Source organism: Somniosus microcephalus, chromosome 5, assembly GCF_052327205.1.
Source record: "Somniosus microcephalus isolate GS21.2 chromosome 5, FLI_Smic_1.0, whole genome shotgun sequence".
NCBI lineage: Eukaryota > Metazoa > Chordata > Chondrichthyes > Squaliformes > Somniosidae > Somniosus > Somniosus microcephalus.
Genome location: NC_140991.1, coordinates 24,410,103 through 25,563,535, shown reverse-complemented (window position 1 = coordinate 25,563,535; position 1,153,433 = coordinate 24,410,103). Strand labels below are relative to the sequence as shown.

The following is a 1,153,433-nucleotide window of genomic DNA, read 5'->3' as shown; positions in this document are numbered from 1 at the left end:
CCTGGGCAGGTAATGGGCGGAGTCGGAGGTGGTCAGCCCAGGTATAACAGTGCGACAAGAGGCGACCTCGTGTAGTGATGTGACAGTGAGAACAGTGAGAACAATATACAGTGATAACTATAACAGTGGTTTACCACAACCCCACCACATTGTTCTTTGATGTAATGTTTCCCTGACTGACCTGTTTGGACACCATTCACACCTTTGACTGCTGTGATTATCTCTGCCGAGGTGTGATAAATGGCAGTTGGAAAGGTTACCTGTAAACATCTGACATGATTCTCTGACTATATAAGCTGTGTCTTTATGCATTTCTCCACTTCACCTGAAGAAGGAGCAGCGCTCCGAAAGCTTGTGATTTCAAATAAAGCGGTTGGACTATAACCTGGTGTTGTGTGACTTCTTACATTTGTCCACCCCAGTCCAACTCCGGCATCTCCACACCATGAAAGGGTGGTGGAGGCAGATTCAATCGTGGCTTTCAAAAAGGGAATTGGATAAGTACCTGAAGGAAAACATTTTGCAGGGCTACGGGGAAAGGGCGGGGGGAGTGGGACTAGCTGAAGTGTTCTTGCAGAGAGCTGGCACGGGCTCGACGGGCTGAATGCCCTCCTTCTGTGCTGTAACCATTGTATGAGTATTCTATGATTCTAATTGCTGTTGCTGGGAGCAGCGCAACCAGCAGAATACACTGGCAGTCTGTGACAAGCATAGAGTCATAACGGCACAGAAGGAGGCCATTCGCCCATCGAGTCCGTGCCGGCTCTCTGTAGAGCAATCCAGTCAGTCCCATTCCCCCGCTCTATCCCCGTAACCCTGCAAGATTATTTCCCTCAAGTGCCTATCCAGTCTCCCCTTGAAATTATTGAATGTCTCCACTTCTGTTGGCAGCGAGTTCCAGGTCCTCACCACTCACTGTGTAAAAAAGTTTTTCCTCACGTCCCCCCTGTATCTCTTGTGCAAAACCTTAAATCTGTGCCCCCTAGTCCTTGTACCATCAACTAGTGGGAACAGCCTTTCCCCGTCTAGCCTATCCAAACCCGTCATAATCTTGTACACCTCTATCAAATCACCCCTCAACCTCCTTTGCTCTAATGAAAACAAGTCCAGCTTCTCCAACCTGTCCTTGTAGCTAAGATCCCCCAATCCCCGAAACCATTCTGGTAAATCTCCTCTGCACCCTCTCAAGGGCCTTCACGTCCTTCCTAAAGTGTGGTGACCAGAACTGGACGCAATACTCCAGTTGTGGTCTAACCAGCGCTTTGTAAAGGTTCAGCATAACCTCTCTACTTTTGTACTCAATACCTCTATTTATGAGTACAAAATTTGACATCAAGACACGAAGAAATATTAGGACAAGTGACCAAAAGCTTGGTCAAAGAGGTAGGTTTTAAGGAGCGACTTAAAGGAGGAAAGAGAGAGGTAGCGAGGCGGAGAGGTTTAGGGAGGGAATTCCAGAGCTTAGGGCCTCGGCAGCTGAAGGCACGGCCACCAATGGTGGAGCGAAGGAAATCAGGTTTTACACAAGAGACCAGAATTGGAGGAGTGCCAGGATCTGAGAGGGTTGCGGGGCTGGAGGAAGATACAGAGATAGGGAGGGAGCGAGGCCGTGGGCGGATCTGAACACAAGGATGAAAGTTTAAAAGTTGATGAGCCAATGTAAGACAGCGAGCACGGTGGTGATGGGTGAGCGGGACTTGGTGCGAGTTAGGATACGGCCATAGAAACATAGAAGATAGGAGCAGGAGTAGGAGGCCATTCGGCCCCTCGAGCCTGCTCCGCCATTCAATGCGATCATGGCCAGCAGAGTTTTGAATGATCTCAAGTTCACGGTGACTGCAAGGTGGGAGGCCGGCCAGGAAGAGCATTGGGATCGTCGAGTCCGGAGGTAGCAAAGGCATGGATGAGGGTTCCAGCAGCAGATGGGCTGAGGCAGAGGAGGAGACGGGCGATGTTACTAAGGTGTAAGTAGGTGGCCTTGGTGATGGAGAAGATATAGGCCTGGAAGCTCAGCTCAGGGTCAAATAAGCGTCGGTAGCAAAAAGATCCATAACGGCCACTTGGGCGAGATACTGGAGGAAGGGAGTCCACTGAAATCGCATCATATAGAAGGTAAGTGTCTGTATAGATAACACTTGGTCCATATGATCTCCTGGGGGCTAGGCCAGTATGTGTAGGCTGGCCTCTTGTAGTGTTAGCTTGGCTCAGTTAGTGGCATACTTTGTGAGCTAGAAAGCTGTGGGCCCAAGCCCCGGTACAGTTCCTGAGCAAACAAGCAAGCTAGACTGAAAGTTCAGTGCGGGACTGAGTGAGTGCTGCGCAGTTTGAGGCGTAATCTTCCAACTGAGATTTTAGCACAAGGTCCTGTCTGCCTGTTCTGGTAGTTCAAATAGATGTTTAGGGTCCTATGGTATTATTCAAGGATTTCTCCTGGTGTCCTCGTTCTTCCCTCATTCCTGTTTGAGGCCTTGCCAAACAGCAGCTGTGCTTGCCTCCATAACTCTCACTGTAATTCAGCTTAATTAATTGCAATTAAAGTGATTTGCTACACGTCTGAAAGCTGTGATGAGGTGCTACATAAAATGCAAGTTCTTTCTCAGAGGTGAACCGCTGAATATAGAACAGGTCCCCGTGGACCCCTTGTATGTTGATCCAGAAGCTCCCTAAGGCTGTGCAGTCCTGAAAGAAACCAAGGAAATAGCCCTAGCTTCCCAGATGACAATTGAGAACAGATGTGGATTAAACAGTATGGGCTCCAGACCATCAGACCTCTGCGGTTAAGAGAAAGGCTGAATGAGCCAACCCTCCATATGTCCTTCTGGCTATTATATTTCCAGGGTACAATCGTCATCAGAAGTCTATTCTCCTCAATGCATTCTTCAAACCCATTAATAATAGAATATATTCTGGAATTAGTATAACCTCTAGGTTGAATGAGCCAGCCTCCATATATCATCTATGCTGGGGCGGGGGGTAAACTCAATTGATGTGAGAAGACAGTTAATTTAATCCAAACGCAAATTCCCAAGGCTATAGATAGCATTCGGAAGTAATTTACATGGAGAATGCATCTGACAATCTTTTAGCATTTCTAAAGGAAGCTTGCACAGCAGGTGACATGAAAGTCAAGTCTTTTTCAATACCAGGTTTGGTAATGAGAGTCCAGAACACTGGGGCTATCAAGACTTGGGAGAAAGAAATGCATTTAGAAAGTGCATTAACATGTCTCTTAGAAACATGTCAAAGCACTTCACATGCAATTAATTACTTTAAAGTGCAGTAACTGTTGTAGGGAAGATTAGCCGGGATGGTACACTGCAGAATGGGCAATAGCACTGTGCTTTGGGGAATTTAGTAGTATCTTCGGCAGGTGTTTTGAACTCCTATTGTACTCAACTGGAATTTAGCATATTCAGTGGAGAGTCAGTAAGCCAGGTGTACTGAGCAGTATATCTGATCTTTCAGGACTAGCAGGGGGCAGACTGGATGCTCTGTGAGAGTATCGTGCAATATATTTGGGCAGCCCAGGGAATGCATTAAAATTTCAGGCACCGTTTATTAAGTCGTTCTTATCTGCAGGAGTGTGGAACCTCTTTAGCTGTGCTTTGAAGGCATCTTTTTAACAGAGTAAGTGTTGTTTTAAGATTCCTGAATTTCTTTGCTAAGACACTAAAAGCTGCACGGTGGGATTTTTTTTTGGAACAATCATCTTAATACAGTACCATCAAAGCAGAAAAGCTTCCATTCTGCTTCAACTAGTGATCATGCACCTTTATATCTTTAGATAGAATTTAAAATTGGCTTTAGCTACTTTGTAGCTGGGGGGAAAAAAAAGACTTTTTTGTCTGTGACCACGAGGAGATTCAAATCATATCACAGCTGCTGCAGGAGATTGAGATTAACTGTCTTCCAAATTTTCTGCTTCTTTGTCTGATTAACATTTCTTCACATCTTGCAGACACGTTTGTTTTTCTGTATATAAATTCCCTGTAAACTTGAGCTCATCCAAAACTCTGCTGCCCGTAACCTAACTCGCACCAAGTCCCGTTCACCCATCACCCACTGCGCTCGCTGACATATATTGGCTCCTGGTCCGGCAACGCTTCACTTTTCAAATCCCTCCACGGCCTCGACCCTCCCGATCTACGTAACCTCTTCCAGCCCCCACAACCCTCCGAGATCTCTGCGCTCCTCCAATTCTGGCCTCTTGCGCATCCCTGATTTTAATCGCTTCACCATTGGTGGCCGTGCCTTCAACTGCCTGGGCCCTAAGCTCTGGAATTCCCTCCCAAAACCTCTCCGCCCCTTTCTCTCCTCCTTTAAGATGCTCCTTAAAACCCATCTCTTTGACCAAGCCTTTGGTCACCTGCCCTAATATCTCACGTGGCTCGGTGTCAAATTTTGTTTGATAACACACACTCCTGTGAAGCACCTGGGGAAGTTTTCCTACATTAAAGGCGCTATCTAAATGCAAGTTGCTTTCATTGCAACAATAAAAAAGCTACACGAAACCACAGATATCAACACTTTACAATTTTTCTTTTGTTCAGAGTGTAAAGACTGTAAATGTGTTCGTCGAGGTGAAGGATGTCAGTGTTGGCGAATGAAGCACTTATCTCCCAGTTTAACCATCAAGCACTTGGGTAACCAGGAAAAGTCTGCTTGTACTCTGTACTGACATCGGAGGGAGCCTTCTTCTGTGCTACATGTAATAAAATCATAAACCTGTTATTTATAATGGAGTTTACAATTTTCTAATACAGTGTACCAAGGGGAAGATCAACCCAACTTTAGAGACATGTTCAATTCATCCTTTGTCCTTCCAATGCATTGTTACCCACCTGACTGAAAGAAAGTGTCAGCTCTCGTTTAAACGGCACCTAAATATCCAGAATTCTCTATTAACCGGCAAAATCCTCACTTCGAAAACAACACCTCAATAACCGGCAATGTTGCCGAGTCTGAGTCTCCCGCGGTGGCCGAGTTAGTCAGTGGGGGTAGTTCTCCAAACTGCCACTACTCGGCTTCTTGGCGCTGTCAGAAGTCGGAACACCTCAATACCCCTGTAACAGGAGTCTGACTCTCCCGCGCTGCCGGTAGTCTCTTCTGATCCGCCATTTTACAGGGGTAGTGTGTGTCTCCCACGCTGCTGGTAATCATTGCATTGCATTACCCTCAACTGGCAGTACTGTACTTAATCAAGCATCTTCCACCATCCATTTAACACAACATTCTGTAGGTGAGTACCCAATTACTGTATACTGCACATTTCTTGATTGTTTTATTTTTCTTTGTTAAAAATAGCCTCGGTAGATAACCCTCTCCATCATCCGGAATTTTTGATCAACCGGCACCATCCCGGTCCCATCGGTGCCGGATACCAAAGAGTTTCCTGTAGCTCAGTTGGCAGCACACTTGCTTCTGAGTCAGAAGATCGTAGGTTCAAGCCCCACTCTAGAGACTTGAGCCCATTATCCAGGCTGACGCCCTCAGTGCAGTGCTGAGGGAGTGCTGCACTGTCGGAGGTGCCGTCTTTCGGATGAGGCATTAAACCGAGGTGGGCGTAAAAGATCCCACGGCACTATTTCGAAGAAGAGCAGGGGAGTTCTCCCCGGTACCCTGGTCAATGTTTATCCCTCAACCACACTAAAACACATGATCTGGTTATTATCACATTGCTATTTGTGGGACATTGTTGTGCGCAATCTAGCTGCTGCATTTCCTACATTACAACAGTGACTACACTCAAAGTACTTCACTGGCTGTAAAGTGCTTCAGGAGGTCCTGAAAGGCATGTTTTCAAGTTTCATCTAATTGAAGGTACTTTTACATTATGGAGGTGCTGTAAGCTTCTGAGGCTTCGCCATCTCCATTAGCCCCAACAACCCACTTTTTATGGGGCTCCAGATGTGCCAGAATGACGCCCTCATCCTATAGCCCTTGCTGAACCAGTTCAGTGCCTCAATGCGCCTACATGGTGTGATAAATCCATGTAGTGAAACAAGGAACTCGAAGTGGCGAGATATTAGAATTAGTCTGTGTACTTTATTAAACAACTGCATAACAAACATACAGGCCTGCATCCTTCCATTCCACCTTCGCTGACCTTCCCTCCTTAACCAGTAGCAGCACTAGCTACAGCACCACCTGGTGGATAACCTTAAACATAACATCCCAGATTACTATACATGGTTAATGTAAATTGGCAGCAGGATCCAAGCAAGCTTGACATACGTTATCGGCTCAGTATCAGTTTCTTTGGTGGAAAATCTATATCCGAGCCGCCAAAGTGCATAAGATTCAATGAATGTAATTATATCATCATGTGCCTCCACTATCCCGTAGGTCTTCGGGAGTAAGCTGATTTGAAAAACGGAGCGCGGAGATACAGGATAGTATAAATGTGGAGGTTCATTTGACGTGCTGTCCCAAAACCTGGGATTTAACCTAAAAGTACCTGGACATTTGGATTTTAAAATCCATTAACTGCCTCTTTGTGAAAGTAGTTTGCGTATCTGAACTTTTGACCCCATTTGGGTCAGTTCCTATAAAGGTGCTCTCCTGTCTGACTGCCAGTTCGAATTTAAGCTCCCACCTGATGTGCTAGCCTATCTTTTTCTTTCACAGGTCAATTAACCTGTGTATTTCCTGCATTTTGTGTGTGTGAGATGTGTGCATGTGCTGGTGTGTGATTTTTCTCCCCCCTCCCCCTCCACAGCCCCTTTAGTCTTGATAAAGGGTTTTGACCCGAAACATTGACTCTAATTTCTCTCCACGGATGTTGCCTGGCCTGCTGAGCTTTTCCAGCATTTTCTGTTGTTATCTAGTTGTTCCTTCTTATTCCTGGAAAAGATGTCACTGGAGGTCCATCTCCTGTAGGGAGAGTAGTTGGGTGATATAAGAACCGTGATGGGCAATCCAGTATCCAAAATAGGGCAGTAGTAAATTTTGCTGGTCATCTTCCAAAATTCGATAGACTCTGGAACAGTACCCATGGATTGGAGGGTAGCTAATGTTACCCCACTATTCAAAAAAGGTGGTAGAGAGAAAACAGGGCATTATAGACCGGTAAGCCTGACATCGGTAGTGGGGAAAATGCTAGAGTCCATTCTAAAAGATGTAATAGCAAAGCACTTGGAAAACAGTGACAGGATCGGACAAAGCCAACATGGATTTACAAAAGGTAAATCGTGCTTGACTAATCTACTGGAATTTTTTGAGGATGTAACTGGTAAAATAGATAAGGGAGAACCAGTGTGTGGTGTATGTGCCTTTAAGAGCCCCAGGTGTGCTGTAATGCCGGTAATTGCCACTCGGGCTATATAAGCCTGTATATTGTGTATATCCGTTAGAACCCCCCCCCCAGACTTTGCTTAGTAAATACCTATGAACCAACTCCTGTCTTCAGTGTCTTTATCAACACATGGACACTACAGTGGCGACGAAGTGGAAACGGACTTACCTGCAATTCGGCAGCACCTCAAGGACATCGATTCCTCGGGCGTCCAGAAGACTCAAGGAAGTGAGAGAAGCTGTGGTTTCACCAGCTGGCCAAGCTGGTGGCAGGTACTGCGCTAATCCTTCCTGGGCGTCAGGCTGGGGCTCCAGCGGCTGGCTCTACAGCTGAGACAGGCAGCGAAATCGGAGGCAAGCAATAACGGACTGGGAGGGAGCACTCGGGAGACAGCCGGCGCGGCAAGCAGGTCAGCGTTCAGACGTCCGGCGCGAACGAGTCTCCAACAGTAAAAAAAAAGAGAATGGAAACCGCAGTAAACAGCGTTGTTATCGGCAGCAGAGGCGGGAAAGCGCGGGAAGCGCCATATCTTTGCTACAGAAAAGAAAAAAAAAAGCACGGGAAGCGCCATATATTTTCTGAAATGCCTAAGTCTGGCAATATTGATGCTTTTGATAGCGAAATAGAGGATTGGACCACATACGTGGAAAGAGTAGAGGTATATTGCACTGCAAATGGAATAGAAGATGAAAAAAAAGCTTCAGTACTTCTGAACTTAATGGGCGCAAAGACATACGGGCTGTTACGAAATTTAATCACTCTAGCCAAACCAAAGGACAAGAATTTTAAAGAAATTGTTGATACCCTGCAGGAGCACTTAAAACCAACACCGCTGCTGATAGCGGAACGATTCAAGTTCTTCAAGAGAAATCAACACAAGAATGAAAGTAACGCTGATTACCTAACCGAATTAAGAAAGCTATCAAAGTACTGCCAATTCGGGGCAGGACTATCAGATTATCTTCGAGACAAATTCGTTTGCGGTCTCTTAAGTGAAGGAACACAAAAAAGACTGCTTTCTGAAAAAGATTTAACATTGGACAAAGCTTTCAGTATGGCTGTATCATACGAAGCAGCAGCAAAAGGAGCTGCAGAGATACAACAAAAGACACAGGACTTCGGCATCCATGAAATGACACAGGGTTTCGAAAGATGTTATCGCTGCGGCAGATCCACCCATAACCAGAGGGACTGCTGGTTCAAGGACAAAGCATGCAGGCAATGCGGAAAGATTGGACACATTGCACGGGTATGCCGATCTGGACAAAATAAATCCACTGACAGAAAAAAAAAATCAATAAAGAAAAGTACAGGAAGGTACAAATGATGACAGACAGTAGCTCCGAAGGCCAGAAGTGCGATAGCGACTTCGAAAACAAGAGACTAAGCTGTCTCAAATTACATAATGTACTTGCCAAAGATGATTACCAAACCATTTGGGTTACCCTCACAATAGCAGGGTCCCCAGTTAAAATGGAGCTAGATACAGGATCAGCTCTAACCGTAATAAATCGACGGGATTACAAGGGGCTATTTCCGCATATACCTCTAAAAGACACATCCATTATCTTAAAAACATATACGGGGCAGAAAGTATACCCCAAAGGAAAAATAAGGGTGCCTGTTGTATACAACGGCAAAGAAATACAAAAGTTGTATTTATACATTCTACAAGATGGTGGTCCACCGTTGTTGGGACGTGAATGGATCAGGAAGATACGTTTAGACTGGCACTCCATTCAAGCACTGACGGTGACCAGTAAGGAAAAAAACAATGATGACATCATACTTGAACGATTAAAAGACATCGTGGCCAACGCCAAAGAAGTGTTTCAAGAGAAACTAGGAACCTTGAAAGGCATCACCGCCTCAATAAAAGTGGAAGATGCAGCAATTCCCAAATTTTTTAAGGCAAGACCGGTGCCATACGCAATACGTCCAGCAGTCGAGGCAGAGCTGGAGAATTTGGAAAAAGCAGGCGTATTATCCAAAATAGATTGGAGCGAATGGGCAACACCCAGTCATGAAAAAAGCATTGAATAAAGATAATTCTGAAGAACAGAGAAAAATTCGCATCTGTGGTGACTTCAAGGTGACTGTAAACCCGGTCCTTCACACAGTACAGTATCCTCTTCCGAGGATAGAAGGTATTTTCGCCTCACTATCCGGAGGGAAATGTTTCACCAAAATTGACTTGGCACAGGCATATCTACAGGTGGAGGTTGAGGAGGCCTCTAAAAAGTATCTCACGATAAACACACACAAAGGCCTGTACCAGTACAATCAATTGGTTTTTGGAGTAGCATCAGCTCCAGCTATCTGGCAAAGAGCTATGGAGCAAGTCCTGCAAGGGATTCCGGGGACTCAATGCTACCTAGATGACATCCTTGTAACAGGAGAAAATGACAACGAGCACCTTGTCAATTTGGAGCAGGTGCTCACTAGGCTGAAAGAACGGGGCCTACGAGCGAATCGCCCCAAGTGCGAATTTTTCCAAAATCAGATATCATATTGTGGCCACATAATTAATAATGAAGGGTTGCATAAGTCACCTGAAAAAATTGAAGCGGTTATAAAAGCCCCAGCACCTGAAAATGTATCACAATTAAGGTCGTTCCTGGGATTAATAAATTACTATCATAAATTTTTACCGAACTTATCAACTCTTCTACACCCTCTTAATGAACTGCTACAAACAGGAGTGATTTGGAAATGGAACGAAGACTGTAAACGTGCCTTCCATAAATGCAAAGACTTAATCACATCCGAAGAAGTTTTGGCTCATTACAACCCATCACTGCCAATCAGACTGGTGTGCGATGCATCCCCTCACGGCATAGGAGCAGTATTATCCCATAAATTCCCTGATGGCTCAGAACGGCCGATAGCTTTTGCGTCACGCTCATTAAACTCAGCTGAGCGTAACTATGCCCAAATCGACAGGGAAGCACTCAGCCTGGTATGGGGAGTGAAGAAATTCAACCATTACCTACACGGACAAAAATTTACCTTGTTGACTGACCATCAACCCCTCATCTCCATATTCAACCCTAAAAAAGGTGTTCCCATTATGACAGCGCAAAGGCTACAGAGGTGGTCCCTTTTTCTAGGGGCACACCAATACAACATCGAATACAAAGGGTCAAAACAGCATGGGAATGCTGATGGTTTATCGCGCCTACCGTTGCCAACGGTAGAAGAGGCACCTACAGTAGACCCAGTAGAAATGTTCCACTCTACCATAGTGGAATGTCTACCAGTGACAAATTCTGCCATTGAAAGGGAAACGAGAAATGACCCGACTCTCTCACGGGTCTACGATTTAACAGTGAAGGGATGGCCAGCACATGGCGAACCACTGTTGCCAGCATTCTCGCAAAGAAGAGAACAGCTGTCAGTGTGCCGAGGAACCTTGATGTGTGGATCCAGAATGGTGATTCCACCCAAACTCCAGGATAAAGTGCTAAAGGAGCTTCACGAGGGGCATCTGGGTGGAGTGAAAATGAAGAACCTAGCCAGGGCGTTTGTATGGTGGCCAGGTATCGATGGAGACATCGAAGAAATGACCAAGAGCTGCCTAGGATGCCAGAAGGTCCAAAACGCTCCACCACAAGCCCCTCTACATCCATGGGAGTGGCCCTCATCTCCCTGGCAAAGGGTGCACATCGACTTTGCTGGTCCATTTATGGACTCAATGTTCTTAATCGCGGTTGATGCACACTCCAAGTGGCCGGAGGTAATAAAGATGTCCTCCACCACCACGGAAAAAAACCATCACAGTATTAAGGACCATATTTGCCAGGAATGGGCTGCCGGAACAGATATGTTCTGATAATGGATCGCAATTTGTGTCCGAAGAATTCAGAAAGTTCTTAAAAAACCAATGGGATTAAGCACTACACGTCCGCCCCATACCATCCCGCCACCAATGGATTGGCTGAAAGGTTTGTCCAGACCTTCAAGAAGGCCATAAAGGCCATGGTAATGAAGACATAAAACTTCAGCACAAGGTGGATAACTTCTTATTCGCATACAGGAATGCAACACATATGGTTACCAACCAAACTCCCGCCATGATGTTCTTCAATAGAAGCCTAAGATGCCGGCTGGATTTGGTCAAGCCCAACATCAGAAGGGACGTGGAGAACCGGCAGTTTCAAGGCATGAATGAAAGGCCAACTAGAGCCTTCCAGATAGGTCAACAAGTTTTGGCCCGGGACTACCGTACCGAGAAATGGCAGCCTGGAACTATCTGCACACGACTAGGACCACTGATGTATACCGTGGACATTGGAGAAAGCATAATAAGGCGCTATGCTGACCAAATCATAAAGTCATCCGAAAAGGGACAACCTACACCACAACTCTATACATCTAACGATGAAGTAGAGATACCCATATCTACCTCCGATCCGGTGATACTGGAACCTGATGAACCCAACACTGGCATTCAAGCCGAATCAGCCTTGCCAGAAGAACCTACTACACCACCAGAAACTACTACACCCCCGAGGCGTTATCCAGACCGAGTCAGGAAGCCTCCTGAGAGACTAACTTATAATTAACTACAGCAATGTATATTATTTTGCTTATAACATGATGTACTGGTTAGCTAAAAGGGGAGGAATTGTGGTGTATGTGCCTTGAAGAGCCCCAGGTGTGCTGTAATGCCGGTAATTGCCACTCGGGCTATATAAGCCTGTATATTGTGTATATCCGTTAGAACACCCCCCCCAGACTTTGCTTAGTAAATACCTATGAACCAACTCCTGTCTTCAGTGTCTTTATCAACACACGGACACTACACAGTGGATGTGGTGTATTTGGACTTTCAGAAGGCTTTCGATAAGGTCCCTCATAAGAGATTAGCGTGTAACGTTAAGGCACATGGGAATGGGGGCAAGGTATTGACTTGGATAGAGAACTGGTTGGCAGACAGAAAGCAAAAAGAGTTGGAATAAACGGGTCTTTTTCCGAGTGGCAGGCAGTGACTAGTGGGGTACCGCAGGGATCGGTCCTAGGACCCCAGCTATTCACAATATATATTAATGATCTAGACGAGGGAACTAGATGTAATATCTCCAAGTTTGCAGACAACACAAAGCTGGGTGGGCGTGTGTGCTGTGAGGAGGATGCCGAGAAACTCCAGTATGATTTGGACAGGTTGGGTGATTGGGCAGAAGCATAGCAGATTCAATATAACGTGGATAAATGCGAGGTTATCCACTTTGGTGGCAAAAACAGGAGGGCAGATTATCTGAATGGCAATAGATTGGGAGAAGGGGAAGTGCAACAAGACCTGGGTGTCCTTGTGCACCAGTCACTGAAGGTAAGCATGCAGGTGCAGCAGGCGGTTAAAAAGGCAAATGGTATGTTGGCCTTCGTAGTGAAAGGGTTCGAGTACAGGAACAAGGATGTCTTGCTGCAGTTGTACAGGGCCTTGGTGAGACCACATCTTGAGTATTGTGTGCAGTTTTGGTCGCCTTTTCTGAAGAAGGATGTTCTTGCCATGGAGGGAGTGCAGCGAAGATTCACCAGGCTGATACCTGGGATGGCAGGAATGATGTATGAGGAGAGATTGGGTCAATTGGGCTTGTACTCGCTGGAGTTTAGAAGAATGAGAGGGGATCTCATTGAAACTTATAAAATTCTAACAGGACTAGACAGACTGGATGCAGGAAGGATGTTCCCGATGGCCGGGGAGTCCAGAACCAGGGGTCACAATCTAAGGATAAGGGGTAAGCCATTTAGGACTGAGATGAGGAGGAATTTCTTCACCCAGAGAGTGGTGAACCTGTGGAATTCTCTACCACAGAAGGCAGTTGAGGCCAATTCATTAAATATATTCAAGAAGGAGTTAGATATATTTCTTAAGGCTAAAGGGATCAAGGGATATGGGGAGAAAGCAGGGACAGGGTACTGAATTTGGATGATCAGCCATGATCTCATTGAATGGCGGGGCAGGCTCGAGGGGCCGAATGGCCTACTCCTGCTCCGATCTTCTATGTTTCTATGTCAGGAATCAATTTCACAAAATCCAAATCAAATTAGAGTTGCATTGACGGAACGTAACAGAAACCTAAAAATATGGTAGCGATCAGATAAACGGTTACAGAAATGTAACCATTGCTGCAAATTCAAAATTTCTCCCCATCTGAGATGGAAGGTGTAATGGGGAAAAACTTTTTTACGCAACAAGTGGTTAGGATCTGGAATGCACGACCTGATGGGCGGTGGATCCAGACTCACTAGTAGCCTTTGAAAGTAAATTGAATACTTGGGAGAAAAAATTGCAGGAATATGGGGAAAGAGCAGGGGAGTGGGACTAACTGGATTGCTCTTCAAAAGAGCCTTCATGGGCCGTATGGCCTCCTTCTATGCCGTACTGTTCTACGAGAATCTATTGCAGTGAATTACTCTATAGTCTGATTCAGATGGAGCAAAATATATTACACCAGTGGACTGCATTACGGACACTATTGCAGTGGTGCACAAGAGTGACAAAACACTGCTCGTGAGGTGTCGTCCATTCGCCATCCTGAAAAGATACTTGTCCTGCAACATCACCAGGGCACCATCCTTTACATTTCTTTGTGAATTTCTGTGCTTTAAAGGGAGGGAAATCAGTGCCGAGGAATGGAATACAATATAGTCATTTGCTGTCAGTATGAGGAGGTCAGATCGAGCAGTTAAAATGTTGAGCAAAGCTCCCGCTGTTCTGCTCCAAAGTATCTCGGCCCCCGAACTCAGAAGAGCTCCCGTCATTCATCAATTGGTCACCTCCACCATCCTGTAATCTGGGCAAGAGTGCCAGTTAGTTGAACATTATAACTTTTGTGGCAAATTAATTTCAAATTATTCTAGTTTGATTACTTACAAACAGTTGGCATTGAACTTCTACGGCTTTTTGCCCTCCTGCAGGTCCCGCTTTGCCTCAAACCACACTCCAGCTGAGTGTGGTGGGGGGGGGGGGGGGGGGGCAGAGATTTAACCTGCACCTTTATCTCTACTAATGCCACTCTGGAACTGGCAACCGTGAAGTCTGCAGCCCAGTCTCACACTTTGCATCTTTGCCTGTGCAGCCGTCCCCATCCAATGACCTGCCCAACTAATCATTAAGAATGTTAAAAGAACACTTAAAAGATTCTGTAAACTATGCTAAAGTATACATTTACAAGTTAGTCAAATATTGCGTAGCATAGTGATATCGTGATTGTTCCGAATGTCAGTTAGGTGTTACATGTGGATCAGATAGCTTTTATTTTAATTACATCCCTTTTTTACAAAACTCCCGAGGTCGTTTCATATTACTAACTAGAGTTTTATTTCTCGCCCAATGTTCTATCCAGATGGAACGACAGAAATTTACAGCAAAGGGGCCATTCGGCCCATCATGGGCCCATCATGTAGGTGCCCATTCTCCGCTAGAAAAAAACAAATCCCATTGCCTTGCATCTTCCTCTGCTTCAAATTTACTCCTCCCTTTAAAGAGGTAAAGGTCTCTGCCTCAACTACTCAAGAATCCATTCTTTCCGCATGAGCTTGGACACTGGCTCCCGCCAGACTATATATAGTCACACCAGTCATTATTGTAGAACTTGGCCCAGTGTTCATCTGTTGTCCACAAAGTTGGAATGGAGCCTGGGCTGTTTGAAAAGGTGGCTTTCCGTGTAGCCAAAGGCCACTCGACTCAATTAATAAATACCCTTTTACCTCCTCCCTTCCCACCGCCCAAGGCCCCAAACACCCCTTCCAGGTGGAACAGCGATTTACTTGTACTTCTTGCAATTTAGTATACCGTATTCGCTGCTCACTATGCGGTCTCCTCTACATTGGGCAGACCAAACCCAGATTGGGCGACCGTTTTGCGGAACACCTCCGTTCAGTCCGTAAGGGTGACCCTGAGCTTCCGGTCGCCTGTCACTTCAATTCTCCACTCCACTCTCGGCCTCTTGCACTGTTCAACGAAACTCAGCGTAAGCTCGAGGAACAGCACCTCATCTTTCGATTAGGCACTTTACAGCCTTCGGGACTCAATATTGAGTTCAACAATTTCAGATCATAACCTCGGCCCCTATCTTTTTTTCTCTCTCTCACATGGCAGCTGTCGATGACACTGCCATTGACACTTCATCTAGAGCCCCCCCCCCCCCCGCTTAAAAACCTGTTCCATCTCCAGCTTTTTCCGAGCTCTGACGAAGGGTCATCGACCTGAAACATTAACTCTGCTTCTCTCTCTCCACAGATGCTGCCTGACCGACTGAGTATTTCCAGCATTTTCTGTTTTTATTTCACTTAATAAAACTAGCAGCTGCCATTGCCGTTACAAAGTATGCATCGTGTGAAATGGAAGCAATGGATAACATTCAGAGTGAACACCAGTAACGGTGCAAAGCGAGTGTGCTAATTCAGCTGCTTGAACATATCAAGCCTTTATTCCTTCACTGAAAGACCAGTCCTCTGGAAACAACCTCTGCATCTCAGTGAACCAGAGTCTGAATTTGGACTAGAATGATTAATGCACCCAAATTAAAAATTTTAATGTTTTCAGAAAGAATATTACATACACCATTCATTGGCCCATCTTCCAACATACAACCATATATTATTTTTTGTCAAAAGAATATAATTCCCTTTGTCAATATTCACCTTTTCGAAGCTTCTCCCGTCCCCACATCAAAATTACATTTATGTACAGGTTATATATGAAAAGCACCGCCTAACTATATAAAAACACTTATTTTTTTTAAGACGCGGAAATTAGACTAGACCTCAATTCTACCATAATATAATAAATCTAGCGCTGCAGTTTTTGACACCATCAAAAAGGGCTCTGCACAGGTGGGTGGTAGTCAGTCAGCGAGGATGACAAATTCTTCTCAGCATTCAGCAGTAATGAGCAAATTTAAAGTCACAGGCGGGCCTAGGATGCCAGCATGGTTCGCCCGCTAACGCAATGTGACTACTAAAATTCAGGTTTCAAGAACCATTCAAATAATCAGGGAATAAGCATTTTAGGAAATGCGCATTTTATGCATGATTTAAAAAAAATAAAATAAACCTGTTATTTGATATAAAAGTCAATGCTGTTAATAACCTTCAAAATGTTAGAAATACAGGAATTGAGCATCTGGAAGAGGATGGTCGGTCAACACACTGAGTGTAACCGTGCTGATCGAGCACCTTCTGCATTTGCGAGTCTCCCTTTTAAACTTAAGTTGCATTAATTGTGCACTGTGTCACTGGCCTTTCACCCAGCCCATGAGGAAAGGCAGAAAGGACATTGAAGCGAGATAGCAAAATACTGCAGATGCTAGAATTCCAAAACAACAGAAAATGCTGGAAAAACTCAGCAGGCCAGGCAACATCCGTGGAGAGAAAACAGAGTCGACGTTTCGGGTGGAAACCCTTTGTCAAGACTGAAAGCACAGAAAATTAAACAGATTAAAAGGCCAGTTTGGGGGCAGGGAGAGAACGAGAGAAGTGAAGTGACATTAAGAGGTATTCAAAACCAGACAAGATGGTGATAGGACTAGTGGAGACAAAAGACAGCTCTAGATTAGGTGTGAAATGTTCTGGCAGAATGGGAGACAGCTGCCATGTGGGAGAGAAAAAAGGGGAGGAGGGTCAAAACAAAGGTGTGGATAAAAAAAAGTAAAAATGTAATGGGGGCCGAGGTTATGATCTGAAATTGGGCACTTTACAGCCTTCCGGACTCAATATCGAGTTCAACAATTTCAGATCATAACCTCGGCCCCTATTACATTTTTACTTATATTTTTTACCCACACCTTTGTTTTGGACCTTCTCCCCTTTTTCTCTCTCCCCCCACATGGCAGCTGTCTCTCAATCTGCCAGCGCATTTCACACCTAATCTAGAGCCGTCTTTTGTCTCCACTAGTCCTATCACCATCTCGTCTCGTTTTGAATACCTCTTAGTGTCTCTTCACTTCTCTTTTGTTCTCTCCCTGCCCCTAAACTGGCCTTTTAATCTGTTTAATTTCCTGTGCTTTTTCATTCTTGACAAAGGGTTTCGACCCGAAACGTTGACTATTTCTCTCTCCACGGATGTTGCCTGGCCTGAGTTTTTCCAGCATTTTCTGTTATTAAGGACATTTAAGTGGTGTTCTCAAAAAGGAGATACAACCAAACACAAGGCAACAGGGAGACCCATACAAGCCGGGGTTGCGAACGTGATGGGTGCTAAAGCTGGCACGGGGGTGGTCTTGATATGAAGGACAGACTAAAATACGAACTTCAGAAAACAATCACAAGTGTCTCAGCACCTTTGTAAGGTGCAAAGTGTAACTAACATCCTTCAAAGCTCTGTAGTGAGATTTCAGTTTGACCCATGTTGAGTGCACATCTGTTCTGACAGTAGGTGTGCAGCTTGGCCACGATGCACTTAAGTGCATCAACACTATTGCATGTTAAGTGCATCAACACTATTGCATGTTAACATGCAATAGTGTTTATTCAAAGAGTTATTCCCCCAGCAACATGTAAACATGATTAAAAAAAAAAAAATTCCCCCCCTCACCCTATTTAAATGCTATTGTTAAACCAGTGTCCATAACTTAGTGTCAAATGGACAAAGTAAGGTCCAGTTGACATGATACGTAGAGATTAGGAAGGGAAAAAAATCCCAGTTAAAAGTTAGTACATAGAAATCATACTAACAAAAAATACCAGCAACATAACCTGGTTAAAGCACTGGCCGCTACTGCATCCCAAAGCCACAACCAGCAAATACTACCCACATGTAGGATTAACCCTCTCTCCCCCCAATCATTACATTTTCAGTCAGTCAGTCAGTCATTACCTTGTGCGTCACTAGGAAAAGCATTTAAAAAAAAAAATCTCCAAACCCTTCATTAACTGGCACAAGTACCGGACAGCATCAGAAACCACCAAATTACAGTATAAGCTGATGTCTTTGTGCAATGCTATGCTTCTGGGAAGCAGTGTCTAACTCGGTGTTTCATCCAGTGAAACTGCTACAAGGTATGTTTTAGAGTGTTGGGTTATACAGAATTAACTCTGAAAACAAATTAGTGCCATCTACATATATGTTTACGCTAGTTAAACAATTGGTAGGTCGTTAATCTTACCCACCAAATCGGCACATTGGCTGATGTGAGCAGGCCAAAAAGAGGCAGTAGGCTTTAGTCTTTGGCTTAAATGGACCGGAACGCAGCAAAATGAGTGGCCTGGTGGGAATATGTGCAAGAAATTCCTGCTCGAGGATTCGGTGGCTCCTGTTGTTAACTACGTGCATGAGGACATCAGGTGAACACAGAATTGGACTTGACTATGGTTCCCGCCAAGGTCAGATATAGCCTGCTGACACTCGCATGAAGACTGGCCAGTCCCCTGTGGAACCGTACCCCAGTAAGAGAGGAGGGGAGGGGGGGGGGGGGGGGGATGGAGAAAAAAAAAAAAGTTTTACCAGGAATTAAGATCAATTATTGTTGCATAGAATTGAGCTTTTCTTAGCTGACAGTAGGGGGAAAGTCTGTACAAAAGCAATTGTTTGCCATTGTCTTTGCAGCCTTAAGGGTGGCGAGTAGCTAACGGTTTGATAACTTCAGAATCATAAATGAAAAATAAGAGACAGCATATCTGTATGCAAAGCTGAGTGACACAGGACTAGGATGCAAAACACAGAAGTGTAAGAGGTTATTGGTGTATAGGTTTCCTTTCCAGCAATTCCACAACAGAGGGCGAGGAGAGTGTGGGTGTGTTCCCCAGGAAGCTGTTTCAGCTTCACTAACATTTGGGAAGAGGAACTGTTGTCTAGCTTCATTAATCCAGGGTTGATGGATGTCAATTTTCTACACAGCACATCTGAGCTTTTCCTTTTCCCCCAATAGCTTAGGTTCAAGGTTCTAATTCCTCATTAATAACCCAGAGCTGCATTTTTATTTATGGGTAGGGGAAAATAGTTGCAAGCCCGAGATTTTGATTTCGTTAGTTATGAAGGAAAAATCACTGAAATCCCCCAACTGTGGCTGAAAGCTAGAAACTAATGCTACCCCCTACACTCGGCACGCTTCAAATGACTCTACTTGCATGCATGTACGGTTGCTTTTCCATCATCTCACGCTAGGATTCCAATCCAAGATTAGGCACGAGAAACACTTCCATCAAACAGTTACAAATATTTCGATATGGCCAACACAATATTTAACTGCCTGCACTCACACTTAGTTTAGTTGAGGGAGAATGAAAGCGAGTGCGACTTAATACAATCAAAGGGTTCGGATGAAGTCAGGCAATATGATTGTAAAGCTCCTGAAGTCCTCCAATCTTTGAGATTGTGTCCGTTGCCTCGAACTCCATTCTACCCAGGAATCTGACGGTACTAATCTTGAATTGGCACAGTCGAGAAAAATACACCCAAAAAGCGAGATATATTTTGATTGGAATCCTGATTATAATCTTGTGTCTTTCCCAAAACCAGCAATTTGAACCTTCCAGCCACCCTCTTTCCCATGAGGGTCAGGCTGTACTTGTATAGCGATTCTTAAAAGTAAAACAATGGAAGATAATTATATTTTTAGGAAAAGGTCGGCCCATCATCAGAATTGTGGTTTCACAACCAGCCGATATGAATGTGTAATCACTTTCACTGACATACCTCCTTATTGCTTCTCATACAGTGGAATAGTTAACACCAGACATCCTGTAGTGTGACAGAAGGTATAAAACAGTCAGCGTAATGTTGCCTTCAAACAAGGAGCAAAGAAAATAGCCTCAACATACAGCTGCTTGCATTTCATAAGATAGTTATCAATGTAGTCAGATAGATTAAAATAAAAGTAAACACATGTAAAACTCGGCCAAGAGACGAGTCTCATTCGCTGCTGCTCGGCCTCTTCAACCCAACGATCCTTTTGCTTCATCTTCAGTCGGCGAGGAATCGCGGGAGGTTGCGTTTTCGTCTTGCGGTGGGCGCTCTTCGCGACGCCCTGGCGGAGACTTCGCGCAGTCGGTATCCGCGTGCATATGCGGTGACATTTCAGCAGAGGCGGGAGGCGACGGGTCAGTCAAGTCCGAGATCGAGGAGAGATCCTGATCCAGTTCTTGCTCCATTGATGAAGCAGCATGCGGCGCAGCACCGACAGACGTTAGATCCTCAGGCACAGCTGCGCTAGCCTGGTCTATTTAAAAACAAAAGGGCACACACACACACAGACTCATTGTAAGTCAGTCAGATAAATTCACTACTGACGGATAGAATTAATGTTCTGCATTGAATTGCTCATCTTCCCTGCATTAGATTTGTTTAAAAGCAACTAATGAGCAGTTAATGCCTTTTCAAGCATAACCACTGGAAACATAATGCAATTTAAGAGACAGCTAGATTGAAGAGCTAGGGAGCAGTAAATTCGTGGCATTTGAATTATTCTGCTAGGCAACACGACTGGCATCTCACGTCTGCCAGATTTAAAACATAGTTTAGGAAACAAAAACAAAATAATCTATTTTATAAATATGTCACAGTCTGTCACTACAATTACTAAACAGTGAAACTCTTCATCCACAACTGGGAACTGAATTTTGATTACTTTTTACAAATTGAGAGGCAAGTTTAATGAACATACATCAGTGATAACAGAAAACGCTGGAAAAACTCAGCAGGCCAGGCAACATCCGTGGAGAGAGAAACAGAGTCGACGACCCTTCGTCAGAGCTCAGTGACTCCTGCTGAGAAATGGGGAGGCCAGGGTCGGGTTTGGCTGTGATGCCACTGTGGGTGACTAGGCTGCCAATGCTCGCTGCACGGACTCGCACGTGAAGAACAGCTACCTGTGGCAGCATGGTCCAGCAGGAGGGGGGGAAAGTCGAGGGGAGGCAGCAGAGAGTTGGCTGCCGGCTGCACTTACCAGGGTGGAGATCAAGTTCTTCGTTGGTGTTGAACCCGTCTGTTCCAGTATTGCTTTCTGTCGTTGCGTTAAAGGTGGACGAGGAGGATGAGGACAGTGACATATTCAATACCTTGGACAAGTCAGGAGCTTCAGCAATGTCTGTGGATCCAGGCGGAAAACCTGTTTTAGGAGTACAAAAAGACAAATTAAATCGTGACCCCCTTACCTGCACCTGCTGGGCACTCTATACAGTGCAACGTGACTGCAGCCACACACCCCTTTTAAAAATCTGTTCACAAGCCCCGCCGCAATTTTTCGAAACAAAACTTCTACCAAAAAAAAGCAGCGCGTAATCAGCCAGGTGTCGGACTTGTAGAATCTCAGCACCGTCTCCAAACCAAACTACCGAGAACTGCACAGCAGCAGAGATGCTGCTTGTCCAATATGCAGTGCTCACACTGTCGCCCAACAAGGAGACACACTTCTTGGCACCCAAGCCCTGAGAATTTAGACCGTTATACTACACGCTTTGTGAAACCACTTTGTAGTAACACACACTGTGCAGTATGACTGCAGCAAAGTCGGCAGGAGTTTGGGATGGGGCCTAACAATACAGGGCCACGTCTATGAGACAGTGTCATCCACACTTTGGATTCACACCACTCGTGGAAACGTATACATTTCTGACAGGGCTAGGCAGATTGGATGTTTCCCCTGGCTGGGGGGTCTAGAACGAGGGGTCACAGTCTCAGGATACAGGGTAGGACATTTAGGACTGAGATGGAGGAGAAATGTCTTCACTCAGAGGGTGGTGAACCTGTGGAATTCTCTACCCAGAAGGCTGTGGAGGCCCAGTCATTGAATATATTTAAGAAGGAGATATAGATTTCTAGGCGCAAAAGGCATCAAGGGGTATGGGGAGAGAGCAGGAATATGGTATTGAAATGGAGGATCAGCCATGATCATATTGAATGGTGGATCAGGCTTGAAGGGCCGAACGGCCTACTCTTACTCCTATTTTTCTAAAAGCAGTACATCTGTAACCTTAGTTAGGACACAAAAAAAAACCCATGGAATTCAAAGAGAAGTTTGCTTCATTTTCTTTGGAACAAGTATTCAAAATGGAGTCAGGGCATTATTGTGTACAGTTTGATTTTTTAAGTAATCCATAAAGAAGTATCTGCACAAACTTAATGGTGGTTCTTCATTTGAAAATTTCCGTCGGTCCCAAGGTCAGTCAGTCACCTAACGGCATGGATCACGCCACTTGGGAAATCATAGATGTGAATCTTATGTTCCTAACGTGCTGTGCTGGTTTTTTTTAAAAAAAAAAAAATTATTTTTTTATTTTTATATATAAAACCAACAATCCCAGACAATTTTTTTTTTCCTTTTTAAATTGCACACAGCAAATCAAGAACGCAGGATAGAGCAGGAGCAGCCGATCTGACTGGTCCCAAAAACTAATACCCTCACATTCTGAAGCTCCAATGTCTATTCCTCTGGAAATTACATTAAAATAATCTAAGACATGATACATTTATTATACCATCATGCCCGGACATCCATGAACATTTAGTAGAGAATAGCGCACAACCTCAAAACTGCCCAACAGTGATCCTTGTGGAAGTATTCAATTCCAACATGACCGGCTGTTTGTCAAGTACAAACTCATTTTGTTACACACCAAAGCATCACTGGAGAGAACTTTAATGGCTGTCCAGGCTGCTGTGCCTTCGGTTTCAAATGCCCAAGCGAAATAAACAAGAGAATTTCAAAATGTCCAAGTACCTGGGTCCATGACACGATGTATAGGAGGAGGGAGAAGCGAGCTTTCCATCGTCAGGTCGGCCAGTCCCTGCTCCAAGCCTGGACTCTCACCCGTTCTGTCAGTCGGCAAGCTGGGAGCTACTAAAGGTGCCTGGTGAATAAGCACAAACATACATTGTCTGGTGACCTCGACCTGTATTTAATAGCGAGCACTACCTTCGGCAGTCACACTGCAGACACTCCAAATGGATCATTTTACAAAGCTGCTGCAGTATCCGGATTTAAAAAAAAACAAATTGAAAAATATTGACACGTTGGAGTATAGCAAGAATGTATTCTACCCCGATCGGGTTCCTTGATTGATCTGGTAACGTAGTCAAATTGAGCAGTAAAGAAAACGTGTCCAATTTAAAGTAACCATAAATATTGAGCTTCCCAACTTGGTTTTGACAAAATGTCATCGAACTGAAACGTTAAAGTCTGTTCCTCTCGCCACAGATGCTGCCTCACCTGCTGAGTGTTTCCAGCATTTTTCTGTTTTTATTCCAAAGCTACAAAGATTAGAAGGTGATGATTGATCTGTGCTATGCTAGCTGTGGGACTTGAACCCACAAATTTCTGACTCAGAGGCGAGGTGCTACCAACTGAGCCACGACTGACACACACGGAGCGTACAGCATAGGGCGGTGGTAATGCCCAGCCTGCCAGACGATCAAATAGCCTGCCAACACTCACTGTCTGAGCTCACGTGAGGAGTGGTGACTTGGGCAAGGTACCAGAGGACAGGAGAGCCTGCATGGATTTGTTAACGGCAAATCGTGTTTGATTAACTTGATTGAATTTTGACAAGGTAACAGAGGATGGTTGAGGGCAGTGCAGTTGATGTTATATATATGGACTTTAAAAAGGTGTTTGATAAAGTACCACATAATAGGTTTGTTAGCAAAATTGAAGCCCATGGGATAAAGGGGCAGTAGCAGCACGGATACAAAATTGGCTAAATGATAGCAGAGTTGTGGTGAATGGCTGTTTTTCAGACTGGAGGGAGGTATACAGCGGCGTTCCCCAAGGTTTAGTACTAGGACCACTGCGGTTTTTGATATGCATTAATGACTTGGGGATACAGGGCACAATTTCAAAATTTGCAGATGACACGGAACTTGGAAGTGTAGTAAACAGTGAGGAATGGGTGGACAAACTTACTTTTTTTTTTACACGAGTGGTTAGGATTTGGAAGGCACTGCCTGATTGGGTGGAGGGAACAGATTCAATAATAGCTTTCAAAAAGGGAATTGAATAAATACTTGAAAACAGAAAAAAATTGCAGGGATATGGGGAAAGAGCGGGGGAGTGGGACTAACTGGATTGCTCTTGGAAAGAGCCGGCGCAGACTCGATGGGCCGAATGGCCTCCTTCTGTGCTATTCTATTCTATGATCCTATGAACTGGCTCCTGTGAAACCAAAACCCAGCAAGAAGTCAGCACCTTCAACAGAGGAGCTGAGGGAAGAGAATGGACAAAAAGTATAAATACAATACAGGAAACTTTGTGCTATCCGGCACCCATGGGACCGAGCTACTGCTGGTTTTTTAAAAGCTCCGGATAGACCAGCGTCAATGTTATCAGATAGGAGCTTTTCATCGCAGTATCTGACCACAAACACTGTTGCTCAGCAACCGCTTGTAAACACTCGGCCCGTGGCTTGGAAGCGTCTCTGAAGCTGTTGCTAAGCGACAAAGACGCTTTCCAGAGTCTGCCTGTGAAAAGAATGCTAGGAGAAAAAAAAACCTAACCAAAACAGCTGCTGATTTCTGCTGTTAGATCAAAGTTGCCAGACATTCAACTTCCAGATAGCACAAAGTTTCCTGTATAAAGCAATTCTCCTAAAGTTTACAAACTGCAGACAAAGTATGTGGTTTATAAATGTCTCCTTATTTAAGGAAGGATATACTTACATTGGAGGCAGTTCAGAGAAGGTTCACTAGGTTGATTCCGGAGATGAGGGGGTTATTTTATGAAGAAAGGTTGAGCAGGTTGGGCCTATACCCATTGGAGGTTAGAAGAATGAGAGGGGATCTTATTGAAACATGTAAGATTCTGAAGGGGCTCGACAGAGTAGATGCAGAGAGGATGTTTCCCCTCGTGGGAGAATCTAGAACGAGGGGGCACCCTTTAAAATCGGAAATGAGGAGGAATTTCTTCTCTGGAGGGTCGTGAATCTGTGGAATTCTCTTCCCCAGAGAGCTGTGGAGGCTGGGTCATTGAATATATTCAAGGTGGAGACACAGATTTTTGAAAGATAAGGGAGTCAAGAGTTATGGGGAACGGGCAGGGAAGTGGAGTTGAGGCCAAGATCAGACCAGCCATGATCTTATTGAATGGCGGAGCGGGCTCGAGGGGCCACATGACCTACTCCTACGTCTTATGTTCTTATGAATGTGTGTATCTGGTAAAATGATAAGCTTTATACCAATCTAGTACATTTATACGTTTGATAGAATGTGTATCTGATGAGTTCCTAAGCTTCATTAAGTGTGTGTCTGGTAAGTGTATGAGCTTTTAAAATTATGCATCTTAGAACGGTATTTCCACTGGGCTCACACAGTACTCACTGATTGTCAAGCTTCTGGCTCCCCCCGCTGTTTTAAACAGGTACTGCATGGAATTTAAAAGCCATTGGTGCTTTTCACATTTTTATACTGAACAGCAAGCTTCCTGTACCCTCAAAGTTAAGGGGGAAATGCATAGTCACAGATATTTTTTTTTATTTTTTTTAAAAAGATGAAACACGTCTCTAATTTGGAAATATCAACTCCATTTACGCCAGTAATTTCTTACATTATAAACACATTACAAATGCGGGAAGCAAAGTAGCAGTAAAGGGTGTGCAGTACAAATCATGGTTTCCCATCATCAAGGAGGAGCAGATGCTGACAAGTGCAAAATCAAATCACCCTGCAGCATGTCAAAGGTGTAAAGAAATACCGGAGATAGTGTGAAGAAATATTTTGATAGTAAACGACCGATAATTGGGTTTACAGGTAAAAATACGTTATATGTGCAGGGTTTAAAAAAAGTGTCAGTGTGCCTCGCGAACCAGTGGTTACCCACCTCCTTGTATCCGTTTTCTGGGTTCTGGGGTAAGGTGCTTGCTACAGATGGTGCTGGAATCTCGATCCTTTTCTCTGGCACTGCAGGATGGGAGGGGATTCTGTGCAAATAGCCATAGCCAATGCCGCAACCCAGGCTGAAAATGAGAAACGCGCAAGGTGAACATGGTGGAACCTCTCAAATTAGCACAACGCATATATTAAAAGAGGCCGCATATAGTGACACCATAAGTCTCGGCCAGAATGGAGACGATAGGGGAATTACCCTGTCAATCACGCCCGGAGACTGCAGTGCTGGAAGCGACTGCGATTGATTTCTGTGCGCACAGAATTCGTATTTTGTCACCATCCTCCATTCACTTTGCTGGAGAAATAATCCCGCTATTTGCTGTAGTTTCGGTCTTGGAGACTTCAAATTAAAACCGCACATCCCGCCCCGCCTCCAACTCAATGGCTGACAGTACTATGGTGAATATTCACTCCAATAGTGAAGAGGTGCTGCCTTCATGAAAAAAGGTGCTTGGCAAATCTGATCGGTTACAGGCACAACACTTGTTAACATACGTGGCGACGGAACAGCTAATCAGCTGCACGCAATGTGGGCGGTTTACATCAAAAAGAACCTGCTGGCTCACCTTCCCGTTTTTCTCTTGAGCTCTCCTTAAGGTACCAACTCCTGCCCAACGCATTACCGGCACCCGGCTACCGACCATAGAGCACATATACCAGAACCACTGTCTACGGAGGTCACAGTCCATCATCAAAGACCCTACCCACCCCAGCCAGAGTCTGTTCGCCCTCCTGCCATCTGGGAGACGCTACAGATGCAATCGCACCCGTACGACCAGATTTAGGAACAGCTTCTTTCCCAGGGCTGTCATCCTACTGAACTCCACAAATAAACTCTAAAGCCTGCACATCTGCCAATGCACTTTATTATGGTTATGTTTATGTTAATGTATTACAAGCCAAATGAATGTTGAATGTTTAAATGTCTTAATCTAAATGTACACTCTCGGGAGCCGCAAGCCTACATTTCGTTGTACTGCACTTGTGCACTAACAATGACAATAAAAGTTGATTTGATTTGATTACAAGGGTTCTGCCAGTGCAGTCCTCCAGTACCTCACACCCACAGGACCTCTGTCCACAAGAGGTTACTCAGGACAGCGGGCTCTCGGACCATGGGCCTCTAGCAGGCCAAGGCTCGACACTGTTCACCGGGCCTCCAGACTCGTGCATTTTCCAGCAGGGTTAAGGGTAACTGGACAGGGATCAGGAACAGCTCGATGGAGGCAGAGGGCCTAGTAGCAGCCTTCTTTCGCTCCACAATGGTCCCAAAAGACAGTCTTTTTAAGCCTCAGTCTCACCCAAGGTTAGCTGTGACTACTTGTTTCATTACAACTGACCGACTGACTGGTTGAAGAAAATGCATGATAGCATTATTTTTACAGCAAGATTTGGGCCAATATGTTAAGTACACGATGCACAGCGTTATTAATGCACAAAATCGGCCAGAAAAAGTTCAGGTGAAGAAGAGAAGCCGTGAGGTGAGAATCGCTGGAACCTACTGGTTGATTTAGGTCGCTCTGCTGTTTGCCTCACAGATGGCATCTCGGCCTCAACCTCCGTTATTTTTAAGAACTTGCTGAATTTGCACACTAAACTCAAATAATCCAGGCGGACACTCCAGTGCAGTACTGAAGGAGTGCTGCACTGTTGGAGGTGCCGCCTTTCGGATAAGACGTTAAACCGAGGCCCCGTCTGCTGCCTCAGGTGGATGTAAAATATCCCAGGGCACTTCAAAAATGAGCAGGGGAGTCCTGGCCAATATTTATCCCTCAACCAACACCAAGAAAAACCAGACAATCTGGTCATTTATTTCATTGCTGTGCGTGGGAGCTTGCTGTGCATTGGCTGCTGCATTTCCTGCAGTACTGTAACGTAGGAAACAAAAAGAGGACTTAATTGTAAAGTGCTTTGGCACATCCTGAAGTCGTGACAGGTGCTACATATATGTCTATCACCAATCTTCCTGCTCTGGCTGCAATCAGTAAGCTCAAACACAGCATGGGAACCAAACTCGTGACCTTCTGGACTGCATGGCTCATTATCAAACCATCAGGCATTTCCCACTGAGCCACTAGGGTACTGCCAAGCACTTCCTCCATGAAGATTATGCTCCTTTAAAATAGAGGAACCCACCATCAAGACATCTTTTAAAAATCAGTCACAAAGAAATCGGAGCATGAAAATCCTTTTAAACGGCCATCAAACTGAAACGTTAACCCTACCTTTCTCTCTCCGCAGATGCTGCCTGACCTGCGGAGTGCTTCCAGCATTTTCTGTTTTTAAAATGAACATTCATTTCTACTGTCCATTCTTAAAAAGCTTTTGTTACAGGAATTGGTGGGGGTCACAACTGTGATAGAAGCATGGTAGCATTTACACCGTCACTAACACGAGAGAAAAAAAATATATAAAAACAGAAAATGCTGAAAATATTCAGCAGGTCAGGCAGCATCTGTGGAGGGGGAAACAGTTAATGTTTCAGGTCGGTGACCTTTCGGCAAGAGAAAACATAAGATATTAAATATATTCAAGAAAGAGTTGGATATATTTCTTAAGGCTAAAGGGATATGGGGAGAAGGCAGGGACAGGGTACTGAATTTGGATGATCAGCCATGATCTCATTGAATGGCGGAGCAGGCTCGAAGGGCCGAATGGCCTACTCCTGCTCCGATCTTCTATGTTTCTATGAAGCAGGAGTAGGCCATTCGGCCCCTCGAGCCTGCTCCGCCATTCAATAAGATCACGGCTGATCCAATCTTGGCCTCAACTCCACTTTCCCGCTCTCTCCCCATACCCTTTGACTCCCCTGTAGTTCAAATGTCTGTCAATCTCCGCCTTGAATATATTCAGTGACTCCACCTCCACAGCTCTCTGGGGTAGAGAATTCCAAAGATTCACGACCCTGAGAGAAGAAATTCCTCCTCATCTCCGTCTTAAATGGGCGACCCCTTATTCTGAAACTATGCCCCCTAGTTCTAGATACCCCCACTAGGGGAAACATCCTCTCAGCATCTACCCTGTCGAGTCCCCTCAGAATCTTATATGTTTCAATAAGATCCCCTCTCATTCTTCTAAACTCCAATGGGTATAGGCCCAACCTTTCGTCATACGTCAACCCCTTCATCCCAGGAACCAACCTCGTGAACCTTCCCTGCACTGCCTCCAATGCTAGAATATCCTTCCTTAAATATGGAAACCACAACTGTACGCAGTACTCCAGGTGCGGTCTCACCAGCGCCCTGTAAAGTTGCATCAAGACTTCTCTACTTTTATACTCCATACCCCTTGCAAGAAAGGCCAAAGTGATGGTTGAAGCAGCAAAATTAACACGATTGCGGAGAGTCCACCGGCCTCTGATACGTGGTTGCAGGCAATGTTCCCGCTAAGCCGCGCAGTCACCTGCAAGTTCCTGCTCACCGGCTTTTCCATTGTAGCTACTGCACGTTGGGGAAGGCAGGCTGCGCAGGAGGCAGCGTGGCTTACGGGGGACCTTGGATGCCGGAGGGTTTTTCTTTTGTTTAAAAACCACATTGGAAGGGTTCAGACAATCGTTCTAACTTTGGCGCACAAACGTGCTGCAGGCTGGTTCTGCCTCTTTGGTCTACCAGTGCAGTAAGTGCGGGTAAGAGGCACAGAGCAGAGACTAGGAACTCCCCTACCACAAAACCTTACTTCGTGGAGCGGGAAAGGGAAAACAAAAAAGGGCAAATCATTCTGGTCATTTTAATAGCTTGCTCGAAAGCGGTCTGTTACAGTCGCAGTTCCTCTCCCTGCACGACAAACATGCTTAATACGTGGTATACACACACACAGGATTCCCAGACGTGTGCCTCAGTATAAAGCAACAGCTTATAAATGATAGTCAACAAGCACATACCTTCCTTCTCCTCCCCAGGCCCCATTGGGTGTAACCATGACGTCTCTGGTGGTATCTGTCTCACAGTTATAAACCAGCAGCTTCAGGGGCTTTCCTTCAAAGGCCTCAATCAGGTTGAAAAAATCTTCAGACTAGTTAAGGAAAAATATAGATTTTTTTTTTTTTATAAAAGAAAAAGTTTCCCACTTCTTTCTATCATTTTTTTTTTGCCTCACAAAACCCTCAATCACAGGCTGATTTAGGTGCGATTTAACCAACAATTTTTGCCGCCCCACACAGATCAATTTATAAAAAGACAAAAGGACACTTTTGGTAGCTCAGTTGGATAGATGGGAAGCTGTCGAGTGCTGAAGAACGGAATTTTTAATTTATTCATTCACGTGGGCGTCGCTGACGAGGACGGTATGTTGCTGCCCATCCCCTAACTGCCCTCAAGAAGGTGGTGGCGAGCCGCCTCCTTGAACCGCTGCAGTCCGTGCAGTGAAGGTAGGGAGTTCCAGGATTTTGACCCAGCGAATAATTCAACACTTCTGACACCATGCGTTAAAACGGGAGCTCTCTCCCTCCCTCCCTACTCATTCTTGTTTTCCTCCCCGAGGTAAAAGTCAGGCGGGACAACTAGATGCTAAGCGGAAACAACAACAGAAAGTGCTGGAAACACTCAGCAGGTCAAGGCAGCATCGAAGAGAGGAGAAACCAAGTCAATGTTTCAGGTCGAGGACCCTTCGGCAGAAGAAAAGGTCAGGGAGGAGAGATGTTTAAGCAGGGGCAGGGAGGAGGGGAGGAAAGTACAAAGGGAAGGTCTGTGATAGAATGGAGGGCAGGAGAGATTGTGTGATGGGATGGAAGGCAGGAGAGATTGTGTGATGGGATGGAAGGCAGGAGAGATTGCCTCCTGCCTTCCATCCTATCACAGACCTTCCCTTTGTTCTTTCCTCCCCTGCTTAAAAATCTCTCCTCCCTAATCTTTTCCAGTTCTGACGAAGGGTCATCGACCCGGAAACGTTGACTTGGTTTCTCCTCGCTTCGATGCTGCCTGGCCTGCTGAGTGTTTCCAGCGTTTTCTGTTGTTATTTCAGATTTCCAGCATCCGCAGTATTTTGCTATGGTATTAGATGCTAAGTGTTTAAGTCTGTAAACAACTAAACAATGTATTCTTAGCGGTTTACAGTAAACTGCCTTTTAAACAAGTCATCTAAACGAAAGACCTGCTACAGAATCTAGATTCCGAGTGTCTCAGAATCTGACTGGGTTTGTTGCAGGAAACCGCCTTGGAGGTGCTGCAGAATTCCAGGGTCCAGGTTCTAGTGTGGCTACGTGGATGAATGGCTCTCGCTACTCTGGCCCAACAGCAGCCTAGAAATTGCTGTTGACGACATTCACAGACAAACGCTTGATACTTTTTGCACTGAGAACCGGTTAACTAGAATAGTGGACAAAGGAATGTCATAGACTGTTTACAGACTTAACCGCTCATCAATATCAGCAAAGGCAATTCAAGGCAAACATGACTTAACCACAACTCAAGATCAGCACCAAACCCCCAATCCCGCAAAACTGTCTTCATCAGAGCGCTAATGTCACTCTTGGGCCAAATTATGGGCAATCCTGTGCCTTATACTAAGGCTCACTAGAATCTGGGTTCAGACCTCCCCAAGTAGATCCATTCTAATACATCATGTCGGTATCTTGGGCTGCAATTGGTGGCACTGGTGTGAAACTATTCAGAGTCAGGGCCCAGCTTGACCCGGAGGTGAAGTGGAGCATGATTCTCTGGTGGCAACAGCCTCATAAATCCAGTGCAGTGTCCAGCCTGGTTTAGAGTTCACACAAGGGGCCCCGTTGGAAACCCTCTACCAGCCCGGGGCCATTTATAATTTAGGCGTCAGCCGTGGCTCAGTGGGTAGCACTCTTGCCTCTGATCCAGAAGTTTGTGGGTTCATAGTCCCACTCCAGAGACTGGAGCACATAATCTAGGCTGACACTCCCAGTGCAGTACTGAGGGAGTGCTGCATTGTCGGAAGTGCTGTCTTTCGAATTGAGACATTAAACCGAGACGTAAAAGATCCCATGGTACCATTTCGAAAAAAAGCAGGGGACTTCTCCCAGTGTCCCATCCAATATTTATGCCTCAACCAGCATCACTAAAACCGATTGTCTGGTGATTTATCTAATTGCAGTTTGTGGGATCTTGCTGTGTGCAAATTGGCTGCCACATTTTCCTACATTATAACAGTGAGTGCACTTCAAAAGTAGTTCACTGGCTGTGTTGGGAGAGAGCTATGCGCACAGATGTATCCAGGCATACGTAGATCTGTCTCTCTAGGAAGATTGGTAAGAGTTCTAACTAGGCGGGAGCCAAGCAATGCAAATATGACTCTGCCTGGCTGGAACCTGAACCACAGCTACCAGCCTCAGACCGCGGCGTAAATGTACCCAGAGAATTCGTTACCTCTTGCATTACTTGATCTGCGCCTACAATGTAGTCGGTTTGCGGCCTGAGACCTGCCAGGGCTGCCGGCGAATTTGGTTCAATATCCTGTTGGACGGGAAAAGAGAAAAGTGAGGGTGGAGAGCGTTGTTGATCATGTGGTAACAGGTGCTACATCATTTAACTAAAAAGGTGAAACACAAAGTAGCACTGAACAAAGAGAGGAATTAATTATACTTTCACAGAACGAGGATATAAATACAATTAAAAAAAAAAAAAAAAAATCAGTAAACCGACAAAACATTAAACTGTGAACTTGGCCTTATAACCCACAAGCAACACCAGTGACGCTCAGTCCCACTCCAGAGATTGGAGCGCAAAAAGCTAGGCTGACACTCCAGGGCAGTACTGAGGGAGCGCTGCACTGTCGGAGGTGCCACCTTTCGGATGAGACGTTAAACCGAGGCCCCGTCTGCTCTCAGGTGAACGTAAAAGATCCCATGGCACTACGAAGAGGAGCAGGGGAGTTATCCCCGGTGTCCTGGCCAATATTTAATCCCTCAAATCAACATTTCAAAAACAGATTATCTGGTCATTATCACATTGCTGTTTGTGGGAGCTTGCTGTGTGCAAATTGGCTGTCGCGTTTCCCACATTACAAGTGACTACACTTCAAAAGTACTTCATTGGCTGTAAAGTGTTTTGGGACGTCGTGAAAGGTGCCGTATAAATGCAAGTCTTACTTTTCTTTCATATTTTGTATAAACTATTGCTCCTTTTTGTAAATCCTGTCTTTGTAACACACTGCTGATAATACAGCCAAAGATTCATCCTCTAATACTGTCACAAAGGTGAAAATGGGATCAATCCACTGCCAGTACTAGATTACGTATTGTCGACACCACTGGAAGATGTTACGCGTTAGCGGTTGGCCCATTTCACTGTTTGGCAACTAGGGAAAGGCAGCACATGGGCTTTAGAACATGCTGCCGAGTAAAACCAAAGCGACATTCGTTACCAGCTGCGTGAACGGGAGGGAATTCCAGAGATCAGGACCTAGGCAGCTGAAGGCACGGCCGCCAATGGTGAGGCAAAGGAAAATCGGGGATGCGCAAGAGGCCAGAACTGGAGCAATGCAGCGTTCTCGGGAGGGTTGAAAGGGCCGGAGGAGGTTACAGAGATAGGGAGGGAGGCGAAGCCATGGAGGGATCTGAAAACAAGGATGAGAATCTTAAATGTGAGGTGTTGCTGGACTGGAAACCAACGTAGGTCAGCGAGCCCAGGGGTTGATGGGTGAATGGGACGGTGTGAGTTAGGGCACGGGTAGAAGAGTTTTGGACGAGCTCAAGTTTAGGGAGGGTGGAAGATGGAGGCCGGCCAGGACAGCACTGGAATAGTCGATGCTCAAATAATCATTCCTCATTACAGGCCTGAAGTTTTAAAAATCTGTACGGTTTATACTCAACAGTTTAGTCATTCTTGTTGCTCTAAAAGCACTACCTGGCGAAGTTCCGTTTAGAGAGATAATCGGGGCAGTGTTCATTTTCATGTGTACTCACCAGCACATGCCAGATATGTTCATGCGCACCTTCAAAACTGCAGAAGCGAACACTAGCTCCAAGCAGACCCTGTCCGCCCCACATGTTACTGGGGACAACTTCCACCTCCCGAACCTTTGCGGCTTTCATGCTGTACACCTCCAGTTTCACTGGCTTCTCAGCATTGGCTTTCAGCAGGTCTTTAAAAGTGTCATTGTCCTTGTTCTGGAAAGTGAAATATTTTTTATTTAGCAACATTTCAGTTGAGCAATTGCAAAGTTGCACTCACATTCTTCAGCAACTTCGCTGAACTGGTAATGTAGATCAAAATGGCTAATGGAATGCTGGCCTTTATATCTAGAGGACTAGAATACAAGGGGGTAGAAGTTATGCTGCAGCTGTACAAAACCCTGGTTCGGCCACACCTGGAGTACTGTGAGCAGTTCTGGGCACCACACCTTGGGAAGGATATATTGACTTTGGAGGGAGTGCAGTGTAGGTTTACTAGAATGATAGCTGGATGCCAAAGGTTAAATTACGAGCAGAGATTACACAAACTAGGGTTGCATTCCCTGGAATTTAGAAGATTAAGGGGTGATTTGATCGAAGTTTTCAAGATATTATTGGGAACAGATAGGGTAGATAGAGAGGAACTATTTCTGCTGGTTAGGGAGTCTAGGACTAGGGGACATAGTCTAAAAATTAGAGCCAGACCTTTCAGGAGTGAAGTTAAGAAACACTTCTAAACGCAAAGGGTGGTAGAGGTTTAGAACTCTCTTCCGCAAACAGCAATTGATGCTGGATCAATAAATTTTAAATCCGAGATTGATAGATTTTGTTAAGGGGCAAAGGCAGGTATATGGATAGCAAAATACTGCAGATGTTGGAAATCCAAAACAACAGAAAATGCTGGAAAAACTCAGCAGGCCAGGCAACATCCGTGGAGAGAAAAGAGAGTCAACGTTTCGGGTCGAAACCCTTTGTCAAGACTTGACAAAGGGTTTGACCCGAAACGTTAACTCTGTTTCTCTCTCCACGGATGTTGCCTGGCCTGCTGAGTTTTTCCAGCATTTTCTGTTGTTATTTTAGCAGGTATATGGAGTTAGGTCGCAGATCAGCCATGAGCTCATTGAATGGCGGAACAGGCTCGAGGCGTTAAATGGCCACTCCTGTTCCTATGTTCCTCGGTAATAAACGTTTGCGTTCAGCTTCTCCGAGGCTTTTCCCAGTAACAGGAAATTGTACATTCACAGATTTTTTTCTTCTAAAACAAAAGTAAAAGAATGGCCTCAAATCATAACTGGTCTGAATCAGGATCATCTCCCTCTAAAAAGAAACTGCAAGTGGTGGAAATCTGAAATAAAATCCAAAAATACTGAAGCCACAAAGGAGATCTTTGTAGGAAGGATGTCAAGGCCTTGGAGAGGGTGCAGAGGAGATTTACTGGAATGGTGCCGGGGATGAGAGACTTAAGTTATGTGGAGAGACTGGAGAAGCTGGGATTGTTCTCCTTAGAGCAGAGAAGGTTAAGGGGAGATTTAATATAGAGGTGTTCAAATATTGAAGGGTTTTGATAGAGTAGATAGGGAGAAACTGTTTCCACTGGCAGGCGTGTCGGTAACCAGAGGACACAGATTTAAGGTAATTGGCAAAAGATTCAGAGTGGAGATCAGACATTTTTTTTCCACAGTGCGTTATGATCTCGAAATGGTGGCGGAATCAGATTCAATAGTAACTTTCAAAAGGGAATTGGATATATACTTAAAAAGGAAAAAAATTGCAGGGTTATTGGGCAAGAGTCAGACTAATTGGATTGGTCTTTCAAAGAGCCGGTATAGGCACGATGGGCCAAATGGCCTCCTTCTGTGCTGTATGAGTCTATCATCTAGAATTCTATTCTATCTGCCAACATCGGTGATGGGAACAAACAAGTCTTCAAGTTCCATGTTGCTCTTTACCTCAGCCATCACTTTAGCTAGAGAAAAACAGTTTTTCTTCTGCACAGTGCAGAAGGACCGAAAGTTTAGGAATCTCTTGGGATGCCAGCTGAGCCCTGATCCTCTTCAGCTTTTATGACCAACCCACCCCCCACCTCCCCTTCTAGCCTCACTTCCGATGGGCAACACGTGCTGCATGAATAATGCTGAGAGCCAGGGATGAAGTTGAAAAAGACCTACAAGACTTAGTAGGCCCGACACTCAAAATATCCAACCAACACAGTCCAACAATAAAGCCAACGGAATATTGAACTATATAACTAAAACAGCAGAACGCAAGCCAGAGGTAGTCCTGATCAAACAGGTCAGACCACGCCTCGAGTACTGCCACCATGTCTGGCAACCAAGACTATGGCCCGGAATTTGCGGTCCTGATGACGGCAAACTGGCAGCGTCCGCCGTCATTTCGCCTTTGAAACTGACCGCAACTTCAGGGTTTAGCGCACGCGCGGCCCAACGTGGAAATCCTGAAGGCCAGGCAGCATCCGTGGAGCGAGAAACAGAGTTAACGTTACAGGTCTGGGACCCTTCGTCAGACTGAAACGTTAACTCTGTTTCTCTCTCCACGGATGCTGCCCTGGCCTGCCGAGTGTTTCCAGCGTTTTCTGCTGTTATTTCAGATTTCCAGCATCCGCAGTATTTTGCTATTGTGGAAATCCTGACGTTGCAGTCTGTCATTCACTGCTCCTCTCCGCACCACCCCCCAAACACAGAGCCGACAATCAGTGTAATCTCTCAAATCACGGAAACTGACGAAAACTTTAGCTTTTCCGCAGTAATTACGTGGCTCAATACCCCATTAAAAGTTAGACCCAAAGGGATGTGGTGTAACTGGGGTTTTAACAGTGTATTCACTGCTAAACAACGGTTATGGACCTGAAAAACTAATTTTTATTTTGTGCGGTGTCAAATTTATCCATTTTAATAAAAAATTAAAATCAGAAAACTTAAAAAAAAAGTTGTTTTTTTTTAAACAGTTTGTTCATCTTTATTTCAAGTTTGCTTTTAATGTGAGAGCCCTAATCTTTGTTGTGCTTCCGCTACCATTTAAAAAAAAAAATTTTAATTTGAATTTTAAGAGCTTACCCACTTCCTGGTTCGCTGTCAGAGAGAATTCTGCGTATTGATTGGCTGCTTAGACAGCTTGTGGACGTCACAGCAGCTCGAATTATGAGTCGGAAAAAACAAACTGCTCGACGCAGGGATCGCAGAAGATCTTTGTGCGAAGCTTACTTGGAGCCAGTGGCAAACGCCTTTGCTTCACCTCTGGCTGCAAATTCAGGGCCTGTATTCAGTAGCAAAGAACGGCCCTTGTAGTGGGACTGAGCAATGTAGCTGTAAAAGCTACAGATGTGGGAGATGGGTCATTTTTATCAACAATCTTTCAGTTCCAATAATCGTGATCTAATTTATACAAGTAGGGAAAATTAGTTTGGACTAGTAGAATTTAACAGGGGAGGAGACGACTTTTTTTTAAATTTTTTTAAACGCAGCGAGTTGTTGTGACGACCTGGAATACACTGCTTGAAAGGGCGGTGGAAGCAGATTCAATAATAACTTTCAGAAGGGAATTGGATAAATACTTGAAAAAGGAAAAAATGTGCAAAGCTACGAGGAAAGAGCAGGGGAGCGGGACGAACTGCATAGCTCTTTCAAAGAGCTGGCACGGGCACGATGAGCCGAATGGCCTCCTTCTGTGCTGTATGATTCTCTATTCTATAAGACACAAGGGAGATATTCAAACATTGTCGGCTCGACAGAAAAGTGCCACAAAGGCTGATTCCTCATAACGGAGACCTCCAAGGCTGGGAAAGGCTGGAAAGATTTTAAGTTTTTCTGCCTCGGAGATAGGAGAAGTCAGAGAGACGATCTTCGAGGTATACACGATTATAAATGGTGTGGAAAAGATTAATCCAGAATATTTACTTAAAATTAATTTGAGAGCAGGACAAAGGATCACAGGTTTAAACTAGTAACAGGTAAATTTAGGACTAGGAAGTTCTTCTTCAAAAAAGAGAGATACATTTGTGGAGGAGAACACCCTGGAATCATTTGATAATCAATTAGAGGTTACGACAGGGTGTCTTTAGTATGGTCACTGGATGGATGGGCTGCATGACTCCCCTCATCTGTAACTGTCTCATGATCTTGCGCAGACGACCATAATTCAAAGCCTTTCTGCCTGGATGAAGGCTCTCTCTCTCTTTAAAAAAAAAAAAAAGCTTTATTTGTACGGTAGAGCACCCACACCTTACCACAACTGTAGAGCAATATCATAGCAGAGGTACATTACACTGAAGATAGTGCTACATTATCAAAGGAAACCTGCCACAGCAGCGTCACCTGTTGAAGTGTTGTCACTTGTAATCTTGGGTGTGTGCAATTTTCATACCATGTCCACTTGAACTATGAAAAACACCCACCAGTACAAATATAGATTTTGTCCCTCCAAATATGGGTTGGGTCTGGAGACACCATTTTGATGCACGTAATAGCAGGTGATCACTGATGATGGTAGTAATGCGCAATGATCCCTCTAATTATTATTTTTTTTAATTTATTTTATTTATTTATTTATTTATTTATTATTATTATTTTTTTTTGAGTGCGCAGCCCATCAAATTTCCACGCATGCGCGGTTTTTCCATTGTAAAGCCAGTAAGCAGCCTGCACGGGACCTCCAGACCGCTGCATGGCCATGCAGCTTAACGGAAGCATCGGTAGTAGGAACAATATAAAGCAATGCGTTAAAAAGTATCACACAAGAATCATACTGAGTAACATAGAAGGAGCATTAGCCACTAGTGACAGCATGGATACATTGTATTTTTGTGCATTGTGCATTTTGAGTGTATAAAAATTAATTAAAATGCGTCTGTGAATACCTTTTACACAAACAAGACTTACCAGCCTGGTATTTCCGATGGTGAGGATGAAATCAAAGAATGGCTCCAAGCCCGCATTTTGGGCTGGGGAGTTATCTTGTATCTACAACAGAAAAGGTAAAAACATAAAATTCCTCATCAAACTTGACTTGAGTATTTTATTCCTGTGACCAACTGTAACATAGATCAGATTGTTCGAGTTTGTGTTACTGGTTATAAATTTCAGGCCTCTTTTTAAAAATTCATTCTTGGGATGTGGGCGTCGCTGGCAAGGCCAGCATTTATTGCCCGCCCCTAATTGCCCTCGAGAAGGTGCTGGTGAGCCGCCTTCTTGAACCGCTGCAGTCCGTGTGGTGAAGGTGCTCCCACAGTGCTGTTAGGGAGGGAGTTCCCGGATTTTGACCCAGCGACGATGAAGGAACAGTGTGCACTAGATAACCTCACAGGTTCAAAACCAGCGGTCAACCCGTGAGCAGACATCACAACTCCCCTCCCGCCCCCCCCCCCCCCCCCCCCCCATCCCCGATAGAGCTCACCTTTACTGCCCGATATCTAATCAAACAGTGGTGTGATCCGGGAATCGTAACAATGAAACTTCTGGTTCAGAGCATTAAAAAAAATGCCCTCTACAGCTGTTAATGTATGAACAATGACAGGAAGTGTGTCTCTGATCCATCCAACCCATCCCACACAGATTCCTTGTGTATCACAACATATACATTCCTTGCCCTGCCCAAAACCATGGGCTCTCCTGGGAGAGGTGAAAAACCAGATTTTAAAACAACAAAATTAAAAAAAGGACTAAATTCACCAAAACTAGTCAGCCGTAACCTTTGTGTCAGTTTCCAAATCAAACCTTCTGCAGACTGAGCCCGTTTGATTGAGCTCAACAAGAAGCCAAAAACCTGACCTCTGACCCTGCCGCAGTTCTCCAAGTCAGGGATTGGCTAATTGAGTTTCCAGTTCAACTGGCCACCACCCCCGTGTGTGACCCCTGCTACCTCCTGCTGGGTTAACATGAATAAGGCCAACGTCCATCCTACATCCCACCATTTAGACAATACGCTGATCTATCTTTTAGGTCTATACACAAGTAAATTTCAAGCCTAGTCTATGCCTTCTACTTTGGAGGTCTGCATAGTTATCTTTCGGTGTAAGTTTTCTATCTGCACAGGATGTAGGATTCCTTATTTGCTCGTTGACTGGATCAATCCGATTGCAACACCGAAAAAAAAAAGGCAGCCCTGCACATCCGAGAGACAGCGCCTAACATCAGACCGAGAACAGCACTAGGTGAATTATGATAGCAAAATACTGCGGATGCTGGAAATCCGAAAGAACAGAAAACGCTGGAAAAACTCAGCAGGCCAGGCAGCATCCGTGGAGAAAGAAAGAGTCAACATTTCGGGTCGAAACCCTTCGTCAGAACGGAGAAAAAAAGGGCAGGAAATGAAACAGATTAAAAGGCAGTTTGGGGGCTGGGAAATGGGGGAGGGGGTGAAAGAAGAGACATTAAGAGATATTCAAGGGGAGACGAGATAGTAATAGGACAGGTAACGAAACAAACAATGGCTCTGGATGAAGTGTGAAATGCGCTGGCAGAGTGAGAGACAGCTGCCATGTGGGAGAGAGAGGAAAAAAAAAGGAAAAGACAAAAGGTGAATTATCTCAACCTGGCCTGGGACTGGAGCAGCAGCAGGGCAAGTGTTGAGCCCCAATCTCCCACTGGTACAGCAAGCATGAGAAACCACCAATTCTGACACACCACGAGTGCTTCACGTTCTGTCCTCGCCACTCTGGCCTCGAGCCAGCCAGTCAGTGCTTGCAGCCGAGCTGAAAGTTCCTGAAAGCACCTACTTCCTGTAGGGGGGTACAATTCCACAGGCACCAACGTCCACCCTACATCACAACAGTGCCTACACTTCAAAAAGTAGTTCAGTTGGCTGTAAAGCACTTTGGGACGTCCGGAAAAAGATGCTATATAAATGCCAGTCTTTCTTTCTTTTGCCCTAGGTAGCTGTTCTTCGAGAGCCTGGACAGCAAACATCAGCAGGCTCCGCCCCTGCCTCAGCTCATCTGCTGCTGAAACCCTCATCCATGCCAGTTAGCCTAACATCTGTCATTGGCAAAATGCTCAAATCCATTATTAAGGAAGTAGTAGCAGGGCATTTAGAAAATCATAATAAAACCACGTTGACTCTGTTTGATTGTATGAAAGGGAAATCATGTTTGACAAATCTATTAGAGTTCTTTGAGGAGGTAACGCACAGGGTGGATAAAGGGGAACCAGTAGATGTAGTGTATTTGGATTTCCTAAAGGCATTCGACAAGGTGCCACACAAAAGGCTGCTGCATAAGACAAGAGCTCATGGTGTTGGGGGTAATATATTAGATTGGCTAACTAACAAAAAAGAGTCAGGATAAATGGGTCATTTTCAGGATGGCAAACTGTAACTAGTGGGGTGCCACAGGGATCAGTGCTGGGGCCTCAATTATTTTCAATCTAAAATGACTTGGATGAAGGAAGCGAGTGTATTGTAGCCAAATTTGTGGACGATACAAAGATAGGCGGGAAAGCAAGTTGTGAGGAGGACATAAAGAGTCTGCAAAGGGATATAGAGAGAGGTTAAGTGAGTGGCAGATGGAATATAATGTGGGAAAATGTGAAGTTATGCACTTTGGTAGGAATAGAAAAATATTTAAATGGAGAAAGACTACAGAATGTGGCGGTAGAGGGATTTGGGTGTCCTCGTACATGAAACACAAAAAATTAACACAGGTGCAGCAAGTAATTAGGAAGGCAAATGGAATGTTGACCTTATTTCAATGGGGACGAGAGTATAAAAGTAGGGAAGTCTTGCTTCAATTGTACAGGGCGCTGGCGAGACCTCACCTAGAGTACTGCGTACAGTTTTGGTCCCCTTATTTAAGGAGGGATATTTTTGCATTGGAGGCAGTTCAGAGAAGGTTCACTGCATTGATTCCTGGGATGGAAGGGTTGTCTTATGAGGAAAGGTTGAGCCTATACTCGTTGGAGTTCAGAAGAATGAGAGGTGGTCTTATTGAAACGTAAGATTCTGAGGGGGTTGGACAGGGTAGATGCCGAGAGGATGTTTCCCCTGGAGGGAATCTAGAACTAGGGGGCATAGTCTCAGAATAAGGGATCACCCATTTAAGACGGAGATGAGGAGGAATTTCTTCTGAGGGTTGTGAATCTTTGGAATTCTTTACCCCAGAGAGCTGTGGAGGCGGAGTCGTTGAAGGTATTCAAGGCGGAGATAGACAGATTTTTGAGCAACAGGGGAGTCAAGGGTTATGGGGAGTGAGTGGAGTTGAAGCCAAAATCAGATCAGCCATGATCTCATTAAATGGCAGAGCAGGCTCAAGGGGCCAATGGCCTGCTCCTACTTCTATTGCTTCAGCCTTTGTTACCGCTAGACTGGACTTTTCCAACGCACTCCTGGCCGGCCTCCCATCTTTCACCCTCCGTAAACATAAGCTCATCCAAAAAACTCTGCTGCCCGGGTCCTAACTCGCACCAAGTCCCGTTCACCCATCACCCCTGTGCTCGCTGACCTACACTGGCTCCCAGTTAAGCAACGCCTCGATTTTAAAATTCTCATCCTGGCTTTCAAATCCCGCCCCCTCCTCATCTCCGTAACCTCCTCCAGCCCTACAACTCTCCAAGATCTCTGCGCACCTCCAATTCTGGCCTCTTGCGCATCCCCGATTTTAACCGCTCCACCACTGACGGCCGTGCCTTCAGCTGCCAAGGCCCCAAGATCTAGAATTCCCTCCCTAAACCTAGCCACTTCTCTTTCCTCCTTTAAGACGCTCCTTAAAACCTACCTCTTTGACCAAACTTTTGGTCGTCTGCCCCATTATCTCCTGATGTGGCTCGGTGACAAAATGTGTTTGATAACGCTCCTGTGAAGCGCCTTGGGACGCTTTACTATGTTAAAGGGGCTACACAAATACAAGTACAACTATGGAGAGCTACCTAACTGAGCCCAATCCTGTACCCCTGCACAGTCTGCACACACATGCCGATTCCAAGCGGAGTCAGGAGTGGGGAACCCCGACTTGTTTTCTCCTTCAGCCAAAATTCCAAAAACAATTGCGAAGACTAAATGTAGCACCTTTAACATTGGAGATCAACTAAATCAGAATGGACGGGAGATGAATCGGGAACTTTCTTGGTCTCCACACTGCTCACTCCATTTGGCAACCAAGCTGCCAGGATGGAGATTGGGATACATTTCTAAAAGTACACGACTGGGTCTGACTCGATTAGTCTGTAAGTTTATAACCTGTGTCACACACTTAGGTCTTCACCTCTGCCCACTCTTTCAAAAGTATTAACTTCTAAACAGGGGTACACCTGAAACATTAAGCGGTCTTTTTTTCTCTTTCAGATGTTGCTATACGTTGCCAACATTTTCTGTTTTTAAATTTGATTCAGAACCGTACAAGTTTACAGCACAGAAGAAGCCATTTGACCAGTTTCAACTCTTTGACCCCCCTTGGGATATACCACTTACAACCAATGTTCCTTCTAAGCTGCGCGGCCACGGAGGTCCCGCACAGGCTTTTCAATGGGAATAACCGTGCATGCGCGAAAATTTGAATGGGCCGCGCAGCCAGTTAAAGGGCCCATGCACCAAAATAAATTACAGGGAACATTGCTTACAATCCCTCTACACTCCCCGCAAAACCCATTTGCTAACTTGGTGCTCTGTCCGTCAACCAACTTTCTATCCATAATGCTTTATTTCCATTTATACCATACACCTGAATTTTTCTAACAAGCCTCTTGCGAGACACCTCCTACTGTGTATTCAAGTTGCCGTCTGATAAACATCTTTGCGCTTTTCTTTGTAAGGGTCTGTCACGAACGCTAAAAACAGCTGCGTTTGGTGAGCTTGCTGCCATTCGTAGAGTTACAATTGATTGCTCACCTCAGTTGTATAACTTTACTAGAGCTGTACCATTTCTTCTACCTATCCAAATCTCAATTATGTTTGTCAATCGCGACTTGCCTTCAAGAAATCCGTGCTGACTGTCCTTGATTAACCTATAAATTTCCAAAATGTTCACAAATTTAATCTTGAATTATGGATTCTAAAAGTTCACACACAACTTAAGTTAGACTAACTGGTCTATAGTTACCTGATTTAACCTTCTCTTCCTGCTTTAACTAAAGTGCCGCATCATCCTCCAGTCTCCAGCACTGGAATTTTTTTGTATATATTTCAACTTTAAAAAAAGTTATGAAATATTGTAGAATCTCCCAAATCCATCCAAAAATATGATTTAAAGTTTTTTTTTAATCTTAATTTATATCCTGAAAACTAAACAGCTACAAGATGCAGTGCAGCAACTGGTCAAGGCTTCTTCGACAGCACCTCCCAAACCCGCAACCTCTACCACCTAGAAAGGACAACAGGTGCGCATGGGAACACCACCACCACCACCACCACCACCAAGTTCCCCTCCAAGTCACACACCATCCTAACTTGGAAATATATCAGCTGTTCTTTCATCGTCGCTGGGTCAAAATCCAGGAACTCCCTCCCGAACAGCACTGTGGGAGTACCTTCACCAAAGGGACCACGGCGGTCACCACCTTCTACGGGACAATTAGGGATGGGCAATAAATGCTGGCCTTGCTAGCGACTCCCACAACCCCCCCACAACAAATTAAAAAAACAGCAACAGGAGTCTATAACCAGCAAAATATTAACAGTCTATAACAAGTATCTGCTAGATCCAAATGCATTACTTTTTCTTTTGGAAATGTACATTTTCTAACTAAACAAAAAAGTTTTTAAAAAAATCAATTTTTTAAAAAAGCGTTCTTTGAAATGATTTTTCATGGGAGGGGGGTGAATTTTTTTAAGAAGTTATTCATATGAAATTCATTAAAAAAGAAAAGTTGCCATTTTGGAGAGAAGTGGGGGGAAGAGTTTTCAGCAATTATTTATATGGACATTCATTAAAAAGGAAAGCTTCTTAAAAGTTAAAAAAAAACTTCTATATATATTAAAAACTCTTAAAAGTTAAAAATTAATAAAAATGATGGCAGCAGACTGCTTGTGTGCAGATGTCCTTGTAACTGGGGGCTGGAGCAGGAGCAGGAGCAGCTCTCAGCCTGTACCTGTCCTGCGGGGGCTCGGCCTCAGACTCAGACTGCCCGGCCCTCTGCAAGTTGCCACGCCGGCACTTTCCCTCCCGTGCCCGGGGAGGGAGGCTGCTGGTATCCCGGTGGGGGGGGAAGGGAGGTTTAGACCAGGCCCGGCTCGGCCTCTCGCTCTCTCTACACCCACCCCGTGTACGTGATAGCCCTCGTTGCCCCCGCTGGGGATGTTGGCGCTCTGGGAACCTCCCATCGCTCGGCTCGGCTGCTGCCGGAAGCTCCTCACTCCGCTTCGCTCCGATTCACTGCGCAGCAACCGAGCGACAACCGCCCGCCCGACTCCAGCGGCAGCGCCCCCTCCCGCCCGACTCCAGCGGCAGCGCCCCCTCCCGCCCGACTCCAGCGGCAGCGCCCCCTCCCGCCGCAGCGCCCCCTCCCGCCCGACTCCAGCGGCAGCGGCAGCGCCCCCTCCCGCCCGACTCCAGCGGCAGCGGCAGCGCCCCCTCCCGCCCGACTCCAGCGGCAGCGCCCCCTCCCGCCCGACTCCAGCGGCAGCGCCCCCTCCCGCCCGACTCCAGCGGCAGCGGCAGCGCCCCCTTCCTCCCGCTCGACTCCACCGACAGTGCTCCCGCCCGACTCCACCTACAGCGCCCCCTTCCTCCCGCCCGACTCCACCGACAGCGCCCCCTCCCGTAACTCACTCAAACACTTTAAATAAAATTTAAATTATTACTGAGAAGGGGATGGCAATTTTTATATATTTATTTATTTAAAAAAGGACATGTCTAAACGCCAACCCATAAATCCATAACTCAATCCTTCACTTTAATCCTAATCCCTAAAACTGGCCCTAAATCCTAACAACCCTTCACTCTAAAGCTAACCCTAACCTTAAATCTTCACCGTAAGGCTAACCCTATTCTTAACCCTTACCTTAAATGTAATCTTAACCCCTTAACCCAAGGCTAACCCTAACCTTAATCTTAACCACCCACCCAAAGGCCAAACCTAACCTTAACCCTTTATCCTAACTTTAACACTAATCTGAACCCTTCACCATAAAGCTAACCCTAACCCCCATGATAGTGCATCATCACCATCACCCCAGCAAACCAAATTTTAATTTAATTTGAAACAACAACAGAAAATGCTGGAAATACTCAGCAGGCCAGGCAGCATCCGTGGAGAGAGAAACAGAACTCTGAGTATTTCCAGCATTTTCTGTTGTTATTTCAGATTTCCAGCATCTGCAGTATTTTGCTATTATTTTAATTTAATTTGTTAAGTTTTAGTTAAACTTTTATTAAGTTACAGTTAATTTGGTTCAACAACAAAAAAAAAAGAAGAGGACCCCAATGCTAACCCTAATCCTAACCACTAACCTTAAACTGCACAATGTCAATAGCGGGTCAACCATGTTGTCAATAATCACTGCAATTTTATTTATAACCAGACTATTATCTTTAAAAGATTTTCTTCCCCATAACAAAATCAATTTTTAACTTCTACATTTTCTTCTCCTTCAATTTTCCACCCCCAATAAAAGAGTCTCCAATTAATTTTTTTCAAATGCTAGTTTTCTTCCTCTCTTGACAGTGTTGCTGGAGTATAGTTCCACTGGCATTCAGCACTTTAACTACTACAGTCAAGATATAACTATATAAACTGAGGCCCAGTCTGCCTGTTCAGGTGGATGCAAAAGAACCTGTGGCACTATTCAAACAATCCTAGCCAAATTTATTACGTAACCATCAATAGAGATTAACTGGCCATTTATCTCATTGCTGCTTCTCTGACCTTGCTGTGCACAACTTGAGCCCTTCTTTACCAACATGAGTGATTGCACAAAAATTAATTCATTGCCTGTGAGGTACTTCTGGATGTCTTGAGAACACGAAAGGCACTTTATAATTGCAAGTTATTTTTTATTTCTTTTACCTCATCCAAATGATCATTTGTGTGTGTGCACCCCTCACTTGCTTCCCTGTGCATAGACATCACCAATTACATATTAGTGACCCCTCCCGGCCTGAATAAAAACTGACTTTTGAAATACAAACTCAGGCCAGTACCCTCCCAAAACTATTATAATAAAGAAAGAGAGTGGATGAATGGTGGGATTTCCCCCCAATCATGAGGGATCTAGACAGAGTAGATAGCGAGAAACTGTTCCCATTGGCAGAAGGGTCAAGAACCAAAGGACACAGATTTAAGGTGATTGGCAGAAGATCCAAAGGTGACAGGAGACTCCCCAACCAGCGGGAATAGCTTCTCTCTCTCTCAAAATTGAGCAATCAGAACCTCGGGTTTCAATGATACATTAAGTGGTTCAAGTCTGATGAAAATAGCTCGTTGCGTTTGAATTTTAAATTGTGTCAACCCATTTCGAATTGCAGCATTAAATCGCTTTCGAATTCTAATTTTAAACGTTGTAAATTCCCGCCTGAATTCCAAGAGAAAGTAACAACAGAGGGAGAAAAATGTGGTGCGTAAAATGGGTCTAAAGTAAAAAAAAAGCCCCACTGGTCAGTTTGAAAAAAGTTTGTAAAGTTTCGAAAAAGTTTCTCACCTCTCCGGCGCCCCCTACTGTCGGTCAATGAGCGACGCCGGTCTGGTTGTCTGGCAACAAGCAGCTGATTAGCAACAAGGAGGAAGCAGGCGGTTGTCCAGCAGATTGCAGGCAAGCGGCACTCACTCGGAGGGCGTTACTTTATAACAACATGCTTTTTTCTACTTTACGTAAATACTGCAGCGTTTTCTTTTTGGCGCTGGTAATAGCCGTGGTCTGTATTTATTATTATTTCTTCTTCCTTTTGTTTTTCTAACGTCAGGGAAAAGGGAGTCCCACGGAGTCCATCACTTTGGTATGTTGAACCATGGCTGGCTGCTATGTTAACCACCATTTTCTTATTGCTGAATAATAAGTTTGATTCTCTTCTATCTGGTTATAACCAGGACCACTGGTTTACCAGTCAACTCGCCAAGGCTTCTTCAACAGCACCTCCCAAACCCGCGACCTCTTCCCACCTAGAAGGACAAGGGCAGCAGGCGCGCGGGAACACCACCACCTCCAAGTCACACACCATCCTGACTTGGAAGTATATCGCCGATCCTTCATCGTCGCTAGGTCAAAATCCTGGAACTCCCTCCCTAACAGCACTGTGGGAGTACCTTCACCACACGGACTGCAGTGGTTCAAGAAGGCAGCTCACCACCACCTTCGAGGGCAATTAGGGATGGGCAATAAATGCTGGGCTTGCCAGCAATGCCCAAATCCCATGAATTTTTTAAAATTAAAGTTCAACTTTTATTATCAGATTACAGGTATTTTTTTTTAATTAAAGTTTTTCCACCCATTTATAATCATTTCTGGTCACTGAAGCCACTCAAATATCATCCTTGATTACATGGGATTCATTAGGATTTTAGAGACTGTATTCCACAATGTCTGGTTTTTCCTGTGGAAACCTCAAACTAGTGTCCTTGGCTATAATTGTAGATTTAGAATCATAGAGAATATAAGCACAGCAAGAGGCCATTTGGCCCATTGTGCTTGTACCTGTGCCAGTGCTGGCTCTTCAACTGGAGCTAATCTAAATTTTTCTGCCCTTTCCCTGTATCCTGGAAAATCATGGGGCTAGAATTTCCGCTGGGGTTCTACCCCATAAAATTTACTTGTTTTAAAATCATAGAACCATACAGCACCGAAGGAGGCCATTCGGCCCGTCGTGCCTGTGCCGGCTCTTTGTTTAAATTTATTTGCTTAAAGAAAATGCTCCTGAATATTTATTCTGAACATTATTAACTGTTATAAATGCATACCTGTTCAGAGTTTCCTTCGTTGGGGAATGTTTCGGCCGCGATTTTGCCAATGGATGTGGCTTGGGAGCAGGTCAGCTGCATTCAGCCAACAGACATGATTTTATGTAGATTGGCCTTGTTAAGCCCGCCAATTAAGAGGAAGCCGGTTAGATGACGTCATTTGACGATGCGTCATCTGCCGGTTTTCTTAAAGGGACCACACACAATTTTTCTTTGACCGCTCATTTCTCCGTGTTTGACAGCATTGAGGTGCTGCAAACACTGACAATCACGGTACAAAGGCGAGATCTTGCACCCAGGCTCTCCAATGACTCCCTCCATAGTCTAGAACAGATGGCAGCTGCAGGTGAGGTTACAGAAGTGATCTGTCACTGGTGAGAGAGGTTCTCCCAATGAGGTGGGACTAGACAGCCAATTCAAAACCTGTTACCTACAGAAAAGTGTAAATGAATTAAAAATGATTTTCCCAACATTTTCTTACCTCTGAAACTCACCAGTGCACCATTGGATCCTTCACTCCACTTCTGCAGCTGTCATCAATGCAGAAACATTACAGCAGACTCACAACATGCCACACTTGCCTGGCGTGGTGTCTGGACATCGGGGAACCTGAGGCAGAAGCGGAAAAATTGAAAAAGAGCCTGTTAATAAGTATGAAGTACCTGTTAACGTCCGGGTAAGTGGCTATAATTCTCTTCCTCGGATCGGGTCCATGCGCAAATCAGGGACCCGACACTTGGGAAGATTGATTGGAGGCGGGTTGACAGCGGTTTTCCTACCCGCTGTCAATCTGTGATTTTTGACAGCGGTCCCGCCTCCAATCCCGCACTCTGGGGACCGGCAAAATTCCGGCCATAACGTTTCTCTCTTTTTTGATAAACCTGCAGTAGTGATGTCGCTAAACGAGTATAATTCACCTTTCTCTCTCTCCCTCACTCTCCTCACACTCACTCACTCACACTCACACTGTCTCTCTCTCTCTCTGCCTCTCTCTCTCTCTGTCTCTCTCTCACTGGCCTTTGATGCTGCCACAAGAGAACAGAACACTCTGGGAATTCAGAGAATCATACAGCATAGAAGGAGGCCATTGGGCCCATCGTGCCGACTCTTTGAAAAAGCTATTCAATTAGTCCCACTCTCCTGCTTCCTCCCCCCACCCCCAAAGCCCTGCAAATATTTCCTTTTCAAGTATTTATCCGATCCCCTTTTGTACTACTATTGTAGCTACTCCCATCACCCTTTCGGGCAGTGCATTCCAGATCATAAGAACTCGCTGCATAAAAAAAATTCTCTCCTCATCTCCCTGGTTCTTTTGACAATTATCTTAAAAACAATTGCAGAACTTTAACCAGTAACTTTGTGGAGGGGGGGGGGAATTAAATTGAAAATTCTGCCTGCAGTATATTGAATACACTAGAGCGAATGCCAAAACGGTAAACCAGATTGTGTCACCAATTATGGGAGCCAAGGTGAAGTGAGCCATTAACTTCAGTCCAAGCCAAGCAATAGGTTACTATCTTTAGCTCACTTTATTAACTATTATAAATTTGTACCTGTTCCAAGTTTCCATCTTTGGGGATATTAGAGTTTCTCTTTTTTTGATTAAACCTGCAGTGGTGATGTTGCAAAATGAATATAATTGCCCTTTCTCGATATTTTTAAGCAATATGCATAACTCACTACCACATGGAGTAGTTGAGGCAAATAGTATAGATGCATTTAAGGGGAAGCTGGATTAAACACATGAGAAAAAAAGGCTTGCATTTATATAGCGCCTTTCACGACCACCGGACGTCTCATAGTGCTTTACAGTCAATGAAGTACTTTTTGAAGTGTAGTCACTGTTGTAATGTGGGAAACGCGGCAGCCAATTTGCGCACAGCAAGCTCCCACAAACAGCAATGTGATAATGGCCAGATAATCTGTTTTTGTTATGTTGGTTGAGGGATAAATATTGGCCGGGACACTGGGGAGAACTCCCCTACTCTTCTTCGAAATTAGTGCCATGGGATCTTTTACGTCCACCCGAGAGAGCAGATGGGGCCTTGGTTTAACGTCTCATCCGAAAGGAGGCACCTCTGACAGTGCAGCACTCCCTCAGCACTGCACTGGGAGTGGTCAGCCTAGCTTTTATGTGCTCAAGTTCCTGGAGTGGGACTTGAACCCACAATCTTCTGACTCAGAGGCGAGTGTGCTACCCACTGAGCCACAGCTGAGGGGGAAAGGAAAAGAGGGCTATTCTGATAGGTTAGATGAAGTAGTGTGGAAGGAGGCTCATGTGGAGCATAAATACCATCATGGAAAAGTTGGGACCAATGGTTTCTGTGCTGTAAATTCCATGTAATTCTATGTAAAGTATATAGGGAGAACAATGGCCCAGATATCCCGATCCCTAATGGTGGGTACGGGCTGTGTACCCACCCGTAGGGACATCGGAAATGCCGGTTTCAGGCATGCGAAGCGCATGCGCTGAAAACCGGCATTTCCGATCTGTCAAGAATGGTCTTGACAGATCGGACGCCTGCCCTGGAGAAGGGCCTCTGCGGGGGGAGAGTTCTTCTTTTTGGAAACCCTCCGCCCACAGAAAACCCTTAGAAATCTTACACCTGGTAAAAGCAGGCGTAAGGCCTGCTTTTACCAGGATAAGAGTTGAAAAAAGTAATAAAAAAAAAAAAAATTTTTTTTCACTCATTTAAAAATACTTTACAAAAACATAAAGCCCCGTAAAAAAACTTAAATTTTTTTCAAAAAATATTAATTTTTGTTGTCATTTCAAGTCATTTTAAAAATGTGATTTAAAAAAAAATTATTTAATGTTTTACTATGTTTTTGGGGTGATCTCCATTCATATATTTGATAGGTCTTCCTGTCAAGTGTATGAAGGGAGATTCCCTTCTTTGATTGGCTCCCCATGGCCCACGTGATCCCAGGGACGCTGCGAACTACATGCGCCCCTGGGATAGGTGGGCCCTGCACACTTGGAGTTTGGAGAGGCCCAGAAGCGGAAGCGCGTGCATCCCGGGAGCCCTCGGGTAAGGGCGTAGATTTTTCAAGATCGCAGGCCTCCGCCCGCGGGACGCCTGCGATGGGAAAATACGGGCCAATGTTATTTCGCAGCAAGCCACTGAAAATTGTGTCCCATTCCGTGTAACATTCTGTGCGCTGTTGCACTCAGTATATTCCTAACTTTTGGTCATATAGAGTCATAGAGTCATAGAGTTTTACAGCACAGAAAGAGGCCCTTCGGCCCATCGTGTCCGCGCCGCCCATCCATCCCTGTCCTGTCTAATCCCATTTTCCAGCATTTGGTCCATAGCCTTGTATGCAATGGCATTTCAAGTGCTCATCCAAATGCTTCTTGAATGTTGTGAGGGTTCCTGCCTCTACCACCCTTTCAGGCAGTGAGTTCCAGATTCGAACCACCCTCTGGGTGAAAAAGTTCCTCCTCAAATCCCCTCTAAATCTCCTGCCCCTTACCCTGAATCTATGCCCCCTTGTTATTGACCCCCCTACTAAGGGGAAAAGTTCCTCTTTATCTACCCTATCTATGCCCCTCATCATTTTGTACACCTCAATCAGGTCCCCCCTCAGCCTTCTTTGCTCCAAGGAAAACAACCCCAGCCTGTTTAGTCTTTCTTCATAGCTGAGGCGCTCCATCCCAGGTAACATCCTGGTGAATCTTCTCTGCACCCTCTCCAAAGCAATCACATCCTTCCTATAGTGAGGCGACCAGAACTGCACACAGTACTCCAGCTGTGGCCTCACCAGCGTTTTGTACAGCTCCATCATAACCTCCCTGCTCTTATATTCTATGCCTCGGCTAATGAAGGCAAGTATCCCATATGCCTTTTTAACCACCTTATCTACCTGTTCCGCTGCCTTCAGAGATCTATGTACATGTACACCAAGGTCCCTCTGACCCTCTGTACTTCCTAGGGTCTTACCACTCATTGTGTATTCCCTTGCCTTATTTGTCCGTCCAAAATGCATCACCTCGCACTTTTCAGGGTTAAATTCCATTTGCCACTTTTCCGCCCATCTGACCAACCCGTTTATATCGTCCTGTAGCCTGAGGCTTTCCTCCTCGCAATTTACCACCCCACCAATTTTCGTGTCATCTGCGAACTTACTGATCATACCTTTTACATTCTCATCCAAATCATTTATGTAGATCACAAACAACAAGGGACCCAGCACCGATCCCTGAGGTACCCCACTGGACACAGGCTTCCAGTCACAAAAGCATCCTTCGACCATCACCCTCTGCCTCCTGCCACTCAGCCAGTTTAGGATCCAACGCGCCAAGGCACCCTGGATCCCATGGGCTCTTACCTTCTTGACCAGTCTCCTATGCGGGACTTTGTCAAAAGCTTTACTGAAGTCCATGTAAACCACATCCACAGCAGTTCCCTCATCCACCCCCCTAGTCACCCCCTCTCAAAATTCAATCAGATTTGTCAGACATGATTTACCCTTGACAAAGCCATGCTGACTATCCCCGATTAATCCTTGCCTCTCCAAGTGGAGACTAATTTTGTCCCTCAGAATTTTTTCCAATAATTTCCCTACCACAGATGTTAGGCTCACTGGCCTGTAATTCCCTGGTTTATCCCTGCTACCCTTCTTGTATAATGGTACTACATTAGCTGTTCTCCAGTCCTCTGGTACATCCCCTGTGGCCAGAGAGGTTCTGAAAATTTGTGTCAGAGCCCCTGCAATCTCCTCCTTTGCCTCCCACAGCAGCCTGGGATACATCTCGTCCGGGCCTGGGGATTTATCCACTTTTTGGCCTGCTAAAACCGCTAGCACCTCCTCCCTCTCGATGCTAATATGTTCAAGTATGTCACAGTCCCCTTGCCCGATTTCTATGTCTGCATCGTCTCTCTCCATAGTGAACACAGATGCAAAAAATTCATTTTAAACCCCGCCTACATCATCTGGCTCTACACACAGATTGCCACTTTGGTCCCTAATGGGCCCTACCCTTTCCCTGGTTATCCTCTTGCCCTTAATATACTTATAAAACATCTTAGGATTTTCCTTTATTTTGCTCGCCAGTGTTATTTCATGGCCCCTCCTCGCCCTCCTAATTTCTTTTTTAAGTATGCCCCTGCACTTTTTATACTCCTCTAGGGCTTCTTCCGTCTTTAGTCTTTTGTAACTGCCAAAAGCCCCCCTTTTATTTCTAATGCATTTTTGTATATCCCTTGTCATCCAAGGTTCCCTTTGCTTGTTGGTCCCACCCTTGACCTTTACAGGAACATGTTGGCGTTGTACTCTCTCTATTTCCCTTCTGAAAGTTTCCCACTGTCTTGATGTGGATTTTCCTATAAGTAGCTGCTCCCAGTCCACTTTGGCCAGATCCTGCCTTATCATATTAAAATCGGCCTTCCCCCAATTTAGAACCCTTATTTCCGGGCCGTCTTTGTCTTTTTCCATGACCACCTTAAATCTCACCGAATTATGGTCACTGTCGCCAAAATGCTCTCCTACTGACACTTCCACCACTTGCCCGGCTACATTCCCCAGAATTAGGTCCAGTATCGCCCCCTCTCTTGTAGAACTTTCTACACGTTGGCTCAAAAAGCTCTCCTGGATGCACTTTAAGAATTCTGCACCCTCTAAGCCTTTCACACTCTGACTATCCCAATTTATATTGGGGAAGTTGAAATCCCCCACTATTATTACCCTATTATTTTCGCACTTTGCTTTGCTTTGATTTCAGGCATCGGTAGCTTACTACTGTCAAGAAAAATATTTCAACCACGTGCTAAATGTTGCTAATGAAGGACTGATGACATGCTGCAACGAGCCTGTGCTGCTTTTCTTCAAAGCTTTCGCGAATTTAATGGAAGGTAAAAAAAAAAGAAGCTGCTTTCCAAAAGAAGGCCCGCTGGACTTTCAGACCTCGTGGGGCAGATCGTTCCTCTTTAGCGCTTGGGTGTAAAGCATCTCCCGGACAGAACGCCTGGAGGAAGGCTGTGCCAGGATGATCAAGCACCCTTAATGGAGCAGACCTAATTATTCTGTCCGTGGATTTAATTATGTGGAGAATCGGGATGATTCCCCATTGCAGGCATGTGATCATTCCGTGTCTGATTTTCCTCCATGCATTCCACCTAAGTGATGTTTTATGCCCAAATCAGCCATGGCTCATTACAACACTGACTACACTTCAAAAGCACTTCACCGGATATGAAACCCTGAGGTCGTGAAAGGCACTATATAAATGCAAGTCTTTTTTTTTCTTTTCAAAATTACCCCACTGGGGTGCACAATTGGAAAAGTGTTCCGTTCCCCAGCAACTAAGCATCTAAAAAGAAAATAAAGCACATTCCTCTCCAAGTTTGGTATGGGCTTCCACTAGGCATCTCCCTCCAGCGGCATAAGAACATGAGAAATAGGAGCTGCAGTGGGCCATTCGAGCCTGCTCCACCATTCAATAAAATCATGGCTGATCTTCTACCTCATCTCCACTTTCCTGCACTATCCCCATATCCCTTGATTCCCTTAATAGCCAAAAATCTATCGATCTCTGTCTTGAATATACTCAACAACTGAGCCTCCACAGCCCTCTGGGGTAGAGAATTCCAAAGATTCACCACCCTCTGTGTGAAGAAATTTCTCCTCATCTCAGTCCTAAATGACCGACCCCTTATTCTGAGACTGTGACCCCTGGTTCTAGACTCCCCAGCCAGGGGAAACATCCTCCCTGCATCTACCCTGCCGAGCCCTGTAAGAATTTTGTATGTTTCAATGAGATCACCTCTCATTCTTCTAAACTCTAGAGAATATAGGCCTAGTCTACTCAATCTCTCCTCATAGGACAATCCCCCCATCCCAGGAACCAGTCTGGTGAACCTTCGTTGCTCTCTCTCTATGGCAGGTATATCCTTCCTTAGGTAAGGAGACCAAAACTGTACACAGTACTCCAGGTGTGGTCTCACCAGGGCCCTATATAATTGCAGTAAGACTTCTTTACTCTTATACTCAAATCCTCTTGTAATAAAGGCCAACATACCATTTGCTTTTTGAATTGCTTGCTGTACCTGCATGTTAACTTTCAGTGATTCATGTACAAGGACACCCAGGTCCCTCTGAACACCAACATTTCCCAATCTCTCACCATTTAAAAATGCTTTTCTATTTTTCCTACCAAAGTGGATAACTTCACATTTCTCCACATTATTTGCCATGTTCTCGTCCACTTGCTTAACCTGTCCATATCCCCTTGCAGTCTCTTTGCATCCTCCTCACATCTTACATTCCCACCCAGCTTTGTATCATCAGCAAACTTGGATATATTACATTTGGTCCCCTCATCCAAATCATTGATGTAGATTGTGAATAGCTGAGGCCCAAGCACTGATCCTTGTGGTACCCCACTAGTTACAGCCTGCCAACCCGAAAATGACCCGTTTATTCCTACTCTCTGTTTTCTGTCTGTTAACCAATCCTCAATCCATGTTAGTATTTTCCCCCAATCCCATCAGCCCTAATTTTGTTTAATAACCTCTTGTGTGGCACCTTATCGAATGCCTTCTGAAAATCCAAATACACCACACCCACTGGTTCCCCCTTATCTATTCTGCTAGTTACAATTTCAAAATACTCTAACAGATTTGTCAAACATGATTTCCCTTTCATAAATCTGTGTTGACTCTGCCCAATCCTATTATTATTTTCTAAGTGCCCTGTTGCCACGTCCTTAATAATAGATTCGAGCATTTTCTCTACTACTGTACTGATGTCAGACTAACTGGTCTGTAGTTCCCCGTTTTATCTCTCCCTCCTTTCTTAAATAGTGGGGTTACATTTGCTATCTTCCAATCTGCAGGAACCGTTCTAGAATCTATGAAATTTTGGAAGATGACAACCAATGCATCCGCTATCTCTATAGCCACCTCTTTTAAAACCCTAGGTTGTAGGCCATCAGGTCATGGGGATTTATTGGCTTTCAGTCCCATTAATTACAGACGGCATGATGGAGTCCAGGGAGATGGACCGGAAATAAAGGTTCTAAATTGGGGGAAGGCCGATTTTAATATAATAAGGCAGGATCTGGCCAAAATGGACTGGGATCAGCTACTTGTAGGAAAATCCACATCACAGCAGTGGGAGTCTTTCAGAAAGGAAATAGAGAGAATACAACGCCAACATGTTCCTATAAAGGTCAAGGGTGGGACCAACAAGCCCAGGGAACCCTGGATGTCAAGGGATATACAAGAATGGATTAGGAAAAAAAGGGAGGCTTTTGGCAGATACAAAGGACTAAAAACAGTGGAAGCCCTAGAGGAGTATAGAAAGTGCAGGGGGGTACTTAAGAAAGAAATTAGGAGAGCAAAGAGGGGGCATGAAAAAACACTGGCAGGCAAAATATAGGACAATCCCAAGGTGTTTTATAAGTATATTAAGGGCAAAAGGATAACCAGGGAAAGAGTAGGGCCCATTAGGGACCAAAGTGGCAATCTGTGTGTAGAGCCGGAAGATGTAGGTGAGGTTTTAAATGAATATTTTGCCTCTGTGTTCACTATGGAGAAGGACGATGTAGGCATAGAAATCAGGTAGGGGGTGTGATGAAATATGTCATTCATCAGACTCTGTAGTTAACTACATATATTGTATTGCCTGCTCCGGTGTTTACCTTGTATTGTGTATAGTGCACCGCCCCCTTTGTGTGTCGGCTCCGCCCATACCTGGCCCTACTTAAGACAAGCCCAGGCTTGTCTTGCAGCAGAACAGCAGCATGCTAGGTGAAGCCACAGGCATCTTTCCTTTGCTAATAAAAGCCTTGTTTTATTCAGTTAACTTTGAGTCTTGAAGTCATTGAGGCGCATCAATTTTATTAGCAAACTTTTAACGATGGATCAACTTTTGAAACCGGAACGCTTGGATTTGGACCCGCATGCTTCGGATGCATCAGCACGGTTTGGACACTGGTTCCAGTGCTTGGAATTCTTTATGGCCAACTCCGAAGCCGTCACAGCCTCTAAAGCCACCGGAGATGTGAAACTCAGGATCCTGCAGAATCGGGTAAGCCACCGGGTTTTTCCACTCATCCAAGACGCCGCCACCTACCTGGATGCCTGCAACATTCTAAAGGCCCACTATCAGCGGCCTACCAACGAGGTGTACGCCAGGCACCTGCTTGCTACCTGCACACAGCGACCCGGAGAGTCGCTAGAGGACTTTCTAGTCACCCTAAAAGTGCTTGGCAAAGACTGCAAATGCAAAGACGTGAAAGCCATGGTATACACAGACGAGCTTATTTGGGATGCCTTTATCGCAGGCCTTAGCTCTAATTACATCCGGCAGAGACTGCTAGAGAAAACGGGCCTAGATCTGACACAGGCTGTGGACACAGCGCGATCGCTGGATGTGGCTCAGAAGAACTCTGACTCCTACTCGTCAGGCCGCGCGGCCCACGCCGCCTCTGCTTCCCCGCCCGGTAGCCCAACACCGTCGGGGCCCTGCTCTCCCCCCAGAAGCCCTACGACCGCCGCGACGCATCGGGCCCCAAATGCTACTTCTGCGGGCAGCCGAAGCACACCAGGAACCTGTGCCCGGCGAAAGGCACCACCTGCTGTAAGTGCAGTAAGAAGGGGCACTTTGGGAAGGTGTGCAGAGGGAACCCCGCAGGCAAAACCGCCACCGCCGCGTGCGCGCCGTGGGAGCGGCCACCTTGGACGCCATCTTGTCTGACCTCGTGGGGTCCGCCATCTCGCGAGCAGACATCGTGGACGCCATCTTACCCGGCCTCGTGTGGCCCACCATCTTGTCCCGATCAGGGCCCTACAGTGGCGTCGATCACAGTGGACCAGTCCAGACCGCACCCACTATCCAAATCGATGGTGGACATCGAGGTAAACGGGTGCAAGGTTAAATGTTCAATTTACAGCGGGAGCACGGAGAGCTTCATTCACCCTGATCTGGTACAACGACTCTCTCTAACTATAGTCCCTACTCAGGGCAGGATCTCTATGGCCGACAAAACCCAGATATCGACTATTGCGGGTTACTGCGCGGTACGATTGTCCGTTAAAGGCACTGTATATAATAATTTTAAACTGTTAATTATGAAGGATTTATGTGTGAGCGTGATCTTGGGCCTGGATTTTCAGTGCCACCACCAAAGCATCACGCTCAATTTCGGTGGGACCCAGCCGCCCCTCACAGTGTGCGGTCTGGCTACCCTGAAGGTAAAGCCGCCTTCGCTATTCGCGAACCTTACCCCTAACTGCCGGCCAATAGCGACCAAAAGCAGGAGGTACAGCTGGGAGGACAGGCGGTTTATCGCGACCGAGGTAGACAGGCTCCTGAGGGAGCGCATTATTGAACGCAGCAACAGCCCGTGGCGCGCCCAAGTGGTGGTGGTGAGGGGTAGCGAGAAGAAGCGGATGGTGATTGACTATAGTCAAACAGTCAACATCTATACCCAACTAGACGCCTACCCGCTACCCCGCATATCCGAGATGGTGAACCAAATCGCCCAATACCGGGTGTTCTCCACCATCGACCTCAAGTCAGCGTATCATCAGCTCCCTATCAGACCAGAGGACCGTTCGTACACCGCCTTCGAGGCAAACGGACGCCTCTACCAGTTCCTCAGAATACCACGCGCCTCTGCATCCTAGGCAGCGTGGTGGAGAATGGGGAAATCGGACCAGACCCCGACCGATTGCGCCCCCTACGGGAGCTGCCCCTGCCCAACACTCCCAAAGCCCTGAAAAGGTGCCTGGGGTTATTCTCGTATTATGCCCAATGGGTCCCCAACTACTCCGATAAAGCCCGCCCCCTCTTGAAAGCATCCTCTTTCCCGCTCTCTGCTGAGGCCCATGCTGCCTTCAAAAGCATTAAGCAGGATATTGAGCGGGCCACGCTACAGGCAGTGGACGAGAACACTCCCTTTCAAGTGGAAAGTGATGCGTCTGACTTTGCCTTGGCGGCCACCCTCAACCAGGCGGGGCGGCCCGTAGCTTTCTTCTCGAGGACCCTCCAGGGGCCCGAGATCAGACACTCCTCCGTGGAAAAGGAGGCCCAAGCCATCGTGGAGGCAGTGCGCCACTGGCGGCACTACCTAGCCGGCAAACGCTTTACCCTACTTACCGACCAGCGGTCGGTAGCGTTTATGTTCAATAATAAACAGAGGAGGAAGATTAAAAATGATAAGATTCTTAGGTGGCGGATCGAGCTCTCCACCTTCGAGTACGACATCATATACCGGCCGGGGGCCCTTAACGAATCCCCCGACGCCCTCTCACAAGGGATGTGTGCCAACGTCACCGGGGATCGGCTACAGACCCTCCACAACGACCTCTGCCACCCAGGGGTCACACGGCTGTTCCACTTCATAAAGTCCCGCAACTTACCCTACTCGATTGAGGAAGTTCGGTCCCTGACCAGGAACTGCCGCACTTGCGCTGAGTGCAAGCCTCGGTTCTACCGCCCTGATAGAGCCCACCTAATCAAAGCTACACGGCCCTTTGAGCGGCTTAGCTTAGATTTCAAGGGCCCCCTCCCGTCCGTCGACCGCAACGTTTACTTCCTGAACATTGTGGACGAATACTCCCGTTTCCCATTCGCCTTCCCCTGCCCAGACATGACCAGCGCCATGGTCATTAAATGCCTCAACAGCCTGTTCTGCCTGTTCGGTATGCCAAGCTATATCCACACGGATAGGGGGGCGTCCTTCATGAGTGAAGAGCTACGCCAGTACATGCTGTCCAAGGGGATTGCCACGAGCCGTACCACCAGCTACAACCCCCGGGGTAACGGTCAGGTGGAGCGAGAGAACGGGACAGTATGGAGGGCAGTCACCCTAACTCTAAGGACCAAGGGCCTCCCTATCTCCCGCTGGCAGGAAGTCCTCCCAGATGTGCTCCACTCAATACGGTCACTATTGTGTACCGCCACTAATGCCACGCCTCATGAGCTAATGTTTGTGTTTCCCCGGAAATCCACCTCGGGCGTATTCATACCGTCATGGCTCTCCACCTCGGGTCCGGTACTTTTGCGGAAGCATGTGAGGGGCCACAAGACGGACCCTCTCGTGGAGCCAGTGCACCTGCTCCACGCCAACCCACAATATGCGTATGTCCGGCACGCCGACGGACGGGAGGACACTGTGTCCATAAAAGACCTCGCCCCAGCCGGTAACAACAGCAACAACGACTACAACAACAACAACCACCACAACAACCACAACAACTATTACCCACCCACTCCACCCACTATTCTTTCATCACCCCCGGAAGAACACCAGCCAACGGTACCCCCACCACCTACTCCTTCAACAACCCCGGTGGCGCCCCCGGCAGAGACCCAGGAGACCACCCGGGACACCCAGCCGGCACCCGCGGCACCGCAACCGTTACGTCGGTCACAGAGGACTATCGCACCCCCGGACAGACTAAATCTGTAGAAGGGGTGAATGTGATGAAATATGTAATTCATCAGACTCTGTAGTTAACTACATATATTGTATTGCCTGCTCCGGTGTTTACCTTGTATTGTGTATAGTGCACCGCCCCCTTTGTGTGTCGGCTCCGCCCATACCTGGCCCTACTTAAGACAAGCCCAGGCTTGTCTTGCAGCAGAACAGCAGCATGCTAGGTGAAGCCACAGGCATCTTTCCTTTGCTAATAAAAGCCTTGTTTTATTCAGTTAACTTTGAGTCTTGAAGTCATTGAGGCGCATCAGGGGGATTGTGATATACTTGAACAAATTAGCATTGAGAGGGAGGAGGTACTAGCGGTTTTAGCGGGCTTAAAATTGGATAAATCCCCAGGCCCAGACGAGATATATCTATCCCAGGCTGCTGTATGAGGCAAGGGAGGAGATTGCAGGGGCTCTGACACAAATTTTCAGAACCTCTCTGGCCACAGGGGAGGTGCCAGAGGACTGGAGGGCAGCTAACGTAGTACCATTGTTCAAGAAGGGTAGTGAGCCTAACATCAGTAGTAGCGAAATTATTGGAAAAAATTCTGAGGGACAGAACTAGTCTCCACTTGGAGAGGCAAGGATTAATCAAGGATAGTCAGCATGGCTTTGTCAGGGGGAGAACATGTCTAACCAATTTGATTGAATTTTTCGAGGGGGTGACTAGGTGTGTGGATGAGGGTAGTGCAGTTGATGTAGTCTACATGGACTTCAGTAAGGCTTTTGACAAAGTCCCGCATGGGAGACTGGTCAAGAAGGTAAGAGCCCATGGGATCCAGGGCAATTTGGCACGTTGGATCCAAAATTGGCTTAGTGGCAGGAGGCAGAGGGTGATGGTCGAAGGTTGTTTTTGTGACTGGAAGCCTGTGTCCAGTGGTGTACCGCAGGGATCGGTTCTGGGTCCTTTGCTGTTTGTAGTGTACATTAATGATTTAGATATGAATGTAGGAGGTATGATCAGTAAGTTCACAGGTGACACGAAAATTGGTGGAGTGGTAAATAGCGAGGAGGGAAGCCTCAGGCTACAGGACGATATAGACGGGTTGGTCAGATGGGCAGAACAGTGGCAAATGGAATTTAACCCTGAAAACTGTGAGGTGATGCATTTTGGGAGTACTAACAAGGCAAGGGAATACACAATGAATGGTAGGATCCTAGGAAGGACGGAGGATCAGAGGGACCTTGGTGTGCAAGTACATAGATCCCTGAAGGCATCAGGACAGGTAGATAAGGTGGTTAAAAAAGCATATGGGATACTTGCCTTCATTAGCCGAGGCATAGAATATAAGAGCAGGGAGGTTATGATGGAGCTGTATAAAATGCTAGTTAGGCCACAGCTGGAATACTGCGTGCAGTTCTGGTCGCCACATTATAGGAAGGATGTGATTGCATTGGAGGGTGTGCAGAGGAGATTCACCGGGATACTACCTGGGCTGGAGCGCTTCAGCTATGAAGAGAGACTGGACAGGCTGGGGTTGTTTTCCTTAGAGCAGAGAAGGCTGAGGGGGGACCTGATTGAGGTGTACAAAATTATGAGGGGCATAGATAGGCTAGATAGAAAGGAACTTTTCCCCTTAGTAGAGGGGTCAATAACCAGGGGGCATAGATTCAAGGTAAGGGGCAGGAGGTTTAGAGGGGATTTGAGGAAAAACTTTTTCACCCAGAGGGTGGTTGGAATCTGGAACTCACTGCCTGACAGGGTGGTAGAGGCAGGAACCCTCACAACATTCAAGAAGCATTTAGATGAGCACTTGAAATGCCATAGCATACAAGGCTACGAACCAAGTGCTGGAAAATGGGATTAGAATAGATAGGGCTTGATGGCCGGCGCAGACATGATGGGCTGAAGGGCCTCTTTCTGTGCTGTATGACTCTGACTCTAACTCACTGCGATAGGTACTTGGGAACGAACTTGGTATTCTGTTCTATCATGTAACATATTTCTAAAGAAAGAAAGACTTGCATTTATACAGCAACTTTCATGACCAAAGGATGTCCCCAAAGTGCTTTTGAAGTGTAGTCACTGTTGTCATGTAGAAAATGCCTCATCCCTAATAGGAATGTACTTGTGGATGTCCAGTGAGGGTAAGATTGGCTCAGCTGTGATGCCCCCTACAGTCGAATAACCTGCTGATGCTCACTGTTAAGGCCGAGACATGAATAACTTGGGCAAAATAGCAAATGGCACCTGATACCCGTGGAACTTTACCGAGCAAGAAACCAGTGCTTTCAGGAGAGGAGGGAGGAGGGATTTCTTTTTTAGATGCATTTAAGGGCAAGCTAGATAGGTACATGAAGGAGAAAGGAATAGAAGGGTATGTTGATATGCTGAGATGAAGAGGGGGGGAGGAGGGGCTGGAGGAGGCTCTAGTGGAGCATAAATACTGGCATGGAATAGTCAGGCCGAAGAGCCTGTACAATTCTATGTATTCCAGCCCCGTCGAGATAAAGGCCAACATTTTGTTAGCTGTTTTTGATTCCTGTTTGTACCTGTGCATGAGCTTTTTCAGTGATTTTTGCGTAGCAGGACACCCGAATTTATTTGCTCCTCCGCAGTTCCTAGTCGTGTCTGTGAAAAGTACTCCACGTGCAATGAATTGTTTTTGCAGTGCAGTGACTGTCCTCCTGATGGCAACGAGATGAAAGACCTGTTAATACGTTCTATGGTGGTGATGGTTGAGGGAGGAACATTGACCCGAGCACCAAGGGGAACTCCCTGCTCTTACTCGGGTGGTGTCACGTGACCTTTAACATCCAATGCAGTCTGCAAACAGAGTGACTGCTGCCAACGAACCGGAAGCATTAACCAATGCGACTTTTAATTTTTATTTTCTTCAGTTTTTTTTTATTATCTTCTCCTGACGTGGTGCTCAGTTTGGCAGCAGCGATCAAACTTTTTTTTAAATTTTCTTTGGTTCGGCAGCCGCGATCTCTTTTTTTCCCCACTGCGCGCCCCCCCCCCCCCCTTTCTCTCTCTCTCACCAATCTGTGAGAATTCCGGGCGAGAACAACCAAAAAAAAACATTGGAACTCCACGTGCGCAACTACTTTATCTTGTTGGCAGCAGTCACGTCCATCAACAAATTAGACAGCTTGTGGTGTTGGTTTAACATCTTATCTAAAAGGACAGCCTCTCTGACAATGCAGCTCCTCCCAGAGTCGCAATGCGGATTCTGCCCACTAAGGGGCACAATGGACATGATCTTCACTGCACGCCAATTACAAGAGAAATGCAGGGAACAGCACCAACTGCTATACATGGCCGCCTTTGATCTCACAAAGGCCTTCGACACTGTCAACCGTGAGGGATTATGGAGTGTCCTCCTCAAATTCGGCTGCCCTCAAAAGTTTGTCACCATCCTCCGCCTGCTTCACGGCGACATGCAAGCCGTGATCCTGACTAACGGTTCCACCACAGACCCAATTCACGTACGGACCGGGGTCAAACAAGGCTGTGTCATCGCACCAATGCTCTTCTCGATCTTCCTTGCGGCAATGCTCCATCTCACCCTTCCCCCCTCAGTGCTGCATTGGAGTGCCAATCTACATGACGTACTGAAGTCCTGTACTGGGGCGTACTGTGGCTCAGAGGCAAGAGTCTACCAACTGCAACTGTGGACGTAGTGCTGGCACAGTTAATGTACGAGAGAGATAGGCATGCTTCAGTGGACTTGACCGCACTTTCCTCGTTCTCTGTTCTTAAAGGTGTGCCACTACTTTTTTGCAGGTCGTATCCAAGAAGCCATCAGAGACCTCGAGGCAATCAAGGGGAAGCAAAATGTTTCACTGTGCTCGATTATTGCCCTCATTTATGCCCACAGAAAGAGCTCAGTAATTGGTAGGCGCTCCAAGATTTATTATGCTTTCATTTGAATCCTGCCCACATGGAACTGTTAATAGAATTCGCAATAAATATGAACAGGCACAGAGAACGTGAAATAGTCAGTGGATTCACTGCTTGGATCACTTTCTGGAGCAACATGTCTATAGCTGCCTCTTGAGTCCCGTTTACTTCAATGGCTTTCTGGGTAACTTTTTGCTACAACTCCATTACCTTTTTGTAATATTGGTCGTAGCAATTCGTGGGCCTCCTGCTGCTCACGGTAAATTGCTCTGTACACTGTTTCGTAAGGACAGAGGCACTATACTGTGTTATACACAATGGGCCGGATTTTCCGATCGGAGGCTTCCTACGGGTGAATGCCTCCGATCGGAAAAAAATCGACGAACTTACCTGCTGGCTCCGTAGGTCCCGAGGCTTGCAATCTTGGGCCTCTGCTCTATGAAATGCACTAGAGGCCCAGGTATCCCGGGGCGCAGGCGGTTCGCAAGCATCCCTGGGATCACGTGGGCCACGGGGAACCAATCAAAGAAGGGAATCCCCCTTCACACTTTTGACAGGTCTCTCCGCACAGATCTGTCAAAAGTATGACTGAGGATCACTTAAAATACACAGTTAAACATTAAATCTATATTTTTAAAAACATCACTATTAAATCCGTGAATCTTAAGGTATGGTGTTCATCAATAAATAGACGGAGACTGCAGATCAACAATCAACAGGTGTTTACTGGATGAGGGTAGTCTAAAAACTAACAGTACAGAGCCCTCCTCAGGGTTTATATACAGGTGTGGTCACTGCCGGTACTACAGTATACAGGAGCTGTAAAAGTAGTTCTCTCTTAAAGGTACATACACTACAGTCACGTATTTAAAATTACATTAAATTAAATATTTTAAACAAAAATTTAATTTATTGAAAAAAGTAATTAAAGTTTTTTACGGGGCTAAAAATAAACTTGTGTGAAAAAGTGAAAAAAATGTTAATTTTTTTTACCAGGCATAAGATTTTTAAAGGCTTTCAGCGGGCAGAAGTCGCGCAGAAAGCGGAACTCTCTGCCCGCGGAGGCCTTTCTCCCGGGCAGGCGGATGATCTGTCGAGAAGATTACACTCACTTCTTGATTGGAGATTAATTTCCTTCGGGTCATATTTCGGCTAGGTCGATTGAAAATTTCAAAGCTGAGATTGATTTTTTTTTATTAGGCAAGGGCATTGAGGGATATGGAACCAAGGCGGGTAGATGGAATTAAGATACAGATCAGCCGCGATCTAATTGAATAGGCTCGAGGGGCTGAATGGCCTGGTCCTGGTCCTGGTCCAATGTTCCTAGGTACATTCTGAACTCAATTTGAAATCATTCTCTGGGAAAGTTTATTTGAAACCAGTGGGAAATGACTAGCTCTTCCTCTCTCTTTTTTGATACTATTTTTTAGGTGTGATACAAAATTTGCAGAGGTTTAAAAAAAAATTCATTCATGGGATGTGGGCATTGCTGGCAAGCCCAGCATTTATTGCCCATCCCTAGTTGCCCTTGAGAAGGTGGTGGTGAGCCGCCTTGAACCGCTGCAGTTCGTGTGGTGAAGGTACTCCCACAGTGCTGTTAGGGAGAGAGTTCCAGGATTTTGACCCAGTGACGATGAAGGATCGGTGATATACTTCTAAGTCAGGATGGTGTGTGACTTGGAGGTGGTGGTGTTCCCATGCGTCTGCTGCCCTTGTCCTTCTAGGTGGTAGAGGTCGCGGGTTTGGGAGGTGCTGCCGAAGAAGACTTGGCGAGTTGCTGCAGTGCATCTTGTAGATGGTACACACTGCAGCCACGGTACGCCGGTGGTGGAGGGAGTGAATGATTAAGGTGGTGGATGGGGAGCCAATCAAGTGGGCTGCTTTTGTCCTGGATGGTGTCGAGCTTCTTGAGTGTTGTTGGAGCTGCACTCATCCAGGCAAGTGGAGAGTATTCCATCACACTCCTGACTTGTGGTGACAAAATGTGACCCCTAAAGTAAAGGAAGAGGTGCAGTATCACAGTAGTGGAAGAGGACTAAATACCGGCACTGCAGAGGAACCTAAAACATAAGTAAAGGGGAGGAACTTAGTGGGTTTAACGTAAGATTTTTAAAAATGGTGATGGAGAAAAATAATGGGGCTTAAGATAGACAAACCTCCAGGACCTGACGGTTTCCACCCTAGGGTATTAAAAGACCAGGTGAGGAAATTGCAAATGTGTTAATCATAATTTTCACAAGTTCTCTAAATTCGGGAATTGTGCCTCCTGAATTGAAAAATTGCAAATGTAGCTCCCATTATTTAAGACAGGAGGGAGGGAGAAACCACATAACTACAGACCTGTCAGTTTTGGGAAGGTTACTAGAATCTGCCATCAGGGACAGAGTGATTGAACATTTGAACAAGTATGAGCTGATCACAAATCCACGCTGACTCTCTTTGAAGAGTGCGTCATATATGACTAATCTAGTTGAATTTTTCAGGAGGTGGATAGGATAGCGTCTATATGGACTTCCAGAAGGCATTTGATAAGGTTCTGCACGAGAGAGCATTAGCAAAAATGAGAGCACACGGGATTGGAGGCCGGGAATTGTGACACGGGTTGGTAATTGGTTGGGAGATGGGAAACAGAGAGTAGGGATAAAGGGAATGTCCTCTGATTGGTGGGTTGTGACAAGTAGTGTTCCCCAGGGATCTGTACTGGGGCCTCAGTTTTTTTACCATCTAGATCAATGACTTGGATGAAGGAATAGAGAGCTGTGTACCCAAGTTTGCAGATGATACTAAATCAGGAGGCACAGTAAGTTGTGTAGATGGGAGCAGGGAGTTAGAAAAGGACACAGACAGCTTAAGTGAGTGGGCAAAAACTGTGGCGGATTGAGTTCAATGTGAGGAAGTGTGAGGTCGTCCACTTTGGATCCAGAAAACATAAATCGGAATATTTTCTTAACGGTGAGAGACAAGGAACAGCGGAGGAGAAAAGGTAATTGGGTGTCCAACGACACAAATCACTAAAGGCTATTGCGCAGGTAGAAAAAGTATTCAAAAATTCCCTCCCTAAACCTTTCCACCTCTCTACCTCCCTCTCTCTCTCTCTCTCTCTCTCTCTTCCTTCCTTTTAAGACGCTCCTTAAAATCTACCTCTTGTCCGAATATCTCCTTGCGTGGCTCGCTGTCAGATTTTGTTTGATAGTCACGCCTGTGAAGCGCCTTGGGTCGATTTACCACGTTAAAGGTGCTATATAAATGCAAGTTGCTGTTGTTGTTGTATGTAGGCAGTTTTCATACAAATTTTAAAGTCACAAAATGTCGTTCCCTGGTGCTAAAATGATTAATGAGCATGTTGCCTTTCAGGAACTCGAGACAAGGCTCAAAGAAAGCCATAAAACGGCAGGAGAAAGAGCTCTGTATTATGCTAATATATTCTTGTGGTTTGCGGATCGTCATGAGGAAGCTAGAGAGTACACTGACAGGCTGATGAAAATTTCCAGTAGATCAAAGGAGGTATGTATTTTACGCTGTGCTAAAATAGAAACTTGTATCTATGTAGCAACTTGCCTGTCCTCGGGACTTCTCGCAGCACTTCACAGTTCAATGCGTTACTTGTGAGCTGCAGTCATTGTTGTTATGTTGGCAAATGCTGCAACCCATTTGTGCACAGCAAGGTCCCACAAACAGCAATGAGATGAACGATTAATTAAATTAATTTTTAGTGGTGTTGCTTGAGGGAAGTGTCGACCAGGGTGCCCTTCCCTACTCTTTGCTGAACGGTATACATTGGGATCTTTTTGGGCATCTGCCTAACCCACTAGGATAGCCAACTGGGACTTCAGTTTAATAGCTCATCTGAGAGAACCTGAAGCATCAATCTTGATTACGAAACATTGCAGCACAGAAACAGGCTGGTGGTCCTGGAGTGGGGCGTGAACCCATAATCTTCTTTCTCCGAGGCGAGAGTGCTGACTGAGCCAAGGTGACACGGCCATAATGAGTTCCCTCAATACAGTAGTTTCCGTAGAGCACTGCCTGTTGTGTATGTAATATGTGTGCTACTTTGAACCTATGGACAGGACTGCACTACTTGTTGGGCGTAGTGATACGCAGTACCACTCCTGGCCATAGGGGTATAAATAGTACTGTGGGTACTGATCTCCCCTCAGTTCCCGCCTGTGGGCATGAAGTAAAGACCTACGTATAGTCCCTACCTCCAACCAGTAAAGACCTGTTTTATTGTTACTGATTAAGTCTGAGTATTAATTACTTGAACAACTCACAGATTTAACACTGGCGACGAGTCTGATTCGGACCCTGCGGCAGTCACTCCACGGCAGCTTCGTCCACAGCCAGGACGTTGCAGAGAGGTTTCCACCCTCTCCACCCCACTGGAAGACATCCTGACCTCGGAGCCTCCATCGGCGACCGTCAGCTTCTTCTCCAGCTTGGTGGTGGGTAAGCCGTTGTCTGAGCCGGGCAGCGACGCGACAGGCAGTCGACCGCGTTGGCCGCACGAACGGGGCTGGGGGAGCTGGAGGAATAGGGCGCGAGAGCCGCTTCGAGCGGGAGGCGTTTCAACGGAGCGATCGCATCTCCTGATAAGAGCCGAGAGCCGCTTCGCGATCCAGCGATCGCATCCGCTGATAAGGGCCGCACTCGGGCGATCGCGGCGAAGATAAGGGCCGCACTCGGGGGCTGAAGGGAGACGGCGTTGGGGGACGGGTGAAGACCGCCAAGCGCGGGAAAACCGCCATTTTGTGGGCGGAGGACGACGGCAAGAGCGGGAAGCCGCCATCTTGGATAGCAGTAAAAAAAAAAAAATCTGAGAAATTGCAAATCTACAATGCCTAAACACAGGAATATTAGCACCTTTGATAGTGACCTCGAAGATTGGGCCATATATGTTGAAAGAGTAAAAAATTATTGTAAGGCCAATAAAATTCGTGACCAAGATAAAGCTCTAACATTATTAAATTTAATGGGTGCGAAGACATACGGGCAATTGAAACACCTGTTATCACCAGATGAACCGGCGGATAAGACGTTCGATGAGATTGTTACTGTCCTGAAAGATCATCTAAACCCCACGCCGCTGATGCTAGCGGAACGATTTAAATTTTACGACAGAAGGCAGCTACAGCATGAAAGCAATGCTGATTATTTGCTGGAATTGCGTAAATTAGCGAAATATTGCCAGTTTGGAACGGGACTGACAGAGGCACTTCGAGACAAATTTGTGTGTGGTTTATTTAAACAGGATACACAAAAGCGACTGCTCGAGGAGAATGAGCTGACGCTTGAGAAGGCGGTCACTATGGCAGCAGCACACGAAGCCGCAGCGAGAGGCACGGCAGTAATGCAGCTACGGTCACCGGAGCTCAGTGCACACAAATTGGGTGTGAGTTCTGGCAAATGTTATCGTTGTGGAAAGACAACGCATGATCAGAACCAGTGTTGGTTTAAAAACCAAGAATGTAGAACTTGTGGTAGGCTTGGACATATAGCTAGAGTATGCAGGTCAGCGAAGAAGACCAGCAACAAGAAGTCACCGCAAGGAAAATACGCAAAGGTACACAAGGTGACCGAACAGGAGTCCGATTCAGACGCTAGCAGTAATGAACTGGCTAGCTTAAGAGTACTCAACGCTGGTAAGGGTGCAGACCTCCAGACAATTTGGGTCACTCTTCAGATAGAAGGAGTCCAAGTAAAACTGGAATTGGACACTGGATCGGCATTGACGGTCATAAATAAGAAAGATTACGGAAAGTTATTCCAACATATTCCCCTACAGGATACGGGGATTATATTGGAAACATACACGGGGCAAAGAGTGTACCCCATCGGGAAAATAGAGGTTGCAGTGGTCCACAAGGGCGAAGACAGTCAAATAATGGACTTATATGTGATATCTGAAGGAGGTCCTCCACTACTAGGACGGGAGTGGATTAGGAAAATGAATATGGACTGGCATTTCCTACAAACAATAACGAGTGAGAACTCGGTGAAGATAGTCGGCCCAGACTCTGGAACGGATGATGGTATGCCCAACTCAGGTGCAAAAGACAAAGTTTCAGCACAGAATTCCACTGAGCAACAACAACATAGTTTAACTGTGGATTCTGAGTCTGGCAAGTCTACTGATGTGCCCATTTCTGAGGGACACCGGGCTCGAACTCAACTCCATTTCAAACTACAACAGCAATTAGAACAAATGCTTCGCCGTTGTGAGCAAGAGTTGAATGCAACGAAAGAGTTCTTTGATATAGAGTTGGAGAATCTGGAAAGACAACAGAAGCAGCTGATGGAGAAAATGGAGCAGGAGCACACAAAACGTCTGATGTCAGAGGAGTTAACGGTCAGCCAACTCCTGCATATGCTGAAGGACAGGACTCTGAAATGGGAAAAACTTGAACACGAACTTCAATATTCAAACGAAAGGGGTTCGGAGCTCTCAAAGGTTATTGGAAGAGCTGAGGTGGCAACACAGACTGAGATGACTGCAACAGAGCAGCCCTTGGATGCCAAAAGTACGCTGACTCACGTCAACGTAGAACAACAGACCGCTGAAACAGCTGCTCCGGTAGAGGGATTGAATAGTCCGATCAATCAATCTCCAAAAGAAGTTGAAGTAGTAAAATCTCAAATGAGGTCATTAGTAAACGACTTGCTGAAAGCCCAGAAAAAGCTGGATGAAGAGGTACGCATGAAGAAGTCTCTTCAGGAAAGATGTCTGGACTTGGAACAAAAGCTGGCTAACGCCCAGCTGGGTATGGAGGAAATAGAAGACCCTCTCGCTGGCCTAGATCAGGACGACACCGAATATTACTATGTCCTGTCCTGCCCAACTTGTAACTTCGACTCCCACCATACAGAAATCATGGAGGAGCACCGAAAGTCTACGGAACATCGGGAGAAGGTGGCTCTACTACGGAAAAAGGAGGGAGAGAAGGAGGAACTGCGCATGCAGCTGGCAGCTGACAGTGGAGCCCAGAGAGTCTCCAAGAAGCAGAAAAGGAAAAGTCGAAACAGAAGATGACCCATCTGAACCATTATTACCTCTACCAGATCACACACGTGGTCCCTCCGAACGGAGCCAATTCAGTTCGGAAGTTCAAACTGTTAAATCCATGGAAGGACTATTGAATGAGTCACTCCAGCAACGTGAACCGACTCCACCACAGAGATTGAATCTGTGAACTGTTTTCCGCAGAGACTGAATCTGTGATCTGTTTTGACATGAAGTTATCTATGTATCTATGTTATTCTGTTATGTAAACCTGAAGTTATATATGTATATATGTTATTACGTTATGTTAAATGGGGAGATGACTGTAAAGCTAGGAAGGGAGGAATGTTGTGTATGTAATATGTGTGCTACTTTGAACCTATGGACAGGACTGCACTACTTGTTGGGCGTAGTGATACGCAGTACCACTCCTGGCCATAGGGGTATAAATAGTACTGTGGGTACTGATCTCCCCTTAGTTCCCGCCTGTGGGCATGAAGTAAAGACCTACGTATAGTCCCTACCTCCAACCAGTAAAGACCTGTTTTATTGTTACTGATTAAGTCTGAGTATTAATTACTTGAACAACTCACAGATTTAACACTGCCCACTGCAGTACTGAGCTATACAGATTCAGAAGATCCGAGGTGTGGTCCCCAATCTGTGCTGAGTTAGTTATTTCACAGAAATTTACAGCACAGAAGGAGACCATTCGGCCCATCTTGTCCGTTCTGGCAAAGAGCTATCCACCCTAATCCCACTTTCCAGCACTTGGTCCGTAGCCTTGTACGTTATGGCACCTCAAGTGCCGATCCAAGTACTTTTTAAATGTGATGAGGGTCTCTGCCTCTACCACCCTTTCAGGCAGTGAGTTCCAAACCCCCACCACCCTCTGGGTGAAAACATTTCTCCTCAAATCACCTCCAAACCGCCGACCAATTACTTTAAATCTATGTCCCCTGGTTATTGATGTAATGATCAATAACATGTCATTCTAGAGTGGTACACTAGATGGAGCCGTAGAGCTGTATATTTAGTTGTATGTGTTTAAGACTACACTACCCACGATGCACTAGGCTACCCACAAGGCAGTAGTCAATCACTATTAGATATTCTTTACCATTTAAATGAAAGAGGTCCATACCAACCTTTTGCCATGGTGCTGTTGGTATGTCAGCTACTATCATTGGTTCCTTTGTTTGTTTGTTTTGGTGTTTCTGACATGTCTCACATTTGCCTATCATGTTCTCAATGTCCTTATTTATGCCAGGCCAATAAACAGTGTCTCTTGCTCTCCTTTTGCATTTTTCAATTCCGAGGTGTCCCTCATGAATCATTTTGAGCATGTCTTGACGTAGAGCCTGTGGAATGACTATTAGAGTCATAGAGTCATAGAGTCATAGAGTAATACAGCACGGATAGAGGCCCTTCGGCCCATCGTGTCCATGCCGGCCATCAAGCCCTGTCTAATCTAATCCCATATTCCAGCATTTGGCCCGTAGCCTTGTATGCTATGGCATTTCAAATGCTCATCCAAATGCTTCTTAAATGTTGTGAGGGTTTCTGCCTCCACAACCCTTTCAGGCAGTGAGTTCCAGACTCCAACCACCCTCTGGGTGAAAAAGTTCTTTCTCAAATCCCCTCTAAACCTCCCGCCCTTTACCTTGAATCTATGCCCCCTAGTTATTGACCCCTCTACTAAGGGGAAAAGCTCCTCAGCATCCATCCTATCTATGCCCCTCACAATTTTGTACACCTCAATCATGTCCCCCCTCAGCCTCCTCTGCTCCAAGGAAAACAAACCCAATCTGCCCAGTCTCTCTTCATAGCTGAAGCGCTCCAGCCCTGGTAACATCCTGGTGAACCTCCTCTGCACCCTCTCTAACGCGATCACATCTTTCCTGTAGTGTGGCGACCAGAACTGCACACAGTATTCCAGCTGTGGCCTAACCAGTGTTTTATACAGCTCCATCATAACCTCCTTGCTCTTATATTCAATGCCTCGGCTAATGAAGGCAAGTATCCCATATGCCTTTTTTACCACCTGTTCCGCCGCCTTCAGGGATCTGTGTACCTGCACACCCAGATCCCTCTGACCCTCCGTCTTGCCTAGGGTCTTTCCCTTCATTGTGTATTCCCTTGCCTTGTTAGACCCCCCAAAGTGCATCACCTCGCACTTTTCCGGGTTAAATTCCATTTGCCACTGTTCCGCCCATCTGACCAACCCATCTATATCGTTCTGCAGACTGAGGCTACCCTCCTCGCTATTTACCACCCTACCAATTTTAGTATCATCCGCGAATTTACTGATCATACCCTTTACATTCATATCCAAGTCATTAATGTAGACCACAAACAGCAAGGGACCCAGCACCGATCCCTGTGGTACCCCACTGGCCACAGGTTTCCAGTCACAAAAACAACCTTCGACCATCACCCTCTGCCTTCTGCCACTAAGCCAGTTTTGTATCCAATGTGCCAAGGCACCCTGGATTCCATGGGCTCTTACCTTCTTGACCAGTCTCCTGTGCGGGACTTTATCGAAGGCCTTACTGAAATCCATGTATACCACATCCACTGCGTTACCCTCATCCACACACCTAGTCACCCCCTCAAAAAATTCAATCAAATTAGTCAGACATGATCTTCCCTTGACAAAGCCATGTTGACTATCCCTGATTAATCCTTGCCTCTCCAAGTGGAGACAAATTTTGTCCCTCAGGATTTTTTCCAGTAATTTTCCTACCACTGATGTTAGGCTCACTGGCCTGTAGTTCCCCGGTTTTTCCCTACTACCCTTCTTGAATAATGGTACTACATTAGCGGTTCTCCAGTCCTCTGGCACATCCCCTGTGGCCAGAGAGGTCCTGAATATATGTGTTAGAGCCCCCGCAATCTCCTCCTTTGCCTCACACAGCAGCCTGGGGTACATTTCATCCGGGCCTGGGGATTTATCCATTTTTAGGCCAGCTATAACCGCCAATACCTCCTCCCTCTCGATGTTAATATGTTCGAGCATATCACAGTCCCCCCGCCCTATTTCTATGTCTACATCGTCCTTCTCCATAGTGAAAACAGATGCAAAAAATTCATTTAGAACCCCTCCTACATCTTCCGGCTCCACACACAGATTGCCACTTTTGTCCCTAATGGGCCCTATTTTTTCCCTAGTTATCCTTTTACCCTTAATATACTTATAAAACATCTTCGGATTTTCCTTTATTTTGCTCGCCAGTGTTATTTCATGGCCCCTCCTTGATCTCCTAATTTCTTTTTTAAGTATCCCCCTGCACTTTTTGTACTCCTCTAGGGCTTCCTCCGTCTTTAGCCTTTTGTATCTACCAAAAGCCCTCCTTTTTTTCCTAATCCATTCCCGTATATCCCCTGACATCCACGGTTCCCTGTGGTTTTTGGAACCACTCTTGACATTTATGGGAACATGTTGCCCTTGTATGATCTCAATCTCCCTTCTGAAAGCCTCCCATTGCTCCGATGCGGATTTTCCTACAAGTAGCTGATCCCAGTCCATTTTGGCCAGATCCTGCCTTATCCTATTAAAATCGGCCTTCCCCCAATTTAGAACCTTTATTTCCGGCCCATCCCTGTCCTTTTCCATGACCACCTTAAATCTTACCATATTATGGTCACTATCACCAAAGTGCTCACCTACTAGCACTTTTTCCACTTGGCCGGCCACATTCCCTAGAATTAGGTCCAGTATCGCCCCCTCTCTTGTAGGACTTTCTACATGCTGGCTCAAAAAGCTCTCCTGGATGCACTTTAAGAATTCTACACCCTCTGAGCCTTTCACACTTTGACTATCCCAGTTAATATTGGGGAAGTTGAAATCCCCCATTATTATTACCCTATTATTTGCACATTTCTCTGAGATTTGCCTACATATCTGTTCCTCTATTTCCCCCTGACTGTTTGGAGGCCTATAGTACACTCCCAGCAAAGTGCTTGCCCCCTTTTTGTTTTTAAGCTCCACCCATATGGCCTCATTAGAGGACCCTGCTAATATATCATCCCTCCTTACTGCAGTAATTGACTCCTTAATTAATATTGCGACACCCCCTCCTCTTATACCTCCCCCTCTGTCTCGCCTGAAGATTCTGTACCCCGGAATATTGAGCTGCCAGTCTTGCCCCTCCCTCAACCATGTCTCCGTGATAGCAACAATATCATACTCCCATGTGTTTATCAACACCTTCAGTTCATCCACCTTATTTGCAAGACTCCTTGCATTAAAATAGATGCCATCCAGCCTTGCCCTTATATATTTGCCCTGTCTACCAAGCTGACTTGTTTTTTCCTCCATAATTGGCAGCACATCCCCCCCTATTTCAGCTTCCCTCTGTATCCCATCCCCCTGCCAAGTTAGTTTAAACCCCCCCCGACAGTGCTAGCAAACCTCCCCGCAAGGATATTTGTCCCGCTCTGGTTCAGGTGCAACCCGTCCGACTTGTACAAGTCCCACCTTTCCCAGAAGCAGGCCCAGTGATCCAGGAAAGTAAAACCCTCCCCCCTACACCAACTCTTTAGCCACGCATTCTGTTCTGTTTTAGTAATAGTCCACTTGCGACACTCAATTCTGACCTTATGTGAAAGTATTTTGGACAGGAACCTTTTGGCCAATCATGATGAATGTTTTCTATTACTGTTTGTAACACTGTATCTTTTACTGTTTCTTCTGCTATTTGCTTTGATTTTGTGTCTGACACGGGCAGCGCAGCGGTGACCATACTCACATGAACATCCACGTCTTCTTCAGTAGAGCTCACATGACTCATTGTGGGTGCTCGGGATAGTGCATCTGCTAACACTATGTATTTGCCTGGTGTGTAGATCAGTTCAAAGTCATATCTTTGCAGCTTCATCATGAGTCGTTGAATCCTTGGAGACATCTCATTCAGGTTCTTTTTTATGATGGCAACCAGTGGGCTGTGGTCTGTCTCAACTGTGAAGGTGGGAAGTCCATATATGTAGCCATGAAACTTTTCTAGTCCAACTACCAAGCCTAGACATTCCTTTTCAATCTGGGCGTATCGACACTCAGAATCAGTCATAGACCTGGAGGCATAGGCAACAGGCTTCCAATCTTCACCCTCTACTTGTAGCAAGACCGCGCCTAGGCCATCCTTTGATGCATCCGTTGACACTTTGATTCTCTTTGTTGGGTCAAAGAAAGTGAGTACAGGTGTGGTTGTCAGCACTGTTTTGAGGTTCATCCACTCTTGTTCATGTCTTTCTGTCCATGCGAACTCATTTGTTTTATGTAGCAGGTCTCGCAGACAGGTTGTCTTGGCTGACAAGTTAGGAATGAACTTTCCAATGAAGTTTATCATCCCCATGATGGGTAGCACTCCTTTTTTTGTCAGTGGGTCGGGGCATTTTGAGTATGGTGTTTACTTTTTCCATATCTGGCTCTATTCCTTTACCAGATAGATTATCTCCTAGGAAAGTGACTTCCTGGATGCCATACTGACACTTGGCTTTGTTGAGCTTCAGTCCATTCCGGCGTATGCTCTGTAGCACTTTAGTCAGTCTCTCATTGTGTTCTTTCAATGTGGAACCCCAGATGATGATGTCATCAACATAGACCCGAACTCCTTCCAGACCTTCAATTATGTGTTCCATCGCTCTATGAAAGATTTCAGATGCAGATATTATCCCGAAAGGCATTCTGAGGAAACAATACCTGCCAAATGGTGTGTTGAAGGTACAGTATTTGGTGCTCTCTTCATCCAGTTTTAGTTGCCAAAATCCTTGTGAGGCATCGAGTTTTGTAAAGTATCTGGCACCTGACATTTCACTGGTGATTTCTTCTCGCTTGGGAATCTGGTAGTGTTCACATTTTATGTTTGCATTTAAGTCCTTTGGATCCATGCATATTCTTAGATCATTGTTCTTTTTCTTCACACATACCATAGAGTTAACCCAGTCTGTTGGCTCTTCGACTTTCCTGATGACTCCTAGTGTGGTCATTCTGTCCAGTTCTTTCTTGAGCCGGTCACGCAGGGGTGCTGGAACTCTTTGTGGAGCATGTACCACTGGCTGAGCATCCTCCTTTAGCTGGATCTTGTAAGTGAATGGTAGAACTCCAAATCCTTTGAACACATCCTGGAAATTACTCACTACAGAATCCACTGAGTCATCTGGTCTGCTTATGGCACAGTTTATACGGTATACTCTCTTGACCAGTTCTAAGTCCTCAAGCTTTGTCACCCAGTAGTGAATCAAGTCCTTCAGCCACAACAGAAAACATGAGATGATGCACTTTGTCTTTGACTGTCACTTTAAGTCTGCATACACCTAAGCTATCTATTTTCTGTCCATTATAGCTCTTCAGTAATAGTGACTTTTTCTGTATTTTGGGCTTTTCTTTCATGTTTTTAATGTCACTCATACTGATTAAGTTTGCTTTTGCCCCAGTGTCTAGTTTCAATGTAACTAATGCTCCATTTACCTGCAGTGGGATCATCCATTTGTCCTCTTTTACTGCATTAACTTTATGTTCAGCATTGTTTATTCCTGAGGGCTGCACATTTTCTGTATCCTTTTCTATATTGTCACATGACACCATTCCTACAAAAAATGTCTCACTTGTGTCCTCAATCACATTAACTCGTTGCCCTTTCTTTGTTTTTACTTTTGAAAAGCATTGTTTGGCAAAGTGATTCTTTCCATGACATTTTGTGCACATTTTTCCAAATGCTGGGCATTGTTTTAACTGGTGTTTGTAACCACAGCGTTTACAATTAAAAATGTCATCCTCCGATTGCTTTTCATTTCTGTTCTGCCCACATTTCTTCCCCTTGTAGGACACAGCACCGACAGCAGCATTACTACAATCATATCATTATTGATTTCACTGAACGTCTTCGCATGCTTTTGAGCTAGCTCACTGGCTTGGCATATTTTCACAGCATTTTCCAATGTTAGTTCGGTTTCTCTCAACAGACATTCCCTGACCTTTTTATCATGAATACCAAACACAATTTGGTCACGAATCATGGATGCTTTCAGCTCAAAGAAATTACATGTCTGTGCTTTCAGTTTCAGATCGGTCACAAAGCTATCAAAAGTCTCATTTTGCTGTTGTGTCCTTGAACGGAACATGTACCTCTCATAGGTTTCGTTCTTTTTGGGAGAACAATGTGTATCAAATTTCTTTAGCACATCGTCTAATTTTTCTCTGTTCTCCTCTGGAGTAAATACAAACGTATTAAATACCTCTATCGCCTGTGGGCCTGCAACCGTAAGCAGCAACGCTATCTTCCTTGCGTCTGGCTTCGTACCGTACCCAATGGCAGCAATGTAGAGTTCGAATTGTTGTTTGAAAGCCCGCCAATTGTAGTCGACATTTCCCGTGAGGTTCAAACCCTTCGGTGGTTTCAAAGTCTCCATGTCGCGTTTCACAATGTTTAGCAGATTTTCACAACTCCTGGTACCATGTTATGTTCATTAATAACTAGACATTCTTATTATGAACAGCTAGCTTCTAGCTAGTCATTTATTCAGTACACGTTCTCTAGGTACAGCATCTGTAGAGATCCAGCATGTGTACCTCTGTGTGCAGGCAGCCATCTTGACTACTGCCTTGTGGGTAGCCTAGTGCATCGTGGGTAGTGTAGTCTTAAACACATACAACTAAATATACAGCTCTACGGCTCCATCTAGTGTACCACTCTAGAATGACATGTTATTGATCATTACAATTGAACCTTCTGCTAAGGGAAATAGGTCCTTCCTATCCATTCTATCTAGGCCCCTCATAATTTTATGCATCTCAATTAGGTCTCCCCTCAGCCTCCTCTGTTCCAAAGAAAACAACCCCAGCCTATCCAATTTTTCCTCATAGCTAAAATTCCCCAGCCCAGGCAACATCCTCGTAATGTGCATGCCCCTTGGCAAACTCCCTTCTGCAAGTATAGTTATACAGTATATTGGACCATTTAAGCCTCACCTGGATCAATCCTCCGCTACCAATAAAAAAAAATACGTGATTTATACGACAACTAAAAGACCGTAACCATCAAAGCTTATTTCTCCCTTATAGACACACACAAACCAAAAAAAGTTTGAGAATTGGGACTTGTTACACGTTCAGTTACACGTTCAGCTAACTCAGTATGGTCTGAGCTTTGAAACCTGGACCACCAACTGCGGAAAATGCTTAATGTTGAAAGTTTAATGTAGCAGATTTTACAACAACAGTGCTTTCTGTGTTGGACTGATGCAGAGTCTAACTTACATTTTAAACTTTTAAACGTGCCCAGATGGTTTGTTGGACCAGCGAGTTGTTGCGATGTGGAACGCGCTGCCGGAAAGGATGGCGGAAACAGATTCAATAGTAACTTTCAAAAGGGAATTGGATAAATACTTGAATGGGAAAAACCTGCAGGGCTATGGGGAAAGAGCAGGAGAGTCTGACTAATTGAATAGCTCTTTCAAAGAGCCGGCACAGACAACGATGGGCTGAATGGCCTCCTTCTGTGCTGTATGATTCTATGAGCTTTAAGCTTGTAATGTTAGATCTGTCAACTTTTTGGTTGCCTCGTTCTTTAAATTATTTTCCATCTGCCGATTTTTCTCTTCTCCCCTCCTTTCCTTGCAGGGGTGCGCATGGGTTAAGTGGCCCGTTAGTCATGTGAAAGCCCTCAACAGGCTAATTGCTTGCAGGAGGTATTAAGGTTGAGCTGAATCCCGCCCTTACCCAAGATCAATGCATGCATTTCCAGCAAGGATACCGAAAAGCAATGGCAACCCTTTCTAATTGCTGCCCCCCACCAACCCAAGGATGCTGAGGGCAAAAGTAGCACCATTTTGATTGAGGTTGGCTAGCTCAGCATTGACCAAGGATCGGTCCTGGTCCTGGACCTGGTCCTTCATTTACATAGCACCTTTCACGACCTCGGGACGTCCCAAAGCGCTTTACAGCCAATGAAATATAGAAACATAGAAGATAGGAGCAGGAGTAGGCCATTCAGCCCCTCGAGCCTGCTCTGCCATTCAATGCGATCATGGCTGATCATCCAAATTCAGTACCCAGTCCCTGCTTTCTCCCCATACCCCTTGATCCCTTTAGCCTTAAGAAATATATCCAAATCCTTCTTGAACATATTTAATGAACTGGCCTCCACCACCTTCTGTGGTAGAGAGTTCCACAGGTTCACCACTCTCTGGGTGAAGAAATTCCTCCTCATTTCTGTCCTAAATGGCCTACCCTTTATCCTTAGACTGTGTCCCCTGGTTCTGGACTCCCCGACCATCGGGAACATCCTTCCTGCATCTAGTCTGTCCATTCCTGTCAGAATTTTATAAGTTTCAATGAGATCACCTCTCATTCTTCTAAACTCCAGCGAGTACAAGTCCAATTGACCCAATCTCTCCTCATACGTCATTCCTGCCATCCCAGGTATCAGCCTGGTGAATCTTCGCTGAACTCCTTCCATGGCAAGAACATCCTTCCTCAGATAAGGCGACCAAAACTACACACAATACTCAAGATGTGGTCTCACCAAGGCCCTGTACAACTGCAGCAAGACATCCTTGTTCCTGTACTCAAACCCTCTCGCAACGAAGGCCAACATACCATTTGCCTTCTGAACCGCCTGCTGCACCTGCATGCTTACCTTCAGCGACTGGTGCACAAGGACGCCCAGGTCTTGTTGCACTTCCCCTTCTCCCAATCTATTGCCATTTAGATAATAATCTGCCTTCCTGTTTTTGCCACCAAAGTGGATAACCTCACATTTATCCACGTTATATTGCATCTGCCATGTTTTTGCCCAATCACCCAACATGTCCAAATCATCCTGGAGTTTCTCGACATCCTTCTCACAGCACACACGCCCACCCAGCTTTGTGTCGTCTGCAAATTTGGAGATATTACATCTAGTTCCCTTGTCCAGATCATTTATATATATTGTGAATAGCTGGGGTCCAAGGACCGATCCCTGTGGTACCCCACTAGTCACTGCCTGCCATTCGGAAAAAGACCCGTTTATTCCAACTCTTTGCTTTCTGTCTGCCAACCAGTTCTCTATCCAAGTCAATACCTTGCCCCCAATCCCATGTGCCTTAACTTTACATGCTAATCTCTTATGCGGGACCTTATCGAAGGCCTTCTGAAAGTCCAGATACACCACATCCACTGGTTCTCCCTTATCTATTTTACCAGTTACATCCCCCAAAAATTCCAGTAGATTAGTCAAGCACGATTTACCTTTTGTGAATCCATGTTGACTTTGTCCGATCCTGTCACTGTTTTCCAAGTGCTCTGCTATTACATCTTTTATGATGGACTCTAGCATTTTCCCCACTACCGATGTCAGGCTTACCGGTCTGTAATTCCCCGTTTTCTCTCTACTGTACCATCTTTTTTGAATAGTGGGGTAACATTAGCTACCCTCCAATCCATCTGGAACCTTTTTTTGAAGTGTAGTCGCTGTTGTAACATGGGAAACGCAGCAGCCAATTTACACACAGCAAGATCCCACAAAAAGCAATATGATAATGACCAGATAATCTGTTTTTTTTTTAGTAATGTTGGTTGAGGGAGTGACACCAGGGGGAGAACTCCCTTGCTGTTCTTCGGAATAGTGGCCGTGGGATCTTTTGCGTCCACCTGAGAGAGCAGACGGGGCCTCGGTTTAACGTTTCATCCGACAGACGGCACCTCCGACAGTGCAGCACTCCCTCACGCATTAGGAGCTAATGGTACAGGCATGGCACTAAAGCAGTTTTAAGGGCAGTTTTAAGTGCGTATGCGCACCTGCCTAGAATCGAGCTGAGCTAGGGAGGAAACGTGACAGCGGTCCCATCAATAGAACTAATCCGAATCCATATTGTTTATACTGCCAGACATTAATACTTAAAGGATGGATTGTGTTGTATCCGTGTGTTAATGGAGACACGGAATGCAGGAGTTGGTTTAACAGGTGTTTACTGGACAAAGTCTGGAGGTGAACTAACAGATACAAGACACTATACAGGCTTATATAGCCCGAGTGGCCACTACCGGCATTACAGTACACAGGGGCTCTTAAAGGCACATACACCACAATTCCTCCCCTTTTAGACAACCAGTACATAACATTTTAAGTAATTGTTATTAACATGTGTACAAGAACAATAATCTACACATTTGCTGCAGTTAATCAATTATAAGTCAGTCTCTCTGGAGGCTTCCTGACTCGGTCCGGATAACGCCTCGGTGGTGTAGTAGTTTTCGGTGGTGTAGTAAGTTTTTTTGGCAAGGTCGATTCGGCTTGAATGCCAGTGTCGGGTTCATCTGGTTCCAGTATCACCGGATCGGAGGTAGATACTATGGGTATCTCTGCTTCATCATTAGGCGTATAGAGTGGTGGTGTAGGTTGTCCCTTTTCGGATGACTCTATGATCTGGTCAGCATGGCGCCTTATTATGCTTTCTCCAATGTCCACGGTATACATCAGCGGTCCTAGTCGTGTGCAAATAGTTCCAGGCTGCCATTTCTCGGTACGGTAGTCCCGGGCCAAAACTTATTCATCTATCTGGAAGGTTCTAGTTGGCCTTTCATTCATGCCTTGAAATTGCCGGTTCTCTACGTCCCTTCTGATGTTTGGCTTGATCAAATCCAGCCGGCATCTTAGTCTTCTATTGAAAAACATCATGGCGGGAGTTTGGTTTGTAACCACATGTGTTGCATTCCTGTAGGCAAACAAGAAGTTATCTACCTTATGCTGTAGATTAATGTCTTCATTACCCATAACCTTTATGGCCTTCTTGAAGGTCTGGACAAACCTTTCAGCCAATCCATTGGTGGCGGGATGGTATGGGGCGGACGTGTAGTGCTTAACCCCATTGTTTTTTAAGAACTTCCTGAATTCTTCGGACACAAATTGCGGTCCATTATCAGAACAGATCTGTTCAGGCAGCCCATTCCTGGCAAATATGGTCCTTAATACTGTGATGGTTTTTTCCGTGGTGGTGGAGGACATCTTTATTACCTCCGGCCACTTGGAGTGTGCATCAACCGCGATTAAGAATATTGAGTCCATAAATGGACCAGCAAAGTCGATGTGCACCCTTTGCCATGGAGATGAGGGCCACTCCCATGGATGTAGAGGGGCTTGTGGTGGGGCGTTTTGGACCTTCTGGCATCCTAGACAGCCCTTGGTCATTTCTTCGATGTCTCCATCGATACCTGGCCACCACACAAACGCTCTGGCTAGGTTCTTCATTTTCACTCCACCCAGATGCCCCTCGTGAAGCTCCTTTAGCACTTTATCCTGGAGTTTGGGTGGAATCACCACTCTGGATCCACACATCAAGGTTCCTTGGCACACTGACAGCTGTTCTTTTCTTTGCGAGAATGCTGGCAACAGTGGTTTGCCATGTGCTGGCCATCCCTTCACCGTTAAATCGTAGACTCGTGAGAGAGTCGGGTCATTTCTCGTTTCCTTTTCAATGGTAGAATTTGTTACTGGTAGACATTCCACTATGGTTGAGTGGAACATTTCCACTGGGTCCACTGTAGGTGCCTCTTCTACCGTTGGCAACGGTAGACGCGATAAACCATCAGCATTTCCATGCTGTTTTGATCCTTTGTATTCTGTGTCATATTGGTGTGCCCCTAGGAAAAGGGACCACCTCTGTAGCCTTTGCGCTGTGTCATAATGGGAACGCCCTTTTTAGGGTTGAATATGGAGACGAGGGGTTGCTGGTCAGTCAACAAGGTAAATTTTTGTCCGTGTAGGTAATGGTTGAATTTCTTCACTCCCCATACCAGGCTGAGTGCTTCCCTGTCGATCTGGGCATAGTTACGCTCAGCTGAGTTCAATGAGCGTGACGCAAAAGCTATTGGCCACTCCGAGCCATCAGGGAATCTATGTGATAATAACGCTCCTACGCCGTAAGGGGATGCATCGCACGCCAGTCTGATTGGCAGTGATGGGTTGTAATGAGCCAAAACTTCCTTGGACGTGATCAAGCCTTTACATTTATGGAGGGCACGTTTACAGTCTTCGCTCCATTTCCAAATTACTCCCGTTTGTAGCAGTTCGTTAAGAGGGTGCAGAACAGTTGACAAGTTCGGTAAAAATTTATGATAGTAATTTATCAATCCCAGGAATGACCTTAATTTTGAGACATTTTCAGGTGCTGGGGCTTTTATGACCGCTTCAATTTTTTCAGGTGACTTATGCAACCCTTCTTCGTTAATTATGTGGCCACAATATGATATTTGTTTCTTGAAAAATTTGCACTTGGGGCGATTTGCTTGTAGGCCCCGTTCTCTCAGCCTAGTGAGCACGTGCTCCAAATTGGCAAGGTGCTCGTTGTCGTTTTCTCCTGTTACAAGGATGTCGTCTAGGTAGCATTGAGTCCCCGGAATCCCTTGGAGGACTAGCTCCATAGCTCTTTGCCAGATAGCTGGAGCTGATGCTACTCCGAAAACCAGTCGATTATACTGGTACAGGCCTTTGTGTGTGTTTATCGTGAGATACTTTTTAGAGGCCTCCTCAACCTCCATCTGTAGATATGCCTGTGCCAAGTCAATTTTGGTGAAACGTTTCCCTCCGGATAGTGAGGCGAAAATATCTTCTATCCTCGGAAGAGGATACTGTACCGTGTGAAGGACCGGGTTTACAGTCACCTTGAAGTCCCCACAGATGCGAATTTTTCTTTGTTCTTCAGATTTATCATTATTCAACGTTTTCTTCATGACCGGGACGATGGGTGTTGCCCACTCGCTCCAATCTATCTTGGATAACACGCCTGTCTTTTCCAAATTCTCCAGCTCTGCCTCGACTGCTGGACGAATTGCGTATGGCACCGGCCTTGCCTTAAACTTGGGAATTGCCGCATCTTCCACTTTTATTGAGGCGGTGACGCCTTTCAAGGTTCCTAGTTCCTGTTGGAACACTTCTTTGGCGTTGGCCAAGATGTCTTTTAATCGTTCAGGTATGACGTCATCATCATTTTTTTTCTTACTGGTCACCGTCAGTGCCTGAATGGAGTGCCAGTCTAAACGTATCTTCCTGATCCATTCACGTCCCAACAGCGGTGGACCACCATCTTGCAGAACGTATAAATACAACTTCTGTATTTCCTTGCCGTTGTATACAACAGGCACCCTTATTTTCCCTCTGGGGTATACTTTCTGCCCCGTATATGTTTTCAAGATAATGGATGTGTCTTTCAAAGGTATATGCGGAAATAGCCGCTCGTAATCCCGTCGACTTATGACGGTCAGAGCTGATCCTGTATCTAGCTCCATTTTAACTGGGGACCCCGCTATCGTGAGGGTAACCCAAATGGTCTGGTAATCTTCTTTGGCAATTACATTATGTAATTTGAGACAGCTTAGTCTCTTGTTTCTGGAGTCGCTATCGCTCTTCTGGTCTTCGGAGCTACTGTCTGTCATCATTTGTACCTTTCTGTACTTTTCCTTATTGATTTTTTTTCTGTCAGTGGATTTTTTGTTTCCAGATCGGCATACACATGCAATGTGTCCCATCTTTCCGCATTGCATGCATGCTTTGTCCTTGAACCAGCAGTCCCTCTGGTCATGGGTGGATCTGCCGCAGCGATAACATCTCTCTCAACCCTGTGTCATTTCATGGGTGCCGAAGTCCTGTGGCTTTTGCTGTATCTCTGCAGCTCCTCTTGCTGCTGCTTCGTATGATACAGCCACACTGAAAGCCTTGTCCAGTGTTAAATCTTTCTCAGAAAGTAGTCTTTTCTGTGTTCCATCACTTAGGAGACCGCAGACGAATTTGTCTCGAAGAGAATCTGCCAGTCCTGCTCTGAATTGGCAGTGCTTTGACAGCTTCCTTAATTCGGTGAGGTAATCAGCGTTACTTTCATTCTTGTGCTGATTCCTCCTGAAGAATCTGAATCGTTCCGCTATCAGCAGCGGTGTTGGGTTTAAGTGCTCCTGTAGGGTATCAACAATCTCCTTAAAATTCTTGTCCATCGGTTTGGCTGGAGTGATTAAGTTTCGCAACAGCCCGTATGTCTTTGCGCCCATTAGATTTAGAAGTATCGATGCCTTTTTATCATCCTCTATTTCATTCGCTGTGCAATATACCTCCACTCTTTCCACATATGTGGTCCAATCCTCCACATCACTATCGAAAGCAGTAATATTGCCAGTCTTAGGCATCCTGAAAAAAAAATGGCGCCTCCCGCGCTTTCCTTTCTTTCCTGCCGAGGAAAAAAATGGCGCCTCCCGCGCTTTCCCGCCGCTGTCGTTGCTGACAACGCTGTTCTCCGCGGTTTTTATTTATACAGATATTTTTAATAGTCGGAGACTCGTTCCCGCCAGACTCTCTGGGACTTTCCCCTCCCTCTGCTTGGTCCGAACGCTGACCTGCTTTGCAGAGCTGGCCGTCTCCCGAGTGCTCCACCCTTCGTCTCTGTTTGCCTCCGCCTTCGCTGCTCGGCCCCGCTGCAGAGCCAGCCGATCGAGCCCCAGCCCGCCGCCCAGGAAGGATTATTGCAGTACCTGCCACCAGCCCGGCTAGCTGGTGAAACCACAGTTTTTTCTTTTTTTTTTCTTCGACTTTCGTCTGAGGAATCGATCTCCTTGAGGTGCTGCCGAATTGCAGGTAAGTCCGTTTCCAATTCGTCGCCACTGTTGTATCCGTGTGTTAATGGAGACACGGAATGCAGGAGTTGGTTTAACTGGTGTTTACTGGACAAAGTCTGGAGGTGAACTAACAGATACAAGACACTATACAGGCTTATATAGCCCAAGTGGCCACTACCGGCATTACAGTACACAGGGGCTCTTAAAGGCACATACACCACAGATTGAACTAACGGGTAACAAGAATGGTAATTTAAAGAAGGCCATCAGTTATCTGGAAGAAAGGCTGCAGGATTCGAAAGATGCGTTTGGTCTGATGGGAAAGGTGAGCTGTTACCTGCTGATTTTGTGACTTACAATTTGGTAAACATCTCCCATGACAAGAGTTGGGGGAAAAAAAAGGTTGCATTAGGCGTGCACATTAGCAAAGAATTTCTGTTTCTATAGCATCTTATCCGTTCGCTCAGGACATCCCAAAGGTGTAGTCGCTGTAGTTAGGTGAGCAAACACAGGATCCAATTTGCAGACAGCAAGGCTCCACAAACAGTGAGTTCCTTCTTCTTCTTAGGCAGTCCCTCGGAACTGAGGATGACTTGCTTCCACACTAAAAATCAGTTCTCGGGTGACTGATGAGCCCAATGCGGGACTTACAGTCTCTGTCACAGGTGGGGCAGACGGTGGTTGAAGGGGCGGGTGGGTGGGATGCTTGGGTTGACGTGCGCGCCTTCCGCTGTTTGCGCTTGGCTTCCGCTTGCTCCCGGCGAAGAGACTCGAGGTGTTCGGCGCCTTCCCGGAAGCTTCTCCTCCACTTTGTGCGGTCTTGGGCCAGGGATTCCCAGGTGTCAGTGGGGATGTTGCACTTTTTCAAGGAGGCTTTGAGGGTGTCCTTGAAGCGTTTCCTCCGCCCACCTGGGGCTCTCTTGCCGTGCCGGAGCTCCGAGTAGAGCACTTCTTTTGGGAGTCTCATATCGGGCATGCGGACAATGTGACCCGTCCATCGGAGCTGATCGAGCGTGGTCAAAGCTTCAATGCTGGGGATGTTGGCCTGAGCGAGAACACTGACGTTGGTGCGCCTATCCTGCCAATGGATTTGCAGGATCTTGTGGAGGCAGCGTTGGTGGTGCCTCTCCAGTGCTTTTGAGGTGCCTGCTGTACATGGTCCATGTCTGTGAGGCATACAGGAGGGCGGGTATCACTGCTGCCCTGTAGACCATGAGCTTGGTACCGGGTTTGAGGTCCTTGTCTTCACACACTCTCTTCCTCAGACGGCCAAAGGATGCACTGGCACACTGAAGGCGGTGTTAGAGGAATGGTCAGTTGACACTTTTGGGTTAAGGGAAGGATGTTAGCCAGGAGACCAGGAAAATTCCCCACTCTTCAGATACTTGTCCTGGAATATTTCACACCCACCTGAAATGCTGTCACAGGCCTGACAGAGCCTCGGTTTGATGTCTAATTTGGCGGGCAGCACCTCCCAAAAACGCAGCACACACTCCTTCAGTGCCGCACTGAAGCACCAGCTTAGATTTTAGGCTGGAGTTTCCACCTGGCCCCTGCTGATTTTTTTTTGATAGATCTGAGCGTGGGCATACACAATGAATGGTAAGACCGTAGGCAAGACGGAGGGTCAGAGGGATCTGGGTGTGCAAGTACACAGATCCCTGAAGGCGGCGGAACAGGTGGATAAGGTGGTAAAAAAGGCATATGGGATACTTGCCTTCATTAGCTGAGGCATAGAATATAAGAGCAAGGAGGTTATGATGGAGCTGTATAAAACACTGGTTAGGCCACAGCTGGAATACTGTGTGCAGTTCTGGTCGCCACACTACAGGAAGGATGTGATAGCTTTGGAGAGGGTGCAGAGGAGATTCACCAGGATGTTACCAGGGCTGGAGCACTTCAGCTATGAAGAGAGACTGGGCAGATGGGGTTTGTTTTCCTTGGAGCAGAGAAGGCTGAGGGGGGACATGATTGAGGTGTACAAAATTATGAGGGGCATAGATAGGATGGATACTAAGGAGCTTTTTCCCTTAGTAGAAGGGTCAATAACTAGGGGGCATAGATTCAAGGTAAAGGGCGGGAGGTTTAGAGGGGATTTGAGAAAGAACTTTTTCACCCAGAGGGTGGTTGGAGTCTGGAACTCACTGCCTGAAAGGGTTGTGGAGGCTGGAACCCTCACAACATTCAAGAAGCATTTGGATGAGCACTTGAAATGCCATTGCATACAAGGCTACGGACCAAATGCTGGAATATGGGATTAGATTAGACAGGGCTTGATGGCCGGCGCGGACACGATGGGCCGAAGGGCCTCTATCCGTGCTGTATAACTCTATGATGACTTACACTCAGAGTAGGACCATGCACAGGCCCAATCAGAATCGTAAAAAAACTTTTTTTTACCAAAATGTTTTTATTTGCAGGCAGCTTCCTCTTTCTGTGCTGTGGCAAGACTTTAAGCTGCAAGTTACTGCCCCCCCCTCCCCCACCACCACCACCCTCATCTAATTGAGGCATTTAAGATGATTTGAATGGGGTAGATAGATGGAAACTGCTTCCTCTGGTGGGAGAGTCCAGAACAAAGGGGCACGACCTTAAAATTAGAGGTAGGCCGTCCAGAGGGTGATGTCAGGAAGTACAGCTTCACGCAAAGGGTAGTGGAAATCTGGAACTCTCTCCCCGTAAATGCTGTTGAGGTTAGGGGGGGGTCAATCGAAAATTTCAAAACCGAGATTGATAGATCTTTGTTGGGAAAGGTTATCGAATGATATGGAACCAAGGTGGATAAATGCAATTACGATACAGATCGGTCCACGATCTGACTGAATGGCGGAGTGGGCGCGGGGGGAGGGGGGATGAATGGCCTACTCCTGTTCCAATGAGGAGGTCACTGCATCACTCGCACTTCAAGTTTCACGCATCCCTCCCTAACGGGAGCACCACCAGCCTCTGCTTAGAATCACCGAATCATAGAATGGTTACAGCTCAGAAGGAGGCCATTCGGCCCGTCGAGCCCGTGCTGGCTCGCTGTAAGAGCACTTCAGCTAGTCCTGCTCCCACCCGCCCCCCACCGCCCTTTCCCCGTAGCGCATCTCTTGATGGGCAGGCTGAGATTGAGAACTGACCAATTTCAGGATGTCAACTTCAGGATGTCAACCAATGTGCTCTGCACTGATCATATGGAAAAATTACTGCCCTTAAAAATAATGAAAGTTAATTTTACATGGTCCTGCACGACGGATGCTTACAGTGTTTTGTTGCAATAAACTTTGGCTTCCTCCCACCCCCCCCCCCCATTCTGATTTCTGAACTACAGGTCCGCTGCCTTCAGAAGGAACAGAATTTCCAGGCCGGCCTGGAAACAGTCGACCAGATTATTGCCGCCACCCCCACGTTCCTGCCAGCGCTCATTCTGAAGATGAAGCTGTTTTTAGCCCAAAGCAACTGGGATCAAACTTTAGAAACTGCACAAAGGTAAATGTCAAGGAGGACGCAATAGGGCTAATTCGATTATCGTTGTGTACCAGCACACGGGTAGTGCATGGCACAGATTACTGCACGACTTAAATCGGGCTTCGACAATGCTCGATTGGTTGTGCACTGATTTTTATTCTCTATGTCCCTGTTTGGAGGTTTCCCGGTGGCTCATTTGGTAAACTAGTTGCCCGAAACTCCCAACACTTGAGCTTCCTCTAGGAACCACCCGACCCCAGAATACTTCCTCACTTCTCCACAGCTCCCCCACCCCTGCGGGATCTACCACTTGTTCCCCCTGAACCTCTTCCAACCAGCTCCTCACCACTCAGTTATCTTTCCTCGGCCCAGTGCACCAGGCAATGTCAACCACTCCCTCCTCTGGCTTCTTCCCCCCTTTCTTACTCCCCACCCCAACCACCCCCTCACTTTCAAACCAGTCGTCATCGTCCCACACACCAAAAAGCCCACGATTGGCACCTCAGTCCGCTCCGATGACCACCATTTTCACCCACCCCCTTCATCGCTAAGGTTCTCGAATTCATTATCAACCCCCCGCTACCAACTTGCCCTCCTCCAAAACCTTTCAGTCCAGTTTCCACCTCATTCACAGCACTGAGGCCACCCTGATCCACGTCACCAGTAATATCCTAGGTTACTGTGATCACGGCGCCTCTTCGGCTCTTTGATCACTCTGCAGTCTTCAATATGGTCGACCACACCATGCTCCTCTGCCGCATCTCCTCTGTGGTCCACTTCCTGTCCTGGTTGCATTTCTAGCTGGCCCAGTGTAGGCAATACATTTCCTCCCATACCAGTGGTCGCCTCGTATTGCCCCAAGGTCTGATCCTCAGGCCCCTCCTAAAAAAAAAACTTGCATTTCTATAGCGCCTTTCACGACCACTGGACGTCTCAAAGCGCTTTACAGCCAATGTAGTACTTTTTGAAGTGGAATCACTGTTGTAATGTGGGAAATACGGCAGCCAATTTGTGCTCCGCAAGCTCCCACAAACAGCAAAGCGATAATGACCAGATAATGTTTTTTTTAATGTTGGTTGAAGGAGAAATATTAGCCAGGAGACCGGGGAGAACTCCCCTACTCTTCTTCGAAATTAGTGCCATGGGATCTTTTACGTCCCTCTGAGAGAACAGACGGGGTTTCGGTTTAACGTCTCATCCGAAAGATGGTATCTCCGACAGTGCAGCACTCCCTCAGCACTGCACTGGAGTATCAGCCTAGATTTATGTGCTCAAGTCCCTGGAGTGGGACTTGAGCCCACAACCCTCTGACTCAGGCGAGTGTGCTACCAACTGAGCCACAGCTGACACATAATCCTCACGTATATGCTGCTGCCCAGAGACATCATCTGAAAGCACATTGTCAGCTTCCTTATGTTTGATGATAACACTGGCTTTACATCTTCACCACAACCCTTAACCCCACAATCATTGAATGCATTGCAATGGACCGTTTGTCCAGTATCAAGTCATCGATAACCCAGAACTTACGCTCAGTAACTATTAGCAAGGCCGAAATCATCCTGTTTGGTTGATGGCAGAAACTTAGCCCTGTATCTTCTGAGTTCATCCCCCTTTTCTAGTTTCATGCTTAGGTTAAATCTAACCATGCAAACTCTCAGTGTCTGGTTTGACCCTGGACTGCGCTTCAAATCCGTCACCAAGACAGTCTGTTTCCACCTCCTGCGATATCTATCAGCTACTGCTGTCCTTACCTCACAGCCATTGCCAATAAAACCCCAGTTACCCCTTCATTACGACTGTGCTTGTTTTCTCGAATTCTCTCTGCCTGCCTCCCTCCCAGTTTCCACCTTACAAGAACTCCAACTCATCAAGTCTCCAATGCCTAGACGCTACCCACGCCAAATCTCACTCGCTTATGATCCCCTGTCCATCTTAATCTTCCCAACCCCCGCCACATTAACTTCAAAAAAATCCTTGTGCGTATTTAAAGAATTCTCCAAAGCCTCGCTCCATCCTACCTCCCAGCTCACGCCCTCCGTTCTGAATCTGGACTGCTGCACCACTAGTGGCCCAACCTTCAACTATCATGGTCACTGCACTCTCGGATTCTGTCCCTCATCTCTTTGGCCTTGTTTGATCTCGCCACTTTTTTAAAAAGCTGCCTCAAGAACTATCTATTCAATCTACCTTGACACTTGCCCCCCAATACCTGCTCAGTGTATAATTTTCAGCCTCTCCTGGGCCCTTGGGATGTTTTGCCACCCCTACGGTGCTATATAAATTATTGTTGTATTAATAATGGTAGAAGACCGCTTATAACACCAAGATGCGGTTATACTGCATCCGATGTGAAACCCAAAGCAGTGCGAGTACCTCCCGGAGGAGGCCTCACACCTCTTGCCTTTATTGTGGTCCACAGTTAGATTGCTACTGACTCCCAGTGTATATCACCGGATGGGTAAGAATGCAAAAGCGATAACGGGGGGAATTTTAACCTTAAAAACAACGGGTGGGTTTGGAACGTGGGGAGTAGTTCAATTGTTAAAAATCGGATTCCCGGCCTGAACTCGCCTCCAACCCACCCGCTCCCGGTTTTAGCGGAGGCGGGACAGGACGGGGGGGGGCAGTCAACCCGCTCCCAGGAGGCGGGACATCAATTTAAATATTATACTGAGGCTGGAAGCCTCTTTTTTTTTTTTTCCTAACCTCCGTTCTGTTTTTAACGGCACGTGGACGGGTTTTACCCGGCAGTTACAGCAAGGCGGGGACGGCTGCATCCAGGAGGTAAGTGCCTTTACACCTACCTCCTGGATCCAGGGACCCTGCCTAGCCCACACCCCCGCGATCAGAGACCACCCCTCCGCCCACAAGGCCTTCGATCCATGATGCTGAGGCCGGCCTCCCAATCTGGCTGGCTGCGGGCGGGAAACTAAGGCTACTGAATTTTCAGCCGATAGTGTCATATTTGACCTTGAAATGAGCTTCCGACCACATATCCGCAGCATAACTAAGACCGCCTATTTCCACCTCCGTAACATCGCCCGTCTCCGCCCTTGCCTCAGCTCATCCGCTGCTGAAACCCTCATCCATGCCTTTGTTACCTCTAGACTTGACTATTCCAAGGCACTCCTGGCTGGCCTCCCTCCCACATTCTACCCTACGTAAACTTGAGGTGATCCAAAACTTGGCTACCTGTGTCCTAATTCGCACCAAGTCCCCTTCGCCCATCACCCCTGTGCTCGCTGACCTACATTGGCTCCCGGTTAAGCAGCGCCTCGATTTCAAAATTCTCATCCTTGTTTTCAAATCCCTCCATGGCCTCGCCCCTTCCTATCTCTGTAATCTCCTCCAGCCCCACAACCCCCCCGAGATATCTGCGCTCCTCTAATTCTGCCCTCTTGAGCATTCCTGATTATAATCACTCAACCATCGGTAGCCGTGCCTTCTGTTGCCTCGGCCCTAAGCTCTGGAATTCCCTGCCTAAACCTCTCCGCCCCTCTTTCCTCCTTTGACGCTCCTTAAAACCTACCTCTTTGAGTAAGATTTTGGTCATCTGCCCTAATTTCTCCTTATGTGGCTCGGTGTCAAATATTTTGCCTTTTAATACTCCTGTGAAGCGCCTTGGGACGTTTTACTACATTAAAGGCACTATATAAATACAAGTTGTTGTTGATGTTTCGGCATACCCCTAATTTGTATGTTCTGGAGGGTGAGGGAACAAGTCGGCAGAGCTCTTGTCAAATATCTCAGCCTTCAGTGAACAATTGCATCAATCATTACAGGTGTGCAGCCGAATGGCTATGGTACTGGACCAGAAACCAGCAATCCCACCATGGCGAGCGGTAAAACTGGATCTGAAAACGGGTCGGATACCGGAAAACGATCTTTAAAGCTGCCGGACTGTTGTAAAAACCCAAGTGGTTCACTAATGTGCTTTAGGGAAGTGAACCTGCCACCTCTACCTGGTCTGGCCTACATATGCCTCCAGGTCTATGCCGTGTGGCCGGCTCTCTGGGCACCCAGGGATAGGCAATATACGCAGCTTTGCTGGTGTAGCCCATGTCCCCCGAGAACAAATAAGGAAAATGTTATGTTGCCAGTGCATTGTTTGGCAGGACCGGTGACCTCAGGTTTTTCCTGTGGAAAGCAGCCAGCAACAAGAAAGAACCCGATACTTCCACCATGTAGTCGCATTCCCATAAGTGCATCGGGTGTAATTGACTGCACTCCCCAAAGCCTTTCCACCATCTACAAGGCACAAGTAAGGAGTGTGATGGAATACTCTCCACTTGCCTGGATGAGTGCAGCTCCAACAACACTCAAGAAGCTCAACACCATCCAGGACAAAGCAGCCCGCTTGATTGGCACCTCATCCACCACCTTAAACATTCACTCCCTCCACCACTGGCGTACCGTGGCTGCTGTGTGTACCACCTACAAGATGCACTGCAGCAACTCGCCAAGGCTTCTTCGGCAGCACCTCCCAAACCCGCGACCTCTACCACCTAGAAGGACAAGGGCAGCAGGCGCTTGGGAACACCACCACCTCCAAGTTCCCCTCCAAGTCACACACCATTCTGACATTGAAGTATATCGCCGATCCTTCATCGTCGCTGGGTCAAAATCCTGGAACTCCCTCCCTAACAGCACTGTGGGAGTACCTTCACCACATGGACTGCAGCGGTTCAAGAAGGCGGCTCACCACCACCTTCTCAAGGGCAATTAGGGATGGGCAATGAATGCTGGCCTTGCCAGCGACGCCCACATCCCATGAATCAATTTTTAAACAAGTCATGGGGCCAGACATACCCCCCCTCCTGCCCCCCATTGTGACTCCATTCATGAACGGCTGATGGTGGACCAAGCACGTAAGCGAGTGAGCAATTAAGGGGTTAAAGAATGAGTGTTGAAGCTGACTGAGGCTGCGCGCTAAGCACCTAGAAACCGTCTTGAGCTTCCACCCGTGTCCATACTGCAGCAGAGCACACGTTCCTACCTTCGCTTAAAACTCTTGCTGCGAGACCATTTGGAAAGGCACCCTCCAAAAACTAATGTGCAGGATGCAGGGTGTCCACCTGATTCTCAATAACCTACGGGCTCTTCCAACTCCCATCATCTTGCTGCTTCTCTGTTTGCAGGATGTCTGCTCATAACGAGAGAGAGAGAGCTGGGCAAACCAGAAGAGGAAACTCTCTCTCAATTCAGACAGCTCGCATAGTATGAGCAAGCCAGGTTGGACTAGATTGCACCAGAGAATATAGATTGTGTAGGCCATGGGAAGGCTAGAGGGCTCCAAGAAGGTCAAGGCTGTACCATCTTTTCTTTTGATTTGTACAATCATACCTTTTGTCATTTAATCTCTCCTGCCCTTTTCACCCTATCGCAGACCTTCCCCTTTTTGTTCTTTCCTCCCCTCCCCCCCCCCCCTTTCCCTGCCTCTACACTTGCTTAAAACCTGTTACATCTCTAACTTTTTCCAGTTCTGACGAAAGGTCACCGACCTGAAACGTTGACCCTGTTTCCCTCTCCACAGATGCTGCCTGACCTGCTGAGTACTTCCAGCATTTTCAATTTTTATTTCAGATTTCCAGCGCCTGCAGTATTTTGCTTTTGTGCCATCTTTTCCTTGTTACTCACTCACTCAGTCACTGATCCAATTCGTTCACACACATGCATTTCAACAAAACACTCTACACATAATATTAGCTACGTAAGCTCTCATTCCTGTGCTGCTTCTCAGCCATATGTACTCTTCTGTTTCTGTAGATGTCCTCAAAGAAGTTGAAGATCTCAAGCCAGCCGTACTGAGCATCGCCCACTCCCATGCATAACGAGCAGCAGCATAGGTACATCCACTTTGCGGGATTTGGGTCAACAGCCTGAACTTGGCTCACTGGGTGATGGACAGAACATGACTGAGCAGGAGCAGATGGTGGTGGAGGAAGCGTAAGAGACTGCAAAGTACGGAGGGTCACGGCTCGGGTCCGTCCGTTGCAGAGCCCTTGGATGCCAACTTCATGCGGCCCGCATTTAAAGGCGAGATGCCATCTGAGCACCGATATTCGGTTTAGACAGAGAATGTGCTAACGCCCCCCTGCAAAGGTCCGACAAGTGCGGTGGAGGTCCGCTGGTTGCACCTGTAAAGCGGCACGTGGTCATCCGTCACTCTGCCAGTGACGGAAGCCCATCACGTGCTGGGCCAAACTTCCGTGACTGCTCATGCTGCTGTCATGGAGACCTTGGGCTCTAGCCTGCACAAGAATCATTTTATGGTTTTATCTGTCTACATGCACCCTTTCAAGGAATTATGTATTTGCACACCCAAGGTTTCTGCGTTCATCGACATGCCTTCTGTGTTATTCTATTGAGTTTGTATTTCCATTCCATGTTGTTCCTCCCAAATGTGCCACCTCAGACTTCTCTGCATTAAATTGCATTTGTCACAGTGTCATCCTGAGGTCTTTTATAGTCCAGCTTTGCTGTTTACCGAAGCGTGTATATATATGAATGTCCAATCTATGGCTGAGGGATTGGATGGACAGATCCATTACACAGGGCTTTACTGTCATCACCTCTGAATTGAACTTGCTGAGGGAATGCCCTATAACAAGACCATGGCTAGAGTAAAGAAAGAAAGACTTGCATTTATATAGCGCCTTTCACGACCTCCGGACGTCCCAAAGCACATTACAACCAGTGAAGTACTTTTGAAGTGTAGTCACTGTTGTAATGTGGGAAATGCAGCAGCCAATTTGCGCACAGCAAGCTCCCACACACAGCAATGTGATAATGACCAGATAATCTGTTTTTTTTTTTTTAGTGATGTTAATTGAGGGATAAATATTGGCCAGGACACTGGAGATAACTCCCCTGCTCCTCTTTGAAATAGTGCCGTGGGATTTTTTACGTCCACCTGAGAGAGCAGACGGGGCCTCGGTTTAAAGTCTCAGCTGAAAAACGGCACCTCCGACAGTGCAGCACTCCCTCAGTACTGCACTGGGAGTGTCGGCCTAGATTAGGTGAAGCTGCTGCCACTCGGGGTGATGTGACCTCGGGTCCTTCCAGTTAACCCCGCTCAAAGGGCCGTAGCTGTGTCGGAGACGTGGCGGAAGCAGCTACAGGTCAATTTCGTGACGAAGGACCAGGGAGCGAGATGGCCATCTCAATCCCCAGAAGCCCCCGCCCCCCAGCAGGGTCCTGGTGGGCAGCCTCCTCGCTTACTTCAGCCACTAGGCAAGCATCAAGAAGGCGCACTAATTTATGTTCTTGTTTACTGCACACAAATCGCACACGGTCACCAAGGGAAAGTGTCAGGGTAAAAAAAAACAAGCCATGAATACTTCTCCTGGGATGGCAGGAATGACGTACGAGGAGAGATTGGGTCGATTGGGCTTGTACTCGCTGGAGTTTAGAAGAATGAGAGGGGATCTCATTGAAACTTATAAAATTCTAACAGGACTAGACAGACTAGATGCAGGAAGGATGTTCCCGATGGCAGGGGAGTCCAGAACCAGGGGTCACAGTCTAAGGATAAGGTGTAAGCCATTTAGGACAGAGATGAGGAGGAATTTCTTCACCCAGAGAGTGGTGAACCTGTGGAATTCTCTACCAAAGAAGGCAGTAGAGGCCAATTCATTAAATATATTCAAGAAGGAGTTGGATATATTTCTTAAGGCTAAAGGGATCAAGGGATATGGGGAGAAAGCAGGGATAGGGTACTGAGTTTGGATGCTCAGCCATGATCTCATTGAATGGCGGAGCAGGCTTGAGGGGCCGAATGGCCTATTCCTGCTCCTATCTTCTATGTTTCTCACTTTTATGTAATTAAACTTGAATGAAATTAATTTCAACGGTGTCTTTTTGTTTTTCGATGGTGTAATATAAGGTTTCAGCAGACGAAAAGAATGGGTAATTCATAATTGAGTTAGTGCAGAGGCCAGTGTTGGAGAATATGGATTTGGTCACTATCATGCAGATGTGGAGAGGACTGATAATTCCATGGGTGTATGGGTACTTAAGGATGCTCTTTTCTATGAGAGCCTGGGTACTGTTTGCAAAAAGTGGTTCAGCGGGAATATTTCCTGACTCCCCTTCATGTTGCTTGGCTCCTGCTTCAAGGTAGCGGTCTTCCTCCTGCACTTCCCTCCTTCGCTGCCAAGGTTGTGCAGTATGCACCACACAAGTCTTTGCAAGAGCCATCAGCCAGAAGTACAGAGCGGACGACCCTGCTCAGCCTCCTCCCAAGGTCCCCACCATCATAGATACCAATGCCCAGCCAATTCGGTTCACTCCTGGTGACAGTGAGACGCATCTGAGCGCACTGGACCCAGCAAAGGCTATGGGACCTGACAACATCCCAGCTGCAGTGCTGAAGACCTGTGCAGTAGAGCTAACCGCTCCCCTACCCAAGCTATTCCAGTACAGCTAGGACACTGCTATCGACCCAACAATGTAAAAGGATGCCCAGGTATACCCTAGCCACAAAAAACGGGATAAATATAAAATTACCATGATATCAGCCCCATATTAATCATCAATAAGGCGATGAAAGGAGTTATCAATAGTATCATCTGTCATCACCTATTTACCAATAACCAGCTTACCAATGCTCAGTTCGGGTTCTACCAGAACCATTCAGCTCCGGACCTCATTACAGAACACAAGAGCAGAATGCCAGAGGAGAGGTGAGAGTTGTTGCCCTCAGTATCAAGGCAGCAGTTGACCAAGTATGGAACTATGCCCATCAAAACTGGTCAATGGGGAAGGGGAGGGGGGCAGGTGGAGGGACAAAAGCGAAAACCCCTGAAGCGGCTGGAGACAGGTCTGGCTCTTAGTACAATGCACCACCATTTATACAATCTATATATTAATATATAGGGTGAAAATCACGTGAAACAACTCATTTGTGCCTTGGAGAAAGGGGAACCTCGAAATCCAAAGCTTTATTTACGTGTAGCTGTTGTATTGAGCAGAATGGTAAGTAAAACAATTCTGACCATTTGGCCTCGCCATGGACTGTTCTATATAAAGCAATGGAGCAAAAAACCACGGTCCAGTGAGGGTAAATTCTAATTTTGATTTCTATGACGTGATCAAAGTCTTGCTTTGAATTTATTTTGTACCTCAAGCTGAAACATAAAGATTCTTTACAGAATCATAGAATCGTACAGCACAGAAGGAGGCCATTAGGCCCATCGTGCCTGTGCCGGCTCCTTGGGTAGAAAGAGCTGTCCAATTAGTCCCACTTGCCTGGATGAGTGCAGCTCCAACAACACACAAGAAGCTCGACACCATCCAGGACAAAGCAGCCCGCTTGATTGGCACCCCATCCACCACCTTAAACATTCACTCCCTCCACCACCGGCGTACCGTGGCTGCAGTGTGTACCATCTACAAGATGCACTGCAGCAACTCGCCAAGGCTTCTTCGGCAGCACCTCCCAAACCCGCGACCTCTACCACCTAGAAGGACAAGGGCAGCAGGCGCATGGGAACACCACCACCTCCAAGTTCCCCTCCAAGTCACACACCACCCTGACTTAGAAGTATATCGCCGATCCTTCATCGTCGCTGGGTCGAACTCCCTCCCTAACAGCACTGTGGGAGTACCTTCACCACACGGACTGCAGCGGTTCAAGGCGGCAGCTCACCACCACCACCTCAAGGGCAACTAGGGATGGGCAATAAATGCTGGCCTTGCCAGCGACGCCCACATCCCATAAACAAATTTTAAAAATCTCCCCCCCCCCCTTCTCCATAGCCCTGCAAAAAAAAATCCCCCTTCAGATAGATATCCAATTCCCTTTTGAACGTTTTTGTTTGCTGATGGAGATTTGACGTGTCGTGCATTTTTATGTCTTTGGCAGTGTGGCAGAAACCAGACCATTTTGGATCAGACTTACAATCTGGTGGAGCATGCATTCTACATGGCCCCCGCAGATGCGCCGATTGCCACCGAGCTCGGTTTTCAACTACTCCTGCAGGAGAAACTGCGGGAGGCGGTGAAGCAGTACACAGAGGCGATGAAACCAACATACCTGCGCTGACAGGTGTGCAAGTTGGAAGATTTATTTTGGGTTGCAAGCGGCATGAGTAATGAAAGTGGCAGAGAGGGATTTTCAATCCCACCAGTTCTAAGATAGATTTTAATGGGAATTATATGCAAAGATAGACAATTTTAGGCACAACAAAAAATTCCTCCACAAATCCCTCTTGACCCGTGGATGTTCAATATCACAGCTTTCCCACATCCTGCAGAATTAATCAGCGCAAATGTATAAATATTGGCCCGTATATTCTAATGCCTACGGGTGTGTACACGCTGTGTACCCACTCGTAGGGACATCGTAAATGCCGGTTTCAAGCATGCACTGAAAACCGGCATTTCCGATCTGTCAAGAATGCTCTTGACAGATCGGACGCCTGCCCTGGAGAAGGGCCTCTGCGGGCAGAGAGTTCCGCTTTCTGCAGAACCTCCGCCCGCAAAAAACCCTTAGACATCTTATGCCTGGTAAAAGCAGGCGTATGGCCTGCTTTTACCGGCATAAGAGTTGAAAAAAAGTTTTAAAAATAATTTTTTTTCACTCATTTATAATTTAAAAATACTTTTAAAAAAGGTAAGTTTATTTTTAGCCCTGTAAAAAACTTCAATTTGTTTTCAAAAAATTAAATTTTTGTTTAAAATATTTAATTTAATGTAATTTTAACTCATTTTTAAAACGTGATGTTTTAAAAAATATATATATTTAATGTTTTGATGTGTTTTTGGGGTGATCTTCATTCATATATTTGACAGGTCTATCTGTCAAAAGTATGAAGGGAGATTCCCTTCAATTGGCTTGCCTGGCCCACGTGATCCCAGAGACGCTTGCGAACCGCCTGCGCCCCCTGGATACGTGGGCCTTTGCGCATTTCGACTGTGGAGAGGCCCGGGATCGGAAGTGTCCGGACCTCGGGAGCCCTCAGGTAAGGGTGTAGATTTTTTTTCCGATAGGAGGCATCTGCACGCAGGAAGCCTCCCATCGGAAATGACGGGCCATTAAAGACAGAATAGATGAAGGAAGCGATTGGAAAGTTCCAACAGTCGTAATTTTTGGGGCCTGGAAATTTGGAAGACTTAAACCATGTCAAGGTAGACAAACATATAAGGTAGAAAATGCCGTTGTAGATGTTGGTGTGAAAACACTGAACGTGCTCGTAACCAAATTTCTCCAGCTGTTATTTTCACTGAAGTGTGAGCTTGTTTATTTTAAACAAGTTAACCTCTGCCAAGGTAGTGGAGAAAGCAATTTTCAGACCAGCGAGTTGGGCATCCCTCAATTAGCGTGACTGAAGTTTTTACCTTTTAAGTGGCTTTGTGGTATGTAGCTACCTAATTTCTAATGCTCCTTTAGCTGCTGTTGCCAAAGTGGTCTGTTGTGTATGTACCTTTAAGGGAATAACTGGTCTCAGACTGCAGTACCGGCAGTGACCACCCCTGTATAAAAGGCCCTAGCAGGCTTCTGTAGTTTCAGTTTCCAGGTTGTCTCCATTCAGTAAAGACTTGTTATAATCAACTCCTGCAGTCCGTGTCTCAATTATACACAGATATAATACTGGCGACGAGTAAGAAACAAACTTACCTGCAACTCGGCAGCACCTCAGACGACGTTATTGAAGGTCGAAGCCAGAAGAAAGAAAAAAAAAATCCAAAGAAACTCGAGAAACGGGCGTCGACCGTGGGCAACCACCCTCCAAATCATCGAATTGTAAAGTGCAGGAGAGACTGTCGAGAGCCAGGCTTGGTTCTCCAGTCTGTGGTTTCCCAGCTAATTGGGCTGGTGGCAGGTAGTGCACTGATCCTTCCTGGGCTGCGGCGGGCTAGAGCTCGATCGGGTGGCTCTGCAACGGGGCCGGGCAGCGAGTCGGGAAGCAAAGAGAGAGAGAGAGAGGGTGGAGCACACAGGGCGTGGCCGGTGCTTCGAAGCCAGGCAGCGTTCGGACCTAAGAAGAGGGAGGGAAGTGTCACAGAGGGTCCGCTCCACGACGGGAATGGTTCTTCAATTAACGGAGCAAATATTGAAGCGCGATAGAAAAATAAAAATACCGCGGAGAGCGGTGTTGGCAGCAGCGATCGGGGAGGCGCGAAGACCATAGGGCGTCGCCATTACAGGATAGTAAAATAAATATAATTGCCAGCAACAGCGTTGGCAGCAGCGGCAGCAGCGGGAAAGCGCGGGAGACGCCATCTTAACTCGGCGGGGAAGAAGGAAAAGCGCGGGAGGCGCCATTTTGATCCATCGGGGACGAAGGCAAAGCGCGGGAGACGCCATCTTAGATTTTCAAGATGCCAAAGACTGGCGATATCACTGCCTTCGATAATGCAATAGAAGACTGGACCACGTATGTGGAAAGAGTCGAGGTATATTGCAAGGCAAACGAAATAGCCGATGAGAAAAAGGCATCGGTATTGCTAAATTTAATGGGCGCAAGAACATACGGCCTATTGCGGGACCTGATTACTCCAGCCAAACCGAAGGCGAAGAGTTTTAACGAAATTGTTGCTATCCTACAGGAACACCTAAATCCTACACCGCTGCTGATAGCAGAAAGATTTAAATTCCACAGGAGAAATCAGCATAAAAATGAGAGCAATGCTGATTACCTTACGGAACTACGCAAGCTATCAAAGCACTGCCAGTTCGGAGCAGGACTGGCAGATACCTTACGGGACAAATTTGTCTGTGGACTCCTGAGTGAAGGAACCCAGAAGAGGTTACTCTCAGAGAAAGAGCTGACGCTAGATAAGGCTTTCAGCATGCCAGTATCGTACGAAGCAGCAGCAAGGGGAGCTGCGGATATACAACAAAAGCCACAGGAATACAGCACCCACGAAATGACACGGGGATTTGCAAAATGTTATCGCTGCGGCAGAACAAACCATGACCAGAAGGACTGCTGGTCCAAGGACAAAATATGCAGGCAATGCGGAAAGATGGGACACATTGCACGAGTTTGCAGGTCTGGGAAGAAGACCAACGACAACAAAAAGGCTACTAAGGAACCGTACAGGAAAGTACAAAAGATGATGGACAGTAGTTCCGAAGACCAGATGAGCAATAGTGAATTCGGGAACAAGAGACTAAGCTGTCTCAAACTTCACAACGTACTCGCAAAAGAGGATCACCGAACCATTTGGGTCACCCTCACGATAGCAGGGTCCCAAGTCAAAATGGAATTGGATACAGGATCAGCTCTAACCGTCATGAATCGACGAGACTACGAGCGGCTATTCTCACACATACCCTTGAGAGAGACATCCATTGTATTGAGGACGCATATGGGGCAAAAAGTATACCCCAGAGGAAAAATAAGGGTGCCTGTCGAATACAACGGCAAGAAAATACAGAAATTGTATCTCTACATTCTGCAAGATGGTGGACCACCGTTATTGGGACGTGAATGGATCAGAAAGATAAGTTTAGACTGGCACTCCATTCAGGCACTGACGGTGGCTGGTAAAAAGGATGACAACGTCACTCCTGGTCGATTGTCAACAATCTTAGCTGACGTCAAAGAGGTATTTCAACAAGAACTGGGCACTCTTAAAGGCGTAACCGCCTCGATAAAAATAGAGGAGAATGCAATTCCCAAGTTTTTCAAAGCAAGACCGGTACCATATGCAATTCGCCCAGCCGTCGAGGCAGAGCTGGAGAATCTGGAGAATGCAGGCGTGTTATCTAAGGTGGACTGGAGCGAGTGGGCAACACCCATCATTCCTGTCATGAAGAAAACGTTAAACAATAAGTCTGAGGAGCCAAGGAAGGTTCGCATCTGTGGGGACTTCAAGGTGACGGTGAACCCAGTCCTTCACACAGTACAATATCCTCTTCCAAGGATAGAAGATATCTTCGCCTCACTATCTGGAGGGAAGCGATTTACAAAAATTGACCTAGCACAAGCATATTTGCAGATGGAGGTTGAAGAGTCCTCTAGGAAGTATCTCACGATAAACACTCACAAAGGTCTTTACCAGTATAATCGACTGGTATTCGGAGTAGCATCAGCTCCGGCGATATGGCAAAGAGTGATGCAACAAGTCCTGCAAGGGATTCCGGGGACTCAGTGTTACTTGGACGACATCCTAGTGACAGGTGAAGATGACAGTGAACACCTTGCCAACCTAGAGCAGGTGCTCACTAGACTACGTGAACATGGGCTACGAGCCAATCGCCCTAAGTGTGAGTTTTTTAAGAAACAGATATTGTATTGTGGCCACGTGATTGATGAAGAGGGGTTGCATAAGTCCCCTGACAAAATTGAAGTGGTAGTTAAGGCTCCAGTGCCTGAAAATGTGTCGCAACTGAGGTCATTCCTCGGATTGGTGAATTACTACCATAAGTTTTTGCCGAATTTGTCCACAATTCTGCATCCACTGAACGCCCTACTACGAATGGGAGTAGCATGGAAATGGAGCGATGAATGTAAGCGGGCCTTTCAGAAGAGTAAGGACCTAATCACTTCAAGAGAAGTATTGGCTCACTACAACCCATCACTACCGATAAGACTGGCGTGTGATGCGTCTCCCTACGGCATTGGGGCGGTACTGTCACATAAATTCCTTGATGGTTCAGAGAGGCCGATAGCTTTTGCGTCACGCTCGTTAACTTCAGCCGAGCGTAACTACGCCCAGATTGACAGAGAGGCCCTCAGCCTGGTGTGGGGGGGTGAAGAAGTTCAATCACTACCTGCATGGTCAGAAATTTACTCTACTAACTGATCATCAACCTCTCGTCTCCATTTTCAACCCTCAGAAGGGCGTACCGATAATGACGGCACAACGGCTACAGAGGTGGTCCCTTTTCCTAGGGGCACACCAATATGACATCGAGTACAAAGGAACTAAACAGCATGGGAATGCTGATGGATTGTCGCGCCTACCGTTGCCGACGGTGGAAGAAGAACTGGCAGTGGATCCAGTGGAGTTATTCCACTCGACTATAGTCGAATGTCTCCCTGTGACGAATGCAAACATAGAAAAGGAAACACGAAATGACCCGACACTCTCCTGGGTCTATGATTTAACGGTGAAGGGATGGCCAGCACATGGCGAACCACTGCTGCCAGCATTCTCGCCGAGAAGAGAACAGCTGTCAGTGTGCAGAGGAACCTTGATGTGTGGATCCAGAGTAGTAATTCCACCCAAATTGAAGGATAGAGTGCTCAATGAGCTTCATGATGGTCATCTGGGAGGGGTAAAAATGAAGAACTTAGCCAGAGCGTTTGTGTGGTGGCCGGGAATCGATAGAGAAATCGAAGAGATGACCAAGAGCTGTACAGGATGCCAGAAGGTCCAAAACGCCCCACCACAAGCCCCTCTACATCCATGGGAGTGGCCCTCATCTCCATGGCAAAGGGTGCACATTGATTTTGCTGGTCCCTTTATGGACTCAATGTTTTTAATTGCGGTGGATGCACATTCAAAGTGGCCAGAGGTAATAAAAATGTCCTCAACCACCACAGAAAAAACTATCACAGTCTTACAAACCATATTCACCAGGAATGGGCTGCCTGAACAGATTTGCTCTGACAATGGACCACAGTTTGTGTCTGAAGAGTTCCGGAGGTTCTTAAAGAACAATGGTGTTAAGCATTACACATCCGCCCCATATCATCCAGCCACTAATGGATTGGCCGAGAGGTTTGTTCAAACATTCAAGAAGGCTATCAAGGCAGTGTGTAATGAAGATATACCCCTACAACACAAGGTGGATAACTTCTTGTTTGCCTACCGGAATGCGACACATGCAGTTACCAACCAAACTCCAGCCATGATGTTCTTCAATCGAAGACTACGATGCCGCTTGGATTTGGTTAAGCCAAACGTCAGAAGAGATGTGGAGAACAGGCAGTTTCAGAATATGAATGAAAGGCCGACCAGGAGTTTTAAGATAGGTCAACCAGTTTTGGCCCGGGACTACCGCACAGAGAAATGGCAGCCAGGAACGATCTGTACACGGCAAGGACCTCTAATGTATACCGTGGACGTTGGAGAGAGCATTGTAAGACGCCATGCTGACCAGATTCTAGAGTCACTGGAAAACGTCAACTCCACACCACGATCTGATACACCTGGCGATGAAACTGAAATACCAATTGCATCTACCGCAGAATCGGTGATATTGGAAGCAGACGAACCAAACAACGACATTGATCCCGACTCAACCTTGCCAGAAGAACCTGATATCCGAAAGAGGCGTTATCCAGACAGAATCAGGAAGCCTCCTCAAAGACTGAACTTATAATTGCTTAACTTCAACCAATGTATCTAGCAACCGTAATTGTAATTGTAATTAGTTATTATTTAGTTGTTAAATGAATGTTATGTACTGTTTATCTAAAAGGGGAGGAATTGTTGTGTATGTACCTTTAAGGGAATAACTGGTCTCAGACTGCAGTACTGGCCGTGACCACCCCTGTATAAAAGGCCCTAGCAGGCTTCTGTAGTTTCAGTTTCCAGGTTGTCTCCATTCAGTAAAGACTTGTTATAATCAACTCCTGCAGTCTGTGTCTCAATTATACACGGACACAATATGGTACATCAAGGAGATTGAGAAATGAACGTTTAGGAAAATGAGCTTTAGATTAAAGAACAAAAGGTAAGTCAAGAGGTAGTCATTTAGTGGCATCAAGCTTGGGGTTTAAAAGCCTGCAAGGACAAGGGCAGCAGGCGCATGGGAACACCACCACCTCCAAGTTCCCCTCAAAGTCACACACCATCCTGACTTGGATGTATATCGCCGATCCTTCATCGTCGCTGGGTCAAAATCCTGGAACTCCCTCCCTAACAGCACTGTGGGAGTACCTTCACCACACGGACTGCAGCAGTTCAAGAAGGCAGCTCACCAGCACCTTCTCAAGGGCAATTAGGGATGGGCAATAAATGCTGGCCTTGCCAGCGACGCCCACATCCCATAAGCGAATAAAAAAAAAACAAATACTGTGGGAGGAAAGGAAGATTGAGAAGGCGAAATAAAGTTCCATATAGAAACATAGAAACATAGAAGATAGGAGCAGGAGTCGGCCATTCGGCCCCTCGAGCCTGCTCCGCCATTCAATGAGATCATAGCTGATCATCCAAATTCAGTACCCGGTCCCTGCTTTCTCCCCATATCCCTTGATCCCTTTAGCCTTAAGAAATATATCCAACTCCTTCTTGAATATATTTAATGTATTGGCCTCAACTGCCTTCTGTGGTAGAGAATTCCACAGGTTCACCACTCTCTGGGTGAAGAAATTCCTCCTCATTTCTGTCCTAAATGGCTTACCCCTTATCCTTAGACTGTGACCCCTGGTTCTGGACTCCCCGACCATCGGGAACATCCTTCCTTCATCTAGTCTGTCCAGTCCTGTCAGAATTCTATAAGTTTCAATGAGATCCCCTCTCATTCTTCTAAACTCCAGCGAGTACAAGTCCAATCGACCCAATCTCTCCTCATACGTCATTCCTGCCATCCCAGGTATCAGCCTGGTGAATCTTCGCTGCACTCCCTCCATGGCAAGAACATCCTTCCTCAGATAAGGCGACCAAAACTGCACACAATACTCAAGATGTGGTCTCACCAAGGCCCTGTATAACTGCAACAAGACATCCTTGTTCCTGTACTCAAACCCTCTCGCTACGAAGGCCAACATGCCATTTGCCTTCTTAACCGCCTGCTGCACCTGCATGCTTACCTTCAGCGACCTTGTGTTGTAGAAAAGAAGTGTTAGCGTAGGAGACTGTGTAATAAGTCTGGACTGCAACACATTTCCATTTGACAAATACAGACATTAGGCAGAAAGCACGGTACAAGGTTTTGATGGGTCAGAGTTCAGTCGGATCAAAACCTGCTGTTGTTAAAAAAAAAACGGAATCAGTAGAATTTCATTTTTTTTTATTACAATGACGACACCGATGGGCAGAAGACTATTTCTTTACGCCTTCGGTACCCCACTGAAAAGTGGTGTATCTGGGTGATATGGAAACAGTCTGTTGTGTTTAGGAAGGATTCGAGCCGAGATCTTGCTCGGGCAGTTAGAAGATGCAGAAAAACAACTGGAGTTCCTCAAAGAAGTGCAAGTATTCATTGGAACACCTGGGGTAAGGAATAGTTTTTGCCCTATTATAGGAATACTCCATGATAAGGTCCTATGATAACTTAATCTTCAGGCATCCTTCTAAAAATGATAGCCCACGTAATCACATTTTTTTTCTTCTAAATTGTGAAATTTGACTTTATTGAAGGTGAGGGATGTCAGCAAAGGGGAATAGAATTCGTTGCCATTTCAGGCATCTGGCCTCAGCGTCACACACTCCCAAGTCAAGTAAAACACATCCATCGACCGAATAAAGCTCCACCTATTCATCGTCCACCTCTTCCTACTCTGCCTTAACAATGTGCTCTGGCTCAGCCTCAGGAGAGTGTTTTCTACAGCACCAGTGGGGACATTTTTATGTCTCACGCCGGCCATCTTTGCTGTCCTGCTCTGTTAACTCATGCCATTGTTGTCCTGTAGGTAGAAGCCAACTGGGAAATGGTGTTAAGACTCCATAACGGAGGGATTGGTAGTGCGGTAGCAACCCAGAGGTCGTAAGTTCACAATCTCATCATGGCAAAACTTGCACGCCACCACCATGAAAAGAAAAGAATAATGACAGCTGCTGGATTGTTGTTTACAAAAAAAACGTTTTCTCTAGTACCCTTTGGGGAAGGGGAATTGGCCACCCATCCCCTGGTGTTGGCTACATGCGACTCCAGTCCGACACTACTTGTATTGCACCTAAGGATGGGCAATAAATGCTGCCTTGCCAGCGTCACCGACGCCCCAAGAACACATTGGCCCAGAAATTCGGGTCGGGGGCTTCCCGTGGGTGCAAGCCCCCGACCTGCACTTACCTTGCGCGCCGGCCGTTGAGCTGTAGGGCCCGCGTGGAATTCCGATCCTGGGCCTGGTCCAGCTGCCGGCGCACAGTGCTTGCGTATCCCAGGGGCACAGTTAGTTCGATGCGTCCCCTGGGATCACGTGGGCCATGGGAGCCAATCGGAGCAGGGAATGCTTCATTCATAAGATTGACAGGAAGAGCTGTCAAGACTTATAAGTACTACCGCCCCAAAACAGCACTAAATCTTCAAATAAATTTTTAAAAAACATCACATTTTTTAATTAAACTATAAATTACATGAAATAACTATTTTAACCAATAATTTAAATTTTTGATAAAAATAATTTTATTTTCTAACGGGGCTAAAAATAAACTTACCTTGCTTTAAAGTATTTAAAAATAACAAACCTGTGGAAAAAATGTTTTAATTTTAATTAATTCACCACTTACCTTGTAAAAAGCAGGCCTTACGCCTGCTTTCTACATGTCTAACTTCTGGAAACTTACCCTCCCGGGAAAACCTGCAAAAAAAACCTAAGTTCGATGCGCACGCGCAGCCTCTCCCGCGCACGCGTTCGACCTCTGAACCCCTTCGTTCAGAGGATCGGAAGTGCCGATTTCCCGCGCATGCGCAGTGCATGCAGGAAACCGGCACTTCCATTGGGCCTACAGGTGAGTACCCCGTGCGTACTCACCCGTGGAGACCCGAATTTCTGGGCCATTAAAAATAAAACTAATTCCAAGTAGGACCCTTTACTGCCAGCGGAGAAGCATTCATCCAACCCACGTGAGTTGGATTCCAACCCAACTGGCAGAGGATGAAAAAAAATACTTGTACCAACGTGCTGTGCTAATCAGTGCTCCTACCATCTTGTAAAATTTTAAATCCTCTTTGAACTTTTTAATTCGCCAATTATACACCTTCCTTAGCTGTGCTTGATCTCCCAGTTGAAGCCATCTTATTTCTGATTGAACCGAAGCTGCAGCTGTGGGGTTGAAATGTTAATGTCTAACCTGAAGTTCCCGCGGTTACCCAGCCTCTGTTTGGGTCTGCGATGCTCTAAATTTCCCCCTGTATTTTTTTTTCTGCCTGAACCGCACACCTGTCGCACCCGGGAGAACAAGCAAGGGACCTGCTCTGCGGACTCCATCCAAACCGCTCTTAAACGATCCAATAAGAGCGCTCCTAATAACAACCCACTCTCCAATTTTTCTTGTCTGCCGGTTAAGAAGTATCTTGCTTCTGCTCGCTCAATCAGTGAGGCCAGACATTCGTCCTCCAATGGGGAACGCCACTGTACCATCTGCCCCTTGCTTGTCAGTGAATTAAGATGCTAAATCGAGTGGCAGGCTGCCCACTTGAAAGATGGAAAAGCGCTTTTTTTCCAGTCGAAAGAGTCTTTAGTGCACAAACGAGCGTTTGGGCCTACGACTTAATTCTTCCACAACTCCGCAGTTCAGACAGTAGGAGATTGCTACGAAGACCACAAAATCTATGTGCCTTTCCCCCCGCCAAGGTAACACATATTCCAGGTGATAATCTGAAGTGCCAAGCCACCACGTAGCTCACTTTGCAAGTTAAGGCTGAGGCTCAATGGAAGAGTTAGGGTGGGGGGGTGGCGCAGAGCTGAACTGAATTCAGAACTGAGCACAGTGTCTCAGCAGTATATCCTGCTTTGCCCCTTTAAGCAATATCTGTGCAGGGGCTAATCCAGCCTGAATCACCACCGGTTTGTATCTTCCTCATCACCAGGCACAGATAATAGGGAGCTACCACTGGTATTCAGGTAAGCGGCACACTAATCAGATGAGAGGTCAGATTGAAAGCGCGACTATCGCATCACCCAATTTACATAAGAACATAAGAAATAGGAGCAGGAGTCGACCATTTGGCCCCTCGAGCCTGCTCCGCCATTCAATAAGATCATGGCTGATCTTCTACCTCATCTCCACTTTCCTGCACTAGCCCCATATCCCTTGATTCCCTTAATATCCAAAAATCTATCAATCTCTATCTTGAATATACTCAACGACTGAGCCTCCACAGCCCTCTGGGGTAGAGAATTCCAAAGATTCACCGCCCTCTGAGTAAAGAAATTTCTCCTCATCTCAGTCCTAAATGGCCGACCCCTTATTCTGAGACTGTGGCCCCTGGTTCTAGACTCCCCAGCCAGGGGGAACATCCACCCTGCATCTACCCTGTCAAGCCCTGTAAGAATTTTGTATGTTTCATTGAGATCACCTCTCATTCTTCTAAACTCAATCTGTCCTCATAGGACAATCCCCCCATCCCAGGAACCAGTCTTGTGAACCTTTGTTGCGCTCCCTCTATGGCAAGTATATCCTTCCTTAGGTAAGGAGACCAAAACTGTCCACAATACTCCAGGTGTGGTCTCACCAGGGCCCTATATAATTGCAGTAAGACATCTTTATTCTTATACTCAAATCCTCTTTTAATAAAGGCCAACATACCATTTGCTTTCCTAATTGCTTGCTGTACCTGCATGTTAACTTTCAGTGATTCGTGTACAAGGACACCCAGGTCCCTCTGAATACCAACATTTCCCAATCTCTCACCATTTCAAAAAATACTCTGCTTTTCTATTTTTCCTACCAAAGTGGATAACTTCACATTTTTTGCCTAGTTTTGTTTGGGATTCTTGCTGACAGAATTGTCTTAAGGCCAATCCTCAACAAACGTCACAGGGTAAAAAAAAAAATCCTCTGCATGCTACATGTAATGGCATTGTAAAAGAACTCATTTAGGATTTTTCAAACGATACAGGTCAGAGGAAATCTCCACCAGCATGTTCTTTATGATAAGATAATTTTTGAATTCACATATGTCACAAAGAATTAATGAAAAAACAGAAAAGAGCCTAAATATATCAGTATATATATTTAGATAAAGAGTTTTTTACATGGATAACTCTGAAATGCCCAAATTGTTTTTTTATTTGAGATGTGAGCATTATATTGGGCCGGATTTTTGCGATAAGAATAATGGCGAGGTTAACAGCACTCACTATTATAACGAGGTAAATCGCACAGCAACTTCTGGTATCCGCACATGCGCAGTTAAAAATGCAAATCTGGAATTTACTGTCAGAGATACCCAGCTCCTTCATAGGGTGTGCTGTTGCAGTCCTCACTGATAGACTTGGCACTGAAATGAATGCAACAACTTGAACTTGGGGTATTTGCCCATTAGTTCTGCACTAAAGATGGCTGAAAAAGTTAGGGCTGGTGCATTCAGGAGTAAGTGAGTTTTTAACGGCGTGATAAGTGATAATACTGCTGAACAACCTCTCTGGCCCTGAAAATTTAATTTTACAAGTGTGGAGCCTCATTCCCTCAGAAGATTAGTGTTGGAGATTTTATTTAAATTAAATTTTGTCTGTCTCTTTTATCTCTCTCCCGTAATCCCATCTGTATTTCCAAATCATTATTTCATTTTCTGTACATCATTTAAATCTAATTTATATTTTCTCCTTTATATTTCCTGGTTTAGACTCTGCGGGGTAGATTTTGGTGAACCTGTGGGGAAAAAGGCGGGACTTTCCCTTTCGGGTTTTTGACCCGCCTACTTCGACGTCCGGCCAATACACTCGATTTTCCCTTGATTGATCTTGTTGAGCCCACCCAGCGGGCTCAGCAGGCCAATTAAGGGCCACCTGGCAACAGGTGACGTCACAGACTGCAATTTCATCTGTCAAGAGATCTTGGCAGATGAAATATCAGTGTTTTACAGCTGTTTGAAGCTGTCAAACACTTACACTCTGATTTCTAACATGAGTCATTCTGCACAGACTCAGTTAGAACTGTCACCGGTATTCAAAGCTGAAGGCTGTCACTTTTGACAGATCTCAGCCGTTCAGCTTTAAGTTCCGGCTGACTGATGGGCTCCCGACAGCTACAGGAAGAAAGGCTGTAAAGGTAAGTACAGGTAAGTTAAAGTTCTTTACACACTTTAGACACACCAAACACACTTACCTTTGCACTCATGCACCCATCACTCACCTGAGCGCTGACATCGCGACCCCTCCAACTCCTTCAACCCGTCGGCCCGCCGCTCCAACCTGGCGTGGTTTGGAACCGTCGGGAAACCCACACGACACCCCTCAAAATAGGGATTAGGCTAAAAACTGCCTGTTAACTACCTGTTAACAGGCAGTTAATTGGCACTAATCTCTTCCCGCCTGTGTTTCGGCGGATCCCAGTGCGGGGTGGGTACCCGCCGCCCCTGAAACTTACGTGGGGCGGGGTTTTGGGCGGGATGGTGTCAGGACCCCCGAATTCAGGACTTCCCCCCCCCCCCACACGCCTGAAACCCCACCTGACGGCTCCCCGAAATTCTAGCCCTGCGTGTCTCAGTGAGAATTCCTCAATCTGATTGGTTGAAGAGCCTCGCTGTTTCTCACAGAGGCCACAGAGGCAATGTAGAGGGTGCCGTGCTGGATCAGATGCCGGATTAGAGCAAGTCTGTGCTCTAAAGCTAGTGAAAATTTTGTGGGCAGCTGTCAGCGAGGTGAATGGCGGGCGTGGTTCCTTCACTGCTGACCGCAAAATCCGGGCCAATGATATTTAGGGTCCAAAAATCCACAGGCCTTCTTCCCCTCCCCCACTCCCCCATGCCAGTGCTGGGGTGGGCCCTCTGGGAGCATCTGCTCCTGCCCTCACCGAGGTCGGGGAAAGGTTCCTCAATTTGAATATGGCCGTGCACCCGCACCACTATGGATCCGGTGCCCCCCCCCCCCCCCGCAAAGCCAGGTGCAGAGTAACGCGGCCCTGGGAAACTGCTCACTCTTCAGTTGGCAGCTCCGGCCCAACACAATTTTTCCCAACGGGCCCAACTTTCCCCTCGGATGGCTGCTTTCCTCAGGGGTTGTCCAGGCGGCTGTGCCTCGTTCAGTCTGGCTTGCCAGCCGTCCGGCGTAACCCAGATTGATGCAAGCGGCCGTGTTTGTGGAGGACAGAGATTCTGCCTCCACCCCTCCACCCCAACCACCAAATAAGCCCCATCTGGCAACTCATCATCGAGGCTGGGACCCAGTGTATTTGGGCCCCTGCGTGGGGGGCGGGGTGGGAGCGGGTGGTGTGCCAGAATGGCCTGTGGATTTCAAGGGCCTCATTGTGTAGCTCATAAATAAAAGACTGTATTCTTTTAAAGGAGCTGGCTTACCTTCAAGCGGTGTTAGCCGCAGATAAGGGCAAACGGCCAAACGTGATCATCAAGTTCCTGAACCAGGCCGTAGACATTCACTTCACTTCATTAGAAGGCCTTCCTCTTAGTGTGGAATACTTTGAGAAGCTCGACCCTGAATTCCTGCTTAACATTGTGGAGAAACTTTTGTCCCTCTGTCCGGCTCAGGTGAGACAGTCACTAGAAATCGTTAATAATTCATGGTGAGCAGGCAGTGTTACCTTTTACTTTTCCGTAGCGTTAGTGCAACTCCGTATTTTGGGTAAGAGTCCAACAGGAAATGCCGTTACGGAAAAGGAAGAACGTGGAATGGAAAGATCATTTGGTTCTTCAACCTTGTTTCTCTCCCTAGACCGTGTACAATCCATTCTACAATAGACTCTATCCCACCCATTTGGTCTCTCAAATCATTTAACTAAATGATCTATGCATAGGCACAAAAGGGATAGGTATCAAAGTTTGCTGATGATACCAAATTAGCGAACTGTGCGTGGGAAGATTGCGGGGCAGGTTAGCCGAGCGAGCAGATAGTTGGCAGATGCAATTCAATCAGAGAAATGTGTGAGATAGCACGTTGTCACATTTTTTTAAAACGCTGCCAGGAAGATTGTTAATGGCGTGGCGGGGCAGAGAGACTGCGGGCCGCAGATAGATCTTTAAGTGAGGCAGCCAGTGTCTAGCGCGGGTGGCACTGGCTGCGCGCACGGATCATTGTAATTAGCAGGCAGCACGGATATTTCATTGGGAGTAACTGGCAGGGGGGTAGTCCGCGCCCCATGCCTCACGCCTCCTTTTTACGGGTACAATCCGATCTCGAGGTCCAAAAGCTCTTTTAAAGCGATTTCTAGGCCGTTTAAATGCTTGGTTTGCAGGGGGGTTTTTTGCCGGTGGATTCTGACTGGACCTTCAGTTTGGTTTTGGTTGTACTGTATCCATACTCGCAGAAAGCGCGCAGAATAAAATAAAGCTTTCTAGTGACTGCAAATTAAAAAAAAGAGAGAACTTTTGAACTCTCAGTTAGCGGAATCTCCGGGTGCTAAGAACAGTTTTACCCCTTGGGTGTCACTGGAGTATGGCCGGCGGTTCCTCTCGTACTGAGCGGGATTCCTATTGTAACAACACATCATCAGTCGGGTAAAAACTAACCCTGTCTCACGACGGTCTAAACCTAGCTCACGTTCCCTGTCGGGGGGTGAACAATCCGACGCTTGGTGAATTCTGCTTCACAATGAAGGGAAGAGCCAACATCGAAGGATCAAAAAAGCGACGTCACTATGAACGCAAGCCAGTTATCCCTGTGGTAACTTTTCTGGCACCTCCTGCTTACAACCCAAAAGGTCAGAAGGACCATGAGGCCCCTGCATTCACGGCCTCTAGTCATACTGAAAATCAAGATCAAGTTATTCTAACGTCTTGCAGGAAACTCTCTTTTAACCGGCCCCTAAATATCCGGAAATCTCTCTTAACTGGCAAAATTCAGGATTAGGTTCAGGTAAGTTTTACTATATATTAGTGGCCGTGTAACCGGGGTTCCTGGATCTGTGGCCATGTAACCGGGGTTCCTGCACCTGTCGCCGTGCAACAGGGACTCCTGGATCTGTGGCCGTGTAACCGGGGCTCCTGCACAAGTGCCGTGTAACCGGGGTTCCTGCACCTGTGGCCGTGTAACTGGGGCTCCTGCACAAGTGCCGTGTAACCGGGGCTCCTGCACCTGTGGCCATGTACGGGGCTCTCGTACCTTGGTAAGTATACCACTCTGTAATCCGGACTTTTTGATCAACCAGCACCACGCCGGTCCCGTCGGTGCCGGATAAAAAAGAGTTTCCTGTATATAGATCTTTGGTGAGGGCACTATGCAATTGGGGGAAATGTTTACCACCCCCCCCCCCGGCTGTCTGTCGGCAACAGCGGCAGAGATGGCATTACAAAACTGGCGTAAAGACAGGAATTAATCTTAAAACCATCATTTTTTTTGTTTCGTTTTCCTGTGTTACATCCTGTTTCCCATCCTGAAAGAAACCCTGTTTTTATTTTTGCTCGTAAACAATTTACCGTGCTGTGTTCACCTGTACTTTAATCAACTGATCAGGGCTCAGCTCAGGAAAACTTTCAAGTACCTGGCAAATCTCTTCTGTGCTGTTAAGTAAATTTTTTTTAAATGGTGAGCTTGGCGCCTTGTTTTTTAAAAGTGGGAAACATTCCCCATTATTGTGCATTCCTGGGTGTCCGAACTTCAAAAGGACTGTGGTGCATCGGACCTCCCACATGGCAGCTGCCTATCATTCTGCCAGCGCCTTTCACATTTCATCTTGAGCCATCCTTTGTTCCTTTACCTGTCCCATCACCACCTCCTCTGGCCTTCATTATCTCTTAATGTCTCTGACGTAAGAAAACTACTAGGCACTCGGTCTGAGTATTAAACAAGGCTTTAATCAACTGTTTTTCAACTTGGAGATCTAGTTGTGTCCTTTACTAGTTCCTGTTAAAGAATGTCCTGAGCAAGCTGGGCCCATGCCCGAGTATTTATACTCTCCCTGGACGGGGCCACCAGCAGGCCGCCCAGTATCATTTCATAAGTCATTTCCACATGAATGACAAGATTCATGTCAGTCTCTTAATCTCTCCTGCTTTCTATCCTATCACTGACCTTCCCTTTTGTTCTTTCATTCCCTCCCCCTTTTCCCAGCCCCCCACAAACTTGCTTTAAAATCTATTCCCTTACCTGCTTTTTTTCCAGTTCTGATGAAAGGTCATCGACCTGAAACGTTGACTCTGTTTCTCTCTCCACGGATGCTGCCCTGGCCTGCTGAGTTTTTCCAGCGTTTTCTGTTGTTATTTTGGATTTCCAGCATCCATAGTATTTTTGCTATCGTGTGGTGTATCGGAGGTTGTTTCAGGGTAAAGCAATATGGGGGGCTCTAAGTTAATGTAGAGAGAGTCATTGGAGAAATGAAAATTGACTGGGAAAGGGGTTAAAGGTTGTTAAAATGCTCAGAGGAATGGATGTGGGTCTAAAACAGGTCTTAAATGACACTGAGCACAGGAAACAAATGACATAGTGCCGTATCAGGCGCCAAAGCACTTTACAACCGCTTTTAAAGTACAGTCACCGTTGTGGTGTAGGTAAACACAGCAGTCAGCTTGCACACAGCAAGGGACCACAAACAGCAAATTAATGACCAGTTAATGTGATTTTTGGTGGCACTGGTTGAGGGAGGAAAGTTGACCCGAACACCAATAGAACTTCCAGCTCTTTTTCCAAATGATGCCAAGGGATCTTTTACGTCCACTTAAGCAGGTAGACAGAGTACAGCTCCAACAACGCTCAAGAAACTCAACACCATCCAGGACAAAGCAGCCCTTTTGATTGGCACCCCATCCACCACCTTAAACATTCACTCCCTCCACCACCGGCGTACCGTGCCTGCAGTGTGTACCATCAACAAGATGCACTGCAGCAACTCGCCAAGGCTTCTTTGGCAGCACCTCCCAAACCCGTGACCTCTTCCCACCTAGAAGGACAAGGGCAGCAGGTGCATGGGAACATCACCACCTCCAAGTTCCCCTCCAAGTCACACGCCATCCTGACTTGGAAGTATATCGGCCGATCCTTCATTGTCGCTGGGTCAAAATCCTGGAACTCCCTCCCTAACTGCACTGTGGGAGTACCTTCACCACACGGACTGCAGCGGCTGAAGAAGGTGGCTCAAGGGCAATTAGGGATGGGCAATAAATGCTGGCCTTGCCAGTGACGCCCACGAACGAATTAACAAAAAATGTCTTGGCTTAACATCTCATTCAAAGGACAGCACCTCCAACAATGCACCTCCTTCAGTACTGCACCGAAATGTCAGCCTTTTTTAAAATTCATTGATGGGATGTGGGCGTCGCTGGCTAGGCCTGCATTTAGTGCCCATCCCTAATTGCTCTTGAGAAGATGGTGGTGAGCCGTCTTCTTGAACCGCTGCAGTCCATATGGTGTAGGTACACCCACAATGCTGTTAGGAAGGGAGTTCCAGGATTTTGGCCCAGCGACAGTGAAGGAATGGCGATACAGGTCCAAGTCAGGATGGTGTGTGGCTTGGAGGGGAACTTGTAGGTGGTGATGTTCCCATGCGTCTGCTGCCCTTGTCCTTCTAAGTGGTAGAGGTCGCGGGTTTGGAAGGTGCTGCTGAAGGAGCTTTGGCGAGTTGCTGCAGTGCATCTTGTAGATGGTACACACTGCAGCCACAGTGCGCCGGTGGTGGAAGGAGTGAATGTTGAAGGTGGTGGATGGAGTGCCAATCAAGCGGGCTGCTTTATCCTGAATGGTGTCGAGCTTCTTGAGTCTTGTTGGAGCTGCACTCATCCAGGCAAGTGGAGAGTATTCCATCACACTCCTGACTTGTGCCTTGTAGATGGTGGAAAGGCTTTGGGGAGTCAGGAGGTGAGACACTCGCCGCAGAATTCCCAGCCTCTGGCCTGCTCTTGTAGCCACAGTGTTTATATGGCTGGTCCAGTTCAGTTTCTGATCAATGGTAACCCCCAGGATGTTGATAGTGGGGGATTCAGCGATGGTAATGCCATTGAATGTCAAGGGGAGATGGTTAGAGTCTCGCTTGTTGGAGATGGTCATTGCCTGGCACTTGTGTGGTGCGAATGTTACTTGCCACTTGTCAGCCCAAGTCTGAATGTTGTCCAGGTCTTGCTGCATATGGACACGGACTGCGTCAGTATCTGACGAGTCTCGAATGGTGCTGAACAGTGTGCAATCATCAGCGAACATCCCCACTTCTGACCTTATGATGGAGGGAAGGTCATTGATGAAACAGCTGAAGATGGTTGGGCCTAGGACACTGCCCTGAGGAACTCCTGCAGTGATGTCATGTGATTGAGATGAATGACCTCCAACAACCACAGCCAACTTCCTTTGTGCTAGGTATGATTCCAACCAATGGAGAGTTTTCCCCTTGATTCCCATTGACTTCAGTTTTGCTAGGGCTCCTTGATGCCACACTCGATCAAATGCTGCCTTGATGTCAAGGGCAGTCACTTTCACCTCACCTCTTGAGTTCAGCTCTTTTGTCCATGTTTGGACCAAGGCTGTAATGAGGTCAGGAGCTGAGTGGCCCTGGCGGAACCCAAACTGGGTGTCAGTTAGCAGGTTATTGCTGAGTAAGTGCCGCTTGATAGCACTGTCGATGACACCTTCCATCACTTTGCTGATGATTGAGAGTAGACTGATGGGACGGTAATTGGCCGGGTCGGATTTGTCCTGCTTTTTGTAGACAGGACATACTTGGGCAATTTTCCACATTGCCGGGTAGATGCCAGTGTTGTAGCTGTACTGGAACAGCTTGGCTAGGGGCGCAGCTAGTTCTGGAGCACAAGTCTTCAGTACTATTGCCAGAATGTTGTCAGGGCCCATAGCCTTTGCAGTATCCAGTGTCTTCAGCCATTTCTTGACATCACGTGGAGTGAATTGAATGGGCTGAAGACTGGCATCTGTGATGCTGGGGACCTCAGGAGGAGGCCGAGATGGATCATCCACTCGGCACTTCTGGCTGAAGATAGTTGCAAATGCTTCAGCCTTGTCTTTTGCACTGACGTGCTGGGCTCCACCATCATTGAGGATGGGGATATTTTTGGAGCCTTCTCCTCCTGTTAACTGTTTAATTGTCCACCACCACTCACGACTGGATGTGACAGGACTGCAGAGCTTTGATTTGATCCGATGGTTGTGAGATCGCTTAGCTCTGTCTATCGCATGTTGCTTCCGTTGTTTGGCATGCAAGTAGTCCTGTGTTGTAGCCTCACCAGGTTGACACCTCATTTTTCGGTATGCCTGGTGCTGTTCCCGGCATGCTCTCCTGCACTCTTCTTTAAACCAGGGTTGATCTCCCGGCTTGATGGTAATGGTAGAGTGAGGAATATGCCGGGCCTATCTAATGTACTCTCGTCCTGGAATGAGGCTTGAACTCACAACCATTTTGTTTTCTGTACAGGATCTGCAGATTAGAGTCACAGTAAAAGAATTGCATGAATATCAGTTTAGGAATTAAATTTCAGGTTTATAAATACAGATAAAATGATCAAATGCTCCGTGGGATGTGATGGTTGCTGACTGTCAGGACCATAGAAACATGCCAGGGAAGCCAACCAGTCAAGGATGAATAACCTAATAGTTACCGATACATAGATATTCTGGGGTTTCATCAATGGAGCTTTGAAGAGGGGGGATGAAGAAGCATTGCAGTCTTTCCTCCGTAAGTTTAAAAAAAATTCATTCTCGGGACGTGGGTGTCGTTGGCAAGACCAGCATTTTATTGCCCAGGCCTGGTTGCCCTTTAGAAGGTGGTGGTGGGCCGCCTGCTTGAAGTGCTGCACTCTGAAGGAACGGTGATAAACGTCCAAGTTGGAATGGTGTGTGATTTGGAGGGGAGCTTGGAGGTGGCGATGTTCCCATGCACCTGCTGCCCTTGTCCTTCTAGGTGGTGGAGGTTGTGAGCTTGGGAGGTGCTGCCGAAGAAGCCTTGGTGAGTTGCTGCAGTGCATCCTGTAGATAGTATGGACTGCAGCCACGGTACCGCTGGTGGGTGGATGTTTTAAGCTGGTAAATGAATAGAGTCCACTGTAGTGTATGTACCCGTCTACCTTTAAGAGAACTATTGTATGTAACCGTCCACCTTTAAGAGAACTACTTTAGGTGTTGCACTACTTTGTTGGCTTCTGTATACTGTAATACCGACGGTGACCACACCGGTATATAAGTGCTGTGTCAGGATTTATTGGGCAGATTCGCCCTGACCTTCGAATAGTAAAGTCCTGTTTTAAGTTACTCTGGTAGTCTGTGTATTAATTAACTAAACAACCCACAGACTTTACATCCACGATAGAGTAGGTTATACACGGTCTGTGAAAAGAATGGGCTTAATGATATAAATGTCCTTTGTTTCATGTTTTATTATGTGGTAATTTGCTGGTAGGATCTAGTGGTAGAAATCGAGGGGGTCAAGAACGCGATGTAGCACTGAAGCGCACAATGTGCCTGATGTGTCTAGTGCATTTCAATGGTGCCAGCCAGCCAGCCCTCCCACATAAGCTGGGAGCCTATACACTGGAAGTGCACTAGGCTCATTTCGGCCACAATACTTATCCTTACTACACTTGGAGCCCTATCATGGTCCCCCAAGTGTTGCAGTATCCAGTCGGCCTGTGTTTTTATCATTTAAGTCCTGTGTTTTGAACAATGGCAGAATCTGGACTGCAACTGTTTCAACCACTGCCTGTCCTTAACTCTAGTTATGAATTGTGTTCTGATTGCTCCCTTCAGTCTCATCTGCAAGGACAGCCTCTTTCTCCACTGCTGAGGAAATCTGCCATGATACTAGAGCCAGTGGTTAAGGCAGCCCCTGGGGTTAAGGAAGTTCAGTACATAATGCCAAAATTAGATACCTGTCAGGTAAGATGATTTTGGTAATGGCTACGGATAGATTGTTCATTTTTTAAATTAATTTGTACTCAGGCTGTGGGCTGCACTGGCAAAAACACATGTATTGCCCATTCCTACCGGCCCTGACGGCGTTGAGTAAACTGCGTAGTACAAACTAGACTAAACCTGCAGGCCAGACCGGGTAAGGGTTGTTGGTTCCCACAAGCTCCAGTGGGGTTAATGGCAGCGGCCTTGGGTGGACACATCCTGGCACTTGCAGCAGGGTGCATCCTTCCCGATGGAATTTCCAACAACATTAGGCCCGGATTTTCCCGGAAAGATAACGGCGAGCTCACGCCGCACGCCGTTATTGACGTGCAAATCGGCCAGCAAAGTTCAGGGGAAGAAGCGATACGGCGCAAGTTGCGAATCTCGCACTTACAGCAAGTTATTCGAGCTGAAGGGTGCAGGAAAAAGCCTAGCGAGCGGGGCACGCGCGAGATGCGCACACACCAGCAAGATATGGCCCACTGTGTTCAGCAAAGGATGTACACAGACCTTGAGTTACTCCGTGTGAATATTAAGCATGTCCATTCATGTGCAATTCCTTCATCCACTACTTTGGTAAACATAGATATATAGAAGATAGGAGCAGGAGTAGGCCATTCGGCCCCTCGAGCCTGCTCTGCCATTTAATGAGATCATGGCTGATCATCCAAATTCAGTACCCTGTCCCTGCCTTCTCCCCATATCCCTTGATCCCTTTAGCCTTAAGAAATATATCCAACTCCTTCTTGAATATATTTAATGAATTGGCCTCAACTGCCTTGTGTGGTAGAGAATTCCACAGGTTCACCACTCTCTGGGTGAAGAAATTCCTCCTCATTTCTGTCCTAAATGGCCTACCCCTTATCCTTAGACTGTGACCCCTGGTTCTGGACTCCCCCGCCATCGGGAACATCCTCCCTGCATCTAGTCTGTCTAGTCCTGTTAGAATTCTATAAGTTTCAATGAGATCCCCTCTCATTCTTCTAAACTCTAGCAAATATAAGCCTAATCGACCCAATCTCTCTTCAAATGCATTTTAAATGGGTCAATGCCTCCTTTATAATAGGGGACAAAGAAATGGATCACTAAGGTGTTATAGTGCTTGTGCGCTATTACTTGCACAAGGCAACAAAGATTTTGAACTGAGACCCGAGAAATGTGCACTGAGTGAAAATGACCTGCCGTACTAATGTCTCGTGCAAGGTGCATTCAGACAAGATAATGCCAAATACTCACCTTTGAAAGCTACATCTATTCTATGCAGTCACTTCCAGACCACCAAGAGGTCTTGAAAGCACACGCAGCATCATGATTGTCAAGGGCAGGATGAGGGCACTTTTCCCCAAGTGAGACCTCCTGTGACACCTCTGAGTGAGAATGCCAAATAGTATAGGAGATTCCCTTTGTCATGAATCTTATCATGACTCATGAAGTAACACTGGGCGGCCAGCTGGTGGCGCCGTCCAAGGAGTATAAATACTCGGGCGTGGGCCCAGCTTGCTCAGGATGTTTCTGTAACCAGGAACTAGTGATGTAACTAGAATCTCATGGTTGTGAAACAGTTGATTAAAGCCTTGTTTTATACTCAAACCAAGTACTCAGTAGTCTTTTTACATCACCCTTGACTATAGAAGATTGAGGGGTAATCAAAGTGTTTAAAATGTTCCAAGGATTTCATAGGGTAGAGACAGATAAACTGTTTCCTCTGGTGAGGGAATCCAGAAGAAAGGGGGCATAACCTTCAAATTAGAACCAGGCCATTTAGGAGGGAAATCGGGAAGCACTTTTTCCACACAAAGGGTAGTAGAAATCTGGAATTCTCTCCCTCCAAAAGGCTGTGGATGCTGGGGATCAATTGGAGCCTCCAAGACTGAGATCAATGGATTTTTGTTAGGTAAGTGTATCGAGGGATACAGAACTAGGGAGTTGAGGTACAAATCAGCCATGATCTAATTGAATGGCTGAGTAGGCTCGAGGAACTGAATGGTCTACTCCTGTTCCTATTGTTCCTAAATAGTGCCACATCGGGGTCAGTTTTTGTGCCGACTAAGAACTGGATTTAGAATAGGGCCATTAGAGGAGACTTCGCAATTGAAACCAAGATCCCATGGGTGAAAGGACAGCCTGTCGGCCTACTTCATCCCAATCCCTGTTTCGTCTTCCTTGTTTAGTTACGTCAACCATGAAAATTATCACTGGAGCTGTGCCCCGGCATTGGGCAAAACTTACAGTTTTGCGCTTTGGGAATGAGAGGGAAAAAAATGGATGTAGTGGGCGGATTTCACGTAACCTGTTCTTCATCCCGCACAGATAACTTGGGCACAGCTCAGGCCATGTTGCAGCAATATCTCCAGCTGGACCCCAGTTACGCTGATGGCCACCTGCTCATGGCTCAAATATACCTGTCCCAGTGCAAGTTCAAAGAATGTTCCCATTCTCTGGAAATGGGCCTCAGCTACAACTTCCAGGTGAGAACTATGTAGTCGGGTTACGACCACAATCCAGGAGTGATTGAATTTCAGTGTTTTCTACTGTCATTGACAAAAAGGGAAAAGAAGAACGTGCATTTTATATAATGGCTTTCACTACCTCAGAACGTCCTAAAACCACTTTACAGCCAATCAAATACTTCTGAAGTGTAGTCACTTGTTGCAATGTAGGAATCGCGGCTGCCAGTTTGCGCACAGCCAGATCCCACAAACAGCAATGAGATAATGGCCAAATAATCTGTTTTTAGTGATGATGGTTGAGGGATAAATATTGGCCGGGACACCAGGGAGCTCTCCCCTGCTCTTCTTCGAAATAGTGGCCATGGGATCTTTTACATCCATCTGACAGGGCCTCGGTTTAACATCTCATCTGGAAACTGGCACCTCCGACATTGCAGCACTCCCTCAGTACTGCACTGGAAGTGCATACAGTCTCTGGAGTGGGACTTGAACCCACAACCTTCTGACTCCGAGGCAATAGTGCTCCCCACTGAGCCACGGCTGACACCTCATCTGAGATAATATTTTGTCTAATACCACAGAGAGTTTCTTGTTTATGTGTTGAGGACAGAATAAACACATTAGGGTCGATTTTCTTGGGTTTAGCCCTACCCCCCAGGTGCGTCTGACTGAAAGGTGCAGTGCACTGGAAATATCGGGAGAGACCCGCAACACCAGGTCCCTGCTGCCGTTGCGCCAGCGCACAAAGTTCTTGACCTGATCTCTGACGGTCCCTTTAACACAGCGCCTGAGGCAGAGGTTGCCGCGCAAATGAATCGGTTCCGCCGCATTTGCGGTGCAGTCTGATTTTCCTGTTGCGGCACCGGTCGCAGATTGTGGGTGAAGCTCCTCCAATTAAAAAGCAGGCGCTGTGAATTTTCAAACAGCTCTTTGGGCACGGTGAGGCCCGAGTCATCAGGCATTGTGAGGTAGAGGAGCTTTATAGTTACTGAGACAAGGGCGTTGTGAGGTAGAGGAGCTTTATAGTTACTGAGACAAGGGCGTTGTGAGGTAGAGGAGCTTTATAGGTACTGAGACAAGGGCATTGTGAGGTAGAGGAGCTTTATAGGTACTGAGACAAGGGCGTTGTGAGGTAGAGGAGCTTTATAGGTACTGAGACAAGGGCGTTGTGAGGTAGAGGAGCTTTATAGTTACTGAGACAAGGGCATTGTGAGGTAGAGGAGCTTTATAGTTACTGAGACAAGGGCGTTGTGAGGTAGAGGAGCTTTATAGTTACTGAGACAAGGGCGTTGTGAGGTAGAGGAGCTTTATAGGTACTGAGACAAGGGCATTGTGAGGTAGAGGAGCTTTATAGGTACTGAGACAAGGGCGTTGTGAGGTAGAGGAGCTTTATAGGTACTGAGACAAGGGCGTTGTGAGGTAGAGGAGCTTTATAGTTACTGAGACAAGGGCGTTGTGAGGTAGAGGAGCTTTATAGTTACTGAGACAAGGGCGTTGTGAGGTAGAGGAGCTTTATAGGTACTGAGACAAGGGCGTTGCGCTGTTGAGAACAGAGCGGTTATAGGTATTGTTTATCCTGCAGGATTTGGTTGATGGGCAGACACCTCTACAAGCTGTATGCTGGGGGAGCCATTTGGAATTCCCTTTCATATGTATATTCTGGAGCAGCAGGAGAACTTTTGAGCCCTTTTAGCCTGACTAAGACTTCCATCTGAGTTAGATAAAAATAATTAATTTTGCCTAAGTTAACCTTTGTTTGGGGAGGGTGTGTTGTGAATAATTTGCGGCACTAATCACTCAGAAAGTTAACCATCTTACGCTCATCCTCTGTTTATGAATATTGTTAAGTCCGTGAATGATTGAGACACGGACTAGCAGGAGTGAAAACAAACAGATCTTTACTGGTGGAAGTCAATAACGAACCTAAACAACAGAGGCTCTCTAGCGCCTTTTATACAGGGGTGGTCACTGCCGATACTGCAGTCTGAGACCAGTTATTCTCTTAAAGGTACATACACAACAATTCCTCCCCTTTTAGATAAACAGTACATAACATTCATTTAACAACTAAATGATAACGAATTACAATCACAATTATTGTTACTAGATACAGTGGTTAAGTTTAAGCAATTATAAGTTCAGTCTTTGAGGAGGCTTCCTGATTCTGTCTGGATAACACCTCTTTGGGGTAACAGGTTCTTCTGGCAATGTTGAGTCGGAATCAATGTCGTTGTTTGGTTCATCTGCTTCCAATACAGGTAGACTATCCTTTATCCGAAAACCTCGGGACCAGCCGAGTTTCGGATAAAGGAGAATTTCGGATTTCGGAAGGTGGGTCGGCGGGGGTCCGCGGGGGGGGGTCGGCGGGGGTCCGCGGGGGGGTCGGCGGGGGGTCGTGCGCGCGACTTACGCTGACGCTCAGCGTAAGTCAGTCGGGGTCGGCGGGGGTCGGGGCCGGCGGGGTCCGCGGGGGGGTCGGCGGTTGTCGGGGCTGGCGGGGTCGGCGGTTGTCGGGGCTGGCAGGGTCGGCGGTTGTCGGGGCCGGCGGGGTCCGCGGGGGGGTCGGCGGGGGGAATCGGCGGTTGTCGGGGCCAGCAGGGTCCGCGGGGGGGTCGGCGGTTGTCGGGGCTGGCGGGGTCGGCAGTTGTCGGGGCCGGCGGGGTCCGCGGGGGGGTCGGCGGTTGTCGGGGCTCGCAGGGTCGGCGGTTGTCGGGGCCGGCGGGGTCCGCGGGGGGGTCGGCGGGGGGTCGTGCGCACGACTTACCCTTTATCCAAACTTCCGAAATCGGAACCCTCTAAAAACCGAAGGTTTTTTCGTTCGTACGCACGAGTTACGCTGAACGAAAAAACCTTCGGTTTTTAGAGGGTTTCGGTTTTCGGAAGTCCGGATAAAGGGTAGTCTACCTGTATTACCGGTTCTGCGGTAGCTGCAATTGTAACGTCGATTTCATTACCAGGTGTAACAGATCGACAAAAAAGAAAGGGAGGAGGGGTAGCATTGCTAGTAAAAGAGGGGATAAATGCAATTGAAAAGAAGGATATTAACTCAGTTAATACAGAATCTATATGGGTGGAGCTAAGAAATAGCGAGGGGCGAAAAACATTAATAGGAGTGGTATATAGGCCTCCAAATAGTAAAATAGAGGTTAGGGAGGGCATCACGAGGGAAATTAGAGAAGCGTGCAATAAGAGCACAGCTGTCATCATAGGTGACTTTAACTTACATATAGATTGGACTAGCCTAATCAGTAAAAATAATGAGGAGGAGGAATTCCTTGAGTGTTTAAGGGATGGTTATCTGGATCAATATGTCGAGGAACCAACTCGGGAACAGGCTATATTGGACTGGGTACTGTGCAATGAGAAGGGACTAATCAGTAATCTTGTTGTACGGGGACCCTTGGGTCAGAGCGATCATAACATGATCGATTTCTCACTCGAAATGGAGAGCGAAGAAATTGACTCAGAGACTAAGGTCCTGAATTTAAACAAGGGGAATTATGATGCCATGAGACGGGAACTGAGTAGGTCTGATTGGACAACGTTCCTGGGAGGACTGGAGGTAGATAAACAATGGCAAACATTTAAAGATAGAATGACAAAATTGCAAAAATTGTTTATACCAATCTGGCATAAAAGGAAATCTAAAAAGGTGACTCAACCGTGGATAACAGGGGAAATTAGAGACAGCATAAAATCCAAAGATAGGGCGTATAAAATAGCCAAAAAAAGCGCCAGAGCGGAAGATTGGGAACAGTTTAAGATAGAGCAAAGGAGGGCAAAGGGCATGATCAAGAGGGGCAAAATAGCTTACGAAAACAAGCTGGCGGAAAATATAAAAACTAACTCCAAAAGCTTTTATAAATATATCAAAAGGAAAAGACTGGTGAAAACCAAAGTTGGTCCATTGCAGTCAGATACGGGGGAATATATAATGGGAAATAAGGAAATGGCAGATCAACTAAATGCATACTTTGGGTCAGTCTTTACGAAGGAAGACACAAAAAACCTCCCTGGGATATCGGGAAAAATAGGGACATTGGCAAAGGAGGAACTGACGCAAATCAATATCTCTAAGGATATGGTGTTAAGGAAGCTAAAGGGATTGAAGGTGGACAAATCCCCAGGGCCTGATAACATGCATCCTAGGGTACTGAAGGAGGTGGCCCTAGAGATAGCGGATGCACTAAGGATGATTTTTCAGAATTCATTAGACTCGGGAACAGTGCCGATGGATTGGAGGGTAGCTAACGTTACCCCACTATTCAAAAAGGGGGGTAGGGAAAAAGCAGGTAATTACAGACCTGTAAGCCTTACATCAGTTGTGGGCAAAATGCTGGAGTCCATCATTAAGGATGAAATAGCGGAGCACTTAGCAAATGGGGACAGGATAGGACAGAGTCAACATGGATTTACAAAGGGTAAATCGTGCTTGACTAATCTATTGGAATTTTTTGAGGGAGTAACTGGTAGAATAGATGGGGGAGAGCCAGTAGATGTGGTGTACCTGGACTTCCAAAAGGCCTTCGATAAGGTCCCACATAAAAGATTAGCATGGAAAATTGAGGCTCATGGGATAAAGGGGAAAGTTTTGGCGTGGATAGGGAACTGGCTGTCAGATAGAAAACAGAGAGTTGGAATAAACGGCTCATTTTCTGAATGGCAGGCAGTAACAAGTGGGGTACCACAGGGATCTGTCCTGGGCCCCCAGCTGTTCACAATTTACATTAATGACCTGGATCAGGGAGTCGGATGCAGCATTTCCAAATTTGCAGACGACACTAAACTAGGAGGGGGGGTGGGCTCAGAGGAAGAGACCAGGAAGCTCCAGAGCGATTTGGACAGACTGGGCGATTGGGCGGATAAATGGCAGATGCACTATAATGTGGACAAGTGCGAAGTTATCCACCTTGGGTGCAGGAACGGGAGGGCAAATTATTATTTAAATGGCAATAGATTGGGAGAGGGGGAAGTACAGAGAGACCTGGGTGTTCTTGTACACCAGTCACTGAAGGCGAGCATGCAGGTGCAACAGGCGGTCAAGAAGGCAAACGGTATGCTGGCCTTCATAGCAAAAGGGTTAGAATACAGGAACAGGGATACCTTGCTGCAGCTGTACAGGGCACTGGTGAGACCACACCTCGAGTACTGTGTACAGTTTTGGTCGCCTCATCTGAGGAAGGATGTTCTTGCCATGGAGGGGGTGCAGCGGCGATTCACCAGGCTGATACCAGGAATGGCGGGAATGACCTATGAGGAGAGACTATGTAGTTTAGGGATGTACACACTGGAGTTTAGAAGATTGAGAGGGGACCTCATAGAAGTGTATAAAATTCTGACAGGTCTAGACAGACTGGATGCAGAAGGAATGTTTCCCTTGGCGGGTGAGAACAGAACTAGAGGACATAATTTAAGGATAAGGGCTAAACCATTTAGGACAGAGATGAGGGGGAATTTCTTCACTCAGAGAGTGGTGAACCTGTGGAACTCATTGCCACAGAGGGCAGTGTACGCCAGCTCATTAAATATATTTAAGAGGGAATTAGATATATTTCTACGGGCAAAAGGGGTTAAGGGTTACGGAGAGAAGGCGGGGACGGGATACTGAATTAAAGGATCAGCCATGATCTCATCGAATGGCGGAGCAGGCACGAAGGGCCGAATGGCCTACTCCTGCTCCTATCATCTATGTATCTATGTATCGTGGTGTGGAGTTGACGTTTTCCAGTGACTCTAGAATCTGGTCAGCATGGCGTCTTACAATGCTCTCCCCAACGTCCACGGTATACATGAGAGGTCCTTGTCGTGTACAAATCGTTCCTGGCTGCCATTTCTCAGTGCGGTAGTCCCGGGCCAAAACTGGTTGACCTATCTTAAAACTCCTGGTCGGCCTTTCATTCATATTCTGAAACTGCCTGTTCTCCACATCTCTTCGGACGTTTGGCTTAACCAAATCCAAGCGGCATCGTAGTCTTCGATTGAAGAACATCATGGCTGGAGTTTGGTTGGTAACTGCATGTGTCGCATTCCGGTAGGCAAACAAGAAGTTGTCCACCTTGTGTTGTAGGGGTATATCTTCATTACACATTGCCTTGATAGCCTTCTTGAATGTTTGGACAAACCTCTCGGCCAATCCATTAGTGGCTGGATGATATGGGGCAGATGTGTAATGCTTAACACCATTGTTCTTTAAGAACCTCCGGAACTCTTCAGACACAAACTGTGGTCCATTGTCAGAGCAAATCTGTTCAGGCAGCCCATTCCTGGCGAATATGGTTCGTAAAACTGTGATAGTTTTTTCCGTGGTGGTTGAGGACATTTTTATTACCACTGGCCACTTTGAATGTGCATCCACCGCAATTAAAAACATCGAGTCCATGAAGGGACCAGCAAAATCAATGTGCACCCTTTGCCATGGAGATGAGGGCCACTCCCATGGATGCAGAGGAGCTTGTGGTGGGGCGTTTTGGACCTTCTGGCATCCTGCACAGCTCTTGGTCATCTCTTCGATTTCTCTATCGATTCCCGGCCACCACACAAACGCTCTGGCTAAGCTCTTCATTTTTACCCCACCCAGATGACCCTCATGAAGCTCATTGAGCACTCTCTCCGTCAACTTAGGTGGAATTACTACTCTGGATCCACACATCAAGGTTCCTCTGCACACTGACAGCTGTTCTCTTCTCGGCGAGAATGCTGGCAGCAGTGGTTCGCCATGTGCTGGCCATCTCTTCACCGTTAAATCATAGACCCGTGATAGTGTCGGGTCATTCCGTGTTTCCTTTTCTATGTTTGCATTCGTCACAGGGAGACATTCGACTATGGTCGAGTGGAATAACTCCATTGGATCCACTGCAACGTCTTCTTCTTCCACTGTCGGCAACGGTAGACATGACAATCCATCAGCATTTCCATGCTGTTTAGTTCCTTTGTACTTGATGTCATATTGGTGTGCCCCTAGGAAAAGGGACCATCTCTGCAGCCGTTGTGCTGTCATTATCGGTACGCCCTTCTGAGGATTGAAAATGGAGACAAGAGGTTGATGATCGGTTAGTAGAGTAAATTTTTGACCGTGCAGATAGTGATTGAACTTCTTCACCACCCACACTAGACTGAGGGCCTCTCTGTCAATCTGGGCGTAGTTACGCTCGGCAGAAGTTAACGAGCGTGACGCAAAAGCTATCGGCCTCTCCAAACCATCAAGGAATTTATGTGACAGTACCGCCCCAATGCCGTAGGGAGACGCATCACACGCCAGCCTGATTGGCAGTGCTGGGTTGTAGTGAGCCAATACTTCCTTTGAAGTGATTAAATCCTTACTCTTCTGAAAAGCACGTTTACAATCATCGCTCCATTTCCATGCTACCCCCATTCGTAGCAGGGCGTTCAGTGGGTGCAGAATTGTCGACAAATTCGGCAAAAACTTATGATAGTAATTCACCAACCCGAGGAATGACCTCAGTTGCGACACATTTTCAGGCGCTGGGGCCCTAACAACCGCTTCAATTTTGTCAGGGGACTTATGTAACCCCTCTTCATCAATCACGTGGCCACAATACGATATCTGTTTCTTAAAAAATTCGCACTTGGGGCGGTTGGCTCGCAGCCCATGTTCCCGTAGTCTAGTGAGCACCTGTTCTAGGTTGTTAAGGTGTTCACTGTCATCTGCACCTGTTACAAGGATGTCGTCCAAGTAACACTGAGTCCCCGGAATCCCTTGCAGGACTTGTTCCATCGCTCTTTGCCATATCGCCGGAGCCGATGCTACTCCGAATACCAATCGATGATACTGGTAAAGACCTTTGTGAGTGTTTATCGTGAGATACTTCCTAGAGGACTCTTCAACCTCCATCTGCAAATATGCTTGTGCTAGGTCAATTTTTGTAAAACGCTTCCCTCCAGACAGTGAGGCGAAGATGTCTTCTATCCTTGGAAGAGGATATTGTACTGTGTGAAGGACAGGGTTCACCGTCACCTTGAAATCCCCACAGATGCGAATCTTCCTTGGCTCTCCGGACTTATTGCTTAACGTTTTCTTCATGACAGGAACGATGGGTGTCGCCCACTCGCTCCAGTCGACCTTAGACAACACGCCCGCCTTCTCCAGATTCTCCAGCTCTGCCTCGACGGCTGGGCGAATTGCATATGGTACCGGTCTCGCTTTGAAAAACTTGGGAACTGCATTCTCTTCTATTTTTAACGAGGCGGTTACGCATTTAAGCGTGCCCAGTTCTTGTTGAAATACCTCTTTGGCGTAAGCTAAGATTGTTGACAATCGTCCAGGAGTGACGTCTTCATCTTTTTTACCGTCCACCGTCATTTCATGAATGGAATGCCAATCTAAGTTTATCTCCCTGATCCATTCCCGTCCCAATAACGGTGGTCCACCATTTGGCAGTATGTAGAGATACAATTTCCGTATTTTCTTGCCATTGTATTCGACAGGCACCCTTATTTTTCCTCTGGGGTATACTTTTTGCCCCGTATACGTCGTCAAGATGATGGATGTCTCTCTCAAGGGTATGTGTGAAAATAGCCGCTCGTAGTCTCGTTGATTCATGACGGTTAGCGCTGATCCTGTATCCAATTCCATTTTAACTTGGGACCCTGCTATCGTGAGAGTGACCCAAATGGTTCGGTGATCCTCTTTTGCGATTACATTGTGAAGTTTGAGACAGCTTAGTCTCCTGTTTCCGGATTCACTATCGCTCATCTGGTCTTCGGAACTACTGTCCGTCATCTTTTGTACTTTCTTGTACGGTTTCTTAGTAGCCTTTTTGTTGTCGCTGGTCTTCTTCCCAGACCTACAAACTCGTGCAATGTGTCCAATCTTCCCGCATTGTCTGCATATTTTGTCTTTGGACCAGCAGTCCTTCTGGTCATGGTTAGTTCTGCCGCAGCGATAACATTTTGCAAATCCCTGTGTCATTTCGTGGGTGCCGTATTCCTGTGGTTTTTGTTGAATTTCTGCAGCTCCCCTGGCTGCTGCTTCATACGATACTGCCACGCTTAAAGCCTTATCTAGCGTCAGCTCTTTTTCTGAGAGTAACTTCTTCTGTGTTCCTTCACTCAGGAGTCCACAGACAAATTTGTCCCGTAGGGTATCTGCCAGTCCTGCTCCGAACTGGCAGTGCTTTGATAGCTTGCGTAGTTCCGTAAGATACTCAGCATTGCTCTCATCTTTGTGCTGAGTTCTCCTGTGGAATTTAAATCTTTCTGCTATCAACAGCGGTGCAGGGTTTAAGTGTTCCTGTAGGACAGCAACAATTTCGTTAAAACTCTTCCCCTTCGGTTTGGCTGGAGTAATCAGATCCCACAATAGGCCGTACATTCTAGCGCCCATTAAGTTTAGCAATATCGATGCCTTTTTCCCCTCCGCTATATCGTTTGCCTCGAAATATACCTCGACTCTTTCCACATACGTGGTCCAGTCCTCTAATGTATTATCAAAAGCAGTGATACAGCCAGTCTTCGGCATCTTGCAAATCTAAAATGGTGCCTCCCGCGCTTTGCCTTCTTCCCCGATTTAACAAAATGGCGCCTCCTGCGCTTTAACTTCTTCCCCGCTGTTGTTAGCGCTGCTTTCCACGGTTTCTTGCGCGTATTCTTTTTCTTTTATTATTTTCCCGTCGTGGAGCGGACCCTCTGGGACACTTCCCTCCCTCTTCTTAGGTCCGAACGCTGCCCGGCTTCGAAACACCGGCCGCGCCCTGTGTGCTCCACCCTCTCTCTCTTTGCTTCCCGACTCGCTGCCCGGCCCCGTTGAAAGGCCACCCGATCGAGCTTCAGCCCGCCGCAGCCCAGGAAAGATCAGAGCACTACCTGCCACCAGCCCGATTAGCTGGGAAACCACGGACCGAGGAACCCAGCCTGGCTCTGGAAAGTCGCTCCTGCAAGTTTTTAACCCGATGATTGACGGTCGACGCCCATTTCTCGAGTTTCAATGGACTCTATTTTTTTTTTCTTTCTTCTGGCTCCGACCTTCAACAACGTCGTCGGGCTGCTGCCGAGTTGCAGGTAAGTACGTTTCTTACTCGTCGCCAGTGTTAAGTCCGTGAATGATTGAGACACGGACTAGCAGGAGTGAAAACAAACAGATCTTTACTGGTGGAAGTCAATAACGAAACTAAACAACAGAGGCTCTCTAGCGCCTTTTATACAGGGGTGGTCACTGCCGGTACTGCAGTCTGAGACCAGTTATTCTCTTAAAGGTACATACACAACAAATATCTCTTTTGATATCTACAAGACTATTATCACTTGGTCCCTGCACTGTAGCTCAGCAAATGTCTGGGTTATATTCTTTCCGTGAAGCTGGTTTTTAACCCCACATGTACAAGGTAAGAACAAAATAAGCCAATAAGATTATTAATCACAGACAAAAATGCTTCATTTTTGTCACACCAAGGTCCTGTTCGATGGACAGCAAAGTCAAAATGGAAAAGTGGTAAGGGTAGTATTCTACAGGGCTAGTTCTAGTTCCATATTATTACAGTTCTAGTTCCATATTATTACAGTTCTGGTCTCCATATTATAGAAAGGATATAGAATGCTGGAAAAGGTGCAAAAAAGACTTACAAGGATGATACCAGAACTGAGAGGTTATACTTATCAGGAAAGGCTGAACAGGCTGGGGCTCTTTTATCTAGAAAAGAGAAGGTTGAGGAGTGACCTAATAGAGGTCTTTAACATTATATAGGGGTTTGATAGGGTAGACGTAGAGAAGATATTTCCACTTGTGGGGAAGACCAGAACTAAGGGGGCATCAATATCAGATAGTCGCTAATAAATCCAATAGGGAATTCAAAAGAAACTTCTTTACCCAAAGAGTGGTGAGAATGTGGAACTCGCTACCACAGGGAGCGGTTGAGGTGAACAGCGTAGATGTTGATTAAGGAAAAGCTAGGTAAGCATGAGGGAGAAAGGAATAGAAGGATCTGCTGATAGGGTTAGATGAAAAGGGGTGTGGAGCATAGACGGCAGCATAGACCAGTTGGACCGAATGGCCTGTTTCTGTGCTGTAAGTTCTATGTCATGTAATTCTGTGATGAAGCCAACAGGACCACCTTCATCCGAGCCTATCGATTGTTTTTTCGTGTTTCCAGTTGAAGTGTAATGTGATGCAGCCAGCGTTGAAGATGATAGAAGATGCAAGTTGCTTTTCTTTTTTTTTTGCTCGACCTTACATGTCAGAGATCGTCCGATCTACCACCTGATTAAAGCCAGAGCCCCATAGAAGATGGGCAGCGTCACAGAGGCCATAACAACTTTAAAAATAGCCATCAGCCTGCCGGGGGTGAGGAGAGGCTCCGCCAGAAAGGGCAAAGGGGGATCGGCCGACGTCAGTGTGAGCAATCGCGTCTCCGTGTACCTGGAGCTGGCGAGCGCTCAACATTCCAACAGCGAGCCGGTACTCTGAGCTCGGCACCGTTCCAATGCAATCACAACAACAACACCTCGCATTTATATAAGCGCCTTTAACGTAGCAAAAAAAACGTACCCAGGCGCTGCGCAGGAGCGTTACCCAATAAAATTTGACACCGAGCCACAAAAGGAGATATGAAGCGGGTTGTTAGGAGCGTCTTAAAGGAGGAGAGAGAGGCGCAGGGGTTTAAAGAAAGAAAGAAAGACTTGCATTTATACAGCGCCTTTCACAACCACTGGACGGTTGGGACCAAAGCGCTTCACAGCCAATGAAGTATTTTTGGAGTGTAATCACTGTTGTAATGTGGGAAACGCGGCAGCCAATTTGCGCACAGCAAGCTCCCACAAACAGCAATGTGATAATGACCAGATAATGTGTTTTTGTTAGGTTGATTGAGGGATAAATATTGGCCCAGGACACGGGGGCGAACACCCCTGCTCTTCTTCGAAATAGTGCCATGGGATCTTTTACGTCCACCTGAGAGAGCAGACGGGGCCTCGGTTTAACGTCTCATCCAAAAGACGGCACCTCCCGACAGGAATTCCAGAGCTTAGGGCCTCGGCAGCTGAAGGCACGGCCGCCAGTGGTGGAGCGATTAAAAACCAGGGATGCGCAAGAGGCCAGAATTGGAGGAGCGCAGAGATCTCGGAGGGCTGTAGGGTTGTTGGAGGAGGTTACAGCAATCGCTTTACATGGGCAGCCAGTAGTGCACTTTTCCCACAGGCGGGAGGAGGCTCGTGTGGAGCGTAAACCCCAGCGTGGATCAGTTGGGCCGAATAGAAACATAGAAGAAAGGAGCAGGCGTAGGCCATTCGGCCCCTCGAGCCTGCTTCGCCATTCAATGCGATCATGGCTGATCATCCAAATTCAGTACCCGGTCCCTGCTTTCTCCCCATACCCCTTGATCCCTTTAGCCTTAAGAAATATATCCAACTCCTTCTTGAATATATTTAATGAATTGGCCTCTACTGCCTTCTGTGGTAGAGAATTCCACAGGTTCACCACTCTCTGGCTGAAGAAATTCCTCCTCATTTCTGTCCTAGATGGCCTACCCCTTATCCTTAGACTGTGACCCCTGGTTCTGGACTCCCCGACCATCGGGAACATCCTTCCTGCATCTAGTCTGTCCAGTCCTGTCAGAATTTTGTAAGTTTCAATGAGGTCCCCTCTCATTCTTCTAAACTCCAGCGAGTACAAGCCCAATCGACCCAATCTCTCCTCATACGTCATTCCTGCCATCCCAGGTATCAGCCTGGTGAATCTTCACTGAACTCCTTCCATGGCAAGAACATCTTTCCTCAGATAAGGCGACCAAAACTGCACACAATACTCAAGATATGGTCTCACCAAGGCCCTGTACAACTGCAGCAAGACATCCTTGTTCCTGCACTCAAACCCTCTTGCTACGAAGGCCAACATACCATTTGCCTTCTTAACCGCCTGCTGCACCTGCATGCTTACCTTCAGCGACTGGTGCACAAGGACACCCAGGTCTCATTGCACTTCCTCTTCTCCCAATCTATTGCCATTCAGATAATAATCTGCCTTCCTGTTTTTGCCACCAAAGTGGATAACCTCACATTTATCCACATTATACTGCATCTGCCATGCTTCTGCCCAATCACCCAACCTGTCCAAATCATCCTGTAGTTTCTCGGCATCCTCCTCACAGCACACACGCCCACCCAGCTTTGTGTCATCTGCAAATTTGGAGATATTACATCTAGTTCCCTTGTCTAGATCATTAATATATATTGTGAATAGCTGGGGTCCAAGGACCGATCCTTGCGGTACCCCACTAGTCACTGCCTGCCACTCGGAAAAAGACCCGTTTATTCCAACTCTTTGCTTTCTGTCTGCCAACCAGTTCTCTATCCAAGTCAATACCTTGCCCCCAATCCCATGTGCCTTAACTTTACACGCTAATCTCTTATGCGGGACCTTATCGAAGGCCTTCTGAAAGTCCAGATACACCACATCCACTGGTTCTCCCTTATCTATTTTACCAGTTACATCCCCCAAAAATTCCAGTAGATTAGTCAAGCACGATTTACCTTTTGTGAATCCATGTTGACTTTGTCCGATCCTGTCACTGTTTTCCAAGTGCTCTGCTATTACATCTTTTATGATGGACTCTAGCATTTTCCCCACTACCGATGTCAGGCTTACCGGTCTGTAATTCCCCGTTTTCTCTCTACTGTACCATCTTTTTTGAATAGTGGGGTAACATTAGCTACCCTCCAATCCATCTGGAACCTTTTTTTGAAGTGTAGTCGCTGTTGTAACATGGGAAACGCAGCAGCCAATTTACACACAGCAAGATCCCACAAAAAGCAATATGATAATGACCAGATAATCTTTTTTTTTTAGTAATGTTGGTTGAGGGAGTGACACCAGGGGGAGAACTCCCTTGCTGTTCTGTAATTCCCCGTTTTCTCTCTACCACCTTTTTTGAATAGTAAATTTTTGAATTTTGAATGGCCTGTTTCTGTGCTGTACACTCGATGTCCTTCTATGCAGCTCGGTGGCTTTCAGTCGGTTCCAGCGCAGGGCTGAAGTTGCAACTCCCATTGCTTTCGATGGAGCCGCGCGAGGGGGCGCTCCGCCATCAGTGTCACCACAGGGTGGCCAAAAGGGGAGGAGGAAACCTGACCTGGTAGTTGCCTGTGGAGATCAACATGTGATTTTTTTTTTACGGGAACTTGCTGTGCGCGTATTGGCCACCACGTTTCCCTACATTACAACAGTGAGTACACTTCAAAAGTACTTCATTGGCTGTAAAGCACTTTGGGACTTCCTGAAGTCATGAAAGGCGCTATATAAATGCACATTCTTTCTTTCTTTTCTTAACATTGCAACACATCAAAATTGAACAAGTAGGCTATGTATCAAATCAGCAAGCAAGAAGCAGGAAGGAAAACTATTTTTTACAAACAACAATAACAACAACAACAACTTGCATTTATATAGCACCTTTAAAGTACTAAAAACGTCCCAAGCCACTTCACAGGAGCATTTTCAGAGAAAATTTGACAACCAGTTTTTACATTTCCCCCCCCCCCCAATACAGCTAAGTTCTGCAGTTTACATTTCTACAGCACTCATTGGGCTAATCAAGCCTGTCGGAGAATGGCAAAAGAGTCAGAGGCAAAGATGAGAATTTTTTTTTACATAGTGAGTTGTGATCTGGAACGCGCTGCCTGAAAGGGCGGTGGAAGCAGATTCAATAGTAACATTCAAAAGGGAATCGGATAAATGCTTGAAAGGGAAACATTTTGCAGGGTAAAGAGCAGGTGAGTGGAACAAATTGGATAGCCCCTTCAAAATAGCCGGCACAGGCACGATGGGCTGTAAAATGCCACGCTTCTGGTGAGGGAAAATTTAGATGGCAGTGCCTAGCTCTACTTCACTGCCCTATCTGCATTTCTCTGCCCCTGTCCCGTCACTGCCCGGCCCTTCCGTCCACTGCATGTTGGTGGCTCGAGGGGCTGAATGGCCTACTCCTGTTCCTATGGGTGTGACTTGGACGGAAACCTGCAGGCGATGGTGTCCCCACGACGTTGCTACTCCTCGCCCCTACTCAGTGGCAGAGGCCGCAGGGCTGAGAGGCGCTCCCAAGGTAAGCTTGGCGTGTTGTTGCAAATGCAACCGGTAAATTTTACCCACGCTTTTGGTTTGTGCCTTTTCCTTTTTCTCTCTCCCACATAGCAGCTGTCTTTCATTCCGCTAGCGCATTTCACACTTCATCCAGAGCCATTGTTTGTTTCTTAATCTGGCCTATTACCATCTCGTCTCGCCTTGAATATCTCTTAATGTCTCTTTACTTCTCACAGACCTTCCCTTTTGTTCTTTCATCCCCTCCCCCATTTCCCAGCCCCCAAACTTGCTTTTTAATCTGTTTCATTTCCTGCTTTTTTCTCAGTTCTGAAGAAGGGTTTCGACCCTTCTGTTTCTCTCTCCACGGATGTTGCCTGGCCTGCTGAGTTTCTCCAGCTTTTTCTGTTATTTCGGTAAATTGTACAAATTGACTGCTGATTTTTTTCTTTTCCAGCACGAAGCTGCCAAAGTGATGCAAGACGCTATCCATGAATTTGCCGGGACGCCGGAAGAACCTCGTATCACCATCGCCAATGTCGATTTGTCTCTCGGCCGGGACGACATGGAAACAGCGCTCGGCCTGCTCGGGCGCATCCTCCCCGAGCAGCCGTATTTATATCGAAGCCCAAGAGAAACTGGCACAGATCTATCTGCACAAGCAAAAGGACAAAAGGCTTTATATCAGATGCTACAGGTAGGCAAAAGACGGTTATAGAGATGGGAGGAAAAACACACAAATGCTGGAGATTTTGAGATGACACGATGTTGACCGGGGCAGGTTGTGGTAGCGGGGGAGAGGGAGTTTTGGTCGGGCACACGCTGTAGAGTTTTGACTGCACAGCGTGCGTCTTTCTTTTTAAAACAAGTTTGACAGGTGTTATAAATCTCATCATTCAAGAAACTACTCCTGAAATAACGCTGGACGGCCAGCTGGTGGCGCCGACCAAGGAGTATAAATACTCGGGCGTCGGCCCCAGCTTGCCAGGGACATTTTGTAAGACAAGGAACTAGTGAAGTACAACTAGACCTCCATGTTCTGAAACAAGTTGATTAAAGCCTTGCTTTATGCTCAAACCAAGTGCGTAGTGAGTTTTATTATGTCAACAGGCTTGGCTCCCTGTCGGGCAGGGAACACTCTGAATTAGGCCGGAAGGGCAGGAGCAGGTAGGGAGCCTGCTGCTGCGATAGTGGGAGCGTTGGGGGAGGGGTGGGGGGGCGGTGGGATTGGATTCGGGGGTGGGCGCGGTCCAATCCCCAATACTGGGGAGGGGGTCCGATCACTGATCCTAGGGAGGGGCCTAGATAGAGTTGATAGGAAGGACTTATTTCCCTTAGCAGAGGGGTCAATAACCGGGGGGGGGGCATAGATTTAAAGTAATTGGTCGGAGGTTTAGAGGGGATTTGAGGAGAACTTTTTTCACCCAGAGGGTGGTGGGGGTCTGGAACTCACTGCCTAAGAGGGTGGTAGAGGCAGAGACCCTCATCACATTTAAGAAGTACTTGGATATGCACTTGAAGTGCCGTAACCTACAAGGCTACGGGCCAAGTGCTGGAAAGTGGGATTAGGGTGGATAGCTCTTTGTCGGCCGGCATGGACAAGTTGGGCCGAATGGCCTCCTTCTGTGCTGTAAATATCTATGATTCTATGATCCTGGGGAGGGGGTCCAATCCCCGATCCTGGGGAGAGGGTCTGATCCCCGATCCTTGGGGCGTCCGATCCTGGGGGGTCTTTGGATGGGGGAGGTTCTGATGGCAGACGGCGGTGAGGGGGGCGGGTAGTCCGATGGAGGTGGGGAGGCTCCAATGGCAGGGAAGAAGGTAAGCGGGGGGTCGGTGAAGCACTCATGCTCCTCCTGGTCCACAAGTAGTGTTGTAAAGTCACTTTTTCCCCGAAACAGTCCTCACCTCCCTTTCATTGCCGGGTTTCCCGAGGCCTGGGAAACCCGGACGGCCATGGTTAAATCTGGAAGACAGGTTAAATCTGAGGCACGTAACCACATTATAATATTTAAATGGACAACCCACCTCCTGGGAGCAGGTTGGTCGCCCAGCCCCTGTCCCGCCTCCGTTAAACCCGGGAGTGGATGTGTTGGAGGCGGGTTGGGATGGGGTTTGAGATTTAAACAATTTTTTTGTTTACATCTCACCCGACTCCCAACCCACACGTTTTTAGGGATTAAAATTAGCCCCAGAAAGTGGTACGCACGCAGAGAAGGTCGGTAGGAACATGAAAGAGAAACGACAGGTGGGACCGGACCCTTCATCACAACCCAAAATTATACACCTTTCTTCATTTTTCTCACCCGGTCATTTTTCGGGGAGGGAGATCCACCTGAAACAGCCTCGGTTTTCTCCAGTAGTAATAGCGTGACGCACTGAACAAATCTCATTGTTGGGAGCTTCGGAACGTATGGAGCCAGGTTGAGGTCCATCCGGCCCATCCCAGTCCTGTCAAGCTGCTTTCCATCATCCAGTTTTTCTTTTTAACTTGCAACACAGATGGTAAAATAAATGGGAACATAGGAATTGCTGGACAAAAAAAACCGAGGTCCATCCAGTTCGCCTTCTACCATCACATGATAGGACGATAATGGAGTTGTTAACTAATCGCAGCAGTAAATCTCCATCAATTAGTCTGCGTGTGACAGACCCAGAAATGACGCGAAGAAAACCTCTGGTGGTGGAGAGCTTTGGGAACCACAGATCCAAAGTCGCCTGGTTCCTCCCAAGCATGTTACACTCACCACATGTCATAAATAAGCTGGGAATGTTAAAAGGACACCTCTGCCTTTGCAAGCTTCGACAGTGAATGTTTGCTCCTATCGAACTACAGGTATTTGTAACAGGGACCACTGACTCGCAATCAACAGCAGGGTGTCTGGCTGATTTCCTCAACTCCCTCACTAGTCCTCAGCCAGTAAGCCCAATTTTGACATTGCCCCCAAATTCTCACTGATCACTCGCACTTTAACGACCTCTGGGACTTTTAATGGGAAAAAATTGGTGTACCGAGGCAGAAAATCACGCTACACCCAGTATCATAGAATCATACAGCTCAGAAGAAGGCTATTCAGCCCGCGGTGGTGCCTATGCCAGCTCTTTGAAAGAGCTGTCTAATTAAACCAACATCACCCATTCCTTCCCCATTGCGTTGCGAATCTTTCCTTTTCAAGTGTATATATCCAATTCCCTTTTGAAAGTTACTATTGAATCTGCTTCCACCGCCCTTTCAGGCAGTGCATTCCAGATCACAACTTGCTTCGTAAAAAATGTTTTTCTGATTTGCCCTCTGGTTCTTTTGCCAATTATCTTAAATCTGTGTCCCTGGTTACCGACTCTCTTGTCAACGGAAACAGTTTCTCCTTATTAGCAGTTAATTTAGGAATTGGCAGCGTTTCCACATCAAATGTTGCAGATAGTGTTCAGAAAAAGCATACAAGAAACATTTAGGACAGTATTTAATACTGCGCAATAGCAAAATATTGCAGATGCTGGAAATCTGAAATAACAACAGAAAATGCTGGGAACACTCAGCAGGTCGGGCAGCATCTGTGGAGAGAGAAACAGAGTCAACGTTTCGAGTCGGGGACCCTTTGTCAGAACTGGCAAAGGTTAGAGAAGAGAGATTTTTAAGCAGGGGCAAGGAGGAGGGGAGGAAAGAACAAAAGGGAAGGTCTGTGATAGAATGGAAGGCAGGAGAGGTGGACTGACAAAAGGGATGATGGTGCAAGGCATACAAAAGATAAGGGAGAACCAGTGGATGTGGTGTATTTGGACTTTCAGAAGGCTTTCGATAAGGTCCCGCATAAGAGACTAGCGTGTAAAGTTAAAGCACATGGGATTGGGGGCAAGGTACTGACTTGGGTAGAGAACTGGTTGGCAGACAGGAAGCAAAGAGTTGGAATAAATGGGTCTTTTTCCGAGTGGAAGGTGTGGTGTATGTAACTTGTTCCACCTTAAGAGAACTTAAACCTGTTCCACCTTAAGAGATGTACTACTTTCTCTGGCTGCTGTATACGGTAATACCGGTGGCGACCACACCGGTATATAAGTGCTGTGTAGTAATTTGCTGGGTAGTACAGCCCTAACCTCCGAATAGTAAAGACCTATTGAAAAGTTATTCTTGTAGTCTGTGTCAGTAATTGACCTTAAATATAACTGGAACACACAGACTTAACAGTGGCGACGAGGATGGGATTACCCTGCGGCAGTTTACATCCACGGCAGCTTCGTCCTCAGAACGGGCGTCGAGAAGAGGCATCTACCCTCATCATCCTGCTGAACAGCACGTCGCACGGGAGGCATCGAGGACCCGGAGTGAAGAAGAGAAATTCTGAACTCGAAGCCCCCATCAGCGGCAGACAGCTATCTTCCTTCTACCACGGTGGTGGGTAAGCCAATCAGCGAAAGTCGGCCGCGTTGGCTGTAGCGAAGGGGAGGGAAGACGGAGGAAAGAAGGCGGTGAAATCGACCGCGGCCGGTGAAAAGGGCCGGGCCGCATTCGGGCCGAAAGGCGCAGCGACTGGGGCAGCTGAAGGCGTGAGAGCCGCGGTGAATTCGAACGCAGCGGGTGCACATAACCGGGCTGCAAGAAGGGCTGTGAGGCGCGATGGCAGGGAAGCGCGAATGCCCACGGGAACCGCGGTGGAGTAGAAGCAGCGTCGGGGGAGTTGTTAACCACTGGGGAGGCGAGACCGGCAGCAACACAGCAATCGCCATTGCAGCCAGCGGGTGAAGAAGACGAGCGCGGGAAAGACCGCCAAGCGCGGGAAGCCGCCATTTTGGAAAAAAAAAGTTGCAAAGATGCCTAAACATGGGAACATTAATACCTTTGATAGCGACAACGAAGATTGGACCACATATGTAGAACGCATAGAAGTTTATTGTAGAGCAAATAAGATACCAGATGGGGAGAAAGCACTAACCTTATTAAACTTAATGGGTGCGAAGACATACGGGCAATTGAAACACCTTCTATCACCAGAGAAACCGGCGGATAAGACTTTCGCGGATATTGTTACCGTCCTGAAAAATCATTTAAGCCCCACGCCGCTGATGCTAGCGGAACGATTTAAATTTTACAGCAGAAAGCAGCTGAAAGATGAAAGCAATGCTGAATTTTTAATTGAATTGCGAAAGCTAGCAAAGTACTGTCAGTTTGGAACAGGACTAACAGATGCGCTAAGAGATAAATTTGTGTGTGGATTGTTAAAAGAAGAGACACAACAGCGACTGCTTGAGGAGAATGAGCTGACGCTTGATAAAGCTGTCGCTATGGCAGCATCGCACGAAGCCGCAGCGAGAGGCACGGCGGTAATGCAGCTACGGTCACCGGAACTCAGCACAAATCAAATGGTCTTGGGTACAGTAAAATGTTATCGTTGTGGAAAGACAACACACGATCAGAACCAGTGCTGGTTCAAAAATAAGGAATGCAGAAAATGTGGCAGGCTTGGTCACATAGCTAAAGTATGCCGGTCAGGAGAGAAGACCAGCAACAAAAAGTCACCGCAGGGAAAGTACAGAAAGGTACACAAGGTGACAGAGAACAGTTCGAACGAACAGAAGTCAGATTCAGACGCCAGCAGTAATGAACTGGGTAGCTTAAGAGTACACAACGTTGGTAAGGAAGCAGACCTCCAGACAATTTGGGTCACACTTCAGATAGCAGGAGTCCAAGTGAAGATGGAATTGGACACTGGATCGGCATTGACGGTCATGAATAAGAAAGATTACAAAAGGTTATTCCAACATATTCCCCTACGGGATACGGAGATTGTATTGAAAACATGCACAGGGCAAAGAGTATACCCCATCGGAAAGATAGAGGTAAAGGTGGTCCACAAGGGCAAAGAAAGCCGAGGAATGGACTTATATGTGCTACCTGAAGGAGGTCCACCACTACTGGGACGGGAGTGGATTAGAAAAATGAATATGGACTGGCATTCCTTAAAAGCACTAACAGTAGATGCCAGGGAAACAGATGTCAAACCTAAACGATTGTCCAGAATATTGGACGATGCTAAAGAGGTGTTCCAGCAGGGACTGGGAACACTGAGAGGAATTACGGCAAACATCAAGATTGAAGAACATGCACAACCAAAATTTTTCAAAGCCAGACCGGTACCCTATGCGATACGACCTGCTGTGGAAGCGGAGCTGGAAGCGCTAGAACAATCAGGAGTACTGTCTAAGGTAGACTGGAGTGAGTGGGCTACGCCCATTGTTCCCGTGATGAAACGTCCTTCGAGCAACAAGCCGGGAGAACCAGGGAAGGTTCGCATCTGTGGAGATTTCAAGATCACTGTTAATCCGGTGCTTCACACGGTGCAGTATCCGCTTCCGCGGATTGAGGATATATTCGCGTCATTGTCGGGCGGGAAACACTTCACCAAGATAGACCTGGCGTAGGCGTACTTACAGATGGAAGTTGAGGAAGAGTCACGCCAGTACCTCACGATCAACACGCATAGAGGCTTGTACCGGTATAATAGACTGGTTTTTGGAGTGGCATCGGCTCCAGCAATTTGGCAGAGGGCCATGGAGCAGGTATTACAGGGAATTCCAGGCACACAATGTTACCTGGACGATATTCTGATTACAGGAGATGATGACGAGGAACACCTTGCAAATTTGGAACTGGTGCTCACCAGATTGAAAGAATATGGACTTCGAGTTAATCGCCAGAAATGTGAGTTCTTTCAGAAGCGGATCTCGTACTGTGGTCATGTCATTGACCAGGAGGGGCTTCATAAGTCTCCTGACAAGATCGAAGCTGTTGTGAAGGCTCCCGCTCCGGATAATGTATCCCAGTTGAGGTCGTTCCTAGGGTTGATTAACTATTACCATAAGTTTCTGCCAAATTTATCCACGGTACTGCACCCGCTGAACGCTCTTTTGCAGAAGGGAGTACCATGGGAGTGGAGCGAGGATTGTAAGAAGGCCTTTCGCAAAAGCAAGGAATTGATAACCTCAGAGGAAGTGTTGGCTCACTTCAACCCAACAGTGCCTATTCGTTTGGCTTGTGATGCTTCTCCATATGGTATTGGGGCAGTACTCTCACACAAGTTGCCAAATGGCACGGAGAGGCCAGTCGCGTTCGCATCCAGATCATTGACCTCCGCTGAGCGCAACTATGCTCAGATAGATAGGGAGGCTCTCAGCCTTGTGTGGGGAGTAAAGAAGTTTAATCATTACCTGCAGGGCCAAAAGTTTACGCTTCTGACAGACCATCAGCCGTTGGTATCCATTTTTAACCCTAAGAAGGGTGTGTCGGTGATGACAGCACAGAGACTCCAGAGATGGTCCCTTTTCCTAGGGGCACATCAATATCAGATAGAATTCAAAGGTACAAAGCAGCATGGTAATGCTGATGGGCTGTCGCGCCTGCCACTACCTGAAGAAGAGGAGACAACGACGGTTGACCCTGTTGAGTTATTTCACTCGACCATCATCGAGTGTTTACCAGTCACCAATGCAAGTATTGAAAGAGAAACCAGGAATGACCTGACACTGTCCCGAGTCTACGAGGTGACAGTGAAGGGATGGCCAGCACATGGTGATTCTCTGTTACCGGCATTCTCGGCAAGACGAGACCAGCTGTCCGTCTGTCAAGGAACATTGATGTATGGAACGAGAGTGATTATTCCTCCTGTTAAGGGAAAGAGTTCTAAAGGAACTGCATGAAGGTCATCTGGGGGGAGTCAAGATGAAAAGCCTTGCTAGGGCTTATGTGTGGTGGCCGGGTATCGACCAACAGATAGAGGAGCTGACGAAAAGCTGCTCAGGGTGCCAAAAAGTGCAAAATGCACCTCCGATTGCACCGCTGCATCCATGGGAATGGCCTTCAGCCCCATGGCAACGCGTACATATTGACTTTGCTGGTCCATTCATGGACTCCATGTTTCTAATTGCGGTGGACGCACATTCTAAATGGCCAGAAGTGATCAAGATGACTACCACTACTTCAGAAAAGACAATTGCGGTGTTAAGAACGATATTCGCAAGGCACGGATTGCCAGAACAAATATGTTCCGACAACGGACCACAGTTCGTGTCAGAAGAATTCCAAAAATTCTTAAAGAAGAATGGGGTGAAACATTATACCTCTGCCCCATATCATCCGGCTACAAATGGGTTGGCCGAGAGATTTGTACAAACATTCAAAAAGGCAATAAAGGCCATGAGCGAAGATCAGATTCCACTACAACATAAGGTGGAAAAGTTTCTACTGGCATATCGAAACGCCACTCATGCAGTGACAAACCAAAGTCCTGCCATGATGTTCTATAACAGGAGGTTGCGGTCCAGGTTGGACTTGTTAAAACCAAATGTGCGAAGGGAAGTTGAAAACAAACCGTTCCAGCATATAAATAACAAGACCACTCGGAGTTTCGAGGTAGGACAACCAGTGTTGGCCAGGGACTATGGAAACGAGAAATGGCAATCCGGAACAATTCGGGCCAGACAAGGACCCCTGATGTACACGGTAGATGTTGGTAAAAATGTAATACGGCGTCATGCTGACCAACTGGTAGAATTGAGAACAAGGGTCGAACCCATGGTTACGACAGAGACAACCGTGGAAGAAGTTAGTGAACCTGAAGCATCTACCTCGGCAGTGAATGTACCTGATGATGATGTCCAAGAATGTACCTGATGATGAGTCGGATGCAGCATTTCCAAATTTGCAGACGACACTAAACTAGGAGGGGGGGTGGGCTCAGAGGAAGAGACCAGGAAGCTCCAGAGCGATTTGGACAGACTGGGCGATTGGGCGGATAAATGGCAGATGCACTATAATGTGGACAAGTGCGAAGTTATCCACCTTGGGTGCAGGAACGGGAGGGCAAATTATTATTTAAATGGCAATAGATTGGGAGAGGGGGAAGTACAGAGAGACCTGGGTGTTCTTGTACACCAGTCACTGAAGGCGAGCATGCAGGTGCAACAGGCGGTCAAGAAGGCAAACGGTATGCTGGCCTTCATAGCAAAAGGGTTAGAATACAGGAACAGGGATACCTTGCTGCAGCTGTACAGGGCACTGGTGAGACCACACCTCGAGTACTGTGTACAGTTTTGGTCGCCTCATCTGAGGAAGGATGTTCTTGCCATGGAGGGGGTGCAGCGGCGATTCACCAGGCTGATACCAGGAATGGCGGGAATGACCTATGAGGAGAGACTATGTAGTTTAGGGATGTACACACTGGAGTTTAGAAGATTGAGAGGGGACCTCATAGAAGTGTATAAAATTCTGACAGGTCTAGACAGACTGGATGCAGAAGGAATGTTTCCCTTGGCGGGTGAGAACAGAACTAGAGGACATAATTTAAGGATAAGGGCTAAACCATTTAGGACAGAGATGAGGGGGAATTTCTTCACTCAGAGAGTGGTGAACCTGTGGAACTCATTGCCACAGAGGGCAGTGTACGCCAGCTCATTAAATATATTTAAGAGGGAATTAGATATATTTCTACGGGCAAAAGGGGTTAAGGGTTACGGAGAGAAGGCGGGGACGGGATACTGAATTAAAGGATCAGCCATGATCTCATCGAATGGCGGAGCAGGCACGAAGGGCCGAATGGCCTACTCCTGCTCCTATCTTCTATGTATCTATGTATCTATAAGAGACCAACTAGAGGAGTCACCTCAGCAACAAGAATCAGAGACCCCTGAAAGGCGTTATCCAACTCGAATCAGGAGGCCTCCTGAGAGACTGAACCTTTGAACTGTTTCTACATGAAGTTGTATATGTATATACTAGCTGACGTGCCCGGCGGTGCCGAGGCTTTTTCGAGGGCATGTTGTTGTTGGAAGAGAGAGAGAGAGAGCGACTGGGGGTGGGGGGGGAGGGAGGGCGGGGGGGGGAAGGGAGGGCGGGGGTGGAAGGGAAGGGGGGGAAGGGAAGGGGGGAGATGGGGGGAAGGGGGAAGGGGGGGAAGGGAAGGGGGAAGGGGAGGGGGCGGGGGGAGGGAGGGGGGAAGGGGAGGGGGGAGGGGGGAAGGGGGGAAGGGGGAGGGAGGGGGGAAGGGGAGCGCGGGGGGGGAGGGAGGGGAGGGAGGGCGGGGGGCCCCCCCGAGGGTCGCGGCCCCCCCCGAGGGTCGCGCCCCCCCCCGAGGGTCGCGGCCCCCGCAGAGGGTCGCGCCCCCCCCCCCCCGAGGTGAAGGCCGCCGACTGCAGCTGTGCGAGACGGCCGGGCGGCCGGTTGCCAGGGTGACGCTTGACGCTCAGCAAGCCCCGCCCCCCGGCCGAGCCAGAGAGAGACGCCGCGTCTCAGCTCCTGCTGCGCGCGCACCCTAGCGGCGCTGGGCTGAGGCTCGGCCCTCCAGCCTTCGAGTGGGGCCGGGAGGTGCCTAGCTCAGGCGTGGGTGTGAAGGAGAAGCTGAGGCTTCGAGGCCTACCTGGAAAAACGGGGAAAGGTAGGAAAATTAATGAGATTAGATAAGTTAATTTGTTTCTAAATCATTTTTTTAAAAAACAATATGTGTTTTAAAAGCAACGTTTTTTTTTAAGACGCAGAAAGCGGGAAAAAGAAAGGAAAAGTTTGGAATCAAGATGGCGGCGACTCACCTCGGTTCAGAACGATAAAGCCCGGCCACACACGCACCGATTGGCCCGGCGGCACACGCCAGCAACCCGGCGTACGATTGGTCGAGCTCGAGGTCACTCTGTCGCTAATGAGCGGATAATGAGATGCTAATGAGCGGAATGTTGAAGGTTTTTGGGATACCGCGGGCGCAATTTTAGCCCGGCCGAAACGTAAATACACTTAAAACCGTCTCGGAAGCGTAAGCTTTCTTTGGAGGTAACGCGCGCGTAGGTACGCCCTGTAACTTTCGAGCGCATAGCCCGCCAGATGCACAGGCGATGACAGACAGAATGACAGATAGACAGAATGACAGAAAGACAGAATGACAGAAGTACCGATTTATATATATAGACTAGCTGAAGTGCCCGGCGGTGCCGAGGCTTTTTTGAGCGCATGTTGTTGTTGGAAGAGAGAGAGAGAGAGCGACTGGGGGGGTGGGAGGGAGGGCGGGGGGGAAGGGAGGGTGGGGGGGGGAAGGGAGGGCGGGGGGGGGGGAAGGGAAGGGGGGAAGGGGGAGGGGGGGAAGGGAGGGAGGGAGGGGAAGGGGGGGGCGGGGGGGGAGGGAGGGGGAGGGGGAGGGGGGGGCGGGGGGGAGGGGGGAGGGAGGGGGCAGGGGGGAGGGGGGGAAGGGGAGAGGGCGGGGGAGGGAGGGGGGGCGCGGGTGAGGGGAGGGGAGGGAGGGGAGGGGGGGCGCGGGGGGGGGGAAGGGGAGGGAGGGGAGCGGGGGGCGCGGGGGGGAGGGAGGAGAGGGAGGGCGGGGGGCCCCCCGAGGGTCGCGGCCCCCCCCCCCCGAGGGTCGCGCCCCCCCTGAGGGTCGCGCCCCCCCCCGAGGGTCGCGGCCCCCCGTGGGTCGCGCCCCCCCCCGAGGGTCGTGCCCCCCGCAGAGGGTCGCGCCCCCCCCCCCGAGGTGAAGACCGCCGATTGCGGCTGTGCGAGACGGCCGGGCGGCTGGTTGCCAGGGTGACGCTTGGCGGCCCCCCGTGGGCCGCGCCCCCCCCCCCCCGAGGGTCGCGCCCCCCCCCGAGGGGAAGACCGCCGATTGCGGCTGTGCGAGACGGCCGGGGGGCCGGTTGCCAGGGTGACGCTTGACGCTCAGCAAGCCCCGCCCCCTGGCCGAGCCAGAGAGAGACGCCGCGTCTCAGCTCCTGCTGCGCGCGCACCCTAGCGGCGCTGGGCTGAGGCTCGGCCCTCCAGCCTTCGAGTGGGGCCGGGAGGTGCCTAGCTCGGGCATGGGTGTGAAGGAGAAGCCGAGGCTTCGAGGCCTACCTGGAAAAACGGGGAAAGGTAGGAAAATTAATGAGATTAGATAAGTTAATTCGTTTCTAAATCATTTTTTTTTAAAACAATATGTGTTTTAAAAGAAACGTTTTTTTTTTAAGACGCAGAAAGCGGGAAAAAGAAAGGAAAAGTTTGGAATCAAGATGGCGGTGACTCACCTCGGTTCAGAACGATAAAGCCCGGCCACACATGCACCGATTGGCCCGGTGGCACACGCCAGCAACCCGGCGTACGATTGGTCGAGCTCGAGGTCACTCTGTCGCTAATGAGCAGATAATGAGATGCTAATGAGCGGAATGTTGAAGGTTTTTGGGATACCGCGGGCGCAATTTTAGCCCGGCCGAAACGTAAATACGCTTAAAACCGTCTCGGAAGCGTAAGCTTTCTTTGGAGGTAACGCGCGCGTAGGTACGCCCTGTAACTTTCGAGCGCATAGCCCGCCAGACGCACAGGCGATGACAGACAGAATGACAGATAGACAGAATGACAGAAGTACCGATTTATATATATAGATGTTATTATGTTATGTTAAATGGGGATATAACTGTTAAGCTAAAAAGAGAGGATTGTGGTGTATGTAACTTGTTCCACCTTAAGAGAACTTAAACCTGTTCCACCTTAAGAGATGTACTACTTTCTCTGGCTGCTGTATACGGTAATACCGGTGGCGACCACACCGGTATATAAGTGCTGTGTAGTAATTTGCTGGGTAGTACAGCCCTAACCTCCGAATAGTAAAGACCTATTGAAAAGTTATTCTTGTAGTCTGTGTCAGTAATTGACCTTAAATATAACTGGAACACACAGACTTAACAGAAGGCAGTGACTAGTGGGGTACCGCAGGGATCGGTGCTAGGACCCCAGTTATTCACAATATATATTAATGATCTAGACGAGGGAACTAGATGTAATATCTCCAAGTTTGCAGACGCCACAAAGCTGGTTGGGCGTGTGTGCTGTGAGGAGGATGCCGAGAAACTCCAGTACGATTTGGACAGGTTGGGCGATTGGGCAGATGCATGGCAGATGCAGTATAATGTGGGTAAATGCAAGGTTATCCACTTTGGTGGCAAAAACAGGAAGGCAGATTATTATCTGAACGGCAATAGATTGGGAAAAGGGGAAGTGCAACGAGACCTGGGTGTCCTTGTGCACCAGTCGCTGAAGGTAAGCATGCAGGTGCAGCAGGCGGTTAAGAAGGCAAATGGTATGCTGGCCTTCAGAGCGAGAGGATTCGAGTACAGGAGTAAAGATGTCTTGCTGCAGTTGTACAGGGCCTTGGTGAGTCCACACCTTGAGTATTGTGTGCAGTTTTGGTTGCCTTATCTAAGGAAGGATGTTCTTGCCATGGAGGGAGTGCAGCGAAGATTCACCAGACTGATACCTGGGATGGCAGGAATGACGTATGAAGAGAGATTGAGTCGATTAGGCTTATACTCGCTCGAGTTTAGAAGAATGAGAGGGGATCTCATTGAAATTTATAAAATTCTAACAGGACTAGACAGACTAGATGTAGGAAGGATGTTCCCGATGACGGGGGAGTCCAGAACAAGGGGTCACAGTCTAAGGATAAGGGGTAAGCCATTTAGGACTGAGATGAGGAGGAATTTCTTCACCCAAAGAGTGATGAACCTGTGGAATTCTCTACCACAGAAGACAGTTGAGGCCAATTCATTAAATATATTCAAGAAGGAGTTAGATATATTTCTTAAGGCTAAGGGGGGATCAAGGGATATGGGGCAAAAGCAGGGACAGGGTACTGAATTTGGATGATCAGCCATGATCGCATTGAATGGCGGAGCAGGCTCGAGGGGCCGAATGGCCTACTCCTGCTCCTATCTTCTATGTTTCTATGTTAGATGAGGTGTGAATGATGATGGCAGCAACATTAACAGCTACCATGTGAGAAAACAAGAGAAAAAATATATAAATAAATACAGGGGCCAAGGTTATAGTCTGAAATTGTTGAACGCGCTGTTAAGTCCAGAAGGCTGTAAAGTGCCTAATTGAAAGATGAGGTGCTGTTCCTCGAGCTTACGTTGAGCTTCATTGGAACAGTGTACGAGGCCGAGGGTGGAGAGATCAGAGTGGGAGTGGAGCGGAGAATTAAAGTGACAGGCGACCGTTACCTCTCCTTTTGCCTTGCACCATCATCCCTTTTGTCAGTCAATCTCTCCTGCCTGACCTGCTGAGTGTTTCCAGCATCTTCTGTTGTTATTTCAATACTGCGCAACCTCTTCACCTCTTCATTATTCCAGCATCAGACTCCTGAGAGTTAGATGCCAAAGCCTGAAAGGATTCTTAAGGCGGCAGTTTTTAGATCAGCGCCGCCTCAGAGCAACATAAATCAGACAGAGCTGAGATGTACTGCCAGCCAAGTTTTTAAAAAAATCTTTGCCACACTGTACATAGTTTTGCATTTGAATGTCGACTACTTCAAATCACGATTTCCGCAGCACTATTGTTATGTTTTCCGTTTTACAGAGACTTGTGCGACCAGTTCCCGAGTCCACAGATAAGCCTTCTTCTTGGCGACACATATACAACTGTCCAGGAGGTTAGTCAGAAGGATTGTAACATGTGTACCTACAGGTTTATTACCCAGTTAGATCCAGAATTTCCTCCGCCCTATTTAAAAATCAACTTTTGTGCTCATTTTAGTGCTGAGGAATAGAAATCTTTGCATTTTCAGACATTCACCTGAGGGGGTAATTTCAACCAAACTGACCGGGCGGGAAACCCACGGGATTGGGTGGAACGCCGGTTTTACACCCCGCCCAATATTGCTCTGCACTGACTTCACATTCAATGGAGAGTAAAATTGTAAAAGGTGTAAAAACCAGCATCGCACTCATCAGCTTTCCAACAGATTGGTTATGTTAGAGTTGCCCCCCGCTCCCAGTACAGTGTTGGTATCAACCACAGCCAGATGCGGAGTGAAGCTCCCTCTATTAGCCTCCTTGGAAAAAGTGCAACATCCCCACCGACATCTGAAATCCTTGGCCCAAGACCGCACAAATTGGAGGAGAAGCATCCGGGAAGGCGCCGAACACCTCGAGTCTCTTCGCCGGGAGCAAGCGGAAGTCAAGCGCAGGCAGCGCAAGGAGCGCACATCAACCCAAGCACCCCACCCACCCGCCCCTTCAACCACCGTTTGCCCCACCTGTGACAGACTGTAGGTCCCGCATTGGGCTCATCAGTCACCTGGGAACTCATTTTTAATGTGGAAGCAAGTCATCCTCGCTTCCAAGGGACTGCCTAAGAGAAGATTATGCCCCAGCCCAACCTCTAAATGTGATATTCCAAATGTGACTTCCCCCCCCCCGCTTTCCCACCCCAGTCATCCAGTGGCCACTCTGACGAAGGTTGGCAAAGGTGCGCCATGTTTACTGGGGACTGGTGATCTGCCTGAAGTTATTCCGCATTGGACACTAACAACCGGCAAGCAGCGGATATTTCCATCCATCATTCTGTGCTAGCTTTGAACCCAGGTCCCCCCAGAAGTGAAAGGCCAGTGTCTAACACACCGCACCAATCAATTCCTTCCACATTCTACATATAATTACATATAATTTACAGCACAGAAGCAGGCCATTCGGCCCAACTGGTCTGTGTCGGTGTTTATGTTCCACACGAGCCTCTTCCCACCCTACTTCCTCTCAGCCTGTCAGCAGATCCTTTTGTTCCATTTCTCAACTCGTGGACTCATCGAACTTCCCCTTAAATGCATCATTCTTACTGAATTGTGCAAAGTGAACACACGCTCTTGGTCATCTCATGTCGCAGATCCATGAATTGGGAATCTTCCACAATTGCGAAGATCTGGTTAGCACTGAGGATTGAGTTCCTTCTTTCAGAGCAAGCTAAGATAGAGCAGGAAAGCGTGGGCCAGAGGACCTGTTAGGCACTGGATGCGCGTGAGGTTTAAGCAGTATGTAGTTAATGAGGGTTTCCCACATTCATTAGCTGATCCCAGGGTCCACATATTTTCAATATCCTGCAGCCTATTTGTTGTTGTCGTTGTTGCCTGGCTGTATGGCCTCCTGGGCTGGGAACTTCCTCGGAGCTGCTCCTGCTCCACCGGCTTTACTTTGGCGGAAGAGCACCGAGAGTCATTTTAATCGGACCCCACCACGGCGGGCAACGATTCGATTCTATCAGGTTCCCTCCGGGCGGGTTATGTTAAAAATAACCAACCCCGCCCCACCTGTTTACGCGCACGAAAGGGGTTTCCGCCACACTTCCGGCCAAGTAACACTGCTGGAACGGGAGCAGCTCCTAGAAATTTCCTGACCCGGATATTTCAAAAATAAAATACAGAATTTTCCTTGAAAGTCACAGAAATGACTTTAGAAGGTTGTTATTATCCCCTCCACGTGTTTAAAGTAATCGAATCTAAAAAAGATGATTCTGAAGGTGATTGTGTGGGAATGTCAGTCAGTCAGTCAACATTTATTAAAAATGAAAAAGTAAGTTGAGGATGAGTGTACTTCCTTAAAAAAATGTTAACCTTCACTTCCAGCAGGGAGCTGTGCTCGAAAGTAGCATGGTTCAGTGACAGGGCTACAACACTACCGTGGCAATTCTCCGACCTGCTCTCTCTTCGAACAGAATTACCCACTGGAAGTGTGGGAGCACTGAATTTACACTTATGTATTTTACTGTCAATTTAAACTGTTTGCTTTTTAAAACCTCTGTGACTGTGACCATAGTACACTGTCCGTGTTGTGTATGTAATATGTGTGCTACTTTGAACCTATGTATAGTCCCTACCTCCAACCAGTAAAGACCTGTTTGAGTTATACGTTTAAGTCTTTGTGTTAATTGTTCAATACAATACACATACTTAACAGTCCGCCTACATGCTGCATGACCTCTGCAGCCTTTGATACAATCAATAACAGGATCTCCCTCTATCATTCAGCTCTTGCTTGGTTCCACTCTTACCTATTCAATCATAACTGCAGCTTCTCTAACAATGGCTTCTCTTCCCTTTCCTAAGCCATTCCCTCCCGAGTCCCCAAGGATCCATTTTTGAACCCTTATCTACATGCTTCCCCTTGGCAACATCATGAGAAGCCATGGGGTCAGCTTCCACATGTTTCCAATGACATCCAACTCTATTATCCACCTACTGTATTTACCTCTCCACCGCCTCTGTGCTGTCAGACTGCTTATCCGACATTCATTGGCTCCCAGTCCCCCAACATCTATCATTTAAAATCTGCATCCTTGTGTTTAATTCTGCAGCCTCCTACAATCCTACAACCACCACCTCCGACCTCTCCATTCCTCTCACTATAGCCTCTTCTGCCTCCCATTTTTCCTTCGCCTTATCATTGCACCTGTGCCTTCAAACAGCTAGGTCCCAGACTCTGGAAATTTTCCTCCCCCTGAACCCTTCACCTCTCTACCTCCCTCTTCTACTTTGAGATCCTCCTTAATGGTAGCATAGTGGAACGGTAGCATAGTGGTAATGTTAGTGGTAATGTTACTGGATTAGTAATCCATGAGGCCTGGATTACTAATCCAGTGACAACTAGTTCAAATCCCACCACGGCAGCTGGGGAATTTAAATTCAGTTAATTAAATAAATGGAATAAAAAGCTAGTATCAGTAATGGTGACTATGAAACTACTGGATTGTCGTAAAGACCCATCTGGTTCACTAATGTCCTTTAGGGAAGGAAATCTATCGTCCTTACCCGGTCTGGCCTATATGTGACTCCAGACTCACATCAATGTGGTTGACTCTTAACTGCACTCTGAAATGGCCTAGCAAGCCACTCAAGGGCAATTAGGGATGGGCAATAAATGCTAGCCTTGCCAGCGAAGCCCACATTCCATGAACGAATTAAAAAAAAAAACACTTTGACCAAGTCTTCTTATTCTCTTCATTTTATTTTGGCTTGCCTTCCTTATGCCTCTATGAAGAGCTTTGGGGCATTTTTCTATGTTAAAGATGCTATACAAGTGCTTCTTGTTGTTCTTGTTCCTTAATCAGATTGATTGTTTCTAATTTATTTTAGCCAGAAAAAGCTATAGAGGTATATGAACAAGTTTTGAAGAAAAACCCTTATGATGGACACTTGGTGAGGAAGATTGGTCAAGTGTTAGTTAAAACTCACCACTACACCAAGGTATGGGAATCCAACTCTCGACAAGACTGTTATATGTACAGGAAACTTTGTGCTATCCGGCACCGACGGGACCGAGCTGTTACCGTTCCCTCAAAACTGCCAGACACTCCAGCGTTAATGTTGAAGCATACGGTTCAGCTCCGTATCTGGCAACAAACACTGTTGCTTAGCAACAGCTTCTAAACAGTCGGCCGTACCTTGGAAGCGTCTCTGTCGCTTAGCAACAGCTTCAGAGAGACTTTGCAGAGCCTGACTGTTGAAAAAAAAAAAACCTAACAAAACGGCTCCTGATTTTTGCCGGTGGCTCGAGCTTGCCGGACATTTAGCCTCCGGATAACACAAAGCTTCCTGTAATTGGCTTAATGTCCCTCAACATAATTTACTATTAGTCATTGATCATACTGTTTACTGAAGAAGACTTTGCAGTACTTTTTTAAATCACTTACTGTGAGCATTACATCCTCACAGCATTACTTGTGGTCATTGGGTACAACTCTCAGCTCCCGTACAAACATAAGACCATTACTTTCAAATCCAAAATTAACCTGAAGATGTTATATTTTGATCAACTTTCTGAGTACAAGTAAACTAGCCGGGTGTGAGAAATACTGAATTCTTAATTCTTGTACGCCAAATCTATAAAGATCAAATATAATAGCAAAATACTGCGGATGCTGGAAATCTGAAATAACAACAGAAAATGCTGGAAATACTCAGCAGGCCAGGCAGCATCCGTGGAGAGAGAAACAGAGTTAATGTTTCAGGTCTGGGACCCTTCATCAGAACTGGAAAAAGCTGGAAATGTAACAGATATTAAGCAGGAAAAGCTCCGTTCAGTCCGTACGGGTGACCCTGAGCTTCCGGTCGCCGGTCACTTTAATTCTCCACTTCACTCCCACTCTGACCTCTCTGTCCTCGGGCTATTGCATTGTTCCAATGAAACTCAACGTAAGCTCGAGGAACAGCACCTCATCTTTCGATTAGGCACTTTACAGCCTGCTGGACTCAACATCGAGTTCAACAATTTCAGATAATAATCCCTGCCCCCATTTTTCATGCAGTATGATTTTGCCATTCCCATTTGCAACATTTTCACAGCATGTTCTTTCAATTCCTTCCTCCCCTCCTAAACCACCACCCCCGCCACCGCTGTCTCGGCACCTGCTTAAAATCTGTTACATTTCCAGCTTTTTCCAGTTCTGATGAAGGGTCCCAGACCTGAAACGTTAACTCTGTTTCTCTTTCCACGGATGCTGCCTGGCCTGTGTAACGTCCGTGTGTAATTGAGACACGGACTGCAGGAGTTGGTTACAACAGGTGTTTACTGAATGGAGACAAAACTGGAACTACTATACAAAGTTACTGCACAGGCTTATATACCGGGGTGGTCACTACTGGTACTGCAGTATACAGGGGCTGCAGAATATAGTTCCTTCTTCAAAGTACATACACTACAATTCCTCCCCTTTTAGCTAAACAGTACATAACATTCGATTAATAATTAAATAACATATTTACAATTACAGTTGCTATATACATTAGCTGAAGTTAAGCAATTATAAATTCAGTCTTTGAGGAGGCTTCCTGATTCTGTCTGGATAACGCCTCTTTGGGGTATCAGGTTCTTCTGGCAAAGTCGATTCGGGATCAACGTCGTTGTTTGGTTCGTCTGCTTCCAATATCACCGATTCTGAGGTAGATGCAATTGGTACTTCGGTTTCATCACCAGGTGTATCGGATCGTGGTGTGGATTTGACGTTTTCCAGTGACTCTAGAATCTGGTCAGCATGGCGTCTTACAATGCTCTCTCCAACGTCCACGGTATACATTAGAGGTCCTTGCCGTGTGCAGATTGTTCCTGGCTGCCATTTCTCTGTGCAGTAGTCCCGGGCCAAAACTGGTTGACCTATCTTAAAACTCCTGGTTGGCCTTTCATTCATATTCTGAAACTGCCTGTTCTCCACATCTCTTCTGATGTTTGGCTTAACCAAATCCAAGTGGCATCTTAGTCTTCGATTGAAGAACATCATGGCTGGAGTTTGGTTGATAACCGCATGTGTCGCATTCCGGTAGGCAAACAAGAAGTTATCCACCTTGTGTTGTAGGAGTATGTCTTCATTACACATTGCCTTGATAGCCTTCTTGAATGTTTGAACGAACCTCTCAGCCAATCCATTGGTGGCTGGATGATATGGGGCGGATGTGTAATGCTTAACACCATTGTTCTTTAAGAACCTCCGGAACTCTTCAGACACAAACTGTGGTCCATTTTCGGAGCAAATCTGTTCAGGCAGCCCATTTCTGGCGAATATGGTTCGTAAGACTGTGATGGTTTTTTCTGTGGTGGTTGAGGACATTTTTATTACCTCTGGCCACTTTGAATGTGCATCCACCGCAATTAAAAACATCGAGTCCATAAATGGACCAGCAAAATCAATGTGCACCCTTTGCCATGGAGATGAGGGCCACTCCCATGGATGTAGAGGGGCTTGTGGTGGGGCGTTTTGGACCTTCTGGCATCCTGTACAGCTCTTGGTCATCTCTTCGATTTCTCTATTGATTCCCGGCCACCACACAAACGCTCTGGCTAAGTTCTTCATTTTTACCCCTCCCAGATGACCCTCATGAAGCTCATTGAGCACTCTATCCTTCAATTTGGGTGGAATTACTACTCTGGATCCACACATCAAGGTTCCTCGGCACACTGACAGCTGTTCTCTTCTCGGCGAGAATGCTGGCAACAGTGGTTCGCCATGTGCTGGCCATCCCTTCACCGTTAAATCATAGACCCTGGAGAGTGTCGGGTCATTTCGTGTTTCCTTTTCTATGTTTGCATTCGTCACAGGTAGACATTCGACTATGGTCGAGTGGAATATCTCCACAGGATCCACTGCAGGTGCTTCTTCCACCGTCGGCAACGGTAGGCGCGACAATCCATCAGCATTCCCATGCTGTTTAGTTCCTTTGTACTCGATGTCATATTGGTGTGCCCCTAGGAAAAGGGACCACCTCTGTAGCCGTTGTGCTGTCATTATCGGGACGCCCTTCTTATGGTTGAAAATGGAGACAAGAGGTTGATGATCAGTTAGTAGAGTAAATTTCTGTCCGTGCAGGTAGTGATTGAACTTCTTCACCTCCCACACTAGGCTGAGGGCCTTTCTGTCAATCTGGGCGTAGTTACGCTCAGCTGCAGTTAACGAGCGTGACGCAAAAGCTATCGGCCTCTCTGAACCATCAAGGGATTTATGTGACAGTACCGCTCCAACGCCGTAGGGAGACGCATCACACGCCAGTCTTATCGGTAGTGATGGGTTGTAGTGAGCCAATACTTCTCTTGAAGTGATCAGGCTTTTACACTTCTGAAAGGCCCGCTTACATTCATCGCTCCATTTTCATGCTACTCCAGTTTGTAGCAGGGCGTTCAGTGGGTGCAGAATTGTGGACAAATTCGGCAAAAACTTATGGTAGTAATTCACCAATCCGAGGAATGACCTCAGTTGCAACACATTTTCAGGCGCTGGAGCCTTAACTACCGCTTCAATTTTGTCAGGGGACTTATGTAACCCCTCTTCATCAATCACGTGGCCACAATACGATATTTGTTTCTTAAAAAACTCGCACTTGGGGCGATTGGCTCGTAGCCCATGTTCTCTTAGTCTAGTGAGCACCTGCTCTAGGTTGGCAAGGTGTTCACTGTCATCTTCACCTGTCACTAGGATGTCGTCCAAGTAACACTGGGTCCCCAGAATCCCTTGCAGGACTTGTTCCATCGCTCTTTGCCATATAGCCGGAGCTGATGCAACTCCGAATACCAGTCAATTATACTGGTAAAGACCTTTGTGAGTGTTTATCGTGAGATATTTCCTAGAGGATTCTTCAACCTCCATCTGCAAATATGCTTGCGCTAGGTCAATTTTTGGAAAACGTTTCCCTCCAGATAGTGAGGCAAAAATATCTTCTATCCTCGGAAGAGGATACTGTACTGTGTGAAGGACTGGGTTCACAGTCACCTTGAAGTCCCCACAGATGCGAACCTTCCTTGGCTCCTCAGACTTATTGTTTAACGTTTTCTTCATGACAGGAACGATGGGTGTCGCCCACTCGCTCCAGTCTACCTTAGTTAACACGCCTGCATTTTCCAGATTCTCCAGCTCTGCCTCGACGGCTGGGCGAATTGCATACGGTACCGGTCTTGCTTTGAAAAACTTGGGAATTGCATTCTCTTCTATTTTTATCGAGGCGGTTATGCCTTTAAGAGTTCCCAGTTCTTGTTGAAATACCTCTTTAGCGTTAGCCAAGATTTTTGACAATTGTCCAGGTGTGACGTCGTCATCCTTTTTACCAGCCACAGTCAGTGCCTGAATGGAGTGCCAGTCTAAACTTATCTTTCTGATCCATTCACGTCCCAATAACGGTGGTCCACCATCTTGCAGTATGTACAGATACAATTTCTGTATTTCCTTGCCGTTGTATTCGACAGGCACCCTTATTTTCCCTCTGGGGTATACTTTCTGCCCCGTATATGTCTTCAAGACAATGGATGTGTCTTTCAAGGGTATGTGTGAGAATAGCCGCTCGTAGTCTCGTCGATTCATGATGGTCAGAGCTGATCCTGTATCCAATTCCATTTTGACTTGGGACCCTGCTATCGTGAGGGTGACCCAAATGGTTCGGTGATCCTCTTTTGTGATTACGTTGTGTAGTTTGAGACAGCTTAGTCTCTTGTTCCCGGATTCACTATCGCTCTTCTGGTCTTCGGAACTACTGTCCGTCATCTTTTGTACTTTCCTGTACTTTTCCTTAGTAGTCTTTTTGTTGTCGTTAGTCTTCTTCCCGGACCTGCAAACTCGTGCAATGTGTCCCACCTTTCCGCATTGCCTGCATGTTTTGTCCTTGGACCAGCAGTCCTTCTGGTCATGGGTTGTTCTGCCGCAGCGATAACATTTTTCAAATCCCCGTGTCATTTCATGGGTGCCGTATTCCTGTGGCTTTTGCTGTATTTCCGCAGCTCCCCTTGCTGCTGCTTCGTACGATACTGCCACACTGAAAGCCTTATCTAGCGTCAGCTCTTTCTCTGAGAGTAACCTCTTCTGGGTTCCTTCACTCAGGAGTCCATAGACAAATTTGTCCCGTAGGGTATCTGCCAGTCCTGCTCCGAACTGGCAGTGCTTTGATAGCTTGCGTAGTTCCGTTAGGCAATCAGCATTGCTCTCATCTTTATGCTGATTTCTCTTGTGGAATTTAAATCTTTCTGCTATCAGCAGCGGTGTAGGATTTAGGTGTTCCTGTAGGATATGAACAATTTCGTTAAAACTCTTCGCCATCGGTTTGACTGGAGTGATCAGGTTCCGCAATAGGCCGTACGTTCTTGCGCCCATTAAGTTTAGTAGTACCGATGCCTTTTTCTCATCGGCTACTTCATTTGCCTTGCAATATACTTCGACTCTTTCCACATACGTGGTCCAGTCTTCTATTGCATTATCGAAGGCAGTGATATTGCCAGTCTTCGGCATCTTGGAGATCTAAGATGGCGCCTCCTGCGCTTTGCCTTCTTCCCCGCTGGATTAAGATGGCGCCTCCCGCGCTTTCTGTCAGTTCCGCTGCTGCTAGCGCTGTTGGTGGCATTTTTATGCCTTGATGGCGACGCCCTATGGTCTTCGCGCACTTCCCCCCCACGCTGAATCAGAGGGCGGTTGCCCACGGTCGACACCCGTTTCTTCTATTTGTTTTTTTTTTCTTTTTGGATTTCTTCCTTCTGGCCTCGACCTCTAACAACTTCGCTTCAGGGATGGATCCCTGTGAGGTGGTGCAGAACTGTAGGTAAGTTCAGATCTGTTCGTCGCCAGTGTAACGTCCATGTGTAATTGAGACATGGACTGCAGGAGTTGGTTATAACAGGTGTTTACTGAATGGAGACAAAACTGGAACTACTATACAAAGTAACTACACAGGCTTATATACCGGGGTGGTCACTACTGGTACTGCAGTATACAGGGGCTGCAGAATATAGTTCCTTCTTCAAAGTACATACACTACAGCCTGCTGAGTGTTTCCAGCATTTTCTGTTGTTATAAAGATCAAAGCCCTTGGATTTTTTTTTATCTGCTTGCCTCTATTTTCTCCACTGCCCTCCTGAAAGGGTTATTCAAGCACGGAGCGGGTGTGAGTGAGCATTACAGCAGAACTCAATCCTGTTCTCAGCTGCCTTCCACACACGCACACTTACTGGATGTTGAAAGTATATCGTCCAGTGATCCACGGGGACTTAATTATGTCTGGGTTAAAGGTGGAAAGTGTTGAGTTGCCTATTCCAAAAGGAAGATATCTGTACACGTAAGAAAGTATGGAACAAGTAGAAGTCATACGGACCAACAAGTCGTGATCCTGACCAACGGATCCACCACAGGCCCAATTCACATACGGACCAGGGTCAAGCAAGGCTGTGTCATCACACCAACACTCTTCACGATCTTCCTTGCTGCAATGCTCCATCTCACCCTCAGTAAGCTCCCCACTGGAATGGAGCTAATGTACAGAACAAACAGGAAACTGTTCAACCTCCGTCGCCTCCAGTCCAGATCCAAGGTCGTCCCATCCTCTGTCATCGAATTGCAGTATGCAGATGACGCTTGCGTCTGCGCACACTCGGAGGTTGAACTCCAAACCATCGTCAACACCTTCACTGAAGCGTACAAGAGCATCCGTAAGACAAAGGTCCTCTACCAACCTGCTCCCGCCACACTGTACTGCCCCCTGATTATCAAATTCCACGACGAGGCCTTGGACAACGCGGATCACTTTCCATACCTCGGGAACCTACTGTCAACAAGGGCAGACGTCGATGACGAAGTCCAACACCGCCTTCAGTGTGCCAGTGCAGCCATCGGTCACCTTTGATCCCCCCCACAAGGCCTCCAATCCCCCCCCACAGGCTTCAGATCCCCCCCTACAAGGCCTCTGATGCCCCCCCCACAGGCCTTCAATCCCCCCCCCCCCAAACGATGCTTGAGTCCAGCCCCCCATGACCCTCTCCCTCCACCCACCCACCCCCAACCCCCCCCCCCCCCCGCCCGATGTTCGAGTCCGGCTCCGATGTTCTCTCCCTCCCCCTGATCCTTCTCCAGCCCCCGATGTTGTCTCCCTCCCCCGCCAATGCCTCAATGCCGCCAATCCCTCTCCCCCCTCCCCCCCCGCGATGTTCTCATCCTCTTCCCCCGATCCTCCTCTGGTCCCCGACGTTCTCTCCCTCTGCCCCCGCACCCCCACCACCATGCTCGAGTCCAGCCCCCGTCCACCTCACAGCTCCCACCCGATCCCTTCCTCCCTCCTCTCTGTGGCCTCGTGCCGCAAGCCTACCCGCCCGCAGCCAGCTAGCCTCCATGGGAAATAGAAGTTTGAAATGCAAATCAGGCCCTGCCGTTGAATTTAGCAGGGCCTGCGGGAAATTGTTTTCCCGGATTTCCCGACCGCTTCCTAGCAGCCTCCCACCCATCTCCCCCTCCCCCCCGCAACTGCTCCCAACCCACCTCCCAAAAGTCCGGCCTTTGTGTCCTCCTCACAGCTTAGTTTTCCCCCTCGCTTTGTATCATCAGCAAACTTGGATACATTACACTTGGTCCCTTCATCTAAGTCATTGATATAGATTGTAAATAGCTGAGGCCCCAGCACTGATCCTTGCGGCACCCCACGCTTTCCACAATAAACAATTACGCCATCGCGAGCAATTCTTTTTTAACTTTCCGTTGGTTACCTGACTTCGTTCTCCATTTCTGTACAACCTATCCTGCCTTTTTGTTATTTCCCAGCGCCTGTGAGACGGCAGTTATGAGAATTAAAATGCAGACAATTATATCGATAGAAAGGTAGAACTGAGAAGGAACCTGCAAATTCTGGAAATCTGAAATAACAAGAAAATACTGGCAGTGGGCAGCAGGTCAGTCAGCGTCTGAAAGGGATTGATTAACCTTTTGGGTGGGACCTGACATGAATCAGTCATTCATGAAAGAAAGACTGATGAAATAATACTGAGCAGCCTGCGGGTGGCGCTGTCCAGGGAGAGTATAAATACTCGGGCACGGGCCCAGCTTGCGCAGAACATTCTTAACAGGAACTAGTGAAGGACACAACTAGACCTCCATGTTGTAAAACAGTTGATTAAAGCTTTGTTTAATGCTTAGATCAAGTGCCTAGTAGTTTTCTTACGTCAAGACCCATTATTAGCAAGACATTTGTCATATTTTATTAAGTTAAAACATCAGTTGGTACGAATATTGCACTTATGGCAGTGAGAAGAATCAGAAAATATTACTCACAGTGCCATAATCTTTTTATCAATGAATTTGCAGGCTATTCTGTTTTAGTCAGTGGAACATCCCCCCCTTCCCCCAAGCTCAACAAAAACCAAATCTTTCACACCATTGTCTGTGCGTGTGGCATAAGGATTTGTACCTTGTCTTAAACCTCGGTGAAGTTGAAAGTCCTTAGTGTAGGACACCATCAAGGTTGCAAAGAGGAGAGAAGGAAGTAGTGGTGAGGCGATGTGAAGCTTCGCTTTTAAAGGCCTGTAGATCGTAGGAACAAGAATTAGAGAGCTAAGGAATCGAGTAATTCGGAGATCCTTGGTGAGAATGAGAAATAGTTATCATTTCAGCACAACAGTCATGCGGAGAGGCGCAAGTATGTGCCGGACTCTGATTTGGATTTTAGAAGAAAGAAGAAGACGTAGAGGAACGTAGACCACAATAATAATATTAATAATAGAGGAGCACAAGAATGATGGAGAGACTTTAGGCCAGAGGTAAGAATAGTATCATCTATCAGACTTATGTAATCTGGCGGTCTTGAAAGATTGCATTGCTATTCGATAATAATAAGGCGACCAGGATAATTGTTACCTATTTTCTGGCAAATACTGTTACTGCGTATCATTGTGTTGCAGTAAATGATTTAGCTGCCGTGATGAATGATGTCAAGTGCCTGATGCTTTTGGCCAGGATCTGCAACAAGACTAATGAAATAGATGAAGCACTGGTTGCTTTAAGCAAGGTGAGAGAGACTGACAATGATACTGAATGAAACGTGTGCACCATTTGCCATTCTGTCCTGCCCTCTCGGTACAGTCCTGTTATTGATTCAGTTGAAGCACTGTGATGCCAATGGGTCATCATTATTCAGTCTTGGTATTCGTCGTACATCAAACACAGACCACAAATAGGTAAATATTGGGTCACCAGAGAGTGAGACTGGACAATGAAGTTGGTTAGCGCACTGACCGTTCACTTCTAGACACTGCCTTTGCCAACAAGAGAGAGATTTTCATCCTAGCTTAGACCCAAGCTCAGATCCCTAACACACTGAGTAATAGTTATTCTTTTACCTTAATGGAAGAGTTGTAAAATAAAATTCACTATATAATTGCGGAAATACACTTCATGAAAAGTGTAAATGATTCATAGAAACATAGAAAAATAGGAGGAGTAGGCCATTCAGCCCTTCGAGTCTGCTCTGCCATTCAATATGATCATGGCTGATCCTCTATCTCAATACCATATTCCTGCTCTCTCCTCATACCCCTTGATGCCTTTTGTGTCTAGAAATCTATCTATCTCCTTAAATATATTCAGTGACTTGGCTGCCACAACCTTCTATGGTAGAGAATTCCACAGGTTCACCACTCTCTGAGTGAAGAAATTTCTCCTCATCTCAGTCCTAAATGTCCAACCCCGTATCCTGAGACCGTGACCCCTCGTTCTAGATCCCCCAGCCAGGGGAAACATCCTCCCTGCATCCAGTCTGTCGAGCCCTGTCAGAATTTTATACGTTTCAATGAGATCCCCTCTCATTCTTCTAAACTTCAAAACTTAAATTCAGCCATGTTAGCCGTGGCTCAGTTGGCAGCACCCTCGCCTCCGAGTCAGAAGGTTGTGGGTTTCAAGTCCCACCCCAGAGACTTGAACTGATGCTCACAGTGCAGTACTGAGGGAGGGCTGCACTGTCAGAGGTGCCGTCTTTCGGATGAGGCGTTAAACCGAGGCACCGTCTGCTCTCTCTGGTGGACGAGAAAGATCCCCCGGCACTATTTTGAAGAAGAGCAGGGGAGTTATCCCCGGTGTCCTGGCAAATATTTATCCTTTAACCCACTTCAGTTAAAACAGATTATCTGGTCATTAGCATTTTGCTGTTTGTGGGAGCTTCCTGTGCGTTTCCTACATTACAACAGTGACTACACGTCAAAAGTACTTCAAATGGCTGTAAAACGCTTTGGGATGTCCTGGGGCCATGAAAGGCGCTATATGAATGCAAGTCTTTCTTTTTTTTTCTAAAATATGCCGTCATTTTTCAGTTATTTTAAATGATGCCTAAAACTGAAAATGGAAAATAATAACCTATTTTTGAAGTGTTTATTGAGTTTTTAGAAAGTCTGAATTTGATATAGGTCAAATTTACATTTTTCACACAATACATAAAGGGACACATCACTGAAGTATTGAGTTGTATATAAGTAGACAGCTCGAGTGAGGGTCACAGTTATGTGGCAGGTATTGGATTTGTCTTACACTGTTTCTGTCTCATTTGAAATGTTTTTTTTTTAAGGCTTACGAGCTACAAGGACGGTTACTGAAACGCCTGCTGATAGAGCAGTCAGACATCATTCCGGCCCAAAATCAGCTGGCGGCCTCCATTTGTGCCCAGATAGCCCAACTATCAGTGAATCAGCAAGACTATGACAAGGCGATCCGATATTATAATGAGGGGCTGGGCTTTGTAGAAAACGACCCGAAAGTGAGTCAGAAAAACATTCTTTTCAAATTTCCAATTGTAGACGTGACTCAAATTAACAAAGTTAATCATATGTGATGGATTTTTTGATTATTTTTCTGCTCAAATAGGGGGAAAAATTCGCTAGCGACCATTTTGGGTCGCTAACATCGCCTGGGCGCTAAATTTAGCACTCTGGCGAAAAATAGTGCCGGCGATCGCTAACTTCAGTTTTAGCACTCCAAGGGGGAGGTGGAGTGCTAATTCAAGCGCTCCATTTCCTTAGAGCGCTAACCCCGAATATTGGGGCCGTGCATTCTGCAGTGCTACGCACTGGACCGTGTAGCGCTGCTGCGTGGAAGGGGCCTTCCCCTCATTAAAGGGGAGGGCCCAAGCCCACAACTCTGCGGGGCCCTACCTGGACCACTGGGGAGCGGGGTGCCGTGCCAGCAGCCCAGCATGCAAGAGGAGTGCCAGATCGCGGCACGGACCCCGCGTTCAAAGAGGCAACGGGCCGCGACAAGTAAGTCAGGCAATTTTTCTTTCTCCCCCCTGCCTGCCACCTCCCCTTTACTTACCGCCCCGCGAGCCTCCTGCCGCTCCGTTCCCGCCCCCTGAATCGGTCGCTGTCATCGCCCGGTGCAGATTCAGGGGGGCGCGGGCCAATTTTGCAGGCGGGGCGAAAACTGGGCGCTGCGCACGGTGATGACGTCGTCATTGCCTGCGCAGCGGAGCGGGGCACTACCGGTTATCGCCGCCGCTAAACTCCCGCTGAATTTAGCGCGAGTCGTTGGCAGCGCCGCGCCCGAGCAAAAAGTCGTTTGTGCCCTGTTAGCGCCCCTAACGAGAGGCGCAAACACACCGAATTTCTAGGTGCAGTCAGACTGTCTATTTTAAAGGAAAGCATTTATTGCTGTGTAGCCTAGTAACTCATATTCTGTATGTGTTTATAATGATGCTTTGACGTTCCCGGAGCAAACATTGCTCGCCGGGAATACACTATCGGGCATGGAGGGCAGCATCCCTTTTACATGTCCGCCCAATCTTCCGTCCTTTTTTAAAAAAAAAACTCTGTCTCACAACCTGGGCGTCGCTGTCAAGGCCGGCATTTATTGCCCATCCCTAGTTGCCCTGGAAAGGTTTGGCACAACGGAGCGGCTCGCTCGGCCACTTTGCAGAGCAGTTAAGAGTCAACCCCATTGGTGTGGGGGACTGGAGTCACATTTAGGCCAGACCGGATAAAGACGGCAGGTTTCCTTCCCTAAAGGGCATTAGTGAACCAGTTAGGTTTTTACGACAATCCCACAGCTTCATGGTCAGTTTTACTGATGCCAGCTTTTTATTACCTGAATTTTATTACCTGAATTCAATTTCTCAAACCTCCATGATGGGATTTGAACTCACGGATTATTGGTCTAGTAACATAACCAGCACACTACCGTACCCTGATAAACTAATTTACCTGCCTTTTCTATGTTCTGAGACATTTCTATTTTGTACTCTTTTATTTTCTTCCATTTTAAATACTTACCATTTTTCCTTTTAAATGATGCTACTACCTGAGTAGCCACTTGTGGAAGAAAGCATTCTAAAAACCGTGTGTTGGGAAGAACATAAGACCATAAGAAATAGGAGCAGGAGTAGGCCGTTCGGCCCCTCGAGCCCGCTCCGCCATTCAATAAGATCATGGTTGATCTTCTACCTCATCGCCACTTTCCTGCACTAGCCCCACATCCCTTCATTCCCTTAATATCCAAAAATCTATCGATCTTGGTCTTGGATATACTCAACGACTGAGCTTCCACAGCCCTCTGGGATAGAGAATTCCAAAGATTCACCGCCCTCTGAGTGAAGAAATTTCTCCTCAACTCAGTCCTAAATGGCCGACCCCTTCAGCCATTTAGGGAGACTCCCCGTCCCCGGACCTACCTGCAGGTGGGGTCGTTGGACATACCATCCCGTTAACACCAACACTCCGGCCACCGGCATTTTATAAAAGCTTACCAGCAGGCCGGCCGGGCTGCCCGATAATATGGCACCTGGAGCTGGTTTTCCCACCCCCTGGGGGCGGTCGTTCATTTACTGCCCACAGCCTGCTGGCTCTACGCTAATGAGGCCCGGCCCTCAAAATGGACCGGACTCCTTTTGGTGTGTCGTAGGCCCCCAATTTACATATGCCTGAAACAGAGTGGGGGGGGGGCACTTTGCCCACCCAGCAGTCAGCTCTTTTAAAAACGGCGGTGGCCGGAGCAATGGCGTTAATGGGACGGTAAGTCTACCAACCCCACTTTGAGGCCATCACCCTCTTGTTGATGCCAAGTTGGTCAAGTTAAAATTGGCCCTAACGAGTGAGCCACTGTCAGAATTAAGGGGTGCAATAAACACAGAAACACCCCACTCCAGGCCCCTGTGTATCTGTGAGTAATGCCGCAGGAGGTTGATTTGAAATACTCTGGGGCAACAAAATTAATAACGTTTTCAGATGCAATGCAAGATGGAGTCATTGAGGCGAATAGCGTAGATGCCTTTAACGGGAAGCTGGATAAATAAACGAGGGAGAAAGTTAGAGAATGATCTGCAGATAGGGTTCGATGAAGTAGGGTGGGAGGAGGCTGGTGTGGAGCATAAACGCTGGCATGGACCAGTTGGGCCGAATGGCTGGTTTCTGTGCTGTAAATTCTACGTAATTCTATGCAACAGTGTCCAATTCCTTTGATCCTTTTGAAACCAAATTTCCTCAGTACATTGCAATAGTCCTTTCCCTAACGTTGTTTGTTCCCTCAGCTGATGGTAGAACTTGCCCAATTGTACTTGGCCAAAGGAGAGAGTGATGCGTGTGAGCATCAGTGTATCAAGCTACTGAAGAATGTAGAACACAACAATGATGTTAACATGGTATGTCTAGTTACACATCTTTCAGCTCCTCTTTTACCAAGAGGGTTTCATTTTGTTTAATTATTTGCTTTCTGGCCATTTGGATCCTTCCTTCCCCCTCTCTTCCACCCTGCCCAATCCATCGCCGTGATTTCCCATTGTGGGGTCTCCACACACCAGGCATCCATTTCCCCACTGAAAGGAGGGGCTGGGGACCTGCTTCTAGATTTTGCTAATGGAGTCACTTGGGAAGTCCACAGAATCACTCATAAGAACTGTAATGTTATCTTATATCGTAGTATTAATCACTTTGTGGCATTGCCCTCGTCTCCTCGTCACTTATCCTCTCTGTCCTCCTGTGGCTGATAGGTCTCGGTGGTTTTCAGTAGGTGCCTCCTGTTTCTGCGATACACATTGCCATTTTCTGTCATGACACTGTATGACCTGGGGGCAACCTGTTGTAGAACGGTGGCTCTTTGATTCCATGACCCAGGCCCTTCAATGCGAACTACATCCTTCTCCTGTAGAGGCACTAGTGCAGTGGCTGTGCGGTCATGGAGCGTTTTTTGTTTCCACTGAAGTTTCCAGGCCTTGTCTGCAGCAAACGACTGAAACTCATGACTGGCATAGGGAGAGCCATTATCCGAGACCAGAGTTAGAGGGATGCCCTGCCTGGAAAAGATTGACTTCAGGTGAGTTATCCCAGCTCTTGACATGGTGCTGGGTAGGAGAGCAATCTCAGGATAATTAGAGTAATAATCAATAATTAACAAATAGTCTTTTCCTTCGTAGTGAAAAATATCAGTTCCTACCTTTTCCCAAGGTTGTGATGGGAGCTCTGTGGTAATGAGGGGCTCTTTTGTTTGCTTGTAGTGATACTCCTGACATGTAGCACACTCACTGATCATCTGGTCAATATCAGAGTTCATGTTTGGCCAGTAGAGTGCCTCACGTGCTCTCCTTTTTGACTTTTCCACACCCAGGTGCCCTTCATGTATCCTGTTAAGCATTTCTCGTCGCATAGAGATGGGCACTACAATCCTGTCACACTTAAGCAGTAGTCCATTGACCACAGAAAGCTCAGACTGAATATGATGATATTGTTTACATGACCCTTTCTTCCAACCCTCTTGAAGATTTCTCATCACTTTCCTCAGAACAGGGTCCTTTGATGTCTCTGTGGCTATCTTTGATAGTTGTTCCTGTGTGACAGGCAATGCTGCATAGACCATATCCACATGAAGGTCCACATCCTCTTCTGTTTCACTGTTTTGTGTGGCACGAGGCGCAGCCCTGGATAATGTATCTGCAATGAACATTTGTGTCCCTGGCACATATGTGAGCTCAAAATCATAACATTGTAGTCTCATCATTAGGCGCTGTACCCGTGATGACATGTCACACAGATTCTTTTTTGCGATCCCTAGCAGTGGCTTATGGTCAGTTTCTAGGATAACCTTGGGAAGTCCATAGATGTAGGTATGAAATTTTTCACACCCAAATGCCAAGCCCAGGCACTCCTTTATTTGCGCATACCGGCACTCTGTAGCCGTCATGGAGCGTGACGCATCTGCCACTGGTCGCCATTCTCCTTCATCTTCCTGTAGAAGGACAGCCCCTAATCCATCCTTAGAGGCATCTGTGGACACTTTTTGTAGTGTCCGAGTATAAATAATACACGGACTGCAGGAGAACAATAATAACAGGTATTTACTGAACAGAGGGTAACTTAAGACTGAAATACAGAAGCCTGCTATGGCTTTATATACAGGGGTGGTCACTGCCGGTACTGCAGTATAGAATCAGTTCTTCTCTTAAAAGGTACACACACAACAATTCGTCCCCTTTTAGATAAACAGTACATAACATTCATTTAACAACTAAATAATAACTAATTACAATTACAATTTTCTCTGTACTATATACATCAACTGAAATAATCATTTATAAGTTCAGTCTTTGAGGAGGCTTCCTGATCCTGACTGGATAGCGCCTTTCTCGAGTATCCTGTTCTTGCGGCGGAGTTGATTCTGGCTCATTGTCATTGGTTGGTTCGTCAGCTTCCAATACCACTGCTTCCGAGGTAGACGCAATCTGTACTTCGGGTTGATTACCAGGTGCACCTGCTCGTGGTATGGGTTTGGCTTGTTCCTGTGACTCTAGAATCTGGTCAGCATGGTGTCTCACGATGCTCTCTCCAACGTCCACTGTGTACATTAGTGGTCCCTGCTGTGTGCATATCGTTCCTGGCTGCCATTTTTCTGTTCGGTAGTCGCGGGCCAAGACTGGTTGCCCTATCTTGAAGCTCCTGGTTGGCTTCTCATTTATGTGCTGGAATTGCTTATCCTCAACATCTCATCTTATGTTTGGTTTGAGCAAATCCAGGCAACATCTTAGCCTTCGGTTGAAGAACATTATGGCTGGAGCTTGGTTGGTGACTGCATGTGTCGCATTCCGGTAAGCAAACAAGAAATTATCCACCTTGTGTTGTAGTGGTATGTCGTCATTATACATTGTCTTTATTGCCTTTTTAAAGGTCTGAACAAACCTCTCAGCCAATCCATTTGTGGCTGGATGATATGGGGCAGATGTGTAATGTTTCACCCCATTATTCCTCAGAAACCTCCGGAAATCCTCGGACACAAACTGTGGCCCATTGTCGGAGCAAATCTGTTCTGGCAAGCCATTCCTGGCGAAGATGGTCCGTAGGACTGCAATAGTTTTCTCCGTGGTGGTGGAGGACATTTTGATGACCTCTGGCCATTTCGAATGGGCGTCCACAGCGATTAGGAACATTGAGTCCATAAATGGACCAGCAAAATCAATGTGTACCCGTTGCCATGGAGATGAGGGCCACTCCCATGGATGTAGCGGGGCCTGTGGTGGAGCGTTTTGGACCTTCTGGCATCCTGTGCATCTCTTGGTCATATCCTCGATTTCTTTATCGCTTCCCGGGCACCACACAAACGCCCTGGCTAGGCTCTTCATTTTTACCCCTCCCAGATGACCCTCATGAAGCTCATTGAGCACTCTATCTCTCAACTTGGGTGGAATTACCACTCGGGATCCACACATCAAGGTACCCCAGCACACTGACAGCTGTTCTCTCCTTGGCGAGAATGCTGGCAACAGTGAGTCGCCATGTGCTGGCCATCCCTTCACCGTCAAATCATAGACCCGAGAGAGAGTGTCGAGTCATTTCGGGTTTCCTTCTCTATACTTGAGTTTGTAACAGGTAGACATTCGACTATGGTCGCATGGAATATCTCAACAGGGTCCACTGCAGGTGCTTCCTCTACCGTAGGCAATGGTAGGCGCGACAGCCCATCAGCGTTTCCATGCTGTTTCATACCCTTGTACTCTATGTCATACTGATGTGCCCCTAGAAAAAGTGACCATCTTTGCCGCCGTTGCGCCGTCATCACCGGAACGCCCTTCTTTGGGTTAAAAATGGAGACTAGGGGCTGATGATCAGTCAGTAGGGTGAATTTCTGCCCGTGCAGATAGTGATTGAACTTCTTCACCCCCCACACCAGACTGAGGGCCTCCCTGTCAATCTGGGCGTAGTTACGCTCGGCTGAGGTTAATGAGCGCGACGCAAAGGCTATTGGCCTCTCTGAACCGTCAAGGAATTTGTGTGACAGCACCGCTCCAATGCCATAAGGAGACGCATCACATGCTAACCGAATCGGTAGTGTTGGATTGTAGTGGGACAATACTTCTTTTGAAGTGATTAGGCATTTACATTTCTGAAAGGCACGCTTACACTCATCACTCCATTTCCATGTTACTCCAGTTTGCAGCAGGGCGTTCAGTGGGTGCAGAATTGTAGACAAATTCGGCAAGAACTTATGGTAGTCGTTCACCAACCCGAGGAATGACCTCAGTTGCGACACATTTTTCGGTGCTGGAGCCTTGACTACAGCTTCAATCTTGTCCGGCGACTTATGCAACCCTTCCTCATCAATCATGTGGCCACAATACGAGATTTGTCTCCTGAAGAACTCACATTTGCGGCGGTTGGCTCGTAGCTCATATTCCTGTAATCTCGTGAGCACCTGCTCCAGGTTGGCAAGGTGTTCACAGTCATTTTCGCCCGTAACCAGGATGTCGTCCAAATAACACTGGGTCCCCGGGATCCCTTGCAGAACTTGTTCCATCGCCCTCTGCCAAATAGCCGGGGCTGATGCTACCCCGAATACCAGTCGATTGTACTGGTAAAGGCCTTTGTGAGTGTTTATCGTGAGGTATTTCCTAGATGCTTCTTCCACCTCCATTTGTAGATACGCTTGGGCCAGATCAATCTTTGTAAAGCGTTTCTCTCCAGATAGTGAGGCGAAAATATCTTCTATCCGCGGAAGTGGATATTGTACTGTGTGCAGGACTGGGTTCACAGTTACCTTGAAGTCCCCACAGATGCGAACCTTCTTCGGTTCCTCAGGCGTGCTGCTCAATGATTTCTTCATTACAGGAATGATGGGTGTGGCCCACTCGCTCCAGTCCACCTTGGACAGCACACCCGAATGCTCCAGACTCTCCAGCTCTGCTTCAACGGCTGGGCGGATCGCGTAAGGTACCGGTCTGGCCTTAAAAAATTTTGGGTTTGCGTTATCTTCGATTTTTATCATTGTCGTTACTCCTTTTAGAGTCCCAAGTACTTGTTGGAATACCTCTTTCGCGTCAGTTAGAATTTTTGACAGTCGTCCAGGTGTGACGTCATCATCCTTTTTATCAGTCACAGTTAGCGCCTGAATGGAATGCCAATCCAATTGTATTTTTCGGATCCATTCACGTCCCAATAATGGTGGTCCTCCATCTGATAGTATATATAGATACAGTTTCTGTGTTTTCTTGCCGTTGTATTCAACTGGCACCCTTATTTTTCCTCTGGGGTAGACTTTTTGCCCCGTGTATGTCTTCAATACAATGGACGTGTCCTTCAAGGGTATGTGTGAGAATAGCCGCTCATAGTCTCGTCGATTCATGACAATTAGGGCTGATCCTGTGTCCAATTCCATCTTTACTGGGGACCCTGCTATCATGAGGGTGACCCAAATGGTTCGGTGATCCTCCTTTGCGATCACGTTGTGTAACTTTAGACAACTTAGTCTCCTGCTCCCGGAGTCCTTATCACTCTCCTGATCTTCCGAACTACTGTCTGTCAATTTCTTTACTTTCTTGTCATTTTCTTTAGTGCCAATGCACTTTATTATGGTTATGTTTATGTTAATGTATTACAAGCCAAATGTATGTTGAATGTTTAAATGTCTTAATCTAAATGTACACTCTCGGGAGCCGCAAGCCTACATTTCGTTGTACTGCATTTGTGCACTAACAATGACAATAAAGTTGATTATGATTATTATGATTATGATTATGATTAGTAGTTCTTGCAGAGTTGGTTTTCTTTCCCGACCTGCAGACTCTTGCTATGTGTCCCATTTTCCCACATTGCCTGCATACTTTGTCCTTAAACCAGCAGTCCTTCTGAACATGGGTTGTTCTGCCGCAGCGATAGCACTTTTCTGCTCCATACGCCATTTCATTAGCGCTGTATTCCTGTGGTTTCTGTTGTATTTCCGCAGCTCCCCGTGCTGCTGCTTCGTAGGATACTGCCACGCTGAAAGCCTGTTCTAGCGTCAGGTCCTTTTCCGAAAGTAGTCGTTTCTGGGTTCCTTCACTCTGGAGCCCGCAGACAAACTTATCCCGTAAGGTGTCTGCCAGTCCTGCTCCGAACTGACAGTGCTTCGATAACTTGCGTAGTTCCGTAAGATAGTCAGCATTGCTCTCACCTTTGTGCTGGTTTCTTTTATGGAACTTGAATCTTTCTGCTATCAGCAACAGTGTAGGGTTTAGGTGTTCCTGTAAGATATTAACAATCTCCTCAAAACTTTTCTCCATTGGTTTAGCTGGGGTAATTAAATTCCGCAATAGGCCGTACGTTCTCGCGCCCATCAAATTTAATAATACCGACGCCTTCTTTCCATCGGCCACCTCATTTGCCTTGCAGTACACTTCAATTCTTTCCACATACGTGGTCCAGTCTTCTACCTCGTTGTCGAAAGCAGTGATACTGCCACTTTTCGGCATCTTGGGTGATTTAAAATGGCGCCTCCCGCGCTTTTTCTTCTTCCCCAATGGAATAAAATGGCGCCTCCGGCGCTTTTCCTTCTTCCCCAATGGAATAAAATGGCGCCTCCCGCGCTTTTCCTTCTTCCCCTTGCTGCCACGCTGCTCCTAGCGTTCTGCAGGGTAATGGCAGCGACCCGTGGCTTCGGCGCGTCTCACTTTTCCTTCCCCTTGTTTTATTTTCGCTACGCTGCCCGGTTCTTGAGCACCGACCGGGCCCTGTGCGCTCCACCCTCTCGCTCTCTCTCTTTTCCTCCCGACGACGCTGCATGGCCCCTTTGCAGACCCGCTCGATCGAGCTCGAGCCCACCGCAGTCTGGAAGGGTCAGCGCACTACCTGCTACCAGCACGATTTGCTGGAACACCTTGACTGGGGAGCCAAGCCCAGCTCTCCACAGCCTCTCCTGCAACTCTCCGAACTCCAATGGATCCTTGGGCGGTTGCCCGCGGTCGACGCCTGTTGTTCTGACTTCAACCTCCAAGAAGCTTCTTCTCAGGGAAAGATCCCCGTGAGGTGATGCAGTACTGCAGGTGAGTTCGAACCTGTTCGTCGCCAATGTAGTGTCCGAGTATAAATAATACACGGACTGCAGGAGAACAATAATAACAGGTATTTACTGAACAGAGGGTAACTTAAGACTGAAATACAGAAGCCTGCTATGGCTTTATATACAGGGGTGGTCACTGCCGGTACTGCAGTATAGAATCAGTTCTTCTCTTAAAGGTACATACACAACACTTTTGTCCTCTTTTCAGGGCAGAAGAACTTCAGTAGGGGTTCACTTGCTAGAATGTGTAGCAGCCTCTTCCATTCATTCTCATGTTCATGTCCCCATTGGAACTCTGTCTCTTGGTGCAGCAGTTTTCTCAAGTGAGCGGTTTTCACTGCCAGATTTAGAATGAATTACCCTAGATAATTAACCATGCCAAGGGCCCGCTGAACCCCTTTCTTGTCCTTTGGTTTTTCCATGTCATGTATGGCCTTTACCTTTGACTTGTCTGGCTGAGTCCCTTCTGCAGAAATCTTGTCCCCGAGGAATGTGATTTCATTGACGCTGAACTGACATTTGTCTTTATTTAATTTGAGTCCATACTGCCGTATCCTCTGAAGTGTTTTTTCCAGTCTGGTGTCGTGCTCTCCCTGAGTGGAGCCCCATACTACCAGATCATCCACGCACAACTGCACACCATCCAGGCCCTCGATGATTTGCTCCATTGCTCTGTGGAAGATTTCTGGGGCGGAGCTAATGCCGAAGGGCAGGCACTGGTAAGAGTATCAACCAAACGGGGTGTTAAAGGTACACAGCTTAGTACACTCTTCATCAAGTTTCAGCTGCCAGAATCCATGCGAGGCGTCCATCTTGGAGAAGAATTTTGCTCCTGTCATTTCGCTGACTATTTCCTCTCTCTTTGGGATTTGATAGTGCTCTCTTTTTATATTAGTGTTAAGGTCCTTGGGATCCATGCAGACATGCAATTTATCAGTCTTTTTTGAATTGACACAAACCATGGAATTTACCCAGTCAGTCGGTTCCTCAGTCTTCTTTATGACACCTAGTCCCTCCATGCGGTCTAGCTTTTTCCGCAGTTTCTCACGGAAGGCCACCGGAACTCTCCTGGGTGCGTGAATCACAGGTTGTGCGTCATCTCTCAGTTTGATGGAGTATGTAAAGGGCAGTGCTCTGAAACCCTGAAATACATCCGCGTACTTGTGTGTTATATCATCATGCTTTATATTTGTACTGTCTTGGGGGGCACTCTGCACACAGTTCAGTTCATTAATAGTATAGACTCATTTTACCAAGCCCAAATCCACACATGCCTTATCCCCCAACAGTGACTCATGTCCTTCAGGCACTATAACAAACGTCAATGGGTGAATGCGATTTTTTACCTTAACATTCAGCCTACACATTCCTTTTGTTTCAATACTTTGTCGATTGTACGCCTTCAAAGCCACTGTCTTGTTCAGTATTTTTGGTCTCACTTTGAGATTCCGTGCATTACTCCAGCTTATGAGGTTTGCCTTAGCACCTGTATCTAGCTTGAAGGGAACAATGGTGCCATTTACCAGCAAGGGGGCTATCCAAACTTCAGTCTTTAGTCCTACGGAATGTACTTCCTTTTCCATATCTTTACCCTGTTTTAAGTTATTTTGCACCATTCCAACATACAAAGTCTCCGATTCCGTGTCTTCAGTCTCAATAGCATGCACTGTCTTTTTACCTTCGGTTTTCTCTTCCCAAAAGCACATTTTAGCAAAGTGATTCCTGCCTTTACATTTTACGCAGTTTTTCCCATAAGCCGGACACTGTCTTGCCACGCGTCTATTGCCGCACCGTCTGCAATCGTATGGCATCATAGTCCTGAACTCTGTGCGCCCTCTTGTGCCCCTTCTGTGTACTACATCCACTGGTAGGTTGTCCAGTCCCAGTGCTTTCACGTCCGTTGCTGTAGTTCTCCCATCGAATTTTTGCGTGTGCATGGCTGAGAGTTCACTAGCATGACATTTTTACTGTAGCATCCAAAGTTAAGTCATTGTCCCTAAGCATTCTCTCCCTCACCTTCTTGTCAAGTATTCCGAAAACGATCTGATCGTGTATCATCGATTCCTTCAAGTCTCCAAAGTTACATGTTTGTGCTTTTGTTTTTAAGTCCGTCAGAAAAACATCAAAGGATTCTCCTTGCTTTTGCCCGCGGGAGCGAAAAACAAATCTCTCGAACGTTTCATTCTTTTTAGGTGTGCAGTATTTATCGAACAGATCTATCACCTTGTCCAGATCATTTTTGTCACCTTCAACTGCGAACGTAAATGTATTATACAGCTCGATTGCCTGCGAGCCAGCCACTGTTAGCAACAAAGCTACCTTACGTGTTCCAGAGCTAGTTGTGGCGTCGATCACTGTGAGGTAGCGAAGCAAGCATTGTTTGAATTCGCGCCAATTTTGGTCCAGATTTCCTTCAAGTTGCAGGTTAGTCAGTGGTTTTATCCCTTCGATTGTTGTGGTATGCCCGTATCGTGCGTTCTATAAATCCTGGTACCATGTAATGTTATCTTATATCGTAGTATTAAGAGGCTTACGAGTAGATATCGTTGAGTACTCTTTATTAGGTCTTGAGTCAGTGCCAGCTCGTGTAGTACTGCCGCATGGCCAAGATGGCTTCCTATTTATCCGACTGCCGTCAAGCAGCTGTCTTTACTACAGCTACCGTCAAGCAGCTGTCTTTACTACAGCTACCATCAAGCAGCTGTCTTTACTACAGCTACAGTTATCTGTACAAGAACATGAGAACATAAGAAATAGGAGCAGGAATAGGCCACTTGGCCCTCGAGCCTGCTTCGCCATTCAATAACATCATGGCTGATCTTGGGCTCAAAGCCACTTCCCTGCCCGCTCCCCATAACCCTTCACTCCCTTATCTTGCAAAAATTTGTCTATCTCCACCTTAAATATATTCAATGACTCCACAGATTTATGACCCTCAGAGAAGCAATCCCTCCTCATCTCAGTTCTAAAAGGGTGACCCTTTATTCTGAAACTATGCCCCCCCAGAGTTCTAGATTTCCCCACGAGGGGAAATATCCTCTGCATCTACCTTGTCGAGCCCCCTCAGTATCTTATATGTTTCAATAAGATCACCTCTCATTCTTCTAAATTCCAATGAGTATAGGCCCAGCCTGCTCAACCTTTCTTCGGGTGACTTGGCCCATCTGATATTACTTCTCTCCACGTGGCCAAGCACCAGGCTTCTGCCCTGGTAGCACAGGCTGAGGACTAACCATGTGGAGAATGAGCACGCAGCTGTGTCCCACCATCCCGTGAAGCAGCCCGTTTGAGTTCCAGCATGTTGCACCTTTGTGCCACCCCCTCAGTTCAACACTTGCCAAATAATGTTTTCTGCTAAAGTATCTCTGGTGGCTTGAAGAGAAAAAAAAATGTTTAAATAAAAGTACTAGTTGCTTTCCCGCTGACTCCATACAAACTGGAAAAGTCTTAGTCCACGTTGAGTCAGCTAGTCTCAGCTGGGACTATACGGAGAGAAGCTGGAATTGGGCTCCGCACCCCATGGGCCAGAGAGGGGAAAAATCCGCCAGCGTTCTTACCCCTGAGCGCTGTGCGGCAGGTGTGCATGTCTAGATGTGTCAGCCGCGGTTCAGTGGGTAGCACGCTTGCCTCTGAGCCAGAAGGTTGTGGGTTTCCCACTCCAGAGCCTTGAGTAAAAAAAAAATCCAGACTGACACTCCCAGTGCAGCACTGAGGAACCGCGGCAAGTCTTTCGCTTCTTTTAGATGTTGGCGTAGGAATGGAGCAGGCTTGACTGTGATTTTCCCCCCTCCCTGAAATAAAGAATAGATTTGCCTTCCAAAGTTAGGCTTTATTAACTTTAAAATTAGCAGCATATCTTTCTACATCCAGTCCCAACTAAGGCTAGAAAAGGACTGAATTTAAGGTAGCCACAACACATCATGTGATCATCAACTACCAATGAGATTACAACACATATCCCAAGGCAGTTAACAAACAACGAATCATAATACTTTTACTAATCAAGGAATAGTCACCACATTCACCCCTCCTTTTAAAATATACTCCTAATAACTTTTACAATTTACAATTAATTATTTACAACTAAACTATGCACGAGAATAAAACTATTTACATAACACAATACTAAATGAACAACAACAAATAATAACATTACGCATAAGTATTAAGTATCTCTCAACTAAAACAATATACTATAATATTTCAACAATTTTTAAAACATTATCAATTTAAAAGTCCATTTTCAATCGGTCGACCGGATATCTTGTTCGTGTCGACCTTCTTAACCTTGGTGAAATTCCTTGCCCTCCCACGCCAGAAGGCACAGAAGTATCTTCAACAGGAAGGCTATCCATATCCCGATTCTCAACGGTTTCCGGATTAGAAATCCCATCAGAAGATGAACTGGGACGGTCATAAACATCTACCAAAGGCTGACTAATAGAAGTATGATTATCTGCAATCGGATTGGAAATATTCGTAGTATCTGTAACAGCATCCACCTTATCCGAATCATGACCATTATTAATATCCTCAGAAGAGGGCTGGCCCCCACAAGGAGCCAAGTCTTTAATTGAAACAGTACTTTCTTTCCCATCTTGGAATCGAATATGAGCATATTGGGAATTTGCCTCCAACAGCTCCACCTCCTCCACCAAGGGGTCATATTTTGACAATCTAACATGGCGTCGAAGCAACACAGGTCCCTGCATAGTAAGCCATTAAGGTACCGAATATCCCGTAGTAGATCTCCGCGGATAGTTAAAGAGCCTTTCATGGGGGGTCACATTAGTAGCCGTTGAAAGCAGTGATCTAATGGAATGCAGGGCATCAGGCAGCACCATTTCCCACTGTGTATTCTTAAGGTTCCGGGATGTCAACGCCAACATAACTGCCTTCCAGATCACCCCATTGTATCGTTCACACTGTCCATTACCCTGGGGATTATACGGGGTAGTTCTACTAGTAGAAATTCCCCGACTCTGAAGGTATTCCTTCAACTGGGAAGACATAAAAGAACTTCCCTGATCCGAATGGATATATGCAGGCATCCCAAAGATGACAAAAAGTTGAGTCAGACATTTAATAACTGTAGCAGCTGATACATCTGCACAAGGAAAAGCAAAAGGGAACCTTGAAAACTCATCCACAACAGTAAATATATATCGGTTTTGAGTAGTTGAAGGAAGAGGTCCCTTAAAATCAACACTCAAACGTTCAAAAGGAGAAGTAGCCTTTATAAGATGAGCTCGTTGAGGCTTAAAGAAATTCGGTTTACACCGAGCACAGATAGAACATGATGAAGTCATCCGCTTGATGTCTTCAACTGAAAAAGGCAAGTTCTTACTGCGTACAAAGTGTATCATCCTCGTAACCCCAGGATGACATAAGGCATTGTGAAGATTAATAAGCGTATCTCCGTGAATCACCGAACAATAAGCCCTCGACAGTGCATCAGCAGCAACATTATCCTTCCCCGGACGATAAACTATGTCAAAATGGTAACATGCCAACTCAATCCTCCATCTCATTATTTTATCATTTTTAATCTTTCCAAAATGTTTAACATCAAACATAAAGGACACAGATTTTTGGTCAGTTACCAGCGTGAAATGTCGCCCCGATAAATAATGTCTCCATTTACGCAATGCTTCTACTATTGCGTATGCCTCTTTTTCTATTGAGGAATGTCTTTTTTCACTATTATTCAAAGTACGTGAGAAAAAGGCCACAGGTCTTCCATTTTGGTTCAAATTAGCCCCAATTGCAAAATCCGAAGCATCCGTCTCAATCACAAAGGGAACCTGCTCATCAATGGAATGCACAACTGCTCCTAAAATATCCTTTTTAAAATTCTCAAAACATGTCCTGGCCTCCCATGATAGAGGATATGTCGTAACCCGAATAAGAGGCCGGATCTTCCGTGAAAAATTTGCAATCCAATTAGAATAATAAGAAAACAGTCCAACAACTCGTTGCAAAGCCTTAGAATTAGTAGGACAAGGTAAATCGATCAGTGGTCGCAGACGTTCTGGATCTGGTTTAATCTTATTTCCCGAAATAATATACCCCAATAAATTTACCTCAGTAGTCGAAAAGACACATTTCTCTGTTAAAAGTTAAACCAACTTTTTCCGCAGCTTGAAGGAATCTTTTTAAATTAGAATCATGCTCCACCCTTGATTTGCCACACACTGTGATGTCATCTAAGTATGAAAAGGTGTCAGAGAGGGAGTTATCACTTATAAAAGCATCCATTGCCCATTGAAAACAAGCAACACCATTAGTAACACCAAATGGTATTCGGCAAAACTGATACAGCTTTCCACCAGCCTCAAAGGCCGTATATGGTTGATCCTTCTTAACAATAGGAATCTGATGATAAGCACTCTTTAAATCAATAGTGCTAAAAACTTGATACTGAGATACTTTATTGATAAGCTCATCAATCTTAGGCAAAGGGTACGCGTCTAATTGAGTATACCTATTAATAGTTTGGGAATAGTCTATCACCATTCGTTTCTTGTGTCTCTCATTAGTCGTGACAACTACCTGTGCTCGCCAAGGCGAACAACTAGGTTCAATGATTCCTTCCAATAAGAGACGTTGAACTTCAGAATTAATAAATTCTCTATCCTGACTACTATATCTTCTTGACTTGGTAGCAATTGGCTTACAATCCGACATCAAATTAGAAAAAAGTGATAATGGAGGAATAGATAAAGAGGTTAATCCACAAATAGATAAAGGTGGCTTAGTCCCTCCAAATGAAAGACTAAGAGACTCGTGTAACTGAAGAACATCATGTCCAATCAAAATATCCGCACAGGGATTAGGCAAAACAGATAGGCGTATATCAGTATACGTATTACCCAGAAGAACCATTTTCACAAAGCAACAACCAGCTATTTGTGAAATAAGGGTCGTCTGAGCCATACACACCTGATACATAACAGGCGAAATTTTCAAATGCTTCTCCTTCGCAAACTGAAGACTTATAAAACTCTCAGTACTGCCCGTATCTATAAGGGCCTTCACTTCCAACCCATTAACTTGAGCCGTAACTATAGCTTTGTTTAGGCCATGAGCAAATGCAGCAGAAATTGATGCAATAAACGCCCTATCTAAAGGCTGAATAGTCACAGAAGAGGTAGTGGAGGAAGACCCTCCCACACCAGAAGGAGGGAAGGTAATTGAACCTGATGATTTGCACACACGTGCATAATGACCTCTCTTGCCGCATTTACTACACACAGCCTCCCGAGCAGGACACTTCAGACGAGGGTGCCGGATATTCCCACAAAAATAACACTTCTGAATCCTAGAGGCAACGGCCGCCGAAGTAGAAACTGTTTCAAAATCTAGTAAACCACTCCCATTAAGTCCACATAATTCCTTTTCATCCGAAACTGCCGAAACCATAGTCGCAGGCCGATTAAAAAGAGCATAAGAATCCGAACTTCTCTGAGCCACATCCAATGTAGAAGCTTGCTCAAAAGCACTTTTAAGATCCAGAGTCTTATTTTCTAACAACCGCTGACGAATTGATCTAGACAGTAATCCATTAATAAAAGCATCCCGTACCGATTCGTCCTTATGTTCTTCAGCCGTCACAGCCTTATAATTACAGTCAACACTAAGGCACCGAAGTGCTTGTAAATAAGTATCCAAAGATTCTCCCACCTGCTGCCTACGGGCAGATAAAAGATGACGTGCGAATACCTCATTCTTTGGTTTAACAAAAATCTTTTCCAATGTAGAAATAGCCTCTTCATAAGTTTTACAGTGCAAAATATATTTATATACATCCGGGTCAATGTAGTTGATCAGCATATTCAGCTTATTTAGAGCCTCTTGATCCAACACGCCCAAAAAGTTTTAAAATGTACAATACCAATGTTTCCATTTATCATCCACTCCAGCAGAATTGGGGTCAGCCTTGAATCGTTCTGGTTGAAGATATCGCTCCATTCTAACAAAAAGTTAATAAATTGAAATAAAGAATAGATTTGCCTTCCAAAGTTAGGCTTTATTAACTTTAAAATTAGCAGCATATCTTTCTACATCCAGTCCCAACTAAGACTAGAAAAGGACTGAATTTAAGGTAGCCACAACACATCATGTGATCATCAACTACCAATGAGATTACAACACATATCCCAAGGCAGTTAACAAACAACGAATCATAATACTTTTACTAATCAAGGAATAATCACCACACTCCCCAACTCCCAAACTTGAATAGGCTGCTGCCATCTTTGTCCAGATTCACATGGCCCCTTGGACGAGATACCACCTGCTTCCAATATGTCCCTCCCCCACAAATATACCTCCCCACCAATATCTCGCCCACCCACCGAATAAATAGCTTAATCATACTGTATCTGGTTTGGAGGGTCGTGGGAGGAACATATTGGAAGGAAATGGAAGATTTTTGGTTGCTGAGATACTGGTGAGAGAAACATATTAGCCAGGGGGAAATATTGGTGGGGGAAGAGATGTATGCAGGAGGTAGATATTGAAAGGAGGTGGTATTGATGAGGGGCAGATGCTGGTGGAATAGGATATTGTGGGTTGGAGGGAGATGAGGGAAGATATTGGTGGGGAAGATATTGGTAACTGGAGTCATTCTTTTTCTGTTTATAGATGATGGCAGACCTTACGTTTAGAAAACAAGAATACGAACAAGCTATATTCTATTACCAACAGCTGCTGCAGGGATCACCAGGTATCTGTCGGCTCCATGTATAATCCCAGATATAAGCTGTTTGATCAGTGATAATTAGAATTGTAGGTGAATTGTAAGGTTGGTTATGATCAGTTTTGGCTGTGGTCTTGCTGTTAATAGCAGGACATTTTTGTTAACAGTTACAATTCCCACACGTAAAGATAATAATGGCCCAGAAATTCGGGTCGGGGGCATCCCGCGGGTGCAAGCCTCCGACCTGCACTTACCTAGCGCGCCGGCCGTTGTGCTGTGGGCCCGCGTGTGATTCCGATCCTGGGCCTCCTCCAACTGCCGGCGCGCAGTGCTCGCGTATCCCAGGGGCGCAGTTAGTTCGAAGCGTCCCCATGGATCACGTGGGTCATGGAGAGCCAATGGTAGCAGGGAAATGCCCATTCATAAAATTGACAGGAAGAACTGTCAAAACTATAAATATAATAAGCCCCAAAACATAACTAAAACTTCAAATAATTTTTTTTTTAAACATCACATTTTTAAAATAACTATAAATTACATAAAATAACTATTTTAAACAATAATTTAAATTTTTGAAAATATTAATTACATTTTCTAACGGGGCTAAAAATAAACTTACCTTTCTTTAAAGTATTTAAAAATAATAAATCTGTGGAAAAAATGTTTTAATTTTAATTAATTCACCACTTACCTTGTTAAAAGCAGGCCTTGCGCCTGCTTTTTAAAAGTGTAACTGCTGGAGACTTACCCTCCCGGAGAAACCTGGAAAAAAAATGTTGGTTCCAGGCGCACACGCTGCCTCTCCGGCGCACGCGTTCCACCTCTGAACCCCTTCCTTTAAGGGAACGGAAGTTCCGGTTTCCCGCACATGCGCAGTGCATGCACGAAACCGGCACTTTCGTTGGACTTACGGGTGAGTGCCCAGCGCGTACTCACCCGTGGAGACCCGAATTTCTGGGCCAGTAGTATCACTTTACATCCTTTTTGTGTGTAAACCTTTGCCAATTTATTGCTACGCTGGACTGAAAGCAGCATTTGCCTTCGTAATACATCTAACTGTGTGCCCATCTGTGATTTTAATCGTTAAAGTCTATTGCGAGGGAGAGTATAACGCAACGCCATGTCAAGTGCGTTCAGCTCTTAGAAAAGTCCCATTGCCCAATGATTTGTGGTGATTCGGGGGGAAATGAAATACATTTATTTTGTTAAATTTTGCCTATTCAGCTTGGTGGAATGGAAACCATGTGTTCAGATTGGCTCAGTTGGTAACATTCCTCCCCTCTGAGTCTGAAGATTGTGGGTCCAAGCCTCACTCTAGTACTTGGGTGCGTAATCGAGGCTGACATTCCAGCGCGGTACTAAGGGAGCTTTGTTGGAGGTATTGTCCTTTGGGTAAGATATTAAATTGAGGTCTATCTGCCAATTTCAGTGCTTCAAATGCATATTAAAGATCCCATGGCACTGGAGCCCTGGTACCATAGAGGTTTGCACAACCGAAGGAGACCATTCAGCCCATTGTGTCTGTGCCAGCTCTTTGCTGGAGGATTTCAAGACTATTCCTACTTCCCTGCTCTTTCCTCATAGCCCTTCATCATACTGTTTCAAATATTTGTCCAACTGTCCCACAAAAGATGCAATGGCCTCTGACTCAACCAGTCTTGGTTGCAAAGCATTCCATGCTCCAACAACACTTTCAGTAAAGGAATCTCTATTAACCACTTTCCTCACTCTTTCAGTGATTATTTTAAATTGATCACTACTCGTCAGTACCTCCCCACACGGAAGAAATAGTCTTTCCTTGTTCAGTCTATCAATGCCCCTCATTCTTTTAAAAACATCTATTAAATCTCCTCTTAGCCGTCTCTGCTCCATTGGAAATAGTTCAAGTATCTCAAGTCTCTCCTCGTAAATATAGGTCTTAAAATTTGTCTCAGCCTGTTTTCAGGCACGGGCCAGAATCGGGGGCCTCGGACCTCACCCGAAATTGAGCCTCGGGCATCATCAGCATATAACCGGTGAGCTACAGATACCAATTGGGTTGCCGTGTGCACCATCTACAAGATGCACTGCAGCAACTCGCCAAGGCTTCTTCGGCAGCACCTCCCAAACACGCGACCTCTTCCACCTAGAAGGACAAGGGTAGCAGGCGCATGGGAACACCACAACCTCCAAGTTCCCCTCCAAGTCACACACCATTCTGACTTTGGAAATATATCGGCATTCCTTCATTGTCGCTGGGTCACAATCCTGAAACTCTCTCCCTAACAGCACTGTGGGAGCACCTTCACCACACGGACTGCAGCGGTTCAAGAAGGCGGCTCACCACCACCTTCTCAAGAGCAACTAGGGATGGGCAATAAATGCAGGCCTCGCCAGCGACGCCCACATCGCATGAATGAATTTTTAAAAAAACGATGCAAATTTCTGTATCACACTTAAAAAAAATGTATCAAAAAAAGGAGAGAGGAAGAGCTAGTCATTTCCCACTGGTTTCAAATAAACTTTTCCAGAGAATGATTTCAAATTGAGTTCAGAATGTTCCTAGGAACATAGGACCAGGGCCAGGCCATTCAGCCCCTCGAGCCTATTCAATTAGATCACAGCTGATCTGTATCTTAATTCCATCTACCCGCCTTGGTTCCGCATCCCTTAATGCCCTTGCCTACCACCACCTTCTCAAGGGCAATTAGGGATGGGCAATAAGCGCTGGCCTTGCCAGCGACGCCCACATCCCATAAACAAATTTTAAAAAAAGCAATGCTGCTCCTCTTGGCTCCACGTGAAGGTTGGCTAAAAATAGTGGCCACTGGTTAGGCTGCAACAATTACTGGGAAACCCGATGCCCCACACAGCTCCAGCCAAATTTGCAGAGAGCCTGACACCTGTTTAAGGAGGTCACCTGGAAAAGGCGCCTTCACCAATATGGCGACACTTGTAACACAGGCTCAGATCGGGTGCTGGACGTCGCACCCGAAATTGTTCCTTTTTGTCCCCACTTTCCGTCTGGAAAAACGGGAGTAACAAGGATCACTTTTCCCCCCATAGTTTCCTATCCCTGGCACCATCCTAGCAAATCTGCATTGTAAGCTCCCATTGGGCTTTAATGTTCTTTCTACCACAGGGTGCCCAACACTGCACAATACTCCCAAAGTGGCCTAACTGGAGATTTGTATAAATGTATTGTGGCGGAGACCACATAGGGGCTGTTATATCCGAGTAGTAAGGTCCAATAACTACGATAAGTGAGACTTCCGGAACTCAAAACGTTACTTTTACTTACACAGAATAAGGAGAGAACAGAGCTCTTACAAGCTACAGGCATGCACTGGTATTTCTACTGCATGAGCAAAACATGGAGGATGCTATGATGTCATTCTACCCTCATTCTCCCCGTGTTTGCATGGGTTTCCTCCGGGTGCTCCGGTTTCCTCCCACAGTCCAAAGATGTGCGGGTTAGGTTGATTGGCTATGATAAAATTGACCCTTAGTGTTAGGGGGATTAAATACGTGGGGTTACGGGGATAGGGTGGGATATGTGTTGGTGTAGCGGTTACGGGGATCGGGTGGGATATGTGTCGGTGCAGGCTCGATGGGCCGAAATGGCCTCTATCTGCACTGTGGGGTTTCTGTGATTCTGTGATAATGCAATTTTACCTTAAGACTAGTAAATATAATCCCTTTGCATTTGTCTCCATCTAGTGGATAACTTAAGCATTACATCCGAGATTACTATATCCCCCCCCCTTTAAGTTACAACAATCCTTAACAACATTCTTAAAAGTCCATAAGGAAACTCCTTGAACGGTAGTCCATACGGAACGAATCTAGCAGGTCGTGATCAATCGCTCTGGCGGCTTGTGAGACCTTGTTGAACGTCTTACAGTCAAGTCCCTGCTTGGTTGTGGTAGAGCCACCTGCTGCTCCTGAGCAGTACTCAGAGTATCTGACTCTGCTACAATGGTTTCCTCTTGATTAAGGGGTCCAGGTATAACTGTCTCTGTTCGTGGTGCTGGTACCACCAAGGCATTTGGATAACTGGGGATCAACTTGTCCTCCAACATTTCCTCTGGAACCTCCAGTTCAATTTCCCGTTGTCTGGTCAGTATCTGATCCACATGTCTGCATACTACCTGACCAGTTCCCAACATGACCCTATATGAAACTGGACCAGTCATTGAATCGATGACGCCAGGAATCCATTTTGGACCATAACTGAAATTTCTGGTAAGAACCGCATCTCCTACTCCAAAACTGCGGCCCTTTGTCCTTCTGTCATGGTTCTCCTTTTGTTTGAACTGTCGGTTTTCCACCTTCCTTTTTAGATCTGGGTGAACCAGGTCAAGAGTGGAGCGTAGTCGATGTCCTAACAATAACTCAGCAGCAGAGAGTCCTGTGGTAGATTGAGGTGTTATTCTGTAACTGAACAGAACTCGTGACACCTTTGCTGTCAAACTCCCTTCTGCACTTTTTTTCATCATCTTCTTAAATGTTTGTACGGCTCTCTCCGCAAGTCCATTTAAAGACGGATGATATGGAGCTGAAGTCACGTGCACTATGCCATTGTTTCTCATGAACTCTTTTATTTCTGTACTCACAAAACACGTGGCATTGTCACTTACTACGATCTCCGGTATCCCTTGATTACTAAAACTCCTATGCAGGCAGTCTATAGTAACTGTAGATGAAGCAGAATTTACAGGATACACATCCATCCATTTGGAATGTGCATCAATGATTATGAGGAACATCTTTCCCATGAATGGACCCACATGATCTACATGTAATCTCCTCCATGGTTTATCCGGCCACTCCCAGGGGTGGAGTGGAGCCGCTGCCGGTGCCTTCCTGTGTTCTTGACAAGTGCTGCATGTCTTGACAAGATTTTCTATCTCCTCATCTAGCTTTGGCCACCACAAGTAACTCCTTGCCAAGGCTTTCATGCGCGAAACTCCAGGATGACACTGATGTAGTTGCACTAGGATAGACTGTCGTGCTGGCTGTGGAATAATCACTCAAGCTCCCCACAACACGCAACCACCCTGCACACTCAGCTCTGTCTTCCTGACACTGTAAGGTGTGAAATCAGTCCCTTCCAGATGTTGTGGCCAACCCCTCATTACATATCCTCGGACTCTAGACAGTACTGGATCCTTACCAGTCCAAGTCCTTACTTGTTCTGCGGTCACAATTGCTGTGTCAGTGTCCTCCAACATCAAAACTCTGTCCTCTGGAGCTGCACAGATAGGTGTACCTGGTAGTGGAAGACAGCTCAAGGCATTTGCGTTCCCATGGTACTTGCCCGCTTTGTAAACGATGACATACTCATATGCCCTCAACGTCACTGCCCATCTCTGGATTCGGGGTGACACCATCTGTGGTACTGCTTTCATCTCATTAAAAAGAGATAGAAGAGGTTTATGATCGGTGCATATGGTGAATTTCCTGCCATATATGTATTTGTGAAACCTCTGTAACCCAAACATTACTGCTAATCCCTCTTTATCTAACTGGGAATTGTTTTTTTCCGCTGGGGTCAGAGTTCGAGACATAAACCCGATTGGTCTTTCTGTTCCATCTTCCATACAGTGTGAAAGAACTGCCCCCACCCCGTAAGGTGAAGCGTCACAAGAGAGAATGATGTCTTTCTCTGCATTGTAGTGCACCAGCACATCCGAGGACAGCATCAGTTTCTTGGATTGTTCAAATGAAACCCTCTGTTCCTCTTCCCACTGCCACTATGTCTCCTTGCGCAGTAGTTTGTGAAGAGGTGCTAACACTGTTGACAAGTTTGGCAAAAACCTGTTATAATAGTTTAGCAGTCCCAGGTAAGCTTTTAACTCAGTCACATTTGTAGGATCTGGGGCCTCCTGCAGAGCTTTTACCTTCTCCTTGATTGTATGGAGCCCTGTGGCATCCACTCTGTGTCCCAGGAACACGGCCTCATTCCCCATGAAAGTACACTTACTTCTCTTGAGCCGTAACCCAGCCTTATCCAATCTTTGAAGTACCTCTCTCAGAGTGCTCAGATGCTCCTGGTCGGTTCTTCCCGTCACCAGAATGTCATCCAGATAGATTGAAACATGTGGAATCCCTTGCAGTACACCCTTGATTGTTCTCTGGAAGATAGCTGGACTAGATGAGACACCAAATGGTAAGCGGTTATAGGTAAACAAACCCTTGTGTGTATTTATGGTTACATACTTCTTGGATTCCTCATCTAGTGTAATCTGCAAGTAAGCATGACTCATATCCAGCTTCGTGAATTTCTTCCCTCCAGCCAGGTTTGCAAAAAGATCCTCAGTTTTAGGAATAGGATACTGTTCTAGTTTAGACACCCTATTTACAGTCAATTTATAATCTCCACAGATTCTTACCGAATTGTCCGGTTTTAAAACAGGTACAATTGGAGTTGCCCATTCTGAACATTTCACGGGTTCCAGAATGTTCTCCCGCAACAGACGATCAAGCTCAGCCTCTACCTTCGGTTTCATGGCATAAGGCACAGGTCGTTATTTAAAAAATCTTGGCAGTACCTCCTTGTCGACATAAATCTCCAAGTTCTTCCTTGAACATGTTCTCATGTTCAATCAATACGTCTTGCAAAGACAACTGTTTGCCTCCCTCTAGTTGATTTATTGCTCCCCAATCTAATTTAGGTTCTCGTATCCAGCCCCGACCTAACAAATTTGGCCCAGAACCCGATACTACAACTATAGGTAGCTGTTCCACGGTGTCCCTGTGTTTCACAGTTACAATAGCTGTACCCAATGTTGCCACTCGTTCACCGGTATAGGTTTTAAGCTTCATAGAGCAAGACTTTAACTCTGGAACTTTTGCACGGTTCCACACTTTTGAATACTCTTCCCTGTTCATTATGGTAACACCACATCCAGTATCCACCTCAAAGTTGACCTTAGTGTCATTTACTATCAGTTGCAAAGTGATAGGATCCACTTTTGGAATGTCCTCTACCATACTATGCAATATGAACACATCGTCTTCTTCCTCAGCTTCTCCACTGATGTGATGTGCTCCCTGTTTTTTCACTTCTCTTACCAGGTTTTGCTTTTCTCCCCCTTTAGGTTTGTATTCCTTTTCAGGGGCTTTTGCCCTGCATGCACGTTTTATATGTCCTTTTTTCCCACACTTGTGGCACTTTCCCTCCAGAAACCTGCATTCCCTTGCCAGGTGATCTCCATTGCATCTATAACATGCTTTTAAATGCGCACGTTGTGGTGACGGACCCAGATTTAACTTGTGCACAACCATCTGACCTGCAACTTGCTTTGTAGTAGACCAGTCGCAACCTTGTATTTCTTTTACATCTCAGTTCACTGTCTCTATTAATTGAGCAAGTTCCAACGCTTTTTCATACGTAAGCCCAGTCTCGGATAATAATCTCCTCTGCATTCGAGCATCCATTATCCCGCAAACCAGCCTATCTCTCAGCATGTCCTTCAAGCTGTTCTCGTAATTGCAATCATGTGCCAGTTTTCTCAACACCGCTACATAATCCAACACAGTCTCTCCCGGTATCCTGTTCCATGAATTAAATTTGAAACGCTGTACAATCTCACTCGGTCTGGGATTGAAATGTTCCTTTAGCAAGTCCACTAATTCAGTAAATGATTTATCTCCAGGCCTTACAGGACTGCATAAGTTTCTCAATAAACTATACGTCAGACTTCCCACCGAAGTTAGCAAAATAGCTCTCCCTTTTCCAACATCTACAATATCATTTGCTACAAAGAAATGCTCCAATAACTCACCGTACTCTTCCCAAGTTTGATTTTGAATATCAAAAGCAGAAATCTCTCCTACTCGAGTAACCATGATTCAGATGCAGTGTTCTTGTATTTTCCCTTCTTCAAGTTGAAACAGGTAATCCTCATCGCCAAATGTTATATCCGAGTAGTAAGGTCCAATAACTACGATAAGTGAGACTTCAGGAACTCAAAACGTTACTTTTACTTACACAGAATAAGGAGAGAACAGAGCTCTTACAAGCTACAGGCATGCACTGGTATTTCTACTGCACGAGCAAAACATGGAGGATGCTATGATGTCATTCTACCCATAATGCAATTTTACCTTAAGACTAGTAAATATAATCCCTTTGCATTTGTCTCCATCTAGTGGATAACTTAAGCATTACATCCAAGATTACTATAGGACAATAACACAATGTATAGCCAATGCTGATATATGTACCTAAACACAATTCACTTTGTATAGCAATGTTGTGATATGTACATGTTGGGTTGGGTTATTGGTGCAGGGTCCCTTTAAGAGCGTCGGGAACGTGATGACATCATGACATCGGTTGCGTGATGACGTCATAGCCCCTGCATGGGGCTGAGCCTTCAGACCTCGTGGAGAATGATTAAAGTAAGACACGTTTTGTTTTTGCTTAAAGAAAAGTCTCAGCCTGTTGATTTCTGTCGACTCCAACAGCATCATTGTTTCTTTATTCTTTGACTCTATGCCCTTATTTATAAAACCCAAAATGATGTTGGCCTTTTTATGGTCTTATCTACCTGTACTCACACTTTAAAGGTTGTATTTGAACCCCTAGGTCTTCTCTCTTCTTCCTCAGCATCTTTGCATTGATTGCATACTCGTCCCATTCCTTGTTTTTCCTCTCAAACTGCATTACCTCTGCATTAAATATGGAGATTCCTCTGCATTAGATAGAACCATAGAGGTTTTCAGCACAGAAGGAGACAATTCAATCCATTGTATTGTCAGATCTTTGCTGGAGTCATCCAAAACTAATCCCATTGTCCTGCTCGCTTCCCATTGGGGTCCTGCTGTGTTTATTTTACTATTAAAAGGAGAAGGATGAGCAGAAGCTGCAGGAAGCCAGGGAACTAATGCATACACAACTGATGCAGGCTCAGATTCAGACTGAGTTGTGTCACTTGCTACTGGAGGATCTGCAGCGGAACAGAAGGACCGGCACAGGGCTACCAGTGGCAACCAAGGTGACAGCCACTTTGAGGTTTTTGCCTTGGTCTCTTTCCAAGCAGCCAAGGGGATATCAGTACCATCATAGGAGGTGGTTATAGAAATAGTGGTTGCATTGGTTGTCATTTTCCAAAATTGCATAGATTCTAGAACGGTTCCCATGGATTAGAAGGTAGCAAATGTAACCCCACTATTTAAGAAAGTAGGGAGAGAGAAGGCAAATGGTATGTTGGCCTTCGTAGTGAGAGGATTCGAGTACAGGAGCAAGGATGTCTTGCTGCAGTTGTACAGGGCCTTGGTGAGACCACACCTTGAGTATTGTGTGCAGTTTTGGTCACACGCGTGAGTACCCCGTCCGTATTCACGCGTTGGGAACGGAATTACTGGCCCAGTGACTTGGATGAAGGGACCGAGTGTAATGTAGCCAAGTTTGCGGATGATACAAAGATGGGTGGGAAAGCAAGTTGTGCAGAGGACTCAAAGAACCTGCAAAGGGATATAGACAGGCTAAGCGAGTGGGCAAACATTTGGCAGACGGAGTATAATGTGGGAAAGTGCGAGGTTATCCACTTTGGCAGGAAAAATAAAAAAGCAAACTATTATTTAAATGGAGAGAGATTACAAAATGCTACAGTTCAGAGGGACCTGGGGGTTCTTGTGCATGAAACACGAAAAGTTAGCATGCAGGTACAGCAAGTAATCAAAAAGGCATATTGAATGTTGGCCTTTATTTCAAGGGGGTTGGAATATAAAAGCAGGGAAGTCCTGCTACAACTATACAAGGTATTGGTGAGACCACACCTTGAGTACTACGTACAGTTTTGGTCTCCTTATTTAAGGAAGGATATACTTGCATTGGAGGCAGTTCAGAGACGATTCACTAGGTTAATTCCAGAGATGAGGGGGTTGTCTTATGAGGAAAGGTTGAGAAGGCTGGACCTATACTCATTGGAATTTAGAAGAATGAGAGGTGATCTTATCGAAACATATAAGATACTGAGGGAGCTCGACAGGGTCGATGCAGAGAGGATGTTTCCCCTCATGGGGAAATCTAGAACTCGGGGGCACAGTCTCAGAATAAAGGGTCGCCCTTTTAGAACTGAGATGAGGAGGAATTTCTTCTCTGAGGGTCGTAAATTTGTGGAATTCTCTGCCCCAGAGAGCTGTGGAGGCTGGGTCATTAAATACATTTAAGGTGGAGACAGACAGATTTTTGCAAGATAAGGGAGTGAAGGGTTATGGGGAGCGGGCTGGGAAGTGGCTTTGAGCCCAAGATCAGCCATGATCTTATTGAATGGCGGAGCAGGCTCGAGGGGCCAAGTGGCCTATTCCTGCTCCTATTTCTTATGTTCTTATGTCTTTCTGCCGTTTTAACCCAGGCATTAACCTGTTTAATTCAAATGAGTTAACATTTCTGCTAAAATAGGAATGTCATACAAACGCACTAAACATTCATTCCCGAATATCACCAACAGTGATATCTAGGCTGAAATTTCTGAAAACTGTTCCAAGTACACCTCTCTTTTTTTTCTTTCTCTTTATAAAAAACCGGAACAGTGGAGAGTCCACTGAAAAGAGGGAGACAGACCAGCTTGCAGTAAGGACAGCAGAGAAACTACTGAAAGAGTATCATCCGCAAACACAGCAAGAACAGGAGCAACGGATATTGCTGCAGAACAGCTGCCTGATGGCCACTAACGATCGCTCCAACGCAGAAAGGGCCCTTGACGTGTTCACAGAAATGGCTGCAGCTAAGGTGAGCATTGCAACAGCTAGAACATGGAAGGCCACGGAGGTCAATTCGGTTCACAGCTCTTTGGGGCCAGCCACAGAAAGTAGTAAATGTGCTTTACTGGATCCCCCGCCGACTTTATTTTGAAAGTCAACCATCCACCAATCATTTGTTAAACGGCACCTTGCGTTAAGAGTGTTCATGCGCTTTAATGAGTCACAATGCAAGCAACTGGAGGCTTTTGTTCCCCATATTCTAATGATATTTTTTGACATTTTTCTCTCCTCCTCCTCCTCTCTTGCACACATTGATGTGTTACTGGGGTACAGTTCCCTGGGTGCTGGGCACCTTCCCGTACCATGCCCAAGCAGCCATTCTTGATGAGTGAGCTTGGACAGTGATTGTCACTGTGATATCAGACCATGAGAATCATCACTGCTGGACATGATCTTCACTCAACGTCTACACACACCTACACACACACACACCTACACACACACACACCTACACACACCTACACACACACCTACACACACACACACCTACACACACATACACCTACACACACACCTACACACACACCTACACACACACACACACACAGATCTACACACACACACACACACACAGATCTACACACACACACCTACACACACACCTACACACACACACCTACACACACATACACCTACACACACACACACCTACACACACACACACACCCCTACACACACACACACAGATCTACACACACACACCTACAAACACCTACACACACACACCTACACACACACCTACACACACACACACCTACACACACACACACCTACACACACACACACCTACACACACACACACCTATACACACACACACCTACACACACACACACACACACACAGATCTACACACACACACACACACACAGATCTACACACACACACACACACACAGATCTACACACACACACACACACACACAGATCTACACACACACACACACACACACACACGCACCTACACACACACACACACCTACACACACACACACACACACAGATCTACACACACACACACACGCACACACACAGATCTACACACACACACACACGCACCTACACACACACACACCTACACACACACACCTACACACACCTACACACACACCTACACACACACCAACACACACACACACACACACACCTACACATACACACACACCTACACATACACACACCTACACACATGCACACAGCTACACACCTACACACACACACCTACACACACACACACACACACCTACACACACACACACCTACACACACACACAACTACACACACACACACACACACACACACACACACACACACACACACACACCTACACGCACACACACACACACACCCCTACACACACACACACAATTCAGCAGGAGTCACTGGATAGCAATCAGCAACAGCCGTCCTGGCTGATATTCTTTTCTATAGCTCAGTGGTCCTGAGGCTAATTATAGTGCCAGCCAGGCTGCGATGAGCTAATTCAACACCGATCAGAAATCGAACTTGGGACCTAGAAACAGGAGGAGGCCATTCAGCCCCTCTAGCCTGTTCCACCATTCAATTAGACCGTGGCTGATCTGTATCGTAATTCCATCCACCCGCCTTGGTTCCGTAACCTTTAATACCCTTGCTTAACAAAAATCTATCAATCTCAGTTTTAACATTTTTTAATTGATCCCCCAGCCTCAACAGCTTTTTGGAGGAGAGAGTTCCAGATTTCTGTTACGTCCGTGTATAATCAGACACAGACTGCGGAGAACGGTACAAACGGTGTTTACTCAACGTGGCTCAGACTGCAACTGATCTGTACAGATTACTACTCAACGTTATATACAGGTGTGGTCACTGCTGGTACTACAGTATACATGAGCTGTAAGAAGTAGTCCCCCCCTTAAAGGTACATACATTACAATTCCTCCCCTTTTAGATTAACAGTACCATAACACTCATTTAACAATTAAATATCAAACTAATTACAATTAACACTTTTAACATGCAACATTAGCTGAAAATAGTCTATTTATAAATTCAGTCTTTGGGGAGGCTTCTTGATCCTTTCTGGATAGCGCCTTGCCCGAGTGCCTTGCTCTTGGTGCGGAGGCGATTCTGGCCCCCTGTCGTCGGTTGGTTCATCAGCTTCTGATGCTACTGTTTCTGGGGTAGATGCTACCTGTACGTTGGGTTCATCACCAGGTACGTATGGGCGAGGCATGGGGTTGACTTGTTCCTGTGACTCGAGGATCTGGTCAGCATGGCGTCTCACGATGCTCTCCCCAACGTCCACTGTGTACATTAGTGGGCCCTGCCGTGTGCATATCATTCCTGGCTGCCATTTTTCTGTTTGGTAGTCGCGGGCCAAGACTGGTTGCCCTACATTGAAGCTCCTTGTTGGCTTCTCATGGATGTGCTGGAATTGCTTACTCTCAATATCTCTTCGTACGTTTGGTCTGAGCAAATCCAGGCGAGATCTTAACCTTCGGTTAAAGAACATCATGGCTGGGGCCTGGTTGGTGACTGCATGTGTCGCATTCCGGTAGGCGAACAGGAAATTGTCCACCTTGTGCTGCAGCGGAATGTTGTCATTGTACATAGCCTTTATTGCCTTCTTAAAGGTTTGTACGAACCTCTCAGCCAATCCATTTGTGGCTGGATGATATGGGGCGGATGTGTAATGCCTTACTCCATTCTTTTTCAAGAACCTCCGGAACTCTTCGGACACAAACTGTGGTCCGTTGTCGGAGCAAATCTGTTCTGGCAAGCCATTCCTGGCAAAAATGGTCCGTAAGACTGCAATAGTTTTCTCCGTGGTGGTGGAGGACATTTTGATGACCTCAGGCCATTTCGAGTGCGCATCCACGGCTATTAAAAACATTGAGTCCATGAATGGACCAGCAAAATCAATATGCACCCGTTGCCATGGAGATGAGGGCCACTCCCATGGGTGTAGAGGAGCCTGTGGTGGTGCATTTTGGACTTTCTGGCATCCTGAGCAGCTCTTGGTCAGGTCCTCGATTTGTTTATCGATTCCTGGCCACCACACATAAGCCCTGGCTAGGCTTTTCATTTTCACCCCTCCCAGATGACCCTCATGAAGCTCATTGAGCACTCTCTCCCTTAACTTGGGTGGAATTACCACTCGGGATCCACACATCAAGGCCCCCCGGCACACTGACAGCTGTTGTCAAGAATGCTGGCAACAGTGAGTCGGCATGTGCTGGCCATCCCTTCACCGTCAAATCATATACCCGAGACAGTGTCGGGTCATTTCGGGTTTCCTTTTCGATACAAGCGTTAGTTACCGGTAGGTATTCAACTATAGTCGAATGGAATATTTCGACAGGATCAACTGCTGGTACTTCCTCCGCAGTAGGCAGTAGGCAGGCGTGATAGCCCATCAGCATTTCCATGCTGTTTCGTGCCCTTATATTCAATCTCATAGTGGTGCGCCCCTAGAAAAAGTGACCATCTTTGTAGTCGTTGCGCAGTCATCACCGGAACGCCCTTCTTTGGATTAAAAATGGAGACAAGAGGCTGGTGATCAGTCAGCAAGGTGAATTTCTGCCCGTGCAGATAGTGATTGAACTTTTTCACTCCCCACACTAGGCTGAGGGCCTCCCTGTCAATCTGGGCGTAGTTACGCTCGGCTGAGGTTAGTGATTGTGACGCAAAGGCTATTGGCCTCTCTGAGCCGTCCGAGAATTTGTGCGACAGCACCGCTTCAATGCCGTAGGGTGACGCATCACATGCCAACTGAATTGGTAATGCTGGGTTGTAATGGGCCAATACCTCTTTCGATGTGATTAGTGTTTTGCTCTTCTGGAAAGCTCATCTATATTCATCACTCCACTTCCATGGCACCCCAGTTTGCAGTAGGGTGTTCAGTGGGTGTAGTATTGTAGACAAATTTGGCAAGAACTTATGGTAGTAGTTTACCAGCCCGAGGAACGACCTCAGTTGTGACACATTTTCCGGTGCTGGAGCCTTGACTACTGCCTCAATCTTCTCTGGGGACTTATGTAACCCCTCTTTATCGATCACGTGGCCACAATACGAGATCTGTTTTCTAAAAAACTCGCATTTGGGACGATTAGCTCGGAGCCCATATTCCTGCAATCTAGTGAGCACCTGCTCCAGGTTGGCAAGGTGATCACTGTCATTTTCGCCCGTGACCAGGATGTCGTCCAAATAACACTGGGTCCCTGGGATCCCGTGCAGGACTTGTTCCATTGCCCTCTGCCAAATAGCCGGAGCTGATGCTACCCCGAATACCAGCCGGTTGTATTGGTAGAGACCTTTATGGGTGTTGATTGTGAGGTATTTTTTTGATGCTTCTTCTACCTCCATTTGCAGATACGCCTGGGCCAGATCAATCTTAGTGAAGCGTTTCCCTCCAGCTAGCGAGGCGAAAATATCTTCAATCCACGGAAGTGGATATTGTACGGTGTGAAGGACCGGGTTCACTGTTACCTTAAAGTCCCCACAGATGCAAACCTTCCTTGGTTCCCCAGGCGTGCTGCCCAACGACTTTTTCATCACAGGGATGATGGGTGTAGCCCACTCGCTCCAGTCTACCTTGGACAGTACACCTGAACGTTCCAGACTCTCCAGCTCTGCTTCGACGGCTGGGCGGATCGCATAAGGTACCGGTCTGGCCTTAAAAAATTTTGGACTTGCGTTTTCTTCAATTTTAATCGTCGCTGTCATGCCTTTTAGTGTTCCGAGTCCTTGCTGGAACACTTCTTTCGCGTCAGTTAGGATCTTTGACAGTCGCCCAGGTGTGACGTCGTCATCCTTTTTGTCAGCCACAGTCAGTGCCTGTATGGAATGCCAATCCAGTTGTATTTTCCGGATCCATTCACGTCCCAGTAATGGTGGTCCTCCATCTTGCAATACATACAGGTCTAGTTTTGGTGTTTCCTTACCGTTATATATAACGGTCACCCTTATTTTTCCTTTGGGGTAGAGTTTTTGCCCCGTGTACGTCTTCAAAATAATTTTTGTGTCTTTCAAGGGTATGTGTGAGAATAGCCGCTCGTAGTCCCGTCGGTTTATGACTGTTAGGGCTGATCCTGTGTCCAATTCCATCTTTACCTGGACTCCTGCTATCTTGAGAGTGACCCAAATGGTTCGGTGATCCTCTGTTGTGATCACATTATGTAGTTTCAGACAACTCAGTTCCCTGCTTTCGGAGTCGTTATCACTCTTTTGTTCGTCTGAACTATTCTCCGTTATCTTATGTACCTTCTTGTACTTTCCTTTGGTCGGTTTCTTATTGCTGGTTTTCTTTCCCGACCTGCAGACTCGTGCTATGTGTCCTCCTTTTCCACACTGTCTGCACACTTTGTCTTTGAACTAGCAATCATTCTGGTCGTGTGTTTTTCTGCCGCAGCGATAGCACTTCTCTGTTCCATATGACATTTCGTTTGTGCCATATTCTTGCGGTCTCTGTTGTATTTCTGCAGCGCCCCGTGCTGCTGCTTCATATGATACCGCAATGCTGAAAGCCTTTTCCAGCGTAAGGTCCTTTTCAGATAAAAGCCGTTTCTGGGTTCCTTCACTTTGAAGCCCACACACAAACTTGTCCCTTAAGGTATCTGCCAGTCCCGCTCCAAACTGGCAGTGTTTCGATAGTTTGCGCAGTTCTGTTAAATATTCAGCATTGCTTTCATCCTTATGCTGGTTCCGTTTGTGAAACTTGAATCTTTCTGCTATCAGCAGCGGTGTGGGGTTTAAATGTTCCTTTAGTATCGTTACTATGTCTTCAAAACTCTTTTCCATTGGCTTCGTTGGGGTTACTAGATTTCGCAATAACCCATACGTCTTTGCACCCATTAAATTCAACAATACCCATGCTTTCTTGTCATCTAACACCTCATTTGCCTTGTAGTACACCTCTATTCGTTCGACATATGTAGTCCAATCTTCGACTTCATTGTCAAATGCGGTGATACTGCCACTCTTCGGCATTTTGGGTATGGTTTAAAATGGCGTCTCCCGTGCTTTCCTTCCTCCCCCGCTGCTGCCGGTTCTCGTGGCAATGGCGGCGCCTCGCGGGTTTCTGCGCGTCTCTCTCTCCCTCTCTCCGACGCTGCTCGGCCCCTGAACACCGGCTGCACCCTGTGCGCTCTGCCCTCTCTCTCTCTCCCCCGTCGACGCTGCTCGGCCCTTTGCTGTGCCGCTCGGTCGGGCTCTAACCCGCCGCTGTCCGGGAAGGGTCTGCGCACTACCTGTTGCCAGCCCGTTTCGCTGGACCACCTCGACTGGAAAGCCAAGCCTGGCTCGCGACAGCCTCCCCCGCAATTCTTGAGTCTCTGCTGGATGACTGGGCGGTTGCCCGTGGTCGACACCCGAGTCTCTGGCCTTGACCTCCAATCCACTGATCTTCAGGAACGAATCCCTGGGAGGTGATGCAGAGTTGCAGGTAGGTTCGAACCTGCCTCGTCGCCAATGTTACGTCCGTGTATAATCAGACACAGACTGCGGAGAACGGTACAAACGGTGTTTACTCAACGTGGCTCAGACTGCAACTGATCTGTACAGATTACTACTCAACGTTATATACAGGTGTGGTCACTGCCGGTACTACAGTATACATGAGCTGTAAAAAGTAGTTCCCCCCCTTAAAGGTACATACATTACAATTTCCACTACCCTTTGTGTGAAAAAGTGCTTCCTGACATCACCCCTGAATGGCCGAGCTCTAATTTTAAGGTTATGCCCCCTTGTTTTGGACTCCCCCACACCAGAGGAATAGTTTCTCTCTCTCTACCCTGTCAACTTCTTGCAACATCTTAAACACCTCAATTAGATCGCCCATTAATCTTCTATACTCAAGGGAATGCAAGCCTAGTCTATGCAACTAAGGGAGGGACCTTCTGGTTTGTATGCCTTTACCAATTGGTGCATCGGAGTAACTTGGCAGCTAATACTTAAAGTCAAGTGTGTGCTCTGTGGCTTATATTTTTTTCTTAATAGCACATCTCAACAATCAAAACATAGATCAAAGATTTGTTTCTTCTGTTGATTATAACTCAACAATGACGTGAAATATTACCCAACCATCCTTGCTAACACTTTGCGGCATTTCTTCAAGCAAAATTTTTTTTTTTTTTTAAAGAAGGACCACGTACCTCCACTCCTGGCCGTAGCTCAAGCCTGCATGGTCCTGAAGCTGATTCCCCGGGCCAGGAACCAGCTGAAAAGAATAACAAAATTAAACTGGAATTTGAAGGATGCTGAGGAGTTTGAGAAGAGCTGGCTTCTGCTGGCTGATATTTACGTTAAAGCAGGAAAATATGACCTTGCAATAGAATTGCTGAAACGCTGCTTGCAGTACAATCAGGTGAGCTGCTGCTGGTCAATTTAATAAAAGTGTGCCCAGTACTGTCCTCCTTAAGGAACGATCTGAAAAACACTCTTTTTAAAAAAAAAATCTGTACAGTTGTGAAACGTTTGCACATCTTTGTGAAAGAAATATTTGATAACAGGCTTGGAGATAGGAACAATTGGAGTAAGCCATTCACGCCTTCGAGCCTTAACTCCATATCCCTTGATACCCTTACCTAACCAAAATCTATCAACCTTGGTTGAAAGCTGCAATTGTCCCTGCATCCACAACCTTTTGGGGGAGAGAATTCCAGATTTCTACTACCCTTCGTGTCAAAATGCGCTTCCTGATTTCCCTCCTAAATGGTCTAGTTCTAAGTTTAAGATTACGCCCCTCCTTCTTAATTCCCCCATCAAACTATCCAAATCCTTTTAACATTTTAAACTCCTCGATCAGATCACCCCTCAACCTTCTACACGCAAGGGAATACAAGCCAAGTTTATGCAACCTGTCCTTATAATTTAATCCTGCAAGCCCCAGTATCATTATTCTGCTGAATTGGCGCTGCAGCCCCTCCAAGATCAATATATTCTTCCTGAGGTGCGACGCCCAATTCAGAATTCAGTACTCTAGATGGGGCCTGACTAAGGTTCGATACAACTGAACACCAAGAGCTAGCAGGGTGAACCCGGCACACATTCAATCCAGCAAACCTGTTGGCCATGATGGTATTGGTGCTCAGATTCTCAAAGGTCATACCTAAGGAGCTAGTTGTCCCTTTCACCCATCAGTTTGAAGTGTCGCTGTGAACTGGGGTCGCTGAATTTGAGTGAAATCAGTGATCGTCATCCCTATCCACAATCCTGCCTGTTGTTGCTGAACTTAATACAACCCAAAGGAATTGGTGAACTGGCTGGCGATAGTTTACTAAAGCCTGTCCTTTACAATATCAAAGAGATGCGGTGCTGCTGTTAGTCCTACAAGATCATGACTGGTGCATAGGAGCAGGAGTAGGCCATTCGGCCCCTCGAGCCTGCTCCGCCATTCAATGAGATCATGGCTGATCATCCAAATTCAGTACCCTGCCCCTGCCTTCTCCCCATATCCCTTGACCCCTTTAGCCTTAAGAAATATATCCAACTCCTTCTTGAATATATTTAATGAATTGGCCTCAACTGCCTTCTGTGGTAGAGAATTCCACAGGTTCACCACTCTCTGGGTGAAGAAATTACTGAAGAAATTGTGCAGTACCACAAACATTGCTTGTAGTTAAGCCAGGTGTCCACGTTTACAGCAGGAACGCAAAAGACGATGCACTTGCAGAAATACCATCCTGTATGAGTCCAAAAAAGCCTGCGTACATCTTCTCTTGCTTCTGGAAGATGGCGACATTACCCAGAGCCCCTTTCCCTTAACACAAAAGTTTTTAAGCTTTTACTGGAGCAATCACGAGCTAGGGAGAGAGATTTCTGGCACCCTGTAACAATTTCTCCAAGTCTTTCTCTGCTTCCAACTACCTTCAGTATCATATCTGTCCTTATTCATTTCCTTCCACTGCACCCTGTATGCCATCTAATATGCAAAACAAAACAAAGATGGGACTTGGTAGTGATTCCATATTATGTAAACAGTACTTATTGTAATTAAGAAATATGGTTGTGAATCAATTAGCAGCAATGAGAGCTCCTGACATGAATATGTTTTTTTTTTACAACTTGAACTTTGTCTTACCATGAACCAGCTGCATTTAAAGTTCATCTAATGTATATTTTCAAAGTATCTTGTTTACAAACATACGAACAATAACGGGCAGGGAAAGACCCTCTGGTCCAAGCAGCCTGTCCCACACAACTGCGATGCCTTGTGCATCACAATATATACACTCCGTACCCCACCCCAAAGCCACGGAGAGGCAAAAGCACAGATTAAAAACCCAGGTCGATTAGGGGGGACAAAATTTGGAAAATTCCTCTCCGACGCCCTTAGGCAATCGAAACTAGACCAGGAGACCACTCTGGTTTATATTGGCCCAGAAATTAGGTTCGGGGGCTTGCCGCGCGTGCAAGCCCCTGATGTGCACTTACCCGGCGCGCCGGCCGTTCTGCTCTCGGGGCGCATGGAATTCCTTTTTTCTGATGATTACTCCCGGGCAGCGTCTGACGTCACGCCGCCCAGGAGTGCAGCCAGCACGAAGCCTCGAGCGCGGAGTGTAAGTGAGACACGCCCCGTGAGGTCGCATTACCATAGGACACGCCCCCAATCTTTCTCAGCAGCTGGAGACGCTTCGTACATACAGAGCAGCATTGTAAGTAGGTTCTTTGTATTTTTAGGAATGTTTTGGTAACTTCTTTAATCTTTTAAATACGTTTACATGATTTTGAGGACGCTGAAATAGTTTTAAAGTGATTTGAAGCTATTTAAACAGTTTTGAAAGCCTTGAAAGCATTCTTTTCATTCATTTAATTTAATTAGCAAAGTGAAATGGCTGGAATGAGCACAATTCACGTGATTAAAAGAACTCAAAACTTCACTGAAGATGACCTCAGCAATCTCCTCAACGAGGTGGAGGCGAAGCGCCTGCGCATCATTGGGAATGAGCATTCCAGGGCGCCGCAAAAAGGTCAGATGATAGCTTGGTCGGAAGTTGCCTAGGCTGTCAGCGCGACCTCCACCATTCCACGTACAGCGGAACAATGCTGCAAGAAATTCAGCGACTTGTTGCGATCTGTCAAGGTTTGTACAGTTATTACAAAAGTGTACTGTAACATTGCTTAGAATTTAAGTTAACTAGATTTAAAAAGGCTTTCAATGCATGTACTTTAGTCAAGTGACTTCTTGGTCAAGTCACCTGAGGTAGCAATAAAACTTTATGGCCTAGAAATTCACTTTGGGGCGGCCAGCTCGCTCGCGCCCAAAAGTTAGCGCTGGGCGGGGAGCCATTAGCGATCGTCAGATATTCAGTGTTTGCGCCCCAATTCGGAACCGGGCACTATACCAGGGTGTGCCCGCCTCCGCTTGGGGCGCTGACACTGAATTTCAGCGCTCTTGGCGCCGCTGCGCCAGCCGCTGCGGAGCGGCAGGCTGCGGTACTGCAGGCCTCCTCCTTCTCTTAAGGGGGAGCTGCCTGCAACGGGGAGATCGCCGCTGGAGAGTGCCCGCAAATGAGCCCGGCACCACGGAGAAGTGCCGGGTTCGCGGAAAGCAGCCGGCAATGCCGCGGGGGGGGGCGGGTGGAGGAGGCCGGGGAAGGAGGTGCGGGCAGGCGGCCGCCGAAAAAGCGGCCGGCCGCACCTTCCCCTTTAAAGCGCCCCACTAAGGCTACAGCACGGCCCCGTCTTCTGGTCGCTGTTTGCGGCCACTTCGGAGGAGGCGGCCGCTACTAAATATGGGGATCGGGCCGGTTTCGGGGCGGAACCGGGGCACTGTGCACACCGATGACGTCATCGGTGCCGGCGCAGCGCTAACGGCTACCGCCGCCAATACTGCTGCGCTGAATATCAGCGCAAACTCATTTTTGGCGCAGAAGCCCTCTTTAGGCGGTAACTGGCCGCAAAGCTGGCAGCGCCTTAATGAATTTCTAGGCCTATGGCTTTGGGGCCAGCTCAGGGTTATCTATTGTTCTCTTATCTTGATTCCAGTGCTTTGAGCTGTAAAACTTCAATCAGAGATTTAAAGAAACACCCAACCCAGTCTTCAATGCCTTTGCTGTTCCTGTCAGAAATGCAGCTGTGTGCTTCTCTTTTTTCTGTTGTCATTTCAGAGTAAAAGTGCTCACAACCCCAGGGAACTTGCACTCACAGGCGGTGGTGTTGCCATGCTGAGGGTTTTCACCGAACATGAGGAATGGGTCCAGCAGCTGTTCGGATTTACTAGCAATCGCCCCGCGGATGATTCTCAATCAGACATTGTTGCACCTGAACGTGAGTTGGGCTGGCCAGCTATATGTTAAAGAAGGTTAGGTGTGTGTTGAATATCTGTGATGTGCCACATCATGCTGTACCTTTGCAAATGTTTTCTGTTTCCTTCCCACAGCTGGACAGAATACCTCTCACACACGGGATGAGCAGTGCGTGGTGTCAGCGGCCGCAGAGGGCATTGGGGAAGGTGTTTCTGATGCAGTGACAGCAGTTACTGAGGTGGTTGAGGAACAGGAGGAACTTGTTGTAGTGGCGCTTCTTAGTTTCCAAACAGGCAGCCACTGAGCTGTGGGGTTTTTAACAACGAGTAGACGCGTGTCGAAATAAAACGTTCCCAAACATAGCTTTGTCTTTTAAACTGTTTACTATAACACTTAACAAACGGAATTACAAAGCAAACACGTATAAACGAACACGGTCAAAAACTGTACTGCTCCAAACCTCACAGCTTCTGCCTCCTTCAACCACGTGCAGTTTAAACTGTAAAATGGCTGCACCCATGTGTGGCTTAGGGACTGTTCCATTATGGCAAGAATGAAGGGGGTGTCTCGGACTATACTACTGGAGCAAGAAAATAGGGGGTTTCTTAATACAATAAGTCGGTCAGGTAAATTAACTGTATTATGCCATTTAACCACTATTTTAAAGTATTTTCTTAAGCTTTTATGGCTCTTACATTCCGGCCCCTAATTGACTAGGCACATGAAGCATATCAATTACTCAAACATTAAGAGTCATAAACTAATGAGTTCAACATATTTACAATATAAGTGTCCACTTTTTTCGTTCGGGAACCTTTCACGCTGCTTCTTGTAGCAGGCAGAGCTTTGTGATCGGTCTTTCCAGGGTACTGGTCTTGGTTTGCAAACAAACGCGACGAACGACGCCTCTGGAGTCTGGCATGGTCTTAATTATTTTTCCCATCAACCAAGAATTTCTAGGGGCTGAATCATCCACAATTAAGACAATGTCTCCGACAATGAAGTTCCTCTTTATTTTGGACCATTTTTGACGCTCCTGTAGCAGAGGTAAGTATTCTCTTGTCCATCTGGTCCAGAAAAGGTCTGACATATACTGAACTTGCCTCCACTTCCGACGGGCATACAGATCTTCCTTTTTGAAGACTCCCGGGGGCATGGCTGGCTGTGTTTTCAACAACAACAGGTGGTTCGGAGTCAGGGCTTCGAGGTCATTGGGATCATCTGATGTCTTAGTTATCGGTCGGTCATTAATGATGGCTTCGACCTCGCACAGAACGGTTTGGAGTCCCTCGTCGTCAAGCGCTTGCTGCTTCAGTACAGAACTGAGTAGTTTTCTTACGGTGCGTATCTGTCTTTCCCAGACACCTCCGTGGTGGGATGCAGCCGGAGGATTGAAGATCCACTTAATTCCTGTTTGCATCATGGCTTCCTGTATTTTAAGCTGATTCCAACCTTCAATAGCTTCCCGTAGTTCTCTCTCCGCTCCGACGAAATTAGTGCCATTATCAGAACGCATAATGGTCACCTGTCCTCTTCTACAGACAAAGCGCCGCAAGGCGTTAATACAGGAATCAGTGTCAAGCGTGTGTGCCACCTCAATATGAACAGCTCTGATGGTCAAACAAGTGAAAAGCACACCATATCTCTTGACAAGGCTCCATCCTCGCTTTACCTCGAAAGGCCCGAAATAGTCCACCCCTACGTTTGTAAATGGGGGCTTGTCTGGTAACAAACGGTCTTCAGGCAGGTCTGCCATTTTCTGCTCCCCAGCTCTAGCGTGTAACCGTCTGCAAACAATGCATTCAGAGAGTATTTTTCTTATTACGGAATTAGCTCCTGGAATCCAGTATCTTTGTCTTAGCTTCGCAAGCACGTGATTCCTCCCACTGTGTCCAATACTCTGGTGTATATGCTGAAGAATGAGGGTAGCAACCCGGAGGTCCTTAGAAAGGATAGCAGGATGCTTGGCCTCCTCTGGCATAGCAGATTTGTTTAGTCTCCCTCCCACCCTCAGTACTCCATCTTGCAGTGTAGGGTCCAGCTTGTAGATATGACTACCTTTCTTGATTGGAGTATTTAGCTGTAGAGCTTCGATTTCTTCTGGGTATCTTTGTCTTTGACTGAAGCGAACTATCTCCTTCTCAGCCTTGGCCAAATCCTCCACGGTCAATGAATTCTTGCCCAATGTGGTCTTGTGATGATGCGTATACTGCTGTAGAAGCATTCTCTGCTTATCAGGGTTACTTTCAGACTGACTGATAGTGGCTCGGTACTCTTTTCTCTTACCGCTCAGGTGTAGCAGCAACTCTTTCAACCTTAGAAACCATGCAACTGCTTTCCTCAACTGGTGCCATCCTGAGAAATGGTTAACAAGCTTGTTCACTGTGTCAAAGTTCTCTTTCGTATTTATGAGATTTACTGTGACTGATCTCTTGACTTCGACGTCGTCTTCAGCAATCTGACTTGGCATATCTGGTCTTTCTGGCCATGATCTCTCTGTTTCCAGCAGATAACTTGGGCCTTGTATCCAAGTTTCACTCCTCATGAAGTTTTCAGCCTTCAATCCTCGTGAGGCTTGATCTGCTGGGTTTAATGAGGTGTTTACGTACCTCCATTGAGATGGTTGTGTAGCTTCTCTAATGGATGAGATTCTGTTTGCTACGAAGGTCTTGAAGCGTATCTTCTCATTCTCTATATACTTCAGCACCGTCGTGCTATCCGTCCAGAAGACAGATTCTTCTAATGGGAGCTGTAACTCTTTACGCATCACCTGGTCAACTTTAACTGCAACAACCGCTGCCATCAATTCCAGTCTCGGGATGGTGACCTGCTTCAGCGGAGCCACCCTGGATTTCCCCATGAGGAAGGCACAATGTTTCTGGCCCTGTTGATTTGTCAGCAAGAGGTAAGTAGCCGTGCCATAGCCGTCCTCACTGGCGTCCGAGAAATGATGTAGTTGAGCCGTCTTTGTAACTCCGAAACTCGCGGGCTTGATGCATCTACTGACGTTGAAGCTAGAAAGTTGTTGCAAATCTGTCAACCATCTGTGCCATCTCTGAGCTTGACCTTCTGGGATATCTTCATCCCATCCTCTCTTGTCTCTACACAGCTCTCGTAGCATCAGCTTCACCGGCAGAATGAGTGGTGCCAGGAATCCAAGAGGGTCGTAGATGGAACTGACCACGGAGAGAATCCCTCGTCTTGTGGATGGTCTTTCGTTCACCATTATCCTGAAGTTGAACGTGTCTGACTCGATGCACCATTGTACACCAAGAGCTCTCTCGATAGGAAGGACATCGTGGCTCAGGTCCAGATCTTTGACTTCAGTGGCTCTTTCCTTTTCTGGGATAGAAGCTAGAACTGCTCTGCTGTTGCTTATCCACTTAGTCAGATGGAATCCTCCATTCGAACACAGAGTTCTAAGGTCTCTTGACAGTGCGATGGCATCGTCTTCTGTTGACACGGACTTCAGACAGTCGTCGACATAAAAGTTTCTGAAGATTGTCTCCACAGCCTCTGATGGTGCTTTGCCTTTGCCATCTTCTGCAGTTTTTCTGAGAGCGTAGCTTGCACAGCTGGGAGATGATGTGGCTCCGAACAAGTGTACGGCCATTCTACATTCCACCATCGCTTGACTAACGTCGCCATCTGGCCACCAAAGGAAGCGCAGAAGATCAGCATCTTCATCAGGGATTCTAACTTGGTAGAACATTGATTCTATGTCTGCCATCATGGCAACGAGCTCTTGTCTAAACCTAGTCAAGACGCCAATGAGGGTATTAGTAAGATCAGGACCTTGAAGCAGCTGGTCATTCAGTGAAGTTCCTCTGAATGAGGCGGCGTAGTCAAACACTACACGGATCTTTTTCTTCTTTGGGTGATACACCCCGTGATGAGGAATGTACCAGACCCTTCCATCGTCTCTGTTCAACTGTTCCTCGGGCACCTTTACAGCATAGCCTTTCGCTATGATGTTTCTCATGAAGTCTTTGTAGTCTTCGTGAAAGTCGGGGTTCTTGTTCAGCTTTCTCTTTAGACTGATGGCGCGTTGCTCTGCTATGCAGCGATTGTTCGGCATCTTCGCGGTCTGTCTTCTCAGTGGCAAACCAATGTGATAGTGGCCATCAATGAACTGTGTAGACCTTGTCATCAAACCCATGAACTGATGGTCTTCTTGTGACATCTCTGTCTTTTCCTCACGGCTGCGTTCTGAGAAGTCTGCGTTGAACTGCTGTATCAACAGCTCTTCAATGCTTGCGATAGAGATGCGATTAACTGTGACGTTTTGTCGTTCCTCCTTGTTCGACTTGTGGCCATCATCTCTCCTTACCGGTCCATTGACTACCCATCCAAGGGCTGTCCTGATGGCGTAGGGTCCGTCATCCTTGCTGTTTATCACCTGCCATGGCTCCATAGTTTTGTAGGCATTGGTTCCAATTAATAAGCCAATTTCTGCTTCAATGTATGGGAGACGCACCTTTTCTAGGTAAGGCCATCTGTCCACATCCTTCTGCAGGGCTAAGTTCCCTATTCTAACAGGGATCTCCCTCTGTGTGAAAACATTAGGCATAGGGTGGGATATGTGTTGGTGTAGGGGTTATGGGGATGAGGTGGGATATGTGTCGGTGCAGGCTCGATGGGCCGAAATGGTCTCTATCTGCACTGTGAGGTTTCTGTGAGCTTCTGTGAGGTCTATGAAGTCCTTCTCTTCAAGTCCACACACTTCTAGGTCTGACAGGATATAACTTTGCATTGACTTCTCGTGACCCATGGTGCGTAATAGGATTTCTGTTCTTCTGCCTCTAACGTTCAGCTGTCGCATGAGTGATTCTGTGCAGAACGTTGCTGAGCTACCTGGATCCATGAAGGCGTAAGTCTCCACAAGCTTCTTGCTCCTCTTAGACTTGATCTTTACTGGTACGATGGCAAGAATACAGTCACTGTCACCGGCCCCAGTGAGTCCACAAGTCTCTGGTTCTAGCGACACCAGAGCACTTGAAACAACCTTCTCGTCGGTATTGTTTTCTTCACTCTTCTTAGAGACTTGTTCTTCTTTATGGATATGCAGCAGACTGGGATGTTTCCGAGTGCACTTTCTGCATGTTGTTCTTTGCTTACAGTTTCTACTCAGGTGCCCCTGAGAGAGACATCCAAAACATAGGCCGTTGTACTTCAGGAATTCGATTCTGTCCTTATGTGGCTGTGCTTTGATGTCGCTGCAGGAATCCAATGTATGATTCTTCTGGCAGAATAAGCATGGCTTCTGAAAGGCATTAGCAGACGTCACTGTGCTGCTCTTTTTGGGAGATGAGTTCTGGGGCCTTTCTTCCTCGGCCTGGGTGACAATAGTTGCAAAGCTGCTTCCCCTGGAACCACCTTTCCTGAGAGTCTTTGATTCAACAGGCTTGGCTTTCACTCTTCCATCGGTGGTCGGGCTGACATCCTGGATGTTTCCAAACAATGGGTCCCTAGCAATTTTAGCTTGTTTGTCTATGAAATTCACTAAGTCTGCAAACCTGGCTCTACCTTTCCGTCTCTCCATTATCTCAAAGGCTGTTCTTCTCTATTGTTCTCTCATCCTGTAAGGAAGCTTAGAGATGATGATTCTCATAGTCGTAGGATTGTCCATCTCTTCCATGAATTCAACATCCTCCATGGTGTTGCGACATCCTATGAGGAAAAGAACATATGCGTTCAATGCCTCTCCGTCCTCCGATCTGATCTGTGGCCACTTGGTAGCCTTTTCGATATATGCAGTGGCTATCTTCAGCTCGTTACCATAGTGCTCCTGCAGCAACTTCCTGGCTTCTATGTATCCTCGGTCCGGTCTCATGTGTTCACAGCTTCTGACCAGGTCTTGTGGCTTACCACTGGTGTACTGTCCCAGGTAGTACAACTTATCACTGCTGCTCTCTGTTTTGGAGTCAATGGCTTGTTCAAAGGATCTGATGAAGGGCTTATACTTGAGTGGGTCGCCTTGGAACACTGGTATGTCTCTTTGAGGGAGTCGAAACAGATTCTGTTGTTTTACAAGCATCTCTGTAATTTCGTTCTGACGTTGCATCACTCGGTATAGGCTTCTCCCTGTGTCTTCAGGCCTCTGGTGGTCATCAGCAGGTTCTAGTCTAGACCGTCTGACGTCTGGGGTAGCATCACGTGCTCCTGTTAGTGGAGAGGCCACTCTTCCACGCTGTAATGCCAGGGGATTGCCTTCGGGCTCTGTTGTAACTCTTGAAGGTGCCCTGGATCCAACTCTATGTGACGACGTTGACTGGCAGTGGCTCCCGCCGTCCCGTGAGCCTTCATAATCTTCGTACGCACTCAACCTGGCGTCTGAGACCTCGATAGCTGTTTTTATCTCCAGCTGTTCTTTCTTTGCCTGCACCTGGGCCCGTTGGGCCTGCAGTTGGGCCTCTTGGACCTGCAGTTGGGCCTCTTCCCGTTCAAGAGCTTGCTTCTCCGCTAAAGATGCTGCGCGCGCCATCAACGCTGCCCGTTCGGCCTCCACTCTCATGCGTCGCGACGAGCTTGTGGTAGAAGCGACTGACCTGCGTCCAGAAACAGAGCTACCTTCTTTTCGATTTTTGCTCGGTCTGGCGGAAGTCTCTGAAATGCTATCGTCTGGTCCGACTTCATCGCCAACTTTATCTTTCTCTGCTGTATCAGCGTCTTGACGAATCTTTAACATCCACTGTTCCGTGGCCTTGATATAGTCCTTAATGCTGGTTGATTTAAGATCAAACCAGTTGTGCTGATCAGCGTTTCCCTCTTCTTCAGGCAGAAGTGCTAATACATCTTCATTGAGTACATTAAATTCTTCATGCAGCTTGGAGAAATCGTAATACATCATGTCTTCAGCTTTCTTAATATTAGCATTATCTTCCATGAGACGATCGATTATCTTCATTTTTCCAGTTATCTGAGCTAATTTAGCCTTCCTTGCACCTATGCTTCTATGTAACTTCTCTTCCATTGCCTTTGGGGTGAGCTTTATTTCCCTCTTTTGGCCAGCAATCTTTCTGGCTGATGGAAGCTCCTGGCTCCGTAAGGCCTCGGCCATTTTACCCGCAGCTCTTATTTAGCTTCTCAATAGAATGAACAAAGCAAGTAGCAGTCACTGTACCTTCGCTTTCTTATATTGTCGTCTGGCTCCATGACCATTCGGGTATACGTTCGCCGACGATTCCGTCCCTTCCTTCTTAGGGAGCAAGTTTTTGACTATTGTAGTGGCGCTTCTTAGTTTCCAAACAGGCAGCCACTGAGCTGTGGGGTTTTTAACAACGAGTAGACGCGTGTCGAAATAAAACGTTCCCAAACATAGCTTTGTCTTTTAAACTGTTTACTATAACACTTAACAAATGGAATTACAAAGCAAACACGTATAAACGAACACGGTCAAAAACTGTACTGCTCCAAACCTCACAGCTTCTGCCTCCTTCAACCACGTGCAGTTTAAACTGTAAAATGGCTGCACCCATGTGTGGCTTAGGGACTGTTCCATTATGGCAAGAATGAAGGGGGTGTCTCGGACTATACTACTGGAGCAAGAAAATAGGGGGTTTCTTAATACAATAAGTCGGTCAGGTAAATTAACTGTATTATGCCATTTAACCACTATTTTAAAGTATTTTCTTAAGCTTTTATGGCTCTTACACTTGTCCTATGTCAGCAAGTGCAACAGGAGTGTGTGGACCCTGTGTTGCTGCCCAGTATCTCACCATCTCCTGGCCCCTGTGGCTCTGTGCGAGTCACTGCTGACTGTAGCTCCACAGACAGACACCATATTGACACTTCAGCACAGGTGGGAGAAGCAGAAAGACATTCAGTACAACAGCACCTACAAGCTGAGGAGCAACATATTGCAGGTTTCAGTCAATTGCTGAGTTCTCTTACTGAGAAGGATGTTGACTCTAGAGACTCTATCAGGCATGGAATCGATAATCTTGGCATTACACTAAATCAGATAGCATTGCAGTTGGTGTCGCTTAATGAGAATTCACTTAGGTAGCATCGCAGTTGGTGGTGCTTAATGAGAATTCACTTAATCAGGTAGCATCGCAGTTGGTGGTGCTTAATGACAATTCACTTAATCAGCTGGCATCGCAGTTGGTGGTGCTTAATGAGAATTCACTTAATCAGGTGACATTGCAGTTGGCGGCGCTTAATGAGAATATCGTCACTACTTCATTCGCACGACCTATAACTACTGCCATTACTCTGACTCCAGCAGAAGCGCCCTTACCAGCTCACAGTGCAGAGCCAGTGTGGTCCCAGGAGCCAGCAGGTGCGCCAGTCATGATGCAGGGAAACGTAGACTTGCATCAGCAACAACCCTGTCATGAGGCAACTGCTGAAGAGCAGGAGACGTCACACAGGGGCCTTGCAAGTAGCTCCAGAGGGCTCCAGTCACGGGGAGGGAGAAGGCGCAGGAAACGTTAGGGTGTCACCTTTAGCTCACTGTGCCTCCTTCAACCCTCAGTCACAGAAGCGAGTGGCCAAATCGTTCAATTGTTTAATTTTTCATTTTATTGAAATGTTAAATGTTTTCTTTGATTTTTAAATTCAAATGTTTCTTTTTGACTGAAAGGATATATAGGCCTAGAAATTCAGTGGCCTGCACCACCAGTTTACGCCCAAAGAGGGCTTTTGCGCCACTGTGCAAACCTACCGCGATATTTAGCGGGGCGCTAATGGCGGCGTTAGCCAGTAGCGCTGCGCCGCCACCGATGACGTCATCGGTGTGCGCAGCGCCCCGCTATCGCCCCGCTGGCCATATTTGGTTGCTGCCGCCTCCCCCGCGCCGGCCGCAAACAGTGACCGGTACACGGGGCCTACCTGTGCCGGTAGTGGGGCGAGTTAAGGTGGAGGTGCGGCCGGCCGCTTTTTCGGCGGCCGCCTGCCCGCACCTCCGTCCCCGGCCTCCTTCACCCCGCCCCCCCGCGGCATTGCCGGCTGTTTCCAGAGAGCCCGGCACTTCTCCTTGGTGCCGGGCTCATTTGCCGGCACTCGCGAGCGGGGATCGCGCTGTTGCAGGCACCTCCCCCTTAAGACTGAGAGGAAGGCCTGCAGTACCGCAGGCTGCTGTGCCGCAGCGGGTGGCGCTGCGGCACTTTGCACGCCGATATTCAGTTTCAGCGCCCCAAGCGGGGCGCCGAAACCCTTGTTTAGCGGCCGGCTTCCACTTGGGGCGCTGAAAGTGAATTTCCCGCTGGTGCAAGTGGCTCCGCGCGCAGCGGTAATTCCGGCGCCCAGGCGAGCTGGGCGCCCCTAACTGAATTTCTAGGCCATAATCTTTTCGTTTAAGCAGTACATCCACTAGTCAATGTGAAAAGAAATTCAACTTTTATTGGAGAAATTTTTTTTTGACAACTGTTATAAATAAATAGGTAGTTTCCACCTTGAATGTCTGTATTGCAGTAAGAAACAAAAAAGAATTACTGTAAAATGTTTACAATTTTTTTCCCAACATTTATCAGTTTGCACGTTTGAAAACTTGAAACTAGGTAGTTAACATCTTCAATTTTTTAATTGCACTAAGAAACCAAAAAAAGTGACTTAAAACTGTTTACAAAGTGATTTCCAAACTGTTAACGTTTGCATATTTTTCAAGAGCAAAAAAGAGGTAGTTAACATCCTCAATGTCTTACTTGTACTAAGAAAGAAAGACAAGTAAATACAAACTGTTTACAAATTTTTTTCTTAACTGTTCCTGTTCACTAATGTTTTAAAAGTAGAGAAGCGCTACTTAAAATTTACAAGTTATAAACTTTATACATCGAAACTGAAGCTGAAAACTGTTTGATGATGCAATAAAAGTTCACTGCTTCACTTTAATATGTGTCTGCTTCTGTCTTTGCCTTGCGGGGGGAGGGGTAGGTACAAGGCAACACTACCTCGTGAAGGTGTTGGCTACCAGCAGTTCGCGAGCAGCCTTAGGCTCCTCCCCATGAGGCCTGTCAACATGCACATTGCCATCGCCTTCATCCTCCATTTCAGCAGGGAGCTGTTCTGCAGTGTTAAGGGTCAGTCCTTCCTGCAGGGCAAGGTTGTGCAAAGCACAACAGGCCATCACAATCCTTGCCACTTTCTGGTGAGAGTACTGCAAGGTCCCCCCTGACCTATCCAGGCACCGGAAGCGTGATTTCAGAACTCCTATTGTCCTCTCCACCACTTGACGTGTTGACACGTGTGCCTGGTTGTATCTCTCCTGAGACTGATAATTGGTCTTGAGGTAGGGGGTCATCAGCCATGGCCTTAGCGGGTAGCCCTTGTCGCCCAATATCCATGCGGATCCTGTAGGCAATTTGCTGCGAGCATCATACAATTTAGAGTTACGGAGGACGAAGGAGTTATGATTACTTCCCCGGTGCCCTGCATTCACGTTTAGGATCCTGAGGTGCGCATCACATAATATCATTATTCAATGAATGATACCCCTTCCTGTTTATGTATGTCACAGGTGCATCCATTGGTGCCTTCAATGCAATATGGGTTCCATCGACGGCCCCAATCACTTTGGGGAATCCAGCAATGCGATGAAATGCTAAGGCCATCTCCTTTTGATGTCGAGTGGACAAGTCATACTTAATGAAATCTGAAAGCCTACGGCAAATGGCTTCTGTGACCTGGTGAATGCAGACCCTCGCAGCATTCTTGGAGATGTTGCTTATGTCACCGGTGCCTGCTTGAAATGATCCACTTGCAAAGAAGTTCAATGCTGTGGTTACCTTCATGTTCACTGACAAGGCAGTGCGGGTCTTCGACCGTGGTTCCAGGTCCGCCTTCAACATGTCACATAGTCGGCCGATTGCCTCTTTACTGAAGTGCAGCCTCCTCACACACAACTCCTCCGACAGCATCTCAAATGATCGCCTCTCCCTGTACACTCTGTGGGGTGGGTAGTTGTTCCTTCTGATCAGGAGATGGTTATGGTTCCTCATGTTGTATCCGTGTGTTAATGAAGACACGGAATGCAGGAGTTGGTTTACAGGTGTTTACTGGACAAAGTCTGGAGATGAACTAAAAGATACAAAACACTATACAGGCTTATATAGCCCGAGTGGCCATTACCGGCATTACAGTACACAGGGGCTCTTAAAGGCACATACACCACAATTCCTCCCCTTTTAGACAACCAGTACATAACATTTTAAATAATTGTTATTTAACATGTTTACAAGAACAATAATCTACATATTGCTGCAGTTAATCAATTATAAGTCAGTCTCTCTGGAGGCTTCCTGACTCGGTCCGGATAACGCCTCGGTGGTGTAGTAGTTTTCGGTGGTGTAGTAGGTTCTTTTGGCAAGGTCGATTCGGCTGGAATGCCAGTGTCGGGTTCATCTGGTTTTAGCATCACCGGATCGGAGGTAGATACTATGGGTATCTCTGCTTCATCATCAGGTGTATAGAGTTGTGGTGTAGGTTGTCCCTTTTTGGATGACTCTATGATCTGGTCAGCATGGCGCCTTATTATGCTTTCTCCAATGTCCACGGTATACATCAGCGGTCCTAGTCATGTGCAAATAGTTCCAGGCTGCCATTTCTCGGTACGGTAGTCCCGGGCCAAAACTTGTTGACCTATCTGGAAGGTTCTAGTTGGCCTTTCATTCATGCCTTGAAATTGCCGGTTCTCTACGTCCCTTCTGATGTTTGGCTTGATCAAATCCAGCCGGCATCTTAGTCTTCAATTGAAAAACATCATGGCGGGAGTCTGGTTTGTAACCATATGTGTTGAATTCCTGTATGCAAACAAGAAGTTATCTAACTTATGCTGTAGATTTATGTCTTCATTACCCATGGCCTTTATGGCTTTCTTGAAGGTCTGGACAAACCTTTCAGCCAATCCATTGGTGGCGGGATGGTATGGGGCGAACGTGTAGTGCTTAACCCCATTGTTTTTTAAGAACTTCCTGAATTCTTCGGACACAAATTGTGGTCCATTATCAGAACAGATCTGTTCAGGCAGCCCATTCCTGGCAAATATGGTCCTTAATACTGTGATGGTTTTTTCCGTGGTGGTGGAGGACATCTTTATTACCTCCGGCCACTTGGAGTGTGCATCAACCGCGATTAAGAACATTGAGTCCATAAATGGACCAGCAAAGTCAATGTGTACCCTTTGCCATGGAGATGAGGGCCACTCCCATGGATGTAGAGGGGCTTGTGGTGGGGCGTTTTGGACCTTCTGGCATCCTAGACAGCCCTTGGTCATTTCTTCGATGTCTCCATCGATACCTGGCCACCACACAAACGCTCTGGCTAGGTTCTTCATTTTCACTCCACCCAGATGCCCCACGTGAAGCTCCTTTAGCACTTTATCCTGGAGTTTGGGTGGAATCACCACTCTGGATCCACACATCAAGGTTCCTTGGCACACTGACAGCTGTTCCCTTCTTTGCAAGAATGCTGGCAACAGTGGTTCGCCATGTGCTGGCCATCCCTTCACCGTTAAATCGTAGACTCGTGAGAGAGTCGGGTCATTTCTCGTTTCCTTTTCAATGGCAGAATTTGTTACTGGTAGACATTCTACTATGGTAGAGTGGAACATTTCCACTGGGTCCACTGTAGGTGCCTCTTCTACCGTTGGCAACGGTAGACGCGATAAACCGCCAGCATTTCCATGCTGTTTTGATCCTTTGTATTCTATGTCATATCGGTGTGCCCCTAGGAAAAGGGACCACCTCTGTAGCCTTTGTGCTGTCATAATGGGAACGCCCTTTTTAGGGTTGAATATGGAGATGAGGGGTTGATGGTCAGTCAACAAGGTAGATTTTTGTCCGTGTAGGTAATGGTTGAATTTCTTCACTCCCCATACCAGGCTGAGTGCTTCCCTGTCGATCTGGGCATAGTTACGCTCAGCTGAGTTCAATGAGCGTGACGCAAAAGCTATCGGCTGTTCTGAGCCATCAGGGAATCTATGTGATAATACCGCTCCTACGCCGTAAGGGGATGCATCGCACGCCAGTCTGATTGGCAGTGATGGGTTGTAATGAGCCAAAACTTCCTTGGATGTGATCAAGCCTTTACATTTATGGAAGGCACGTTTACAGTCCTCACTCCATTCCCAAATTACTCCCGTTTGTAGCAGTTCGTTAAGAGGGTGCAGAACAGTTGACAAGTTCGGTAAAAATTTATGATAGTAATTTATCAATCCCAGGAACGACCTTAATTGTGAGACATTTTCAGGTGCTGGTGCTTTTATGACCGCTTCAATTTTCTCAGGGGACTTATGTAACCCTTCTTCATTAATTATGTGGCCACAATATATTTGTTTCTGGAAAAATTCGCACTTGGGGCAGTTTGCTCGTAGGCCCCGTTCTTTCAGCCTAGTGAGCACCTTCTCCAAATTGGCAAGGTGTTCGTTATCGTTTTCTCCTGTTACAAGGATGTCGTCTAGGTAGCATTGAGTCCCAGGAATCCCTTGCAGGACTTGTTCCATAGCTCTTTGCCAGATAGCTGGAGCTGATGCTATTCCAAAAACCAGTCGATTGTACTGGTACAGGCCTTTGTGTGTGTTTATTGTGAGATACTTTTTAGAGGCCTCCTCAACCTCCATCTGTAGATGTGCCTGTGCCAAGTCAATTTTTGTGAAACGTTTCCCTCGGATAGTGAGGCGAAAATATCTTCTATCCTCGGAAGAGGATACTGTACCATGTGAAGGACTGGGTTTACAGTCACCTTGAAGTCCCCACAGATGCGAATTTTTCTCTGTTCTTCAGATTTATCATTATTTAACGTTTTCTTCATGACCGGGACGATGGGTGTTGCCCACTCGCTCCAATCTATCTTGGATAACACGCCTGTCTTTTCCAAATTCTCCAGCTCTGCCTCGACTGCTGGACGAATTGCGTATGGCACCGGCCTTGCCTTAAAAAACTTGGGAATTGCCGCATCTTCCACCTTTATTGAGGCGGTGACGCCTTTCAAGGTTCCTAGTTCCTGTTGGAACACTTCTTTGGCGTTGGCCAAGATGTCTTTTAGTCGTTCAGGTATGATGTCATCATCATTTTTTTTGTTACTGGTCACCGTCAGTGCCTGAATGGAGTGCCAGTCCAAACGTATCTTCCTGATCCATTCACGTCCCAACAGCGGTGGACCACCATCTTGCAGAACGTATAAATACAACTTCTGTATTTCCTTGCCGTTGTATACAACAGGCACCTTTATTTTCCCTTTGGGGTATACTTTCTGCCCCGTATGTTTTCAAGATAATGGATGTGTCTTTCAAAGGTATATGCGGAAATAGCTGCTCGTAATCCCATCTACTTATGACGGTCAGAGCTGATCCTGTATCTAGCTCCATTTTAACTGGGGACCCCGCTATCGTGAGGGTAACCCAAATGGTCTGGTAATCTTCTTTGGCAATTACATTATGTAATTTGAGAGAGCTTAGTCTCTTGTTTCCGGAGTCACTATCGCTCTTCTGGTCTTCGGAGCTACTGTCTGTCATCATTTGTACCTTTCTGTACTTTTCCTTATTGATTTTTTATCTGTCAGTGGATTTTTTGTTTCCAGATCGGCATACACGTGTAATGTGTCCCATCTTTCCACATTGCCTGCATGCTTTGTCCTTGAACCAGCAGTCCCTCTGGTCATGGGTGGATCTGCCGCAGCAATAACATCTCTCGAAACCCCGTGTCATTTCATGGGTGCCGAAGTCCTGTGGGTTTTGCTGTATCTCTGCAGCTCCTCTTGCTGCTGCTTCGTATGATACAGCTACACTGAAAGCCTTGTCCAGTGTCAAACCTTTCTCAGAAAGTAGCTTTTTTTGTGTTCCTTCACTTACGAATTTGTCTCGTAGAGAATCTGCCAGTCCTGCCCCGAATTGGCAGTGTAGGGTATCAACAATCTCCTTAAAATTCTTGTCCATCGGTTTGGCTGGAGTGATTAAGTTTCGTAACAGCCTGTATGTCCTTGCGCCCATTAGATTTAGAAGTATCGATGCCTTTTTATCATCCTTTATTTCATTCGCTGTGCAATATACTTCCACTCTTTCCACATATGTGGCCCAATCCTCTACATCACTATCGAAAGTAGTAATGTTGCCAGTCTTAGGCATCCTGAAAAAAAAATGGCACCTCCCGCGCTTTCCTTTCTTCCTTGCTGAAAAAAAAAATGGCGCCTCCCGCGCTTTCCCGCCGCTGTTGCTGCTGACAACGCTGTTCTCCGCGGTTTTTATTTATACAAATATTTTTAATAGTCGGAGGCTTGTTCCCGCCGGACTCTCTGGGACTTTCCCCGCCCTCTGCGTGGTCCGACGCCAACCTGCTTTGCAGAGCTGGCCGTCTCCCAAGTGCTCCACCCTTTGTATTTGTTTGCCTGCGCCTTCACTGCTTGGCCCCGCTGTAGAGCCAGCCGATTGAGCCCCAGCCCGCCGCCCAGGAAGGATTATTGCAGTACCTGCCACCAGCGATATTTAGCTGGGGCGCTAATGGCGGCGTTAGCCTGTTGTGCTGCGCCGCCACCGATGACGTCATCGGTGTGCGCAGCGCCCCGCTATCGCCCCAATCGCGATATTTGGTAGCGCCCGCCTCTGTAGCGCCGTTCGCAAATCGCACCCGGTTCACGGGGCCTACCTGTGGCGGGAGTGGCGCAAATTAAGGTGCAGGTGCGGGGCGGCCATTTTATTCGGCGGCCGCCTGCCAGCACCTCCGTCCCCGGCCTCCTGATCTCCCCCCGCGGCAATGCCGGCTGTTTTCCGAGAGCCCGGCACTTCTCCTCGGTGCCGGGCTCTTTTGCCGGCACTTGCGATCTCTGATCGCGCTGGTGCAGGCCCCTCCCCCTTAAGAATGGGAGGAAGGCCTGCAGTACCACAGCGTGCCGTGCCGCAGCGTGTGGCGCTGAGGCACGTTTCGTTGCGATATTCAGTTTCAACGCCCTAAGAGGGACGCGGAGCTCCTCGAGCAGCACCCCGCGTCCCTCTTGGGGCATTCAAGCTGAATTTCCGGCGGTCGCAATTGCTCCGATCGCAGCGGTAATTCCAGCGCCCAGGCGAGCTAGGCACCCCATTTGCAGCTCCACCGAATTTCTCCCCCTCAATGTTTTCAAGGGGAGACTGGATAGGCACTTGAGGAAAATAAACTTGCAGGGCTACGGGGATAGAGCGGGGGAATGGGACTGACTGGGTTGCTCCACAGAGAGCTGGCATGGACTCGATGGGCCGAATGGCCTCCTTCTATGCCATGATGACTCTATGACTATGACTCTAAAGCAGAATTAGAGAGTGACTGGGACCAACAGAGAACTTAAACCCACTCCCCGTACTATGCTGCTGGGGAAGGCAGACATTTCAAAACTGAGGAGAACGGGCCTCCAACCTAAGTTTGTCTCTGTCTCATTCAGCATACTATCCCCCGATACATTCTTTTTCCTGAAACCCTGTTTTTGATGCTGTGGCAATAACTACAAACTGCAGCCACTCATTTCCTACCTACCAGCGCTGCAGAGACTGAGGGGGTGATTTTGCCAATGGGGAGCTTTTGGAGGCGGGACTCCCACTTGTCGGGTTTCAGTCCCGCCTCCATCAACTTCTGGCCAACCCACGCTATTTTCCCTTGATTGACCTTGTTAAGCCCGCCCAGCAGGCTTAGCAGGCCAATTAAGGGAAAGCCAGTTGCAGAGACCGTCAACGTATGACGTTTCATCTGTCTAAAATTTTTGACAGATGAATTGTCATCATTTGACAGCTCTGTGAAGCTGTCAAACACTGACACTCTCTGTAGATTGATGAGGTCTTGAATTCAAGACTCATCAAACCTCTTTCTTTTGCAGAAATGAGATGGTTGTTGCATCTGAGAATGCAATGGCCATCGGTCATCTCTACCGCGGAGGTGCGAGACTCTCCGCATACCCACCGACTGAAGCCTGCAGGAAGAAACAAAGGTAAGTACACTTTCACTAACACTTTCCACTTACCTCACATACTCACCTCTCCACACTTGCGCCCATCACTTACCTCCACAGTACACTTTTGCAACCCCCCCCCCCGACCCCCACAGACCCAGTACTCGCCTCGCTGACCTGGCGGGGTTTGGACCCTTCGGGAAGCCCACACTTGTGTGGGCAAAATGGTGATAAGCCTATTTTCTGCCTGTTAACTACCTGTTAAAAGGCAGTTAAGTGGCTGTAATCCCTTCCCGACTCCAAGGAGACGGGACCCGGCACAGGACAGCTGCCCGCCTCCTGGCAAGTTGGCATGGGGGTGGGGTTGGGCACCCGCCCCCAAATTCTTCCATTTTCCCGGCAGTCCCGCCTCCATACCTGCCTCCCCATGGCTGGCAAGATCGTGCCCTGATTGCGGGTGTGCGGAATTCTACATTTGTTTATATTTGGAATGCGCGCAATGTTGGGAGAGCCCCGTTTTTATTTCCCATCTCTAGTTGCCCTGAAAAGTTGCTGGTGGGCCTTCAGCTTGAATCACCCGAGTCCTTGTTGTACAGATAACTGTAGCTGTCGTAAAGACAGCTGCTTGACGGTAGCTGTAGTAAAGACAGCTGCTTGACGGTAGCTGTAGTAAAGACAGCTGCTTGACGGTAGCTGTAGTAAAGACAGCTGCTTGACGGCAGTCGGATAAATAGGAAGCCATCTTGGCCATGCGGCAGTACTACACGAGCTGGCACTGACTCAAGACCTAATAAAGAGTACTCAACGATATCTACTCGTAAGCCTCTGAATACTACGATATAAGATAACATTACACTTGTGCTGATGGGGCCCTCGCGATGGTGGTTTTGACCCAGCAGAGCGGAAGGACTGGCAGTATACGTCCAAGTCAGGATGGTTTGTGATTTGGAGGGTAACTTGGAGGAACCTTAGGTAAAGCATTGGCTCCGTAGTAGTAGCGCTCTCACCTCTTGGGTCAGAAGGTCATGAGGATTGAGCCCCGTTCCAGAGACTTGAGCACATAATCTAGGCTGACGCCTCAGTGCAGTTCCTGAGGGAGCGCTGTGCTGTTGGAGGTGCCGTCTTTTTTTTTAGATGAGCTGTTAAACTGAGACCCCAAATGATCTATGGCACTATTTGAAGGAGAACAGAGGAGGCTTTCCAATGTGCTGGCTAACATTTATCCCTCAATCAGTGTCACTAAAACAGATTACCTGGTCACTTAAATAATTGCTGATTTGTGGGAGCTTGCTGCACACAAACTGTAATGATCAATAACATGTCATTCTATAGTGGACACTAGGTGGAGCCGTAGAGCTGTGTAGAGCTGTATATAGCTGTATGTATATAAGACTACACTACCCAGCTGTATGTATATTAAGACTACATTACCCATGAGGCACTAGGCTACCCACAAGGCAGCAGTCAAGATGGATGCCTCTACAGATACTGTACCTAGTCCACATGTGCTCAATAAAAGTGTCTAGCAAAAGCTAGCTGTGTTCATAATAAGAATGTCTATTTATTAATGAACATAAGATGGTACCAGGATGGTGAAGATCTGCTGAAAATTGTGAAAAGCGACATGGAGAATTTGAAGCCACCAGAGCGTTTGAAACTCACAGGAAATATCGACTACAATTGGCAGACTCTTAAACAACAATTCGAACTCTACATTGCAGCCATCGGATTTGGTACGAAGCCAGATGCAAGGAAGATAGTGTTGCTGCTTACAGTTGCAGGCCCACAGGCGATAGAGGTATTTAATACATTTGTATTTAATCCAGAGGAGAACAGAGAAAAATTAGAAGATCTGATAAAAAAATTTGATGCACATTGCTCTCCCAAAAAGAATGAGACCTATGAAAGATACATCTTCTGTTCTCGGACACAGCAGCAAAATGAGACTTCTGATAGCTTTATAACTGATCTGAAACTGAAAGCACAGACATGTAATTTCTCTGAGCTCAAAGCATCCATGATTCGTGACCAGATTGTGTTTGGTATTCATGATAAAAAAGTCAGGGAACGTCTGTAGAGAGAAACTGAACTAAATTTGGAAAATGCGGTGAAAATATGCCAAGCCAGCGAGCTAGCTTGAAAGCACGCGAAGACTTTCAGTGAAATCAATAATGATGCGATTGTAATGAGTGATAATGCTGCTGTCGGTGCTGTGTCCTACAAGGGGAAGAAACGTGGGCAGAACAGAAATGAAAAGCAATCGGAGGATGAAATTTTTAATTGTAAACGCTATGGTTACAAACACCAGTTAAGACAATGCCCAGCGTTTGGAAAAATGTGCACAAAGTGTAATGGAAAGAATCACTTTGCCAAACAATGCTTTTCAAAAGTACAAACTAAGAAAGGGCAACGAGTTAATGTAATTGAGGACACTGATTTAAGTGAGACATTTTTTGTAGGAATGGTGTCATGTGACAATATCAAAAAGGATACAGAAAATGTGCAGCCCTCAGAAATGGACGATGCTGAACATAAAAGTTAATGCAGTAAAAGAGGACAAATGGATGATCCCACTGCAGGTAAATGGAGCATTAGTTACCTTGAAACTAGACACTGGGGCAAAAGCAAACTTAATCAGTATGAGTGACATTAACAATATGAAAGAAAAGCCCAAAATACAGAAAAAGTCAGTACTACTGAAGGACTATAATGGACAGAAAATAGATAGCTTAGGTGTGTGCAGACTTAAAGTGACAGTCAAAGACAAAGTGCATCATCTCATGTTTTCTGTTGTGGCTGAAAGACTTGATTCACTACTGGGTGACAAAGCTTGTGAGGACTTAGAACTGGTCAAGAGAGTCTACCGTATAAACTGTGCCATAAGCAGACCAGATGACTCGGTGGATTCTGTAGTGAATAATTTCCAGGATGTGTTCAAAGGATTTGGAGTTCTACCATTCACTTACAAGATCCAGCTAAAGGAGGATGCTCAGCCAGTGGTACATGCTCCACAAAGAGTTCCAGCACCCCTGCGTGACCGGCTCAAGAATGAACTGGACAGAATGACCACACTAGGAGTCATCAGGAAAGTCGACGAGCCAACAGACTGGGTTAACTCCATGGTATGTGTAAAGAAAAAGAACAATGATCTAAGAATATGCATGGATCCAAAGGACTTAAATGCAAACATAAAACGTGAACACTGCCAGATTCCCAAGCGAGAAGAAATCACCAGTGAAATGTCAGGTGCCAGATACTTTACAAAGCTCGATGCCTCACGAGGATTTTGGCAACTAAAACTGGATGAAGAGAGCACCAAATACTGTACCTTCAACACACCATTTGGCAGGTATTGTTTCCTCAGAATGCCTTTTGGGATAATATCTGCATCTGAAATCTTTCATAGAGCGATGGAACACATAATTGAAGGTCTGGAAGGAGTTCGGGTCTATGTTGATGACATCATCATCTGGGGCTCCACACTGAAAGAACACAATGAGAGGCTGACTAAAGTGCTACAGAGCATACGCTGGAATGGACTGAAGCTCAATAAAGCCAAGTGTCAGTTTGGCGTCCAGGAAGTCACTTTCCTAGAAGATAATCTATCTGGTAAAGGAATAGAGCCAGATATGGAAAAAGTAAACGCCATACTCAAAATGCCCCGACCCACTGACAAAAAAGGAGTGCTACGCATCATGGGGATGATAAACTTCATTGGAAAGTTCATTCCTAACTTGTCAGCCAAGACAGCCTGTCTGCGAGATCTGCTACATAAAACAAATGAGTTCGCATGGACAGAAAGACATGAACAAGAGTGGATAAACCTCAAAACAGTGCTGACAACCACACCTGTACTCACCTTCTTTGACCCAACAAAAAGAATCAAAGTGTCAATGGATGCATCAAAAGATGGCCTAGGTGCGGTCTTGCTACAAGCAGAGGGTGAAGATTGGAAGCCTGTTGCCTATGCCTCCAGGTCTATGACTGATACTGAGTGTCGATATGCCCAGATTGAAAAGGAATGTCTAGGCTTGGTAGTTGGACTAGAAAAGTTTCATGGCTACATATATGGACTTCCCACCTTCACAGTTGAGACAGACTACAGCCCTCTGGTTGCCATCATAAAAAAAAACCTGAATGAGATGTCTCCAAGGATTCAACGACTCATGAGGAAGCTGCAAAGATATGACTTTGAACTGATCTACACACCAGGCAAATACATAGTGTTAGCAGATGCACTATCCCGAGCACCCACAATGAGTCATGTGAGCTCTACTGAAGAAGACGTGGATGTTCATGTGAGTATGGTCACCGCTGCGCTGCCCGTGTCAGACACAAAATCAAAGCAAATAGCAGAAGAAACAGTAAAAGATACAGTATTACAAACAGTAATAGAGAACATTCATCATGGTTGGCCAAAAGGTTCCTGTCCAAAATATTTTCACATAAGGTCAGAATTGAGTGTCGCAAGTGGACTATTACTAAAACAGAACAGAATAGTCATTCCACAGGCTCTACATCAAGACATGCTCAAAAGGATTCATGAGGGACACCTCGGAATTGAAAAATGCAAAAGGAGAGCAAGAGACACTGTTTATTGGCCTGGCATAAATAAGGACATTGAGAACATGATAGGCAAATGTGAGACATGTCAGAAACACCAAAACAAACAAGCAAAGGAACCAATGATAGTAGCTGACATACCAACAGCACCATGGCAAAAGGTTGGTATGGACCTTTTTCATTTAAATGGTAAAGACTATCTAATAGTGATTGACTACTATTCTAACTATCCTGAGATGGCGCTGCTCTCAAGCACCACAGCAAGCAGTGTCATAATGCATGTGAAATCCATCTTCGCCAGACATGGAATTCCCAGGATTGCCGTTAGCGACAATGGTCCGTGCTTCAACTGTAAGGAGTGGCAACAGTTTGCAGCACATTATGACTTTCAGCACATCACATCCAGTCCTTTGTATGCTCAGTCAAATGGTAAGGCAGAGAAAGGTGTTCAAGTTCTCAAGCAGCTACTGAAGAAAGCGACAGAAAGCAAGTCTGATCCTTATCTCGCCCTGCTGAGCTACCGAGCCTCACCTTTAGACTGTGGTTCTTCACCTGCTGAACTACTAATGGGTCGCAAGTTGCGCACCACGCTACCCTGCTGTGCAAAAGAACAGCAAAGTGAGGAACTGAGACAGAGACTTCAACTGTTAAAGCTGAAACAGAAATCATACTATGACAAGTCATCCAAAACTCTAAAACCATTGACAAGGGATGATGTCAGGATTGAGGATCCAGATGCATGGAACAGAAAAGCTACAGTTCTTGAGGAAGTAGGACCAAGGTCATACACTGTTAGAACTGAGGAAGGACAGATTCTCAGGAGGAACCGCCGTTCCCTCCTAAAAACACAAGAGACTATTCAAGACCAGATTGATGACAATGCCACAACTGCATCTTGTCATTCACCGCCAGAACAATCTCATGAAGACACATCAGACTTACCCGTGTTGAGAAGATCCACACGTGAAGTAAAAAAGCCTGATAGACTTAATCTTTGAGTACAATGTAAAGCTTTGAAAATGTGTTGACTGTTTTGAAAATGTTTATGTTTATAGAGCACTAACAAAAGTGTTACTGATATTATCTTTATTGTTTTCTTGAAAGTTGATTGATATTGATTTTGTTAAACCTCAAAGAAAGGGGGATGTAATGATCAATAACATGTCATTCTATAGTGGACACTAGGTGGAGCCGTAGAGCTGTATATAGCTGTATGTATATAAGACTACACTACCCAGCTGTATGTATATTAAGACTACATTACCCATGAGGCACTAGGCTACCCACAAGGCAGCAGTCAAGATGGATGCCTCTACAGATACTGTACCTAGTCCACACGTGCTCAATAAAAGTGTCTAGCAAAAGCTAGCTGTGTTCATAATAAGAATGTCTATTTATTAATAAACATAAGACAAACTGGCTGACGCGTTTCCTACATTACAACAGTGACGACACTTCAAAAGTACTTCCTTCGCTGTCAAATTCTCTGGGACATCCTGAGGATAAGAAAGGTACCATCTTTCATCTTTGATGGTGTTCCTGTAATCTTGCGGCTTTTGTCCTTCTCAATGGTAGAGGTAGTAGGATGGCTAAAAGTTGCTGTGGCATGTTGCTGCCTTGCATCCTGTAGATAGTACGTACAACAGCCACAGTGTATCGTTGGTGCATGGGGTGGATATTGAGTGAGAGATGCTGATGAAGCAGATTGCTCTATCCTGAATGGTGTTAAGTTTCTTGCGTGTTGTTGTGGCTGAGCATTCCATCACACTCCTGACTTGAGTTTTTTAGATTGTGAAGAGGCTTTGAGGGGGGTCAGGAAAAAAGAAAAAGAAAGACTTGCATCTATTTAGTGCATTTCACAACCTCATGTCCCAAAGCGCTTTACAGCCAATTAAGTACTTTTGAAGTGTAGTCACTGTTGCAATGTAGGAAACACGGCAGCCAATTTGCACACAGCAAGCTCCCACAAACAGTGATAATGACCAAATAATCTCTTTTAGTGATGTTGATTAAGGGATAAATATTGGCCAGGACACCGGAGATAGCTCCTCTGCTCTTCTTCGAAATAGTGCCATGGGATGTTTTACGTCCATCTGAGGGAGCAGACGGTTTAACGTATCATCCGAAAAATGGCATCTCCGACAGTGCAGCACTCCTTCAGCACTGCACTGGAGTGTCAGCCTAGAACTTCGTGCTCAAGTCTCTGGAGTGGGACTTGAACCCACAACCTTCCAACTTAGATGCAAGAGTGCTACCCACTGAGACTCTTCATTTGTTCTTGTACCTACATTGTTGATGTGGAATGTTTCTTAAATGGATAAGTCACAGTCTCAGGATAAGGGGCCGGCCATTTAGGACTGAGATGAGGAGAAATTTCTTCACTCAGAGGGTGGTGAATCTTTGGAATTCTCTACCCCAGAGGGCTGTGGAGGCTCAGTTGTTGAGTATGTTCAAGACAGGGATCGATAGATTTTTGGATATTAAGGGAATCAAGGGATATGGAGATAGGGCGGGAAAGCGGAGTTGCGGTAGAAAATCAGCCATGATCTTATTGAATGGCAGAGCAGGCGCGAGGGGCCAAATGGCCTACTCCTGCTCCTATTTCTTATGTTCTGTAAGTCACACAAACTTTTTTTAAATATTTGTTCTTGGATGTGGCGGCATTTATGGCCCATCCCTATTTGCCATAGTGTAGGACTAGAGTTGTATGTAGGCCTGGCCAGGTAAGGGCAGCAGGTTCCCTTCCCTTAAGGACATTAGTGAATCAGTTGGGTTTTTATGATACGATAGCAAAATACTGCGGATGCTGGAAATCTGAAATAACAACAGAAAATGCTGGAAACACTCAGCAGGCCAGGCAGCATCTGTGGAGAGAGAAACAGAGTTAACATTTCAGGTCTGTGACCCTTCGTCAGAACGGGAAAAAGTTAGAGATGTAACTCGGCCTCTTGCACTGTTCCAATGAAGCTCAACGTAAGCTCAAGGAACAGCACCTCATCTTTCGATTAGGCACTTTATAGCCTTCTGGACTCAACATAGAAACATAGAAGATAGGAGCAGGAGTAGGCCATTCAGCCCCTCGAGCCTGCTCCGCCATTCAATGAGATCATGGCTGATCATCCAAATTCAGTACCCTGTCCCTGCCTTCTCCACAAATCCCTTGATCCCTTTAGCCTTAAGAAATATATCTAACTCCTTCTTGAATATGTTTAATGAATTGGCCTCCACTGCCTTCTGTGGTAGAGAATTCCACAGGTTCACCACTCTCTGGGTGAAGATATTCCTCCTCATCTCTGTCCTAAATGGCTTACCCCTTATCCTTAGACTGTGACCCCTGGTTCTGGACTCCCTGGCCATCAGGAACATCCTTCCTGCATCTAGTCTGTCTAGTCCTGTTAGAATTTTATAAGTTTCAATGAGATCCCCTCTCATTCTTCTAAACTCCAGTGAGTATAAGCCCAATCTGCCCAATCTCTCCTCATACGTCATGCTTGCCATCCCAGGTATCAGTCTGGTGAATCTTCGCTGCACTCCCTCCATGGCAAGAACATCCTTCCTCAGATAAGGCGACCAAAACTGCACACAATACTCAAGGTGTGGTCTCACCAAGGCCCTGTACAGCTGCAGCAAGACATCCTTGCTCCTGTACTCGAATCCTCTCGCTACGAAGGCCAACATATCATTTGCCTTCTTAACCGCCTGCTGCACCTGCATGCTTACCTTCAGCGACTGGTGCACAAGGACACCCAGGTCTCGTTGCACTTCCCCTTCTCCCAATCTGTTGCCGTTCAGATAATAATCTGCCTTCCTGTTTTTGCCACCAAAGTGGATAACCTCGCATTTATCCACATTATACTGCATTTGCCACGCTTCTGCCCAATCACCCAACCTGTCCAAATCATACTGGAGTTTCTCGGCATCCTCCTCACAGCACACACGCCCACCCAGCTTTGTGGCGTCTGCAAACTTGGAGCTATTACATCTAGTTCCCTCGTCTAGATCATTTATATATATTGTGAATAGCTGAACATTGAATTCAACAATTTCAGACTATAACCCCTGCCCCTATTTTTTCAGACGGCAGGTGTTGATGATTCTGCCATCCCCATTTGCAACATTTAACTACTCCTGCCTCCCATCCTAGCACAGACCGTCCCTTTTGTTCTTTCCTCCCCTTTCCCAGCCTCTGCACCTGCTTAAAACCTGTTACATCTCTAACATTTTCCAGTTCTGGCGGAGGGTCACCGGCCTGAAACGTTAACTCTGTTTCTCTCTCCACGGATGCTGCTGGGTTTTTAGGATAACCTGCCAGCTTTCATGGTCTGTTTTCTGGTGCTAGCCCACAAATAACCAGATTTATTGAATTCAGCTTCACAACTTACCATGGTGGAATTTGAACTCTGGAGCTCTGGGTTGCTCGTCCAACACCATAACTACTAGGCGACCATAGCCATGACAAGGAAAACGCTGTGGGGGAAAAATTCGGTATCGCCCCATTTGGGGCGCCATTATTGGCGGTGCGCAAAGTTTAGCGCCTGGCGCTAATTATCGCCTCCGACAGCAAACTTGGCTTTTATCGCCCCTGGAGGTGATTGGAGCGCTAAATCAGGCGCTTCACACCTGTCTTAAGGCGCAAAGGCCGAGGAGCAAGGCACTACCTCAGAGCGCTGGCGAAGCAAGGAAGGGCAAATCCAAATAAACCTGCAAAGTGCTGCTCAGTACTCAAAACTCCTTCACACAGCGTTGAATCTCTCCAGAAGTCTCTCTCTCTCTCTCAGAGTGCGTGGTGCAAAAATGTCACTGACAAAAAAAGGCAAGAAGCGGTCGCCTTTAAATAGCGCTCCCCTAGTCCCTTTCTGACAGCATAACGCTCCCCTCAACCTGTCGTTGCTAGCGGCAGGCGGTAAGGCAGGGGGCGCCACTCAATATCCGGTCTGGGGCGCTAACGGGGCGTTGCGCACTCGAATGACGTCACAAACTGCTGGCGCAGGAGCTCATGGCGGTAGTGTTTAGCGCTGCCACAAAATGTCTAGTTAATTTCGTGAGCAGCACAAACATCGCCGCGCCCAGCCTCTAGTTACTTTGCACCCCGCTTAGCACCCTCTTAAGGTGCTAACGGGAGGCGCAAACAACTGAATTTTTCCCCCCTTTGTGTTTGAAATACCACTCAATGTTCAGCCCCATCACATGGGTAAAGCAGCATGGTGTACTTTAATCTAACCAATATCACAATAATCTAACCAATTGCTTAGTTTTGAATTTATACAGTCACTTTTGAACTTCTATAGCTAAACTACACAGGTTAATTGTTCCAAACTAAATTACGAATCAGGAAATATAAAATTAAGTAGCTTTCACCTGAGGTGAGGGGTAAGAGTCGGGCTTGCAAATGACTCATGGGCAGGAATATGCCAATTTCAGTTCTTCATGTTGTCTTTCTCAACCTCTGTTTTAATTTTTTTTTTTGGGTGATGTTTTGAGTTGTGATGTTGGTTGTTTGGTGGGGAGGCAGAGCCTTCTTTTATTTTTACAATTTTGGTGCCGGGTACCCGCATCGGACACTCCCAGGTACAGCACCACCGGCTGCAAAGATGAAAAACTCCCCTCTGCTGTGCTCCGGCGACGTGCCTCAGATAATCACCCTGCACTGCGCCAATGCGATGCTTTTCCATTTCTCACACACCATCCTTTTGGTTCATGGTGGCGAGTGCCCAGGGAAGCCCAATTACAGCCAGATTTACACAGTCGGCTGTCAGTACCGGGTGTAACCAGGACCCTTACAGCCAGCCAAGGAAAGAAACTCTGATGAAATGAGTCTGGGGTGGAAGGCGTACCAATCTAGTGCATCGCTCAGTCCTCTCACTTGCTTGGATGTTTATAAATTTGAGAGGAAAAATGACTATTTCCTGATGATTCTAATAGTCTTTCTCTCTCTATTTCTCTTTCCCTTTTCTCTGTGTAGGTTACAAACTCGCTTTCAATTACCTGAAAGCAAAAATATACCTTCATGCAATCGACGTTTGCCACAAGGTTCGTATTATGTGAAGAGGCTTTAAACAAAAGCATTTTATTCTAACAACGCCGTAGGTGGCTTTTGTTACCTCACCAGAATGATACCTTGACTCCAAGGGTTAAATTACGAGGAGTGATTACACAAACTATGGTTGTATTCCCTGGAATTTAGAAGGTTAAGGGGTGATTTGGTCGAAGTTTCCAAGATATTTAGGGGAACAGATAGGGTAGATAGAGAGAAACTATTTCCGCTGGTTGGGGAGTCTAGGACTAGGGGGGCATAGTCTAAAAATTAGAGCCAGACCTTTCAGGAGTGAAATTAGGAAACACTTCTACACACAAAGGGTGGTAGAGATTTGGAACTCTCTTCCGCAAATGGCAGTTGATGGTAGGTTAATTGTTAATTTTGTGTAACCCCTTCACGGTTCTCTAGATATATGTGAGATGTGGTCTCTGTTGTAGACAGTATTCTATAGCCCAGTAAGGAGATCACCACTACAATGGCTTAATTCTAATTATCTTACTTTATAGTTTTAACGTCAGACAGTATAAGAAGATTACGGGTCAATGACCTAAATTAGACATTTGCATACATTAGAATGAATCTAGACATAATAAACATACATTCTCCATTTATATGGATTCAAAAGAGAATCTGTCCCTATGTCCAAATTCGAGTGCACTCTTTCGTTGGCGCGCTTAAGTTGGAGCTCATGGTATGTATAATGTCTGCAAGACTTACGACTCCGAACCCCTTCGTTGAATTCTCTTCACGATCACTGAATCCCACTTTGAGTTCTGGATGCAGAGCTACTAATACGAAGGGCGGCGGCCGAGTTTGGAAGCCCGGGACGGGATGCGGCAGCCATTTGCCTCCTGAGCCCTCTTTTCAGAGCTCCTGCCCTCTTCTCTTCCAGTCGCTCCCTTTTCCCGCTCGAAAACCCTGACTCCACCCCTTCCTCCTGGGGTTTCTGCCTGGAGACTGCCCAGCCTCACTGTCTGCAACAGTTGATACTGGTGCAGAATTATGGAAAGTATGCTCTTAGTCACATTGTGTCCTTAAAAGTTCTTGCCGTACCTTCACATGGGCAACTTTAACCCAGGGATTTATAACAATGATAATCCAGTGTCTAAGTTAAAGATTGATAACCATACTTAACGTACATAACATTTCCAGTGGGTATTACATTTAAATCTGAGATTGATAGATTTTTATTAACCAAAGGTATTAAGGGAGATGGGCTAAAGGTGGGTATATGGAGTTAGGTCACAGATCAGCCATGATCTCATTGAATGGTGGAACAGGCTGGAGGGGCTGAATGACCTCCTCCTGTTCCTATGTCCCGTTTGCCCATCACCCCTGTGCTCGCTGACCTACATTGGCTCCCGGTTAAGCAACGCCTTGATTTCAAAATTCTCATCCTTGTTTTCAAATCCCTCCATGGCCTCGCCCCCTCCCTATCTCTGTAATCTCCTCCAGCCCCACAACCCCCCCGAGTTATCTGCGCTCCTCAAATTTTGCCCTCTTGACCATCCCTGATTATAATCGCTCAACCATCAGTGGCTGTGCCTTCAGCTGCCTAGGCCCTAAGCTCTGAAATCTCCTCCCTAAATCTCTGCGCCTCGCTACCTCTCTTGCCTCCTTTAAGACGCTCCTTAAAACCTTCCTCTTTGACCAAGCTTTTGGCCATCTGCCCTAATTTCTCCTTATGTGGCTCGGTGTCAATTTTTTTGACTTGTAACACTCCTGTGAAGCGCCTTGAGACGTTTTATTATGTTAAGGGCGCTATATAAATACAAGTTGTTCTTGTTGTTCCTAGGTAGTACAAGAGAGCCTTTTTCTAAAACTATTTGATTTACTAGAGCCTTTGATATAACACGCATTGCACATGCCTCCCAAGTCGCCAGGAGCAGAGTTCGGGAGGCCAAACACCCATTCCGGTAGACTCCCGCCCAAAGCGCGAGTGTTGGGAGCCCTACTCAGTCTGTTCTAAATCTCCTGCATTTAATATGGTATCTATGGGCCCTTTGTTCTTGATTGTTTTATCTTCCTCTTTTCCACGTGCTGAAACATCACCCCACATATCCAAAGATTCGGACGGAGGTTTTCGAAAAGGCTAGAGCCTCTCTTAAGCCCTAAGAATTTTATAGGCTTTACATCGATCGTAATTTCAGAAAGTCTGAGGAAGTTGTGCACGCACCAATATCCATTGAGAATAAAACTCACAAAGATTGGGTTCATTATCATTCATTTTAAAAAAAAGCTTGTAGTTCATTTACCTTCAGAATGCAGCTTCTTCACCTTTATTGAGACAAACTTTTACTTGTTTGTCTTCTCGCTTGTCTTTGGATGTTTTCCCTTTCACGTGGGCATTAAGTTAGATGGGTTGGAAGTAGAAATCCCCAACCTTCTGAGTCCGAGGCAGGAACGCCGCCAATTGAGCCTAGCTGACAACGGGCGAAACTTTCGAGCCGCACATGCTGAAACATACACTGACATGACATAGAAACATAGAAGATAGGAGCAGGAGTAGGCCATTCGCCCCCTCGAGCCTGCCCCACCATTCAATGCGATCATGGCTGATCATCCAAATTCAGTACCCTGTCCCTGCTTTCTCCCCATACCCCTTGATCCCTTTAGCCTTAAGAAATATATCCAACTCCTTCTTGAATATATTTAATGAATTGGCCTCTACTGCCTTCTGTGGTAGAGAATTCCACAGGTTCACCACTCTCTGGGTGAAGAAATTCCTCCTCATTTCTGTCCTAAATGGCTTACCCCTTATCCTTAGACTGTGACCCCTGGTTCTGGACTCCCTGACCATCGGGAACATCCTTCCTGCATCTAGTCTGTCCAGTCCTGTCAGAATTTTATAAGTTTCAATGAGATCCCCTCTCATTCTTCTAAACTCCAGCGAGTATAAGCCCAATCGACCCAATCTCTCCTCATACGCCATTCCTGCCATCCCAGGTATCAGCCTGGTGAATCTTTGCTGAACTCCTTCCATGGCAAGAACATCCTTCTTCACATAAGGCGACCAAAACTGCACACAATACTCAAGATGTGGTCTCACCAAGGCCCTGTACAACTGCAGCAAGACATCCTTGTTCCTGTACTCAAACCCTCTCGCTACGAAGGCCAACATACCCTTTGCCTTCTTAACCGCCTGCTGCACCTGCATGCTTACATTCAGCGACTGGGGCACAAGGACACCCAGGTCTCGTTGCACTTCCCCTTCTCCTAATCTATTGCCATTCAGATAATAATTCAGATAACATTCAGATAAAAATGACCGAGATGAAAGTCGCTCCAATGTCTGGAGTAGCTTTTATTATTGCGATATTAAACCTATCTCACAAAATACATACTTTAAATTAGGATTTTCAATAAAAAATGAGGTCTGCCAACAAATTGTAGGAAAAATAGGCAGTTTTGGCGCGAACGGTGTATTTTAGGACATCCCACCCGCTTGTAGCAGACAGCCATTGCCGCCAAGAACCCCGGCTTCTACCTACATTGAATATTCACGTTGGCCTGCCTGCCTGCACATGGGGCTGGCTGTGGGAGCTCACCCGCACAGATCAGGACATTTATAGCATTGTTTGAAAGTCTGTAGTAACAAAGCAACCAATTCCTGGGTGCCCTCACATCTGGGGGCGGGGGTTGAGGTGGAGCAGAACATCCCCATCGGAAATGTAAAATATTTTGGGTGGCCACCCATTCAAGCCAAGGGGTGGGGGACGGTGGGGGAGGGGGGCGGCATGGACAGAGCCGAGGAGGGGAGGACAGCAGAGGAGAAGGAGCACAAGCAGGCCCACTGGAGGGCAGAAATAATTTAAATGGTCTATTTATTTCTCTAGCTTGTTTCAACCAGAACTGGGCGTTGAATCTGGAATGTCCCCAACCCATCAATGTTAATCATAGAGAATCATAGAAATTTACAGCACAGAAGGAGGCCATTCGGCCCGTCGTGCCTGTGCTGGCTCTTTGAAAGAGCAGTCGTGCTTAGTCCCACACCCTCGCTTTGTGTCCGTAACCCTGTAAGTTCCTCATCCTCCAGTACCCGTCCAACTCCCTTTTCAATATTATTGATGGAATCAGCTTCCACCACCTTTTCAGGTCGAGCGTTCCAGATCCCGACAACCCTCTGAGTGAAAAAAATTCTCCTCATCTCCCCTCTGGATCTCTTTTGAAGGCTGGTTGCCCTCAATAATGATACATGCAGGCTTAGGTATCTAGGCTGACACTTCTGTGCGGGACTGAGGAAGTGCTGCACTGTCAAGGTGCCGGCTTTCAGATCAAACCGAGACCACGTCTGCCCTCTTAAGATGGACGTAAGAGATGCCATGGCACTATTTCGAAAAAGAGCAAGGGAGTTCTCCCCGTTGTCCTGGTCAATATTTATCCCTCTGTCAGCATCGCCAAAAATAAATTATCTGGTCATTTATCTCTGCCGTTTGTGGGACTTTGCTGTGCACAAATTGGCTGCCATGTTTCCCTACTTTACAATAGTGACTGCACTTCAAAAAGTACTTAATTTGCTGTAAAGTGCCTTGGGGCATCCTTAGGTGGTGAAAGGTGATGGGGAGAAACTGTTCCCATTGGCGGAAGGGTCACGAACCAGAGGACACAGATTTAAGGTGATTGGCAGAAGAACCAAAGGCGACATGAGGAAAAGCTTTTTCATGCAGCGAGTGGTTAGGATCTGGAATGCACTGCCTGAAAGGGTGGTGGAGGCAGATTCAATCATGGCTTTCGAAAAGGAATTGGATAAGTACCTGAAGGAAAAAAATTTGCAAGGCTTTGGGGAAAGGGCAGGGGAGTGGGACTAGCTCTTGCAGAGAGCCGGCACTGGCTCGACGGGCCGAATGGCCTCCTTCTGTGCTGTAACCATTCTATGATTCTATAATTCTGTACTTTCTCTAGGACAATAACATCCTTTCTATGATTAGTTGACCAGATCTACACAAAGTGCTCAGATAGGGTTTGACCAGCACCTAAAATAGCAACAATACAAATACGCTTTGACTTAATTTTCTGGCCCTCTACTAGTGCCATCCACTACCTGTTACCCCGAGAAGATGATGATGGTGGGTCTTCTTTTATATTAGTCACCTTGCTACTTAGCTTGGTGTTAAGAGTAAACAATCTAACATTGCAAGAGGCACCTGTCTCCATACCATTTTGAACATAGCGTGAACCAGATGGAATCGAAAAGCAGCTCCTGCAAAGCTCCATGAGCTACTGCCCCAGCCCGGAAAGATTAATTTATTTTCATCGCTGACTTCTGCAAAGCAGTTATGAACTCAGTTAGATAATTTGTCCTGAATTCCTTGAGGGGTAATGATTGCTCAATTGTCACACTACAAGACACCATCTGGCATATTCCCAATGACCAGGAGGCACAATGACTAATAATACTATGTACTAGCTTCACATGAGCAAACAAAGTGGCCAATCCTCTGAGGTTTTGGCAATAACACATATGCATCAACATGTATTGACACAGCAGAGGTGGCGTCCCACAGGCCATTAAACTGGAGAGCTCAGCCAGATTGCTGTGTGGGAGGGAGGCAGTGAGCTCAAGGCATGGCATCTGCTAATAAAGGGGTGGGAAGAACCAGCGTGAGAGTCATCGACAAGCCACTGTCTGAAGAGGAACAATGGCTTCGGTTGTACTAGGCCCATGGAGATAAGGAGTACTGAAAAAAGAAAAACAGGGATTTCACATCTTCAAAAAGCAAAGCAACCGAACTTTTCCCCCATAGTGTTTTTGGCTTCTGGCCTAAAGAATTCTGTTTCATCCTGGCTCCTCCCTCAAAAACTTTTACATCTTTATTTTGAAAATTCAACTCAGGAGGAAAAAAGTGCCTTCAATAACATGGAATTACAACGAGTCACACGGGCCATTCGGCCCAACTGGGCTGTGCCGGTGTTTGTGCTCCTCACGAGCCTCCTCCCACCCTACTTCATCTAACCCTGTCAGCATACCCTTCTATTCCTTTCTCCCTCATGTACTTATCTAGCTTTTACGTCCACCTGAAAGGACAGACGGGGCCTCGGTTTAACGTCTCATCCGGAAGATGGAACCTCCGACAGTGCAGCGCTCCCTCAGCACTGCACTGGAGTGTCAGCCTAGATTTAGTCTCTGCAATGGGACTACGAACCCACAACCTTCTGACTCAGAGGTGAGGGTGCTACTGCCGAGCCACAGCTGACACCTAAGGGATATTTGGGTCAGGGTGTCAGATGTAATTCAGTCCCAATTTTAACGTCATACTTCCTGCCTTTCTTTTTGTATTTCCATATATTGGCAAGTCACCCTCATTGCATGGAATGTGAAGGACAAAGTAGGCCAGCTTTAAATCTGCCCAGAGCATTGACATTGTTTCTCTGGTAAACCACACAAAATGAGGGAAAAGGAAGTCCCACCTTTATTAACAAAAGTTCTCAGCCTGTAATTAGCTTTCTTTGCCATTTAGATCATTGACTGGCAACAAAGCAGACCCATCGTAAAACTGGCCAACACACAACGGCATTGAGGAGGTGCAAGGCCTGTTCCCAGGATTTTCCACTGGCTCCCCCAACACCCACCCCCACCCTGAGTATCAAAACCCGACCTCCACTATCTCAGAATTCCCATATTGATTTAAGTTTTATATGTGGCTCACGAAGCCCCACGGAATGCACCCAAGTGTCCATTAAAGACAAAAGAGACTAGAGACACTGGGATTGTTCTCCTTAGAACAGAGAATGTTAAGGGGAGATTTAACAGAAGTGTTCAAAATTCTGGACTAATGGACATGCGGCCTGGGTATCTGTAAATGGGCCAGATAGGTACTGAGGCCACCGTGCTGTGTAACACTCTCCAGGTTCCAAGTGGTGCCAGGGAGGTGACTGAATACAGCGCTTTCCACTGAGAATATTCGTCTCTGTTGGCTGGGAAGATATTACACCAAGGCGTATCCAGATGGAAGACTAGGGCAAGCAAGAAAGTAGAGAGTATGCAAAATCACCTTATAACCACAACTTGCATTTACACAGCGCCTGTAATGCAGAAAAACGTCCCAAGGTGCTTCACAGGAGCATTATCAAACAAAATGTGTCAGCTGTGGCTCATTTGGTAGCACCCTCGCTTCTGAGTCAGAAAGTTGTGGGTTCAAGTCCCACGCCAGTGACTTGAGCACAAAAAGCTAGGCTGATCACTCCCAGTGCAGTACTGAGGGAGTGCTGCACTGTCGGAGGTGCTGTCTTTCGGAGGAGATGCTAAACCGAGGCCCCGTCTGCTCTCTCAGGTGGATGTATAAGATCCCATGTCACTATTTTGAAGAAGAACAGGGGGGTTCTCCCCAGTGTCCTGGGCCAATATTTATCCCTCAATCAACATCACTAAAAAAGATTATCTGGTCATTATCACATTGCTCTTTGTGGGAGCTTACTGTGCGCAAATTGGCTGCCGCATTTCTGACATTACAACAGTGACTACACTTCAAAAAGTACTTCATTAGACTGTAAAGCGCTTTGGGACGTCCAGTGGCCGTGAAAGGCGCTATATAAATGCAAGTCTTTATTTCTTTTAAAATTGGACAGCGAGCCACAGGCAATCCCTCCATGCAAAATGATGAAGCAGTTTGGGCAAGAACATTTTTTATTAAAAAAAACTGCTGCCAAGCAAAGCAAAGGAACTCGCAATAGCGTGCTTAATGTTTCAGCACTACTTTCAAAATGTTGGCAGTGCCTCAGCAAACTGTGGAGAAAAATGAGGGATTCCACATCAAATTAAAATATTAAAAATATTGCTGAGCTGATGTGTGAACCCACCACTTGACTAGATGCTGTCCCAACACAACCAGTGTCAATCAATGGTACTATAGCAAAATACTGCAGATGCTGGAAATCCGAAATGACAACAGAAAATGCTGGAAAAACTCAGCAGGCCAGACAGCATCCGTGGAGAGAGAAACAGAGTCAACGTTTCAGGTCAAAACCCTTTGTCAAGACTGGAAAAAAGCAGTGTCAATCAATGGTTGGGCGCCTCTTACCAGGACCGGAAGTGACACGTGACACCGCTACAACGTACCGACGCAGCCACATCCGCTCTATGGTAATTAGTGCGTGAGGCGCGAGCCGGAAACGTTGAACGGCAGCGTGGCCGCGGCGCGCTACCGGTCGCTCATGTTCGTACGGCGCCTCGCAAGCTTTATCGGGCGGCAAGGTAAGCCGGCCTGTGAGATTTACTGCGCCTTCATAACATTTGTTGAGGTGAAATGAAGGATCATCATTATTTAGAGAGAGAGAGAAAAAAATAAGACGGTGCCCTCGTCCAGCCACCGCCAGCCCGACCGGCTTGGCGATGTGCCCCTGAAGTTGGATTGTTGGGCGGGCGCAGCGAGCGACTCTAACCCTCTTCCTATTGGTTGGTTAACGCGTCAATCATCGAGTTGGTGGGCGGCGATCCGCTCAGTTGTAGGGGCGCGCATGCGCGCGAGAAATCGTAGTAAATGAGCCAAGTGGCTCCGGTCTGAGATCTACACCCCCACCTCCTTCCACACGAATGCACCATCTCTGCAGTCATCATTTTATCTAAGTTCACTTAACCGCATAAACTTGGGGCAAATTTTTTTTAAAGTAATTGGCAAAAGAAATATATTTATGCAGAGAGTTATTACGATCTGGAATGCACTGCCTGAAAGGGTGGTGGGAACAGATTCAAAAGTAACTTTTTCAAATTGGGAATTGGATATAGACTTAAAAAAATGCAAGGCTATGGGGAAAGAGCAGGGCAGTTCTTAGGGGCTAATTGGATAGCTCTTTCAACTTTGCAGGATAATAATCAATAGGGAAGATGTACGAAAAAGATTAGCATTACTGAAAGTTGGTAAGTCACCTGGTCCAGATGGAATGCTTCCTAGGTTGCTGAAAGAAGCAAAGGTACAAACAGCAGAGGCATTGGTCACAATCTTTCAATCCTCATTGGATACAAGAGTAGTGCCAGAGGACTGGAGAGTTGCTAATGTTATACCATTATTTGAGAAAGGGGCGAAGGATAAACCAGGAAACTACAGGCCAGTCAGCCTATCAGTGGTGGGGAAGTTATTGGAAGCCATTATCGGACAAAATGAGAGATTGTGTAGAATGAGCCTATACTCTCTGGAGTTTAGAAGAATGAGAGGTCATCTCATTGAAACACACAAGATTCTGAAGGGGATTGACAGGGTAAATGCTGAGAGGTTGTTTCCCATGGCTGGAGTGTCTAGAACTAGGGAGCATAGTCTCAGGATAAGGGGTCGGCCATTTAAGACTGAGATGAGGAGGAATTTCTTCACTCAGAGGGCTGCGAATCTTTGGAATTCCCTACCCCAGAGGGCTGTGAATGCTGAGTCTGAGTATATTCAAGGCTGAGAGAGATTGATTTTTGGACTCTAGGGGAATCAAGGGATATGGAGATTAGGAAAGTGAAGTGGAGTTGAGGTTGACGATCAGCCATGATCTTATTGAATGGCGGAGCAGGCTCGAGGGGCCGTATGGCCTACTCCTCCTATTTCTTATGTTCTTAAAATAAACTTGCATTTGGAAAGGTATGGGTTAATCGAGGAGAGCCAGCATGGATTTGTTAAAGGTAAATTGTGTCTGACTAACTTAATTGAATTATTTGATGAGGTAACAAAGAAGGTTGATCAAGGTAGTGCAGTAGATGTATATATGGACTTTCAGAAGGCATTTGGCAAAGTGCCACACAAGAAACTTATTAAGAAGATGTAAGCTCATGGAATTAAGGGGAAAGTGGCGGTATGGATAAAAAATTGGCTCAGTGACCGGAAGCAAAGGGTGGTGGTGGATGGATGTTTTTAAGTCTGGGAGTTGGTTTGCAGTACTGTTCCCCAAGGTCAGTTTTGGGTCCATTACTCTTTACAATTTTTATAAACGACCTAGACTTGGGTGTAGGGAGCAGCACTATCAAGTTTGCAGACGATACGAAACTTGGAAAAGTTGTAGATAGTGATGAGGATAGTGATAGGCTTCAGGCTGACATAGACAGGATGGTGAAATGGGCAGAAGCATGGAAAATGGAGTTCAATGTGGAGCAGTATGAAGTGATGCACTTTGGGAGGACTAATATGGAAAGAGTACACTACAAATGGCATGTTTTCAAAAAGTGTAGATGAGCCATACACACACATCCTTTGGCAGGGCAAGTTGATGAGGTGGTCAAAAAAGCATATGGGTTACTTGGTTTTATAAATAGAGAGATAGAATATAAAAGCAGAGATCATGCTAGTAGTTTATAAATCACTGCTCAGGCCTCAGCTGGAGTATTGCGGACAATTCTGGGCCCCACTCTTCAGGAAAGATGTCAAGGCTTTAGGAAGGGTACAGAGGAGGTTTACCGGGATGTTGCCAGGGATGAGGGACTTCAGTTATGAGGAGAGGTTGGAAAAGTTAGGACTGTTCTCCTTGTAACAGAGATGGTTAAGAGGTGACCTAATGGAAGTTTTCAAGATGATGAGAGGTTTTGATGGAGTAAATAGGAAAAAAAAATTTCCTCTGGCAAGTGGGTCAATGACTAGAGGTCATAGATTCCAAATCATTGGAAAAAGATCTAGCGGAGCGATGAGAAATAGTTCAGAGTTGTCGGGATCTGGAACTGCCTGAAAAGGTGGTGGAAGCTGATTCCATAAATAAATAATTTTAAAACCGAGTTGGACAGGTACTTGAAGATGAGGAACTTACAGGGTTCTGGATAAAAAGGGGCGTGCTTGCTGATTGGAAGCTGCAATTGGCTTCTCTCCCTAGTTGTCTCTTCACGTTAGTACCTCTATTGAAACTTTTAGCTTGAACGCACTTCTCTTGGCGCCATGCTGAAAAGGGGTAAAAGCCATCTTTTGTAAATGAAAGCAGGCCAAGATTTGTGCTCAAGCAGTTGTCTCCTGTTTTGACATTCCTAGCATGCAATTGAAGGGTTTCCATAATCCCACATGCAGGATCTAGGAACGTTGGGGGGGGGGGGGGGTGGAGGGTGTGGAAGAGAAGCTGCTGGGATACAGGGAGGACTCTGACCTGCACTGACTTATTGCGCTGCACGTTGGAGAAGACGTCAGCTGGTTGCATCTCTGCCATTTCCCCTTGCATGAGGCGCAAGGAGTTGGTCATGAGCCAATCTGGTGTGTCGCATTCGATTTGGAAGATTTGTATAGGCCGTTCCACCACATCTGAAGGAAAATATCTGTCAGACATTGGATGATAGTGTGCTGAGGCTTAGGATGGAAGTGATATTCCGTAGAGGTCAGATATGTGAACAAATATATGATGTATCCAGGGTTCGATGCCTATCTTAATTGAGTTGTAGAGGCAGGTTATTGTTGAAGCTCTGTGCCTCCATTGGCTCATGGTATATTGGGTGTGTCCATGAGGATGGTTGCAGAGCACTCGCATTTTATGGTAAGCTGTGCTACTCATTGTAACATTGAGGAAGAGTTTCTGGTACCTGCTATTTGCAGATTGAGGACCCAAACCAGTGCTTGTTTAAGGTCTAATGAGCCACTAGAGGCTACCTATTAAAGCCCCAGTCTGGGACATGCCCACAATCTAAGTTGACCAGTTATGCGGGAGTGCTGTGTTGTCAGAAGTACTGTCTTTCAGATGAGATGTTACACCAACTCTGCCTGTTGAGGTGGCTGTAAAAGATCCCATGTCAGGGCCACAGTTTGGAGTGTTTTGTGCAGTTCTTGTAGGAAGGTTGGATGTTGAGGGGGGAGACCAAAACTAGGGGATGAAAATATGATGATCACTAATAAATCCAACAATAAATTCAGGAGAAACCTCTTTACCCAGAGAGTGGTTAGAATGTGGAACTTGTTACTACAAGGAGTAGTTGAGGCGAATAGCAAAGGTGCATTTAAGGGGAAGCTAGATAAACACTTGCGGAAGAAAGGAATAGAAAGATATGCTAAATAACAACAGAAAATGCTGGAAAAACTCAGTAGGCCAGGCAACATCCGTGGAGAGAGAAATAGAGTCAGCGTTTCAGGTCGAAACCCTTCGTCAGAACTGAGAAAACACAGGAAATGAAACAGATTAAAAGGCCAGTTTGGGGGCTGGGAAATGGGGATGAGAGAACAAAAGAAAAGTGAAGAGACATTAAGAGGTATTCAAAACCAGACGAGATGGTGATAGGACTAGTGGAGAGACAAAAGGCGGCTCTAGATGAAGTGTGAAATGCGCTGGCAGAATCAGAGACAGCTGCCATGTGGGAGAGAAAAAAAGGGGGAAGGGCCAAAACAAAGGTGTGGATAAAAAATATATGTAAAAATGTAATAGGGGCCGAGGTTATGATCTGAAATTGTTGGAACTCGATATTGAGTCCGGAAGGCTGTAAAGTGCCTAATCGGAAGATGAGGTGCTGTTCCTCGAGCTTACGCTGGAGAAAGATATGCTGATGGGGTTAGATGAAGAGGGGTGGGAGGAGGCTCGTGTGGAGCATAACTGGTGGCATAGACCAGTTGGGCTGAATGGCCTGTTTCTGTGCTGTAAATTCTAAGTGCTGTGTATAGATGGAACATCTAGTGGTAACAGCTATTACTTTAGATAATGGAGTTGGCTGCAGGATTGAATTTTACAGATCCTGTGGGATGAATTGCTCATATTTTAATGTTGACCTGGATGTTCAAGTCAATTACTGCTGTGATACAATCCGTGAGCATTTTGGGGGATTGTGACCAATATAATCTGTTGCTTGTTTTCTTGCTGTTTAGTGATGATCCAAATAAAACTGATACTGCCTTGCGCTGAATTTTACCCCGCTTTCTTGGGTTCTCCGTTTTTTTAACTTTAAAAAAAAAACTGGGTTTTTAAATGGACAATTAAAAACTGACGTTGAAGATCCTTATTTATAAATTGATGCCCAATTTAAGGTCACGTGAACTTTTTGTATTTTCCAGGACTTTTAAAATGATGCACCAGTGAGAGTGTCTGTCTCTTGCATCTATCTGCCCGTGTCTTAGCAGCTTCTTATCCATGTTTTGCACTTGTGCAGGATGTACAGAGATCCGCCCAGCTGAAGGTAGACATAAGCTCACCAGTGAGGTGATCAGTTCTGTTTGTAGTTACTTTAGCACATCTTGCTTTAGTGTGGTACAGAGCCCAAAATGGGGAAAGTGCTTTCAGCACCACTTTTCCCCAACCCTTCCAACAACTTCTCTGCAATAGCACTATTATTTTAATGACTCTGCACCACTGAATCACATCACGTGGCATGGACTGGGCACTATCATATTAGCAAGTGAAGCGTCCAGCGTACTAACTGGATCAGGCAACTTTCTTAGTCCTGCGCAGGAACCACGTGATGTGCATATTTTTGTATTTGCTTGGTAACGCCTAAACTTGTGGGTGCATCATTAGCTTGTTACACTCATTGATGGGAATCCTGAGCCTTCGACTATTAGCCCAGCATTTATAGTCGGCAGATCATTGGAGTTAGTTGTAAAGGAAATGATTCACGTGCATTTCATGAAGAACTGGTCATGAGTAATAAATTTGTTCCAATTCTTTGGGACGAAAACTTAATTGGGGTGGCTGATGATAATCTGCATATTGCAATATATCTTTACTTTCTCCGGTCGCCCGTTTAAAACAGATGAGGAATTTCCTCTGAGGGTTGTGAATCTTTGGAATTCTCTAGCCCAGGGAGTTGTGGAGGTCTGTCGGTGTGGAGGTCTGTCGGTCGGTCTGCTATACACTCAAAAGTTATAGAGCGTACCTGCACATATGTTATACCAAAAGAAAGCTTATGATTAGGGGAGTGTCATAGACATTTTTACTTTTTGGTCAGACAAAAATTGTTCGGACAGTATACAAAAAACGTTCAAAAACCTGATGGTTGACCAATCCTACGGGGGAATCCGCTCATTAGCGTTGATTGAATTGATGGTTGACCAATCCTACGGGGTGAGCGGGGCCTAATCCTTCAAACTGGCGTTTTACAAAAAAGCCTTGGCAACGCCGCCACCCCCCCCCCGGCTAGTTGAATATATTTAAGGTGGAGACAGACAGATTTTTGAACTATAGAGGAGTCGAGGGTTATGGGGAGCGGGCAGGAAAGTGGAGTTGAGGCCAAGATCAGATCAGCCATGAAAGACGTGAAAGAAAGACTTGCATTTATATAGTGCCTTTTACGACCACCGGATGTCTCAAAGTGCTTTACAGTCATTGAAGTACTTTTGAAGTGGAGTCACTGTTGTAATATGGGAAAGCGGCAGCCAATTTGCACACAGCAAATGACCAGATAATCTGTTTGTGATGTTGGTTGAGGGATAAATATTGGCCAGGACACCGGGGAGAACTCCCCATCTCCTCTTCGAAATAGTGCCGTGGGATCTTTTACGTCCACCTGAGAGAGCAGATGGGGCCTCGGTTTAACGGCACCTCCAACAGTGCAGCACTGCACTGGAGTGTGAGCCTAGCTTTAGGTGCTCAAGTCCCTGGAGTGGGACTTGAACCCACAACCTTTTGGCTCAGAGGCGAGTGTGCTACCAACTGAGCCACAGCTGACACCATGATACTGAATGGCGGAGCAGGCTCGAGGGTCTGAATGGCCTTACTCCTGCTCCTATTTCTTATGTTCTTATATTTCTGAAGGCATTGAATCCTTGGCTCACTTTTTTTCTCCTGATGTGCTTCACAGTTGTGGAGGGTAGCCTGAAAAATGTCAGACTTTGACCTACAACAACAACAACTTGCATTTATATAGTAGCTTTAACATAGTAAAACGTCCCAAGGTGCTTCACAGGAGTGTTATCAAACAAAATTTGACACCGAGCCACATAAGGAGATATTAGGGCAGGTAACCAAAAGCTTGGTCAAAGAGGTAAGGTTTTAAGGAGCGTCTTAAAGGAGTAGACAGACGGAGAGGGTTAGGGAGGGAATTCCAGAGCTTAGGGCCTAGGCAGCTGAAAGCACGGCCGCCAATGGTGGAGCGATTATAAGATCGGACCTAATCTAATGACTTCTTAAGAAAGAACGAACTTGCATTAATATCATGCCTTTCATGCTCTTGGGACATTTCAAAAATGTTTCACAGCCAATGGAATACTTTGCAAGTCTACTCACACTTTCAATGTAGGCAAACACAGCAGCTAATTTGTGCCCAGTAAGGACCCACAAACAGCAATTGGATAAATGACCAGATAATTTGTTTGAGTGGTATTAGTTGAGGGATAAATATTGGCCAGGACAATGGGGGAACTTCCCTGCGCTTTGAATATACATCCACCTCAGAGGGCCGCAAGGCCTCGGCTTAATGTCTCTCAGCACCTCCGACAGTGCAGCACTCCCTCAGTATTGCACTGGGATGTCAGCCTAGATTTTGTGCTCGAGTACCTGGAGTGGGGCTTGAATGCATGGCCTTCTGACTCTGAGGCGAGGGTGTTACCCACTGAGCCAAGGCCGATGCCAAGTCAGATATACAGTTCAGTCTTTGGCTGGCTATCTTAAAACTGGTTCCAAAGTCAAGGGACTCGATTTTAAAAATGTAGATTGCAACTGCGTGGGCACATACACTGTCTGTGTCTTGTAGGTGAAAATCACTGGGGCTTCAAACTTCCCTTGTTTCACTTTCAATCTGATATCTGCAGTGCTATCGTTACACAATTTATATGTTATAGGATGGAAAATAGTAGCATCTCCTCACGGTGAAACAGTGCAGATACAAGCAGCATTTCTTCACCGTACAGCAGCATGTGCTTAGGAACTCTCAACAGAGAATTTCGTTTGTGAATAAATGTTAAAAAATATTCAAGCCAGATCTATATCTGGATGCACGAGCTTCAGATTTGTCAGGAGCACATTGCTATCAATTTGTACTGTAGATTAATTGCATTAGAGGCGCAAGTTAAATGAAATTTGCTTGAGTTAGGATATGTTTATTGCAGAGGTGGCTTCCTGTTGAACAGAGCGCAGTGATAGTTGTGTGGAGTTTGATAATTATCGAGTTATCAGAAACATAGAAACATAGAAACATAGAGATAGGAACAGGAGTAGGCCATTCGGCCCTTCGAGCCTGCTCCGCCATTCAGTGAGATCATGGCTGATCTTCGTCTGAGATCATAGCTGATCTTACCAGTTCAGTACCCCGTCCCCGCCTTTTCTCCGTAACCCTTAATCCCCTTAGCCTTCAGAAATATATCCAATTCTCTCTTGAAAATATTTATTGAATTAGCCTTCACAGCCCTCTGTGGCAGGGAATTCCACAGGCTCACCACTCTTTGAGTGAAGAAATTCTTCCTCATCTCTGTTTTAAATGATTTGCCCGCTATTTTTAGACTGTGGCCCCTGGTTCTGTGCTCCCCGGCCATTGGAAACATTCTCTCTGAATTCAGCCTGTCCAGGCCTGCCATAATTTTATATGTTTCGATGAGATCCCCTCTCAATCTTCTAAACTCCAGTGAGTACAAGCCCAAACTATTTAATCTCTCTTCGTAGGTCATTCCCGCCATTCCAGGTATCAGCCTGGTGAATCGCCGTTGCACTCTTTCCATGGCAAGAACATCCTTCCGCAGATGGGGCGACCAAAACTGTACACAATACTCCAGATGCGGTCTCACCAGCACCTTGTACAGCTGTAGTAAGGTATCCCTATTCCTATACTCGAACCCCCTTGATATGAAGGCCAACATACCATTTGCCTCCTTAATCGCCTGTTGCACCTGCATGCTCTCCTTCAGTGACTGGTGCACAAGAACACCCAGGTCCCTCTGCACTTCCCCATCTCCCAATCTATTGCCATTTAGATAATAATCTACCCTCCTGTTTTTACCCCCAAAGTGGATAACCTCGCATTTATCCACATTATAGTGCATCTGCCACGTATCCGCCCATTCCCCCAACCTGTCCAAATCGCACTGTAGCCTCCTGACATCCTCATCAGAGCCCACCCCTCCTCCTAGTTTAGTGTCGTCAGCGAATTTGGAAATATTGCATCCAATTCCCTGATCCAGATCATTTATATATATTGTGAACAGCTGGGGTCCCAGGACAGATCCTTGCGGCACCCCGCTGGTCACTGCCTGCCACTCCGAAAACGAGCCGTTTATTCCAACTCTCTGTTTTCTATCCGCCAGCCAGTTCTCTATCCACGTTAATACTTTGCCCCCAATCCCATGAGCCTTAATTTTGCATGATAATCTTTTGTGTGGAACCTTATCGAAGGCTTTCTGGAAGTCAAGGTACACCACATCCACTGGCTCTCCCCCATCTATTTTACCAGTTACTTCCTCAAAAAATTCCAGCAGATTAGTCAAACACGATTTACCCTTTGTAAATCCATGTTGACTCTGTCCGATCCTTTCCCCATTTGTCAAGTGCTCCGCTATTTTATCCTTAATAATGGACTCTAGCATTTTGCCCACAACCGATGTAAGGCTTACTGGTCTATAATTCCCTGCTTTCTCTCTACCCCCCTTTTTAAATATTGGGGTAACATTAGCTACCCTCCAATCCACGGGTACTGTTCCCGAGTCAATGGAGTTCCGGAAGATGATCCTTAGAGCATCTGCTATCTCCAGGGCCACCTCCTTAAGTACCCTAGGATGTAGTTTATCAGGCCCCGGGGATTTGTCGGCCTTCGGTCCCCTCAACTTACCCAACACCATATCCCTAGAGATACTAAATTTCTGTCAGCTCCTCCCTCTCATTAGTCCCTATGTTTGCCGATATTCCTGGGAGGTTATTTGTGTCCTCCTTTGTGAATACAGAACCAAAGTATGAGTTTAATTGGTCTGCCATTTCCTTATTCTCCATTATATATTCTCCCGAATTGGACTGCAAGGGACCGACTTGGGATTTTACCAGTCTTTTCCTCCTGATATACCGATAAAAGCTTTTGCAGTCTGTCTTTATGTTTGCTGCAAGTTTACTTTCGTATTCTGTTTTCCCCTTCCTGATTAATCCCTTTGTCCTCTTTTGCTGTATCCTGTACTGCCCCCAATCTTCCGGTCTGGTGCTTTTTTTTGCCAGTTGATATGCCCTTTTTTTTAATTTTATGCTGTCCCTAATTTCCCTCGTTATCCACGGTTGAGTCACCTTTTTAGGTTTATTTTTATGCCAAACCGGTATAAACATGTTCTGGAATTCTTCCATTCTATCTTTGAATGCTTGCCATTGTCTATCCACTGTCAATCCCCCCAGAAACACCACCCAATCAATCTTACCCAATTCCCGTCTCATACCCTCGTAATTCCCTTTATTTAAGTTCTGGACCTTAGTCTCTGATTCAATTTCCTCACTCTCCATCTCGACTGAGAGCTCGATCATATTATGATCGCTCTGACCCAAGGGGCCTCGTACAAGAAGATTGCTGATAAGTCCCTTCTCATTGCACAATACCCAGTCTAAAATGGCCTGATCTCGAGTCGGCTCCTCGACATATTGGTCCAGATAACCGTCCCGAAAACATTCCAGGAATTCCTCCTCCTCAGAATTTTTACTAATTTGGGTAGTCCAATCAATATGTAAATTAAAGTCACCCATGATGACAGCTGTGCTCTTATCACACGCTTCTCTAATTTCCCTTTTTATGCCTTCCCTCACCTCCATATTACTATTTGGAGGCCTATATATCACACCCACTAACGTTTTCCTCCCCTTGCTATTTCTCATTTCTACCCATACAGATTCCGTTTCATCCGAGTTAATATCCTTCCTTTCCATTGCATTAATCCCCTCCTTTACCAGCAATGCTACCCCACCTCCCCTACCTTTTTGCCGATCCTTCCTAAATATTGTATATCCCTGGATGTTAAGTTCCCAGCCTTGCCCACCCTGCAGCCACGTTTCTGTAATCCCAATCAAATCATACTTGTTTACCTCTATTTCCACAACTAATTCATCCACCTTGTTCCTAATGCTTCTAGCATTAAGATACAAAGCCTTCAGGCTTGCTTTTTTCACACTCTCATTATGAATTAGTTTGGCCCTTTGTGTTTCTCTCCTTTGCTTATTGCTTCTCACCTTTCTACCATCTATTTCTGACTTCATATGACTTCCCTCTTTTCCACTACCTAGGTTCCCATCCCCCTGCCAAATTAGTTTAAATCCTCCCGAACCGCCCTAGAAAATATTACCCCGAGGACATCGGCTCCCTCACAGTTCAGGTGTAGACCGTCCCCTTGGTACAGGTCACTCCTCCCCAAGAACTGGTTCCAATGCCTCAAGAATTTAAATCCCTCTCCCTTGCACCACTGCTCAAGCCACGTATTTAGCTTATCTATCTTACTCTCTCTAAACTTATTAGCTTGTGGCACTGGTAGCAATCCAGAGATTACTACCTTTGAGGTCCTACTTTTCAATTTAGCTCCTAACTCCCTAAATTCAGCTTGTAGGACCTCCTCCCTCTTTTTACCTACATCGTTGGTACCTACATGTACCACGACAACTGGCTGATCCCCCTCCCCCTTCAGAATGCTCTGCACCCGCTCCGAGACATCCTTGACCCTTGCACCAGGGAGGCAACATACCATCTTGGAGTCTCGGTCTCGGCCACAGAAACTCCTATCTATCCCCCTTACAATTGAATCCCCTATCACTATAGCCCTATCCCTCTTTTTCCCGCCCTTCTGTGCAGCAGAGCCAGTCATGGTGCCCTGAACCTGGCTGCTGGTGCCTTCCCCTGATAAGTCATCTCCCCCAACAGTACCCAAAACGGTAAACCTGTTTTGGAGGGAGATGACCGCAGGTGACTCCTGCACTACCTTCCTGCCTTTACCCTGCCTTTTGGTCACCCATTTACTGTCTGAGCTAGCCTTTACCTGCGGTGTGACCAACTCACTGAATGTGCTATCCACAACATCCTCAGCATCGCGTATGCTCCAGAGTGAGTCCATTCGCAGCTCCAGCGCCGCCATGCGGTCCGCTAGGAGCTGCAGCTGGACACACTTCCTGCACACATAGTTGTCAGGGACAGTGTCCCTGATTTCCCACATGGCACAGGAGGAGCATGACACGGGTCCGAGCTGCCCTTCCATGACTTAACCCTTACAATACCCTTTTATTTACTACGATTTAGCTTAATTATTGAATTCTACTTAGAATAAGTTTGTGAAAGTACTCACCAACCAGTCACCTACCTGTTTTCTGGTGTTGTATTTTCACTGCCGCCTCCTGTCCTGGAACCTTTTCCACCTAGGTTAGGCTCCTGAAATAAAATAAATTGAACCTACCTTTTCAACTTCCCCTAACCCCTAAAAGGTTAGAGGAGGTGGAAGGGTGGGAGACACTACACTGTAGTGTTTCGGGTTTAGCAACAGCTCCACCTATATAAGAGTTACTGGCCTCCTGCTCTCCCGACTGCCCCAGCAGTTACTGGCCTCCTGCTCTCCCGACTGCCCCAGCTGTGGTCTCGGGCCTCGCCTCTCTCCGGTTTTTATACCGGGCTCCGACTCACTGCTCCCGACTGGTCTCGGGCCTCGCTGGTTGCCGGGTTTTCTCCCGAGCTCCTCCTCGCTGCTCCCGCTGGTCCCGACTGGTCTCGGGCCTCGCCTCTCTCCGGTTTTTATACCGGGCTCCGACTCACTGCTCCCGACTGGTCTCGGGCCTCGCTGGTCGCCGGGTTTTCTCCCGAGCTCCTCCTCGCTGGTCCCGACTGGTCTCGGGCCTCGCCTCTCTCCGGTTTTTATACCGGGCTCCGACTCACTGCTCCCGACTGGTCTCGGGCCTCGCTGGTCGCCGGGTTTTCTCCCGAGCTCCTCCTCGCTGCTCCCGCTGGTCCCGACTGGTCTCGGGCCTCGCCTCTCTCCGGTTTTTATACCGGGCTCCGACTCACTGCTCCCGACTGGTCTCGGGCCTCGCTGGTCGCCGGGTTTTCTCCCGAGCTCCTCCTCGCTGCTCCCGCTGGTCCCGACTGGTCTCGGGCCTCGCCTCTCTCCGGTTTTTATACCGGGCTCCGACTCACTGCTCCCGACTGGTCTCGGGCCTCGCTGGTCGCCGGGTTTTCTCCCGAGCTCCTCCTCGCTGCTCCCGCTGGTCCCGACTGGTCTCGGGCCTCGCCTCTCTCCGGTTTTTATACCGGGCTCCGACTCAGTGCTCCCGACTGGTCTCGGGCCTCGCTGGTCGCCGGGTTTTCTCCCGAGCTCCTCCTCGCTGCTCCCGCTGGTCCCGACTGGCCTCGGGCCTCGCCTCTCTCCGGTTTTTATACCGGGCTCCGACTCACTGCTCCCGACTGGTCTCGGGCCTCGCTGGTCGCCGGGTTTTCTCCCGAGCTGCTCCTCGCTGCTCCCGCTGGTCCCGACTGGTCTCGGGCCTCGCCTCTCTCCGGTTTTTATACCGGGCTCCGACTCACTGCTCCCGACTGGTCTCGGGCCTCGCTGGTCGCCGGGTTTTCTCCCGAGCTCCTCCTCGCTGCTCCCGCTGGTCCCGACACCAGGGAGCAGCTGTTTGGCTTGGTGTTTGTTCTTTGGAGAGGCACACCCACTCTTGATCTGCTTTTCTAGCAGAACAGCACGACTGTGTTTGTTGCAGTTCTTTGCACACGACTCAAACACACCTTGCAGCATGCACTTCAGCCGTGTTACCTAACTGCTAACCGTGACTAGCTGCGTTTTGAAGTTGAAACCATTCCGAACAGCACAGAGTAAAAGTAAGTGCCCCTTTTTGTTGTAATTCTCTTGTTGGAAGGTGTAGCGGGACGGTGCTGCTCTGAACTGCTGAGAAATGTGGAAGTTGAATTTGGAGACCAGCTAGTCTGAGTGTGATCGTGCTGGAGGTTGTAACCTCAACTTTGCCACAAGATTTTCTCTTTGAACGTAAGAAATAGGAGCAGGAGTAGGCCATTCGGCCCTTCGAGCCTGCTCCGCCATTCAATAAGGTCACGGCTGATCTTCAACCTCAATTCCACTTTCCTACACTATCCCCATATCCCTTGACTCCCTTAGTATCCAAAAATCTATCGATCTCTGTCTTGAATATAATCAATGGCTGAGCATCCACAGCCCTCTGGGGTAGAGAATTCCAAAGATTCACAACCTTCTGAGGTAAAAATTTCTCCTCTCAATTGTAATGTCTGACCCCTTATTCTGAGACACTGACCCCTAGTTCTAGACTCCCCAGCCAGGGGAAAAATCCTCCCTGCATCTACCCTATCAAGCCCCCTTAGGAATTTTATATGTTTCAATGAAGAAATTGGTGCAGAGGTTGTTGCATTATAGCTTGAGTGGAATGTCGAATGACCGGTGCTGTCGGGGCTCATGTATCTGCTAATTCTTAAACTGATGGGCGGAGGTGCTGTACTGGCAGGCTCTGACACAGTAAAGTCAAGTCTGCGATGGATACCTGGCCTTCTCCTGTGCCATGCACAAGGTATAGAAAACTAGTTGGAAGGTGACTCTTTCTGCGCGCCTCCCCCCCCCCCCCCCCCCCCCCCCAAAAAAAAAAACCCCTGAGGGGAAACCAGTCACCTTCCCACTCGTTCTCTACACCTTGTGTGGCACAGGAGCAGGCCAGGTACACCTGCCTGTGGGAAGGCTGCTGTGGAGCTCTGTGACACTGAGAAAACCTGCTACAAGCTAGGAATACAACATTTCTCAGTCTGTAGGCTGGAAGGCATTGACTTCTGGGCGGTCAGCTCCCTAGGGAGCTCCTTACTGTGCTCCTCTGCTGTGCCAGCCTTTGCCCTTTCCCATCTCCTCTCTCCCACTATTTAAGTTCTCCTGGCTCCAATAATGGCTGCATTTTAGATCTAACTACAAATTAACTGCTAGTTTAAACCACTGAGAAGTCACACAACACCAGGTTATAGTCCAACAGCTTTATTTGAAATCACAAGCTTTCGGAGCGCTGCTCCTTCGGCGGGTGAAGTGACGAAGGAGCAGCGCTCCGAAAGCTTGTGATTTCAAATAAAGCTGTTGGACTATAACCTGGTGTTGTGTGACTTCTCACATTTGTCCACCCCAGTCCAACACCGGCATCTCCACATCAAGTTTAAACCGCCACTGCCCATCCCCTGACCATGCCTGTTCTTTGCTTTCCTCTGAGCTTTTCTTAAATTTGGCTTCCAAATTCCTGGACTTCTCTGGACATCAAGACTACATACAAGCTGTTGCTGTTGTTGCAGCATAGTTTTGGGGGACTCCAAAGTAGCTCTGTGGATGGTAAAAAAGTCACACTGATTGCAATGGAGTGGTTCTGGTATATGTCAGTATTTGATGTCACCAGAACAGCCTAACACTTAAAGTCAAATAAATGAATATTATTTCCTTTGAACAAACAGTATTTTTTCTCTCTTCCTAACTCCCTATCTAGAGTATCCTTTGACTCTTTAATATATTTTTGACTTCTATAGTGTGTCCCCAATACCCCAGTAAGTAAAGGTATTACTGGCTGCAATAGCAAGACATACAGGTTCGATTCTCTGCTGAGTTAGCTCCTCTGGGACAGCAGTAGAGATGCTACAGTATTAGCATCTTTGGGTTATGAGGGAAAATATAAGCCGAATTACCTGCCCCTGATCACTGTCCAGTGACCACTGTTGGAAAGGGCATAACTATAGGATGTTGAGTGTGATGTGCTCTTATTTAAATAGCTCATCAATACTCGCTGTCTGAGAGTCTGAATGGATGGTTGTGCAAGATACCAGAGAGCCCCCGCGAACTGTAAAGCAGCAAGTATTTGGGGAGCAAAATGTCTGCCGGATTTGTCTATACAACAAAAGTCACGGGCCTAGAAATTCAGTTGGTTGCGCCAGCAGTTAGCGCCTAAAGAAAAGTGAATGTCGGGCGCTATGCGTGTTGCGGCCGGGCGCAGTGCAGTTTGCGCCTCGCCCCAAATTAAGTTGGCCGTTAGCGCCGGCGCAAAGTTTAGCGCCCGCCCGGATGCGCGTGCAGAAAATGACGCCACATCCTCGTGCAACGCCCTTTGGCCGCCCCGATTCCAAACTTCAGTCGGACCGCCCCATTGTGCGGCTGGCGGCCGGAGCGTTTGAAAAAGGGAACGCAACACAGCCAGCGCGGGCCCCGGGGGGCGCAAATTAAAGGGGACGTACCCTCCAGTACAAAGGCCAGCCATTTTGCAGCAAACACTCTTGTGCAACGCATTTCTGGACACACAACAAGGAGGATAGCTAACTGGTTTCAAGCAGCAACAGCTCAGGTATTTTTGGACTCCGGCCAGAGCGCTGCAAGTGGCCTTTTGGAAATTTGACTGTTTGCCAGGATTTGATGGGGGTTGCATGGGGTGCCAACGCGGAGCTGCAGCGCCATGTCCGTAGGGCTCGCAGACGCATTGTGAGAGGGGCAGCCCTGGCTAGAGGCAGAGGGGGCAACAGGCGTCGGCCACGTAGGCCTTACCCAGTCAGGCTATACCGCCAGCAGCGCTCCTACCTCAACATGACTGGCGCGCGATGTGTTAGAAGGCTCTGATTCCGAAAGGAGGTGGTTGCAGAGATCTGCCACCTGCTTCGCAGAGATCTGCGTCCAAAGCTCAGGTGCAGGACGTCTCTGTCGGTGGAAGTGAAGGTGACGGTGGCATTGAACTTCTATGCCACCGGCTCCTTCCAATCCGCTGCTGGGGACATAGCTAACATCTCCCAGTACGGCGCGCATCGCTGCATCCGCCAGGTGACCGAAGCACTGTTCAGAAGGAGACGCCAATTCATCTCCTTCCCCATGGCCCTGGAGAGCCAGCATCAGCGCGCATTGTGATTTGCAAGACTCGCGGCCTTCCCCTTGGTGCAGGGCGCCATTGACTGTACGCATGTGGCTTTGCGGGCCCCTCTGGAAGGTATCGCAACAGGAAGGGCTACCATTCTCTGAATGTGCAGCTGGTGTGTGACCACAAGCAGCGCATCATGGCTGTCAATGCCAGCTTTCCAGGCAGCAGCCACGATGCGTTTATCCTGCGGCAGAGTACTGTGCATGACATGTTCGAGGCACAGCCTCCCCCAAGAGGATGGCTACTCGGGGACAAAGGCTATCCTTTGTGTACCTGGCTCATGACCCCGCTCCGCGCGCCCAGGACCGCTGCTGAAGAGGCATACAACGAGAGCCATCAAACCACCTGCAACATCATCGAGCAAACTATTGGGGTCCTGAAGCAGCGGTTCCGCTGCCTTGATCGCTCCGGAGGATCTCTGCAGTATTCGCTGGACCGGGTTTCCCAATTTGTGGTAGTTTGCTGCATGCTACACAACCTGGCTATCCGCAGGACTCGGGCACTGCCACCTGACGTTGGAGCAGCACCTCAGGAGGAGGAGGAGGAGCAGGAGTACGTTCCCAGGAGGGAGCGACCAGGGCCAAGGGCCGCGCGACGCCACCTTATTACACGTTACTTCTAAGCCCCCTGTCAGGGAATGCCTTGTGGCCATGAGGGAAGATGAATGCAGCCGCTCCGCAAGCCCTCAGCCGGCGAAGCCAACAAACACTAACAAGAACAACCATGGAGACTCTATGAATAAAGATAATTATTTATTACACAAAAATGAAAACCCCTTCCCACATGAATCCCCAAAAACAATCAACGGGCCCCACAAAAAGCCCAACAAACGACTCACTCCCACAAACTGGGGAGGAGTAACTCCACATTTGTACAAACCTGGCCTCAACCTCGGCCTTAACACAAAAAATAAGCCCACGAACCAAACAACCATGGGCAAAAGAAAGATGGCCACCGCCATATAAAACGAAAGCTGGCCACACCCTGTACTGAGTGGCCCGCGAGGGCGAGACCTTGTCCAGCCTTTTGCCTCCCCTGCCCGGCCTGCTGCTCCTTCGCAAGCTCTGCCCAGTGGCTGCTGCGAGGCTGGGGGAAGGCGCCTGAGGCTCAGATGTCCTTCCGCCAGATGCCCTTGGGGGGCGGCCTAGACGGCCTTTGGGCCTCGAGGGGCCGGCTGCTGAGTGACGCACCTGAGCCTGGCCACCATTGGCTCCAGCCGCTTGCCCTTGACGCCCCAGTGGGGGAGTGGCGGCGACGGATGGTGCAATGTGGGCAAGCTGGCGTCTGGGATGCGCTGGCTGGTGCTGTGGCGCGCTGGCACTCGGCCGGGCCCGCACTGCAGGATCCGCACCAATCAGCCGAGGGGCGGCTCGCTGGGATGCTGCAGCGCGGCGGGTGCCCTGGTGATGCCTGCCTGAGACAGCGCGTGTGGCAGCAGTGAGTGCCCCTGTTGTCCTGGTGTGCGCCCGCATCACACCCGCCAGGGACTTGACGGCATCAGTGAGCATGCGGCCACTCGCGGCAGTTGATGCCCCGAACTCGCGCGCACTGGTCGCCAGCGACTCGATGGCCTCAGGCATGCGCCCCACCACGCGCATGAGCTCCGTGTGGCGCCGGTCCGAATCCTCGGCCATCTTGTCCAGCTTCCACGCCTCCTCCGAGGTGAAGGTGTCCGGACTGGAGTCGGGACTCTCCCGCTGGGGAGCAGGGGACCGAACTAGGGGAACCTTGCCACGTTGGTGGCGGCGAGTGTCCCGATCAACTGCACTCCCCTCTGATCCTTCCCCCCCCCTTTGGGGGGAAGGCCGCGGCCCACGCGCAGGGCTCCTAGGTGGCTGGACGCCACTGGTCCCAGCAGCTGCAATCCCCTGCGACAGTTGGTCCAGGCACTCGTCCAGTGAGGACGTGTCAATCATTTCGTCCTCTCCTGCGGGACCTGAGTGTTCCCCTGATGGTCCGGCTTGCTCTTGCTCCTCCTCCTCCTCCTGCTCGGAGGGGCTGTCACTGGCAGCTTCAGGGACCTGGTCGTCACCAGCTGAAAGCAGGAATGCACAAGAGTAGCTTCAGAGTGAGGAGACGGCGTCAGCGAGGGAGTCAGGACTGGTGGCATTCAGCGCATTGGTGGGACAGTGGCAAAGGAGGTAGCTCGGATGCGCAAGTGCGACGCGAGAGGGCCAAAAGGCGAGGTCCTTACCATTGCCGGGCAGTGGAGGGTCGGCTACTCCGCACGCTGTGGGCATGATCAGCCGGGCTCCCATGAGCCCACTCACGCGCTCCTCCAGGGGAGTGAGCTTCTGCAGCTTGGCGCGGCCTCCCCTGGTCCTGGCACGGGCCTGGCGATTATAGGCAACTTTAGCCTGCAAGAGAAAGGACGGGCTGTAAATACGGAGTGTAGCCCTGATGTAGTGTGCACTGCCTCCCGTGGTGGAATAGCTTGGCCAGAGTGTAGCCCTGATGTACTGTGCACTGCCTCCCATGGTGGAATAGCTTGGCCAGAGTGTAGAGTGCAGAATGGGCAATTGATGCTCATGACTGTCCCAAAGCTGCTGGCTGAGGGCTGGCCATTAGGCCTTCCAGCTCCCTTTGCCCATCATGTCAGGTGTACATGCAAGAATGAGGAGGAGACTGGAAAGGGTACTCACCCTGACAATCCTGGTCAGGTCGTTGTATTTTTTCCGACATTGGGTGTAGGTCCTGGGGGCATCGCCGGTGAACGTCACCCTGTTGGCGATCTTCTTGGTGGGTCGGATTCCTCCCAGTCTCTGGGAACAAGATCCTGCGCCTCTTCTCCAGAGCTGTCACCATTATTCCCAGATCATGCTCTGAGAAGCGCAGGGCACGCTCACGGGCCTTCTCTGGCGTTGCCATGACTCCCTGGGGCTGAGCAGCAGTGTTGAGGCCTATTTGCAAAGCTGCAGTGTGCAGGGCGTGGCAGCAGACCAAATCGTCCCTTCCCCCTTTAAGAGCTGGTCGGCGCCACGGGGTCTGCTGTCAATCAAAAAATGACCGCACCCGCGCTGTGCCCCGCCTCGGCGCTATCCCTCTGCACCGCCGGCTTAGCGCCTAAAGGTAGTAGTGGAACGCCTCTTTTAGCGCTCCAGCAACCTCTCAGGGCGAAGCGACTGAATTTCCGGCAAGGGGGCGCAACTTTGGGGCGGGCGCTAACTTCGGGCGGGCGCTAACGTTAGCGCCCCAAAACTGGCTATACTGAAATTCTAGGCCACTGTGTCTATAAGTAATTCATCACGTGAAGCTCTTGGTGACTTCTCCGAGCTGTGACTAAAGCCTTATGTAAATGCTAGTCCTTTTTGTTTTGTCTAATTTTCTTTTTCTACCTTTCCTCTCTTGCGCACCACTTTTGTTGTCTTGCTCCTTTTCCTCGTGCTTGCTTTTCCCTTTGTGCGTGTCACTCGCTCACTTTCACCCTCCTCTGCACGTCCTTCTCTCGCATGCTCCCTTGTGCGCTTGGCACACTCCCTCTCGCGCGCACTCCATCACTCTTCTTCATTCCTTCTTGTATTAGTACATTGTGTAAAACCTTGTTTGGAATCTGTGTTTTAACAAAAAGGGAAAACAATTTGTTCCTGTTGGTTTCCGACATTAAGCAGCAGTAATGTGGAAGATTACTGCCAGCCAGTATGTAAGTGATTAGTAGCTTACTGGATTGTCATTAAAAACCCAACTGGTTCACTAATGCCCTTCAGGGGAACGAACCTACCTGGACTATGTGATTCTTAATGCCCTCAGGGTAACTAGGGATGGCCAATAAATAAAACATATAGGACCAGCTTACTGTATTTTGTAGTGGCTAGTAAACACACTGCGAGAATCCCACCCCTGTGCTTGCTGACCAATGTTGGCTCCCGGTCTGTCAGCGCCTCAATTTAAAAAAATTCTCATCCTTGTTTTCAAATCTCTCCCTATCTCTGTAACTGTAACCTCCTACAACCCTGAATCATTGCTTCATATATAATGGAAAATCCAATCTGTTTAACGTCAGTCAGTGTGAGTACTGTGATTGAACCTACTGAATTTCACTAGTTCGCAGGTCTGTGTAGATCTCTGTGGGGGAAAATACAATATTTTTTTCTTAAATCCTGGAAGTTTGCTTTTGTGACTCTGCTGACTTTGAAATTGCACTAGAGTCAAGCAATCTGATTTTGATGGTCTGTTGCTTTAAATAGACCTTACTATTGCAAGTCAAGTGTTCAGAAGGCCACTTTGTCAAGTGCAGCTGTCAAGTCACAGTTCATAAATTGCTCTCTTTACATCAAATTTTCCAGCGTAGCTAGCAAATCCGTGCGCAATTGGAAAGTTTTTTGCTTCATGTTGGTTTGTTTTTGAGGTACAACCGTATTCTGAAAAACTCTTATTGGGACATGGTCAGATATTGCGCAATGTGTGCACTTTTTCTCTGATATTAGGTGGCATTATTAGTGCAGGCAAAGGAGAATGCTGCTGCCCGTATCCTAACACTCATCAAGTCCCGTTCACTCATCGTTCCTGTGCTCGCTGACCTACGTTTGCTTCCAGTCTGGCAATGTCTCTATATTTTAAAATTCTCATCCTTGTTTTCAAATCCCTCCATGGCCTCGCCCCTCCCTATCTCTAACCTCCTCCAGCCTCCTCCGAGATCTCTGCGCTTCTCCAATTCTGGCTTCCTGCACATCCTCGATTTTAATCGCTCCAATATTGGCGGCCGTGCCTTCAGCTGCCCAGGCCCTAAGAAGAACATAAGAAATAGGAGCAGGAGTAGGCCTTTCGAGCCTGCTCCGCCATTCAATGAGATCACAGCTGATCTTCTGCCTCAACTCCATTCACCGGCCCTATCGCCATATCCCTTGATGCCCTTACTAGTCAGAAATCTATCGACTTCTATTTTGAATATACCCAATGACTGAGCTTCCACAGCCCTCTGGGATAGAGAATTCCAAAGATTCATCATCCTCTGTGTGAAGAAATTTCTTCTCATCTCAGTCCTGAATGGCCTACCCTTTTATCCTGAGGCTGTGGCCCCTGGTTCTAAACTCCCCAGCCAAGGAAAACACTCTCCCAGCATCCACCCTATCAGGCCCTGTAATAATTTGGTATGCTTTAATGAAATCCCTCTCATTCTTCTAAACTCTAGAAAATATAGGCCTAGTGTACTCATAGGACAATCCCCCCATCCCAGGAACCAGTCTGGTGAACCTTCGTTGCACTCCCTCTATGGCAAGTATATCCTTCCTTAGGTAAGGAGACCAAAATTGTACACCGTACTCCAGGTGTGGTCTCACCAAGGCCCTGTACAATTGGAGTAAGACTTCTTTACTCCTGTACTCAAATCCTCTTGTAATGAAGGCCAGCATACCATTTGCCTTCCTGATGGCTTGCTGCACATTCACTTTTAGTGACTCATGTACAAGGACACCCAGGTCCCGTTGAGCATTGTATTCCCCAATCTTTCACCATTTAGGAAATACTCTGCCTTTCTGTTTTTTCTACTGAAGTGGATAACTTCACATTTATCCACATTATATTCCACTGCCATGTTCTCGCCCACTCACTGAGCCAGTCGAGATCCCCTTGAAGCCTTTTCACATCCTCTTCACAACTAACACTGCCACCTAGCTTTGTATCATCAGCAAATTTGGAAGTGTTACACTTAGTCCCCTCATCCAAATCGTTGATCTAGATTGTGAATAGCTGTGGCCCAAGCACCGATTCTTGCGGTTCTTCTTCTTAGGCAGTCCCTCGGAGCCGAGGATGACTTGCTTCCTCGTTAAAAATGAGTCCAATGCGGGACCTACAGACTGTCACAGGTGGGGCAGATGGTGGTTGAAGGGGCGGGTGGGTGGGGTGCTTGGGTTGACGTGCGCTGCCTGCGCTTGGCTTCCGCTTGCTCCCGGCGAAGAGACTCTGTTCGGCGCCTTCCCGGATGCTTTTCCTCCACTTTGGGCCAGGGATTCCCAGGTGTCGGTGGGGATGTTGCACTTTTTCAAGGAGGCTTTGAGGGTGTCCTAGAAGCTTTTCCTCTGCCCACCTGGGGCTCTCTTGCCGTGCCGGAGCTCCGAGTAGAGCGCTTGTTTTGGGAGCCTCGTATCGGGCATGCGGACAATGTGACCTGTCCATCGGAGCTGATTGAGCGTGGTCAAAGCTTTGATGCTGGGGATGTTGGCCTGAGAAAGAACACTGGCATTGGTGCGCCTATCCTGCCAATGGATTTGCAGGATCTTGCGGAGGCAGCGTTGGTGGTACCTCTCCAGTGCTTTGAGGTGCCTGCTGTACATGGTCCATGTCTTGGAGGCATACAGCAGGGTGGGTATCACTGCTGCTCTGTAGACCATGAGCTTAGTGCCGGGTTTGAGCTCCTGGTCTTCCAACACTTCCTCAGGCGACCGAAGGCTGCACTGGCACACTGAAGGCGGTGTTGGACTTCGTCGTCGACGTCTGCCCTTGTTGACAGTAGGCTCCCGAGGTATGGAAAGTGGTCCACGTTGTCCAAGGCCTTGTCGTGGATTTTGATAATCGGGGGGGCAGTACTGTGTGGCGGGGGCAGGTTGGTAGAGGACCTTTGTCTTACGGATGTTTAGTGTGAGGCCCATGCTCTCGTACGCTTCGCTGAAGGTGTTGACGATGGTTTGGAGTTTGATCTCCGAGTGAGCGCAGACGCAAGCGTCGTCTGCATACTGTAATTCGACGACAGAGGATGGGACGACCTTGGATCTGGACTGGAGGCAACGGAGGTTGAACAGTTTCCCGTTTGTTCTGTAAGTTAGCTCCACTCCAGTGGGGAGCTTACTGAGGGTGAGTTGGAGCATTGCAGCAAGAAAGATCGAGAATAGCTGGGGCCCAAGCACCGATTCTTGTGGTACCCCACTAGTCATAGCCTGCCATCCTGATAAAGACCCGTTTATCCCTACTCTTTGTTTTCTGTCTGTTAACCAATCCTCAATCCATGCTAGTATATTACCCCCAATTCCATGTGCCATAATTTTGTTCACCAACCTCTTGTGTGGGACCTTATCAAAGGCCTTCTGAAAATCCAAATACACCACATCTACCGGTTCCCCTTTGTCTACTCCACTAGTTACATCCTCAAAGAACTCAATAGGTTTGTCAAACAGGATTTCCCTTTCATAAATCCATGTTGACTCTGCCCAATCTTGCTATTAGTTTCCAAGTGCCCAGTTATTGCATCCTTTATAATAGATTCCAGCATTTTCCCAACTACTGATGTGAGGCTAATGGGTCTGTAGTTCCCCATTTTCTCTCTCCCTCCTTTCTTAAATAGCAGGGTTACAATTGCTATCTGCAAGAGCCGTTCCAGAATCTATAGAATTTTGGAAGATGACAACCAATGTGTCCACTATCCCAATGGCCACCTCTTTCAAAACCCTAGGATGTAGGTCATCCGGTCCTTGGGATTTATCGACTTTTAGTCCCATTAATTTTGCTAGTACTGTTTCTTTTTACTAATAATTTCTTTAAGTTCCTCATTCTCGTCACACCCTTGGGAGGGGGAAGTGGCCAGTGGGGGGGTGGGGTGGGGTGGGGGGGCAGTGGCCAGGGTGGGCTGCAGTGTAGTGGGACGCGCGGGTGAAGGGGGTGCGGGCAGTGGCCAGCGCTGGTGACTGGGAGGGTGGCACTGGGACGCGCGGATGACCTGGAAGAGGGGCAGTGACCAGCGCAGGTGACTGAGGGGGGGCAGTGGCCAATGTGGGCGACGGGGTGGTGGGGGCAGTGGCCACCCTTGGTTTTCTTGTATTTTTGGGAGATTTTTTGTCTTCCTCCGTGAAGACAAATTATTTATTTAAATTCTCTGCCATTTCCTCATTCCCCATTATAAATTCTCCCGTCTCTGACTGTAAAGGACCTACATTTACCTTCGCCAGTCTTTTCCTTTTCACATACCTACAGAAGCTCTGGAATTCCGTCCCTAAACCTCTCCGTCTTCCTCTCCTCATTTAAGATGTTCCTTAAAAACCTACCATCACCTGCCCTAATATCTCCTTGTGTGGCTGTGTCAAATTTTGTTTGATAATCACGCCTGTGATGTGTCTTGGGACGTTTTATTACTCCTTCAGGCACAGCAACTCTAAATAGTTAAAGCTTCCAAGTTTTGGGCTGGGGGCAGGATAGAGAGGCCGTACAATTTTGTGAATGGGAAATCTCGCTTTTTTGTGTGTGTATTTTGGTTTGTTCTGTGTATGAGGTTCTCGCTTTTAGAGGTCTTGTTTTTTGTGTGTGGGGTGGTCTTCCTTTTTGTACATATGTGATCTCACTTTTGGAGTTCGCAACTATTTGTGTGTAGGCCAATCTCAGTTTGTGTGGCGGTCTCACTTTCTGTGTATCTTGGGGAACTTGCATTTCTGCATACTTGTATGCAGTTTTGATACATAGATGCGGGGAGGATGGGTGAGACTAGAACTAGGGGGCATAATCTAAGAATAAGGGGCTGCGCTTTCAAAACTGAGATGAGAAACTTCTTCACTCAGAGGGTAGTAAATCTATGGAATTTGCTACCCCAGAGAGCTGTGGAAGCTGCAACATTAAATAAATTTAAAATGGAGATAGACAGTTTCCTAGCAGATAAGGGAATTAGGGGTTACGGGGAGAGGGCAGGGAAGTGGACGTGAGTCTAGATTCGGATCAGCCATGATCCTATTGAATGGCGGGGCAGGCCCGAGGGGCCGTATGGCCTACTCCTGCTCCTACTTCTTATGTTCTTATTTGGGCCCCCAGCGACAACAGGTTGCATGTTTGATGTAATGGATACACGTTCTTTCTAGATTTTCCTGTTGTGACCTGTGGGTGGAGATCCCACGTTGTTGGAGCGCCTCCATTTGTTGTTTTAACTATCCTATTGTGTTAACTCGGGCGTCCCAACCCTGCCCTTCAGGTTCAGGATTGATCATCAGTGCACATTCTTGCCCTGACTTGACTTGCCGAAATAAGCCCCAAGTAATCCTCCAGTCGCAACAGGCCCTAATCTTTAAAACCTCGCTTGACTGTGCTTTTTATGGGGATGTTGCAAGTAAGTAGTCATTAACCTGCTACTAAATAAATGTAGTTAGGAAGTCATTTGCGACTCGGCAAATGGGATTTTGCCAATTGGCAGAAGAGATTAATCTGATTATAGTGACGAACTTGTCTCAAGAATTCCTAAACTGATCAGATTAGGTAAGTTCTGTGTATTTTGGTGGTGGTGACCATGCCAAAGGTTATGGCCCTGATATTTCTTTGACATAAGGAATTATTTCCATCTGAAGTTTTTTTTCTTGCATCATCCTCTATATGCTGATGGCTGCATACGTGGTTGAAACACAAGCAGATAAGCTTCTTCGATTAGTGTCTATCTTTGGGAGTCTTCAAGAGCCCCGTTGTGTTGCAGCACGTTGCTTTGGCGAATACGGAAGTTGCTCTTTGTATTCCTGATTACTGGTTTTCAAATAGCCTGGGATACATCGGAACAGGAGTCGGCCATTCGGCCCCTCGAGCCTGTTCCGCCATTCAGTTAGATCATGGCTGATCTGTACCTCAACTCCATTTACCTGCCTTTTCTCCATATCCCCTGATACCCATACCTAATGAAAAATCTGTCAATCTCTGTCATAAAAATTTCAATTGACACCCCCCCCCCCCCCCCCCCACAACATCCACAGCCTTTCTGGGGGAGAGACTTCCACTACCCTTCGTGTGGAAAAAGTGCTTCCTGATTTCACTGCTAAATAGCTCCACTCTAATTTATTCAGAGCAAATACACCAAGCCCTCATTGAAAGGTTTGTTGTAAGTTTAATGGGCCATAGCTTGTAACTTTGTTTCTGCTATATTTTATGGTGAGCAAACAAGATCTATACAGATGGAGAAGATTATTGCACCCATTTAACTCATCCATCTTAAAGACCTTAAAGACATTGTGGCATCTAATTGTTCCTTTTAATTATGCTTGGGATTTTGCCTCCCATCACTCTACCCCTAAAGTTATATTTCTTTTGCAACTTCATATAGTAGAAAGTGGCAGAAAAAAATCTGGTGTGTTTTCTTTTAACACCTGTAGAGTTTAAAAAAAAATAAAAAATCTTGAGCTCAGTTTTAGCACTAATTTGTATTTAGCCTGTTCAGAAGAAATATCTTGTGGCCAAGTGTCATTAAAGGGAGCAGAAACCTTGCCTATAAGTGTGGTCAACTGAGTTTCATGTGTTTGATGCTGTATAGAAACATAGAAGATAGGAGCAGGAGTAGGCCATTCGGCCCTTCGAGCCTGCTCCGCCATTCAACGAGATCATGGCTGATCATCCAAACCCTAGCACCCGGTCCCTACACCGACAGCCATCCCACCCAAGCTCTATCCCCATAACCCCACGTATTTAATCCCCCCTAACACTAAGGGACAATTTTTTTATCATGGCCAATCAACCTAACCCGCACATCTTTGGACTGTGGGAGGAAACCGGAGCACCCGGAGAAAACCCACGCAAACACGGGGAGAATGTGCAAACTCCACACAGACAATCACCCGAGGCCGGATTTGAACCCGGGTCCCTGGCGCTGTGAGGCAACAGTGCTAACCACTATGCTCCTTTTTGATATTGAAGGGATGCTATCTGACCTGTTGCAACATAGCTGCTGGGAGCTGCTGTCCAGAGAGTGCTGGGAGCTGCTGCCTAGTATTCGTGAAACTAGTTACTAAGCCTTGTAGAATATTTTCTAATCTGAGCCACATTGAGCTGTGGGACAGTGAATGGAGGATGTGGTGTCTCCTGACATCGACGGCGATTCGGAGACAGGCTGTCCACTTGCACTCGTGTTAGAAAGCTATGAGTATAATAGAAGTTAATTTTGGAATAGCATTATAACCGATTTGGCTACCTTCGAATGTTGTAACTTTATGCATTGCTATTATTGCATTGATTCTCATGCGCGTCACAGTTTCTTATGGGGATTAATGTTCACCTCCAGGTAGCAGTGTCCTCCTGTTAGGATATGAAAATGTCAATCCCCAGGAAGATGCAAAAGTGTCTCAAAACGTTTTTAAAAAAAAAAAAAAAAACCTGACTTCAGTAAAAATGTTGCAAAGAAAACTGAAGTAATTGAGTGAACTTGCTGTCTGGGTGTGGACAAAGCATTGTACAGGAAACTTTTTTTTATCCGGCACGGACGGGACCGACGTGGTGCCGGTTCATCAAAAATTCCGGATAACCAAAAGCTATAGTAAAAGATACGGAGCTGAGCGCTCTGTATAAAGCAACAAACCCTGCAGGTTCAGAACAATGGCCACAAGTTCCAAGTATCTCAGTAGCTTAGCAACAGCTGCAGCCACACCCTTGCACAGCAACAGATCGAGGAAGGCAAGTACAATATGAAGTAAAACTTACCTGAGCCTACTCCTGAATTTTGCCGGTTAACCGAGATTTCCGGTTATTTAGGTGCCGGTAAATCGAAAGTTTCCTGTACACTCTTTTTTGTGTTAGATCCTGCTTTGTAGACTGGTGATGTTCATCTCCTGACCATGTGTGCATTTTAATTTTAATGTATTGTGAGCACAGTTATCGCATGTTGGGTGTAAACAGTAACCTGCATGATTTGGGCTTCATTCAATAAGATTTTGTTTATTTAGATGTGATACATTGATCAACATTTTAATAATTTTTTTTTAAAATGATGTGACGTATCTAAATATTTGGTTTCTGAAATGTTTGATCAATGGAATATTGATTTGTTTAAATCAGATTGGAACAGTCCAAAGCAGATCAGAATCATTTGCTAAAAGCACAGATTTCAAAAGGGACAATTGTGCTTGACAAACCGCGTGGAATTCTTCGAGGAGATAGCAGACATGGTGGTTGGGGAAATGCAGTGGATATGGTTTACATGGACTGTAGGTAAACCTTTGACAAAGTACCACATGGGAGATTACTAGCGAAGATTAAGGGGTATGGAATTGGGGAGGGAAAAAATAGTGGAAAGAAACATTGTTAGAAGGGAGAAAACTGAGAGCAGGAGCGAAGGGCAGTTTTTCATCGTGTTTGAAAGTGTGCAGTGGTGTCCCACAAGATCCAGCTCTGGGGCCACTTCTATACACTGTGTATCAATGATGTGGATACAGACCTACAGGGGTTGGTGTCAGAATTTGCAGATGATACCAAAATAGGAGGTATGGTTGATTCTTTAGAACAGCAAAGGGATATTTGATAGGATGGCGGAAATGGGCTTAAAAAGTGACGGATGGAATTCAATGTCAGTAAGTGCATTGTGGTTTTAAAAAAAAATCAGTAATTCTACTCTGACTGGAAGTAGACTCGATGCTGTGGTAGGGCAGAGGATGTGAGGAATACAGGTTCACAGGACATTAAAGGCAGCACCTCCGGGATGATGAAACTATTTTTTTAAAAAGCCAATAGAATTCTAGGTTTTATCTCTGGGTATTAGAATATAAACGGCAAGAGGTAATGATGAGCCTATATGACACCTTAAGACCTCAGTTAGATTACTGTGTGCAGTATTGGCTCCACACTGTAGGAAGGATATTGAGGCTTGAGGGGACACAGCACAGATTCACCAGGATGTGGCCTCGTATGAGGAAATATAAAGAAGAAGAAAGGTTTAGCAAACGATTGGTTTCTGAAATAAAACTAGACTCTGGAAGTAACCATTTATAAAATCCGTACGGAATTGCGCACAGCTACGTGTGTTAACCTGTTTTATTTACTGCAGTAGACCAGCTAGAATTGGTAAAGTTACGTGTGGAAGAAAAAGGATTGTCCTCAAACTTTAACACTTGGTATTCACTTTGGGCCAGATCTTGCTGGAACAGGGTATCTTGTGACATACACCTGGTTAGATTTTTTTCCTGCACTCTTCAGCTCAAATAGTTTGCGCCGTAACTTGCTGGAAGTGCGAGCTGGTAAGTATGATGAGGGCATCTGGGACCTCTGTGAACAACAGGAACAACAGTTAAGGATTGACATTTAAGGATCGAGAAAGAAACAGAGGGATGACGAGAGTAGAAGGATGAACTAGAGTCAAATCAGGTGCAGAAAGAGAGGGGAAGAAAGATTTGATTGAGAGAGAGAAAAAAGAGATAAAGGAACAAACAAATTAAAAGCTTGACATTTAAAAAGTCCCCAACAACCATTTACTACATGCAGCAATGAGACGGAACAGTTTAAATTGTTCCCTTTCTGGGCCAGAGAAGTTGATTGGCATTGCATTAACAATTATCACATTGTTAATAGGGTACTCGGCTCTTAATCACCAGCCCTAACTTTCTGCGGCAAGTTTAATGGATAATTAAGATGCAAATCCAGCAGGTTCTTAAAAATAGCGGGGAGGCTAAGGGCGAGATGCCGTTTGTGCGAAGCAGCCGGCGGCGCGGTGTAAATCGACCCGTAAGTTCTGGAGATTCGCAACGCACGATGTACCTCTTCATCCCCTGAACTTGCTGGCTGATTTGCACATTACTAATGGCGTGCGTCGTCAACGCGCCGTTATTTATTGATTCGGTCCTATGTATCCAGTTGATCTGGTTGGATTTTATTTTGAGCACTGGTGATGACTATGATGTCTGCCCGTGGGCATATATCCTTGTTTTCAGGTCTTTATCTTAAACAAATTTGTATTTATTTGCAGATTTTTAAATGGAAAAGTGACCGCTTTCTAATTTTAAACAGTTCTGTGCTAGTCATTCATTGAGCAATTTCTCATTCATGTGGAGTGCAGATCAGAGGAAGGCTCTTAATGCAAAGCAGAAGTTTGTTTTTTTTTGGAACAAGATTTATTTGCAAGGAGTATGTTGAAATGATGGCATGTACCACTGATTTTTGTGTATTGTCAGAAGTCCAAACTCTAAGTATAGGGTTCAATAGTGGATTGCAGACATAGCAGAGGAAAAAAAGTAAGAATAGAACCGTTTAAATGCATGTTCTTTCATATTATAATCCAATGGTTAATAATTGTTGGTGGGGGGGAGGGGGGGCTTAGGAAAATAAACTAGAAATGCGAAACTTGTCATTTACACAAGTGTCCTCGTGGTGCGGTAAATTTAAAATAGATGAACAGGGAATACATCTTGCTTTAAAGGGAGTTAACCTTGTGCTAGCAGCAGATTAGCCGATTGCCTTGCTGGAAGGTTTAGATGTGTCCACGTGAACAACTGAATCTGTAATTAAGGTCGGTGAAGTGCTAGATTACCACCGTGCTCCACGCTGCCGGTGTTCAGAGAGCTTGTGCTTGAACTGAAAGCAGGAGCCCGTGAGCCAGCAGGGACCAAACGACTAGATCAACGGTAAGCAGACTGCATCGATGAACAGAGTACAGGAATTGATGCTACAGCCCATTTCATACAATTACTGGCAGCGGGTTCTCTTCTAGTCGAGTCCGTAGTGTCCACTGTTGCACAGTTAGCACAATGCTAATGTTAGCAGAGGATAAAATGCAAGCAACATCGACAAGCTGCTTTTTTTTGCTGAGGTTTCTCCGGTGAATGATCCCATTATCTTTGTTAATTGAAGTGCGCACATTCTATTTTGTAAGTACTGTGTTCTGCAGCAGTACCTTAAAGGATTACTTTGTGCTAAGGGCTTTATATGACATTATCAAGAACTGGAAATCAAATTTAAAAACAAATTGATCAGTGTGAAGATTTTTTCTGTTATTTGCAGCAAATATTTTCGTCCTACTCACACTTATGATTTTGCTCCAACCAGTAAACGCAGGAAATCTGCCGAAGAATGGAGTAAAGCTTGGCTTTTAATGTTTAGTGAGGCGCTAATGGTACAATTCGCTTTAACGTAATAGTGTCCCAAGGTGCTTCACAGGAGCGTTATCAAACAGAGTTTGACACCGAGCCACATAGAGATATTAGGACAAGTTACCAAAAGCTTGTTCAAAGAGGTAGGTTTTAAGGATCGTCTTAAAGGAGGGTAGAGAGGTTTAGGGAAGGAATTCCTGAGCTTAGCCGTGCCTTCAACTGTTTAGGCCCTGTCAGTGGTGGAGCGAAGGAAATCGGGGATGCGCAGAAGGCCAGAATTGGAGGAGCGCAGAGATCTTGGAGGGTTCCAGAGCTGGAGGAAGTTATAGAAATAGGGGGGTGCTATGGAGGGATTTGAACACAAGGATGAGAATTTTAAAATCTAGACATTGTCTGATCGTGAGTCAATGTGGGTCGACGAGCACAGGAGTGATGGGTGAATGAGACTTGGTGCAAGTTAGGATACGGGCAGCAGAGATTTGGATGAGCTCGAGTTTACGGAGGGTGGGTGGCCAGGAGAGCACTGGAAAAGTCTAGTCTGGCAGGAATAAAGAGCTTTGCTTTCCTCTGACAATGGAACAATCCGTGCGAGTCAGCAGAGAGTGCTGTGAGTTTGGGTAAGTGTGAGAGTTCTGTAATTGTTATTTCTCTTTAAATCATTCTTGATAAGATTATTTAAGCAGTTTAAGTAAAGGGGAATAGTTAAATATTTGGGATTCTGTTGGTTTAAGAAGAGTAAAACAAGGTTACACTGCAGTAGGAGTAAATTGGCACAGCAGGCAGTGGAAACCAGTTTTCTAACCCAATCAGCAGGGGTGACTCACTTGGCTGTAAACAAACAAACAGTATAAAAAGACCAGTCCTAGTGTGAGCAAGCACTGAGTGTGAGTCAGCAGAGAGTGCTGTGAGTTAGGGTAAGTGGGGTGTTAGGTGCTCTTTTCAAACTTTAACTCTGTGGGTTGTAGTTAATAAGGCCTTTCTGGTGCAGAGTGACTGTTGGTAAACCATTTAACTGGGGTAATTAGAGGGATTGATTTAATTTAAATCCAATTAATTAAAGGGGATACTTGCATCTAAAATCGGGCAGAGGGTGTCCATAACTAAATAAAAAATTTAATTAATTACATAGAATGGAGCAGGTGATGTGTTACTGTTGCGAGATGTGGGAGCCGGTGGAACCCATTGAGGCTCACGGTGATTACGTCTGTGACAAGTGTCTGCTGCTACAGGAACTCCAGCTCCGTGTTGATGAGCTGGGGTCTGAGCTTCAGACACTGCGACACATCAGGGAGAGGGAGAAGTACCTGGACTCTGTGTATCAGGAGGTGGTCACACCTATGAAGTTAATTAATTCAGATGTAGCCCAAGGTCAGGGACAGGACGGTGTGACTACGAGTGAGGCAGGTACGGGGATCCAGGAGGTAGAGCTGGAGGAGCCGCAGCCCTTTCTCTTGTCCAACAGGTTCGAGGGTCTTACTCCCTGTGGGGACAGGAGCAGGGACTGCAGGGAGGATGAGCAACCTGGCCACAGCACCGTGGAACGGGGGGCCATTCAAGAGGGGGGAGTAAATAGAAATGTTGTAGTAGTAGGGGATAGTATTATTAGGGGGATAGATAGAGTTCTCTGCAGCCGAGAGCGAGAGTCCTGAAGGCTGTGTTGCCTACCCTGGTGCCAGGGTTAAGGACATCTCCTCTGGGCTGGAAAGAAACTTGCAGTGGGAGGGGGTGGATCCAGTAGTCGTGGTCCATGTTGGTACAAACGACGTAGATAGGACTAGGAAGCCGGTTCTGTTAAAGGAGTATGAGCAGCTAGGGGCAAATTAAAAAAACAGAACCTCAAGGGTTATTACCTGAGCCACGAGCGAATTTGGCCAGGACAAATAAAATTAGAGTTAAATGCGTGGCTCAAAGACTGGTGTGGGAGAAATGGGTTTTGCTTCCTGGGACACTGGCACCAGTACTGGGGCAGGAGGGGAGCTGTTCCGTTGGGACGGGCTTCACTTGGCCAGTGCTGGGGCTAGAGTCCTGGCGGATCATATAACTAGGGCTGCAGAGAGGGCTTTAAACTAACTAGTTGGGGGGAGGTTCCTAGAGAGGAAATAATAAAAATGACAACAGAGAAGGTCATAGACTTAGGTAACAGTGGGGAAATTAAAAACCAGAGCGTGTCAGGAAGGGGCAGAAGGTATGGAGTAAAAGGTAAAGTAATAAAAAGGGCAAAAGCAGGAACTAAGTGTCACAAAACATATTTGAAAGTTCTCTATCTGAATGCACGTAGCATTCGTAACAAAATAGACGAGTTAATGGCACAAATAACTACATATGGGTATGATTTTGTGGCCATTACAGAAACATGGCTGCAGGGTGACAATGCCTGGGAATTAAACATACCAGGTTATTTAACGATCAGGAAGGACAGGCAGGAAGGAAGGGGAGGTGGGGTGGCTATGTTAATAAAGGAAGGAATCACTAATACAGAGAAATGATATTGGGTCAAAAGATCAGGATAATGAAACAGTTTGGGTGGAGATAAGGAATAATAAGGGGAAAAAAACACTAGTGGGCGTAGTCTATAGGCCTCCGAACAGTTGCAACTCTGTTGGACGGAGTATCAATCAGGAAATAGTTGAGGCTTGTAATAAGGGAACATCTATAATTATGGGAGATTTCAACTATCATATTAATTGGACAAATCAAATTGGGCAGGGCTGCCTTGAGGATGAGTTCATTGAGTGTATTAGGGATGGGTTTCTTGAGCAGTATGTAACTGAACCGACCAGGGGGCAAGCAACCTTAGATCTGGTCCTGTGTAACGAGACAGGATTAATTAAAAATGTCCTAGTAAAGGATCCCCTTGGAATGAGTGACCATAACATGGTTGAATTCCATATTCAATTAGAGGGTGAGAAGGTTGGATCTCAAAGAAGCGTGCTAAGCTTGAATAAAGGAGACTATGAAGGTATGAGAGCGGAATTGAGTAGAGTGGATTGGGAAAATAGATTAAAGGGTAAGACGATACATGATCAGTGGTGTACATTTAAGGAGTTATTTTACAACTTCCAAAAAAAAAATATTCCACTGAGAAGAAAAGGGTGTAAAAGAAAAGACAGCCATCCGTGGCTAAGTAAAGAAATTAAGGATAGTATTCGACTAAAAACAAGGGCATATAAGGTAGCCAAATCTAGTGGGAGGATAGAGGATTGGGAAAACTTTAAAAGACAGCAAAAAATAACAAAAAGATTGATTAAGAAAGGGAAGATAGATTATGAAAGTAAATTAGCAAAAAATATAAAAACAGATAGTATGAGTTTTTATAGTTATATAAAAAGAAAAAGGGTGGCTAAAGTAAATGTTGGTCCCTTAGAGGATGAGACCGGGAAATTAATGGTGGGAAATATGGAGATGGCAAAAACACTGAATGAATATTTTGTATCAGTCTTTACAGTAGAAGACACTAAGAATATCCCAACACTGGACAAACAGGGGGCTATGGGGGGGGAGGAGCTAAACACGATCAAAATCACTAAGGAAGTGGTACTCGGTAAAATAATGGGACTCAAGGCGGATAAATCACCTGGACCTGATGGCTTACATCCTAGGGTCTTGAGGGAAGTGGCGGTAGGGATTGTGGATGCATTAGTAATAATTTTGCAAAGGTCCCGGCAGACTGGAAAACTGCTACTGTAACACCCTTATTTAAAAAGGGCAGTAGACAGAAGGCTGGAAACTATAGACCTGTTAGCCTAACATCTGTGGTAGGTAAAATTTTGGAGTGCATTATTAAGGAGACAGTAACAGGACATTTGGATAATCATAATTTAATAGGACAAAGTCAGCATGGTTTTATGAAGGGGAAGTCATGTTTGACAAATTTGCTGGAGTTCTTTGAGGAAGTAACATATAGGGTGGATAAAGGGGAACCAGTGGACGTAGTGTATTTAGACTTCCAAAAAGGCATTTGACAAGGTGCCACACAAAAGATTATTGCTTAAGATAAAAAATCACGGGATTGGGGGTAATATTCTGGCATGGATAGAGGATTGGCTATCTAACAAGGCAGAGAGTTGGGATAAATGGTTCATTCTCAGACTGGCAATCAGTAACTAGTGGTGTTCCGCAGGGGTCAGTGCTGGGTCCCCAACTCTTTACAATCTATATTAACGATTTGGAGGAGGGGACCGAGTGTAACATATCAAAGTTTGCAGATGATACTAAGATGGGAGGGAAAGTAGTGAGTGAGGAGGACATAAAAAACCTGCAAGGGGACATCGACAGGCTAAGTAAGTGGGCAGAGATTTGGCAGATGGAATACAATACTGGAAAGTGTGAGGTTATGCACTTTGGGAGGAAAAATCGTAGAGCAGGTTATTATCTTAATGGCAAGAAACTGGAAAGTACTTGAAATAAAGAGTAGATTGCCTTTCAAAAGCTAGGCTTTATTAACCTTAAAAAACCAGCAAGTACATGTTGAGCACCCAGTCTCAATCACTGTAGAAAACTGAATTTAAGATGGCCACCACAGGTCACATGGAATCAACTAACCAGTAAGTTTACAGCATATATCTCGAGGCAGGAAAACAGGCAACCAATTACAATGCTTCTTATAAAACAAGAATAATCACCACATTCACCCCTCCTTTTAAAATATACTTCAACCTAGGTAGCCTTTACAGTTTACAATTAGTTATTTATGACTAGAGCAATACATGTATAATGCCTTCAACAATTTTAAAATTTTACTATTAAGTTATTAATTATTTTAAAAGACCATTTTTAATCGGTCGACCGGATATCTTGTTCGTGTCGACCTTCTTAGCCTTGATGGAGTTCCTTGCCCTCCCACACCAGGAGACACAGAATTATCTTCTGCAGGGAGGCTATCAATATCCCGATTATCAACAGTTTCCGGATTGGAAGTCCCATTAGAAGGTAGACTGGGAGGGTCACGAACATCCATCGGGGGCAGACTAAGAGAATTGTAAGTGTCTGCCATAGGATTGGAAATGTTCGTAGTATCTGTGACGACATCAACATTATCTGAATTATGGCTATTGTTAATGTCCTCAGGAGAGGGCTGGCCACCACAAGGAGCTAAGTCTTTAACTGAAACCGTACTTTATTTCCCATCTTGGAATCGAATGTGAGCATATTGGGAATTTGCCTCCAATAGCTCCACCTCCTCCACTAAAGGATCATATTTTGACAGTCTAACATGGCGTCGGAGCAGCACAGGTCCCTGCATAGTAAGCCATGAAGGTACCGAATATCCCGTAGTGGATCTCCGCGGATAGTTGAAGAGCCTTTCATGGGGGGTCACATTAGTAGCCGTTGAAAGCAATGATCTAATGGAATGCAGGGCATCAGGCAGTACCATTTCCCACTGTGTATTCTTAAGGTTCCGGGATGTCAAAGCCAACATAACTGCCTTCCAGATCACCCCATTGTATCGTTCGCACTGTCCACTACCCTGGGGATTATACGGGGTAGTTCTGCTAGTAGAAATTCCCCGACTCTGGAGGTATTCCTTCAACTGGGAAGACATAAAAGAACTTCCCTGATCCGAATGGATATACGCAGGCATCCCAAAGATGACAAAAAGTTGAGTCAGACATTTAATAACTGTAGCAGCTGATACATCTGCACAAGGAAAAGCAAAAGGGAACCTTGAAAACTCATCCACAACAGTAAATATATATCGATTCTGAGTCGTTGAAGGAAGAGGCCCCTTAAAATCAACGCTCAGGCGTTCAAAGGGAGAAGTAGCCTTTATAAGATGAGCTCGTTGAGGCTTAAAGAAATTCGGTTTACACCGGGCGCAGACAGAGCATGATGAAGTCATCCGCTTGACGTCTTCAACTGAAAAGGGCAAATTCTTACTGCGTACGAAGTGTATCATCCTCGTAACACCAGGATGGCACAAAGCATTATGAAGATTAATAAGCGTATCTCCGTGAAGCACAGAACAATAAGCCCTCGACAGCGCATCAGCGGCAACATTATCCTTCCCCGGACGATAGACTATATCGAAATGGTAGCATGCCAACTCGATCCTCCACCTCATTATTTTATCATTCTTAATCTTTCCAAAATGTTTGACATCAAACATGAAGGACACAGATTTTTGGTCAGTTACTAACGTAAAATGTCGCCCAGATAAATAATGTCTCCATTTACGCAGTGCTTCTACTATTGCGTACGCCTCTTTCTCTATTGATGAATGTCTCTGCTCACTATTGCTCAGAGTACGTGAGAAAAAGGCCACAGGTCTTCCATTTTGGTTCAGGGTAGCCCCAATTGCAAAATCGGAAGCGTCCGTCTCAATCACAAAGGGAACCTGCTCATCAATAGAATGCACAACTGCTCCAAGGATATCCTTTTTAAGATTATCAAAACACATCCTGGCCTCCCATGATAGAGGATATGTCGTAACCCGAATAAGGGGCCGGATCTTCTGCGAGAAGTTTGCAATCCAATTAGAATAATAAGAAAACAGTCCAACAACTCGTTGCAAGGCCTTAGAATTAGTAGGGCAAGGTAACTCAGTCAGTGGTCGCAGCCGTTCTGGATCTGGTTTAATCTTGTTTCCCGAGATAATATACCCCAGTAAATTTACCTCGGTGGTCGAAAAGATACACTTCTCTTTATTGAAAGTTAAGCCAACTTTTTCCGCAACTTGAAGGAATCTTTCTAGATTAAAATCGTGCTCCACCCTTGATTTGCCACACACCGTGATGTCATCTAAATATGAGAAGGTGTCAGAGAGAGAGTTATCACTTATAAAAGCATCCATTGCCCGTTGAAAACAGGCAACACCGTTAGTAACACCGAATGGTACTCGGCAAAACTGGTACAGCTTTCCGCCAGCTTCAAAGGCCGTATATGGTTTGTCCCTCTTAGCGATAGGAATCTGATGATAAGCACTCTTTAGGTCAATAGTGCTAAAAACCTTATATTGAGATACTTTATTGATAAGCTCATCAATCTTAGGCAGGGGGTACGCATCTAATTGAGTATACCTGTTAATAGTTTGAGAGTAGTCTATCACCATTTGCTTCTTATGTCTCATTAGTGGTGACAACTACCTGTGCCCGCCAAGGCGAAAAACTAGGTTCAATGATTCCTTCCGATAAAAGACGTTGAACTTCAGAATTAATAAATTATTTATCCTGACTGCTATACCTTCTTGACTTGGTAGCAATTGGCTTACAGTCCGGCATCAAATTGGAAAAAAGTGATAATGGAGAAATGAATAAAGAAGTTAATCCACAAATAGACAAAGGTGGCTTGGTTCCTCCGAAAGAAAGACTGAGGGACTCATGTAATTGAAGCACATCATGACGAATCAAAATGTCCGCACAGAGATTAGGCAGAACGGATAGGCGTATATCAGTATACGTATTACCTAGGAGAATTAATTTCACAAGGCAACAACCAGCTACTTGTGAGGTGAGAGTTGTCTGAGCCATACACACCTGATAGGAAACAGGCGAAATTTTCAAACGCTTCTCCCTCACAAACTCAAGACTTTTAAAGCTCTCAGTACTGCCCGTATCTATAAGGGCCTTCACTTCTAACCCATTAACTTGGGCCATAACTATAGCTTTGTTTAGGCCATGGGAAAAGGCGGCAGAAACTGATGCAATAAACGCCCTATCTAAAGGCTGAATGGTCGCAGAGAAGGCAACCGATTTGCAAACACGTGCATAATGACCTCCCTTGCCGCATTTACTACACACAGCCTCCCGGGCAGGGCACTTCAGACGGGGGTGCCGGGCGTTCCCGCAAAAATAACACTTCTGAATCCCAGAGGCAACAGCTGCCGAAGTAGAAACTGTTTCGGAATCTGGTAAACCACTCCTATTAAATCCACGTAACTCCCTTTCATCCGGAACTGCCGAAACCACGGTCGCAGGCCGATCAAAAAGAGCATAAGAATCCGAACTTCTCTGAGCCAAATCCAATGTAGAGGCTTGCTCAAAAGCACTCTTAAGATCCAAGGTCTTATTTTCTAATAACCGCTGACGAATTGATCTAGACAGTAATCCATTAATAAATGCATCCCGTACCGACTCTTCCTTATGTTCTTCTGCAGACACGGCCTTATAATTACAGTTAGCACCAAGGCGCCGGAGTGCTTGTAAATAAGCATCCAAGGATTCTCCCGCCTGCTGCCTACGGGCAGATAAAAGGTGACGTGCAAATACCTCATTTTTGGGTTTAACAAAAAAAATTTCCAACATAGCAATAGCCAATTCATAAGTTTCACAGTCCAAAATATACTTATACACATCCGGAGCAATGTAGTTGATTAGTATATCCAACTTATTCAGAGATTGCTGATCCAACACACCCAAAAAGTTTTTAAATGTGCGATACCAATGTTTCCATTGATCATCCACTCCTGCAGAATTAGGGTCAGCATTAAATCGTTCCGGTCGAAGATATCGTTCCATTATAGCAAAAGGTTAATAAATTGAAATAAAGAGCAGATTGCCTTTCAAAAGCTAGGCTTTATTAACCTTAAAAAACCAGCAAGTACATGTTGAGCACCCAGTCTCAACCACTAGAAAACTGAATTTAAGATGGCCACCACAGGTCACATAACCAATAAGTTTACAGCATATATCTCAAGGCAGGAAAACAGGCAACCAATTACAATGCTTCTTCTAAAACAAGAATAATCACCACAGTACTGAAGTACAAAGGGATCTGGGGGTCCTGGTGCACGAAACTCAAAAGGTTAGTATGCAGGTGCAGCAAGTGATTAAGAAGGCCAATGGAATGTTGGCTTTCATTGCTAGGGGGATAGAATATAAAAATAGGGAGGTATTGCTTCAGTTGTACAAGGTATTGGTGAGACCGCACCTGGAATACTGCATACAGTTTTGGTGTCCATACTTAAGAAAGGACATACTTGCTCTCGAGTCAGTACAAAGAAGGTTCACTCGGTTAATCCCGGGGATGAGGGGATGGACATATGAGGAGAGGTTGAGTAGATTGGGACTCTACTCATTGGAGTTCAGAAGAATGAGAGGCGATCTTATTGAAACATAAGATTGTGAAGGGGTTGGATCGGGTGGATGCGGGGAGGATGTTCCCGATGATAGGTGAAACTAGAACTAGGGGGCATAGTCTTAGAATAAGGGGCTGCTCTTTCAAAACTGAGATGCGGAGCAACTACTTCACTCAGAGGGTGGTAGGTCCACGGAATATGCTGCCCCAAAAAGCTGTAGAAGCTACATCATTACATAAATTTAAAACAGAAATAGACAGTTTCCTAGAAGTAAAGGGAATTAAGGGTTACGGGGAGCGGGCAGGAATTTGGACATGAGTCTAGGTTCAGATCAGACATGGCCCTGTGGGTAGCGGAGCGGGCCCAGGGGCCGTGTAGCCTGATCCTGCTCCTATTTCGTGTGTCTAATTCTGTTAGATTCAGGAGATGGTTCTGTGATAGTAGATTGGCGGTTAGGATCAGATTAGCCATGACCTTATTAAATGGCGGAGCAGGCTCGAGGGGCCGATTGGCCTACTCTGTTGTGTTGGTACCTTTCTACCTAGACACAATTTAGGACTCAGAACTCAGAGATTCAAACATGAAGTGCTTTATTGGAAGGAAAGGAAGTTCTGGAAAGTTCCGAACAAAGAGAGCTGAAACTTAACAGAGAACACCCAACCATTTATCTCCTGTGACAGCGCCACCACAGGTGGGAGGAGAACACACAATACATAACATTTCCTCCCCTCTTAAATGGAAGGTCCACATTATTCCTCAACAGGTAAGTTACTTTCAATGCACTCAACGAACCTAGGGTAGAGGTAGACTGCCTCAAACCCTGACTTTACCCTGGGGTTTATTCTGCCCCAGTCTTGTGGGTAAGTCACTAAGCCTACAGATCCAAGCGTCTTGGAGGCCGCCGCTCTCTGACAGGATACCGGCGGTCATCGCTGGCTTCCACAGCAGTAGGCATTGACACAGGCCTAGATAGAGAAGGTGCCTGTGTCAGTTGAAAGTCAGGAGTTTGCACAGGTGGAACAGTCTCTTTGACTTCCTGTGTTGGAGAAGAGCACTGTGGCAAAGGATGCTGGTTTGCGGTATCATCCGGAAACAGTTCAGGCCAACCAGCCGTTGGAGCCTCTGGCTGTCTCTGCTCCTAGCAACAGTTGATCTGTGTGTCTTCTCCAGACGACGTCCTCAGCAGTCTCAACCGTGTAAGACACAGGGCCCGTCTGCGCAATCACCGTAGCAGGAATCCATTTCGGTCCAGTGTTGTAGTTTCGAGCTAGGACGTGCTCTCCCGGATGAAACCGTCTCTCCTTGGCTCTTTTCTCTCTCTTTTCAACTTGAGCTTGTTGTTGACAATGGACAACCTGGTCTGCCCTTGGAGGTTTGAGTAAGTCAAAACTTGTCCGCAACTGCCTCTTCATCATGAGCGAAGCGGGGGAAGTTTTGGTTGTGGCATGCGGCTCGTTCCTGTAGGACAAGAGGAAGCTGTCCAGACGTTGGTGGATTGAGCCCTGACCTTGCGATGCCTTCAAGGTGTGCTTCAAAGTTTGCACAAACCTTTCTGCCTGGCCGTTAGTAGAGGGATGATAGGGCGCAGACCTGATGTGTTGGACACCATTCACATGCAGGAAGGTTGCAAACTCCTGTGATACAAATTGTGGACCGTTGTCACTTACGAGTTGTTCCGGTGAGCCACAACGGCCGAACATCTCACCAAGTTTCTCAATTGTTTTCTCTGCCGTGGTAGACCTCATCACAGCGACCTCCGGCCACTTGCTACGAGCGTCCACAACCACCATAAACATCTTCTCTTCGAAAGGACCGGCGAAGTCTACATGTACTCGCTGCCACACTTCTGCAGGCCAATTCCAGGGGTGTAGGGTTGCCAGCTGTGGAACATTCCGGACCCTTTGATATGGGGAACATGTTTTGGCTTTCTCCTCAATATTCCCATCGAGACCTGGCCACCAGAAGTAGCTTCTTGCCATTTCCTTCATCCGAACCATCCCACTGTGGCCTGTATGAAGTTGTTGCAGTATAGGTTCCCTCAGAGGTGGCGGAATGATGACACGGCGTCCCCAAAGAAGACAACCTGCCTGGACGGAGAGCTCATTTCTTTTTGAAACGTAAGGTTTCAAACTAGGAGAATCTCCTATAGCTCTCCCTCGAATGACATCGTCCATTACCTCAGACAGGACTGGATCGTTGCGGGTGTACCTTCGCACCTGAACTGCAGTGACAGGTGCTCCCTCCACTTGTCTAAAGTAGAAGATGTCTATCTGACGAGGCCCTGGGGGAGTAACAGGCAAGGGTAGCCTCGAGAGACCGTCTGCGTTGCCGTGCAAGTCTGATTTGCGATATTTGATGTCGTATGTGTGTCCTGACAACAGTAAAGCCACCTTTGCATCCTGCTTGCAGCGAGAGACGGAATTCCGGTGTGGGGCCCGAAGATTGAAGTCAATGGACGGTGGTCCGTCAGGAGTGTGAACCTTCTCCCAAACAGGTACTGATGAAATTTTCGAATTCCAAAAACGATTCCCAAGGCCTCGCGCTCGATCTGCGCATAGTTACTCTCGGCCTTGTTCAAGGTGCGTGATGCGAAGGCGATAGGTTTCTCTTCACCCGAAGGCATGATGTGGGATATGACTGCTCCCACACCATATGGTGATGCATCACATGCTAGCTGCACGGGTAGCTTTGGGTCGAAGTGTGTCAGGACCTCCGAATTCAGCAATGCTTTCTTTGCTTGGGCGAAAGCTTCGTTGCACAGTTCAGTCCATTTTCATGTTTTGCCTTGACATAGCAACATTGCTGAAGCCGTTACATCAGTTGCTAAGTCTGGAATAAACTTCCCATAGTAGTTAAGTAGCCCCAGAAATGAACGTAACTGGCTCACATTCTGGGGTGCTGGGGCCTCCACGATCGCCTTGACCTTTGACGGCGCCTTATGCAGGCCAGTAACGTCAATCACATGCCCCAGGTACTCAACTGAAGACTGAAAGAATTCACATTTGTCCTTACGAACTCTTGAGTCCGTACTCTTTCAGTCGCTGTAGTGTCGTATCCAAGTTCAGAAGATGATCCTCATTTGTCCCAGTGACAAGGATGTCGTCCAGGTAGCACTGGACTCCTGGCAGTCCACTCAAAACCTGATCCATTGCCCTTTGGAATAGAGCAGGGGCCGACGTAATTCCAAACGGAAGGCGGCAGTACCTGTATAGCCCCTTGTGTGTCACAATTGTCAGCAGCTCCTTTGATTTGTCATCGACATGCATTTGTAGATAAGCCTGGCATAAGTCTATTTTGCTGAACTTTTGCCCTCCGGCCAGGCCCGTAAAAAGATCATCAATGAGGGGAAGAGGGTACTGTTCCACAGACAGCACCGGGTTAATAGTCACTTTAAAATCACCGCAGATTCGAACAGATCCATCCTTTTTCAGGACAGGAATAATGGGTGTGGCCCATTTGCTCACGCTCCAGGACTCCATTCTCGACTAAGGCCTCCAAGTTAGCCTCAACTTTTGGCCTAATTGCATAGGGTACAGGTCGGGCTTTGTGAAACTTCGGCTTGCTGTCAGGTTTAATGTCCAGTCTCACGCTGATCTTTTTCATGCTCCCAAGTTCCCCATTGAAGAGTTCTGCATGTTTGTTTAACACTGCAGTCAGACCTGACTCCCCTTTTGACATCATGCGGACTGCAGGCCAGTCCAGCGTGATTTTCTCTAGCCACGCACGTCCCAGTAGCGATGGGTAATTTCCCTTTACCACATATAGTGGCAGTTTTGCAGTCTGTCCGTTCAATTTAACTGTCACCTCAATAACGCCTCTCATGGCCACAGGTTCGCCGGTATACATCTTTAGCACAATGTTGGCTGAAGGTTAAGATGCTTTAGCATTTTGTTGCAGACAGTGTCTGAAACAAGGGACACAGCCGCGCCTGTGTCCACCTCCATCCGCACTGATTGTCCCTCCACCAGTGGTGATACCCAGTAGCCATTTGGACCACCTGCAACCGTCAGTATGTGCACCTCTTCCTCCTCAGAGGTGTCGCTCCCCTCTGTTTTGCTTGTTCCATCATACTGCACTGAATGAACACTCTTTTTCCTCTCTTGTCCAAATACAGACATTTTGCTTCCATGCTTCCCAGCTCTGTCTGTTCTTTTTTTACCTCTACAGGCGCATTCAATGTGACCCTTTTTGCCACAATTTTGGCATTCCAGCTCCGTACACCAGCAGTCATTAGCGTGATGGCCCGTTTTCCCACAACGGTAACATGTGCCGTTCCGCGCACCTTTCGGCTCAGATGACACCTTGTGAACTCTCCTTGTTGAACTCAACTGGTGAGCCTCCTTTTCCGCGATCTCCATGGAGACACTAACTTCAATGGCCTTTTCAAGAGTAAGGTTGTCCTCAGTAAGAAGGCGCTTCTGTGTGGCTGCATTTTGCAGACCACACACAAGTCTGTCTCTAATGGTGTCATTCAGCACCTCCTTTAACTGGCAGTGTTCCGACAACCTTTTTAAAGCAGCAATAAACATCGTCACTGATTCCCCCTCCTCCTGATTCCGTTTGTGAAATCTAAATCTCTCAGCAATAACCAGAGGTTTTGGTGAAAAATGTGCTCCAAGAATTTCCACTAGTTGCTTATATGTTTTAGTTCCTGGCTTATCTGGCTGCACGAGGCTGCGAAGTAAATTGAAAGTCTTCGGCCCGATTACACTCAAAAAGGTAGGCACGACCTTTTCATTTGCCACCGCATTCGCCAATACAAAATAGTCAAAACGTTCCGTATATGCGCTCCATTGCTCCACATTTTCATCAAAATCACCGATGTTTCCTAATATAGTAGCCATCTCACGTTTCAAATTAAATTTTCTGTTTACTCACTGCACCCGTAACGTACGCAGATTCATCCGCTCCTCGTTGCCACTTGTTGTGTCGGTACCTTTCTACCTAGACACAATTTAGGACTCAGAACTCAGAGATTCAAACATGAAGTGCTTTATTGGAAGGAAAGGAAGTTCTGGAAAGTTCCGAACAAAGAGAGCTGAAACTTAACAGAGAACACCCAACCATTTATCTCCTGTGACAGCGCCACCACAGGTGGGAGGAGAACACACAATAGAACACACAATACATAACATACTCCTGCTCCTATTTCTTATGTTCTTATCCGGAGTCAATGTTAAAACAGTGCTGCTGGCTTGCACTGCTCTATATGAAGAAACTGGTGCTGAAAAGCTCCTACAGTGTATTCGCAGCATTCAGCAATGCCAGCAATTTAACGGGGACTAACTGCAGAACAACAAAATAGAGCAAGTGAAGAGCTCTTGTTTTTAAAATTGAAAAAAGGGCATGTAAAGTAAAAATCAGCACAAAAAGGAAGAAAGTGTGGAAGCAAAAGCAAAGGAGCAACTAATAACTTTGGAGAAGTGAGGAAAAGAATGAAGTAGAGGGGAAAAAAATGAAACTATTGGGGAAAGACCGAGGATGTCCACACGAGATTGAGATCAATCAAAAAGGGACATCAGCGAGACCCAAAATTCTTGTGTGGATGTGGTGTCTCCCTCCATTACTCAAAATATCTCCGTGCCTTGTGGCCAGTGGTCACTGCGCTTTGTCATGTGCTGCTGTAACCCACTTACTCCTAATGTCAGTTTAAGTACCATAATCAAGTTTAAATTAGCAACGGGTTGGGAGTAAGGACATTTGCTAGCTTCACATGATGCTGCTACTGTCGTTAATGTGTCTTTAGTTTTATGTAACCTTTTTTATAGCCTTGACTTCAATTGCATGAATAATGTGAGGGATTTAAGAGGTCAAAACATTGGATTGTATGGTAGTATTTATTTTCCTTGAAGGGAAAAATTTGTGTTGCTGGAAGTGTGGGTGACGGGCCAGTGGTCAGCGTGGGGGACGGAAGAACATAAGAAATAGGAGCAGGAGTAGGCCCTTCGAGCCTGCTCCGCCATTCAATGAGATCATGGCTGATCTTCTGCCTCAACTCCATTCACCGGCCCTATCGCCATATCCCTTGATGCCCTTACTGGTCAGAAATCTATCGACTTCTGTTTTGAATATACCCAATGACTGAGCCTCCACAGCCCTCTGGGGCAGAGAATTCCAAAGATTCACCACCCTCTGAAGAAATTTCTTCTCATCTCTGTCCTGAATGGCCTACCCTTTATCTTCAGTCTGTGGCCCCTGGTTCTAGACTCTCCAGCCAAGGGAAACATTCTCCCAACATCCATCCTATCAAGCCCTGTAATAATTTTGTATGCTTCAATGAGATCCCCTCTCATTCTTCTGAATTCAAGAGAATACAGGCCTAGTGTACTCAATCATACGACAGACTCGCCATCCCAGGAATCAATCTCGTGAGCCTTCGTTGCAGTCCCTCTATGGCAAGTATATCCTTCCTTAGGCAAGGAGACTAAAATTGTACACAGTACTCCAGGTGTGGTCCCACCAAGGTCCTATATAATTGGAGTAAGACTTCTTTACTCCTGTACTCAAATCCTCTTGTAATGAAGGCCAGCATACCATTTGCCTTCCTGATGGCTTGCTGCACCTGCACATTCACTTTCAGTGACTCATGTACAAGGACACCCAGGTCCCTTTGAACATCTGCATTCCCCAATCTGTCACCATTTAGGAAATACTCTGCCTTTCTGTTTTTTCTACCAAAGTGGATAACTTCACATTTATCCACATTATATTCCATCTGCCATGTTCTCGCCCACTCACTGAGCCTGTCAAGATCCCCTTGAAACCTCTTCACATCCTCTTCGCAACTGACACTGCCACCTAGCTTTGTATCATCAGCAAATTTGGAAATGTTACATTTAGTCCCCTCATCCAAATCATTGATCTAGATTGTGAATAGCTGGGGCCCAAGCACCAATCCTTGCGGTACCCCACTAGTCACAGCCTGCCATCCTGAAAAAGACCCGTTTATCCCTACTCTTTGTTTTCTGCCTGTTAACCAATTCTCAATCCATGCTAGTATATTACCCCCAATTCCATGTGCCCTAATTTTGTTCACCAACCTCTTGTGTGGGACCTTATCGAAGGCCTTCTGAAAATCCAGATTCCCCTTTGTCTACTCCACTAGTTACATCCTCCAAGAACTCCAATAGGTTTGTCAAACAGGATTTCCCTTTCATAAATCCATGTTGACTCTGCCCAATCTTACTATTAGTTTCTAAGTGCCCAGTTATTGCATCCTTTATAATAGATTCCAGCATTTTCCCAACTACTGATGTGAGGCTAACAGGTCTGTAGTTCCCCGTTTTCTTTCTCCCTCCTTTCTTAAAGAGCGGGGTTACATTTACTATCGTCCAATCTGCAGGAACCATTCCAGAATCTATAGAATTTTGGAAGATGACAACCAATGCGTCCACTATTCCAATGGCCACCTCTTTCAAAACCCTAGGATGAGGTCACCCAGTCCCTGGGATTCATCAACTTTTAGTCCCATTAATTTTGCTAGTACTGTTTTTTTTACTAATAATAATTTCTTTAAGTTCCTCATTCTCGTCACACCCTTGGGAGGGGGAAGTGGCCGGTGGGGTGGGGGGCAGTGGCCAGGGTGGGGTGCAGTGCAGTGGGACGCGCGGGTGAAGGGGGTGCAGGCAGTGGCCAGTGCTGGTGACTGGGAGGGTGGCACTGGGACGCGCGGATGATCTGGAAGGGGGTAGTGACCAGCGCAGGTGACTGAGGCGGGGCAGTGGCCAATGTGGGTGACGGGGGGGTGGGGGCAGTGGCCAGCACGGGGTGGGGGAGGGGGTGTAGGGAGGCGGTGGCCACCCCAGGTGACTTGGGGGTGGGGGGGGGGCAGTGGTGGTGACAGAGGCAGAAGAACTCCTGAGGCATTTTGATGAGACGGTGCTGGTTTTAGTAAATCTAATTGTGGGCACTTGGAATCGTCACTTCTCCAACCCATAGTTATTTTAGCACCTAGCATTGCAGTTACAGGTTTGTCATTCTAAACTTGAGTTGTGTGTAGAGAGATAATTTTGAGCTATGTAACACTTGGTGATGGACTGGTTGCAGGTCTGTCACTGCTGGGAGTAGTTTGAGGCGCCTATAAAACAAGTGGATTGTTTTTTGTGTCCTAGAAACAATTTTATTGACTTTATGCACATAGTTTATAATCTGTAACTATCCTCCACTCGCTGTGTTTTGCTCAAGCTGTAACCCTGCTTTCATCGGGAGACGTTGTTGTATTTTTGGTCGAGTTCTGTTTGCTGTAGTTCGTAGAAACTCTCTTTAAATACTCTTTTGAGTAAATAGACTGTTTTCTATAGTGTGTTGTTTAAATAGACTCTGCTTGCGGAGTAAGTAGACTTTGCTGTAAGTCCCGCCCTGCCTCCAACTCACTGGCTGTCACAGTGGTGTTGATGGACACTGAATATTTATCCCTCAACCAATACTTTTAACGGATGATCTGGTCATTTATTTCATTGCTGCTCGTGGGAGCTTGCTGTGCGCAAATTGGCTGCTGTGTTTCCCACAGTACAACAGTGACTACACTTCAAGAAGTACTTCATTGGCTGTAAAGCACTTTGGGAGGTTGTGAAATGCACTATATATAGATGCAAGGTTCTTTCTTACTGCAACTCAGTTCCAAAGATGCAAGCAGCTGCTTTTGAACCCCCCCTCTCCAACTCATGCAACCACCATTCAGTGGGATAGTGTGTGTGTGTCACGCTGTGGTCAGAAGGATGGTGGAAATGCAGTCACACATCTTGTGTTGAGTTGTGCAACTCACCATTCCTTTTTGTGAGGAGCTTCTGGTTCCTGTTTCTACCTGGTGAGATCTCAAATCCATGCTTGTCACTCGTCTAATGACCAATTGTGAATATTCTCCTGGGGGAGGTAAGCAGGGTCTATTTGGGGGGTAAAGGTGCTTCCAGGAGAACAGGCAGGCTTCTGGGAACTCGGATCCTCTGTGGTAGATGTGGTAATTGGTTCCTAAACCAGGCAGGGATGCTGAGTGTTGGGACTGGAACCATCCCGTGACTTTTTTATTTATTCACAGGATGTGGGCATCGCTGGCAAGACCAGCAATTATTGCCCATCCCTAATTGTCCTTGAGAAGGTGGCGGTGAGCCGCCACCTTCAAATGCTGCAGTCCGTGTGGTGAAGGTGCTCACACAGTGTTGTTAGGGAGGGAGTTCCAGGATTTTGACCCGGCGACGATGAAGGAACAGCGATATATTTCCAAGCCAGGATGGTGTGTGACTTGGAGGTGGTGGTGTTCCCATGTGTCTGCTGCCCTTGCCCTTCCAGGTGGAAGAGGTCACGGGTTTGGGAGGTGCTGTCGAAGAAGCCTTGGCGAGTTGCTGCAGTGCATCTTGTAGATGGTACACACTGCAGCCACGGTACGCCGGTGGTGGAGGGAGTGAATGTTTAAGGTGGTGGATGGGCTGCCAATCAAGCGGGCTGCTTTGTCCTGGATGGTGTTGAGCTTCTTGAGTGTTGTTGGAGCTGCACTCATCCAGGCAAGTGGAGAGTATTCCATCACACTCCTTACTTATGCCTTGTAGATGGTAGAAAGGCTTTGGGGAGTCAGGAGGTGAGACACTCGCCGCAGAATTCCCAGCCTCTGGCCTGCTCTTGTAGCCACAGTATTTATGTGATGGTTTCAACCGCTCCAGTTTAGATGTTGAATGGTTAACTCTTGCCTGCTAATGCAGAAACTAGTTCCACTTGGCTGCACGGGGAAAGATTTCCTTGATCAGTTATATATCTTGTTTATATATAATATTTACTATATAATTTATGGTGGATTCCAACCATTTGTTGAATTGAGAGTAATTTGTGTGTTTTATTTTTCCCAGCAATGGCAGGACCCAGACCAGTGGTAATTAGTGGACCCTCTGGTGCAGGCAAGAGCACCCTGCTGAAGCTGCTTCTCAAGGAGTATGAGCAAGTTTTTGGATTCAGTGTCTCGCGTTAGTAGCTCTTTAATGTCTCTCTTTCTAGCCAAAACTTCGAAAGCAAGTGCCTGTCTCTCAAAGCAGGAAAGTTAAATGGACTTGGCCCAACTGCTAATTTGGCAGGTTTTTCATATTTCAAATGTGCGCATGATCTATGGATTGTGCTGCTGTAAAGAAATGAGCTAGTCCATAGTGGACACTCCAATTTGCTCTAGAGTCTAGTCTGATCTAAGCTCTCCCATGTTACATGGGCGAGAACGTTTCAGAACCTGCTTAAGTAAGCTAGTCGGTTCATGGAACTACCAGAATACATCAGAGGAGGCCCGGGGAATCTCATTGTAAAGTTTTGAAAAGGACGATCTCATGAACAATAACCGTAACTTCCTGCTAGAACGTGTTTTAAAAAAAAAATTATTTGGGATACCATAGAATTTAAGAAGTGAAATATAGCGACCAACCTTGGCTCTGCAGTACCATTAACTTTTTTTTGCCCAGGCTTAACAAAAAAAAACCACAAAGGGAAAAAGGTGGAGTGTAGAAACAGAAATAAAAACACAAAATCCTGGAAACACTCAGCAGGTCAGGCAGCATCTGTGGAGAGAGAGGGAAACAGCGTTAACATTTCTGGTCAATGACCATTCGTTAGAACTTTTGTAGAAACAGAAGTTGGCCATTCGTCAACCCTGTCTTAGTCCTACCTTTTCTCCATATCCTTCAATACTCATGCAAGTTCCTTCTTTCATTTTGCTTCCCAAGTAGTTATCACCTATCGCCCTTTTAAAACACCTCAGTTGATCCTCTACCTAGCGAAAGCTGAACGCCAACTCTCTGACACCTCCTCCTACCTCCACCTGGACCATGACCCCACTACCAAACATCAAACCACCGTTTCCAAGACTGTCACTGACCTCATCCCCTCTGGAGATCTCCCCCCCCCCGTGGCCACCAACCTCATAGTTCCCCAATCCCGCACAGCCCGCTTCTACCTCCTTCCCAAGATCCACAAACAGGACTGCCCTGGTAGACCCATTGTTTCAGCCTGTTCTTGCCCCACGGAACTTATCTCGATTCTATCTTTTCTCCCCTTGTCCAGTCTCTTCCCACCTACATCCGCGACTCTTCGGACGCCCTCCACCACTAACAGTTTCCAGTTTCCTGGCCCCAACCGCTTCCTTTTCACCATGGATGTACAATCCCTCTACACCTCCATCCCCCACCAGGATGGCCTGAGGGCGCGCCGCTTCTTCCTTGAACAGAGGCCCGACCAGTCCCCATCCACCACTACCCTCCTCCGCCTGGCTGAACTTGTTCTCACATTGAACAACTTCTCCTTTGACTCCACTCATTTCCTCCAAATCAAAGGTGTTGCTATGGGTACCCGCACGGGTCCTAGCTATGCCTGCCTTTTCATGGGATATGTGGAACACTCTTTGTTCCAGTCCTACTCGGGTCCCCTCCCGCACCTCTTTTTCCGATACATTGATGACTGTATTGGTGCTGTTTCCTGCTCTCGCCCTGGACTAGACAATTTCATTCACTTTGCCTCCAATTTCCACCCTTCCCTCACCTTCACATGGTCCATCTCTGACTCTTCCCTTCCTCGACTTCTCCGTTATTGACCAACATTCACTACAAGTCCACTGACTCCCACAGCTACCTGGACTACACTTCCTCCCACCCTGCCTCCTGTAAGGACTCTATTCCATTCTCCCAGTTTCTCCATCTCCGCCGCATCTGCTCTGACGATGCCACCTTCCACACCAATGCTTCTGACATGTCTTCCTTTTTCCTCAACCGAGGATTCCCCTCTACCGTGGTTGACGTGGCCCTCGACCGTGTCCGTTCTATCTCCCGCACTTCTGCCCTCACCCCTGCCCCTCCCTCCCGGAACCACGATAGGGTTCCCCTTGTCCTCACCTTTCACCTCACCAGCCTCCACATTCAATGGATCATCCTCCGCCACCTCAAGTGATCCCACCACCAAACGCATCTTCCCCTCCCCTCCCCTTTCAGCATTCCGTAGGGACCGCTCCCTCCGAGACACCCGAGTCCACTCCTCTATTACCCCCAGCACCCCTTCCCCTGGCACCTTCCCGTGCAAGCGCAGCAGATGTAACACCTGCCCTTATACCTCCCCCCTTCCCACTGTCCAGGGCCCCAAACACCCCTTCCAGGTGAAACAGCGATTTACTTGTACTTCTTGCAATCGAGTATACTGTATTCGCTGCTCACGATGTGGTCTCCTCTACATTGGGGAGACCAAACGCAGATTGGGTGACCGCTTTGCGGAACACCTCCGTTCAGTCCGTAAGGCTGACCCCGAGCTTCCGGTCGCCTGTCATTTTAATTCACCACTCCATTCCCACTCGGACCTCACCGTCCTCGGCCTCTTGCATTGTTCCACGGAAGCTCAACGTAAACTCGAGGAACAGCACCTCATCTTCCGATTAGGCACTTTACAGCCTTCCGGACTCTATCGAGTTCAACAATTTCAGATCATAACCTCGGCCCCTATTACATTTTTACTTATATTTTTTATCCACACTTTTGTTTTGGCCTTTCCTCCCCCCCCCTTTCCTTTTTTTCTCTCTCCCACATGGCAGCTGTCTCCCATTCTGCCAGCGCATTTCACACCTAATCTAGAGCTGTCTTTTGTCTCCACTAGTCCTATCACCATCTCGTCTCGTTTTGAATACCTCTTAATGTCTCTTCTCTTTTGTTCTCTCCCAGCCTGGCCTCTTAATCTATTTCATTTCCTGCACTTCTTTAGCCTTGACAAAGGGTTTTCACCTGAAACGTTGACTCTCTATTTTCTCTCCACGGATGTTGCCTGGCCTGCTGAGATTTTCCAGCATTTTCTGTTGTTATTTCAGTTGATCCTATATCTGTAGCCTTCTGGGCAATATGGAATTGCATGAAGGAATTTTTTCTGGATTTACTTTTAACCAGTCTAGTTCCCATTTTAAGAGTATAACTTGTCGCCTTGTTCAGGATTCTCCTATTGGAGGGAAGACTTGTTCCCTATCTACCCTGTTAATAATTATTTTAAACACCTCAAATTGGATTACTCCAAGTAGAAACCTGGAATTAGAAATTGAATTTGAGAATTGGAACTAAACTGGTTAAAAGTGAATCCAGAAAAACGTTAAGTAATTCCATGCAAATGCGTTAAATTGGATTGCGTTGCTTACTCAAACAGTCTGTGACAGATACCTTCCTTCGTTCATTGGCATCAGTTGTTCAACGGAAGCGGTCTGAGAGACTTGTATGGGATTTGACTCCTGCTGCCCTATGTCAAATTGTACAATAGCAGGACCTGGGGGCGTAACCGTGGAACCTCCTTGTGATTTGAACTGGATATCCACGTCTATTGCATGGGCATTTCTTCAATTTCTTAGAGGACTGAGTTGACACTAGACAAGGTGAGGCTTGGTTTAAATCATTTTAAGCTGCTTTATTCCACAGCAAACTGAATATATAGAGCAATATTTATGGTCAGAGTCACAGTTCATGCAGGTGCAGTAGGCGGTTAAGAAGGCAAATGGTATGTTGGCCTTCATAGCGCGAGGACTCGAGTACAGGAGCAAGGATGTCTTGCTACAGTTGTACAGGGCCTTGGTGAGACCACACCTTGAGTATTGTGTGCAGTTTTGGTCGCTTTATCTGAGGAAGGATGCTCTTGCCATGGAGGGAGTGCAGCGAAGATTCACCAGACTGATACCTGGGATGGCAGGAATGACGTATGAAGCGAGAGTGGGTCGATTGGGCTTATACTCGCTGGAGTTTAGAAGAATGAGAGGGGATCTCATTGAAACTTATAAAATTCTAACAGGACTAGACAGACTAGATGCAGGAAGGATGTTCCCGATGGCGGGGGAGTCCTGAACCAGGGGTCACAGTCTAAGGATAAGGGGTAAGCCATTTAGGACATAGATGAGGAGGAATTTCTTCACCCAGAGAGTGGTGAACCTGTGGAATTCTCTACCACAGAAGGCCGTTGAGGCCAATTCACTAAATATATTCAAGAAGGAGTTAGATATATTTCTTAAGGCTAAAGGGATCAAGGGATATGGGGAGAAAGCAGGGACAGGATACTGAATTTGGATGATCAGCCATGATCTCATTAAATGGCGGAACAGGCTCGAGGGGCCGAATGGCCTACTCCTGCTCCTATCTTCTATGTTTCAATCGATACAACTCATCTCCACTGAATAACATGGAAATAATGTACATCTAGGCTACCCCATGTTAGTGGGTTGTCTTGTTTGACTTAAAAACAGACTAACTGTGCATTCTGCCTTTTGCACTAGACTTTTGGGGCCTTTTTGTTGAGACCAATTCATGAAAACATACAGTAGGACTCTTGGGCTTTGAAGGCTGTTGATACACTGGGTGTTACACTATCTATGTTCCTGTGACACTTACCCGATGGTGAGATTTATTTTACAGATACAACAAGAAATCCAAGGCCAGGTGAAGAAAATGGCAAAGGTTAGCACCTATTTTGTTTAACTTATAAATTTCTTCTGTGCATGGCATTTTAAATATGTAGCATTTGAAGTTTTTAGTTAATAATCTTTCTTATCTCTACTCTGAAATTAATTTGTATCCCACAAGTGCTAAGAGAGTGGAGTCCAAGATTATTTCACTTATCTAATGAACATTTCTGTACATTTTCCCCCTGTACTCTTGTTTCGATAGAGGAGGTTGCTACAGTCTGGTCCATTTAGGGTCTGCGGTTTTTTGTATTTATTGATTTTGATAAATGTTTTGTTTAAAAATCAGCAAAAGATGACCAAGAAATTGATAAAAGAGGGAGAAAAGAGAATGGAGTAAACTAGCAAGAAATATAAAAACAGATTGAAAATGCTTTTACAAGTATGTAAAAAGGAAGAGATTAGAAAAAGTAAACATGGGTCCCTTAGAGGCAGAGATAAGAGAAATTATAATGGCCAATAGGGAAATGGCAGAGACGGTAAACAAATATTTTGGATCTGTCTTCAAAGTAGAAGCCTCAAAACATACCGGGAATTGTGGGGAACCAATGGTCTAATGAGAGTGAGAGACTTAAAGTAATTAATATTAGTAAAGAAACTGTACTGAAGAAAGTAATGAGACTAAAAGCTGACAAATCATCATGACCTGATGGCCTACATCCTAGGGTTTTAAAAGAGGTGGCTGCAGAGATGGCGAATGCACTGGTTCTGATCTTCCAGAATTCACTAGATTCTAGAAGGGTCCCCGTGGATTAGAAGGTAGCAAATGTAACCCTGCTATTCAAGAAAGGAGGGAGAGAGAAAACAGAACTATCTAACCAGTTAGCCTGACATAAGTAGTAGGGAAAATGCTAGAATCTATTATTAAGGACGTGGTGACAGGGCACTTGGAAAATCACTATGATTAGGCAAAGTCAACACAGTTTTATGAAAGGGAAATGGTGTTTGATAAATCTTAGTTTTTTGAGGGTGTAACTAGCAGGGTCGATAAGGGAGAACCAGTGGATGTAGTATATTTGGTTTTTCAAAAGGCATTTGATAAGGTGCCACACAAGAGGTTGTTACACAGAATTAGAGCTCATGGGATTGGGGGTGATATATTAGCTTGGATTGAGGATGGAAAACAGAGTAGGAATAAACGGGTCATTTTTAGGATAACAGGGTGTAGCTAGTGGAGTGCCGCGAGGATCAGTGCTTGGACCTCAGCTATTTAGAATCTATATCAATGATTTGGATGAGGGGACCGAGTGTAATATATCCAAGTTTGCTGACGATACAAAGCTAGGTGGGAAAGTAAGCTATAGACCGGTTAAGTGCTTGGGCAAGAAGGTGGCAGATGGAGTATAACGTGCGGAAGTGTGAAATTATCCACTTTGGTAGGAGACTATTAAATGTTGGTATTCAGAGGGACTTGGGTGTCCTTGTACACAAATCACAGAAAGTTACCATGCAGTTACAGCAAGCAATTAGGAAGGCAAATGGTATGTTGCCCTTTATTGCAAGGGGGTTAGTGTACAAGAGTAAGGAGTCCTGCCGCAATTATATAGGGCTTTGGTGAGACCACACTTGAGTACTGTGTACAGTTTTGGGCTCCTTACCTAAGGAATTATATACTTCCCTTAGAGGGGCTGCAACAAAGATTCACTAGATTGATCCCTGGGATGAGAGGGTTGTCCTATGAGGAGAGATTGAGCAGAATGGGACTACATTCTCTGGCGTTTAGAAGAATGAGAGGTGATCTCATGAGATGTATAAAATTTTTAGAGGGCTTGACTGGGTAGATGCTGAGAGGCTGTTTCCCCTGGCTGGGGAGTCTAGAACCGCGGTCACAGTCTCAGAATAAGGGGTCGGCCATTTAGGACTGAGATGAGGAGAAATTTCTTCACTCGGAGGGTGGTGAATCTTTGGAATTCTCTACCCCAGAGGGCTGTGGATGCTCAGTTGAGTATATTCAGGACTGAGATCAATAGATTTTTGGGCATATGGGGAAAGTGGAATTGATGTAGAGGTTCATCCATGATCTTGAATGGTGGAGCAGACTCGAGGGGCTGTATGGCCTACTCTTGCTCCTATTTATGTTCTTGTATCTTTTTGAAAACCCATTTAGGCGAAGTTAAACTCTGTATATAAAAAAAAAAATTAAATTTTTTTTTTAATTTGACCAGAATGATTTGAATGTTTGTGTTCTCAAAAAAAAAAAAAAAACACCAAATTAACTCCCGTTGCTGTTTGTGGGATGATGCTAGCGTGGAATCGCTGCCTCTTTCGCCTACATAATGATACATACTGCACTGATTTTAGGCGTGATGAGATACAATATAATGCAGGTATTCTTTTTCTTAGATAGTTTCTTGAACTGGGTTCCTGTCTTGAGGGATAGGCCGGTCTGCATTGTACTCTACACGATGTACTGCAGCAACTCGCCAAGGCCTCTTCCACTGTAGCTCCCAAACCTGCGACCTCTACCACCTAGAAGGACAAGGGCAGCAGGTGCATGGGAACACCATCACCCGCAAGTTCTCCTCCAAGTCACACACCATCCTGACTTGGAAACAGATCATCGTTGGGTCAAAATCCAGGAACTCCCTCACCGCACTGTTGGGAGTACCTTCACCACACGGTTCATGAGGGCAGCTCACCACCACCTTCTCAAGGGATGGGCAATAAATGCTGGCCTTGCCAGCGATGCCCACATCCCATGAACGAATAAAAAAATGTATAAAGTATTGTTTGTGGGTTTTGCAGTAATGATTCAAGAGTTTTGTTTGTGTTCTGTACCCAGATTACCATTTTGCATCGAGAGATGAAATGCTTCGTGGCATTGAAGCTGAGGAATTTATAGAAAATGCAGAGTTCTCAGGGAACCTGTATGGAACAAGGTATGTGCTGTGATTCTGGAGGTAACATTTTTGTGTTAACGGGGGTGCCTGGGGCAATTTAATGGGTTGACACTAGATTCTCAACCCAGACCAGCCCTCCTTAAAATTTGATTGTGTAGTCTGGTTGTGAAGTAACTTTCTTTCAGTCTACTATTGTCCGACCTCACATATTAACCACATATCAAGCCACCGTTTCCAAGATTGTCACTGACCTCATCTCCTCCGGAGATCTTCCCTCCATGGCCGCCAACCTCATAGTCCCCCAACCCCGCACAGCCCGCTTCTACCTCCTTCCCAAGATCCACAAACAGGACTGCCCTGGTAGACCCATCGTTTCAGCCTGTTCTTGCCCCACAGAACTTCTCTTCCTATCTCGACTCTTTTTTCTCCCCTTGTCCAGTCTCTTCCCACCTACATCCGCGACTCTTCCGACGCCCTCCGCCACTTTAACAGTTTCCACTTTCCTGGCCCCAACCGCTTCCTTTTCACCATGGATGTCCAATCCCTCTATACCTCCATCCCCAACAAGGATGGCCTGAGGGCGCTCCGCTTCTTCCTTGAACAGAGGCCCAACCAGTCCCCATCCACCACCACCCTCCTCCGCCTGGCTGAACTTGTTCTCACATTGAACAACTTCTCCTTTGACTCCACTCACTTCCTCCAAATCAAAGGTGTTGCTATGGGAACCCGCATGGGTCCTAGCTATGCCTGCCTTTTTGTGGGATATGTGGAACATTTTTTGCTCCAGTCCTACTCTGGTCCCCTCTCTCACCTTTTTTTCCGGTATGTTGATGACTATCGGTGCCGTTTCCTGCTCTCGCCCTGAACTAGAAAATTTCATTCACTATGTTTCCAATTTCCACCCTTCCCTCACCTTCACATGGTCCATCTCCGACTCGTCCCTTCCCTTCCTCGACTTCTCCGTCTCCATCTCTGGGGATAGGTTATTGACAAACATTCACTACAAGCCCACTGATTCCCACAACTACCTGAACTACACTGCCTCCCCCCCCCGCCTCCTGTAAGGACTCTATTCCATTCTCCCAGTTTCTCCGTCTCCGCCGCATCTGCTCTGACGATGCCACCTTCCATACCCGTGCTTCCGACATGTCTTCCTTTTTCCTCAACCGAGGATTCCCTTCTACTGTGGTTGACATGGCCCTTGACCGTGTCCGTTCTATCTACCACACTTCTGCCCTCATCACTGCCCCTCCCTCCCGGAACCACAATAGGGTTCCCCTTGTCCTCACCTTTCACCCCACCAGCCTCCACATTCAACGTATCATCCTCCGCCTTTTCCGCCACCACCAAACACATCGTCCCCTCTCCTCCCTTTTCAGCATTTCGTAGGGACCGCTCCCTCTGCGACATCCTGGTCCACTCCTCTATCACCCCCAACACCCCTTCCCCTTCGCCCGGCACCTTCCTGTGCAAGTGCAAGAGATGCAACACATGCCCTTATACCTCCCCCCTTCCCACTGTCCAGGGCCACAAACATCCCTTCCAGGTGAAACAGCGATTTACTTGTACTACTTGCAAGTAGTACAGGGGTGACCAACAGACAGAGTGCTAGGCGCAGGCAGGTAGTGCAGGGGTCCCCTGTGGACATCCCCCTCTCAAACAGATACACCACTTTGAGTACTGTTGGGGGGGATGGCTTATCAGGGGAAGGCTGCAGCAGCCAACTTCCTGGCACCAGGGGTGGCTCTGCTGCACAGGACGGGAGGAAAAAGAGTGGGAGAGCTATAGTAATAGGGGATTCTATTGTAAGGGGAATAGATAGGCGTTTCTGCGGCTGCAAACGAGACTCCAGGATGGTGTGTTGCCTCCCTGGTGCAAGGGTAAAGGATGTCTCAGAGCGGCTGCAGAACATTTTGGAAGGGCAGGGTGAACAGCCAGTTGTCATGGTGCATATAGGCACTAACGATATAAGTAAAAACCGGGATGAGGTCCTAAAAGCTGAATATAGGGAGTTAGGAGGTAAATTAAAAAATAGGACCTCAAAGGTAGTAATCTCAGGATTGCTACCAGTGCCACGTGCTAGTCAGAGTAGAAATAGAAGGATATTTCAGATGAATACGTGGTTAGAGGAATGCTGCGAGGGGGAGGGATTCAAATTCCTGGGACATTGGAACCGGTTCTGGGGGAGGTGGGACCAGTTCAAACCGGACGGTTTGCACCTGGGCAGGGCCGGGACCGATGTCCTAGGGGGAGTGTTTGCTAGTGCTCTGGGGGAGGGTTTAAACTAAAATGGCAGGGGGTTGGGAACCTGAACAGGGGGACAGAGGAAAGGGAAACAAGGATAAAAGCAAAAGATAGGAAGGAGAAAAACAAAAGTGGCAGTCAGAGAAATCAACGGTTTAAATCAAACATGGCCACAGTAAATAATTATTCCAATAGGTCTAAGAGCGTTTAAAAAAAACAAGCCTGAAGGCTTTGTGCCTTAATGCGAGGAGCATTCGGAATAAGGTGGATGAATTAGCTGCGCAAATAGAGGTAAACGAATATGATTTGATTGGGATTACGGAAACATGGCTCCAGGGTAGCCAAGGCTGGGAACTCAACATCCAGGGGTATTCAATATTCAGGAAAGATAGGCAAAAAGGAAAGGGAGGTGGGGTAGCATTGCTGGTTAAAGAAGGGATTAACACAATTGTAAGGAAGGATATTAGCTCTGATGATGTGGAATCTGTATGGGTAGAACTGAGAAATACCAAGGGGCAGAAAACGTTAGTGGGAGTGGCATATAGACCTCCAAACAGTAATGCGGAGGTTGGGGGTGGCATTAAAAGGGAAATTAGAGAAGCGTGCAATAAGGGCACAGCAGTCATCATGGGTGACTTTAATCTACATATAGATTGGGCTAACCAAATTAGTAACAATATTGTGGAGGAGGAATTCCTGGAGTGTATACGGGATGGTTTCCTGGACCAATATGTTGAGGAACCAACCAGAGATCAGGCCATTTTAGACTGGTTATTCTGTAACGAGAAAGGATTAATTAGCAATCTTGTTGTCAAAATCAAAATCAAATCAACTTTTTATTGTCATTGTTAGTGCACAAGTGCAGTACAACGAAATGTAGGCTTGCGGCTCCCGAGAGTGTACATTTAGATTAAGACATTTAAACATTCAACATACATTTGGCTTGTAATACATTAACATAAACATAACCATAATAAAGTGCATTGGCAGATGTGCAGGCTTTAGAGTTTATTTGTGGAGTTCAGTAGGATGACAGCCCTGGGAAAGAAGCTGTTCCTAAATCTGGTCGTACGGGTGCAAATGCATCTGTAGCGTCTCCCAGATGGCAGGAGGGCGAACAGACTGTGGCTGGGGTGGGTAGGGTCTTTGATGATGGACCGTGACCTCCATAAACAGCGTTTCTGGTATATGTGCTCTATGGTCGGTAGCCGGGTGCCGGTAATGCGTTGGGCAGTTTTGACTACCCGCTGCAGGGCTTTCCGGTCATAGGAGCTACAGCTGCCATACCATACTGTGATACAGTTTGTCAGGATGCTCTCTATTGTGCAGCGGTAAAAGTTAGAGAGGATCAGGGGTGACAGGTTACATCCCTTCAGCCTCCTTAGGAAATATAGGTGCTGCTGGGCCTTCTTCACCAGAGAGGAAGTATTGAGGGACCAGGAGAGGTCTTCCGTGATGTGGACTCCGAGGAACTTAAAGCTGTCCACCCTTTCCACCACAGCCCCATTGATGTGGATGGGGGTGTGACTTCTGCCTTTAGACTTCCTGAAGTCCACAATGATTTCTTTGGTTTTCTTGATGTTCAGGGCCAGGTTGTTATCGGCGCACCACTTCACGAGATGCTGGATCTCCTCCCTGTAGGCTGACTCATCGTTGTTGGTGATCTGGCCTACTACCGTGGTATCATCCGCAAACTTGATGATGGTGTTGGAACCATGAACAGCCACACAGTCGTGGGTGAAGAGGGAGTAGAGGAGGGGGCTCAGCACACATCCTTGTGGGGCCCCTGTGTTCAGGGTCAGGTGGGGGGGGAGGTGTGGTTACCTAATTTGACAGACTGGGGTCTGTTTGTTAGGAAGTCCAGGGTCCAGTTGCAGAGGGAAGTGTTCAGGCCAAGAGTTTGGAGTTTGGTGGCCAGCTTGTTGGGGACGATAGTGTTGAATGCTGAGCTGTAGTCTATGAGCAGCATTCTGATGTAGGTCTCTTTACCATCTAAGTGATTCAGTGCCGAGTGTAGAGCAGTTGTGATTGCATCCTCCGTTGATCTGTTTGCACGATAGGCAAACTGGTGTTGGTCAAGAGAGGTGGGAACACTGGCTTTGATGTGAGCCAGGACCAGTCTCTCTCAACACTTCATTATGATGGGTGTGAGTGCGACAGGTCGATAGTCGTTCAGGCACGTGTTTTGGCACAGGTATAATGGTAGCGGTCTTGAAGCATGTAGGGACTACTGCCTGGGCCAATGACAGATTGAAGATGGCGGTGAAGACATCAGCCAGCTGATCAGCACATTCCTTGAGTATGAGGCCCCTTGGGTCAGAGCAATCATAATATGATAGAATTCTTCATTAAAATGGAGAATGAAGTAGTTGACTCAGAGACTAGGGTCCTGAATTGAAATAAAGGAAACTATGATGGTATGAGGCGCGAGTTGGGTAGGATTGATTGGGGAATGTCACTCAAAGGGTTGACGGTGGATAGGCAATGGCACGCATTCAAAGACCGCATGGATGAACTACAGAATTTGTTCATCCCAGTTTGGCATAAAAATAAAATAAAAAAGGTGACTCAACCGTGGCTAACAAGGGAAATTAGGGATAGCATAAGATCCAAGGAGAGACATATAAATTGGCCAGAAAAAGCAGTAAACCTGAGGATTGGGAGCAGTTTAGGAATCAACAAAGGAGGACAAAGGGATTAATTAAGAAGGGGAAAATAGAATATGAGAGTAAGCTTGCAGGGAACATAAAAACTGACTGTAAAAGCTTTTATAGATATGTGAAGAGAAAAAGATTGGTGAAGTCAAGCGTAGGTCCCTTGCAGTCAGAATCAGGGGAATTTATAATGTGGAACAAAGAAATGGCAGACCAATTAAATACATATTTTGGTTCTGTCTTCACAAAGGAGGACACAAATAACCTCCCAGAGATGTCGGGGAACATAGGGTCTGATGAAGGGGAGGAACTGAAAGAAATCAGTATTTGTAAGGAAATGATGTTAAGGAAATTGATGGGACTGAAGGCCGATAAATCCCCAGGGCCTGATAATCTAAATCCTAGGGTACTTAAGGAAGTGGCCCTAGAAATAGTAGATGCATTGCTGATCATCTTCCAACATTCGATGGAATCTGGAACAGTACCCATGGATTGGAGGTTAGCTAATGTTACCCCACTATTCAAAAAAGGTGGTAGGGAGAAAATGGGGAATTACAGACCGGTAAGCCTGACATCGGTAGTGGGGAAAATGCTAGAGTCCATTATAAAAGATGTAATAGCAGAACACTTGGGGAAAAAGGTAAATCGTGCTTGACTAATCTACTGGAATTTTTTGAGGATGTAACTGGTGAAATAGATAAGGGAGAACCAGTGGATGTGGTGTATTTGGACTTTCAGAAGGCTTTCGATAAAGTCCCGCATAAGAGATTAGTGTGTAAAGTTAAGGCACATGGGATTGGGGGCAAGGTATTGACTTGGATAGAGAACTGGTTGGCAGACAGAAAGCAAAGAGTTGGAATAAACGGGTCTTTTTCCGAGTGGCAGGCAGTGACTAGTGGGGTACCGCAGGGATCGGTCCTTGGACCCCAGCTATTCACAATATATATTAATGATCTAGACAAGGGAACTAGATGTAATATCTCCAAATTTGCAGACGATACAAAGCTGGGTGGGCGTGTGTGCTGTGAGGAGGATGCCGAGAAACTCCAGGATGATTTGGACAGGTTGGGTGATTGGGCAAAAGCATGGCAGATGCAATATAACGTGGATAAATGTGAGGTTGTCCACTTTGGTGGTAAAAACAGGAAGGCAGATTATTATCTGAATGGCAATAGAATGGGAGAAGGGGAAGTGCAACGAGACCTGGGTGTCCTTGTGCACCAGTTGCTGAAGGTAAGCATGCAGGTGCAGCAGGTGGTTAAGAAGGCAAATGGTATGTTGGCCTTTGTAGCGAGAGGGTTTGAGTACAGGAACAAGGATGTCTTGCTGCAGTTGTACAAGGCCTTGGTGAGACCACACCTTGAGTATTGTGTGCAGTTTTGGTCGCCTTACCTGAGGAAGGATGTTCTTGCCATGGAAGGAGTTCAGCGAAGATTCACCAGGCTGATACCTGGGATGGCAGGAATGACTTATGAGGAGAGATTGTGACGATTGAGCTTGTACTCGCTGGAGTTTAGAAGAATGAGAGGGAATCTCATTGAAACTTATAAAATTCTGACAGGACTGGACAGACTAGATGCAGGAAGGATGATCCCGATGGTCGGGGAGTCCAGAACCAGGGGTCACAGTCTAAGGATAAGGGGTAAGCCATTTAGGACAGAAATGAGAGGAATTTCTTCACCCAGAGTGGTGAACCTGTGGAATTCTCTACCACAGAAGGCAGTAGAGGCCAATTCATTAAATATATTCAAGAAGGAGTTGGATATATTTCTTAAGGCTAAAGGGATCAAGGGGTGTGGGGAGAAAGCAGGGACAGGGTACTGAATTTGGATGATCAGCCATGATCGCATTGAATGGCGGAGCAGGCTCGAGTGGCCTACTCCTGCTCCTATCTTCTGTGTTTCTATGTTAATTTAGTATACTGTATTCGCTGCTCACGATGCGGTCTCCTCTACATTGGGGAGACCAAATGCAGATTGGGTGACCGCTTTGCGGAACACCTCCGTTCAGTCCGTAAGGGGGACCCCGAGCTTCCGGTCACCTGTCACTTTAATTCTCGGCTCCACTCCCACTCAGACCTCACCGTCCTTGGCCTCTTGCATTGTTCCACTGAAACTCAATGTAAGCTCGAGGAACAGCACCTCATCTTTCGATTAGGCACTTTACAGCCTTCTGGACTCAACATAAGAGTTCAACAATTTCAGATCATCACCTCGGCCCCTATCATATATATATATTTTTCCACACTTTTTGTTTGTGTCTTTTCTTCTCTCCCACATGGCAGCTGTCTTTCATTCTGCCAACGCAATTTACACTTCATCTAGAGCCATCTTTTGTTTGTTAACCTGTCCCATTACCATCTCCTTTTGCCTTGAATATCTCTTAATGTCTCTTAACCTCTCCTGCCTTCTATCCTATCACAGACCTTCCCTTTTGTTCTTTCATCCCCTCCCCCCTTTCCCAGCTCCTACACTTGCATAAAAATCTGTTCCATTTCCTGCTTTTTTCTAGTTCTGACGAAAGGTCATCGACCTGAAACGTTAACTGTTTCTCTCTTCACAGATGCTGCCTGACCTGCTGAGTATCTCCAGCATTTTCTGTTTTTATCCCACATATTAACCTTTTGGTTTTAGTCACTTTAAGTTAAATATTCCCTTAAAGGATTGCCTCACGTCAGCCATCAGGAGGTATGATTTACAGGATGCGACTCTTTCTTGAGGTGTAACGCATGTCTTTCAGGGCTCGCTGTGGCTGGGAAAGCTGCCTAACTGGAATAAGTGACTGAACCTGTTGAGCCAGTTTAGTGCTCCTGTATAGTTAGCGTGACATTACTGATCTTCATCTACCCAACAGCTGCCATTTTGAAACATTGAAGCTTCACTAACTGATCTCGCTCTTGCACGCTCTTTTTTTCTCATGCGTTATCTTGACACACTTGTTCACTCTCGCTTTCTCCCCATTCCTCTTGCACTCTTGCCCCTTCTCTCTCTCAGCTTTATAACAATCCAGCCAGCTGTGTTACGCCACTAGATCAGTTGTGTTCCTTTTCATTTATCACACTTGAGTCACCTGTATTTTGGTAACTGTCCAATCATTTGTACTAGTGTTTGTGCACAAATGAAATATCCATTGGGCAAATAATTATCAAATCCTAAGTGTTCTCAGAATAGTTGCCACAGAGCTGCACTAATTCAAATTCCACCGAATCCCCTTTAGAGTTCAGTCACCTTTCAAGGGAGTAATCCAATTAGCAGCATCCAGCAGCTGTTGTATCGTCTGTACTAAATAATCAGCAGCCCTATCCTTGAGTGTGTCTGATCAAAATACTTCCATTATACCCTGACTCGTCCTGTGTTTGCTTGGGAAATTGCAGCATGTGCCCGGATCTCTCCACACACCTGTGACCTGCACCCACAACCTGCAGCACTGGCAAGATGTCTCCCCCAGCTGGTGCCTTGCTGGCACTATCATAAAATGCTGTCTTCCCCACAAAAGGACATGAGGGAGAAAAGCTGAAGACACAGAAAGCAGTAATAAATAGTACTGTAGAGAGAACCAGAAAGGAAAGAGAAGTTTAGGGTTGTGAATCTTTGGAATTCTCTGCCCCAGAGGGCTGTGAATGCTGAGTCTTTGAATACTTATGTTCTTATATCCAAGGCTGAGGTAGATAGATTTTTGGACTCTAGGGGAATCGAGGGATATGGAGATCGAGCGGGAAAGTGGAGTTGAGGTCGAAGATCAGCCATGATCTTATTGAATGGCGGAGCAGGCTCGAGGGGCCGTATGACCTACTGCTCTTATTTCTTATGTTCTTAAGTCACAACACCGAGCCAGGTAAGCAAGAATAGGTAGCCACTGATGCATTGTGAACAATGCTGCAATATGTTTTTAGAAAGCATTGAAAGGAACACTGAACCAACGTTCATCTGATCAAAAGGAAAACTATGAAGGATAGAAATGTTCAGCAGGGCAGTCAGGTTCTGAAAGAGAAAAGTTAATGTTTTGGACGGGACCTTTCACTAGGTCACACGGATGAAAGCTGCCACCTAAAGCGTCAGTTCTTTCTTTTTGGCCCTCTTTCATAGGAACAGGAGGAGGCCATTCAGCCCCTTCAATCCTGTTCCACCATTCAATTAGATTACGGCTGACCTGTACATTATCTCCATTACCCACCTTGGTTCCGTAACCCTTAATACCTTTACCTAACAAATCTATCAATTTTAGTCTTGAAATTTTCAATTGACCCCCAGCCACCACAGCTTTTTTGGGGGGGGGGGGGGGGGGAGAAAGAGTTCCAGATTTCCTCTACCCTTTGTGTGAAGTGGGTGCGTCCTGACATCACCCCTGAACAACCTAGCTCTAAATTAAAGGTTATGCCCCCTTGTTCTGGACTCTCTCTCGCCAGAGGAAAACGTTTCTATCTACCCTATCGAATCCTCAATTAGATCACCCCTTAATCTTCTATATTCAAGGGAATATAAACCTAGTCTATGCAACCTGTCCTTTTATAAGTTAGCTCTCTTAGAATCATTCTGGTGAATTTGCGTTGTGTTTTGGGTTCATGTTGTAATTGGCAAATCTACATTGAGAGCTTTTCCTCTGGGGAATAATGTCAACAGGTGGCCCGATACTGAAATGACTTGTTTTACTTGCAGTAAAGCAGCGGTGCAGGCGGTACAAGCCAAGAACCAAATCTGTATTCTTGACATAGACATGCAGGGCGTGAGGAATATCAAGAAAACAGATCTGTGCCCAATCTACCTTTCCATTCAGCCGCCATCATTTGAAATTCTAGTAAGTACTGACACCTACAGCTTTGCTGTTGGGATGGGGGTGTGCTTTTCATGAAAGCCATTATTGGATTAGAAGTGTGAAGTGCCCTTTTATTTAAAGGAACACTCCTCGGGAAGAGTCATAAAGATCATATCCACGGCTGTCGACTAGATGAATATGGGAAACCTAAAATTTGCATTAAATTTTTTTTTAAACCTCGTAGTACCATCTGTGTCGCAGTTGTTGGATGCTCATTCCTGGGGTGTCCTAACATGGCAATAGGTGTCCCAGGAATCATCGATACCAAGCCCAACTATAGCCCCGACACTCATTAATCCCTTTTTACTATAACTTTATAGCCTTCTCACAATAGACAGGACTTTTAAATGAGCATCTGCTGATGGGTGTTAAGTGTTTTTAATCTCACTCAGTGCTGAATTCCGAACATGAATGAGTATAAGAAGCATGCTGAACATGTTATGATCTGGAATGCGCTGCCTGAAAGGATGGTGGAAGCAGATTCAATAGTAACATTCAAAAGGGAATTGGATAAATACTTGAAGGGGAAAAATTTGCAGGGCTATGGGGAAAGAGCAGGGGGAGTGGGACTAATTGGTTGGCTCTTGCATAGAGCCAGCACAGGCACGATGGGCCGAATGGCCTCATTCCATGCTGTAAGATTCTACGATTGCCCTGATAAGCAGGGTAGTTGAAAGTAAAATAAAATATTGCGGTGTTGGGCAACTTGTGAGGGAAGGCCAAGAAGTATGATTTTGTGACTTTTCTACACAAGATTCCTTTAGGGCGAGCTTCACGCTGGAGGTTTCTTGAAGTCCATTGGCAATAATTCAGACACCATTTGGATCAGTGATTTGAAATGTCTGGCACATTGCCGACTGGGCGAGCTCCACTGAACCATCTATGTCTGTTTTCCAAGAGCCTTTCATACTTTGATCAGCTGTGATACTGAGATTTGAATAGGATTTTGTAATTAGAACCTCTTGTCACATGCAGAATGGATTTTACACGTGTATATTCACAGTCGACCATGCATATTAATTTATTTGTCCAGATGAAAAACCAAAGATTGATGTAACAATTTCCAAATCCTTTGTGTTAGAGGCTGGAATCTTGTATAGCTGTTTAGCTACAGTGCGATAGATGTTGAAGTGAATTCATTAGGTCTGCTGAAAATTGTCCACAACAGGACTTTCTGTTGACTGAATGACATCCCTGAAGCTTTCAAAGAAAGTTTAAGCGATACCTACAACTCTGAAAAGTATATTTTTGATTGCCAAACTAAATTCAGCAGGTAAACCTTCAGTAAACTCTTCCAAGCAAATAGATGGGAAATAAATTGCAACACTGATGTACCTGTTGAAAATCTTTTTTCAAAACTTGTTCTATGCAACCCATTTTTAGGAAGAACGATTGAGGCAGAGAAAAACTGAATCTAAGGAAAGTTTAGAAAAGAGGCTGATAGCTGCAAAATTGGACATGGAATTCAGTAAGTACTTCAGCAAATATTTGTTATTTATATGTATATTCTTGTACCAATAAAAGTTTCTGTTTATAATGTTGGGATATAGCGTTAGCAGTGTGAATGTTGGGAGCTGGTTTTAGTGGCGTGAATATTGGGAGCTGGTACATTGATGCAGATTTGGCATTGCAAAGCAGAGGGGAACACTTGGATGTTCCTCTAACTACACCGTAAAATTTATTTATTTTGGAGGGGGAATAAATTAAAAAGGGGTCGGCCATTTAGGACTGAGATGAGGAGAAATTTCTTCACTGAGGGTGGTAAATCTTTGGAATTCTCTACCCCAGAGGGCTGTGGAGGCTCAGTCGTTGAGTACATTCAAGACCGAGCTCAATAGATTTTTGAATATTAAGGGAATCAAGGGATATGGGGATAGTGCAGGAAAGTGGAGATGAGGCAGATCAGCCATGATCTTATTGAATGGAGGAGCAGGCTTGAGGGGCCGAATGGCCTACTCCTGCTCCTAATTCTTATGTAAATCTGGAATTAAATAAAGACCAGAATTGTAAATACACTGAACAGTGTCTGTGATGGATCTTTGTGCATATTTCTGTTTTGCAGGTAAAGAACCTGGTATGTTTGATGAAGTAATAATTAATGATAATTTAGACGATGCCTATTCTCTGTTGAGATCGGTTCTTCTTGAGGTGAGCTAATTGCAGATCAACCTGCCCATTTGGTTTTTAGTGAGTACACTGACCAGGTTGTGCACTGAACTTTTTACGTTATTATAATGTGTGGCCAATGGGAGCAAGAGTTTCCTGTAAACCTGTAAAATCAACTAGATGATCATTGCTTGATGGTAATCTTTGAAATAAGTGAAACATTAGAGTATAGTGCACACGATGAAAGCTAACTATTTGATCACATTTGTTTTGCCAGTTTGGCTCATTCTTGTCTTTCGATAGAATAGAATGGTTACAGCAGAGAAGGCGGCCATTTGGCCCGTCGAGCCCGTGCCGGCTCTCTGCAAGAGCACTTTAGCTAGCCCCACACCCCCGCCCTTTCCCCGTAGCCCTGCAAGTTTATTTCCTTCAGGTACTTTATCCAATTGCCTTTTGAAAGCCACGATTGAATCTGCCTCCACCACCCTTTCAGGCAGTGCATTCCAGATCATAACCCCTCGCTGTGTAAAAGTTTTTCCAGAAGGTTCCAAGTTCAAACCTAACCAGCAAAAGTTGGCACTTTCCAGTGCTGTCTGATGGACTGCTGCATTGTTGAAAATGAGATAATAAAATGAAACTGTGGTTCAGGTGGGATGTTAACAATCCCATGGCCCTATTTGAAGAGGAGCAGGTTTGTCCAGTGTCCTGGCAAACCTTCCTCTAAAAATTCAGGGAACTCTGGTTTAAACGGCGCCTAAATATCCGGAATTCTCTATTAACCGGCAAAATTTATACTCCTCAATAACCGGAAATGTTGCCGAGTCCGAGTCTCCCGCGGTGGCCGAGTTAGTCAGTGGGGGTAGTTCTCCAAACTGCCACTACTCGGCGCTGTCGGAAGTCCAAACACCTCTAACGGGAGTCTGACTCTCCCGCGCTGCCGGTAGTCTCTTCCGAGCCGCCATTTTTCTGTGTGTGTCTCCATCTTTATCGTGAATTATCTCCCCCATCTTGCATTATGGAATTCCCAAAAGTTGGTCCAAGCACTGTACTTGATCAAGCATCTTCCACGATCCATTTAACACAACATTCTGTAGGTGAGTACCCAATTACTGTATACTGCACATTTCTTGATTTTTTTTTATTTTTGTTTGTTTAAAAATAGCCTCGGTAGATAACCCTCTCCGTTATCCGGAATTTTTAATCAACCGGCACCATGCCGGTCTCATTGGTGCTGGATACCAAAGAGTTTCCTGTACCACCAAAAAATATATTCGCTTGTCCTTCATCTTGTTGCTGTTTTTGGCATCTTGGAGGTGATGGTGTTGCTGCTTTTGTCCTTCTTGGTGATTGCAGGGCTGCAAAGTACCTAAATAATTAAGAGTATTTCCAAAGTTTTATAACTTAATTTTCAGCACTTCCAAGACGTACAAAAATGGATGATGTTCTACAAATAGAAGTTGTGAAAAGTTTTGCCTCCCAGGCCCCGATTCTGGAAGGTTTCATCTGCAACAGCTGCAAGTTGGTCAATGCACTCGGGGCTGAATGGTCAGCCTTAGTGAGCGACTGGCCTCGCATCAAACTATTGGGAGGGGGAAGTTTTTATCAGAGGTATTCGAGAAGACCATGCTGGGGGTCGGAGTAGGAGATGAGAACCTGGAGGAGGGGTCTCTGTTAGAACGGATGCTAAAAGTCGTGAACTAGAGCAGTCATCCCTAGTGCAGTCGTACAGTTTCTCTCCTCTGGAAAGAGATAATGTGGAGACTCGAGAGTTGACTGCAACAGGTGAGGATGTGTCATGCACTGAGGCATACAGCAGCCTGTCTGAGAAGGAGGGAAAATGAGAGTGTAGAAAATTTTGGTATTAAGGGAGAGCAGGAGATTTAGAATGGAGATGGAAAATTCAAATCCATTGGGAAAAGAGATGGAAAATTCAAACCCAGTAGAGTGAGCGAGATGGAAAATTCAAACCCAGTGAAGTGAGAGAGATGGAAAATTCAAACCCAGTAGAGTGAGCGAGATGGAAAATTCAAACCCAGTGAAGTGAGAGAGATGGAGAATTCAAACCCAGTGGAGGGAGAGAGATTGGGAATTCAAACCCATTAGGGGAGCTGGAGCTGAGCCATAACTTGAGAGGATGTCTTTAGGAAAGGAGTAATAAGGGAGAAAATTGGAGGAGGAAAAAACAGAAATAATTTGAATTGGGAGAAACGGTGTCAAACTGAGAATGCCGAGTCCCACTAGTCCAGACTAAGAAAGGAAATGGACTAAGGGTTGCTGCGAGAGCAGTTCAGATCAATAAAAGTAGATTGTATGAGTTATGCATCACTGGTTTGTGAAGAAAAACTGCTTCCTTAATGTCTTTTGTTGTGTTTTATTGTAGGAAATCCAAAAGGCGAAAGCCTTACAGAACTGAACTCTATTCCAGCAACTTGTAGGAAGAATGAAAATTTCTTAACAAAACATCCATGTATTTATCTTATTTTTTTAAATAACTATTTTTGTGTTGGTCTGTTTTTATTGTTGAGCTGGCATTCCATTTTCTAAGCTTGTTGATGAGGGAAAAAACAACATGGCTTTACTATCCTGTTCAGTATAATGAGGAATTGCCGGTTTCTGTAATGCTTTGCGGAAAGTACTAGTGCAATTTTATAGCTTGTGTTTTTTTTAAAGTATATACTGGATACTAAAGTACAGTATCAATAGTAATGAGACACTCCAAACACAAACTACAATTACTGTTGTATCTTTGTTTTTAATAGAGAAAAAGTGATCATGATTGGACCAATGGAAAGGGGAAGTAGTCTTGGCTCAAGGCCTTTTGTACACAGATAATTTCTGAGAAAGCAGATTAATGCTATCCCACAAATGGCAAATGTCCATATAGGTGATTGTGTTATCGTCTCATTAGTGAATGTATCGAAGAAACAGAATTATTTTAACGAGGAATTATGTCTGAATTTTTATATTCTGAATTCCACCTCCCAAACAAAATGACTTGTGTATTTACCCGTGTCTTTGTTTTGGGAATAAATAAAACCAATGAGAAAAGCTAGAATGTTGTTTATTCCATGGCTAAGACTGAGAGGACACTGACCACAGTTATGAAACAAAAACACAAAATAGTGGAAGCTCTCAGCTGGCCAGGCAGCATCTGTGGAGAGAACCAACACAGACAAGCTATCGTTTCAGGTATGAACCCTTCAAAAGGTCAAGAAGATATTGCAGAAGAACAGTATTTAAAAACCGAGGAGAAGGGGAATACCTGCATGCACACGCGCTCTCAAAAATAGAATGACCTGTAACTAATTGGAGAACGGGAGATGGCTTATATTATCTATCTATCTCTCGATAGGGACTGTATAGCTAAAAGAGATAGGGAATAGAAAGGGAAGCATGAAAAACTGGGAAAGTGCAGGCTCCAGCCCACTAGCCTGTTAAGAAAAAAAATCACCAAGGGTGCAGACCACTTTGACTGCATGATGTCCCCACCCCAAGCACCAACCCACTCCTCCCATCCCAAGAAACACCAGCACACCCATAGTGAGACATGGGAGCTATAGTTAAAAATCTGGTGTTATGTCAATATTAAGGCCAGAGGACTGCAAAGTGAGATGTTGTTCCTTGAGCTTGTCCTTCCCAGTCAAGAAAAGAACAGAGTACTTTTGGGTAGACATGAACAAGGGATTTTGCAACTTTAGTGTTGGGGAATTTTATTGCAGGTTCAGGGTGTGAAATGGGGGCTGTAGATCCTCTTGAGCTGGATACAGAGGTAGATGTCTGAGCATGCTATACCTCTTTTGTGTTTTACCTTCCTCCAAGCCGTCTGGGGATAAGTCCTCATAAACAGACGGGCTACTAAAAATATGTTTGAATCCAGCTACAGTTTAGATCATATGGTTGCAAAACCAAATATGATGACTGCTATACGTGCTAAGGACACAAGTCTAATAATAGTGCTAGCAATTTCTGTGTGAGTGGATAGGGTGGTTTTCCCTCTGAAGATCACACCTGACTTTCATTGATACAATCACCTCAGTTCTCTGCAACTTACATTTCATTCTTTTCACATTCTACAGCATCTGTCTATTAGGTTTGATTCCTGGAGAATACATGTTGGGCATGTAAAAAAAAAAAACAGGAATTGTGCCCATGCTGCATCACAAAGACAACTACTGATGAGGGAGGCTGTTCAGTCCACTTGGCTCATCCTTCCATAGAAACCTATGATTCTCTCTGTCTCTCCTCCGCCGCCACCCCCCCACTTCAAAAAAAAAAAGTCCTGGAGTGGAGCTTAAACCATGAGCTGACTCGGGCAACAATGCTACCACTGAGCCAAGGTTGGGCATTAAAGGACAGATCGCCCACAACAAAGTCGACTGATGGTGGAATCTATCCACGCTCTGATTGAATCCTTCAGCCAGTTGCTTCTCTTGCAGTAGAGGAGCCCATGCCTATGTAGGTAGCAGCCACTGATGGTTTTGCCCAAGACTAACTCTGGCCTCCCATTGTATGGTAGAGGAAAACTCTGGCTCCCATCAAACCAATAAATTGAAATAGATAACATTTTTCTACTCTTGTGATAGTCCGTACAGATTTCATAAATTAGAAAATTAAATGATAGATTTTAAATTGAACAGCAAAACTTTATTAAAAGAATAAAACACTTTCACACTTACAATATTGAGATTGCATGCAGATTAAAGGCTTGTATTAAAAATATTCTTATTTAGTCGGAGATGTTCTTAAACCGACGGCCCCTGTAGATTCCGCTCTATATAAAGATGTCGGGATCATGGTAGTACAGATATCCACAAAGCATCTCCACTTGCAAATTTTATTTCCAAAAAGTTCAGGAGTTAGATAATGTATCTTGAAAAGCTGACCTTTGTAAAACAAGCAAAAAAGAGAAATGCATAAAATTAAGAAAAACAATTACAGTAGCCTCACCATATTAAAATTGTGAGATTGCAATACTAATTCTACTGCAGGCCTGAAAGGGTTAATTAATGTTAGTGTGTAAATGTTTCTGTGTACTCTTAAATGTAGCCTTTTATTGTCCAGAAATACCAGTGGAAGCAATATAATCTAGCTTTTAAAATACATTTAAGGCTGTTTTAGTCCTACATATGTCTTCTATTGTGATCACTAGGGTCTATTGAGAAGATAGCTCGAAGGGTACCTCCAATCAAACGTGGTAGAAGTACAGCAGAACTGATGATAAGGGCCATATTCATCCACCCAGAATGGAAACAATTTGATGGCTCCATCTACTGTCGATTCTGGCCTGTGCGTCACATGTATGGAGGGTAGCCCCTTGTACATCTCCGCAGAGCAGGGTTGAAAGCAAGTTGACCAAGAAGAGAGTCTACAGACACAGCAAAAACACGGTGGCATTCCCAGTGCCTCTAAACACACCTGGTGCATCTTCGGATGATTACTAGTCCAGTAACTTAGCCACAACACTATCGTACCCATGCGCTTTGAAAAAACTGTGATTGACGGAATGGTATGGATATTTGCAGTGAATTTGTTTTTCAAGCCTTTACACTGTTGAAACTTTTCCTCAAATAATATTGAACCTTTGCTAGGGCCACATATTTAATTCTCCTCCACTGACTCTCTGGTCCACCTCCATGTGCTTTCAAGGCTATACTTCTACTTGTCTCACTATAGCAAACATATTTCTACAATGACCACCTTCCGCATCCACATGGTCACCTCTACTATCTCCCAGGATTCCATCCCTTCCCAGCTGCTACCTCTCGGCAAAGGGGGTCAGCATATGTATTCTGCAAGGGAGGGGAGGGAAGAGGCAACTATAATGTAAGCTAATGCAAAAATTATGCTTTATATCAATTTTTATGCAAAGATTGTAGTTGGTGTTGATGTCTGATATTTGGAATAAATTGGGACACATTTCATTTTTTTCCACTCAAATTATTGGACCGACTGCTCTCTAAGCAGGAACACTCCTGATGTGAATGTCTAATTGTGTGTTGACTTAAGATTGTACAAACACAAGTTTATGGCTCGCAAACCAATTTTCCTTGAACTCCTCTAAATTCATCTCAAAGTTAACAAGAAAAAGGTGAAATACATTCAGGGACGTTACCAAGATTTTTTTCTTTCTTGTTTCTCTTCATTTCTCACTGAAGTATCAGCACCTCGTGCTTTGTAGACAGAAGCATCCTCCGTTTCTCCCGTTGTTTCAGGTAATTCCTGAGCTTTGTTGTTTGAAAGGAAACTGTTGAGCATCTTAGCTTCATTTTTGAGTCGTCTTGTAACCACGGAAAGGAACGGCATTCAGAGGCACACAGCCTTCCCCTACAATGTATATGGAAGAAGAATGCAATGATACATCGTGACATGAGGGACAATCAGTGTTAGAGTAACTCCGCACAGTCAAAGAAGTGCTCGATTCCTTTTCTTCCAAATTACTCCTCCAATTCTCATGCCCTCCTGAAGGTGTTAACTCCAGGTCTTGTTCCAAGGACACTGGCCATCTTCCAATGTCTTATCCGAGAGGTCACTTGACGGCCACTACTGGTCCAACTGCGGAGGACCTCACAGGTGAAGCTGATAATGGGCTGTATTTTACGATCAGCGGCTTCCTGCGTGCGGAGGCCTCCGATCTGGAAAAAATCAATGAACTTACCTGAGGGCTCCCAAGGTGGGTATACTTCCGATCCTGAGCCTCTCCAAACTTGAAATGCGCTGGGTCCACGTAGCCCAGAGGCGCATGCAGTTTGCAAGCGTCCCTGGGATCACATGGGCCATGGGGAGCCAATAGAAGGGAATCTCCCTTCATACACTTGACAGATAGACCTGTCAACTATATGAATGGAGATCACCCCAAAAACACAGTAAAACGTTAAATAAAATTTAAAAAAAACCATCACATTGTAAAATGAGTTGAAATTACAATAAATTAAATACTTCAAACAAAAATTTAATTTTTTGAAAGAAATAATTAACAGGGCTAAAAATAAGCTTACTTTTTTTAAAGTAATTATAAATGAGTGGAAATTTTTTTTTAAAAACTTTTCTCCAACTCTTACGCCTGCTTTTACCAGGCGTAAGATTGCTAAGGGTTTTCTGCAGGTGGTTCTCGCTCCCCGCAGAGGCCTTTCTCCAGGACAGGCGTGCGATCTGTCAGGAGGATTCTTGACAGATCAGAAACGCTGGTTTTCAGCGCATGCGCTTCGCATGCCTGAAACCGGCATTTCCGATGTCCCTACGGGTGTGTACACAACACGTACACACCCGTAGACAGCGGAATATACGGCCCAATGCCTTTTAACCAGTCTCCATAAACGTGCACACCCAGCAGAGGAAGTAGTTCTCAGGGACACAATGATAAACTGCGGTGGCCCCAGCTGAGATTAGCTTAGGTTGAACAAAGGATCTTAACTCGTTTGCATAGCAGTCAGAATCAGGGGAATTTATAATGGGGAACAAAGAAATGGCAGACCAATTAAATACATACTTTGGTTCTGTCTTCACAAAGGAGGACACAAATAACCTGCCAGGGATGTCGGGGAACATAGGGTCTAATGAAAGGGAGGAACTGAATGAAATCAGTATTTGTAGGGAAATGCTGTTAGGGAAATTGATGGCATTGAAGGCCGATAAATCCCCAGGGCCTGATAATCTACATCCTAGGGTACTTAAGGAAGTGGCCCTAGAAATAGTAGATGCATTGCTGGTCATCTTCCAAAATTCTATAGACTCTGGAATAGTTCCCATGGATTGGAGGGTAGCTAATGTAACCCCACTATTTAAAAAAGGTGGTAGAGAGAAAACAGGTAAGCCTGACATCGGTACAGGAAACTTTCGTTTATCCGGAGGCTAACTGTCCGGAATGCTCGATCCACCGGCAAAATTCAGGAGTCGGTTCAGTAAGTTTTTTTTCTTTTCGTTGCATTTTTTTCACCAGTCAGGCTCTGCAAGGTCTAGCTGAAGCTGTTGCTTAGCTACAGAGACGCTTGCAAGCTACGGCCGACTGTTTAGAAGCTGTTGCTAAGCAACAGGGTTTGTTGCTAGATACGGAGCTCAGAAACTCCGTATGTTTTAACATTAGCGCTGGTTTGTCCGGCAGTTTTGATGGGACGGCAACAGCTCGGTCCCGTCAGTGCCGGATACCAGAAAGTTTCCTGTAGTGGGGAAATTGCTAGAGTCCATTATAAAAGATTTAATAGCAGAGCACTTGGAAAACAGTGACAGGATTGGACAAAGTCAACATGGAATTACAAAAGGTAAATCATGCTTGACTAATCTACTGGAATTTTTTGAGGATGTAACTGGTAGAATAGATAAGGGAGAACCAGTGGATGTGGTGTATTTGGACTTTCAGAAGGCTTTTGATAAGGTCCCGCATAAGAGATTGGCGTGCAAAGTTAAAGCACATGGGATTGGGGGTAAGGTACTGACTTGGATAGAAAACTGGTTGGCAGACAGGAAGCAGAGAGTTGGAATAAACGGGTCTTTTTCCGAGTGGCAGGCAGTGACTAGTGGGGTACCGCAGGGATCTGTGCTAGGACCCCAGCTATTCACAATATATATTAATGATCTAGACAAGGGAACTAGATGTAATATTTCCAAGTTTACAGATGATACAAAGCTGGGTGGGCGTGTGTGCTGTGAGGAGGATGCAGAGAAACCCCAGTATGATTTGGACAGGTTGGGTGATTGGGCAGATGTAGAATAATGTAGATAAATGCAAGGTTATCCACTTTGGTGGCAAAAACAGGAAGACAGATTATTATCTGAACAGCAATAGATTGGGAAAAGGGGAAGTGCAACGAGACCTGGGTGTCCTTGTGCACCAGTCGCTGAAGGTAAGCATGCAGGTGCAGCAGGCGGTTAAGAAGACCAAGTGGTATGTTGGTCTTCATAGCGAGAGGATTCGAGTACAGGAGCAAGGATGTCTTGCTGCAGTTGTACAGGGCCTTGGTGAGACCACACCTTGAGTATTGTGTGCAGTTTTGGTTGCCTTATTTGAGGAAGGATGTTTTTGCCATGGAGGGAGTGCAGCGAAGATTCACCAGACTGATACCTGGGATGGCAGGAATGACGTATGAGGAGAGATTGGGTCGATTAGGCTTATATTCGCTAGAGTTTAGAAGAATGAGAGGGGATCTCATTGAAACATAAAATTCTAACAGGACTAGACAGACTCGATGCAGGAAGGATGTTCCCGATGGCAGGGGAGTCCAGAACCAGGGGTCACAGTCTAAAGATAAGGGGTAAGCCATTTAGGACAGAGATGAGGAGGAATTTCTTCACCCCAGAGAGTGGTGAACCTGTGGAATTCTCTACCACACAAGGCAGTTGAGGCCAACTTATTAAATATATTCAAGAAGGAGTTAGATATATTTCTTAAGGCTAAAGGGATCAAGGGATATGGGGAGAAAGGGACAGGGTACTGAATTTGGATGATCAGCCATGATCTCATTAAATGGCGGAACAGGCTCGAGGGGCCGAATGGCCTACTCCTGCTCCTATCTTCTATGTTTCTAGAAACGAAGGGTCAGCTCTGAGCCATTGGGGGCTAATTTTAATTCTACGAGACGATCTGTGTTTGTAACCTGATTTTTAGAACCCGACTTTTGGAACCAACAATTCCAATATACCCAGTGATTTAAAAAAAATATATACTGCAATTTGATCTAATAAAAGTTACTGCATTTGAGTCCTTTTGATTAAAAAGATGCGTTTTGAGGCGGGAGTCACTGTTTATTAAATAAATTGCAGCTTTCCCTCAAGTCCAACCTTAGTTTTGAAAGAACTACAGAGACAAATTCAACAAACTGTGGCGGCAGGCAGGTTTGAAGTATTTAAAATAAAAACCATTTGGGTGCTGTACAACTATGAATGGACTCAAGAGCAAGAGAAATGGAACACTCACCCTGGATTAAGGCATAACGTATTCTTCAGAAATGAAACTGCTCCTTGCGAAAGGCCAGCGTAGCATCTCCCCAGCTTGACTTTCCCTTTCCTTATATTCTTTTCTTTGTCACAATCTTTATCAGACCTAAAAGGACAATCTCCACTCAACCTACAAGAGAATGGAAATACAGTGTCTCCGGTTGGGAATCTTTTTGTAAATTCAGTTTGCATTTCCCTTTTTCTTTCATTGTTTTCCCTCTTCCCCAATGCATTGGTCAAGAGGACAAGCAAATGTTCTGCTACCCAAGGTGCTGCTCTGTGAGCCGCTGTTAGCCAGTGGGCGAGAGCTGCCTGAGGTGACTAGTCGTTTAGTCCCCCATTCCCTATTGGGAAACCCATCTGCTTTGTGCTCTGTGCCTCCCCTTGAGGTCAGAAACTCACTGACATCTGGGGAAATATGGGGTTTTCCCCCTATGCTGCAGGAAGTTATTCCAAGCTGAAAGAAATCCCCTGGTTGTTACTTGTAGCGATACTGGAAATGTATTTGGGAAGGTTTTTGGTCTGCTCAATACTTCTAAAAGAACCTTTCGATTTCACTCAAAATTCTGAACAGAGGAAGTCGGCACAAACAAATTTATGCTGTGACTGCACATGACAGCCAGAGGTATTCTCACCTTCTGGTTAGCTCCAAGGTTGGGACCAGTAATGGATAAATATCTTTAACCAGCAGAATTTATTTTCAACTCTTCTAAATAACTCTTCCACTCACTACCTGAACTTTACTGGAGAAGACTATTTCTAAAAAGGCATACAAACACACTAGTGATACAGATGAGGAGAGAGTGTTAAAGGGAACATCTGTAATGGATCACCAATGAAAAGATGCAGCAAAAAAGCACAGAATGTCCATGAAGTTGAGCACATCTGTGCAAAGTGGCGAGTTGATTTCTTTTTCAGTTTTAACAAAGCTGTAAAGTCATGTGCCCCTAGCAACTAACCAGTAGGAATTTCCAGCAGCAACGGTGATATAATAATTTTTTTTCTCTTGAATTATCCGCCTTTTACTCCCCTTCTCCTGATTGGGATTGTCCCAAATCCTCACCTAAGTGGTTATTCGCGATTCTAGAAAATGATAATTAGTCCACGTGTGATGTGACAGCTGAGTCCGTTCTGTCCTCACCTTGTGTCCGTCCAGGTACACTTCCAGCAGAAATTGGTGCAGGGTCATCAGGACAAAGAACTCTGGCTGGTTTCTTTTCACATGGCCTTGTCTAGGTCATCTTGATGCCTCTATGTCATACCAGCTGTGATGGGCTAACTCGACACAGATCATTGTTTTCAGAATTTTTTTTGATGAAGTAACAGGGAGGACTGAAGTGAATGCAATGGATGTTGTCTACATGGATTTTCGGAAGGCGTTTGACAAAGTACCACATAGAAGGCTGGTTAACAAAATTGAGGCTCACGGAATAGGTGGGTCAGTGGCAACTTGGAAAAGGAATTGACTTAAGGATAGAAAACAGCGAGTTGTGGTAAATGGCTGTTTTTCAGACTGGATGATGGTGAACAGTGGTGTTCCTCAAGGGTCAGTGCTGGGGCCACTGCTTTTTTTGATATATATATATATATATATAAATGACCTGGATATTGGAATAGAGTAGAATTTCCAAATTTGCCGATGACACCAAACTTGGGGGTGTGGCAAACAGTGAGGATGATAACAATCGACTGCAACAGGACATAAAAAGGCTAGCAGAATGGGCAGACAAGTGGCAGATGGAATTTAATACAGAGAAGTGTGAGGTGATGCATTTTGGCAGAAGGAACAGGGAGAGGCAATATACACTTAATGGCACAGTTTTAAAGAGTGTGCAGGGACAGAGGGACCTGGGATAATGTACATAAGTCCCTGAAGGTGGCGGGACATATTGAGAGAGTGGTTAGCAAAGCATATGGGATCTTGGGCTTCATAAATAGAGGTATTGAGTACAAAAGTAGAGAAGTTATGTGGAACCTTTATAAAGCGCAGCTAGGCCACAACTAGAGTATTGCGTCCAGTTCTGGTCACCACACTTTAGGAAGGATGTGAAGGCACTTGAGAGGGTGCAGAGGAGATTTAGCAGAATGGTTCCGGGGATGAGGGATCTTAGCTACAAGGACAGGTTGGAGAAGCTGGATTTGTTTTCATTAGAGCAAAGGAGGTTGAGGGGGTGATTTGATAGGAGTACAAGATTAGACGGGTTTGGATAGGCTAGATGGGGAAAGGCTGTTCCCACTAGTTGATGGTACAAGGACTAGGGGACACGGGGGATGTGAGGAAAATTATTATTTTTTTATACGCAGCGAGTGGCGACCTGGAACTCGCTGCCGATGGAAGTGGTGGAAGCGGAGACACTCAATGTTTTCAAGGGGAGACTGGATAGGCACTTGAGGGAAATACACTTGCAGGACTACGAGGATAGAGTGGGGGAATGGGACTAACTGGATTGCTCTACAGAGAGCCAGCACGGACTCGATGGGACGAATGGCCTCCTTCTGTGCCGTTATGTCGCTATGAGTTATGACTCTATATGGGCGAAGATGGCAATGCTACACTGCCCGTCCCTCGTAGCCCTGAGAAGTTGGCAATGGGACTTCTTCTTGATGGAGCTTGGAGTTCTATTGAGAGTTGGGGCCTCCCTTCCCTGATCATTAGTGCACTAGTTGGGCTGTTACAACAATCAAGCAATTTTTACGGTCAGCCCACAAATGACCAGATCTATTGAATTCAACTTCTTAGCATAGAATGGTGGGATCTGAACTCAGTACCTATGGGTTGCGAGTCCAGTACCATAACCACTGCACTACTAATTGAATCTGGGTCTTTGGAGAAAAAACCCACATTTTGCATTGACATTTTTTTTTTGCAGATGACAGGCTGAGGATGAGAAAAGGACGAGGGGGACAGGTTGTGCAGATAACTACGTCCTGTAGGAATAAGTAGTCAGAGATGTAGATACAAGGAACTCACATTGTAAAGGTCAGCACACCAACTGCCCAGATATCTGTCTCTGGAACAACTGCCTTCCCTTCAAGGATTTCTGGAGCTGAAGAAAGAAAGTTTTACTTTGTAAGCTGTAGTATGATGAGATGCTCTTATATATAAGAAAAATATATTTAATAATCTATCAATTATATAATTGTTCAAATTGGCATTAAATGGGTCATTAATCCCCATTCACATCATGATTTAATTAAATAGAGAAACAAAACGGTATATATGTCCCTAAGCTGCCATGTGCAATGAATTACTCGCCTTTACGCCAGTATTTTAGCAAAAACCTGGGGAAATCTGTAAAATTGGAATTTCATTCAAGAATGTCTCTTCCAAATGTGATCTGAAGAGGAAAAAATACACCGGAGGGGTGCAAGAAGGCGCTATTTAAATCTATTTCTCTACCCTATCCCCTGAAAGTCTATAAAAATTCCTTTTTGTCAGACTGCTGGGCACTTGCCCTTTTACAAGCACAGGATCGGTGCTCAGGAAATCAGCTGATCGGGTAGTTCTGATGATAAATGATAAAGTGTGCTTGTGCAGGCACTTAAAAACTTTTGTTTGCTGTTCTGGAGAAACAAGCCACTGTGTCATTGACAGAGACTGAAAGAAACCTTCCACTGGTCTTGACACAGAAATAGGATGGGCCTGGGGAGTGCAAGGGTGGGGTTGGGAGGCAGGGTGTCCAGCACAAAGCTGACACACTTCACATGCCGCGCTTCAAGGTCATAGAGTCATAGAGTTATACAGCACAGAAAGAGGCCCTTCGGCCCATCGTGTCCACGCCGGCCATCAGGCCCTGTCTAATCTAATCCCATTTTCCAGCATTTGGTCCATAGCCTTGTATGCAATGGCATTTCAAGTGCTCATCCAAATGCTTCTTGAATGTTGTGAGGGTTCCTGCCTCTACCACCCGTTCAGGCAGTGAGTTCCACATTCCAACCACCCTCTGGGTGAAAAAGTTCTTCCTCAAATCCCCTCTAAACCTCCTGCCCCTTACCTTGAATCTATGCCCCCTTGTTATTGACCCCTCTACTAAAGGGAAAAGTTCCTTTCTATCTACCCTATCTATGCCCCTCATAATTTTGTACACCTCAATCAGGTCCCCCCTCAGCCTTCTCTGCTCCAGGAAAACAACCCCAGCCTGTCCAGTCTTTCCTCATAGCTGAAGCGCTCCATCCCAGGTAACATCCTGGTGAATCTCCTCTGCAACCTCTCCAAAGCAATCACATCCTTCCTATAGTGTGGTGACCAGAACTGCACACAGTACTCCAGCTGTGGCCTTACCAGCGTTTTGTACAGCTCCATCATAACCTCCCTGCTCTTATATTCTATGCCTCGGCTAATGAAGGCAAGTATCCCATATGCCTTTTTAACCACCTTATCTACCTGTTCTGCTGCCTTCAGGGATCTATGTACATGCACACCAAGGTCCCTCTGATCCTCTGTCTTTCCTAGGGTCTTACCATTCATTGTGTATTCCCTTGCCTTGTTAGTCCCTCCAAAATGCATCACCTCACACTTTTCAGGGTTAAATTCCATTTGCCACTGTTCCGCCCATCTGACCAACTCATCTATATCGTCCTGCAGACGGAGGCTACCCTCCTCGCTATTTACCACCCCACCAATTTTCATGTCATCTGCGAACTTACTGATCATATCTTTTACATTCACATCCAAATCATTAATGTAGGCCACAAACAGCAAGGGACCCAGCACCGATCCCTGCGGTACCCCACTGGACACAGGCTTCCAGTCACAAAAACAACCTTCGACCATCACCCTCTGCCTTCTGCCTCTAAGCCAGTTTTGGATCCAATGTGCCAAGGCACCCTGGATCCCATGGGCTCTTATCTTCTTGACCAGTCTCCTATGCGGGACTTTATTGAAAGCCTTACTGAAATCCATGTATACCACATCCACTGCACTACCCTCATCCACACACCTAGTCACCCCCTCGAAAAATTCAATCAAATTAGTCAGACATGATCTTCCCTTGACAAAGCCATGCTGACTATCCCTGATTAATCCTTGCCTCTCCAAGTGGAGACTAATTCTGTCCCTCAGAATTTTTTCCAATAATTTCCCTACCACTGATGTTAGGCTCACTGGCCTGTAATTCCCTGGTTTATCCCTACTACCCTTCTTGAATAATGGTACTACGTTAGCTGTTCTCCAGTCCTCTGGCACATCCCCTGTGGCCAGAGAGGTTCTGAAAATTTGTGTCAGAGCCCCTGCAATCTCCTCCTTTGCTTCACACAGCAGCCTGGGATACATCTCGTCCGGGCCTGGGGATTTATCCACTTTTAAGCCTGCTAAAACCGCCAGTACCTCCTCCCTCTCGATGCTAATATAAGAACATAAGAACATAAGAAATAGGAGCAGGAGTAGGCCAATCGGCCCCTCGAGCCTGACAGAGACACCAGCAGGAAATGCCCAACTATGCTTTGAAGATTGTTTTCCATCTGTAATAAAGCGTCACACATTTATTTTAATGCAAGGAGTCTTGCGAATAAGGTGGATGAACTGAAGGTGTTGATGAACATATGGGAGTATGATATTGTTGCTATCACGGAGACATGGTTGCGGGAGGGGCAAGACTGGCAGCTCAATATTCTGGGGTATAGAATCTTCAGGCGAGACAGAGGGGGGGCGGTAAAAGAGGAGGGGGTGTTGCAATATTAATTAAGGACACAATTACTGCTGTAAGGAGGGATGATATATTAACAGGTTCCTCTAATGAGGCCATATGGGTAGAACTTAAAAACAAAAAGGGGGCAATCACTTTGCTGGGAGTGTACTATAGGCCCCCAAACAGTCAGGGGGAGATAGAGGAACAGATATGTAGGCAAATCTCAGAGAACATAAGAACATAAGAAATAGGAGCAGGAGTAGGCCAATCGGCCCCTCGAGCCTGCTCCGCCATTCAATAAGATCATGGCTGATCTGATCCTAACCGCCAATCCACTATCACAGAACCATCTCCTGAATCTAACAGAATTAGACACACGAAATAGGAGCAGGATCAGGCTACACGGCCCCTGGGCCCGCTCCGCTACCCACAGGGCCATGACCGATCCGAACCTAGACTCATGTCCAAATTCCTGCCCGCTCCCCGTAACCCTTAATTCCCTTTACTTCTAGGAAACTGTCTATTTCTGTTTTAAATTTATGTAATGATGTAGCTTCTACAGCTTTTTGGGGCAGCATATTCCACGGACCTACCACCCTCTGAGTGAAGTAGTTCCTCCTCATCTCAGTCCTGAAAGAGCAGCCCCTTACTCTAAGACTATGCCCCCTAGTTCTAGTTTCACCCATCATCGGGAACATCTTCCCCGCATCCACCCGATCCAACCCCTTCACAATCTTATATGTTTCAATAAGATCGCCTCTCATTCTTCTGAACTCCAATGAGTAGAGTCCCAATCTACTCAACCTCTCCTCATATGTCCATCCCCTCATCCCCGGGATTAACCGAGTGAACCTTCTTTGTACTGACTCGAGAGCAAGTATGTCCTTTCTTAAGTATGGACACCAAAACTGTACGCAGTATTCCAGGTGCGGTCTCACCAATACCTTGTACAACTGAAGCAGTACCTCCCTATTTTTATATTCTAACCCCCTAGCAATGAAAGCCAACATTCCATTGGCCTTCTTAATCACTTGCTGCACCTGCATACTAACCTTTTGAGTTTCGTGCACCAGGACCCCCAGATCCCTTTGTACTTCAGTACTTTCCAGTTTCTTGCCATTAAGATAATAACTTGCTCTACGATTTTTCCTGCCAAAGTGCATAACCTCACACTTTCCAGTATTGTATTCCATCTGCCAAATCTCTGCCCACTTACTTAGCCTGTCGATGTCCCCTTGCAGGTTTTTTATGTCCTCCTCACTCACTACTTTCCCTCCCATCTTAGTATCATCTGCAAACTTTGATATGTTACACTCGGTCCCCTCCTCCAAATCGTTAATATAGATTGTAAAGAGTTGGGGACCCAGCACTGACCCCTGCAGAACACCACTAGTTACTGATTGCCAGTCTGAGAATGAACCATTTATCCCAACTCTCTGCCTTCTGTTAGATAGCCAATCCTCTATCCATGCCAGAATATTACCCCCAATCCCGTGATTTTTTATCTTAAGCAATAATCTCTTGTGTGGCACCTTGTCAAATGCCTTTTGGAAGTCTAAATACACTACGTCCACTGGTTCCCCTTTATCCACCCTATATGTTACTTCCTCAAAGAACTCCAGCAAAATTGTGATATGTTCAAGTATATCACAGTCCCCCTGCCCGATTTCTATGTCTACATCGTCCTTCTCTATAGTGAACACAGATGCAAAAAATTCATTTAAAACCCCACCTACATCTTCTGGCTCCACACACAGATTGCCACTTTGGTCCCTAATGGGCCCTACTCTTTCCCTAGTTATCCTATTGCCCTTAATATACTTATAAAACACCTTAGGATTTTCCTTTATTTTGCTCGCCAGTGTTATTTCATGGCCCCTCCTCGCTCTCCTAATTTCTTTTTTAAGTATGCCCCTGCACTTTTTATACTCCTCTAGGGCTTCCTCTGTCTTTAGTGCTTTGTATCTGCCAAAAGCCCTCCTTTTTTTCCTAATCCATTCTCGTATATCCCTTAACATGCAAGGTTCCCTGGGCTTGTTGGTCCCACCCTTGACCTTTACGGGAACATGTTGCCATTGTACTCTCTCAATTTCCTTTCTGAAAGATTCCCATTGCTCCGATGTGGATTTTCCTACAAGTAGCTGATCCCAGTCCACTTTGGCCAGATCCTGCCTTATCATATTAAAATTGGCCTTCCCCCAATTTAGAACCTTTATTTCTGGTCCATCTCTGTCCTTTTCCATGACTACCTTAAATCTCACCGAATTATGGTCACTGTCACCAAAGTGCTCACCTACTAACACTTCTACCACTTGCCCGGCCACATTCCCTAGAATTAGCTCCAGTACCGCCCCCTCTCTTGTAGGACTTTCTACATGCTGGCTCAAAAAGCTCTCCTGGATGCACTTTAAGAATTCTGCACCCTCTAAGCCTTTCACACCATCCCAGTTAATATTGGGGAAGTTGAAATCCCCCACTATTATTACCCTATTATTTGCAGAGCGGGGTATAAAAGTCCCCAGAGACCAGGTAAGGCCTCACAGCGTCGGCGGGAAACCTGAGCGGCAGAGCGGGGCTATAAAAGTCCCAGAGACCAGGTAAGGCCTCACAGCGTCGGCGGGAAACTTGAGCGGCAGAGCGGGGCTATAAAAGTCCCAGAGACCAGGTAAGGTGTACCAGTCTCCAGTCTCGGAGGAGAGAGGTAAAAAGTAATCCAAGTGTGACGTCACCAGAAAGCGGGTGATTGGTTGGTAAGTATTTCTCCCTTTTAAGCTAAAATCTCTGGTTTATACTTTCTAAGGTGTGATATTCATCATCTAGAATCGGGGCAGAGGATATTTAAGAATAATATTAATAAATTTAATTAGTTACATAGAATGGGAGATCAGGTGATGTGTTGCTGCTGCAATATGTGGGAGCTGGTGAACACCATTGATGCTCACGGTGATCACATTTGCAGTAAGTGTTGGCTGCTCGAGGAACTCCGGCTCCGTGTTGAAGAGCTGGAGTCCGAGCTTCAAACACTGAGACACATCAGGGAGGGGGAGAGTTACCTGGACTCTGTGTATCACGAGGTAGTCACACCAATTAGATTAATTAATTCAGATGTAGTCCGTGGCCAGGGTCAGGATGGTGTGACTAGAAGTGAGGCAGGTACGGGGATCCAGGAGGTAGTGTTGGAGGAGCCGCAGCCCTTGCACTTGTCCAACAGTTTCGAGGCTCTTACTCCCTGTGGGGACAGGAGCAGGGACTGCAGGGAGGATGAGCAAACTGGCCACAGCACCGTGGAGCAGGGGGCCATTCAAGTGGGGGGAGTTAAAAGAAATGTTGTAGTGGTAGGGGATAGTATCGTTAGGGGGATAGATAGAGTTCTTTGCAGCCGAGAGCGAGAGTCCCGAAGGCTGTGTTGCCTGCCCGGTGCCAGGGTTAAGGACATCTCCTCTGGACTGGAGAGAAACTTGGAGTGGGAGGGGGAGGATCCAGTTGTCGTGGTCCATGTTGGTACCAACGACATAGATAGGACAAGGAAGGAGGTTCTGCTGAGGGAGTTTGAGCAGCTAGGGGCCAAATTAAAAAGCAGAACCACAAGGGTGTTACCTGAGCCATGAGCGAATTTGGCTAGGACAAATAAAATTAGAGAGTTAAATGCGTGGCTCAAAGACTGGTGTGGGAGAAATGGGTTTTGCTTCCTGGGACACTGGCACCAGTACTGGGGCAGGAGGGAGCTGTTCCGTTGGGACGGGCTTCACTTGGCCAGTGCTGGGACTAGAGTCCTGGCGGATCATATAACTAGGGCTGTAGAAAGGGCTTTAAACTAACTAGTGGGGGGGAGGTTCCTAGAGAGCAAATAATAAAAATGACAACAGAGAAGGTCATAGACTTAGGTAGCAGTGGGGAAATTAAAAACCAGAGCGTGTCAGGAAGGGGCAGAAGGTATGGAGTAAAAGGTAAAGTAATAAAAAGGGCAAAAGCAGGAATTAAGTGTCACAAAACATCTTTGAAAGTTCTCTATCTGAATGCACATAGCATTCATAACAAAATAGACGAGTTAATGGCACAAATAACTACATATGGGTATGATCTTGTGGCCATTACAGAAACATGGCTGCAAGGTGACAATGCCTGGGAATTAAACATACCAGGTTATTTAACGATCAGGAAGGACAGGCAGGAAGGAAGGGGAGGTGGGGTGGCTATGTTAATAAAGGAAGGAATCACTGTAATACAGAGAAATGATATTGGGTCAAAAGATCAGGATAATGAAACAGTTTGGGTGGAGGTAAGGAATAATAAGGAGAAAAAAAACACTAGTGGGCGTAGTCTATAGGCCTCCGAACAGTGGCAACTCTGTTGGACGGAGTATCAATCAGGAAATAGTTGAGGCTTGTAATAAGGGAACATCTATAATTATGGGGGATTTTAACTATCATATTAATTGGACAAATCAAATTGGGCAGGGCTGCCTTGAGGATGAGTTCATTGAGTGTATTAGGGATGGGTTTCTTGAGCAGTATGTAACTGAACCGACCAGGGGGCAAGCAACCTTAGATCTGGTCCTGTGTAACGAGACGGGATTAATTAAAAATGTCCTAGTAAAGGATCCCCTTGGAATGAGTGACCATAACATGGTTGAATTCCATATTCAATTAGAGGGTGAGAAGGTTGGATCTCAAACAAGCGTGCTAAGCTTGAATAAAGGAGACTATGAAGGTATGAGAGCGGAATTGAGTGGAGTGGATTGGGAAAATAGATCAAAGGGTAGGACGATACATGACCAGTGGTGTACATTTAAGGAGTTATTTTACAACTTCCAAAAAATATATATTCCACTAAGAAAAGGGTGTAAAAGAAAAGACAGCCATCGTGGCTAAGTAAAGAAATTAAGGATAGTATTCGACTAAAAACAAGGGCATATAAGGTAGCCAAATCTAGTGGGAGGATAGAGGATTGGGAAAACTTTAAAAGACAGCAAAAAATAACAAAAAGATTGATTAAGAAAGGGAAGATAGATTATGAAAGTAAATTAGCAAAAAATATAAAAACAGATAGTAAGAGTTTTTATAGTTATATAAAAAGAAAAAGGGTGGCTAAAGTAAATGTTGGTCCCTTAGAGGATGAGACCGGGAAATTAATGGTGGGAAATATGGAGATGGCAAAAACACTGAATGAATATTTTACATCAGTCTTTACAGTAGAAGACACTAAGAATATCCCAACACTGGACAAACAGGGGGCTAAAGGGGGGGAGGAGCTAAACACGATCAAAATCACTAAGGAAGTGGTACTCGGTAAAATAATGGGACTCAAGGCGGATAAATCACCTGGACCTGATGGCTTACATCCTAGGGTCTTGAGGGAAGTGGCGGTAGGGATTGTGGATGCATTGGTAATAATTTTCCAAAACTCCCTGGACTCAGCAAAGGTCCCAGCAGACTGGAAAACTGCTAATGTAACACCCTTATTTAAAAAGGGCAGTAGACAGAAGGCTGGAAACTATAGACCGGTTAGCCTAACATCTGTGGTAGGTAAAATTTTGGAGTCCATTATTAAGGAGACAGTAACAGGACATTTGGATAATCATAATTTAATAGGACAAAGTCAGCATGGTTTTATGAAGGGGAAGTCATGTTTGACAAATTTGCTGGAGTTCTTTGAGGAAGTAACGTATAGGGTGGATAAAGGGGAACCAGTGGACGTAGTGTATTTAGACTTCCAAAAGGCATTTGACAAGGTGCCACACAATAGATTATTGCTTAAGATAAAAAATCACGGGATTGGGGGTAATATTCTGGCATGGATAGAGGATTGGCTATCTAACAGAAGGCAGAGAGTTGGGATAAATGGTTCATTCTCAGACTGGCAATCAGTAACTAGTGGTGTTCCGCAGGGGTCAGGGCTGGGTCCCCAACTCTTTACAATCTATATTAACGATTTGGAGGAGGGGACCGAGTGTAACATATCAAAGTTTGCAGATGATACTAAGATGGGAGGGAAAGTAGTGAGTGAGGAGGACATAAAACACCTGCAAGGGGACATCGACAGGCTAAGTAAGTGGGCAGAGATTTGGCAGATGGAATACAATACTGGAAAGTGTGAGGTTATGCACTTTGGCAGGAAAAATCGTAGAGCAAGTTATTATCTTAATGGCAAGAAACTGGAAAGTACTGAAGTACAAAGGGATCTGGGGGTCCTGGTGCACGAAACTCAAAAGGTTAGTATGCAGGTGCAGCAAGTGATTAAGAACGCCAATGGAATGTTGGCTTTCATTGCTAGGGGGTTAGAATATAAAAATAGGGAGGTATTGCTTCAGTTGTACAAGGTATTGGTGAGACCGCACCTGGAATACTGCGTACAGTTTTGGTGTCCATACTTAAGAAAGGACATACTTGCTCTCGAGTCAGTACAAAGAAGGTTCACTCGGTTAATCCCGGGGATGAGGGGATGGACATATGAGGAGAGGTTGAGTAGATTGGGACTCTACTCATTGGAGTTCAGAAGAATGAGAGGCGATCTTATTGAAACATATAAGACTGTGAAGGGGTTGGATCGGGTGGATGCGGGGAAGATGTTCCCGATGATGGGTGAAACTAGAACTAGGGGGCATAGTCTTAGAGTAAGGGGCTGCTCTTTCAGGACTGAGATGAGGAGGAACTACTTCACTCAGAGGGTGGTAGGTCCGTGGAATATGCTGCCCCAAAAAGCTGTAGAAGCTACATCATTACATAAATTTAAAACAGAAGTAGACAGTTTCCTAGAAGTAAAGGGAATTAAGGGTTACGGGGAGCGGGCAGGAATTTGGACATGAGTCTAGGTTCGGATCGGTCATGGCCCTGTGGGTAGCGGAGCGGGCCCAGGGGCCGTGTAGCCTGATCCTGCTCCTATTTCGTGTGTCTAATTCTGTTAGATTCAGGAGATGGTTCTGTGATAGTGGATTGGCGGTTAGGATCAGATCAGCCATGATCTTATTGAATGGCGGAGCAGGCTCGAGGGGCCGATTGGCCTACTCCTGCTCCTATTTCTTATGTTCTTATGTTCTCTGAGATTTGCCTACATATCTGTTCCTCTATCTCCCCCTGACTGTTTGGGGGCCTATAGTACACTCCCAGCAAAGTGATTGCCCCCTTTTTGTTTTTAAGTTCTACCCATATGGCCTCATTAGAGGAACCTGTTAATATATCATCCCTCCTTACAGCAGTAATTGTGTCCTTAATTAATATTGCAACACCCCCTCCTCTTTTACCGCCCCCCCTCTGTCTCGCCTGAAGATTCTATACCCCAGAATATTGAGCTGCCAGTCTTGCCCCTCCCGCAACCATGTCTCCATGATAGCAACAATATCATACTCCCATATGTTCATCAACACCTTCAGTTCATCCACCTTATTCGCAAGACTCCTTGCATTAAAATAAATGTGTGACGCTTTATTACAGATGGAAAACAATCTTCAAAGCATAGTTGGGCATTTCCTGCTGGTGTCTCTGTCAGGAGCCAGGGATTTGCAAGCAGTGACAATCTAGAGAGAAATAACTACCCTGTAATTCACCTCAGGATGTGAGCATTCACAGCAATTAGACCATGTTGCCTTAAATGGACAGGCCGCATTACACCGTGGAATAATACACTGCGAGTTACATAGCATAATGCGCCTCTTCCTTATTAAACTGTGTATCCTCTGACGTACTGTAAGCAACTCCACAAAAAATCAACTGATCTATTTATATTTTATTATATGTATTTATATATATATAAAAAATATGTAATTGTATTTATAGGTAAATATATCTGAATTATACCGGGGCTTAAATGGTTATATTATGATGACAGATCGCATAAACTTGACTTGTATTCTCTTTAGTTTAGATGGTTGAGAGGTAATCTAATTGCTGTTTAAAATGATAAAGGAATTTAATAGGGTAGATACAGAGGGACTAGTTGCAGTGATGGGGAAATTCAGAACAAGAGGGGAATATCTTAAAATTAGAACTAGGGCATTCAGGAGTGAAATCAGGAAGCACCTTTTCACACAAAAGGCTGTGGATGCTGGGTCAATTGAAATTTTCATGAGCGAGGTTGGCAGCAGCGGAGGCGGCGGCAGTGCGGACCTGCGGGAGACTCGGCGGAGCGGCAGTTTAAAAAGGGCGCCAGAGTTCAGGTGAGGCCCCACAGCAGCAGCGGAGGCGGCGGCAGTGCGGACCTGCGGGAGACTCGGCGGAGCGGCAGTTTAAAAAGGGCGCCAGAGTTCAGGTAGGCTTACTAATCTCCAGTCTCCGAGCTCAGCGGGAGGGAGAGAAGTAAAAAGTAATTCAAGTGTGACGTCACCAGAAAGCAGGTAGATGATTGGTTGGTGAGTATTTCTCTCTTTTTAAACTTAAACTCCGTGGTTTATAGTTACTAAGGTCTCTCTGGTGTAGCGAGGACTGATGGTAAACCATTTAACAGTAGTGTAATTAGTGGGATTGATTGATTTAATTTAATTTCAATTAATTAAAGGGTAACTCATGGCAGGACAGCCCGGCCACGTGGTATGCTCCTCCTGCGCTATGTGGGAACTCAGGGACACTTCCCGTGTCCCTGACAACTACGTGTGCAGGAAGTGCATCCAGCTGCAGCTACTGACAGACCGCATTGCGGCACTGGAGCTGCGATGGGATGCATACTGGAGCGTTCGCGATGCTCAGGACGTCGTGAATAGCACGTTTACGGAGTTGGACACACCGCAGGTAGAGGTTGGACAGGCAGAAAGGGAAGGGGTGACCAACAGGCAGAGTACTAGGCGCAGGCAGGCAGTGCCGGGGTCCCCTGTGGACATCCCCCTCTCAAACAGATATACCACTTTGAGTACTGTTTGGGGGGATGGCTTATCAGAGGAAGGCAGCAGCAGCCAACTTCCTGGCACCAGGGGTGGCTCTGTTGCACAGAACGGGAGGAAAAAGAGGGGTAGAGCTATAGTAATAGGGGATTCTATTGTAAGGGGGATAGATAGGCGTTTCTGCGGCCGCAAACGAGACTCCAGGATGGTGTGTTGCCTCCCTGGTGCAAGGGTCAAGGATGTCTCAGAGCGGCTGCAGAACATCTTGGAAGGGGAGGGTGAACAGCCAGTTGTCGTGGTGCATATAGGTACCAACGATATAGGTAAAAACCGGGATGAGGTCCTAAAAGCTGAATATAGGGAGTTAGGAGGTAAATTAAAAAATAAGACCTCAAAGGTAGTAATCTCAGGATTGCTACCAGTGCCACGTGCTAGTCAGAGTAGAAATAGAAGGATATTTCAGATGAATACGTGGCTAGAGGAATGGTGCAACGGGGAGGGATTCAAATTCCTGGGACATTGGAACCTGTTCTGGGGGAGTTGGGACCAGTTCAAACCGGACGGTTTGCACCTGGGCAGGGCTGGAACCGATGTCCTAGGGGGAGTGTTTGCTAGTGCTCTGGGGGAGGGTTTAAACTAAAATGGCAGGGGGTTGGGAACCTGAGCAGGGAGATAGAGGAAAGGGAAACAAGGATAAAAGCAAAAGATAGGAAGGAGAAAAACAAAAGTGGCAGTCAGAGAAATCAATGGTTTAAATCAAACGTGGCCACAGTAAATAATAATTCTAATAGGTCTAAGAGCATTAAAAAAACAAGCCTGAAGGCTTTCTGTCTTAATGCGTGGAGCATTCGTAATAAGGTGGATGAATTGGCTGCGCAAATAGAGGTAAACGAATATGATTTGGTTGGGATTACGGAAACATGGCTCAAGGATGGCCAAGGCTGGGAACTCAACATCCAGGGGTATGCGATATTCAGGAAAGATAGGCAAAAAGGAAAGGGAGGTGGGGTAGCATTACTGGTTAAAGAAGGGATTAACACAATTGTAAGGAAGGATATTAGCTCTGATGATGTGGAATCTGTATGGGTAGAATTGAGAAATACCAAGGGGCAGAAAACGTTAGTGGGAGTGGTATATAGACCTCCAAACAGCAAAGCGGAGGTTGGGGATGGCATTAAAAGGGAAATTAAAGAAGCGTGCAATAAGGGCACAGCAGTCACCATGGGTGACTTTAATCTACATATAGATTGGGCTAACCAAATTAGTAACAATACTGTGGAGGAGGAATTCCTGGAGTGTTTACAGGATGGTTTCCTGGACCAATATGTCGAGGAACCAACCAGAGATCAGGCCATCTTAGACTGGGTATTATGTAACGAGAAAGGATTAATTAGCAATCTTGTTGTACGAGGCCCCTGGGGTCGGAGCGATCATAATATGATCGAATTCTTCATTAAGATGGAGAATGAAGTAGTTGACTCAGAGACTAGGGTCCTAAATTTAAATAAAGGAAACTACGATGGTCTGAGGCGCGAGTTGGACCGCATGGATGATGTACAGAATTTGTTCATCCCAGTTTGGCATAAAAATAAAACAAAAAAGGTGACTCAACCATGGCTAACAAGGCAAATTAGGGATAGCATAAGATCCAAGGAGAGGACATATAAATTGGCCAGAAAAAGCAATAATCCTGAGGATTGGGAGCAGTTTAGGATTCAACAAAGGAGGACAAAGGGAAAATAGAATATTGCTATGTAAGCTTGCAGGGAACATAAAAACTGACTGTAAAAGCTTTTGTAGATATGTGAAGAGAAAAAGATTGGTGAAGTCAAGCGTAGGTCCCTTACAGTCAGAATCAGGGGAATTTATAATGGGGAACAAAGAAATGGAAGACCAACTAAATACATATTTTGGTTCTGTCTTCATAAAGGAGGACACAAATAACCTCCCAGAGATGCCGGGGAACATAGGGTCTGATGAAAGGGTGGAACTGAAAGAAATCAGTATTTGTAGGGAAATGGTGTTAGGGAAATTGATGGGATTGAAGGCTGATAAATCCCCAGGGCCTGATAATCTACATCCTAGGGTACTTAAGGAAGTGGCCCTAGAAATAGTAGATGCATTGCTGATCATCTTCCAACATTTGATGGAATCTGGAACAGCACCCATGGATTGGAGGGTAGATAATGTTACCCCACTATTCAAAAAAGGTGGTAGAGAGAAAACGGGGAATTACAGACCAGTAAGCCTGACTTCGGTAGTGGGGAAAATGCTAGAGTCCATTATAAAAGATGTAATAGCAGAGCACTTGGAAAACAGCGACAGGATCGGACAAAGTCAACATGGATTCACAAAAGGTAAATCGTGCTTGACTAATCTACTGGAATTTTTTGAGGATTTAACTGGTAAAATAGATAAGGGAGAACCAGTGGATGTGGTGTATCTGGACTTTCAGAAGGCCTTCGATAAGGTCCCGCATAAGAGATTAGCGTGTAAAGTTAAGGCACATGGGATTGGGGGCAAGGTATTGACTTGGATAGAGAACTGGTTGGCAGACAGAAAGCAAAGAGTTGGAATAAACGGGTCTTTTTCCGAATGGCAGGCAGTGACTAGTGGGGTACCGCAGGGATCGGTCCTTGGATCCCAGCTATTCACAATATATATATAAATGATCTGGACAAGGGAACTAGATGTAATATCTCCAAATTTGCAGACGACACAAAGCTGGGTGGACGTGTGTGCTGTGAGGAGGATGTCGAGAAACTCCAGGATGATTTGGACATGTTGGGTGATTGGGCAGAAACATGGCAGATGCAATATAACGTGGATAAATGTGAGGTTATCCACTTTGGTGGCAAAAACAGGAAGGCAGATTATCTAAATGGCAATAGAGTGGGAGAAGGGGAAGTGCAACGTGACCTGGGTGTCCTTGTGCACCAGTCGCTGAAGGTAAGCATGCAGGTGCAGCAGGCGGTTAAGAAGGCAAACGGTATGTTGGCCTTCGTAGCAAGAGGGTTTGAGTACAGGAACAAGGATGTCTTGCTGCAGTTGTACAGGGCCTTGGTGAGACCACATCTTGAGTATTGTGTGCAGTTTTGGTTGCCTTATCTGAGGAAGGATGTTCTTGCCATGGAAGGAGTTTAGCGAAGATTCACCAGGCTGATACCTGGGATGGCAGGAATGACGTATGAGGAGAGACTGGGTCGATTAGACTTGTACTCGCTGGAGTTTAGAAGAATGAGAGGTGATCTCATTGAAACTTATAAAATTCTGACAGGACTGGACAGACTAGATGCAGGTAGGATGTTCCCGATGGTCGGGGAGTCCAGAACCAGGGGACAATGTCTAAGGATAAAGGGTAGGCCATTTAGGACTGAGATGAGGAGGAATTTCTTCACCCAGAGAGTGGTGAACCTGTGGAACTCTCTACCACAGAAGGCGGTGGAGGCCAGTTCATTAAATATATTCAAGAAGGAGTTGGATATATTTCTTAAGGCTAAAGGGATCAAGGGGTATGGGGAGAAAGCAGGGGCCGGGTACTGAATTTAGATGATCAGCCATGATCGCATTGAATGGCAGAGCAGGCTCGAGGGGCTGAATGGCCTACTCCTGCTCCTATCTTCTATGTTTCTTCTATGTTTGTCAGGTAAGGTTTATCGAGGGATATGGAACAAAGACACGTAATTGGAGTTAAGATTCAGATCATCTAACAGAATGGCGGAACAGGCTCAATGGGCTGAATTCACAACCTATGTCAATGATTTGGATGAGGGGACTAAATGTAACATTTCCAAATTTGCTGATGATACAAAGCTAGGTGGCAGTGTCAGTTGCGAAGAGGATGTGAACAGGCTTCAAGGGGATCTTGACTGGCTCAATGAGTGGGCGAGAACATGGCAGATGGAATATAATGTGGATAAATGTGAAGTTATCGACTTTGGTAGAAAAAACAGAAAGGCAGAGTATTTCCTAAATGGTAAAAGATTGGGGAATACAGATGCTCAAAGGGACCTGGGTGTCATTGTACAAGAGTCACTAAGAGTGAATGTGCAGGTGCAGCAAGCCATTAGGAAGGCAAATGGTATGCTGGCCTTCATTACAAGAGGATTTGAGTATAGGAGTAAAGAAGCCTTGCTCCAATTATATAGGGCCTTGGTGAGACCACACCTGGGGTACTGTGTACAGTTTTGGTCTCCTTACCTAAGGAAGGATATACTTGCCATAGAGGGAGTGCAACAAAGGTTCACAAGATTGATTCCTGGGATGGCGGGACTGTTGTATGAGAAGAGATTGCGTAAACTAGGCCTGTATTCTCTTGAATTCAGAAGAATGAGAGGGGATCTCATTGAAGCATACAAAATTATTACTCGGCTTGATAGGGTGGATGCTGGGAGAATGTTTCCCTTGGCTGGGGAGTCTAGAACCAGGGGCCACAGCCTCAGGATAAAGGGTAGGCCATTCAGGACTGAGGTGAGAAGAAAGTTCTTCACACAGAGGGTGGTGAATCTTTGGAATTCTCTACCCAGAGGGCTGTGGAGACTCAGTCATTGGGTATATTCAAAACAGAAGTCGATACATTTCTGACGAGTAAGGGCATCAAGAGATATGGCGATAAGGCTGGTGAATGCAATTGAGACAGAAGATCAGCCATGATCTCATTGAATGGCGGAGCAGGCTCGAAGGGCCGAATGGCCTACTCCTGCTCCTATTTCTTATGTTCTTAATGGCCTACTCCTGTTCCTCTGACATACTAGTAATATTAGATTTAACCTCCAATGTGTACCCAAAATTACTGATGCTGATACTATCTGATTTGTAAAAAGTGTATTTTACCCAAATGACTATTAATATTACGTAAGAACATAAGAAATGGGAGCAGGAGTAGGCCATTCCGCCCTTTGAGCTTGCTCCGTCATTCAATGAGATCATGACTGATCTTCTGCTTCAACTCCATTCACCGGCCCTATCGCCATATCCCTTGATGCCCTTACTAGTCAGAAATGTATCGACTTCTGTTTTGAATATACCCAATGACTGAGCCTCCACAGCCCTCTGGGGTAGAGAATTCCAAAGATTCACCACCCTCTGTGTGAAGAAATTTCATCTCATCTCAGTCCTGAATGGCCTATCTTTATCTTGAGGTTGTGACCCCTAGTTCTAGACTCCTCAGCTAAGGAAAAATTCTCCCAGCATCCATCCTATCAAGCCCTGTAATAATTTTGTATGCTTCAATGAGATCCCCTCTCATTCTTCTGAATTCAAGAGAATACAGGCCTAGTTTACTCAATCTCTTCTGATACGACAGTCCCGCCATCCCAGGAATCAATCTCGTGAAGCGTCATTGCACTCCCTCTATGGCAAGTATATCCTTCCTTAGGTAAGGAGACCAAAATTGTACACAGTACTCCAGGTGTGGTCTCACCAAGGCCCTATATAATTGGAGCAAGGCTTCTTTACTCCTATACTCAAATCCTCTTGTAATGAAGGCCAGCATACCATTTGCCTTCCTAATGGCTTGCTGCACCTGCACATTCACTTTCAGTGACTCATATACAAGGATACCCAGGTCCCTTTGAGCATCTGCATTCCCCAATCTTTCACCATTGAGGAAATACTCTGCCTTTCTATTTTTTCTACCAAAGTGAATAATTTCACATTTATCCACATTATATTCCATCTGCCATGTTCTCGCCCACTCACTGAGCCAGTTGAGATCCCCTTGAAGCCTCGTCACATCCTCTTCGCAACTGACACCTAGCTTCATATCAGCAGCAAATTTGGAAATGTTTCATTTAGTCCCCTCATCCAAATCATTGATGTAGATTGTGAATAGCTGGGGCCCAAGCACCGATCCTTGCGGTACCCCACTAATCCCAGCCTGTCATCCTGAAAAAGACCCGTTTATCCCTACTCTTTGTTTTCTGTCTGTTAACCAATTCTCAATCCATGCTAGTATATTACCCCCAATTCCATGTGCCATAATTTTGTTCACCAACCTCTTGTGTGGGACCTTATCAAAGGCCTTCTGAAAATCCAGGTACACCACAACTACCGGTTCCTTTTTGTCTACTCCACTAGCTACATCCTCAAAGAACTCCAATAGGTTTGTCAAACAGGATTTCCCTTTCATAAATCCAGGTTGACTCTGCTCAATCTTACTATTAGTTTCTAAGTGCCCAGTTATTGCATCCTTTATAATAGATTCCAGCATTTTCCCAACTCCCTCCTTTCTTAAATAGCGGGGTTACATTTGCTATCCTCCAATCTGCAGGAACCGTTCCAAAATCTATAGAATTTTGGAAGATGACAACCAATGCGTCCACTATTCCAATGGCCACCTCTTTCAAAACCCTAGGATGCAGGTCATCTGGTCCTTGGGATTTATCGACTTTTAGTCCCATTATATTGTCTCATTGATCCTAGAATGGTAGGGCATTCGGGACCCCCTCTTAAAATTAGAAAAAATATTATTTAAAAATATATTATGAAATCTGTAGATCGCTTTTTGAGAGAGCAGAGGTAAGAGAGTTTGGGCTACATATACATTGTGATTGAAGTAAGAATATACTGACATACCATTGTATCAACAGGGCCTTCTCTAGCCTTCCTCTATGTATGACCAGTAGCTTCCAAGTGCTTTCATAAACTAAACATTTTTGGATGAAGGGGCTGCTGCTGTGCAGATCTAGAAATTAAATCTCCTTGGTCCTGCTGGGGAAGTTTGCTATTCAACAGGTGTTAGCCGTGGCTCAGTGGTAGCACTCATGCCTCTGAGTCAGAAGGTTGTGGGTTCAAGTCCCACTCCAGAGACATGAGCACACAATCTAGTGCTGAGGGAGTGCTGCACTGTCGGAGGTGCCGTCTTTCAGATAAGACGTTAAACCGAGGTCCCGTCTGCCCTCTCAGGTGGATGTAAAAGATCCCATGGCATCATTTCGCAGATGAGCAGGGAGTTATCACTGGTGTCCTGGACAATTTTTATCCCTCAACTAACATTACTAGAAAACAATTATCTGGTCATTATCACATTGCTGTTTGTGGGACCTAGCTGTGTGTAAATTGGTGGCCACGTTTCCTACATCAGAACAGTAACTACACTCCAAAAATATTTTATTGGCTGTAATGCGCTTTGGGACGTCCAGGGGTCGCAAAAAGCGCTATATAAATGCAGGTCCTTCTTCGTAATTGTTTAAAAAAAAATTAAAGCAAGGCCTACCCATATTCTCCACAAAGTCTCGGCACTTTTCCACCAGCACGGGACGGCCAGGCACGAGAATCTCAGCGTTGCCGAAATCCAGCAGCTTCAAAATATTGTGCTCCACAATGATCATGTTCTCGGATTTCAGATCAAGGTGGAGAGTATGATTGAGATGGAGGTATTCAACAGCACTAAGCAACTGTGTCAGCAACTCCACCACATGGTGCTCACTGTAAGAGGATCTACAATGGAAAGAAAACGTTGCATTAGACTTTGGTAAAGATTCTCTGTGTTAGGATGGTAGACAGTGGTGTTCCCCAAGGGTCAGTGCTGGGGCCACTGCTTTTTTTGATATGTATAAATTACTTGGATATTGGAATACAGAGTAGAATTTCTAAATTTGCCGATGACACCAAACTTGGGGGTGTGGCAATTGATGATACCAATTGACTGCAACAGGACAAAGAAAGGCTAGCAGAATGGGCAGACAAAATTTAATACAGAGAAGTGTGAGGTGATGCATTTTGGCAGAAGGTACAGGGAGAGGCAATATACATTTAATGGCACAGTTTTAAAGAGTGTGCAGGGACAGAGGGACCTGAGAGTTAATGTGCATAGATCCCTGAAGGTGGCGGGACATATTGAGAGAGTGGTTAACAAAGCATATGGGATCTTGGGCTTCATAAATAGAGGTATTGAGTACAAAAGTAGAGAAGTTATGCTGAACCTTTATAAAGTGCTGGTTAGGCCACAACTGGAGTATTGCGTCCAGTTCTGGTCACCACACTTTAGGAAGGATGTGAAGGCCCTTGAGAGGGTGCAGAGGAGATTTACCAGAAAGGTTCTGGGGATGGGGGATCTTAGCTACAAGAACAGGTTGGAGAAACTGGATTTGTTTTCATTAGGAAGTTGAGGGGTGATTTGATGGAGGTGTACAAGATTATGACGGGTTTGGATAGGCTAGACGGAAAAAGGCTGTTCCCACTAGTTGATGGTGTTAAGTCCGTGAATGATTGAGACACGGACTAGCAGGAGAGAAAACAAAACGATCTTTACTGGTGAAAGGCATAAACAAAACTAACCAACAGAGGCTCTCTAGCGCCTTTTATACAGGGGTGGTCACTGCCGGTACTGCAGTCTGAGACCAGTTATTCTCTTAAAGGTACATACACAAAAATTCCTCCCCTTTTAGATAAACAGTACATAACATTCATTTAACAACTAATGATAACAAATTACAATCACAATTACTGTTGCTAGATACATTGGTTAAGTTTAAGCAATTATAAGTTCAGTCTTTGAGGAGGCTTCCTGATTCTGTCTGGATAACGCCTCCTTGGAGTATCAGGTTCTTCTGGCAATGTTGAGTCGGAATCAATGTCGTTGTTTGGTTCATCTGCTTCCAATATTACCGGTTCTGCGGTAGCTGCAATTGGAACGTCGATTTCATTACCAGGTGTATCAGATCGTGGTGTGGAGTTGACATTTTCCAGTGACTCTAGAATCCGGTCAGCATGGCGTCTTACAATGCTCTCCCCAATGTCCACGGTATACATGAGAGGTCCTTGTCGTGTACAAATCGTTCCTGGCTGCCATTTCTCAGTGCGGTAGTCCTGGGCCAAAACTGGTTGACCTATCTTAAGACTCCTGGTCGGCCTTTCATTCATATTCTGAAACTGCCTGTTCTCCACATCTCTTCGGACGTTTGGCTTAACCAAATCCAAGCGGCATCGTAGTCTTCGATTGAAGAACATCATGGCTGGAGTTTGGTTGGTAACTGCATGTGTCGCATTCCGGTAGGCAAACAAGAAGTTGTCCACCTTGTGTTGTAGGGGTATTTCTTCATTACACATTGCCTTGATAGCCTTCTTGAATGTTTGGACAAACCTCTCGGCCAATCCATTAGTGGCTGGATGATATGGGGCAGATGTGTAATGCTTAACACCATTGTTCTTTAAGAACCTCCGGAACTCTTCAGACACAAACTGTGGTCCATTGTCAGAGCAAATCTGTTCAGGCAGCCCATTCCTGGCGAATATGGTTCGTAAAACTGCGAAAGTGTTTTCCGTGGTGGTTGAGGACATTTTTATTACCTCTGGCCACTTTGAATGTGCATCCACCGCAATTAAAAACATCGAGTCCATGAAGGGACCAGCAAAATCAATGTGCACCCTTTGCCATGGAGATGAGGGCCACTCCCATGGATGCAGAGGAGCTTGTGGTGGGGCGTTTTGGACCTTCTGGCATCCTGCACAGCTCTTGGTCATCTCTTCGATTTCTCTATCGATTCCCGGCCACCACACAAACGCTCTGGCTAAGCTCTTCATTTTTACCCCACCCAGATGACCCTCATGAAGTTCATTGAGCACTCTATCCGTCAACTTAGGTGGAATTACTACTCTGGATTCACACATCAAGGTTCCTCTGCACACTGACAGCTGTTCTCTTCTTGGCGAAAATGCTGGCAGCAGTGGTTCGCCATGTGCTGGCCATCCCTTCACCGTTAAATCATAGACCCGTGATAGTGTCGGGTCATTCCGTGTTTCCTTTTCTATGTTTGCATTCGTCACAGGGAGACATTCGACTATGGTCGAGTGGAATAACTCCATTGGATCCACTGCAAAGTCTTCTTCTTCCACCGTCGGCAACGGTAGACGTGACAATCCATCAGCATTTCCATGCTGTTTAGTTCCCCTGTACTTGATGTCATATTGGTGTGCCCCTAGGAAAAGGGACCATCTCTGCAGCCGTTGTGCTGTCATTATCGGTACGCCCTTCTGAGGGTTGAAAATGGAGACAAGAGGTTGATGATCGGTTAGTAGAGTAAATTTTTGACCGTGCAGATAGTGATTGAACTTCTTCACCCCCCACACTAGGCTGAGGGCCTCTCTGTCAATCTGGGCGTAGTTACGCTCGGCAGAAGTTAATGAGCGTGACGCAAAAGCTATCGGTCTCTCCAAACCATCAAGGAATTTATGTGACAGTACCGCCCCAATGCCGTAGGGAGACGCATTACATGCCAGCCTGATTGGCAGTGCTGGGTTGTAGTGAGCCAATACTTCCTTCGAAGTGATTAAGTCTTTACTCTTCTGAAAAGCACGTTTACAATCATCGCTCCATTTCCATGCTACCCCCGTTCGTAGCAGGGCGTTCAGTGGATGCAGAATTGTCGACAAATTCGGCAAAAACTTATGATAGTAATTCACCAACCCGAGGAATGACCTCAGTTGCGACACATTTTCAGGCGCTGGGGCCTTAACAACCGCTTCAATTTTGTCAGGGGACTTATGTAACCCCTCTTCATCAATCACGTGGCCACAATACGATATCTGTTTCTTAAAAAATTCGCACTTGGGGCGGTTGGCTCGCAGCCCATGTTCCCGTAGTCTAGTGAGCACCTGTTCTAGGTTGTTAAGGTGCTCACTGTCATCTTCACCTGTTACAAGGATGTCGTCCAAGTAACACTGAGTCCCCGGAATCCCTTGCAGGACTTGTTCCATCGCTCTTTGCCATATCGCCGGAGCCGATGCTACTCCGAATACCAATCGATGATACTGGTAAAGACCTTTGTGAGTGTTTATCGTGAGATACTTCCTAGAGGACTCTTCAACCTCCATCTGCAAATATGCTTGTGCTAGGTCAATTTTTGTAAAGCGCTTCCCTCCAGACAGTGAGGCGAAGATGTCTTCTATCCTTGGAAGAGGATATTGTACTGTGTGACGGACAGGGTTCACCGTCACCTTGAAATCCCCACAGATGCGAATCTTCCTTGGCTCTCCGGACTTATTGTTTAACGTTTTCTTCATGACAGGAACGATGGGTGTCGCCCACTCGCTCCAGTCGACCTTAGACAACACGCCCGCCTTCTCCAGCTCTGCCTCGACGGCTGGACGAATTGCATATGGTACCGGTCTCGCTTTGAAAAACTTGGGAACTGCATTCTCTTCTATTTTTAACGAGGCGGTTACGCCTTTAAGCGTGCCCAGTTCTTGTTGAAATACCTCTTTGGCGTTAGCTAAGATTGTTGACAATCGTCCAGGAGTGACGTCTTCATCTTTTTTACCGTCCACCATCATTGCATGAATGGAATGCCAATCTAAGTTTATCTTCCTGATCCATTCCCGTCCCAATAACGGTGGTCCACCATTTGGCAGTATGTAGAGATACAATTTCCGTATTTTCTTGCCATTGTATTCGACAGGCACCCTTATTTTTCCTCTGGGGTATACTTTTTGCCCCGTATACGTCGTCAAGACGATGGATGTCTCTCTCAAGGGTATGTGTGAAAATAGCCGCTCATAGTCTCGTCGATTCATGACGGTTAGCGCTGATCCTGTATCCAATTCCATTTTAACTTGGGACCCTGCTATCGTGAGGGTGACCCAAATGGTTCGGTGATCCTCTTTTGCGATTACATTGTGAAGTTTGAGACAGCTTAATCTCCTGTTCTCGGATTCACTATCGCTCATCTGGTCTTCGGAACTACTGTCCGTCATCTTTTGTACTTTCTTGTACGGTTCCTTAGTAGCCTTTTTGTTGTCGCTGGTCTTCTTCCCAGACCTACAAACTCGTGCAATGTGTCCAATTTTCCTGCATTGTCTGCATATTTTGTCTTTGGACCAGCAGTCCTTCTGGTCATGGTGAGTTCTGCCGCAGCGATAACATTTTGCAAATCCCCGTGTCATTTCGTGGGTGCCGTATTCCTGTGGTTTTTGTTGAATTTCTGCAGCTCCCCTGGCTGCTGCTTCATACGATACTGCCACGCTGAAAGCCTGATCTAGCGTCAGCTCTTTTTCTGCGAGTAACTTCTTCTGTGTTCCTTCACTCAGGAGTCCACAGACAAATTTGTCCCGTAGGGTATCTGCCAGTCCTGCTCCGAACTGGCAGTGCTTTGATAACTTGCGTAGTTCCGTAAGATACTCAGCATTGCTCTCATCTTTGTGCTGAGTTCTCCTGTGGAATTTAAATCTTTCTGCTATCAACAGCGGTGCAAGGTTTAAGTGCTCCTGTAGAACAGCAACAATTTCGTTAAAACTCTTCGCCTTCGGTTTGGCTGGAGTAATCAGACCCCGCAATAGGCCGTACGTTCTAGCGCCCATTACGTTTAGCAATATTGATGCCTTTTTCCCCTCCGCTATTTCATTTGCCTCGAAATATACCTCTACTCTTTCCACATACGTGGTCCAGTCCTCTAATGTATTATCAAAAGCAGTGATACAGCCAGTCTTCGGCATCTTGCAAATCTAAAATGGCGCCTCCTGCGCTTTGCCTTCTTCTCCGATTTAACAAATGGCGCCTCCCGCGCTTTTCCTTCTTCCCCGCTGTTGTTAGCGCTGCTTTCCACGGTTTCCTGCGCGTTAAATATTAATTCGTTTTCTTTTATTATCTTCCCGTCGTGGAGCGGACCCTCTGGGACACTTCCTTCCCTCTTCTGAGGTCCGAACGCTGCCCAGCTTCGAAACACCGGCCGCGCCCTGTATGCTCCACCCTCTCTCTCTCTCCTTGCTTCCCGACTCGCTGCCCGGCCCCGTTGCAGCCCAGGAAGGATCAGAGCACTACCTGCCACCAGCCCGATTAGCTGGGAAACCACGGACCGAGGAACCCAGCCTGGCTCTGGACAGTCTCTCCTGCAAGTTTTGAAATCGATGATTGACGGTCGACGCCTGTTTCTCGAGTTTCAATGGCCTATTTTTTTTTTTTTTTCTTTCTTCTGGCTCCGACCTTCAACAACGTCGTCGGAGCTGTTGCTGAGTTGCAGGTAAGTTCGTTTCTAACTCGTCGCCAGTGTTAAGTCCGTGAATGATTGAGACACGGACTAGCAGGAGAGAAAACAAAGCGATCTTTACTGGTGAAAGGCATAAACGAAACTAACCAACAGAGGCTCTCTAGCGCCTTTTATACAGGGGTGGTCACTGCCGGTACTGCAGTCTGAGACCAGTTATTCTCTTAAAGGTACATACACAACAGATGGTACAAGGACTAGGGGGCACAGTTTAAGGTTTTGGGCAAGAGATACAGGGGGGACGTGAGGAAAAACTTTTTTGTGCAGCGAGTGGTGATGAACTAGAACTCGCTGCCGACGGAAGTGGTGGAAGCGGAGACACTCAGTGTTTTCAAGGGGAGACTGGATAGGCACTTGAGGGAAATAAACTTGCAGGGCTACGGGGATAGAGCAAGGAATGGGACTGAGTGAATTGTTCTACAGAGTGCCGGCACGGACTCGATGGGCTGAATGGTCTCCTTCTGTGCTGTTATGACTATATGACTCTGTGATTATGTGGTGGTGTTATCTGTTCTTTCTTCTTATACATTACAAAATAAAAGGGCATGAGAATTTCCGTGGGGTCTCCTGATTTCATAACTTCTGTGTAAACGGCTAAAAACAGCCAGTTACACCTTATCTCCAGGCTTTCTGCCATAGTTGTGGCGGGAGATCAGGGGAACCCAGTGGAAAACTTCCCCTATAGTGTTTATACTGCAAGTTTCTGCACAGATAGACAGGTGGAAAAATAAGTAACAGCATACTGGAAGTAACAAATTTAGATCAGGCTAGGTCTTGCCACAACATGAAGAGAGATGCAGAAAAACTGTGATGAACGAAATTAACTTTTCCTTAATATAAACTTCATGCTCAAGGTGGAGGATGTTTGCGCAGGGAAATATGTCACTTTTCTACATCAGGCGCTTACTGTCAGCATCCAGTTTGGTGATAGCGGCCATGAATTTCTTCTCATTCCATTCCACTGCCTCCTGCATTTATATTATAGCAGAGTCCCTCGCGTATTTGCAATGTAGCTGGAGGTGGGACGGGGGATGTTTGGAAGGCCACCGCAGCACCTTGCCACAGAATCTGTAGACGTACCAACCACCTGAATGTTTTCAAAAATGTTTTAAAGTACCCCAATTTTTTTAGAAAAATGAAGTTGGTTTCTGTACTGCAATCGATTGGCCTGCTCGCCTTTTAAATTTTAAATCCTCACAATAACACTTAGCATCGCAACACGCAGGGGATTCACAGGCGCCACTTGCATTGCTGGGACACGAATGCAGGTAAATACATCATGTGACATATTTCCCCTCATTTGCATGGCATCATAATATGCTCACCCATTCGTGAATGGTCATATTCCACTTCAAATCCACAGGAAAGTCTGACTGGCAGAAAGGGGGAACTGCACCTCCTTTGTAACCGGTCCCCGCCCCACCCAGATAACTGCTTTTACACCAAGAAAACAGAGGAAATTTGCACCAGCCTCGCCAGAAGCGGAATAACACCCCCTGAAGTGTGACGTTGGAAACCGAGGCTCACACAGAGCAGCTCCATCTTTACCTTTCTGCCAAGTTGCGAAGCAGCTCTTTCCCTTCGCAGAGTTCTTGGATCAGAACCAAGTATTTCGGTGTGATGTAGGCACCGTGAAGCTGTACAATGTTGGAGTGATGAAGCTTCTTCAGGGTTTCATACTCCTTCAGGACAAACGGCTTACTCTGTTTCTTGTAAGGAGTGATTTTAGCTGCAAGCGACTTTCCGGAGGAGTTTTCTGCACATTTTTTTATGATGCTGAAGCGCCCTCTTTAAAAATAATAATAATCAAACAATGCATGGAATTAATTTTAAATCATCTAATTAATGTAAAATAAAATAAATCTAGGCATAGTCAAAAACATTAATCAGCAAGAATGCCCCCACTCTTTCCTAAAACCACCTCATCTTTCTCCCTCCTTCCATCAAAAGCCTCTTAAAAATCTATGGACGGCAATTTCCTCGGTGCTGCTCTTTCTCCACCACCAGACGTGCAGCAGAGACCCCTCGTATATACATAATCGTGGTTTCTGCTGCACTTCCGGTGAAGTTAAGGCAGTGGAGCTCCGAGGAAATTCTCGGCCAATGTCTTTGACTCTGCATTTGCTGCACTCTCACCCACCATACCCCCACTTAATTTTTCATGTCTCCTGCTTGGGGCTCTCCTCTGCCTCTTGTAAAGCACTCCAAGATGTTTTCTATGTGAGGGATGCTAGATCAAGCTGTTGTTGAATAGAGGCTGAATTGGTAAAAAGACAGACAATTTATCAAGTAACATCTTCTTCACGTGTTTTTTTAAAAAAAGAAAATGTTTCCCCAATCCCTGTTTTTAGTTTCCCTCTAGAATTTGATTCTTTCATTAACTAGTTACTGAAGAACACAATTGTTAGTCCATGGAATGCCCTCTTTTGACATTACTTGTAAGAGCCATAAAAGCTTAAGAAAATACTTTAAAATAGTGGCTAAATGGCATAATAGTTAATTTACCTGAACGACTTATTGTATTAAGAAACCCCCTATTTTCTTGCTCCAGTAGTATAGTCCGACACCCCCTTCATTCTTGCCACAATGGAACAGTCCCTAAGCCACACATGGGTGCAGCCATCTTACAGTTTTAAACTGCACGTGGTGAAAGAGGCAGAAGCTGTGAGGTTTGGAGCAGTACAGTTTTTGACCGTGTTCGTTTATACGTGTTTGCTTTGTAATTCTGTTTGTTAAGTGTTATAGTAAACCGTTTAAAAGACAAAGCTACGTTTGGGAACGTTTTATTTCGACACGCGTCTACTCGATGTTAAAAGCCCCACAGCCCAGTGGCCTGCCTGTTTGGAAACTAAGAAGCGCCACTACATTAGTCAAAAACTAGCTCCCTAAGAAGGGACGGAATCGTCGGCGAACGTATACATGAATGGTCACGGAGCCAGACGACAATTTAAGAAAGCGAAGGTACAGTGACTGTTACTTGCTTTGTTCATTCTGTTGAGAAGCTAAGTAAGAGCTGCGGGTAAAATGGCCGAGGCCTTACGGAGCCAGGAGCTTCCCCCAGCCAGAAGGATTGCTGGCCAAAAGAGGGAAATAAAGCTCACCCCAAAGGCAAGGGAAGAGAAGTTACATAGAAGCATAGGTGCAAGGAAGGCTAAATTAGTTCAGATAACTGGAAAAATGAAGATAATTGATCGTCTCATGGAAGATAATGCTAATATTAAGAAAGCTGAAGACATGATGTATTACGATTTCTCCAAGCTGCATGAAGAATTTAATATACTCAATGAAGATGTATTAGCACTTCTGTCTGAAGAAGAGGGAAACACTGATCAGCACGACTGGTTTGATCTTAAATCAACCAGCAATAAGGACTATATCAAGGCCACGGAGCAGTGGATGTTAAAAATTCGTCAAGATGCTGATACAGCAGAGAAAGATAAGGTTGACGATGAAGTCGGACCAGACGATAGCATTTCAGAGACTTCCGCCAGACCGAGCAAAAATCGAAAAGAAGGTAGCTCTGTTTCTGGACGCAGGTCAGTCGCTTCTACCACAAGCTCGGCGCGACGCATGAGAGCGGAGGCTGAACGGGCGGCGTTGATGGTGCGCGCAGCATCTTTAGATGAGAAGCAAGCTCTTGAACGGGAAGAGGCCCAACTGCAGGTCCAAGAGGCCCAACTGCAGGCCCAACTGCAGGCTCAACTGCAGGCCCAAGTGCAGGCCCAGCGGGCCCAGGTGCAGGCAAAGAAAGAACGGCTGGAGATGAAAACAGCTATCGAGGTCTCAGATGCCAGGTTGAGTGCGTACGAAGATTATGAAGGCTCACGGGACGGCGGGAGCCACTGCCAGTCAACGTTGCCACATAGAGTTGGATCCAGGGCACCTTCAAGAGTTACAACAGAGCCCGAAAGCAATTCCCCGGCATTACAGCGTGGAAGAGTGGCCTCTCCACTAACAGGAGCACGTGATGCTACCCCAGACGTCAGACGGTCTAGACTAGACCCTGCTGATGACCACCAGAGGCCTGAAGACACAGGGAGAAGCCTATACCGAGTGATGCAACGTCAGAACGAAATTACAGAGATGCTTGTAAAACAACAGAATCTGTTTCGACTCCCTCAAAGAGACATACCAGTGTTCCAAGGCGACCCACTCAAGTATAAGCCCTTCATCAGATCCTTTGAACAAGCCATTGACTCCAAGACAGAGAGCAGCAGTGATAAGTTGTACTACCTGGGACAGTACACCAGTGGTAAACCACAAGACCTGGTCAGAAGCTGTGAACACATGAGACCGGACCGGGGATACATAGAAGCCAGGAAGTTGCCGCAGGAGCACTATGGTAACGAGCTGAAGATAGCCACTGCATATATCGAAAAGGCTACCAAGTGGCCACAGATCAGATCGGAAGACGGAGAGGCATTGAACGCATATGTTCTCTTCCTCATAGGATGTCGCAACACCATGGAGGATGTTGAATTCATGGAAGAGATGGACAATCCTACGACTATGAGAATCGTCATCTCTAAGCTTCCTTACAGGATGAGAGAACAATGGAGAAGAACAGCCTTTGAGATAATGGAGAGATGGAAAAGTAGAGCCAGGTTTGCAGACTTAGTGAATTTCATAGACAAACAGGCTAAAATTGCTAGGGACCCATTGTTTGGAAACATCCAGGATGTCAGCCCGACCACCGATGGAAGAGTGAAAGCCAAGCCTGCTGAATCAAAGACTCTCAGGAAAGGTGGTTCCAGGGGAAGCAGCTTTGCAACTATCGTCACTCAGGCCGAGGAAGAAAGGCCCCAGAACTCATCTCCCAAAAAGAGCAGCACAGTGACGCCTGCTAATGCCTTTCAGAAGCCATGCTTATTCTGCCAGAAGAATCATACATTGGATTTCTGCAGCGACATCAAAGCACAGCCACATAAGGACAGAATCGAATTCCTGAAGTACAACGGCCTATGTTTTGGATGTCTCTCTCAGGGGCACCTGAGTAGAAACTGTAAGCAAAGAACAACATGCAGAGAGTGCACTCGGAAACATCCCAGTCTGCTGCATATCCATAAAGAAGAACAAGTCTCTAAGAAGAGTGAAGAAAACAATACCGACGAGAAGGTTGTTTCAAGTGCTCTGGTGTCGCTAGAACCAGAGACTTGTGGACTCACTGGGGCCGGTGACAGTGACTGTATTCTTGCCATCGTACCAGTAAGGATCAAGTCTAAGAGGAGTGAGAAGGTTGTGGAGACTTACGCCTTCATGGATCCAGGTAGTTCAGCAACGTTCTGCACAGAATCACTCATGCGACAGCTGAACGTTAGAGGCAGAAGAACAGAAATCCTATTACGCACCATGGGTCATGAGAAGTCAATGCAAAGCTATATCCTGTCAGACCTAGAAGTGTGTGGACTTGAAGAGAAGGACTTCATAGACCTGCCTAATGTTTTCACACAGAGGGAGATTCCTGTTAGAATAGGGAACCTAGCCCTGCAGAAGGACGTGCATAGATGGCCCTACCTAGAAAAGGTGCGTCTCCCATATATTGAAGCAGAAATTGGCCTATTAATTGGAACCAATGCCGACAAAACTATGGAGCCATGGCAGGTGATAAACAGCAAGGATGACGGACCCTACGCCGTCAGGACAGCCCTTGGATGGGTAATCAATGGACCGGTAAGGAGAGATGATGGCCACAAGTCGAACAAGGAGGAACGACAAAACGTCACAGTTAATCGCATCTCTATCGCAAGCATTGAAGAGCTGTTGATACAGCAGTTCAACGCAGACTTCTCAGAACGCAGCTGTGAGGAAAAGACAGAGATGTCACAAGAAGACCATCAGTTCATGGGTTTGATGACAAGGTCTACACAGTTCATTGATGGCCACTATCACATTGGTTTGCCACTGAGAAGACAGACCGCGAATATGCCGAACAATCGCTGCATAGCAGAGCAACGCGCCATCAGTCTAAAGAGAAAGCTGAACAAGAACCCCGACTTTCACGAAGACTACAGACTTCATGAGAAACATCATAGCGAAAGGCTATGCTGTAAAAGTGCCCGAAGAACAGTTGAACAGAGACGATGGAAGGGTCTGGTACATTCCTCATCACGGGGTGTATCACCCAAAGAAGAAAAAGATCCGTGTAGTGTTTGACTGCGCCGCCTCATTCAGAGGAACTTCACTGAATGACCAGCTGCTTCAAGGTCCTGATCTTACTAATACCCTCATTGGCGTCTTGACTAGGTTTAGACAAGAGCTCGTTGCCATGATGGCAGACATAGAATCAATGTTCTACCAAGTCAGAATCCCTGACGAAGATGCTGATCTTCTGCGTTTCCTTTGGTGGCCAGATGGCGACGTTAGTGAAGCGATGGTGGAATGTAGAATGGCTGTACACCTGTTTGGAGCCACATCATCTCCCAGCTGTGCAAGCTACGCTCTCAGAAAAACTGCAGAAGATGGCAAGGGCAAAGCACCATCCGAGGCTGTGGAGACCATCTTCAGAAACTTTTATGTCAATGACTGTCTGAAGTCCGTGTCAACAGAAGACGATGCCATCGCACTGTCAAGAGACCTTAGAACTCTGTGTTCGAATGGAGGATTCCATCTGACTAAGTGGATAAGCAACAGCAGAGCAGTTCTAGCTTCTATCCCAGAAAAGGAAAGAGCCACTGAAGTCAAAGATCTGGACCTGAGCCACGATGTCCTTCCTATCGAGAGAGCTCTTGGTGTACAATGGTGCATCGAGTCAGACACGTTCAACTTCAGGATAATGGTGAACGAAAGACCATCCACAAGACGAGGGATTCTCTCCGTGGTCAGTTCCATCTACGACCCTCTCGGATTCCTGGCACCACTCATTCTGCCGGTGAAGCTGATGCTACGAGAGCTGTGTAGAGACAAGAGAGGATGGGATGAAGATATCCCAGAAGGTCAAGCTCAGAGATGGCACAGATGGCTGACAGATTTGCAACAACTTTCTAGCTTCAACGTCAGTAGATGCATCAAGCCCGCGAGTTTTGGAGTTACAAAGACGGCTCAACTACATCATTTCTCGGACGCCAGTGAGGACGGCTATGGCACGGCTACCTACCTCTTGCTGACAAATCAACAGGGCCAGAAACATTGTGCCTTCCTCATGGGAAAATCCAGGGTGGCTCCGCTGAAGCAGGTCACCATCCCGAGACTGGAATTGACGGCAGCGGTTGTTGCAGTTAAAGTTGACCAGGTGATGTGTAAAGAGTTACAGCTCCCATTAGAAGAATCTGTCTTCTGGACGGATAGCACGACGGTGCTGAAGTATATAGAGAATGAGAAGATACGCTTCAAGACCTTCGTAGCAAACAGAATCTCATCCATTAGAGAAGCTACACAACCATCTCAATGGAGGTATGTAAACACCTCATTAAACCCAGCAGATCAAGCCTCACGGGGATTGAAGGCTGAAAACTTCATGAGGAGTGAAACTTGGATACAAGGCCCAAGTTATCTGCTGGAAACAGAGAGATCATGGCCAGAAAGACCAGATATGCCAAGTCAGATTACTGAAGACGACGTCGAAGTCAAGAGATCAGTCACAGTAAATTTCATAACTACGAAAGAGAACTTTGACACAGTGAACAAGCTTGTTAACCATTTCTCAGGATGGCACCAGTTGAGGAAAGCAGTTGCATGGTTTCTAAGGTTGAAAGAGTTGCTGCTACACCTGAGCGGTAAGAGAAAAGAGTACCGAGCCACTATCAGTCAGTCTGAAAGTAACCCTGATAAGCAGAGAATGCTTCTACAGCAGTATATGCATCAGCACAAGACCACATTGAGCAAGAATTCATTGACCGTGGAGGATTTGGCCAAGGCTGAGAAGGAGATAGTTTGCTTCAGTCAAAGACAAAGATACCCAGAAGAAACCGAAGCTCTACAGCAAAATACTCCAATCAAGAAAGGTAGTCATATCTACAAGCTGGACCCTACACTGCAAGATGGAGTACTGAGGGTGGGAGGGAGACTAAACAAATCTGCTATGCCAGAGGAGGCCAAGCATCCTGCTATCCTTTCTAAGGACCTCCGGGTTGCTACTCTCATTCTTCAGCATATACACCAGAGTATTGGACACAGTGGGAGGAATCACGTGCTTGCGAAGCTAAGACAAAGATACTGGATTCCAGGAGCTAATTCCGTAATAAGAAAAATACTCTCTGAATGCATTGTTTGCAGACGGTTACATGCTAGAGCTGGGGAGCAGAAAATGGCAGACCTGCCTGAAGACCGTTTGTTACCAGACAAGCCCCCATTTACAAACGTAGGGGTGGACTATTTCGGGCCTTTCGAGGTAAAGCGAGGACGGAGCCTTGTCAAGAGATATGGTGTGCTTTTCACTTGTTTGACCATCAGAGCAGTTCATATTGAGGTGGCACACACGCTTGACACTAATTCCTGTATTAACGCCTTGCGGCGCTTTGTCTGTAGAAGAGGACAGGTGTCCATTATGCGTTCTGATAATGGCACTAATTTCGTCGGAGCGGAGAACTACGGGAAGCTATTGAAGGTTGGAATCAGCTTAAAATACAGGAAGCCATGATGCAAACAGGAATTAAGTGGATCTTCAATCCTCCGGCTGCATCCCACCATGGAGGTGTCTGGGAAAGACAGATACGCACCGTAAGAAAACTACTCAGTTCTGTACTGAAGCAGCAAGCGCTGGACGACGAGGGACTCCAAACCGTTCTGTGCGAGGTCGAAGCCATCATTAATGACCGACCGATAACCAAGACATCAGACGATCCCAATGACCTCGAAGCCCTGACTCCGAACCACCTGTTGTTGTTGAAAACACAGCCAGCCATGCCCCCGGGAGTCTTCAAAAAGGAAGATCTGTATGCCCGTCGGAAGTGGAGGCAAGTTCAGTATATGTCAGACCTCTTCTGGACCAGATGGACAAGAGAATACTTACCTCTGCTACAGGAGCGTCAAAAATGGTCCAAAATAAAGAGGAACTTCATCGTCGGAGACATTGTCTTAATTGTGGATGATTCAGCCCCTAGAAATTCTTGGTTGATGGGAAAAATAATTAAGACCATGCCAGACTCCAGAGGCGTCGTTCGTCGCGTCGGTTTGCAAACCAAGACCAGTACCCTGGAGAGACCGATCACAAAGCTCTGCCTGCTACAAGAAGCAGCGTGAAAAGCTCCTGAACGAAAGAAAAAAGTGGACACTTGTATTGTAAATATGTTGAACTCATCAGTTTATGACTCTTAATGTTTGAGTAATTGATATGCTTCATGTGCCTAGTCAATTAGGGGCCGGAATGTAAGAGCCATAAAAGCTTAAGAAAATACTTTAAAATAGTGGCTAAATGGCATAATACAGTTAATTTACCTAAACGACTTATTGTATTAAGAAACCCCCTATTTTCTTGCTCCAGTAGTATAGTCCGACACCCCCTTCATTCTTGCCACAATGGAACAGTCCCTAAGCCACACATGGGTGCAGCCATCTTACAGTTTTAAACTGCACGTGGTGAAAGAGGCAGAAGCTGTGAGGTTTGGAGCAGTACAGTTTTTGACCGTGTTCGTTTATACGTGTTTGCTTTGTAATTCTGTTTGTTAAGTGTTATAGTAAACCGTTTAAAAGACAAAGCTACGTTTGGGAACGTTTTATTTCGACACGCGTCTACTCGATGTTAAAAGCCCCACAGCCCAGTGGCCTGCCTGTTTGGAAACTAAGAAGTGCCACTACATTACTGATCACAATTAAAGTTGGAATCAACAGAAGTTTGGGGATCAGGCGGGAAAGTGGAGTTGAGGTAGAAGATCAGACATGACCTTATTGAATGGTGGAGCAGGCTCGAGGGGCAGTGTGCCCTACTCCTGCTCCTATTTCTTATGTTCTTAAATGGTTAACTGTAGTGATTCACTTTCCCAACACTATTACAATTTAATTTCATATTTCAAGATTTGCTTTTTATTTGAAGTTGTTCCAAGATAGCATAGAATCATAGAATGGTTACAGCACAGAAGGAGGCCATTCTGCCCGTCGAGCCTGTGCCGGCTCTCTCCAACAGCACTTCAACTAGTCCCACTCCCCTGTCCTTTCCCCGTAGCCCAGCAATTTTTTTTCCTTCAGGTACTTATCCAATTCCCTTTTGAAAGCCACGATTGAGTCTGCCCCAACCACCCTTTCAGGCAGTGCATTCCAGATCCTAACCACTCGCTGCGTAAAAAAGTTTTTCCTCGTGTTGCTTTTGGTTCTTTTGCCAAACACCTTGAATCTGTGTCCTCTGGTTCTCGACCCTTCCGCCAATGAGTACAGTTTCTCTCTGTCTACTCTGTCTAGACCCCTCATGATTTTGAACACCTCTATCAAATCTCCTCTCACACTTCTCTGCTCTAAGGAGAATAAGCCCAGCTTCTCTAGCTTAGCCACGTAAATGAAGTTCCGCAACCCTGGAACCATTCTCGTAAATCTTTTCTGCACCCTCGCTAAGGCCTTCACATCCTTCCTAAAGTGCGGTGCCCAGAATTGTACACAATACTCTAGTTGAGGCCGAACCAGTGTTTCATAAAGGTTCATCATAACTTCCTAGCTTTTGTACTCTATGCCTCTATTTATGAAGCCCAGTATCCCGTATGCTTTTTTTAACCGCTTTCTCAACCTGCCCTGCTACCTTCAACGATTTGTGCACACATACCCCAAAGGTCTCTCTGTTCATGCACCCCCTTTAGGATTGTACCCAATAGTTTATATTGCCTTTCCTCGTTCTTCCTACCAGAATGTATCATCTCGCACTTTTCTGCGTTAAATTTCATCTGCCATGTGTCCGCCCATTTCACCAGCCTGTCTATGTCTTCTTGAAGTCTATCACTATCATCCTCACTGTTCACTATACTTCCAAGTTTTGTGTCATCTTCAAATTTTGAAATTGTACCCTGCACTCCCAAGTCCAAGTCATCATTAATATATATCAAGAAAAGCAGTGGTCCTAGTACCGTCCCCTGGGGAACACCACTATATATCTTCCTCCAGTCCGAAAAGCAATCGTTCACCGACCTATTCTCTGCTTCCCGTCACTTAGCCAATTTCCTATCCATGCCATGGTCTCGTCCCTTCCCATCTCTGTAATCTCCTTCAGCCCCACAACCCCCGCCACCCCCCCACCCCGCCGCTGAGATATCCACGCTCCTCTAATTCTGCCCTCTTGAGCATCCCTGATTATAATCGCTCAACCTTTGGTGGCCGTGCCTTCTGTTGCTTAGGCCCTAAGCTCTGGAAATCCCTGCCTAAACCTGTCTGCCTCTCTACCTCTCTTTCCTCCTTTAAGACGCTCCTTAAAACCTACCTCTTTGACCAAGCTTTTGGTCACCTGTCCTAATTTATCCTTATGTGGCTCGGTGTCAAATTTTTTGTCTTACAATACTCCTGTGCAGTGACTTGAGATGTTTTACTACGTTAAAGGCGCTATATAAATACAAGTTGTTGTTGTTGTTGTCCCTTTTATTCCATGGGCTTCAACTTTGCTGGCAAGCCTATTATGTGGCACTTTATCAAACGCCTTTTGGAAATCCATATATACCATGTCAACCGCATTGCCCTCATCAACCCTCTCTGTTACCTCATCAAAAACTCGATCAAGTTAGTTAAACACAATTTGCCTTTAACAAATCTGTGCTGGCTTTCCTTAATTAATCCACACTTGTCCAAGTGACTGTTAACTTTGTCCCTGATTATCATTTCTAAAAGCTTCCCCACTACAGAGGTTAAACTGACTGGCCTGTAGTTGCTGGGTTTATCCTTGCACCCTTTTTTGAACAAAGGCGTAACATTTGCAATTCTCCAGTCCTCTGGCACCGCCCCCATATCTAAGGAGGATTGGAAGATTATGGCTAGTACCTCCGCGATTTCCTCCTTAACCTCCCTCAGCATGCTAGGATGCATCCCATCCGGTCCTGGTGACTTATCAACTTTAAATACAGACAGCCTTTCTAGTACCTCCTCTTTATCAATTATTATCTCATCCAGTATCTCCACTGTAGTGTATGTAACTGTTCTACCTTTAAGAGAACTATTGTATGTAACCGTCCACCTTTAAGAGAACTATTTTAGGTGTGGCACTACTTTATCCTGGCTGCTGTATACTGTAATACCGACGGTGACCACACCGGTATATAAGTGCTGTGGCAGAATTTATTGGGCAGATTCGCCCTGACCTTCGAATAGTAAAGTCCTGTTTAAGTTACTCTGGTAGTCTGTGTATTACTTCGCTATACAACCCACAGACTTTACAGTGGCGACGAGTTCGATCTTACCCTGCGGCAACAATACTTCTGAAGAAGTAAATGAGCGTCGAGAAGAGGCACCCGCCCTCGTCGTTTTGCTGAGAGAAAACTCGAGTCTGCAGACCAAGAAAGGAGGAAGATTTCAAACACGAAGTCTTCCATCAGCAACAGGCACGGATTGTCCCTTCTGCCACGGTGGTGAGTGAGCCGATCAACACGAGAAGCAAGTCGGTCACGGTGACTGTGAGTAAAGGGAAAATAGAAACAAATAAACGGAGGATAAGGGCGGTGCACTCGACCACGGTCGAGGGGGAAAGGAGCCGGACAGAAGTCGGGCCCAGAGGCGCTGAGACTGGGGCAGCGTGGAGCAGAAGCCGCGGTACAAGCGGGCTGGGGAGCGTCGCGAGATGACTAGACCGCGACGGCGAAAAAGGCCAGACAAATACCGCGACCACGAGGCGCTGCGACCGGGATCGTAAGGCGCGGGAAGATATAAACATAAATAAGCCACGGAGAACTCAGCCGCAGCCGGGGAGGAAGCACCGGACTGCGAGAGGCTGGGAGGAGCGATTGGGTGAAAAAGGTCGGACAGTGACCGAGGCCACGAAGCGCTGCGACCGGGATCGTAAGGCGCGGGAAGAGATAAAATAAATAAATCGCGGAGAACTCAGCCGCAGCCGGGGAGGGAAGCACCGGACTGCGAGAGGGCTGGGAGGCGCGATTGAGAGCTGCACGAGCGGGAGAGACAGAGCCCGAGCGAGAGCCGCGCGAACGGGAGAGACAGAGCCCGAGAGAGAGCGAGCGAGAGCCGCGCGAGCGGGAGAGACAGAGCCCGAGCGAGAGCCGCGCGAACGGGAGAGACAGAGCCCGAGAGAGAGCGAGCGAGAGCCGCGCGAGCAGGAGAGACAGAGCCCGAGGAAGACTGAGCGAGATCCAGCCCAGCGGCTGAAACTGTTCGCCGTCAACGGGTTGTACCCAGCACCGGAGAGACAGAGCCCGAGCGAGGGAGACTGAGCGAGATCCAGCCAGCGGCTGAGACCGTTCGCCGTCAACGGGTTGTACCAGAGCCGGTTGCCCGGCCGAGAGAAGGGAACGCGCTGAAGCCGAAGAGCAGGCTGCGAACCCCGAAAGCCAGCGGCCGTCGCCCGAGGGAAAAGCTTACCCCTCCCGCCAGGGGAAGAAAAGCGGGAACCGCCATCTTGAAAGTGGGCGGGGAAAGAAGATAAGCGCGGGAAACCGCCAGTAGGCGGAGAAAAATACAGAAGCGGGAACTGCCATTTTGAAAGGGGTGGGGAAAGAAGATAAGCGCGGGGAAACCGCCATCTTGGAAAAAAAATAAAAATAAAAAAAAGAGTTAAAGAAATATTTCGTTGTTGTTTATCAGGGAGGTGAAGATGCCTAAGCGTGGTAACATCAACGATTTCGATTCCGAGGTAGAAGATTGGGCCACGTATGTAGAACGCATTGAGATATATTGTGAGGCCAATAAAATAGAGGATGATGATAAAGCTATAACCTTGCTAAACTCGATGGGGGCGAAGACATACGGGCTATTGAAGCATCTTCTAGCACCAGTTAAACCGGCGGATCAAACCTTCGATAATATTGTTGCTGTTCTGAAGGATCACTTGAACCCCACACCGCTGATGTTGGCGGAACGATTCAAATTTTATGCGAGAATGCAACGGAAAGAGGAAAGCAACGCGGAATACTTGGTCGAACTGCGTAGGCTAGCGAAATACTGCCAGTTTGGAGGAAATCTGACAGAGGCATTGTGAGACAAGTTCATGTGCGGGTTGTCGAAGGAAGGAACGCAAAAGCGACTGCTCGAAGAGAACGACCTTACACTGGATAGGGCTGTCCTTATTGCAGCATCACACGAAGCCGCAGCGAAAGGAACTGCGGAAATGCAGCTGAAGGCAGCGGTCCTCAGTGTGGATCAAATTGCTTCGGGTGCAACGAAATGTTATCGTTGTGGGAAGACAACACACGACCAGAACCAATGCTGGTTTAAAAACCAGGACTGTAGGAAATGTGGCAAACTGGGTCACATAGCCAAAGTATGCCGGTCAGGGAAGAAGACCAACAACCAAAAAAAAAAGCCATCACAGGAAAAGTACAACAAAGTACACAAGGTGGTTGAGAAGAGTTCAGATGAACAGAATTCGGATTCAGACCCAAGCGGCCAGGAACTGGGTAGTCTGAGAATTCATAATGTGAGTAAGGAAGCTGACCTACAAACTATCTGGGTCATGCAAAAAATAGCCGGAGTCCAAGTGAGAATGGAATTGGACACTGGATCAGCCCTATCAGTCATAAATCGAAGGGATTACAACCGGCTATTCTCACATATACCCTTGAGAGATACCGAGTTCGTATTGCAGACATACACGGGGCATAAAGTATACCCCATGGGAAAGATAAGAGTCAAGGTGAGAGACAGGGGCAAAGAACACCCCGGAATGGACTTATACGTACTACCTGAGGGAGGACCACCACTTCTAGGACGGGAGTGGATCAAGAAAATAGACATGGAATGGCACTACCTCAAAGCAATAACGAGTGAGGACTCGGGGCAGACAATCAGCTCAGACTCTGAAACGGATGACGATAAGACCAGCCCAAGCATGAAAGACAAGTCTAAAAAGAACTTGCTGACTAAGGTTGGTAGAACGAATGTGGGCCTAAAGGCTTATGCTCCAGAGGAGAACAAAGTTTCAGAACAGAATTCCTCTGAACAACAACATAGCTTGACAGGGAATTCTGAGTCTGTTCAAGTTACAGACATATATATTACTGAGGAACATCGAGCTCGAACGCAAACTTATTTCAGATTACGACAGCAATTAGAACAATTGAATTGCTGTCTCGAGCAAGAGATGAAAGCAATGAAAAAGTTCTATGATACCGAATGGGAGAATCTGGAAAGACAACAGAAGCAGCTGGGGAAGAAAAGGGAGCAGGAGCACACAAACCGTCTGCACGAGGAGGCCAAACGAATCAAAGCTGATTCGGCTTCTGAAGGGGCGTGCTCCAATCCGGTGGAACAAGATGTGCCGCAACTGAAGGCGCTGGTTAGCAGGCAGAAAAAGCTGAGTTGGTCGACATGACTTCCGAGCTCCTACTGAAGTTGGGTGCAGCATCACCGGACGATTCATTTGTGGAAATTCGAATGATGGGGGCTGCGGATGATGGTGAAGTAGCAGCAAAGGAGCCCCAGGACAAGGTTCTAAACAGCCCTGCAGCTAATGGAAAAGGGATGAGGACAGAAGAGTTAACAGTCAGCCAACTCCTCCAGGGCAAGGTTATAAACAGCCCTGTAGTTAATGGAAAAGGGATGATGGCAGAAGAGTTAACAGTCAGCCAACTCATTCATATGCTGAGGGATAAAACTCTAAAATGGGAAAAACTTAAATACGAGCCTCAATCTTCAAAGGGAAGGGAGCTCTCAAAAGTCATTGGAAGAGCTGAGGTGGCAACCCAGACTGAGAAGTCTGCAGCAGAACAGCCCTTGGATGCCAAAAGTATGCTGACGCACGGCAATGTAGAACAACAGAATACTGAAACAGCTACTTCAGTAGAGGGATTGAATAGTCCGATCAATCAATCTCCGAATGAAGTTGAAGTATTGAAATCACAAATGAGGTCATTAGTAAAAGACTTGCAGGAAGCCCAGAAAAAGCGGGATGAATCTGAACGCATGATGAAGTCTCTTCAGGACAGATGTCGGGATTTGGAACAAAAGTCGGCTAACGTCCAGCTGGGTAAGGAGGAAATAGAAGACCCTCTTGCTGGCCTAGCTCAGGACGACACCGAATATTACCATGATCTGTTGAGTGACACTGAATATTACGAGGACCTGGTCTGCCCAGCTTGTGCCGAGAACTCCCAAAGTGCCGAAATCAGGATGAATCACTTAAAGTCTAAGGAACATAGGGAGATGGTGGCGTTACAGCTGGCAGCTGACAATGGAGCCCCGAGAGTCTCCAAGAAGCAAAAAAGGAAAAGACGAAGCAGAAGATGATAACCATCTGAACCATTATTACCTCTACCCGATCACACACGTGGTCCCCCGAACGGAGCCAAATCAGTTGGAAAGTAGGAAAATTTCCCAAGGCAATCCAACTGTTTTTTGTTTGTTTTAAAAAGTCAGCAATGCTGGTTCAGAAGTGATGGAAGTAAAGCTGTTAAGTCTAGGGAAGGACTATGGGATGAGTCCCTCTAGCAAGGTGACCCGACTACACCACGGAGGCGTGGTCCGGACCGAGTCAAGAAGATCAGAGACTGAATCTGTGAACTGTTTCCCGCAGAGACTGAATCTGTGAACTGTTTCCGCAGAGACTACCTCTGTGAACTGTTGTAACATGAAGTTGGATATGTTATGATGTTATGTTAATGGGGAATAAGTATGTTGTAAGCTAAAAAGGGAGGATTGTAGTGTATGTAACTGTTCTACCTTTAAGAGAACTATTGTATGTAACCGTCCACCTTTAAGAGAACTATTTTAGGTGTGGCACTACTTTATCCTGGCTGTTGTATACTGTAATACCGACGGTGACCACACCGGTATATAAGTGCTGTGGCAGAATTTATTGGGCAGATTCACCCTGACCTTCGAATAGTAAAGTCCTGTTTAAGTTACTCTGGTAGTCTGTGTATTACTTCGCTATACAACCCACAGACTTTACATAGAAACATAGAGATAGGAACAGGAGTAGGCCATTCGGCCCTTCGAGCCTGCTCCGCCATTCAATGAGATCATGGCTGATCTTCGTCTGAGATCATAGCTGATCTTACCAGTTCAGTACCCCGTCCCCGCCTTTTCTCCGTAACCCTTAATCCCCTTAGCCTTCAGAAATATATCCAATTCTCTCTTGAAAATATTTATTGAATTAGCCTTCACAGCCCTCTGTGGCAGGGAATTCCACAGGCTCACCACTCTTTGAGTGAAGAAATTCTTCCTCATCTCTGTTTTAAATGATTTGCCCGCTATTTTTAGACTGTGGCCCCTGGTTCTGTGCTCCCCTGCCATTGGAAACATTCTCTCTGAATTCAGCCTGTCCAGGCCTGCCATAATTTTATATGTTTCGATGAGATCCCCTCTCAATCTTCTAAACTCCAGTGAGTACAAGCCCAAACTATTTAATCTCTCTTCGTAGGTCATTCCCGCCATTCCAGGTATCAGCCTGGTGAATCGCCGTTGCACTCTTTCCATGGCAAGAACATCCTTCCGCAGATGGGGCGACCAAAACTGTACACAATACTCCAGATGCGGTCTCACCAGCACCTTGTACAGCTGTAGTAAGGTATCCCTATTCCTATACTCGAACCCCCTTGATATGAAGGCCAACATACCATTTGCCTTCTTAATCGCCTGTTGCACCTGCATGCTCTCCTTCAGTGACTGGTGCACAAGAACACCCAGGTCCCTCTGCACTTCCCCATCTCCCAATCTATTGCCATTTAGATAATAATCTACCCTCCTGTTTTTACCCCCAAAGTGGATAACCTCGCATTTATCCACATTATAGTGCATCTGCCACGTATCCGCCCATTCCCCCAACCTGTCCAAATCGCACTGTAGCCTCCTGACATCCTCATCAGAGCCCACCCCTCCTCCTAGTTTAGTGTCGTCAGCGAATTTGGAAATATTGCATCCAATTCCCTGATCCAGATCATTTATATATATTGTGAACAGCTGGGGTCCCAGGACAGATCCTTGCGGCACCCCGCTGGTCACTGCCTGCCACTCCGAAAACGAGCCGTTTATTCCAACTCTCTGTTTTCTATCCGCCAGCCAGTTCTCTATCCACGTTAATACTTTGCCCCCAATTCCATGAGCCTTAATTTTGCATGATAATCTTTTGTGTGGAACCTTATCGAAGGCTTTCTGGAAGTCAAGGTACACCACATCCACTGGCTCTCCCCCATCTATTTTACCAGTTACTTCCTCAAAAAATTCCAGCAGATTAGTCAAACACGATTTACCCTTTGTAAATCCATGTTGACTCTGTCCGATCCTTTCCCCATTTGTCAAGTGCTCCGCTATTTTATCCTTAATAATGGACTCTAGCATTTTGCCCACAACCGATGTAAGGCTTACTGGTCTATAATTCCCTGCTTTCTCTCTACCCCCCTTTTTAAATATTGGGGTAACATTAGCTACCCTCCAATCCACGGGTACTGTTCCCGAGTCAATGGAGTTCCGGAAGATGATCCTTAGAGCATCTGTTATCTCCAGGGCCACCTCCTTAAGTACCCTAGGATGTAGTTTATCAGGCCCCGGGGATTTGTCGGCCTTCAGTCTCCTCAACTTACCCAACACCATATCCCTAGAGATACTAATTTCTGTCAGCTCCTCCCTCTCATTAGTCCCTATGTTTGCCGATATTCCTGGGAGGTTATTTGTGTCCTCCTTTGTGAATACAGAACCAAAGTATGAGTTTAATTGGTCTGCCATTTCCTTATTCTCCATTATATATTCTCCCGAATCAGACTGCAAGGGACCGACTTGGGATTTTACCAGTCTTTTCCTCCTGATATACCGATAAAAGCTTTTGCAGTCTGTCTTTATGTTTGCTGCAAGTTTACTTTCGTATTCTATTTTCCCCTTCCTGATTAATCCCTTTGTCCTCTTTTGCTGTATCCTGTACTGCCCCCAATCTTCCGGTCTGGTGCTTTTTTTTGCCAGTTGATATGCCCTTTTTTTTGATTTTATGCTGTCCCTAATTTCCCTCGTTATCCACGGTTGAGTCACCTTTTTAGGTTTATTTTTATGCCAAACCGGTATAAACATGTTCTGGAATTCTTCCATTCTATCTTTGAATGCTTGCCATTGTCTATCCACTGTCAATCCCCCCAGAAACACCACCCAATCAATCTTACCCAATTCCCATCTCATACCCTCGTAATTCCCTTTATTTAAGTTCTGGACCTTAGTCTCTGATTCAATTTCCTCACTCTCCATCTCGACTGAGAGCTCGATCATATTATGATCGCTCTGACCCAAGGGGCCTCGTACAAGAAGATTGCTGATAAGTCCCTTCTCATTGCACAATACCCAGTCTAAAATGGCCTGATCTCGAGTCGGCTCCTCGACATATTGGTCCAGATAACCGTCCCGAAAACATTCCAGGAATTCCTCCTCCTCAGAATTTTTACTAATTTGGGTAGTCCAATCAATATGTAAATTAAAGTCACCCATGATGACAGCTGTGCTCTTATCGCACGCTTCTCTAATTTCCCTTTTTATGCCTTCCCTCACCTCCATATTACTATTTGGAGGCCTATATATCACACCCACTAACGTTTTCCTCCCCTTGCTATTTCTCATTTCTACCCATACAGATTCCGTTTCATCCGAGTTAATATCCTTCCTTTCCATTGCATTAATCCCCTCCTTTACCAGCAATGCTACCCCACCTCCCCTACCTTTTTGCCGATCCTTCCTAAATATTGTATATCCCTGGATGTTAAGTTCCCAGCCTTGCCCACCCTGCAGCCACGTTTCTGTAATCCCAATCAAATCATACTTGTTTACCTCTATTTCCACAACTAATTCATCCACCTTGTTCCTAATGCTTCTAGCATTAAGATACAAAGCCTTCAGGCTTGCTTTTTTCACACTCTCATTATGAATTAGTTTGGCCCTTTGTGTTTCTCTCCTTTGCTTATTGCTTCTCACCTTTCTACCATCTATTTCTGACTTCATATGACTTCCCTCTTTTCCACTACCTAGGTTCCCATCCCCCTGCCAAATTAGTTTAAATCCTCCCGAACCGCCCTAGAAAATATTACCCCGAGGACATCGGCTCCCTCACAGTTCAGGTGTAGACCGTCCCCTTGGTACAAGTCACTCCTCCCCAAGAACTGGTTCCAATGCCTCAAGAATTTAAATCCCTCTCCCTTGCACCACTGCTCAAGCCACGTATTTAGCTTATCTATCTTACTCTCTCTAAACTTATTAGCTCGTGGCACTGGTAGCAATCCAGAGATTACTACCTTTGAGGTCCTACTTTACATCCACTACCTCCTCTTTCACTATGACTTTGGCGGCATCTTCTTCCTTGGTGAAGACAGATGCAAAGTACCCGTTTAGTACCTCAGCCATACCCTCTGCCTCCATGCGTAGGTCTCCATTTTGGTCCCAAATCGGTCCCACCCCTCCTCTTACTACCCGTTTATTATTTATATGCCTATAGAAGACTTTTGAATTCCCTTTTATGTTAGCTGCCAGTCTACTCTCATACTCTTTCTTTGCTCCTCTTATTTTCTTTTTCACTTCCCCTCTGAACTTTCTATATTCAGCCTGATTCTCACTTGCAAACTCACATCTGTCATATGCTCTCTTTTTCTGCTTCATCTTACTCTCTTTCTCTTTCGTTTTCCAGGGAGCTCTGGCTTTGGTTGCCCTACCTTTCCCCCTCGTGGGAATGTACCTCGATTGTACCCGAACCATCTCCTCTTTAAAGGCAGCCCATTATTCGATTCCAATTTATCTGGGCCAGATCTGTTCTCAACCCACTGAAATGTGCCGTTCTCTAAATAAGTATTTTTACTCTAGATTGCTCCCTGTCCTTTTCCATAGCTAATCTAAACCTTATGATACTATGATCTCTGATCCCTAAATGTTCCCCTACTGACACTTGCTCCACTTGACCCACCTCATTCCCCAGAACCAGATCCAGCAATACCTCCTTCCTCGTTGGGCTGGAAACGTACTGATCAGGAGAGTTCTCCTGAACACACTTCAGAAATTCTCCCCCCTCTCTGACCTTTACACTATTACTATCCCAGTCTATATTAGGATAGTTGAAGTCCCCCATTATCACTACTCTATAGTTCTTGCACCTCTCCGTAATTTCCCTGCAAATTTGCTCCACTATATTCTTCCCACTAGTTGGTGGCCTATAGAATACACCTAGTAGTGTAACGGCACCTCTATTATTTCTTAACTCTAACCAAATAGATTCTGTCCTTGACCCCTCCAGGACATCCTCTCTCTCCAGCACTGTAACATTCTCCTTAACCAATACTGCCACCCCACCTCCTTTCTTTCCTTCCCCTCTTTCCTGAACACATTATATCCAGGAATATTTAAAACCCAATCCTGCCCTTTTTTAAGCCAGGTCTCCGTTATCGCCAAGACACGTATTCCCATGTGGCTATTTGTGTCTGCAGCTCACCAACCTCATTTACCACGCTTCGTGCGTTTACACACATGCAATGTAAACCTCTCTTAGACCTTCTTGTATTCTCTTGCAGTCTGACCCCACCTCCTTATTTCTTACTCTAGTGCTATCTGTCTCTCCCCATCCTTTGTGCACTTTGTTTCTCCTTTCTAATGCTACATCCTGGTGCCCATCCCCCTGCCAATTTAGTTTAAAACCTCCCCAACAGCAGGCAGATTGTTACTGTAACAAGCTTCAGTTTAACTTCATTTCAATGAAGTGTTGTTGAATATATAACACATTCCAAATCTGTGTATTATCGAAATCATAATGCAAGCCAACCTGTGTGTTAAATGTTAATGCACTCCAATTTGTTTGCTGTTCAATACATAACGCACTCCAGCCTATGTGTCAGCCTCTATATAAAACACACTCCAGCCTACATCTTATCCTCTACTTATTTCAATGTGTTATGCAAAATATAACACACCTCCTCTAGCTCTAGTACATAACACATTTCCGCCTATGTTTTATCCTCCGTGTTCATACTCCAGATTATGTGTTATCTTCTATGTAACTCACTCCAGCCTATGTATTATGCTCTGTATTAACATACTCCAGCCTATGTGTTATCCTGTAAATGGCACAATCCAGTTTATGTGTGGTATCCACACTATATGTTAGAGATAATTCACATACCTGTTTATCTCTGTAAAAAATGTGTATGTCTGATGCACAGATGCTAGCTTCTCACCATGTACACTGTGCGACCGTACTTCTAATAGGAAAGAATACAGAAAAGACAGCAAGAAAATTAGATAAATAAAAGATGGAATGAAGGAACATTTCAGAACATAAACAAATAAAACTGTCACATTTTTCTGAATGGGAATGAAAATTACAAGCTTAAACTTGTCCAACAGAATTTTTTTTAGAACACCTGTAATTGATTTTGCTTCTTTACCTGTAATCCTTAGGCTAATTCCATTTAGTCTCTCTTGGATTAAAAAGCCTTATTTGCCTCCGCCTCTTTTAACACCCCTGTGCGTAGGATGACCTCTAGCTGACACAGACCAGCCAAGTGACTTAGGTTTCTGGCAGTGTCAGTAGCTGTTCAGTGGCCTGAACTGATTTACTTTACAATCTTTTCAACCTTCTCTAACATTTTACCCCTGTACAGGGAATTGGGACAAAGTTACACAATCACAAGTAGATATCAATACGGAAGATTATTTGGCCAATTCTAGTTTAGCCATCCAGAAGAAACACCCTACAGTCCTCCCATCGAAGCATCTAGCTGCTTCTTAAATGATTTCTGCATTTTAGCCTCAGCTACCTTACCCGGAAATCTATTCTACTCTTTCTGCGAAGAAGAACTTCCTCGTGTGTACTAAATTTACCTTTACCTAGATTGAATCTGAGCTACTGACAGGAGGGTAGAAATTCCAGTTGGGGTGGGGAGGGTGAAATTGAAGAACCTAAGCCTGCTGAGAGCAGATGTGGGTTCTGTTCTGGGCCTCGTGAAGCCCCCAAGAACTAAAAGAACATAAGAAATAGGAGCAGGATAGGCCATTTGGCCCTTCGAGACTGCTCCACCATTCAATAAGATCATGGCTGATCTTCTACCTCATCTCCACTTTCCTGAACTATCCCCATATCCCTTGATTCCCTTAATATCCAAAAATCTATCGATCTCTGTCTTGAATATACTCAACGACTGAGCCTCCACAGCCCTCTGGGGTAGAGAATTCCAAAGATTCACCACCCTCTGAGTGAAGAAATTTCTCCTCCTCTCAGTCCTAAATGGCCAACCCCTTATTCTGAGACTGCGACCCCCAATTCTAGGCTCACCAGCCAGGGGAAACATCCTCCTTACATCTACCCTGTCAAGCCCTGTAAGAATTTTGTATGTTTCAATGAGATCACCTCTCATTCTTCTAAACTCTAGAAAATATAGGTCTAGTGTACTCAATCTGTCCTCATAGGACAATCCCCCCATCCCAGGAACCAGTCTGGTGAACCTTCATTGCACTCCCTCTATGGCAAGTATATCCTTCCTTAGGTAAGGAGACCAAAACTGTACACAATACTCCAGGTGTGGTCTCACCAGGGCCCTATACAATTGCAGTAAGAAGTCTTTACTCTTATACTCCAATCCTCTTGCAATAAAGGCAACACCATTTGCTTTCCAATTGCTTGCTGTACCTGCATGTTAACTTTCAATGATTGGTGTACAAGGACACCCAGGTCCCTCTGAACACCAACATTTCCCAATCTCTCACCATTTAAAAAATACTCTGCTTTTCTATTTTTCCTACCAAAGTGCATAACTTCACATTTCTCCACATTATATTCCATTTGCCATGTTCTTGCCCACTCACTTAGCCTGTCTATATCCCCTTGAAGCCTCTTTGCATCCTCCTCACAACTTACATTCCCACCCAGCTTTGTATCATCAGCAAACTTGGATATATTACATTTGGTCCCCTCATCCAAATCATTGATGTAGATTGTGAATAGCTGAGGCCCAAGCACTGATCCTTGCGGTACCCCACTAGTTACAGCCTGCCAACCCATAAATGACCCGTTTATTCCTACTCTCTGTTTTCTGTCTGTTAACCAATCCTCAATCCATGCTAGTGTATTAACCCCAATCCCATGAGTCCTAATTTTGTTTAATAACCTCTTGTGTGGCAACATATCGAATGCCTTCTGAAAATCCAAATACACCACATCCACTGGTTCCCCCTTATCTATTCTGCTACAACAAGAGCAAAATACAGCAGATGCTGGAAATCTGAAATAACAGAAAACGCTGGAAATACTCAGCAGGTCAGGCAGCCTCTGTGGAGAGAGAAACAGAGTTAACGTTTCAGACGAAGGGTCATCGACCTGAAACGTTAACTCTGTTTCTCTCTCCACAGATGCTGCCTGACCTGCTGAGTCTTTCTAGCAATTTCTGTTTTTATCTATTCTGCTAGTTACAAGCTCAAAAACCTCCAACAGATTTGTCAAACATGATTTCCCTTTCATAAATCCATGTTGACTCTGCCCAATCCTATTATTATTTTCTAAGTACCCTGTTACGTCGTCCTTAATAACAGTTTCTAGCATTTTCCCTACCACTGATGTCAGGCTAACTGGTCTGTAGTTCCCAATTTTCTCTCCCTTTCTTAAATAGTGGGGTTACATTTGCTACCTTCCAATCTGCGGGAACCATTCTAGAATCTATGGAATTTTGGAAAATGACAACCAATGCATCCATTATTTCTATAGCCAACTCTTTCAAAACCCTAGGATGTAGGCCATCAGGTCCAGGGGATTTATCGGCTTTCAGTCCCATTAATTTCTCCAGTACTACTTTTTTACTAATACCAATATCTTTCAGTTCCTCATTCTCGCTAGACCCTTGGTTGTCCACTATTTCCAGGAAGTTTTTTGCGTCTTCTTCCGTGAACACAGACACAAAGGGCTAGATTTTCAGGGAGCCGTCAGGCGGGGTTTCAGGCATGTGGAGGGGGGGGGGGGGGAAATCCCGACACCATCCCGCCAAACGTAAGTTTCAGGGGCGGCGGGTACCCGCCCCACACTGGGACCCCGCCGAAACCAGGCGGGAAGGGATTAGTGCCAATTAACTGCCTAATCCCTATTTTGAGGGGTTTCGTGTGGGTTTCCCCGACGGCACCAAACCATGCCAGGTAGAGCAGGTGGGCCGTCGGGTTGCATGAGTTGGAGGGGTCGCGATGTCGGCGCTCAGGTGAGTGATGGGTGCATGAGTGCAAAGGTAAGTGTGTTTGGTGTGTCTAAAGTGTGTAAAGAACTTTTACTTACCTGTACTTACCTTCACAGCCTTTCTTCCTGTAGCCGTCGGGAGCGCATCAGTTAGCCGGAACTTAAGGCTGAACGGCTGCGATCTGTCAAAAGTGACAGCCTTCAGCTTTGAGTGCCGGTATGAGTTCTAACAGAGTCTGTGCAGAATGACTCATGTCAGAACTCAGACTGTCAGTGTTTCACAGCTTCAAACAGCTGTCAAACGCTGATATTTCGTCTGTCAAGGACTTTTGACAGATGAAATTTCAGTCTGTGACGTCACCTGTTGCCGGGTGGCCCTTAATTGGCCTGCTGAGCCTGCTGGGTGTGCTCAACAAGGTCAATCAAGGGAAAATCGCGCGGATTGGCTGGACGTCGAAGTAGGCGGGTCAAAAACCCGAAAGGGGAAGTCCCGCCTTCTTCCCGACAGGTTCGGCAAAATCTACCCCAAAGTATTTGTTTAATTTGTCTGCCATTTCCTTATTCCCCATTATAATTTCTCCTGTCTCAGTCTGTAAGGGACCCACATTTACTTTCGCTAATCTTTTCCTTTTTACATACCTACAGAAGCTTTTACAGTCTGTTTTTATGTCTCTCGCTAGTTTACTCTCATATTCTATTTTCCATTTCTTTATCAATTTTTTGGTCCTCCTTTGCTGAATTCTAAAATCCTCCTAATCCTCAGGCTTACTGCTCTTTTTGGCAGCATTATAAGCCTCTTCCTTTGATCCAATACTATCTTTAACTTCTCTTATTAGCCACGGTTGGATCACTTTTCCTGTGGGGTTTTTGTGCCGTAAAGGAATGTATATTTGTTGTAAATTATGTATTAATTCGTTAAATGCTAGCCATTGCTCGTCCACTGTCATACCTTTGAATGTGGTTTCCCAATCTACCTTAGCCAATGAAAGGATTCGCAAATTTCATGTCTCCCCCGAAGATTCACTTTTGGCTTATTGAAGAAACCCTGGTTGGACTGAGTTTAAAATCCAGGGCTCCAGGGCTCAACAAGATGGCTGCGGTCAACCTCATGGCCAAGGCCTGTAAGTTTCAGTTTGGACTGACAAAGAAGGAACTTTCCAGAAATTAGAATGCAGACAGACCTCCTGCATTTATGCATGAGAAGCAAACCCAGTGGCATTTGGGCCTCTGGTTAAAACCCATCAAGGTTGTTTGCACAAACAATCAAGAGCAAGCAAGGCCTATTCAATATGTAATGGGACAAGCATAGCTGCATTTCAGACCTTCGTTAGAGAACATCGACACTGTTTACAAAGAATCAACGGGACATTCAGACTGGAATGGCCCCATCACGAAACCAGTTGGACAATGGGGAACACTGATGAGACGTTTAAAACCGATTAACCGGCCATCCAGGTCGATGAGCCCAGATCGGTTTCCTTTGTATGAGCTTCAACATGTCCAGGTCAGACAAAGAAATGAGCTGATCTGGCGGGAGATAAGGGCTACCGGGAAGGGTATAACTAGTCCCTCGGGAAGCCATCTCTCTCTCTCGCCTCGCCTCCAGTGCCATGCCGTATCATCAACCCGGCGAGAGGATCGCCGATGAAGAGCCCGTCCAGGGAAGTAGGACACCCGCAGTTACGTTTGAATTACTGGGGTATCTCTGCTCTGGGGCGGTGAAAACCTAAAAACATCGACAGGCAACAGGGCACGGAGCAGGCGTTTCAACATCCTAGACTGGTGAGCATCAATTTTCTGGCCCATCACAAGACAACCTAGATAGGTGTAAAAGGGTGGGAGTTAAGGGGAATTGCTAAAGTGTCATTTTAGTCATTTTCCCTCGATGTGTCCGTTTCTCCTCCCCCGTTAAGTGTAATTGTGTTGCATCCATAGTGATTTTTCTTTGTATAGTAATTGTTTCTCTATTTTTAATAAACATTGGTTTTCTTTGCACCAAACCACTGGTCCCGTTTGTCTATATCGCTACTTGTAAATAAGTCCGGTGGTCAGAACCAAAGGGGAAGCAATTCGAACCGCACGGGGCTGGAGCAGCTCAGACACGACTGACTGGCCAGACACAAAACCCCAAACCAAAACCCCCTACACCAACTCGCCCCTCATACCTACGTAGTTTGCTTTGTTTAGATTTAAGACCCTAGTTTTGGATTTAACCAAGTCACTTTCAAACTCAATATAAAATTCTATTATATTATGGTCACTCTTCTCTAAAGGCCCCTTTACTACAAGGTTATTAATTAACCCTTTCTCGTTGCACAATACTAGATCTAAAATAGTCTGTTCCTTAGTTGGTTCCTCAACATACTGATCTAGAAAACTATTTTGCATACATTCCATGAATTTGTCCTCCACACTTACTGCAAATTTGGTTTGCCTGGTCTATATGTAGATTAAAATCCTCCATGATTACTGTATTACCCTTGTTACATGCGCCTCTAATTTCCTGATTTATACTCTGCCCTACATTACAAGTACTGTTTGGGGGCCTATAAACAACTCCCACCAATGTTTTCTGCCCCTTGCTGTTTCTTGGCTCCACCCAAACTGATTCTACTTCTTGATTTTCAGAGCCAAGATCCTTTCTCTCTACTGTCTTTATTCCATCCTTATTATCAGGGCTACGCCTCCTCCTTTTCCATTTTGCCTATCCCTTCTAAAAGTTATGTATCCTGGAATATTTAGTTCCCAACCTTGGCCACTTTGCAACCACGTCTCTGTTATGGTTATTAGATCAAACCTGTTAATTTCTATCTTCGCTATTAATTCATCTATTTTGTTGTGAACGCTTCACGCATTCAGATATAGTGGCTTTAGCTTTGACTTATTTCTAATTTTCCCTGATGTCACCGTAGTTACCTTATTACTTTTGTTACTCTCTCTGTCCCTTCCTGACCCACTCTGCTTATTTCTACCCAAAACTCTACCCTGCTCTAGAGCCTTGACATTTCTCTTGCTGCTTTTAAATTTACTCTTTCCTGAATCAGCTATGTTGGTGTTGGAGAGGAAGCGTAAAGCTTAGGCCATTAATTTGTTGATGCACCATTGCGCAGGTGCCTGATGCAATCTAACAACTCCCCAGTTGCTGTCCACCTGAGATCAGCTAACACCATAATGCAGGGATCGAATCTCGGGCCTCTGATCTGTATGGATTAGTGTTACACTGGGTTGTTATGTTCATAAATAACTAGACGTCTTCATTATGAACAGCTAGCTTGAGCTAGTCACTTTATTCAGTCATGTGGACTTCTGTACAGCATCCATCTTGACTACTGCCTTGTGGGTAACCTAGTGCATCGTGGGTAGCCCACTCTTATATACATACAGCTCCACCTAGTGTACCATTCTAGGATGACATGTTACTGATCATTACATGGGTGGTGTCTTTAAGCAAGCTATTTTTATACACATTTGAAGGTATGCACCTGTATAAGACACTGCAACTGCACATTACAAACTACTCCAAACACTGACCAATCACTCAGCACAGGGACAAATGCAATGTGCTCACTATCGTGTCTGTCAGTGCGGTACCTAACCCTGTGTGAGTTTGGAGACAAGCGTGATGGGCCAAAGTTTCGAGTTACACTACTCTTAAAGGATAAAATAAAATTGAATTTCAAATAAAAGTTTAAACTAAAATTGCACATTATTCTAATGAGAGGTGAATTACTTTCATTACTAGTCACTAATAAATGCAATGAGTGGTTACAATGTGGAACTTGCTACTTACTACATGGAGTAGTTGAGGCGAATAGCATTCAAGGGAAAGCTAGATAAGTACATGAGGGAGAAAGGAATAGAAGAATATGCAGAGAGGGTTAGATGAAGTAGGGTGGGAGGAGGCTCGTGAGGAGCACAAACACCGGCATGGACTAGTTGGGCCGAATGACTTGTGTCTGTGCTGTAACTTCTATGTAATTCTGTGTCATTAAATATGTTTCAGGTAAAGTCAAATACTGATAGCTGTACTTCACTCTATAACAGGGTCTAACAGACTAGAAAGTGCTATGAGCTTTACCTGTCTCCCCAATGATAACTTCTGCAGATGGTTGACTAAATGGTCCTTTCCCAGCTTTGCCGACATACGTGACTCTATACGAATAGGTTTCCCCCTTACGCAGGTTACTGGCATAAAAGCAGGATTCAGAAAGGTCAGATGCAACAGTTTTCCAGTCTTCACCTGAAAAAGGTAACATTTATTTGACAAAGAAATAATATACTACAGTACAACATACTTTAATGCAGTTCAAGAAAAACATTGTATGTTTACTGGAGCGAGGAGATTGGGGACTATAGTAAGATGGTGGGTAAATGGGACTGATGCAACAAAAATGGATGGCTTATTGGGCCTAAAAGCCTTTTCCTGTTCCTAAGAATTCTTAGGGCTTGGTATTATATTTTCCTCTGGTTGTGCACCAATTAGTGTATTGGGATAAAATTATTTTTGCTCGTTAAAACAGTGCAGAAAGGAATTTTATATGAACAGATCAACAAGTGTGGTACGAGAGGAAATTAAACGCTTTGGCCTAGAAATTCAGTATAGCCACGTTTGGGGCGCTGCAGCCGGGCGGCCGCTAAAGTTTGCGCCCGGCGCAACTTCGCGCCACCTTCGCCGATATTCAGTGGCATCGCCCCAAGAGGTTGCTGCTGCGCTAAAGCAGGCGATGCACGACTATCATTAGGCGCTAAGCCGGCGATCCGGGGCGCTAACACCGAGGATGGGCGCAGCGCAGGTGCGGCGAGTTGCTCAATGAAGGCAGGCACGCTGGCGCCGGTCAGCTCTTAAAGGGGAAGGGTCGACTTGTTTGGCTGCCATGCCCTGCACACTGCAGCCCTGAAGCAAGGCCTGACCAATGCTGGTTCATCAGTTCTATGCCCTCAGCCATGGGGAAGCCCGCTATTCTTCCAAAGCCGATTGCACGCTCTTGCTGCTTGTCCAGGGTCATGGGGAAGGAGATGTACTGACGTCTCCTTCTGAAAAGGGCATTGTTCACCTGGCGGATGCAGCAATGTACCGCGAACTGGGAGATGTTGGCAATGTCCCCAGTAGCGGATTGGAAGGAGCCAGTGGCATCGAAGTTGAGAGCCACCGTCGCCTTCACTGCCACTGACAGAGACGTCCTGCTCCTCAGCTGTGGCTGCAGATATCTGCGAAGCAGGTGGCAGATCTCAGTGACCACCTCCCTTCTGAATCGCATCCTCCGAACACACTGCTCCTCAGACATGTTCAGATATGAGAACTGCTGGCGGTATACCCTGGGTGGGTAAGGCCTCCTGTGCCGACGCCTGTTGGCCAATCTCCGTCTGGCCATGACTGGCACTCTCTCACGGTGTCTCTGATCCCTTTGAATGCAAGGCAGAAAGCCAACGTTTCCACCCATTGCTGCCCCCATTATATGTGGCGACTCAAGGCTATGGCACTGAAAGTGAAATCCAAGTGCAAAGCTCTGGCCTGACGCCACAAGTACCTGTGCAAGCGCTGAGTCAAAGCAGAAAGCTCTCTGCCTTTGTCTCTCTCCAAATATCCGTCTCTCACACAGAGGGATTGGCACAAAATGGCTGCCACTTATACTGCAGGAGGAGTCCCCTTTAAATAGCGCCCCCCGCAGCGACTGGGAACCGTTCCCCTCTACCAGTCGCTGGGGGCGCCAGGCGCAAAGAAGGGCGGCGTCACTGAATTTCTGGTTCGGGGCGCACAAAGGGCGTTGCACGATGAAATGACGTCAGGATCTGCGCGCGCAGCTGAGCGCGCGCAAAGGCTTTGCGCCGCCGCTAAATCTTTACTGAAGTTGGGGAGAGGCGCAGATCGCGCTGCGCCCGGCCGCTAGCCGCCTAGCGCCCCACATCTCCTCCTCCTAAGGCGCTAGCGGCTGGCGCAAACAACTGAATTTCTAGGCCTTTATGTTCTGAAACACAACACAGAAAACAGCTTTAACAAGTCAATCTTCATTTACATTCAAAAGAAAACTTACTATCACAAGAACACTTAAAATTATGGTTTATTCCCACTAAACAGTTTAAACTAATTTTATAGTAAGTCACACAGTGCCAGATGCGAGTGAATTGTCACCTTTTACCAAGTGTGCTCTGTTATCAGCCAGATGTTTAACTTTTTGCACTGTGCCAAGCAAAGTGACATCTCTACTTACCTTTTCTCTGACACTCAACAATGTACATTATCGGTGTGTTGGTTACAAGCGGCTTCCATATCACTAAAGCACCATCTTCATAGACCTGCGCGACTTCAGGGGAATCAGGGCAACAAGGCACAGCTATAATGGAAAGAAAGTGAAACCAGTTTGGCCGGAGGAAAATAAGACTTCCAACAGTTCAGCCTTTTTACTGCACTTTACATCAAAAAAGTGGACACATTCTGGCCACCATCTTCACTGAACTACAAGGGGGAAAAATTCAGTTGTTTGCGCCTCCTGTTAGCGCCTTAAGAGGGCGCTAATGGGGTGCAAAGCAACTAGCGCCCGGGCGCGGCGATGTTTTTGCCGCTCGCGAAATTAACGAGACATTTTGCAGCAGCGCTAAACACTACCGCCACAATCTCCTGCACCGGCAGATTGTGACGTCAGTCGAGTGTGCAACGCCCTGGACCGGATATTGAGTGGCGCCCCCCTGCCATACCGCCTGCTGCTAGCAACGACAGGTTGAGGGGAGCGTTATGCTGTCAGAAAGGGACTGGGGGAGCACTATTTAAAGGCGACCGCTTCCTGCCTTTTTTTGTTGGTGACATTTTTGCACCACGCGTTCTGAGAGAGAGGGAGACTTCTGGAGAGATTCAACGCTGTGTGAAGGAATTTTGAGTACTGAGCAGCACTTTGCAGGTTTATTTTGATTGGCCCTTGCTTGCTTCCCCAGCGCTCTGAGGTAGTGCCTTGCTCCTCGGCCTTTGCGCCTTAAGACAGGTGTGCAGCGCCTGATTTAGCGCTCCAATCACCTCCAGGGGCGATAAAAGCCAAGTTTGCTGTCGGAGGCGATAATTAGCGCCAGGCGCTAAACTTTGCACACGGCCGATAATGGCGCCCCAAACGGGGCGATACTGAACCCCCCCCCCCTCAAGTCATTTACAACAACTTTCTTGCCCCTTTCTTCAATTTTATCCCCCTCTCTCGAAGACACTGGCCTAGAAATTCGTCTCATGCGGTGGCACAAAACGGGCGGTGTCGGATCAGCCGCCCATTCCACGCAGCGTCTGATATTCAGTTCCATTGCAGTCAATATCCGATAATACCCATTTTGTGCCACCGCCCAACACTAATTTCTAGGCATAACAACAGAAAATGCTGGAAAAACTCAGCAGGCCAGGCAACATCCGTGGAGAGAAATTAGAGTCGACGTTTCGGGTCAAAACCCTTTATCAAGACTTGATAAAGGGTTTTGACCCGAAACGTCGACTCTAATTTCTCTCCACGGATGTTGCCTGGCCTGCTGAGTTTTTCCAGCATTTTCTGTTGTTATTTCGGATTTCCAGCATCTGCAGTATTTTGCTATCGTACTAATTTCTAGACCACTGAATCCCATACATGAGCTGCTCTCCAGTACCTCATCCAAGTGACAATTTTATATGTGAATGTTGTCAGGCTACTTAAATGTTGGACGGGGCTTCAGGCAGCAAAGCCGCATCCTGCCTTCACTTGACATCCCCGACAAGTACACTTTTCAACAGGGATCACAAGATTGCATCAGGAGTGGCAAGCCTGGCTCATTTTCTCCCCCAACCCTAGTCCATTATCAATGATGCATTGATACATTTTTGACCCGGTTATTGGGTGAACTATTCATGGGATTCTGCATGGCTTGCAAATGCTCTCCAGAGTTAGACAAAATCAGTCACAGACAGGGAAAGAGTAGGGCCCATTAGGGACCAAAGTGGCAATCTGTGTGTAGAGCCGGAAGATGTAGGTGAGGTTTTAAATGAATATTTTGCATCGGTGTTCACTATGGAGAAGGGTGATGTAGGCATAGAAATCAGGCAGGGGGATTGTGATATACTTGAACAAATTAGTATTGAGAGGGAGGAGGTACTAGCGGTTTTAGCGGGCTTAAAAGTGGATAAATCCCCAGGCCCTGACGAGATGTATCCTAGGCTGCTGTGTGAGGCAAGGGAGGAGATTGCAGGGGCTCTGACACAAATTTTCAGAACCTCTCTGGCCACAGGGGAGGTGCCAGAGGACTGGAGAACAGCTAACGTAGTACCATTGTCTAAGAAGGGTAAGAGGGATAAACCACGGAATTACAGGCCAGTGAGCCTAACATCAGTGGTAGGGAAATTATTGAAAAAAATTCTGAGGGACAGAATTAGTTTCCACTTGGAGAGGCAGGGATAGTCAGCATGGCTTTGTTAGGGGGAGATCATGTCTGACCAATTTGATTGAATTTTGAGAGGGGGGCGACTAGGTGCGTGGGTGAGGGTAGTGCAGTTGATGTAGTCTACATGGACTTCAGTAAGGCTTTTGACAAAGTCCCACATGGGAGACTGATCAAGAAGGTAAGAGCCCATGGGATCCAGGGCAATTTGGGGAGGAGGATGTCGTGAAACTCCAGTACGATTTGGACAGGTTGGGTGATTGGGCAGAAACATGGCAAATGCACTATAATGTGGATAAATGCGAGGTTATCCACTTTGGTGGCAAAAACAGGAAGGCAGATTATTTTTTGAATGGCAATAGATTGGGAGAAGGGGAAGTGCAAAGAAACCTGGGTGTTCTTGTGCACCAGTCGCTGAAGGTAAGCATGCAGGTGCAGCAGGCGGTTAAGAAGGCAAATGGTATGTTGGCCTTCGTAGCAAGAGGATTCGAGTACAGGAACAAGGATGTCTTGCTGCAGTTGTACAGGGCCTTGGTGAGACCGCACCTTGAGTATTGTGTGCAGTTTTGGTCGCCTTACCTGAGGAAGGACGTTCTTGCCATGGAAGAAGTGCAGCGAAGATTCACCAGGCTGATACCTGGGATGGCAGGAATGACGTATGAGGAGAGATTGTGTTGACTGGGCTTATACTCACTGGAGTTTAGAAGATTGAGAGGGGATCTCATCGAAACCTATAAAATTCTGTCACGCCTGGACAGACTAGATACAGGAAGGATGTTTCTGATGGCTGGGGAGTCCAGAACCAGGGGTCATAGTCTAAGGATAAGGGGTAAGCCATTTAGGACTGAGGTGAGGAGGAATTTCTTCACCCAGAGAGTGGTGAACCTGTGGAATTCTCTGCCACAGAGGGCGGTGGAGGCCAGTTCATTAAATATATTCAAGAAGGAGTTGGATATATTTCTTAAGGCTAAAGGGATCAAGGGGTATGGGGAGAAGGCAGGGACAGGGAACTGAATTTGGATGATCAGCCATGATCTCATTGAATGGCGGGGCAGGCTCGAAGGGCCGAATGGCCTACTCCTGCTCCTATCTTCTATGTTTCTATGTAATTTGGCACATTGGATCTAAAATTGGCTTAGTAGCAGAAGGCAGAGGGTGATGGTCGAAGGTTGTTTTTGTGACTGGAAGCCTGTGTCCAGTGGTGTACCGCAGGGATCGGCGCTGGGTCCTTTGCTGCTTGTAGTGTACATTAATGATTTAGATATGAATGTAGGAGGTATGATCAGTAAGTTCGCAGATGACACGAAAATTGGTGGAGTGGTAAATAGCGAGGAGGGAAGCCTCAGGCTACAGGACGATATAGACAGGTTGGTTAGATGGGCGGAACAGTGGCAAATGGAATTTAACCCTGAAAAGTGTGAGGTGATGCATTTTGCGAGGACTAACAAGGCAAGGGAATACACAATGAATGGTAGGACCCTAGGAAGGACAGAGGATCAGAGGGACCTTGGTGTGCATGTACATAGATCCCTGAAGGCAGCAGGACAGGTAGATAAGGTGGTTAAAAAGGCATATGGGATACTTGCCTTCATTAGCCGAGGCATAGAATGTAAGAGCAGGGAGGTTATGATGGAGCTGTACAAAACGCTAGTTAGGCCACAGCTGGAATACTGTGTGCAGTTCTGGTCGCCACACTATAGGAGGGATGTGATTGTATTGGAGAGGGTGCAGAGGAGATTCACCAGGATGTTACCTGGGCTGGAGCGCTTCAGCTATGAAGTGAGACTGGACAGGCTGGGGTTGTTTTCCTTAGAGCAGAGAAGGTTGAGGGGGGACCTGATTGAGATGCACAAAATTATGAGGATCATAGATAGGGTAGATAGAAAGGATCTTTTCCCCTTAGTAGGGGGGTCAATAACCAGGGGGCATAGTTTCAAGGTAAGGGGCAGGAGGTTTGGAGGGGATTTGAGGAAAAACTTTTTCACCCAGAGGGTGGTTGGAATCTGGAACTCACTGCCTGAAAGGGTGGTAGAGGCAGGAACCCTCACAACATTCAAGAAGCATTTAGATGAGCAGTTGCAATGCCATAGCATACAAAGCTACGGACCAAGTGCTGGAAAATGGGATTAGAATAGACAGGGCTTGATGGCCGGTGCGGACACGATGGGCCGAAGGGCCTCTTTCTGTGCTGTAAAACTCTATGACTAATATACAGAGGACTAGTTACCTGCAAGATTCAGTAAGCAGCAGGTTGAAGCTTTGCCTAAGCGGTTTTCAGCCACACATTTATAACTACCAAGATCCTCCTCAGCCACATTTAGGATAGTTAAAAGCTGGCATTTTTTACTTGTGGTTGATGACAGTATTCGATCACTGCAGCACACCAGCTGCTCATCTACAGGAAACAATAAATTATGAAAAAAAGTGTTAGATTCAAAAACACAAGATGTGAAATTTTCCTTTTATTTGCACTGCTGAATTGAGCAGTACAGTATCTTGTAATGTTGCTCACTTCCAATTGGTAGGGCTGTACTGTGTAGGACTTAATCAACGTGAAACATGCAAGTATGCACTAGATTAAAATTGAGGACTGAAGGACCTAGAAGGCAATTACTATGTAACTATAAGCATATTTAAAAAAAATATGTGCCCATAAAATTAGGTGAACTCTGCTCCAATTCATTTCACATAGGACCCTTACTGGCAGATAGAGGAGACTTCTGTCATTCTAGGCTGGATTAAAAACTAGATCCACAACTGAAAGGGAATTGTGTTCAGTAGGATCAGATGCAGCGGTTTAAAATGGTAGCTGTATCTGATCCTACTATAACTCTTCTGTTGGATCTATAGAGCAGTTGGTGAAAAATAACTGACGTTTGCATTAATTAGTGAATCGATAAACTCTTCAGGTCACTCTGCAAGGTGCTCAACTGCAACAGGATCAAAACAGAAGAGATTTTCAGACTGAATCCGAGTACGAAATTAGGGGTTGAATTTCTACGGGGGTGGGGGGGGGGGGTGCTCTCTCAATCGTCTGCCGTAACTTGGCGGAAGATCCGCAGAATCTCTGGATATACGCGTGGAGTTAAGGCGGATGATTGGGAGAACCCTTGTGGAGATCCAACCCCTTCAAGTCTGCACAAACATTGCGTGGACCGAGAGGAATTTCAAAAAATAATATAAAAAAGACAAAACTCTCATAATTCACAGGGGAAAAAAAAGCACATTTAACCATAAAAACCCCCCAAAATATTGTGGAGGAATTCAAAACAGGACTGAAAGGCGGGACTGATAAAATGAGGTTCTAAAAAAAAAAAGTTCAACAACATTTTTCATTCCTTTTTTTTTTTTAAACCAATTTTCGCCCCTCTTCTGAAAATAATGGCTCTTGGCTACAGAACTGGAGGGCAACCAGTAGTCGTGGAACAGCAATCTAGCAAAGCGACCATTCTTGGTGTGTGAGCCGAGGCGGAGAATGCCAGCAGGCTATTCTGTGGTCTGTGGGAGCCCATCACAGACAAGCCTGATTTTTTTCATTCATCCGACGAGTAGTTGGATTGCGATCAGGATAAGGCACCTGGGACAGCTCGCTCCTCCCCCTAACCTGGGGGTGCCGAGGTCAATCACAGGCCCATTTAGCCACCACAGCTGAGATCGGCGAATTGAGTACAAAATAAAAGAACCCTCCAGTTATAAGGCTCCAGTTACACGCTGCATTCATTAGCCGAGCAATCGGTATTCAAGTGATACAGGAATCAAATGTGTAGAGAGGTGCAGTATAAAATAGATCTAACCTTTGAACCATAGTACGTCAGGGTTCGGGGAGCCTGAAGGTTGGCAGGACAGGGTCACAGACTGACTCAAAACAACTGACTGGTTCAGGAGGTCTTCGAGAAATGATGGTGCTGAAAAAAAGGAAAAAAGCTTCCAGTGTTCCAAGAGTAGGAAAAGAACTGACAAGGTTGAATTGCACAGATTATTCACTACGGTAAAGAATTTAAACACCGAGGGGCAAAGTAAAAAATTGTGAAATTAGAGGCAGTTCTAAAGCTGCCCTGGTTTTGTGAGATTAGTGCTGTATCTCTGCTCCACTCGCCCCTTTTTTCCCCCCACACTGGGCGTTGTCCTGCAGCCAGAAGAGTAGCGAGAAGTTCAGAATACCTACAAAAACAAAATGGGTCTGTGCTGCTTTAAGAACAAAGAAAGTTGGACTTTTTATATTTCCAAGTGCGACTGAGAGCAGGTGTATTGATTTCTTTGTGGGTTCAATGACGAGACATTTATGAAAGAGAATGAGTTTTAATCTAAAGTCTGTTCAACTCTTTTATACAGCTTTTACAGGAGACACGGTGCTTGTGATGCATCTAGAACGAAACTGAAACTAAACTCAAACTGCTTGTCTCTCACATGACCTCTGCTGGTCAGGCATAAGTAATCAATACATGCAAACATGCTGGTAAGACATGATAATCAAACAGGCAAATAACATCACTATTTGCTGATATCATTACATCTCCCTTTCTTAAAAGAAAAGTATTTTACTTTTAACTAACAACATGTTTTCTTTGTATTAATCTGCATTTTAACTGTAACACTTAATGAACTTACATTATCATTATCATGATCAAGGTTTTTTAACCTTGCTTTGTGTGTTCACATGAAATATGTCAATACACTAGAACTTGAAGAAAGAATAAGATAACATTACTTCCTTCTATAACAATAGTCCTTAAATTTGCTCAATGAGTCTCTCAGGAGGCTTCACGTGTCTTGAGGATTTTCTGATTGATTGTCCTTGAATCTGAGTTGTTGCCTCAGATGATTGGTTCTCAGCTGTGTGATCAGGTTGTTCAACAGTATCAGTCTCTTGACCTGCTGTGGCTGGTCCAATGAGAAGATCTCGACGATTTCTTCTCAGAACAGCACCCTCATCTGTCTGAATGGTGTATGATCTTGGTTGAACTTCACTCAGGACAGTTCCCTTCTGAGTCCATGTGTTTGTTTTGTCTTTGAACCTTACTTGGTCACCAGTGTGGAGTTCAGGTAGGTTTTGTGTTCCTCTGTCATAGTAGTACTTTTGCTTTTCTTTCTGTTGTTCTTTGAACTTCCTCACTTTCTCCCCCTCTTTTGTTTTCAGGAGGTTCTCCGGGATGGGTAGGTTTGACCTTAGCCGACGTCCCATCAGGAGTTGGGCTGGTGACATACCACACTCGAGCGGCGTTGTGCGGTATACAAGCATGCTTTGGTAGAAGTCAGTTCCACTGTCTTTTGCCTTGTACTTCAGTCTTTTTACTGTGTTTGCGGGCTCTCCTGGGTCAACAGCTCTGGACAACGTGTCTGCTGTATACCTCAGCTTACCCGGTGTGTACGCAACATTCAGTTCATCATAGACTGTCTCTCCTTCGCTTTCCACAACGAGGACTCTCTTTACCAGGTTCAGTCTCTCACAGGCTTTTAAACCTAGTATGGCTTGCACCTCCTTTGGTACCACGATTAATGTTAGCGTGTGCTCTCTGTCCTTGTGTGTCACTTTGACAATGCATCTTCCTTTCACTGGTATTTCAGTACCTGAGTATCCTGTCACTTTCACTTTTATTCCATGTATCTTTGGTCTGGGTCTAATTTTCTTAAAATCAGTCTCTGATATCACATTAACTTGTGCTCCAGTATCCAATTTAAATGGAATGTGTATGTCATTCACTTTTAGTGTCAACATCCAGTCTTTCTTCTTTTTTGTTTTCAGACACAACATCTACATAGAACTCCTCTATGTCGCTTTCATCTACTGCATGGACCTTGCTTTGTTGCATTTGGTTCTTACAGCAACGGGCATAATGGTTGTTCTTGTTGCAACTATTGCATGTTTTACCATATGCTGGACACTTTCTTGGTGGATGCTGTGTACCGCATCGACTACATGTCTTTCGATTGTCCCTTTCATTTTCATTCGCTGGCCACGCCTCTTTTTTCACATTGGCGCTCTTTTTGTAAAACGGTTTGTATCCGTTCTTTCTCACTGCATCCACGTTGCAGCTATTGTCACTGAACAGCTCCTTTGCCTGCAACTTCACAGTCTCTGTAGCCCTACACAGTGCTATGGCTTTTCCCAGGTCTAGATCTTGCTCTCTTAGCAGTCTTTCCCTTAGACCATTATCTGGAATACCACACACCAGTCTGTCTTTTATCAGCGAGTCTGTCAGTCCCCCAAATTCACATGATTTGCTTCTGTTTCTCAGTTCAGTCACATACTGATCAATAGTCTCACCCGTTTTCTGAACACATGTGAAAAATCTGTGCCTCTCAAACATCACGTTACGTTTAGGTATGCAGTAGGCCTCAAACTGTTCCATTATTTTATCTAGCTTCATTTTGTCTCCATTAGCAGCGAATGTGAAGTTATTATACACCTCCAGCGCTTCATCACCCACGACACGTAAGAACAGTGACGATTTCCTTTTATTACTTTTCTCGTCAGCTCCGATTGCTGATAAATACAACCCCAAGCGTTGTTTGAACCTCCTCCAATTTTCAGCCACATTACCTGTCAACTGAAGCGTCGCCGGTGGGAGTAAACCTTCCATTTTTCACTTCGTTAGCTATTCTCTAATGGTAAGTAACGATGTTCTCTTTTGGCTTGCTAATCTGTGGAGAGCTGATTTAACTTCAGATTTTTCCTCTTCATCTCTTTCAATCACTTCTGACACCATGTATTGATTTCTTTGTGGGTTCAATGACGAGACATTTATGAAAGAGAATGAGTTTTAATCTAAAGTCTGTTCAACTCTTTTATACAGCTTTTACAGGAGACACGGTGCTTGTGATGCATCTAGAACGAAACTGAAACTAAACTCAAACTGCTTGTCTCTCACATGACCACTGCTGGTCAGGCATAAGTAATCAATACATGCAAACATGCTGGTAAGACATGATAATCAAACAGGCAAATAACATCACTATTTGCTGATATCATTACAGCAGGAGAGCCGCAAGACTGCGACTGACTGCACTCCAATAAAGCAATAGGTGCCTTTGGAGTTCGTGGGGGAGTCAGCCACAACTCTTTTACACAAAGAGCAAGAGTCATATGGGAAAGATTACCATGGAAGGCCAGAATAAATGGATTCAAGACGTATTTAGGTATGTTTCTGGCGAGAGAAGAGATTGAGGGATAGGGTGAGAAGGTGGAATAAGAAATGAGAAAGAATATAAGAAATAGGAGTAGGCCGTTCGGCCCTTCGAGCCTGCTCCGCCATTCAATAAGATCATGGCTGATCTTCTACCTCATCTCCACTTTCTTGCACTATCCCCATATCCCTTGATTCCCTAAATATCCAAAAATCTATCGATCTCTGTCTTGAATATACTCAATGACTGAGCCTCCACAGCCCTCTGGGGTAGAGAATTCCAAAGATTCACCACCCTCTGAGTGAAGATATTTCTCCTCATCTCAGTCCTAAATGGCCGACCTCTTATTCTGAGACTGTGACCCCTGGTTCTAGATTCCCAGCCAGGGGAAACATCCTCCCTGCATCTACCCTGTCAAGCCCAGTAAGAATTTTGTATGTTTCAATGAGATCACCTCTCATTGTTCGAAACTCCAGGGACCATAGGCCTAGTCTACTCAATCGCTCCACCTAGGGCAAACACCCATCCCAGGAATCAGCCCGGTGAACCTTCATTGCACTCCCTTTATGGCAAGTATATCCTTCCTTAGCTAAGGAGACCAAAACTGTACACAATACTCCAGGTGTGGTCTCACCAGGGCCCTATATAATTGCAGTAAGACTTCTTTACTCTTATATACTCAAATCCTCTTGTAATAAAGGCCAACATACCATTTGCTTTTTTAATTGCTTGCTATACCTGCATGTTAACTTTCAGTGATTCGTGTACAAGGACACCCAGGTCCCTCTGAACACCAACATTTCCCAATCTCTCACCATTTAAAAAATACTCTGCTTTTCTATTTTTCCTACCAAAGTGGATAACTTCACATTTCCCCACATTATATTCTATTTGCCATGTTCTTGCCCACTCACTTAGCCTGTTTATATGCCCTTGAAGCCTCCTTGCATTCTCTTCACAACTTACACTCCCACCCAGCTTTGTATCATCAGCAAACTTGGATATATTACATTTGGTCCCCTCATCCAAATCATTGATATAGATTGTGAATAGCTGAGGCCCAAGCACTAATCTTTGTAGTATCCCACTAGTTACAGCCTGCCAACCCAAAAATGACCCGTTTATTCCTACTCTCTGTTTTCAATCCTCAATCCATGCTAGTATATTAACTCCAATCCCATGAGCCCTGATTTTGTTTAATAACCTCTTGTGCGGCACCTTATTGAATGTCTTCTGAAAATCCAAATACACCACATCCACTGGTTCCCCCTTACCTATTCTGCTAGTTACAACCTCAAAAAACTCTAACATATTTGTCAAACACGATTTCCCTTTCATAAATCTGTGTTGACTCTGCCAAATCCTTTTATTATTTTCTAAGTGCCCTGTTACCACGTCCTTAATAATAGATTCTAGCATTTTCCCTACTACTGATGTCAGGCTAACTGGTCTGTCGCTCACCGTTTTCTCTATCCCTCCTTATATAGCGGGGTTACATTTGCCATCTTCCAATCCGTGGGAACTGCTCTAGAATCAATGGAATTTTGGAAGATGACAACCAGTGCATCCACTATCTCTATAGCCAGCTCTTTCAAAACCCTTAGAAGGAAGGCCATCAGGTCCGGGGGATTCATCGGCTTTCAGTCCCATTCATTTCTCCAGCACTATTTTTTTTACTAATACTAATTTCTTTCAGTTCCTCATTCTCGCTAGAGCCTTGGTTCTCCACTATTTCTGGGAGGTTTTTTTGCATCTTCTTCCGTGAAGACAGACACAAAGGGGTAGATTTTCATAAAGCTGTCGGGAAGGAGGTGGGACTACAACTTTCGGGTTTTAGTCCTGCCTACATCGACGTTCAGCCAATCCACGCGATTTTCCCTTGATTGACCTTGTTAAGCCTGCCCAGCGGGCTCAGCAGGCCAATTAAGGGCCACCCGGCAACTGGTGACGTCACAGACTGAAATTTCATCTGTCAAGAGGTCTTGGCAGATGAAATATCAGTGTTTCACAGCTGTTTGAAGCTGTCAAACACTGACAGTCTGACTTCTAACCTCAGTCCTTCTACACAGACTCAGTTAGAAGTCTCACTGGCAATGAAAGCTGAAGGCTGTCACTTTTGACAGCTCGCAGCCATTTTGCTTTCAGTGCCGGCTGAGTGATGGACTCCCGAAACCTAGAGGAAGAAAGGCTGTTAAGGTAAGTACAGGTAATTTAAACTTCTTTACACACTTTAGACACACCAAACACACTTACCTTTGCACTCATGCACCCATCACTCACATGAACACCGACATCGCGACCCTTCCAAGTCCTTCAACCCGACGGCTCGCCTGCTCTAACCTGGCGTGGTTTGGAGCCATTGGGAATCCCACACGACACCCCTCAAAATAGGGATTAGGCTAAAAACTGCCTGTTAACTACCTGTTAACAGGCAGTTAATTGGCACTAATCCCTTCCCGCCTCGGGTCGGCGGGTCCCAGTGCGGGGCGGGTACCCGCCTCCCCTGAAACTTATGTGGAGGCGGGTTTTGGGCGGGATGGTGTCGGGACCCCCGAAATCAGGATTTCCCCCCCCCCCACATGCCTGAAACCCCGCCTGATGGCTCCAGAAAAGTCGACCCCAAAGTATTTGTTTAATTTGTCTGCCATTTCCTTATTACCCATTATAATGTCTCCTGGCTCAGCCTGTAAGGGACCCACATTTACTTTTATAGAAACATAGAAGATAGGAGCAGGAGTAGGCCATTCGGCCCCTCGAGCCTGCTCCGCCATTCAATGCGATCATGGCTGATCATCCAAATTCAGTACCCGGTCCCTGCTTTCTCCCCATACCCCTTGATCCCTTTAGCCTTAAGAAATATATCCAACTCCTTCTTGAATATATTTAATGAATTGGCCTCTACTGCCTTCTGTGGTAGAGAATTCCACAGGTTCACCACTTTCTGGGTGAAGAAATTCCTCCTCTATTCTGTCCTAAATGGCCTACCCCTTATCCTTAGACTGTGACCCCTGGTTCTGGACTCCCTGACCATCGGGAACATCCTTCCTGCATCTAGTCTGTCCAGTCCTGTCAGAATTTTATAAGTTTTAATGAGATCCTCTCTCATTCTTCTAAACTCCAGCGAGTACAAGCCCAATCGACCCAATCTCTCCTCATACGTCATTCCTTCTATCCCAGGTATCAGCCTGGCGAATCTTCGCTGAACTCCTTCCATGGCAAGAACATCCTTCCTCAGATAAGGCGACCAAAACTGCACACAATACTCAAGATGTGGTCTCACTAAGGCCCTGTACAACTGCAGCAAGACATCCTTGTTCCTGTACTCAAACCCTCTCGCTACGAAGGCCAACATACCATTTGCCTTCTTAACCGCCTGCTGCACCTGCATGCTTACCTTCAGCGACTGGAGCACAAGGACACCCAGGTCTCGTTGCACTTCCCGTTTTCCCAATCTATTGCCATTCAGATAATAATCTGCCTTCCTGTTTTTGCCACCAAAGTGGATAACCTCACATTTATCCACGTTACAGGAAACTTTCGTTTAACCAGAGGTTAAATGTCCGGAAAGCTCTATCTACCGGCAAAATTCAGGAGCCGTTTCCTATAAGTTTTTTTACTTCTTGTTGCTTTTTTTCCAGTCAGGCTCTGCAAGGTCTAGCTGAAGCTGTTGCTTAGCTACAGAGATGCTTTTAAGCTGTGGCCGACTGTTTTGAAGCTGTTGCTAAGCAACAGGGTTTGTTGATTCACACGGAGCTCAAAAGCTCCGTATGTTTTAACATTAGCTCTGGTTTCTACGGCAGTTTTGATGGTACGGCACCAGCTCGGTCCCGTCAGTGCCGGATACCAGAAAGTTTCCTGTATATTGCATCTGCCATGCTTCTGCCCAATCACCCAACCTGTCCAAATCATCCTGGAGTTTCTCGGCATCCTCCTCACAGCACACACGCCCACCCAGCTTTGTGTCGTCTGCAAATTTGGAGATATTACATCTAGTTCCCTTGTCTAGAACATTAATATATATTGTGAATAGCTGGGGTCCAAGGACCGATCCCTGCGGTACCCCACTAGTCACTGCCTGCCACTCGGAAAAAGACCCGTTTACTCCAACACTCTGCTTCCTGTCTGCCAACCAGTTCTCTATCCAAGTCAATACCTTGCCCCCAATCCCATGTGCCTTAACTTTACATGCTAATCTCTTATGCGGGACCTTATCGAAAGCCTTCTGAAAGTCCAAATACACCACATCCACTGGTTCTCCCTTATCTATTTTACCAGTTACATCCTCAAAAAATTCCAGTAGATTAGTCAAGCACCATTTACCTTTTGTAAATCCATGTTGACTTTGTCCGATTTCGCTAATCTTTTCCTTTTTACATACCTACAGAAGCTTTTACAGTCTGTTTTTATGTCTCTCGCTAGTTTACGCTCATATTTTAATTTCCCTTTCTTTATCAATTTCTTGGTCCTCCTTTGATGAATTCTAAAATCCTCCCAATCCTCAGACTTACTGCTCTTTTTGGCAATATTATAAGCCTTTTCCTTTGATCTAATACAGTACTATCTAACCTCTCGCTAGCCACGGTTGGACCACATTTCCTGTGGGGTTTTTGTGTCTGATAGGAATGTATATTTGTTGTAAATTATGTATTAATTCTTTAAATGCTAGCCATTGCTTGTCTACCATCATACGTTTTAATGTAGTTTTCCAATCTATCTTAGCCAACTCGCCCCTCATACCTATGTAGTTTGCTTTGTTTAGATTTAAGACCCTAGTTTCGGATTTAACTAAATCACTTACAAACTTAATATAAAATTCTATCACATAATGGGCACTCTTCTCTAAGGGCCCCTTTACTGCAAGGCTATTAATTAACCCTTTCTTATTGCACAATACTAGATCTAAAATAGCCTGTTCCCTAGTTGGTTCCTCAACATACTAATCTAGAAAACTATCTTGTACACATTCCATGAATTCGTCCTCCACACTATTACTGCAAATTTGATTGGCCCAGTCTATATGTAGATTAAAGGCCCCCTGATTACTGTATTACCCTTGTTACATGCACCTCTAATTTCTTGATTGATACTCTGCCCTTTTTTTTTAGGAATTAAGCTACTAAAAAAAAAATTGCCTGGTAGTAAATAGCCTTTTCAGGAAGAATTCAGTATCATCCTGACTTGTTTCTGTTCCCAAAATATCAACCTGCTAAGCTAAACAGAATGAATTTATAAAAACAGTACATAAAATACTTTTTTTTATTCGTTCCTGGGATGTGGGCGTCGCTGACAAGGCCAGCATTTATTGCCCATCCCTAATTGCTCGAGAAGGTGGTGGTGAGCCGGCTTCTTGAACCACTGGAGTCCGTGTGGTGAAGGTACGCCAACTGTTAAGCTTATAACTAACTTTTCCCTCACATATGAAAAATATATGAATCGGCTGCAATGACAGTGAGTTATGAAGGTCTGCCTCAAAAGTGAGAGAAAAATTATAATGCATTATTTTCATTCTTTGAGAAAAGCAACTTGCAGCTAATTTTAAGTTAACAGTTGAAAGTCTATTCATTTAACAAGATATTCCATCATCGGGTATTTGTGCTACTATCTATGCAGGTTATTCAGTGTAAAATATGAGCTATTATGACAGGCTTACATTCATGAGCAATACCTTTTTCCTTTGCTTTCGAACTGGGAAGCTTGAATGAAAAGAGTCTCGATTTTTTCTTCAGGGAACCGCTGAGATTGTCCTTGGTGTCTGTTGAATGCACACCGCCCACTTGCTGTTTTTTTATGTCTGCACAAAATTATAATATGGTTAATGTTATTTAAATATTCTTTCATTAGGGCAATCCATTTGCAGCTTAGTACAGTATTACCTTCACGTCCTATATTGTATTTACAGCTGCAATTCACCATCGGGTAGGAGAAGGGATTGGGTAGTTATTCAGATTTTCCTGTTTTTTTTAAACCACCCCCCAACCCTATATTATATGTTTACTAATTTCTTTGAATCTTTCTTCAGCTGGGGAAAACAGAGTGAGCTAGCCCACCAAAATCCAAAATTAGATCGTAAAACAGGGTCTAAATCATGGATCACATTGCACTCACTGCCAATGAGCTTCTGTAATCAGATGGGAAAACATGGGTAAGTCTATTCCGTGGAATGCTCCCTAATCCCCACTGGTGTAGTTCTTTCATCGGATTTTAGCGATGAAGGAATGGATAGTTAATGCTAAAATCTACACAACCGAGGCTGGCAGATTCAAGTGTCAGGCAGACTTCACACTAAACTATTGAGCTGTGGAAGGCTTTAACTATTCTGACCGCTGCAGTACAACGTTATTGATGCATGTCTGCTTGTAGCATACACGCCAACCTAGAAAACTAGTAAAAGCTGGCCAACACCCTCAAATGAAAGCTGACAACTCAAGAATGGGCCGAAGATGTGAAAACAAGTCATTACACCGGTTTTGTAATTTCGGCGGTAGTTCCTGCCAACATTTCTTCATTTGTATTTGAAGAATAAAATAGTGTATGAAAGGGACATCCAAATGTTGAAAGCACAAAACTGGCACTGCGTTTCTAGAGAGGCCTGCAGGCATGCTTCCGTGGAAAATTTTGAATGTTTACTTGAATAATGATGGTCTAGTAACTGGATTGCCCCGATCACATAGGCAATGAACCTTAGAAATGGGCATTACATCTCCAATCTGCAAAGGCTGTGGTTTTCAGGAACAGATGCTGGAAGCTGCACATTCTGCTCTCAGATACACCTGCTGGATTGCCTCCAGTCTGGGGTGTGTGGCCATTATGCTCTTATTGATTATTGTCACATTTCCCCCTAGACATTGACTACTTTAGTATAGGTGGAGTGGGCCGTACATTCTGTTGCACTTCTTGTCAAATAAAGCCAACCTCGGGTAGATCGTTAGTCCACTTCTAGCAAAAGGCTGAAGAAAACAAGATCAAATCAGGGATTGCACAGTATACAATGCTCACAAGAAGGATTATGAGCCATACTTGGATCAAGTGAGGTATTCATGTTTGTTAACTTATGAGAACCTGATGTGCTGCATCAAAGGTGTTTAAGGTGAGATGTTTAAGATGATTAAAGGAGTTGATGGGGTAGATAGAGAGAAACTATTTCCTCTGGTGGGGGAGTCCAGAACAAGGGGGCATAACCTTAAAATTAGGCCATTCAGGGGTGATGTCAGGAAGCACTTCACACAAAGGGTAGTGGAAATCTGGAACTCTCTTCCCCCCAAAACTGTTGAGGCTGGGGGGTCAACTGAAAATTTCAAAACTGAATATGACAGATTTTTGTTAGGCAAAGGGTATTAAGGGTTTTGGAACCAAGGCGGATGGAGTTAAGATACAGATCAGCCATGATCTAATTGAATGGTGGAACAGGCTTGAGAGGCTGAATGGCCTACTCCTGTTCCTATGAAGAAAATATGTTGTGTAAACCAAATGGATGCAGGATTCAGTCTCAGGACTGGCTAACAGTTCAAACCTGACAGCCATGATTCGAAACAGCTATGTCAATCCCTATCCAGATATCTGGTTGCAATAGATTATGCTAGTATGCCTCATTTTGGACTACGAGGGCCTGCTTTTCAATCAACATAACTGCGGCTGAAAGAGCACCAAGTGCCTTGAAGTAACCTCGGCTGGAGGATACGGTGTGAAGGCAAGATGGGCCACAAAGACAGGGCTGTTATAAATGTTTACCCGTTTGCAGAGTACTTCAGGGTTCTATTATTTTTACATATTCAACACCTTATTTTTTTCAATGGTATGTAGGTGTGTACTTAAAATGTGCATCCTAGTAACGCTAAATTCTAGTTCAGGATCAGCTGTAAAACTATCACTGGAAAAGCTCTGATAAATCATCACGCTTGCAGCACTTTGACTTTATTTAATTGGGATTTCACTAAATCTGAAAAACGTTCTGACATTAACCCTCGCTGCAATGAATACAATCACAAAACAATGAACAATTTCAAAGCAAGTAACTTTTACATCTCTTGGAAGATGTTTTGTACTTACCTTCTTCAGGTGGTGTTAAAGGAGGTATTAATGGCATTTTCATAACTTCCATGTACTGGCTCCCATGCAATTCCGTGCTAGATGGGACTGCACTTCCCCGGGGCTCGCTCAGCTCCCCTTCGTCGTTCTTTATCGGTTTAGGTTTCGCTGCTGAATCTCTGCTTTTCATTCGCCATGAAAAGCGAGCGGGCAATGTCTGACTTTTTCTTGCTCCCCTCGAGTCTTGCAAATGTTTGCTCGGGTTTAAATCCCGCAACACAGATAAAGAATATCGACTCCTTCCTCCGTCCTCATCATGCTGATGCAAACCTTTATCCCAATTTAGCGAAGCAGATCTGCTAAATAATCTTACATGACCAGATCTGCCAAACATAGACTTCGACATTGGGTCTGTGTGGGTTTCACTGACAGTCAGACTCGTTTTACTTGAAGAAGTTGGAGCTTTTGCATCCTTTTGGCTTTTGAATACTTTTTTTAGACTTTCAAAGCTTTGATGTATTTTGTTTTCCAGTGAAGTTCTTTTAGATTTTCTTTTCTTTTTTGACTCTCCTTCCTCAATATCAAACATGGTTTCATCCTCTTCACTATCTTCGAGCAATTCCAATAGATCTGATTCCCATTCACCTGCAGTCAGATTCCAGGAACACTCACTCACCGGTTCAGTTTCCTCGCACAATATTTCATATGAGGTGGTTGATGTCTGAGCTAACTTTCCTGGTAAAGGACTGTCCTTTTTGGTCTCTGTTTCCCTTGAAGGAAATAGTTCTTCAGATGTGCACGGCACAGACAAAGGTTTGGCTTGTGAGGCACTTTCCCCTTCAAACTCTTGAGACAGAAATGAGGGGCAATATTCATACTGCACGTCACAGCTGTATGGCTCGGACAGGTCAAAGTAATCGGTGTCTGGTTCCACTGCATCGAAGTATAAAGAGTTGACATTTTCACTTGAACTCTGCTCCTGAGGTTCACATGTGACAACTGAGGCAGCAACAGAGGAGCTTTCACTCTGCAACTCAGAATCCATAGAGCCTTGAAAGTCAAAAGACCCGATCCCTGAAACATCTGAATGTGAATTGGTAGGCTCGTCATAATACTGCCCTTTTGTTGTTATGGCCTCCAACTCTGGAGGTTCAAAGAGACATGAGCTCTTTGTATTTTTAAATGACTGTGAAAAGTCACAGTCCTTGTTTTGCAGATCTGATGCACTCTGGAGGGAAACACCTGCACTAGAGTCCATCTCTGAATGTTGACCATCATTGTCTTTGATGTCAGTAATACAGGTTTTCTTTTCCATGCTCAACTCTATGTTTTGTTCTTTTTCCGATGAATGCGAAGAAGCTGCAGCAGTTTGCACAGATTGGTCTATCTCAGAGGGAACATATTTTGTGGGGCATTCTAAAGTATATTTTAAGTCCGTTAAAAAGGTGACCTCTTCAGATAAGCACACTGTATCACTTAGTATGCATTTGGATATTGCTGACTTTTGTGTATCTGACTCTTGTGCACTTAGGGAAACGGGCTGGGGTATTATGGCATCACTAACAACAGTCATTGTATTGGAGTTTGGATCTGAGTGCTGGGGAAATGGCTCCAATATTTCACTTGCAGGTTCTCTTGCTGCTGTCTGAACTAAGAACTCTGTTTCACATTCATCCAACGACTTGCTCCTCCTTGAATTTTGCTTGGCAGCATAAGCCACACTAGTGCTATTATCGTAAGAGGCTGACTTTGCCAGCCTTCTGGAGATGAAGCTCGAGGTTTCTTGAAATCTTTCATCATTGGGTGTTCTGTCCTGTACAGCCATCCGAAAGCACTCCAAGAGTGGCTGACGTAGGCCACTCACCTTTCCCTTTGTGTAACCTGCCTGCACAAAGCGTTTCCTCGTTCTTTCAAGACTCTTTGCGTATTGAGCATCCTCAGTAGAAAGATCTCTACCCTCCAGCGTATCACTGTAGAAAGTGCTTTTTATAAGACTATGCCTTGGTAAAAGTCTGGATGATGGTTTGGAGCGTGCATCCAGTAAGTTGTCTTCTCCTGATACTTGAAGTGTGAGAGCGCTATCAGCTGAAATGCCTCGTACGATGTTGTGAGTTGCTGCTCCCTCCACTCGTGAACAGTTTGAAGTCTCTATAGTAGCTGCTTTGGAAATGGGATGCTTTATTTTGTTAGTACTTAAGTTCAGTTCTTCACATGTTTCAGAATATTTATGCTGTGCTTTAATGTCCTCTTCACCATATTCTGCACCCGTTTCATGTTTTACATCTGCTTGTTTTTCCACAGCAACGCTTCTAGTTAACACTGGTCTATGTCTCCTGTGCTCACTGATATTTGGATCTAAAATGTCCGTTGAGGAAGAAGCAGATCGTTGGGTTTCACAATGTTCACCTTCATTTGCAAAGCATTGATCAAACGCAGTCTGATCGGCATCTGGAGTATGGGTTGAACGTGGTTCTGTCTGGTGGGTGCAGTCTTCAAAATCAGAAGAGGAGGCACTGGTTGTTGACGAGCTGCTTTCCTTAAGTAAGTGCCGAGACATACCAAGAGAAAGGCCTTCAGAAGTCCCTTCCAAAAGTTGAGGAATCGACCTCATTACCAGGATTGATTTGTAGCACATAAGGGAGCGCTAAACATAATACAAAGATGGCAAATTTAAAGACTGATGAAAATACTTCCTTCAAAAACAACAACCTGACTTTTTTTTTTGTTAAGAATAATTAGGTGGCAACCCTAAGTGAATGCAAAAAAAGCATAACGACTAAAGTTATGCCCTCCTTCAAAATAGGATTTTAGTCAGGACTGTCAAACACGCCTGTTAGAAGAAACTTTTGTAGATGGCTCTTATAAATGTTCACTGTAACACAACATTTATTGTCTTCTTACCTGCCATTTGTTTCTTGATATAAAGAATTTCAATCTTTTTGTGTTAATCATACGCGACTCCTGTTTTTCCTGGAAAAAAAAGTCCAAGTTGCTTAAGCATTTTTTTCTCCTAACAATGAGAATTATACACATTTTGCATCAACAGTTTCTTGATGTTGTGGGAATTGTAGGAACTTAAAACATTTTAGGAACCCGAAAAGGATATTTGGCCTAACAAGCCTGTCCCTTTTTCATAAATCAACCACACTAGCTCCCTTCTCCCATTATCCTTCAATCGCTTTCTTGGGAAATACATTCAATTGTCTCAAGATCATTTACAGCGTCTGCTTCAATGCCTTCCCTATTAAATTTATTTCAGCACCCTATTACTCTTTAGGCAAAAGTCTGCTCCTTTATTTGGCATGCCAGTTTTTCCAATTTGCATGTTTGTGCGCAAAGCTGATTTTAACTTTGACTCATTGCCCACCTTTAAAACATCCTGGGACTGCAAAATACTGACTGGTTGGATTTTGCACCAATCAGAGAGGAGCCTGTTTGCACCAACCAGGCATCAACACCCTTTGCCAGTCCTCCAAGCCTGGGAGGTTTAAAGAGCTCAGGCTGTAGCTTCTCAGTTTTCAATCGTTAAGAGGAGGCGAATGACGGGGAATGGGAGAAGACGGGAGAAAGAACAGAACGGAAAGGAGGGCAAGGTTAGTATAAGAACATAAGACGTAGGAGCAGGAGAAGGTCATTTGGCCCCGCGAGCCTGCTCCGCCATTCAATAAGATCATGGCTGATCTGATCTTGGCCTCAACTCCACTTCTCTGCCCACTCCCCATAACCCTCGACTCCCTTGCCATTCAAAAATCTGTCTATCTCCACCTTAAATATATTCAATGACCCGGCCTCCACAGCTCTCTGTGGAAGAGAATTCCAAAGATTCACAACCCTTCGAGAGAGGAAATTCCTCCTCATTTCCATTTTAAATGGGTGCCCCCTTATTCTGAAATTATGCCCCCTAGTTCTAGATTCCCCCACGAGGGGAAACATCCTCTCTGCATCTACCCTGTCAAGCCCCTTCAGAATCTTATATCTTTCAATAAGATCCCCTCTCATTCTCCTAAATTCCAATGAGTATAGGCCCAACCTGTTCAACCTTTCTTCATAAGACAACCCTTTCATCTCCGGAATCAACCTTGTGAACCTTCTCTGAACTGCCTCCAATGCACGTATATCCTTCCTTAAATAAGGAGACCAAAACTGTACGCAGTACTCCAGGTATGGTCTCACCAACGCCCTACTTCCCCACTTTTGTACTCCATTCCCTTTGCAATAAAGGTCAACACTCCATTTGCCTTCCTAACTACGTGCTGTACCTGCATGCTAACTTTTTGGGATTCATGTACAAGGATCCACCGATCCCTCTGTACCTCAGCATTTTGTAATCTCTCCCCATTTAAATAATAATTTGCTTTTTTATTTTCCCTACCAAAGTGGATAACCTCGCACATTCCCACATTATATTCCATCTGCCAGATTCCTGCCCACTCACTTAGTCTATCTATATCCCTTTGGAGATTCTTTGCGTCCTCCACACATTTTGCTTTCCCACCTATCTTTGTATCATCAGAAAATTTGGCTACATTACACTTGGTCCCTTCATCCAAGTCATTAATATAGATTGCAAATAGTTGAGGCCCCAGCACTGATCCCTGCGGCACCCCACTAGTTACAGTTTGCCAACCTTCAAATGACCCATTTAGCCGACTCTCTGTTTTCTGTTAGTTAGCCAATCCTCTATCCATGCTAATATATTACCCCCAACCCCGTGATCTCTTATCTTGTGTAGTAACCTTTTATGTGGCACCTTATCGAATGCCTTCTGGAAATCCAAATACACGACATCTACTGGTTCCCCTTTATACACCCTGCTTGTTACATTCTCAAAGAACTCCAGCAAATTTGTCAAACGTGATTTCCCTTTCATAAAACCATGCTGACTCTGCTTGACTATATTATGATTTTCTAACTGTTCTGCTACCACTTCCTTAATGATGAACTCCAGCATTTTCCAATGACAGATGTTAGGTTAACTGGTCGATAGTTGCCTGGTTTCTGTCTCCTTCCTTTCTTAAATAGAGGCGTTACATTTGCGGTTTTCCAGTCCGCTGGGACCTCTCCAGAATCCAGGGAATTTTGGTAGGTTACAACCAATGCATCCACTATCTCTGCAGCCACCTCTTTTAAGACTCTAGGATGCAGGCCATCGGGTCCAGGGGACTTGTCCACCTTTAGTCCCATTAGTTTGCCTAGTACTTTCTCTCTATTGATAGTGATTGTTTTAAGTTCCCCCCCCACCCCAATTGCCTCTTGATTATCCATTATTGGGATGCTTTTAGTGTCTTCTATCGTGAAGACTGATACAAAATATTTGTTCAAAGTCTCTGCCATTTCCCGGTTTCCCATTGTTAATTCCCTAGACTCAACCTCTAGGGGACCAACATTTACTTTAGCTACTCTCTTCCTTTTTATATACCTGTAGAAGCTCTGTCTGTTTTTATATTTCTTGCTAGCTTACTCTCATAAGCTATCTTCTCTCTATCATTTTTTTTAGTCGTCCTTTGCTGGTTTTTAAAAGTGTCCCAATCCTCTGGCCTTCCACTATTCTTCGCAACATTGTATGCTTTTGTTTTCAATTTGATACCATCCTTTACTTCCTTAGTTAGCCAGGGGGATGGTTCATCCTTCTCTTAAGAGTCTTTCTTTGAGCGAGAGACGGCGTATTTGATTTTTTTAAAATTATATGGGCCGTGGATTTTTTTTGTTGGGGGAGGGATGTTGCATTTGTTGTGTGTAGAACTTCTTGTTTTTTTTAGTTATGGGGGTCTTGCTATTTGCATATACATTTGCAATATTTTTGCATGAGGGTGTTTGGAGTTTCTGTGTATGAGGGCTCACATTTCTGAATGCAAATGACATGTAGGCTTTGGAGTACAAGAGTAAGGAAGTCTTGCTACAATTGTACAGGGCTTTGGTGAGACCACACCGGGAGTACTGTGCACAGTTCTGGTCTCCTTATCTTGCCTTAGAGGCGGTGCAACGAAGGTTCACTAGATTGATTCCTGGGATGAGTGGGTTGTCCTATGAGGAGAGATTGAGTAGATTGGGCCTATACTCTCTGGAGTTTAGAAGGGTGAGAGGAGATCTCATTGAAACAAATAAGATTCTGAGGGTGATTGACAGGTTATATGCTGAGAGGCTGTTTCCCCTGGCTGGAGAGTCTAGAATTAGGGGCCATAGACTCAGGATAAGGGTTCGGCCATTTAAGACTGAGATGAGGAGGAATTTCTTCACTCAGAGGGTTGTGAATCTTTGGAATTCTCTACCCCAAAGGGCAGTGGATGCTGATTTTTGTAGTATATTCAAGGCTGAGATAGATAGATTTTTGGACTCTAGGGGAATCAAGGGATATGGAGATTGGGCAGGAAAGTGGAGTTGAGGTCAAAGATCAGCCATGATCTTATTGAATGGTGGAGCAGGCTCAAGGGGACGTATGGCCTACTCCTGCTCCTAATTCTTATGTTATGAATAATCATATTCAGTTCACTCACTGGCTTTGACACATGTATCTGGCCTCAACTCCAGAAGCTTAGACATTCCTGCTTCAATGCCTTGTGGCAATTGCTCCAGGGCATCTGTCTTACTGCCTCAGGTCTTCAGCTTTCTGCTGGGTTTGAAAGATTATTTTCTCCTTCTCATTCTACGGATCTGATATTGTGAACCTCTGGTGCCACCTTACAAACTGGCACTTGAAGGATCATGTTTTTAAAATTTCTGCCCTAATTCTGAACACTCAACTTTGTGCACAGTCCCACAGTAACAAGTTGGATAATAAAAAGGCTTTCTATAGGCATAATAGTAGTAAGTGGATAGTCGTGGTATAGGTAGGGCTGCTAAGAACAGAAAGAGGTAAGCTTGTCGAAGGACTGAGGTAATGGCGGATTTACTAAACAAGTGTTTTGCTTCAATTTTCACAGGAGGTGGATACTGTGATTGTAGTACCACCAGACATGGGTGTTGAAATGTTTGTTAATCACAGATTATGATACTAAAGAAGTTAAGATAGACAAATGACAGGGACCTGATGGCTTACATCTAGAGATCCTAAGAGAAGCTAGCAAAGAAATAGTAGAGGCTCTGGCTAAAATTTTCCAAACTTCTGTGGAAGGGAAAATTATTCCAGAAGATTGGGGGTAAGGGGTAAGACAGGAAGCAAAGCGAAGGCCTCCTTGTGGGGCCGTGGGGGGGGGGGGGAGCACTGCTGCTCCTCCTGACCCGTAATAAGTGCCGAGAAAGGCACCTACCTTGTGTTGCCAGCAGCTCCCACCTCCCTTTCACTGTCGGGTTTCCCAACCCCCGGGAAACTCGTGCAGCAGCAGTGAAAATTAAATCGGGCTCCCAATTTCATGCCAGGGAGCATGATTTAAATGTTAATTAAATGTCCCGCCTCTCCACGATGAGACGTCCTGATACCCGCCACCATAAAAGGTGTCGGGTGCGTGTGCGGTGTGCTGGGGACGCGTTCCCCATATTTAAGTCTTTAAACCCCCCTGCGACCCTCTCCCGCCCGTCGTGGGGAGGTTAATATCGAGGCCAGTTTCTCCCTGTTTGCTCTACCAAAACCCCCTATCATAATTTTGAATAATCTTGAAGATTATTAAATGACACGAGAGGGTAAATAATGATAGATTTTTCCATTGGTCAGTGCAATGGTAATGCGAGGGCACATATTTAAGATTATCACAGAAAGTTAGGAAAGAATTCTTGACAGAGAGAGTGGTTTGAATATAGAATGCTCTTCCACAAGCTGCTGTTGAAGCAGGGCCGATAAGTAGTTTACAAGGAGAATTAGACAGATGCTTGAAAAAGAGAAATATTAAAGGATATATGGGGCGAACAGGAGAGTGGAATTAGGTTAGGTGGCTCATGCAGAGAAAAGCACCGGCAGTGACATGATGGGCCAAATGGCCTGTTTCTGTGCAGTAACATTCTATGATTCTATTTATGTTGAGTTTTACAAGCACTTAACGTTAAGGTTTTTCCTCCACCAAAGCATCAACAATTTTGAGTTTTTATTCCATTTCCTATAAGCGCACTGCCCCACCGCATTTGCTTACAATTCCTCCAACCAGCACCTGCTTAGAAAAGTAATGGCATTTACCAGTTTCTGAATACTTCCATTGAAACATTCCTAAAATCTTTACACTATATGCCATGCTGTTACTGTTGGGTTCATTAATTGCCCTACCGATGTTTCAGCAGTAATGGAAGAGAAATATATAAAAAACACACAGAAAATAAAAGAACAAAATTGTATTGGTGGTTATTCTTTTATAATATTTATTTCTTATTCCTCTTTAAGATGCGTAGCTGCTTCATCACCAAGCAGATATGCAGGAAGGCACAATTGGTATTTAGCCATTTGTGTTTATATGGTGCAAGCTAATGACATACCTGAAACCACTGTTCTTTCAAACATTCGGACGCTGTTGGCCTATTCCTAAAGAATGGAAATCGAATAGCTCTTATACAAGTGACTACACTAAAATAACTGTACATCGATAACAAGCACAACACACATTGCTAGCAGTGAAAAATATTATATTTTGTATAATAATGATTCCCTTGAGGTCAATGTAATTGTTTTCTATTTTTAGTGTTCTTGTATAGTTTTTCTAATTTTCTGTCTTGATCTCTCAAACTACGTTCCCCCCTAAGGTGCGCAGGTGGGCGACCGCGCGGCTAGTTTAAAAGGACGGCGCACAAAATTTTTTTTTAGAGGGAACATTGCTCTCAAGTAGTGCACTAACGACAGTGGGGAGGCAGAGACAAGGAAGGGGGCAAGGGAAGGCAGCAAAGCACCACTCCAGACCTCCGCTACGCTTACCAATAGGGAAGCATGAGGAACCAGACTTTGGGTAAATAACTGCCTGCAGCAACATAGCTAAGGTTGGAATTTCAATGGCACCACAAGGAATCAAACCTGCAACGCACCTCTCTGGTGCCGTGTGCTGATGCTCTAACTTGCTGCACTGCCAAATATCTCTGTTGTTCAGTTCATTTCCTCTTTATATGATGTTTGATATTCGTTCCACCATTGGTGGCTGTGCCTTTAGCTGCCTAGGCCCTAAGCGCTACTATTCCCTCCCTAAACCTCTCTGCCTCTCTTTCCTCCTTTAAGTCGCTCTTTAAATCTTACCTTTAAATATCACCTTCATTTTGATTGCAACTCTGTGAAGGTGCTATACAAATGCAAGTTGTTGTGAACTTCCTTGTATAATTAAATAGTTGGCAATGATGCCACTTATAGCTAACAAATCTACATTGTGGTCCTGAATTCGCGGTCGAAATACTCTCAGTGTATGCTGTCATACCGCCTTTGAAATTGACCGCAAGTTCGGGACTTAGCGCTAAATCCCGAACTTGCAATCTGTCAAGTTTCGACTGCACATGGGCTTCGCTGCATCTTTCACCTCCTCATACAAATGAACGTGCTGCCGAAAAGTTGGGTTAATTGCTCACCTACTCTGAGGTAATTATACTGAAAATGTTTAAGTCTGATGCAAACAGATGCAGGATGCCTGTTGCACAGCGTAAAGATGAGAAAATTCTATTACAAAAAGATCTGTAACAAGACAATGCTATAATGGGAGATTTGTTTTAAAAGGTTATCATAATTGTTGTGTATGTAATATGTGTGCTACTTTGAACCTATGGACAGGACTGCACTACTTGTTGGGCGTAGTGATACGCAGTACCACTCCTGGCCATAGGGGTATAAATAGTACTGTGGGTACTGATCTCCCCTCAGTTCCCGCCTGTGGGCATGAAGTAAAGACCTACGTATAGTCCCTACCTCCAACCAGTAAAGACCTGTTTTATTGTTACTGATTAAGTCTGAGTATTAATTACTTGAACAACTCACAGATTTAACACTGGCGACGAGTCTGATTCGGACCCTGCGGCAGTCACTCCACGGCAGCTTCGTCCACAGCCAGGACGTTGCAGAGAGGTTTCCACCCTCTCCACCCCACTGGAAGACATCCTGACCTCGGAGCCTCCATCGGCGACCGTCAGCTTCTTCTCCAGCTTGGTGGTGGGTAAGCCGTTGTCTGAGCCGGGCAGCGACGCGACAGGCAGTCGACCGCGTTGGCCGCACGAACGGGGCTGGGGGAGCTGGAGGAATAGGGCGCGAGAGCCGCTTCGAGCGGGAGGCGTTTCAACGGAGCGATCGCATCTCCTGATAAGAGCCGAGAGCCGCTTCGCGATCCAGCGATCGCATCCGCTGATAAGGGCCGCACTCGGGCGATCGCGGCGAAGATAAGGGCCACACTCGGGGGCTGAAGGGAGACGGCGTTGGGGGACGGGTGAAGACCGCCAAGCGCGGGAAAACCGCCATTTTGTGGGCGGAGGACGACGGCAAGAGCGGGAAGCCGCCATCTTGGATAGCAGTAAAAAAAAAAAAAATCTGAGAAATTGCAAATCTACAATGCCTAAACACGGGAATATTAGCACCTTTGATAGTGACCTCGAAGATTGGGCCATATATGTTGAAAGAGTAAAAAATTATTGTAAGGCCAATAAAATTCGTGACCAAGATAAAGCTCTAACATTATTAAATTTAATGGGTGCGAAGACATACGGGCAATTGAAACACCTGTTATCACCAGATGAACCGGCGGATAAGACGTTCGATGAGATTGTTACTGTCCTGAAAGATCATCTAAACCCCACGCCGCTGATGCTAGCGGAACGATTTAAATTTTACGACAGAAGGCAGCTACAGCATGAAAGCAATGCTGATTATTTGCTGGAATTGCGTAAATTAGCGAAATATTGCCAGTTTGGAACGGGACTGACAGAGGCACTTCGAGACAAATTTGTGTGTGGTTTATTTAAACAGGATACACAAAAGCGACTGCTCGAGGAGAATGAGCTGACGCTTGAGAAGGCGGTCACTATGGCAGCAGCACACGAAGCCGCAGCGAGAGGCACGGCAGTAATGCAGCTACGGTCACCGGAGCTCAGTGCACACAAATTGGGTGTGAGTTCTGGCAAATGTTATCGTTGTGGAAAGACAACGCATGATCAGAACCAGTGTTGGTTTAAAAACCAAGAATGTAGAACTTGTGGTAGGCTTGGACATATAGCTAGAGTATGCAGGTCAGCGAAGAAGACCAGCAACAAGAAGTCACCGCAAGGAAAATACGCAAAGGTACACAAGGTGACCGAACAGGAGTCCGATTCAGACGCTAGCAGTAATGAACTGGCTAGCTTAAGAGTACTCAACGCTGGTAAGGGTGCAGACCTCCAGACAATTTGGGTCACTCTTCAGATAGAAGGAGTCCAAGTAAAACTGGAATTGGACACTGGATCGGCATTGACGGTCATAAATAAGAAAGATTACGGAAAGTTATTCCAACATATTCCCCTACAGGATACGGGGATTATATTGAAAACATACACGGGGCAAAGAGTGTACCCCATCGGGAAAATAGAGGTTGCAGTGGTCCACAAGGGCGAAGAGAGTCAAATAATGGACTTATATGTGATATCTGAAGGAGGTCCTCCACTACTAGGACGGGAGTGGATTAGGAAAATGAATATGGACTGGCATTTCCTACAAACAATAACGAGTGAGAACTCGGTGAAGATAGTCGGCCCAGACTCTGGAACGGATGATGGTAAGCCCAACTCAGGTGCAAAAGACAAAGTTTCAGCACAGAATTCCACTGAGCAACAACAACATAGTTTAACTGTGGATTCTGAGTCTGGCAAGTCTACTGATGTGCCCATTTCTGAGGGACACCGGGCTCGAACTCAACTCCATTTCAAACTACAACAGCAATTAGAACAAATGCTTCGCCGTTGTGAGCAAGAGTTGAATGCAACGAAAGAGTTCTTTGATATAGAGTTGGAGAATCTGGAAAGACAACAGAAGCAGCTGATGGAGAAAATGGAACAGGAGCACACAAAACGTCTGATGTCAGAGGAGTTAACGGTCAGCCAACTCCTGCATATGCTGAAGGACAGGACTCTGAAATGGGAAAAACTTGAACACGAACTTCAATATTCAAACGAAAGGGGTTCGGAGCTCTCAAAGGTTATTGGAAGAGCTGAGGTGGCAACACAGACTGAGATGACTGCAACAGAGCAGCCCTTGGATGCCAAAAGTACGCTGACTCACGTCAACGTAGAACAACAGACCGCTGAAACAGCTGCTCCGGTAGAGGGATTGCATAGTCCGATCAATCAATCTCCAAAGGAAGTTGAAGTATTAAAATCACAAATGAGGTCACTAGTAAACGACTTGCTGAAAGCCCAGAAAAAGCTGGATGCAGAGGTACACATGAAGAAGTCTCTTCAGGAAAGATGTCTGGATTTGGAACAAGAGCTGGCTAACGTCCAGCTGGGTATGGAGGAAATAGACGACCCTCTCACTGGTCTAGCTCAGGACGACACCGAATATTACTATGACCTGGTGGACGACACCGAATATTACGATGTCCTGTCCTGCCCAGCTTGTAACTTCGACTCCCAAAGTGCAGAAATCATGGAGGAGCACCAAAAGTCTACGGAACATCGGGAGAAGCTGGCTCTACGACGGAAACAGGAGGAAGAGAAGGAGGAACTGCGCATGCAGCTGGCAGCTGTGGCAGCTGACAATGGAGCCCAGAGAGTCTCCAAGAAGCAGAAAAGGAAAAGTAAAAACAGAAGATGACCCATCTGAACCATTATCACCTCTACCAGATCACACACGTGGTCCCTCCGAACGGAGCCAATTCAGTTCGGAAGTTCAAACTGTTAAATCCATGGAAGGACTATTGAATGAGTCACTCCAGCAACGTGAACCGACTCCACCACAGAGATTGAATCTGTGAACTGTTTTCCGCAGAGACTGAATCTGTGATCTGTTTTGACATGAAGTTATCTATGTATCTATGTTATTCTGTTATGTAAACCTGAAGTTATATATGTATATATGTTATTACGTTATGTTAAATGGGGAGATGACTGTAAAGCTAGGAAGGGAGGAATGTTGTGTATGTAATATGTGTGCTACTTTGAACCTATGGACAGGACTGCACTACTTGTTGGGCGTAGTGATACGCAGTACCACTCCTGGCCATAGGGGTATAAATAGTACTGTGGGTACTGATCTCCCCTCAGTTCCCGCCTGTGGGCATGAAGTAAAGACCTACGTATAGTCCCTACCTCCAACCAGTAAAGACCTGTTTTATTGTTACTGATTAAGTCTGAGTATTAATTACTTGAACAACTCACAGATTTAACAATAATGAAGTGTTTGTAAGCACACTGCATAAAGCATTAAATGAGTGGTTTGTAACCTTTTTCTTTAAATGAGAAGTTAATAATCAGAATGTAAAATAATGAGAGACTTGAATTGCCAGTATGTGTTATAAGAGGTTTGTAACAACCGATGTTTGTGAATTTTGAATAAACATACTTTGTTCTAACGAGAGATTTACAATGACAGATTGTTACCATGAGATGATTGCAGTTATAGAATTTATTATAATGGTAGGTGGGTCAGTGGCAGCTTGGATAAGGAATTGGCTTAAGGACAGAAAACAGTGAGTTGTGGTAAATGGCTGTTTTTCAGACTGGAGGATAGTAGACAGTGGTGTTCCCCAAGATTCAGTGCTGGGGCCACTGTTTTTTTTTGATATATATAAATTACCTGGATATTGGAATACAGACTAGAATTTCTAAATTTGCCAATGACACCAAACTTGGGGGTGTGGCAAAGGATGAGGATGATACCAATCGACGGCAATAGGACATAGAAATGCTATTAGAATGGGCAGACAAGTGGCAGATGGAATTTAATACAGAGAAGTGTGAGGTGATGCATTTTGGCAAAAGGAACAGGGAGAGGCAATATACACTTAATGGCACAGTTTTAAAGAGTGTGCAGGGACAGAGGGACCTGGGATTATGTGCATAGGTCCCTGAAGGTGGCAGGACATATTGAGAGAGTGGTTAACAAAGCATATGGGATCTTGGGCTTCATAAATAGAGGTATTGAGTAAAAAAGTAGAGAAGTTATGCTGAACCTTTATAAAGCGCTGGTTAGGCCACAACTGGAGTACTGTGTCCAGTTCTGGTCACCACACTTTAGGAAGGATGTGAAGGCCCTTGAGAGGGTGCAGAGGAGATTTACCAGAATGGTTCTGGGGATGGGGGATCTTAGCTACAAGGACAGGTTGGAGAAGCTGGATTTGTTTTCATTAGAGCAAAGGAGGTTGAGGGGTGATTTGAGAAGAGGTGTACAAGATTCTGATGGGTTTAGATAGGCTAGATGGGGAAAGGATGTTCACACTAGTTGATGGTACAAGGACTAGGAGACACAGATTTAAGATTTTGGGCACGAGATACAGGGGAGATGTGAGGAATTTTTTTTTTAACACAGCGAGTGTTGAAGGCCTGGAACTCGCTGCCAACGGAAGTGGTGGAAGCGGAGACACTCAATGTTTTCAAGGGTAGACTGGATAGGCACTTGAGGGAAATAAACTTGCAGGGCTACAGGGATAGAGTGGGGAATGGGACTGACCGGGTTGCTCTACAGAGAGCCGGCACAGACTCAATGGGCCAAATGGCCTCCTTGTGTGTCGTTATGACTCTGTGGCAGCCTTTTAGTGTTAGATTCCACTTCAGAGTCATGTATATCTGTATAAAGGAGAGACAAAGAAAAGTCCCCAGTATTCCCAAATAACAACGTAAAATGCTGGAAACACTCAGTAGGTCAGGCAGCATTGTGGAGAGAGAAGCAGAGTTAACGTTTCAGGTCGATGACCCTTCGTCAGATCTGCCGAAGAAGGGTCATCGACCTGAAACGTTAACTCTGTTTCTCTCTCCACGGTGCTGCCTGACCTTCTGAGTGTATCCAGCATTTTCTGTTGTTATTTCAGATTTCCAGCATCCGCAGTATTTTGCTATTGTCCCCGGTATTCCCGTTGAGTTTACCCAGAATTTCACTTCGGGAGTAATAAGTTAATTAACTGTCTATCAGGTTCCCAGCACAAAGATTTACACAACTTTAAAGATTGTCAGAATGTTAAAATAAATATTAACGCATTATTTGTTGTTTTGAAGATTTCAGTTGCTGCCAAGCTTATGCAGTTTACTGCAGCAGATGTCAGTGTAAATGTGATGTACTCCTGGCAGCTCGTAGATTGTACCTCCAGGAAGCTTAGGTCTGTGCTTTTTAATGAATGCTTGATGCTGCCTTGTCTTCTATAAGTCATACAAATCAGCAATCTCCTCGGTTTCCTGATTGGCTAAGAGTCAGGAAGTGAAACGAGCAGCGCCACACATGATCCCAGGTTCGCATACGCATAACTGTGCGCTCCTGGGCTCCACGGGGCACCAAGCTGCACACAACTCTGCAGCGTTTGAAAGCAAGCTCTCAAAGGGGGGTTCACACGAGGCAAGTACTCCTTTGCTATGCTGTCGACCGCGAATTCAGGGCCTGGGTGTTTTGAAATAAAATCAGAAAATGCTAGAAATCTGCAGCAGAGGCTGACTGACGTGTGGTGGACTGCCAGCTTTTATTTGCAGATTACTAGCAGTTGTGTTTTTCATCCCAGCTGCCAACAACAACTTGCATTTATATAGCACCTTTAACGTAGTAAAAGGTGCTTCACATGAGAGTTATGAAACAAAACTTAACACCGAGCCACATAAAGAGATATTGGGACAAGTGACCAAAAAGCTTGGTCAAAGAGGTAGGTTTTAAGGAGCAATTTAAAGGAGGAGGAGGGAGAGAGGTGGAGAGGTTTAGGGAGGGAATTCTAGGGCCAAGGCAGCAGAAGGCACGGCCGCCAATGATGGAGCCCATATGAAACCTAGGGTTCTTACAGGTCACCTGTAGGTTTAACTTTTAATTTCACTGAGAAGAGGACTCGTCTATGGAGACCAATTAATGCCTCAATAACAAATTAAAAAGGAAATCTGACCTCAGTGAGTTGTTTTAATGCACATCTTACATTTCTCACCTTTTAATTAGTGTGGTTATTTTCCCAACTGACCTAATAGTCGGATCAAAGCACTCTGTGCTCACACTTAAGCCACCCGAGTTCCTGTGGCATATTTTTCTTGTTAATCGCTGCCGAAAAACAAAGCTATTGAGGATTTCTAGCTTGTTTGCGAAGTTTGTTATTTCACCGGCCGCCAATGACAGATCAATTTCATTACTTAAACAGCAATGCTATTATTGTAGATTCACGGTTCCCTCTACTGTCAAATATTCATGGTAATTGTCAGGAAAAAGCCCTGATTTCACGATCCTGGCAAAAAACGGGGTTGAGCTGGCCCAGTCTGTGGGCATACCCGTCACGGAGCAGGCATGCTGAATTTTGTGCCAGTCCCCTTTTCTTTTCTTTTTTTTTGTGGGGCCAGGAGGAGCAGGATTTCCCGATCTGCCGGACGGCTCAGTGTGGGAGCTGGTCGATTCCTCGCCCTCCCGCAACCGATGTGCTGCAGCGGAGCCCCAGCCCGTTTGGTGCCTGCAGCTCGCCAGCTGCAAGATGCCCAAAGCTGAAAATGCTCCAAGCTTCCCGGCGCCGACTTCAGGCGGGTGTTGCGGGCGCTCCACCGACTCCGTGTCCGTTTACGGCGGGTCAAAAATCCTCCCCGCCTTCGCCCTTTCAGCGGACCTTCTTGAGCAGCCAAACTCCCAAACATTCAGCTGCACCCAGTTAGGAACACAGGAACAGGAGTAGGTCATTCAGCCCCTCCAGCCTGCTCCGCCATTCAATTAATCATGGCTGATCTGTATCTTAACTCCACCTACCTTCCTTGGTTATGTAACCCTTCCCTAACAAAAATATGGGTCAAGCTTCTGCCGTGGCTGTAGCCTTGAAGTCATACAATTCTCGGCTTTACAGTCTTATACAGGAATTACATTTTAACATGAGGACACATACGACTGTAACGTGGCCTTATTAATTGGCACCAAGATGCCAGTTTGTAAAATTAGATGCACTGGGAATGGGGCGTGATTTTTTGGGCTCGTGTCTGAAGAATATGAGACTCGGAGACCCAGTGAAACGAAGCCTTACAAATATTTACTCAACTGTGCACAGTTTTGGTCTCCTTATCTGAGAAAGGACACACTTGCCTTAGAGTCAGTGCAACCAAGGTTCACTAGATTGATTCCTGGGATGAGAAGGTTGTCCTATGAGGAGAGATTGAGCCTATACTCTCTGGAGTTTAGAAGAATGAGAGGAGATCTCATTGAAACATACAAGATTCTGAGGGGGATTTGACAGGGTAGATGCTGAGAGGTTGTTTCCCCTGGCTGGAGAGTCTGGAGCTAGGGGGCATAGACTCAGGATAAGGAGTCGGCCACTTAAGACTGAGATGAGGAGGAAATTCTTCACTCAGAGGGTTGTGAATCTTTGGACTTCTCTGCCCCAGAGGGCTGTGGATACTCAGTCGTTGAGTATATTCAAGGCTGAGATCGATAGATTTTTGGACTCTAGGGGAATCGAGGGATATGGGGATCGGGCGGGAAAGTGGAGTTGAGGTCGAAGATTAGCCATGATCTTATTGAATGGTGGAGCAGGCTCGAGGGGACGTATGGCCTACTCCGGCTCCTAATTCTTATGTTCAATCATGTTATCCCAGGTGACCTTAATAGGTTAGCACAGAATGCTCTAACCAGAGAAATGGATGAAGAAAATCACAGTAATTGGAGAAAAAAATTAATTGGAGTTCTTTCCCTTTCACATTAAAATGTATAAAGTTAAAAAGAGCAACGAAACTTCTTTATTCACTAATATTTACAATATGCACATTTAAATCGGAACATTACAGTGATATAATACTTCCAGACCATAGCAACAATCCTGCCAGTATTGTAGCTTTGATTAAACACATGCCAATTTGAACTCACTGTGGAATTATTCTAAGTATTCTCTTAATGAAATTTTGAGCGTCTTCGCTTATACAATCCAAATCACGCTCATCCCATGAGAAGGATCCTTCTTTCACGTTCGTTAGAATAACTCTGTCATTTTCACCAGCAAATGGAGAACTACCTGTCAAACTTTAATGAATCACATTTACGTTTATTAGACAGCATGATAGTGAACTCCTGAAATGCAATTAAATTAATTAACACTGTGCGAACAAACCCATGCAGTATCCGACTCCTAATTGTACAAACATAAAATAACTTTCTGGAAATCTGTAATGCTCAATAACCTAAGGTTAAAATTTGAGATTTGCGTGGAATTATGCAATTTTTTGATTTACATCATTCCCTGAGTTAACCATTAATATTAGATTTATTTTTTCCAACTCCAAATACTCATGGGTTTACAATTGCTGCAGGTGCAAATGAATCGTAAGAACTTTCTGCTGAGTTAAATGAACTCAGAAGGATGTCCCAGCAGTGTCTAACTTATTTTACATACATTGGTGTGCTCAGGTGCAAGAAGAATCGCATTTTAAAAATCATAAAATGTTGAATTATCCTTTACACAAGTAACATCATCGAAGTTGGTGGTGCCATCCTTCGATCTTCATACAGACTTCACTCAGAAGTTTAATCCCAAAATACGGGTGGGTTGGGGTTGGGTGGGAGGTGAAAGTTTTAAAAATCTGAATCCCGAACCCAACCCGGCCAGTTCTGGTTTTCCAAGGAGGCGGGTTGGCACTTTAAATATTATAATGAGGCAGGCTTCCTGCCTCATGGTGATCCACCATTTTAAATTTAACTGTGGGCGGGCGGGTTTCCCAGGCCTCAGGGAACCCGCCAGCTAAAGGGAGGCGAGGACTGCTGGATCCAGGAGGTAAGTGCCTTTCCACTTACCTGCTGGGTCCAGCATTCCTGCCTTGCCAACCCCCCGCGATCGGACAGCCCCCCCGCCACCCCACGAGGCCTCCGATCTTCGATCCCCCCCACCTGCCTTCTGACCCCCAGGCTCCCCACCCCCCCAACCTCGCTGACAAACTCCAGCACCCGATCTCGCCGACAAACTCTAGTCCCCCGACCTCGGCAACGATCTGCAAAATTCAAAATCCGAAATTCGATAGACTCTGGAACAGTACCCATGGATTGGAGGGTAGCTAATGTTACCCCACTGTTCAGAAAAGGTGATAGAGAGAAAACGGGGAATTACAGACCGGTAAGCCTGACATCGGTAGTGGGGAAAATGCTAGAGTCCATTATAAAAGATGTAATAGCAGAGCACTTGGAAAACAGTGATCGGATCGGACAAAATCAACATGGATTTACAAAAGGTAAATCGTGCTCGACTAATCTACTGGAATTTTTTGAGGATGTAACTGGTAAAATAGATAAGGGAGAACCAGTGGATGTGGTGTATTTGGACTTTCAAAAGGCTTTCGATAAGGTCCCGCATAAGAGATTAGCGTGTAAAGTTAAGGCACATGGGATTGGGGGCAAGGTATTGACTTGGATAGAGAACTGGTTGGCAGACAGAAAGCAAAGAGTTGGAATAAACGGCTCTTTTTCCGAGTGGCAGGCAGTGACTAGTGGGGTACCGCAGGGATCGGTCCTTGGACCCCAGCTATTCACAATATATATTAATGATCTGGACGAGGGAACCAGATGTAATATCTCCAAGTTTGCAGACGACACAAAGCTGGGTGGGCGTGTGTGCCGTGAGGAGGATGCCGAGAAACTCCAGTATGATTTGGACAGGTTGGGTGATTGGGCAGAAGCATGGCAGATGAACTATAACGTGGATAAATGCGAGGTTATCCACTTTGGTGTCAAAAACAAGAAGGCAGATTATTATCTGAATGGCAATAGATTGGGAGAAGGGGAAGTGCAACGAGACCTGGGTGTCCTTGTGCACCAGTCGCTGAAGGTAAGCATGCAGGTGCAGCAGGTGGTTAAGAAGGCAAATGGTATGTTGGCCTTCGTAGCGAGAGGGTTTGAGTACAGGAACAAGGATGTCTTGCTGCAGTTGTACAGGGCCTTGGTGAGACCACATCTTGAGTATTGTGTGCAGTTTTGGTCGCCTTATCTGAGGAAGGATGTCCTTGCCATGGAAGGAGTGCAGCGAAGATTCACCAAGCTGATACCTGGGATGGCAGGAATGATGTATGAGGAGAGATTGGGTCGATTGGGCTTGTACTCGCTGGAGTTTAGAAGAATGAGAGGGGATCTCATTGAAACTTATAAAATTCTAACAGGACTAGACAAACTAGATGCAGGAAGGATGTTCCCAATGGTCGGGGAGTCCAGAACCAGGGGTCACAGTCTAAGGATAAGGGGTAGGCCATTTAGGACCAGAGATGAGGAGGAATTTCTTCACCCAGAGAGTGGTGAACCTGTGGAATTCTCTACCACAGAAGGCAGTGGAGGCCAATTCATTAAATATATTCAAGACGGAGTTGGATATATTTCTTAAGGCTAAAGGGATATGGGGAGAAAGCAGGGACAGGGTACTAAATTTGGATGATCAGCCATGACCGCATTGAATGGCGGAGCAGGCTCGAGGGGCCGAATGGCCTACTCCTGCTCCTATCTTCTATGTTTCTATGCAATCCCCGACCGTTAAATTTGGCAGGGCCTGAGGGACACCCGTTCTTCCGGGTTCCCTGACTGCATTCCAGCTCCCCCATGCTCCTCACCCACCTCCAAGTTAAAATTCTGGCCCACATGAGGGTGCAGTGGAACTTGCTGGATATTCTCAGAGTCACAGTGTCATGGCAGATAATATGGGGTAGAATTTCTGTGGGGGTTCCCCCCCGGCTGAAATCCTGGAGAAACAGCTGTTTGAACCGTTTCTCCGGGGGGGGGGGGTTTCTGACATTCTTCTGTCAAAGTTACAGCAGGAGATTGGGAGAAGCCCCGTTGAAATTTTACCTCTTGAGTGTACTTTCAGATACACAGGCAGCAGTGAAATAATCAATTTAAACTGATTGGAATCCATAAATAGCCTGGATACTGATTTATGGGATTTCTTTTCAGCAGAGGTGCTTGCTGATGGGCCACTCTGCTCATATCAGCAGATGAGATCCTAAAGAGTCAGGAGATTTAAAAATAATGGGGCAAACGTTCTTCTTCACAATACTGGCGGTAATCTGGCGGAGTGGATTGCCCGTCCATTATAGAAGCTACCCACAAAAATGCAAATGTCCTCTATGTTCTGGGTTAACCTTGAAGAGGTAGGTTTCAATGGAGACCTGCGTTGAGTATTCTCACTTCCAACTTGTTCTGTGACTGAAAATTGTAGCGTTCCTGAGAGTTTGGGGACCCTCAGCCCAATTCCCATCGTGTACAATTCCACAAAGTTTGCTACAAATTGCACTAATTATTAATTTTGCTCAGAAAGGCCACAAAGATGGTAAATGTGGGAAAATAGAAAATTCACACCGTGGGGGGGGGGGGGGGGTGGGGCGGTGGGGGAGGCGCGGTGAAGTTGGGTCTAGGTACATTGTTTAGGGGCAGACAGGGATCTTTGGTCTATGCTGCACCTGGCCTATAAGTATTTGATGCTGGCACTGGGTGCCAGACATGGACTCCATTCCTCAGCACAGGCATTATTCAACCCTCTGAACAAAATAAGAGATTTTCTGCTTCGCTGCACCCCAGCACATTCCCCTAGCCCTTAATTTCCCTACCGTTAAGATGAATGGACAAAAAATCAAAGGCTGGATGTGACAGATTTCCCAAGATGTGATCCCAGTGCTGGGAGCATGTGAAGCAGAAATTCTCCCCATAAATGCCAAAAAAACTCAATTTAAAAATTAAATATGCAAGATTCCAAATTGCACAGAACTCATCTTACTTACCATAAAAATGTGATAACACCAATAGCCCTATATAAGAAAGAAAATATAAAAAGTGAGAAGGGAATTAGTAAGAATCCTTCCACCATTAAAAAAAAATCCTCGACATAGATCTGAATAAAAAGGTTACAATACAAACAAGCTACATAGAGGTTCTAAACCCTTTGCCTTCAGATGGAAACAAATGCTCACTGAAGCCAGCTTGGTCCTTTTCATTCTATTACAGGAAACTTTTGTTTAACCGGAGGTTAAAAGTCCGGAAAGCTCTATCTACCGGCAAAATTCAGGAGCCGTTTTTTATAAGTTTTTTTATTTCTCGTTGCTTTTTTTTCCCCCAGTCAGGCTCTGCAAGGTCTGTAGCTAAGCAACAGCTTCAGCTAGAGACGCTTGCAGCTGCAGCCGACTGTTTTGAAGCTGTTGCTAAGCAACAGGATTTGTTGATTCACACGGAGCTGAAAAGCTCTGTATGTTTTAACATTAGCGCTGGTTTATACGGCAGTTTTGATCTAACGGCACCAGCTCGGTCCCGTCAGTGCCGGATACCAGAAAGTTTCCTGTAATAACTATTGCTTTTTTCAGTTTTTCGCCCCTCCCCTCTTGAAGGAATTGATAAATGTGTGAACATGGGTCCACAGGTAGAACAGCCTTCTGATATCTCACCCTAGTGGCCATTCTTCAAGTGTGAGCTCAGGCAGTGCCAGCAGTTATTCCCATGGGGTTGGCATCACAGTTTAGCCTCATACAATGCTTGCACTTTCTAGAAGGGGGGTCCTTGGGTAGTAACCTTTAGCTGTCCTTGGGTAGTAACCTTTAGCTGGTTATTTTCCCTTCCACATAACAAAGGTGCGGAGGTCAATTGTAGCGCCCCCTACTGTTGACCTGGCTGAGATTAGCTAATTCAGCCCAGGCCCAGGGCTGAATTTAGATTTTTCCTGATGGGAATGGCTCAGTTACCACTCGTGGCACTCTCATCCACAATTATGAAAAAAGATAGAGTTTAACCTAAGATGTCTGACACAATCTTAATTGCGAGCCTCTATTTATCTCTTGATCTTCCAATACCTTACCATATGTCAGTGGCTGGTGAAATCGGATCCTGGGAGACAATCTCAGGGGCCACAAACTCCGGGCAGCCATACTTGCTAAACTGTGGCTGGACTGGTGAGAATTCTTGCGCAAATCCAAAATCACATATTTTAACATCGTCTCTTTCTGGATGCACCATTAGAATGTTAGCTGGCTATTTAAAGAAAGGAAAAATTACATTACAAGCTTGTCAGCAATAAACTGCAGTGTAACTCCTCACAGCAGACTATACACTCCACTACAGTCTTTTTTTAAAATAGGGAAACAGAGTCAAAGCTCACCAAGCTGGACATCAGCAAGATTGGAAAAGCTAAGACTGAAGATAAATCAAGAAGCACTGGTTAGAAGACACCAAACTTGTGTTTTAAAAGGTTGCCAGTTGTAGAAGGTAAGGAAGACTGAAGGAGGTAAGGTTTTCTACAGTTTTGAAGTCCACGGAAAGAATGAGTTAGATAACAATGTTGTGGACCTAAAACGTAGTTTCCTCAGAGACACTCAGGCATGTAAAAATGTACCTTATAAAAACATCAAAGGCCCCATTTCATTTGAAAACTACTGTTTTTGATTTTATAAGCCTGGCTACTCCCTGTGTGGCAATGTCAGTACCTTAAAATTTAGCAAATGGTAATTTGTGGCTTGCAAACCATAAATTCCTTATGGCATTGTCCCCAAAAGACTAATTAAATTGACCTGAATGAGAGTTTCCACAGTGATGTAAAAAGGCAGGAAAACAAGGTGGAAAAACAATTGATGTCTCATTATGTAAATAATAGTGTACGCTAATCTTCAACTGCCAGGTGAGTTGAAATGTGTTTACTGAGCTCTGGAGCTTTAACCTGTACTCAGCATCAGAACTTGGGGGTATGTGATTTTCAACAGCCGGCTGGCCCCTTGAAGAGGTGTCCAGCTGTTGAAAATGGCAGGGAAACGGCGTCTTCCCTGTGGATGCGCAAGGCCCACCGATGCGATATTCAGGCAGGCCTGTAAGTGGGCACCAAGCACTCCTGACCAAAACAGATTGGAGGCTGCTTCCATATGCAGATCGGGATCCTATACCGGCTGTAGGACTCCATTTGTTCCAGGTGGCGATCAGCCTAACACCGGCGGTCCTTCAAAGGATGGTTGGCGACCGTTTCAAAGACGGCCTGGAAGAGCTTTTTCGGGGGGGGGGGACTTTTGTAGGGGACAGGAGGAGCAGGAAGGCTCCTTCGGACCCCACAAAATACTGCGGTCCGCTGCTAGCCAATGGGTAGGACCCCCCGATCCCCCCATCAGTGTGCCCCCCCCCCCTTTAGTGCTGACTTCTGGCTTGGCTCGCTCTTGGAGCCGCCGGATTTTTGGCCACCTGGTTCGGTGAGCTGCCCATTATCTCTCATTGCTTCGGGCCTCCCGCTAAATGCTTCGGGCGGGTGCAGTAGATGCACTGCCGACTTCACGGCCAGTTTGGGCGCATGCTTAAAATTGCCTCTGGTGTCTCCTTTTTCCGTTCGTACTGCTGGACAGCTCCACTGAAACTGAACCAAGAAATAATTACTGCTGATATGAGATATTCTCTCATCTACTGCACAAATAAAAATGTGGACCCCTCGAGAAAAACAGTGAGGTGAGGGCGTAATCAGTGCTTTAAACTGTTTGAAAGGAATTGAAGTCTTACTTTTATGTCAAGGTGAAGTATATTGTTGTCATGGAGATACTGGACCCCTTCCAAAATCTGCTGGATGTAGTACCTAGCCTAGACAAAACAATAAAATACGAAAGATTAACCATATCTTCAAATTTTAATCATTGTTAATCGAGTGACGAACTGAAGATGATTTATTTCCTTGTATAACCTGATGTGTGGTTATTTATGGCTAATGGGACACGACTCCAGTTGACCCACACAAATTCAACACATTAAAAAGCCATTAAAATTTGAAGCACACACACAAAAGAAAATTACATATAACTGTACAGAGTCAATCGGTGAACACAGATCAGGGGCATATCAGCCTTGTAATTAAAATGTCTTAAATTGCTGGTTATTTTGGGAGCACTATCATAGTCTCCAATTATTTGACCTCATGCAATCTCCAAAGATGAGAAAGAGACTTTGAAGAGGTATGTCTGCAGGACATTAAGTATAACCTCCCAGACTTTGAACTCCTTGGATGTAATTCAGTTGAATTCTTCAAACAGGCAGCCATCTGTTCTTATGCTGAAGTAGCTGATCCTCCAAGCCTCCTGGTTCCTGGATATCCTGAAGGAAGCCACCTACATTGAGAACTGGCGGAGCTGTGCAGATCCATCCCGGCTAGAAGGAAAGATTCTCAAGTCTTCACGGACCTTTCACCTTTGGAACCTAATTTTGATCCAGATGAACAAGGAACACAGGAAAGTACAGGACCAGAAAAGACTGTACAGTGCAGAAAGGTCAAGGAGGACTAGGAGGGATAATGCACCAGTTAGTCACAGAGACTGTGGTTCATGACTTTTTCTAGGACCATTTTGGTGTTGTGAGAAGGATGGAAGCTGGAATGATTAGAAACTTTTCAGCTTTACACCTGCCCTCTGCTCTTTTACTCCATTTAACATCTTACCATTTAAGGTGCATTTTCATTCCCTATCCATTAATTCCAAAATGTATTATTTCATATTTTTCTGCATCTGCTACCTATCTACCCATCCTACTAGTCTAACCATATTCTCTCGCAGCCTTTTACAATCTTTACCAAATTTTGCCATATTATCAGGAAATGTCAGTCTTGCTTCCTCAATTCCCAAGCCCAGATAATTTATATATGAAGCAATTATACCATTGTCATCTCTCACCTTAACGAGTACAAAAAAAACAATAAATTGCTTCACCTGATCTAAAAAAAAATCAAGAGCTAATCTCTGATCTTCCAGATGGAATTTGGGAGTAATCTTCTGGAGATTCTGCTCTTGGCGTGGAATGTGGAGTGGACAATCAAGTGCGGAGGTCGATATGCTTGATTCACGGTGCTCTTGACTTGGGGGTGACCAGAAAATTGGAAGGACGGTCAATGAGACATGCTTATTCTCCAATTTGCACCCCGTCAGACTCCGTTCCAAGAGGTGAGTCTAATATCAAACTAAGGGGTCCATGCAGGCAGTTTGGACCTTTTCAAGATGGAATCTGTTATTCTCATTGCCTGCTACACAAGCTGCCAAGCTCGAGGAACAGCACCTCATCTTCCGATTAGGCACTTTACAGCCTTCTGGACTCAATATCGAGTTCAACAATTTCAGATCATAACCTCGGCCCCTATCATAATTTTTATCCACACTTTTGGATTGTGCCTTTTCCTTTTTTTTCCTCTCCCACATGGCAGCTGTCTCTCACTCTGCCAGCGCATTTCACACTTCATCTAGAGCCATCCATTGTTTCTTTACCTGTCCTATTACCATCTCGTCTCACCTTGAATATCTCTTAATGTCTCTTCACCTCACAGACCTTCCCTTTTGTTCTTTCATCCCCTCCCCCATTTCCCAGCCCCCAAACTTGCTTTTTAATCTGTTTCATTTCCTGCTTATTTCTCAGTTCTGACAAAGGGTCTTCGACCTGAAATGTTAACTCTGTTTCTCTCTCCACGGATGTTGCCTGGCCTGCTGAGTTTTTCCAGCGTTTTCTGTTGTTATTACTGCCAAGAATATAGTTCTGATGAAGAGTCCACATCTGAGAAAATAATCCATCTTTTTTCTTTACAGATACAGATGAACCTGCTATTTTTATTTCTACTGCAATGCTGCTGGTCTAGGAAATCCTTTGCTGTCCTGTTAATAATTTGGTAAAGCATACATAGGTTGATAATTGCATTTAATGGTGAAAATAAGTCTTACCTCAGCTTCTGCAACTATGTTCTTTTTGAACAAATGGTCCAACAGTCCTTCGTTAGAGCATCTGTTAACGTAGCTCAGGATAACAAGCATGAATAACATGAAGAGCAGGTATCGCATGCAGCCAACGCACTTGTCTCAGTGACTGACAGATGGCCTAGATTTTGCTTTGGACAGTACTGTCAAGATGATGGGGTTACCACCTGACTTCTGAATCATATTTAACCTGCTAGTAAGAGATATTGCCATGGAAAATAATTTCATACCTGCCTTTGAAGCAAAATACATTGGGGAAAAGTGATGAAACGACTAGTGCAGGCTGCAAGTGTTTCCAGCAAAGTCTCCATCCAGTGTCAACTCATTGGAAGAACCTCTCACCATTGACAGATTGCTTTTGTCATCACTACTTGACCTGCCATCTTTTCCATCAGCATGGGTGCCGTTTATACTGTCTCACCTTGGTCCTCAGAATCTGACCACGATGAGCCCCAACACCAGCAGCACTAACAACACCACCACCAACCTTCTCCTCAACGCCCTGATGCTCCACAGGAGAGAGGGCATCAGCACAGCGCTGCACCGCACTGGAGGCAATACCCCCAACACAAGGTATACAGGCAGAGGATGAGCTTCCTCAACATGACGAAGCAGCAGTGCCAAAGGAGGCTCAGCCTATCGCGCCATTTTGTCACAGATATTTGCACATTGCAGGAAGAAGACCCGCAGCCCAGTGGAGCGGGTGGACACGCCTTACCAGTGGCCATCAAAGTCACCAGTGCCCTCAACTTCTTCGCCTTAGGCTCCTTCCAGGGATCTGCAGCAGACATTTGCGGCATCACACAGTCGGCCGCCCACAGATGCATCACACAGGTCACCGATACCTTGTTTGACAAGTCAGCCAATTATATCAACTTTGCCACTGATGAAGCCAGTGTTACTGAGTGGGTGCTCGGCTTTGCCACTCTGGTTGGCTTCCCACGTGTGCAGGGCATCATTGACTGCACACATGTGGCCATCAGAGTAACCCATCATCACCCAGGAGTGTTTGTCAACTGCAAGGACTTCCACTCCCTCAATGTGCAGCTGGTCTGCAACCATAGGAAGATCATCATGCATGTGTATGTCAAATTTGTTAGCAGCTGTTATGACTCTTTCGTCCTGCGCCAGTCCACCCTCCCTTAGCCCTTTGCACCTCCAAACATACCTTCTGGCTATCTACTTGGGAACAAGGGCTATCCACTGAAGACATGGCTCATGACACCCTTGAGGAAACCAAGTACTGAGGCCAAAGAGAGATATAATGAAAGCCACATCTCCACCAGATGTGTCATAGAGCAGACAATAGGCATGCTGAAAATGTGATTCAGATCTGGAGGAGCCCTTCAGTACGCATCAACCGGGGTCTCCAGAATCGTTGTGGTCTGCTGCGCCTTGCACAACATAGCGCACCAGCGAGGATTAGCGCTGCATGAGGAGCAAGGCACTGAGCGCACAGCCTCTTCGGAGGAGGAGGAGCATCAGCTGGAAGACAAGGAAGAGCAGGAGCTGGTAGAACCTGCAGTGCAGATGACCCCAGCACTCGAGCACATTGCTGCCCGAGAGGCCAGGGATGGCCTCATCATGGCCAGATTTACTTAACATTGTGTGGTCCACCCATACGGCTGCCACATGCTTCGCCAGGTTGGCAACACCCCATAGCCACACCATTAGGCATCCCTACGATGACCAACCTATTCCTTTCACAGTCACCACCATTCATAGAATCATAGAATGGTTACTGTAAGAGTCATGAAAGTTTAAGAAAGAAAATACTTTAAAATATTGGTTAAATAGTATAATAGTTAATTTACCTGATTGACTTATTGTATTGAGAAACCCCCTATTTTCTTGTTCCAATAGTATAGTCTGAGATACCCCTTTATTCTTGCTACAATGGTACAGTCCTTAAGCTTGTCACATGGTATCCAGCCATTTTACAGTTCAAGCTCCACGAGGCTAGAGAGAAGGTAAAGGCTTTGAGGGCTGGAGCAATACAGTTTTTGACCGTGTTCGTTTAAACGTGTTTTGCTTTGTAATTCTGTTTGTAAGGTGTTACAGTAAACAGTTTAAAGGCAAAGTTACGTTTTGGAACGTTTTATTTCGACACGCGTCTACTCGTTAAAAGCCTCAAAGCTCAGTGGCTGCATGTCTGGAAATTACGAAGCGCCACTACATTAATCAAAAACTAGCTCCCTAAGAAGGAAAGGACGGAATTGTCGGCGAACGTATACATGAATGGTCACGGAGCCAGACGACAATATAAGAAAGCGAAGGTACAGTGACTGTTACTTGCCTTGTTCATTCTATTGAGAAGCTAAATAAGAGCTGTGGGTAAAATGGCTGAGGCCTTATGGAGCTGTGAGGAGCTTCCCCCAGCCAGAAGGATTGTTGGCCAAAAGAGGGAAGTAAAGCTCACCCCAAAGGCAATGGAAGAGAAGTTACATAGAAGCATAGGTGCAAGGAGGGCTAAATTAGCTCAGATAACTGGAAAAATGAAGATAATTGATTGTCTCATGGAAGATAATGCTAATATTAAGAAAGCTGAAGACATAATGCATTATGATTTCTCCAAGTTGCATGAAGAATTTAATGTACTCAATGAAGATGTATTAGCACTTCTGTCTGAAGAAGAGGGAAACGCTGATCACAACTGGTTTGATCTTAAATCATCCAGCATTAAGGACTATGTCAAGGCCACAGAACAGTGGATGTTAAAGATTCGTCAAGACGCTGATACAGCAGAGAAAGATAAAGATGACGATGAAGTCGGACCAGATGATAGCACTTCAGAGACTTCAGCCAGACTGAGCAAAAATCGAAAAGAAGGTAGCTCTGTTTCTGGACACAGGTCAGTCGCTTCTACCACATGCTCGTCGCGACGCATGAGAGAGGAGGTTGAACGGGCAGCGTTGATGGCGCGCGCAGCATCTTTAGTGGAGAAGCAAGCTCTTGAACGGGAAGAGGCCCAACTGCAGGCCCAACAGGCCCAAGTGCAGGCAAAGAAAGAACAGCTGGAGATAAAAACAGCTATTGCGGTCTCAGATGCCAAGTTGAGTGTATATGAAGATTATGAAGGCTCACAGGATGGCATGAACGAATATTGCCAGTCAATGTTGTCACACAGAGTTGGATCCAGGGCACCTTCAAGAGTTAAAAGAGAGTCTGAAGGCCATCTCCTGGCATTACAGCATGGAAGAGAGGCCTCTCCACTAACAGGAGCATGTGATGCTACCCCAAACGTCAGACGGTCTAGACTAGACCCTGCTGATGACCACCAGAGGCCTGAAGACACAGGGAGAAGCCTATACCGAGTGATGCAACGTCAGAACGAAATTACAGAGATGCTTGTAAAACAACAGAATCTGTTTCGACTTCCTTAAAGAGACATACCAGTGTTCCAAGGCGACCCACTCAAGTATAAGCCCTTCATCAGATCCTTCGAACAAGCCATTGACTCCAAAACAGAGAGCAGCAGTGATAAGTTGTACTACCTGGGACAGTACACCAGTGGTAAACCACAAGACCTGGTCAGAAGCTGTGAACACATGAGACTGGACCGGGGATACATAGAAGCCAGGAAGTTGCTGCAGGAGCACTATGGTAACGAGCTGAAGATAGCCACTGCATATATTGAAAAGGCTACCAAGTGGCCACAGATCAGATCGGAGGACGGGGAGGCATTGAACACATATGTTCTTTTTCTCATAGGATGTCGCAACACCATGGAGGATGTTGAATTCATGGAAGAGATGGACAATCCTACGACTATGAGAATCATCATCTCTAAGCTTCCTTACAGAATGAGAGAACAATGGAGAAGAACAGCCTTTGAGATAATGGAGAGACGGAAAAGTAGAGCCAGGTTTGCAGACTTAGTGAATTTCATAGACAAACAAGCTAAAATTGCTAGGGACCCATTGTTTGGAAACATCCAGGATGTCAGCCCGACCACCGATGGAAGAGTGAAAGCCAAGCCTGCTGAATCAAAGACTCTCAGGAAAGGTGGTTCCAGGGGAAGCAGCTTTGCAACTATCGTCACTCAGGCTGGGGAAGAAAAGTCTCAGAACTCATCTCCCAAAAAGAGCAGCACAGTTTCGCCTGCTAATGCCTTTCAGAAGCCGTGTTTATTCTGCCAGAAGAATCATACATTGGATTTCTGCAGTGACATCAAAGCACAGCCACATAAAGACAGAATCGAATTTCTGAAGTACAGTGGCCTATGTTTTGGATGTCTCTCTCAGGGGCACCTGAGTAGAAACTGTAAGCAAAGAACAACATGCAGAGAGTGCACTCGGAAACATCCCAGTCTGCTGCATATCCATAAAGAAGAACAAGTCTCTAAGAAGAGTGAAGAAAACAATACCGACGAGAAGGTTGTTTCAAGTGCTCTGGTGTCGCTGGAACCAGAGACTTGTGGATTCACTGGGGCCGGTGACAGTGATTGTATTCTTGCCATCGTACCTGTAAAGATCAAGTCTAAGAGGAGTGAGAAGTTTGTGGAGACTTACGCCTTCATGGATCCAGGTAGTTCAGCAACGTTCTGCACAGAATCACTCATGCGAGCTGAACGTTAGAGGCAGAAGAACAGAAATCCTATTGCGCACCATGGGTCATGAGAAGTCAATGCAAAGTTATATCCTGTCAGACTTAGAAGTGTGTGGACTTGAAGAGAAGGACTTCATAGACCTGCCTAATGTTTTCACACAGAGGGAGATTCCTGTTAAAGTAGGGAACTTAGCCCTGCAGAAGGATGTGGAGAGATGGCCTTACCTGGAAAAGGTGCATCTCCCATATATTGAAGCAGAAATTGGCCTATTAATTGGAACCAATGCCTACAAAACTATGGAGCCATGGCAGGTGATAAACAGCAAGGATGATGGACCCTACGCCGTCAGGACAGCCCTTGGATGGGTAGTCAATGGACCGGTAAGGAGAGATGATGGCAACAAGTCGAACAAGGAGCAACGACAAAATGTAACAGTTAATCGTATCTCTATCGCAAGCATTGAAGAGCTGTTGATCCAACAGTTCAACGCAGACTTTTCAGAACGCCGCTGTGAGGAAAAGACAGAGATGTCACAAGAAGACCATCAGTTCATGGATTTGATGACAAGGTCTACACAGTTCATTGATGGCCACTATCACATTGGTTTGCCACTGAGAAGACAGACCGCGAAGATGCCGAATAATCGCTGCATAGCAGAGCAGCGCGCCATCAGTCTAAAGAGAAAGCTGAACAAGAACCCCGACTTTCACGAAGACTACAAAGGCTTCATGAGAAACATCATAGCGAAAGGCTATGCTGTAAAAGTGCCCGAGGAACAGTTGAACAGAGACGATGGAAGGGTCTGGTACCTTCCTCATCATGGTGTGTATCACCCAAAGAAGAAAAAGATCCGTGTAGTGTTTGACTGCGCCACCTCATTCAGAGGAACTTCACTGAATGACCAGCTGCTTCAAGGTCCTGACCTTACTAATACCCTCATTGGCGTCTTGACGAGGTTTAGACAGGAGCACGTTGTCATGATGGCAGACATAGAATCAATGTTCTACCAAGTCAGAATCCCTGACGAAGATGCTGATCTTCTGCGTTTCCTTTGGTGGCCAGATGGCGACGTTAGTCAAGCTATGGTGGAATGTAGAATGGCTGTACACTTGTTCGGAGCCACATCATCTCCCAGCTGTGCATGCTAGGCTCTCAGAAAAACTGCAGAAGATGGCAAAGGCAAAGCACCATCAGAGGCTGTGGAGACAATCTTCAGAAACTTTTACGTCGATGACTGTCTGAAGTCCGTGTCAACAGAAGACGATGCCATTGCACTGTCAAGAGACCTTAGAACTCTGTGTTCGAATGGAGGATTCCATCTGACTAAGTGGATAAGCAACAGCAGAGCAGTTCTAGCTTCTATCCCAGAAAAGGAAAGAGCCACTGAAGTCAAAGATCTGGACCTGAGCCACGATGTCCTTCCTATCGAGAGAGCTCTTGGTGTACAATGGTGCATTGAGTCAGACACGTTCAACTTCAGAATAATGGTGAACGAAAGACCATCCACAAGACGAGGGATTCTCTCCGTGGTCAGTTCCATCTACGACCCTCTTGGATTCCTGGCACCACTCATTCTGCCGGTGAAGCTGATCCTACGAGAGCTGTGTAGAGACAAGAGAGGTTGGGATGAAGATATCCCAGAAGGTCAAGCTCAGAGATGGCTCAGATGGTTGACAGATTTGCAACAACTTTCTAGCTTCAATGTCAGTAGATGCATCAAGCCTGTGTGTTTTGGAGTTACAAAGACGGCTCAACTACATCATTTCTCGGACGCCAGTGAGGACGGCTATGGCACGGCTACTTACCTCTTGCTGACAAATCAACAGGCCAGAAACATTGTGCCTTCCTCATGGGGAAATCCAGGGTGGCTCCGCTGAAGCAGGTCACCATCCCGATACTGGAGTTGACGGCAGCGGTTGTTGCAGTTAAAGTTGACAAGGTGATGCGGAAAGAGTTACAGCTCCCACTAGAAGAATCTGTCTTCTGGACGGATAGCACGATGGTGCTGAAGTATATAGAGAATGAGAAGATACGCTTCAAGACCTTCGTAGCAAACAGAATCTCATCCATTAGAGAAGCTACACAGCCATCTCAATGGAGGTATGTAAACACCTCATTAAACCCAGCAGATCAAGCCTCACGGGGATTGAAGGCTGAAAACTTCATGAGGAGTGAAACTTGGATACAAGGCCCAAGTTATCTGCTGGAAACAGAGAGATCATGGCCAGAAAGACCAGATATGCCAAGTCAGATTGCTGAAGACGACGTCGAAGTCAAGAGATCAGTCACAGCAAATCTCATAACTACGAAAGAGAACTTTGACACAGTGAACAAGCTTGTTAATCATTTCTCAGGATGGCACCAGTTGAGGAAAGCAGTTGCATGGTTTCTAAGGTTGAAAGAGTTGCTGCTACACCTGAGCGGTAAGAGAAGAGTATCGAGCCACTATCCATCAGTCTGAAAGTAACCCTGATAAGCAGAGAGTGCTTCTACAGCAATATATGCACCAGCACAAGACCACATTGGGTAAGAATTCATTGACCGTGGAGGATTTGGCCAAGGCTGAGATGGAGATAGTTTGCTTCAGTCAAAGACAAAGATATCCAGAAGAAATCGAAGCTTTACAGCAAAATACTCCAATCAAGAAAGGTAGTCATATCTACAAGCTGGACCCTACACTGCAAGATGGAGTACTGAGGGTGGGAGGGCGACTAAACAAATCTGCTATGCCAGAGGAGGCCAAGCATCCTGCTATCCTTTCTAAGGACCTCTGGGTTGCTACTCTCATTCTTCAGCATATACACCAGAGTATTGGACACAGTGGGAGGAACCACGTGCTTGCGAAGCTAAGACAAAGATACTGGATTCCAGGAGCCAATTCTGTAATAAGAAAAATACTCTCTGAATGCATTGTTTGCAGATGGTTACGCGACCCTGGAAAGACCGATCACAAAGCTCTGCCTGCTACAAGAAGCAGCGTGAAAGGTTCCTGAACAAAAAAAAGTGGACATTTATATTGTAAATATGTTGAACTCATTAGTTTATGACTCTTAAGAATGTTTGAGTAATTGATATGCTTCATGTGCCTAGTCAATTAGGGGCCGGAATGTAAGAGTCATGAAAGTTTAAGAAAATACTTTAAAATATTGGTTAAATAGTATAATACAGTTAATTTACCTGATTGACTTATTGTATTGAGAAACCCATTTTCTTGTTCCAATAGTATAGTCTGAGATACCCCCTTTATTCTTGCTACAATGGTACAGTCCTTAAGCTTGTCACATGGTATCCAGCCATTTTACAGTTCAAGCTCCACGAGGCTAGAGAGAAAGTAAAGGCTTTGAGGGCTGGAGCAATACAGTTTTTGACCGTGTTCATTTAAACGTGTTTTGCTTTGTAATTCTGTTTGTAAGGTGTTACAGTAAACAGTTTAAAGACAAAGTTACATTTTGGAACGTTTTATTTCGACACGCGTCTACTCGTTAAAAGCCTCAAAGCTCAGTGTCTGCATGTTTGGAAATTACGAAGCGCCACTACAGTTACAGTGCGGAAGGCGGCCATTTGGCCCGTCGAGCCCGTGCTGGCTCTCTGCAAGAGCACTTCAGCTAGTCCAACTCCCCTGCCCTTTTCCCGTAGCCCTGCAAATTTCTTTCCTTCAGATACTTATCCAACCCCCTTTTGAAAGCCGTTATTGAATCTGCCTCCACCACCCTTTCAGGCAGTATATTCCAGATCTTTACCACTCGCTGCATAAAAAGGTTTTTTCTTACGTCGCCTTTGCTTTTTTTGCCAATCACTTTAATTCTGTGTCCTCTGGTTCTCGATCAAGAAAGTTCTCCTGAACACACTTCAGAAATTCTTCCCCCTCTCTGCCCTTAACACTATTACGATCCCAGTCTATATTAGGATAGCTGAAGTCCCCCATTACTACTACTCTATAGTTCCTGCACCTCTCTGTAATTTCTGTGCATATTTGCTCCTCCATATCTTTCCCACTATTTGGTGGTCTATAGAATACACCTAGTAGTGTAATGGCACCTCTATTATTTCTTAACTCCAGCCATATAGATTCTGTCCATGACCCCTCCAGGACATCCTCACTTTCCAGTACTGTAACATTCTCCTTGACTAATACCTCCACACCACCTCCTATCTTTCCTTCCCTATCTGCTATCTCCAGCTAACTAAGCCACTTCCCATGGTGCACACAAATTTGTCCAAGTTTTAAAAAGAAAGAAATTTATGGTTCACATTAAATAAACTGAAACTTCACATCAACATTGAATAAAACACCCAAGTGGCTACCCTTGTGAATCTACTTGTGTGGCATCGTTCTCTTACGTGCGCTTCTACGTGGTGCTACCCCTGTGGCTTCAGCAGAGGTAGAGGCAGCCTCCTCACTTCCCTGCTGTGACTGCTTAGACACTTTTGGCGGTTGTCCTCTGGGTTTTGGAGCCTGTGAGAGCCCCGCCAAAGTCTGCTCCTCCTACAAATGTGCAGGGGCAGACTTGGCCAATCGCTGTCCAGGGAGGCATCTGGGGCTCGGACTGATGGGGTGGCAACGGGGGAGAAGTGTGAGCACTTTGAGAGCAGCCCCCACTTCCATGGTCCCTCTCACCATCATCCCTCTCATGGGCCATCTGCACTTTCCTGCTTGCAAGGAGCTGGAGCGCTTCATTAAGTATCCCGGCTGAAAACGTGTCATCGATGACGTCACCAGACCCGCACCATTTAATTGGGCTGGGTAACACGCAGGGCGGGATTAATAGGCCCCATTAACGTAAAGTCGTTCTGTGGCATGCGATGGAGCCAGCAATGGGGTTGCGACCCACCATGGCGGCCACCCACACCGGACCTCGCTCCCCCTGCAACCTTTACCACTGAGAAAGACAAGAGCACCATAATCATTTGTGAGTTAAGGGAACCTTAACCACTTCTAAGTAAACAAAACTATCAAACCATAGGGGACACTATTTGTGAGAGGAAAAGTAAGAAATATCAGCAATTTGGCAACAGTTTAAAGTTTAAAAAAAATGTAATTATATAAGCACTTATATTTCTGCAAAGGCAGAGTATGATTCATGGCAGATCTAGACTGCAGCATTCTGTTGTAATGGCAAGATTTTTGGCCCTGAAGTATATTTTTCTGGGGCTTTTCCTTCTGTATAAAATAGGAATGAGCAAAATTGTGGCAGATAGAGTTCAATGTAGGAAAGTGTGAGGTCATCCACTTGGAAACCTAAGAAAGATAGATCAGAGTACAGGAAACTCTTGTTTAAACGGCACCTAAATATCCGGAAATCTCTATTAACCGGCAAAATTCAGGAGTAGGTTCAGGTAAATTTTACTGTATATTAGTGGCCTTGTAACCGGGGTTCCTGCACCTGTAGCCGTGTAAGAGGGACTCCTGGATCAGTGGCCGTGTAACCGGGGTTCCTGCACCTGTGGCTGTGTAACAGGGACTCCTGGATCTGTGGTTGTGTAACCGGTGTGCTTTGTAACGGGGCTCTCGTACCTTGGTAGGTATACTGTGGTGTATGTAACCTGTTCCACCTTAAGAGAACCACCTTAAGAGATTGTACTACTTTCTCTTGGCTGCTGTATACTGTAATACCGGTGGTGACCACACCGGTATATAAACGTTGTGTAGTGATTTGCTGGGCAGTTCAGCCCTGACCTCCGAATAGTAAAGACCTGTTAAAGTTCTTCTTGTTGTCTGTGTCCAGTGATTTATAATAAGCATAACTGGGACACACAGACTCAACAGTGGCGACGAGTCCGATCTTACCCTGCGGCAGTTTTACATCCAAGGCAGCTTCGTCCTCAGAACGGGCGTCGAGAAGAGGCATCCGCCCTCATCATCCTGCTGAGCACCACATCGCACGGGAGGCATCGAGAACCCAGGTTAAAAAGAAAAATTCTGACCACGAAGCCCTCCATCAGCGACAGGCAGTGACCATCCCTTCTACCACGGTGGTGGGTAAGCCGATCAGCGACACGAGCAGAAAGTCGGCCGCGTTGGCTGTGGAGTAGGGGAGGGAAAACGGAGGAATAAGGGCGGAGAACTCGACGGCGGCCGGTGAAAAGGGCCAGGCTGCAATCGGGGCCGAGAGGCGCAGCGACTGGGGCAGCGTTAAGGCCACGAGAACCGCGGAGAACTCAACCGCAGCCGGTGTAAAGGACCGGCCTGCAAGCGGGGCTGAGAGGTGCAACAGCAGGGGAAGCGTGAATGCCCACGGGAACCGCGGGGGAGCAAAAAGCAGCGTCGGGGAATTGAGAACCGCTGGGGAGGCGAGAACGGCAGCAGCACGGCAATCGCCATTGCAGCCAGCGGGGGAAGGCGGCAAACGCGGGAAGCCGCCATTGTAGTCGGCGGGGGAAGAAGACGAGTGCGGGAAAAACCGCCAAGCACGGGAAGCCGCCATTTTAGTAGGCGGGGGAAGAAGACAAGTGCGGGAAGCCGCCATTTTGGGAAAAAGAAAATTTAAAGAAACTTGCAAGGATGCCTAAACATGGTAACATCAATGCTTTTGATAGCGATGTCGAAGATTGGGACATGTATGTAGAACGCATGGAAGTTTATTGTAAAGCAAATGAGGTACTAGATGATAAGAAAGCACTAACCTTATTAAACTCAATGGGTGCGAAGACGTACGGGCTATTGAAGCACCTTGTATCACCAGATAAACCGGCGGATCAGACTTTCGCGAATATTGTTACTGTCCTGAAAAATCATTTAAACCCCACGCCGCTGCTGATAGCGGAACGATTTAAATTTTACAGAAGAACGCAGCTGAAAGAAGAAAGCAACGCTGAATTCTTAATTGAACTGCGTAAGCTATCAAAGTACTGTCAGTTTGGAACAGGACTAGCAGATGCGCTGAGAGATAAATTTGTGTGTGGATTGTTAAAAGAAGGAACACAAAAGCGACTGCTAGAGGAGAATGATCTTACGCTTGATAAAGCTGTCACTATTGCAGCATCGCACGAAGCCGCAGCGAGAGGCACTGCGGAAATGCAGCTAAGGTCATCGGAACTCAGCACCAATCGAATGGCCTTGGGTGCAGTAAAGTGTGAACATTGTGGAAAGACAACGCACGATCAGAACCAGTGCTGGTTCAAAAATCAGGAATGCAGAAAATGTGGCAGGCTTGGTCACATAGCTAAAGTATGCCGGTCAGGAAAGAAGACCAGCAACAAAAAGTCACCGCAGGAAAAGTGCAGAAAGGTACACAAGGTGACAGAGAACAGTTCGGATGAACAGAAGTCAGATTCAGACTCCAGCAGTAAGGAACTGGGTTGTCTAAGAGTACACAATGTGGGTAATGAAACAGACCTCCAAACTATCTGGGTCACACTTCAGATAGCAGGAGTCCAAGTGAAGATGGAATTGGACACTGGATCGGCATTGACGGTCATGAATAAGCAAGACTACAAAAGGTTATTCCCACATATTCCCCTACGGGATACGGAGATTGTATTGAAAACATACACGGGGCAAAGAGTATACCCCATCGGAAAGATAAAGGTAAAGGTGGTCCACAAGGGCAAAGAAAGCCGAGGAATGGACTTATATGTGCTACCTGAGGGAGGTCCACCACTACTGGGATGGGAGTGGATCAGGAGAATAAATATGGACTGGCATTCCTTAAAAGCACTAACGGTAGATTCCGGTAAAAAAGATGTCAAACCTAAACGATTGTCCAGAATATTGGACGATGCTAAAGAGGTGTTCCAACAGGGACTGGGAACACTGAGAGGAATTACGGCAAACATCAAGGTTGAAGAACATGCAAACCCGAAATTTTTCAAAGCCAGACCGGTACCTTATGCGATACGACCTGCTGTGGAAGCTGAGCTGGAAGGGCTAGAACGTTCAGGAGTACTGTCTAAGGTGGACTGGAGTGAGTGGGCCACGCCCATTGTTCCCGTCATGAAGCGTTCATCAAGCAACAAGCCGGGGGAACCGGGGAAGGTTCGCATCTGTGGAGATTTCAAGATCACTGTTAATCCGGTGCTTCACACGGTGCAATGTCCGCTTCCGCGGATTGAGGATATCTTCGCTTCGTTGTCTGGTGGGAAACACTTCACCAAGATAGACCTGGCACAGGCGTACTTACAGATGGAAGTTGAGGAAGAGTCATGCCAGTATCTCACGATCAACACGCATAGAGGCTTGTATCGGTATAATAGACTGGTTTTTGGAGTGGCATCGGCTCCAGCAATTTGGCAGAGGGCCATGGAGCAGGTATTACAGGGAATTCCAGGCACACAATGTTACCTGGACGATATTCTGATTACAGGAGATGATGATGAGGAACACCTTGCAAATTTGGAACTGGTGCTCACCAGATTGAAAGAATATGGACTTCGAGTTAATCACCAGAAATGTGAGTTCTTTCAGAAGCGGATCTCGTACTGTGGTCATGTCATTGACCAGGAGGGGCTTCATAAGTCTCCTGACAAGATCGAAGCTGTTGTGAAGGCTCCCGCTCCGGATAATGTATCCCAGTTGAGGTCGTTCCTAGGGTTGATTAACTATTACCATAAGTTTCTGCCAAATTTATCCACGGTGCTGCACCCGCTGGACGCTCTTTTGCAGAAGGGAGTACCATGGAAGTGGAGCGAGGACTGTAAGAGGGCCTTTCGCAAAAGCAAGGCATTGATCACCTCAGAGGAAGTGTTGGCTCACTTCAACCCAACGCTGCCTATTCGTTTGGCTTGTGATGCTTCTCCATATGGTATTGGGGCAGTACTCTCACACAAGTTGCCAGACTATAAAAATGAGAAATGGCAATCTGGAACAATTCGGGCTAGACAAGGACCCCTGATGTACACGGTAGATATTGGTGAAAATGTAATACGACGTCATGCTGACCAACTGGTAGAATCGAGAACAAGGGTCGAACCCATGGTTACGGCAGAGACAACCGTGGAAGAAGTTAGTGAACCTGAAGCATCTACCTCAGAAGTGAATGTACCTGATGATGATGTCCAATCCATAAGAGATCAACTAGATGAGTCACCCCAGCAACGAGAATCAGAGACCCCTGAAAGGCGTTATCCAACTCGGATCAGGAGGCCTCCTCAGAGACTGAATCTTTGAACTGTTTTGCATGAAGTTGTATATATATATATATGTTATGTTAAATGGGGATATACACTGTTAAGCTAAAAAGGGAGGATTGTGGTGTATGTAACCTGTTCCACCTTAAGAGAACTACCTTAAGAGATGTACTACTTTCTCTTGGCTGCTGTATACTGTAATACCGGTGGTGACCACACCGGTATATAAACGTTGTGTAGTGATTTGCTGGGCAGTTCAGCCCTGACCTCCGAATAGTAAAGACCTGTTAAAGTTCTTCTTGTTGTCTGTGTCCAGTGATTTATAATAAGCATAACTGGGACACACAGACTCAACATATACCTCTCCGTTATCCGGAATTTTTAATCAACCGGCACCATCCCGGTCCCGTAGGTGCCGGATACCAAAGAGTTTCCTGTATATTCTAAATGGTTAGAAGCTAGGAATTGTGGAAGATCAGAGAGATTTAAGGATCTATGCATAGAAATCACTAAAAGATGGTGGCCCGGTAGAAAAAATAATTTAAAAGGCTAATAGAATATTGGACATTATCTCAAGGCGTCTGAAATACAAAGGAGTGGAAGTTATGCTACAGTTGTATAAAGTTTGGTTCGACCGCATCTGTAGTACTGAGTTCAGTTCTGGGCACCGCACCTCAGGAAGGATATATTGACCTTGGAGGGGGTGCAGCGCAGATTCACCAGAACGGTACCGGAGCTAAAAGGGTTAAATTATGAGGAGAGGTTGCATCGACTAGGATTGTAATCCATTGAGTATCAAAGACTGAGGGCTGATCTAATTGAGGTGTTTAAGATGATTAAAGGATTTGATAGGGAAGATAGAGAGAAACCATTTCCTCCAGGTGGGGGAGTCCAGAACATAGAAGATAGGAGCAGGAGTAGGCCATTCGGCCCCTCGAGCCTGCTCCGCCATTCAACGAGATCGTGGCTGATCATCCAAATTCAGTACCCTGTCCTTGCTTTCTCCCCATATCCCTTGATCCCTTTAGCCTTAAGAAATATATCCAACTCCTTCTTGAATATATTTAATGAATTGGCCTCCACTGCCTTCTGTGGTAGAGAATTCCACAGGTTCACCACTCTCTGGGTGAAGAAATTCCTCCTCATCTCTGTCCTAAATGACCTACCCCTTATCCTTAGACTGTGACCCCTGGTTCTGGACTCCCTGACCATCGGGAACATCCTTCCTGCATCTAGTCTGTCCAGTCCTGTCAGAATGTTATAAGTTTCAATGAGATCCCCTCTCATTCTTCTAAACTCCAGCGAGTACAAGCCCAATCGACCCAATCTCTCCTCATACGTCATTCCTGCCATCCCAGGTATCAGCCTGGTGAATCTTCGCTGCACTCCCTCCATGGCAAGAACATCCTTCCTCAGACAAGGGGGCATAATCTTAATCATAATCTAGGGGTGATGTCAGGAAGCACATCTTTACACAAAGGGTAGTGGAAATCTGGAAAACTCTCCCCCAAAAAAGCTGTTGAGGCTGGGGGTCAACTGATATTTTCAAGACTGAGATTGATAGATTTTTGTTAGGTAAGGGTTTTTAAGGGTTACGGAACCAAGGTGGGTAAATGGATTTGGGGTAGAGATCAGCCATGATCTAATTGAATAGTGGAAAAGTCTCAAGGGGCTGAATAGCCAACTCCAGTTTCTATGTATACTCTTAATATGTTAGAACAGAGAAAAAATGAGGTAAAAATTGGGCCTTGTTGCGCCCATACAGATTGCCCAAATGAGGCCAGAGTTTTAATTTCGGGCCAGCCTCGGGTTCCCAGTTGGAGCGCTCACTGATTGTGCAGTGCCGATTCTGGTCCCAAAGTTGTTTTCTATGGGAATTTCTACCTGAATCTATTTAAATTAGGGGGCAGGATTATTAGACATTGTTAGTGGAACATACTGAAAATTAAGAACTACTATTATGAAACAGCAGACTACAGACAGTCTGTGAATAGTCTGTATGGCCAATGAAAGAAAACCAAATGATGGCTGTGACTGATGCTGGGGAAAAAAATTCACAGGTGGTAGCGGCTCTCCTGTATCTTGTCCAAGCGGTTACTCAAACACATAGTGCAACACTGCCAAGGTTGATCTTATCCTCATTCAACATTCGCATACAACATGAATTACTGGATAATAATCAGGAGTAAAACTAGGGTTTCTTTTTTTTTCCATTTCATACATAAGAACATAAGAAATAGGAGCAGGAGTAGGCCAATCGGCCCCTCGAGCCTGCTCCGCCATTTAATAAGATCATGGCTGATCTGATCCTAACCGCCAATCCACTATCACAGAACCATCTCCTGAATCTAACAGAATTAGACACACGAAATAGGAGCAGGATCAGGCTACACGGCCCCTGGGCCCGCTCCGCTACCCACAGGGCCATGACCGATCCGAACCTAGACTCATGTCCAAATTCCTGCCCGCTCCCCGTAACTCTTAATTCCATTTACTTCTAGGAAACTGTCTATTTCTGTTTTAAATTTATGTAATGATGTAGCTTCTACAGCTTTTTGGGGCAGCATATTCCATGGACCTACCACCCTCTGAGTGAAGTAGTTCCTCCTCATCTCAGTTTTGAAAGAGCAGCCCCTTATTCTAAGACTATGCCCCCTAGTTCTAGTTTCACCCATCATCGGGAACATCTTCCCCGCATCCACCCGATCCAACCCCTTCACAATCTTATATGTTTCAATAAGATCGCCTCTCATTCTTCTGAACTCCAATGAGTAGAGTCCCAATCTACTCAACCTCTCCTCATATGTCCATCCCCTCATCCCCGGGATTAACCGAGTGAACCTTCTTTGTACTGACTCGAGAGCAAGTATGTCCTTTCTTAAGTATGGACACCAAAACTGTACGCAGTATTCCAGGTGCGGTCTCACCAATACCTTGTACAACTGAAGCAATACCTCCCTATTTTTATATTCTATCCCCCTAGCAATGAAAGCCAACATTCCATTGGCCTTCTTAATCACTTGCTGCACCTGCATACTAACCTTTTGAGTTTCGTGCACCAGGACCCCCAGATCCCTTTGTACTTCAGTACTTTCCAGTTTCTTGCCATTCCTAGCCTGATAGTGCTGAGACAAATTTTCAGAACCTCTCTGGCCAGAGGACTGGAGAACAGCTAACGTAGTACCATTATTCAAGAAGGGTAGTAGGGATAAACCAGGGAATTACAGGCCAGTGGGCCTAACATCAGTGGTAGGGAAATTACTGGAAAAAATTCTGAGGGACAGAATTAGTCTCCACTTGGAGAGGCAATGATTAAATCAGGGATAGTCAGCATGACTTTGTCAAGGGAAGATCATGTCTGACCAATTTGATTGAATTTTTCGAGGGGGTGACTAGGTGCGTGGATGAGGGTAGTGCAGTGGATGTGGTATACATGGATTTCAGTAAGGCTTTCGATAAAGTCCCGCATAGGAGACTGGTCAAGAAGGTAAGAGCCCATGGGATCCAGGGTGCCTTGGCACATTGGATCCAAAACTGGCTTAGTGGCAGAAGGCAGAGGGTGATGGTCGAAGGTTGTTTTTGTGACTGGAAGCCTGTGTCCAGTGGGGTACCGCAGGGATCGGTGCTGGGTCCCTTGCTGTTTGTGGTCTACATTAATGATTTGGATGTGAATGTAAAAGATATGATCATTAAGTTCGCAGATGACATGAAAATTGGTGGGGTGGTAAATAGCGAGGAGGGTAGCCTCAGTCTGCAGGACGATATAGATGGGTTGGTCAGATGGGCGGAACAGTGGCAAATGGAATTTAACCCTGAAAAGTGTGAGGTGATGCATTTTGGAGGGACTAACAAGGCAAGGGAATACACAATGAATGGTAAGACCCTAGGAAAGACAGAGGATCAGAGGGACCTTGGTGTGCATGTACATAGATCCCTGAAGGCAGCAGAACAGGTGGATAAGGTGGTTAAAAAGGCATATGGGATACTTGCCTTCATTAGCCGAGGCATAGAATATAAGAGCAGGGAGGTTATGATGGAGCTGTACAAAACGCTGGTTAGGCCACAGCTGGAATACTGTGTGCAGTTCTGGTCGCCACACTATAGGAAGGATGTGATTACTTTGGAGAGGGTGCAGAGGAGATTCACCAGGATGTTACCTGGGCTGGAGTGCTTCAGCTATGAAGAAAGACTGGACAGGCTGGGGTTGTTTTCCTTGGAGCAGAGAAGGCTGAGGGGGGACCTGATTGAGGTGTACAAAATTATGAGGGGCATAGATAGGGTAGATAGAAAGGAACTTTTTCCCTTAGTAGAGGGGTCAATAACAAGGGGGCATAGATTCAAGGTAAGGGGCAGGAGGTTTAGAGGGGATTTGAGGAAGAACTTTTTCACCCAGAGGGTGGTTGGAATCTGGAACTCACTGCCTGAAAGGGTGGTAGAGGCAGGAACCCTCACAACATTCAAGAAGCATTTGGATGAGCACTTGAAATGCCATAGCATACAAGGCTACAGACCAAATGCTGGAAAATGGGATTAGATTAGACAGGGCTTGATGGCCGGCGCGGACGCGATGGGCCGAAGGGCCTCTTTCTGTGCTGTATAACTCTATGACTCTATGAATAGCGGTGCCCCGAGTGTCATCCTTGCTGAAATCAGCAACCTCAGCATGAAGCAGGGACCTTCCTGCTCTGCATCACATAAAGAAACACATTTACCTCAAGAGACAGTATTTCTTCACCGATAGGCGTGCAGACAGAATGAAGCGGATTAAAATAAAATCATAGATCCAAACCTCAACAGGAATACCGAGAAACAAGTACTGTAAACAGATAAAAAAAACCACGGAAAGGATACATTTCCAGCACCAACACAAGTGTTCTCTTGGTTTCTAACATGTCGAGTAAGCAGGCAATCTTCGAATGGTTAACTCTGGATAAAATGGCGAGTTCTCCATAAGCCTGTGACCTGGTACTTCTTCTGAGTGGAATAAACTTAGCTGCGCAGGATGTCCCACTCTGTTTATTCACAACTCTCTTCACAAAGCCATATGAACCTCTTTAAACAAAAGGGAGACACGATACACTGATTTTCTTTTTTCTATCATGTCTAAGAGCATGCACAGTAATCAACGCGCTTCAAGTAATTCACAAGAAAAGCTGAAAGATAATTTAATTATAATCTTTATCAAGTGAAAAAACACAAACAAAATAAATAAAAGCATTTTCCACACATTAAAACCGTAAGTTGGAAAATTTATCCAGGACTGAATTTTTGCAGGACAGATTGGGAACAAATTTTTACTTTTATAGTTAGCGTGCACAAATTAATAAGATGACTGAGATCACAAGTATCTGTGTGGATTTTATTTCTGCAACATGTCTAGATGCAGAAAATAACCCATTTTACAGTATACATTCTTATTCCGACATTTTCTCAGTAATGAGCACAATCGAAGTACTCGTCATAACAATAATACTAGTTTCTCTTACAGTCTGATTCAAAGAAGATTTAACGGGGAGAATTGAGCATTTAGATTGTTTCTCCTGGGTTTCTGCCGATCTTCCATCGAAGTTATGGTGGGAGATTGGGAGAACGCCTGCGGAAATTCTAAGTGTAGATGTGTAACAACAACAACGTGCATTTATATAGCGCCTTTAACATAGTAAAATGTCCCAAGGCGCTTCACAGGAGCGTTATCAAACAAAATCTGAAACCGAGCCACGTAAGGAGATATTAGGACAGGTAGGTAGGTTTTAAGGAGCGTCTTAAAGGAGGAGAGAGAGGTAGAGAGAGTTAGGGAGGGAATTCCAGAGCTTAGGGCCCAGGCAGCTGAAGGCACGGCCGCCAATGGTGGAGCGATGAAAATTGGGGATGCGCAAGAGGCAAATGCAAGAACTGAGAGACAAGTAACATTAAAGCTATTCAGTGCAGCAAACCTGACCCTTGCCAAATAAAACCGACACAGCTATCAAAAAGTCAGCAGATATTGTGCTGGTGCCTTCTGCTTCATTATACACCATTCTACCTGCCACGGTTGGGCCAGTTCAGGGTTTTGCAACAGATCCTCGCCCTTACCAAAAATAGCCGAACAGCTAAATACTTGGCTCAAGTATCCTGCAAGAACCATTTTGATCTCAATCATAGATTCTCCAAACTCACATGAATGGACAGAAAGAAATGAGTGAGAAGTGGATAATAATACAGGAATAACATTCAATTAGAGAGACTTGATCATAATTAGAGCTCATTCCCTTTTGTTATTACTCTTGCTAAATACTGGTTGCAAGCAGAAGGATATTAATTAAGTATTCTTCAATCACTGGCCTTTTTGAGAAAGAAATTAATGTCACTTTGATGACTTTTTGTTAAAACGCAAGGGAGTAAAATGAAGTAAACAGTTATTAAAGATGATGGGGGTAGAAACTAGATAGTGCTGGCCTGCTGGTGAGAACTGGGCACAGGGAACAATCCCTGTGCCGGAACAGGTAGACTCGAGTCCCAATCGAGACTGGGCCTTGGGCCTCATTCAAATTAGACCGGTGAGCTGCGGGTGCCTGTTGCGCGTCCCCAGGCAGCTTGACGACGAAGCAGACATTGATTTTCAGGCCGACTGCGTTCAGGGAGGCCCAATTTTGGGAAGGGATCCTAAAACAGGCGTTCGGCCCCTCATTAATGTAATGCCTGTTTTAGGTGTTTACTCTTGATGCCTAAGAAATGGCCCCCACAAATTTAGCAGTGCAGACTGGGCGCAAGCTATCCCACTGCTAAATTGGTACGCTTTGCGTCCATTTAATGCCCAAAAAATGGGCTCAACGCATATCACTTTCTGCACCGATGTCTTCCAGCATTGTGCAACTGTAATTCTGAAGGTTATACATTTTTTAATAAAATGTTGTTGTTGGGATGTGGGCGATGCTGGCAAGGTCGCATTTTTATTGCCCATCCCTTGTTGCCCTACGAAAGTGGTGGTGGACCTTACCACTGCAGTCCTTGTGGTGATGGCGCTGCCACAATGGTGTTAAGTGGGGAATTTCAACATTCTGACCCAATGATGATGAAGGAATGGTATTATGAGCCCAACTCACTGATGGTATGCAACTCAAGAGGGGAGCTTGCAGGTAATGGTGTTCCCACAACACTGTTGCTGTCGCCCTTCTCCACGGTAGAGATGTTAGAGAGGCTTTGAGGGATCAGTAAGTGAGCCACTTGTTACAAAGTACCCAGCCTCTGCTCTGCTCTTGTAGCCATGGAATTAATATGGCTGTTTCAGTCCAGCTTCTGGTCAACAGTGGCCCCAAAATGTTGATGGTGGGTGATTTGGCAATAGTGGTGCCATAGAAAGTCAGGGGAGTTGGCTGGGCTTTCTCTTATTCAAGATGGTCATTGACTAGCACTAAGGTGGTGCAAGTCTGGATGTTATTATGGTCTTGCTGAAGGCTGGGATGGGCCAGAGCAAGATGGTGACAATGGGCCACTTTATGATGGAGGGAAGGTCACTGACGAAACAGCTGATGATTTGGGCTAAGGATATTTCCGTGAGGAACTCTGCAGCAAAGTTCTGGAGCTGCATGATTGGCCTCCGTCAACCATGACCATCTTCATTTGTGTCAGGTATGACTCCAGCCACTGAAGGGTTTTCCCTTTGACCCCTATTGACAACAACAACAACTTGTATTTATATAACGCCTTTAACGTAGTAAAACGTCCCAAGGCACTGCACAGGAGTATTTTAAGACAAAGAATTTGACACCGATCCACATAAGAATAAATTAGGGCAGATGACCAAAAGCTTGGTCAAAGAGGTAGGTTTTAAGGAGTGTCTTAAAGGAGGAGAGAGAGGTAGCGAGGCAGACAAGTTTAGGCAGGGAATTCCAGAGCTTAGGGCCGAGGCAACAGAAGGCACGGCCACCAAAGGTTGAGCGATTATAATCAGGGATGCTCAAGAGGGCAGAATTAGAGGAGCGCAGATATCTCGGGGGGGGGTTGTGGGGCTGAAGGAGATTACAGAGATAGGGAGGGGGCGAGGCCATGGAGGGATTTGAAAACAAAGATGAGAATTTTGAAATCGAGGCACTGCTTAAACGGGAGCCACTGTAGCACAGGGGTGATGGGCGAACGGGACTTGGTGCGAGTTAGGACATGGGCAGCCGAGCTTTGGATGACCTCAAGTTTACGTAGGGTGGAATGTGGGAGGCCAGCCAGGAGTGTGTTGGAATAGTCAAGTCTAGAGGTAACAAAGGCATGGACGAGGGTTTCAGCGGCGGATGAGCTGAGGCAAGGGCGGAGAAGGGCGATGTTACGGAGGTGGAAGTAGGCGATCTTTGTTATGCTGCGGATATATGGTCGGAAGCTCATTTCAGGGTCAAATATGACACCAAGGTTGCGAACAGTGTGGTTCAGCCTCAAACCTAAGATTTGCTCTGCTCCTTGGTGTCATACTCGGTCACATGCTGCCTTGATGTCAAGGGCAGCTACTTGCTATCACTCCTTTACTCTTCTGTGAACAGGTGCACGTAACAAGAAAAAAAATTGCCGACGTTGGGAATCTGAAATAACAACGGCAAATGCTATAAATACACAGCAGCTCCGTCAGCATCGGTGAAGAGAAAAGAAAAGATAAAGATTCAGGTTTATAACCTAATTCACAATTGCAGTTGTACAATGTTGTAAGATAGACTTTATAATAACTGTTTATTATTTCATTTGACTTCTTTTGTGTTTTAGTGAAAAATCATCAAAGTTACATTAATTCCTATCTCGAGAATATCCATGATTGAAGCTTGGTTAATTAAGAGCCTGTTGTTGCAATCAATATGTAGCAAGAGTAAAACTAACAGGAAGAGAGTGCAATCATGATCAAGTCTCTCTAACTGAATGTTACAGGAAACTCTCGATTTACCGGCACCTAAATAACCGGAAATCTCTGTTAACCGGCAAAATTCAGGAGTAGGTTCAGGTAAATTTTACTTCATATTAGTGGCCGTTCCTGGATCTGTGGCTGTGTAACCGGGGGTTCTGCACCTGTTGCTAAGCAACAGGGACGCCTGGATCTTGTGGCCGGGGTTCCTGCATCTGTTGCTAAGCAACAGGGAAACCTGGATCTGTTGCTGTGTACGGGGCTCTCGTACCTTTTACTATACCTCTCTGTAATCCGGACTTTTTGATAAACCGGCACCACGCCGGTCCCGGATAAAAAAGAGTTTCCTGTATTACTATATTATTAGCCACTTCTCACTAATTCTTCATCGACATAAAGTTTATTTTTTGGTTTGAAGAGCCTATGATTGAGATAGAAATGCTTCTAACAGGATATTTAACCTATTTATTTAGCTGTTCAGCTATTTTGTTGAGAGTGAGGATCTATTACAAAAACCAGTAACTAACCAAACTTTAGCAAGTAGACATAGAAAGGCTAGCAGAATGGGCAGACAAGTGGCAGATGGAATTTAATACAGAGAAGTGTGAGGTGATGCATTTTGGCAGAAGGAACAGGGAGAGGCAATATACACTTAATGGCACAGTTTTAAAGAGTGTGTAGGGACTGAGGGACCTGGGAGTTAATGTGCATAGGTCCCTGAAGGTGGCAGGACATAGTGAGAGTGGTTAACAAAGCATATGGGATCTTGGGCTTCATAAATAGATGTACTGAGTACTGTGATGAAATATATGCCTTCATCAGCCATCCCCAGAGGTATCCTCACCACCCCCAGCAGTACCTGCAACACCCCCAGCACATGGGTATGCCCAGGAGGGCACCACGGACCCCCGGTCGGAACCCGAGGTACTGTTGCGACTTTCAGGAAGGACTATCACACCCCCGGACAAACTAAATCTGGAGAAGGGGTGAATGTGATGAAATATATGCCTTCATCAGCCCATGTGTTTTACCTGCTTGTATTGTGTGAACCGCCCCCTTTTGTTCCTATTGTGTGTATTGGCTACGCCCCTGTCTTTTGCCATATAAAGGTCTCAGGAGCTGTATGAGTCATTCCTACCAGACGAACCCGATGTGGGAAGACCTGTAATGCTGCAATGTTCTTAGTGATTAAAAGCCTTAGTTGAATCCTTTAAACTCCTTGTCTTTGAGTTATTGAAGGCACATCAAGTACAATAGTAAAGAAGTTATGCTGAACCTTTATAAAGCACTGGTTAGGCCACAACTGGAGTATTGCATCCAGTTCTGGTCACCACACTTTAGGAAGGTTGTGAAGACCCTTGAGAGGGTGCAGAGGAGATTTACCAGAATGGTTCCAGGGATGGGGGAATCTTAGCTACAAGGACAGGTTGGAGAAGCTGGATTTGTTTTCATTAGAGCAAAGGAGGTTGAGGGGTGATTTGATAGAGGCGTACAAGATTATGACGGGTTTGGATAGGCTAGACGGGGAAAAGCTGTTCCCACTAGTTGATGGTACAAGGACTAGGGGACACAGATTTAAGGTTTTGGGCAAGAGATACAGGGGGGACGTGAGGAAAAACTTTTTTACACAGCGTGTGGTGAGGACCTGGAACTCGCTGCCGACGGAAGTGGTGGAAGCGGAGACACTCAGGCCTAGAAATTGGGTATAGCCCCGCTTGAGGCGTTAGAACTGGCGATGCGCAAAGTTTATAGCCAGACGAAACTTATCGCCGCCTGGCGCGATATTGGGTTGCATCGCCCCCAAAGGGGATTGAGGCGCTAAATCAGCCGTTGCACGGTGCTCTTAAGGCGCAAAAGGTCAGGCGCTACTCAATTTCGACGCGGACAGGCGCAGCGCAGGTGAACTCAATTACGGGAAAGCACGAGACCTACAGGCGCCGGCCGGCTCTTAAAGGGGTGGGTCAGTCAGACTGAGCTTCAACACCCAACGCCCTGTAGGCCTCAGATTCGGCGCTCGCCTTTGTCTGGCAGTACAAACTTGTTCATTATGGAGAAGGTTAGGCAGAGAGCAGAGCGCTTCAGCACTGAGGCTCTGGACCACTTGGTGGCTGCAGTTGAACACCGTCGAGAGGTCCTGTATCCGGATAATGGCAAGAGGCCGAATCAGAAGGCTTATCGACGATCTTGGAGGGAGGTTGCTGTGAGGGTGAACTCCAGCAGCATGGCGACCAGGACCCCTGTTCAGTGCAGGAAGAAATTCAACGACCTCACACGGATCGTTAGGGTGAGTGATGGTTTACCAAACGTGTGCTTCCCTCCATCTGCAGCTGACTTCGGGCACCCTGCTGCAATGATGCGCCAATGGCCATCTGTCAGTATGCACCCATGGCCCTTTCTGGGCACACACATGGACAGATGTCTCAAGGCCTCATGTAAGGGCTCTTGCACCATGGGGGGCATGCGATGAGGTCTCAAGGCCTCATGTAAGGGCTCTTGCACCATGGGGGGCATGCGATGAGGTCTCAAGGCCTCATGTAAGGGCTCTTGCACCATGGGGGGCATGCGACGAGGTCTCAAGGCATTGTGTAACAGAACCTCCCCTTCTTTCCCCTGCAGTCCAAGATGGCGATGATTAGAAAGGAGCAGCGTCGAACCGGTGGCGGACCTGCACAAGTGGTCACTCTCACGGATCTGGAGGAGAGAGTGCACCAGATACTTGGTGGACGTCTGTCTGGTCCAGTGACCACTGCATCTGCCGACCCCATTACCGACAGCTAGGGTAAGACTCTCACCTTTTTCACCTGTTGCCTTCCACTTGGTCCCCCCGCCAGCATGCATCCTCAGTGTGCAGCCATGTCAGAGCCTTGCCGCAATCTGGCATGCCTTTCAGCAAACCTGTCCTTTTGCTAAAGCCACTCTTCCACCTCCCACTTTCAGATGAAGCAGCACCAACTCGGGCTCAATGCGCTGAAGCTGCCAGTGCCAGTGCCACCGGAGGCGAGGACCAGGAGGAATCCGGACCAGCCGTTGCAGAATCCGGGGAGCTGAGACATCTGCAGACTGGGGATAGTAGTCCCCTGGAGGGGAGGGGGGGTGGCTCTGAGGATGAACCAGTTGCCGGACCAAGCGGCATGAAGCAACGCAGGGGGGATAGGCAAGTTCGGCCACCGTCTCCCCGCAGGGCAAGGCAGGTCGTCATGACTGCTGCACAGAGTGCAGAGGAGGTCCGTTGCCTGGCAGAGATGAGCAAACAGGCCCGGGTCAGACACACGGAGCTGATGGCTGCAGTGGAGAAGATGCCTGAGTCAATAGATTCATTGGCTAGGAGTATGTTGGACTTCGGGGCAACAATGGAGGACTCTGCAGGGCTTTGGGGCAACAATGGAGAGGACTCTCCAGGTGTTCGGGGATACAATGGACAGGTCTATCCAGGGCTTCGGGGCCACAATGGACAGGACTATCCAGGGCTTCGGCCCAACAATGGAGAGGACTGTCCACGGCTTTGAGTCGGCAATGGAAAGGACTGTTCAGGGCTTCGGACAATCCCTGGAAAGGTCTGTGCAGGGCTTGTCCGAGGCAGTGGAGCGGTCGGCTCCTGCCTTGTCCGAAGCCATGGGAAGAACTGTCCAGGCCTTCTCCGAAGCACTGGCACCTGGCACACAGGTCCTCACTGTTGCCACGCAGTCACTTGCTGGGCTCCTCCACAGCCAGATTGACGCAACGCAATCTCTCACTGCAGCCACCCTCTCTGCATCAGATAGGATCACCCCGGGCCCTTCCACTCCCGTACAAGGCCAGGAATCCGTGGAGCCTGCGATTGTGGCGGATGAGCCGAGCCGCTCCCCTCAGATAGCCAGTGTGTCGTCCGACCATGGTGCAGGTGTCCTCTCTCGGCAGGAGACCATTGCACATGCCAGCGCTGGGACGCCTGCATTGCAGCTGCCACCACCTGCAGGCCACACTGCTTCCAGCCATGGTCACAGCAAGCATCCTGCGTCCGCACCCTCCAAGCCCAGAGGCCGGCCAGGCCGTACCTCAGGGGCTTCTGCGCTTCCAGACAAGCATCCCCCAGCCTTGAGCCCGCCACTGGGGTCCAATTACGTAGGAGCAGCAGGGAGGGAAGGGGCCGGGCGCGAAAGAGAAGTCGCTCTCCCTCAAGGGGCCAGTTGTAGAGGGAGGTGCTGAGACGTTTGTTTGTCCAAATTCAAGGACACCCTCAGCTGCTGTTATATTTGCAGAAGGTTTGTTGAGTTTTGCGGCTTTGCCGAACAGTTCACAGTTATTTTGAAAGTTATGGTTTCTGCTCACATTACGTTGTTTAGCTGTAATGAAGGACTTTTGTGTCAATAAACAGAAGTTTCAATGTTGCATGGTGCATGTGACTACTTTCAGTGATGCTGGCATTCAGAGGCCCTCAAACATCCAATGTGCGCATGAGTTAAGACTCTCATCATTCCGCCACAGGGGTGTCGAGACGAGTCCAGAGGAGCCTCTGACGTATGGACCTTCCAATTTCAGCAGCCCTTCCATCTTCCTCCTCCTCCGCCTGCTCTTCCTCCTCCTCCTCCTCCGCCTGCTTGTGCAGGGTCCGAGGGAAGGTAATGAATGGACGCGTTTGCCTATAAAGGGCATCTGTCACTTGCCGGATGCAACAGCGGACTGCAGCCTGAGCGACAGTCGCATTGTCCCCAGTGGCTGACTGAAAGGATCCGTTGGCATAAAAATGGAGGCCATCAGTCAGTGTAGCCATCACAGACAGAGAGGTTCTGCAGCGTTCACGCGGCTGCAGATCCTGACCAAGCAGGTGGCACAGATCAGTAACAATGTCCCTCCAGATTCGGAGCCTTCCCAAACACTGCTCCTCTGACATGTCAAGGCTTGTCACCTGCTGCCTAAAGACCCTCACAGCATCCCGTCGGATTGGCCGACCTCCATTGCCCCATCTCCTTCTGGCCAATCCCGGCCCTCTCTCCCGTCGTCTCTCTGCCCCTTCACAGTGTTGGGCGATGAGGCCGTCGCCCTCCAAACAAGCTCCCATTCCGATGCCAGTTGGTCAAAAGGCTTTTAGGTGTAGTGGTGCAAGTGCTTCGGACAGGGTTGAAGGTCCCAAGTACTGTAAAGCTAAAATCCCAGAACTCCGCTCCACATTAGCTCGCCAACTCTCTCTAGCAGCGATCGCAATGAGCAGGCCAAGTGGCAGAAGATTCTGCACTAGAGCTGTCCCCTTTAAATAGCGCCGCCCTACTCCGAGAGAGCCTGTTAGCCCTCCCTCGAACTGTCACTAATAGCGCTGGGCGCTAAGGCTCCGGGCGCCACCCAATATGCGCTCAGGCGCTCCTAAAAGGCGTTGCACACTGAAATGACGTCATGAGCTGCTTGCGCTCGCGGGCGCGCGCAAACACTTAGCGCAGGCGCTAAATGTATAGTCAATTTCTGAGTCGGCGCTATCCTCATAGCGTTCGCCCCAACATAGGGCTTCGCCCCAATTCTAGGTCTCTTTAGGCGCTCAGCGCCGGCGCTACCAACCCAATTTCTAGGCCTCAATGTTTTCAAGGGGAGACTGGATAGGCACTTGAGGGAAATAAACTTGCAGGGCTACGGGGATAGAGCGGGGGAATGGGGCTGACTGGATTGCTCTACAGAGAGCCTCCTTCTGTGCCGTTATGACTATGACTTGAGTGACAAGGGACTCATTCAACAACAATAATTTGCGTTTATATAGTGCCTTTCTACAACATTCTAGCAATACTCACCACTGATATTACTGGGCATGGTGTTTTTATTAGTAATCTTCTCAGCAGCTGAGTGTCTCCAGAATAATTTACTCATTTTAAAAACAGAAATAATACCTTATCAGAAGAACTTAAAAATCCCTTAACAGACATATTTACCTTCCAATTTCCTCTTTAACATCATAATAGGAATGCAGTTTTCTTCTCTTTGCTAGCTTCATGGAGCATTCTTCCTTGGCTTTTGTTTCTGAATTGCCCCGGCATTCCCCAAGAAACAATAGTAATTTATATTAACATTTAATATTACAACATTCGTTTTTATTTTGAAACCGCCGAATTTGTCTGTGGACATGCACAAATATAAAGCAATATTGTTGCTTTATGTGATTAGAAGCAAGCAAAGGGACAGCACGAGAAATGGTGTTTCTTAATTATAATTTCAATTGTACCGTCCTTTGGTCAATGGTGGTGCTGTCATCCTGTCTAGGTGGACATTAAGGATCCCAAGGCAATATCTAAAGAAAGGCAGGGAGTTCTCAGTGCCATCTTCCCAGGAGGCGGGTGCCTGGCCCGCGTAGGGTCCCGTCTCCTGGAGGCGGGAAGGGGATTACAGCCACTTAACTGCCTGTCATAGGTGTGGGCTTCCTGACGTCGGGAAACCCTGCCAGGGTCAGCGAGGCGAGCAGTGGGTCTGCGGGGGTCCAAAAGTGCGCTGTGGAGGTAAGTGATGGATGCAAGTGTGGAGAGGTAAGTATGTGAGGTGAGTGAAAAGTGAGAAAGTTTCCTTACCTTTGTTTCTTCTGCAGGCTTCAATCGTTGGGAATGCAGAGGTTCCGGCATCTCAATGGCAGAGATGACAGAATGGCTGCTGCATTCTCCGATGCAACAGCCATCTGCTTTGTGCTCACAAAATAGGTTTGCTGAGCCTTGAGTACAAGAACTCACCAAACAACAGAGAATGTCAGTGTTTGACAGCTTTTCAAAGCTGTCAAACAATGACAATTCATCTGTCAAAAATTTGACAGATGAAACGTCATACGCTGACGTTCTCTGTCACCGGCTTCCCCTTAATTGGCCTGCTAAGCGGACTTAACAAGGTCAATCAAGGGAAAATAGCGTGGGTTGGCCACAAGTCGATGGAGGCAGGACTAAAACACAACAAGCAGCAGTCCCGTCTCCAATGCAACGTGCCCGCATTGGCAAAATCACCCCCTTAGTGACAGTTTATATATAGTTAAGGGTTTCAAAGGAAACAAATCTAGGCAACATTTTTCTTCAATAAGAGGGTGATAAAATTGAAGCATGGATTACCAGCAGAGGTGCTGGAACAGAAATTCATGGTCGGTTTTAAAAAAGGACTGGATACATTATTGTTAGTAATTTTAGAATCAGAGTAATGAACCTGATGGGAAGTTTGAAAGGGTAGGCTAGAATATCTGAATATCTAAATCCCTTGGTGTGGATTTACGAAGGTACGAACAATGACGGACAGGAAAATACCCTCTGGTTCATCCCACGTGCTTGTCCCATACAACTGTGATGCCACAACACATAGGCCTAGAAATTTGGTGGGCTGCGCCACCAGTTAGCGCCCAAAGAGGGCACTTAGTGGGTTTAGCGCCACTGGCCACGCCTCCCGCAAAATTTAGCGGGGCATTAATGGCGGCGTTAGCCTGTAGCGTTGCACCGCCACCGATAACGTCATCGGTGTGCGCAGCACCCCGCTACTGCCCCGATCGCGATATTTGGTCGCGCCCCCCGCTGTAACGCCGGTCGCAATTTGCGACCAGTTCAGGGGGGCCTACCTGTGGCGGTAGTGGCGCTAATTAAAGGGGAGGTGCGGGGCGGCCATTTTTTTTGCTGGCCGCCTGCCAGCACCTCCTCGCGCCGCCGTCCCCGGCCTCCTGAGCCCCCGCGGGCAGTGCCGGCTGTGTCCCAAGAGCCCGGCACTTCTCCTCGGTGCCGGGCTCTTTTGCCGGCACTCATGCTCTTTGATCGCGCTGGTGCAGGCCCCTCCCCTTTAAGAAGGGGAGGAAGGCCTGCAGTACTGCAGCATGCCACGCTGCGGCACGTTGTGCTGTGATATTCAGTTGCAGCACCCCAAGAGGGATGCGGGGCGCCTCAAACAGCGCCCCGCTTCCGTTTGGGGTGCTGAAACTGAATATCGGGCTGGCGCAAGCGGCTCCGTCCGGAGCGGTAATTCCAGCGCCCAGGCGAATATTTGGGGCGCCACCGAATTTCTAGGCCATACACTCCCCACCCCACTCGAAAGCCATGTAATCTCCTGGGAGAGGTGAAAAAACAGTTGTACCTGTGCTGGTGCTTACAACAGGTGATTTGAGTGAGAGAAACTGCTGTGAGGTGCTGGCTTTCTGGGCATCACTAGGTTCTGCACCTTGTTCTTCAGGAATACCTATAGAAACAGGAGAGCAAGAAATGTTAGAGTGGTGTCTGAGAAACGGGCGCAAAGTCGGAGGAACGACAGCTCTGCGCACTGGTGCCATGCTGGCCTGAGGCCCGAGCCAAATTTAACTTTGGGCCTCATTTAGGTGCCTCGTGGGAGCTGCTTCCTTTTGATTGGGTCTGCTCCCTCCTACTATGCACTACCTTGTCCTGAAAGGAGAGAAATATTGTTGAGATATTGGAACTATGAAAGGTGCATTGAATAACAGGCAGGCGTTCTCCATTCATCCCGGCTTGTGTGTGAGTCAAAGAAGATGTATCATGCGGTTAGGCTGTGTTGTAAGCTTGCTTTGTGGGATCACCTTTCCAATAGTCATATGACTACAGTTCCAGTTGGAAGCGGTGCTAAGCCGTGTCCTGCTGCAGTACAGTAACATGCGTGGAGCATGGAAAGAGCTGTTTTGTGAGGGTTGAGCATGCAGCCTCAGTCAAGATGTAACAGAATGGGAGGAAACTTTTAGTGGTGGGCCCAATTTGTCAACTATTTTGTTAGTGAAATTCTGGCTACCCTTACCTTGGCAGAATTCATTGTGCGAATAAACCTTTTTCTTATCTGCCTTCATGTTCTCTGTCTGTTTGAAACTGCATTTACTCTTGACAGCCACTTCCTGCCAAGCAGCCTGGATGGGGTAGAAATTGGCACGTGTTGCGCATGTTTTTCAGGCATAAAAAGGGCGCACATCACACCAATTTAGCAGTGGGACAACCTGCTCCCAATCTGTGCAGGCGTTGGTCCTACTGCTAAATTAGTTGGGGCCTTCTTTAGACCGTAATTCCCACCAATGTGCTCCCCATGAGCACTGATACTCACTGGGAGCATAGGCGGGTGGATTGGCCACACTGTTTCAAAGGGGAAAAGGGTCAGTATTCGTACTTTAACAAAATTTAAGGAGGCAAAATGACTTTAACCTACTGGATTTATTGGTGACTATCTTATGTTTATGGCCCCTTGCCAAATAAAAACAGAAACTGCTGGAAAACACTCAGCAGGTCAGGCAGCATCTGTGGAAAGAGAAAGTGTGTTTCAGGTCAATTACCTTGAAAGTTCATTGACCTGAAACGTTAACTATTTCTCTCTTCAAAGGGGCTACCCAAACATAGAAACATAGAAGATAGGAGCAGGAGTAGGCCATTCGGCCCCTCGAGCCTGTTCCGCCATTTAATGAGATCATGGCTGGTCATCCAAATTCATTACCCTGTCCCTGCTTTCTCCCCATATCCCTTGATCCCTTTAGCCTTAAGAAATATATCTAACTCCTTCTTGAATATATTTAATAAGTTGGCCTCAACGTCCTTCTGTGGTAGAGAATTCCACAGGTTCACCACTCTCTGGGTGAAGAAATTCCTCCTCATCTCAGTCCTAAATGGCTTACCCCTTATCCTTAGCCTGTGACCCCTGGTTCTGGACTCCCCCGCCATTGGGAACATTCTTCCTGAATCTAGTCTGTCTAGTCCTGTTAGAATTTTATAAGTTTCAATGAGATCCCCTCTCATTCTTCTAAACTCTAGCGAATACAAGCCCAATCGACCCAATCTCTCTTCATACGTCATTCCTGCCATCCCAGGTATCAGTCTGGTATTTTATTATTTTATTTTATTATCAAACCATCCTTAACCTTCAGTTAAACATACTGCACAGTAATTCATTGCATTTTTTATCAAAACACATCAACATGCAATAAAATTAAATATGTTTCAGCAAGCCTTACTACACTTGGTTAGTCCTGAAGACTGCCCAGTATTTTAATGCTACAATGCCACACTTCATTCGTATCACCTGCATCCCCTTGTGCAGCCAAATGAATGCGGTAGCTCTCGGGAAGCTCCATGTACAATTTGTGCCTCTTGATGTCAGGCAACATGTGCATTTCTTCTTCCCTGTAGCCAACTCTCTCACTTAAATTCCTTGGCGAAGATAGAAAAGAAAGTGTCAATGAAAAATTACAGTCGTGATATTTTCATTTAGTAACAGCAAAGAAATGATACGTGTTCCTAATTACTGAAGGTATGAATGGCATTGGATATAGAATTTGCAAATTCTAAATTAATTTTTAGAGCTGTTTTTCTCGTTTTAAATTCTCTCCCTCAGAATTCGCAAGCGTCTTAGCACATTTTTCTACATTAAATGTACTGTATAAATGCAAATTGTTATTGGCCCAGAAATTCAGGTTTCCACGGGTGAGTACCATGGGGTACTCACCCGTAAGCCCAATGGAAGTGCCGGTTTCCTGCATGCACTGTGCATGCGCGGGAAACCGGCACTTCCGTTCCCCTGAAAGAAGGGGTTCAGAAGTCGAACGCGTGCGCAGGAGAGGCAGCGCTTGCGCATCGAACTTACATTTTTTTCCCCAGGTTTTCCCGGGAGGGTAAGTCTCCAGAAGTTAGACATGTAAAAAGCAGTCGCAAGGCCTGCTTTTTACAAGGTAAGTGGTGAATTAATTAAAATTAAAACATTTTTTCCACAGGTTTATTATTTCTAAATACTTTAAAGAAAGGTAAGTTTATTTTTAGCCCCGTTAGAAAATGTAATTAATTTTTTCAAAAATTTAAATTATTGTTTAAAATAGTTATTTCATGTAATTTATAGTTTATTTTAAAAATGTGATTTAAAAAAAAAATTATTTGAAGATTTAGTGATGTTTTGGGGCTTATAGTATTTATAGGTTTGACAGGTCTTACTGTCAAACTTATGAATGAAGCATTCCCTGCTACCATTGGCTCTCCATGGCCCACGTGATCCCACGGGATGCATCGAACTAACTGCGCCCCGGGATACGCAAGCACTGCGCGTCGGCAGTTGGAGGAGGCCCAGGACCGGAATCCCACACGGGCCCACAGCTCAACGGCCGGCGCGGTAGGTTAAGTGCAGGTCGGGGGCTTGCACCCGTGGGAAGCCCCCGACCCGAATTTCTGGGCCATTGTTTTTGTTGGAGTCTTGCTACCGTGGCTTCCAACCATACTACTTTAGTGGTGAGAGACGCTCGATGTGGTCAATGGGAGGCGTCACGAATAATCACTAGGTGGTGTCTGTAAGGGGTGTGTGTTGTATCAGCTTAAAGATTCTCTCCCTGCATTTACTGGCATAGGCTAAGTTCATACAATTCATTTTGATTATGGAATTTGAGCTGACTACTTTAGTGAGTTACCAAATCTGAAGTATAGGCTATCATGACCACCTTGCAAAAAATACCGAAAATTTCTGTGCTTGATTATCATAGTACTTCAAGAGTGTGATATTAGTGTGCTTTCAAACTGACCAGTCGTCAATTCTTTGCCAATATTACTGTTGCTGTATGACTGTAATTATAGTTTATTTTTAGAACATAGAAAAATAGGAGCAGGAGTAGGCCATTCGGCCCTTTGAGCCTGCTCCGCCATTCAATATGATCATGGCTGATCCCCTATCTCAATACAGGAAACACTTTGGTATCCGGCACCGACGGGACCTGAAGGGTGCCGGTTGATTAAAAATTCCGGATGACGGAGAGGGATATCTACCGAGGCTATATTTAACAAACAAAATTTTAAAAATCAAGAAATGTGCAGTATACAGTAATTGGGTACTCACCTACAGAATGTTGTGTTAAATGGATGGTAGAAGATGCTTGATTAAGTACAGTACTGCCAGTTGAGGGTAATGCATAACTCTAATCGGAAGAGACTACCGGCAGCGCAGGGGACGCACAGAAAAATGGCGGATCGGAAGAGACTACTGGCAGCACGGGAGAGTCAGACTCCTGTTATTGAGGTGTTCAGACTTCCGACAGCGCCAAGAAGCCAAGTAGTGGCAGTTTGGAGAACTACCCCCACTGACTAACTCAGCCACCGTGGGAGACTTGGACTCGGCAACATTTCCAGTTATTGAGGTGTTGTTTTTGGAGTATAAATTTTGCCGGTTAATAAGAGAATACCGGATATTTAGGTGCCGTTTAAATGAGAGTTTCCTGTACCATATTCCCACTTTCTCCCCATACCCCTTGATGCCCCTTGTGTCTAGAAATCTATCTATCTCCTTCTTAAATATATTCTTCCTGTTTATATAAGGAAGATACAGCTTCACATTTTTTATATGAACAGATACATATATTTTCTTTAAAAGTAGATAGTTTGTAACGTATTTTATTTTCAGATCAAAATATAACTGCAAGGTGGGGGGAGGTTACCTTGAGAAAATATTTTGCTCAATTATATTTATATCGGCTGAAATATTTCTTCTTCTGAATGTGGTTGGGCTAAACTGTATTTCACGCAGCTTCTTCACAGTAACACTTTGAATGTTCTCATTCTCCAAATCTGTGTATGAGAAAAATTGTATTCATTAGAAAGCACGGAAATAAGAAGACAGATCAGCTCATCAAGTCCGCTCCTTTAACAGACCATGTACACCCTTGCTCTATCATGAACTCTGTCCCACCTATTTAATTTTGAGGGGCAAACATCACTGAGCCTCACTGGGAATGAAGAAAAAGCCAACACCGCAGTTGATATTCATCCAACACCGCTGTTGATCTCTGGCTTGCTGTCCCCAATGCAACATTTGGCAGTACAGGGACCACTGTGAACTTCCATGCCTCTTTCATTTTCTGAAACAGAATCAAGCCTTTCTTCTCTCCAGTATAAAGGGACTATCGTGCATGGATTCTCTATAAAAGTGTGGGAGTTGTAAAGAATGTGTCAGAGGTTGTGGCATAGTATACAACATTTCTGAAAGGGATCTACTGCACTTGCCTCAGCAGTGAATGCTTAAGTACTTAGCACTACAGAGACATATTAATGGAGTAGAATCATGTAGGGGTAAGAACTATAACAGGCAAGTACTTGCCACTAGTTGTGCCCTTTAAAAAAAATATATAGGGCCGTATTTTGTACTTGCTTGAAAACACATATTGGAAAGACATAAATCGCACCAAAAGGCATCATTATGTTATTGCTGTATGACCATGAAGGCTTGGATTCTTGTCACTCTTCTACTTCCCCAAATATGAGGAAGGGGTTGTCAAGCACGTTGAGATGATGATTATGCCTCTAAGTTTTAGTGGGATTCTGCTTCTGCACATATAGGTCGGAGAAGACGCCCTGAACATGATCTCCATAAAAATAAATCCTCTGCTTAAAGGTAATGCTGACAAATAGCAGCCAACTGCACCAATCTGAAAAGTGACTAACCTTTTACAGGCCTGGCTTGGCCATCAGCACTGCTGGTTTGAGATTCTGATGTATCTGGTTTAAAAGGTTCATCAATTTCAAGCGGCTTCATCTGCCCTGCAAATTGCTCTGGAATGTCAAGTCCCTCTGCCACTGCCCCACTGTCTTGTGGCAGAGCCATATAAGTCAGTGGAGAATCTGCCAATTTATTCAAAGCTGTCTCCATTTCACTGCCTTCATGTCCAGGTGAGACTCGAATAACTTCTTCCAGTTCTGAAGGTGCCGTTGTCTCTTCTTTTTTTGAATGGCAAGGCTCTTCTTTCTCTTCATTATCTTTTCTGCTGTCCAAGCGCTGATTATATTCTGCAGCTGAGGGAGATGTTCCAGCTTCATTGTTTGAGCCAACATCTGCAAACGTTACAGATTTTCTCTTTGACTTTTGGTGTACACTTGTGAATTCTGGCCAACGTTCTTCTTGTAATGTATGCCGGCTGGAAGGGTAATCAGAGGCATTGAGCATTTTAACGTAATAACTAGCTGGTTTAAACAGTCTAAGCATTGCAATCACAACCCTCACAAAATGCATCTATTTGTCTTTCTTTTCAGCCCCTGCTCAACCGGGGGTCCTCTTTCTTTAAATGTCTGTTTCTATTGCTCTTTCTGCCATTTCTGTAATATAGTTTCTCTCTTGATCTCTAAGCTAATATTTGTTCGGTCTCCTCAACTTCTGTATCTAACTTCCTGCTGTTCTCCCGCCTCTCAGATTCCCTCCCATCAGCCCTGCTGCTCAAGTGCAATTAACAAAAAACAGAAAAACCTCCGAGAATCTCCAGCACCCACCCATCAGTTTTCTCATCTGCCAACTGCGCCAATCAACCTCATAAGTAGTTATTTTAACCAGTGGGCTGGTGTTTCTCTCATTAAGTTTGATGAATTGCCTACTTGGTGCCTGTTACACTATTGGTAGTGAATGCCAGATTTAAATGTGAAACCAATCATCTGGTAGTATTTCGAGTCTCACCTGGACATAGCTACCAGAAACATAGCAACCACTGGAAGTAAAGAAAGGGCAGAAAAGCAACTCAAGTAGAGAAGGAAGCAACCGAGATATTTATTTCTCTCTTAATTTAGTATTAATATACAATTGGACACCTAGTACAGTGAAAGATGGTGTGCCATTTAGAAAAATTCTACTGACTACTGATATTACTGCTACTGTTCTATCACCATGGTGCAATTTTCCTAAGCTGTCATTGGTGGTAACTGATCATCACCAGTGGTAAATTAATTCTCACCTAGCGACAGAGTAAAAACCCATCAAAGATCCAGGGGAACACTTGCCACCTGTAACAACACTGCGACCTGCAATCCATGAGCGCTTTTAATGAGTTCTCAGTGCCTGTTGTGATGCCCATTACTTTAATGTGGACCTCTTAAAGGACATGGGTAATCTGCACAATCAGTACTCACTTTGTATCAGCCTTGCTTCTTTGCATACCATACTCTAAACCTGGTATCTGTTCTTCAGGCATTCGTCTCATTCTAGCTTCAATGTTTCCCATTGCGATGTCAGCAACACTTTCTGGAAATGGACAACACAATGAATTCCACTCAGGAGCAAGGCCCTTGCAATCAAAAATTTGCTCAACTAAAATTGTTTTGCTGAGGCGTTTTAAGTCTTCCCACTGTTGCTAGGAATTTGGTACCCCAGGGTCAATGCTTTCAAATGACATACCCTTTTTGTCTGCAGCAGGTTGTATACCAATGGTCAGGGCTGCTTCCATACCTCTTATTTTCTGAAACAGAATCAAGCCTTTCTTCTCTCCAGTACAAAAACATATAAAGGGAGTATTGTGCATGGCTTCTCTATAAAAGTGTGGGAGCTGTAAAGAATGTGTCAGAGGTTGTGGCATATTATAGAGCATTTCTGAAATGGATGTACTGCACTTGCCTCAGCAGTAAATGCTTAAGTACTTTGAGCTACAGAAACATATTAGTGGAGTAGAATCATGTAGGGGTAAGTACTATAGCAGGGAAGTACTTACCACTAGTTGTGTCCTTTTTAAAAAAAAGTATAGTTTTATAGATTGTATCTCTGGATTCTTCAATTCATCCATTTTGTGACAACAGACACGCTGAGATGTTGTAGGGTGAGCAAATCTACTAAACATCTCTGGTGTTACTGACGCTGCTGTGTTTACAGCTTGGTTATAAATCCATTGCACATCATTATTATTCCTTCTTAGTTATGTTAAATCTTGCAGAATGGATCAGAAGCATGGTTCCACAAAGAACCCCGTAAATGCAAGTATTTACTAGAAGATAAATAGGGCAAATCTATTTCAACTGGGCAAGCAGTCGATAATTACAGGACATGCATTAAATATCCTCACCAAGAGAAGGGAGAAATTAGGAGTACTGTTTTTAACACAGAGGGTTAAAAAGACACAGAAGGCCCCGTCAGAAACTGTGGTGGAAGCAGATTCATAATAGTTTTTAGGGAAATGGATACATTTTTGAAAAAGAAAAATTTTAAAGGGCACGGAGAAATAGCAGTAAAATGGGACTAAATGGCTAGATCTTACAGACTCCTTTGGGGCTGTAAAATTCTATGATTCTAATTAAAATCTAAGGCTAAGCTCTTCGTCCTAGTAATTAAATCTAGGCCTCTTTACTCCTGTTTTAGCTACTGCTTGTTAAATTATCAAATTGCTGTAATAAGAAAAAATCATGTGTGTTATTTATTGTAACACTTTTGTATATTATTTATTTTGGTTCATAACTCTACATCAACATTTGTAAAAAAAACTACCTTAAACAAAACTTATTTAAGGCACCTTTTGACGCTCCTCAAACTCAACAAATGCCTTTAAATATACGCAGGCACATGTGCTAAAGCATAATAATGCAATTATCAATGTGAAAATTTAATGAAGGAATCGAGGAGCAGCTTGCTGTGGAATCTGTTTTCCTTCTCAAATAGCTGTGGAACCCTTGATTCCATTAGATGTGTGCATTGTAAATGGTGTTGTAAGAGGGGGCGTTTATTTGCATAATTTCCTGCCTGTGGTCACATCTGTGTACCCCTTCCTATTGGCAAAGAGGAGGATGCTGTGGTAAGGAAAAATGCGATCAATGTCGTCTTAGAGTGAGTACCGATCATCTGAAGAATGGTTCTGTATTACACTGTTGCATGGCACTGCAGAGGTAGACTTCCTCAGGGCAGCTTCCTTGGCCCGATCATCTTCAGCTGTTTAATCAATGACCTTCCCTCTGTCATAAGGTTAGAAGTGAGGCTGTTTGCTGATGACTCAGCCATGATCTCATTGAATGGCGGAACAGGCTCGAGGGGCCAAATGGCCTACTCCTGCTCCTATCTTCTATGTTTCTATGACTCAGCTCAATTCGAAACTCCTCTGATAATAGAGCAACCCATACCAGCCAACAGAAGGATCTGGACATCTAGGCTTGGGCTGACATGTAGCAGGTAACATTTGCGCTACATTAAGTGCCAGGTGATGACCACCTGCAATAAGAAAAGGCCCACCGACCTCCTCGTAGCCTTCAACGGCACCACCATTGGCCAGAAACTTAACTGGAAAAGCTAGATCAACACCATGGCTAGAAGTGTTGGGCAGAAACTGGGTACTCGTCCTGACCCCTCAAAGTCTCTGCATCATATCAAAGCTCGAGTCAGGACTGTGATTGAATGTCATCACTCACCTGGATGGGTGCAGCTGCAACAATACTCAAGAAGCGCGACACTATCCAGAACAAAGCAGTCTGATTGATCAGCACCCCTCCCACTGAGCTCAATATCCATCTCCTACACCACCGCCAAACTGTGGCTACAGTATCTAGGGGATGCACTGCAGCTTACTTGCCAAGGTATATATATTATTGTGGGTTGCATTATTTTACTAGGTATATATATTATTGTTGGTGCACTATTTTACTAGGTATGTGCATTATTGTTGGAGCACTATTTTTCCAAGTATGTGTTACTGTGCGTTGTACTATTTTATTAGGTACTAGCAGGGGAGCCCCGCGTTGCAGGGCAATTTTGGGGCTGGTGGATGTGTGGGCCGGGAGCCTGGGACTGGATTTGGGTTGTCGGCAGTTTCCAGGGCTTTTTTGGGCCTGGTGGATGTGTGGGCCGGGAGCCTGGGACTGGATTTGGGCTGTTGGCAGTTGGAGAAGCCTAGGCCTGTTTTGCACTGTTTTTTAACCTAAACATTTCTAGCTTTTAATACCTTCAAAGATGAAAGTTAAAGTACTTATAAAACATTTTTGGTAAATCTTATTTAAAAAAAAAAGAAACTGACCTGGATTACCAACGTTTTTAGCTGCCCTGGCTGCTGTATAATGGCTGACAGATCCCTGAGATGAAAACGATTAGTCCCGCCCACACACACACCGATTGGTCAACCATCAGGTGACTGAACTGTAGGATTGGTCAACCTTGACGTCAGTCAATGCTAATGAGTGGAATTTTGAAGGTTTTTTGTATAATGTGCGAACAATTTTTGTCTGACCAATAAGTAAATACACCTACAAGAGTCCCCTAATGATGAGCGTTCTTTTGATATAACACATGTATAGGTACGCTCTATAACTTTTGATTGTATAGCCGGACAGACAGACAGACAGAGACATACTGTTTTATATATGTACTAGCTGGGGAGCCCCGCGTTGCGAGGGCAATTTTGGGGCGCTTGGTCTCCCTGCCCCTGTGTGTCCCCCCTCTCCCTGTCATGTCCTCTCCCTGTCCTATCCCTCCCTCCCCTCCCCTCCCTCCCTCCCCTCCCCTGTCTCCCTCCCCTCCCCCACCCCCACACCTACCCTCCCCCACCCCCTCCCCTCCCCCGCTCCCCCACTCCCCTCTGTCCGGCCCCTCCCCCCGCCTAGCGCCCGAGGTCCAGTGCCGTTGCGATAGCGGCCTTGCAGGGCCTAGCGCTTAAGGCGCGGTCGGGTTCTGAGGCTGGGACGGACCGGAGCTGAGGTCCCCCGCGTATCGCGCGGCTGATGGACGGCCGCTGCGGGTGGGCGGCGCATGCGCGGTCAGTGCGAGGCGGCCCGCGGGGAGCAGGCAAGGGCGGCTTGGCGGCCGTTAGCGAGCGGGAAACTTCGGGCGGCCCGCCCGCGCTCCGTCCGCGACACCGTGAAACCTGAGAGGGGGAAGTAGAGAGGGACAGAGAGGGGAGAGGAGAAGGAGAGGGAAGAGGAGAGAGGGAAGAGGAGAAGGAGAGAGAGGGAAGAGGAGAAGGAGAGAGAGAGAGGGAAATTTTTTGAGCTTCAGGCCCCGAGTCCCCCCTGCGTGAGGGTGAGGAGGCGGGGGGGGGGGGTTGCTAAACACAATATAAAACTCAAATAAATTGTTAATTAATTCCCTAACACATAATTCAAATATTTACCTTACTTCCCTAACACACTGAAAGTGTGGGGGAAAAAAATCATGAAAAATCAAGATGGCGGCCACTCACCTCGGTTCAGAAGGATAAGGCCCGCCCACACACGCACCGATTGGTCGACCGGTCAGGTCACCGAAGCGTAGGATTGGTCAATCGTCGAGTCACTCGACACTCAACTGTAGGAAGGAACCCGCCGTCCGATTGGTCGACCTCGATGTCACACGGTCGCTAATGAGATGCTAATGAGCGGAAGGCTGAACGTTTTTTGGATACCGCGGGCGGGATTTTTGTGCGGCCGAAACGTAAATACGCCTATGACCGGTCCGGAATCGCAAGCTTTCTTTTGAGGCGACGCACGTGTCGGTACGCTCTGTAACTTTCAAACGTATAGAGAACAGACAGACAGACATCGGGACAGACAGAAGAGCTCTTTTATATATATAGATGATAGATGTGTGTTCTTGTGGGTTGCACTATTTCACCAGGTATATATATAATTTTGGGTCACACTGTTTTACAATGATACCAGGGCTAAAAGGATTAAATTATGAGGGCAGGTTGCACAGACTAGACTTATATTCCTTTGAGTATAGAAGCCTAAGAGGTGATCTAATTGAGGTGTTTAAGATGATTAATGATTTGATAAGGTAGATAGAGAGAGACTATTTCCTCTGGTGTAGGAGTCCAGAACAAGGGAGCATAACCTTAAAATTAGAGCTAGGCAATTCAGGGGTGATGTCAGGAAACACTTCTTTACACAAAGGGTATTGGAAATCTGGAACTCTCCCCCCCAAAAAGCTGTTGAGGCTAGGTTAGTTGAAAAGTTCAAAACTGAGATTGATAGACTTTAGTAGGCAAGGGTGTTAAAGGTTACGGAACCAAGGCTTGTAAATGGAGTTAAGATACAGATCAGGCAAGATCTAATTGAATGGAGGAACAAGCTCTAAGGGCTGAGTGGCTTACTCCTGTTCCTATGTTCCAGCACTAATCTTAAATTGTGCTGGAACATAGGAATCTTTCCCATCTTTTCCATTGCCAGTGGGAAATAATTTTTCACTTTTTTACCCCCTCCAAACTTTGAGCGCTTCTACTAGATCACCCCTTAAACTCTACTTCAATGATTACAGCCCTGGTTTCTCAGATTGTTCATTATAAGCTTATCTTTTCATCCCTGGTACTACCATACAACATGCATTTATAGCTTTTAGCAGTTTTTAGAAACAGTAATCAGTGACAAAATTAACAGTCACTTGGACAAGTGTGGATTAATTAAGGAAAGCCAGCACGGATTTGTTAAAGGCAAATCGTGTTTAACTAACTTGATTGAGTTTTTTGATGAGGTAACAGAGGATTGATGAGGATAATGCAGTTGATGTAGTGTACATGGATTTCCAAAAGGAGTTCGACAAAGTGCCACATAATAGGCTTGCCAGCAAAGTTGAAGCCCATGGAATAAAAGGGACAGGGTCAGCCTGGATACGGAATTGGCTAAGTGACAGGAAACAGATTGTAGTGGTGAACGGTTGTTTTTTGGACTGGAGGAAGGTGTACAATGGTGTTCCCCAGGGGTCGGTTCTAGAACCACTGCTTTTATTGATATATATTAATGACTTGGACGTGGGTGTACAGGGCACAATTTCAAAATTTGCAGATGACACAAAACTTGGAAGTATAGTGAACAGTGAGGAGGAGAGTGATAGACTTCAGGAAGACATAGACAGGCTGGTGAAATGGGAGGACACGTGGCAGATGAAATTTAATGCAGAAAAATGTGAAGTGATACATTTTGGTAAAGAATGGGGAGAGGACGTATAAACTAAATGGTACAATCCTGAAGTGGGTGCACGAAGAGAGAGACCTGGGCGTATGCGTGCACAAATCGTGGTGGCAGGGCAGGTTGAGGAAGCAGTTAAAAAAGCTTACGGGATCCTGGGCTTCAAAAATAAAGGTATAGAGTACAAACGTGTGGAAATTATGATGAACCTGTATAAAACACCGGTTCGGCCCCAACTGGAGTACTGTGTCCAATTCTGGGATGTGAAGGCCTTAGAGAGGGTGCAGAAAAGATTTATGAGAATGTTTCCAGGAATGAGGGACTTCAGTTACATTGATAGACTGGAGAAACTGGGGTTGTTCTCCTTGGAACAGAGAAGATTGAGAGGAGATTTGATAGAGGTGTTCAAAATCATGAGGGGTCTGGACAGAGTAGATAGAGGGAAACTGTTCCCATTGGCAGAAGGGTCGAGAACCAGAGGACACAGATTTAAGGTGATTGGCAAAAGAACCAAAGGCGACATAAGAAAAAACTTTTTTACGCAACAAGTGGTTAAGATCTGGAATGCACTGGCTGAAAGGGTGGTGGGGGAAGATTCAATCATGGCTTTCAAAAGGGAGTTGGATAAGTATCTGAAGGAAATAAATTTGCAGGGCTATGGGGAAAGGGCGGGGGAGTGGGACAAGCTGAAGTGCTCTTGCAGAGAGCCGGCACGGACTCGACGGGCCGAATGGCCTTCTTCCGTGCTGTAAACATTCTATGATTCTATATAGCGCCTTTAATGTAGCAAAATGTCCCAAGGCGCGTAACAGAGTGTTATCAATAAAAATGCTTTGACACCGAGCCACAGAAGGAGCTATCAGGACAGAAGACCAAAGCTTGGTCAAAGAGGTAGGTTTTAAGGAGCATCTTAAAGGAGGGGAAGAGAGGTAAAGAGGCGGAGAAGTTTAGGGAGAGAATTCCAGAGCTTAGGGCCAAGGCAGCTGAAAGCACGGCCACCAATGGTGCAGTGATTAAAATTGGGGATGCACAAGATGCCAGAATTGGAGGAGCGCAGAGATCTCGAAGGCTTGGAGGGCTGGAGGAGATTACAGAGATAGGGAGGGGCGAGGCCATGGAGTTGCTTGAATATAAGGATGAGAATTTTAAAACTGAGGCGTTGTCGGACCTGGAGCCAGTGTTGGTTAGCAAGCATGGGGCAATGGGTGAATGAGACTTGGTGCGAGTTAAGATACGGCAGCAGAGTTTTGGATGAGCACAAGTTTACGTAGGGTGGAAGATGGGAGGCCGACATGAACAGCACTGGAATAGTCAAGTCCAGAGGTAACAAAGGACTTGCAAGGACCAGCAGTGGGCTGGAGTTTTATTGTGGGCCGGCATTTTTTTTTTCCTGTGTGTGCTCCTCCAGCCCCACAAAAATAAAAATTATAAATTTCTGTTTTTTGAATGGTCTCCAGTGATCCTTTCAAGGACCACCGGTAAGGCTGCTTAATGCCTGGTACTTGAAAATTGGAAACGGACCCCAAATTGCATAGTAGAGCTGCCTCCGCGCCAAAAATTGCATCAGGCGGGCTCTGGTGATAACGGGGCGGCTGAGGTGCCTCTCCTGATTTTCAACTGCCAGCTGCCCTTTTTTAAGACAAGGCCTGGGCAGCCAGCAGTTGAACATCGACACCCCTCATCACTTCTTGGCTTCTGTATTCAATGACAGTGTGAAATATTTATTAGAATTAAGTAAGTTACCCAACATGACAAGACTGTAACACACTTTTGACATAATAATTTCAAACACACCAGGAGTTCAGCCGTGACATTTCCAATCTTGTTATTTTCATTCAGAATCCAATACAGAATGTATTAATATACGTGCTTTTGCTCGTTATGTCAAGTTATACTGTATCTTTTTTCCTTGAGATGCATTCAAAATTAAAACTCACAAAGTGTGATTCCGTAATGTCACTTGGAGGGAGCATCATTTGGAGCTTGCAACCTTGTTTCTACATTGTTAATGTAGAATAATACAAACATATCTAAAAAGGCTCAACCAAGTTCAGGTGAGACTCAGCTAATCTGAACGCATTTTACTTTCAGTTTCATTTCAAATTAAACATTTAACCCACACACGCAGCTCTATTTTTGCCTTTGTTGAATGTTCTTTTCAAGTCATCTCCTACTTAAAGCTAAATGTAAATTTTATATATTTAAAGTTAACCGAGATGACAAATTTACTGCAGAAACTAGACTTTATTAAGGGGTTCAAAAATACCACACAGTAATCAGGAGGCACACTTTGATTTTTTTATATACTGTATATAGCTAAAAAAATATTACCCCCTTACAAAACATACAAGAATGCACCAAACATGTTATGCTGTCTTTAAACACAGACTGTACAAGATACATTACTCAATATGTATTTGAAGGTACTAGTTTGTCAAAGTTAATGTATATTGCACAAGTTTCATTTTCCTTTCAAGATGCAGCGCTGTCATGGCTGTAGTATTGTTTCTTTGAAATAGCCTCCTTTTTATTTTTTTGTTTGTTATAGGGATTCAAGATTTGCAAACGTAGGCGTGCAATAAAGTTTCATATAGCAATCTGCATGCTGCAGTTCACCACTTGTAAGTTGATATTTTTAAAGTTAATATTGATGTTGCGTTAAAATTACAGGTCTTTTTGTGTGGCCCAAAAAACACATAACTGTACTAATACACACCACCACACATCTTTTTAAACAGTTTACAGCATGGAGAACACCCACATCAAAATGTCCTATACATCCTGCTCTTAACTCGCATTGCTGGAAAGAATTTTAAACTCAGCTTAAACCTCCCACTTCAGAATTTTTTTTTTTTTAATTATCCACCTGACTGTAGAAGTCATTAGAATTTTGTTGAATTCAGTCATTATTTCTTACTTCAAACGGAACAATATTTGGAGCACCTAAATAAACTTTAAACACAGTATTTTAAATAAAGTAAATGCATCAAAAACTCACTTTTTCTTTGTTTGGAATAGTTAAAATATCCAATTATCCAAATAATTAAAACTAATTTAAATATGGGAGTCTTTGACAAGCCAATTCCTTAACATGACAAAGATATAACTTTTTTCTTCAGAAGCTGATGACTGCAAGTATATGCTTTTAAAAGACAGTCAGCAAACTAACACTTCAAATGTAGGCTTGCAGCTCTCTTCCAAAATGGTAACCTATTGTTGTATACAATCATGTTCTATTTCCAATCTACTTTCTTCAAGCTTTACCACCGAATATTGTAAATAGATACAACAAAAACTTTAATATCAGTAGAGAGTAGAGTTAAACTAGTTTTCTTCTACTGAATATGTGCACATTTCTAAAAAAAAAGTACAATATTATAAATCATTCAGATAGCATTGTGGATGTTACATAGTGCCATCTAAACAGACAGATGGATCCTCAATGCATAAACGTTCAAGATTGCAACACACTTCCCATTCTCTAAAAGAGATTGGGAGAAAATAATAAAATTGTAATGCTCAGAAGAAGACTTACTCTTGGGAACACGTTTTCTACAGTCTGTAATGCCAGTTACTTTGTAAAACAGCCTGCTATTTTGATCATGCCAAAGACTCAAGTCCAATGGCCCAAGGACAATTATAAGGATATTCTATGTTAAACTAAAACATGCCACACCACATTAATTATCACTACCTAATATCTCTATGCTCTGATGATCTTCTTCCCCTCCTTATTTTACCTTTTTGAAAAGTTAGGGGACAACAAATATCATATTATCTGGAGGTTCAATGACAAACAATTTCAGGAAAAAAGTGCATGTCTGGCTCATAGCTTGAGCAACATTAGCCTAAAAAAGATTGAATGATGCAACCTCCTAACATCCTTCTGTTAGACAACCCATAAGAGGATTTTTCAGTAACGTTAGTAGAACTTTGATGAAATTATTGCAAAAATACAAAATTGGTTCTACATGCTAAAGGCTTTTTTCTCAGTTAGATTTACCATTTAATCCACAAGGGACAACGAAAGGTTGTCTGTTTGCAAATCAGCAAAATCAGACCTAAGTTTTCACAATTAAAAGCTCCAATGATTGATCTGACATCCAGAACAGTTCATTAAGGTTTTCCTTTGAAAAACCCACAAAGTAATTCATATTCCTTTTAAGTTAGGCATTTTAACACATTATAATGGTGCATGACAGTGTCAACATCTGTGTGTGTGTACTCCAGCATATTTCACCATGCTGGCATGACACCAAGAAGTCACAGTGGTGATAACACGCTTATTGAAACTGAGTGTACTGTCAGTTTGACTGGTCTGTTATGTAGTGATCACGAGACCCAACTAAAGAGAGAACATTTGAATGATTTTTAATTAAATTCCAATGACAACTAATACTTATGAAGAGGACAACATGATCTGCTGTAAATTAACATATTTCTCTCTATTATAAATTTGGAAGCCCAATAGTTTTATTTAATTTTTTACGTTATGTGGAATGGTGTACATTACCTTTATTAGAAGTTCTTTTTCTAAATGTTCTCCCTTAAGACTAGAAATACTTTATTAATGACATTTTCTCCATTGCTATATTTCATCATAAACTAGGCTAGATGTTCCCTCATCATAAGATTATTTTTTAAGTTTATCATGTTTGCTTCTGGTGGGCTCCTCTGGTGAGTCTTTCTTACTGATATGTAATGTGACAGTTTCTCCATAGTTGAGAGTTCTTGTAGAAACTTCAGTTTTAAAGCTTGGTTGTCCACTGTCCACAGAACATTGCACTTCAGTACAAAAAGATGTTTTTAATTCAAATGGTGGTTTCTTCTCCGTTGCTGTTGAGGAATGGATGACCGATTCAGTACATGATCCACTGACATGTACTGACAAATTTGACGGCCCCATTGAATGCATTTCGGTTACTCGAGACGTTGACATGAACATGCCTCCAGGTCGCTGATCTCCAAACTGATGCAAATAACTTGGCTTCATCTTAGGAACAACTGGTCTCCCGACGTTAAGTAAAACTGGTTTGCCAATTGTAGGTTCATTTATTTCTGCCTGTAGAACAGAAATTTCACACGGTTCGTTGGAACTAGCAGCTAATGGAAAATCTTGGTCAACTGTATCCTCACATTTGTAGGTTTCTCCTTGAGCAGGAATGTAATCTTCAAGGTCTTCCAAAGTTAATAACTTGCCATTATGAGTCAATATTTTGGTGTCTCTGTTGATTAGGTCATCACTGCTGGACTCAGAGGGTTCATCAATAATGACATGCTCATCTTCTGTTTCTATTTCTTCTTCATGCTCTGGCTTGAATTCCTCCATTTCATCACTAGAAATATCCAATGGGAGATCCACAACCCCCAAAGGAGATGCTGTTTCAATATCAGATAGATTTTTGAGAGATAGCTGTTCATCATCCATGGGTCCAGGTGTTTCAAAACTTAACATAATAGTTTCACCTACATGTGCAACAAGTGGAGTTTCCACTTCCAGCAGTTGGATATTAGATTTGCATTGATCTTCAGTTACACTTGGCTGAATATCATATTTGTTCAATGAATGAGCAGATGCTTCATAAGAAGCATCAGCAAAGTGGTCTAATATACAGTCAGGATTAATGTCATCTGATGTGGCTGGTTCAAAGTCTGTGGTAGTCTCAGGTTCACAGATAAGAGATTGAATATCTACATTGGTTAGGTTTTCTTCTGAAAGAGAGGAACGCATCTGTTCCACCAGATTATTGTTTGAGTTGTTTATGTTAGGGTCAACCCTAAGGGGTCGCTTGGGCCTTGGACTTGAAGATCTGTAGCTGACCTGCCTTTGCTCAGATAAGGTGCGGGTAGAAGGGGAGGCTGATCTTTTCCTTTCAGGTTTTGCACTTTTCTTAACTTTGATTTCAATCACTTCTTCAACTTCTATCCACCTCGGCTTTTGCTCTTGTACCTTAGTTTCTACAAAAATGTGTCTTGCAGCTGCGCCTTGTTCTTCCGGTTCTGTTATCATAACTGCAGGAATGGGTGGCTTTTTCATGGAGGCTTCTCTGGGTTCAGGCTGAGGCTTGGGAGTAGGCCTCTTGGGTCTAGCTGAGAAGGATATTTCTGGTACTGTTTCCTGTGGTCTTGGTGATCTTGCAGGGGAGATGCTTGAAGATGTGCGTCGTTTAACCTTTGGGCTCTTGACTACTGTTGTTATAGTCTCCTCACTAATCATAAAAAAAGTTTTAATAATTTAACCATCAGAAGGATCCCATTGTCCGCACTGTACAAAATGCATCATCAGCTCTGGTGGAGGTAGATTTATGGTTAGTTGGTGAGCAAGGCAATCAGATGCAATACATTTTAGATCATGCCAGTGCACTCCAGTAATGTTAAAAATTATAATAATTAAAAAATGTACATTTCTTGATTAAATCTGCATCTTATTCATTTCAGGTACAAAGTGCTGACATGCATGTTTCAACCCAAAATCGGGCAGACGTAAGACCAGTGGTAACTGTTATTCATTCTGTTAAATTACACTTCTGGCTGTAATTTAAAATTGCTGCTTTAACACCATGCTTCATTTCTTAAAAGAGAATACACTAGCTACTATACAAAAGAAGGTCTGTATAGTTTTCCAGTGAATGTTTGCTACCTAATACACCACCTTTAGTCAGCTGGCAGGAGGCATAAAAAATTATAAAAACAAAGGATCTTTACCAACATCTTCGAACTGAGAACGAACTATCATGCATGACTGGAACGTCAATCTCTACTATATATTATGTTATATATTTCTGACATGACTGTGCAAATGGTGAAAGAAGTGACTTTAATATACTTCAATAAATGCAATTAATACTAGAAATAGGAAGTTATAAGTTAGAGGAAGAAAGTTAAAAAACACAATGGGATTCTCTCATTTCACCATACAAAGGCTTCAAGACCCTGTTACCCTGTATCAATTTGTACCCATGATGCATTGTGCCAACTAAACATACTTAGCTAACTGAAAAGTAATTTAACTATTTTAATACAATATACAGCTAGAAATCACGGAAAGAGTTTCAAATGGCATTGTAAGTGGGTTTATAACCATCATATAAACCCTGAGATGTGATTATGAATTAGAAACCATTTTTAATAATTTATAAGATTGCAGATGTTGTTTTATTTCAAGTCTTTATTTGCCAATATGAATTCTGGTAGTAAGTGTGATCCATATGGTTGAAACATGTTATTAGCCATACTGAAGAATTAAAAGATTGGCATGGAATCATTATAAATGTTCTAAACGATAGTCAACAATTGATTCCTGAGACATTTGCAGTCAGTATATTATAATCAATTAATTGACCAACTGTTGATTCAGATGATAATACATCAGTTCCAACACTTCACTTAAACTTCAGGAGACAATATCTATTGCAGTTAAATTTTTAATTTAATATATATTTCCAATTTATGTAGCAGACTTATATGAAATGTACAGTTACTGAATTGATTTGGACTAAGAATATCAGTTTTACACTTCAACCATAAAATTTAGTGGTCATCAATAATTACATTCAAAATGCACATCAAAATAGAAAAGAACTGGCACATAAGCATTCAGCTCTGCGCATTTGTCCTGAATGTGATCTTGACTGCAACAGAAGTAGCACTTTGAAAGCATATGCCAAGTGCTTAAAGCCAAAACTAATTGACTATGCTAAACAAATTCATCTTTTTTATCAAAAGGTCAATTTAATGTTAATGTAATTGAGATATTGCCCTTCTGAAACTTAGGGAAACCATGTTCTTAAGCCAACCAAACTGTGATTACGACAAACACTGACATGCACAGGGAAACACTGATTATCTGTACGGATGGCACAATGTGATCAAGCATGCGGTGAGATGGACAAGCATGACAGCTTACACAAGCAGTAATGAAGAAACTAAGCACTTACATGATGATGGTTTTCTTGGGAACTTTAGTCTCTTGTTCAGTGACTACAAGAAACAGGATGAAAAGCGTGGAGTCAGAAATGGACAAGCTGAAATGATGGAACCCACTCTTGCAGTCACTGCTGTGATAAAACCGTACTGCCACCTCGTCATTTATTCCCACAAGTATCAAGTGCTGGGATTCTACAAATTCTGTTCGCCTGGCATTCGTCTCAATGATCAGGATCTAACTGCATTTCTGCATACTAAACAAATGGTAACATTCCATTAAAACAGCAATCAAGTAGAAACTGTTGAAGTTTACCAGTTCTACAATTGATCCCGCAAATGACTGGTGACAGAAGAGTACGATACTACTTAAATGTTACTTTGCTGAAATGTTACCATTTGTGTAGACTGTGTGCCAATAAGGGACCAGTTGGCATTTCAGTTTAAATCCAATCCAAACAGTGTGTTAAAGATATTTGGGGTGAATCTCTGCAGGGGATTTTCCACTCATCTGTCATAGCCTCAGTGGAAATGCTGTGGAAACCCCAGAAAAATGGCGTCAACGGTGTTGATGCTGGTTTCTCCGCAGCTCTTCTGCTAAATCTACGGCAGATGAGCAGGAAAACTCCTATAGAAATTCGCCCTCATTTTCTTTTGATGGCCTCTTAAGGAGCTAGTAGCCTGGATTTTGTTCTGGGTCGCTGGTGCTTGTAACACTGGTAGTCTACTTTATCAATGATACTCGGGAGACTGCCTGCCGCATATCTTGAGCTTTAGTCCAAAATGTCAGCTTCCATCTCAGATCACGAGGTGACCTTTTCGGAGACCCAGCCCAACTGCTGGGCCTCCCATGCAGTGGGTGGCTCTTCGGCAACTTGTGGGAGCACAAAGTCAACAAATGGGAATCACAGGTAGTACATGTGTGATTGTCTTATAATCTGTCTACTTGATGCAAAGCCCTGCAAATTTCATCCATGGTATTTTATATCAATCCCATATCTAAAACCTGATGGCTCTAAAAACTTTAGACACATTGGTATTGATTTTGACTGCCTTCACCTGGCGATAACCCCAAAATGAGGTAGTTAGCTTTATCGACCCGTTAACACCTGCGATGTAGTTGGCTCCATTTTGAAAGGGGCATACTGCCAGGTGTCCAAAGCACCTGCCTGTTTCAGGCCCCTTCTATTGAAATCGGGGTCCTATGATGTAAATAGGACCCCGATTACCATTTTAGGTCAAAACTGGTCAGAGTCTGTGCAGTGCAGGCTCTAACCAGGTCTATGGGTGATGGAACCAAAGAGAGGACCGCTAAAGCTAAGTGTTGAATAATTAATGTTGGCCCCGGAGGAGTGCTCCTCTGGGGGTAACAAAAATAATCTGGGCCGCCGCCGCCGCCCCGGGACCCCCGCTCGCAACTTAACATGCTGGTAGTTGCCCCGGCCCGACTTTGAGGCCTCAATCTGGCGAGCTGCACCGTGAACGCCTGTTTGGCACCCCGCAGCTCGCCTGCCAGATTTGAATGAGGCCAGGGCCTCGAAATCACAGATGCCTCTTCCCCGCTGGAATGGGATGCCGACCAGCGCACTCCACTGGTTGGACACCAACAGTCAAAATCGACCCCAATAAGAGTCACCTTCAATTTCACCACTTTGGCGGTAATGCGGCGGAGCGGATTGTGTGCCCATTATAGTACTCGACCAATTTTCATCCCACTGAAATCAATGGGTGGATTCTATAATGGGTAGGTGATCCACTCTGCCACATTACAGCCTAGATGGTGAAAATTAACCCCCATCATTACACCTCCCTTACTAAAAACTGTAATATTTTTAATTCAAAGTGCACGTGGTGATGATTATTATAAGATTTTATTATCGTACATTCAGACTATAAATCTAGTCTATCAGATGACTTTTAGGTTCTCGTTTGGCATCTTCATTTCAGTTCACTCTTATTATTTTCACATTTAGTTTGTTGTTCCACTGTTTTAGTTTCTTCGATCAGCTCTTATTCTGGCTGTAACCTTTCAGACATTTTGATAAGATCTCTTTTGTTCCTTCTCAACTGTTGATCACCTGCTTTTATAAGATATGATCTTGGTATGTCACCCTTCTAAAGAACAAATGCTGGGATTGGGGGTAATATTCTGGCATGGATAGAGGATTGGCTATCTAACAGAAGGCAGAGAGTTGGGATAAATGGTTCATTCTCAGACTGGCAATCAGTAACTAGTGGTGTTCCGCAGGGGTTAGTGCTGGGTCCCCAACTCTTTACAATCTATATTAATGATTTGGAGGAGGGGACCGAGTGTAGCATATCAAAGTTTGCAGATGATACTAAGATGGGAGGGAAAGTACAGGAAACTTTGTGCTACCCGGCACCCATGGGACCGAGCTACTGCCGTTTTTTTAAAAGCTCCGGATAGACCAGCGTCAATGTTATCAGATAGGAGCTTTTCATCGTAGTATCTGACCACAAACACTGTTGCTCAGCAACAGCTTGTAAACACTCGGCCCAGTAGCTTGGAAGCTTTCCAGAGCATCCGGCCTCGGGTGACTGTCTGTATGGAGTTTGCACATTCTCCCCGTGTTTGCGTGGGTTTCCTCCGGGTGCTCCGGTTTCCTCCCACAGTCCAAAGATGTGCGGGTTAGGTTGATTGGCTATGATAAATTGACCCTTAGTGTTAGGGGGATTAAATACATGGGGTTACGGGGATAGGGTGGGATATGTGTTGGTGTAGGGGTTACGGGGATCGGGTGGGATATGTGTTGGTGCAGGCTCGATGGGCCGAAATGGCCTCTATCTGCATTGTGGGGTTTCTGTGATTTCTGTTTCTGTGAAAAGCAGAAAAAAAACCTAACCAAAACGGCTGCTGATTTCTGCCGTTAGATCAAAGTTGCCGGACATTCAACTTCCGGATAGCACAAAGTTTCCTGTAGTGAGTGAAGAGGACATAAAAAACCTGCAAGGGCACATAGACAGGCTAAGTAAGTGGGCAGAGATTTGGCAGATGGAATACAATACTGGAAAGTGTGAGGTTATGCACTTTGGCAGGAAAAATCGTAGAGCAAGTTATTATCTTAATGGCAAGAAACTGGAAAGTACTGAAGTACAAAGGGATCTGGGGGTCCTGGTGCACGAAACTCAAAAGGTTAGTATGCAGGTGCAGCAAGTGATTAAGAAGGCCAATGGAATGTTGGCTTTCATTGCTAGGGGGATAGAATATAAAAATAGGGAGGTATTGCTTCAGTTGTACAAGGTATTGGTGAGACCGCACCTGGAATACTGCATACAGTTTTGGTGTCCATACCTAAGAAAAGACATACTTGCTCTCGAGTCAGTACAAAGAAGGTTCACTCGGTTAATCCCGGGGATGAGGGGATGGACATATGAGGAGAGGTTGAGTAGATTGGGACTCTACTCATTGGAGTTCAGAAGAATGAGAGGCGATCTTATTGAAACATATAAGATTATGAAGGGGTTGGATCGGGTGGATGCGGGGAGGATGTTCCCGATGATGGGTGAAACTAGAACTAGGGGGCATAGTCTTAGAATAAGGGGCTGCTCTTTCAAAACTGAGATGAGGAGGAACTACTTCACTCAGAGGGTGGTAGGTCCATGGAATATGCTGCTCCAAAAAGCTGTAGAAGCTACATCATTACATAAATTTAAAACAGAAATAGACAGTTTCCTAGAAGTAAAGGGAATTAAGGGTTACGGGGAGCGGGCAGGAATTTGGACATGAGTCTAGGTTCGGATCGGTCATGGCCCTGTGGGTAGCGGAGCGGGCCCAGGGGCCGTGTAGCCTGATCCTGCTCCTATTTCGTGTGTCTAATTCTGTTAGATCCAGGAGATGGTTCTGTGATAGTAGATTGGCGGTTAGGATCAGATCAGCCATGATCTTATTGAATGGCGGAGCAGGCTCGAGGGGCCGATTGGCCTACCCCTGCTCCTATTTCTTATGTTCTTATGGTCGTGATTCATTTTGTTTGGGTACGTACACTCTCACCGTATCTACTGGTAGCAGTGGCTTTACTATGAGATTCTTGGTCATAGCACTGTATATCTGTTGCTTACTTGGTTGTACTTAGTTGTGAAATTGCTTTGATGATTTTTGTTTGAGAAGTCGTTCTGAGGTGGAAGTACTGTTTTTCTCTACAATTCTCTTTGACAATAATGCTGACGATATTATATCCTCTCCATTTGTGATATGTTAATCAAGCAGGGTTAGGCATACATTTTTGCTTCTTTAGCAAGTGTTTTGCAATTTGAACCACTTTCTCAGCCTTCCCAATTGATTGAGGGCTCTTTGGTGGCAAGGTTGTGTGTTTGAATCTGTAAGCTTTGATAAATTTCCGGAATGCCTTTCTTGCAACCTGGGGTCCATTATCTGAAACTACTTCAGCTGGGATACAATAGCTAACAAATGTTGTAATGACTGGTCTTTCTCAGTTTATGTTACCGTCTTTTGTAACCCTATTTGCGAAATTGGAAGACAGGATACCACACACACAGTTATTTGATTATCTTTGTGACCGCTACCATCATTTTCAGGTGGGTAATTGTGGCTTAAAGCATCGCATACATACTGCTTTTATTGTATTGTAGTCCTGGTTAGATTTCATTAAATAACTTTCATAAATTGGTTGGTAATTAGAGGACACAAATTTATGGTAATTGGCAAAAGAGCCAGAGGGGAGTTGAGGTGAAATGTTTTTATGCAGCGAGTTATGATGATCTGGAATGCACTGCCTGAAAGGGTAGTGGAAGCAGGTTCAATTGTAACTTTCAAAAAGGGAATTGGATAAATACTTGAAGGGGAGAAAATTGCAGGGCTATGGGGAAAGAGCAGGGGAGTGGGACTAATTGGATAGCTCTTTCAAACAGCCAGCACAAGCACAATGGGCCAAACTGTGCCTGTGCAGTATGAATCTACGTTTATGGTTACTCTCCACAACATTTTGTGTCGCAATAACCCAGCTGATAGTTTCTATTTGGACAGCTGGAGTAAATGCTCATAAATCACTCACTAAGAATTAGCCCTCTTGTAGTAATACTGCACCTATTCTTGAACTAGAAGAGTAAACCGTAATCCTTAATAGCTTGGACATATAATATTTCAGCATTGGAAATGTCACGCTTTTTTTTTTAAAGCAGCTTTCTGACATCTAACAAATTAGGCAGCAATTTGTCTAAAATAGTATGCTATGCCAAGACATTATAGAGGTCATAGAGTCATAGAGTTATACAGCACGGATAGAGGCCCTTCGGCCCATCGTGTCCGCGCCGGCCATCACGCCCTGTCTAATCTAATCCCATATTCCAGCATTTGGTCCGTAGCCTTGTATGCTATGGCATTTCAAGTGCTCATCCAAATGCTTCTTGAATGTTGTGAGGGTTCCAGCCTCCACAACCCTTCCGGGCAGTGAGTTCCAGACTCCAACCACCCTCTGGGTGAAAAAGTTCTTTCTCAAATCCCCTCTAAACCTCCCGCCCTTTACCTTGAATCTGTGCCCCCTAGTTATTGACCCTTCTACTAAGGGAAAAAGCTCCTTAGTATCCATCCTATCTATGCCCCTCATAATTTTGTACACCTCAATCATGTCCCCCCTCAGCCTCCTCTGCTCCAAGGAAAACAAACCCAATCTGCCCAGTCTCTCTTCATAGCTGAAGCGTTCCAGCCCTGGTAGCATCCTGGTGAATCTCCTCTGCACCCTCTCCAAAGCTATCACATCCTTCCTGTAGTGTGGCGACCAGAACTGCACACAGTATTCCAGCTGTGGCCTAACCAGTGTTTTATACAGCTCCATCATAACCTCCTTGCTCTTATATTCTATGCCTCGGCTAATGAAGGCAAGTATCCCATATGCCTTTTTTACCACCTTATCCACCTGTTCCGCCGCCTTCAGGGATCTGTGTACTTGCACACCCAGATCCCTCTGACCCTCCGTCTTGCCTAGGGTCTTACCATTCATTGTGTATTCCCTTGCCTTGTTAGTCCCCCCAAAGTGCATCACCTCGCACTTTTCCGGGTTAAATTCCATTTGCCACTGTTCCGCCCATCTGACCAACCCATCGATATCGTCCTGCAGACTGAGACTACCCTCCTCGCTATTTACCACCCTACCAATTTTTGTATCATCCGCGAACTTACTGATCATACCTTTTACATTCATATCCAAGTCATTAATATAGACCAGCACCGATCCCTGTGGTACCCCACTGGCCACAGGCTTCCAGTCACAAAAACAACCTTCGACCATCACCCTCTGCCTTCTGTCACTAAGCCAGTTTTGTATCCAACGTGCCAAGGCACCCTGGATTCCATGGGCTCTTACCTTCTTGACCAGTCTCCTGTGCGGGACTTTATCGAAGGCCTTACTGAAATCCATGTATACCACATCCACTGCGTTACCCTCATCCACACACCTAGTCACCCCCTCAAAAAATTCAATCAAATTAGTCAGGCATGATCTTCCCTTGACAAAGCCATGTTGACTATCCCTGATTAATCCTTGCCTCTCCAAGTGGAGACTGATTTTGTCCCTCAGAATTTTTTCCAATAATTTTCCCACCACTGATGTTAGGCTCACTGGCCTGTAGTTCCCCGGTTTTTCCCTACTACCCTTCTTGAATAATGGTACTACATTAGCGGTTCTCCAGTCCTCTGGCACATCCCCTGTGGCCAGAGAGGTTCTGAATATGTGTGTTAGAGCCCCCGCAATCTCTTCCTTTGCCTCACACAGCAGCCTGGGATACATTTCGTCCGGGCCTGGGGATTTATCCATTTTTAGGCCTGCTAAAACCGCCAATACCTCCTCCCTCTCGATGTTAATGTGTTCGAGCATATCACAGGCCCCCCGCCCTATTTCTATGTCTACATCGTCCCTCTCCATAGTGAAAACAGATGCAAAAAATTCATTTAGAACCCCTCCTACATCTTCCGGCTCCACACACAGATTGCCACTTTTGTCCCTAATGGGCCCTATTTTTTCCCTAGTTATCCTCTTACCCTTAATATACTTATAAAACATCTTAGGATTTTCCTTTATTTTGCTCGCCAGTGTTATTTCATGGCCCCTCCTTGATCTCCTAATTTCTTTTTTAAGTATCCCCCTGCACTTTTTGTACTCCTCTAGGGCTTCCTCCGTCTTTAGCCTTTTGTATCTGCCAAAAGCCCTCCTTTTTTTTCTAATCCATTCTCGTATATCCCCTGACATCCACAGTTCCCTGTGGTTTTTGGAACCACCCTTGACCTTTACGGGAACATGTTGCCATTGTATGATCTCAATCTCCCTTCTGAAAGCCTCCCATTGCTCCGATGCGGATTTTCCTACCAGTAGCTGATCCCAGTCCATTTTGGCCAGATCCTGCCTTATCCTATTAAAATCGGCCTTCCCCCAATTTAGAACCTTTATTTCCGGCCCATCCCTGTCCTTTTCCATGGCCACCTTAAATCTCACCATATTATGGTCACTGTCACCAAAGTGCTCACCTACTAGCACTTCTACCACTTGCCCGGCCACATTCCCTAGAATTAGGTCCAGTACCGCCCCCTCTCTTGTAGGACCTTCTACATGCTGGCTCAAAAAGCTCTCCTGGATGCACTTTACGAATTCTACACCCTCTGTGCCTTTCACACTCTGACTATCCCAGTTAATATTGGGGAAGTTGAAATCCCCCATTATTATTACCCTATTATTTGCACATTTCTCTGAGATTTGCCTACATATCTGTTCCTCTATCTCCCCCTGACTGTTTGGAGGCCTATAGTACACTCCCAGCAAAGTGCTTGCCCCCTTCTTGTTTTTAAGCTCCACCCATATGGCCTCATTAGAGGAACCTGCTAATATGTCATCCCTCCTTACTGCAGTAATTGACTCCTTAATTAATATTGCTACACCCCCTCCTCTTATACCCCCCCCTCTGTCTCGCCTGAAGATTCTGTACCCCGGAATATTGAGCTGCCAGTCTTGCCCCTCCCTCAACCATGTCTCCGTGATAGCAACAATATCATACTCCCATGTGTTTATCAACACCTTCAGTTCATCCACCTTATTTGCAAGACTCCTTGCATTAAAATAGATGCCATCCAGCCTTGCCCTTGTATATTTGCCCTGTCTACCAAGCTGACTTGTTTTTTTTCTCTATAATTGGCAGCACATCACCCCCTCTTTCAGCTCCCCTCTGTATCCCATCCCCCTGCCAAGTTAGTTTAAACCCCCCCCAACAGTGCTAGCAAACCTCCCCGCAAGGATATTTGTCCCGCTCTGGTTCAGGTGCAACCCGTCCGACTTGTACAAGTCCCACCTTCCCCAGAAGCAGGCCCAGTGATCCAGGAAAGTAAAACCCTCCCCACTACACCAACTCATTAGGCACGCATTCATCTGCTCTATCCTCCTATTCCTATACTCACTAGCACGTGGCACTGGGAGTAATCCAGAGATTACAACGTTTGAGGTCCTGCTCTTTAATCTGTTACCTAGCTCCCTAAATTCTTGATGCAGGACCTCATCCCCCTTCCTACCTATGAAATTGGTCCCAATGTGGACCACGACCTCTGCCTGCTCACCCTCCCCCTTAAGAATGCCCTGTAGCCACTCAGTGACATCCATGACCCTGGCCCCAGGGAGGCAACAAACCATCCTGGAGTCACGTTTGCGGCCACAGAAACGCCTATCTGTTCCCCTTACGATAGAATCCCCTACCACTATTGCTCTCCCACTCTTTTTCCTCCCTTTCTGAGCAGCAGAAGTGTCCCTGGTGCCAGGAAGCTGGCTGCTGCTGCCTTCCCCTGGTGAGTCATCCCCCTCAACAGTATCCAACTTGGTATACTTGTTTGAAAGGGGGATGTCCGCAGGGGGCCCCTGCACTTCCTGCCTGCCTCTGTTGCTCCGCCTGATGGTCACCCCCTGTGCAGCCCTACCCTGAGGCGTGAACAACTCGCTAAACGTGCTATCCACGAGCCTCTCAGCATCGCGCATGCTCCAAAACTCATCCACCCGCAGCTCGAGCGCCACAATGCGGTCTACAAGTAGCTGCAGCTGGATGCATTTCCCGCACACATGGTCGCCAGGGACACTGGCAGCGTCCCTGACTTCCCACATAGAGCAGGAGGAGCAGAACACGGGTCTGAGCTCTCCTGCCATGACTTACTCCTTTAATTAATCTAAAAATTTATTCAATACCCCAGTTACAGGTATACTCTAGGGCGCTTTATTTACCAACTGTCCTCACTACAACACAGAGCCCCTAGAAATTTAACACCACAGAATTCAAGCTTGTAATGAAAAGAGAGAAATACTCACCAACCAATCACTTACCTGCTCCCTGGTGACGTCACACCCCGATTACTTTTTACCTCTCTTTGTTGCTTGTTTTTTTTTCAAGTGTTTGATTGCTTAGATATTTTTCCATCAGCCACAATGCTCTCTGCAGTGTGTGCCCTATATAAGTGATTTCCTGTACTTTGAACTTAGAATTTATTCACATTCAGCTTCAGTGTGTTTTCTTACTTGTTGTAAGATGTTTTCAAGGTATTAGTCATGTTTCTATTTGTTCTTCCTAAATCAGGATATTGTGGCGGAGCCACCAAAGGACTCAGAGCGGTTGTACATAATTCCTTTAACAGCAATGTAGTTGCTATCTGTGCCTGTACCTTTAATTACACTGTTTGACTGTACAATGCCTAGTTACCTTTACAGCACGGTTTCAACGTGATGACGTCATGCCGTTAGTCACGTGATGTCCCAATGGCGGGAAGAACGTGATGACGTCAGTCTTCTGACCAGAGGATCAGTCCTTGTGGAGCCCTCAAGGAGAGTAGACCTGTTATTGATGTGTTCTAGCAGTTTCCAGTTTAAACTCGTTAGGTAATTAAATTAATGAACTTTAATGAAACCAGAGTCGAACTCAGTCTTTCTGATAGGAACCTCCGTTCCTACATTGGTGACCCCGACTTCTATGAACGATTTTCGTGGAAGATTCGACATAGACACGAACGCCGTCACGCTGAAACGGCCACAGTTCTGGGAGCAACAACCAGACGCCTGGTTCATCCAGGCTGAAGCCCAGTTCGCCATTCGGAACATCATCGCGGATCAGACCCGTTATTATAACGTGGTCTCCGCCCTCGACAGCGCAACTGCATCACGGATCATCAGCCTCATCGGTAGTCCTCCTACTGACAGCAAGTATGATGCAATTAAGGCGCGGCTGCTTCAGGTTTTCGGGCTATCAAAGTCGGAGCGTGCTCGCCAGCTCATCACGCTGCCCGGCCTCGGGGACTCCAAACCTTCCGAGCTCATGAGCCAGATGCTCACGCTCTTGGGTGCTGAACCAGAATGTTTCATCTTCCGGGAGCTTTTCCTCTATCAACTGCCTGAACAGGTTCAGGCTGCCCTAGCCAGCTCCGAAATTACTGACTGCGCCAAGCTTGCGGCCGAAGCCGATAAGATTTTCACGGTTACCCAGCAGTGCTGCGCGGCCACGAGGCGCCCACCCCCCACAGACGCGGTCCCGGCTTCTCCTACAGCGGGCTGGTGCTCCTACCACACCCGTTTTGGCGCGAAAGCACGATGCTGCCGTTCCCCCTGCAGTTTTTCGCCCCCCCAAAAAAAGGCGCAGGCGGCGTCCCTGGCGACGGATGACCAAGTCTAACGGGCGTTCCGCGGTGGCGATGGCTGTCGGTTCTACGGGGAAACTCCTCTATATCACCGATTCCATCTCGGGCCGCCGTTTCCTTTGTGACACCAGGGCGCAGTGCAGCATTCTACCTGCGTCGAAGCTCGACATGCAGACTGGGAACCTCGGTTTTTCCCTTGTAGCGGCTAATGGCGCAGCTATTCGAACGTTCCGAAAGCGGCGGGTCGAAGTCTGTTTCGGCGGTCAGCGCTTCTTTTGGGATTTCGTCACGGCTACAGTCTCACAGCCTATTCTAGGGGCAGATTTTCTGTGTGCCAACAGCCTACTAGTCGATGTCCGGCACCGCCGGCTGATCAACGCGGCCACCTTCCACTCGATTCCGTGCTTCCACGGTACCTCCGTGGCGCGCTCCATTGCCTGTGCTTTCCCTCCTCCAGATGACTTCACGCGGCTCCTCGGGGAGTTTCCGGAGCTGACAAGGCCCACCTTCTCCTCTTCGGCGACGAAACATGGTGTTGAACATCACATCACCACTACTGGCTAGAACCCGGCAAGCTTGCAGCTGCGAAGGCGGAGTTCGCCATAATGGAGCGGCTCGGCATCATTAGGCGATCGAAGAGTCCCTGGTCTTCGCCTCTCCACATCGTGCCGAAACCAGGCGGCGGCTGGCGGCCATGCGGTGACTACTGACGCCTTAACGACGCCACCACTCCGGATCGGTACCCGATCCCGCATATCCAGGACTTCTCGGCCCACTTGGCGGGAAGTTCTATCTTCTCTAAAGGCGACCTCGTCCGTGGATATCACCAGGTTCCAGTGCACCCACAAGACGTCCCGAAAACCGCAGTCATCACCCCTTTGGCCTCTTTGAGTTCCTGCGGATGCCGTTTGGCTTAAAGAACGCAGCACAGGCATTCCAGTGTTTAATGGACTCCGTTCTTCGAGACCTGCATTTCCTTTTCGTCTACCTTGACGACATACTCATCGCCAGTGCCAGCAAGGAGGAGCACATCTCCCATTTGCGTTCCCTCTTTACGCGCCTCAGCCAACACGGTTTAATCATCAACCTGGCCAAGTGCCAGTTCGGCCTGCAACAAATCGACTTCCTGGGACATCGCATAACATCGGACAGCGCCGTCCCTTTGGCGACGAAGGTCGAGGCGGTTACTTCTTTCCCGCGGCCGTCGACAGTCAAGGCCTTGCAGGAGTTCCTGGGGATGGTCAATTTCTACCACCGTTTCGTCCCCAAGCGGCTCAACTCAACCCTTGTTCGGGGCCTTCAAGGGCAAGTCCGGTAAAGACCCAATCAGCTGGACAGCTGAAATGATCCAGGTATTCGGCGACACCAAGAACGCTTTGGCCAACGCAACCATGCTGGCGCACCCACTTCCAGGTGCTACTATCGCCCTTACCACCGACGCGTCAGACTACGCCATCGGTGCAGTGCAAGAACAGTGGGTCAACGGCACGTGGCAACCGCTGGCGTTTTTCAGCCGTCAATTGCGAAAAAATGAAAAAAAGTACAGCACCTTCGATAAGGAACTACTGGCCCTTTTCCTCGCCATTCGCCATTTCCGGTTTTTATTGGAGGGGCGCCCCTTCACCGCTTTTGTTGACCACAAACCCCTTACGTTCGCCATGGCCAAGACCACCGAACCGTGGTCCGCTCGTCAACAACGTCACTTGACGTTCATTTCCGAATTTACCACGGACATTCAACGTGTCTGGTAAGGACAACCTGGTGGCAGATTGCCTCTCCCATGCGACGGTCCACGCGGTGCACCTGGGAATCGACTACGCCCTCATGGCGGCAGATCAGGTTTTGGATTCGGAGGTCCAATCATATAGAACCATTCCCTCTAGCTTCCAAGCGACCGATGTCGTCTTCCAGGCCGCAAGTGCCATGCTCCTTTGCGACGTTTCCATGGGAGTTCCTCGTCCCATCGTGCCAGTCGCATGGCGCCGGAGGGTTTTTGATGCCATACATGGGTTGTCGCACCCAGGGATGAAGGCTTCGCAACGGCTTATGTCAGCCAAGTTTGTCTGGAAAGCTATGCACATCGATGTCCGTGACTGGGCTAATACCTGCGTCGTATGCCAGAAGGCCAAAGTCCAGTGTCATGTCAAGGCTCCAGTGGCTGCGTTCACTGTTCCGGAGCGTCGTTTCGACCACGTGCATGTGGACCTTGTGGGACCGCTTCCGCCTTCTCAGGGTTATACTCATCTCCTCACCATAGTGGACCACACCACTAGGTGGCCAGAGACAATTCCTTTGGTTTCCACGTTGGCAGACGTCGCTAGAGCTTTCATCTCCTGTTGGGTTGCCCGTTTCGGGGTACCGGCGGACATCTCCTCTGACCGTGGGCCACAATTTTCCTCGGATCTTTGGAACGCTGTGGCTCAGGGGCTCAGTACCAAACTTCATCGCACCACCACCTATCATCCGAGCGATTCCACAGGTCGCTTAAAGCCTCTCTTCGGGCCAGTCTTCAAGGCGCAGGATGGGTGGACAGACTCCCATGGGTCCTGTTGGGTCTCCGTACGGCGCCCAAAGACGATCTACAATCGTCCTCGGCTGAACTCTTCTATGGCCAGCCGCTTTGTGTACCAGGAGATTTCCTCCCTTCTCCCACAGCGCCATGGTCCGACACCCGGCAACTCGTTCGCCACCAAGAAGCGGCCAGATGCTTTGCTACGATACCTACGTCCAATCACGGTTTGCAGACCTCCTACGTGCCACCGGGACTGAAGAATGCGGAGTATGTCTTCATCTGCCACGACGCTCACCAGGATCCGCTCAAGCCCCCTTACACTGGTCCTTTCCGCGTCATTGAACCGGGAGACAAATCCTTTTTGGTCGACGTCGGAGGGAAACCGGATCACATCTCGGTGGACTGCTTGAAGCCGGCTCACCTGGACCTGGACCACCCTGTCGTAGTCGCTCAACCACCCAAACATGGCCGACCGCCTGTTGCCGCCGCACCTGATCAACCAAAGCCGTCTGACAACTCGACCGCGCTCGCCGCGCCTGCTCAGCCGCCACCGACTGCCAACTCGACCACCGGTCGTCTACTTCCTCTACCAGGGTATCGAAGTCGATCGGACAGGCTCATCAGGTCTCCTCCTCGCCTCACCTTTTCTGTTAAAGACAATTCTGGGGGGGCGCATGTGGCGGAGCCACCAAAGGACTCAGAGCAGTTGTACATAATTCCTTTAACAGCAATGTAGTTACTGTCTGTGCCTGTACCTTTAATTACACTGTTTGACTGTACAATGCCTAGTTACCTTTACAGCACGGTTTCAACGTGGTGACGTCATGCCGTTAGTCACGTGATGCCCCAATGGCGGGAAGAACGTGATGACGTCAGTCTTCTGACCAGAGGATCAGTCCTTGTGGAGCCCTCAAGGAGAGTGGACCTGTTATTGATGTGTTCCAGCAGTTTCCAGTTTAAACTCGTTTGGTTTCATTAAAGTTCATTAATTAATTTAATTACCTGAGTCGAACTCAGTCTTTCTGATAGGAACCTCCGTTCCTACAATATCTTATATAACTTGCAGTCCTTCAATATCCAGTAACTGCTGTGCTCACACCAATCAATGAAACTCGTTGCATACCCAGCGGAGGCCCCAAAAGGTACGTTAAAAACTTTTCTTGTAGGGCCAGGAGGTCCAAGAGTGCTCCTCCAGGCCCCCAAGGAAAGTCTAGGGGTAATTTTAACCTAACCCACCGGGTGTGAAAGCCACTGGACTGGGTGGAACGTTGGTTTTACTTCATTGACTTCAATGAGAATAAAATCGGACGGGATGCAAAACCAGCATTGCACCCGATCCCATCGGTTTCCCGTCAGACGGGTTTGGTTAAAATGGCCTACCCACCCCCCCGCACCCCGAGACTCGGCCGCCTCCACGACTTACCCGAGTTTGGGCGGGTGGCCTGGTGGCCGTCCGCTCTTTGACTGCCAGCTGCCAGCCCCCTCCCCGGATTGTTGCCACTGAGTTAAAATTCACACTCAAATATCTTTTGTATGTAATTATCATCCGAGGTGGGAAATATTCCTCCAACTTCTGCATTAATACCTTTAGTTTCCATTTATTCTCATCATACTCAGTAGACTGCCCGCAGCAGTTGTCACCATACATAAACATACTGGGGTAGGTTTTTTCGGATCAATTCGCTCGAAATCGCCGAAACCAGCGCAAAGGATCATGGAATTAGATTCAGCTCAAATCGAGATGCAACGATCTTTTGCGCTAGTTTAAAAAACATCGCTCTAGAATAGCCAGCCTCCCATAAAACTGGTCACGCACCCATATTGAATTAATCACCATTGGGAGTTTCTACTAATTGCGTTCATTTGCAGGCCTTCGAGGAGGCTCTAAAAATTAAGCTGTGACTTTTGGGCGCAAGGACACTAATAGGCACATTTAAAAACTTTTGGATGTATCTTTTTATATAAGAAATTGACAACTGTACCCCAATATAATTTGCAAATGATTGTTTATTTTTTAGAAGTCATTTTCAGTCATTTAAAAGCAAATATTTATCCAATTCTCTTTTGATAGCTACTATTGAATCTGTTTCCACCACCTTATCAGGCAATGCATTCCAAATCCTAACCACCAGTTGCGTAAAAAGGTTTTCCTTCATGTCGCCTCTGGTTCTTTTGACAATCACCTTAAATCTGTGCCCTCTGGTTAGCGACCCTTCAGCTATTGGAAATAGTTTTTCTTCATTTGAGCTCATCCAAAACTCGGCTACCCGTGTCTTAACTCGCACCAAAGTCCTGTTCACCCATCACCCCTGTGCTCGCTGACTTACATTGGCTTCTGGTTAAGCATTGCCTCGATTTTAAAATTCTCATCCTTGTTTTCAAATCCCTTCATGGCCTCGCCCCTCCCTATCTCCGTAATCTCCTCCAGCCCCACAACCCTCCGAGATATCTGCCCTCCTCTAATTCTGCCCTCTTGAGCATCCCCGATTTTAATCACTCCACCATTGGTGGCTGTACCTTAAGTTACCAAGACCCTAAACTCTGGAATTTCCTCCCTAAGCATCTTCGCCTATCTACCTCTCTTTCCTCCTTTAAGACGCTCCTTAAAACTTACCTCTTTGACCAAGCTTTTGGTCATCTGCCCTAAAATCTGCTTATGTGGCTCGGTGTCACATTTTGTTTCATAACGCTCCTGTGAAGTGTCGTGGGACATTTTACTACGTTAAAGGCGCTATATAAATATATAAGTTGTTGCTGTGGTTGTTATTTATCAAAATCAACACAATTCTTTTTACTACTGTATTAGGAAAAAGAGGATGGTCAAGAGCAATGTGGGCTCCTTAAAAATTGATAATGGTGATATTGTAAATGAAAATAAGGAAATGGCAGACATGTTAAATAATTACTTTGGATCAGTATTTACAGTAGAGGAAGAAGACACCCTAAGGAAACTAATTTTGAATCAGGGATGGGGACTCACCATGATTAACGTAAGCAAAGTAACAGTAATGAAGAAAAGAATGGTACTAAAGAGTGACAAATCCTCAAGACCAGATGGTTTCAATCCCAGGGTTTAAAGAAAGTAGGTGAGAACATTGCAGATGCCCTAATATTGCAGATGCCCTAACTGTGATCTTCCAAAGCTCGATTCAAAACCATTCCTTTAGATTGGAAAATTGCACATGTTACTCTGCTATTTAAGAAAGGTGAGCAAGGGAAACCAGAATTATAGACCAGTTAGCCTAACATCTGTTGTCGGGAAATTACTAGAGTCTATAATTAAGGATGGAGTGACTGAACACCTTGAAATTTTTCAGCTGATCAGAGAGATGTAAAGGGTAGGTCATGCCTGACGAAACTGATTGAAATTTTTGAAGAGGTGACTAAAGTAGTGGACGGGGGAATGTCTATGGATGTTTTTTTAAATTCATTAATGGAATGTGGGCGTTGCTGGCTAGGCCTGCATTTAGTGCCCATCCGTAATTGCCCTCAAGAAGATGGTGGTGAGTCGCCTTCTTGAACCGCTGCAGTCCATATGGTGTAGGTACACCCACAATGCTGTTAGGAAGAGAGTTCCAGGATTTTGGCCCAGCGACAGTGAAGGAACGGCGATACAGGTCCAAGTCAGGATGGTATGTGGCTTGGAGGGGAACTTGTAGGTGGTGATGTTCCCATGCGTCTGCTGCCCTTGTCCTTCTAAGTGGTAGAGGTCGCGGGTTTGGCAGGTGCTGGTGAAGGAGCTTTGGCGAGTTGCTGCAATGCATCTTGTAGATGGTACACACTGCAGCCACAGTGCGCCGGTGGTGGAGGGGGTGAATGTTGAAGGTGGTGGATGGAGTGCCAATCAAGCGGGCTGCTTTATCCTGAATCGTGTCGAGCTTCTTGAGTCTTGTTGGAGCTGCACTCATCCAGGCAAGTGGAGAGTATTCCATCACACTCCTGACTTGTGCCTTGTAGGTGGTGGAAAGGCTTTGGGGAGTCAGGAGGCGAGACACTTGCCGCAGAATTCCCAGCCTCTGGCCTGCTCTTGTAGCCGCAGTATTTATATGGCTGGTCCAGTTCAGTTTCTGATTAATGGTAACCCCCAGGATGTTGTTTATATGGACTTCCAGAAAGCATTTGATAAAATACCTCATAAGAGATTGTTAGCTAAAGTTGAAGCTCATGGAATTGAGGGAAAATTATTGGCCTTAGGAGATTGGCTGAGTGCCAAGAGACAGAGAGTAAGGATAATGGGCAGATACTCAAATTGGCAGGCTGTGACTAGTGGTGTCCCACAGGGATCTCTATTGGGGCCTCAACTATTCACCGTATTTATTAACGACTTAGATGACGAGATAGAGAGCCACATATCCAAGTTTGCCGATGACACAAAGATAGGCAGCATTGTAAGCAGTGTAGATGGAAGCATAAAATTACAAAAAGATATTAACATGTTAAGTGAATGGGCAAAACTGTGGCAAATGGATTTCAATGTAGGCAAGTGTGAGGTCATCCACTTGGAACCAAAAAAGGATAGATCAGATTATTTTCTAAATGATGTAAAGCTAGAAACAGTGGAGGTCCAAAGAGGCTTGCGGGGGAAAAGATTTGGTCGTGTCTCCTTTGGGGCACTAACTTTGCCAGGGCGTTACTTTTAGTGACCTGAAAAAGTTAGCACCCCTGCGCCGTAAATTGAGTGGTAGCGCCCCAAGCAGGAAGCAGGATGCTACTGGAAGCGCTCCCCCTCCTTCCTGAGGCGCTACCATTCAATATCATGGCGCTACGTGCAACAGGCCTCTCTTCCCTGATTAAAGGGGAGGGGCCTAATGCAGCACGCACCGGGGCCCTACTGGACCACTGGGGAGTGGGGTGTCGGGAAAGGGAGCAGGTGCTGGCTGGCGGCCCAAAAAATAGGCGGCCCGGCACCTTGCCGTTAATTTGCGCCACCGTGGCCGCAAAATCACCACCCTGACCCTGTCAGACATATCGTGCAGCGGTAGTTCAGGGGGCGCAACTGAAGTTTGCAGCTGGGGCGCTGTGCACGGCGATAATGTCATCGCCGGAGGTGCAGCACTGCGGGGCGCTACCAGCTACCGCCACCGTTAACCTCCTGCTGAATTTCGTGGGAGGAGCTAGCGGCGCCACGCCCAGGGAGGCGCAAAGCAACCCAATTTTTCCCCCTTGTTGTCGACGTACATAGATCATTAAAATGCCATGGACAGGTACAGACAATAATCAAAAAGGCTAATGGAATGCTGGGCTTTATGTCAGGACTAGAATACTATGGGGGTTATTTTGCCAATGGGGAGCTTTTGGAGGCGGGACTCCCACTTGTCGGGTTTCAGTCCCGCCTCCATCAACTTCTGGCCAACCCACGCTATTTTCCCTTGATTGACCTTGTTAAGCCTGCCCAGCGGGTTTAGCAGGCCAATTAAGGAAAAGCCGGTTGCAGAGAACGTCAACGTATGACGTTTCATCTGTCAAAAAGTTTTGACAGATGAATTGTCATCGTTTGACAGCTCTGTGAAGCTGTCAAACAGTGACATTCTCTGTACTTCAAGACCTCATCAAACCTCTTTCTTTTGCAGAAATTAGATGGTTGTTGCATTGGAGAATGCAACAGCCATTTGTCATCTCTACCGCGGAGGTGCGAGACTCTCCGCATCCCTAACCATTGAAAACTGCAGGAAGAAATAAAGGTAAGTACACTTTTTCTAACACTTTCCACTTACCTCAGATACTCACCTCTCCACACTTGCACCCATCACTTACTTCCACAGCACACTTTTAGACCCCTCCGACCCCCTACTCGCCTCGGTGAGCCTGGCGGGGTTCGGAGCCTTCAGGAAGCCTGCACTTCAGGGCTCAAAATGGGGATAATCCTCTTATCTGCCTGTTAATTACCTGTTAACAGGCAGTTGTGGCACTAATCCCCTTCCCACCTCCAAGGAGACGGGACCCAGTGCAGGATGGCTACCCGCCTTCTGGCAAGATGGCACTGAGGCAGCTTGGGCACCCGCCCCCAAATTCTGCCAATTTTCCAGCAGTCCCCCCTCCATACCTGCCTCCCCAGGGCTGGCAAGATCGCGCCCAAGGGGGTAGAAGTCATACTACAGCTGTAAAAAGTCCTGGTTAGACCACACCTCAAAATCCTGGAATTCCCTCCCTAACAGCACTATTGGAGTACCTTCACCACACGGTTCGAGAAGGGCAATTAGGGATGGGCAATAAATGCTGGCTTTGCCAGCAACGCCCACATCCCAGGAACAAATTTTAAAAAAACACCTGGAGTACGGTGTTCAGTTCTGGGCACCACACCTTAGGAAGGATATATTGGCCTTGGAGGGAGTACAGCATAGATTTACTAGAATGATACCTGAACTCCAAAGGTTAAATGACAAATAAAGATTCCACAAACTAGGGCTGTATTCCCTGGAATTTAGAAGAATAAGGGTGATTTTATTGACGTTTTCAAGATATTAAGGGGAACTGATAGGATAGATAGAGAGAAGCTATTTCTGCTGGTTGGGGACTCTAGGATTAAGGGACATAGCCTAAAAATTAGAGCCAGACCTTTCAGTATAGTGAAGTTAGGAAACACTTCTCCACGCAAAGAGTGGTAGAAGTTTGGAACTCTCTTCCACAAACAGTAGCTGATGCTAGGTCAATTTTAAATCTGAGATTGATAATATTTCTGTTAACCAAAAGTATTAAGGGATATTGGGCAAAAGCACATATGGAGTTAGGTCACAGATCAGCCATGATCTCATTGAATGGCAGAACAGGCTCGAGGGGCTAAATGGCCTACTCCTATTCCTATGTACTCTATCTAAACCCTTCATGATTTTAAACACCTCTTAGCCTTCTTTACTCTAAGGAGAACAACCCCAGCTTTTCCAGTCTATCCACATAACTGTAATCCCTTATCCTTGGAACCATTCCAGTAAATATCTTCTGTACCCTCTCCAAAGCCTTCATGTCCTTCCTAAGGTGTGGTACCCAGAATTGGACACAATACTCCAGCTGGGGCTGAATTGGCCATGGTTACCACTCCTTATTAGTATTCAGTGAACCCAACTTTGCTAATATCGAGTGAGGACAGGATCAGATTCCACTGCAATGACAACCCCCAACACATATTTGAATAGCGCTCTCAAACTCAATGTCAAGGCTCACGTGTGAGGAACTGTCATTTGGATAAGTTACTGAGGGGTGCCCAGCAACCAGCAAAGAGTAGATAGCTTCAAGAGAGGAGGGTGGGAGGAGAGGGTAAGGACTGGAAATAAAAAGTAAAAAGCAACTAGTGGATTTTCATAAGAACATAAGAAATAGGAGGAGTAGGCCATTTGGCCCCTCAAGCCTGCTCTGCCATTCAATAAGATCATGGCTGATCTTCTACCTCATCTCCACTTTCTTGCACTATCCCCATATCCCATGATCCCCTTAATATTCAAAAATCGATCTGTCTTGAATATGAACCTCCACAGCCCTCTCTGGGGTAGAGTATTCCAAAGATTCACCACCCTTTAAGTAAAGAAATTTCTCTTCATCTCAGTCCTAAATGGCGACCCCTTATTCTGAAACTGTGACCCCTGGTTCTAGACTCCCCAGCCAGGGGAAACATCCTCCCTGCATTTACCCTGTCAAGCCCTGTAAGAATTTTGTATGTTTCAATGAGATCACCTCTCATTCTTCTGAACTCTACAGAATATAGGCCTAGTCTACTCAATCTGTCCTCCTAGGACAATCCCCCCATCCCAGGAACCAGTCTGGTGAACCTTCGTTGCACTCCCTCTATGGCAAGTATATCCTTCCTTAGGTAAGACCAAAACTGTACACAATACTCCAGGTGTGGTCTCACCAGGGCCCTATATAATTGCAGTAAGACATCTTTACTCTTATAATCAAATCCTCTTGTAATAAAGGCCAACATACTATTTGCTTTCCTAATTGCTTGCTGTACCTGCAGGTTAACTTTCAATGATTTGTGTACAAGGACACCCAGGTCCCTCTGAATACCAACATTTTCCAATCTCTCACCATTTAAAAAATACTCTGCTTTTCTATTTTTCTACCAAAGTGGATAACTTCACATTTCTCCACATTATATTTTATTTGCCATGTTCTTGCCCACTCACTTAGCCTGTCTATATCCCCTTGAAGCCTCCTCACAACTTGCATACTCACCCAGCTTTGTATCATCAGCAAACTTGGATATATTACATTTGGTCCCCTCATCCAAATCATTGATGTAGATTGTGAATAGCTGAGGCCGAAGCACTGATCCTTGCGGTACCCCACTAGTTACAGCCGGCCAACCCGAAAATGACCCGTTTATTCCTACTCCCTGTTTTCTGTCTGTTAACCAATCCTCAATCCATGCTAGTATATTAACCCCAATCCCATGAGCCCTAATTTTGTTTAATAACTTCTTGTGTGGCACCTTATCGAAAGCTTTCTGAAAATCCAAATACACCACATCCACTGGTTCCCCCTTATCTACTCTGTTAGTTACAACCTCAAAAAACTCTTAACATATTCGTCAAACACGATTTACTTTTCATAAATCCGTGCTGACTCTGCCCAATCCTATTATTATTTTCTAAGTGCCCTGTTACCACGTCCTTAATAATAGATTCTACCATTTTCCATACTGTCAGGCTAACTGGTCTGTAGTTCCCCATTTTCTCTTTCCCTCCTTTCTTAAATAGTGGGGTTACATTTGTTACCTTCCAATCCGTGGGAACTGTTCTAGAATCTATGGAATTTTGGAAAATGAACCAATGTATCCACTATCTCTATAGCAACCTCTTTCAAAACCCTAGGATGTAAGCCATCAGGTCCAGGGGATTTATTGGCTTTCAGTTCCATTAATTTCTCCAGTACTATTTTTTTTACTAATACTAATTTCTTTCAGTTCCTCATTCTCGCTAGAGCCTTGGTTCTCCACTATTTCCAGGAAGTTTTTTTGCGTCTTCTTCTGCGAAGACAGACACAAAGACCACGATTTTATTAATGGAGGCGGGTTGAGTGTGGGTCAGCTGGTTTCCAGCTTCCAGTCCCGCTTTCAGCTGCTTCCGCTCCACAGACGTGATTCTGCCTTGATTGAGCTTGTTAAGCCCGCCCTGCGGGCTTGCTGGCCAATTAACAGGAAGCAGGTCAGATGACACGTCATCTGCCAGTTTCCTTAAAGGGACCATGCACAATTTTATTTTGACAGTTGATTTCTCAGTGTTTGACAGCATTGAGGTGCTGAAAATACTGACAATCACTACACAAAGGTGACCTCTAGCACCCAGGCTCTCCAATGACTCCCTCCATAGGCTGGAATAGATGACAGAAGCGATCTGTCACTGATGAGAGAGGTTCTCCCAATGAGGTGGCACTGGACATGGATTTAAAAACTTTTAAGCTAAAGAAATCTGTAAATGTATTAAAAATGCAGTATCCAACATTTTATTTCCTCTGAGATTCACCATGTGCAACATTGGATCCTTCACATCACTTCTGCAGCTGTCATCAATCCAGAAACATTACAGCAGACTCAACACGCCACACTTACCTGGTGTGGTGTCCGGACATCGGGAAACCCGAGCCAGAAGCGGCAAAATCCAAAAATAGGCCGATAACTACTGGCAAGTACCTGTTTATAGGCAGGTAATTGCCTTTAATCCGCTTCCTTGCCGCTAGGTGTTGGGTCCATTTGCAAATCGGGGACCCAACAGTTGGGAAAGCTGTTGGGAGGCAGGTTGATGGCGGGATCGGAACCCGCCGTCAATCAAAATGAATTTAACCTATGACCCACCTCCAAACCCACCCTCTGAGCGCCAGCAAAATCGTGGCCAAAGTATTTGTTTAATTTCTCTGCCATTTCCTTATTCCCCATTATAATTTCTCCTGTCTCAGCCTGTAAGGGACCCACATTTATTTTCGCTAATCTTTTCCTTTTTACAAACCTATAGAAGCTTTTACAGTCTGTTTTTATGTCTTTCCCTCTCATATTCTATTTTCCCTTTCTTTATCAATTTCTTGGTCCTCCTTTGCTGAATTCTAAAATCCTCCCAATCCTCAGGCTTAGTACTCTTTTTGGCAATATTATAAGCCTCTTCCTTTGATCTAATACTATCTTTTAACTTCACTTGTTAGCCATGCTTGGACCACATTTCCTGTGGGGTTTTCGTGCCTTAAAGGAATGTATATTTCTTGTAAATTATGTATTAATTCTTTAAATGCTAGCCATTGCTTCTCTACCATCATATCTTTTAATGTAGTTTCCCAATCTACCTTAGCCAACTCGCCCCTCATACCTACGTAGTTTGCTTTGTTTAGATTTAAGACCCTAGTTTCGGGTTTAACTTTCAAACTCAATATAAAATTCTATCATATTATGGTCCCTAAAGGCCCCTTTACTACAAGGTTATTAATTAACCCTTTCTCACTGCACAATACTAGATCTAAAATAGCCTGTTCCCTTGTTGGTTCCTCAACATACTGATCTAGAAAACTATCTTGCATACATCCCATGAATTTGTCCTCCACACTATTACTGCAAATTTGGTTTGCCCAGTCTATATGTAGATTTCAGAGTACAGTTTGCAGCATCAGAAGACATTAGCAATTAATGCTTAATACTACAAGAGCAATAATCCCAGCAATGGAAGATGGTTAACAGTTTAATTAAATTAAATTAAATGAAGCATTGCTCCCACGAAATTTAAATGTATGATCAGCATAATATGTGACAAATGTTGCAGGACTAATAATTCAATGTATGTGGACATGTGAGGATAGAAATTCTGATGCACAAGTTCAGGCGTGAACACAAAGTGCTCCTGCTATATTTCTAGTTTTACAGAAAGGTGAATCTATTTAGTTTAAATGGATTAAAATAGTGCGCAAAAGAATGCGAGTATGTTAAACATTTAGATGTGAATTTCCCCAATCAGAATTTCTACTGTAATTTTTTCAGTTGATTTGGTTGATAACAGTTACTGTACAATTTAAACATGATGCACTACCACTTGATAAAAGGGGACAGGTATCTGTCCAAAACACATGTTAACCGGATTATATTAATTAATTTACTGACTCCCCCAACCTAATTCTTGGCTAGAAATGTCAAAACATAGTTGAAGTTAATGACTTGACTTCATTGACTAGCTTGACTGGAATTGAGAAAGGTAAACTAAACAGCTATTTCAAGTTTCGCTTCTGTCTCTTCTTCTACCCTTCTTCTTGGCTTAGTTGCTCATTCTCTCGCTTCTGAGTCAGGTCGCAGCTTCAAGCCCTCTCAAGGACTTGAGCACATACTCTAGGCTGGTACTTCAGTACAGTACTGGAGGAGTGCTGTGCTTCAAAAGAAACATTAAACCAAGGCCCCATCTAGTGGCTGTAAAAGATCTCAAGCCACTATTTGCTGAAGAGCAGGGGTATTATATTGATATCCTGGCCAACATATACCCCTCAACCATCACTACCAAAACAGATTAACTGGTTATTTATCTCACTGCTGTTTGTGGGATCTTTCTGTGCACAAATAGTCTGCTGTGTTTTCCTACAAAACAACAATTGCTATACTTTTCATTGGCTTTGAAGTACTTGGGATATTCCCGAGTATATGAAAAGTGCTGTATAAATCCAAGTTCTTTTTTCTTTCAATTTGATTTTTTATAGTGTTCATCGAATGATGTGTAAAATTTATATACAATTAGTTTTTGTTTCATTGCTGAAGACTCTTTAGTCAGATATTGTGCAATCTGAGATAACACTGCGTCACAAGTTCTGGCCTCAGAACATCCATTTGAAGCCAGAAATCTCAGAAGCAAAACTGCCTGTCCCCATTCATGAAATGTGTTCTTTTGTCATTTATCAGGCTCCTGTTTTCAAAACGCAGTTCTGATTTTTTTTTAAAGTACCATTGTAGCCTTTTGGATCATGGTGAAAAACAAGTGGTGTTCGTGTACAAGTGATGCTGCCGTCCTTTAAAGCTAGGACTGCAGTTATTTCTGGAATATCATTGGGCTCAAATGCAACTGAAATGGTTAATGTGACATAAATGAACAGAAAAAGCAGACACAAACCAAACACAAACCAAACAAAACCATGTCAGAAAAAAATTGCACTGCTAGGCTGTGTACTATTGAATAATAAAGACGCATAGTAGGAATAAAGAATATCAGGCTAAGTTTGATATATTTTTGGTTTCAGGCGCAAGTCTAAAATTGACCAATAAAATGGTCCTGTTAAAAAAGGTGCCAATTTTTGCTTGCATAGTTTCTTACATGGTGCTGACATGGTTTCCAATATATACACTAAGAATGACATTTGTTAATGCATAGCTCACATATTCTGAACAAAGTGGGACAATGGTGCCATATAAACTGGAGTCTATTAATGGACTTGCAGCTTACCCAACACACAAATAAACTATAAAAATATCAGCTTTCTAAATTAAACAAATTCAAATATGTGAAAAAGAATACCATCAAAAGGAATCCTTAAATAAAAGTATAAAGACTTCAAATAAATAATAATTCTCAATCAGAAATATGATACATTGGCCTTCTGTTTAGTTGTTTTAGGATAAAGCTGTAGCTGTCATTTGTTACTCGGCAAGTGGTATCTTACAGTGGCTGTGTTGCTAGGTGCTTCTTTTTTCTTCATATTTTCTGTTCATTTCATGCTGAACAAGATGAGTGATGAAAACGGAGAAAGTGAAAAACTTTTTTCCTTCTTTACTTTCAGTACCTGTATCAAGCACTCCTGGGTCACATGTGTAGAGCTCTCTTCTCACTGGTGCAACACTATGTCCTAACAAGAAGTCGGAAATCAGCTCTCTTCCCCTGCCACCACCCCCCCTCCCCCATCCCAATTAATGAGGAATTACTCTTCTAACTCACAAGATTTCTCTATGGCTTCTCTAAAAAGATTCATTTATGCCAAATAATGAACATGCCAAAAACTTATGTTTGTGTGGTATCAAGACACTGTGATTATTGTGATGCCAGACATAGTCACATTGTCGACAAAACTGCTATAGTAGCTTTGATGCATGTAAAATGAAGCTGAACTCTGTTACAATAACAATTTTCCTCCCAGACAGTGGGATTTAATTGTGAGGTTTTCAAAAGAACGGTTAATGAAGATTACAATATTAAAAATAAAAATTAAAAAAATCGCACTGGATGTCAGAGTGAAGTTTCACCTGTTCCATATTGTTATCACTATAATGTTATTTCAGTCCCTACCGATTCCAGGAGGTGACACAGTACAGGTAAAAAGGAAACCTGCAAATGCTGAAAATCTGACTTTAAAACAGAAAATGCTGGTTATATACACAATAGGTCAGTCAGCATCTGCAAACTGAAAGGACAGTTTAATATTTTGGGTGTGTTCCCTTCATGACCCAAAATGTCATAACCTTTTTGCAGATGCTGACGGACCTGCTGTGTATTTCCATCCTTCTCTGTTTTTATTTCCTTTAAATACAGCCTGTATCTATCATTTAATCCTGGGAAATTATATTCTGCAATATTGTATGCGCCTCAACACATCTGCATCAAATTCCCCTCTGCACTATTTTAATGGAGATATTAAGATATTAACCATTTATTTTAAAAAGGTTAAAACTTTTTTTTTTTAAACAGTGAACAGACGAATTTGATACAAATGCACAAAGCCTTCATAAAATAATATCGCACAGCATAATTTCCAGGCTATAGCCTTTTCCAGACAACAGTGTTGGTTTTAAGATATCACACCTTAAGACACAGTTAAATAAAAAGCTCAAACATTTGTTTCCAGTTCTTGTAGATGGATTGGATATATAATTTTATCTAAAACACCAGGCTACTTGGACTTGGGTAATGAAGCAACAACGTAACAGGATACAGCACAAATACTGGGCTGTTATGGACATCTTTACTTGGTCTTACTTTTATTATATAGCAGAATGTCCGCTCCTTTTACTAAATCCAGAAACCAAATATTACACAAATGTGGGTGTACGTGAATAAATTGATCTCCTCAAGACTCCTGAAAACTGGTGGCAAAGTGAATAAATGACTTGTGAATAACACTAAAGCGCCACTGTCAATGAATGCTTTGTTGAAGATCAGGGTAGAAAGCAAAGCCATATACAAGAAGCACACGCTTCAACAACAGTATGAATGGGTGATCGTGACCAGAAAAGATTCAGCATCATTACCCCTTGAAAGCCAGAGGAAACTATATAGCACCTGCAGGAAGAAATGCTTATGCTGCAGTGATGATGTCGCTGCTAATGTATCCTTATTTTTGTGCAAGGACACTAACCAAAAGATATGGGAAGACATAAAGCAGACAGTTTTACACGTTACATCCAGCATAATCATCTGCACTGTAAGTAAGAACACCGCAGAGTAAAAATATAGTTAACCGAACAAGTGCATCAATTCAACCACACTACTGGGAGCTGATCGTTTTTCCTCTATCCTCATCAGTCTAGGAGTATCTTCTTCGTCTTAATCCTTAGTATGTTTCAATGATTACAACTTTCAAACACAACTACAGAATGACTACAATAACCAACAAAACATTTTTATATACCTGTAGCTTTCCAAACTAAGATTCAAAATCGTGGAAGATATCACATAATCCAAGATCAAGAAAAAAAGCAGCACTTTTTTCCTTCTTTACTTTCAGTACCTGTATCAAGCACTCCTGGGTCACATGTGTAGAGCTCTCTTCTCACTGGTGCAACACTATGTCCTAACAAGAAGTCGGAAATCAGCTCTCTTCCCCTGCCACCACCCCCCCTCCCCCATCCCAATTAATGAGGAATTACTCTTCTAACTCACAAGATTTCTCTATGGCTTCTCTAAAAAGATTCATTTATGCCAAATAATGAACATGCCAAAAACTTATGTTTGTGTGGTATCAAGACACTGTGATTATTGTGATGCCAGACATAGTCACATTGTCGACAAAACTGCTATAGTAGCTTTGATGCATGTAAAATGAAGCTGAACTCTGTTACAATAACAATTTTCCTCCCAGACAGTGGGATTTAATTGTGAGGTTTTCAAAAGAACGGTTAATGAAGATTACAATATTAAAAATAAAAATTAAAAAAATCGCACTGGATGTCAGAGTGAAGTTTCACCTGTTCCATATTGTTATCACTATAATGTTATTTCAGTCCCTACCGATTCCAGGAGGTGACACAGTACAGGTAAAAAGGAAACCTGCAAATGCTGAAAATCTGACTTTAAAACAGAAAATGCTGGTTATATACACAATAGGTCAGTCAGCATCTGCAAACTGAAAGGACAGTTTAATATTTTGGGTGTGTTCCCTTCATGACCCAAAATGTCATAACCTTTTTGCAGATGCTGACGGACCTGCTGTGTATTTCCATCCTTCTCTGTTTTTATTTCCTTTAAATACAGCCTGTATCTATCATTTAATCCTGGGAAATTATATTCTGCAATATTGTATGCGCCTCAACACATCTGCATCAAATTCCCCTCTGCACTATTTTAATGGAGATATTAAGATATTAACCATTTATTTTAAAAAGGTTAAAACTTTTTTTTTTTAAACAGTGAACAGACGAATTTGATACAAATGCACAAAGCCTTCATAAAATAATATCGCACAGCATAATTTCCAGGCTATAGCCTTTTCCAGACAACAGTGTTGGTTTTAAGATATCACACCTTAAGACACAGTTAAATAAAAAGCTCAAACATTTGTTTCCAGTTCTTGTAGATGGATTGGATATATAATTTTATCTAAAACACCAGGCTACTTGGACTTGGGTAATGAAGCAACAACGTAACAGGATACAGCACAAATACTGGGCTGTTATGGACATCTTTACTTGGTCTTACTTTTATTATATAGCAGAATGTCCGCTCCTTTTACTAAATCCAGAAACCAAATATTACACAAATGTGGGTGTACGTGAATAAATTGATCTCCTCAAGACTCCTGAAAACTGGTGGCAAAGTGAATAAATGACTTGTGAATAACACTAAAGCGCCACTGTCAATGAATGCTTTGTTGAAGATCAGGGTAGAAAGCAAAGCCATATACAAGAAGCACACGCTTCAACAACAGTATGAATGGGTGATCGTGACCAGAAAAGATTCAGCATCATTACCCCTTGAAAGCCAGAGGAAACTATATAGCACCTGCAGGAAGAAATGCTTATGCTGCAGTGATGATGTCGCTGCTAATGTATCCTTATTTTTGTGCAAGGACACTAACCAAAAGATATGGGAAGACATAAAGCAGACAGTTTTACACGTTACATCCAGCATAATCATCTGCACTGTAAGTAAGAACACCGCAGAGTAAAAATATAGTTAACCGAACAAGTGCATCAATTCAACCACACTACTGGGAGCTGATCGTTTTTCCTCTATCCTCATCAGTCTAGGAGTATCTTCTTCGTCTTAATCCTTAGTATGTTTCAATGATTACAACTTTCAAACACAACTACAGAATGACTACAATAACCAACAAAACATTTTTATATACCTGTAGCTTTCCAAACTAAGATTCAAAATCGTGGAAGATATCACATAATCCAAGATCAAGAAAAAAAGCAGCATGAATGAAGTACAATATATGATAGATTGCATACAAGAAATGGAAATGCTGTGTTGCCAAGTTAGATGCATGTTAAAAACACATTCTGACTAGTCACATTGATTTAACAAATTGAGCAAATATGAGTCCAAGAACTAAACTGCACAAGTTCAGGTCTCAGAATTTTCATTTTTTGTTTTCCCCCCAGTTTTTCTTTATATTTTTTTTTGGCAAGTCAGGTGAATAGATAATATATTCTTTGATAATAATCTGAAATCATCAGCTAGCAATTTTTGGTACTGATGATTATATGTATAAAATTACTAGTTGGGGAGGGAGAAGTGAGGAGCACAAGGGAGATAAGAGGTGTGGAATAGGAGAGGAGAATGGGAGTGGAAAGGGTGAGAGAGGAAAAGGGGGCTTTTGCAGTCAATGAGCGTGTCCAGACAGGGGTTTTTGCCTGTGTGGGCAGGGGGAGGGCCTGTGATCGTTTTATCTCTCAGTGCGTGGTGGTGCTTCCCGCAGTCCACAGGGATTATATTGAGTCGGGTGCCTTCCATTTGTTTGTCGCTGCGAAGTATAATATTTATCCAACGTCTGGCTGCTTCCTTTCCTTTTCCAGCAGATGGAAAGCTTGTAGGCAGTGTAGATGAAAGCATAAAATTACAAAGGGATATCGACAGATTAAGTGAATGGGTAAAACTGTGGCAAATGGATTTTAATGTAGGTAAATGTGAAGTCATCCACTTTGGACCTAAAAAGGATAGAACCGGGTACTTTCTAAATGGTGAAAAGCTAAAAACAGCGGAGGTCCAAAGAGACTTGGGGGACCAGGTACATAGATCATTAAAATGTCATGAACAGGTACAGAAAATAATCAAAAAGGCTAACGGAATGCTGGCCTTTATATCTAGAGGACTAGAATACCAGGGGGTAGAAGTTATGCTGCAGCTGTACAAAACCCTGGTTAGACCACACCTGGAGTATTGGGAGCAGTTCTGGGCACCACACCTTAGGAAGGATATATTGGCCTTGGAGGGAGTGCAGCGTAGGTTTACTAGAATGAGGGTTAAGTTACGAGGAGAGAGTACACAAATTAAGGTTGCATTCCCTAGAATTTAGAAGGTTAAGAAGTGATCTGATCGAAGTTTTCAAGATATTAAGGGGAACAGATAGGGTAGTTAGAGAGAAACTATTTCCGCTGGTAGGAGATCCTAGGACTAGGGGGCATAGTCTAAAAATTAGGGCCAGACCTTTGAGGAGTGAAATTAGCAAACACTTCTACACACAAAGGGTGGTAGAATTTTAGAACTCTCTTCTGCAAATGGCAATTGATGCTAGATCAATTGTTAATTTTAAATTGGAGATTGATAGCTTTTTGTTAACTGAAGGTATTAAGGGATATGGGCCAAAGGCGGGTATATAGGGTTAGGTCGCAGATCAGCCATGATCTCAATGAATGGCAGAACAGGCTCGAGGGGCTCAATGGCCTACTCCTGTTCCTATGTTCAGCTTGCTCTGAGTAATTTTGTCATTGATTTTTTTTATATACACCTTGTAGAGCATTTTTTAAGGTTGTCTCTGCTTTTTATTTATAAACAGAAACTTAAAAAAAAATTCTGGAGGAGGTGGAGTGCCTTCAGCCATCTAGATCTGAAGCTCGAATTCCCGCCCTAAACCTCGCCGCCTCCATTTCTCTCCCCTCCTTTAAGACACTCCTTAAAACCTACCTCTGACCAAGCATTTAGTCACTGCTCCTAATTGTTCTTTGACTTGGTGTCAATTTTTGTTTGATTATGTATCTGTGAAGCACCTTGAGGAATTTTTCTATTATATAAAGGAACTATATACACTGCATTTGCAATTCCTCAGATAATAAAGCAGTCCATGCCCACATGCAGCAAGACCTGGACTGATAAGTAGCAAGTAACATTTGCACCACACAAGTGCCAGGCAATGACCATCTCCAACAAGAGAGAGCCTAACCACCTCCCCATAACATTCAATGGCATTAACAACATCGAATCCCCCACCACCAATATCCTGGAGGTCACCATTGACTATTAACTCAAAACTGGACCAGTCAAATAAATGTTGTGGCTGTTAGAGGTCAGAGGCTAGGTATTCTGTGGCGAGTGGCTCAGTTCCTGACTCACCAAAGCCTTTCCACCACCTACAAGGCACAAGTGAGGAGTATGATGGAGTACTCTTCACTTGCTTTGATGGGTGCAGCTGTAACAACACTCAAGAAGTTCAACACCATCCAGGACACAGCAATCCGCTTGCTCGGCACCCCATCCACCAGCTCGGCACCCCATCCACCAGCTTAAGCATCCACTCCCTCAATCACCCATCTACCAAGGCTTCTTTGAAAGCACCTCTAAAACCTGCACCTCTACCACCTAGAAGAACAAGAGCAGCAGGTGCATGGGAACACCATCACCTCCAAGTTCCATTCCAATTCACACACCATCCCAACATGGACATATATCGCAGTTCTTTTAGCGTCGCTGGGTCAAAATCCTGAAACTCCCTATCATGCCTCATAGTGGGAGCACCTACACCACACGGACTATAGCGGTTCAAGAAGGCGGCCCACCATTACCTTCTCAAGGGCAACTAGGGATGGGCAATAAATGTCGGCTTTGCCAGTGGTGCCCATATCCCAAGCATGAATTTTAAAAATATAGATGTACATTGTTGTTGTTGAGGAGGGGGGGGATGAGGAGAAGGGGAGAACAGAGGGAAATGCTGAGGGTGGGGGGGGGGGGGAAGAGACAGGGGGAGAAGAGGTAGGGGAGAGGATAAGATGGGAGACAGAGAAGAGACAGGGGAGGTGTAGGGGAGAGTGAGGGGATGGGGTGAGATATAAAAAGAGGGGTGTGGCAATATGAGGAAGGGGACAAAGGAAGATGTAAGGGAGTAGGAGGGGAGGGGAGAGAGGGGTGTGGAAGAGGAGGAGGGCGGGGAAGGAGAGGGACAAAGGGAGATGGGGTGAAGGGGACGTTGGCCTCAGTGGGTGGGAGTAGGAGCCTAATGTTTCAGAAGGGGCCAATGGCAGCAGTTCTTATTCTCTTGGGTCTCCCTTCCTCACATGGGTGTTTCCCACAATACCAATTGCACCAACCCACAATGCTCGGAAAACCCCTCCTGATTCCTGCTGGGCCTCAGGATCTCCTTGCTCAGGTTTCCTTCCCCACTCACAGTTAGACCCTATCTCATTATTCACAATCCCCAAACTGATTCCCAATGTTCCCTAATCACATAACTGCCCTCAATGGTTTCAGACATTGAGAACTCTCCCCAGTGCCCTTAGGTTCCACGATCTCTCTCTCAGTGACTCCAGGCCTATCCAGTGTTCCTGGAAGCCTATCTTACAGTACTGCTAGATGTTGAGACCCCATCCTAGTACTACCAGATCGAAGGGCCACTCTCAATGCTGATAATTCAGTGTCCCTGGTACAGGTAGACTATCCTTTATCCGAAAACCTCGGGACCAGCCGAGTTTCGGATAAAGGAGAATTTCGGATTTCGGAAGGTGGGTCGGCGGGGGGGGGGGTCGGCGGGGGGGTCGTGCGCACGACTTACGCTGACGCTCAGCGTAAGTCAGTCGGGGTCGGCGGGGGTCGGGGCCGGCGGGGTACGGGGGGGGGTCGGCGGTTGTCGGCGGGGTCCGCGGGGGGGTCGGCGGTTGTCGGGGGTCGGCGGGGGGTCGTGCGCACGACTTACCCTTTATCCGAACTTCCAAAACTGGAACCCTCTAAAAACCGAAGGTTTTTTCGTTCGTACGCACGACTTACGCTGAACGAAAAAACCTTCGGTTTTTAAGAGGGTTTCGGTTTTCGGAAGTCCGGATAAAGGGTAGTCTACCTGTAATACACTTCCCATAATAACCTTTGTTCTTATAAAACCTCTGAATCACAGTGAGCAAAGGCACAGAAGGTCCACTGGTTAATAAATAAAATAGATCGAGCTTTAAAAAAAAATTAGTGCTCCCCTCTGTGACTTTTGTTATTCTGCCTTATATCTCCACTTTACTGGTGGGAAGCGAGGTACGGGGTGGTTGGTCAAGGGATCCAGCAAGGGTTGTAGGAAGGTTTCAGGTGATGGGTGAGATGTAGGCTGAACTTGGGCTAATTGGTGGCGATTCTGTATGTTTGGAAAGAAATGCAAAGGGAAGGTACTGCAATTCCCTTGCATTACATTTGCATTTCCCCTCTGCTGCCAGCACAGCCTCGGTCCTATTGCCTCCACTACCTGATGCCTTTATTGCACTGGGGCTGGAGTATATGAGCAGGGAAGTCTTGCTGCAATTATATAGGGCTTTGGTGAGACCACGCCTGGAGTACTTTGTACACTTTAGGTCTCCTTACCCAAGGAAGGATATACTTACCTTAGTAGGGGTGCAACGAAGGTTCACTAGATTGATTCCTGGGATGACAGGGCTGTCCTATGAGGCGAGATTGAGTAGAATGGGCCTATAGTCTCTGGAGTTTAGAAGAATGAGAAATTATCTCATTGAAACGTATAAAATTCTTACGGGCTCGACAGGGTAGATGCTCGGAGGCTGTTTTCCCTGGCTGGAGAGTCTAGAACTAGGGGTCATAGTCTCACGATAAGGAGCTGGCCATTTAGGACTGAGATGAGGAGAAATGTCGTCACTCAGAGGGTTGTGAATCTTTGAGTATCCACAGCTCTCTGGGGTAGAGAATTCCAGTTGTTGCGTATATTCAAGATTGAGATCGATAGATTCTTGGGCACTAAGGGAATCAAGGGATATGGGGATAGGGCAGGAAAGTGGAAATGATATAGAAGTTCAGCCAAGATCTTACTAAATAGTGGAACAGACTCGAGGGGCCTTATGTTCTTATGCGCTTAAACAAAGTCGTTGACCTCAATATCCATTATGTTGCTTCTGCTTTGCACCAATGCCTCATGTCTGTATGCTCCTCTCCCCTCTCTATCACTCCCATCCTCTTTTGTCACTTCCCCATCTGCTTATGTAGTCGTTTGATGCCTTCCATGTGACACGCCCTCCAATTTATATTCCTCCCATCACTCACCCCTCAAAACTCTGCCCTTCGTACACCCCCAAATTCACCTTCTCCTGCTACTTGTGCCTCTTCCCTTAATACCATGTCCTTTGATCACCCGTAATACTCTTTCTCCACCTCCCCCACCCTTCCCTAAGCCCCCCTTGCCCTTTCCTTCTGACCAACTCCGGTACCCCTCCCACACCCTAGTCTCCTTGCAACTTTGCTCCTAATTCATCTTTTCCCACTCTCAGTCCTAAATCTCTTCTCTGTGTCCTGCCTCCCGCCCATGCTGTCTGTTAGTTGCCAGCCCTGGCCTGTCCATCATTTTCCCGATGTGCCCCACAATCCTGCTCTGTCCACAAGCCTCACTTGTTCCCTTCGCCAGTAATCTGTCAGTTCAAATCTCCTTGAAGTAAGGTTTGTGGAAGGAAAGGGTGCAGAATTTGTACGTCTATATAGTGAGAGAGAGAGTTTTTATAAGTCTAAATGATCAATTTCATCCTTTTAATTTTTGGCTGTTTTCAGGAAAGTCTCCGAACTCAACCATTTAACCATAATTAACTTGACTTCACTTCCTGACAACTGCGACAGCTTCTGGACCAAGATTTTCTCTAATTCTTCAGCTCCCATAACGATGACTACAGTAGAAAGAGTAACTATAGAACTTACCTTCAATCATGACAACCTGATGATCTCTCCTTTCTGGAATCAAGACAGGGGCCTGAAGGTACAACTCTGCAACATTTCTAGCTGTACCCAGCTTGTTTGTAACCTGGGAGAATAAAAACACAACAATTCACATTTACAAACATAAAATAGAATAAGAGCATTGCCTCTGATGCACGTGTTAAATTATGTTGGTGTACTCCTCCTTTCCTGTGCTAGTACATCTTTAAAGTAGAAGTGTGTTCTATTGAATTATTGCACAATCCTATATATTGTAATGCAGAACTGTTAAAGATGTTTATCTTTGTTGGGCTGGATACCATGGAGCCTTGGGTGGCAGGAGAGTCACACATGGGCCAGAAAGTAGGGTGCGTGGCAGCGGACTGTCAGCGGGGGATTTGGAATGGAACCCGGATCTTCGAGGGTTCCAGCCGTCGTTGTCCCCATTACAACTTCCAGTACTTTTAGAAGCAGGTCCATAATTTGCTCCCTCACAAAAGAGCAAGTATATTGCAGTGTGATGTAAATAAGGAAAATGTATTTTCCTGTTATGCCCCTAGCAACACTGAAAGCCAGGAGCAGCAATGAGTCAGGAATGTCAGTGGTGGGCATGCGCAAGTTGCTCTTCACCCCAGTGCTGCTCCCCCAAGGCCACTGCAGAAATTTTGGGGTTATATAAAGTTCAAATCCATATTCCCATTAACTTACATACTCTATATTTCAAGTTTCTGTACTAATAGGTCTTGGTGTTCTGTTTTGGGATTTGACCACAATATTAACAACTCTTTCCAAACTTCAGAAGATCCGAGAAAGACAACTATGATGGTTTCGTCACTTTTCCAGAATGGAAACAGCTAGAATACCTTTCAAGGCCCTGCACATAGAGGCACATGGAACAAGAAGCTGAAGAAGACCAATGAAGCACTGGATAGACAATTTCAAGAGTGACTTGTCATACAAAGAGACACAGATGACTTAAGTGGCTAGGCTAGTTCAGAACTGACAACAGTGGAGTGAATTCATTCAGCGTCGCTGTCTCTGCTGAACTGACAGATGGGAATTTAGTAGTAGTTTCCAAACCTACACTCGTACAAACAGTAGTATTCAAACAGGACAAATGAGAATTATAAGCAAATGAAACTGAGTTCCTTGGGATTCAAGGGCAGAATGGCCCATGAGCCAGTCTGGACTCCCCATCAGTGAAGGGAGCTATCTGCACAACTATTTATGCCTCTCAGTTGCCCGGATTATTGTGTTTTATGATTAAAATACCTAGTCAGAAGCACCTTAGAGTCATAGGCCTAGAAATTCAGTATAGCCGCGTTTGGGGCGCTAGTCCTGGCGATGCGCAAAGTTTAGCACCAGGCGTAATTTAGCGCCACCTAGCGTGATATTGGGTTGCAGCGCCCCTAAAGGTGATTGCGGCGCTAAATCAGGCGTTGCACGCTACTCTTAAGGCGCTAACCTGGCGGCGCAACCCAATTCCGCGGCGGCGGGGCGCAGCGAAGGTGCTGTCAATAATCACTTTCCCTGAGACACACTGGCGCCGGCCAGCTCTTAAAGGGGCAGGTCAATTGGCATCACCAGACACACTCACTGCCTTGTAGGCCTTCAAAGCGGTGGGAGCCTACCTGTGGTGCACCAGCCTAGCAAGACATGGAAAGGGTGAGGCAGAGGGCGGAACGCCTCACTGATGGGGCATTGGATGCTTTGGTTGGCGCAGTGGATGCTTTGGTTGGCGCAGTGGAATCAAGGCCAAGGAAGATGGTCGGAATGTGATTTATGTTTTGGACAGTCTCCCGGGTGTGAGAGGCAGTTATGTGTCAGTGTATTAGTTTTGCTTTCTGTTGCCATAGCTTTCTCATGTTTGAAGGAACCACATTTTGTGTAATGAAACACTTTCTTCATTTACAATGGCCATGCCTGCTATTTACATGCATCTTGCCCTTCACAGGCTTGGGGGTATCAGACCGGTTCCATTCCTGTTCTTGGAATGGCAGCAAGCATTCCGTGAGAGGGGCCTAGAAGCTACTTCTGATCAGCCTCTGACGCGCAGCCTGAGAAGAGCCGCTCGCGTAGAAGTTCAGGCCAGCAGGCATCTTCTCAGCCACCGACAGAGATGTCCTGCACCTTATCTGAGGCTGAAGATCTGGCTGAAGCAGCTGGCACAGCTCAGTCACCACCTCCTTTCTAAATCGCAGCCTTCTGACACACTGCTCCTCCGGCATGTTCATGTAAGAAAACTGCTGTCGGAAAACCCTGCCAGCGTAAGGTCTGCTGTGGCGACGTCTGTTGGCCCTCCTCCATCTGGCCATGCCCGCCCCCCTCTCCCTGCGTCTCAGTGCCCTTTCCAGATGATTCAGCAGCAGTACGTTCCCCTCCAATGCAGCCCCCATAATAAGTGCGCACAGGAAGGTTCCCCGTTGTCAAGGCTCACCAACAGCAAGGTGATGGTCAGAAGGCTGAAGATCGTCTGCCTGCGGTGGCTCAGTGGTCAAATGGCTCTCAGTGTGCAGCTCAGCAACTCTTTGTAGCTCTCGAGGAAGTTGTGCTCCAAAAATGGCTGCAGCTTTTAAGCCACACCAGTCCCCTTTAAATAACGCTCCTCCAGCCCGAGAGCAACTTGGTAAGGTTCCAGGTAAGCTGTCACTATTAGCGCCAGGCGCTACGGAGGGGGGCGCCACTGAATTTCCGGTCCGGGGCGCCCAAAAGGCATTGCACACTCAAATGACGTCACAATCAGCTTGCGCCCGTGAGCGGGCGCTAAATGCATGCTCAATATGGGGCGAGGTGCTAGGCGCCCTGCGCCCGCCCGGAAATTGGCTAGCGCCCCACTTCTCGGCCTCTTTAGGCGTTAATCGGTGGCGCAACCAACCGAATTTCTCCTCCATAGAGTTATACAGCACAGAAAGAGGCCCTTCGGCCCATCGTGTACACGCCGGCCATCAAGCCCTGTCTATTCTAATCCCATTTTCCAGCACTTGGTCCGTAGCCTTGTATGCTACGGCGTTTCAAGTGCTCATCTAAATGCTTCTTGAATGTTGTGAGGGTTCCTGCCTCTACCACCCTTTCAGGTAGTGAGTTCCAGATTCCAACCACCCTCTGGGTGAAAAAGTTTTTCCTCAAATCCCCTCTAAACCTCCTGCCCCTTACCTTGAAACTATGCCCCCTGGTTATTGACCCCTCTACTAAGGGGAAAAGTTCCTTTCTATCTACCCTATCTATGACCCTCATAATTTTGTACACCTCAATCAGGTCCCCCCTCAGCCTTCTCTGCTCTAAGGAAAACAACCCCAGCTTGTCCAGTCTCTCTTCATAGCTGAAGCGCTCCAGCCCAGGTAACAGCCTGGTGAATCTCCTCTGCACCCTCTCCAATGCAATCACATCCTTCCTATAGTGTGGCGACCAGAACTGCACACAGTATTCCAGCTGTGACCTAACTAGCGTTTTGTACAGCTCCATCATAACCTCCCTGCTCTTATATTCTATGCCTCGGCTAATGAAGGCAAGTATCCCATATGCCTTTTTAACCACCTTATCTACCTGTCCTGCTGCCTTCAGGGATCTATGTACATGCACCTTCAGGTAAGATGTTGCAAACTTCCTTCTAATGTGGCATCAGAAAGTTCTACCTCAGTCAGATCAGGAATGCTGCTGACTGCCATTCCATTTATTGAAGTGGAACATTAAACCAGATTGGGAAGAGTTCTATATATATATGTGTGCGTAAAATGTGTAAAACTATTGCAACATTTAATTCTATGCTCATACTTGACATATGAAGTCAAGCCTCCCATCCCCAAAAGGAAATTGGTTATGCTAGTGAACTAAATGGACAGTTGTTCTGTTGAGTTGTATTTAAACTTTATAGGTGAAAATTATTCTTTGAGCAATAAAGCTTTCTTCGTCATACTCACTTCACATTCATAGACTCCAAGATCATTCTTTTCTGTGTTTTTGATGACCAGCACGGCAACTCCAAATTGCAGGTCATAGAAAGTCTGGTACTTTGTTTTATTTGTTATTGGTGAACCATCAATACTCCATCTTCAATAGAACAGAATTAATCGTAAATCAATGTAACCGATATTTAAGAAAACTTCAAAAACATCCATTTTCAGTGGAATATTTCAAAATCCAGTTTAGTGAAGAAAAGCCTAACCCAGAAATTGTAAGCGCAACGAGGCCATTAATCCAGCAGGCAGGTCAGAAATTGGATGGAACTTGGATCTGTATGGTTTCTGCTCCATTCACAAACTCCCACAAAATTTAAAATTAAGTGGGAAGTTGCTTCTAGTGTTGGCCCCCACTTATTTTTTGGGAGCAGTCTGGGTGCGTTCCAGGACTGCCCTGGGAATCCCGCCAGATATGGTTGTGATAGGTCGAGCAGTTCCTTGTCTGCTGAGAGTAGTTCCATTTTGGGCCTAATGTGGACACCACCACCTAGTGATCAAATACTAATCAATCCAGAGGGGTTGATCACTATTCCAGACTGGGCCTTCTAATCCGTCAGAGACAAAAACATTTCAAACTTTGATCTTTGGCCTGATCCAGGCCTTTGGTTGCTCTTCTGGCAGTGGCAAGGTGTTGTCCCGAGATCATTCTGACTCCTCGAGGGTGGGTGGCTCTATTGCGTCACTATTGGCACAGGCTCACTCCCTAGTTAAATGGCCCTATACCCGGACAGTGCCATGATTAGTTTAAAGTGGTGCCACCAGAAATCTAGGCTATGGTATCCACTAATCTGAAACAACAACTGTTGAATCAGTTGATTTATATAAATACATATTTGTTTGCACTACATACATATATGCACATAGGATAATAAATGGTTTGCAATGATTTAAAAGGATGTAATTTGATCAAGTAGATTTGATGAACATTAGAACAAATGTTTATCTGAAAAAGACAGCTAGGTGTTCAATTTTAAAAACATGTTGTTTATAGATTAAAAAGGGGAAGGGGGGGGTGGCGGTTGGGAGGCAACTAGGAGGGGGAGAGTTTGTCTGGAGGCGTGGAAGCAATCAGGGGGTGGGGGAGGGAGGAGGAGACCAGCAAGGGGAAAGTCAGCGGAAGAAGAGGGAGGCAATTGGGAGAGGGGGATGGTGATCGGGAGGGGGAAGAGGTGATCAGGAGGCAGCGAGGCAATCCGCAGGGGGAAGAGGCAATCAGGAGAGGGGACCTGGAGGAGGATCTGGAGACCAACTAGTGAAAATAATTGGTAACTATTTACAGTCTCAAAATATTTCATAATTTTGAAAAGTTCTATTAGAGTTACCTTTTAACCTATTCCAGTCTAGTAAAAAAAAATCCCGAAATTTGTTGAGCCTTTACTCACAATTATAACTTTCATTCCTGACACCATTCTTGTGAATGTTCACTGTACCATTTCCATGGCTCCAATATCCTTCCTTTAATTTTGTGTCCAAAACTACAACAACTTGTATTTATATAGCTTCTGTAATTTAGATAAACATCTCGGGGCATATCACAGAAGCATGAGGAAAACAAACGTCAAGCCATGGAAGGCGATTAGGAGGGGGTGACCAAAAGCCTGGTCAAAGAGGTGAATTTTACAGAGGGTGTTAAAGCAGAGGAAGGTGATGAGGCAGAGGGTTTTAGGGAGGTAATCCCAGAGGGTTGGTCTTAGCCTTTACACTGCACAGGGTAAATCTTGTGAGGCTACTCTCCTAGCACAGAGCCTCGCTTGAGGAAAGCGTGAATCAGTGCAATAGTTACTGTGCTCAGTTTGCAGCACTCCCAACTTACCTGTATATATTTACTGTAACATAGCATAACATTTACACATCAGAAGATGTTTTTTTTTTTTAAATCAACCAATGCAAGAACAAAAGGTTATTAAATGAATAAACTTTACCTTATCTGTGGGGCTGGTGCAGCTTCAATAGTACATGCAAACTGTGTATCTTCATTCTCTATAAATGGGATGTTTCTAAGTCGGCTTACAAACCTTGGAGGCACTGGAAATTAAAGTAAGAATATTAATTGTTGATATCATAAAGTTTCCTACAAATTCAGTATTAAGAAAAAGTGATCAGCTTTGGTATATTATCCAATTTAGCAGGCAAGTGATCTTAATTGGGCATTGAAGTTCATTATTTCAAAGTTTAACAGTGTGATACCAAACTTTGTGTTTCTCTAATGTTAGCAACCAAACCCTTGAAGCCCCAAAGAGTTATTAGTAGTTCTACCTGGGCTGATGAGAAATTAGGGCCTAGAAATTGCTGTGCGCAAGGAACGATTCTTGTACTAGAATGGGTATGCCCGAGGCACACCTGATATTAGGCCTCGAACTTCATTTCCGAAGCCAGCGAGCTGAGGTCGCCCGCTGGGCATCCTCAGGCAGCTCATCGGCAACAGCGGCCCTCAACTAGCTTCTAGGAGGGAGAGAGGAGGTGTTTAGGTGAGGGCTGGCACTGCTGTAGAGTCGGGATGAGTACTCCTCCTCCCAGCTCCACAGTCAGGTAAATAATTTTTAAAAAACGTACCTTTTTGGTGGCGGCCTCCAGTGGTCCCTTTAAGGATTGCTGGTTGGGCCGCATGTAGACCTGGTTTTCCTGAACACAGCTGCCTTGGCATTGGCTGCATTCAGGGCAGACCAATTTCTGGAAGGGGACCTGAAACAGGCGTTAGGCCCCTTATTTACATATGCAACAGGCCCTGGACGCCTCTTTATTTGCCTTCACAAAAATGGCAGGTTGCGCACTTCTTGCGTAGAATGTGTGCGCACGCATGCACACCACCTGACAGATTGGATGCTCAGGAGCCCATTTTACGCCTGCAAAACAGCCGCAGCGTCGACTAATATCTAGGCCAAGTTGTCAAGTGATATCATTGACTTGGGCATATCTACAGCAGGGAAATTTCAATCTTTATATTCCCGAGTCTTGGCTGACTGGAGTCTTGGCTGACTGAAAAACGGAACTTTAGAACTAGTTTTCAGACAATCAGAGGCTGCTTTTGAATGACATGTTGCTCACCTCCAAAACTGATGATGGAATTCAAGAGGATCAGAAAAATAGATAAGTATTTCAACTTTAAAAAACAAATGAACAGAAAATGTTGATTTTTATTAGAAAAAAATAAAGTTTAAATAATATAAATAGAAAAAAAGGAACGCATTACTTTCCATGTCCAATGCCACAGGAGCTTCACTAGTTTTACAAAATTTTTAGATGTTTAGGTGAAGGCGATTGGGATCTGTTCCTACCTTGTATAAGAATCTTTCCAAGTGTACTGGCATTTCCTGCAGTACTGGCTGCATAACACATATACTGCCCTGAGTCGGCAGCATTGAGAGTATCCAAGATCAGCGTGCAGGAGCCGTCTTCATCCTCTATAATAATGTGATGTGGGTCAACTTCCACAGGTTTGCCATCTAGTGTCAAAACATGAATGAGTATTTTGAAAATGCTCAGCGAAATTAACAATTTTTGTGCGAGGTCATCACTAGATATGCAACAGGTATCTGTTATCTAACCGGCATAAGCAAATCACATTGATTTAGACATTTGACTTTGTTAAATATTGGCCCGTAATTTCCAATAGGAGGCTTCCTGCGTGCAGATGCCTCCTAGCGGGAAAAAAATCTACGCTCTTACCCGAGGGCACCCGAGGTCCGGACTCCTCCACCCCTGGGCCTCTCCTGGTGCGCGCGCACACAAAGGCCCAGGTATCCCAGGGGCGCAGGCAGTTCGCAAGCGTCCTTGGGGTCATGTGGGCCAGGCGAGCCAATGGGAGAAGGGAATCCCCCTTCATACTATTGACAGGTAGACCTGTCAAAAGTATGAATGGGGATCACTGAAAAAAGACACTACAACATTAAATGCATTTTTTTTAAATCACATTTTTAAAATGAGTTAAAATTACATTAAATTAAATATTTTAAACAAATTTAATTTTTTGATAAAAATAAAGTTTTTTTTACGGGGCTGAAAATAAACTTACCTTTTTTAAAAGTATTTTTTACATTATAAATGAGTATTTTTTACTTTTTTAAACTCTTATGCTGGTAAAAGCAGGCCTTACGTCTGCTTTTACCAGGCAAAGATTTTTAAGGGATTTCAGCGGGCGAAGGTTCTGCAGAAAGCGGAACACTCCACCTGCAGAGGCCCTTCTCCAGGTCAAGCGGATTCTTGACAGATCAGAATTGACGGTTTTCAGCACATGTGCTTCGCATGCCTGAAACCAGCACTTGTGAGGTCCCTACGGTTGTGCACACACATCGGAAATTACGGGCCATTACAAAAAAAATACTGAAGCACTGGAGAAAGTGTAGAAAAATTTACAAGAATGTTACCAGTATTGAGGGGATGCAACCATCAAGAAATATTGAGCAGGCTGGGACTCTTTTCTCTAGAAAAGAGAAGACTAAGAGGAGACCTAATATAGGCCCAACATTATGAAGGGGCTCAACAGGGTGGACATGGAAAAGCCTTCTCTACTTATGAGTGAATCCAGAACAAGTGGGTACAAATATAATGTAGCCAATAATAGATAAAATAAAGAATTTAAGAAGAATGCCTTTAAACAGAGTGATGAGTATGTGGAACTAGCTGCCACATGGGGAGTGATTGAAGCAGAGAGCAAGCACTGACACAGTTAAGGGGAGGCTTGATGCATACAGGAGGGAGAAGGGAGTAGACGGATATGGGGGCAGGATAGGAAGAGATAATTAGAGCGGAACGAAGCTCATGTGGAGTATAAACACTGGCACAGACCAGTTGGGCCGAATGTCTCGTTTCTGTGCTGTAGATTAGATACATAGAAAATAGAAGCAGGAGTAGGCCATTCGGCCCCTCGAGTCTGCTCCGCCATTCAATGCGATCATGGCTGATCATCCAAATTCAGTACCCTGTCCCTGTTGTATCCCTTGATCCCTTTAGCCTTAAGAAATATATCTAACTCCTTCTTGAATATATTTAATGAATTGGCCTCAACTGCCTTCTGTGGTAGAGAATTCCACAGGTTCACCACTCTCTGGGTGAAGAAATTCCTCCTCATCTCAGTCCTAAATGGCTTACCCCTTATCCTTAGACTGTGACCCCTGGTTATGGACTCCCCCACCATCGGGAACATCCTTCCTGCATCTAGTCTGTCTAGTCCTGTTAGAATTTTAAAAGTTTCAATGAGATCCCCTCTCATTCTTCTAAACTCTAGCGAATATAAGCCTAATCGACCCAATCTCTCATCATACGTCATTCCTGCCATCCCAGGTATCAGTCTGGTGAATTCTTTGTGAGGCCAAGCTAATTGAAATGTACTGAACTTTGAGGTAGATCCAACCTGTGGAAAACACTGCTGAAATTAAACATAACAAAGGAATGAGGGACCAGGTGGCAGTAAGTTAGCAGACAGTCCTTTTACCTGGGTTTGGACTCAGTTGAGACTGATGATATGAAAGTCTCCTCTCTCTGTTGGCTGTAAGGGTCCTACATGAAATGGGTTTGGACAATCCAAACTTAGTCCTTAGTGAGCACAGAAGTACATTTTGGACCATCTTCCCAAACTTTTCACTTACGTTCACAGCAAAGAGACAGTTTCCATAAGCAGATGTAGTCTTCTATGAAGTGAAGTTTGCACCTTTATGTATGCCATGCATGGGATAGGGTGAGATAAGGTTTGACTTAGTTTCTTACGAAACCTTATGTGCTTGATGATTCCACAGAGCCCACTTCGGCTCCTTCCATGAGAGTGCAAAGCACGAAACTGAGGACCCCAGGGCTGCTGTTGACATTCAGGCTCAATTGAAGATTAAACAATTTATTTTCAATAATCAGGCAATTAAGATATTAACCATTTCTCACACTTAAATAGATAAGGTGAAGAGTGGTCTTTTGGCCATCTAATGGTTTGTTTAGTTATCTCGCCCAACTGTAACGATGCAAACTATACAGTCAATGTGCCCTCCTATAAAGCCATGTTGAGAAATTATATCACTACATCAGTGTGAAAACCAGTGCACAATTTTTCTGTTTTTGCAAAAAAAAGTTTAAATTCCAGGACACAGCTGAGCCCAATTCTCTGCTCAGTCAACATCCAGACATGCACACTTTCCAGCAGAGAGTCACTGGGGTTTGTTTCCCTTTCCGAACTCAGGGGCACTGAGGCTGATTGTAGCATCTCAACAGCTGCCCCAGCTGTGATCAGCTAGCTTAGCAAAGGACAGAAATCAAACCTGGGATTTTCCAGTCAGTGGATTTATTCACCTCCTAGACCACCAAAGAGCTCTTATAAGCTTCTCTTAAAAGAAAAATGTGGATAACAGCATTGGTTGCCAGCTATTTTTTTGGTTTGACTGGATGCAAGTTATAGCGACATTTTTTAAACAGTTAAAAAAAAAATTACCTTTATACCATGTGACAACGGGCTTGGGATTTCCAATAACCAGGCACGCCAGTTTCACTGTCTGACCCATTTCAGCAGTACAATCTGCCAGTTTCTCCACAAATTCGGGGGGATCTAAAAACATACATATTCACTTGGTTCACAGTCTCCTTTATCCGTCACACTTTCTTATTGAAAATTCTCACTCCTTATCGATTTGGGTACAAGGTAACAGAATACAGAAAACAGCATTGACAGGTTTAAAAAAAAAAATCGTATTTTTCAAAAAATTGGTATTTTCTTCCTCCAAGAAGACTCATTAACAGATCATTTTCCCCTTTTACCAATAGAATTTTACTGAATTATTCACAATCATGGATCTTGGTATTGTTTAGTGCCAGAATTTTGAAGTAGAATAAAAGGTGTCAGTGGCAGTATATAGTTAAGTGAGTCAGTCAAACTTAAGTACATCACAGAATACAACACGGGCACTGGGTTAGACAATGACCTTTCACTTCTGTGGCCTGTGATATCAATCTGGGTTAGATTCTAGGACAAAAGTCTACACTTTTTACTAGCTAGAAAGGTCCTAAGAATTCTTTACAGACACAGGCTACAAAATAACACATAATTAACACGTTGGCAATCTCACTCTACGAGGTCACAAGGGTGGCTGGATGGAAAAATCAAAAAAATTCACTGTTGCAGTTGAGGAGCTCATCTGAGGTTGGGGTAAAGGCACATTGCAGTGCAGAAAAAGTTGAATTTCTAACTGCACGAGGAGACTTAGGAGTGCTTTATCTAGCTGAATATATTCCATGCCTCAGGACTGGCACTGATGTACTCCAAAAAAAATAAGCCAGACTGGGGCAGATTACAGAACAGTACTGTTACTGGGGTTGAGTGGCAAAGGGTAAAGTTTATTGGTGCATATAAAATATAATATAAATTGAAAATTCTAATAGTTACAAAGAGGATGTACTCAAGACATGTGACTACTTTATTGTAACTAAATGTCCTGGTGTGTAATCCTTGTTGCCAAATCATTGAAAAAGCAATAGTAAATTTTGAAGCAGTAACAACAACATCAACTTGTAGTTATATAGCGCCTTTAACGTAATAAACTTCCCAAGGCGCTTCACAGGAGCGTTATCAAACAAAGTTTGACACCAAGCCACATAAAGAGATATTAGGGCAGGTTGGTCAAAGAGGTAAGTTTTAATGAGCATCGTAAAGGAGGAAAGTGAAGTAGAGAAGCAGAGAGGTTTAGGGAGGGAATTCCGGAGTCAAGGGCCTTGGCAGCTGAAGGCACGGCTGCCAATGGATGGAAGGATTAAAATCATCGATATCAAGAGAGCAGAATTGGAGGAACGCAGATATCTCGGAGGGTTGTAGGGTAGGAGGAGATTACAGAGATAGGGAAGGGCGAGGCCATGAAGGGATTTGAAAACAACGATGAAAATTTTAAACTCAAGGCGTTGCTGAACCGGGAGCCAATGTAGGTCAGCGAACACAGGGGTGATGGGTGTGAATTAGGACACGGGCAGCACAATATTTATTACATGGATTTTGCCAGATACTTACTCCAGGCGGGTAGACTGAAGCGCTGCTGTATGCCACCAATGTCTTTTACCCATGAGGTCTTTATATTCACAGTTCGTGCCTGGAGAGTGTATTTACGTACAGAGTCTTCTCGTTCATGCCAGATTTCAAAGGATCGTTCATCACCCTCCACAAAGTCATTCACATCGATGTTAGTGAGCTACGTGAAGAAAAGTAGAGTTGAAATTCTGCACACAATTTTTTTTTTTAATAAAAGATTCTCGGTTCAGATGTTTCATCTTTCAGACTGATGAACAAGTGGGCAAAGTATACACCGCCATCAAAAGATCTTAACAGTTTCTAGGACAAGAGTAGTAGTAAACATTTTGTCCACAGGAAAACCCGGCAGGTACTTTAATGAACCGCATAGCCCAATATAGGAATACAGCAATACAAGCAAAAAATAAAATACTGCCGATCTTGAAATAAAAACAGAAAATGCTGGAAAAATGCAGCGGCCTGGAAGTTCCACTTGGTTGCGCTGGTTTATTCGGTGCAATTCACTCAAAATCGGCAAAACCAGCACTAAAGATCACAGAATTTTAAGCATAGAGGAACAGCCACATAAGCAAGGTACTGCAGGGTTGCTGCCACAATTGTACCCAACAAGATTCTGCATTTTCATGGGAGGAAAAATATACGGACCTTACTGTTTGATATGATGAACGACACATGCTTTGGCAGAGACCAATAGAATTCAGTGTGTTAAGTCTGTGTGTCCCAGTTATGCTTATTATAAATCACTGGACACAGACCACAAGAATAACTTTAACAGGTCTTTACTATTCGGAGGTCAGGGCTGAACTGCCCAGCAAATCCCTACACAACACTTATATACAGGTGTGGTCACCACCGGTATTACAGTATACAGCAGCCAAGAGAAAGTAGTACATCTCTTAAGGTAGTTCTCTTAAGGTGGAACAGGTTACATACACCACAATCCTCCCTTTTTAGCTTAACAGTTATATCCCCATTTAACATAACATAATAACATATATATATACAACTTCATGCAAAACAGTTCAAAGATTCAGTCTCTGAGTAGGCCTCCTGATTCGAGTTGGATAACGCCTTTCAGGGGTCTCTGATTCTCGTTGCTGGGGTGACTCATCTAGTTGGTCTCTTATGGATTGGACATCATCATCAGGTACATTCACTTCTGAGGTAGGTGCTTCAGGTTCACTAACTTCTTCCACGGTTGTCTCTGCCGTAACCATAGGTTCGACCCTTGTTCTCGATTCTACCAGTTGGTCAGCATATTACATTTTCACCAATATCTACCGTGTACATCAGGGGTCCTTGTCTGGCCCGAATTGTTCCAGATTGCCATTTCTCGTTTTTATAGTCCCGGGCTAACACTGGTTGTCCTATTTCGAAACTCCGAGTGGTCTTGTTATTTATATGCTGGAACTGTTTGTTTTCAACTTCCCTCCGCACATTTGGTTTTAACAAGTCCAACCTGGACCGCAACCTCCTGTTATAGAACATCATGGCAGGACTTTGGTTTGTCACTGCATGAGTGGCGTTTCGATATGCCAGTAGGAATTTGTCCACCTTGTGTTGTAGTGGAATCTGATCTTCGCTCATGGCCTTTATTGCGTTTTTGAACGTTTGTACAAATCTCTCGGCCAACCCGTTTGTAGCCGGATGATATGGGGCAGAGGTATTAATGTTTCACCCCATTCTTCTTCATGAATTTCTGGAATTCTTCTGACACGAACTGCGGTCCGTTGTCTGAACATATTTGTTCTGGCAATCCATTTCTTGCAAATATCGTTCTTAGCACCGCGATCGTTGTAGTGTCCGTGTGTAGATAAAGACACTGAAGACAGGAGTTGGTTCATAGGTATTTACTAAGCAAGTCTGGGGGGGGTTTCTAAAGGATATACACAATACACAGGCTTATATAGCCCAAGTGGCAATTACCGGCATTACGCACACCTGGGGCTCTTAAAGGCACATACACCACAATTCCTCCCCTTCTAGCTAACTAGTACATCATATTTTAAGTAATTATTAATTACATGTTATATGCAAAATAATATACATTGCTGTATTAATTAATTATAAGTTAGTCTCTCAGGAGGCTTCCTGACTCGGTCCGGATAACGCCTCGGGGGTGTAGTAGTTTCTGGTGGTGTAGTAGGTTCTTCTGGCAAGGCTGATTCGGCTTGAAGGCCAGTGTCGGGTTCATCGGGCTCCAGTATCACCGGATCGGAGGTAGATATGGGTATCTCTACTTCATCGTTAGATGTATAGAGTGGTGGTGTAGGTTGTCCCTTTTCGGATGATTTGGTCAGCATGGCGCCTTATTATGCTGTCTCCGATGTCCACGGTATACATCAGTGGTCCTAATCGTGTGCAGATAGTTCCAGGCTGCCATTTCTCGGTACGGTAGTCCCGGGCCAAAACCGGTTGGCCTATCTGGAAGGCCCTAGTTGGCCTTTCGTTCATGCCCTGAAACTGCCGGTTCTCCACGTCCCTTCGGATGTTGGGCTTGACCAAATCCAGCCGGCATCTTAGGTTTCTATTGTAGAACATCATGGCGGGAGTTTGGTTAGTAACCATATGCGTTGCATTCCTATATGCAAATAAGAAGTTATCCACCTTGTGCTGAAGTTTTATGTCTTCATTACCCATGGCCTTGATGGCCTTCTTGAAGGTCTGGACAAACCTTTCAGCCAATCCATTGGTGGCGGGATGGTATGGGGCGGACGTGTAGTGCTTTACCCCATTGTTCTTTAAGAACTTTCTGAATTCTTCGGACATAAATTGCGGTCCATTATCAGAACATATCTGCTCTGGCAGCCCTTTCCTGGCAAATATGGGCCTTAATACTGTGATGGTTTTTTCCGTGGTGGTGGAGGACATCTTTATTACCTCCGGCCACTTGGAGTGTGCATCAACTGCGATTAAGAACATTGAGTCCATAAATGGACCAGCAAAGTCAATGTGCACCCTTTGCCAGGGAGATGAGGGCCACTCCCATGGATGTAAAGGGGCCTGTGGCGGAGCATTTTGGACCTTCTGGCATCCTAGGCAGCTCTTGGTCATGTCTTCGATGTCTCCATCGATACCTGGCCACCATACAAACGCCCTAGCTAGGTTCTTCATTTTCACTCCACCCAGATGCCCCTCGTGAAGCTCCTTTAGCACTTTATCCTGGAGTTTGGGTGGAATCACCACTCTGGATCCACACATCAAGGTTCCTCGGCACACTGACAGCTGTTCTCTTCTTTGCGAGAATGCTGGCAACAGTGGTTCGCCATGTGCTGGCCATCCCTTCACTGTTAAATTGTAGACCCGTGAGAGAGTAGGGTCATTTCTTGTCTCCCTTTCAATGGCAGAATTTGTCACCGGTAGACATTCCACTATGGTAGAGTGGAATATCTCTACTGGGTCTACTGTAGGTGCCTCTTCTATCGTTGGCAACGGTAGGCGTGATAAACCGTCAGCATTCCCATGCTGTTTTGACCCTTTGTATTCAATGTTGTATTGGTGTGCCCCTAGAAAAAGGGACCACCATCTTGTAGAATGTATAAATACAACTTTTGTATTTCTTTGCCGTTGTATACCACAGGCACCCTTATTTTTCCTTTGGGGTAGACTTTCTGCCCCGTATATGTTTTTAAGATAATGGATGTGTCTTTTAGAGGTATATGCGAAAATAGCCTCTCGTAATCTCGTCGATTTATTACGGTTAGAGCTGATCCTGTATCTAGCTCCATTTTAACTGGGGACCCTGCTATTGTGAGGGTACCCCAAATGGTTTGGTAATCCTCTTTGGCAAGTACATTATGTAATTTGAGACAGCTTAGTCTCTTGTTTCCGGAGTCGCTATCGCTATTCTGGTCTTCGGAGCTACTGTCCGCCATCATTTGTACCTTCCTGTACTTTTCTTTATTGATTTTTTGTTTTCTGTCAGTGGATTTATTTTGTCCAGATTGGCATACCCGTGCAATGTGTCCAATCTTACCACATTGCCTGCATGCTTTGCCCTTGAACCAGCAGTCCCTCTGGTTATGGGTGGATCTGCCGCAGCGATAACATCTTCCGAACTCCTGTGTCATTTTATGGGTGCCGAAGTCCTGTGTCTCTTGTTGTATCTCTGCAGCTCCTTTTGCTGCTGCTTCGTATGATACAGCCATACTGAAAGCTTTGTCCAATGTTAAATCTTTTTCAGAAAGCAGTCTTTTTTGTGTTCCTTCACTTAAGAGACCGCAAACAAATTTGTCTCGAAGATAATCCGATAGTCCTGCTCCGAATTGGCAGTACTTTGATAGCTTTCTTAATTCGGTTAGGTAATCAGCGTTACTTTCATTCTTGTGTTGATTTCTCTTGAAGAACTTGAATCGTTCCGCTATCAGCAGCGGTGTTGGGTTTAAATGCTCCTGCAGGGTATCAACAATTTCTTTAAAAGTCTTGTCCTTTGGTTTGGCTGGAGTGATTAAATTTCGTAACAGCCCGTATGTCTTCGCGCCCATTAAGTTCAGAAGTACTGAAGCTTTTTTTTCATCTGTTATTCCATTTGCAGTGCAATAAACCTCTACTCTTTCCACGTATGTGGTCCAATCTTCTATTTCGCCATCAAAAGCCTCAATATTACCAGATTTAGGCATTTCAGAAAAGATATGGCGCTTCCTGCGCTTTTTTTTCTCTCTGTAGCAACGATATGGCGCTTCCCGCGCTTTCCCGCCGCTGCTACCGATAACAACGCTGTTTATTCACTGTTGGAGACTCGTTCCCGACGGAGGTCTAAACGCTGACCTGCTTGCCGCGCCGGCCGTCTCTCGAGTGCACCCTCCCAGTCCGTTATTGCTTGCCTCCGATTTCGCTGCCTGTCTCAGATGTAGAGCCCACCGCTGGAGCTCCAGCCTGACGCCCAGGAAGGATTAGCGCAGTACCTGTCACCAGCTTGGCCAGCTGGTGAAACCACAGTTTCTCTTACTTCCTTGAGTCTTCTGGACGCTGGAGGAATCGATGTCCTTGAGGTGCTGCCGAATTGCAGGTAAGTCCGTTTCCACTTCGTCGCCACTGTAGTGTCCGTGTGTAGATAAAGACACTGAAGACAGGAGTTGGTTCATAGGTATTTACTAAGCAAGTCTGGGGGGGGTTTCTAAAGGATATACACAATACACAGGCTTATATAGCCCAAGTGGCAATTACCGGCATTACGCACACCTGGGGCTCTTAAAGGCACATACACCATAATTGCTCTTAAAAGGCACATACACCACAATCGTCTTTTCCGAGGTAGTGGTAGTCATCTTAATCACTTCTGGCCATTTAGAATGTGCGTCCACCGCAATTAAAAACATGGAGTCCATGAATGGACCAGCAAAGTCAATATGTACACGTTGCCATGGGGTTGAAGGCCATTCCCATGGATGCAGCGGTGCAATCGGAGGTGCATTTTGCACTTTTTGGCACCCTGAGCAGCTTTTCGTCAGATCCTCTATCTGTTGGTCGATACCCGGCCACCACACATAAGCCCTAGCAAGGCTTTTCATCTTGACTCCCCCCAGATGACCTTCATGCAGTTCCTTTAGAACTCTCTCTCTTAACTTAGGAGGAATAATCACCCTTGTTCCATACATCAATGTTCCTTGACAGACGGACAGCTGGTCTCGTCTTGCTGAGAATGCTGGTAACAGTGGATCACCATGTGCTGGCCATCCCTTCACTGTCACTTCGTAGACCCGGGACAGTGTCGGGTCGTTCCTGGTTTCTCTTTCAATACTTGCATTGGTGACTGGTAAACATTTGATGATGGTCGACTGAAATAACTCAACAGGGTCAACCGTCGGTGCCTCCTCCTCTGTAGGTAGTGGCAGGCGCGACAGCCCATCAGCATTACCATGCTGCTTTGTACCTTTGAATTCAATCTGATATTGATGTGCCCCTAGGAAAAGGGACCATCTCTGGAGTCTCTGTGCTGTCATCACCGAAACACCTTTCTTAGGGTTAAAAATGGATACCAACGGCTGGTGGTCTGTCAGAAGCGTAAACTTTTGGCCCTGCAGGTAATGATTAAACTTCTTTACTCCCCACACAAGGCTGAGAGCCTCCCTATCTATCTGAGCATATTTGCGCTCAGCGGAGGTCAATGATCTGGATGTGAACGCAACTGGCCTCTCCAGGCCATTTGGCAACTTGTGTGAGAGTACTGCCCCAATACCATATGGAGAAGCATCACAAGCCAAACGAATAGGCAGCGTTGGGTTGAAGTGAGCCAACACTTCCTCTGAGGTGATCAATGCCTTGCTTTCGCGAAAGGCCCTCTTACAGTCCTCGCTCCACTTCCATGGTACTCCCTTCTGCAAAAGAGCGTTCAGCGGGTGCAGCACAGTGGATAAATTTGGCAGAAACTTATGGTAATAGTTAATCAACCCTAGGAACGACCTCAACTGGGATACATTATCCGGAGCGGGAGCCTTCACAACAGCTTCGATCTTGTCAGGAGACTTATGAAGCCCCTCCTGGTCAATGACATGACCACAGTACGAGATCCGCTTCTGAAAGAACTCACATTTCTGGCGATTAACTCGAAGTCCATATTCTTTCAATCTGGTGAGCACCAGTTCCAAATTTGCAAGGTGTTCCTCGTCATCATCTCCTGTAATCAGAATATCGTCCAGGTAACATTGTGTGCCTGGAATTCCCTGTAATACCTGCTCCATGGCCCTCTGCCAAATTGCTGGAGCTGATGCCACTCCAAAAACCAGTCTATTATACCGGTACAAGCCTCTATGCGTGTTGATCGTGAGATACTGGCATGACTCTTCCTCAACTTCCATCTGTAAGTACGCCTGCGCCAGGTCTATCTTGGTGAAGTGTTTCCCGCCAGACAACGAAGCGAAGATATCCTCAATCCGCGAAAGCGGATACTGCACCGTGTGAAGCACCGGATTAACAGTGATCTTGAAATCTCCACAGATGCGAACCTTCCCCGGTTCCCCCGGCTTGTTGCTCGATGAACGCTTCATGACGGGGACAATGGGCGTGGCCCACTCACTCCAGTCTACCTTAGACAGTACTCCTGAACGTTCTAGCCCTTCCAGCTCAGCTCCCACAGCAGGTCGTATCGCATAAGGTACCGGTCTGGCTTTGAAAAATTTCGGGTTTGCATGTTCTTCAACCTTGATGTTTGCCGTAATTCCTCTCAGTGTTCCCAGTCCCTGTTGGAACACCTCTTTAGCATCGTCCAATATTCTGGACAATCGTTTAGGTTTGACATCTTTTTTACCGGAATCTACCGTTAGTGCTTTTAAGGAATGCCAGTCCATATTTATTTTCCTAATCCACTCCCGTCCCAGTAGTGGTGGACCTCCCTCAGGTAGCACATATAAGTCCATTCCTCGGCTTTCTTTGCCCTTGTGGACCACCTTTACCTCTATCTTCCCGATGGGGTATACTCTTTGCCCCGTGTATGTTTTCAACACAATCTCCATATCCCGTAGGGGAATATGTGGGAATAACCTTTTGTAATCTTGCTTATTCATGACCGTCAATGCCGATCCAGTGTCCAATTCCATCTTCACTTGGACTCCTGCTATCTGAAGTGTGACCCAGATTGTTTGGAGATCTGCTTCATTACCAACATTGTGTACTCTTAGACTACCCAGTTCATTACTGCTGGAGTCTGAATTTGACTTCTGTTCGTTCGAACTGTTCTCTGTCACCTTGTGTACCTTTCTGTACTTTTCCTGCGGTGACTTTTTGTTGCTGGTCTTCTTTCCTGACCAGCATACTTTAGCTATGTGACCAAGCCTGCCACATTTTCTGCATTCCTGATTTTTGAACCAGCACTGGTTCTGATCGTGCGTTGTCTTTCCACAACGATAGCATTTTACTGTACCCAAGACCATTTGATTGGTGCTGAGTTCCGGTGACCGTAGCTGCATTTCCGCAGTGCCTCTTGCTGCGGCTTCGTGCGATGCTGCAATAGTGACAGCTTTATCAAGCGTAAGATCATTCTCCTCAAGCAGTCGCTTTTGTGTTCCTTCTTTTAACAATCCACACACAAATTTATCTCTCAGCGCATCTGCTAGTCCTGTTCCAAACTGACAGTACTTTGATAGCTTACGCAGTTCAATTAAAAATTCAGCGTTGCTTTCGTCTTTCAGCTGCGTTCTTCTGTAAAATTTAAATCGTTCCGCTATCATCAGCGGCGTGGGGTTTAAATGATTTTTCAGGACAGTAACAATATTCGCGAAAGTCTGATCCGCCGGTTTATCTGGTGACAGAAGGTGCTTCAATAGCCCGTTTGTCTTCGCACCCATTGAGCTTAATAAGGTTAGTGCTTTCTCATCATCTGGTACCTTATTTGCTTTACAATAAACTTCCATGCGTTCTACATACGTGGTCCAATCTTCGATATCACTATCAAAGGTATGAATGTTCCCATGTTTAGGCATCCTTGCAAGTTTAAAAAACTTTTCTTTTTCTCAAAATGGCGGCTTCCCACGCTTGTCTTCTTCCCCCGCCTACTAAAATGGCGGCTTCCCGCGCTTGGCGGTCTTTCCCGCGCTCGTCTTCTTCCCCCGCCGACTACAATGGCGGATTCCCGCGTTTGCCTTCTTCCCCCGCTGGCTGCAATGGCGATTGCCGTGCTGCTGCCGTTCTCACCTCCCCAGCGGTTCTCATGCAGCCCGGTCCTTTACACCGGCTGCGTTTGAGTTCTCCGCGGCTCTCGCGCCTTAAGCTGCCCCAGTTGCTGCGCCTCTCGGCCTCGATTGCAGCCCGGCCCTTTTCACCGGCCGTGGTCGAGTTCTCCGCCCTTTTTCCTCCGTTTTCCCTCCCCCACTCCACAGTCAACGCGGCCGACTTTCTGCTCGTGTCGCTGATCGGCTTACCCACCACCGTGGTAGAAGGGATGGTCACTGCCTGTTGCTGATGGAGGGCTTCGTGGTCAGAATTTTTCTTTTTAACCCGGGTTCTCGATGCCTCCCGTGCGATGGTGCTCAGCAGGATGATGAGGGCGGATGCCTCTTCTCGACGCCCGTTCTGAGGACGAAGCTGCCTTGGATGTAAAACTGCCGCAGGGTAAGATCGGACTCGTCGCCACTGTTAAGTTTGTATGTCCCAGTTATGCTTATTATAAATCACTGGACACAGACCACAAGAATAACTTTAACAGGTCTTTACTATTCGGAGGTCAGGGCTGAACTGCCCAGCAAATCCCTACACAACACTTATATACCGGTGTGGTCACCACCGGTATTACAGTATACAGCAGCCAAGAGAAAGTAGTACATCTCTTAAGGTAGTTCTCTTAAGGTGGAACAGGTTAAATACACCACACAGTGTTTGATACAAAATATGCAAAACTAACCTTCATCAGATTTTTAAAGATGTAACATTGCGTATCTGTCCTGCTGTCTCTTTTTGGTTTGCAGGTCAGGAAATGGTTTTTGAAGAGAAAAGCAACGCGTTTGTGACCCTTCCATGACAGCCTTGCACCAGGCGCTCCCTCCCACACAATAAAATGTCCCTAGAAAAAAGTGCAAAGCTATTTAGTGCATTTCAGACTAACTTGTTTTCTTTGTGGGAATAATGGTTAGAAAAATGTGCATATGAGTACTACAATATTATATGTACTCTAGCTCTTCAAGTATATAATATCAGATAGAATTAGATGATATTCCTCTCCCCAAAAAATGATCACAAAGCACTGGTGATCTCTACTACCAAAAAAGAGTAGCAATGTTATGGGAACACCATTACCTCCAAATTCTCCTCCAAGTCACACAACATTCTGACTTGGAGGTATATTACCTGTTCCTTCATCATTACTGGGTCAAGAACCTTAAATTTCCTAACTAATACTATTATGGGCTGCACCATTGTCACAAGGATGCAACAGTTCAACAAGGAGGTCCATCGTCACCTTCTTAGGGAAACTAGAGATGGGCAATAAATGTAGCCATGCCAATGTAACCCACAACCCAAGAACAATTTAAAAAAAAACAATGCCACCATTTCCCTAGTGGTGAGTACCTAACTTTGGCAAAGTCATAAGACAGAGGTGACAGGTGGTAAGCTATTTCTCACAGAGGAAGAAACTAAAGGGCGAGTTACCCTGGTCCTCTTTTAATTCGTTTTCATTAACTGTTTAGTGAAGCACTGTCACACAGCAGGTCACCTGCCTCTCCTCTTATTAGAGAATAATGGCCTAGAAATTGGGTTGGGGCGCCAAAGTCGCCTGAGCGCAGGATTTAGCGCAGCGTTCGAGGCTTTAGCGATCGTCAGATATTCAGTTTCATTGCCCCTAGAGGGGGACGGGGCAAGGCTCGAGGCGCTCCGCGTCCCTCTTAGGGCGCTGAAACTGAATATCGCAGCGCAACGTGCCGCAGCGCCACACGCTGCGGTACTGCAGGCCTTCCTCCCATTGTTAAGGGGGAGGGGCCTGCAACAGCGCGATTCCCGCTCGCGAGTGCCGGCAAATGAGCCCGGCACCAAGGAGAAGTGCCGGGCTCTCGGGAAACAGCCGGCAATGCCACGGGGGGGGGGGGGGGGGGGCGGCAGGAGGCCGGGGATGGAGGTGCTGGCAGGCGGCCGCCCCGCACCTCCACCTTAACTTGCGCCGCTGCCGGCACAGCAAGGCCCCGTGAACTGGGCGCGGGTAGCGAACAGCGCAACTGCGGCGTTCGCTACCAAATATCGCGAACGGGGCGCAAATGGGGCGCTGCGCACACCGATTACGTCATCGGTGGCAGCGCAGCGCAAATGGCTAACGCCACCATTAGCGCCCCTGCTGAATATTGCGGGAGGCGCAGCCAGTGGCGCTACAGCCACTGACTGCCTCTTTAGGCGCTAACAGGTGGCGCTACTCACCCAATTTTTCCCCCAATGTGTTCAATATGTAAACTTATTACCAGCCCTGTTCAATGTATAAACTCATTAATGTTTCTGGGAGCACAGGATCGGTGAATTTACCCAGATATCCCAAGCGTGGTCTTACTGATACATTATAAATGGTAGATCACTTTCTTGGACTTATATTCTCTGTATCCCAAAATTGTATTTGTCTTTGGAAATGCACTCTGATAATACTTCAATATTTGGACAAACCCCGATTCTAACTCGTGGTGGGAATCGGGCGGGCGGTGGCCAAGGCAGGCAGCAATCCTTTCTGACCATTGGATTAAGTCCCGTGCCTCATCAGGGTACCATCTACCTTTTTTGGCCTCTTCTGACCCTGACTCCTCTTCCTGCAAGGTGGACCCGGCAGGAAAGCCACAACCACTTCCCTGTTCAGGCCCACAGTTAAAATAGCAATTGGGCTCCGATGACATTGTTGAAGCCTGATCCGCATATTTAAAGAAGTTTCCGATGGGTGTCCCTTTCACCTGCTCAAAAGAGTAGGTTAAAATCGTAGCCTGCGGGATCAGTCTGGGACATTGGCGGGTGTGTCCCACAGATGACTTGTCTTTAACTCCCCATCTGGCCTCCACTGAGTGAACAGGATTAAAATCGCCCTTTAGGAATTTCTGACTACCTTAAATTTATACTCAATTCAGTTACATACAAAATTATAGTTTAGCAAGAATGTCAAACTATTCGCAACATAAATACAAGAATGTAACTATATAAAAATATTGAAAATGCACAACCAATCTGACATAATCTTAACTATCCAAACATATATCCTTGACTAATGTATCCTAGTGGTTATGGGCGAACAACCCAGAGGTTGTGAGTACAAATCTCATGATAGCAGGCTGTGAAATTGAATTAAAAATATTTGGTAATGTGTGGGCTGGCACCAGGAAAATGATCATGAACTCTGCTGGGTTGTAGTAAAAACAGAACTGGGTCATTAATATCCTTTAGGCAGGGACCCACCACCCTTACCTGGTCTGATTTACATATGACTCCAGGTTCACAATACAGGAAACTTTGTGTTATCCGGAGGCTAAATGTCCGGCAAGTTCGAGCCACCAGCAAAAATCAGGAGCCGTTTTGTTAGGTTTTTTTTCTTCTCGTGGCTTTTTTTTCCAACAGTCAGGCTCTGCAAAGTCTCTGTAGCTTGGCAACAGCTTCAGAGAGACGCTTCCAAGGTATGGCCCGACTGTTTAGAAGCTGTTGCTAAGCAACAGTGTTTGTTGTCAGATACGGAGATGAAAAGCTCCGTATGCTTCAACATTAACGCTGGTGTGTCCGGCAGTTTTGAGGGAACGGCAACAGCTCGGTCCCGTCGGTGCCGGATAGCACAAAGTTTCCTGTATGTAGATTGACTCTTACTGCCCTCTGGGCATAGGAAAAGCAGTAGGCCATTCAGCCCCTCGAGCCTGATCCTAAGGGCAACTAGGGTTGGGCAATAAATACCATCACCCGTGTCACCCACATCCAAAGAATATAAAAAAATAATAGCTCAAAGGTTGTCATCGGTGTATGAATTTTGACACTGTACGAGATAAGTAGATGATTTTATTCAGTTAAGCAAAGGAAAGATACTTTGGAAAATACCTGTCTAATGGGGTCACCAAGAGATTCCAAAGTGCCTGGATAGTTCTCAATCATTGAAACATTTAAGTTGTTGTCTGCACGCTTGGGAAGGGCAGACACTACAGCATACGCTTCCTCTAACAGAGCACAGTTTTTATTGTTTCTTGCTTTGTTCCGAATTAGCTCCTGAAAAGGACACCAAAATTATTTGTTTTCTTCACAGCCTTATAAAGATATCAAACAAAACTGAAAAACATAGCTTGCAAGCTGGCTACTGTTGCTTTAGAAGGAGAAACCAGTGATCCACATTTAGATATTAGCCAGATCATTACAATGGTTACAGGTGAAATGGGGCATCATCATTAAACTGTCAGGCAAATTTGCATGGTAGCTTCAGGTTCCAATAATTCACATAGGGTACTACTTATCTGGATACACTGATGCACATTAAAAAATGGGTGACATTAATATCAAAATGTACAGCCATAATTACTAACAAAATTGTACATAAGATACAGTCCTCATGAATCTGCTACGGATTCAAGTCCAATTGAAAACTTGTAGCAATAAGCAATGTATTGTGTATTGTAGCACATACCACGACAGTAATTTACATATCAATGCTCAAACTGGGATGCTCCATCTTTGGTCTCCAAAAATTAGTCAAATTCAGCTTGGATTTAGGAACTCAATGCAAATTAGTTAAAATTGCAGATGATGCAAAACTGGGAGGGGCAGTGGAATCCAAGAAGGCAGACCAGAAATTACAGAATGAGCTAAACAGAATACATTAGTGGGACAAACAGATGAAATGTCAGGGGCATGCGTTCTGAAGAAACAGTAGAGAGACTTGGGCATTTGAGACTGGAAAGTATGAGAGGCGATCTTAAGAGAGATAAATAAGATAGTAAATGGTTTGGAAAAATGTTAAAATAAACAGTGAGAGTCGGAGAAAGGAACACAGGTTCAAACTAGTAAAGGAAACTTCAGGGCTAATATCATGAGGTTTTTCTTCATGCAGAGAGTGATCAGATGTAGCAATGGGGTGAGTGTAGGGTTGTTCTGCATGGATAAATTTTGATGGGCTGAATGGTCTTTCCTCATCGTATGTTGCGATAGCATCAGTATTGTCCATTCTTTCTTACTGGAGCAGCAGCAATGTGTAATTACCAGTGCCACACTGAGTACTAATTTATATCATTTGAATCTCTATAATTTGTAGTTTTAGTTTTGATCCACAACATCAAAACAATTCTTATCTCCATGCCAAATTTTTATAAAGTTCAAAATCTAAAATTATCAGATTTACTAAGATGCAAGTGATCAGAAGCTTTGGTTGTCTGTTGTCATCTGAATACTAATAATATTCACGGTGGCACAGTGGTTAGCACTGTTGCCTCACAGCGCCAGGGACCCGGGTTCAAGTCCGGCCTCGGGTGATTGTGTGGAGTTTGCACATTCTCCCCGTGTTTGCGTGGGTTTCCTCTGGGTGCTCCGGTTTCCTCCCACAGTCCAAAGATGTGCAGGTTAGGTTGATTGGCTATGATAAATTGACCCTTAGTGTTAGGGGGATTAAAATGTGTGGGGTTACGGGGATCGGGTGGGATATGTGTCGGTGCAGGCTCGATGGGCCGAAATGGCCTCTATCTGCACTGTGGGGTTTCTGTGATTCTGTGAATAGAAGCACTGATTTATGCTGACTGTGAGTTTTTCAGTGACCAAATACAAGCTCTCTGATTTCAAGATCTACATTACAAACAAAATCCACTGAATTAAAAAAAAAGTTCAACTATAATTATTAAGCATTCACTTGGATGATTGGGTAAGATGAGCAGCAAGACTACTGGCAATTTTTGATATTAATTGGAATTCCAAACAAGCCACTGAAAATCATTACTCACCTTGAGAACACTTTGGTATTTCAGGAGTCTATTGGGAGGTTTCTCCAAGTAAGCATGTATAGGCAACACTGGGGGCTCTGATGGGTCATGTGTTGATGACACTTCATCTGTGTATTTCTGGCAACAAAAGTATTAGTCACTCAGTTAGAAAACAAAGTTCATCTTTGAAGAGTACAATAAATGACAATATAATCACCTTCCTTCGACTAGCAATGATCAGATGGATAACCACCACAAAGTTGAATATCTCATCCCAAAGCCCAATGCACCCAAGCAGCCCATATAATCGTTTTCCAATAAAACCAGATTATCAGTTCAGGACTTTAAAAAAGTACTTTGCTTAATGTTGATCATAGCATGAATGCAGAATTCTCAAACTAGGGCCAAATTTAATTATTCGTGGATTTAACACAAATTTAGCCAACCTAGGTTGTGTCAGGTTAGGAATTTGGTTTGGAGCACATTTACAATGCATTCCTAAAAAGTCTTTAACGGCAATGCTTTCATTGCAGTGCATAACAATTTAAACAGTTCTAAAAGAATAGGCACCATTAAAAAGAAATATCTACTATATAATCCTCAAAGTGCAGCATATTTAGTTACATTTCGTCAGTGTTCTACTGTTAGGAATTGCCCTAGGAGTTGTTAGCAATTGGGATTGCCAGCAGAAATTGGCACTCATTGGGCAACCTTACTCAGGTTGACTTCTGCAGAAAATGAAACATTTACACTGGTGTAGTGGGTGCTTTAAAGTTAGGGTTGAAACACATTATTGGGATAGAGTAGAAGGTGCTTTACTTTGCATCTGGTATTATTTTACCTGGCTTAGGAGCGCTTGATGCAGACAGAGTGCCGAAGTGGAAATGTGGTCCAACCCTCTACTTTGTTAACTTGTTTTATATTTTAATTCCTGTTATAGACCCTTTGGGCAACACATGCCAATTTAAATTTGTACCAGAACTATTTTAATTGTATATATCTGTGCCACCATGATTTAGTATTCATAAGTGCAAACTCAATAGGCTATTGGATCACTGGAGTATTGGTTTTTTTCTTTTGCCTTCCACAGTTCCCTTAAAAAAGAAAATAGTCCTAATGTAAAACTACACCAAAAATTAGAAACTTAAATTAAAAAAAGCTGCAAACTATTCTCTAAGTAGAACTATTTGAATCTCATTGGTTACAATATTTATCTAATAAGCAGAAACAATACCATTATTCAATTGGGTTCACTCTTTGGATGAATAAATATGGAAGTGTATCCTCATTTATTCTCAATTTTACCAATAATTTTATTGATATTATATGACAGTTTCATCAAACAGCTAGTTTGATATTAATCTAAATGCTTTGGCAACATCAAACGCTCATGAGAGCTTTACTCACAGTTCCTTAAAATACTACTTACATTATAAAAGTCCTGGACAGTTGGGTTAGTGATATGAGATTCAGCCAGTACCCTGCCAACCAGGTACTGCATGTATTTATCAAATCCATCATTGTTCTTGATGAAACATAATGCAACATCATCATCTGTCTGACATTTTATAAGGTCGTTCAGGAAGGTGCTGAAACAGAGTAAAAAGTATTTCACTTATATAATGTTTGATTTAGTTTCTCAGCCCTTCCCTTAAGTTTCCGGGTTAGCCTTGTGTAATTTTTCTCTGCAGGCTTGCGGCGAGTTTCACACTTGCGCTTGGAACATCGCCATTGGAGAAGACGGACAACTGCTGATGCTGCAGAGGGTGGACGCCTGCAGCAGGTTACAGGGGTGAGCAGCAGGGGAGATTAATACAACTCTCTAGGCTCCAAAGTAGATTTGCAGATCCATTCTGTGAATGAGACAGTGCTAAGATGCATGTGGACTGAGCATGAGAAAGCCAGAGGGGTGGTGAGTAAATGAGGATGTACTTCCTTCCCAGTAGAGGCAGAGGTATAGGCGACCATTGGCTTTGGAGTCTTGGGATCCAGAACTACTGGGTACTTGACTGAAAAAAAGGATACTGAAGGAACATCACACCTACATGGAGGCTCTGAAGTCAGACTGAGGTAAGCATAGCGCCTGGCAGCTGGGACTCTGGCATATACAGGGTTTTCAGGATCTGATAGCTATCATTAGACCAGCCAGTCCACTGATCAGTGGACCCACAGTTCCAGGGTCCAGTGCAATGGTGATGGTCACAGTCGACCTGCAGGAAGTTGCTGCTTCTCAGGTCAGCAGCACAAGCCAGGCATCTAGCTTTTTCCCCTCAGACCATCATGCAAGTGGCATGTGGGAGGTGACACCAGGCTGCCCAGTCATTTCTGCCTTCTCAGCTGATGCTAGCAATAGGTATGGTATGCCTCTTTCATTACATTCTAAGTTAACCCTAGTGAATGGGGACGCAAGTTACAATTTTTCAGAACTTTTCTTTAATAATGCGTGGCTTCGTTAGATCAATTTTTTTAATAACATTCCATTATTTTCAAAGTAATTTCATAATTTAAGTTTAAAAGAATCTGTATTCAGTTATCTATATGCATACACCCGTATTACAAACCTGATGTGGAAATCGGTAATTTCATTAATGTTTCGGAAAATTGTTTGTTTGCTGTTTGCTACTGAGGGTGGTACGTGGGGGTTTGTTTCGGTATGTTTGACATAATGGTCGACAAAGAACTGTAAATCTCTTGTGAACTCTTTTTCAGTTGCAATCAGATCCTGCACAATGAGGCTGTAATCACATAAATCACAATGCAGTGTTAGATAAAAATTTCTAATCTGAATAATACAATTTATAGGTAGTTATCAGAAAATATTGATTCCATAAGTGTTGTGTAATTAAATAAATGTAAATAAGACCATTATGCCGCAATAAGCCAATCTTATCTCATGAAACAGTTAACCTGAAAAATCATTTTAAAAAAAATCAAAATGTATCGAGTGTCTGAGTTTCTTATTTTTAGAACAGAATAATGACAATTTTAATAGATGACAATAGAGTAGAAATGGGACTCGAGTCTACTCACTACAACTTTCTCCTGTACTCATCTTCTGATTCAATCTCCCCAGGGAATTCAGGGCTTTCCAGTGCGGCCTCGGCTGTGAACTATCACACAAGAGAAATGAACCCTGTTTAATTTACACAGTCAGCAGAAGATGCGTGCAGCAAACCAGCATTTAGTTTCTGTTTCATACTCGGTGCAAAGCGACTGTAGCGAGACTGAGAATTCAGCAAACGTCCAGTACGACTATAGATAAACAGTTCACCACCACCAAATATTCAACTGAATTTATCTTGTTCAAATTACTTGTCTACCTCACATCTGTGTATATTTAAGTGTGTATTGTTAATTATATCGTTCTCTTTCCTTTACGAGGGTAACTTTCCCCAACCGTATCCTTGTGCCTTGAAAATGCTGTGCAAAACATTGCTATTCTAGCAATTACAAAGCAACTTATACCTAATTAAATTGAAGTGCGGAGTGATTCTAAAGCAACCATCTAACAGAAGAATTTAAGTGGTATCATAAACTGCAAGAGTAAAACTAGAATGGTTTATAGTTGTTATCTGAATGCTGCACTAGATCAAAAACTTAAAATTTACTTCTTGATATCTATTGTTAATATCAATACATATTGTTTGCACTTCATGTTGGGATTTTATTCTACATTTTATCGTCAATATTTGTGCTGGCAGTGGCTGTTGGTACACAACTCAACATACCCTACGGGGGAAAAACTGGGTGAGTAGCGCCACCTGTTAGTGCCTAAAGAGGCAGTCAGTGGCTGTAGCGCCACTGGCTGCGTCTCCCACGATATTCAGCAGGGGCGCTAATGGTGGCGTTAGCCATTTGCGCTGCGCCGCCACCGATGACATCAGCGGTGTGCGCAGCGCCCCGTTCGCGATATTTGGTAGCGAACGCCGCAGTTGCGCCGTTCGCTACCCACGCCCGGTTCACGGGGCCTTGCTGTGCCGGCAGTGGCGCAAGTTAAGGTGGAGGTGCGGGGCGGCCGCCTTTTTCGGCGGCCGCCTGCCAGCACCTCCGTCCCCGGCCTCCTGACCCCCCCTCCGCGGCATTGCCGACTGTTTCCCGAGAGCCCGGCACTTCTCCTTGGTGCCGGGCTCGTTTGCCGGCACTCGCGAGCAGGGATCGCGCTGTTGCAGGCCCCTCCCCCTTAACAATGGGAGGAAGGCCTGCAGTACCGCAGCGTGTCGTGCCGCAGCGCCTGCGATATTCAGTTTCAGCGCCCTAAGAGGGACGCGGAGCGCCTCGAGCCTCGCCCCGTCTCCCTCTAGGGGCAATGAAACTGAATATCTGACGATCGCTAAAGCCTCGAACGCTGCGCTAAATCCTGCGCTCAGGCGACTTTGGCGCCCCAACCCAATTTCTAGGCCTACATCTTTGATGTGTGAGGAGGGTTGCACAAGAGTATTAGCAATTGTGGTGTCATTATTTTAGGTCTAGTGATAAATATAATTAATTACTAGGAAATTCTCTAGCAGAGGGTACAGTGTTCGCAAGAGCCCTGAAGCGGACGTCACACTTGGGGAGTCTGGACGATCTAAACTGCCGGATCTCATTTGAATAAATTTTCTCTGTCTCCCACCTGAACCCGGCTGGATCCACTACCTGTCCAGCGGGAACTGCCCCCGACAGTCAGTTGAGGGGCGGGGGGAGGAGGCCAAGGCTAGTGAGGCTTAAGGCATCCATTCAGGCCTGGAGAACTCCTGCTCCTCCTGGCACACAAGGAAACCTAAAAGAAAATGTTTCACTTACCTGTTGGACCTTTTTGTGCCGATGATACCAGACGATCCAACAGGTTTGGTCTGACAGGCAAGCTGTCACTGCTGCCCCCTTCAGGGCTCTGACTTAAATTGCACATTGGGTCCTGATCTGCATATTTAAAGTAGAAGCCCGCTTCTTTCCTGTGGTTGTCCGCTCGCCTGCTCTAAAGAGCATGTTAAGATCGGGACACGGTGGGAAGGCAATGGGATCAGAGTTGGTAAATGACCGGCCTCGTTTTAATTGCCTGCCGCCCGCCTTTCACCAAGCGGGGGCAGTTAAAATCAGGGCCTCTGTGTGTACTAAGCATGTAAAAATTCTAATTACAATAATTTTGCTAGGGTTGGGAAACAGGTGGTAAGCAAATGCTACACTGCACCCCTGACATTGCAAGGCCACTATTGTACATTTATCGACAACAATATCAAGGTTTATGTCTTTCTGTACAAAAGAAATTTACTTCGCAATGTTTCAGTGTATATGTGTACTTGACTATGCTTAACTGGAGTTGTGAAGTTTACCTTTAATCTTTTGTCCAGATAGGCAGGAGATACCCAACCCTGTCTAGCAGGCGTAGATTTAGTAGGCTTGGTCCTAACCAGCCATTTCAGTGGATGTGCAGAGTCGAGAACCTCCACAAATTGCCGCTCTTTAAGGTGAATGGACTCCTTCTCAGTTGGTAGTGGGTTGTAGTCTGCTGTAGCCATGTAAATGTCAAAAATCTGCCATGAGAAAAAGATGGAATTAAAGTATTTTTTTTTACTGCTATCCAATAAGATAAGCTGCTTTCTTTCCTTACAGCTTTTTCCTCTCTGCATTGCCACATACTGGGTACAGTAGCACAGGTGCCAGCCACTCTTCTGTCCCTCACCCAAGAGCTCATTTTTCATGAGCGAGCCTAAACAGTCTAAATGGCAAGCTATAAAACCTATAAAATTCTGTCAGGCCTGGACAGACTAGATGCAGGAAGGATGTTTCTGATGGCCAGGGAGTCCAGAACCAGGGGTCATAGTCTAAGGATAAGGGGTAAGCCATTTAGGACTGAAATGAGGAGGAATTTCTTCACCCAGAGTGGTGAACCTGTGGAATTCTCTACCACAGAGGGTGGTGGAGGCCAGTTCATTAAATATATTCAAGAAAGAGTTGGATATATTTCTTGAGGCTAAAGGGATCAAGGGATATGGGGAGAAGGCAGGGACAGGGTGCTGAATTTGGATGATCAGCCATGATCTCATTGAATGGCGGAGCAGGCTCGAAGGGCCGAATGGCCTACTCCTGCTCCTATCTTCTATGTTTCTATCTGGCTTTGGGAGGCATCACAGCCAAGCCGCTCACATGACATACGCATTCCAGTCTCTTGATAACAATTTATTTTTCTTCCCTCGCTAGTTGAAACCTGGTTAAAATCAACTAACCGAGAGTGGAAACAACAGATTAAACCTGGGACTCATCGGGCCCGATTTTGTGGATTGTGGGAAATGGTCGGGTTTCCCCGATGGGGTTCTGACACACAAAAAAATGTCAGCCAGCTCCACGCAATTTTCCCTCAAGTGGCCAATTAATTTCGAGCATGTGGACAGCCTTGCTAATTGTCCATTTCTAGTCAGAAAGCCCCACAGTATGATGTCATCATTCGTGGTGCTTTCAACGTCCATAGCAAGCACTGCATCCTCTGAAGGCTTCCAAACGAACCATACAGGATGGCAGAGGAGCCTGCAGCAGCTGTGGCCAGTGCCAGGCCCCGAGCTGCCTCCAAATTCGACGAAGCTTCACTGCAGGCATTATTGGATGGGGTTAGGGCCCACAGGGAGGTCCTCTTCCCTAGGTCAGGGAGGAAGAGGCCTCCCACTGAGACCAATGCTGCATGGATGCAGGTGTCAGCAGATGCCAACTCGCTGGGAGTCACCAGAAGAACCTTGGCATTACATCTCTAACTCCTTCTTTTACTCCCCCACAGTACCATCCAGAGCCCCTGTCCCCACTGTGGAGGAGGAAGAGGCTGTGCAGCCAGACTCCTCAGAGGAAGCTCCAACTTCTGAGGGCGCAGCGTCAGCAGAAGTAAGCGCACCCAGCACCAGCGCAGACACTCACACCTCGGTGGGACCTTCAGGACATAGAGTAGTGTTGTCACCTGGTGTTTCACAGCTCACAAGTGAGCGTCAGCAGATTCTGGAGACAGGGACAGCAGTGGAGAGTCCTCGTTGGAGGGCGCAGGACTCTGCCAGCTCAGCTCAGCTGCGCTGCATGTCGACCCTCTGCCTCTGGATCCATCCGCAAGAGAAGAGGTGATGGATCGCCATGCACAGGTGCAGGAGTCTCTGGCAGGTTTTGTCTCCAGGGTCGCTGCGAGTGTGGAGCGAATGGAGGAGTCCATAGCGACCATGAGCAGAGCCTTTGTGGAGTCATTGGCACATGAACGCATCACCATGGAAAGTTTGGCAACCTCCATGGAGGAGATAACTCGCCAGGGTACGGAAAACATGGTGAGTGCTCATAAGAGAATGACATCTCTTGAGGAGCGTTGGCCATCTATTGAACAGAGAAACCAGATCTTCATGGAAGTCCATCTGAGTAGGACTGCCAGTGCAGAAACGGGTCCCCATGGCCCCCTAAAGCGCAGCAAGGTGGTCTCAAGCCACTGCCAAGCGCTGGCCCCTTCTGGCCTGTGCAGCTTCAGGTGAGTGAGCAGCAGCCTGGTGCTCATCATGCTGTTCCTGGTTCTGCTGCTGCCGCCTCTGCTGCTGGAGATCCTGTAATGGCAAGAAGGGAAGGAAAAAAAGGCGTCCCATGCTTTTCGTAGATGCCTCCGCTGAGGAAGCGCTGAGTGAGGGTGGCAAGAGGGGCTTCCCAGGAGACCACATTGGAGAAGTGTGTGAGGCTCCAACCTTCCACAGCTGTGCCTAAGCCTTGAAGAAGTAGCCCCAAGCCTGCAGCAACAAGGTCCTTCAACATACAAGTGCTGTCCCTTTAAATCGCAGCTTTTCCGAATGACCTGCAGCTGAGAGCAAGCAAGCTGGGATGCTTCACACCAGGTTTCATCAGCGGGGTTCCCCGCAGGCGTGTTTGATGTGGGGAAAGCCCCAAAATCGCAACGGCCCCTGAAAGTCGACTTAAAACAAGGTAATAATTGCTCATTAGTGTTCCGACGGCCAGTCCCGCCAGCGGCAGGCGGGACTGAAGTGGGTCGCGGAGAAACGGCGGTCCGAAAGTCGGATGGGGCGGGGAATCAGGCGTGTGGGGTCGTGACCCCCTTTTTTGGCGATTTTCGGCCCCCGGCCGCCTGAAAAGCCGCCTGACGGCTGGCAGAAAATCGGGGCCATTGGGTCTGTTTAGCTCAGCTTCACATTAGCTAGTAAAATTTTCAAAGCAGTCCGCTTGATCTGTACCCCATTCCACTGGCTTAAACATTCTCTCCCTCCACCATGGACAGATTATCCGGTCATTATCACATTGCTGTTTGTGGGAGCTTGCTGTGCGCAAATCAGCTGACGCGTTTCCTACATTACAATAATGACCACACTTCAAAAGTAGTTAATTGGCTGTAAAGTGTTTTGGGACTTCCCGAGATCGTGAAAGGCGCTATAGAAATGCATGTCTTTCTTTTCTTTTCCACCATGTGTACTATCTACAGGATGCGCTGCAGCCACTTGCCAAGGCTTCTTCAGCAGCATCACCCAAACCCACGACCGCCACCAACTAGAAGGACAAGGACAGCAAGGGAACAGCATCACCGCCAAGTCACACACCATCCCTACCTAACAGCATTGTGAGGGCACCTTCACCACATGGTTCAACAAAAAAGCCTACCATCACCTTCTCGTGGGAAACTAAGGATGGGCAATACAAGCCAGCCTTGCCAATGACGCCCAAATCCAGAGAATGAATAAAAAAAATGGACCCATTGGCAGTACCTACATTTTGGCCCCAATATTTACGGGACGGTAAAGAGGATGCGGAGGAGGCCGTAATCGGCCAAAGAACCCGGCAAGGCCCAGGGCTTGGAGGCTCTGCCGATCTCAATGGCAGGGACTGGTTTAAATAAAATGCTGCAGTCTCCCGCCCGACAACCGACCAGATCAACAGCCTGGTCGGCAGGCAGGAGCACAAGTAAACAGTGCCCGACAGTTAGTAGGGCTCAGAGCTTGGGGTCACGATCGAGGGGGGAGTGCTGTGAATGGAGCCGCGGTTGGGGCCGGGATTAGGGTTGGCGGGGGTTCTGTCAGCAATCGGGGTGGGGTGTCTTGCCGCGATTGGGGACGGGGAAAGTATTGCTGCGATCAGTGGGATAGCCCGGTTCAAGGGAGGCCTAAGGCTTCCTTGTGAGGACTGGAGGAGCACTTCTGCCTTACAAAAAAAGCTGAAAAATAAATTTCAAACTTACTTGCTGGGCCTCCTGTAGTTTTGCTCGATGGGGGAAGCCGACACTGCCCCCCCCCCTCCCTCCAACCAGCCACACTCAGGCCGCAGGTTGATATTGCAGATGGGGTCCTGATGATCTCATTGGACCCGATCTGCATATTTAAAACGGGACCTCGCTTCCCTCCTGCTGTTGTCCTGCTCAAAAGAGCAGGTTAATATGGGGACATGACGAGAAAGAAGCTGGACCAGTGGGGGTACCCGACACCCATTATTTTAACTGCACCACCAACCCCCCCACCCCCCGCAAACAGTTTCCGCCAGGTGGGAGCAGTTAAACTCGGGGCCACTAAATCTATAAAGCACTGGAACATTCTGTAGTTCTGGTTGTTTGATCAATGAGCAAATGTTTTAATTTTCTTTTCCTGTCCTCTAGTCTTTCCATGCCACATACCTTCCTGGTGAAAGGACAAGATATCCTCCAAAATGCTTCTCTATGACCAGCTACTTGTAGGTGTTTATGAATAGTCTAAGACGACTGCTGTTTAGTAATTCTGCTATTCCTGTGGGAAAGCACAGCAATACAATGATGCTATGAATTCATTGGGCAGGATTTTCATTGGGCCGTGGAGGCGGGATTGGAGGCGTGTGGGGCGTTAAAATCCCGAAATCGGGGGTGGGGGGGGGGGCACGAACCCATCCCGCACCGAACCAACCTCCATGCCAGTTTCAAAGGAGGCGGGTACCCGACCCGCACTGGGACCCGCCTCCCTGAGGCGGGAAGGGGATTAGTGCCAATTAACTGCCTGTTAACAGGTAGTTAACAGGCAGTTTTTAGCCTAATCCCTATTTTTAATGTTGAAGTGTGGGATTCCCGACGGCTCCAAACCACGCCAAGTTAGAGGAGGCGGACCGTCGGGATGAAGGGCTTGGAGGGGTCGAGATGTCCGGTGTTGAGGTGAGTGATGGGTGCATGAGTGCAAAGGTAAGTGTGTTTGGTGTGTGTAAAGTGTTTAAAGAAGTTCTACTAACCTTTACAGCCTTCCTTTCTTCAGGTCTCAGGAGTCCCTCATCTCACCGGCACAGAAAACAGAATGGCTGCGAGCTGTCAAAAATTGCAGCATTCAGCTTTCTGTTCCGGGGAGATCTCTAAATCAGCCTGAGAGGAAGGAATTAACTTAAGAGTACAGATTGTTAGTGTTTGACAGCTTCAAACAGCTGTGAAACGCTGATATTTCATCTGTCAAAAGGACTTGACAGATGAAATATCAATCTGTGACGTCACCTGTTGCTGGGTGGCCCTTAATTGGCCTGCTGAGCGGGCTCAACAAGGTCAATCAAGTCAAAATCGCGTGAGTTGGCTAGAACTCGATGGAGGCGGGACTACAACCCCGAACGTTGTAATCCCGCCTCCTACCCGACTCAATGAAAATCCACCCCATTGTATCTGGAAATTAGGTTGCAAATTCACATCCTACAATGGGAAAACTTTTAACTTCCATTTGATTCTATTTAGGACTGATGTCAGGATGAACATTTTATGTAGGGAGTGATCAATGTTCAGAATAAAACCTTACATTATTTCAAGATCTGGTTAAGTGACATGATGGTAGACTGTAAATTTTTCCAGGACAGGTAAGTTAAGATGGATCAAATTGACTCATTCATCTCTCTTATCTTGGGATCTTAAAAGGTAATTTAAAGTATACACTACCTCGCCTCTGGTTTCTGCATCTTCAGACTCAGAGGAGGATTCGTTGACAATAGAAGAAGGCCTGGATCTACCATGTCGTGGAGATGGAGATGGAGTCTTTGTTTCCTCGTCACTTTCTGCTCCAGGAACGCGAAGTGAAGCTGAAATACAGTACAGGCTTTCCATTAACCTCAACTTCACCGTACCACTACTTCTCAATTTATTTGGTCTTTTTTCCTACTCTTTTCAACCTTGATAGTGTCCTGGACTATGGGCTGCTGCACTTCATCTCGGTTTCTCAGGAAAAAGCTTAAAATCTGTTTCTTTCACTGCGAAAAGAACATCACCAGGAATTTCTTCGGGGGTTTTCTCAATCAGCTGTCATAACTTTGGTGGATATCCCATTTACGCGTCTATCTGGGATTTCCACCGGTTACAGTGACCAATCAGGAGAATCCCTGAGGAAATTCCCAGTGCATGTTTTATTTCTGGAAACTTTTCTTTCTTGCCGCATGCCATTCTCAGCTCTCAGACCTCTGGCAGTGCAACTCTACAACTGGTGCACATGGGTGGCATTGGATGATTGGCTTTGAGATTTTTCCTTCTTGTATGGAAGCACCTACCCTCTGCTCAGCACCTTCCCTGATGACATGGTTGACAGCAATAACCCATTGTAGAAATAGTTATGTGTACAAGTCTGTAATCTCCCACCATGGTGGGATTTGAGCGCCATGTTATTCCAGGATGTGCTCTTTTCGGTGCTGAGATAGAAAGAGAGAATGATAGATAGGGACATTTAGCTAGAGAGCACGGGAGAGAAATGGATGGATACAGAGGCAGAGACAGAAAGGAGGAGTGGTTAGGACCATGTACTTAACAACAATGTAATTCTGTTTGAGGAGTGTAGGGTTCTCAAAATTCCCACATTCCCCAAAAGTTATCAATAAAAGGGACCCTGAATGGACAAGTTATTAAAAAGGGTACCAAAAAGAAAATGGCTTCTGAAACCTCGTGACATATACCAGAAACGCTGTTTACGGAGGTCACGGTCCATCATCAAAGACCCTACCCACCCCAGCCACAGTCTGTTCGCCCCCCCTGCCATCTGGGAGACGCTACAGGTGCATTCGCACCCGAACGACCAGATTTAGGAACAGCTTCTTTCCCAGGGCTGTCATCCTACTGAACTCCACAAATAAACTCTAAAGCCTGCACATCTGCCAATGCACTTTATTATGTTTATGTTAATGTATTACAAGCCAAATGTATGTTGAATGTTTAAATGTCTTAATCTAAATGTACACTCTCGGGAGCCGCAAGCCTACATTTCGTTGTACTGCACTTGTGCACTGACAATGACAATAAAGTTGATTATGATTATGATTATGATGCAGGATTTTAAAAAGCAAGGCCCTGCAAAAGCAGGCCCATTCAAATCTTGAAACGAAACCTAACATGCATGGATCTGTGTGAAAGACTTTGTCATTTCTAAAGCCAGACAGCTAGATAAACACAGAATATGCATCCTTCATCTTTAAACAGTTTAAGTCAGGACAGACATAATCTTGAGGCCATTAACTTTTTGCATACATAATCGGTAACAGCTCAAAGTAGCCACCAAGACAGGAGAACGCCGATTAAAATTCATAAATGACAAACAGCCAGGATATTGAAGCCGTTAAGCAAGGAGACAACCGCCCCAAAAGCTGTTAAGGTGAATGACTGTAAACACCTTAGACGAGCCCGCCAAAATTAAACAAAGAACTGACCTGATTTGGCGCGCAGATAAGGAGTGAAAAACCGGTATAATTGTAGGCCCACCGGTAGCCAAGCCCTCTTCTTCCTCTCTTCTCTTCCCGCTCTGCTCGACACCGAGGATGCCCATTACAACACCGGGGGGCCAAACGCGCAGAGAGAACTGGACCCAACTCAACACACACAGGGCCGCAAGTGGGCAGGCGAGACGAGACAAACGGCAAGGCCGATAAGCAGAGAAGGGCAGAGTAAAGAAGCGTTGGGGACGAGTGGGCACACACCCCGGTAAGGTGACATTCGATGCATGGGTAGAAGGAGCAGCTGATGACCACGAGCACCGCGGTAACAAATTCAAGCCAACACCATAGACTGCCAACCGAACCCCAACCGCAACAAAACCTTCGACGACCAGACCACCACCAGAAGAACAACCATTCTGCAAGGTAAAGTACCCAACAAAGACTTTACTCCCTATCTCTAACGGAGGAAAAGAGGGTACTTTACTCAGGCGACTCCACCGCCGTGCCCTGGGACCACGTGACGACGGCAGGCCCCAAAGAGCGAACCCCAAAACCACAACTGGCTTAATCAACAGGTTTCGAACCGTAAAATGGAACCCCATTGGTGAGCATAAATCCCTGGCCCCTCGTAGCTCAATCTAGTTAGGTATTGGGGGTGGGACAAGGGTAGGGGGATTTTTAATGTGTTTGTTCCCTCGATGTGCCGTGTGTTCCCCATGCCCAAATAAGTGCACTTTTATATGCCTGTAATTATTCTAGTAATTTTCAGTGTTGTGATTTTATTGTGCCTTTAATAAAAATACGGTTTTCTTGCACCAAACCAGTTGTCTACTCTATTTCTGTATCGCCGCCTGTACCTAAGTCCGGTGTCTAGAACCCAGGGGTGTGGGAGCGATTCGAACCGCTCAGAGACAGTCAGGGACAGAGCTGACTGGGCACACGCCACCCCCTACAGGAGCAGGAGGTTTAAACCACAAATTTATAGTGTTACTGTCCAAATCTGCACGGGATCACTCAAATTCTGGAGGGGGTGCATGAACAGAGACCTGGGGGTGTATGTGCACAAATCATTGAAGGTAGCAGGGCAGGTTGAGAAAGTTGCCAAAAAAGCATACAGGATCCTGGGCCTCATAAATAGAGCCATAGGGCTCAAATTTCATCGGGCCATTGAGGCAGGATTGGAGGCGTGTGGGGGGTTAAAATCGCGAAATCGGGGGGCATAAACCCATCCCGCCCCCATGCCCGTTTCACAGGAGGTGGGTATCCGACCTGTGCTGGGAGCTGCCTCCCTGAGGCGGGAAGGGGATTAGTGCCAATTAACTGCCTGTTAACAGGCAGTTTTTAGCCTAATCCCTATTTTTATCCCTGAAGTGAGGGCTTCCCGACGGCTCCAAACTACGGCAAGTTAGCGAGGTGGACTGTTGGGCTGAAGGGCTTGGAGGGTTCGAGATGTCCAGTGTTCAGGTGAGTAATGGGTGCATGAGTGCAGAGGTAAGTGTGTTTGGTGTGTGTAAAGTGTTTAAAGAAGTTTTACTCACCTTTACTTAATAATGCAGCCTTCCTTCCTTCATGTCTCGGGAGTCCCTCATCTCACCGGCACAGAAAGCAGAATGGCCGCGAGCTGTCAAAATCTGCAGCATTCAGCTTTCTGTTCTGGAGAGATCTCTAAATCAGCCTGAGAGGAAGGAATTAACTTAGAGTACAGATTGTCAGTGTTTGACAGCTTCAAAGAGCTGTCAAACACTGATATTTCATCTGTCAAAAGCTCTTGACAGATGAAATGTCAATCTGTGACATCACCTGTTGCCGGGTGACCCTTAATTGGCCTGCTGGGCGGGCTCAACAAGGTCAATCAGGGGAAAATCGAGTGGGTTGGCCACAACTCGATGGAGGCGGGAATACAACCCCAAAACTGGGAGTCCCACCTCCTACACGCCTCCATTGATAAAATCCAGCCCTTAGAGTACAAAAGCAAGGAAGTTATGATGAGCTGTTATAAAACACTGGTCTGACCTCAACTGGAGTATTGTGTCCAATTCTTGGTACCACACTTTAGGAAGGATGGGAAGGCCTTAGAGAGGGTGCAGAAAATATTTACAAGAATGGTTCCAGGGATGAGGGACTTCAGTTACGTGGGTAGACTAGAGCAGCTGGGGTTGTCCTCCTTAGAGCAGAGAAGGTTGAGAGGAGATTTGATAGAGGTGTTCAAAATCATGAGGGGTCTAGACAGAGAGAAACTGTTCTCATTGGCGGAAGGGTCAAGAACCAGAGGACACAGATTTAAGGTGATTGGCAGAAGAAGCAAAGGCGACATGAGGAAAAACTTTTTTTACGCAGTGAGTGGTTAGGATCTGGAATACACTGCCTGAGAAGGTGGTGGAGGCAGATTCAATCGTGGCTTTCAAAAGGGAATTGGGTAAGTACCTGAAGGAAAAAAAATTGCAGGGCTACGGGGAAAGGGCGGGGGAGTGGGACTAGCTGAAGTACTCTTGCAGAAAGCTGACACCGGCTCGATGGGCCAAATGGCCGCCTTCTGTGCTGTAACCATTCTATGATTCTCTGATAACATGAAATCGAATTCAATTTGAGTGCTTGTCTGTTATGGGCACTATTAATGGGTGCTAGTGGAGGTTACATTCTGAATTAGCTTCCTCAAAATGAGTAAATTAGATTAGACTAATCTTTACTGCCCAAGGCTCACCTTGGCTGATCTTTGCAGAGACCATTTGTGTGATCTGAGATGTTAATTTCTGCAGGAATTCTTCTGTTCCAACATCAGCCAGTGAAAAATGTGGTAAGGCTGTGGTTGCAGAAACCTCTCTGCTGACTTCAGCTAGAATCTCTGTCTGACCTGTAATACAATAAAGGGAAATATTCTGAGAACTCATGAAACATTTGTGTTGCAAAATCTAAAAATAAAAACAATACAAATTGTGTCTAAAAATATAAAAACAATGCAAATTGTATTTAGACTATAGGATGAAGTATAGATACTTTATGTTACACATGCAATTTATTTTTTAATTAAAAATGTGCACAAGAGAAATATCTGTGTAGATCAAAGGCTAAATGGGCTCCGAGTGATCAAGAGAATATCCACAGGTTCTGCGTTGTTTTTGCTTGACTGGATACACACAGATTTTTACACCACAACATTTCCTAAGAGCAAGCTTTAATGTTTCACTAAGCTTACCTATTTTCATTCAATTGTACAAAGGTACTCACTTTTCTCTGATCCTTTACGATCAGGTTCTTGTGGTCTGTATCAAACAGAGGCATAACATCATTGTCACACAGTTGAAGAAAAAAGAGAAATCAAATTAAAATGAGGAATAAGAACACTATTTTTGAGACTATCTACAGCCAGGTTTTTTTTTTACAAATTTAGCAACTTACATTTTTTACATGCAACCATAGTTGCTTTCAGTCTCAGGATGTGGGCATCACTGGCATATTGCCCCACTACCGAGAGAAGGTGGGTGGTGGGCCACCAGAGAGAAGGTGGTGGTGGGTCACCTTTTGAACTGCTGCAATCCATGTGGAGAAGGTACTGCCACAATTCTCTTTTTGCAGTGGTTTAATACAATTGAGTGGCTTGCTTGGCCACTTCAGAGGGCTGAAACATTAATGAAATTACTGACATCCCCATCAGGTTTGTAATACAGGAGTACGCATATAGATAACGGAATACAGATCCGCGTGTAGTAGAGGTGCCAGGATCCATTGTAGCACTTTTACTGCTGACTTTGCCGAGATCAGTTAACTTAGCAAAGAATGGAGAGCTAAGCTGGTATGTTGTACCTGATCTGTACAAATCAGTACCATACCAAACAGTCAAGGGAGCTATCATTTGAATAGTTAAAGTGAACTCCACATTATTTTCCAGAGAAATATTCAAGAAGATGAATTTACCCGTGTAAGAATGTTTGCATAATAGCTTCTTTCACAGTTGTGGTTTCTTCTGTTGAAACTCCAACTTCTTGCATGAAAACAGAAAGGCACACAAATATTGAAAATTGGTAATGCATATAGTTCATTGAAATTAATAACTGCTAATTTGTCTCTGTAGTTTAGAAATTGATGCAATAAAAATACTGTTTTAAATATAAATAACCTGGTACTTCTACATATGTAAAAAGAACCCTTATATAAATCGTCAACTTTTTCTTGTCACTTATCAATTTGTGCAAATTGTACTGCAATAAATTGACCAAAAGCAGTTTGATTCTACAGGTCATATATGCAACTAGTAACATGCCAGCCAGGATAATCTAAAAGACTTGCATTTATAAAATACCTTATTATCACATCTCTGAGATGAATTGTAATTGGAGCACAATAAAAATGAATTGGAGAAATATACTAAAACTTCTGTAAGTTAAAAATGCCAATAAAAAAAATGCCATCACCGCTGCTTATGACAAATCTATCAGTAACTTTTGCTCACCATCTAAAACGTCCAAGTGGGCAGAGCAGATGGACTGGCCAGCCTTGTTTGTAGCAATACAGGTGTAGGCTCCAGTGTACTCCTTCCCGACATCCAGCAGGATCAGACTGTGCTGCATGTTTGAGCTGGCCAATTTATAACCTGGTGTATCTTGTTTAATCCAGATGACATCTTCCACTGACTCCTCTTTAAGCCACGTTATATCTGGTATTGGAGATCCTGCAAAAAGTGTATTATTGGCAATCTGAGTATTCAGATTACTTCTGAAGATTTTCAATATACTTTGTCAGCAGCAGAGCCTTGCAAAATTACTCTCAGGCCCTCGGGGTGCTGTTTGCTAATCAGTCATTAGGAGGTGTATGAGAGTGATCTAGGGTGACTGGAGAGCCTCCTTCTCTCCTGCGAGCCCAGGCACCTCGCTATGGCAGCACATTTGAGAACGCAAGCTCCTGGCTGGGAATCATTGGCAACATGTGTTACAGCAAATGCCGTTATGTGTTTTCTTTTCAAAAACACATCACAGAAATACCCTCAAGCTAGAGAAGAGATTTTACAATTGCTGGTGGGAGACTTATCTTACCTTCCACCCTGACAGTTAAGGTAATGCTCGCTCCTTTCTTTACGTTCCTGCTCGTGAACCGTTCAAGAAACCTTGGTGGAACCAGTTTCTCTGGTTTTCCTAGAAGTAGAGAGGAACAATCAGAAAATAAAATGCACTGCTAGTTTTTAAGTGTTATCTAGAGTTTCCTCTCCCTCTCTAACCAACAAGCTAATAGTTTCTGTTATTAAGAACATAAAAGTGTGGAATGTGGAAAAAAAATTGGCATATCATGCTATTCATTTTACAGACCACTTACCATGTATAATCTGCTTTACCATAATCATAAACTTGACTCATCCCACTTAATTTCCTGAGAGAAAAGTTTCTCCCTGCCCTTCAAAGATAAAGATAAATCAAGAAAGATTCCAGAATATCACTCCAGCCTTACATCCTATACTATAGGGTAATTCTGTAATTCCACACTTCGAGTGCGGAATTACCCCATTTTTATTCCTGACCAGTGTTCTTCCATGATATTTCATGGTTCCAGGGACTTCACTTTCAATTGCCTACCTCTTACTTATCCTCAAGTCCCTCAGTGCTGTTTCCAATTAGATATGCATAACTATCTTTTTCAGAGGTACTCCTTAACATAGCATTAATTACTTTAGCTAGGTCCTTTCTATATATGCAGTACTCTGTCAGGATAAAAATCATTCTAATTTTAAATGAAGATATGTTAAATTTAAAAAAAATAGGAAATGTACAGGTCTGCCACCATATGGAAGTAAAAGATATACATGTGGGAACCTTCACCAGTTCCTTTACCTTTTTAATCTCTGTATATTATATGTAGCTGCATACTTCATTATATACTATTGTTTTTAAGCTCGTCACTCATGTTACATAATTCTGAATGAGTTTTCAACTATTTTGTCTATTCTGCTTTAAATCATGGCATAGAAATTCCTTACCTTAGCGCCACCTGTTTGCGCCTCAATCCTGGTGAAAAATGGGCGGCTGCCATTTTGGTGAGGGCCTTAGTGCTGCAGCGCTGGCCCTGGAGCAGCAAATGGAGAGAGCGTGACATCAGTCAGCGTGCAATGCCAACTTAGCGGCACGCTCTGCGAACTTCGGCCTTAGCACCGAGTTCAGCGCTGGGTCCTAAGCTCGCTCTGAAAAGTGAGAGTTCAGCAGACGGACAGAGATGCTGGCAGCACTTCTTAAAGGGACACACACATCTTTCAGGTAAGTTTGCATTTCAGCTTTTGAACTGGATTATTTTTATTTTATTGAAGTAGTGCCTTTCTGCAATACATGTTAAAAGTTTTTTTTTAAAGTGTGCAGGGAGTGCTGCTAGATGCTTGCAAGCCCTCGGATGGTAAAGGAAGGCCTCCGAGAAGACAGAAAATGCTGGAAATTCTCAGCAGGTCAGGCAGCATCCGCAGAGAGAGAAATAGAGTTCACGTCTCAGGTCGATATGCTGCCTGACCTGCTGAGTATTTCCAGCATTTTATGCTGTCACTTCACATTTACAGCATCCGCTCGCAGAGGGAGGAGGAAGACACAGAAGTGGAAGATGCAGAAGACGAGGAAGCAAACCAGACATCCCCTTTCTGGCCGGGATATCCGGGATGGAATCATCCGCTTGTAGTACCAGTGACGACAACCCCAATTCCCCTTTCAACATTTGTCCCACACCTTATCTTCCCTCTGTTACTGACCATCACAATGTCCTCTTGGCCACAATGCTGAAATAAAAGCCACCACAAAGCAAACTTTCCAATCCAACTTTATATATCTATCCATCCAATATGACATCAAGAAATCAACTCATCACCCTTATGCATTCTCTTAGTGACTGTCTTGTGTGTGCCTTTGTCTATCCGACTGATGTCATGTAGTGCTACCTCAGTGGCTGCAGCATGGTTGGTGGAAGGCTACTTTCAGTGGGGGACACTGCAGATGGCCTTTCAAGACAACCTCGAGGAGCTGGTGGCTGGGAGTGTCAAATTGAGTAATGGTGTTTCTTCTTCTTCACTCTCCTCTCTCTCTTTTTGGTCAACTACTGGCTGGGCAGGCTGCATTTCTTGGATGTGTGAAATGAGGAAGGCACAAGGGTGGAGTTGTGGCGAGGGAAGAGCGGGAAATTAAGAGATACATGCCAGAAGGAGGATAACGTATGAGGATACCAGCATTTTGTATCCTTTCAGCCCGCCGCTGGCCAAGGGCTCAGCCATGCCCCTGCCAAGAATGGCCAGCACCATCTCCTCCAAGGGGATGAGGTGAATGGGAGGTGTGCCTTGTGTTTGTCACAGAGGGGGTGATTTTCTGCCATTGGAGGAGGCGGGTAAATCAGAATCGAAGAGGTCGGGTTTGGAACCTGCCTCCAACTTGCCTCTGCAGGATTTTGCTGCTGCCGGTTTTGGAGGTTGGGAAACGCTCCTGCCTCCAGCTGGCCATTGCGCTATTAAAGATCCTTAAATGCTCGGTAAGGACCTCGTGATTTTTCCAGCTTTTTGCCATGATCCACGCACCTCCTAAACCACGCCAGGTAAACCTGGCGGGTTGACTCGTGGGTGGCCTCCTGCTGCAGGTCTAACAAGACATTGTTTATTGCAGCAAGGATTACTTGCAGGTGCCAGGCCTTGGCTTTAAAAGGTCTCTGAGCACTTTTAGAAGGCTTTCCGAAGTCGGAGGTGCTGCAGCTTGACTCCATCAACTGTGGGACCTCCTTGGAAGACCCTCTCCCCGCTTGCAATGAGCGCTTCCCCAAAGGAGGCATTTACAAGCAGCATGGGAACCATTCGTTTTCTTTCTGCATGGACCTCAGATGAGGAGGAGGAGGAGGAGGAGGTCAGAGCGCCGGTGTATCGACCAGTGGCAGCGGCTGCCCGGGATGCAAGAGATGAACTTATCATGGCCGGATTTGCATAGGTTGCCCAAGTTGGCACATGTCCTTGGTTCCATCCTAGGACATCATTGAAAATGGACATGACTCTCTGGCCTCCTTTCACTCAGGCCACCAACCTGACAATGCAAGTGTGGCGGTGCCCGCAATATGGAGCTGCCCAAGGCGAAAGAACAGATGGCATAACGCCAACATTTTGGTTTCAAATCATTTTAATACTTTCCAACAGGGATGGCATTTCATCAATACACAGATACACAGATCTGGAGGTTATATTCCTTGCCAGCTGTTCCCACAGCGCCTTGGTTTCTTTGGCAGGCCTCTTCCTCCGAGATGAGTGGAAGAGCACCTCCCTGCTAGCTGTCACCCCCTCAAACAACATTTGCAGCGCCTCATCAGAGAGCCTCGGGTAGCCCCTTGCCTTGGAATTGGACATAGTGGTTTCTCAAAAGATGTTGGAGGCGGTGCAGGAGATGCAGAAATGCTATGGAATGAGCCAAGGGAGCAAGAAGCCATAAAATCAGACTGGAAAAGTGCTGTCAACAGAGGCGAGTTTCAGTCCCAAAACACTAATTGAGCAAAGGCATCCCACACCTCTGAAATCAAGTGGCCAATCCTGGGAAAATTGCAAATTTTTGAAACCTATCAGTGGAGGCGAGTTTCAAACCCACCCAAACTGAAACCCGCTTCCATCTCGCCTCCAGTGAGAAAATCGCCCCCAGATTGTTGGTAGGTGAGTTATTGGGGTGGGGAGCGCTGGAGTCATGTATTAAGAAGTGTATGAGGCTAGTGGTGCAGTTGGTAGGAGACGGCTTTTAAAGATGCATTCACTGACCATGACCAGTGGTCTGAGGTCATGAAGCTTCTTTGGGCACTGGAGCCAGGTCGCAGGGGCGATACTGCCGGCAGTGACAGCCTCGGTGATCTGGTCCCACATCCTTCTTTCAGGAGGGCCTCCTGGCCCCTGTGGGTAGAGGACCTCACTTGCAGTGTTGACCCCGTGCACAAAGCTGGAATGCTGCGCACGAGACCCTGGGTGCCCCGTCCCTGGCTCGCTGAGCCATTTGTGCTAACGCTGAAGCACTTTTCCCTTTTTTTTTTTAGGTGCGGAAGGCAATTCAGCGTTGAGAGCTTAAAATTCCCATTTGGGAATTCTTTTTAATGTAATTTTTTTCAGAAGGCAGTTGAGCTGTAAGGGCTAAAAACTGCATATTGTTACATGATTTTTATTTTTTCATTTCAGAAGGCAGTTGCCCTTTAAGAACTGCTCTCTGAAAATGACAGCTTTGCTTTAAGAGCAGGCTGCTCTTGCTGCAATGCCCCTACAGCCACGCTACATTGGGGCCTCCTGCCGGGACGAATGCCACCAGAACAGCGTTGTACAGTCAGTTCAGCGCTGGGCTAATGTTAATTAACCACCAGCACCAATTTACCGGTCCTGCTAGCGCCACCATTTTCGGTGGCCATTAGCACCGGCAGGTTTTCGCCGATATCGAATTTCTAGGTCAATGTGTCTACTTCTTTAAATGATTCAAGGACATTTTTATACTCCAAAGATATATAAATGTCTTGTAAGGCAGTTTCAGCTTTACCTGTTGATTTTTCTTCAGGTGCACGCTTCCCCATCTCTTCTCCAGGGCCTGAAATATAATTGAAGTGCATATAATTAAACCATTTTCCTGTGGATAACAGTCATGCATGCAGAAATGCTGACTAATAGAATTGTCTTTTGACAGCTTTACAGTAAACCGAGCAAGGACTCTCTTATCTGACTGATCAGGTTCAGAGGATTTCAACAATGAAGGCTCGACACTAACACGACCCGCTCAGTAGGAACGGAGCGGGTGGACGGGTTAAAATGGCTGACGGGCACTTCCCGCATACACGTTTGTGCCTGCCGCCATTTTAACTCCCAGGTTTTTGGCAGCGTCAGGGTTGCCCACTGCAGGCGGATGATGTCATTCAGACCCCAACACGATTTTAACTGCCGATAGTGGCAATGGTGCCCAGTACTGGAGCTGGCAAGCAGGAGCACCCACAAAACTGTACCCCCCCCGCACATACCACCAGTGGAGAAAAATTGGAACCAAAGAAATTCTGCTTACTTTGAACGTGTACGATAGCAGACGTATAGGCAGAGCCTGATGAATTGCTGATGTACGCTGCATATTCACCACCGGCTTCTTTGGAAACATTAAGAATTTCCAGTGAATGAACGCCTTTACTGTCAGTCATCAGAATTTCATCTGTGGCACGCAGAGGTTTACCATTTTTAGACCAATAAACACGAGGGATTGGGTAACCTAAAAGAAGTGAAGAGACAACTTATTTAAAATCATTTAAAAAGAAAATAGGAGCAACAAAGGACCAATCAGGCCATCCAAGCTGTGCCAGTTTTTTGATCCACTTTTGGACCTAAACAAGCCACTTTATTGCCCTCCTACAGTTGACACATACCACTGTACTTCCTACTTATATAGGAACTGGTCTGTTCAGTGTTTTGACTGTCAGATTAGCTCATTTGGTGGACTGTCACCCCTGAGATGGAGGGTTGTTGCTTTGGGCCCCTCTCCAGCACAAAATCCAGGCTGTGACTTCAGCACTGAGGAAGTGCTGCATTGTTGGAAATGTCCTGCTTCAAATGAGACATTAAACTGAGACCATGTCAGTCCGTTCCAGTAATTCAGGTGGACATGATTCCATGGCACTTCTTGAAGAAGAACAAAAAATCCTCACTGTGTCCTGACCAATATTCCTCCCTCAATCAGTGCCAGTCAAAACAGACTGAGGGGGTAGAGATTACTGCCCGAGACCAATGCTCCCCCTAATTTTTTTTTGGGTGCGCGGCACCTTTAAGGGGCTGCGTAACCCATTCACAGTTTCGTGCACGCGCGGAACTTAACATTGAAAAAGCCGGTCCCAGGCTGCGCGGGTCTGGCAGAGTGTTGCGCGGCCACGCAGCTTAGAGGAAACGTTGCCTGGGATGCCTAAAAAATGGGCTCCGCAAATTTAGCAGTGGGACCAACACCTGCACAGATTGGCTGCAAGACATTCCACTATTAAATAGGTATGCTTTGCGCCCGTTTTACGCCTGAAACACAGGTGCAAAGCATCCCAATTTCTACCCAAGTGTTCATTCATCTCACTGATGTTTACTGGATCTTGCTGCATGCAAAATGCCTCCATAACAGTCACTACACTAAAAAGGTAATTCACTATATATGGCTTGTTTTGACATGCTTCTGAGAGACTGGTTACTGGTCAGCCAGGTGTCTGACATGTGCAGAAACTTATCACCATAGAATCTTCAAACCAATTTACTGAGAAATCCACAGAGATAGGTTTTTGTTTGCTGATAGAGAGTGCACACACTCTCTCCATAATGAAGTCCAGAAAACTTAGGCACAGGTTGGCTGAGCCAAGGTTTACAGACACCAATGTGTGCATAGGGATACTGTTGGACTTTAACCAGATAAAAACATGTACCCTACCAATGTGACAAGCTGACAAGATTCCCATTGCTTGTCCAGTCAGCCCAACCCAACCCTACCCATTAGGGAACTTGCTTACTGGGTTAGCTGGAGGTAAGTGGAAAAAACCCAGCCTCAGTACCAGGTCTACCCCTCTCTGTTCTATTTATGAACAAGTCTGTCTGCTCAATCATCAACAATGCTGATCTGGTTGAGATTAGTAGGGGACGATTTTTGTTTCACTATTGCCCCAAATTTCGGTGTGAACGGGTCGTTGGTGGCATCAAATCTTTTTCTTAAATCGCCCGCTGAAATCACGCTCGAGGCTCGCCTGATCTGATTTCAAGTGGGCCTTGAAAGGGGCAGCCAACACTCTCATCCAAAAGAGGCAGAATCTTTTTATTCAAATATTTAAACTGGGGTCCCACACTCATCGTTTGACCCTGATGCAATTTTCAGTACCAATCTGAGGAAGGATGTTCTTGCCATGGAGGGAGTGCAGCGAAGATTCACCAGACTGATACCTGGGATGGCAGGAATGACGTATGAGGAGAGATTGGGTCGATCAGGCTTATATTCGCTCGAGTTTAAAAGAATGAGCGGGGATCTCATTGAAACTTATAAAATTCTAACAGGACTAGACAGACTAGATGCAGGAAGGATGCTCCTGATGGTCGGGGAGTCCAGAACCAGGGGTCACAGTCTAAGGATAAGGGGTAAGCCATTTAGGACAGAGATGAGGAGGAATTTCTTCACCCACAGAGTGGTGAACCTGTGGAATTCTCTACCACACAAGGCAGTTGAGGCCAACTTATTAAATATATTCAAGAAGGAGTTAGATATATTTCTGAAGGCTAAAGGGGTCACGGGATATGGGGAGAAAGCAGGGACAGGGTACTGAATTTGGATGATCAGCCATGATCTCATTAAATGGTGGAACAGGCTTGAGGGGCCGAATGGCCTACTCCTGCTCCTGTCTTCTATGTTTCTAATGGACAGATATGCTGAAAAGGGCAGCAGCGTGAGAGATCGCTGAAATAATAGAAAATAAAGAATAACAGAGTTACAGAAAAAGGAAGAGTAACAGAAAGGAGATGAAATTTCCTGCTTTCGTTAGAGAAAACTCAGATTTAGTGTTATTTTTCCCACAAGTTGATCATATGCTGAGAGAATACTTACTGAAATTTGTAATGTGATTCCATTGTATATTGGAAATCTGAGAACATTCATTGTTGAACGTGCCAACTATTCATACCTTTAACTTCAATTTGTAGTTTTACTAATGGAGCCCCGACAGTAACAAAGGCATCATGAAGCTCCTCTACGATCTGAGGCAGCTGCTCTTCTTCAGCCTGTGATTCCACACCTTCCAAGTTCTGCTCCCTGTTAGAAAAAAATATTAAGAAATTAATACAATCCCTGTTCAAGAAACTTAAACTGAAATTCTACTGTATTAGACGATATCATGGATTGAGAGAAAAACTGCAACTTTGCAAATAGGTTTTCTTCAGATGCTTCAGAATACCTGACAAAAGGATTCTGCAAACTACTTAAGTTCACAACTTTTATTAAAACCATCTTTGATGACAATTTTTATGTTCATAAGATGCAAGACCATGCAGTGTGCTAATTAGATATACAGTGTGCTTCAATACTAACCGTGTGAGAGAAGCTTGGGCACTGACATAGGAAGATGTCTCAGTGGCTTCTGCTGTATCATAGTCTGAGCTGATAACTGCAAAAAAGAATTAAAACTACTGTGAACAAAAGACTAGCTATTATTTATCCAAAAGACAACATTGGGTGTTTAAAGTTTTCACTATTTATCTAAGAAAAAGTTACTGCTTTGCAGCTGCATTTCTGAACTAAACATTTATGCTACTGGATTCTTCCAAGCCATCATATGGCATAGGTGAATTTAATATCAGCTGTCCACAGATGTATTAAGTGTTAGGAAAAGGAACATGTTCATCTGTATAAAGAAGACATCAAATGGACAAGACTGTAAAGGAAGTGGCTCAAAAATGGGATTTGTGACAATCCTGCTGAACCCTCAGAAAACAGAAAGAGTTAATGCTAAAAACTATAGATAGAATCAGAGAATACCTCACACAGTAGTCACAGAACAGAAGACTTTTAAGGAGCTGTTAGGCCAGCTGGCCAAAAGCTTGGTCAAAGAGGTAGGTTTTAAGGAGCGTTCTGAAGGAAGTGGAGAGGTGGAGAGATTTAGTGAGGGAATTCCAGAGCTTAGGACCTAGGCAGATGAAGGCACGACCGCCAATGGTGGAGCAATTAATATCGGGAAAGTTCAAAAGGCCAGAATAGGCAGAGCGCAAAGATCTAGGGAGATTACAAAGATAAGGAGGGGCGAGGCTACGGAGGGATTTGAAAACAAGGATGAGGATTTTAAAAATTGAGGCGTTGCTTAACTGAGAGCCAATGTAAGTCAGCAAGCACAGTGGAGATGGGTGAGCAGGACTTAGTGAGAGTTAGGACATGGGCAGTAGAGTTTTGAATGACCTCGAGTTGATGGAGGGTAGAACTAGGGAGGCCAGGAGTGCGTTGGAATAGTCAAGTCTAGAGGTAATAAAGGCATGGATGAGGGTTTCGGCAGCAGATAAGTTGATGCAAGGGTGGAGACTTGCGATGTTACGAAGGTGGAAATAGGCGGTCTTAGTGATGGTATGGATATGAGGAATGAACCAGAGAAAATGAATGGAGTTTGAGCCAGATGCAAGGATTCTGGATATGCCCATATAAAAACAGCCAAGGAGCATACTCTGGCCGGTCCCTCATCTGCAGTCAGAAATTTGGATTACTGCTCCTAAGGTACTGCACCTGACCAATACCACCTAAAGCAAAAATAAGTAACCCACCTCTGAAACCATGCAAGATGGGAAAAAAATTGTTTTAAAAAGTTTCTTTAAAAAAAGAGCACCTTAAAAAAGCAGCAAAATGTTGGGCCTGAAAAGTCAATAAAAAATTACTTAAGAAATAAGCTGAAAGACACCCACGGCCGGCTGTGGCTGGAAACTGCCTACAAAAAGGTGGAGCACTGAGCAGACACATGGCAACTGTAATTGCAGTAATGTAAGCAAAATGCTCCATTCCGAATATTATCTGGAAACCAGAGAAATTTGGATCACCAGACGAATAAGGGGAAAAGTTCCTCTCCCGTGCACAGGAATGTAACAAAGAAACAGTGTGCAGATCCTGATCCCACCACTTAGCAACTCACTCGTGAAAATCACATGACTATATTCCATCTGCACGCACCAAAGAAACAACCCACTAGAGTAAGTGCAAGGTATGACTCCAGCCACGAGACCCTCCCCACCCCCACCCCCCGAGATCCCCATTGACTTCAGTTTTACTCGGGCTCCTAGGTGCCACACTCGGTCAAATGTTGCCTTGATGTCAAAGACAGTCACTCTCATCTCTGGAATTCAGCTCGTGTCGATGTTTGGGCCAAGGCTGCAGTGATACGCAGCCTATATTACAGCATTGCCTTGTTAAGTTTAATATATTTTGACATTTAAAAAAGGTTACTCTGTGGCAGTCATATCACAATAACCATTATAAATTTGTACAGCATAATTGAAATTGTTTCAAGAATACTGCACAAGTCATATTAATTTTCATGCTAACGCGAGTCTTGCTTCATAGAAACATAGAAGATAGGAGCAGGAGTAGGCCATTCGGCCCCTCGAGCCTGCTCCGCCATTCAATGCGATCATGGCTGATCATCCAAATTCAGTACCCTGTCCCTGCTTTCTCCCCATATCCCTTGATTGCCCTTAGCCTTAAGAAATATATCCAACTCCTTCTTGAAAATATTGAATGAATTGGCCTCAATTGCCTTCTGTGGTAGAGAATTCCACAGGTTCACCACTCTCTGGGTGAAGAAATTCCTCCTCATCTCTGTCCTAAATAGCTTACCCCTTATCCTTAGACTGTGACCCCTGGTTCTGGACTCCCCCGCCATCGGGAACATCCTTCCTGCATCTAGTCTGTCTAGTCCTGTTAGAATTTTATAAGTTTCAATGAGATCCCCTCTCATTCTTCTAAACTCTAGCGAATATAAGCCTAATCGACCCAATCTCTCTTCATAAGTCATTCCTGCCATCCCAGGTATCAGTCTGGTGAATCTTCGCTGCACTCCCTCCATGGCAAGAACATCCTTCCTCAGATAAGGCGACCAAAACTGCACACAATACTCAAGGTATGGTCTCACCAAGGCCCTGTACAACTGCAGCAAGACATCCTTGCTCCTGTACTCGAATCCTCTCGCTATGAAGGCCAACATACCATTTGCCTTCTTAACCGCCTGCTGCACCTGCATGCTTACCTTCAGCGACTGGTGCACAAGGACACCCAGGTCTTGTTGCACTTCCCCTTTTCCCAATCTATTGCCGTTCAAATAATAATCTGCCTTCCTGTTTTTGCCACCAAAGTGGATAACCTCAAATTTATCCACATTATACTGCATCTGCCATGCATCTGCCCAATCGCCCAACTTGTACAGTTTGGATAATACCCCAATTCTAAATAATTATTAACAATAAGTTCTACAAAATTAAAACATTGGCAAATTTAGAAATTGAACACTTTGGCAAGTTTTCAAAAACACGTATTTATCAGGCTTACATCGTTTTTGCCAAATTTCTTTATCTGTTGCAGCTCCATCACACTTACCATCGACTCTTAGCTCAGCCTTTGTTGAAGCAACGCCAATGTAGTTTTCTGCCACACATCTGTACACTCCCATATCGCTCAGAATCACAGATGTTAAAATAAGTTGGTGGCACCCATCTACATCTTCGTTGATCATGTAATGGTCATTCTCCTCGATCAGTTTTCCATCCTTAAACCATCGAACTGCTGCTGGTGGATATCCAGCTACCATACAATCAAAACTGACAGGGTAGCCTTCTTGAACGTCCTGGTTCTGGAGCTCAGATACAACATGGGGTGCTTTAGGTGACAAAAGGAGACATCAAAAGAAATAATGCATTAATGTTAAGATGTTCTCTGCTGGAAAGATACTAAAAGCATACTTCAATTTAGCAGTAACTAATTGAGGCGTGTACGTGAGAGAAAAGTGAGAGAAAATCATGGAATATTCCAGCACAAAAAGAACCACCTCTCTGAAAGAGGTATTCACTTAAACCTATTCCCCTGCTCTTTTTCAAGACCTTTTAAATTTTTTCTTTTCCAAAATATTTACCAACTTCCCTGTTAAAGGCTATTATGGATCCTCCTTGCACCGCTGCTATTTCGAGAGATTTTTTCAAACTATCCACCAGTCGGAACCGGGGCTGTAATGCTCCAAAAATGGTGGGTTATGACGCCACCCAGTTTCTACTGGCGGCCCAACTGAAGAGGAGCCCACGGGGTAAGTTTTAATTTGTTTTTCTGGGACCGGGAGGAGCACAGGTTCTCCTCCGGGCTCCACAGAAACAACCTGGGCCGCTACCGCACCGGGTCCCCTCCCCTTCCGAGAACGGACCCTTCCCCCCTGGACCTATGTTTTTTGGGACCCAGCGGCCCATGCATCGGGATCCTAAAACAGACAATAGGCCGCTGATTAGCATATTCAAGGTACCTAACGCTTGTTTTAGGCAGACGCCCTGGGCGTTTGGAAATTGGTAGCTGGCGCACTTCCAGGGGGATCATGCGTGGGAGATCGTGACCAGAGATTGGATCCCCCCCCACCCGCAACTCTTATTTTATGCCCAAAGATCGAACGCAATGAGTCCTGATTTCTTCCCCAGAGTTTATCACTCCTTTCGCTTTTGGTCTTTCTATAGCTTTTTTGTGTTCCTACTTTTATTGTGCAATTCCCTCCACCTATATAGCATACACAGTCCTTTTTTGTATATTAATGGCACTTCTGTCAAATGCAGAATTTATTAACTGTACATTGGCCCTGAAATTAGATCGGGGGCTTGCCGCGCGTGCAAGCCCCCGATCGGCACTCACCCTGCGCGCCGACATCTGAAGCCTGGGCCTGCTTGCATTTCCTTTCACAGGCCCGGTTCAGCTGTCGGCGAGCTGTGCTAACCTGATCCAGCGGCGTAGTTAGTGCGATGTGCCGGCTGGGATCAGGTGAGCACTGTGCAGCCAATCAGGGGAGGGGAAACTCATTCATGAGTTTGACAGTAAGAGCTGTCAAACTCATGAAAACTACGGGGGCCCAAAACACTATTTAAACTTTAAATAAAAATTAAAAAAACATCCCAATCATTAAATTAAGTATAAATAAGTTAAAAAAAATAATTTAAACAATAATTTTTTTTTTGAAAAAAATAAATTTTTAATAAAAAGGGTCTAAAACTAAACTTACCTTATTGTAGATTCTTTAAAATAATAAACCTGTGGGAAAAAAAATTCTAAATTGCACTAAAACACCACTTACCTGTAAAAATAAATACTTACATGTGCTTTTTACAAGCGTAAAGACCGGAGGCCTTTACACATGCACAAATCCCCCAAAACAGAGGAAATCCAAGACGCACGCGCAGCCCCCTGCAGCGCACGCGCTAGCCTCTTCACCTCTTGGGTTAGAGGAGAGGAAATGCCGGTTTTCAGCGCATGCGCTGTGCATGCTGAAAACCGGCATTTCCTCCGGCCAGACGCGTGAGTACCCCTTCCGTACTCACGCGTTTGGGGAGGAATTACTGCCCCATTATTTCACATCATATTTATGAACATGCTGATAGCAAAGACTATACTATTATCATTAAATATATAATTATTAAAACTATATAGATAGAGAATAAAATATACAATATTTTCTGTATCTATTATTTCCACGGCTACATTAATTTTCAAGACAGTTTCTTTTAAAAAAAAAATTGAATTAGCTGTTGTGTCTGTAGAATATAAAACCCAAAAATAAAGTCGGTATGATTTAAGCAAAGAACAAAAAGCAGTGACAAACTTACCAGACTCAACAGGAATAGCACATAGTCCCTCTTGTGTAGGGGTACGGTCTTCTCCAGATGTAGGGGGCCGGGAAACTTTCTTAATCCGAATCTCGACTCTGCTACCTTCCTCGCAGATATCAATGTGAACGGGAATTCCCTGACCAATAAATATTTCCTTAAATCTGGCTGCTGCCATTTCAGCCTCAGTCAAGGTGTCAAACTTAATATAAATGTAATTCTCATCCTCATGGTAAGTCTGTTTGTCCAAGATATCTTCATCTCCTTCATCAGCACTAACAAAAAATTCTTCTTCCACATCAGAAATCTCAAAAGACAGTTTAGAACGCAAAAGTCTGTGAAGTCGTTTGCCTGCTCTGCGGAAAGCATCATCAACTTCACTTCCTGAAGAACTTTCTGGTTCACTGTCAGTGCTGTACTTTATACCAATACCTTGTTTGAGCTTCTTAACTGTTTCCTTTGCATCACTTGCGACTATAACCGTTCCACTGTGAGAAGTTGTGCCAAAGTTGTTAGAAGCCTCACAAGTATAGGTTCCACTGTCTTTTTCTTCCACCCCTGTAATAATTAAGGAGCAAGTTCCATCACTGTAATTATCAATGTGGCAATGCCTTCCATCAACAATTTCTTCTCCATCTTTGAGCCACCGAATCTTGATTTCAAATTTACTCAGGGCCACACACTCAAGATGGACAGTCTGGCCTAGTTTGCTTGTCTGGGATTTAAAAACTTCACCAAACACAGGTGTGATTTGCTGTTTAAGTTCCTTCCTGGTTTTATAACCCTTAAATGCAGCCTGGATTTTTGTAGCAGCTTCAGCGAGAGATGGGTCTTCTATGACAGGTTCATCTTGCAGTTGCTCAGGTTCAATGGTTGAAGTCTCCCAGTGTTTCCAGAACTTGCTTGTGGAAATAGTTTGCACTTTTCCAGCTATGGTTATGGTTGACTGTCCTGCCGTTTTCAGATAATGAACAAGGGACGGAGTATCAGATCTTGACTCATCATCAGAGCTTGTACAAGAATCACAGGCTCTAGACATTTCATCGGTAGATAAATCGTCAATCTCCATAGCTTTCTGTAGCCGTAGTTTCTGAGCTTTGTCATCTTCTTCTGGTACTTCACTGATGGAATCAAGTGTTGGCTCTCGACTCATTCTTCGCTTCTTGGCTAACGCTTCCCACAGAAGATGCAAGTCGCCTTCTTGTGCTGCCTCAGGTGGCAAGCTTGGTTTGGGAGGAGCCTCTTCCCCATCTATTAGTTCAACTGTAACTTTATCTGGCTCTTGTAGAGTTTCCCAATCTTGGGCTGGAATGGGTTGTATCACAACTGCAGACAGTAAGACACCCAATTATTTAAAATAAGCACTTATTAATTGTACAGCCATACTGAAATAATGGTAACAGAAACAGTGGCATCTCAACAACTTATAGTAAAATTAGATCCACAATAAATAATAAAACAAAAGTAGAATTTATAGATATAACCTTGCTATGAGCACTAAAAAGTTTTTAGAATTATGAAATGAATTTATGTATGCACCTATTGGCAATCCTAAAGAGCAATTTTTTAAACTGAATGATTTCTCCTTTTTGAATCTTTTTAGGTCGTACTTCTAAACTATGCACACCACATCAAAAAAATGGAGTATAGTTTGAATCAGTGTAAAGTTGCACGCATTTTTTTTTAGTGGCATAAAATCACTCAGGCTGGTGCACCAGCTACAGTTCCATTTTTGCAGTTCATAAAGAGCTGCATGAAGTTGTGACTTATGCGCCAGATTTCACATGAACATTTTTGTTATCTTAGTATAAGATTTTAGGTTATTTTCTTCCCTTCTACATTATTCAACTTGTTATCTCAGACTCTTAGGTTACTCCCATGGGGTGTGTACCATTTACTAAAGAGGCCAAGTGACCTTTGTCAATGTGTCACTGTAATTAGCCACGTGGAGGTGAACAGGATTGATGGGTTGACTTGTTCATTGACTTCCCCCCCACCCCCCCTTGCTCGTAAGAACCACACAACTGCTTGCCATTACCCAAAATGTTATAGCTATAACTAAAAATGGTGGCAGGCAGGTATAATAGCAAAATGGTTATGGCACAAGACTAGCAGCTCAGAGGTTACGAGTTCAAATCCTACCAGAGCTGATTTTGTGAGCTGGCTGCAAGGGAACAAAAGTACAGGAAACTTTGTGCTATCCGGAGGTGAGCTATCCGGCAATCTGGAGCCACCGGCAAAAATCAGCAGCCGTTTTTTATTCTTTTTGGGTTTTTTTGTTGCTTTGTTTGAACAGTCAAGCTGTGCAAGGTCTGTAGCTATAGCAACAGCTTCAGCTACAGAGCTTGCAGGCCACACCCGAGTGTTTAGAAGCTGTTGCTAAGCAACAGTGTTTGTTGTCAAATACGGAGATAAGAATCTCCGTATCTCTCAACATTAACTCTGGAGAGTACGGCAGTTTTGAGGCAACGGCAGCAGCTCGGTCCCGTGGGTGCCGGATAGCACAAAGTTTCCTGTAATAGTAAAGTTGCTACATTGTTGTAAAAACTGAACAGGTTCACTCATGTTCTTATGGGAAGTGAGGCAACCACCTTTGGCAATGCGGTAGACTCTAAGGGGGAAAAATTCAGTTGTTTGTGCCTCCCGTTAGCGCCTTAAGAGAGCGCTAATGGGGCGCAAAGCAACTAGCGCCCGGGCGCGGCGATGTTTGCGCCGCTTGCGAAATTAACTAGACATTTTGTGGCGGCGCTAAACACTACCGCCACGATCTCCCGCGCCGGCAGATCGTGATGTCAGTCGAGTGCGCAACGCCCCGGACCGGATATTGAGTGGCGCCCCCTGTCGCTAGCATCGACAGGTTGAGGGGAGCGTTTTGCAGTCAGAAAGGGACTGGGGGAGCGCTATTTAAAGGCGACCGCTTCCTGCCTTTTTTTGTCGGTGACATTTTTGCACCACGCATTCTGAGAGAGAGAGAGAGAGACTGACTTCTGGAGAGATTCAATGCTGTGTGAAGGAGTTTTGAGTACTGAGCAGCACTTTGCAGGTTTATTTTGATTTGCCCTTCCTTGCTTCGCCAGCGCTCTGAGGTAGCGCCTCACTCCTCGGCATTAGCGCCTTAAGACAGGTGTGAAGCGCCTGATTTAGCGCTCCAATTACCTCCAGGGGCGATAAAAGCCAAGTTTGCCGTCGGAGGCGATAATTAGCACCAGGTGCTAAACTTTGTGCACGGCCGATAATGGCGCTCCAAATGGGGCGATACTGAATTTTTCCCCCTTAATACCATCTGGTGACCTAGCAAGCCAGTCACTGCTAAAACAAATTACTAAGCTATATGGCAGCCCACCAGCACCTTTTCCATGCAACTAGGGATGTGACCTTACCAATGTTACACATCCAGAGAACAAACAATATTTGCATTACTATTAGGTAGTGATTACCATTTATCTATGTAGTAACTTTCCATAAAGGAGCAAGCTTTTGGCTCAGTGGTAGCATTCCCACCCCTCAGTAAGAAGGTCCAGGGTTCATACCCTGCTCCAGGCAGTCCCGATGAGCTGAGACTAGAGCTCTGGATCTGAATTTTGGGTTGGCATTAAGTGTGATATCTGCATCTTGTGGATGTGGGTGGCCCTCCTTCATTGTATGGGTTGTAAGAGCCCATAAAACCCTCCTGCCTTTTAGGCCTAACCACCCTACTGGCTGGTATAAAGATGGTTAAGGTCATGAAAGCTGCCACATTGCAGCCGGTCAGACTGCTAATCAGCCTGAGAGTCCTTCCATTATTTCACACTAATTTCCGAGCGACGAGTGTGAAGATACGAAAAGAACAGCCTTCTATAAAGATTCTTGTTTTCTTTAAAAAGAGTGACATAAATTACCGTCCAACATTTTCTGCACAGAAAGGCAATGCAGAATTTTTTTCAGTGTGCAAATTGGTTATATAGAAGGCATTCATTTTTTTTTCTCTTTGATTAGCTTTTCGTGAATTTTGTGTTATCAACTGAGAGTTGCCTGAGCTAAGAACTTAAACTATTCCCTACTATTTGCTTCCAGGCACAGGATCAAGCATTCTGGCATTAGATAAAGTGCAGGGTTAATGTCACTGCCTTCTTGAAAATTTGCATTAACACCAACTTCAGACAACCAATTCCTACTGCTTTATTGTTCTAATTCCTAGCGTAACCATTGTTGCAGTTTCTGTGAGTAAGACTACCATTTATTGCATAAGATAAGAGCTCACAGAGTTGGGGGTAATATATTAGCATGGATAGAGAATTGGCTAACTAACAAAAAGCAGAGTCAGGATAAATGGGTCATTTTCCGGTTGGCAAATGGTAACTAGTGGGGTGCCACAGGGATCGGTGCTGGGGCCTCAACTATTTACAATTTACATTAATGACTTGGATGAAGGGACCGAGTGTAATGTAGCCAAGTTTGCGGATGATTCAAAAATGGGTGGGAAAGCAAGTTGTGCACAGGACTCAAAGGGCTGGATTTTCATTGAGGAGGCGGGACTTCAACTTTCGGGGTTGTAGTCCCGCCTCCATCGAGTTCTAGCCAACCCACGCGATTTTGACTTGATTGACCTTGTTGAGCCCGCCCAGCGGGCTCAGCAGGCCAATTAAGGGCCACCCGGCAACAGGTGACGTCACAGATTGATATTTCATCTGTCAAGACCTTTTGACAGATGAAATATCAGCGTTTCACAGGTGTTTGAAGCTGTCAAACACTGACAATCTGTACTCCAGGTTAATTCCTTCCTCTCAGGCTGATTTAGAGATCTCCCCGGAACAGAAAGCTGAATGCTGCAATTTTTGACAGCTCGCAGCCATTCTGCTTTCTGAGCTGGTGAGATGAGGGACTCCCGAGACCTGAAGGAAGGAAGGCTGTAAAGGTAAGTACATGTAAGTAAAACTTCTTTAAACACTTTACACACACCAAACACACTTACCTCTGCACTCATGCACCCATCACTCACCTGAATACCGGACACCTCGACCCCTCCAAGCCCTTCATCCCGACGGCCCGCCTCGCTAACTTGGCGTGGTTTGGAGCCGTCGGGAATCCCACATTTCACCAATGAAAATAGGGATTAGGCTAAAAACTGCCTGTTAACAGGCAGTTAATTGGCACTAATCCCTTTCCCACCTCGGGGAGGCGGGTCCCAGTGCGTGTCGGGTACCCGCCTCCTTTGAAACTGGCATGGAGGCGGGTTCGGGGCGGGATGGGTTTCTGCCCCCCGATTTCGGGATTTTAACCCCCACACGCCTCCAATCCCACCTCCACGGCCCAATGAAAATCCTGCCCAAAGAATCTGCAAAGGGATATAGACAGGCTAAGTGAGTGGGCAAACATTTGGCAGATGGAGTATAATTTGGGAAAGTGCGAGGTTATCCACTTTGGCAGGAAAAATAAAAAAGCAAATTATTATTTAAATGTAGAGAGATTACAAAATGCTACAGTTCAGAGGGACCCAGGGGTCCTTATGCATGAAACACAAAAAGTTAGCATGCAGGTAACAGCAAGTAATCAAAAAGGCAAATGGAATGTTGGCCTTTATTTCAAGAGGGTTGGAGTATAGAAGCAGTGAAGTCCTGCTACAACTGTACAGGGTATTGGTGAGACTGCACCTTGTGTACTGTGTACAGTTTTGGTCTCCTTATTTAAGGAAGGATATACTTGCATTGGAGGCAGTTCAGAGACGATTCACTAGGTTAATTGCTGAGATGATGGGGTTGACTTATGAGGAAAGGTTGAGCAGGCCGGGCCTATACTCATTGGAATTTAGAAGAATGAGAGGTGATCTTATTGAAACATATAAGATACTGAGGGGGCTCGACAAGGTGGATGCAGAGAGAATGTTTCCACTCGTGGGGGAATCTAGAACTCGGGGGCATAGTTTCAGAATAAAGGGTCACCCATTTAGAACTGAGATGAGGAGGAATTTCTTCTCTCAGAGGATTGTAAATCTGTGGAATTCTCTGCCCCAGAGAGCCGTGGAGGCTGGGTCATTAAATACATTTAAGGTGGAGATAAACAGATTTTTGCAAGATAAGGGAGTGAAGGGTTATGGGGAGCGGGCAGGGAAGCGGCTTTGAGCCCAAGATCAGCCATGATCTTATTGAATGGCGGAGCAGGCTCGAGGGGCCACGTGGCCTATTCCTGCTCCTATTTCTTATGTTTTTATTCTGAATTATTTTCAACCTTGTGCTGTAGGACTTTTATGAGCTGGGTCAAGACCAAGTAGATTAATCTCATTTTAAGCCTTACTGCCACTAAAGTAAGGAAACTTTCATGCCATCAGGTTTGGGCTTCATTTAAACCCAGGGTATGAAGATCTCATCTGTATTATAATTATGTCTCTTTTGCGACTTGATGAAAACAGAAAAATGTATTATAAAAATGGGAAAATCTAAAATGTTTTTTATTTGTTCTCATGATGTGGGTGACACTGGTGAGACCTTGGGCTCGATTTTCCAAGCCCCAAGGAGGAGGGCATGGAGGCGGGACAGCACGTAAAATCGGAGAAATTGGGGGCGGGTGGCATACCCACCCCCATCCCGCCTCCGTGCCCTTTTGCCAGGAGGCGGGAGGATATGCAGCATCGGGTCCCGTCTCCTGGAGGTGGAAAAGGCTTTTAATCCTTTTAACTGCCTGTTAACAGGTAGTTAACAGGCAGAAAAAGGGATTAGTGCCATTTCACCTTCACAGGTGAAGGCTTCCCGACCTCGGAGAACCCCACCGGGTTGGAGGAGACGTGGAGGAGGTCTGCGGCGGTCGGAGGCACCTGGAAGTAAGGTGTAGAGGTGAGTGATGGGTGCAAGTGTGGAGTGGTAAGTATGCAAGGTGAGTGATAAGTTTAAAAAGGTGTTCACTTACCTTTTTATACTTCTATAGCCTTTAACCGTGCTGGATTGGGAGAGCGGACATCCACCTTGTCAATTTCAGGTAATGGCTGATGGACCCTCCGATCCATCAGACATCTGAAATTTACTTTTTTACAATGTTTTTTCAGTCCTCACCACAAAAACTAATCAAACTAAAGAGAATGTCAGTGTTTGACAGCTTCACAGAGCTGTCAAACGCTGTCATTTCTTCTTTCAAGAAGTCTTGACAGATAGCACGTCTGACGTTGACGTGATCTGTCAGTGACGTCTTCCCTAATTGGCTTGCTGAGCCAGCAGAGCAGGCTTAACAAGCTCAATCAGGGGAAAATCCCTCTGAATGATCAGGCGAGGATGGAGGCGGGCCATTGACACGACAAGCAGCAGTCCTGCCTCCAAGTCGCCTCCATTGACAAAATCCAGCCCCTTGTGTTACAGTAATGATGTTAAGGTAGCGGATTATTTTAGTAATTGTTGTACAACCCAGTGGCTTGCTAAGCCACTTCAAAGGGCAGAGCCAACCATATTTTGGACAAGTCACATGCAGGCCAAACCACTTAAGGGTGGCAGTTTCCTTCCCTGAAGGACATTAGTGAACCAATTGGGGTTTTACAACAATTCAGCTGCTTTCATTGTCATTTTGTTCCTGGTGCCAGCTCACAAATAGCCAGATTTATTGAATTAAATTTCATAACTTGCCATGGGGATATTTGAACTCTCAACTTCATGAGTTGGTAGTCCAGCACTATAAACACTGCACTGTCAAACCCGGTATATATGAAGGTTTCCATTCAAAGGATTTCCCCCAGGTAAGACTTTGAAATGTTTCAATGTGAAACTGATTGAAAAATGTTAGTATGTGCAAAAAAGCAGAGTAAAATTGTGATTTACCATCCAAACAGACTTCAGCAGATGTTTTTGTGTCTGGGGACACCATACAGGTGTATCGCCCTTCATCCTCAGCACTGCAATTGTGAATAATCAGATAGTGTTTCTTTTTGTCAGAAATGATCTCATACTTGCTGCTTGTTTCAATATGCTGATCATTCTTTAGCCATGTTGCATTAATGCATTCAGTGGAAAATTCACATTCTAGTTTGCCAGATTCCCCATTAGTTACAGTGACATTAGACAGAGGAATGGTGACAGTCACAGGAACCTCTGCAAAATAGATTAAAGAAAAGAATTACAGATGAACTATGTAAATAATCTCTTGTACCATGCAAATAACATTGTACATCTGAATAAAAGATAGACTCATAATTAAGTGCCATTTAATGTAGTTTGGGTCAGAATACTGAACACAGCATCAACAAGAGGTATACTTATTAGACTCCCAGATGTAATAAAATCTACAAGAACTTGAAGATGCCAGCTTCTATGCTGTTGAAGACTTGTATGTGCTATAGTATAACAACAACTTGCATTTGTATAGTGCCTTTAATGTAGTAAAGCATCCCAAGGTGCTTCACAGGAGTGTTATCAAACAAAATTTGATAATGAGCCACATAGAGATATTAGGACAGGTGACCAAAAGCTTAGACAAAGAGGTAGGTTTTTAGAAGCGTCTTAAAGGAGGATAGAGAGGTGGAGAGGTTTAGGGAGGGCATTCCAAAGCTTAGGTCCTAGGCTGCTGAAGGCATGGCTGCCAATGGTGGAACGAAGGAAATCGGGGATGCACAAGAGGCCAAAATTGGAGGAGCGCAGAGATCTTGGAGGGTTGTAGGGAGGGGTGAGGCCAAGGAGGGATTTATAAACCGGGATGAGAATTTTAAAAATCAAGATGTCGCCAGACCGGGAGCCAAAGTAGGTTAGCAAGCACAGGGGTGATTTATTACATATATATATATATAAATTAATTAGAAAAGGGAATACTACACTTGGCGCCAGAGGACTGGCGGACAGCTAACATGATTCCGATATAAAAAGGAAGATAGAACAAGCCCAGGGAACTATAGATCAATCAGCTTAAAGTCAGTGGTAGGAAGAATATGGACAAGAACATGGTAGATAGAATATAATGTGGAGAAATGTGAAGTTATCCACTTTGGTAGGAAAAATAGAAAAACAGAATATTTTTTAAATGGTGAGAGATTGGGAAATATTGATATTCAGAGGGGCCTGGGTGTTGTAAGAATTCGCAATAATTTACAGTTCTGAAGATTCATTTTTTTGATTAAAGAATCCCTGGGCGTTGTGCTTTTAAATTTCCAGGGATAAAAATGGCTGTCACAGCACATGGCCGAAGACAAAAGAGGTTTGGAATGCAGCTTTGTGTGTCTGGAAGTAAGGTTCAATGAAGACAAAGGACAATACTTTGTTTACAAAGCAACTGAATGCTATTAGCATTTGTTTGTATATTGAGTGGATACATCTAAACTGCAGAAGAGACTTTTGTATCTTGAATGGGAAACGTTTAAGATTTGAATGGGTTTTAAATCACCCAGCACTGGACAATAGGGCTGTTGCATTCTCTTTGTTTCAGCCCAGGGAGCTCCGGAAGACACATTAACCCAGTCTAACCACTTTGAGTTAGCCAATCACAGCTTTCTCTTGTGTATTGGACCCTTTGGGTGGGGAATTTTGCACACAGCCCTTGCAAGGCAGAACGGCAGGGGCCTCACCAGGTATAAAGATAGCGGCTGAGAAGCTATCTCTCTCTCTTACTTCGCTGGACCATAGGTGAGCAGAGTGTTCTGACTCCTCAGCAAAGCAACCTAGTTAAGGAGTTTGGGGTGGTGATTTAAGGGAATTGCTAAGATTGTTTAAATAACATTGTAGCCATTGTATCCCTCGTTTATGCCGCCTGCAACCCCGTTATATAGTTTTACTGTAATTACTGTGTTCGTGTGGTATAGTTTGATATTTTGATTATAGTTTCTTTTAGTTAGTAAAACTTGATTTTTTTCTCTCATCCAAACTACGTGTCTGTTTTAATATCAATAATTATAAGCCCTGCAGTCAGAACTGGAAGGTGGGGTAGCGATTCGAACCGCTGTTTTAAAATTGGTTTATTGGAATTGGTCTGATGTGCAGGCAAAGGCTGCAAGACCAGGAAAATTACTTTAAACCAGTTTAAAGAAGCCCCAACCCTTACAGTGTCCTTGTACACGGATCACATAAAGTTAACATGCAGGTAAAACAAATGATATGTTAGCCTTTATTACAAAAGGATTGGAGTATAAGAATAAAGTCGTCTGCTGCAATTATATAGGGCTTTGGTGAGACAACACCTGGAGTACTGTGTACAGTTTTGGTCTCCTTACCTCAGGAAGGAAAGATTTGTCTTAGAGGGAGTGCAAACAAAGGTTCACTAGACTGATTCCTGGGATTGGGGGGGGGGGGAATTGTCCTATGAGGAGAGATTGAGTAGTCTATATTCCCTGGAGTTTAGAAGAATGAGAGGTGATTTCATTAAAACATAAAATTCTTAAGGGACTTGACAGGCCAGCTTTAAGTTCCTCGGAGTCCACATCACGGAAGACCTCTCCTGGTCCCTCAACACCTCCTCTCTGGTGAAGAAGGCCCAGCAGCGCCTATATTTCTTGAGGAGGCTGAGGGGTTGTAATCTGTCACCCCCGATCCTCTCTAACTTCTACCGCTGCACTATAGAGAGCATCCTGACAAACTGTATCACGGTATGGTACGGCAGCTGTAGCTCCCATGACCGGAAAGCCCTGCAGCGGGTAGTCAAAACTGCCCAATGCATTACCGGCACCCGGCTACCGACCATAGAACATATATATCAGAAACGCTGCCTACGGAGGGCACGGTCCATCATCAAAGACCCTACCCACCCCAGCCACAGTCTGTTCACCCTCCTACCATCTGGAAGACGCTACAGATGCATTCGCAGCCGTACGACCAGATTTAGGAACAGCTTCTTTCCCAGGGCTGTCATCCTACTGAACTCCACAAATAAACACTAAAGCCTGCACATCTGCCGATGCACTTTATTATGGTCATATTTATGCTAATATATATGTACAAATGTATGTTGAAATGTTTAAGTGTCCTAATCCAAATTGTACACTCTCGGGAGCCGCAAGCCTACATTTCGTTGTACTGCACTTGTGCACTAACAATGACAATAAAAGTTGATTTGATTTGATTTGATTTGATGGTTGAGGCTGGGAGGATGTTTCCCCTGGCTATGGAATCTAGAACTAGGGGTCACTGTCTCAGAATAAGGAGTTGGCCATTTAGGACTGAGATGAGGAGAAATGTCTTCACTCAGAGGGTTGTGAATCTTTGGAATTCTCTACTCCAGAGGGTTGTGGATGCCAAGTTGTTGAGTATATTCAAGACTGAGATCGATAGATTTTTGGGTACTAAGGGAATGAAGGGCTATGGGGATAGGGCGGGAAAGTGGAGTTGATGTAAAAGTTCAGCCATGATCTTATTGAATGGCGGAACAGGCTCGAAGGGCCGAATGGCCTACTCCTGCTCCTATTTCTAATGTTATCATGGAATCCTTAACCAAAGATTTAATAGAAAAATATCTAGAAACTAAAAATATCATAAAGAGTAGTCAGCGCGGATTCCAAAAGCGAAGGTCACACTTGGCCAACCTTATTGAATACTTTGAAGAAGTAACAGAAAGAGTAGGTCAGGGTAATGTAGCAGGCTTAATATATTTGGGTTTGGAAAAGCCTGCGATAAGGTACTGCATAGTAGACTCACGACTAAGTTCGGAACATATGGGGTTGTAGTCCCGCCTCCATCGAGTTCTAGCCAACCCACGCGATTTTGACTTGATTGACCTTGTTGAGCCCGCCCAGCGGGCTCAGCAGGCCAATTAAGGGCCACCCGGCAACAGGTGACGTCACAGATTGATATTTCATCTGTCAAGACCTTTTGACAGATGAAATATCAGCGTTTCACAGCTGTTTGAAGCTGTCAAACACTGACAATCTGTACTCCAGGTTAATTCCTTCCTCTCAGGCTGATTTAGAGATCTCCCCGGAACAGAAAGCTGAATGCTGCAATTTTTGACAGCTCGCAGCCATTCTGGTTTCTGAGCCGGTGAGATGAGGGACTCCCGAGGCCTGAAGGAAGGAAGGCTGTAAAGGTAAGTACATGTAAGTAAAACTTCTTTAAACACTTTACACACACCAAACACACTTACCTCTGCACTCATGCACCCATCACTCACCTGAATACCGGACACCTCGACCCCTCCAAGCCTTTCATCCCGACGGCCCGCCTCGCTAACTTGGCGTGGTTTGGAGCCGTCGGGAATCCCACATTTCACCAATGAAAATAGGGATTAGGCTAAAAACTGCCTGTTAACAGGCAGTTAATTGGCACTAATCCCTTTCCCACCTCGGGGAGGCGGGTCCCAGTGCGTGTCGGGTACCCGCCTCCTTTGAAACTGGCATGGAGGCGGGTTCGGGGCGGGATGGGTTTCTGCCCCCCGATTTCGGGATTTTAACCCCCACACGCCTCCAATCCCACCTCCACGGCCCAATGAAAATCCTGCCCAAAGAATCTGCAAAGGGATATAGACAGGCTAAGTGAGTGGGCAAACATTTGGCAGATGGAGTATAATTTGGGAAAGTGCGAGGTTATCCACTTTGGCAGGAAAAATAAAAAAGCAAATTATTATTTAAATGTAGAGAGATTACAAAATGCTACAGTTCAGAGGGACCCAGGGGTCCTTATGCATGAAACACAAAAAGTTAGCATGCAGGTAACAGCAAGTAATCAATAAGGCCTTTATTTCAAGGGGGTTGGAGTATAGAAGCAGTGAAGTCCTGCTACATCTGTACAGGGTATTGGTGAGACCGCACCTTGAGTACTGCGTACAGTTTTGGTCTCCTTATTTAAGGAAGGATATACTTGCATTGGAGACAGTTCAGAGACGATTCACTAGGTTAATTGCTGAGATGAGGGGGTTGACTTATGAAGAAAGGTTGAGCAGGCTGGGCATATACTCATTGGAATTTAGAAGAATGAGAGGTGATCTTATTGAAACATGTAAGATACTGAGGTGGCTTGACAAGGTGGATGCAGAGAGAATGTATTCCACTCGTGGGGGAATCTAGAACTCGGGGGCATAGTGTCAGAATAAAGGGTCGCCCTTTTAGAACTGAGATGAGGAGGAATTTCTTCTCTCAGAGGGTCGTAAATTTGTGGAATTCTCTGCCCCAGAGAGCCGTGGAGGCTGGGTCATTAAATACATTTAAGGTGGAGATAAACAGATTTTTGCAAGATAAGGGAGTGAAGGGTTATGGGGAGCGGGCAGGGAAGTGGCTTTGAGTCCAAGATCAGCCATGATCTTATTGAATGGCGGAGCAGGCTCGAGGGGCCAAGTGGCCTATTCCTGCTCCTATTTCTTATGTTTTTATTCTGAATTATTTTCAACCTTGTGCTGTAGGACTTTTATGAGCTGGGTCAAGACCAAGTAGATTCATCTCATTTTAAGCCTTACTGCCGCTAAAGTAAGGAAACTTTCATGCCATCAAGTTTGGGCTTCATTTAAACCCACGGTATGAAGATCTCATCTGTATTATAATTATGTCTCTTTTGCGACTTGATGAAAACAGAAAAATGTATTATAAAAATGGGAAAATCTAAAATGTTTTTTTATTTGTTCTCATGATGTGGGTGACACTGGTGAGACCTTGGGCTCGATTTTCCAAGCCCCGAGGAGGAGGGCATGGAGGCGGGACAGCACGTAAAATCGGAGAAATTGGGGGCGGGTGGCATACCCACCCCCATCCCGCATCCGTGCCCTTTTCCCAGGAGGCGGGAGGATATGCAGCATCGGGTCCCGTCTCCTGGAGGTGGGAAAGGCTTTTAATCCTTTTAACTGCCTGTTAACAGGTAGTTAACAGGCAGAAAAAGGGATTAGTGCCATGTTACCTTCACAGGTGAAGGCTTCCCGACCTCGGAGAACCCCACCGGGTTGGAGGAGACGTGGAGGAGGTCTGCGGCGGTCGGAGGCACCTGGAAGTAAGGTGTAGAGGTGAGTGATGGGTGCAAGTGTGGAGTGGCAAGTATGCAAGGTGAGTGATAAGTTTAAAAAGGTGTTCACTTACCTTTTTTTTACATCTATAGCCTTTAGCCGTGCTGGATTGGGAGAGCGGACATCCACCGTGTCAATTTCAGGTAATGGCTGATGGACCCTCCGATCCATCAGACATCTGAAATTTACTTTTTTACAATGTTTTTTCAGTCCTCACCACAAAAACTAATCAAACTAAAGAGAGTGTCAGTGTTTGACAGCTGTCATTTCTTCTTTCAAGAAGTCTTGACAGATAGATCACGTCTGACGTTGACGTGATCTGTCAGTGACTTCTTCCTTAATTGGCTTGCTGAGCCCGCAGAGCAGGCTTAACAAGCTCAATCAGGGGAAAATCCCTCTGAATGATCAGGCGAGGATGGAGGCGGGCCATTGACACGACAAGCAGCAGTCCTGCCTCCAAGTCGCCTCCATTGACAAAATCCAGCCCCTTGTGTTACAGTAATGATGTTAAGGTAGCGGATTATTTTAGTAATTGTTGTACAACCCAGTGGCTTGCTAAGCCACTACAAAGGGCAGAGCCAACCATATTTTGGACAAGTCACATGCAGGCCAAACCACTTAAGGGTGGCAGTTTCCTTCCCTGAAGGACATTAGTGAACCAATTGGGGTTTTACAACAATTCAGCTGCTTTCATTGTCATTTTGTTCCTGGTGCCAGCTCACAAATAGCCAGATTTATTGAATTAAATTTCATAACTTGCCATGGGGATATTTGAACTCTCAACTTCACGAGTTGGTAGTCCAGCACTATGAACACTGCACTGTCAAACCCGGTATATATGAAGGTTTCCATTCAAAGGATTTCCCCCAGGTAAGACTTTGAAATGTTTCACTGTGAAACTGATTGAAAAATGTTCGTATGTGCAAAAAAGCAGAGTAAAATTGTGATTTACCATCCAAACAGACTTCAGCAGATGTTTTCGTGTCTGAGGACACCATACAGGTGTATCGCCCTTCATCCTCAGCACTGCAATTGTGAATAATCAGATAGTGTTTCTTTTTGTCAGAAATGATCTCATACTTGCTGCTTGTTTCAATATGCTGATCATTCTTTAGCCATGTTGCATTAATGCATTCAGTGGAAAATTCACATTCTAGTTTGCCAGATTCCCCATTAGTTACAGTGACATTAGACAGAGGAATGGTGACAGTCACAGGAACTTCTGCAAAATAGATTAAAGAAAAGAATTACAGATGAACTATGTAAATAATCTCTTGTACCATGCAAATAACATTGTAAATCCGAATAAAAGATAGACTCATAATTAAGTGCCATTTAATGTAGTTTGGGTCAGAATACTGAACACAGCATCAACAAGAGGTATACTTATTAGACTCCCAGATGTAATAAAATCTACAAGAACTTGAAGAAACCAGCTTCTATGCTGTTGAAGACTTGTATGTGCTATAGTATAACAACAACTTGCATTTATATAGCGCCTTTAATGTAGTAAAGCATCCCAAGGTGCTTCACAGGAGTGTTATCAAACAAAATTTGATAATGAGCCACATAGAGATATTAGGACAGGTGACCAAAAGCTTAGACAAAGAGGTAGGTTTTTAGAAGCGTCTTAAAGGAGGATAGAGAGGTGGAGAGGTTTAGGGAGGGCATTCCAAAGCTTAGGTCCTAGGCTGCTGAAGGCATGGCTGCCAATGGTGGAACGAAGGAAATCGGGGATGCGCAAGAGGCCAAAATTGGAGGAGTGCAGAGATCTTGGAGGGTTGTAGGGAGGGGTGAGGCCAAGGAGGGATTTATAAACCAGGATGAGAATTTTTAAATTCAAGATGTCGCCAGACTGGGAGCCAAAGTAGGTTAGCAAGCACAGGGGTGATTTATTACATATATATATATATTAATTAATTAGAAAAGGGAATACTACACTTAGTGCCAGAGGACTGGCGGACAGCTAACGTGATTCCTATATATAAAAAGGAAGATAGAACAAGCCCAGGGAAATTGACTAAGATAACACCAGGGATCAGAAGCTTTAGTTATAAGGAGAGACTAAAGAAACTGGCATTCTTGTTAGAACAAAGAAGTTTAAGATGGAGGTGTTCACAATCATGAGAGGTTTTGGTAAGGTAAGTTGCGTAAAACTATTTCCACTGGTCAGTGAGTCAGTAACTCAAGAGCAGAAATTTAAGATTATCATAAGAATGAAGGGAGAGGTCAGGAGAATTTTTTTTATGCAGAGGGTTATTAGGGCATGTCCTGCAGGAACAGTGATGGAAGCAGAATCCAAAATAGCTTTTAAAAAGGAATGGATATTAGTCTAATAAAGATGTAAACCTCACTATTTTGTAGCATCTTTACTGAATAATAGCAAGTTATTGTACAGGCGCTAGTGGTAATGCTACCTGACCTGCTGAGTATTTCCAACATTTTCTGTTTTTATTCCAAGAAAATAAAGGTCAGTTTTTGCAACCTTGGTGTTATACTTGACCCTGAAATGAGCTTCCGACCACATAGCTGCAGCATAACAAAGACCGGCTACTTCCACCTCCGTAACATCGCCCCGTCTCCGCCCCTGCCTCAGCTCATCCGCTGCTGAAACCCTCATCCATGCCTTTGTTACCTCTAGACTTGACTATTCCAACGCGCTCCTGGCTGGCCTCCCACATTCCACCCTACGTAAACTGGAGGTCATCCAAAACTCAGCTGCCCGTGACCTAACTCACACCAAGTCCCATTCGCCCACCACCCCTGTGCTCGCTGACCTACATTGACTCCCGGTTAAGCAGCGCCTTGATTTCAAAATTTTCAAATCCCTCCATGGCCTCGCCCCTTCCTATCTCTGTAATCTCCTTTAGACCCACAACCAGCTACCCCCCCCCCACCCCGGAGATATCTGCACTCCTCTAATTCTGCTCTCTTGAGAATCCCTGATTATAATCGCTCAACCTTTGGTGGCCGTGCCTTCTATTGTCTAGGCCCTAAACTCTGGAATTCCCTGCCTAAACCTGTCCGCCTCGCTACCTCTCTTTCCTTCTTTAAGACGCTCCTTAAAACCTACCTCTTTGACCAAGCTTTTGGTCACCTGCCCTAATTTATCCTTATGTGGATCGGTGTCAAATTTTTTATCTTAAAATACTCCTTGCAGCGCCTTGTAACGTTTTACTACGTTACAGGCGCTATATAAATACAAGTTGTTGTTGTTATTGTTCCATACGGATATAATTATTTTGAAGCACAACCCGGACCTAAGCAAATTTCTATTGCATAAAGGCTTTACTCCATATTTGACTGCTTTACAGCAATGCAGATTCAGCCTTCGTGCATAAAAATATTTGAAATATGAAAGGCATTTAAAAAAAAAAATCTAGATACCTCCATCCCAACTCATTTTATGTAGCTTCATCTGTTATTTTCAAACTTTATTTTTTATTTACTTATGTATTTATATCTGTACTCCATAGATCAGAGGAAACACAGAAACATTCTATTAAAAAATTATCGTTAAATTGTAAATGTTTATATTTTCCCAAAATGACAGTAAAAGGAAGTTTCATCATAAGGTCCCTATAAAAATCAAAAGGTTACACAGACTTATTATTATTATTTTAGTTAATTTCTATTTTCTTATTTTGTTGCTGATTGAAATATAGAATCATAGTAAAACTTACAGCACAGGAGGCCATTCAGCCCATCGTGCCTGTACTGGCTCTTTGAAAGAGCAGTCGTGCTTAGTCCCACACCGTCCGCTTTTTGTCAATAACCCTGTAAATTCCTCATCAAGTACCTGTCCAACTCCCTTTTAATATTATTTATGGAATCAGCTTGCACCATCTTTTCAGATAGAGCGTTCCAGATCCCAACAACTCGCCGAGCGAAAAAAATTCTCCTCAGCTTCCCTCTAGATCTTTTGCCAATGATTTTAAATCTATGACCTCTGGTTATTGACCCACTCGCCAGAGGAAATAGTTTTTCTCCATCTACTCGATCAAAACCTCTCATCATCTTGGTGAGACCACACCTGGAGTACTGTGCACAGTTTTGGTCTCCTTATCTAAGGAAGGATATACTTGCCTTGGAGGCGGTGCAACAAAGGTTCACTAGATTGATTCCTGGGATGAGAGGGCTGTCTTATGATGAGAGATTGTGTAGAATGGGCCTATACTCTCCGGAGTTTAGAAGAATGAGGTGATCTCATTGAAACATACAAGATTCTGAAGGGGATTGACAGGGTAGATGTGGAGAGGTTGTTTCCCCTGGCTGGGTCTAGAACTAGGGGGCATAGTCTCAGGATAAGGGGTCGGCCATTTAAGAACGAGATGAGGAGGAATTTCTTCACTCAGAGGGTTGTGAATCTTTGGAATTCTCTGCCCCAGCGGCTGTGAATGCTGAGTCTTTGAGTATATTCAAGGCTGAGATGGATAGATTTTTGGACTCTAGGGGAATCAAGAGATATGGAGATCGGGCGGGAAAGTGGAGTTGAAGTCGATAATCAGCCATGATTTTATTGACTGGCGGAGCAGGCTCGAGGGGCCATATGGCCTACTTCTGCTCCTATTTCTTATGTTCTTGAAAACCTCTATTAGGTTACCTCTTAACCTTCTCTGTTCCAAGGAGAACAGTCCTAACTTTTATAACCTTTCCTCATAATTGAAGTCCCTCATCCTTGGTAACATCCCGGTAAACCTCCTCTGTACCCTTCCCAAGGCCTTTACATCTTTCCTGAAGTGTGGTGCCCAAAATTGTCCAGAATCTCCAGGCTTAACCAGTGATTTATAAAGTTCTAGCATGATTACTTTGCTCTTATATTCTATGCCTCTATTCACAAACCCAAGTGCTTTTTTAACCATTTTATCAACTTGCCCTGCCACCTTTAAGGATTTGTGTAAATGGACACCGAGGTCTCTCTGCTCATCTACACTTGTCAAAATCTTGGCATTTATAGTATGCTGGCTTTCCATATTAGTCCTTCCAAAGTGCATTACTTCACACTTCTCCGCATTGAACTTCATCTGCCATGCTTGCACCCATTTCACTGTCCTGTCCATGTCATCCATTTAAGCAAAATGGCATTAAAATGAATGACAATTTAATGTAACCTTGACTTTTTTGAACATCTCATGCCTTGCAAGTGAAAAGCAGTGCTGAACAGCCTTAATAAAATGCAGCGTCCCATTTCCAGATGAAAGTCTCTATTGAAACATCTATAAACTGTAGTTTTTTTTTACTGTAGTCTTTTTTTTTAAACATTCTTATTAAAGGAAATTTGTTATCAAAGAATTCTGTATCACTCCGAAACCAATCATCCCTCTTGGTTTCTCAAAAAAGTTATAGATCACAGAACTCAAAAAGACATTTAACAGACAGATTTTAATTGGAGTGCCACACTTACCGCCTCATTCCTGCTCCAATCATGCCCAGGTTTTATACAAGGGCGTCCCTTAATCAGGCGGGAGCCTCATTAAATGATGCTAATGATGTACATAGGATCCGAACTGCAATTTTGAGGTACAAATGTGCAAAGCATGCGCTGCACAGGCTTCACACATTTGTACCGGGTGGTGAGTGGCCTAACCAGCGCTCCTTAAAGGGACCGCTGGAGGCTGGTCACAAAATGGCCCAGGAATTATCTAGGGGGTGATTTTTTTTTTTACCACCCCCGCAACAGGAGGGAGGGGTTAAATCAGCAAATCCCGACCCCAACCCGGCGCAATCGTGCCTATTTCCATTTGAAACGCGGCAGCTCTGGGAGTGTCTGAGTAACCGGCTCTGGAGAAGCAGGTCCGTGATTATAATATGTTGGCAGCCATTTGAATTTAACGCTGGCCGGCTGGGTTTCCCCAGAGTTCAGGAAACCTGGCAACTAAAGGGAAGCGAGCACCCGGATCCAGCAGCTAAGTGCTTTTTATAGAATTGCTTGTAGGCCAGGAGCAGCAGGAGTGGGAGGAGGGTTCAGGAGAGGGGAAACTTAGAAAGTTAAAGAGAAAGGACAAGGCAATAGTGCAGGGTAGGGAGGGAGAAAGGAATAGAAGGATATGCTGAAAGGGTTAGATGAAGAGAGGGAGGATGCTTGTGTGGAGCATAAATGCCAACATAGACCAGTTGGGCCAAATGGCAGACTCTATGCTTGCAGTGGGCTGCCCATTTAGCACCCGCAGCTTGCCAGCGAAATGGAAATGGAAACGGATTGCTAAATGACTCAGGCTTCCCACCGGCAAAAACGCTCCACCCGCTGCCTGCCTGTTCTCTGCCAATACAGTAGTTAAAAACGACTCTAGCAACTTTATAATAAAAATTACTGATATTAAAAAGGAGTACTTTTGCTCCTCTGACAGCTCAGTTGTTTTTATGAGTATAAGCGGGAAGGTCTCAGGTTTGATCCTGTGCTGAGTTAGCTGATATCAGCCAGGAGGCAGTAGGAGGGTCTTACAATTAGCTAGCTCAGTAAGTTAGGGAGGGGAGAGGTAGCTCAGGTTTCCATTTATGATAGCTGTCCAGCAATCCCTGCTTGAATCCTGGGATGAGAGGGCTGTCCTATGAGGAGAGATCAAGTAGAATGGCCCTATATTCTCTGGCGTTTAGAAGAATGAGAGGTGATCTCATTGAAATGTGTAAGATTCGTAGAGGGCCTGACAGGGTAGATGCTAAGAGGCTGTTTCCCCTGGCTGGAGAGTCAAGAACTAGGGGTCAAGTCTTAGGATAAGTGGTCCGCCATTTAGGACTGAGACGAGGAGAAATTTCTTCAGTCAAAGGGTTGTGAATTTTTGGATTTCTCTATGTCAGAGAGCTGTGGATACTCAATCGATGAGTATTTTCAAGACCGAGACTGATAGACTTTTGGGCACTAGGGGAAATTAAGGGATATGCAGATAGAGTGGGAAAGTGAAGTTGATGCAGAAGTTCAGCCATGATCTTATAGAATGATGGGCCGTATGGCCAAACCTGCTCCTAATTTCTTAGGTTCTTGAAATATGCATGTCTGAACATCAAGTGATTTGGTGGCCTCTGCAATTGAGTAGCCTACTGACACATAAGAACATAAGAAATAGGAGCAGGAGTAGGCCATTCGGCCCCTTGCGCCTGCTCCGCCATTCAATAAGGTCATGGCTGATCTGATCTTGGCCTCAACTCCACTTTCCTGCCCGCTCCCCATAACCCTCGAGTCCCCTGTAGTTCAAAAATCTGTTTATCTCAGCTTTGAATATATTCAATGACTCAGCCTCCACAGCTCTCTGGGGTAGAGAATTCCAAAGATTCCCGACCCTCTGAGAGAAGAAATTTCTGCTCATCTACGTTTTAAATGGACAACACCTTATTCTGAAACTATGACCCCTAGTTCTAGATTCCCCACGAGGGGAAACATTCTCTCAGCATCTACCTTGTCAAGCCCCTTCAGAATCTTATATGTTTCAACAAGATCACCTCTCATTTTTCTAAACTCCAATGAGATTAGGCCCAACCTGCTCAACCTTTCCTCATAAGACAACCCCTTCATCCCAGGAATCAACCGTGTGAACAATCTCTGAACTGTCTCCAATGCAAGCATATCCCTCCTTAAATAAGGAGACCAAAACTGGACACAGTACTCTAGGCGTGGTCTCACCAACACCTTGTACAGTTGTAGCAAGACTTCCCTACTTTTATACTCCAGCCCCCTTGCAATAAAGGCCTTCCAAATTACTTGCTGTACCTGCATGTTAACTTTTTGTGTTTCATGTACGAGGACACCCAGAACCCTCTGTACCGCAGCATTCTATAGTCTCTCTCCATTTAAATAATATTTTGCTTTTCTATTCTTCCTACCAAAGTGGATAACCTCTCATTTTCCCACATTATACCCCATCTGCCAAATTCTTGCCCACTCACTTAGCCTATCTATATCCCTTTGCAGACTCTGTGTCCTCCTCACAACTTGCTTTCCCACCCATCTTTGTATCGTCAGCAAATGTGGCTACAGTACACTCGGTCCCTTCATCCAAGTCATTAATATAGATTGTAAATAGTTGAGGCCCCAGCACTGATCCCTGTGGCACCCCACTAGTTAGTTTGCCAACCTGAAAATGACCCATTTATCCGACTCTCTGTTTTCTGTTAGTTAGCCAATTCTCTATCCATGCTAATATATTACCCCCAACACCATGAGCTCTTATCTTGTGCAGTAACCTTTTATATGGCACCTTATCGAATGCCTTTTGGAAATCCAAATACACTACATCTACTCGTTCCCCTTTATCCACCCTGCTCATTACATTCTCAAAGAACTCTAATAAATTTGTCAAACACGATTTCCCTTTCATAAAACCACATTGACTCTGCTTGATTGTTTATGATTTTCTAAATGTCCTGCTATTACGTTCTTAATAATGGATTCCAGCATTTTCCCAATGACAGATGTTAGGCTAAATGGCCTATAGTTTCCTGCTTTCTGTCTCCCTCCTTTCTTGAATATGTGCGTTACATTTGCGGTTTTCCAATCCAAGATTCGAGGGAATTTTGGAAGATTACAACCAATGCATCCACTATCTCTGCAGCCACTTCTTTTAAGACCCGAGGATGCAGGCCATCAGGTTCAAGGGACTTGTCAGCCTTTAGTCCCATTAGTTTGCCTAGTACTTTTTCCTCTAGTGATAGTGATTGTTTTAAGTTCCTCCCTCCCTTTTGCCCCTTGATTTTCCACTATTATTGGGATGCTTTTAGTGTCTACCATGAAGGCAGATACAAAATATTTGTTCAAAGTCTCTGTCATTTCATTGTTTCCCATTATTAATTCCCCAGCCTCATCCTCTAAGGGACCAATGTTTACTTTAGCTATTCTCTTCCTTTTTATATACTTGTAGAAGCTCTTACTGTCCGTTTTTATATTTCTTTCTAGTTTACTCTCAATCTATTTTCTCCCTCTATTATTTTTTTTAGTCATCCTTTGCAAGTTTCTAAAAATTTCCCAATCTTCTGGCCTACCACTAATCTTCGCAACATTGTATGCCTTTTCTTTCAATTTAATACACTCCTTAACTTCCTTTGTTAGCCATGGATGGTTCATCCATCTTGTAGTGTCTTTCTTTCTCACTGGAATATACCTTTGTTGAGAGTTATGAAATATCTCCTTAAAAGTCTGCCACTGCTTATCTACCGTCTTACCTTTTAATCTATTTTCCCAGTCCACTTTAGCCAACTCTGGCTTCATACCCTTGTAATTGCCTTTATTTAAGTTTAAGACACTAGTTTCAGACCCAAGTTACTCACCCTCAAACTGAATGTTAAATTCTATCATGTTATGTTCCCTAGAGGATCCTTTACTATGAGATCATTAATTAATCCTGTCTCATTACACATTACCAGATCTAAAATAGCCTGTTCTCTGTTTGATCCACAACGTATTGTTCTAAGAAACTGTCCTGAATACATTCTATGAACTCATCCTCAAGGCTACTATTGCCAATTTGATTTGTTCAATCTATATGATTAAAATCGCCCACGATTATTGCAGTACCTTTCTTAGAAGCCCCCATTGTTTCTTGATTTATACTCTGCCCCAAAGTGTAGCTACCGTTAGGGGGTCTATAGACTACTCCCACCAGTGACTTCTTTCCCTTATTATTTATTATCTCCACCCAAACTAATTCTAGATCTTGATCTTCCGGGCCAAGATCATTTCTCACTGCTGTACTGATCTCATCCTTTATTAACAGAGCTACCCCACCTCCTTTTCCTTTCTGCCTATCCTTCCGAAATGTCAAATATCCCCAAATATTCAGTTCCCAGCCTTGGTTACCTTGCAGCCACGTCTCTGTAATGGCTATCAGATCATACCCATTTATTTCTATTTGTGCCGTCAATTCATCTATCTTGTTACGAATGCTGCGTGCATTCAGAGAAAGAGCCTTTAATTTTGTCTTTTTACCATTTTTCCCTACTCTGACCCTATTTGCTGGTGCACTCTTATGCTTGTATGCTCTGTCCCTTTCTGTCACACTCTGGTTATCATTACCCCTATAGCTACCCTGCACTATTGCCTTGTCCTTTCTCTTTAACTTTCCCCTCACCTGAACCCTCCCCCTACTATTTAGTTTAAAAAGCCCCATCTACAGCCCTAGTTACTTGATTCACCAGGACACTGGTCCCAGAGGAACAGCTCCCTCTTTTCCCAGTACTGGTGCCAGTGTCCCATGAATCGAAACCCATTTCTCCCACACCAATCCTTGGGCCACGCATTCAACTCTCTGATCTTGTTGACCCTATGCCAATTTGCTCGTGGCTCAGGTAGCAATCCAGAGATTATTACCTTTGTGGTTCTGTTTTTTAATTTAGCCCCTAGCTGCTCATACTCTCTCAGCAGAACCTCTTTCTTAGTCCTACCTATGTCGTTGGTACCTACGTAGACCACGACAACTGGATCCTTCCCCTCCCACTCCAAGTTCCTCTCCAGCCCCGAGGAGATGTCCTTAACCCTGGCACCAGGCAGGCAACACAGCCTTAGGGACTCACGCTCTCAGCGGCAGAGAACAGTATCTATCCCCCTAACTATACTGTCCCCTACCACTACTACATTCCTTTTTACTCCCCCAACTTGAATGGCCCCCTGTACCATGGTGCTGTGGTCAGTTTGCTTATCCTCCCTGCAGTCCCTGCTCTCGTCCACACAGGCTGCAAGAACCTCGTACCTGTTGTACAAGTGCAAGAGCTGAGGCTCCTCCAGTGCTACCTTCTGGATCCCCATACTTACCTCACTCGTAGTCACACCCTCCTGTCCCTGACCACGGACCAAATCTGAAGTATTTAACCTAAGGGGTGTGACTGCTTCCTGGAACACAGTGTTCAGGTAACTTTCTCCCTCCTTGATGTATCACAGTGTCCGAAGCTCGGACTCCAGCTCATCAACTCTGAGCCGAAGTTCCTCAAGCTGCTGACACTTAATGCAGGTGTGGTTGCTGTGGATCACACTGGGGTCCACCAGCTCCCACATGCTACAGCTGCAACACAGCACCTGCCCTGACATCTCTATTGTATTTTATTTAACTAATTAGGTTTTCAAGTTTTGAAATACTCAATTGTCTATTAATAGTTTTTAACCTAGGTAATAACCTTATTTAATTTATTAAATTTAGTTATATGCTTTAGGTCTTTACTGTAACTTAACCCACAGTCCTAATTTAACCCTAGTTGTTTATATTTTTCGTTATGTATCAAGCAGCACCTCTTACCCCCACCTCACCGAATTCCCTCACTCACCAAATTCCAGAGTTTAGTACTCTGTAGAAGCAGTACTTCATAGAACTGGACTCCATGTTACTTAACTCAGCTTACTACCTAGGCTCATGCATAAATGGCTAATAGAAGCTCAGGACCCATGAAACTGTACCTTAGCAACAAGTCATTATTCTTCAAGAAAAATTGATGGGAAAAAGTAGTAAAAATGAGTATTTTTCACAATCTCTATGAAAATTATGGCATTTAAAGATCAAATGACACTGACATCATAAAAGTAACAATGAAAGATCCTAAATGATTAATATGCTATATAGTCAGTGATGAGCCATTAGTCTAATTCTTTATGAAGTATAAAATACCCTAAACAGGGCTAAGAATAAGGATACTGCAGTTTAAGCAAAGTAGTCAAACTATAAAGTTTAGCAATATCTATCAAAATTGGAAAAGTTATGTGATTTTCTCCTATTTTAAGCAAGAAGCAGAAAGTAAAACTTAACGGTATTTTTACAGAGATGAAATGGTAGAGGTAAAACTAAGCAGTTTTTTCAGCTCAACAAGCCAATGTAATGTGTGTGTGCTCACACTGTTACCTGCTTTAGATTAAAATTTTTACAGAAAGTATCTTAGAATATAGTGATGGCTTGGCAGAAATACTTTCAGTTTGTTGAAAAAAGTGAAAACATTTACAAATGTAATTTTCTTTACAAATCTAAACCTATTAATCATTGATAACAACTTTTAAGACTCAAGTCCTTTGATTTTAAAGTATCAGGAGGTACATATGCCTTGTAAAATAGTGCAATGGGAAAGAAAGTGTGACAAGGGAAGCTAAGATGTGCTTTAAAATTAAATTTCTCATTTGATTTGCAAAAGAACCAAGGTCCTGTTGCAGCTCTGATTAGTTGTAAAAGCGCAAAATACATGCAACTGCGTGCAGTGCTTAAAGTGGGTCTGCATTCACAATTCTCACCCAGCAGAACCGTCTGCGGTAAATGAACAGGTTTTCCAGCACCAGCCCGGTTCAGAGCTGAAACACGGAATCTATAACCAGTGCCTGGTATGAGATTAGCAATAGTGAACTCCGTCTCTTCAATGACTTTTGTGTTACATGGCAACCAGCGGTCGCTGTCAGCAGGTTTCATCTCAATATGGTAGCCTAGTATAACACTACCACCGATGTTCAGTGGTGTGAACCAAGACAGGGTGACAGACTGGTGGTTTTTTCTAACAACCTCTGGATCTTCAGGAGGGTCAGGAAGGCCTAGAGGTGCAGAGTTAGAATCATTATTACCGTAAGTTCCTGAGATGATGATCACACAAATAAAATTCGAACATAATATTAATTTGTGTAAACTGTATTATACATTTTTTGACCACCTATATGGATAAATTGCATTTATCCTCAGCTAGATTAAATCCACCTACACTATTTGTTCATTTACAGATCTATTGACAGTCACTTATTTTGTCATGCATATAAACTATTTCAAAATAATTTGCCATAAATACAGATATGATTTCAAGACTTATGAATTGCAAATAAACCAGAATTAGTAAATCCTCCTACAAAAAAGTATGTCTCACTTAAAAATGTGTTCAATGCCTCATGCAAAGAGTTGCATTTTTAGAGTTACTGTACCTCAATAGGTTGATTTTAATAGATTTATCTGAACGGTAAAACAAAAATCACTGATCTATCCATCATTTCACTGAATGCTGATCAAGTCTAAAAATTAACTTCAGGGCTGAAAACACGGTGTGCGCTGCTAGTTATGAAGGTCCTGTATTTGGAATTTTAACAAAGCCATTTATAAATGGGTTAACACTTTTAATAAAACAGTGGACAAAAGAATTTAATAGGAACTGGTTCATGCTTTTGTTACTAATACTGTGTAGTGCAATTTCATTTCTTTCCTTTTCTTCTTTGATTCAGTTATTCGTCTAACCATTATATTTGTAACTGCGTAAGTGGAGGGAGGGAAATCTATCATTAACAAACAGCAATATTCCTCCTCTCCTCCTATTTCCCTGTTGATATTATATCAGGGTCAATAATCACCACACAGACTTACTAACGAGCACAATATTAAACCTGTGTCGAGATGACCTCATTTTGGCAACTCATTATTATTTGGAAGTGTAATATATTGCCATTATTTTAAATACAATTACATTTATAAAAATCAGATCACTTTTATTTAAATTGATGTTTTGATTTTTCATCTTTTCTCAGATACTTGACTCTATGCAACAAAGGAAAACCAGGTTAGAGCCCTTTTCCTTTAAGTGCACTTTTAACTGTTTGATCAGTAGAGATCGGGCAAGAAAAAACAGATTCAGTTCTACTCTCATTTGATGATACAAAACTATAGTAACATAGGATGCTCCACTGAGCAACCCACTAAAAACTGATCTGAGGCCGATAGATTAGAGTGTTAGGCAGTCCAAGAACGCAAACCAGCCACCTCTGGATTGAAAGAAGTTTCAACTTTCCATTAACAGGCTGTTCATGCAATCTTTTAAAAACTTTTAAGGAGTGCAATAAATCAATCTCACATGATTTCATTGATGTCAAACTCTAGTATCTTACCAATAACAGTTACTTTTGCCGACGTAATGGCATCCCTTGAAGCAAAAGTTATTTCTCCGGAATGATTACATTGGGCATTTTTCAGTATGAGTTTGTAAGTGTTTTTCTCTGCCTTTGTTTCCCAATGTTCATCTGGTTGGATATCAGTTTCATTCAGATACCAGCTTACTTCAGTAATAGGGACCACTTCACTCAATACACATTCAAATTCAGCATGATTGCCTTGGACCACTTCAGTATCACTCATTGACTTCAAAATGTTAACATGCCATCCTACATAGAAGAAATATATATATGTATATAAACACACACACATCAAATAAGTAGCGTCCTTTACTATCATTGTGACAAATGTCAAATTAGTATGTGAATTCAGGATGTGAAGGCCCTTGAGAGGGTGCAGAGGAGATTTACCAGAATGGTTCCGAGGATGGGGGATCTTAACTACAAGGACAGGTTGGATTTGATTTAGTTAGAGCAAAGGAAGTTGAGGGGTGATTTGATAGAGGTGTACAAGATTATGACGGATTTGGATAGGCTAGATGGGGAAAGGCTGTTCCCACTAGTTGATGGTACAGGGACTATGGGGACACAGATTTAAGGTTTTGGGCAAGAGATACGGGGGGATGTGAGGAAAAACCTTTTTACACAGCGAGTGGTGATGACCTGGAATTCTTTGCCGACAGAAGTGGTGGAAGCGGAGACACTCAATGTTTTCAAGGGGAAACTGGATAGGCACTTGAGTGAAATAAACTTGCAGGGCTACGGGGATAGAGCGGGGGAATGGGACTGACTGGATTGCCCTACACAGAGAGCCGGCACGGACTCGATGGGCCGAATGGCCTTCTTCTGTGCCGTTATGACTATGACTCAAGAACCAATCATAGGAAAGAGATTATTAGGGCTCATAAAAATTCCTCAGTCCAATGCTTTGGCAACTATATTTAGAAGGAACCAATTTTTTCCCTCTCTATTGCTGTAATAATTAAAGCTAAATTGGAGAGGACTAGTTTCCTCTTGCTTCCCAAAAGAAAATTTTACAACATGGATGTCACTAATATTTTTTACCTTTAACATTTAGATACGCTGATGACATGGCATTTCCAGATACAAAGGTCACGCGACAGCTGTCCGAGGGAATTAGGTTCTTTAAGAGTAACAGATGTCTTCCTCCAGCTTCAAAGATTGCCGCTTCTACGTTTTCAGACTGTGTAATGGCAATACCATCCATCAGCCACTTGTAATCATGTAATTCTGGTCTGGACAAGCGACATTCAAACAAAGCTTCACCACCTTCCGCTGTATCTACATTCTCCAGCCCTTCAAGAATATCAGGTTGCTTTGCTGATTAAAGAAAATACAAATACCACAGTGACTCGCACTAATTTTTTGAAATAACATGTTAGCATGGCAATGGCTTGACCTTTAAAAATTATGCATATTTTAATACTATGGGGGAAAAATTGGGTCGCGCCCCCTTTGGGGCGCTAACTTTGCCGGGGCGATACTTTTAGCGCCCCGAAGAAGTTAGCGCCCCTATGCCGGGTATTGAATGGTAGCGCCCCAAGCAGGAGGCGGGGCGCTACTGGAAGCGCTCCCCCTCCCTCTTGGGGCACTACCATTCAATATCACGGCGTTACGTGCAATGTCAGTGTGGTGATTATTCTTTATGTTTAGTAAGAAGTATTGTGATTGGTTGTTTGTTTCCTGCCTTGGGATATATGCTGTAATCTCATTGGTAGTTGATGTCATGTGATTTGTGGTGGCCATCTTAAATTCAGTTCTTTCCAGCCTTTAGTTGGGACTGGGTGTTGAAGATGTGCTACAGGATTTTTAAGTTAATAAATTGAAATAAAGAATAGATTTGCCTTTCTAATCTAGGCTTTATTAACTTAAAAATCCTGTAGCACATCTTCAACACCCAGTCCCAACTAAAGGCTGGAAAGAACTGAATTTAAGATGGCCACCACAAATCACATGACATCAACTACCAATGAGATTACAGCATATATCCCAAGGCAGGAAACAAACAACCAATCAAAATACTTCTTACTAAACATAAAGAATAATCACCACAGTCAGCACATAGCGCTGCGGTACTGCAGGCCTCCCTCCCCTGGTCAAAGGGGAGGGGCCTAGCGCAGCGCGCACGGGGGCCCTGCTGGACCACCGGGGAGCGGGGTGCCTGCAAAAGAGCCCGGCACTCAAGAGGAGTGCAGAGCTGACCGATTGCGGCCGGCACCCGGCAGGAGGCGGCGAAGGGGGCAGGTGCTGGCAGGCGGCCCAAAAAATTGGTCGCCCAGCACCTGCCCTTTAATTTGCGGTGTCGTGGCCGCAAACACAGCACCCTGACCCTGTCAGACATAGCGTCTGGCGGTAGGTCAGGGGGGCGCGAGCGAAGTTTGCAGCCGGGGCGTGAGCAGGGCGCTGCGCACAGCAATGTCGTCATCGGCGGAGGTACAGGAGCGTGGGACACTACTGACTACCACCGGCGCTACCCTCTCGCTGAATTTCGCGGGAGGAGTTAGTGGCGTAGCACCTGGGCGCTATGCGCCCCGTTTGCGCCCCCTTGGGCAACTAACGGGAGGCGCAAAGCAACCCAATTTTTCCCCCTATACTTTTTAGTTCCATCTTGTGCTTCTCAAAATGAGGGATATTCACGCTTGGAAATAGAACATAGTGTCATTTCAGACACCCAGTGCCACCATGAAGCACTCCCAGGTTAGGTATAGCATGAATAGCTTCCTCTACTCTGCCCAACAATGTGCCTCAGCCTCAAAAATGTTGCTACTACACAAGTATGACATTTTCTACTTCACGCATCAGTCATCTTGTGATTTCTGTGACTGAGATTTCCAATTTATGCTGCATTAGGGGCACCTTTAAGCTGTGCAATAGGAAAATGGCTCTTTTCAATTTTTTTTAACGAAAGGCTTTGCATTGGATCAGAATGCATTCATTGTAAATCTGGGAATGAGCATTTCCTTATTAATTATCGGACACTTGCTAAATTATAAAGTCAGTAAAAAGGAAGAAAAACAGTACAAAAGCAAAATACTGCGGATGCTGGAAAACTGAAATAAAAACAGAAAATGCTGGAAATACTCAGGTCAGGCAGCATCTGTGGAGAGAGAAACAGAGTCAATGCTGCCTGACCTGCTGAGTATTTCCAGAAAAACAGTACAAGTGTTTTGTTAAACTTTTAACTCCCCAATTGGAGAGATGGATGTTGGACATCTTGGGGAGTTAAAAGTTTAACAGTGTTATGCCAGAAGATTAATGGACACTGCACATGTATGCAAAGAACTAGGGGCTAGAAATTCATGGCCTTAGCGCCACCCCGTAGCGCCATTAAATAGCGCTAAAACAGTGGCTGCTGCTCTTTTGTCTGCTGCTGGCGGCTCCCCCGGTGGTGGCGGTTTTCATGCTTACCTTTGCACTGCCGCTAACTGGAAGCGCCATCCCCAACAAAATGGCGGCATTGTGATATAAATCGGCGTGCAACGCCAACTTTACATCACAAGTGCGAACTTCAACCCTATGGCTGAATTAAGCGCTGGAACCTAAGTTCTCCAGGGCAAGCAGGCTGACAGTGGCGATGTCTGCACCTCTTAAAGGGTCACACACATCGTTCATGCAAGTTTGAATTTAAGGTTTTATACTTTTTTTAAATTTTATTGAAGTGGTGGCTTGCTGCAATAGATGTGAAAAGTATTTTTTTTAAAGTGTATAGGGATTGCTGCTGGACACTTGCAAGGGCTTGGATGGTAAATGAAGGCCTTTGAGAAGACAGAACATGGGTCACGCAACATCTGTGGAGAGAGTTCACGTCTCAGATCGAGATGCTGCCTGACCAGCTGAGTATTTCCAGCATTTTATGCTGTCATTTCACATTTACAGCATTCGCTTACAGAGGAAAAATGCAGAGGTATTGTGTATAAAAAAAATTGTTAGCATTCTACAGAAATGGTGCAGTGGTTATTTAATATACGGGGGAGAGGGGGAGATGGAAGGGGGAGAGGGGGGATGGAAGGGGAGGAGGGGATGGAAAGGGGAGAGGGGGGATGGAAGGGAGAGAGGGGAGAGTGGAAGGGGGAGAGGGGAGTGGAAGGGGGAATGGAAGGGGGAATAGAAGGGGGAGAGGGGGGATGGAAGGGGGAGAGGGGGGGATGGAAGGGAGAGAGGGGAGGGTGGAAGGGGGAGAGTGGAAGGGGGAGAGGGGAGGGTGGAAGGGGGAGAGGGGAGGGTGGAAGGGGGAGAGGGGAGGGTGGAAGGGGGAGAGGGGGGATGGAAGGGGAGGAGGGGATGGAAAGGGGAGAGGGGGGATGGAAGGGGGAGAGGGGAGAGTGGAAGGGGGGAGAGGGGAGTGGAAGGGGGAATGGAAGGGGGAATAGAAGGGGGAGAGGGGGGATGGAAGGGGGAGAGGGGGGGATGGAAGGGAGAGAGGGGAGGGTGGAAGGGGGAGAGGGGAGGGTGGAAGGGGGAGAGGGGAGGGTGGAAGGGGGAGAGTGGAAGGGGGAGAGGGGGGATGGAAGGGGGAGAGGGGAGGGTGGAAGGGGAGAGGGGGGATGGAAGGGGGAGAGGGGAGGGTGGAAGGGGGAGAGGAGGGTGGAAGGGGGAGAGGAGGGTGGAAGGGGGAGAGGGGGGATGGAAGGGGGAGAGGGGGGATGGAAGGGAGAGAGGGGAGGGTGGAAGGGAGAGAGGGGAGGGTGGAAGGGGGAGAGGGGAGGGTGGAAGGGGGAGAGGGGGGATGGAAGGGGGAGAGGGGAGGGTGGAAGGGGGAGAGGAGGGTGGAAGGGGGAGAGGAGGGTGGAAGGGGGAGAGGGGGGATGGAAGGGGGAGAGGGGGGATGGAAGGGAGAGAGGGGAGGGTGGAAGGGAGAGAGGGGAGGGTGGAAGGGGGAGAGGGGAGGGTGGAAGGGGGAGAGGGGGGATGGAAGGGGGAGAGGGGAGGGTGGAAGGGGGAGAGGGGAGGGTGGAAGGGGAGAGGGGGGATGGAAGGGGGAGAGGGGAGGGTGGAAGGGGGAGAGGAGGGTGGAAGGGGGAGAGGGGGGATGGAAGGGGGAGAGGGGGGATGGAAGGGGGAGTGGAAGGGGGAGGGGGTGATGGAAGGGGGAGAAAGTATCGAAGGAGGGAGAGAGGGGATCGAAGGGGGAAAAGAGGAAAGGGGATCACAAGGTGGGAGTGAGGGGATCGAAGGGGGGGAAGAGAGGGGATTGATGGGGGGGCGGGGGGGAGCATGGGATCAAAGGGGGGGAAGAGAGGGGATTGATGGGGGGGCAGGGGGGAGCACGGGATCGAAGGGGAGGAAGAGAGGGGATTGATGGGGGGCGGGCGGGAGCACAGAGAGGGAGGAGGTCAGAGAGAGGAGCTTGGAGAGCGGGAAAAAGGTCAGGAACTCGTGGGGGGGGGTCAGGAAATCGGGGAGAAGGTCAAGAACGTGTTTGGGGTGGGGGAAGCACGGTGAGAACTGTGTTCTCTGAAAGCAGTAGGGTTAGCAATGTGAACTCTGGAGCCTGGCTGTCACAATGAATGGATCAAAAATGACACATTATAGTGAACTTGATTACTCTCCATCAGGCAGGATCAAATTACAAATTCCAGACAAACTGTTGGGTGTGTATTGTCCTCCAAGGGGACTAATCAGAAATCTGGTTTTGTCCTCCAAGAGGACCAATCAGAAATTTGGTGTTGCAAATAGACACGACCCTCTTTGAAAAGAGAGGCTCAGTGAACTCCCTTTATGTAGCAGTGTACTGCAAACTGCGAGATGTTGATTATACCTCCAGGAGCAGCCTGGAAGGAGTCAAGACGCGTAAAAGTTAAGAGTCACGATCGCATCGACAGCCAGAGGCAATGCCGTCCTTGTCTTGCTTTGAGGTTGCCGTTGTGGCTGCAGCAGTTAGCAGATTTCAGTCACAACCTCTTTCGTGAAGAAAAGTTTTCCCTAGCATTGGACCTCGCTGAAGTTGAGGTAAGAGAATTGTACCCTAAAGACCCTCAGTGGATATGGCCTCCTGATGAGAGCCCTTCTCCGCCCCCCTCTTCTAGCATCTTGTCCAGCTCTGCTTGACCTCTCTTCATTATCCCAGTCATGCTCAATTCCCAGAGGAAGCCCTACCAGGTCATTCATGTCTAGAAGCAACTTGTTTCAGCACAAGCTTTTGAATCAACAAAAAAGTACTTCAGCACCAGCCAGATCACTCCCTATAGACTATTTAAAATTTATCCAAAAGAAAAGCTCCAAAACCACATATAATTGTGCCAGCAGCCAGGAGAAATAATCCAGCATCTAACCTGTAAGTAGTTCATGATCCCTTTAAATAGCACTGGTGGGGGGTCCTTCATTTCGTTTAACGTGTGTTTAGCTGTGCGCAGGCTGGAGCGTGGCGATTGAAAATGGCAGGGCTGGCGTCAGATCAGCATTGCATACTGATTGACGTCATAATCTGCCTGTTCTGCATGCTGCCAGTGGTCATTAGTGCACGCACACAAACCTCTTTACCAAGATGGTGTCTGCCGCACTTCCTGTCGGAAGTGTGCTGACGGATCTCAGACCCCATTTTCAAGTGTTAGGAGGCTGTATAGCAGCTAAAAGATGGGCGCTACACAACCCAATTTCTCCCCCATCAATTTGAAGTTTAAATTGTTTTGTTTTTTTAAAAAGTCACAGATAGTCTGAGAGACTGAGGGCACTAAAACATGCTTCACGCCTCCTCGGCTCCCAAACTCTATGCTGTGCTACTTAAAGCTACCTGTAACAGGGAGGGGCATTAAGTGAGAACATTTTCAGAAAGATTGTGGGCAGCTCAACCGCATTTGATGCTAAAGAAAAAAAAGATTTAAAAAGGTGAAGGGAAGAAATATTTTTCTCAACAATACTCAAGAATAAAACCACTTCACCTTGCAGTATTATTTTAAATTGAAATTGTGGACCACAAAATTTCATTTAGAGAACAGGGCTTCAGTACAGTTACATAAATAAAAGAAAGGCTTGCACCTTTTCATGACCTCAGGATGTTCCAAACTGCTTTACAGCCAAATAAGTACTTTTGTAGTGTAACCAGTGTTGTAATCTAGGAAACATAGCCGCCAATCTGCGCACAGCAAGACCCCACAAACAGCAATGTGATAATGACCAGATAATTTGTTTTAGTGATGTTGATTGAGGGATAAATATTGGCCAGGACACCGGGGAGAACACCACTCCTCTTCTTCAAAATAGTGCCATGGGATCTTTTACATTGGGGTGCTGAGGCATGATAGGCCTCACTGCCCTTCACCCTGCAGTATTATTTAAATTGAAATTGTGGACCACAAAATTCAATTTAGAGAACAGGGCTCAGTACAGTTATACAATAAAGGGCAGATGGGGCCTCGGTTTAACGTCTCTCCGGAAGACAGCAACTCAGACGGTGCAGTATTCCCTCAGTACTACACTGAAATGTCTAGAGTAGGACTTGAACACACAACGTTAACAGATCTAGCAGCTCAAAACTGGGCATCCATGAGGCGCTGTGGGCCATCAGCAGCAGCAGAATTGTATTCCACCGCAATCTGTAACCTCATAACCCGGCATATCCCTCACTCTACCATTACCATCAAGCCAGGGGATCAACTCTGGTTCAATAAGGAGTGTAGAAGAGCATGCCAGGAGCAGCACCAAGCGTACCTAAAAATGAGGTGGCAGCCTGGGGAAGCTGCAACACAGGACTACATATGCATGCTAAAAAGCGAAAGCAACATTCTATAGACAGGGCTAAGCGATCCCACAATCAACGGATCAGATCAAAGCTCTGCAGTTCTGCCACATCCAGTCATGAATGGTGGTGGACCATTAAACAACTAACAGGAGGAGGAGGATCCATGAATATCCCCATCCTCCAATGATGGTGGAGCCCAGCACGCGAGTGCAAAAGACAAGGCTGAAGCGTTTGCAACCATCTTCAGCCAGAAGTGCTGAGTGGATGATCCATATCGGCCTCCTCCTAAGGTCCCCACCATCACAGAAGCCAGTCTTCAGCCAATTCGATTCACTCCATGTGATATCAAGAAATGGCTGAGCGCACTGTATACAGCAAAGGCTATGGGCCTCTAGCCAAGCTGTTCCAGTACAGCTACAGCACTGGCATCTATCCGACAATGTGGAAAACTGACCCGGTATGTCCTGTCTACAAAAAGCAGGACAAATCCAATCTGGCCAATTACAGCCCCATCAGTCTACTCTCAATCATCAGCAAAGTGATGGAAGGTGTCATCGACAGTGCTATGAAGCAGCACTTACTCACCAATAACCTGCTCACTGATGCTCAGTTTGGGTTCTGCCAAGATCACTCGGCTCCCGACCTCATTACAGCCTTGGTCCAAACATGGACAAAGGAGCTGAATTCCAGAGGAGAAGTGAGGGTGACTGCCCTTGACATCAAGGCAGCATTTGACTGAGTGTGGCATGAAGGAGCCCTAGTAAAACTGAAGTCAATGGGAATCAGGGGGAAAACTCTCCACCGGCTGGAGTCATGCCTAGCACAAAGGAAGATGGTTGTCGTGATTGAAGATCAATCATCACAGCCCCAGGACGTCGCTGCAGGAGTTCCTCAGGGCAGTGTCCTAGGCCCAAACATCTTCAACTGCTTCATCAATGACCTTCCTTACAACATAAGGTCAGAAATGGGGATGTTCACTGATGACTGCACAGTGTTCAGTGCCATTCACAACTTCTCAGATAATGAAGGAGTCCATGCCCACATGCAACAAGACCTGGACAACATTCAGGCTTGGGCTGGTAAGTGGCAGGCAACATTCGTGCCACAGAAGTGCCAGGCAATGACTATCTCCAACAAGCGAGAGTCTGACCACCACCCCTTGACATTCAATGGCATTGCCATCACCGAATTCCCCACCATCAACATCCTGGGGGTCACCATTGATCAGAAACTTAACTGGACCAGCCACATAAATGCTGTGGCAACAAGAGCAGGTCAGAGGCTAGGTATTCTGCGGCGAGTGTCTCACCTCCTGACTCCCCAAAGCCTCTCTACCATCGACAAGGCACAAATAAGGAGTGTGATGGAATACTCTCCACTTGCCTGGATGAGTGCAGCTCCAACAGCACTCAAGAAGCTCGATATCATACAGGACAAAGCAGCCCGCTTGATTGGCACCCCATCTACCACCTTAAACATTCACTCCCTCCACCACCGGCGTACTGTGGCTGCAGTGTGTACCATCTACAAGATGCACTGCAGCAACTCGCCAAGGCTTCTTCGGCAGCACCTCCCAAACCCGCGACCGCTTCCACCTAGAAGGACAAGGGCAGCAGGCGCATGGGAACACCACCGCCTCCAAGTCACACACCATCCTGACTTAGAAGTATATCACTGTTCCTTCATCATCGCTGGGTCAAAATCCTGGAACTCCCTACCTAACAGCACTGTGGGAGTACCTTCACCACACAGACTGCAGCGGTTCAAGACGGCCGCTCACCACCACCTTCTCAAGGGCAATTGGGGATGGGCAATAAATGCTGGCTTTGCCAGCGACACCCACATCCCATAAAAACGAGAAAAAAAAATTCTGACTCAGAGACAAGAGTGCTACCCACTGAGCCACAGCTAACACCTAGCAATATTACATCTTACATTCTATATGTTACACTTTTACTAATATTTGTTGCAACAATGCATGCTATTGAGCTCCTAACCGTAAACACACTATCAACTCAAACAAGCAACTTATAAGTTAATTCAAATTAAAACATTTTCTTATTTTCCTTTCCAAGCTACGCAAGAAAGCCAAGCAGTGAATGATTACCAACCTATAGAGCTCTAGAATTGTGTGCATGCTATATATACCCTACAACTATCAGCAGCTTGATTGGTTATGAATATTCATATGCTGAGCATGCACGTGAAAATGCTGTCATGACACTACAAGGCAACTGGTGCTGTAGGTTAGGGGAGGGGGAAATTCTCCTCCACGAACCCACATAATTGCGGGCGGGATTGTGGCAGAAAATGGGGGCATTGAGACCAATCATAAGATCAGTGCAGATATAACTAGGCACAATTTCTAAATTAGTTTGCCTGGGTTAAGGCACCATCAGGCGCTGACTCAGATTGCAGCTGATCTGGGATTTGCAAAAAGATTCTACTTTACACAGGCAGCCTGTCATACTGTTCTGTTGACCTTCCTTAAAATATTCCAAAGTTAATAAACCCTGTCCTCCAAAAAATCCTTTCCAGGCAAAAGTTACTTGTAATAGTTATGACTTCATTTTCCACAGGGACAATTCTAAACATAGCCATGTCAGTTGCTGAAACAATACACCAAATGCCATAGGCCTCATTGTTTGAGACAAAAGAATGGGCAACTGTTTCCTGCTGCAACACAATATCCTGCAATTGGTTTTCAAACAGGGGCAGCAAATTTGGAAAAGGCCCCCATCTCCCCATCTGTCATAGCTATCTGGAGCTGCATGATGCTTTGGTCAACAAATCCTATTCCTATTGGGCTCATTGGCAAAACTGGCAGTTGAATGCCTCAAAGCACTTCTCAAGGGCAACTAGGGATGGGCAATAAATGCTGGCCTTGCCAGCGACGCCCACATCCCACAAACGAATAAAAAAGATTCTCAGTCGGAAGTATTAGGATTCGTCTTCTACATGGTGGGTTCCCATTCTTAGATAGAACCTAAAGCACAACCACTGAGTCTGCAATTAAAAGTACTCGCTGAATCTCAGTATTTTAGAGTTCTATGTTGGCAATGAGCCAATCTTTGTTACCATAATCAGGAAAGATGCAGTCATGAGGAGTCTGCTGACCCTAAACAATAATGCTTTTTTTCTAAAGCTGATGTGTGTTACATATCATGTCTTTATTCTCATAAATAGCACCTGATGTGATCTATATGAGAACAGGAGGTATGGGTCTATTCTGAATCAAGAGACCCTGCAGCTAGTACATTGAGGCTTTGGGCAATAAGATTTATTAGCATGAAGAATTTCACACCATTAGTGAAAATATGAACAAAGTGAGTGGCACTGACAGAAATTTACAAAGATAGTAGTCTGTGTGACTAACAGGCAGCTTTACTATTAACAGCTAAACTCTGACAGATAAGGCTAATGGAATTGCAAAAGGTTCTTCCGGGTTTGATTTTTTAAATTGCAGAAAGGCCCTAAAAAGTTTCTTTTTAACTCAGAGCTTGTAATCACTAATTATTTTTTCCAAACATATCCCCCCCCCCCCCCCCGCCTATTGTGTATCCAATTCTTACAGCTGGGCAACTATCTCCTGAGCCACTGCCAAAACTACCTGTAGTAGGTACGTATAACTACTGGAAATCAACAACACCTTCTGATCTTCTCTCCTTCAGAAATTCATCTGTCACTTCCCTTGTAAAATGTGTCATGACTAACCTGGCTCACCCCTGCATTCTTTGCATTTCATTTTTCATTGCTATGTGAATCCCATTTAGGAAAGTCATTTTAAATGTTCTTCTATTTTAGAAACTAAAATTTTAAAGGTTGATTATCTGAGACTTGGCAGATAAATTTGTACGGCCCAGTGTGAAGAGGGACTATTAATAGATACAGCAGAAAGCTTTGGAAAAGGAACAAACCATAAATGTGTTCCCTGACTGGATGAGATGATTATGATCATCAGTATTTTAATGTATTAAGAAACCGAGGTGAAAGGTTAGAACCAAGAATGCAAATCACCACAATGGTTGAAGAGAGTTAGTGTGAGGATGAGATTAATTAATAAATGGTGGTTTAATGATTTCAAGCCTAGGTTTTAAAAGCATTGTAAATATGCCATTAACAAATATACTGTATCCTTCTGTATTTCGTTTAACTTCTTGTTAGGTTAAATTGACATTTAAGATTTAGCATAATATGCACTATGTTTTGGGGCAGCATTATATTTCTCCAGGGCTCACCTGGAACACTGAGCACTGCAGCAACCTTTGTTCCAGCTGCCTCACAAGTATACGTCCCACTGTCCGCAGGGGTGACATCACAGATTTTCAGTTTTGCTACATTCCAGTCCTGGTCAATAATCACGTGATGACCATCAGGCTGAATCTCTTTGTCATTTCTTCTCCACAGAGCCTTGACTGGTCTGGAGTACTGACAGATAAACTCTGCTGTGCCATGTTCCTCTCTAGTAATATCTTCCATTTCGCTTACTACCTCAACCGTTGGATCTGTCAATCAATATGCCACAGGAGATTTATTAGTAGCACTGAAAGAAAGCCCAATATTTTGAAAGTTCATTTATCCTTATTTTAACAGATTGCAACATGGGTTCCAGGAGGTGACACAACCAATATTAGTGTTTTTGATTATTCCCTGGTTAAATGATGAGGGTTCACATCATAGTGCTGGAGTGGAAAGTGTCACTTGTAGTATTTTTTTAAGGTCAATAAGGTCACAACTAACAGTGATGAAACAGCTTTAATCCCAAATCTTCGGAGAATATGTTTGTTGTGCTGTATGTTATATGTTCTATATATTAACAAAAGGCTACCTGAAATCCAGATTGAGAACCAGCAAAACTCATCTGATGAGACTTTGAACATTATTCAAAGCTGGAATTTAGAATCAGCCACGCTGATTGAACTGCTTAGTAGACAGGGCTTTAAACAAATGAAGGGGGGATGAGAGGATTCAGGAAAGAGTAAATTTAAAAGCAGCGAGAGAAATGTCAAGGCTCTAGAGCAGAGTAGAGTAGAGTTTTGGGTAAAAATAAGCAGAGTGGGTCAGGAAGAGACAGAGAGAGTAACAAAGGAAATAAGGCATCAGTGACTAAGGTGACATCAGGGAAAAGTAGAAATAAGTCAAAGCTAAAGGCACTATATCTGAATGTGCGAGGCATTCGCAACAAAATAGATGAATTAATAGCGCAGGTAGAAATTAATAGGTTTGATCTAATAGCCATTACAGAGATGTGGTTGCAATGTGGCCAAGGTTGGGAACTAAATATTCCAGGTTACTTAACTTTTAGAAGAGATAGGCAAAATGGAAAAGGAGGAGGGGTAGCCCTGATAATAAAGGATGGGATGAAGACAGTAGAGAGAAAGGATCTTAGCTCCGAAAATCAAGATGTAGAAGGGGCAGAAAGGGGCAGAAAACATTGGTGGGAGATGTTTATAGGTCCCCAAACAGTAGTTGTAATGTAGGGCAGAGTATAAGTCAGGAAATTAGAGGCGCATGTAACAAGGGTAATACAGTAATCATGGGGGACTTTAATCTACACATAGACTGGGCAAACCAAATTTGCAGTAATATTGTGGAGGACGAATTTATGGAATGTATACAAGATAGTTTTCTGGATCAGTATGTTGAGGAACCAACTAGGGAACAGGCTATTTTAGATCTAGTATTGTGCAATGAGAAACGGTTAATTAATAACCTTGTAGTAAAGGGGCCTTTAGGGAAGAGTGACCATAATATGATAGAATTTTACATTGAGTTTCAAAGTGATTTGGTTAAATCCAAAACTAGGGTCCTAAACCTAAACAAAGCAAACTACGTAAGTATGAGGGGCGAGTTGGCTAAGGTAGATTGGGAAACCAAATTAAAAGGTATGACGGTAGACAAGCAATGGCTAGCATTTAAAGAATTAGTACATAATTTGCAACAAATATACATTCCTTTAAGGCATAAAAACCCCATAGGAAAAGTGGTCCAACTGTGGCTAACAAGAGAAGTTAAAGATAGTATTAGATCAAAGGAAGAGGCTTATAATATTCCCAAAAATAGTAAGCCTGAGGATTGGGAGGGTTTTAGAATTCAGCAAAGGAGGACCCAGAAATTGATAAAGAAAGGGAAAATAGAATATGAGAGTAAACTAGCGAGAGACATTAAAACAGACTGTTAAAGCTTCTATACGTATGTAAAAAGGAAAAGATTATTGAAAATAAATGTGGGTCCCTTACTGGCTGAGACAGGAGAAATTATAATGGGGAATAAGGAAATGATAGAGAAATTAAACAAATACTTTGTGTCTGTCTTCACAGAAATAGTGGAGAACCAAGGGTCTAGCAAGAATGAGGAACTGAAAGAAATTAGTGTTAGTAAAAAAATAGAACTGGAGAAATTAATGGGACTGAAAGCTGATAAATCCCCTGGACCTAATGGCCTACATCCTAGGGTTTTGAAAGAGGTGGCTATAGAGATAGCGGATGCATTGGTTGTCATTTTCCAAAATTCCAGATTCTAGAATGGTTCCCGTGGATTGGAAGGTAGCAAATGTAACCCCACTGTTTAAGAAAGGAGGGAAAGAGAAAACGGGGAACTACAGACCAGTTAGCCTGATATCAGTAGTAGGGAAAATGCTAGAATCTATTATTAAGGATGTGGTAACAGGACACTTAGAAAATAATAGTAAGATTAGGCAGAGTAAGCACAGATTTATGAAAGGGAAATCGTGTTTGACAAATCTGTTACGAGTTTTTTGAGGTTGTAACTAACAGGTGTAGGATTTCGCAATAATTTTGAAATTTCCTACAGTTCTGAAGATTAATTTTGATTAAAGAATACCTGGGTAATATACCTTAAAAAAATCCAGGGGATCAAAATGGCCACCAGACCGCATGGCAAAAGGCAAAGGACTTGAAAAGGCAGCTTGTGTATGTGCCTGTGAAAAAGGTGAAGATCAAAGATGGCTGACCAGACTGCCAATCAAAGGCAGTTCAGGGAGTTTCCCCTCCCTGCAGACAATCGATGTGTTTACAGAAACTGCTACACAAAGGATTAACCACTTGAGACTGGTTTCAGTCTGACCACAAGGACAATGACTTTCTGTTTACAATACCTTCAAGGCTATTTACTCAAGCAATCAAGGAAATAGCTTTATTCGATGGCCCATCACAGACAATTAAGACACATTCAAACCACTGCAGCTTTATTCAAAAGCCCATTCACAGACAATGATTGACACATTTAAACTGAGAAAAGGAACAGTTTAAACGAGTGGGTAATTCATCCAAACCCATCCTAGACAATGGGGCAGCTTGGATCCCTTTTGTTTTAGCCCAGATACATCCGGATCTGGGCGGGAACATTTCGGCCCCAAATTGGGGTATAAAAGATTGCTTCTCAGAAGCCATATCTCTCTCTGTAGCCTCGCCTCCATGCTCTCTACAACGTGGGAGTCTGCCTGAAGAAGTGGAACACCAGCAGTTTACTTTTAAAATACTGGGGTGTTTTTTACTTCGGGGCAGTGAAGGTCAAAGATCGCAGGGCACGGAGAAGGCGTTTTCATTGGTGAGCATATATTTTTCTGGCCTTTTACAAGGCAACTTAGAATAGGTATAGGGGTGGGAATTAAGTGGGAATTTTGTTAGAACTGCGATTTTAGTCGATCTTCCCTCGTTGTGTCCGTTCTCTCCTCCCCTATTTAAGTAAGATGGTGTTGCACTGAGCAGAGAAGTGCTTCAGTGGACACCGAGTGGCTGTATTTTAAAGTCCTGTATTAAAAAGGAGTGTTGCACCTAGCAGAGAAGTGCTGTGGTAAACACTGTGTAGCTGTTTTTAAAGTGCTGTATTTAAAGGAGTGTTGCACTAAGCAAGGAGCGCTCTAGTGGACACTGAGTGTACTGCGTTAAGCAAAAGTGCTGTACCAGGCATAAGTGCTGTATCGATTACATTTTAAGTTGTTTCTTTCTTTTGTTTCAATAAATACTGGTCTGTTTTGCACCCAAACCACGAGTCACGTTTTCTGTCTACATCGCTACCGAATAAGTCTGGCGGTCAGAACCAGGAATAGGGGAGCGCTTCGAAACCGCACAGGGGTCCCTGGAGCAGCTCAGAGGCTTCTGACTGGCCAGAGACAATAACCCCAACCCCGCTGTTAATTCCTACACAGAATAGATAAGGGGAAACCAGTGGATGTAGTGTATTTGGATTTTCAGAAGGCATTCGATAAGGTGCCCCACAAGAGGTTATTAAACAAAATTAGGGCTCATGGGATTAGGGGTAAAATACTAGCATGGATTGAGGATTGGTTAACGGACAAAAAAGAGAGCAGGAATAAACGGGTCATTTTCGGGCTGGCAGGCTGTAACTAGTGGGGTACCACAAGGATCAGTGCTTGGGCCTCAGCCATTCACAATCTAGATCAATGATTTGGATGAGGGGACCAAATGTAATATATCCAAGTTTGCTGATGATGCAAAGCTGGATGGGAATGTAAGTTGTGAGGAGGATGCAAGGAGGCTTCAAGAGGGATATAGACAGGCTAAGTGAGTGGGCAAGAACATGGCAAATGGAATATAATGTGGAGAAATGTGAGGTTATCCACTTTGGTAGGAAAAATAGGAAAGCAGAGAATTTTTTACATGGTGAGTGATTGGGAAATGTTGGTGTGCAGAGGGACCTGGGTGTCCTTGTACATGAATCACTGAAATTTAACATGTAGGTACAGCAAGCAATAATGGCCTTTATTACAAAAGGATTTGAGTATAAGAGTAAAGGGCCTAGAAATTCGGTTGTGGGTCCGCCAGGGCTTTAGCGCCCGAAATTTTGCGCCGGCGTTAATGCCGCTGCGCCCGACGAAAATTCGGTTGCCCCGGGCCCAGACGGCGGCGGGCGCTAATGGAGGGTTTTTGCGCCTCACTATGGGCGTTCAGTGCAGTTTTGAGGCGCTAATCCCCCGCTGCGGCACCCGAGGCGGTGCGGCAGGCTGGGGTACTGCAGGCCTCCTCCTTCTGTTAAGGAGGAGTTGCCTGCAGCCGACCGCTGGCCGGTCGATTCGCCCGACAAATGAGCCCGGCACCTCGGGGAAGAGCCGGGCTCGCGGGCCACACACATCAGTGCCGCGGGGGGGTGGTGGAGGAGTCCGGGGAGGGAGGTGCGGGCAGGCGGCCGCCGGGAAAGCGGCCGGCCGCCGCTCCACCTTTATGCGCCGGCGCAAAGGTGTGTAACATCCCTTTCAACAATCGTTGGTTGCGGCTGCCACGGGCGAGGCGGCCGCAACTGAATTTGGGCTTGGGGCCGGGTTACCACGGCAACCGGGACGCTGCGCACACCGATGACGTCATCGGTGCCGGCGCAGCACTACCGGCTAACGCCGATGGTAGGGCCCAACGCAATTTCGTTACCAGCTATAATTCTGGCGCAAGACCCTCTAACGCCTCTAATTGGGCGCTAACCCCACCGAATTTCTAGGCCAAGATGTCTTACTGCAATTATATAGGGCCCTGGTGAGACCACACCTGCAGTATTGTGTACAGTTTTGGTCTCCTTACCTAAGGAAGGATATACTTGCCACAGAGGGAGTGCAACGAAGGTTCACCAGACTGGTTCCTGGGATGGGGGGGGGGTGGGGGGATTGTCCTGTGAGGACAGATTGAGCAGACTAGGCCTATATTCTCTAGAGTTTAAAAGAATGAGAGATGATCTCAATGAAACATACAAAATTCTTACAGGGCTTGACAGGGTAGATGCAGGGAGGATGTTTCCCCTAGCTGGTGAGTCTACAACCAGGGGTCACAGTCTCAGAATAAGGGGTCAGCCAATTAGGGCTGAGATGAGGAGAAATTTCTTCACTCAGAGGGTGGTGAATCTTTGAAATTCTCTACCCGAGAGGGCTGTCAAGGCTCAGTTGTTGAGTATATTCAAGACAGAGGTCGATAGATTTTTGGATATTAAGAGAATCAAGGGATATGGGGATAGTGCAGATGAGGTAGAAGATCAGCCATGATCTTATTGAATGGCGGAGCAGGCTCGAGGGGCCAAATTGCCGACTCCTTCTCCTACAGGTTGAGCGTCCAAAATTCAGAGTTCCGGAATCTGGAATGTTCCAGAATCCGGGACGATTGGTGGCAGGGTCGCCCGGAATCCGTAAAATGTTCCAGAATCCGGAACTCCGGATTTTGGATGCTCAACCTGTACTTCAAAAAGCCATTAACTTTTGTTGTCTTTTTTTGAAAAATCCTATGAAAAATGCGAGTGATGCAATAAAACTTTAGTGTTGTGTTTTATCCTCCTTAATCTGCACAGCTCCACTAAGTGTTTCCGCCAGGCTGCAGCCACGGCACCACGCCGCCCTGGCGGCCTAGTGTGGGCCATCGGATGCTCTGCAGAGCTCGCAGCATCCCTCCCCTTTAACAGAAGGGGAGGGGCGGAGAAACGCGTCAGCGGGACTGCGGAGCGGCTCAGGCATTTCCTGACTCGGAACGTGTTTCTGATGTCCGAAGTCCGGAAACGCCCGAGCCCAGGTTGCGATATTGCCGGACTTCGGACATCAGAAACACGTTCTGAAATCTGGAAAAACACGAAAACTGGCTCGGCCTCGGTCCTGAGGTTGCTGGATTCAGGATGCTCAAACTGTATTTCTTCATCAGAATTATCTACTTCACAAGAACTCAAGAATTGTTAGGAACAGGAAAAGGCTATGACATTCAACAAGTCCTGTCCCACTTTTTTGACTGATCTCAACCGTATCTTGCCACGTTCTTACTGTATCCTTCAATCCTTCTTTTTCCAGAAATGTATCTAATTGTCTCATGAAGCATTTTCAACTGCCAGCTTTAATGGTATTCTCTGGTAACTTATTTCCCAAATCATATTACTCTTTGCTTAAAAGGGTTCTCCTGAGTTCTCGTTTGCTCCTAGCTTCCTAATTTTAACTTCTTAGCGATTTTATGAACCCTCTATTCTACAGAGCACACTTATGGGGGAACTAGTACTTTGCTATTTTAGCATACAAAGATGCTAACATGTTCATTATGAAATGTTATTTTAATGAAGGCACTGAAGTATGTAAAACCCATGCAATTTCAAGATTAAATCTGCTCTGTAAACCTTTGAGTAAAGCTGGATTTAGACAGGTTAAAACCTGTTTTCTTCAGCAATTATGAAGTTCTCATTTGTACGCGCTCAGTTCCACTTGAGATCAACTCTGAAGCAGCTAATTAGCCACTTGAGCAGTGCAAGTCAAATGTTTACTCATCTAACTCTAGTGAGCGCAACTGTTGTCAAACTGGTCAACAGCAAACTCGTCAAGCCCATTTGTCAGACCAGGTCCTGAACACACTGGTTACCACCATAATGGACAGATGTGACTAGACTTCCGAAGGAAAGGGCGGCCTCCAACAATGCAAAGGAGGCAGTAAGTGTGACATACGGCTACGGCTAATGTAGTGTCAACCAATCTCAAGATCTGGTAGAAGATCCAAAAGAAGTTACACAATTTAAAAATGCCACAAAGTTAGGGCATGAGCATTACTTTAAAGTAGCTTCATGGGTCATTTAATGGACGTGAAGGGAAGTTAGAGGTTTATGCCAACAAATGCCCTATATACTGCAAAATGTTAGCAAGGATGCAGCAAGAAAGATACAAGGAACAATAGCAGTTTTATGCCATGATGGAAAAGAATGCAATGCAGGAAGGAATTTCCATGGACCAAGTCATCCTTGCAAGCCTGTGGAAAAGAATCAAAAAGAGAACCAACACAAAAATTTAGATAGCACCTCATTGTGTCCTCATACATCCCAAAACTCATCAGATCCGATGAGTTGCTTTTTAAGTTTCGTTAGTGTTGGAATGTAGGTAAATGTGGCAAGCAATCTGCACACAGCAAGATCCCACAGGCAGCAAATGAGGTGACTGACCAGTCGGTCTGCTTTTTCGATGGTGGCACGAGAGAAATGTTGGCAATGATGCTGGGAGAACTCTAATCTGAATATTGCATTGGATCTTTCATGCCCACCTGACTAAGCAGGTGAGACCTTGGTTTAACATCCGACCTGAATGTCAGCATCTTTGACAATAGAATACACACTCATTACTGCACTAATCTTTAGTTACAGACTAAACTTTACTTTGGGATCCAAGGGTAACAACAGTTAATGCAAAAATAAACTTACCTGGGCCTCCTGTGGTCACGATTCTGGCTGTCCGAGACTGTGCGGCCCAGTCGGCTCGCAGTTATGTCATGAGCGTCCCGAAGACATCATTGGAACGCAACTTGGCTATTTAAATTAGGTCCCCGCTCCTCTGGGGCGAGCAGCCTTCCCACGCATGGTTTCAGGTAAGTTAAAGAGGGGGTAGATGGTGTTAGGGAAATTGATGGGATTGAAGGCCGATAAATCCCCAGGGCCTGATAATCTACATCCTCGGGTACTTAAGGAAGTGGCCCTAGAAATAGTAGATGCATTGCTGGTCATCTTCCAAAATTCTATAGACTCTGGAACAGTACCCATGGATTGGAGGGTAGCTAATGTTACCCCACTATTCAAAAAAGGTGGTAGAGAGAAAACGGGGAATTATAGACCGGTAAGCCTGACATCGGTAGTGGGGAAAATGCTAGAGTCCATTATAAAAGATGTAATAGCAGAGCACTTGGAAAACAGTGACAGGATCGGACAAAGTCAACATGGATTTACAAAAAGTAAATCGTGCTTGACTAATCTACTGGAATTTTTTGAGGATGTAACTGGTAAAATAGATAAGGGAGAACCAGTGGATGTGGTGTATTTGGACTTTCAAAAGACTTTCGATAAGGTCCCACATAAGAGATTAGCATGTAAAGTTAAGGCACATGGGATTGGGGGCAAGGTATTGACTTGGATAGAGAACTGGTTGGCAGACAGAAAGCAAAGAGTTGGAATAAATGGGTCTGTTTCCAAGTGGCAGGTAGTGACTAGTGGGGTACCGCAGGGATCGGTCCTTGGACCCCAGCTATTCACAATATATAATGATCTAGACGAGGGAACTAGATGTAATATCTCCAAGTTTGCAGACGACACAAAGCTGGGTGGGCGTGTGTGCTGTGAGGAGGATGCCGAGAAACTCCAGTATGATTTGGACAGGTTGGGTGATTGGGCAGAAGCATGGCAGATGCAATATAACGTGGATAAATGCGAGGTTATCCACTTTGGTGTCAAAAACAGGAAGGCAGATTATTATCTGAATGGCAATAGATTGGGAGAAGGGGAAGTGCAACGAGACCTGGGTGTCCTTGTGCACCAGTCGCTGAAGGTAAGCATGCAGGTGCAGCAGTCGGTTAACAAGGCAAATGGTATGTTGGCCTTCGTAGCGAGAGGGTTTGAGTACAGGAACAAGGATGTCTTGCTGCAGTTGTACAGGGCCTTGGTGAGACCACATCTTGAGTATTGTGTGCAGTTTTGGTCACCTTATCTGAGGAAGGATGTTCTTGCCATGGAGGGAGTGCAGCGAAGATTCACCAGGCTGATACCTGGGATGGCAGGAATGACGTACGAGGAGAGATTGGGTCAATTGGGCTTATACTCGCTGGAGTTTAGAAGAATGAGAGGGGATCTCATTGAAACTTATAAAATTCTGACAGGACTGAACAGACTAGATGCAGGAAGGATGTTCCCAATGGCAGGAGAGTCCAGAACCAGGGGTCACAGTCTAAGGATAAGGGGTAAGCCATTTAGGACAGAGATGAGGAGGAATTTCTTCACCCAGAGAGTGGTGAACCTGTGGAATTCTCTACCACAGAAGGCAGTAGAGGCCAATTCATTAAATATATTCAAGAAGGAGTTGGATATATTTCTTAAGGCTAAAGGGATCAAGGGATATGGGGAGAAAGCAGGGACAGGGTACTGAATTTGGATGATCAGCCATGATCTCATTGAATAGCAGAGCAGGCTCGAGGGGCCGAATGGCCTACTGCTGCTCCTATCTTCTATGTTTCTATGTTTTCTAAATGCAGTGCAAACCCCCCACCCGTACTGTACATTTATATCAAGGATGCATTAAGATAAATGTCCTTTAGTTAATGTTCATGATGCAATTTTAACAACATTTAAAGAGTTGAATATAAGTGCATAGGAATAGGAGACCATTCAGCCCCTTGAGCCTGTTCTGCCATTCAATTAGAGTCATAGGGGGAAGATATTCGGTAACGCCCCGTTTGGGGCGCAATTATCGGCTGGGCGCAAAATTTAGCGCCTGGTGCTAATTATCGCCTCCGAGTGCAAACTTGGCTTCTATCGCCTCGGAGGTGATTGGAGCGCTAAATCAGGTGCTACACACCTCTCAAGGCGCTAACACCGAGGAGCGAGGCGCTAACTCAGAGCGCTGGCGAAGCTCATGTGATGTCAGTCAGCAATGGAACACAGACACACTGGCGCCGGCCAGTTCTAAAGGGGAGGATCGATCTTGCTCTCCATCCACACCCTGCGCATTGCAGCCTTGAATCTCGACCTGGAGAGACCTGTACATCAAATCTGCTGTAAAGAACAATGGAGAGGCCCAGGGAAAGAGCTCAGAGTGCAGCCCCTATAGTCTCTTCTAAATCGATGCAAGGAAGGTCAAATCAAAATGAACCTGCAAAGTGCTGCTCAGTACCCAAAACTCCTCCACACAGCATTGAATCTCTCCAGAAGTCTCTCTCGCTCTCTCTCTCTCTGAATGCGTGGTGCAAAAATGTCGCCGACAAAAAGTCAGGAAGCGGCCGCCTTTAAATAGCGCTCCCCCAGTCCCTTCCCGACTGCAAAACATTTCCCTCAACCTGTTGTTGCTAGCGGCAGGCGGTAAGGCAGGGGGTGCCACTCAATATCTGGTCTGGGGTGCAACCGGGGCGTTGCACGCTCGACTGACGTCATGATCTGCGGGCGCAGGAGATTGTGGCGGTAGTGTTTAGCGCCGCCGCAAAATGTCTGGTCAATTTCGCGAGCGGCGCAAACATCGCCATGCCCGGGCGCTAGTGGCTTTGTGCCCCAACGGGTGGCACAAAGTAACCGAATTTCCCCCCCCATAGAGTCATAATGGCACAGGAGGCCGCCATTCGGCCCATCGAGTCCGTGCCGGCTCTCTGCAGAGCAATCGAGTCAGTCCCATTCCCCCACTCTATCCCCGTAGCCCTGCAAGTTTATTTCGCTCAAGTGCCTTGAAAATTAGATCATAGTTGATCTGTGCCTCAATTTCAATTACCCACCTTTGTTCCGTATCCCTTGATACCCTTACCTAACAAAAATCTATCCATCTCAGTCTTGAAAATTTCAATTGATCCAGAATCAACAGCCTTTTGTGAGAGCGCGTTCCACATTTCCCCTACCTTTTGTATAGGAAAAGTGCTTCCTGATTTCACTTCTAAATAGCCTAGCTTTAATTTTAAAATTGTGCCCCCTTGCTCTGAAATCCACCAGAGGAAATAGTTTCTCTGTCTCTGTCTAATATCTTTATCAATTTACCTCAATTATATCACCCCTCACCTTCTAAACTCAAGGGAATACAAGCCAAGTTGTCTTAATAATTTAATTCTTTAAGCTCTGGTATCATTCTGGTGAATCTGCGCTGTACCCCTTCCAAGGCCAATATATCTTTGCTGAGGCTCGGTACCCAAAACTGAATACAGTACACTCCAGATGAGATCTGACCTTTACAGAAATGTAACCCTCGAGTTACAGCTCACCTCTGGAATAGTCCAGAATGTGATCCATCCCACCTCTTACTATCCGGTTGCAAAGAAGCTCAGGTGAAACCACCAACATTTACAGAAAAATGGTTAAAACAGCTCTCGTCTCAAGAAATACCTTTAACTAATAATTTTGCCGAAGAAATAAGCGTTCCAGCCTTAAATGTCACTGTTCCCGAGTCATCAGTTGCCAGGCTCTGTAACGTCAATGTGTGGATATTTCCATCTCGAACGGATATTTCGTTCAGATCATTGTTCCGAAGGGGTGAACCATCCAACCACCACTGCACAGTCTCCACGTCCTTGTGTGAGAGCTCACAATCAAATGTGGCTGACTCACCAGCAAAGACATCAGTGTTCTTCAAACCAGAAACTATTTTTATTTCACATTCTGGAAAATGAAACATCATTTATCAGTAATTTTATTTTCAACTGCATGTAATAAGAGTTAAAATATGTACAGGAAACTCTTTTTTATCCGGCACCGACGGGACCGGCGTGGTGCCGGTTTATCAAAAAGTCCGGATTACAGAGAGTTATAGTTAAAAGGTACGAGAGCTCCGTACACAGTAACAAATCCAGGCTTCCCTGTTGCTTAGCAAGAGCTGCAAGAAGCCCGGCCACAGACCAAGCGTCCCTGTTGCTTAGCAACAAGTGCAGGAACCCCCGATTACACAGCCAAGAATCAAGAAACGGCCACTAATATGAAGAAAAACTTAACTGAACCTACTCCTGAATTTTGTCGGTTAACCGAGATTTCCGGTTGTTTGGGTGCCGGTAAATCGAGAGTTTCCTGTATATACAGTTACTTAAGGCTCTTTTTAATCAATAAATACAAAACTTATTTAACTATCCAGTTTGTGAAGCAATCAGATGTTTGGTAAGCAACATCCCATACAAAAGTATATTACAGGATAAAACAGTCAAAATCGTGAAAAGTAGATTCACAAGATCATAAAGGGGAGAAATTTTACATTTTACTTATAGGATTACATATAGGATTCAATAAGATCTATGGAACAATATAAATTCCTATAAGGTCCTGGTAAGATTTCCAGAAGGCGAAGAACTTCAAAAATTAGATTTGATAAAGCCATTGAAAGTTATGGCTGTGAAATCTTCTGAATACGCTGGGTGTTTAATCCTCCTATGTGTCTAGTGTACAAAATCAACTGTTCCTTCATTAATTATCAAAGCTGTTTTGTTAAATATATATACAGTGGAATTTGCTTTTAACAATCACCGTTAATACATTATTATATAATATAATCAGTTGAATATATGGATCAAATCCCATTAGTCATTCCATTTAGCACATCTTTCTTCCGAGATTCGGTATACGAATCAATAAAGAATACTTGTACTACAGTACTCAGTTTGTGCTGGGAATAAAGAAGAATGCCTACAAGTTAAATGCGAATGTATTGGTATTGCTTACACACTGGCACCTTTAAACAGCTGAGCAGCACTGAGACAGACAATCCTGCTACATTTGAAACAAACTTTTAGGCATTCTTTTAATATTCCTTCAGTGGCCTTTAACTAAATAAAGATGATCTTTTCCATGGGAAAGTTTTTTGGCTGTTGTAGCATTAAGGATTTAAGCAGCTGATCAGTAAACAGGTGTTGCGCTGCTCAAATTCATCATCTAAAAAGTTTTCCTATGGAAAAGACATTTGCAGTAAAAATTTTAAAGTAGTTGAATTATCACCTCTAACAGTTAAGGAAGCTGTTGTCTGTAGGTTCCCAGAATAACAAGTATATTTTCCGGCATCTCCTGGCTTCACATTGTGGATTAACAACTCAACAATGGCACCATTTTGTTTCATTTCATACTTGTCGCTTGGTTGAAGCACTGCAAGTCTCTTTCTCCATTCCACAGGAGCATCGGGCTTAGAAAGTTCACAGCGCAGTGTGACTGTGTGACCTTCTTCAGCTTCCTCGTTCTGAAGCTCTTGTTTGAAATAGGCAGGTAAAGCTGGGGTTTACATAAATATAAAAAATATAAGTTTTTTTTTAATGAATTTAATAACCATTATGACTTATAAGTACACTTGTTATTGTTAAATCAGACCTGGACAGCTTCAACCATTCAATTATTATTTTCATTTCTTTTTGCACTCATCCACAGCACTAGATCAGTTTCCACATGCACAACAATAACACCAAACCCAACCCTACCTTTCCACTTCTCCCAAAGCTGTTGCTATATTTTCTGAATGCCTGTCTTACAGAAGTCAAAATTCCTTCAGGTCAACATTGGATAAAAGCTATGCAGGAAACTTTCGATTAACCGGCCCCTAAATAATCAGAAATGTCGGTTAACCGGCAAAATTCAGGAGTAGGTTCAGGTAACTTTTATTACTTGCCTTGCTCCATGTGTTGCTGTGCAAGGGTGTGGCTGCAGCTGTTGCTAAGCTACAGAGATGCTTGCAACTTGTGGCCATTGTTTTGAACCTGTAAGCAACAGGGTTTGTTGCTTTATATGGAGCTCTCAGCTCCGAATCTTTTACTATAGCGTTTGGTTATCCGGAATTTTTGATGAACCGGCACCACGTTGGTCCCGTCCGTGCCGGATAAAAGAAAGTTTCCTGTACTTCTTGGCTCCTGCCAGGACATAGGTGCCTCTTCCCACATTCTAAATACTCTGACAAACTTTTTTATGCCAAATCAAGTGGTGTGCAACTTCGGGACTATTCAATTCTAAGCTAAGCCTTTTGTTCCACATGTGGTCTGTTGCCAAGATCACACCTTCTACCTCTGAAACTGCACATTTGCGTTCTTATCTCTTCCCCACAGCTGCTGAAACTCTGGAGTCCATTTTAACTCACCCCGCCCAGCAGGAAGGGGGCAAGGAGGCCCTTAAAATGGAGTGTTATGTCTTATTGTCCCGATCATGCTGGAATCTCACTGGTCACCATTTTAACTGCTCACTGCAGTTAGGTGACTGAGGCATCCACTGGAAGCAGGTGGGAGCCTCATGAATTAATGCAAAATCAGAGGCCTATTATCTCAATGGGACCCTGCTATCTTTTGAGAGGCCAGGAGGAGCAGGAGAACACCTCCAGGCCCCAAAAGGAAAGTCGTGGCCTCTCCTGCCCCGGTGTGGAGATGCCGGTGTTGGACTGGGGTGGACAAATGTAAGAAGTCGCACAACACCAGGTTATAGTCCAACAGTTTTATTTGAAATCACGATTTCAGATAAAACTGTTGGACTATAACCTGGTGTTGTGTGACTTCTTACATTTCTCCTGCCCCGGACTACGTCCCTCCTACAAGACTCTCCCGAAACCATCTCCTTATGACTTACCCGCTTGCTAGTGAGCCAAGTTCCATTGGTTCTCTGTACCCCAGCAAATTGACTTCAAGATCCTTGACCTCATCTTCAAATCTCTTCAACCTATTTGAAATACCTTTCTACCATAGGTCCCTGCCTGCACCCTCTGAAACCTAATTACTGCTCGTTGCCCAAATCCCTTGTTTCACCATTGGGAAGATGATATTTCAGTCACGATGTTCCTGCCCTCTGTAAATCGCCAAACCACTTTACTTTGTTATCTCCCTCTGCCTTCACCAACTGCCTAAAAACCTTCTCTGATCATGCTCTGATCTCTCCCCTCCCTAAATTTTCCTACTTTTCCTGCTCAGTTTCCAGCTTTCTGCCTTTTAAGCACTTGGCAACATTTTTCTTTATGTGAGAAGTACTATCTAAAAACACGTCGTTGTTCTCTTGACTAGAGGTATAGGGCTGGATTTTCCTCTTTGAGGCGTTAGTAATAATTTCTTCAAAGTTTTATATAAATCTCAGTCATGCTATCTTAAAGTGTGACACCAGGCACCGACAAACTACAACTGGTATCAGCTACCGGGTATATGAAAGAGGTCTACCTCTACAAATAATTAAAAAACAGCGGATCAAACCCCAAAAAAGGGAACTGACAACTGCATGAAGATAGGAACAAACAAAGGAAGATAAAGACGTTAATCAACAGAAGGTAGATAAGAAAGATGGAAGGATTTTGTTATTCTTGGATGACCATGAAGATTTTCAATTAAATAAACGTGTCCCCTTCCTACCTTCCACTTTTAGGGAAGCACTGGTCCGCTGATCTCCAGAATCACAGGTATATTCTCCAGCATCTTCTAGTGTTAAGTCAGAAATGACCAACTCAGCCACTGGACCCTTTTGCCTCACTTCATATTTGCCGCTAGGTTTGATTGTTTCTGAGCCTTTCTTCCATGTTACAGGCACTTCATATTCAGAAAGTTCACAATAAAGAATAGCTGTACCTTCTTCCTGTGCTTGTATGTCCTGGAGATTTTGTTTGAAAAGAACTAGAAATGCAAATAATAAGGGCTACAATGAGTTACACATATACGAACATGTGAAAACAACAAGACAGGAAAAGACCTACTGGTCCATCCAGCCTGTCCCATACAGTTGTGATCCCTTATGCATCACAATACATACACTCCACCTGAAGCCATGTCATTTCTTGGGAGAGGTGAAAAACCAGATAAAAACCCAGGTCAATGAGAGGAAATAAAATCTGGAAAATTCCTCTCTGACCCCCCCATTAGGCAATCAAAACTAGTCCAGACCACCCTAGTCCTGATACAAGGTACCTAGCTCTATATGGCAAATTAGACATATTCAAATATCCAACAGAGCTGGATGACAGTCAGTTATGTGCAATTGCAACTGTGTTTCAAGAGTACCCTTGGTGAATACAGTCTCCGTGCCTTTTAATGGGCAATTATTTTCTTTTTCAAATCTTCCAAGACATAGTTCCTTCATGATTCCCATAATTTCAGTTAACAGCTACCACCTCTTGCTTTTGATGGCTCCATCTTTAGCATTGCTTTATCTATTGATATGAACATCACTATCTCTCATCTCAAATGGAACTCCCATATTTTTCCATTGTTTAAGTTGCCTCATGAAATTTGGTTTCTTCTTTTGTGCCAAACTTCCCTTCCACACCTTAGTTCTCTGTAAAGCACAATACTGTCATAGACTTAAAGCAGAAACTATGTCAGCATTCAGAATTAGGTTGGATAGGTGGATGAAAAAAATGGGGTTGAAGGGGCATGAGAACAGGATAGGTAGATGTGACTAGAACTAATATCTCATGTGGAGGTCAAACACGGACATGGACTGATTGGGCCAAAGGGTCTGTTTCTGTGTTGTACCTTCTGTGCATTTCTATGGATAGTTTTTTTTAATGAACTCCTGCTTTTTTTTATTCGTTTATTGGATGTGGGCTTCGCTGGTAAGGCCAGCATTTATTGCCCATCTCTAATTGCCCTCGAGAAGGTGGTGGTGAGCCACCTTCTTGAACCACTGCAGTCCATGTGGTGAAGGTACTCCCACAGTGTTGTTAGGGAGGGAGTTCCAGGATTTTGACCCAGCGACGATGAAGGATCGGCGATATACTTCTAAGTCAGGATGGTGTGTGACTTGGAGGGGAACTTGGAGGTGGTAGTGTTCCCATGTGCCTGCTGCCCTTGTCCTTCTAGGTGGAAGAGGTCGCAGGTTTGGGAGGTGCTGCCGAAGAAGCCTTGGCAAGTTGTTGCAGTGCATCTTGTAGATGGTACACACTGCAGCCACGGTGCGCCGGTGGTGGCCCCACAAAAGAAAGTTCTAGGCTTACTGGGCTTCTTCTGTCTTCAGACGAGCTGCAGATGGGCTGCTTCCTAACGGAAAACCTGCATCAGGGTTGATCTGCTCATTTTTTACTCCTCAACCACCTGGTTTCTGGCGAGCGGGTAGGGTTAAAAATCAACCCCTAGGTTCTTTCACACGACCACATACCAGTGACCTTTGCTGGAAAGAGCCTGTGCGTGGATGTCGAGGAAGAGCCTTCTCCCTGATGGTCAAACAGCATGCCCACTCTAGACTCATACGCAAATAACTGGCACTTTGGCCATTTAACTAAGGGTTGCTGTTGCTATTTGAACAATATCGCAGTCGGATTTAACACTTTTATAGGAGATGTAAATGCAGGGGTAGGTTATTGATTTCTTTGATCACTAATATTTCACACAAAGGTTGCCCGTTTAAAAAGAACTGTCTTTGTGAAAAACTGTTGGAAAACCAGATTAAACCACTTTAATGATGTTATACATGTACTGAAATATTTATTAGGAACACTCCAGGGAATTACAACTCTTCTGGAGGTACAAAAATGCCAGGAAGATACCTTTAGGTTTTTCTTGTACCACCAACTTAGCTGTTGAACTTTCAGAGCCGATTTTGAAGACAACTGTTCCTGAATCTTCTGGCGTGAGGTTTTTAAGTGTCAAGGTGTGCATCTTATCAGTAGCTTTAACTTCATTAAGTTCATTACTTTGAAGTAGTGTTCCATCCAACCACCACTGAGCATTTTTAGCATCCTCATGAGAAACCTCACATACAAATCTCGCACTATTTTCTGCAAGTATACTAGTATCTTCAAGCCCACGAATAATTTTTGTGTGTTCTGTAAAACAATGTTGAGATGAGAGTACCTTTGAGTTAAGACAAACATATATATTATAGAACACAGAAGTCTCCTTCTGCAGTTCCTCCAAGTACTAGTGAAGAAACAGGACAACTGTTGGTATATTCGAAAATCTCCTGCATTTTTTGAAAAACTTTTAGTTATTGATATTAATTAGTAATTAGGAAGGCAAATGGAATGTTGGTCTTTATTTCAAGGGGGAAGAGAGTATAAAAGTAGGGAGGTCTTCTACAACTGTATAGGCGCTGGTGAGCCCTCACCTAGAGTACTACGTACAGTTTTGGTCCCCTTATTTAAGGAGAGATATTTTTGCATTGGAGGCAGTTCAGAGAAGGTTCACTAGGTTGATTCCTGGGATGGAAGGGTTGACTTATGAGGAACGGTTGAGCCTATACTCATTGGAGTTTAGAAGAATCAGAGGTGATCTTATTGAAACATATAAGATTATGCTCCTACTCCTATTCCTTATGTTCTATGTTCTTAATTTTTGGATGGGACTGCACTATTCAAAGAAGATCAGGGGAAGTTCTCTCATGTCCTGGCTAGCATTTATCCCTCAACCAACATCACTAAAATCGATTATCTGGACATTTATCTCATTGTTTGTGGAACTTTGCTGTTCACAAATTGGCTGGCATGTTTCCCTATATTACAAATATCTAAAACAACAACTTGCATTTATATAGCACCTTTAATGCAGAAAAACATCCCAAGGTGCTTCAGAAAGGTGTGATCAAACAAAAAATGGTCACCAAGCCAAAGAAGGAGATAGTAGTAGGGGTGGACAAAAGCTCATCTAAGTGATGGGTTTAAGGAGGGTCATAAAGGAGGAGAGTGAGGTTGGTAGTGTAGTGTATGTACCTTTAAGGGGAGAACTACTTTTTACAGCTCCTGTATACTGTAGTACCGGCAGTGACCACACCTGTATATAACCCTGAGTAGGGATCTGTACAGTTAGTTTTAGAGTAACCCTCACCCAGTAAACGCCTTGTTGATTGTTCTCTGCAGTCTCTTGTCTAGTTATTGAAGGACACACAACATCAAGATACACAGATTTAACATTGGCGACGAGCAGATTCGAACCTACCTGCAACTCTGCAGAAGAAGGCCGATTCCAGAAGTACGGGCGTCGACCATCCAACGGAGACTCTAGCGAAACAGGCTGGCAACAGGTACGGTGCAGACCCTTCCCGCACAGCGGCGGCTAGAGCCGACCAACAGCACAGGAAAAGGCCGAGCAGCGTCGACGGGAGCAGAGAGAGGGTAGAGCGCACAGGGCACAGCCGGTGTTCAGGACCGAGCAGCGTCGACGGGAAAAGAAAGAGGGTAGAGCGCACAGGGCGCAGCCGCTGTTCAGGACCGAGCGGCGTCGACGCGAGAAGAGAGAGGGTAGAGTGCACAGGGCGCAGCCGTTGTTCAGGACCGAGCGGCGTCAACGAGAGAGAGAGGTGGTGTTCAGGGGGCAAGCAGCGTCAGCGGGGAAGAAAGGAAAGCGTGGGAGACGCCATTTTGAGCCGCAGCGGAGAAGAAGGGAGAGCGTGGGAGACGCCATTTTGAGCCAGTCTAACCACACCCAGGGATGCCGAAGAGTGGCAGTGTCACAGCGTTCGACAATGAAGTCGAAGATTGGACGATATATGTCGAACGCATAGAAGTGTACTGCAAGGCGAATGAAGTGCCAGATGACAGGAAAGCGCTGGTATTGTTGAATTCAATGGGTGCAAAAACGTATGGCTTACTGCGAAACCTAGTAACCCCAGAGAAGCCAGTGGAAAAGGATTTTGAAAACAGTGTCAATCCTACAGGACCACTTAGGCCCCACACCGCTGCTGATAGCGGAAAGATTTAAGTTTCACAAAAGGAACCAGCATAAAGATGAAAGTAATGCTGAGTTTTTAATGGAACTGCGCAAGCTATCGAAACACTGCCAGTTTGGAACGGGACTAGCAGATACTTTAAGGGACAAGTTTGTGTGTGGGCTTCAAAGTGAAGAAACCCAGAAACGGCTTCTATCAGAAAAGGATCTTACGCTGGACAAGGCTTTCAGCATGGCAGTATCACACGAAGCAGCAGCACGGGGCGCGGCAGAGATACAACGGAGACCGCAAGAATATGGCACAAATGAAATGTCATACGAACAGTGAAGTGCTATCGCTGCAGCAGAACATCACACGACCATAAGGATTGCTGGTTCAAGGACCAAGTGTGCAGACAGTGTGGAAAAGTAGGACACATAGCAAGAGTCTGCAGGTCGGAAAAGAAAACCAGCAGCAAGAAATCCCCACAGGAGAAGTACAAGAAGGTACATAAGGTGACGGAGAGTAGTGCAGACGAACAGAAAAGTGATACAGACTCTGGAAGCAAGGAGCTGTGTTGTCTGAAACTACATAATGTGATCAAAACGGAGGATCACCAAACTATCTGGGTCACGCTCAAGATAGCCGGAGTCCAAGTGAAAATGGAATTGGTCACAGGATCAGCCCTAACAGTCATAAACCGAAGGGACTACAAGCGGCTATTCTCACATATACCCTTGAGAGATACAGAGATTGTCTTGAAGACGTACACGGGGCAAAAAAGTCTACCCCAAAGGAAAAATAAGGGTGAACGTTATATATAACGGCAAAGAAACACCAAAAATGGACCTATATGTATTGCCAGATGGAGGACCACCACTACTAGGACGTGAATGGATCCGGAAGATACAGCTAGATTGGCATTCCATACAAGCACTGACTGTAGATGCCAAAAAGGATGATGACGTCACACCTGGACGACTGTCAAAAATGCTAACTGACGCACAAGAAGTGTTCCAGGAGGGACTCGGAACACTAAAGGCATAACAGCGATGATCAAAATAGAGGAAAATGCAAGCCCAAAGTTTTTTAAGGCCAGACCGGTACCTTATGCGATCCGCCCAGCCGTCGAAGCAGAGCTGGAAGGTTTGGAACGTTCAGGAGTACTGTCCAAAGTGGACTGGAGCGAGTGGGCTACACCCATCGTTCCTGTAATGAAGAGCTCGTTGAGTAATACGCCTGGGGAACCAAAGAAGGTTCGCATCTGTGGGGACTTTAAGGTGACAGTGAACCCAGTCCTTCACACTGTACAATATCCGCTTCCGCGGATTGAAGATATTTTCACCTCACTATCTGGAGGGAAACGCTTCACTAAGATTGATCTGGCCCAGGCGTACTTGCAAATGGAGGTAGAAGAAGCCTTGAAACAGTACCTCACGATCAACACTCATAAAGGTCTCTACCAATATAACCGGCTGGTGTTTGGGGTAGCATCAGCTCCGGCTATTTGGCAAAGGGCAATGGATCAAGTCCTGCAAGGGATTCCAGGGACCCAGTGTTATTTGGACGACATCCTGGTCACGGGCGAAAATGACAGTGATCACCTTGCCAACCTGGAGCAGGTGCTCACTAGATTGAAGGAATATGGGCTCCGAGCTAATCGCCACAAATGCGAGTTTTTCCAGAAGCAGATCTCGTATTGTGGCCACGTTATTGATGAAGAGGGGTTACATAAGTCCCCTGAAAAGATTGAGGCAGTAGTCAAGGCTCCAGCACCGGAAAATGTGTCACAACTGAGGTCGTTCCTCGGGCTGGTGAACTACTACCATAAGTTCTTGCCAAATTTGTCTACAGTACTACACCCACTGAACACCCTACTGCAAACGGGGGTACCATGGAAGTGGAATGACGAATGTAAACGAGCTTTCCAGAAGTGCAAAAGAGGTGTTGGCTCATTTCAACCCAGCACTACCAATTCGGTTGGCGTGTGATGCATCACCCTATGGCATTGGAGTGGTGCTGTCGCACAAATTCCCGGACGGCTCGGAGAGGCCAGTAGCCTTTGCGTCTCGGTCACTAACCTCAGCCGAGCGTAACTACGCCCAGATTGACAGGGAGGCCCTCAGCCTACTGTGGGGAGTGAAAAAGTTCAACCACTATCTGCACGGGCAGAAGTTCACCTTGCTGACTGACCACCAACCACTTGTCTCCATCGTTAATCCAAAGAAGGGCGTTCCGGTGATGACTGCGCAATGGCTACAAAGATGGTCCCTTTTTCTAGGGGCGAACCAATATGAAATCGAGTATAAGGGCACGAAACAGCATGGAAACGCTGATGGGCTGTCACGCCTGCCACTGCCTACTGCGGAGGAAGCACCAGCAGTGGACCCTGTCGAAATATTTTATTCGACTATAATTGAACGCTTGCCAGTAACTAACGCTGATATAGAGGAGGAGACCCGAAATGACCCGACACTGTCTCGGGTATATGACTTGACGGTGAAGGGATGGCCAACACATGGCGACTCACTGTTGCCAGCATTCTCATCCAGAAGAGAACAGCTGTCAGTATGCCAGGGGACCTTGATGTGTGGATCCCGAGTGGTAATTCCACCCAAGTTAAGGGAGAGAGTGCTCAATGAGCCTCACGAAGGCCATCTGGGAGGGGTGAAAATGAAAAGCCTTGCTAGGGCTTATGTGTGGTGGCCGGGGATCGATCAGCAAATCGAGGACCTGACAAAGAGCTGCTCAGGATGCCAGAAGGTCCAGAATGCACCACCACATGCCCCTCTACACCCATGGGAGTGGCCCTCATCTCCATGGCAACGGGTGCATATTGATTTTGCTGGTCCATTCATGGATTCAATGTTTTTAATAGCCGTGGATGCGCACTCGAAATGGCCTGAGGTGATCAAAATGTCCTCCACCACCACGGAGAAAACTATTGCAGTCCTACGGACCATATTTGCCAGGAACGGCTTGCCAGAGCAGATTTGCTCTGATAACGGACCACAGTTCGTGTCCGAAGAGTTTCGAAGATTTATGAAAAGGAATGGGGTAAGGCATTACACATCCGCCCCGTATCATCCAGCCACAAATGGATTGGCTGAGAGGTTCGTACAAACCTTTAAAAAAGCAGTAAGGGCCATGTGCGATGACGACATTCCACTGCAGCATAAGGTGGACAATTTCCTGTTAGCCTACAGAAATGCGTCACATGCAGTCACCAACCAGACCCCGGCCGTGATGTTCTTTAACCGAAGGTTGAGATCTCGTCTGGATTTGCTCAGACCAAATGTACAAAGAGATGTTGAGAATAAGCAATTCCAGCACATGAATGAGAAGCCGACAAGGAGCTTCAATGTAGGGCAACCAGTCTTGGCCCGCGACTACCAAACAGAGAAATGGCAACCAGGAGCGATATGCACACGGCAGGGGCCACTAATGTACACAGTGGATGTTGGGGAGAACATTGTGAGACGCCATGTTGACCAGATCCTAGAGTCACAGGAACGAGTCAACCCCATGTCTCGCATACCTGGTGATGAACCCGACATACAGGTAGCATCTACCCCAGAAACAGTAGCATCGGAAGCTGATGAACCAACCGACGACAGGGGGCCAGAATCGCCTCCGCACCAAGAGCAAGACACTCAGGTAAGGCGCTATCCAGAAAGGATCAGGAAACCTCCCCAAAGACTGAATTTATAAATAGACTATTTTCAGTTAATGTTGCATGTTAAATTGTTAATTGTATTTAGTTGATATTTAATTGTTAAATGAATGTTATGGTACTGTTAATCTAAAAGGGGAGGAATTGTAGTGTATGTACCTTTAAGGGGAGAACTACTTTTTACAGCTCCTGTATACTGTAGTATCGGCAGTGACCACACTATATAACCCTGAGTAGGGATCTGTACAGTTAGTTTTAGAGTAACCCTCACCCAGTAAACACCTTGTTGATTGTTCTCTGCAGTCTCTTGTCTAGTTATTGAAGGACACACAACATCAAGCTACACGGATTTAACAGGTAGGTCAAAGGCTTAGGGTTGGAACTCCTGAGCGTGGGGCATAGACAGCTGAAGGAATGGGCCGTGAGGCAAGCGGCGGGATGCACAAGAGGCTAGCTAAAAACAGAAGCTCAAAGTGGGGATTTAACTCCACACACTCCGGTCAAAAGTTATCAAGTGAACCAATCAATATTTTCCTATAAATAGTGTAGAAACCTGTACCTACCTGCTAAAGGGAGAACTAAAATGGAAGAACTGAAAGAATAACATTTAAAAAAATCTAAATATATGTGGAATTATGCCAGCCAAATCCGTTAATGACATAGGTAGCGTAACTGTTAAATAACGTATACCTTTGACAGTCAGGTTAGCTGTCGTCTGGTCATCACCAGAATCACAAGTGTATTCTCCAGCATCCTCTGGCTTCAGATTGTGGACCAACAATTCAACAACAGAGCCTTTTTGTATCAGTTCACACTTGTCACTATGACTAAGTATTTGGGATCCTCTTCTCCACGTGACTGGTGCGCCAGCCTTAGTGAGTTCACAGTGCAGCGTTAGTATGCTACCTTCACCACCCTCCTGGCTTTGCAGTTTCTTTATAAAATACACGGGTGCGGCTACAGTTGAAAAAGAGTAACAGAATTTTAGAAAAAAATAAAACTAATCAAACAAAAAAATACACTAATTCAAACGATGGTCCAACTGCAAACAATGGGAGATATTTATTAAAAGTAGCATGCAAACCATCAATATTTTTATAAATTTAAATCAGAGACACAATCCACAACATTAGATTTTACAATATAATCTACATATAGCAGGGATCTTTATCTCTTTTACAAGGGTTAGGCTTAAACCTGAATTCCCGAAGTAATTTCTTACTCATGCTACTCTACATCAACTTGCATCGACCAATGATGCCAGTTTAAAATAGTTGAAAGGAGACACTGCACTTAATCTACAATATCCTTTAAGATAGCAAACCAATTATTCTTCCAAAGATAATTGGTTACCTTTCACCTGCAGTATGGCAGTGCTCTGTCTGATTCCTGCATCACATATGTATTCTTCAGAGTCTTCTAGCTTCAGGTTATGAATCAGTAACATGTGCACATAATCTTCTTGTTTGATTTCGTATTTCCCACTTGGAGAAATTGCCAGTGAGCCCATCTTCCATGTGACTGGAACATTGGGCTGTGACAGTTCACAAAGTAGGGTTGCTGTGCTATTTTCCACTGCTTCTATGTTTTGAAGCTCTTGTGTGAAAGTAGGTGGGGCACCTAAAGTGATTGAATAAAATAGTCATGATGGGACAATTCTTCCGTCTTTTGTATATAGTGCAGTCGTGGGCAGCTTCAACTCACTTGGAAAATGGTTATAGGCAACCATGTCAGAGAGATTCCAACAGATCCTAAATACACACTAATCTGTGCTCTAGAGCCAAGGAGGTAGCCTGATGCCCAGTACTACTGCTATGCATGGGTTAGCATGTGCAGTCAGTAGGTACACATCAGTAGCATTTCTGTGCCGTTACCTAACCCTGCACACATCAAGCAAGCACTGGCTCAAACACCGATCTCACAACCATCCACTACTGCTCCTTCAACTCAGACAGTACTCAGCACTAGATCACACGCTCAACAAAAAATGCCAAAAACACACAAAAAACTTGGAACAGTACACAATATAATAAAATCAATTCACTGTTACTATTCTTTCTAGTTCGTTATTCTTTCATTATACAGAAAATAAAGCAATCAAAAGCCAAACAAAACAAATGTAGTAAACACAAAAAATAAACTGGGTTAGCAAACGGCACATCGACACTTACAAAAATGTCAAAAACAAAGGCCCTGAATTTCCTCAAACTTTCTGCTGCTGTGTCGCCGTAACTTTGCTGGAAGTGCAGCAGAAACATCGTTTATATACCTATTTCTTCATACAGAGGTTGATCAAGAGTTGGAACAGGTTGGCAAAAGGATGGTCAAAGCCAGGACACTGGTTTCATTCAAGAAACAGCTAAAAGCAATAATGGGAAGTTGGTATGATTTATATTCCAGAGGATGAAGGCATGAAAAGCTTTCTTTGTCCAAACCTATCTTGTGGTTGCTTCATTCTGCCTAATTGAAATAATAATTATCTGTTGGGTATTTGAGTATAATACTACTCCAACACTGTTCCAGTGCAGAAGAAGCAAAACACAAGACTTCCATCGCAACAAGCTCTGGCAGATGTTGCCCATCATTCTTTAATCTATTTACCTTTCACTAGAAGTTTTGCAGAGGAAGTATGTTTTCCAACTTTAATGGTTACAGTGCCACAGTCTTCCTGAGTGACATTCTTTAATTTCAGAGTGTGAATCTTTCCACGTTCAACAGATATTTCATTCATTTCATTGTGCTGCAAAGGAATGTCTCCCAACCACCACTGCACATCGGCAACATTTTCAGGATGAACTTCACACTCAAACACGGCGTTTTCATTGGCAAAAACTGTTACATTCTTTAGGCATGCAACAATTTTTACTTCCGATACTATATAAAAAACACAAAATTATAGGTTCTCATTAGTTATCAACTATCTGTGACACCACCTTAGAAATGATTATGAATCTACTTATGCAGGCTCAGTTACAGTCATTTATTGGTAAATGTGAGATTAGGTATTCATTGTAGACAGTCAGGCCAGACTTTTTACCGTGCAGTCGGGTCAGGTGCGTGCGGGCTGCATAGCAGATCGGGAATGCGATGTTCTGCTCAGCACGTTCTTCAGGGTGACTTTAACTTAATGGCCCCACTTAAAATAGTCACACGCATTTCCCAGCCCAATTAAATGGAGCGGGTCTGATGACGTCATCGATGACTCGTTTCCAGTGCCAATATTTAAAGCAGCCTTGCACTCAACTCATTTGAAGCTTGCAAGGAGTGTGAAAGCTGAAATACAAAAGGGCTGAGCACTGTTCTAAACCTGCAATGGTGGATAGTCAAAGGCAGAGGGCTGCACCACGATTTTCTGACTCATCCCTGCACACACTGGTGGAGACAGTAAGAGCACGCAGGGAGGTCCTGTTCAATGCTGATAGGCACAGGAGACCTCCAAAAGACACCAAAAGAACCTGGCTGGATAGATCAGATGTCAGCAGCAGGGATGCGGTCAGGGGGACCTGGAAATAGTGCAGGAAATGATTCAATGATCTCATGAGGTCAGGAAAGGGGAGTGCAAGGGTCTCTTCTCAAAGCGCTCACACTTCTCCCCCCGTTGCCCCTCCCTTAGTCCGAGCCCCACATACTTCCTCAGACCCCAATGGCCAAGTCTGCCCCTGCACAGTTGCAAGAGGAGCAGACTTCGGCGGGGCCATCACAGGCTCCAAAACCCAGAGGACGTGTGCCAAAAGTGACTAATGAGTCGCAGCAGGTAACTGAGCAGCCTGCCTCTGCCTCTGCTGAAGCCACAGGGGTTGCACCTCGTAAAAGCACTCGGAAAAGAAAAATCACAGGTATGCACATGGGTGTATGAAAAAATGTTAGTGTTAAGTTTGTTATTTTGATGACACACATAAAATGTATTTCTTTGCACCACTTTCTGCTCATGTCCACTTTTACCTGCTACCTTGGAGTGGCTTTGTCACTTGGAGTGAATGGTGAGATATTACTTAACCTCGCGCACTGGGGGTTTGGGTGAGAGGAATGGCTTGGTCATTGTAGGGATGCTTTATGGTGTTGTTGGGTGGGAGAGGCGGGCGGGGGGGGGGGGGGTGGTGGGGGGGCGGAAAGAGAGAGACTTAGTGCAGAATGTGGCAGCCACGGGGCTGGACTGGAGCAAGTTAAGTAAATCTGGCCATGATGAGGCCATCCCGGGCCTCATGTGCGCCGCTGCTGGTGCCATCTCCACCTCAGGTTCCTCCTCCTGCTCTTCTTCCTCCTCTGAAGAGGCTGCGTGCTCTGCGCCTTGCTCCTCCTGCAGCGCTATATTGTGCAGCAAACAACGATGATTCTGGTGACCCTGGCTGGTGTGTAATGAAGGGCTCCTCCTGATCTGTCAAAGCATCTGAAGCGCATCTTCAGCATGCCTATTGCTTGCTCTATGACACATCTGATGGACATGTGGCTGTCAATATAACACTCCTCGGCCTCAGTACTTGGCGTCCTCAAAGGTGTCATGAGCCACTTCTTCAATGGATAGCCCTGGTCTCCAAGCAACCAGCCGGTAAGTCTGTTTGGAGGTGCGAAGAGCTGAGGGAGGGTGGACTGGTGTAGGACGTGAGGGTCATGACAGCTGCCAGGGAATCTGGAGCGCACATGCATAATTATCTTTTTTTGGTTGCAGACGAGCTGCACATTGAGGGAGCGGAAGCCATTGCAGTTCACAAACACTCCTGGGTGATGATGGGGTGCCTTCATGGCCACATGTGTGCAGTCGATGATGCCCTGCACCTGTGGGAGGTCAGCCAGAGGCACAAAGCCATGCATCCGCTCAATAATACTGGCCTCATCAGTGGCAAAGTTGATATAATTGGCTGACTTGTGAAACATGGCATCGGTCACCTGGGTTATGCATCTGTGGGCGGCTGACTGCGAAATCCCGTAAATGTCTACTGCGGATCCCTGGAAGGAGTCTGAGGTGAAGAAGTTCAGGGCGGTGGTGACTTTGACAGCCACTGGTAAGGAGTGTCCACCAGGACTTGTTCCAGAAAGTTACAAATGTCTGCGACGAGCTGGCACGATAGCCTGAGCCTCCTGAAGCACTGCTGCTCAGTCATGTTGAGGAAGCTCATCCTGTGCCTGTATACCCTGTATTTGGGGTATCGTCTCCAGCGTGCTGCAGCCCCTGTGGTGCCCCCTCTCTCCTGTGGAACATCAGGTCATTGAGGAGAAGACTGCTGTTGTGATTGCTGCAGCTGCTGGTGTGGCCAGTGTTATTGGTGGTGGGGCTCATCTTGGTCCGATTCTGAGGACCAAGGTGAGACAGTATAAGCGGCACCCATGCTGATGTAGCAGATGGCAGGTAAAGTGGAGATCAGAGGGCCAATCCCTCAATGTTGTGATACTGAGTATCAATAGAGTGGTTTCCCAGGTTTCAGAAATGACCCGCAAACTGCTGACACCTAAATCTGTGGACAAAATGGAGTGAGCAAGAGCCTTACAAGTAATGAGGTGTAATGCTGCAGTATTTATGTGCTATTCCCAGCTCTCAATGAATGGACTCGCCAACGGCCACTGAGCTTCCACCTCCCCTTCACAGGCGAGGTAACCGACCTGCGTGAATCCCGTGCTCCTGTCAAAAGTCAAAAGCTGGCATTAAAAACCCACTTAAGGGTCTCTCAACAAGCAGTTAATGACTTGAATGAGGTTGCCCACCTCTGCCGATCAAGTCAGTGTTGCACCTTCAAAGCATTTAGAAAAAAACTTACATATAATGGTTATGACCATGTTGTGGACAAAATGATGTTTAGCAGCTGACAGTGATATCAACAAAGCACACAAGCATTACCATGCGAGTGAGATAGGTTATTTTTCGAGGCTTTTGTTGAAGTGGGTGTTTACGGAGTAATTACATCATTGGTGTAATGATCTTGAGATACTGGATTACTTTTCTAAATGGAAACTGCAATACGACCCACTATCTCACCATTTAAAAAATATATAATAACACACAAATTCAAGGTTCCTAACTTAAAAAAAAATCAACTTACAAGCTTAGTATCATTTTTAAAGTGACATGTATTTCCTACTCAACTTTGCTGTGCCGTACGTCATCAAGTTGAGTGGAACTAAAATTTTCTCCAGAGTATTAGCAAGACAGAACCAATTCCTTTCAGCCTTCACCATAAACTTTGCACCTTAGCCCTAATTCCTTCTCCCCCTCCCGCCGCCCCCGCCCGCCCCCCGCCATGGACTACCCCCCCAAACCAGCTGCTTGCTTAGGCTGAACCTGACTGATCATTAACTGAGCTTCAAACGTCACATCTGGTTCAGCACCAAAAGTACTTACTGTAGGAGTCTACGTACTCCTAGCAAAAAATACTGAACTCGGAGAGGTTCAACAGAAAAGGTTTAATTGTTGAGGCTGCATGCTGAACACAAAATGGAGTCAGAGACTACACAAAGTATGACTGCCTTTCATCAGTGCACAGCTTCGACTGCTCCTCCCCCGCTCTGGGCTTAACTATGTTGCAGATCGAGTTTCTTAAAGGTGTGATCCTTCTTAAAGGCATGACGCCTGATTTATAGTCTACGGACCGGAAAGCGGATTGTGTCCTTTCTGTGATCGGTACGCCACATTAATTCTCCTCTGCAACATTGAGGGGAATTTTCATATGAAAAAATGGGTGGGTTGGAGGCAGTGGGGAAGTTAAAGTTTAAAAAATCTAAATCCCAACCTAACTTTTCCCACTACTTTCAACTTTTACTCAGGTGGGATGGGGGGGGGGGTGGTGGGGCAGCATTTTAAATATGATAATGAGGCCTGAAGCCTCTGCTTTAACCTGCTCTGCAGGTTTAACTGCAGCCTGCCGGGAATCCTGGGGCTCAGGATTCCTGGTAGCTGCAGCGAGGCGGGCACAGCCTCGGGGAGCAAGCCTTGTGGGCCGTGAGGAGCAGGAGTGCTTCCTCCCGGCCCACCCGCCCCAAGTTCACCCACCAGCAGCCTGCCCCTCCCTGGGGTCGGGGATCGGACCCTCACCCCTCCAGGATCGGAACTCAGCCCAGTGTTCAGACCCCCTCCCCGGGACCGAAACTCTTCCCCCCCCCCCCCCCCCCCCCCCACCCACCTCCACCCGGGTCGGGGATCGGACTCACCCCCCGGGGTCGGGCACCGCAACTCCCTTCTAAAACTCCTCAGTCTTGCCGTAGTTCTCTGGACATTTTAAAGCCTCTCCAAAATTTAGCTCATCACCTCCCAAATACTCCTCCAACCTCCTGCTTGATATGCAGGCCCTCTTTGTAACGCACCTTGGGATGTTTCACTACATCAATGGTGCTAGATCAGAGCAAGTTGCTGTTGCATTGTTCCAGACCGGTCAGTGACTCAAAATTGCACAAGAGCATTTACACATCATCAGTGCTATCTATAGGCCCTCCTGCAAGAATGCCCTTTTGGCCCTATCTGAAGTGTATCTATAGTCATTATTCACATGATGCACCTTTGCACAAACTGTGGCATTTTAATTTCTGCTGTCAATAAGCCCCAAAAGCAGGTTTACAAAATGTCTATTAATTTTGCTGTTAAATTTTATTCATGGTATAATACTTAATGACCAATAACAATACTGGAGTGGTATAGAATGTCTGCAGCAACAACTAGCTCTTGTAAAAGGATAACCACAATTAAATTTATTAATTTAAAAAAAATTGTGAATGCTCAAACTTGGAAATATGAACAGAATATGCCATAACAAAATACAACAGATCAATCAGCATCTGAAAGGTTATCATATTACATGGAACCTTCACAGGAATTAAGATAAAAAATATTACTAATCTTAACTTACCTTTAACAGTTAAGGAAGCGGTGGTTTGCTGATCCCCAGAAACACAGGTATATTCACCCGAGTCCTCTGGCTTTAGATCATGTATGCATAGCATATGTACGCAACCTTCCTGTTTGATTTCATGTTTTTCACTTTGGGAGATTGTTATTAATCCTTTCTTCCATACAACTGGAACATTGGATTGAGAGAGTTCACAGAGGAAAGTTGCTGTTTCAACCTCATCCACTTCCATATTTTGAAGCAGTTTAGTGAAAGTTGCTGGAGTAGCTGAAAAATAAAATAACGACAATAAATCAGCAGGACCATTTCTAAAATTTCTGTTGTAATTGACTATGCATGAATCAAACTTTCGCCTGCATTAAAAGTGCACAATAAAATCTGGCATTTTTACTTTGTCCAAAAGTGCGATTTATTATAGTCAGCAAAAATAATGGTGGCCAAAAAATATAAACAATCTACACTAATAGAGTGCTAGGAGTGAAAGAACCCTAAAATGAACTAGGTTGATTTAAAGTATAAAATGGCACTTGTGGGGTTTGAGAATTTTTTTTAAAAGTTTTTCAAAATTAAAATCTGGAAAATACATCATTCAATTTCTTTGAAACCTAATAATTTTCCATTAAAAATTAACTATTACCTTTGACGTTAAGCTGTGCTGAAGACGTACACTTTCCAACCTTCAAGATCACAGTGCCAGTGTCATCCTGTGTGACTTTCCTCAACGTCAAGGTGTGAATATTACCATTCTTCACTGAAATTTCATTCATTTCATTACTCTGCAGTTCAATTCCTCCCAGAACCCACTGAACACCTCGCACGTTCTCATGGGATACTTTGCATTCAAACAAAACATCCCCACCTTCAACTACTTCCACGTTTTTCAAACCATCAACAATTGTTACATCTGGCTCTGAAAAAAATATTGAGAGAAAAAAAGAATACCAAATGACAGAAAATGAATAGTATCTGGTGGCGAGAGACTGGAAGTTGGGATGGAACCCAGCCCAGATAATACCAGGCCCCAAATGACATATGTGGGCTCCGTGTGGATTCCCAGACTGAGATAGTGGTCTATACCCCAAAGAAAAATCACATATTCTTTTTATTTTTTAAATGCAGCCCCCTTACAAAGAGGGCCACTTTAAAGTTATATCTGTGGAGCAGCACTCCTCTTAGAACTAGCAAGCTGCTCCACAATTTGCAACATATGGGGGGGGGGGGGCGCAGGTGGGTGCCCCAGTTGTGTCACTAGTGGTGTGGGCACGCGTTAATGGCATTTCAATTAAGGGTAGGGAGGTTCCGGGCAGGCGCCTCATAGCACTTATGTCAGGATTCCAGCCCCCCTCCCACCGCCCCACCAAGTTTCAGACCTATCATATGTTTGCAACCTCCAAAATCACCAACAAACATTGGCCAAAACATCATCGCCGGGAATTTCTTCGAGGATTCCTCCAATTGGCCACCGTAACTTCAGTGGAAGCTAGTTTGCGCGCCTATCCAAGATTTCCGCCGATCTTCCTCCGAAGTTACGGCGACTGATTGGGAGAACTGCTGAGGAAATTCCCGGCGCATGTGTCCTTTTGGTTCCTCCAAGGACAAAGCACAAGTCAGCTTCTGTTAAAGTAAGGTTATTTTAGCTGAGAAAATGTAATCATATTTTACTTAATATTTCTGACCTGGAATAACTAAAGAAACAATTATCTATCCTTTCTGCGTGACAGTTAAGGAAACAGTGATCTGTTTCTGACCTGTGGCAATTAAGAATGCAGTCGTTTTTTGTTTACCTGTGACAGTTAAGGAGGCAGTGGTCTGTTGATCGCCAGAATCACAGGTATATTCTCCAGCATCTTCCGGCTTCAGATTGTGAATTAACAACTCAGCAATGGGGCCTTTCTGCTTCATTTCGTACTTGTCACTTGGTTGAAGTACCACAGATCCCTTTCTCCATTCCACGGAGGCATCAGATTTAGTAAGCTCACAATGCAGTGTGGCAGTGTGGCCTTCTTCTGCTTCCTCATTCTGAAGCCATCGTTTGAAAAGTGCAGGAAAGACTGAAAAAAAAGATCAATATTATGACAACACTAAGGCAGAAAGAAATATTTATTGGTCAAAGCACAGAAAGTAGAGTACTTTAAAACACTAAACACACAGGAGTGCCTACTAGGCAGCATTAAATGGAATTATACATATCTGGATGGCTACATAATTTTAAATATTGTACAGACAGCTCTGTGCACATTAACTAGTCTTCCTATGTTCCTATCTTATTTTGTTTTATGCAGAGCAACCCGAGAGAGGATACTAGTGCTGAATTCCCCTTCAATGGGGGTCACACGTTCTTGCTTCGGTGATGCCACAAATCTGGATAGCAGGTTGGTGTACAGCAGTCGCAACTAATAACCTCACCACAGGATCAACAAAATATAATTTAAAAAAATTAAACACTTGACTTCTCATCTGTCTCTTCATTTCTCACAATATTCTTTCCCATTCTCTTTTTCTTTTATTTATTGTTATTTTAACATAGTTTCTAACAGTACCACAGCTCCATCCTTTCACATCAAATCTAAACAATTTTGGAAGACACTGACACAAAAGCAGCAGTGCTGTGACTCCTGAGGATAACAATGGCAGAAGGTGTAAGACGCTTGGCGGTCTCACACTGCTTGGGTTTCATACTTGGTGTGAAACAACATTGTAACGACATTTGGATCTCCTGCCCACTTTATAAAATTACTTTTTGAATCATTTCAATATTAGGGCATTGAACATTGATTGTCCAGTGATCAAAACTCTGTACCTGCATATAAACATCTATAACCAAAGCCCTCTCTGGTGACAGAATGCAAGCTACTGCTGGCAATGTAACTTAGGTCTGCAGTCGGAGACTGGGACCATTGATATAATAGCACTCTAATTAATATACCCTGTTATTAACTATTCTATTTGCTTACTTTATTGCTTCCGCCCAGATCTCACTATCCATTTATGAGGTGGGATCCACACTGGAAAATCTAGCATCTTAAAGCTTGAAAACCAGCTCCAAGGGCTGTTATTCTATCTAATCAAGTATCAGACATCAAAATATTGACATGTTCACCGTAACCAGGTCAACCTTGATGGATTTTTATGCAACAACCCAATAAAGATTTCTGAATGACGGTTAATTAACCCATCTGCAGCAATAGGAGCCTGACTGCAATCTAATTGATACAAGATTATACAATCAGCCATCCACACTCTGTCTTGCTCATGGTGCCCTCACTGAAACACTGAAGATGGTGAAATGTAGTAAGTGATATTCAACAGAGAAATAATACCATATGAGTAAAATTCTGACATGGCAGGTGAGGTTTTCCTTCCCCTGAACTCCACAGTCCAATTTGGGGTGCCCTTCCCCAAGACTTTAGTTCCCGAACTTCTTCTCAGGCTTCATTTCAAAAAAGAGTGGGCATGCAGCAGATGCACAGGGAAGCACATTATTGGGTGAAGACACACAGGGAAGAGAAACTCTGGGGCCTAGAAGTTCGGCCGCGCAGTGCCCATTTTTCTCAGCTCCAGAATTTCGAAGCCTGGGTGTTTCTGGGGCTGCAACATTAAAGGAGAAGGAAGTGGCCTATAATAGGAGCTGTAGATACAATTGGATGTTCTGTATACTTTGGGATCCAGGAGAGATATCATTGCAGCTGTTCCTGCATTTTTGAGATAGCTGAAACTTTGATAAGCTTGTATTGTAGCTTGTAACATGTCTTTTCATTAGAAGGTGTTCTTGCTAGTTCACAAGGCTGTGCTGGCTGCAGCAACCCAAGCAAGAGTCAGAGCTTCTCTGCAGTGAACCTTAGAACGCGTGAGTGAAATGGAAGCACCTTGGTGACAAGTGGTAGACACACAGACACAGTTGCTTCAATGAAGCCCTGTTGCTGTTCTGTCACTATATCTGAGCATTTTGAATGTGGAGGAACAGGGAAAACAAGTATGGGTCTGGAGAATAATGGCATGAGACTAGCAAGAGGGTATCAGTTTGACTGTGAGGCTTCTCTTTTTATTCAAGATGCGATTAAGTAGTTGCATGGTCAGGGGAGCGAGAATTCTTGCTCTGTGGTAGGGAAACAGTTGTTAGTGGTTTAGGACAGGGACAGGAAAATTCCTTCAGCAGCTGTCAAGCGGGCTTATGATTATTGTTCCTCATCTGCCTCCACATAAACCATACTGGAAAAGTCGGGGCGGCACAATACTAAAAATGGCCTCTGTCATTTAATCAATTTTAATACCAAAAACTTTTTTGACAATACCAGCCTGTCTCTGGAGACAGGTGGGTTAAATTTTCATCTTCATCGCATGGATGGCAATCTCGGTGGCTGGCCAGAATGCTCTGCCCGAGTTAAAATCGACCCCTACATTTCTTATAAAACCTTCAACTCAACTGTGAGCAAAACCACGGAATATCTGCTAGTATTAATAAAGAATTCAGGAAAGAAGTAAATTATAACAGACAAATTTTAACCCTATAGATACCAGGATTAGAACCAAACACTCATAATGAAGCTTTAACTCATGAAACTTTCTGAATTTTCATTATCCTCAGATGAAACCATGTTCAGAATTTGCTTTAGCAACAACTGGAGTGTGTAAGTGGTCTGCTTTAGTGCCTGTTTGCGTACTGCAATTTACTTCACTAACAATTACCTCTTTTGTTTACTACTTACTAATTTATAATAATATAGGTAAACCTATAAACAATTCATTTTAAGAGACTTTTGTTGAATAAGGTATGCATACATGTGCCCAATTGTTTACTTTATTAATCTATTAACCTACCTTTCACAGTTACGGAAGCTGTAGTTTGATGATCCCCAAAAGTACAGGTATACTCTCCTGCGTCGTCTGATTTCAAGTCATGAATCTGCAATATTTGTACAGGACCTTCCTGTTTAATTTCGTACTTCTCATTCGGAGAGATCAACAGTGATCCTTTCCTCCACGTAACTGGCACATTAGATTTTGAGAGTTCACAATGCAGGGTTGCTGTGCCGTACTCCTCCACTTCTATGCTCTGCAGTTCTTTTTTCAAGATTACCGGTGCAGCTGAAATATAGCCAAATAAATCCATTTTATAAGATTTTTGGAAATTTCAACCCATCATTTGCAAGGAATGTCAACAGGAAAGAAAAACAGTCATTCTCACTTTCAAATAATCATGATGCAACTGCAGACAAATGTGTGCATTACTTAAGCTAGTCACAAAGAATGCAAATTTAGCAGTGGGACGGCCTGCACTCAATCTGCAAGCGCGTTCGGGCCACTGCTATACTTGTCAGGCCCATTTTTAGGTGCCATGGGTGGCCACCTAAGGTATTAAGCACCTTGCATACGTTATTGTGAGGCCTAATGCCTGTTTAAGGATCCCTCTGGTAAATTTGTTTCCGATGAGTGGGGCAGGCGCTGGGCCTGCTCCCCACAGGATTCTTCAGTCGCCACTGTGGCCTAAGCTGTCCTCTTGAAATGCACAAGCTGCCTGTGGAGGCACGTCAGGCGCCGGCAGTACACACAATAAATTGCCAACGGGGGGGGGGGGGGGGGGGGGGAAAGAGGACAAATTTTGGGCCAGCCTCAGGCCAGCTGGGTGGCGCGCCGCTAGTTATGGACCCATAAACGGACCATAATCAATTTCCATCCCTCTAGGTCTTCAAATGGTTCAGTAGGTATGTTACCCTTTACAGTCAGCTCTTCTGATGAAACATGCAGTCCAAATCTGAAGGCCACGGTACCAGAGTCTTCCTGTACAACTTTCCTGAATAGCAAATTAATCTTTCCATTTTAACTGTAATTTGATTAAGTGAGCTGTTCTAAAGAGTAGCTTATTCTAGTTTCCACTGCATGTGTAACTTTACACTTAAAAGAGCACCTTCATCTTCAAATACAGTCACATTTTTCAGTCCGACAATAGTGATATCTGGTTCTCATAATTCAAGAAAGATGCCTGGAGATTTTATATTTCATTTCTAAGATCCATCTTAGCGAACTAACATCTTAGCAATGCCAGATTGATGTAGGCACCAATGTTCATATTAAATTCCTCTCTGTGCTATTTTAATGCATTCCTCAATCAATTTACTTTAACGATGGGTTAAAATGCATTAAAATAGTACAGAGCAATTTGATACAAATGTGCTAATATATTCACTGCTGATAGCAAATTTCATGAAAGTACAACAGCGCAAAGATGAAATCTAACTGCAAATAGAATGAAGGATTTGTTTGTTAATGGTTTATAATGAAAACATAAACTATAATGACAGTCTAGTGTAGCATGATATAAAATGTTATAAAGTAAAATAAAATTTTAAAATATGGATAAGACTGAAGAACACAACTAATTTATTTACAGCAGTACAGGATCACACTCAAATGGCTGCTTTATTTTCTATTTCTAATGACTATTCCTCAATACAATCACATGAAATTAGCAGAAACAGGTTAAATAAAAATCGTTTCAGCACGAAAAACCTGTGATGAAAAGAATGCAGTTGTTGAAGAGTGAAGAAGAGCAACAGTCGACAAATGTTGAGGCATATTAGTTTTCAATTAGCAAGGATCACAATTTATAGCAATTCTCTACTGAATAGTAACTTTTCTCCTACCATTAACTTTCACGGAAGCATCAGTTTGTTGGTCCCCAGAATCACAGGTGTATTCCCCGGTATCTTCCGTATTCACGTTGTGGATTAATAACTCAACAATGGCACCAGCTTGTTTAATTTCATACTTGTCACTGGGACGAAGTATTACAGATCCCTTTCTCCATTCTACCGGGGCACCAGGCTTAGTTAGTTCACAATGCAGTGTGGCCACGTTACCCTCTTCAGCTTCCTCATTTTGCAGCTCTTGTTTGAACAGCACAGGTAAGGCTACATAATTTAGAAAGACATTTATAGGAAGTATCAGAATATCAAATTCTAAAGAAATTGATTGCAACACATCCATTTTGTGTACAACGACAAATAATAATATGGGCAATACCTTCCAAGAGATTCTTCAGGTTATTCACAGCTGAATGGTTTTGTTTAAATGAAGAACTGCTAAAATATTAAAAATAAGCTTTGTGCCACTGGTTGTACATATATCATAAAGAAAAGTTGTTGTTTAAATGTTGTCATATTCTTGTGACTGTCCTGGGGCTGTAATGTAATCCTATCCTCTACTTGCTTGTTAGCTTCAGACAGACTCTTTCGTGATTTGCCTTCTTGCGGTATCACTTCAGCTTTGTTAACTTTCAAGTAATCTTGAACATATAAACCTCTATCACCTCCCTTTCAGCTCGATCAGCAAACTTTATCTCTGCATATTGAAATGACTCCCATCTTGTGGGGTGTGTCAGGTTTCCATTATGGCAATCATATCTTCCAGTAATCATATCTCCATTGCTCCATCTCTGCTCCTAGTTCAATGTATTTATCTTGGTCAAGCCAAGTCAACTCACCAACCCAAACTCCTGATGGCACAGATGGCTATATTCCAATACCCACTCTCACTCTCACTTTCCCACACCCAATAAAAAGTCAATTCCAACCAATGTAACAGTAAACAAAAATATCATTCATCAAAAAGGAGATAAAGTCCATTGATGTAGAAAAAGAAGAAAATGGAAGATGTGAGGTACAAAAATGATTGATGCAATTAACTACGAAGCCTGGATGATGATGATAACTTCCAAAAGCAGAATCAAAACATGGAAGCAGTTGAATTCCAATATGAAACTTTACCTTTCACTTTTAGATAAGCAGTGGTTTGTTTATCCCCAGAATCACACGTGTATTCACCAGCATCTTCTGGTTCCACATCACGGAGGAACAATTCCACGATGGAACCTTGTTGCTTCATTTCATATTTTCCACATGGCAGAAGTACCACTGATCCCTTTCGCCACTCCACTGTAGCATCGGGTTTCGTAAGCTCGCAGCGCAGTTTGGCTGTGCCACCCTCTTCTGCTTCCGCATTCTGAAGCTCTTGTTTGAAAAGCACGGGTAAAGCTGAGAAATATTAATTTACAAACTTATCAGACTACTAATTAATCGCCTCTTCACAGTACCCTTATTTACAAGTTTTTTCATTGGAAACAAAATACATTCTGGTTACATTATTATCACTCCTTTGGAATATACCCTCCTGTTCCACTAGAAGGGTGAACCCCACACTCCCAATGGGGAGTTGCACTCACATGGCGTACAGCCTGGAGAATCAGGGCTACAATGTTGCTCCCTGGAGTGCAGGATCACAGAGTTACTCCAAAAATGTAATAATAGGATTCCTCTCATTATAGGCTGTCCAAAATAAACTAAAAGAAAAAATTACTAGGATTTGAGTACACGTAAAAGGTAGCAATATGAAGTATTTAAAATGAATTATTAAAAAAAAAATCAGGGTTTAAAAATATTAATGAAAAATCCTTCATATACCTTTCATGAGCCGGTTATGATTATGTAAGAACTCTTAATACAGCACCAAGTTTTGTTTGTGTTAAATTATTTTAAGTGTTGATTTTTCTATAGCTGCCTTGTTATACCACAGATCAGATACCATTTCAGAATGATATCCGCCGAGTGCATTCCTCGGGAAGGCAGACCAGAGTCATAAAATGTTCTTGGACATGTGGGTAGAGCTCCACTCTAATTTTAGTGATAGGATAGAAGGGACTTGGCTGCCTGTTTTCTCCTAAGGTATATTATTAAAATTCCCCGGAGTTCCAGTGGCCTGCTGGGGCACTTGCAAAATGCTAGGCAGAAGTTACTTTACACCTAATGTAAAAATCAAACCAATATGAAACTACCCTTTGGAGATTGTCTTCTAGAACCCAGTATCGGTGTACTCTGAGTCAGATCGCTAACCTCGCTCCCGAGTTATACTGTCACTTTTGCATCGATGTGCACTTATAATTACTTTAGAAAACAAAAATAAGTTAATCATAAATGTTTCTATTTGTTTTAATTTAAAACAGGTCCCAATGGTGAAACACTCTCTTTAAGGCACACGTTTTCAATCTCTATAGTGTTTCACACTAAATAATTAAACATTAATTTCTAATTACACTGTGTGGAAGTTATACCCAGTATCTGTGTCTGTTTCATTCTATTGCAGCCATACAAGAAAATCCACAAATCAAGGCACAGGAACACTAAAATACACACGCCTCAAGAATGAATATGTGTAGTTTGCAACTATTTGAAGCAGGAGAGAGAGAGAATGGAAAGCAAAACAAGCACGAATGAATTCCATGTCTTCACTTAAGCTGTTATCTTTCTGGTGAAAAGATACATGAAAAGACTCAAATATGAAAATTCAAACAAATTAAGATTTAAAATATATATTAAGAAGCTGGGGGGGCCCCGGCGTTGCCAGGGCTGTTTTGGGCCGGGCGGTTTAAATCGAGTCCCAGGCTTTGGGGCCTGTCTGTCTGTCCCTGTGTGAATCTGCTGCCGGGCAACGTTTTAAATCGAGTCCCAGGCTTTGGGGCCTGTCTCTGTGTCCCTTTGTGAATCTGCTGCCGGGCAACATTTCTACCTTTTAATAGCTTCAAAGATGAAAGTGAAAGTACTTATAAAACATTTTTGGTAAATGTGATGTTATTTTTAAAAGAGATACTAACTTTTTAGAAGCTGGATTAGCAGATTTTGAGCTGGAAGTAGTGAAGCAATGGCTGCCCGATGCCTGAGTTGAAAAGCATTAGTCCCACCCACAGACGCAGTGATTGGCCAAACATCAGGTGACTGAACTGTAGGATTGGTCAATCGTGACGGCACAGGATTGGTCGACGTTGACGTCAGTCAATCAATGCTATTAGCAGATAATGAGTTTAATTTTGAAGGTTTTTTGCATAACGCACGAACAATTTTAGTCCGACCGAAAAGTAAATACGCTTATGACGGTTCTGGAATCGTCAGCTTTCTTTCGATGTAACGCACGTGTAGGTACGCTCTATAACTTTCGAGTTTATTCAAGACAGACAGACAGACGGAATGACAGACAGAAGTATCCTTTTATATATATATATATAGAGATATTTGTGGCTTTAGATAGAAGATATATGAAGCAAACAGAATTAATTCCAAAACAGCTGAAGAACTCGCTCAATTTTCACCAATATAGAAGCAGGAAACAAAGTATTTTTTATTTTTAAAAAGTCATGTAGCCAAGAAGGAAGATATTTAATGAATGATGAGTCACAGATTAAAAGATGAGGCAATGATAATATGATGATGGTTGAAGCTAAACCTGTGAAGTACATCCTGCCTACCATTAACTCTCAGAAAGGCAGAGGTCTGCTGATCACCACAAAAACAAGTGTAATCTCCGGTGTCTTCAACCTTCAGGCTGTGGATTAATAACTCAACAGTAGAACCTTTCTGCACCATTTCATACTTGTCTCCAGGAACAAGGACTGCAAATCCCTGTCTCCATTCAACTGGAACATCAGGCTTAGTAAGCTCGCAGCCAAGTGCAACAGTACCATTCGCTTCAGCTTCTTTACTCTGAAGCTCTTGTTTGAAGAACACAGGTAAAACTGGATGATTTAAGATGACAAATGCACAGCCACATTAGGACATAAAAATCAGGAATCAGAAATATATATCGGAGAATGAGGTGTCATAAAAAAATCACAAAGATAATTAGAGACACGGGAAGCCATTTGACCCAGCTAGTTCATCCTTTCATAGAAACCTATGGTCCCACCGTTGCAGAATCCAACTACCTCTTGAATGATTTCAGGGTTGTTGTCTCCACTACTACCTCAAGTATCATTCTTGACCAACAAAATAGTTGGAGAAAAATACAGTATACTACTAACTTGCATGATAATAACCTTATTAATGGCTATTTCTAGTTAGAAGCACATGTGGTACTTTCTGGACAGAATATGGAGCAGCCCAAAACAAAAGTAATCAGGCAAAAAAGAATGCTCATGTGCTTGCCTCAGAACTTTATAACTGAAGACTACAATTCTTGCAGTAACCAGCATTTCAATACACTTGAAACAGAAGGTTTGTTGGGAGTTTACTTTAAAATGTAAATGTAGCCCAAGTTCCACATAACATTTTTAACTTTGCACAAAATAGAGTTGTAAGCAGATTGACCCACTGTGGTGAAAAGTAGACAGAGGATACGGAGAAACCTTTCCTTTAGCAAGGAATAATCTAGGGCAGTAGAAAAATACAGTAACAAAATATGAATTTAAACTAAATAGAATGTGTTTACAGTTAACGGGTGCAGAACTAAGAACTGATGCTCCGAATTCCAGTAAATTCAGCTACCTGGTTTTGTTTGCTTGCAGCTCGTACACTGTGACACTGACACAATGACCACCACTAACATTACAGTAATAAGCTACTCAATGATCAAAAATATTTTTATTGGAATACTAACCCTAAACAAATAAATTAAATACTTAAAACAAAATTTTACGTAGCATAAATAAAATGAAACTTTACCTTGACTCAGCTTATTGCCTTTTTTTTTAAACTTGTACTCTCTCCTCTTCTGTCTTTTTAAAATTTAAGTTTTGTTTTTCTTTTTCTGATTGGTATGCAGTATTAATACTTTATTTTTTTATTGTATTCATTTTTACTATTTTACAAATATAAAGAAAATTCACTTACCTTTATTCTGCTTCCTCCCAGCACTTGTTTTAAATGAACTTCATGGTTTTACTTTAACCAAAGCCTGTTTTAAAATAAATTCTGAGCTCCTGACCCAAAATTCTGAATTTATAGAAATTCTAGAAACTCTTGAATGATATAAATATTCTGTTTTAGAGACACTGACCCAGAGAGTGGCTTGCACCAGACTTCGAGCATGAACCTAGTGACAAACGCAAACTGTAGCCCCAAAATTGATGAGCGAGAGGATCACGTGAAACTATTGTCTTGCATCATCAGGACGCAACCGGCATGTTGGTGTCGCCAGTCATGCCCCAAGAGGCAGTGTGCGTGTGCGTTTGGGCCATGTATGTAGATGCTGGGTAAAATACGCCTGATACTAAAGCCTCAAAATTCTGGGGCCAGAGAAGGCGGAAAACCTGATTTCAGCCTGGGGACTGGAATTTGGGGCAGAACCCGGTTCTGCCAGGAATCCGTCCCATTTACTGTAACTCGTTAAATCTGGTTGGGGGAGCTATGGGCGGATCTTCTTGCCTTGGGCAACTCCAACTCTTGGCAAGCTCCACTCAAGCATCCATGCTAGTACGCCATTGAACCCATTCCTGTTATGTAGTGTGTGTTCTCCTCCCACCTGCGGTGGCGCTGTCACAGCAGATAAATGGTTGGGGTTGTTCTCTTGGTTAAGTTTTAGTTCTCTTTGTTCGGACTCTCCAGAACCTTCCTTCCTTTTTTGAATAAAGCACTTCATGTTTGAATCTCTGAGTTCTGAGTTCTAATTGTGTCTAGGTAGAAAGGTACAGACACAACAATTCCCATCTCCAGCTTGTGGCTAGGATGAATGGGGCTCCACCTAGCCACACTTGCCCCAACTAAGTGGACCCCAGGAATTTCAGGGCCTAACTGCCGCTATCACAAATGACCTCTTGGGTAAGGCACCATAACATAGCTCCAAAGAGTCAATGCATTCAGAATGCAACAGAGAAAGGAAGAAAAATTGGTGGAAAAAGGAGAAGAAAAAACAAATCCTTGAGCATCGTACTATGCACCGATAATTTAGTATACTTTTGTACCAACAGTTACATTATCTCAAATATTTTGTGGTGTAAAATAGCTAGCCCGATTATCTGATCTAACTTTGGCAGAAGTTCCACGGAAACCCCAGAGTAATTTCTCTGGGGTTTCCACAAATCTTCCACTCAAATTACAGTGGACAACTGAAAGAACTTCAACTCACAAGTTTAAACTTGATAGTTGAATGTTAAGGTACCATTGATATTTAAAAGTTGCTTGCATCATATAATCTGAATATTTAACAAAAAAGTTACAATTATACTGGACTAATATGGATAGCATCACACCATACTGCTCTCATGATGACTTCATCAGTTACAGTATAACATTAATAGACATTTTGTCTTCTGATATGGAGCGCACATTCTCTCTACATCGAAGCACACACTGCTTTGCTTAAGGCTGTAGAATCTGGCCTCAGATTAGCAAAAGCTAAGGTTTAGTGACCGCCAAGAGTGTACAGGACGGCTGGAGTTTAACCATTTAAAACTGTGGGGCTTACCAGCTCAGAGAAATGGCAAGATTCCTGTTGCTATAGAAACATAGAAGATAGGAGCAGGAGTAGGCCATTCGGCCGCTCGAGCCTGCTCCGCCATTCAATGCGATCATGGCTGATCATCCAAATTCAGTACCCTGTCCCTGCCTTCTCCCCATATCCCTTGATCCCTTTAGCCTTAAGAAATATATCCAACTCCTTCTTGAATATATTTAATGAATTGGCCTCGACTGCCTTCTGTGGTAGAGAATTCCACAGGTTCACCACTCTCTGGGTGAAGAAATTCTTCCTCATTTCTGTCCTAAATGGCCTACCCCTTATCCTTAGACTGTGACCCCTGGTTCTGGACTCCCCGACCATCAGGAACATCCTTCCTGCATCTAGTCTGTCCAGTCCTGTCAGAATTTTATAAGTTTCAATGAGATCCCCTCTCATTCTTCTAAACTCCAGCGAGTATAAGCCCAATCGACCCAATCTCTCCTCATACGTCATTCCTGCCATCCCAGGTATCAGCCTGGTGAATCTTCGCTGAACTCCTTCCATGGCAAGAACATCCTTCCTCAGATAAGGCGACCAAAACTGCACACAATACTCAAGATGTGGTCTCACCAAGGCCCTGTACTCGCTATGATCCTCTTGCCTTTTACAGCATTAATTTGCAGGGTTATCTCGAGCTGAGTGAAAACAATCCTAACCTTCAGTGACAGGTCTACCACTTCAGGTTCCATCAATGAGCCAAGCTGCTGGTCAATTAGCAACAGCATTCTGGAGCATTGCTGATCTGCATGGTTCAGATGTTGGATTATCAAGTCTGTCGAAGAGGATCAAATTCGTTCCAATTTCCCATCACCAGGTCTGTCACCTTGGAGCCAACTTAGCCAATGGAAATCTATTTACCTCCCACTCAATGAACATAGAAATACAAAGAAGTTTCAACATAATATAGGCCTACTCAATGACAGAGAAACTTGTAGCTGAATATCAGAGTGAAATGCTACAGCCAATTGACTGGGTGAGGACAAAAACATCATGTTGATTCCAGGAACATATAAATTCCTCCTTTGTGTATCACAGACCACCTGGACACTGACGAATGGAAGTCTTCTTTCTGGTTGATGCAGGCCATTGGATTGACTGTGATCTCCTTATCTTCAAGTGAGTACATCCAACAAACAAATTTAATGTAAAAGCTATCAAGGGTATTAAACTGTTGCTGCCATTTTAATTGTTGACTCATAACTCTAAGGAAATGGATGAGCCTCCAAACCATTTGGAACAGTGTACCTCTCCTGTTTCGAATTCAGCTAGACAATATTCACTAGCGAATACTGTAGATATCTCCCCAATGCGATTGGAAGGAATCTGTTGCAAAAATAATCCAAGGCAGGTGTGGCCTTTACAGCCACCGACAGGACATTTCTAGACATGGAGGAGATTCTTAATTCTTCTGCTGGCATTTGGTAAAGTGCAATAATTGTTTTTTTTTATTTGTTCATGAGATGTGGGCATCGCTGGCAATGCCAGCATTTATTGCCCATCCCTAATTGCCCTTGAGAAGGTGGTGGTGAGCCACCTTCTTGAACCGCTGCAGTCCGTGTGGTGAAGGTATTCCCACAGTGCTGTTAGGGAGGGAGTTCCAGGATTTTGACCCAGTGACAATGAAGGAACGGTGATATACATCCAAGTCAGGATGGTGTGTGACTTGGAGGGGAACTTGGAGGTGGTGGTGTTCCCATGCGCCTGCTGCCCTTGTCCTTCTAGGTGGAAGAGGTCGCGGGTTTGGGAGGTGCTGCCGAAGAAGCCTTGGTGAGTTTCTGCAGTGCATCTTGTAGATGGTACACACTGTAGCCACGGTGCGCCGGTGGTGGAGGGAGTGAATGTTTAAGGTGGTGGATGGGGTGCCAATCAAGTGGGCTGCTTTGTCCTGGATGGTGTCGAGCTTCAATAGATCCTCTAACACTGATGCTATGTTAATCCAAGGTAAGGCACTGTACCAGTAAACCTTCTATCTGGGATACTGTTTTTGCATGAGAATCACTTCCCATTTGTATCATTCCTTGTCCGAAAGGATGATGGCAATCAGTAACCGCGCAAAATGCTTGGTTGGTGTGCAATTGCTGCATTTGGCAAATAATAAAAATGACAACAGAGAAGGTCATAGACTTAGGTAGCAGTGGGGAAATTAAAAACCAGAGCGTGTCAGGAAGGGACAGAAGGTATGGAGTAAAAGGTAAAGTTATAAAAAGGGCAAAAGCAGGAACTAAGTGTCACAAAACATATTTGAAAGTTCTCTATCTGAATGCACGTAGCATTCGTAACAAAATAGACGAGTTAATGGCACAAATAACTACATATGGGTATGATCTTGTGGCCATTACAGAAACATGGCTGCAGGGTGACAATGCCTGGGAATTAAACATACCAGGTTATTTAACGATCAGGAAGGACAGGCAGGAAGGAAGGGGAGGTGGGGTGGCTATGTTAATAAAGGAAGGAATCACTGTAATACAGAGAAATGATATTGGGTCAAAAGATCAGGATAATGAAACAGTTTGGGTGGAGGTAAGGAATAATAAGGGGAAAAAAACACTAGTGGGCGTAGTCTATAGGCCTCCGAACAGTTGCAACTCTGTTGGACGGAGTATCAATCAGGAAATAGTTGAGGCTTGTAGTAAGGGAACATCTATAATTATGGGGGATTTTAACTATCATATTAATTGGACAAATCAAATTGGGCAGGGCTGCCTTGAGGATGAGTTCATTGAGTGTATTAGGGATGGGTTTCTTGAGGGTGTAAAAGAAAAGACAGCCATCTGTGGCTAAGTAAATAAATTAAGGATAGTATTCGACTAAAAACAAGGGCATATAAGGTAGCCAAATCTAGTGGGAGGATAGAGGATTGGGAAAACTTTAAAAGACAGCAAAAAATAACAAAAAGATTGATTAAGAAAGGGAAGATAGATTATGAAAGTAAATTAGCAAAAAATATAAAAACAGATAATAAGAGTTTTTATAGTTATATAAAAAGAAAAAGGGTGGCTAAAGTAAATGTTGGTCCCTTAGAGGATGAGACCGGGAAATTAATGGTGGGAAATATGGAGATGGCCAAAACACTGAATGAATATTTTGTATCAGTCTTTACAGTAGAGGACACTAAGAATATCCCAACACTGGACAAACAGGGGGCTATAGGGGGGGAGGAGCTAAACACGATCAAAATCACTAAGGAAGTGGTACTCGGTAAAATAATGGGACTCAAGGCGGATAAATCACCTGGACCTGATGGCTTACATCCTAGGGTCTTGAAGGAAGTGGCGGTAGGGATTGTGGATGCATTGGTAATAATTTTCCAAAACTCCCTGGACTCAGCAAGGGTCCCGGCAGACTGGAAAACTGCTAATGTAACACCCTTATTTAAAAAGGGCAGTAGACAGAAGGCTGGAAACTATAGACCGGTTAGCCTAACATCTGTGGTAGGTAAAATTTTGGAGTCCATTATTAAGGAGACAGTAACAGGACATTTGGATAATCATAATTTAATAGGACAAAGTCAGCATGGTTTTGTGAAGGGGAAGTCATGTTTGACAAATTTGCTGGAGTTCTTTGAGGAAGTAACATATAGGGTGGATAAAGGGGAGCCAGTGGACGTAGTGTATTTAGACTTCCAAAAGGCATTTGACAAGGTGCCACACAAAAGATTATTGCTTAAGATAAAAAATCACGGGATTGGGGGTAATATTCTGGCATGGATAGAGGATTGGCTATCTAACAGAAGGCAGAGAGTTGGGATAAATGGTTCATTCTCAGACTGGCAGTCAGTAACTAGTGGTGTTCCGCAGGGGTCAGTGCTGGGTCCCCAACTCTTTACAATCTATATTAACGATTTGGAGGAGGGGACCGAGTGTAACATATCAAAGTTTGCAGATGATACTAAGATGGGAGGGAAAGTAGTGAGTGAGGAGGACATAAAAAACCTGCAAGGGGACATAGACAGGCTAATAAGTGGGCAGAGATTTGGCAGATGGAATACAATACTGGAAAGTGTGAGGTTATGCACTTTGGCAGGAAAAATCGTAGAGCAAGTTATTATCTTAATGGCAAGAAACTGGAAAGTACTGAAGTACAAAGGGATCTGGGGGTCCTGGTGCACGAAACTCAAAAGGTTAGTATGCAGGTGCAGCAAGTGATTAAGAAGGCCAATGGAATGTTGGCTTTCATTGCTAGGGGGATAGAATATAAAAATAGGGAGGTATTGCTTCAGTTGTACAAGGTATTGGTGAGACCGCACCTGGAATACTGCATACAGTTTTGGTGTCCATACTTAAGAAAAGACATACTTGCTCTCGAGTCAGTACAAAGAAGGTTCACTCGGTTAATCCCGGGGATGAGGGGATGGACATATGAGGAGAGGTTGAGTAGATTGGGACTCTACTCACTGGAGTTCAGAAGAATGAGAGGCGATCTTATTGAAACATATAAGATTGTGAAGGGGTTGGATTGGGTGGATGCGGGGAGGATGTTCCCGATGATGGGTGAAACTAGAACTAGGGGGCATAGTCTTAGAATAAGGGGCTGCTCTTTTAGAACTGAGATGAGGAGGAACTACTTCACTCAGAGGGTGGTAGGTCCATGGAATATGCTGCCCCAAAAAGCTGTAGAAGCTACATCATTGCATACATTTAAAACAGAAATAGACAGTTTTCTAGAAGTAAAGGGAATTAAGGGTTACGGGGAGCGGGCAGGAATTTGGACATGAGTCTAGGTTCGGATCAGACATGGCCCTGTGGGTAGCGGGGCGGGCCCAGGGGCCGTGTAGCCTGATCCTGCTCCTATTTCGTGTGTCTAATTCTGTTAGATTCAGGAGATGGTTCTGTGATAGTAGATTGGCAGTTAGGATCAGATCAGCCATGATCTTATTGAATGGCGGAGCAGGCTCGAGGGGCCGATTGGCCTACTCCTGCTCCTATTTCTTATGTTCTTATGTACTTCATCCCATCAGGACCACTTCTGAGCTGTAGTTATTGCCAACAGATTTTCAGGCCTTTTAGGTACTTTGAAATTCCAGTGTAATCTGCTTTAATTGGATTATTTTCCCAGTTAATGAGCTTAAATTGGTATTTACCAACAGGTTCACTAACCTGTCAAAAGCTGATTACCATTGTCTGTTGTGGATGAAGGTTATGAAAAATGTACCAGTTATTTCCAGGCATCCGATTATTACCAATCTTGTAAACAATAGGGAACTCACCTGCAATATGCTTTGGTTTGCTGAATCACCATAATTAACATAATACATAAAGACAACAGATGAAAAGTTGTACGGAGGGTGTGACATGACTGACTAAGACAAATAAGACTCACAAGTAACATATCTCAAACTAGTTCGCACAAAATTAAATTATTCAAGACACAGAACTGTGACATACATTTTCTCCTCGATTTAAATAATATATGAAAGTGGTTCCTACCATTCACTTTTAGAAATGCAATAGTCTGCTGGTCCCCAGAATCACAGGTATATTCTCCTTGATCTTCTGATTTTAGGTTGTGAATAAGCAACTGAATGCAGGAACCTTCATGCTTCATTTCATACTTATCACTTGACTGAAGTACCACAGTGCCCTTCCTCCATTCCACTGGGGCATCAGGTTTGGTAACCTCACAGCACAGAGTGGCCATACCATCCTCTTCAGCTTCTGTGTTCTCAAGTTCTTGTTTGAAAAGCACAGGCAGGGCTAAGGGAGATAGGAATTAAATCAGCTGATGATGTTGTTCAGTCAAGATCCAAGCTTGACAGAGAGTTCAGGAACCACTGAATAACAAAATGCAATTCCATTCATTTCCAAATAACATAAAATTGGTATTCTACAAAATATTATATCAACCTGGATTGAAGATTAATATTTATACACAATAATTGAAATATAAAGGACTGTCTTGCAAAGGTAATTAGTTTCTTATCCAACTATAAATATGCCAACAAATAACTGAGTGTAACCAACGTAACAATTCAATCATGTGGTACTGCCTATATTCATAAATCAACTAGATGTTTTTCTTGTAGCTTCTGACATCCTCAAAACAGATCAACTGAATTAGACTACCCAAATATTCTTGCATATAAATCAACATGCCTAGTCCAGCCAGTACTCGAGTATATATAACAACTTGCATACAACAGTCCAAACCAAATATGACAAATGTTATTAATCATAATTTTATATTACAAAAATAACTGGTCCAAACTCTTGTTACTTCAGGCTAGAAATTACAGCTGGCAATAGAAGTGGATGAATGGATAATACACTTGTATGGCATTCCCTCTGTTATTACCCATTGTCAAAACAGCAGACAGAGGAGGTGTACTTGTTCACTACTATTAGCAACAGTAACTTACAGACTTTGGTGTGTCTATATCGTGCACAGCAATCACAGACTAAATACATTACTCCTCACATGTTCAGTACAGTTCAAAATAAAGATCAAAAGCCTACTGTATAGTGTTAACAACTAATACCTCATACTACACACTTTAGGAAGGACGTGAAGAGACTTTTGGAGAGGGTACAGAGCAGATTTACTAGAATGGTTCCAGGGATGAGGGACTACAGTTACATGGATAGACTAGAGAAGCTGGGGTTGTTCTCAGAGCAGAGAAGGCTAAGAGGAGATTTGATAGAAGTGTTTAAAATCATGAAGGGTTTAGATAGAGTAAATAAAGAGAAACTGTTTCCAATGGCTGAAGGGTCGATAACCAAGGGCACAGATTCAAGGTGATTGGCAAAAGAACCAGAGGCGACATGAGGAAAAACTTTTTTACACAGCGAGTGGTTAGGATTTGGAATGCACTGCCCGTTAGGGTGGTGGATACAAATTCAATAGTAACCTTCAAAAAGGAATTGGATAAATACTTGAAGGAGAAAAAATTGCAGGGATATGGGGAAAGAGAGGGGGAGTGGGGACTGACTGGATTTCTCTTCGAAAGAGCTGGCACAGACTCGATGGGCCGAATGGCCTCCTTCTGTGCTGTACTGATTCTATGGGGATGATTTTGCCAATGGGGGCGCATTGGAGGCGGGACTGCTGCTTGTCGGGTTTTAGTTCCGCCTCCATCGACTTGTGGCCAACCCACGCTATTTTCCCTTGATTGCCCAGCGGGCTTAGCAGGCCAATTAAGGGAAAGCCGGTGCCGGTGACAGAGAACGTCAGCGTATGACGTTTCATCTGTCAAACACTGACATTCTCTGTTGTTTGGTGAGTTCTTGTAAGACTCAACAAACCTATTTTCTGAGCAGAAAGCAGATGGCTGTTGCATCGGAGAATGCAGCAGCCATTCTGTCATCTCTGCTGTGGAGATGCCGGAGCCTTGGGATCCCCAACGATTGAAGCCTGCAGCAAGAAACAAAGGTAAGGTAACTTTTTCTAACACTTTTCACTCACCTCACATACTTACCTCTCCACACTTGCACCCATCACTCACCTCCACAGCTCACTTTTGGACCCCTCTCACCCCCGCAGACCCACTGCTCGCCTTGCTGACCCTGGCGGGGTTTCCCCGACATCGGGAAGCCTGCGCCTCTGTTGGAAAAATGGGGATAATCCTCTTAACTGCCTGTTAACTACCTGTTAACAGGCAGTTAAGTGGCTGTAATCCCCTTCCCACCTCGAGGAGATGGGTCCCAGCCTCCCGGGAAGATGGCACGGAGGCGGGTTGGGGCAGGTTCGATACCCGCTCCCAGTTTCTGCCATTTTCCCAGCAATCCCGCCTCTAAACCCGCCTCCCCAGGGCTGGCAAAATCGCCCCCATTGGTTCACAGATCAGCTTTGGAGCACAGATAATCTTGCGGCTATTAAAAGCTAAACCCTTCTTGTACAATAGCCCTCACCTGTCATGTTGATGAGCAGGAACTGCAAGTGGAAGTAAGATGAATAACTTAATTGCTTATCAGCTCCTAATGACATGCAAAGTAAGAAATATTTCTGGTGCTGAGGTGAGGTGGAAGGGGAAATTGGTACACAGGATTGCAGAGTAATAATGGGGTGTTTAAAAAAAGATTGTAAAGCTACAGAATAAGTATATTCCATTAAAAATGGAAACTACTAGTAGTCATAGGATACCAGGAATAAATAAAGAGGTTAGACACCAATTAAAATGAAGAAGAGGCTTATAAGGTCTTTAAGGATAATAATTTAAAAAAAACAAAGGAGAATATGGGAAAATAAGAAAAGAGCTTGAGCGGAATAAGGAAAGATAAGAGAGTATGAGAAAAAAATTCAAATCACTAAAGTATTTTACAAGTATGGCAGTAAAAGAAGGATTGTCAAATTTGTAGACGATGATCAAAACATGGCAGGGGTATTCAGTAAGTACCTTGCATCGGTCTTAAGAGAAAGAGAAAGTTAATGCTTATCCTGGAATGAATTGATGATTCATATAAAAGTTACAATTCATAATGATCAAAAAGTGCTGGATTTTGCAGTGAGGTGGAAGTGATGATCTAACATTCAACACTGGAGAAACAATCCTTCTATCTGTCTATAAGGCTAATACAATAGTGAATGTCAGGATGACAAATTGAGATTCACAAGACACCTTATATGATGAAAATTCACAAGGATTCAATTATGATCAGTAATGATGGCTGCCCTACCCTTCACTTTCAAGGAGGCAGTGGTCTGCTGATCTCCAGAATCACAGGTATACTCCCCTCCATCTTCAGGTTTTATTTTGCGAATAAGCAATTCGATGCAGGAACCTTTTTGCATCATGCCATACTTGTCACTTGGGTAAAGTACCACAGGTCCCTTCCTCCATTCCACTGGAACATCAGGTTTAGTAACCTCACAGCGCAGAATGGCAGAACCATTCTCTTCAGCTTCTGTGTTCTGAAGCTCTTGCTTGAAAAGCACAGGCAGAGCTAAGGGAAACAGTAATTCAATTTATGAACACATAGTTTACTCAAGGAGAATTGTAATGCCTGAATAACCACACACAAGTCCGATCAAGCTAACTTGTAATCTAATGCACCAATCATGCGAGGTTGAAGTTCTGCAGTACTATCATCCTTATTACTCTTTTACTAGTGTCACACTCACACGCCCACAACACAGAGATAAGGCAAGTGGGAAAAAAAAACGTCAATTAGATAGCACTCTTGCCTCCGAGTCTGAAAGTTGTATGTTTAAGACTAATTCCAGGAGTTAGGCATATAATCTAGGTTGACACTTTACTGCAATCCTGAGGGGCATTTCAGATGAGAGTTTAAACTCATGCTGAATTGCTGTATGTTTTGCTTTGAAATGGAGGTGAACGATATAAAAATGGAAAGCCACAGTGGCTGTTATCCTTCTACGCTGGAAAACCTGCTGGCAGAAACAGCTGATCTGCTGCCGTGTTGTGTCCAGCAGGTCACAATCAAGTGATTGATTGAAGTGACAGTGGTCTCTGGTTCAACAAACTGATTAGTTGAAGGGACTCTGCAACAATATCACAGACACACATCCTCACAAACATAATGGCGCTGAAACTGCGGTGTCTGCGATGGCGTACTCTCAGTGTACACAGCGCAGGGCCTGCTTGCATCAGCGTAAGGGGATATCTAAGGCTTAAATTAAACATTTTCATATCCTAAATTCTGCACATACACTGTAGTAAATTAGTTTATGCAAATATTGGTCCAGATTACAGTTTTAATGATGTATAAAATTATCAAAAAATTAAAAAAATTGAGGTTGGTGCAATGAAGGTAATTATGAATAAAATTCCAATTCTGTACATTGTATAATTATTGGATTTGGGGATTCCATTGCATATCATTAGAGGATTCCCTTCGTAAATGATTGAAGTGGAATTCTGCTTATTGATTGCAGATCATGTAGTCCCAGGTATGTTTCCGAACCGCCTGCGTTCCCTGTGAACGTGGGTCATTACCCTACCCTCCACCTCGAGGCCAGAGACCGCAACTTTTCGCAGCCTGGGCACCAGGAGGCACTTTCGTAATTGTTTCGTGGGTCAGAGGTGTACTTTGGAGGTACGCCTCCGACTGCAATTTCTAGTCCAATATTTTTAACAATAGATACATTTTTCATATTAATGTCACTACATATATACGTAGAATAAAGGAAATTGTGGATGTGATATTTTGAAGAGAAGATGGTAATAATGATCAGCTCCATGAGAAACACACTTGATGAAAATCAATAATGATTTAATTTTTCTTTCCCTACCCTTCACTTTTAACGAAGCAGTGGTCTGCTGATCTCCAGAATCACAGGTATATTCACCAGCATCTTCTAGCTTCAGGTTGTGAATAAGCAACTTAGTACTTGAACCTTCTTGCTTCAGTTTGTACTTGCCACTTGAGTGAAGTACTACTGATCCCTTCCTCCATTCCACTGAGGCATCAAGTTTAGTAACTTCACAGTGTAGAGTAGCAGTACTATCCTCTTCAGCTTCCTCATTCTGAAGTTCTCGTTTGAAAAGCACAGGCATCGCTAAAGGAAGATAGTAAATTAATTCTGTCAAATTATGAGCGCTGCAATTCCGAATAATCAAATAGAATTTAATTTATTTCCCCTGAAAAAAATATTCTGGCAGTTGATGACACATTCCGTGATCCATATTAGTTACCCAAATAGTTGCTAATACTATACCAGTAATGCGAAGTTTCAATTACGCTCACCCTGCTCACTACATAGTAGTACGGTGTCTTCATATTTGATAAGATTAATTACCTTCTGACTCATCAATAGAAGTGTACGTCCTTATATTCAGACAACTAATATTTACTCAATCAAGATAATACACCAAATTGGGGGGTGTAGTTAATACACAGGAGGACTGCGACAAAATGCAGGAAGACATTAAAAACTTGCTGAATGGGCGTGTACATTTTGGTAGGAAGAATGAGGCGGCCACATACTCCTTAGAAAGGGGGAAAAATTGGGTGAGTAGCGCCACCTGTTAGCGCCTAAAGAGGCAGTCAGTGGCTGTAGCACCACTGGCTGCGCCTCCCGCGATATTCAGCAGGGGTGCTAATGGTGGCGTTAGCCATTTGCGCTGCGCCGCCACCGATGACGTCATCAGTGTGCGCAGCGCCCCATTCGCGATATTTGGTAGCGAACGCCGCAGTTGCGCCGTTCGCTACCCGCGCCCGGTTCACGGGGCCTTGCTGTGCCGGCAGCGGCGCATGTTAAGGTGGAGGTGCAGGATGGCCGCCTTTTTCGGCGGCCGCCTGCCAGCACCTCCGTCCCTGGCCTCCTGACCCCCCCCCCCACCACCCCACCCCGCGGCATTGCCGGCTGTTTCCCGAGAGCCCGGCACTTCTCCTTGGTGCCGGGCTCGTTTGCCAGCACTCGCGAGCGGGGATCGCGCTGTTGCAGGCCCCTCCCCCTTAACAATAGGAGGAAGGCCTGCAGTACCGCAGCATGCCGTGCCGCAGTGTGTGGCGCTGCGGCACGTTGCGCTGCGATATTCAGTTTCAGCGCCCTAAGAGGGACGCGGAGCGGCTCGAGCCTCGCCCCGTCTCCCTCTAGGGGCAATGAAACTGAATATCTGACGATCGCTAAAGCCTCGAACGCTGCGCTAAATCCTGCACTCAGGCGACTTTGGCGCCCCAACCCAATTTCTAGGCCTAAGTGTTTAAATGGGGAAGAGGAACAGAGGGATATGTGGGTACAGATACACAAATCACTAAATGTAGTGGCGCAGGTTAATAAGGCCATTAAAAAAAAGCAAACAAAGCACTGGGGTTCCTTTCTAGAGCAATATAATTGAAAAGCAGAGAAGTTATGTTAAACTTGTATCGAACCTTGGTTAGTCCACACTTGGGAGCAGTGAACAGTTCTGGTCTCCATATTATAAAAAAGGATATCGAGGCACTGGAGATGGTGCAAAAAAAGATTTACTAGAATGATACCAGAACTGAGAGGTTATGCCCATCAGGAAAGATTGAACAGGCTGGGGCTCTTTTCTCTGGAAAAGAGAAGACTGAGGGGTGACCTGATGGAAGTCTAAGATTATGAAAGGGTTTGATAGGGTAGACGTAGAGATGATGTTTTCACTTGTGGCGAGACCAGACCTAGGGGCCATAAATATAAGATAGTCACTAATAAATCCAATAGGGAATTCAGGAGAAACTTCTTTACCCCAGAGAGTGGTGAGAATGTGGAACTTGCTACCACAGGGAGTGGTTGAGGCGAATAGCATAGATGCATTTAAGGGGAAGCAATATAAGCACGAGAAAGGAATAGGATATATTGATGGGGTTAGATGAGGAAGGGTGGGAGGAGGCTCGTGTGGAGCATAAACACCGGCATGGACCTCTTGAGCCGAATGGCCTGTTTTTGTGATGTAAATGCTTTGTAATAGAATCTCAAAGAATACCAAACATGACACCAAGATCATGTCGACACCAAGATCATGTCCCACAATATTTAATAGGATGCGAGTGTCCTAGTACTTTTAATATTACCCTAAGTCAGTTGAGGAATGCAAGTTTTTTTTAATATACTAGATAGCCATGTGGTTGGAAAAAAATCTCAGAAACTTGCTCCACAGTGCCACCTAATGGGAAAAGCTTGTAACTCCCATGCTTGCTGACCTAGCAAAATTGACTTGGAAATGCTGTCACAAGGAATGAAAGCAGGAAATATGGGTTGTGGACAGGAATTGAACACAAGACTTTTAATAATATATAGATAGTGGATAGAACAGGACGATGTTTATATAAATGCAAGTTGTTGTTCTAAGTCAGAGGATATCTCTCTTAACTGGCTTTATCACCTTAGTGCTGCTGCTCCTCTCTCTCCTCTTCCGCTTGTCTCTCTTCTTGTTCTCGCTCCATTTTTCATTCTCTTTTCTGCCATATAAATGGATGCAGCATATGCTGTTTACGCTCTGCCCATTTGTACCAGGCGCTGAGCTGCCTAACTAGTGGCCCACTGTTGGCTGCTCAAAAAACACCCCGGGAAGCTTTTCATTTTTTTTTTGTGTGGGCCCAGAAGGATCAGGATTACTTCTCCTGGGCCCTCCAAAAAATTCTGGCCCGCTTCAATTTCAATTTTCAATGGTCACATAACTAAATACAAGAAGTGTAATCTAGTCAGTGAAATGCTTTTTTCTTGACGAGCCGAGAGCACCAAGCAGCAAGAACACTGAGCTGCCTGGTACGCACGGAGCTCGCAAGGACGGCAGCCATCTTCATCGGCGCCATCACAATAAAACACATACCGACATATACACGCATACACACTTTAAATATAAATAAAGCAGACGTAAAATAAATAAAAGACATAAAAAGACAGCACATAAAATGAACAAGCAATAATGTAAAAAAAGTAATTTCTACAGTAATTACATTGATATTTCTACCCAGGCTTCTAGAATAATCTCTGGTTACAGGGTGGCCGCACTGGGAGAGCATCGTGAGGAACTCACAACTTATAATTAAATAAATTTAATTAATTAATTAAATTAATAAAATTAAATAAATAAAGTGCCCCCTCAGTCTTTCTCGATGTTTCCATCTTGGTCTCTCTCAATGTTTCCCCTCTCTCTCTCTCGATGTTTCCTCTGTCTTTCTCGATGTTTCCTCTCAGTTTTTCTCGATGTTTCCCCTCGGTTTCTTCCACACACCTGGCCTGCACATTACCCCTGGCTGTCCAATTTGGCGTCCTGGTAACCGGGTTCCGCTCCAGCTCTCATCCTTCAAACTGTCTCTCCAGCTCTCGACCTTCAAACTGTCTCTCCAGCTCTCGACCTTCAAACTGTCACTCCAGCTCTCGACCTTCAAACGGTCTCTCCAGCTCTCGACCTTCAAACTGTCACTCCAGCTCTCGACCTTCAAACTGTCACTCCAGCTCTCGACCTTCAAACTGTCTCTCCAGCTCTCGACCTTCAAACTGTCTCTCCAGCTCTCGACCTTCAAACTGTCTCTCCAGCTCTCGACCTTCAAACTGTCTCTCCAGCTCTCGACCTTCAAACTGTCTCTCCAGCTCTCGACCTTCAAACTGTCTCTCCAGCTCTCGACCTTCAAACTGTCTCTCCAGCTCTCGACCTTCAAACTGTCTCTCCAGCTCTCGACCTTCTGGCCCACACTAGGCTCTGCCCAGGGTCGGCGGTGCGCCTGCAACTCGCCGGTGGCATGTTAATGAAGCTCGGGCTACAAATTGGCTCAGGCCTCAGGACAGAGCAAATGGCAGAGTGGAAAGGCCATTCTACTGACTTCATGCCAGTTTAGGGCACTACTTAAACGTTGCCCCCCCCCCAAAGTCTTACCAATCAAGGTAGCAGAATCTTAATATGACACAAAGATTTTAAATAGTACAGGAAACTCTCGATTTATCGGCACCTAAATAACCGGAAATCTCTGTTAACCGGCAAAATTCAGGAGTAGGTTCAGTAAGTTTTACTTCATATTAGTGGCCGTTCCTGAATCTGTGGCTGTGTAATCGGGGTTCCTGCACTTGTTGCTAAGCAACAGGGACGCTTGGTCTGTGGCCGGGGTTCCTGCAGCTGTTGCTAAGCAACAGGGAAGCCTGGATTTGTTGCTGTGTACGGAGCTCTCGTACCTTTTAACTATACCTCTCTGTAATCCGGACTTTTTGATAAACCAGCACCACACCGGTCCCGTCGGTGCCGGATAAAAAAGAGTTTTCTGTATATTCAATTTATAAATACCAGTGTTCAAACACTAATTTAGTGCCTGAAATTGCAACGTGAAATACTAGCGTCAATCCTAGATTGACGAAATTAATATAATTTAATTGTAAAATTTATGAGTGCCTGATGGAAAAGTGCTTTATTTTCACAGCAAGCTACGTGTAAACTGTGTTGAAGATGAACATTTAATTCAGCATCAATTTATACAATACTAAGTGAGTGGCATGCTGTTATTAAGGAGGCCAGCAAACATGAACATGTTTAAGGATGGAAACGCTAGAGGATTTAATGACAATGAAAAATGAGTAACGCGCTGTTGTCCTACCCTTCACTCTTAAAGAGGCAGTAGTCTGTTGATCCCCAGAATAACAAGTATAGTCTCCACCATCTTCAGGTTTGACGCTGTGGATGAGCAAATCAACACTGGGACCTTCTTGTTTCATTTCATACTTGTCACTAGGATGAAGTACCAGAGATCCCTTCCTCCATTTTACTGGGGCATCAGGTTTAGTAACCTCACAGTGTAGAGTGGCGGTGCCATCCTCTTCAGCTTCCTCGTTCTGAAGTTCTTGTTTGAAAAGCACAGGCAGCGCTATGGAACACATTAAATTTGGTTTTTAATGATAGTAATTAGTCAACATCCAAATCTTATTTCTCAATTTCCATACACAATTTGGATCTAACCTGCTGAAAATAATTCTCACAGTAAAAGCCCCAACAATCCATTACTAAATTATTTTTCTCACTCACCAACGACATCCACCCCCACCCCCCCCCAAAAAAAATCCAATAACTTACAAGTGAGGAGCACTGGCAGCCAGAAAGAGCTAAGTATTTATTTAAGTAATTATTCATCTGACTCTTATAATTTTTACTATACAATAGCTTCAGGGGGTAGGACAGAAAGATGTTCAAGACATATTAAGCAAAAATAATAAATTCGAGTAAATAGAAATAATTCAATAAACAATAACTTAAAAGGAACACCAGTTGGGTTAAATATATAAATAGGTACGGCAGGATCAGAGTCTGAAGTGATGTGTGTGGCATGCATGACGTGGACCTGCCTGGACTCGCATACAATGCAGGGTAAACACATATGTACGAAGTGTACAAAGATTGCACTCCTCGAGCAAAAGGTTTCACAGCTTGAAAGTTAACTGAACACACTCCGCAACGTTTGGGAGAAAGAAAATTATTTGGATAGATGTTCCAGAGGGTGGCCACCCCACAGGTTGCTAGGAGTAGAGAAGCTGGTAAAGGAGGCTGGGTGACCATCTGCAGACAGAATAATCTCTGGAGCTGGATTTGTCTAATAAGTATACATGTTTAAGTACCAGTGATGTAGACAAAAAGAATGACACACAGAGCAGAACTATGAGCAACAACAGGCATTGAGGGGCAATTGGTTCCTCATGGGGCACAGTACAGGTAGTAAGAAAAGACGAGCAGTGATTGTGGGAGATTTGAGAGTCAGAGGGGCAGATCGTTTGTTTTGTAGATGTGATTCAGAGTCCCAAATGGTATGTTGCTTCCCAGGTCCAGAGTTTGAGATATTACAGAGTGAATACAAAAGGTTCTGCAATGGAAGGACAAGCAGCCAGAGGTCGTGATTCATGTGGGAATCAATGGCACAGATAGGAGTAGGTTTAAGATTCTACAAAAGGATTTAAAGCAGTTAATTTCTAGACTAAGAAGCAGAACTTCCAGGCTAGTAACCTCTGGACTACTCCCAGTGTCACATGCTGAACAAGACAGGGAGAGAAAGATTAGGATTATCAAAGCTGGGCTGGAAAGATGATATAGAATTGAGGGTTTCAGATTCCTGGGATACTGTGGCTAATTTTGGGACCAGGAAAAGCTGTAAAGGCCTTCATTTAAACTGGAGAAGCACCCATGTCCTTGCGGAAAGGGTAAAATGGGGAAAAATTTAATCTCGTCAGGGGCTGGGAAGAGAAAATCCACACAGTAAGTTAAAAAGTGTGAGAAAAAGACCAACAGGACATATGGGCAGTATGGGGACACTTACCTAGATAAGAATTCTGTACACAAATATACATAGCATAAGAAATAAAACAGTGAGTTAGGAGCACAAATTCAGCTTGAAGGGTATGCTGCAGTAGCTATTACGGAGACCTGGCTACAAGGTAGGCATGATTGGCGACTAAATATTCCAGGCTATAGGGTCAGACATTAACTCCTCCAATCAATCCACATCTACCACTTCAGTAGTTATGAACCAACCCAAATGAGTAAAGAGGGTCAAAGTTGCAACAGTCTCCACCTCTACTTCCTCAACCCTGAGGGCCACAAACAGGGACATTTATGGTGCCTAATTATAAATCGCCAGATCAGGCTTGATTACGACAACCATTCCAATGCTGCGTTCTACACAATCAAAACCACCTACTTCCCAGGATTACCCTGCAATGTAAAGGCAAAGTTCCACCATCACCTTTTCAGGGCAACTAGGAAGGAGCAATAAATGTCAGCTCTGCTAGTAATGGCCACACCCTGAGAATTAATTTCCTTCATAAATCCCTTTTCCCCAACCCTTACTCGCACTTCAAAAGCCAATCAAGAGGAGCTCATGGATTTCTTTAAATCAAAGGTGGAGACCATCCATACAGATGTATCCACCACCTCCTCGCCTCCTGTCTCTAACCACTCCTATGTTAAGGAGTCTGAAAGGAATTTCCTAAAGTTCTTCTTCAATTGGCCACCCTTTCTTTGGCTCTCCTGTAGATGGGTGGGTTGATGGATGGAGAAGGCTTGATTGTCTTTTTCCGCCCTTTTTTATATGTTCTCTGATGTCCTCAAACCACTAAACTGGATTACTGCTTCATATTATGATAGATTCTTTGATAGACAAATTGTCTACCACTCAACACTCCATAAAGCCTAAGAACTTCCAAGACTTGAATACAGTTTCCGTATCTTGTGAGATTCTAGCAGCACCTCTATTGCACACTTGGACAGGATACACAGAAAAACTTGTCTTTCTCATCTCTTGTTTGCAACCTCTGTCTCTCCTCATCTCAATCCTTCATTTCTCTCTCCCTATTTTATGAATGCTATGATCAGTGCTTTTCTGAATTTTCCTTTGTTTTTCTTTGAACCTCCCAAATGCTCTACAACAGACCTTTTTCCTCCCTAATCCTCACTGTTGCAATCAAGACTTATTCAGGCTTAAACCGCTTGCTTTTAAAATCCAAGTTTGGCATCATCTAATCAATGTTTTCTGTTTTACTTAATCTCCCCTTTTACTCTTTTAAACTTAAGTGCTGTTGTACATTATGGGCCTTGGCCTTTAATGTTGGTTTCTCAATAAGGCGGCCAAAAAACTACTGTTGGTAATATTAGTGGCCAAACGTACATGTTCTTAGAATATTTTCCATCTGCTATTTTAACTGCAGCGTTAACCATCTTATTTTACATGAGTTAACGCCTCCATTGAAGTGGCAGATGGAAGAATGTCATGCCAACATAATGGTCCAGAATTTGCTGGAGTGGGGCATCTCATGACGTGCCTGTTAGTTAGAATTTTTCTTGCACCTTCAGTTCAAATTTTTTTTGCCCTTTAAGTTGCTGGAAGAGAGAGCTGATAACAGTGCAGCGAGGGCAGCAGAGCACCTTGGTGAAAGTAAGTGCCACGGGTGTATCTCCTTAACCAATGAGATTAAAGGATTGAGAAATAAACAGAGGAAGGACAGAGAAGGAGGATGAATTAGAGTGGGTGAATTCAATATCAAATCAGGCACAGAAGTAGAAATAAAGAGAGGGAAAGAAAGATTGGATTAAGAGAGAGATTATGCGTCCAGTAGCGTAACCACAAGCTCGTACCCTAACCTCCTATTTCTCATCTACATGCTGCCTCTCGGCAACGTCATCCAGAAATGCCGCATCAGTTTCTACATGTAAGCTGACGAGACCCAGCTCTACCTCACCACCACCTCTCTCAACCCGACCACTGACTCTAAATTACCAGACTGTTTGGCCTAGAAATTCGGTATAGCCGCGTTTGGGGCGCTAGTCCTGGCGATGCGCAAAGTTTAGCGCCAGGCGCAATTTAGCGCCACCTAGCGCGATATTGGGTTGCAGCGCCCCTAAAGGTGATTGCGGCGCTAAATCAGGCGCTGCACGCTACTCTTAAGGCGCTAACCCGGTGGCGCAACCCAATTCCGCGGCGGCGGGGCGCAGCGAAGGTGCTGTCAATAATCACTTTCCCTGAGACACACTGGCACCGGCCAGCTCTTAAAGGGGCAGGTCAATTGGCATCACCAGACACACTCACTGCCTTGTAGGCCTTCAAAGCGGTGGGAGCCTACCTGTGGCGCACCAGCCTAGCAAGACATGGAAAGGGTGAGGCAGAAGGCGGAACGTCTCACTGATGGGGCATTGGATGCTTTGGTTGGCGCAGTGGAATCAAGGCCAAGGAAGATGGTCGGAATGTGATTTATGTTCTGAACAGTCTCCCGGGTGTGAGAGGCAGTTATGTGTCAGTGTATTAGTTTTGCTTTCTGTTGCCATAGCTTTCTCATGTTTGAAGGAACCACATTTTGTGTAATGAAACACTTTCTTCATTTACAATGGCCATGCCTGCTATTTACATGCATCTTGCCCTTCACAGGCTTGGGGGTATCAGACCGGTTCCATTCCTCTTCTTGGAATGGCAGCAAGCATTCCGTGAGAGGGGCCTAGAAGCTACTTCTGATCAGCCTCTGACGCGCAGCCTGAGAAGAGCCGCTCACGTAGAAGTTCAGGCCAACAGGCATCTTCTCAGCCACCGACAGATGTCCTGCACCTTATCTGAGGCTGCAGATCTGGCTGAAGCAGCTGGCACAGCTCAGTCACCACCTCCTTTCTAAATCGCAGCCTTCTGACACACTGCTCCTCCGGCATGTTCATGCAGGAAAACTGCTGTCAGAAAACCCTGCCAGCGTAAGGTCTGCTGTGGCGACGTCTGTTGGCCCTCCTCCGTCTGGCCATGCCCACCCCCCTCTCCCAGCGTCTCAGTGCCCTTTCCAGATGATTCAGCAGCAGGACGTTCCCCTCCAATGCAGCCCCCATAATAAGTTCCCACAGGAAGGTTCCCCATTGTCAAGGCTCACCAACAGCAAGGTGATGGTCAGAAGGCTGAAGATCGTCTGCATGCGCTGGCTCAGTGGTCAAATGGCTCTCAGTGAGCAGCTCAGCAACTCTTTGTAGCACTCGAGGAAGTTGTGCTCCAAAAATGGCTGCCGCTTTTAAACCACACCAGTCCCCTTTAAATAACGCTCCTCCAGCCCGAGAGCGACTTGGTAAGGTCCAGGTAAGCTGTCACTATTAGCGCCAGGCACTACGGAGGGGGGCGCCATTGAATTTCCAGGCCGGGGCGCCCAAAAGGCGTTGTACACTCAAATGACGTCATAATCAGCCTGCGCCCATGAGCGGGCACTAAGATTTAGCGCCGGCGCTAAATGCATGCTCAATATGGGGTGAGGCGCTAGGCGCCTTGCGCCCGCCCGGAAATTGGCTAGTGCCCCACTTCTCGGCCTCTTTAGGCGTTAATCGGTGGCGCTAACAACCGAATTTCTCCCCCTTTGTCTGACATCCAGTACTGGACGAGCAGAAATTTCATCCCACTAAATATTGGGAAGACCAAAGCCACTGTCTTCGGTCCCCGCCACAAACTCCATTCCCTACCCACTCCATCCCTCTCCCTGGCAACTTTCTGAGGCTGAACCAGACTGTTCGCAACCTCGGTGTCATAACTGACCCCAAAATAACCTTCCGACCACATATCCGCGCCATCACTAAGACCGCCTATTTCCACCTCCGGAACATCGTCCAACTCTGCTCCTGGCTCAGCTCATCTGCTACTGAAACCCTCATCCAAGCCTTTGTTACCTCTAGGCTTGACTATTCCAACTTACTCCTGACATTCTACCCTCTGTAAACATGAGGTCATCCAAAACTCTGCTGCCCATGTCCTAACACTCACCAAGTCCCGTTTACCCATCAGCCCGGTGCTCGTTGACCTACATTGGCTCCTGGTTAAGAAACGCCTCGATTTTAAAATTCTCATCCTTGTTTTCAAATTCCTCCATGGCCTCGCCCCTTCCTATCTCTGTAATCTCCATCAGCCCCACAACCTTCAGATATCTGCGCTTCTCTAATTCTGGCCTCTTGAGCATCCCCGATTTTAATCGCTCCACAATTGGTGGCCTTGCCTTCAGCTGCTAAGAGCCTAAGCTCTGGAATTCCATCCCTAGTCGTCTGTTTCTCTACCTCTCTTTCCTCCTTTAAGACGCTTCTTAAAACCTACACCTTTGACCAAGCTTTTGATCATCTGCCCTAAAATCTCCTTATGTGGCTCGGAGTCAGATTTTGTTTCATAACACTCCCGTGAAGCGCATTGGGACGCTTTACTACGTTAAAGGCGCTATATAAATACAAGTTGTGGGTGTTGTTGCTGTTGTATATGAAGTCTATGTTATCATAGGTGATCCTGTAATAAAATTGCAGTGATTCATCCACTCCATTTGCCTTGTTTTCTGCTACAGATTCACATACTATGCTGCGCTGCAGGCTTGTGAAGCTCCCGTTTACTTCTTAGTGGGGATGACTGTGAGCAGCTGAGGCGAAGCAAAAAGTTGTACTTCAGAACCACACGAGCTGCATGTGACTTGAGAGATGAATGTTGGCCTCCCTAGCCTATACTGTGAAGTTAAAAAAATCTTTGTTCCCATGTTGCCATCATCTTTACTTCCCTTTCATTAATGTCATGCAGCTCTCGTAATGCTCATCCTACTTGTGTTAATAGCAGCAAAACTGTCTGTTCAATTATGCCTCCTAACAGGCGGCTCAGCACGAAAGTTAGCCGATTTTCCACCTTCCCACAACCCGGCAAGCTGCTGCAAGGGGCGTTCATTTGACACCCGCAGCTCATCAGTGGCATGCAAATGAGGCCAAAATCAAAAATGGTTCGGGCCTCCCGACGCAGGCTTTGGAAGGCAGAGCAGCCACTTTGCAGACTTCTTGTCCGTTTCAGGAGGAAATCGAATTGCACGGCGTCTCTAAATTGCTGCAAAAATGTGCAGTAAAATTTAGAACTCTGAACTCAACATTTATGGACAATAAAGATGACTGATGTGATGAGACATCTCAAGTGATGAAAAGTGAGGGTTTAGTTACGGTGAATAAAGGTTGTTGTCCTACCCTTCACTTCTAAAGATGCAGTTGTCTCTTGATCTCCTGAATCGCAGGTATATTCTCCAGCATCTTCGACTTTTAGGCTATGAATAAGCAACTCAACACAGGATCCCTTTTGCTTCATTTCATGCTTCTCGCTTGGATGAAGTACCACAGATCCCTTCCTCCATTCCACTGGGGCATCTGGTTTTGTGATCTCACAGCTCAGAATGGCAGTAACATCCTCTTCAGCTTCCTTGTTCTGAAGCTCTTGTTTGAAAAGCACAGGAAGGGCTAAGGGAGACAGTAATTTAGTTCATGATGATGTACTTCAGTTAGGATTCAAAACTGATTTCTGAACAACCACAAAATCTGAAACAAACTTGATGTGAGGAAGCTATTCACTATCAGGGTTCTGCTATCATTCCTCAACAGCCTGAGCTTGCTATCATGGTTGTTACTGGCATTAGAACAGCTGGATTGGATTACTCCATGCTGTTAAACTGACAAATTGCTACTTTCTTGCATGTTAATTTATGCCAGCTAGAACTGAAGAACGTGAACATGTTCAATTACGGTTGATGTATGTCATAAAATCATATACAATAACCATGTCTAACAAGACAACTTGCTATCGTACTAGTCTCCTACACATTTTCATTTTAGTCTCTATCGACTGCATCACAAGCAGCCATTTCTATGTAATTCCAGACTTTTCTGTAAAGCTTCACTAAATGTTCAATGCCATTCAGAATATTTTTAACCAATGTATATACTAATATATTTCAAACTAATGGGTAAAAAGAACACTAACTATAAAACTATGTTGCAGTTTCCACCTCCAAAGAGTGCTGACTTTCATAAAGTGTGGAGGTATTTTGATGTCAAACAACAAAATAAAATATATTTTAACAAGAAATTCATATCGCCAACAATTATGGATAAAGTGTTGGATAAAATCTTATGAGAAGACGGACAATAAATTAATCATCAAGAGTAACGACTGTTGTCCTACCCTTCACTTTTAGGAAGCCCATTGTCTGCTGATCCCCTGAATCGCAGGTATATTCTCCAGCATCTTCAACTGTTAGGCTATGAATAAGCAACTCAACACAGGAACCCTTTTGCTTCATTTCATGCTTCTCGCTTGGATGAAGTACCACAGATCCCTTCCTCCATTCCACTGGGGCATCTGGTTTTGTGATCTCACAGTTCAGAATGGCAGTACCATCCTCTTCAGCTTCCTTGTTCTGAAGCTCTTGTTTGAAAAGCACAGGAAGGGCTAAGGGAGACAGTAATTTAGTTCATGATGATGTACTTCAGTTAGGATTCAAAACCGATTTCTGAACACCCACAACATTTCAAACAAGCTCACTAAGAAAACAATGTTTGAGAAGGCTATTCAATACAAGGGTGCTGCCAGCTCATAACCCCGAACTTGCACTTATGGTTGTTGTCGTCCCTAGAACCGCTGAATTAGATTACTCCTGGATGCTAACTGACAAATTGCTGCTTTCTTGTGAGTTGATCATTTTTGTCAGCCTGAACTGAAGAACGTCACAATTTGCAATAACAGTTTACATACGTCACAAAATCATACACCATAACTGGTGTAAGGGAGTCAAGGGTTACGGGGAGGGGGCAAGGAAGTGGAGTTGAGGCCAAGATCAGATCAGCCATGATCTTATTGAATGGCGGAGCAGGCTCGAGGGGCCAAATGACCTACTCCTGCTCCTACGTCTTATGTTCTTATGTAACTACATCTAATAACACAACTGGTGTCCTATCCATTCTTAATTTAGTTCCTAATGAGTGCATCACAAGCATTTCTTTATAATTCCAAACTTCTCTGCATAACTTTGTAAAAAGTTCAACGCAGTGCAGAATATTTTTTCCAATTTATATACTAATATATTTCAAATTAATGTCACACTAATGGGTAAAATAAATATAGAATACTGACTATATAACTATGTTGCAAGTTCCACCTACCAAAAAGTGCTGACTTTCATAATAATATGTGGAGCTATTTTGGAATGAAACAAAAATTAAAATATCATTTGAACACGGAAGCCATAGTCAACAATTATAGATAAAGTGGTGGATGAAATCTTAAGAGAAGATGGACAACAAACTATTCGATAAGAGTATTGGTCGTTATCCTACCCTTCACTTTTAGCAAGCCCATTGTCTGCTGATCCCCTGAATCGCAGGTATATTCTCCAGCATCTTCGACTTTTAGGCTATGAATAAGCAACTCAACACAGGATCCCTTTTGCTTCATTTCATGCTTCTCGCTTGGATGAAGTACCACAGATCCCTTCCTCCATTCCACTGGGGCATCTGGTTTTGTGATCTCACAGTTCAGAGTGGCAGTACCATCCTCTTCAGCTTCCTTGTTCTGAAGCTCTTGTTTGAAAAGCACAGGAAGGGCTAAGGGAGACAGTAATTTAGGTCACGATAATGTACTTCATTTAAGATTCAAAACTGATTTCTGAATATCCACAAAACCTCAAACAAGCTCAGTAAAGGAAAACAATGTTTGAGGAAGCTATTAAATTTTTTTGGTTCTGCTAGCATTCCTGAACATTGTTCTTACGGTTGTTGACCTTAGAATTGCAGGATTGGATTACACCTTGCTGGTAACTGACAAATTGCTACTTTCTTGTGAGCTGATAATTTCTGTCAGACTGAACTGAAGAATGTTATAATTTGCTATAACAGTTTAAGTATGTCACAAGACCATACACCTTAACTATGTCCGACGAGACAACTGGTCTCCTAGCCATTCTTAATTCAGTCCATATCGAGTGCATCACAAGTAGACACTCCATACATACGTAATTCCAGACTTTGCTGCAAGCTTCACAAAGTTCAATTTAGTTTAGAATATATTTTCCAATGCATATACTAATATTTCAAACTAATGTCACACTACTGGGTAAAAAAAATAGAACATTGACTATAAAATATATTGCAATTTCAATCTCCCAAAAAAGTCAGTCATAACTGCGCCGAAGGAGGCAATTTGGCCCATCAAGTCCGTGCCGGCTCTCTGTAGGGCAATCCAGTCAGTCCCATTCCCCCACTCTATCCCCGTGGCCCTGCAAATTTGGGCGCGATCTTGCCAGCCCTGGGGAGGTGGGTCTGCCGGGAAAATGGCAGAATGTGGGGGCGGGTGCCCATCCTGCCCACAACCCGCCTCCGTGCCATCTTCCCAGGGGGCGGGTAGCCGACCCACGCCGGGTACCATCTCCTGCAGGCGGGAAGGGGATTACAGCCACTTAACTACCTGTTAACAGGTAGTTAACAGGCAGATAAGAGGATTATCCCCATTTTACCCACACAAGTGCGGGCTTCCCGGAGGCTGCGAGCCCCGCCAGGGTCACCGAGGTGAGCAGTGGGTCTGCGGGGTGCAAAAGTGCGCTATGAAGGTAAGTGATGGGTGCAAGTGTGGAGAGGTGAGTATATGAGGTAAGTGGAAAGTGTTAGAAAAAGTTTACTTACCTTTGTTTCTTCCTGCAGGTTTCAATTGTTGGGGATGCGGAGAGTCTCGCACTTCCGCGGCAGAGATGACAGAGGGCTGCTGCATTCTCCAATGCAACAACCATCTAATTTCTGCTCCGGAAAGAGGTTTGATGAGTCTTGAATACAAGAACTCATCAAACTACAGAGAATGTCAGTGTTTGACAGCTTCACAGAGCTGTCAAATGATGACAATTCATCTGTCAAAAATTTCTGAGATGAAACGTCATACGCTGACGTTCTCTGTAACCAGCTTCGCCTTAATTGGCCTGCTAAGCCCGCTGCGCGGGCTTAATAAGGTCAATCAAGGGAAAATAGCGTGGGTTGGCCAGAAGTCAATGGAGGCGGGACTAAAACCCGACAAGTGGGAGTCCTGCCTCCTAAAGCTCCCCATTGGCAAAATCCAGCCCTTTATTTCTCTCAAGTGCCTATCCAGTCTCCCCTTGAAAACATTGAGTGTCTCTGCTTCTACCACTTCCGTCGGCAGCGAATTCCAGGTCATCACTACTCGCTGCGTTAAAAAGTTTTTCCTCACATCCTTCCTCTTGCCCAAAACCTTAAATCTGTGAACCCCTAGTCCTTGTACCATCAACTAGTGGGAACAGCCTTTCCACATCTAGCCTATCCAAACCCGTCATAATGTACACCTTTATCAAATCACCCCTCAACCTCCTTTGCTGTAATGAAAACAAATCCAGCTTCTCCAACCTGCCGTTGTAGCTGAGGTGCCCCATCCCCGGAACCATTCTGGTAAATCTCCTCTGCACCCTCTCAAGGACCATCACATCCTTCCTAAAGTGTGGTGACCAGAACGGGACACAATACTCCAGTTGTGGCCGCCCGGCACCTCGCCTTTAATTAACGTCGCCCCAGCCACAGGTAGGCCCCCCTGACCCCGTCGGATATCGCGTCCGGCGGAAAGTCAGGGGGCGCTACTGAAGATCGCGGCCAGGAAGCTGCGCACGGCGATGACGTCATTGTCGGTGGTGTAGCACCGCAGGGCGCTAACGGTTACTGCCGCCGCTAACCTCCTGCTGAATTTCCCGGGAAGCATTGGCAGCGCCGCGACAGGGCGCTAGTTGCTTTGCGCCCCTCTTAGGGTGCTAACGGGAGGCGCAAAGCAACTGAATTTTTCCCCCATAACCTCTATTTATGAAGCCATATATCCCATATGCTTTGTTAACCACTCTCCTTATGCCCTGCCACTTTCAGGGACCTATGCACATTAACTCCCAGGTCCCTCTGTCCCTGCACGCTCTTTAAAACTGTACCATTAAGTGTATATTGCCTCTCCCTGCTCCATCTGCCAAAATGCATCAGCTCACACTTCTCTATATTAAATTCCATCTGCCACTTGTCTGCCCATTCTGCTAGCCTTTCTATGTCCTGTTGCAGTCGATTGGTATCATCACAGTTTGCCACACCCCCAAGTATGAGAAGATGAACATACTAAACTATTCATTAACAGTAATGGTTGTTGTCCTACCCTTCACTTTAAGGAAGGCCATTGTCTGCTGATCCCCTGAATCGCAGGTATATTCTCCAGTGTCTTCAACTTTTAGGCTATGAATAAGCAACTCAACACAGGAACCCTTTTGCTTCATTTCATGCTTCTCGCTTGAATGAAGTACCACAGATCCCATCCTCCATTCCACTGGGGCATCTGGTTTTGTGATCTCACAGTTCAGAATGACAGTACCATCCTCTTCAGCTTCCTTGTTCTGAAGTTCTTGTTTGAAAAGCACAGGAAGGGCTAAGGGAGACAGTAATTTAGTTCATGATGATGTACTTCAGTTAAGATACAAAAATGATTTCTGAACACCCACAACATTTCAAAGAAGCTCACTAAAAAAAAATGTTTGGGAAGGCTATTCACCATCAGGGTTCTGCCACCATTCTTCAAAACTCTGAACTTGCACTTATGGTTGTTGTCCCTAGAACCACTGAATTAGATTACTCCTGGATGCTAACTGACAAATTGCTGCTTTGTGAGTTGATAATTTTTGTCAGCCTGAACTGAAGAACGTCACAATTGGTAAGAATAGTTTGCGTATGTCACAAAATCATACACCATAACTGGTGTAAGGGAGTCGAGGGTTACGGGGAGGGGGCAAGGAAGTGGAGTTGAGGCCAAGATCAGATCAGCCATGATCATATTGAATGGCGGAGCAGGCTCGAGGGGCCAAGTGACCTTCTCCTGCTCCTACATCTTATGTAACTACATCTAACACAACTAGTGTCCTACCCATTCTTAATTTAGTTCCTAATGAGTGCATCACAAGCATTTCTTTATAATTCCAAACTTCTCTGTATAACTTTATAAAAAGTTCAACGCAGAGCAGAATATTTTTTCCAAATTTATATACTAATACATTTCAAATTAATGTCACTCTAATGGGTAAAATAAATATAGAATACTGACTATATAACTATGTTGCAAGTTCCACCTACCAAAAAGTGCTGACTTTCATAATAATATGTGGAGCTATTTTCGAATGAAACAAAAATTAAAATATCATTTGAACACGGAAGCCATATCGACAACAATTAAAGATAAAGTGGTGGATGAAATCTTAAGAGAAGATGGACAACAAACTATTCGATAAGAGTATTGGTTGTTGTCCTACCCTTCACTTTTAGCAAGCCCATTGTCTGCTGATCCCCTGAATCGCAGGTATATTCTCCAGCATCTTCGACTTTTAGGCTATGAATAAGCAACTCAACACAGGAACCCTTTTGCTTCATTTCATGCTTCTCGCTTGGATGAAGTACCACAGATCCCTTCCTCCATTCCACTGGGGCATCTGGTTTTGTGATCTCACAGTTCAGAGTGGCAGTACCATCCTCTTCAGCTTCCTTGTTCTGAAGCTCTTGTTTGAAAAGCACAGGAAGGGCTAAGGGAGACAGTAATTTAGTTCATGATGATGTACTTCAGTTATGGTTCAAAACTGATTTCTGAACATCCACAAATTTGAAACAGTTTGATTTGAGGAAGCTATTCACTATCAGGGTTCTGTTATCATTGCTCAACAGCCTGAGCTTGCTATCATGGTTGTTACTGGCATTAGAACTGCTGGATTGGATTACTCCATGCTGTTGAACTGACAAATTGCTACTTTCGTGCGTGTTCATTTATGCCAGCCGAAACTGAAGAACGTGAACATGTTCAATAACAGTTGGTGTAAGTCATAAAATCATATACAATAACCATGTCTAACAAGACAACTTGCGATCGTACTAGTCTCCTACACATTTTCATTTTAGTCTCTATCGACTGGATCACAAGCAGCCATTTCTATGTAATTCCAGACTTTTCTGTAAAGCTTCACTAAATGTTCAATGCCATTCAGAATATTTTTAACCAATCTATATACTAATATACATATCAATATATATCAAAGGATCGTGGTGTCTGTCTGTCTGTCTGTCCGGGGCATCACGCAAAAGTTATAGAGCATACCTACACATATGTTATATCAAAAGAAAGCTTATGATTAGGGGAGTCTCATAGGCGTATTTACTTTTTGGTCAGACAAAAATTGTTCAGACAGAATACAAAAACCATTCAAAAATCTGCTCATTAGCGGTTGGCCAATCATACAGGGGAATCTGCTCATTAGCATTGAGTGACGTGAAGGTTGACCAATCCTCCGGGGGGAGTGTGCTGCGTCACGGGGGGCGTTTCATGGTGTGTGTGGGCGGGGCCTAATCTTTCAAACTGCCGTTAGTGCCGCACAAAATGGCGGCCGCCCCTCTTCACCCGCAAAATCTCCCTCCGGCTCTCACCTTTTAGCAGGGGGAGAGGCTGCTTTAAATTAGACTCTTCATCTCTTTTGTTTTTCTTTTCTCTGGACGGCTGCGCGGGAAAACAGACAACCACGCGGCCCGAGAGACAGCGAGCGGGGGAGCAGCGGCAGCTGAGCTCGGGTGAGCGGCGGCGGGCCGCAGCGAGAGCACGCCGCAGCGGGAGCTGAGCTCCGGTGAGTGGCGGCAGGCCGCAGCGGCAGCTGAGCTCGGGTAAGTCGGGCCGGGCCTAAGGCGCTACGCCGTGCGCGGGGGCTGCACTTCGCCGGAGCGGGAGCTCATCAGGGGGGTTTTGCGACGGGTGTTTTTGCTGTCTCTCTCTCCTTCCCTCTCTCTCTCCTTCCCTCCCTCTCTCTCCTTCCTTCTCTCTCTCTCCTTCCTTCTCTCCTTCCTTCTCTCTCTCTCTCCTTCCTTCTCTCTCTTTCTCTCGTTCCTTCCCTCTCTCCTTCCTTCCCTCTCTCTCTCTCTTTCCCTCTCTCTCTCTCTCCTTCCCTCTCTCTCTCTCCCTCTCCCTCCTTCCCTCTGTGTCTCTCTCTCTCCTTCCGTCTCTCCCTCCCTCTCTCTCTCTCCTTCCCTCTCTCTCTCTGTCTCTCTCTCCTTCCTTCTATCACTCTCTCTCCTTCCTTCTCTCTCTCTCCTTCCTTCTCTCTCCCTCTCTCTCTCTCTCTCTGCTTCCTTCTCTCTCTCCTTCCTTCTCTCTCCTTCCTTCTCTCTCTCCTTCCTTCTCTCTCTCTCCTTCCTTCTCTCTCTCCTTCCTTCTCTCTCTCCTTCCTTCTCTCTCTCTCTCCTTCCTTCTCTCTCTCTCCTTCCTTCTCTCTCTCCTTCCTTCTCTGTCCTTCCTTCTCTCTCTCCTTCCTTCCCTCTCTCTCTCCTTCCTTCTCTCTCTCCTTCCCTCTCTCTCCTTCCTTCCCTCTGTCTCTCTCTCCTTCCCTCTGTCTCTCTCCTTCCCTCTCTCTCCTTCCCTTTCCCTCTCTCTCTCCTTCCCTTTCTCTCTCGCTCTCCTTCCTTCTCTCTCTCCTTCCTTCTCTCTCTCTCTCCTTCCTTCTCTCCCTCTCCTTCCTTCTCTCTCTCTCTCCTTCCTTCTCTCTCTCTCCTTCCTTCTCTCTCTCTCCTTCCTTCTCTCTCTCTCTCTCCTTCCTTCTCTCTCCTTCCTTCTCTCTCTCCTTCCCTCTCTCTCTCCTTCCCTCTCTCTCTCTCTCTCTCCTTCCCTCTCTCTCTCTCTCCTTCCCTCTCTCTCCTTCCCTCTCTCTCCTTCCCCCTCTCTCCTTCCCCCTCTCTCCTTCCCCCTCTCTCCTTCCCCCTCTCTCCTTCCCCCAGACAGACAGACAGACGGAGAGACTCATTGATATATATGGATAAAAATTAATTCTACTTTTTTCATAACCACATGCCCTCAAAAAACCCTCGGCACCGCCGGGCACTCCAGCTAATGGGTAAAAAGAACACTAACTATAAAACTATGTTGCTATTTCCACCTCCCAAAAAGTGCTGACTTTCATAAAATGTGGAGGTATTTTGATGTCAAACAAAAAAAAAATTTGAACAAGAAATCCGTATCGCCAACAATTATGGATAAAGTGTTGTATAAAATCTTATGAGAAGACGGACAATAAATTAATCATCAAGAGTAACGACTGTTGGCCTACCCTTCACTTTTAGGAAGGCCATTGTCTGCTGATCCCCTGAATCACAGATATATTCTCCAGCATCTTCGACTTTTAGGCTATGAATAAGCAACTCAACACAGGAACCCTTTTGCTTCATTTCATGCTTCTCGCTTGGATGAAGTACCACAGATCCCTTCCTCCATTCCACTGGGGCATCTGGTTTTGTGATCTCACAGTTCAGAATGACAGTACCATCCTCTTCAGCTTCCTTGTTCTGAAGCTCTTGTTTGAAAAGCACAGGAAGGGCTAAGGGAGACAGTAATTTAGGTCACGATGATGTACTTCAGTTATGGTTCAAAACTGATTTCTGAACAGCCACAAAACCTCAAATATGCTCACTAAAGGAAAACAATGTTTGAGGAAGCTATTCAATTTTTTGGTTCTGCTAGCATTCCTGAACATTGTTCTTACGGTTGTTGACCTTAGAATTGCTGGATTGGATTACACCTTGCTGGTAACTGACAAATTGCTACTTTCTTGTGAGCTGATAATTTCTGTCAGACTGAACTGAAGAATGTTATAATTTGTTATAACAGTTTAAGTATGTCACAAGACCATACACCTTAACTATGTCTGACGAGACAACTGGTCTCCTAGCCATTCTTAATTCAGTCCATATCGAGTGCATCACAAGTAGACACTCCATATCTACATAATTCCAGACTTCGCTGCAAGCTTCACAGAAAGTTGAATGTTATTTAGAATATTTTTTCCAATGCATATACTAATATTTCAAACTAATGTCACACTAATGGGTAAAAAAAATAGAACATCTATATATATAAAGCGGCTCTTCTGTCTGTCTGTCTGTCCGTGTTCGATACGTTTGAAAGTTACAGAGCGTACCGACGCGCGCGTCGCCTCAAAAGAAAGCTTGCGATTCCGGACCGGTCATAGGCGTATTTACGTTTCGGCCGGACAAAAACCGCGCCCGCGGTATCCGAAAAACATTCAGCGTTCCGCTCATTAGCATCTCATTAGCGACCGTGTGACGTCGAGGTCGACCAATCGTACGGCGGGTTCCTGGCGCGTGCCGTCCTACAGTTGAGTGTCGAGTGACTCGACGATTGACGAATCCTACGCTTCGGTGACCTGACCGGTCAACCAATCAGTGCGTGTGTGGGCGGGCCTTATCCTTCTGAACCGAGGTGAGTGGCCGCCATCTTGATTTTTCACGATTTTTTCCCCCACACTTTCTGTGTGTTAGGGAGCTAAGGTAAATATTTTAATGATGTGTTAGGGAATTAAATAACAATTTATTTGTGTTTTAAATTGTGTTTAGCAAATGCGCACGTGGTGGGCGGGGCAGTTGGCTCCTCGTTCGAGACCAGGCCTGCGTCCGACCCGAGGGGCCACTTAGTTAACCGGCAGCCGAGCCCTGCCTCCTATTCACATCTACCGTCCTTCTTGCATGGGCCTACCGAGCGACTCCTACTCCCTCCTCCTCTTTTGCTGCTCTCTATTTATTTAATCTCCTCTTACTCGGCGAAAGATGAGTTTAAAAAAAAGAGGCCGCCAGTTGCGCGGCCGCCTTGACGACGGCACGCATTCGCACGGCCCCCGTTACCCCGGCAACGGGACACGCCGGCGGTCTTGAAACCACGCATGCGCACGGCCCGCCACCCCGTGACGCCAGCACACATGACTTTTAAAAAAATGAAGAGGCCGCCAGTTGCGCAGCCGCCTTGACGCCGGCACGCATGCGCACGGCCCCCGTGACGCCAGCACACAGCCTCGGGAGATCGCGGGGGGGGGGGCGAGCCTCGGGAAATCGCTGGCGGGGGGGGGGGGGGTGGGCGGGGGGGAGAGCCTCGGGAAATCGCGGGGGGGAGAGCCTCGGGAAATCGCGGGGGGGAGGGGGGGGGGGGGGGAGAGCCTCGGGAAATCGCGGGGGGGGGGGGGGAGCTTCGGGAAATCGCGGGGGGGGGGGGGTGGGGGGGAGAGCCTCGGAAAATCGCAGGGGGGAGAGCCTCGGGAAATCGCGGGGGGGGGGGGGGGGGGGAAGAGCTTCTCTGTCCCCCCCCCCCCGTCTCTCTCTGTTCCCCCCCCCCCCGTCTCTCTCTGTTCCCCCCCTCCCCCCAGTCTCTCTCTGTTCCCCCCCCAGTCTCTCTCTGCCGCCCCCCCACACCCCCAGTCGCTCTCTCTCTCTCTTCCAACAACATGCCCTCGAAAAAGCCTCGGCAACGCCGGGCTCACCCCAGCTAGTCTATATATATATAAAGCGGCTCTTCTGTCTGTCCCGATGTCTGTCTGTCTGTCCCGATGTCTGTCTGTCTGTCCGTTCTCTATACGTTTGACAGTTACAGAGCGTACCGATGCGCGCATCGCCTCAAAAGAAAGCTTGTGATTCCGGACCGGTCGTAGGCGTATTTACGTTTCGGCCGGACAAAAATCCCGCCCGCGGTAGCCGAAAAACGTTCAGCGTTCCGCTCATAAGCAACCGTGTGACGTCGAGGTCCACCAATCGGACGGCGGTTTCCTTCCTACAGTTGAGTGTCGAGTGACTCGACGATTGACCAATCCTACGCTTCGGTGACCTGACCGGTCCACCAATCGGTGCGTGTGTGGGCGGGCCTTATCCTTCTGAACCGAGGTGAGTGGCCGCCATCTTGATTTTTCACAATTTTTTCCCCCACACTTTCTGTGTGTTAGGGAACTAAGGTAAATATTTTAATGATGTGTTAGGGAATTAAATAACAATTTAATAGGGGGGCGGGGGGGAGAGCCTCGGGAAATCGCGGGGGGGGGGGGGGGGGGAGCCTCGGGAAATCGCGGGGGGGGGTGGGGGCGAGCCTCGGGAAATCGCGGGGGGGGGGAGCCTCGGGAAATCGCGGGGAGGGGGAGCCTCGGGAAATCGCGGGGGGGGGGGGGCGAGCCTCGGGAAATCGCGGAGGGCTCGCGCCGCCCGCACTGACCACGCATGCGCCACCCGCCCGCCCACAGCAGCCGTCCATCAGCCGCGCGATACGCGGGGGACCTCAGCTCCGGACCTCAGGCGCTAGGCAGGGGGAGGGGCCGGAGAGAGGGACAGAGGGGAGCGGGGGAGGGAGGGAGGGAGACAGGGAGCGGAGGGGAGGGAGACAGGGGAGGGGAGGGGAGGGAGACAGGGGAGGGGAGGGAGAGGAGGGGAGGGAGAGGAGGGGAGGGAGGGAGAGGAGGGGAGGGGAGGGAGGGAGAGGACATGACAGGGAGAGGGGGGACACACAGGGGCAGGGAGACCAAGCGCCCCAAAATTGCCCTCGCAACGCGGGGCTCCCCAGCTAGTTGACTATAAAAGATATTGCAATTTCAGTCTCCCAAAAAAGTCATGCTCATAACAGCACAGAAGGAGGCCATTCGGCCCATCGAGTCCGTGCCGGCTCTCTGTAGAGCAAGCCAGTCAGTCCCATTCCCCCGCTCTATCCCCGTGGCCCTGCAAATTTGGGCGCGATCTTGCCAGCCCTGGGGAGGTGGGTCTGCCGGGAAAATGGCAGAATGTGGGGCGGGTGCCCATCCCGCCCCTAACCAACATCTGTGCCATCTTCCCATGAGGCGGGCAGCCAACCCACGCCGGGTACCGTCTCCTGGAGGCGGGAAGGGGATTACAGCCACTTAACTGCCTGTTAACAGGTAGTTAACAGGCAGATAAGAGGATTATCCCCATTTTTCCCACACAAGTGCGGGCTTCCCGGATTCTGCGAACCTCGCCAGGGTCACCGAGATGAGCAGTGGGTCGGCGGGGTGCAAAAGTGCGCTATGAAGGTAAGTGATGGGTACAAGTGTGGAGAGGTGAGTGTATGAGGTAAGTGGAAAGTGTTAGAAAAAGTTTACTTACCTTTGTTTCTTCCTGCAGGCTTCAATTGTTGGGGATGCGGAGAGTCTTGCATCTCCGCGGCAGAGATGACAGATGGCTGCTGCATTCTCCAATGCAACAACCATCTAATTTCTGCTAAAGAAAGAGGTTTGATGAGTCTTGAATACAAGAACTCATCAAACTACAGAGAATGTCAGTGTTTGACAGCTTCACAGAGCAGTCAAACGATGACAATTCATCTGTCAAAAATTTTTTGAGAGATGAAACGTCATAAGCTGACGTTCTCTGTAACCGGCTTTGACTTAATTGGCCTGCTAAACCCGCTGGGCGGGCTTAACAAGGTCAATCAAGGGAAAATAGCAAGGGTTGGCCAGAAGGAGGCAGGACTAAAAGAGATTAACACAATAGTAAGGAAGGATATTAGCTCTGATGATGTGGAATCTGTATGGGTAGAGCTGAGAAATACCAAGGGGCAGAAAACGTTAGTGGGAGTTGTATACAGACCCCCAAACAGTAATGCTAAGGTTGGGGATGGCATTAAACAGGAAATTAGAGACTCGTGCAATAAGGGCACAGCAGTTATCATGGGTGACTTTAATCTACATATAGATTGGGCTAACCAAATTAGTAACAATACTGTGGAGGAGGAATTCCTGGGGTGTATACGGGATGGTTTCCTGGACCAGTATGTCGAGGAACCAACTAGAGATCAGGCCATCTTAGACTGGGTATTATGTAATGAGAAAGGATTAATTAGCAATCTTGTTGTGCGAGGCCCCTTGGGGCGGTGTGATCATAATATGATAGAATTCTTCATTAAGATGGAGAGTGAAGTAGTTGACTCAGAGACTAGGGTTCTGAATTTAAATAAAGGAAACTATGATGGTATGAGGCGCGAGTTGGCTAGGATGGATTGGGGAACGTTACTTAAAGGGTTGACGGTGGATAGGCAATGGCAAACATTTAAAGAGCGCATGGATGAACTACAGAATTTGTTCATCCCTGCTTGGGATAAAAATAAAACAAAAAAGGTGACTCAACCGTGGCTAACAAGGGAAATTAGGGATAGCATAAGAACCAAGGAGAGGACATATAAATTGACCAGAAAAAGCAGCAAACCTGTGGATTGGGAGCAGTTTAGGATTCAGCAAAGGAGGACAAAGGGATTAATTAAGGGGGAAAATAGAGTATGAGAGTAAGCTTGCCGGGAACATAAAAACTGACTGTAAAAGCTTCTATAGATATGTGAAGAGAAAAAGATTGGTGAAGTCAAGCGTAGGTCCCTTGCAGTCAGAATCAGGAGAATTTATAATGGGGAACAAAGAAATGGCAAACCAATTAAATACATACTTAGGTTCTATCTTCACAAAGGATGACACAAATAACCTCCCAGAGATGTCGGGGAACATAGGGTCTAATGAGAGGGAGGAACTGAATGAAATCAGTATTTGTAGGGAAATGGTGTTGGGGAAATTGACGGGATTGATGGCCGATAAATCCCCAGGGCCTGATAATCTACATCCTAGGGTACTTAAGGAAGTGGCCCTAGAAATAGTAGATGCATTGCTGGTCATCTTCCAAAATTCTATAGACTCTGGAACAGTTCCCATGGATTGGAGGGTAGCTAATGTTACCCCACTATTCAAAAACAGTGGTAGAGAGAAAACGGGGAATTATAGACCGGTAAGCCTGACATCGGTAGTGGAGGAAAATGCTAGAGTCCATTATAAAAGATGTAATAGCAGAGCACTTGGAAAACAGTGACAGGATCGGACAAAGTCAACATGGATTTAAAAAAGGTAAATCGTGCTTGATTAATGTACTGGAATTTTTCAGGATGTAACTGGTAGAATAGATAAGGGAGAACCAGTGGATGTGGTGTATTTGGACTTTCAGAAGGCTTTCAATCAGGTCCTGCATAAGAGATTAGCGTGTAAAGTTAAAGCACAAGGGATTGGGGGCAAGGGACTGACTTGGAGAGAGAACTGGTTGGCAGACAGGAAGCAAAGAGTTGGAATAAATGGGTCTTTTTCCGAGTGGCAGGCAGTGATTAGTGGGGTACCGCAGGGGTCGGTGCTAGGACCCCAGCTATTCACAATATATATTAATGATCTAGATGAGGGAACTAGATGTAATATCTCCAAGTTTGCAGACGACACAAAGCTGGGTGGGTGTGTGTGCTGTGAGGGGGATGCCGAGAAACTCCAATATGATTTGGACAGGTTGGGTGATTGGGCAGATGCAGTATAATGTGGATAAATGCGAGGTTATCCACTTTGGTGGCAAAAACAGGAAGGCAGATTATTATCTGAACAGCAATAGATTGGGAGAAGGGGAAGTGCAACGAGACCTGGGTGTCCTTGTGCACCAGTCGCTAAAGGAGAGCATGCAGGTGCAGCAGGCGGTTAAGAAGGCAAATGGTATGTTGGCCTTTGTAGCGAGAGGATTCGAGTACAGGAACAAGGATGTCTTGCTACAGTTGTACAGGGCCTTGGTGAGACCACACCTTGAGTAGTGTGTGCAGTTTTGGTCGCCTTATCTGAGGAAGGATGTTCTTGCCATGGAGGGAGTGCAGCGAAGATTCACCAGACTGATACCTGGGATGGCAGGAATGATGTATGAGGAGAGATTGGGTCGATTGGGCTTGTACTCACTTGGGTTTAGAAGAATGAGGGGATCTCATTGAAACTTATAAAATTCTAACAGGACTAGACAGACTAGATGCAGGAAGGATGTTCCTGATGGCGGGGGAGTCCAGAACCAGGGGTCACAGTCTAAAGATAAGGGGTAAGCCATTTAGGACAGAGATGAGGAGGAATTTCTTCACCCAGAGAGTGGTGAACCTGTGGAATTCTCCACCACAGAAGGCAGTTGAGGCCAATTCATTAAATATATTCAAGAAAGAGTTGGATATATTTCTTAAGGCTAAAGGGATCAAGGTATATGGGGAGAAGGCAGGGACAGGGTACTGAGTTTGGATGATCAGCCATGATCTCATTGAATGGCGGAGCAGGCTCGAGAGCCGAATGGCCTACTCCTGCTCCTATCTTCTATGTTTCTATGTTCTAAAACCCAACAAGTGGGAGTCCTGCCTCCAAAAGCTCCCCATTGGCAAAATCCAGCCCTTTAATTCCCTCAAGTGCCTATCCAGTCTCCCCTTGAAATCACTGAGTGTCTCCGCTTCTACCACTTCCGTCGGCAGTGAATTCCAGGTCATCACTACTCGCTGCATTAAAAAGTTTTTCCTTACATCCTTCCTCTTGCCAAAAACATTAAATCTGTGACCCCTAGTCCTTGTACCATCAACTAATGGGAACAGTCTTACCCCGTCTAGCCTATCCAAATCTGTCATAATGTACACCTCTATCAAATCACCCTTCAAAAAAACAAATCCAGCTTCTCCAACCTGTCCTTGTAGCTAAAATCCCCCATCCCCAGAACCATTCTGGTAAATCTCCTCTGCACCCTCTCAAGGACCTTCACATCCTTCCTAAAGTGTGGTAACCAGAACTGGACACAATATTCCAGTTGTGACCGAACCAGCGCTTTATAAAGGTTCAGCATAACTTCTCTACTTTTGTACTCAATGGGGGGAAAAAATTCAGTCGCACCCCCTTTGGGGCGCTATCTTCGCCGGGGCGTTAGTTTTAGTGCCCCGAAAAAATTAGCGTCCCCACAGCCGAAATTCATCTGTAGCGCCCCAAGAGGGAAGCGGGGCACTACTAGAAGCGCATGCGAGGAAATATCGCGGCACCATGTGCCGCAGCACATGCCACACCACAGTACTGCAGGCCATCCTCCCCTTCTTAAAGGGGAGGGGCCTTGCGCAGCGCGACCCGGGGCCCAGCTGGGCCACCAGGGATTGGAGTGCAGGCAAAAGAGCCCGGCACTCAAGAAAAGTGCCGGGCTCACGGAGCTCAGCCGGCACTCCGCTGTGGGTGGGGGGGGGGGGGCGGGTGGGCGGCTGCTCAGGAGGCCAGGTACAGCAGTGGAGGCAGGTGCTGGCAAGCGGCCAGCAACAAAAATGGCCGCCCGGCACCTCGCCTTTAATTAACGCCGCCCGGGCCACGGGTAGGTACCCCTGACCCCGTGGGATATCGCGTCCGGCGGAAAGTCACGGTGCGCTACCGAAGATCGCGGCCGGGGCACTGCGCACGGCGATGACGTCATTGCCGGAGGAACAGCGCCGCGGGGCGCTAACGGTTACTGCCGCTGCTAACCTCCCGCTGAATTTCGCAGGAGGCACTGGCAGCGCCGCGCCCGGGCGCTAGTTGCTTTGCGTCCCTCTTAGGGCGCTAACAGGAGGCGCAAAGCAACTGAATTTTTCCCCCATAACCTCTATTTATGAAGCCATATATCCCATATGCTTTGTTAACCACTCTCCTTATGCCCTGCCACTTTCAGGGACCTATGTACATTAACTCCCAGGTCCCTCTGTCCCTGCACGCTCTTTAAAACTGTACCATTAAGTGTATATTGCCTCTTCCTGCTCCTTCTGCCAAAATGCATCAGCTCACACTTCTCTATATTAAATTCCATCTGCCACTTGTCTGCCCATTCTGCTAGCCTTTCTATGTCCTGTTGCACAACTCCCAAGTATGAGAAGATGGACATACTAACTATTCATTAACAGTAATGGTTGTTGTCCTACCCTTCACTTTTAGCAAGCACATTGTCTGCTGATCCCCTGAATCGCAGGTATATTCTCCAGCATCTTCGACTTTTAGGCTATGAATAAGCAACTCAACACAGGAACCCTTTTGCTTCATTTCATGCTTCTCGTTTGGATGAAGTACCACAGATCCCTTCCTCCATTCCACTGGGGCATCTGGTTTTGTGATCTCACAGTTCAGAATGACAGTACCATCCTCTTCAGCTTCCTTGTTCTGAAGTTCTTGTTTGAAAAGCACAGGAAGGGCTAAGGGAGACAGTAATTTAGTTCATGATGATGTACTTCAGTTAAGATACAAAAATGATTTCTGAACACCCACAACATTTCAAAGAATCTCACTAAAAAAAAATGTTTGAGAAGGCTATTCACCATCAGGGTTCAGCCACCATTCTACAAAACTCTGAACTTGCGCTTATGGTTGTTGTCCCTAGAACCGCTGAATTAGATTACTCCTGGATGCTAACTGACAAATTGCTGCTTTCTTATGAGTTGATAATTTTTGTCAGCCTGAACTGAAGAATGTCACAATTTGCAATAACAGTTTACGTATGTCACAAAATCATACACCATATATGGTGTAAGGGAGTCAAGGGTTACGGGGAGAGGGCAAGGAAGTGGAGTTGAGGCCAAGATCAGATCAGTCATGATCTTATTGAATGGCGGAGCAGGCTCGAGGGGCCAAATGACCTACTCCTGCTCCTACATCTTATGTTCTTATGTAACTACATCTAACACAACTGGTGTCCTACCCATTCTTAATTTAGTTCCTAATGAGTGCATCACAAGCATTTCTTTATAATTCCAAATTTCTCTGCATAACTTTGTAAAAAGGTCAACGCAGTGCAGAATATTTCTTCCAATTTATATACTAATATATTTCAAATTAAAATAAATATAGAATACTGACTATATAACTATGTTGCAAGTTCCACCTACCAAAAAGTGCTGACTTTCATAATAATATGTGGAGCTATTTTGGAATGAAACAAAAATTAAACTATCATTTGAACACGGAAGCCATATAGACAGCAATTACAGATAAAGTGGTGGATGAAATCTTAAGAGAAGATGGACAACAAACTATTCGATAAGAGTATTGGTTGTTGTCCTACCCTTCACTTTTAGCAAGCCCATTGTCTGCTGATCCCCTGAATCGCAGGTATATTCTCCAGCATCTTCGACTTTTAGGCTATGAATAAGCAACTCAACACAGGAACCCTTTTGCTTCATTTCATGCTTCTCGCTTGAATGAAGTACCACAGATCCCTTCCTCCATTCCACTGGGGCATCTGATTTTGTGATCTCACAGTTCAGAATGGCAGTACCATCCTCTTCAGCTTCCTTGTTCTGAAGCTCTTGTTTGAAAAGCACAGGAAGGGCTAAGGGAGACAGTAATTTAGTTCATGATGATGTATTTCAGTTAGGATTCAAAATTTGAAACAAGTTTGATTTGAGGAAGCTATTCACCATCAGGGTTCTGCTATCATTCCTCAACAGCCTGAGCTTGCTATCATATAAACATAGTAGGAGCAGGAGTAGGCCATTCGGCCCCTTGAGCCTGCTCTGCCATTCAATGTGATCATGGCTGATCATCCAAATTCAGTACCCGGTCCCTGCTTTCTCCCCATACCCTTGATCCCTTTAGCCTTAAGAAATATATCCAACTCCTTCTTGAATATATTTAATGAGCTGGCCTCCACCGCCTTCTGTGGCAGAGAGTTCCACAGGTTCACCACTCTCTGGGTGAAGAAATTCCTCCTCATTTCTGTCCTAAATGGCCTACCCTTTATCCTTAGACTGTGTCCCCTGGTTCTGGACTCCCCGACCATCGGGAACATCCTTCCTGCATCTAGTCTGTCCAGTCCTGTCAGAATTTTATGTTTTAATGAGATCACCTCTCATTCTTCTAAACTCCAGCGAGTACAAGCCCAATCGACCCAATCTCTCCTCATACGTCATTCCTGCCATCCCAGGTGTCAGCCTGGTGAATCTTCGCTGAACTCCTTCCATGGCAAGAACATCCTTCCTCAGATAAGGCGACCAAAACTGCACACAATACTCAAGATGTGGTCTCACCAAGGCCCTGTACAACTGCAGCAAGACATCCTTGTTGCTGTACTCATGGTTGTTATTGGCATTAGAACAGCTGGATTGGATTACTCCATGCTGTTAAACTGACAAATTGCTACTTTCTTGCGTGTTCATTTATGCCAGCCGGAACTGAAGAACGTGAACATGTTCAATAACAGTTGATGTATGTCATAAAATCATATGCAATAACCATGTCTAACAAGACAACTAGGCCTAGAAATTCACTTGGGCGCGGGCAGCTCGCTCGCGCCCAAAAGTTAGCGCTGGGCGGGGAGGCATTAGCGCACGCCGTATATTCGTCTTCTGCGCCCCAATTCGGAAGCGGGCGCTATACCAGGGTGTGCCCGCCTCCGTTTGGGGCGCTGCAACTGAATATCGGCGCGCTAGTTGCCGCAGCGCCACCCGATGCGGTGCGGCAGGCTGCGGTACTGCAGGCCTCCCCCTTCTCTTAAGGGGGAGGTGCCTGCAACGGCCTGAGTCCCGATCGCGAGTGCCGGCAAAAGAGCCCGGCACAACGGAGAAGTGCCGGGCTCCACGGAAACCAGCCGGCAATGCCGCGGGGGGGGTGGTGGAGGAGGCTGGGGAAGGAGGTGCGGGCAGGCGGCCGCCGAAAAAGCGGCCGGCCGCACCTTCAGCTTTAAAGCGCCCCACTATGGCAGCAGGACGGCCCCGTTGGGGATCGGCGTGGTTTCGGGGCGTTACGGGCCACCGCGCACACCAATGACGTCATCGGTCCCGGCGCAGCGCTAACGGCTACCGCCGCCAATACCGCTGCACTCAATTTCAGCGCTACCACCCCGCCGGCGCAAAAGACCTCTTTAGACGCTAAGTGGGCGCAAGGCCCACTGAGTTTCTAGGCCCTAGTCTCCTACACATTCTCATTTTAGTCTCTATTGACTGCATCACAAGCAGAACTTGCCATTTCTATGTAATTCCAGACTTTCCTGTAAAGCTTCACTAAATGTTCAATGCAGTTCAGAATATTTTTAACCAATGTATATACTAATATACATATACTAATATATTTCAAACTAATGGGTGAAAAGAACACTAACTAGAAAACTACGTTGCTATTTCCACCTCCCAAAAAGTGCTGACTTTCATAAAATGTGGAGGTATTGTGATGTCAAACAAAAAAAATATAATTTGAACAAGAAATCTATATCGCCAAAAATTATGGATAAAGTGTTGAATAAAATCTTATGAGAAGATGAATAAATTAATCATCAAGAGTAACGAATGTTGTCCTACCCTTCACTTTTAGCAAGCCCATTGTCTGCTGATCCCCTGAATCGCAGGTATATTCTCCAGCATCTTCAACTGTTAGGCTATGAATAAGCAACTCAATACAGGAACCCTTTTGCTTCATTTCATGCTTCTCGCTTGGATGAAGTACCACAGATCCCTTCCTCCATTCCACTGGGGCATCTGGTTTTGTGATCTCACAGTTCAGAATGGCAGTACCATCCTCTTCAGCTTCTTTGTTCTGAAGCTCTTGTTTGAAAAGCACAGGAAGGGCTAAGGGAGACAGTAATTTAGGTCATGATGATGTACTTCAGTTATGGTTCAAAACTGATTTCTGAACACCCACAAAACCTCAAACAAGCTCACTAAAGGAAAACAATGTTTGAGGAAGCTATTCAATTTCATGGTTCTGCTAGCATTCCTGAACATTGTTCTTACGGTTGTTGGCCTTAGAATTGCTGGATTGGATTACACCTTGCTGGTAACTGACAAATTGCTACTTTCTTGTGAGCTGATAATTTCTGTCAGACTGAACTGAAGAATGTTATAATTTGTTATAACAGTTTAAGTATGTCACAAGACCATACACCTTAACTATGTCTGACGAGACAACTGGTCTCCTAGCCATTCTTAATTCAGTCCATATCGAGTGCATCACAAGTAGACACTCCATATCTACATAATTCCAGACTTTGCTGCAAGCTTCAGAGAAAGTTGAATGTTATTTAGAATATTTTTTCCAATGCATATACTAATATTTCAAACTAATATCACACTAATGGGTAAAAAAAATAGAACATTGACTATAAAAGATATTGCAATTTCAGTCTCCCAAAAAAGTCATAGTCATAACTGCGCCGAAGGAGGCAATTTGGCCCATCAAGTCCGTGCCGGCTCTCTGTAGAGCAAGCCAGTCAGTCCCATTCCCCCACTCTATCCCCGTGGCCCTGCAAATTTGGGCGCGATCTTGCCAGCCCTGGGGAGGTGGGTCTGCCGGGAAAATGGCAGAATGTGGGGGCAGGTGCTCATCCTGCCCCCAACCCGCCTCCATGCCATCTTCCCAGGAGGCGGGTAGCCGACCCACGCCGGGAACCGTCTCCTGGAGGCGGGAAGGGGGTTACAGGTAGTTAACAGGCAGATAAGAGGATTATCCCCATTTTACCCACACAAGTGCGGGCTTCCCGGAGGCTGCGAGCCCCGCCAGGGTCACCGAGGTGAGCAGTGGGTCTGCGGGGTGCAAAAGTGCGCTATGAAGGTAAGTGATGGGTGCAAGTGTGGAGAGGTGAGTATATAAGTTAAGTGGAAAGTATTAGAAAAAGTTTACTTACCTTTGTTTCTTCCTGCAGGCTTCAATTGTTGGGTATGTGGAGAGTCTCGCATCTCCGCAGCAGAGATGACAGATGGCTGCTGCATTCTCCGATGCAACAACCATCTAATTTCTACTAAAGAAAGAGGTTTGATGAGTCTTGAATACAAGAACTCATCAAACTACAGAGAATGTCAGTGTTTGACAGCTTCACAGAGCTGTCAAATGATGACAATTCATCTGTCAAAAATTTTTGAGATAAAACGCCATACGCTGACGTTCTCTGTAACCGGCTTCGCCTTAATTGGCCTGCTAAGCCCGCTGGGCGGGCTTAATAACGTCAATCAAGGGAAAATAGCGTGGGTTGGCCAGAAGCCAATGGAGGCGGGACTAAAACCCGACAAGTGGGAGTCCTGCCTCCTAAAGCTCCCCATTGGCAAAATCCAGCCCTTTATTTCCCTCAAGTGCCTATCCAGTCTCCCCTTGAAAACATTGAGGCCTAGAAATTCACTATGGCCCCACCAGCTGCCTAGCGCCCAAAAGTTAGCGCTGGGCGGGAAGCCTATAGCGATCGTCAGATATTCATTGTTAGCGCCCCAATTCGGAAGCGGGCGCTATACCAGGGTGTGCCCGCCTCCGCTTGGTGCGCTGACACTGAATATCAGCGCTCTTGGCGCCGCTGCGCAGCGGCAGGCTGCGGTACTGCAGGCCTCCTCCTTCTCTTAAAGGGGAGCTGCCTGCAACGGGGAGATCGCCGCTGGATAGTGCCCGGCAAATGAGCCCGGCACCGCGGAGAAGTGCCGGGCTCGCGGAAAGCAGCCGGCAATGCCGCGGGGGGGGGGGGGGGGGGGGGGTGGGGGAGGGGGGAGGGGAGAGCCGGGGAAGGAGGTGCGGGCAGGCGGCCGCCGCAAAAGCGGCCGGCCGCACCTTCCGCTTTAAAGCGCCCCACTAAGGCAGCAGGACGGCCCCGTTTTCTGGTCACTGTTTGCGGCCGCTTCGGAGGAGGCGGCCGCAACTAAATATGGGGGATCAGCGCGGTTTCGGGGCGGAACCGGGGCACTGCGCACTACCGATGACGTCATCGGTGCCGGCGCAGCGCTAACGGCTACCGCCGCCAATACCGCTGCGCTGAATATCTGCGCAAACTCATTTTTGGCGCAAAATCATCCTTTAGGCGTTAACTGGGCGGCAAAGCTGGCAGCCGCCTTAATCAATTTCTAGGCCTGAGTGTCTCCGCTTCCACCACTTCCGTCGGCAGCGATTTCCAGGTCATCACTACTCACTGCGTTAAAAAGTTTTTCCTCAAATCCTCCCTGTATCTCTTGCCCAAACCTTAAATCTGTGACCCCTAGTCCTTGTACCATCAACGAGTGGGAACAATCTTTCCCCATCTAGCCTATCCAAACCCGTCATAATGTACACCCCTCAACCTCCTTTGCTCTAATGAAAACAAATCCAGCTTCTCCAACCTGCCGTTGTAGCTAAGGTGCCCCATCCCCGGAACCATTCTGGTAAATCTCCTCTGCACTCTCTCAAGGGGCCTTCACATCCTTCCTAAAGTGTGGTGACCAGAACTGGACACAATACTCCAGTTGTGGCCTAACCAGCGCTTTATAAAGGTTCAGCATAACTTTGCTACTTTTGTACTCAAAGGGGGGAAAAATTGAGTTGCACCCCCTTTGGGGCGCTAACTTCGCCGGGGCGTTGTTTTTAGCGCCCCGATAAAATTAGCACCCCCCACAGCCGAAATTCATCGGTAGCGCCCCTAGAGGGAAGCGGGGCGCTGGAAGCGCCCTGCCTCCCTCTTGGGGCGCTACGAGACAATATCACGGCGCTACGTGCCGCAGCCCATGTCGCACCCGCAGTACTGCAGGCCATCCTCCCCTTCTTAAAGGGGAGGAGCCTTGCGCAGCGCGACCCCGGGTCCCAGCTGGGCCACCAGGGATCAGAGTGCAGGCAATAGAGCCCGGCCCTCGAGAGAAGTGCCGGGCTCACGGAGCTCAGCCGGCACTCCGCAGGGGGCGGGGGGGCTGCAGAGGAGGCCGGAGACGGCAACGGGGGCAGGTGCTGGCAGGCGGCCAGTAACAAAAATGGCCGTCCAGCACCTCGCCTTTAATTAACGCCGCCCCAGCCACAGGTAGACCCCCCTGACCCCCGTCGGATATCGCGTCCCGGCGGTAAGTCGGGGGCGCTACCGTAGATCGCGGCCGGGGCACTGCGTACGGCGATGACGTCATTGCCGGTGGTGTAACACCGCAGGGCGCTAACGGTTACTGCCGCCACTAACCTCCTGCTGAATTTCCCGGGAAAGCAATGACAGCGCCGCGACCGGGCGCTAGTTGCTTTGCGCCCCTTTTAGGGTGCTAACGGGAGGCGCAAAGCAACTGAATTTTTCCCCCATAACCTCTATTTATGAAGCCATATATCCCATATGCTTTGTTAACCACTCTCCTTATGCCCTGCCACTTTCAGGGACCTGTGCACATTAACTCCCAGGTCCCTCTGTCCCTGCACGCTCTTTAAAACTGTACCATTAAGTGTATATTGCCTCTCCTGCTCCATCTGCCAAAATGCATCAGCTCACACTTCTCTATATTAAATTCCATCTGCCACTTGTCTGCCCATTCTGCTAGCCTTTCTATGTCCTGTTGCACAACTCCAAGTATGAGAAGATGGACATACTAACTATTCATTAACAGTAATGGTTGTTGTCCTACCCTTCACTTTTACCAAGCCCATTGTCTGCTGATCTCCTGAATCGCAGGTATATTCTCCAGCATCTTCGACTTTTAGGCTATGAATAAGCAACTCAACACAGGAACCCTTTTGCTTCATTTCATGCTTCTCGCTTGAATGAAGTACCACAGATCCCTTCCTCCATTCCACTGGGGCATCTGGTTTTGTGATCTCACAGTTCAAAATGACAGTACCATCCTCTTCAGCTTCCTTGTTCTGAAGTTCTTGTTTGAAAAGCACAGGAAGGGCTAAGGGAGACAGTAATTTAGTTCATGATGATGTACTTCAGTTAAGATTCAAAAATGATTTCTGAACACCCACAACATTTCAAAGAAGCTCACTAAAAAAAACAATGTTAGGAGAAAGCTATTCACCATCAGTGTTCTGCCACCATTCCTCAAAACTCTGAACCTGCGCTTATGGTTGTTGTCCCTAGAACCGCTGAATTAGATTACTACTGGATGCTAACTGACAAATTGCTACTTTCTTGTGAGTTGATCATTTTTGTCAGCCTGAACTGAAGAACGTCACAATTTGCAATAACAGTTTACGTGTGTCACAAAATCATACACCATAACTGGTGTACGGGAGTCAAGGGTTACGAGCAGGGGGCAAGGAAGTGGAGTTGAGGCCAAGATCAGATCAGCCATGACAGGGAGAGGACATGACAGGGAGAGGGGGCACACACAGGGGCAGGGAGACCAAGCGCCCCAAAATTGCCCTCGCAACGCGAGGCTCCCCAGCTAGTGTTCTTATGTAACTACATCTAACACAACTGGTGTCCTACCCATTCTTAATTTAGTTCCTAATGAGTGCATCACAAGCATTTCTTTATAATTCCAAACTTCTCTGCATAACTTTGTAAAAAGTTCAACGCAGAGCAGAATATTTTTTCCAATTTATATACTAACTAGCTGGGGAGCCCCGCGTTGAGAGGGCAATTTTGGGGCGCTTGGTCTCCCTGCCCCTGTGTGTGCCCCCTCTCCCTATCATGTCCTCTCCCTGTCCTATCCCTCCCTCCCCTCCCCTCTCTCCCTCCCCTCCTCTCCCTCCCCTCCTCTCCCCTGTCTCCCTCCCCCACCCACACCTACCCCCTCCCCTCCCCTCGCCCACCCCCTCCCCTCCCCTCGCCCACCCCCTCCCCTCCTCCCCCGCTCCCCTCTGTCCCTCTCTCCGGCCCCTCCCCCTGCCTAGCGCCTGAGGTCCGGTGCCGTTGCGATAGCGGCCGTGCGGGGCCTAGCGCTTAAGGCGCGGTTGGGTTCTGAAGCCGGGACGGACCGGAGCGGAGGTCCCCCGCGTATCGCGCGGCTGATGGACGGCCGCTGCGGGCGGGCGGCGCATGCGCGGTCAGTGCGGGCGGCGCATGCGCGGTCAGTGCGGGCGGCGCGAGGCGGCCCGCGGGGAGCAGGCAAGGGCGGCTTGGCGGCCGTTAGCGAGTGGGAAACTTCGGGCGGCCCGCCCGCGCTCTGTCCGCGACACCGTGATACCTGAGAGGGGGAAGTAGAGAGAGACAGAGAGGGAAGAGGAGGAGAGAGAGGGAAGAGGAGAGAGGGAAGAGGAGAAGGAGAGAGAGGGAAGAGGAGAAGGAGAGAGAGAGAGGGAAGAAAGAGAGAGGGAGAGAAATTTTTTGAGCTTCAGGCCCCGAGTCCCCCCTGCGCGAGGGTAAGGAGGAGGCGGGGGGGGGGTTGCTAAACACAATATAAAACTCAAATAAATTGTTAATTAATTCCCTAACACATAATTCAAATATTTACCTTACTTCCCTAACACACTGAAAGTGTGGGGGAAAAAATCGTGAAAAATCAAGATGGCGGCCACTCACCTCGGTTCAGAAGGATAAGGCCCGCCCACACACGCACCGATTGGTCGACCGGTCAGGTCACCGAAGCGTAGGATTGGTCAATCGTCGAGTCACTCGACACTCAACTGTAGGAAGGAACCCGCCGTCCGATTGGTCGACCTCGACGTCACACGGTCGCTAATGAGATGCTAATGAGCGGAACGCTGAACGTTTTTGGGATACCGCGGGCGGGATTTTTGTCCGGCCGAAACGTAAATATGCCTATGACCGGTCCGGAATCGCAAGCTTTCTTTTGAGGCGACGCGCGCGTCGGTACGCTCTGTAACTTTCAAACGTATAGAGAACAGACAGACAGACATCGGGACAGACAGAAGAGCCGCTTTATATATATAAACTAGCTGGGGAGCCCCGCGTTGCGAGGGCAATTTTGGGGCGCTTGGTCTCCCTGCCCCTGTGTGTCCCCCCCTCTCCCTGTCATGTCCTCTCCCTGTCCTATCCCTCCCTCCCCTCCCCTCCTCTCCCTCCCCTCCTCTCCCTCCCGTCTCCCTCCCTCCCTCCCCTCGCCCACCCCTCCCCTCCCCCACTCCCCTCTGTCCCTCTCTCCGGCCCCTCCCCCTACCTAGCGCCTGAGGTCCGGAGCTGAGGTCCCCCGCGTATCGCGCAGCTGATGGACGGCCGCTGTGGGCGGGCGGGCGGCGCATGCGCGGTCGGCGCGAGCCCCCCGCGATTTCCCGAGGCTCGCCCCCCCCCCCGCGATTTCCCGAGGCTCTCCACCCCCCCCCCGCGATTTCCCGAGGCTCTCCCCCCCCCCGCGATTTCCCGAGGCTCTCCCACCCCCCCCGCGATTTCCCGAGGCTCTCCCCCCCCCCCCCCACGATTTCCTGAGGCTCTCCCCCCCCACCCGTGATTTCCCGAGGCTCTCCCCCCCCCTATTAAATTGTTATTTAATTCCCTAACACATCATTAAAATATTTACCTTAGTTCCCTAACACACAAAGTGTGGGGGAAAAAATTGTGAAAAATCAAGATGGCGGCCACTCACCTCGGTTCAGAAGGATAAGGCCCGCTCACACACGCACCGATTGATCGACCGGTCAGGTCACCGAAGCGTAGGATTGGTCAATCGTCGAGTCACTCGACACTCAACTGTAGGAAGGAACCCGCCGTCCGATTGGTGGACCTCGACGTCACACGGTCGCTAATGAGATGCTAATAAGCGGAACGCTGAACGTTTTTGGGATACCGCGGGCGGGATTTTTATCCGGCCGAAACGTAAATACGCCTATGACCGGTCCGGAATCGCAAGCTTTCTTTTGAGGCGACGCGCGCATCGGTACGCTCTGTAACTTTCAAACGTATAGAGAACAGACAGACAGACAGACATCGGGACAGACAGAAGAGCCGCTTTATATATATAGATATACATTTCAAATTAATGTCACACTAATGGGTAAAATAAATATAGAATACTGACTATATAACTATGTTACAAGTTCCACCTACCAAAAAGTGCTGACTTTCATAATAATATGTGGAGCTATTTTGGAATGAAACAAAAATTAAAATATCATTTGAACACGGAAGCCATATCGAAAACAATTAAAGATAAAGCGGTGGATGAAATCTTAAGAGAAGATGGACAACAAACTATTTGATAAGAGTATTGGTTGTTGTCCTACCCTTCACTTTTAGCAAGCCCATTGTCTGCTGATCCCCTGAATCGCAGGTATATTCTCCAGCATCTTCGACTTTTAGGCTATGAATAAGCAACTCAACACAGGAACCCTTTTGCTTCATTTCATGCTTCTCGCTTGGATGAAGTACCACAGATCCCTTCCTCCATTCCACTGGGGCATCTGGTTTTGTGATCTCACAGTTCAGAATGGCAGTACCATCCTCTTCAGCTTCCTTGTTCTGAAGCTCTTGTTTGAAAAGCACAGGAAGGGCTAAGGGAGACAGTAATTTAGTTCATGATGATGTACTTCAGTTAGGATTCAAAGCTGATTTCTGAACATCCACAAAATTTGAAACAAGTTTGATGTGAGGAAGCTATTCACTATCAGGGTTCTGCTATCATTCCTCAACAGCCTGAGCTTGCTATCATGGTTGTTATTGGCATTAGAACAGATGGATTGCATTACTCCATGCTGTTAAACTTCTTGCATGTTAATTTATGCCAGCCGAAACTGAAGAACGTGAACATATTCAATAACAGTTGATGTATGTCATAAAATCATATACAATAACCATGTCTAACAAGACAAGTAGTCTCCTACACATTCTCACTTTAGTCTCTATCGACTGCACCACAAGTAGACACTTGCCATTTCTATGTAATCCCAGACTTTCCTGTAAAGCTTCACTAAATGTTCAATGCAGTTCAGAATATTTTTAACCAATGTATATACTAATAATACATATACTAATATATATTTCAAACTAATGGGTAAAAAGAACACTAACTATAAAACTATGTTGTAATTTCCACCTCCCAAAAAGTGCTGACTTTCATAAAATGTGGAGGTATTTTGATGTCAAACAAAAAATATATAATTTGAAGAAGAAATCCATATCGACAACAATTATGGATAAAGTGTTGAATAAAATCTTATGAGAAGATGGACAATAAATTAATCATCAAGAGTAACGATTGTTGTCCTACCCTTCACTTTTAGGAAGGCCATTGTCTGCTGATCCCCTGAATCGCAGGTATATTCTCCAGCATCTTCAACTGTTAGGCTATGAATAAGCAACTCAACACAGGAACCCTTTTGCTTCATTTCATGCTTCTCGCTTGGATGAAGTACCACAGATCCCTTCCTCCATTCCACTGGGGCATCTGGTTTTGTGATCTCACAGTTCAGAATGGCAGTACCATCCTCTTCAGCTTCCTTGTTCTGAAGCTCTTGTTTGAAAAGCACAGGAAGGGCTAAGGGAGACAGTAATTTAGTTCATGATGATGTACTTCAGTTAAGATTCAAAAATGATTTCTGAACACCCACAACATTTCAAAGAAGCTCACTAAAAAAAACAATGTTAGGAGAAAGCTATTCACCATCAGTGTTCTGCCACCATTCCTCAAAACTCTGAACTTGCACTTATGGTTGTTGTTGTCGTCCCTAGAACCGCTGAATTAGATTACTCCTGGATGCTAACTGACAAATTGCTACTTTCTTGTGAGTTGATCATTTTTGTCAGCCTGAACTGAAGAACGTCACAATTTGCAATAACAGTTTGCATACGTCACAAAATCATAACTGGTGTAAGGGAGTCAAGGGCTATGAGGAGGGGGCAAGGAAGTGGAGTTGAGGCCAAGATCAGATCAACCATGATCTTATTGAATGGCGGAGCAGGCTCGAGGGGCCAAATGACCTACTCCTGCTCCTACATCTTATGTTCTTATGTACGGTAACTACATCTAACAACACAACTGGTGTCCTATCCATTCTTAATTTAGTTCCTAATGAGTGCATCACAAGGATTTCTTTATAATTCCAAATTTCTCTGCATAACTTTGTAAAAACTTCAATGCAGTGCAGAATATTTTTTCCAATTTATATACTAATATATTTCAAATTAATGTCACACTAATGCGTAAAGTAAATATAGAACACTGACTATATAACTGTGTTGCAAGTTCCACCTACCAAAAAGTGCTGACTTTCATAATATGTGGAGCTATTTTCGAATGAAACAAAAATTAAACTATCATTTGAACACGGAAGCCATATCGACAACAATTAAAGATAAAGTGGTGGATGAAATCTTAAGAGAAGATGGACAACAAACTATTCGATAAGAGTAACGATTGTTGTCCTACCTTTCACTTTTAGCAAGCCCATTGTCTGCTGATCCCCTGAATCGCAGGTATATTCTCCAGCATCTTCGACTTTTAGGCTATGAATAAGCAACTCAACACAGGATCCCTTTTGCTTCATTTCATGCTTCTCGCTTGGATGAAGTACCACAGATCCCTTCCTCCATTCCACTGGGGCATCTGGTTTTGTGATCTCACAGTTCAGAATGGCAGTACCATCCTCTTCAGCTTCCTTGTTCTGAAGCTCTTGTTTGAAAAGCACAGGAAGGGCTAAGGGAGACAGTAATTTAGTTCATGATGATGTACTTCAGTTAGGATTCAAAGCTGATTGCTGAACATCCACAAAACTTGAAACAAGTTTGATGTGAGGAAGCTATTCACTATCAGGGTTCTGCTATCATTCCTCAACAGCCTGAGCTTGCTATCATGGTTGTTATTGGCATTAGAACAGATGGATTGCATTACTCCATGCTGTTAAACTTCTTGCATGTTAATTTATGCCAGCCGAAACTGAAGAACGTGAACATGTTCAATAACAGTTGATGTATGTCATAAAATCATATACAATAACCATGTCTAACAAGACAAGTAGTCTCCTACACATTCTCATTTTAGTCTCTATCGACTGCACCACAAGCAGACACTTGCCATTTCTATGTAATCCCAGACTTTCCTGTAAAGCTTCACTAAATGTTCAATGCAGTTCAGAATATTTTTAACCAATGTATATACTAATAATACATATACTAATATATATTTCAAACTAATGGGTAAAAAGAACACTAACTATAAAACTATGTTGTAATTTCCACCTCCCAAAAAGTGCTGACTTTCATAAAATGTGGAGGTATTTTGATGTCAAACAAAAAATATATAATTTGAAGAAGAAATCCATATCGACAACAATTATGGATAAAGTGTTGAATAAAATCTTATGAGAAGATGGACAATAAATTAATCATCAAGAGTAATGATTGTTTTCCTACCCTTCACTTTTAGGAAGGCCATTGTCTGCTGATCCCCTGAATCACAGGTATATTCTCCAGCATCTTCAACTGTTAGGCTATGAATAAGCAACTCAACACAGGAACCCTTTTGCTTCATTTCATGCTTCTCGCTTGGATGAAGTACCACAGATCCCTTCCTCCATTCCACTGGGGCATCTGGTTTTGTGATCTCACAGTTCAGAATGACAGTAACATCCTCTTCAGCTTCCTTGTTCTGAAGCACTTGTTTGAAAAGCACAGGAAGGGCTAAGGGAGACAGTAATTTAGTTCATGATGATGTACTTCAGTTATGGTTCAAAACTGATTTCTGACCACCCACAAAACCTCAAACAAGCTCACTAACAGAAAACAATATTTAATTTCAGGGTTCTGCTAATATTCCTGAACAGCCTGAACGTTGCTCTCATGGTTGCTGTAGTCCTTAGAACTGCTGGATTGGATTACTACTTGCTGTTAACTTACAAACTGCATTACGTTTTGTAACCTCACAGAGCAGAGTAATGGTACTAGTTTCTTTAGCTTCTCTAATTTGAAGCTCTTGTTTGAAAAGCAGAGCCAGGGCTGAGGGAAACAGTATTTTAATTCATGATGTGTCGTAATCAGCATGGATACCCTACTGTGACCTCTGAGAATTTAACTCCATTCAGCTTCACTGAAACAATAATGCATTCTAATAGTTAAGAGTATCATTCAGTTCTGCTTAAACAGCAGCCTAAAGTACTTAACCATACTACACTGGCAATGATGTGATGCTACTATCATCTTTATTCTCTTTCATCAGTGATATGCAGCTTCTGTTACACTCTCTGCTCACTGTGTAGCAGCAAGATGTCTTAATATTTCTTCGGTTCAATTATTGCCTTGCAATTTGCAATACACATCTGTTTCCTTATATTTAGACGCATTGCAGAATCTCAAAATTTAAATAGGGCAATCCAAATGTGATATTACAATTATGTGCGACATAATCTTATTTTATAAAGACAATCAGAGTCGATAATAACATTATAGGGTTGATTCTAACTTGGGGGGGGGGGGGGTGTGTTCGGGACAGGCATAGCAGGGCTGGCAGGAGTCCTCCACGGACTCAAAACGTATGAGGCCCGAGTTCTTTCATTTTTTTTTAATTGTCTGCACTGTCTCCCTTTCAAAGCCATAAGAGCCGGCAGGCTTGAGCGAGAAAGCAGGTGGAAGGCCGAGGCCACCAGGACCCAAGGAAACAGACCCCTGCATAAGATTAGTGCTGGGGGGGCAGTGGGGGGTGTCCTCCAAAGAACTGCTGGTAGTGAGAGAGGGAGGGAAGGCCGGGGCTAGAGAGGCCCATGGATTCCTGTTCCTCCTGGCCCACAAGGAATCCTCAGAATTAAAAAAAAACTTACCTTGGTCTGTGCAGGATAGTCTGCTGTATCCCACCAAGTTTCTCTGGCGGGTTTGGTGCCGTGCGGGCCTCCTGTTAGTTCAAGTTAAAATGGAGTCATGGATTTTCCATGTAATGGAAGTTCCATGCCCGATCTGAGGAAACACCCGCACCCTCTTAACCCCTGCCACATCTCTCCCGCGAGCAGGATAAAAATCGACCCATAAGTTTTGCATAGTTTATCACAATCACTATGATTTTTTATCAAAGTATGACGTTAAGATTTGTAGAGATATTGGTGCTAATTTTTACCTAGCTCCCCAGGCAGTCAGATCGGCCACCCGTTTTACACCTCACCCAATTTTATTTTCCATTGAATTCCATTTCATTTCCAGTCATTGGAAAGGAAAATTGGGTGGGGTGTATAACGGGCGCCATGCCAAAGTTGAACTTCGCCATCATGAACTCTCAAAATCCATAGTTTATGGATAATAAAAGTAATGCTGTGGTCTTGCTAACAAAAGGTTAGCAAAAGTGGTCAGCGACATTAAAAACCTCAAATGATGAAAATTCTCTAATTGAATTACAAATGTCTAATGAGTGTTGTCCTACCCTTCACTTTTAAGGAGGCAGTGGTTTGTTGATCTCCAGAATCACAGGTATATTCTCCAGAATCTTCTAATTTTAGGCTGTGAATAAGCAACTCAACACAGGGACCTTTTTGCTTCATTTCATGCTTGTCACTTGGGTGAAGCAGCACAGACCCCTTTCTCCATTTGACTGGGGCATCCGGCTTGGTGACCTCACAGTTCAGAGTGACAGTTCCGTCCTCTTCAACTTCCTGATTGTGAAGTTCTTTTTTGAAAAGTGCAGGCAAGGCTGAGGGAGACAGTAGCGTGCGATGGTTTAGTTTAATTAACATCAAAAATAACAGTAATTATGAGTCTCTTAATACCCTGCCAAAATTCAAAACCATTCTGCTGAATATAATACAATATTCATCATTAATATAAATACATGCATATAAGCTCAAACAGGATGCAAAGAGAATACATTTGAATTTTACTTTTAAAAATAATTTCCTTACTACAGGAAACTTTCGATTTACCGGCACCTAAATAACCGGAAATCTCGGTTAACCGGCAAAATTCAGGAGTAGGTTCAGGTAACTTTTATTACTTGCCTTCCTCCATGTGTTGCTGTGCAAGGGTGTGGCTGCAGCTGTTGCTAAGCTACAGAGACGATTGCAACTTGTGGCCATTGTTCTGAACCTAGCAACAGGTTTGTTGTTTTATACGGAGCTCTCAGCTCCGTATCTTTTACTATAGCTTTCGGTTATCCGGAATTTTTGATGAACCGGCACCACATCGGTCCCATCCGTGCCGGATAAAAAAAAGTTTCCTGTATTTGTAATTTAAGCCTTTTACATGATCACAAACAGCTCCTATCTAAATTATTTGTAATCAGCAAACTCTCCCAGCTTGTTGATATAAATGTATTTTCATCGAAAGATATGCAGGTCAGGCTACTTGACAGGTGCTCTATGCTCATCCACTTGCACACCATAACGGCAGGCCGAGGTGAACTCACCTCGCTTTTGCAAATTTTAAATCCACAGAGGCTAATTTCCCAAAGGAAGCTGGGCCGCAGATCCAATGAGACCATCAAGATACGTCTAACTAACTAGACTGTTGGATGCTTCCTTGGACGCACCCTAAATCACAATATGTCATGCTTTTGGTAGCAGTGCATGAAAGAAGGCATGTTATAGTGATCAACAACCAGCATTCCCTGATGGGCCACTGTAGGAGAAATTCCCTAAGAAATGCCTTAAATGTGTTCTCAAAATGTAGTCAGTAGTCAAACTGAACGTTAGGAAAGAAAGGATGAATGATCATTTAACCTTGAAGGCTTATGTAAACAAAACATTCCTTGCCAGGGACAGAAGAATTTCTTGCCAGGGACAGAAGAAGACTTCAAGACCATAGGCTAGGAGATGGTTTGGTAAAGAGGCCATAAATATGACCTGTCCTTTGTTCGCAAACACCTGAAACTAGGGAGTGAATGAATCACCTAGCATGTTGAGGTACTGATGATTCACTGATTTGTAGGTCATCAAGGAAACCAACATGGTTCTGAGGTGATTGACACCAGAACAGTTGAACTCTTCTAACGCATGTGTCACTCAGATTGTTCAATAAAATTGAGGAGGTTTCTTTGGACATTAAGGATATAGGATAATATTTTTGATACTAAAGTCAGTCTCAATTCTTAGTCTTCAGCTCTGGTTCTTTTATTGGTACGTTCGCTAGTATATGTAGAAGGGAGTTTCTGAATAGTCAAATAGTGCATCTCGGACAGAGAGAGAAAAGGTTGCGAACGGTTTTCGCAGAAGTTACTGAACATGGAAACGAACGCCGTTGCTTTGAAGCTACCACAGTTCTGGGAGTAACAGCCAGCCGCGTGGTTCATCCAGGCTGAAGCCCAGTTCGCAATCAGGAACATCGTTGCGGATCAGACCCGTTACTATTACGTGGTCTCCGCCCTCAGTAGCGCCACAGCCTCGCGGATCGTCAGCCTGCTTGGTAATCCACCAGAAGATTGCAAGTATGAAACGATAAAGGCGCGGTTGTTACAGGTCTTCGGGCTCACGAAGTCGGAGCGCGCCCGCCGGCTGCTCGCTATGCCCGGCCTCGGGGACTCCAAGCCGTCCGAGCTCATGAGCCAAATGCTCACGCTCCTGGGCTCTGAACCGGAATGCTTCCTCTTCAGGGAGCTATTCCTCAGCCAGCTACCGGAGCAAGTCCAGGCTGCCCTAGCCAGGTCGGAAGTCACAGACTGCGCAGAGCTGGCTGCCGAAGCGGACAAGATCTTCGCGGTGACACAGCAGTACTGCGCTGCCACGAAGCGCCCATCCCCCACAGACGCTGCGGGGTTGTGCTTCTACCATGCCCGTTTTGGCGCTAAAGCACGATGCTGCCGCCCTCCCTGCAGCTTTTTGCTAAAAAAAAAAACAGCAGCAACCCTGTCGAAAGAGGACCGGTTATAACGAGCGATGGCAATCGGTAATTCGGGTAAACTCCTCTTCATCACGGACTCCTTATCTGGTCGGCGTTTCCTCTGCGACACCAGGGCGCAGTGTAGCATCCTACCCGCGTCAAATCTTGATCTACAAGCCGGGGGCGCGGCCCCTCCCTCGAGGCGGCTAATGGCGGGGCCATTCGGACCTTCGGAAGACGGCGGGTCCAGGTGTGCTTCGGCGGCCAGCGGTTTTACTGGGATTTCATCACGGCCAAAGTCTCTCAAGCCATCCTCAGGGCGGATTTTTTGTGTGCCAACAGCCTCCTGGTGGATGTACGGCACCGCCAGTTGATCAATGCGGCCACTTTTCACTCCAACCCGTGCCACCGCGGTAACGCCGTGTCGCACACTGTCTCCTGTGCGCTCCCACCTCCGGATGACTTCACTCGCCTCCTCAGAGATTTCCCAGACCTGACCAGGCCCACTTTCTCTTCCACGGCCACGAAACATGGTGTCGAACATCACATCACCACTACTGGCTCCCCAGTCTACGCATGGGCCCGGCGCCTCGAACCTGGCAAGCTCGCGGCTGTGAAAGCGGAGTTCGACATGATGGAGCGGCTAGGGATTATTCGCCGGTCGAATAGTCCCTGGTCTTCGTCTCTCCACATTGTTCCGAAACCTGGCGGCGGATGGCGGCCTTGCGGCGACTACCGACGCCTGAACGACGGCACTACTCCTGATCGGTACCCGATCCCTCATATTCAGGATTTCTCTGCCCATTTGGTGGGAAATACAATTTTTTCAAAAGTCGACCTTGTCCGTGGTTACCACCAGGTCCCCGTACACCAGCAAGACCTCCCGAAAACTGCAGTCATCACCCCATTCGGCCTGTTTGAATTTCTGCGGATGCCGTTTGGATTGAAGAACGCTGCACAGGCTTTCCAGCGCTTGATGGACTCCGTGCTTCGGGACCTCAAGTTTCTGTTCGTCTACCTCGACGACATCCTCATCGCCAGCCCTAATAAAGAGGAGCACATCTGCCATTTGCGCACCCTCTTTAGACACCTCAGTCAACACGGCTTGATCATCAACCCGGCCAAGTGCCAGTTCGGCCTGCAGCAGATTGATTTCTTAGGCCATCGCATCACATCGGACGGCGCAATTCCCCTGCAAACGAAGGTGGAGGCAGTTACTTCGTTCCCGCGCCCGCAGACCGTCAGGGCCCTGCAGGAGTTCCTCAGGGTGGTAAATTTTTTATCACCGGTTTGTCCCTAATGCAGCTCTGCTCATGCAGCCCCTGTACGAGGCCCTCAAGTGCAAGTCCGGCAAGGATCCGATTAGCTGGACGGTCGACATGGACTGGGTGTTCGTCGACACAAAAGGCGCCTTAGCCAACGCAACCATGCTGGCGCTCCCGCTGCCAGGTGCCACCATCACCCTTACCACAGACGCGTCGGACTACGCCATCGGCGCAGTGCAGGAACAGTGGGTGCATGGGACGTGGCAACCGCTGGCATTTTTCAGCCGTCAACTACGGTGAAACGAACGGAAGTACAGCACGTTCGACCGGGAGTTGCTGGCCCTCCGCCATTTCCGGTTCTTGCTAGAGGGACGTCCGTTCACGGCCTTTGTGGACCATAAGCCACTAACGTTCGCTATGGCCAAGACCGCCGAACCGTGGTCAGCTCGGCAGCAACGTCAGTTGACGTTTATCTCAGAATTCACCACTGACATTCAGCATGTGTCCGGCAAAGACAACCTGGTGGCGGATTGCCTCTCCCGCGCGACCATTCATGCAGTCCAGCTCGGCATCGACTATGCCCTCATGGCTGCGGATCAAGCCTCGGATCCGGAAGTCCAATCTTACAGAACCAACCCCTCTAGCCTCCAAGCGGCCGACGTCAAATTCCACACCGCGGGCACTACGCTACTCTGCGACGTCTCTGTAGGAGATCCTCGCCTATCGTGCCAGTCGCCTGGCGCCGAAAAGTTTTTGACGCCATACACGGGTTGTCGCACCCTGGCATGAAGGCCTTGCAACGGCTGATGTCGTCCAAATTCGTGTGGCGGGGCATGCACATGGATGTTCGCGACTGGGCCAACACCTGCGTGGTCTGCCAAAAGGCCAAGGTGCAGCGTCACGTCAAGGCTCCATTGGCCACTTTCGCTGTTCCAGAACGTAGGTTTGATCATGTGCATGTGGACCTGGTGGGGCCACTTCCGCCTTTGCACGGGTTTACTCATCTTCTTACAATGGTGGACCGCACCACTCGATGGCCGGAGGTGGTTCCTTTGTCATCCACCACTTCCGCAGACGTCGCCAGGGCATTCATCTCCTCTTGGGTCGCCCGTTTCGGGGTACCGGCGGACATCTCGTCTGATCGTGGGCCACAGTTTTCTTCTGAACTCTGGAACGCTGTGGCTCAGGGGCTCGGCGTCAAGCTACATCGCACCACTGCCTACCATCCACAGGCGAATGACCTGTGCGAACGATTCCACAGGTCGCTCAAAGCCGTACTGCGAGCCAGCCTTCAAGGCGCGGGCTGGGTGGACAGGCTTCCATGGGTCCTTTTGGGTCTTCGTACGGCGCCTAAAGAAGATCTTCAATCATTCTTGGCGGAGCTCGTATATGGCCAGCCGCTACGTGTACCAGGAGATTTCCTTCTGACTCCAACAGAGCCATGGTCCGCATCCCATCAGCTCATCAGCCATCAGGAGGCGGCCAGAAGTTTCGCTCCAGTGCCTACGTCACATCACGGCTTGCAGAGCTCCCACGTCCCAGCTGAGCTGAAGACGCGCATCGGGATCTGCTCAAACCCCCTTACACTGGTCCTTTCTGCGTGATAGAGCCGGGAGACAAAACATTTTCGGTCGATATCGGCGGTAAACCGGACCACATTTCGGTTGACCGGTTGAAGCCGGCTCACTTGGACCTTGACCGCCCAGTCGAGATCGCACAACCGCCGAAACGTGGCCGACCGCCCACAGTCGCCGTGCCAGATCAAACGCAACCACCCGCCAGCTCGCCCGCCGTCCTTCAGCTTCCACTTCAAGGCTACAGAAGTCGATCTGACAGGCTTGTCAGGCCTCCTCGCCATTTTACTTTTACTATTAAAGACAATTCTGGGGGGGGCACATGTGGCGGAGCCACTAAGGGACTCTGATCAGTTGTATATAATTCCCTTTAATAATATGTTAGCTACAGCCTGAGTCTGTATCTTTGTTTTCACTGTTTACATGTACAGAGCGCAATCACTTTAATAGCATGGGTAAACGCGATGACGTCACGCCGTTCATCACGTGATCCCCCACCGGTGGGAAAAACGTGATGACGTTAGGATGTCAGCCACGGGACCGCCCAAGCAGTCCTCGTGAAGCCTCCGAACTGACTAGACCTATATTCGATGTTCTCCTGTAGTTATCCGCTAAACTCTGTTAGTTTTCATTAAACCTCGTTTATTTGATCGTCTGAGTGGACCTCAGTCTTTTGGATAGGAACTAGACATTCCTACCACAGAACTTAATTGTATGACTGCACCAGCCAGATATAAGTATGTCACTTAGATATTCAAGTTTCAAGGGAGATGAGATTTAGGACAGCTAGTCCAGTTACAGCTACGAGCACAGAAGGTGAATTTACCCAAGAGGAACAGTCACACTTCTACAGATGGAGGTTCATCACTTTGACGTCTCAGAAGGCTAACACATCATCCCAGAAGAAGGCGAGGCAATCAGTTCATCCAGGCCATCTCATAGGATGAAGTTGTATATATTCTATAAACATTGCTAACTCCAAGCATATAGGCCTAGAAATTCAGTGTAGCCACGTTTGGGGCGCTACAGCATGGCGTTCGCTAACTTTTGTGCCCGGCGCAACTTCGCGCCACCTTCGCCGATATTCAGTTGCATCACCCCAAGAGGTTGCTGCTGCGCTAAAGCAGGCGATGCACGACTATCATTAGGCGCTAAGCCGGCGATCCGGGGCGCAAACACCGAAGGCAGGCGCAGCGCAGGTGCGGCGAGTTGCTCATTGAGGGCAGACAGTCAGGCGCTGGTCAGCACTTAAAGGGGGAGGGTGGAATTGTTTGGCTGCCACGCCCTGCACACTGCAGCCCTAAGGCAAGGCCTGAACACTGCTTCTGGAACTGCTCCACGCCCAGGAGAATGGAGAAGGCCAGGGAGAGAGCGCAGCGCTTCGGCAAGGGTGACCTGAGGCTGCTGGTTGGCGCAGTGGACCGCAGGTGCCATATCCTCTTCCCTGAGGGTGGCAGGAGGCCGCTGCCCTCGAATATCGGAAAGCATGGAGGGATGTGGCAAACAGGGTCACGTCCAACAGCGTGGTTGGCAGGACACCAACCCAATGCCGGAAAAAATTCAACGACCTCACTCGGGTTGTCAGGGTGAGTACCCTTTCCAGTATCCTCCTCATCCCTGCATGTGCACCTCACTTTATGGCCAAAGGGGCCTGAAAGCCCTATTGGCCAGCCCTCATCCAGCAGCTATGGGACTGTCATGAAAAGCACTTGCACATTCAGGACTTTACACACTGTCAGGGCTAATCGACCATGGGAGGCAGTGCGGGCAAGATCAGGGCTTGACACTGTCAGGGCTAATCGACGATGGGAGGCAGTGCGGGCAAGATCAGGGCTTGACACTGTCAGGGCTAATCGACCATGGGAGGCAGTGCGGGCAAGATCAGGGCTTGACACTGTACTTAGAGGCTGTCCTTTCTCTTGCAGGCCAAGCAGGCGCATAACAGAAGACAGCAGCGACAGACCGGGGGAGGCCATCCTGACCTGAAACAGCTGAGCGACCTCGAGCAGCAAGTGGAGCGGATCATGGCAGGCCGGCTGAGTGGCCCCGTCGCCACTGGAGATGCTGACCCTGTTCTGGGCACCAATGGTAAGGTCATCACCTTTTTGACCTCTCTCCACTTGCGCCTCACACCAGCATCCTTTGCCACTATCGAACCAATGCAGTGCACAGCAGCACTCATGCCTCCCTCGCTGCTGCCCTGTCCTCACTCTAAAGCAACTCTTGTGCCTCCCTGCTTTCAGATGGTGACTCACCAGGTGAGGAGGCGGCCCCTCAAGCTGGCACTATGTCCGAGTCAGACATAGAGGAGGAGGAAGAGGAAGCCAGCCCATCAGGGACACCCTCAGCCAAGGCAGCCCATGGCCATGATGGTGACACGTCTTCCCTGGAGGGGAGCAGGGGGGAAAGGTCGGAGGATAGTGAAGCTCCGGGGACCAGCGGGCTGCAGCAACGCGGGAGGGGTGGGGAAGCTCGGCGGCCTTCTCCCCGGAGGGTGAGTGCGGCCTCCAGTCCTGCTACAGTGAGCGCAGAGGAGGTGCGGCTCCTAGCGGAAATGGGCGCCCAGGCTGAGCGCAGGCACACTGAGCTCATTGCTGCAGTGGCAAGGATGCCTGACTCCATAGAGTCACTGGCAAGGAGTGTGCAGGAATTCGGGGCAGCACAGGCCAGGAGTCTGCAGGACGTCGCGGCAGCACAGGCCAGGAGTCTGCAACAATTCAGTGCAGCACAGGCCAGGAGTCTGCAGGACGTCGCGGCAGCACAGGCTAGGAGTCAGCAGGACTTCGCTGCATCACAGGCGGCTTCTAGCCAAGTGCTCAGTCGTGCCGTGCATTCACTGGCTGCTGTCATGCAGACACAGACCAGGGCCACACGGGCACTAACTGCTGCCACACTCGCTGGATCGACCAGGCATCGCCGGGGCACTCGCCGTGCCGCAGCAGCCCTGCAGTCTGTGCCTCAGCAGATTGCTGCGCATGCTGCAGTGCTGGCCCGTGCGCGTGCCAATGTATCAGCCGACCAGGGAGTGCCTGTGATCTGTCAAGTTGACAGCATTCCTGCAGCCAACACGGTCACTCCTCCATTGCAGCGGCCACCAGCCGTTGGACAGACTGCTGCCGCCCAAGCAGAGTTGGAGCAGTCAGCAGCCGGCCCCCCTCCAGGCCCAGAGCTGGTCCAGGCCGACCCCCAAGGGCATCTGCCATCTCACCATCTGACCCTCAGCAGCCTTCCCCCAGCCTTGCTGCAGCCACTGGGGTCCCATTGAGGAGGAGCTGCAGGGCGGGTAGGGGTCAGTCACGGCAGCAAAACGGATCACCCTCGCAGGGGAAAAAGTACAAGGTGTGGCCAAATGTTTTGTTTTATTTATAAAGGCCGAGAATGCTGTATTTGTTTCACATTTAAAGGCCGAGACTGGTATATTTGTTTCATATATAAAGACCGAGACTGGTATATTTGTTTTATATTTAAATGCCGAGATTGGTATATTTGTTTTACTTATAAAGGCCGAGACTGGTGTATTTGTGTTTTTGGGGGGGGTTTCTCTCCATTAGTTTGTCATGTGGGAAGGGCACAGAGGTATCACAGTAAAAAAAATTCTTAAATCGCACTGTCCATGTTTTCTTTTGGAAGTCCTGGTTGCCCTGCTCGGCTGAGGGCTTGTGGAGTGGCTACATTCATCTTCTGCCATTGGCACAAGCCATTCCCTGAGGGGGCCTAGAACCGAGTTGCAATAAGCCGCCGACGGGCAGCCCTTGCACTTTCTGCCTCCCTCCCGTGCTGGTCCTCCTCCTCCTCCTCCTCTGGTGGTCCTCCAATGTCTGCCGGCAGTGGCTGAGTCCTGCGGATAGCCAGGTTGTGCAGCATGCAGCACACGACAACGAAATGGGAGACTCGCTCAGGCGAGTACTGTAGGGCTCCCCCGGAACGATCCAGACAGCGGAACCGTTGCTTCAGCACGCCGATTGTTTGCTCAATGATGTTCCTGGCTGCTCGATGGCTGTCATTGTATCCCTCTTCAGCAGGGGTGCTGGGCACACGGAGCGGGGTCATCAGCCAGGTGCACAAAGGATAGCCTTTGTCCCCGAGAAGCCATCCTCATGGGTGAGGCTGGGCCGCGAACATGTCTGCCACAGAAGTCTGGCGCAGGATGAAGGCATTGTGGCTGCTGCCTGGAAAGCGGGCATTGACAGCTAGGATGAGCTGCCTGTGGTCACACACCAACTGCACGTTGAGCGAATGGTAGCCCTTCCGGTTGCGATAATCCTCGGCATTCTGTAGAGGTGCCCGCAAAGCCACATGCGTGCAGTCAATGGCGCCCTGGACCATGGGGAAGCCCGCTAATGCTGCAAAGCCCATTGCACGCTCTTGCTGCTTGTCCACGGTCATGGGGAAGGAGATGAACTGACGTCTCCTTCTGAAAAGGGCATTGGTCACCTGGCGGATGCAGCAATGTACCGTGAACTGGGAGATGTTGGAAATGTCCCCAGTAGCGGATTGGAAGGAGCCGGTGGCATAGAAGTTGAGAGCCACCGTCACCTTCACTGCCACTGACAGAGACATCCTGCTCCTCAGCTGTGGCTGCAGATCTCCGCGAAGCAGGTGGCAGATCTCAGTGACCACCGCCCTTCTGAATCGCAGCCTCCGAACACACTGCTCCTCAGACATGTTCAGATATGAGAACTGCTGGCGGTATACCCTGGGTGGGTAAGGCCTCCTTTGCCGACGCCTGTTGGCCCTTCTCCGTCTGGCCATGACTGGCACTCTCTCACGGCGTCTCCGAGCCCTTTGAATGCAATGGAGAAGCCCAACGTTTCCACCCATTGCAGCCCCCATTATATGTTTCCAATCAATGCTATGACACTGAAGTTAAAGACAAGTGCAAAGCTCTGGCCTGAAGCCACAAGTACCTGTGCGAGTGTTGAGCCAAACCAGAAAGCTCTCTACCTTTGTCTCTCTCCAAAGATCTGTCTCTCACAAAGAAGGAGTGGTGCAAAATGGCTGCCATTTATACTGCAGGAGGAGTCCCCTTTAATTAGCGCCCCCGCGCCCCGCAGCGACTGGGAACCGTTCCCCTCTACCAGTCGCTAGGGGCGCCAGGCGCACAATAGGCCGGCGCCACTGAATTTCCGGTTCGGGGCACACAAAGGGCGTTGCACCATGAAATGACATCAGGATCTGCGCGCGCAGTTGAGTGCGCGCAAAGGTTTTGCGCCGCCGCTAAATCTTAACTGAAGTTCGCGAGAGGCGCAGATCGCGCCGCACCCGGGCGCAAGCCGCTTAGCGCCCCACTTCTCCTCCTCCTGAGGCGCTAGCGGCTGGCGCAAACAACTGAATTTCTAGGCCATAGACTTTAATTTATTCAAAAGTTGGGTATCTAATGCACCTAAGCGAAATGCACTCGAAACTATGCATAGCTAAGTTCAAAGTTGTTCGGCATAGAATCATAGAATGGTTACAGCCCGGAAGGCGGCCATTCGAGCCTGTGCCAGCTCTCTGCAAGAGCACTTCAGCCAGTCCCACTCCCCCGCCCTTTCCCGTAGCCCTGCAAATTTTTTTCTTTCAGGTACTTATCCAACTCCCTTTTGAAAGCCGTGGTTGAGTCTGCCTACACCACCCTTTCAGGCAGTGCATTCCAGATCCTAACCACTCACTGAGTAAAATAGTTTTTTCTTATGTCACCTTTGGTTCTTTTGCCAATCACCTTAAATCTGTGTCCTCTGGTTCTCGGCCCCTCTGCCAATGGGAACAGTTTCTCTCTATCTACTCTGTCCAGACCCCTCATGATTTTAGGAATGCTCCTCTGGGGTTCACACTTATGTAGGATTACACTGTCTACAGCACAGAAACATCTGTTGAAATCTATCCTCTCTTGGCTCCCTTATGACTAATAGATTTTTAATCTACATTTACTAATCACTTAAGAGTGGATTTTGACTCCTGGACAGGAAGCCAGGGGAGCCAACGGCCTTCCCACACAAAAATCTCTGTGGGAGGCCTTGGCCAATTTTAACGGCCGGGGTTCATTTACATCCTACAGCTACCTGCCCAAAATGCACGTAAAGAGGTATCTGACAGGCTCTGAGCAAATCAAAATTGCAAGACCCATCGGCCACCTGCCAGCACTATGGTTAAGTCACGGTGCGGGGGTGGGGGTGGGGTGGAGGTGGGGAATCAAGGCCCTCCTGTCCCCAGTAAGGAAAGATTTCCTCCCCACCAGGTTTTACTGAACGGGGCTCCCTTAGTTGACCCCCTATGTTGTTAAAAAGCCATCAGATGTCATAGGACCCCTAATAGCATATATTAATGAGACTCCCACCTGAGCAAGGCAGGCACCTCTGCCATCTAAAAACAAAAGGGCACAATTAAGATGGCGGCTGGCGGGAATCGAGTGGTAACAGGGCATTAAGTCTTTGCAAAGCTATTGTTACTGTGCACCTGACCTGTTCCCACCCAGCGGGTGGGTTTTAAAATTCCCCTTTTGGTCTCTCTGCCTGTCAACTCTAGTTTAAATGAATCCCAACTGTTTTCATGTACTTACCCCAGTTTGATTACATTGTTTTAGACTTACAGGTAGGCTGCTGTGTTAGGAGGAATTAGGAGCAGAAATTGCCAGTTTTTTGGGAGCAAGGTAGGCAGCACATTCACAGTGTGTGACAGATGCCAAAGACCCAAGGCTTGTCCCAATCTGAGCCTTTGGTCCCTCAGCTGAATAATTCCTGCGAGCTGCAGACACCAATCACGCGGACGGTTTAGGCTTGGCACATGCTCCGTTCAGTTTCTAACCAATTTCGAAGAGCGGTCCTTAAACGGGCGCAAGGCTCCTCATTAGCATGCGCAAGGGGCCTAACACCAGTTTAAGACGACCGTCGGGGACGCCTGAATATCGCCAAGCCAACCTGGCCTGACAAAATTGGACATTTTTGCTGCCATTTCGTAACCAAAGAAAAAACAGGTGAAACAAGGTCCAATTTCACCCCTACACAAAAGCAAAATACTGCGGATGCTGGAAATGTGAAATAGGGTCATCGGCCTGAAACGTTAACTCAGTTTCTCTCTCCACAGATGCTGCCTAACCTGCTGAGTGTTTCCAGCATTTTCTGTTTTTATTTCCAATTTCACCCCGTTTCTTATAAAAGCATAATTGTAATAATTAATTAGCAATCAGCACTAAAAAAAACAATTTGTACAACTGCATTTATCAAGAAACTGGGAATCTTGATGGGATAAATGGGAAAATACAGAAAGCAGCACAAAAACCCTAGATAATGAAAATTCATAAAAGATTTCATTGCAATGAATAGTCCTACCCTTCACTTTTAAGGAGGCAGTCATTTTCTGGTCCCCAGAATCACAGGTATAGACTCCAGCATCTTCCGGTTTTAGGTTGTGAATAAGCAACTGAATGCTGGAACCTTTTTGCTTCATTTCATGCTTCTCACTTTGGTAGAGCACCAAAGATCCCTTGCTCCATTCCACTGGGGCATCAGCTTTAGTAATCTCACAGTGCAAAGTGGCAGTACTAGCCTCTTCAGCTTCCACGTCCTTAAGCTCTTGTTTGAAATGTACAGGTAGAGCTAAAGGAAGACAGTGATTCAATTCATGGATTAGTCTAGAAACTGAAATTCTGTGGTTCTAAATATCCAGAACATAATTCTATCTAGATTCAAGAGAAAATAATTAATTCTAATCCATGGCATTTTTGTTTATTTCTTGATAATCTTTTCCTAAAAAAACCCCTCATAGTACTACAGATTGTACATGTCGTTCTTCAGGTTTTAAGGGGTACGATTTTACATAGGGGCGGGAATTGAGGGTCGAAGTGGGCGGAGATCCATCCAAGCCCCTGGAGTGTAAGGTCCGTAAGATTTTACTGACGTGGAGGCCAGCGAATGGGAGTGGGATATCGCAGGGGGTGGGGTAGGGCGGTGGTTTAAAGAGAACAGGTCACTGCCAGAGAAACAGTCACTGGCAAGTCGGGAAGGGGAGTGGTTCGAATGATCGTGCTTGGCGGAGGGAGTGGGAAGCCTGCGGAAGAGGAGGCCCAAGATATCCATGTGGGGCCAAGTGGTGCCGGGCCTTTTACAGATGTCGGTGTTTGGGTCGATTACCTGCCTCATTCCACCCCTACAAATATCCTTCCCACCCACCCCACACCAACTGAGTTAAAATCAATTCCAGAGATTTTAAAGCCAGAAAACAGGATTCAAACTTTAGATCCAGGAACAGAAAGTATTCTACCCACACCAAATCCACTCCTTATATGTGTGAAATATTAAATATGGCAAAACTCTGTTAACCCTAAATTAATCACACAAATAATCTTTATCAAATATCCACTGGAAAGCTAAATTTGTTCTAATGGTAAAATGGTAGATTTTCAAGTATGTTTCATATTTTAATAGTTTATAGAATCATAGAATGACACAAGGTATTTCATCATAATTTGGAATATAAATGTATGTACTTTATAAATAACCCTATTAAACTGCCCTAAAATATTAGTTTTTTTTGTTTTATTCCTATTACAGTTGTATAAAAGCCAGAAACTAGTGGCCAGACAAATGAGATCTTTTCTATGCTTTGCACTTGAGCAACAGGGTATAATGCACATTGGAGATGTTATTTTCTCCCACACTTAGTTTTAATTTCAACAACAGGATCTCCCACGGCGTTACATCATCTTTGTGATGTTTCTTTTTCTTTCTCTCCTCTTCTGCTTCTATCTCTCCCTTTCTTGTCTTTGATGCCCTTGCTCCCAGCAAAGACCTTTACTCTCCCCTCATCTCAGTCATTCAGCCAGGTATGTTGTTTCCCCTAATATCTGTGTTGTGGCCCCCCCATATTTGCTCCTTCAAGTCCAAGGGGTGCAGACTTGAGCATATCTGGTACACAGGTGTTTTAGCCATCTATCACTAGAGCAGGCTAGACCACATCAAGCACTACCAAGCCTCAATTTCCTCTATTGGTAATGAAACAGATTCCAACATTGAAAATAGATGTATCATATAGTAAGACAATTTCTTAATACCAGACATCTTACATATAAAGTTGCACAATTAGATTTTTTTCATGCCTACATAAAAACACTCATTGTAAGTGATTTGGTAAGATGCAATACAAATACAGATCTTTCTTTCTGTTTAGCAGCATATATCCTTTAGAAATTCCTATACAGGTAGACTATCCTTTATCCGAAAACCTCGGGACCAGCTGAGTTTCGGATAAAGGAGAATTTCGGATTTCGGAAGGTGGGTCGGCGGGGGTCCGCGGGGGGGTCGTGCGCACGACTTACGCTGATGCTCAGCGTAAGTCGGTCGGGGCCGGCGGGGTACGCGGGGGGGGGGGGGGTCGGCGGTTGTCGGGGCTGGCGGGGTCCGCGGGGGGGTCGGCGGTTGTCGGGGCTGGCGGGGTCGGCGGTTGTCGGGGCCGGCGGGGTCCGCGGGGGGGTCGGCGGCTGGCGGGGTCCGCGGGGGGGTCGGCGGTTATCGGGGCTGGCGGGGTCCGCGGGGGGGTCGGCGGTTGTCGGGGCTGGCGGGGTCGGCGGTTGTCGGGGCCGGCGGGTCCGCGGGGGGGTCGGCGGCTGGCGGGGTCGGCGGTTGTCGGGGCCGGCGGGGTCCGCGGGGGGGTCGGCGGTTGTCGGGGCTGGCGGCGGGGGGTCGTGCGCACGACTTACCCTTTATCCTAACTTCCGCAACCGGAACCCTCTAAAAACCGAAGGTTTTTTCGTTCAGCGTAAGTCGTACGCACGACTTACGCTGAACGAAAAAACCGAAGGTTTTTAGAGGGTTTCGGTTTTCGGAAGTCCGGATAAAGGGTAGTCTACCTGTACTAACTCATTTTTTCCCCAATCTGTGAAACACCTTACCTCCATCAGGCTTTACTCTCTTCCAATTTACAAACTTGCAGTCACCAAACCACTACATCTTGATTGGAAGAGAAAAATCAGGTCACTCTTTAGCACACCCCTCCACAATGGACCGCGGAGGATGAATTCAACATTTCCACGGAGATGCCATGGATTAGAATTAATAATTTTCGGGCCACTGTTTTTTTAAAGTAGGATCTGGCAATAGCATGCTTCGTCGGGCAAGCTGCCTCATACGCTCCGCAGCTCGCCAGCTTCATGGAAATGAAGCCCGAGGCTCAATATCGGGGGCACCTCAGGCCTCACTATTCTGGTGCAGAGGTTGTACCCTGCGTGCCCTGCCCCGCAGGCCGAAAATTGGGCACACCCGAATTTCTATACCGTGATCTTCCTTCAATGAGCTGGAGAAGATGGTGAGCACGGAAGAAACCATACAGCATTAAAATCCGTTAAGATTTAATTTTGTCATGTAATGATTGTAGTCCTACCCTTTACTTATAAGAAGGCCATGGTCTGCTGATCCCCTGAATCACAGGTATGTTCGCCAGCATCTTCTGGTTTTAGGTTGTGAATACGCAACTTAATACTACAACATTTTTGCTTCATTTCATCTCTGTTACTTGAGTGAAGTATCGAAGATCCTTTTTTCCACTGAACTGGAGCATCATTTTTAGCCTCCACGATCCATTGTGGAGGGGTGTGCTAAGGTTATAAAGAGTGACCTTCCAATCAAGACGTAGTGGTTAGGTGACAGCAAGTTTGTAAATTGGGAGAGAGTAAAGCCTGATGCAGGTAAGGTGTTTCACAGCACAGTGAGATTGTGCTGCCTTCTTCAGCTTCCTTACTCTGAAGCTCTTGTTTGAAAAGTACAGGCAGGGCTAAGGATCACAGTGATTTTATTTAATATAAGATGAAAGGTCAGGCCGATACCAAACCTTGCATTTCTGTAATGGTCTCAATAGCCAAAAATAATTCAACTAAGAAGAATACATACATTTTTGTATTTTGGTGCTAATTCATGGAATTATTGTACTAAGTATCACAAATTTACAAACTGTCTTTATGTGGGAGAAATTAATTTCTTTGATGGCCTCTATTCATGATTTGATTTAATTGTATTTTGGCTTCCAAACACAACTGCAAGATAAAAGTCAGTTCTCGATATTTTCTAAATTTAAGTGTCATTTTTAATAGGTTTAACAGTGGTAACTGCCCATTCAGATGTTTAGTGCCCTCCATCCCAAAACAATTTTGGTCAATGTTTGCAATTGTTATCACTAATTAATATAGCACCTACAGGTGGTTTCTAAGACAACGTGATTACATCTTTCCATTTTTTAATATTCATTCCTGGGGTATGGGCGTCGCTGGCAAGGCCAGCATTTATTGCCCATCCTTAGTTGCCCTCGAGAAGGTGGTAGTGAGCCGCCTTCTTGAGCCGCTGCAGTCCGTGTGGTGAAGGTGCTCCCACAGTGCTGTTAGGGAGGGAGTTCCAGGATTTTGACCCAGTGACGATGAAGGATCGGCACTATATTTCCACGTCTTACAGTTATTGCACAGCACCTTTCATGTATTCTCGGGACTTTTTATACCATGAAAGAGTCAAAATAAAGTTTAAAATAGAATTACTCCTTAATTTCAGAAAATGAATTGTCTTTATTATACAAGTGATAATTGTTTCAAAGCCTTCAAATCAGATTATCAAAATGGTCACAAATATATGACCTAAATTGATTTTTGTATGAAATTCACCCCTGCCTAACTGTTTCTTGATCAAGAGAAGACTGACTTCCAATATTATACTATTGTATATGTTAAACTTTATGTTAGAGTAAAGTAAAGGCAATGGAATTCTATTTAGCATTTTCAATCATTCATTTTGCCAGGGTGAGAGCCATAAAGCAGGCAGAAACAAAGAGAGGAAGATATCAAAATTGCAAGAGGTGCAATGACATAAGAAATAAGAAAAATGAAAGAGCCCTATATAAAATGAGTGGGAGGAATGAGTAACACAAGTAAAATGACAAAAGGATGAGAGAAAAAGGAAAGGTAAGAAAATAAGATACTGTAATAAGAGAAACTAAAAAGGACAAGAAGAATAAAAGGCAAGAGAAATATTACATTTTCTCCTAATTCCATATACCCCTGCAATTTTATATAAAAAATCAACAGAACGTGTTCTGATTATAATTGTCCTGAAAAACACATGTGAACTACTCTCTTCAGGTAGGCAATTGAATTATATAGTTGGTCTTGATGCTCCAGGAGAACGTTTATAAGTGCTTACAAAAAAAATCATAAGATTTAACTGCTATGAGTAAAGTTGATTGTCCTACCCTTCACTTTTAAGCAGCTCTTTGTCTTTTTGTCGCCAGAATCACAGGTATATTCTCCAGAGTCTTCTAGCTTTAGATGGTGAATAAGCAATTCAACACTGGAACCTTTTTGCTTCATTTCATGTTTGTCACTCGGATGAAGTAGAATAGATCCCTTTCTCCACTCCACTGGGGCATCTGACTTAGTAAGCTCACAGCAAAATGTGGCAGTATCTTCCTCCTGAGCTTCCATATTCTGAAGCTCTTTTTTGAAGTGCACAGGCAGGGCTAAGAGAGACAATAATTTCACTACTTAATTCAAGCAGAAGATGACGACGACGCAGGATCATAAATGACACAGGCACTATTCTCACAGTTCTCCAATACCAAAACCTCTGAACTCAGAAAAGCCTGACACCCTATGTGTCGGTGCAGGCTCGATGGGCCGAAATGGCCTCTATCTGCACTGTGGGGTTCCTGTGATTATTGTATTGATAAAGGAAATGCAGTGGACGTTATATATATTTGCAAGAGACATTTCATAAGGTGCTGCATAGGAAGCAGAGTGTATTAAATGGAGTGTGATCGCATGGATGGGAAGTTAGCTAGTTAAAGAACAAAAAAAAATGGCAATGGTTAATGGATATTTTTTGCACTGATGGAATATAAACAGTGGTGTCCCCCAGGGTCAGAGTTCAGATTGTTGCTCTTTTCAATATACACAGATGATCAAGATTTGGGAATAGGGTACAAAGTTAAAATTTGTAGATACAAATAGCGGGAGTGTTGTTAACTGTCAAGATGACTGTAAGTGACTACAGGAGGACATACAGTACATAGTTTAGTGAATTGAGCACAGATGTCAGATGAAAACCCTATTTCCATTGGTCAGTAAATTAGTAAGTTGAGGACGTGAATTTAAGATCATCGCCAAAAGAATAAATTGAGATTTTTTTTTTTTATTTAATGGGATGGAAGGGCATGGGTTTGCTGTGATGTTATGGCAGCAGTGTGGGAGGAGCTCCGAGGAAGTTCTTGGTCAAAGACTCTGTTACAAACAGCACCATAGAAAAAAGCAATTTACAATTACTGGCCAAGACTCCCAATTGGCTAATTTGTTGGTTCTACAGAAATCTGCATTATTCCCAACTGCAATTCCACCCTTTCAATGCACTGCAGGTTACAAGGAGCTATCTCTAACCTTTGCTGATAGATCCCACCCTACTGGGGATGATATAACGTCATTATACGACCCTCTGTTTAGAAAAGGTTTTGTTTGCCTTACCTTTTACTTTTAAGGAGGCAGTTGTCTGTTCATCCCCAGAGTCACAGGTGTATTCTCCAGCATCTTCAAGTTTTAAGTCATGAATAATCAGCTCAACGCTAGAACCTTTTTGCTTCATTTCATATTTGTTATTGGGCTCAAGTAGCACAGATCCTTTTTCCCATTTTACAGGAGCATCAGGTTTGGTCAGCTCGCACTGCAATGTGGCAACACTCCCTTCTTTATGCTCTTTATTCTGAAGCTTCTTCTTGAAAAGCACTGGAAGTGCTAGAACGGTAAATTCAAGCAACTTCTTGATTAAGAGCCTCAAAAGAACTTCTTCACAGCTACATTTTACAAATTAGCAAATGTGTACGCTCACAAGACAACATGAAATAATTGTTCACATGAATAACAACTTATATATTTTCATACACAATTAAACTTATAGATAGATGCACATGATTACGACAAGATTTCCTTGCACATATTTGGTCATAGATAAAATAAAGTTATGAAACATGTTGCCTTCCATATTTGAGTAACAAATGGTGAAACAAGAGAATTCTTACTCTCTCTTCTAATAAAGCAATCCTCTACCTTGAATTAGCCCTGTCATCCAACTGGAGAAAACAGATGGTCTTTATTGCCATAAGAGCTTATGGTATCATTGTCAACATGATGGTTTCCCTCCTCATACAGCCAACCATCTTAGCACCTGAGGTCACTTCTCAATTCTCTTCAGCTAAAGAGTCTGGCAATAGCAGCACAGCCAATGGAAGTGTTGTAAAAATAACAAATGCTAAATGAGGGTTTTTTATGGCAGTAATTAATCCCAAGGTAATTATAGATAAAAAATATAATTCAGCCTATCTTAACTCTCCCTTCCAGAAAAACCTGAATGCTTCACAGCAATATAGAACTACTCTTGCCATAGAATCATGGAATGTTACAGCACAGAAAGAGGCCACAGGGACGTTATCAGACAAAATTTGATACCGAGCCCCATAGAGATATTAGGACAGGTGAATAAAAGCTGCTTGGTCAAAGAGGTAGATTTTAAGGAGCCTCTTAAGCGACGAGAGAGTGGTAGAGGCAGACAGGTTTAGGGAGGGAATTTCAAAGCTTAGGACCTAGGCAGCTGAAGGCACGGCCACCAATGGGGAGATGAAGGAAATCGGGGGTTGCACAAGAGGCCAGAATTGGAGGAGCGCTGAGATCTTGGAGGGTTGTAGGAGGTTACAGAGATAGGGACAGGTGAGGCCATGGAGGGATTTGAATACAAGAATGAGAATTTTAAAATCGAGGCGTTGCTGGGCACGGAGGCACGAGCACAGGGTTGATGAGTGAACAGGACTTGGTGCAAATTGGGAGGTCCTCAGGTGAGTCCGGGAGGGTGGAAGGAGGCAATTCGGGAGGCGAGCGAGTGGTGTCCGGCAGGAATCTGCGGTTTTAATGTGGATCTGGGAAGAGTGCTCCTACTCCTCCTGGCTCCACATTAAGGTAAGTAAAAAACATTAAACTTACCTTTAAGGATCGCTGGTTTGGCAGCTGTGCGTCTGAGAAAACTGACCATAGCATGTACGGCGCATGCTGTGGTCAGTCGTAAACAGATTTTACAAAGGAGCCTGAAGCAGGCACTAGACCCCGATTTGCATAAGTTTCAGGCATGCGGCACACTTCCGGTATGGAATGTGCACGTTGCATGCCACACACAATATAGGGTCTATAACAATGTCCCCTGTAAGTTTTTTTTGGGCTGCATGGACCCTTTAACGGGCAGCGCAGCCCATTCATTATTCCACTCATACGCGTTTTTTTCCAATTTAAAAGCCGGCTTACCGGCTGCGTGGGAGCTCAAGAGCGCTGCACAGCCGCACAGGTTAAAGGGAACATTGGTCCACAGCACCTGTTTTTCACCAAAAAACACAGCCATTACGCAATCAAATTTCTAGGCCATTATGTTGCGCAGCCTTTAAAAACTTTTCCATACCGCGCAAATCTAAACTTATATGTAAAAAGAAAAGCATGAGGAAAATGAATTCAGTACTAACAGAGGCAACACATAACAATAAAAAAATTAACAGAATTCAAATAGCATAAGAAATACTAAAGGTTGATTTTACAAATGTGCTTCTGGTACAGACTTTCGCCCACTTAAGCTCATTTTGGGAATTCAAGTGTTGAATTAAGCAAGTCCTGCATGATTTTATCATAAAATAGTGCAGCACAGAAGGAGGCCATTCGACCCACTGAGTCTGCGCCGGCTCTATGTTTGCAATTGTTATCACTAATCAATATAGCACCTACAGGCGGTTTCTAAGACAACTTAATTATGTCTTTCCATTATTTTTATATTCATTCCTGGGATGTGGGCGTCGCTGGCAAAGCCAGCATATATTGCCCATCCCTAATTGCCCTTGAGAAGGTGGTGGTGAGCCGCCTTCTTGAAACGCTGCAGTCCGTGTGGTGTAGGTACTCCCAACAGTGCTGTTGGGGGGGGGGGGGGGGGGGGGGGGAGTTCCAGGATTTTGACCCAGTGACGATGAGGGAATGGCGATATATTTCCAAGTCTTACAGTTGTTGCACAGTACCTTTCATGTATTCTCGGGACTTTTTATAACATGAAATAATCAAAATAAAGTTTAAAATATAATTACTCCTTAATTTCAGAAAATAAATTGTCTTTATTATACAAGTGATAATTGTTTCAAAGCCAGTCTTCAAATCAGATTATTAAAATGGTCACAAATATATGACCTAAATTGATTTTTGTATGAAATTCACCTCTGCGTAACTGTTCCTTGTTCAAGAGAAGACTGACTTCCAATATTATACTACATGATATGTTAAACTTTATGTAACAGTAAAGTAAAGGCAATGGAATTCTATTTAGCATTTTAAATCATTCATTTTGCCAGGGAGAGAGCCATAAAGCAGGCAGAAACAAAGAGAAGAAGATATCAAAATTGCAAGGGGTGCAATGACATGAGAAATAAGAAAAATGAAAGAGCCCTATATAAAATGAGTGGGAGGAATGAGTAACACAAGTAAAAGTAAATGACAAAAGGTAAAAAAATAAGATACTGTAGAAAGAGAAACTAAAAAGGACAAGAATAATAAGAGAAATATTACACCTTCAGTTCTCCTAATTCCATATACCCCTGCAATTTTATATAAAATCAACAGAACCAGTAAACTAAGACAAGAGTATATATAAACAAGGCGAATGTATATTTATAAACTCAGGGATATACCTGTTTATACACTGTATGAATGGAACCGCGTTTATGTGTTCAACCATAAATGTATTTTGATGCTTTGGCAACATAAGATGTACCTTATCATGCCAATAAAGCGATTTGTATTGTATTGTATTGTATTGATTATAACTGTCCTGAAAAAAACATGTGAACTACCCTCTTCAGGCAGTCAATTGAATTATACAGTATTAGTCTTGATGCTCCAGGAGAACGTTTATAAGTGCTTACAAAAAAATCATAAGATTTAACTGCTATGAGTAAAGTTGATTGTCCTACCCTTCACTTTTAAGCAGCTCTTTGTCTTTTTGTCACCAGAATCACAGGTATATTCTCCAGAGTCTTCTAGCTTTAGATGGTGAATAAGCAATTCAACACTGGAACCTTTTTGCTTCATTTCATGTTTGTCACTCGGATGAAGTAGAATAGATCCCTTTCTCCACTCCACTGGGGCATCTGACTTAGTAAGCTCACAGCAAAGTGTGGCAGTATCTTCCTCCTGAGCTTCCATATTCTGAAGCTCTTTTTTGAAGTGCACAGGCAGGGCTGAGACAACAATTTCACAACTTAATTCAAGAGGAAGACGACGACGCAGGATCATAAATGACACAGGCACTATTCTCACAGTTCTCCAATACCAAAACCTCTGAACGCAGAAAAGCCTGACATTATTGTATTGATAAAGCAAATGCAGTGGATGTTATATATATTTGCAAGAGACATTTCATAAGGTGCTGCATAGGAAGCAGAGTGTATTAAATGGAGTGTGATTGCATGGATGGGAAGTTAGTTAAAGAACAGGAAAAAAAATGGCAATGGTTAATGGATATTTTTTGCACTGGAGGAATATAAACAGCGGTGTCCCCAGGGTCAGAGTTCAGATTGTTGCTCTTTTCAATATACGCAGATGATCAGGATTTGGGAATAGGGTACAAAGTTAAAATTTGAAGATGATACAAATAGCGGGAGTGTTGTTAACTGTCAAGATGACTGTAAGTAACTACAGAAGGACATACATAGGTTAGTGAATTGAGCACAGATGTCAGATGAAAACACTGTTTCCATTGGTCAGTAAATTAGTAAGTTGAGGACGTGAATTTAAGATCATCACCAAAAGAATAAAGTGAGATTTTGGCTGATTTTAAATTTTATTTAATGGGATGGTAGGACATGGAATGCCCAACCAGAAACAGCAGTATAAAATGGGAAGCGTGTAAATATTTTAAAAAGAAAAAGCATTCAAGGAGATCATTCTTTCAGAGAGCCAGCAGGACGCAGTGTGAATAGCCTCAATGCATGCTGTAAAATTCCTTGGCCAGGAATTTTCTCGGAGCTGCTCGCACTGTACTGTCTTAACTTCACTGGGTTTGCTGTGAAGTTACGGCAGCAGTGTGGGAGGAGCTCCGAGGAAATTCCTGGTCAAAGACTCTTAAACAGCACCATAGAAAAAAGCAATTTACAATTACTGGCCAAGACTCCCAATTGGCTACAGGAAACTTTGTGCTATCCGGCACCGACGGGACCGAGCTGTTGCCGTCCCATCAAAACTGCCGGACAAACCAGCGCTAATGTTGAAACATACGGAGATTTTGAGCTCCGTATCTGGCAACAAACCCTGTACAGCTTCAAAACAGTCGGCCGTACCTTGCAAGCGTCTCTGTAGCTTAGCAACAGCTTGAGCGAGACCTTGCAGAGCTTGACTGTTGAGAAAAAAGCAACGAAAAGAAAAAAAATCTAACGAAACGGCTCCTGATTTTTGCCGGTGGCTCGAGCTTGCCGGACATTTAGCCTCCGGATAACACAAAGTTTCCTGTAATTTGTTGGTTCTACAGAAATCTGCATTATTCCCAACTGCAATTCCACCCTTTCAATGCACTGCAGGTTACAAGGAGCTATCTCTAACCTTTGCTGATCCCACCCTACTGGGGATGATATAAAAATCACTACACGACCCGCTGTTTAGAAAAGGTTTTGTTTGCTTACCTTTTACTTTTAAGGAGGCAGTTGTCTGTTCATCCCCAGAGTCACAGGTGTATTCTCCAGCATCTTCAAGTTTTAAGTCATGAATAATCAGCTCAACGCTAGAACCTTTTTGCTTCATTTCATATTTGTTATTGGGCTCAAGTAGCACAGATCCTTTTTTCCACATTACAGGAGCATCAGGTTTGGTCAGCTCGCACTGCAATGTGGCAACACTCCCTTCTTTATGCTCTTTATTCTGAAGCTTCTTCTTGAAAAGCACTGGAAGCGCTAGAACGGTAAATTCAAGCAACTTCTTGATTAAGAGCCTCAAAAGAACTTCATCACAGCTACATTTTACAAATTAGCAAATGTGTATGCTCACAAGACAACATGAAATAACTGTTCACATGAATAACAACTTATATATTTTCATCATACATATAAATGCACATGATTACTACAAGATTTCCTTGCACATATTTGGTCATAGATAAAATAAAGTCATTATGAAACATGAGTGCGGCATCAGCAGCGGGTGGAGGCGGAGCAACACGGCAGAGCAACTACAAGAGGCCCCAGAGGCTCAGGTAGGCCTCAGTGCGGCATCGGCAGCGGGTGGAGGCGGAGCAGCGTGGCAGAGCGACTACAAGAGGCCCCAGAGGCTCAGGTAGGCCTCAGTGCGGCATCGGCAGCGGGTGGAGGCGGAGCAGTGTGGCAGAGCGACTACAAGAGGCCCCAGAGGCTCAGGTAGGCCTCAGTGCGGCATCGGCAGCGGGCGGAGGCGGAGTAGCACGGCAGAGCGACTACAAGAGGCCCCAGAAGCTCAGGTAGGCCTCAGTGCGGCATCGGCAGCGGGTGGAGGTGGAGCAGCGCGGCACAGCGACTACAAGAGGCCCCAGAGGCTCAGGTAGGCCTCAGTGCGGCATCGGCAGCGGGTGGAGGCGGAGCAGTGTGGCAGAGCGACTACAAGAGGCCCCAGAGGCTCAGGTAGGCCTCAGTGCGGCATCGGCAGCGGGCGGAGGCGGAGTAGCACGGCAGAGCGATTACAAGAGGCCCCAGAAGCTCAGGTAGGCCTCAGTGCGGCATCGGCAGCGGGTGGAGGCGGAGCAGCGCGGCACAGCGACTACAAGAGGCCCCAGAGGCTCAGGTAGGCCTCAGTGCGGCATCGGCAGCGGGTGGAGGCGGAGCAGCGCGACTACAAGAGGCCCCAGAGGCTCAGGTAGGCGTACCAACCTCCAATCTCAGGCAAGGAGAGAGGTTAAAAAGTATTCAAGGTGTGACATCACCACAAAACAGGTAGGTGATTGGTTGGAGTATTTCTCTCGTTTTAAAACTTTAAGTCTGTGGTTTATAGTTTTTAAGGTTGCTGTGGTGTACCAAGGCCTTTCTGGTGCAGAGTGACTGTTGGTAAACCATTTAACTGGGGTAACTAGAGGGATTGATTTAATTTAAATCCAATTAATTAAAGGGGATACTAGCATCTAAAATCGGGCAGAGGGTGTCCATAACTAACAATAAAAAATTTAATTAATTACATAGAATGGAGCAGCTGATGTGTTACTGTTGCGAGATGTGGGAGCCGGTGAACCCCATTGAGGCTCACGGTGATTACGTCTGTGACAAGTGTCTGCTGCTACAGGAACTCCAGCTCCATGTTGATAAGCTGGAGTCTGAGCTTCAGACACTGCGACACATCAGGGAGGGGGAGAAGTACCTGGACTCTGTGTATCAGGAGGTGGTCACACCTATGAAGTTAAGTAATTCAGATGTAGCCCATGGTCAGGGACAGGACGGTGTGACTACGAGGCAGGTACGGGGATCCAGGAGGTAGAGCTGGAGGAGCCGCAGCCCTTGCTCTTGACCAACAGGTTCGAGGTTCTTACTCCCTGTGGGGAGAGGAGCAGGGACTGCAGGGAGGATGAGCAACCTGGCCACAGCACCGTGGAACAGGGGGCCATTCAAGAGGGGGGAGTAAATAGAAATGTTGTAGTGGTAGGGGATAGTATTATTAGGGGGATAGATAGAGTTCTCTGCAGCCGAGAGCGAGAGTCCCGAAGGCTGTGTTGCCTACCCGGTGCCAGGGTTAAGGACATCTCCTCTGGGCTGGAAAGCAACTTGCAGTGGGAGGGGGTGGATCCAGTTGCCGTGGTCCATGTTGGTGCAAACGACGTAGATAGGACTAAGAAGCCGGTTCTGTTAAAGGAGTATGAGCAGCTAGGGGTCAAATTAAAAAACAGAACCTCAAGGGTAATAATCTCTGGATTATTACCTGAGCCACGAGCGAATTTGGCTAGGACAAATAAAATTAGAGAGTTAAATGTGTGGCACAAAGACTGGTGTGGGAGAAATGGGTTTTGCTTCCTGGGACACTGGCACCAGTACTGGGGCAGGAGGGAACTGTTCCGTTGGGACGGGCTTCACTTGGCCAGTGCTGGGACTAGAGTCCTGGCGGATCATATAACTAGGGCTGTAGAGAGGGCTTTAAACTAACTAGTGGGGGGGAGGTTCCTAGAGAGCAAATAATAAAAATGACAACAGAGAAGGTCATAGACTTAGGTAGCAGTGGGGAAATTAAAAACCAGAGCGTGTCAGGAAGGGGCAGAAGGTATGGAGTAAAAGGTAAAGTAATAAAAAGGGCAAAAGCAGGAACTAAGTGTCACAAAACATATTTGAAAGTTCTCTATCTGAATGCACGTAGCATTCGTAACAAAATAGACGAGTTAATGGCACAAATAACTACATATGGGTATGATCTTGTGGCCATTACAGAAACATGGCTGCAGGGTGACAATGCCTGGGAATTAAACATACCAGGTTATTTAACGATCAGGAAGGACAGGCAGGAAGGAAGGGGAGGTGGGGTGGCTATATTAATAAAGGAAGGAATCACTGTAATACAGAGAAATGATATTGGGTCAAAAGATCAGGATAATGAAACAGTTTGGGTGGAGGTAAGGAATAATAAGGGGAAAAAAACACTATTGGGCGTAGTCTATAGGCCTCCGAACAGTTGCAACTCTGTTGGACGGAGTATCAATCAGGAAATAGTTGAGGCTTGTAATAAGGGAGCATCTATAATTATGGGGGATTTCAACTATCATATTAATTGGACAAATCAAATTGGGCAGGGCTGCCTTGAGGATGAGTTCATTGAGTGTATTAGGGATGGGTTTCTTGAGCAGTATGTAACTGAACCGACCAGGGGGCAAGCAACCTTAGATCTGGTCCTGTGTAACGAGACAGGATGAATTAAAAATGTCCTAGTAAAGGATCCCCTTGGAATGAGTGACCATAACATAGTTGAATTCCATATTCAATTAGAGGGTGAGAAGGTTGGATCTCAAACAAGCGTGCTAAGCTTGAATAAAGGAGACTATGAAGGTATGAGAGCGGAATTGAGTAGAGTGGATTGGGAAAATAGATTAAAGGGTAAGACGATACATGATCAGTGGTGTACATTTAAGGAGTTATTTTACAACTTCCAAAAAAAATATATTCCACTGAGAAGAAAAGGGTGTAAAAGAAAAGACAGCCATCGTGGCTAAGTAAAGAAATTAAGGATAGTATTCGACTAAAAACAAGGGCATATAAGGTAGCCAAATCTAGTGGGAGGATAGAGGATTGGGAAAACTTTAAAAGACAGCAAAAAATAACAAAAAGATTGATTAAGAAAGGGAAGATAGATTATGAAAGTAAATTAGCAAAAAATATAAAAACAGATAGTAAGAGTTTTTATAGTTATATAAAAAGAAAAAGGGTGGCTAAAGTAAATGTTGGTCCCTTAGAGGATGAGACCGGGAAATTAATGGTGGGAAATATGGAGATGGCAAAAACACTGAATGAATATTTTGTATCAGTCTTTACAGTAGAAGACACTAAGAATATCCCAACACTGGACAAACAGGGGGCTATGGGGGGGGGGGGGGGGGAGGAGCTAAACACGATCAAATCACTAAGGAAGTGGTACTCGGTAAAATAATGGGACTCAAGGCGGATAAATCACCTGGACCTGATGGCTTACATCCTAGGGTCTTGAGGGAAGTGGCGGTAGGGATTGTGGATGCATTGGTAATAATTTTCCAAAACTCCCTGGGCTCAGCAAAGGTCCCGGCAGACTGGAAAACTGCTAATGTAACACCCTTATTTAAAAAGGGCAGTAGACAGAAGGCTGGAAACTATAGACCGGTTAGCCTAACATCTGTGGTAGGCAAAATATTGGAGTCCATTATTAAGGAGACAGTAACAGGACATTTGGATAATCATAATTTAATAGGACAAAGTCAGCATGGTTTTATGAAGGGGAAGTCATGTTTGACAAATTTGCTGGAGTTCTTTGAGGAAGTAACTGATACGCTTGTCAATTAATCCATAAAAAGCGATGAATTAGGATAGTAATGAAAAGGTTTTTTATTAACTAAAGAACAGAGCATGCCTCTCGTGGACGACTGGTTCCAAGAAGGAAGTGGGTTGCCGAGCAGCCACCTTTATACCAGGTCATGTCGGCGGAGCCATGGGTGGAGCCAGCTGAGGCATGCATTGGTACACAGTGAATAGCAAGAGGTAACAATGTGTAATAACGATAACAGTAGTGAACAACAGTGAACAACAATGAAAACGATAACAGTGGTTTACCACAGTAACATATAGGGTGGATAAAGGGGAACCAGTGGACGTAGTGTATTTAGACTTCCAAAAGGCATTTGACAAGGTGCCACACAAAAGATTATTGCTTAAGATAAAAAATCACGGGATTGGGGGTAATATTCTGGCATGGATAGAGGATTGGCTATCTAACAGAAGGCAGAGAGTTGGGATAAATGGTTCATTCTCAGACTGGCAATCAGTAACTAGTGGTGTTCCGCAGGGGTCAGTGCTGGGTCCCCAACTCTTTACAATCTATATTAACGATTTGGAGGAGGGGACCGAGTGTAACATATCAAAGTTTGCAGATGATACTAAGATGGGAGGGAAAGTAGTGAGTGAGGAGGACATAAAAAACCTGCAAGGGGACATAGACAGGCTAAGTAAGTGGGCAGAGATTTGGCAGATGGAATACAATACTGGAAAGTGTGAGGTTATGCAATTTGGCAGGAAAAATCGTAGAGCAAGTTATTATCTTAATGGCAAGAAACTGGAAAGTACTGAAGTACAAAGGGATCTGGGGGTCCTGGTGCACGAAACTCAAAAGGTTAGTATGCAGGTGCAGCAAGTGATTAAGAAGGCCAATGGAATGTTGGCTTTCATTGCTAGGGGGATAGAATATAAAAATAGGGAGGTATTGCTTCAGTTGTGCAAGGTATTGGTGAGACCGCACCTGGAATACTGCATACAGTTTTGGTGTCCATACTTAAGAAAAGACATACTTGCTCTCGAGTCAGTACAAAGAAGGTTCACTCGGTTAATCCCGGGGATGAGGGGATGGACATATGAGGAGAGGTTGAGTAGATTGGGACTCTACTCATTGGAGTTCAGAAGAATGAGAGGCGATCTTATTGAAACATATAAGATTGTGAAGGGGTTGGATTGGGTGGATGCGGGGAGGATGTTCCCGATGATGGGTGAAACTAGAACTAGGGGGCATAGTCTTAGAATAAGGGGCTGCTCTTTCAAAACTGAGATGAGGAGGAACTACTTCACTCAGAGGGTGGTAGGTCCATGGAATATGCTGCCCCAAAAAGCTGTAGAAGCTACATCATTACATAAATTTAAAACAGAAATAGACAGTTTCCTAGAAGTAAAACGAATAAAGGGTTATGGGGAGCGGGCAGGATTTTGGACATGAGTCTAGGTTCGGATCGGTCATGGCCCTGTGGGTAGTGGAGCGGGCCCAGGGGCCGTGTAGCCTGATCCTGCTCCTATTTCGTGTGTCTAATTCTGTTAGATTCAGGAGATGGTTCTGTGATAGTAGATTGGCGGTTAGGATCAGATCAGCCATGATCTTATTGAATGGCGGAGCAGGCTCGAGGGGCCGATTGGCCTACTCCTGCTCCTATTTCTTATGTTCTTATGTTGCCTTCCATATTTGAGCAAGAAATGGTGAAACAAGAGAATTCTTACTCTCTCTTCTAATAAAGCAATCCTCTACATTGGATTAGCCTCGTCATTCAACTGGAGAAAACAGATGGTCTTTATTGCCATAATAGCTTATGGTATCATTGTCAACATGATGGTTTCCCTCCTCATACAGCCAACCGTCTTAGCACCTGAGGTCACTTCTCAATTCTCTTCAGCTAAAGAGTCTGGCAATAGCAGCACAGCCAATGGAAGTGTTGTAAAAATAACAAATGCTACATGAGGGTTTTTTTATGGCAGTAATCGATCCCAAGATAATTATAAAGAATATAATTCAGCCTATCTTAACTCACCCTTCCAGAAAAACCTGAATGCTTCACAGCAATATAGAACTACTCTTTCCATAGAATCATGGAATGTTACAGCACAGAAAGAGGCCACAGGGACGTTATCAGGCAAAATTTGATACCGAGCCCCATAGAGATATTAGGACAGGTGAATAAAGCTGCTTGGTCAAAGAGGTAGATTTTAAGGGCCAACTTAAACAACGAGAGAGTGGTAGAGGCAGACAGGTTTAGGGAGGGAATTCCAAAGCTTAGGACCTAGGCAGCTGAAGGCACGGCCACCAATGGGGAGATGAAGGAAATCGGGGGTTAAACAAGAGGCCAGAATTGGAGGAGCGCAGAGATCTTGGAGGGTTGTCGGAGGTTACAGAGATAGGGACGGGCGAGGCCATGGAGGAATTTGAAAACAAGAATGAGAATTTTAAAATCGAGGCGTTGCTGGGCCGGGAGGCAATGTAGGTCAGCGAGCACAGGGGTGATGAGTGAACAGGACTTGGTGCAAGTTGGGATGTCCTCAGGTGAGTCCAGAAGGGTGGAAGGAGGGGACTCAGGAGGCGAGTGCATGGTGTCCGGTAGGAATCCGCGGTTTTAATGTGGATCGGGAAGAGCGCTCCTACTCCTCCTGGCTCCACATTAAGGTAAGTAAAAAACATTAAACTTACCTTGTGGGTGGCAGCTGCCAGCGGTCCTTTTAAGGATCGCTAGTTTGGCTGCTGTGCGTCTGAGAAAACTGACCATAGCATGTACGGCGCATGCTGTGGTCAGTCGTAAACAGATTTTACAAAGGAGCCTGAAGCAGGCACTAGACCCCGATTTGCATAAGTTTCAGGCATGCGGCACACTTCCGGTATGGAATGTGCACGTTGCATGCCACACACAATATAGGGTCTATAACAATGTCCCCTGTAAGTTTTTTTTGGGCTGCGTGGACCCTTTAACGGGCAGCGCAGCCCATTCAAAATTCCACTCGTATGGTTTTCCAATTTAAAAGCCGGCTTACTGGCCGCGCGGGAGCTCAAGAGCGCTGCACAGCCGCACAGTTTAAAGGGAACATTGGTCCACAGCACCTGTTTTTCACCAAAAAACACAGCCATTACACAATCAAATTTCTAGGCCATTATGTTGTGCAACCTTTAAAAACTTTTCAATACCGCGCAAATCTAAACCTATATGTAAAGAAATGAAAAGCATGAGGAAAATGAATTCAGTACCAACAGAGGCAACACAATAAAAAAAATTAACAGAATTCAAGTAACATAAGAAATACTAAAGGTTGATTTTACAAATATGCTTCTGGTACAGACTTTTGCCCACTTACGCTCATTTTGGGAATTTGAGTACAAAAAGAAAATACTGCAGATGCTGGAAATCTGAAATAAAAACAGAAAATGCTGGAGAAACTCAGCAGGTTAGGCAGCATCTGTGAAGAGAGAAACAGAGTTAACGTTTGAGGTTCTGACGAAAGGTCATCGACCTGAAACGTTAACTCGGTTTCTCTCTTCACAGCTGCTGCCTGACCTGCTGAGTTTCTCCAGCATTTTCTGTTTTTATTTGGGAATTCGAGTGTTGTATTAAGCAAGCCCTGCAGGATTTTATCATAGAATAATGCAGCACAGAAGGAGGCCATTCGGCCCATTGAGTCTGCGCCGGCTCTATGTTTGCAATTGTTATCACTAATCAATATAGCACCTACAGGCGGATTCTACTTAATTACGTCTTTCCAGTTAAAAAAAATTAATTCCTGGGATGTGGGCATTGCTGGCAAGGCCAGCATTTATTGCCCATCCCTAGCTGCCCTTGAGAAGGTGGTGGTGAGCCACCTTCTTAAACCACTGCAGTCCTTGTGGTGCAGGTACTCCCATAGTGCTGTTAGGGAGGGAGTTCCAGGATTTTGACCCAGCGACAATGAAGGAACGGCGATATATTTCCAAGTCTTATAGTTGTTACACAGTACCTTTCATGTATTTTCAGGACTTTTTATAACGAGTCAAAATAAAGTTTAAAATATAATTACTCCTTAATTTCTGAAAATGAATTGTCTTTATTATACAAGTGATAATTGTTTCAAAGCCAGTCTTCAAATCAGATTATTAAAATGGTCACAAATATGATCTACAGTAAATTGATTTTTGTATGAAATTCACTCTACCTGTTTCTTGTTCAAGAGAAAACTGACTTCCAATATTATACTACATTATATGTTAAACTTTATGTAAGAGTAAAGTAAAGGCAATGAAATTCTATTTAGCATTTTAAATCATTCATTTTGCCAGGGAGAGAGCCATAAAGCAGGCAGAAACAAAGAGAAGAAGATATCAGAATTGCAAGAGGTGCAATGACACAAGAAATAAGAAAAATGAAAGAGCCCTATATAAAATGAGTGGGAGGAATGAGTAGCACAAGTAAAAGTAAATGACAAAAGGTAAAAAAATAAGATACTGTAAAAAGAGAAGCTAAAAAGGACAAGAAGAATAAAAGATAAGAGAAATATTACACCTTCAGTTCTCCTAATTCCATATACCCCTGCAATTTTATATAAAATCAACAGAACGTGTTCTGATTATAATTGTCCTGAAAAAAACATGTGAACTACCCTCTTCAAGCAGTCAATTGAATTATACCAACAGAAAATGCTGGAAATACTCAGCAGGCCAGGCAGCATCCGTGGAGAGAGAAACAGAGTTAACGTTTCAGGTCTGGGACCCTTCATCAGAACTGGAAAAAGCGAGAGATGTAACAGATATTAAGCAGGTGCAGAGACGGGGGGGGGGGGGGGTGGTTTAGGAGGGGAGGAAGGAATGGAAAGAATATCCTGTACTTTTGTAAGAGGCAGGAAAGATAAAATGTTGCAAATGGGAATGGCAAAAATCATACTGCATGAAAAATGGGGGCAGGGATAATTATCTGATATTGTTGAACTCAATGTTGAGTCCGGCAGGCTGCAAAGTGCCCAATTGAAAGATGAGGGCCTAGAAATTGAGTAGCCTTAGCGCCGCATTTGAGGCGCTAGAGGGCCTAGCGCTGGAGTTATGGCCAGTTTAGAAATTCCCTGGGGCCCTAGAATCGGCGGTAGACCGGTTGCGCTGCGCCGGCACCGATGACGTCATCGGTGTGCGCAGCGTCCCGGTTGCCGTGGTGACGGGCCCCAGCGCCGAAATTGAGTTGCGGCCGCCTCGCCCGTGGCAGCCGCAACTAAGATTTTTTCAACCGAGTCTTCCCCGAGTTAGCGCCGGCGCATTAAGGTCGCGCGGCGGCCGGCCGCTTTCCCGCCGGCCGCCTGCCCGCACCTCCCTCCCTGGACTCCTCCACCGCCCCCCCGCGGAACAGATGCGTCTGGCCTGCAAGCCCGGCACTTGTCCGAGGTGCCGGGCTCATTTTTTTCAATATTTGAACGGACAGCGGGCGGGTGCAGGCAGCTCCTCCTTAACTGAAGGAGGAGGCCTGCACTTCCCCAGCCTGCCGCACCGCATCGGGTCCCGCAGCGCCGGATTAGCGCCGCAATGTGGCAGTCAGCGCCCATTGGGAGGCGCTCACGCCCGCCAGTAGCGCCGGCAGCCGTCTGGGCGCGGCGCTACTGAATTTTTGGCGCGCGCAGGGGGGCTTAGCGCCGGCGCTAAATTTCCGGCGCTAAAGCTCTGGCGCGGCGCCAACTCAATTTCTAGGCCGAGGTGCTGTTCCTCTAGCTTACGTTGAGCTTCATTGGAACAATGCAATAGCCCGAGGACAGAGAGATCAGAGTGGGAGTGAAGCGGTGAATTAAAGTGACAGGCGACCGGAAGCTAAGGGTCACCCGTACGGACTGAACGGAGGTGTTCCGCAAAGCGGTCGCCCAATCTGCGTTTGGTCTCCCCAATGTAGAGGAGACCGCATCGTGAGCAGCGAATACAGTATATTAAATTGCAAGAAGTACAAGTAAATCGCTGTTTCACCTGGAAGGGGTGTTTGGGGCCCTGGACAGTGGGAAGGGAGGAGGTAAAAGGGCATGTGTTGCATCTCCTGCGCTTGCACGGGAAGGTGCCAGGTGAAGGAGCAGGGCTGTTGGGGGTGATTGAGGAGTGGATCAGGGTGTCGCGGAGGGAGCGGTCCCTTCGGAATGCTGAAAGGGGAGGTGAGGGGAAGATGTCTTTGGTGGTGGGATCACGTTGGAGGTGGCGGAAATGGCGGAGGATGATCCGTTGAATGTGGAGGCTGGTGGGGTGAAAGGTGAGGACAAGGGGAACCCTATCGTGGTTCTGGGAGGGAGGGGCAGGGGTGAGAGCAGAAGTGCGGGAAATAGAATGGACACGGTCAAGGGCCGTGTCAACCACGGTAGAGGGGAATCCTCGGTTGAGGAAAAAGGAAGACATGTCAGAAGCACTAGTATGGAAGGTGGCATCGTCAGAACAGACGCGGCGGAGACAGAGAAACTGGGAGAATGGAATAGAGTCCTCACAGGAAGCGGGGTGGGAGGAAGTGTAGTCCAGGTAGCTGTGGGAGTCGGTGGGCTTGTAGTGGATGTTTGTTGAAAGCCGATCGCCAGAAATGGAGACGGAGAAGTCAAGGAAGGGAAGGGAAGAGCCGGAGATGGACCATGTGAAGGTGAGGGAAGGGTGGAAATTGGAAGTAAAGTGAATGAACTTATCTAGTTCAGGGTGAGAGCAGGAAACGGCACCAATACAGTCATCGATGTACCGGAACTAGATAAGTTCATTCACTTTACTTCCAATTTACACCCTTCCCTCACCTTCACATGGTCCATCTCCGACTCTTCCCTTCCCTTCCTTAACTTCTCCGTCTCCATTTCTGGCGATCGGCTTTCAACAAACATCCACTACAAGCCCACCGACTCCCACAGCTACCTGGACTACACTTCCTCCCACCCCACTTCCTGTAAGGACTCTATTCCATTCTCCCACTTTCTCCGTCTCCGCCGCGTCTGTTCTGACGATGCCACCTTCCATGCTAGTGCTTCTGACATGTCTTCCTTTTTCCTCAACCGAGGATTCCCCTCTACCGTGGTTGACACGGCCCTTGACCGTGTCCGTTCTATTTCCCGCACTTCTGCTCTCACCCCGACCCTCCCTCCCAGAACCACGATAGGGTTCCCCTTGTCCTCACCTTTCACCCCACCAGCCTCCACATTCAACGGATCATCCTCCGCCATTTCCGCCACCTCCAACGTGATCCCACCACCAAAGACATCTTCCCCTCACCTCCCCTTTCAGCATTCCGAAGGGACCGCTCCCTCCGCGACACCCTGATCCACTCCTCAATCACCCCCAACAGCCCTGCTCCTTCACCTGGCACCTTCCCGTGCAAGCGCAGGAGATGCAACACATGCCCTTTTACCTCCTCCCTTCCCACTGTCCAGGGCCCCAAACACCCCTTCCAGGTGAAACAGCGATTTACTTGTACTTCTTGCAATTTAATATACTGTATTCGCTGCTCACGATGCGGTCTCCTCTACATTGGGGAGACCAAACGCAGATTGGGCGACCGCTTTGCGGAACACCTCCGTTCAGTCCGTACGGGTGACCCTTAGCTTCCGGTCGCCTGTCACTTTAATTCACCGCTTCACTCCCACTCTGATCTCTCTGTCCTCGGGCTATTGCATTGTTCCAATGAAGCTCAACGTAAGCTGGAGGAACAGCACCTCATCTTTCGATTGGGCACTTTGCAGCCTGCCGGACTCAACATTGAGTTCAACAATTTCAGATAATTATCCCTGCCCCCATTTTTCATGCAGTATGATTTTTGCCATTCCCATTTGCAACATTTTATCTTTCCTGCCTCTTACAAAAGTACAGGATATTCTTTCTATTCCTTCCTCCCCTCCTAAACCGCCCCCACCCACCCCCGTCTCTGCACCTGCTTAATATGTTACATCTCTCGCTTTTTCCAGTTCTGATGAAGTGTCCCAGACCTGAAACGTTAACTCTGTTTCTCTCTCCACGGATGCTGCCTGGCCTGCTGAGAATTTCCAGCATTTTCTGTTGTTATTTCAGATTTCCAGCATCCGCAGTATTTTGCTATTATAATTGAATTATACAGTTAGTCTTGATGCTCCAGGAGAATGTTTATAAGTGCTTACAAAAAAATCATAAGATTTAACTGCTATGAGTAAAGTTGATTGTCCTACCCTTCACTTTTAAGCAACTCTTCGTCTTTTTGTCGCCAGAATCACAGGTATATTCTCCAGAGTCTTCGAGCTTTAGATGGTGAATAAGCAATTCAACACTGGAACCATTTTGCTTCATTTCATGTTTGTCACTTGGATGAAGTAGAATAGATCCCTTTCTCCACTCCACTGGGGCATCTGACTTAGTAAGCTCACAGCAAAGTGTGGCAGTATCTTCCTCCTGAGCTTCCATATTCTGAAGCTCTTTTTTGAAGTGCACAGGCAGGGCTAATAGAAACAATAATTTCACTACTTAATTCAAGCAGATGACGACGACGCAGGATCATAAATGACGCAGGCACTATTCTCACAGTTCTCCAATACCAAAACCTCTGAACTCAGAAAAGCCTGACATTATTGTATTGATAAAGGAAATGCAGTGGATGTTATATATATTTGCAAGAGACATTTCATAAGGTTTTGCATAGGCTAATTTGTTGGTTCTACAGAAAACTGCATTATTCCCAACTGCAATTCCGCCCTTTCAATGCACTGCAGGTTACAAGGAACTATCTCTAACCTTTGCTGATACATCATCCCTAGTAGGGTGGAATCTAACGTCACAACACGACCCTCTGTTTAGGAAAGGTTTTGTTTGCCTTACCTTTTACTTTTAAGGAGGCAGTTGTCTGTTCATCCCCAGAGTCACAGGTGTATTCTCCAGCATCTTCAAGTTTTAAGTCATGAATAATCAGCTCAACGCTAGAACCTTTTTGCTTCATTTCATATTTGTTACTGGGCTCAAGTAGCACAGATCCTTTTTCCCATTTTACAGGAGCATCAGCTTTGGTCAGCTCGCACTGCAATGTGGCAACACTCCCTTCTTTATGCTCTTTATTCTGAAGCTTCTTCTTGAAAAGCACTGGAAGCGCTAGAACGGTAAATTCAAGCAACTTCTTGATTAATAGCCTCAAAAGAACTTCTTCACAGCTACATTTGACGAATTAGCAAATGTGTACGCTCACAAGACAACATGAAATAACTTCACATGAATAACAACTTAGATATTTTCATACAGAATTAAAATTATAGATAATAACAACAGAAAATGCTGGAAATACTCAGCAGGCCCGGCAGCATCCGTGGAGACAGAAACAGAGTTAACGTTTCAGGTCTGGGACCCTTTCCTCATGTCACCTCTGGTTCTTTTGCCAATCACCCTAAATCTGTGCCCTCTCGTTATCGACCCTTCAGCCTTTGGAAACAGTTTCTCTTGATTTACTCTATCTAAATCCTTCAAGATTTTAAACATCTTTATCAAATCTCCTCTTCGCCTTCTCTGCTCCAAGGAGAACAACCCCATCTTCTCCAGTCTATCAATGTAACTGTATTCCCTCATCGCTAGAACCATTCTAGTAAATCTCTTCTGTACCCTCTCCAAAGCCTTCACGTCCTTCCTTAAGTGTGGTGCCCAGAATTAGACACAATACTCCAGCTGGGGCTGAACTAGTGTTTTATATAGGTTTAGCATAACTTCCTGGCTTTTGTACTCTATGGCTCTATTTATAAAGCCCAGGATCCCATCTGCTTTATTAACTGCTTTTTTAACCTGTCCTGCCACCTTCAAAGATTTGTGCAGAAGCACCCCAGGTCTCTCTGTTCTTGCACCCCCTTTAAAACTGCACCATTTAGAATGTATGGTCTCTCCTCAGTTTTCCTACCAAAATGTATCAGCTCACACTTCTCTGCATTGAATTTCATCTGCCTTGTGTCTGCCCACTCCACCAGCCTGTCTATGTCTTCTTGAAGTCTATTACTATCTTCCTCACTGTTTTCTATATTTCCAAGTTTAGTGTCATCTGCAAATTTTGAAATTGTGCTCTGTACCCCCAAGCCTAAGTCATTAATGAATATCAAAAACAGCAGTGGTCCTAGTACTGAACCTTGGGGAACGCCACTGTATATCTCCCTCCAGTCCGAAAAACAGCCATTCACTACAACTCTGTTTTCTATCCCTTAGCCAATTTTGTATCCATGCTGCTACTGCCCTTTTTTACCCCTTGGGCTTCAATTTTGCTAACAAGCCTAATATGTGGTACTTTATCAAACACACTGGGGGTGATTTTCTGAAGTCGGAGGAGGCGGGTTTGTAGTTGGGAAAGGTGGGAAAATTAGATTCAAAGAGGTCGAGTTCGGAACCCACCTCCGTGGGATTTTGCCGGTGCACGTTTTGGAGGTCGGGAAACGCTCCCGCCTCCTACTGGCCATTGCGCTAATTAACTTCGTTAAATGCTTGTTAAGGGCCTCTCTAAGCCTATTTTGAGAGGCCCTCGTGAATTTCCCAACATTTCGGCACGCTCCATGCAACTCCTGAACCATGCCAGGTAAACCTGGCGGGTTGACTCGTGGGTGGCCTCCTCACTGCTGCAGGTCTAACAAGACATCATTTACTGCAGCAAGGATTACTTGCAGGTGCCAGACCTTGGCTTTAAAAGGAAACTGAGCACTTTTAGAAGGCCTTCCGAAGTCGGAGGTGCTGCAGCTTGACTCCATCAACTGTGGGACCTCCTTGGAAGACGCTCTCCCCACTTGCAATGAGCGCTTCCCCAAAGGAGGCATCTACAAGCAGCATGGGAACCATTCATTTTCTTTCACCATGGACCTCAGATGAGGATGAGGACCATCCAGGGCAGCAGCAGAACCAGGCAGCTCAGCAGCAACATCAGCAGGAGCCCCAACCTCCTGCTCAGCCACCTGATGCTGCACAGGGCAGAAGGCACCAGCGCATCGAGGCACCTCGCCGCAGGAGATACCCCCCACAGAGGGTTTACAGACAAAGGATGAGCTACCTCAACATGAGTGAGCAGCAGTGCCAAAGGAGGTTGAGACTTTCGCAAGAGGTTGGCTGAGAGATCTGCGGCCTGCTGCAGCAAGACCTGGTGCTCAGAGGAACGGGTGGACACCCCATACCAGTGGCTGTCAAAGTCACCACCGCACTCAACTTCTTTGCCTCAGGCTCCTTCCAGGGATCATCAGCAGCATCTCCCAATCAGCCGCCCACAGTTGCATCACCCAGGTTACCGATGCCCTTTTTGCTAAGGCCCACAATTACATCCAGTTCACAAGGGATCAAGCAAATATAACCGTCCGTTCGGTTGGATTCGCAAATATGGCAAAAATTAAAAAGCAGAACCACATGGGTAATAATCTCTGGATTACTACCTGAGCCATGAGCAAATTTGGCTAGGGTAAATAAAATCAGAGAGTTAAATGCGTGGCTCAAAGACTGGTGTGGGAGAAATGGGTTTTGCTTCTTGGGACACTGGCACCAGTACTGGGACGGGGGCGAGCTGTTCCGTTGGGATGGACTTCACTTGGCCAGTGCTGGGACTAGAATCCTGGTGAATCGAATAACTAGGGCTGTAGAGAGGGCTTTAAACTAATTAATGGGGGGGAGGTTTCAAGAGAGCGAAAAATAAAAATGTCAGCGGAGAAGGCAATAGAGCAAGGTAGCAGTGGGGGAATTAAAAACCAGAGCGTGTCAGGAAGGGACAGAATGTATAAAGATAAAGGTAGAGTAGTAAAGGGGGTAAAAGCAGGAATAAATTGTCACAAAACATATTTAAAAGTTCTTTATCTGAATGCACGCAGCATTCGTAACAAAATAGGCGAGTTGACGGTACAAATAACTACACAAGCATATGATCTGGTGGCCATTACAGAAACATGGCTGCAAGGTGACCATGACTGGGAACTAAACATCCAGGGGTATTTGACAATTAGGAAGGACAGACAGGAAGGAAAGGGAGGTGGGGTGGCTATGTTAATAAAGGATGGAATCACTGCAATAGTCAGAAATGATATTGGGTCAAAGGATCAGGATAGTGAAACAGTTGGGGTGGAGATAAGGAATAATAAGGGGAAAAAGTCAGTAGTGGGCGTAGTCTATAGGCCTCCTAACAGTTGCAACTCTGTTGGTCGGAGTATAAATCAGGAAATAGTTGGGGCTTGTAATAAGGGAACAACTATAATCATGGGTGATTTTAACTTTCATATTGACTGGACAAATCAAATTGGGCAGGGCAGCCCTGAGGAAGAGTTTATAGAGTGCATTAGGGACGGGTTCCTTGAGCAGTATGTAACTGAACCAACCAGGGAACAGGCAATCTTAGATCTGGTCCTGTGTAATGAGACAGGATTAATAAAAAATGTCCTAGTAAAGGATCCCCTTGGAATGAGTGACCATAACATGGTTGAATTCCGAATTCAGTTGGAGGGTGAGAGAGTTGGATCTCAAACCCGTACTAAGCTTAAATAAAGGAGACTATGAAGGTATGAGAGCAGAGTTGGCTAAAGTGGACTGGGAAAATAGACTAAAGTGTAAGACGGTACATGAGCAGTGGTGTACATTCAAGGAGATATTTCAGCACTTTCAAGAAAAATATATTCCAGTGAGGAAAAAGGAGCGTAAAACAAACAACAGCCATCCGTGGCTAAGTAAAGTAATAAAGGATAGTATCCGACTGAAAACAAGGGCATATAACGTAGCCAAATCTAGTGGGAGGATAGAAGATTGGGAAGCATTTAAAAGCCAACAAAGAATAACTAAAAGATTAATTAAGAAAGGGAAGATAGATTATGAAAGTAAACTAGCAAAAAATATAAAAACAGATAGCAAGAGTTTCTACAGTTATATAAAAAGAAAAAGGGTGGCTAAAGTGAATGTTGGTCCCTTAGAGGACGAGACCGGGAAATTAGTGGTGGGGAACATGGAGATGGCAAAAATGCTGAACAAATATATTGTATCAGTCTTTACAGTAGAGGACACTAAAAATATCCCAACACTGGACATACAGGGTGTGATAAAAATGCTAACTTCCGGGAAGTTATGTCATCACTTCCTGTGAACTATGAACTATGAACTGTGTAATTACCTCACTTCCTGTAAATGTCACTTCCTGTTGGACTGGTATAAATACTGGTCTGTTCAGTATTGTAAGAGGCTTCTACCAGAGGCATGGTAAAGACCTCTCTTGTATATAGTGTGTTTATAAGTTACTTAAAGCTTACTTTAAAGTTACTTGATGGTAAGTCTCCTTTTTCTTACATCACAGGGGGTTTTAGGGGGGAGCTAAACACGATTAAAATCATCAAGGAGGTGGTACTCGGTAAGATAATGGGACTAAAGGCGGATAAATCCCCTGGACCTGATGGCTTACATCCTAGGGTCTTGAGAGAAGTAGCGGTAGGGATTGTGGATGCATTGGTGGTAATTTTCCAAAACTCCCTGGATTCAGGAAAGGTCCCAGCAGATTGGAAAACTGCTAATGTAACACCCTTATTTAAAAAGGGAGGCAGACAAAAGGCTGGAAACTATAGACCAGTTAGCCTAACATCTGTGGTTGGTAAAATATTGGAGTCCATTATTAAGGAAGTAGTAACAGGACATTTGGATAAGCATAATTTAATCGGACAGAGTCAGCATGGTTTTACGAAGGGGAAGTCATGTTTGACAAATTTGCTCGAATTCTTTGAGGACGTAACAAACAGGGTAGATAAAGGGGAACCAGTGGATGTGGTGTATTTGGACTTCCAAAAGGCATTTGACAAGGTGCCACACAAAAGATTACTGCACAAGATAAAAAATCACGGGATTGGGGGCAATATACTGGCATGGGTGGAAGATTGGCTATCTAACAGAAAACAGAGAGTTGGGATAAATGGTTCATTCTCGGGTTGGCAATCAGTAACTAGTGGTGTTCCGCAGGGGTCAGTGCTGGGACCCCAACTCTTTACAATCTATATTAACGATTTGGAGGAAGGGACCGAGTGCAACGTATCCAAGTTTGCTGATGATACGAAGATGGGAGGGAAAGCAGTGAGTGAGGAGGACATAAAAAACCTGCAAAAGGACATAGACAGGCTAAGTGAGTGGGCAAAAATTTGGCAGATGGAATATAATGTTGGAAAGTGTGAGGTTATGCACTTTGGCAGAAAAAAATCAAAGAGCAAGTTATTATCTAAATGGAGAGAAACTGCAAAGTGCTACAGTACAAAGGGATCTGGGGGTCCTGGTGCATGAAACACAGAAGGTTAGTATGCAGGTACAGCAGATGATCAGGAAGGCCAATGGAATCTTGGCTTTTATTGCAAGGAGGATGGAGTATAAAAGCAGGGAAGTCTTGCTGCAGTTATACAGGGTACTGGTGAGACCACACCTGGAATACTGCGTACAGTTTTGGTTTCCATATTTAAGAAAAGATATACTTGCTCTCGAGGCAGTTCAGAGAAGGTTCACTCGGCTGATTCCGGAGATGAAGGGGTTGACTTATGAGTAAAGGTTGAGTAGGTTGGGCCTCTACTCATTGGAGTTCAGAAGAATGAGAGGCGATCTTATCGAAACATATAAGATTGTGAGGGGGCTTGATCAGGTGGATGCGGTGAGGATGTTTCCACTGATGGGTGAGACTAGAACTAGGGGGCATAATCTTAGAATAAAGGGCTGCCGTTTCAAAACTGAGATGAGGAGCAACTTCTTCACTCAGAGGGTAGTAAATCTATGGAATTTGCTACCTCAGAGAGCTGTGGAAGCTGCGACATTGAATAAATTTAAAACGGAGATCGACAGTTTCCTAGCTGATAAGGGAATAAGGGGTTACGGGGAGAGGGCAGGGAAGTGGACGTGAGTCTAAGTTCGGATCAGCCATGATCCTACTGAATGGCGGAGCAGGCCCGAGGGGCCGTATGGCCTACTCCTGCTCCTACTTCTTATGTTCTTATGCCAATGGTGCAGGGCATCATAGACTGCACACATATGGCCCTTAGGGCACGCCATCACAACCCAGCTATCTTTGTCAACCGAAAGGGCTTCCACTCCCTCAACGTACAGCTGGTGTGTAGCCACAAGAAGGAGTTCTTGCATGTTTGCGCCAAGTTCTGTGGAAGTTGCCATGACTCTTTCATCCTGCAGCACTCTAATGTTCCTCCGCTTTTCAAGCCACCAAACCAACTTACTGGATGGCTCCTTGGTGACAAAGGCTACCCTTGAAGAAGTGACTAATGACGCCGATCAGGAGGCCAGCTAATGAGGCTCAAGAGCGCTACAACGCCAGCCATACTTCGACCAGGTCCATCATCGAGCAAACCATTGGGTTGTTGAAGATGCGCTTCCGTTGCCTTGACTGATCAGGTGGAGCCCTGCAGTATACACCATACAGAGTTTCCAGAATGGTCGTGGTCTGCTGTACACTGCACAACATCGCACAGCGTCGTGGCTTGCAGCTTCCTGATGAGCAAGTGGCTCAGTTCCAGCCCTCCTCAAATGAGGAGGAGGAGCAGGAGGAGGTCAGAGCGCCGGTGTATCGACCAGCGGCAGCGGGCGAGCACATGGCTGCCAGGGATGAACTTATCATGGCCAGATTTGCATAGGTTGCCCAAGTTGGCATATGTCCTTGGCTCCATCCTAGGACTTCATTGACAATGGACATGACTCTCTGGCCTCCTTTCACTCAGGCCACCAACCAGACAATGCAAGTGTGGCGGTGCCCACAATGTGGAGCTTCCTAAGGCGAAAGAACAGATGGCATCACGCCAACATTTTGGCTTCAAATCATTTTAATGCTTTCCAACAGGGATGGCATTTCATCAATACACAGAAACAGTCTCCCAATCTGCACACAGATCTGGAGGTTATATCCCTTGCCAGCTGTACCCTCACAGCCTTGGTTTCTTTGGCAGGCCTCTTCCTCCAAGATGAGTGGAAGAGCACCTCCATGCTAGCTCTCACCCCCTCAAACAACATTTGCAGCGCCTCATCTGAGAGCCTCGGGTAGGCCCTTGCCTTGGAATTGGACATAGGTATCTCAAAAGATTTTGGAGGTGTGCAGAAGAAGCAGAAATGCTGTGGAGTGAGCCAAGGGAGCAAGAAGCCATAAAATCAGACTGGAAAAGTGCTGTCAACAGAGGCGCGTTTCAGTCCCAAAGCACTAATTGAGCAAAGGCATCCCACACCTCTGAAATCAAGTGGACAATCATGGGAAAATCACAACATTTTGAAACCTATCAGTGGAGGCGAGTTTAAAACCCACCCAAACTGAAACCCGCCTCCATCTCGCCTCCAGTGGGAAAATCGCCCCCCTTGTGAAAGTCCATATACACATCAACTACACTGCACTCATCCACCCTCTCTATAACCTCATCAAAAAACTCAAGTCAGTTAAACACGATTTGCTCTTAACAAATCCGTGCTGGCTCTCCTTTATTAGTCCATGCTTGTCCAAGTGGCTGTTAATTTTCTCCTGGATTACTGTTTCTAAAAGCTTTCCCACCACCGACGTTAAACTGACTGGCCTGTAATTGCCAGGTTTATCCTTCTCCCCTTTTTTGAACAAGGGTGTAACATTTGCAATCCTCCAATCCTTTGGCACCACCCCTGCATCTAAGGAGGTTTGGAAGATGGTGGTCAGCACCTCTGCAATTTCTACCCTTACTTCCGTCAGCAACCTAGGATGCAGCCCATCCGGACCGGGTGACTTATCCACTTTAATTACCACCAGCCTTTCTAGTACCTCCTCGTTGTCTATTTTTATCCTATCCAGTAGTCCAGCAACTTCTTCATTTACCATAGCTATGGCAAAGTCCTCTTCCTTGGTAAACACCGATGTAAAGTACTCATTTAGTACCTCAGCCATGCCTTCTGCCTCCACCAATAGTTCTCCATTTTGGTCCCGAATCGGCCCCCACCACTCCTCTGACGACCCTTTTACTGTTAATATGCCTGAAGACCTTTGGATTCCCTTTTATGTTATGCTATTTTAAACCAATTATAATTAAATGGAACACAAGTTCATAAACCTGCTGCTTAAAGGTAAAGGTAGGTAGACAAAAAGTGAAGAGCTGTATTCGTATAGTCTGAATAAATTAATGTTATCATTACAAAAAATATTTTTCCATACCTTTCACTTTAAGGCAAGCTGTGGTCTGTTGATCGCCTGAATCACAGGTATATTCTCCCGTATCTTCGGGTTTCAGATTGCAGATCAACAGTTCAGCAATAGGTCCCTTTTGCTTTACTTTATACTTGTCACTGGGATGAAGCACCACAGTTCCTTTTCTCCACTCTACGGGAGCATCAGGCTTAGTAAGCTCACAGTGCAGAGTGGTGGTGCTGCCTTCTTCAGCTTCCTTGCTCTGAAGCTCTTGTTTGAAAAGTACCGGAAGGGCTGGTAGGACAAGATTATAGTGCATTTACAATAAAAACAAAACAAGGTATTAAGCCGTTACACAATTATTGTACTTCTTCCTTATATATTTGGTTGAAACTCTTTTGCAAGTTTAAAAAAAAATGACTTGAAGTATTCATAATGAAAAGTAAAACTTATTTTGATTTAATTTATCTAATATCTATACACTCTTTTCAGGAGTATGTGCATGTGAGTTTAGAGTTTATACTTGTTAATGTATAAATATCTTGATAAGAATACAAAAGGAAAACAACTTTAAAGCTGTTTACTGGCTGTTTGTGCAAACACAGAACCAAAACCGTCACTGAAAAAAACGTTTTATTTTCTTTCCTTTTTTCCTTGCTATGTTTATATTTTTTTGACATTAGTTACCTGTGGGATTAAGAAAATATATCTCTGCAATACAAAACAAAGCAGTAAGTTCAGTTGTTTTATATGGCTGTAAATCAAAAACAGATCATTTAAAAGTGCTTATTTAAAGTTTTTTGGAAACTGTATGAGAACCATTCCACGCCCAACTGAAAAAGGCATCTCATTGCTTACTTATACAACGTCACTTATGAAATTACTGCATTTGCAAATTAGTAAAGGGTTAGAGTTGATAGTTATGGACACAATAAGGCAGGATCTGGCCAAAGTGGACTGGGAGCAGCTACTTATAGGAAAATCCACATCAAAACAGTGGGAGACTTTCAGAAGGGAAATAGAGAGAGTACAACGCCAACATGTTCCTGTAAAGGTCAAGGGTGGGACCAACAAGCAAAGGGAACCTTGGATGACAAGGGATATACAAAAATGCATTAGAAATAAAAAGGGGGGCTTTTGGCAGTTACAAAAGACTAAAGACGGAAGAAGCCCCAGAGGAGTATAAAAAGTGCAGGGGCATACTTAAAAAAGAAATTAGGAGGGCGAGGAGGGGCCATGAAATAACACTGGCGAGCAAAATAAAGGAAAATCCTAAGATGTTTTATAAGTATATTAAGGGCAAGAGGATAACCAGGGAAAGGGTAGGGCCCATTAGGGACCAAAGTGGCAATCTGTGTGTAGAGCCAGATGATGTAGGCGGGGTTTTAAATGAATTTTTTGCATCTGTGTTCACTATGGAGAAAGACGATGCGGACATAGAAATCAGGCAAGGGGACTGTGACATACTTGAACATATTAGCATCGAGAGGGAGGAGGTGCTCGCGGTTTTAGCAGGCCAAAAAGTGGATAAATCCCCAGGCCCGGACGAGATGTATCCCAGGCTGCTGTGGGAGGCAAAGGAGGAGATTGCAGGGGCTCTGACACAAATTTTCAGAACCTCTCTGGCCACAGGGGATGTACCAGAGGACTGGAGAACAGCTAATGTAGTACCATTATACAAGAAGGGTAGCAGGGATAAACCAGGGAATTACAGGCCAGTGAGCCTAACATCTGTGGTAGGGAAATTATTGGAAAAAATTCTGAGGGACAAAATTAGTCTACACTTGGAGAGGCAAGAATTAATCGGGGATAGTCAGCATGGCTTTGTCAAGGGTAAATCATGTCTGACAAATCTGATTGAATTTTTCGAGGGGGTGACTAGGGGGGTGGATGAGGGAAATGCTGTGGATGTGGTTTACATGGACTTCAGTAAAGCTTTTGACAAAGTCCCGCATAGGAGACTGGTCAAGAAGGTAAGAGCCCATGGGATCCAGGGTGCCTTGGCGCGTTGGATCCTAAACTGGCTGAGTGGCAGGAGGCAGAGGGTGATGGTCGAAGGTTGCTTTTGTGACTGGAAGCCTGTGTCCAGTGGGGTACCTCAGGGATCGGTGCTGGGTCCCTTGTTGTTTGTGATCTACATAAATGATTTGGATGAGAATGTAAAAGGTATGATCAGTAAGTTCGCAGATGACACGAAAATTGGTGGGGTGGTAAATTGCGAGGAGGAAAGCCTCAGGCTACAGGACGATATAAACGGGTTGGTCAGATGGGCGGAAAAGTGGCAAATGGAATTTAACCCTGAAAAGTGCGAGGTGATGCATTTTGGACGGACAAATAAGGCAAGGGAATACACAATGAGTGGTAGGACCCTAGGAAGTACAGAGGGTCAGAGGGACCTTGGTGTACATGTACATAGATCCCTGAAGGCAGCGGAACAGGTAGATAAGATGGTTAAAAAGGCATATGGGATACTTATATTCTATGCCTCGGCTAATGAAGGCAAGAGCAGGGAGGTTATGATGGAGCTGTACAAAACGCTGGTGAGGCCACAGCTGGAGTACTGTGTGCAGTTCTGGTCACCTCACTATAGGAAGGATGTGATTGCTTTGGAGAGGGTGCAGAGAAGATTCACCAGGATGTTACCTGGGATGGAGCGCCTCAGCTATGAAGAAAGACTAAACAGGCTGGGGTTGTTTTCCTTGGAGCAAAGAAGGCTGAGGGGGGACCTGATTGAGGTGTACAAAATGATGAGGGGCATAGATAGGGTAGACAAAGAGGAACTTTTCCCCTTAGTAGGGGGGTCAATAACAAGGGGGCATAGATTCAGGGTAAGGGGCAGGAGATTTAGAGGGGAATTGAGGAGGAACTTTTTCACCCAGAGGGTGGTTGGAATGTGGAACTCAATGCCTAAAAGGGTAGTAGAGGCAGGAACCCTCACAACATTCAAGAAGCATTTGGATGAGCACTTGAAATGGCATTGCATACAAGGCTATGGACCAAATGCTGGAAAATGGGATTAGACTGGACAGGGATGGATGGGCGGCGCAGACACGATGGGCCGAAGGGCCTCTTTCTGTGCTGTAAAACTCTGACTCTATGACAATTAAGCACAAAATGCAATTTCAACCATGCCCGTTTCTGAAAGGATCGGTGTCTCACATGAAGTGACTTTGGCTAAAATGTAGGCCACTTGTAGTGTAGTTAAGAGTCAACCATGTTGGCGTGGGTCTGGAGTCACATATAAGCCATACTGGGATGCCAGCTTTCTTTCTCTTATGGGACAGTGGTGAACCAGTTGGGCTTTAATGACAATCCAACAACTTCATGGTCACTTTTACTACTGTACTACCAGTTTTTTAACTCCAGATTTTTTTTTAAACCGAGTTCAAATCTTCACGAAGCCACGGTGGAATTTGAACTTGCGTTCTCTGGATTACTAGTCCAGTAACATAACCACTACGCTACAGTACCTGACCAGGCAAGTGGATCCACACTCCTGAATTGAGCCTGATAGATGGTAAAGCGTCTTTGAGGGGGTCACAAAATATCCAGCTTCTGCCCTGCTTGTGTAGCTACAATGTTCATATGGCTAGTCCAGTTAAGCTTCTGGTCAATGTTCACCCCCCAGGATAGATGGTGGGGCCTCATTTAATGCTCGTACTACTGAAGGTCAGGAGTAGATGGCTGGGCCTTTTTTTGTTGTAGATTGTCATTACCTGGCATTCATGTGGTGTGATGTTACCCACCACTTGTTAGCCAAAGCCTGGATGCTGTCCAAGTCTTGGTTAAGGATGGCATGGTTTATTTTATTATTGGAGGAGTTGTGAATGGAGCTGCACACTGTAGAATCACCAGTGAACAGCTCTGCTCCTGATCTGATAATGGAAGGATGAAGCAGCTGACGATTGTTGGGTCAAGTACACTTCCCTGAAGAACTCAAGCAGCAATGTCCTGAGGTTCTGATGACTGGCCTCCAACAGCCACAACCATCTTCCTTTGTGTGACTCCTGTTATTGCAGTGTTTTACCCTTGGCTCCTATTGACCACAGTTTTGCTGGAGGTCCTTGGTGCCATAATTAGTCAAATGTAGCTTTCATGTCGAGGCAGCTACTCTCTGTGGTAAACCACTGTTGTTAGTATTGTTGTTCACTGTTAGTACTGTTGTTCACTCTTGCATATTGTTGTACTTGTCTGTGCATGCCTCAGCTGACTCCGCCCCTGGCTCCACCCTCATGGCTGGGTATAAAGGTCGCTGCTCAGAAGCCTCCAGCCCTTTTGGATACCAGGCAACCACAAGAGGCATGCTCTGTTCTTTGGTAATAAAAGCCTGTTTATTACTTTCTCAATCTCCAGTCTTTTGTAGCAATTGATAGTGCATCACTCTCACTTCTCCATCCTTGCCTCTGCCATTCAGCTCTTGCTTCCATATCTGGATCAAGGCTCTGACAGGATCTGGAACTGAGTGTCTCTGGTGGAACTTGAAATGAGCATCAGAGAACAGGTTTTGGTGAGTTGGTGTTACTTGGAATGGATAAGTAGGATACTGGTGTGAGGAGGATAATAAAAAAATAAAAGGCTTCACCAGGCATCCCCACATGCAATAGGAGCATATCAAAGTTGTATAATTTTAGAGATGGAGGCCCCTGAAAACATTAGCTGTCAGGATCATTCTGTCAAAGCTATTGTTGTGTGCTGCAATGTACCCCTGATAGTAGCAATAGTAAATGTGTGCAATTACTATATATAGCAGCCTTGTAAATATCATTCGCGTCTGAGAGGTGTCCAGGAAACAGTCCTGGAACGATTGGCACAACCTTTAACCTTCCCCAGGCTTCATCCCTGTAATACTGTTGATATACAGAAGTTTACTTGGTTATGCACTACTTAGTGAATTATTGCTTTCGGTCCTTGCAACATGGAAAACAAATAACTGTCAAGATTGCCTAAATCAGTCTGCAGGAGAGGGCCAGAAAATCCATGAGTTGCAATTACGGCGGTTACGTCGGGATCACGCCCAAAGGTGCCCTCCAGATACCCCACCAGAGTGCATAGGGTCAGTGGGAGGCTACCTAATGGGCATGCAGCAAGTGAGAAACCATGCCACTACTGGCACATCTTTGGCACCTGCCTCTGCATGAAACCAGAAACCGAACCCCCCCCCCCCCCCCCCCCCAACCTTGCCTGCCCACTTTCGGGGGTATGTGGTGATCAGGCCCCTTCTCCCACAAGACCGAAGCTATGCCCTGTTTAGCTCCGTTAAACAGATTTTTGGTATATTCAAAAAAACTGGCCTTTTTGCAGGGGTTCAGTTCACTCCCCTTATTTGGACCCAGAGGTGGGACCTAGTGGCCCTCATTTATAAGTAAATATTCCTCATTTCACTCAGCATATCAGCCTCCAGCAATACGCTGGGTCCAGACTGAGCTAAGGAAGTGGGAATACCCAGCTCAGGCCCAGGGCTGCCCCTGACATCAACGGTCCGCCAACCGGAAAAATCGCAGAATTGGCGGGTACCTGACAGAATCAGATCCCTGGGACACTCTGCTGTTTCCCTAATGATCCAAACTCAAATGGGACATGATAGAATAAAACTGCTGCAACATGAATCCCATAGAACTAAATTTTAAACCAGTGTCAAACAGATGCTGGAGATACTCAAAGTTTATGAAGAATATCTCATAAAATGGGACTAACTAACTTAATTTAAAAAATAATGCACAAACCTTTACCGTTTTGTTTTAATGTCATTATCACATTGTTGTTTGTGGGAGCTTGCTGTGTGCAAACTGGCTGCCACATTTCCCACATTACAACAGTGGCTACACTCAAAAAAAAAAAAGTACTTCATTGGCTGTAAAGCGCTTTGAGACGTCCGGTGGTCGTGAAAGGCGCTATGTAAATGTAAGTCTTTCTTTTTTTTCCCCCAATGGAAACGAATTCATTTATCTATCACCAACAGACACTGATCCAACAGAAAGCCGCCAAGTAAAAAGTCTTTACATTTGGATACAATATTTACCTAGCCTAACTGAGAGAGTAGATCACTACCATAAGGCAATAAGATGCCTCTGGAATAACAGAAAATGCTGGAAAAACTCAGCAGGCCAGGCAACATCCGTGGAGAGAAAATAGAGTCAACGTTTCGGGTGAAAACCCTTTGTCAAGACTGAAGAAGCACAGGAAATGAAACAGATTAAGAGGCCAGGCTGGGAGAGAAGAAAAGAGAAGTGAAGAGACATTAAGAGGTATTCAAAATGAGACGAGATGGTGATAGGACTAGTGGAATGTGCTGGCAGAATGGGAGACAGCTGCCATGTGGGAGAGAAAAAAAGGGGGGGGGGGGAGGGCCAAAACAAAGGTGTGGGTAAAAAATAAGTAAAAATGTAATGGGGGCCGAGGTTATGATCTGAATCGGAAGATTTTCTGTTGTTATTTCGGATTTCCAGCATCGGCAGTATTTTGCCAAGATGCCTCTGGACATTGCCATGATGTTTGAGAACCATGCTTTGCAGAGGTAAAAAGGAGTTACCAGTAATGATAATGCATTTCCAACTACACCGCACACAATACCCAGAGGAAATTTCCTTTAAGAGCCATTTGTTTTTTTCTGTCAATTTCTGTTAATTTGTATATTTAAATAATAAGTGCTGATGATAATTGAATGTTACCTTGACTCAGTGGTAATAGTCTTGCCTTTGAGTCAGAAGGTTGTGGGTTCAAGCTCCACTCTGAGACTTCAGCACAAAATCTGGGCTGACACTTCAGTGCAACGCTGATGGAGTGCTGTATTATTTCTGATAAAATGTTAAACATTTGCCTATTCACATAATTGTATGGGATCCCATAGCACCATTTGAAGAAAAAACGGGGAAGTTTCTCTCAACCAACACCACCAAAGTAAATTAACTGTTCGTTTATCTCATTGCTGTTTGTGGGAACCAGCTGCCATCTTTACCTGCATAGTAACAGTGACTACAACTCAAATGTAATTCATTAGCTGTGCAGCACTTAGAGACATCTTAAGGGCATGAAAGGTGATATATAAATGCAACTGCAACTTCATTCATTGACGGGGAAACAGGCTCAGTAGTGTTACTGCGGTCAAAAGTAGGAGATGCGCAAATTAGCACATACAATTAAAATAACTGAAGTACAAACTATGCTTACCCACTATTTTAAAAGAGATTTTGACCCATTCATTTTAGATAGGTTAATACCTCCGTTAAAGAGAGGAATGTCATATGAAAGCAGTAAGTATTTGCACGCTGTCGCAAACATTAAATTTTAGTTTTGTATCTTTACGCTACTGTTTCATCCTGTTGAGCTCAGTATTGCCTCACTGCCAATTATGTCAACAGCGTGCATTGTTTAAACAAAAATATTATAAAAGTGGAAAATGGAATATTAAATGCAGTTATAGTTGTTTTCTATTCAAATTAGCACCGATGGAAAGAATCATTTTGTAGAGAAAGCTCACTATGGTGATCCCTTTTACATATCAGATAATTGCAAAGAACAATAACTAACGTTAACATCTATCTATTTTGTTCCATCCGCCTTTGTTGATTTCTGTTGGGTCTTGAAAGAAATTCTCTCTCATCATTTTTGAAAGGGATACTGATCGTGAACCTCATTCTTGAAGAAAGGCTTTAAATTAATTGATTGGTATGTTTTCACATACACATCTGAATGGTAGATATTTTATTTCACAAAAGGCATGAAAATAGGTAAGTTGTTAGATGACAGCACTGGTAAAAATATTATCAAATACAAGAAAAAAGGCAAGACAAGCAGACCAAAGTCAGTAATTAAGGGAAAGAAACATTACGATTTATTTTATAGCCAAATAAAGACATAGAACTGTTAATTGGGTACGGTACATTAATAATGTAATTTTTTTTTTAAATGATGAGTTTAACAGGGATAAGATGAGCAGAAAATATACAGTAGCCCCTCATTATAACACTCTCCAATATACTGTAATCTCTTCATAACAAACTGTTTCGACAACAAAAATCCCAGTAAATACCTTGGCTTTCATTTTCCCTCAGTGATAAATTCTAATATTTCATTTTTCGCCTGCCTATATTTTTGAGAGATTTTCTTTTGACCAAGTTTTAAAATGCTAGCGGAGAAGACCAAATCTGCACAGATAATTATAACATCTAGAAGTACTGCCCTCAGTGAGATATGGCTCTAACCACATGTTCAAAGAAAATTTGGAAAGGAGTACACAAAAAAAATTTTTCTCTTGTTCCAACATGATGCTTACTTAGCTGCTCAGCAGGCAACCCTAACAACCATAAACAGCAGCAGAACTCCATCCAGGGCTCATTTACACATCTTACTGACGAGTGGGAAAAAAATAATAGCTGCAGTACCCAGGCAAATGTCTTGCTGGCAATAACTTGGATTGCCCACTCAAGAGGAAAATGCAGGTACAGGTAGACTATCCTTTATCCGAAAACCTCGGGACCAGCCGAGTTTCGGATAAAGGAGAATTTCGGATTTCGGAAGGTGGGTCGGCGGGGGGTCCTGCGCACGACTTACGCTGACGCTCAGCGTAAGTCAGTCGGGGTCGGCGGGGGTCGGGGCCGGCGGGGTACGCGGCGGGGGGGGGGGGGGGTCGGCGGTGGTCGGGGTCGGCGGGGCTGGCGGGGTCCGCGGGGGGGGGTCGGCGGTTGTCGGGGCTAGCGGGGTCGGCGGTTGTCGGGGTCGGCGGTTGTCGGGGCCGGCGGGGTCCGCGGGGGGGTCGGCGGTTGTCGGGGCCGGCGGGGGGGTCGGCGGCTGGCGGGGTCCGCGGGGAGGTCGGCGGTTGTCGGGGCTGGCGGTTGTCGGGGCTGGCGGGGTCCGCGGGGGGGTCGGCGGTTGTCGGGGCTGGCGGGGTCTGCGGGGGGGGGTCGGCGGTTGTCGGGGCTGGCGGTTGTCGGGGCTGGCGGGGTCCGCGGGGGGGTCGGCGGTTGTTGGGGCTGGCGGGGTCCGCGGGGGGGTCGGCGGTTGTCGGGGCCGGCGGGTCCGCGGGGGGGTCGGCGGTTGTCGGGGCTGGCGGGGTCCGCGGGGGCGTCGGCGGTTGTCGGGGCTGGCGGGGTCGGCGGGGGGGTCGGCGGTTGTCGGGGCCGGCGGGTCCGCGGGGGGGTCGGCGGTTGTCGGGGCCGGCGGGTCCGCGGGGGGGTCGGCGGTTGTCGGGGCTGGCGGCGGTTGTTGGGGCTGGCGGTTGTCGGGGCTGGCGGGGTCCGCGGGGGGGTCGGCGGTTGTCGGGGCCGGCGGGTCCGCGGGGGGGTCGGCGGTTGTCGGGGCTGGCGGGGGCGTCGGCGGTTGTCGGGGCTGGCGGGGTCGGGGTCGGCGGTTGTCGGGGCTGGCGGGGTCCGCGGGGGCGTCGGCGGTTGTCGGGGCTGGCGGGGTCGGCGGTTGTCGGGGGGTCGTGCGCACGACTTACCCTTTATCCGAACTTCCACAACCGGAGCCCTCTAAAAACCGAAGGTTTTTTCGTTCAGCGTAAGTCGTACGCGGTGCTCATTATTGCACTCCCTGGCTTACTACAACATTTGATGCAACCCCATATCGTTTACAACAGCCTCTTCAATGGGCAATCCATGTGTAATAGACTCTTTGTTACATTCTTCTCACTCTCAAATATACCACAACGTCTGATGCAACACATTATTCAGAACTTCCTCATCACAGAAATCACACAGAATATCTTATCTGTTGCATACAGCTCACTACTACACTGACACATTTAGCTCACATATCTCTATTAACTCAGGATTCATATAAAATACTCTCATTATCTTATGTTTCATCACTTCCTTCTAACTGATAGGACCAGTCACTGAAAGTATCTGGTCCACGTGAAGCTGTTATAAGCAAAGATAATTAAGTGAAAACAAGTTGAGTACTTTGCCAGGTTTTTGCAGCAACTCTACCTTAAAAATCACACTGCTGCATAAGAAAAAGCCTTTAAAATTTTTTGTTGTTGCATTTCACAGGAAATTACATGGCCGCTGAACGGTGGGGATTAAGAAAACAAAAAACAAAAAATGCTCAACAGTAATTCGGCCTTGAATTGGAGGTTGTGTTGCTTAGTTGCAACACAGCTGAACGAAGCAGACTCAGACCAGCTGTTCTTTTTCTACCTTCTTTTCCTATGTTCATATGAATCTAGGCTTAGTGTCTGAAGTTGTCTTTAAAATGATCTTAAAAATATTAATGCATCGTGATGTAATGTGATCAGGTTATTATAGCTGGTCGGGGTGGGGGTGCAATACACAATTTCAAAATTAAAAACATCAAATGAAACTAGAAACATAGAAGATAGGAGCAGGAGTAGGCCATTCGGCCCCTCGAGCCTTCTCCGCCATTCAATGAGATCATGGCTGATCATCCAAGTTCAGTACCCTGTCCCTGCCTTCTCCCCATATCCCTTGATCCCTTTAGCCTTAAGAAATATATCCAACTCTTTCTTGAATATATTTAATGAACTGGCCTCCACCGCCCTCTGTGGCAGAGAATTCCACAGGTTCACCACTCTCTGGGTGAAGAAATTCCTCCTCATTTCAGTCCTAAATGGCTTACCCCTTATCCTTAGACTATGACCCCTGGTTCTGGACTCCCCGGCCATCAGAAACATCCTTCCTGCATCTAGTCTGTCCAAGCCTGACAGAATTTTATAGGTTTCGATGAGATCCCTTCTCAATCTTCTAAACTCCAGCGAGTATAAGCCCAATCGACACAATCTCTCCTCATATGTCATTCCTGCCATCCCAGGTATCAGCCTGGTGAATCTTCGCTGCACTCCTTCCATGGCAAGAACATCCTTCCTCAGATAAGGCGACCAAAACTGCACACAATACTCAAGGTGTGGTCTCACCAAGGCCCTGTACAACTGTAGCAAGACATCCTTGTTCCTGTACTCAAACTCTCTCGCTACGAAGGCCAACATACCATTTGCCTTCTTAACCGCCTGCTGCACCTGCATGCTTACCTTCAGCGACTGGTGCACAAGAACACCCAGGTCTCTTTGCACTTCCCCTTCTCCCAATCTATTGCCATTCAAATAATAATCTGCCTTCCTGTTTTTGCCACCAAAGTGGATAACCTCACAGTTATCCACATTATAGTGCATTTGCCATTTTTCTGCCCAATCACCCAACCTGTCCAAATCGTAGTGGAGTTTCATGACATCCTCCTCACAGCACACACGCCCACCAAGCTTTGTGTCGTCTGCAAATTTGGAGATATTACATCATTTAATATATATTGTGAACAGCTGGGGTCCTAGGACCGATCCTTGCGGTACCCCACTAGTCACTGCCTGCCACTCGGAAAACAACCCGTTTATTCCAACATTTCCCCACATTTTTGTAGATATGTGACACAGACTCCCAGCAGTTAAAATTATGTTGACTAAGTATTTTAAAAGGAACTGGTTAATTATTTGCTTAGAAAAGGGATTGAAGGTTTTAAGGATGTAGGAACAAAGATAATCAAATCCTCCATGAAACATCATGGTTTCTGTGCTGTGGGGAAGCTGGAAATGTACCATGACTAGCTAATAAGCTGTACGGTTAAGTAGATATTCTGGACTTTTACCTGATTACCAATGGGCTGTAGGGATAAACTTTAAAAGAACCTTCTCATAGAAACATAGAAGATAGGAGCAGGAGTAGGCCATTCGGCCCTTCGAGCCTGCTCCGCCATTCAACGAGATCATGGCTGATCATCCAAACCCTAGCACCCGGTCCCTATACCGACAGCCATCCCACCCAAGCCCTATCCCCGTAACCCCGCGTATTTAATCCACCCTAACACTAAGGGCCAATTTTTTTTTTATCATGGCCAATCAACCTAACCCGCACATCTTTGGGCTGTGGGAGGAAACCGGAGCACCCGGAGGAAACCCACGCAAACACGGGGAGAATGTCTGTGTGGAGTTTGCACAGTCACCCGAGGCCGGATTCGAAGCCGGGTCCCTGGCGCTGTGAGGCAACAGTGCTAACCACTATGCCACCGTGCTGTTGTTTGGAGTCAAAGGCCTAGAAATTCGGTTGGCTTTGCGCCCAGTTTTCGCCCAAAGAGGGCTTTTGTGCCACTTGCTAAACTTCCCCCGATATTCAGCGGTGCAGTAATGGCGGCGTTAGCCAGTAGCGCTGCGCCGCCACTGATGACGTCATCGGTGTGCGCAGTGCCCCGCTACCGGCCCGACTGCCATATTGAGTTGCGGCCGCCTCTTCCGCGGCGGCCACAAACAGCGACCAGAAAACGGGGTCTACCTGATGCGGTAGTGGGGCGAGTTAAGGCGGATGTGTGGCTGGCCGCTTTTTCGGCGGCCGCCTGCCCGCACCTCCTTCCCCGGCCTCCTCCACCCCCCCCCCCCCGCCCCGCGGCATTGCCGGCTGTTTTCCGGGAGCCCGGCACTTCTCCGTGGTGCCGGGCTCATTTGCCGGGACTAGCGAGCGGCGATCGCGCTGTTGCAGGCACCTCCCCCTTAAGAGAGGGAGGCAGGCCCGCAGTACCGCAGCCTGCCGCTCCGCAGCGGGTGGCGCTGCGGCACTTAGCGCGCCGATATTCAGTTTCAGCGCCCCAAGCGGGGGCGCCGAAACCCTTGATTTGCGGCCGGCTTCGACTTGGGGCGCTGAAACTGAATATCCGGCGGGCGCAAGTGGCTCCGCGCGCAGCGGTAATTTCTGGGCGCAAGCGAGCTGGCCGCCCCAAAGTCAATTTCTAGCCCATAGAGTTATACAGCACAGAAAGAGGCCCTTCGGCCCATCGCGTCCGCGCCGGCCATCAAGCCCTGTCTAATCTAATTCCATCCCATTATCCAGCATTTGGTCCGTAGCCTTGTATGCTATGGCATTTCAAGTGCTCATCCAAATGCTTCTTGAATGTTGTGAGGGTTCCTGCCACTACCACCCTTTCAGGCAGTGAGTTCCAGATTCCAACCACCCTCTGGGTGAAAAAGTTTTTCCTCAAATCCCCTCTAAACCTCCTGCCCCTTACCTTGAATCTATGCCCCCTTGTTATTGACCCCTCTACTAAGGGGAAAAGTTCCTTTCCATCCACCCTATCTATGCCCCTCATAATTATGTATACCTCAATCAGGTCCCCCCTCAGCCTTCTCTGCTCCAAGGAAAACAACCCCAGCCTGTCCAGTTTTTCTTCATAGCTGAAGCGCTCCAGCCCAGGTAACATCCTGGTAAATCTCCTCTGCACCCTCTCCAAAGCAATCACATCCTTCCTATAGTGTGGCGACCAGAACTGCACACAGTACTCCAGCTGTGGCCTTACCAGCGTTTTGTACAGCTCCATCATAACCTCCCTGCTCTTATATTCTATGCTTCGGCTAATGAAGGCAAGTATCCCAAATGCCTTTTTAACCACCTTACCCACCTGTTCTGCTGCCTTCAGGGATCTATGTACATGCACACCAAGGTCCCTCTGATCCTCTGTCTTTCCTAGGGTCTTACCATTCATTGTGTATTCCCTTGCCTTGTTAGTCCGTCCAAAATGCATCACCTCACACTTTTCAGGGTTAAATTCCATTTGCCACTGTTCCGCCCATCTGACCAACCCATCTATATCGTCCTGTAGCCTGAGGCTTCCCGCCTCGCTATTTACCACCCCACCAATTTTCGTGTCATCTGCGAACTTACTGATCATACCTTTTACATTCACATCCAAATCATTAATGTAGACCAGAAACAGCAAGGGACCCAGCACCGATCCCTGCGGTACCCCACTGGACACAGGCTTCCAGTCACAAAAACAACCTTCCACCAGCACCCTCTGCCTTCTGCCACTAAGCCAGTTTTGGATCTAATGTGCCAAGGCACCCTGCATCCCACGGGCTCTTACCTTCCTGACCAGTCTCCTATGCGGGACTTTATCAAAAGCCTTACTGAAATCCATGTAAACCACATCCACTGCACTACCCTCATCCACACACCTAGTCACCCCCTCGAAAAATTCAATCAAATTGGTCAGACATGATCTTCCCTTGACAAAGCCATGCTGGCTATCCCTAATGAATCCCTGCCTCTCCAAGTGGAGATCAATTCTGTCCCTCAGAAATTTTTCCAATAATTTCCCTACCACTGATGTTAGGCTCACTGGCCTGTAATTCCCTGGTTTATCCCTACTACCCTTCTTGAATAATGGTACTATGTTAGCTGTTCTCCAGTCCTCTGGCACATCCCCTGTGGCCAGAGAGGTTCTGAAAATTTGTGTCAGAGCCCCTGCAATCTCCCCCTTTGCCTCACATAGTAGCCTGGGATACATCTCGTCCGGGCCTGGGGATTTATCCACTTTTAAGCCTGCTAAAACGGCTAGTACCTCCTCCCTCTCGATGCTAATATGTTCAAGTATATCACAGTCCCCCTGCCCGATTTCTATGTCCACATCGTCCTTCTCCATAGTGAACACAGATGCAAAAAATTCATTTAAAACCCCACCTACATCCTCTGGCTCTAGACACAGTTTGCCACTTTGGTCCCTAATGGGCCCTACTCTTTCCCTAGTTATCCTCTTGCCCTTAATATACTTATAAAACACCTTAGGATTTTCCTTTATTTTGCTCGCCAGTGTTATTTCATGGCCCCTCCTCGCTCTCCTAATTTCTTTTTTAAGTAGCCCCCTGCACTTTTTATACTTCTCTAGGGCTTCCTCTGTCTTTAGTCCTTTGTATCTGGCAAAAGCCCCCCTTTTGACATGGCAAGGTTTGTAAAACAAATGTATTTGATAGATGTGATAGTGTATTTGTTATGGTACAGGATTAGCAATCCAGAGGCTGTGATTTCAAATCTCACTGTGATAAATTGAAACACACTATAGAATTGAACTGAATAAATCTGGTAATTTATGGGCTGGCACTAGTAAAAACTCAACTGGTTTGCTAATGTCCTTCAGAGAAGGGTGACTTGCCACCCATGCTCAGTCTGACCTACATGTAACTCAATTCCCACACTAGCATTGTTATCACTTAATGCCCTCCAAAGTGACCTAGCAACCCACACAGTTATAATTGCAGCGATTCAAGAAGGTGCTCCACTACAACCATCTCAGAGCACCTTGTGATGGGCAATAAATACAGCCATGTCAACATCACTGGTTCAGCTGGATGGGCTGCTTGCCTATTTACAGACGCGTTTAAAAATAACATTGGGTGTTAACGGAGTAACTGAAGTGCCCATCCCATCATGTTTTTACATAGATTACATTGATGACAGGAGCAGGAGTAGGCCATTCGGCCTCTCAAGCCTGTTCCACCATTTAATGAGATCATGGCTGATCATCCAATTCAGTACCCTGTCCCTGCTTTCTCCCCATATCCCTTGATCCCTTTAGCCTTAAGAAATATATCTAACTCCTTCTTGAATACATTTAATAAGGTGGCCTCAACTGCCTTCTGTGGTAGAGAATTCCACAGGTTCACCACTCTCTGGGTGAAGAAATTCCTCCTCATCTCAGTCCTAAGTGGCTTACCCCTTATCCTTAGACTGTGACCCCTGGTTCTGGACTCCCCGACCATCGGGAACATCCTTCCTGCATCTAGTCTGTCTAGTCATGTTAGAATTTTAAAAGTTTCAATGAGATCCCCTCTCATTCTTCTAAACTCCAGCGAGTACAAGCCCAATCGACCCAATCACTCCTCATACGTCATTCCTGCCATCCCAGGTATCAGTCTGGTGAATCTTCGCTGCACTCCCTCCATGGCAAGGACATCCTTCCTCAGATAAGGCGACCAAAACTGCACACAATACACAAGGTGTGGTCTCACCAAGGCCCTGTACAACTGCAGCAAGACATCTTTGCTCCTGTACTCGAATCCTCTCGCTATGAAGGCCAACATACCATTTGCCTTCTTAAACGCCTGCTGCACCTGCATGCTTACCTTCAGCGACTGATGCACAAGGACACCCAGGTCTCATTGCACTTCCCCTTTTCCCAATCTATTGCTGTTCAGATAATAATCTGTCTTCCTATTTTTGCCACCAAAGTGGATAACCTCGCATTTATCCACATTATACTGCATCTGCCATGCATCTGCCCAATCACCCAACCTGTCCAAATCATACTGGAGTTTCTCTGCATCCTCCTCGCAGCACACATGCCCACCCAGCTTTGTGTCGTCTGCAAACTTGGAGATATTACATCTAGTTCCCTTGTCTAGATCATTAATATATATTGTGAATAGCTGGGGTCCGAGCACAGATCCCTGCGGTACCCCAGTAGTCACTGCCTGCCACTCGGAAAAAGATCCGTTTATTCCAACTCTTTGCTTCCTGTCTGCCAACCAGTTCTCTATCCAAGTCAGTACCTTATCCCCAATCCCATGTGCTTTAACTTTGCACGCCAATCTCTTATGCGAGACCTAATCGAAAGCCTTCTGAAAGTCCAAATACACCACATCCACTGGTTCTCCCTTATCTATTCTACCAGTTACATCCTCAAAAAATTCCAGTAGATTAGTCAAGCATGATTTACCTTTTGTAAATCCATGTCCGATTCTTTCACTGTTTTCCAAGTGCTCTGCTATTACATCTTTTATAATGAACTCTAGCATTTTCCCCACTACCGATGTCAGGCTTACCGGTCTATAATTCCCCATTTTCTCTCTACCACCTTTTTTAAATAGTGGGGTTACATTAGCTACCCTCCAATCCATGGGAACGATTCCAGAGTCTATAGAATTTTGGAAGATGACCAGCATTGCATCTACTATTTCTAAGGCCACTTCCTAAGTACCCTAGGATGTAGATTATCAGGCCCTGGGGATTTATCGGCCTTCAATCCCGTCAATTTCCCTAACACCATTTCCCCACAAATACTGATTTCATTCAATTCCTCCCTCTCATTAGGCCCTATGTTCCCCGACATTTCCGGAAGGTTATTTGTGTCCTCCTTTGTGAAGACAGAACCAAAGTATTTTGGCAAGCGACAGTTGAAAATCATCGAGTAATCTTCGCTGCTCTTCTTTAAATTATGCCTCAAATTCTTTTACGTCTACCTGAAAGGGCAGACGGGGTCTCAGAATAACATCTTCGCTCAAAGACAGCACCTCGGACAGTGCAGCATTCCCTCAGTGCTGCACTGAAGTGCAGTTTAGATTACGCGCTCAAGTCTTTGGACTGGTGCGGTGGGTTTCGATTTCAGCACAGGGAGGAAGAGTGTGTGTGTGGGATGGGGTTTTGTAGTTTTTGGGTTCAAATGTGTTATTTTAGTCATATTTATATATTTGCCATTTTCTGCCCACAATGCACTGACCAACACCATGGCCTAGAAATTCAGTCTGGCCACTTTTGGGGCGGTAAAGTCGGGCGGTCGCTAAAGTTAGCGCCCGCCGGAAAGTGTAGGCCACTTCGCCGAAATTCAGTAGATTTGGCCAAGAGTTTGGGCGAGCGCTGAAACTGGCGTTGCACTGCTATCTTCAGGCGCTAAGCCAGCGATGCGGACTGATAACGCCGAGGCCGGGCGCAAGGCAGGTGCGGTCATGTTTTGATTGGCAGCAGACACCCTGACGCCAGCCAGCTCTTAAAGGGGGAAGGGTCGACTTTGACTGCTGCCACGCCCTGCATAGTGGAGCCCTGCAGCTAGGCCTCAACACTGCTGGTGGACCCAAATAACGCCTGAAGCCATGGAGAAGGCCCGTGAACGAGCGCAGCGCTTCTCCCAGCATGCTTTGAGGGTGCTGGTTAATGGTGTGGAAAAGAAAAGAGAGATCTTGTGCCCGGACAGTGGCAAGAAGGCTCCCAGGAGGCAGTACAGGAGAGCCTGGAAGAAAATCGCCCACAGGGTGTCATCCACCAGCGATGTCCCCAGGAGTGCGGACCAATGCCGCAAGAAGTACAACGACCTCACTCGGATGGTGAAGGTGAGTACCCTTTCCAGTGTCCTCCTCATCCTTGCATGTGCACCTCACATTATGGGCAAAGGGACCTCAAAGGCCTAATGGGCAGCCCTCCTCCCGCAGCTATGGCACTGGCATGATCATCAATAGCACTTTCTGCACTTAACACACTGGCCAAGCTATTCGACCATGGGAGGCAGTGCACACAGCAACAGGGCACCACACTGTACTTAGAGGCCGTCCTTTCTCTTGCAGGCCAAGCTGGCGCGGAATTTGAGGAGCCAGTCTGTCACCGGGGGAGGCCGTCCCCAGTACCAGGTGCTCAGTGAGCTGGAGGAGAGCGTGGCTCGACTCATGCGTGGCCGGGTGACTGGCCCTGTTGCCATTGGAGATGCAGACCCTGTACTGGGACCCACTGGTAAGGACATGACCGGTTGGACCTCTCTCGTTGCCCTTGCGCTTCAGATCTACATCCTTTCCCACTGTCCGACCAATGCGCATAATGCCACCACTCATGCCTCCCTCGCTGACGCCCTGTCCTCACTCTAAAGCTACTCTTGTGCCTTCCTGCTTTCAGCTGGTGAGGAGGAGGTGGTCCCCGAAGCTCAGAGTGCCAGGCCCTTGGAGGAGGAGGACGATGAGGACCAGGAGGAAGGTGGCACATCGGGGGAACCCTCATCCGCGCCAGGGGATGGCAATGGAGGGGAGACGTCTGGCCTGGAGGAGAGGCAGGGGGAAGTGTTGCAGGGGGGTGTAGCTCCTGGGCCCAGTGGGGTCGAGGCACGCGGGAAGGGTCGGGCAGCACGGCGGCCTTCTCCCCAGAGGGGGGAAGTGTTGCAGGGGAGGGCAGTTCCTGGGCCCAGTGGGGTCGAGGCACGCGGGAAGGGTCGGGCAGCTCGGCGGCCTTCTCCCCAGAGGGAGAGTCCGCCCTCCAGTCCGGAGACGGTCCTCGCCCAGGAGGTGCGCCTCCTTGATGAGATGTCCGCGGCGTCGGAGCGGCGCCACAAGGAGTTCATGGGGGTTGTGGGACAGTTGCCTCAGGCCATTGAGTCCCTGGCTCATAGTGTGGTCGCTTTCGGGGAATCACAGGCCAGGGGGGTCGAGCAACTCGCGGCAGCACACGACAGGGGTGTCCAGCAACTCGCGGCAGCGCAGGACAGCGGTGTCCAGCAACTCGCGGCAGCGCAGGACAGGGGTGTCCAGCAACTCGCGGCAGCGCAGGACAGGGGTGTCCAGCAACTCGCGGCAGCGCAGGACGCGAGTCGCGAGTCCATGAGTGGTGCCGTCCAGACACTGGCAGATCTGATGCGGGCACATACCAGGGCAGTTCGGGCACTCACTTCTGCCACACTCGCTGTGGCGCGGAAGCATCGCCAGGGCACCCGCCGCCCTGCTGCAGCACAGCGGTCTGGCCTCCACCAGATTGCTGCGCTTGCTGCACTGCCAGCCCGGCCGAGTGCCAGTGTCTCTGGCGAACAGCGCACGCCTGGCATCAGCCAGCTTGCCCCCATTGGTGCAGCCGACACTGCCACTCCCCCAGCCAAGGTGCGGCGAGCTGCTGCTGAGACTGATGCTGGCCAGCCACAGCTGCAGCAGTCAGCAGCCGGCCCCTCCCGGGCCGGGCCTCGTCTAGGCCGACCCCCAAGGGCATCTGCCGTCACGCATTGTGGCCCTCATGAGCCTTCCCCCAGCCTTGCCACACCCACAGGGCCCAGGTTGAGGCGGAGCAGCAGGTCGGGCAGGGGCCGGAGAAGCCTGCATAAGGACTCGCCCTCTCGGCACACCCAGTAGAGTGTGGTGATAGCGGTTTTTTTTATATGGGGGTGTTTGTGTTCTGGGGGGGGGGGCTTATTTTCGTAAGGCCGAAGATGAAGGCATTTTTTGTTTTTATGGGGGTGTTTGTGTTGTGGAGAGGGGGGCTTATTTTTGTAAGGCCGATGATGAAGGCCAATTGGATGGGCAAGTTTTGTTATTCCTCCCCAGGTTGTGGGAGTGACAGATGTTTTTGACTGTTTTTTGGGGGTCTCGTCTGTTTTTCTGTTTCATGTGGGAAGGGCCCTGAGTTTGTAAAATAAAGCTTTTTATTTATTCAGCATGTCCAGGTGTCATGTTTCAAGTGGTTGTTGCGTTAACCGGCTGAGGGCTTGCGGAGCGGCTGCATTCAGGTGCATTCATTGCCACAGGCCATTCCCTGACAGGGGGCCTAGAAGTGTCGTTCAATAAGCCGCCGGCGGACGGCCCTTGGACCTTGTGGCTCCCTCCTGGGCTGGTACTCCTCCTCCTCCTCCTCATGGTCCTCCTGCTCGTCCTCCTGAGGTGGTGGTGCAACGTCAGGTGGCAGTGCCTGAGTCCTGCAGATAGCCAGGTTGTGCAGCATGCAGCACACGACGACGAACTGGGAGACTCTATCCGGCGAATGCTGTAGAGATCCGCCGGAACGATCCAGGCAGCGGAACCGTTGCTTGAGGACGCCAATCGTTTGCTCTATGATGTTCCTTGTGGCTTGATGGCTTTCGTTGTATGCCTCCTCCGCTGGGGTCCTGGGCGCGCGGAGCGGGGTCATGAGCCATGTACACAAAGGGTAGCCCTTGTCCCCAATAAGCCATCCCCTTGGTGGAGGCTGTGCCTCGAACATGTCAGCCACAGTAGTCTGGCGCAGGATAAATGCATCGTGGCTGCTTCCTGGAAAGCGGGCATTGACAGCTAGGATGCGCTGCCTGTGGTCACACACCAGCTGTACATTGAGGGAATGGTAGCCCTTCCGGTTGCGGTAATCCTCGGCATTGTCGATAGGTGCCCGCATAGCCACATGCGTGCAGTCAATGGCGCCCTGCACCATGGGGAAGTCCGCGATCCTGCCAAATCCGACTGCACGCTGCTCCTGCCTCTCTAGGGTCATGGGGAAGGAGATGAATTGGTGTCTCCTCGCGAAAAGTGCATCGGTGACCTGCCGGATGCAGCGATGCGCGGCGAACTGGGAGATGTTCGCTATGTCCCCAGCAGCGGCTTGGAAGGAGCCGCTTGCATAAAAGTTCAGAGCCACCGTGACCTTCACTTCCACCGAGAGAGACGTCCTGCACATCAGCTGTGGACGCAGATCTCTGTGAAGCAGCTGGCAGATCTCTGCAACCACCTCCCTTCTGAAGCGCAGCCTCTTAACACAATGCGCCGCAGTCATGGTGAGATAGGACACCTGCTGCCGGTATTGCCTGAGTGGGTAAGGCCTACGTTGCCGACGCCTGATGGCCCCTCTGCGTCTAGGCATGGCTGGCCCTCTCACACAGCGTCTGCGAGCCCTTCGCACATAATGCTGCAACTGAGGGTTGGAACCCCATACAGCCCCCATAATAAACTTGCAAACAGTGAAATCACAATGATTCAAATGTCAAAGCTCTGGCCAGAAGCCAAAAATACCTCTCCTATGTTGTCCCAAATCAGTAAGCTCTGTTCCTTGGTCTCTGTCCAGAAATCCAAAGCAGTAAAGTCATTGCAGCAAAATGGCTGGGCTTTATAGGTCAGTGTAAGTGCCCTTTAATTAGCGCTCCCCGAGGCCCACAGGGCCTCTGTTGCGTTCCACTTCACAGTTCTTAACAGCGCCACGCCCACATTGGGCGGGCGCCACTGAATTTCCGGTTTGGGGCGCACAAACAGCGTTGCACGACGAAATGACGTCATAAGCTGCGCGCGCAGCTGAGCGGGCGCAAACACTTTGCGCCGGCGCTAAATGTCTACTGAATTTGGGCGTAGGCGCAGATCGGCCTGCGCCCGGGCGCTAAGTGCCTAGCGCTGGAAATATACCCCTCTTATGGCGTTAACGGCTGGCGAACGCAACTGAATTTCTAGGCCCATAGCTTGCCAGAATAGGGCAGGTGGAGCCGAGCCAGAGGCAGCTCTGGGACTTCATGTTATAAGCACTGGGTTGGGAAACAAGAATTCAATTGTTTTTTGGGCTAGCACTGCCCTCCCTCCCACATTTTAACATTTTGATGCATCGGTCTATTTATATACTGGAAATGTCTTAGTTGTTTTCATAGCAAAAAGCATTTATTATTAAACCGCCACAGAAGGAAACAGTCTGTAACAATTGAATAAAACTCAAGCGTTGTCGGGATGTGAACGCTCTACCTGAAAAGGTGGTGGGAGCTGATTCCATCAATAATTTTAAAAGGAAGTTGGACAGGTACTGGAGAATGAGGATCTTACAAGGATTACGGACAAAAAGCGAGGATGTGGGACTAAGCACGACTGCTCATTCTAAGAGCCAGCACAGGCACGACGAGCCGAATGGCCTCTTTCCATGCTGTACGTTTACATTATATGAAAACTAACAGAACCAAACAAAAAAATTATCTTCTTTGGTTATTGATAATTTCACCAAATTTCAACAGAGTACTCTATATACCAACAACAACTTGCATTTATGTAGCTCCTTTAAAACATCACAGGAGCATAGTCAGACAATTACTGACACACATACTTTGTTGTGGTACATTGCACTTACACAAAGTTCCTTCACAACTGTAACAATTTTATTACAGTTGATATGAAGGCTGCACTCACTCTGCTCATACACCTGGTCTCCAAAGAATGCAAAACAGGAGTAATGCTGCCGAGCTCAGCTCTTTTTGATAAGAAAATATCAACTATTTAGCCTCACCAGGAAATGCACAAAAGAGGCAACAGTGCTCATTGGCTGCCCAGGAAAGTAATATTAACTTCTTCACCCAGAGAGTGGTGAAAATGTGGAACTTGCTACCACAGGGAGTAGTTGAAGCAAATAGCATGGATGCATTTAAGTGGAAGCTAGATAAACACATGGAAGAAAGGATATGTTGATAGGGTAAGATGAAGAGAGATGGGAGGAGGCTCACGTGGAGCATAAACACCGCATGGACCAGTTGGGCCGAATGGCATGTTTCTGTGATGTACAGTCTATGAAACAATTCTCTGTCAAGGTTCAAGACTCTTAGACATGCATGAGACCCATGTGTGAACTCCAGGAACAAGCTGAGGGATGTACTTATGGCAAAAAAAAGGAAACCGTTGCAGAGAGCTTACACCAACTTATCACATCATCCTGGAGGAGGAATCAGTCTAACAGACACATTGTTTTGCCAAAGCCCCTCACATAAAAACCTGGATTAAGCAGTTGGTAATGAGTAAGCCTGGTACATGGCATTAGACTTGGATGTCAAGAACATCAAGATGGTTGGTACATCACAAGCTGCATAGGTTGAATGCATGTGTCCATTGCATAGCTGAAGTGGAAACGTTAAGGCTTGAGGCATTACTGCTTGAAGGCATTACCTGGAGACCAGATACGAGAACATGCACCCAATTATCAGAGATTCGGTGCTATCAAAATTGGGTTGCAGAGAGTTATATCTTTGTTCAAGGTAAGTACCTCCACCTGGCCGAACTACCATTCAATAGCGTATGATGTGTGTCCATGCTGTGGTCAGAAGGATGCACTCACTCATTTTATGGGGAGCTGTGCTATTCACCAGTTTGCTTGTGAGGAAGTCCTGGGTATCTAGGCGGTGAATTTCCATGGGGTTTCTCCCACTCATCACACTTTGGTGGAAGAGCCGTGGAAATACCAGGAAAATATTCTGCCGGCGTTATGGCAGACAAGCGGGAGAACCCTCATGAAAATTCACCCCCCACCTCAATGTCTACCCAGTGAGGGTTCACATCCACACTTGTCAGTTGTTTATGTTCTTTGTGGTAAAGGAGGTAAGCTGGTCTCTATGGGGTCAAGTTGGCTCCAAGTTGACATGTCTGCCCCTCGAGCCTGTTCCACCATTCAATGGGATCATGGCTGATCTGTGAACTAACTCCGTATACCCGCCTTTGTCCCTTATCCCTTAGTACCTTCGGTTAACAAAAATCTATCAATCTCAGATTTAAAATTAACAAGTGACCTAGCATCCATTGCCGTTTGCAGAAGAGAGTTCCAAACTTCTCCCACTTTATGCATGTAGAAGTGTTTCCTAACTTCACTCCTGAAAGGTCTGGCTCTAATTTTTAGTCCTAGACTCCCCAACCAGCAGAAATACTTTCTCTCTATCTACCCTATCTGTTCCCCTTAATATCTTGAAAACTTCAATCAAATCACCCCTTAATCTTCTAAATTCCAGTTTGTGTAATCTCGCCTTGTAATTTAACCCTTGGAGTCCAGGTATCATTCTGGTAAAGTCCAGATATCAATCGCCTGAGCGTAACTGTGGAACCTTCCCTCAGCAAAGATTGATGGTTTCAAGAGAGAGACTATTTCTAGAAGGGGCAAAAATATCATTGCAATCGAATAGCCTTCACTGCAACACTATGGTGAAACATTTAATACACTCTGTTTAAAGTTGTGGCACCAACAGAGTAACTGTGTAAAACCACTTAACTGCAACTTGTTTCTTGCTCAGTCACATATTTTGCACAGCACCAGATGACAGCATTATAGAGAGGGACTACTGTATAAACTAGCCATGTTAGTCTGATTTGAGTAGGAATCAAAATGAAGAGTTAAAAAATGGTTATCATTCTATTATACATTTTGTTCCTACCATTAATTTTCAAGGAAGCACTGGTCTGTTGGTCTCCAGTGTCGCAAGTGTATCTTCCACTATCATCTGGTTTGAGTTTGTGAATAACCAGCTCAACAATGGATCCTTTTTGCTTCATGTCATATTTGGCACTGGGATGAAGTGGAGTGGATCCTTTTTTCCATTGCACCGCTGCATCTGGTCTGCTAATTTCACAATGCAGTATGACAGATTCATTCTCTTGAGCTTCTTCATCCTTAAGTTCTTGCTTGAAGATCGTAGGCAAGGCTATACGGGCAACATTAAAGACTGAATATTATAACAACAACTTGTAATGTCCCATCTTTTTACTTGTATATGGAACATGAGGCAGTGTTTCTCACTGCACTCTGCTCTCCCTCTTACAGCAAATAGCAGTGGATGAACAAAACCGAGGATGATGAAGCGCATTTTACTTCGAGGATATCACAGCTGTCACAAGGACGAAAGAAAATCTAAGGCAAGAAAATGCCATTCAATTCAGCAGACCCTGTTCCATCCAGAGTCCACTTGTGATTGTTTGATCACAGAATTCTCACAACTGCACATATTGATCCCATGTTTTAAGCAACATTAAATTCCCTTCCCTACTTTCCCTGAAAAAAAATCAAACAGCTGTTACATTAACCACAACTCTGAATCAACTGGAAATAATAGAAAATGTTGGAAATACAAATCAGCATCTGTAAAGAGAAAAGGCAGGTTATGTCAGGTGAGTAACTCTTCATCAGAACATGTGAATGACTGGAGTCTGCAACAATATCAGGATTTCCTCTATTAATGCGTGGCTAATCCTACAACAAATAATTATTATTAAAGGTCTCTTGAAAGAAGAATTAGTGCACTGTCATAATTAATTCCTCAAACATATGTGGTCAAGGATTAAGATATCATGGGCTAGATTTTCAGTATAGACAGTTTTGGGGCGCTAACCTTAGCGCCCGCCCGAAGTTAGCGCCCGCCCCAAAGTAGCGCCCCGTTGCCGGAAATTCAGTGGCTTCGCCCTAAGAGGTTGGTGGAGCGCTAAAAGAGGCGTTCCACTACTATCTTTAGGCGCTAAGCCGGCGGTGCAGAGCGCAACACCCGAGCTCGGGCGCGGCGCACACTCTGGTGCCAGTGAGCTCTTAAAGGGGAAGGGTGCATGTGTTTTTGTCAAAGGCAGAGTCTGGTGAGGGGGAGGGGGGGAGGAGGAGGTGGAGGTGGAGGTGGAGGTGGAGGAGGTGGTGGTGGTGGTGGCCGGAAACATAAATACACCGTTCACAACAACACACTGGATCCTTCCACACAACACATGCAGACTGCCTTTTATAGTGCAGGAGGAGTGCCCTTTAATTTGCGCTCCCCAGGGTGTGTTGCGTTCCATTGTACAAACGCTCTGGACGCCAGCCGCACAATGGGGCGGTCCGACTGAAGTTTGGATTCGGGGCGGCCAAAGGGCGTTGCACGAGGATGTGACGTCATTTTCTGCGCGCGCATCCGGGCGGCCGCTAAACTTTGCGCCGGCGCTAACGGGCAACTTAATTTGGGGCGGGGCGCAAACTGCGCTGCGCCCGGGCGCTACACGCATAGCGCCCGAAAATCACTTCTCTTAAGGCGCTAACTGCTGGCGCAAGCAACTGAAAATCTAGCCCCAAATGTTTGAAAGGAATTATTTATTTTTGTGTGTTTCCAACTTTCTTCAAACCTATGGGTCAATCCTTAAATGAGAATGTTTTGTCCAAACTTCTGATTATATTTCTCTTCATTTTCTCTACTCTTCTCCTGAATAATTTGTCGAGATTTTCCCTTACATCCTATTGGTTTGAAACAGGTGTTATTGCTGACCTGAAGTAAAGATTGCTGTTTGAGCCTAATTTTCCACGATAAGCTTATCATAATTGTGAATAGCTTCAGATATAGGGGTATATTTTCAACTTGCTGCCTGGGTGTAAAACTGGTGTTGCGAATCGGCCACCAGTTAAGAGACTGTTCAATTTTCATTTCTATTGATTTCAAATGGAAATTAAAATTAAGCTGTTTCTATTATGGACGACTCATGCGCAATGCCAGTTTTACAACCAGACAGCAAGTTGAACATCTACCCCATAGATTTGGATATTTTGAAGGAGTGCACTTGTGCTGGGTACACAAAATTGCATGCAAGTAAAAGTACAAATAACTAAAGGACATAGGGAGCAAAGAACCTCACAATCTTCGGAAAACTTTTTTCCAAGGCTGAACGGGGAAGAGGACAAAGAAGTGACAGGTAAAAGTGAAGTGAAAGAAAACCCAAAATGCAGTCATGAGTCTGCAGGCAAGTGACGGTGCAGCCCAACAGGTGACACCTTGTCTGAGGGCTGCTGAAGTGGAGGTGGTGCTGGATAAGGTGATTGTGAAAACAGAGGTCAGTATTGCAGCATGCCTCGTAACTTACCAGTAATACCATTATTTGTACCAGCCCTACGGTGCATGGCAGCTGCAGGTGTCCTAGCAGCAGATGGCACAATTCTGCATTTGGCTCTCCGATTACGCAGATCCTGTGAAGGTAGTTCCCCATGGTGGTTGCCAGGTGAGCAGCCAATACCTGCACATGTGGTTGGTGGCATCTTGGCGGGTACAGCTAATCATGCTATTCTAGTTGTTTATCACCCCCACGTGCCGTATTTCCAAGCTGGAGCACTGAAATACCACACGGACTGCAGCGGTTTAAGGCAGCAGCTCACCACCACCTTCTCAAGGGCAATTAGGGATGGACAATACATGCTGGCCTTGCCACATCGCGTGAATGAATTTTTAAAAAACTATGAAATACTGTGATTGGAGTGCTGGTGAGGAAGCATCCAGCATTATAGTTAGTTAGACATTAATGTATCTTATTTGTGTCATCTAGTCTGTTGTCCCAGCTTCCTTTGGGAATATGAGCCTCCACATGAATAAATCCTCTTCACAGGAAATAGCAAATGGTGCAGTCTGATCTACTTGGCATCCCTACCTTTTCACTCCTCTTCTTCTTCCTCAAAAAGCATCAGTGATTTAAAAACATAATTTTACCTGAATTTCACCTTGTACTCTCGATGAACTGCTGCATACTTACCATTACTCAGCAACCCTGGGCATCCATTTCACATGGATGCAGTTATGAATGGTTATAGTTAAGAATGGGTGTCCTGCATACACAATCTTTGCGATATAGCTGCAGGATGTACTTGCCCACATTATAATTTTAAAAAGAGGCTTCATCCTGTTTCAGAGGGGAACATCCGGCTCCCAATGCTTTATGCATCAAAAACAATACAACGGATCTCTGCCCACTTTTCTAACTGGGTTCACCTGATTAACATCTGAAAGCCGGCTGAACAAAAGAACATAAGAAATAGGAGCAGGAATAGGCCACTTGGCCCCTCGAGCCTGCTCCGCCATTCAATAAGGTCATGGCTGATCTTGGGCTCAAAGCCACTTCTCCGCTCGCTCCCCACAATCCTTCACTCCCTTATCTTGCAAAAATCTGTCTATCTCCACCTTAAATGTATTTAATGACCCAGCCTCCACGGCTCTCTGGGGCAGAGAATTCCATAGATTTACGATCCTCTGAGAGAAGAAATTCCTCCTCATCTCAGTTCTAAAAGGGTGAACCTTTATTCTAAATCTGTGTTCCCGCGTTCTAGATTTCCCCACGAGGGGAAACATCCTCTCTGCATCTACTTTGTCGTGCCCGCTCAGTATCTTAAATGTTTTAATAAGATCACCTCTCATTCTTCTAAATTCCAATGAGTATAGGCCCAGCCTGCTCAACCTTTCCTCATAAGTCAACCCCCTCATCTCTGGAATTAACCTAGTGAATCGTCTCTGAACTGCCTCCAATGCAAGTATATCCTTCCTGTAAGGAGACCAAAACTGTATGCAGTACTCAAGGTGTGGTCTCACCAACATCCTGTACAGTTGTAGCAGAACTTCCCTGCTTTTATACACCAACCCCTTTGCAATAAAGGCCAACATTCCATTTGCCTTTTTGATTACTTGCTGTACCTGCACGCTAACTTTTTGTGTTTCATGCACAAGGACCCCCAGGTCCCTCTGAACTAGATACATAGATACATAGAAGATAGGAGCAGGAGTAGGCCATTCGGCCCCTCGAGCCTGCTCCGCCATTCAACAAGATCATGGCTGATCATCCAAATTCAATACCCTGCCCCTGCTTTCTCCCCATATCCCTTGATCCCTTCAGCCTTAAGAAATATATCCAACTCCTTCTTGAATATATTTAATGAATTGGCCTCCACTGCCTTCTGTGGTAGAGAATTCTACAGGTTCACCACTCTCTGGGTGAAGAAATTCCTCCTCATCTCAGTCCTAAATGGCTTACCCCTTATCCTTAGACTGTGACCCCTGGTTCTGGACTCCCCGACCATCGGGAACATCTTTCCTGCATCTAGTCTGTCTAGTCCTGTTAGAATTTTATAAGTTTCAATGAGATCCCCTCTCATTCTTCTAAACTCCAGTGAGTATAAGCCCAATCGACCCAATCTCTCCTCATACGTCATTCCTGCCATCCCAGGTATCAGCCTGGTGAATCTTCGCTGCACTCCCTCCATGGCGAGTACATCTTTCCTCAGATAAGGCGACCAAAACTGCACACAATACTCAAGGTGTGGTCTCACCAAGGCCCTGTACAACTGTAGCAAGACATCCTTGTTCCTGTACTCAAACCCTCTTGCTACGAAGGCCAACATACCATTTGCCTTCTTAGCCGCCTGTTGCACCTGCATGCTTACCTTCAGCGACTGGTGCACAAGGACACCCAGGTCTCGTTGCACTTCCCCCTTCTCCCAATCTATTGCTGTTCAGATAATAATCTGCCTTCCTGTTTTTGACACCAAAGTGGATAACCTCGCATTTATCCATGTTATATTGCATCTGCCATGCTTCTGCCCAATCACCCAACCTGTCCAAATCATACTGGAGTTTCTCTGCATCCTCCTCACAGCACACACGCCCACCTAGCTTTGTGTCGTCTGCAAACTTGGAGATATTACATCTAGTTCCCTCGTCAAGATCATCAATATATATTGTGAATAGCTGGGGTCCTAGGACCGATCCCTGCGGTAGCTCACTAGTCACTGCCTGCCACTCGGAAAAAGACCCGTTTATTCCAACTCTTTGCTTCCTGTCTGCCAACCAGTTCTCTATCCAAGTCAATACCTTGTCCCAATCCCATGTGCCTTAACTTTACACGCTAATCTCTTATGCGGGACCTTATCGAAAGCCTGCTGAAAGTCCAAATACACCACATCCACTGGTTCTCCCTTATCTATTTTACCAGTTACATCCTCAAAAAATTCCAGTAGATTAGTCAAGCACAATTTACCTTTTGTAAATCCATGTTGACTTTGTCCGATCCTGTCACTGTTTTCCAAGTGCTCTGCTATTACATCTTTTATGATGGACTCTAGCATTTTCCCCACTACCGATATCAGGCTTACCGGTCTATAATTACCCGTTTTCCCTCTACCACCTTTTTTGAATAGTGGGGTAACATTAGCTACCCTCCAATCCATGGGTACTGTTCCAGAGTCTATCGAATTTTGGAAGATGACCAGCAATGCATCTACTATTTCGAGGGCCGCTTCCTTAAGTACCCTAGGATGTAGATTATCAGGCCCTGGGGATTTATCGGCCTTCAATCCCGTTAATTTCCCCAACACCAATTCCCTACAAATACTGATTTCTTTCAGTTCCTCCCTGTCATTAGACCCTATGTTCCCCGACATCTCTGGGAGGTTATTTGTGTCCTCCTTTGTGAAGACAGAACCAAAGTATGTATTTAATTGGTCTGCCATTTCTTTGTTCCCCATTATAAATTCCCCTGATTCTGACTGCAAGGGACCTACGTTTGACTTCACCAATCTTTTTCTCTTCACATATCTATAAAAACTTTTAGTCAGTTTTTATGTTCCCTGCAAGCTTACTCTCACACTCTATTTTCCCATTCTTAATTAATCCCTTTGTCCTCCTTTGTTGAATCCTAAACAGCTCCCAATGCTCAGGTTTACTGCTTTATCTGGCCAATTTATATGTCCTCTCCTTGGACCTTGTGTTATCCCTAATTTCCCTTGTTAGCGACGGTTGAGTCACCTTTTTTGTTTTATTCTTATGCCAAACTGGGATGAACAAATTCTGTAGTTCATCCATGCAATCTTTGAATGTTTGCCATTGCCTATCCACCGTCAACCCTTTGAGTGACATTCCCCAATCAATCGTACCCAACTCGCGCCTCATACCATCGTAGTTTCCTTTATTTAAATTCAGGACCCTAGTCTGAGTCAACTACTTCACTCTCCATCTTAATGAAGAATTCTATCATATTATGATCGCTCCACCCCAAGGGGCCTCGCACAAGATTGCTAATTAATCCTTTCTCATTACATAATACCCAGTCTAAGATGGCCTGATCTCTAGTTGGTTCCTCGACATATTGGTCCAGGAAACCATCCCGTATACACTCCAGGAATTCCTCCTCCACAGTATTGATACTAATTTGGTTAGCCCAATCTATACTCCCTGTGAGGATGGGAACAGGGACTGCGGGGAGGATGAGCAACCTGGCCACAGCACCGTAGAGCGGGGGGCCATTCAAGTGGGGGGAGTTAAAAGAAATGTTGTAGTGGTAGGGGATAGTATCATTAGGGGGATAGATAGAGTTCTTTGCAGCCGAGAGCGAGAGTCCCGAAGGCTGTGTTGCCTGCCCGGTGCCAGGGTTAAGGGCATCTCCTCTGGACTGGAGAGAAACTTGGAGTGGGAGGGGGGGATCCAGTTGTCATGGTCCATGCTGGTACCAACGACATAGATAGGACAAGGAAGGAGGTTCTGCTGAGGGAGTTTGAGCAGCTAGGGGCCAAATTAAAAAGCAGAACCACAAGGGTAATAATCTCTGGATTATTACCTGAGCCACGAGCGAATTTGGCTAGGACAAATAAAATTAGAGAGTTAAATGTGTGGCTCAAAGACTGGTGTGGGAGAAATGGGTTTTGCTTCCTGGGACACTGGCACCAGTACTGGGGCAGGAGGGAGCTGTTCCGTTGGGACGGGCTTCACTTGGCCAGTGCTGGGACTAGAGTCCTGGCGGATCATATAACTAGGGCTGTAGAGAGGGCTTTAAACTAACTAGTTGGGGGGGCGGGGGAGGTTCCTAGAGAGCAAATAATAAAAATGACAACAGAGAAGGTCATAGACTTAGGTAGCAGTGGGGAAATTAAAAACCAGAGCGTGTCAGGAAGGGGCAGAAGGTATGGAGTAAAAGGTAAAGTAATAAAAAGGGCAAAAGCAGGAACTAAGTGTTAGCACTGTTGCCTCACAGCGCCAGGGGCCCGGGTTCGAATCCGGCCTCGGGCGACTGTCTGTGTGGAGTTTGCACATTCTCCCCGTGTTTGCGTGGGTTTCCTCCGGGTGCTCCGGTTTCCTCCCACAGTCCAAAGATGTGCGAGTTAGGTTGATTGGCTATGATAAATTGACCCTTACTGTTAGGGGGATTAAGTACGTGGGGTTACGGGGATAGGGTGGGATATGTGTTGGTGTAGGGGTTACGGGCATCGGGTGGGATATGTGTCGGTGCAGGCTCGATGGGCCGTAATGGCCTCTATCTGCACTGTGGGGTTTCTGTGATTCTGTGAAAACATCTTTGAAAGTTCTCTATCTGAATGCACGTAGCATTTGTTAACAAAATAGACGAGTTAATGGCACAAATAACTACATATGGGTATGATCTTGTGGCCATTACAGAAACATGGCTGCAGGGTGACAATGCCTGGGAATTAAACATACCAGGTTATTTAACGATCAGGAAGGACAGGCAGGAAGGAAGGGGAGGTGGGGTGGCTATGTTAATAAAGGAAGGAATCACTGTAATACAGAGAAATGATATTGGGTCAAAAGATCAGGATAATGAAACAGTTTGGGTGGAGGTAAGGAATAATAAGGGGAAAAAAACACTAGTGGGCGTAGTCTATAGGCCTCCGAACAGTGGCAACTCTGTTGGACGGAGTATCAATCAGGAAATAGTTGAGGCTTGTAATAAGGGAACATCTATAATTATGGGGGGTTTTAACTATCATATTAATTGGACAAATCAAATTGGGCAGGGCTGCCTTGAGGATGAGTTCATTGAGTGTATTAGGGACGGGTTTCTTGAACAGTATGTAACTGAACCGACCAGGGGGCAAGCAACCTTAGATCTGGTCCTGTGTAACGAGACAGGATTAATTTAAAATGTCCTAGTAAAGGATCCCCTTGGAATGAGTGACCATAACATGGTTGAATTCCATATTCAATTAGAGGGTGAGAAGGTTGGATCTCAAACAAGCGTGCGAAGCTTGAATAAAGGAGACTATGAAGGTATGAGAGCGGAATTGAGTAGAGTGGATTGGGAAAATATATTAAAGGGTAAGACGATACATGATCAGTGGTGTACATTTAAGGAGTTATTTTACAACTTCCCAAAAAAATATATTCCACTGAGAAGAAAAGGGTGTAAAAGAAAAGACAGCCATCCGTGGCTAAGTAAAGAAATTAAGGATAGTATTCGACTAAAAACAAGGGCATATAAGGTAGCCAAATCTAGTGGGAGGATAGAGGATTGGGAAAACTTTACAAGACAGCAAAAAATAACAAAAAGATTGATTAAGAAAGGGAAGATAGATTATGAAAGTAAATTAGCAAAAAATATAAAAACAGATAGTAAGAGTTTTTATAGTTACATAAAAAGAAAAAGGGTGGTTAAAGTAAATGTTGGTCCCTTAGAGGATGAGACCGGGAAATTAATGGTGGGAAATATGGAGATGGCAAAAACACTGAATGAATATTTTATATCAGTCTTTACAGTAGAAGACACTAAGAATATCCCAACACTGGACAAACAGGGGGCTAAAGGGGGGGAGGAGCTAAACACAATCAAAATCACTAAGGAAGTGGTACTCGGTAAAATAATGGGACTCAAGGCGGATAAATCACCTGGACCTGATGGCTTACATCCTAGGGTCTTGAGGGAAGTGGCGGTAGGGATTGTGGATGCATTGGTAATAATTTTCCAAAACTCCCTGGACTCGGCAAAGGTCCCAGCAGACTGGAAAACTGCTAATGTAACACCCTTATTTAAAAAGGGCAGTAGACAGAAGGCTGGAAACTGTAGACCGGTTAGCCTAACATCTGTGGTAGGTAAAATTTTGGAGTCCATTATTAAGGAGACAGTAACAGGACATTTGGATAATCATAATTTAATAGGACAAAGTCAGCATGGTTTTATGAAGGGGAAGTCATGTTTGACAAATTTGCTGGAGTTCTTTGAGGAAGTAACATATAGGGTGGATAAAGGGGAACCAGTGGACGTAGTGTATTTAGACTTCCAAAAGGCATTTGACAAGGTGCCACACAAAAGATTATTGCTTAAGATAAAAAATCACGGGATTGGGGGTAATATTCTGGCATGGATAGAGGATTGGCTATCTAACAGAAGGCAGAGAGTTGGGATAAATGGTTCATTCTCAGACTGGCAATCAGTAACTAGTGGTGTTCCGCAGGGGTCAGTGCTGGGTGCCCAACTCTTTACAATCTATATTAACGATTTGGAGGAGGGGACCGAGTGTAACATATCAAAGTTTGCAGATGATACTAAGATGGGAGGGAAAGTAGTGAGTGAGGAGGACATAAAAAACCTGCAAGGGGACATAGACAGGCTAAGTAAGTGGGCAGAGATTTGGCAGATGGAATACAATACTGGAAAGTGTGAGGTTATGCACTTTGGCAGGAAAAATCGTAGAGCAAGTTATTATCTTAATGGCAAGAAACTGGAAAGTACTGAAGTACAAAGGGATCTGGGGGTCCTGGTGCACGAAACTCAAAAGGTTAGTATGCAGGTGCAGCAAGTGATTAAGGTCAATGGAATGTTGGCTTTCATTGCTAGGGGGATAGAATATAAAAATAGGGAGGTATTGCTTCAGTTGTACAAGGTATTGGTGAGACCGCACCTGGAATACTGCGTACAGTTTTGGTGTCCATACTTAAGAAAGGACATACTTGCTCTCGAGTCAGTACAAAGAAGGTTCACTCGGTTAATCCCGGGGATGAGGGGATGGACATATGAGGAGAGGTTGAGTAGATTGGGACTCTACTCATTGGAGTTCAGAAGAATGAGAGGCGATCTTATTGAAACATATAGGGCTGAAAATTCAGTAGGGTTAGCGCCCATTTTGCGGCGCTAGAGGGCCTAGCGCCGCAATGATAGCCGTTTCTGAAATTCACTTCGGCGCTGCCATCGGCGTTAGCCGGTTGCGCTGCGCCAGCACCGATGACGTCATCGGTGTGCGCAGCGTCCCGGTTGCCATGGCAACGCGCCCGAATGCCGAAATTCAGTTGCGGCCGCCTCGCCCGTGGCAGCCGCAACTAAGACTCTGGCAACCGAGTCTTACACAAGTTAGCGCCGGCGCATTAAGGTCGCGCGGCAGCCGGCCGCTTTCCCACCGGCCGCCTGCCCGCACCTCCCTCCCCGGACTCCTCCACCGCCCCCCCCCCCCCACCCACCCACCCACCCGCGGAACAGATGCGTCTGGCCTGCAAGCCCGGCACTTGTCCGAGGTGCCGGGCTCATTTTTGAAAAAATCAAACGGCCAGCGATCGGGTGAAGGCAGCGCCTCCTTAACGGGAGGAGGCGGCCTGCACTTCCCCAGCCTGCCGCACCGCATCGGGTGCCGCAGCGCCGGATTAGCGCCGCAATGCGGCACTCAGCGCCCATTGGGAGGCACTCACGCCCGCCAGTAGCGCCGGCAGCCGTCTGGGCGCGGCGCTACTGAATTTTTGGCGCGCGCAAGGGAATTAGCGCCGGCGCTAAATTTCCGGCGCTAAAGCCCTGGCGCGACGTCAACTCAATTTCTAGGCCATAAGATTGTGAAGGGGTTGGATCGGGTGGATGCGGGGAAGATGTTCCCGATGATGGGTGAAACTAGAACTAGGGGGCATAGTCTTAGAATAAGGGGCTGCTCTTTCAAAACTGAGATGAGGAGGAACTACTTCACTCAGAGGGTGGTAGGTCCATGGAATATGCTGCCCCAAAAAGCTGTAGAAGCTACATCATTACATAAATTTAAAACAGAAATAGACAGTTTCCTAGAAGTAAAGGGAATTAAGGGTTACGGGGAACGGGCAGGAATTTGGACATGAGTCTAGGTTCGGATCGGTCATGGCCCTGTGGGTAGCGGAACGGGCCCAGGGGCCGTGTAGCCTGATCCTGCTCCTATTTCGTGTGTCTAATTCTGTTAGATTCAGGAGATGGTTCTGTGATAGTGGATTGGCGGTTAGGATCAGATCAGCCATGGTCTTATTGAATGGCGGAGCAGGCTCGAGGGGCCGATTGGCCTACTCCTGCTCCTATTTCTTATGTTCTTATTAAAGTCACCCATGATAACGGCTGTGCCCTTATTGCACGCTTCTCTAATTTCCCTTTTAATGCCAGCCCCAACCCCCGCATTACTGTTTGGAGGTCTATATACCACTCCCACTAACGTTTTCTGCCCCTTGGTATTTCTCAGTTCTACCCATACAGATTCCACATCATCAGAGCTAATATCCTTCCTTACAATTGTGTTAATCCCCTCTTTAACCAGCAATGCTACCCCACCTCCCTTTCCTTTTTGCCTATCTTTCCTGAATATTGAATACCCCTGGATGTTGAGTTCCCAGCCTTGGCCACCCTGGAGCCATGTTTCCGTAATCCCAATCATATCATTCGTTTACCTCTATTTGCGCAGCTAATTCATCCACCTTATTACGAATGCTCCTCGCATTAAGACACAAAGGCCTAGAAATTCAGTTGTTTGCGCCAGCCGCTAGCGCCTTAGGAGGAGGAGATGTGGGGCACTAGGCGGCTAGCGGCCGGGCGCTGCGCGATCTGCGCCTCTCCCCAACTTCAGTAAAGATTTAGCGGCGGCGCAAAGCCTTTGCGCACGCTCAGCTGCGCGGGCAGATCCTGACGTCATTTCATCGTGCAATGCCCTTTGTGTGCCCCAAACCGGAAATTCAGTGGCGCCGGCCTATTGCGCGCCTGGCGCCCCTAGCGACTGGTAGAGGGGAACGGTTCCCAGTCGCTGCGGGGCCCGCTAATTAAAGGGCACTCCTCCTGCAGTAGAAATGGCAGCCATTTTGCAACACTCCTTCTTTGTGAGAGACGGATCTTTGCAGAGAGACAAAGGTAGAGAGCTTTCTGGTTTGGCTCAACACTCGCACAGGTACTTGTGGCTTCAGGCCACAGCTTTGCACTTGTCTTTAACTTCAGAGCCATAGGATTGATTGGAAACATATAATGGGGGCTGCAATGGGTGCAAACGTTGGCCTTCTCCATTGCATTCAAAGGGCTCAGAGACGCCGTGAGAGAGTGGAAGTCATGGCCAGAGGGAGAAGGGGCAACAGGCGTCGGCTAAGGAGGCCTTACCCACCCAGGGTATACCGCCAGCAGTTCTCATATCTGAACATGTCTGAGGAGCAGTGTGTTCGGAGGCTGCGATTCCGAAGGGCGGTGGTCACGGAGATCTGCCACCTGCTTCGCGGACATGTGCAGCCACAGCTGAGGAGCAGGACGTCTCTGTAGGTGGCAGTGAAGGTGACGGTGTCTCTCAACTTCTATGCCACCGGCTCCTTCCAATCCGCTGCTGGGGACATTTCCAACATCTCCCAGTTTGCCGTACATTGCTGCATCCGCCAGGTGACCAATGCCCTTTTCAGAAGGAGACGTCAGTTCATCTCCTTCTCCATGGCCCTTGTCAAGCAGCAACAGCGTGCAATGGGCTTTGCAGCATTATCGGGCTTCCCCATGGTGCAGGGCGCCATTGACTGCACGCATGTGGTTTTGCGGGCACCTCTAGAGCATGCCGAGGATTACCGCAACCGGAAGGGCTACCATTCGCTCAACGTGCAGTTGGCGTGTGACCACAGGCAGATCATCCTAGCTGTCAATGCCCGCTTTCCAGGCAGCAGCCACGATGCCTTCATCCTGCGCCAGACATGTTCCAGGCCCAGCCTCACCCACGAGGATGGCTTCTCGGGGACAAAGGCTATCCTTTGTGCACCTGGCTGATGACCCCGCTCCGTGCGCCCAGCACCCCTGCTGAAGAGGGATACAATGACAGCCATCAAGCAACCAGGAACCTCATTGAGCAAACAATCGGAGTCCTGAAGCAACGGTTCCGCTGTCTGGATCGTTCCGGAGGAGCCCTACAGTACTCGCCTGAGCGAGTCTCCCATTTCGTGGTCGTGTGCTGCATGCTGCACAACCTGGCTAGCCGCAGGACTCAGCCACTGCCACCAGACATTGGAGGACCACCAGAGGAGGAGGAGGGGGAGGAGGAGGAGGAGGAGGAGAAGGAGGAGGACCAGCACAGGAGGGAGGCAGAAAGTGCAAGGGCCGCCCGTCGGCAGCTTATTGAACGTCGGTTCTAGGCCCTCTCAGGGAATGGCTTGCACAAGATGAATGTAGCCGCTCCACAAGCCCTCAGCCGAGCAGGGCAACCAGGACTTCCAAAAGAAAGCATGGACAGTGCGATTTAAGAACATTTATTACTTTGATACCTCTGTGCCCTTCCCACATAACAAACTAATGGAGAGAAGCCCCCCCCAAAAACACAAATCGAGCAGTCTCAGCCTTTCAAAAAACACAAATACACTAGTCTCGGCCTTTCAAAAAAAAAAATCCACCCTCCCCCTTTAAGAGCTCACCGGCGCCAGAGTGTCTGCCGTCAATCAGCAACTCGCCGCACCTGCGCTGCGCCCGCCCTCGGGGGTTTCGCCCCGGGCCGCCGGCTTAGCGCCTAATGATAGTCGTGCATCGCCTGTTTTAGCGCAGCAGCAACCTCTTGGGGCGATGCCACTGAATATCGGCGAAGGTGGCGCGAAGTTGCGCCGGGCGCAAACTTTAGCGGCCGCCCGGCTGTAGCGCCCCAAACGTGGCTATACTGAATTTCTAGGCCAAAGCCTTCAGGCTTGTTTTTTTAACGCTCTTAGACCTTTTAGAATTATTATTTACTGTGGCCATGTTTGATTTAAACCCTTGATTTCTCTGACTGCCACCTTTGTTTTTCTCCTTCTGTAGCATTTTGTAATCTCTCTCCATTTAAATAATAATTAGCTTTTTTATTTTTCCTGCCAAAGTGTATAACCTCACACTTTCCCGCATTATACTCCATCTGCCAAATGTTTGCCCACTCACTTAGCCTGTCTATATCCCTTTGCAGGTTCGAGTCCTCTGCACAACTTGCTTTTCCACCCATCTTTGTATCATCCGCAAACTTGGCTACATTACACTCGGTCCCTTCATCCAAGTCATTAATGTAGATTGTAAATAGTTGAGGCTCCAGCACCGATCCCTGTGGCACCCCACTAGTTACCGTTTGCCAACCGGAAAATTACCCATTTATCCCAACTCTCTGCTTTCTGTTAGTTAGCCAATTCTCTATCCATGCTAATATATTACCCCCAATTCCGTGAGCTCTTATCTTATGCAGTATCCTTTTATGTGGCAACTTATCGAATGCCTTCTGGAAATCCAAATACACCACATCCACTGGTTCACCTTTGTCCACCCTGCTCGTTACCTCCTCAAAGAACTCTAGCAAGTTTGTTAAACATGATTTCCCTTTCATAAAAACATGCTGACTCTGCTTGACTGCATTATGATTTTCCAAATGCCCTGCTACTGCTTCCTTAATGAAGGACTCCAGCATTTTCCCCAACGACAGATGTTAGGCTAACTGGTCTATAGTTCCCTGCTTTCTGTCTCCCTCCTTTCTTAAATAGGGGTGTTATTACGGTTTTCCAATCTGCTGGGACCTCTCCAGAGTCCAGGGAATTTTGGTATATTGCAACCAATGGATCCGCTATCTCTGCAGCCACTTCATTTAAGACCCTGGGATGCAGGCCATCTGGTCCAGGGGACTTGTCATCTTTTAGTCCCATTATTTTACCAAGTACTATTTCCTTAGTGATAGCGATTGTCTTTAGTTCCCCCCGTCTGTGGCCCCTTGATTATCCATTATTTGGATGTTGTTAGTGTCTTCTACCGTGAAGACAGATACAAAATATTTGTTCAGAGTCTCTGCCATTTCCCCGTTCCCCATTATTAATTCCCCAGTCTCATCCTCTAAGGGACCAACGTTTACTTTAGCTACCCTCTTCCTTTTTATATACATGTTGAAGCTCTTACTATCTGTTTTAATGTTTTTTGCCAGTTTTCTCTCATAATTCATCTCTATTATTTTTTTAGTCATCCTTTGCTGGTTTTTTAAAAATTCCCAATCCTCTGGTCTCCCACCAATCTTGGCAACATTGTATGCCTTCATTTTTAATTTGATACCATCCTTTACTTCCTTAGTTAGCCACGGATGGTGCTCCCTTCTCTTAAAATCTTTCTTTCTCACTGGAATATATTTTTGTTGAGAGTTAAGAAATATCTCAACAGATATTAGGCACTTTACAGCCTTCTGGACTTAACATCGAGTTCATCAATTTCAGACTATAAATTGGCCCCTGTATTTCTTTATATATTTTTTTCTCTTGTTTCCTCACATGGTAGCTGTTAATGTTGCTGCCATCATCATTCACGCATCATCTAGAGCCATCTTTTGTTTCTTAACTTGTCCCATTACCTCTCCTTTTGCCTTGCACTATCATCCCTTTTGTCAGTCAATCTCTCCTGCCCTCCATCCTATCACAGACCTTCCCTTTGTACTTTCCTCCCCTCCTCCCTGCCCCTGCTTAAACATCGTTCCTCCCTAACCTTTTCCAGTTCTGATGAAGGGTTTGACCCGAAACGTTAACTCTGTTTCTCTCTCCTCGATGCTGCCTGACCTGCTGAGTGTTTCCAGCACTTTCTGTTGTCATTTCTTGTTCCTTCTTAGTCTGATGGTGGAATTATTCATTGGATAAACAAGAAATTAGAGCTGTTTGGGATTGTTATATGCTTTGTATACTGGAAGAACTACACAGTTCATTTGAACACAGGTTTGGAGGTCCCTGATAGTCTATTGAGTGTCCTAGTTCAATTCCTGATCTCAGACTGGGCAGCAGATTGGGTGGTAAACCTGGCTATAGTGGAACGGTAAATCAGCTAAGATTCCCACTCCTGGAAGGTCTGTGATAGGATGGAAGGCAGGAGAGATTGACTTCATCCCTTTTGTCAGTCAATCTCTCCTGCCTTCCATCCTATCACAAGATAAGAAACAAAAGATGGCTCTAGATGATGCGTGAATGATGATGGCAGCAACATTAACAGCTACCATGTGAGGAAACAAGAGGAAAAAAATATATAAAGAAATACAGGGGCCAATTTATAGTCTGAAATTATTGAACTCAATGTTAAGTCCAGAAGGCTGTAACGTGCCTAATAGAAAGATGAGGTGCTGTTCCTCGAGCTTCATTGGGACAAGGCAAGTCCAGAAGGAGGAGTCTTGCCAGGGTCTCGTGACTGGGGGTTGGGGGAAAGCCCAGTACAGTAGAGGCCCAGACTTTCCTTGTGGGGCCTGAAGGAGCTCTCCAATAAGTGCATTTGCTAGAACAGCTCCATGTAATAAGACAACTCTGGAAGTCGATCAAAAAAAACAATTAACCTTTTTGGAAAAATAGCACCAGTGCAGCCTGTATGGTAGTGGCGGAAGGAATCAATGCTGTCTCACCAGTGCACCGAACCTGGTGAGGAAGACATTTGCTGGTCTGAGAAAGGTTGCCAAGGTACATCTGCAGACACATTGCTTAATTTTATAATGTGGTCTTACAAAGGATCTTAATAGCACTGCGGTTTAAGGTTAGGCAGCAGCACATATAGAAAATACACAGCACTTTGAAAACTGTTCATGTACTATTTCTTTGTTCCTTCTCATTCTCCAGAACCTGCAAATAGAGTGTGATGGCCAAAGCTCCTATATGGGCAACACACAATGACTGACAGTTTCTTGGGTTGAGAGTCACACGTAGCAGACAGATACAGCATCTCACACAGGATGTCTGCACACAAAAGGGAGGAATACTCCTGATTCTCCTGCCTCTATGAATTTTTACCCAAAAAATGGAAACTTACCTTCCTAGGCCACATCCACAACTGGAAAACCTGAGCAAAGCGGGCCCAATTTCTCGGAGGGGATATAAAACAGATGCGACTACACTTCCAATGTACTTCATTGGCTGTGAAGCGCTTTGGAACATCCAGAGATTGTGAAAGGTGCGGTATAAAATGCAAGTCTTTCTTTCTTCTGGATTTTCAGAAGGCCTTCGATAACGTCCCACACAAGAGGTTGGTGAACAAAATTAGGGCACATAGAATTGGGGGTAACATACTAGCATGGATTGAGAATTGGTTAACAGACAGAAAACAAAAGAGTAGGGATAAACGGGTCTTTTTCAGGACGGCAGGCTGTGACTAGTGGGGTACCGCAAGGATCGGTGCTTGGGCCCTAGCTATTCACAATCTATATCAATGATTTGGATGAGGGGACTAAATGTAACATTTCCAAATTTGCTGATGATACAAAGCTAGGTGGCAGTGTCAGTTGTGAAGAGGCTTCAAGGGGATCCCGACAGGCTCACTGAGTGGGCGAGAACATGGCAGATGGAATATAATGTGGATAAATGTGAAGTTATCCACTTTGGTAGAAAAAACAGAAAGGCAGAGTATTTCCTAAATGGTGAAAGATTGGGGAATGCAGATGCTCAAAGGGACCTGGGTGTCCTTGTACATGAGTCACTGAAAGTGAATGTGCAGCTGCAGCAAGCCATTAGGAAGGCAAATGGTATGCTGGCCTTCATTACAAGAGGATTTGAGTACAGGAGTAAAAGAAGTCTTACTCCAATTATATAGAGCCTTGGTGAGACCACACCTGGAGTACTGTGTACAATTTTGGTCTCCTTACCCAAGGAAGGATATACTTGCCATAGAGGAAGTGCAACGAAGGTTCACGCGATTGATTCCTGGGATGGCGGGACTGTCGTATGAGAAAACATTGAGTAAACTAGGCCTGTATTCTCTTGAATTCAGAAGAATGAGGGGGGATCTCATTGAAGCATACAAAATTATTACAGAGCTTGATGGGGTGGATGCTGGAGAATGTTTCCCTTGGCTGGGGAGTCTAGAACCAGGGGCCACAGCCTCAAGATAAAGAGTAGACCATTCAGGACTGAGATGAGAAGAAATTTCTTCACACAGAGGGTGGCGAATCTTTGGAATTCTCTACCCCAGAGGGCTGTGGAGGCTCAGTCATTGGGTATATTCAAAACAGAAGTCGATAGATTTCTAACTAGTAAAGGCATCAAGGGATAGGGCCGGTGAATGGAGTTGAGGCAGAAGATCAGCCATGATCTCGCCGAATGGCCAACTCCTGCTCCTATTTCTTATGTTCTTCTGTCTTCTTTCATTAGCGTGCCCAATATGATGTCAAACGTTTTTCAGGTATTCTTGGGGCACAGGACATAGCCCTGCAAAATCGGTCATTTTCCCCCCGGAAAACAGCCACAATTACCAATTTCTACCCCCGAATTTCAGATGCTACTAATGAGCAGAGCTCAGATCCAAGTATTTGTGGCCTGGTCCCTAACCTCCCAGCAAAACCGATGGCTGGGAATGGAGACAAATGCCAACCTTCCTGCAAGGCTGACCATTCATACCCTTTAGCCTTGAGGGAGGTCTGTGCCTCCCTGAAGTTCCCACTGCATCAATCGGCCCTCTACCTAGTTTGGCACAACAGGCAACACTCAGGAGAACTCACCTCAGTTAAATTTACAGCCTGGCATGATGGGATCACCAGACAAGCTATTCCACTAGTTGGCTAACAAATTTCACCTCTCCCAGCACGACCATTACCACTATCTCTAGATGCCACCCTGCAATACTCTGCAGACTTCAGCATGAGCCAGTTCTCCTGGAGTTTTTCCTTCACTCCCCAATCTCCACCCTGTGCACAATTCTCATGACAATGACCAAAGATAGGACAGAAAACCTGAGAAAAGCCCAAAATCTAACCACTTAAGGAAAGGTGACTAATGAATGGCGCAGAGACAGATCCTAAACCCGATCAGATGCAACAAAATGCATGAAGACCAACTCAAATTATATATGACACATAGTGCACCCATGTTCAAGCACCACAAATTGCATCCCTCCATATCAGACAATGCTGGATAGGTTGTGGCCAGAAGAGCACATCCCTCCACATATTGTTGCCATGCCTCTGCATTCAGCCATTCTGGATAGCAGTTTGGGAGACCACATGGACCATGGGTGGCCTTGCAATTCCAGAGGAATTCCATAGGCTTACCCACTCCCTCCCACAATCAACAGACTAACACAACTCTCACTACTAGCTGCAAGAAGAGGATACGCCACTCTAAAACTAAGAGCAGCCCTCCCACCAATAACATGTGGCTTAAGCATAGTTGGAACAGATCTCAATTAGAACGAGGGTTGTTCAGCTCCTGCTTGGAATGATAGAAATATAAAGCAGTCTGGGGTCCATTCTTGAAGGGTCATTCAGCATAAACTGCATTCTCCCAGCAGAGCAGCCCACCCACTAGCCACAAGGCCAAGGAATATAACCAACAGAATCACTAGTAGGCATAGGATCCACCCTTCCACCCACACCAGACCTAACTAATCCCCAATACCAAGATCAAACAAGTTGCCTCAACTAGTGATATACACTGCACCCGACACAAGCAATCTTGCCAAGACTCCTGCAAGCGCTTTGCAATTAACTTGTACAATGTTTTCATAAAATATATATTTGAATGTAGATTTTAGGGAATTAAATTAAGAGGGAATCTCTGAGCAAATTCAGTTTTGAAAGCACAGCAAAGACACACTGAAATTGGCACAAAGAAACACAACAGCAACAATAACACAAATATGAATCTGCTTTAAGATATAGGAGGGATGGGTGTGTATCTGGATGCATTTGAGAACCTTAGCGAGGAATGAGCAATTGGAAAGGTAAATGGGTGCAGGGTGGGCTTTCAAAGAAAGGATGATGACAGCAATTTTGACGGGTAGAGGGACAATGTCAGAGCTGTTAATGTCAGCAAGCATCGGGCCAAAAAGAGGCAGTTCAGTAATTGGCAGCTGAGTCATGAGTGAGTCATTAGAGCAGATGGTGGGCCTCATGGGGAACATGAGTCTGGTCAGAGCTGGAAAGGTGATAGGAAGCTACAAAATATTGTGGTGCAGAGGTAGGGCAGAAGGGGTTGGAAGCAGGGAAAGTAATGGCATAAAAGGAGGATGAAACAGCTGAACAGATAGTCTCAATTTTGGAGGCAAAGAAATACCTGAGCTTCACGCATCAGTGGTGAGGATGAAAATGGCAAAGTGGAAGACCAAAGCAGGAAGCCTGAAATAAAGAGGTTTGTCCTTGCCCTCCATAACGATTCTAGAGTAGCACGAGGATTTGATAGCAGTGAGGAAGAGGCCACTAAGCATTAAAAATATTAGTGGAGAGGGTGAAAAAGTCTATGTGATGAAAATCAAAAGAGATTGAATAATGGTGAATAATGATTGAGTCCTACCCTTCACTTTTAGGCAAGCAATGGTCTGCTGATCTCCAGAATCACATATATATGTTCCAGTATCTTCTATTTTCAGGTCGTGGATTAACAATTCAGTGATGGCACCTTTCTGCTTCATTTCATGCTTGTCACTTGGGTGAAGTACCACAGATCCCTTTTTCCATTCTACTGGAGCACCAGGTTTGGTAATCTCACAGCGCAGTGTGGCAGTACCATTCTCTTCAGCTTCTTCGTTCTGAAGCTCTTGTTTGAAAAGTACAGGCAATGCTGAGGGACGCATTAATGTGAATCACTTATTAGAGTGACGTTTACACAAGATCCATATCTTTGGGCAACACAATTTTGTTTTACAATACTACAGTACATAATAACATGGAAATGTAATAACTAGAATAGACCATTCAGCTCCCTGTTATTTGGACCCAATCTGACTAACTTTCGTCTTTTACTTCGCATGATTTACATATATTTTAATTCTTTGGTTTAGGTAAATCACTGCTTACTGTATAAATGTCAGTCTATTCATAAGTCAATGGACAGATTTTACTGTTGCTGTATGTCAACGTTTTGGATTGACTAGGCACAGCGAGTAGAAAAAGGGCGGGCAGGAAGGGCCACACACCCATAAGCGAACTGCCTAATTTTCGTCCACTTAAATTAATGGATCTAAAATGCCCAGGAACAAGAAAATCTGCCCCATTAGCTCTAAGCAGGAAGAAATAATTGAGGTTAACTATAAAACCAAAGTTGAAATCCCTGCCTCCACTAATGTTCATACTCAAGCCTAAATTAAGTTCAGCCAGTTGAAAAATCTGATGATTGGAGTTTTTAAAGACGTCACGCTGACAGAACTCATAGGGTCAATCACCTGTTCAACCATTACATCCTCCTTCCCATTAAGAATAGCAGGATAGCTGTTAGGCTGGTGATTTATTTCAAGCTACACAGCTTACAGTACATACACAATGGACTCTTGCAGTGAAAAGAACTGAGATTTTCCTTACACATGATCCAGCAACACTTACCTGATAAATGGTAAAATTAATATTTTTAATAAATTCTCTATTGTGCTTAGCTCATAAGATATGTTGCTTTTTAAATCAATATGTTTAGTAATATTATAGCCAAATTAATAAAATAAAATCAATTCAAGGTCTATTCAGATAACATTTTCTTTAATACTAACTTCTTAATTCACTAGCCGGTAATTTCTTATACTGTTTAGTAAAAAAGTGACTTACTACAAATGAGATGCAAGACATGTCTAAAATTGTCTACATCATTGATATAAAAATTGGTAGATGAAGGCTTGTCAAGTAAAATTTGAGTTATGCTAGTAACTGAAAGTCAATAAGCAGGGCTTGTTTAGTCAGTAGGCTGGACAACATTAAATCAGTGGCTTCCCAATGAAACAAAAGCAATATAATACAGAGCACTGTTGAGAACAAGTAGCATATTGGTTTGAGCAGTGACTTAAGGGAGACAATAATCCTAGCCTGTGTGTGCACACAAATGAGCTGACTTCAGCTTACAGCTGAAGAGGCCAACATTTCTTCAGGACCTGAGACCCAATTGGAGGGGGCGGGGTGGGTGGGTGGTGGGGGCAGAGGGTAAATGGGCACGAGACCTGTTGGAGCAGCAAAATTGGGTGGGCCCCAAACATTACTCCTGATGTGACAAGGAGGCAGGTTGGCTTCCCTCACAGAATTCCCACAACTCCTGCTCCCCTTTCTGCCCAGCAATAAGCGCCAGGTCATTTTATGGGCGAAACTGAGGCCCATCTGGATCTGGACACCCTTGAAAAATGCCCGGGTGTCAGGGAGCTTTTTAAAAATCTGTTAAGCTGATTGCGCTGACTGGTCACTCAAGTGCCTTGCCAGCACTGCACGTTCTACCCCCACCCCAGCAGACGCCAAAGATGCATTCATGCTAAAATGCTCAAATAACGTGTTTTCAGATACTCTGGCAGAGTCAGGAGCAAAGGTCAACAATGGATCAGGATTCCTGCTCCACTTCACATACTGGCGTAACAGTCCCAAGGATTTTAAGGGTCAAAATCTGTAATAACCAATGAAAATAACCAAAAGGCTAGAGTTTGATGCATTACCTATATTACAAATCAATGAGAAACATAATATTAATGTTGTCTAACCTTGGATAATTAGTAAATTGTACAGTTACTGTGATCATAATTATTGGCAGGGTAAACACAGCTTATGAGCAAACCTTTCTTCCTTACCATTCACTTTGACAATGACTTTAGTACATGACGCCACAGTGTGGCATTCATATGTTCCAGCGTCCTCCTCAACACTTTTACAAACAATCAGTCTGGCTTCATTCCCAGGACGACTGATTCTGTGCTTGGATGTATTTTTCAAAAGCTTTTCATCCTTAAACCATTTAACTGGACAGTCCGGTTTGGACGTTTCACAGAATAAGATGATATCCTCTCCTTCAATAACAGTAGCAGAAGCTGCCAACTCTTTTGTTATGACAGGTGGTTTTTCTAAAACAATATGAATATAGGTTAGCTTTATAATGTCTCCAACAGCTTCCCTTCAACCAGCTGGAATTAGGTACTATTTTTGGTTCACCCATGAAGCATGTGAGCCGTTCAAAAAGGTAACCAATATGTTGTCCTTCTGAAGAATGCATTTGATAAACAAGGAAAATAATCGTACTTGACTAAGTCAACTTTAATAGGCTAAATATTTCTACAATCAAGGGAGTGGAAATGGCCTTTGCGTTTTAAAGAATTGCTTTGTCCTAAGTTCATATATATGATGTACACAAGATCGTAGTGAAGACACCGCTTTACATTGCAAGTGCAGTTTCTGCAGGAAAGAATGGACAAATGACATCAATTATAAACAACCTAGAAATTATGGAAGTTTATTCATTGGCTCTAATAGCAGATCCTTGAGGTTATTCCCTCCAGTGACCATTCTGCAGCAAAAAGTAAACAGAACCGGAGATAAGTATGACACTGGATAAATAACTCACTTAAAAACAAGAAACAGAGTAGCCACAAACTAAAGTGGTTTAGGTTGGAAAAAGGGTACCCTAAGTCTCATTCTTGGGACCTTGCTATTTGTAATACTGTATCTATGAATGAATTAGATGAGGATATTATAAGTAAAATATACAAATTTGCAAATGGTAACAAAAATAGGAGACATAAGCAAATACTGAGAACCAATACTACTAGGTTCAGGATTTAGGGACTATATTTTCTACCCACTGACTATGAATGGGCAAAATCAAGGGTTGCATTTTAATTTGTGCCACCTTGTGGTGTATGTGCCTTTAAGAGCAATTATGGTGTATGTGCCTTTAAGAGCCACAGGTGTGCGTAATGCCGGTAATTGCCACTTGGGCTATATAAGCCTGTGTATTGTGTATATCCTTTAGAAACCCCCCCCCCAGACTTGCTTAGTAAATACCTATGAACCAACTCCTGTCTTCAGTGTCTTTATCTACACACGGACACTACAGTGGCGACGAAGTGGAAACGGACTTACCTGCAATTCGGCAGCACCTCAAGGACATCGATTCCTCCAGCGTCCAGAAGACTCAAGGAAGTAAGAGAAACTGTGGTTTCACCAGCTGGCCAAGCTGGTGACAGGTACTGCGCTAATCCTTCCTGGGCGTCAGGCTGGAGCTCCAGCGGCGGGCTCTACAGCTGAGACAGGCAGCGAAATCGGAGGCAAGCAATAACGGACTGGGAGGGTGCACTCGAGAGACGGCCGGCGCGGCAAGCAGGTCAGCGTTTAGACCTCTGTCGGAAACGAGTCTTCAACAGTGAATAAACGGAAACCACAGTAAAACAGCGTTGTTATCGGTAGCAGCGGCGGGAAAGCGCCATATCGTTGCTACAGAGAGAAAAATTTTTTTAAAAAGCGGGGGAAGCGCCATATCTTTTCTGAAATGCCTAAATCTGGTAATATTGAGGCTTTTGATGGCGAAATAGAAGATTGGACCACATACGTGGAAAGAGTAGAGGTTTATTGCACTGCAAATGGAATAACAGATGAAAAAAAAGCTTCAGTACTTCTGAACTTAATGGGCGCGAAGACATACGGGCTGTTACGAAATTTAATCACTCCAGCCAAACCAAAGGACAAGACTTTTAAAGAAATTGTTGATACCCTGCAGGAGCATTTAAACCCAACACCGCTGCTGATAGCGGAACGATTCAAGTTCTTCAAGAGAAATCAACACAAGAATGAAAGTAACGCTGATTACCTAACCGAATTAAGAAAGCTATCAAAGTACTGCCAATTCGGAGCAGGACTATCGGATTATCTTCGAGACAAATTTGTTTGCGGTCTCTTAAGTGAAGGAACACAAAAAAGACTGCTTTCTGAAAAAGATTTAACATTGGACAAAGCTTTCAGTATGGCTGTATCATACGAAGCAGCAGCAAAAGGAGCTGCAGAGATACAACAAGAGACACAGGACTTCGGCACCCATAAAATGACACAGGAGTTCGGAAGATGTTATCGCTGCGGCAGATCCACCCATAACCAGAGGGACTGCTGGTTCAAGGGCAAAGCATGCAGGCAATGTGGTAAGATTGGACACATTGCACGGGTATGCCAATCTGGACAAAATAAAACCACTGACAGAAAACAAAAAATCAATAAAGAAAAGTACAGGAAGGTACAAATGATGACGGACAATAGCTCCGAAGACCAGAATAGCGATAGCGACTCCGGAAACAAGAGACTAAGCTGTCTCAAATTACATAATGTACTTGCCAAAGAGGATAACCAAACCATTTGGGTTACCCTCACAATAGCAGGGTCCCCAGTTAAAATGGAGCTAGATACAGGATCAGCTCTAACCGTAATAAATCGACACGATTACGAGAGGCTATTTTCGCATGTACCTCTAAAAGACACATCCATTATCTTAAAAACATATACGGGGCAGAAAGTCTACCCCAAAGGAAAAATAAGGGTGCCTGTGGTATACAACGGCAAAGAAATACAAAAGTTGTATTTATACATTCTACAAGATGGTGGTCCACCGTTGTTGGGACGTGAATGGATAAGGAACATACGTTTAGACTGGCACTCCATTCAGGCACTGACGGTAACCAGTAAGGAAAAAAACAATGATGACATCATACCTGAACGATTAAAAGACATCTTGGCCAACGTCAAAGAAGTGTTTCAAGAGAAACTAGGAACCTTGAAAGGCATCGCCGCCTCAATAAAAGTGGAAGATACAGCAATTCCAAAAATTTTTAAGGCAAGACCGGTGCCATACGCAATACGTCCGGCAGTCGAGGCAAAGCTGAAGAATTTGGAAAAGGCAGGCGTATTATCCAAAATAGATTGGAGCGAATGGGCAACACCCATCGTTCCAGTCATGAAAAAAACATTGAAAAATAACTCTGAGGAACAGAAAAAAATTCGCATCTGTGGGGAATTTAAGGTGACTGTAAACCCGGTCCTTCACACGGTACAGTATCCTCTTCCGAGGATAGAAGATATTTTCGCCTCACTGTCCGGAGGGAAACGTTTCACAAAAATTGACTTGGCACAGGCATATCTACAGATGGAGGTTGAGGAGACCTCTAAAAAGTATCTCACAATAAACACACACAAAGGCCTGTACCAGTATAATCGACTGGTTTTTGGAATAGCGTCAGCTCCAGCTATCTGGCAAAGAGCTATGGAGCAAGTCCTGCAAGGGATTCCGGGGACTCAATGCTACCTAGACGACATCCTTATAACAGGAGAAAACGACAACGAGCACCTTGCCAATTTGGAGCAGGTGCTCACTAGGCTGAAAGAACGGGGCCTACGAGCACATCGCCCCAAGTGCGAATTTTTCCAAAATCAGATATCATATTGTGGCCACATAATTAATAAGGAAGGGTTGCATAAGTCACCTGAAAAAATTGAAGCAGTTATAAAAGCCCCAGCACCTGAAAATGTTTCACAATTGAGGTCATTCCTGGGATTAATAAATTACTATCATAAATTTTTACCGAACTTATCAACTATTCTACACCCTCTTAATGATCTTCTACAGACAGGAGTGATTTGGAAATGGAACGAAGACTGTAAACGTGCCTTCCATAAATGTAAAGACTTAATCACATCCGAGAAAATTTTGGCTCATTACAACCCATCACTACCAATCAGACTGGCGTGCGATGCATCCCCTTACGGCATAGGAGCGGTATTGTCCCATAGATTCCCTGATGGCTCGGAACGGCTGATAGCTTTTGCGTCACGCTCATTGAACTCAGCTGAGCGTAACTATGCCCAGATAGACAGGGAAGCACTCAGCCTGGTATGGGGAGTGAAGAAATTCAACCATTACCTACACGGACAAAAATTTACCTTGCTGACTGACCATCAACCCCTCATCTCCATATTCAGCCCTAAAAAAGGTGACCCCATTATGACGGCACAAAGACTACAGAGGTGGTCCCTTTTTCTAGGGGCACACCAATACAACTTTGAATACAAAGGGTCAAAACAGCATGGGAATGCTGACGGTTTATCACGCCTACCGTTGCCAACGATAGAAGAGGCACCTACAGTAGACCCAGTAGAGATATTCCACTCTACCATAGTGGAATGTCTACCGGTGACAAATTCTGCCATTGAAAGGGAGACAAGAAATGACCCTACTCTCTCACGGGTCTACGATTTAACAGTGAAGGGATGGCCAGCACATGGCGAACCACTGTTGCCAGCATTCTCGCAAAGAAGAGAACAGCTGTCAGTGTGCCGAGGAACCTTGATGTGTGGATCCAGAGTGGTGATTCCACCCAAACTCCAGGATAAAGTGCTAAAGGAGCTTCACGAGGGGCATCTGGGTGGAGTGAAAATGAAGAACCTAGTTAGGGCGTTTGTATGGTGGCCAGGTATCGATGGAGACATCGAAGACATGACCAAGAGCTGCCTAGGATGCCAGAAGGTCCAAAATGCTCTGCCACAGGCCCCTCTACATCCATGGGAGTGGCCCTCATCTCCCTGGCAAAGGGTGCACATTGACTTTGCTGGTCCATTTATGGACTCAATGTTCTTAATCGCAGTTGATGCACACTCCAAGTGGCCGGAGGTAATAAAGATGTCCTCCACCACCACGGAAAAAACCATCACAGTATTAAGGACTATATTTGCCAGGAATGGGCTGCCGGAGCAGATATGTTCTGATAATGGACCGCAATTTGTGTCCGAAGAATTCAGAAAGTTCTTAAAGAACAATGGGGTAAAGCACTACACGTCCGCCCCATACCATCCCGCCACCAATGGATTGGCTGAAAGGTTTGTCCAGACCTTCAAGAAGGCCATCAAGGCCATGGGTAATGAAGACATAAAACTTCAGCACAAGGTGGATAACTTCTTATTTGCATATAGGAATGCAACGCATATGGTTACTAACCAAACTCCCGCCATGATGTTCTACAATAGAAACCTAAGATGCCGGCTGGGTTTGGTCAAGCCCAACATCCGAAGAGACGTGGAGAACCGGCAGTTTCAGGGCATGAACGAAAGGCCAACTAGGGCCTTCCAGATAGGCCAACCGGTTTTGGCCCGGGACTACCGTACCGAGAAATGGCAGCCTGGAACTATCTGCACACGATTAGGACCACTGATGTATACCGTGGACATCGGAGACAGCATAATAAGGCGCCATGCTGACCAAATCATCAAGTCATCCGAAAAGGGACAACCTACACCACCACTCTATACATCTAACGATGAAGTAGAGATACCCATATCTACCTCCAATCCGGTGATACTGGAGCCCGATGAACCCGACACTGGCCTTCAAGCCGAATCAGCCTTGCCAGAAGAACCTACTACACCACCAGAAACTACTACACCCCCGAGGCGTTATCCGGACCGAGTCAGGAAGCCTCCTGAGAGACTAACTTATAATTAATTAATACAGCAATGTATATTATTTTGCATATAACATGTAATTAATAATTACTTAAAATATGATGTACTCGTTAGCTAGAATGGGAGCAATTATGGTGTATGTGCCTTTAAGAGCCACAGGTGTGCGTAATGCCGGTAATTGCCACTTGGGCTATATAAGCCTGTGTATTGTGTATATCCTTTAGAAACCCCCCCCCAGACTTGCTTAGTAAATACCTATGAACCAACTCCTGTCTTCAGTGTCTTTATCTACACACGGACACTACATACCTGGCATAAAAAGGGGCTGAAGCAGCTTGAAAATGGCCTACGCAAGCGCTCTGGCCGCCATCAACTTCAAGAGGGTATACCGTTAGGTGACGGAAGCCCACTTGTTTCGGACGATAAGCCCTTTTAAAAAAAATTCGTTCATGAGATGTGGGCATCGCTGGCAAGGCCGGCATTTATTGCCCATCCTTAGTTGCCCTTGAGAAGGTGGTGGTGAGCCGCCTTCTTGAACCGCTGCAGTCCATGTGGTGAAGGTACTCCCACAGTGCTGTTAGGGAGGGAGTTCCAGGGTTTTGACCCAGCGACGAAGAAGGAATGGCGATATACTTCCAAGTCAGGATGGTGTGTGACTTGGAGGGGAACTTGGAGGTGGTGGTGTTCCCATGCGCCTGCTGCCCTTGTCCTTCTAGGTTGCCGCAGTATTTATGTGGCTGGCCCAGTTAAGTTTCTGGTTAATGGTGACCCCCATGATATTGATGGTGGGGAATTCGGCGATAGTAATGCCATTGAATGTCAAGGGGCGGTGGTTAGACGCTCGCTTGTTGGAGATAGTTATTGCCTGGCACTTGTGTGGCGCGAATGTTACCAGCCACTTATCAGCCCAAGCCTGAATGTCGTCCAGGTCTTGAAGCAGTCCATGCCCGCATGCAGCATTATCTGAGGAGTAGCGAATGGCACTGAACACTGAGCAGCCATCAGCGAACATCCCCACTTTTGACCTTATGATGGAGGGAAGGTCATTGATGAAGCAGCTGAAGATGGTTGGGCCTATGACACTACCCCGAGGAACTCCTGCAGCGATGTCCTGGGGCTGTGATGATTGACCTCCAACCATCTTCCTGTGTGCTAGGTATGACTCCAACCAGGAGAGTTTTCCCCCCCAATTCCTCCCCCCAATTCCAATTGACTTCAGTTTTACTAGGGCTCCTTGATGCCACACTTGGTCAAATGCTGCCTTGATGTCAAGGGCAGTCACTCTCGCCTTACCTCTGGAATTCAGCTCTTTTGTTCATGTTTGGACTAAGGCTGTAATGAGGTCTGGAGCCGAGTGGTCCGAGCGTAACCCAAACTAGGCATCAGTGAGCAGGTTATTGGTGAGTAAGTGCTGTTTGATAGCACAGTCGATGACACCTTCCATCACTTTGCTGATGATTGAGAGTAGACTGATGGCGGTACCTGGGCAGTTTTCCACATGGTCGGATAGATGCCAGTGTTATAGCTGTACCAGAACAGCTTGGCTAGAGGCGTGGCTAGTTCTGGAGCACAAATCTTCAGCACGAGAGCCGGGATGTTGTCGGGGCCCACAGCCTTTGCTGTATCCATTGCGCTTAGCCGTTTCTTGATATCACGTGGAGTGAATCGAATTGGCTGAAGACTGGCTTCTGTGGTGGTGGGGACCTCAGGAGGAGGCCGATATGGATCATCCACTCAGCACTTCTGGCTGAAGATGGTTGCAAACGCTTCAGCTTTGTCTTTTGCACTCACGTGCTGGGTTCTACCATCATTGAGGAGGGGGATATTCATAGAGCCTCCTCCACCCGTTAGTTGTTTAATGGTCCACCACCATTCACGACTGGATGTAGCAGGACTGCGGAGCTTTGATCTGATCCGTTGATTGTGGGATCACTTAGCTCTGTCTATAGCATGCTGCTTCCGCTTTTTAGCATGCATGTAGTCCTGTGTTGCAGCTTCCCCAGGTTGGCACCTCATTTTTAGGTACACCTGGTCTGACTCCTGGCATGCTCTTCTACACTCCTTATTGAACCAGGGTTGGTCCCCTGGCTTGATGGTAATGGTAGAGTGAGGGATATGCCGGGCCACGAGGTTACAGATTGTGGTGGAATACAATTCTGCTGCCCACAGCGCCTCATGGATGTCCAGTTTTGAGCTGCTAGATCTGTTCTGAATCGATCCCATTTAGCACAGTGGTAGTGCCACACAACACGACAGAGGGTGTCCTCAGTGTGAAGAGGGGACTTCGTCTCCACAATGACTGTGCGGTGGTCACTGCTACTAATGCTGTCATGGGCAGATGCATCTGCAATGGGTAGATTGGGGAGGACGAAGTCAAGTAGGGTTTTTGCCTCGTATTGGTTCTCTCACCACCTGTCGCAGGCCCAGACTGGCAGCTATGTCCTTCAGAACTCGGCCAGCTCGGTCAGTAGTGGTGCTACCGAGCCACTCTTGGTGATGGACATTGAAGTCCTCCACCCAGAGTACATTCTGTGCCCTTACTACTCTAAGTGCTTCTTCCAAGTGGTGTTCAACATGAAGGAGTACTGATTCAGTTGAGGGAGGGCGGTAGGTGGTAATCAGTAGGAGGTTTCCTTGCCCATGCTTGATCTGAAACCATGAGATTTCATGCTAGGCCATTTTCAGAGGGCAGTTAAGAGTCAACCACATTGCTGTGGGTTTGGTGTCACATATAGGCCAGACCAGGTAAGGACAGCAGATTTCCTTCCCTAAAGGACGTTAGTGAACCAGATGGGTTTTTACGACAATCCAATAGTTTCATGGTCACCATTACCGATACTAGCTTTTTATTCCAGCTTTATTTAATTAATTGAATTTAAATTCCCCAGCTGCCATGGTGGGATTTGAACTCACGTCTCCAGATCATTAGTCCAGGATTACTCGTCCAGTAACATAACCACTATGCTACTGTTCCCTTATGCAATTAGGGTCTTATGACATACATAGGGCCTCGACTGCCATTTTAAAACAGAACTGGGTGAAGCATATGCTGCCCAGTTGCATTTGGCGATCCAGCTAAAGAGGAGCACAACGGCATGTTTTTATTTATTTTTATGGGGTTAGGAGGAGCAGTGGTGCACAAAAATAACTTTGGTTCCTGCCACACTGTGTCCCCCACCTCCAATCAAACATTATTTTGGTCAGGCCCACCTCCGTGGCACCCAATTTTGTGCTGGACCCAGTGGGCTGCCCCATGGATCTATTAAAAAGGAATGGGCTTGTTAAGCTCAATCGTTTCCCCTTTTCCTAAATTTTTTATGGTCTTAGAAACATAGGCAAGGACAGGGTGGGATAAGACCACTGCAGTTCATCTGACTAGTCCTCAAAACTAATACCTTAATTGCCCACTTCCTTAAATGTCTATCCAATTATCTATTAAAGTTTCCCCCACTAATCTGCCTCCCTGGGCAGCCCATTCCACATGTTCTGCGTACAGTAGTTAAATCTAAACTGTCTGTGCACCTTCCCTCTTCTAAGCCTGTTCCCACGTTCCTTGGTTCTAGAGTTAATGGCAATCTTGAACATATTATCAGGGTTCAATTTATCTATTCCCTTAAGAACCTTGAATACTTGAGTAATATGTCCTCTGTGCCTTCTCTTCTCCAAAGTAAACCATCCCTGGTTGTTTAACTTCTCAAGCTCAGATGCTTTGGGATGTTTTACTACGTTAAATGCGCTATATAAATATACGTTGTTGTTGTTGTTATCAGTTAAATTGCCCTTTTCTAGCTTCAATGCCTGGATATCCTTGTTGACCAGAACTGTACAGTTTGGCCACACCAGTGCCTTAATCTTATCGTAACCTTAATCTTACGTTCTATGGGAGAAGAAGCTACTTGCAAATTTCTCTGTAATTGCATATAATTGTAATCGCTTTCTCTGTCGCTGTAAGAATGATGGACCATCATTTACTGATTGCTGAATATGCTGTAAGACAGGATTTCTCACATCTACCGGTAACTTTCACTGTTTTAAAAAAAAGTTATATTTTTAAATAAAACTTTACCTTTCACTGTCAGGGCAGCAGAGGTTTTCTTATCTCCAGCTTCAAATGCTATATTACCAGAATCTTTCACTGAAAGTTTTTTAACTGTTAAAGTGTGATAGCCATCCTCTAGTGATTTAATTTCATTCACATCATTGGTGTGGAGAGGTGTTTTATCCAGGAACCACTGAACGTTGTTATAATCTGACGGTGATATCTTGCACTTAAATGTTGCTGATTCGCCTTCAAGGACTTCAACATCTTCAAGGTCTTCAACCATTCGAACTTTCTGACCTGTAATTAGTACATATAATTGCATACTTTGTTCCTTTGCAGGGGCACCAGGTGGAGGAGCAGGTTAGAATTCTTCTTTTCAAGATCTAGCCCAGATTGAGGAGATGGAAGATCTTCTCTCTTTGACGCTATTAGTAAAATGAGTCTCAATACAGTTTTCAATCAACGTGAGTACACAGCACAACACAATCCTCAAAAATGGAGTTAGCTGGAATTTTATGTGCTTGCATGCAGTTTGTTATTTGGAAGAGATAGCACCCCTTTACATAAACCTATGGGGTATTATTGGGGAAATTTCAACTCGCGGCCAAAACAGGCTCGAAGTGGGCGGGACGATCGCATCACTCGCCCAATGACATAGGTGCGATGCACAAACCCTTTTGATGAGCATACTGGAAGTTGGGCAGTTCGCCCCATGGAGGCGGGGGGGGGGGGGGGGCGGGGGGATTTTGCATCAGCCTACCATCAGTTCTGGGTAGCCTGCACCTCTTAAAGGTGAGGTGCAGTGCTCATTGTGGAGTTGAGCTGAAGTCAATTTCTGTGTACTGGAAGGCACAAAATGTCCACTGACCGAGCGCCCACCTTATCAGACAGTGCCCTGGCGGCTTTAGTGGAGGAGGTAAGGAGGAGGAGCAGGAATGTCTTCTATCCTGCAGCTGGGAGAAGGGTGCCCTGCCACAGTGCCAGGAAAGCATGATCCGAGGGGTCTGAGCATGTCAATGCCTGCAGTTTAGCTCCTCAGACCTGGACGCAGTGCAGAAAAAAGTTCAATGATCTGACCCGGGCTGCTATGGCAAGACTCCCTTTGATAGTACTGTTGTCATCGTCAGCACAGCCCTGCACCACTTCACCGTAACAGCATCAATGCAAATCGACTTCCCCGCTTCAGTTTCCTCTCATCCAATCATTGCAACACCCTCAGTGCCCTTCTCCTACTGCCACTTCCAAGCTCTGCCACTGTCATTAACAATTAATTCAAACTCTTGCACACACCTGATGCTTCTCCATAGTGCCAAACAAACTAGTTTACCCTCAGGCACAGATGCTCTGAACTCTTCAGCGTGCCACTCACTAACAGACTCCCTTTCATCATTCTAGGACACAATTCGAGGGAGAGGACCCTCACAGGAGGAGGGATACCATCCTTTCATGTGCTTTCAGTGGCTGAAAAGGCTGCCACGGCTATCCTGGGCAGGGGGAGTGCTAGAGCTGTTGCAAAAGGAAAGGTAGGGAGAAAAATACCACAGGGTGCATGACCCTATAACCTTCCATTTCTCGTAACACTTAATTATCCCCCCATTCAGTCTACATCACAGCCTGGTGCTTCATTGAGAAAACATTCCCTCTATATTTGCAATGATATACCATTGCCTCTAGCTACTAAACATTTTCTCTATTTCCTATTTCAAAGAACTATTTAAAGCGTGAATGCATCTCTTAAAGGGAGGTTGCATTCACAATGCTGACGCTGGTCTCTGCAATTGCTGAAAATCAAATTTAGGAAGCAAGCCCCCAGGTTTTCTGATACATCCATGGCGGTCCTATTGAAGAGATGCCATAGCATAACATTCAACAGGCCTGGATGAAGTGGTCAAGGTAGTCAACACGATGGGAATCACCCCTCAGGACCTGGATTCAATACAGGAAAGGTTCAATGACCTGACCAGCAAAGTCTTCATATCTTCATTTCCCTCCAATACATTCGGTAACACCAATTTCTCACCCACCCCCCTTCCCCAGCACCCTGAGTATTCCCTCACCTCAGTCATATCCTTCTTCACCAATCAGAAGGGATTACTGTACCACCTCTCCTTCTCATTCCAATCACACATTCACCTATTTCTTGCTAGTAACAGCATTCTGTTCTCGCACAGTAGCAACATCCTCAGGATGTGAGCTCATCTGCTCCCTAGCTAACCCCTCAACCAATGCCCATCATGTTGTCGGAAAGCCAGCTGGCCAGACTGCCCCAGCAGCAGCTGCAGTCTCAAGCCCGAGATCCCAAAGCATCTCAAGGGGCCTACCTTGAGCAACAGTGGCCTCCCGCTAGCTGTGCTGAAGCCACAGGGTGGGCACTTTGCAGGAGAAGTAGGATTTTTTTTTAATTAAAGAAAGGCAGTTGGGGTTGACACTAGGGAGGGCGGGGGGGGGGGGGGGGTTAATGATATAAAGACTATTATTATTGTAGACATTAAAGCTTTCACATTTGGAACTTTTGTCTGCAGTGTGGTTTCATAGCTGGTCAGGATGTCATATAGATGACAATTGATTCAATGGTTTCAATGTTCTTTATTGCAGGATTGAAGGAGTGGCAAATGAAGAAATAAGGAAGGGAATTGTGGGAGGTTTGTGGGGGATGAGCAGGTCAACCGAAGCGCTGCGTAATTAACTCATCTTTGGCTGCAAGCTGTTGTAGTGGCCCTTCCTCTTCTGCTCCTTCCTCGCCTTCACCCAAGTCTTCCTAATTAGATATGCGGAGTTCCTCCTGCTGTTCCTCTTCCATGTGCAACATGCAGCAAACTACCACAATGAGTTAGACTCTCTGTTGGTTGTACTGAAGCGAGCCTCCAGACCTATCCAGGCACCTAAACTATTGCTTCAAGAGTCCAATCATGTGCTCGATGATCAACCTGTTGGCACAATGGCTCTGGTTGTACCTCATCAATTCGGGCATGCTGGGGTTATGGAGGCTATCATAAGGCTTGTAAGGAGGGGTAGTCCTTGTCCACTAACAGCCATACTCCTGTTCCTAAATGGGTGGAATAGTTAGGGGGGGATAGTTGACTGGTGCAGGATGAAGAAATCTGTGGTAGTGATCACTAACCAGCAACACATTGATAGAGTGAAATTCTTTCCTGTTAACAAATGTTCCTGGCTGGTTTATGTGGTGTCTTGATGGCTGCATGTACGCAGTCTATGACTCCCTGCAAACAATGGAAGCCAACCACTAGAGCAAATCCCAGAGCCTTTTCATACTGACTGCTGGTGTCCATTGGGAAGGTTATGTAGCTGTTGGCCCTGGCAAAGAGGACATTATTTACTTGCTTGACGCATTTCTGAACAGCAGACTGAGAGATTCGGTAAGTATTCCCTGTAGTATCCAGGAAACAACCTGAGGCAAAGAAGCTAAGAGCTGTAGTGACTTTCACTGTCACAGGCAAAATGGCCAACCGGACTAGCAAGCAGTAAGTCTTGTTGCAGAAGGCTGCAGCAGTCTGGAGAAGAGGCGCCTCTTCAAGCACTGTTCCTCAGACAGATTGCAGGAAACTCCCTGGGCCTGTACACCCTATGGGCTAAATAAAGCCTTGTTCAAGCAGCCCTCCTCACCTCTTGTCTCCCAAGAGGCCCAGTTGCTGCTCCTTGGCACCGAGCAGCCTTTTGCTGTTGTTGCTCCTCTTCATGCAACCAAATCAAAGTAGCAAGAATGTCACCCATCATGAACCATGAGCTTATTGAGAGCATGAAAGCAGAATAAATGTAGAAAAAAAGCAATCTTCAAGGCAAATACTCCTGTGGAAATTCAAATAACGCAATAGCAAGCAGATACCTATGATTGAGTGCTTGCAGGTCAGTGCCCTTTTAAATACAATAACCGTTTGGAAACCAATGTTGCTAGGTTTCACTCAGTGGGCTCAGCGCTGGGCAAGACCTCCGTCTCTGCATGTTAAAATCGCATCGGGGTTCTATCATAGGACCCCGATTTGCATTTTTTCATGATGCTCCTGCTGGCTTCCGGCAGGCAACTTGGCCGCCTAATACAGCCCAGTTAAGCTAACTGCAGGCGGGAATTAAGAGGGATGGGACAGTAAGTGCCCCAATGTGATTTTTCTGTCCACTCCCAACCCGTTAAAGTTATCCTTTTCGACATTCTCACACTTACTGTAAGAATGAAAACAGCCAAAATTCTGAAAGACAGAAGGGGCAATCTGATGTGGCAAATGTGACACCACTGTTCAAGAAAGGGTGTAATCCTAGTAACCACAGGCCAGTCAGTTTAACATCAGTGGTGGGTAAAGTTTTAGAAACAATAATCAAGGAAAAAATTAATGGGCACTTGGAGAGGTTTAAGCTAATTAGGGAGAGCCAACACGGATTTGTAAAAGGCAGATCGTGGCATGCTCCTCCTGCACTATGTGGGAAATCAGGGACACTTCCTGTGTCCCTGACGACCATGTATGCAGGAAGTATATCCTGCTGCAACTACTGGCAGACCGCATTGCGGCGCTGGAGCTGCGAATGGATACATACTGGAGCATTCGCGATGCTGAGGACATCGTGGATATCACGTTTAATCAGTTGGTCACACCGCAGGTAAAGGCTGCACAGGCAGGAAGGGAATGGGTGACCGCCAGGCAGAGTAGTAGGCGCAGGCAGGTAGTGCAGGGGTCCCCTGTGGCCATCCCCCTCTCAAACAGATATACCGCTTTGGATATTGTTGGGGAGGATGGCTTATCGGGGGAAGGCAGCAGTAGCCAACTTCCTGGCTCCATGGGTGGCTCTGCTGCACGGGATGGGAGGAAAAAGAGCGGGAGAGCTATAGTGATAGGGGATTCTATTGTAAGGGGAATAGATAGGCGTTTCTGTGGCCGCAAACGAGACTTCACGATGGTATGTTGCCTCCCTGGTGCAAGGGTCAAGGATGTCTCGGAGCGGCTGCAGGGCATGCTGGAGGGGGAGGGTGAACAGCCAGTTGTCATGGTGCATATAGGTACCAACGATATAGGTAAAAACGCGATAAGGTCCTAAAAGCTGAATATAGGGAGTTAGGAGGTAAACTAAAAAATAGGACCTCAAAAGGTAGTAATCTCAGGATTGCTACCAGTGCCACATGCTAGTCAGAGTAGAAATAGAAGGATATTTGAGATGAATACGTGGCTAGAAGAATGGTGTAAGGGGGAGGGATTCATATTCCTGGGACATTGGAACTGGTTCCGGGGGGGGTGGGACCAGTAGAAACTGGACGGTTTGCACCTGGGCAGGACCGGCACCGATGTCCTAGGGGGAGTGTTTGTTAGTGCTGTTGGGGAGGGTTTCAACTAAAATGGCAGGGGGTTGGGAATCTGTGCAGGGAGACAGAGGAAAGAGAAGCAAGGATAGAAGCAAAAGACAGGAAGGAGAAAAGCAAAAGTGGAAGTCAAAGAAATCAAGGGTGTAAATCAAACATGGCCGCAGTAAACAATAATTCTAAAAGGTCTAAGAGTGTTAAAAAAACAAGCCTGAAGACTTTGTGTCTTAATGCGAGGAGCATTCATAATAAGGTGGATGAATTAGCTGCGCAAATAGATGTAAACGGATATAATTGGGATTACGGAGACATGGCTCCAGGGTGACCAAGGCTGGGAATTCAACATCCAGGGGTATTCAATATTCAGGGAGCACAGGCAAAAAAGAAAAGGTGGTGGGGTAGCATTGCTGGTTAAAGAGTAACACAATAGTAAGGAAGGATATTAGCTCTGATGATGTGGAATCTGTATGGGTAGAGCTGAGAAATACCAAGGGGCAAAAAACGTTAGTGGGAGTTGTATACAGACCCCCAAACAGTAATGCTGAGGTTGGGGATGGCATTCAACGGGAAATTAGAGATGGAGAGTGAAGTAGTTGATTCAGACTTGGGTACTGAATTTAAATAAAGGAAACTACGATGGTATGAGGCACGAGTTGGCTAGGATGGATTGGGGAATGTTACTTAAAGGGTTGACAGTGAATAGGCAATGGCAAACATTTAAAGATTGCATGGATGAACTACAGAATTTGTTCATCCCTGTTTGGCATAAAAATAAAACAAAAAAGGTGATTCAACATTGGCTAACAAGGGAAATTAGGGTTAGCATAAGATCCAAGGAGAGGACATATAAAAGGGATTAATTAAGAGGGGGGAAATAGAGTATGAGAGTAAGCTTTCAGGGAACATAAAAACTGACTGTAAAAGCTTTCATAGATATGTGAAGAGAAAAATATTGGTGAAGTCAAGCGTAGGTCCCTTGCAGTCAGGATCAGGGGAATTTATAATGGGGAACAAAGACATGGCAGTTTAATTAAATACATACTTTGGTTCTGTCTTCACAAAGGAGGACACAAATAAACTCCCAGAGATGTCAGGAACATAGGGTCTAATGACGGAGGAACTGAATGAAATCAGTATTTGTAAGGAAATGGTGTTAGGGAAATTGACGGCATTGAAGGCCGATAAATCCCCAGGGTCTGATAATCTACATCCTAGGGTACTTAAGGAAGTGGCCCTAGAAATAGTAGATGCATTGCTGGTCATCTTCCAAAATTCTATCGACTCTGGAACAGTTCCCATGGATTGGAGGGCAGCTAATGTAACCCCACTATTTAAAAAAGGTGGTAGAGAAAAAACAGGGAATTATAGACCGGTAAGCCTGACATGACTAATCTACTGGAATTTTTGAGGATGTAACTTGTAGAATAGATAAGGGAGAACCAGTGGATGTGGTGTGTTTGGACTTTCAGAAGGTTTTCGATAAGGTCCCGCATAAGAGACTAGCATGCAAAGTTAAAGCACATGGGATTGGGGGAAAGGTACTGACTTGGATAGAAAACTAGTTGGCAGACAGGAAGCAAAGAGTTGGAATAAACGGGTCTTTTTCCGAGTGGAAGGCAGTGACTAGTGGGGTACCGCAGGGATCGGTGCTAGGACCCCAGTTATTCTCAATATATATTAATGATCTAGACAAGGGAACTAGATGTAATATCTCCAAGTTTGCAGACGACACAAAGCTGGGTGGGCGCGTGTGCTGTGAGGAGGATGCAGAGAAATTCCAGTACGATTTGGACAGGTTGGGTGATTGGGCAGATGCTTATAATGTGGATAAATGCGAGGTTATCCACTTTGGTGGCAAAAACAGGAAGGCAGATTATTATCTGAACAGCAATAGATTGGGAAAAGGGGAGGTGCAACGAGACCTGGGTGTCCTTGTGCACCAGTCGCTGAAGGTAAGCTTGCAGGTGCAGCAGGCGGTTAAGAAGGCAAATGGTATGCTGGCCTTCACAGCGAGAGGATTCGAGTACAGGAGCAAGGATGTCTTGCTGCAGTTGTACAGGGCCTTGGTGAGACCACACCTTGAGTATTGTGTGCAGTTTTGGTCGCCTTATCTGAGGAAGGATGTTCTTGCCATGGAGGGAGTGCAGCGAAGATTCACCAGACTGATACCTGGGATGGCAGGAATGACGTATGAAGAGAGATTGGGTCGATTAGGCTTATATTCGCTAGAGTTCAGAAGAATGAGAGGGGATCTCATTGAAACTTATAAAATTCTAACAGGACTAGACAGACTAGATGCAGGAAGGCTGTTCCCGATGGCGGGGAAATCCAGAACCAGGGGTCAGAGTCTAAGGATAAGGGGTAAGCCATTTAGGACTAAGATGAGGAGGAATTTCTTCACCCAGAGAGTGGTGAACCTGTGGAATTCTCTACCACAGAAGACAGTTGAGGCCAATTCATTAAATATATTCAGGAAGGAGTTTGATATATTTCTTAAGGCTAAGGGGATCAAGGGATATGGGGAGAAAGTAGGGACAGGGTACTGAATTTGGATGATCAGCCATGATCCCATTGAATGGCGGAGCAGGCTCGAGGGGCCGAATGGCCTACTCCTGCTCCTATCTTCTATGTTTGTTTCTATGTATGACTAATCTAATTGCATTTTTTGAGGAATGTAACAGGGATGATTGATGAAGTGAATGCAATGGATGTTGTCTACATGGATTTTCGGAAGGCGTTTGACAAAGTACCACATAGAAGGCTGGTTAACAAAATTGAGGCTCATGGAATAGGTGGGTCAGTGGTAGCTTGGATAAGGAATTGGCTTAAGGACAGAAAACAGCAAGTTGTGGTAAATGGCTGCTTTTCAGACTAGAGGATGGTAGACAGTGGTGTTCCCCAAGGGTCAGTGCTGGGGCCACTGCTTTTTTTGAGAAATATAAATGGCCTGGATATTGGAATACAGAGTAGAATTTCTAAATTTGCTGATGACACCAAACTTGGGGGTGTGGCAAACAGTGAGGGGGATACCAATCGACTGCAACAGGACATAGAAAGGCTAGCAGAATGGGCAAACAAGTGGCAGATGGAATTTAATATAGAGAAGTGTGAGGTGATGCATTTTGGCAGAAGGAACAGGGAGAGGCAGTATACACTTAATGGCACAGTTTTAAAGAGTGTGCAGGGACAGAGGGACCTGGGAGTTAATGTGCATAGCTCCCTGAAGGTGGCGGGACATATTGAGTGGGTGGTTAGCAAAGCATATGGGATCTTGGGCTTCATAATTAGAGGTATTGAGTACAAAAGTAGAGAAGTTGTGTTGAACCTTTATAAAGCGCTGGTTAGGCCACAACTGGAGTATTGCATCCAGTTCTGGTCACCACACTTTAGGAAGGATGTGAAGGCACTTGAGAGGGTGCAGAGGAGATTTACCAGAATGGTTCCGGGGATGGGGGATCTTAGCTACAAGGACAGGTTGGAGAAGCTGGATTAGTTTTCATTAGAGCAAAGGAGGTTGAGGGGTGATTTGAACGAGGTGTGCAAGTTTATGACGGGTTTGGATAGGCTGGACGAGGAAAGGCTGTTCCCACTAGTTGATGGTACAAGGACTAGGGGACACAGATTTAAGGTTTTGGGCAAGAGATACGGGGGGGTGTGAGGAAAAACTTTTACGCAACGAGTGGTGAAGACTTGGAACTCACTGCCGATGGAAGTGGTGGAAGCGGAGACACTCAATGTTTTCAAGGGGAGACTGGATAGGCACTTGAGGGAAATAAACTTGCAGGGTTATGGGGTTAGAGCAGGGGAATGGGACTGACTGGATTGCTCTACAGAGAGCCGGCATGGACTCGATGGCCGAATGGCCTTCTTCTGTGCCGTTATGACTGAATGAGGGAAAAATTGAGTCGCGCCCCCTTTGGAGTGCTAACTTTGCTGGGGCGCTACTTTTAGCATCCCAAAAAAATTAACACCCCTGCGGCCGAAATTCATCGGTAGCGCCCCAAGAGGGAAGCACCCCGCCTCCCTCTTGTGGCGCTGCGAGGGAATATTGCAGCGCCATGCACTGCGGCACGTCGCGCCACAGTACTGCAGGCCTTCTTCCCCTTCTTAAAGAGGAGGGGCCTTGCGCTGCGCTAACAGGAGGTGCAAAGCAACCAAATTTTTCCCCCTATGTCCTTTGTTATCTTAAACCACACACATCCATTTCACAAAGACAAGGAAGGTTTGATTAGACCAAAAGGAGATGAGAATTAAAGTTAGATACAAGTAAACAAACTGACTCAGGAGGAGAGAGAAAGTAAAGAAGTAGATTATTCACCGAACGCAAATGTTTGCCCATGTACTCAGGAATGGTCAATAAATGTTAATATGATGTATTAAGAATTATGTATGTATTATTTAGTTTCAGGTAAATTCATAACCTAATGTCAAATCTTTAAAATTTTATAATCTGATATTTCCTTGTTAACCCTAGTGTTAAAGAGTTCACACTCCTCATTTTATACCGTACCACTTTACTGTTCTCTCATCTACATACAAAATGTTCCACTCAATATAACCAAGAGTTTAAGCACTACAGTGAAGACTAGTCTTGTGGCTATATGAGTGAATCAATTCATTCAGGGCAAGAGAGGCAATTTTAGACAATAAAACTAAAGACGTATAAAAAAAACTTTAGATGTCTGAAATTGCATAATAGGTCCATTAGCTTCAGAACTTATCAAGTATAATACTTTGTTCCCGTAAATCTTTTAGGAAAGAGCTTCCTTCTGCTTATAAACACACAATACAATGGCTTCATCTGCATTGGGAAATCTTTGCGTCACTCACGCAACAAAGCAAAAAAGATGTTCAGCTTTTCTAGAATCAGCTGAGCAGAATTCGATCCCAAAAACATGGATGATTAATTCCCCCAGCACTAAAGTTACTCTAGGCTGTAGATTTAACTATGCCAGTCGAACAAAATTATGATGATGCACATGGATTAATAGCAAATATCAACTATTAATTAGAAGGTGATCAATGCATATCTTTAAACACTGATTAATAGCAATACATCTTTTCCTCTCTTTGGCCTAGAAATTGGGTATAGCCCCGCTTGGGGCGTTAGAATTGGCGCAGCGCAAATTTTATAGCCAGACGCAACTTATCGCCACCTCGCGCGATATTGGGTTGCAGCGCCCCAAAGGTGATTGAGGCGCGAGTTCAGGCGTTACACGGGGCTCCTAAGGCGCCAACATGCCAGCGCAACCCAGTATCGGGGCGGGCGGGCGCAGCGCAGGTGCTCTCAATCACCGATGACCACGAGACTTCCAGGCGCCAGCCAGCTCTTAAAGGGGTGGGTCAGGCAGCTCCAGCATCCACACTCTGCGCCTTGTAGGCCTGCAAATCGGCGCAGGCCCTTCTCTGGCACAAAAAACTTGGAGCAGATGGAGAGGGTGAGGCAGAGAGCAGAGCGCTTCACCAATGAGTCTCTGGAGGAATTGGCGGCCGCAGTGGAGCGCCGGCGAGATGTCCTCTACCCCGACAATGGCAGGAGGCCTAATCATAAGGACTACCGACGAGCTTGGAGGGATGTTTCTCAGAGGGTCAACTCCAGCAGCATGGCGACCAGGAGCCCTGTGCAGTGCAGGAAGAAATTCAACGACCTCACTCGGGTCGTGAGGGTGAGTGTTGTTTATGTAAACTTATGCATCCCTCCATTCGCACCTGACTTTATGGCTACAGGATGCGCTATGCCCCAATGGCCATCTGTCAGCAAGCACCCATGGCCCTATCTGGTCACACACATGCACATTTAACTCAGGGCATCATGTGAGGGCTGTTCCACCATGGGGGGCATGAGATGATAACTCAGGGCATCATGTGAGGGCTGTTCCACCATGGGGGGCATGAGATGATAACTCAGGGCATCATGTGAGAGCTGTTCCACCATGGGGGGCATGAGATCATAACACAGGGCATCATGTGAGGGCTGTTCCACCATGGGGGGCATGAGATCATAACACAGGGCATCATGTGAGAGCTGTTCCACCATGGGGGGCATGAGATCATAACACAGGGCATCATGTGAGAGCTGTTCCACCATGGGGGGCATGAGATCATAACTCAGGGCATCATGTAACATCACTTCCCGTCCTTTGCCCTGCAGGCCAAGCTGGCGAGAAACCGCAAGGACCAGCTTCGCACCAGAGGAGGTCGTCCTCAACAGCAGCCTCTGACGGATCTCGAGGAGAGAGTCCACCAGATTGTGGGAGGACGTCTGAGTGGTCCTGTCACCACTGCAGCTGCCGACCCCATTGTCCACAGCGATGGTGAGGTTCTCAACTATTACAGCTGTCTCCTTCCACTTGTTTCCCCCGCCAGCATGATTTCTCACTGTGGACCCATGTCATAGCATTGCCGCACTCTTGCATCCCTTGCTGCCAAACTGTCCTTTTGCTAAAGCCACTCAACCTCCCTGCTTTCAGATGCTGCATCACCAGCTCGGGAGCCGGCCCCTCAAGCTGCCAGTGCCAGTGCCTCCGGAGGCGACGAGCAGGAAGAAGCCGGACCATCCGTGCCAGCCTCAGGGGAGCCACCGCATCTGGAGACTGGGGATAGTAGTTCCCTGGAGGGGAGGGGGGGGGTGCTCTGATGAGGAGCCAGTTGCAGGAACCAGCGGCCTGCAGCAACGCAAGGGGGGTAGGGACGCTCGGGGGCCGTCTCCACGGAGGGCGAGGCAGGCAACCATGACTGCTGCACAGAGTGCAGAGGAGGTGCGTAGCCTTGCCAAAATGAGCGCCCAGGTCCGGCTCAGGCACACTGAGCTTATGGCTGCAGTGGGGAGGATGCCGGAGTCGATCGACACACTGGCAAAGAGTGTGCTGGACTTTGGGGCAGCAATGGAAGGGACTGTCCAGGGCTTCGGGGCAGCAATGGAAAGGTCTGTCCAGGGCTTGTCTGAAGCAGTGGAAAGGACTGTTCCGGCCTTGTCCGAAGCAGTGGAAAGGACTGTTCCGGCCTTGTCCGAGGCAGTGGAAAGGACTGTTCTGGCCTTGTCCGAAGCAGTGGAAAGGACTGTCCATGGCTTCTCCGAAGCACTGGAACCTGCCACGCAGATCCTCACTGCTGCCATGCAGTCACTTGCTGGCCTCGTCCACACGCAAATTGAGGCCAAGCGAACACTCTCTGCTGCCACCCTAGCTGCATCAGGCAGGATCACCCCAGGCCCTTGCAGCACCACAGCAGGCCATGAATCTGTGGAGCAGTCGATTGTGGCGGATGATCCGGTGCGGCCCCGCCAGAGTGCCAGTGTGTCGGCCGACCACGGTGCAGGTGTCCTCTCTCTGCATGTGAGCATTCCTGATGCCATCGCTGGAACGTCAGCAGTGCAGCTGTCACCACCTGCACGGCAGACTGCTTCCAGACATGCCCAGTTGGAGCAGCCAGCTTGCGGGCCCTCCAAGCCCAGAGGTCGTCCAGGCCGTCTCTCAGGGGCTTCAGCGCTTCCAGACACTCAGCAGGCGTCCCCCAGCCTTGACGCAGCCACTGGGGTCCAATTACAGCGGAGCTGCAGGGAGGGAAGGGGCCGACCTCGTAAGAGGAGTCGGTCTCCATCAAGGGGTCAACAGTAGAGGGAGGTGCTAAGATGTGTCTTTTTTCGAAATGAAGGCCGTCCACACCTGCTGTGTTTGTTTGTTATGCTTTGGTTAGTCTCGCCGGGTTGTTAGACAGTTATCTGTTAGTTTGTTAGTTATGATTTCTGTTACCATTACGTTGTCATGCTGGAAGGAAGCACTTGTTTGAAAATAAAGAAAACTTTTTATTTACAATCGAGCTGTAGACTATTTACAATCATGGTGGCCTTCATAGGCTTACTGCGAACCGAAGGGCGCTGTTCCAATCACAGCCAGCATTCCGTCCGAGGGGCCTAGAACCGAGTCCTTATGAGCCTCTGACGAATGGCCCTTCCTGTTTCTGGAGCCCTCCCATCTTCCTCCTCCTCCTCCTGATCCTCCTCGTCCGCATGCTCCTCCTCCTCCTCCGCCTGCTCTGCTGGACCTTGAGGGTCGGCTGGCATTGGCTGGGTGCGTCGGATGGCCAGGTTGTGGAGCATGCAGCAGACAACGACGATGCGCGCCACATGCTCCGGCGAGTACTGTAGAGCGCCCCCCGAATGGTCCAGACAACGGAAACGCTGCTTCAGCACACCAATTGTGTGCTCCACAATGTTCCTGGTCGCCTGATGGCTGTTGTTGTAATGCTCTTCTGCCGGGGTGCTGGGGAAACGGAGCGGGGTCATGAGCCATGGGCAGAGAGGGTAGCCCTTGTCGCCAAGAAGTCAACCTCGTGGGTGAGCCGGGGCCTCAAAAAGGTCAGCCACTGAGGTCTGCCGCAGGATGAAGGCGTCATGGCTACTGCCAGGGAATTGTGCATTGACCGCCATGATCATCTGCCAGTGATCACAGACCAGCTGGACATTAAGGGAGTGGAACCCCTTGCGGTTGAGGAACTCCTCAGGATTCTGTAATGGCACCCGCAAAGCCACGTGTGTGCAATCAATGGCCCCCTGCACCATGGGGAAGTCCGCAATAGCCGCGAAGCCCTGCGCGCGCGCCCCCTGCTTCTCCAGGGTCACAGGGAAGGTGATTAATTCGCGCCTCCTTTTATAGAGGGCAGCTGTAACTTGCCGGATGCAACAATGCACCGCAAATTGAGAGATATTTGAGATGTCCCCAGTTGCTGCCTGAAACGAGCCGCTGGCGTAAAAGTTGAGGGCAACAGTGACTTTCACGGCCACCAACAGAGGTCCTGCACCATAGCCGCGACTGCAGATCCTCAGCAAGCAGGTGGCACAGCTCAGTCACAACATCCTTACCGAATCTGAGCCTTCGCAGACACTGCTCCTCCGACATGGTACGGTATGAGACCTGCTGCCTAAAAACCCTGGCAGCGTATGGTCGGATTTGGCGACGTCCATTGGCCCTCCTCCTTCTGGCCAATCCCGGCCCTCTCTCCCTCCGTCTCTGTGCCCTTGCCAGTTGTTCAGCCAGGATGACGTTCCCCTCCAAAGCAGCTCCCATTATTCTGTCAGACGAGTAAGACGCAGTAATCTCCTCAGGATCAAACTGTTCTGGACAGGGCTGAAGGTCCCAAGGCTCCTCTGGCTCAATGAGAAGAACTCTCTGCAACTGAAGGTCTGCAACTCTCTCCAGCAGCGAGCAGGATGGCCAGGCCAAATGGCTGCCGCTTTTATACTAGTGCTGTCCCCTTTAAAGAGCGCCCCCCGAGTACGAGAAGGACCTGGTAACGTTCCATCCAACTGTCACTAATAGCACCAGGCGGAACGGAGGGGGGGGGCGCCACTGAATTTCCGGTCCGGGGCGCCAAAAAGGCGTTGCACAATGAAATGACGTCATGATCTGGCTGCGCCCGCGAGCGAGCGCAAAGAGTTAGCACCGGTGCTAAAAGGCTACTCAATATGGCAGGAAGTGCTGGGATCACTGCGCCCGGCCGAAAATTGGGTAACGCCCCAAATCTCAGGCGCTAATCGCTGGCGCAACCAACCGAATTTCTAGGCCTTTATATGTTTATATTGTAGAGCGTTTTGAAATAATAGAGTTTAAACTGAATAATGTATAGGGGCCAATAAAGCAGTCCCTTGTGGTAGAAATTCTTTTATAAAGATTTGAGCTCCTGTACTCATTATATGATGCTACTGCTGGATCAAGAAAAACTGCGGTTATTACAACAACAACAAAAATCGTAAAATCAGAATTTACACCATAAATAGTAACGGTAAACACAATAAAACAATTTACGTGATAGAAATAATTCAGACCTGCGACTGTCAGACGAGCTCTTGATTGTGTATTACCAATGTCACACGTGTAATGGTCACTATCGCTCTTCTCTAGCTGATTAATTGTAAGGCTTAAGGAAGTGCCATCCTGGTTCATTTCATATTTCTTGTTTGGCTTGATGTCTGCCATCCCTTTTCTCCAGATAGGCTTGTCTGCTGGCTGTTCCGTTTCACATTCAAAAACTGCAGTTCCTTTCTCTTCAGTTTTTATGTCATTTAATTCCTTGGTAAATTGGTTTACTACTTCTGGAAAGAATGTAAAACATGCAAACAATATATTTACAAATAAATTAACTTTATGTTGCATACCCAAAAAACTATATGTTGTATACTTAACTGATGTATATACATTGTGATTCATTGGTCCAGCACTCCTAGCGGGGAGCGGTAATGACAGGGAGCGCATTTCAGGAAATTGCAGGAGTGCAGCAAGTGATTTTCTTCAGATGCACTTCCCACTTTCAGTAGAGGATCACAAAATCACCCTTACAGCGCAGCTTCCTGACTCCATTTATAAAGTATCCTAAACCAATCTTTAAGCTCCATGATTTGTTTTCTTTCTCCCTCCTTTAGCTTTTCCATGAACGATCGAAGTGGACAGGCAAGCAACCTACTCCCAAGTCCTCTACCAAATCTGCTCTATAACCAGTCGATAGAAAATAGGTGTGAGCAATGGGAGTTGTTTTTCTGTCCAATTTTCTCTCCGATAGTAGGGAAGTATCTCACCTGCTGTTTTAAACCTTACCTCAATGGTCCAGTTCAAATTTTGCATCCTCTATCTAGATATTCAGAGGTGCAAATGACCATCCCAGTACAGTTAATGCTGGGCTGCTATACCACCATTTATTATTAATGCATACCTTTCAGATATCAAAAACAGAAAAAGTTGTACCACAAAGTATAGTTCAAAAACACAATTATAATACTTAGGCAATTAAGCATTCTACTTAAATTAATGCACTATTAATTTGATAGTTATCGCCTAGCTACTTAACTCAAGATTTAAATACAGTGCTTAAGCTATTAAACAGTACATTAGCAGTGGATGGTGATTCATGATGTTGATTGATTACTTGCGATGTCCTATCCACACACAGGCAATAGCTAAATTAACAATAGGAGAGGAAAAAGAGAATACAAAATGTATGTTTTTACCATTCACAGTGACAGTAGCTTTGGTCTTGGAAGTCTCTGTTCCACATGCATACTCTCCAGAATCTTTCGTAGTTACTTGATGAATTATCAATTTGTTTACAGTTCCTTGCTGAGATATTTCATATTTCTGACTCTTTCTAATTCTTTTGTCATCCTTAAACCACTTCACTGAAGAATCAGGCTTGGAGGTTTCACAGCTCAAGTCAATCAGTTCACCTGCTATTGCCACCAAGTTCTCAAGTTGCTTCGTGATTTCTGCTGGTTTTTCTGAAACACAAAAATTATTAATATTCTTACACTTTCAATCCTTACAGTTGAGGGCTTTTATTAAATGTAATGATGGTTTGCATCAACAACACTGGCCCAGGAAGTCAGCTTATTCCTCTTAAAAGGTAGAAGAGGGAGTGGAAATAAAATGCAAAGTTGTCACTGGGTTCTTTTCCATGCCTCTTAGCAGCTTGCACTTGAGCAGTATGAATGGCTACTCATGAAAAAGTTACCCCCCCCCCCCCACTGGACTTGTACGGTTTGGGAAGACTAGAAAGGGAGCACATAATAATAACTGTAGAGAGATCAGGAACCTTTAAATAATAATCTTTGTTTAAGTGGTCTGTAGTAGACCACTGATCCTTCATTCTAAAAGGAGCTAACATGCTGAGATGACATGAGGTAAAGTAATCCTCTTGCAACACTTCTGCTCCATAAGAAAAGTATGAATGGAACTGGTCTGTTTACAGTTTGTTTAGAGATCAGCAATTAATTTCTATCTCCCACTAATCTCGCTAAATGAAAACTATTCCCAGTTGATATTATGCGACCAACTATGAAAACAGTTTTTCTCACGTGCAAAAGCTCTTCAGCTATATAGGACTATGGTACATTATGTTGTACTTTGGCGTCTGTTTGAGCAGTGATAAAGCTCTTGTATTGATACAGTTAGTATAGATAAGTGCTTCTGTGTGTTTTAGAAACTGTTTATTGAATTTATAATGGGGAGCTACTGACATCTGCCTAGGCAAGCAGTAAGGGCTGGATTTTCTCAATGGGAAGCTTTTGGAGGCGGGACTGCTGCTTGCCGGCTTTCAATCCCGCCTCCATCAACTTCTGGCCAACCAGCGGGATTTTCCTGATTGACCTTGTTAAGCCCGCCCAGCGGGCTCAGCAGGCCAATTAGGGGGAAGTCAGTGACAGAGCACATCAACGTATGATGTGCCATCTGTCAAGAGCTTTTGAAAGAAGAAATGTCATCATTTGACAGCTCTGTGAAGCTGTCAAACACTGACATTCTATGTAGTTTGATGAGTCCTTGTGTTCAGGTCTCATCAAAACTTTCAACTTTGCAGAAATCACCTGGCTGTTGGTTCGGAGGATCCAGCAGTCAGTCTGTGATATCTACAATGGAGATTTCAGGACTCTGGCTCCATAGCGGCTGAAGGCTGTAGGCAGAAACAAAGGTAAGTGAACATTTTCTAACACTTTACTCACCTTACATACTTACCACTCCACACTTGCACCCATCACTCAGCTCTACATCGCACTTTCAGACCCCTCCGACCCCCGCAGGCCTCCTACTCGTCTCCTACACCCTGGCGGGGTTCCCCGAGGTCGGGAAGCCTGCACTTCAGAAGGAAAAATATGGATAATCCTATTTTCTGCCTGTTAACAGGCAGTTAATAGGCTTTAATCCCTTTCCAGCCTCGAAGAGACAGGACCCGGGGCAGGACGGCTTCCCACCTCCTGGCAAGAGGGCACGGAGGCGAGTTTGCCTTCCGCCCCCAAATTCTGCAACTTTACCGGCAGTCCCGCCTCCATGGGGCTGACAAAATCCAGCCCTAAAATTCTGAACCCTTTCATATTGTTAAATGTGCAAAGAGTGTCACTGAGTACTCATACCTTTCACCATCAGTGAGGCCTTTGAGCTAAGATTTCGGACATGGAAAACAACTTCTCCTGCATCTGAATGAGCTGCGTCCTTAATGCTGAGCATATATTTTCGGCCAATATTAAATGCCTCAAATTGTTCATTGCCTTCCACTAACTGCCCATTTACGGTCCAGTAATATTCATCGATGCTTTCATGAGAAAGTATGCATTCAAAAGATCCATTTTCTCCTTCTTTAATCTCTGTGCTCTTTAGCCGCTTTGTGATTCCAATGTTCAGATCTGCAACAAAGTGAGCCACAGACATACTTGATTGTTGACTCTGCTGGACATTCGGCTTCAAGAATACTTTCCACCAGTTATGGTGATCCTACCTGACTGCATTGGAAACATTCTTACCCAAGCCTTATGCATTGCAAATACAGATATATTGCTTGAAAGATGTTGTCAAACAGATATGGTAGCATAGTGATATTTGGATTTGTTGGTTGGCAGGCAAAATGTTTCTTAGTATACCTGACAGTTGGCAATGCAGGATTCTAAAGCTACACTATGGGGCCATTATTGCAATCGGAGGCACATGACAATACAAACCGCCAGAGTTAACTTCACTCCCATAGTTTATTAGCATAAAAAATATCAGAGATGCGTGGGGTGTTCTTATGGGATGAAATAAGGAAAAAGAATAAAAAATGGTGGGTACAGCAAATCAAAAAGACTGTGTTTGCCTTTCCTGCCAAACATAGACAAAAAATACAAAGTATTTGTTTTGGAATTTCTTTTGACCACATAATTTTTGGCCTAGAAATTCGTCTCGGGCAGCGGCACAAAACGGGCTGTATTGGATTGGCCGCCCGTTATACGCAGTGTCTGATGCAGTCAATGGAACTGAATATCAGGCGCCACGTATAATGGACGGCCAATCCGATACCGCTCGTTTTTGTGCCACTGCCCGAGACAAATTTTTAGACCAATATGTATGAGTCAGATATAATTCAATTTCTGTGTTATTTCTCTGGCCTAGTCATAGGCTTGAGCTTTACACGAAGTTAAATTAAAATGAACTTTCGGATGGAACTCTGGTAGCTCATAGGCCTGTACATTTGGCTGTGCAGCACCCGAAAAACAGGTGCTAACTAGACTACTAAGCCGCCAACTTGACAGACAGGAAGCGCACACACATTTCCGGCCAGAAGTGTGCCAAACGCCATATTGGGAAAAGGAAAAATAGGTGTTCCCCATCTTGATCACCAATGTTAATGTTAGACCAGATTAATTCTAAATCCTTAAGATAGCTGACTTTTCCTGGAACCCTTTTTCCGGGCACCTGACCATCTCTTAGAACGTCTGAATTTATAGGGCCAAGTCATTAACATAACCTGGTCACACCCCCAGCACAGCCATGCCCCCTAGCAAAGCTGAAAATGGAAGCACCTGCAGCTGCAGGACTGGCCACTAGCTTCAGGGCCATCTGAGTCATATTGAACAAGAGTGGCCAAAAGGCCTTCAGGCCCAAAGAACTGTTAGAAGGCTGTATGAGAAAGGTGCCACTTATACTTACAGCCTCCCTTACCCTCGTTGTCTGGCCATCTCAGGCTTTCTAATCCAAAGGGCATCCCAGGTGCACCACCAACTCCTTCAAGCGCACTTGAAAATCACAGAAATCACAGAAACCACACAGTGCAGATAGAGGCCATTTCGGCCCATCGAGCCTGCACCGACACATATCCCACCCGATCCCCGTAACCCCTATACCAACACATATCCCACCCTATCCCCGTAACCCCACATATTTTAATCCCCCTAACACTAAGGGTCAATTTATCATAGCCAATCAACCTAACCTGCACATCTTTGGACTGTGGGAGGAAACCGGAGCACCCGGAGGAAACCCACGCAAACACGGGGAGAATGTGCAAACTCCACACAGACAGTCACCCGAGGCCGGATTCGAAATGGGCACCCTTCATATGAAACCAATAGCAATTAAGCAGGAGAGCAGAGAACCTTCAACTGTTCCTCATATCCATTGGAACATTTGGCCTATCCTATTGCAGCTCAGCCACTCTGGAGAATTCCAATAAATTCCAGGGCAAAGACCCAGCGTCATAGGTCTTCAACAACGACGATGTGTATTTATATAGCACCTTTAACATAGTAAAACATCCCAAGGTGCTGCACAGGAGTATTTTAAGACAAAAATTTGACACTGATCCACATAAAGATAAATTAGGGTAGGTGACCAAAAGCTTGGTCAAAGTGGTAAGTTTTAAGGAGTGTCTTAAAAGAGGAAAGAGAGGTAGCGAGGCAGACAGGTTTAGGCAGGGAATTCCAGAGCTTAGGGCCTAGGCAACAGAAGGCACGGCCACCAATGGTTGAGCCATTATAATCAGAGATGCTCAAGAGGGCAGAATTAGAGGAGCGCGGGGGGCTGAAGGAGATTACAGAGATAGGAAGGGGCGAGGCCATAGAGGGATTTGAAAACAAGGAAGAGAATTTTGAAATCGAGGTGCTGCTTAACCGGGAGCCAATGTCGGTCAGTGAGCACAGGGGTGAGCGAACAGGACTTGGTGCAAGTTAGGACATGGGCAGCCGAGTTTTGGATGACCTCAAGTTTACGCAGGGTGGAATGTGGGAGGCCAGCCAGGAGTGCATTGGAATAGTCAAGTCTCGAGGTAACAAAGGCATGGATTAGGGTTTCAGCAGCGGATGAGCTGAGGCAAGGGCGGAGACGGGCGATGTTACGGAGGTGGAAGTAGGCGGTCTTTATTATGCTGCGGATATGTGGTCGGAAGCTCATTTCAAGGTCAAATATGACACCATCCCCTTTCTCATGGCGTTTGTACTTGGGGAATAGGCGTTGCCTGGACGCTGTCCTCAGAAGAATCAGCCTCTTAAAGTCTCCCAATATTACAGCCTTACTACTTCTTCAAACCTCTCTAAATGATCAACAAATCTCTTCCTCTATTTGGTTTTCACTATTTATCAGTCTACAATGGACACCCAATAGTGTTGCATACCTTGGATGGTGACCTTAGCGCTTGCTTTGTCACTGCCTATGTCACAAGTATACACTCCAGCGTCAGTTTTGTTCAGGTCATGTACTATAAGACAAAGTGTTTTTCCAGCATGCAGCAGTTCATATTTGTCACTTGAACCAAGAACCACATCATCTTTTCTCCATATGGGATTGACTTTGGGCTTAGATACTTCACATTCCAGCGTAATCATTCCTCTCTCTTCCCCAACAATATCATCCAATGATTTCATGAAGACCACTGGCTTTTCTGCAATATGACAGATAGAAGACAAATACAGTCAGGTTTATGTACAAAATTTCCAGGGTAGCTAAAAATCTACCTTGCTAGTGGATTGTTCTAGCACAACTGGCTCTGGTGTTAGCAGTGAGAGAGTACTGCATTGTCCTTCAGTGAGACTTTAAACCAACTTATATAGATGTTAAAGATCCCAATACACTGTTTGAAGAAGAAAAAGGAGTTCTCCTGGTGACCTGCACAACATCCCTCCCTTAACTAACTTCACCAAGAAAAAGATTAATTAGTCATTCATTTCACTGATGTTTGGGAGATGCTTCAGACACAAAGCAACTGTCATGTTTATTTTTACAATAGTCACTGCATTTCAAAAGTAAGTGATGTAAAACTGATATCCCATCTGCCGTCTTGGATGGATGAGAAAGATCCCATGGCACTATTTAAAGAAGAGCAGGGGATCCAAGTTGACCTCCAGTGCAGTATTAAGCGAGTGCTGCACTGTTGGAGGTGTCATCTTTCAGATTAGCAGTCCCATCTGCCTTCTCAGGTAGATACAAAAGATCCCATGGCACTATTTCGAAGAGGAGCAGGGGAGTTCTCCCCGGTGTCCTGGCCAATATTTATCCCTCAACCAACAGCACTTAAAAAAATTATCTGGTCATTATCACAATGCTGTTCGTTCGATCTTGTTGTGCACAAATTATTTGCCACATTTTGTATATTACAACAGTGACAACACTTCAAAAAGTATTTCATTGGCTGTGAAGCGCCTAGGGACGTACTGAGGTCACAAAAGGCGCTATATAAATGCAAGACTTTTTTTTTCTCCTGGCGTTCTGACCAACCTTTATTTCGCAACCAACATTGCTAAAAAAAAAGATTAACTGGTCATTTATCTCACTGCTGTTTGTGGGATCATGCAGTCCACAAATTGGATGGCAAATTTCCCAGCACTACAATAGTGACTATACTTCAAAAGTACTTCATTGGCTTTGGTCATGAAAGTCACTATATAAATGCAAGTTTTTCTTTTTAAAACTTTCTACATTTGAATCTTTAATGACCTCACAAGTATAAGAAATGAATGCTGTTTAAGAAACACTAGAACCCCTTCTCTTTGGTTGGCCAGCGTCACCATCAAGTATTCTTATTAATATATGCCGAATGTAAAGTAAATCTTCCTCTATTCTACGATAGCAAAATACTGCAGATGGTGGAAATCCAAAATAACAACAGAGAATGCTGGAAAAACTCAGCAGGTCAGGCAACATCCGTGGAGAGAAATTTGAGTTGACGTTTCGGGTTGAAACCCTTCTTCAAAACTGGAAAGAAAATAAAAAGATCGACGGCAAAGCTGCGATCGAACAAAAGAAGAAAAGGAGACAATAAAAGGTATTAGAAGCCAGATGAGACGGTAATGGGCCCGTGGAGGCAAAAGGCAGCTGAGATTAGGTGTGAAGTGTACTGGCAGGATAAGGACAGCTGCCAGGTGAGAGAGAGAAACAAAAGGAAAGGAGGGGGGGGGGGGGCGAAGGAGGACCCAAAACAAAGGGGTGGAAAAAATTAAAAGGAAAAAAGTAATAGAGGCCGAGGTTATGATCTGAAATTATTGAGCATCGTTTGACCTCGAGTTCAAATGAATATCAGCCACAACCTCACTGTAATTTTACTTTTCATTTGAATGAAATTTCAAAATAGTTATGAAAAATGGGCAGGTTTGTGCAGTGAGCTTAAGCCTAATAAATTTGGTGCAGATTGTCCACAATCATTTCACTTAGGACACTTATGCCTGCTAGAAAAGAGAGATTTTTTAAAATCTCATTTGCCTTGACTGGACTGTAATAGAGGCTTCAGGGGCGAAACAACAATGTTCAGCACAATCAAAGCATTTTTGACAAAAATCCCTAGCACATCTGCATACAGTAAACCTACATTTGGGTCAATGCTAGTTCCCGAAAATCTATTCATGTTCAGCAATGTTAAGCCTTTAGTGGCTCATGCAAATATTTTCCGAACAAGCAATAATGGGGTGCTTACCTCGAACATTCAGCTGTGCTGTTTCCGTCACATCTCTCACTTTCAGCATAACTGTTCCTGTGTCATCAGGTGTTACACCTTTCAGAATTAATGTGTGTTGCTTTCCTTTTTTCTTTATCTCATTGAAGTTATTTGAATATAAGGGAGTATCATTTAGATACCACTGAACATCTTCATCATCATGGGACAACTCACATGAATATACTAGATTGCTGTCCTCCTCAGTATCTACATCCTCCAAATGTTTTATTATTTCTATTTTTGGAGCTGAAAATGCAAATACAAACACAGTTAACGTTTCTACCTTGAATATATACATCACTAACATACAATGGGGTAAACTTTCAGAGATTCCATTCCAGGCATAGAGACTTGCTCAATGAATTGGAGAATCAGTGCCTGGTTTGCAGCAACCCCGATTCAGAGCACTCTCGAATGACCCTCGAATCATTGGAAAATTGGGAATGCGTGAATTGTGTGCACTGAGCTACAGGCCTGATTCCCTGATCCATGCTCCAGTCGAGAAAATGCACACCAGAACCAATGTTTGAATATTTATCCCAATATGGAATATTCTATTTCCCTTAATATTAAGTAAAATGAATTTCACTAACAAATCACAAGACAAAAAAATCCTAATTCCAATAAGCTTCACTTTGGAGTAGAATATCAAATAATACAAATATATATACTCATGCATGAGACAAAACAAATCAGCCATGATCTATTAGTATGACAGAACAGACTTGAGGGGTTGAATGAGCTACTCCTGTTCCTATGTTCCTAAGAAATTTAGGTTACTGTTTAGGAAGATCAACATACATCTGTGTAATTGCAGTGGGTCGTACTGTTGCTTACTTGTAAGGGGAGAGGGCACACTCCCATTCTTCCAGCTCTGCTATCCTGTCTCATCTTCTATAGCCAACATCACCACCCAAAATTGGTCCTCTTGCTTCATCAGGACGCGACCGGCGTGCTGGGGACTCTATTCGGCCACAAGAGGCCATGCGCCGATCGCGAAGACGACGAAAATCGGCTGGTGGGGAAATCAGCAGCGGACTTAGAGTCCGGGGGGAAGGGGGCGGGGAGATCAGGACGGGGAATGGCCAGGAGGAGCACTCCTGCTCTTTTTGGCTCCACACTCAAGTTAAGTGTAACATTGCTAACTCACCTTTTTTGGTGACAGCCTCCAATGGTTCCTTTAAACACTGCAGGTTTGGTTGCTGTTCGTCTGAGAAAACTGACTGCAGCATGCAAAGGCACATGCTGCAGTCAGTTGCGATCCATTTTCAGAAAGGGACTTGAAATAGGCATTAGGTCCACGATTCGCATTTGCAATTGGCCTAACACCCATTTCAGGCAGGCTTCTTAGGCGACTGCAGGGCGTCCTAACTAATATGGTATGCGTCGTGTACCCAGTGAGAATGGTCGCGCGCACGACACACACCATATTTCTTGGTCTACAACTCTTCAGCTTTAAAAAGGTGAATGAGAGAGAGCGAGGACCTCATAAAGGTATATAAAATACTACGGTGAATAGAAACAGTTGATTTGGAGTATTATTCCAGTTAAAGCACAAAAATATGACAGGTATAAACTAGCAAAGGGCAAAATGATTAATACTTGGATGAGCAGAGGAGGCAAAATTTCAGGAAACATTCAAGAGGCAGTTAAATGGAAAACCTTAGATTTCTTTGGAAGGATGGGCTAAAAGGCATCGCCTAGATGTATTTAGTGGCCTAAAAAACAAGTAACTAAAAATGCATTTTGGGCTTCAATTGAAAAAAACATTTACTCATATTACTACCACTGGGCTTTGGTGTTAATATTAATTACCCGTCATGCGCTCTTTCAATGTATAGCAGAAAATAATTTTTATTGCAAGGCGTCAATTCTTACCTTCAACTGTGAGTGTGGCTGTGGTCTGTGCATTACTTGATTTGCAGCTATATTCACCAGAGTCTTTGGGTGTGAGATTTGTAATGGTAAGTTCTATCACATTCTTATTTTGTTTAAATTTGTATCGGTCAGAAGATCCGATTAAGCTCTGGTCTTTGTACCATCTGACCATCTTGGGAGTAGGTGTAAACTCACAGCTCAAAGTAGCAGAATGCTTCTCTTCCACTGTAATGTTCTGTAGTTCTTTGACTACCTTTGACGGAGGCTCTGAAAAATAATCACATTTGAATTTATACTTAAGGCTGTCAAACAACAACAACTGGCATTTATATAGCTCCATTAATGTAATAAAGCGTCCCAAGGTGATTCACAGGATAGTAGTAAGACAAAAATTGACACCGAGCCACATAAGGGTATTAGGATGGATGGCCAGAGGTAGGTTTTAAGGAGCGTCTTAAAAGGAGGAGAGGTGGAGAAGTATAGGGAGGGCCTGGACAGCTAAAGGCTCTGCCGCCAATGGGTGGGTGGGTGGGGGGGCGGCAGCAAAGGAAATCGGGGATGTGCAGAAGGCAAGAATTGGAGGAGCACAGTGATCTTGGAAGGTTGTTGGGCCGGAGGAGGTCACAGAGATAGGATGTGGCGAGGCCAAGGAGGGATTTGAACACAAGAATGAGAATTTTATAATCAAGGCGTTGCTGGACTGGGAGTCAATGTAAGTAAGCGAGCACAGGGGTGATGGGTGAACGGGATTTGGTGCGAGTTAGGATACGGGCAGCAAAGTTTTGGATGAGCTCAAGTTTACGAGGATGGAAAGTAGGAAGCCAGCTAGAAGAGCAGAAGAACATTGGGATTGTCGAGTCTGGAGGGAGCAAAGGCATGGATGAGGGTTTCAGCAGCAGATGGGCTGAGGGAGGGGCGATGTTACAGAGGTGGTCTTGGTGATGAAGAGGATATGGGGTCAGAAGCTCAGCTCAGGGTCAAATAGGATGCTCATCCTTGGCAACATCCTAATATATCTAATTATTAATCAATGCTGCACCTTTCACTTTGTTTTTATATTGTTCTTACAATAGGGTGCCCAGTGCTGCGCACAATATTCTAACTGCTGCCTAACTCAGTGCTTGCTTAAGTTCAGCATTCCCTCTTCAAATGTTTATAGTGTTATTGCTATATTTATTTTAAATTTAGAATTCCTCAGCAACTGATCTTCAGCTAAGAGAATAGACAAAGGGACAAGTAGGTTAAAGATTACTTTGAGGTTCTGATATTCATTTTGCCATTAGCCTACCAATACTCACGGGTAAGATTCACAGGAAAAATGGATAGGATGGTGAGGTACTACATGCTGCAGGTGTCTGTGGAAGCATATGCCAACATGAGTCACTGTCTAGAAGAAAGGGAGGGAGAAAATTGGGAAAATGCAGAAGAAAAGAGTCTGAATACCTTTAATAGTCAGCCTCGCCTCAGATTTTGATTTCCCTGCAATAAACTGCAGCAAACCGGTCATCTTACAAGTTGTTTTTTTCAGAGTGAGACGATGAATAGTGCCACAATGCTCAATGTCCACATCTTCAGAAGCATGAAGAATTTCACCATTTAGTATCCATTTTGGAGGCTTCACGTCAGCAACTGAAAGCTCACACTCAAGAATGGCGTCACTTGGCTCTGTCACTTCCACATCACATATTGGTTTAATGATGGCAATTGATTGCTCTGTAAAAATAAAATATATTTGTTAAATATATTTGTAAAATACATAGGCCTAGAATTTCAGTATAGCCAGTTTTGGGGCGCTAACGTTAGCGCCCGCCCCAAAGTTGCGCCCCCTTGCCGGAAATTCAGTCGCTTCACCCGAAGAGGTTGCTGGAGCGCTAAAAGAGGCGTTCCACTACTATCTTTAGGCGCTAAGCCGGCGGTGCAGAGGGATAGCACCGAGGCGGGGCGCAGCGCGGGTGCGGTCATTTTTTGATTGACAGCAGACCCCGTGGCGCCGACCAGCTCTTAAAGGGGGAAGAGACGATTTGGTCTGCTGCCACGCCCTGCACACTGCAGCTTTGCAAATAGGCCTCAACACTGCTGCTCAGCCCCAGGGAGTCATGGCAACGCCAGAGAAGGCCCGTGAGCGTGCCCTGCGCTTCTCAGAGCATGATCTGGGAATAATGGTGACAGCTCTGGAGAAGAGGCGCAGGATCTTGTTCCCAGAGACTGGGAGGAATCCGACCCACCAAGAATACACCAGAGCCTGGAAGCAGATCGCCAACAGGGTGACGGTCACCGGCGATGCCCCCAGGACCCACACCCAATGTCAGAAAAACTACAACGACCTGACCAGGATTGTCAGGGTGAGTACCCTTTCCAGTCTCCTCCTCATTCTTGCATGTACACCTGACATGATGGGCAAAGGGAGCTGAAAGGCCTAATGGCCAGCCCTCAGCCAGCAGCTTTGGGACAGTCATGAGCATCAATTGCCCATTCTGCACTCTACACTCTGGCCAAGCTATTCCACCATAGGAGGCAGTGCACAGTACATCAGGGCTACACTCTGGCCAAGCTATTCCACCATGGGAGGCAGTGCACAGTACATCAGGGCTACACTCTGGCCAAGCTATTCCACCATGGGAGGCAGTGCACACTACATCAGGGCTACACTCCGTACTTACAGCCCGTCCTTTCTCTTGCAGGCTAAACTTGCCAATAATCGCTAGGCCCGTGCCAGGACCAGGGGAGGCCGCGCCAAGCTGCAGAAGCTCACTCCCCTGGAGGAGCGCGTGACTGGGCTCATGGGAGCCCGGCTGATCGTGCCCACAGCGTGCGGAGTAGCCAACCCTCCACTGCCCGGCAATGGTAAGGACCTCGCCTTTTGGCCCTCTCGCGTCGCACTTGCGCATCCGAGCTACCTCCTTTGCCACTGTCCCACCAATGCGCTGAATGCCACCAGTCCTGACTCCCTCGCTGACGCCGTCTCCTCACTCTGAAGCTACTCTTGTGCATTCCTGCTTTCAGCTGGTGACGACCAGGTCCCTGAAGCTGCCAGTGACAGCCCCTCCGAGCAGGAGGAGGAGGAGGAGGAGGAGCAAGAGCAAGCCGGACCATCAGGGGAACACTCAGGTCCCGCAGGAGAGGACGAAATGATCGACACGTCCTCACTGGACGAGTGCCTGGACCAACTGTCGCAGGGGATTGCAGCTGCTGGGACCAGTGGCGTCCAGCCACCCAGGAGCCCTGCGCGTGGGCCGCGGCCTTCCCCCCAAAGGGGGGAAGGATCAGAGGGGAGTGCAGTTGATCGGGACACTCGCCGCCACCAACGTGGCAAGGTTCCCCTAGTTCGGTCCCCTGCTCCCCAGCGGGAGAGTCCTGACTCCAGTCCGGACACCTTCACCTCGGAGGAGGCGCGGAAGCTGGACAAGATGGCCGAGGATTCGGACCGGCGCCACACGGAGCTCATGCGCGTGGTGGGGCGCATGCCTGAGGCCATTGAGTCGCTGGCGGCCAGTGAGCGCGAGTTCGGGGCATCAACTGCCGCGAGTGGCCGCATGCTCACTGATGCCGTCAAGTCCCTGGCGGGTGTGATGCGGGCGCACACCAGGACAACAGGGGCACTCACTGCTGCCACACGCGCTGTCTCAGGCAGGCATCGCCAGGGCACCCGCCGCGCTGCAGCATCCCAGCGAGCCGCCCCTCGGCTGATTGGTGCGGATCCTGCAGTGCGGGCCCGGCCGAGTGCCAGCGCGCCACAGCACCAGCCAGCGCATCCCAGACGCCAGCTTGCCCACATTGCGCCATCCGTCGCCGCCACTCCCCCACTGGGGCGTCAAGGGCAAGCGGCTGGAGCTGGTGGTGGCCAGGCTCAGGTGCGCCACTCAGCAGCCGGCCCCTCGAGGCCCAAAGGCCGTGTAGGCCGCCCCCCAAGGGCATCTGGCGGAAGGACATCTGAGCCTCAGGCGCCTTCCCCCAGCCTCGCAGCAGCCACTGGGCAGAGCTTGCGAAGGAGCAGCAGGCCGGGCAGGGGAGGCAAAAGGCTGGACAAGGTCTCGCCCTCGCGGGCCACTCAGTACAGGGTGTGGCCAGCTTTCGTTTTATATGGCGGTGGCCATCTTTCTTTTGCCCATGGTTGTTTGGTTCGTGGGCTTATTTTTTGCGTTAAGGCCGAGGTTGAGGCCAGGTTTGTACAAATGTGGAGTTACTCCTCCCCAGTTTGTGGGAGTGAGTCGTTTGTTGGGCTTTTTGTGGGGCCCGTTTATTGTTTTTGGGGATTCATGTGGGAAGGGCTTTTCATTTTTGTGTAATAAATAATTATCTTTATTCATAGAGTCTCCATGGTTGTTCTTGTTAGTGTTTGTTGGCTTCGCCGGCTGAGGGCTTGCGGAGCGGCTGCATTCATCTTCCCTCATGGCCACAAGGCATTCCCTGACAGGGGGCTTAGAAGTAACGTGTAATAAGGTGGCGTCGCGCGGCCCTTGGCCCTGGTCGCTCCCTCCTGGGAACGTACTCCTGCTCCTCCTCCTCCTCCTGCTCCTCCTCCTGAGGTGGTGGTCCAACGTCAGGTGGCAGTGCCTGAGTCCTGCGGATAGCCAGGTTGTGTAGCATGCAGCAAACTACCACAAATTGGGAGACCCGGTCCGGCGAATACTGCAGAGATCCTCCGGAGCGATCAAGGCAGCGGAACCGCTGCTTGAGGACCCCAATAGTTTGCTCGATGATGTTGCGGGTGGTTTGATGGCTCTCGTTGTATGCCTCTTCAGCAGCGGTCCTGGGCGCGCGGAGCGGGGTCATGAGCCAGGTACACAAAGGATAGCCTTTGTCCCCGAGTAGCCATCCTCTTGGGGGAGGCTGTGCCTCGAACATGTCATGCACAGTACTCTGCCGCAGGATAAACGCATCGTGGCTGCTGCCTGGAAAGCTGGCATTGACAGCCATGATGCGCTGCTTGTGGTCACACACCAGCTGCACATTCAGAGAATGGTAGCCCTTCCTGTTGCGATACTGCTCGCCATGCTCCAGAGGGGCCCGCAAAGCCACATGCGTACAGTCAATGGCGCCCTGCACCAAGGGGAAGGCCGCGAGTCTTGCAAATCCCAATGCGCGCTGATGCTGGCTCTCCAGGGCCATGGGGAAGGAGATGAATTGGCGTCTCCTTCTGAACAGTGCTTCGGTCACCTGGCGAATGCAGCGATGCGCGCCGTACTGGGAGATGTTAGCTATGTCCCCAGCAGCGGATTGGAAGGAGCCGGTGGCATAGAAGTTCAATGCCACCGTCACCTTCACTTCCACCGACAGAGACGTCCTGCACCTGAGCTCTGGACGCATATCTCTGCGAAGCAGGTGGCAGATCTCTGCAACCACCTCCTTTCGGAATCGGAGCCTTCTAACACATCACGCGCCAGTCATGTTGAGGTAGGAGCGCTGCTGGCGGTATAGCCTGACTGGGTAAGGCCTACGTGGCCGACGCCTGTTGCCCCCTCTGCCTCTAGCCAGGGCTGCCCCTCTCACAATGCGTCTGCGAGCCCTCCGGACATGGCGCTGCAGCTCTGCGTTGGCACCCCATGCAGCCCCCATCAAATCCTGGCAAACACTCAAATTTGCAAAAGGCCACTTGCAGCGCTCTGGCCTGAGTCCAAAAATACCTGAGCTGTTGCTGCTTGAAACCAGTTAGCTATCCTCCTTGTTGTGTGTCCAGAAATGCGTTGCACAAGAGTGTTTGCTGCAAAATGGCTGGCCTTTATACTGGAGGGTACGTCCCCTTTAATTTGCGCCCCCCGGGGCCCGCGCTGGCTGTGTTGCGTTCCCTTTTTCAAACGCTCCGGCCGCCAGCCGCACAATGGGGCGGTCCGACTGAAGTTTGGAATCGGGGCGGCCAAAGGGCGTTGCACGAGGATGTGACGTCATTTTCTGCGCGCGCATCCGGGCAGGCGCTAAACTTTGCGCCGGCGCTAACGGCCAACTTAATTTGGGGCGAGGCGCAAACTGCGCTGCGCCCGGGCGCAACACGCATAGCGCCCAACATTCACTTTTCTTTAGGCGCTAACTGCTGGCGCAACCAACTGAATTTCTAGGCCATAGACTGTAGCAAAGTCGCAAGAATACAAACTGAAAGGTATAATTATCAAGATTTTGGCAACAAAAAAAATTAATCATGATAAAGTCAAAATGCAAGATAAAAAAAATTAACATAATAAACATTCCAAGTAGCTTTATAAAAGGAGAAAATGAACTTAATGGTTTTAGCGCTTCTCAAGCAGTTAGTATTCCTCTTAACTGGTTTAAATTTCACAACGTTTATTTATTCAGCTTTGGAGTGCACAAATTTGGTAGATAATAGCCGACGGTAACAGAGAAAATCCTAATTTACCCACTATGCACTGTAGGTGCTCAGTCCTGCAGCAACAGTTTTGGGTCTAGAAATTGGATCGCATTGCGCACGTTTTACAGGCATAAAACAGGTGCCTAAGGATCCATATCGGTTCCATCTTTTCCTCAGGCATCCAGGGCGCACACCTAGATCCTCTTTTTTATCCGGCACCGACGGGACCGACGTGGTGCCAGTTTATCAAAAAGTCCGGATTACAGAGAGGTATAGTTAAAAGGTACGAGAGCTCGTACACAGCAACAAATCCAGGCTTCCCTGTTGCTTAGCAACAGGTGCAAGAAGCCCGGCCACAGACCAAGCGTCCCTGTTGCTTAGCAACAAGCGCAGGAACCCCGATTACACAGCCACAGATCCAGGAACGGCGACTAATATGAAGTAAAACTTACCTGAACCTACTCCTGAATTTTGCCGGTTAACAGAGATTTCCGGTTATTTAGGTGCCGGTAAAGCAAGAGTTTCCTGTATATGCAAATTCGATTGCGATTGACCGCAGCATGCAGTTTCTTCAGGTGCTTAAGGATCGCTGGAGGTGGACACCATTAATATATAAGTTTCAACTTCTTTAACTTACCTTATTGTGGAGCTAGGAGGAACAGAAGTGCTCCTCCTGGCTCCACATTAAATCCGTGGGCTGTTGATGGCCATTGTTCACCCCCTCCCAATTGCCTTCCCAGCAGAATTTATATGAAAGGGAATGTGTGCTGGCAAAGCATACCGAAAATTTGAACCCTGTGTATATAGGAATACATTTTCCAATTTAGTGCTCTTGACTCAGAACTTTGTATGAGAGGAGCACAGATTGGGAATTCATAACTCACAAAGTTTATCGCATAGATTATAGGGCACATTTTTTGCTATGAGCACTCGCTGAGGGGACAGCTGCCTGTGTACGTTGGGGATGAAATAGGAACACACCTGTAAAGGTCTTTATGTAGAGAACAGGAGTGTAGGAAGGGTGTACCACTGCTTCAGTGGTTGGGGGAGGGAGCAGATTGGTAATTAGGAGATTACTCCGTCAGTACACTGCCGTCTGCACCTCTGATATTTACTTGCCTTTTTCTTCCATTGGATTCCTGGGACACCAAAGCCAGCTCTGCTCTGCCAGTTTTTCATGCTACCTTCTCCACTTAACTATCTTGCTTTAACTATTCACATATTCTCTTGGTCTCATATATGTCTTTTGCTTCTCTAATTTCTCTCATGCCTTCTTTTTTCATGTTATTACCACTTCTGTCATTAGCCAGCTCCTGTTCTCCACTCATCACTTTACAGGTTATTCTTTTTCTTTTCTTGTATATCTTGTTTCTTCACAACCCAAGGGGTCACCCCCACCCCTTCTCTTGCTCTGTTCCTTCTTATAAGTGGTTCATTTGTAATAAGTTCCGACAAAGAGTTATACCTGAAACACTTCATATGAGACTTGGCACCAATATACATTCACAAGTTCAATATTAATGATAATAGAATGACATTTTATTTTTAGTATTACAGGAAACTTTCTGATATCCGGCACTGACGGGACCGAGCTGGTGCCGTACCATCAAAAGTGCCGGACATACCAGCGTTAATGTTGAAACATATGGAACTGAAAAGCTCCGTGTGAATCAACAAACCCTGTTGCTTAGCAACAGCTTCAAAACAGTCGGCTGCAACTGCAAGCGTCTCTAGCTGAAGCTGTTGCTATAGCTACAGACCTTGCAGTGCCTGACTGGGGGGAAAAAAAACACCGAGAACTAAAAAAAACTTATAGAAAACGGCTCCTGATTTTTGCCATTAGATCGAGTATTCCGGACATATAACCTCCGGATAAACCAAAGTTTCCTGTAAATTGATTGTAATTTAGTCTAGATTATAAATTGGAGAAGTATTTAATACCGCTAACATTTTTAGGTGAATCAATTTTCACCTCTTTTTAATTGGTTTATTTATCTTCTTGAAACTACCACAATCAGGATGCCAGGTGCTGATGCACTACTTTCTAATCTAGAAACTACACACATCACAGTGGAGCAGAAGGATTCAGATTTTATCCTCAGCTCGCCCAAGCATCGGATATAAACCCTGTCACTGTGGGAAGGCACTAAGCAGAAGTCACAGATCTTTCTAAGAGCGGAAAGGACATTTTTAATGCAGTGTCTTCATCAAGCTGCTCTCTTGCATCTTTAGGCCCTCTTGGATGTAGGAAGTGTGTGGCTACCTCACAGGATAAGAGAAAAATTGGAAGGCAAGTTAACCCCAGCCTATCTGATTCACTCCTAGTAGCCAATTATATAGCAGCATAGGAGACCACCTGCCTGCCCACTCTCTCCAAAGGGAAATGTTTTTTTGGGATGGAAGGAACCTGAAAAAAGAGGATCATGAAATAATGTGGACTTAAACATGTATGAATTTCATTTTAGTCAGTGTCAATATTGTTAATTGTAATTTATGTATATGAAATAATGTGGACTTAAACATGTATGAATTTCATTTTAGTCAGTGTCAATATTGTTAATTGTAATTTATGTATAATGGCTGCCTATCCAGGTACGGTGCTATTTAACTAAACATTGGGACAAACTACTTAGTTTTATTAAGGGGATTAAAAGGCCAAGGGGGCGATTTTGTGAATGGAGGGGAGTTGGAGGCGGGACTGCTGCTTGTCGGGTTTCAATCCCGCCTCCATCGGGTTATGGCCAACCCACGCTATTTTCCCTTGATTGACCTTGTTAAGCCCGCCCAGCGGGCTTAGCAGACCAATTAAGGGAAAGCCGGTTGCAGAGCATGTCAACGTAGGACATGTCATCTATCAAAATTTTTTGACATATGAATTGTCATCATTTGACAGCTCTGTGAAGCTGTCAAACAGTGACAATCTCTGCAGTTTGATGAGGTCTTGCATACAAGACCTCATCAACCTTCTTTCTTTGACAGAATTGAAATGTTTGTTGCATCTGAGAATGCAACGGACATCTCTCATCTGCAACACAGAGGGTGCGAGACTCTCCGTATAGAAACTGACTGAAGCCTGCAGGAAGGAGCAAAGGTAAGTACACTTTTAAAAACACTTACCTCAGATACTCACCTCTACACTCTTGCACCCATCACTTACCTTCACACCACACATTTGTACCCCCCTGACCCAGTACTCACCTCGGTGACCCTGGCGGGTTTTGGCGCGATCGGGAAGCCCGCACTTGAGGGCAAAAACAGGATAATCCTATTTTCTGCCTGTTAACTGGCAGTTAATAGGCTTTAATCCCTTCCCGCCTCCAAGGAGACGGGACCCGACGCGGGCCGGCAACCCACCTCCTGGGAAAATGGCATGGAGGCGGGTTTGCCACCCGCCCCCAAATTCTGCCATTTTCCCGGCAGTCCCGCCTCCTTAGGGTTGAGAAAATCGCCCAAGTTTCAATATTAGTATATTGCTAATTACTGGAACAAAACCTTAAAAATTGCATTATTTAAAACTTGTTTTTCAGCTCCACTCTTAATGGTGATGAAACATTTCAAAATTGACATTTAAAAATTTTTATTTCAAAGATCGACGTTACCTTCTACATATAACTTTGCTGTGCTTTGGTCATCTATGGCATCGCACATGTAGTTGCCTTCATCTTCAAAAGCGACATTATTAATAACGAGCTTCCTGTACACATCTTCACTCACAATCTCATATTTATTACTGGGATGAATCTCTTTGCCTTTGTAATACCACTTGGCAGCAGCATTTGGCCTGGAAACCTTGCATTCGAAAATGACACGATGTTTCTCCATGCCAATCTTCTCTCTTAAGGGTTTCACAATTTTAACTGGCAATTCTGAAACAGATAGGAGAACAACTGTTTGATATCTACATTAAAACTACGAAATAGTATGTTAATGGTCATAGCCAGATATTGAAGAGGCACAGTGACTATGACGGTGAACAACTAGATGAGACAACTATCTGTCATTTTCATTATAGTGTTACAACACAGTACAGGAAACTGTGTGTTATCCGGAGGTTAAATGTCCGGCAAGCTCGAGCCGCCGGCAAAAATCAGGAGCCGTTTTGTTAGGTTTTTTTTCTTCTCATGGCTTTTTTTTTTCCCCAACAGTCAGGCTCTACAAAGTCTCTCTGAAGCTGTTGCTAAGCGACAGAGACGCTTCCAAGGTACGGCCGACTGTTTAGAAGCTGTTGCTAAGCAACAGTATTTGTTGCCAGATACGGAGATGAAAAGTGCTTCAACATTAACACTGGCTTGTCCGGCAGTTTTGAGGGAACGGCAACAGCTCGGTCCCGTCGGTGCCGGATAGCACAAAGTTTCCTGTAATATTTTGATAAGAACTGCTTCATCACATAACAATGTTTGGTAAATAAGAACAATGTTTACCATGCTCTTTTCATTGAAGACAGAGCCCACTTAAACATATGAGTAAGTTTGAAAGGGTTATTCAATCAAATAGATTACTTGTGGTGAAATCTGACTTTACTGGGAGCAAAAAGCGGGTGATAGCGAATCGACAGCACATTTTATACTCCACCCAATTTTCTTTTCTATTGACTTACGACTTGCTATTGCCCATTTTGCGCTACCTATGAAGTCAAATTTCACCTCCTTTGTTTCTATATAGTCTCAAGTTAAATATAAAAATCACAGCTAGATCAATCATTAACTGACTTTGTTTTCCAATATTAGTCATACATTTGTTAAAGCAGTTCTATGTATATCAAAAATATCTCCAAATAAGAAAATACATTTATGGTTCCGTGAGTTAAATAGCGTCAAAGTTTCTCTAGGACACTGATTACTTTTATTACCTTTGCTTTTCTTTTTATGGTTAATTCCACAATCCCACTCTCTGAGCGATAATCCCATGCTTGCAGGGAACACTAAGATAGCATTACAATATTATAGCCTCCAAACGCCAAATCTATAAAGTGTTTGCTAAAAGTTTTACCTTTAATTCGAAGCAAAGCTCTGGAAGTAGCACTTTCAGCAACAAACTTGATCTCTGCAGCATCTTCAGTTTTTACTGATTTAAAGAGCAGAATATGGGTCCTTCCTGTGTGCAAAACATTTAGTTATGCTCTATATCAGCAGCATGAAAATAGGTAAAGTGTATATTTTTTAATCAGATTTTGCACAAATTTCTTTCTTTATGCTTTAATTTTTATATGCTATCTTCAGTTCTATGTTCCAGCAACAGGGAGCATACTTGCTCTGGGATAATCTACTAACTTCTATTGCTCCCAACTAAAACATATTGGAGGATGTGATGGTTTACGTCACCTCAGCAAAGAAAAGCGGCTGTATCTAGTGACCATCCAAGGAAATGGATTAGTCACATTTAAGGATACAAAGAAGAGCATACAGAGATGATGCGCAGCAGATAGCAGATAACATATAAGTGAAACAATTTAACAAATAATCCACTATTATTCACTTCCATCTGCACTTGTTAAATTATATTTTAAAACGTCAGATCTTCTCCATATACACCTTTTTAGTCCGACAGCATAATCTGGGAATTTACAGCAAATTGCAAGATCCTCACAGTAAACCGAGAACAACCCTACCTGTTTACCTACTAGAGTGTGACTGGAAGCTGTAGTGCGCAATGCTAAGTTTATCAACATCTGCAGCACATTTGTTAAAAATAGAATAATTCAACAATGCTGGATTTCAAAAGAACAGTGCAGCTAAAATAACAGATGCTCATTTCAAATGAGACATTTTAGTTAAAAACTGTACTTCTACTGTTCGTTCAACTCTGTCTGAAGGGGATTGACAGGGTAGATGCTGAGAAGTTGTTCCCCCTGGCTGGAGTGTCTAGAACTAGGGAGCATAGTCTCAGGATAAGGGGTAGGCCATTTAAGACTGAGATGAGGAGGAATTTCTTCACTCAAGAGGGTTGTGAATCTTTGGAATTCTCTGCCCCAGAGGGCTGTGAATGCTGAGTCTTTGAGTATATTCAAGGCTGAGATAGATAGATTTTTGGACTTATGGGGAATCGAGGGATATGGGGATCGGGCGGGAAAGTGGAGTTGAGGTCGATGATCAGCCATGATCTTATTGAATGGCGGAGCAGGCTCGAGGGGCCGTATAGCCTACTCCTGCTCTATGTTCTTATGTTTACCCTTTAAAAATAGTTCCCCTTTTCCTTTAATCACACTATTCTCAGTTCAGTACCACATCTTTGCAGTATCACTGCAAGCATCTAGTGGCAGATGAGGAGTACTGCAATAGTTCATGTACTTCTTTTTCTGGCCTCCAGGATCTTAAAGTTAAATTAATCTTCTGCTTCAGAAATGAAAATCATACTTTTCTGGGCCTCAGATTTATACATCAGATTGACTTACATTTTTTAACAACTTTTTTCTCACCTAAATGTTCTAAACCAGAAACAATATTATTGGAAGCATTCATTTGGATAATAGCGTATCTCGATTCTAACAAAATTCACATTAAAATAATTTCTGAAACCATGTTAAATCACAATAAAAAAGGATTCTACCTTCCTGACGAATTTTTACGTTTTCCCCAGCCCTGATTTTTATGTCATTCTTAAACCACTGAAAACCAACTTCATCATGCGAGATTTCACATAAGAAGGCAGCACTCTCCCGTTCAATCACTTCAAGGTCTTCCAAGGGCCTGATTACTTTGATGTCACGAGCTAACAAACAACACAAAAGAAATCAAAAAATCAAAACTACATCTGTTTTAAAGAGACAGTTATATTTCTGCTGAACGTATGCATTTGCCTACATAACAGTGACTACACTTCAGAAGTAATTTTTAACTGTGAAGCACTTTGGAACATCCAGAAGGCATGAAAGGTGCTATATAAATGCAAGTTAATTCCTTCTTTCTTTCTGTTTGTTGCACCTTGATTTACCAGGGTGCAGAAGGCACTCGGACATGTTCAGCAGGTTGATTTGTAGCACAAAATTCCATATTCATATTCTACCAACTCTCCAAGTAGCGAATGTTTTTTCTAATCTTCCCTTTTAGTAATTATCTTAAATTTGTGCCCCTTATTACCATCTGGTTGAACAGTCTCATTATTTGCCCGATCATAACCCTACATAATCCTGAAGACCTCTATCAGGTCACCACTTAACCATCTCAGATCCAGGGGGAAAAAACCTTAACTTCTCAAGCATGTATTTGTAACTGTAATCCCTCCTCTCTGGTAACATCCTAATGAATCCAGTTGCTGCTTATCACCAAAACATTATATATGCTTTTATTTTAAACAGTATGGCATACCATCAACCAAATCTTAGTCTGCCCATGGGATAAATCAATGGTGGACTCTGCATAACCAACAATCATCCATTCCCTTGGTTTAGTATCACGCCTCATTCCTCTTAGTCTTATCTATATGCAGGGTCCACTTTGCATTGCAAATGAAAAACGATTAAAAGTAGGAGTAGGTTGACTGCATATTCCATGGGGTGCCCCACCCAAATAACAAGCTTTGTGAGAGAAAAATACTGAAATATACACAAAACAATACAACATATATTTTTATATGTTTAGTTGTATAATTATCTATAATCTCACATTACAGCTGGAATCAATTGGACAAAGAACAAAGTAACCACATATTAAAATTACTGTTTTTACAACAAAAATATAAATCGTGGTCCGATAATCACTAACCACGTACCATGGACAGTAAGCATGGCTGTCGACTTGCTATCCACTGCATCACATGTGTATTGCGCTTGGTGTTCATTTCCACACTGGTGAATGATAAGGCTCCTTTTCCTTCCTTTAGATATAATGCTATATCCTTTCCCTGGTTTAATCTCCACATCACCCTGCAGAAAATTAAATCGTAATGGGGAGGCATGAATTATACTGACGTACAGCTGGATACTATTAAAATTAGCTATTATAAGAAGTATAGTGAGATGGAGAAGATCAAGAACTTCATTCCCAACTAGAAGATAAATTCCAGGGACTCTAGACTCTACAAATTGCCTGCCAGAGTTGGACAGCTTTAATTTCTTCCAGAAAAAAAAAGAAAAACCTGCTAATGCTAGAAAGCTGAAATAACAAAATGCTGGAAATACACGTCAGCCAGTATGTGTAAATGGAGCATTAGAGCCGGGAATGGTGGGGTATGACGTACTGCCCCATTCCCACTGACAGTGTGACTTCAATGGAAAGTACAATCGGGCGCACTGTAAAACAGGCGACCGATCCAATTTTGTCAGTTTCCTGCCAGGCGGGTTAGGTTAATGTTACCCCCACTGAGTTGGTTTAGCAGTACTTTCTGCTGTTTTTGCCATTGATAATTTTGTAGCAGTCTCTGGTGAAGTTCAAATTGAAGCTGTTGGCTTTGCCACTTTTTCAGTAATCTAAAGACAGGCAAAGCAAGCACTGAATTGCTAGGGTATGTTTGTAGGTCCCAAGTGACAGTCGCTGCTCTGAACCTGCCAGATGGAGCAGGAGAGGTACTGCATTGATAGAACATGATTTTCACCGTGCCTTTCTGATTGCACTGAATCCTGGCAACTTGCGCAGTCTGTGAAATTAAGAACAGGCATAACTATCAGACAACAAGCTTCATCTTGTACAAAAGCAAAATACTGCAGATGCTGGAAATCTGAAATAAAAACAGAGAATGCTGGAAATACTCAGCAGGTCAGGCAGCATCTGTGGAGAGAGAAACAGAGTTAACATTTCAGGTCGATGACCCTTTGTCAGATGACAGCTTCATCTTGTATCCAGACCTGGACTGAGACAGGTGTCAGAAGGGCTCCACAGCTACGGGAGAAGCCCTGCATATTTTTATATAAACAGAAGAAAACCCCATGGATATCCAGTTTAGGTCACGAGAGATTTCACTATTACACCCCAAATCACGCAATCATACAAGTAGATATCGGGCAGTTCAAGTCAACTCTAATAAAAGCAAGATACTAAGGCCATTTGTGGGAGCTACTGAAACCACCAAATCTAAAGTTGTCTACAGAAGGCCCAATTTCCTAGAAACTGCTGGCAGCTTCCTGGGACACTGAATTACACTGGTGGCCAAGATCATTTAAGATATTTTTTTTAATTTTTAAAAGTGAACAGAACAGAATCAATAATACCTTAACAAAAACAACTAAAAGAGGCAGAAATTGAAATGGCATATTTAGTAGTGAAAAAGTGAGGGAGAGAATTTCAGATAAAGATAAAGTTGTGAGAGCGAGAGCTTCTGCTAGAATCACAGAATCGTACAGCACAGAAGGAGGCCATTCAGTCACTGTGCCTGTGATAGCACTGTGAAAGAGCTATCCAATTAGTCCCCGCTCTATAGAATTATAGAAAAGAATGAGTACAATATGGAAAGGAAGAAGAGCAATGGAAACAGCAAAAAAGAGCAAGAACGAGAGCAATGAAGGTTGCAAGAACAGTGGGAACATCACAAATTTGAGGGTAATATGAAGGGGAAATATAGCCAGCATGAAGGCCTGTGAGAAGGAGAAATAGCATCACTGTGTACTTGAACTGGCAAAGAAATGTTCACCATTAAAGTCCCCAGTGGATCATGGTACTCCGGTTCCATATTTTATTAAATCTATTCTTATTCCAAATTTTAAAGAGGGGACATGATATTGATAGTTTTATTCAGGCATTTAAATTGTTCGCTAGTCATTGCAACTGGGACAAATATGAATGGGAGTTTACTCATTCATGTCACTCATTTTAACAGAGAATGAGGTAGAAATAGAGAAAGCAGCAGAGGTGGGCAGGGCGCCAGCAAGTGACATGCCACATGCTTCTAGAGATTTCACAGTCTCAGGAGGCTTGGATAGTAGAAACTGAGGAGGGATGAAGGAGGTGCAGCTTGCCAACCATGCCTGATGGCTCAGGGACAGGCAGATCAAAAACTCATCCTTCACACAAACTAAACTTAAAAGGGCACCATATCCTGGGAGGATGTGTTTAGCCATCCAGGAGCACATGGGATGTTCAGGAAGCAGGTCTGCATCACAGTAAGATTTACTAGGATACTGCTAAAATAACAAACACCTGCAAAAAAACATGCACTTATTAAAAGACCCAAATCATTTATGTAGCAAAATAAACAAAAGGCACTCTGAAACCACAGACACTTGCAAATTACGAACTATTGACAGACAGCCTTCAATGCAGCAAGCCCTTTTACGCTTATAACATGGAACGCAGCCTGTTACAAAGCTGCTGTATCTGGAACTTTCAGAGTCGGGATTATTGGTGCTTCACCTTGCTTCCTTTTTGCCCCCAAATTCTCGTGAGGTCTTTGTATGCCGGTCAGCGCGAAGCAGCAGCGGGTTTTGTGCAAGAAACGGCTTTTGTGGAATGGGGATCGGTTTACCCAGCATGCATAGCGGCAGAGAAACCACTCTATCTCTGGAATTGAATGCTTGCACAACTCTATCCCAGGGATAGAGCAGTATCTCTATTGCTATGGATACTGAGTAAATAACTCTCCATTTTACTGAAAATTTTTACAATGCATACAATGACCATTTTGAAAATAAGGATACCTGCAAAAATAGGCAGCCATTCCCTAAGGTGTCTGTAATTTTTTACAGGTTTCACTGTATGAAGAAAGACTTGGAAAATTGAGACTGTTTTCATTGGAACAGAGGAGACCAAGGGATGATTTGATAGAGGTGTGTAAAATGCTGAAGGGATGGGATCGAGAAGATAGAAATAGGTCACTGAGGGAGCTAGGATAAGGGGACATAGATATAAAATTAAAGGCAGAAGATTTAGGACAGGAAGCAGAAGAAACATTTTTTTACATAGAGGGTTGTGAGGCTGAGAAATGTCCTCAGAGTTAACGAATAAAGCAGAGACCATGTCAGCATTTAAGAATAGGTTAGATAGTGATTGAAGGAAAGGGCAATAAAGGGATATGGAAACAAAGTGGGCACCTGGGAATAGAACTACATCTACTATTACTAAAAAAAAAATTCTCGACACCTGTGTTTTTGCAAACTGCCACCCCATCTCCAACCTCGCTTTCCTCTTCAAAGTTGATGAAAGTGTCCTTGCTTCCCAAATACGTCACCATCTTTCCCGCAAGTCCATGTTTGAATCTCTGCAGTTCAGATGAAAGGTCATCGACCTGAAACATTATCCTATTTTTCTCCCTCCACAGATACCGTCTGATCTGCTGGGTGTTTCCAATATTTTCTGTTTTTATTTCAGACAGTTTACACCCTCAGCATCCTATCCGACCCCAAGCTGAGCAAAAATAGGATAACATTCCATATGCTCTCCATCACAAAGACTGCCTACTTCCACTTGCATAACATTGCTCACCTCTACCCTGCCTCAGCCCATCTACGGTTGAAAATCTCATCCTTTCCTTTGTCATCTCTAAACTAGACTATTCCAATGCTCTCCTTGCCAGCCCCCGATCTTCTCCCCTCAGTTCTCCATTAACTCCGTCCTGTAAACTACTATGAGCCCAAGTAAAAGCTGAGCTGATTTGCCCATCAGATTTCCTCCACGTTGGAAAGTACCTTATTTCCAGTTCGTTCCTAAGACAACCCAGCAGTGGTCAGAAGTTCGCTGTAGTCTTGAAATTGAGCAAGATATAGATATGTAAATTTCTCCATTAAAAGAGTTGACAAAGAAATTTTGTTAAACATTCATACGTCATGTCAATATGCACCTAAAATAATTTAAAAGTTTTTGTAGGGAATCACTGAGGAAGAGCAATGCCCTAACACTACATAACTGGCACACCAATCAGCTGTGCCACTGGGTTGCCATTGATGTCCAAGTCTATTTTCCTTCATAACACTTAGGTTTTAGCTATCACTCATTCTCTCTTTTTATCTTTTTCTACTTACCCAACTTTCTCTGATAGAAGGAATGTTTTTTGTGTATTCATACCTTAAACCATTTAACTTCTGCGTTGGCTCTTGAGAGTTCACATTCAAAAACAACTTTATCTTTCTCTGGAACTTTGATATCTTCTAAAGCTTTGGCAAAAGTCATCGGAGGCTCTGGTAAAAAAAAGAATCAGAATAAGAGAATAACTGCAACTGGTGCAAAGCTAACTTTAAAAAGTTGGACCTCTAGGCACTTGAAAAGCTTCACTTTTAACCTTATTAATGTTATCAGAGAGACAACTGCTCCATTGGTTAAATTTTAAACAAGCATTTGGATGTTTTGCAGCCACTGTGTCATTATATGTGCATGCCGTAATTGCAGGGACATCACATGACTGCACCCAGAGGTTTAAGGCCACAGCCATCCCAAGAGTCACACCAACCTCAACCTGCCCCCAGAGTTGTTCCTCCTTCACAGGGAGAACTTAGACACAGCATTAGACCAAGAATTAGGATGTTCCCGATGGCGGGGGAGTCCAGAACCAGAGGTCACGGTCTAAGGATAAAGGGTAAGCCATTTAGGACTGAGATGAGGAGGAATTTCTTCACCCAGAGTGGTGAACCTGTGGAATTCTCTACCACAGAAGGCAGTTGAGGCCAGTTCATTAAATATATTCAAGAAGGAGTTAGATATATTTCTTAAGGCTAAAGGGATCAAGGGATATGGGGAGAAAGCAGGGACAGGGTACTGAATTTGGATGATCAGCCATGATCTCATTAAATGGCGGAACAGGCTCGAGGGGCCGAATGGCCTACTCCTGCTCCTATCTTCTATGTTTTTATGTTTCTATATGCACTCCTTGTAGCAGAATCAAGGGGAGTCATGGCAGCTTACATCACTTCATCACTGTTAATAGCACTAAATAAATATCGATCTGGAGCTGGAAAATAGTAATTCAGCTCAAATAGAGTGAACTTGGCGGCTGCAAAGTGAGAGATTTAATCGGACAAGGTTCATCAGTGGGAGGAGGTGTCCATTACTAGAAGTGGTTTTCAATCGCAGAGTTCCACATCAAGTCCCTCCAGGTGTCACACTTCTTTCTGTGGGCTTGCAGCTCTATAGACCACCCTCCTTGCCCTGCTGCAAGCTCAAACTCTTCAGATTTAGAATTGATCAGCATGCAGCAGAGAGTGATAATCTTGGAGACTTTGGCCTACGCTTCTTGCTAGGTTGGTGTGTTGGCAAAAATTCAGAGAGAGCAGGCAATTCCGCCCACCGCTCAAGTGTAGGATGTGTTTTCCAGGGTTAGGTAATTTGCATGAACAAGGGCAGACTGCTGATGGAGATCCACCAGTGATTGAGCACAGGCAATAGAGGAAGCAAAAATCACAGGAACACAACAGGATGTAAAGTCCTGCTTTTTCTCCTCGGATCATGATCTGTTGAGTTTCTTGAAAGTTTGCCGTTACAATTGCAGGCAGAAGAACAAGAAATACATTTTCACACAGTGCTGAGTAGGAGTTCAGAGTAATCTGAGAGAAGAAATTGGGAAATTTATAAGGAATCAAAGACACATATGGGGTGTTTCTCAACCAAGTTTACAGGATGGGGAGCTGAAGGTGCTCCTTCAGGAAGTCGTGAAAAAGAGGACAGGGAAAGAGGTTTCTTGAGTTTGGTGATGGCAGCACAGTGACTTAGACTGCGAGTGCCACCTTCACAATCCTTTAATCAGCAGTTCAGTGCCACAAACAATTAATGACCCGATGAGGATGGGCAATGTAAGTTTGGGTTTTTGAAGCTTAACATAAACATCTGTGCTGCCATGTGTGTTAATTTCCTACTACTCAGCCAATGGACAGTTGAAAAGTGCTCAATGCTTGCCCAAGTTCCTCACTGCTTTAATCCACTCTAATGCCAATTGTTTCAGGCATGTCTGAATGCTCCAGCTTGAAAGAGTCTGGTCACGTTACCGATTAGAAGCATCCTTTCTTGAATGATCAGCATGTGGGATGAAACGCCATTATGTCTCTCACACTTCTCATGTTACCCTTGCAGGAAAAAAGATGACTCGCAATTTGAGGAAAAGCAGCATATAGGCTCTAACTCTCCTTTCAAGAGGAGGTCACAGAGATTCGCACAATGCCTGGGGCTGAAAGTGTGGGAGAGCAGGTGCCAGTTGAGGATTTGTCAAACTACTCCCGGGCTCTCCATCTGGCGCTGATTATACAGAACGCAAAAGCAAACCACAGCAGGATCAGGCTCTATCTTATTAGGCAAGTTAGCAGATGGCCTCCATGTCACATTATCATTCTTATTTTCCCTTTTTTCCCCATTACACTTGGAATTGCAGCAGCAATTGGGAACACTTCAGGAGTGTGGCTTCACAAACTCAGAAAGATAGAAGGAAATAAAAGAATGCAAGAGGTTCAGTGCAAAAATAGAAAAATAGTCCCAGTCAAAACATATACTTCAACAGCAACTGAAACAATAGCCCATAAACTCCGTACTGTCATACGGCAGAATTTGGCCGTAAGGACAGGAGAGGGACAGAACCTGCCTACACTGGATTTAAACCTTTGAAAGCTACACCAGCGTATATTCCAATAAAGGAGGGTGGACACTTCTGCTTGTGCTCCATCCATCTTGATGTCTGTTTGGGGTTATGTCCACTTGTTCCGCTGGGTGGGCACCTCTATAACGCCACTACTGACACATGGTACCCGCTGCTAACATGTCCCCAGGATTTAGGACAAGGTCACGGTGGGGACAAGGCAGTGGGCGGCTGTTCTGCCCGGCTGCACTTCTAGGTAAATATCTTCAAGAAACACTCCAAAGCAGGTCAAGTCTGTTGTGCAGTCATGTGCCCATTTTATGTGGGCGAGGTGCACACTTGGGAGAGTCACTACCAGAGTTATGAAATTTGCATAAATAAAGAACTTAAATCAGGCTTGTGCAGCCTTATTTTGGCCCTCAAAATTGCACATCGCAAAATGCTAAATTTTGCACCTGTACCCGTCACCAGCAAGACCCCATTGCTGCCAGTGAAGTCTCAAAATTAATTCTTAAATCTCAGTATTTTGTAGTTTAATATGAATATCCTTCATACAGTTTGGAAATCTTCCAGAATCACAAATTTAAAAAGAGATGTGTGTGTGATGGCGGGAGATGCGCAGAGGATAATTTTTCTAGAAATTAATTGGGAAATTTTCAGTGACATCAGTCTTTCCAACCATAGCAGCACAGTCTCCAGTATTAATTATACGCCTATTTGGTAATAGGCTTCAGGTCTACCAGGAGGTGGCACCACAACCATAATTTACCAACATGTCAAGACTTTACCAGCTATCCACCAGTTTGTAATGCTTAGTGTCTGAAGTTGCAGTTTTACTGAAAGCCTCATTTTTACTAGGAACCCCTCCTTGCTTCACAATTTGATGAATTTAAACATGGTTCACTCAATCGTGACAAAGTTATTATTGATTAATTAGCTACATCAAAGGACAATGGCATTACAGTATTTTAAAAAAGGTGCAGGGAGCATAGCTCAATTATTTACTACAGCAATAATAGACTTCAGTGATATATTAACAAGCACCAGGACAGAAGGGAAATGTTATTTGCGTGTTCATGATGATGTTGTTTAATGAGTTATCCCACTGGTTGCACTGTTTTAAAAGTGTATTGCTATAAAGTGTATTGCAGCACGGTGGCATAGTGGTTAGCACTGTTGCCTCACAGCGCCAGGGACCCGGGTTCGAATCCGGCCTCGGGTGACTGTGTGTGGAGTTTGCACATTCTCCCCGTGTTTGCGTGGGTTTCCTTCGGGTGCTCCGGTTTCCTCCCACAGTCCAAAGATGTGCGGGTTAGGTTGATTGGCTATGATAAATTGACCCTTAGTGTTAGGGGGATTAAATACGTGGGGTTACGGGGATAGGGTGGGATATGTGTTGGTGTAGGGGTTACGGGGATCGGGTGGGCTATGTGTCGGTGCAGGCTCGATGGGCCGAAATGGCCTCTATCTGCACTGTGGGGTTTCTGTGATTCTGTGAAAGCAATGAAGTCTTGCTGTGCTGTATATACCAAAGAAGTTTTGGCAAAGATATTTTTTCTTATACATCTAAAATCTCATCTAAATACTCTGGTCTTGAAATAATAATCTATAAATGCTTAACGCGCACGTCTAAAATTCCTTTGGCCGCTGTTTTAACAAATGCTTTAACCCACTGAAAATAAATGGATTTATACATCTGATAAATTAGTGAAGCTTGGAATTTTAAAGTTTAAATTCTAGGCTGGATAATTCTGAAATGTCTAATTTTAAAATACATTAATATAGTAATATCATTTAAATAAGATCATTGTTAGTGGCAGCCAAAATAGGAATAATTATTTTGTTATCTACATCTTAGAATTTATGCTATTTACAATGTGAATTGAATGACTATTGATTTGTCTTTTTTCCCAAAAAGGTAAATGGATGTTTGGAGGTATTGTAAATTTTATTTTTATGTCTTCTTTAGGTCTCCTAAGGATCAGTGCTTGGGCCTCAGCTATTCATAACCTATATCAATGATTTGAATGAGGGGACCAAATGTAATATATCCAAGTTTGCTGATGATACAAAGCTGGGTGGGAATGTAAGTTGTGAGGAGGAAGCAAAGAGGCTTCAAGGGGATATAGACAGGCTAAGTGAGTGGGCAGGAACATGGCAAATGGAATATAATGTGGAGAAATGTGAAGTTATCCACTTTGGTAGGAAAAATAGAAAAGCAGAGTCTTTTTTAAATGGTGAGAGATTGGGAAATGTTGGTTTTCAGAGGGACCTGGGTGTCCTTGTACATGAATCACCGAAAGTTAACATGCAGGTGCAGCAAGCAATTAGGAAAGCAAATGGTATGTTGGTCTTTATTACAAGAGGATTTAAGAGTAAAGACGTCTTACTGCAATTATATAGGGCCCTGGTGAGACCACACCTGGAGTATTGTGTACAGTTTTGGTCTCCTTACCTAAGGGAGGAGATACTTGCCATAGAGGGAGTGCAACGAAAAAGACTTGCATTTATATAGTGCCTTTCACGACCAACGGACGTCTCAAAGCGCTTTACCGCCAATGAACTACTTTTGAAGTGTAGTCACTGTTGTAATGTGGGATACGCGGCAGCCAATTTGCACACAGCAAGCTCCCACAAACAGCAATGTGATAATGACCAGATAATCTGTTTTTGTTATGTTGATTGAGGGATAAATATTGGCCAGGACACCGGGGATAACTCCTCTGCTCTTCGAAATAGTGCCATGGGATCTTTTACGTCCACCTGAGAGAGCAGACGGGGCCTCGGTTTAACGTCTCATCCGAAAGACGGCACCTCCGACAGTGCCGCAGTTCCTCAGCACTGCACTGAAGTGTCAGCCTAGATTTATGTACTCAAGTCCCTGGAGTGGGGCTTGAACCCAAACCTTCTGACTCCGAGGCAAGTGTGCTACCCACTGAGCCACAGCTGACGAAGGTTCACCAGACTGATTCCTGGGATGGGGGACTGCCCTATGAGGACAGATTGAGTAGACTAGGTCTATATTCTCTAGAGTTTAGATGAATGAGAGGTGATCTCAGTGAAACATACAACATTTTTACAGGGATTGACAGAGTAGATGCAGAGAGGATGTTTCCCCTGGCTGGGGAGTCTAGAACCAGGGGTCACAGTCTCAGAATAAGGGGTCGGCCATTTAAGACTGAGATGAGGAGAAATTTCTTCACTCAGAGGGTGGTGAATCTTTGGAATTCTCTACCCCAGAGGGCTGTAGAGGCTCAGTCCTTGAGTACATTCAAGAGAGAGATCGATAGATTTTTGGATATTAAGGGAATCAAGGGATATGGGGATAGTGCAGGAAAGTGGAGTTGAGGTACAAGATCAGCCATGATCTTATTGAATGGCGGAGCAGGCCGATGGGCCGAATGGCCTGCTCCTATTTCTTATGTTCTTCTCACAGCATGCACCGAACAGTAGTTGAGAGTGCAAGAACACAATATCAGCAGATACTAAGGAGCTAATCTAATTAATTAAGCTGGACATTAAAAGGAGAAGGAACGTGTAAGGGAGTTCCTTTTCACTCAAACTGCTGCCTCTTTCTCTGGAACAAAATTAGAAACTTACCTTAAAAAATCCTTTGTTTTTAAAATATCACTTTTATCGTTAGAATGGATACCCTCAAGGATTGTTTCTCTCCTGTTAGGCCACTCCAGTGATGTGAATTAGGGGAAACATCCCATGCGTACTGTAGCAGCTCAACTATAAACAGGGGTGCTACTTCAAAATGGCCCAAGAACCGTTCAGCAGCTGGCTGGAAAACCACACTACAGACTGGGTATATGGGCATCCTAGTAGGGAGGTGAACCTAGGGTCTCCCTGCCAGGAATAAAATTAACATTTTTTTTTTTTTTAATCGAAGACATCCAAATGAGATTATTTTCTTTTATAAAAAGGTGAGTACTCTGATGCCTCACTGTAAACCCCCAAGACTTTTCTTGACCATTAACTAAAGGTTTACCTGTTACAATGAGTCTTCCAGATGTACGTATGTCTTCAGCTTGGAAGCTAATCAGCCCTGAATCCTCAAGCTTTAAAGTGGACAGTGTCAGGGCATGTTTTTTGCCCAGTGTGGTAATCCTGCAGTTGGCTCCTGATTTCAGTCTGATACTATCCTTCAACCAGGTTACTTCCACATCTTCATGGGACAGCTCAACTTCAAAAGTGTAAGTTTCTTTCTCGTGCACTTTCACCTCCTCCAATTCTTTGATCAGTTTAATTTTTCTCACTATTTAAACAAAGAATTGTTATTAATATTCTTAGTAATAAATCGGTGATCTACAAAACATTATAAGCAAAAGGTGACAAAAATTAAGAGTTCATCAGGGAAGAAAGTTTAATTTGTGGATACTGAAATTAGATATTTTGGACCACACATATTCATGGGTATCATTAGTTTGATACCTTAGTTAGACTGTATCTGGTATGCTGGATATCGCTGAGAACTGAGACAAAATGGAATTTGAGACCAGTCTTACAAAATATGTATCAACTGTATGTTCGCCCTGATTACAGTGTAATCTTCAAGGGAAACTTACATGCATAATGGCCCAGAAATTCAGGTCTCCACGGGTGAGTACGCACTACTCACCCATAAGCCCAATGGAAGTGCCGGTTTCCTGCATGCACTGCGCATGCGCGGGAAACCGGCACTTCCGTTCCCCTGAAAGAAGGGGTTCAGAGGTTGAACGCGTGCGCGGGAGAGGCTGTGTATGCGCATCGAACTTACATTTTTTTTTTTATATACAGGTTTTCCCGGGAGGGTAAGTCTGCAGAATTTACACATTTAAAAAGCAGGCGTAAGGCCTGCTTTTCACAAGGTAAGTGGTGAATTAATTAAAATTAAAACATTTTTTCCACAGGTTTATTATTTTTAAGTACTTTAAAGCAAGGTAAGTTTATTTTTAGCCCCGATAGAAAATAAAATTATTTTTTTCAAAAATGTAAATTATTTTAAATAGTTATTTCATGTAATTTATAGTTTATTTTAAAAATGTGATTTAAAAAAAAATTATTTGAAGATTTAGTGATGTTTTGGGGCTGTAGTATTTATAAGTTTTGACAGCTCTTCCTGTCAAACTTATGAGTGGGCATTCCCTGCTCCGATTGGCTCTCCATGGCCCACGTGATCCCAGGGGACACTTCGAACTAACTGCGCCCCTGGGATACACAAGCACTGCGCGCCGGCAGCTGGTGCAGGCCCAGGATCGGAATCCCACGCGGGCCCACAGCTCAACGGCCGGCGCGCTAGGTAAGTGCAGGTCGGGGGCTTGCACCTGCGGGAAGCCCTCGACCCGAATTTCTGGGCCATTATGAATCATTGCAGGTCACATATAAAGTTTAAATCAATTTTAATCTGTATACAATAAAGTTGTAGCTAGCAATAGATCTTCATGTTTTGATTAAAGATTTATCCATTAATCACAAAACCGCACTAAAATAGCTCTTTCCAAAATTCCAGGCCTACAAAATTTAAACAGGACAAACCAAGAAGAAAGAAATATAAATGCTAAGACTTGGCTTTGTGGCCTGATATTCAGGGTTTATAATTGCATAGGGCCCTGGGGCTGGTATAGACCCCCTAATATATAGAACTATATGTTCACTATCAATTCAGGCTAACTATATAATTGAACTTGCAACTCCAAAGCACATCCAAAATATCTTAGTTTTAACATGAGCCCTTAAGAACACTGCGAGTTATATTTCAAACTAGTCAAGATACATCCTGGACTAGAATTTCCTCAGTGGTGGATTTACCACCGAAACTGCACTTCCGCCCATCAGTGTATCTCTGCCAAAAACTAGCCCAATTTTCCTCCGTGCACCTTCATTATATATTCACGGCAGACTTCTGGCTCTATTAGCACCCTCTATAGGCAGTCTGCCTATGGAGAAGCGGAAACTACAGTGATGCTGCTGTACCTGAAAGAGACCAAGCCAGCTATCCATGCCTATTAGAACCTGGCTCGCTGCAATGTCCGAGACTGGTGCTTCTTTAGGGCACCAAGCCCATAAATTTAGAGTTAAGGTGTTACTGTCTATAAGCCATAAAGAAACTCCAATTGTTTTTGACATCAACGGAAAGCAGACGAAAGACCACCGTTTCTTCCCTTGGTGCCTACTCTCTGTCCTCCTACTTCTTCTATAGTGACAGAAGGTCCTGGAGGTGGTTAGCTGATGATTTGCACCAGGTGCTTTCATGGATTAAGAACCAGTTCTAATAGAAGGAGGTAGCCTTGACAATGAGTGCCATCACCAGCAACCCCACACAGTTGTACAGTACTGGATAATATTCACTAACCTCTACGGGGCAGTATGCAAACAGAAGTCAGTCACACCTTGCAACAGTGCACTACAATAAGCATATTTCCCAGCTGCAGCCACCTTGCCTTCACTGTTCTGAACACTATCCATAACCTATCATCTACATCAAGGAGTTATCACAGTACTCTTCCCACCCCTTCCTTCTGCCACAAGTGTTTCTTTACTCAAACAGAGAAGCAGTGGATGACTGGCATTGCCCGCACCTGTTCCCACTCCATTAAGGAATATCTTCTGAATGGGTTGCATTCCAAATGATGGCACGTAGCGTTCCTTCATTCTCTCTGCTCTATTCTTAAAGGAGAAATGACCCACAACCAAAGACGAGGACGGACCACCTAAATCCACTAAGGCTCCTGCTGCAAATTATCAACAGGCCACCTCAGAAATCATCATGTCACATATAGAAGAAGTAGGAGGCTAGGATTGAAAGGACACACAAGAGTAGGCACCAAGGAGATGCACAGTGGTCTTAAACAGTAGGAAGGTTGTCAGATTTGTTTCCATTCGAGATGATTTTTGTCACTAATAGGATCTGTACAGAATGATTTGGGCAAGGTTCCTGTGCAAAACAGTAGAATGATTTGGGGCAAGGTTCCTGTGCAAAACAGTCGCCAAATTGTAATTGTGGAGGAGCGCTACACGTCATTATGCATCTAAGTAGTGTTTGTTGCCAAAAGGGAATCGTGATGCAGGACTGATCCAGCCATTGCCTTGGATCTTAGCTAGCTGAAGGTTTCCTTTATAAATTGTGCCCAGCGCCATCTGGTAGCTGGCACAACTCAGTTATTGATTTGTGAAGGAACCACAGCCTTCTCAAATATTGCCAAAAGTTCATGGTGAAGTAACCCCCGCCTAGATTTATAGAAAGGAAGGCATCAATACCCGGAGGCAGGGACCGGAGGCTACTACAGTACCTATTCAGCCTGCCATGTCTCCATTGGTCCTCCTAATCCTGCTTTTCTTTCTCTTCAGAGCAGAGAACAAAAATGGGAAAGTCTAAGGGAGACCCCCACTGGTTCCCAAAGAATATCCAAAGATGGAACAATGGAATAAAAGGAGAAGCTGGGTGATGTAGAGAAAACTGAAGGAAACAAAAGCCCAGTCTTGCAAGGTAAAACTTTAAAAAAAAACTTTAGAAATACTTAAATATATTTAAGGCTTAAAAAAAAGTGAAGGAAACTTTTAGAAAATTAGGAAACACTTCTACACACAAACTCTCTTCCGCAAATGGCAATTGATGCTAGGTCAACTGTTAATTTTAAATCGGAGATTGGTAGCTTTTTGTTAACCACAGGTATTAAGGGATATGGGCCAAAGTTAGGTTGCAGATCAGCCATGATCTCACTGAATGGCAGAACAGGCTCGAGGGGCTGAATGGCCTACTCCTGTTCCTATGTTAAAAACTTAAAATATACTTTCAAATATATTAACATATACTTTCAAAAATCTTAAATAGATTTAAAATACAATTTAAGTTGTAAACAGACTTAAAATATATTATCTATTTATTTTGCGGTCTTCTGCTCCGAAGTGCCTCTGTCCAGATCTCAATGCCCCTTCTAATGAGGCGCTGTTTCCCACCGGCAGCCACTGGACGAGAGAAGAAGGAAATGGGGCTCTGCAGCCAACCACAGCCCCCTCCATACCATTATTTTTTGTGATGGGACGGAGACATTGCGGCTTGAAAAGTCGACCTCCAGCAGAGTAGTACAATGATCTCTAAGGCATACTTTTGGGGTGAAGGTTCAACGGTAGGCATCCCTGCCCATTTTCCTCCCATAAACACTCCAGGATTGTCCAAGAGTGAGAGGATCCCGAAGGAAAATCCAGTTTACTGACTGTAGAATATGAAACATATATAATAGTTTGTGCAAAGTGTTATACTTACTTTCAACATTTAACTTTGCTTTAGTCTTTTCATGAAGTGTTTCACAGGAGTAATTTCCATGGTCAGCAAAGCTCACTTTTTTAATGGTAAGGATCTGCTTGTTTCCATCAACCTTAATGTCTACATTTCCATCAGGCTGAATGACAACATTATTTTTCATCCATTTAACTTCACCGCAAGGTTTTGAGAGTTCTATTTCCAAAATGACTGTCTCTTTTTCTTCGGCAGTCATGTTCTCCAATTTCTTTTTAAACAAGGCTGGAGCTTCTGTAACAACATTTCAATACAAATTAATATTACTGTAATTAAAAATTAACCGTGTGTTTTTTTTAAATCAACTGGTTCTTATTCAAGATATACTGGTTCAGATGTTTTGGGATGCGCGGGGACAGAGAGTTGATTCCCTGCGCTTGAATGATGAGTCCCAAGGCTCCACAGATATTGGGCCTCGAACCTCATTATAATGGATTTGAGTACAAGAGTAAAGACATCTTACTGCAATTATATAGGGCCCTGGTGAGACCACACCTGGAGTACTGTGTACAGTTTTGGTCTCCTTACTTAAAGGAGGATATACTTGCCATAGAGGGAGTGCAACAAAGTTTCACCAGACTGGTTCCTGGGATGGGGGGATTGTCCTAGGAGGAGAGATTGAGTAGACTAGGTCTATATTCTCTAGAGTTTAGAAGAATGAGAGGTGATCTCATTGAAACATTCAAAATTCTTACAGGGCTTGACAGGGTAGATGCAGGGAGGATGTTTCCCATGGCTGGGGAGTCTAGAACCAGGGGTCACAGTCTTAGAATAAGGGGTCGGCCATTTAGGACTGAGAGGAGGAGAAATTTCTTCACTCAGAGGGTGGTGAATCTTTGGAATTCTCTACCCCAGACGGCTGTGGAGGCTCAGTCGTTGAGTATATTCAAGACTGAGATCGATAGATTTTTGGATATTAAGGGAATCAAGGGATATGGGGGTAGTGCTAGAAAGTGAAGTTGAGGTAGGAGATCAGCCATGATCTTATTGAATGGCGGAGCAGGCTCGAGGGGCCAAATGGCCTACTCCTGCTCCTATTTCTTATGTTCTTATAATGGAGCCGGCACAGCCTCAAAGCATGCCGGCGAAGAGCAGTGGAACGTCTGGCCGCTGCTAACTGCAAGATTTGGGGCCGGAAGATTGGGGATCGAGGCCGAGAGCAGCAGCAATGGGGTGAGGGGCGTGGGGTGGGTGCAGCGGCAATCGGTATCTTTAATGTGCGGTCACTTGCTCCTCCCAGGTCCACATTCAGTTAAGTTACGTACTATCTTAGTTGGCAGGCTTTGTTACCCTGAATGTAGCCAGCAATGGCGCTGCCTTCCTTAGGGCAAACAAATCCAGAGGTGAACTCAAACTGGCATTAGGCCCTTTATTTGTACAGGAAACTTTGGTTTATCCGGAGGTTAAAAGTCCGGAAAGCTCTATCTACCGGCAAAATTCAGGAGCCGTTTCCGATAAGTTTTTTTACTTCTCGTTGCTTTTGTTTCCCCAGTCAGGCTCTGCAAGGTCTGTAGCTAAGCAACAGCTTCAGCTAGAGACGCTTTTAAGCTGCAGCCGACTGTTTTGAAGCTGTTGCTAAGCAACGGGGTTTGTTGATTCACACGGAGCTGAAAATCTCTATGTTTCAACATTAGCGCTGGTTTGTCCGGCAGTTTTGATGGTATGGCACCAGCTCGGTCCCGTCGGTGCCGGATATCACAAAGTTTCCTGTATATGCAAAGTGATTAACACCTGCTCCCGGCTTGGGTAAAGGATGCCTCTTGTTTGTCCTTATCCAATATGGCGGGTGGCGCAGTTCCGATCAAAAATGTGCGCATGTGTCCTGCTCGCGATATTGGGGCCTTAGTAGTTCGATTAGCGCCTGAGTAACTAGTCCACTGATTTTATGCTTAAATATCCCCTTCGGTCTCCACCTTCTTCCTGCCTTGTTAACCATTTGAAAGTTCACCTTGACTTTACTACTGAAGGAAACGCACTGATTTTCTACGATAACTGTGCAAAAACATTTTTGGAACTATTTTTATTTGATTGAAAAACCAAGGTGAAGGGCTAAGACTCACACTGCAAGGCTGAAGGGATAAAGAAAGAAAGGAAGGCAAGAAGGATTTGCAATTATCACTGCAGTCACTGTTGTTACATAAGACAACAGTGACAATTGGTGCATAAGATTCCACAAAAAGCAAATGCGATTCATTTATTTTTGTTGATGTTGGTTGAGGGAGAAATGTTGGCCAGGACACTAGGACAACACCAACTCCTTTACGTTCACCTGAACCATGGGAACAAGTGGACATGGCCTTGGTTTAATGTCTTAGCCATAGACTTTCGACAAAACTAGCCCAAGCAGATCAGCTGCCCGTTATACACCCTCATCAATTTTCCTTTCCATTGAAGTCAAATTACCCCCAAAGATGAAATTCAAGACCCTGAAATTCCATCAGGGACCATTTCTCGGTGTAAATGTCAGGATGCGCCCGCCGCAGCTGCTAATCCCGCCAAAGTTCGCAGCTCTAAGAGGCGAGACCAGGAGAAGCAGGTCTTTGGCACTTGGGGGCACTTTGCAGCATATATGCATATAGCAGGGTAAATGACTGGCTGTGTGTGGGGGGGATTGGTTGCCACCCAAATCCCCCTCAGAAACGAATACATCCTACCCCCCTACACAGTCCCCTTTCAAAAAATGTAAAATAAAATTATGTCCTCCTCTTCAGAAGTCCAAGCTTTGACACCAACTTGGGTCCCTAGGTGGGCCCCACTTCTGCTAGGTGTCAAGCAAGTGCGTCGGGGTGTGACCCCGACACTACGGCATGACCCAACTAAGGGTTGGGGCACAGGAACTTTGGGCTTCCAGAGTCCTTACACGCCCTCCCCCCGCTTCCCCTCCCCAATATCAATGGTCTTGTAGCAACGGGTGGAGGGTACAACCCTACTCGGCCATTGCCGAATCCTTGGCAAAGTTGGAAAGTTGGAACCCAACACCCATTCCGGCAGACTCCCACTGGACTTGCGGTGAGAGTCCACCAGAACAGGCATAGAATTTTGGGTAACAGATTTCTTTACTTCAAATCCAACTTATGTTTCCAGTGTCTGTACAGTAGCAGTCATTACGTTTTCTTTAAAATAGCTATTAAATGACTGAAAACAGATACCTAACCACTTGAGTATGCTTTCAAAAAATGCTTTCAACTAATTTTTGGGGGGATTGATCCTTTGAGAATAAATTGTTGTTTAACTCTACAGTGTGCATCATTCTCAGGGTACTTGCTAATAAATTAAGTTTGATTTCTCACCTTGAACTTGAAGGTTGGCTGTTGTTTTTACATTTTCAACTTGTGCAGAAATTTCACATGCATCCTTTAGTATCAGGTTTGTAATGGTCAAATTGTGGTTGGTTCCTTTGCATGATATGACATATTTCTCACTTGGTTCAACTTTGACTCCATTCTTATACCAAGTAATTGCAGCATCCTCGTGAGAGACACTGCATTTGAAGACGACGTCCTCTCCTTCCACAGCCACTACACTGTGAAGCTCACTTCCAAACTTAATAACCTTTCGAACTGTTCAGAGTGAAACAAAAGTTTGCACATTGAGAATTGGTCAGCCTAGTCAACTACTAATACACACTCACAGCACACATCATCAGCATAAACATTTATTAACAGAGTTTGCTTCAATAATGTGCTGGGAACATTTTAAGTGGCGGTGGATGTAGCTGCTTTATCAATAAATATCAATTTATCAGGATGGTATTACAGGAAGATTGTTGTGAAAGGAGCAAAAGACAGGGTGAGATAAAAACAGCTACACACGACCTGAGCTGAACGAACCACAGGTTCTGATATTATTGCTTATAGTGATTTTTTTTTGGCAGAATGCAGGAAACAAACAAACCAGGCTAAACTACTCAATTTTATGTTAAACGACAGAATAAGTGTCAACTGATTGCATGTATTAAAAACTCATGGACCTAATTGGTACCCACATTATAATTTTATCCCAGTCCACTTTAGGTTGGCATGTTTCAATTAAGATTTAATTCATCCCAACCAAATATGCTGAAACTAAAAAAAATAACCTTCACAGGTACTACTTGTTTAAACCAGTTTGGATTCAGGTTCATTTATCTACAGATAGGAGGGAATATTTCCCTCTGACGCTATGTTGGGGCGGGGACAGGGCAATTGGGTGGGGAACTATCCCACGAGGGATCAACAAGTTCTATCCATGTAACGATCTTCCACTGTCACATCAGTCAGACATAACCAAATAAGGTGGCAATGATGATGAAGTGACGTTATACATCAAATTTTTCATCATTAATGCCATAGCAACACTGGACCTAAGGAATTCCTTTATATAACAGGCATCAACATTGCCAGGGCCAGCACAGCCCTTTTTAAATTATAAAGGTCACTAGAGGGACTGCAATCGATTGGTATCTCACTCCCAGTGTTTTGCTTCCGTTCTTTCAATGCTTTCCCTTGACCTGGAGTACATCCCCCACATTAAGCTGCTGCAGGTGCCAGAGGCCTACAGCAGCAGGGATTTTCCTGCACCAGACAGGTGCCCCATGCTGGCAAAAATCCTCCTGGGAGCTCACAAAAAAAATATTTAAATAGGGCTAACACTGGAAAGTTTGCCAGCATCAACAATGCATCTAGTGAGCAGGCAGCAAACCCCGTTCCGTATAACTGCAACAGAGAAAAATCTAGCCCAGGATCTCTGGGTCACTGATGCTTTAACTTATTTTAGTTATTGCACAAATAAATACTTGTGTTGTCAATTGAGCACCTATACTGACAAAAGCATTATCTAAAGGCGATACTTCTGTTCAAAGTACTCCTCCAATCGCACGCTAAACAAAATATATAACTATAAAAATATTCAGGCAGGAGAGAGCTTTCCTAATATCTGCAGGTTGATGTGAACTTCCAACCCCACTGAAAAGGAATCGTGTTCTTAGGAGGAAACAGGCAGCTTCTTCCCGTCAGTGATATCATCAGAGCAGTTCTGGTGAGGAGACCCAAACCGACATACTTCTGTGACACCAGAAAATGGACATTTTACAAATGGCAAGACATATTTTTCTAGCTGTATTTTTCCAAAAGAACTGGGGAGGAGAACACTCAACAGAAAATACATCCCCATGAATTTCATTCCCCTTCAAATGTTACTATTTGCGCTATTGCTAGCAGCATCTTTCATTTATATAAAGATCTTCATTAAAAAAAAGTGACTTAACTATATTAGCAATAACAATGATACAGTTCTGTGTAGCCAAGAAACACAACTCAGTGCAAAAAGTGAAATGCGGATTTGAACCTATTGTTCATTCCAACTTATCTGTGGGGATTTTGTGGTGTATGTGCCTTTAAGAGCAATTGTGGTGTATGTGCCTTTAAGAGCCCCAGGTGTGCGTAATGCCGGTAATTGCCACTTGGGCTATATAAGCCTGTGTATTGTGTATATCCTTTAGAACCCCCCCCACCAGACTTGCTTAGTAAATACCTATGAACCACCTCCTGTCTTCAGTGTCTTTATCTACACACGGACACTACAGTGGCGACGAAGTGGAAACGGACTTACCTGCAATTCGGCAGCACCTCAAGGACATCGATTCCTCCAGCGTCCAGAAGACTCAAGGAAGTAATAGAAACTGTGGTTTCACCAGCTGGCCAAGCTGGTGGCAGGTACTGCGCTAATCCTTCCTGGGCGTCAGGCTGGGGCTCCAGCGGCGGGCTCTACAGCTGAGACAGGCAGCGAAATCGGAGGCAAGCAATAACGGACTGGGAGGGTGCACTCGGGAGACGGCCAGCGCAGCAAGCAGGTCAGCGTTTAGACCTCCGTCGGGAACGAGTCTCCAACAGTGAATAAACGGAAACCACAGTAAAACAGCGTTGTTATCGGTAGCAGCGGCGGGAAAGCGCAGGAAGCGCCATATCGTTGCTACAGAGAGAAAAAAAAAGTGCGGGAAGCGCCATATTTTTTTTGAAATGCCGAAGTCTGGCAATATTGATGCTTTTGATAACGAAACAGAGCCTAACTTTGGCAATATTGATGTTTTTGATAACAAGATAGAGGATTGGACCACATATGTAGAAAGAGTGGAGGTGTTTTGCACCGCAAATGGAATAGAAGATGAAAAAAAAGCTTCAGTGCTTCTGGATCTAATGGGCGCAGAAACATACAAGCTGTTATGCAACTTAATCACTCCAGCCGAACCGATGGACAAGAATTTTGAGGAGATTGTTGATACCCTACACTGCCAATTCGAGGCAGGACTGGCAGATTCTCTGCAAGACAAATTCATCTGCGATCCCCTAAGTGTAAAAACACAAAAAAAGGTATCTTCTGGAAAAGATTTAACACTGGACAAGGCTTTCAGTGCAATAGGAGCGGCAAAGATACAGCAAAGGCCACAGGACTTCGGCACCCATGAAATGACACGGGGTTTCGAGAGATGTTATCGCTGCGGCAGATCCAACCATGACCAGAGGGATTGCTGGTTCAAAGAAAAAGCATGCAGGCGATGCGGAAAGATGGGACACATTCCACGTGTATGCCGATCTGAAAATAAAAAATCCACTAACGGGAAAAGAATCAATAAGGAAAAGCACAGAAAGGTACAAATGATGACGGACAGTAGCTCCAAAGACCAGAAGAGCGATAGCGACTCCGGGAACAAGAGACTAAGCTCTCTCAAATTACATAATGTAATTGCCAATGAAGATTACCAGACCATTTGGGTTACCCTCATAATAGCAGGGTCCCCAGTTAAAATGGAGCTAGATACAGGATCAGCTCTAACCGTAATAAATCGACGAGATTACGAGAGGCTATTTTCGCATATACCTCTAAAAGACACATCTATTATCTTAAAAACATATACGGGGCAGAAAGTATACCCCAAAGGAAAAATAAAGGTGCCTGTGGTATAAAACGGCAAAGAAATACAAAAGTTGTATTTATACATTCTACAAGATGGTGGTCCACCGTTGTTGGGACGTGAATGGATAAGGAAGATACGTTTAGACTGGCACTCCATTCAGGCACTGACGGTGACCAGTAAGGAAAAAAACAATGATGACATCATACCTGAACGATTAAAAGACATCTTGGCCAACGCCAAAGAAGTGTTTCAAGAGAAACTAGGAACCTTGAAAGGCATCACCGCCTCAATAAAAGTGGAAGATGCAGCAATTCCAAAAAATTTTAAGGCAAGACCGGTGCCATACGCAATACGTCCGGCAGCCGAGGCAGAGCTGGAGAATTTGGAAAAGGCAGGCGTATTATCCAAAATAGATTGGAGCGAATGGGCAACACCCATCGTTCCAGTCATGAAAAAAGCATTGAAAAATAACTCTGAGGAACAGAGAAAAATTCGCATCTGTGGGGAATTTAAGGTGACTGTAAACCCGGTCCTTCACACGGTACAGTATCCTCTTCCGAGGATAGAAGATATTTTCGCCTCACTATCCGGAGGAAAACGTTTCACAAAAATTGACTTGGCACAGGCATATCTACAGATGGAGGTTGAGGAGACCTCTAAAAAGTATCTCACAATAAACACACACAAAGGCCTGTACCAGTACAATCGACTGGTTTTTGGAGTAGCATCAGCTCCAGCTATCTGGCAAAGAGCTATGGAGCAAGTCCTGCAAGGGATTCCGGGGACTCAGTGTTACCTAGACGACATCCTTATAACAGGAGAAAATGACAACGAGCACCTTGCCAATTTGGAGTAGGTGCTCACTAGGCTGAAAGAACGAGGCCTACGAGCAAATCGCCCCAAGTGCGAATTTTTCCAAAATCAGATATCATATTGTGGCCACATAATTAATAAGGGTTGCATAAGTCACCTGAAAAAATTGAAGCAGTTATAAAAGCCCCAGCACCTGAAAATGTTTCACAATTGAGGTCATTCCTGGGATTAATAAATTACTATCATAAATTTTTACCGAACTTATCAACTATTCTACACCCTCTTAATGATCTTCTACAGACAGGAGTGATTTGGAAATGGAACTAAGACTGTAAACGTGCCTTCCATAAATGTAAAGACTTAATCACATCCGAGAAAGTTTTGGCTCATTACAACCCATCACTACCAATCAGACTGGCGTGCGATGCATCCCCTTACGGCATAGGAGTGGTATTGTCCCATAGATTCCCTGATGGCTCGGAACGGCCGATAGCTTTTGCGTCACGCTCATTGAACTCAGCTGAGCGTAACTATTCCCAGATAGACAGGGAAGCACTCAGCCTGGTATGGGGAGTGAAGAAATTCAACCATTACCTACACGGACAAAAATTTACCTTGCTGACTGACCATCAACCCCTCATCTCCATATTCAACCCTAAGAAAGGTGTCCCCATTATGACGGCACAAAGGCTACAGAGGTGATCCCTTTTTCTAGGGGCACACCAATACAACATTGAATACAAAGGGTCAAAACAGCATGGGAATGCTGACGGGTTATCGCGCCTGCCGTTGCCAACGATAGAAGAGGCACCTACAGTAGACCCAGTAGAGATATTCCACTCTACCATAGTGGAATGTCTACCGGTGACAAATTCTGCCATTGAAAGGGAGACCAGAAATGACCCTACTCTCTCACGGGTCTACGATTTAACAATGAAGGGATGGCCAGCACATGGCGAACCACTGTTGCCAGCATTCTCGCAAAGAAGAGAACAGCTGTCAGTGTGCCGAGGAACCTTGATGTGTGGATCCAGAGTGGTGATTCCACCCAAACTCCAGGATAAAGTGCTAAAGGAGCTTCACGAGGGGCATCTGGGTGGAGTGAAAATGAAGAACCTAGCTAGGGCGTTTGTATGGTGGCCAGGTATCGATGGAGACATCGAAGACATGACCAAGAGCTGCCTAGGATGCCAGAAGGTCCAAAATGCTCCGCCACAGGCCCCTCTACATCCATGGGAGTGGCCCTCATCTCCCTGGCAAAGGGTGCACATCGACTTTGCTGGTCCATTTATGGACTCAATGTTCTTAATCGCAGTTGATGCACACTCCAAGTGGCCGGAGGTAATAAAGATGTCCTCCACCACCACGGAAAAAACCATCACAGTATTAAGGACTATATTTGCCAGGAATGGGCTGCCGGAACAGATATGTTCTGATAATGGACCGCAATTTGTATCCGAAGAATTCAGAAAGTTCTTAAAGAACAATGGGGTAAAGCACTACACGTCCGCCCCATACCATCCCGCCACCAATGGATTGGCTGAAAGGTTTGTCCAGACCTTTAAGAAGGCCATAAAGGCCATGGGTAATGAAGACATAAAACTTCAGCACAAGGTGGATAACTTCTTATTTGCATATAGGAATGCAACACATATGGTTACAAACCAAACTCCCGCCATGATGTTCTACAATAGAAACCTAAGATGCCGGCTGGATTTGGTCAAGCCCAACATCCGAAGGGACGTGGAGAACCGGCAGTTTCAGGGCATGAATGAAAGGCCAACTAGGGCCTTCCAGACAGGCCAACCGGTTTTGGCCCGGGACTACCGTACCGAGAAATGGCAGCCTGGAACTATCTGCACACGACTAGGACCACTGATGTATACCGTGGACATCGGAGAAAGCATAATAAGGCGCCATGCTGACCAAATCATCAAGTCATCCGAAAAGGGACAACCTACACCACCACGCTATACATCTAACGATGAAGTAGAGATACCCATATCTACCTCCGATCCGGTGATACTGGAACCCGATGAACCCGACACTGGCCTTCAAGCCGAATCAGCCTTACCAGAAGAACCTACTACACCACCAGAAACTACTACACCCCCGAGGCGTTATCCGGACCGAGTCAGGAAGCCTCCCGAGAGACTAACTTATAATTAATTAATACAGCAATGTATATTATTTTGCATATAACATGTAATTAATAAGTACTTAAAATATGATGTACTAGTTAGCTAGAAGGGGAGGAATTGTGGTGTATGTGCCTTTAAGAGCCCCAGGTGTGCGTAATGCCAGTAATTGCCACTTGGGCTATATAAGCCTGTGTATTGTGTATATCCTTTAGAACCCCCCCCCCCCCAGACTTGCTTAGTAAATACCTATGAACCAACTCCTGTCTTCAGTGTCTTTATCTACACACAGACACTACAGATTTCTTATTACAGTTAAATTTTTCAAATAAAAACAGAAAACGTTGGAAACGCTCAGCATGTCCTGCTGAGTATTTCCAGCATTTTCTGTTTTTATTGCAGATTTCCAGCATCCGCAGTATTTTGCTTATATTTTGCAGATGCTTTACATCATAAAGTGAATCTGCTTTCTCTTTTTTGAAGGAAAAATTCTTTCTAAAAAGCACAAAAAAGCATTAAACTTTATTTCTTGTGCAAAATGCACATTTTCAGTCATAAGATAGCTATGAATATGGCAAGGTTGTTAAGAATATTAACATTGAATGATTAACTATGAAATCGTAGCCTTAACTGCTAAAGCTCAGGAGGGAGACTAATTCAGCTAACTCTTCTGTTAGTAAAATATTCAACTGTGACAAAATTTGGTTAATAAAGTAGATTTGAAAATTGAACAAAGTATTACCCTTGGTGGTCAATTTAGCAGTGGTAACATCATCCTTTGATTCGCACAGATATTCCCCCTCATCCTCAATAGTTACTTTAGAAATGGTCAAACTTCGCTTCTGACCATCTGCCTGTATTTTTAGCCTGCGGCTTGGTTTGATTTCTGTTCCATTTCGGCGCCACAAGACGTCACCCTTTGCTTGATTTAGCTCACACGTAAGCACAACTGTATCATTGGACAGCGCATTTACATTTTCCAGCTTCTTTGTGAACAAGACGGGTAACTCTGCAAGGAAAACATAATTCCTAAAATAGTCTTAAACCAATCAACATTTTCATAAAACAAACTGCTTTCTGTTTTTCCATTCTCTTCCAAAGAGTATTTACTCATATAAGCACTGACTTTTGTTTTCTTTCCAAGGGTATTACTACTACTTATAATATTACAATGAATAGCTCAGTCAGAAAATAAAAATAAAAATCACAGTTTTAGGTGAAAAATTCTGAATATGTATTTTCAACAAGCGTTGGGAATTTCCTCAAGTATTCTCCCAAACGGCTGCCGTAACTGCAACAGAAGATAGGCGGAAACTACAGATACAAAAATTATAGCCACCGATCGGGAGAACCCCGGAGGAAATTGTCGGCGTATGTTTTTGTGACTAGCAATCTCCCGCGGCGTTGCACACAGCGACAAAATGCAGTATTCACGTCAAGCAGCATCAGAGGGTAGTGGGATAATTGGGACAAGGTGGGGGTATAAGGAAGAGGAAACGAATGGGAGGGAGGGAGGAAGAGTGAAGGAGGAAGGGAGACACAGGGGGGAGGGGACCCCATCCCCAATATGAGAATAGGACCCTTGAGCCTATCGGATTTTATTTAACTCATGTTTCTTTACAATACTTTGGCTAGTAATTAGAATTAACTATATTATACATAATTATATAAGTCACCAATAAAACAAACATTCGCAGCCTGATCCTTTTCACCAGAGGATTGATTATATGAATAAAAATCAGTCAAATTCCCCAATGAAATAAGTAGTTATTGCATTTCTGATGCCATACCGATCAGGATGGCTCCAGGTTCCATCCCTGGTCTGTACTGAGTTACCTAATCGCAGCTAAGGCAACAGTTGGAACAGGAGTAAACCATTCAGCCCCTCAAGCCTCTTCCTCCGTTTAATTACATCATGGCAGATCTGTAGCTCAACTTCATTTACCCGCTTTTATTTCATATCCATTGATACCCTTACCAAACAAATATCTAACAATCTCAGTTTCCAGGGGAGAGAAAATTAGGTAGGGAAAGGAAACAAAGAGATTGGTCCATCACATGGACAAAATTCATTCATTATTAAAGGGACAACAAAAGCTGGGGGTCTTCTCCGTCAGTTACTAACCTGTAACCTGAATGGTGAAGGTCAGTTTCTCTCCGGCTGCTTCACATATGTATTCGCCTCCATCTTTGGACTCCACATTCTGAATGATAAGCTTTCGAACTTTACCATCAGATTCAAGTTTCCATCTTTTACTCCGACTGAGCAGTTTTCCATTTCTGAACCATTTGGCCTCGGTTTTGGACTGTGATACTTCACAGCTGAGAGTAGCATTCTCTGATTGTCGAACCTTCACCTCCTTCTGAACTGAATCTTTATTGGCAAATCCTGTTTCTAGTTCTGCAAATCAAGAAAAGTTCAATTGGAACATTGGAGAGAAAAATGGCAAAGATAAATCTAACCAGTGATTTGAACTCAAAGTTAACAAAGGTTTGATGAGGGACAACACTGTAATAATTCATTCATTTCTTTTTAAATCCATTCCAAATTTTGTAAAACAAACTCTCTAAATTTTGAATGTCTGAATTGCTCCAGGATTCATCTCAACACTTGTTAGGAGACCCAAACCACCACCATGCTCTTCGGGTACAGACGGATGTCAAAAAGTTCTTTACAAGGAGTAAGAAACACATTGAACACTAAGAAGGAAGGGGAAAGGGGGAAAGAGGTCCAAAGAGAAAGATTTTGAGGAGGTTTTGGATAAGTCATAACTTCCCCTAGCTAAATATTGGGAAGACTGAAGCCATTGTCTTGGGCCCTCACTAGATTCCTCTCCCTCACCACTGAACCATCTACCACTGTTTCAGCCTTAACAAGACTATTTGCAACCTCGGAAAAACTATTTGACCCCAAACTGAATTTCTATCCCCCATACCTTCTTCATCAGAAATACTGCTACTGCTTTCAGAACATCTCCCACCTCCATTCCTACCTCATTCCATCTGCTGCTGAAACCTTTATTCATGCCTTCATAAAATACAAACTTGATTACGCCAATGCTCTCCTTACAAGCCTATCCCTCCACAAACTGCAGCTCATCCAGAACTCGCCTGCTCGTCTCCTAACGCACACCAAATCCTGCTCATCCATCACTCCTGTTTTTGATGGCCTACAATAGTCCAATGCCTCAAATTTAAAACTCTTGTTTTTGTGTTTAAATTCCTCCATGGCTTCACCCTCTCTACTTCTGTAACCTCATACAAGCTTTCCCAAACTCTTATTCATCCCTCCCTCCTTTCAACTCACAACTGGTAGCCATGCCTTCAGTCACCTTGGTCCACTTTCCAGAATTTCCTCTCCAAACTCCGCCACCTTTCCACCTCTCTTGCTTCCTTTAAGACCTTCTATAAAACCTCTCTCTTTGCCCAAACCTTTAGTCAATCCTTGTAATCACCCTCACCTTGGCTTAGAATTTGTATCTTACCACCCTTTCGGATATCTTTTTGTGTTAAAGGCACTATATAAATGCAAGTTGTTGTTTTCAAAACCAGTTGAGAGTGGAAAGGCAGAGGGATCTAGGGACAGAGTTCCAGATAGTAGGGGCATAGTGCCTGTGAGAACTAAAACAAATGATAGAGCAAAGGAAGCGGGGAACAAGGAGGGGAAGATGTGTACAAGAGCATATGGCAGAATGAGATCACAGAGACACGATGGCATGCAACCAGTGTTTGAAAGCAAGGACAAGGATCTTGGAAGTCAATTCGCTGTGTAACAGAGAGCCAATGAACCTTGGAAAGAACGATAATTGTGTATAGATTTTTGTGTGTGAGGATGTGGGCTATTGCATTTTGAATGGTTGTTTCTGTCTCACCTGCTCCATCCCCCTTGTACCATTCCTACCTGTCCATGGCTCTGTGGCCCTGTTCTCTCCTGGTTCAATTACCTTTCAACACAGACACTGCATTTCTTCCAAAGGCTTCTCTCCTGCGACTACACAGTCACCTCTGGTGTAAACCAGGGGACCATCTTTTGCCCCCTTCTCACCATCATTTGTATAGTATCAAAGGCAGAAAAGAGCTTAAGGAAGTGGAGGACAGAAAGCAAGACAAAATCTGGGCAGCCGAATTGTAAAGTCTTGAAAAGAGAGTGGTGGGAGAGTAATTGTAAAGCAAAGATTCGATGCAGGATGCGAACTGGAGAGAATGGATGAATTGAAGGTGCTCTTTTTGAGGAAGAGGTGATGATGCTTATTATGAACGAGATAAGGACAGTGCTAAATGATAGAAATGGCTTCATGTCAGTGAGCATTGGACCAATTGAAAACGAGTAGAGAAAGCAGACAGGACAACAGACTCAATTCCCGAATCTCGCTCACCTATAAAAATGATTGCAGGTCCCTCCCGTGGATAGGTTGGTCTCTCATGTAACAGTTTTCCCTTAGCAACATGAGTGCAGCATTAGCCTCGTTATTATAATCAGCTACTTTAAGAAATTTCTATTTTCATGTTGGCAACAATTTATGTGCTGCATTAAGCTTATCTTTGAAATAAAGGAAAGCTATGCACAGGAATTTCATCTGCACTGCTCCTGGCCAGCAATGCAGCAGATACCGTTTATGCACTTAAATGGGATTTCTGGCATACTTCTGGAAAAGTTACGTCAGTGAATGGGAACTCCGAGGACTTCCAGGCATATGTCAGAAAAACGGTATGTGAGAGATAATTACCTCAGAAAATATCATCAGCAAACATAAAATGAAAACCAGACAGCAAATCATCAACAATTACTAACCTGCAACATCAATATGGAAAATCAATTTCTCTCCAGCTGCTTCACAGATATAATTGCCTCCGTCCTTTGACTCTGCATTCTGAATAACAAGTTTTCGAATTCTACCGTCAGATTCAAGTTTAACTTTCTGACTGGGACTGAGACTTTTCCCACTTTTAGACCATTTGACCTCAGTTTTGAGTTGTGACACTTCACAGCTGAGAATAGCATTCTCTGATGCTCGAACCTTTACCTCTTTCTGAACTGATTCTTTATTGGCAAATACTGGTTCTGGTTCTGCAAACAAAAGAGTTTTGACTAGTAAGATCAAGAATTTTTAAGAATAGGAAAACGCCATTAGACCCAACAAGTCCATCATCTCTTTCTGATGTTGTTAATCCCACCTAGCCACCTTCTCATCAAACCCTTAACCCTTTCTCTCTTCCAACAACATATCTAGGCGTCCCTTGAATCAATTTGTACTGTTTGCTTCAGTGTTCTTCCCTGGTAATTTATTCCACTAGTCTAATACATATTGTTTGAAAAGTTATGGCTGGCTTCTCTTCTTACTCCAAATATGGTGAGCCGAGAAAACGTGTGAATCAGATTATCCTCCAGGTTTCCACACCTCTCAGGATGCCCAGCAAATTGCACTCCAGGGGTAGGCACTTCCCCTGCCCATTCCCGTTACACTGAACCAGCACTTTGGGGCGTTTCATGGGGCATTTATATGCTATGCCGGAATTCCACCTGAAGTGTCCCTGACAGGCCCAGATGGACCGATATCTGCTACGGTTCCATTGTGGGCTGAAAGTGGGTCTGAAATTATAATGGTATACAGCAAACCATCCCATCGTTTGCATCGGGTTGGCAGCAGAAATCCTGTACTGCCACAGTTCCACTACCACAATGGTATCACGGAATTTGAGCCCCTACTGTTTAAATGTTGTCCTCTGGTATTTGAATTCTTCACCACTACCTCCTATTTGGCAATGCTCTTCACAACCAATCAATTAATTTTGAAGTGTAGTCGCTTATAATTTAAGAAAATGCACAGCCAATTTGCACATAGCAAGGTTCCACAAACAACAATGAGATAAATGGACTGATAATCCATTTTAGTGATGCTGGTTGAAGTATAAATATTAGCCAAAATACCAGGAGAACTCCGCTGCTTTTCTTTGAATTGTACCAGGGGATCTTTTACATCCATCCGAGAGGGCAGACGGGGCCTCGGTTTAACATCTCACCCGAAACACTGCACCTCCAGATGTGCAGCACTCCTTCAGTACTGCACTGAAGTGTCATCCTAGATTATGTCCTCAATTCTCTGGAGTGGGGCTTGAACCTATGACCACCTGACTCAGAGGTGAGAGTGTGACCCCCTGAGCCAAGACTAACAGTTCTCCTCCAATGTGTTCTTAAAATGAAAAAAAAATGCCAATTTTTTTTAAAAATGAAAACAGACCTCGTTGAAGGAAATATGAAGGGTTTACAATAAATGGAAACATATTATCTTTTCACCATAATACAACTTGCATTTACATATGGGGCTAGAAACTAGGCTGCATAGTGCTTATTTTTCAGGTGCTAGGCTGAGGCCCCTACTGAGGCCGCAAACTTTTGGCTGAAAGTGAACTAACTGCCATATTGGGTATGGAAAAACAAGAAGCTTCCTTTGCCCATGTCTGAAGCAGGCGTTAAGTCCTTTTCTAATGCAAATAAGGGACCTACCACCTGTTTGAGGTCCCCGCTCCAACATTGGTTTGCCCGGAGGCATCAAGCGTCATCATAGGCTACATTCAGGAAAAATTGCTCGACTGAACGGCAGCCAATCAAGAAGCTAAGCAACTTACCTGCATGTGGATCCAGAAGGAGCACAATCATCACTACCAACACATCTCTCCACCACCACCCCATCCCACCACCAATGCCTAGTTCTGAAGCAGCTTCGAAAATTTCTTGATGTAAAAATTCAAGGCCTAGAAATTCAGGAGCACCCATTTCTAAGTCACAATCTTTAATATAAATATATTTCCCACAGTGCTTCACAACCAGGCATGAGGAAAATGAACTCCAGCCAGAAAGGGTGAATTAAGGAGGGATGACCAAAAGCTTGGTTAAAAAAAGATAGCTTTTAAGGCGATCTTTACAGATGTGTAGAGAGGTGGCGAGGCAGAGATGTAGGAAAGGAGTTTCAGAGCTTAGTACTGAAGTGACTGAAGGGTTTGTTGTCAATTACAAGGCAAAAGAGGTATAGATTTATAGACAAGGATTAGGATTGAATGTAATGCATTGGGGACAGGAAACCAGTATAGGTCAGCGAGGTTCGCTGTTGACACGCAAGTGGAATTTAGTGTGGGACAGAGTATGTGTGAAAGTTTATGTAGGTTGGAGGATGGGAGGCTAATGAGAAGAATATTGAAGTACACAAGTCTGGAAGTGGTGCAGGTAATGGTTTCAGAAGAAGGGACAAATATTACTGCAATGTACAAGTGAGACACTAAAATATGCAGTAACAGGAATATCACCCCACGTTAATTTAACTCCCTTATACCTAAAGCAGTGAAACACTTGACAGATATATAACTTTCAAGTAATTACTCACAAATACTTAGATAAGGCATATTATCGCAGCCTCTATCTGCTCCCCAAGCCGTAATGGCTGACCTCCCCTCAACCCCACCCTCCTAAACCACGATGGCTGATCTCTCCCTCCAGCCTCCAAGCTGTGATGGCCAATCTCTCCCCCGCAAGCCATAATGGCCGATCTCTTCATTTCCCCAAACTGCGATGGCCAGCCAACCTGACCTCCCCCTCACCGCCCCCACCCCCCAAACCACGATGGCCGACCTTCTCCCCTCCCGATTGCCGAGGACCGTCTCTAAAGGTCTCCGACTGCGGCCTCCTGCCACCGCTTTTCCCTCCCAGTCGCCAGCCAAGCTGTCAATTTGGCCAGCTGCCGGGCGGGAAACGGATCCAATAAATAACAAAGAGGTCCTGTTGTTAAGTTCGTCAGGACCTTGCCGGGTTCTTCGATGTTTTCAGCCTCCCCCGCACATATCAGGGCCAATGCCTCTGGACTGGAAGGGGGAAATAATAAATCATCCAGGGTTCCCATTGCTACCAGTGACCCCTGATGGGAGTGCACCAGTACTAATGTACAAGACCTAATTTGGCTTTGATGCTCTAAAGTAAAAGCCCATGGGATCCAAGGCAAAGTGGCAAGTTGGATCCAAAAGTGGCTCAGAGGCAGGAAACAAAGGGTAATGGTTGAAGGGTGTGTCTGCGACTGGAAGGCTGTTTCCAGTAGGATTCCGGAGGGCTCAGTACTGGGTCCTATGCTTTTTGTGGCATACATCAATGATTTGGTCTTGAATGTAGGAAATATGAGTAAGAAGTTTGCAGATGATACAAATATTGGCCGTGAGGTTGATAATGAAGAAGAAAGCTGCAGACAGATATCGATGGACTGGTCAGGTGGGCAGAACAGTGGCAAATGGAATTCAATCCAGAGAAGTGTGAGGTAATGCATTTGGGGAGGGCTAACAAGGCAAGGGAATACACTATAAATGGTAGGACACTGAGCAGTGCAGAGGATCAGAGGGACCTTGGAGTGCATGTCCACAGATCCCTGAAGATAGCAGGACAGGTAGATAAGGTGGTAAAGAAGGCATACGGGATACTTGCCTTTATTAGCCGAGGTATAGAATATAAGAGCAGGGAGGTTATGTTTGAACTGTATAAAGCACTAGTTAGACCACAGCTAGAATACTGCGTGCAGTTCTGGTCACCACATTACAGGAAGGATGTGATTGCACTAGAGAGGGTGCAGAGGAGATTTACGAGGATGTTGCCTGGGCTGGGAAATTTTAGCTATGAGGGAAGATTGGATAGGCTGGGGTTGTTTTCTTTGGAACAGAGGAGGCTGAGGGGAGACCTAATTGAGGTGTATAAAATTATGAGGGGCCTAGATAGAGTGGATTGAATTACCTATTTCCCTTAGCAGAGGGGTTGATAACCAGGGGACATAGATTTAAAGTAATTGGTAGGTTTGGAGGGGATTTGATGAAAAAAAATTTCACCCAGAGAGTGGTGGGGGTCTGGAACTCACTGCCTGAAAGGGTGGTAGAGGCAGAGACCCTCATCACATTTAAAAAGTACTTGGATATGCACCTGAAGTGCTGTAACCTACTAGGCTACGGACCAAGTGCTGGAAAGTGGGATTAGGCTGGATAGCTCTTTGTCGGCCGACACGGACAAGATGGGCTAATTGGCCTCCTTCTGTGCTGTAAATTTATATGATTCTATGACTCAAGCAAGTTGCTGATATTTATTATCTAGGCTTACAGATGAAGAATGACCAGCATTTGCATAAGAACATAGGTAAACCATTCGGGCCACTCGAGCCTGTTCCTCCATTCACTTAGATCGTGGCCGAACTGTGCCTCAACTCCATTTGCTTGCCTTTACTCCCTATCCCTCGATACCCTTACCTAACAAAAACCTTTCGATCTCAGGAAAATTAGTATAACAGGAAACCAAAAAAATGATTCTTCACATGGACGAAATTCATTAAAATGTTACAGACCAATACTGGAAAAGTTAAAGGGGGTACAAAAGCTAGGGATCTTCTAGTCAGTTACTAACCTGTAACCTGAATGTTGAAGGTCAGTTTCTCTCCGGCTGCTTCACATATGTATTCACCTCCATCTTTGGACTCGACATTCTGAATGATAAGCTTTCGAATTATGCCATCAGATTCAAGTTTCATTTTTTTACTCCGACTGAGCAGTTTCCCATCTCTAAACCATTTGACCTCGGTTTTGGACTGTGATACTTCACAGGTGAGAGTAGCATTCTCTGATTGTTGAACCTTCACCTCCTTCTGAACTGAATCTTTACTGGCAAATCCTGTTTCCAGTTCTGCAAAGAAAAGTTCAATTGGTACGTTGGAGAGAGAAATAACAACAACAACTTGTATTTATATAGCGTCTTTAACATAGTTAAACGTCCCAAGGCGCTGTCCAGGAGTATTTTAAGACAACAAATTTGACATCGATCCACATAAGGATAAATTAGGGCAGGTGACCAAAAGCTTGGTCAAAGAGGTAGGTTTTAAGGTGCCTCTTAAAAGGAGGAAAGAAAGGGGGACAGGTTTAGGCAGGGAATCCCAGAGCTTAGGGCCGAGGCAACAGAAGGCACGGCCACCAAAGGTTGAGCGATTGTAATCAGGGATGCTCAGGAGGGCAGAATTAGAGGAGCGCAGATATCTCGGGGTTGTGGGGCTGGAGGAGATTACAGAGATAGGGAGGGGCGAGGCCATGGAGGGATTTGAAAACAAGGATGAGAATTTTGAAATCGAGGCGTTGCTTAACCGGGAGACAATGTAGGTCAGCGAGCACAGGGGTTATGGGCAAGCGGGACTTGGTGCGAGTTAGGACACGGGCAGCCGAGTTTTGGATGACCTCAAGTTTACGTAGGGTGGAATGTGGGAGGCCAGCCAAGAATGCATTGGAATAGTCAAGTCTAGGGGTAACAAAGGCATGGGTGAGGGTTTCAGCAGCGGATGAGCTGAGGCAAGGGCGGAGACTGGCGATGTTACGGTGGTGGAAGTAGGCGATCTTTGTTATGCTGTGGATATGTGGTCAGAAGCCCATTTCAGGGTCAAATATGACACCAAGGTTGCGAACAGTGTGGTTCAGCCTCAGACAGATGTTAGGGAGAGGGATGGAGTCAGTGGCTAGGGAACGGAGTTTGTGGCGGTGACCGAAAACAATGGCTTCGGTTTTCCCAATATTTAATTGGAGAAAATATTTGCTGATCCAGAACTGTATGTTGGACAAGCAGTCTGACAATTTAGACAACGTGGAGGGGTCGAGAGAAGAAGTAGTGAGGTAGAGCAGGGTGTCATCAGCATACATGTGGAAACTGACGCTGTGTTTTCGGATGATGTCGCCAAGGGGCAACATGTAGATGAGAAATAGGAGGGGGCCAAGGATAGATCCTTGGGAGACACCAGAGGTAATGATGCGGGAGCGGGAAGAGATGTCATTGCAGGTGATTCTCTGGTTACGATTAGATAGATAAGAATGGAACCAGGCGAGTGCAGTCCCACCCAGTTGGACGACGGTGGAGAAGGATGTAGTGGTCAACCGTGTCAAAGGCTGTAGACAAGTCAAGAAGGACGAGGAGGGATAGTTTACCTTTGTCACAGTCACAAAGGATATAATTTGTGACTTTGACGAGAGCCGTTTCGGTACTGTGGCAAGGGCGGAAACATGATTGGAGGGATTCAAACATGGAATTGCGGGAAGGATGGGCACGGATTTGGGAGGCAACAACACGTTCAAGGACTATGGAGAGGAAAGGGAGGTTGGAGATGGGGCGGTAGTTTGCAAGGACGGAGGGATCAAGGTTTGGTTTTTTGAGGAGAGGGGTGATGACGGCAGATTTGAGGGAGAGGGGGACAGTACCTGAGGAGAGAGAACCGTTAACAAATATCAGCTAACATGGGAGCCAGAAAAGGAAATTGGGTGGTCAGCAGTTTGGTGGGAATAGGGTCGAGGGAGCAGGAGGTGGGTCTCAGACAAGATGAGTGCAGAGAGGTCATGAGTGGAGATCGGAGAGAAACTGGAGAAAGATGTGAGTTCAGGGCTAGGGCACAGGGGAACCTTAAAAGGAAGTTTGGCCCAGTGGGCTCGGGGAAGGAAGGGAAGTGGCAGAGGCAGCTGAACAGATGGTCTCAACCTTAGAGACGAAGAAGTCCATGAGTTCCTTACATTTGTTATCGGAGGTGAGGGTGGAGGAGACAGGGGAGAGGGGTTTAAGAAGACGGTTAGCAGTAGAGAATAGGAGCCGGGATTTATCTTTGCATTCCAGAATGATTCTGGAATAGTGAGCAATTTTGGCAGACAAGAGCAGGGCCCGATAGAGCTTTTGTGGTCCAGCCAGATCTGGCAGTGAATGGCTAAACCAGTTGTCCACCATATCCATTCGAGTCTGCATCCCTTGAACTTAAGGGAGCGAAGATGAGAGCCATACCAGGGGGTACGGCCAGGGTGAGAGGGGGTAATTGTTTTAGTAGGGACTAGGGCATCAAAGATAGTGGTGAGGGTGTGGTTGAGCAGATCGGTAGCTGCAGAAATGTCATGGTGAATGGAGGGCCAGAAGCTGGACAGTTGGGATTTCATAATTGTTTGTAAGAGAGTTGGGAGTGTGTTATTTCCAGGGCGGACATAGAAGGAAGTAGGGTTGGGGGGGGGGGGCGGAGCAGTGGAAGGGGGATGTGGGTGGAGAGCAATACGAGGAAATGGTCAGAGTTGGCCTTATCTGCAATTGACACGATGGGAGTAGCGAGGCCACGAGAGATGGCAAGGTCAAGGGGGTGGCCGTGAATATGGGTTGGGGAGTTTACATGGAGGGAGAGTTTAAGGGAAGATAGGAGGCTAGTGAACTCCCAGAGGAGAGAGAGCGCATGATGAATTGAGATGGAAGTTGAAATCACTGAGGATGAGAAGTCGTTCGGTGCAGAGGCTGAGGGAGGAGAACAGTGAAGATATCTCAGTAATAACATTTTTATGGTACTTGAGTGGGCAGTAGAGATACAGAATTTTAAATGAGAGGGGCGGAATAAGGTGAGATGCTCAAAGGAGGAGAAACTGCTTCAGGAATAGAGAGACAGAACTAGTTGTGATTTGGTGATGAGAGCCACACCGCCGCCACGGCGGTCTGAGCGGGGCAAGTGGTGGAAAGTATAACCAGGTAGGGAGGCTTCATTTAAGGGTAAGGCGTCATCATCCCTCAACAAGTTTCCATCAGGGCCATGATATCGATGCAGTCATCCACGATAAGCTCATGGATGGCAAGGGCCTTGTTCGCAAGTGAACGGACATTCTGAAGGGAGAGGGTCGGTGATGGCTGCCCCATTGCCAGCATCCACAGGGTCAGCGCTGGAGGGGATAAATTGGGATGGGAGGAGATTGGCAAGATTTGCCCCCAGTGGGCACGCAGGTCGGCGAGAGAGTAGGATGGGACAGTTGGGGTTGCTACTCGTAAGGCGGCAGTGACGAGTGCCTCGATGGGCACTTCGTAGGATGCCAAGAGAGGCACAGAGGGAAGCTGTGGGCTTATCCAAGAGGGAGTCAAGCCTGTGACGGCGGCAGGAGAGTAGGAAGGTTGAAGAGTAATGAAGGATTGGGATAGGGATTTAGGAGGGCAGTGTATCAGAGAGAGGAGAGATGAAAGGAGGCATGATGACAGGAGAGTGCTTTCAGGGAGGGATGGAGGGAAAAGAAAAATAGGGGGGAAAAGTGGAATGGCTCGGGTCCGGAGCGGCAGCCAAAGTGCGCACGCGAATGGACACAGGAAAAGCTCAGGTTACATAGGCCTGTTTAAATGGAATACATATTTCCTGATAACAGGGAATAGGTTGGGGACAATAGTAGGAAGACCAGGGTCAAAGTCAGAGGTCCCATCGTGGAAGGACAAGCCGACGTGAGCAGGATGGGGCCGGTACGGAGCATCGACGAACTGCTGTCCAAAGCAGGTGAGTGAAGTCCAGCAGCTATTTGAAGGGTAGAGAGTTCGAGGATGGAGGTTGTTGCTGTAGGACTGAGAGTCGGTAGTGAAGCAGAAAGATGATGGCTAAATTGACACAAGTTGGAGGTCACTGTAGATCAAAGCGGCGGAGAAAAAGTAAAACCATAAACCAGTGAGCAGCAAAGCTGAAAATCGGTAAAACGAGTCACCAGACAGCAAGTGGAACTGCTACCTACAAGCCAGCAGAGCTGAATAACCAGTAGAACCAGTTCAGCAGACACACAGCCATAAGTATAAAGGTAAAAATCTTTTTACCTTTTCAGAGATAGAGACACAGCAGTAAATTGGCAGAGATTAATCTATTTGAACTCAAAGTTAGCAAAGGTTTGATATTGGACACCAATAATGCATTTAATATACAAAACAAAATTGTGAATTTTGTAAAATAAGCATTTCCAATCTCCTAATTGGCCCATAATTCGTCTCAACCTATGTTAGGAGACCCAAACTACCACTTCAGGTATAGAAGGATGTCGCAAAGCTCTTTATAGAGGAAAGAAACACACTCAACACCAGTAAGGAAGGGGAAAAGAGGAAACAGACACAGAGAAAGATTTTGGAGGATATTTTGGGTGAACCATAACTTTTTCTCGCTAAATATTGGGAAAGCTGAAGCCATTGTCTTGGGCCCCCCACCACTGAATCGATCAACCGACTTGATCTGTTTCAGCCTTAATGACACTACTTGCAACCCTTGGAAACTTATTTGACCCCAAGATAAATTTCCATCCCCATCAGAAATACTGCTACCACATTCATAACATCTCCGGCCTCCATTCCTATCAAATCCCATCTAATGCTGAAACCCTCATACATCTCTTCATAAAATTCAAACGATTATTCCAATACTTTCTCTCCTTACTAGCCTCCCATCCTCTTTCCTCCACAAACTGCAGTTTATCCATAACTCTGCTGTTCACATTAGCCCCCAATCCACCAATGCCTTAAATTTAAAACTCTTCTCCCTGTATTTAAATCCCTCCATGGCCTTGCCTTCCCTACTTCTGTAACTTCTTCCAGCCCTACAATCTTTCCCAAACTCTATTCCTCTGACTCTTAACCTTTTATGCATCCCTTCCTCCCTTCGACCCACAACTGGCGCCATGCCTTCCAGTCACCTTGGTTCCACTCTCCAGAATTCCCTCTCCACCTCCCTTGCTTCCTTTAAGACCTTCTTTAAAACCAAACTCTTTTCAAGCTTTTGGTCACTCCTCATAATCTCCCTCCGTTTGGCTTGGAGTTTGTATATTACCATATACACAACTCTGTGTAACCCTTTGGGACATTTTTCTGCATTGGAAGAGGTGCTATATAAATGCAAGCTGTTCCTGTTTTCAAAGCAAGGTGGGAGTGGCAAGGCAGAGGGATTAGGGAGAGAGTTCTAGTAACCGGCAAAGTTACGGCAATAGAAAGGGAGCAACTCACAGGAATTTCCGGCACTTGTTAGTAAAACACTATGTTAGACATAATTAAATTCTGAAAAAATCATCAGTAAACATAAAATGAAAATCAACAGTAGATCATCAACGACGATTACTAACCTGCAACATCAATATGGAAAATCAATTTCTCTCCAGCTGCTTCACAGATATAATTGCCTCTGTCCTTTGACTCGGCATTCTGAATAACAAGTTTTCGAATTTTGCCGTCAGATTCAAATTTAACTTTCTGACTGGGACTGAGACTTTTCCCACTTTTAGACCATTTGACCTCAGTTTTGAGTTGTGACACTTCACAGCTGAGAATAGCATTCTCTGATGCTCGAACCTTTACTTCTTTCTGAACTGATTCATTATTGGCAAATACTGGTTCTGGTTCTGCAAACAAAAGAGTTTTGACCAGTAAGATCAAGAATTTTTAAGAATAGGAAAACGCCATTAGACCCAACAAGTCCATCATCGCTTTCTGATGTTGTTCACCCCACCTTCTCATCAAAACAACCCTTTCTCTCTAACAAAATATCTAGGTGTCCCTTCAATCAATTTGTACTGTTTTCTTCAGCAGCCACCTATAGCAATTTATTCCATTGGCTAATTTTAACCCCCCCCCCCCCCAAAGCATGGGTGAGTTTGGGTCGGGTGGGAAGTAAAAGAAGTTTAAATTTCAAACCCGCCCCAACCTGCCCACTTCCAGTTTTAACCTCCATTTTTAAAGTTTTATTATTTTTAACTAACGCCAGCCGGGATTCCCGGGGCTCGGGAAACCCAGCAGGTAAAAGAAGGGCCGGATCCACAAGGTTAAGTGTATTACATCACTGCTTGTGGGGGGTGTTTCGCCCAGGCCCAATAAGCAAAACTCTTTAAAGGCCCTTGCAAACGGCCTCTCCCCAACTCTTGTGTGACACCTTATCGAATGGGCATTCTGAAAATCCAAATACACCACATCCACTGGTTCCCCCTTATCTATTCTGCTAGTTACAACTTCAAAAAACTCTAACAGATTTGTCAAACCCGATTTCCCTTTCGTAAATCAGTGTTGACTCTGCCCAATCCTATTATTATTTTCTAAGTGCCCTGTTACCACGTCCTTAATAATAGATTCTAGCATTTTCCCTACTACTGATGTCAGGCTAACTGGTCTGTAGTTCCCCATTTTCTCTCTCCTTCCTTTCTTAAATAGTGGGGTTACATTTGCTACCTTCCAATCCACGGGAACCGTTCTAGAATCTATGAAATTTTGGAAAATGACAACCAATGCATCCACTATTTCTATAGCCACCTCTTTTAAAACCCTAGGATGTAGGCCATCAGGTCCAGGGGATTTATCGGCTTTCAGTCCCATTAATTTCTCCAGTACTATTTTTTTACTAATACTAATTTCTTTCAGTTCCTCATTCTCACTAGACCCTTGGTTCTTCACTATTTCCAGGAAGATTTTTGCATCTTCTTCCATGAAGACAGACACAAAGTATTTGTTTAATTTCTCTGCCATTTCCTTATGCTTTCGCTAATCTTTTCTTTTTTACATGCCTATAGAAGCTTTTAGTCTGTTTTTATATCTCTTGCTAGTTTATTTTCTATTTTCCCTTTCTTTATCAATTTCTTGGTCCTTTGCTGAATTCTAAAATCGTCCCAATCTTCAGGCTTACTACTCTTTTTGGCAGCATTATAAGCCTCGTCCTTTGATCTAATACTATCTTTAACTTCTCGTTAGCCACGGTTGGACCACTTTTCCTGTGGGGTTTTTGTGCCTTAAAGGAATGTATATTTGTTGTAAATTATATACTAATTCTTTAAATGTTAGCCATTGCTTGTCTACCGTCATACATTTTAATGTAGTTTTCCAATCTACCTGAGCCACCTCGCCCCTCATACCTATGTAGTTTGCTTTGCTATGTAGATTTAAGACCCTAGTTTCGGATTTAACTAAATCACTTTCAAACTCAATATAAAATTCCATCATATTATTGTCACTCTTCCCTAAAGGCCCCTTTACTAGAAGGTTATTAATTAATCTTTTCTCGTTGCACAATACTAGATCTAAAATAGCCTGTTCCCTAGTTGGTTCCTCAACATACTGATCTAGAAAGCTATCTTGCATACATTCCATGAATTCGTCCTCCACACTATTACTGCAAATTTGGTTTGCCCAGTCTATGTGCAGATTAAAGTCCCCCATGATTACTGTATTATCCTTGTTACATGCGCCTCGAATTTCCTGATTTATACTCTGCCGTACAATACAACTACTATTTGGGGGCCTAAAAAGAAATCCCACCAATGTTTTCTGCCCCTTGCTGTTTGTTAGCTCCACCCAAACTGATTCTACTTCTTGATTTTCGGAGCTAAGATCCTTTCTCTCTACTGTCTTTATCTCATCCTTTATCAGGGCTACTCCTCCTCCTTTTCCATTTCGCCCCTCTCTTCTAAAAGTTAAGTATCCTGGAATATTTAGTTCCCAACCTTGGCCACATTGCAACCATGTCTCCGTAATGGCTATTAGATCAAACCTATTAATTTCAATCTGCACGATTAATTCATCCTCCCCCACCTCAACTCCAAGTTCTCCTCCAGCCATGAGGAGATGTCTTTAACCCTGGCACCGGGCAGGCAACGCAACCTTCGGAACGCTCAGTCACGGCTACAGAGAACAGTATCTATCCCCCTGACTATACTGTCCCCTACCACAACTACATTCCCTTTCACTCCCCCCACTTGAATGGCCACCTGCACCACGGTGCCATGGTCAGCTTGCTCATCCATCCTGCAGGCTTCTCCCTTGTCCACACAGGCAGCAAGAAGTGCAAGCATACCAACTAACAACACACAAGGGTAGGCACTTGTGTGTTTTAGCCAATGTTCATGTGAAGTTTCTGTTAATGTGATGTCAAACATTGAAACCTTTATTTTCAACACTTTGCATTCTTGGATAGATTTGTGTGCACCTTTGGAAGTGGCTTAGTGAGTTGCACTGAATGGTGAGACATAAGGGTACCCCCCACAATGACGAGGAGTGTGAAAGGAACGGCTTGGGCATTGTAGGGATGCTTTATGGTGTTGGTGTGGGGTGGTGCCAACCTGGCGCATCATGTGGCAGCCAGGGTGTGCAGCATCAAGTGAAGTAAATGTGGCCATGGTGAGGCCATCCCTGGTGTCCCGGGCAGCAATGTGGTTGGGTGCTGATGGTTTTTATCCTGTGCAGCATCAGTTGATTACGGAGAAGGTTGGTGTGAATGTTGGTGCTGCTGGTGTGCCCGGTGATGCTAGTGTTGGGGCTGATCATGGTGGGATTCTAAGGGCCAAAGTGAGATTTTTTCAAGGGCACCGATGCTGATGGAATAGATGACAGGTGAGGTTGAGATGACAGAAGCGATCTGACAATGGTGAGAGAGGCTGTTCCAATGAGGTGACACTGGATAGAGAGTTTACGCCAAACACTTGCTAACTGCATAAAGCTCAATCTGTCTTCCAAATGCAGTAAGCAACAGCTTCGAACCTTGGAAAGTGAGGACCAATGAAATGGGAGCTTTTATAGACCATTTGCAGCTGTCAAGATAGTAAATCATCCCATGCTGACACAACACCCGACCTCCAGACCGGACGTGATCCCCGAGCTTAAAATAATGCTTAATTGCCTCTTAACAATCCGGCTAATGATCTAAATTGCCTCCCCCACCGTTTGGTGTCGGGTCTGTTCTGTGCTGACAGACCCGACACCTGGGAGACTGGTGTGGAGGTGGGGTCCCAACCCGCTGTCAATCATTTAAAACTTCACAGCTGACCCGCCTCCGATCCCGTCCTCTCAACGCCGTCAAAATTCCGACCATAGAGTACAAAAGCAAGGGAGTTGTGCTAAACCTTTATAAATCATTGGTTAGGCCTTAGATGGAGTATTGTGTCCAATTCTGGGCACCACACATTAGGAAGGATGTCAAGGCCTTGGAGAGAGTGCATAGGAGATTTACTAGAATGGTACCAGGGATGAGGAACTTTAGTTATGTAGAGATTAAAGAAGCTGGGTTCGTTCTCCTAAGAGCAGAGAAGGTTAAGGAGAGATTTAATGGAGGCATTCAAAATCATGAAAAGTTTTGCTAGTGAATAAGGAGAAACTGTTTCCACTGGATGAAGAACATAAGAGTTAGGAGCAGAAGTAGGCCGTACTGCCCCTTGAGTCTGTTCCGCCATTCAATAAGATCATGGCTGTTCTTCGACCTCAACTCCACTTTCCTGCCGAATCCCCATATCCCTTGATTCCCCTAGAGTCCAAAAATCTATCTATCTCAGCCTTGAATATACTCAATGATTCAGTATCCTTTGGGGTAGAGAATTCCAAAGATTCACCAACCCGAGTGAAGAAAATCCTCCTAATCTGTCTTAAACTCCAGAGAGTACAAGCCCAATCTACTCAATCTCTCCTCATAGGATAACCTTCTCATCTGAGGAATCAAGCTAATGAACCTTGGTTGCACTGCCTCCAAGGCTAGTATATCCTTCCTCAGATAAGGAGCCAAAAACTGTGCACAGTACTCCAGACGCTAACTCTCCGTGTTTCCTGTACGCGGACACCTAAATCTCTTTAAGCACCAATATTTAATAGTTTCTCTCGATTTAAAATGGTCTTTTTTCTATTTTCCGACCAAAGTGAGTAACCTCCCATTTCCCCACATTATACTCCATCTGCCACCTTATTGCCCACTCACTTAACCGGTCTATATCTCTTTGCAGCTTCTTTGTATCTTCCTCACAGCTTACTTTCCCACCTAGCTTTGTATAGTCAGCAAACTTGGACACATTGCACTGAAAGGGTAGTGGAAACAGATTCAACAGTAACTTTCAAAGGGGAATTGGATAAATACTTGAAGGGGAGAAAATTGCAGGGCTCTGGGGAAATAGCAGGGGAGTGGAACTAATTGGATAGCTCTGTCAAAGAGCCAGCACAGACACGATGTGCTGAATTACCTCTTTCTGTGCTGCAAGAATCTATGGGGGCTAAATTCGGTTGATTTGCGCCTCCCATTAGTGCCCTAAGAGGGCACAAATCAACAAGCGCCTGGGCGCGGCGCCACTCTCGTGCCCCGGCTGGAATATTGGGTGGCGCCCCCCGGCTTGCCGCCGGACGTGTGTCAAGGGGACCTACTTGCGGCCGGGGGCAGCGCTAGTTAAAGGGGAGGTGGCGGGCGGCCATTTTTGTTGCTGGCCACCTGCCAGCACCTGCCCCCGTTGCTGTCCCTGGCCCCCGTGAAGCCCCCCCTGTGGGGTGCTGGCTGCTCTCTGTGAGCCCGGCACTCCTCGAGTGCCGGGCTTGTTTGCCGGCACTCCCGATCCCTGGTGGCCCAGCTGGGCGCCGGGACGCGTTTCACCAGGTCCCTCCCCTTTAATAAGGGGAGGAAGGCCTGCAGTACTGCGGCACGTAGCGCCGCGATATTGACTTGCAGCACCCCAAGAGGGACGCGGGGCACTTCCAGTAGCGCCCCTCCTCCCTCTCGGCGCTACCTGGGAAAATCAGCCACGGAGGCGCTAACTTTTTTGGGGCACTACTCAATTTTTACCCCTATGATTCTATCCTCTAAGTTCCCACACCTCTTGGGATGATCAACCAATTGTACTCCAGGGTGGACACTTCTCTTACCCATTCCCATTACACTGAACTAGCGCTTTGGGGCATTTCTGGGGCCATTTCCATTTTACCCCAGAAATTCCACCTGAAGTGCCCCTGATAGGCCCAGCGGGACTTAGTCTGCTAAGGTCCCATTGTAAACCTAAAGTGGGTCTGAAATTGCAATGGCATACAGCAAATGATCCCATAATTTCTCTTTGCTTTTCCTTTCTTTTTTCTGCACCTGTCTTGTACACACACTTCATATTTCATTTAATATATTTGCCACATGCAGCCCGAAACCCTCCAGAATTTTGTTTCCTTGCTTTTACAGGTAAAAGCTCACTATTGGGGAAACTTCTCCAACAGCGTCCGGCATCCTGATTTGCTACCTAAAGACATGGCATTGTTAAACAACAAAGGCCTAGAGATTTCAATAAGAGTTTTGATAGTGAATAAAGAGAAACTGTTTCCACTGGGAGGCAGGTCAGAGACAGATTTAAGGTAATTGGCCAAAGAGCCAGAAGTGAGACGTGAAGGATTTGTTAGTGTAGTGTATGTGCTTTAAGTCAGAACTACTTTTTACAGCTCCTGTATACTGTAGTACCGGCAGTAACCACACCGGTATATAAGCTGTGCGCATGCCTCTGTACTCCAGTCTAGAGATGACCCTCCTCCAGTAAAAACCTGTTGTTTGTTTAAGTACAGCATCCGTGTAATTCTTTATCCACTGAACCACGGATCTAACAGTGGCGACGAGTGTTGATGCGAATCTACCTGCAACATTAAACAAAAAAAAAAGTCGAGTCCAGGAACACGGGCGTCGACCGCGAGCAACCGCCCAGCAGTCAGGCAGAGATCCAACTTCGCTGGGGAGGCTGTGGACAGCCGGGCTTGGTTCCCCAGCCACAACGAGCAGAGACCGACGACAGGTCCTGAGCAGACCCTTCCCGAGCAGCGGCGGCTGGAGCCGACCGACGGCAGAGAGAGCCGGGCAGCGTCGACGGGGTAAGAAAAAGGGTGAAGAGAGCAGGGCGCAGCCGGGGGTTGATCACCGAGCAGCGTCGTGGAAAAATACTGCAAAACCGGAGAGAGGGTAAGAAACAGCCGGGTTCTAGACTGAGCGGCGTCGACAAATATCAGGAGAAGAACGCGCAGAGCACAGCCAGGGATCATGGGCTGATCAGGGTCCGCGGGGCGAAGGGGAGACGCCATTGAGCCGCGGAGAAGCAGGGAGAGCGCGGGAGACGCCATTGAGCCGCGGAGAAGCAGGGAGAGCGCGGGAGGCGTCATTGAGCCGCGGAGAAGGAAGAGCGCGGGAGACGCCATTTTGCGAAGCCGCAGCGGAGAAGACGGGCGAGCGCGGGAAGGAAGGAAAGCGCGGGAGACGCCATTTTGTGCCAGCGGTGAAGAAGGGGAAGCGCGGGAGGCGCCATTGGTGATAGTTAACGCACAAACAAGGATGCCAAAGAGTGGCAGTATCTCTACGTTCGACAATGAAGTCGAAGATTGGGCGACATATGTGGAACGTATTGAGGTGTACTGCAAGGCGAATGAAGTGCCAGATGCTAATAAAGCACTGGTTCTGTTAAATTCCATGGGTGCAAAAACTTATGGGTTACTGCGAAATCTAATAACCCCAGAGAAGCCGGTAAACAAGGATTTTGGAAGCATAGTAGAAATCCTACAGGACCACTTAAACCCCACACCGCTGCTGATAGCAGAACGGTTTAAGTTCCCTAAAAGGAACCAACACAAAGACGAAAGCAATGCTGAGTACCTAACGGAACTGCGCAAGCTATCAAAATACTGCCAGTTTGGAGCGGGACTAGCAGACACGTTAAGGGACAAGTTTGTGTGTGGGCTACAAAGTGAAGGAACCCAGAAACGGCTTCTATCAGAAAAGGACCTTACGCTGGACAAAGCTTTCAGTATGGCAGTATCACACGAAGCAGCCGCAAGGGACGCTGCAGAGATACAACGGAGACCGCAAGAATACGGCACCAACGAAATGACCTATGGAACAGGGAAGTGCTATCGCTGCGGCAGAACAACACATGACCAGAAAGATTGTTGGTTCAAGGACCAAGTGTGCAGACAGTGTGGGAAAGCAGGACACATAGCAAGGGTCTGCAGGTCTGGGAAGAAAACCAACAGTAAGAAATCTCCACAGGCGAAGTACAAAAAGGTACACCAGGTGATGGACAGTGGTTCAGACGAACAGAAAAGTGACACAGACTCCGGAAGCAAGGAGCTGGGTTGTCTGAAACTACATAATGTAACCGAAATAGAGGATCACCAGACTATCTGGGTTACACTCAAGATAGACGGAGTCCAAGTGGAAATGGAATTGACACAGGGTCAGCTCTAACAGTCATAAATCAAAGAGACTACAAGCGGCTATTTTCACACATACCCTTGAAAGCTAGAGATTGTCTTGAAGACGTATACGGGGCAAAAAGTCTACCCCAAAGGAAAAATAAGGGTGAAAGTGACATATAAAGGTCAGGAAATACCTAAAATGGATATATATGTATTGCCAAATGGAGGAACACCACTGCTAGGACGTGAGTGGATCCGGAAGATACATTTAAATGGGCATTCCATACAGGCACTGAAGGTGGAGGCCAAAAAGGATGACGACGTCACACCTGGACGACTGTCAAAAATGCTAACTGACGCAAAAGAAGTGTTCCAGGAGGGACTAGGAACACTAAAAGGAATAACAGCAACAATTAAAATAGAGGACAATGCAAGCCCAAAGTTTCTGAAGGCCAGACCAGTGCCTTATGCGATCAGACCAGCGGTTGAAGCAGAGCTGGAAGGGTTGGAACGTTCAGGAGTACTGCCCAAAGTGGACTGGAGCGAGTGGGCTACACCCATCGTCCCTGTAATGAAGAGGTCATTGAGTAATACGCCTGGGGAACCAAAGAAGATCCGCATCTGTGGGGATTTTAAGGTGACAGTGAACCCAGTCCTTCACACGGTGCAATATCCGCTTCCACGAATTGAGGATATTTTCGCCTCGCTATCTGGTGGTAAACGCTTCACCAAAATTGATCTAGCCCAGGCGTACTTGCAGATGGAGGTAGAAGAAGCTTCGAAACATTACCTTACGATGAACACCCATAAAGGTTTCTATCAATTCAACCGGCTGGTGTTTGGAGTAGCCTCGGCTCCGGCTATCTGGCAAAGGGCAATGGATCAGGTCCTGCAAGGGATTCCAGGGACCCAGTGTTATTTGGACGACATCTTGGTCACGGGCATAAAATGACTGTGATCACCTCGCTAACTTGGAGAAGGTGCTCGCCAGATTAAAGGAATATGGGCTACGAGCTAATCGCCACAAGTGCGAGTTTTTCCAGAAACAGATCTCGTATTGCGGCCACGTCATCGATGAAGAGGGGTTACATAAGTCCCCTGACAAGATTGAGGCAGTAGTCAAGGCTCCAGCACCGGAAAATGTGTCACAACTGAGGTCGTTCCTCGGGCTGGTAAACTATTACCACAAGTTCTTACCAAATTTGTCTACGGTACTACACCCGCTGAACACCCTACTGCAAACAGGGGTACCATGGAAGTGGGATGACGAACGTAGACGAGCTTTCCAGAAGTGTAAAGAATTGATCACATCAAAAGAGGTGTTGGCCCATTTCAACCCAGCACTACCAATTCGTTTGGCATGTGATGCATCACCCTACGGCATTGGAGCGGTGCTGTCGCACAAATTCGCAGACGGGTTAGAGAGGCCAGTGGCCTTTGCGTCTCGGTCACTAACCTCAGCCGAGCGCAACTACGCCCAGATTGACAGGGAGGCCCTCAGCCTAGTATGGGGAGTAAAAAAATTCAACCATTATCTGCATGGGCAGAAGTTCACCTTGCTGACTGACCACCAACCACTTGTCTCCATCTTTAATCCTAAGAAGGGCGTGCCAGTAATGACTGCACAGCGGTTACAAAGGTGGTCCCTGTTTCTAGGGGCGAATCAATATGAAATAGAATATAAAGGCACGAAACAGCATGGGAACGCCGATGGGCTATCGCACCTGCCACTGCCTACGGTGGAGGAAGCACCAGCAGTGGACCCTATAGAGATATTTTATTCGTCGATAATTGAACGATTGCCAGTAACAAACGCGGATATAGAGAAGGAAACCCGCAATGATCCGACGCTGTCACGGGTATATGAATTGACGGTGAGGGGATGGCCAACACATGGCGTCTCACTGTTGCCAGCATTCTCATCCAGAAGAGAACAGCTGTCAGTATGCCAGGGGACAGTGATGTGTGGATCCAGAGTGGTGATTCCACCCAAGTTAAGGGAGAGAGTGCTAAAGGAGCTACATGAAGGTCATCTGGGGGGAGTGAAAATGAAAAGCCTTGCTAGGGCTTATGTGTGGTGGCCGGGAATCGATCAACAAATCGAAGACCTAACTAAGAGCTGCTTAGGATGCCAGAAGGTCCAAAATGCACCACCACATGCCCCTCTACACCCATGGGAGTGGCCCTCCTCTCCATGGCAACGGGTGCACATTGATTTCGCTGGTCCATTCATGGACTCAATGTTCTTAATAGCAGTGGATGCTCATTCAAAGTGGCCTGAGGTGATAAAGATGTCTTCAACCACTACAGAGAAAACGATTGCAGTCCTACGGACCATATTTGCCAGAAACGGTTTGCCAGAGCAGATCTGCTCTGATAATGGACCACAGTTTGTGTCCGACGAGTTCCAAAAATTCATGAAAAGGAATGGGGTAAGGCATTACACATCCGCCCTGTATCATCCAGCCACCAATGGATTGGCTGAGAGGTTCGTACAAACCATTAAGAAGGCGATAAAGGCCATGTGCGACGAGGAAATTCCACTACAGCATAAGATGGACAATTTCTTATTAGCCTACCGAAACGCGACACATGCAGTTACCAACCAGACCCCGGCCATGATGTTCTTTAACAGAAGGTTGAGATCTCGTCTGGATTTGCTCAGACCAAATGTGCGAAGAAATGTTGAGGACAAACAATTCCAGCACATCAACGAGAAGCCGACAAGGAGCTTCAATGTAGGGCAACCAGTCTTGGCCCGTGACTATCGAACAGAGAAGTGGCAACCCAGAACGATATGTACAAGGCAGGGGCCATTAATGTACACAGTGGATGTCAGGGAGAACATTGTGAGACGCCACGTCGATCAGATCTTAGCGTCACAGGAAGGCGTCAACCCCATGTCTCGAGTACCTGGGGATGAACCCGACATACTGGTAGCATCTACTTCAGACCCAGTAGCAGTGGAACCCGATCAACTACCCGATGAAAAGGGGTCAGAACCGCCTCTGCACCAAGAACAAGAACCTCCGGAAAGGCGCTATCCCGAAAGGGTCAGGAAGCCGCCCCAAAGACTGAATCTATAAATGGACTTTTTGTTATTGAATGTAAATGTAAAAATGTAATTGTTATTTGAATATTAAGAGAGTATTCTTAATCTAAAAAGGGAGGAATTGTAGTGTATGTGCTTTAAGTCAGAACTACTTTTTACAGCTCCTGTATACTGTAGTACCGGCAGTAACCACACCGGTATATAAGCTGTGCGCATGCCTCTGTACTCCAGTCTAGAGATGACCCTCCTCCAGTAAAGACCTGTTGTTTGTTTAAGTACAGCATCCGTGTAATTCTTTATCCACTGAACCACGGATCTAACAGTTAGCTTTGGTGGGCGAGGCTTAGTTAGTTATGGCGTAGCCCTGTGAATGTCTGGCGACAACGTGTGCAAATCAGTTTGATCGTGTGTATTACAAAAACTTGTTTTTATTGAATTTATAGCTATTTTTGAATAGAAAAGAAATGAGTTAAAATTCATCAAATGAATCATAAAAATTATAAATGTTTTGTTAAAATTGATTATATTTGATCAATTCCAACTACACAAGTGGAGACTTTTAGCTTAAGCCAGATTTAGGCCAATATTTGTTCGAATAAAAAGTAGTTTCATTGTAATACAGGAAACTCTTTTTACCGGCACCTAAATAACCGGAAGTCTCTCTTAACCGGCAAAATTCAGGAGTAGGTTCAGGTAAGTTTTACTTCATATTAGTGGCCGTGTAACCGGGGTTCCTGCACCTGTTGCCATGCAACAGGGACGCCTGGATCTGTGGCCATGTAACCGGGGTTCCTGCACCTGTTGCCATGCAACAGGGACGCCTGGATCTGTGGCCGTGTAACCGGGGTTCCCGCACTTGTTGCCATGCAACAGGGACGCCTGGATCTGTGGCCGTGTACGGGGCTCTCGTACCTTAGTAAGTATACCTCTCTGTAATCCGGACTTCTTGATCAACCAGCACCACGCCAGTCCCGGATAAAAAAGAGTTTCCTTGTAAGTGGTTTTCTTTCGTAAATTTCAGGAATATGGAATCATTTTCAGAAAATTAAAAAATGCTTTTGACGTGATTAAAAAAAAAGTTTTTTGCCTAGCGCGTGCTGGTTTCAGTTGCTGTTCGACACACTTTGTATTCAATGGTCAAGTGTAATGTCGGTCATGTCGTGATGACGTGTTTTATGGCCGGAAGGTTATTGCTCCAGTCAGAACAATTAAATCAAAAAAGTAAGAGTTGTGAAAATAGAAACAGTTGAAATCTGTTCAGAAATGTAAAATAAACCTTTCTGAACCATATCCAAAAGAGTCAAGTGATTTTACTGTGTTTTTGTGGAATATCGATGATTTCCTTACAGATCTGAGAATTACGCATGCCATTTCGTTTTTAAAAAAGATAGAATTTGTAGTTCTCCAACAAAAAAAAGATTTTGTTTAGGAGGTTCCAAAGATTGTGCACAAAAAATATGAACACAGTAAAATAAAAAATATATTTTTATTTACAGCTTTCTTTCACTAAGAACGTCCAAGAAAATTCACAATCACAATTTTAGTAAAATAAAATTGCATTAAAAAGTCTTTAAAATCTGATTTATTGTATTCAAAAACATGTATTCTTTAGCAAAAGTATGGCAAATTCAGTGAACATACACATAGCAGCTTCGGAGTTGTAGTTTATAACTTCTTGCGTGGCAAATCTTGATAGAAATATACCGACCCCACTTGGAAAGGATGAATTAAGATACCCCATGAATCCACAACAGTAATAAGGCACAAAGAATTTTATATTTTCAGTTGCTATTCAGGCTATCCTTGTACTTTTCTGTTTTCTGTTAAATAAACTTTTAAAAATTCTTATAATATTAATTTTTATTAAATGATTAAAATTAGAACAATTTATTTCCTAAATCCCATAATTTGTAGCTGATTTTGAAACTGAACTCCTTGGTAACAAAGCACGTCATATGGAGTTGGGCCTCCATGAAGGTGGTAGACCCACCTCCCAAATTCCTTTCGACGGGCCTGACTGGGTATAATGTGGAAGCTTACCCCATGCCTGCAGGTGATATTATCAATGGTTAGTCGGTGATATGAAAAGGGAGGGAAACCAAGGACAGATCCTTGGTAGTCGCTGGAGCCGATGCTAACGGGGAAGAGAAGCCATTGCTCCAGATGTGCTGGGTCTATTTGGACAGGCAGTAATCGAACCATGTAAGGGCCGTGCCAAGGGACTGGACAATGGAGAAGAGGCACTGGAGAAGGATAGTATGGTTAACCATAGCAAACCCTGCAGATAAGTTGAGGAGGATGAGGAAAGATATTGCACCACAGTCACAGTCAAAAATAATGTTATTCACGACTGTAGCTAAGGTCATTTTGATGCTGTAAGTAAAGTGTAAGCCAGATTTGAGCAAGGAGCTTTCGGAGAGATGGCCACAGAGCTAGGAGGTGATGATATAATCAAGGACATTAAAGAGGAATGGGAGGTTGGAGATGAGCTATTAGTTGGAAAGGATGGATGAGTCAAAGGTGGGTCATTTGAGGAGGGGTTCAGATGGCAGTTTTGAAGGGAAGAGTACCATTGCTCATGTCAGCTAGCATGGGGCCAAAGAGGGAGTTGAGTGGATTGAGAGAGCAGAAACAGGGTCTCATTGACAAGATAATGTTGGTCAGAGCAGAGAAGAGAAACTGCAGAAAGACAGTGTCCTAATCGGAGAAATTGTTTTTAAGGTTCTTCTTGCACCTTCCTGGAGGCATGCCATTTGGACTCAAAACCTGTCGTCAACAATGGGCCCCATCAGCAAGCAACACCACAGGGGTCTGGCCGTGAAAGATACCATTTTCAGTTCTACATGTCATTCAGAAAGCATCCAATGTTGACAATTCAGCACCAGACAGTGTTATGTTCATTAATAACTAGACATTCTTATTATGAACACAGCTAGCTTCTAGCTAGTCATTTATTCAGTACACGTTCTCTTGGTACAGTATCTGTAGAGATGCAGCATGTGTGCTCCTGTGTGCAGGCTGCCATCTTGACTGCTGCCTTGTGGGTAGCCTAGTGCCTCATGGGTAATGTAGTCTTAATATATATACAGCTGGGTAGTGTAGTCTTATACATATAGCTATATACAGCTCTACACAGCTCTACGGCTCCACCTAGTGTCCACTATAGAATGACATGTTATTGATCATTACAGACAGGGGCTACTGAAAGATAAATTTTCTAGTTTCAAACATCTCCTATTCACCAACATAAATCAAAAAAGTTACCACCAGCACTGAACACTATGGATCTGCTCACGGAGAACGACCATGATGTCAACTGAGCTGCTTTGCATAGAGTTTAAGAACATAATAAAGAGTAAAATGACAAAATATCCTTGGCACCAACAATCAATCAACGGTTCAAGAAGCCTTCCACCATTGTCAGGGCAACTTAGAATGCGCAATAAATGCCAGCCTTACCGGATACGGCCACAACCTAATAATGAATTTTTAAAAATAGACTTTGGCCCTCCATTCGCCACCATACTTCTGCAGCTGTCAATCTGCTTAAGCACTCCCTCATGTCCACCTTTGATTCCCTTGTCCCCAGTAAAACCCTTACTCTCTCCTATCCTGGTCGTTCTCTCTGGTATGGTCCACACCTTCACTCCGTCAAGTCCAAGGAGTGCACTGCAGATCTGATCGTATTTGCCGCACAACTGTTTGCTACCCATCCCTAAATCTGGCTGGACCACATGAAGCAGTACGGCGTACATACTCCTCGGCCAAAACCACACTACTCCATGGCCAGAAAAGATAATGCCCGATTTCTTTTCTCCACGACCAATCGTCTCCTTAAGCCCCTCTCCTGTGCCCTTCCCCTCACAACAACACTTGTATTTATATAGCTTCTTTAACGCAGTAAAACATCCGAGACTTTAATCAAACAAAATTTGGTGCCGAACCACATAAGGAAATATTAGGACAAGTGACCAAAAACTTGGTCAAAAAGTTTGGTTTAAGGAGCGTCTTAAAGGAGTTGAGAGAGATAGAGAGGCGGAGAGGTTTAGGGAGGGAATTCCAGAGCTTAGGGCCGATGCAGCTGAAGACACGACTGCCAATTGTGGAGCGATTAGAGGCTAGAAGAGGCCAGAATTGGAGGAGTGCAGAGATCTCGCAGGGTTGTAGGGCTGGAGGAGGTTACAGAGATAGGGAGGTGGCGAGGCCATGGTGATTTGAAAACAAGGATGAGAATTTTTAAGTCGAGGCGTTGCTGGACAGCCCTAACCAAGGTCACAAATGACAACCTTGTAACTATGACCATGCTGCATTATCCTTCCTCATCCTCCTTCATCTCTCTGCAGCCTTTAACATGGTCGATCATATCACTGTCATCCAAAAATCTTCTCTCAATTTTCGCGCTCAATGGGATTGCTCGCACTTGGTTCCACTCTTACTTAAACAGTTGTAGCCAGAGCATTTCCAGCAATGGCTTCTCTTCCCACCCCAGTATCATTACCTCCCAAGTTTCCCAAAGATCTGTCCTTGGTTCCATCCTCTTCCTCATCTACATGCTGCTCCTTGGTGACATCATCCAGACATAGGGTCAGCTATTTACATATATGATGTGGCATTGAATAATAAGAACACAAAAACTTAAGAATTAGGAGCAGGAATAGGCCATACAACCCTTCGAGCCTGCTCCGCCATTCAATAAGATCATGGCTAATCTTCAACCTCAACTCCACTTTCCCGCCCGACCCCCATATCCCCTTGATTCCCCACGAGTCCAAAAATCTCTCTATCTCAGCCTTGAATATACTCAACGACTCAGCTTCCACAGCCCTTTAGGGTAGAGAATTCCAAAGAGTCAAGAAATTCCTCCTCATCTCAGTCTTAAATGGCTGACCCCTTATCCTGAGACTATGCCCTCTAGTTCTAGACTCTCCAGCCAGGGGATACAACCTCTCAGCATCTATCCTGTCAATTCCCTCCCATCAGAATCTTATATGTTTCAATGAGATCACCTCTCATTCTTCTAAACTCCAGAGAGTATAGGCCCATTCTACTCAATCTCTCTTCATAGGACAACTCTCATCCCAGGGATCAATCTAGTGAACCTTCGTTGCACCGCCTGTAAGGCATGCATGTCCTTTCTCAGATAAGGAAACCAAAACTGTGCACAATACTCCAGGTGTGTTCTCACCAAAGCCCGGTATAATTGTAGTAAGACTTCCTTACTCTAGTACTCCAACCTCCTTGCAATAAAGACCAACATGCCATTTGCCTTCCTTATTGCTTGCTGTACCTGCCTGCTAACATTGTGTTTCCTGTACGAGGACACCTAAATCTCTGAACACCAACATTTAATAGTTTCTCACCGTTTAAAAAATATTCTGCTTTTCTAATCTTACTACCAAAGTGAATAACTTCACAATTCCTCACATTAAACTCCATCTGCCACCTTATTGCCCACTCACCTAACCTGTCTATATCCCTTTGCAGACTCTTTGTGTCCTCCTCACAGCTTACTTTCCCACCTAGCTTTGTATTGTCAGCAAAGTGGATACATTGCACTCGGTCCCTTCATCCAAGTCATTAATATGACTTGTGAACCTGTGGAATTCTCTACCACAGAAGGTTGTGGAGGCCAAGTCACTGAATATATTTAAGAAGGAGATAGATAGATTTCTAGACACAAAAGGCATCAAGGGGTATGAGGAGAGGGGATGAATATGGTATTGAGATAGAGGATCAGCCATGATCATATTGAATGGTGGAGCAGGCTCGAGGGGCCGAATGGCCTACTCATGCTCCTATTTTTCTATGTTTCTATATAGGTTGTAAATAGCTGAGGCCCAAGCACCGATCCTTGCGGCACCCCACTAGTTACAGCCTGCCAACTGGAAAATTACCAGTTTATCCCTACTCTCTGTTTCCTGTCCGTTAACCAATCCTCTATCCATGCTAATATATTACCCCTAACCCCATATCTTGCGTAGCAACCTTTTATGCGGCACCCTATCAAATGGCCTTTTGGAAATCCAAATATATTACATCCACTGGTTCCCCTTCATCTACCCTGAAAGTTACATCTTCAAAAAACTCTAATAAATTCGTTAAACACAATTTCCCTTTCATAAAGCCATGTTGACTCTGCCTAATCATATTATGATTTTCTAAGTGCCCCGTTACCACTTCCTTAATAATGGATTCCAGCATTTTCCAATGACTGATGTCAGGCTAACTGGCCTGTAGTTCTCTGTTTTCTCTCTTCCTCCTTTCTTGAATAGCAAGGTCACATTTGCTACCTTCCAATCTGCTGGGACCATTCTAGAATCTAGGGAATTTTGGAAGATCACAGCCAATGCATCCACTATCTCTGCAGCCACCTCCTTTAGAACCCCAGGACGTAGGCTATCAGGTCATGAGGATTTATCGGCTTCTAGTCCCAGTAGTTTCTCAAGTACTTTTTCCCTACTGATATTAATTACTTTAAGTTTCTCACTGTTATTAGCCCCTTGGTTCTCACTACTTTTGGTAAGTGGCCAATTGTGGTCACCGAGACGCATGCGAAACATTCAAGCACTGGGGGAAAAGTGCAGAGAAGAGGTTGATCCCTAGTATAAGGGGTCTGAGTTGTGAGAAAAGGCTTGGGCTTTTTAGCATAGAAAGGAGACATTTGAGAAGATCGTTAAGGGAATAGAAAAAGTAAATCCAGAATACCATTAAATTGTTAATAGCAGGGCAAACTAATAAAAGGTAAATTTAGGACTGATAGCTGGAAGTTCTTCTTCACATAAAGAGTGATCAACTTCCAGATAGACTCGTGGAGACGAAAACCCTGGAATCATTTAAGAAAAAATTAGGTGCAGCAATGGGGATTGTCACATTTTGTGAATTCTGAAAAAAAATTCTTCAAGACAGGATTTTGAGATCGAGTTGAGTTTTAAGTTTTTTTTGAAACAAAGGGAATTTTAACTTTTAAACCCACCAGGAGTTTAACTCCACGGCGTGCATGTGACGTCACCGACAGGTTCACCGCCCAGAAGTCAGCCTGATGGACAGGCTTGGCTACCAGTTGGGTGGGGAATGCTGGACAAGAGGCAGGAGCCCGAGGTAAGTCTGACCCATGACCCCGGGGGGGGAATCCGATCTTCGGATTGGCTGCATGCCCCACCTCCCGCCTCCGTTAAAACCGGAAGTGGGCGGGTTGGAGACAGGTTGGGGTCATGATACAGATTTTTAACGCTTTAATCTCCCACCCAACCCAAATCCGCCCGTTTTTGGGGGTTAAAGTTCCCCCCTGTGGGAGTTCACATAGTTTGAAAATGTGCATAATAAACAGACAGGCCAATTTATGATATATCAGTTGTCATTCTACCTCAGTAAGGGTCAGTGGTCTCATGCCAGGTTCAGGATATATGTACTATCTATAGGATGCACTGCAGCAACTCACCAAGTTTACTTCAACAGAATCTCCCAGCCCTGTGACCTCTACCACCAAGAAGGGCACGGGAACATCACCTCCTCCAACCTCACACCACCTTGAATTGGATATATACCTCCATTCCCTCATCGTTGTTGGGTCAAATTCCTGGAATTCCCTACCTATAACTATTGGGGATGCACCGCCATCACAAGGACTGCAACAGTTCAAGAAGGCCCACCACCGAGGCAACTAGGGATGAGCAATAAATGTAGCCTTGTCAGCACTGCCCACATCTCAAGAACAAATTAAAAAATCGTGTCAGAAGGTAACAGGCCACATTTGAAATTGAATCACTTCACACAAAAAAAGCATAAAAAGTACACTGTTGTCTTACTATCAAAAGTAAATCTTTGAAATACTTGGTCCTTTGACACTAATTACTCACAAAAAATAGTCCTCAAGATACGAGCATACGAATTAGAAGCAGGAGTAGGCCACTCGGCCCTTCGAGCCTGCTCCGCCATTCAATAAGATCATGGCTGATCTGATTACTCCACATTCCCGCCTACCCCCGATAACTTTTCACCCCCTTGCTTACCAAGAATCTGTCTACCTCTGCCTTAAAAATATTCACTCTGCTTCCACTGCCCTCTGAGGAAGAGAGTTCCAAAGACTCACGACCCTCAGAGAAAAAAATTCTCCTCATCTCGGTCTTAAATGGGCGACCCCTTATTTTTAAACAGTGACCCCTAGTTCTAGATTCTCCACATCCACCCTGTCCCGAACCCTCAGGATCTTATATGTTTCAATTAAGTCACCTCTTACTCTTCTAAACTCCAGCGGATACAAGCCTAGCCTGTCCAACCTTTCCTCATAAGACAACCCGCCCATTCCAGGTATTAGTCTAGTAAACCTTCTCTGAACTGCTTCCAGCGCATTTACATCCTTCCTTAAATAAGGAGACCAATACTGTACACAGTACTCCAGATGTGGTCTCACCAATGCCCTGCATAACTGAAGCATAACCTCCCTACTTTTGTATTCAATTCCCTTCGCAATAAACGATAACATTCTATTAGCTTTCCTAATTACTTGCTGTACCTGCATAGTAACCTTTTGTAATTCATGCACTAGGACACCCTGAGTGAAGCTGCAGGGCCATTCCTGTGACCAGTAACAGTGAAAAAGAGATGCTACTGCCTTTGTAGCTTCTGGCACTGATGGCCAAGCAGTTCAACAAAAAAATTCCAATCAAGGCACGTTGTGATGAGCCAATAACTAGAACAGACACTTCATACCCTGGGCGGAAGTTGAAGTTGGGTCTTCATAGATAAAGGGAGGTGACAGAAACTAGTATTTTGAATGCATCATCTATAATTCCACAATGTTATTTCATTCTACAGTATTTGTCTTACCTTTGACAGCAACATTGATGGTGATCTCATCCTCTTTGGTTTTAAATACATATGCCCCAGAATCTCCAGATTTGGCAGTGTGAAGGACCAGTCTTCGCGATGTGCCTTCTGATTCAACACTCACTGCTTTGCTCAGCTTTACTTCCTGTCCTTTTCTGTGCCATTTCCCTTCTACAGTAGACTGAGACACGTCACAAACAAGGACTACCTTCTCTCCCACACTTGCTGTGTACTCTTTTTGTGTTGTGGACTTCTTCAAGATAGTTGCAGCTGGTTCTGCAAAAGTAAAAGGAAGAAACAGAAATGTTACAATATGTTGGATAATACCATAACCATTAGAAAATGTTCTAACGCACAAATAAGCACAACTAAATTAAGTAGAAATTAACAACTTCGGCACGTTACCAGTAAATGTGTCTTTTTTAATCCTTGCACTAACGAGTAAACTAAAAGTTTATACATCATACCACAAAATCTCTGACCAATACTTCAACTTTTCAGTGCCCCATAATTAATTTCCGTGTATTGATAAGGGCACACAAGAGGTCTATCCATAAAAATAAAAAATTGTTACCCACATTATTTGTTTTGGAGAATTAACTTTTTACATTGAAGACCAACATGAGTTGCATGCGGTCTGTGTATTGATAGTATCCTTTCCACCAGAGCCATTCTGGGGATATTGGTAAAAGAAAGAGCAACCTGCACCCCAGAACAATTCCATTCACTTAAAGAAAGGATTTACCTGAAAGTTGATTGAAGCCATCAAACCCCAGAAAGTACTATAGGCTGGGTAGTGTTGCATATTTAGTAGGTAGAGAGCTTTCCAGAGTCAGATGGCTCGAGAGTGGCTTTGTGTCCAGTCCAAAGCATCATAAAATAGAATTCTCCAGATTTCCCCCCCCCCCCCCTAAATTGGCCTAGGCTTTGTAAAAGGTTTTTTGTCCCTCCCAGGAGATAACTTGGTTGCCAGTGGGGCATTGGGGAACATGATGCTCAGCTGCAACTGATTATTAGACTAGAAATACTTTATAGTGAATGTTTTCTCTTGCAATGCCCCCACACTATTTCCCTCCTTTAAAATTTCTGCTAAATAATACTCTAGCAACAGTAACAACACCAACTGTTATAACGTAACAGCAGCAGCAAAGTTCACACATTCTGATGTGCTGATAGAGCGACTGAGGAGGATAGTGCCAGGAAATAGTGAAGATGCAGCCAGGAAATAGCGAGAACAGAATTGGGAGATCATTAGGATAGAATGACATGGTGCCAGAGTACGTGGCAAACGAATGGCAGACTTGCCCTTGCCCGTTTAATCTCCATGAGCTTTTGCACAGCAAGTTGCTGCAACTGGGACATCGAGATGGTGTGGCACCCTCTACAGGGCATCAGGGACCTGTGTGAACAGGGCAACCAACTTTGTATCTCCTTAATCAATCAGATTGAAGGGTCGTTAATTAACAGTCCAGAGTCTGAGTCAGGAAGTGTAAGTGAATTCAATGTCAAATCAGGTACACAAAGCAAAAGAGAGGGAAAGAAAGATTGGATTGAGAGTGAAAAAAAGAGACAAAGTAAAAAAATGTTTTTTAATTTAACACACAAGAGTATTCTTTTGATGTTGGAGTTAAGAAATATTGATGGGGAAGCGCAGAGAGCACAACCTGCACTTAACCTGTGCTACAACTGGCCTGCGCTGCTTAATGCTGGCAATAGATGCCAAAAATAGAAAATTTCCATTCCTCTGTACTGACATCCAGCAAAATATTCATTAACCCTGCTCTAGAGATTTCTTAACTCTGACTTACTGTCAAGGGTAAACTTTGTGACGGAGGGAACTTCTTCAATAGGAACAAAGGTTGCAGAATTGGTGCATCGTGCTCACGCTCTAGTGAGACTCCGTCCCTTTTTAATAGCATCATGATTGCATTTCAGTTACATGAATATAAGAGGAAAACTGATACTTTGAGGATTTTATGCTGCAATATATCTGGGCAAATTTAGCTTATGTAACCAACTATAAATGATATTCAGTTGCTTAAAATCTGCATTATCTAGCTGTAATCCACAAACTCATTGCCTTTTGGTGCATCATACAAATGTATATACAGAGAGATTAGTATTAACTGTGTGGCTGTATTACACACACTTATATTTTTGAGAGAGGAAACCAAGATGAAGCCTGAAGGTCCAAAGGGCAAAGCACCACCAAGGTTGAAAATAGTAAGAGAGCCAGAGAGATAAATCAGGTAGTAGTGACTAGGTAACACAAAGTTGGGTTTTAAAAGCCTGAAGATTGTAAGAGAAAAGAAAGAATAGGGGAGGCGAAAATGTGAAATCTAACCTTTTTTCCCCTCACAATTGAGAATGAAGGATTCAAGTTACAGGCATTTGAGAGATTCAAACTTGTCAGTTTTGAATTGTGATCTGTTTTCTTACCGATTATAGTACCTCGCTAGCACTAAAGCAACGATCAAGGTTAGTTTTACCTTTGATCTTAACTTGGAATGTTAGATTGTCATCATTAGACGTGCAGCTGTAGTTTCCTTGGTCGCTCTGCTGCACCTTTTTGATGACAAGTTTGTGTTGTGTTCCCTGAGAGATGATGGTTATCCTCTGGTCCTGTTTAACCTCTTTTTGATCCTTTCTCCAGGTGACCACAGCATTAGCTGATGACACCTCAGAAGACAGTTCCAGACTTTCTGAGGTTACTGCTATCACTTCTGGAGGAGTTTTTGGCTTGTTTATGAATTTGACAGTTGCATCTGCAAATAAGAGAAATATTTTCATTACAATTAGCACATTAAGTCAAACTGACTGGAAATCGCAAAAGGTACTACGGGAAACTTTGTGCTATCCGGCACCGGCGGGACCGAGCTGTTGCCGTTCCCTCAAAACTGCCGGACACTCCAGCGCTAATGTTGAAACATACGGAGATTTTCAGCTCCGTGTGAATCAACAAACCCTGTTGCTTAGCAACAGCTTCTAAACAGTCGGCAAGCGTCTCTGTAGCGTCTCTAGCTGAAGCTGTTGCTTAGCTACAGACCTTGCAGAGCTTGACTGTTGAGAAAAAAGCAACGAAAAGAAAAAAAACGGCTCCTGATTTTTGCCGGTGGCTCGAGCTTGCCGGACAGTTAGCCTCCGGATAACACAAAGTTTCCTGTAATTGTTAATTGTATTCAAATGGTATATAGCAATTGGGTGTTAATTGTATTCAGGTAGTGGGAATTAATTGGGGACTCGCTTGCTTTCATATATGGGAGTAGGCTGGAAAGGGTTGCAAGCTTATCTGGGGGTTGCACAGTATGTAATGTGTATTTCTGTAAATAAAGGCTTGTAAGCAACTGAAGACTAGGTTCTAGTTTTCTATCTTTCACCAACTGGCTATTCAACTTTTACACTAATGTATTATTTCAATACAGGCTCCTATCAGATAAACTCATATCCATGTTATCAACTTCATCTTTGATGTACTGGAGTTAATATAATCTAGGCTGGAAAAAGATCCATTAGTGTTGGAGTAGGCTGGTATTAACTTTGACAACTCAGCATTGCTCTTGGAATGTGTATTGGGTTTGCGATCCCAGATTTGGTGTTGGAAGTGTGCCGATTTTAGCTTTGACATCCCAGCATTAACGTTGGACTGTTCTGGTATTAGTTCGATATTCCTGCATTGTAGTTCCACCAAACCTGTGAGGCAGCTCAAGTGAAATCAGGCTCCTGACACAAGCACTGGCAAAAGTAATACAGCACTAGGTATATCTGTGCTACGTGTCTCTACTAAAAGCAGTGCAGGAACAAACTTTATATTTGAAACAGCAGTCACAAAACTAATCTGCATTTGCATCTAGCATTCCACTGCCATGACAGACAACACTTAAAATAGCACCACATTTCCATTAACGCCTGTGCAGATATTGCCACGAGATTACAAGGCACGAGTAAAGAGGTGATAAAACACACTGGGTTCAATAATTATACCTAAAACTAGGTTCAAGTGGCTAAAGTCAGATTATCAGGTCAAGATTGCCAAGAGGTTCCTCTGGACTGGAACAAAATAATAAAATCAGACTCGCTCCATTAGCTGTGAATCTACATCCTATCAATTCAAATAAACTTAATTAACTTGGACTCTTGTGCCTTAATGCATTTGTACCAAATGTCCTCATTTTGTGATACCATGTAGTTGATAAGGACAACCACTTCTATCCAGAGGAAAATTCTGCAGCATTCAATTAATTCTCCAGTGCATTTTGTAATTTCTTCCATGTCTCACACAGTCTGCTAAAGATCATAAGCGTACTGCATGTGAAGGGACACCTGTTGCATTATGTCAAAATGTTTGACCTATAATGTGACACAGACTTGTGACACCTAGCAAATGATCAGAAACCTGTCTCTTGGTTTTAGGAATTGTGTCAAAGCTTATATGTTATTATTTATGCTATATATAGAGACCGACATTTCTAAAAAAATAAAAAAACATACTGAAAGCTCAAGAAAGCGTATAGTTTGCAAAAGTAATCATGAATATTTTCACTAAATTAAAAATATCTTTAAATTAATTGTAAGAATTATGAGAAACAAAGATTTTTTTGTTATCCTATGTTGAATCAAAAGAATACTTGATAAGTAACATAACATTAATCACAATCAATCACAGAAACCCCACAGTGCAGATAGAGGCCATTTCGGCCCATCGAGCCTGCACCGACACATATCCCACCCGATCCCCGTAACCCCTACACCAACACATATCCCACCCTATCCCCGTAACCCCACGTATTTAATCCCCCTAGCACTAAGGGTCAATTTATCATAGCCAATCATCCTAACCCGCACATCCTTACTAAACTCATTACTCCTTATTGTATTCCCCACTTCAAAATGTACTGATTATTTTTGAGGCATGGTTCCAAATGTCCCTGACACTTCAGTCAAATGACCACTCTCTGTATACGCTGAGCCCAGACAATGAGTGTTGACAGTCTATCTGACTGTGGAAAATCATAGCTGACTTCAAACCTCATTTCATCTAATATCCATACACAATGGGGGCGATTTTGCCAGCCCTGGGGAGGCGGGTCTGCCAGGAAAATGGCAGAATTTGGGGACGGGTGCCCAACCCGCCCCCATGCCATCTTCCCAGGAGGCGGGTAGCCGTCCCGCGCCGGGTCCCGTCTCCTTGGAGGCGGGAAAGGATTAAAGCCTATTAACTGCCTGTTAACAGGTAGTCAACAGGCAGAAAATAGGATTATCCCCTTTTTGCCCTCACAAGTGCGGGCTTCCCGACGGCTCCAAAACTCGCCAGCTCAGCGAGATGAGTACTGGGTCTGCGGGGGTTGGGGGGGGGGGGGGGGGGGGTGGGGGGAGGGTGCAAAAGTGTGGTGTGAAGGTAAGTGATGGGTGCAAGAGTGTAGAGCTGAGTATCTGAGGTAAGTGCAAACTGTTTTTAAAAGTGTACTTACCTTTGTTTCTTCCTGCAGGCTTCAGTCGGTGCATGCGGAGAGTCTCGCACCTCTGTGTTGCAAATGAGAGATGGCCGTTGCGTTCTCAGATGCAACATCTCATTTCTGTAAAAGAAAGAAGGTTGACGAGGTCTTGTATGCAAGACCTCATCAAACTGCAGAGAATGTCACTGTTTGACAGCTTCACAGAGCTGTCAAACGATGACAATTCATCTGTCAAAAATTTGACAGATGAAACGTCATACGTTGACGTGCTCTGTAACCGGCTTTCCCTTAATTGGCCTGCTAAGCCTGCTGGGCGGGCTTAACAAGGTCAATCAAGGGAAATTAGCGTGGGTTGGCCACAAATCGATGGGAGGCGGGACATCGACCAGACAAGCAGCAGTCCCGCCTCCAACGTGCCCCCAGTCACAAAATCGCCCCCATATACTTTCCAGCAGGAGTCTTTGAACAGCAAATCAGACCGAGAACCTTGGCTGATTTTTTTCCCCTACTAGCCCAGAGTGACTGAAGCAATCTGTAGCAGCTAATTGATGTACTGGCTGGCATCCGTTTACTCAGGATCTCTGGATCAAGCTTTAGTCCTTCTTAGTTTTATATATCATAGTATCATGTCAGGTAGTGTATTTACCCCACTAAGCAATCAGGGCAGCTATCCTATGCAGTTAATAATTCTTTATAATGAGCATGAATGTAATTACTTTATTATCTATTACATAAATTACATGGGTTTTTACCATCTGGTAATGTAACTTATGGATTGTTACTGGCACTCCTACGCCACTCAGCTTCCTGCGTAAAAATATGCACTTTTTAACAATGAGGTTGAATTTCCATGGGGGCTCTCCCGATCGTTTGCCATAACTTTGGCGTTTATGCCAGTTCTCCTTGGTTTCTGCAGATCTTCCCCCAAAGTTAGGGTGAATTATCAGGAGAACCCCTGCAGAAATTAATGGTGAATAAGAGAATTGCATGGATAGGAAAAACAGAATTTAAAAAAGTGGCAGTGCACTTTCTACCAATGGCATAAGTGGAAAATCTATTAAGTCAACAAGGGATGAATCTAACTATTTTAATTCAATTTATTAGAGTAAAAGATTACCATAATAAGTCACTATCATGTAAAACTCTTCAACTCTCCCCTATTACTTGAATCAGTTTGGAACGGCAGACACTTGTCCATAATAAGGAGATTAAGATGAAAAATCATTCCAGTCTTTCCTTTATGCACAACGTCATTGGAGGAGATCTAGGAGCATGCCTCTCAGCTGCAGATGGTGTGGGGTGTAAGGAAATATGGGTTTGAAAAGGTATTTGGGGAAACCTGTCTGAAAGAATTTAAAATTGCAGTTTGCATGCAACAGTGGATTCACCTTAAACTGCTACAGTTGATAATAGGCTCTTCCAGTCTAATGAGTATGCTGTTTATTCCTTTGCCCAATCCACAACCACTTTGATTAGTTTATAATATTGGGCCTTAGTAGACTACGTTTAATAGCTCTGATAGGCCACGGTTACATTCATTCCTCTAATTAAATTAGTATAGAGGACAATACCTTGAGACTTGAGGCGGGGGGGGGGGGGAACTATGCCAGCCCTGGGGAGGCGAGTTTAGAGGCGGGACTGCCAGGAAAATGGCAGAATCTGGGGGCGGGTACCCATCCCGCCCCCAACCCGCCTCCGTGCCATCTTCCCAGGAGGCGGGTAGCTGACCCGCGCTGGGAGCCGCCTCCCCGAGGCGGGAAGGGGATTACAGCCACTTAACTGCCTGTTAACAGGGTGTTAACAGGCAGTTAAGAGGATTATCCCCATTTTACCCCTGCAAGTGCAGGCTTCCCGACGTCAGGAAATGCCGCCAGGGTCACCGAGGCGAGCAGTGGGTCAGAGAGGTCCAAAAGTGCACTGTAGAGGTGAGTGATGGGTGCAAGTGTGGAGAATGGTGTGAGGTGAGTGTAAAGTGATAGAGAATGTTTACTTACATTTGTTTCTTCCTGCAGGCTTCAACAGTTGGGGAACCGGCATCTCACCGGCAGAGATGACAGATGGCTGCTGCATTCTCCGATGTAGCAGCCATCTGATTTCTGCTCAGCAGATAGGTTTGATGAGTCTTGAATACAAAGACTCATCAACCAACAGAGATTGTCAGTGTTTGACAGCTTCACAGAGCTGTCAAATGATGGCAATTCATTTGTCAAAGATGAAACGTCATACTCTGACGTTCTCTGTAACCGGCTTTCCCTTAATTGGCCTGCTAAGCCCGCTGGGCGGATTTAACAAGGTCAATAAAGGGAAAATAGCGTGGGTTGGCCAGAAGTCGATGGAGGCGGGGCTGAAACCCGACAAGTGGGAGTCCCGCCTCCAAAAGCTCCCCATTGGCAAAATCCAGCCCTGTATTACAGTCAGTAAGGCTGTTAGTTTCAAGTTCTGCAGGGTGGGCCATTAACCCAAAAACAATAGAAGCTTGTGATGAAACTGGCCTGTGCGTATCATCAATATGATTAGGTGGGGTGGGAGGAATATGGGGAAAAACGTGATTGGACAAATTCTGCTGCAAGTTCCTGTTCATGGAGTATAACTAGGGGGCTTAGAACTATTCTCAGTGTAGAACATTTGACAACGCGCACTTGCAGGGTGAACGAGGATGAACTGTAGAAGGAACGTGGAACAGCACGTCACAACTTCTACCCAAGGAATACTGGGGTAATACAATTCTCAACTGTACTTTGTAAACTGCTGCTTATATCAAATATAAACCACCACTGTTACCAATACGGCGTCAGCTTCGGACAATTGGAAAGAGTCCAAAAAGGGCTACAGCAGCCTCAGGAGACCCTCAAATAAAAAGGCAAAAAGATGCCGCTCCCCACCGAGAACACTTTAAAGAACATAATCATGTTGCTACAGTATCCAAACAACATAAGCAGCTTCCTAGGACATATTGAAATTCCAGAAGCAATATAATCAAACAGAGATTATAACCCTTAAAGTAAACCGCCAAACTAAATTACTGATTTTAAACTTGTTACACGATGGCTCGCTTATTGATATTATAAATTATTAATTTCCACTGGGGGTGCTCCGAATCGTCTATGTAACTTTGGTGGCAAATCCATAGAATTGGTGTTGACGCAGATCTTCTTCCCGCCCCCCCGCCCTCCCCCGCCCCACTTATTAGCTGTTGGAACTGTTAAAAACTGTGCTATCAGATTGGAATATACTTTCAATGGAGGCACACTGGTCCTGAAATACAAGTTACATTTACCTATGATTTTCAAATCAAAGCTCATAGTGTCTTCTCCACACTCGCATGTATAAGTGCCTTCATCCTCTTTCTTTGTAGTTGAAATAAGAAGCTTGTGTTGCTTTCCCTTGTTCTCCATTGTAAACTTTTTTGTCTGCTTGATTTCTTTACCATCCTTGTACCACTGTACTTTGGTATAGCTGTCAACAGTCTCAATAAAGAACTCTGTTTGCTTTCCATACACAGTAGTGACAATGCGTTCCACTTTCTCTTTGTTAATAAATCGAGAAGTCTCTAATGTGGGGAAATAAAAAAAAATTAGTAAACAAATGTATTTTAATATATGTATTTTTATTTTGTTTTCAATATGTGATAAAAGAACTAATGCCAGATCAAGACATTCTTGGAATATATACATCCCCTAGAGAAGATAATTTCTGCATTCGCTCTGCAGAGATTAGCCAAATAAACAGAAAATCTTTTGCTCTAGTATGAAGGCTTAAACATTGCTTGGTATTGAAAAAGAAAATGGCAATCTCCCCCTATGGTTTACTAGGTAAATGTGCTACATGGTTTGGTATTAAGCTACTTAACTAGAAGCTTGCATTTTTGATTTATGGTAAATTAGGTCATTTTAACGACAACAATGGAAAAGATACCTCTGGATTAAGGAAGGAAAAACAATTAGCCAGGGTTCTTCCTCCTGATTGCTATTGAGTGACTCCTGTTGGATATTGTGTGTGGGTATGTCCAACAGAAATAGGACTGGTCTTGACCCTGGCGTTTCCCACATTTGAGTAGCCCGCTGTCACTCACCATCTGGGCTCACAGAGAGATTAGCAATGTACATGAAAGATTGCAGCTATTTATGAAACCATAGCTCAGCCCAGCAAGATTAATTGCTTTAAAGGAGAGAAGAGGATGAAAGAGGAAAAATGGAGGAGGGGGAGGGGAAGAAACTTTCTTTCTACCTTGAGTACCAATACGAAAAAAATCAAATCTTTGAGGTGGCTCTAAGAAATTATAGGTATATTTGTGTCGAAGTATTAGACAGTCTGACCCATCCAATTTCAGACATCATAGCTTAATGCGGTTAAATAAACTAAAGTGACTATAATGGTAAGTGCAAGCCTGCCCAGTATCACTCATTGAGAATGACAATCGCTCATTTTGGTTTAAAGATGTTACTCAATTTAGTGTACGTCACTCTTAAAAACAAACACAGCTCTTTGGCCTAGAAATTCAGTTTGGGCCCGCCAGCTCGCTTGCGCCCAGAAGTTACCGCTGCGCGCGGAGCCACTTGCGCCCGCCGGAAATTCAGTTTCAGCGTCCCAAGTCGAAGCTGGCCGCTATTCAAGGGTGTGGCCGCCCCCGCTTGGGGCGCTGAAACTGAATTTCGGCGCGCTAGGTGCCGCAGCGCCACCCGCTGCGGAGCGGCAGGCTGTGGTACTGCAGGCCTTCCTCCCTCTCTTAAGGGGGAGGTGCCTGCAACAGCGAGATCGCCGCTCGCTAGTGCCGGCAAATGAGCCCGGCACCACGGAGGAGTGCCGGGCTCCCGGAAAACAGCCGGCAATGCCGCGGGGGGGGGGGGGGGGGGGGGGGGTGTGTGGAGGAGGCCGGGGAAGGAGGTGCGGGCAGGCGGCCGCCGAAAAAGCGGCCGGCCGCACCTCCACCTTAACTCGCCCCACTAAGGCTGCAGGACGGCCCCGTTTTCAGATCGCTGTTTGCGGCCGCTGCGGAAGAGGCGGCCGCAACTAAATATGGCGGTCGGGCCGGTAGCAGGGCGGTAGCGGGGCACTGCGCACACCGATGACATCATCGGTGGCGGCGCAGCGCTACTGGCTAACACCGCCATTACCGCAGCGCTGAGTATCGGCGCAATCTCAGCAAGTGGCGCAAAAGCCCTCTTTGGGCGAAAACTGGGCGCAAAGCCTACTGAATTTCTAGCCCTTTATGTTTAAATGAGTTAATAAGCGCTTTTATTTCCTAATCCTAAATGATTTTGACAGCTCTGGTAGGGGCCTTTTTGGCCTGACTTGCCCATACTTTTAAGTGAACATAATTAATTTTATAATGCGCAATATTTTAACTACATACACCTTAGTTTAACTGGCACTGAAACTCCAACTTTTAGATGAACATGCACATTTACTGACAAATGCTTAGCATCATACACACCCTTAACATAGAGCTGAAATGACATTTTATTGCCATCACAAACACATTCGTAAATCCCAGCATCTTCTAGAGTTACACTGTTGACCTTCAAGATGCGGCGTTGATCCAAAGATTGAAATTCATACTTTTTGCCAGACTTGATCTCCTTGCCATCTTTTGTCCAGATTACTTTTGCAGCTCTATCGGAAATCTCAGCAACAAACTGAGCTGTACCTTGTTGTGAAACAGAAACAATCTCCTTTTCCAATGACTTGTTTCTGAAATTCACTGGCGCCACTGGCAATGCTGTTAAAAAAGCACAGCCTTTAGTTTATTTCTTTTTATATTTAAAAAGCTATTTTCTGTTCACTTTTAGACTTCTTCATGCCCCGTTCCACTCCCTGACTAGCAATGTGTAGGAAAATTATAAAAGAGTTTTGATAGAGAGAGCAGGGAAAGACTATTTCCTCTGATTGGGGAGTTAATGACAAGAGGTCATCAATTTAAAATTATCACTAAGAAAGTGAGGAGAGAGATTAGGAGAAATTTCTTTACAAAGGGGTTTGCTGGACCATGGAGTGCTTTGCCACAGGCAGTTGAGGCAGAGACCATTACTTCCAAGGGAAAATTGGATAAATATTTGAAACAGAGAAAGTCAGAAGAGTGAGAGCAGGGCAGTGGAATTAGTTTTGGATTGCTCTAGCAAAGATCTGGCACAGACACATGGGCCAAATAGCTTTCTTTTATGCTGTAAACTTCTATGGTTCCATAGTTCTATGGTTTATTCTACAGCGTTCTAAGTCAAGAAACTTATGTGCGGACAAAGAATTAGCCGTTCACGAAGACGGCCCACCACCACCTTCTCAGGGCCACTAGGGATAGGCAATAAATGTCGGCCTTGCCAGGGACGCCCACATCCAGTGAATTAATTTTTTTTAAACGTGATATAAGCCAAAGTAGTGACAAAGGTTTTTGTTCAACCACTGGGGTCACTACAATTAGCTAGAAAATGGGCAGGTAAAAGCATAGTTCGGTTCTTAGGGAGCAAGGTTCACTTTTGAGAGTAGCACTGAACAGCAGGAAAATAGCTGAGGCAAAAGTCCAAAAATGTAGCAATCCCACCCTCACTTTCTGTGGAGTGCTACTTTCATTAACATCTGTTTGGTTGTCTGAGGGAGACAGAGAAACCCTCTTCAAACTGCACAAGCATCCCCTTGGTTGTTTAGTTAAGAAGTAACATTAACAAAATGCTATTGATACAACTCCTGATGTCGATACTGATCTGCCAATTGTCCACTTCTACAGTGTACTAATCTATATTTTACGGTTTTACGAGTATTTATACAGCTCCCAAGTAGTCTCCATTGATACAATAAGTATGTAAGGGTAGTATAACACAGGCTTGTACACTGCAATTGTCAGGACCAGCATATGCCAGCACAAAAAACTTCTCACCCTTAAATTAGGATGGAAATTGATTAAGGGAACATTATATTTCTTGCGCAAACAATAGCGGAATTGAATAAGCAACCCAAAAATCAACAGCAACCATTTAAAACAATGCTCACCTTTCACTCTTAATTTAGCAGTGCTTTCAGCATTGCTAGCCACAAATTTCACTTCAACTTCATTGTTCAATGAACTCACTTGTTTAATTATTAGTGTGTGTGTATTTTTAGTTCTCTGTATTATGTAATTCTCACTGCTTTGTATGGCTTTTTCATTCATGAACCACATCCCAGGAGCAACTGCAGATAGTTCAATAATGAAAGTGGCATCTCCACCTGCTGAAGCTTCCACATCTTGCAGAGGTTTTTCAATGGAAGCTCTAGGTTCTGTCAGAGCAAAACACGCAATTCACTGTTAGCTACGACATTCAAACAAGTTTAGTTTTATTGAGAACCCTAGCTGAAGGACCAAATAATAAACTATTAATGTTATAATCTATACGATACATTTCCACATCCTATACTGCATCATGACTTGGAAATTTTCATGGTTCCATTTTGTCTCAGTCAATTTTTCAGTGAATTTTCCCTTTAGAACATAATGAAATTCTTTTTTACTGGCATTGCCTACTCTGGATTTTGGAACTTTTAAATGTCTGCAGAAAAATAGCCAAATCCTTAACATCATTTCAGTAATTTATTTTTAAATGGTCAGTCACCTGGGGCAGGATTCTCGGCTTAATAGGGGCGAGTGCCCCCAACAATAGCAGCAAAAAAGGTGCACCCACACAGCATTAATAGAGAAGCCACAGGCCAGTTGGGCCAAAGACTGGATGCAGCATCTTTTAACCAGTTGATGACTCCAATGTTTTCAAGCTCACAATCCAACAGCAATCTATCCCACTAGGATCAGCCCAGAATGACACCGACACCTGCTCTCAACACATGTAGGTACCAATGGGCATATCAGAGGCATCTCTGGTGGAATTCCAAGGGTAGCCTGGGAACACCCCCAGACATGCTCCGAAATTGCTGCCAGGTTGAAAGGGAGGGGCAGTAGAAGGAGGTCTGCCCTTCCCAACTTCCTAGAAAAAAAATACTGAGCAGAGCAAAATGAGGGGGACTCTGACATAACAACAGAAAATGCTGGAAACACTCAGCAGGTCAGGCAGCATCCGTGAAGAGAGAAACAGAGTTAACGTTTCAGGTCGGTGACCCTTCGTTAGAACTGGAAAAAGTTAGAGATATTGGCCCAGAAATTCGGGTCCCAACGCGTGAGTACGGACGAGTACTCACGCGTGGACCCGATGGAAGTGCCGGTTTCTTGCATGCACTACGCATGCGCGGGAAACCGGCATTTCCGATCCTCTGAACCAAGGGGTTCAGAGATCGAACGCATGCGCGCAGGAGTCTGCGCGTGCACGTTGAACTTCCTTTTTTTTTTAAAACAGGTTTGCCCGTGCGTGAAGGCCTCTACTTTTTGCACATCTAAAAACCAGGCGTAAGGACTTCATTTTAAAAGGTAAGTGGTCAATTAATTAAAATTAGAACATTTTTTCCACAGGTTTATTATTTTTAAATACTTTACAGTAAGGTAAGTGTATTTTTAGCCCCGATTTTTATAAAATTATTTTTTTCAAAAATTTAAATTATTGTTTAAAATAGTTATTTAATGTTATTTATAGTTGATTTAAATAGTGTGATTTAAAAAAAAAAATATTTTAAGGTTAAGTACTGTTTTGGGCGCCTGGAGTTTTCATGAGTTTGACAGTTCTTTCTGTCAAACTCATGAATGGGCTTTTTCCTCCTCCGATTGGTTGCCCAGTGCTCACGTGATCCCAGCCGACACATCGCACTAACTACGCCGCTGGATCACGCAAGCACAGCACGCCGGGAGCTGGACCGAGCCACAGACAGGAAATGCACACAGGCCCAGGCCTCAACAGCCGGCGCGCTAGGTAAGTGTAGGTCGGGGGCTTGCACCCGCGGGAAGCCCCCGACATGAATTTCTGGGCCATTAACAGGTTTTAAACAGGTGCAGAGGCAGGGAAAGGGGGAGGGGAGGAAAGAACAAAATGGATGGTCTGTGATAGGGTGGAAGGCAGGAGAGATTAAATGTTGCAAATGGGGATGGCAGAATCATCAACACCTGCCGCCTGAAAAAATAGGGGCAGGGGTTATAGTCTGAAATTGTTGAACTCAATGTTGAGTCCAGAAAGCTGTAAAATGCCTAATCGAAAGATGAGGTGCTGTTCCTCGAGCTTACGTTGAGCTTCATTGGAACCAAGCAGGAGGCCGAGGACAGAGAGGTCAGAGTGGGAGTGGAGCGGAGAATTAAAGTGACAAGCGACCGGAAGCTCGGGGTCACCCTTACGGAATGAATGGAGGTGCTCCGCAAAGCGATCACCCAATCTGCGTTTGGTCTCCCCAATGTAGATGAGACCGCGTCGTGAGCAGCGAATACAGTATACTTCTTGCAAGTTAGTATACTGGGGCAGGAAGGTAAAGTAGTTCTGAAAGAGATTGCAATAGGGTAGGGCAATGGTTGGAAAACTGGGATCTGATGATGGAGTGGGGCGGGGGGGAGACAGGAGCACAAGGAGCAATCTGAATCTGGACAAATGGCAGGAGAAGATATCCCAAATAGGGTGAGATGGAGAGGATGGAGAGATTTAAAAATAAGGATAAATATTTTGAAATCAATTTGCAGCTTAAGAGGAAATCAATGGAGCTGGAACAGGTTAGGAGTCAAAGGAATGTACTGTAGTACTTTGTGCAAGAGAGGACTTGGTTGGCAGAGCTCTGAATTTGCTCTAATATGTGACAGTTAAGGCAGGGAGGTCAGTGGGCTTTCAGAACGACTTCTAACTGAAAAACAACAGAGAATCCAGGGTAGAATATGTCACTAGTTAAAATACAGAAATCAATTACTCTCATGAGATACAATGTCAGAGTAAGGGAAGATGTTAAGTAGAATCCCACAGTGGTTGATGCTTCATCCCTGTTCTTTCTAACCTGTAAAAATTAGTTTGGATTCCAAAACTCATGATAAACTTGCTAGATTTGTCAACACTAAAATCAGAGCAGTAATAGAGAAAGGTGAATCTAACGATTTCCCCAAAAAATTAGATTGGTCATATATTGGACAGACAAATGGTAAACTAAATACATATGGTATTGCACACATTGAAATTTGTGGATCATCAACATGCAGTAAGTGGAATTTAATTAACAGGGAGACTCAAAAAACTGGACTCAGAACTTTGAGTAGTAGAGGCTAAAACATTAGAATTGTTCAAAACACAGTTGGATTCTGCGAAGTGAGAGTTAAGCCCTGATTTTAACGGAATGAGGCGGGTGGACTGATGCGGGCAGCAGACCGTCCTGACCTCGGCCACGTGAAGCTCAGGATCATTTTAACTCCTGAGAGCTGTAATATTTTAGCAGGCAAAAGGTGAAAAATATGCAAACTGGTAGAACAAAACTAGAGTTTATTTTTGGATGAATTAGACAGAGATAAGAGCAGAAATAAATGACCGATAAACAACTGAGAAAACAAATAAAAAATGGATGAAGAGAAAAACATATTTTAAAATTTTTGTCAAAACATTTTTACTCACCGATACGAAATGTTCCTGGGACTTCTAAGTACGTACTCTGGGTAAAGTTGTTTACAGAACTAATTCTGAACTGATAATTAGCTCCTTCTAGCAAGCCACTCACTGTGAACTCTTGTGCCACTACCGTTTCTGTAGTGTGACACCTTGTCCAAGTATTGCTTCCTATTTTCTTTTTTTCGACTATGTAACCTGTCACAGGGGCAGGTGGCACATCTTGAGGCAGAGACCAAGCCAAAGTGACAGATGTTTCTGTTTTTTCTGTGACCACAGGGTTGACTGGGGGATGTGGTGGAACTTTCCGGGGAGCTAGGGAAAAGTACAAAGAGATCATTTGACAGGACTCCACAGAAACCCAAGAGTTCAGATGAAGCTTGAAAATAGGCAGTCACTGTTGAAATGTTTCAAATTCAATGCAAATCCTCAAATCAAAACTATTGTAATAAATTTCTACCTTGGAAAGTTACAGATTGATTTTTTTGAAGTAGTTTATTATGGTTTTTTATATAAACGTGCACAATAATAATGGACATCCCAACATGACAAGTAATTAGAAATTATCTTAAAATACAGAATTCCTTAAAAAAAATTCTCAATTTATAGAACAGCATTCAGTGTCTTGGGGCTGGATTTTGCCAATGGGGAGCTTTTGGAGGCGGGACTCCCACTTGTCGGGTTTTAGTCCCACCTCCACCGACCTCTGGCCAACCCGCGCTATTTTTCCTTGATTGACCTTGTTAAGCCCGCCCAGCGGGCTCAGCAGGCCAATTAAGGGAAAGCCGGTTACAGAGAACATCAACGTATGACGTTTCAACTGTCAAAAATTATGAAGCTGTCAAACACTGACATTCTCTGTAGTTTGATCAGTTCTTGAATACAAGACTCAGCAAACATCTTTCTTTTGCAGAAATTAGATGGTTGTTGCACTGGAGAATGCAACGGCCATCCGTCCTCTCTGCCGCGGGGTTGCGAGATTCTCCGCATACCCACCAATTGAAACCTGCAGGAAGAAACTTAACACTTTCCACTTACCTCACATACTCACCTCTCCACACTTGCACCCATCACTTACCTTCACAGTGCACTTTTGCACCCGCAGACCTCCTACTCGCCTCGGTGACCCTGGCGGGGTTCGGAACCTTCGGAAAGCCCGCACTTGTGTGGGCAAAATGAGGATAATCCTCTTATCTGCCTGTTAACTGGCAGATAAGTGGCACTAATTCCCTTCCTGCCTCCAAGGAGACGGGACCCGGCGCGGGTCAGCTACCTGCCTCCTGGCAAGATAGCACGGAGGCGGGTTGGGCACCCGCCCCCAAATTCTGCCATTTTCCCAGCAGTCCCGCCTCCAAACCCACTTCCCCAGGGCTGGCAAAATCCAGCCCTTGGATTATTAATGGTCACTCCTGCAATTCCTCATAGTTGCACTATTTTTTTTATTACATTAGCATCGAGAGCAAAGCACAACCCATGAGAGCTGTTTCTAACAGCCCCACCTAGAATTAAAAAGGGCAGTGGTGACATGGGTTGGGTCACTTATTGTCCTATTTATGTTGGTGCTCTGACTGCGCCATCTTGGTTGGGTCTGGAGATGGACAGCCAAAGCACCCCACTGTTTATGGCGGAAGGCTACTTGTAATATGCAAATTGGAGTCCTATAATGTACATAGGACCAGATTTCAAATTTTGATATAAATAGGCAGGAGCGCGTAGTGCAGTCTCTGCCCACTTATACTGGCATGGAGCAGCTTAGCCAGCGGTCCTTAAAGGGACTGATTGAGGCCAGTCAGAAAATGGCTGGTTTCTTTTTAACTTTTATTTTCGTGGGCCCAGGAGCCCACTAAATAACTTCAGCCCGCTGCCAGCTCGGGGGGGGCCAAGCGATTTTATGACCTCCCACAGTAGGCGACCTGCAGCTCACAGCTGCATATAACTGAGGCTTAGGCTTCATAGCGGTATCAACATTGTACACCCCTAAAGTTTTTTGATAACAAACAGCAGTAAATGACTTTCATTTACTTTCATTAAGTCAATTTTGTTAACCCACAAAAATAAAAACAAGCCTGGTATTCCATTAACTGGAGCTTTAGAAGCTTTGTTCTTCAACAATTCTTACCTGCTTATAGGAACACAATTTATCATTCAAATTTTTCACAGCAACTGCTTGCTACAACGTTACTAATAAGTCTGCCACTAGTGAAATTTAAATGATAAAATGGTTTGTAAAAGTACTGTAAAGATTGTTCTATAGCCATCATATTCAGGGACATTAAGCATCAAATCTTTCCAATCTATTTAATAAAGTAAACCGAGGGAAAAAATAATTTGCTACAACTCTTTGCTTCATGACTATGTGCATACCATTCACATTGATCTATTTAATTCTCCTGCTGGGTATATGGGCTGCAACAACAACAACTTATAGCACATTTAACGTAGTAAAACGTCCCAAGGCGCTTCACAGGAGCGACATCAAACAAAATTTGACACCAAGCAAAATAAGGAGATATTAGGACATGGCCAAAAGCTTGGTCAAAGAGGTAGGTTTCAAGGAGCGTCTTAAAGGAGGAGAGAGGTGGAGAGCCAGAGGTTTAAGAAGGGAATTCCAGAGCTTAGGGCCTAGGCAACTGAAGGCACTGCCGCCAATGGTGGAGCAATTCAAATCGGGGATGCACAAGAGACCAGAATTGGAGCAGCGCAGAGATCTCAAGTGGGTTGTAGGGTTACAGAGATAGGATGGGGCGAGGCCATAGAGGGATTTGAAAACAAGGATGAGAACTTTAAAGTCGAGGTGTTGCCGGCCCAAAAATCAACGTAGGTCAGCGAGCACAGGGATGATGGGTGAACGGGACTTGTGCAAGTTAGGATACGGGCAGCAGAGTGTAGGATAAGTTCAAGTTTACGGAAGGTGGAAAATGGGAGGCCAGCCAGCAGCGCATTGGAATAGTCAAGTCTAGAGGTAGCAAAGGCATGGATGAGGGTTTCAGCAGCAGATGAGCTGAGGCAGGGGCGGAAACGGGCAATGTTACGGAGGTGGAAGTAGTGAGTCTTGCTGATGGGAGCGGATATGTGGTCGGAAGCTCATCTCGGGGTCAAATAGAACGTCAAGGTTGTGAACGATCTAGTTCAGCCTCAGACAGTGACCAGGGAGAGGGATGGAGTCGCTGGCTAGGGAACAGTTTTTGTGACAGGGACCGAAAACAATGGCTTTGGTCTTCCCAATATTTAGTTGGAGGAAATTTCTGCTCATCCAGGACTGGATGTCGGAGAAGCAACGTGACAAATCAGAGACACTGGAGGGGTCGAGAGAGGTGCTGGTGAGGTAGAGCTGGGTGTCGTCAGCGTACATGTGGAACCTGATGTTGTGTTTTCGGATGATGTCACCGAGGGGCAGCATATAGATGAGAAATAGGCGGGGGCCAAGGATAGATTTTTGGGGGACACCAGAGATAACTGTACGGGTGTGGGAAGAGAAGGCATTGCAGGCAATTCTCTGGCTATGACTGGAGAGATCAGAATGGAACCAGGCGAGGGCAGTCCCACCCAGCTGGATGACAGAGGAGATGCCTTGGAGGAGGATGGTGTGGTCAACCATATCAAAGGCTGCAGACAGGTCGAGATGGATGAGGATGGATAGTTTACCACTGTCTCAGTTACATATGATGTCATTTGTGACTTTGAGAAGGGCCGTTTCAGTGCTGTGGCAGGGGCGAAAACCTGATTGGAGCAGTTCAAACATGGAGTTGTAGGAAAGATGGGCACAGATTTGGTAGGTGACAACACGTTCAAGGATTTTGGAGAGGAAAGGGAGGCTGGAGATGGAGCGGTAGTTTGCAAGGACAGAGGGGTCAAGGATGGGTTTTTTGAGGAGGGAGGGGTGTTGATGGTAGATTTGAAGGGGAGGGGGGGAATAGTACCCGAGGAGAGGGAATCGTTAACAATATCAGCTAACATGGGACCAGGGAGGGAAGTTGGGTGGTCAGCAGTTTGGCAGGAGTAGGTTTGAGGGAGCAGGAGGTGGGTCTCATGGACAAATTCAGCTCGAAGAGGGCATCTAGGAATATAGGAGTGAAACTAGAGAAAGATGCAAGTTCAGGGCTAGGGCGGGGGGGGAAACCTTAGGGGAAAGTTTGGCTTGGTGAACTAGGGGAAGGGAGGGAAGCAGCAGAGGCTGCTGATGGCAAGTATAACATCTCTCAAAACTACTAAATATGTGTCAAGTAAATGCCAGAGATAATAAATCCAAGTAATGCACATGATACTTAAATCAATCAAGTTCTCTGAACATGTCCTCTGGTAGCTCCTTTTTCATAGTTGTTGACAAAGTCAAGTGTCTTGATTACATTGGGACCGATCACCAGCAAAAAGACATATGAACTGTCTGTAAATAGCAACATGCTCATTAGCAGGTTTAACAAGTGTTAGGATAGTGGTAAGATTTCAGATCTTGCTTCCAGAAGTACTGGAGTGATCACTTAATAACTAATTTTGCTGATTAAGAGTCTGATACAGCCATCCAACACTATTGGTGCTAAAATAATCTGAATTGACACCACCAATGTATTTCTTAATAAACAGTGCATAATTTATGGAACAAACAAGGCAACAGTGATTGTTCAACAATATAGAAATTTTCAAAAATAATTCTGAGGTTCTCACATATCACTAGCTCCATTTTAAGGAGATATTCAATTTTGATAAGAACATAAGAAATAGGAGCAGGAGTAGGCCATTTGGCCATTTGAGCCTGCTCCGCCATTCAATAAGATCATGGCTGATCTACTAACTCATCTCCACTTTCCTGCACTATCCCCATATCCCTTGATTCCCTTAATATTCAAAAATCTATCGATCTCTGTCTTGAATATACTCAATGACTGAGCCTCCACAGCCCTCTGGGGTAGAGAATTCCAAAGATTCACCTCCCTCTGAGTGAAGAAATTTCTCATCTCAGTCCTAAATGGTCGACCCCTTATTCTGAGACTGTGACCCCTGGTTCTAGACTCCCCAGCCAGGGGAAACATCCTCCCTGCATCTACCCTGTCAAGTCCTGTATACATTTTGTATCTCATTCTTCTAAATGCTAGAGATTATAGGCCTAGTCTACTCAATCTCTCCTCATAGGACAATCCCCCCCATCCCAGGAATCAGTCCGGTGAACCTTCATTGCACTCCCTCTATGGCAAGTATATCCTTCCTTAGGTAAGGAGACCAAAACTGTACACAATACTCCAGGTGTAGTCTCACCAGGGCCCTATATAATTGCAGTAAGACATCTTTACTCTTATATACTCAAGTCCTCTTGTAATAAAGACCAACATACCATTTGCTTTCCTAATTGCTTGCTATACCTGCATGTTAACTTTCAGTGATTCGTGTACAAGGACACCCAGGTCCCTCTGAACACCAACATTTCCCAATCTCTCACCATTTAAAAAACTCTGCTTTTCTATTTTTCCTTCCAAGTGGATAACTTCACATTTCTCCACATTATATTCCATTTGCCATGTTCTTGCCCACTCACTTAGCCTGTCTATATCCCCCTGAAGCCTCCTTGCATCCTCCTCACGACTTACATTCCCACCCAGCTTTGTATCATCAGCAAACTTGGGTATATTACATTTGGTCCCCTCATCCAAATCATTGATATAGATTGTGAATAGCTGAGGCCCAAGCACTGATCCTTGCGGTACCCCACTAGTTACAGCCTGCCAATCCGAAAATGACCCTTTTATTCCTACTCTCTGTTTTCTATCCGTTAACCAATCCTCAATCCATGCTAGTATATTACTCCCAATCTTAGGAGCCCTAATTTTGTTTAATAACCTCTTGTGTGACACCTTTTCAAATGCCTTCTGAAAATCCAAATACACATCCACTGGTTCCCCCTTATCTATTCTGCTAGCTACAACCTCAAAAAATTCTAACAGATTTGTCAAACACTATTTCCCTTTCATAAATCCGTGTTGACTCTGCCCAATCCTATTATTATTTTCTAAGTGCCCTGTTACCACGTCCTTAATAATAAATTCTAGCATTTTCTTGATGACTCCTGACTTTTCCCAAGTCACATTTCTTGGAACAATGTGAAATATTAACCGGTTTATTTCCCATTGTCTTGCTCCCCACCAGTTTTTTTTTAATGGTCTCTCTCTTCCTGTAAGCATATCTCTGCTTATCTCCACTCCATAGGATTGGTCTATCTCTGACTTTGTCTTCTACTTTTTTTTGTCTCCTTCATTTAATTTCTCTCAACTGTATACTTCACAAACAATTTTGCAGAGCTTTCTAAAGATGTGACTGATTGTATAGATAAAGGGAATGCACTAAATGCAGTGGATTTTCAGAAGACATTCGATAAGGCATCTCACAGGAGGATACCAAGGATGAGAAACTATAGTTTAAGGCGAGAGTTGAGTTACTGGACTATTTCCTTTGTTGCAGAGAAGGCTCAGAGGTGATTTAATAGAAGTTTTTAAATTATGAAAGCTTTTGATAGGATGAATATGGAAAGATAATTCCTCTGGTGGAGGGGGGGCGGTCAGTGACAAAACGGCTTCAATTTAAAACTGTCACTAAGAGAATGAGGAGAAAGGTTAGGAGAAATATCTTTATGCAGAGTTGTTAGGGTATGTAATATTTTGCCAAAGGGAGTAGTTGAGGCAGAGATAAGAACATAGGAACAGAATTGCTAAACGAGAAAAGAGCAAGGTCCATCTAGTTCACCGTCTAACATCCTGGTAATCGCATGATACAACAATAATGGAGTTGTTGGCTAATCATAGCAATCAATCTCTATTAATGAGTCTACAACAGACCCAGTCATGATGCAAGGAAAACCCCAGTGGTGAACAGCTTTGGGAAACATGGGTCCAAAAATCACCTGCTCCTCCCGAGCATGCTACATTTACCACATGACATGTCTCAAATTACTCATACTCAGACTGCATCTTTTAAGGAAAAATTGGATAAACATTTGGAACAGGACTATAGGGAAAGAGAACAGTGGAATTACTTCGATTGATCTAGCAAAGAGTCAGCATAGACACAATAAAGAAAACGACTTTTCTATGCTGTAAATTGCTACGGTTCTCAATTTTTTATATATCAATTTAATCTGTATGTCTGAACGCCATATGCCTCTCACATGCTTTCACTCCTTTTTTCCCCTGCATGTCCATCTCACTTTTAAATATCCACTTGATTGGTATAAGTAGTGCACTTTAAGCCAATTCAGCTGCATCTCATTCATGCAATCAGGGGCAGCCAATAAGCTGTAGCCAGACATTTCTTGCAGGTAAGAGAATATTTAAGGTCTAGTGTTCACAACATAATTAAGTTTATTGTCAGGATATAGAAAAAAAGATTCAAAAACGGTACTGAACAGAAGAGAACATTTTCAATGGATGAAAATGAAGCTTGCCCAGATAATTTGAGAGCAAAGGTTAGCAGATAAAACAACATAGGAATGGGAAATATTTCAGCATGATACGGATAGGGTACAGACAAAAACTATTCTGACTCGGAATAAAAGGGGTTGTATCAAAAGCTGTAATTCCATGGATGAATAATGCAGAGGAAAACCAAGGGTAATGTTAAAATCATTTAAAAAATGCAAAAATGGAAATTATGAGCATTGAGAGGGTATGAAAAATGAGCGTTAAGAGAGGGTATGAAAAAAAGCCTAGCGGCTAATATAAAAAGTATTGGAAAAGCTTTTATAAGCATACCAGAAACAATAGGATAGTCAGTGGAGTTACACCATAAGAGACAATGGAGAATAGTAGAAAATAAAAGAAAATAGATGTTTCACAAGTATTTTGTCTCTATATTTACAAAGGAGAGTAAAGCAAGGACTACAAGAGTACCAAAAGAGTGTGGAACAGTAATAGGAATTTCTTAGCCAGAGTGATATAGGGAGACTTAGAAGAGCAAACAGAATCAGGGGTACAGTTAGTGGAGTGGTTATTTTACTGGGCTGGTAATTCAGAGGCCTGGACTAACAATCCAAAGAATGGGAGTTCAAATCCCTCCATGGCTATTTGAGAATTTGAATTCAGTTTTAAAAAAATCTGAAAATAAAAAGCTGGTATCAATAAAACTGACCATGAAGCTTTATGTAAAGAAACCTGCCGGTCTGGCCTATATGTGACTCCAGTCCCACACTAACATGCATAACCATCAACAGTCCTCTGAAATGCCCTAGAAAGCCACTCAGTTGTGAAAGTCCACCACGACATTCTCAGGGCAACAAGAGGTGGTCAATAAATGGCAACGATTCCCACAGCCCAAGAATGAAAAAACAAACATTATACTTTCCACTAATGCAATGAGATTTCAACTAGTTGTAATCAATTAAATCTGATGCCGAGTGCCATTTCTTCTTTCTACAGTAGTTAATATCAAAGCAAACTGTAAAATTTGCAAAAGGAACCTTTACATAGCCAATCTCTCTGGGAAACGTGCCACCGAGGATCCAAGAATTAGCAGCATACTCTTAAAATATAGTGTCTTTTTTTTTGCTGTTATTTAACTTTTCCCCTCCCTTATTCTCCTGAACACATTGATCTAGAAATTCAAGTGCATGCGGGGTTCGGAGGATAGTGGCGGTCAAGATGGAGGGTAGCGCTCAGCGGCGAGCTGGGAAGGCAGAAGCCAGGATTGGGATGAGAGGGGGTAGCGGCGGCCCACATGCTTTGAACACGTGCTCCTCCCAGCCCCACATTCTGGTAAGTATATTTTAAAATCTTCCCTTATTGGTTGCAGCCACATGTAGAGCTGGTTTTCATGAATGCATCAGGCGCCAGCAGCCTCAGGGCAAACCAATATTGCAGAGGAGGCGTTAAACAGGCGTTCGGCCCCTTATTTGCAGATGCAAATGGACTAATGAATATATCAGGTATGAACCCTAGGCACTGATTTTGACCATACCAATCTGGTGGGCAGCGCACTTCCGACTCGTAATGAGCGTGCGCTTCCTGCCCACCATGTTGGAGGCTTAGGAGGCCACGTGGCCAAAATTTCTATGGCATTAACTACTTACTGGGATACAGTTCTCCATGCACCAGACACCCTCTAGTACTTTACTCAAGTGTTCATTATTTATGCATGCACCATAACATTGAGTGGCAATTGCCTTTTCAAGCATGAGGGAATACCACCACCAATCTTGTCGTCACTCAATGCCCACACAAACTCACTTCTAACAAGAGGCATTGAAATCCACAAATAGGACTCGGAACCCAAGCAAGTGTGGTCAAGAGGGGGAAGTTTTTGTAAGGGCAGCAGCATCTTTTGAGGGTGCGAGTGCAAGCAGAAGGAGGTACAGTGAACTGTCCCATTGTGATAGAGGGAGAGGCATCAACAGCAGAGGAGGGAATGATTGATAGTTCTGGGGCTAAAGTAGAGTTGTGCAGGATTGCGCAGAGAATAAGAGAGATGTGATGGGATGCCTTACCTTAGCACTCCTGGTAAGGTCATTCAGTCCTTTTCCTGCACTACAGCCAGGTCCTGGGAACAATACTTGTGGCATTTACTTGCACTGCCAGCTCTCTCCGCTGCTGCCGTTCACCCATTACCCCTGTGCTCGCTGATCTACATTGGCTCTTGGTCCGGCAACCCCATGATTTTTTAAATGCTCATCCTGCTTTTCAAATCTTTCCATGGCTTTGCCTCTCCCCATCTCTGTAACCTCCTCTAGCCCTACAACCTTTTCCTTTTCTAACCTTAGGATCGCCAATTGTAATGCCAGGGTTCAAATCTGAGACCTTACTAGTGTGTATATCTCAGCTACTCACTGAATCATTGTGGAACCAAGTGAAACTGTTTGAAATTGATAACTGTTATTGGATTGGTATGGCATCATCATTTACAGTACAGGATGCTTTATAAGTCAGTTACTATTTAATAAATGATGATATCTTGTCAAATTTCACACAGAAAGGTATACAAATAATAAGTAAATTACGTTGAAAAAACAAAATCCTTCTACCCATTTGTGGTAGACCATAGGCTGACACCCATGATTTGGCATGAGTTCCAGATTACAGTGCTCCGCATAAGGAGGGAAAACATACCTGAATTATCACCTCTAACTGGCAAGTTGCAGACCTTAGGGTATGTCAGCTGACAACAATTAGCCAGGGAATGGTGTGTGGCGTGTTGCCATTACAAACGATAAAAGAAGCAAAAAAGGAGAGAATTATGCTGATGTCTTGGGAAGCTAAAGTGACATCTAATTATCTGATATGGGAGATTGTTCCAATTGAATTGCCTTGCTTTCAGATTGCACAGTAATTAATTTTTCTTTCTGGAACCAAGGTGTGTTTTCACCCTGCCCTTTCTACCCACTGTATCCGAGTGACCCTAAAATGATATTATCCCGAGTGCCATTAACCCCTGAATTTGACCACACTTTTCTACTGTCGCTGAGAAGTTCAAGACCTGTAACACCCTAGACGTGACTGCAGAGACAAAACATGTGACAGAACAAGAAGAAAAGAAAATTAACTGCCTGTTTTAAAACTCACATGTTAGTGTGAACTGAGTTGATGTTCTAGAGTCATCTGCCAAAAGTGCTATATCTCCAGTGTCTTCCCATTTGCATTCACGAATAGTAAGAGTGTGCCGCGTGCCAGAAACCGCAATAGTTGTTCTATCATTTGGTTTTAGCTCTTCTCCATTCTTTGTCCACCTGATATTCTTACAGCTGCTGTCCAATTCCACACAGAAAATGGCAGTGTCACTTTCTGGTACTGCAGTTTTCCTTGGAAGTTTCTTAACAATGTTACCTGTAAGAAAAAATGAACAAGGAAAAAATGTAAACATATACCTATGACTATAATCTGCAACATCTCCGTCCACCTGACCAAAGCAGATGTAGTCTATAAGAAGGACACTCAGATTTCTTGAAAATAAAGTTATTAGTCTGTCTTCAGTATAATTGCAGGTTTTTTCTTTCCACAGGTCAGTAAATAAAACTTTGTTTTATTTTCTTTATGCTAAAGAATGCACTGATTTTTTTTAATGTTTTCTAATATTGTTATATTCCTCTTGCTATATAATTAACTTTTTATGGATGGTAACTTCCTTGGAGCCGCTCGCTCTGCCACCATAACCTTGCCTGAAGTGCAGCGGAAATAACGGCCTAGATTTTCAGTGTGCCGTGAGGCGAGCTTTTAGGTGGGCGGGGGGCAAAAATCCCGAATTTGGGGGTCCCGACACCATCCCGCCCAAAACCCGCCTCCACGTAAGTTTCAGAGGAGGTGGGTACCCGCCCCGCACTGAGACCCGCCGACCCGAGGCGGGAAGGGATTAGTGCCAATTAACTGCCTGTTAACAGGTAGTTAACAGGCAGTTTTTAGCCTAATCCCTATTTTGAGGGGTGTCGTGTGGGATTCCCAACGGCTCCAAACCACGCCAGGTTAGAGCAGGTGGCCCGTCGGGTTGAAGGACTTGGAGGGGTCGCGATGTCGGTGTTCAGGTGAGTTATGGGTGCATGAGTGCAAAGGTAAGTGTGTTTGGTGTGTCTAAAGTGTGTAAAGAAGTTTAAATTACCTGTACTTACCTTAACAGCCTTTCTTTCTCTAGGTTTCGGGAGTCCATCACTCAGCCGGCACTGAAAGCAAAATGGCTGCGAGCTGTCAAAAGTGACAGCCTTCAGCTTTCATTGCCGGTGACAGTTCTAACTGAGTCTGTGTAGAAGGACTCAGGTTAGAAGTCAGACTGTCAGTGTTTGACAGCTTCAAACAGCTGTGAAACACTGATATTTCATCTGTCAAGACCCCTTGACAGATGAAATTTCAGTCTGTGACGTCACCTGTTGCCGGGTGGCCCTTAATTGGCCTGCTGAGCCCGCTGGGCGGGCTCAACAAGGTCAATCAAGGGAAAATCGCGTGGATTGGCCGGACATCGATGTAGGCGGGACTAAAACCCGAAAGTTGTAGCCCCGCCTCCTTCCCGACAGCTTAATGAAAATCGACCCCAACGTTTACACGCATAAATGGCGTTACCACCCCAATTCCAAGCATAGTTATAGTGGTGGAGCAGGGGAAGGTCCAAGGAATTTCCTAGCCATCGTACAGAACATATAAATTTAGGTCAGAACTTCCCATCAGCCACAAGTAATTATATAATGTGCTTAACTAGAACTTGATAATCCCTACTGGAAAAGAAAATGGACAAGGTAATCTGAAATTCAAACGCATCTTTGAATCGTCGAAAGTGAAGCAGAACAGGACTTCCACCCACCTTGAGGTAGTGGCACTGATCCCATTGCAATTTGCGGGGTCAGACAATTTACAAAGGCAGAAGCATCGCGGCTATGTAAAAAGCACCTCAGATACACTGGGATGAAGCCAGATAGACAGCAGCCATTTTGTACACAACATTCCACAAATAGCAATGAGATTGTCTATTTTTATCATCTCTTTTATTGGTGCTGTTGGACAAAGGTTAAATGTTACTTTTCTTTGAATAATGCCATGAGATCGTTAACATTCACGTGAACCATTGAAACAAGAGATGGGGTTTTGGTTTAATCTCTCATCCCAAGAATGGAGCCTCCAACAATGCAGTTCTGCTTTGGATTCTCAGCCTAGAAGGCTATGTACTCCAGCCCTGGAGCAGGCTTTGAACCAACATCCATCTAATTCAAAGGCAAGAGCACAACCAATAGAGCTAAACTAAACTGTAGAAGACTATACTGGGCTCTAGGGAAATAGCAGGCCAGTGGGATTAGTTTTGGATTGCTCTAGAAAAAGATCAGCACGGATACAATGAGCCAAATGGCCTCCTTATGTGCAGCAAGTTTCTCTTTTTCTATGAAAAGCAAGAACTACATATATTTGGCAATAAAACTAAAGCTATCAATTTGTAAGGAAAAAGTTAATCAGATGGTACTGCTATTGATTTCTGCTTAGATTAATTTCTTTATATTAACTGTGTCCAGTAACTTTTCAATTGTAGTTGATCTCACTAACAATCTAATTATCCCTTTGATATAAACAGATACTGTAGCTAACTTAACAAGACCATGAGAGATTAGAGGCTTGAGTGGGTGTGTAGACATCATGGCATCTTGTAGGCTATTCATCTTTCCAACTTCACAGGGAAGCGAGAGAGTGCATCATCTTTACGTTGGTTAGATGCATGCAAGTTGAATGTGGCAAGAGACATAAAACATCATTCTGCTATCTAGTCAATAGCAAGGCCATGGGGGCGATTTTCGACAGCTCCTTCAGGCGCTAATGAGCCTCAGCGATGGCTAAGATGAAGTCCTGAGCTGAAGCGCCGGTTTAGCCAGTGTTTAGCGCAAGATGCCATCTTGGTAAAGGAGTTGAAGCTTGCACTAGGAACAGCCGCCTGGAGGATCATTAAGGAGCTGATTGCCACTTAAATTGCCTGCTAGTAACACTTATTAAGGAGGTTGCACAGCATTTTGGTGGATAGCGCCTGACCAAACGCGCTTTCCTAACAGCGACCATCTGATTGGGAGTAAATAAGTCGTTGCTGAGGATTTCAAACATTACTTAAAGGTGTATCACCTTTTAATGTTCACTTGCTGCTAGAGGTTTGAAGAGGACTTTTGAAACACATCGGGAGACTTTCTGGGACACTTGTCAAGACTTCACCAACACTCGAGCAACATTTATTCCGTAAATTCTCTGAGGATTTCACCTAAAAATAGTAAGTGCTGTGCTACTTACCTTATTGGAGTCACCAGGAGAAGGGAGTGCTTGGTCATGGGTCCCCCTTGTTCTGCAGGAGGAATGACAGGAGGCCAGGCAGAGCAGCACCAGCTGCTGCAGGAGAGAAGGACAGCAGGGACAGGAGTACAAGGTGGACTCCTTCCCCCCTGCGGGTACAAGACATCCCTCCTCCTCTGGACCTCCTCCATCAGGGCCTCCAGTGCTGCGTCCGAGAACCTGTGCACCCTCACACGCAGTCCCTGAGCCATCCTGAAACCTGCCGACGTGTGTCAGCCAGCGCACTCCACACCTTCAGTGGAAGTGGGTGCATGGAGCCCACATATACTGCTCCACAAAATTTGTGTCTAATCAGCGCTTGAGTGCTAAACCTGCAGGTTTCTGTTTTAGCACTTCAGGCAAGTTCAAATTATGGTAATCAGCAATTACAACCAAAATTGCGTGCTAAAACCAGACTTTCAAACAGGCATGTCTTATTAGCACAGCACCCATTTAGTGCCTGTTTTCACCCTTTCACCAAAATAACCCCCTAAATGTTTTAACTATCAAGCTAAGAAGTGATCGTTCCAATTAATTCATGAAGCACAACACCTAATTGTGAAAGAATTGACTTTGTGTGTAAACGGCTACATACAAGAACAACCTTACAAAGGCTACATCTCTCAAAGGGATACAGCCTAGGGTGATAAGAAAGTAAGATCCTCGCAGTTTGTAGGAAGACATTTGATAATTGTCTTTAGTCTAATGATTTGATTGACAAATCAATCAGGGTGAAACTATACCAAAAGGGAGTTGCAAAACTAAAGTTATTGATATTGATTGGATTCTCCAGCGAACTCGCATGGTTTTGTTGTAAATTCTGCTGTCCAGTGAATGTTTAAATTGTCAATAATTATTATCATGTACTTAATAAATGTGACCGCCTACTCATAAATGTTGTGAACCCTATTATTTTGAGGAGTAACTTATAAGTAAGAGTACCCATCCTCTATCAGATTTGGGAACAGAATTCTTTGAACATAACATAAATAATGGATCCATTACTTCAAACGAGTTGGAAATATTTGGCTACTAATTTAAACCAAGAGTTTTAAGGTGTTTAGCATTCAAACACACCAATGCAATTAAGGCACTGCGTGAATCCTACCTTTTACTGTCAACTCTCCAACTGTTCTGCTGCCTTCTTTCATTTCACAGATGTAGACAGCATCGTCATCAGTAGTAACATTTTTGATAGTAAGTTTTCTAAGGGTGCCTTCCTCTTCTATTTTATATTTCGTGCTCTCAGCTATCTCAGTTTCCTCCAAGAACCAACTGGCCTGTACGGCAGGAATAGGAACTTCACACTGGAGGGTTGCTGTTTCCTTCTCCACAACTTCAACATCTTTCAGTTTGGTCTTAAAGGATATTCTTGGTTCTGGAATAGAACATAATCATAAACTTGAGAATTTTAGCATAGTTATTATTCATTATGCTTGACTTTTTCGTTACTAAAGTGGTATTCTTAGTTTTTAAAAACTTGGATTAAACAGAAAAAAGAGAAACTGTTGGAAATAAATAGTAGGCCATTCAGTATCTTTAAAGAGAAAAGAGATTATGATGTTTGGGTGAGTACCCTTCATCAGACTGGATTGAACAAAATGCTTACTAACAGCAACTGCATCATCCTTATTGGACATTATGAATAAAACAACTGAATCGAACAACAACAATTTACAATTGTATAGCACTTTTTAAAAAAACAATTTCCAAAACGTTTCACAGAAGCATAATGAAAGAAATGGGTGCCAAACTAAAGAAGAAGACTTTACAAGGAATGACCAAAAGCTTTTTCAAAGAGATGGGTTTTAAGGAGGTTCTTAGAGAGGAAAGTGGAGTGATGAAGGGGAATGCACAAGATGCCAGGGTCTAATGAACGGAGAGATCAGGCGGGAGTTGTATTGTTGGAGAATGTTACAGAAATAGGGATGGATAAGGGCGTGAAGGGACTTAAGTACAAGAGTGAGGCGGGGGAGCTGGAAGTCAATATGGGTCAGCAATGAAAAGGACTTGGTGCTGGAGAGGACACAGGCAGAAGAGTTTTGGATGAGCTGAAGTTTAAAGAGAGTGGAAGATGGGAGTGTGGTTAGAATAGCATTGGAATAGTGAAGTCTGCAGGTGACAAAGACATGGATGAGAGTTTCAGCATCAGATGGGCTAAGGTAGGGGCCCAGGCAGGTGATGATAGAGGTGGAATTAGGCAGTGTTTGCGACGGAAAGGATATGGAGTCAGAAGCTCTGATCAAGGTCGAATAGTATGCCTAGTTTGAGAACAGGCTGGTTCAGCCTGAGACAGTGGCTGGGGAGGGGACTGAAATTGCTGACAAGAGTATAGAGTTTGTGGTGGCAGACACAAACAATGGCTTCAGTCTTTCCAATGTTTAACTGCAGCTCAACCACAACTGGATATCGGACAAGTAACTTGACAACAGAGGGTAAGGTGGAGATGTAGAGCTGGGTATCATCAGCGAACATGTGGAGTCTGATTCCACGTCCACGACCAAGGACCAGATGTAGATGAGGGAACCAAGGATAGATCCTCAACTATATCAAAGAGAAAAGAAAGACTTGCATTTATATTGCACCTTTCACGACCACTGGACATCCCAAAGCACTTTACAGCCAATGAAGTACTTTTTTTTTTTTTAGGTGTAGTCACTGTTGTAATGTAGGAAAGGCTGCCGAGACATTGAGGAGGAGGACGAGGAGGGATAACGCACCACGATCACAGTCACAGAGGATGTCATTTGTGAATTTAGTTTGGGCCAAACCAAAACTAAAGGCAAAAACAGTAAAGAATAACTGCGCCACACTAGGCCATTCCACATTAGACATGGCCTGAATTTACTTTGGCGCGTTTAGGGCTTAAAAGCAGCATACCAGCAATTTTCTGGGTGAACTCTAAGGCAGAATATATTTCTACTACGTTTTTACCCTGTAATGTCTGTGCTGGAGTTCCCTTTCTGACCACTTTCTCAGGCTGAACGAAACTGTTTGCAATCTCAGTGTGCTAATCGACCCTAAGCTGAGCTCCCGAGTCGCTATCTTATCCATCACAAAGACCACCTACTTCTACCTCCATAACATCAATCTCCTATCCTGCACCCTCCTATCCCACACCATCATCCCTGTCCCTGCTGACCTACATTGGCTCCCGGACCCCCAACACCTCAAATTTAAAGTTCTCATCCTTATGTTTAAAATCCCTTCATAGGTTCAACCCTCTTTATCTCTATAATCTCCTCCAGCCGTGCAAAGCCACTCCCCCACAAACTCTGCATTCCTCTGACTGGCCTCTTGTGCATTCCTCCTCCCTTCACCCACCATTGGTGGCCATGCCTTTAGCTGCTTAGGCCCCATGCTCTGAAATTTCCTCCTTAAACCCCTCCGCCTCTCCACTTCTCTCTCCACCTTTGAGCCTCCTCAGGATCAGACTTGGAATAATAAGACCAAAAGAAGCATGACTGAGAGGGTGCTACAGAGAGCTCCAAGTTTTCAACTCCTCTGTGGAAGTTTTTTTGACCCAAATAAAGGAAAGGAGGGAGCAATTATTTCATGCCAAGCGAAGGAGGCCAAACAAAGGAATAGTCCAGCACAGTGGAAAAAGATCAATGCTACCGCTACCAACCCTTGCATAGCAATTCATTGCTGGAGAAAGTTCAATGACCCCCAGATTACCCAAGGTAACAGGAGGCGACTACACCTTATAACAATGCAATGCATCAGCTTGGCTCACTGGTAGCAATTTCATTTCTGAGGAAGCACTGTATTGTAGGAGATACTGTCTTTCAGATGAATGTTAAACTGAGGTTGCACCTGGTTATTCAAATGGGCATAAAATATCCCACAGGACTAACTGAAGAAAGCATTATGGCCCCACAGTTCAAATAGGGCCATTTACAACTGTGTTCCATCCCTGAGCCAGGACATGCTCCCAATAGTGTTAATAAACACCGACTCCGCCATAAATTGAAGTCAGTGGTTATTTAAATATCCATTGGCGTTTCAGTAGAACATCTCCCGTTTTACACAGTATTAGTGCTCAGTGGGGCGGGCTGACAATTAAGATTGCAGTATTTAAAAAGTCAAGAATAGCTGAAAATTGCAGCAGGTTGGGGAGCAGCAGGTAAGTAGCAGAGTGTTTGGCGCAGTGAGCTGACTGTCAGTTAGCTGTAATGGATGGTTCACGTGTAATGTGGGCCACTTTTAAAGCATGTCTTCAAGTGGAAGACCTGCACAGACACTCAAAAAAGGGAACAGGGCACTGGAAGAAGGCAGAAAAGAAGGGCACATAATTTCAATGATCTGACCTTCATGCTCCTGCTCTTGGATGAGATACAGCAAAAGAGAGAAAGACTAGTGGGTGCCCATGAGAGGGAACAAAGTACTCAATCTGACTTCCATTGTTGCTGGATGTCAAAGTTATTGCTTCCTCAAATTCCAGAACCAGATTTTTAGAAACATCTCAATCATTGTGGCCAAAGTGTTTTAAACAAAAGTGAGACTAACTAAACAATAGCCAAGCGATCACTTCTGGTGACACAATATTGTCCATATACCTTAATTTAAACATGTCTTTCTCTCTCTCAGCCTATATTTGTTAAAGTACTTCATTTAACCCTTTAGTGATTCTTTCCATGTCTTGAACAATAGTATCTTCATGGGCCAGACAAATCAGCACAGGTGCTGAGGTTAACATTTTCTTTAGTGACTGGAACAGCTTACTCACTGGCTGGAATCTACTTAAATGCCATTGCTGATAGCTGTCACTCTCTTAACCTCAACAGCTGCTGCCTGCTATATTCATCTTTTTTTCCTTCAAGGAAGCCTGACTATCTGAATTCAGATACAATGCCCCATTTCAAGACACTATGGACAACCATAATTGTACACAATTCCTTCAGGAGGTCCAGAATAGGGAAAAAAGGTACATTATAACATACAGGTCTTAAGTAGTTGTGCAGCAGCTGGTTGAAATCCACACTAAATATTGCATCACTACTTTAAATATCTCTGATGATTGGAAGAAGGTATGTGGGGAGAGTAGCAGAGTAGCCTAGCCTAAATAAGCTTGGAGGGAATTTTAACCTACCTTACTGCATTAAGCCTTACCACCCCATTCCTGCTAGGAGGGAGGGAGGGAAATACAGGGATAGAAATTTGTTTGGGCCTGTTTTTAGTGTCTGAAATAGGCGCCGCTCTCAGAGCGAGTGCCAGAAATCAGAGGCCCAAGGCTCGTCCATAGTTGGGCCTTGGGAGTCATCAGCATATGTGTGTTGAACTGTGGATGACAATCGGGCAGTTCACCGTTTTTAGGATGACCAATTTAGGCTGGCTGCCCTTAGAAATAATGAAAGGTTATGGTAGAGTGAATAAGGAAAGATTTAATTTTGAAAGTCTAAATCACAAAGAATAATCGTTTTGTAAATTTATTCTAGACTTCATGGGGTAGATTTTCGTGTGTACAGGTACACTATCCCTTATCCGAAAGCCTTGAGACCAGCTGAGTTTCGGTTTTCGGAATTTTTCGGATTTCAGAAGGTATTATTATAAAACTGGGAAATTTGTATTTAATATAAATTTTAAAAGTTCAGGCTACCTCTTGCGACTGTTCCGTGTCTCATTCCCCTTCCTGCTTCTCTGGAAAGCCAGATATCGGCTGACTCCTACTAAGCTGGCCCGCAAATCAGGTCGGGGGTCGGGTGGGGGGGGGGGGGGGGAGAAAAGAATATCGGACGGGCCGCGGTTCGGGTTGGGTTGGGTGGGGGGGGGGAGAAAAGAATATCGGACGGGCCGCTGTATTGTTGGGTTCACTCTCCCGGTACCTCCTTCACACTGCCCGGCTCGGCCTGCAATCTCCTACCCAGGAGGGAACTCTGTGACCCTCTGCCCTGCTCAGCGTAAGTCGTGCGCCACTCTGGTCATGTCGTGCGCACGACTTACGCTGAACGAAAAAACTTTTGGTTTTTAGAGGTTTTCGGTTTTCGGAAGTTCGGATAAAGGATAGTCTACCTGTAGTGTAAATTGGGCAAGCGGTGGGTTGGGTGTCCAAAGTAGTCGACGGAAACCATTATCGTGGCCAGGTCTAATACAAACGCAATCGGAGAGCTGCCAGCACTAATCACCCTCCCTGTAGCTGGCTCACCTATTGGAAGTACGGGAAATCCAGCATAGCTGCCCAATTGTTATTCACAGCCTGCAGCCCTTTAACTTTTATACTTTTCGATAGTGGACACCAATATTCTGGAATAGCATGCAGCATGACTTCAACCAGGGCTCCCAGATTCTCTGATGCAGCAGTGTAGGTGATCATACTCCAGGTAAGCAGCGTGAAAAAGGTCCTCTTCCCCTCCAATGGACGCCCTGATAAATTTCAGCAGCAACAACTTGCATTTATATAGCACCTTTAACGTAGTAAAACATCTCAAAGCACTTCACAGGAGCGCTATCAAACAAAATTTGACACCGAGTCATAAGGAGATATTAGGACAGGTGACCAATGACTTTGAGGTAGAGGTAGGTTTTAAGGAGAGTCTTAAAGGAGAAGAGAAAGATAGAGAGGCGGAGAGATTTAGCGAGGGAATTCTAGAATTTAGGGCCTAGGCAGCTGAAGGCACAGTCGCCAATGGTGGAGTGATGAAAACTGGGGATGCGCAAGAGGCCAGAGTTGGAGGAGCGCAGAGATCTTGAAAGGTTATAGGGCTAGAGGAGGTTACAGAGATAGGGAGAGGCAAAGCCATGGAAAGATTTGAAAAGATGAGCATTTTAAAAATCATGGGGTTGCCGGACCAAGAGCCAATGTAGATCAGCGAGCACAGGGGTAATGGGTGAACGGCAGCAGTGGAGAGAGCTGGCAGAGCAAGTAAATGCCACAAGTATTGTTCCTAGGACCTGGCTGTAGTGCAGGAAAAGGACTGAATGACCTTACCAGGAGTGCTAAGGTAAGGCATCCCATCACATCTCTCTTACTCTCTGCGCAATCCTGCACAACTCTACTTTAGCCCCAGAACTATCAATCATTCCCTCCTCTGCTTTTCATGCCTCTCCCTCTATCACAATGGGACAGTTCACTGTACCCTCCTTCTGCTTGCACTCGCACCCTCAGAAGATGCTGCTGCCCTTACAAAAACTTCCCCCTCTTGACCACACTCTATGCTAAGCAGCCTAATACTACCCCAAAACTCTTCAACAAAGCACACACTAACCCAGTTCCAATTTCTTACAGAAGCAGGCATACAACAGAAGGCAGACTTCAAGAATAGGAAGAGGTCCTACCTCTATACAGATCCTGACACCAATAGAAGAGGCTGTCGTTATCATTGGCAGGGTGAGGGCACACAGCACTGCAGATAGCAAAGATGAAGGCCATGCACAGCAAGGTGTTTGGGCAGCTACCTTTCCTTTTCTCCTTCTATCACACACAGTACAACAACCCTTGCTAGTACATACCAACTCTGGTCCCGCTCCCCTTTATCTCAGTCAATCACACATCTCGACCTTGCAGCCACAAAGACTGAGGGGGAGAACCCTCCCAAAGATGCACCGCCACTTGATCTCGTCCTTCCAAGCACCAGTACAGAGATCAGCAACCCTCGTAGTATAGCGAGTTATAGGAGAGTGTACTGAATGACTTACCAAGCACAAGCGAGCAGGAACTGCGGCTTTAGTTGGACCACGCATCTCCTACAGTGTTCTCTCTCACATATCAGTGTTATGCAGGAATTTGAAAACAAGGATACAGTTTTGGTGTCCATACTTAAGAAAAGACATACTTGCTCTCGAGTCAGTACAAAGAAGGTTCACTCGGTTAATCCCGGGGATGAGGGGATGGACATATGAGGAGAGGTTGAGTAGATTGGGACTCTACTCATTGGAGTTCAGAAGAATGAGAGGCGATCTTATTGAAACATATAAGATTGTGAAGGGGTTGGATCGGGTGGATGCGGGGAGGATGTTCCCGATGATGGGTGAAACTAGAACTAGGGGGCATAGTCTTAGAATAAGGGGCTGCTCTTTCAAAACTGAGATGAGGAGGAACTACTTCACTCAGAGGGTGGTAGGTCCATGGAATATGCTGCTCCAAAAAGCTGTAGAAGCTACATCATTACATAAATTTAAAACAGAAATAGACAGTTTCCTAGAAGTAAAGGGAATTAAGGGTTACGGGGAGCGGGCAGGAATTTGGACATGAGTCTAGGTTAGGATCGGTCATGGCCCTGTGGGTAGCAGAGCGGGCCCAGGGGCCGTGTAGCCTGATCCTGCTCCTATTTCGTGTGTCTAATTCTGTTAGTTTCAGGAGATAGTTCTGTGATAGAGATTGGCGGTTAGGATCAGATCAGCCATGATCTTATTGAATAGCGGAGCAGGCTCGAGGGGCCGATTGGCCTACTCCTGCTCCTATTTCTTATGTTCTTATGTTCTAATTTTAAAATCGAGGTGTTACCAGACCAGGAGCCAATGTAGGTCAGCGAGCACTGGGGTGATGGGTGAACGGGACTTGTAGCGCAGTTTGACCACCGAACATGGATTGCTGAGAGGGGTCATGAGCCGGGGTGCAGGGATAGCTCTTGACCCTCCTTGTAATGAGAAAGGATTAATTAGCAATCGTGCTGTGCGAGGCCCCTTAGGGAGGAGCGATCATAATATGATCGAATTCTTCATTAAAATGGAGAGTGAAGTAGTTGCCTCAGAGACTAGGGCCCTGAATTTAAATAAAGGAAACTACGATGGTATGAGGCACAAGTTGGCTAGGATGGATTGGGGAACGTTACTTAAAGGGTTGACGGTGGATAGGCAATGGGAAACATTTAAAGATCGCATGGATGAACTACAGAATTTGTTCATCCCAGTTTGGCATAAAAATAAAACAAAAAAAGGTGACTCAACCATGGCTAACAAGGGAAATTAGGGATAGCATAAGATCCAAGGAGAGGAGCCTGATATCGGTAGTGGGGGAAATGCTAGAGTCCATTATAAAAGATGTAATAGCAGAGCACTTGGAAAACAGTGACAGGATCGGACAAAGTCAACATGGATTCACAAAAGGTAAATCATGCTTGACTAATCTACTGGAATTTTTTGAGGATGTAACTGGTAGAATAGATATGGGAGAACCAGTGGATGTGGTGTATTTGGACTTTCAGAAGGCTTTCGATAAGGTCCCGCATAAGAGATTAGCGTGTAAAGTTAAAGCACATGTGATTGGGGGTAAGGTACTGACTTGGATAGAGAACTGGTTGGCAGACAAGAAGCAAAGAGTTGGAATAAACGGGTCTTTTTCCGAGTGGCAGGCAGTGACTAGCGGGGTACCGCAGGGATCGGTGCTAGGACCCCAGTTATTCTCAATATATATTAATGATCTAGACGAGGGAACTAGATGTAATATCTCCAAGTTTGCAGGCAACACAAAGCTGGGTGGGCGTGTGTGCTGTGAGGAGGATGCAGAGAAACTCCAGTATGATTTGGACAGGTTGAGTGATTGGGCAGATGCATGGCAAATGCAGTATAATGTGGATAAATGCGAGATTATCCACTTCTGTGGCAAAATCAGGAAGACAGATTATTATCTGAACAGCAATAGATTGGGTAAAGGGGAAGTGCAACGAGACCTGGGTGTCCTTGTGCACCAGTCGCTGAAGGTAAGCATGCAGGTGCAGCAGGTGGTTAAGAAGGCAAATGGTATGTTGGCCTTCATAGCGAGAGGATTCGAGTACTGGAGCAAGGATGTCTTGCTGCAGTTGTACAGGGCCTTGGTGAGACCACACCTTGAGTATTGTGTGCAGTTTTGGTCACCTTATCTGAGGAGGGATGTTCTTGCCATGCAGACAGTGCAGCGAAGATTCACCAGACTGATACCTGGGATGGCAGAAATGACGTATGAGGAGAGATTGGGTCGATTAGGCTTATATTCGCTAGAGTTTAGAAGAATGAGAGGGGATCGCATTGAAACTTATAAAATTCTAACAGAACTAGACAGACTAGATGCAGGAAGGATGTTCCCGATGGCGGGGGAGTCCAGCACCAGGGGTCACAATCTAAGGATAAGGGGTAAGCCATTTAGGACTGAAATGAGGAGGAATTTCTTCACCCAGAGAGTGGTGAACCTGTGGAATTCTCTGCCACACAGGGCAGTTGAGGCCAATTCATCTATATATATATAAAGCGGCTCTTCTGTCTGTCTGTCCCGATGTCTGTCTGTCTGTCCGTTCTCTATACGTTTGAAAGTTACAGAGCGTACCGACGCGCGCGTCGCCTCAAAAGAAAGCTTGCGATTCCGGACCGGTCATAGGCGTATTTACGTTTCAGCCGCACAAAAATCCCGCCCGCGGTATCCGAAAAACGTTCAGCCTTCCGCTCATTAGCGACCGTGTGACGTCGAGGTCGACCAATCGGACGGCGGGTTCCTTCCTACAGTTGAGTGTCGAGTGACTCGACGATTGACCAATCCTACGCTTCGGTGACCTGACCGGTCGACCAATCGGTGCGTGTGTGGGCGGGCCTTATCCTTCTGAACCGAGGTGAGTGGCCGCCATCTTGATTTTTCACGATTTTTTCCCCACACTTTCAGTGTGTTAGGGAAGTAAGGTAAATATTTGAATTATGTGTTAGGGAATTAATTAACAATTTATTTGAGTTTTATATTGTGTTTAGCAACCCCCCCCCCTCCTCCTCACCCTCGCGCAGGGGGGACTCGGGGCCTGAAGCTCAAAAAATTTCTCTCTCTCACTCTCTCTTTCTTCCCTCTCTCTCTCTCCTTCTCCTCTTCCCTCTCTCTCTCCTTCTCCTCTTCCCTCTCTCCTCTTCCCTCTCTCTCCTTCTCCTCTTCCCTCTCTGTCTCTCTCTACTTCCCCCTCTCAGGTTTCACGGTGTCGCGGACGGAGTGCGGGCGGGCCGCCCGAAGTTTCCCGCTCGCTAACGACCGCCAAGCCGCCCTTGCCTGCTCCCCGCGGGCCACCTCGCGCCGCCCGCACTGACCGCGCATGCGCCGCCCGCACTGACCGCACATGCGCCGCCCGCACATGCGCCGCCTGCACTGACCGCGCATGCGCCGCCCGCCCGCAGCGGCCGTCCATCAGCCGCGCGATACGCGGGGGACCTCAGCTCCGGTCCGTCCCAGCCTCAGAACCCGACCGCGCCTTAAGCGCTAGGCCCCGCACGGCCGCTATCACAACGGCACCGGACCTCAGGCGCTAGGCAGGGGGAGGGGCCGGAGAGAGGGACAGAGGGGAGTGGGGGAGCGGGGGAGGGTAGGTGTGGGGGTGGGGAGGGAGGGAGGGGAGGGGAGGGAGGGAGAGGAGGGGAGGGGAGGGAGAGGAGGGGAGGGGGAGAGTGGAGGGAGGGATAGGACAGGGAAAGGACATGACAGGGAGAGGGGGGACACACAGGGGCAGGGAGACCAAGCACCCCAAAATTGCCCTCGCAACGCGGGGCTCCCCAGCTAGTTAAATATATTCAAGAAGGAGTTGGATATATTTCTTGAGGCTAAAGGGATCAAGGGATATGGGGAGAAAGCAGGGACAGGGTACTGAATTTGGATGATCAGCCATGACCTCATTAAATGGCGGAGCGAGCTCGAGGGGCCGAATGGCCTACTCCTGCTCCTATCTTCTATGTTTCTATGACCCCAAACAGTTATCTTCTCATTTGCTGTGCAGCAGAAAGAGGGGTGGGAGGGGGCGGTGGAGGATTGGTGTGTAATTGTCAGGAAAGCAAGCACAAATGTGTGATGTGCTGTTTGTGATCACACACCAGTTGGACATTAATGCAGTGGAAGCTCTTGCAGTCCATGAAGGCACCGGGATCATCTAAAGGAGCCTGGAGGATGATGTAGGTGCCATCAATGATGCAATGGACTGGGCTGGGAGAAACCTGCAATCTGTGCAACTCACTGAGCCCTCTCTTGCTGCTTTTGGTTGTCCGTGGCAAAAGTGATAAAAGTGTTTGCATCAGTCACCTGATTAATGCAATCACAAACTGTAAACTGAATGATGTTACTGATAATGCCTGTGGTAGCCTGGTAGCAATCGGAGGCAAAGAAGTTCAAGGTCCAGTGAAGTGGACCGAAACAGGCAATGCTGTGGTAGCTGTGGCAGCTAGTTGCAGGACTCATTGCAGGAGGTGATATAACTCTGTCACAACCTCTCTGGAGAAGCGTAATCTCCTTATGCACTGCTCTATTGAGAACTGTAGGTATGTCGTCCTGGGCCTGTAAACTCTGTTGGGAGAATCAGGATTCCTTCAAGTAGCTTCCTTCTATTTGCTCTTCCTGCAGCTACAGCTCTTACAAACTCAATTTACCCACCTGTGATCCATATCCCTTAATACCCCCCTATCTAACAAAAACCTATCACTATCAGTCTTGAAAATGTCAATTGATGTAGCATACACAGCCTTTTCGGAGTGAGAGTTCCAGATTTCCACTACCCGTTGTGTAAAAAAGTGCTTCCTGATATCCTGAATGGCTTAGCTCTAGTTTTAAGATGGTGCCCCCTTGTTCTGGATTCCCTACAAGAGTAAATAGTTTCTTTATATGTACCCTATCAAATCCCTTTTCATTTTAAACACCTCAATTAGATCATCCATCAACCTTGTAAACTCAAGGGAATACAAACCACGTTTATGCAACAACTACCCTCATAATTTAACCCTTGTCCTGGTATAATTCTGGTCAATCTACACTGTACATCTTCCAATCCCAGTATTTCCTTCCTGATGTGTGGTTCCCAATACTGAATGCAGTACTCCAGATGGTGTCTGACCAAGGCTATACAACTGAAGCACAGCTTCCTCCCCTTTGTTTTCCAGCCCCTTGACATAAAGGCCAATATATTGAATTACTTTTTGTACCTGTGCACTAGATGTTGGCGATTTATGTACATGGACACCCAAATCCCTTTACTCCTCCACAGTTCCTAGTCTCTCGCCATTATGAAAATATTCCAATTTGATCCAAAGTGAATAACTTCACACTTTCCTATAATCGAATTCAATCTGCCAGTTTTGCCCACTAACATGCCCATGTCCCTTTGTACCTTCCTGCTCCTATTAACACAACTTATGTGTCTCCTAACTTGGTGTCATCTGCGAACTTGGATATACGACTCTCTATTCCTTCATCCAAGTCATTGATATATCTGGTGAAAAGCTGAGGTCCCAGTACAGATCCCTGGGGAATACCACTAGTCACATCCTGCCAATCAGAGTACATTCCCTTTATCCTTACTCTCGGTCTGTATACGAGGGAGTACATACCAGAATATTAGGCATACAGAACAGCACCAATAACCAACCCATGTCACAAGGTTACCTACAATTCTGTGCACTATTATTTTTGTTAATAAACTCTTGTACGGAACCTCATCAAATGCTTTCTGGAAGTCTGATCTCCCCTCATGACCTCTCCGCATTCATCTTGTCTATTCCCACCAAACTGCTGACCACCCAACTACCTTTTCTGGCTCCCATGTTAGCTGACATTGTTAACGGTTCTCCCTCCTCAGATACTCTCCCTCAAATCTGCCGTCGTCACCCTTCTCCTCAAAAAACCAACCCTTGACCTTGCAAACGACCTCCCTTTTCTCTCCAAAGTCCTTGAACATGTTGTCACCTCCTAAATCTGTGCCCATCTTTCCCGCAACTCCATGTTTGAATCCCTCCAGTCAGGTTTCCGCCCCGCCACAGTACCAAAACAGCTCTTATCAAAGTCACAAATGACATCCTTTGTGACTGCGACAAAGGTAAACTATCCCTCCTCGTTCTTCTTGACTTGTCTGCAGCCTTTGACACGGTTGACCACTCCATCCTCCTTCATCGCCTCTCCACCGTCATCCAGTTGGGTGGGACTGCACTCGCCTGGTTCCATTCTTATCTGTCTAATCGTAGCCAGGGAATCACCTGCAACGGCTTCTCTTCCCACTCCCGCATCATTACCTCTGGTGTCTTCCATTGGTGACAACATCAGAAAACACAGCGTCAGTTTCCACATGTACGCTGACGACACCCAGCTCTACCTCACCACCACTTCTCTTGACACCTCCAGGGTCTCTAAATTGTCAGACTGCTTGTCCGACATCCAGTTCTGCATGAGCAGAAATTTACTCCAATTAAATATTGGGAAGATCGAAGCCATTGTTTTCATTCCCCACCACAAACTCCGTTCCCTAGCCGCTGACTCCATGCCTCTCCCTAACATCTGTCTGAGGCTGAACCACACTGTTCGCAACCTTGGTGTCATATTTGACCCTGAAATGAGCTTCCGACCACCATAACATCGCCCATCTCCACCCTTGCCTCAGCTCATCCACTGCTGAAACCCTCATCAATGCCTTTATGTGAGCTTCCAACCACATACCCGCAACATACTTAAGACCACCTATTTTCACCTCTATAACACCACCTGTCTCCGCCCTTGCCTCAGCTCATCCGCTGCTGAAACCCTCATCCATGCCTTTGTTACCTCTAGACCTGACTATTCCAACGCACTCCTGGCTGGCCTCCCACGTTCTACTCTACATAAACTTGAGGTCATCCAAAACTCGGCTGCCCATGTCCAAACTCGCACCAAGACCCGTTCACCCATCACCCCTGTGCTCGCTGACCTACACTGGCTCCTGGTTAAGCAACGTCTCAATTTCAAAATTCTCATCCTTGTTTTCAAATCCCTCCATGGCCTCGCCCCTCCCTATCTCTGTAATCTCCTCCAGCCCCACAACCCCCAGAGATATCTGCACTCCTCTAATTCTGCCCTCTTGACCATCCCTGATTATAATCACTCAACCTTTGGTGGCCGTGCCTTCTGTTGCCTAGGCCCTAAGCTCTGGAATTCCCTCCCTAAATATCTCCGCCTCTCTATCTCTCTTTCCTCCTTTAAGACGCTCCTTAAAACCTACCTCTTATAATACTCCTGTGACACGCCTTGGGACGTTTTACTATGTTAAAAGCGCTATATGAATACAAGTTGCTGTTGTCCATATAGGCAACATCCAAAAACACTCCCTTATCCACCATGTTAGTGGCCTCCTCAAAAGATTGAACTATCCTGCACAAATCCAGCATTTCACCTGATAGCAGTTGAGAATCTCTTAAAATATCACTGGAAATGGCCAACCCCAACTTATACCACCCATAATTTGTGGTGGGGTCACAAATTAGCAGTTGGGTCTTGACAACATTTATTTGCATATAATGATTTGGCTCCTGCCTGTTTCCAGTGGTAGCTCTGGCCACCTAAATCAAAGTCCACCTGAAAATCACAACGGGTGGACAACGGGCAGACAACCAGCGATAAGTTCTCTGGCCCACATAATTCTGGTCGCACTATTGCCCTATTTTTAGGTGTAAAGATAGCAAGATGAAAATCACATCCATGGGTTCTACCAAATAATGTGCTAGCTGACATAACTATTATTTTTAGCACCACTGATTTAGATGAAATGTGAAAGCTTAGTTGTAATACATTGGGCCATAATTTGCTGTGACAGGGCATCTAACAGCATATGCCATTAGACAGACTTCCTCTTGCACATTTAGGTTTTTTAAATTTTTGCATGCCAAGTTGCTGAAAGTGCACAGCACCGTGGTACAGGGAGCCATTCAAGTGGGGGGAGTAAAAAGAAATGTTGTAGTGATAGGGGACAGTATAGTTAGGGGGATAGATACTGTTCTCTGCAGCCGAGAGCGTGAGTCCCGAAGGTTGTGTTGCCTGCCCAGTGCCAGGGTTAAGGACATCTCCTCTGGGCTGAAGAGGAACTTGGAGTGGGAGGGGGAGGACCCAGTTGTCATGGTACACAAAGAAAGAGGTTCTGCTGAGAGAGTATGAGCAGCTAGGGGCTAAATTAAAAAGCAGAACCACAAAGGTAATAATATCTGGATTACTACCTGAGCCACGTGCGAATTTGCATAGGGTAAATAAGATCAGAGAAATGAACGAGTGGCTCAAAGACCGGTGTGGGAGAAATGGGTTTCGATATGTGGGGCACTGGCACCAGTACTGGGATAAAAGGGAGCTGTTCCGTTTGGACGGGCTTCGCTTGAACCATGCTGGGGCTAGAGTCCTGGCGAATTGAATAACTAGGGCTGTAGAGAGGGCTTTAAACTAAAAATAGTGGGGGTGGAGCGGGAGGGAGGATCCAGGTGAGCAGGAATTTAAAAAATCATTGAGAAATTAGAAAACAATAGAGCAAGATAGAAATGGGGGAAATAATAGCCAGAGTGTGACAGGAAGGGACAGAATGTTTAAAAATAAGAGTGCAACAGAAAATGGGGCCAAAACAAGGAGAAATGGTAAAAAGACAAAGTTAAAAGCTCTATATCTGAATGCACGCAGCATTCGTAACAAGATAGATGAGTTGACGGCACAAATAGATACAAATGGGTATGACCTGATCGCCATTACAGAGACGTGGTTGCAAGGTGGCCAGGACTGGGAACTGAATATTCCAGGGTATCTGACAATTTGGAAGGACAGACAGAAAGGAAAGGGAGGTGAGGTGGCTTTGTTGGTAAAGGATGGGATCAGTGCAGTGGTGAGAAGTGATATTGGATCAGAAGATCAAGATGTAGAATCGGTTTGGGTGGAAATAAAAAATAACAAAGGGAAAAAGTCTCTGGTGGGCGTAGTCTACAGGCCTCCGAACAGTAGCAATGCTGTTGGACAGAGTATAAATCAACAAATAATGGAGGCCTGTAAAAAAAGGTACAGTAATAATCATGGGTGATTTTAATCTCCATATTGATTGGACAAATCAAATTGGCCATGGTAGTCTTGAGGAGGAGTTCATAGAGTGCATCCGGGATGGTTTCCTAGAACAGTATGTAATGGAACCAACCAGGGAGCAGGTTATCTTGGATCTGGTACTGTGTAATGAAACAGAATTAATAAATGATCTCATAGTAAAGGATCCTCCAGAAAAGAGTGATCATAGCATTGTTGAATTTCAAATTCAGTTGGAGGGTAAGAAGTTGTATCCCAAACCAGTGTCCTGATCTTAAACAAAGGCAATTACAATGGCATGAGGGCAGAACTGGCTAAAGTGGACTGGAAACATAAATTAAAGGGTAAGACAGTTGAAATGCAGTGGCAGACATTTAAGGAGATATTTCATAACTCTCAACAAAAATATATTCCAGTGAGAAAGAAAGATTTTAAGAGAAGGGAGCACCATCCGTGGCTAACTAAGTAAAGGATGGTATCAAATTGAAAATGAAGGCATACAATGTTGCCAAGATTGATGGGAGACCAGAGGATTGGGAAATTTTTAAAAACCTGCAAAGGATGACGAAAAAAATAAGAGAGAGAGATGAATTATGAGAGGAACTAAAGACAATCACTATCACTAGGGAAATAGTACTTGGTAAAATAATGGGACTAAAAGACGACAAGTCCCCTGGACCAGATGGCCTGCATCCCAGGGTCTTAAAAGAAGTGGCTGCAGAGATAGTGGATGCATTGGTTGCATTATACCAAAATTCCCTGGACTCTGGAGAGGTCCCAGCGGATTGGAAAACCGCAAATGTAACACCCCTATTTAAGAAAGGAGGGAGACAGAAAGCAGGGAACTATAGATCATTTAGCCGAACATCTGTCATTGGGAAAATGCTGGAGTCCTTCATTAAGGAAGCAGTAGCAAGGCATTTGGAAAATCATAATGCAGTCAAGCAGAGTCAGCATGGTTTTATGAAAGGGAAATCATGTTTAACAAATTTGCTGGAGTTCTTTGAGGATGTAACGAGCAGGGTGGACAAAGGTGAACCAGTAGATGTGGTGTATTTGGATTTCCAGAAGGCATTCGATAAGGTGCCATATAAAAGGTTACTGCATAAGGTAAGAGCTCACGGAATTGGGGGTAATATACTAGCATGGATAGAGAATTGGCTAACTAACAGAAAGCAGGAGAGTCAGGATAAATGGGTCATTTTCCGGTTGGCAAACGGAAACTAGTGGGGTGCCACAGGGATCGGTGCTGGGGCTTCAACTATTTACAATCTACATTAATAACTTGAATGAAGGGACCGAGTGTAATGTAGCCAAGTTTGCGGATGATACAAAGATGGGTGGGAAAGCAAGTTGTGCAGAGGACTCAAAGAACCTACAAAGGAATATAGACAGGCTAAGTGAATGGGCAAACATTTGGCAGGAAAGTGGGAGGTTATACACTTTGTCAGGAAAAATAAAAAAGCAAATTATTACTTAAATGGGGAGAGATTACAAAATGCTACAGTTTAGAGGGACCTGGGGGTCCTTGTGCATGAAACACAAAAAGTTAGCATGCAGGTACAGCAAGAAATCAAAAAGGCAAATTGAATGTTGGCCTTTATTTCAAGGGAGTTGGAGTATAAAAACAGGGAAGTTCTGCTACAACTGTACAGGGTATTGGTGAGGCCACACCTTGAGTACTGCATACAGTTTTGGTCTCCTTATTTAAGGAAGGATATACTTGCATTGGAGGCAGTTCAGAGATGATTCACTAGGTTAATTCCAGAGATGAGGAGGTTGACTTATGAGGAAAGGTTGAGCAGGCTAGGCCTATACTCATTGGAATTTAGAAGAATGAGAGGTGATCTTATTGAAACATATTGCACCTGGGCAGGACCGGGACCGATGCCCTAGGGGGAGTGTTTGCTAGTGCTGTTGGGGAGGGTTTAAACTAAAATGGCAGGGGGTTGGGAAACTGTGCAGGGAGACAGAGGAATGGGAAACAAGGATAGAAGCAAAAGACAGGAAGGAGAAAAGCAAAAGTGGCAGGCAGAGAAGTCAAGGGTTTAAGTCAAACATGGCCACAGTAAATAATAGTTCTAAAAGGTCTAAGAGTGTGTTAAAAAAACCAAGCCTGAAGGCTTTGTGTCTTAATGCGAGGAGCATTCGTAATACAGTGGATGAATTAGCTACGCAAGTAGATGTAAATGGATATGATATGATTGGAATTATGGAAACATGGCTCCAGGGTGACCAAGGCTGGGAACTCAACATCCAGGGGTATTCAATATTCAAGAAAGACAGGCAAAAAGGACGAGGTGGGGTAGCATTGCTGGTTAAAGAGATTAACACAATAGTAAGGAAGGATATTAGCTCTGATGATGTGGAATCTGTATGGGTAGAGCTGAGAAATACCATGGGGCAGAAAACGTTAGTTGGAGTTGTATACAGACCCCCCAAACAGTAATGCCGAGGTTGGGGGGGGGCATTAAACGGGAAATTAGAGACACGTGCAATAAGGGCACAGCAGTTATCATGGGTGACTTTAATCTACATATAGATTGGGCTAAGCAAATTAGTAACAATACTGTGGAGGAGGAATTGCTGGAGTGTATACGGGATGGTTTCCTGGACCAATACGTTGAGGAACCAACTAGAGACCAGGCCATCTTAGACTGGGTATTATGTAATGAGAAAGGATTCATTAGTAATCTTGTTGTGCGAGGCCCCTTGGGGCGGAGCGATCATAATATGATCGAATTCTTCATTAAGATGGAGAGTGAAATATTTGACTCAGAGACTAGGGTCCTGAATTTAAATAAAGGAAACTACGATGGTATGAGGCGTGAGTTGGGTAGGCTGGATTAGGGAATGTTAATTAAAGGGTTGACGATGGATAGGCAATGGCAAACATTTAAAGATCGCATGGATGAACTACAGAATTTGTTCATCCCTGTTTGGCATAAAAATAAAACAAAAAAGGTGACTCAACCGTGGCTAACAAGGGAAATTAGGGATAGCATAAGATCCAAGGAGAGGACATATAAATTGGCTGGAAAAAGCAGCAAACCTGAGGATTGGGAGCAGTTTAGCATTCAGCAAAGGAGGACAAAGGGATTAATTAAGAAGGAAAATAGAGTATGAGAGTAAGCTTGCAGGCAACATAAAAACTGAACGTAAAAGCTTCTATAGATATATGAAGAGAAAAAGATTGGTGAAGTCAAGCATAGGCCCCTTGCAGTCAGAATCAGGGGAATTTATAATGGGGAACAAAGAAATGGCAGACCAATTAAATACATACTTTGGTTCTGTCTTCACAAAGGAGGACACAAATATCCTCCCAGGGATGTCGGGGAACATAGGGTCTAATGAGAGGGAGGAGCTGAATGAAATCAGTATTTGTAGGGAAATGGTGTTAAGGAAATTGACGGGATTGAAGGCCGATAAATCCCCAGGGCCTGATCATCTACATCCTAGGGTACTTAAGGAAGTGGCCCTAGAAATAGTAGATGCATTGCTGGTCATCTTCCAACATTCTATAGATTCTGGAACAATTGCCATGGATTGGAGGTTAGCTAATGTAACCCCACTATTCAAAAAAGGTGGCAGAGAGAAAACGGGGAATTACAGACCGGTAAGCCTGACATCGGTAGTGGGGAAAATGCTAGAGTCCATTATAAAAGATGTAATAGCAGAGCACTTGGAAAACAGTGACAGGATCGGACAAAGTCAACATGGATTTACAAAAGGTAAATCATGCTTGACTAATCTACTGGAATTTTTTGAGGATGTAACTGGTAGAATAGATTAGGGAGAACCAGTGGATGTGGTGTATTTTGGACTTTCAGAAGGCTTTCGATAAGGTCCCACATAAGAGATTAGCGTGTAAAGTTAAAGCGCATGGGATTGGGGGCAAGGTACTGACTTGGATAGAGAACTGGCTGGTAGACAGGAAGCAAAGAGTTGGAATAAACGGCTCTTTTTCAGAGTGACAGGCAGTGACTAGTGGGGTACCGCAGGGATCGGTGCTAGGACCCCAGCTATTCACAATATATATTAATGATCTAGACGAGGGAGCTAGATGTAATATCTCCAAGTTTGCAGACAACACAAAGCTGGGTGGGCGTGTGTGCTGTGAGGAGGATGCCGAGAAACTCCAGTATGATTTGGACAGGTTGGGTGATTATACTGCATCTGCCATGCATCTGCCCAATGTGGGTAAATGAGAGGTTATCCACTTTGGTGGCAAAAACAGGAAGGCAGCTTATTATCTGAACGGCAATAGATGGGAGAAAGGGAAGTGCAACGAGACCTGGGTGTCCTTGTTCACCAGTCGCTGAAGGTAAGCATGCAGGTGCAGCAGGCGGTTAAGAAGACAAATGGTATGTTGGCCTTCGTAGCGAGAGGATTCGAGTACAGGAACAAGGATGTCTTGCTGCAGTTGTACAGGGCCTTGGTGAGACCACACCTTGAGTACTGTGTGCAGTTGTGGTCGCCTTATCTGAGGAAGGATGTTCTTGCCATGGAGGGAGTGCAGCGAAGATTCACCAGATACCTGGGATGGCAGGAATGACATATGAGGAGAGATTGGGTCGATTAGGCTTGTACTCACTGGAGTTTAGAAGAATGAGAAGGGATCCCATTGAAACTTATAAAATTATAACAGGACTAGACAGACTAGATGCAGGAAGGATGTTCCGGATGGCGGGGGAATCCAGAACCAGGGGTCACAATCTAAAGGTAAGGGGTAAGCCATTTAGGACAGAGATGAGGAGGAATTTCTTCACCCAGAGAGTGGTGAACCTGTGGAATTCTCTACCACAGAAGGCAGTTGAGGCCAATTCATTAAGTATATTCAAGAAGGAGTTAGATATATTTCTTAAGGCTAAAGGGATTGAGGGATATGGGGAGAAAGCAGGGACAGGGTACTGAATTTGGATGATCAGCCATGATCTCATTGAATGGCGGAGCAGGCTCGAGGGGCCGAATGGCCTACGCCTGCTCCTATCTTCTATGTTTCTATACTGAGGGGGCTCGACAAGGTAGATGCAGAGAGGATGTTTCCCCTCGTGGGGAAATCTAGAACTCGGGGGCACAGTTATAGAATAAAGGATCACCCTTTTAGAACTGAGATGAGGAGGAATTTCTTCTCAGAGGGTTGTAAATCTGTGGAATTCTCTGCCCCAGAGAGCTGTGGAGGCTGGGTCATTAAATACATTTAAGTTGGAGATAGACAGATTTTTGCAAGATAAGGGAATGAAGGGTTATGGGGAGCGGGCGGGGAAGTGGCTTTGAGCCCAAGATCAGCCATGATCTTATTGAATGGCGGAGCAGGCTCGAGGGGCCAAGTGGCCTAGTCCTGCTCCTATTTCTTATGTTCTTGTGTGCGAGGTGACAACATTGCAACACGGGAAACTGGGCATCTGGGATCTGAGTGAACAGGGCAAACAACTGTGTATCTCCTTAACCAATCAGATTGAAGGAGTGTGAAATTAACAGCGCAAGTACTGAGAAGGAAGCAAAAATTAGAGTGGGTGAATTCAATGTCAAATCATATACAGAAAGAGAAATAAAGAGAAAGAAAGATTTGATTATGAGAGACAGAAAAAAAAAGTAAAAACCATTTAATTTTAAATTTGACATTCTTAAAATCTCCAACAAAACCTGAAGGAATGAGACTCCATGCTTGTAATTTTAAGTTTCAGTGTCAGAGAGCTTGACTGGCAGTAATTAATACTTGTCACGTCGTTAAAAGGGTACTTAGACTGAGACGGACAAGGGGAGGAAGGAACAAAAGGGACAGTCTGTGCTAGAATGGAAGGCAGGAGAGATTAAATGTTGCAAATGGGGATGGCAGAATCATCAACAGCTGCCGCCTGAAAAAATAGGTACAGGGGTTATAGTCTGAAATTGTTGAACTCAATGTTGAGTCCAGAAAACTGTAAAGTGCCTAATCGAAAGATGAGGTGCTGTTCCTCGAGCTTACGTTGAGCTTCATTGGAACAGTGCAAGAGGCCGAGGACAGAGAGGTCAGAGTGGGAGTGGAGCGGAGAATTAAAATGACAAGTGACTGGAAGCTCAGGGTCACCCTTACGGACTGAACAGAGGTGTTCCGCAAAGCGGTCGCCCAATCTGCGTTTGGTCTCCCCAATGTAGAGGCGACCGCATCGTGAGCAGCGAATACAGTATACCAAATTGCAAGAAGTACAAGTAAATCGCTGTTTCACCTGGAAGGAGTGTTTGGAGCCCTGGACACTTGCTTAGAACCTGTTACATCTCTAACTTTTTCCAGTTCTGATGAAGGGTCACAAACCTGAAACGTTAACTCTGTTTCTCTCTCCACGGATGCTGCCTGACCTGCTGAGTGTTTCCAGCATTTTCTGTTGTTATTTCAGATTTCCAGCATCCGCAATATTTTGCTATTGAGTGTCGAGCTTAGTTCATATCCACACGCCTTTCAATGTATTTCAATGGTAAGGCAAACAGTGAGATGCTATTTTCGTGAAGCTAACAGCAAAGCGACGCAACTCGGACACAAACTTTTGGATTTACGAGTTTAACCTCGCATCTGCCCTCGCCTGAAGTTGTTGTAGCATTTGCGCATAAATAACAGCGAGCGCTATTAACCTCGTCATCATTTTAACTGCAAACTATGAGCCAATGTACCAAAACATTACAATGCTTCATTGCTATTTTCACGTACACACAAAAAACTTCTTGTTAGCGAATGGCAATAGCTGTTCGCATTTTCATAGTCCTACTCTAGGGACTAATTTCCTTTGGTAGTGCACTGGTTTGCAAAAAAATTATTTCTGGATTATTTTAATATACAGTTGTTAACCGCTTTATCTTATTGTGTTAACTAATGCACTGTGCGTTTTTACATAAAACACGATAGATTCAATACCCAAACAAAAACACTTCTTTTTAAAAGCACTTTTCAATTAAAAGTAAAAAAGGTTCTAATAAGTAATCTTCTGTTTACAAACACAACCAAAACGTTCAACCATTCATCTACCACCATTTCTTAAAATGAAATTACCAACCCTGTAGCTTTTAACTGACAAAAATATAGGTATTTTGGGATACGTGTTACTTAAAATATATTGTCAAGCTCAGAATATAAACTCCTGGCCCCACGTCTAATACAGTAGCCACAAATTCTGACAACCATTCACCCAATGGAAAATAATTATTAATAATTCAAACAGCTAAACATTTGAAGCACGGTTATGAAACAAACTAGTTTTATTGTTCCCCTTTCTCAAATTAGAAGTCACACAATAAAAATAATTTCACCGTGCATGGCAGTTCTAATATTGTGCATCTGCAGTGTAGCAAACCATTGAAATTACCTTCACTTACTCCAATTAGGAAGAGATTAACTACATAGACAAGGAGTGTCCAAATGTTTTATCCCATTTACTTTTGTTTCTTAATTGATCTGGAATTCAATTTGCAACACATTTCTATTGGAAACAATTTAAAAAATTCAGTATGACAACAGATACCAAATATTATTGTGATACAGACTCCTTGAGCTTGCCAAATATCTCAGGCATTCACGGAAGCAAAGTGTCATCACAGACTAAAATACAATTACTGTACAATTAAAATTAGAACATTTTATGCAGGTATTAATGCTTGGGGGAAAATATTCTCTAACTGTAGGCAGAGGATAAAACTGGTGATTAACTGAACTGATTAATTTCAATAAATGGCCCTTTTGAACTATTTCTTGGCAGACCTAAAGATTTACTGTTTCAAAGCAAATAGAGGAATGACGTTCCATTTGAGCGCTTCTGGCACAAGCCGGGAGTGCATACCAGAATATTAGGCACGCAATCCATCTAATTTTCCGTCCATTTAAATGAATGGATGGAAAATCAGGTAGGCTGTGCAATGGGTTCATTCTCCTCTGTGCCCAATATTGCAATATGATTTTTAGCATGCGATACTCTACATCAGCAGTGCAAAAGCAGACAATTTACTCCTATGTTCCCATGAGAGTTTTCAGCAAAAAATTAAAACTTATTCATTTTAAGATCTGATACATACAAACATTACTATAATTACTTTCAATTAAAGCACTAATTATATTCAATGCTGACGTCACAAATTTAATTCTTCAGTGATTACAGGAAACTTTGTGATATCCGGCACCGACGGGATCGAGCTGTTGCCGTCCCATCAAAACTGCCGGACAAACCAGCGCTAATGTTAAAACATACGGAGCTTTTGAGCTCCATATCTAGCAACAAACCCTGTTAGAGTCATAGAGTCATACAGCACAGAAAGAGGCCCTTCGGCCCATCATGTCTGCGCCATCCATCAAGCCCTGTCCAATCTAATCCCATTTTCCAGCATTTGGTCCATAGCCTTGTATGCAATGGCATTTCAAGTGCTCATCCAAATGCTTCTTGAATGTTGTGAGGGTTCCTGCCTCTACCACCCTTTCAGGCAGTGAGTTCCAGACTCCAACCACCCTCTGGGTGAAAAAGTTCCTCCTCAAATCCCCTCTAAACCTCCTGCCCCTTACCTTGAATCTATGCCCCCTTGTTATTGACCCCCCTACTAAGGGGAAAAGTTCCTCTTTATCTACCCTATCTATGCCCCTCATCATTTTGTACACTTCAATCAGGTCCCCCCTCAGCCTTCTTTGCTCCAAGGAAAACAACCCCAGCCTGTTTAGTCTTTCTTCATAGCTGAGGCGCTCCATCCCAGGTAACATCCTGGTGAATCTTCTCTGCACCCTCTCCAAAGCAATCACATCCTTCCTATAGTGAGGCGACCAGAACTGCACACAGTACTCCAGCTGTGGCCTCACCAGCGTTTTGTACAGCTCCATCATAACCTCCCTGCTCTTATATTCTATGCCTCGGCTAATGAAGGCAAGTATCCCATATGCCTTTTTAACCACCTTATCTACCTGTTCCGCTGCCTTCAGGGATCTATGTACATGTACACCAAGGTCCCTCTGACCCTCTGTACTTCCTAGGGTCCTACCACTCATTGTGTATTCCCTTGCCTTATTTGTCCACCCAAAATGCATCACCTCGCACTTTTCAGGGTTAAATTCCATTTGCCACTTTTCCGCCCATCTGACCAACCCGTTTATATCGTCCTGTAGCCTGAGGCTTTCCTCCTCGCAATTTACCACCCCACCAATTGTCGTGTCATCTGCGAACTTACTGATCATACCTTTTACATTCTCATCCAAATCATTTATGTAGATCACAAACAGCAAGGGACCCAGCACCGATCCCTGAGGTACCCCACTGGACACAGGCTTCCAGTCACAAAAGCAACCTTCGACCATCACCCTCTGCCTCCTGCCACTCAGCCAGTTTTGGATCCAACATGCCAAGGCACCCTGGATCCCATGGGCTCTTACCTTCTTGACCAGTCTCCTATGCGGGACTTTGTCAAAAGCCTTACTGAAGTCCATGTATACCACATCCACACACCTAGTCACCCCCTCGAAAAATTCAATCAGATTGGTCAGACATGATTTACCCTTGACAAAGCCATGCTGACTGTCCCCGATTAATCCTTGCCTCTCCAAGTGGAGACTAATTTTGTCCCTCAGAATTTTTTCCAATAATTTCCCTACCACAGATGTTAGGCTCACTGGCCTGTAATTCCCTGGTTTATCCCTGCTACCCTTCTTGAATAATGGTACTACGTTAGCTGTTCTCCAGTCCTCTGGTACATCCCCTGTGGCCAGAGAGGTTCTGAAAATTTGTGTTTTTTTGCTTAGCAACAGCTTCTAAACAGTCGGCCGTAGCTTGCAAGCGTCTCTGTAGCTAAGCAACAGCTTCAGCTAGACCTTGCAGAGCCTGACTGGTGAAAAAAAAAGCAATGAAAAGGAAAAAAACTTACTGAACCGACTCCTGAATTTTGCCGGTGGATCGAGCATTCCGGACAGTTAACCTCCGGATAAACCAAAGTTTCCTGTATTTTGTAAGTAATGTTTTTAAATAAACACTTTTTTTTTTTAAAGGCTAGTTTGTGGTCGTAAAAATAATCCTGCTTCATTTCATGGGTTTATAACATCCGAACCCTTCTGAGTCAAAAGTGCATCTTTTTCATAAATTATTCCTAAAACTCTTTTTCCTACATGTATGTTTTTTGGGAAGGATAAAGGATGACATTTGGAGTACAGGGGTAAGCATTGGAAATCTTCCTTGAGAGAGGACACTTCCTCCCGCATATTAGTTCGGGACACAATACTATTTTTTTGGTCATGGAACACTGGGAACCAAAGCAAAGAACTTTTTAATTCTTTCCTTTTTTAACCCCTTTTCTGTTATTGAGTTACACGGCAGGAAAATACTGGGCTTTAGTCAGAATTATATTGAAAATTCTGTTCCAGCGTTTATACATGCTATACATTTTACAAGCATCTGGATGTACCCTGATCAACTGTACTGGCTTCCGACTCTAGTGTTGTGTGCAAACCTCCCAAATCCATTGCTCCAGGCAAAACCATGGAGCAGTCGAATTAGGAAATTTTCCAGCAATTCTAGAAATTAGGAGCCAGCACAGCCCACAATCTTTCTTAGATAGATCAGCAGACTTGTAAGGTATAAAGTTGATCTGTCTATCAGGCTATAACAACAACAGGGTTGCAGGGTTTGTAGTGTTGCAGGAGGTTACAGAGATAGGGAGGGTCAATTCAATTTCAATGTTATTGGTCACATAACTAAATACAAGAAGTGAAATCTAGTCAGTGAAATGCTTTTTTCTTGACGAGCCGAGAGCACCAAGAACACTTAGCTGCCTGGTACGCACGGAGCTCGCAAGGACGGCAGCCATCTTCATCAGCGCCATCACAAAAAAACACATACCGACATATACACGCATATATACTTTAATAAATATAAATAAAGCAGACATAAAATAAATAAAAGACATAAAAAAGTCAGGACCATGAAGGAATTTAAACATGAGGATGAGAATTTTAAACTTGAGGCATTCGGGCAATGTTGATCAGCGAGGCGAGGCATGATGGGTAAGCGGAACTTGGTACAGAATAAGATATGAGCAGCAAAGTTTTGATTGAGCTGAAGTTTACACAGAGTGGAGGATGGGAGACTAGCCAGGAAATGTTGGAATAATCAAGTCTAGGAGGTGACAAAAGCACGGTTCAGGGTTTCAGCTGTAGAGGATCTGCCGTATGGGCGGATTCAATATGTAGATACAAGTAGGTAGTGTTTTTAATGGAACGCATATGGGGTTGGAACTCAGTTCAGGTCAAATAGGTAACCAAGGTTGCGAGCAGTCTAGTTGAATCTTAAACAGTGGTTAGAGAGGGGGATGGAGTCGGTGGCAAAAGTTTGGAGTTTGTAGTATGGATCAAAGCCCCTGACTTTAGTCTTCCCAATACTTATTTGCAGCTCATCAAAGACTGGATGTCAGACAAGCACCGGGATAGCGGATGGGATGAGAGAGGTGGTAAAGAGTTAGAGCTGGGTGTCATCAGCACACATGTGCCGATGATGTCACCAAAGGGCAGCATGCAGATGAGGAAGAGAGGGCCAAGGAGGGATCCCTGCGGGGGCTCCTCTTACAGCAGGTCAAACGTGGGAAGAGAAGCCACTGCTAGAGATGCTCTGGCTACAAATGAGTAAATAAGAGTGGAGTGTAGGAAGAGCAGTCCTACTGAGCTGGACAAAGGAGGAGAAGCATTGGAGGACTATGGTGTGGTCAACCATGTCGAAGGCTACAGAGATTACAGTCACACTAAAGGATCTTCATAAGAACAGAAGAAACAGGAGGAGTAGGCCATACAGCCCGTCGAGCCTGCTCCGCCATTCAATACAATCATGGCTGCTCTTCAACCTCAACTCCACTTTCCCACACTATCTCCATATCCCTTGATTCCCTTAAGAGTCCAAGAATCTATCAATCTCAGCCTTGAATATGCTCAACAACTGAGCATCAACAGCCCTCTGGGGTAGAGAATTCCAAAGATTCACAACCTTCAGTGAAGAAATTTCTCATCAGTCCTAAATGGCCGATCCCTTACGCTGAGACTATGACCCCTAGTTCTAGACTCTCCTCCAATAACTTTGGTTAGGTATGCTTCGGTGCTGTGGAAGGGGGAGGAAACCTGATTGGATGATTCAAAACAGGGAGTTGCAGCAGAGATGGGCACGGATCTGAGAAACAACACATTCAAGGATTTTGAACAGAAAGGGAGGTTGGAGATGGGTTATTAGTTTCCAAAGACAAAGGGGTCGAGATTTTTGAGAAATTAGGCTAATGACACAGGTTTTGAAAGGGAGAGCAACAGTGCATCATGAGAGGGAGCCACTTAAAGTCAACTGGCATGGGGGACAGGGAGGGAAGTTAGGTGATGAGGAGTATAGTGGGAATGGGTTGAAGGAGCAGGAGGTAGATCTCACAGATGCCAGATTTGTATAGGGTTAGCACACATCTAATTGGAATGGACCGCCCAGGTTTTGAGTAGATTCTCCAAAACGTCTAAGATTTTTGAAAATGTAAGTCCTATTTTTCAACTCACCTTTGCGTCTCATAATATGGTGGTAATAATACTGAGGTTTTTCCGGTTTTCAATAAATTTTAATTTAGGAGTTACTCTTGGGAGATTTGCTTGATTGCTTTAAAAAGTCAGAGGGGGATTTTCTAGTGCTTCTCCCTAAATTGGCCACAATTTTATTTTTTTGCCCCTACCAGGAGTGAGTTAGAGGGATTGATGGTGCACAAGGCTGCATCATGTCTGGATGGGGCGAGCTTGATGAGCCAAATGGTCCTTTCCCATCCTTCTTTTTGAGATTATCCATATGTTCAAGCCATGTTGCCTTAGAAATAGATAGAACCTGACTGTTGACTCTTGCTTTAGTTACAGTTTGTGGCTCACCCTGAACTAAATGTATAATTAAGGTATTAGCTGTGGCTCAGTGAGTAGCACTCTCACTTCTAAATCAGAAGGTTGTGGATTCAAGTCCCACTCCAGAGACTTGTGCACAAAATCTAGGCCAACACGCCAGTGCAGTACTGGGGGAGTGCTGCACTGTCGGAGGTGCCATCTTTCAGATGAGACATTAAACCGAGGCCCCGGTGGACGTGAAAGATCCCTCAACACTATTTCGAAGAGCAGGAGAGATCGCCCCGGTGTCCTGGCCAATATTTATCATAGAAACATAGAAGATAGGAGCAGGAGTAGGCCATTCGGCCCCTCGAGCCTGCTCCGCCATTCAATGCGATCATGGCTGATAATCCAAATTCAGTACCCTGTCCCTGCCTTCTCCCCATATCCCTTGATCCCTTTAGCCTTAAGAAATATATCCAACTCCTTCTTGAATATATTGAATGAATTGGCCTCAACTGCCTTCTGTGGTAGAGAATTCCACAGGTTCGCCACTCTCTGGGTGAAGAAATTCCTCATCTCTGTCCTAAATGGCTTACCCCTTATCTTTAGACTGTGACCCCTGGTTCTGGACTCCCCCGCCATCGGGAACATCCTTCCTGCATCTAGTCTGTCTAGTCCTGTTAGAATTTTATAAGTTTCAATGTGATCCCCTCATTCTTCTAAACTCCAGCGAGTACAAGCCCAATCGACCCAATCTCTCCTCATACGTCATTCCTGCCATCCCAGGTATCAGCCTGGTGAATCTTCGCTGAACTCCCTCCATGGCAAGAACATCCTTCCTCAGATAAGGCGACCAAAACTGCACACAATATTCAAGGTGTGGTCTCACCAAGGCCCTGTACAATTGCAGCAAGACATCCTTGTTCCTGTACTCAAATCCTCTCGCTACGAAGGCCAACATACCATTTGCCGCCTTAACCGCCTGCTGCATCTGCATGCTTAGCTTCAGCGACTGGTGCACAAGGACGTCCAGGTCTGGTTGCACTTCCCCTTCTCCCAATCTATTGCCATTCAGATAATAATCTGCCTTCTTGTTTTTGACACCAAAGTGGATAACCTCAATCAACATCACTAAAAAACAGATTATCACATTGCTGTTTGTGGGAGCTTGCTGTGTGCAGATTGGCTGCCGCGTTTCCAACATTACAACAAGTGACTACACTTCACTTCAACGGCGAGGTCGTGAAAAGCGCACGATTTAAGTGCAACTTCTCGCTTTCTTATTAATAATCAAAAAGTAGAATTTATAAATGAAATGCCGATTTACCTTTGACGATGACCAGCACCGAGCTGTAGGTCTGCCCGGCCAAATTGGAAGCGGTGCAGGTGTAGCGCCCGTTGTCGCTCTGCTTGCAGTAGAGGATCCTCAGCACGAAGTTGTCCTCGTCGTCGTCGAAGATGACGTGCCGGCGGCCTGCGCTGATAAGCTCGCCGTCTCGCTTCCACAGGATCTGCGGCTTGGGTTTGCCCGTCACCTGGCAGCTGAGCTTGGCGTGTTTGCCTTCGGTCACGGTGCACGTGCGGGCCCAGGCAACCGCCGCGCCCGCGCTCCCGCCCACCACTGCGCCGCCGCAGATCGGCGCGTAAGGCGAACGCGCCAGGCCGTAGCTTCCCGCCTTTTCGTAATCTCGCGAGAGGTGCCGGCCGGCGAGCCCGACGCCGTCGAACGACGTCGAGATGGAGGCGTCCCATGAAGGCATATCCGAGCCTCGGATCTGTTCGCGCCGCTGCTGCAGGTGCGACAACAGCGACGTCTTGGTGCAAGACTGGGGGGACAACGCCGCCTCACCCGGGGGCGAGAGGATGACGAGGGCGGCGACCGCCTGGCTCTCGCCCGCCGGGTTGAGGGCCCGGCATACCAAGGTACCGGCGTCGGAAAACCTGACGCAGTTGATTTTGAGGGCGCTGCCGTCGCCGGCCGACTCCACCGCGTAACGGTTGTTGTTTTTGTCGTCGCTGTCATCGCCGGGCTGGCCCACGCTCCTGCCGTCTTTCTCCCAGCGGACGGTCGGCGTCGGCTTTCCCTCCACCCGGCAGCAGAAGCTGGCGTCGTCGCCCAGGCATACGTTGAGGGAGCGCGGCTGGAGCGTGAAGTAAGGCACGCACTCGACGCCGCCATCCTCCCGCTCGACGCCGACCCGCAGGGTGACTGCCGCGTACGCTTCGCCCACCGTGTTGTTGGCCCGGCAGATGTACTGGCCGCTGTCCCCCGCCGACAGCTCGCAGATGGTCAGAAGGTACAGGTCACCGTCCTCCGCCGTCTTGAACCTGCCGCCTGGCTTGATCGGCACGCTGCCCCTTTCCCACACCACCAGCGGCACCGGGTTGCCGATAATCTGACAGGCCAGCGTCGCATCCTTGCCGGTCGAGACGGCGAAGGTTTTCGGCCGGGTTAAAAACCTCGGGGCGCCGCCGAAATCCATCCTTGATCTTGAACCCGAGGGTGGGGGGAAAAGAAGAGAAACGGAGACAGTCTTAGACTTTGAAGGTCATTAGAACTGGTCTTTCTAGTATAATTCAGAATGCTGTTTCATTTTGAGGTCGCAGAAAAGTCGTCAATCATCACCCTCCCTCCCGAGTTACAGCAACGTCCCAAAATAGAATCAGCTGTCCCCACTTATATCTCATACATGTCCATTTGTAGAACTACTCCTTGACAATACATGCAGAATACTATTAGCAATATCATGCACAACTATCTACGTTGAAAAGTGTAGCTAACAAGTTTAGAGTTTGTTTTCTATCATTGCAATTTTCAGTAAATAATGGAAGTATATTACATCTCACGTTGACGTATTTTTTAAACTAGCTTTTATATATATGTCTGTTCCAATGTAGCACGCATTTATTACTGAATTGTTAAAAAATCTGTGAAAAAGACTTACCTGTTTTCAAAAGAGTGGAAATCACGAAGAACATAAAAAGCGATTTCAAATATAAAAGTCACGTATCGGAGTGTGGATTCCAAGGAGATCTAAATCACACATCCAAATATGTCCAAAAAACGGATTTCAAAAGATCGGATGAAAGTTTGTGAAAGTCATTGGCTGGGACTGTATCCCCCCACCCCCAGTCCCCTGCAGCAGTTTTCGATTTTGCCTTATACCCCGGTCTGTCTCGAATGCTAAATCGTTGACGTACTTTGCTTTACTCAGCCGAAAATCTAAAATAGATGGGTGACATTTGCGCAAGAGATAGCGTTACAGACCGCGATGAAAGGGACAGCATCTCCAAAGCACCCTGTCGAAAATACCACTAACTTTGGGGGGAGGATATTGGACTTCGTTTACCATACTTTCGTGGACAGTGTCCTGCACTATGTGCACTAGATGGGGGCTTTATTAGAAATTTTGGTATCTGTTAAATTACAAAGAAATTCCGAGCCCTTTTGGGAGACGTCCCAGTATTGTGCTTATCGTCCCCTCGATTCCAGAATGGTTTGTTCTACAGTGTAATCTCATAGGGGCTCATGGTGAGATTGACAACAACAAACGTTTGAAGCTTTATAATAAGCCGCCTGAAATTTTATACCAATTTGGCTTTCCATCTTTAATGTTCTGTTTTGATGTAGGATATGGGGTATTATCATATTCCATGATCTAATGCATTTTCAATAAACATTGCAGCTTTTTTGAAAAGTTGCAAAGGAAAGATGATTTTGATTCACATTATTGGAGATAATTTAAGTTCCAATTTGTTAAAGTTCCAAACCAAGACAAATAAAAATATTTATAAACTGTTGTATAACACAGTTTATTACATCCATGATGCTGTAGTGTTTTGACATCTTTTTAGTTTTCAATATTAAAATTGGACTGACCAGTAATTACGCTGGTCAGACCAACAAGATTTTACTGTTACAGACAATCACTAGTAGATTATATTGTAAATGCTTGAAACACATGAATATAGAGAAGTAATGTTCATATACATTATAGTGAACTTATACTGCAGGTTCTGGTTTGAGTGATAGCATTTTTGCAGCAGCTCAAGTGGAGAGTGTGGAGTTAGCCAGCCCACTTACATTATTCTCTAATCAAACAAAGTAGGGATATGCTCACTAGCCTTCAACAGATAGTTCTACCCTTTTGTGGCCAAATTCATCAAGTCAAGGAAGGTTATCTGTGAAATAGGAGGAAACAGACAGAATTATATGCTGATCATACCAATAGCCCGGATTATGCGGTTGTAATGACGACGAAACCTGCGAAACTGACAGCAACTTCTGGTGTCCGCATATGTACTGTTAAAAACAGAAATCCAGAAGTTGCCGTCAGTGATTCCCTGCTCCTCCACAGGGCGCGCTGTTGAAGACCCCGCAGACGGCAGTCTTTGAGAAATCTGTGAATTGACGAGATCTTCCCCTTTTATGCTGTAATATCAGAAATAGGAGCAGGCCATTTGGCCCTTCGAGCCTGCTCCGCCATTCAATAAGATCATGGCTGATCTCCTACCTCATCTCCACTTTCCTGCACTATCCCTGTAACCCTCGATTCCCTTAATATTCAAAAATCTATCGATCTCTGTCTTGAATATACTCAACGACTGAGCCTCCACAGCCCTCTGGGGTAGAGAATTCCAAAGATTCACCACCCTCTGAGTGAAGAAATCTCTCCCCATCTCAGTCCTAAAGGGCCAACCCCTTATTCTGAGACTGTGACCCCTGGTTCTAGACTCCCCAGCCAGGGGAAACACCCTCCCTGCATCTACCCTGTCAAGCCCTGTAAGAATTTTGTATGTTTCAATGAGACCACCTCTCATTCTTCTAAACGCTAGAGAATATAGGCCTAGTCTACTCAATCTCTCCTCATAGGACAATCCCCCCATCCCAGGAACCAGCCTGGTGAATCTTCGTTGCACTCCCTCCATGGCAAGTATATCCTTCCTTAGGTAAGGAGACCAAAACTGTACACACTACTCCAGGTGTGGTCTCACCAGGGCCATGTTTAATTGCAGTAAGATGTCTTTACTATTGTACTCAAATCCTCTTGTAGTAAAGGCCAACATACCATTTGCTTTTCTAATTGCTTGCTGTACCTGCATGTTAACTTTCAGTGATTCGTCAGGTCCCTCTGAACACCAACATTTCCCAATCTCTCTCCATTTAAAAAATACTCTGCTTTTCTATTTTTCCTTCCAAAGTGGATAACTTCACATTTCTCCACATTATATTCCATTTGCCATGTTCTTGCCCACTCACTTAGCCTGTCTATATCCTCTGGAAGCCTCCTTGCACCCTCCTCACAACTTACATTCCCACCCAGCTTTGTATCATCAGCAAACTTGGATATATTACATTTGGCCCCCTCATTCAAATCATTGATGTAGATTGTGAATAGCTGAGGCCCAAGCACTGATCCTTGCGGTACCCCACTGGTTACAGCCTGCCAACCTGAAAATGACCCATTTATTCCTACTGTCTATTTTCTGTCCGTTAACCAATCCTCAATCCATTCATTGGTTCCCCCTTATCTATTCTGCTAGTTACAACCTCAAAAAACTCTGAACACGATTTTCCTTTCATAAATCCATGTTGAATCTGCCCAAGGCTTGTTCAATGGGTTTTTAATGGTGCACTGAGTCATAATTACTGCTGAACAACCTCTCTGGCCCTGATAGACTAATTTTATATATGTGGAATGTCAAATTTTTCCATAATTTTTAAAGAAAAGGTTTGTTTATGATATTTTAGCTTCTACTTTAACCCTATGTGTATGTCTCGATCTTTATTTCACTGTAGAAGTTATAAAAAGTGAAGGATAATCTGCATTTTACTTCCTGGTTTGCTGTCTCTGTGAATTTTGCAGGGTGATTGGCTGCTTAGCCTTCTGGACACTGGAGATCCCCTAGACTTGGCATCGGAATCAAATTAACTCCGGAAAAGGTGAAATCGGCGCCACAGAGATTGCTAGATCTTTGTGGGCAGTTTTCTTCGAGGTCAGCAGCGGTCACTTCACCGCTGACCACAAAATCTGGGCCAGTATTTTAACTTCAACCACTGGGTATTATTTTGACATTTATTAGAGGGCATTTGTCTTTTAAATTAGTGTAGGACCCTACCTGAAATGTGAATTAATAAAAATCCCCAATTTGTGGAATCTGCAACCAGAATCACCGCAACGACTCAAGGATAGGATAAGGCCAACTCCCATTTCTCAGGACAACTAGGGGGCAATGGGCAATAAATGCAACCTTGCCAGTGTTGCCCACATCCCAAGATCAAAAAAACTTAATCATAGAACACACTAGCAATTTTGAAGGGACACTTCCAGTGCTTGGATCAGTCTCCGAGTGCTCTGCAGTATAATCTGTCTAGAGCCTCAAAGATCTTGGTGCACAGTGAAGCACAGGTTCGCCTTCCAAATATGTCTCCCTGAACCATACGCTATTCTTTGGATGAAGGACACTTGAGCCAGTTGCAGGGAGATGCTGGGAGACCAGAGTTGAGCGGCCGACCTGCCAGAGGCACAGAGTCAGCGAGAGGAGGCCTGGGACCGGAGCTCAGTGGTGGACCTGCGAGAGGCACAGTGTCAGTGAGAGGAGGATAAAAAGTGTGGAGAGGAGGCCTGGGACCGGAGCTGAGCGGCGGACCTGCGAGAGGCACAGAGTCAGCGAGAGGAGAGAGAGAAGTAAAAAGTAATCGAAGTGTGATGTCACCAGAAAGCAGGTAAGTGATTGGTAGGTGAGTATTTCTCTTTTTCTCGCTTTTTTCCAAACTTAATTTTTGTGGTTTATAGTTTCTAGGGTCTCTATTGTGTAGCGGGGAGTGCTGGTAAACAAGGGCCCTTGAGTATATCATTTAATTGTAGTGTAATTAGTGGTATTGACTTGATTTAATTTAATTTGAAATAATTAAAGGGTAACACATTGCAGCACAGCTCGGCCCCGTGGCATGCTCCTCCTGCACTATGTGGGAAATCAGGGACACTTCCTGTGTCTCTGACGACCAGGTGTGTGGGGAGTGTATCCAGCTGCAGCTACTGACAGACCACATTGCGGCGCTGGAGCTGCGAATAGATACATACTGAAGCATTCGCGATGCTGAGCACATCGCGGATAACACATTTAGGGAGTTGATCACACCGCAGGTAAAGGCGGCACAGGCAGGAAGGGAATGGGTGACCACCAGGCAGAGTACAGGAAACTTTGTGCTATCCGGCACCCACGGGACCGAGCTGCTGCCGTTGCCTAAAAAGTGCCGTACTCTCCAGAGTTAATGTTGAGAGATACGGAGATTCTTATCTCCGTATTTGACAACAAACACCGTTGCTTAGCAACAGCTTCTAAACACTCTGGTGTGGCCCTAAAGCTCTGTAGCTGAAGCTGTTGCTATAGCTACAGACCTTGCACAGCTTGACTGTTCAAACAAAGCAAAACAAACAAACAAAAAGAATAAAAAACGGCTGCTGATTTTTGCCGGCGGCTCCAGATTGCCGGATAGCTCACCTCCGGATAGCACAAAGTTTCCTGTAATAGGTGCAGGCAGTTAGTGCAGGGGTCCCCTGTGGCCATCCCCCTTTCAAATAGATATACCACTTTGGATATTGTTGAGGGGGATGGCTTATCGGGGGAAGGCAGCAGCAGCCAACTTCCTGGCACCATGGGTGGTCCTGCAGCACAGGACGGGAGGAAAAAAAGCAGGAGAGCTATAATGATAGGGGATTCTATTGTAAGGGGAATAGATAGGCGTTTCTGCGGCCGCAAATGAGACTCCAGGATGGTCTGTTGCCTCCCTGGTGCAAGGGTCAAGGATGTCTCGGGGCAGCTGCAGGGCATTCTAGAGGGGGAGGGTGAACAGTCAGTTGTCGTGGTGCATATAGGTACCAATGATATAGGTAAAAAAACGGGATGAGGTCCTAAAAGCTGCATATAGGGAGTTAGGAGGTCAATTTAAAAAATAGGACCTCAAAGGTAGTAATCTCACGATTGCTACCAGTGCCATGTGCTAGTCAGAGTAGAAATAGAAGGATATTTCAGATGAATACGTGGCTAGAGGAATGGTGCAAGCAGAAGGGATTCAAATTCCTGGGACATTGGAACCGGTTCTGGGGGAGGTGGGACCAGTACAAACTAGACGGTTTGCACACTGGAACCGATGTCCTAGGGGGAGTGTTTGCTAGTGCTGTTGGGGAGTGTTTGCTAGTGCTGTTGAGGAGGGTTTAAACTAAAATGGCAAGGGGTTGGGAACCTGTGCAGGGAGACAGAGGAAAGGGAAGCAAGGATAGAAACAAAAGACAGAAAGGAGAAAAGCAAAAGTGAAAAGCAAAAGTGGAAGGTAGAAATCAAGTGTGTAAATCAAATAGGGCCACAGTAAATAATAATTCTAAAAGGACTAAGAGTGTTAAAAAAATTAAGCTTGAAGGCTTTGTGTCTTATTGCGAGGAGCATTCGTAATAAGGTGGATGAATTAGCTGCACAAATAGATGTAAACGGGTATGATATAATTGGGATTACGGAGACATGGCTCCAGGGTGACCAAGACTGGGAATTCAACATCCAGGGGTATTCAATATTCAGGAAGGACACGAAAAAAGGAAAAGGAGCTGGGGTAGCGTTGCTGGTTAAAGAGGAGATTAACACAATAGTAAGGAAGGATATTAGCTCTGATGATGTGGAATCTGTATGGGTAGAGCTGAGAAATACCAAGGGGCAGAAAACGTTAGTGGGAGTTGTATGCAGACCCCCAAACAGTAATGCTGAGGTTGGGGATGGCATTAAACGGGAAATTAGAGATGCGTGCAATAAGGGCACAGCAGTTATCATGGGTGATTTTAATCTACATATAGATTGGGCTAACCAAATTAGTAACAATACTGTACAGGAGGAATTCCTGGAGTGTATACGGGATGGTTTCCTTGACCAATATGTCGAGGAACCAACTAGAGATCAGGCCATCTTAGACTGGGTATTATGTAATAAGAAAGGATTAATTAGCAATCTTGTTGTGCGAGCCCCCTTGGGGAGGAGCAATCATAATATTATAGAATTCTTCATTAAAATGGAGAGTGAAGTAGTTGACTCAGACTAGGGTCCTGAATTTAAATAAAGGAAACTACGATGGTATGAGGCACGAATTGGCTAGGATGGATTGGGAAACGTTACTTAAAGGGTTGACGGTGGATCGGCAATGGCAAACATTTAAAGATCACATGGATGAACTACAGAATTTGTTCATCCCTGTTTGGCATAAAAATAAAACAAAAAAGTTGACTCAACCGTGGCTAACAAGGGAAATTAGGGATAGCATAAGATCCAAGGAGAGAACATATAATTTGGCCAGAAAAAGCAGTAAACCTGAGGATTGGGAGCAGTTTAGGATTCAGCAAAGGAGGACAAAGGGATTAATTAACAGGGGGAAAATAGATTACGAGAGTAAGCTTGCAGGCAACATAAAAACTGACTGTAAAAGCTTCTATAGATATGTGAAGAGAAAAAGATTGGTGAAGTCAAGCATAGGTCCCTTGCAGTCAGAATCAGAGGAATTTATAATGGGGAACAAAGAAATGGCAATTAAATACATACTTTGGTTCGGTCTTCACAAAGGAGGACACAAATAACCTCCCAGAGATGTCAGGGAACATAGAGTCTAATGAAAGGGAGGAATTGACTGAAATCAGTATTTGTAGGGAAATGGCGTTAGGGAAATTGATGGGATTGAAGGCCGATAAATCCCCAGGGCCTGATAATCTACATCCTAGGGTACTTAAGGAAGTGGCCCTAGAAATAGTAGAGGCCCTAGAAATAGTAGATGCATTGCTGGTCATCTTCCAAAATTCTATAGACTCTGGAACAGTTCCCATGGATTGGAGGATAGCTAGTGTGACACCACTATTTTAAAAAGGTGGTAGAGAGAAAACGGGGAATTATAGACAGGTAAGTCTGACATCGGTAGTGGGGAAAATGCTAGAGTCCATTATAAAAGATGTAATAGCAGAGCACTTGGAAAACAGTGTGTAGGATTCGCAAAAATCCAGGAAAATACAGTCTACATTGTAAAACCCCTGAAATGGCCACATTTTATGAACACAAGATGGAGTTGGCAGATCACATGACTCATTTCAGAAGGACATACCACTGCAGTATCTTAAAGAAACCTGAGTCACCACCGATTAGAAGATTCCAGAACTGGCTGCAATTGATATGGTAAAATGGTTACAGTAGTAACGAAGTCAAAACAAAAGTATTTACACCTCAAGGTGTGTTAATTGCTAGCAAAACGCAAACCCATCTCTGAAATCGCAGAGCACAGACAAAACCTATTATCTGTACCAAACTCAGAGGGACACAGGACAGATCCCATTAGTTTCATTTACAAGACATTAAAATAAAGTACCCGCTTTTGTCAAAGCAGCCTGCCCATTACTTTAACAAAAGAAAACCCCTGATTTGGCGCCAAGATAAGGGCAAGAAAACAGTATAACTGTTGGGGGAAAAGAGACATTAAAAAACACAGTTTCACACAGACATGAGGTCAAAGGCAGAGCGAGTGGAGAGGTTCGATTACGGTTCAAGGAGCACGGAGGGCCTACAAGTTCGAGCAGGAGAGCAGGTTCAGGAGCCGGTCCCATAAGGAAGATTGGAGATCCCGGACAATACAGGAGCACCAAGTTCAAGGACAGTTTTAAAACCCTGGTGAGCATAGAGGCCCAACTCCACCTAGTTGATCTAGTTGAGGTATACTGTAGAGACGGGAGGGTTTTTAATATTAAGGGCTTTGTAATTCGGGAGTGTTATTCATCCTTCGTTGTGCCGTGCGCTTTCTCCACCCCCGTTTTATTATATTGCTGATCTAGAATTGATGTATTATGATAGTCAAATTGTGTGTTAAATTTTAGTTCCCATTGAGAGGCGTGTTCATGATTCTTGTCTGCATTGTTTCTTCATTCTCTATGTTTTATTCTCCTTAAAAATAAAGATACCTTTGATTTAAAACTTACCTTGTCTCACCTGATCCATTTGTCTTCCGAGTCACAAGTTGGGCCAACACATCAAGGTGGTCTGGCAATAAGCCCAGTGTCTAGAACCGGTGAGGGGGGAGCGCTTCGGAACCGCTGACGAGCAGTGTGAAATCAAAAACCGATCTCGCACACCACAAGCTCGTTAAAACGACCCCTTACAGAATGGCGACCCAGATGGGACACTGGCTACAGAACCCTTGTGTGGTGGACAAAGACTCGGGTGAGACAGATGTTATGAAGGACAGGTTATCCTCCTACGTGTGTGGCAAAGTAAATGTAGCAAAAAAATGGGTATATGACCTGTTAGGAGCCGAGCGTCCCCTAAAGGCAGCCGCCCAGTGGACGGCTAGTAAAGAGCACCGCAAGGGCATTGAAAAAGCGGTGTGGCTTATGTGCTATAAAAAGCAGGTTCTGGTACTGGACCACGCAGTGGCCAGTAAGGAAACCAAAATTAAGCATTTGTCCCGGGAGCTGCAGGAAAAGGTTGCAGCGGAAGGGAAGGTGCTAGTGGCTCTGGAGGCCATAAGCCAAGAGAGGGCAGCGATGGTCCGGGACCATCGGGGGAAGGTAGAAAGGCTGGAGGGCAAGATAGCTGAGCTGGAGGGGAGCGCTAGGTTCAGGGTAGAACACGTAGAGTATCAGGCAAGAGAATCCAGGGAGAAAGAGAGGAGATTAAAAACAGAGATTAGCCGCCTTACAGGGGAACTGAAGGCACAGGAGGAAAAGGTAGGCGAAGTAAAAGCAGCCTATAAGCTGGTCTGCGCTCAAGGGTTTGAGGAGGCAGACCACAGCCCCTGTAGGCAGGAAATAGAAAGCCTGAATCTGGCATTGGCCAGGGCAAAGGGGATGATATGCCTCATTAGCCCCAAAGTCGGCCAGGCTGAGTTCAACGGTAACCCAAGCAGGGAAGTCCCGCAGGCAGCCCCCAGAACAAAACGGGTTAGGGAACCCGAGATTTCGCAGCCACCACCCCTAGCCCCTAGTTTTCCAGAGGTCTGGGATCAGGAGGGGGTGGAGGATGAAGAATCCAAGGTAGACCAGGGTAGCCCGAGAGAGAATCAGGGACCGGGACCGGTGTACCCCGTGACACAACGGAGGTACGGACCACCCGGTGACGACGGGGAACCTGGGGACCTCCAGAACCAATTCCTGGTGCCACACGGTGCGCAACAATTGCGCTCCATGGTGAGCTACATCCCCAAGCTCACCATGAAGGGGGACCCTTCTCTTCACTTTAGGGAGATAGAGCAGGCGGCCTGTGTTAACGACTGCGACGAGGCAGAGAAGGCCAAGATGATGTTCTCCCTGGGTAGCAATCTCCTCCAGACGCTACCCGATGGGTGTAAGAGGGGTCAGGAAAATTATAGCAGGCTGAAGGACGAGATCCTGGAGGCCATGGGGATGAACGAGGGGAGTCCGTTCACCCGGGTGGAGAAAACATTCCAGCTCCCCGGGGAATTCCCGCAGGCGTTCGCGGACAGGCTGTGGCCAGTCTACCAGGATGCGTGCCCGGGAATGCCGGCGCGAGCGAACCTGGACGGGGACCAGTTAGTCCACTGGCTCAGGTGCCTGATGAATAACTCCCTGCCCCACGTTCGAACGCAGGCAATGGCCTGGTTCGACCCCCGAAACCCTCTGACCACGGAGGCGACGGTGATCCGCCAACTCACCGTCACCTTTAGAAACGGGAGGGATAGTGAGACACCCCAGCAAAACGGGAAGGTTTGTGAGGTCAGGCCTGGTGACCAGCCCCGTAAAGAGTGGCGCCAGGAAGGGAGCCGTCCCAACCAAAGCCGACAAACGTGCTACGGCTGCGGGAAGGAGGGGCATTGGCGCAGAGACTGTAAGAATGCCTGGAAGGACACAAGGGAAAAGGTCGCCCCGGCCGCACCCCTGACCTCTGCCCCAGAGAGAGAGACGGAGCCAACTGTCCCTCCAGAGCTGCTGGATGTGCTGCTGGCTTCAGTGAGGTCATTGGTCCTCACTAAGGGAAAGATAGCAGCCACCAGCGGTTCCCCCAACCCCTTCCCAAAGTGGCCCGCAATGACTGGAGCCTGCGGCGCCCGTCTATCTATGTGCGCTCCAGTACGACGGATGGAAGAGACCGCTCGTGCAGATGGAGGTAGAGAAGGAAACGGGGACTTATCTGTTGGATACGGGAGCTTCATGCACCATGATCCATACGGAGAATCCCACCACCTCCCCTCTAACGGGGTTCCATATGTCCTATCGGGGTTCACAGGGGCGGAGCAGACGGGTGCGTTCTCCAGGCCACGCTCGATCCGCCTGGGCACACTCCAGACAAAGTGGACATGTGTCCTGGCGAGATGGGATGCGGAGGGAGGGAAGGGGATCCTAGGGGCCAACTTCATCGTGGGCCATGGGATCCTCGTGGACCTCAGGAACCATTGCCTTTGGGGGGCCAACACCGGAAAGGAAAGTGGAGTGGTAGTAATCCCGGGAAAGGATGGGAAGGGAACCCTGTGTACCATGAAGCCAAAAGGGAGTTACGACCTCGGTGAAATGATGGAGGGTATCCCAGAAGTATTTAGAGCCGAGGTGCAGGCTCAGTTAGGTGCGTTCGCCACGCACAAACATGACTGTGGGAGGGTTGCTGGCTTTGAGGTTAGGGTAGATGGGGATCCCATGGCCCGGCCCCAAAAGCAGTACAACTTCCCAAAGGAAGCAGAGGCTGATATGGGGGTGGCCATATCAGCGCTGGTACAGCAGGGGGTGCTGAGGCCTATAGCCACCCATGTGAACTCTCCGCTTTGGCCGGTTAAGAAACGGGACAATTCCTGGAGAGCCACGGTGGACTATCGGGTGTTGAACAGCAACATCCCCGCATGTGCCCCCACAGTGGCAGCAGTGGCCGACCTCATTGGGAGTATCCCCACATCCGCGACCACGTTCACGGTTCTGGATATTTCCAGTGGGTTCTGGTTGATCCCTGTGCGGAGGGAGGACCAGTATAAATTTGTCTTTACTTTCAGAGGGCAACAGTATACCTGGAATTGCTTGCCACAAGGCTTCCACAATAGTCCCAGCATTTTCCACCAATGCATGGCGGACAGCCTGAAGGAGTTCAGTCAGCCCCTTCAGTTAGTACAGTACGTGGACGACCTGCTCCTGTTTACCGACACGGTCAGGGAGCACGGCCCACTACTGACTGAACTGTTGGAACTACTGACCAGAAGGGGGTTCAAAGTCAACCCAAAGAAAGTGCAGATCGGTCAAAAGGAAGTCAAGTTCCTGGGGTTGACCATCCGCGCCGGAGAAAGGGCCATCGATAGGGCTAGGAGGGAGGCGGTACAGGAGTTACCGGTCCCCGTCACCATAAAGGGTGTGAGGTCGTTTCTAGGGCTAACCGGGTACTGCCGAGACTTCATGGAGGACTATGCGGCCATGGCAGCCCCACTACTCCGACTCCTGCACAAGGGAGTGGAGTGGTCATAGGATGAAGGATACCAGGCCGCGTTCGAGCTCCTAAAAAGGAAGCTGCAGACCGCAACGGCCCTGGGAGCGATAGATGGGGGAAGGGAGTTCTTCCTGGAGGTGGCGGCCAGCGGGGACAGTCTGAGTGCTGTGTTGCTCCAGGAGCGACATGGCAAGCTGAGACCCGTGGTTTACTCCTCCAGGGTGCTCACCGACGTGGAGAGGAGCTACTCGGTCTGTGAGCGGCACCTCTTGGCCACACACTGGGCTGTGAAAAGATCCGCCATCTTCACAGGCACCTCCCCCATCACCCTCCTCACACACCACACGCCCACCAAGATGCTTTTGGATGGGAGGATTAAGGATGGGACAGTAAGCAGTGCCCACATTGCGCACTGGACCCTACTCCTCTCACAAATGGATCTGCGGGTACGAGGCCTGTGCGAGCCCAGATTAGCCGCCAACCTGGCTTACCCTGGGACAGCCCATCAATGTTCCGTTGAAGGGGTATAGGAGGTCGACGTTGGTCTCCGGGCTGGGATACACCCCACCGGCCGTGAGATTTACGTGGATGGTTCCAGCACAGTATCCGCTGGAAAGCGGCTCACGGGGTTCGGAGTGTATGACCCAACGGCTGACATTGCGTTGGCGATTAAACTCCCCAGTACCATGAGCGCCCAGCAGGCCGAACTGTCTGCTGTGGCGTATGTGGTTACCCATCCCGAAGTTTTCCCTACCCCGTACACGATTTGCTCAGACAGCATGTTTACATGCAATTCGTGTACCGAATACCTGGCCATCTGGTCTCGTCGCGGATTCACTTCCGCGGATGGGAGACCCTTGGTGGTAAAGCCCCTGCTGGAGAAGATCCTGGCAGCCGTGGGGCAGAAGGGTGAGGTCTTCATCCACAAGGTGAAGGCTCACTCCTCCACAGAACCTCGCGGTCAGGGGAACCAGCGAGCTGACGCACTGGCGAGAGAGGGTGCCCAGACCGGCCTTTTCTGGGACCCCTACGGGTCCGGACCAGTGGCAGCTGTAAAAGGCAGGGATGGGATCCAGAAGAGTGTAGGGGTAGCGCTAGCCCCGGACCTCAAATCGGTCCAATCTCAGGACCCTGCCCTGAGAGGGGTATTTAACGCGGTTAGCGAGGGGAAGAAAATGGAAGGCCCGTATGGTGCAGCATCCCTGTCCATAAGAGAGGGAATGCTGTTTAAAGAAGAGCAGTGGGTGGTGCCTCAGCAGCACCGGAGGGAATTCCTTCAACTGGCCCATGAGGGACCAGGAGCAGGGCACCCCTGGCCTGAGGTCACCTGGCAGCGGGTGGAACAAGCAGGATGGTGGCCAGGACTCCGGGAGGACGTCCGGGAGTTTTGCGCGAACTGTCTTGTGTGCGCGGCAAATAACCCCGATCCTCACAGGAGGAAGGTGCCGATGGGACACGTTAGGAGGGTAGAGGGACCATGGCAGTCAATCCAAATTGACTATATCGGACCCTTACCCGCCACCCAGGGAGGCTATAAGTACTGCCTCGTTCTGGTGGACGTGTTCTCTAAATGGGTTGAAGCCTTCCCCTGCCGAACAGCCACAGCGTTAGGGACTGCGAGAATCTTGGTGCGGGAGGTGTTCTCGAGATGGGGACTGCCCCAGTTTGTGGAATGCGATCAGGGAAGCCAGTTTACCGGCCAAGTAATGCAGAACACCCTGATGCTGCTGGGCATTCAGGGGAAATGGCACGTAGCCTACAATCCACAGTCATCGGGGATTGTGGAGCGGATGAACCGCACCTTAAAAGAAAAAATAAGGAAAGAGATAATGGGTTCGCCCCAAAGGTGGGCAGAAGTCCTGCCTCTTGTCCTCATGGGGATCCGCTCCAGCCAGTCGAAGAGTACGGGGTACTCTCCGCATGAGCTCATGACCGGGAGGGTCATGAGAACCCCCACCCATGTCCTGGCCCCAGTCCTAACGGAGGGGCAGCTAAGGGAGGTGAATCGGGACAAATTCGCCCGCACGCTCCTTGAACGCCTCCAAAGGATCTATGAGGGGGCCGCAGGTAACATGGGGAGGCAGCACCAGGGAAATAGGATGCTGCTCGAGCCCAGTAAAACCCATCGCTGGGAGGTAGGGGATCTAGTGATGGTAAGGAACTTCGCCCATGTGGGGAGTTTTGAGCCACTTTACATGGGTCCCTACAGCATCGTAGATCAGGCCAGCCCCATGGTGTATGCTGTGAAACTGCCCCGGCGCACAAAATGGTTTCACATCAATCAATGTAAGCTGTTTAAGCCGGAGGCAGGGAAGCAGGCAGCGGGGGCTGAAAAAGGCAGCAAAGAATTAAAAACTGCAGGGGAGCTGCAGCCGCAGGTCACACAGGCTGGATGAGCAGCCTGCGTGAGGGGAGGAGTTGTCCCGTCCACACGGGAGACTCCCCCATTGTTCTGGGACCCAGAAGGGGAGGAGCCGGAGGTCCTAGGTCCTGTCCCTGGTCACCCAGAAGGGGAGGAGCCGGAGGTTCTAGGTCCTGTCCCTGGTCACAAGAAAGCCGAGTTGGAGGACGAAGGTCCCGCCCCCGACTGCGGTGAAGGGGAGGAGCCGGAGGTCTTAGGTCTTGCCCCTGAGTGCAGCATTAGAGAGGTGGCGTCTGGGGGCGGAGACTCTCAACCTGGAGTCCCAGGTAGCGGGGAGGTGCCTGCCGCTGACCCAGAGCCTAGGGAGGCGGAGCCTGTGGGAGGAAGCCGGCAGTCGTGGGGAAGCCACGGACTGCAGCCAGGGCCAAAACTCCAGCCAAGGGTCCGACCTACGAGGAAGCCTCATATGTGGTGACCCTTAGACGGTCAAATAGAAAACTGCAACCGAAGAAGGTTTGGTCGCCGGTTTTCACAAGAGGGACCCCCCGGAAGAAAGCTGCGAGAAGTTTAAACGGTCCACAGCCAGCAGCCACGGGCTGCCAGGGACCAGCAGCTGAGACCGATGTGGGAACGCAGCAGGGGGAGGCCTGCGACGGTCCCCGCAGATTATAAGCTGGCCGCCCGGAGACGGGCGGCAGATGTATATATTTATATAGTTTTGGGTAATACGGTTTAGTTTATTGTAATTTTAGAAAATAAGTAATGTGGTCTTCTGGAAGTATGGTAGCACTTTGGAGCGGTAGAATGTGGCAAGTTTTAAGTGAGCTAGGGTCGCGGAACCCACTCACCCCGCACCCAAGCCGAGGAGCCCAGGGAGCTCGGCTCGAAACCTTTTTTTTATCTCTCCGCCAGATCATAACAAGATGATGCCAGTCGGAGGCATCATCCTCGCGGCCCTGGTGGGCCTCAACGTCGTCTGGAGAGGAGAAACGGAGGATCACCGTATCTTTGGATGCTCCGGGGAAACTGCGCCTCTGGCCCACGACGGGCAGGGCCTGCGCGAAGCAGAGGAAGTCGCTGGGTACACCCACGAGGGCAACTGGCCCGGATGGCTGGGCTCGAACGCCACGAAATATTCAAGCGAAACTGGCTTCACATACGGGGAGGTCTCTTTGTCGTTTCCTCGGATCAAGATCCAGGCCACGCGGATCAGTGTGACTGTGGGGAAATGTATTTGCCTAACCTGCAGGGGGTACGTCCCCCTGGATAGGTGGTGGTGGCTCAGGAAACTGAGCAGGGACATGGGGAACCCCAGAGGAAAGTGGGAAAGGTTAGGGAACAACACTCACCGGACTATCACAGGGACCCAGGGAGGGTTGACAGTGTGCTGGCATAAATGGTGGGAACCCGATCAGGGGATTTATGTGTGTATGTGGGGTTCAGAGAAAGTCTGCCCCACAGGTGTTTCCATCATTTTCCACAGCCAGTGGCAAGATAACGGGAGGGGGATAGACTGGGAATCGCGCTTGGACGCATGCGCGGTCCCCTACTCCCCAATCGCGGTTAATGCCACTGAGCTAGTGACCCGCCCCCGACAGCCCCTGCCCACGACCCAGACACCACGGACGGTAGCAGAGGGATGCCCCACCACCACCACCAAGGGACCAGGGAACGGGTTAGTATTAGTTCCCACTGACCAAATGGCCTATCAGGGGTTCCATTACGCGGTGGCCTCGGTCATCCTCAACCTGACCGAGGTGCACCTGCCGGAATGGTGCCCCGTAGAGACGGCAAGGCTGTATCAGGCCCTGCTGAAAGAGACCCCGCAGAAGTTTTACGAGTTTGACTTCGCGGGGGTCAATAGAACCGAACTCTACACCGAGGGCCACAAGGAATGGGAGCAATTGGGGAGACAAAGAAGGGGCGCCGTGAACGACTGGTTCACAGGGTTTAACACTGGGTCGTCCATCATAAATAGTATGGACGACATCGAATTGCAACGGCAGGTTAACGAGTTAAAGACCCAGTTGAGGGGGATCCTCACGGATGAAAATCGGGTGGTGGGTTCGGAGCTCCATGAGGACCAGGCTATGACTCTCCATTTAAAAGAAATCATAGCAGAGCTGGAGAAGCAGGCTCGGACGGTCAACGCTCTCATTAGGGAGGACAGGAACGCCTCAGATCAGGCTGCCCAGAATGAGGTGTGCGTACTATACGGAGCATGGTTGCTGGGCGAGGGCCGCAGTAATCTGGAGGACTTAAAACAGGGTTTGGTCCCCTCCTGGATCAGTAACAAACACCTCGCAGCCCTCCACCCCTTTGAGAACGCGTTGAGTCCGTGCCAGCTCCGGCTCGCTTCTGAGGCCTACCCAGTCCCGGTGGACTGTGGTCGCTCCAACCACACCATCATGGGGGTCGTCGTGCGGATCCCAGTAATGAGTAGGGCGGCCCGACCTGCGCCGGTGTACAGGGTGGTGAACATTGGAGTCATTCGGGGGGGAGCACACGTCCGTTTCGCAGAGGTCCCACCCTACGTCATTAAGTGGGAGCATGCTATGACGGGGACTGACCTCTCGGGGTGCCGTAGCCGGGGAGCACACATAATCCTGTGTCCCCAGCACTTGAATGCCTATTCAACACCACAGTGCGGGTTCAGTTCTGCTGACGCTAAGCCTATCAATTGCACCATGGAAGCCATGGCACAGGACCATGTTCCCCCACAGGTGGCATACATAGGAGGTGGGACATATTGTGTCACCACCGCAGCGTCTCACTACCGGCACGGACAGCACGGCTGGTGCGCAGTCAGTGAAAGCAGCTTCTGTTTCAAACCCGAGGCAGTAGTTCAAGTGGCAGAGCTGCGGATTATCCCGATCCCTGAACCATCCACTGTTCACCTCACTGTCAAGGAGAACTTCATCGATCTCCAGAAGTACGTGGCCCACTTTGGTTTCACAAAACCCCCTCTCCCAGAACATTTAACCGAACTGCTGAAAGCAGTTACTGTCTCTCAGAAGCACTTCTTTACTTTAGAGCAGAAAACCACCGACATAGGGGCAAAAATCCAAGACATAGTGGTTCCACCATGGTGGGACCTTTTTGATAATATAGAGATCCCATCATGGGTCAGACTGGCTTCCCACGTCTTAGTGGTGTGCCAGGTAGGGATCGTTCTGTACCTGGTCTGTGTCCAGTGTAGGAGGAAGGGACACGACAGGGAGTTCCCTAGTCAGCGGAATTGGCGGGGCCACTATGTCAGCATAAATGGGGACTCGCCCGTGTAGTTAAATGTTTTTATTCCATCTGTTTTTGGTGTATTATAACAAAGATTGTGTTGCGTCGGGTTATGACTCTAAGGTGAGTCTGTACATAGCATAAATGTTTCTCCGGTAGGGGATATCTACTCAACTCCGTTTTCGGGATGAGGAAAATGCGTGTGCAAGGTACACTCCATAGTCAGGTAAACTACGGGGAAGGTCAGTTGGGGGGGGGGGGAACGGATTTATGCTCGCCCTAAAACATTCATGATACAAAAGACGATTTGAGATGTCCATTGTATCACAGGGGGGACTGTAGGATTCGCAAAAATCCAGGAAAATACAGTCTACATTGTAAAACCCCTGAAATGGCCACATTTTATGAACACAAGATGGAGTTGGCAGATCACATAACTCATTTCAGAAGGACATACCACTGCAGTATCTTAAAGAAACCTGAGTCACCACCGATTAGAAGATTCCAGAACTGGCTGCAATTGATATGGTAAAATGGTTACAGTAGTAACGAAGTCAAAACAAAAGTATTTACACCTCAAGGTGTGTTAATTGCTAGCAAAACGCAAACCCATCTCTGAAATTGCAGAGCACAGACAAAACCTATTATCTGTACCAAACTCAGAGGGACACAGGACAGATCCCATTAGCTTCATTTACAAGACATTAAAATAAAGTACCCACTTTTGTCAAAGCAGCCTGCCCATTACTTTAACAAAAGAAAACCCCTGATTGGCGCCAAGATAAGGGCAAGAAAACAGTATAACTGTTGGGGGAAAAGAGACATTAAAAAACACAGTTTCACACAGACGAGGTCAAAGGCAGAGCGAGTGGAGAGGTTCGATTACGGTTCAAGGAGCACGGAGGGCCTACAAGTTCGAGCAGGAGAGCAGGTTCAGGAGCCGGTCCCATAAGGAAGATTGGAGATCCCGGACAATACAGGAGCACCAAGTTCAAGGACAGTTTTAAAACCCTGGTGAGCATAGAGGCCCAACTCCACCTAGTTGATCTAGTTGAGGTATACTGTAGAGACGGGAGGGTTTTTAATATTAAGGGCTTTGTAATTCGGGAGTGTTATTCATCCTTCGTTGTGCCGTGCGCTTTCTCCACCCCCGTTTTATTATATTGCTGATCTAGAATTGATGTATTATGATAGTCAAATTGTGTGTTAAATTTTAGTTCCCATTGAGAGGCGTGTTCATGATTCTTGTCTGCATTGTTTCTTCATTCTCTATGTTTTATTCTCCTTAAAAATAAAGATACCTTTGATTTAAAACTTACCTTGTCTCACCTGATCCATTTGTCTTCCGAGTCACAAGTTGGGCCAACACATCAAGGTGGTCTGGCAATAAGCCCAGTGTCTAGAACCGGTGAGGGGGGAGCGCTTCGGAACCGCTGACGAGCAGTGTGAAATCAAAAACCGATCTCGCACACCACAAGCTCGTTAAAACGACCCCTTACAGAATGGCGACCCAGATGGGACACTGGCTACAGAACCCTTGTGTGGTGGACAAAGACTCGGGTGAGACAGATGTTATGAAGGACAGGTTATCCTCCTACGTGTGTGGCAAAGTAAATGTAGCAAAAAAATGGGTATATGACCTGTTAGGAGCCGAGCGTCCCCTAAAGGCAGCCGCCCAGTGGACGGCTAGTAAAGAGCACCGCAAGGGCATTGAAAAAGCGGTGTGGCTTATGTGCTATAAAAAGCAGGTTCTGGTACTGGACCACGCAGTGGCCAGTAAGGAAACCAAAATTAAGCATTTGTCCCGGGAGCTGCAGGAAAAGGTTGCAGCGGAAGGGAAGGTGCTAGTGGCTCTGGAGGCCATAAGCCAAGAGAGGGCAGCGATGGTCCGGGACCATCGGGGGAAGGTAGAAAGGCTGGAGGGCAAGATAGCTGAGCTGGAGGGGAGCGCTAGGTTCAGGGTAGAACACGTAGAGTATCAGGCAAGAGAATCCAGGGAGAAAGAGAGGAGATTAAAAACAGAGATTAGCCGCCTTACAGGGGAACTGAAGGCACAGGAGGAAAAGGTAGGCGAAGTAAAAGCAGCCTATAAGCTGGTCTGCGCTCAAGGGTTTGAGGAGGCAGACCACAGCCCCTGTAGGCAGGAAATAGAAAGCCTGAATCTGGCATTGGCCAGGGCAAAGGGGATGATATGCCTCATTAGCCCCAAAGTCGGCCAGGCTGAGTTCAACGGTAACCCAAGCAGGGAAGTCCCGCAGGCAGCCCCCAGAACAAAACGGGTTAGGGAACCCGAGATTTCGCAGCCACCACCCCTAGCCCCTAGTTTTCCAGAGGTCTGGGATCAGGAGGGGGTGGAGGATGAAGAATCCAAGGTAGACCAGGGTAGCCCGAGAGAGAATCAGGGACCGGGACCGGTGTACCCCGTGACACAACGGAGGTACGGACCACCCGGTGACGACGGGGAACCTGGGGACCTCCAGAACCAATTCCTGGTGCCACACGGTGCGCAACAATTGCGCTCCATGGTGAGCTACATCCCCAAGCTCACCATGAAGGGGGACCCTTCTCTTCACTTTAGGGAGATAGAGCAGGCGGCCTGTGTTAACGACTGCGACGAGGCAGAGAAGGCCAAGATGATGTTCTCCCTGGGTAGCAATCTCCTCCAGACGCTACCCGATGGGTGTAAGAGGGGTCAGGAAAATTATAGCAGGCTGAAGGACGAGATCCTGGAGGCCATGGGGATGAACGAGGGGAGTCCGTTCACCCGGGTGGAGAAAACATTCCAGCTCCCCGGGGAATTCCCGCAGGCGTTCGCGGACAGGCTGTGGCCAGTCTACCAGGATGCGTGCCCGGGAATGCCGGCGCGAGCGAACCTGGACGGGGACCAGTTAGTCCACTGGCTCAGGTGCCTGATGAATAACTCCCTGCCCCACGTTCGAACGCAGGCAATGGCCTGGTTCGACCCCCGAAACCCTCTGACCACGGAGGCGACGGTGATCCGCCAACTCACCGTCACCTTTAGAAACGGGAGGGATAGTGAGACACCCCAGCAAAACGGGAAGGTTTGTGAGGTCAGGCCTGGTGACCAGCCCCGTAAAGAGTGGCGCCAGGAAGGGAGCCGTCCCAACCAAAGCCGACAAACGTGCTACGGCTGCGGGAAGGAGGGGCATTGGCGCAGAGACTGTAAGAATGCCTGGAAGGACACAAGGGAAAAGGTCGCCCCGGCCGCACCCCTGACCTCTGCCCCAGAGAGAGAGACGGAGCCAACTGTCCCTCCAGAGCTGCTGGATGTGCTGCTGGCTTCAGTGAGGTCATTGGTCCTCACTAAGGGAAAGATAGCAGCCACCAGCGGTTCCCCCAACCCCTTCCCAAAGTGGCCCGCAATGACTGGAGCCTGCGGCGCCCGTCTATCTATGTGCGCTCCAGTACGACGGATGGAAGAGACCGCTCGTGCAGATGGAGGTAGAGAAGGAAACGGGGACTTATCTGTTGGATACGGGAGCTTCATGCACCATGATCCATACGGAGAATCCCACCACCTCCCCTCTAACGGGGTTCCATATGTCCTATCGGGGTTCACAGGGGCGGAGCAGACGGGTGCGTTCTCCAGGCCACGCTCGATCCGCCTGGGCACACTCCAGACAAAGTGGACATGTGTCCTGGCGAGATGGGATGCGGAGGGAGGGAAGGGGATCCTAGGGGCCAACTTCATCGTGGGCCATGGGATCCTCGTGGACCTCAGGAACCATTGCCTTTGGGGGGCCAACACCGGAAAGGAAAGTGGAGTGGTAGTAATCCCGGGAAAGGATGGGAAGGGAACCCTGTGTACCATGAAGCCAAAAGGGAGTTACGACCTCGGTGAAATGATGGAGGGTATCCCAGAAGTATTTAGAGCCGAGGTGCAGGCTCAGTTAGGTGCGTTCGCCACGCACAAACATGACTGTGGGAGGGTTGCTGGCTTTGAGGTTAGGGTAGATGGGGATCCCATGGCCCGGCCCCAAAAGCAGTACAACTTCCCAAAGGAAGCAGAGGCTGATATGGGGGTGGCCATATCAGCGCTGGTACAGCAGGGGGTGCTGAGGCCTATAGCCACCCATGTGAACTCTCCGCTTTGGCCGGTTAAGAAACGGGACAATTCCTGGAGAGCCACGGTGGACTATCGGGTGTTGAACAGCAACATCCCCGCATGTGCCCCCACAGTGGCAGCAGTGGCCGACCTCATTGGGAGTATCCCCACATCCGCGACCACGTTCACGGTTCTGGATATTTCCAGTGGGTTCTGGTTGATCCCTGTGCGGAGGGAGGACCAGTATAAATTTGTCTTTACTTTCAGAGGGCAACAGTATACCTGGAATTGCTTGCCACAAGGCTTCCACAATAGTCCCAGCATTTTCCACCAATGCATGGCGGACAGCCTGAAGGAGTTCAGTCAGCCCCTTCAGTTAGTACAGTACGTGGACGACCTGCTCCTGTTTACCGACACGGTCAGGGAGCACGGCCCACTACTGACTGAACTGTTGGAACTACTGACCAGAAGGGGGTTCAAAGTCAACCCAAAGAAAGTGCAGATCGGTCAAAAGGAAGTCAAGTTCCTGGGGTTGACCATCCGCGCCGGAGAAAGGGCCATCGATAGGGCTAGGAGGGAGGCGGTACAGGAGTTACCGGTCCCCGTCACCATAAAGGGTGTGAGGTCGTTTCTAGGGCTAACCGGGTACTGCCGAGACTTCATGGAGGACTATGCGGCCATGGCAGCCCCACTACTCCGACTCCTGCACAAGGGAGTGGAGTGGTCATAGGATGAAGGATACCAGGCCGCGTTCGAGCTCCTAAAAAGGAAGCTGCAGACCGCAACGGCCCTGGGAGCGATAGATGGGGGAAGGGAGTTCTTCCTGGAGGTGGCGGCCAGCGGGGACAGTCTGAGTGCTGTGTTGCTCCAGGAGCGACATGGCAAGCTGAGACCCGTGGTTTACTCCTCCAGGGTGCTCACCGACGTGGAGAGGAGCTACTCGGTCTGTGAGCGGCACCTCTTGGCCACACACTGGGCTGTGAAAAGATCCGCCATCTTCACAGGCACCTCCCCCATCACCCTCCTCACACACCACACGCCCACCAAGATGCTTTTGGATGGGAGGATTAAGGATGGGACAGTAAGCAGTGCCCACATTGCGCACTGGACCCTACTCCTCTCACAAATGGATCTGCGGGTACGAGGCCTGTGCGAGCCCAGATTAGCCGCCAACCTGGCTTACCCTGGGACAGCCCATCAATGTTCCGTTGAAGGGGTATAGGAGGTCGACGTTGGTCTCCGGGCTGGGATACACCCCACCGGCCGTGAGATTTACGTGGATGGTTCCAGCACAGTATCCGCTGGAAAGCGGCTCACGGGGTTCGGAGTGTATGACCCAACGGCTGACATTGCGTTGGCGATTAAACTCCCCAGTACCATGAGCGCCCAGCAGGCCGAACTGTCTGCTGTGGCGTATGTGGTTACCCATCCCGAAGTTTTCCCTACCCCGTACACGATTTGCTCAGACAGCATGTTTACATGCAATTCGTGTACCGAATACCTGGCCATCTGGTCTCGTCGCGGATTCACTTCCGCGGATGGGAGACCCTTGGTGGTAAAGCCCCTGCTGGAGAAGATCCTGGCAGCCGTGGGGCAGAAGGGTGAGGTCTTCATCCACAAGGTGAAGGCTCACTCCTCCACAGAACCTCGCGGTCAGGGGAACCAGCGAGCTGACGCACTGGCGAGAGAGGGTGCCCAGACCGGCCTTTTCTGGGACCCCTACGGGTCCGGACCAGTGGCAGCTGTAAAAGGCAGGGATGGGATCCAGAAGAGTGTAGGGGTAGCGCTAGCCCCGGACCTCAAATCGGTCCAATCTCAGGACCCTGCCCTGAGAGGGGTATTTAACGCGGTTAGCGAGGGGAAGAAAATGGAAGGCCCGTATGGTGCAGCATCCCTGTCCATAAGAGAGGGAATGCTGTTTAAAGAAGAGCAGTGGGTGGTGCCTCAGCAGCACCGGAGGGAATTCCTTCAACTGGCCCATGAGGGACCAGGAGCAGGGCACCCCTGGCCTGAGGTCACCTGGCAGCGGGTGGAACAAGCAGGATGGTGGCCAGGACTCCGGGAGGACGTCCGGGAGTTTTGCGCGAACTGTCTTGTGTGCGCGGCAAATAACCCCGATCCTCACAGGAGGAAGGTGCCGATGGGACACGTTAGGAGGGTAGAGGGACCATGGCAGTCAATCCAAATTGACTATATCGGACCCTTACCCGCCACCCAGGGAGGCTATAAGTACTGCCTCGTTCTGGTGGACGTGTTCTCTAAATGGGTTGAAGCCTTCCCCTGCCGAACAGCCACAGCGTTAGGGACTGCGAGAATCTTGGTGCGGGAGGTGTTCTCGAGATGGGGACTGCCCCAGTTTGTGGAATGCGATCAGGGAAGCCAGTTTACCGGCCAAGTAATGCAGAACACCCTGATGCTGCTGGGCATTCAGGGGAAATGGCACGTAGCCTACAATCCACAGTCATCGGGGATTGTGGAGCGGATGAACCGCACCTTAAAAGAAAAAATAAGGAAAGAGATAATGGGTTCGCCCCAAAGGTGGGCAGAAGTCCTGCCTCTTGTCCTCATGGGGATCCGCTCCAGCCAGTCGAAGAGTACGGGGTACTCTCCGCATGAGCTCATGACCGGGAGGGTCATGAGAACCCCCACCCATGTCCTGGCCCCAGTCCTAACGGAGGGGCAGCTAAGGGAGGTGAATCGGGACAAATTCGCCCGCACGCTCCTTGAACGCCTCCAAAGGATCTATGAGGGGGCCGCAGGTAACATGGGGAGGCAGCACCAGGGAAATAGGATGCTGCTCGAGCCCAGTAAAACCCATCGCTGGGAGGTAGGGGATCTAGTGATGGTAAGGAACTTCGCCCATGTGGGGAGTTTTGAGCCACTTTACATGGGTCCCTACAGCATCGTAGATCAGGCCAGCCCCATGGTGTATGCTGTGAAACTGCCCCGGCGCACAAAATGGTTTCACATCAATCAATGTAAGCTGTTTAAGCCGGAGGCAGGGAAGCAGGCAGCGGGGGCTGAAAAAGGCAGCAAAGAATTAAAAACTGCAGGGGAGCTGCAGCCGCAGGTCACACAGGCTGGATGAGCAGCCTGCGTGAGGGGAGGAGTTGTCCCGTCCACACGGGAGACTCCCCCATTGTTCTGGGACCCAGAAGGGGAGGAGCCGGAGGTCCTAGGTCCTGTCCCTGGTCACCCAGAAGGGGAGGAGCCGGAGGTTCTAGGTCCTGTCCCTGGTCACAAGAAAGCCGAGTTGGAGGACGAAGGTCCCGCCCCCGACTGCGGTGAAGGGGAGGAGCCGGAGGTCTTAGGTCTTGCCCCTGAGTGCAGCATTAGAGAGGTGGCGTCTGGGGGCGGAGACTCTCAACCTGGAGTCCCAGGTAGCGGGGAGGTGCCTGCCGCTGACCCAGAGCCTAGGGAGGCGGAGCCTGTGGGAGGAAGCCGGCAGTCGTGGGGAAGCCACGGACTGCAGCCAGGGCCAAAACTCCAGCCAAGGGTCCGACCTACGAGGAAGCCTCATATGTGGTGACCCTTAGACGGTCAAATAGAAAACTGCAACCGAAGAAGGTTTGGTCGCCGGTTTTCACAAGAGGGACCCCCCGGAAGAAAGCTGCGAGAAGTTTAAACGGTCCACAGCCAGCAGCCACGGGCTGCCAGGGACCAGCAGCTGAGACCGATGTGGGAACGCAGCAGGGGGAGGCCTGCGACGGTCCCCGCAGATTATAAGCTGGCCGCCCGGAGACGGGCGGCAGATGTATATATTTATATAGTTTTGGGTAATACGGTTTAGTTTATTGTAATTTTAGAAAATAAGTAATGTGGTCTTCTGGAAGTATGGTAGCACTTTGGAGCGGTAGAATGTGGCAAGTTTTAAGTGAGCTAGGGTCGCGGAACCCACTCACCCCGCACCCAAGCCGAGGAGCCCAGGGAGCTCGGCTCGAAACCTTTTTTTTATCTCTCCGCCAGATCATAACAAGATGATGCCAGTCGGAGGCATCATCCTCGCGGCCCTGGTGGGCCTCAACGTCGTCTGGAGAGGAGAAACGGAGGATCACCGTATCTTTGGATGCTCCGGGGAAACTGCGCCTCTGGCCCACGACGGGCAGGGCCTGCGCGAAGCAGAGGAAGTCGCTGGGTACACCCACGAGGGCAACTGGCCCGGATGGCTGGGCTCGAACGCCACGAAATATTCAAGCGAAACTGGCTTCACATACGGGGAGGTCTCTTTGTCGTTTCCTCGGATCAAGATCCAGGCCACGCGGATCAGTGTGACTGTGGGGAAATGTATTTGCCTAACCTGCAGGGGGTACGTCCCCCTGGATAGGTGGTGGTGGCTCAGGAAACTGAGCAGGGACATGGGGAACCCCAGAGGAAAGTGGGAAAGGTTAGGGAACAACACTCACCGGACTATCACAGGGACCCAGGGAGGGTTGACAGTGTGCTGGCATAAATGGTGGGAACCCGATCAGGGGATTTATGTGTGTATGTGGGGTTCAGAGAAAGTCTGCCCCACAGGTGTTTCCATCATTTTCCACAGCCAGTGGCAAGATAACGGGAGGGGGATAGACTGGGAATCGCGCTTGGACGCATGCGCGGTCCCCTACTCCCCAATCGCGGTTAATGCCACTGAGCTAGTGACCCGCCCCCGACAGCCCCTGCCCACGACCCAGACACCACGGACGGTAGCAGAGGGATGCCCCACCACCACCACCAAGGGACCAGGGAACGGGTTAGTATTAGTTCCCACTGACCAAATGGCCTATCAGGGGTTCCATTACGCGGTGGCCTCGGTCATCCTCAACCTGACCGAGGTGCACCTGCCGGAATGGTGCCCCGTAGAGACGGCAAGGCTGTATCAGGCCCTGCTGAAAGAGACCCCGCAGAAGTTTTACGAGTTTGACTTCGCGGGGGTCAATAGAACCGAACTCTACACCGAGGGCCACAAGGAATGGGAGCAATTGGGGAGACAAAGAAGGGGCGCCGTGAACGACTGGTTCACAGGGTTTAACACTGGGTCGTCCATCATAAATAGTATGGACGACATCGAATTGCAACGGCAGGTTAACGAGTTAAAGACCCAGTTGAGGGGGATCCTCACGGATGAAAATCGGGTGGTGGGTTCGGAGCTCCATGAGGACCAGGCTATGACTCTCCATTTAAAAGAAATCATAGCAGAGCTGGAGAAGCAGGCTCGGACGGTCAACGCTCTCATTAGGGAGGACAGGAACGCCTCAGATCAGGCTGCCCAGAATGAGGTGTGCGTACTATACGGAGCATGGTTGCTGGGCGAGGGCCGCAGTAATCTGGAGGACTTAAAACAGGGTTTGGTCCCCTCCTGGATCAGTAACAAACACCTCGCAGCCCTCCACCCCTTTGAGAACGCGTTGAGTCCGTGCCAGCTCCGGCTCGCTTCTGAGGCCTACCCAGTCCCGGTGGACTGTGGTCGCTCCAACCACACCATCATGGGGGTCGTCGTGCGGATCCCAGTAATGAGTAGGGCGGCCCGACCTGCGCCGGTGTACAGGGTGGTGAACATTGGAGTCATTCGGGGGGGAGCACACGTCCGTTTCGCAGAGGTCCCACCCTACGTCATTAAGTGGGAGCATGCTATGACGGGGACTGACCTCTCGGGGTGCCGTAGCCGGGGAGCACACATAATCCTGTGTCCCCAGCACTTGAATGCCTATTCAACACCACAGTGCGGGTTCAGTTCTGCTGACGCTAAGCCTATCAATTGCACCATGGAAGCCATGGCACAGGACCATGTTCCCCCACAGGTGGCATACATAGGAGGTGGGACATATTGTGTCACCACCGCAGCGTCTCACTACCGGCACGGACAGCACGGCTGGTGCGCAGTCAGTGAAAGCAGCTTCTGTTTCAAACCCGAGGCAGTAGTTCAAGTGGCAGAGCTGCGGATTATCCCGATCCCTGAACCATCCACTGTTCACCTCACTGTCAAGGAGAACTTCATCGATCTCCAGAAGTACGTGGCCCACTTTGGTTTCACAAAACCCCCTCTCCCAGAACATTTAACCGAACTGCTGAAAGCAGTTACTGTCTCTCAGAAGCACTTCTTTACTTTAGAGCAGAAAACCACCGACATAGGGGCAAAAATCCAAGACATAGTGGTTCCACCATGGTGGGACCTTTTTGATAATATAGAGATCCCATCATGGGTCAGACTGGCTTCCCACGTCTTAGTGGTGTGCCAGGTAGGGATCGTTCTGTACCTGGTCTGTGTCCAGTGTAGGAGGAAGGGACACGACAGGGAGTTCCCTAGTCAGCGGAATTGGCGGGGCCACTATGTCAGCATAAATGGGGACTCGCCCGTGTAGTTAAATGTTTTTATTCCATCTGTTTTTGGTGTATTATAACAAAGATTGTGTTGCGTCGGGTTATGACTCTAAGGTGAGTCTGTACATAGCATAAATGTTTCTCCGGTAGGGGATATCTACTCAACTCCGTTTTCGGGATGAGGAAAATGCGTGTGCAAGGTACACTCCATAGTCAGGTAAACTACGGGGAAGGTCAGTTGGGGGGGGGGGGGAACGGATTTATGCTCGCCCTAAAACATTCATGATACAAAAGACGATTTGAGATGTCCATTGTATCACAGGGGGGACTGTAGGATTCGCAAAAATCCAGGAAAATACAGTCTACATTGTAAAACCCCTGAAATGGCCACATTTTATGAACACAAGATGGAGTTGGCAGATCACATAACTCATTTCAGAAGGACATACCACTGCAGTATCTTAAAGAAACCTGAGTCACCACCGATTAGAAGATTCCAGAACTGGCTGCAATTGATATGGTAAAATGGTTACAGTAGTAACGAAGTCAAAACAAAAGTATTTACACCTCAAGGTGTGTTAATTGCTAGCAAAACGCAAACCCATCTCTGAAATTGCAGAGCACAGACAAAACCTATTATCTGTACCAAACTCAGAGGGACACAGGACAGATCCCATTAGCTTCATTTACAAGACATTAAAATAAAGTACCCACTTTTGTCAAAGCAGCCTGCCCATTACTTTAACAAAAGAAAACCCCTGATTGGCGCCAAGATAAGGGCAAGAAAACAGTATAACTGTTGGGGGAAAAGAGACATTAAAAAACACAGTTTCACACAGACGAGGTCAAAGGCAGAGCGAGTGGAGAGGTTCGATTACGGTTCAAGGAGCACGGAGGGCCTACAAGTTCGAGCAGGAGAGCAGGTTCAGGAGCCGGTCCCATAAGGAAGATTGGAGATCCCGGACAATACAGGAGCACCAAGTTCAAGGACAGTTTTAAAACCCTGGTGAGCATAGAGGCCCAACTCCACCTAGTTGATCTAGTTGAGGTATACTGTAGAGACGGGAGGGTTTTTAATATTAAGGGCTTTGTAATTCGGGAGTGTTATTCATCCTTCGTTGTGCCGTGCGCTTTCTCCACCCCCGTTTTATTATATTGCTGATCTAGAATTGATGTATTATGATAGTCAAATTGTGTGTTAAATTTTAGTTCCCATTGAGAGGCGTGTTCATGATTCTTGTCTGCATTGTTTCTTCATTCTCTATGTTTTATTCTCCTTAAAAATAAAGATACCTTTGATTTAAAACTTACCTTGTCTCACCTGATCCATTTGTCTTCCGAGTCACAAGTTGGGCCAACACATCAAGGTGGTCTGGCAATAAGCCCAGTGTCTAGAACCGGTGAGGGGGGAGCGCTTCGGAACCGCTGACGAGCAGTGTGAAATCAAAAACCGATCTCGCACACGAGCAGTGTGAAATCAAAAACCGATCTCGCACACCACAAGCTCGTTAAAACGATCCCTTACAGTGACAGGATCGGAAAAAGCCAACATGGATTTACAAAAGGTAAATCACGATTGACTAATCTACTGGAATTTTTTGAGGATGTAACTGGTAGAATAGATAAGGGAGAACCAGTGGATGTGGTATATTTGGACTTTCAGAAGGCTTTCGATAAGGTCCCGCATAAGAGATTAGCATGCAAAGTTAAAGCACACGGGATTGGGGGCAAGGTACTGTCTTGGATAGAGAACTGGTTGGCAGACAGGAAGCAAAGAGTTGGAATAAACAGGTCTTTTTCCGAGTGGCAGGTAGTGACTAGTGGGGTACCGCAGGGATCGGTGCTAGGACCCCAGCTATTCACAATATACATAAATGATCTAGATGAGGGAACTAGATGTAATATCTCCAAGTTTGCAGACGACACAAAGCTAGGTGGGCGTGTGTGATGTGAGGAGGATGCAGAGAAACTCCAGTATGATTTGGACAGGTTGGGTGATTGGGCAGATGCGTGGCAAATGCAATATAATGTGGATAAATGCGAGGCCCTTCGGTGGCAAAAACAGGAAGACATTATCTGAACGGCAATAGATTGGGAAAAGGGGAAGTGCAACGAGACCTGGGTGTCCTTGTTCACCAGTCACTGAAGGTAAGCATGCAGGTGCAGCAGGTGGTTAAGAAGGCAAATGGTATGTTGGCCTTCATAGCGAGAGGATTAGAGTACAGGAGCAAGGATGTCTTGCTGCAGTTGTACAGGGCCTTGGTGAGACCACACCTTGAGTACTGTGTGCAGTTTTGGTCACCTTATCTGAGGAAGGATGTTCTTGCCATGGAGAGAGTGCAGCAAAGATTCACCAAACTGATACCTGGGATGGCAGGAATGATGTATGAGGAGAGATTGGGTCAATTAGGCTTATGTTCGCTAGAGTTTAGAAGAATGAGAGGAGATCTCATTGAAACTTTTAACATTCAAACAGGACTAGACAGACTAGATGCAGGAAGGATGTTCCTGATGGCGGGTGAGTCCAGAGCCAGGGGTCACAGTCTAAGGATAAGGGGTAAGCCATTTAGGACTGAGATGAGGAATTTCTTCACCCAGAGTGTGGTGAACCTGTGGAATTCTCTACCACACAAGGCAGTTGAGGCCAATTTATTAAATATATTCAAGAAGGAGTTAGATATATTTCTGAAGGCTAAAGGGATCAAGGGATATGGGGAGAAAGCAGGGACAGGGTACTGAATTTGGATGATCAGCCATGATCTCATTAAATGGTGGAACAAGCTCGAGGGGCCGAAAGGCCTACTCCTGCTCCCATCTTCTATGTTTCTATGCACAGGTGTGTATATCAATTAGCATTCTGGCATTAGGTTAAACAACCACCACTTGGATAGTAGCTGCTTATTTATCCAGGTTCTCTTTGTTTCTTATCGGAACCAATTTTTCTACCAACAAAGTAGCTTCCCTCAAACCATGATAAACACATTATTTTGTCTGTCTTGTTTTTACTTGTTTTATCACTATCAAAAGCATAAGTCAAACCTACTGGAATTGATCTACTGGTCAATGATACAATTCAGCTTCAAGACTTGCTGCCAACACCAAATCCATAGGCAACCTTGCCTCAGATACTGTTCCGACATACAGGAAACTTTGTGATATCCGGCACCGACGGGACCGGCGTGTTGCCAATCTATCAAAACTGCCAGACATACAAAGTTAATGTTGAAGCATACGGAGGTTTTCATCTCCGTATCTGACAACAAACACTGTTGCTTAGCAACAGCTTCTAAAGAGTCGACTGCAGCTGCAAGCGTCTCTAGCTGAAGCTGTTGCTATCGCTACAGACCTTGCAGTGCCTGATAAACCAAAGTTTCCTGTATATTGCTTCTGAGTAAGACAATAGATTGTTAATGATCACTATAAACTCAGGCTGCTAGATACTTAGGAATGTTTTTTGTTATTGTCTGTTTCGATGCTTGGAATTGCAGCTTAAATAATTACATAGTATAGTATCATGGAATCATATATCACAGAAGGAGGCCATTTGGTCCATTGTGTCCGTGCCGGCTCTTTGAAAGATCTGTCCAATTTGTCCCACTCATCTGCTCTTTCCCCATTGCCCTGCAATTTTTTCCATTTCAAGTATATATCCAATTCCCTTTTGAAAGTTACTATTGAATCTGCTTCCACCATCACAGTGCATTCCAGATCAGAACAACTCGGATAAAAAAAATTCTCCTCATCTCCCCTCTGGTTCTTCAATTACCTTAAATCTGTGTCCTCTAGTTACCGACCCACCTGCCAGTGGAAATAGTTTCTCCTTATTTACTCTCTCAAAACCCCCTTATATAATTATCTTGGGTTATTGTAGCATTCAGCTTACAAAATTGCCACCATTGTTAAATAATACCAATATCAATATTTGTTTATAAACAACATATGCTGTACTTAACTCCATCATTGAGAGTGTCACATTTTGGGATTTCTGACTATTGTAGGGGTTCGCAAAATCCCCTCAGCCCCCGAAGATCGGGAAATATTAATCCACATTGTGGACGAAGACTTTGCGTGATTTAAATTGTCTCTGGGTTGGACAATGTTTTAAAACATACCCAGAACCTCAAGAAGGCTGCGTTAAGCTAGGCAGCACTTGGACAACACCGGAATCAAAGAACTTTGTAAAAAAAATTGCACACCTTAAGACAGTACATTTTTATTTTAAAAAAGGTACTCTTGAGTTTGGTAAATTGCCCAGGGATAAAATGGCCGTCAGACTGCGTGGCCAAGGACAAAGGGCCTGGAAGCAGCTTTCTGTGTCTGTGAAGCAACGGCAGTCAAATTCTGTCAATCAAAAGGGGAGTTTCCCCTCCCTGCAGAGACAATCGATGTTTGTTTACAGAAACGGCTACAAGGATGTTTGCACAAGGGATTAAACCAATTGACTGCAGTTTCAGTGACCACAAGATAATGGGTTTCTGTTTACATAGTAATACAACTCCATTCAAAACCCATCAGGGTGAATGGAGATGGTTCGAAGGCTCAGCACAGACTTTTGAAAAGAAACACTTAAACTGAGGAAGGGAACAGTTTAAAATGAATGGGTTTGAATCACCCATTACTGGACAATGGGGACAGTTGGTACCCTTTTGTTTTAGCCCAGAAACTTCCGGATCTGGGCGGGAACATTTCGGCCCCAAAACTGGGGTATAAGAGATAGCTTCTCAGAGGCATCTCTCTCTCTCTCTCTGGCTTGCCTCCGTGTGCCCTCTACAGCGTGGGAGTCTGTCTGAAGAAGTAAAACACCAGCAGTTTACTTTTAAAACACTGGGGTGTTTCTTTACTTCAGGGCAGTGAAGATCTCATGGGGCACGGAGCTGGCATTGCAGTGGTGAGCATATATTTTTCTGGCCTTCCACAAGGCAACTTAGGATAGGCTTAGGGGTGGGAGTAAAGTGGGGATTTCGTTAAATTGTATTTTAGTCGATTTCCCTCATGTCTGTTTTTTTCCTCCCCTATTTAAGCAATTTTACTGTGATTACAAGATCGTGTGGTGTAGTTTCTTAGTTTTAATAAAGTTTGACGTTCTTGCATCCAGACCATTTGTCCGTTTTAATATATCATTAATTATAAGTTCCTCCAGTCAGAACTGGAAGGAGGGGTTTAGCGATTCGAAACCGCTGATTGGAGCTGGTCAAAGTGCAGTGGCAAAAAGGCTGCCTGACCAGGTAAATTACCGTAAACCAGGTAAAGGAAGGTAAATTATCGTAAACCAGGTAAAGGATGCCCCCCTACACTATTTGGATGTGGAAGGTTTTGGAGTATTTTATAGTAACATGACAAAATTACATTAAATTCAACTCACAAAAGGTCAAATCAACACAGAGGCTCTGGAAAATATAGATAAGAAGCATTCGTCCTGATTGTTTGAGACAATGAAGGTTTAAAGTACCCCAGTAAACATTCACACAAGATGTTGGAAAGCCCTAACCATTTGAGGTCAGCGGGAGTTAGATTCTAGGAGCCTTCCAATGCCTCAAACAATCAGGAAGAACGCTAATAGTTAAATTTAACGTAATAGTTCCATTTTGGCCTTTGCGTCTCCAGCAGCAGCCCTCAGGTAATTCCTGGGAGAGGAAGGGCAATCGATTGAGTGGGAGGGGAGCGACCTGGCGAGATGGGGGAAGGAGTGATCAGGAGGAAGGAGTGTGACTGGGAGGAAGGTGCATGACCAGGAGAGGGAAAGAAGACAATTGGTGGAGGAGGGGGGAGGCACAGAATCTGGAGGGAAGGAGGGGACCGATCGGGGGCCAACAACAGTCTTCAGCACAGCAGTGGAGCCGAGAGGAGTACTCCTGCTACATATTCAGGTAAGGTTTTTTTAAAACTTAATTTTTTGGTGGTGGTCTCTGGACCGCTGGTTAAGCCACATGTAGCCATGGTTTCCTGAAAGCAGCTGGCCCAGCGCTGGCTACATTCAGAACAGCCCAATTTTACATAGGGAGCCTCAAAGCAGATACATGTTTCAGGCGCAGGCCCTGGACCTCTCTTTGTGCCTTCACCAATATGGCTGGTGGCGCATAACGAGTGCGCACACCCCGCCCACCATATTAGATGCTTCCAGCACCCATTTTGAGCCTGAAAAGCAGGTGCGGCACCATCAAATTTCTAGGCCAATACTACACACCTCAGGTAGTCAGTTAGTTACCTTTTCATTAAGGATGACAGAATAAAGCAGCATGATAAAATTCTTGGAAGACTGATTGGCAAGGCTACTGGCTTATGGATGGAAGGGATGCCTTGAGCCAAAGATGTAGGTAGCAGGTGGTTCGTTATGGAAACCCAATGTAGCTTTCTATAAGGAAGGGTGGCAGTGGTGAAGACAGCAATCAATCGCTCAAGACGCTGTTTAAGGAAAAGATGAAATACTAACATTTAGTGGAGAATTTTAACTTGTTTGATTTTGTTCTTGGGTTTGAGGCAAATTTCTTTGAACAAAATTGCTACTGAAATTCTTAACTTTACATTACCAAATCATTCACATAACACATTTCCAAATTGACACTATTTTAAACACTGGACTTTTTAAGAAGGCTCAGAGATTATTAAATTGACTTTTACTATCAAATGGTAATTTTGGTAAAATCAAATTTTGACATAGTGAATGGGTCAATCTAATACCTAGAATAAGCGCTCTCTTTTTCAGTGTTATCAAATTCAGTCATTGTGTAACTGCAATTAATAAAGCAAACAAAATGGGGAGTAGACATAGTCAGTCGCTGCATGGGGCTAATTGGGAATCCAGGTGTGGCCAATTGCATTTTTAATTAGTAAATAAAAAAATGAGTAATAGACACCATTGTTGGCCATGTGATTTTAATATCCATATTTGTACAGCATATGCGTACTTTTTAACCTTTTTGGATGTTTATTGGTAAAATGGTAAGATAAAAAGCAGAGTGCGCCAGTGTTTTTTAGATCGTTGTGTGTGCTTTACTTCTTTGGTTACCGCTTATTGGTTATCTCTTAAATGGTGTGTTACACGGATGAAAACGCCAGACTTCAGCACCATAGAAACACCAGCAACATTAAATGGAAAGGGAAATTGTCATCATGATCAGCTTGACGAATCAGAATAAATGCTCCAGGCCAGCAGAAGAAAGGAAGCCGAACCAATAATGAGTAGTTCCAACAAGACACGTCATGGCAAAGGGAAAGCAGCATTCAGCCACATTCTGGATGGATAGCACGGGCTGGTCTAACATGTCTCGTCGAGTCAAGATTCGCAGCAGTCACTCTGATGAAGTCAAAGTCCGATTGTAACTGCTGGACAAAAATCTGGAAGCTGCACTAAGATGTGCTGACTGATAAATTAATGCCAAACTTTGGTGAAAGAGAAAGACTGCAAAGTTTCACTCTAAATGGTGGTAGATACTTGTTAAGTCAATACACACGTAAAGTACATTTACTTGCATTGTGTGCAAGGAGTTTTCTACAAAAAAAAAGTAGACGGGGATTAGAATAGTGTAAGTGTCAAAGAAGGACTGCTCTCCAGATCAGCCTGTTGTTAGTCCAACAAGGAAAGAGAGAGTGCTGGATCCAGTTTTAGGTAATGAAATTAGGTAATGTTAGGGTGGGGAACATCTAGGAAACAACCACAACAGAATTCAATTTAATATATAAACTGAAAAGAGAGAGAACTGTCAAAGATGACGAGAGTCGACTGGAAAAAGCAAATTTCAAGAAAATAAAAAGGAGTTAGCCCAATAAATATGGAAATTAAAATTAAAAATAAGACTACACGAACATCGGGAAAGGTTCAAACAGGAGATGAGTGGGGTGCAGGTTTGAGATAGGCCCACGGGAATTAAAGGGCGTGCAGCAACAGTTGGAGCTCCCGAGATCAGCAGAGAAATTACATTGAAAAAGGCGGCAAATAATATAAAAGCAAATCAATGCAAACAGAAAATAGATGGGGGAAAAAATGAGATTTGACAAGCTAAAAGAGGGTCGGAGGAATGACGAGCAGGGAACACAAAAGAAACTGGTGAAAGATTTCATAAGCACATAAAACAGCAATTACTAGACGAAAAAAGCCCAAGATCCATCTGGTTCACCTTCCACCATCCTGGTAGTCACATGATACAACAATAATGGAGTTATTAACTAATTATGTTAGGGTTGATTAGAGATGATAAAGGAAATCTGGAAAAATTTGCAAGGCTGGGGAAAGAGCAGGGGGTGGGACTATTTGGACAGCTCTTTCAAAGAGCTCGCACAGACACGATGGGCCGAATGGCCTCCTGCGCTGTATGATTCTACGTGGCTAAAATGGTTTCTATAAGACAACACAGGCATAGAATTAGTTCCATGTTCCCAGTGGGGAAGCCATATACAAAGAGAATGCAGGTTCAAGATAGGGCTTGATTCTCGTTGATAAGGTGCATGGGTCACTGAATTAACTCTTAAGCCTTAGGCATCATGTGAAAGGATTCGCAAATTTCATGTCTCCCCCGAAGATTTACTTCTGATTTAGTAAAGAAACCCTGGTTGGACTAAGTTTAAAATCCAGGGCTCAACGAGATGGCTGCGGTCAGCCTCATGGCCAAGGCCTGTAAGTTTCAGTTTGGACTCACAAACTTGGATTCCGATGACTGAGAAGGAACTTTCCAGAAACTCGAATGCAGACAGACCTTCTGCATTTATGCATGAGAAGCAAACACAGTGGCATTCGGGCCTCTGATTAAAACCCATCAAGGTTGTTTACACAAACAATCAAGAGCAGGCAAGGCCTATTCAATATGTAATGGGACAAGCATAGCTGCATTTCAGACCTTCGTTAGAGAACATCGACACTTTACAAACGATCAACGGGGCATTCAGACTGGAATGGCCCCATCACGAAACCCGTTGGACAAAGGGGAACACTGATGAGACACTTAAAACCGATTAACCGGCAATCCAGGTCGATGGGCCCAGATCGGTACCTTTTGTATGAGTTTTAACACATCCAGATCAGACAAAAGAAATGAGCTGATCTGGTGGGCGATAAGGGCTACCGGGAAGGGTATAACTAGTCCCTCGGGAGGCCGTATCTCTCTCCTGCCTCGCCTCCGGTGCCCTGCCGTATCATCAACCCAGCGAGAGGATCGTCGACGAAGAGCCCGTCCAGGGAAGTAGGATACCCGCAGTTACGTCTGAATTACTGGGGTATCTCTGGGGCGGTGAAAACCTAAAACATCGGCAGGCAACAGGGCACGGAGCAGGCATTTTCAACATCCTAGACTGGTGAGCATCAACTTTCTGGCCCATTACAAGACAATCTAGATAGGTGTAAAGGGTGGGAGTTAAGGGGAATTGCTAAAGTGTCATTTTCCCTCGATATGTCCGTTTCTCCTCCCCCATTAAGTGTAATTGTGTTGCATCCATAGTGATTTTTCTCTGTATAGTAATTGTTTTCTCTTTTTAATAAACATTGGTTTTCTTTGCACCAAACCACTGGTCCCGTTTGTCTATATCGCTACTTGTAAATAAGTCCGGTGGTCAGAACCAAAGGGGAAGCAATTCGAACCACACGGGGCTGGAGCAGCTCAGACACGACTGACTGGCCAGACACAAACCCCAAACCAAAACCCCCTACACATGCTAAACCTGTATTGTGCTCCAGTCAAGCTGCACCTTGAATACTGCTTGTGGTTCTAATCACTGAGACAAAGAAAACATCCAAGCCCTGGAAACAGCGCACGGAAGGACTTTGAGGCGGATCCTAGTATTTGAGTGAATTAGAGGGAAGGTTAGAAAAACTTGGATGTTTCAAGTTTTTAAAGGCACCCTATGTAAAACAAAACTAATGTAAATAGAAAAGGTTAATCTTGAGAATTATTTCAAGTTAAGCTATAACTGAAGGACAAGGGATCAAAGGTATAAACTGGTAAAAGGCAAGTTCAGCACGAATATTGGAAAGCACTTTTACACCCAAAATCTGATTAATACATGGAATGGACTTCTAGTTAAGGTTATGAAGGTAAAAATTCTGGGGCCTTTGCAGAGACAGTCAAAAATACGTTGGGGGGAAATCTCAGAAATGACATTGACAATCATCCTAGTGACTAGAACAGTTAACTATCTTAAGTCTATTCATCCATTTCTCCCCACACCTATTTCCATTCTTTATTTTTGTTTCCTTTTCTACATCTCTATATTATGCGTCTCTCTTTTCCTTTCTTTCCTCTAATTATCTTTGTCTCTTCCGGCAGTTGTGGGTATTTTCCTTTTTTCCCCTTAGCTGCCGATGCCAGTCTTTCTTTTCTTCCTCTGTCAGCTCTGTGCCTCACGCACCATACTCCTCAAAAGCAATTAAAGCCAGCATGCATCAGTAGCATCACACTTCCCCGTCCTCAGTGCTGCATTTTCATCTGGAACAAAAAATGGCAGCTCTGGTACATTAATCATGGAATCATAGAATGGTTACAACACAGAAGGAGGCCATTTGGCCCATCAAGGCTCTTTGCAAGAACACTTCAGCTAGCCCCACTCCCCCTCCCTTTCCCCGTAGCCCTGCAAAAAATTTTCCTTCAGGTACTTGTAATGATCAATAACATGTCATTCTATAGTGGACACTAGGTGGAGCCGTAGAGCTGTATGTATAAGACTACACTACCCAGCTGTATGTATATTAAGACTACATTACCCATGAGGCACTAGGCTACCCACAAGGCAGCAGTCAAGATGGAAGCCTCTACAGATACTGTACCAAGTCCACATGTGCTCAATAAAAGTGTCTAGCAAAAGCTAGCTGTGTTCATATTAAGAATGTCTATTTATTAATGAACATAAGAGTACTTATCCAATTCCCTTTTGAAAGCCACAATTGAATCTGCCTCCACCACCCTTTCAGGCAGTGAATTACAGATCCTAACCACTCGCTGCATAAAAAAGTTTTTCCTCGTGTTGCCCTTGGTTCTTCTGCCAATCACTTTAAATCTGTGCCCTCTGGTTCTCAACCCTTCCGCCAATGGGAACTGCTTCGCTCTACTCTGTCTAGACCCCTCATGATTTTGAACACCTCTATCAAATCTCCTCTCAACCTTCTCAATTCAATCCACATAAATGAAGTCCCTCATCCTTGGAACCATTCTTCTAAATCTTTTCTGCACCCTCTCTAAGGCTTTCACATCCTTCCTAAAGTGCGGTGCCCAGAACTGGACACAATACTCCAGTTGAGGCCAAACCAGTGTTTTATAAAGGTTCATCATAACTTCCCTGTCTTTGTACTCTATGCCTCTATTTATGAAGCCCAGAATCCCATATGCATTTTTAACCACTTTCTCAACCTGCCCTGCCACATTCAACGATTTGTGCACATATACCCCTTTTCTGTGTTAAATTTCATCTGCCACTTGTCCGCCCATTCCACCAGCCTGTCTGTCTGTCTTTAAGTCTACCACTGTTCCTCACTGTTCACTATACTTCCAAGTTTTGTGTCACATGCAAATTTAGAAATTGTGCCCTGTACACCCAAGTCTAAGTCATTAATATACATCAAGAAAAGCAGTAGTCCTAGTACCAACCCCTGGGGAACACTACTGTATACCTTCCTCCAGTCCAAAAAACAACCGTTCACCACTACTGTCACTTAGCCAATTTCATATCCATGTTGCCACTGTCCCTTTTATTCCATGGGTTTCAACTTTGCTGGGAAGCTTATTATGTGGCACTTTATCTAACCCCCCCTCCTCCTTGATGTTGTAAACACGAGTGCAGTGCCATGTACCATGTTCACTCATCAACAGCTTAATCCAGGCCCTTAATCTGAGGAAAACAAAAGCAAAATACTGCAGATGCTAGAAACCTGAGAGGGTGGAGGGAGGGTACAAGATGGAACGGCAACACTTGATGATTAACCAGGCAGTCTGATTCAGTTAAAGACCATTGAGGGGTAGCCCTGCTACTGGTGGATGGGTTTCTTTCAACTCCGTTCAGACAACTCTTCAAGAAGATACTCTACTGGCTGGCACGGTCCTGGCTGGACAAGCAGTGAGAAGCTTACCAAAGACTCTGTACTGGTAAATTGGATGGTTTTAGTTGGATGAATTTCAGCAGTATCCCAGTGCATACATCAAGGTTCCTAAGCCTTGGCTTTGCCAACCTGGTCCTAAGCTTTCTGGAATTGGCTAAGTGAAGTGTGCACCTATGGCGAAGAGTGTGCACTCCGTATCAGGCAAACACATTCTACAGGTGTGGATTTTTCATTAGCTTCATTTGGAGACTTGGGTGACATCGGTTGACCAAAAGCAAAAGTAAGTCTTCATAAAAGCTAGTGTTTTTTGTCCACTGCACTTAAAATTCCTGCTTGTAATAGATATAATTATCTAAAAATGTAGTTTTATTTAAATGTTTTACCTCCTTTTTTGGAGTGGGCTGAGAAAAGCGACCATAGTGAGAGGATTCCCCTTTTAGCATATAGTCCCAGAATTTTGTGCTGACACAAATTACTGAGGTGTATTTACCAAATTGAAAATAAGGCAGCTTAATAGGTTTACAGTGCATGTGTGTGAATGCACAACGTGATAAATAAGGTTGGTGAGCTGCAGGCACAAATAGGCACATGGGAATATGATGTTGTGGCATTAATTGAGACCTGGCTACTAAATATTCCTGTATATAAGGGGGGGGAAATTTGGTTGCGTTGCACCTCCCGTTAGCGCCCTAAGAGGGTGCTAATGGGGTGCAAAGCAACTAACGCCCGGGCGCAGCAATGTTTGCACCGCTCGCGAAACTGACCAGACATTTTGTGGCGGCGTTAAACACTACTGCCACGATCTCCTGCGCCCGCAGATCGTGACGTCAGTCGAGAGTGTAGCGCCCCAGACTGGATATTGAGTGGCGCCCCCTGCCTTACTGCCTGCCACTAGCAATGACAGGTTGAGGGGAGCGTTTTGCAGTCAGGAAGGGACTGGGGGAGCACTATTTAAAGGTGACCGCGTCCTGCCTTTTTCTGTCAGTGACATTTTTGCACTATGCATTCTGAGAGAGAGACTTCCGGAGCGAATCAACACTGTGTGGAGGAGTTTTGGGTACCGAGTAGCACGTTGCAGGTTCATTTTGATTTGACCTTCCTTGCATCGATTTAGAAGAGACTATGGGGGCTGCACTCTGAGCTCTTTCCCTGGGCCTCTCCATTGTTCTTTCCAGTAGATTTGATGTACAGGTCTCTCCAGGGCAAGATTCAAGGCTGCAATGAGCAGGGTGTGGATGGAGAGCAAGATCGACCCTCCCCTTTAAGAACTGGCCGGCGCCAGTGTATCTCTGTTCCATTGCTGACTGACATCACATGAGCTTCGCCAGCGCTGAGGTAGCACTTCACTCCTCGGCATTAGCACCTTGAGAGGTGTGTAGTTCCTGATTTAGCGCTCCAATCACCTCCACGGGTGATAGAAGCCAAGTTTGCAGTCGGAAGCGATAATTAGCGCCTGGCGCTAAACTTTGCGCCCGGCCGATAATTGCACCCCAAACGGGGCAATACTGAACTTTTCCCCCTTGGTGTTCAGGAAAGATAGGGAAGGAAAGAAAGGAGGTGGGGTGGCAGCATTGATTAAGGAGAATATTGCAGTGCTGGAGAGAGAATGTCCTGGAGGGGAGTCAATGACAGAATCTATTTGGATAGAGTTGAGAAACAATAGAGGTGCCATTACACTACTAGGTGTATTCTATAGACCGCCAACTAATGGGAAGAATATAGAGGAGCAAATTTGCAGGGCCATTACAGAGAGGTGCAAGAACTATAGAGTAGTGATAATGGGGGACTTCATCTATCCTAATATAGACTGGGATAGTAATAGTGTAAAGGGCAGAGAGGGGGAAGAATTTCTGAAGTGTGTTCAGGAGAACTTTCTTGATCAGTACGTTTCCGGCCCAACAAGGAAGGAGGCATTGCTGGATCCGGTTCTGGGGAATGAGGTGCGTCAAGTGGAGCAGGTGTCAGTAAGGGAGCATTTAGGGAACAGTGATCACAGTATCAATGTTTAGACTAGCTGTGGAAAAGAACCGGGAGCAATCTGGAGTAAAAATACTTAAGGAAAGCCAATTTCAGTGGGTTGAGAATGGATCAGGCCCGGGTAAATTGGAATCAAAGATTGGCAGGCAAAACTGCAAATTGAACAATGGGCTGCCTTTAAAGAGGTGATGGTTCAGAGGTACATTCCCACGAAGAGGAAAGGTAGGGCAACCAAAGCCAGAGCTCCCTGGATGATGATTGCGATAGAGCGTAAGATGAAGCAGAAAAAGGGGGTATATGACAGATGTCAGGTTGAGAATACAAGTGAGAACCAGACTGAATATAGAAAGTTCAGAGGGGAAGTGAAAAAGGAAATGAGGGGCAAAGAGAGTGTGAGAATAGATTGGCAGCTAACATAAAAGGGAATCCAAAAGTCTTCTATAGACATATATAAATAATAAACGGGTAGTAAGAGGAGGGGTGGGGCCGATTAGGGACCAAAACAGAGACCTACGCATGAAGGCAGACAGCATAGCTGAGGTTCTAAATGAATACTTTGCATCTGTCTACCAAGGAAGAAGATGCTGCCAAAGTCATAGTGAAAGAGGAGGTAGTTGAGATACTGGGTGGGATAAAAATTGATAAAGGAGGTACATAAATTAGATAAATCACCAGGACCGGATGGGCTGCATCCTAGGATGCTGAGGGAGGCAAGGGTGGAAATTGCAGAGGTACTGGTCATAATCATCCAATCCTCCTTAGATACAGGGGTGGTGCCAGAGGACTGGAGAATTGCAAATGTTACACCCTTGTTCAAAAAAAGGGTGTAAAGATAAACCCAGCAACTACAGACCAGTCAGTTTAACCTCGGTAGTTGGGAAGCTTTTAGAATCGATAATCCGGGACAAAATTAACAGTTACTTGGACAAATGTGAATTAATTAAGGAAAGCCAGCACGTATTTGTTAAAGGCAAATCGTGTTTAACTAACTTGATTGAGTTTTTTGATGAGGTGGTTTTTTGATGAGGTAACAGAGAGGGTTGATGAGGGCAATGCGGTTGACATTGACTTCTAAAATGCATTTGATAAAAGTCCCACATAATAAGCTTGCCAGCAAAGTTGAAGCCCATGGAATAAAAGGGACAGTGGCAGCATAGATATGAAATTTGAAAGTGACAGGAAACAGAGATTAGTGGTAAACGGTTGTTTTTCAGACTGGAGGAAGGTACACAGCGGGTCGGTACCAGGACCACTGCTTTTCTTGATATATATTAATGACTTGGGTGTACAGGGCACAATTTCAAAATTTGCAATTGATACAAAACTTGGAAGTATAGTGAGGAGGATAGTGATAGACTTCAAGAGGACATAGATAGGCTGGTGGAATGGGTGGACACGTGGCAGATGACATTTAATGCAGAAAAGTGCAAAGTGATACATTTTGGTAGGAAGAACGAGGAGAGGCAATATAAACTAAAGGGTACAATTCTAAAGTGGGTGCATGAACAGAGAGACCTGGGGGTGCATGTGCACAAATCGTTGAAGGTGGCAGGTCAGGTTGAGAAAGCGGTTAAAAAAAGCATACAGGATCCTGGGCTTCATAAATAGAGGCAGAGTATAAAAGTAAGGAAGTTATGATGAACCTTTATAAAACACTGGTTCGGCCTCAACTGGAGTATTGTGTCCAATTCTGGGCACCGTGCCTTAGGAGGGATGTGAAGGCCTTAGGGTGCAGAAAAGATTTACAAGAATGGTTCCAGGGATGAGGGACTTCAGTTACGTGGATAGACTGGAGAAACTGGGGTTGTTCCCCTTGGAGCAGAGAAGGTCGAGAGGAGATTTGATAGAGGTCTTCAAAATCGCGAGGGGTCTAGACAGAGTAGATAGAGAGAAACTTCCCATTGGTGGAAGGGTCGAGAACCAGAGGACACAGATTTAAGGTGATTGGCAGAACCAAAGGCGACATGAGGAAAAACTTTACACAGCGAGTGGTTAGGATCTGGAATGCACTGCCCGAAAGGGTGGTGGAGGCAGATTCAATCGTGGCTTTCAAAAGGGAATTGGATAAGTACCTGAAGGAAAACAATTTGCAGGGCTACGGGGAAAGGGCAGGGGAGTGGGACAAGCTGAAATGCTCTTGCAGAGAGCCGGCTCGATGAGCCGAATGGCCTCCTTCTGTGCTGTAACCATTCTAGGATTTTCTAAGTGCCCTGTTACCACTTCCTTAATGGATTCCAGAATTTCCCCCGATGACTGATGTCAACCTAACTGGTCTGTAGTTCGCTGTTTTCTCTCTCCTTCCTTTCTTGAATAGCGGTGTTACATTTGCTACCTTCCAATCCGCAGGGACCATTCCAGAATATAGGGAATTTTGGAAGATCACAACCAATGCATCCGCTATCTCTTTTAGAACCCTAGGATATAGGCCATCAGGTCCACAGGATTTTTTGGCTTATGGTCCCATTAATTTTCCCTTTTCCTTTACTAATAAGTTCCTCACTCTCATTAGACCGTTGATACCCCACTATTTCTGGTATGTTTTTTGTGCTTCTACTGTGAAGACATACAAAATATTTGTTTAACATCTCTGATTTCCTTATTCCCCATTATAATTTCTCCTGTCTCAGCCTTTAAGGGACCCACATTTACATTTGCTAATAGAACATAAGAAATAGGAGCAGGAGTAGGCCATTTGGCCCCTTGAGCCTGCTCCACCATTTAATGAGATCATGGCTGATCTGATCTTGGGCTCAGCTCCATTTCCCTGCCCACTCCCCATAACCTATCACTCCCTTATTGTTCAAAAATCTGTCCATTTCCACCTTAATTATATTCAATGACCCAGCCTCCACAGCTCTCTGGGGTAGAGAATTCCACAGATTTACAGGAGAGGGGGAAGTACAGAGAGACCTGGGTGTTCTTGTACACCAGTCACTGAAGGCGAGCATGCAGGTGCAACAGGCGGTCAAGAAGGCAAACGGTATGCTGGCCTTCATAGCAAAAGGGTTAGAATACAGGAACAGGGATACCTTGCTGCAGCTGTACAGGGCACTGGTGAGACCACACCTCGAGTACTGTGTACAGTTTTGGTCGCCTCATCTGAGGAAGGATGTTCTTGCCATGGAGGGGGTGCAGCGGCGATTCACCAGGCTGATACCAGGAATGGCGGGAATGACCTATGAGGAGAGACTATGTAGTTTAGGGATGTACACACTGGAGTTTAGAAGATTGAGAGGGGACCTCATAGAAGTGTATAAAATTCTGACAGGTCTAGACAGACTGGATGCAGAAGGAATGTTTCCCTTGGCGGGTGAGAACAGAACTAGAGGACATAATTTAAGGATAAGGGCTAAACCATTTAGGACAGAGATGAGGGGGAATTTCTTCACTCAGAGAGTGGTGAACCTGTGGAACTCATTGCCACAGAGGGCAGTGTACGCCAGCTCATTAAATATATTTAAGAGGGAATTAGATATATTTCTACGGGCAAAAGGGGTTAAGGGTTACGGAGAGAAGGCGGGGACGGGATACTGAATTAAAGGATCAGCCATGATCTCATCGAATGGCGGAGCAGGCACGAAGGGCCGAATGGCCTACTCCTGCTCCTATCTTCTATGTATCTATGTACAGCCCTTAGAGAAGAAGTTCCTCCTCATCTCAGTTTTAAATGGGCGACCCCTTATTCTGAAACTATGCCCCGTAGTTCTAGATTCCCCCATGCTGGTTTTTAAAAATGTCCTAATCCTCTGGCCTTCCACTAATTTTGGCAACATTGTATGCCTTTGTTTTCAATTTGATACCATCCTTTACTTTCTTCGTTAGCCACAGATGGTTCTTCCTTCTCACTGGAATATATTTTTGTTGAGAGTTATGAAATATCTCTTTAAATGTCTGCCATTGTTTATCAAACATCTTACCCTTTAATCTATTTTCCCAGTCTACTTTAGCCAACTCTGCCTTCATACCTTTGTAATTGCCTTTATTTAAGATCAGGACACTGGTTTGAGACCCAACTTTCTCACCCTCCAATTGAATTTGAAGTTCAACTATGCTATGATCACTCTTTCTTAGAGGATCCTTTACTTTTCCTTTTTACATACTTGTAGAAGCTCTTACAATGTTTTTATATTTCTTGCTAGTTTACGCTTTTTATTTTCTTTCATTATCAATCTTTGAACTCAAGAGGTGAGATGAGAGTGACTGCCCTTGACATCAAGGCAGCATTTGATCGAGTGTGGCATCAAGGAGCCCTAGCAAAACTGAAGTCAATGGGAATCAAGGGGAAAACTCTCCATTGGTTGGAGTCATACCTAGCACAAAGGAAGTTGGCTGTGGTTGTTGGAGGTCATTCATCTCAATCACATGACATCACTGCAGGAGTTCCTCAGGGCAGTGTCCTAGGCCCAACCATCTTCAGCTGTTTCATCAATGACCTTCCCTCCATCATAAGGTCAGAAGTGGGGATGTTCGCTGATGATTGCACACTGTTCAGCACCATTCGAGACTCGTCAGATACTGACGCAGTCCGTGTCCATATGCAGCAAGACCTGGACAACATTCAGACTTAGGCTGACAAGTGGCAAGTAACATTCACACCACGCAAGTGCCAGGCAATGACCATCTCCAACAAGCAAGACTCTAACCATCTCCCCTTGATATTCAATGGCATTACCATCGCTGAATCCCCCACTATCAACATCCTGGGGGTTACCATTGATCAGAAACTGAACTGGACCAGCCATATAAATACTGTGGCTACAAGAGCAGGCCAGAGGCTGGGAATTCTGCGGCGAGTGTCTCACCTCCTGACTCCCCAAAGCCTTTCCACCATCTACAAGGCACAAGTCAGGAGTGTGATGGAATACTCTCCACCTGCCTGGATGAGTGCAGCTCCAACAAGACTCAAGAAGCTCGACACCATTCAGGATAAAGCAGCCCGCTTGATTGGCACTCCATCCACCACCTTCAACATTCACTCCCTCCACCACCGGCACACTGTGGCTGCAGTGTGTACCATCTACAAGATGCACTGCAGCAACTCGCCAAAGCTCCTTCAACAGCACCTGCCAAACCCGCGACCTCTACCACTTAGAAGGACAAGGGCAGCAGACGCATGGGAACATCACCACCTACAAGTTCCCCTCCAAGCCACACACCATCCTGACTTGGACCTGTATCGCCGTTCCTTCACTGTCGCTGGGCCAAAATCCTGGAACTCCCTTCCTAACAGCATTGTGGGTGTACCTACACCATATGGACTGCAGCGGTTCAAGAAGGCGGCTCACCACCATCTTCTCAAGGGCAATTAGGGATGGGCACTAAATGCAGGCCTAGCCAGCGACGCCCACATCCCATCAATGAATTTTTAAAAAATCATCCTTCGCTACAATCTGTCCTCCAGCTAAAAGCAATATCTAACCTAATACAATAGCAAAATACTGCGGATGCTAGAAATCTGGAACAACAGAAAACGCTGGAAACACTCAGCAGGCCAGGCAGCATCTGTGGAGAGAGAAACAGAGTTAATGTTTCAGGTCTGGGGCCCTTCAGCAGAACCGGAAAAAGCTGGAGATGTAACAGATATTAAGCAGGTGCAGAGACGGGGGGGGGGGGATTGAAGGAACATGTGTATGTGCCTTTAAGAGAAGAACTGATTCTATACTGCAGTACCGGCAGTGACCAACCCTGTATATAAAGCCATAGCAGGCTTCTGTATTTCAGTCTTGAATTACTCTCTTCAGTAAATACCTGTTTTATTGTTCTCCTGCAGTCTGAGTATTATTGATCCTCGGACACTACACTGGCGACGGGCAGGTTTGAACTCACCTGCAGTACTGCATCACCTCACGGGGATCTTTTCCCTGAAGAGAAGCTTCTTGGAGGTCGAAGTCAGAACGGCGGGCGTCGACCGCGGGCAACCGCCCAGGGATCCATCGGAGAGTTGCAGGGGAGGCTGTGGAGAGCTGGGCCTGGCTCCAGTCGAGGTGTTCCAGCAAGTCGTGCTGGTAGCAGGTAGTGCGCTGACCCTTCCGGACAGCGGCGGGCTCAGGCTCGATCAAGCGGCTCTGCAAAGGGGCCGTGCAGCGTCGTCGGGAGGAAGAGAGGGTGGAGCGCACAGGGCGCGGTCGGTGCTCAAGAACAGGGCAGCGTGGAGAGGATAGAACGCGGGGAAGGAAAAGTGAGACGCGCCGAAGCCGCGGGTCGCCGCCATTACCCTGTAGAACGCTAGGAACAGCGTGGCAGCAAGGGGAAGGAAAAGCGCGGGAGGCGCCATTTTATTCCATTGGGGAAGAAGGAAAAGCGCGGGAGGCGCCATTTTATTACATTGGGGAAGAAGAAAAAGCGCGGGAGGCGCCATTTTAAATCACCCAAGATGCCGAAGAGTGGCAGTATCACTGCTTTCTAAAACGAGGTAGAAGACTGGACCACGTATGTGTAAAGAATTGAAGTGTACTGCAATGCCAATGAGGTGGCCAATGGAAAGAAGGCGTCGGTATTATTAAATTTGATGGGCGCAAGAACGTACGGCCTATTGCGGAATTTAATTATCCCAGCTAAACCAATGGAGAAAAGTTTTGAAGAGATTGTTAATATCTTACAGGAACACCTAAACCCTACACCGCTGCTGATAGCAGAAAGATTCAAGTTCCATAAAAGAAACCAGCACAGAAATGAGAAGCCAACCAGGAGCTTCAAGATAGGGCAACCAGTCTTGGCCCGCGACTACCGAACAGAAAAATGGCAGCCAGGAACGATATGCACACAGCAGGGACCACTAATGTACACAGTGGACGTTGGAGAGAGCATCGTGAGATGCCATGCTGACCAGATTCTAGAGTCACAGGAACAAGCCAAACCCATACCACGAGCAGGTGCACCTGGTAATCAACCCAAAGTACAGATTGCATCTACCTCAGAAGCAGTAGTATTGGAAGCTGACGAACCAACCAATGACAATGAGCCAGAATCAACTCCGCCACAAGAACAGGATACTCGAGAAAGGCGCTATCCAGTCAGGATCAGGAAGCCTCCTCAAAGACTGAACTTATAAAAGGATTATTTCAGTTGATGTATGTAGTACAGAGAAAATTGTAATTGTAATTAGTTTTTATTTAGTTGTTAAATGAATGTTATGTACTGTTTATCTAAAAGGGGAGGAATTGTTGTGTATGTGCCTTTAAGAGAAGAACTGATTCTATACTGCAGTACCGGCAGTAACCACCCCTGTATATAAAGCCATAGCAGGCTTCTGTATTTCAGTCTTGAATTACTCTCTGTTCAGTAAATACCTGTTTTATTGTTCTCCTGCAATCTGAGTATTATTGATCCTCGGACACTACAGAACATACTGTGCTTATGTAAGAGGCAGGAAAGATAAAATGTTGCAAATGGGAATGGCAAAATCATACAGCATGAAAAATGGGGGCAGGGGTTATAGTTTGAAATTGTTGAACTCAATGTTGAGTCCAGAAGGCTGTAAAGTGTCTAATCGAAAGATGAGGTGCTGTTCCTCGAGCTTACGTTGAGCTTCATTGGAACAATGTAATAGGCCAAGGACAGAGTGGGAGTGAAACGGAGAATTAAAGTGACAGGCGACCGGAAGCTCAGGCTCACCCTTACTGACTGAACGGAGGTGTTCCACAAAGCGGTCGCCCAATCTGCATTTGATCTCCCCAATGTGGAGGAGACCGCATCGTGAGCAGCGAATACAGTATACTAAATTGCAAGAAGTACAAGTAAATTGCTGTTTCACCTGGAAGGGGTGTTTAAGGCCCTGGACAGTGGGAAGGGAGGAGGTAAAAGGGCATGTGTTGCATCTCCTGCGCTTGCACGGGAAGGTGCCAGGAGAAGGGGAATGGCTGTTAGGGGTGATTGAGGAGTGGACCAGGGTGTCGCGGAGGGAGCGGTCTGGTCCCTATGGAATGCTGAAAAGAACTCCACATTGCGTTTCTCAATATTCTGTAGATCATCAGACCACCTTTTATTGATGCAGCAACAACCTAAAGAGCCTGATATTCCAAAATTCCTTGGTAGTTCTCAGACACTTGGGTTTCCATCTTGTGGATAGAAACCAAACGTGCATGCTGTAATATTGAGGCTATGCATGTCTCAACAGAATCCTATTCACCAGCGTCAGAGCGGCAACTCCAAGGCAAGTCACTGTTTACAAAAACCATTGCAGACCTCTCCCACCATCAGCGCTAAGAAGTCAGCATATCATTAACACAAACAGCCTACCATTATTAGGTGACGGAGTTCAGTTCCTCCTATAAAACTGGTTCATTAAGATTTTCTATCTGCAGTACACGCCACCAGTTTTTCCAAACTCCATGCAGATGGATCTTTGCTCCAGCCTTTTGGGTCAACTCTCCTGGGTCAAAGCTCCCTCCAGACTCTCAAGGATGCAATCAATTGTTTGTTGGAAGGAAGCAAACTAGTCAGTGAAAACTGATTTAATTGACAGGAGTGAATGCATGTTTGAATTTGCCTTCATGCAGTACATCTTTGTTTTATAAATAGGAACTAAGCAATGCTCACAGCCCCATAGTAAAAAAAGCACTGATGAAAAGATTGTAAATCTTACAAGTCAAAATATATCGCTATCATGAGAATGAAGTGAACACAGGTAGTGGTCCTGAGGTGAAAATACCCAGTTTTCAAAAAATGTACCACTTTGTTAAAGGGCATAGGCTTCTGCTGTGTGTTTGCAGCAAACATATCAGTTTCATACCCAAGAATAAAAACACAATCAAAAAGATTAACATCAAACTAATTTAAACTTTTATTTCTTTGCAGTAATGTGCTAATTTTCAAACTTTTGTTTTTAAAACAGCTCCAAAGCTGCTACACGCCCCAGTTAAATATAAACTGTAACTTTAAAATAATTCAGCACTTGGAGGCCATGGCTGACTGCAAAATACAATAATTTGATTGTTAGCAAGACTGAATTCAGCAACATTTGTAACAAAAGAACATTGTTTTAAGTGATTCACAAAGACAGTACAATTATAATTAAACGGCATTCATTAACAGAACTTTATGACTGGTCTACACAATGTGTACTGCTGACTTCTCCTCTGAAAGTTTGAGATCAAGATTTTCAGTCTTTGTCCTTTCATCTGAGATAAGAAATGATTGAACTTACAGATCAGACCACAACATCTTGTACATCTGTGGAACATCTCAAGAATAGAGCAACCCAACCACATGATTCTATCAAGAGGGACTAAAATATTAAACTTTTGCCATAACATTTATACAGCAGCAATATAGGTTATTTTCTTCCCATTATATGCAGTATATGATGATAGTATTCACTAGAAGATGCTGTTATCCCGCAAAAGTAGATAATACTTTTCCAACACTTCACTCTCACAGGAGAAGTCTGCGATTGCACATTGGTCTTAAAAAGTCTCTGTACCCCTCTACCTCAAGAAAACAATGGAATTCTTATTATACACAAACCATAAAGGTATTCCAGAAATCCAGTGATTTAGAAACATGCTCATTTCCAGTTTGTCTCTGGCTAAAACACACAATTTAAATAAAAATATGTTTTTTTAAAAATCAATTAGTTGCATTGGCTAAAGACCACATCACCCAAGGAAAGTGCAGTGAAAAAGATTAACTATCCAAAACTCAAATTATTTTGCTTTTGAAAATTGTTCCCCTTTGTTGATGCAAAACTAACAAATGATGATAATTAAGTTCCCCATTAGTTATAAATTGTATGTTCTTATTTGTGGGGCAAACAAAAACATCTTTCCTCAGGCAAACCAAATTTCCTGTATAATTAAATCTAATGTTGGTGATCAAGGCAAAAGACATGATTAAACATATTACATTAAAAAACTTGGAAATATTGAAGTACCACAAATGCTTTTAAATTTTCAACTGGGGGCATAGGGTGTTGAGGGTTAACCCCTCATTGTTAAATGAGCAAATTCAGTCAGAACTAAAAGGCAAAAGTATATAAGCGCTTAATGACATTCTAGCACCTAAAAGCTATCAAGTTGTTAGTAAATTTCACACTGATCCAAGATAGAACATACTGACATTATGGATAACATACTCCTCATTTGATGAGAATACAGTTTGTAGATTATTGCATAAGTTACATTCCATGCCATTATATACCAATCAGTGAATGTTGATTGACTTTACAACAGTACCATTAAGCAACAGTGCCTCATGCCTTTTACTGAACCAGACTAATAAATACATAAGAAAATTAACATGCTACACTGTTAGCTATGCATTGCCATACATTATATAACTGATTTTCTGTGAACTGCTAGCAGAAACTAACAATGTTTTAACTATCAGTAATAACGAGTAATTATAAAGCTGCTGAATCCAACATACAAACAGCTTTTGAAAGAAAATATAATCAGTAAAAGGCACATTAGCATATTTAAAATACACATCAAAATGATTTAGAAAGATTACACACACCATGAATACAAATTAACAGACACATATAACCCAAAACATGATCTACAATGCCCAATACATTCATTACTAGAGCACAATCCAGTATGGCTACAAAAATAAATTTGTGTAAACAAAATCTAAGATTTTCAAAAATGCACGACCAAATCATCTTTTATTCCCTTCGTTACGTAGGTCACATTGCCGTACATTTAAATATTTGTGTACGGTTTTAATGCTTTATTAAAATCTGTAGCAAACTATTTCCATAAAATTTATACCAAAAATGAGAACTGTAAACCTATTATACAAAGGCATGTTGCAATCTAGATTATAAAAGGCAGCACTGATTTCTGTGGATTTTGACTGGCAACCGTTTCCTTTATAAATTCAGAATGGTTGTAAAGTTACATGTGTGGACCATACTAACCAGAAAGGTGAAATGTATTCATTCTTTTGCAAGTGATGAATATATTCCTGGAATGTTTCAACAAATTCAATATGTGATTTCTAAAATTCACTAACTGTTCTCGCCCTGAATAATCCCAAATTTGTGACAGCCATGTAAAATTGGTGCAGTAAGAAAAATAAATTCGGCAACTTACAATAGAAAAAGTGCTCTACAGTACTGATTTTTATTTGTGAATAAATTGGTAACTATAACTAGACTCTGGATGTATGTAGTCTTTAGTCTATATTAATGTGACTACAAACTTGCACTAAACGTTAGGGGGTAAAGTTTTCACTTCTGGGCTTGAAAGCCCACGATTGTCTGTCAATTAAAGCGAATGGGCTGGCAAGAGAACAAGTAGAATTTTTACCCTCAAGGCATCTCAATCTGCACATAATTTTAAAGATATTATTTGGTTATTTTCATTGTTGAATTAGGAATTGCTATAACTGGATACCATGAATGTAATGAAAAGGAAAAAATTGATACTTTAAAAAATATTATTAGTCCAATTCTTACTAATTACTGGCCAGTGCGGGGGGGGGGGGGGGGAGGAGCTGTGTTCGCTGTACACCAAATAAATGCACATGCTATTCTTTCTATACTAAATCAAGTCCCTAACATGGAATGCTTCCCAACACAATTTGTACACGAGTATGAGTTCAAGATATCAGCAGTGAAATAGTGGTAAGAATGTAGCATTTACTTATTTAAAGTTTTAAAAGGGTAATTTTTTTTTAATGAAAACCAAAAATCCATACAGAATGTAAGCTGGTCTTTGCACAGTTTGGATTTTGTTATGGGGGGTGGAGAGAGAGAGAGGACCAAGGTTGGTTAAGAAAGTAATTTTATCAGTGTTTTGCAGGCTGAGTATAATATGTTTTGGGAGCATGGTAATACATAATGGAAAGCAGTCTAAAAAATCCTAAAATATGCATGGTTCTGATCTCATACCATATTTATATAGTGCAAGCTAAATGATGATAGCTATAGGTTTTATTTGCATCTGCTAGAAACCTTAACAAAACAGCTACCTAATGGGTAAATGCCTTTGAAGCTTTTTTCACACAAATCATGGGTTAGATTTTATTTATATTGTCAAAATAAATCAATGGAAAAAGTATATTTTCACATTTCAGAAACTCTGAATTACTACAGTAATTCATTTCAACATGCCCAACGAAAGCACATGCTCTGCCGCAGCACTGTTAGATTAAGGTTAACTGTATTAGCAAATATTAAGTTATGTAAGCTTAACCAAAGCCTAAATGCTCAAACCCACTTTGCATTACCTTTTATTTAGAAGATAAAGTTGTTCTCAAGTCAAATAATGTGTTCATCTGTATCATTTAAGTACATTATGTAGAAGGGAAGCTGCAGAGCATTCACTCTTTCCCTCAATTTTCCCAAGTTAAAAAGTATTAACTCAGCACTAATTTATTAACCTCTGCTTTCCTTTGTCAAAAATAAAATTAATGGCAATATACCTCAACGTCTTACAGTTGAGTATTACACATCCCTGTGTCATACATAAAGAACAAACCTGTACTTATATAGATCCTGTCATAACCTCAGGTCATCCTAAAATTCTACATTCAATGAATTATTTTTGGAGTGCAGTCACTACTGTTTTGTAGGCAAACCCTAATTTATAAATTTACTGTTCATTAATTAATTTGTGTTGTTGATAAAAAAAACTGTCTACTTATAGTTACATTGTGTTGTGGTGTATGTGTCTTTGTGAACTGTTACACTCTCCTGTACGAACATATCTAAACAGTTTTACGCTGCACTGTGTTGTGAAAGAGAGATTAGTGAAAACTGTGTCTTATACTTTCATATAAACGTGTATGAAATGCAGTACTGTTTTGAAATGATTCCTAATGGTTGGTTTAATTAGACTACACATACATTTAATAAGTGTAAACATATTTAAATCAAAACACAATGATTTGCCTATGAAATTAAATTTAAAGTTCTAGAAAAAAATGCATTCCATACAAGAATCTTTTTAAAATATGTAAAGTGAAAATGTATTACAAAGTCGTATTTGGGAAGCTATTCAGACTATTGTTTCTTGCATATTTCAATTGGTTGTTAGTTGCTTGTAACTGTAGATCTCAATACAATTAAACCCAAAGACAATCAATGCTGCCTTTTTAATAATTTTATGCTTATGCAGAACTAATATCATTTCCATAGGCGCTACTACTTTGCCTTCAAATATAATTTCTCATAGTTAGCATAGTCCCAAAGAGATTCCTCCCTGAGCCAATCTTTCCAAATACAAACAACTATGAATACTACCTGGTTTATAATACCATTTTTCAAAAACAAGATTACATCATAAATTTTGTTAAAAGCATTAAATTGACAACAGTGTAAGTAGTGTAATATGGAGAAAAAAACAGAATTTTTGACCTATGTTAATAATCCTATAAATATCTTAATCCTTCTCTACATTCACAAAGCTTTAAGATGCAAGACTTCTGATTGTCTAAGCCCAAGTATGAAGACTAGCATACGACTAGCTCTATAATGTAATAGAATGTCTCTATACAGTCACAAAATGGTTTCCAGAATTCTAGAAATAAATCAGTTAAAGAAAAATAGCTTTGGTAACCTAGTACTGTACATAGTTAGATCTGTGAAAAATACTTTGCACATACAACCCAAAAAACTAAATATTAAATATATATTTCCTGAGTAAACAGTTAATCTGATTATTAGGATGGTTTGGCAAGAATAGTCCCATTAATACAGTACATTAGATACTAAATCTGAATTTAAATTAAGATTGAATCAATATTAAAATAAATATGGAATGCTTTAAAAATAATTCCTTAAACAGATATTACAAAAAAAAATCAATTTTGTCTTCATTAAGTGCATGCTAGATCAAATACAGGTACTACTTTTATTTCCCCAACACAGAGGGTTAGTAAATCTAAGAACTAATCCTGAGTAACAATTCTTTTTCTTTCTTAAATGGTTTTTTTAAATACAGATTACAGACTTAAAATGAAATTACTCCAAGTTATGTAGCACTCATACTTATTCAGGCTTTTAGTTCTGAAATGCAGGGATGATGACATTACAAACATTGCACTATGGGAAATTTCAGGCTGAACAAGTTGGATTATTCCTCCTCAGTAGAGCAGTTTATAATGATCACAAATCCCTCAACTGACCAAGACCATTTTCTAATTAAGCACCCAACAGTAACCATCTAAAGAATTCTGGTGGATACATTTTTCATTGAGCAAGTAATACTTGTGTTCCTAGATCCGCATTATATTCCCATTTTAACGACACTTTAAAATGTAGAGAATGAAAGTTGTCACCCAGTTTTCTAATTTAACAGCCTCAGCAGCCCAGGTATTACAAAGCATGATAAAATTATGTTTTGAGTAGATAGATCAATTCAGGAACAAAAACAGCTGTTTAGATTGGGAGCATGGGTTCCAAACTAGGGCAGTTCACATGTCTTAGGTTAACAGTACAGTGCAATAAAAACATGCCATTGGTCACTTTTAACCAACATCCTGTTCAAGAGATTCATTTAATATTGGCCTAATTTGCATTTGGTACAAAGTGTGGTTTACAGCTTGATTCAATTGCCTTACACTTTTTGGTGTGGACTGCTTTAACTTTGATTTTTTTTGGGCCCTATCTAGAAAAACTTGCAAACAAGGCAATCATTAAATTGTTTGTTTCTAAACTCTACTAATTGGAATGATATCAGAAACTAGAAAAAAACTTATATTTTAAAAATAGAGTGGTGGAAGAGGGAAGATTTCCTCTTTATGCTATTTGTAACAGCATCAAACAAATTTATAAAGAATACACCTAAAATTTTGCTAAAAGAGCAAACAGAAAATCCTCCTCCACATAAACAAAGGACCTTGTCCTTGGTGCAACAAAAAGTATGAACAATAGTTTCTATGCCTTTTGATTTTTAAGTTTGAAATGACTATTTCTGCTGATTTACATTACAATATTAGCAAAATTGTCAGTTTGCTTAATTAGCAGCAATTTTCTTTTGTTTTATTTTCAAGGAATTCTTTGGTAAAATCCTTGATATATTGGAAAAGGTTTTCCTATTGATGATGAAAGGTGATGGGTGTTATTTCTAGGATTTCAATTCAATGCCGGTTCTCACCATGTAGGAATATGGATAGGGGAAAGGATGATGCAGAAAACGACAGGTGGTACAGTTAGCAAGATTCCTGTTTTTCCCCTAACAGTGGTTTAACACAATGCAAAATCAGATCTTCCACATTCACGGAGTCCTTTTCTCAGTGAGAAAGTACTCCAGCCAAGTTACATTTTTTTTTTTAACTAATTGGAAAAAGCTGGTCCACATACTCCACAGCTGAGTACTGCACTCTATAGAAGCTAGCAGAAATGCTGCAACATGAAGTAGACCAAGAAGAAAAATAAGGTCGATGAGAGAAAGATCGTCAGTTAAGGTGGTACTGAATTTTACTTGTGGTTAACATGGTGTTATTTTCCCTAGTGAAGATTCATATTCATGTTCCCAAGATAAACTCTTTTTTCCTGAAAATTTCATTTGTATAGTGAATTTTTAAATTTTGTCTTAATCCATTTGGCACATCAGTGGTACTTGTGAAATTAGAAGTCAACGACAGACATTCTTTTCTCCCACTCCTCCCCCAAATAGTAATCAAATTAGAATGTAATGAAAAACACTCAGACACATAAAATAGGAGTTTAAATTGCAGCTGAAAACTTTCTCTGTAGAAAGAAAATAAAGTGAGTTCTTCTCTCCCTACCCGTCCCCCCACTAAACTAAAATACTGGCTCAACCACATTTTTTGACAGTGCAGTTAAATACTACAGTGTACTTCAAATGTTTTGTTAGTTGGCAAATGCACATCATGGAGTAGTCATGAGCCAAAGGGACTAGAAACATTTTAGGCTTGATGCCTGGTGGGTACACTACAATTAGCTCCAGTTGGGTTGATTTTCAACTTGCCATGGTGTAAAACTGGTGTTGATTTAAATGAAAATTAAAATCGGGTAGTTTCTATAATGGGAGTTTTACACCTGGGTGGCAATTTGAAAATCAACCCTAGTATCTCTAATACAGTGAGGAAGAATAAAAATTAATATATAGGCCACAGCAGATTGCTATCTGTTGACTGCTACTGGAGGTGCATGTGTAGATGCTGGTTGAGTACAGGATCAGGCTTGACTGTAATAGTTCTACAGTTAGTTAAGTAGCCTACCAGCACTCACTGTTGTTGCTCGCACATGAACGAGGTATTATGGACCACCAATGCCTATAGTACCATGAATTATAATGCATAATTACCTTGAGAAGAGGGGTAATGATATAAAATTAACAGAGAAAGTATAAAAATGAAAAATAGATTTGCTTTGAGACGATGTGGGTTCCAGCAGAATTTTATCATGAGAAAGCTGTAAATACTATACTGGTTCATGGGCTGTTAACCGCAATCAGACATCAGCACGGTGGCATAGTGGTTAGCACTGTTGCCTCACAGCGCCAGGGACCCGGGTTCGAATCCGGCCTCGGGTGACTGTCTGTGTGGAGTTTGCACATTCTCCCCGTGTTTGCGTGGGTTTTCTCCGGGTGCTCCGGTTTCCTCCCACAGTCCAAAGATGTGCGGGTTAGGTTGATTGGCTATGATAAATTGACCCTTAGTGTTAGGGGGATTAAATACGTGGGGTTACGGGGATAGGGTGGGATATGTGTCGGTGCAGGCTCGATGGGCCGAAATGGCCTCTATCTGCATTGTGGGGTTTCTGTGATTAGGTGAAAATACCAATCTTTACGACATCCCTACCTTTTATGGAGTCCAAACACAAGAATTTATCTGTTGTGAAGTGAGCTCAAAGGCTAATAAAAGTTACTGATGCATGTTTAAATGTCTGAGGTGTTAGGCCCACATAGATGAATGCATGTACAGTTCTCTCAGTTTGCTCATCTGTGAAAAGAACCCTATAACTAAGTAACTCACTCACCAAGTTAAAAATTGGATGACTGCTTGTAAGTGCTTGACATAATTAACTAAATTGTTCTTGGATGCGCAGGCACATAACAGTGTATTCTTCAGCAAACAATTTCAAACAGAATTGTTAAATAATATATCTTATTATAACTCTGCAACACCATAACCAACCAGTGAGTTATGAAGATCTTGTTAGCTGATTGGATAGGCAAGATCTTTTTTTCCAAATAGCCCTCTTTTTGGTTCTGATTACAATTACAATCTGATTTATTCAGGTTTCTACAAAGTAGAGTTAAAGATAAAATTTAAGTTAAAAGTGATTGAAAGTACTCAATTATCTAAACAGTATTTTTAAACAAATACAGGATTCCAATTTTGTAATTTTTCTAAACTTCCTCATATCTCCTTACCAAAGGTCAGTAACACAATACCATGGAAAGTAGACAGTACTGCTCCAATGTTTCAGGGCCCCAAACTAAATGTAGGATTTGACTAGGGTACATAACAAGTAAAAATGAGAAGGTTGTAACAAATTCTATTACAATGCATAAAATTTCAGCTAGAATGGGAAAATAAATAACCTATTGAATATATAAACCATGCATTTCTAGTGGAGTTTAGCACATTACTATTTTTACAAAGTTCAATGATACAATCGGTCTTCTTGTGTTTTAAGCCTCAGTTAGACAGGTCTAATTGTCAGTTATTAAACTTCATCAGGACTGAACTTTTCAGTTTCTAATAATTACTACTTTAGATTATGAAAAAGCAAGAATATTCTACATAATTGCAAAGCATTAAAGAACATTCTTCATTAATTGGGTTTTTCACTAAATTGAACTTTTGTAGTAGAAATTATACTGCAGTTTAGAAAATAATAAAAGGTGAATGACATGAATTCTTTACAGGCCTCAAATGTGCCAAAATCAGGCCAAAATGGGCACTACTTTAAACTGCAAACAGTACTGTATTCCCTTAGCATTGTCACAGCAGCTCAGTATTTTTCTTCTCATTCACTAAAATTCAAATTTTTGTTTCAGTAGTATGGAAAAAACAGCAATTATTTGGTTTCTCTTCTCTTCCACACAAGATTTAGTGCAATCTCCTGAACAGCAATCGTTACTATCTGGTGACATTAACATATATCAAAGTCTCAGCTTCAAATAGAAATAAACTTGCCAATTTCTTGATGCAGCAGAAATAGCTCATTGTAGCAAAAACTGATGTAGCACCAGGATTTTACAGAAGTGGTTATCAAAAAATGATATTTTCACACTGTACTGAGATCAAATTTCACTTTTCAGGTTTCCTCGGAAACTGATAACCAAGTAACTATTTTCCACATTACTCCTATCTCTTCTCGGGTATACAACTTGCCCTTACCATTCAGATCACCAGGTTAATTTCAAGTTTCGGGAAACTATTTTTTTAACACGTGGCTCATCATTAATCCTAGAATTTCACACAATGCAAACAGATACTGCAATACTGCTTTAAACACTTAACCCACAGTTCAAAATATTCCATAGCACAACTCACAAAACAGAACAGGAGCTGTATTTTAAGCTGTCACTTTTTCAGCACACTTCTCTCTTACAATCACTTTCTCTCTTTATTGCTGCACATCCAGCATGGTCAGATTGAGGCTTCTCCAGCATTTTCTCTTCAATGAACCTTTTGTCTTCATTTTTGATAGCACCCCCCTGACACAGCTCCTTTAGTGCTTTTTCAATTTCAACTTGCTTGACGAGAAACCCCAGGGAACTTTTTGGCAAGGTCATCTGCAGTGCACACCAGAGGGCAGTACGAGCCTTGCGTGTTGAAATAGTCAGATCCTTTATGGCAGCTGCCAGGGCCAGAACATCTACAAACAGAGAAAAAGACAATGAGCATATCGTCACTGACAGTGAGAGGACTCAAAGTTAACTCTGGACTAGATCAGTATGTGTTGCAGTGGCCAAATGATGGAGAGCAAGACATTTCCTTCAGGATCAGTTAATACATTCAAGTATCATCACATATTTAGTGCACTGCCACGTGCAGAAAAATTCTTGGTCCATGATTTACAAACAGTTCAACAGGCACTGGTGTATTAGGAACAGTAAATACATTTTATATTGCGGTATTTCAGACTAGAAAGTTGTCAGCTACTATTCTTTCCATTTTATACTGCTTTATGAGCCAACCAGTGGATCAGATCAAAGCTCGGCAGTCCTGCCACATCCAGTTGTGAATGGTGGTGGACCATTAAACAACTAACTGGAGGAGGAGGCTCCTTGAATATCCCCATCCTCAATGATGGTGGAGCCCAGCACGTGAGTGAAAAAGGCAAAGCTGAAGCATTTGCAACCATCTTCAACCAGAAGTGCAGAGTGGATGATCCATATCGGCCTCTTCCTGAGGTCCCCATCGCCACAGAAGCCAATCTTCAGCCAATTCAATTCACTCCAGGTGATGTCAAGAAAAACTGAGCGCACTGGATACAGCAAAGGCTGTTGACCCCGACAACCTCCCAGCTGTCGTGCTGAAGACTTGTGCTCCAGAACTAGCCGTGCCTCTAGCCGAGCTGTTCCAGTAGCTATAACACTGGCATCTATCCGACAATGTGGAAAACTGTCCAGGTATGGCCTGTCCACAAGAAGCAAGACAAATCCAATCCGGCCAGTTACCACCCCATCAGTCTACTCTCGATCATCAGCAAAGTTATAGAAGGTGTCGTCGACAGTGCTATCAAGCAGCACTTACTCACCAATAACCTGATCACTGATGTCCAGTTTGGGTTCCGCCAAGACCACTCGGCTCCAGACCTCATTACAGCCTTGGTCCAAACATGGACAAAAGAGCTGAATTCCAGGTGAGATGAGAGTGACTGCCCTTGACATCAAGGCAGCATTTGACCGAGTGTGGCATTAAGGAGCCCTAGTAAAACTGAAGTCAATGGGAATTGGGGGGAAAACTCTCCGCTGGCTGGAGTCATACCGAGCACAAAGGAAGATGGTTGTGGTGGTTGGAGGTCAATCATCACAGCCCCAGGACATCGCTGCAGGCGTTCCTCGGGGCAGTGTCCTAAGCCCAACCATCTTCAGCTGCTTCATCAATGACCTTCCCGCCACCATAAGGACAGAAGTGGGGATGTTCGCTGATGACTGCAGAGTGTTCCATGCCATTCGCAACCCCTCAGACAATGAAGCAGTCCATGCCCGCATGCAGCAAGACCTGGACAACATTCAGGATTGGGCAGGTAACATTCGCACCACACAAGTGCCAGGCAGTGACCATCTCCAACAAGCGAGCATCTAACCACCGCCCCTTGACATTCAACGGCATGACCATCGCCGAATCCCCCACCATCAATATCTTGGGGGGTCACCACTGACCAGAAACTTAACTGGACCAGCCACATAAATACTGTGGCAACAAGAGCAAGTCAGAGGCTGGGTGTTCTGCGGTGAGTGTCTCACCTCCTGACTCCCCAAAGCCTTTCCACCATCTACAAGGCACAAGTCAGGAGTGTGATGGAATACTCTCCACTTGCCTGGATGAGTGCAGCTCCAACAAGACTCAAGAAGCTCGACACCCTCCAAGACAAAACAGCCTGCTTGATTGGCACCCCATCCACCACCTTAAACATTCACTCCCTCCACCACCAGCGTACCGTGGCTGCATTGTGTACCATCTACAAGATGCACAGTAGTAACTTGTCAAGGCGTCTTTGGCAGCAGCTCCCAAACCCGCAACCTCTACCATCTAAAAGGACAAGGGCAGCAGGCGCATGGGAACACCACCACCTGCAAGTTCCCCTCCAAGTCACACACCATCCTGACTTGGAAATATATCACCGTTCCTTTATCATCGCTGGGTCAAAATCCTGGAACTCCCTCCCTAACAGAACTGTAGGAGTACCTTCACCACATGGACTGCAGCGGTTCAAGGCGGCGGCTCACCACCACCTTCTCAAGGGCAATTAGGGATGGGCAATAAATGCTGGCCTTGCCAGTAACGCCCACATCCCATGAACGAATAAAAAATAAACTGTAAGAATACCTTAGCCTCTGATATGCCCAAATGCAGTGAGGGGAGGAATATCGGGGCCAATGTTTCTTAAAGGGTTAGGATTCTTAGATGATTTTGCCACATGGGATGACAGTGATGTCCTATTTGTATGAGAAATTGAACAAATAAGAAAGGAAGATATTTTAACAATGGAATGTTCAATTCTCTTTTGTTTAAATTCTAGTCATCATCACCAGAAGTTAATATTATTGTGAATAACTGCTTACCTTTGTCATCATTGTAGCGAGGTGCCCCTTGTCTCTGACGATTTGCAGCATTAATTATTTCATCTTTACGACGTGCTTGCGTGACATGGACGGCTTCCAAATGGCAATTGAGAGTTGTAGATATATTAGCATGAACAGGCGAACTACGGAGACGTTCCATTTTGCCAAGCAAAGTCAAAACCTGCCATGCAATTATAACATCAGCTAGAAAGACTTCTAGACAATTCTCAGTCAACATGTTAAATTTTCTTAAAGGAGAATAGAACTCTATGCTAACAACCGCAATGATAGGTACTTCTCCACAAAGTTTCTCTTTGGTCTCCAATTACTCAAAGAGTAACTTGGAAAAAATTATCTCTGCCACTGATCTCTGTTTACCAGTCTCAAATACCATTTCAGCAGACTTCTATGGAATTTCATCTAAATCGCTGTCGAGTAATACGTGAAGAAGATTACAGAGTTTGGGGAAATGAACAGGTGAAAGAAGAATTTGTTGACTTTCTGGAAGATTGAGACTAAATTGAGGTGGAAATTTCAGAGGCTCTGGCCACAATCTTCTAATTCTCCTTGGATGGGCTGCGGGGGGTGGGGCGGGGTGAGGTGGTTGTGCTGAAGGACTGCAAATATTACACCCCTGTTTAAAGAATGGGAAAGGGATAAACCCAGAGCTACAATCAGCCTAACATCGCTGGTGGGGAAACTTGAGACACAATAATTGGGGACAAATTTAATGGCATTTGGAAAAGTATGGGCTAATAAATGAAAGTCAGCACAGATTTGTTACGGGCAAATTGTGTTTGACTAACCTGATTGAGGTCTTTAATGAACAGAGAAATTTGATGAGGGCAGTGCAGTTGATGTTGTGCCTTACAAAAGGCATTTGACAAAGTACAACATAGTAGACTTGTTAGCAAAATTAAAGCCCATGGGATTAATGGGACAGTGGCAGCATGGATACAAAATATCCAGAGGTCGGTACTGGGACCACTGCTTTTTTTGATTATATATTAATGACCTGGGTATACAGGGCATAATTTCAAAGTTTGCAGTCGATACAAAACTCGGAAATGTAGTAAACAATCCTCAGGAGGATATAGACAGACTGGTGAAAAGAGCAAACACATGGCAGATGAAATTTAACACAGAGAAGTGTGAAGTGATACATTTTGGTAAGAAGAATAAGGAGAGGCAATACGAACTAAATTGTACAATTTTAAAGGGGGTGCAGGAACAGAGAGACCTGGGAGTGTATGTACACAAATCCTTTACGGTGACAGGACAAGTTGAGAAAGCGGTTAAAAAAGCTTACGGATCCTGGGCTTTATTAATAGAGGAATAGAGTACAAAAGCAAGGAAGTTATGCTAAAATTTTATAAAATACTGGTTAGGTCTCAGCTAGAGTATTATGTTCAATTCTGGGCACCACACTTTAGGAAGAATGTCAAGGCCTTGGAGAGGATGCAGAAGAGATTTACTAGAATGGTACCAGGGATGAGGGACTTCAGTTATGTGGAGAAGCTGGGGTCGTTCTTCTTAGAGCAGAGAAGATCAAGAGGAGATTTGATAGAAGTGTTCAAAATCATGAATGCTTTTGATAAAGTAAATAAGGAGAAACTGTTTCCAGTGGCAGAAGAGTCAGTATTTAGAGGACACGGATTTAAGGTGATTGGCAAAAGAACCAGAATCGCCATGAGGAAACAATTTTTTTTTATATACACAGTGAGTTGTTGTGATCTGGAATGCACTGCCTAAAACGGTGGTGGAAGAAGATTTAGTAGTAACTTCAAAAGAGAACTGGATAAATATTTGCAGGGTAAAAAATGTACAGGGCAATGGGAAAAGAGCAGGGGAGTGGGATTAATTGGATAGCTCTACCAAAGAGCCGTCACAGGCACGATGGGCCGATTGGCCTCCTTCTCTGCTGTATGATTCTACGTGGCTAAGGTGGTTTCTATTGGTCAACACAGGCATAGATTCTATGATTCTAAATTTGCAAAAGGGCCTTCTTCATCTAACCTAGTATAAATGTTGGGTCTTGTCTTAGATATTCTCTCAGTCACAGTGGTGCAAGTCATTCCCATAAACGTTCTGAGCATCTTGGGAATGTGTCCAATATCTAACTATACAACAGTGTAACCCAGGGTTGCAACAATACTGGATCTAAACTGGATATCCGTATCTTTGGCATGTATGTTTCTTCAGTCTCTTTAAAAACAAACCAGGAAAACACTTGGTGAGTCAAGGCCAGATACAAATCATTTTATTTTTGTTCTAAGGATATGGGCATTGCTGGCAAAGCTCTATTTATTGGCAATCCCTAGTTACCCTTAGAAGGTGGTGGAGGTCACTTCAAAGTGGCATTAAAAGTCAACCACATATTGAGACTGGAGTCATATTCAGGCCAGACCAGGTAGGGGTGGCAACATCCCTTCTCTGAAGGACATTAACTGACCTAGTTGGGTTTTCATGACAATCATTGTTAATTTCTAGTGCCAGCCCACAAATTACCAGATTGATGGAGTTAAATTTCACAATTTGCCATGGTGGGATTTGAACATGTGACCTCTGGGTTGCTAGTCCAATAGCATAGCCACTAGTCTATTGTACCCATTTCTCAAGCTGCTTTAATTCACAGAAAACAATGATGATCGGATTCACTTAGCTCAATCATTATGGCTTGTCTTTGCGTAATAATACAAAATAATCAACAGGGTACCCTTCCTCACATCAGTAGGTTGTCTTTCTTGATTTAAACAGAATGAGGAGATTTCACTGGCTCCGCCGAGTGGAAACAGGACTGTAGCATCCTGAAAATCCCAGGGGAAAAACTGTTTACTGCCCGCAGCCCAATTGGTAATGAGCGCCCTCAAAACAACAATCCTCCTGCTGCCGCTTCCCAACACAGTGGCCGGGAATTTCCTGTTTCCCACCCGCACGAAGCAGGGTGACCCGGTAGATGGCGGGAAACCCTGCACACTGTGAAGTTTAACTCCACAGCGTGTGTGTGACATAATGGGCGGGTTTCCCGCCTGGAAGCCTACCTGTTTGGGCGCAGAACGCTGGCTGACCAGGACACTGCAGCAACAGGCAAGTGCTGGATCCGGGGGGGAGGGGAGTGGGAAGAGTGGGGTGTGTGGAGGGTCTGTTCCCCGGGGGGGGTGAGTCGCATTCTCGAGAGGGGTCCTATCCCCGACCCCGTGACTGAGTTCGATCCCCAGGGAGGGAGTTCGATCCCCGGGGAGGGGGTCCGATCCCCGACCCCAGGGGTCCAATCCTGCCACCATCCCAGGCTTTACTCTCTCTTAAATAAGCCTGCAGCTTCCCTCCGTGCCTATCTTGACATCCTCCGAAGGGCCCATCCAGGATCATCCTAGAATGCAAAGATAACCCACGGATTCTTTTCACTACAAACCGTTTTCTTAAATCCTCTCCCCTGCCTCCTCCACTCTCATCTCTTAACAACAAGTGCGAGGAGTTCATGGACTTCTTTGTCACCAAGATGGAGACCATCCGTGCAGTTGTATTTTATACAGAAGCATCATTCACATTCTCATTAAGTTGAAGACTGTGTGACCAAGTATTATTTGATTGGTGATAGATGACGTTAGTCAGTCTTGTGATGAGCATTTCAAACTGTAATTCTATTATGATTGTAATTTTGTTATTTACGAGCAGTTTCTTACTGAACAGATATTTAAAGACAAGGAAAAAGACTTTGGGATGGCCATGAACTAGGAAACACAACAAATAGAGAATGAACTGAAATCACATCCTGCTAGCAGGGCTCCACAAGTAGGCACGATCCCAGATGAGGGCAAGAAAAAGGAACGCTGCAGGAGATACAGCCAATCCCGGAATATCCGGTTTACTGTACATACAATGACCATTTTGAAAATCAGGACACTGGCAAATAAAGGGCAACTGATGCAAGTCCTTTAGGTGTCCCTACTTTACAGGTTTCATTGTACATATTATTTACCATCAATGAGGAAACAACATAAAAACTTCTCATCAGCATTTCAACCACTTTGATTTAAAAATCCAACATTTAAAAGTAAATTTTTTCCAAATCCTTCCTGTGGATAAATGGGCAAAAAAAAAATCCCAAAATATTGAATCTTGTGATGTATCTTCTGATCTTATTATGAAGGGCATCTGCCCCCCCCCCCATAATTCATTGAGCCTATTCATAATAAGAGCAGAGAATGTTAGGAACATACTGCAGGTGCATGAGGATCTAAAAAGAAGAAAGTGAATTAATGATCCAGGTGGGGCTCTTTGTCAGACTGATGAGGATGGCAATTCTGACAAAGGGTCCCACTTAAGTATGCCTCTTTTCAAATGCAGATGGACATGCTATATATTTACAGAATTTGCTGTTTTTATTTCATATTTTTGGCATCCACAGTTTATCTCATTCATAATGTCACATGACAGAACAGCTCTGCAAACTGTCTTCGCCCAGGCTCCCTCTAACCAACAATTCTAAATCATCAAATCAGTGACTGAAAAGGTACCATTAAGTACTGATAGCTCCCTTTAAAATAATCAGAGATGCAAGGCAACTTAGTTGAATATATTTATCTTATTTTACTGGTTAGCTGGTTGTGATGAGACTTGCTAACGTGCACGTACTTGAAGGTTATGGCATGACACACATAACAGAGAATAAAGTACTTCTAATAACATGTAGGATGCAAGTCTTACATGTTTCTGCAGTTACTTCATTCTAAGGATAAAGCTCAAGTGAAACTAGAGAAGTGTGGAAAAGAAAAATCTAAAATTCCCAATAATCTTACGTAATCATTTTTGCAGGGGAGTGAAGTATATAAATCCAATGACATAATAAATTATAATAAACATTATTCAGCAGAGTTGACATTTCTGGCTTTTCTTCAGAAGCAACACATTGTATGCATGTTAGCATATAGGAGTGAGGAAGCTCTACTGGTAGCTCAGTGAAAGCATAAACAAATCAAGTAATCACTGCGATAAAATCAACATGTAGCATAAAAACATGTACAGTACATATATTTTGATAAATAATATTCTTAAAAAAACAATAAGTATCAGATATGGAGTTAAATAAAAAATCTGCATCAGAATTAGATGAGTTTGCCTAAACTCCTGGTGTGAATTATTCACCTTGGTCACTTTGTTTGTGATAAAGTTAATGCTTCCAGTACTCTTGAGTATCTTAGTATAATTTTCCAATTAAACTAAAGAGCAAGATTGTAGATATTAATCTCACTAGAAAAAACACTAATAGAAAGGTTCTATAGGCACATTGCTATACTATTATACAGTTCAATGTGGGAGATTCTTAGCAAACCATTTACAGCATATTGGGGGGAAAAACGACACAAGAGTTGTCACAAAGACAACCTCTCGCACCTCCTAACATCTATCTCGGTTGTTTTGGCAGAAACCTCAAAGCAACTCGCCTCCCTGCTCTCCTGCATGGTCGAGGGAAATGAAGGAAAAAAAGAGAAACCAACTCCAAAATTAAATTAAATATTAAAAAGAGTACTTGGTATTTACAAGTTGTTGTACTACTAAATTTACTAATAGATTTGTGCCCATAATTCTACAATTTTGTGGCCACAGCAAGGAAAGGAAAATGAATGAAGAAAATACTTGTGTATTACCTCTTTCATACCCAGTTGACAGGCAGTAGCAGTGGCCTATAATCAGGTTGTTTCCCTATCCTTTCTACTGCATAATAGTGTGTGATTGGGTAGAATCTAAGGCCTTCAAATTATGGTGTGGTTTAGTTAACAAATACTTAGTGCGTATTTTAATTGAGTTGTTTAAAATAATTTTTTTTTGAAATTTATATTTTAATATTCAACTGTGTAATTAGGCCTAAGAGAATGGGCAAAACAACGAAAACAAACTGTGGTAAAGAAATCAAACACAAAACAAACACTCCTCATAGCAAACCTACCCTAGCTTGTTCACGTAACTGATCAACAATTAAACGATCTACTCTTGAGGGATTGGAAGGCAGGCGAGGAATAGGAGTATTGTTTGAACTGGACACTCGCTTTCCAGGAAAATTTCTTGCAAGCTCAGCTTCAGTCTGTAATAAAAAAATGAAATAAAAGTGAAGAATGAGATCAATGTTTTAAATTTGTCTTCCTGGCGAGTCCATTACAATTTTGTGGAGAAAGTTTTGATGAATAGGTTCACATCATCGGTGAACATTAATGATCTGGACATGAGCATAGAGGAATATCAAAATTTGCTAATGTTACAAATTAGAGAATTGGCAAACTATGAGGAATACTGTAGTGAACTGCAGATATGTGGGTAAATTCAGTTAGTACATTTTGGGAAAATGAGAATGGAAACATACCCTAATAAGATAAAAATTCTCAACATAGAGGTGCAGAAAAATCTAGAACTCCAGATACAGATCTCTAAAAAGGTTTACGGTAGAAAAGACAAAAAAAAGGCAAATGGCATCCTGAGTCTTAAATATAGGAGCACTAATTATAAATGCAAAGAGTCAATAGTGAATCTATACAGAACATTGCTTAGGTCACAGTTGGAGTACTGTTTCATTGCCTAAGGAACCTTCCCTTTTCTCTTCCCCTGCTCAAAACCCAAATTTGACCCTTCTGCTCTCACCAACTGCCACTTCATCGCCAATTTCTCTCCACTCTCAAGATCCTTGAATATGTCATTGCTTCATAGCTCTGTGCTCAACTCTCCCATAATTTCTTACTCAAATTCTTCCGTCTGGATTCTGCCAGTCTCACAGCACCAAAAATGTCTTTTTTTTAATAATCATTCATGGGATGTGGGCATCACTGGCAAGGCCAGCGTTTATTGCCCATTCTTAACTGCCATTGAGAAGGTGGTGGTGAGCCGCCTTCTTGAACCACTGCAGTCCATGTGGTGAAGGTACTCCCACAGCGCTGTTAGGGAGAGAGTTCCAGGATTTTGACCCAGCAACAATGAAGGAACGGCAATATTTTTCCAAGTAAGGATGGCGTGTGACTTGGAGGGGAACTTGGAGGTGATGGTGTTCCCATGCGCTTGCTGCCCTTGTCCTTCTAGGTGGTAGAGATCGTGGGCTTGGGAGGTGATGTCGAGGAAGCCTTGGCGAGTTGCTGCAGTGCATCTTGTAGATGGTACACACTGCAGCCACGGTGCGCCGGTGGTGGAGTGAGTGAATGTTTAAGGTGGTGGATAGGGTGCCAATCAAGCGGGCTGCTTTGTCCTGGATGGTGAGTGTTTTCCAAAGCCATAAACAAGATTCCCTTTGATTGTGACTAATGATGCAGTATCCTTCCTTGTCCTGAACCTCTCCGCAGCATTTGACATGATTGACCACTCCATCCATCTCCAATGCTGTTTCTCTGTTGTCCAGTTCCAGGGACCACCCTTGTATGGTTCTTGTATTACCTTTCTGAATATAGCCACAGCATTAGCAACAGTTTCTCTTCCCTCCACCACATTGTAATCTCCACCATCTATCCTTGCTCTCCTCCTTTTCCCGCTGCCCACCAAAGACATCACCCACAAACACAGACACCAATGACACCCAGTTTTCCACCACCTTTATCAAATGTCTTTGTCTGACATCTAGGGCTGGATTTTCATTGAGTCGTTGGGTAGGAGGCGGGACTACAGCTTTCGGGGTTGTAGTCCCGCCTCCATCGAGTTCTAGCCAACCCACGCGATTTTGACTTGATTGACCTTGTTGAGCCCGCCCAGCAGGCTCAGCAGGCCAATTAAGGGCTACCCGACAACAGATGACGTCACAAATTGACATTCCATCTGTCAAGACCTTTTGACAGATGAAATATCAGCGTAAGCATGCAGGTGCAGCAGGCGGTTAAGAAGGCAAATGGTGTGTTGGCCTTCGTAGCAAGAGGGTTCAAGTACAAGAACAAGGATGTCTTGCTGCAGTTGTACAGGGCCTTGGTGAGACCACACCTTGAGTATTGTGTGCAGTTTTGGTCGCCTTACCTGAGGAAGGATGTTCTTGCCATGGAAGGAGTGCAGCGAAGATTCACCAGGCTGATACCTGGGATGGCAGGAATGACATATGAGGAGAGATTGTGTCGATTGGGCTTATACTCACTGGAGTTTAGAAGATTGAGAGGGGATCTCATCGAAACCTATAAAATTCTGTCAGGCCTGGACAGACTAGATGCAGGAAGGATGTTTCTGATGGCCAGGGAGTCCAGAACCAGGGGTCATAGTCTAAGGATAAGGGGTAAGCCATTTAGGACTGAAATGAGGAGGAATTTCTTCACCCAGAGAGTGGTGAGCCTGTGGAATTCTCTGCCACAGAGGGCGGTGGAGGCCAGTTCATTAAGTATATTCAAGAAAGAGTTGGATATATTTCTTAAGGCTAAAGGGATCAAGGGATATGGGGAGAAGGCAGGGACCGGGTACTGAATTTGGATGATCAGCCATGATCTCATTGAATGGCGGAGCAGGCTCGAAGGGCCGAATGGCCTACTCCTGCTCCTATCTTCTATGTTTCTATGTTTCACAGCTGTTTGAAGCTGTCAAACACTGACAATCTGTATAAGTTAATTCCTTCCTCTCAGGATGATTTAGAGATCTCCCCGGAACAGAAAACTGAATGCTACAACTTTTGACAGCTCGCGGCCATTCTGCTTTCTGTGCCGGTGAGATGAGGGGCTCCAGAGGCCTGAAGGAAGGAAGGCTGTAAAGGTAAGTAAAGATTAGTAGAACTTCTTTAAACACTTTACACACACCAAACACACTTACCTTTGCACTCATGCACCCATCACTCACCTGAACATCGGACATCTCGACCCCTCCAAGCCCTTCATCCCGACGGTCCGCCTCCTCTAACTTGGCATGGTTTGGAGCCGTCGGGAATCCCACACTTCAACATTAAAAATAGGGATTAGGCTAAAAACTGCCTGTTAACTATCTGTTAACAGGCAGTTAATTGGCACTAATCCCCTTCCTGCCTCGGGGAGGCGGGTCCCAGTGCGGGTCGGGTACTCGCCTCCTTTGAAACTGGCATGGAGGCGGGTTGGGTGTGGGATGGGTTCGGGACCCCCGATTTCGGGATTTTAACCCCCCACACGCCTCCCATCCCACCTCCACGGCCCAATGAAAATCCTGCCCCTAATCTCCAGCGCTATATTTCTCTCAATCAGTCCGTTTCTATGATTTTTACCTCCTGTGCATCCCCCCTCCTTTCACCTCACAACGATGGCAAGGCTTTCAGCCTCTGCATCCTACTCTCTGGAATTCTCTACATAAACCTCTCCATCTCTTCAACCATACTTTTGATCATTACTAATACCTTCATTTCTGGCTTGGCATGTTTTCCAAATGCTTATTCTATGGGGTTTTTTTTTTTTTAACGTTAAAGGCACTATATAAATGGAAGTTGCTATTGTAAATAAATAATGGGATATAAATTTAGCTTTAGTGCTAGAAACAGAAAGGGAAGGTTAGGAAAAAAATTCATGCAAAGTGTTATTAGGCTAAGTAAAGCATTACTACAAGTGACTACTGAAGTCATATCAATAAAACATTTAAGAGGGAATTAGATCATCGCCAGAAAAATATTAATGGGAACAGGGAAAAAGCAGGAAAATAGGATTAGTAATAGATTGCTCCAACGTCGGGATTGCACTGGCAATGGATCAACTCGCTTCCTTCTGAGCCAAAATGTTCTCCAATTAAATATTGGGAAGACTGAAGCCATTGTTTTCAGTCCCCGCCACAAACTCCATTCCCTAGCCATTGACTCCATCCCTCTCCCTAACGTCTGTCTGAGGCTGAACCACACTATTCACAACCTTGGTGTCATATTTGACCCTGAAATGAGCTTCTGACCACATATCCGCAGCATAATTAAGACCGCCTACTTCCACCTCTGTAACATCGCCCGTCTCCGCCCTTGCCTCAGCTCATCCACGGCTAAAACCCTCATCCATGCCTTTGTTACCTCTAGACTTGACTATTCCAACGCACTCCTGGCTGGCCTCCCACATTCCACCCTACGTAAACTTGAGATCATCAAATACTCGGCTGCCCTTGTCCTAACTCGCATCAAGTCCCGTTCGCCCATCACTCCTGTGCTCGCTGACCCTACATTGGCTCCCGGTTAAGCAGCGCCTCGATTTCAAAATTCTCATCCTTGTTTTCAAATCCCACCATGGCCTCGCCCCTTCCTATCTCTGTAATCTCCTTCAGCCCCACAACCTCCCGAGATATCTGCGCTCCTCTAATTCTGCCCTCTTGAGCATCCCTGATTATAATTGTTCAACCTTTGGTGGCCTTGCCTTCTGTTGCCTAGGCGCCTGAACTCTGGAATTCCCTGCCTACCTCTCTTTCCTCCTTTAAGATGCTTCTTAAAACCTACCTCTTTGACCAAGCTTTTGGACACCTGCCCTAATTTATCCTTATGTGGCTTGGTGTCAAATTTTTTGTCTTAAAATACTCCTGTGCAGCGCTTTGGGACGTTTTACTATGTTAAAGGCGCTATATAAATACAAGTTGTTGTTGTGCTGTAATTACTATGATTTTAAGAACAGTACACACTTATTTTACTTAAGGCCAGAAAACTAGGATTTTGATTCTGTCTAGGCTGGATTCAAATCTAAATCCAAGGAGAAGAGCAATGTTCTAACTCAGAAGCAATTTTCCACCACAATAAGAAATGCCATGTGGTCAACGTAGTTCAATGAATACCATTTGTTCACTTCTTCACAATATTAAGCATAGATTGGATTTCAGTGGTGAAAACATGAACAAAGGGAGTAAGTATATTGGTAGCATAATGTACTGACAATGATGAAACTCATTTCAATGCCATCCAGTGACTGTACAATAAAACATTTCACTTATGTGGCATTCTGTAGATTGACATTAATTAGATGCAATTCCAACCAAACTAAATAGTCATATAGCAATTAAAAAAATGACTTAAAATATTTGGACATAAGGAGGCCAAGCATTAACAGATCACTATATTTACATGAACCTTACAGGACTGCAAATAAGTTTTAAACTACTGGAGGTTGTGAATAAAAGTACTTGAAGTATCTGAAATTAACTTTCACTGTAATGAAAGGGAACTGGTGCCTGTTAATGTTACTATGGCTTTAATTAGCTCAGTATTACAGTGAGAACTAGCTAGTGTGCCTAATCTCAAAATGCTTTAAGCAGCACTGGAATTATGTCATAATGTTCTCAAAATCAATGCACTTTGAAAAATATTTAGTTTATGCAATACTTTTATTAATAATATTTGCCTATTAGGCTAAATTACAGACAGTGATATTAAAGTCATCTTTGCAAATCTCGCCAAACCAAACTATCGCAAATAAATGGTATTTTATTTTAAACTGCTGTAAGTAGATTGGTAAAATAAGAAATATTCTTTTATGTAAATTGTCTTAAACTCTACCTTTACAGCCCCTTTCCCGCATCCTGTTTTGACTACCTTGCAATGGTCTTTCCTGGAAATCATTTAGTGGTTCATTCTGGCATGTGCAAAAACAAGAAATAACCTTAAATAACACAATCACAAGTGGAGATTAATTCCTGTGTCTTTACCTTTTTCCGCTCTTTTTCCAAAGCCCGCCACTGCTCATAACACTCCTCCAGTCGAATGTGAAGTTCATTTGCTGGGCCACTACGATTCTTCATAGGTCTGTATTTAGAAAAAGGTGGTGGAAATCCAAAGTAGGGTGCGGTCATATCTCCACCAAAAAGGTCATTCATAAAAGGATGCAGCTGATTAAAATCGTCGTAATGAAAAAAGTCAATTAGTTCAGGAAATGGAAATGCTGAAGGAGGAAACGACGGAAAACTGGCTGAAGAAAATCCATGTGGACCAAATTGGGAAAAGTTTTGACTTTGCTTAAAATCGGGCATCATGAATGGGAATGGGGGTACAAAAGAATGATTAATGAAATCAGACAAATTGCTACCATCATGTTCTTGTTTTCTACGGTAACTATTAAACTGTTGGTGATTTTGACCAAAAGGTCCAGACTGCAAAGGATGTGGATACCCATTTTTCCGTCCTCTTTTATCATCCCTGTTGTTTCCACCATTGTGTCCATGTTTGTTAGGATATCTGAAATATTTGGCTGGCTCATCATTACCAACATTGTGATGTGTCCAGTTAGTACCAAAGCCAGTAGACTGTTTTCGGTACTGATCATCTCTGGCAGCAGAAGATTCAATCTGCAATGTTGTACTAGTCTTGTTTTGTTCTTGTATCTGAACACCAGCACTGGATGAACCCCAATCATTAATGTTATTGCTAGGAAACTTTGGACACCCACCTTGCCTTAAGGATTCCAATGGAGCTGCTGGCGGATAATAGGTAGGTTGAAGGACACCAGAAATTGGCAATTGTGTTGGAGACCCGCTACTTACAGCGGCAATAGTTGATGTCTGCGAGCTTGTTGAAACAATATTCCCATCTTTTCTAAATACTGGACTAGACTCAATGGTGGGGCTCAGCATGTTGCTATCAGACCACAAAAGGCTGCTTTGGGAAGAATGAGGACTATATTCACTACTCTGTGGCATAATCTTTGTCAAATGAACATACTCAGATGACCTAGGAAGACCATCTAAACAATTCTGATGCAGCTTTTCACACTGATTCTCAAAACTGCCTCGTAAAATACGAGTACGGTTTTCCTGTTTTGGAAAGTCTGAAGCAGGTTTTCGGTTCATGTCAGCAACAAAGCCATTCTCCTTGGCAAACCTCTGCCCATGGAAGTTCATTTGTGAAATAGAAGAGCTATTTTTAAGAGAACTGGCACTGAAATCTTCATATCCTTTTTGAATTGGTTGTTTTTCCTGCAACACTTTGTTCCACATTTCACCAACATGTGAGCTGTAACTATTTTCAGAATTCCGGCTGCGATCTTTAATGTCAAATGTTGCAAATTTATTCTCTCTAAATCGGTCAGTTTTGTAGTGCTCCTTGCGCGTGTTTGTGTTATTACTACTGCAATTATTACGGAAGCTATGTGTAGTAAAATCAGAAACGCCCCTCTCTGCTTCCTCATAATCTCGTAAGCAGCAATCAAATTCCCTGGCCTGTAAGGAAAACCTTTCTTTATGAGCCACAGTATTGTTTCTCACAGCAGAGGAAACATCACTGGGTCGAGAATCACACTGATTGGTATCCTTAGTAATCATGGACATCCATGGTTCTGAAAGATTAAAACCTTGAAAACCCTGATCAAGTTCATCAAATTTTCCTTTTTCAGCTAATGTCTGAGAGTTTTCTTCATAGAATTCAGAAATGCCCATACTATTTGAAATTCTACCATTTTCCATGTTGTTTTTCAAAGCTGTTCCAGTACCATCCCCATTTGCAGTAGACCAAATTGACTGAAACAACCTAGAAGATGAACTCCTGCAGGAAACAGAACAATTACAACGGAAAGACATTAGCTTTATAATGCATCAGCATAAATTTTGCAAACATTGTCAGTTTATTTAGTTGGAGCATACAGTGTGGACAGATTTTGACAGATAGTAAGTACATCCTACATTTTACTCGTCTTCCAGTAATACAATAGTCAAGCTATTGCCAAAGAAGCACATACATCAAGAATAAACAGTTCTCTTATGTTTCTCATGATAGCAGCTGCTAAAAGAAAAGGACTGTATAAATTCCAAGAAGCACAATAGTACTTTGCAACAGTACTTTGCACAGATAAAATATTTTTAGGTGATTCTGACTGCAATGAAAACCACTCTACAATATCAACAGGGAAAGTTCTACAGCAACATAACCTGAACCACCACTGCAGAACAGTTCTAAGAACAGGTCGTTCAGGATGCAGATATACGGCATTACATCAATGCAAGGAAGTTTTGGTGCACGTCAACACAAAAGTGACAGTATAACCTAGGAGCCTACTGAGCACACTAAAGCTGCACCCACAAGACCCCCTCTAGGAGGCCATCATAATGGTTTTAAGTCATACTAAATGCAGCATAACTCCAGCCTACAAATGCTAAATGTGAACTGCCACTTTCAAATTTATAACACAACTACAAAACTTAAAACGCAACAGCAGTGAAATGTACCAGAAGCAGCCTAAATTTAATGTGCATCTAAAGATTAGTAAAATTTGACTTACCAATCAGAAAAGGACTCTGGTTTATCAGGCTCATCCAGTATGCTGGAGACCAGTCCAAATAAATCAGGTGTATTTCCAGAATCTGATAAACTAATCTGGGCTCTGAAATAAGAACATTAATTTTATTATAACATTAATCTGCATTTCTTTCCCTGGCCTAGAATTTTATATTTTATACAGTTGAAAAGAAACTCTACTGAAATATTAGGACTTCACATTTTCAGTTTCTATTTTTGAAAAAATATCCAGAAATTTTTGCAACATAGAAATGTACAGGATCGGAAGAGACCACTGTGGTCCATCTGAAAAAAAGGCTCTACTATCTCTTAAGCTACTGAATATTTTCCTTTGTCAAAACAAATCTAGCTACCTCTTGAATTTGTCGCCACTACATGTCTCCACTGTCTCCCTGGGCAGACTGTTTCATGCCTTCACCACCCTGTTTAAAAGTAGTTAAATCTAAACTGGTCGTCTTCTGAGCTCAAGTATGTGCCCATGGTTAGAGTTTAGCTATAACTTTTAATAATTTGAAAACTTTAACAATGTCTCACAAGCCTCAAGCGTAAACAATCCCAGCTTCTTTGGTCTCTCCTTGTAACTCGTGTCCAATCTCAGCATCAGCCTAGTTGGCCTTCTCTGTACCAATGTCACATCAAGGATGTTCCAACTGTAGTATCATAATTATACACTATACTCCTTGTAGGGCCATACCAGTGTTCTATGCAAATTCACTATTATTCTCTAGAACTGGCTATACACCCCCAAGATAATGTTTTGGGATTTATTTTTGGACTTAGCAGAGGAAAAATTGTAGGCATTTGAGAAAAGTTGTGTGCAATATGTCATCAGTATTCATTTTCAGTGCATTATCTGTGTGAGTGTAAAAAGCAAAAGCACTATACCAGGATTCTTAACAGTGATGTTGTGGCGGAACCACCAGAGGATTACGGACAATTGTATATAATTCCTTTTACAGCAATGTAGTACAGCTGGGGGCTGCACCTTTAATGTATCTTTTAACTGTACTAGGGCTTCTTTCCTGTACTCCGCGTCATGACATCATGCCGTCCGTCGCGTGATCTCTCAACGGCGGGAAGAACATGATGACGTCATGACGTCAGAGCTCGGAACCTTCTAGCAGTTGAGCTCGGAACCTGCTAGCAATTTCCAGAAAGGCTTTCAAGCAGACCAGACCTATGTGCATTGTATCCTACAGTTTCCTGTACAGCTTCGTTTGTTCAGTAAATTTTATTGTTTTTGATTTTCTGAGTCGATCTCAATTCTTCGGCTAGGAACCCCAGTTCCTACATTGGTGACCCCGATTTCTTCGAACAATTTTCGTTGAAGTTACATCATGGACACGAACGCCGTCACCCTCAAACTGCCGCAATTTTGGGAGCAACAACCGGCCGCGTGGTTTTTCCAGGCGGAAGCCCAATTTGCAATCCGGGGAGTAGCAGCGGATTCGACCCGTTATTATTACATGGTCTCCGCCCTCGACAGCGCTACGGCTTCGCAGGTCGTCAGCCTCCTCGAGAGTCCACCGAACGATGGCAAGTACGAAGCTTTAAAAGCACGTTTACTGCAGATTTTCGGTCTGTCCAAGTCGGCGCGCGCTCGCAGACTTATCTCCATGCCCGGCCTCGGGGACTCAAAACCATCAGAGCTCATGAGCTAAATGCTCACACTTTTGGGCTCGGAATCGCAATGTTTTCTGTTCCGCGAGCTGTTTCTCTGTCAACTACCAGAGCCAGTACAGACGGCCTTGGCCAATTCCGCGATCACGGATTGTGCTGAACTTGCCGCGGAAGTGGATAAAATATTCACCGTCTCACAACAATCTTGTGCAGCCACGAGGCGCCCATCCCCCACAAGAGCAAATCCGACTCCTCCTCTTGCAGGCTGGTGTGCATACCACGCTCGTTTCGGCGCGAAGGCCAGAAATTGCCGTCCGCCCTGCAGTTTCTCACCAAAAAAAAAACCTACCTCAAACCAGCGGTTTCTGAGAAGATCAATAAGGCCTAAGGGACGCGCCGGAGTTGCGAAGGCTGTCGGGTCCGCAGGGAAACTCCTATACATTACAGACTCCCTGTCAAGGCGACGTTTTCTCTGTGATACTGGCTCCCAGTGCAGTATCCTACCAGCGTCGAAGCTAGATCTTCAATCCGGCGGTCAAGGTCCCCCCCTCGAGGCAGCCAATGGTGCGGCCATTCGCACGTTCGGAAAGCGTAGGGTCAAGTTGAGTTTTGGTGGCCAACGTTTTGTTTGGGAGTTCACCATGGCGAAAGTCTCACAGGCCATCCTGGGGGCAGATTTCTTCTGCGCAAACGGGTTTCTCGTCGACATCTGACACTGCCAGCTAATCAGTGCCTCCACTTTTCACTCGGTCCCCTGCCACCGAAGCACCGCGATGTCTTGGTCAGTTGCCTGTGCAGTCCCATCTCCAAATGAGTTCTCTCGTCTTCTCAGTGAGTTCCCGGAGCTCACCAGGCCCATATTTTCTTCTTCAGTCACGAGGCACGGTGTGGCGCACCACATTACCACGACAGGATCCCCCGTTTATGCGAGACCTTGAAGGCTGGAACCTGCTAAACTCGCGGCCACCAAGGCGGAGTTCCATACAATGGAACGCCTGGGTATTATTTGAATTTCGAATAGTCCTTGGTCCTCGCCATTACACGTTGTTCCTAAGCCGGGCGGCAGATGGCGACCATGCGGCAACTACAGATGCCTGAATGAGGCTACCACACCGGATCGGTACCCAATTCCTCACATTCAGGATTTTTCTGCCCATCTGGCAGGGAATTCCATCTTTTCCAAAATAGACCTCGTCCGAGGCTATCATCAAGTGCCCGTGCATCCTCAGGACGTCCCCAAAACTGCCGTCATCACACCTTTCGGGCTCTTTGTGTTCCTTTGTATGCCGTTTGGGTTGAAGAATGCAGCACAAGCCTTCCAACATCTCATGGATTCCGTGTTGCGCGATCTGCCGTTCATCTTCGTCTACCTAGACGACATCCTTAATGCCAGTAACAGCACGAAAGAACACATTACCTTTTTTCTTGTCTCAGCCAACATGGCCTTATTATCAACCTGGCCAAGTGCCAGTTTGGGTTGCACAGCATTGATTTCCTGGGACACAGAGTCACCTCAGAAGGCGCCGTCCCGCTGGCCACGAAGGTGGAAGCAGTCACCTCGTTCCCTCTTCCTCAGACCGTCAGGGCCCTCCAGGAATTTCTGGGAATGGTCAAATTTTAATCATCGGTTCGTCCCCAAGGCAGCATTGCTGATGCAACCTTTGTACGAGGCCCTCAGAGGTAAATCGGGCAAAGACCCAATCTTGGACACCCCAGATGGACCAGGCTTTCCTCGACACTAAGAACGCTTTGGCTGCTGCGACCATGTTGGCACATCCCCTTCCGGGCGCAACCATTGCCCTTACCACCGACGCATCTGATTATGCCATCGGGGCAGTACAGGAGCAGTGGGTCGACGACACATGGCAACCACTGGCTTTCTTCAGCCGCCAATTGCGGAAGAACGAACGCAAGTATAGTACTTTTGATAGGGAGTTGTTGGCATTGTTTCTGGCCATCTGCCATTTTCGCTTCCTACTGGAAGGACGCCCATTCACGGCTTTTGTAGACCACAAGCCACTTACTTTTGCGATGGCCAAGACAACGGAACCATGGTCGGCACGGCAACAACGTCATCTTACGTACATATCTGAATTTACAACCGACATACAACATGTCTCGGGCAAAAACAACCTGGTGGCGGATTGTCTCTCCCACGCCCAGCTCCACGCAGTACACCTGGGAGTCGACTATGTTGGTTTGGCAAAAGAACAGAAGGCAGACCCTGAAGTGCAGGCATACCGGACCGCACCTTCCAGCTTACAAGTGGCTGATGTCAGTTTCCAGGCCGCAGGGACCACACTCCTGTGTGACATCTTGATGGGCGTCCCACGTCCAATCGTTCCAGTCGAAATCGTTCCAGTCGAATGGCGCAGGAGAATTTTCAAAACTATCCACGGGTTGTCACACGCTGGCATGAGAGCGTCACATCGACTCATGGCAAAGAAATTCGTCTGGAAGGGCATGCATCTCGACGTCCGTGACTGGACCAATACCTGCGTGAGTTGCCAGAGGTCCAAGATACAACGCCATGTTAAGGTCCCAGTCGCCAATTTTCCGGTTCCGGAGTGTCGATTTGACCATGTGCACGTGGACCTGGTTGGTCCTCTCCCTTCCTCTCGCGGGTACACTCACCTCCTCACCGTGGTAGACCGCACCACCAGGTGGCCAGAGGCAATTCCTTTGGTTGCCACCACAGCAGCAGACGTCTCCAGAGCCTTCATCTCGTCGTGGGTAGCTCGGTTTGGGGTACCGGCTGACATCTCCTCCGACCGGGGGCCTCAATTTACCTGAGCTTTGGAACGCCGTAGCTCAAGGTTTGGGCACCAAGCTTCATCGTACCACCGCCTACCATCCATAGGCGAACGGTCTGTGTGAAAGATTCCACAGGTCCCTTAAAGCCGCACTGCGTGCTAGTCTCCGTGGGCCTAGTTGGGTGGACAGGCTCCCTTGGGTGCTGCTAGGTCTTCGCACGGCGCCTAAGGACGACCTGCATTCTTCTTCAGCAGAGCTGGTTTACGGCCAACCACTCAGAGTGCCTGGCGATTTTCTTCCTCCTCACACAGAACCCTGGTCCCCAGCTCGTCAGCCACCAGGAAGCGGCTAGGCATTTCATCCCAGTGCCTACGTCGCATCATAACCTGCAGCGCTCCCATGTCCCGGTGGATCTTAAGAGCGCAGAATACGTGTTCATTCGGCAGGATGCTCGCAAAAACCCGCTCAAACCGCCTTACACAGGTCCGTTCCGCGTCATCTCGTCAGGTGACAAGTCCTTCACAGTCAACGTCGGCGGTAAGCCTGACCACATCTCCATCGACCGGTTGAAACCGGCGCATCTGGATCTCAGCGAACCAGTCGTCTCCGCTCAGCCGCCTCGTCATGGTCGTCCACCGTCGACTGCCGGTCCAGTACAGCCACTGTCATCTGCCGAGTCGCCAGTGCCCGCCTCACCGGGTCGACCACAGCCGGCCTCCTCTTCTCCTCTGCCTGCGGCGTCATCCCAACCACAGCCAACGGCCAGTTCGTCTTCTAGCGCTCCATTCCAGCTGCCGGGGTATCGCAGTCGGTCGGACAGACTCGCAAGACCCCCTTCTCGCCTTACCTTCTCTGTTAAAAGCAATTCTGGGGGGGCGCATGTGGCGGAACCACCAGAGGATTACGGACAATTGTATATAATTCCTTTTACAGCAATGTAGTACAGCTGGGGGCTGCACCTTTAATGTATCTTTTAACTGTACTAGGGCTTCTTTCCTGTACTCCGCGTCATGACATCATGCCGTCCGTCGCGTGATCTCTCAACGGCGGGAAGAACGTGATGACGTCAGAGCTCGGAACCTGCTAGCAGTTGAGCTCGGAACCTGCTAGCAGTTTCCAGAGAGGCTTTCAAGCAGACCAGACCTATGTGCATTGTATCCTACAGTTTCCTGTACAGCTTCGTTTGTTCATTAAATTTTATTGTTTTTGATTTTCTGAGTCGATCTCAATTCTTCGGCTAGGAACCCCAGTTCCTACAATGTTCTCTTTATTGAAACTTCTCAAAGCACTTAACAAAGAAATAACTACTTTGAAATACAGTGCCCGTTATGTAAGCAACGTGGAAGCCATTTTACATATTGTAAAATCATACCAAAAGCAGTGTGATTAATTACCAGTTAATCTGTTTCTTTGATGGGCTGAATTTAAACTCAGGTTTCAGAAGTGAAAGGCCAGTATCCAACTCATTGCACTTCCCAGTTCCCACTTGACTTCCTTATTTGTGCTCATCAAGATTAGGAATATTGTCCACATCTAGCATTCCCAGGTCTGGTACAGGAAACTTTGTTATATCCGGCACCGACAGGACCGAGCTGTTGCCGATCTATCAAAACTGCCGGACATACCAGCGTTAATGTTGAAGCATACGGAGGTTTTCATCTCTGTATCTGACAACAAACACTGTTGCTTAGCAACAGCTTCTAAACAGTCAGCCCGTACCTTAGAAGCGTCTCTGTAGCTTAGCAACAGCGTCAGAGAGACTTTACAGACTTTGACTGTTGAAAAAAAAGCCACGAGAAGAAAAAAAAACAAAACGGCTCCTGATTTCTGCCGGTAGATCGAGGTTTCTGGACATACAACCTCCGGATAAACCAAAGTTTCCTGTATACCACAGTTAAATGTACAATAAACCCTCTCTACTCCACCGAACAATATGCCTCAGACCCCAACTCAGAAGAGTACCCCTACTACAGCAGCGTAACATATTACAATACCTAGTCCTTATGTCGCATTATTTGAATAGTACACTGACACATTCTACCTAAACTCAAAGGTGATAAATTAAGATACTGTACATCAGAACTGCATTGATCCCAGCTAGAATGCACTTCCCACCACAACATTATCTAAACTGTCTTGAATACTCAACAATCCCTGAAGACTTCAGTTAAATGGCTTTACCTCTGTTTAGGGCCATCGTGAAAAGCAACTGGAGGTACTCCATCATCAGCAAACACAGACCAATGGCTGTACAAGATAGCCGGATCCACAGAAGATGTAGAACCACTGATGCCACTCAACAGAGAAGTTGAGAAAAGCTGCTGTTCCATGTTATCTCCTTACTAATTTACCTGTTGGATAATCATAACTGTTATTACAGGAACTTGTTCATTTGTTCACCAGTTGCAACACACACTAAATCAACACCAAATCACTGCACTATCTGAAAAATACTTAACTGTCGTCAAATATATCATGTAAATTGTACACTTATATAAACTCAATTGAAAATGGAACTAGCACAGATAACCCTACAATCTTCAAACAGTTCACATCTATAATGCAGGAAAATTAGAGCAAATCCACCGCAATAGGGTAGGGTTAAAACTCATTTTGTTTGATATTTGCAAATTATTGTAAAATGCAGGAATTTCTGTGGATTGAAAGCCAGAGGCGCCAAGGCAGTAAATAAAATATAATAATGGTTGATCTGTCCTGTGGTTTAAGTTGTAAACTCAAAGTATAAACTTTGAAAAACAGATTGGCCTAGAAATTCAAAGCCTCTGTTTTATAGAATCCAATTATTCCCGAAGCAAAGAAGTCACGAGCCTTTTTATTAAAACCGTAATTTTAAACAGAAAGCTTATAGTTCCTTAATACTGCTATACAACTACAAAAGATTACATGCAGTGTAATTTTCAAGACTGTCATTCTGAGAGATAGTATATTTAACCTACCTAAAGCCGTGAAGTTGTAATGTGAAATAAAAACAGAAAATGCTGGTCAGGATGCATCAACCTGAAACGTGAACTCTGTTTCTCTCTCCTGACCTGCTGTTGCTGAGTATTTCCAGCATTTTCTATTTTTATTTCAGATTTCCAGCATCCGCAGTATTTTGCTTTCGTAAGTCATAATGTGAACTTAGTTACTTCATAGTAAGTTGAAAACAGCCAGTCCTCTGTTACTGTGATTCAGAACCCAAGTTATTGTAACTGTTGTGATGATTATATTGATATTGGCCCATAATTTGCTGTAGCAGGGCAGCGGACGGCATCCGCCGTTGGTTAGACTTGCCCTTGCCCATTTAATCTCGAATATATTTTGTGCCGCAAGTTGCTGGAAGTGTGAGCTAATAATGTTGCAGCGAGGGAAACCGGCCATCTGGGACCTGAGTGAACGGGGCAAGTAACTGTGTATGCCCTTAACCAATCAGATTGAAGGTTTGTGAAATTAACAGCGCAAGGACTGAGAAGTAAGTGTAAATTCAATGTCAAATCAGGTACAGAAAGAGAAATAAAGAGAGGGAAAGAAAGATTGGATTGAGAGAAAGAAAACAGAAAGGATAAGTTTAAAAAAAAATTAACATTATAAATTACATTTTAAAAATATCCAAGAATTAAAACCTGAAGGAATGAGACTCCACATTTGTAATAGTTAAATTTCAATGCCAGAGAGGGTCATTGGCAGTAATCAACACTTAGCATATTGTTAAGAATCTGACAGCTAATCCAGGCACGGACCTTAAATGGCTCCACGACAAGCTCCTTGCATCACTTCAGACAGCTAGACGCCACTTTCACAAAGCCAACGGTGGAGTGACACATCTCAGAGCAACTTTTGGATTTCCATGTTTAATCGCGCATCTGCCCTCGCCTGAAGTTTTTTTTAATTCATTTATGGGATGTGGGAGTCGCTGGCAAGGCCAGTATTTATTGCCCATCCCTAATTGCCCTTGAGAAGGTGGTGGTGAGCCGCCTTCTTGAACCGCTGCAGTCCATGTGGTGAAGGTACTCCCACAGTGCTGTTAGGGAGGGAGTTCCAGGATTTTGACTCAGCGACGATGAAGGAACAGCGATATATTTCTAAGTCAGGGTGGTGTGAGACTTGGAGGGGAACTTGCAGGTGGTGGTGTTCCCATGCGCCTGCTGCCCTTGTCCTTCTAGGTGGAAGAGGTCGCGGGTTTGGGAGGTGCTGCCGAAGAAGCCTTGGCGAGTTGCTGCAGTGCATCTTGTAGATGGTACACACTGCAGCCACGGTACGCCGGTGGTGGAGGGAGTGAATGTTGCTGTAGCATTTGTACATAAATAACAGCAAGAGCCATTAGCCCGCCGTTATTTTGACAGCAAATTATGGGTGAATATTTTCACATTAGGAGAATAAAGCAGTGATTAGAAATGAAACTTTCTGTTTCCATTTGTTTCTTCATCTGCAGTAAGCCAAGAATTAAATTGTTATTTGTAACCAATGCTATACTTTGGTTGTTAGCAGATTATTTTCTTAATTAAGACTATTTGGATTGGCTAGTGTAGGATGACAACACGTGAAATACAACTTCATTTATTAAACTCTAGACATACTTAAGTGAATTCCCATACATTTCCTACTTCAACAATAGGCAACATAACATTGGGATTTTCAAGTTAATCAACCTCATCTTAAGTAACAACAGAAAATGCTGGAAACACTCAGCCGGCCAGGTAGCATCCGTGGAGAGAGAAGCAGAGTTAATGTTTCAGGTCTGTGACCCTTCATGCTTGAGGCCAGGAATTACATTTCTAATCTTAAAAAGGGCCACGTGTCTGCAAAATGAACTATTTCTATAGTAGCTACCACATCATCAGTTGTTTTGCACTGTACATAAAACTGTGAACTTTGATTACACTGGTACAAATACAAAAGAGTGCAACAACTTGCCATCTGGTGACTGTATCCAAGACACGATAAATGTGACATGATGTTCTGCACTATGTTAGAATTGTTAACATTTATAAATGCATGAAGTTTTTTTAAATTCATTTATGGGATGTGGGAGTCGCTGGCAAGGCCAGCATTTATTGCCCATCCCTAATTGCCCTTGAGAAGGTGGTGGTGACAGGGAAATTGTGTATAAGATCTAAAAAAAGAGGCGAGCTGTGGTGCTCAACTATTTTTTTCCGTTTTGGGTTGCATGATTGAGTATGTCAATGAAGTTGTTGTTGAACACATGGGAGTACGATATTGTTGCTATCACGGAGACATGGTTGAGGGAGGGTCAGGACTGGCAGCTCAATATTCCGGGGTATAGAATCTTCAGGCGAGACAGAGGGGGGTGTAAAAGGGGAGGGGGTGTTGCAATATTAATTAAGGAGTCAATTACTGCTGTAAGGAGGGATGATATATTAGCGGGTTCCTCTAATGAGGCCACATGGGTAGAACTTAAAAACAAAAAGGGGGCAAGCACTTTGCTGGGAGTGTACTATAGGCCCCCAAACAGTCAGGGGGAGATAGAGGAACAGATATGTAGGCAAATCTCAGAAAAGTGCGAAAATAATAGGGTAATAATAGTGGGGGATTTCAACTTCCCCAATATAAATTGGGATAGTCAGAGTGTGAAAGGCTTAGAGGGTGCAGAATTCTTAAAGTGCATCCAGGAGAGCTTTTTGAGCCAACATGTAGAAAGTCCTACAAGAGAGGGGGCGGTACTGGACCTAATTCTGGGGAATGTAGCCGGGCAAGTGGTGGAAGTGTCAGTAGGAGAGCATTTTGGCGACAGTGACCACAATTCGGTGAGATTTAAGGTGGTCATGGAAAAAGACAAAGACGGCCCGGAAATAAGGGTTCTAAATTGGGGGAAGGCCGATTTTAATATGATAAGGCAGGATCTGGCCAAAGTGGACTGGGAGCAGCTGCTTATAGGAAAATCCACATCAAAACAGTGGGAGACTTTCAGAAGGGAAATAGAGAGAGTACAACGCCAACATGTTCCTGTAAAGGTCAAGGGTGGGACCAACAAGCAAAGGGAACCTTGGATGACAAGGGATATACAAAAATGCATTAGAAATAAGAGGGGGGCTTTTGGCAGTTACAAAAGACTAAAGACAGAAGAAGCCTTGGGGGAGTATAAAAAGTGCAGGGGCATACTTAAAAAAGAAATTAGGAGGGCGAGGAGGGGCCATGAAATAACACTGGCGAGCAAAATAAAGGAAAATCCTAAGATGTTTTATAAGTATATTAAGGGCAAGAGGATAACCAGGGAAAGGGTAGGGCCCATTAGGGACCAAAGTGGCAATCTGTGTGTAGAGCCAGAGGATGTAGGCGGGGTTTTAAATGAATTTTTTGCATCTGTGTTCACTATGGAGAAAGACGATGCAGACATAGAAATCGGGCAAGGGGACTGTGACATACTTGAACATATTAGCATCGAGAGGGAGGAGGTGCTAGCGGTTTTAGCGGGCCAAAAAGTGGATAAATCCCCAGGCCCGGACGAGATGTATCCCAGGCTGCTGTGGGAGGCAAGGGAGGAGATTGCAGGGGCTCTGACACTAATTTTCAGAACCTCTCTGGCCACAGGGGATGTACCAGAGGACTGGAGAACAGCTAATGTAGTACCATTATTCAAGAAGGGTAGCAGGGATAAACCAGGGAATTACAGGCCAGTGAGTCTAACATCTGTGGTGGGGAAATTATTGGAAAAAATTCTGAGGGACAAAATTAATCTCCACTTGGAGAGGCAAGGATTAATCGGGGATAGTCAGCATGGCTTTGTCAAGGGTAAATCATGTCTAACAAATCTGATCGAATTTTTCGAGGGGGTGACTAGTGGGGTGGATGAGGGAAATGCTGTGGATGTGGTGTACATGGACTTCAGTAAAGCTTTTGACAAAGTCCCGCATAGGAGACTGGTCAAGAAGGTAAGAGCCCATGGGATCCAGGGTGCCTTGGCACGTTGGATCCTAAACTGGCTGAGTGGCAGGAGGCAGAGGCTGATGGTCGAAGGTTGCTTTTGTGACTGGAAGCCTGTGTCCAGTGGGGTACCTCAGGGATCGGTGCTGGGTCCCTTATTGTTTGTGATCTACATAAATGATTTGGATGAAAATGTAAAAGGTATGATCAGTAAGTTCGCAGATGATACGAAAATTGGTGGGGTGGTAAATTGCGAGGAGGAAAGCCTCCGGCTACAGGACGATATAAACGGGTTGGTCAGATGGGCGGAAAAGTGGCAAATGGAATTTAACCCTGAAAAGTGCGAGGTGATGCATTTTGGACGGACAAATAAGGCAAGGGAATACACAATGAGTGGTAGGACCCTAGGAAGTACAGAGGGTCAGAGGGACCTTGGTGTACATGTACATAGATCCCTGAAGGCAGCGGAGCAGGTAGATAAGGTGGTTAAAAAGGCATATGGGATACTTGCCTTCATTAGCCGAGGCATAGAATATAAGAGCAGGGAGGTTATGATGGAGCTGTACAAAACGCTGGTGAGGCCACAGCTGGAGTACTGTGTGCAGTTCTGGTCGCCTCACTATCGGAAGGATGTGATTGCTTTGGAGAGGGTGCAGAGAAGATTCACCAGGATGTTACCTGGGATGGAGCGCCTCAGCTATGAAGAGAGGCTGGACAGGCTGGAGTTGTTTTCCTTGGAGCAGAGAAGGCTGAGGGGGGACCTGATTGAGGTGTACAAAATAATGAGGGGCATAGATAGGGTAGATAAAGAGGAACTTTTCCCCTTAGTGGGGGGGTCAATAACAAGGGGGCATAGATTCAGGGTAAGGGGCAGGAGATTTAGAGGGGATTTGAGGAGGAACTTTTTCACCCAGAGGGTGGTTGGAATGTGGAACTCACTGCCTGAAAGGGTGGTGGAGGCAGGAACCCTCACAACATTCAAGAAGCATTTGGATGAGCACTTGAAATGCCATTGCATACAAGGCTATGGACCAAATGCTGGAAAATGGGATTAGACTGGACAGGGATGGATGGGCGGCGCAGACACGATGGGCCGAAGGGCCTCTTTCTGTGCTGTAAAACTCTATGACTCTATGACATAACCATTCTGAAACAGACTACAAAGGTAGAATTTTTTTTAGAAGCCAAGTTTATAGTTAGGATGGCAAAGCAAATCTTCAGAGTGGCAAGAGGCAGATTAGATTTACCAATCTGTTTCAGATGTTGCCCAAAACATTTCTTCTATTTGGTTGCTCTTAATATCATAATATGATAGAATTCTTCATTAAGATGGAGAGTGAAATAGTTGACTCAGAGACTAGGGTCCTGAATTTAAATAAAGGGGACTACAATGGTATGAGGTGCGAGTTGGGTAGGATTGATTGGGGAACGTTATTCAAAGGGTTGATGGTGGATAGGCAATGGCAAACATTCAAAGATCGCATGAATGAACTACAGAATTTGTTCATCCCAATTTGGCATAAAAATAAAACAAAAAAGGTGACTCAACCGTGGCTAACAAGGGAAATTAGGGATAGCATAAGATCCAAGGAGAGGACATATAAATTGGCCAGTAAAAACAGTAAACCCGAGGATTGGGAGCAGTTTAGGATTCAACAAAGGAGGACAAAGGGATTAATTAAGAAGGGGAAAATAGAGTATGAGAGTAAGCTTGCAAGGAACATAAAAACTGACTGTAAAAGCTTCTATAGATATCTGAAGAGAAAAAGATTGGTGAAGTCAAGCATAGGTCCCTTGCAGTCAGAATCAGGGGAATTTATAATGGGGAACAAAGAAATGGCAGACCAATTAAATACATACTTTGGTTCTGTCTTCACAAAGGAGGACACAAATAACCTCCCAAAGATGTCGGGGAACATAGGGTCTAATGACAGGGAGGAACTGATAGAAATCAGTATTTGTAGGGAAATGGGGTTAGGGAAATTGATGGGATTGAGGGCTGATAAATCCCCAGGGCCTGATAATCTACATCCTAGGGTACTTAAGGAAGTGGCCCTAGAAATAGTAGATGCATTGCGGGTCATCTTCCAAAATTCGATAGACTCTGGAACAGTACCCATGGATTGGCGGGTAGCTAATGTTACCCCACTGTTCAAAAACGGTGGTAGAGAGAAAACGGGGAATTACAGACCGGTAAGCCTGACATCGGTAGTGGGGAAAATGCTAGAGTCCATTATAAAGGATGTAATAGCAGAGCACTTGGAAAAAAGTGACCGGATCGGACAAAGTCAACATGGATTTACAAAAGGTAAATCGTGCTTGACTAATCTACTGGAATTTTTTGAGGATGTAACTGGTAAAATAGATAAGGGAGAACCAGTGGATGTGGTGTATTTGGATTTTCAAAAGGCTTTCGATAAGGTCCCGCATAAGAGATTAGCGTGTAAAATTAAAGCACATGGGATTGGGGACAAGGTATTGACTTGGATAGAGAACTGGTTGGCAGACAGAAATCAAAGAGTTGGAATAAACAGCTCTTTTTCTGAGTGGCAGGCAGTGACTCGTGGGGTACCGCAGGGATCGGTCCTTGGACCCCAGCTATTCACAATATATATTAATGATCTGGATGAGGGAACTCGATGTAATATCTCCAAGTTTGCAGACGACACAAAGCTGGGTGGGCGTGTGTGCTGTGAGGAGGATGCCGAGAAACTCCAGTATGATTTGGACAGGTTGGGTGATTGGGCAGAAGCATGGCAGATGCAATATAACGTGGATAAATGCGAGGTTATCCACTTTGGTGTCAAAAACTGGAAGGCAGATTATTATCTGAATGGCAATAGATTGGGAGAAGGGGAAGTGCAACGAGACCTGGGTGTCCTTGTGCACCAGTCACTGAAAGTAAGCATGCAGGTGCAGTAGGCGGTTAAGAAGGCAAATGGTATGTTGGCCTTCGTAGCGAGAGGGTTTGAGTACAGGAACAAGGATGTCTTGCTGCAGTTGTACAGGCCTTGGTGAGACCACATCTGGAGTATTTTGTGCAGTTTTGGTCGCCTTATCTGAGGAAGGATGTTCTTGCCATGGAAGGAGTGCAGCGAAGATTCACCAGGCTGATACCGGTGATGGCAGGAATGACGTATGAGGAGAGATTGGGTCGATTGGGCTTGTACTCGCAGGAGTTTAGAAGAATGAGAGGGGATCTCATCGAAACTTATAAAATTCTAACAGGACTAGACAGACTAGATGCTGGAAGGATGTTCCCAATGGTCGGGGAGTCCAGAACCAGGGGTCACAGTCTAAGGATAAGGGGTAAGCCATTTAGGATAGAGATGAGGAGGAATAATAATAATAATAATTAATAATTCAACTTTGTCATTATACAATACACAAGTACATGAACAACGAAATGTGATCTTGCAAGCTCCCATGAGTCCAGTACAAATAACATTAACATTAAACGTAAATAGCACCGTCCTGGGAGAAGCAAAGCCGCTGCGTCTGTGCGCGCCGCCATTCCATTTCCACCATTCCTCCTGTCCAACAATCTTCAGCCCAACGCCCGGGCCTACTCACCAACCGCCCCTTCTCGGGGCTCCTTCCGTGACCTTCTGCACCTGGTCACTCCTCCAGGTACTAACCAGGCCTGGCTCTGCTTAGCTTCCAAGCCTTGCCAGTGACCCTGTCCCTAGTCCCAGAGAGTGGTGAACCTGTGGAATTCTCTACCAAAGAAGGCAGTAGAGGCCAATTCATTAAATATATTCAAGAAGGAGTTGGATATATTTCTTATGGCTGGGGGGATCAAGGGATATGGAGAGAAGGCAGAAACAGGGTACTGAATTTGGACGATCAGCCATGATCTCATTGAATGGCGGAGCAAGCTCGAGGGGCCGAATGGCCTACTCCTGCTCCTATCTTCTATGTTTCTGTGTTTCTGGCAGCCAATTAAACTGACATGGACAACACGCTACATAATTATTAAGCCTGGCTGGAGGCAACGTTCTCAAAATATTCTTAAAACATATGAAAAGAAATGGAAGAAAACATCAGAATAATCAATAATCACACTTTCCTTTGGATATTGCAACCACATGCATTATTACCCTCCCCAATCACTAATGATGTTAATCCCTTGGGGAGGTAAAAAACCCCATCAAATTTCAGGAAAAACTGAGTAAATTCCTCCCCGATTCCTTAAGGCAATTAAGAAAGTTGCAGGAAACCATGGTAACATGATAGATCAGATATACTTAACACCTGCTCCCACCCTTTCGATACAACTCAATGAGCTTAAAAATATTGAACTGCACATAATTGCAAAAGATCATTACTATCCATTGAGCTGGTCCCACAGACAGTATACCCACTTTATCTCTTTTTTTATTCGTTCATGGGATGTGGGCGTCACCAGCAAGGCCAGCATTTATTTTCCACCCTAATTTCCCTTGAGAAGGTGGTGAGCCGCACATTGAGTCAACCACATTGCTGTGCGTCTGGCGTCACATATAGGCCAGACCAGGCAAGGAAGGCAGATTTCCTTCCCTGAAGGACATCAGTGAACCAGATGGGTTTTTAAGACAATCCAGTAGTTTCATGGTCACCATTACTGACATAGCTTTTTATTCCAGATTTTATTTAATTAACTGAATTAAAATTCTCCAAATGGTGGGATTTGAACTCGCGTCTACGGATCATTAGTCCAGGCCTCTGGATTACTAGTCCAGTAACATAAACACTATGCTACCTTACCCGTGTTTCACTATTTCACTAGCTCTGCCAATAATGTATCCATCATCCTCTTGAAAATTGAAATTTATAGCATACTCAGGCTCCACCGTCACCCTAGTAAAGCTGTCCATATACTCACCACCTTGTTATAAGAACATAAGAAGTAGGAGCAGGAGTAGGCCATACGGCCCCTCGGGCCTGCTCTGCCATTCAATAGGAACTTAGACTCACGTCCACTTCCCTGCCCTCTCCCCGTAACCCCTTATTCCCTTATCAGCTAGGAAATTGTCTATCTCCGTTTTAAATTGATTTAATGTCACAGCTTCCACAGCTCTCTGAGGTAGCAAATTCCATAGATTTACTACCCTCCGATGAAGAAGTTTCTCCTCATCTCAGTTTCGAAAGGGCAGTCCCTTATTCTAAGATTATGCCCCCTAGTTCTTGTCTCACCCATCAGTGGAAACATCCTCCCCGCATCCACCCGATCAAGCCCCCTCACAATCTTATATGTTTCGATAAGATCGCCTCTCATTCTTCTGAATTCCAATGATTAGAGGCCCAACCTACTCAAACTTTCCTCGTAAGTCAACCCCCTCATCTCCGGAATCAACCGAGTGAACCTTCTCTGAACTGCCTCGAGAGCAAGTATATCTTTTCTTAAATATGGAAACCAAAACTGTACGCAGTATTCCAGGTGTGGCCTCACCAGTACCCTGTATAACTGCAGCAAGACTTCCCTGCTTTTATACTCCATCCCCCTTGCAATAAAAGCCAAGATTCCATTGGCCTTCCTGATCACCTGCTGTACCTGCATACTAACCTTCTGTGTTTCATGCACCAGGACCCCCAGATCCCTTTGTACTGTAGCACTTTGCAGTTTCTCTCCATTTAGATAATAACTTGCTCTTTGATTTTTTCTGCCAAAGTGCATAACCTCACACTTTCCAACATTATATTCCATCTGCCAAATTTTTGCCCACTCACTTAACCTGTCTATGTCCTTTTGCAGGTTTTTTATGTCCTCCTCACTCACTGCTTTCCCTCCCATCTTTGTATCGTCGGCAAACTTGGATACGTTGCACTCGGTCCCTTCCTCCAAATCGTTAATATAGATTGTAAAGAGTTGGGGTCCCAGCACTGACCCCTGCGGAACACCACTAGTTACTGATTGCCAACCCGAGAATGAACCATTTATCCCAACTCTCTGTTTTCTGTTAGATAGCCAATCTTCCACCCATGCCAGTATATTGCCCCCAATCCTGTGATTTTTTATCTTGTGCAGTAATCTTTTGTGTGGCACCTTGTCAAATGCCTTTTGGAAGTCCAAATACACCACATCCACTGGTTCCCCTTTATCCACACTGTTTGTTCTGATGGTCTTTTTCATCTTTCTTTTTGTAAGTTTATGGATATATTTTGGGAACATTGCATTGGTTCCAACCAAGCTTGATATTCTGTAGAACTCTGCCCATGTCAGTTTAACTGGTGGCCAAGAGGCATGCAAGAGCCTCTGTGTCCTATCTAACCTCAGTGCTTCCTCCAAAAAGGTGTTCAACATGGAATACTGATTCATCAGCTGAGGGATGACAGTAGCTGGTAATCAGCACTCACCATCCACCATCTTGCAAAGTGTGCCAATTTATTTCTGTGTCTAATGAGCACTACACCAATGTAAGTTTTTGTTGTTAATTATTAGCGAAATTGTTGAGTATATTCAAGGCTGATTTTTGAATCAAGGAATATGGAGATTGGGCAGGAACGTGGAGTTGAGGTCGAAGATCAGCCATGATCTTATTGAATGGCAGAGCAGGCTAGAGAGGCCAATATGGCCTAATCCTGCTCCTAATTATTATGTTCTTAGAAGAGTATGGGAGTATGAAAGGAAACTTGCAAGAGATGTAGTAACCAATTTAATATTATGTACTTTAGTTTATGTTAGAATATGTATACGGTAGCACCAGTGTACAGGGTGGAGGTAGCGAATTAATTCATACCCTGAGTTAAACGGTAGATAGGTCTGAATTTATTGTATTTATCCAGCTAAACTCTAAAAGACAAGTACTGAGATGATGGAAATTAAACTGCGGAGTCAGCTGCAAAGTCTGGCTCATGGGAAAATGCAGCCAGGCAGGATAGCACGCATACAAGATAACATACATAAGAATTGAGTAACAAGGCGGCCTTCGCTTGTTTGTGAAGCTACAACATGGTTTTCTAAAAGACAAAATGGCTTACATCAAAGTCTGGTGGAACTAATTACAAATATGCTTGCCTTGCAGAAATAACATGAGCAGGTTACAAGGTCAGAATCTGTGCTTTGCAGAGATAGTTCGGACCAGTAGGCCGATTGAACAAGAACTGTTGCTGTGGCTCCAGGCTACAAGAATAGATAAGAAGGCGGCCACAATGATAGAGGAGTTGGAATAAGTCAAACAAGCAAACAACATGATTAACTGCGGGATATGGGGAGAAGCGCAAGAATGTCACGCGGTAGAAGCAATGGATATAATGGAATACTAGAAACTATGATTGATAGATTTGTACCCGCCCCTAGGGCAGGATATGAGTGATAAGATTATGTATAAGAATGTAACTCACTAAACTTTCGGTGGAGTCGGATCCGTAAAGGGTCTCAGAAGGTTCTCCCCAGGCCTGTGAATAAAGACCGTTCTGAACCATCACTCGAAGTCTGTCATCTGTACCAAAGCTAAGCGTCGACTTTGTGCATCACATGGTCCGATTTTGGCTTACATCAATTGGCGTAGTCGGCAGGATCGCAGACTCTGACCGGTCCACGGGGACGTTGAGCTAAGAAGGGTGAGTACGTTTTAAATTACCACCCATAAATTACAAAGCTCAGAACATACTGTGAGATCTGGTAAGGCTGTGATTAAAAGAACTAAAATAGAGACAGACTCGAGAAAGGGGTGCGGTCTGGTGAGCCGGGAGGCGGCGAATCCTCTGAGCCGTGAAGGCGGCAAGGCCTCTAGGGTAAAGAGGTGGATAAGTGGCCGATAAAGACCTACGAATAGTGGATCCTTGGGAGTCACGGGGTGATTGACACAGACAAGGGTGGTGTACTATCTCAAACACCTAGCCTGAATTAAGAGGACATAGTCCCACGTGACGGCCAGGATCAAGTAGGTGTAGGGAACTATAAACACCACAGGATCGTGATCCCATGACGAGTGAGTGTGCGCAAAATAAGTGTGTGTGGGTGAATGATAGAGTAACATAAGAACCATTGAGAAGTAAGTCGGAAGCTATATAGAATGCCTAAAAAGGATGCAGAAATAAAGGAGGGACGGACCATCCCCTTGGGGAGATCCCGACTCCGTCACCCGCTATTTAGCGGACAAAAATCAGAAACTCATTTAAACTATGAAAAAGAAAGGATGTGATCCCGAAGACAGCGCAGAGAGCCAAAGGGCTTAGTGGAGGGGACAGAGTCATAGAGTTTTACAGCACAGAAAGAGGCCCTTCGGCCCATCGTGTCTGCGCCGCCCATCCATCCCTGTCCAGTCTAATCCCATTTTCCAGCATTTGGTCCATAGCCTTGTATGCAATGGCATTTCAAGTGCTCATCCAAATGCTTCTTGAATGTTGTGAGGGTTCCTGCCTCTACCACCCTTTCAGGCATTGAGTTCCACATTCCAACCACCCTCTGGGTGAAAAAGTTCCTCCTCAAATCCCCTCTAAATCTCCTGCCCCTTACCCTGAATCTATGCCCCCTTGTTATTGACCCCCCTACTAAGGGGAAAAGTTCCTCTTTGTCTACCCTATCTATGCCCCTCATCATTTTGTACACCTCAATCAGGTCCCCCCTCAGCCTTCTTTGCTCCAAGGAAAACAACCCCAGCCTGTCCAGCCTCTCTTCATAGCTGAGGCGCTCCATCCCAGGTAACATCCTGGTGAATCTTCTCTGCACCCTCTCCAAAGCAATCACATCCTTCCTATAGTGAGGCGACCAGAACTGCACACAGTACTCCAGCTGTGGCCTCACCAGCGTTTTGTACAGTTCCATCATAACCTCCCTGCTCTTATATTCTATGCCTCGGCTAATGAAGGCAAGTATCCCATATGCCTTTTTAACCACCTTATCTACCTGTTCCGCTGCCTTCAGGGATCTATGTACATGTACACCAAGGTCCCTCTGACCCTCTGTACTTCCTAGGGTCCTACCACTCATTGTGTATTCCCTTGCCTTATTTGTCCGTCCAAAATGCATCACCTCGCACTTTTCAGGGTTAAATTCCATTTGCCACTTTTCCGCCCATCTGACCAACCCGTTTATATCGTCCTGTAGCCTGAGGCTTTCCTCCTCACAATTTACCACCCCACCAATTTTCGTGTCATCTGCGAACTTACTGATCATACCTTTTACATTCTCATCCAAATCATTTATGTAGATCACAAACAACAAGGGACCCAGCACCGATCCCTGAGGTACCCCACTGGACACAGGCTTCCAGTCACAAAAGCAACCTTCGACCATCACCCTCTGCCTCCTGCCACTCAGCCAGTTTAGGATCCAACGCGCCAAGGCACCCTGGATCCCATGGGCTCTTACCTTCTTGACCAGTCTCCTATGCGGGACTTTGTCAAAAGCTTTACTGAAGTCCATGTAAACCACATCCACAGCATTTCCCTCATCCACCCCCCTAGTCACCCCCTCGAAAAATTCAATCAGATTTGTCAGACATGATTTACCCTTGACAAAGCCATGCTGACTATCCCCGATTAATCCTTGCCTCTCCAAGTGGAGACTAATTTTGTCCCTCAGAATTTTTTCCAATAATTTCCCTACCACAGATGTTAGGCTCACTGGCCTGTAATTCCCTGGTTTATCCCTGCTACCCTTCTTGAATAATGGTACTACGTTAGCTGTTCTCCAGTCCTCTGGTACATCCCCTGTGGCCAGAGAGGTTCTGAAAATTTGTGTCAGAGCCCCTGCAATCTCCTCCTTTGCCTCCCACAGCAGCCTGGGATACATCTCGTCTGGGCCTGGGGATTTATCCACTTTTTGGCCTGCTAAAACCGCTAGCACCTCCTCCCTCTCGATGCTAATATGTTCAAGTATGTCACAGCCCCCTTGCCCGATTTCTATGTCTGCATCGTCTTTCTCCATAGTGAACACAGATGCAAAAAATTCATTTAAAACCCCGCCTACATCATCTGGCTCTACACACAGATTGCCACTTTGGTCCCTAATGGGCCCTACCCTTTCCCTGGTTATCCTCTTGCCCTTAATATACTTATAAAACATCTTAGGATTTTCCCTTATTTTGCTCGCCAGTGTTATTTCATGGCCCCTCCTCGCCCTCCTAATTTCTTTTTTAAGTATGCCCCTGCATTTTTTATACTCCTCTAGGGCTTCTTCCGTCTTTAGTCTTTTGTAACTGCCAAAAGCCCCCCTTTTATTTCTAATGCATTTTTGTATATCCCTTGTCATCCAAGGTTCCCTTTGCTTGTTGGTCCCACCCTTGACCTTTACAGGAACATGTTGGCGTTGTACTCTCTCTATTTCCCTTCTGAAAGTCTCCCACTGTTTTGATGCGGATTTTCCTATAAGTAGCTGCTCCCAGTCCAATTTGGCCAGATCCTGCCTTATCATATTAAAATCGGTCTTCCCCCAATTTAGAACCCTTATTTCCGGGCCGTCTTTGTCTTTTTCCATGACCACCTTAAATCTCACCGAATTGTGGTCACTGTCGCCAAAATGCTCTCCTACTGACACTTCCACCACTTGCCCGGCTACATTCCCCAGAATTAGGTCCAGTACCGCCCCCTCTCTTGTAGGACTTTCTACATGTTGGCTCAAAAAGCTCTCCTGGATGCACTTTAAGAATTCTGCACCCTCTAAGCCTTTCACACTCTGACTATCCCAATTTATATTGGGGAAGTTGAAATCCCCCACTATTATTACCCTATTATTTTCGCACTTTTCTGAGATTTGCCTACATATCTGTTCCTCTATCTCCCCCTGACTGTTTGGGGGCCTATAGTACACTCCCAGCAAAGTGCTTGCCCCCTTTTTGTTTTTAAGTTCTACCCATATGGCCTCATTAGAGGAACCCGCTAATATATCATCCCTCCTTACAGCAGTAATTGACTCCTTAATTAATATTGCAACACCCCCTCCCCTTTTACACCCCCCTCTGTCTCGCCTGAAGATTCTATAGCCCGGAATATTGAGCTGCCAGTCCTGACCCTCCCTCAACCATGTCTCCGTGATAGCAACAATATCGTACTCCCATGTGTTCAACAACAACTTCAGTTCATCCACCTTATTTGCAAGACTCCTTGCATTAAAATAAATGCCTTCCAGCCCTGCCATATTCTCTTTTGCCTTCACATATTTGCTTTGCCTTCCCAGCTGACTTGTTTTTCCCTCTGTATTTGGCTGTAAATCACCCCCTACTATAGCTCCACTCTGTACCCCATCCCCCTGCCAAGTTAGTTTAAACCCCCCCCAGCAGTGCTAGCAAACCTCCCCGCAAGGATATTGGTTCCCCTCTGGTTCAGGTGTAAACCGTCCGACTTGTACAAGTCCCACCTTTCCCAGAAGCAGACCCAGTGATCCAGGAAACTAAAGCCCTCCCCCCTGCACCATCCCTTTAACCAAAGATAATGAGGGAAAAGGGGGAATGGTAATCTTAGCTTGTTACCAGAAACAATGTAAGGAATTGAAACAGAAGGAAGAGATGAAGAAGGAAAAAGATCTAATTTGTAGGCTAACCAATTTGAAAACTCAGCAAGGAAAAAAAAAAGAGATTTGGAAAGCCAGGCAAAGCTGCTGAGTCACCGATTTCAAAAAAAAGGGGAAAAAATAATACATTTAAAGTTTTACCAACATGGAAGTTATTAACATCTGTGCTGAGGCAAATAAAACACAAGATTTGCTGAGTGAAAGGAACCTTAAAAAATGCTGGAATTTTAGTTTGTGTGAAAGTGTGTGTTAAAGTGTGAAAGTTTTCCTGACTATGGAGGTTTAAGAAGTTACAATGTTCCTTTGTCTGAAAGTCTGTCCTTAAAAAAAGAGAAACGTCTGTTGTATGTTTTAGCTCCACCCACTTCTCTGTGTTAAAAAAAAGCATTTAACACTTTTGTCTTGTCTTGGATTTTGGAAGTTTTAAGAATGTGCGAATAAGATAGTGCCCCCAGAATGAAAAAAACGACTACAATTTAAGTTAAGCTGGTATGTAAAAACTGAGAAGAGCAACAAAAAGTTTGTTTAACAAAGGATTAAGTTTCAGTCTAACATTTAACCTTGGAGTCGCCGTTGCTATGGTGAAATCTTCCAAAACAGTTTGATTTGATTTGTTTAAATGTGAAAAACTAATTTTTCTCCAGTTATATTCAATGTTTTTACAGTATTTTGGAAAGACATCTGAAGAAAGGACAATAAGAAATATGACACAATTTACTGTTTTCTGCAAGAATGTGCGATTTTGTTTTGTTTTATTTGTTCACAGTTTTACAAAAGATAAGCTTCAGCCTTGAAGTTACAGTTGCCAGTGTGCCTGGAAGAAAATTAATTTGAATGTGAATGTTTACAAGGCATGAGCGATTGTTTCTTTGTTAATGTGGCTTCTTTCTTTTCCAAGTTAGTTTAAAAAAATAATTGATCTGGATTAAATTGGAGCTATGAGGTTAATTAACCTATTAAAACCAGACTTTCATTGTGGCCACGGTGAAATTCTGGTTGGTGTAAATTTGTGTAGACCGCATTGAATAAGATAACTCCGCTCCGTGAGAACATCCGATAGTGGCAGGTCAGTCTACAATATTTAATTGACTACGGTATTGGGAGCCCTACAGAATGCAGGACTAAAGGTAAACCCTAGAAAGGTACAGGTAGGGAAGGATGAAGTAATCTACCTAGGATACATAAATCAAAGGGAAGAGACAAATGCCCCAAGACAGATGGGAGGGGCACTAGGACCAAGAGGAAAACTAGCAGGAGCAGCACGCAACCACTGGCTGCGTGCTTTGATTTCTCACAGTCCCGTACTTACAAGCAGCTAGAGATGGCAGCAGGAAGGGACCACGCCAGAGAGGGGAGGGGGTCAAGCAGGTATTAGGGCTATTTAATTATTGCCGGAACTTTATCCCAGAATATGCAGAAATGGCCCAGCCTATACAGGATTTGATCAAAGGGGGGAAACCATCCCAGGAGCTGGTGGACTAGGGCCCCGACCAAGAAACAGCTTTTGTAAAGTGAAACAAGCCCTCGTAAGTGCTCCTGCCCTGGGATTACCAGACCAGAATAGGCCATTCCACATCTATAACTACCACAGTAAGGATCATTACAATGGCAACAGACAGGTTAAATGGGAAGGTCGGCTAGAAGGAAGCCTATTGGCTCAGGTAGCAGACTTGGTGGCTCTCACCGAAGCCCTGAGATTAGCTGAAGGAAAAAGTGTAAACATATACAGAGTCGGTATGCCTTTGGGGTGGTGCCTGATTACATGGTAGCCTGGAGTAGGCGAGGATATATGACATCAGGAGGAGGACCCATAAGACACGAGAATATAATCAAGGAATTAGTAGGAGCCTCTCTCCTACCCCAAAAGTGCGCAATAATAAATTAAAGCACACAAGATTACTGACCGACACCAACAGGGCAATGCATGGGCAGACAAGGCAGCTAAGCAGGCAGCTGAGAAAGGGAATCTGACCAATGACGCCCAAGTGTTCGTGTTTAGTTAAAGTGTGAAAACACAACTGTCTTTTTCGATCGGGAATTTTTTTTTTTAAGTTACGTGAAGTGACACAATTGCGTGCGTCTGATAATGTTTTGCTCCACCTTCAAAAGCCTGCAAAGGAGTTAACCCTTTGCACTGACAGCTGTTTAAGTTCACCAAGCAACAACTTCAGTATTACTAAATGAAATTTAAAGATACTGGACATTATTAAATTTAAGTTTCTTAATGTTAAGTTAATATTTCCCCACAGTGATAGAAGGAAAATTATGATTTGATAAATGGAAGTTATCTTGTAAACTAATTGCAGCACCATCTCAAACGGCCAGAAGGCTGCTTGGGAGGCCGTCCTGTTACCCAAAGATAAATCTATACAGATAGTTAGAGACATGAGCCAGAACCCCGTATCTATGATGGGAATGGAAGGAGAGGACCACTGTTGCACCAGTGAAGAGGAATTAGAGTATGTAGACAAGATCAGGGAATTACCTTTGACGGAAGCAGACTTAGAGCTATATGTAGACGGGTCCCGTAAATATGTTAATGGAACACCACGAACAGGTTGGGCCGTGGTAACGGGAGACGGCACCGTCCAGAGGGAAGGAAGATTACCAGGGGATAGTTCAGCACAAGTTGCTGAGTTAACGGCATTGACAGAGGCATTAAAATTGGCAGAAGGAAAACGGGTGAATATCTATACCGATAGCCGCTATGCTTTTGGTATAGTACATGATTATATGGCAGCCTGGAGTAGAAGGGGGTACATCGCCTTGGGGGGCAAACACATACAGCATGAGGGCTTAGTAAAGAAATTGGTAGCCACCTCAGGGTTACCCACTGAAACAGCAGTAGTAAAGGTAAAAGCACATCAGCAAGGGAATTCCCCCACAGAAAAGGGAAATAGAGCCGCGGATCGTGCAGCCAGAAAGGTGGTAGAGTAACAGACTGCAGCGGTAAACAAGATCGAAGTAGAACCAGAAACGCAAATAGACATAGCTGCTATTACTGCATTGCCAGAGGATATGGACATATCCAAATTACATAAGGAAGTATCCCAGGAGGAGAAGCAGCTATGGGAACGAAGGGGTGCAAGAGAAAGGGCGGGGGGGAATATGGAGGAAAGAGCAGCAAATATGTACACCAAGCTGTATACAACAAAAATTAATTAAATGTACCATGGTAGACAACACACAGGTATATCCAATATGTTAAACAACCTCCAGCGATGCTGGTGGTGGCCCGGAATGAAACAAGCTGTGGACAGATTCTGTAGACACTGCCCCATATGTGCACAGTATAACATAGGGAAACCTGTCAAGGTAAAGTGGGGACATCAGCCGAGACCAAGAGGCCCATGGGAGAAATTGCAGATAGACTTTACTGGATCTCTACCAAAATCAAAGGGAAAAATGTACTGTTTGGTAATAATAGATCAATTTACTAGATGAGTTGAAGCATTCGCCACTAGAGATTGTATGGCAACAACAGTAGCACGAATAATGGCAGAGGAGGTAGTACCACGATGGGGGGTCCCGCTGTAGATTGATTCAGACCAGGGAACACACTTTACAGGGAAGGTTATAAAGGAAACATGCACATTACTAGGTATCAGACAAAGGTTCCACATACCATACCACCCTCAGAGTTCAGGGATGGTGGAAAAGATGACCCGGACTTTGAATTATCCTTAGCTAAAGCAATAGAAGACACAGGGAAGGGATGGGCAGAGTTACTCCCGAGTATACTGATGAGACTTAGAGCAACCCCGAATAGAACTACGAGGCTGACACCTTTTCAACTAATGACTGGACGAGCAATGACACTGCCAGAAGGAGTCGTTACCGGGGGTGAGGATGTAGGGCCCCATAAGGATAGAATTAGGAGATTTATTAAATAATTGTGTACGCAATTACACACTCTCAGACATGAGGCCAAAGACCAACAGATTATACGGGATCTAGAACCGAGCACTCGGGACAACCAGAATGAGGTCCCAGCAATAGGTAGCAAGGTGATGGCAAAGATAATACCAACCAAACCAGGGCTAGCACCCAGATGGTCAGGACCTTACTAAGTATTAATGAACAGTGACACATGCGCTTGTATAGATGAGTCCGGAACGGGTAAAGGAAGGTGGAAACACTGGACTCAGTTAAAGGTATAAGAACATAAGAAGTAGGAGCAGGAGTAGGCCATACGGCCCCTCGGGCCTGCTCCGCCATTCAATAGGATCATGGCTGATCCGAACCTAGACTCACGTCCACTTCCCTGCCCGCTCCCCGTAACCCCTAATTCCCTTATCAGCTAGGAAACTGTCTATCTCCGTTTTAAATTTATTTAATGTCGCAGCTTCCACAGCTCTCTGAGGTAGCAAATTCCATAGATTTACTACCCTCCGAGTGAAGAAGTTTCTCCTCATCTCAGTTTTGAAAGGGCAGCCCCTTATTCTAAGATTATGCCCCCTAGTTCTAGTCTCACCCATCAGTGGAAACATCCTCCCCGCATCCACCCGATCAAGCCCCCTCACAATCTTATGTGTTTCGATAAGATCACCTCTCATTCTTCTGAATTCCAATGAGTAGAGGCCCAACCTACTCAACCTTTCCTCACAAGTCAACCCCCTCATCTCCGGAATCAACCGTGTGAACCTTCTCTGAACTGCCTCGAGAGCAAGTATATCTTTTCTTAAATATGGAAACCAAAACTGTACTCAGTATTCCAGGTGTGGCCTCACCAGTACCCTGTATAACTGAAGCAAGACTTCCCTGCTTTTATACTCCATCCCCCTTGCAATAAAAGCCAAGATTCCATTGGCCTTCCTGATCATCTGCTGTACCTGCATACTAACCTTCTGTGTTTCATGCACCAGGACCCCCAGATCCCTTTGTACTGTAGCACTTTGCAGATTCTCTCCATTTAGATAATAACTTGCTCTTTGATTTTTTCTGCCAAAGTGCATAACCTCACACTTTCCAACATTATATTCCATCTGCCAAATTTCTGCCCACTCACTTAGCCGGTCTATGTCCTTTTGCAGGTTTTTTATGTCCTCCTCACTCACTGCTTTCCCTCCCATCTTCGTATCGTCGGCAAACTTGGATATGCTGCACTTGGTCCCTTCCTCCAAATCGTTAATATAGATTGTAAAGAGTTGGGGTCCCAGCACTGACCCCTGCGGAACACCACTAGTTACTGATTGCCAACCCGAGAATGAACCATTTATCCCAACTCTGTTTTCTGTTAGATAGCCAATCCTCCACCCATGCCAGTATATTACCCCCAATCCCGTGATTTTTTATCTTGTGCAATAAGCTTGTGTGGCACCTTGTCAAATGCCTTTTGGAAGTCCAAATACACCACATCCACTGGTTCCCCTTTTCCACCCTGTTTGTTACGTCCTCAAAGAATTCGAGCAAATTTGTCAAACATGACTTCCCCTTCATAAAACCATGCTGACTCTGTCCGATTAAATTATGCTTATCCAAATGTCCTGTTACTGCTTCCTTAATAATGGGCTCCAACATTTTACCAACCACAGATGTTAGGCTAACTGGTCTATAGTTTCCAGCCTTTTGTCTACCTCCCTTTTTAAATAAGGGCATTACGTTAGCAGTTTTCCAATCTGCTGGGACCATTCCACCAATGCATCCGCAATCCCTACCGCTACTTCTCTTAAGACCCTAGGATGTAAGCCATCAGGTCCAGGGGATTTATCCGCCTTTAGCCCCATTATCTTACCGAGTACCACCTCCTTAGTGATTTTAATCGTGTTTAGCTCCTCCCCCCCATAGCCCCCTGTTTGTCCAGTGTTGGGATATTTTTAGTATCCTCTACTGTAAAGACTGATACAATATATTTGTTCAGCGTTTTTGCCATCTCCATGTTCCCCACCACTAATTTCCCGGTCTCGTCCTCTAAGGGACCAACATTCACTTTAGCCACTCTTTTTCTTTTTATATAACTGTAGAAACTCTTGCTATCAGTTTTTATATTTTTTGCTAGTTTACTTTCATAATCTATCTTCCCTTTCTTAATTAATCTTTTAGTTATTCTTTGCTGGCTTTTAAATGCTTCCCAATCTTCTATCCTCCCACTAGATTTGGCTACTTTATATGCCCTTGTTTTCAGTCGGATACTATCTTTTATTACTTTGCTTAGCCACGGATGGCTGTCTTTTCTTTTACGCCCCTTTTTCCTCAGTGGAATATATTTATCTTGAAAGTTGTGAAATATCTCCTTGAACGTACACCACTGCTCATGTACTGTCTTACACCTTAATCTGTTTTCCCAGTCCACTTTAGTCAACTCTGCTCTCATACCTTCATAGTCTCCTTTATTTAAGCTTAGTACGCTGGTTTGAGATCCAACTCTCTCACCCTCCAACTGAATTTGGAATTCAACCATGTTATGGTCACTCATTCCAAGGGGATCCTTTACTAGGACATTTTTTATTAATCCTGTCTCATTACACAGGACCAGATCTAAGATTGCCTGCCCCCTGGTTGGTTCAGTAACATACTGCTCAAGGAACCCGTCCCTAATGCACTCTATGAACTCTTACTCAAGGCTGCCCTGCCCAATTTGATTTGTCCAGTCAATATGAAAGTTAAAATCCCCCATGATTATAGCTGTTCCCTTATTACAAGCCCCAACTATTTCCTGATTTATACTCCGACCAATAGAGTTGCAACTGTTAGGGGGCCTATAGACTATGCCCACTAGTGACTTTTTCCCCTTATTATTCCTTATCTCCACCCAAACTGTTTCACTATCCTGATCCTTTGACCCAATATCATTTCTCACTATTGCAGTTATTCCATCCTTTATTAACATAGCCACCCCACCTCCCATTCCTTCCTGTCTGTCCTTCCTAATTGTCAAATACCCCTGGATGTTTAGTTCCCAGTCATGGTCACCTTGCAGCCATGTTTCTGTAATGGCCACCAGATCATACCCATGTGTAGTTATTTGCACCGTCAACTCATCTATTTTGTTACGAATGCTGCATGCATTCAGATAAAGAACTTTTAAATATGTTTTGTGAACATTTATTCCTGCTTTTACCCCCTTTACTACTTTACCTTTATCTTTATACATTCTGTCCCTTCCTGACACGCTCTGGTTTTTAATTCCCCCACTGCTACCTTGTTCTATTGCCTTCTCCGCTGACATTTTTATTTTTCATTCTCTTGAAACCTCCCCCCCACTAATTAGTTTAAAGCCCTCTCTAAAGGTATATAACCAAACTAATGAGTAGGCCAGAGATGGTGCCTTTTGATGAGAGTGAGGAGTATGCTCGAAAGTATGAGAAATGGAAGGAGGATGCTATACATGTACTAATGCTAGGGCTGTGTGTGATGTTAATATTATACGTTGTGATATGCATCTTCAAGTATATCTGGAAACAGAGCCACAGACCAAGAAACGAACAAGATGTACAACATCTTGAACTGATAGAACAAATAAGAATAATTGAATAATTCTAATCGGCTGGTGCCGACTGGCCCCTTTGTCTATCTTTACAGGAACGATAAACTCGTAGGAAGGTGAAGTGGAGCATCGTTTGCGCCCTGATCGGGATTAAATGGCTAAGTATAAGCGCTGAGTCTAGTGGGAGGCGCAAGCAACTTGGGATTTTACGCCCTGAGTCTGTTGGGAATAAAGAGGGAGAGAGGCGCTGTCCAGCAGGATTTACAGTATGAAGTAACAAAATCTGTACATACGATGAGAGTGGTAGGGGGATCAGATACGGTGACGGATCACGCGGGCTACCACCGGAGTGTGTGGTTAAGATGATCACCGGACAATGGGGCACGTGTTTAAACAGCACCTTCTGTGTGGAAAAACATAGCAAGTACAACAACGACGACGCCCTCCCCGATAACTACAACAACCATCCCGCCACGATCCACAACCCCACTAACTTGCCCGTCAATGGAAAAAGGAGCACGAGTGGGTTTAATAATAAGACAAACACAAGATGAGGTGTATTTTAGTGTGATATATAGAGTTATTAAGCTTGCCATTAATATGAGTACTTTTGAGATGCCCGCGATGTGTAACAATCATACAAAACAAATATGGAACTCCCTGTGGGTAAAAAAATTAGAGGGTCCACAGGGAAAATCTATCTTAGAGACGCAAGAAACGGGGAGTATTGGAAATGGCTGGAGCAGGGTATGCGGCCGGGTTAGCAACAGTTAATAGCTTGGACATAGAAGGAGTAAATGAAGGAGTAGAAGCACTACAAGCAAAAATAGAGAAGTTACTAAAACAAGCCACTGGAAATAGCCAGCAAATGGCACTGGCAGGAAAACAAACGATAATACAATTGTTGGGGGTGGAAGAGATAGTAGCCCCCCATGCAGAAACAATCAATATAATTATCGATCAACTTAACAATGCATCTCGCCAAACCCATAAGGAATTGGTATGTGCCATGTATGGCTCATGGCTATTGTCGAATGCTCAGCATAACATGAAGCAAATAAATAACGGACAAATCCCAGATTGGATTACTAATAAGGATCTGGAACCTTGGATTGACACAAATAAAAGCCTATGTAAAGGACGTAAAATGGGACAAGAATACCAGGCAGGCAATTGTCTGACCCCATGGACTAAGATGATTGGCTTTGTACTGGCCATCCGACAACTCCCAGAAGAGGGACAGCCCCTATACGATGTGATTAATATAGGAGAGATACAAAGGGAGAGTTGGGTTAAATATCATGATGTCCCCACCAAGGCAATTTGGGAAACGGATGAAGATAATAACCAGAAGAATGGGACCTTAAGGGGGGTGGTAATGGACGGGTGCCACCACAAGGGAAGGAGCTGGGTGTGTACACACCCCCCCACCGAGGGAGACACAGCCGAGTGCGGATTTACGAAAACCATCAATTGCACCCTTGAGGTACACCCAAGAGGGATACACCGGACAAGGGTAGCACCGAAGTACAACGGGACATTTTGTGTCACCACAACTGAACAGAAATATGAATATCACGATCTGACTTGTCCCATTCCCCAACCAAACTTTTGTTTTTATCCAAAGGTATCTATACAGATATACACACAATATATACACCCACCAAGACCACAGGAAGGGAAAACCTGGTCACTTGATAATATGGGACTTAATAAAGAGGTTGAAACTTATGTCATACCAGAGCCCAAGGCAATTCCTAAGTTAGAGGAAGAGGAAGCTTGGAAGAAATTACAGCAGGAAACAAAGGAAATTTTAAATATTATCATAAAATAGAAGACTTAAAGAAACAACAAAAAGACATTAGTACAACATTAGCAGAAACTCCTTGGTACAATAAGATCTGGAACTGGGGGCTAAATGTCAATATACACCCCTGGATAAGGATCATATCACACGTGTTGGTAGTTGTGCAAGGCGCCGTATTAATGATCCTTTTGTTATTACTTTGTGGATATTGCCGGAGGCGAAAGAACCAAAACCTAGCACAAGCCGTAACCAAACAAATAAAGAAGGAGAGAAAGAAAGACTGTTGCTAACCACTAACAAACAAGGGGTAGGGCGTGAGAAGAATTATGAAAACTGTGTTTAGGATTGTGGAAATATGAGTACTAGACACCCTGGGCTGGTACCACCAGGGCGATGGGAACTCATAGCAAACAATCTTAACCAGTAGCATATTGGCCATATTGGGTCAAGGTGACCAATGGGCCATAAGGGGGGACTGTAGTAACCAAATGAATATTATACTTTAGTTTATGTTAGAATATGTATAAAGGTAGCACCAGTGTACAGGGTGGAGGTAGCGAATTAATTCATACCCTGAGTTAAACGGTAGATAGGTCTGAATTTATTGTATTTATCCAGTTAAACTCTAAAAGACAAGTACTGAGATGATGGAAATTAAACTGTGGAGCCAGCTGCAAAGTCTGGCTCATGGGAAAGTGCAGCCAGGCAGGATAGCACGCATACAAGATAACATACATAAGAATTGAGTAACAAGGCGACCTTCGCTTGTTTGTGAAGCTACAACATGGTTTTCTAAAAGACAAAATGGCTTACATCAAAGTCTGGTGGAACTAATTACAAATATGCTTGCCTTGCAGAAATAACATGAGCAGGTTACAAGATCAGAATCTGTGCTTTGCAGAGATAGTTCGGACCAGTAGGCCGATTGAACAAGAACTGTTGCTGTGGCTCCAGGCTACAAGAATAGATAAGAAGGCGGCCACAATGATAGAGGAGTTGGAATAAGTCAAACAAGCAAACAACATGATTAACTGCGGGATATGGGGAGAAGCGCAAGAATGTCACGCGGTAGAAGCAATGGATATAATGGAATACTGGAGACTATGATTGATAGATTTGTACCCACCCTAGGGCAGGATATGACTGATAAGATTATGTATAAGAATGTAACTCACTAAACTTTCGGTGGAGTCGGATCTAAGAAGGGTCTCAGAAGGTTCTCCCCAGGCCTGTGAATAAAGACCGTTTTGAACCATCACTCGAAGTCTGTCATCTGTACCAAAGCTAAGCGTCGCTTTTGGCTTACATCAATAGATATCAAAATCAACACAAATTTTTTTTACAATTATATTAGGAAGAGGGTAGTCAGCAGCAATGTTGGCCCCTTAAAAACTGAAAGCGGTGATATTATCAATGATAATAAGGAAATGGCAACATGTTGAATAATTACTTTGCGTCAGTATTTACAGTAGAGCGAGAGGATAGCATGCCAGAAATCCCAAGGAAGCTAAATCAGGGACAGGGACTCAATAAAATTAATGTAAGTAAAATAACAGTAATGAAGAAAATAATGGCACGAAAGAGTGACAAATCCCCAGGACCAGATGGTTTTCATCCCAGGTTTTTAAAGGAAGTAGGTGATTACATTGCAGATGCCCTAACTATAATCTTCCAAAGTTCTCTCTAAAGGAACGGTTCCTTTAGATTGGAAAATTGCACGTCACTCCGCTATTTAAAAATGGTGAGACAGGGAAACCAGGGAATTATAAACCAGCTAGCCTAACATCTGTTGTCGGGAAATTGCTAGAGTCTATAATTAAGGATAGGGTGACTGAACACCTCGACAATTTTCAGCTGATCAGAGAGAGCCAGCATGGATTTCTGAAAGGTAGGTCATGCCTGACAAAACTGACTGAATTTTTTGAGGAGGTGACTACAGTAGTGGACAGGGGATTGTCTATGGATGTTATTTATTTGGACTTCCAGAAGGCATTTGATAAAGTCCCACATAAGAGACTGTTATCTAAGGTAGAAGCCCACGGAATTGAGGGCAAATTATTGACCTGGTTAGGAAATTGGCTGAGCGGCAGGAGATAGGCAGTAGGGATAATGGGCAGGTACTCAAATTGGAAGGAGGTGACTAGTGGTGTCCCGCAGGGATCTGTGTTGGGGCCTCAACTATTCACAGTATTTATAACGACTTAGATGATGGCATAGAAAGTCATATATCCAAATTTGCCGATGACACAAAGATAGATGGCATTGTAGGCAGTGTAGAGGGAAGCATAAAATTACAAAGGGATATCAACAGATTAAGTGAATGGGCAAACCTGTGGCAAATGGATTTCAATGTAGCCAAATGTGAGGTCATCCACTTTGGACCTAAAAAGGATAGAACAGGGTACTTTCTAAATGGTGAAAGGCTAAAAACAGTGGAGGTCCAAAGAGACTTGGGGGTCCAGGTACATAGATCATTAAAATGTCATGAACAGGTACAGAAAATAATCAAAAAGGCTCATGGGATGCTGGCCTAGAATACAAGAGGGGTAGAAGTTATGCTGCAGCTATACAAAACCCTGTTTAGACCACACCTGGAGTACTATGAGCAGTTCTGGGCACCACACCTTAGGAAGGATATATTGGCCTTGGAGGGTGTGCAGCGTAGGTTTACCAGAATGATACCCAGACTTCAAGGGTTAAGTTACGAGGAGAGATTACACAAATTAGGGTTGTATTCCCTAGAATTTAGAAGGTTAAGGGGTGATCTGATCTAAATTTTCAAGATATTAATTGGAACAAATAGGGTCGAGAGAGAGAAACTATTTCCACTGGTTGTGAATTCTAGGACTAGGGAGCATAGTCTAAAAATTAGAGCTAGACTTTTCAGGAGTGAAATTAAGAAACATTTCTATATACTACTGACATCAGTAGTAGGGAAAATGCTACAATCTATTATTAAGGACGTGGTAACGGCACTTAGAAAATAATAATAGGATTGGGCAGAGTCAACACGGATTTATGAAAGGGAAATTGTGTTGGACAAATCTGTTAGAATTTTTTGAGGTTGTAACTAGCAGGATAGATATGGGGGAACCTGTGGATGTGTATTTGGATTTTCAGAAGGCATTCGATAAGGTGCCACACAAGAGGTTATTAAACACAATTAGGGCTCATGTGATTGGGAGTAATATACTAGCATGGATTGAGGATTGGTTAACGGATAGAAAACAGAAAGTAGGAATAAACGGGTCATTTTCGGGTTGGCAGGCTGTAACTAGTGGGGTACCGCAAGGATCAGTGCTTGGGCCTCAGCTATTCACAATCTACATCAATGATTTGGATGAGGGGACCAAATGTAATATATCCAAGTTTGCTGATGATACAAAGCTGGGTGGGAATGTAAGTTGTGAGGTGGATGGAAGAAGGCTTCAAGGGGATATAGACAGGCTAAGTGAGTGGGCAAGAACATGGCAAATGGAATATAATGTGGAAAAACGTGAAGTTATCCACTTTGGTACAAAAAATAGAAAAGCAGAGTATTTTTTAAATGGTGAGAGATTGGGAAATGTTGGTGTTCAGAGGGACCTGGGTATCCTTGTACACAAATCACTGAAAGTTATCATGCAGGTACAGCAAGCAATTAGGAAAGCAAATGGTATGTTGGCCTTTATTACAAGAGGATTTGAGTATAAGAGTAAAGATGTCTTACTGCAATTATATAGGGGCCTGGTGAGACCATACCTGGAGTATTGTGTACAGTTTTGGTCTCCTTACCGAAGAGGGAGTGCAACAAAGGTTCACCAGGCTAGTTCCTGGGATGGGGGCATTGTCCTATGAGGACAGATTGAGTAGACTAGGCCTATATTTTCTAGAGTTTAGAAGAATGAGAGGTGGTCTCATTGAAACATACAAAATTCTTACAGGACTTGACAGGGTAGATGCAGATGTTTCCCCTGGCTGGGAATCTAGAACCAGGGGTCACAGTCTCAGAATAAGGGGTTGGCCATTTAGGACTGAGACGAGGAGAAATTTCTTCACTCAAAGGGTGGTGAATCTTTGGAATTCTCTACCCCAGGCGGCTGTGGAGGCTCAGTCGTTGAGTATATTCAAGACAGAGATTGATAGATTTTTGAATATTAAGGGAATCAAGGGTTAGGGAGACGAGGTAGAAGGTCAGCCACGATCTTATTGAATGGCAGAGCAGGCTCGAAGGGCCAAATGGTCTACTCCGGCTCCTATTTCTTATGTTCTTATGTTCAAAGAGTGGTAGAAGTTTGGAACTCTGTTCCGCAAACGGCAATTGATGCTAGATCAATTGTTAATTTTATATTGGAGATTGATAGCTTTCTGTTAACCTAAGGTATTAAGGGATATGGGCCAAAGGCGGGTATATGGAGTTAGGTCGCAGATCAGCCATGATCTCATTGAATGGCGGAATAGGCTCGAGGGGCTAAATGGCCTACTCCTGTTCCTAGAAAAGAATGAGAGGCAAAAATCACTTCGCAAATGAGAATATTTGATTTCTACAGATAATTTTCCATATATCTACTACACAACTAAGCTAAAATAATTTTTTTTTTTTGCTTCAATGAGACATGAAAGGCCACAATTGGTAACTATGCAGGTTATTCTCTTGTCATCCAACATCCCAAGATACACCACAAAGCAGCCAATGTAAACTTCAAAATGGCTTTCCAAATTATGGTGCAAAATAGTGTTTTACCTTACCTGTGGTTTATAATAACTGAAAGGGGAAGTATAGCTGACCAACTTCTTGCTGAGAAATTCAGATCCCTTTTCCACATCAGTACCATTGCAGTAGACATAGGAATTACAAACTTTGAAGTGGGGTCAGGCTAAAATATAAAACATATAAATGTACTGATTAATTACAAGATGTCCTAAAGATGTGATTAACACTTGTTTTTCTTCAGGAACATTAGATGACTGTTACAGATGAACAATCTTTAATATTTCAATGCTTTATAAATTCAGGTCTAATTTTACAAACATTTAATACAATAGCACAGTTTAATAAACTCTTATATTCAGAAAATCTTCACATTAGCCAGATTTTTCAAATATCCCTAGGATTTTTTATTAGAGAAAAATGAAACTCTGTAGAATTTACTTTCAGCCACTTATTACTGTACAGCAATTTTTAAACTATGCTAAAAAATTTGGTGAGTTTTGGATACCACATTAAACTTCACCAAACAAGCTTATGAAATTACATTCATGACTAAATATTAATGTTAAGTAACATCAATTATCAAATTTAGTACCTCAAATTTTCATTACTACTAAAAATTTTCTACTAAAACTAATAATGCAAGATATGTTTTGCATTTATTTGGTGTCCGATTATCAAACATCTCCAAAAGCGTCACATACAATGAATTAGCTTGAAGTGCAATAACTGCTATGTAGGCAAATATATGCACATAGCAATATCAGACAAACAGCAAATCAGAGGAAGGACTAGTTAATCCATTTTGGGTGAAGCTGTTTGAACAAGCAATGTTGGCAGGGACAACAGAAAAATTCCTTGCTCTTCACTGAATAGTGCTTTGCAATCTTTAACTTCCTCCGGAATCTATACAAAGTTCTTTTTAAACAAGAAAGAAAGAAAAATTGCATTTATATAGCACCTTTTACAACTTTGGTGTCAAAAACAGGAAGGCAGATTATTATCTGAATGGCAATAGATTGGGAGAAGGGGAAGTGCAATGAGACCTGGGTGTCCTTGTACACCAGTCGCCGAAGGTAAGCATGCAGGTGCAGCAGGCGGTTAAGAAGGCAAATGGTATGTTGGCCTTCATAGCGAGAGGGTTTTACAGGATCAAGGATGTCTTGCTGCAGTTGTACAGGGCCACATCTTGAGTATTGTGTGCAGTTTTGGTCACCTTATCTGAGGAAGGATATTCTTGCCATGGAAGGAGTTCAGCGAAGATTCACCAGGCTAATACCTGGGATGGCAGGAATGACGTATGAGGAGAGATTGGGTCGATTGGGCTTGTACTCGCTGGAGTTTAGATGAATGAGAGGGGATCTCATTGAAACCTATAAAATTCTGGCAGGACTGGACAGACTAGATGCAGGGAGGATGTTCCCGATGGTCGGGGAATCCAGAACCAGGGGTCACAGTCTAAGGATAAGGGGTAGGCCTTTTAGGATAGAAATGAGGAGGAATTTCTTCACCCAGAGAGTGGTGAACCTGTGGAATTCTCTACCACAGAAGGCAGTAGAGGCCAATCATTAAATATATTCAAGGAGTTGGATATATTTCTTAAGGCTAAAGGGATCAAGGGGTATGGGGAGAAAGCAGGGACCGGGTACTGAATTTGAATGATCAGCCATGATCGCATTGAATGGCGGCGCAGGCTTGAGGGGCCGAATGGTCTACTCCTGCTCCTATCTTCTATGTTTCTATGTAACCAGGATGTCCCAAAGCATTTTAATACCAATAAAAGAACTTTTGAAGTGCAGTCACTGTTGTAATTAAGGAAACACGGCAGTCAATTTCCACACAGCAAGGTCCCACAAACAGCAATACATAATCTGTTTTTAGTGGATGTTGGTTGAGGGATAAATATTGGCCAGGACACCGGGAAGAATGCCTCCACCCTTTTTTGAAATAGTGCCATGGGATCTTTTACGTCCACCTGAGGGGGCAGATGGGGCTTCAGTTTAACGTCTCATCTGAAAGATGGCACCTCCGACAGTCCAGCACTCCCTGGCCTAGAAATTCAGTGCCCTTAGCACCGATTTTGCGGCGCTAGAGGGCCTAGCGCTGCAATTGGCGCCGGTTCCTAAATTGCCTGGGGCCCTTCCGCGGCGGTAGACCGGTAGCGCTGCGCCGGCACCGATGACGTCATCGGTGTGCGCAGCGTCCCGGTTGCCGTGGTAACCCGGCCCCAAGCCGAAATTCAGTTGCGGCCGCCTCGCCAGTGGCAGCCGCAACTAAGACTCCGGCAAACGAGTGTTGCCGGAGTCTGCGCCGGCGCTTTAAGGAGGCGCGGCGGCCGGCCGCTTTCCCGCCGGCCGCCTGCCCGCAGCTCCCTCCCCGGGCTTCTCCCCCCCCACCCCCCACCGGAACAGATGCAGGCCCGGCACTTGTCCGAGGTGCCGGGCTCATTTTTGAAGAGATTTGCGCGGGCCGCGGCCGGGTGCAGGCAGCTCCTCCTTAACGGAAGGAGGAGGCCTGCACTTCCCGAGCCTGCCGCACCGCAGGCCGCAGCGCCGGAATAGCGCCGCAATGCGGCGCGTTGCGCCAGTTTTCAGGCGCTAAAACCCTTCAGTAGCGCCGGCAGCCGTTTGGGCGCGGCGCTACTGAATTTTTGGCGCGCGCAAAGGGACTTAGCGCCGGCGCTAACTTCCGGCGCTAAAGCCCTGGCGCAGCGCAAACTCAATTTCTAGGCCCCTCAGTACTGCACTAAAGTGTCAGCCTAGATTTTGTGCTCAAGTCTCTGGAGTGGGACAAACCCACACCAAAGTACACCGAGGGGCTGGAACCAGTATAAAACCCCCTTGGGCTGTATGTATGAGGAAAATGTCAAATGTAATGTAACCTAATTGATCTGTATTACACTATGTAAATTACGACTTTTGGATTGTACTGTAATGTATCTTAACAAATTTTACAAAGAGAGTATAATTTCGGAAACAAAAACAACCTTCTGACTTACTACCACGCTAATTGTGGTATTTTCAATTTGTCCAGCTCCTGCTGAATCGTTTACAATACTTCTCCTGTCCCATCGAATTCACCCAATCTGTTTCCTCATTTTCTCAAAGCTTTGCATAGGTAGCTGTAAATCCTAATAACCCGTACAAAAATAATTTTGCCTCTGTAAAGTCTGTGGGTTGTGCAGTTAATAAATACACAGACTTCAGAAATAACAACAAACAGGTCTTTACTATTCGAAGGTCCGGGCGAATCTGCCCCAGTTATCCTGTCACAACACTTATATACTGGTGTGGTCACTGTCGGTATTACAGTATACAGAAGCCAAACAAGTAGTGCCACACTTAAAGTAGTTCCCTTAAAGGTGAACGGTTACATACAATAATTTCCTTAAGGGTAGACGGGTACATACACTACAATCCTCCCTTTTTAGCTTTCAACATACTGAGTCCATAGTGGACATACATTATCACATATATATATATACAGATTTATTTAAGACAGTTCATAGATTCAGTCTTTCGGGAGGTTTCCGGATTCTGTCCGGGTAACGCCGCAGTGGTGTCGTCATTCCAAGCGGGCTAGTAGGTGTTTCTGGTAAAGTTGAATCGGCTCGAAGCACAGTGTCAGGTTCCTCTGACTCCAGAACTACCAGATCGGACGTAGGTGTTCTGGGTAACTCAGTCTCAACCTTATCCGGGTAAGGTGGTGAAGTCGGGGGCCCATTTGTGGCGGACCCTATGATCTGGTCAACATGGCGCCTTATTATATTGTCTCCAATGTCCACAGTGTACATCAACGGGCCTAGCCTTTTTCCAATCGTTCCAGGCTGCCATTTCTCAGTACGATAGTCCCGGGCCAAAACTCGTTGACCGGTCTGGAAGGATCTAGTGGCCCTTTCGTTCATGCCCTGGAATTGCCGGTTCTCTACGTCCCTTCTGACGTTTGGTTTGAGTAAATCCAGCCGACATCGTAGGCGTCTATTACAAAACATCATCGCGGGAGTTTGATTTGTGACCGCATGGGTTGCATTTCGGTATGCCAACAAAAAACTATCCACCTTATGCTGTAAACTTATGTCTTCATTACTCATGGCCTTTACGGCCTTCTTGAAGGTCTGGACAAACCTTTCAGCCAATCCATTGGAGGCGGGATGGTATGGGGCTGACGTGTAATGTTTAACCCCATTGCTCTTTAAGAATTTCTTAAATTCCTCAGATACAAATTGCGGTCCATTGTCAGAACAGATCTGTTCTGGCAGGCCATTCCGAGCAAACATAGTCCTTAACACCGTGATGGTTTTTTCCGTCGTGGTGGTGGTCATCTTAATTACTTCTGGCCACTTGGAGTGGGCATCTACCGCTATTAGGAACATCGAGTCCATAAATGGACCAGCAAAGTCGATGTGTACTCTTTGCCAGGGAGATGAGGGCCACTCCCATGGGTGCAGAGGAGCCTGTGGTGGCGCATTCTGAACCCTCTGACATCCTAGGCAATTCTTCGTGATCTCCTCTATGTCCCCATCGATGCCTGGTCACCACACAAACGCCCTTGCTAGATTCTTCATCTTTACGCCACCCAGGTGTCCTTCGTGCAGCTCCTTGAGTACCTTCTTTTGGAGTTTGGGTGGAATCACCACTCTAGACCCACACATCAGGGTTCCTCGACACACTGACAGTTGTTCTTTCCTCTGTGAGAATGCTTGCAGTGTTGGTTCGCACTGTGCTGGCCATCCCTCCACCGTTAAATCATAGACTCGTGAAAGAGTCGGGTCATTCCTTGTCTCATTCTCAATCATTGAGTGTGTTATCGGCAGACACTCCACTATTGATGAGTGGAACAACTCTACTGGGTCCACTGTCCTCGCTTCTTCTACCATCGGCAATGGCAAGCGTGATAGCCCATCAGCGTTTCCATGCTGTTTGGACCGTTTGTATTCAATATCATACTGGTGTGCCCCAAGTAAAACTGACCATCTTTGTAACCTTTGTGCCGTCATGGTAGAAACGGCCTTGTTTGGGTTGAATATGGACACCAACGGCTGGTGGTCCGTCAGCAATGTGAACCTCTTACACTGCAGGTAATGGTTGAATTTCTTCACGCCCCACACAAGACCGAGGGCCTCCCTATCTATCTGGGCGTAATTTCTTTCCGCTGGTGTCAATGATCGGGACGCGAATGCCACCGGCCTTTCCAAGCCATTTGGTAGTCTGTGCGAAAGTACTGCCCCAATTCCGTACGGGGAAGCATCACAAGCTAGCCGAAGGGGTAATGCTGGGTTGAAATGAGCCAACACTTCTTCAGAGGTAATCAACTCCTTGCTCCTGCGAAAAGCCTTTTTGCATTCATCACTCCACCTCCATGGTGTTTCTTTCCGCAACAGCTCATTTAGCGGATGCAGCACCGTAGATAAATTTGGCAGAAACTTGTGATAGTAATTAATCAACCCCAAGAATGACCTTAGCTGTGACACGTTTCCTGGAGCGGGGGCCTTCACGACCGCTTCTATCTTTTCCGGTGACTTATGCAGTCCCTCTCGGTCAATGACATGACCGCAGTATGAGATCCGTTTTTGGAAGAACTCACACTTCTTGCGATTAACCCGAAGGCCATACTCCTTCAACCTGGTGAGTACCAGTTTCAAATTCGTGAGGTGTTCTTCCTCATCTTTTCCCGTGATTAGAATATCATCTAAGTAGCACTGCGTGCTTGGAATTCCTTGTAACACCTGTTCCATGGCCCTCTGCCAAATTGCTGGCGCCGAAGCTACTCCAAAGACCAGTCTATTATAGCGATACAAGCCTCTGAGTGTTGATGGTGAGGTATTGGCGTGACTCTTCCTCAACCTCCATCTGTAAATATGCCTGAGCCAAGTCTATCTTCGTGAAGTGCTTCCCTCCAGCCAATGAAGCAAAAATATCTTCAATCCGCGGAAGCGGGTATTGTACCGTGTGAAGTACCGGATTCACTGTGATCTTGAAATCTCCGCAGATACGGACCTTCCCCGGTCCCCCTGGCTTATTACTTGGTGAGGATTTCATGACGGGAACAATGGGCGTGGCCCACTCACTCCAGTCTACTTTTGACAGAACCCCTGATCGTTCAAGTTCTTCTAGTTCTGCCTCTACTGCTGGTCGTATTGCGTACGGTACCGATCTGGCCTTAAAAAAACTTTAGGCTTGCATGTTCTGCAATCTTGACCTTTGCTTTAATACCTCGCAGCGTTCCCAGTCCTTGCTGGAATACCTCTTTAGCTTCGTCTAATATTCTGGACAACCGTTCAGGTTTGACATCCTCTTTTTCGGACTCCACCGTCATGGTGTTTAGTGCATGCCAGTCCACCTTTATTTTTCGGATCCACTCTCGTCCCAGAAGTGGTAGACCTCCCTCAGGCAACACATACAGATCTAACCGGTGGTGAACTTTATCCTGGTATCTCACCTTGACCTCTAGTTTTCCGATGGGGAATACTTTGTGCCCAGTGTATGTCTGCAGCACTAGATCCGTATTCCGTAGTGGAATATGCTTGAAAAACTTTTTATAGTCATGCTTATTCATGACAGTCAACGCCGATCCGGTGTCTACTTCCATTTTTACTTGGACCTTCTCAATCTGTAACGTTATCCAAATAGTTTGTCGGTCGGCTTCATTGCTCACGTTGTGGATTCTCAGACTGTCCAGTCCTTTGTGTTTGGAGTGTGAGTCCGACTTCTGTTCCTTCAGACTCTTCCTAGTCGCCTCTTGTACCTTTCTGTACCATTTTTGTGAGGACTCGTTATTGTTGTACGTCGTTCCTGACCGGCACACTTTAGCTATGTGCCCGATCTTGCCACATTTCCGGCATTCTTGGTTTTTACCCCAGCAACGCTTCTGGTCGTGTGTTGTCTTCCCACAACGATAGCATTTCGTAGTCCTCGAGGTGATGTGGTCCACCCCTAGTGCCACCGCCTTCCGCTGCATTACCGCCGTTCCTTTTGCTGCGGCTTCGTATGATGCGGCTATAAGGACAGCCCTGTCAAGTGTGAGGTTGTTCTCTTCCAGTAGTCGCTTTTGCGTCCCTTCTTTGGACAATCCACATACGAACTTGTCTCGCAGTGCCTCTGTCAGATTCCCTCCGAACTGGCAGTGTTTCGCTAGCCTCCGCAGTTCGACCAAGTATTCCGCGTTGCTTTCGTCTTTCTTCTGCGTTCTCGCATAGAATCTGAATCGTTCAGCCAGCTTCAACGGTGTGGGGTTCAAGTGATCCTTCAGCACCGCTACTATATCCTCGAAAGTCTGATCCGCCGGTTTAGCTGGAGAGAGATGTTTCAACAACCCGAATGTTTTCGCACCCATCATGTTAAGTAAGGTTACAGCTTTTTCCTCCTTAGCTATTTTGTTAGCCTTACAATGTATCTCAATACGTTCCACGTACGTGGGCCAGTCTTCTATTTCGGAGTTAAAATCGTTGCTGTCCCCACGCTTAGGCATCTTCCTTTCTTTGGGTACAACACAAATATTTCTTTAAATTCTTATGTATTTTTTTTTTCTAAGATGGCGGCTTTTCCCGCGAATTTGGCGGTTTCCCGCTCTTCCTTTCTCTCCCCGCCCACTTCAATGGCGGTTTCCCGCTTCTGTCGGCTCCTCCGCCTAATGGCGGCTTCCCGCGTTTCTTCCTGGTGGAAGGGGTACGCTTTCCCCCGCAGCGGACAGCTTCAGCCGCTGGGCTGGCTCTCGCACAGCTCCCCCTACTCGGCTCTGTCTTCTCCTCCCGCCCGCACGGCTCTACCGGCGCTGGGTACACCCCGTTAACGGAGGACAGTTCAGCCGCTGGACTGGCTCTCGCGCAGTCTCTCACCCCGTTTTCGGCTGCGTCTCTCTCCCACTCCCGCACGTTCGGTTTTGCCGGCTCTGAGTACCCCGTTGGTGGAGAACAGCTCAGCCGCTGGACTGGCTCCTCGCAGTCTCTCTCTCCGCACCCGGCTCTCACCCGCACGGTTCCCGTTCGCCTCCTCAGCCCTCTCGCAGACCGGTGTTTCCCTCCCCGGCTGCGGCTGGGTTTCTCTTCCCACGCCTACTCGCAGGCTCAGCGCTTCGTGGCTGCGGTCGCTGCCCGGATTTTTCCCGCCGATCGCGGTCCGGCTGTCACCCGACGCCGTTGGACCCGACTTTTGACCGGCTCAGCTCCCCCTCGACCGAGGTCGAGTGCTCTGCCCTTATCCTCCGGATATTCTCTACACCTTCCCCTACTCACAGTCTCTTCGGCCGCCTTGTTCCCTGCTGATCGGCTCACTCTGTACCGTGGTAGAAGGGTAGTCAGTGCCTGTTGCAGACAGAAGCTTTTGTTGCTAAAGTCTTCCACCTTTCTCCTGCTGCAGCCTCGTGTTTTCTTCCAGCAGCACGACGAGGGCGGTTGCCTCTCTTCGACGCTCTTCTTGCTTTGGTAATCTTGCCGCAGGGTACGATCGGACTCGTCGCCACTGTAAAGTCTGTGGGTTGTGCAGTTAATAAATACACAGACTTCAGAAATAACAACAGGTCTTTACTATTCGAAGGTCCGGGCGAATCTGCCCCAGTTATCCTGTCACAACACTTATATACTGGTGTGGTCACTGTCGGTATTACAGTATACAGAAGCCAAACAAGTAGTGCCACACTTAAAGTAGTTCCCTTAAAGGTGAACGGTTACATACAATAATTTCCTTAAGGGTAGACGGGTACATACACTACAGCCTCCACTGCACTCTGCATATTGATCACTCTGTGTGTGAAAAACATTGGCTAATAACAACTTAGATTTATATATACCTTTAACGTAGTAAAACATCCCATGTTGCTTCATGGGAGCCTTACCAAACAAAATTTGACATGAGCCACATTAGGACAGATGACCAAAAAGCTTGGTCAAAGAGGTAGGTTTTAAGGAGCGTCTTAAAGGAGGAGATAGAAGTAGAGAGCAGGTCAAGCAGCATCGAGGAGCGAGAAACAGAGTCAACGTTTCAAGTTGGGGACCCTTTGTCAGAACAACTTAGATTTATTTATGGCCCCGACTCGAAACGTTGACTCCGTTTCTCTCTCCTCGACGCTGCCTGACCTGCTGAGTGTTTCCAGTATTTTCTGTTGTTATTTCGGATTTCAGCAACCGCAGTATTTTACTATTGTAGAAGTAGAAAGTTTTAGAAAGGGAATTCCAGAATTTAAGGCCCAGGCTGCTGAAGGCACGACCGCCAACGGTGGCGCAATTAAAATCGGGGCTGCGCAAAAGGCCAGAATTGGAGGATCGCAGAGATCTCAGAGGGTTGTAGGGCTGGAGGAGGTTGCAGAGATAGGGAGAGGCAAGGCCATGGAGGGATTTGAAAACAAGGATGAGAATTTTATAATTGAGGTGTTGCCAGACCGTGAGCCAATGTAGGTCAGCGAACACAGGGGTGATGGTTGAACGGGACTTTACATAGGATATTCGGCACAGAAACAGGCCATTCGGCCCAACCAGTGCAGTTGGTGCGAGTTAGGATACGGGCAACAGAGTTTTGGATGAGCTCAAGTTCAGAGTGTGGAATTTGGGAGGCCAGCCAGGAGAGCACTGGAATAGTCAAGTCTAGAGGTAACAAAGGCATGTATGAAGGTTTCAGTAGCAGATGAACTGAGGCAGGGGCGGAGTCGGGCGAAGTTAACGAAGGTGGAAGTAGGCGGTTTTGATGATGGAGCGAATATGTGGTCAGAAGCTCATCTCAGGATCAAAAGCGACACCAAGGTTACGAACGGTCTGGTTCAGCCTCAGACATTTGTCAGGGAGAGGGATGGAGTTGTGGCTAAGGAACTGAGTTAGAGGCAGGGACCAAAGACAATGGCTTCGGTCTTCCCAATATTTAGTTGGAAGAAATTTCTGTTCATCCAGTACTGCATGTCGGACAAGCAGTCTGACAAATTAGAGACAGTGAAGGGGTCGAGAGAGGTGGCGGTGAGGTGGGCATCATCAGCGTACATGTGAAACCTGACATGTTCTCAGATGATGTCGCCAAGGGGCAGCATGTAGATGAAAAACAGGGGGGGGGGGGGGGGGCAAAGATAGATCCTTGGGGGACTCCAGAGGCAATGATGCAGGAGCGGGACGAGAAGGCATTGCAGCTGATTCTCTGGCTATGACTAGATAGATAAGAATGGAACCAGGCGAGGGCAGTCCCACCCAGCTGGATGACAGAGGAGAGGGGTTGGATAAGGACAGTGTGGTGAACCATGTCAAAGGCTGAAGACAGGTCAAGAAGGATGAGGAAGGAGAGTTTACCAAGGTCAGTCACATCGGATGTCATTTGTGACTTTGAGAAGTACCGTTTCAGTACTGTGGCAGGGGCGGGAACATTGGAGGGATTCAAACATGGAGTTGTAGGAAAGATGGGCACGGATTTGGGAGGTGAAAACACATTCAAGGACTTTGGAGAGGAATAGAAATAGCGCGGTAGTTTGCAAAGACAGAGTGGTCAAGGGTGGGTTTTTTGAGAGGGGCGATGACGGCAGATTTGAAGGGGAGGGGACAGTACTTGAGGAGAGGGAACCATTAACAATATCAGCTAACATGGGAGCTAAGAAAGGAAGTTGGATGGTCAGCAGTTTGATGGGAATAGGGTCGAGGGAGCAGGAAGTGGGTCTCATGACAAGATAAGCTCGGAAAGGGCATGAGGGGATATGGGCGAGAAACCAGAGAACGATGAGAGTTCAAGGCTAGGGCAGGGGGGAACCTTAGGGGAAGTTTAGCCTGGTGGGCCAGGGGAAGGGAGGTAAGTGGTAGAGCCAGCTGAATGGATAGTCTCAATCTTAGTGACAAACAAGTCATGAACTCCTCGCACTTGTTGGAGGGAAGGGTGGAAGGGTTTAAGACGACGGTTTGTAATGGAGAAGCGAAGCCGGGGGTTATCTTTACATTCCAGGATGATCCTGGTATAGTGAGCAGTTTTAGCAGAGGACAGCAGGACCCTATAGTGTTTTATGTGGCCCAGCCAGACCTGGCAATGAATCGCAAAACCAGTTGTCCACCACAAATGTTCAATATCAGTCTTAAAAGCATCTTTTACTAATTTGAATCCGTGTCACCTAGTTCTACGCCCACAGTTTAATTTAAGGTAATATTCTAGGTTAAGGTAATATTTTAGGTTAACTTTTATCATATTCTTAACTATCTAATATAACCTCTCTAAGAGCACCTTTCAAACGCCTCCTTTCCAAGCTGAAAAGCCTAGGTCTATCCAGTCTTTCATCATAACTCACTAGGAATCAGTCTAGTGACTTTTCTCTACACTATCTCCAGCACTTGAATGCATCTATTGTTTCTTAGCAACTAGAACTGGATGCAGTATTCAAGGTGCAGTCTGACTAGAGCTCCATTCCCACTCGGACCTCACTGTCCTTGGCCTCTTGTATTGTTCCACGGAAGCTCAACGTAAACTCGAGGAACAGCACCTCATCTTCCGATTAGGCACTCTGCAGCCTTCCGGACTCAATATCGAGTTCAACAATTTCAGATCATAACCTCGGCCCCTATTTCATTTTTTCTTGTAATTTTTCCACTCTTTCCCCCCCCCCCCCCCCCCCCACTCCTCTTTCCTTTTGTTTCGCTCTCACACCTGGCAGCTATCCCTTGCCCTGCCAGTACACTTTACACCCAATCTCAGCCTATCACCATCTCATCTAGCTTCTAACACCTTTCATTGTCTCTTTTTTACTTCTTTTGTTTCTTTAATTCTTTTGTCCGATCGCAGCCCTGCCTCCGATCCATCTTTTCTTTCCAGTTTTGAAGAAGGGTTCGACCCGAAACGTCAACTCAAATTTCTGTCCACGGATGTTGCCTGACCTGCTGAGTTTTTCCAGCATTTTCTGTTGTTATTTTAGAGCAGTATACAGTTTGATTATCTTCTCTGACTTATATTCTACTGTTCTGGCTATGTAGTTCAATGTCCTATTACCTTTGTTGAGTGTTATCAATTTAGTATTGAGTCTACCAAGACTGTGAGGTCTCTTTCATAGAATCGTACAGCATAGGTCATCAAGTTTGCGCCGGCTCTTTCGAAGAGCAATCCAGTTAGTCCCACGCCCCTGCACTTTTCCTATATCCCTGCAATTTTTTCTCCTTCAAATATTTATCCAATTCTCTTTTGAAGGCTACTATTGAATCTGTATCCACCACCCTATCGGGCAGTGCATTCCAAATCCTAACCACTCGTTGCATAAAAAAGCTTTTCCTCATATCGCCTCTGGTTCTTTTGCCAATCACCTTAAATCTGTGCCCTCTCATTGTCAAGCCTTCAGCCATTGGAGACAGTTGTTCTATCTAAACCCGTGATGATTTTAAACCCCTCTGTTAAATCTCCTCTTAGCCTTCTCTGCTCCAAGGAGAACAACCCCAGCTTCTCCAGTCTATCCACGTTACTGTAATCCCTACTCCCTCATTCCTGGAACCATTGTAGTAAATTTCAACTTCATCCTTAGCTACTTCAACACCATATGTGTGCATGTGTTATCTATTTTTTCTTCCAATGTGTAGCACTTGCACTTGTCTGTATTTAATTTAATCTGCCATTGTTCTGCCCACTTAGATATTTTGTCCAACTCTTTCTGTAATTTCTGAGGTGCCTCCTCTGATTCCACTACTCCTCCTAGTTTGGTATCTTCTGCATATATCACTTTGCATCAAGTTTCTGAATCCAGAACATTTATGTAACTTAGAAACAGTAGAGGTCCCAGCACTAAGCCTTGAGGCACCCCACTTAGTACTTTCCCCATTCTGACATAACTCCTCTAACAACTACTCACTGTTTCTTACCTTTCAGCCAGTTTATTATCCATTTCCAAGCTCTGAGCTTAATTCATAGCCTTTTGCATAGAATGTTATCAAAAGCCTATTGGAAGCTGAAGTACCCCACATTATACAGCTGATCACAGGCCACTAGGGTTGTTACTTCCTCCAATAAGTCAAGGAGATTGGTCAGGCAGGATCTTCTCCATCTGAATCCATGCTGACTGCAATTAACTAGGTTATGTTGTACCTAGGATACTCAGGTTTACTCCTGATAATCCATTCCATTATTTTACATGGACTGGAAATAAAACTAATGGATCAGTACTTGTTTGTGTCTATTTTGTCACCCTTTTTGAATATGGCCACCACATTAGCCTGTGTCCAATCTACTAGTGCCTCCCCAGTATCCACTGACTCCCTCAATGATGGTCTGTGTCTAACAAATCGCCTCCCTCATCTCTAAGCACTCTGGGATAAATACTATCTATCCCTAGGGATTTATTTTGAAATGAATTTTCATCTCATATATGGTGACGTCATTGATTATACTTGGGATAACTTTAGAGAAGGAATATTGCTCAGGATTTTCCTGGTGAATACAAGCGGGACCATACAAAAATAATCCAGGTGAATTGAGAATACTAAAAGATATTATACTAGCTACAGGAATACAAAATTGTTCATTATACTGTTCCACTAACAAACTGCAAAAACTTACATCAGCAATGTAAAAGTCTCAGTCTAGTTCTGTAATACTGCATTAGAGTGCCTTCCACTAGACACTCGCAAAGAACTAGGAATGATAATGTCCCTCTAGTGGCAGAAAACAACTACAACATTTCAACGCAACAGATTGCACAACTTTGGCACACTTGTATCCACTGAAAGCAGGCTAAACATGCTTCTTTGTTCAGTGCTGGCATCGACTAGATGGCATACTTGACTGGCATGCCAATCAGAATAATAAGATAGAAAAACTTAATCATAACAACTCTTTAAAAGAAGTTAATTAATTAAGAGTCTTTCAGGACACATACAAAACCCTCGAATAGACTGCCTCCCCATTCCTACAGATTTCTTCAGGCATATTGCTCTCCGTGTCCCTCTGCATCTGTACATGGCTTGCCCATCAGCAGAACATGCCAGAATCAGCACTGTTGTTTTTTCTTCTTTTATGACAGTGGAAAAGCAAGAGAATCCTATTTGGAGGCAGTGTTATCCCAATATAGAGCAAACATGAAAGGGCTATGAGAAAATTTTCTGGCCATTTTTATTTTTGTCCCTCTGTAGGAAAGTCATCAGCTTCCATTTAGCAATTTCCCACAACACCATGGTTGAAATCTGCAGTCTGTGGAACTCCAGTCACAAACCTGAATCGCACCACTCTATGGTTGTGTTAGAATGCTCGTGACAAAAATATTATTTATTTACAATAGTCTAGGAGAATTTTGGTCACTTTTTAAAAAAAAAGAGAAATCTAATCAGGTTTTTAAAAATTTCCACCACTATCCTAAAATATTTAACAGATCCTTTAGAAAAAGAAAATATATCTTAAATGAAAATAAAAAAGTGCTGAAGAAATAAGTCACTCAGCATCCGCACAAGGAAAAGACAGGTTACGACCATTCAGGTGTGCAACCTCCATCAGAACCTCCATACAATGTTAAACTATGTAGCCAAAGCACTTGAAGACAAGTCAGGGAAGTGATGACCAAACCCTATGTGGCTCTAGTCAGATTGCTCCCAGAGTACTGCGTCCAGTTCTGGTCACGGAGACAGAAAGGAGACTTTCAAGCTGGACGCAGTGCACAGAAGAGCTAAAGGCAGAGCCCTAAAGTCAAAGGTCTGAATTATGAGGAAAGAGTGGAGTACCTTGAGTATTTCAGTCTGATACGGAGATGTTGGAGAGGTGATCTTATAGAATTTTATAAAATAGTTAAGGAAATGGAAAAGGTAAACCCAGAAAATTACTCTGTTAATTTGTGTGAGTGGGACACAGATTCAAACTAGTAAAAAGGAAACAAAGAACTTGCATTTATTTAACACCTTTCACAACCTCAGGATGTCCCAAAGCGATTTAAAGCCAATGAAGTACTTTTGTATAGGGAAATGTGGCAGCCATTTTGCACACAGCAAGGTCCCACAAACAGCAATAAATGACTAATTAAACTGTTTTAATAAAGTTCATTGAGGGATAAATATTGGCCAGGACAATGGGAGAACTCCCCTGCTCTTCTTCAAATGGTGCCATGGGATCTTTTACGTTCACCTGGAGAGCATATGTTTAACGTTTCAGCCGAAGGATGGCACCTCCAATAGTACAGCACTCCCTTAGTACTGCACTGGAGTGCCAGCCTAGATTTTATGCTCAAGACTCTGGAGTGGGCTTACTCTGGAGCAAGCCAAAACGAAAAGCCACAACCTTCTGACTTGGAGGCGAGAGCGCTACCCACTGAGCCAAAGCTGACATCTAGTAAAAGATAAATTTATGATTTATGTCAGGAAATTCTGCTTTACAGAGTGATCAACGGGTGGAATAGGTATCCAGCAAGAGCTGAAAGCAAAAACCTTGGAATCTTTTAAGAAATAGCTGGTTGCTGAAATGGGCCGACTTTAGGATCTTTGTGGGTGGATGAACTAAGATGGGCTAAATGGCCTTCCTTATCCTTAACTGTCTTGTGATAATAACCTGTCTTTCCTCTTTACAGATGCTGACTGTATTTCTAGTAATTTTGTTTTTATTTCAGATTTCCATCATTTGCAGTTATTCCTTTTTATTGTACCATATTAAAAACTATCAAAAGCCAAAATGATAAACAAAGTTCAGGCACAGCAACCTTTTAAACTCTTGCTTTTATTAATTTCAATAAATGCATAACAGCTATTTTTAGAAGAAAGAAGTCAGGTGTGGAGCATTCAAATTTTAAAATATTGCTTAAGTCACTGAAAAATAAATGCTCAAATCATTGAAAAAAGTAATTCCAACAAGCATAGATGCAAAATAACAATCATAAAAGCTCAGAATCAGTCTCTAAATTGTTCAAGTAAATCAACAAGAGTTGAACATACTAATTATAATCAAAATGAAACTAATGTGCTCCCTTACTGTGACAAATTGTCAATTAATTGTAACCCATCTTTATCTGGCTTATGGTCTTGTACATTACCTACTCAAAAGTAAATGAAGAAAGTACAATGAGCAGTTCAAGTGTCGTATTACACTATAGGTAGTAAACTACATCTATAGTAACTTGGTGTCCTGGGTTACCTGTTGAGTATCAACACAGAGGACTATTGCTATGCTTGTACCAACCAGCAAACATCCAACATCAGCTCCACCCCTTTAAAAAGACAATACAGCTCTCAAATGACTTGGAATTTATCCAGTGGCTAGCTGAGCAATGCAGAGTGGAAATACTGTGTTCCAGTTTCAATCCCTGGACAATGGTGAGTTAGCTAATTCAGCCAGTGCTGGTAGGAGTATCTCAATGTCCAGGCTTCTCACTCTTGATTGCTGTCCAATGACACTAGTGAAGTCTGTATGCAAGAACATTGAGCGAGAACAGGATTGGGCTCAGCCACGATGCACCTGCAGTTCAATAGCTAACACTCACTGCTGATCATGACAGCCAACTTGACGGTAGACTAGTGGTTATAGTACTGGACTAGCATACAAACATATGAAAATAATGGACAGGAAAGGACCAGCTGGTCCATCAAGCTTGTCCCATACAGTCAAGGTGTAACTGAGCATCATAATGAACTGCAGTGGATGTGGTTTACATGGATTTAAAAAAAACATTTGATAGAAATAGCAAAGATGTTGGCAGATGTAATTGAGGGGAAGGTGGCCACATGGATAAAGAGATGCGTGGGGAGCAGAAAAAAAGGCAGCATAGGGAAAAAAGGAAGTTTCTCAGACTGGAATGATTTGGTGAATGGTGTTCGGGCCATACTTAATTACCATGAATATATAAATCATCTGGACTTGGGAATTAAGGGAATATCATCAAAATTTGCTGATACATTTGGTGAAAAAATGAAGTATACCTTAAATGTTAAAATTTTAAATGGAGCACAGAAATAGAAGGACTTGTGTGCAGATACACACATCATTAAATGTGGTAGCACAAGTAAATAAGGCCAACTAATAGAAAATGGAATCCTTGATATATACACAAACATATGAAAATAACGGACAGGAAAGGACCAGCTGGTCCATCAAGCTTGTCCCATACAAGGAAAGCTCCACCTACTGCCCTCCTTCAGCTGATGAATCAGTACTCCGCCATGTTGAACACCACTTGGAAGAAGCACAGAGTAGCAAGGGCACAGAATGTACTCTGGTTGGGGGACTTCAATGTCCATCACCAAGAGTGGCTCAGTAGCACCACTACTGACCGAGCTGGACGAGTCTTGAAGGACATAACTGCCAATCTGGGCTTGTGACAGGTGGTGAGAGAAGCAACACGAGGGAAAAACCTACTTGACCTCGTCTTCACCAATATACCTGTCGCAGACGCATCTGTCCATGACAGTATTGGTAGCAGCGACCACCGCACAGTCATTGTGGAGACGAAGTCCCGTCTTCACACCGAGAACACCCTCCATTGTGTTGTGTGGCACTACCACCGTGCTAAATGGGATAGATTCAGAACAGATCTAGCAGCTCAAAACTGGGCATCCATGAGGCGCTGTGGGCCATCAGCAGCAGCAGAATTGTATTCCGCCACAATCTGTAACCTCATGGCCCGGTATATTCCTCACCCTACCATTACCATCAAGCCAGGGGACCAACCCTGGTTCAATAAGGAGTGTAGAAGAGCAGGCCAGGAGCAGCACCAAGCGTATCTAAAAATGAGGTGCCAACCTGGGGAAGCTGCAACACAGGACTACATGCATGCTAAAAAGCAGAAGCAGCATGCTATAGACAGGGCTAAGCGATCCCACAATCAACGGATCAGATCAAAGCCCTGCAGTCCTGCCACATCCAGTCGTGAATGGTGGTGGACCATTAAACAACTAACGGGAGGAGGAGGCTCCATGAATATCCCCATCCTCAATGATGGTGGAGCCCAGCACTTGAGTGCAAAAGACAAGGCTGAAGCGTTTGCAATCATCTTCAGCCAGAAGTGCCAAGTGGATGATCCATATCGACCTCCTCCTCACAGAAGCCAGTCTTCAGCCTATTCGATTCATTCCACGTGATATCAAGAAACGGCTCAGCGCACTGGATACAGCAAAGGCTATGGGCCCTGACAACATCCCGGCTATCGTGCTGAAGACTTGCGCTGCAGAACTAGCCGCGCCTCTAGCCAAGCTGTTCCAGTACAGCTACAATACTGGCATCTATCCGACAATGTGGAAAACTGCCCAGGTATGTCCTGTCCACAAAAAGCAGGACAAATCCAATGCGGCCAATTACCGCCCCATCAGTCTACTCTCAATCATCAGCAAAGTGATGGAAGCTGTCATCGACAATGCTATCAAGCGGCACTTGCTCAGCAATAACCTGCTCCCTGATGCTCAGTTTGGGTTCCTCCAAGACCACTCTGCTCCCGGCCTCATTACAGCCTTGGTCCAAACATGGACAAAGGAGCTGCATTCCAGAGGTGAGGTGAGAGTGACTGCCCTCGACATCAAGGCAGCATTTGACCGAGTGTGGCATCAAGGAGCTCTAGTAAAACTGAAGTCGATGGGAATCGGGGGGGGGAAACTCTCCACTGGCTGGAGTCGTGGAGTACCTAGCACAAAGGAAGATGGTTGTAGTGATTGAAGGTCAATCATCACAACCCCAGGACATCGCTGCAGGAGTTCCTCAGGACAGTGTCCTAGGCCGAACCATCTTCAGCTGCTTCATCAATGACCTTCCCTCCAACATAAGGTCAGAAATGGGGATGTTCGCCGAGGACTGCACAGTGTTCAGTGCCATTCGCAACTCCTCAGATAATGAAGCAGTCGATGCCTGCATGCAACAAGACCGGGACGACATTCAGGCTTGGGCTGATAAGTGGCAGGTAACATTCGCGCCACAGAAGTGCCAGGCAATGACTATCTCCAACAAGCGAGAGTCTAACCACAGCCCCTTGACATTCAATGGCATTACCATCGCCGAATCTCCCACCATCAACATCATGGGGGGTCACCATTGACCAGAAACTTAACTGAACCAGCCACATAAATACTGTGGCAACAAGAGCAGGTCAGAAGCTAGGTATTCTGCGGCAAGTGTCTCACCTCCTTAATCCCCAAAGCCTTTCTACCCTCTACAGGGCACAAGTAAGGAGTGTGATGGAATACTCTCCACTTGCCTGGATGAGAGCAGCTCCAACAACACTCCAGAAGCTCGACACCATCCAGGACAAAGCAGCCCACTTGATTGGCACCCCATCCACCACCTTAAACATTCACTCTCTCCACCACCGGCATACCGTGGCTGCAGTGTGTACCATCTACAGGATGCACTGCAGCAACTCGCCAAGGCTTCTTCGGCAGCACCTCCCAAACCCACGACTTCTTCCACCTAGAAGGACAAGGGCAGCAGGCGCATGGGAACACCACCACCTCCAAGTTCCCCTCCAAGTCACACACCATCCTGACTTAGAAGTATATCGCCGATCCTTCATCAATCGCTGGGTCAAAATCCTGGAACTCCCTACCTAACAGCACTGTGGGAGTACCTTCACCACACGGACTGCAGCGGTTCAAGGCGGCTCACCACCACCTTCTCAAGGGCAATTAAGGATGGGCAATAAATGTTCGCCTTGCCAGCGATGCCCACATCCCATAAATGAATTTTTTTTTTTAAATATAGAGGCATAAAGTACCAAAGCAATGAGGTAATATGAATTTCTACAAGACCATATTTAGGCCACAGTTGGGATGTTGGATGCTGTTCTGGTCATCCCATTATAGGAAGAATATAAATTTCAATGAAAAGGTGTAGATTAATTTGTATGTTACATGGGATGAGTGCTTGCAGTTTTGAAAGAGAATTAGCAAGTTAGAGCTTTGTTCACTGGAGCGGAGAATGAGGGGTGAACTGATAGAGGTCAAGATTATGAAGGGTTATGATCAGGTAAATAATGCTAGATTGTTTCCATTAGTCAGCAAGATACAACAAGAGGGCATACATTTTATGACCACAAACAGAATTAAAAAGGGGAGGCTAGAAAAAATATTCTTCACCACAAACCATTGTTGAAGCAAAGTTCAAAAGTTCTTTTAACAGGGAATTAGAAACTTGTATGAAAAAGATAAATATAAAGATTATGCAGGAGAATGGGTAACTCGTGGAGAAAAACTTGATGGGTCAAATGTCTTGTTTTGTGCTCTACCATTCAATTATATGATACGTGTTCTGCACTCACTCAAACTGCAACATTCAAGGAATTGCAGAGTGAAACTACAAGCTCAGGCATTTTAAGAGGTATGAGCTCTTTTAAATAAAGTTTTAATGAAGATATTAAAAAGACAAATTTATTATTGTGGAATGTAATATTTGATGTCTTTGTTTAAAGACAAATTCAAATAGCGAGAAACATGATGGACAAATGGACTTGGAATTTTGGGAGCAATTTGATTGGTTCTCCTTTCTCTACCTGGTCACTTAGGATCGAATGTTTTCATAAGTTCTTAACAGTTTCTCATTGGTGTTTTATAAGCTACTTTCCTCACTTTTGATTCATATTTTCCCTACCTCTGCAGTTCTGATTTGCTGCTGTTTTACTTTGAACCAAACATCAGAAAGAGAGAAAGAGGAAGTGCACACTATTATGGAAGACTTAGTAAGCATATGTATACATAATCTAGATTAGAAAAATGATACCGTTTAGGGGTTACTCCAAGTATGCTTAATTATTTACAGCAAAAGTCTATTTTCTCTGTACAAATGTCTAAGTGTCTCTTAGTTGAGACTGTAACAGTACGAGGTTGTTCAAATAATTTGAAAACAAACCAGATCAATTTAAAGGAGCCTTTTTGTGTAAAAGTTTCACATAAAAACTATTTTACTTCAGAGAGGAGCCTACCTCACAGAAAGAAAGATTTTAAAAAAGAGTGACTACAACACCTTTGGTCATTTCCTTCTGGGGATTCGGGCAGCAGTGGCAAGGCCAGATTTTATTGTCCATCCCTAGCTGCTCTGAGAAGTTGGTGGGGGGACTACTTCTTGAAATGATTGTTTGTACAACTGTGCTGCTTCAGGGGGTACTAAAAGTCAACCACAAAGTATTGGACCAGAGTTATGTGCAGACCACATTGGACAGAGGTGGCAGTTTCCCTGAAGGACATTAATGAACTGGTTGGGTTTTAATGACAATCCCTGGGTTGGTTTTTTTTTTCTGGGGCTAGCCCACAAATTACTAGAATTATTGAGGTGAATTTCACAATTGGGCTTTGAATTCACAACCTCCGAGTTGCTGGTCCAGTGGCTAATTCACCAACTGTGCTCTCTTCTTTCTACTGAGAATACCGAAACAAAAGATTTAACAATGCAGCTGTGCTCTCTATTTCACAACATCAAGACCAACCCCTGCCCATACTTGCATTCAATTGGATCAAATTTTAAAAAACAAACAAAAAAATCACAACTGAATGGGGCAGGAACCTACCAATGACAAATAGCACCTTTTAAAATATATATTGTTAAGACAAACTTTCAAGAGCAACAGCAATCGGCCTCCAATTGATCTCAAGATGTACCTAATTACATTACTTCTCCAGAGAGAGTAATTGAGCAAGGACAAGATCAAATTTCTGGTGCGCAGACTTGGACCTTAAAAGGTTAAACCAACTTCAACAGAGATTCACCATAGCAGCAGACAGTTGTTTACACCTAGACAGATAGAAAAGGATTATCAAGATATTAACACTCCTCTACTTATATAAAGCATTATGTACTACATGATATCATTTTCTGTCATTAAAGAACAGAATATCCTCTGATTTACCATCCACAACACCATGAGAGATCCAGAGGCAAGAAATGATTTCAGAACAAGTAGAGTATGACCATAAGACAATTAATTTACTAATTGATTTTTCCTCCATATATTCACCAGGGAAAGCATAGCTTTCACAATTAGTGATAATCCAAGTAGAATCAACGACCAACTTAAATACTATGGAAGTCCTAATGGGCTAAAAGGGCTCAAAACAAATAAATCTCCAGGGACGATAGCTACTTAACTCAGGGGACTAAGGATCACAATGGCTGAAATTTTTTGAGGTGTTAACAGTCATTACGAAGGAGTCAATAAATATTGAGGAGATCTTGCTAGGCTGGAAAGCAAGCAATTCGGATGCCTTTTCTCAAAAAAATGACAGACGCAGTCACAGACTGACCCATTAGTTCATATCAATGTTTGGAAAATAACAATTATCAGGAAAAACTGGAAAATTACTTGTAGAATAGCAGCCAATTTGCATTCAGAAGGAGAAAATACTGCCTGCCAGTACAATTTTAAAGGGGGTGCACATACACAAATCTTTGAAGGTGTCAGGACAAGTTGATACGGCTGTAAAGGAAGAGAGAATTGTACATCCAAGTTTGCAAATGACACAAAGTTAGTAGGCACAGTGTGGTAGTGTTAGGTCATTCACTTTGAATCGGAGAAAGATAAATTAGAATATTTTCTTAATGGTGAGAGACTAGGAGCTGTGGAGTAACAAAGGGGTTTAGGTGTTCACAAATCACTAACCGCTCCTGCACAGGTACAAAAAGGCTAATGGAACGTTGGCCTTTATCTCAAGGGGGGTGGAAATCAAAAGTCAGTAAGTGATGCTTCAGTTGTAGAGCCTTTGTCAGACCCCATCTGGAGTACTGCATTCAGTTTTGGGCAGTGAACTTCAGGAAAGAATACTGTGCAGATTCACCAGAAGTATAGCAGGGCTTAAAGGAATAGGTTATGAGGACAGGTTGCATAAACTTGGCTTTTATTCCTTGTGTTTAGAAGGTTGAGGGGTAATCTAAGTGAGGAGTTTAAAATGATAAGGGATTTGATAAGGTAGCTACAGAGAAACGATTTCCTTTGGTGGGGGAATCCAAGACAAGAGAGCATAATCTTAAAATTAGAGCTAGGCCATTTAGGAGTGAAATCAGGAAGCAATTTTTCACTCAAATGGTAATGGAAATCTGGAACTCTCTCCTCCAAAATGCTGTGGATGCTGGATCAATTGAAATGTTCAAGAGTGAGATTTTTCTTAGATAAGGGTATCAAGGAATATGGAGCAAAGGCAGGTAAATGGGGTGGAGGTAAAAATCAGCCATGATCTAATTGAATGGCAGAACAGGCTTGACGGACTGAAAGACTGCTATGATGTCCTTTGCTGAAAGAATTAGAAATGATATAGCTTGTACAGTAGGGGCAACTCATGAATAGAATTAAAATATAAATAAAACAATTTAAACTCTAAGCTTATAAGCTGCATTTTGACCTGGCAAAATCAACCATCCAGGATGTGCAAGATCACTGTGCAGGGTCTTTCCAACTGCTTGCTACTGTTCCAGATCCTAGTGTGACCATGGAGCACAATCACATAGTATCCACCAGTTTGCTTGAGGCTTTCTATATAGACCAGACCATTGCCTGCCTAGTTGATGCTGATAATTAAATTGTTATTTAACATTATCTACACACTCTTAGTTTGAACCGGCAACTCGTCGTGTATTAGTCACCCTCCTTCAAGGGAGCACTTGCATTTGCTCTGGTCGCATTGGCCCACACTATCTGCCCTGACAAAATACAGGTAGACTACCCTTTATCCGGACTTCCGAAAACCGAAACCCTCTAAAAACCGAAGATTTTTTCGGTCAGCGTAAGTCGTGCGCACGACATGACCAGAGTGGCGCGCGACTTACAGGCCTAGCTGGATAAGGGATAGTGTAGCATTTTTCCGCACTTCTGAAAACCGAAATCGCTCAGCGTAAGTGTACCAGCCTTTATCCGCACATCCGAAACCAGAAAACCTCTGAAAGCCGAAAGTGGCGCAAAGCATCACCCGACGCTGCCGGATAAGGGATAGTGTATCCTTTATCCGCACTCCCGAAAACCAAATTACCTCTGAAAACCGAAGTGTTTTCGCGCACCTTCCGAAATCCGAAATTTTCCTAAAACCGAAACACGGCTGGTCCCGAGGTTTTCGGATAAAGGATAGTCTACCTGTACTGTAGTACAAGCTGCAGTCCGCCTTGTTGCCCCTCCCACCAAGTTGAACATGTTAACAGGTGCACAACTTTGTTTGCACTTGTTCTCAACATATATTCAATACAAATACTTTTATGTGCATATGTTATTAAATTTAAATCTGCAGTTATTCGTTATCTGCAAAAATGGACAGCTTTTTGTTTGGAGCAAGTTCCTCAGCATATGCAAGTAGTTAGGCCAACTCGAATACGAAAGATTGTTTTTACAATTTTATCATTCGGCACTTGCTGGCCAATATCTTGCAAACCGAGTACATATGTGCATTCAAGAAAAAAGTCGAACACGCAAACTGTTATAGCGCCCAAGAACGCTGGAAAGATCGGACCCTACGTTTGTAGCAGTGGCTCTTGATCAGTCGACGTTTACGTAATCTTAACTGTGCAGGCCAATCTCTTGCTGGCTGAGGAAGAAAAAACCGAAACACCGTCTTTCGAAATAATTTATACTCACTTGAGTCACGATCAGTAGTAGTTAGGTCGTCGCATTTTTTTCACAATCGCGACATCCATTTGCGTACCCTACCGAGGAAAAGGGTCGCCATTAGTTCTATACCTTCTGGGTTGCTAACAGGAAACGCACTTTCAACCGTGCAAATAACAGGAAATGGATTATCAATTCTTCACATTTTCCTTCCTGTACAATGACGTCTTTGTTAACCAACCAGTGCGATTAAGTTTTCGAAGAAACATATCCAGGAGTGGAGATCGATCACTACTATTGCATCAAAACACTGAGCTTAAAAACAAGCAAACAATACTACGCCATTACAGCTCAAGTGCCGAATGACATCGAAGACAAAAATTACATGTAACAAAATATTGCAGATGCTGGAAATTTGAAATTAAATCAGAAAATGCTAGAAACACTCCGCGGGTCAGACAATATATGTGGAGAGAGGTAGGGTTAATGTTTCAGGTCGATGACCTTTCACAGAACCGAACTGACCTGCTGAGTGTTTCCAGCATTTAAGCTCGGAAATTAAGTCTGTTTTCGCACTGGTCGCCCAAACTTACTAATTTGTAAATTTACTATTTTTGTGTTTCGATATTAAGACATCTAACCCCTTATGTAGTAGAATGAGGTCAGAATGGGTTCACTGTATCCAAAAACCTCGCCGATTAAAAACAAATTGTATTGTAAATATATATGCAGAATCCTATCAAACAGCTTCTGTATTCTAGCTGCAGTCGCTAATCATGGATAATGCGTCGCACTAGTGAAGGGTCTACATAATCTGCATTAATATCTATCAAACTGCGAAAAGCTTAAATTTAATTGCTAATTGTATGTTAAGTCCCTATTAGCGCTATAGTTGTGAACTGCAACTCGGTGTTACAATTTTTGGAGGGTATTCAGAAATCTTGACCTCCCATTAACGAAGTTGTTGAAAAAATCCCGTCATGGGCTAGAGCGGAAAAATGAGCAACCGAGTTGTACTGTCAAGCGAGGATTCCAACAACGCAGAACAAGGTCAGAACGTATAAATACCTATCTTTGAAATGCTTTATAAATCATATATATAGAATATTAAGAGGTGAGGTGCTACCGGAACGGAACAAGCTAGGTGCTGGAGGCACTGGAGGATGCAGTTATGAATGAAGCTGTACACTTCTCATGACATTAAATTCGCATGCTGTAATCAGCGCCCAAGTTGCTGCCCATTATAAAGCATTTGGTAAATGGAGACCGAGAGATCAAATATTCTTATCCCAGTGCAGTAACTTAAGTAATTTAATATGTACATATCCATTTTAATCATCTATATTTGTGCTTTATTGTGGAAAGTACATGTAGCACTGTTAAAAATATTACGAATATATTTTGACACGTTAGCCTAGTGGTTATGGTATTGGATTGGCTGCAAGCTCAAATCCTACCATGGCAAGTTGTGAAAATAAATTAAATGAATCTGGTAGTTATGGGCTAGCACCAAATAATGACCATGAATGCCTAACCCACATGAAGTTCCATTCATTCACCAGCCCTGTACTCTCTGACCTACATTGGCTCCCAGTCCAGCAGCGCCTGAACTTTAAAATTCTCATCCTTGTGTTCAAATCCCTCCATGGCCATGCCCCTCCCACCTCTGTGACCTCCTCCTGTCCGACAACCCTCAGAGATCTCTGGCTTCTCCAATTCTGGGCTCTGACCACATCTGATTTTCACCACTACACAATTGGCTGCTGTGCCTTCAGCTGCCTAGGCCCCAAGCTCTGGAATTTCCTCCCTAAACCTTTCTGCCACTCTACCTCTCTCTTCCTTTAAGTCGCTCCTTAAAACCTACCTCTTTGACAAAGCTTTTGCCATGTGGCTCGGTGTCAAAATTTGTCTCAATGCTTGTGAAGTGCCTTGGGACGTTTATGCTACGTTAAAGGCGCTATGTAAATACAAATTGTTGTTGTCTGGTCGCAGTAAAAACCCAACTGGTTTACAAATGCCCTTCAGGGAATGACACCTCCAGCTGGTCTGGTCTACACAAGATTCCAGTCCCACACTATGTAGTTGACTCTTTACACCCTCAGAAACCAGGGATAGGCAATAAATACCGTCTTGCCAGTGTCACCCAAATACCAAAAACAAATTTATAAATAATAGATCTAAACAATGCATTTCATAATTTTTAATATAAAAACTCAACATATGCAAAATCTATTTTTTATCCTGACTTCCAACACTTAGCAATTTAAAATGTTATGTACTGTGTATAGTGACATATTTAGTTGTTTTCTCTTAGGCATACAAGGGTTCTATTTTAAATTGCTTTTAAAGAACGACTGAACCAAAATGGAACCATACATGAATTATGTTATGTCAAACTGGGAAGCGTAGAAAATAAATGATGGATAAAGTTTTGTGGGAAAAGGGCAAGAACATAAATGCTGAATGTTACCCAAGAACTTTTTTCTAAAAAAAATAATACTGTCCAGTATACAGCAATTGTGATTTTGAGAGAAACTAACAGTTTACTTATTGGCTCACATATCTAAAGTCAAGAGCCAGGCTCCTACTCAGTTTGTATTACTGTTCTAAAAAGTTTTGTGTTGATAGCAAAAGGCATCTTCCATAACAGACCAAATCTCCTATGAACCCAAAACCCACATGCTTATACATAGCAGGAGTAGAGTAGCATGCCACAGGATTAACAATTACCCCTACTCATGGTATTAACCAATAGAAATCATAGTGGATGCCCACCAATATGCTCTTATTTACTTTGAAAGATGGAATGTGCTACACCCTCTGATAACTCCATGCAGAACAAAACTAACAGATCTATTTACAAAGAAAACCATATTTGCATTTATATAACACATTTATGTAACAAAATGTCCCGAAGCACTTTGCAACCAATAAATTACTTCTGAGGTGCAGTAGGCAGTTTACATAAAGCAGGATCTCACAAACAGAAAATTAGATGAATGACCATTTGATCTGTTTTTGGTGATGTTGCTGAAGGGAAGAATGTTAGTCAAGACATGGGAAGTACTCCCTGCTCTTCTTCAAATAGTGCCATGACCTTCTACATTACCTGCACATGCAAGGAGGATCTCTGTTTAATGTCTCAGTCAAAATACTGATTTACAGGTAGAATAGTCACAGAAGCAAGGTACAGAGTAAGTGTGTAGAAAAAAAAGAATGAATCCGCAAAGTTAAAAAATCCCTTTAAAATATTTTTTAAACAAAATAGATAAAATCAGTAGGACGCTGAATGAAACAGTCTTCCATAGACCTTCATGATGCAATTTTAGGGTGATGAAATACTCAAATCGACCCAAGGAATTCAGATCTCCAGTCAGAACATAGTCTAGATGACTTAAAACAGTATAAAAGCCTCTGAAACCACATCTGTTATTCATGGTTGATTAACAGTACAATGGTAGTATATATTGTATATCACGTTAATGACCAAATGTGCACATCTCATTCAGGTCTCACATCTATTAATGGTTTGACCATACATAATTTAATTAGCACCTACCACATACCTTGTATCCTGAGCAAACTGGCCAGGATCGCTCAGACAACTGGATTTCAATCTCCATTTTGAAATCTAGGAAGGACAGACCTTTTTCATTTTACCTCGAGCCATTTTAGAACACTATGAAATAAAATACAGAAATATCTCCATTTTGTTGCAGTATGGTCCATCTTCATTTTTTGATTGGTCTGTGTATGTGTACTAACCACATGAACAGCTAGGACCAAACCATTCCAATAGTTATTGCACAACACAGAAGGGAACCACAACAGTGCCGTGCCAAAATAATATTAAAAAAGATGATCAACAGTAAAAAGCTGTAAAAAGTTTTTTTTGTTTAAATTGTCCTTGGAATGTGCACAATCCTGGTACAGTCCCATTTATTGCCCCTCTCTTAGTTGCCCTAAAAGCATTAAACCCTCTCAGGTGAACGTAAAGGATCCCATAGCACTAACTTGAAGAAGAGCAGGGAAGTTTTCCATCATGTCCTGGCAAATATTTATCCTTCATCCAACATCAAAAACAGATGATCTGGTCATTACCATATTGCTGTTTGTGGGACCTTGCTGTGTGCAAAATTGGCTGTCGTGTTTACTACATTACAGCAGTGGCTACACCACAAAAGTACTACATTGGCTTTAAGTCACTTTGGGACATCCTGAGGTTGAAGGACACAAGTCTTTCTTTTAGTGGACACACCTCTTAGCCAAAGCCCCTCAGTTAAGAACCTGGACTAAACAGTTAGTGATGAGCAAACCTGCCACGTGCCATTGGACTTGGATGTCTAGAACAACAAGGTAGCTGGCACAATGCTACTGTATAGTTCTTCCACTATGCTCAAGGTAAATGTCAGTCAGACGAGGAACCTCTGACTTGTCCGGGTCATTTATATGCTCATTTATCCAGGGCTTGTTGCCCACCATGATTGGATTCCACGGTCAAGCAGCTGCTGCTGAGGCTTCATAACTCCAGCTGATGGAACCGTGATTTAATGGGATCTGGTGTGTGTTCATCCTGTAAGCAAGAGAATGGTGGCAATACACTTTCACATTTATGGTGACTGCTGCTCACCATACCATATGCAAGGACCTCCTAGTATCCGTTATCAAGCTAGTGAGAACTCAAACCCACACTTGTTGTCCAACAACCAACTAGCAACTATCCTCATTGAAAGGCGAGAAAGTAGGTGAGATCTCAGATCAAGATGGCTTTAAGACACAAATACTAGCAATAGAATTTGGAACCAAGTCAACTTTCTGTAGTAGATGTGGTAATCCTATACAAGAGCCAGAGAGGTCCATCATAGTTTAGGACGCAGTTGATAATTGATCAGCCAGCCTGCCTCAATAATGGAGAGGCAGACATCATTGCGAGCTAGGATTCTGCCCTCCCAGCTCTAGTTAACCCTACAGGCCAAAATTCCATGGATCAGTGGCAAGAAGTTTATCAGTGATCTGCCTTGGTGGGCTGCACAGATTAACTGGTTAAACTCCAACAGTGCCCTTGCATAGACTTGGGATCCCTAAGCCTTGACTCTGCCAACCTTAGCCTAAACGCTATGGACTTGAGCAAGTGGGATACATATCTCCACACACAAACACATATGTAGTCATGTCTGATTTGACAGGCCTGAGCCCAAATGATATTTAGAGACACAGTATATAATTTGACTAACCATGGAAAACCTGCAGTAATGTCGCCATCCTGAAGGTCTCCTATTAGGAATTGGTTCAGGATGCCAAGGATTAGTATAGGACAGGGTCCCCCTGTCTTTTTTGAAAAATAAAAAATATCTGGAGCAAAAAATATTTCTTCCATCATCACCGTCAGTGAGACTCACTAGGCTGTTTATTTTTACAATCAGGTATTGATAATTTGCATATGTCTGCATTTACACCTTAATTTACTTTGCATTATTGACCACTCCTGCAAGCAGATCTCACCTCTCTGCAAACCAGAATGTAAATGTAATGAGATAAGGGGTACTGTACCGTTGTGTACCAATATACATCACGTGCCACCACATTACCTACTTTTCTTTGTATAGGTGGAAGAATAAATACCAGCCTGTTGCTTAAGCTATAAATTTTATTGACATTAAAAAGGTAGATGAACAGTACTTCATAAAACAGTAATTTTACAGTAATTAAACTGTACTAATCCTTATGACCATAGAAATGCAATTATCCAACAAAAATCCCCTGTGATTTATGGGATCTTCATGTAGGTTTTCATGCCAGCATCAGTCACACTAAGGCTTTTGGGTACCTTTCATATTAATTGTCTCTGAATTACATAGGAACAGGACTAGGCCATTCAGTCCCTTGAGGCTGTTCTGCCATTCAATTAAATCATGGCTGATCTGTATCCTAATTCCACTTGGTTCCATATCCCTGAATACACTTGGCCAGTAAAACATCTATCGATCACAGATTTAAAATTATTAACTGAGCTAGCATCTACTGCCTTTTGAGAGTTTCACACTTATACCACCCTATGTATCACAGAATCACAGAAACCCCACAGTGCAGATAGAGGCCATTTCGGCCCATCGAGCCTGCACCGACACATATCCCACCCGATCCCCGTAACCCCTACACCAACACATATCCCACCCTATCCTGTAACCCCACGTATTTAATCCCCCTAACTCTAAGGGTCAATTTATCATAGCCAATCAACCTAACCTGCACATCTTCGGACTGTGGGAGGAAACCGGAGCACCCGGAGGAAACCCACGCAAACACGGGGAGAATATGCAAACTCCACACAGACAGTCGCCCGAGGCCGGATTCGAACCCGGGTCCCTGGCGCTGTGAGGCAACAGTGCTAACCACTATGCCACCGTGCTGCCCTGAAGAAGTGTTTCCTCAATCCCTTGTCCTAGACTCCTCCACCAGCAGAAAAAGTTTCTCTCTATCTACCCAATCAATTCCTTTCAAAATCCTAAAAACTTCAATCAAATAACCCCTTAACCTTCTATATTCTAGAGAGTACATTTATTTAATCTGTCCTCATAATTTAACCCTTGGAGCCCTAGTAACATTCTGGTGAATCTGCACTGCACTCCTTCCAAGACCAATATATCCTTTCTAAGGTGCGGTATCCAGAACTGTACACAGTACTCCAGATGTGGTCTAACTTGTATAGCTGTAGCAAAACTTACTCCCATTTATATGCTGGCCCTCTAGTTATAAAGGCTAACATTCCATTGCCTTTTTGATTATTTTTTTGTAATTTGGAGCTCTGGTCTAACAATAAACTCTCAGACAATTCATCATTACCTTCCAGGACTCCTACTTCCAATCCCTGCCTGTGGGAATCTATTCTGCCTTGCTTTGGATGGGAGCACAGCTCATATTGATTTCCAATACTCACTGACTATCTTATTCAGGGAGTTGGTCATGCAGTGTGCCTTGTGATTCTCCACATAGAGAAGGGTGCTTTATTTGTCTCTGCTCCCTCAAATCATCCTCCCTATAGCTAGTCTGGATATCTCAGGGAAGTGTTCCCAATGAAAATGATGCAGATGGAAGCAAACTCAAGTCACTTATCCCTGGAGTACAGTCCTATTTCTCATTTACATGTTGCCCTTTGGCGGCATCATCCGAAAACACAGCGTCAGTTTCCACATGTATGCCGACGACATTCAGCTCTACCTCACCACCACTTCCCTCGACCCCTCCACGGTCTCTAAATTGTCAGACAGCTTGTCGGACATCCAGAGATGAGCAAAACTTTTCTCCAATTAAATACTGGGAAGACCGAAGCCATTGTTTTCGGTCCCCGCCACAAACTCCATTCCCTAGCCACTGACTCCATCCCTCTCCCTAACATCTGTCTGAGGCTGAACCACACTGTTCGCAACCTTGGTGTCATATCTGACCCCAAAATGAGCTTCCGACCACATATCTGCAGCGTAACTAAGACCGCCTATTTCCATCTCCGTAACATCGCCCATCTCCGCCCTTGCCTCAGCTCATCCGCTGCTGAAACCCTCATCCATGCCTTTGTTACCTCTAGACTTGACTATTCCAACACACTCCTGGCTGGCCTCCCACATTCTACCCTACATAAACTTGGTGATCCAAAACTCGGCTGCCCGTGTCCTAAATCACACCAAGTCCCGTTCACCCATCACCCGTGCTTGCTGACCTATATTGGGTCCCGGTTAAGCAATGCCTCAATTTAAAAATTCTCATCCTTGTTTTCAAATCCCTCCATGGCCTCGCCTCTCCCCATCTCTGTAATCTCTAATCTCTTTCAGCCCCACAACCTCCCCAGAGACATCTGCGCTCCTCTAATTCTGCCCTCTTGAGCATCCCTGATTATATTCACTCAACCATTGGTGGCCGTGCCTTCTGTTGCCTGGGCCCTAAGCTCTGGAATTCCCTCCCTAAACCTCTCCGCCTCGCTGCCTCTCTTTCCTCCTTTAAGACGTTCCTTAAAACCTACCTCTTTGACCAAGATTTTGGTCACCTAACCTAATTTCTCCTTATGTGGCTCGGTGGCAAATTTGTCTTTTAATACTCCTGTGAAGCGCCTTGGGATGTTTTACTACGTTAAAGGCGCTATATAAATACAAGTTGTTGTTGAGCATACTTAGTGCTGACTGTAACTGGGAATGCTTCAGCAATATTGCAAGGACCTGTGAACTTGGGCCTCCTTCCCCAAGGAGACCAGTGTTACCAGAATGCTAGTTACCTCCTTAAAGAGATCAACTATAATCCACCCTTGATATACCCAGGAGTTGATACTAATGTTCTTTCAATGCTAGTAATCCCTGGCATTGATGACATAAAATGAGCCTCTGTCACAGTCAGCATCATTGATGTCTTGGCAATAATTGCCACCAACAACACCCCAATTGGGCATCACTGCATTTTTAGGCTTACTGTTGGAAATAATGCCAGAAATATGGTGCAGACCCAAGGAAAATACGTCAAGAAATAGTATCTTCTTGGATATGTGCATTTTATACAATAGTGGACATCAGTAATAATAAATGAACATAAGAAATAGGAGCAGGAGTAGGCCATTTGGCACCTCGAGCCTGCTCCGCCATTCAATAAGATCATGGCTGATCTACCTCAACTCCACCAAGGTGGTTGAAAGGAGGAAAAAGTGCCAGCAAGACCAGGAGATGATTAATGCCAGGTTGAATTAAGGAGGTTGGGGCGGGGGGGGAGGAGTGATAGCCCTCTATCAGTTGTAATCGTCAAACACAATGGAAGAGTGGAGTGAAGTTCTTTGACAAGATCATTAAGATTAGAGTTGGAAGAAGAAAAGTAAGCTAAAAAGATCAGGTTGATCTTTAGAAGATCCAAGAACTGTACCATCAGAAAGAGAAACAATAGAAATAAATATTTCTATAAGTTACAAGAGACAGCAAGGGATGTCGGAGGCGTATCGTTTGGATGAGACATTTAAACTGAGGCCTACATCATCTCTCTTCAGATGGACGTAAAATATCCAACATCAATGACCTTCCCTCCATCATAAGGTCAGAAGTGGGGATGTTCGCTGATGACTGCACAGTGTTCAGTGCCATTCGCAACTCCTCAGATAATGAAGCAGTCCATGCCCACATGCAGCAAGACCTGGACAACATTCAGGCTTGAGCTGATAAGTGACAGGTAACATTCGCACCACAAAAGTGCCAGGCAATGACTATCTCCAATAAGTGAGCGTCTAAACACCACCCCTTAACATTCAATAGCATTATCATCGCCAAATCCCCCACCATCAATATCCTGGGGGGGGGGGGGGGGGGGGGGGAAGAGTCACCATTGACCAGAAACTTAACTGGACCAGCCACATAAATACTGTGGCAACAAGAGCAGGTCAGAGTCTGGGTATTCTGCGGCGAGTGTCTCACCTCCTGACTCCCCAAAGCCTTTCCACCATCTACAAGGCACAAGTCAGGAGTGTGATGGAATACTCTCCACTTGCCTGGATGAGTGCAGCTCCAACAACACTCAAGAAGCTCGACACCATTCAGGACAAAGCAGCCCACTTGATTGGCACCCCATCCACCACCTTAAACATTCACTCCCCCCACTACCGGCGTACCGTGGCTGCAGTGTGTACCATCTACAAGATGCACTGCAGCAACTCGCCAAGGCTTCTTCGGCAGCAGCTCCCAAACCCGCGACCTCTTCCAGCTAGAAGGACAAGAGCAGCAGGCGCATGGGAACACCACCACCTCCAAGTTCCCCTCCAAGTCACACACCATCCTGACTTGGATGTATATCGCCGATCCTTCATCGTCGCTGGGTCAAAATCCTGGAACTCCCTCCCTAATAGCACTGTGGGAGTACCTTCACCACATGGACTTTTTTTTTATTCATTGATGGGATGTGGGCGTCGCTGGCTGGCTAGGCCTGCATTTAGTGCCCATCCCTAATTGCCCTTGAAGATGGTGGTGAGCTGCCTTCTTGAACCGCTGCAGTCCATATGGTGTAGGTACACCCACAATGCTGTTAGGAAGGGAGTTCCAGGATTTTGGCTCAGCGACAGTGAAGGAACGGCGATACAGGTCCAAGTCAGGATGGTGTGTGGCTTGGAGGGGAACTTGTAGGTGGTGATGTTCCCATGCGTCTGCTGCCCTTGTCCTTCTAAGTGGTAGAGGTCGTGGGTTTGGAAGGTGCTGTTGAAGGAGCTTTGGCGAGTTGCTGCAGTGCATCTTGTAGATGGTACACACTGCAGCCACAGTGCGCCGGTGGAGGGAGTGCCAATCAAGCGAGCTGCTTTATCCTGAATGGTGTCGAGCTTCTTGAGTGTTGTTGGAGCTGCACTCATCCAGGCAAGTGGAGAGTATTCCATCACACTCCTGACTTGTGCCTTGTAGATGGTGGAAAGGCTTTGGTGAGACAGGAGGTGAGACACTCGCCGCAGAATTCCCAGCCTCTGGCCTGCTCTTGTAGCCACAGTATTTATATGGCTGGTCCAGTTCAGTTTCTGATTAATGGTAACCCCCAGGATGTTGATAGTGGGGGATTCAGCGATGGTAATGCCATTGAATGTCAAGGGGAGATGGTTAGAGTCTCGCTTGTTGGAGATGGTCATTGCCTGGCATTTGTGTGGTGCGAATGTTACTTGCCACTTGTGAGCCCAAGTCTGAATGTTGTCCCGGTCTTGCTGCATATGGACACGGACTGCGTCAGTATCTGATGAGTCTCGAATGGTGAACAGTGTGCAATCATCAGCGAACATCCCCACTTCTGACCTTATGATGGAGGGAAGGTCATTGATGAAACAGCTGAAGATGGTTGGGCCTAGGACACTGCCCTGAGGAACTCCTGCAGTGATGTCATGTGATTGAGATGAATGACCTCCAACAACCACAGCCAACTTCCTTTGTGCTAGGTATGATTCCAACCAATAGAAAGTTTTCCCCTTGATTCCCATTGACTTCAGTTTTGCTAGGGCTCCTTGATGCCACACTCGATCAAATGCTGCCTTGATGTCAAGGGCAGTCACTCTCACCTCACCTCTTGAGTTCAGCTCTTTTGTCCATGTTTGGACCAAGGCTGTAATGAGGTCAGGAGCTGAGTGGCCCTGGCGGAACCCAAACTGGGCGTCAGTTAGCAGGTTATTGCTGAGTAAGTGCCGCTTGATAGCACTGTCGACGACACCTTCCATCACTTTGCTGATGATTGAGAGTAGACTGATGGGACGGTAATTGGCCGGGTCGGATTTGTCCTGCTTTTTGTAGACAGGACATACTTGGGCAATTTTCCACATTGCCGGGTAGATGCCAGTGTTGTAGCTGTACTGGAACAGCTTGGCTAGGGGCGCAGCTAGTTCTGGAGCACAAGTCTTCAGTACTATTGCCGGAATGTTGTCAGGGCCCATAGCCTTTGCAGTATCCAGTGTCTTCAGCCGTTTCTTGACATCACGTGGAGTGAATTGAATGGGCTGAAGACTGGCATCTGTGATGCTGGGGACCTCAGGAGGAGGCCAAGATGGATCATCCACTCGGCACTTCTGGCTGAAGGTAGTTGCAAATGCTTCAGCCTTGTCTTTTGCACTCACGTGCTGGGCTCCACCATCATTGAGGATGGGGATATTTTGGAGCCTCCTCCTCCTGTTTAATTGTCCACCACCACTCACGACTGGATGTGGCAGGACTGCAGAGCTTTGATTTGATCCGATGGTTGTGAGATCGCTTAGCTCTGTCTATCGCATGTTGCTTCCGTTGTTTGGCATGCAAGTAGTCCTGTGTTGTAGCCTCACCAGGTTGACGCCTCATTTCTCGGTATGCCTGGTGCTGTTCCCGGCATGCTCTCCTGGGCAGGGTTGATCTCCCGGCTTGATGGTAATGGTAGAGTGAGGGATATGCCGGGCCATGAGGTTACAGATTGTGGTTGAATACAATTCTGCTGCTGCTGATGGCCCACAGCGCCTCATGGATGCCCAGTTTTGAGTTGCCAGATCTGTTCAAAATCTGTCCCATTTAGCACGGTGGTAGTGCCACACAACACGGTGGAGGGTATCCTCAACATGAAGACGGGACTTCAGCGCTTCAAGGCGGCGGCTCACCACCACCTTCTCAAGGGCAGCTAGGGATGGGCAATAAATGTTGGCTCCGTCAGCAACAGCCACATCCCATGAACGAATTATTTTTAAAAATCACTATTTGAGGAGGAGGAGGAGCAAAGACGTTCTCCTGGTGACCTGGCCAATATTTATCCCTCAAGAAACACCAGTAAATCTGGTGTGAGAGAAATCTGTTGTGCAGTTTGAGAGACCTCGCCATGTGTAAATCGGTTGCTATGTTATCCTACATTTCAAAAGTACTGCATTGGCAGTAAAGTGGTTTCGAAAGCCCTGAGGTGGTGAAAGAGTTCCAGATTTCCCCTACCCTGTATGTGAAGTGTGTCCTGACATCAACCCTGAACGGTCTAATTTTAAGGTTTTGCTGCCCTTGTTCTGGACTCCCTCCACCAAAAGAAAGACTTGCATTTATACAGTGCCTTTCACGACCATGGGACATCCCAAAGCACTTTACAGCCAATGCAGTACCTTTTGGAGTGTAGTCATTGTTGTAATGTAGGAAATGCAGCAGCCAATTTGCACATAGCAAACTCCCACAAACAGCAATGTGATAATGACCAGATAATCTGTTATTAGTGATGTTGATTGAGGGATAAACATTGACCAGGTCACCAGGGAGAACTCCCCTGCTCTTCTTCGAAATAGTGCCTTGGGATCTTTTATGTCCACCCGAGAGAGCAGACGGGTTTAACGTCTCATCCGAAAGACAGCACCTCCGACAGTGCAGCACTCCCTCAGTACTGCACTGGAGTGTCAGCCTAGACTTTTGTGCTCAAGTCTCTGGAGTGGGACTTGAACTCACAGGCGAGAAAGCTAGCAACTGAGCCACAACTGACCAGAGGAAATAATTTCTCTCCATCCACCATATCAAATCCATTAATCATCTTAAATATCTCAATTAGATCACCCCTTAAAGTCCTATACTTCAGGGGCTACAAGCCTAGTTGATGCAAGCTGTCCTCATAATTTAACCCTTTTAAATTAATTAAAGGTCACTTGGTCAATGAATATTACTTGTCTCACTTCAAATGATCAACAGATTAGGAAAAAAAATGATCAACAGATTAGGAAAAAAAAAGTATCCTTTATCACTCAATGCTGCTAACATCACAAAGTGCAGTGAAACAGTGCAACTCGCCTCGGAGTCAGAAGGTTGTGGGTTCAAGTCCCACTCCAGAGAATTGAGCACATATTCTAGGCTGACACTTCCACTGCAGTACTGAGGGAGTGCTGCACTGTCGGAGGTGCCGTCTTTCAGGTGAGATGTTAAACCGAGGCCCCGTCTGCTCGCTCAGGTGGACGTAAAAGATCCCACGGCACTATTTCGAAGAAGAGCAGGGGAGTTTCTCCCCGTGTCCTGGCCAACATTTATCCCTCAATCAACATCGCTAAAAAAAAAACACATTATCTGGTCATTATCACATTGCTGTTTGCGGGAGCTTGCTGTGCGCAAATTGGCTGCCGCGTTTGCAACAACAGTGACTACACTCCCCCAAAAAAGTACTTGATTGGCTGTAAAGCGTTTTGGGACGTCCGGTGGTGGTGGTGAAAGGCGCTGTAGAATATGCAAGTCTTTTCACAGAACATTGCTTCCACCTTTGTTTTTTTTTAAATCACTAAATATATATCCACAAAACAAAACTCACTCACCGTCAACGGTAGCCTGAACTGTTTGTTTCTGTAGTGCCCAGACAAGCTGTGCTCGTCGCCATCGCTTTCTCCTCACTAACTAACTTACTCGGCTCGGCTCCCACTCGCTCGCTCAACTGTCACCAACTGACAACACCACGCGCCTTCCCGCGCTCAGCCCCGCCGCCTCCGCCGCGCCGCGAGTGCGCGCACGTATCTCTCCATCTCCTCCTCCCTCCATGTACAAATATTGCCGCCAACCGTGGCGCGTGCGCACACACGCACGCGCGCTCAGGGACCTTCCCTCTCCGCTTGCCTCGTAATCTGCACGCGCGAACATCATTGCGGCCTCCTGCGCCTGCGCGCGGTATCCCGGCGCCGCGCGTGCGCACCATCTCCTCCCCGAGCCGCGCATGCATACCCGCACCCGACTTTTTTCGCCTCATTTACCTGAGGGAGAGCAGGCGGTGGGCGGGAACTGGATGATTGACCTAATCTAGAGCCGTCTTTTGTCTCCACTAGTCCTATCACCATCTCGTCTCATTTTGAATACCTCTTAATGTCTCCTCTCTTTTGTTCTCTCCCAGCCTGGCCTCTTAATAACAACAGAAAATGCTGGAAAAACTCAGCAGGTCAGGCAACATCCGTGGAGAGAAATTTGAGTTGACATTTCGGGTCGAACCCTTCTTCAAAACTGGAAAGAAAAGAAAATAGATCGAAGGCAGGGCTGCGATCGGACAAAAGAAGTGAAAGAAACAAAAGAAGTTTTGAAGAAGGGTTCGACCCGAAACGTCAACTCAAATTTCTGTCCACGGATGTTGCCTGACCTGCTGAGTTTTTCCAGCATTTTCTGTTGTTATTTCGGATTTCCAACATCCGCAGTATTTTGCTATCGTAGACGAGATGGTAATAGGCTGCGATTAGGTGTAAAGTGTACTGGTAGGGCAGGAGATAGATACCAGGTGTGAGAGAGAAACAAAAGGAAAGGGGGGGGGAAAGGAGTGGAAAAATTACAAGAAAAAATGTGTAATAGGGGCCGAAGTTATGATCTGAAATTGTTGAACTCGATATTGAGTCCAGAAGGCTGCAGAGTGCCTAATCGGAAGATGAGGTGCTGTTCCTCGAGTTTACGTTGAGCTTCCGTGGAACATTACAAGAGGCCAAGGACAGTGAGGTCCAAGTGGGAATGGAGTGGTGAATTAAAATGACAGGCGACCGGAAGCTCGGGGTCACCCTTACAGACTGAACGGAGGTGTTCCGCAAAGCGGTCACCCAATCTGCGTTTGGTCTCCCCAATGTAGAGGAGACCGCATCGTGAGCAGCAAATACAGTATACTAGATTGCGAGAAGTACAAGTAAATCGCTGTTTCACCTGGAAGGGGTGTTTGGGGCCCTGGACAGTGGGAAGGGGGGAGGTATAGGGGCAGGTGTTACATCTCCTCCGCTTGCACGGGAAGGTGCCAGGCAAAGGGGAAGGGCTGTTTGGGGTGATAGAGGAGTGGACTAGGGTGTCTCGAAGGGAGTGGTCCCTACGGAATGCTGAAAGGGGAGGGGAGGGGAAGATACGTTTGGTGGTGGGATCACTTTGGAGGTAGCGGAAATGCCGGAGGATGATCCGTTGAATGTGGAGGCTGGTGGGGTGAAAGGTGAGGACAAGGGGAACCCTATCGTGGTTCCGGGAGGGAGGGGCAGGGGTGAGGGCAGAAGTGCGGGAGATAGAACTGACACGGTCGAGGGCAGTGTCAACCACGGTAGAGGGGAATCCTCGGTTGCGGAAAAAGGAAGACATGTCTGAAGCACTGGTGTGGAAGGTGGCATCGTCGGAGCAGATACGGCGGAGACGGAGAAACTGGGAGAATGGAATAGAGCCTTTACAGGAAGCGGGGTGGGAGGAAGTGTAGTCCAGGTAGCTGTGGGAGTCAGTGGGCTTGTAGTGAATATTGGTCGATAACCTATCCCCAGAGATGGAGACGGAGAAGTCGAGGAAGGGAAGGGAAGAGTCAGAGATGGACCATGTGAAGGTGAGGGAAGGGTGGAAATTGAAGGCAAAGTGAATGAAATTGTCAAGTTCGAGGCGAGAGCAGGAAACGGCACCGATACAGTCATCAATGTATCGGAAAAAGAGGTGAGGGAGGGGACCCGAGTAGGACTGGAACAAAGATTGTTCCACATAACCCACGAAAAGGCAGGCATAGCTAGGACCCATGCGGGTACCCATGGCAACACCTTTGATTTGGAGTAATCTATTTTATTCCCTGTGCTTCTTTAGTCTTGACAAAGGGTTTTCACCTGAAACGTTGACTCTATTTTCTCTCCACGGATGTTGCCTGGCCTGCTGAGTTTTTCCAGCATTTTCTGTTGTTATTTCTGGATGATTGACAACCCAGTTGAATGGTATGGAGGGGAGAATGGAAGGTCTTGGGTTTGTTCGTACAATGTTTTGGGGTTTCTGGCTATCAATTAGGAGGATTAAATCGTCAATCGGAGTCGCTTAAACCATGCCTGCCCCCTTTTAAGGGACGCAAACTATAATAGTTCAAAATTATAATGAAATTAACGGTAAAACTTTTAAAATTACAGTAAGGCCAACTCTCGCGATTTAATCGCAAGACCCGCAATTTAACCTGCAATTTTGAATGAAAAGCATTTTCAGATGCAGTAATATAGTTTTTGTAAAGAGCTGTGGCCTGGTCTCAACATGGGCTTTAGGAATGCCTTTGACAAGGTATCACATGGGAGATTACTATTAAGATTAAGGAGTAGTGAAAGGCCAGAGGATTGGGAAATTTTTTTAAACCAGCAAAGGACGACTAAAAAAATGATAAAGAGAGAAGATAGCTTATGAGAGTAAGCTAGCAAGAAATATAAAAACAGACAGTAAGAGCTTCTACAGGTATATAAAAAAGAGAGTAGCTAAAGTAAACGTTGGTTCCATAGAGGATGAGTCTGGGGTGTAGGAATTAATGAATTCCAACGAATAACTGAGATCAACACAGGAGAGCAATTAAACAGGTCTTTACTCAAAGGAGATGCCACAGGGACTGCCTAGGCAGCCCCGTGGTTTGCGATGTGACGTCATCGCGTTTGCCCGCGTTTTCCCGCGCTCTTAAAGGGGCCACGCCCCGTACATGCAAACTCTATATACAAAACACAGTAATACCTAACACAATGGTACAGGTTTAGGCTGGTGTTAGAACATCGTTAAAGAGAATTATATACAGTTATCCAGAGTCATTCAGTGGTTCTGCCACAGGGGAATTAATAATGGGAAACAGGGAAATAGCGGAGACTATGAACAAATATTTTGTATCAGTCTTCACGGTAGAAACATAGAAACATAGAAGATAGGAGCAGGAGTAGGCCATTCGGCCCTTCGAGCCTGCTCCGCCATTCAATGTGATCATGGCTGATCATCCAAATTCAGTACCCTGTCCCTGCCTTTTCCCCATATCCCTTGATCCCTTTAGCCTCAAGAAATATATCCAACTCTTTCTTGAATATATTTAATGAACTGGCCTCCACCGCCCTCTGTGGCAGAGAATTCCACAGGTTCACCACTCTCTGGGTGAAGAAATTCCTCCTCATTTCAGTCCTAAATGGCTTACCCCTTATCCTTAGACTATGACCCCTGGTTCTGGACTCCCCGGCCATCAGAAACATCCTTCCTGCATCTAGTCTGTCCAGACCTGACAGAATTTTATAGGTTTCGATGAGATCCCCTCTCAATCTTCTAAACTCCAGTGAGTATAAGCCCAAGCGACACAATCTCTCCTCGTACGTCATTCCTGCCATCCCAGGTATCAGCCTGGTGAATCTTCGCTGCACTCCCTCCATGGCAAGAACATCCTTCCTCAGGTAAGGTGACCAAAACTGCACACAATACTCAAGGTGCGGTCTCACCAAGGCCCTGTACAACTGTAGCAAGACATCCTTGTTCCTGTACTCGAACCCTCTTGCTATGAAGGCCAACATACCATTTGCCTTCTTAACCGCCTGCTGCACCTGCATGCTTACCTTCAGCGACTGGTGCACAAGGACACCCAGGTCTCTTTGCACTTCCCCTTCTCCCAATCTATTGCCATTCACATAATAATCTGCCTTCCTGTTTTTGCCACCAAAGTGGATAACCTCACATGTATCCACATTATACTGCATTTGCCATGTTTCTGCCCAATCACCCAACCTGTCCAAATCGTACTGGAGTTTCCCGACATCCTCCTCGCAGCTTACCCTCCCGCCCAGCTTTGTGTCGTCTGCAAATTTGGAGATATTACATCCAATTCCCTCGTCCAGATCATTAATATATATTGTGAACAGCTGGGGTCCTAGGACCGATCCTTGTGGTACCCCACTAGTCACTGCCTGCCACTCGGAAAATGACCCGTTTATTCCAACTCTTTGCTTTCTGTCCGCCAACCAGTTCTCTATCCAAGTCAATACCTTGCCCCCAATCCCATGTGCCTTAATTTTGCACGCTAATCTCTTGTGTAGGACCTTATCAAAAGCCTTCTGAAAGTCCAAATACACCACATCCACTGGTTCTCCTTTATCTATTTTACCAGTTACATCCTCAAAAAATTCCAGTAGATTAGTCAAGCATGATTTACCTTTTGTAAATCCATGTTGAAATTGTCCGATCCTGTCACTGCTTTCCAAGTGCTCTGCTATTACATCTTTTATAATACTCTAGCATTTTCCCCACTACCGATGTCAGGCTTACCGGTCTATAATTCCCCGCTTTTTCTCTACCACCTTTTTTGAATAGTGGGGCAACATTAGCTACCCTCCAATCCATGGGTACCGTTCCAGAGTCTATCGAGTTCTGGAAGATGATCAGTAATGCATCTACTATCTCTAGGGCCACTTCCTTAAGTATCCTGGGATGTAGACCATCAGGCCCTGGGGATTTATCGGCCTTCAGTCCCATCAATTTTCCTAACACCATTTTCCTACAAATACTGATTTCTTTCAGTTCCTCGCTTTCATCAGACCCTATGTTCCCCGGCATCTCTGGGAGGTTATTTGTGTCCTCCTTTGTGAAGACAGAACCAAAGTATGCATTTAGTTGGTCTGCCATTTCTTTGTTTCCCATTATAAATTCCCCTGATTCTGACTGTAAGGGACCTACGCTTGACTTCACTAATCTTTTTCTCTTCACATATCTATAAAAGCTTTTATAGTCAGTTTTTATGTTCCTTGCTAGCTTACTCTCATATTCTATTTTCCCTTTCTTAATTAATCCCTTTGTCCTGCTTTGGACACTAAAAGCATCCCAATAATGAATAATCAAGGGGCTGGGGGAGGTAACTTAAAAAATCACTATCACTAGAGAGAAAGTACTAGGCAAACTAGTGGGACTAAAGGTGGACAAGTCCACTGGACCCGATGGCCTGCATCCTAGAGTCTTAAAAGAGGTGGCTGCAGAGATAGTGGATGCATTGGTTGTAATCTACCAAAATTCCCTGGATTCTGGAGAGGTCCCAGCAGACTGGAAAACCGCAAATGTAACACCCCTATTTAAGAAAGGAGGGAGACAGAAAGCAGGCAACTATCGACCAGTTAGCCTAACATCTGTCATTGGGAAAATGCTGGAGTCCATCATTAAGGAAGTGGTAGCAGAACATTTAGAAAATCATAATATAGTCAAGCAGAATCAGCATGGTTTTATGAAAGGGAAATCATGTTTGACAAATTTGCTGGAGTTCTTTGAGGATGTAATGAGCAGGGTGGATAAAGGGGAACCAGTAGATGTCGTGTATTTGGATTTCCAGAAGGCATTCGATAAGGTGCCACGGGGTTGGGGGTAATATATTAATTAGCATAGATAGAGGATTGGCTAACTAACAGAAAACAGAGCCGGGATAAATGGGTCATTTTCAGGTTGGCAAACTGTAACTAGTAGGGTGCCGCAGGGATCAGTGCTGGGGCCTCAACTATTTACAATCTATATTAATGACTTGGATGAAGGGACTGAGTGTAATGTAGCCAAATTTGCTGATGATACAAAGATAGGTGGGAAAGCAAATTGTGTGGAGGACGCAAAGAATCTCCAAAGGGATATAGATAGGCTAAGTGAGTGGGCAAAAATCTGGCAGATGGAGTATAATGTAGGAAAATGCGAGGTTGGCCACTTTGGTAGGAAAAATAAAAAAGCAAATTATTATTTAATTGGGGAGAGATTACAAAATGCTGAGGTACAGAGGGATCTGGGGGTCCTTGTACATGAATCACAAAAAAGTTAGCATGCAGGTACAGTAAGTAATTAGGAAGGCAAATGGAGTGTTGGCCTTTATTGCAAAGGAAATAGAGTATAAAAGTAGGTAAGTCCTGTTACAACTATACAGGGCATTGATGAGACCACACCTTGAGTACTGCGTACAGTTTTGGTCTCCTTATTTAAGGAAGGATATACTTGCATTGGAGGCAGTTCCGAGAAGGTTCACGAGGTTAATTCCAGAGATGAAGGGGTTGTCTTATGAAGAAAGGTTGAGCAGGTTGGGCCTATACTCATTGGAATTTAGAAGAATGAGAGGTGATCTTATTGTAACATATAAGATTCTGAAGGGGCTTGACAGGGTAGATGCAGAGAGGATGTTTCCCCTCGTGGGGGAATCTAGAACTAGGGGGCATAACTTCAGAATAAGGGGCATCCTTTTAAATCGGAAATGAGGAGTAATTTCTTCTCTCAGAGGGTCGTGAATCATTGGAATTCTCTTCCCCAGAAAGCTATGAAGGCTGGATCATTGAATATATTTAAGGTGGAGATAGACAGATTTTTGAACGATAAGGGAGTCAAGGGTTATGGGGAGCAGGCAGGGAAGTGGAGTTGAGGCCAAGATCAGATCAGCCATGATTTTATTGAATGGCGGAGCAGGCTTGAGGGGCCAAATGACCTACTCCTGCTCCTATGTCTTATGTATGCAATTAGAGGAAGGATAGCAAACTGGATTAAAAATGGAAACTATATGAAACCTTAATATGACCTACTCGCATACTATGTGAAGCATTGCGCGCCACACTATAGGACGACAAAAAAAAAACTCATGATTTCTTACCAAATCGTAAGAGTTTGTCTCATGATTTATGAGACGGTGGGGTTGGCATTACGAAACTATAATCTAGATTCCTATACCCACTATGCAATCCAGAACCTTCCAGTTCCCACCGGTCGCGGAAAGCCTCAAGCAGACGCCACATGCTCCCTCTCCAGGGACACCCAGGTGCAGACATAGCCTCGGAAGAGACGCAGGCAGCCGGAGCGAACACCCCCGCAACGTTTGGGTCTATGTGCACTGAATTGTTTTAAGTACAAAAGTCACACCTAAAAACCGTCTAAACATAATGCTGTACAATCTATTATTGTGGAGCTTTGCAAGAACCATAGAGTCATCGCAGTTTACTGTGCGGAAGGAAGCCCACCATGCCTGTGCCAACTCTTAATTAAAGTTAAACAACTGCTTTGCAGTCTCCTCATAAACCATGCATCATAATCATAATCAACTTTATTGTCATTGTTAGTGCACAAGTGCAGTACAACGAAATGTAGGCTTGCGGCTCCCGAGAGTGTACATTTAGATTAAGACATTTAAACATTCAACATTCATTTGGCTTGTAATATATTAACATAAACATAATAAAGTGCATTGGCAGATGTGCAGGCTTTAGAGTTTATTTGTGGAGTTCAGTAGGATGACAGCCCTGGGAAAGAAGCTGTTCCTAAATCTGGTCGTTCGGGTGCGAATGCATCTGTAGCGTCTCCCAGATGGCAGGGGGGCGAACAGACTGTGGTCAGTGACCTCCGTAAACCTCCGTAAACAGCGTTTCTGGTATATTTGCTCTATGGTCGGTAGCCGGGTGCCGGTAATGCGTTGGGCAGTTTTGACTACCCGCTGCAGGGCTTTCTGGTCATAGGAGCTACAGCTGCCATACCATACTGTGATACAGTTCGTCAGGATGCTCTCTATTGTGCAGCGGTAAAAGTTAGAGAGGATCAGGGGTGACAGGTTACATCCCTTCAGCCTCCTTAGGAAATATAGGCGCTGCTGGGCCTTCTTCACCAGAGAGGAGGTATTGAGGGACCAGGAGAGGTCTTCCGTGATGTGGACTCCGAGGAACTTAAAGCTGTCCACCCTTTCCACCACAGCCCCATGGATGTGGAGGGGGGTGTGACTTCCGTCTTTAGACTTCCTGAAGTCCACAATGATTTCCTTGGTTTTCTTGATGTTAAGGGCCAGGTTGTTATCGGCGCACCACTTCACGAGATGCTGGACCTCCTCCCTGTAGGCTGACTCATCGTTGTTGGTGATCTGGCCTACCACCGTGGTATCATCCGCAAACTTGATGATGGTGTTGGAACCATGACCAGCCACACAGTCGTGGGTGAAGAGGGAGTAGAGGGGGCTCAGCACACATCCTTGTGGGGCCCCCGTGTTCAGGGTCAGGGCGGGGTGGAGGTGTGGTTACCTAATTTGACAGACTGGGGTCTGTTTGTTAGGAAGTCTGCTTCAAATATTTGTCCACTTTTTCCTTAAAAGAGGCAATAGTCTCTGCCTCAACCACATATGCCATCCTACTTAGAAAAGTTGAGTTTAAAAAAAAACTGGCAACTCATAAAACACTGTATAACTGACAAACAACCACAAATAAAGGCCAATGATCAATGCCACTGCTTCAAGCTGACTAAATAAGATAGCTCTTTTTAACTACATTTTATTTCTGGATTTTAATTAGTGTCTTGGATCACAATCCAGTTCGTTTTCTGTGAAAAATAAAATCCAATGGCCTCATCTATGAAAGGAAGTGTCACAATGGGACATGAATTACATAGAATCAACAGTCGAGAAACAGGCCACTCAGCCCAACTGGTTCATGCCGATGTTTATACTCCACATGAGCTTCCTTGTACTTGAACTACCTTTTCCCACCCTGCCCCTATATCCCTCATATGCATAAATCTTCCCCTTAAATGCATCAATGATAACCACTTCAATCACTCCATGTGGCAGTGAGGTCCATATACTCACCACTCCCTGTATAAAAAAAATCTCCTGAAGTAATTTACTCCATCTGTTAGTTACTAGCTTCGGTATGCCCAGTATTTTGAAACCACCCACCAGTTCTCCACATCCACCCGGGCAGTTGATCCGATCACAGTGGTATCCCGTTGGACGGGTTAAGTTAAAATTACCCCCATGGAAAATGGGGGAAATGCAGCAAAAACTGCCCAGAAAGATTTAACAACTAAAGCACACTAACTTCCCTCTATCACCAACTCACTTTATACAGAAAAAGTCTTCCTCACTTTGCCAATGTCTCACCATGGGCTTTAGGAATGCCTTTGACAAGGTATCACATGGGAGATTACTATTAAGATTAAGGAGTATGCAATTAGAGGAAGGATAGCAAACTGGATTAAAAATGGAAACTATATGAAACTTTAATATGATCTACTCGAGTAGTATGTGAAGCATTGCGCTCCACACTACAGGATGAATAGTGAGGCTTTAGCGAGGGTACAATGTAGATTCATTTGAATGCTGCCTGGTATGAAGAGATACAAATACAAAGAAAGACTTGAAAAATATATTTTTTTAAGCCGATTACTGGGCAATATGACTAGAAGTGTTTAAAATTATGTAAGTATGAGGCAGAGTAGATAGGAGCAGTTTGTTTCCAATAGTTGAGGCGGCTAGAATGAGGGACCATAGATACAAGATTAAATACAAGAGATTTAGAACAGAGCGCTAAAGAAACCTCTTTACAGAGAGTTGGGAGGCTATGGAATTTACTTCCAGGGTTAGTGGTGGAGGCAACATACAAGATTAGATTGGATAGATGGATGAAAGAGGATGAAAGGATATGGAACAGGTGAGTACAACAGAACAACAACTTGTATTTATACAGCACCTTTAACGTAGTAAAACGTTCCAAGGCGCTGCACAGGAGTATTTTAAGACAAAAAAACTTGACACCGATCCACAAAAGGATAAATTAGGGCAGGTGACCAAAAGCTTGGTCAAAGAGGTAGGTTTTAAGGAGCGTCTTAAAGGAAGAGAGGTAGTGAGGCGGACAGGTTTAGGCAGGGAATTCCAGAGCTTAGGGCTGAGGCAACAGAAGGCACGGCCACCAATGGTTGAGCGATTATAATCAGGGATGCTCAAGAGGGCAGAATTAGAGGAGTGCAGATATCTCGGGGGGGGGGGTCTGAAGGAGATTACAGAAATAGGAAGGGGTGAAGCCCTGGATGGATTTGAAAACAAGGATGAGAATTTTGAAATCGAGGCGCTGCTTACCGGGAGTCAATGTAGGTCAGCGAGCACAGGGGTGATGGGCGAACGGGACTTGGTGCGAATTAGTAAGTGTGATTAAGACTATTTGCTCTTGTGGAAAGTAAATGGACTGGTTGGGCTGAATGGTCTGTTTGTGTTGTAACTTCTATGTATGGGTAGACTGTGTTGGTACATTCCACTTTATTACCACATTTTAAATCAGAAGTATCCAAACCCAATCCTGTGGGCTAAATGAGGCTTGCAAACCCTGATAATTTGTCTCCCAAAGTTCCATTTTGTTTGTACTTTTATATCTTTTGTCATTGGCTTGTTCTATTTGAATTTCATGTAGTGTGGAAAGGGCTGTTAGCCCAGCTGCCTCACTAGTGGATAATTCCTAAATCAAACCGTCCAGATCTGTTGGTATTTACAGCTTGAGATACACGCAAGTTAATGGGAACATTGATTTAAACTTCATGTGGTCTGCAAAACTCCATGTATGCTCCCAAGTAACTCACAAAGGCAGAACGCTTGGACACTCCCGGATTAAATGAAATATTTACATAGCAACCCTACTGAAATATTTACATAGCAACCGATTCAGTATTATGTGCCAACATACTTAATGTGGTGTAGAGCACAGAGGCATGACGATCTGGGAACTTTATTCAAACGGTTTCAGCTTTTTCACTAAATCAACGACAGAAGTTTGTTGTACAACAGGATCTAAACAACCATAAGAATCATTTGTCCAGTGGCATACTGTCTTCATTCCAGCTGGCTCATTGATAAAATGATTTTCTGTTAAAATACTTCAACTGAATAACTAGCTAATGTGGTGATGGTGTTTTAGGATAGATCTGTGTCAATTTTACTATTTTCCACAAAAACTAGTTGGCCTCCCTCCTGCTTTCACCTGCAATATTCCTGGCTTCTCTCAGACAATGGTTCAGGTCACAGGACAACTTACAGAAAGGGCTTGCATTTATATAGCATTTTTCATGTCCAGCAAGGTCTCAGCAAATGAATGAATGAACAGATAATATGTTTTGGTAATGTCAGTTATGGGATGAATGTTGGCTAGGACATCATCTTGCTCTTCAAATACATCCACCTGGTTTAAAGTCTAAGCTGATAATACAGCACTCGTCAGTACTGCATTGGTGTCAGCCTAGATTATGTGCTCAAATCCGTACTGGTACTTGAACCCATGACTGACTCACAAATGAGACGATTACCAACTATGCCAAGCCACCAAGCAGAAGACTAAATACTCAGATCATAGTGTAAACCAGACTGTATGTTTACTAGAAGTAACAGATAAGCAATAGCAAGAGTTATGCTGCATGCACTATTGTTATGTAACATTTAACTCTGTCCCCCCTTGGCTATGAAAACAACAAAATATGTAACACATTGCAAATTCGAATACTACACCTTAATTAGCATCCATACTGTAACTCATATGTGGGGATTGATAATGCCCAACTGTGAGCATTCACATCTCAGATACTAAAAATATATATAAACTTTAAGATTTGAATTGTGACAGATCCCCTATTTCTAGCAGTGCGATCTGCTGGAATCTGACCATCAGACAATTTCATCAAGAGTAAGGCCAATTGCCTTGAAGGTGACCGTGGTACTGAACTTTTATGCCTTTGGTTCATGCAAAGCTACCTTGGCGAACATACAAATCATAGAATAGTACGACACAGAAGGAGGCCATTCAGCCCCTATGGAACATCTGTCAATTTGCAGTACACAGATGCATCAAGCAACTCACTGATGTGCTGCTCACTAGGACGAACACTTTTATCACCTTCCCAGGAGGCATTGCATAACCTTCTGCTTCACAGAATTCTACTAAGTCCAGGCCATTATTGATCCAGGGACTCCAGGCTCCGACACACAATACCATGGCATTCACGAAAAAGAGGTTCCTTGAGATACTAGCAGTTTGAAGAGCCAATTCATTGACCAACTTGTTTTTTTTTTTTTAAAGCCAGCAGGTTGTAGGATGAAGACAGGAAGTAGGTAACAAGTTTCATTTTTGAATTTCAACACAGTAAGCATACGGTTAAGTAACTATTTACATAGCAATCAACAAGCTTTCCATGGTTTGCAGTTATTGATTCATTCCAAATTAGGTCATTTCTTTCAGAAAATGACATTTTGGAATACAGTACAAGTAATTTAAGATATGACATGCTGTAGGTGGTAAAGAACAGTTGACTTTGGACCTATGGTCCCCAAAACACTCCCCCACAGGCTTGATCTCATGTCATGTGGGATATAGATTGTTGCTATGATTGGTCAACAACTCCATTATTGTTGCAAAAGCAAAATACTGCGGATGCTGGAAATCTGAAATAAAAACAGAAAATGCTGGAAATACTCAGCAGGTCAGGCAGCATCTGTGGCGAGAGAAACAGAGTTAACGTTTCAGGTCGATGACCCTTCGTCAGAACTGGAAAAAGCTGGAGATCGAACAGGTTTTTAAGCAAGTGCGGGGGCAGGGAAAGGGGGGAGGGGAGGAAAGAACAAAAGGGAAGGTCTGTGATAGGATGGAAGGCGGGAGAGATTAAGAGATGGTGCAAGGCAAAAGGAGATGGTAATGAGACAAGTTAAGAAACAAAAGATGGCTCTCGATGAAGTGTAAATGGCGATGGCAGGATGAAAGACAGCTGCCATGTGGGAGAGAAAAAATAATAAATTAACAAAAAATAAAAAAAAATTAAAATGGGGGGAAAAAAAGGATGGGGCAGAGGTTATGATCTGAAATTGTTGAACTCTATGTTGAGTCCGGCAGGCTGTAAAGTGCCTAATCGAAAGATGAGGTGCTGTTCCTCAAGCTTATGCTGAGCTTCAGTGGAACAATGCAAGAGGCCAAGGACGGTAAGGTCAGAGTGGGAGTGGAGTGGAGAATTAAAATGACAGATGACCGGAAGCTCGGGGTCCCCTTACGGACTGAACGGAGGTGTTCCGCAAAGCGGTCACCCAATCTGCGTTTGGTCTCCCCAATGTAGAGATCGCATCATGAGCAGTGAGTACAGTATACAGGTAGACTACCTTTTATCCGAACTTCCGAAAACCGAAACCCTGTAAAAACCGAAGGTTTTTTCGTTCAGCGTAAGTCGTGCGCACGACATGACCAGAGTGGCGCACGACTCCGACGCCGCCGACCCCCACCCCCGCCAAATTTCCCAGTCTTATAAAATACCTTCCGAAATCTGAAATTTTCCGAAAACCGAAACACGGCTGGTCCCGAGGTTTTCGGATAAAGGATAGTCTACCTGTACCAAATTGCAAGAAGTACAAGTAAATCGCTGTTTCACCTGGAAGGAGTGTTTGGGGCCCTGGACAGTGGGGAGGAGGTAAAAAGGCAGGTGTTGCATCTCCTGCACTTGCAAGGGAAGGTGCCAGGTGAAGGGGAAGAGGTGTTGGGGGTGGTAGAGTGGAGCAGAGTGTCACAGAGGGAGCGGTCCCTTCGGAATGCTGAAAGGGGAGGTGAGGGGAAGATGTGTTTGGTGGTGGGATCACGCTGGAGGTGGCGCCACGCCAGGATGTTAGAAGGCGAACTAGATGGATCGTGGTCTTTTTTCACCTAGCTATTTCTGTGTTCCTATGATTCCCTTTCTCAGTATAAAAAGCTAAACGTCCCATCCTGGGAGTGTAGTACATGGCACTGTTTCCCAACCTTTAGAAAGACAAGGAGAGAAAACTGAGGGGGTCTGGAAAGGATTAGTAATGCAAGTCAAGTAAAAAAAAAAAAAAAAATTCTGGAAACCGGTCCAGAGCCTGTTGCTTTTCATGATCAGATGGGGAAAAGGTGTCCAGTAACTTTGGACACCAGACACCCATTGAGCTATTGCCTGAACTAGCAATATTCTTAAAAAAAAAAAAAAAATTTTCTCCAATTTATTTTGTGCTCGTAGATCAATTTGCATTTTAGACACCAAGAACTTCACAGGTTTAGCAGTTTGTGCACAATCAATTTCCCTTCACTTTATTCCACCAATATGCTCAGACCAAAGCTCAGAAGACCACCCCTTAACTGCATGTTTATTATTCTTTCCAGTTCCTGTATCATCCCATGGCTGGAGTGCGATTGTTAGTTTAGTGCCAAATTAGAGACGGGTTGGCAAATGGGCACATAGCCACAAAAAAACTTGGTCTCTGTTTTGGGAGGGTGGGGAAGAGAACAAAATAATGAAAGAAAAAATGATAAATTAATAGATATCTCGAGTGATGACACACTCGAGGTGTCTATTAGACTCTCATCCCAGAAAATACAACAAACTGCAATGTGATTTGATGGAAAATCTTACCAGAAGATAAAGTCAGAAGGTGAAACTGCAATATTGGGTTAATGAAAACTCACACAAAGCACAGTTTCATAGATCTATTTAGGAAAATATTTTTCCACAAAAAGTAGGTGCTTATTACAAAACATATATTTTTTATTTATTCTTTCCATCATTTGGCCACCAATCTGGAACTGATGCCCTCAGCTGCACGTGAACATCGCCCGTTGTGCGCACATGAAGTGGTTCCTTTGCGAAGGCCAGTCGAATCATGGCTAAGCCAACGTCACCCTCATAGTTCCTCAACCTTCCGGCCGATTTTCCAGATTCAGTCACAATCTGCACTTTTTCGGGAACACTGCCAGGTGGCAAAGGGTTGTCCAGTTGGATTGGCATCAATCTTTTCCTTATTACGCCTGTGTAGTAAGTCCGAGCCGTCAACTCTTGCCCGACGTAACAGCCCTTGGTGAAGCTGATCCCATTCATATAAACTAGGTTTGATTCCAGGGGTATTGCTACTCCAGGTGGAAGGTCCTTCACACCTTCAGCAATTCCTTAAATAAATTAAGACAAAAGACAGCTTAGCAATATCACCATCTATTCTAGTGATATGTACAGTTCAACACATTTGTTCTTATACATTCAAATAACATTGACATTTACTCTTAATCATCTTCAATAGGTTAGCACTCAGCTGCCCAATGAAGAAACATTTCAAAACACAACCTATGGACCCCTTTGGTGAGATGACTTGTTTGTGTCCAGCTCCTTGAGGCACTTGAACCTTTCAAAGGCCTAAAAAATGTCTGGACTTTGGCATGGTCACCCTAATGATGCAACCAGGTTCTCTTTTTGATCAGCTGGTATCTGATATTCTGATATGCATGGAATCCATTACCACGCTTATGTGTCCACTCCTTACTGACCCTTGCAGAGAGCTTAGGCGCAAATTGGGATAACCAAGGAAACCCAAGGATGTGCAGGACTACTGCTGGAGTATAACCAGCTAAAACGCCGTCGCTTCTAACTGCTCGCCGGCTAGGATTACCGTAACTATTAGGACATTGGCTTGCAGGATTATCTGGAGCAGAGTGGGAAGAATCCCTGCCTCCAGTGACAGCTCTATTCCTTCAGCTTTCATTGGTGAACAAGACTGGCTGGTCAATCACCAAGAGTGCTCTGAAGTACTGCAGACCCGACGGGTTCAGGTATTGATCAACAAGTATGCCCGAGAATGGACTTGGCTCCAAACATTATCAGCAGGCAAGTCATCTTGGAGCATCCCTAAACCCAGAGACCCTGCTTACTAAGGAGGATAATCACTAGCTGGTCATTGGACGACTGATTAGTGCAGACTGGAGCTCTCGCTAGGTGTGCAGAAGGCATCATAAGCTCCTCACAAGTGGCATGGTGAGCAGCACAACTCACCATAAAACACAGGTGCACTGCCACCTGAACACAGCATAACTACACATCCTATCGCATTTGAACCCCCCCCCCCCCACCTCCAACCCAAGTCTCAGTTTCCTCATCAGTACAAGACAAATACCTGCCCTCAGCAAAGCAGAAGGACCTAAACACACGATCATGCCAGGCGCTGTGTTGTAGATATCCAGTGCCATGTATCAGGTTGACCCATCAATATCTGCTTAATCCAGACCCCCGTTAAAGGGCTCTTTTTAAAAAAAAAAGGCATGCCCTTCATGAGGCTAAGTTGCCCCCTTCCTAAGGCATTCAGTGATGGGGCTCAGCCATACACTGGTCTGAGTTGCTTGCCCTTTATGTTGTAAATCCACCTCTTAACTTGGTCTTGGATCTCACATGTGGTCCAGAGGAATCCCTTCATGATCTGTATGACTCAGCACCACAGCAGGAACTTAACAAGTTTGAAGTCTTTCCCCTCCCTCCCACCAAAGTAAAAATACACTCCATTATGTGTTGGATTAGCTAATCTCTCGGCGCCAGATTCAGAAGCATAATATTACTGGATCATACCTGAAAAGTACAAAAAAAAGTAGACAAAATTAAATTTTCAGCACGAGAGAAAGTCAATTTGGGGCTTTGACAATAACTAATTACAGTCATGTGCAGATAATCATCCCATCTGTAATGTTACTATCTTCTCAGTTAATAATCTGTTCATTCTGAGAAACTATGACTGCTTAATAGGTCACTCTCCATTTAAAAAAAAGTGTATGGCAAATGTTAATTTGCTGATTTGCAAATACACGGCAAAAATAGAAAGTTGCGTCGAGGAGCACATTGCTTCGATTGTGTTCCTCACTATGGTGAAAATAACACAGCTCCTCTCTCTTCAAATAGACAGAAAAGTTTGCAAAATATTTTAAGAGATCAGACTTCTGAAGTGGGTCAGGGCAGTTTCAGTCTGCGAGGTACGATCACTCCTTACCTATCTTATACCGATGTCGATGGTAGTCCTGGATATCTCCTAGCTGACTTTCCGGGACAACATCCACTGGGTTGTCAAACTTGCTCAACACCAACCGCCATCCCATGGCATCAGTTCTAGGATCGCCTGTGCACACCACCACCATCTTTGCGTTTGCTCCTAAAACGCTGCCAGTTTCCGCTGACTGTTCAAATGGGAGTATGGTCCACAGGGAAAGATCTGGACAAGGGGCTATATCCACTTTCCTTCTAATCTTATAGATTTTTAAATGCTTCTGAACATCGTCAAGCAGTGTGGCATCACATTCCAAGAGAATGGCTGGCTCTTCATCCTGGCTTTTGTGCAACCTGGCATTTAAAGAAACAGAACATCCCATTTTGTAAGAACTGATGCAGCCATTTTGCCACAGCAACCTCCAGCAATACAGATGCACTAAAGTAATTCACTTTTTGAAACACCACTATTTATATTGCATACTTAAGACATTAAGTACTATATTTTTTAATGAATTTAAAAAACTTTAACTCTTACGTAGAAAGCAAAACAATTTGAATTGAAAGATGCTGATAGGGTTGGATGAAGAGGGGTGGGAGGAAGCTAGTGTGGAGCAGAAACACTGGTTATAGACCAGTTGGGATGAATTACAGGAAACTCTCTTTTTACCGGCACCTAAATAACCGGAAATCTCTCTTAACCGGCAAAATTCAGGAGTAGGTTCAGGTAAGTTTTACTTCATATTAGTGGCCGTGTAACCGGGGTTCCTGGATCTGTGGCCGTGTAACCGGGGTTCCTGGATCTGTGGCCGTGTAACCGGGGTTCCTGGATCTGTGGCCGTGTAACCGGGGTTCCTGCACCTGTTGCCATGCAACAGGGACGCCTGGATCTGTGGCCGTGTACGGGGCTCTCGTACCTTAGCAAGTATACCTCTCTGTAATCCGGACTTTTTGATCAACCGGCACCACGCCGGTCCCGGAAAAGAGTTTCCTGTACCTGTTTCTGTGCTGTACATTCTATGTAATGCTGTGACATACAGGGTGCTTAGTGTATCCCGGACTCATTGGCAAGGGTCAGCATGCATAATAGTTTTGAAAGTTTTAATTTCTGTATGTATTCTGATGCAATTCCCCGTAGAAATTGATGTTACTCTAATTTGGAATGATAATCTTTATAATCGTATTATTACACCCATGAACCACAAGTCACAAAAGTTCTCACTAAACAAATCAAGGCAAATGGCCAATCATGCTTTCCTGTCTGAAGCAGAAGTCCACTCATAGTTTGCTTTACCAACCTGCTGGGTCAGCGAGTGGTAGAATGTAGGTTAGAATCACAGAATGATATAGCAGAGGAGTAGGCCATTTCTCCCCATTGTGCCTGTTGGCTCTTTGAAAGAGCTATCCAATTAATCCCACTCCTCTGTTCTTTCCCCATAGCCCTGTAATTTTTTTCCTTCGGGTTACTTATCCAATTCCCTATTGAATCCTCTTCCATCACCCTTTCAGGCAGTGCATTCCAGATCACAACTCATCGTGTAAAAAAAATGTTTCCTCATGTCCTCTGGTTACCAACCCTTCAGCCACTAGGAACAGTTTCTCTTTATTTACTCTATCAAACCCATTCATTATTTAGAACAGCTCTATCAATTTCCTCTTAACCATCTCTGCTCTTAGGAGAACCCCAGCTTTGCCGGTCTCTCCACATAAATGAAGTCCCTCATTCCTGATACTATTCTAGTAAATCTCCTCTGCACCCTCTCCAAGGCCTTGACATCATTCATCACAATACACCAGCTGAGGCCTAACCAGTGTTTTATAAAGGTTCAGCATAACTTCCTTGCTTTTGTACTCTTGTGCCTCTATTCATGAAGCCAAGGATCCCATATGCTTTTAACAGATTTATGGAAATTTGAAACAAGCTCAAAGAATTAAAACACTGGGACAACTGACTCAGTGTTTTATGCATCTTCTAACAGTTGACAACATCTCACTCAGCAGATTACTTGCCTGCCTTCTGCCCAAGGGACTGCAGATGTCATGAACAAACCTAAGTGGAGGAAGTTGGGAAGCTACTGGCTCCTCTTCAGCACCACTGGCTGGAGGTTTTAATTATCATGTGACAAGTTTACACAAGCATTTTCCATTACAGTCCCCGTCACTTAAAGCAGGCACGTTGGTGTTAACGCGATTTTCCCAGTATAAGGGGTGGACAGTAAAACATAGTTTTTTAAAAAAAAGGAAATCTCACTGAGCAACTGACTTAATTGTTAACAGTTGCCTCCAGAATCTAATCACACTTTAACGAGATGCGAATAGCTGATTGAAACTGTTTGAAGAACGAATTTTGCCTGAAATCAGCCTTTTAAATGGGTAAGTTATTGAACTGCCCGAAATAGTTGCTTATGTTATAAGCAGCACCTTTGTAATTGACTCCTATGGAAATGTCAAATTGTTAGCACTATTTGCCCAATATAGGCAGCTGCCCTTGTTAAGTGTGGATGGTGCAAGTGGTGGGGTCTTTCAAAACAGGCTTTTATAATGGAGAAAATTCATCAGAAGTGTGCAGAGATTAAAGATTTTTACTGTATTATATAGAAATGAAAAATCATATGAAAATAAGGAGTTTAAAATAGAGCTGAATAAGCACACTGAATATCTCTCAGCCTCTGGCTTGCTTCACCGGAAAACTACACTTAGTCAGGACATCGACTGGTTATTGGTATAAATACACGAACATGTTACAAATTTTCATAACACTATTTAAAGCATAAGGGATCTTTGGCTTTATGAATAGAGGCACAGAATACAAAAGTAAGGAAGTTATGCTAAATCTTTATAAAACACAGGTTAGGCCTCAGCTGGAGTACGGTCTCCAATTTTGGGCACCGCATTTTTGGAAAGATGTCAAAGCCTTGGAGAGGGTGCAGAGGAGATTTACTAGAACCGTACCAGGTTATGTGGAGAGACTAGGAGAAGCTAGGATTGTTCTTACAGCAGATGTTAAGGGAAGATTTAATTGAGGTGCTCAAAATTATGAGTTTCCACTGGCAGCAGGGTTGGTACCAGGGAATGGGGATTTAAGATAAGTGGCAAATGAATCATGAGATTTTTTTTAAACCAAGTGTTATGATCTGGAATGCACTGCCTGTGAGGGTGGTAGAAGCACTTTCAAAAGGGAATTGGATAAATAGAATGATACAGCAGAGAAGGAGGCCATTCTGCCCATCATCCAATTAATCCTCCTCCCCTGCTCTTCCCCATAGCCTTGTAAATTTTTTCCCTTCAAGTATTTATCCAATTCTCTTTTGAAACTTACTATTGAATCTGCTGCCACCGTCCTTTCAGGCAGTGCATTCCAGAGCCAGCACAGGCACGACGGCCGAATGGCCTCTCAGAATCATAGACGTTTACGGTACAGAAGGAGACCATTCGGCCCATCATGTCTGTGCTGGCCGAAAAAGAGCTCTCCAGCCTAATCCCACATTCCAGCTCTTGGTCATAGCCTTGTAGATTACAGCACTTCAAGTGCATAGCCAAGTACTTTTGAAATGTGATGAGCGTTTCTGCCTCTACCACCCTTTCGGGCAGGGAGTTCCGGACCCCCACCACCATCTGGGTGAAAAAGGTTCTCAACTCCCCTCTAATCCTTCTACCAATTACTTTAAATCTATGCCCCCTGGTTATTGACCTCCTTCTGTGAAAGATTCTATAGCAGCAGATCCCAGATCAAACGGTCACCCACCTCCACCACTACCCCACCAAACCACCACCACTCCCTCCGAACCCCCTCCCCACACGCCACCCTCCAAACCGCCTCTCTGAACCCCCTCCCCACACGCCACCCTCCAAACCCCCTCTCTGAAACCTCTCCAAAATCCCGCCCCACACTCCGCCCTAAGTGAGACCCAGCGGGCAGGGGAAGGCCAGCTCAAGGAGCAAGGCGGTGGTTACACCTTCTTCTGGAAAGGCAAACCTGAAGAAGAATGCCGCCTCCATAGGGTAGGCTTCGCCATAAAACATGAACTGGTTGGGCATCTCAGAGACTCCCCTAGCAGTATAAACGAGTGCCTCATGTCTCTTCGACTCACCCTAGCCCAGAACCAGTGCGCTACGGTCATCAGTGCGTACGCCCCAACACTGGAAGCCACAGACGACACCAAAGAGGAATTCTACTCCAGCCTCGAACAATCCCTGTCCCGAGTCCCAACGGACAACAAGCTGATCCTCCTTGGCGACTTTAACGCCAGAGTTGGAAAGGACACAAACCTCTGGGGAGGTGTGATCAGCAGAGAGGGGGTAGGGAAAGCCAACTCCAACGGTACCCTCCTCCTGTCGAAATGCTTAGAACATGGCCTCATCATAACCAACACCTTGTTCCGGCAGAGAGACAAGTACAAGGCTTCATGGCAGCACCCTCGCTCCAAGCACTGGCATCTGCTGGACTACGTCATCGTCCAAGTGAGAGACCGCAAGGACGTATTCGATATTCAGGAAAGATAGGCAAAAAGGAAAGGGAGGTGGGGTAGCATTACTGGTTAAAGAAGGGATTAACACAATTATAATGAAGGATATTAGCTCTGATGATGTGGAATCTGTATGGGTAGAATTGAGAAATACTAAGGGGAAAAAAACATTAGTGGGAGTGGTATATAGACCTCCAAACAGTAAGGCGGAGGTTGGGGATGGCATTAAAAAGGGAAATTAAAGAAGCGTGCAATAAGGGCACAGCAGTCATCATGGGTGACTTTAGTCTACATATAGATTGGGCTAACCAAATTGGTAACAATACTGTGGAGGAGGAATTCCTGGAGTGTTTACGGGATGGTTTCCTGGACCAATATGTTGAGGAACCAACCAGAGATCAGGCCATCTTAGACTGGGTATTATGTAACGAGAAAGGATTAATTAGCAATCTTGTTGTACGAGGCCCCTTGGGTCGGAGCGATCATAATATGATCGAATTCTTCATTAAGATGGAGAATGAAGTAGCTGACTCAGAAACAAGGGTCCTCAATTTAAATAAAGGAAACTACGATGGTCTGAGGAGCGAGTTGGGTAGGATTGATTGGGGAATGACACTCAAAGGGATGACGGTGGATAGGCAATGGCAAACATTCAAAGACCGAATGGATGAACTACAGAAGTTGTTCATCCCAGTTTGGCATAAAAATAAAACAAAAAAGGTGACTCAACCGTGGGTAACAAGGGAAATTAGGGATAGCATAAGATCCAAGGAGAGTGCATACAAATTGGCCAGAAAAAGCAATAATCCTGAGGAATGGGAGCAGTTCAGGATTCAACAAAGGAGGACAAAGGGATTAATTAAGAAAGGGAAAATAGAATGAGAGTAAGCTTGCAGGGAACATAAAAACTGACTGTAAAAGCTTTTATAGATATGTGAAGAGAAAAAGATTGGTGAAGTCAAGCGTAGGTCCCTTGCAGTCAGAATTGGGGGAATTTATAATGGGGAACAAAGAAATGGCCGACCAACTAAATACATATTTTGGTGCTGTCTTCACAAAGGAGGACACAAATAACCTCCCAGAAATACCGGGGAACATAGGGTCTGATGAAAGGGTGGAACTAAAAGAAATCAGTATTTGTGGGGAAATGGTGTTAGGAAAATTGATGGGACTGTAGGCCGATAAATCCCCAGGGCCTGATAATCTACATCCCAGGGTACTTAAGGAAGTGGCCCTAGAAATAGTAGGTGCATTGCTGGTCATCTTCCAGAACTCGATAAACTCTGGAACAGTACCCATGGATTGGAGGGTAGCTAATGTTACCCCACTATTCAAAAAAGGTGGCAGAAAAAAAGCGGGGAATTATAGACTGGTAAGCCTGACATCGGTAGTGGGGAAAATGCTAGAGTCTATTATAAAAGATGTAATAGTAGAGCACTTGGAAAGCAGTGACAGGATCGGACAAAGTTAACATGGATTTACAAAAGGTAAATCATGCTCGACTAATCTACTGGAATTTTTTGAGGATGTAACTGGTAAAATAGATAAGGGAGAACCAGTGGATGTGGTGTATTTGGACTTTCAGAAGGCTTTCGATAAGGTCCCGCATAAGAGATTAGCGTGCAAAATTAAGGCACATGGGATTGGGGGCAAGGTATTGACTTGGATAGAGAACTGGTTGGCGGACAGAAAGCAAAGAGTTGGAATAAACGGGTCGTTTTCCAAGTGGCAGGCAGTGACGAGTGGGGTACCGCAAGGATCGGTCCTAGGACCCCAGCTGTTCACAATATATATTAATGATCTGGACGAGGGAATTGGATGTAATATCTCCAAATTTGCAGACGACACAAAGCTGGGTGGGAGGGTATGCTGCGAGGAGGATGTCATGAAACTCCAGTACGATTTGGACAGGTTGGGTGATTGGGCAGAAACATGGCAAATGCACTATAAATGGATAAATGTGAGGTTATCCACTTTGGTGGCAAAAGCAGGAAGGCAGATTATTATTTGAATGGCAATAGATTGGGAGAAGGGGAAGTGCAAAGAGACCTGGGTGTTCTTGTGCACCAGTCGCTGAAGGTAAGCATGCAGGTGCAGCAGGCGGTTAAGAAGGCAAATGGTATGTTGGCCTTTGTAGCAAGAGGGTTCGAGTACAGGAACAAGGATGTCTTGCTACAGTTGTACCGGGCCTTGATGAGACCGCACCTTGAGTATTGTGTGCAGTTTTGGTCGCCTTATCTGAGGAAGGACGTTCTTGTCATGGAAGGAGTGCAGCGAAGATTCACCAGGCTGATACCTGGGATGGCAGGAATGACGTATGAGGAGAGATTGTGTCGATTGGGCTTATACTCACTGTAGTTTAGAAGATTGAGAGGGGATCTCATCGAAACCTATAAAATTCTGTCAGGCCTAGACAGACTAGATGCTGGAAGGATGTTCCCGATGGTCAGGGAGTCCAGAACCAGGGGTCATAGTCTAAGGATAAGGGATAGGACATTTAGGACTGAAATGAGGAGGAATTTCTTCACCCAGAGAGTGGTGAACCTGTGGAATTCTCTGCCACAGAGGGCGGTGGAGGCCAGTTCATTAAATATATTGAAGAAAGAGTTGGATATATTTCTTAAGGCTAAAGGGATCAAGGGATATGGGGAGAAGGCAGGGACAGGGTACTGAATTTGAATGATCAGCCATGATCTCATTGAATGGCGGAGCAGGCTCGAAGGGCCGAATGGCCTATCTTCTATGTTTCTATCACCCGCACCATGACAGGAGTTGTTGACTGCTGGATAGACCACCGCCTAATCCGCTCTGTCATCTCCATCAATGTAGCCCCAAAACAGCGGCGGCAACAGAAACAATGCAGGAAAATTAACGCTGGAGCACTCAAAGACCCCACTAAGAAAGCCCTATTCAGCCTGCGCCTCACAAACAACCTGACGACTCCCAGTGATGCAGAGACACAGAGTGCCCACAGCGCCTGGTCTGCACTCAAGGCCTCCATAATCAGCACCTGTGAAGAGACGCTCGGTCACTCGACCAGGAAACACCAAGACTGGTTCGACGAGAATGACCAGGAGATCCAGGAGCTAATAAGCCGCAAGCGCAAGGCATTCCTGATCTGGAAACGGCAACAGAACTCGAGAGCAAGAAAGCAGCTCTACAGAAGCCTGAAGGCCGAGGTCCAACAAAAAAGTCGCGACCTAAAGAACAGATGGTGGGTGGAGAAAGCGCAGGAGATCTAGCAGCTAGCCGACAACCATGACGTGTGTGGATTCTTTAGCACAGTCAAGACCATCTACGGCCCAAGCACCCAAGGCCCTACCCCACTGCGGGCCAAGAACGGAGAAGTACTCATCAAGGACAGAGAGGCAGTCAGTGCCTGCTGGAAGGAGCACTTCGAAGATCTCCTTAACCACGACTCTGTCTTCGACACGAGTGTCCTCAACTCCATCCCACAGCATGCTACCCGCCACCATCTCAGCACAACCCCAGCCCGGCATGAGGTTGTAAAGGCCATCCAACAACTGAACAACAACAAGACCTCAGGAGCAGATGGAATCCCCGCCGAGGCACTAAAGCATGGCGGAGAAGCACTACTGGCGCGAATTCATGAACTCATTTCTCTTATCTGGAAGGAGGAGAGCATGCCAGGGGATCTCAGAGACGCCGTAATTGTGACCATCTTCAAGAAAGGTGACAAGTCCGATTGTGGTAATTACAGGAGTTTCCCTGTCGTCTGCCACAGGGAAAGTCATCGCAAGAATCCTCCTCAATCGTCTTCTCCCAGTGGCCGAAGAGCTCCTCCCAGAGTCGCAATGCGGATTCCGCCCACTAAGGGGCACAATGGACATGATCTTCACCGCATGTCAATTACAAGAGAAATGCAGGGAACAGCACCAACCGCTGTACATGGCCTTCTTTGATCTCACAAAGGCCTTCGACACTCAACCGTGAGGGATCATGGCGTGTCCTCCTCAAATTCGTCTGCGCTCAAAGTTTGTCACTATCCTCTGCCTGCTTCACGACGACATGCAAGCCGTGATCCTGACCAACGGTTCCACCACAGACCCAATTCATGTATGGACCGGGGTCAAGCAAGGCTGTGTCATCGCACCAACGCTCTTTTCGATCTTCCTTGCTGCAATGCTCCATTTCACCCTCAGTAAGCTCCCCACTGGAGTGGAGCTAATTTACAGAACAAACGGGAAACTGTTCAACCTCCGTCACCCTCCAGTCCAGATCCAAGGTCGTCCCATCCTCTGTTGTCAAATTACAGTATGCAGACGACGCTTGCGTCTGCGCTCACTCGGAGGTCGAACTCCAAACCATCGTCAACACCTTCACCGAAGCGTACGAGAGCATGGGCCTTACACTAAACATCCATAAGACAAAGGTCCTCTACCAACCTGCCCCTGCCACACAGTACTGCCCCCCGATTATCAAAATCCATGACAATGCCTTGGACAACGTGGACCACTTTCCATACCTCAGGAGCCTACTGTCAACAAGGGCAGACGTCGACGACGAAGTCCAACACCGCCTTCAGTGTGCCAGTGCAGCCTTCGGTCGCCTGAGGAAGAGAGTGTTTGAATGCCAGGACCTCAAACCCGGCACTAAGCTCATGGTCTACAGAGCAGCAGTGATACCCGCCCTGTTGTATGCCTGAGAGACATGGACCATGTACAGCAGGCACCTCAAAGCACTGGAGAGGTACCACCAACGCTGCCTCCGCAAGATCCAGCAAATCCATTGGCAGGATAGGCGCACCAACATCAGTGTTCTTGCTCAGGCCAACATCCCCAGCATCGAAGCTTTGACCATGCTCCATCAGCTCCGATGGACGGGTCACATTGTCCGCATGCTCGATACGAGACTCCCAAAACGAGCGCTCTACTCGGAGATCCGGCACAGCAAGAGAGCCCCAGGTGGGCTGAGGAAACGCTTCAAGGACACCCTCAAAGCCTCCTTGAAAAAGTGTAACATCCCCACCGACACCTGGGAATCCCTGGCCCAAGACCGCACAAAGTGGAGGAGAAGCATCCGGGAAGGCGCGAACACCTCGAGTCTCTTCGCCGGGAGCAAGCGAAAGCCAAGCGCAGGCAGCGCACGTCAACCCAAGCACCCCACCCACCCGCCGTCTGTCCCACCTGTGACAGAGACTGTAGGTCCTGCATTGGACTCATCAGTCACCTGCAAACTCATTTTTAATGTGGAAGCAAGTCATCCTCGGTTCCGAGGGACTGCCTAAGAAGACACTCCACCCCCACCTCCCCTTTACACTCCCCTCCCCACACCAAACACCCACCTGTAGAGGATCACATCGAACAAGGTCCTGCCCTGCAGGTTAAGCAGGTGACAGTAAAGCGCCTCCCGGGGCCCGCTCAGCAGCGCCTCCACGTCGTTAGTAACCAGGCCCTGCAAAAAAGCGCCCGCCTCCCGGCCCCGCAGCCGCAGCAGTCGCCGGTGAGCTAGGCCGTAGCAGCGGAGGCGGCCGCTCGCCGGCCCGGCCTGGCTGCAGGCGCGGAGCTGCCATTGCTCGGCCGCCGGGACCAGCCTTCTGGCCGCCTGTATCCGCAGTAAAACCCCCAGCGCCCGGCACCCGCGGGGCAGCAACATTGCACCAACTCCGACTCTCCGCCGCTCACTCCGACCCTGCTTAGAGCGCCCAGCCCGCCGCCAGCTTCACCAGCGGCAGCCGGAGCTCCCGGGACAGCGCCACCTGCAGCGCAGCCGAGCGGGTGTCAGAGAGCAGAGGGTCTGTGTCAGAGGGTCTATGTCAGAGAGCACAGGGACTGTGTCAGAGGATCTGTGTCAGAGAGCACAGGGACTGTCATAGAGTCATAGAGTTATACAGCACGGATAGAGGCCCTTCGGCCCATCGTGTCCGCGCCGGCCATCATGCCCTGTCTAATCTAATCCCATATTCCAGCATTTGGTCCGTAGCCTTGTATGCTATGGCATTTCAAGTGCTCATCCAAATGCTTCTTGAATGTTGTGAGGGTTCCAGCCTCCACAACCCTTTCGGGCAGTGAGTTCCAGACTCCAACCACCCTCTAGGGTCTATGTCAGAGAGCACAGGGACTGTGTCAGAGGGTCTGTGTCAGAGAGCACAGGGACTGTGTCAGAGGGTCTGTGTCAGAGAGCACAGGGTCTGTGTCAGAGAGCACAGGGTCTGTGTCAGAGGGTCTGTGTCAGAGAGCACAGGGTCTGTGTCAGAGGGTCTGTGTTAGAGAGCACAGGATCTGTGTCAGAGAGCACAGGGTCTGTGTCAGAGGGTCTGTGGCAGAGAGCACAGGGTCTGTCAGAGGGTCTGTGTTAGAGAGCACAGGATCTGTGTCAGAGGGTATGTGTCAGAGAGCACAGGGTCTGTGTCAGAGAGCACAGGGTCTGTGTCAGAGGGATTGTGTCAGAGAGCACAGGGTCTGTGTCAGAGGGATTGTGTCAGAGAGCACAGGGTCTGTGTCAGAGAGCACAGGGTCTGTGTCAGAGGGATTGTGTCAGAGAGCACAGGGTCTGTGTCAGAGGGATTGTGTCAGAGAGCACAGGGTCTGCGTCAGAGGGTCTGTGTCAGAGAGCAGAGGGTCTGTGTCAGAGAGCACAGGGTCTGTGTCAGAGGGTCTGTGTTAGAGACCACAGTATCTGTGTCAGAGGGTCTGTGTCAGAGAGCACAGGGTCTGTGTCAGAGATCACAGGGTCTGTGTCAGAGGGATTGTGTCAGAGAGCACAGGGTCTGTCAGAGAGCACAGGGTCTGTGTCAGAGAGCCTGTATCATAAAGCAGTGTCTATATAATAGGCACAGGGTCTATGACAGAGAGCGCAGGGTCTGTATCAGAGAGCACAGCATCTAATCGTAGGGGTCTACAGTGTGTCATAGAGCACAGTGTGTCATAGGGTCCACAGTGTCATAGAGCACAATGTCTGTATCATAGGGGTCATATTCATGTCATAGAACCCACTCTACTGTGTGTGTCATAGAACACAGTGACTGTGAACCATAGCCTACTGTGGTTCATGGGAGTTTACTATAGAAACATAGAAGATAGGAGCAGGAGTAGGCCATTCGGCCCCTCGAGCCTGCTCCGCCATTCAATGAGATCATGGCTGATCATCCAAACTCAGTACCCTGTTCCTGCCTTCTCCCCATATCCCTTGATCCCTTTAGCCTTAAGAAATATATCTAACTCCTTCTTGAATATATTTAATGACTTGGCCTCAACTGCCTTCTGTGGTAGAGAATTCCACAGGTTCACCACTCGCTGGGTGAAGAAATTCCTCCTCATTTCTGTCCTAAATGGCTTACCCCTTATCTTTAGACTGTGACCCCTGGTTCTGGACTCCCCCGCCATCGGGAACATCCTTCCTGTGTCTAGTCCTGTTAGAATTTTATAAGTTTCAATGAGATCCCCTCTCATTCTTCTAAACTCCAGCGAATATAAGCCCAATCGACCCAATCTCTCCTCATACGTCATTCCTGCCATCCCAGGTATCAGTCTGGTGAATCTTCGCTGAACTCCTTCCATGGCAAGAACATCCTTCCTCAGATAAGGCGACCAAAACTGCACACAATACTCTAGATGCGGTCTCACCAAGGCCCTGTACAACTGCAGCAAGACATCCTTG

General features: G+C 45.4%; 5 protein-coding genes, 1 long non-coding RNA gene and 1 pseudogene across 20 annotated transcripts; 3 read left to right on the top strand and 4 right to left on the bottom strand.

Moving 5' to 3' along the window:
- Positions 1-4,572: 4,572 nt before the first annotated feature.
- On the bottom strand, positions 4,573-45,316 carry gorasp1b (golgi reassembly stacking protein 1b). 5 transcript variants are annotated; one of them, XM_085987465.1, is made up of 10 exons: positions 43,804-43,924; positions 38,868-38,948; positions 37,047-38,163; positions 33,985-34,188; positions 32,447-32,533; positions 29,995-30,125; positions 26,047-26,182; positions 22,957-23,086; positions 21,184-21,345; positions 15,810-20,457 (listed from the first exon to the last, which is right to left on the bottom strand). In XM_085987465.1, the coding sequence occupies exons 4-10, from the start codon at positions 34,111-34,113 to the stop codon at positions 20,174-20,176; spliced, it is 1,059 nt and encodes a 352-aa protein (XP_085843591.1). In that variant the 5' UTR covers positions 34,114-34,188; positions 37,047-38,163; positions 38,868-38,948; positions 43,804-43,924; the 3' UTR covers positions 15,810-20,173. The 5 variants fall into 5 exon arrangements, with proteins under 5 accessions (XP_085843588.1, XP_085843591.1, XP_085843587.1 ...); XM_085987462.1 differs by lacking the exons at positions 15,810-20,457; positions 37,047-38,163; positions 43,804-43,924 and adding exons at positions 4,573-4,702; positions 45,172-45,316; XM_085987461.1 differs by lacking the exons at positions 37,047-38,163; positions 43,804-43,924 and adding an exon at positions 45,172-45,315.
- Positions 45,317-47,314: 1,998 nt separating this feature from the next.
- LOC147116961 (uncharacterized) lies at positions 47,315-98,945 on the top strand. Of its 2 annotated transcripts, XR_015078336.1 has the most exons (5): positions 47,315-47,845; positions 54,529-54,658; positions 68,440-68,589; positions 90,979-91,136; positions 96,885-98,945. It is a non-coding gene; the product is annotated as an uncharacterized LOC147116961 (long non-coding RNA). The 2 variants fall into 2 exon arrangements; XR_015078337.1 differs by lacking the exons at positions 90,979-91,136; positions 96,885-98,945 and adding an exon at positions 82,955-82,979.
- A 267-nt stretch (positions 98,946-99,212) lies between these two features.
- Positions 99,213-206,062, top strand: LOC147116960 (tetratricopeptide repeat protein 21B-like; annotated as a pseudogene).
- A 38,623-nt stretch (positions 206,063-244,685) lies between these two features.
- On the top strand, positions 244,686-317,145 carry LOC147116959 (guanylate kinase-like). 7 transcript variants are annotated; one of them, XM_085987456.1, is made up of 9 exons: positions 244,687-244,787; positions 249,511-249,632; positions 294,847-294,960; positions 299,395-299,436; positions 302,224-302,320; positions 311,835-311,973; positions 313,375-313,459; positions 314,054-314,139; positions 316,478-317,145. In XM_085987456.1, the coding sequence occupies exons 2-9, from the start codon at positions 249,587-249,589 to the stop codon at positions 316,508-316,510; spliced, it is 642 nt and encodes a 213-aa protein (XP_085843582.1). In that variant the 5' UTR covers positions 244,687-244,787; positions 249,511-249,586; the 3' UTR covers positions 316,511-317,145. The 7 variants fall into 7 exon arrangements, with proteins under 7 accessions (XP_085843580.1, XP_085843582.1, XP_085843581.1 ...); XM_085987454.1 differs by lacking the exon at positions 314,054-314,139 and having other exon boundaries at positions 244,686-244,787; XM_085987455.1 differs by lacking the exons at positions 249,511-249,632; positions 314,054-314,139.
- On the bottom strand, positions 317,143-973,634 carry obscnb (obscurin, cytoskeletal calmodulin and titin-interacting RhoGEF b). Of its 3 annotated transcripts, XM_085987453.1 has the most exons (131): positions 971,249-973,634; positions 941,499-941,768; positions 937,175-937,435; positions 926,652-926,957; positions 923,152-923,418; positions 921,605-921,889; positions 919,448-919,720; positions 913,207-913,482; positions 910,718-910,993; positions 891,024-891,299; positions 885,532-885,807; positions 880,903-881,178; positions 878,236-878,511; positions 876,853-877,119; positions 869,558-869,827; positions 866,235-866,501; positions 861,981-862,247; positions 855,496-855,608; positions 851,276-851,429; positions 850,115-850,276; positions 848,558-848,662; positions 847,168-847,434; positions 838,711-838,980; positions 837,268-837,534; positions 835,369-835,635; positions 833,077-833,343; positions 830,069-830,338; positions 828,176-828,442; positions 827,000-827,266; positions 811,899-812,171; positions 802,195-802,464; positions 799,956-800,222; positions 779,385-779,651; positions 755,007-755,273; positions 746,717-746,983; positions 746,074-746,340; positions 733,621-733,887; positions 731,917-732,183; positions 728,399-728,665; positions 727,135-727,401; positions 722,241-722,507; positions 709,708-709,974; positions 707,718-707,984; positions 706,735-707,001; positions 705,577-705,843; positions 704,594-704,860; positions 701,095-701,361; positions 697,078-697,344; positions 694,848-695,114; positions 693,715-693,981; positions 685,250-685,516; positions 682,427-682,693; positions 681,286-681,552; positions 678,441-678,707; positions 677,290-677,556; positions 676,302-676,568; positions 669,427-669,693; positions 664,667-664,933; positions 663,091-663,357; positions 659,908-660,174; positions 648,985-649,251; positions 647,863-648,129; positions 646,040-646,306; positions 643,006-643,272; positions 641,859-642,131; positions 641,222-641,488; positions 635,994-636,266; positions 634,746-635,012; positions 634,083-634,349; positions 627,624-627,902; positions 625,498-625,755; positions 623,132-623,398; positions 621,539-621,811; positions 609,964-610,230; positions 599,092-599,367; positions 598,024-598,296; positions 596,404-596,694; positions 585,166-585,435; positions 578,135-578,404; positions 570,360-571,685; positions 568,108-568,386; positions 565,072-565,147; positions 564,668-564,795; positions 562,048-562,245; positions 561,535-561,582; positions 557,071-557,169; positions 556,491-556,709; positions 555,956-556,022; positions 555,269-555,303; positions 554,745-554,894; positions 550,290-550,429; positions 544,741-544,941; positions 542,462-542,541; positions 541,993-542,166; positions 540,861-541,020; positions 539,453-539,569; positions 537,573-537,737; positions 534,436-534,594; positions 525,084-525,261; positions 523,521-523,634; positions 520,384-520,551; positions 519,031-519,133; positions 517,070-517,199; positions 513,156-513,258; positions 464,117-464,228; positions 462,668-463,137; positions 461,665-461,794; positions 459,279-459,406; positions 457,350-457,451; positions 455,198-455,285; positions 445,304-445,504; positions 426,805-426,865; positions 424,616-424,693; positions 422,943-423,115; positions 421,879-421,905; positions 418,001-418,153; positions 408,535-408,580; positions 403,039-403,107; positions 400,159-402,781; positions 397,778-397,903; positions 388,782-388,892; positions 387,215-387,382; positions 382,821-382,943; positions 380,690-380,851; positions 373,579-373,657; positions 352,989-353,228; positions 345,677-345,900; positions 326,996-327,071; positions 324,005-324,154; positions 320,210-320,421; positions 317,143-318,980 (listed from the first exon to the last, which is right to left on the bottom strand). In XM_085987453.1, the coding sequence occupies exons 1-130, from the start codon at positions 972,402-972,404 to the stop codon at positions 320,244-320,246; spliced, it is 32,361 nt and encodes a 10,786-aa protein (XP_085843579.1). In that variant the 5' UTR covers positions 972,405-973,634; the 3' UTR covers positions 317,143-318,980; positions 320,210-320,243. The 3 variants fall into 3 exon arrangements, with proteins under 3 accessions (XP_085843579.1, XP_085843577.1, XP_085843578.1); XM_085987451.1 differs by lacking the exons at positions 317,143-318,980; positions 320,210-320,421; positions 324,005-324,154; ... (24 more) ...; positions 634,746-635,012; positions 811,899-812,171 and adding exons at positions 472,056-476,040; positions 477,769-477,811 and having other exon boundaries at positions 971,249-973,619; XM_085987452.1 differs by lacking the exons at positions 317,143-318,980; positions 320,210-320,421; positions 324,005-324,154; ... (26 more) ...; positions 634,746-635,012; positions 811,899-812,171 and adding exons at positions 472,056-476,040; positions 477,769-477,811 and having other exon boundaries at positions 971,249-973,619.
- Positions 973,635-1,023,067: 49,433 nt separating this feature from the next.
- On the bottom strand, positions 1,023,068-1,124,537 carry LOC147116957 (meiosis-specific coiled-coil domain-containing protein MEIOC-like). 2 transcript variants are annotated; one of them, XM_085987450.1, is made up of 9 exons: positions 1,124,391-1,124,537; positions 1,110,653-1,110,720; positions 1,086,268-1,086,395; positions 1,056,172-1,056,341; positions 1,049,600-1,049,701; positions 1,047,039-1,048,866; positions 1,041,418-1,041,552; positions 1,035,471-1,035,651; positions 1,023,068-1,033,054 (listed from the first exon to the last, which is right to left on the bottom strand). In XM_085987450.1, the coding sequence occupies exons 4-9, from the start codon at positions 1,056,318-1,056,320 to the stop codon at positions 1,032,768-1,032,770; spliced, it is 2,682 nt and encodes an 893-aa protein (XP_085843576.1). In that variant the 5' UTR covers positions 1,056,321-1,056,341; positions 1,086,268-1,086,395; positions 1,110,653-1,110,720; positions 1,124,391-1,124,537; the 3' UTR covers positions 1,023,068-1,032,767. The 2 variants fall into 2 exon arrangements, with proteins under 2 accessions (XP_085843576.1, XP_085843575.1); XM_085987449.1 differs by lacking the exon at positions 1,124,391-1,124,537 and having other exon boundaries at positions 1,110,653-1,111,411.
- Positions 1,124,538-1,139,028: 14,491 nt separating this feature from the next.
- iba57 (iron-sulfur cluster assembly factor IBA57) lies at positions 1,139,029-1,151,558 on the bottom strand. The gene is made up of 3 exons (XM_085987448.1): positions 1,151,119-1,151,558; positions 1,141,355-1,141,701; positions 1,139,029-1,139,498 (listed from the first exon to the last, which is right to left on the bottom strand). The coding sequence occupies exons 1-3, from the start codon at positions 1,151,427-1,151,429 to the stop codon at positions 1,139,101-1,139,103; spliced, it is 1,056 nt and encodes a 351-aa protein (XP_085843574.1). The 5' UTR covers positions 1,151,430-1,151,558; the 3' UTR covers positions 1,139,029-1,139,100.
- Between the last annotated feature and the right edge of the window lie 1,875 nt (positions 1,151,559-1,153,433).

Excerpts from the sequence above, each read along its gene's own strand:
- gorasp1b (XM_085987461.1), bottom strand. The coding sequence starts at position 45,234 with ATGGGAGGTTCCCAGAGCGCCAACATCCCCAGCGGGGGCAACGAGGGC. Across the intron at positions 34,189-38,867 it reads CCATCGGAAATACCAGGCTG|AACAAGGACAATGACACTTT; the intron begins GTAAGTCTTGTT and ends TTCACTTTCCAG. Across the intron at positions 30,126-32,446 it reads CAGATCAAGTAATGCAAGAG|TCTGAAGATTTTTTCAACCT; the intron begins GTAACGAATTCT and ends TTCCTTAACTAG.
- LOC147116959 (XM_085987454.1), top strand. The coding sequence starts at position 249,587 with ATGTTTTGCACTTGTGCAGGATGTACAGAGATCCGCCCAGCTGAAG. Across the intron at positions 294,961-299,394 it reads TTTTGGATTCAGTGTCTCGC|ATACAACAAGAAATCCAAGG; the intron begins GTTAGTAGCTCT and ends TTTATTTTACAG. Across the intron at positions 299,437-302,223 it reads AGGTGAAGAAAATGGCAAAG|ATTACCATTTTGCATCGAGA; the intron begins GTTAGCACCTAT and ends TTCTGTACCCAG.
- obscnb (XM_085987453.1), bottom strand. The coding sequence starts at position 972,404 with ATGGATTTCGGCGGCGCCCCGAGGTTTTTAACCCGGCCGAAAACCTTC. Across the intron at positions 802,465-811,898 it reads TGCTGCCCTGACAGTGAAAG|AAAAACCACCTGTCATAACA; the intron begins GTAAAGTTTTAT and ends ATATTGTTTTAG. Across the intron at positions 320,422-324,004 it reads ACGTTATGCCTTAATCCAGG|GGGAAGGCTGTGTGCCTCTG; the intron begins GTGAGTGTTCCA and ends TATACATTGTAG.
- LOC147116957 (XM_085987450.1), bottom strand. The coding sequence starts at position 1,056,320 with ATGGAACAGCAGCTTTTCTCAACTTCTCTGTTGAGTGGCATCAGTGGT. Across the intron at positions 1,049,702-1,056,171 it reads CACGATGGCCCTAAACAGAG|AGCCCAGATTAGTTTATCAG; the intron begins GTAAAGCCATTT and ends TTCTTATTTCAG. Across the intron at positions 1,041,553-1,047,038 it reads TGGAAAAAGAGCGGAAAAAG|ACTGAAGCTGAGCTTGCAAG; the intron begins GTAAAGACACAG and ends TTTTTATTACAG.
- iba57 (XM_085987448.1), bottom strand. The coding sequence starts at position 1,151,429 with ATGTTGCTGCCCCGCGGGTGCCGGGCGCTGGGGGTTTTACTGCGGATA. Across the intron at positions 1,141,702-1,151,118 it reads TTCGATGTGATCCTCTACAG|GTTGCACAAAAGCCAGGATG; the intron begins GTGGGTGTTTGG and ends TTTAAATGCCAG. Across the intron at positions 1,139,499-1,141,354 it reads TCGACATCGGTATAAGATAG|GAATTGCTGAAGGTGTGAAG; the intron begins GTAAGGAGTGAT and ends AATTTATTTAAG.